The 1,153,433-nt window shown below is 37.3% G+C and overlaps 1 protein-coding gene and 2 pseudogenes across 1 annotated transcript; all 3 read right to left on the bottom strand.

The window, feature by feature from the left end:
* Positions 1 to 98,754: 98,754 nt before the first annotated feature.
* Positions 98,755 to 99,666, bottom strand: LOC102270248 (large ribosomal subunit protein eL6 pseudogene; annotated as a pseudogene).
* Positions 99,667 to 212,788: 113,122 nt separating this feature from the next.
* CNTN5 (contactin 5) lies at positions 212,789 to 875,929 on the bottom strand. The gene is made up of 22 exons (XM_070383116.1): positions 875,638 to 875,929; positions 838,022 to 838,145; positions 837,724 to 837,899; positions 739,687 to 739,782; positions 676,786 to 676,989; positions 620,172 to 620,274; positions 548,824 to 549,005; positions 544,982 to 545,118; positions 538,162 to 538,291; positions 532,838 to 532,988; positions 391,972 to 392,099; positions 389,491 to 389,666; positions 357,001 to 357,121; positions 313,710 to 313,868; positions 288,787 to 288,936; positions 272,049 to 272,119; positions 269,402 to 269,636; positions 258,084 to 258,193; positions 234,489 to 234,675; positions 233,933 to 234,045; positions 219,244 to 219,412; positions 212,789 to 212,889 (listed from the first exon to the last, which is right to left on the bottom strand). Exons 1-22 carry the CDS (start codon positions 875,927 to 875,929, stop codon positions 212,789 to 212,791), a joined length of 3,315 nt encoding a protein of 1,104 aa, XP_070239217.1.
* Positions 657,243 to 657,700, bottom strand: LOC102270822 (small ribosomal subunit protein eS24 pseudogene; annotated as a pseudogene).
* Positions 875,930 to 1,153,433: the final 277,504 nt, after the last annotated feature.

Raw genomic sequence — 1,153,433 nt, 5'->3', positions numbered from 1 at the left:
ATAAATATTAGCTATCACTTATTGCTTACATCTAATACTTTTTATTTGGGTGGGGGGGGGCTCCAAAGTCACTGCAGATGGTGACTGCAGCCGTGAAATCAAAAGATGCTTACTCCTTGGAAGGAAAGTTATGACCAACCTAGATAGCATATTCAAAAGCAGAGACATTACTTTGCCAACAAAGGTCCATCTAGTCAAGGCTATGGTTTTTCCTGTGGTCATGTACGGATGTGAGATTTGGACTGTGAAGAAAGGTGAGTGCTGGAGAATTGATGCTTTTGAACTGTGGTGTTGGAGAAGACTCTTGAGAGTCCCTTGGACTGCAAGGAGATCCAACCAGTCCATTCTGAAGGAGATCAGCCCTGGGATTTCTTTGGAAGGAATGATGCTAAAGCTGAAACTCCAGTACTTTGGCCACTTGATGCGAAGAGTTGACTCATTGGAAAAGACTCTGATGCTGCGAGGGATTGGGGGCAGGAGGAGAAGGGGACGACAGAGGATGAGATGGCTGGATGGCATCACTGACTCGATGGACGTGAGTCTGAGTGAACTCCGGGAGTTGGTGATGGACAGGGAGGCCTGGCATGCTGTGATTCATGGGATCACAAAGAGTCGGACACGACTGAGACTGAACTGAATACATTTTTTGAGGATGATTTTTGTGGTTAGATCCTTCTGCAGAGGAAAAAATGTTACAATCAAGGTTCCTTGGATTCTAAGTAATACTGTATTGGAATCCTCAGAAGCAAATTGAGGTGTTTAAAAGTCAAACACTCCATTTGCATAGTCAACATCCTTTAGAAAGATATGCCCTTCCATGATTTTTGACATTAGATAATCAATTTCAATTGTTTTCCAATTGAATAGCAAGTGTAAGAGATTTACCAAAGAGGAGAAAATAGCTAAGCCAGTGTCCCTGCCTTTGTCTGTGATGTTCCCTCAATGTGGAATGCAGTTCTCTTTTCTGCTTGTCAAAATTTGACTCATTCTTCATTGTCTTATCTCAAATGCAGCAGGAACCATGCACTAGCTTGCCTTTCCGAAAAGCATTTATCACTGTTATTTACAAGTTTTGACACAGATGTTGCTTTTTCCCAGTAGTCTTTGGCGCTACTCTCCCCCTAGGTTAGATCTCACCTGTGCACCAAGCACCCTGCACTATCCTCCAGAACTTGGAGAGGGGACATGACACCTTTACAGCCCTGGTTCTCCTGCCAGATCTCCTGGGTTCAAATTTTGGCTCTGCAATTTCCTCATATTTGATTTTGAATAAGCTACACACCCTCTCTGTACCTGTTCTCTCCTTTCTAAAATGAGGCTTGTGTGCATGCGTGCTAAATTGCTTCAGTCGTGTCTGATTCTTTGCAACCCTGTGAACTGTAGCCCACTAAGCTCCTCTGTCCATGGGATTTTCCAGGCAAGAATACTGAAGTGGGTTGCCATGCCCTCCTCCAGGGGATCTTTCCAACCCAGGGATTGAACCCTTATGTCTTATGTCTCTTGCACTGGCAGGTAAGTTCTTTACTGCTAGTGCCACCTGGGAAGCCAAGTTGAGTGGTTTAATCACTCAGTTGTGTCCAACTCTTGCGACCCCGTGGTCTGTAGCCTGCCAGGCTCATCTGTCCATGGAGTTCTCCAGGCAAGAATAATGGAGTGGGTTGTCATTTCCTTCTCCAGAGATCTTCCTGACCCAGGAATTGAACCCGGATCTCCTGCATTGAAGGCAGGTTCTTTACCAACTGAGCTATGAGGCTTAAATAGTGCTTATGTCAGGAGGTCAGAATGAGGATCAAATGAACTAATTCTTTTAAGCACATAATAAGCCATTATTATTATCTCATAGTACAATGATCATCTGCCTAGGTGTCAATATAGCCTTCTAGATGATATGCTTCATTAAATCTGTACTCCTGTTAGTCCATCCATATATTCTTAAACCCAAGCAAAAATATTCACTGACAATGGAAGTGAAGTTGTGTGATTTTAAAGGGCAGGGATTATATTTATTAACTGTATACAGTCAGTGCCTAATATGGGCTTAATCTGTTGACAGCCAATAATTTTTTGATGAACGAATGACTAAATGAATGAATGCAAATTAACCTCTCCAACATCTTCTCTCCGCCAAGCTTGGAATTAATTGCTAATTCTTTTGTGCCACCAGATTTTCACAGTTAACTGGTTCATTTCTTACACCACTTGTGCATGACAGCCCTGCATTACACTGTATTTCCATTTCCCTGGCCAAGTTTTGAACTCCTTCGAGATAAAGCCCTGTGTTCATACTTATCATAGTGTAAGTGCCCAAGGCATGTTTGCTGCAAAATGAAACTAAAAAAAAAAAAACTTTGGTCAAACATGATTTGGAACATGTTGAGAATCTTATTGGTTGCTCTATCCCTGGTTCCATCATGATTTCCCTCCAAAAACTTTTTCAAGAAGAGTTTCCTAAAAAAAAAAAAAAGAAAAAGAAACTTATTTGTAAAAAGTGCCAAGCAATCATTCTCAGAAAAAATATTCCAGGAGAAGTTGTTTTCTATTTACTCCTAACTCCATATTCTATTATTCAGAACTACATATTGTAGTTTTTTAAAAATAGTCTTCTTCACACTGTGGTAAGCTATGAACCTTATTTAAAAGAAAACATGTACTTCATCTTAATTTAAACTACTGGAATTTCTTCAAAATACTTTCTGGAGGCACGAGGCCAGCTTGTAATACGGACATCGAGATCAAGTTGAATCAGCAACATCTCAGAAATGCATTTGTAGCTGAGCACAGCATCCAGTGTGTGTGTGTTTATTTCAGTAGCACTCATGTCAGGGCTAGAGCACACATTCTTCCCCTGGTTTGTTAATTCTGCCAAAATGTCACTTGTCAAAGTGCCTACAAAGGCCCACAATAGATGTTAAAAATGTAGCTTCATGGAAAATTGCTGTTAATATGATCTAGCTTTTGAAATCAAGATGCTTTTCTTTATAAGCATTACGGTTTTTGACATACCTCAGCATGAATGTTTGTTTGACTTTCGTAAAAGAACCAATTTGTTGAAATATCATCACATAACTGGTAATTAGACATTAAGATTATCCCCAAATTCTGCCAGGGCACTGAGGGTCATGTAGGTTTGTAGACGTCTAGCTAATGAGTTGGACTCATTAAAAAAATTATTTTTCATGCTTATTAGAGTGAATCTATATTCTTTTATTACCCAGTACAAATTCTTTCCATATCAAGCCCAGAGCATAAAATTAAAATTGCATGAAACTTTTATCTCCTTCTTCATTAATCATGCTAGATCATTATATACAGGTGTCAGCCTCTATCAAATGGCAGATGTTTTCTGACCCTCAATATAATGCTGAACATTTGCTGCATGCTTTTTAAAGGGAACTGAGGTATGTATAATATAAACCATACTCCTTTCATTACACCTTGGGTTGAGAATTTTACCTGCATCATACTTAGGGATAACTTTAATTAGGGGTATCTGACAGCTAATCTAAGTATAATGAGTTTGAGAACTTAAATGAACAAAAGGATAAAAAAGTGCAAAAGTAGGTCAAATTAATTTTTAAAAAATTAAATATTCATTTAGATAATGTTTCAAGACCTTTATCTGAGTTTCTTTGTTAGCTTACTTATTATGTTACCTGAAATAAGTAAACAAATAATCACTCTATAATTCTATAATCATATGGTGTTGCCTGTAGTGGGGCTTTCCAGTTGGCCTAGTGGTAAAGAATCTACCTGCCATTCAGGAGACACAGGAGATGGGGGTTCAATCACTGGGTCAGGAAGATCCCCTGGAGGAGGAAATGACAACCCACTCCAGAATTCTTGCCTGGACAATTGCATGAAGAGAGGAGCCTGGTGGGCTATAGTCCACGGGATCACAGTCAGACACAGCATGTACCACGCACACACTCATTGACTCTAGTAAAACATGCAGCGTGCAGTGCCCTTTGAAAAGTGTTATATGGTGACTATTAACAAAGTATTCTGTAACTGAGGATAGTTTGATAAAATAAGTCTTCAATCCACCGACTTCCTTTTGTTATAACTTTAAATGTCTATTCACATTTAACTTTTTTTTGGTTATAACTTTAAATGTTTATTCTTAATCAGTTGCCCTCCAAAGGGTGATTCTACTAAGGCACAGTGTAACATAGAAGTTATGCCTGTATGTGTTTCATTTACTCTGTTTTTAATAGGACCATCAAAAAAGAAAAATAGAACCTTGTAACTGATACCAGAGATAAACCAAGAACTCCAGGTATTTAGGCTAAAATGAGAGCATTGTTCTTAGGGAAAATAATTGAAAGTTAAACTAGTCAATGAGTTTAGAATTAGTCAGCAAAACTTATTATTTTAATTTACTTGACACAGATATCTAGTGCACTAGATATTTAACATAGAAACTAGTGCATATGCTAAGTCACTCAGTCATGTTCGACTCTGCAGTTCCATGGACTGTAGCCCGCCAGGCTCCTCCATCCATGGGATTCTCCAGAATACTGAAGTATTCTTCCTGACCCAGGTTTACTGCATTGCAGGCAAATTCTTTACCACTGAGCCAACCAGGAAAGCCTCATGTAGAAACTAGTCTTATTTTAAAAAGCATAAATTGTATAATTACACAGTAATTCAAGAATTATTTTCTGTACAACACTCTGCTAGGTCCTGGGGATACAGAGATGAAAGAATTCCTGATCTCAAGAAGCTCGTGGACTATTGGGGAAGAGAGATCAACAGATCAACGATTATAGTAGTGTGGTTTGTTTGCATGCAGTGCTATAGGGGGATGCTCGGGGAAGAGGCTCCTAATCACAGGCAGGGAGGTCAAGAAACTCTCTGGAAGAGTGATCCCACATGGCAGTCTGAAAGAAAAGTTAGTTGACGTGAGAAAACTGGAGGGAGTAGAGTCCAGAGAAAGAGGACAGCATGGACAATGGCAGAAAGACTTGGAATAGAACAGCATATTCTTCTCTGGTTGCGGCTGTGGGGCTCAGTATGTGCTGAGGAGCAGCAAGAGATGAGGCTGAAGAGGCCAGGAGCACATCGTGAAGTCTCATGTGACATGCTCATGAGTCTGGGTTAATGCTCTAAAGCAACCCAAAGACTCTGAAACATTTCTGTAAGGTTTAGCGACATGGTAAAATTTGATGTTTATGTTGCTAAACCCATACTGATACCAGTGAGGAAGTTAGACCAGTGAGGCTGGGCTAGATGGTTTCCAACTGTACTTCAAGTGAGAAATGATCCTGGGTCAACATAGTGACTATGGAGTGAAAAGGAATGAAGAGATATGAGACAATATGACTCAATAGAACTTGGTTATATGATTGCGCGGGCACAGGAGGGCCTAGAGGAGCTACTCCACGTTCAAGGTCAGGAAGGGCAGCTGTGAGGAGATAACCCTCATCCAAGGTAAGGAGCAGCAGCTGCGCTTTGCTGGAGCAGCTGTGAAGAGATACCCCACGTCCAAGGTATATTAACAGGAAATTTGACCAGAGTCAGATTGGATCAATATGTGAGATCATTTTCTCCCCAGGTTCTTTTCTCCTTTCCTGTTGTTTCTCATCAAGCAGGTTTTTTTTTTTTTTTGTTATGTCATAGTTCCCTCAGGGAGATATGGGGAAAAGAGAGCATATGTAGCCAACATGTGTTCAGTCATTGTTTTTCAACAGCCCTTGGACTGCAAGGAGATCCAACCAGTTCATTCTGAAGGAGATCAGCCCTGGGATTTCTTTGGAAGAAATGATGTTAAAGCTGAAACTCCAGTATTTTGGCCATCTCATGCTAAGAGTTGGCTCGTTGGAAAAGACTCTGATGCTGGGAGGGATTGGGGGTGGGAGGAGAAGGGGACGACAGAGGACGAGATGGCTGTATGGCATCACTGACTCAATGGACATGAGTCTGAGTGAACTTCGGGAGTTGGCGATGGATAGGGAGGCCTGGCATGCTGCAATTCGTGGGGTCACAAAGAGTTGGACATGACTGAGCGACTTAACTGAACTGAACTGAATGTTTAGAAAAGAGAGGGTTTTTTGGTAGAGTCTATAGATAGAAGTAGAATGCATGGGAGTAAGGACTTGTTAGTTAAAACATATAAAGAATTTCCCTGGATTAAAAAATAGGGGTCTGTCACTGGAAGAAACTGATGAGAGTTTATCTGAGTCTGGCTCTGGATCTTTCATGATGTGACAGTCAAGATGTTGGCCAGGGCTTATGATGGCTTGATTGAGGTGGAGGATTGACATCTCATGGAGGTGGCAAGATCGAAGTGGTAACAGAATGCATTATGGCAGGTAGAACTGAGAACAGTTTTGAGACAAGATGTCTGTATTCCAAGTGTGCCCTAGAAGCGGCAGAACTCAAGAAGCTCTGAGGGAATTGCACGGACAGAAACAGTGTTTGGGCAGCAACCGCTAAACTGATGTCTCAGTAATTAGGGAGTATCCACTACCGTGTTGTTTGACAATACTTAAGCCCTTAGGATGCCTCTAGGGAAACCTCCAAAATGAATAAGGTTAAGTTTACCACTTAACCACTTCTGCTACGGACCGTGCAAAGGCACGCCGGCTGCCACGGACTGCGTAGAAGCGCGGCCTAGAGGAGCTACCCCATGCCTGAGGTCAGGGGCAGCAGCCAAGAGGAGCAGCCCTACGTCCAAGGAGCAGTGATTGTGCGGGCACAGGAGGGCCTAGAGGAGCTACTCCACGTTCAAGGTCAGGAAGGGCAGCCGTGAGGAGATACCACTTGTCCAAGGTAAGGAGCAGTGGCTGTGCTTTGCTGGAGCAGCTGTGAAGAGATACCCCACGTCCAAGGTATGAGAAACCCAAGTAGGACTGTAGGTGTTGTGAGAGGGCATCAGAGGGCAGACACACTGAAACCATAATCACAGAAAACTAGTCAATCTGATCACATGGACCACAGCCTTGTCTAACTCAATGAAACTAAGCCATGCCATGTGGGGCCATCCAGGATGGGCGGGTCATGGTGAAGAGGTCTGACAGAATGTGGTCCACTGGAGAAGGGGATGGCAAACCACTTCAGTATTCTTGGCTTGAGAACCCCATGAAAAGTATGAAAAGGCAAAATGATAGCATACTCAAAGAGGAACTCCCCAGGTCGGTAGGTGCCCAATATGCTACTGGAGATGAGTGGAGAAATAACTCCAGAAAGAATGAAGGGATGGAGCCAAAGCAAAAACAATACCCAGTTGTGGATGTGACTGGTGATAGGAGCAAGGTCCGATGCTGTAAAGAGCAATATTCCATAGGAACCTGGAATGTCAGGTCTGTGAATCAAGGCAAATTGGAAGTGGTCAAACAGGATATGGCAAGAATGAATGCCAACATTCTAGGAATCAGTAAACTAAAATGGACTGGAATGGGTGAATTTAACTCAGATGATCATTATATCTACTGCTGTGGGCAGGAATCCCTTAGAAGAATGGGGTAGCCATCATGGTAAACAAAAGAGTCAGAAATGCAGTACTTGGATGCAATCTCAAAAATGGCAGAATGATCTCTGTTAATTTCCAAGGCAAACCATTCAATATCGCAGTAATCCAAGCCTATGCCCCAATGAGTAACACTGAAGAAGCTGAAGATTAAAGGTTCTATGAAGATCAACAAGACCTTTTAGAACTAACACCCCAAAAAGATGTCCTTTTCATCATAGGGGCCTGGAATGCAAAAGTAGGGAGTCAAGAAACACCTGGAGTAACAGGCAAATTTGGCCTTGGGGTATAGAATGAAGAAGGGCAAATGCTAATAGAGTTTTGCCAAGAGAACGCACTGGTCATAGCAAACACCCTCTTCCAACAACACGAGAGAAGACTCTATACATGGACATCACCAGATGGTCAACACTGAAATCAGATTGATTATCTTCTTTGCAGCCAAAGATGGAGAAGCTCTATACAGTCAGCAAAAACAAGACCGGGCTATGATCATGAACTCCTTATAGCCAAATTCAGACTTAAATTGAAGAAAGTAGGGAAAATCACTGGACCATTCAGGTATGACCTAAATCAAATCCCTTATGGTTATACAGTGGAAGTGAGAAATAGATTTAAGGGACTAGATCTGATAGACAGTGCCTGATGAACTATGGATGGAGGTTTGTGACCTTGTACAGGAGACAGGGATCAAGACCATCCCCATGGAAAAGAAATGCAAAAAAGCAAAATGGCTGTCTGGGGAGGCCTTACGAATAGCTGTGAAAAGAAGAGAAGTGAAAAGCAAAGGAGAAAAGGAAAGATATAAGCATCTGAATGCAGAGTTCCAAAGAATAGCAAGAAGAGATAAGAAAGCCTTCTTCAGCGATCAGTGCAAAGAAATAGAGGAAAACAACAGAATAGGAAAGACTAGGGATCACTCCAAGAAAATTAGAGATACCAAGGGAACATTTCATGCAAAGATGGGCCCGATAAAGGACAGAAAATGTATGGACCTAACAGAAACAGAAGATATTAAGAAGAGATGGCAAGAATACACAGGAGAACTGTACAAAAAAGAGCTTTACAACCCAGATAATCACCATGGTGTAATCACTTACCTTGAGCCAGACCTCCTGGAATGTGAAATGGGCCTTAGAATGGAATTCCAGTTGAGCTATTTCAAATCCTAAAAGATGATGCTGTGAAAGTGCTGCACTCAATATGCCAGCAAATTTGGAAAACTCAGCAGTGGCCACAGGACTGGAAAAGGTCAGTTTTCATTCCAATCCCAAAGAAAGGCAATACCAAAGATTGTTCAAACTACCACACAATTGCACTCATCTCACACGCTAGTAAAGTAATCCTCAAAATTCTCCAAGCCAGACTTCAGCAGTACGTGAACCATGAACTTCCAGATGTTCAAGCTGGATTTAGAAAAGGCAGAGGAACCAGAGATCAAATTGCCAACATCCGCTGGATCATGGAAAAAGCAAGAGTTCCAGAAAAACATCTATTTCTGGTTAATTGACTATGCCAAAGCCTTTGACTGTGTGGTTCACCACAAACTGTGGAAAAATCTGAAAGAGATGGGAATACCAGACCACCTGACATGCCTCTTGAGAAACCTGTATGCAGGTCAGGAAGCAACAGTCAGAACTAGACATGGAACAACAGACTGGTTCCAAATAGGAAAAGGAGTACATCAAGGCTGTATATTGTCACCCTGCTTATTTAACTTATATGCAGTGTACATCATGAGAAACCCTGGGCTGGATGAAGCACAAGCTGGAATCAAGATTGCCGGGAGAAATATCAATAACCTCAGATATGTAGATGACACCACCCTTCTGGCAAAAAGTGAAGAGGAACTAAAAAGCCTCTTGATAAAATTGAAAGTGGAGAGTGAAAAAGTTGGCTTAAAGCTCAACATTCAGAAAACAAAGATCATGGCATCCGGTCCCATCACTTCATGGGAAATAGATGGGGAAACAGTGGAAACAGTGGCTGACTTTATTTTTGGGGGCTCCAAAATCAGTGCAGATGGTGATTGCAGCCATGAAATTAAAAGATGCTTACTCCTTGGAAGGAAAGTTATGACCAACGTAGATAGCATATTAAAAAGCAGAGACATTACTTTGCCAACAAAGGTCCATCAAGTCCAGGCTATGGTTTTTCCAGTGGTCATGTATGGATGTGAGAATTGGACTGTGAAGAAAGCTGAGAACCAAAGAATTGATACTTTTGAACTGTGGTGTTGGAGAAGACTTTTGAGAGTCCTTTGGAGTGCAAGGAGATCCAACCAATCCATCCTAAAGGAGATCAGTCCTGGGTGTTCTTTGGAAGGACTGATGCTGAAGCTTAAACTCCAATACTTCGGCCACCTCATGTGAAGTGTTGATTCATTGGAAAAGACTCCGATGCTGGGAGGGATTGGGGGCAGGAGGAGAAGGGGATGACAGAGGATGAGATGGCTGGATGGCATCACTGACTCGATGGACATGAGTTTGAGTGAACTCTGGGAGTTGGTGATGAACATGGAAGCCTGGCGTGCTGCAGTCCATGGGGTTGCAAATAATCGGTCAGACTGAACTGAACTAGTTGCTAAGTTGTGTACAACTCTTTTGTGACCCCATACACTGTAGCCACCAGGCTGCTCTGTCCATGGGATTTTGCAGAAAGGATACTGAAGTGGGTTTCCATTTCCTTCTCCAGGGGATGTTCCCAACCCAGTGGTCAAACCCATGTCTCCTGCATTGGCAGGTGGATTCTTTATCACGAACCACCAAGAGACACTGCTTCATAGTTACTAAACATATTTTTGAGGTTTGAAAAATTATACTCCTCACATTCTTTTTTGGATTTCTCTGGAAAAAAGAATACTAAGAACCATGAATACATGGAGAAAAAGTAGGCAGTATTAGTTAAATAGGAAAACAATGAGAAGGAAATAGTAGTATTAAAAAGATTCTTAAGCAAGAACCAAGAATTTTATAAAAAGATTTTCTCATTTGGCAAATTTTTTGGTCATTTTCTAAATAATCCATAGATACATAAAATGCTTTGCATTTTATGCTTTCTAGAAATTTTCAAAATAATAGTAGTTCTTGTGTGCATATTAGTCTCTGTCTGGAACTTTTCCTTTTTATGTAATGCTTTTTGATAATACTTTTTTCATAATAATTTATGATAACAAGAGAATCTCATTGTTCATCTGTCTTCCTTTATATGGACGCTGTTTGGTCTGCTTGGGGCCATTTGTCACCAAGTAGGCACAGAAGAGGAGATGGCACTCCCTTTACCAGCAGTGACTAGAGCTTCTTGGGATTGCTGAAACTACGGGGTTGAAAGCAATGTTTTGGCAGATCCTGTTACATGATTTTTAGTGTCATCTTTATCTTCTCATAGTCTGACTTTGCTGAAAGTGGTAACTCCAGTTTTACACAAACCCTTTAAAACAGAACTATTGTCCTGCTTCTGTCTTTGTTTTCAGTTCAGTTTTCCTTCAAATGTAATCTCTTTATTAATAAAATCACTTACGAAGATTTTTTTTTTTGGTCCATGATCGTCACAAAGATACTGAGGAGGGCACTTTTCTAGTTCTGGTATTTCCATAAACTTGTGACTTTGGGTTGTCCTCTATATAGAGAAGGTCTCGGAGACAGCCAGGCTGGTTGACATCTAGGTATCTTTGTATCTTATTTGCAAGAACTGGGGGCAGATGAGGTGCTTCTTCAAGAACCTTTAGGAAAACTATTAATGTTGAAATACAGTTCTTCTGTCCACTTTGTTACATGACCCTACTTTTTCATTATACATTTTATTATCTTTGTTTAAGAACTCTCCTTGTACCCACATAGGAGCATATGATAAACAAGAATGAAACAATTTTCAGTTAGTTTGAAGTGTAAAGTCACTATTGATTCAAATCTTATAGTTGGTGAAAAACTTACAGATTTATAGACTTTCAAAAGACATAGTTCATAACTTGTTTTTGTTTCCTGCATCTTCAATGGATTTTTTTTTTTTTTTTTTGGATTTCTCTCCAGAATTCTAGAGTTCCATCTGAGACCCCAATTACCTAGTTCAAAGAAGGAGATGGTTATTCATTCATTCTCTGAACCAATAATTACTGAGCACCCTCTGTGTGCCAGGTGCTTTGGTAGGTATCTAGGACATGTGCTGAAGAGATCCTTCTCATGAGAAGAACCTGCCCCTTGAAGCTTGTAAAGGAATTAGATAACGCATAATGGGGTTAAGTGATATATGCACATAAAGCACTTACCACATGGCCTAAGGTGGAGCAAGTACTCAGTAAATGTGATTATTTGCTATAACTTCCAGTATCATCCAATGGGTGCAATCGGACTGTCCCTTTAGGCCTTCACTGCTTGGGTTCAGGCTTCCTATAGTTGTTGCACTCAGGTCGCTAAATTCATAACCTCAGAAACTGTCTTGGTGTGTGGCATCAGGAGAGAATCTGTTTTGGAGAAAGTGCTGGCCTGTTTGTGTGTGTGTTAGTCACTTAGTCGTGTCTGACTCTTTGAAACCCCATGGACTGTATCCCACCAGGTTTCTCTGTCCATAGAATTCTCCAGGCAAGAACACTGGAGTGGATTGCCATTCCCTTCTCCAGGCCTGTTTGTTGCCTGGAGTCTAAATCGAAAGAGATATTGCCAGTAATCACTTTACATTACAATGAAGCCACATTTCCGTCTTCTAGAATGCATCATTAAAACTTTTTCCTCCATACTTTCCCTCCATCATTACTGTCAAAACAAGATGCAGCATATCAATCTTTTCTTAGAGGAATTCAATAGCAGTTTCTGTGAGTAATGACAATGATTACCAGGTTGATAGAGAGTATACCATTGACAGTCTGATATGACAGTTGTCTCTCATGGTAGCAAGTGCTAAACAAAGCTGAAAAGAAAACTGAGATGCCTGTAGGAGTAGCAATAGAAGAATAGAGTTTATGTCACAAAATTATAACTTATGAGCAAACATTTTTCACCACAGTTAAGGATCTAGATGGAAAATTATCAACTAAGTGTTTGTAGAACACAGACTAGAACCCATAGCCTAATCTCTTAGTCACGAATATTCATATTAAGGTAAGATAATTTGTAGAGCTTATCTGATATTTCAATTTTCATCTCTATTTTCTATTTAGTTGGATTAATTCACTTTTTTGTTCAATGAATAAGATCTTTAAATTTAGAATTAAGTGCGGAGGTCATTGCAGGTTTGTAATTTTTTTGTACAGTCAAGAAGAAACATTTTAAAATATTTTTACTTATTATCATTTAATAAAAGGCATTTTAACTATCAAAAATGCAGAAAGGGCATAATCTCAGGATAAAAGAATACTTCTACAAATGAATAAAATTAATTTTATTAAGCATTCTCTATATTGTCTTTAATTTTCTCATTTTCTAAAGCACCTTAGGACAAGCTGTCATGGATTGATACTATTCAACTATTATTTTTTAGTGATTTCATAGGAAGCTTTTGTGCCTTCCTAGCAGGCCTTGCAGGGGACCAGGACTAAAGCAAATCCTTCTCCTTCTCCCTGCCAGTGCCCACATTCACTGGACTCAGAATAAAGGTTCAGTGAAGCTGTAATAAAAAGTAGTTCACTGTAAGAATTTTCTACTAGTGAGAGCTATGTGAAACTGGAAAGGATTATTTGTATGTCAACAAGTTTGGCTTCCTAGGTGACTCAGCAGTAAAGAATCTGCCTGCAAATGCAGGAGACACAGGAGATGTGGGTTCAGTCTTTGGGTCAGGAAGATCCCCTAAAGGAGATAATGGCAACCCTCTCCAGTATTCTTGCCTGGAGAATTCCATGGACAGAGGAGCCTGGCAGGCTACAGACCATGGGTTACAGAGTTGGATACAACTGAGTGACTGAGAACAAAATCTGTATGTTATTTGAGGTCACCCAGCAGAGATTGAATAACTTGTCTGGGAGGGTTATAAAGGGCATTTTTCTTAATCTGGATTTTCTAGAAAAACCATCCTGAGGCAAGATTTAAAATGCTAATGATTTCCTGGGAGATACCAAAGTGAGGGCAGAGAGTGAGTAAAGAGTTTAGTGAGGAAGGCAAGCTGTGAAGCAATGAGGATTCAGGGGCTATTTTACAAGCAGACCCCCAAGAGACACAGGAAGACACTTAGTATGTGAATCTTTTTGCATAAGGAAGATTTCAGGACGGGCTTTAAAGAGAAACCATGCCTAGATTCATTTGTGGAAGCCAAAAAATAGAAGAATTAAGGTCAACATTTGCTTTGTGGGTTAACTCCCCTTCTCTTCCTAGTCTTATCATCTGACACCTTCAGAAGCTGCTCTGTGTCCCATCCCATGCCCTGTGTGGAATGTCTTGTCTAGTCTGGAAGAGATGGGAAGAGTCAGAAACTCCATGCGTGGGGTTTGTTGGTCACACTGCTTTGAGGTGGCCAAAGATGGGAAGGAGATGTAAGTCCTAGAGCAGGTAGCTTATTGGTCTCGGGGGCAGGAACCCTGTGGGCACAAGTGTTGATGGTTGAGGTGGACAGAGCTGCTGATGGTCCAGGAATCAGCTGGCTCTGAGGAAATCTGAGAGGTATATGAAATTTGTGTCCAATGTAGTATTCATATGTAAAAAGTTGAGCTAGACTGCTGTTTCCAATGTCCATTACAAGTGCCACATGTGTATACAGGATGATTTTAGGTGGACTGTGAATAAATAAAATTTTAAGTGTAATGCGTCTGTTTTAATGTGTATCAGGATAAAATAACTAATACTTTAACATAATATTATTATATTATATTCAGAATGGCAATGAGTTTTCTCTTGAGCATAAATCAGATCAGATCAGTCGCTCAGTCGTGTCCGACTCTTTGCGACCCCATGAATCGCAGCACGCCAGGCCTCCTTGTCCATTACCAACTCCTGGAGTTCACCCAGACTCACATCCATCGAGTCAGTGATGCCATCTAGCCATCTCATCCTCTGTCATCCCCTTCTCCTCCTGCCCCCAGTCCCTCCCAGCATCAGAGTCTTTTCCAATGAGTCAACACTTCGCATCAGGTGGCCAAAGTACTGGAGTTTCAGCTTTGGCATCATTCCTTCCAAAGAAACCCCAGGGCTGATCTCCTTCAGAATGGACTGGTTGGATCTCCTTGCATAGTTTATAACAAAAATTAAAGTTAATTTGAAGAAGACTAGTAAGTAAATTAGAATATAGATTATATGTCATTGTGACAGAAATTGCTATATAATGACTGAAGTTTAGAAATATCAGATCAGATGAACCTCCCACCTCAATAATCCACGATTTGATGAATGCACAACTATACAACTTTGTCTTCCTGGTAATAAGAGCTGCTAAGATGTTGAAAGGGCAGGGGCCCTAATCTCCAGTGTGTGAATTTCTTTGGCTTGGATTTTATTTTAGGTCCCTGCACTTTTTCTCAATAAAACTTTGCTAGCCTCCCAGTTTGGTTTTTATAGAGTTCTATTTTTTCTTTCATTAAATATTTATTTATTCCAGTGCCTTAAAGTGGGAAAAAAAGTAAACCTAATAGTCATTTGTAGGGGTGCTTATTCTTCCTCTCCACACTGAAGCATTACCACTAACCAAGACAATTCATCTTCATCCTTCATTAGAGTGTGTTATTCACTGAAGTGGTTTATGACCAAATAGAGTTGCTGGCCTTGCAGATTCTTTTTGGGGTGGTACTGAATCAAATGTGTTCTTCATGTCTGGATAAATCATTCCTTAGATTTTCTTGGTTGAATTTGTGTTAATTTTTAAAACTAGCAGGCAAAACTGATAAAACCTAATCACTCAGAGAAATGCTAGAGTGTGGACACTCTAACTCAGAAGATTTCTCATGCACAAATGTTACCTTAAACACAAATGAATAATTAAGATATTTTATTCTTTTCAGTGAAACTAAAATGTATGAAAAGATGAGGGCATGCTTTTGATGACAACACTTTTAAAAGTGAAATGAAGGCTGAACAGTGCTGCCAGGATAGACCTGTTAAAAATGAACAATGAACTGGATCTGGAACCTTTTTTATCAAGCTGGATGCTTCCTTAAAGACTGTAGATAGCCAGTGATTTTTTAAAACTTTTTTTAGCTGGAGAAAAATTGCTTTATAATGTTGTGTTTATTTCTGCCTTACAATGATGCGTATCAGTCATACTTATACATATATCCCCACCCTCTGGAACCTTCCCCCCTTCCCCATCCCACCCCTCTAGGTCATCACAGAGCACCATAGCCAGTGTCTCTTTTTTTTTTTTTTTTTTTTGCCAGTGTCTCTTGATAAAATTTAAAAATTGATTTAAAGGATCCTATGCCAGCTTCTTTACAGGTTATTCTCACTTATTCCTCATTGCAATTTTCCCAAAAAACATCCTTTTGATGATAATGCTGTAAGAGTATAAATAATAACAGCTGCTATATTAAAACACCCCTATGATAATCACCAGTACTGTATACATTATATGCATTATTTAATTTAGTTCTCATCATGACCCCATGAAGTGGGTACTTGTATTTCCATTTTACCATTAATATTAGTATTTCCATTTTAAATAGAAAAAGAAAGTAAATTAATTTGTCTAAGGTAGCACAATTGGGATTTGAATTTGATTTGTCTGTTTGCAAAGTCTGCATTTTTAACGATTAGTCTGTTCCTACAAAGTATACAACCAGAGAAAATCAAAGGCAAAATAGATCAACTTGAGATGTATCACCCTGGTTATTGCCTAAACTAGCAGACTGGAGCAGTGAATAGTGAATAAATAGACTTATAAGAAATGGATGTTGTTGGTTCAGGGTGAATTTCTCTTTGAAAAGTTACCTGGACAAGAGTTTTGTGGTCTAGATAACCTTTCTCTTTACCCTTGTCTCACTTTTCTTGGATTGGAAAACATATTAAAGAAATCACTAATAATCCACCCATAGTTTCTGTTTTTAAATAACCAAATCTGTCATGATGGATAAAATGTTAGAAAGAAACAGCCCCGAAAAAACCCTAGAACTAGAAATTAAAGATGAACCTCATTTTTCTCCACCTTTGTTTGGAAATGTATAAGTAGCTTGAATTACTAAGATTTTATGACAATGAATAGAAATAATTTTAATTTGACAAAAGATACAGGATGAGAGTCCTAAGGAGGTGGGATGAAAGAAAGTTACTTTGATAATGAATCCTAAGAAGAGACAGTGACATTAATAGACCCAAATTAAGATCAGTAGACCCTGATTTTTCACCTTGGTTCTAATAATAGGAAGGGTAAATGGAAGTAATTACTGCTCAGGATGGAATTGGAAAAACTGAAGTGTTTTGGTAAAAGTGAATTAGAAAGATGAAATGTGAGAATATATAATCATCATTCTGTTTCTATACCTTGGGTTTAGTTGGCCTATCTGAAGCTCAGATCACACTAGCTTGTGAATGGATATAAGGAAGACTGATAATAAATTATAATGTACAAATTTTGACTCTGAAATCCTTCCATGTGAGAAGGTGGCTCCGTTATTGAACCAAAAGAAACATGGTTATAGAAGGTGGAGCAAATACAGGATTACTCTGATGCTCAAGCAGGTCACTTCTTCTGGGAGACTGATGGGCTGAAGCACCAGGCTAGGACTCCATTGAACCTTTCTCCTGGAGGTTGAATGCAAGGATATGGAGTCTGGTGACAACATTTCAGGTATTTTCCCTTTGCAATACTAGGTTATAGCTCATCCATGTCTTGGGCTTACTGAATGCAGTGTTTCTCAATGTATGGTTCTTGACCCTATTATACCATCAACTCCTTCGGTGTTCATTAAAATTACAGATTTCTTGATCTCACCTTTGGAGGTTTGGCCAGAAATTTGCAGTTGTAGGAGTGTCTTAGGTCAGCTTTCTCAGCAAGCAGACTCTGAAGCAGAGTTTTGCATTAGAACATTTATTGGGAGATTGCTTTCAGGTAGGATGCTTGTAAGGGAGCAAGGGAAGTAGAATTGGGTATTGTAAAAGCAATATTGGCCAATCCTATTGGGAATTTTGGAGGTAGAGCCTTCAGGTTTGCCATGAACTGAGGCTAATGGACTAAGCCCATAGACCATTTTTATTCCAACAAAGTGGTTGAACTATACAAAGGTATACTCTCAGATCCTTAAAACTCTACCCAATGAAAGGATTCCCCTAATTGACAGCTTCACCCCTGACTGGACTATAATGAGTCAGCCATCAATCTCCAGCTTGGATACACACACCGACAGATCCATTGGTAAAACAAACTTAGTCTTTTTCCTTCTCCATCAGCTGGTTATAAATGCACCTCTTCCACTCTCTCCCTGTAGTCATAGGCGCGAGCTAATGAACAAGCACAAATAAATATTGCTAAATCACATGGAAGCCTAGACTACATGCCTATACAGCTAAATTTCACCCTCTAGCCTTACTCATGATCAGTATGCTCTCTAAGGATATTGTTCCCTCTTATAATATATTGCTGTTTCCTCCACCTATGACTTGGTACATTTGACTCTATGCAACTTATGATGGATTGCTCTAGCTCCATGGCCTCTTGAACTTTCAAGGTCAGATACTACATTTCCACTAAAATTTAGTAACATGTCAGGTTTTTATTTTTAACATTTTAAAATTTTAAATTTATTTATTTTTTTATTGAAGGATAATTGCTTTACAGAATTTTGTTGTTTTCTGTCAAACCTCAACATGAATCAGCCATAGGTATACATGTATCCTCCCCACCCCACCTGCCACTTTTGAACCTACCTCCCATCTTCCTCCCCAGCCCACCCCTCTGGGTACATACAGAGCCCCTGATTGAGTTTCCTGAGCCATACAGCAAATTCCCATTGGCTATCTATTTTACATGTGGTAGTGTAAGTTTCCATATTACTCTTTCCATATACCTCACCCTCTCTTCCCCTCTCCCTGTGTCCATAAGTCTATTCTCTATGTCTCTTTCTCCATTGCTGCCCTGTAAATAAATTCTTCGGTACCATTTTTCTAGATCCCGTATATATGCGTTAGAATACAGTGTTTATCTTTCTCTTTCTGACTTATTTCACTCTGTATAATAGATTCTAGGTTCATCCACCTCATTAGAAGTGACTCAAAGGCATTCTCTTTAAAGGCTGAATAATATTCCATTGTGTATATGTACCACAACTTCTTTACTCATTCATCTGTCAATGGACATCTAGGTTGCTTCCATGTTCTAGTTATTGTAAATTGTGCTGCTGCAATGAACAAAGGGGTACATGTGTCTCTTTCAATTTTGGTTTCCTCAGGGTATATGCCTAGAAGTGGGATTGCTGGGTCATATGGTGATTTTATTCCTAGTTTTTTTTTTTTAAAGGAATCTCCATACCATCTTCCATAGTGGCTGTATCAATTTATATTCCCAGTGTTTCCTTTTCTCCACACCCTCTCCAGCATTTATTGTTTGTAGACTTTTTGATGATTTCCATTCTGACTGGTGTGAAGTGATATCTCATTGTAGTTTTGATTTGCATTTCTCTAATAATAAGTGAGAAATACTGGGCTGGAAGAAGCACAAGCTGGAATCAAGACTGCCGGGAGAAATATCAATAACCTCAGATATGCAGATGACACCACCCTTATGGCAGAAAGTGAAGAGGAACTAAAAAGCCTCTTGATGAAGGTGAAAGAAGAGAGTGAAAAAAGTTGGCTTAAAACTCAACATTCAGAAAACTAAGATCATGGCATCCGGTCCCATCACTTCATGGGAAATAGATGGGGAAAGAGTGGAAACAGTGTCAGACTTTATTTTCTGCAGCCATGAAATTAAAAGATGCTTACTCCTTGGAAGGAAAGTTATGACCAACCTAGGTAGCATATTCAAAAGCAGAGACATTACTTTGCCAACAAAGGCCCGTCTAGTCAAGGCTATGGTTTTTCCAGTGGTCATGTATGGATGTGAGAGTTGGACCATAAAGAAAGGTGAGCGCCGAAGAAATCAGTCCTGGGTGTTCTTTGGAAGGAATGATGCAAAAGCTGAAACTGCAGTACTTTGGCCACCTCATGCGAAGAGTTGACTCCTTGGAAAAGACTCTGATGCTGGGAGGGATTGGGGGCAGGAGGAGAAGGGGACGACAGAGGATGAGATGGCTGGATGGCATCACTGAGTCGATGCACGTGAGTCTGAGTGAACTCCGGGAGTTGGTGATGGACAGGGAGGCCTGGCGTGCTGCGATTCATGGGGTCGCAAAGAGTCGGACATGACTGAGCTACTGAACTGAACTGAATAATAAGTGATGTTGAGCATCTTTTCATATGTTTGTTTGCCATCTGTATGTCTTCTTTGGAGAAATGTCTGTTTAGATCTTTTCCCCAATTTTTGATTGGGTTGTTTGTTTTTCCAGTATTGAGTTGTATGAGCTGCTTGTGTATTTTGGAAATAATCCTTTGTCAGTTGCTTCATTTGTTATTATTTCCTCCCATTCTGAGGGTTGTCTTTCCTCCTTGCTTATAGTTTCCTTTGCTGTGCAATAGCTTTTAAGTTTAATCAGGTCCCACTTGTTTACTCTTGTTTTTATTTCTGTTACACTAGGAGGTGGGTCATAGAGGATCTTGCTTTGATTTATGTCATTGAATGTTCTGCCTATGTTTTCCTCTAAGAGTTTTATAGTTTCTGGTCTTACATTTAGGTCTTTAATCCATTGTGAGTTTATCTTTGTGTGTGGTGTTAGGAAGTGTTCTAACTTAATTCTTTTACATGTAGCTGTCCAGTTTCCCCAGCACCATTTATTGAAGAGGCTGTCTTTGCCCCATTGTATATTCTTGCCTCCTTTGCCAAAAACAAGGTACCCATAGGTGCATGGGTTTATTTCTGGGTTCTCTATCTTATTCCTGCTGCTGCTAAGTCACTTCAGTTGTGTCCAACTCTATGCGACCCCATAGACCGCAGCCCACCAGGCTCCCCCATCCCTGGGATTCTCCAGGCAAGAACATTGGAGTGGCTTGCCATTTCCTTCTCCCTATAGACTTATTCCATTGGTCTATATTTCTGTTTTTGTGACAGTACCATACTGTATTGATGACTGTAGCTTTGTCGTATAATCTGAAGTCAGGAAGCCTGATTCCTCCAGCTCCATTCTTCTTTCTTAAGACTACTTTGGCTATTCAGAGTCTTCTGTGTTTCCTGCAGCCATGAAATTAAAAGATGCTTACTCCTTGGAAGGAAAGTTATGACTAACCTAGATAGCATGTTCAAAAGCAGAGACGTTACTTTGCCAACAAAGGTTCGTCTAGTCAAGGCTATGGTTTTTCCTGTGGTCATGTATGGATGTGAGAGTTGGACTGTGAAGAAGGCTGAGTGCCAAAGAATTGATGCTTTTGAACTGTGGTGTTGGAGAAGACTCTTGAGAGTCCCTTGAACTGCAAGGAGATCCAACCAGTCCATTCTGAAGGAGATCAGCCCTGGGATTACTTTGGAAGGAATGATGCTGAAGCTGAAACTGCAGTACTTTGGCCACCTGATGCGAAGAGTTGACTCATTGGAAAAGACTCTGATGCTGGGAGGGATTGGGTGCAAGAGGAGAAGGGGACGCCAGAGGATGAGATGGCTGGATGGCATCACTGACTCGATGGACGTGAGTCTGAGTGAACTCTGGGAGTTGGTGATGGACAGGGAGGCCTGGCGTGCTGCGATTCATGGGGTCGCAAAGAGTCGGACACGACTGAGCAACTGATCTGATCTGATCTGATGAATTGTGAAATTTTTTCTCTACTTCTGTGAAAAATGTCATTAGTAATTTGATAGAGATTGCACTGAATCTGTAGATTGTGTTTGGTAGTTTAGTAATTTTCACAATGTTGATTTTTCCTACCCAGGAACATGGTATATCTCTCCATCTGTTTATGTCACCTTTGATTTCTTTCATCAGTGTTTTATAATTTTCTGTGTACAGTTCTTTTGTCTCCTTGTAAGTTTATTCCTAGATATTTAATTCTTTTTGTTGCAATGGTGAATGGGATTCACTAATTTCTCTTTCTGATTTTTTATTGTTAGTATCTAGAAATGCAAGTGATTTCTGTGTATTGACTTTGTATCCTGCAACTTTGCTAAATTCACTGATTAGCTCTAGTAATTTTCTGATACTATCTTTAGGGTTTTCTGTGTACACAATCATGTCATCTGCCAACAGTGAGAGCTTTACTTCTTTTCAAATCTGGATTCCTTTTATTACTTTTCCTTGCTGTAGTTAGGACTTCTAGAAATATGTTGAGTGATAGTGGCAAAACTGGACACCCTTGTCTTGTTCCTGGTCTTAGGGGGAATACTTTAAGTTTATTACCATTAAGAATAATGTTTGCTACAGGCTTATATATAGCCTTTACTATGTTGAGGTAGGTTCCTTCTATGCCCATTTTTTGAAGAGTTCAAATCATAAATGGGTGCTGAATTTTGTCAAAGGCTTTTCCTACATCTATTTAGATTATCATATGGTTTTTATCTTTCAATTTGTTAATATGGCATATCACACTGATTGATATACATATATTGCAGACTTCTTGCATCCCTGGAATAAACCCAACTTGATCATGATGTACGAGCTTTTTGACGTGTTGCTGAATTCTGTTTGCTAAAATTTTGCTGAGAATTTTTGCACCTATGTTTATCAGTGATACTGGCCTGTAGTTTTCTTTTTTTGTGTTGTCTTTGGTTTTGGTATTAGGGTGATGGTGGCCTTATAGAATGAGTTTGGAAGTGTTCCTTCCTCTGTAATTTTTTGAAAGAATTTTAGAAGGATAGGCATTAGTTCTTCTCTAAATGTTTGATAGAATTCTCCTGTGAAGCCATCTGGTCCTGGGCTTTTGTTATTTGGGAGATTTTTGATCACAGCTTCAATTTCAGTGCTTGCAGTTGGATTGCTTATAATTTCTATTTCTTCCTGTTTCAGTGTTAGAAGATTAAACTTTTCTAAGAATCTTTCCATTTTTTCCAGGTTATTCATTTTATTGCTGTATAGTTATTCATAGTAGTCTCTTATAATCCTTAGTATTTCTGGATTGTTGTAACCTCTCCTTTTTCATTTCTAATTTTGCTGATTTGGTTCTTTTTTTCTTGACACATCTGGCTAAATGTTTGTCAATTTTATCTTCTCAAAGAAGCAGCTTTTAGATTTATTAATATTTACTATTGTTTCTTTCATTTCTTTTTCCTTTATTTCTGCTTGGTTCTTTATGATTTCTTTCCTTTTACTAATTTTGTTTTTGTTTTTTTGTTCTTCTTTTTCCAGTTGTTTTAGGTGTAAAGTTAGGTTGTATATTCGATGCTTTTCTTGTTTCTTGAGGTAGGATTGATTGCTATAAACTTCCCTCTTAAGAGCTGCTTTTGCTGCATCCCATAGGTTTTGAGTTGTGTTTTCATTGTCATTTGTTTCTAAAAATTTTTTGATTTCCCTTTTAATTTCTTCAGTAACCTGTTGGTTATTTAGAAACATGTTGTTTAATCTCCATGTGTCTATGTTTCTTACAGTTTTTTTCTTGTAATTGATATATAGTATCATAGCTTTGTGGATGGAGAAGATGCTTGATATAATTTCAATTTTCTTAAATTTACTGAGGTTTGATTTGTGACCCAAGATGTGGCCTATCCTGGAGAATGTTCCATGTACCCTTGAGAAGAAGGTGAATTCCTCTGCATTTGGATGGAATGTTTTGAAGATATCCATGAGATCCATCTCATCTAATGTATCATTTAAGACTTGTTTAAAGCCTTAAATGTTTTAAGACTAAGTTTTGATGATCTGTCCATTGGTGTGAGTGGGGTGTTGAAGTCTTCTACTATTATTGTGTTACTGTCAATTTCTCCTTTTATGTCTTTCAGTGTTTGTCTCATGTACTGAGTTGCTCCTACGTTGGGTGCATAGATATTTACAACTGTTTAGTCTTCCTCTTGGATTGATCCCTCGATCATTATGTAGTGTCCTTCCTTATCTCTTGTAATCTTTATTTTAAGGTCTATTTTGTCTGATATGAGGATTGTTACTCCAGCTTTCTTTTGCTTCCCATTTGCATGGAATATATTTTTCCATCCTCTCACTTTCAGTCTATATGTATCTTTAGGTCTGAAGTGGGTTTCTTGTAGACAGCATATATATGGCTTTTGTTTTGTGTCCATTCAGCCAGTTTCCATCTTTAGGTTGGAAAATTTAATCCATTTACATTTAAAGAAATTGTTGATACATATGTTCCTATTGCCATTTTCTTAATTGTTTGGAGTTGATTTTGCAGATGTTTTTCCTTCTCTTGTATTTCTTAACTATATAAGCCCCTTTAACATTTGTTGTAAAGTTGGTTTGGTGATACTGAATTATTTTAACTTTTGCTTGTCTGAAAAGCTATTGATTTCTCTATCAATTTTGAATGAAATCCTTGCTGGGTACAGTAATCTTGGTTGTAGATTTTTCCCTTTCAGTACTTTAAATATATCCTGCCATTCCCTTCGGGCCAGCAGTGTTTCAGCTGAAAGATCAGTGGTCAAATGTATGGAGTTTCTCTTGTATGTTACTTGTTGCTTCTACCTTGCTGCTTTTAATATTCTTTCTTTGTGTTTAGTCTTTGTTAGTTTGATTAATGTGTGTCTTGGTGTGTTTCTCCTTGGGTTTATCCTCTATGGGACTCTGCTCCTCTTGGACTTGATTGACTCTTTTTCCATGTTGGGGAAATTTTCAACTATAATCCCTTCAAAATTTTTCTCATACTCTTTATTTTTTTCTTCTTCTGAGACCCTTATAATTGAATGCTGGTGTGTTTGATATTGTCCTAGAGGTCTCTGAGACTATTCTCAGTTCATTTCATTCTTTTTACTTTATTTTGCTCTTCAGAAATTATTTCCACCATTGTATCTTCCAGCTCACTGATCTGTTCTGCTTCAGATATTCTGCTATTGATTCTTTCGAGAGTATTTTTAATTTCAGTAATTGTGTTGTTTGTCTTTGCATGTTTATTCTTTAATTCTTCTAGGTTTTTGGTAATTGATTCTTGGATTTTCTCCATTTTGTTTTCAAGCTTTTTGATCATCTTTACTACCATTATTCTGGATTCTTTTTCAGGGAGTTTGCCTATTTCCTTTTCATTTATTTGGACTTCTTTGTTTCTAGTTTGTTCCTTCATTTGTGTAATATTTCTCTGCCTTTTTACTATTTTTTTTTAAACTTACTGTTTTGAGGTCTCCTATTCCTAGGCTTCAGGGTTGAATTCTTTCTTCCTTTTGGTTTCTGCCTTCTTAAGATTGGCCCAATGGTTTGTGTAAGCTTCATATAAGGTGAGATTTGTGCTTAGTTTTTTTTTTATTTTAACCTCTGATGGGCAAGGCTGAGTGAGGTGGTAATCCTGTCTGCTGATGATTGGGTTTGCATTTTTGTTTTGTTTGTTATTTACATGGGGTGCCCTGCACAGGGTGCTACTTGTGGTTGGGTGATGCTGGGTCTTGTATTAGTAGTTTCCTTTGTGTGAGTTCTCACTATTTGATACTCCCTGGGGTTAGTTTTCTGGTGGTCTAGGGTCTTGGAGTCAGTGCTCTCACTCCAAAAGCTCAGGGCTTGATCTTGCTAGGCATGCCCCAAGCTGTATGCAGCCATACCTGTGCCAAAGGTTCGTGTTCTAGGAAGCCGAGGGTGTGGGAGGTGGAGAGTCATCTGTGCGTCAGACAGCAGAGGGCACCTCTGTCCTTCCCAGGCCACACCTCCCCAGCACAGGTGTGGGGCCAGCAAGGGCAGGGTGGAGACGGGTTGTAGCAGGTCCCCAGCCATGTTGCAACAAAGTATGCGCAGCCAGCCAGCTCCCTGGAACCTGTCTGAACTCAGACATACAGCCCTCTGCCAGCAAAGTAGAAAATCTTTCTTTTCTGTCCACCCTTGGGGCTACCCAGCAAGGACAAGTCCCAGCATCCAGGCCAGGAGAGCAGAAACTGGAGGACAGCCGGTGCTCACTGGTCAGGGGGTGGGCTCACTCATGCTATGGTTTTTGAAAGGTGTATAACTTATTGCTGAAAATGGCATAACCTTGCACCAGATCTCTAGAGGATGCATATTCCTCTTCCATTTGTTCTTGCCCTAAGCTTTGAAAGCCTCTTTTCCCTCTATAGCTACCTCTAGTGCCATAGGATTTGCCATGAACTGTGTATCACTTTTGGACCTGACACTGAACTATGTATCTCTGTGTCACTTGGAAAATAGGTCAAAACATATTCCCAAGTTTAAAATGTGTTACCTATGGAACATACAGAGGCCTGCCAGATGATTGTGCTTCCTGCCTAGTGATGGGAGTTCTGAAGTATAATGATTTTTCATTATATTTTTAATATTGATAATATATTATCAATATATATTTTTTATCAATATTTTTCATTTTTGAGTCAATGTCTCAACATTCCCCAGACCATTGAATCCCTGACAATTTCACAGATGTGGGACCCTAAATCTTCATAGTATTTATTTTCCCTACCTTACTTTATGATTCTTATGAGGTCTTCATCATTTTGAGGCTTCTTATCCATCTGGTCTGATTATCATGATATCATCAGCATAATGTATCATTTAAGTAGCCTGTGAAATATTCAAATGACCCAGGTTCCTTTGAACTATACTATGACAGAGAGTGGAAGAGTTAACATAGCTTGGGCATCACCATGAAGGTATTTGTTGTTCATCTCATAAGAATATGAAATGCTTCTGATCCTTCTTCTTGATGTGAATGGCAAAGATGGCAGTGGCTAAGTCAAGGGAAGCATACAATGTCACAGGGACTATGTTGAATTTCTGAAGCACTAAACCACATTTGGCAAAGCAGCTGCTATTGAGACAAAAGTTTTTGAATTTGCATTAGTTTACTGCCACTTGCTAGCATTGAAGTATATAATCTTGACTCACACAACTCCCTTTGGCTTGGGAAATGCAGCAGAGGGACTTAGCTGTGAGTCATCAGCAGCCAATCCCCCTTGCAGCTGGAAGAGCAAGTGTATCTGACCAGAATGTGAGGTCTGGGCAGCACACCACAATACATATAACACACTCTTTTAATGAATCTTACACACAATAAAATTTGAGAACACTTCAGTAGACCCAATATTCCTCAGCCATGAATTTTAAATGTTTCCTTTGTACCACTGGAAAATGATTGATTTTGGCTTATATATCCCCTTTCAGTTTATTTTGGACATCTCAAGTGGTGCAGAGTTAAATAATCTGCCTGTCAATGCAGGAAACACAGGAGATGCAAGAGATGTGGATTTGATCCCTGGGTCAGGAAGATCCAGTATTCTTGCCTGAACTCTGAGTCCTGGGGTTCTAGAGTCCATGGGGTCACAAAAAGTCAGACATGACTGAGTAACTGAGTACACAGTAGTTCAGCTTGCTTTAGCCACTAGTTTGTGTCTCTGTTTTTTGAAAAATATTGAATTGTCACTTTAGAACTATTTTCTTTTTTTTTCCCTCAAACATCAGTCATAAAATTCACTAAAAATGTCCACAGATTAAAAGTGAATGCCATTGAAATAGATACACTGGTCTTTACTATTTTTGGAAGAGGTATAGTGATTCCTACCTTTAAAACATACATACACCACACACACACACACACACACACACACTACACACACAGACATAAAGATACCACATACATACATACCACATATATACATATCACAAGCACACCCCTAAACAGGAATATTTCACGTGCCATCTCATTATATTTACATTCCATTGCTTTTGCAAACTACATGTAGTCTAGATAAAGCAAAATGAGAGAATTTAAAACATGTTGCAAGACTTATTTCTGGTTGTGTGAATCTATTACTATACATCATGGTGCACACTAGATTGTATCATCTAGATCATAAGAAGAGACAACTCTGCATAGCATAGTGATTATTAGCACGCACATTGGACCCAGATTTCCTGGGTTATGGTTGCTAGTTATAGTTCTAGTTTTGTTTCCTTTCCACTTAAAATAGCATTTCAGAATCAAGCAAGAAACAACAAAGATATTATTTTTGGAATTAACTTTGAGTTATTTCCAACTTAACAAAATATCAACAATTTATTAACTTCTTTTTGTTTTTAACACATTAGTTATGACATGGTACACACTTGATCATGATACATCAGTGAGGAATTGCCACAGTTGAAAACTACGGCCTTACTGCAGACTTACAAATTTGCCTGCATTTCAGAATCATCTGGAGTGCTTAAATAATCCAGATTCCATGTCCTCTCCTTTTCCATGAAGTCAAGATGTAGAACTCTTGTGATCCACATTGACTGTAATCCGCCAGTCTCCTCTGTCCATGAAATTCTCCAGGCAAGAATATTGGAGTGCATAGCCATTCCCCTCTCCAGGGGATCTTCCTGACCCAGGATTAAACCCCAGTTTCCTGCACTGCAGGTGGATTCTTTACCATCTGATCCACCAAGGAAGCTTCAGAATAATTCTATCACCCCCAATTTCCCTTTATCCTCCTTACAAGCCCAAATCCTAGCAACCATTGATTTTTTGTCTGTCCCTATAGTTTTGCCTCCTCTATAATGTCATATAAAAGAAACCATAAGTATATAGCTGTTTGAGACTAGTTTCTTTCACGTAACATGCTGCATTTGTTGCATGTATCACTAGTTCATTCCTGAGTAGTATTCCATTGTGTGGATATACCACAGTTTGTTTATTTATCAGCTGAAAGACCTTTAGACTGTGTCCAGTTTTGGGTGGTTATGAGTAAAGCTGCTATAAACAGTTGTGTATGGTAGTTCATGTGAACATTAGTTTTTATTTACTTAGGTAAATATAAGGGATGGGGTTGTGGGATTATGTGGTAAGTGAAATCTTAACTTTATTTTTTTAAAGAAGCTGCCCAATTATCTTCCAGAGTCAATGTATCATTTTGTACCTTGCCCCTGGCTCCAGCACTGTTTGAGAATCATAGCTATTTTGTGTTGTTGTCATCATTTGGTAGAATTATTTTTTATTTTACATGTTTCCATTTTAATAGGTATGTAGAGGTACCTCACTTTGGTTTTCATTTGCATTTTTATCTAGCAGCTAGCAATATTTTAAAGCACATTTCAGTTTGTGAATCTGACTCAGAAATCCTGTTCTGCCGCTTTCTAGTTGAGTCACCCTCCATAGGTTATACAAGCTCTCTAAGCTTCAATTTCCTTAAATAGGCAAAAATGCTCTTATCTCATAGGACTGAAATGCAATTAAACATATGAATGTATGTAAAGGATTATATAATGTGTGGTATATAATAGATGTTAATAAATGTGGATACTCATGAGTCTTCTCAACTTGTTTTGTTGTTCTCAAAATTCCATGCTTAAAAAAATACCCCTTCAGATATTATAAAATACACTTGGACTCACATAGGCACAACCAGCCCTTTGATCATGTCTTGATGAGTTTTCCAGGCCACTAGTTACATAGGTACATGTTGCCCAATAAACTTCCTATGTTTCAAGCCTAAGAAAAGGCACCTGTAGCCCGTATGAGTGCATTTATGTTTTACCTGAAGCACTGGGTGTTGTCTGTTCTTCTCTTGCTGGTAATGAAAGATGCATTAATTGTCCCGATTACAAAGTATGAATTTGATTTATAACCCTTTTTTTTACTTTCTCTGGCAGTCACCATGCAGTAGGAAAATCCACACATAGCAATCTAAAGACAATTTAGACTGAAATTGTTCTTTGCAATTTAGTCATTTAATTAGGGGTTTTAAAGCTTAATTAAAAAGTTAAATCATTTGTCTTTATTTCTGAAACAATGCTATTGTGGATGGTTCAATTATGTAAAATAAAACATAATAAGATATGCATTTTCATGTCTGAAGTTATAGCATCATTCATACATAATAGCACAGCCCCGTAAAATGTATTTGAGAAGATAGCACAAAATTGAAATATAGAGTCATTAAATAGGCATTGAAAGTAACTTCTGGTCTGTGAAGTTGTTTTTCTCTCTTTTGTTTTATAGTCCTAGCAACACATGACTTTTTCTTTTAAAAATGTAAATGATCAGAAAAAAGATTTTAAATATATTACCTACAATTCCATCCAAAATGTTCACAAAGAACTTAGAATGAAACATCAATCTACAGCTTTTTACCATTAGGAAAGAAGTGGCATGGTTTGTTTCTGAGTAATCAGAAACATTCTTCAGGTTTATAAATATACTTAGTTTTTAAGGAACTACTTAGGCGTCCACTAACTTAGGCCCTGAACCTCTCAACTTTTATAATATTCTTGGTTCATCCACACATTTTCATATGTTCTAAGAAATCAGACTTTTATACTTCCCTCATTAACTGCCTTGATTTTGTGAAGTGTTTTGTTTCAAGAGAGCCTGTGAAGTATATGAAAAAGGCACATAAGATTAAATACCTGGTTTTTAAAAATCATCAGTCAGTTCAGTCACTCAGAGGTGTCTGACTCTTTGCCACCCCAAGGATTGCAGCACACCAGGCTTTTCTGTCCATCACCAACTCCTAGAGCTTACTCAAACTCATGTCCATTGAGTTGTTGATGCCATCCAATCATTTCATCCTCTGTATTCCCATTCTCCTTCTGCCTTCAGTCTTTCCCAGCGTCAGGGTCTTTTCCAATGAATCAGTTCTTTGCATAAGGTGGCCAAAGTATTGGAGTTGCAGCATCTGCATCAGTCATTCCAATGAATATTCAGGGCTGATTTCCTTTAGGGTTGATTGGTTGGATCTCCTTGAAGTCCAAGGGACTCTGAAGAGGCTTCTGCTTCAAGTCTTCCTGCTTTATTTTGTACTCTAAGGCAAAATTTGCCTATTACTCCAGGTATCTCTTGACTTCCTACTTTTGCATTCCAGTCTCCTATAATGAAAAGGACATCTTTTGCTGGTGTTAGTTCTAGAAGATCTTCATAGAACCATTCAACTTCAGCTTTTTCAGCATTACTGGTTGGGGCATAAACTTGGATTATTGTGATATTGAATGGTTTGCCTTGGAAGTAAACAGAGATCATTCTGTCCTTTTTGAGATTGCATCCAAGCACTGCATTTCAGACTAGCCTCAGCTTATAAAAGTAGCCTCAGTTTACGGCTATAGAAAAGGTTGGTGTGTATATCCTCAGGTAATATAAATAATCATAGTCTATCATTGTGTTGACTGTCCTGCAACAGACATTACCTAGGCCTTGGTGTCTGTATTATAAAGGGGTGTGGCTGGGGGGAGGGGTAACGGTAAAACATAGTTTCTTTCTCTTCCCACTTCTAAGGAACTCTGAAAATAGGCATTGTGTGTTTGTAGTGGATCTTGCAGTGAGTCACACTGAGTCCTTCAGAACTGAGCCACTCATCTTCCCAGCTTTTGACATCACTTATACTGTTCATGGGGTTTTCAAGGCAAGAATACAGAAGTAGTTTGCCATTGCCTTCTCCAGTGGACCAAGTTTTGTCAGAACTCTCCACTATGACCATCCATCTTGGATGACCCTACATTGCATGGCTCACTGTTTCACTGAGTTAAACAAGGTTGTGGTCCATGTGATCATTTTAATTAGTTTTCTGTGACTGTGATTTTCATTCTGTCTGCCCTCTGAGGGATAAGAATAAGAGGCTTATGGAAGATTCCTGATGGGAGAGACTGGGTCTCTGGGTCTTGTTTGGGTCTTGTTTTGATGGCAGGGCCATGATCAGTAAATATTTAATTGAGTTTTCTGTTGATGGGTGGGCTGTGTTCCCTCCCTGTTGTTTGACCTGAGACCAAACTATGGTGGAGGTAATGAAGATAATGGTGACCTCTGTCAAAAGGTCCCATGCATGCACTGCCGCACTCAGTGACCCAATGTTGCAGCAGGCTACCTCTGATCCACTTCTCTGCCAAAGACTTCTGGACATTCACAGGCAAGTCTGGTTCAGCCTCTTATGAGGTCACTGCTCCTTTCTCCTGGGTCCTGGTGCACACGAGGTTTTGTTTGTGCCTTCCAAGGGTCTGTTTCCCCAGTCCTATGTAAGTTCTGTAATCAAATCCCACTGGCCTCCAAAGTCAAATTGCCTGGGGGCTCTCGGTCCCTTGGCCAGATCCCCAGGTTGGAAAATTTGCTGTGGGTCCTAGAACTTTCTAAACAGTGGAAGAATTTATTTGATATCATTGTTCTGCACTTTATGGGTTATCTGCTCTGTGGCTCTATGGTAGGGTTAATGGCGACATCCTCCAAGAGTGCTTCTGCTACTTGGAGGTGGCTGCACCCAGACTGCTGTATGCAGAGCCCTTGCCTCTGTGGCAGGCCACTGCTGACCCATACTTCCTCAGGCGACACTCAAACACTCAGAGGTAGGTTGGCTCAGTCTCCATGGGGTTCTCCTGATGTGCACAAGGTTTTGTTTGAGTCCTCTGAGCATCTCTGATGGATGTGGGGTTTGAATCTTAACTTGGTTTCAGCTCTCCAACTGTATTGCTGGGGCTGCTCCTTTGCCCTTGGATATGAGATATCTTTTTTTGGTGGGATCCAAGATTCTCCTCTCAATGGTTGTTCAGCAGCAAGTTGTAATTTTGGAATTCTCACAGGAGAAGATGAGTGTACATCCTTCTACTCTGACATCTTGGGGTATTTTATTTACAATGAAAGTGAAGTTGCTCAGGAGTGTCTGACTCTTTGTGACTCCATGGACTGTAGCCTACCAGGCTCTTCTGTCCATGGGATTTTCTAGGCAAGAATATTGGAGTGGGTTGCCATTTTCTTCTCCAAAGGCAAAAAGATATGACACTAAAAGGTGACCTCCCCAGGTTGGTAGATGCCCAATATGCTACTGGAGAAGAGTGGAGAAATAACTCCAGAAAGAAAGAAGAGATGGAGCCAAAGAGAAAATAATACCCAGTTGTGGATATGACTGGTGATGGAAGTCAAGTGTTATGCTGAAAAGAAAAATATTGCATAGGAACCTGGAATGTTAGGTCCATGAATCAAGGTAAATTGGAAGTGGTCAAACAGGGGATGGCAAGAGTGAACATTTACATCTTAGGAATCAGTGAACTAAAATGGACTGGAATGGGCGAATTTAACTTGTATGACCATTATGTTTACTACTGTGGGCAAGAATCCCTTAGAAGAAATGGAGTAGCCCTCATAGTCAACAAAAGGTCCAAAACACAGTACTTGGGTGCAATCTCAAAAATGACAGAATGATCTCTGTCCCTTTCCCAGGCAAACCATTCAACATCAGAGTAATCCAAGTCTGTGCCCCAACCAGTAACACTGAAGAAGCTGAAGTTGAACAGTTCTATGAAGACCTACAAGACCTTCTAGAACTAAGACCAACAAAAGACATCCTTTTCATTATAGGAGACTGGAATGAAAAAGTAGGAAGTCAAGAAACACCTGGAGTAACTTGAAAATTTGCCCTTGAATACAAAATGAAGTAGGGCAAAGGCTAACAGAATTTTGCCAAGAGAGTGCACTGGTCATAACAAACATTCTCTTCCAAAAACACAAGAGAAGACTCTACACATGGACATCATGAGATAGTCAATACTGAAATCAGATTGACTATATTCTTTGCAGCCAAAGATGGAGAAGCTCTATACGGTCAGAAAAAACAAGACCAGGGGGCTGACTGTGGCTGAGATCATGAGCTCCATATTGCAAAATTCAGACTGAAATTGAAGAAGATAGGGAAAACCACCAGACCATTCAGGTATGACCTACATGAAATCCCTTAAAGTAGAAGTTACAAATAGATTCAAGGGATTATATTTGAGAGACAGAGTGCCTGAAGAATTATAGATGGATGCTTCAAACATTGTACAGGAGGCAGTGATCAAGACCATCCCCTAGAAAAAGAAATGCAAGAAGGCAAAATGGTTGTCTGAGGAGGCCTTACAGATAGCTGAGAAAAGAAGAGACACAAAAGGCAAAGGAGAAAAGGGAATTCTTGAATGTAGAATTCCAAAGAATAGCGAAGAGAGATAAGAAAGCCTTCCTCAGTGATCAATGCAAGAAGTGGAGGAAAACAATAGAATGGGAAAGACTAGAGATCTCTTCAAGAAACCTAGAGATACCAAGGGAACACTTCATGCAAAGATGGGCACAATAAAGGACAGAAATGGTATAGATTTAATAGAAGCAGAAGATCTTAAGAAGAGGTGGCAGGAATACACAGAAGAACTATATAAAAAAAGATCTTCATGAGCCAGAGAACCATGATGGTGTGATCACTCACCTAGAGCCAGATATCCTGGAATATGAAGTTAAGTGGGCCTTAGGAAGCATCACTAGGAACAAAGCTAGTGGAGGTGATGGAATTCCAGTTGAGCTATTTCAAATCCTGAAAGATGATGCTGTGAAAGTGCTGCACTCAATATGCCAGAAAATATGGAAAACACAGCAGTGGCCACAGGATTGGAAAAGGTCAGTTTTCATCCCAATCCCAAAGAAAGGCAATGCCAAAGAATGTTCAAACTACTGCACAATTGCACTCATCTCACACGCAGCAAAATGAAGCTCAAAATTCTTTAAGCCAGGTTTAAACATTATGTGAACTGTGAACTTCTAGGTATTCAAGCTGGATTTAGAAAAAGCAGAGGAACCAGAGGTCAAATTGCCAACATCCACTGCGTCATTGAAAAAGCAAGGGAGTTCCAGAAAAATATCTACTTCTGTTTTATTGATTATGCCAAGACTTTGACTGTGTGGATCCCAAGAAACTATGGAAAATTCTTAAAGTAATGGGAATACTAGACCACCTTACCTGCCTCCTGAGAAATCTGTATGCAGGTCAACAAGCAACAGTTAGAGCTGGACATGGAACAACAGAGTGGTTCCAAATAGGGAAGCGTGTATGTCAAGCGTGTTGTATATTGTCACCCAGCTTATTTAACTTATATATAGAGTTCAGTTCAGTTCAGTTCAGTCGCTCAGTTGTGTCCGACTCTTTGCAACCCCATGAATCACAGCATGCCAGGCCTCCCTGTCCATCACCAACTCCCGGAGTTCACTCAGACTCATGTCCGTCAAGTCAGTGATGCCATCCAGCCATCTCATCCTCTGTCGTCCCCTTCTCCTCCTGCCCCCAATCCCTCCCAGCATCAGACTCTTTTCCAATGAGTCAACTCTTTGCATCAGGTGGCCAAAGTACTGGAGTTTCAGCTTTTGCATCATTCCTTCCAAAGAACACCCAGGGCTGATCTCCTTCAGAATGAACTGGTTGGATCTCCTTGCAGTCCAAGGGACTCTCAAGAGTCGTCTCCAACACCACAGTTCAAAAGCATAAATTTTTTGGCACTCAGCTTTCTTCACAGTCCAACTGTCACATCCATCCATGACCACTGGAAAAAGCATAGCCTTGACTAGACGGACCTTTCATGCCAAATGGAGGGTTGCATGAAGCATAAGATGGAGTCAAGATTGCTGGGAGAAATATCAATAACCTCAGATACACAGATGACCCTTCCCTTATGCAGAAATCCAAGAAAAACTAAAGAGCATCTTGATGAAAGTGAAAGAGGAGAATGAAAAAGTTGGCTTAAAATTCAACATTCAAGATCATGGCATCTGGTCCCATCACTTCATGGCAAATAGAGGGGGAAACAATGGAAACAGTGAGAGACTTTATTTTGGGGGGCTCCAAAATCATTGCAAATTGTGACGAAAGCCATGAAATTAAAAGACACTTGCTCCTTGAAAGAAAAGCTTTGACCAACCTAGACACCATATTAAAAAGTAGAGAAATTAGTTTACTGACAAAGGTCTGTCTAGTCAAAGCTATGGTTTTTTCAGTAGTCATGTATAGATGTGAGAGTTGGACTATAAAGAAAACTGAGCACTGAAGAATTGATGCTTCTGAATTGTGGTGTTGGAGAAGACTCTTGAGAGTCCCTTGGAGTGCAAGGAGATCAAACCAGTGAACCCTAAAGGAAATCGGACTGAATATTCTTTGGAAAGACTGATGCTGAAGCTGAAACTCTGATACTTTGGCCACCTGGTGCGAAGAACTGACTCATTGGAAATACCCTGATGCTGAGAAAGATTGAAGGAAGGAAGTGAAGGGACAACAGAGGATGAGATGTTCAGATGGTGTCAATACTCGATTGACATTAGTTTGTTCAAGCTTCGGGAGTTGGTGATGTTCAGGGAACCCTGGCGTTATGCAGTCCATGGGGTCGTAAAGAGTAAAGATTGAACTGAAGTGAACTGACATACTTAGGTGACACCTCTCTGAGACTTGCTTTCAGTGGAATAGAGCCTCCTCACTCAAGGTCACAGTCCTCCCAAGGACATTCTGCCTCCAAAGACTGGCCAATGCAGGATATTCAGTCTTGTTCTCCCAGCTCTGTCATGACAACCATGAAGGATCATCCCAACTCTAGAATGACCACAGGATTTGCTAAGGTGATACAATCTGTTGTTTGGTACATTTTGCTAAAGAATGGAGGTTTAAATAGGAATACCACACTTCTAGCTATAATAAGACCTTGAGCTACTGTCCATCTTTTCTACATAGAGAACTATTTCAGAATAATAATACATATCTTTTCCTGAGTAGGTATGATTGCTTTTCATGTTAACTCACATAATCTCATTTATTGTTGTTGTTCAGTCACTCAGTTGGTCTGACTCTTTGTCACCCCATGGACTACAGCCTACCAAGCTTCCCTGTCTTTCACCATCTCCCAGAGCTTGCTCAAACTCATGTCCATTGAGTTGGTGAAGCCATCCAACCATCTTGTCCTCTGTCATCCTGTTCTCCTCCTGCCTCCAATCTTTCCCAGCATCAGCCTTTTCTAATGAGTTGGCTCTTTGTATCAGGTGGCCAAAGTACTGAAGCTTCAGCTTCAGCATCAATCCTTCTAATGAATATTCAGGATGATTTCCTTTAGGATTGACTGGTTTGATCTCCTTGTAGTCCATGGGATTCTCAAGAGTCTTCTCCAACGCCCCAGTTCAAAAGAGTCAGCTCTTCAGTACTCAGCCTTCTTTATGGTCCAACTCTCACATCGATATGTGACTACTGGAAAAGCTATAGCTAACTAGATGGACTTTTGTCAGGAAAGTAATGTCTCTGTTTTTAATATGTTGTCTTGTTTTGTAATTTCATAATATCACTATAAAATAGTACTTATGTTTAAGTATGAAGTGATTTCAGCTCCACTGTGTTTATCTTATTTTTGGTGGTACCTGCTATTATCAATAATGTTTTAAATAAAAGTCTTTTAGAATGTGAGAGTAGAATTATAAGAGTTCTACTAGAATAAGTTTTAAGCTACATTGTTGGTTTGGCAATCATTCATAATTACAAAGCTAGAAAGTAACAGAATCACAATAAAATATTGTCAACATCTCATTGTTTTAGGGAAAATCCCCATGACCTGGTTATTCTTAGTCATAATCTGAAATGAAAGCTGTTTCTCCAGGCCTGGTCTAACCAAACAACCCACCAGTACTATTATGCTGGACATACTGCAGGTATTTTCTTTTTTAGTCAGACACTCAAAGTTATTCTTGAGACAGTCCTTCAAATGGAGTTCATAAATTTACTATTGTGGATATTTGCTGAACAACCAGTTTCTCTCTTGTTTTTGTTATTGTGTTGCTGTCTAGTCTTTCTTTCCTCCTTCCGTTCTTCATCATTCTCACTTTCTGTTCTCACTTCCTTCCTTTCTCACTTTCAGTGGAACTGTTTTCATCTTGGCCCCCTTCAGCTTATGTTTTCATACTTTTCTACACATTTTCTTTTTTAACTGCTTTGATCATTTAGTCATGTATTCACCCAATATTTTAATTTGCATTATCACCGTTCCCCAAGTTAACCTGAAAAGAAACCTCAGAGTTGTTGATGATCCCTTTTGTTCCTTTGTAATGAAAGGCAAGACTTTCAAATCAGTTCTGAATTCCCAAGACCCTTCTGATCCTTCTGATGATTTTTATAGCAAGTGCTTTATTAAGAGATCAATTTAGAAAGATAGATCCAATGTTAGTGGTCTCAAATATCCAAGCAAAAACTAAAAAATTTAGTTTGCAAGTAGAATTAACTTGCTATTCAGAGCACTAATTTTCTTATCAGTATAAATTCTTTGAGGATATAGTCTGTGTCCTATTCCCTTTGTACAATTGTATCACAAGAGCCCTGTACTCTGTCTATTAAATATTTGCTGAATGAAAGTAGTAGAAATCCACTGGAAATTTTTAACAAACAGATGACTTGATCAGATATATACTCGAAAAGTTCATCTGTGAGTTGTGTTTAGGTTGGAGTGGGGTAGGAAGTGCTTGAAATTTAGGTTAAAAAAGCCACAAAGAGAGAGAGCAGAGAAAATTGGCATAAATTCTTTTATTAGAGAACTTAACTCTGAATGAATGATGAAAATGTAATGTTGCTGTCATTATTGTGTTGTTGATGGTAGCAGAAATTTTATAAAGTAGAAACGACTTATATATGCTTGAAGCCATGGGGAAATTGTTTACACATGAACAACAGTGTGATTGAATACATCAAAGAGTGTGTGTGGGGGAAAAGTATCAAGTTCTTAGAGGAGGTGGGATGCAGTGATGTCAAGGATACAGGATAGTCTTGAAATGAGTAGGCATATGTCTTCTGTGAAAGAAGAAAGCTTAAGTTAGGTTAGAAAAAGTGTTAGTGTTAGTGTGTGTGTGTGTGTGTGTGTGTGTGTGTGTGTGTGTGTGTGTGGAGATGCTGTTAGAAGTTGAATAGCTTAGATCAGTGGTTCTTGCCATTGAGTGCACATTAGAATCACTTGGGGAGTTTTTTTTTTTTTTTTTTGAAGTCTGCAATGTAGATTTTATGCCAGGCCAATTAAGTCACAGTCTCTAGGGGTGAAGCCCAGACCCCAGGATTTTTAAACACTCCTGAGATGAGTCTGTTGTGCAGCCACATTTGAAAGCTGCTGGCCTATATCTTCTTAGTAACATGGCAACAGTGCTTCCTCCTGTGAGCAAGAGAATTAGAGTGAGAAAAAGGGAAGATTTAGATGAGAGATAATTAGAGTGATGGGGGAAGCTCAATGGAAAGTCAATAAACTATACTAAAAATATTCTGAGCAGTCCAGGGGACCTAAATAGTACTATGCTGTTTGAGGCTTGGAGGATCCAGCCAATGCAGCATTGTGATGTTGTCTAGCCATGCATGACAACCAAGGAGTGGGGAAAATGATCTACTTTATTACAACTTTCCCTGGTGGTTCAATGGTAAAGAATCTCTGCCAATGCAAGAGATGTTGGATCCCTGGGTCAGGAAGATCCCCTGAAGAAGGAAATGGCAACCCACTCCAGTATCCTTGCCTGGGAAATCCTGTGGATAGAGGAGACTGGCAGTCTACAGTCCATGAGGTCATAAAAGAGTCAGACACAAGTTAGTGACTAAACAACAATAAAAACTTTGTTACAGAAGCCAGAACTGACTGAGAAAACCATGGAGCAGGATTTCTGGCAGAAGGTAAAGGGAAGATTTAGAAACAATGAGGTATTCTAGCAAAAACAGTGTATTGAAATTGTAATCACAGAGGGGAAATTCAATGAGTCTAAGCCTGGATTTTATCTTGGATGCCCTTATTTCAAAATTCCTCCCTCTTGCTTGAGATAGAAAAGAGAACCCAAGAAAACAGAGGGGGGCACTGTGTGAGTTTTCTGGGGCTGTTGTAACAAGTACCACAAACGCAATGGCTTAAACAAGAGAAATTTATTTCCTCACAATCTTGAGGGTGAATATCCAAGATGAAGGTGTCACTAGGGTTGGTTTCTTGTAAGGTGTTTCTTCTTGGTTTGTCGATAGTCGTTTCCTCTCTGTTTTCACACAGTCCTCTTTCTCAGAGTGTCTGTGTCCTGATTTCCTCTTCTTATAAGGACAGAGTCATATTTGATTAGAGCCCACCCATATGACCTCATTCTCCTCAATTACCTCTTTAAAGGCCCTGTATCTAAACAGTCACATTTTGAAGTACTTGGGGGTTAGGACTTCAACAGATGGATTTGGGGATATATTAGTCTGCTGGGGATGCTATAACAAAATACCACAGGTTTGCTGGCTAAGACAATAGGAATTTACTTCTCATAGTTCTAGAGGCTGGAAAGTTCAAGATCAAGGTGCCCAACTTTGTTTCTGGTGAGAACTCTTCTCCTGGCTGCCTTTTTGTGGTGTCCTCAAATGGTTGGTAGGAGGGGAGAAAGGGAGTGCTCCTTGGTGTTTTTCTTATAAGGACATGGATTCTATCAGATCAGGGCTCCATGCTAATGAACTCATTTAGCCTTAAATACTTGCATACCAGGCCCCATCTCCAAATATAGTCACCTGGAGATTAGGACTTCAGTATACAAATTTAGGGGGTACATAAACATTCAGTCCATATCCTGGGATCGGGGGGAAACACAATTCAACAGATCAGATCAGATCAGTCTCTCAGTCATGTCCTACTCTTTGCAACCCCTTGAATTGCAGCAGGGCAGGCCTCCCTGTCCATCACCAACTCCCGGAGTTCACTGAGACTCATGTCCATCGAGTCAGTGATGCCATCCAGCCATCTCATCCTCTGTCATCCATAGCAGGCACCAAAGCTAGGCGTATAGTGCTAAAACTGCTGAAAGAAAAGAAAAATACAAATTTATTTTTCTGTTGGTTGTTTAGAAACAAGACAACTCTTTCTAGAATCTCACAGCTCTATCCTAGGTTAGAGATGTGTGTGTGTGTGTGTGTGCACCCTAAACAATCATTCCCAAGCAAATTTGCCTTTATTACCTCTTCTTGACCTAAGGTACTAGGTCTTTCTTAAGCATGGGTGACTGTTTGTGCACACTGTCTCCTAATTACATTAGGAACAAGAAGCCTAGTTTGATAAACCAATTTTATTTCTGAACTTTTGTGGGGAAATAAATTTGTGTCAGAAACATCATGATGTTTAGAATCCAAATGGGAATTTTTATAAAGAAATTCTAACATGTTGCATATTGTTTAGATATTCTTATCAAAACTACTTAACAGTCAGTGTAAGAGATTTCAGGGGCCTGAGCAATTAACGATATTTTAGTGACTTGAGTTCAGTGTTATTCATTTTCCTACGTATTTCCTGAGCACCAAGGGTGAAGAATATTCCTATTATCATCTTGCAGAGTTTATCCCAGAAGCCTCCTTGAGTCACACAGTGTGTGGAAATTTGATGTGGGCCCAGAGGTACCACGGTTTTATCTCTCTCTCTCTCTTTTTTTTTTAAACAAAATTCTATTGAAATACAATTTGCATACCATAAAATTCATTCATTTTGAGTGTAAAATTCAGTGATTTTTAGTAATTTTACTGAGTTGTGCAGCCATCACAATTCAATTTAAATCATATTCATCAGTCTAGTAAGATCCCTACTGCCCTTTTATAGTTAATCCCCATTCCCACCCACAGCCCTAGGCAACCACTAACCTGCTTTGTGTCTGTACAGCTTTACCTAAAGGCTTTTGTAGTCATTCCTTTCCAGGTCCTGTAGTTGAAACTCTAATGACTGAAGGGTAACTCAGTGTATTGGAACCGTAACCAGAGAGGGGAAATTCAGTGTCTGATCTTGGATTTTATCTTGTATCCTCATATTATAAAATTTGTCTCCCACATTGCTGGTGGATTCTTTAGCGGCTGAGCCACAGGGAAGCCCAAGAATACTGGAGTGGGTAGCCTATCCCTTCTCCAGCAGATCTTCCTGATCCAGGAATAGAACCAGCATCTCCTGTATCTCAGGCGGATTCTTTACCAGCTGAGCCATGAGGAAAGCAAGATGGAAAAGAGAATCCAAGAAAACAGAGGAGGGCACTGTTTTAGTTTTCTGGAGCTGTTGTAACAAATACCACCAATTGGATGACTTAAACTACATAAATTTATTTCCTCACAACTCTGAAGGTAGATATCCAAGATCAAATCTAGAATTGCTTGTCAGCTTGAGATATTTGTCTTTTAATTTTACAGTGTGCCAGCTAAGTAACTTCAATCATGTCTGACTCTTTGTGACCCCATGGACTGTAGCTGCCAGGCTCCTCTGTCCATGGGACTCTCCAGGAAAGAATACCAGAGTGGGTTGCCAAGCATTTACCAACCCAGGGACAGAACCCATGTCTCTTCCATCTCCTGCATTGGCAAGAAGGTTCTTTACCACTGGCATGAACTGAGAAGTCCCTTGATTTCACTATGGGTCTTCTCTTTCAAGCAACGTGCTGTGGAGGTCACATGTGTTACAAAGGCCCCTCTTAATTTGAATCTAAACTATTTTTCACTGTGATTTAGACAGAGATGGTGGGTATAGGCCTGTCAAGCATAATCTATAAGCATAATCTATAATATTTATCTTAAGAAAAAAGAGATTCTGAAACCATCACAATGTGTGCCTCTCACTTTTGTCTCTTGTCTCAGTTTTCCCATGCACTCACCTGAAAATAGAATACTTCTGTTATTTTAATGACATAGAAGAATCAACATACAAAATTACGAGCATTGTGCATATTCCATACAATCCCCCAGTCCCCGTATTTTGTCATGTGCTGTACAATCCAAAAGTTCGGCTTCCAAGAAATACTTCAGTAAAATAAAACTATGATGGTTTCTCTTCAAATCTATCAGTTAGGTTTCTAGCTTAATTTTAATTATAATAGTTTTTAAAATGAATTATTTATCAGGTCAATTTAATAGTATTGGGAAAAGTCTAATTGTCAACTTTGTTCAGATATATTCCTCCTTCTGCCAAAGATCAAGTCATGCATTTACTTAACCTACTAGCTTGTCCCTTATTTTATAGATAATTATTACTTTATAGATCCTTGATGCAGTCAAAGCTATCAGATGATGTAAAGAAAGGGTGGCAAGTCTATTTGTTAAAAGCAAGTTATCACTTCTAATTTCTAAGAACTAACAACCATTTATTATTTCTAACATCTACAAGGGGACAGATATGTTGTCTAAGAAAATTGATTTTATTACTTTGGAAATGGTAGCTTATGATTTTCATTTCAGTAATTTCACAAAAAGGCCATCGCATTTAAATATTTTTTTCTAAGTGAGAGTTTTCTGTCTATGATCTTCACTGAAAGAGAAAGATGTAGTTTATTGCAAGTATGATCTGTGAGAAGGCAGAGATGATGTTATAGTTCAAAAGGACATGAGTTTTTCCTTACTGTATAATTAAAATACGAAATGGCAAACATGAATCATATATTAAATTGTATGCTGTCAAAATGAGACTGAAAATGTTGTTTAAAATGTTCCTTTATCTATGCTCAAAGTACTTCTAAGGGACTGAGGCCAATGCAATTTATAATCTGTTCTTTCTACTTTCCATACAGGTTAATTACATTCATGTACTTTTCCCACATTGTTCTTGATTATACCACCCACATCAGTATTCATAACTCACAAAGTGAAGATAAGTACCATACTAATAGATGGGGGAAAAAGAAACCTCTTGGGACAATGAATGCAGAGATTGGGCTAATGCATCTACAAGCCAAGGGATGCCAAAGATTTCCAGTAAATGACCAGCAGTAGGAAAGAGGCATGGAACAGGTCCTCCCTTGCAGTCATCAGAAAGAATCAGTCCCACTTAAACCTTGATCTTGAACTTTTAGCCCAGAACTGTGAGACACTAAACTTTTTTTAAGGCATTCAGTTGTGGTACTTAGTTATGGCAGCCCTAAAAAATTAATACACCAAGCTATCATTCATTTCTCTGTGCCACAGTTTTCTCATATATAAAGTGATACTGATAATCATATTTACCTACTAGGGTTTTATGAAGATTAAGTGGATTAATGAATATAAAGTACTTAGAATTGTGTCTGTCATTTAGAGGCATAAGACCAACATTAGTAGCATCTTATTTACAAGATGGGTTTTCTACTTACTTGAAGATCAATAATTCCCCACTAATGCAAGGAAGACAAAACAGAATTTTTCTTTTTTTTGGTTTATCATGGTGGAAGTTACAGGTCATAAGAAAGAAGATAGAGCAAATCAAAGTTTCAGAAGGTTAAAGTTTTTATGTTTTTTTCCCAGGAAGTTAACAGTTCTAACTTAGAGAAAGAATAATAATTCAAATGGTGCAAGAAGCCAAATGTCAATATTTTTAGAAAAAGAGAGCAAAGCTGTTAGTCTGTTAGACACATAGGTGTGAGTCAAAAGATAAAATGCTTTAGATACCTTCCTTTATCCTCTATGATCATGGTGCCTTTGATCACTGGTCTTCATAAAGCTGTTTTAAAATGAAAATGTTACATCACTGTACTTTAACTTTTTTTGAATTAGCACAGCAGTTTGTTTTGACAGAAAGTTGAGCAAGCCTTGAGGAATAAAAAGTTCATTTAGACAAGAGGGTGATTAGCAGTCAAGATTATGGGAGGAACAAGTCCCAAATGATTTTGCAGTTGGTAGGAATACCAGAAGGATTAGGAAACCTGGAGGGGAAAACTGAAAGTTTAGGGGTTGGAGATAGAGTGAGGTCATGAAGACTGGAAGAAAAGGAAAGGAGAGGAAACAGTGTATGCCTCTTATGAGGTCTATTACTTGGGATAACTTAATATCTTTGAGCCTTGGTGCATTAGGTTCTTAGGGCTGCCATAGCAAATCAACACACACGAGGTGGCTTTAAATAACAGAAATTTATTCTCTCACAATTTTGGAGGCCAGAAGTTGAATCAGGTTAGCAGGGCCGTGTTCTTCCTGAGGTATTTTGGGAAGATACCTTTTTATCTCACCTGGCTTCTGGTGGTTGCTAGCATTCCTTGGTATTCCTTGGCTTTTATATACACATTACTTCAATCTCAACCCTCATCATCACATGGCATTCTCCCTCTCGGTGTGCCTGAATTTAAATTTCTTTCTTCTTATAAGCACACTGATCATTGGGTTATAGCCCACTTTGATCCAGAAGGACTTCATCCACAAAACGCTTATTTCCATAAAAGGTTGCATTCACAGATTCTGGGTACATAAGAATTTTGAGGGGACACCATTCAACCCAGTACAGTCATCTTCTTCATTACAAAAATAAAGGATTATAATACATACTCATGCCTCATCTTCCTCATCTGTAAAATGAGGAGGTTCTCACTCTTAAGGTTATTCTATTTGTTGCTCTTTGACTTCCCATTAATACCTTCCTCTTAATACCCTGATTTCCTTTGGGGAAATTATTGCTTGCTTAGTGAATTGAGGTTAGTGTCCTGGTAACCATGGGCCCACTCTTCCTTAGTTAAAGGGCATATATATGACCCAATAAGTGTCATCTGGATGAGCTCTTTGAAAGTCTAATCTTGACCACAAGAATCAAAGGACTAAAAGTGGATGGAACTCAGTGTGGTGGTTAAGGGCACAGGTTCTAGATATTGGCCATGTGTATTTGAATCCTAACTATCACTGACCAATTTTTGACTTTGGGGATATATTTAGCTTCCCTGTGGCTCAGTTTCCTCAGGTATAAAATGAGAATGATAATAGTACTTATTTTATCCAGTGCCAGATAATATCCTTAACATTATGTATGCATCAGTGAATAAAACAAATGTGGTTTCTGCTTATAGAAGCTTTGAAAGTTTGAGAGAGATAGATAGCAAACAGAAAATACATTCTTATTACAAATTTTGATATGTATATATGTGCTAAGTAAAATGCTTAAAATGGCACCTAACACATAGTCAGTAACATGTAACTGAGCATTTACTCACCTATTTTAGCAACAGCATTCTAACCACACCTTATCCGTGTAGTGTCTGACTTTTAGCTTTCTGAGATAGCCGAGAACCTGCTCATTCCTGAGACTGGTTTTTGCCCTTCCCAATGATACTGAGAATTCCACTATACTTCCACTAAATTTCCTTTTGCTTCATTTAGCTGAAGTTGGTTTATATTGCTTGCAACAAGAGCCCTAACTGATGCGGTGCTTCATAGGGTAGTTGTGAAGATTAAATGATTGTGAACATTCAGTGTGTATAGTCTCAATCAACATTAATTCTGGGATGAGCAACTTCAGTATATTGAAAGTGGGAAGCATAGAGTTAGGAAACAAAAAACAAAACATTAGCAAATAAATTTAGTATAAGGGAGACCCAAAAGACTGGCATGGTGATGAAAGAGGTCTAACTTTCATTTTTCAGACCAAAAGTCTGAGAGTGGTTGATTGGTCAATATGAGAAACTCACAGATTGAGGACTTGAATGGAATACGCTAAAGGTATTGTTTTACTGTTGACAGTATTGTCCCAGAAGATTTAACCTATTATATATGGTCCTATTCAAAAACAAACTATTTTTTCTTTTTTTGTATCATCCGAGAAAGTGGTGATAAAAACAGCCTTTGAGGAAAATGATCTTTGTTCTTGGCACAAAGGACTACAAAAAGAAAAACAGTAAAGAATGGTAGAGTCATTTGTTTGACACCAGTCCATGAAGACCCATTATTCTAAGGTGCAGAGTTACACATTCTAAACCCAGGAGGGTTTTGTGCTAATATTGTTCTGATGGATGCAATATCATAAATATGCACATGCATATTCATATGATGCCAATTATTCTTTTGAAGCTGTATAAATGACACACTTGAAAACTGAGAGCTGAAAATATGATACATATGGAAAACTCATCAGCATTCTGAGATATAAACTGAATGAAAGAGGATTACTGTAAAAGCTCTTTTCCTGTCAAGTTTCATCTATTCCATTTCTAATCACCAAATTCTACTCAATCTTTTTAACTACCTACATAACTGAATTATCCTTTAGGCATCAAGAAACCAGAAGTGTTCCAACCTTTATTTGTTCCCAGCGCCAAGCTGAGACTTGACTTTTGAAGATAAGCTCCTATCCTGAATCAAAGGGCTGAAACAATGGTCAGTTCTAACACTTCCCAGCATGCCATCAGCTAAGCCACATCCATTCATTCACTCCTCAATCTTTATGAAGTCTATAGTCCTTGATCCTGGGTGAACATAGTGAATAAATGCAGTTATTGTCCATACAGGGCTTTCAAGCTCATAAAGAAAACAGACAGTAAAAAGGGAAACAGAAGAATATATATTTTCAAGTAGTACCATGTGTTATGAAGAAAATGAACAGGAGGTAAGTAAAGATGTGGAACAAGGGTAGGGTGGTGCTAGAGACTGTGGGTCTGTCGGAATGGGATTTACTCAGAGCTACGGCCTTCTCTTTAAAGTGAAGAATGAAGCTGTGAGTGATACCTGGGCCCATGTCTCAGGAAGATTATTCCTAGGTGTTTAAAAGGCAACCAAGGTGCTGTGGCTGGGGTGCTGAGGTTGGAGTGTCTGCTTGTGTGTGGGCTGCTTTTGTGGCAACTGCTGCTGAAGCTGTAGCATTTCTAAGCTTGGGATCCCCAATCAAGGGGTCCTGTATCAGGAAAATGAGCCTTCATAGCATCTGGCAGTACATCTTAATTTAGGGAGGCATAGAAGGCTGGGGAAAATATAGACTCTACTCTTAAAAAGTGAAAGAAAGTGAAAGGCATTCAGACAAGTCCTAGTCTTTGCAACCCTGTGGACTGTAACCTGCCAGGCTCCTCTGTCCATGGAATTCTCCAGGCCAGAATACTGGAGTGGGTAACTGTTCCCTTCTCCAGGGGACCTTCCCAAGCTGGGGATCAAACCCAGGTCTCCCACATTGCAGGCAGATACTTTAATGTCTGAGCCACCAGGGAAGCCTTAAAGGGCACACAGAAATTTTTACTTGCTCTGAGACCTAGAGCAGAAGCAATGATTTGAAAGGGTCAGATCCAGAGTTTCAAAGCCTGGGTCATATCCAGAGACCCAAAGCCTGGGTCAGATCCAGAGTTTGAAAGAATAGCATGGAGAGGTAATAAAGCCTTCCTCAGTGATCAATGCAAAGAAATAGAGGAAAACAATAGAATGGGAAAGATGAAAGATCTCTTCAAGAAAATTAGTGATATCAAGGGAACATTTTATGCAAAGGTGGGCATAATAAAGGACAGAAACAGTTTGGACCTAAGAGAAGCAGAAGATATTAAGAAGACGTGGCAAGAATACACAGAAGAACTATACAAAAAAGATCTTCATGAGCCAGATAACAATGATGGTGTGATCACTCACTTAGAGCCAGACATCCTGGAATAGGAAGCATCACTACGAACAAAGCTAGTGGAGGTGATGCAATTCCAGTTGAACTATTTCAAATCCTAAAAGATGATGCTGTGAAAGTTCTGCACTTAAAATGCCAGCAAATTTGGAAAACTCAGCAGTGGCCACAGTACTGGAAAAGGTCAGTTTTCATTCCAATCTCAAAGAAAGGCAAAGCAAAGAATATTCAAATTACTGCATAATTGCACTCACCTCACACACTAGCAATGTAATTCTCAAAATTCTCTAAGCTAGGCTCCAACAGTATGTGAATTGTGAACTTCCAGATGTTCAAACTGGATTTAGAGAAGACAGAGGAATCTGAGATCAAACTGCCAACATCCACTGGGTCATCTAAAAATCAAGAGAGTTCTGGAAAAAACATCCACTTTTTTGACTACACCAAAGCCTTTGACTGTGTAAATCACAAAAAACTGTGGAAAATTCTTAAAGAGATGGGAACACAAGACCACCTTACCTGCTTCCTGAAAAATCTGTATGCAGGTCAAGAAGCAGCAGTTAGGAGGGAGGAACTAAGATGGCAGAGGAGTAGGATGGGGAGAACACTTTCTCCCCCACAAAATCATCAAAAGAACATTTAAACACCGAGTAAATTCCACAAAACAACTTCTGAATGCTGGCAGAGGACATCAGGCACCCAGAAAAGCAACCCAAGTCTTCGAAAGGAGGTAGGAAAAAATATAAAAGACAAAAAAAGAGACAAAAGAGGGAGGGACGGAGTTCCATCCCAGGAAGGGAGTCTTAAAAAGAGAGAAGTTTCCAAACACCAGGAAACCTTCTCACTGCCAGATCTGTGCCGAGCCTTGGAAGCACAGAGGGCAACATAACAGGGAGGAAAAATAAATAAACAATTAAAACCCGCAGATTGCGAGACCTACAGTAACTTCCCCAGCGGAGAAGCAGCGCAGACACCTGCACACGCCACTAGCAAGCAGGGGCTGGGCAGGGAGGCGCGGCGCGGGCTGCATCACTTAGAGTAAGGATCTGGCCTGAATACCCCGAGCGCTATCTGAGCGAAATAATTTGGGCTAGCAAACCAGACTGTGGGATATCTACCACGCGAAAAGCCAGCCCTAACCTAAGACACCGCCAGGCCCGTGCACGGTACAAAGGACTGAACAGAGATAGCCGGCTGTAGACCATCCCCCTCCAGTGACAGGCAGACAGAGCCGGAAGGGGGCAATCGCAGCCCCAGAGAGACATTATCTATAAAACTGTAAGCAGGCTTCTTTGCTAATTAAAACTTCTTGTGGGTCTGGACGGTCAACATCCGCCTGAGAAGGTGCGCCAGTTGTACACCTAGATAACTGAGTGGAGGGGAGGCGATAAGTCGCAGCAATCGCGCTCGCCAAACACCTCATCACCTGAGCTGCTTGGACCTGGGAAGGGCACGAAACGCAGACCCAACCGAGTCTGCGCCTCTGAGGACTACCCGAGGCTTGGACCTGGGAGGTGCAAGCAGCCCAGGGCCGGCCATGGATGGTTTCCGGCAGAGCAACCTAGAGCCTGAGCAGTGTGGGCAGGGAGGCTACATGCACCCTGAGTGGGGGCAGGCCCAGTGTAGCTGAGGCATTGCGAGCAACCGCCAGCGTTATTTGTTTGCAGTGTCCCTCCCTCCCCACAGCACGACTGAACAAGTGAGCCTAAAAAAAAAAAAAAAAAGTGTCCACCACCGTCCCCTTTGTGTCAGGGCAGAAACCAGACACTGAAGAGACCAGCAAACAGAAGAAGCTATAACAGAGGGAACTGCCTTGGAAGCTACAGATAATAGATTAAAACCCTGTGGTTAGTACCGACTACATAGGAAGGGGCCTATAGGTCTTGAGAAATATAAGTCAGACCAAGGAACTAGCCGAAAATGAACTGACCCCACAATACCCACAACAAAACCAGAGAAAGTCCTAGATATATTTTTACTATTTTTACGACCATTCTTTCTTTCTTTTTTTTTTTAATTAAAAAAAAAATTTAAGTCCTTTCTTATTCCTTTAATTTTCACTTTTATAACCTACTATTATTTTTAAAAAAAAAGACCCTATTTTTTAAAAGCAAACTTCATATATATTTTTTTATAATTTTTGTGACCTTGTTTTTTTTTTTTTTTCTTTAACATTGTATTTTTGAAATTCCAATCTGTACTCTAGATACTTAATTTTAGCTTTTTGGTATTTGTTATCAATTTTGTACCTATATATATATATTTTTTATATAATTTTTGTGACCTTTTTTTCTCTCTCTTTCTTTCTCTTTTTTTTTTATATAACATTGTATATCTGAAATTCCAAACTCTACTCTATATTTTTAACTTTTGCTTTTTGGTATTTGTTACCAATTTTGTACCTATATTTTCTTTATAATTTTTGCGACTTTGGTGTTTTTTTTTTTTTCCCTCTCTTTCTTTTTCTTCTTTTTTTTTAACATTGTAGTTTTGAAATTCCAAACTCTACTCTAGATTTTTAATTTTTGCTTTTATGTATTTTATGTATTTGTTACCAATTTTGTACCGTTAAGAACCCAATCTTCAGTACCCATTTTTCACTAGGGAGCGAGATTACTGGCTTGACTACTCTCTCTCTTTTTGGACTTTCCTTTTTCTCCACCAGGTCGCCTGTGTCTCCTCCCTAACCCCTCTCTACTCTACCCAACTCTGGGAACTGATTACTGGCTGGATCTGTCTCCCTCCTTTCCATTCCCCCCTTTTATCCTCCTGGCCACCTCTGTCTCCTTCTTCCTTCTTCTCTTCTCTGTATAACTCCGTGAACATCTCTGAGAGGTCCAGTTGTGGAGTGCACATAAGGAAGTGATTACTGGCTAGCCCACTCTCTCCTCTATTGATTCCACCTCATCTCATTCAGGTCACCTCTAACTCCCTCCTCCCTCTTCTCTTCTCCATGTAATGCTGTGAACCTCTCTGGGTGACCCTCATGGTGGAGAAACTTTTCATCTTTAACGTAGATATTTTATCAATGGTGCTGTATAGAAGGAGAAGTTTTGAAACTACTGTAAAAATAAGACTGATAACTGGAAGCAGGAGGCTTAAGTCCAAACCCTGACTCCAGGGAACTCCTGACTCCAGGGAACAGTAATTGACAGGAGCTCATCAAATGCCTCCATACCTACACTGAAACCAAGCACCACACAAGGGCCAACAAGTTCCAGGGCAAGACATACCAAGAAAATTCTCCAGCAACACAGGAACACAGCCCTGAGCTCCAAGATACAGGCTGCCCAAAGTCACCCCAAAACCATAGACATCTCATAACTCATTACTGGACACTTCGTTGCACTCCAGAGAGAAGAAATACAGCTCCACCCACCAGAACACCAACACAAGGTTCCCTAACCAAGAAACCTTGACAAGCCACCTGTACAAACCCACACACAGTGAGGAAATGCCACAATAAAGAGAACTCCACAAACTGCCACAATACATAAAGGACACCCCAAACTCAGCAATTTAAACAAGATGAAGAGACAGAGGAATACCCAGCAGATAAAGGGACAGGATAAATGCTCACCAAACCAAACAAAAGAGGAAGAGATAGGGAATCTACCTGATAAAGAATTCCGAATAATGATAGTGAAATTGATCCAAAATCTTGAAATCAAAATGGAATCACAGATAAATAGCCTGGAGACAAGAATTGAGAAGATGCAAGAAAGGTTTAACAAGGACCTAGAAGAAATAAAAAAGGGTCAATATATAATGAATAATGCAATAAATGAAATCAAAAACACTCTGGAGGCAACAAATAGTAGAATAACAGAGGCAGAAGATAGGATTAGTGAATTAGAAGATAGAATGGTAGAAATAAATGAATCAGAGAGGAAAAAAGAAAAACGAATTAAAAGAAATGAGGACAATCTCAGAGACCTCCAGGACAGTATTAAACACTACCACATTCGAATCATGGGGGTCCCAGAAGAAGAAGACAAAAAGAAAGACCATGAGAAAATACTTGAGGAGATAATAGTTGAAAACTTCCCTAAAATGGGGAAGGAAATAATTACTCAAGTCCAAGAAACCCAGAGAGTCCCAAACAGGATAAACCCAAGGCGAAACACCCCAAGACATATATTAATCAAATTAACAAAGATCAAACACAAAGAACAAATATTAAAAGCAGCAAGGGAAAAACAACAAATAAACACAAGGGAATTCCCATAAGGATAACAGCTGATCTTTCAATAGAAACTCTTCAAACCAGGAGGGAATTGCAAGACATTCTTAAAGTGATGAAAGAAAATAACCTACAGCCCAGATTATTGTACCCAGCAAGGATCTCATTCAAATATGAAGGAGAAATCAAAAGCTTTACAGACAAGCAAAAGCTGAGAGAATTCAGCACCACCAAACCAGCCAACAAATACTAAAGGATATTCTGTAGACTGGAAACACAAAAAGGGTGTATAAATTCGAACCCAAAACAATAAAGTAAATGGCAACGGGATCATACTTATCAATAATTACCTTAAATGTAACTGGATTGAATGCCCCAACCAAAAGACAAAGACTGGCTGAATGGATACAAAAACAAGACCCCTACATATGCTGTCTACAAGAGACCCACCTCAAAATAGCGGACACATACAGACTGAAAGTGAAGGGCTGGAAAAAGATTTTCCATGCAAATAGGGACCAAAAAAAAGCAGGAGTAGCAATACTCATATCAGATAAAACAGACTTTAAAACAAAGGCTGTGAAAAGAGACAAAGAAGGTCACTACATAATGATCAAAGGATCAACCAAGAAGAAGATATAACAATTATAAATATATATGCACCCAACACAGGAGCACCACAATATGTAAGAAAATGCTAATAAGTATGAAAGGAGAAATCAACAATAACACAATAATAGTGGGAGACTTTAATACCACACTCACACCTATGGATAGATCAACTAAACAGAAAATTAACAAGGAAACACAATCTTTAAACGATACAATAGACCAGTTAGACCTAATTGATATCTATAGGACATTTCATCCCAAAACAGTGAATTTCACCTTTTTATCAAGTGCACATAGAACCTTCTCCAGGATAGATCACATCCTGGGTCATAAATCTAGCCTTGGTAAATTCAAAAAAATTGAAATCATTCCAAGCATCTTTTCTGACCAAAATGCAGTAAGATTAGATCTCAATTACAGGAGAAAAACTATTAAAAATTCCAACATATGGAGGCTGAACAACAAGCTGCTGAATAACCAACAAATCACAGAAGAAATCAAAAAAGAAATCAAAATTTTCAAAGAAATGAATGAAAATGAAAACACAACAACCCAAAACCTGTGGGGCACAGTAAAAGCAGTCCTAAGGGGAAAGTTCATAGCAATACAGGTATACCTCAAGAAATAAGAAAAAAGTCAAATAAACTCTATACCTAAAGCTACTAGAAAAGGAAGAAATGAAGAACCCCAGGGTTAGTAGAAGGAAAAAAATCTTAAAAATTAGGGCAGAAATAAATGCAAAAGAAACAAAAGAGACCATAGCAAAAATCAACAAAGCCAAAAGCTGGTTCTTTGAAAGGATAAATAAAATTGACAAACCATTAGCCAGACTCATCAAGACACAAAGGGAGAAAAATCAAATCAATAAAATTAGAAATGAAAATGGAGAGATCACAACAGACAACACACAAATACAAAGGATCATAAGAGACTACTATCAACAAATATATGCCAATAAAATGGACAACGTGGGAGAAATGGACAAATTCTTAGAAAAGTACAACTTTCTAAAACTGGACCAGGAAGAAATAGAAAATCTTAACAGACCCATCACAAGCATGTAAATTGAAATGGTAATAAAAAATCTTCCAGCAAACAAAAGCCCAGGTCCAGACGGCTTCACAGCTGAATTCTACCAAAAATTTAGAGAAGAGCTAACACCTATGCTACTCAAACTCTTCCAGAAAATTGCAGAGGAAGGTAAACTTCCAAACTCATTCTATGAAGCCACCATCACCCTAATACCAAAATCTGTCAAAGATCCCACAAAAAAAGAAAACTACAGGCCAATATCACTGATGAACATAGATGCAAAAATCCTTAACAAAATTCTAGCAATCAGAATCCACCAACACATTAAATAGATCATACACCATGACCAAGTGGGCTTTATCCCAGGGATGTAAGGATTCTTCAATATCTGCAAATCAATCAATGTAATACACCACATTAACAAATTGAAAAATAAAAGCCATATGATTATCTCAATAGATGCAGAGAAAGCCTTTGACAAAATTCAACATCCATTTATGATAAAAACTCTCCAGAAAGCAGGAATAGAAGGAACATACCTCAACATAATAAAAGCTATATATGACAAACCCACAGCAAACATTATCCTCAATGGTGAAAAATGGAAAGCATTTCCTCTAAAGTCAGAAACAAGACAAGGGTTCCCACTTTCACCATTCCTATTCAACATAGTTTTGGAAGTTTTGGCCACAGCAATCAGAGCAGAAAAGAAATAAAAGGAATCCAAATTGGAAAAGAAGAAGTAAAACTCTCACTATTTGCAGATGACATGATCCTCTACATAGAAAACCCTGAAGACTCCACCAGAAAATTACTAGAACTAATCAATGAATATAGTAAAGTTGCAGGATATAATATCAACACACAGAAATCCCTTGCATTCCTATACACTAATAATGAGAAAACAGAAAGAGAAATTAGGAAAACAATCCCATTCACCATTGCAACGGACAGAATAAAATACTTAGGGATATATCTACCTAAAGAAACTAAAGACCTATATATAGAAAACTATAAAACACGGGTGAAAGAAATCAAAGAGGACACTAATAGATGGAGAAATATACCATGTTCATGGATTGGAAGAATCAATATAGTGAAAATGAGTATACTACCCAAAGCAATTTATAGATTCAATGCAATCCCTATCAAGCTACCAACAGTATTCTTCACAGAGCTAGAACAAATAATTTCACAATTTGTATGGAAATACAAAAAACCTCGAATAGCCAAAGCGATCTTGAGAAAGAAGAATGGAACTGGAGGAATCAACCTACCCGACTTCAGGCCATACTACAAAGCCACAGTCATCAAGACAGTATGGTACTGGCACAAAGACAGAAATATAGATCAATGGAACAAAATAGAAAGCCCAGAGATAAATCCATGCACATATGGACACCTTATCTTTGACAAAGGAAGCAAGAATATACAATGGATTAAAGACAATCTCTTTTTAACAGGTGGTGCTGGGAAAACTGGTCAACCACTTGTAAAAGAATGAAACTAGAGCACTTTCTAACACCATACACAAAAATAAACTCAAAATGGATTAAAGATCTAAATGTAAGACCAGAAACTATAAAACTCCTAGAGGAGAACATAGGCAAAACACTCTCCGACATACATCACAGCAGGATCCTCTATGACCCACCTCCCAGAATATTGGAAATAAAAGCAAAAACAAACAAATGGGACCTAATCAAACTTAAAAGCTTCTGCACAACAAAGGAAACTATAAGCAAAGTGAAAAGACAGCCTTCAGAATGGGAGAAAATAATAGCAAATGAAGCAACTGACAAACAACTAATCTCAAAAATATACAAGCAACTCCTACAGCGCAACTCCAGAAAAATAAACGACCCAATCAAAAAATGGGCCAAATAACTAAATAGACATTTCTTCAAAGAAGACATACAGATGGCTAACAAACACATGAAAAGATGCTCAACATCACTCATTATCAGAGAAATGCAAATCAAACCACTATGAGTTACCATTTCACGCCAGTCAGAATGGCTGTGATCCAAAAGTCTACAAGCAATAAATGCTGGAGAGGGTGTGGAGAAAAGGGAAACCTCTTACACTGTTGGTGGGAATGCAAACTAGTACAGCCACTATGGAGAACAGTGTGGAGATTCCTTAAAAAACTGGAAATAGAACTGCCTTATGATCCAGCAATCCCACTGCTGGGCATACACACTGAGGAAACCAGAAGGGAAAGAGACACGTGTACCCCAATGTTCATCACAGCACTGTTTATAATAGCCAGGACATGGAAGCAACCTAGATGTCCATCAGCAGATGAATGGATAAGAAGGCTGTGGTACATATACACAATGGAGTATTACTCAGCCATTAAAAAGAATACATTTGAATCAGTTCTAATGAGGTGGATGAAACTGGAGCCTATTATACAGAGTGAAGTAAGCCAGAAAGAAAAACACCAATACAGTATACTAACGCATATATATGGAATTTAGAAAGATGGTAACAGTAACCCTGTATACGAGACAGCAAAAGAGACACTGATGTATAGAACAGTCTTTTGGACTCTGTGGGAGAGGGAGAGGGTGGGATGATTTGGGAGAATGGCATTGAAATACGTAGAATATCATATATGGAACGAGTCACCAGTCCAGGTTCAATGCACGATACTGGATGCTTGGGGCTGGTTCACTGGGATGACCCAGAGGGATGATATGGGGAGGGAGGAGGGAGAAGGGTTCTGGATGTGGAACACATGTATACCTGTGGTGGATTCATTTAGATATTTGGCAAAACCAATACAATATTGTAAAGTTTTAAAATGAAAAAAGAAGCAGCAGTTAGAACTGGACATGAAACAATGGACTGGTTCAATATTGGCAAAGGAGCACATCAAGGCTATATAGTGTCATCTTGTTTATTTAACTTATATGCAGAGTACATCATGTGAAATGCCAGGATGGATGAAGCAGAAGCTGGAATCAAGATTGCAGGGAGAAATATCAATAATCTCAGATATGCTGGTAACACCACCTTTATAGCAGGAAGTGAAGAAGAATTAAAGAACCTCTTGATCAAAGTGGCTTAAAACTCAACATTCATAAAACTAAGATCATGGCATCTGGTCGCATCGCTTCATGGAAAATAGATGGGGAAACAATGTAAACAATGAGAGACTTTATTTCTTTGCGTTCCAAAATCACTGCAGATTGTGACCGCAGCTATGAAATTAAGACACTTGCTCTTTGGAAGGAAAGTTATCACCAACCTAGACAGAATATTAAAAAGCAGAGACATTACTTTGAGGACAAAGTTCCATCTAGTCAAAGTTATGGGTTTTGTAGTAGTCATGTATGGAAGTGAGAGTTGGACTATAAAGAAAGCTGAGCACAGAAGAATTGATGCTTTTGAACTGCTATGTTGGAGAAGACTCTTGAGAGTCTCTTGGACTGCAAGGAGATCCAGTCAGTCAATCCTAAAGGAAATCAGTACTGAATATTGGAAAGACATGCTGAAGCTGAAACTCCAATACTTTGGCCCTCTGATGCAAAGAAACTACTCATTGGAAAAGACCCTGATGCTGCGAAAGATTAAAGGCAGGAGGAGAAGGGGACAACAGAAGATGAGATGGTTGGATGGCATCACTGACTCGATGGACATGAGTTTGAGAAAGCTTAAGGAGTTGGTGATGGACAGGGAAGCCTAGTGTGCTGCAGTCCATAGGGTCATAAAGAGTGGGACACGATTGAGTGACTGGACTGAACTGGGTCAGATCCAGCAGCTGAGTTTAGAGAGTCTCCTGGAGATGCAATAGGCAAAGGGAAGTACTGTTGGGACATAGACACTGGAGCCATCCAATTTTGGGGGCAAGGATATTGCTGCTGAAAAGCATCATTTTAGAATACTCTAACTTATTAATGCCAGGACCCAGTTCCAACCACCAGGCTGTCAGCACTAGTATTGGTATGCCTCAGTTCAGTTGCTCAGTTGTGTCTGACTCTTTGCGACCCCGTGAATCACAGCACACCAGGCCTCCCTGTCCATCACCAACTCCCAGAGTTTACCAAAACTCATGTCCATCGAGTTGGTGATGCCATCCAGCCATCCTCTGTCGTCCCCTTCCCCTCCTGCCCCCAATCCCTCCCAGCATCAGGGTCTTTTCCAAGGAGTCAACTCTTCGCATGAGGTGGCCAAAGTATTGCAGTTTCAGCTTCAGCATCAGTCCTTCCAATGAGCACCCAGGACTGATCTCCTTTAGGATGGACTGGTTGGATCTTCTTTCAGTCCAAGGGAATCTCAGAGTCTTCTCCAACACCACAGTTCAAAAGCATCAATTCTTCATCGCTCGGTTTTCTTCACAATCCAACTCTCACATCCATACATGACCACTGGAAAAACCATAGACTGGACTAGACAGACCTTTGTTGGCAAAGTAATGTCTCTGCTTTTGAATATGCTATTGAGGTTGATCATAACTTTCCTTCTAAGGAGTAAGCTTCTTTCAATTTCATGGCTGCAATCACCATCTGCAGTGATTTTGGAGCCCCCAAAAATAAAGTCTGACACTGTTTTCACTGTTTCCCCATCTATTTCCCATGAAGTGATGGGACCAGATGCCATAATCTTAGTTTTCTGAATATTGAGCTTTAAGCCAGCTTTTTCACTCTTCTCTTCCACTTTCATCAAGAGGTTGTTTAGTTCCTCTTCACTTTTTGCCATAAGGGTGGTGTCATCTGCATATCTGAGGTTTTTGATATTTCTCCTGGCAATCTTAATTCCAACTTGTGCTTCCTCCAGCCCAGTGTTTCTCATGATGTACTCAATATAGAAGTTAAATGAGCAGGGTGACAGTATACAGCCTTGACGTACTCCTTTTCCTATTTGGAACCAGTCTGTTGTTCCATGTCCAGCTCTAACTGTTGCTTCCTGACCTGCATATAGGTTTCTCATTTCATGCAAAGATAGGCTTGATAAAGGATAGAAATTGTATGGACCTAATAGAAGCAGAAGATGTTAAGAAGAGATGGGAAGAATACACAGAAGAACTGTACAAAAAAGAGCTTCACGACCCAGATAATCACGATGGTGTGATCACTCACCTAGAGCCAGACATGCTGGAATGTGAAGTCAAGTGGGCCTTAGAAAGCATCACTACAAACAAAGCTAGTGGAGGTGATGGAATTCCAGTTGAACTAGTTCAAATCCTGAAAGATGATGCTGTGAAAGTGCTGCACTCAATATGCCAGCAAATTTGGAAAACTCAGCAGTGGCCACAGGACTAGAAAAGGTCAGTTTTCATTCAATCTGAAAGAAAGGCAACGCCAAAGAATGCTCAAATTACCACAAAATTGCACTCATCTTACACGCTAGTAAAGAAACGCTCAAAATTCTCCAAGCCAAGCTTCAATGATACATGAACTATGAACTTCTAGATGTTCAAGCTGGTTTTAGAAAAGGCGCAGGAACCAGAGATCAAATTGCCAACATCCGCTGGATCACTGAAAAAGCAAGACAGTTCCAGAAAAACATCTATTTCTGCTTTATTGACTATGCCAAAGCCTTTGACTGTGTGGATCACAATAAACTGTGGTATGCCTGAGGCCAAGGCAAATGACTAACTGGGTGGGACACCACCTCACCTACCAGCAGATCACTGCCCCAAGACACTTTGAGCCCAAACTTACCCTGGGACCTGATCCTGTGCATCAGAAGACCCATGACCCAACCCTGAGCAGCAGGAAACTGACAATAACCCAAGGAAACTTTGTTCCCTGCAGCCAGAGACTGTGTGGACATAACTCTGCTCACCAGTGGGCTGCCACTATCCCTGGGACAAACACACTTAACAATGACAATGCACCAGCCCCAGACCTCTTGGGCTCCAGGTCTGCCTACCAGCAAGACGATACTAACTAGAGGACACATATTCCCACAAGCACCCATCCTGTGACCTGGCTCTGCCCACCATGGGCCAACACTAGCCCTTGGACATTTGGACTCTGCAGCAGCCACCTCACCTTGCAGCCCTACCCATCATGGCCAGCAGCCTTCTCACAAGGCAGGGCTTAGCAACCAATCAAACCAAGGGCCAGCCACACCTACTAGACCAACCACAGCTTGTCACAGCAGAAGGATTCATGTAGTCCACCTAGGGGGCCCCCTAGAGCATAGCATTCTGAAGACCAGAGAAGAGAGAGCTGCTGGACTCACAGGACCCCTTCTGCAAAGGAATCTTCTCCAAGGTCAGGAAATATAACCAACAAACAAAATAAGCAGAGGTAAACCAGTAAATTAGGCAAAATGAGGTGACAAATGATTATGGTTCAAAGTAAAAACAAAATAAAATCCCAGAAGAAGAACTAAGCAAAGTGGAGACAAGCAGTACATACCATAAAGAATTCAAGGTAATGATTGAAAAGATAGTCAAACAAATCTGGAGAAGACTGGATGAACAGAGGGACAAGTAAGAAGTTATCAACATGGAGTTAGAAAATATAAAGAACCACATAGTGATAAATAATATAATAAATGAAATTGGAAAATAAAACCTAGAAAGAATCAATAGTAAATTGGGTGATACAGAGGAAAGGATTGATGAGCTGGAAGGCAGAGTAGTGGATATTTCTGAAGCTGAATAGAAAAAAAAGAAGTAAAGAGAAATGAGGACAATAAAAGAGATCTCTGGGATGTATCAAGCATACTAGCATTCACATTATAGAGGTCCCAGGCAAAGTGAGAGAGAAAGGGGCAGGGAGTAAATGTTTGAAGACATAATATCTGAAAACTTCCCTAATCTGTGAAAGTAAATAGATATCTTGGTACAGGAAGCACAGAGTGTCCTCACCAGGTACATCAAGGCTTATTTTGATTAAAATGGAAAAAATTCAAGATAAATAGAGAATATTATAAACAGCAAGAGAAAGAAAACAAATTATATGTAAGGGTACACCCAAAGGCTATCATCTAACTTTTCAGCAGAAACTCTGCATAACAAAAGGAAATGTCATGATATATTTAAAGCGATGAGAGGGAAAAGCCTATAACTGAGATTACTCTATCCAGCAAGGCTTTCATTTATATTTTATGGAAAGACAAAAAGTTTCCAAGGAAGCAAAAAAGTTCAGCACCACCAAACCACCTTTATAAGAAATCTTAAAGTATTTCTCTGGGTGAAAAAGAAAAGTATACAAGCAAAAATATAAAAGTTACAAGGGAAAAATCTCAATGCTAAAGCAAATATACAGTAAAAGTAGTAAATAATCCATGTACATAGCTAGGAGGAAGGTTAAAAGACAAAAACAATAAAATCATCTATATACATAATAAGTAGCATCAATTCAGTTCAGTTCAGACGCTCAGTTGGGCCCAACACTGCAACCCCATGAATCACAGCACACCAGGCCTCCCTGTCCATCACCAACTCCCAAAGTTCACCCAAACTCACGTCCATCGAGTCGGTGATGCCATCCAGCCATCTCATCCTCTGTCATCTCCTTCTCCTCCTGCCCTCAATCCCTCCCAACATCAGGGTTTTTTCCAAGGAGTCAACTCTTTGCATGAGGTGGCCAAAGTATTGGAGTTTCAGCTTTAGCATCAGTCCTTCCAATGAACACCCAGGACTGATCTCCTTTAGGATGGACTGGTTGGACCTCCTTGCAGTTCAAGGGACTCTCAAGAGTCTTCTCCAACACCACAGTTCAAAAGCATCAATTCTTCATCGCTCAGCTTTCTTCACAGTTCAACTCTCACATCCATACATGACCACTGGATAAATCATAGCCTTGACTAGACGGACCTTTGTTGGCAAAGTAATGTCTCTGCTTTTTAATATGCTATCTGGGTTGGTCATGACTTTCCTTCCAAGGAGTAGACATCTTTTAATTTCATTGCTGAAATCACCATCTGCAGTAATTTTGGAGGCCCCCAAAATAAAATCTGCTACTGTTTCCACTGTTTCCCCATTGATTTCCCATGAAGTGATGGGACCAGATGCCATGATCTTAGTTTTCTGAATGCTGAGCTTTAAGCCCACTTTTTCACTCTCCTCTTTCACTTTCATCAAGAGGCTCTTTTGTTCTTCTTCACTTTCTGCCATAAGAATGGTGTCATCTGCATATCTGAAGTTATTGATATTTCTCCTGGCAATCTTGATTCCAGCTTGTGCTTCTTCCAGCCCAGCGTTTCTCATGATGTACTCTGCATAGAAGTTAAATAAGCAGGGTGACAATATACATCCTTGACGTACTCCTTTTTCTATTCGGAACCAGTCTGTTGTTCTGTGTCCAGTTCCTACTGTTGCTTCCTGACCGGTACACAGGTTTCTCAAGAGGCAGGTTAGATCCCATCTCTTCCAGAATTTTCCACAGTTTATTGTGATCCACAGTCAAAGGCTTTGGCATGGTCAATAAAGCAGAAATAGATGTTTTTCTGGAACTCTCTTGCTTTTATGATGATCCAGCTGAAGTTGGCAATTTGATCTCTGGTTCCTCTGCCTTTTCTAAAACCAGCTTGAACATCTAGAAGTTCATGATTCACGTATTGTTGAAGCCTGGCTTGGAGAATTTTGAGCATCTCTTTACTAGTGTGTGAGATGAGTGCAAGTGTGTGGTAGTTTGAGCATTCTTTGGCATTGCCTTTCTTTGGGATTGGAATGAAAACTGACCTTTTCCAGTCCTGTGGCCACTGCTGAGTTTTCCAAATTTGCTGGCATATTGAGTGCAGCACTTTCACAGCATCATCTTTCAGGATTTGAACTAGTTCAACTGGAATTCCATCACCTCCACTACCTTTGTTCATAGTGATGCTTTCTAAGGCCCACTTGACTTCACATTCCAGGATGTCTGGCTCTAGGTGAGTGATCACACCATCGTGATTATCTGGGTCGTGAAGCTCTTTTTTGTACAGTTCTTCTGTGTATTCTTGCCACCTCTTCTTAATATTTTCTGCTTCTGTTAGGTCCATACAATTTCTGTGCTTTATCGAGCCCACCTTCCCATGAAATATTCCCTTGGTATTTCTAATTATTTTGAAGATAAAGATCTCTCGTCTTTCCTATTCTGTTGTTTTTCTTTATTTCTTTGCACTGATCACTGAGGAAGGTTTTCTTATCTCTCCTTGATGTTCTTTGGAAATCTGTATTAAGTAGCATAGGGACACACAAAACAAAAAATGTAACATATGGGATCAGAAATACTAAATATGGCAGTGGGTGGAAATGAATAGAGTTGTTAAAATGCATTTGGGTTTAAAGAGATCAACAACCTAAAACAGTCATATTTATATATAGGTTGACATCCATAAACCTCATAGTAACTACAAACCAAAAATCTATAATGAATACTCACACACAAAGGAAAAAGAAATTCAGACATAACACTAAAGATAGTCATCTAATCACAAGGAAACAGCACAGAAGAACTGAACAAAAAGTAACTTCAAAGTAATTCCAAAACAATGAAGAAGAAGCCAATAAATACATGCCTATCAATAATTACTTTAAATGTAAATGGACTAAATGCTTAAATTGAATGACATAAAGTGGCTGAACATATATATATTAAAATAAAAAGACCCATATATATGTTACTTACTAGAGACTCTAGATCTAAAGACACACACAGATTAAAATTAAGGGATTGGGAAAAGGTATTCCATGCAATTGGAAATTTTTTTAAAAGGCCAAGATAGCAATACTTATATGAGACAAAATAGACTTTAAAACAAAAACTGTAATGAGATAAAGAAGGACATTACATAGTGATCAAGATATCAGTTCAAGAAGAATATGTAATATCTGTAAATACAGATGCAGCCAACACAGTAGCACCTAAATACATAAACCAAAAATTAAGAGACATATAAGAAGAAACTGATGTAACACAATAATAGTATGGAACTTTAACATATCATTTACATTCATGAGTAGGTCATCAAGAGAGAAAATCAATAAGAAAATGTTGACTTTAAATGACGTATTAGACCAAATGAACTTAATAGTTATCTGTAAAACATTCCATCCAAAAGTACCAAATATTATTTTCAAGTGCACATGGAATATTCTCCAGGACAAATCACATGCTAATACACAAAATCAGTCTCAGTAAAGTTAAGAAAATTCAAATTATATCTTTTCCAACTACAAAATTATGAGAGTAGAAATAACTACAAGAAAAAAAAAAGCTGTGAAAAAGACAAACATATTGAAGCTAAAATATGCTATTGTTTAGTAGCCAGTGGATCACTGAAGACATCAAGGAAGAAAAATAACTAAAAAATACTTGCACACAAATAAAAAAGAAAACATAGCAATCCAAAAGTCTATAGGACACAGTTCTATAGACATGTTTCTAGTGATAAAACATACCTCAGGAAGCAAGAAAAATATAAAATAAATAATCCAAAGTAACTTCTAAACAAAGTAGAAAAATATCAAACATAACCATAAGTTAGAAGTAGGAAATTCCTCATAAAGATCTTGCAGAAGAGACTGAAGAAAAATCAATGAAATTGGATATTTTAAAAGATAAGCAAAAGTGATAAATCTTTAGCCAGACTCATTAAAAAGGAGAGAGGCTTAAATCAATCATATCAGAAATGAAAATGTTACGCCAACACCACAGAAATAGAAGGAATGATAAGAAATTACTATGAACAATTATATGTCAACAAAATGGACAACTTGAAAGAAATGAAAAAAAATTTTAGAAATGTACACTCTCCCAAGATTGAAGCAGAACAAAGAAGTAGAAAATATGAACAGAACAATTGTCAGTAATAAAATTGAATCAGCAATTTAAAAACTCCAAACAAACAAAAGTACAGATCCAGATGGCTTCGTGGGTGAATTCTAACCAACATTTAGAAAAGCATTAAAACCTCTCCCTCTGAAACAATTCTAAAAGATTGCATAGGAAGGAACATTTCTGAACTCACTTCATGAGGCCTGATATCAAAATCAGACAAATATATCACAAAAAAGGAAACTTCAGGCCAATATCAAAGATTCACACAGAGGCAAAAATCCTCAACTTTAATACTAGCTAACTGAGTTAACAAATAAATTACAATCATCATACATCATGATCAAGTGGGATTTTTCCCAGGTATGTAAGGATGGTTCAGTATCTGCAGATCAATCAATATTAAACAACAGTGTCTTGGAAAAGGCCCTGATGCTGGGAAAGATTGAAGGCAAAAGGAGAAGAGGGTGACAGAAGATTAGATGGCTCGATGACATCATCAACTAAATAGTCATGAACTTTGGCAAACTCCAGGAGATAGTGAGGGACAGAGAAGCATGATGTGCTTCAGTCCATGGAGTTTTAAAGAGTCAGGCATGACTTAGTTACTGAACAAGAACAACAATACAACATATTAACCAAGTCACATGATAAGTCATGGGATCATCTCAATATGTGCAGCAGAAACATGTGGCAGAATTTAACATGCATTTGGGATTAAAACTTTAAAAAAGTGGGTATAAAAATAATAGCTCAACATAATAAAGGCCATATGTTATGAGCATACAGCTAACATCATACTAAAAGCTATTAATGATAGCATTTCCTCTAAGACCAGGAACAAGAGAAGGATATCCATTGTTGCCACTATTATTCAACATAGTATTGGAAATCCTAGCTACAGCAATCAGATTAAAAAAAAATAGAGAAACAAACTGAATACAAATTGGAAAGGAAGAAATAAAACTGTCACTGTTCACAGATGATATCACTATCTGTAGAAAAATCCTAAAGATACCACCAGAAAGCTGCAAGAGCTCATCAATGAATTTCGATAAAGTGCAGGATACAAAATTAATATACAGAAATCTGTTTTGTTTCTATACACTAATCATGAGCTATCATAAAGAGAAATCAAGAAATCAAGCTTATTTAAAATCACATCAAAGAGAATAAAGTATCTAAAAATAAATCTAATCAGATAAAAGTTTTCTACATGGAAAAATAAGAGACACTGATGAAAGAAACTTAAGATTACACAAGCAGATTACACATGATGATATATCATGTTCAAGGATTGAAATAATATTGTTATAATGACTGTCCTACCTAAGGCAAGTTACAGATTCAATGTAATCTCTATCAAAATACCAATGGCATTCTTCATAGAACTAGAAAAAATAATTCTAAAATTTGTATAAAAACACAAAAGAGCCCCCACTAGCCAAAATAATTTTGAGAAGAACAGATTGGAGGTTTCTAGCTCCCTGATTTCAAATTATACCACAAAGCTAAAGTAATCAGAATAGTATATTACTGATACAAAGTAGACACATATATTATTGAAACAGGGTAAATAGCACAGAAGTAAATCCACACTTATATGAGCAACATATTCTATGACAAATTAGACAAGAATATATAATGGGGAAAAGACAGTTTCTTCAATAAATGGTTTTGAGAAAATTTGACAGCTTTACATTAAAGAAACCCAGAGGGATGGTACGGGGAGGGAGGAGGGAGCGGGGTTCGGGATGGGGAACAACGTGTATACCTGTGGCAGATTCATGTTGCTGTATGGCAAAACCAATACAATATTGTAAAGTAATTAACCTCCAATTAAAATAAATAAGTTTATATTAAAAATGAATCAAGCTGGAATACTCTTTATGCCTTATTAAAAAACACTAAAGTGAATTAAAGACTTAAATATAATACCTGAAACCACAAAACTTCTAGAAGAAAACACAGGTAGTGTACTCTTTGACATTGGTATTAGTAATATTTGTTTTGATGTGTCTCTTCAGGCAAGGATTAACAACTGTGACAATATCACTAAAATGCTTTTCCAGAGTGAGGGAAACAATCAACAAAACAAAAAGACAAACTACTGGATGGGAGAAGACATTTGTAAACAATATGTCAGATAAGGGGTTAAAACCCAAAATATACAAAGAACTAATATAACTCAATATCAAAAAAGCAAACAACCTAACTAAAAAAATGGGCCAAGGACTTGAATAAACGTTTTTCCAAGAAAGACATACAGATGGTCAACAGGCACATGAAAAGATGCTTAATGTCCATAATTATCAAGGAAATGCAAATCAAAACCATAATGAGATATCACCTCATACCTGTCAGAATGCCTATTATCAAAAAGACAACAAATAAGAAGTGCTGGCAAGGATGTGGAGAACAGGAAACACTCATGGAGTGTTGGTGAGACTGTAAATTGGTGCCCTCACTGTGGAAAATAATATGTAGCTTCCTCAAAAGTCTAAAAATGTGATTACTATATAACCCAGCAACTTCAGTCTTGTATACTTATCAAAAAAGAAAAGAAATACAGTAATTAGAAAAGATATATTCTACCCTAGATGGCTGGATGGAATCACTGACTCGATGGACATGAGTTTGAGTGAACTCAGGGAGATGGTGATGGACAGGGAGGCCTGACGTGTGGTGATTCATTGGGTCGCAAAGAGTTGGAAATGACTGAGCGACTGAACTGAACTGATGCTCATTGCGGCATTGTTTACAATAGTCAAGATATGGAACCGCCTAAATACCCACCAATAAATGAATGAAAGAAGATGTGGAGCATAGATTTACACAATGGAATACTACTCAGCCATAAAAAAGAATAAAGTCTTGCCATTTGTGACAATTTGGATGGATGTATGGCATATTAAGCTGAATGAAATAAGTAAAACAGAGAAAGATAGATGCTGTATGATTTCACTTACATGTGGAATCTAAGTTCAGTCAGTTTAGTCGCTCAGTCCTGTCTGACTCTTTGCGACCCCATGAATCGGAGCACAGGCCCCCTGTCCATCACCAACTCCCGGAGTTCACTCAGACTCACGTCCATCGAGTCAGTGATGCCATCCAGCCATCTCATTCTTTGTCGTCCCTTTATCCTCCTGCCCACAATCCCTCCCAGCATCAAAGTCTTTTCCAATGAGTCAACTCTTCGCATGAGGTGGCCAAAGTACTGGAGTATCAGCTTCAGCATCATTCCTTCCAAAGAAATCCCAGGGCTGATCTCCTTCAGAATGGACTGGTTGGATCTCCTTGCAGTCCAAGGGACTCTCAAGAGTCTTCTTCAACACCACAGTTCAAAAGCACCAATTCTTCAGTGCTCAGCCTTCTTCACAGTCCAACTCTCACATCCATACATGACCACAGTTAAAACCATAGCCTTGACTAGATGGAACTTTGTTGGCAAAGTAATGTCTCTGCTTTTGAATATGCTATCTGGGTTGGTCATAACTTTCCTTCCAAGGAGTAAGAGTCTCTTAATTTCATGGCTGCAATCACCATCTGCAGTGATTTTGGAGCCCACCCCCGCCCCCCCAAAAAAAGTCTGACACTGTTTCCACAGTTTCCTCATCTATTTCCCATGAAGTGATGGGATCAGATGCCATGATCTTCATTTTCTGAATGTTGAGCTTTAAGCCAAATTTTTCACTCTCCACTTCACTTCATCAAGAGGCTTTTGAGTTCCTCTTCACTTTCTGCCATAAGGGTGATGTCATGTGCATATCTGAGGTTATTGATATTTTTCCCGGCAATCTTGATTCCAGCTTATGTTTCTTCCAGTCCAGCATTTCTCATAAGCAGGGTGACAATATACAGCCTTGATGTACTTCTTTTCCTATTTGGAACCAGTCTGTTGTTCCGTGTCCAGTTCTAACTGTTGCTTCCTGACCTGCATACAGATTTCTCAAGAGGCTGGTCAGGTGGTCTGGTATTCCCATCTCTTTCAGAATTTCCACAGTTTATTGTGATCCACAAAGCCAAAGGCTTTGGCATAGTCAATAAAGCAGAAATAGATGTTTTTCTGGAATTCTTGCTTTTATGATGATCCAGCAGATGTTGACAATTTGATCTCTGGTTCTTCTGCTTTTTCTAAAACCAGCTTGAACATCAGGAAGTTCACGGTTTATGTATTGCTGAAGCCTGGCTTGGAGAATTTTGAGCATTACTTTACTAGCATGTGAGATGAGTGCAATTGTGCGGTAGTTTGAGCATTCTTTGGCATTGCCTTTATTTGGGATAGGAATGAAAACTGACCTTTTCCAGTCCTGTGGCCACTGCTAAGTTTTCCAAATTTGCTGGCATATTGAGTGCAGCACCTTCAGAGCATCATCTTTCAGGATTTGAAATAGCTCAACTGGGATTCCATCACTTCCACTAGCTTTGTTTGTAGTGATGCTTTCTAAGGCCTACTTGACTTCACATTCCAGGATGTCTGGCTCCAGATGAGTGATCACACCATAGTGATTATCTGGGTCGTGAAGATCTTTTTTTGTACAGTTCTTCTGTGTATTCTTGCCACCTCTTCTTAATATCTTCTGCCGTTAGGTCCATACAATTTCTGTCCTTTATCAAGCCCATCTTTGCATGAAATGTTCCCTTGGTATCTCTAATTTTCTTGAAGAGATCTCTAGTCTTTTCTATTCTGTTGTTTTCCTCTATTTCTTTGCATTGATCGCTGAAGAAGGCTTTCTTATCTCTTCTTGCTATTCTTTGGAACTCTGCATTCAGATGCTTGTATCTTTCCTTTCCTCCTTTGCTTTTCACTTCTCTTCTTTTCACAACTATTTGTAAGGCCTCCCCAGACAGCCATTTTGCTTTTTTGCATTTCTTTTCCATGGAGATGGTCTTGATCCCTGTCTCCTGTGCAATGTCACGAACCTCATTCCATAGCTCATCAGGCACTCTATCTATCAGATCTAGGCCCTTAAATCTATTTCTCACTTCCACTGTATAATCATAAGGGATTTGATTTAGGTCATACCTGAATGGTCCAGTGGTTTTCCCTACTTTCTTCAATTTAAGTCTGAATTTGGTAATAAGGAGTTTATGATCTGAGCCACAGTCAGCTCCTGGTCTTGTATTTGTTGACTGTATAGAGCTTCTCCATCTTTGGGTGCAAAGAATTAATCAATCTGATTTCGGTGTTGACCATCTTGTGATGTCCATGTGTAGAGTCTTTTCTTATGTTTTTGGAAGAGAGTGTTTGCTATGACCAGTGCATTTTCTCGGCAAAACTCTATTAGTCTTTGCCCTGCTTCATTCCGTATTCCCAGGCCAAATTTGTCTGTTACTCCAGGTGTTTCTTGACTTCCTACTTTTGCATACCAGTCCCCTATAATGAAAAGGACATCTTTTTTGGGTGTTAGTTTTAAAAGGTCTTGTAGGTCTTCATAGAACCATTCAACGTCAGCTTCTTCAGCGTTACTGGTTGGGGCATAGACTTGGATTACTGTGATATTGAATGGTTTGCCTTGGAAATGAACAGAGATCATTCTGTCGTTTTTGAGATTGCATCCAAGTACTGCATTTCGGACTCTTTTGTTGACCATGATGGCCACTCCACTTCTTCTGAGGGATTTCTGCCCGCAGTAGTAGATATAATGGTCATCTGAGTTAAATTCACCCATTCCAGTCCATTTTAGTTTGCTGATTCCTAGAATGTCGACATTCACTCTTGCCATCTCTTGCTTGACAACTTCTAATTTGCCTTGATTCATGGACCTGACATTCCAGGTTCCTATGCAATATTGCTTTTTACAGCATCGGAACTTGCTTCTATCACCAGTCACATCCACAGCTGGGTATTGTTTTTGCTTTGGCTCCATCCCTTCATTCTTTCTGGAGTTATTTCTCCACTGATTTCCAGTAGCATATTGGGCACCTACTGACCTGGGAAGTTCCTCTTTCAGTATCCTATCATTTTGCCTTTTCATATTGTTCATGGGGTTCTCAAGGCAAGAATACTGAAGTGATTTGCCATTCCCTTCTCCAGTGGACCACATTCTGTCAGATCTCTCCACCATGACCTGCCCGTCTTGGGTTGCCCCACGGGCATGTCTTAGTTTCATTGACTTAGACAAGGCTGTGGTCCTAGTGTGATTAGACTGACTAGTTTTTCTGTGAGTATGGTTTCAGTGTGTCTGCCCTCTGATGCCCTCTTGCAACACCTACTGTCTTACTTGGGTTTCTCTTACCTTGGATGTGGGGTTTCTATTCACGGCTGCTCCAGCAAAGCACAGCCACTGCTCCTTACCTTGGACAAGGGGTATCTCTTCATCGCTGCCCTTCCTGACCTTCAACGTGGAATAGCTCCTGTAGGCCCTCCTGCTCCTGTGCAGCCACTGCTCCTTGGAATCTAAAAAACAGAGCAAATACACACACATAACAGAAAAAGAGTTTTAGATACAGAGAGGAAATATGCTGTTTCTAGAGGGGAGATGTGGGAGGAGGAAAGAAATAGGCCAGGGACATTAAGGGGTACAATCTTCCAGATGTAAAATATGTGAGCCATGGGTGTAAAATGTATATTATGAGGTACATAGTCAATTAACTATACAATATCTTTGTATGGTGGCATATCATAATGTATTGTGATCATTTTGAAATGTACAGAAATAATGAATTACATGGCTTGTACCAGGAACTAGTGTAGTATTTAGGGCAATTTATACTGCAAAATGGAGAAGGCAATGGCAACGCACTCCAGTACTCTTGCTTGGAAAATTCTACGGACCCAGGAGCCTGGTGGGCTGCAGTCCATGGGGTAGCAAAGAGTCGGACACGACTGAAGCAACTTAGCAGTAGCAGCATACTGAAAAAACAAGCAATCTTATAGTGAAAAGATCAGGTTTGTGGTTACCAGCGGCAGAAGAGTAGAGGTGGGGGAAAGGGAGAATTGAAAAAAAGCACTGAGAGTGTACATTTATAAACAGGTATTAGGGATAATGTACAATGTGCTGGTGTGCTTAGTTTCTCAGTCATGTCTGACTGTTTGCCACCCCACAGACTATATAGACTGCCAGACTCCTCTGTTCATGTGATTTTGCAGGAAGAGTACTGGAGTGGGTTGCCATTTCCTCCTGCAAGTGATCTTCCTGACCCATGGATGGAACCTGCATCTCCTGCACTGCAGGCAGAGCCACTTACTGCAGAACCACCAGTGAAGCCCCTGTAATGTACAACATGACTAATCTAATTACACTGTGTATTTTATATGTGAAAGTTGTTGAGAGTAAATTCTCAAGAGTTCTTGTTAAAAGGAAAATTTTTTCTATGTCTTTAATTCCGTGTCTATATGGGATCATGGATGTTCATTAAACTTACTGTGATAGTCACTTCATGATGTATATAAGTCAAATAATCATCACTTCATGGCAAATAGATGGGGAAACAGTGGAAACAATGTCAGACTTTATATTTTTGGGCTCCAAAATCACTGCAGATGTTGATTTCAGCCATGAAATTAAAAGACACTTACTCCTTGGAAGCAAAGTTATGACCAACCTAGATAGCATATTAAAAAGCAGGGACATTACTTTGCCAACAAAGGTCTGTCTAGTCAAGGCTATGGTATTTCCAGTGGTCATGTATGGATGTGAGAATTGGACTGTGAATAAAGCTGAGCACCGAAGAATTGATGCTTTTGAACTGTGGTGTTGGAGAAGACTCTTGAGAGTCCCTTGGACTGCAAGGTGATCCAACCAGTCCATCCTAAAGGGAATCAGTCCTGAGTATTCATTGGAAGGATTGATGTTGAAACTGAAACTCCAATACTTTGGCTACCTCATGCAAAGAGTTGACTCATTGGAAAAGACTCTGATGCTGGGAGGAATGGGGACAGGAGGAGAAGGGGACCACAGAAGATGAGATGGGTGGATGGCATCACCGACTCGATGGACATGAGTTTAAGTGAACTCTGGGAGTTGGTGATGGATAGGGAGGCCTGGCGTACTGCAATTCATGGGGTCGCAAAGAGTCGGACATGACTGAGTGACTGAACTGAACTGAACTGAATCATTCTGTACATCCTAAGCTTAAACAGTGCTGTATGTCAATTATGTCTCAATTAAACAGGAAGAAAAAGTATAATTGTAATTTCTTAAACTGCAGTATATTGAAGGGAAACCTTTGCAACTCTTCCATACTTTCTTTCTTCTTTTATGGCTCTGATGAGAATTAAACTTTGGATAGCAATAAATTAGATAGATTAAAAAAAGGAACTATAGAACATTTTTGGAAGAAGTCATGAGGATGTGACCACAAGGTCATCAGCAGGCTGGACCCAGACAGTTGGAGGCTCCTTACCACTTCCTCAGTCCTCAGAATATGTGTTTTACCCACAGTACCCACAGCCAGAGCTGTTTTCAAGGAGTCAGCCTTGAGAGAGCAATGTGTTATTGAGACCATCTGGACTGAATGTGTTTCTGAGCCCCGTTAAGACCTCTATATAAAATTTGAAGATTATGGCCAGCTAGTGCAAGATTCTACTTTTCTTGTGGTCTCTCAAGACATACCTGGTATGTGATTCCTTTGGTTATTAAACCTGCCATCTATCAATCTGGAGTGATTCAGCTCTTTGGTTTCTCCTTGCCCTTGTGTATGGGTGCGAATTTCATATTTCAGCCAGGAATTCATGAGGTTTTGAACCAACAACTGTTAAGTCTGTCCATCTACTGCATTCACATGCACAGTGATGGGGAAGAGCCCATGAGAAAGTAGATGGATGGGCAACAACTGAGCACAGACAAAGAACATTCTCTGGGAAAGGCTGCCCAACACCAAGAGCTTGGTTTGACTCCTGTGGTGGTTAAATCTGTAATGTGAGAAGGACCCATAAGCTCTCCTACTCTAACTCCACCCATAAACATTGGCCCTACTTAACTAGCTCCCTTCACTCTGATTTCATGCTCACCAAACAATCTCGGGACTATAATTTTGTTTCCAAATAGATCTGCTTGTGGAATGCAAAAGAGTATTTTGCCATACTGAGAAGCACATTTCAGATGAACATAAGAGTTGACATTTCTCACTGAACATGAACAAACTGGGTCCCTGTTTATATTTCAGCCAGTTGTGAGTTTGGTTTGCTGGAGTCATATTCCCTACACCTAGTCAATCCTGTGACAAGGTTGCAATAAATATACTGCACTTTCAAAGTTGAGGATTAGGACTGGGACCATGGCAACTTCCCTGTTTCTTCGGTTTCCTTGCAGTCCTTTTCTCTCCCCTTTAAGACATAGGTACTCTGAGGATAATGGTGAAGTCTTTGGATTTTGGGGTGTTTGTGGGATAGAGTTTTACTTTGCTCTTATGAATGTGCATTTCAGGGGAGAATTTCAACTTCATAGAGGATTGTAAGGGGTAAACCTGCCACCACTCCATAAATTATTAGAAAATGGATGAGAGAAGACAGTTTAAATCTTACAGCATGGGAAAAATTATCCTGTTCCACTCCAAGTCCCAGAGGGAGAGGCAATGAGCCCAGATGGATGCTACGCATGTGGTAGGTTGCATTGTCCTTGAGGTTTGGCATAGTCAAAGATAATCTGCATAGACTCTTAGGGCCTGTGGAGGACTACCTTCACAGTAGTTCATTTTCCAGAGGAATGGAATGCAGGAAAGAATTCCAAGAAGGGAAATAGGTGTGCAAATCCTGTGAAGCACAGTCAGCATCTGCCAGTTTGGTTGCAGTACAGGATTTCTCAGAGGAATTAGAGAGACACAATCAGAGAGGAAACTTGGGATCAGATTTTAAAGGATTATAAATAGCTAAAGAGTTCAATGTCTCCAAAGAGTTCTAAAAGATCACTCTATGAAGTCTTAAGTGCAGGTTCTAGAAGTCTCCTACTTCAGTCTCACTGTATATAATGTAAAGAGCATGGGGGAGGATATATGATACAGTTGTGATTATATACCCAACTGGTCAGTGGCAGAATAGGAACAATTCTAATTTCTGCAGCATAATCATTGTTTAATTCATAGTAAATACCTTTAAAGTCAAGTAACTTTCCCACAATGCACGCTCAAAGTCCACTTAGTCTATTGTAATTTGAGAATTTACAGAGAGGAGAAGTGGAGATATTTATTACCCTTCACCTCAACTGTCCTCCTAGTTTTCATGACTGACTACATGTCTCCCCTGAGGCAGGCAGCACTCAGACTTGCAGTGACATTATGTGGTTGAAACTTTGGGCTATGTTGAAGTCTGCACAAAGAGAATTGGATAGTCTTCACCAACCCCAGTCCATGGACTGAAGATCACATGGAAATCAATGATGAAGCTTAAGGATGAAGACTAGAGAAGCAGAGGATGAATATGCTGAGTTTCCTGATCCCAGGAATCAGTTGACAGTCTATATTTATACCATTAGCTCAGTAGATGAGAAACTACCTTGCCAAGTCTTGCTACCTATAGGATTCTAAGACTGAGTCCTAGTGAGAATAATGACTGCCACTGAATGGTATTCCAACCAGAGAGTGGAGAAGTATATTCAATAATCAGAACACAACAGAGAGTAAGGAACTCAGAGCCACAATCTTTTGGTGTTCTCTTCATATCCCCTGGGATGTGAGCAATCTGAACACAAAAAATGTCCCATTAGCAGTGAAACTAACTTCTTTCTTGTCTTCCAAAATGGAGCATGACTTTGATTAGGTCAGGGACCTGTCTGTATTGTTACCACTATACCCTCCAAGCATCAGGTGTAAGGCCTGGCACATAGTAAACAATAAAAGTTGGTGAGTGAGTAAACAAATGAGGGGCCACGACTTTATCTTTTTTCCAGGTTTTATAGAGATGAAATTGATACACATCCCAGGCTTACCAGGTGGCACAGTGGTAAAGAAACCACCTGCCAGTGCAGGAGGCAAAAGAAACTCGGGGTTGATCCTTGGGTCAGGATGATACCCTGGATTAGGAAATGGCAACCCACTCCAGCATTCTTGCCTGCAAAGTTTCATGGACAGAGGAGCCTGGCAGGCTACAGTCCATGAGGTTGTAAGGAATAGGACACGATTGAGCAACTGAGGGACACATGCACAGAACTGATACACATCACTATATAAATTTAAGGGATACAGAAAAATGGTTTGACTAACATATATTGTAAAATTATTATAGCAGTAAGTTTAGTTAACATCCATATTCCCATAGATAAAATAAATATAAATATTAAAAGATTTTTCTTGTGATGAGAAACCTCAGAATTTACTATCTTAATAACTTTCCTATATCATATAGCAGTGTTAACTATAATTGTCATGTTGTACATTACATCCCAGTACTTATTTATCTTATAACTGGTAGTTTGTACTTTTTGATTGCCTTCCTCCAATTCCCCCTTTTCCCACCTCCATCTCTGGTAACCACAAATCTGATCTCTTTTTTCTATATCTTCTTTTTAATGTTCTACATACAAGTGAGATAATACAGTATTTGCCTTTCTCTGTTTGACTCACTTCAGTTACCATAATGCTCTCAATGTCCATCCATGCTGTTGCAAGAGGACTTTCTATTTTTTAAAAATGAATGAATAATATTCAATTGTGTGTATGTGTATCTCAAAATTTCTTTATTCATTCATCAGTGGATACTAATTAACCTATTTCTATGTCTTGCTTAAAAACATAGGGATGCAGATATCTTTTTAAGCTTGGGTTTTCAATCCCTTTGGATATAGTCCCAGAATTGGAATTGCTGAATCATATGGTAGCTTTATTTTTAACTTTTTGAGCATCCTCCACACTATTTTCCAAAGTGGCTATGCTGGTTGACAACCCCACCAAGAGTGCACAAGTGTTCTTTCTCCAAATCCTTGTCAGGACTTTATTCATTCCTCCTTCTCCCCATTCTCTCCCATCCCAACAGCAACATCCAGAGTTTTTTTTTTTTTTGATTTTTTCTGTTTATTTTTAATTAGAGGATAATTGCTTTACAAAGATGTGCTGGTTTCTGCTGAACAACAATGTAAAACAACTGTAAATATATACAAATAACCTCCCTCTTGATCCTCCCTCCAGCACCTCTTTCCACCCCTCTAGGTTGTCACAGAGTGCCAGACTAGGGTCCCTGTGTTATATAGCACCTTCCCACTAGCTGTCTGTTTTACACACAATAGTGTATATATGTTAATGCTATAACCTTCCCATCCTCACCTTCCACAACTGTGTCTTTAAGTCTATTCTCTACATCTTTGTCTCTATTCCTGCCCTGCAGATAAGTTCATAAGTACCATTTTTCTAGATTCCATATACATACATTAATATATTTACTTGTCTTTTTCTGACTTACTTCACTCTAACAGGCTCTAGTTTCATCCACTTCAGTTCAAGCGACTCATTTTTGCTCCTTTTTATGACTGAGTAATAATATGTACCACAACTTCTTTATCCTTTCACCTGTCATTTAGGTTGCTTCCACGTCCTGGCTATTGTAAATAGTGCTGCAGTGAACATCGGGGTACATGTGTCTTTTTGAATTGTGATTTTCTCTGGATATATACTCAGTAGTATTACCGTGCAATTGCACTCATTTTACATGCTAGCTAAGTATGCTAAAGTTCTAAAGTAATGCTAAAATTCTCCAAGCTAGGCTTCATCAGTATGTGAATTGAGAACTTCCAAATGTTCAAGCTGGATTTAGAAAAGGCAGAGGAACCAGAGATCAAATTGTCAACATCCATTGGATCATAGAAAAAGAAAGAGATTTCCAGAAAAACATCTACTTCTGCTTTATTGACTATGCCAAAGCCTTTGACTGTATGGATCACAACAAACTGTGGAAAATTCTTAAAGAGATGGGAATATCAGACCACCTAACCTATCTCCTGAGAAATCTGTATTTCTCAGGTGAGGAAGCAACAGTTAGAACTGGACATGGAACAATGGACAGATTCCAAATTGGGGAAGGAGTCCCTCAAGGCTGTATATTGTCACCCTGCTTATTTAACTTATATACAGAGTACATATGTGAAATGTCAGGCTGGATGAAGCACAAGCTGGAATTAAGAATGTAGGGAGAAATATTAATAACCTCAGATATACAGATGACACCACCCTTATGGCAGAAAGTGAAGAACTAAAGAGCCTCTTGATGAAAATGAAAGAGGAGAATAAAAAAGCTAGCTTAAAGCTCAACATTCAGACAATAAAGATCATGGCATCCGGTCCCATCACTTCATGGCAAATAGATGGAGAAACAATGGAAACAGTGACAGACTTTATCTTCTTAGACTCCAAAATCAATGCAGATAATGACTTCAGCCATGAAATTAACAGATGCTCCTTGGAAGAAAAGCTATGACAAACCTCAGTTCAGTTAAGTCACTCAGTTGTGTCTGATTATTTCTCACTTCATGGACTGCAGCATGCCAGGCCTCCCTGTCTATCACCAACTCCTGCAGTTTACTCAAACTCATGTCCATTGAGTCAGTGATGCCATCCAACCATCTATGACAAACCTAGACAGCATATTAAAAAGTAGAGACATTGCTTTACCAACAAAGTCTATATAGGCAAAACTGTTGTTTTTCCAATAGTCATGTGTGTATGTGAGAATTGGACCATAAAGAAGGCTGAGTGTCAAAGAATTGATGCTTTTGAACTGTGGTGTTGAAGACTCTTGAGAGTCCTTTGGACTTCAAGGAGATTGAACCAGTCAATCCTAAAGGAAATCAGTCCTGAATATTCATTGGAAGTGAGAGGGTAACAGGCAGGAAGGCCAGGGGTCTCCAAAGGGAGGAAATAGGCTGCAAGTGTCAAACATTTTTATCTCTCTTAAGTGGCAGGAGGAAACAAACTAGCGATATTTTTTCCTTCTCTATACAAATTTAAAAGGAGGTTTCTCTTAAAATACTGTGTTGCCATAATGACACCTGATTTCGCCTGAAGTTAACTATTCTCAAACCTTGAGTTAACCAGTGCATTTTTCTTATGGAAATGTTTGTCTTAAGCTATGTTAATGTACTATGCATTTACCCCAAACTCTGTCTTCAAGTTGGTTCTGCCTAATGGCTCAGAACAGACTTGACAAGCCAGTATGTTATACTCAGACATTGTTCCCCTAATCTATATAAATGAAACTATTTGGTAATCTGCCCTTCTCCAAGATTCAAGTCAATCGTTTTATGGCCAGGGATGACTCATCTGGTGCCAAGATTATCCCAAAATACATATTATGGATGAGGGGTCTGGTGCCATTCTGAGTTTTAAGACATTCCCTTCCTTCATTAACCAACTGCTAGAATACACAGAAGAACTGTACAAAAAAGATCTTCATGACCCAGATAATCAGGATAGTATGATCACTCATCTAGAGCCAGACATCCTGGAATGTGAAGTCAAGTGGGCCTTAGAATGCATCACTACAAACAAAGCTAGTGGAGGTGATGGAATTCCAGTTGAGCTATTTCAAATCCTGAAAGATGATGCTGTGAAAGTGCTGCACTCAATATGCCAGCAAATTTGGAAAACTCAGCAGTGGCCACAGGACTGGAAAAGTTCAGTTTTCATTCCAATCCTAAAGAAAGGCAATGCCAAAGAATGCTCAAACTACCGCATAATTGCACTCATCTCACATGCTAGTAAAATAATGCTCAAAATTCTCCAAGCCAGGCTTCAGCAATATGTGAACTATGAACTTCCTGATGTTCAAGCTGGTTTTAGAAAAGGCAGAGGAACCAGGGATCAAATTGCCAACATCCGCTGGATCACTGAAAAAGCAAGAGAGTTCCAGAAAAACATCTATTTCTGCTTTATTGACTATGCCAAAACCTTTGACTGTGTGGATCACAATAAACTGTGGAAAATTCTGAAAGAGATGGGGATACCAGACCACCTGACCTGCCTCTTGAGAAATCTGTATGCAGGTCAGGAAGCAACAGTTAGAACTGGACATGGAACAACAGACTAGTTCCAAATAGGAAAAGGAGTATGTCAAGGCTGTATATTGTCACCCTGCTTATTTAACTTCTATGCAGAGTATATCATGAGAAACGCTGGACTGGAAGAAACACAAGCTGGAATCAAGATTGCCAGGAGAAATATCAATAACCTCAGATATGCAGATGACACCACCCTTATGGCAGAAAGTGAAGAGGAACTAAAAAGCCTCTTGATGAAAGTGAAAGTGGAGAGTGAAAAAGTGGGCTTAAAGCTCAACATTCAGAAAATGAAGATCATGGCATCCGGTCCCATCACTTCATGGGAAATAGATGGGGAAACAGTGTCAGGCTTTACATTCCCAAAACAGTGCAAGAGGGTTCCTCTCTCTCCACATCCTCTCCAGCATTGTAGATTTTTTGATGATGGCCATTCTGACTGGTGTGAGGTTATATCTCATTGTAGTTTTGATTTGCATTTCTATAATAATGAGAGCTGTTGAGCATCTTTTCATGTGTTTGTTGGCCATCTGTATATCTTTGGAGAAATGACTGTTTTGGTCTTCTGCCCATCTTTTTGAGAAAAATACAGAAGACTCAAATCAATAAATTTAGGAATGAAAAAGAAGTCACAACAAAAAACACAGAAATACAAAGTATCATAAGACACTGCTATGAGTAACTATATGCCAATAAAGTGGACAACCTAGAAGAAATGCACAAATTCTTAGAAAAATACAACCTTCCAAGACTGAACCATGGAGAAATGGAAAATATGAACAGAGCACTGGGCCAGGCTCCCTGAGTTATATGGTAGCTTTCCTCTAGTTACCTATTTTACACACAATAGTGTATATATGTCAATGTTTGGATATTTATTTTAAATAAAGAAGCAACAAATAAGAATATAAAAAACAAACATGAACAGACCAATCACAAACACTGAATTCAAAACTGTCAAAAATCTTACAACCAACAAAAGTCCAGGGCTAGATGGCTTCACATCTAGCCCAGGTGAATTCTATCAAATTTTTAAAGCAAGTTAACACCTACCCTGCTCAAATTCTTCCAAAAAATTGCACAAGGAGAAACCCCCCCAAACTCATTCTCTGAGGCCATCATTACCCTGATAACTAAAACCAGAAAATGTTGTCACAAAAACAAAAATTATAGGCCAATATCACAGATGAACATAGATGTAAAAATCCTCAACAAAATACTAGCAAATAATAAAGAACATATATGACAAACCCACAGCAAACATTATTCTCAATGGTGAAAAACTGAGAGCATTTCCTCTAACATCAGGAACAAGATAAAGGTGCCCACTCTCACCACTATTATTCAATACAGTTTTGGAAGTCCTAGCATAGAAACCTAGAAACCAGAGAAGAAAAAGAAATGAAAGGAATTCAGATTGCAAAGGAAGTAAAACTCTCACTGTTTGCAGACAGCATGACAATATACATAGAAAACCCTGAAGATATCACAGAAAATTATGAGTTAATCATTAATTTAGTAAAGTTGCAGGATATAATATTAATACACAGAAATCACAGCATTTGCTGTCACTCTTTCTAATAATGGGCATTCTAACAGACATAAGGTGATATCTCATTGTAGTTTTTATTTTCATTTCCCTAATAACTAGTAGTCATATACAGATGTGAGAGTTGGACCATAAAGAAGGTTGAGCTTTGAAGAATTGATGCTTTTGAACTATGGTGCTGGAGAAGACATTTGAGAGTCCCTCAGACTGCAAGAAGATCGAAACAGTCAATCCTAAAGGACATAAATCCTGAATATTCATTGAAAATCAACTGATGCTGAAGCTGAAGCTCCAATACTTTTGCCACCTGATGTGAAAAGCCAACTCATTGGAAAAAGACTGTGATGCTGGAAAAGATTGAAGGCAAAAGGAGATGGGGGCAACACAGGATGAGGTGGTTATACAGCGTCACCAACTAACAGACATGAATTTGAGCAAATGCCAGGAGACAGTGAAGGACAAGGAAGGCTGACATGCTGTAGTCCATGGGGTTGCAAAGTTGGACACAACTTGGTGACTGAACAACAGCAACGATTAGTAAGATTGAGCATATTTTCATATACCTGTTCACCATTTGTATATCTTCTTTGGAAATACTCCTAACCCACCTGGTCTTTTGACTATTTTCTCAATAGAATTGTTTGCTTTTTTTTTTTTTTTTTTTGCTATTGAATTGTATGAGTTCTTTGTATATTTTTGGTATAACCCCCTTATCAGATATTGTTTGTAAATATTTTCTCTCATTTCATAGGTTGTCTTATAATTTTGTTGATTGTTTCTTTTGCTGTGAAAAAGCTCTTAGGCTTGATGTAGTTCTTCTTGTTCATTTTTGGCTTTGGTGCTTGTGCTTTAGGTGTCATATCCAAAAATCCTTGTCAAGACCCACATCAAGGAGTTATTATCCCTTTGTTTCCTTTTAGAAGTTTATGGTTTCAGGTCTTACATTTAAATCTTTGGTAAATTTGGAGTTAATTTTCATGTATCTACCACTTTCTTTTGGCAACACTCTCTGTTGTCTCTTATGTCTTCTAGTATTTCATTTAAAACATATACAACTGATCCTATTAGAGCTTGTTCTTCTTCTACAGTGAGTTTTCGTAGAAAAATAATTCTAACACTTTAGATTTCACTGCTACTATTTATGGTTTCTTAGACAAATTCTAAGAAATACTGATAAAATTCCCCTTGTCAACTTAAACGCCTCAAGGTTATCTTTTTGTGGAAGAGATTTGTACAGTTTGTGAAATCTGTGCAAAACTCCCATTACAAATTATCCAGGTCTGGTCAAAGGGACCAAAAAATCCCAGGAAGAACCCATAGGAATTTTTAAAAAGTTTAACTGTCATGTCTGTTTTTTAAGTAGACAAGTCATATAGACATTGAGTAGTTTTCATGACATGCCTTGGAAAAGGCAGAATATAGCCTAGTTTGAGCAGATCAATAATCACATTTACAGTTAAATAGAAAGTTAACATTTGGCTTTAAGGAAAAACCTTAAAAAAAGAAACTATATGTTAGCTTTTGAGACAGAAATGAGAAGCAAATAGAGATATAGGCCTTGGTAATCAGAGCCTTGGATATTTAAATAAAAGCATTTATCTGTGTCAACTTTACTATGCTTCAAATATTTCTTTTTTTTTTTTTTTTTAACCAGGAGTTCAACCTTTTGAAGGATCTGGTTCTCCATTATTATTTTTGTGATTTTGCCCAGTCTCTATTAAAGGTCTTTATGACTCATAATTTAAAATCAGGGTGGATTAAAACTAAATTTGAGATTCACTTTTGGAGTAATTTCAGAATGTAAGATTTAGATCCATCTAACACTCATTGAGTTTCTTCTAGGTACCAGGCATCTCCTTAAAACTGGGAATAAAAGGGTGCATAAGACAGACATGATCCTTGCCCCCAGAATTTATAATTTAGCAAGAATAAGACATACAAACTCACAATTGAAAGCAGATAAAGCAGAAGGTCCCCAGAGAGGGAGATCCAGGCATGGTTTTCTTGACATCATTTCAGTTCAGTTGCTCAGTCGTGTCCAACTCTTTGCGACCCCATGGACTGCAGCACGCCAGGCTTCCTTGTCCACCATCTCCCAGAGCCTGCTCAAACTCATGTCCATCGAGTAAGTGATGCCATCCAACCATTTCATCCTCTGTCATCCCCTTCTCCTCCCGCCTTCAATCATTCCGAGCATCAGGGTCTTTTCCAGTGAGTCAGTTCTTTACATCAGGTGGCCAAAGTATGGAGCTTTACCTTCAGCATCAGTCTTTCCATTGAATATTCAGGACTGATTTCCTTCAGGATTGAGTGGTTCAGTCTCCTTGAAGTCCAAGAGACTCCCAAGAGTCTTCAATAGCACAGTTCAAAAGCATTCGACACTCAGCCTTCTTTATGGTCCAATTCTCATAAGATACAAGGCAGAGGTTCCTAGATTTCAATCCTGTGTGATTAAAAATTTTAGAAAATCCAAAGCTGAAACTTTCTCTTTGTGCATCCTTTTGGTACGTAGGTTGTCAGAGTGGAAGAGAAAATGTGTTCTCCCCTGAAACTCAATTGTTTGGAGCATCTTTCCTATTATTTACACAGAACACTCTAGGCAGTCCTTTGCTGTCAGCCTATATATTTAACATCATCCTTTCTTCCCTTCCCTTTACCAATTGTATCTCAAAAGAGATGAGAATGGGCTTCCTTCACCTACTTGCACACTTGTATACTTCCTTGTCAATAAAGTTACTGGGTACTTGCTTGTTCAAGGAGCATCAGATTTAGAAACCCCAATGGGGATGTGTGTTGCTGATCCTGCTTGTGTCCCCAGTTGTCTTGTAGTTCACACTGTTTGCTGAACCCCGGGTAGTCAAGGCAAGAGCTAAGAGGCAGGAAGGAGACTGGAGGGGCCATAGGAGCTGCAGACACATTTATTCTCTCCTGGCTGGTGCAGCAGCCATAACAGTATTTTCTCCTAGCTGTCACAGTAGCTGTAGCAATAGACGCTCTATATTCTCTCCTTTTGTGGCTGACCCAATGGACACAGCTGTGACGCAGCAGTAATACAGGCGTACTGCACAGAACAACCCGTGACCAAGCGAGTATCTCGTGACACACATGCTCAGTGCTGTAAGTGATCTCAGCTGTTACACAGTCATCATTTACAATATGTGGGGTGAAAGGGCCTGAACACACCATCTTGGCTAATTTGCTTCTCCCCACAGGATGCAACAACCTATATTTATAGGGGCAGAATAAAGAGTGTAACTTCCTCAGCAGACTGAAAGTCAGACTCCGCTCTGCAGTTGAACTGTATTGAGGCCTCAACGAAGCATTTAGTGTCGCTTTCCTTCTTGTAAATAAGGTTGTTGGGAGGATTACATGTGATCGTGTATATAGCACTCTTCCTGGCTTAGTAAATATTAGTTGCTATCAACTGTGGAGTTGCTCTAATCCAGTATTTAATTCTAGTCTAGGGGCCCCCATCACATCAAAATCTCCAAGCCCATTATACAGCACTTGGTTTGGATTTTTCCACTGTCTTCTCTCTTTTCTTGAATTAAAAGTATTTTATTTTCAGTTACATATCCAGTAATTTTTTTGAGAACTTATTCTATACTATAACTGGATAATGTACTGCAGAATATTTTAAAATTTTCATTCAAACTTCAAATTACTCCTTGCACGTGGCACTATCATGGGCATCTTACACCTGCTAATCATAAAAACTTAGAGAAATTAAGTGACTTGCCTAAGGCTATGCAGATGAAAATTGGAAGAGCTGGGATTCAATACATACAGTTTGTCTGATATTATACCAATTCTCACTATACTAAGTTGACTTTCCTGATGCTACTGTAGGAGAGGAGTGTGGAGAAATAAACTTTCTCCTTAAGTTTGGCTCAATGATAATGTGACTACTTTTAAAAAATTCTAGGTTGTGTTGACATCATGTGGTCATGGTCTAAGTCACAAAGAGTTGTGTTTTTAAAATGGCCTTCACATTTTGACTTTGGTTCTTTAGAGTACTATCATGGGAATAACTTCCTATCCATCTCTACTTTCAATAGATACTCAATTTTGTCCAAATATCTGTCCTGGCTCCACAAAACCATATGCTTTTAAGGAAAGCTGACTCTTCCCCAATTACTGAGTTGACATGGTTGGTTTAAAAAAGGGAAATTCTACCATACATTGACATGAATCAGCCACTGGTGTGCATGTGTGCCCTATCGCAAAGCCCCCTCCCACCTCCCTCTGCATCCCATCTCTCTGGGTTATTCTAGTGCACCAGCCTTGAGTTCCGTGTTTCATGCATCAAACTTGGACTGGAGATCTATTTACAGATGGTAATTAACCTCCAATTAAAATAAATAAATTTTTAAAATTAAAAAGGGAAAGTCTATTCTTTTTGCTAGTTCAGGAGTAAGGAGATGTGACTCTATTCTGTTTGAGACTTGAGGAGAAATTTGACTGCCCAAAAACCAGAAAATACATTTTAAAAAATTAAAAGAAAAAGAAAAAATAAACTTCATTATGAAAAAAATCGCATTTAGAACAAAACCTGGTAAAAATTGTAAATGGAAATGTATAAAAATTTTTTTACAGAGTGGTTTTTGTGGATCATAATTTTTATTAGATAAAAATTATCACTGACATCATTTGTAAAATAAAATACAATGGACATGAATTTATTACAGAAAATAATTCTGAACTTTGCCATCAGTTTGGAATTTTTCTCCTTTTAAAGGAAATTTGTTGGAAGGTTGAGGTATGTGCTCACTCCCTCATTTCATCTATACTGTGTTCTCCACTTTTAGGTCAAGTGTGATCATTGCTTGGGCTCATAGTTAGAGATGACAGTCTTTTATTGTCAGATGTAAACTGTCTTCCGGTCCAGGGGATCATAACTGTGAGGGCTCTGTTAATAAAAGTCTCTAGTTTAGCCAGTTATTGCAGAATGATTTTTTTCATGGAGTACTTATTCTCAACATTCAAGAAATCAGTAACATTGTCATTTTAATATCTTCTTTTTTTATGGCAGATGCCATAAGCATTATTTCCTTCCTCTTCTAGCATACGGCCCATTATGCAGATATAACTTGAACTAAGCAAAGTTGTAAGAGATATAAATAAATAATTTTGCATTTTCCTCATAGGACAAATGACTAAATGCTAATTTGGAATCTGGCAAACTTGGCTGGCTTGTTAGAAAATTTTAGAATAATGTGCCCTCTTACTGCAATTCATGCCATTTATTTCGTTTTATATGGCAAAGCCCCAAATGAATAAATGAATTGTGCTTCCCCTAATGCTATTTTCTAGAAAACAGGAAACTTATGTGTGACAGAGGCAGAAATTTAGTGTTACTTCCACTGACTGAATCCTATTTTTCATTTATATATCCTACCATATTGTGTTGAAATGATTTTATTTCTACAAGTTTGTCTATGTGATGACCTAAGATATCACCTGTGATGTTTCATGGAGTACTTTGTTCTATAATCTTTAAAGTGCTTCTATTTTTAGCAGGCTCAAATAGACATGGGTGTTGGTGGATGCTGAGAATTTTGTGTATACTAGAATATCTGCATTAAATTCACTCCTTTCCAAAGTAAGAGTTACTATATTATTCACTGATTCATTTGCAGTTATTTCAAATATTGGAGGACTAGTTAGCATTTAAAAATTAAATAGTACAAAGTAGAAGTCTGGTATTTTCATTTCTAGAACTTCTACTTTTGGTCCAAAAATTATTTTTTAACAAAGATTTACTGAATATCAAGTATGTATCAGCCACTAATCTAGGCACTGGATGGCAAAAGTGGAAAAAACAAAGCCCATGTTCTCATGGAGCTTTTATTCTGGCAAGAAGAGAAAGATGATATATTTGAAAACTCATAAATGCATTACATTTTAGGTGTGCTTTGGAAAAATGTAAACAGAGTGGCCATTATGGGAGGTGTTGTTAATTTAAAAGACTAGTCAGAGAAGGTGTCTCTAATAAAGGGACATATAAGATGAGTGACAAGAAGTGGATTTGGCAACTGAGAAGCCAGGTGACTGCAAAGACTATCTATGTGCAGAATTGATAGTCAATTATTGTCTGTAGATGTTGGGTTACATGCTGCAGGCCTGCAAGCCCTGTACTTGCCCAGCCTCAAGAACAAAGAAAGAGCCTGTATTTGGTGATAGAAACATTGATGGTTTAATGGACGGAGACATCTTATATGTGTAAAGCAAGGTCCTGGAGCAACACCCCTATGTGTGTGGCAGATGGTGGGCAGGCCATGGCAGCAGTCTTTGCTACTGGGTGGGGAGGTGTTTCCAGTTATAAAGGGAATTGATGATTGATGTCAGCATGGCTTGTTGGTTACCAGGGAAACCAGCAGATGAGCACGCTGCAGAGGAACCTTCCCCTCACCACCCCTTCCATAAGTTATCATGGTGGAGATGGTCTGATCTGAAATTTAGAAAAATCATTAGCTGGGGTTAGGGGCAATTATGTGGGCATTTAATTGATGAGACTCTCTAAGAGCGAAGGTCAGTCACGAGGATAATGTGTAGGTGAAGCAGGGGCTGGTCAGGCAGGGAATATACAGAGAGCAAAAGAACAGCCATCTTGGGGACAGTGCTGACCACACAACAGGTGTAACAGTCTTTTACCACTGACTGGTCCCTTTTTTTAAAAATTTTATTTTATTTTTAAACTTTACATAATTGTATTAGTTTTGCCAAATATCAAAATGAATCCACCACAGGTATACATGTGTTCCCTATCCTGAACCCTCCTCCCTCCTTCCTCCCCCTACCATCCCTCTGGGTCGTCCCAGTGCACTAGCCCCAAGCATCCAGTATCATGCATCGAACCTGGACTGGCATCTCATTTCATACATGATATTTTACATGTTTCAATGCCATTCTCCCAAATCTTCCCACCCTCTCCCTCTTCCATAGAGTCCATAAGACTGTTCTATACATCAGTGTCTCTTTTGCTGTCTCGTACACAGGGTTATTGTTACCATCTTTCTAAATTCCATATATATGCATTATTATACTGTATTGGTGTTTTTCCTTCTGGCTTACTTCACTCTGTATAATAGGCTCCAGTTTCATCCACCTCATTAGAACTGATTCAAATGTTTTCTTTTTAATGGCTGAGTAATACTCCATTGTGTATATGTACCATAGCTTTCTTGACTGGTCCCTTTTCATACCAGTTGTTAAATATTTCAAAAACTTTCCCATGATGGTATTAAAAAAGGAGCAAAAGGTACTAAATTTTTAAAAGAGTATTTCTGTAGAAGAACACAGGGAGACAGGTGCTTAATTCTTCCAGGAACAAAGGGGAGGAGCTGGATGTGAAGGCAACAAGGAGGAACAGGTGGAACTATAGTTTAATGGCTTGAACTTAAAAATAGTTGAAAGGTTCTAGGAAGGAGGTCAGAGAAGGCAATGGCACCCCACTCCAGTACTCTTTCCTGGAAAATCCCAGAGATGGGGGAGCCTGGTGGGCTGCCATCTATGGTGTTGCACAGAGTCGGACATGACTGAAGTGACTTAGCAGCAGCAGCAGCAGCAGGAATGAGGTGGAGATAATGGTTCTCAAGTGGCAATGGGCAATAAAGTGAATAAAGTGGATGGCCTCACCACCTCCAGACCTAGTGAGATGAGTAGTGTGGAGGAGAAAAGATGCCACTCAAACGGGCTACATGCAAAGTAGCATCCTTAGAGGAGAGCAGCTTTTATTTAGATGGGGGAGGAGGGAATATTCAGAGGAGAAGCTAAGGATAAAGGATGTTTCATCAATGACAGGTGAAGAGCCTAAGAGGATATTTTACAGTACATAATACTAGCAGGTCTGAGAGGTCAGCAAGTGGTGAAACCATCTCTCAGATTAAAGAGATATACAGACTAAGAAGTGAATAAGAGCCCAGGTGATGGGAGATCAACTAAGGAGTGCTCAGTGATGTTGGGCAGGATGTGATGTTGGGCAGGATGTGATGCTTCCTGAAGGCTCATCATGGTGAGTGTGGGGCAGACAGAAAGTGTTATCTCTCTGGGATAGGCATAGCTCGCTGGCCTCTTGGTTCATTAGTGGTAACGGTGAAGTGAAGGCAGTGGATGTACAGTGGCATTTGTAGGATGTGTGACTATGAACACTCTCTATGAGTAGTATCTAATGCCATAAGTGAGCACCCCATAACCAATTAACCAGATAAGTATCATAACTCTGTTTCAATTATATACATAATATAAAAACATGTGAGTCAAAAAGGGGAACTTCAACTAGTTATTCAGATGGTTTTGAAATATTCAGATAGTTTCATTATGTTGCACAAAACATTTGTATAATGTTCTGAAAATTTAACTTTTGATCTAATATGCTTAATACTTTAAAGACATGTTATGGGTTATTTTGGCTAAAACTATGTATGTCTGGTATTCTGTAGATGTTAGATTACTACTTTATAGGAAGCAGATCCTATATGAACTTAATTCTTGGATATCATTAAAACTCTTCAATGTGTCTAAATTTTTTCAGATGGATAAACATAGAAATTGTAAGAGTTCATTTTCTGGAATCACCTTTTCTGGATAAGTGAAGTTGATCATTTAGCACCTTTACTTTATACATCAGGTTCAAGAGCATTTGGACAAAAGAAGAAAGAGTATGGAATAGTGAAAGGTCACTGGATTAGATATTTACCCCAGTGGTGCAGGATGATGGCTTCTCAGGCTAGCCAATCATTGCACAGATGAGGAAACACATGGCTAAGGCTGCAAATCACATTAATGATACGTGTGGGTCCAGATTCTGGAATCATGGATGACTGGATTTTGTGTTTCCCTGACATTTGGAGCAGTAATCTCTTCAGAACCCCATCAAATATCTTCCATTTGTCTGTTAGTTCAACACTTCAAGAATTTGCTGTGTGAAATCTGAAACTGGCCCCCTACCCAGAAGATAAGGAGAGACTGAAGACAGAGACAGATCAGCCCAGATTGGCTAGTAGCAGGTTTAATAAGCAAGGGGACTTACATTTGAGACTTGTCTTCAGTTCAGTTCAGTTCAGTCGCTCACTCATGTCCTATGCTTTGTGATCCCATGGACTGCAGCATGCCAGGCCTCCATGTCCATCACCAACTCCTGGAGCATACCCAAATTCATGTCCATTGCGATGGTGATGCCATCCAACCATCTCATCCTCTGTTGTCACCTTCTCCTCCCACCTTCAATCTTTCCCAGCATCAGGGTCTTTTCAAATGAGTCAGCTCTTCACATCAGGTGGTCAAAGTATTGGAGTTTCAGCTTCAGCATGTCTTTCCAATGAATATTCAGGACGAATCTCCTTTTGGATGAACTGGTTGGATATCCTTGCAGTCCAAGGGACTCTCAAGAATATTCTCCAACATCACAGTTCAAAAACATCAATTCTTCAGTGCTCAGCTCTCTTTATAGTCCAACTCTCACATCCATACATGACTACTGGACAAATCAAGCTTTGACTAGATGGACCTTCATCAGCAAAGTATGTCTCTGCTTTAAATATGCTGTCTAGCTTGGTCATACTTTTCTTCCAAGGAGCAAGTGTCTTAATTTCATGGCTGCAGTCACCATCTGAAGTGATTTTGGGGCCCCCCAAAATACAGTCTGTCACTGTTTTCACTGTTTCCCCATCTATTTGCCATGAAATGATAGGACCAGATGCCATGATGTTAGTTTTCTGAATGTTGCACCTTAAATCAAAATTTTCACTCTCCTCTTTCACTTTCATCAAGAGGCTCTTTAGTTCTTCTTTATGTTCTGCCATAAGGGTGGTGTCACCTGCATATCTGAGGTTATTGATATTTCTCCTGGCGATCTTGATCCCAGCTTGTGCTTCATCCAGCCCAGGGTTTCTCATGATGTACTCTGCATATAAGTTAAATAAGCAGGGTGACAATATACAGCCTTGACGTACTCCTTTTCCTATTTGGAACCAGTCTGTTGTTCCATGTCCGGTTCTAACTGTTGCTTCCTGACCTGCATACAGATTTCTCAAGAGGCAGGTCAGATGGTCTGATATTCCCATCAATTTAAGAATTTTCCACAGTTTATTGTGATCTGCACAGTCAAAGGCTTTGCTATGGTCAATAAAGGAGAAATAGAAGTTTTTCTGGAACTCTCTTGCCTTTTCCATGATCCAGCAGATGTTGGCAATTTGATCTCTGGTTCCTCTGCCTTTTCTAAAACCAGCTTGAACATCTGGAAGTTCATGGTTCACGTATTGTTGAAGCCTGGCTTGGAGAATTTTGAGCATCTCTTTACTAGTGTGTGAGATGAGTGCAATTGTGCAATAGTTTGAACATTCTTTGGCATTGCCTTTGTTTGGAATTGGAATGAAAACTGACCTTTTCCAGTCCTGTGGCCACTGCTGAGTTTTCCAAATTTGCTGACATATTGAGTGCATCACTTTCACAGCATCATCTTTTAGGATTTGAAATAGTTCAACTGGAATTCCATCACCTCCACTAGCTTTGTGCATAATGATGCTTTCTAGGGCCCACTCGACTTCACATTCCCGGAAGTCAGGCTCTAGGTGAGTGATCACACCATCATGATTATCTGGGTAATGAAGATCTTTTTCATACAGTTCCTCTGTGTATTTTTGCCAGCTCCTCTTAATATCTTTTCCTTCTGTTAGGTCCATATCATTTCTGTCCTTTATCGAGCCCATCTTTAAATGAACTGTTTCCTTGGTATGTCTAATTTTCTTGAAGAGATCTCTGGTCTTTCCCCTTCTATTTTTTTCCACTATTTCTTTGTATTGATCACTGAGAAAGGCTTTCTTATCTCTCCTTGCTATTCTTTGGAACTCAACATTCAAATTGGTGTATCTTTCCTTTACTCCTTTGTTTTCGCTTCTCTTCTTTTCTCAGCTCTTTGTAAGGCCTCCTCACACAGCCATTTTGCTTTTCTGTATTTCTTTTTATTGGGGATGGTCTTGATCCCTGTGTCCTGTACAATGTCACCAACCTCTGTTCATAGTTCATCAGGCACTCTGTCTATCAGATCTAGTCCCTTAAATCTATTTCTCACTTCCACTATATAATCATAAGGGATTTGATTTAGATCATACCTGAAAGGTCTAGTGGTTTTCCCTACTTTCTTCAATTTAAGTCTGAATTTGGCAATAAGTAGTTCATGATCTGAACCACAGTCAGTTCCTGGTCTTGTTTTTACTGAATGTATAGAGCTTCTCCTTCTTTGACTGCACTGTATATAATCAATCTGATTTTGGTATTGATCATCTGGTAATGTCAATGTGTAGAGTCTTCTGTGTTGTTGGAAGAGGGTGTTTGCTATGACCAGTACATTCTCTTGGCAAAACTCTATTAGCCTTTGCCCTTCTTCATTCTGTACTCCAAGGCCAAATTTGCCTGTTACTCTAGGTGTTTCTTGACTTCCTACTTTTGCATTCCAGTCCCTTATAATGAAGGAAAAAGATTTTCACATATTTTTTGGGTGTTAGTTCTAGAAGATCTTGTAGGTATTCATAGAACCATTCAACTTCAGCTTCTTCAGCATTACTGGTCGGGGTATAGGCTTGGATCACCGTGATATTAAATGGTTTGCCTTGGAAATGAACAGAGATCATCCTGTCATTTTTGAGGTTGCATCCAAGTACTGCATTTCACACTCTTGTTGACTACAATAGCTACTCCATTTCTTCTAAGGGATTCTTGTTCATAGTAGTAGATATATAGGTCATCTGAGTTAAATTCACCCATTCCAGTACATTTAGGTTTGCTGTTTCCTAAAGTGTCAAAATTCACTCTTGCCATCTCCTGTTTGACCACTTTGAATTTGCCTTGATTCATGGACCTAACATTCCAGGTTCCTATGCAATATTGGTCTTTACAGCATCAGACCTTGCTTCCATCACCAGTCATATCCACAGCTTTGGCTCTGTCTCTTCATTCTTCCAGAGTTATTTCTCCAGTAACATATTGGGCACCTACTGACCTGGGGAGTTCATCTTTCAGTGTCCTATCTTTTTGCCTTTTCATACTGTTCATGGGGTTCTCACAGCAAGAATAGTGAAGTGGTTTACCATTTTATTCTCCAGGGACCTCATTTTGTCAGACCTCTCCACCATGACACATCAGTCTTGGATGGCCCTACATGGCATGGCTCATAGTTTCATTGAGTTAGAGAAGGCTGTGGTCCATCTGATCATTTCGGTTAGTTTTCTGTGGTTGTGGTTTTCAGTCTGTCTGCCCTCTCATGGCAAAGGATAAGAGGCTGATGGAAGCTTCCTGATGGGAGAGACTGACTGAGGGGGAAACTGGATCCTATTCTGATGTGCGGGGCCATGCTTAGTAAGACTTGTCTTAGGCAGTTGCAAGAGTAGCTCTGAACCCACCTACTAGAGTCTTAAAAGTCTATATAGACTTAACAGGTTTTAGTCACATATTCAGTCCAGATAGTCTCAACCACACATTGGTCTCTCAGGGCTTCAGTTTTGAAAAAGGCTCCCACTGTGGGGACAGAGGGGAGAACGTATATTCCAAGGACAGGGGAGGTTGTGAGGAGCCTCTGACTGTCTGGGTCCAGCTTGATGATCAACCTGTGGTCATGTGCTTTCATTGACCTCTGAAGGCATTGTCTTCAAGCTGTTTCTGCTCCCATACAAGGGTGCAACCACAGAGTTGAGAAGGACAAGTCTCAAGCAGTTTATGAAGAACCTGTAAAGAGTTTTGGGTTCCTCTCCTCCTAACCAGACTGTGCTCTGAGCACTGGAATGAGAGTTAGCAAATTGAGGAGTAGGTTGGAATTTGCTTAGTAGAGATTATATTTGTTTTCTTCTTAGTTTTCTCAAATGTCAAATGAATGGATAGGTGCAGATAATCTCCAAGGCTTCTGTTAGCCCAAACAGTAGATAAACCTGTAAAAATCTTAGGAGTCCAAAAATGATCTTCAGTTTTACTGTTGATGGACCAATAAGCATCTCTGAAATGTTTCATTGAAAATAGGTCTTTAGTTGCAGCCTGTGAAGAAAATAATTTCAAACTCATACAAACATTTGTTGGAGTTTTATTAATACATATATATCAAAACAACCAGTTCATATGCACTTTAAGAATAAATGATGACATATCTGGGATTTCCCTGGCAGTCAAATGGTTAAGAATCTGTGCTCCCAAAGCAGGGGGCACAGGTTCAATCCCTGGTCAGGGAACAAAGATTCTATGCTGCATGGTGCGGCCAAAGAGAAAAAAAGAAAGAAGACAGAAATGACACAACCTTACGGATTTAACTTTTTTAGTTTTATTTCACCAAGGAGACAACGGCAGTTTACTTCTGCAGTTACTTTAGGTAGAAGCCTATCAATAAAATCCTGTGCTTTCCCCAGTGGTTATGCAATCCTAATAATTAAATCTACACATCTGCTACATAACAGCCGATTCAAAGTCTAGCAATTTACATGGAAGAAAACAGATGTCATTCTGGTATAACCTCTTCCCTTTCACCATGAGTGCTGTGAACGCTGCACACCCTGCAGTGATTAATCTATCAAAATACTCTACTCCATTTACTCCATTTTATTGCATCCTGTGTCACAGGAGATAGAGCAGCTGTTTCTAGATAGAAAGCAAAGAAATGGTACAAAAATAAAGCCTTATCTGAGTAGGTGCAGCAAAGAAATGTCCCTGAATTATCAGAAAAGGGAGATCAAGTGCCTACAATGGGATGATTTTTCAGAAGCTCCAGTGCAACTACTCTTTCAATCAAGAGCATACGTGGTGGATGATCTGAAATGTACACTACATAGATGCATTTTCCCTTCACAGAAAAATACTGAAATTCAAAACTCAAGTTCATGTCCTTTGTTAAACATCTCAAATTGATACAAAGAGTGGGTTCTTTCCTAATTAACTGGTCATGAAATAAAATCCCACCTCAACAGGGAAAAATACAACATGTGAGATCATCCAAATTCTTGAAACTTACGTCAAGTGGTTTAGATAGAAAAAAGTTGGGTTTATTATTCAAGTGAAATTTATTTGGTTATGAAAAGTGTTACAAAAGACAATATTAAAAATCTGTTGGAATGAGTTGTCAAATGGATTTCCATCCATTGCAATGAGATATATGAAGGACAACAGGTGGAGAGATTTTAACAATTATATGTGTTTTAATTGCATTCGTAGGAGGAAAAACTATTTCACTAAATGAGCAACTCAGATTTTGGCCAGAATAAGGATCCCCTGGAGTGCCAAAGCCCCCAGAGAATCTGATTCAATGAGTCTAACACATGAAGTTCAGGAATCTAAAATTTTAAGAGGCCTGCTGGATAATTCTGATACAGGTTGTCCTATGACTCATAAGAAACAATGTTTAGATAATTGTACAAATATAGGATCTTTGTCAATGAAAACAGTAAATACCCAATCTATAATAAGAATAAGAGAGAGAATTTTGTGGGTGTTTTTTTTTTTTTTTTGTACCAAATTGAGGATGATAGCTTGGTACACACATATTCAAGCAGTATTTGAGTTGTATTCCAGCAGATGATCCTTTGCCTGAAATACTGCAAAATGTTAGTTGCTCAGTCATGTTTGACTCTTTGTGACCCCATGGACTGTAACCACTGTAGAATTCTCCAGGCAAGAATACTGGATTGGATAGCCATTTCCTTCTCCAGAGGATCTTCTCTACCCAGGAATCAAACCTGGGTCTCCCACATTGCAGGCAGATTCCCTGAGCCTACCTAATTTACCTGCTTCCATCTTTGCCTCCCTAGAGCCTATTCTTTACAAGGCAATCAGAATATTTTTGAGATGTCAATCTGATCATCTTATTCTGCTTGAAACCATTCAGTGGCTTCCTGTCTCATTTAGAGAAAAAGCTCAGTTCTCACCATTATCTGCCAGGCTGTATGACATGGTCCCTTTTTCCCCTCTCACTTTATCTCCTCATCTCTACTTCCCTCCATCCAAACTGGCCTCATTACTGTTCCTGGAACTAATATGACTGAACTGACTATTCCATCTACCTAGAAAACTCTCTCTCCATGTATTTCTATGGCTTTTTCCATAACCTTCTCCACATATTTGTTCAAAAGTGAAACTTCCACAAACCACCCTATTTACCCCTATAAGCACCTTCTCCCTGACTTACCCTGTCTCCTTTCCCATTTTATTTTTACATATAGCATGTATCACTTCCTATACTATAAACTTTACTTATTATTTCTTTTTTTAAAATTTTATTTTTAAACTTTACATAATTGTATTAGTTTTGCCACATATCAAAATGAATCCACCACAGGTATACATGTGTTCCCCATCCTGAACCCTCCTCCCTCCTCCCTCCCCATACCATCCCTCTGGGTCGTCCCAGTGCACTAGCCCCAAGCATCCAGTATCATGCATCGAACCTGGACTGGCATCTCGTTTCATACATGATATTTTACATGTTTCAATGCCACTTCTTTCTTCAAATTGATCATAATACATGATATCCATAAGGGGCTTACAAAGTGCTAAATGTTGTGCTTTACATATACTACCTTGTTTAGTACTTATAAATTATCACAAAAAATTGTTATAATAATTATCTCTATTTTTCTGGTGAGAAATGATGAATACAGAGGTCAAGTGACTTGTTCAAGGTCACACAGCTATTAGGCTTTGGTTCTGGGACTCAAGAGCAGGGAGTCTTCTCCAGCCTCTGCTTTGAAAATGCCCTGGATAAATAACCACTTGAAGTTACACAAGTAATCAGTGAATTGCTGTGTTCAAAATATTGGCCACTTGATGACTTGAAATTACTTTTAAACAGATGTGTGTCAGATGCAGTCAGTCCTTGATTCACTTTTCAGATAATTCTTACCACCCCTTCTATTTCTTCTGTTCCTAAGATTTATCTCTTGAATTGCTAAGTATTTATCTCTATTCTCTACATTTTTGACTGCTAGAGGCTAATCAAGTGTATGCCTTATCTGAGTAAAAATTTTATAAGTATGTGTAATAAGCCTATTGGGTCTTTCCAGTTTAGTCCATTTTCTTTTCTTCTATAGAAATAACAGCTTGGCCTCAAATAAACTTTCAAGGAGACCCAGATGGTGAATAGTATCCATTGTTTTAATAGCTCCATTGTTCAGTTTTTAGAAGATTTCAGTCTGGTCATTAATGAAAGCCAGGAAATTGCTTTACTGTAGTGAAGTACTGTCAAAAGACCATTTATAAATTGTGAAGATATTAATTTTTTAATTAAATTTAAATATGATAATGAATGAAGAGAAAGGTGCACAAGCTCATGATTATAGGAACTTGTAAAAACACAAAGATGAGAGAAAAAACATGAAGGTTATCAAGGTACTTATAATTTCAATGAACAGGAGCCTCAAGAGCTTAATGTAAAGGGTCAGTGTAAATGATGACCATTATGTCTTAACCTAGTTTCCTTGAGTTATTTTTAATCTTTTGACTTATACTGTGGAGGTGTGTTATCTATCTGAGACCAAATCTTTTACTGAGTTCAAATTCTTATTGAGGTCATCAGTGATTATAGGAGCACTCATAAATAATATTCCCTATATTCTGGGTTAAGATTAGGATTTTGAGAGTCCATTAATAATGGTTATATTTTATATTCACTATAAAATATAGTGGATAGAAGCAAGGTTAGACTGTCCTGAGGAAGACAGAAAAAAAGTGTATGTACTGACTTTGGGGTAACCTGGAGAAAGTTAACTGAAAAACTGGGTAAGAGGCACTGAAAATAACAAATAATTACTGCAAACACTATATACTTATTCTGATATTCAACTTAACTCTTATTTGTGTGACAATACTTTAGTTTTTGAAATTATTTTGGAATTTGAAGTCACTTATGTGAGCATATAATTATACTCTTGGTGTGATCTGTAAACTTTTTAAGCAGTTATTTTTTTCTTCAGCAATAATTCAGTATTGTCTGCAAAATGGAACCTTAGTAAATCTCAGAACATGAATTCATAGATAAAACTGGGCCTTAATAAGAGTTGCATATACTGTGCAGTAGATAATATTATTGTCCACCAGACAGTTATTCACCTTTTTCTCCCTTCTAATATAATCTTAGTTTGGGTTTCCACCTCTTCTATTTTAGGGAAAGCTGACTCCATTCTAGAGGAGGTGCAGTCTTATTACTCTAAGTTATTTAATATATAGACTTCCTTTGAAGACTTGCAGTGATGCAAGGTTAATATATGATTTATTTTGACCAATCAAGTTGTAGAAAAGGCCATTTATTCCATAAGTGTAGGAGAGGCCTTTCTCTTTCTTGTTCAATTACAACGAGAAAGCATGAAGTTCTAATAGCCAAAGATGGCCAACTTGAAATCATGAGAGACAATTTTAAGATGAAGCTGACATTGTGGGTAGTTGAATAGAGGGACAGAAAGAACCTGGATCCTTGATAACAGAATTGATTTGATTAAACTGGACAAAAGCGCCCATACTTCTGGATTTCTATTAATGTTAGATAATCAATATCCTAAGTGTTTCAACCAGTTTGAAGTTATATTTCATGCTATATGCAGCTTGCCTTAGCTTGGACTGCTATAAAAAAACACTGTAGACCAGGTGGCTCAAAGAACAAATATTTATTTCTCAGAGTTCTGGAGTCTGGGAATTCCAAGATCAAGATGCTGGCAAATTTGGTTCTTTAAAAATAGGGCCCTCTTTCTGGCTTGTGGAAAGCTGCTCTCTTTCCGTATCCTTCCATGGTGGAAGAGGAAGCTCTGGTGTCTCTTTCTCATCTTACAAAGACACTAATCTCATCATAGGGGATCCAGTCTTTATTATTCAATTAATGACCTCCCAGGGGCCTTACCTACTAACAGCACCATATTGAAGGTTAAAGTTTTAGCATATGAATTTTGGAGAACATTCAGTCTCTCACATTCTTTCCTGGCCCTTCAAAATTTATATCCTTCCCACACACAGGATACTCATTTCATCTCAACACCTTTAAAAGTCTCAATTGGTTCCAGTATCAACTCTTAAGTCCAAAGTCCCAGGTGTAATCCAAATACAGCCATTACCTTGATAACCAAGAAGGTATTGCTTCCAGGACTCCCTCAAATACCAAAGTCTAACTTCCTTATATAAAGTGATGTAGGGTTTGCATATAGCTTGCACTTATATACTTTATTTTATTTTATTTTATTTTTGGAAATGACAAGTTATTTAATTAGGTTCTTTGCAAGAAGTTCAGAACACTACTTTGTAAGGATAAATTCCATTTGTGAGAGCAAACACGGAGCGGAGGTAGCCCTGGAGCTGAGGGACAGCTTTGATTCTTCGCAGAATTTGTGAGTCCACAGCTTTCTGATCAACCTTGCACTGCTCTGTGATCTCGTATTTCTCTCTCTCTGTATCGAAGATCTCACCCTCCTGGTGTCTGGGTTTACGCAGCTTCTTCTTCTTGAAGTAAGTGTCAGTGAGATGTTCTGGGATTTTCACATCACTGATATCGATTTTGGTGGAGGTGGCAATGACAAATTTCTGGTGTGTTCTACGCAGAGGAACTCGATTGAGGGATAGAGGCCCAGTCACAAGTAGCAAGCCACTGCCCAGCTGCTTCAGGAAAACGACCCTCTTGCCTCTGTGGCGCCCAGTGAGGATGATCAGAATGGTCCCAGGAGTGATGATGGCATGCAGCTTCCTCACATGCTTACTGAAGGGTTTTTTGCCATGACTCAACAGTTTTTGAGGCACATCTTCAGTAGGGTAATACCTAGGCATTTTGCGAAGTTTGACCACTCGGGTACCACCATTCTTGTCTCCACCAACTGGTTTTGTGACAGTAGCAAGAACACGAACCTTCTTTTTCTTTTCAACCTTGGATTTAGCTGCTGAATACTTTCTCTTGTACAAGGCCTTTCTGGAGTACATGGCTGATCGGGAATATCTGCCAATTCCTCTGACCAGGACAGGATTTCGGCTGCAGTGGGGCTTCCCCTTCTTAACTTTCTTCACCTTTTCCACCTTTTTAGCCTTGTTGCCAGCATCAGCCTTCTTGGCTTCAGGTTTTTTCTCCTTAGTATCTGGCTTCTCAGCCTTTTCACCCGCCATCTTGCAAGATGGGAAAGAGCTGCACTTATATACTTTAAATAATCTCTAGATTACTTGTAATACCTAACACAATGTAAATGCTATGCAGTAACTTGTAAATATAGTATAAATGATATGTAAATAATTGCTGCCACACAGCAAATTGAATTTTTGGGTTTTGAAGCTTTCTGAAAAAAATTTTTGATTGTTGTTCAGTTGGTTAAATCTGTGGGCACAACCCGTGGATGCCAATGGCTGACTGTATATGTAAATCAGATATGACAGAGACTCCAGGGATGATTCATCCCGAGGGAAATTTCCTCTCCAGTCTATGAAACCAGATAAGTGATGCACTTCCAACATACAGTGCATCCAAAACACAATGATGGGACAGGAATAGAATGCTATGCTATGCTATGCTAAGTCACTTCAGTCATGTCTGACTCTGTGCGACCCCATAGACGGCAGCCCACCAGGCTCCCCCGTCCCTGGGATTCTCCAGGCAAGAACACTGGAATGGGTTGCCATTTCCTTCTCCAAGGAATAGAATAGGTATAGTTGTTTCAGAAGGGAGAAATCAGGAGGAAAGGGATAACATGTCTGAAGTGAGTCAAAAACCTAGCAATGAAAATGCCATTAGATCTTAAGTTTGGGGAATAGTTCTCTTGGGATTAATGCTCTGCCTTAGGGAGCTGTGGAGGGGCAGTCCTGCCCCTGCGTCTCTGCTTGATGGGGGTCATGCCTCCAGGATTCTGCCAGCGTGGGGTCAAGCCTACAGAGCTTCAGGAAGCCCAGCCTCCGCAGCTCCAGGGTGACTGCCCTTTCATGTGTTGAAATTGAGGTGATGTTTCTATCCTTAGAAACTCAGGAGAGAGTCCTGATAATTGCTTTTGGGATCTCTTACTGTGTTTTGAAGAATATTGCTTGTTTGCGGTTGAACTGCTCTCTGATGTGGTCCTGTAGGATCTAAGAAGTCTGACAGTTTTCCTGGTGCTATACACAGAATATTTGTTTCTCCCCAAAATTCATATATTGAGACCTAATAACCCACAATGTGATGGTATTTGGAGGGCAGAAGCTTTGGGAGGTAATTGGGTCATGATGGTGGAGCCCTCGTGATGAGATTAGTGTCCTTATAGGGCCCTCAGAGCTCTCCCTCACCCCTTTTGCCATATGAGGTTACTGTCTATGAATGAGGAAGTGGGCTCTCACCAGACACTGAATCTGCCAGGGACTTGATCTTAGACTTCATGGCCTCTAGAACTATGAGAAATAAATCTGTCTTGTTTATAACACACCCAGTCTATGGTATTCTGTTTTAGCAGCCCAAACTGACTGGGACACTTTTTGTCTTATTTGTATTCCCTTCAGTTCAGATTGGCAGTGTTTCCCTTGGAGTGGCTAATTAAGTCTGTGGTTCATACCCATAACTAAACTTTATATCAAATCATTATTCCGCCACATCCTTGGTATTCTCTGCAATATGGATAGTCTGAGAACTTTTCAAGCCTTTTTGTACTGATTCCTTTGTTCTTAACAATTCCTTATTAAATTCTTCCTCCATTCTCACACTTTACTGTGAGCAGTCAGGAGGAAATAAACCACTCCTTCAAGACTTTGCCTGAAATCTCCTCAGATAATCTGTATTTTTCATCACTCAAAAGTCCTGCCTTCTCTGTCTGATTTAACTTCACTCACTATGACAATCTCTATCTTCATCCACATTGTTGCAGATGCATTATTTTGTTCTTTTTAATGGCTAAGTGATATGCCATTGTATATATGTACCACATCTTCGTTTTGTTTATACATAGAATATAAAAAATGGTACAAGTGAAACTTTGTTCATAAAACCAAAACAGAGTCACACATATAGAAAACAAACTTATGGTTACCAGGGGGAGAAGCATGGGGAGGGAGATAAGCTGGGAGATTGGGATTGACATACACACACTACTCTGTATAAAATAGATAGCTAAAAAGAATGTACTGTATAGCACAGGGAACTCTCCTCAATATTCTGTAATGACCTATATGGGAAAAGAATCTAAATAAGAATGGATCTATGAAATTGTATAACTGATTCACTTTACTTATAGCAGAATCTAACACAACATTGTAAATCAACTATACTCCAATAAAAATTAATTGAAAAAAATTCTGCCTTCAACAAAACACTGGAACATGAGCACAATTCAGCCATGTCGCTCGCCCCTTCATAATAAGGACTGCCTTTCCTTCATTGTCAAATAGCATGTACCCATTTCCATATGCAACTTCATCAGAATGACATTTTACCATATTTCTCCCAAAATTTTATCATGATTATTTCTGTATTTCTAAGAAGATAGAAGCTTTCACTATAGCTGTGCTCTTTTCTTTCTGAGCTCTCACTAGAACCACCTTTAGCAGTCCTTTCACAGCAATCTCTGCTTTCTCTAGTATGTCTCAAATCTCTCCAGCCCCTACCCACCACCAGTTCTGAAGCCACTTCTACATTTATAGATACTTGTTTCAGCACCACCCCACTTTTTAGTCCCAGTTTCTATCTTAGTCTCCTTGGGCTGCAAGAACAAAATACTATAGACTGAGTGGCTTAAATTGATAGGCGTTTCTTTTCTCATAATTCTGGAAACTGGAAGCCTAAGATCAGGGTGCCAGCAAGGTTGGATTCTGATAGGGCCTTCCTTTTAACCTTCAGATATCATCTTCCCACTGTGTGCGCACATGGCCTTCCCTCTGTGTGTTCATGTGGGGAGGAGTGAGAGAGAGGGAGGTGTTGGGGGGCTGGTGAGAGACTTTTATAAAGGTACTAATCTCATCAGGGAAGCTCCATCCTCATGACCTCATCTAAACCTAATTACCTCCCAAAGGCCCCATCTCCTAATATCATCATATTGTGGGTTAGGGCTTCAAACATGAATTTTGGGCAGACACTAACGTTCAGTCCATAACACAGCTAAAACATCCTGTTACATAGTAAAACTTATTTCTGAAAGCTGTAATTAATATTTCCCTGGCCAAAAGAGACACATTTATAGTTGATTTGGATTCTTATCCTGCAGTTTATGGTAGCTCAAAGCCTTTGCTCTAGATTTCTGCAAATATTGAGATGCCTAATATCATTGCTTTTCGGCTCAAAAGATTTCTGGTTAAGTAAATGCATAACGTTTATCACATCATATTGATGCACATGTGGAAAGTCATGCCTCTTTGGACTTTCCACAAAAGAATTCATTTATTCCAAGTATTCATGAGCAACATAGATTTTAGTAAAGCTTTAATAGCAGGGAAGGATAAGGAGGTTACATTACAATAATACAAACCAGTTTATTACATATTTTATATTTTTTGACAGGTAGTATTTGCTTTTGAGAGATGTATGGTAAATAAGTGCAGGTGTATGGTTTGAGTACATGTGCATATGTGAGTTTGTGTGTGGGTCTGTGTGTGTGAGTATACATGCTTGGTCCAATAGTTACCTATTAGAAAAAAATTGGGCAGATTAAACAAGCTCATATACAGGTCACTAGTAGAGAGCTTGAGTACGTGACCTGATTTGGAGGGTGTCAAAGCTTGGAATGCCAAAACAAAATACCACAACCTGGATGGCTTAGACAGCAGATATGTATTTCTTACAGTTCTGAAGGTTGGGAAATCCAAGATCAAGATGGATGCTGCTTTATTTGCTGGCAAGAGCTCTTTCCCTGCCTTTTAAACAGTCACTCTCTCACTCTATTTTCACGTGGTGGACAGAAAGAACTCTACTCTCTCTCTTCTGACAAGGACACTATTCCCTCCCACATCTAAACCCAATCACCTACCAAAGGCCTAAACTCCAAATACCATGGCATTGGAGATTAAGGCTTTAACATATAAATTTGCAGGGGGCACATAAACATTCAATCCATAACAAAGGGCTTATGCTTGGCTTTGAGACTTGGAGTTCCAAAGCCACCCATCTTTTGCCACAACTTGAGATGTCATGGCCATCATCAGGGATACAGATGGAAGCCCCTCCACACCACCACGTTAGTACAAACTGCATTAAAAAGGCTTAGGGAAGTGTTCTGTATGAATACAAAGGAAGGGGACAGGGAATGCAAATTGGAGCAGGATCAGTCCTTCTTTGCAAGAAATGAAGTTTCCTAGATGGTGGAAGGAGCTTTGCATGGTGGTAAGGGGGTGTTAAATGAAGGAAATACTTGGGAGAAAAGCAAAAAATTAGGAGTAGAAAATACTTTGGATCTTTATAAGCTTGCCTAGTGGTTTTGTAGAGAATAAAAGAGCAGAGTGCTACACACTGACCTCTATCCAGCGTTTGCAGAGAGATAGAGAGAGTAGTGTCCAAATAAGAGTCAGGGTCCAAGAGTTCCAGATGATGAGCAGCAGTAGATGAGCGGTGGTCCATGGCCAACCTGGGAGAAATTCTACCCTGGAGGAGCTTCTGAGTAGATCTTTTGGGAGAACTTAAGGGAAGCCTCACTTTTCAGAGTATTTCAGAAGAGGTTGATCCTTGAAGTGGAAAGTGGGGGTGGAAATGGATATCAATGCTTGTGTTATATTTATGTATAAACTGGATGTGAACAGGATTCCCTCAAATTTTTATTCCTGAGGGAAAGAGTCTTTGCTATGACACATAAGGTAATTTTTATTGGGATAAACACTCAGAGTTTTTTTGTACTCTTAAAAGAAAGGAGAGGGGAGGGGGTACTTCAAGTCATTTCAACCTGTAATGCAAGTCCTTTCCTTGGAAAACTGCATGTCTTCACAGGAGATAGTTCATACTCTAGTGTCAGTTGGGCCATGCTGAGAAGCACACTGAGGATCTCTCCACTAGATCAGAGCTTGCAAAAAAATTTTTTTTTTAAAGAGCCAAATAGCAAATATTTAGGCATTTTAAGCTATATGATCTTTCATGCAACTCCATTCAACTCTGCCAAGATAGGAGGAATTAGCCGTGCTAAGTTACTTCAGTTGTGTCCGACTCTTTGTGACCCCATGGACCACAGACTGCTAGGCTCCTCTGTCTATGGGATTCTCCAGGCAAGAATACTAGATAATAGTAATACTTAAGTCAAAGACTGTTGTTGCTGGAAGGGAGATCCCTTATGCACCTAAGAGTAGGATCTTATCTCAAACTCCAAAATGAATTGTCTGAGGAGACATTTGTCGTGTACTGATAAAGCAAGAGATTTTATTGGGAAGGGACACCTAGGCAGAGAGCAGGAGGGTAAGGGTACCCAGAAGGACTACTCTGCCAGATGGCTCACAGTCTGGGGTTTCATGTGATGGAATTAGTTTCCATCTAATCATTCTAAATGACCATTCATTCTGACTCAGTGTCTTTCTTGGTGGTACCTGCCTTGCTTAGCCAAGATGGATTAACAAGGAGGATTCTGAGAAGTTGGTAGGACATGTGGTATCTCCTTTTGACCTTTCCCAAATTCTTCCTGAAGGTGGTGACTTGTTAGTTACATATTCTTTACCAGAATCTTCTATTATAAAATAACTCATGCAAATGGTTACTATGGTACCTGACCATGGTGGGTGGTTTCAGTCTTTCCCCTAACATTATGGCTATGTTCCAACAGAACTTTATTTATGGATGCTGACAGCTGAATTTCATGCAATTTTCATGTCACATGACATTTTCCTTAATTTTCCCCAACTATTTAAAAATGATTTTTAACTTGTTAGCCACTTAAAAATAGATGGTGGGCTACCTTTGGCCTGCAGACCTTAGTTTGCTCATTCCTGCATAGACTTAGCAGGTAACAGAAAGCACTGGCCTCTCTCCTGTGAAAAAAGGTGAGTGCCAATCTCTTTCTTCTTCTTTTTTTAAAATTGGAATATAACTGCTTTGCAATGTTGTGTTAGCCTCTTCTGTGTGATGAAGTGAATCAGGCATATGCATACCTACATCCACTCCCTTTTGGACCTCCCTTCCGCCCAGTGCCCATCCCCATCCCACTCCTCTAGGACATCACAGACCACCAAGCTTAGCTTTGTGTGCTTTACAACAGCCTCTTAATACTAGTTCAGCCTCTTCACCTTTGACAGCAGCTTCTGTTAATTAAGTCACCTGAAGGGTACATCCTTCTCATAAAGACAGGCATTAATTTTCCTCTGAGAAAATGCAAGCTGGTCTGGTAGTGAAGGAAAGACATTTTCCCTATCAGCTTGGGTTTCTGTGTTTTGTCCTTTGTGAACAACAGAATGCCCCATTATTATGCTGGGAAGCATTTTGCTCTTCCTTGCCAGACCTGAATCTTGGCTGAATCACAAGAACAACCACTCTGGTTTTCAATGACTATTCTTTTTGGTGCCAGGAAGAATGGTGCCAACTATGATTAAATTATTTTGATTCTTGGCCTCTGACTGATGGAGACAATGAGGGTGGTTTTTGCCAGTTCATCTCACCACATATATATATATTTTTTTTAACAAAAATAGCCTTATTTTGCATATGTTACTTTGTAGTCTAAGAAGAAAAGTTGACAACATAGCTGATATAGTCTCATATCATCAAAAACATTATTTTAAATGGCCATGCACTGAATAATCATAAGTTGCAAAGAATTTGACCAAATTCTTTATTGTTGACTTTTAAATAGTTGCCAATCTTAATATTATAAAAATTGTGTAATGAAATTCTTTCAGATAAATTTTTGTGTAGCTTCATTTTTTTTTAAGGATGAATTCCCAGGAATTGAACTGCTTGAGTAAGCATATATATTGAAGGCTTTCGATTAGTATTACAAAAATACACTCTAGAAAAAATCATCTCAATTTATATTCCCATCAGGAATACATGCAAATTTCAATTTCTCTGTACACTTGCCATTAAATTTTAATTTCTTGGGAAATCTAAATGGTTTAAATAAAACTTTGTATTTATATATCTTTCTCAATGTTGTGAATACTAATGTGACAGGAACACTGTCTTCTTTATTGTTTATTTTCAGTTCCTAGCACAGTTCCTGACATATAGTATTCAATAAATATAGGTTCAACTAAAAGACAAGAGAAAGAATAGACAATATTGGCAATATTTAGGTATGTACTTTACATATTTTCCCAATTTTTCAGAGTGATTAATTTGTTGCAAAATATGATCTGATTACATTTATGAGATCTGCTTTTCCAGCTCTATGCTTGCTAGTGTTCTTTTTCTAAATATGGCTTAAAATGTAGGATAATAACCAAAATGATTGTAGCATAACATGGTTTTGAATCTTTGTTTTTGATATTTAGAGAAAACCTTTTGTTTCTATAATCTTTATACTGCTGATAACCTCTGTCTCTCTTTGTCTCTGTCTGTTCACAATCCAATTATGTAGTCCATTGGATCAGGCATATAGAGCTTTTATTTGGAATGTGTGTATATCCAAAGACTTCAAAACATTTTCATTTTTTGAATACTTACACAGGTTAGATAGCAGAAAAGATAAATGACCTTGGACAAGCAATAAATGGAAATATCCTTGTTGTTGATCGAGTGTAATTAGGATTTTGCTTTCATAATAGTAGTTGCAGCTGTGCATTCAAATGAAGAAATGCCTGCAAGGGCAAGATGCTCTCTTTAGATTGATACCCTACTGCTACTAGATTGTCCTAGTTGACTTATAGACCCTGTAGTGTTGAGTAAAATAATTGTCTATTTACACAGACAAAGCAATTTCTGACTCCAAGGTCACTTGCAGTTTACAAGAACATTTTTGAAGTTTTACAGGGACAGCACTTAGATGAGAGCTGTGTAAAAGAATTATAGATTCTTTACAGAATATTTTCAGGTGGTCCTCCATATCCATTATGGGTTTTGTAGATTTAAAATGTTTGCCTAAAGAAGCCATTATTGTTTTATTCACTGATGTATTGCAAACATAAAAGAACAATACCTCTTCTCTGCTGGTCACAATGGTATGAAATTAGAAGCGATTTAAAAAAGCTGAAAGATTCACAAATCTGTTGAAATTAAACAACATGCTCACGAACAACCAATGGGTCAACGAAGAAATCAAAATAAAAATTAAAAAAAAAAACTTGAAGCAAACAAAAATGAAAACACAGTAGACCAAATGTATGGTATACTGTATAAGCAGTTTTAAGAAGGAAGTTTATACCTATAAAAGCTTACATTAATGAAAAAGAAAGATCTGAAACAACCTAACTTTGCCCTTCAAGGAACTAGAAAAAATGAGCCAGCCCAAAATTAGAAGGAAGGGAACAACAAAGAGCATAGCTGAGATAAATGAAATAGAGAACACAAAAATTAATGAAACTCAGAGCACTTTTTAAAAATATATAAACCAAATTGATAAATATTTAGGTAGGATAAGAAAAAAAAAGAGAGAAGAGTCTAAATATAAATAATTGAGGACACATTAGAGCTGATACCAGAAAAATACATAGGATCATAAGAGACTACTATGAACATTTATATGCCAACAAATTAGTTAAATTAGAGGAAGCAGATAAATTCCTAGAAACATCCAATCTATTAAAATTGAATCAAGGAGACACAGAAAATCTAAATGCCCAATAAACAGTAATTACTACTCAACATAGAAAAGTTCAGGACCAGATAGTTTCATTGGTGAATTATATCTAACATTTTAGAAGTAAAGTTGATTCTTCTCAAATTCTTGCCAAAAATTCAAGAGACGGGAACACTTGGAAACTCATTTTATGAGGCCAGTATTGCCCTGATACCAAAACCAATTAAAGACATATAAAAAAAGAAAATTGCAGGCCAATATTTCTGATGAATATTTCTCATCATCTTTGCATGTTGAGATGCAAAAATTCTCAAAAAAATACTAGCAACTTGAATTCAATAGCACATTGAAAAGATCATACACCATGATCAGATAGAATTTGTTCTTGGGATGAAAAAATGGTTAAATATGTGCAAGTCAATTTATGATATATCATATTAATGCTAGAATGAAAGATAAAAATCATGTTATCATCTCAATAATGCATGAAAAGCATTTGACAAAAATATAATGTTCTTTCGGAATAAAAATTCTCAACAAATTGACTATAGAAGGAATTTGCCTCTACATAATAAAGGCTGTATAAAACAAGGCCACAGTTAATGTTACATTCTACAGTAAAAGGTTGGAAACTTTTCTCTAAGATCAGGAACAAGACAAAGGTGCCCACTCTCACCATTCTTATTCAACATAGTACTGGAAGTTCTAGCCAGAGTAATTTGGCAAAAAAAAAAGACATGATTATTGGAAAAGAAGCAGTAAAATTTTCTGTATTGGCAAATGCTATACTTTTATCTATGCTGCTGCTAAGTCGCTTCAGTCGTGTCCGACTCTGTGCGACCCCATAGATGGCAGCCCACCAGGCTCCCCTGTCCCTGGGATTCTTCAGGCAAGAATACTGGAGTGGGTTGCCATTTCCTTCTCCAATGCATGAAGGTGAAAAGTGAAAGTTAAGTCGCTCAGTCGTGTCCAACTCTTAGTGACCCCATGGACTGTAGCCCACCAGGCTCCTCCATCCATGGGATTTTCCAAGCAAGAGTACTGGAATGGGGTGCCATTGCCTTCTCCTACTTTTATCTATAGAAAATCCTAAAGATTCCATCAAAAACTGTTAGAACTAATCAACAAATTCAGTAAGAATTACAGGGTATCTCTATAATTTATAAACAGCATATAGAAATCAGTCACATTTTTATATACTAACAATGAGATATCTGAAAAAGAAATAAATAAAACAATCTCAATCCCAATAGTATCAAAAACAATAAAATACTTGGGAGTACATTTAACCAAGAGAGTGAAGAACTATACACTGACAACTATAGGACATTGTTGAATAAAAGGAAGATGATTCAAATAAATGGAAAGATATATGTGTTCATAGATTGGAAGAATGGACATTGTCAAAAAGTCCATAATCTTCAAAGCCATCTATAACATTAATGCAATTCCTATAAAAATTATAATGGCATGTTTTACAGAAAAAGAAAAAATAATGCTAAAATTTACATGGTACCACAGAAGATCCCCCAAAGAGCCAAAGCAATTTTCAGAAAGAAAAACAAAGCCAGATACATCACACTTTCTGATTTCAAAGTATACTACCAGGCAGTAGTAGTCAAAAGAGTATGGTACTGGCATGAAGATAGACACAGGACAGATGGAACACAGCCAAGAGCACAGAAATGAAACTGCATACGTGGTCAGCTAATATTTGAAAAGGGTCAATAATATTCAGTGGGGAATGGATAGCATTTTCAAGAAATCACCTGGGGAAAACTTTATATCCACAAAGGGTAAGAACTTCCAATTATAATATTAGTAAGTTTTGGGAATTCCATGTATTTCAAGGTGATTATAGTTGATAATATTAAACATACTGAAAGTTGCTAAAAAACTAGATATTAACCAAGGAAATGATATTGAACAAAGAAATGTTTAATGTTTGTTTAAACAAAGAAACAAACAAGTTAAACAAAGAAATGTTTGTTTAATGATGTTAAACAAAGAAAGGATAATTATGTGAAGTGATGGAATGGTATTGGATGGTCATTTTTTGCAATTTATAACTATATTAAATCAATGTAATGTATACCTTGAAAATATATAATGTTATATCTCATTATATTTTAATTATAATAACAGAATGATGCCTGGTGCATTTCAAAAGCACAATAAATATTTGTTTACAGAAGAAGAGTTTCATGTGTTTTGCTTTCTTTAATCTGTCAATCAATAAATATTTTCTGAGCATTTACAAAATACTTGGTGTGATAGATTTATAAGATTTCTATTTCAAAGAGCTTATAGTCTAACTGGAATGATAAAAACCCAACACATGTGAAAGCTTACCATTTCTAATTATATCAATATCTTAGAAACCAAACATAATCATGTTTACAATCATAACAATGGAATGGGCTCTAACCGTGCCACTTCCCCCCCAAAAAACCGCTTAAAAATACAAAGTAAAAATTCTGTGATAATGAATGTCTGGGATTCCTTCCTCCAAGTTTTTTTTTTTCTTTATTTCCTATATCATGCTGTCACAACTGATTCTAATATGTCTTTCTCTAGATGAAAATCTTTCAGTAGCTACCATGCACTAGAGGATAAAATTCAAATTTCATAGAATGGCTGTGATAGATCAATTATGGTGACAAAATCGTTGTCATTTCTCTCATAGAGAGGTGAGAGCATCTATGTATTCTCCCCCTTGAATATGGGCAGGTTTCATAACTGCTTTAACACATTGAGATGGCAGAAGGGATGCTTTGCCAGTTTATAGGTCAAGGCCCAAAGAGATCGACAGTTTCTGCTTCTTGCCTCTTGAAACACCCACTCTAGGCAGCTCAACTGCTGAAGTTTAAAATCTCTGCTGTAAACATTATGTGGAAAAACTATGAAAAAACCGAGTGGAGAGTGGCTCAGTAGAGCCTTGCTCTCCATTCTTCCCCACCGAGGCACCAGATATATAAAAGAAGCTGCCTTGGATTCTCTACTCCAGCTCAGCTACCTTCTGAATGTCACCAAGTGACCTTGATCAACACCACATGGAGCAGGAGAATCAAGCAGCTTAGTCTGGTCCATTTTGTATCATAGATTGTGAACGTCATGAAATGACTTGTTTCAAGCCAGCACGTTTGCAGTAGTTGTTACACAGAGATACATGGCCATAACAATAGCAATCAAGTTTCCTATAAATTTAATGTCTAAATTATCACATTTTCTCTACTTTTAAGAAAGTTAATAAGCTTTATTAAGTTTTGAGCAATTTTCATTAACAGAAAAAATTGAACTAAAAATAGAGATCCCATACACCCCTTGAAAGTGTGAAAGTGCTAGTCACTCAGTTGTGCCCAACCAGCAATGAATGAGAGTTCGTATTGCTCTTCATTCTCACCAGCATTTGGTATTTCCAGTGTTCTGGATTTTGGCTATCCAAACAAATGTGTGTAGTGGTATCTCATTGCTGTTTCTATTTGAATTCTCTAATGCTGTATGATGGAGAAGGAAATGGCAACCCACTCCAGTGTTCTTGCCTGGAGAGTCCCAGGGATGGGGGAGCCTGGTGGGCTGCCGTCTATGGGGTCACACAGAGTCAGACATGACTGAAGTGACTTAGCATTGCATAATGCTGTATGATGTTGAGAATCTTTTTCATATGCTTATTTTCTGTCTGTATGTCTTTTTTGGTAAAGCGTTTTTGTTTTTGTTTTCAAATCTGTTGCCCATTTTAAAATTGGGTTGCTTTTTTATTACCATTGAATTTTAAGCATTCTTTGTATATTTAAAGTACCAGTTCTTTAACTGAAATGTATGTGTTTTTCAAAAGATTTTATCCCAATTTCCTAGACTTTTAACCTTGATATTCCTTCAAACAAGCAATACACATTGCCTATGCTCAAATCACAAAAAAACTGTTTTGCTTCCTCTGCATATCATGCTCTCTCTTACTAATATTTCTGTATTTTTGCATAGGCTATTCTGATATCTGCATTCGAGGCAGAGGGAACTTTACTTATATTTGAAGTATGAAGAGTATTAGAGGACTGTATTATACCCTTTGTGAAATCTTCCTGTATTACAAAGAGATTTAATGCCTAAGTTCTCTGTGCTTAAAAACCACTTTTGTGTATGTGTGTGTGTGTGTGTGTGTGTGTATGCACGTGCATGTTAAGTCACTTCAGTCATGTCTGACTCTTTGTGACCTGATGGACTGTAGCCTGCCAGGCTCCTCTTTTCATGGGATCCTCCAGGCAAGAATGCTGGAGTGGGTTGCCATGTCCACCACCAGGCAATCTTCTCAATCCAGGGATCAAAATCGCATCTCCTATGTCTCCTGCATTGGCAGACAGGTTCTTTATCATTTGCGCCACATGGGAAGCCCCCTGTTTTGTGTATACATCAAATAAAACACTGAGCACATTTAATTCTAACTCTGGTTTATGATCCTGTCAACCAAAAGGATCATGAACGTTCCCCAAACGGGTGCCATATCTTTTACATCTTGATAACAATTCTCCAGGCCTTCATATAAGAAAAAAGATGTATCATAGATACAAATTATATGAAGGAATGCCCGGAATAAATCTTGGTGATGAAGTGTGAGAGGAGAGATCATGAATTACTTCACTGAGCATTACATGATAGAAGTCATAGGTTTCAGAATGGAAGCATAAAGAATAACATTTGGCTAGAAAGGAATGATAAGGTTTTGAAAGACAGTAGAAACACATCTATCTGTGGCTTCCGCCTTGGGTGTATTCTCTCTCACTCTGTTGAATCACTGACTCAGGGGGAAGCCAGCTGCCATGCGGTGAGGTGACTGCATGGGAGCTCCAGGCAGTGAGGGGTCAAAGCCTGCCAGTAACTATGTGACTGACCCTGGACAAAGATCAATGTGACTGTGCTCTCTGCACTGTTTACCAGCATGTTATTTTCATTTAACCTGATATTATTGTTCAAGTGAGCTATAGGTGCTAGGATAGGAATCAAAAGCTCTGACTAAAGAGAGGTGAAGAGAGATCTGGCTAGAAGTTTTAGGTGAAATAGGTCATCTAAATGACTACATCTAACCAACTCACCAGAGACCACTCTTTCTAGTAGCCAGCCAGCCCCATTTAGGAACTCTTATATTTTAATACTGGTCTGCACAATGTAACTTGCTGCTAGATCACTTGCTTTGGTTTAGGCTCAAGGAATAATGGAAAAAGTTCACAATTCAAATACAAAATCAAAAGTTTTAAGTGTGTGGAAAATTTGTTTTATGTTAAAACAGTTCTATTATAACATGGAGCTATTTGTAGTCTTTAGTATTCCACTTTGTTTGAATATTTATACACTTTACTGCCAAAACATTAATGTGCTTGATTATGAAACTCCCCAGACCCTGTTGAGGATTTTACATAATTACAGTAAAATCATTACATTATGTTTCTAATAGCTGAGAAAATATGCAAAATCTGAAAAAAATATCTAGTCATAAGTTTTTTGACAATGGATTGTGGACCTCTATTGGCTTCCTTGGGATATTATCTCTCTGCTTAAACTGCAGGACTGAGAACTAAAATCATAAGAAGATAGAAAGATAAAACTTTAAGGAATAGAAAATGCTTATTTGCACTCCAATTCCAATTTATCACTCCTATCCTCTAAATGTGGAATTGCTTATAATAATAATAATAGGACGTTTAGAACATATGGTGTTGACATTGGTTTCTTCTGAACTGAAGCTGTGCTTAACATCAGGAGGAGCTGAGAGGAGTGAAGTTAAGTTTAGGGCATGAACCAGAAGCAAAGTTTGTCATTTTAACATAGTGCTGCATCCCTGGGGTCTGTCCCAGCCTGTTTTTATTTGTTATTTTTCTTCACTTCCTTCCTACTCCTTCTCTTTCTATTCCAGGAATATGCTGCTTGCTAGTTGATCATCCTCAAAGTTAATTCATTAGAGGTCAAGAAAAATTCTTTGCTTTCATGTACTCCTATGTCCCAGGCATTAGAAATGTTGCCTCACTGCTAACTAATGAGGTGAGCTATTCATTCAGCTCTTGAGATGTTGTATCTGAAATAATATCTGGGCATCTCTAGTGACTCAAAATTACTGATAGGAAAGAAATATTAGCTTAATACCTACTTCTAAGGGATCAGGACAGAAGTTTTTAGAAATATATTTTAGTTCCTGAACCTCAGTTTTCCCATCTATCAGTTCAGTTCAGTTCAGTTGCTCAGTTGTGTCCGACTCTTTGCGACTCCGTGAATCGCAGTACACCAGGCCTCCCTGTCCATCACCAACTCCTGGAGTTCACTGAAACACAATGTCCATCGAGTCGATGATGCCATCCAGCTATCTCATCCTCTGTCATCCCCTTTTCCTCCTGCCCTCAATCCTTCCCAGCATAAGAGTTTTTTCCAATGAGTCAACTCTTTGCATGAGGTGGCCAAAGTACTGGAGTTTCAGCTTTAGCATCATTCCGTCCAAAGAACACCCAGGGCTGATCTCCTTTAGAATGGACTGGTTGGAATTCCTTGCAGTCCAAGAGATTCTCAGGAGACTTCTCCAACACCACAGTTCAAAAGCATCAATTCTTTGGTGCTCAGCTTTCTTCACAGTCCAACTCTCACATTCATACATGACCAATGGAAAAACCATAGCCTTGACTAGAATGACCTTTGTTGGCAAAGTAATGTCTCTGCTTTTCAATATGCTATCTAGGTTGGTCATAACTTTCCTTCCAAGAAGTAAGCGTCTTTCAATTTCATGGCTTCAGTCACCATCTGTAGTGATTTTGGAGCCCCCGAAAATAAAGTGTGACACTGTTTCCCCTGTTTCCCCATCTATTTCCCATGAAGTGATGGGTCCAGATGCCATGAACTTAGTTTTCTGAATGCTGAGCTTTAAGCCAACTTTTTCACTCTCCACTTTCACTTTCATCAAGAGGCTTTTTAGTTCCTCTTCACTTTCTGCCATAAGGGTGGTGTCACCTGCATATCTGAGGTTATTGGTATTTCTCCTGGCAATCTTGATTCTAGCTTGTGCTTCTTCCAGTCCAGCATTTCTCATGATGTACTCTGCATAGAAGTTAAATAAGCAGGGTGACAATATACAGCCTTGACATACTCCTTTTCCTATTTGGAACCCAGTCTGTTGTTCCATGTCCAGTTCTAACTGTTGCTTCCTGACCTGCACACAAATTTCTCAAGAGGCAGATCAGGTGGTCTGGTATTCCCATCTCTTTCAGAATTTTCCACAGTTTATTGTGATCCACACAGTCAAAGGCTTTGGCATAGTCAATAAAGCAGAGGTAGATGTTTTTTTTGGAACTCTCTTGCTTTTTCAATGATCCAGCAGATGTTGGCAGTTTTATCTCTGGTTCCTCTGCCTTTTCTATATCCAGCTTGAACATCTGGAAGTTCATGGTTCATGTATTTCTGAAGCCTGGCTTGGAGAATTTTGAGCATTACTTTACTAGTGTGTGAGATGAGTCCAATTGAGCGGTAGTTTAAGCATTCTTTGGCATTGCCTTTCTTTGGGATTGGAATGAAAACTGACCTGTTCCAGTCCTGTGGCCATTGCTGAGTTTTCCAAATTTGCTGGCATATTGAGTGCATCACTTTCACAGCATCCTCTTTTCGGATTTGAAATAGCTCCACTGGAATTCCATCACCTCCACTAGCTTTGTTCGTAGTGATGTTTTCTAAGGCCCACTTGACTTCACATTCCTGGATGACTGGCTCTAGGTGAATGATCACACCATCGTGATTATCTGGGTCATGAAGATCTTTTTTGTACAGTTCTTCTGTGTATTCTTGCCACTTCTTCTTAATATCTTCTGCTTCTCTTAGGTCCATACCATTTCTGTCCTTTATCGAGCTCATCTTTGCATGAAATGTTCCCTTGGTATCTCTGATTTTCTTGACGAGATCTCTAGTCTTTCCTATTCTGTTGTTTTCCTCTATTTCTTTGCATTAATTGCTGAGGAATGCTTTCTTATCTCTCCTTGTTATTCTTTGGAACTCTGCATTCAGATGTTTATATCTTTCCTTTTCTCCTTTGCTTTTTGTTTCTCTTCTTTTCACAGCTATTTGTAAGGCCTCCCCAGACAGCCATTTTGCTTTTTTGCATTTCTTTTCCATGGGGATGATCTTGATCCCAGTCTCCTGTACAATGTCACGAACCTCCATCCATAGTTCATCAGACACTCTTTCTATCAGATCTAGTCCCTTAAATCTATTTCTCACTTCCACTGTATAATCACAAGGGATTTGATTTAGGTCATACCTGAAAGGTCTAGTGGTTTTCCCTACTTTCTTCAATTTCAGTCTGAATTTGGCCATAAGGAGTTCATGATCTGAGCCACAGTCAGCTCCCTGTCTTGTTTTTGCTGACTGTATAGAGCTTCTCCATCTTTGGCTGCAAAGAATATAATCAAACTGATTTCAGTGTTGACCATCTGGTGATGTCCATGTGTAGAGTCTTCTCTTGTGTTGTTGGAAGAGGGTGTTTGCTATGACCAGTGCATTCTCTGGCAAAACTCTTTTAGCCTTTGCCCTGCTTCATTCCATATTCCAAGACCAAATTTGCCTGTTACTCCAGGTGTTTCTTGACTTTCTATTTTTGCATTCCAGTCCCCTTGGCTGTGATGGTGCACAAGTGTGGTGGAGAGGAGCCACCCCAGTCCAAGGTCAGGGGTGGTGGCGGAGAGGAGCAACCCCACATCCAAGGAGCTGTGGCTGTGCGGGCCCAGGGGACCTAGAGGAGCTACAACATGTTCAAGGTCAGGAGGGGTGGCAGTGAGGAGATACCCCTCGTCCAAGGTAAGGAGTAGTGGCTGCGTTTCGCTGGAGCAGCCGTGAAGAGAAACCCCAGATCCAAGGTTAGAGAAACCCAAGTAAGACGGTAGGTGTTCCAAGAGGGCATCAGAGGACAGACACACTGAAACCATAATCACAGAAAACTAGCCAATCTGACCACATGGACCACAGCCTTGTCTAACTCAATGAAACTAAACCATGCCCTGTGGGGCCACCCAAGATGGGCAGGTCATGGTGGAGAGGTCTGACAGAATGTGGTCCACTGGAGAAGAAAATGGTAAACCACTTAAGTATTCTTGCCTTGAGAACCCCATAAACAGTATGAAAAGGCAAAATGATAGGACACTGAAAGATGAACTCCCCAGGTCGGTAGGTGCCCAATATGCTACTGGAGATCAGAGGAGAAATAACTCCAGAAAGAATGAAGAGATGGAGCCAAAGCAAAAAGAATACCCAGCTGTGGATATGACTGGTGATAGAAGCAAGGTCTGATGCTGTAAAGAGCAATATTGCATAGGAACCTGGAATGTCAGGTCCATGAATCAAGGCAAATTGGAAGTGGTCAAACAGGAGATGGCAAGAGTGAATGTCGACATTCTAAGAATCAGTGAACTAAGATGGACTGGAATGGGTGAATATAACTCAGATGACCATTTTATCTACTAATGTGGGCAGGAATCCCTTAGAAGAAATGGAGTTGCCATCATGGTCAACAAAAGAGTCTGAAATGCAGTACTTGGATGCAATCTCAAAAACGACAGAATGATCTCTGTTCGTTTCCAAGGCAAACCATTCAATATCACAGTAATCCAAGTCTATGCCCAACCAGTAATGCTGAAAAAGCTGAAGTTGAACGGTTCTATGAAGACCTATAAGACCTTTTAGAACTAACACCCAAAAAAGATGTCCTTTTCCCAACTATACAATGGTGCAAATAATTATAGGCTGTTTAAGTTGTTGCAAAGATGAGACAATATATGTAGGGCACTTGGAACATTGCCTTGAACATGTAAGTGATGCTGAATTTCCTTTCTTTTAATTTCTAAACTTGTCACATTTGTCCTTAGATTGAATTTCCTTCTACCTTTTCCTTACACCATGGGATGACTCTCCATCATAGCTATTATGGTTACAGTAAATAAGTCCTTCCCTTTGTCCAACTGAAGTTTCTGTTGCTAGTATTTTATTGCCTTAGTTCTGTGCTTCTTTTATTTAAATATACTAAGCTTTTCTTTTTCTTTTTTTCTCTTTTTTTTCAAAAGGTTTTGCCATATATCAACATGAATCTGCCACAGGTATACATGTGTTCCCCATCCTGAACCCTCCTCTCTCCTCCCTCCCAGTACCATCCCTCTGGGTCGTCCTAGTGCACCAGCACCAAGCATCCAGTATCGTGCATCAAACCTGGACTGGCGACTCGTTTCATATATGATATTATACATGTTTCAATGTTTGGACTCTGTGGGAGTGGGACAGGGTGAGATGATTTGAGAGAATGGCATTGAAACATTTTCTTTTTAAAGTGTCCTGGATTCAACCTTATTAGCAAAAAAAATCCATTTTGATTCTTATCTCCAGTGGTGGAATAAAACCTTTTTATTCCTATTTTTTTAAATAAAGAAATCTATATTAGTAAGCAGCATTTGTTGATAATATTTTGATGGTAAAACATTTTTTTGAGGTCCCTGAAGTTATATATTTTTTTTGCCAATGGATATAGTTAGCTATGACTAAGTATTACACTGGGTTTTTTGACCATTTAACTCAGGTGATTGTTCTTTATAGTTGTATTCTAATGCTCTGTTTACAGGGTTCCATATATATAATTACATGTGATTCTTACAACACAATAAATTGGATATTGTCACTTTATTTTTTATTTTATGGATTTTAGCCTTCAACAATAATCTTTTATGCTTTTACTTTTATGGCTTTTGATCTACTAGTTCCGTTGGCCTTTATTTTTAATTTTACCTATTTTATTATTTAAATATTCTTAATCTCATCTTTATTTGCATTCATATTTTCACTCTTAATTTCCTTCTATTTTTTTCCTAACCTACTCTTTCAATTTCAGTTTTACTGCTTCCTAACTTTTAAATCTACTCTTTATTTTTTTAAATATTGTGTCTCCTTATCTTTTATCATCTTCCATTCCACTGCTTTTTGCTTCCTGCAACTGTCATTTTGTTTGGTTTGCTTTCATAATGGCAGAAGGACACAGCACCACAAAGGTGGCTGGAAGGATGGACCTATGACTGGAAAGGCTGTCAGCTTTCTTGCCAGCTTTGGTGACCTCTTCCCAAGCCCTCCTGCACTTTCTCTCAACTCCACTTTGTTCCATCTTACACATCTTCTTGTTAAGTCTGGGTGTATCAACTTTCCGTAAGTATCTGAATGAAGTCCTAAACCCATTGAAGTTCATTTGCTGATTATTTCACTTGAAATGATTCTTTTTCTGTGAAGTCAAATGTCTGTGAACAATGTCAGTTTAAGATCTCTAAGTGCAAACCGCTCTGTCACCTGGCCAGCAGTGAAACTATGATATCCTGTGAGCTGCAATTTACCCTCAGGCCTGTGTTAAAATGTGACACTGTCTGTTGAATAAAAGAACAGAGTATATGTTCTAGCAGTTCTCTCTGGGCTTCAGAGAAGGATACTCAAAGGTAGAGCACAGCTGTGTCATCTGAGAGCTGTAGAAGGAAGCCTTCCATCCCACTGCTTCTTGGGCACTGTGTTTGCTCTCAGTCTAATGTGTTGCCGCATTGTGAGTTAGTGGTTGGAACATGAAGGGAAACGAAATAAAAGAGAAAACAAATGAGCTTCTTTTTACCTACCTGAGTCTGACTTACTATGTCTTTCACAGATTCGTCATTTTTTTTGCTTTCAAAAAAGACTTTTTCTTTGTAAAACCAATTGTCTTTGAATTACTTGAGTCTTAAGAAGTTCTGGATTGAAATTAAACAAAGCCCAAACTGTTATCTGTACCTTGCAACTAAAGTTCTGTGATCTGTCTAAAAGAAGTGGTGTATACCATTTATGTTAATAATATAATGCTATTTAAACTAATTCTGATATAAATAATGATCTCACTATAAAAATGAATAAAAGACAGATATCAATCACAAGTGACTTATTTAGAATACTGTATTAATTTCCTAGTGCTACTGTAACAAATCACCACAAACTGGATGGCTTTATTCATTGTCTAAGCTCAGGAGGCTAGAATTCGGAAATCAAGTGGCAGCCAGGTTGATACCTCCTGGAAGTTCTAGGAAAGAATCCATTCCATGCTTCTCTTCTGGTACCTTCAATGTTCCTTGTTTGTACAGCACAATCCAACCTATTCAGTCTTCATGTGGCCTTCTTGTATATGTGTAGTTGTGTCTCAAATCTCCCTCTTAAAAGGATAATACTGTAAAGTAAAAATAAAAATAAACCAACTAAGAAAATAATAATAAAATGTAAAGATATGCATGCCTTAAAAAAAAAAAGACAACAGTCATTGTATTTAGGGCCCATCCTAAATCCAGGATGACTTCATCTCAGGATTCTTAATTACAGCAGCAAAGACCTTTTTACAAAATAAAGCACCTCACTTGTTCCAGGATATAGTATCTTTTAGGAGGCCAGTTTTTAACTCACTAACTCTCAGTCATAACTTTCTTCATTTTTTCTTTGCTGATGTTGCTAAGCAAGGGTGAATAAATGGTGCACAGGATACGCTCTCAAATAATATTTTTATTATTGATCTAGACAAGGATTTTTATTATAAGGAAGTAAAACCCAAGCAAGCTGGCTTAAATGAAAAAGATTTATTTTAGTGAAATGAAAGGCTACTTGATGGACAGCTGAGGACAGGAAAGAATCACTAGCCTCACAAGTACTAGAACAGGAAATAGAAAGTAAGCAACTGAGGTATTGCCTTCCCTGTCTCTGGGGCTGAATGATCACTCTTATACTGCTTCAATCTGCTTTTCTCTATGTGTATCTTGGCTGCCATACCAAAATACCAGACACTTGGTGGCTTAAACAGCAAACATTTATTTCTGACAGTTCTGAAGGTTAGAAAGTCCAAGATCAAGATGGCAGATTCAGTTCTTCAGGAAGAGGACTTTGTTTCCAGTTTTCAGATGGCTATCTTGTTGCTATATTCTCCCGCGTGGAGACAGGGAGAGTTCTGTTCTCTCCTTTCCTTCTTAAAAGAGAACTAATTCCATCATCTAAGATTTGATGGTACAAAACTGCCAGAGGAAACCAGAGATGATACACTCTTTGACACAAGTTGTACCATATTTTCTGGATCCTTCTTCTAAAGTAAAGAAAATAAAAGTAGAAATAAACCAATGGGAAATAAAAGCAGAAAGAAACCAATGGGGTCTAATTAAACATAAAAGCTTTTGCAGATCAGAGGAAACCATTGACAAAATGAAAAGACAACTTATTAAATGGGAGAAAATATTTGCAAATGATTTGACCAATAAGGGATTAATATCCAACATATAATATCCAACAGCTCATACAACTCAACAGAAAAAAACAAAATCCAATTAAAAATGGGCAGAAAAGAACAGTCCCAAAATGGGGGAAGAATAGGATGGGGAGACCTTCCCCCCCATCCAATTCATGAAAAGATCATTTGAATGAAGAACAACTTCCACAAAACAACTTCTGAACACTGGCGGAGGACACCAGGCACCCAGAAAGGCAGCCCAATCTCTTTAAAAGGAGGTAGGACAAAATATAAAAGACAAAAACAGAAACAAAAATTTAGGGACAGAGACCCATCCTGGGGAAGGAGTTGTGAAGGAGGAGAAGTTTCCACACAGTAGAAAACCCTCTCACAAGTTTATCTGTGGGGAATTTTGGAATCTCAGAGGGCATCATAACCGGGCAAAAACAAAAACCCCACAGAATATGTGCCTAACTGCAATTGCCAGTGGAGAAGTGGCCCAGATGCTCACATCTGCCACCAGCGAGTGGAGGCTGGGCAGGGAGGTGCAGGCTGCATAATGGTGCTTAGGGTAATGGTGCTTAGGGTAATACCATGAGGACAATCTTTGGGAGCTAATGTGAGAGCAACCCAAACCATGGGATTGCCAGAGAGACAAAAAAAAAAAAAAAAGACCTTTCCCACAGAAGGCTCTAACCTCACATGGTAACCCTTGGTGCACTCACAGAACAAAGGATTGAGTGAATATCAAAGGAGAGCAAGCCTTCTGCTGTACCCTCCCTCCCTGGAGGCAGAGAGGCAGGCAGGTGACAGCCAGAGCTGGAAGGCAAGGGGCTGCTGCAATCCCAGCCCCAGAGACAGCATCTTCCACCAAACTGTGAGCAGGTTCCCAGTTGCTAACCACATCTTCCTGGGATTCTGGACGGTTGACATCTGCCAGGAGTGTCACAGCCTGACATCAGCACCCCAGAGTAGACACACAGTACACCTGGAACTGGAATCTCATGGGGCACCTTGGAAACCAAGGAGCTGGGACCAGGCAGATGAATAAAATGCATGATCCACTTGGGAGAGTGTACTTGCTATGCACTCGGTCACCTGAGCTGCTTGAACCTGGGAAGGGCACAAAAAGCAATGCCTATCCAGGTCTGTGACCTTCTGAAGCACCTGAGAACCTGAGCAGACTTGGGAAGTGCATGAAATCCAGGGCCCACTTGGGACAGTGCCCTTGCAGAGCACCCTGGAGCTTGAGCAGTGTAGACCCAGGAAGCACATGCCACCTTGGGCTGTGGCAAACCAGTGTGGTCCATCCACTGTGAACACTCCCCACACATGTCAGGGGTATTTTTTTGTGGTGTCCCTGTCTCCCTACACACAAATGAATAAGTGAGCCTAAATAAGTGGCCACCTTTGCCCCATTGTGTAAGGGTGGAAATTAGACATGGAAGAGACATGCAAATAGATGAAGTCAAAATAAACAAAGAAGGGGAAACCACTCTGGAGATGACAAGTGTGACAGATTAAAAACCCGCATTTAATACTGGAGACTGTGCATTTGAGGAGCACCTATAGACCTTGAGAACAGGTACAAGCCAAAAGAAGGGACTATCTGACACTGAACTTACTCCACACTGGCCACAACAGCTCCAGAGAAATTCCTAGATCTATTTTTACTATTATCACTTTTTAATTTTTAAAAAGAAATTTAGTTCTTTAAATTCTCCAAGCCAGCCTTCAGCAATACATGAACCGTGGACTTCCAGATGTTCAAGCTGGTTTTAGAAAAGGCAGAGGAACAAGAGATCAAATTTCCAACATCTGCTGGATCATCATAAAAGCAAGAGTTCCAGAAAAAGATCTACTTCTGCTTTATTGACTATGCCAAAGCCTTTGACTGTGTGGATCACAATAAACTTGGAAAATTCTGAAAGAGATGGGAATACCAGACCACCTGACCTGCTTCTTGAGAAGCCTATATGCAGGTCAGGAAGCAACAGTTAGAACTGGACATGAAACAACAGACTGGGTTCCAAATAGGAAAAGGAGTACGTCAAGGCTGTATATTGTCACCCTGCTTATTTAACTTATATGCAGAGTATCATGAGAAATGCTGGGCTGGAGGAAGCATAAGCTGGAATCAAGATTGCCGGGAGAAGTATTAATAACCTCAGATATGCAGATGACACCACCCTTATGGCAGAAAGTGAAGAGGAACTAAAAAGCCTCTTGATGAAAGTGAAAGTGGAGAGTGAAAAAGTTGGGTTAAAGCTCAACATTCAAAAAACGAAGATCATGGCATCTGGTCCCATCACTTCATGGCAAATAGATGGAGAAACAGTGGAAACAGTGGCAGACTTTATTGTTTTGGGCTCCAAAATCACTGCAAATGGTGACTGCAGCCATGAAATTAAAAGATGCTTCCTCCTTGGAAGGAAAGTGATGACCAACCTAGATAGCATATTCAAAAGCAGAGACATTACTTTGCAACAAAAGTCTATCTAGTCAAGGCTTTGGTTTTTCCAGTAGTCATGTATGGATGTAAGAGTTGGACTGTAAAGAAAGCTGAGCACTGAAGAATTGATGCTTTTGAACTGTGGTGTTGGACAAGACTCTTGAGAGTCCCTTGGACTGCAAGGAGATCCAACCAGTGCATTCTGAAGGAGATCAGTCCCGGGTGTTCTTTGGAAGGAATGATGCTAATGCTGAAACTCCAGTACTTTGGCCACCTCATGCAAAGAGTTGACTCATTGGAAAAGACTCTGATGCTGGGAGGGATTGGGGGCAGGAGGAAAAGGGGATGACAGAGGATGAGATGGCTGGATGGCATCACCGACTTGATCGACGTGAGTTTGAGTGAACTCCAGGAGTTGGTGATGGACAGGGAGGCCTGGCGTGCTGCAATTCATGGGATCACAAAGAGTCGGACACGACTGAGTAACTGAACTGAACTGAACTCCTTTATCATTTTTATAGCTTACTATTATCTTTCAAAAAACCCTATTTTTAAAAACAAATTCCATATATTAAAAAATTTTTTTGATTTTTTTTATATTGTATTTTTGAGAGTCTAACCTTTATTCTAGGTTTTTAATCTTTCCTTTTTGATATTTGTTATCAATTTTGTACCTCTAAGATTCTAATCTTCAGTATCTATTTTCATTTAAGGATTTGATTACTGGTTTGATTGCTCTCTCCCCTTTGACTCTCCCTTTTCTCCTCCTGGTCACTTCTATCTCCTTCCTCCCTCTTATCTTCTCTACATGACTCTGAATCTTTCTGGGTGTTCCAGGCTGTGGAGAGCAGTTAAGGATTTGATTACTGGCTAGATTGCTCTCTCCCCTTTTGACTCCGCCTTTTCTCCTCCTGGTAATCTCTATCTCACTGCTCCCTCTTCTCTTCTCTATAAAACTCTGTGAATCTCTCTGGGTGTTCCTGGCTGCAGAGAGCTGTTTAACCAATAATCTAGGGGTTTTATCTTCTATGATGTATGGATGGAGAAGTCTTGAGGCTACTGTAAGAGGACTGAAAGCCAGAGGCCGGAGGCTTAACTCCAAAACTTTAGAACATCAGAGAACTTCTGACTCCAGGGAACATTAATAGACAAGAGGTCACCCAAAACTCTCCACACCTACACTGAAACCAAGCACCACCCAAGAGCCAACAAGATCCAGTGCAAGACAAACCATGCTACTTTTCAAGCAAAACAGGAACACAACCCTGAACATTAAAAGATGGTCTTCTCAAAGCCATGCCAAACCCATGGACACCCCAGAACTCACTACTGGGCACTTCATTGCACTCCAGAGATAAGAGATCCAGTTTCATCCACCAGAACACAGACACAAGCTCCCCCAACCCAACCAGGAAACCTTGAGAAGCCTTTAGTCCAAGCCCACCCACAGGGAGCAGACACTATAATTAAGAGTAACCATGAACTTCCAGCTTGCAGAAAGGGCACCACAAATAGACCAACCTAAACAAAATGAAAAGACATAGAAATATTCAGCAGGTGAAGGAATATGATAAAATCCCATCAAACCAAATGAAAGAGGAGGAGATAGGAAGTCTACTTATAAAAAAATTCAGAATAATGATAGTCAAGATGATCGAAAATCTTGAAAACAAAATGAAGTTGCAGATAAATAGACTAGAGACAAAGATTGAGAAGGTGCAAAAAATATGTAATGAGGACCTAGAAGAAATAAAGAAGAATCGATCAATAATGCAATAACTGATATCAAAACCACTCTGGAGGGAACCAACAATAGAATAACTGAGGCAGAAGATACGGTAAGTAAGGTGGAAGATAGAATGGTGGTAATAAATAAAGCAGAAAGGAAAAAAGAAAAAAGAATGAAAAGAAATGAAGACAACCTCCAGCGACCTCTAGGACAATGTTAAATGCCCCAACATTCAAATCATAGGAGTCCCAGAAGAAGAAGACAAAAAGGAAGGACATGATAAAATATCTGAGGAGATGATAGTCGAAAACTTCCCTAATATGGGGAAGGAATTAGCCACCCAAGTCCAAGAAACCCAGAGAGTCCCAAACAGGATAAACCCAAGGTGAGATACCCCAAGACACATATTAATCAAACTAAGAAAAATTAAACACAAGGAGCAAATATTAAAAGCGGCAAGGGAAAAAGCAACAAAAACACACAAGGGGATTCCCATAAGGATAACAGCTGATCTTTCAATAGAAACTCTTCATGCCAGAAAGGAATGGCAGGAAGTACTTAAGTGATGAAAGAGAAAAACTGACAACCAAAATTACTGTACCCAGCAAGGATCTCATTCAGATCTGAAGGAGAAATCAAAAGCTTTACACACAAGCAAAAGCTGAGATAATTCAGCACCATCAAGCCAGCTCTTCAACAAATGCTAAAGAATCTTCTCTAGACAGGAAACACAGAAAAGGTCTATAAAATGGACCCAAAATAACAAACTAAATGATAACAGGATCATATTTATCAATAATTACCTTAAATGCAAATGGGTTAAATGCTCTAACAAAAATATAAAGACTGGCTGAATGTATACAAAAAACAAGACCCCTATATATGCTGTCTACGAGAGACCCACCTCAAACCTAGGGACACATACAGACTGAAAGTGAAGGGCTGGGAAAAGATATTTCATGCAAAACGGGACCAAAAAAAAAAAAAAAAAAGCAGGAGTAGCAATACTCCTATCAGATAAAACAGACTTTGAAATAAAGGCTATGAAAAGAGACAAAAGACACTACATAATGATTTAAGGATCAATTCAAGAAGAAGCTATAACAAGTATAAATATAAATGCACTCAGTATGGGAGCACCTCAACACATAAGGCAAATGCTAACAAGTATGAAAGGGGAAATTAACAGTAACACAATAATAGTGGGGGACCTTCATGCTCCACTCACACCTAAGGACAGATCAATCAAACAGGAAATTAACAAGGAACACAAGGTTTAAATGATACAATGGACCAGTTAGAACTAATTGATATCTATAGGGCATTTCACTGCGCCCCCTCCCCCCCCAAAAAAAAGTGGAATTCACCTTTTTCTCAAGAGCATACGGAACATTCTCCAGTATAGATCACACTCTGGGCCATAAATCTAGCCTTGGTAAATTAAAAAAAAAAAAAATTGGAATCATTTCAAGCATCTTTTCTGATCACAGTGTAATGAGATTAGATGTCAACTACAGGAAAAAAAAAAAAACTATTAAAAATACAAACACAAGGAGGCTAAGCAACCCGCTTCTGAATAACCAACAGATCATGGAAGAAATCAAAATGGAAATAAAAATATGCATAGAAATAAATGAAAATGAAAACACAATAGCCCCAAACCTATGGGATTCAGTAAAACCAGTGCTAAGAGGGAGGTTCATGGCAATACAAACCTACCTCAAGAAACAAGAGAAACATTAAAGAAACAACCTAACTTTACACTGAAAACAACTAGAAAAAGAAGAAAAGAAGGATCCCAACGTTAAAAGAAGGAAAGAAATAATAAAAATCATAGCAGAAGTAAGTGAGAAACAAACGAAGGAAAGTATAGCAAATATCAGCAAAACCAAAGCCTGATTCTTTGAGAAGATTAATAAAACAGACAAACCATTAGTGAGACTCATCAAGTGGAAAAGGGAGAAGAGTCAAATCAATAAAATTAGAAATGAAAATGGAGAAATCACAACAGACAACACAGAAACACAAAGGATCATAAGAGACTACTATCAGCAACTATCTACTAATAAAATGGACAGCTTGGAAGAAATGGACAAATTCTCAGAAAAGTATAACTTCCAAAACTGAACCAGGAAGAAATAGAAAATCTTAATAGATCCATCATAAGCATGGAAATCAAAGCTGTAATAAAAAATCTTCCAACAAACAAAAGCCCAGGACCAGATGGCTTCACAGGTGAATTCTACCAAAAATTCAGAGAAAAGCTGACACCTAAATAAATAAAATATCCTACTCAAACTCTTCCAGAAACTGCATAGGAAGGTAAACTCCCAAACTCATTCTTTGAGGCACTCAAAATTCTCCAAGCCAGGCTTCAGCAATACGTGAACCACGAACTTCCAAATGTTCAAGCTGGTTTTAGAAAAGGCAGAGGAACCAGAGATCAAATTGCCAACATCCGTTGGATCAACAGAAAAGCAAGACAGTTTCAGAAAAACATATATTTCTGCTTAATTGACTATGCCAAAGGCTTTGACTGTGTGGATCACAATAAAATGGAAAATTCTGAAGGAGATGGGAATACCAGACCACCTGACCTGACTCTTGAGAAACCTGTATGCATGTCAGGAAACAACAGTTAGAACTGGACATGGAACAACGGACTGGTTCCAAATAGGAAAAGGAGTATGTCAAGGCTGTATATTGTCACCCTGCTTATTTAACTTCTATGCAGAGTACATCATAAGAAATGCTGGGCTGGAAGAAGCACAAGCTGAAATTGAGATTGCCGGGAGAAATATCAATAACCTCAGATATGCAGATGACATCACCCTAATGGCAGAAAGCAAAGAAGAACTAAAAAGCCTCTTGATGAAAGTGAAAGAGGAGAGTGAAAAAGTTGGCTTAAAGCTCAACAATCAGAAAACGAAGATCATGGCATCTGGTCCCATCACTTCATGGCAAATAGATGGAGAAACAGTGGAAACAGTGGCAGACTTTATTTTTCTGGGCTCCAAAATCACTGCAGATGGTGACTGCAGCCATGAAATTAAAAGACGCTTACTCCTTGGAAGGAAAGTTATGACCAACCTAGATAGCATATTAAAAAGCCGAGACATTATTTTGTGAACGAAGGTCCATCCAGTCAAGGCTATGGTATTTCCAGTGGTCATGTATGGATATGAGAGTTGGACTACAGAGAAAGCTGAGCGCCAAAGAATTGATGCTTTTGAACTATAGTGTTGGAGAAGACTCATGAGTGTCCCTTGGACTGCAAGGAGATCCAACCAGTCCATCCTAAAGGAGATCAGTCCTGGGTGTTCATTGGAAGGACTGATGTTGAAGCTGAAACTCCAATACTTTGGCCACCGGATGTGAAGAGCTGACTCATTTGAAAAGACCCTGATGCTGGGAAAGATTGAGGGCAGGAGGAGAAGGGGACGACAGAGGATGAGATAGTTGGATGGCATCACTGACTCAATGGACATGGGTTTGGGTGGACTCTAGCAGTTGGTGATGGACACGGAGGCCCCATGCTGTGGTTCATGGGGTCTCAAAGAGTCGGACATGGCTGAGTGACTGAACTGAACTGAATTGAACCATCATCCTATACCAAAACCAGATAATGATTCCACACAAAAAAGAAAACTACAGGCCAATATTGCTGATGAACATAGATGCAAAAATCCTCAGCAAAATTCTAAAAAACAGACTCCAACAACATATTAAAAGGATCATATATCATGACCAAGTTGGTTTTATCCCAGGGATGCAAGGATTCTTCACTATTCACAAATCAATCAATGTGATACACCATATTAATAAGTTGAAATATAAAAATCATGTGATTATCTCAACAGATGCAGAGAAAGCCTTTGACAAAACTCAACACCCATTTATGATCAAAACTCTCCAGAAAGTAGGCATTCAATAAAGCAGGACTTTTAGCAGAATGAGGGATGGTATAGGGAGGGAGATGGGAGGGGCTTCAGGTGTGTGGACACAGGTACACACATGGATGATTCATGTTGATGTATGGCAAAACCCACCACAATATTTTAAAGTAATTAGCCTCCAATTAAAATAAATAAATGAATTAAAATAAATAAAAATTTTAAAATGTGCAAAAGATCTGAATAGACAATTTTTCAAAGGAGAAATGTACATGTTCAACATGTAGATGGAAAGTTACTCAACATTGCTAATCATCAGGGAAATGCTTTAGTCAAACCTACAATGAGTTATCACATCACATCTGTTACAATGGCTATCATCAAAAGGACCACAAATAAAAAACATTGGTTAGGCTGTGGAGAAAAGGTAACCCTTGAACACTTGTAAGTGTAAATTGGTACAGCCACTGTGGAAAACAGTGCAGAATTTTCTGAAAATTAATAGAACTACCATGTGACCCAACAATTCCAGTCTCATGTATTTATCCAAAGAAAAGAAAAACACTAATTAGAAAATACACATGCAACCCAATGTTCATAGCAACACTATTTTCAATTGCCAAGTTATGGAAGCAACCTAAGTGTCTGTGAACACATGAATGGATAAGGAAGATGTGGTATATATACACAATGGAATACTTACTCAACCACAAAAAATGGTGAAATATTACTCTTTGAAGCAACATGAGTGGACAGGGAGAGCAATAAGCTAAGTGAAATAATTTAGACAGAGAAAGATAAATACTGTATGATATCACTTATATGTGCAACCTAAAAAATAAAACAAACTAGTGAATAGAACAGAAAAGAAACAGACTCACAGATACAGAGAACAAACAAGTGGTTGCCATTGGGGAGACAGAGGGAGAAGTAATATGAGTCAGGAAGTAGGAGGTACAAACTTTTGGGTGTAAGATAGACTACAAAGATGTATAACATAACACAGGAAATATAGCCCAATATTTTGTAATAACTGTAAATGGAGTGTAACCTTTAAAATTATATTGAAAAGATAAACAAAACTGATAAAGTTTTACCCAGACTCATTAAGAAAAGGAGAGGACCCAAATCAATAAAATCAGAGATTAAAGAAGGAGAAACTACAATGGATACCACAGAATACACAGGGTCATAAAAGACTGCTATGAACAACTACATGCCAATAAAATGGGCAACCTGGAAGAGATGGACACATTCCTAGAATGTTTCAAGGCTGAACTAGGGAGAAACAGAAAATAGATAAATTACCAATATTGAAGTTGAATCAGTAATTTTAAAACTCCTAACAACTGTCCAGAACTTTCTAGCTTTTCTTACTCCCATTAGTCAAATGGTTTCTTCTGGGTCTCAGTGTTCTTTCAGAGAAATATGATTGCCACATGCATTTTTCAAAATTATACAAATTAAGGATGTTGTCCAGCCTTCAAATTGGATGTTTAATTATGGCACCATAAACAATGGTTGGGGACAGAGGGAGAGGGCAGTATCATGTGTCATGTAGTCAGTTGGACACAGAAGAGAATTTGGGTTGGCTTAGCTTTCCTGAGAAAGTGATCAAAGAGAAGATGTACCCCATATAGTTAATTTCTGCTTTAAAAAGGTTATCAGGCTTGGATTAAAAAAAAAAAAACATAGAAAATGTAACAAATGCAAAGGAAAAAAATGCCACAATTCCACCTTTTAGTGATAGCTGATACTACTAATCATGTACTTTCCATTTTTCTCTATTTGTATGTATCTATATATATATTAAATATTTTATCATGAAAAATACTACATACAGAAAAGTTTATAAAATATGCATGATTAAACAATAATAAAGGAAAAATAATAATAAAGAGTACTTGCTAATTTGTTTAAAAAATAGAATGCTTGCAATATCCTTGACGTTTCCTATTCAATTTTACCCAAATGTACTCCTTCTCTATGCTTCAGAAATAATAATTATCTTGAATTTCATGTCAAGGGCTCTATTTTTCTTAGTTTAATAAAGAATTATTGATATATAACATGTCAGTAGGTTTCTCAGGAGGCTGATAAGATGGTTTGGTATACCCAGACCACAATTTTAAGTGTACAATATAATGATCTGATACACACATTTCATACACATATGGATTCCCTTTTTTCCTTTATAATCTCACAAAATTTATATGATTACTCAAGGAAACTGTTATTTTGCCTGTCTTAAATTTTATATCATTGATATAAAATGGAATATATTATCTGTAATTTTCACACATTCAAGTAGTCCTACTGTTTTGCTACTGTAGACAATACTGATAGAAACATCCTGGAAAATGTTTCCTGCTTCACATGTTTAGAAGTTTTTCAGTATTTCTCAAATACTGTTGGCTATTATCCACAATAAGAAATACATGCTGCAATCTGACTCATTAAAAACACACACAAACACACATGCTTCAAATGTGTGCATACATACAACTAAAACAACACTTTAATGAAACAATTATTGTGTTTACCCTTGCAACACAATTTGATATTTTCTTTTCTAATTTACTCTGTTCTAGTGAAATATAGTGCATTATATTTTTTTAGCTGGTTTTAACACTAGATCTGTGTTTTTTTTGTTTTGTTTTTTTTTTTCATTGTTGTTATTCAGTCACTTAGTCGTGTCAGACTCTTTGTAACCTGAGGGACTGCAGCACACCAGGGTTTCCTGTCTTTTACCATCTCCTGGAGCTTGCTCAAACTCATGTCCACTGAGTTGGTGATGCAATCCAACCATCATATCCTCTATCATCCCTTTCTGCTCCTGCCTTCAATCTTTCTTAGGATCAGGGTCCTTTCAAATGAGTGTCAACTCTGCACATTAGGTGGCCAAAGTATTGGAACTTTAGCTTCAGTCCTTCCAGTGAATATTCAGGGTTGATTTTCTTTTAGATTGACTTGTTTGGATCTCTTTGCTGACCAAGGGACTGTCAAGAGTCTTCTCCAACACCACACTTCAAAAGCATAAATTCTTTGCTGCTCAGCTTTCTTTATGGTCCAAGTCTCATATCCATGACTGACTACTGGGAAAACCACAGCTTTGACTATAAAGACATTGTTGGCAAAGTAATGTCTCTGCTTTTTAACATGCTATCTATGTTGTTCATAGTTTTCTTCCAAGGATAAAGTGTCTCTTAATTCATGGCTGCAGTCACTGTGTGCAGTGATTTTGAAGCCCAAGAAAATGAAGTCTCTTACTGTTTCCATTGTTTCCTCATCTATTTGCCATGAAGTGATGGGACCAGATGACCATGATCTTAAATTTTTTGAGTGCTGAGTTTTAAGCCAGCTTTTACACTTTCCTCCTTCATTTTCATCAAGAGGCACTTCAGTTCCTCTTCACATTCTTCCATAAGGGTGGTGTCATCTGGATATCTGAAGTTATTGATATTTCTCCCAGCAATGTTGATTCCAGCTTGTGTTTCACCTAGCCTGGTTTTCACATGATATACTCCACATATAAGTTAAATAAGCAGGGTGACAGTATATAACCTTGACATACTCCTTTCCCAATTTGGAACCTGTCTGTTGTTCCATGTCCAATTCTAACTGTAGCTTCTTGATCTGCATACATGTTTCTTGGGAGACAGATAAAGTGGTCTGCGATTCCCATCTCTTTTAGAACATCAAAAAGTTTGCTGTGATCCGTGCAGCCAAAGGCTTTGGCATAGTCAATAAAAAACAAGTAGCTGTTTTTCTGGAGTTCTCTTGTGTTTTTCAATGATCCAATGAATGTTAGCAATTTGATCTCTGGTACCTCTGCCTTTTCTAAATCCAGCTTGAACATCTGGGAGTTCTTGATTCCATACAGTTGAAGCCAACTTGGAGAATTTTGAGCATTAATTTGCTATCATGTGAAATGAGTGCAATTGCACAGTAGTTTGAGCACTCTTTGACATTACCTTTCTTTGGGATTGGAGTGAAAACTAACCTTTTCCAGTCCTGTGGCCACTGCTGAGTTTCCCAAATTTGCTGACATATTGAGTGCAGCACTTTCACAGCATTGTCTTTCAGGAATTGAAATAGCTGTGGTGGGATTCCATCACCTCCACTAGCTTTGTTCATAGTGATGCTTCCTAAGGCCCACTTGACTTTGCATTCCAGGATGTCTGGCTCTAGGTGAGTGATCACACCATCGTGGTTATATGGGTTATTAAGATCTTTTTGTATAGTTCTTTTGTGTATTCTTGCCACCTCTTCTTAACATCTTCTTGAGTTAGATACATACCATTTGTCTCCTTTATTGAGCCCACCTTTGAATGAAACGTTCCCTCGATATCTTTTATTTTCTTAAAGAGATCTCTCATCTTTCACATTCTACTGTTTTCCTCTATTTCTTTGCATTGATCACTGAAGGCTTTCTAATCTCTTCTTGCTATTCTTTGGAACTTTGCATTCAAATGGGTAGATCTTTACTTTTTCTCCTTTGCCTTTCACTTCTTTTCTTTTCTTCCCCCTCCCACCCCTTCTGTTCTCAGCTATTTTCAAGGCCTCCTCAGATAATCATTTTGTCTTTTTGCATTTCTTTTCTTGGGGATGGTTTTGATAACCACCTCCTGTACAATGTTATGAACCTCCATCCATAGTTCTTCAGGCACTCTGTCTATCAGATCTAATCCCTGGAATCTCTTTGTCACTTCCACTGTATAATCATAAGGGATTTGGTGGTTTTCCCTACTTTCTTCATTTTTTTCATACTTTAGCATTTATCATAATTACTTGAAGGGCTTGTTAAAACACAAATTTCTGGGAGTTTCTCCAAAGTTTCTATTTCAGCAGCTCAAGGAATTGCATTTCTCACAAAGTTCTAGGTGATCTTGATGCTGCTTTCCTGCTGATCGCATACAAGAAACCACCTACTAGCCTGATTTGCAATTTATTAATTAACTAATTTACAATTTTTAAAGTAATCTTCAAGGGTATATTTTTAAAATGAAATTGCTAGGTCATATTGTACTAGTGTAGGTACCTCTTGTAGATACTTCTTGACACAAGATACAGTAAATTTTCAAAGTAGTTGTACCAATATACTCTCTCTTTAGTAAAATATAGGCATTTTTATTGATCCATATCCTTTCTAATACTTGATATTGTCAGATATTGCAACTTTGCTAATTTGGTGAGCGTAAAATGCTATTACATTATGATTTTATTTTGTGTTTCCTTAATTATGACTGACATTGAATGTTTTTTCAATGTTTACTGGCCATTCATGTTTCCTGTTATGCTAAATACTTTGTTCATGGTTTCACTCATTTTTCTTTGCCTCATTAATTTGTACATATGTTTTAAATATTAATCCTTTCAAGGTACATATAGTGCAAATATGTTAAGTCAGTTAGTAATATGGTTTTAAGCTATAATATTGTGTTTTCAAGAACAAAACATCTTAATTTTCAATTAGTTCTTTTATGGTTGGTTTTTCTGTGTGTCATGTTAAGAAATCTGTACCTAGTCATAGAGACAATCTACACGTGCATGCTCAGTCGCTCAGTCATGTCCAACTCTTTGTGACTTAATGGACTATAGCCTGTAAGGCTCTGCTGTCTGTGGGATTTTCAGGCAAGAATACTGGAGTGGATTGCCATTTACAACTCCAGGGTATCTTCCTGACCCAGGGATCCAACCCAGGTCTCCTGCCTTGGCAGGTGGATACTTTACCACTGAGCCACCTGGGAAGCCCAGAGATAATCTATATTTTCTTCTAAAAGTTGTAGATATGTAAAGTGTCAGTACTTCAGAGATGGCTCTTATGCCAAAATCAGAGAAACTTGTTAAAACTGGTAGGGAAAAAGTGGGACCTGACAGTTAGGATATCTGAATCAATGCACTAGGAAACCTTGAATCCCTAAATGCTCCTGAATCCTTTGACCTACAAAAGTGGTCCACTCATCCCTGTGGAATAAACAGCCCTCCTCACTGCTTGAAGACTGTACAAGTGTCTCAAACGAGGTCAATACCTTGAATGACAATTTCACTTCTCCTTAGGAACTGATCACTTCTGACCACCAGACAACAAGTTACGCCAAATCTTAGCATAAACTAATTATTGGGTTGGTCAACAAGTTCATTCCATTTTTAAAGAAAATAAGACACATTTTTAATTTTTATGAAGAATTGTATTGAACAACATATTCACCATTTTGTTCCATATATTCTGCCATTTTTCAGGCAACTTCATAATTCCATCTTCCCAAAACATTTTATCTTTTTGAGCAAGTAACTTTTCCAGGTGACTTTTACAACCTTTCAGGAAATTTGAATTTTTTTCCATTAAGAGAATTTTGTAAAAACCAAAATAAATGGCCTTCCAAAGGTGCAATATCTGGTGAATACAGTAGATGAATCAGAACTTCCCAGCCAAGCTGTAACAGTTTTTGCGTGGTTATCAAATAAACATGCAGATTATGCATTTTCTGTTGACTAATTCCAGACACCTTTCATTGAATACTGCTTTCATTTGGTCTAATTGAGGGGAGTACTTGTTAGAATTAATCATTTGGTCTCCTGGAATATCCCTTGGAAAAGGAAATGACAATCCACCCCAATATTGCTGCCTGGGAAATCCCATGGGCAGAGGAGCCTGGCAGGCTACAGTCTGTGGTGTTGCCAAAGAGTTGAACATGACTTAGCAACTAAACAACAACAACAACAACATTTCTGGAAGGAGCTCATAGTAGAGGACTCCCTTCTGATGCCACCATATACAAAACTTATCTTCTTTGGATGAAGACTGGCCTATTTGGTGTGGTTAGTGGTGGTTCATTTTGCTTGCCCATGATCTCTCATGTTCCACATTATTGTATAATATCTATTTTTCACTTCCCATCATAATTTTTTTTAAAAACTGAATGTTTTCATCACATTTAAGTAAAGAAACACATACAGAAATATGTTTAAAAAGGTTTTTTTGCTTAATTTATATGGAATATAAACATCAAAGTGATTAACATAACCAAGCTGGTGCAAATGATTTTCAACATTTGATTTGGATATTTTGAGTATGTCAATCATCTCCCATGTGGTATACTTATTGTTCTCAATTAATGTCTTGATTTAATCACTGTTAACTTGAACTTGTCTACTGGGCTGTGGAACATCATCCAGCTAGAAATCTCAAGCACAAAACTTTAAATCACTTTTGACATGTTCATTTCATCACAGCACCATCTTAACATTGCACAAACCTCTTTTTGTGTTTTTACCTTTATTGACTAATAAAGCATAAAATGCAGAAAATGTTGCTTTTTTCCCTTCCATCTTCAATATTGAAGTGACTGCACAAAAATTCACCAACTTTGGTAAGTTTTTAAAATGTATGCTGATATGACAGCTGTCACAATATGATGCAATAAAATCATTTCAAATGAAGTTTAAGACAACTAAACACTACTGGAGCCATCCTACAGAAAATAAAAAGGGATGTACCCTTTGCCCAACCCAATAGATAAATGCTGGGACTGCTAAGAGAGAGAGATTATACACCAAAAGAACTACAGTACCTGGTTAATATAAACTAGCATGAATAAGGAGTTAACCCTGGGGGTGGTGAATCACTGAGACAGAATGTAAAGTTGGCTAAGGGGAGAATGTCCATATAGAAGCACTCTGCTGTAACACAGGATTTAATATCCTGGCTTTGACCCTGAGTGATTGCTTTAGAATGTTGCTGAGATGGCTTTTGAATGATTATACAAAGTAGTAATTCTCATAAATGAAATAGAGATGCCAGAACTGCCACAAATAACTGAGGAGGAAACAATCAAAACACTCAGAACAATAGGTATGCTCAATTGGACTCATTAGCTGACAGTGTTCCTTTAAGAGGATCCAAAGTTGTTTCATTTTCCAAGGTGATAAGGAATGTGCTAGCAAGAGGGAAAACACAATGTTGAAAGGCTTCAAAACAGATCAAGTCATAGGAGATGCTATTACAATAGTGGGTTCCTTAGTAACAATGTGGGGGTGATAGGACTTTGTAATAGTAGAGGATGGGTGGTAACACTCCATTTTCATAATCAGGGTGAGCCTAATTACAGTAATGGGCAGCAAGGTTAGAATGAGAATTCAGATCAGATCAGATCAGTCGCTCAGTTGTGTCCAACTCTTTGCGACCCCATGAATTAAGGGGTCCTAAATTGAGGGATATTGTTCCTGTCTCTTTTTGTGCCCATCTTTGCATGAAATATTCCCTTGGAATCTCTAATTTTCTTCAAGTGATGTCTAGTCTTCTCCATTCTATTGTTTTCCTCTATTTCTTTGCATTGATCATGTGATGAAAGTTAAAGAGGAGAATGAAAAGCTGGCTTAAAATTCAACATTCAAAAAACTAAGATCATGGCATCTGGTCCCATCACTTCATGGCAAATAGATGGGGAAACAGTGGAAACAGTGACAGACTTTATTTGGGGGGGGCTCCAAAATCACTGCAGATGGTGACTGCAGCCATGAAATTAAAAGACGCTTGCTCCTTGGAAGAAAAGCTATGACCAACCTAGACAGCATATTAAAAATCAGAGACATTACTTTGCTGACAGAGGTCCATCTAGTCAAAGGTATGGTTTTTTCCAGTAGTCAAGTATGGATATGAGAGTTGGACCATAAACAAATCTGGGCACCAAAGTGTTGATGTTTTTGAACTGTGGTGTTGGAGTAGACTCTTGAGAGCCCTTTGGACTGCAAGGAGATCCAACTAGTTAATCCTAAAGGAAATAAATCCTGAATATTCACTGGAAGGACTGATGTTGAAGCTGAAGCTCCAATACTTTGGCCACCCCATGCCAAGAACTGACTCACTGGAAAAGACACTGATGCTGGGAAAGATTGAAGGCAGGATAAGGGGATGACAGAGGACAAGATGGTTGAATGGCATCACCGACTTGATGGACATGAGTTTGAGCAAGCTCCGGAAGATGATGATGGACAGGGAAACTTGACTTGTTGCAGTCCATGGGGTTGCAGAGTCAGGCATGACTGAGCAATTGAATTGAACTGAACTGAACTTGAGGGATATATGGATATAACACAGAGAATATGGTTTCCCTAGACACAGACAGGCTCAAAGCCAACATGTATACTGTTTAATGTGTGTAATCAAAAAGAGATCAAGAGGGGATGAATAGACAGTTGAGGTCAGCCTTCCTAGTGGTAAATCATGACTCCTTGAACACTTTCCACACATTAGCCAGTTTTTCAATCAGAACCATAGAGTATGTATGTCAGTGATCACATCCCGTGAAGAAAGATCATCCAACATCAAGCAAGTGTATATAGTTGTGATTCTCCCAGCCTTTCATGGGATCTAGTCATCTTTGTTAGGTAACCGGACTGGGGAAAGGAAAATCGTTTTGAGAGTTGTTGGATAGAGTCTTAGTTGATATTAAGACCTGGGGATTCAAATCAGTTTCATGACTTTTCCTATTAGAATAGAGGCACCATGTTTTGTTTTTTTCCCTCACAGATGGGTTTTAGCTGGATTTTAAATATATCCAGTCCCACAATTTTGTCTTTTAACTCTTGAGTCTAGTACAAATATATTTTTATGATTCAAGACATTTCTATTAAATTTTACCATTTTGTTTTGTACTTTAGTTCTGATATTTTTCTTCTACTTGTCTACATTATTCTTATTTTTCCTGATTTTTTAAAAGATCAAGTAGTTGTTTCTTCCTTATCCAATTTTTCCCCCTAAACTATTTTGGAAACAATAAATTCTGTATATTGTTTCATCAATTAGATTAAACATTTTAGTATAATATATTAAAATGTCTAATAATTTAACCTTCTTCCCAAAGGACTTAAAACATTGTAACTCATCTTTTTCTTCCAAATTGTACATTTTTCTCACTAGAATTTTAGTTCCTTTGTTTTAAAGCAAACTATCAACGTTCATTTGGATTTACTCACATATTTTAAGTTTTTTTTTCTTCCCCACTTCATTTCTATCTTATACATCCTTCTTAGAATTATAATCTTTTGTTTAGAAGTACACATTTATAAAATCTCTTAGAGAGGGTCTGTTGGTCATAAAGTTTCAGTTTTGTACAAAAATGTTGGTGCTTGTCTTAAACGTATATTTGCTAGGCACCCGATTCTGGGCATATGTGCATGCACACCTATGTGCACACATAGTTTTTTAATCCTTTATTTTTACCTATATTAATAATGTGATATGAATATTACATGTTTCCAAATAATCTCAAATATGATTTAGTGACTGTTTAATATTCTATTGTATGGGCAAAGTATAATTTATTTAAATTATCTCCAAATATTTATTATGTAGGTAGTTTCCAACTTTTTAATATAATAATTAAAACTGCAGCAAACATTCTTGGACATAAATCTTTGTCCTTGTTTCTGAAATTTCCTTTAGAGAATATTGCTAGAAGTAGAATTTCTGGGTCTGAATATCAACATTATAAATTTAATTTAATTTTATTCCTCCCCCATCACACATCTACCACTGCCTTTGGAATCACTATTTAAATAAAAAATTTTACTTACATCAGATAAAACCTGCATATGATTAAAAAAATCATAGTGTGGAAGGATTAAAAATGCAAAGGAACAGTCCCCTGTTTTATAGCTACCCTTTTTTGTCCACTTGAAGGGTTTTAAATTTTTTTAAGTTACAGTGCTGCTAGTTACATCAACATTTCAAAATAACTTGCATACTCTGTTTCAGCACTATTTAATTTATTTCCACTTTGTAATAAAGTGGACACTCTTACACTTTCCTCTCTCTGTTCTTTTCCTGATCATCTTTCACTTTCTGCTTGCTATAATTCTACATTTAAAATTTCAAGAAGAATAATCTATACATTCTGCTTTGTAACCATAGCCATAATATTCTAGAAGCTGATTCTCAGTGTTGACAACAATAAGATTTACATGATCAGGTCTGTGTAAATGTTGCTTGCTGTAGTATAAGTGGGGTGCTATGATTGATCTGTTTCCTCTTGGTTTTCTGCCTTTTTCACTGTCTATTTCTTCACTTTTGTTGTTTGTTGCTTTATCCTATGTCTATATATGGGAGAACCTCAGAATTTGTTGCTCTGTTCCATCCATTCTCTTCTTCATCTAACTTTTTCTACAGGCAATTCTATCCAAAACTGTAGATTTAATTCTGTCCAAATGATAATGAGGACTTCCCTGGTGGCTCAGTGGTAAAGAATACACTTGCTAATGAGGGAGAAGTGAGTTCAGTCCCTGGGTCTAGAAGATCTCCTGGAGAAGGAAATGGCTACCCAGTACCATATTCTTACCTGAGAAATCCCATGGACAGAGGAGCCTGGTGGGTTACATGTTGCAGACTGGGGAATGACTTAGCAATTGAACATACACACATACAAATGATAATGAATCCCAACTGTATCTCTTTAATAACCTCATCCTGAGCTCTCAGTTCAGTTCAGTCACTCAGTCATGTCTTACTCTTTGTGACCCTATGGCCTGCAGCACGCCAGGCCTCCCTGTCCAACATTAACTCTTGAAGTTTGCTTAAACTCATGTCTGTCGAGTTGGTGATGCCATCCAACCATCTCATCCTCTGTCATTCCCTTCTCCTCCCACCTTCAATCTTTCCCAGCACTGGGGTCTTTTCCAGTGGGTCAGTTCTTTGCATTAGGTGGCCAAAGTATTGGAGCTTCAGCTTCAGCTTCAGCTTCATCATCAGTCCTTCCAATGAATATTCAGGACTAATTTCCTTTAGGATGGACTGGTTTGATCTCCTTGCAGTCCAGGGACTCTCAAGAGTCTTCTCCAACACCATGGCTCAAAAGCATCAATTCTTCAGCACTCAGAATTTTTTTCCATTTCATTATTATATTTACAGAGAGAGAGAGAGAAAAAAAGGTAGACTGTTGATTTAGAGCATAGATTTCTCTTTGTATGGCATGGCATTTCATAACTTTGGCTAAGGGAGATTCTGAAGTAATTGAAAAATAACTTTCAATATATACTCAGCAGTTACATTTCTTCTCAGAGTTTTATTCCAATGACAGATAATTTCAGTGCAGTTTTTAGTATAACTGAAAATGCTGTAGCCATCTAAAACTACTAAATAACTATAATAGTGGTTAGAAAGTGTGAAACAATTTGACTTCCCTTGGACCTGGACTCCTTAAAAAGTATCACAGAAATTATAGCACTACAGAACACTAGGACATTCAAGTATCTTAGAGATAAATCTTACTAAGGGCTTCCAATTACACCTAGAATCAAATTCAAAACTTCTTACAACAGTCCACATGACCCTTCATGATCTAAATCCCACTTAACTTTTTGATTTCACCTCCTGCCATGGTTGTGTTATCATAAGTCACAATACTATTTTTTCCCCATTATCCCATTTGAGTCTCACACCACCCAAAACGATAGGGACTTTATGTATGAAAAACTAGCTGAAAGATGTTCAGTAGTTTACCAAAAGCTACACATTTTTAATTGAGGTACAACTAGGAATTCAACCCAGTTACTCCACAGTTTTAATTCATAACACTAGAGTATTCTTCATTTAATTTATTGAGGTATCCTAAGGTAGAAAGTGAATTATTAGTCTTACATAATCAAAGGCCCTTGAAGTCTACCTTTTAGAAAATCATTTTTGCATTAGTTTATTCTCTGAGCCTTTGTTTCCTATGCTCTGAAATGGAAATGAGTTTTTTGAAGAAAAATAAAGATTGCTTTCTAGATAGCTGGCTAATCAAAAATTAGACCCATCTTTATATTATGATGCAGTAAATTTATCCTGCTTAAGGCTCTTCTGAATAAACCTACAAACCAACTTTTTGGATATTGTCATGGAGGAGACCTGGGTTCTAGTCTCTGATGATCCAGTATCTCTGCTTCTCAGTCTATCCTTGGGCACTGGTTACATGTGACCATTTCTGCTGGTTTAGAGGACTCTTCACTTAGTGTTGTAGGGAGTTTACACTGCTTTTTCCCCCTAATCGACTGTCAGCTCTGTGAGAGTAGCAACTTCAAGACTAGATAAATCTCTGACATTTCAGACATAGAAAAGATCATAAAAGATGACAGGATTTTTTACCTTGATGCCTTCTGGAGTTATTTCTATTATACAGTGAGAAAATAAGATTACAATTTTAGATTAGACTCAGAGACATTTCAACATTTTTATATAATTCTGTTGGGTAAAAAAAAAAACATGGATTTAAAAAATTATGGAAGTTGAGTTTTTGTGATTTTTAACTAGAGTGTCATTAATTTCCCTCATTTTACATTTGGCATGTGATCCCCCACTGAACCATGCGATGTGCAAGAACTGCTGCTGTGTAATGTTGGTTAATGAAGAAAATCAGATTGATGAACTTAGATTTAAAACTAGTTTTTACTATTTACAACTTTAGGCCTCTAGTCAAGATATTTAATGTCTTTAACTCTGAGCTTTCTTATCTGTAAAGTGGAGATAGTAATAATTGATATGGTAGTTAGGAATAAAGCACCCAGCATGTAAAAGGTTTGTGGCACCCTAGTCCAGTAAATCTATCAGTGTCATATTTCAAAAAGCATATGTCCACTTCATGTTTCTATGTTACATTTTGGTAATTCTCACAATATTTTAAAAAATTATTTATTAAATTATTTATTATTATCTTTAATATTACTATTATATTGTTTGGGGGCATCTTTGATGTTACAATTGTATTGTCTGGGGACACCATGAGCTGTACCCTTGTAAGATGGAAAATTTAATTCATAAGTGTTGTATTGCTCTGACTGCTCCACTGAACAGCTAGCTTTTCCTCTGTCTCTTTCCCTCTTGCCAGGCCTCCCTATTCCCTGAGACAGCACAATATTGAAATTAGGTCAACTAATAACCCTACAAGGACCTCTAAGTGTTTAAGTGAAAGGAAGAGTCATACACAATCGCTGTAGCTGAACCTGAAAATGATTAAGCTTAGTGAGGAAGGCATGTAGAAAGCTGGGACAGGCTGAAAGCCAGGTCCCTTGCACCAAATGGTTAGCCAAGTTGTGAAAGGAAAAGCTCTTAAAGGAAATTAAAAGTGCTACTCCAGTGAATGATAAAGAAGTGAAAGTCTTATTGCCAACATTGAGAAAGTTTTAGCAGTCTAGATAGATCAAACCAGCCAGAACATTCCCTTCAGCCAAAGCCTAGTTCAAGACAAATTCCTTCAATTTTATGAAGGTTGAAAGTCCTGAGGAAGCTGCAGAGGAAAAGTTTGAAGCTAGAAGATGCGGGTTCATGAAGTTTAAGGAAAGAAGCCATCTCCATTGCATAAAAGTGCAAGGTGAAGCAGCACGTGCTGATGTCGAAGCTATAATAAGTTATCCAGAAGATCTAGCTGAGAAAAATTAGTGAAGGTAGCTTCATTAAACAGAAGATTTTCAATGTGGATAGGATGGTCTTATAGTGAAAGAAGGTGTCATCTAGGACTTTCACAGCTAGAGAGAAGTCAGTGTTTTGCTTCAAATATTTGACAGGCAGACTGACTCTCTTGTTAAGGAGTGAGGCAGCTGTTGACTTTCAGTTGAAGCCAATGCTCATTAACCATTCTGAAAATCCTAGGGCTCTTAAGAACTATGCTAAATCTACTCTGCCCTTGCTCTGTAAATGGAACAACAAAGCCTGGATGGCAGCACATCTGCTTACAACATGGTTCACTAAATATTTACAGCCCAGTGTTGAAATTTACTGCTCAGAAAAAGAGATTCCTTTAAAAATATTACTGCTTATTTACAATGTACCTGGTCACCCAAGAGTGCTTATGGGGATGTATAATGAGATTCATGTTATTTTCATACCTGCTAACACAACATTCATTCTGCAATCCATGGATCAAGGAGTAATGCTATATCTCGGCAAAGTAAAGTGAAAACTTTCTGAAAAGGATTCACCATCCTAAGCAAATTTCTGATTCAGAAGAATAAGTCAAAATATCAATATTAACAGGATTTTGGAAGAAGTTGATTCCAACCTTCATAGATGACTTTGAAGGGTTCAAGGCTTCAGTGGTGGGAGGTGTGGTGGAAATAGCAAGAGAACTAAAACTAGAAGTGTAGGCTGTGTGACTGAATTCCTGCAATCTCATCTCAGTTTTCTCAAACTGAAAAATGAGTTGTTTGTAGTCCAACCTTTAGCAACCACCACCTTGATCAGTCAGCAGCCATCAACATTGAGGCAAGACTGTCCACCACTCAAAAGATTACAACTCACTGGAAGCTCTAATAATTGTTAGCAGATTTTAGCAGTAAAGTATATTTTAATTAAGGTATATGCATTGTTTCAACAGAATGGTATTACATACTTAATATTAATAGACTACAGGTAGTATAAACATAACTTGTTTATACACTGGGATCCCTCAAATCCCTGTGCCTTGCTTTCTTGTGATTCTTACTTTATTGTAGTGGTCTGGGATTGAACCCACAATATCTCTGAAGTGTGCCTGTAGGCTCTTAATATATTTTATTTCCCTTTTCTTCTCTTTCTTCTGATTTCTATATTGACTTACTCCACCTGTACCTCCAATTTCTGTTTAGCTAGTATTAGGTCATAATAGAAGCTATTAATTGTCCATTTTCCATTCCTCCTTTTACTACTGGAACTCTCAGTGTTTTTCCTCGCATATACTCAAGTTAGAGTTGACCATTCTCAGCATTGCTTACAGCCATGTGTTGCATCTGACTTCTCTGGAATCAATGCATGAGGGTGTAACTGATGTGAAAAACTTCTGGGTCATGTCCTCAAAATACAGCCGCTACGCTTCCACTTCCTCTTTCCCCTTCCCACAGGCTAGAGTGCAGATGTGGTGACAGTGAGTCAGCTTTGAGCTATGGAGATGGAAAATGGCGGAGAAGCATCGTTAGAACCAGGCTTTCTGGATGACCATGTGAAGCAGAGCTTCTTTGTGCCCTGGACTGTTCATCAGTTTAGGTATTTTTGTGAGAAAAATATACTTGATTCTCTTAATTAAAACATTTTTTATTTTGCTATTTGCCAGAGCAGTCAAACTGATATCCTAATTTGTATTAGTATTAACCATAAAAATTTGCTGATATTGTAGGTTAAAAATGTAAGTAGATAACTACCCCAGGCCACTTTAGGATTGACTGGATTGATCTCCTTGCAGTCCAAGGGGCTCACAAGAGTCTTCTCCAGAACCACAATTTGAAAGCATCAGTCTCAGCATTCAGCCTACTTTATGGTCCAACTCTCACATCCATACATAACCACTGGAAAAGCCATAGATTTGACTTTACGGACCTTTGTCAGCAAAGTGATGTCTCTGCTTTTAAAACACTGTCTAGGTTTGTCTGACTAAAGTCTGTCTAGTCAAAGCTGTGGTTTTTCCAGTAGTTCTGTATGGATGTGAGAGTTGGACTGTGAAGAAAGCTGAACAATGAAGAATTGATGCTTTTGAACTGTGGTGTTGCAGAAGACTCTTGAGAGTCCTTCAGACTGCAAGGAGATCCAACCAGTCCATCCTAAAGGAAATCAGTCCTGAATATTCATTGGAAGGACTAATGCTGAAGCTGAAACTCCAATACTTTGGCCACCTTATGCAAAGAACTGACTCATTGGAAAAGACCCTGATGCTGGGTGGGGCGGGGTGCGGATTGAAGGCAAGAGGAAAAGGGGACAGCAGAGGATGTGATGGTTGGATAGCATCATAGACTCAATGGGCATGAGTTTGAACAAGCACCAGGAGTTTGTGATGGACAGGGAAGCCTGGTGTGCTACAGTTCATGGGGTCGCAAACAGTCGGATAGGACTGAGTGACTGAACTGAACTAGGTTTGTCTTAGTTTTCCTTCCAAGGAGCAAGTATCTTAATTTCATGGTTGCTGTCACCACACAGCCATGATTTTGGAGCCCCCAAAAATAAAATCTGTCACTCTTTCCACTTTTTCCCTATCTATTTGCCATGAGGTGATGGGACCAGATGCCATGATCTTCGTTTTTTGAATATTGAGTTTTAAGCCAGGTTTTTCACTCTCCTCTTTCACCCTCATCAAAAGGCTCTTTAGTTACTCTTCATTTCTGCAAATATAGTGGTATCATCTACATATTTGATTTTGTTGATATTTCCCCTTTCAATTTTGATTCCAGTTTGTGATTCATCCAACCTTTCTCATGGTTTACTCTGCATAGAAGTTAAAATGAAGAAGATGACAATATACCACCTTGTTTTACTCCTTTCACAATTTGGAACCAATCTGTTGTTCCATGTCCAGTTGTAACTGTTGCTTCCTGACCTGCATACATGTTTCTTTAGAGGCAGGTCAGGTGGTCTGGTATTCCCATCTCTTTAAGAATTTCTCACAGTTTGTTGTGATACACAGAGTCAAAGGCTTTGGTGTAGTCAATTGAGGAGAAGTAAATATTTTCCTGGAATTCCCTTGCTTTCTCTATGATCCACTGTATGTTGGCAATTTGATTTCTGGTTCCTCTGCTTTTTTAAAATCCAGCTTTTGCATCTGGAATTTCTCAGTTCACATATTGCTGAAGCCTAGTTTGAAGGATTTTGAGCACTGACTTGCGATCATGTGAAATAAGCACAATTGTATGGTTGAAGCACCAAGATTTTGGCCACCTGATGAGAAGCCCATTCATTGAAAAAGACCCTGATGTTGGAAAATATTGAAGGCAGGAGGAGAAGGGGATGACAGAGGATGAGATGGTTGAATGGATTCACTGGCTCAGTGGACATGAATATAAGCAAGCTTCGGGAGTTGGTGATGGACAGGGAAGCCTGGCATGCTGCAGTCTATGGGGTTGCAAAGAGTTGGACATGATTTACTGACCCAACCTTCCCCTTCCCTTCCCTTCTCAACAAACTATGGGTACCTGATGGGTCTAGCCAGAGTCTGAACTGGGACAGGCTATTGTAAATGCCAGGTAGTGGGGTGTCTGGACCTAGGGCAGCTGGGAGGAGTCAGAGTGCATAAGACACAACTTTTCTTTTCCTCAGTTGCAGCCACAAGGGAACAAGAATGGAAGGAGAGAGCTTTTAGATATCCTGTGTGCTGTGCTTTTCTGCAAAAGGGGAAGGCTCTCCAGCGTAGACTTTTCCTTTGGGTAGCATTCTGCCTGGGTGGACCAGCTGCTGAAGGAAAGCTCCCTGAAGTTGTCCTGGCTTTGGGGAGAGGGAAGAAGCCTTTAGTTCAGTTCTGCTGGCCCTGGCCTGCCTTCTACTCCTTTGGTCTGGATGCTAATATTTCTTGTACTTTAAAAAAAAAAAAAACTTTCCTGGGACCTCTTCCTTCCCTGCTGTTTTTGAGGCCCAAGAGGATCTGTGCTGTTTTCTGTTTTATGTGTTTATACATCATGTGTGCTGTGCTTAGTTTCTGTCGTGTCTGACTCTTTGTGACCCCATGGACTGTAGCACACCAGACTCCTCTGTCCAGGGGGATTCTCCAGGCAAGAACACTGGAATAGGTTGCCATGCTCTCCTCCAGGGGATCTTCCCAACCCAGCGATTGAACCCAGGTCTCCCACACTGCAGGCAGATTCTTTATCATCTGAGCCACCAGGGAAGCCCATGAATACTGGGGTGGGTTGCCTATCCCTTCTCCAGGGGATCTTCCCAACCCAAGGATCAAACCCTTGTCTCCTGCATTGAATGGCAGATTCTTTACCACTGAGCTACCTGGAAAGATAGATTTATACATTATATCGAATAATAAAGAGAAAAAAAATCAAAGCAATAACAACTAATTCAGGCCCCCAATACTATAGACACTGGGAGTTTAGGCAAAGTCAAAATTCTAAGAGGAATAATAAGTATACTAAGCCCCTACATATGAACCTTCAAGTTGCAAAGTTTCAAAGATAGGAACGTGCTCCTGTGTGCCGCTGTTGTACTGTACTATGGTACTTCTCAAGGTACAGTACTGTATGATTAAAAATGTTTTCTCTAGTTTTTGTTTGTTTTTATGTATAATTTGTGTGAAGAATCTTATAAAGCTATTGTAGGATAGAACTGTATGGGTGGTTATGTTAATTGTGTACCTAGTTTAACTTTGTTGGATTCATAAACAAATTGGACTTAATGAACAAATTTAACTTAAATCAACCCTGAATATTCATTGTAAGGACTGATGCTGAAACTGAAACTCCAATACTTTGGCCACCTGAAGTGAAGAACTGACTCACTGGAAAAGACCCTGATGCTGGGAACTGACTCACTGGAAAAGACCCTGATGCTGGGAAAAATTGAAAGCAGGAGGAGAAGGGGACGACAGAGGATGAGATGGTTGGATGGCATCACTGACTCAATGGACATGAGTCTGAGTAGGCTGTAGGAGTTGATGAAGGACAGGGAAGCTTGGCGTGCTATAGTCCATGGGGTCACAAGTTGGACACAACTGAGCAACTGAACTGAACTGGACTTAATGAACACATTCTCAGAATGGAACTCATTCGAATGTAGGGGATTTACTGTGCAACTAGTATAAGAGAAACTCTTTCATATAAATTGATAGAAGTTGCTATGTAAACTAGCATAAAGTATCATTCAGGATAGACAATAGGTTTATAGTCTTTGGAATATTAGAACATCCTGAGTCCCTGTCCTATATGCATGTCTATAAACATTATAAGTGTAAAATATTTTAATAATGATATAATTTTTTTCAGAAAAGCACAAAATCATAAGCATCAGGCCTCGGGCTGTTATTAAATTATTGGAAAAGAAGCCTTTCTATTTACATCAGATCAGATCAGTCACTCAGTCATGTCCGACTCTTTGTGACCCCATGAATTGCAGCATGCCAGGCCTCCCTGTCCATCACCAACTCCCGGAGTTCACTCAGACTCACGTCCATCGAGTCAGTGATGCCATCCAGCCATCTCATCCTCTGTCGCCCCCTTCTCCTCTTGCCCCCAATCCCTCCCATCATCAGAGTCTTTTCCAATGAGTCAACTTTTTGCATGAGGTGGCTAAAGTACTGGAGTTTCAGCTTTAGCATCATTCCTTCCAAAGAAATCCCAGGCCTGATCTCCTTCAGAATGGACAGGTTGGATCTCCTTGCAGTCCAAGGGACTCTCAAGAGTCTTCTCCAACACCACAGTTCAAAAGCATCAATTCTTCGGCACTCAGCCTTCTTCACAGTCCAACTCTCACATCCATACATGACCACAGGAAATACCATAGCCTTGACTAGATGAATCTTTGTTGGCAAAGGAATGTCTCTGCTTTTGAATATGCTATCTAGAATTACTAAATCAATACATGCACTATCAATGAAATGGTTCCTGAGGTCATCATTTGAAAAAAAGAGAAAAATTTGCTTTGCATGGGACAATTGGCAATGTCTGACGATATTTGTGGTGTCACAGTTTGGAACTATGTGTCACTGATATCTAGTGGGTAGAGGTCAGGGATGCTGTTAAGCATCCTACAAAGGACAACTCCCCATAATAAAGGGTTATTGACCTCAAAGTGTCAGTAGTGCCAAGGTTGAGAAACCTTGGAATAAAACCATCATAGAAATTGCAAGGAACAAGAGATGGAGGAGAGTCATAACAGGAGCTGCTCAAACCCCAGATCCAGCTCTTTTCAAATTCTGGATGTTTTACTTATGCAAACCAATAAGTATCATCACTCCCATCTTACTTCCCCACATAAGCCAGTGTAAATTTGGTTTCTGTTGATTGAAATCAAGAGTTTTCAAAAATTCACCCAGTTTTTTTAAACATAAACATTTATTGAAAGATATTTTCCTCATCTCTAACTTTGGTTGATCTTTGGTTGTCCTCAAGTAGAACATTTTGCTTGTTGGATGGTCAAGTGTGTTCCTCTGGAGAACATCTAATAAGTGGCTTTTTACTATAGTTTGTTGATGAGTTTTGCTTGATTTTCTTAAACATAAGTGTATTCACTGACTACTAACTGCTACTGGTGGGTAAGTCAAATGGGAATTCTATGAGAGAATGTTGCCTGAGAGGCTTAAAAAATATGATGGACGTCCCTGGCACAAGGAAACTGGGATCTGTAAAAATTGCTGGCTTTGAGGTGTGAGGAGAATGTTGTGGACTGAATTGTGTAACCCCTCAAAGACGTTGGAATCCTAACCCCCAATCCCTGGGAATGTAGCCTATTTTGGAAATAAGGTCTTTGCAGATGATCAGTGAAGATGAGTTCATTACGGTGGCTCTAATCCAATGTGACTATGTCCTTTTAGAAAAGGGCAATTTGGACACAGAGATAGATGCACACACAGGGAGAATGCCAAATGAAGATGAAGGCAGGGATGTAGTGATGCATGTATCAGTGAAAGAATGTCAAAGATTGTCAGCAAAACACCAGAAGTTAAGATAGAGGCATGAAACAGATTTTTCCTCACAGCCCTCAAAAGGAACCTACTCTCCTGACACCTTGATCATGAACTTGTGGCCTTCAGGACTGTGAGCCAACAAATTTCTGTTGTTTAAGCACCCAGTTTGTGGTACTTTGTTATGTAAGCCATAGCAAGCTAATACAGAGAAATCCTATTTTCTCATTGATATGAAGACACTAACATTTATCTCCTCTGAGAACAAAGGGTTCAGTTGAATACTGAATACTAAGTGCCCTTGAACCAGTTCTGGAGAATATTACATTTATAGTTCTAAGGAAGGTCTATTATGACTACACATTAGAAGTATTTTAAATTAATTCTTTGAATATTTAGATTTATTTATTAGGTTTCAGCACACTCAAAAGGTCATTGCATATCTTTCTTTTATTTCTTCATTTCTGTTATAATCATATGCTATACTTTACTGATTGGAAATTTTAACTATTAAATGAAAATCATTCAACAGGAAATTGTTCATTTAATTTAGATTATGTATTTGTGTTTGGAAATGTCATAAAATACACAGAAAGAAGGGCTTCCCTGGTGGTTCAGTGGTTGGGAGTATGCCTGCCAGTGCAGGAGACGTTGGTTTGATCCCTGTTCTAGGAGGATCCCATGTGCCATGGGGCAACTAGGCGCATGTACCACTACTACTGAGTCTGTGCTCTAGAGTCTGAGAGCTGCAGCTACTGAAGCCTGAGCACAGCAACTACTAAAGCCCACGCACCTAGTGCCCATGGTCTGCAACAAGAGGAGCCACCACAGTGAGAGGCCCACACACTGCAACTAGAGACAGGTCCCCATGTGACAAAACTAGAGAAAGCCTGAGCACAGTGAGGACCCAACACAGCCATAAATAAGTACACTTAAAAATACATACACAGAAGAAAAGGATCAGTTTGTTAGATTGGTAAATATCTTTTTATAGGTTAAAAAATCTAAAATCAGTCAGATAAAAATTATAGATAAAAACCCAGTTTAGGATTAGGGTTAGGGTTTAGGGTTAAGGTTAGGGTTAGGGTTTTCTTGCTTGGAAAGTGTTGAATCCTTCAAGAGTGAGTGGCTTTCAAGAGTGGCTTTGGTCAGTATGCCAATTATCTATTTATTGCTTCTCATCTTCACAGTCATCCTTCTTACTCTGAAACTAGCTCTGGGATAATGGGTGCTGCTGCTGCTGCTAAGTCACTTCAGTTGTGTCGACTCTGTGGGACCCCAATTCCTTAAACCAGATCTTCTTTACGGTGAGCATGATGCCACCTTCCTCCATAGAGGGCGCTACAGAGATATTGAAAGACGATGGGGCATCTCTCCCTGGATCCAGAGGCTGCATGGACAGTCAGCTGTGTGAATGTGAAGATATGTGATGGTACCCAGCTCTAGCCTTGAAGCGGTTCGTCTAAAATTGTAGCACTGAGGCTGCCTGGCGATAACCTTTCTGTGGCTCTTGCAACACGATACCATGCGCTCCAGACCACCTGCTCAGAGGGGCACCTTGACTCTCTGTGGTCATATGGATGCCTTCTGTGCCCTGGAAAGTTACTTCCTATTTGAGTAGTTACTGTGGACCAGATTTGGTTTAAGGAATACGAAAACTTTTCTTCCGTCCAGTGGACAATTACACTCCGACAAATTCTGAATCTTCTCCTTGGGAGGTACATCCATCTAAGTTTGACCTTCCTAGGGAATTTTCTATCAGTCCTAGAGTATCCTGTGGAGTTTCTTCTCATCTTATAGTATCTCTTTTATCATTGCTTAATGATTTTTATATTAAAATTCTCTATATCCTGTTATAGTTTTTATCTCATGTTTGGACCTGGTTTGAAGCAGTTGAAAAAAAAAATGGGGGAATGTTGTAGAGGTTTCAAGCATTATATTCTTTGGGGGAAGAGTTAATTTGAATAATCATTTTTAATTTCTTCCCAAATCAAGCTTCTGAGCCTTCCTTTTTAAACAATGAAAAAAAAATCTTGCTTTGAGAGAACCATGGCTAGCAGTTGTTAATAGCTTTATTTACTGTGACCACAGCAATCATCTCTTACTAATGATAATTAATTTGAAAGACTTAGAGGATTGATTTATTTAATGAACATACAGGTAATTGCAAATTTCTTTCCTAATGACATAAGGGAAATGAAGCCTGTTAACATTTAAAATAATTTGTAATGGACATGTACATCCTTTAGAAGAATAAAATAGTCTCATCAGTTCCCTTACATTTGAAATGAATATTTTAGTTGATCACTTTTTCTAATTACTAAAGCTTTATCTGCACATATGATATGAGTTAATTGGCATAGGATTTATTTGTTCACTTCAGCCTCCTTTAAAATATAGTCATGTGGGACTTCCCTGGTGGCCCAGTGGTTAAGACTCCACTGTCCCAATGCGTGGTGCCCAGATTTGTTCCCGGGCGGGAGAACTAAATCCCACATGCCGCAACTATGAGTTCACATGTTGCCACCAAAGATTCTGCGTGCCACGACTTGGACCTGGTGCAGCTAGTTAAATAAATAAATACAGTCATGTAAAAGCTGGATTTAAATTAAACGAGCTGCTACTGTGTACCATGTGATTGTCTACTATATTTGAGGCTTGCATCAGTATCTGTTGCTGTAATAATGCTGAATTACATGCACTCCCAAAGCAGTAGTTTTAAACAATAATCAAATATTTAGATCCTAGGTCTATTGGTACTTTTGGCTGGAATCAGCATGGTGTGGTATTGACTGACCTTGGTCATCCATCTGGGAGTTGACTAGTTATTGGATGACTTAGGATCGATTGACCTAAGGTTACTCAGCTTTGTTCCATTTGTTTTTATTCTTCTAAAAGGTACTGAGCATGTTCTTAGGACAATGGCAAATAACAGGAGTGAGAGTAAGTAGAAAGATGCGTGTTTTTCAAGTTTCTGTTTGTGTTACACGTACTAATAAACTTTATGTCAAAGCAAGTGACACGGTGTACTTTTCACTTGCTAGGGCTTCCATCACAAAATACCACTGACTCAGTGCCTAAAAAATCAGAAATGAATTTTCTCCAGTTCTGGAGACCAGAAGCCCAAGGTCAAGGTGTTGGCGGTTTTGACTTCTCCTGTAGTCTCTCTCATTAGCTTGCAGACAGCTGTGCTCTTGGCATATCCTTGCATGGCCTTTCCTCTCTGCACTTGCATCTCTAGTGTCTGTGTGTCTGAATTTCTTCTCATAAAGATACCAGTTGCATAAGATAAGGCCCATTGTAACAGCCTCATTTAATTAGTGTGTGTGCTCAGTTGCTTCAGTCATGTCAGACTCTTTGTGGACCGCAGTCCACCAGGTTCCTCTGTCCAGGGATTTTACAGGCAAGAATACTGGACTGTACTGCCATTTCCTCCTCCAGGGGATCTTCATTTAACTTAATTACCTTTAAAGAGGGCCCTATCTCCAAATACAGTCACATTCTGAGATACTGGAGTTTTAACATATGAGTGTTTTCAGAAAGGGCATAATTCTATTTGTACATCATGAACCAGCCAGGGTCAGCACAGGAAGCCATGATATAAAAATATGCAAAGAACTGGGGCTATTATTCCCCCCCCCCCCATCTACCATAACACTAACAAAAGCCCCTCAGTGACATGGTTATTACTTTTGGCATTTTAGAGATGAGGGAAAATAAAGCTCAACTGGATGTGAGTCCCCACATATTTGTTTCTTTCATATAGAAATACATTGATTAACTGAAAGGAAAGGCAAGAGAACTCTTCTTTTTTAAAATTTTCAATCCCTTTATAAGAGTAGTCTTTTTACCTTTTATTTTCTCTTATTTGAATGAGGCAACCTAGTATAGTGATCATGTTGCCTGGCAATAACCTGCCTGAATTCAAATCTCACCTTCAACACTTACTGGCTATTGTACCTTGGGCGAATTTCTTAAATTTCTTTGTGTCTTATCTTCCTGAAGCATGAGAATAATAGTACTACCTACATAGTGTTATTAGAAGATTAATCTCTTTATATAAAAAGCTGAGAATACTGCCTGGTGGGGTAATAAATGCTATAAATTCTTTACTATAAAGATAACAACAACAGCAATCATTATAACCTTTTCTTATTTAAGATGTAAGGTCTATAAAACATAACTTTTTTTTGAACAGGGTTATATTAACTGATGGTCAGAAAGATAAGTAAGCTAAACAGTTCAGTTAACAGCATATCACTTACTAACTGGTGCTCTGTTGCACTATACCAAATATTCCACTAAGAAACTCTCCAGTATTGATTAATTTATATTTTTTGCAAAGTTGTAATATTTCAATCTCAATTTTCTATAAATTCATGAGGGGACAGGCCTATGTTGTCAATCAACTACTTGAAATATTTCCATAGCTTCAAACCGATTTGTCAAATTTTAACTGATTTGTCAGGGAAAGGGATAGTCTACCCACTCCAGTGTTGGACAGGGAAGCCTGGCATGCTGCAGTCCATGGGGTCGCAAAGAGTCAGACACAACCGAGTGACTGAACTGAACTGAACTCATTTATCAACAGGTTTTTCTCCTTTCCAAATCATTTAACATACTGAGGTCAGATTCAGATTCTGAAAAAAATCAGTTTCATTTTATTACTCATCTACTCAAGCCTTCAGTGGTTCTCTAGGGCCAAAAGGGAAATATTCCAATTCCTTATTCTGGCATACAAAACAGTCCACAGAACCACTGCCTCATTTCCCACAATTCCCTGTCGTGATCTGCACTTTCCACCACCATTATTCTGCTCACACTTATCTCCCATATGCATTCCTTTTTTTTGTTCACTTTTTTCATGTAAGAATCCTTTCCCTTATGCTAGCATCAGGATTTGGCACCTATGAGTATTTTAATTCATTAGTTTTCCACATTATGTATGGATTTTCTGTTAGGGAAGATAAAAATTTGCTTTCTAATATTGTATTGTTACAATTATTGGTTATATTAGTCATCAGTTATTAAGTCTTTATACTATGCTTATATAAATGCAACTCTCAGTTGAGTGTCACAGTGCACTATGGTTATGTTCCCTTTCCCTGAAGCTAATAATAATTTTCTTCCTTATTTATTTGCATGAAAGTGAAAGTGAAAGTTGCCTGGTCATGTCTGACTCTTTGTGACCCTATGGACACGGAATTCTCCAGGCCAGAATACTGGAGTGGGTAGCCTTTCCTTTATCCAGGGGATCTTCCCAACTCAGGGATCGAACCCAGGTCTCCCACATTGGAAGCAGATTCTTTACCAGGTGAGCCACAAGGGAAGCCCAAGATTACTGGAATGCATAGCCTATCCCTTCTCCAGCAGATTTTCCCAACCTAGGAATCCAACTGGGGTCTCCTGCATTGCAGGCGGATTCTTTATCAACTGAGCTATTAGGGAAGCCCCATTCATTTGCATAGTTTTCTTAATGCCTATCACTAATTCTTCTCACACCTTTCAAGAGTTTCTTGGTATAATTTTTACCAAAATCAATCACTGTCAATCCTTGATTAGTTCCAGTTTATTTTTCCCTCTGAAACAAGCTCTCAGTTTTCTAGTCTAGTTACATTGTTTTCCTATGCTGGCAGAATAGTTTTTATCTTAGAGCCTCTCTTTGCTGTGTTCTTTTTTTTTTTTTTTTTTTATATGAGGCATATTAAGTACAAATAATTTCTAAATGTAGTTTTCTTAATTTTACAATAATTGGTGAATTGGTCCCAGATTTTTAACTTTGATCAGTAAATATTGACCACTTTAAGCCACTTTCTTTTTTAAAACTGAAGTACATTATTACATTATTTACAATGATGTATTTGTTTCAGGTGTACAGCACAGTGATTCAGTTCACAGTGTGTGTTCTTTTTCAGATTCTTTTCCCTTATAGGTTCCTACAAAATGTTAAATATTGTTCCCTGTGCTATACAGCAGTAGGTCCTTGTTGGTTATCTTTTTTATGTATGGCAGTGTGTATATGTTAATCCCAAGCACCTAATTTATTTTCCCTTTCCGCCTTCTCCTTTGGTAACCATAGATTTGTTTTCTATGATTGTGAGCCTATTTCTGTTTTTTTTGTAAATAAGTTCATTTGTAATTTTTTTTTTCAGATTCCACATATAAATGATATCATATGACATTTGTCTTTCTCTGGCTTGCTTCACTTAGTATGATAATTGCTAGGTGCATGTATGCTGCAAAATTAACCAGACATATAGATCAATGGAACAGGAGAGAAAGCCCAGAGATAAACCCACACACCTATCATCTCCTTATCTTTGACAAAGGAGGCAAGACAGTCTCTTCATTAAGCAGTGCTGGCAACAGTGAACAGCTACTTATGAAAGAATGAAATTGAACATTGTCTAATGCCATATACAAAAATAAAGTCTTTTTGTTGCATTCTTGAAATTCCCTTTTTTATCGCTTAGGTCAAGCCCTAGTCATGAAGATTTGGAGTAATTTACTTGTTTCTCTATGCTTCTTCAGCATGAAGGTTGGAGGTGAACAAAATTTTCTCTAACATTGAGGGTTCTGAGTCACTAAATTCTGGTAAAGGAAGATTTTACTGCAGCAAATTTTAGTGTTTTTAAAAATTTGTGAACATAATCTCCACTTAACAAAAGGATGTTAGCTGAAGCTAAGTCTTAAACATATCATCAAAAATGGCATTTATAATTTGAATTTTTCAGAGTTTTTAGATGAAATTAGAATTTCTGTTTTCTATATAACCCTTTGTCCTCACACTGCATAACTTTCCTCGAGGTGGAAGATGAGATAGATTCTGTATTTACTTTAATGACTAGTGGCTAAAAGAAGCAATCATAAAATCCAATGAACAAAAGAAAGATTATTGTGGGACAATTTCCTCTCCAGATCATTTAAACAGATTAATAAAAAGAATATTTACTACCTACAATTGTATCACCTTAGCCATGGATGGGATGACTTTAACTTTTTATGATAGTATAAAATTCATTTTTCACCTTTAAGTCCCCTTAAGTTGTCCCCATTGTACGATGAAATAGCTGAGGGGTGAAATGTGTTCAGAATTAGTATTTGTGCGTGTATGCATTGTATGAGGAAAGAGGAAATAACTGAGGTGCTTCTAAATGGTTTAAGTGCCTGACAGTATTTCTCACCTTGTCAGTTCTCAGCAGCAGGCCTCTGGGGCGATGTTAGTCTGGGAAAAAAGCATGGAAAACAAATGAGCTTCTGTTTTGGAATCAGTGTTATTTTATGTTTTGTGTAATGTTTCCAGAGATACTTTTATGAAGCGATCTTTAAACCAAAACTTTGGAGAAGCAATTTTTTGTTTTGCCTATCTTACGATCTACTGCAAATCTGCAGCATTTGAGTTTTTTCCTCTCCCTCTTTGTCTTCCACCCTCTACCCCTGCCTTCCATCCCTCCACATATTGCCTTTTCTTTGCACCTAACAGGTATTTGTTGAAGTTCTGCTATATAGTAGGTGATGTCCTATGTGTTGGGCTTCCATAGTGGCTCAGTGGTAAAGAATCCACCTGCCAAAGCAGGAGATGCGGGTTCGATCCCTGGGTCAAAAAGACTCCTCTGGAGAAGGAAATAGCTACCACTCCAATATTCTTGCCTGGGAAATACCATGGACAGAGGAGCCTGGTGGGCTACAGTCCACTGAGTCGCAAAATAGTTGAACATGTTCAGTTCAGTTCAGTCGCTCAGTCGTGTCCGACTCTTTGCGACCCCATGAATCACAGCATGCCAGGCCTCCCTGTCCATCACATGACTTAGTGACTAAACAATAACGACATTTTATGTGTAGGAATATAATGGAAAAGAACACAAAGTCTTTGACTCTAGGATGTTTGTATTCAGTTAGAGGTAGGGTGGAGGATTAGGGGGGTCAGGTTTGACAGAGTCCACCAATTTCCCTTAAAGCAAAAATACTAATTCCATCAACCGGTCACCTCAAAAATCTATTGTCCTGAAAGTATTCATCTGACAACTGAGAAAATCTTTGATGTTTGTTTTCTTAGATGACATTATAATATCCCATTTCACTTGTGGATACCAAGGGAAAATTCTGTGCCTTATGTTCTCTTGCTTTGTATGCTTTTGGATGGGCCATATCACACACAACATAATTATATAAGAGCTTATTATCATTCCTATAAACTAGCTTTTTTTTCCCTAGAGTTCCCTATTTTTTCCAGTTATCCTGATCACAAAGATTTGAAATTCCTGGCATTTCACTGGGATCATCCTTCATTCTCTATTTGCCTTTTAACATTCATTTCCATTCAGTCACTAAATTCTGACTTTTCTTCTTTCACTTGTCTGTACATCTCATCTCATCTCATGACATGTATCATATCTCTCTAGTAGCTCTTCAGCTGATACATCTCTGCATCCACTTGGCCTCTTCCTACCAACAAATGTTGGCACAAATCCTCGTCTAAATATTTAAATTATCCAATTTGATTAATGTTTAATCTTATGATCTTATCTTTCAGTTGTACTCCTTTAGTTTTGACTTCAAACAGTCCCAGATATTTCGTCTCTTTAATATTTGTCGACTCAAACATTGTCATGTGTTCACCTATTTTCCCCATAACCAAACTCAGGCCATGTGCCCAAAATCCACTCAATCTCCTAACTTCCTGACTCGCTGGCCTGCCTAAGGATTTCAACTTGACATCTGCTTTATTGGCTTAGGATTAACTACATATCAGTTGTAATCTTATCCTATGAAAGTACAAACTGCATGTCTTAAATGGTAGACATGCTCTTTGATCCTGTAGAGCATAGAGTATACACTCAAAAGGCTTGCCATTCTGGTTCATGAAGGAGTGATTTTGTGTGGCTTGATCCTTGAACGAATTGCAGAGTTGCAGAAATAAGTATGAGTGTTTCAGTGGCAGCTGCAGTTTGAATAGTCTCCTTCTAGGTATAGTGTAGAAGGCACTGATGGCTGTGACCTTATCTTTATGATGTGTCTGCTCCACAGAAACAAACCATTTACTCATAAACTTATTTCCTTACTCAATTTAGACTCAATGCCAAGCAGTATGGTAGACACTTGAGTTACAAGATCAGTTCAGTTCGGTTCAGTTCAGTCACTCAGTCGTGTCCGACTCTTTGAGACCGCATGAACCACAGCACGCCAGGCCTCCCTGTCCAACACCAACTCCCGGAGCCCACCTAAACTCATGCCCATTGAATCAGTGATGCCATCCAGCCATGTCATCCTCTGTCGTCCCCTTCTCCTCCTGCCCCTAATCCCTCCCAGCATCAGGGTCTTTTCAAATGAGTCAGCTCTTCGCATCAGATGGCCAAAGTATAGGAGTTTCAGCTTCAACATCAGTCCTTCCAATGAACACTCAGGACTGATCTTTAGGATGGACTGGTTGGATCTCCTTGCAGTCCAAGGGACTCTCAAGAGTCTTCTCCAACATCACAGTTCAAAAGCATAAATTCTTCAGCGCTCAGCTTTCTTCAGAGTCCAACTCTCACATCCATACATGACCACTGGAAAAACCATAGCCTTGACAAGACGGACCTTTGTTGACAAAGTAATGTCTCTGCTTTTTAATACTCTGTCTAGGCTGGTCATAACTCTTCTTCCAAGGAGTAAGCGTCCTTTAATACAAGTTACAAGATAAATAAGATCTAATCTCTTCTTCAAAGCGGCTTAAAATCTGAAAGAAGAGATATGTATTGAATGAATATATTAAACTATATACACAATTAAAATACATATTTTATAAGATTATTTTGAGGACTAATTGAATAGGTGTATTCAAAGGGCTTAAAATAGTGCCTGGCAATTAGAACACATTACATAAATATTTGTTTTAATTTTACAATGAACTTTAATTACGTTCAAGTGTTAGGGGGCCACAGAGTTTCCTCTGCATATAAATGTTGCTTGTCCATTCACAGACTCTTGTGAGACTTCAACTAGGACTCTACTGATTCCATGTTCACTCATTCAAAAAATACTTTTTTTAAGCATTTTTTATATTCTAAGACTGTGATAGACACAAGGGGAATAAAGAAAAATAATCCAAGTTCCTCATCTTCAATATTTTTATTTGTGTAATGTTTGAGTAATAGAAGCATTTCAGAAACTGGACTCAGTAAACTCCCTGAATTTTACTACAAATGATAAAAAAGCATTTAGATTTTGTTTGAAATTAAAAATGCAATTAAATTATTAGAGAATGACCTGGGCCTGTACACATTTGGTTAAGTATTCTGTATTGTCTATATTAACAGGCTTACAGCAGTATAAACCACATATAATTCAAATGTAATATAATGCAAAAGCTTCAAAAGAGCCAGATCATCACAGAAAACATATTTTTAATTATCACAGGTTTCATTATTAAGCATAGTTTCCTAAATCCTTAGAAAATAGGTGATCCATAAGTGGCTAATTTTAATTAAGTAGAATATCCTAACTTAATTTATAAAATATAGGCGAAAGAGTACAAAAAGGCTGATCCTAGTTTTATCACTTTCTATCCATGGACATTAAGTCATTTAACCTCTTCATTTATGAAATAATGTGAATAAATGTCATGCAGGGTTGATGACAGGATTCCAGAGATATTATATCCAAGAACTCACTAAATTGATGGGACATAGGAAATGTTAATCATATTTTCAATGGGAGTAGCTGTAAAAACACACATGTATATATGGCCAAACCATCCATATGTATGCATGAAAGTGAAAGTCGCTCAGTCATGTCCGACCCTTTGCGGCCCTATAGACAATACAGTCCATAGAATTCTCCACGCCAGAATACTGGAGTGGGTAGCCTTTCCCTTCTCCAGGGGATCTTCCTAACCCAGGGGTCGAACCCAGGTATCCAGCATTGCAGGCAGTTTCTTTACCTACTGAGCTATGAGGGAAATTCTCATATATATATATAAATGACTCTTTTTTATTCGTATTACTTGACCTGACTCTACAGAGGATTTGAGAGAATCATTTCCTTTGATATATGGCAAAATTTTTAACACATTTTCCTTAATGTGGGGAAACAATGTTTTAACACGTTTTCCTACCTGTAGGGGTTATGGCACTTTGTTGCTTATGGCAAATTACAGAGAAAACCATGTTCACATGTATGCTGGGGATACACAAATTCTTAATGGCAAGCATGCTTGGATACAGTGAGGTGTCCAGCATACAGAGAAGCTCTAGTGATTTCTAAATAACTCTATGGACTAAATTTTAATATGCTTTAGCTTCTTGGAGGTCAGTTATCTATGACAGCAATGACCGCAGGGTATTCCTTCATCTTTATTTTGTGGAAGTTTACTTAACAATCTTGCAACAGCAAATTGTCATATAACGTGCTTTAGGAGAGTGGTGTGATATCAATTTGTCAAGCATGATTTAAGAATAATAAAATCCATTTGCCCAAGATGTGGTGGGGATGGTGTGACAGAGGAGCTACAGGTTCCTTCTAATTTCACTTACTATTTGACTTACTAAACAAGGACATTTCCTCTGTGAATTATATTGAAGGCTGTCTTTTCCCTTAGTGGCTGGAGGACTCCCATCAAAATAATTTAATGATGAAAATGAAGCTGGTCTAATTGAATTCAGTATGAACTAAGAGTCATCACCTTAGGGTAGGTTTAGCCCTTAGCAGTTAATATTCTGCTCTGCAGTTCGGCTTTGTGGCAAAGCCAGGGATGTTGTCATTGCGGGCTTTAAGCTCAGGAAGATTTCTTGTTTTTTTAATATAGAGAATGGGAGGCAGAGCAAGCGCCCAAAATTGAGATAAATGTAGGCACTTACCTTGACCACTTAGGAGCTTTTAAAGACTGACACCTCATCAGCAAGTAAAAATTAACTCAGCAGGTCTCAATAAAGCTGATATCAAAAACTAAAAGTCAATTTTTGACTTTCCCTTAAAGGTTCCTGTTCTTTATTTAAAGAACTAAACCAAACTCTTGACCTATCCTTCTTAGGAAGCAATTTTAATGAGTATCAGTAGGTTTCCCAAGCCTCTGACGTGGAATTTACTTCAAATTGATTTTTAAAAATTGGGCTGGAAGCTCTAAGGACAGAATTCCCTAAGTCACCCTGCTCTGAAATACTGTGTTCACCTCACCATTGTCTGATCCTGTTTCATTTAACCAATGATATTTTAAGGGCTAAGATTCAGTCTTCCATTTCATTTCACTGGGTCTCTGAAAGACAATCTAATGTTAAAATTGGCCCATTATCTAGGCTGATCTAATTTGTGCCTTAAAATGACTTTGGAAATAAGTTTTGATTAAAAAGTTACACCAGTGATGCATTTTCAGTATCACAAAGCAAAACCTATTTGAAGAAGTTATTTCTGCATGCCAGATTGAGCAGAAGCCTTAATTCCCCTTGGTAACTGTGTAGGCGAAAAGAAATTAGGGAGCCTGGTGAATAAACAAGAAGCCATAAAAAATCACAGACATCTTTGCTATCTGTCTTGTTTTTCCATCAAATGGATTGTGCAGTCAAAAATTACAACCACAATCGAATGTAAAGTATTTTAAGAATGAATACACACATCTTATTTTTTCTCCAAAATAACTATTAAAACCAAGAAACATATGCTTCAGTGAATGCTTTTAGTTGAATCATAAACTACATTTCCAACTGTCTTTTTGAAACCAGTTGAGACAGCTACATAAGAGGATGTTAAAGCAAATCAACCTCTCACAGAGCCCATCTGTGACTTCCCAGTGAGTCTCCAAGTACTGGCTTTCTCCAAAATTACTGTAAGCTGTACAGTTGCTGTCTTATTAAGGGATATCCTGTTCCACCTTTCCAGTGTGTCCATCCTCGAAAACTTTAGGAGAAAATTAAGACCCTCTTTTAACTAGGTGTATAGGACATAGTTCATCATGGAGAAGCTGATGAAGATACTGAATTTTGCAAAGACTTACTCTCTCCCATGACTGGATGTTTGCTATTTGCAGTGTTTGATATGTCATATTAGGAGGCCTAGGGAGATAAGGCCCCTCCAGCTGCCAAAAAAAAAAAAAAAAACACATGGAAATATTAAAACTAAAAAGGGGAGGGAGCTGGTGTTGGATGCTCGATGGTATTGGAGAGGAAGTAAGAAGGAGCCTCTGCAGTGTGCCAAAGTCTAGTATCTATAGTTAAAGCTGGATCTGGAGGCAGATGTGCCACGTATCAATTCAGTACAGCAGAGCTGAGGTCAAGAATTTGAGTTCCATAAAGGACTGGCTATGGAATTCACATTGGGGAACACAGCATTCCCAAGCTGATGGTGGGGAAAAGAGATGGAACAGTGGCCTTCCTGTTTTCACATTTCTGTGTCCAAGAGCAAGGAACAGAATTTGGCAGAGAGAACCAGAAACAAGTCTCCAAAACAAACACTTCTGCAGAAGCTTCAGGAACTATAGTTGGTGGTTTCTCATCTATTGGGGTGGAAGAGTGAAAAGGCAGCAAAGGAAAGAAGGACACGAGCTCCAGAACCCTACCTTTCTCCCATCGCATTGACATCTCTCAAAGTATCCAGAGTAGGCAAATATTCACAGTGGAATTAGTCACAATAGCCAAAATAAGAAACATCCCAAATGCCCATCACTTGTAGATAAAATACAGCATACTCATATAACAAAGTGTTGCTGCTGCTGCTGCTGCTAAGTTGCTTCAGTCGTGTCCAACTCTGTGTGACCCCATAGACGGCAGCTCACCAGGCTCCTCCATCCCTGGGATTCTCCAGGCAAGAACACTGGAGTGGGTTGCCATTTCCTTTTCCAATGCGTGAAAGTGAAAAGTGAAAGTGAAGTCACCCAGTTGTGTCCAACTCTTAGCGACCCCATGGACTGTAGCCCACCAGGCTCCTCCATCCATGGGATTCTCCAGGTAAGAGTACTGAAGTGGGGTACCATTGCTTTCTCCAACGAAGTGTTAATTGACCTTAAAAACTAATAAAGTACTAATACCCAATATAACATGAATAGTGAAAACATCATGCTAAGTGGAAAAAAAAAAAAAAAAAAAAACAGTCACAAAAGGACAAATATTGTGCAATTCTATTTATGTAAAATACCCAGAGTAGCCAAATCTGTAGAAGCAAAAACAGAAAAGGAATTTGAATTCCAGAAGAAAGTCAAGACTGAAATCAGCTGGAGAGTAGGAAAGCATTTATTCACTCTAAATTCATTCACTGTTATGATGAGGCATCTCCTGAGGAGTTATAGTTCTGCTTTTACAAGACTAGTAGATTTCCTGCTGTATTGGATATCTAGTGTCCTTACAAAATTTTAGATGACAGATCACTTTCTTGAAAGTTCAGGAAAGGCAATTAACTTAGCATAGAAACTAGTAAAAAAATAACAAAATTTTAGTTTTAGTGCAAATATCTATGCTAATTTATATGTGTGTTTTTGCGTGTGCTAAGTTACTCAGTCATGTCCAACTCTTTTCGACCCCATGGACTATAGCCTGCTTGGCTCCTCTGCTCATGGGGTTGTCCAGGTAAGAATACTGGAGTGAGTTGCTATTCCCTTCTCCAGGGGATCTTCCCAACCCAGAGATTGAACCCAGGTCTCCTTCATTGCAGGCAGATTCTTTACCATCTGAGCCACCAGGGAAACCCTAATTCATATATAGGAATCAAGTATTCCTTACAGTTTAAGAAACTATGAGAAATTGTTAAAAGGTGGACCCTCCTTGAAAGCTAACTTCTTGTAGGTAAAGGACAGATAAAAAGCCATACCTGTGACCTGTGACTCCCTTAATTTTTCCTGCTTCTCTTCAAACCCTGGCTCTGCTCCACATTCAAATGTCCAAGCTTAATCCACAACCCTATTCTTGGCAAACAGCAGACCCCTTGTTCTTCCCATGATCAGAGATGCACAAACCAGTACTGTGGTCTGTACTTGGGAAAATGGGGCTGGGGAAGGGACTTTCAGGCCCTTAAAGTGGACTTGAGGGCATTTTGGCAAGACTAGGATTAGGAATACCTATGGCAACCCACTCCAGTGTTCTTGCCTGGAGAATCTCATGGACAAAGGAGCCTGGCAGAATACAGTCCATGGGGTCACAAAGAATTGGACATGATTGAAGTGACTTCACACAGCATGCATAAAATATAGTTGGTGATGGACAGGGAAGCCTGGCATGCTGCAGTCTATGGGTTGCAAAGAGTCAGATATGACTGAGTGACTGAACTGAACTGAGAGTATAGTTTAGAATGGAAAGATGGAAAGGGGCTGGAGACTGGGAGTGTGAGGGGGCAGGGAAAGGCTAGGGGGTGAGCTCTAGGTGGGCATGCTCACTTGGCCTTATAGACCTCTTGTCTCACAGAGAGGGGGACAGCTGGACAAGGACCAAAGTGGGGAACTTTATTGAAGCCTGGAATCTAGACTACGGGCTGCAATTGCCTGGGTCTGGGGGTGAAATTGCCTCATGAATTTCTCACTGCTAACAGATAACTTGGCAAAGGAAATCTTTCACCATCTGGCCTCCTCGCCCATATTACTTTCTCTTAATGTCTGTCTCATTTCAATCTCCAGTGATTTTTAAAAAATTCTTGTTTTTCCACCTAAACATATGACCTGTTATTCTTTATATTATTTCCTGTGCTGTCTCCTCTGTGGGAAAAACCTCTTTGGGAAAAATCTGTTTTGTGCTCCTAACAATTCCCATCCCTTTATTTAATACCTATGAAAGCTAAAGTGCTATAATGACAATAGTAGATAGCAATTGGGCAACAATTAAGATTCAGGCCAATCGATTTCCAATTAGTTATCCTTCAGTTCTTCAGTGTTGTCCAGGTTCAACTGTATTTGTACCCTATCTGATTTAATACGCTGATTTGAGTACTGTTTGACAAAGCTTGAAACCACATGCCCAGTTTATTCATTCTCATTTTATTAATATTAATGGTGAGGTCAATGACAGGCACTGTCCTGAGCCTTGAAGATATGAGGTAAATAAGAACTTAGCCTAAAGAAACTCATAGTTTGGTGGGGGGCATACTCACACAGTGGTGGGAAGGATGGTGCTAACTCAGTTTGGAAGACACACAGAGAGGCAGATTTCCATGAAAATATGACAACAGACCTGGGTCTTAAAGGATGCTTATGTTTTTGGCACAAAAGAAAATGGGCAAGGTGAAGTAGCTGACAGGGCAGAGGTTTAAATCCCTGCTGTGAGCAATTGGCTTAGCTTATCTGAGTCTCGGTTTCATCACCTGTTAAATGACAATAATAATACTGGACAGGGATCCCATGAGGATTAAATGGGATAAAGCATGTGAAATCCTCTTCTTGTAGATGGCTTTCCTTTGCAGAGAAAAGCATTCTCTGATCAGAAGGCATTATGAATTAAACTGTCACATAGAGGTCGGGCCCCAGGCTATCAGTCACTCTTCTCCTTCTCCCAAATTCTGGTCCATAAAAGAAATGGGAAATAGACATGGAAGTCAGGAACAAATGAAAATATCAATTTTATTCCTGGTAAACTGAGTTAGAACCACTCAGTTGCAGAACAGAGGGAAAACTGAAAATTTCTTCTCAGAGCTCAGGCTGAAGGCATTTCAGAAAGTAGCATATTTAAATTTTAATGGCAATCAACCAAACATAATATGTTGAAATTCAACAGTCAGGCCAGGCCAAGAAATGTGTTTGCCATTTTGAAATGAATTGGCTACTTGGGAGTTATGGTAGCTTGTAGTACTGTAGACAAATATTTTGTTTCCTGTCCTTGCTGTGTCCATCCTTGAGGGAATTTTATATATCCTATTCTTCTAACCTTAGGAGTGAGCCCAAGAGTGGTGTGGACAATGATGTTGTGATGGATGTGGCATGTGTTATTTGCTAAGAGAAGCTTTAAAAAGCCTATTTGTGATTTTCCACATCTTTCTTCCCTCTGCCATCAACATAAGCATTGTTTCAGACAGAGGCTGCTCCACAAGCTTGTGTTCTGAAGTGAAGATGATGAAGAGCAAAGCAGTGGCTGATGCCTGACAGACATGTAACCTGACCAGAAATAAAGCTGTGCTATAAGCCCCTAAGATTCCTGGATTATTTATTACTGCAGCAAAACCTAGCCCAGCCTAATGGATCAGTAGCTGTGAAATCACATCATGAAGACATTAATATTTAACCCAACAGGTCAAGTTTCTCTGTTACATCTATTCTTATCTACATTTTGGGGACTTGCAGGGAGGTCTGTATAAAGTTGTTTAGCTCCTGTTTGGCTTGTTTTTGAGATTTTGCACATCAGTGATTTTGCATGGTTACTTCCCACCCATCAAAACAACCAGCCCTGATGAGAAAGAACATTTAATTTGTCTCTATTTCATCTAATTATTTTGCAAAATTTTAAATACTATTATGTATTTGAATTTTATACCTTAATATGCAACATATAAATTTGTGATATTTATCCCATAGATTGATCTTTGCGTGCATGTTCAGTTGTTCTTGACTTTGTGACTCCATGGACTGTAGCCTGCCAGGTTCCTCTGTCTATGGGATTTTTCAGGCAAGAATACTAGAGTGGGTTGTCATTTCCTTCTCTAGGGGATCTCCCCGACCAGGGATTGAACCCACATTTTCTGCACTGGCAGGCAGATTCTTACCACTGTGTCACCTAGGAAGCTTGTAGATTAGTCTTTACCTGTGACCTATCACCAACCAAAGGATCGCATCTACTATGTGCTGTATCCCTGCATAAGTTACACCAAAATAACTGCCCAAATGAAAAATGTAGTCAAATGACCAATTTAGCATCCTGTAAATTTTAGGAAAAAAGTTCTGATTTTGCATTTTGAATATAATTGCCCTACTAATAGTATATTTGCCCTACTAATAGCCCTATTAACAGTACAACTGTTTAATGCTGCTGCTGCTAAGTCGCTTCAGTTGTGTCCAACTCTGTGTGACCCCATAGATGGCAGCCCATTAGGCTCCTCTGTCCCTGGGATTTTCCAGGCAAGAATACTGGAGTGGGTTGCCATTTCCTTCTCCAAAAACTGTTTAATATGTTTGTGCAATTAATAAACAATTATCATAAAGAACAACTTTTAAAACCAGATTAGATTAGAGAGTGGAGACAGGATTAGCCTTAACTTCAAACAGAAAAGAAGCAAATTTTTTTATACTTATTTATTTTATAATATTGCCAGCCACAGAGGCTATCAGTTGTTACATAAGTCCATTCCCAAACCAGTAACAGCAATTGTGTATCAACTGTTTAAGATAATGTAAATAAATTCCAAAGAAACAGGAAAAGTAGATATAATTTTGATGAAATTAAATTTGAGATATGATCACTTACATGAAAAGAATGTGATCATTTGTAAATGGCATAAAGATTATAAACTATATACAGCAGGTTGCTGGCAGAATTTAGAATTAATGACAGGAAGGCTTAAACGGGAAAAGGATTAATACGGTATTATAAAATAAATGAAAAAAGATCAAGCTGGCCTCTGTATTGTCACTATATTCAAATTATAGTTGAAGAACTGCATTTCTATAATTAGGGAATATCCCAATGGAAATTAGAAGACTTAGTACAATGTAAATGTTTTTTAATGACTATTGAGTTCTTGCAAGTGATATTCTCATTAATGATGCTAACTGTGTAGGCTAACACTTCTTGTCACATTCAACAAGATCAAAGTTCTGCAAGGATTGTTTCATTTGAATTTCAGTCTGTGAGGAATAAAAAGGCAAAACAATTAAGGTTCACACACCCTAACGTAGGCATAAGTGCAGCTAGCTCCTATACATATAAATCAGTCTTAAAGAAGAACTTTCTTTTACCTTGTGAAGTCTGCATGATTCGGAGCAGATGCTCGACAGAACTTTCCCTGATGATGGAAACATTCTCTGTCTGCTCTTTCCTTCAAAGTAGCCATGTGTGGCTATGTGTGGCTATTGAGCAAAGCAATTGAAATAGACCTAGTGCAGCTGAGCAAATGATTTGAAATTTTATTGAATTTTAATTGACTATAATTCAGCTTTAAATAACCAGATGTGGTTCCAGTCTACTCTATTGGTCAGTGTAATCTAGAGCTATCTCATTTAAAAGCTTTGAGAAAGTCATTCAGTCATGTCTAACTCTTTGTGACTCCATGGACTATACAGTCCATGGAATTCTCCAGGCCAGAATACTGGAGTGGGTAGCCTTTTCCTTCTCCAGGGGATTTTCCCAACCCAGGAATCAAACTGGGGTCTCCTGCATTGCAGGCAGATTCTTTACCAACTGAGCTATCAGGGGAGAGCTTTAAAAGCTGTAGATTAAGCTTATTGCCAGCACATTCTCTGTCATCTTTCTGAGTTATTTCTGCCAAAAAGAAAAATTTAAGAGAACCAGACCTTATTCATCTAAGAGAAAGATACTACCAGCCATGTTTTCAAGTATATCCCATGTTCCAAATGTAGTTAACGAATTTCCATAGATTTTGACATTTAATTATTTTTATACCTTATTCTGGTTTTGTTAGGTAAAATGATTTTTATCTATCCAGACATCCCCATCTCAGGTTTCAGGATTCTGGGCCTTCCTTATAAAAGCTCTTGCTTCAGCTTGGGAGACTCACCAGGGCTGAGAACTCAGCCTTTCTGACGCTCTGCCTCTCTTCCAACTATGTCCAGTGACTGATTTTCTCTGTCTGTCTTCTGGCTGCAGGAGATGAGCATCGCTTTAAATACTACCCTTTGACTCTTGCATTTTGTTTAAAATTGTTGATTAATAGGTCTGAACCTGGCCGTTTTCTCTCTTCAGTAGATCAGTGGCATTTGAGAACAGCCACCAAATTTCACAGGCATTAGAGTTGCTGTTTCTCCCTGTTTTCTCAAACTCATGACGTTGCACAATCTAACACATCCCTTTTTCCTGTGTCCCTTCTGGGTCCAGAAGAGATGAAGTTTTTAGCAGTTGTACCTTAGATCAGGCCATGAACTATAAACAGAATACCCAGCACCATTGATAGGCCCTTCTTGTCATCCAGCCAGTGAGTGAATAATTTCAGAATCCCTGGTCACAGTCTCTGCTTCTTAGAGACTCCACTTCTAATACCAGCTATGTTGGGTCAAAGTACTAGGAGACGTTAAGAGACACGGGTTCGATTCCTCTATCCAGAAGATCCCCTGGAAGAGGAAATGACAACCCACTCTCTCTCCAGTATTCTTGCCTGGGAAATCCCATGGACAGAGGAGCCTAGAGGGCTATAGTGTAGATGGTTGCAAAGAGTTGGACACGACTAAAGTGACTTAGCACACATGCACACTGACGTGGAACCTGAGATGGAGATCTTTTATCAAATGATTCATTAAAGGAGGAGGATTTGAGAGAGAGAAACAGAGCGAAAATTCAGTCTCATTTGGAGACTGGCTTCAGTCTTATCCTCCAGGGAACCTCTGGCATACACATGGTCCCACAGAGCCTATCCCACTTTGAATTCAGAGGGCTGGGCCCTTTGTATTGCCTTGTTTCCCTTTGTGTGTGTGCAATCAATCAATCAACCAGGTGTGCAGTGTTGCAGGGGGAGGTGTTCCTTCTTTGGTGAAGATACCAGTTGTGAGTTATTCTCAGTCAACATTCATAGCAGATAAGGTTGGGATTGGGGTATGTGTGTATACACCAAATAGTAAAATTGTTCAGGGAAAGATTCTAACAGTATCCACTACAGTAGGACAGCACAAGGTTGTCTCCTTCCTTAGTAGGTTATTCAGCAAGATAAGTTGAAGACTTAGCCAGAGGCTGTGAGCTAAATGCTACCTGCACAGCAGGATTCTTTACATCTCATCACATGGCTATGTTTCTTTTCAGTTATTCATTTCAGAGATGATTAGAGAGACTTGTTATATCATAGAACTAACCTGTGCTCTGGGAATAGAGCAATGATTAAGTTTCTAGATTGTGAACAATAGACTTGTAAGTGGGTGATTGTAGAGAAATGTGAGTAAGTACTATCAACATTATGTGAATCTGTGCAAGCAGAGAAGGGAGAGATGAGCAGTGGAGAATTAGAGTTCATGGAGACGTTGAAATGTGAGCTAGGACTCAAGGTAATGAGGAGCTTGTCAGACACATTACCCTAGTTATATAGCAATCATGTACCTCAATGCCTGTACCTAAACAATTTTTTTTTTCATTCTGGTAGGATTTAAGGTAATGCTTGGATTAAGATCTTACAAAGGCTATAGGATATGATCCACTATTCGATTCTAGTGACCTGTATTTGATCCTTTGATTCTATAATGCAGTGTGTTCCTTTGTTGACTTGAATATAGAGAAGATTATTCACGTTCTATTTGCTCAGCATCAGTATTTACAAGGTATCTCAAATGAACCATTTCACACAAGAAATTGATGGTATATAGGTGGGTGATGCCTCAGTTTCCCATCAAACGGAGGTTATTTAAACAATGAACAGTTATTTTCTCATTAATCTGATTCCATAGGCTCAGTGGAAAGGTAATAGTATTCCAGTGTGATAGACTGTCTCCTGACAGTCTCAGCTGGAAGTTTCTCATAGGACAGAGAAAAACTGGTATCAATCCATTAAAACATCCAGTGGTGAAACTGAATATAAAGCAGCTTCTACAGCAATAAGCTTTGCAAGCTCCCTCCACAATTAGTTATTTATCATACTCAAGGATATTTGCTTGTCATTTTTCCTACAGGGAAGCTCATTGGATATGTTCATTAAATGGCCAAAGTCAAATCCATCTTTTGAAAGCACTGTTGGAGTCAATTGAGGAGTATGTTAGGGCTTGATCTGAACAACTCTATCCATCAGATGCTGTTTTTGTAGAGCAAACAGATGAATGCAGATGGTGAAGACAAATTATTTATTTACTTCTTTCTGAAGTAACTGAAACTCTTTACCTCCTTTTTGTTTACTTTATTTTTTAAATGAGACTTCTCTCATACTGCTTCAGGGACACATTGTTATTCTTTCAATAATTGAATACCATGCTACTGCTACTGCTGCTGCTAAATCACTTCAGTCGTGTCTGACTCTGTGCGACCCCAAAGACGGCAGCCTACCAGGCTCCTCCATCCATGGGATTTTCCAGGCAAGAGTACTGGAGTGGGGTGCCATTGCCTTCTCCAAATTGAATACTATGGATATATACTAACCAACAAAGTAGTAAGGAATTTTCTTCTACGTTTATAAAAGGCTATACTTATGCTATATTGATTCTTTATAGTGTCAGCTAAAGCACCACTGATAGGAAAACTCCTTGGGAGTACAAGATACTTTTTTTACAGGGCATGAAATACTGTGCTATATTGTTTTTTTTTTTTAACAATTTTATAATTGAAGTTAGTTAATTTACAATGTTGCATTCATTTCAGGTGTATAGCAAAGTGATTATTATGTCTATACACGTCTATATATATTGTGTGTATATATATATATATATATATATATATATATATATATATACTGCATGTGTGCTAAGTCACTTCAGTCATGTCTGACTCTTTGTGACCCTATGGATAGTAGCCTGCAAGGCTCCAATGTCCATGGAATTCTTCAGGCAAGAATACAGAAATGAATTACCATGCCCTCCTCCAGGAGTCTTCCTGATCCAGGGATAGAACTAGCATCTCTTTTAAACTAATTTATTTATTTTAATTGGAGGCTAATTAATTACATTACAATATTGTGGTGGTTTTTGCCATACACTGATATGAATCAGCCATGGGTGTACATGTGTCCCCCATCCCGAAACCCTCTCCCCTCCCTCTCTATCCCATCCCTCTGGGTTGTCCCAGTGCACTGGCTTTGGGTGCCCCATTTCCTGCATCAAACTTGGACTGGTCATCTGTTTCACATATGGTAGTATACATGTTTCAATGCTATTCTCTCAAATCATACTACCCTCACCTTCTCCCACAGAGCCCAAAAGACTGTTCTATACATCTGCATCTCTTTCGCTGTCTTGCATATAGGGTCATCGTTACCATGTTTCTAAATTCCATATACATGCATTAATATACGCTATTAGTGTTTTTCTTTCTGACTTATTTCACTCTGTATAATGGGCTCCAGTTTCATTTACCTCATTAGAACTGATTCAGATGCATTCTTTTTAATAGCTCAGTAATATTCCATTGTGTATATGTACCACAGCTTTCTTATCCATTTGTCTGTCAATGGACATCTAGGTTGGTTTCATGTCTTGCTGCTGCTGCTGCTGCTGCGTCACGTCAGTCGTGTCCGACTGTGTGCGACCCCATAGACAGCAGCCCACCAGGCTCCTCCATCCCTGGGATTCTCCAGGCAAGAATACTGGAGTGGATTGCCATTTCCTTCTCCAATGCTTGAAAGTGAAAAGTGAAAGTGAAGTCGTTCAGTCATGTCTGACTCTTGGAGACTCTGTGCACTGTAGCCCTCCAGGCTCCTCCATCCATGGGATTCTCCAGGCAAGAGTACTGGAGTGGGTTGCCATTGCCTTCTCCCGCTTCCATGTCCTAGCTATTGTAAACAGTGCTGCGATGAACATTGGGGTACACGTGTCTCTTTCAATTCTGGTTTCCTCGGTGTGTATGCCCAGCAGTGGGATTGCTGGGTCATATGGTAATTTTCTTTCCAGTTTTTAAAGGAATCTCCACACTGTTCTCCATAGTGGCTGTACTAATTTGCATTCCCACCAACAGTGTAAGAAGGTTCTTTTTTCTCCATACCCTCTCCAGCATTTATTGTTGTAGACATTTTGATAGAAGCCATTCTGATTGGCATGAGATGGTACCACATTGTGATTTTGATTTGCATTTAATGAGTGGTGTTGAGCATTTTTTCCTGTGTTTGTAAGCCATCTGTATGTCTTCTTTGGAGAAATGTCTGTTTAGTTCTTTGGCCCATTTTTTGATTGGGTCACTTATTTTTCTGGAATTGAGCTGCAGGAGTTGCTTGCATATTTTTGAGATTAATTCTCTGTCAGTTGCTTCATTTGCTACTATTTTCTCCCATTTTGAAGGCTGTCTTTTCACCTTGCTTATAGTTTCCTTTGTTGTGCAAAAGCTTTTAAGTTTAATTAGGTCCCATTTGTTTATTTTTTCTTTTATTTCTATTACTCTTGGAGGTGGGTCATAGAGGATCCTGCTATGATTTATGTCAGAGAGTGTTTTGCCTATGTTTTCCTCTAGGAGTTTTATAGTTTCTGGTCTTACATTTCAATCTTTAATCCATTTTGAGTTTATTTTTGTGTATGGTGTTAGAAAGTGTACTAGTTTCATTTTTTTATAGGTAGTTGACCAGTTTCTCCAGCACCACTTGTTAAAGAGATTGTCTTTTCTCCATTGTATACTTTTGCCTCCTTTGTCAAAGATAAGGTGTCCATAGGTTTGTGGATTTATCTCTGAGCTTTCTATTTTGTTCCATTGATCTATATTTCTGTCTTTGTGCCAGTACCACACTGCCTTGACTGTAGCTTCATAGTATAGTCTGAAGTCAGGCAGGTTGATTCCTCCAGTTCCATTCTTCTTTCTCAAGATTGCTTTGGTTATTCGATGTTTTTTGTATTTCCTTACAAATTGTGAAATTATTTGTTCTAGTTCTGTGAAAAATAGCATTGGTAGCTTGATACAGATTGTGTTGAATCTGTAGATTGCTTTGGGTTGTATACTCATTTTCACTATATTGATTCTTCTGATCCATGAACATGGTGTGTTTCTCCATCTATTTGTGTCCTCTTTGATTTCTTTCATCAGTGTTTTATAGCTTTCTTTTCTTTTTTAAAAATATATTTTATTTAATTTTTTAACCTTACCATATTGTATTGGTTTTGCCATATATCAACATGAACACACCACAGGTATACACGTGATCCCCATCCTGAACCCTCTTCCCTCCTCCCTCCCCATACCATCCCTCTGGGTCGTCCCAGTGTACCAGCCCCAAGCATCCAGTATCGTGCATCGAACCTGGACTGGTGACTGGTTTCATATATGATATTATACATGTTTCAATGCCATTCTCCCAAATCATCCCACCTTGTCCCTCTCCCACAGAGTCCAAAAGACTGTTCTCTACATCAGTGTCTCTTTTGCTGTCTCATATACAGGGTTATTGTTACCATCTTTCTAAATTCCATATATATGCATTAGTATACTATACTGGTGTTAGTACACTGTACTGGTGTTAGTACAGTATAGTTTTCTATATAAAGGTCTTTTGTTTCTTTAGGTAAATTTATTCCTAAGTATTTTATTCTTTTCATTGCAATGGTGAATGGGATTGTTTCCTTAATTTCTCTTTTTGTTTTCTCATTGTTAGTGTATAGGAATGCAAAGAATTTCTGTGTGTCAATTTTATATCCTGCAATGTTACTATATTCATTGATTAGCTCTAGTAATTTCCTAGTGGTGTCTTTAGGGTTTCCTATGTAGAGGATCATGTCATCTGCAAACAGTGAGAGCTTTACTTCTTCTTTTCCAATCTGGATTCCTTTTATTCCTTTTTCTTCTATGATTGCTGTGGCTAAAACTTCCAAGCTATATTGAACAGTAGTAGTGAGAGTGGGCATCCTTGTCTTGTTCCTGATTTTAGGGGTAATGCTTACAATTTTTCACCATTGAGGATGTTTCCTGCATGTTTAACATATATGGTTTTTATTATGTTGAGGTATGTTCCTTCTATGCCTGCTTTCTGGAGAATTTTTATCATAAATGGGTGTGGAATTTTGTCAAAGGCTTTCTCTGCATCTATTGAGATAGTCATATGATTTTTTACTTTCAATTTGTTAATGTGGTGTATCACACTGATTTGTGAATATTGAAGAATCCTTGCATCCCTGGGATAAAGCCCACTTGGTCATGATGTATAATCTTTTTAATATGTTGTTGGATTCTGTTTGCTAGAATTTTGTTGAGGATTTTTGCATCCGTCTTCATCAGTGATATTGGCCTGCAGTGTGTGTGTGTGTGTGTGTGTGTGTGTGATCTTTGCCTGGTTTTGTGTTAGGGTGATTGTGGCCTCATAGAATGAGTTTGGCAGTTTATCTTCCTCTGCAATTTTCTGGAAGAGTTTGAGTAGGATAAGTATTAACTCCTCTCTACATTTTTGGTAGAATTCACCTTTTAAGCCATCTGGTTCTGGGCTTTTGTTTGTTGGAAGATTTTTGATTACAGTTTCAATTTCCATCCTTGTGATGGGTCTATTAAGATTCTCTATTTCTTCCTGGTTCAGTTTTGGAAAGTTATACTTTTCTAAGAAATTGTCCATTTCTTCTAAGTTGTCCATTTTATCGGTATATGCTGCTGCTGCTGCTAAGTCGCTTCAGGCATATAGTTGCTGATAATAGTCTCTTATGATCCTTTGTATTTCTGTGTTGTCTGTTGTGATTTCTCCATTTTCTTTGTGTGTGTGTGTTTTTTTTTTTGATTTCTCTATTTTCATTTCTAATTTTGTTGATTTAATTCTTCTCCCTCCTATTCTTAATGAGTCTGGCTAATGGCTTGTCTATTTTATTTATCTTCTCAAAGAACCAGCTTTTAGTTTTGTTCATCTTTGCTATAGTCTCCTTTGTTTCCTTTTCATTTATTTCTGCCTTTATTTTTATGATTTATTTCCTTCTACTAACCCTGGGGTTCTTCATTTCTTCTTTTCATAGTTGCTTTGGGTGTAAAGTTAGGTTACTTATTTCATTTTTCTTTTTTTTTCTTGAAGTAAGCTTGTATTGCTATGAACCTTCACCTTAGTACTGCTTTTACTGAATCCCATAGGTTTCGAGTTGTTGTGTTTTCATTTTAATTTATTTCTATGCATATTTTGATTTCCTTTTTGATTCTTCTATGATTTGTTGGTTATTCAGAAGTGTGATTTGTTGGTTATTCAGAAGTGTGTCATTTAACCTCCATATGTTTGTGTTTTTAACAGTTTATTTCCCCTGTAGTTGACATCTAATCTTACCACATTGTGATCAGAAAAGATGCTTGAAATGATTGCAATTTTTTTTTTTTTTTGAATTTACTAAGGCTAGATTTATGGCCCAGGATGTGATCTATTCTGGAAAATGTTCCGTGTGCACTTGAGGAAAAGGGGAAATTCATTGTTTTGGGGTGAAATGTCCTATAGATATCAGGTAGGTCTAACTGGTCTATTGTATCATTTGAAGTTTGTGTTTCCTTGCTAATCTTCTGTTTGGTTGATCTATCCATAGATGTGAGTAGGGTATTAAAGTCTGCCACTATTATTGTGCTACTGTTAATTTCCCCTTTCATACTTGTTAGCATTTGCCTTATGTATTGAGGTGTTCCTATGTTGGGTGCATATATATTTATAATTGTTATATCTTCTTCTTGGATTGATCATTTGATCATTATGTAGTGTCCTTCTTTGTCTCTTTTCACAGCCTTTATTTCAAAGTCTATTTTATTTGATATGAGAATTGCTACTCCTGCTTTCTTTTGGTCTCCATTTGTATGAAATATCTTTTTCCAGACCTTCCCTTTCAGTCTCTATGCATCCCTTGTTTTGGGGTCTTGTTTTTGTATCCATTCAGCCAGTCTTTGTCTTTTGGTTGGGGTGTTCGACCCATATGCATTTACGGTAATTATTGATAAGTATGAGCCTGTTGCCATTTACTTTGTTGTTTTGGGATTGAGTTTATAAACCTTTTCTGTGTTTCCTGTCTAGAGAAGACTCTTTAGCATTTGTTGAAGAGCTGGTTTGGAGGTGCTAAATTCTCCCAGCTTTTACTTGTCTGTAAAGCTTCTGATTTCTCCTTCATATTTGAATGAGATCCTTGCTGAGTACAGTAATCTGGGTTGTAGGTTTTTCTCTTTCATCACTTTAATTATGTCCTGCCATTCCCTTCTGGCCTGAAGAACTTCTACTGAAAGATCAGCTGTTATCCTTATGGGGATCCCCTTGTGAGTTATTTGTTGTTTTTCCCTTGCTGCCTTTAATATTTGCTCTTTGTATTTGGTCTTTATTGGTTTGATTAATATGTGTCTTGGGGTGTTTCACCTTGGGTTTATCCTGTTTGGAACTCTCTGCATTTCTTGGATTTGGGTAGTTAATTCCTTCCTCACTTTAGGAAAGCTTTCAACTATTATTTCCTCAAGTGTTTTCTCATGCCCCTTATCTTTGTCTTCTTCTTCTGGGACTCCTATGATTCGAGTTGGGGCATTTAACATTGTCCCAAAGGTCTCTGAGGTTGTCCTCATTTCTTTTAATTCTTTTTTTTTTTTTTTACTCTGCTTCATTTATTTCTACCATTCTATCTTCCACCTCACTTATCCTATCTTCTGCCTCAGTTATTCTACTGTTGATTCCCTCCAGAGTGCTTTTGATCTGAGATATTGCATTATTCATTATTGATTGACTCTTCTTTATTTCTGCTAGGTCCTTGTTAAACATTTCTTGTATCTTTTCAATCCCTGTCTCTAGTCTCTTTATCTGTAACTCTATTTTGTTTTCAAGATTTTGGATCATCTTTGCTATCATTATTCTGAATTTTTTTTTTTCAGGTTGACTCCCTCTTTTGTTTGGTGGGTATTTATCATTTTCCTTTACCTGCTGAGTATTTCTCTGCCTTTTAATTTTGTTTAGATTCCAGTGTTTGGGGTGGCCTTTCTGTAGGCTGAAAGTTTGTTGTTCCTCTTATTGTGGAGCCTGCTCCCTGTGGGTGGGATTGGGCTAGAGGCTTGTGAAGGTTTCCTGGTTGAGGAAGCTTGTGTCTGTGTTCTGGTTGGTTGAGCTGGATCTGTTCTCTCTGAAGTGCAATGAAGTGTACAGTAGTGAGTTTTGGAGTGTCTGTGGGCTTGGCATGGCTTTGGGTAGCCTGTCTTTTAATGTTCAGGGCTGTGTTTCTGCTTTGCTGAAGAATTAGCATGGTATGTCTTGCTCTGGAACTTGTTGGCTCTTGGGTGGAGCTTGGTTTCAGTGTAGGTATGGAGGCTTTTGGATTAGTTCTTGTCTATTAGTGTTCCCTGGAATCAGGACTCCTCTGATGTTCTCAAGTTTTGGAGTTAAGCCTCCTGCCTCTGGCTTTCAGTCTTATTCTTACAGTAGCCTCAAGACTTCTCCATCCATACAGCACAGTTGATAAAATATCTAGATTAATGGTGAAACAATTCTCCACAGTGAGGGACACCCAGAGAGGCTCACAGAGTTACATGGAGAAGAGAAGGGGGAAGAGGGAGATAGAAGTGACCAGGAGGAGAAGAAAGGGAGTCAAAAGGGGAGAGAGCAAGCTAGCCAGAAATCAATCCCCTATGTGTTCTCCACAGTTTGGAACACCCAGAGAGATCCACAGAGTTACATAAAGAAGAGAAGAGGGAGGAAGGAGATAGAGGTAACCAGGAGGAGAAGAGGAGGAGTCAAAAGGGGAGAGAGGAATCAAGCCAGTAATCACACCCCTAAGTGAAAATGGATACTCAAGATTAGATCTTTAAAGGTACAAAATTGCTAACAAATACCAAAAAACAAAGATTAAAAAGCTAGAGTAGTGGTTATACTCTCAAAAATGCAATATGAAAAATACAAAACAAAATCAATCACAAGAATTATAAAATATATATCTAATGCTGGGAGGGATTGGGAGCAGGAGGTGAAGGGGACGACAGAGAATGAGATGTCTGGATGGCATCACCGATTCGATGGACATGAGTTTGAGTAAACTCTGGGAGTTGGTGATGGACAGGGAGGCCTGGCGTGCTGTGATTCATGGGGTCACAAAGAGTCGGATACGACTGAGAGACTGAACTGGAACTGGGACTAGATATATATATATATGAAATTTGCTTTAAAAATAGGTCTTTTTCAAGGTAATAGTAGGTTATAAAAATAAAAATGAAAGGAGTCATAAAGAACTTTATTTAAAAACAATTACAAAGTGATAATACCAAAAATATATCTAGGGATTTCTCTTGCATTGTTGTGGGCAGTGTGGGGTCAGTTCAGTTTCAGAGAGTTCCTTGTTCCAGCTTGTACTTCTTCTCAAGGTCTATAGGCCCCTCCGATGCTTAGTCAATGTAAACTACAGGGTTTTAATCTGTTGCACCTGTCACTTCTAAAGTGGTTCCCTCTTCTTTATTTCGGCTTTCTCTGTTCTCAAGTCTCTTTAGTGTCTAATTTCTGCCCTGACACAAGGGGGTGAACGTGTTCACTTATTAAGATCACTTTTTCAATTGTGTTGTGGGGATGCAGGGACACTTCAAACAAATATTACTGGCATGTGTGGGGAGTGCTCACAGTGTATGGACCATTCTGGGTTTGCCCCAGCTCATGGCGGTGTGTACTTTCCGTGCCTACACTGCTCAGGCTCCAGGTTGCACTGCAGGGGCATTGTACAAAGTGGACACTGCATTTCATGCACTTCCCAGGTATAATCCACTCAGGTTCAGGTTCTCTGGTAATCCACAAGGGCACAGACTCTGTTGGGCATGCGTTTTGTGCACTTTCCCAGTTGGAGCAGTTCAAGTGACCAGATGCTTGGTGAGTGCACTGTCCCAGGTGCCCATGCATCTTAATCACTTCTCTAATTCCAGCCACTCAGTTTCCCAGGTGCGCCATGAGAGCTCTGACTCAGGTATGCTTTGTGTCTCCTCTGAGGAGCTGATCTCAGGCGGTGCCCCTCCTGGCAGATGTCAACCATCCAGGATCCCAGGAAGATGTGGTTAGCAAGTGGGAGCATGCTCATAGTCTGGTGGAGCTTGCCAGTCTCTGGGGCCCAGCTTGCCCCCTTGCCTTCTGGCTCTAGCTGTTGCACACCTGCCTCTCTGCTGCACACATGCCTCTCTGCCTCTGGTTGGGGTAGGGGCCTGTACACAGCTGGTTAGCTCTCCTTTGGTGTACATTCAATCCTTCGTTCTGTGAGCAGACCAGGCTGTGGGAATTTTCATGGGAAAGTTCTCTCTCTCTCTCTTTTTTTTCTTCCCCTCTCTCTAGCGATCCCACAGTTTGTGTTCCTACCTCACTTTAGCTCCCTCAGATTGTCCTCAAGGCATTCAGGCCTAGTCTTTACCCTAAGCACCGATGTCCAGCCCCTGCCTCCCTATTCAGACCCCGCTCATTGGTAACAGATGCCAGCGTCTGGGCCACTTCTCTGCTGGCAGTTGCACTTAGGCACGTATTCTGTGGGGTGTTTTTTTTCCCCCCCTCCCACTCCTGGCTCCGTTGTCCTCTGAGATTCCAAAACGCCCCACAGACCCACCTGTTAGAGGGTTTCCTACTGTGTTGAAAATTCTCCTTCATGACACCCTCCCCCTGACAGATCTCTGTTCCTAACTCTTTTGTCCCTCTTTTTGTCTTTTATATTTTGTCCTACCTCCTTTTGAAGAGAATGGGCTGCTTTTCTTGGTGCCTGGTGTCCTCCGCCAGTGTTCAGAAGTTGTTTTGTGGAAGTTGTTCAGCATTCAAATGATCTTTTGATGAATTTGTGGGGACAAAGTGGTCTCCCCGTCCTATTCCTCCACCATCTTGGGACCGCCTCCCAAACTCACATGTCTTATTTACCACTAGCACCACTTGGGAAGCCCATCTATCTGTGTGTGTGTGTGTGTGTGTGTGTGTAGGTACATATTCTTCCCAAGTGGTGCTAGTGGTAAAGAACCCACCTCCCAAGCAGAAGACCAAAGAGATGCAGATCTGAACCCTGGGTTGGGAAGATCCCCTGGAGAAGGAAATATTTTTTCAATATACTTTTCTATTGTAAGTTATCACAAGATATTGAATACAGTTCCCTGTACTATATCAGATCAGATCAGATCAGATCAGATCAGTCGTGTCCGACTCTTTGCGACCCCATGAATTGCAGCACGCCAGGCCTCCCTGTCCATCACCAACTCCCAGAGTTCACTGAGACACACGTCCATCGAGTCAGTGATGCCATCCAGCCATCTCATCCTCTGTCGTCCCCTTCTCCTCCTGCCCCCAATCCCTCCCAGCATCAGAGTCTTTTCCAATGAGTCAACTCTGCGCATGAGGTGGCCAAAGTACTGCAGTTTCAGCTTTAGCATCATTCCTTCCAAAGAAATCCCAGGGCTGATCTCCTTCAGAATGGACTGGTTGGATCTCCTTGCAGTCCAAGGGACTCTCAGGAGTCTTCTTCAACACCACAGTTCAAAAACATCAATTCTTCAGTGCTCAGCCTTCTTCACAGTCCAACTCTCACATCCAAACATGATCACAGGAAAGACCATAGCCTTGACTAGACGAACCTTTGTTGGCAAAGTAATGTCTCTGCTTTTGAATATGCTATCTAGGTTGGTCATAACTTTCCTTCCAAGGAGGAAGCGTCTTTTAATTTCATGGCTGCAGTCACCATCTGCAGTGATTTTGGAGCCCAAAAAATAAAGTCTGACACTGTTTCCACTGTTTCTCCATCTATTTCCCATGAAGTGATGGGACCAGATGCCATGATCTTGGTTTTCTGAATATTGAGCTAAGCCAACTTTTTCACTCTCCACTTTCACTTTCATCAAGAGGCTTTTGAGTTCCTCTTCACTTTCTGCCATAAGGGTGGTGTCATCTGCATATCTGAGGTTATTAATACTTCTCCCGGCAATCTTGATTCCAGCTTGTGCTTCATGCAGCCCAGGGTTTCTCATGATGTACTCTGCATAGAAGTTAAATAAGCAGGGTGACAATATACAGCCTTGATGTACTCCTTTTCCTATTTGGAACCAATCTGTTCCATGTCCAGTTCTAACTGATGCTTCCTGACCTGCATACAGATTTCTCAAGAGGCAGATCAGGTGGTCTGGTATTCCCATCTCTTTCAGAATTTTCCACAGTTGATTGTGATCCACACAGTCAAAGGCTTTGGCATAGTCAATAAAGCAGAAATAGATGTTTTTCTGGAACTCTCTTGCTTTTTCCATGATCCAGTGGATGTTGGCAATTTGATCTCTGGTTCCTCTGCCTTTTCTAAAACCAGCTTGAACATCAGGAAGTTCACGGTTCACATATGGCTGAAGCCTGGCTTGGAAGCCTGTACTTTATAGTAGGTCCTTATTTTTTAATCTATTCTACATAGAGTACTGCATATATGTATATGGGTTTTCCCTGGATCAGGAAGATCCCTTGACAAAGGAAATGGCAAGCCATTCCAGTATTCTAGCCTGGGAAATCCCATGAAGAGAGGAGCCTGGAAGGCTTCAGTCCATGGGGTTGCAAAGAGTCAGATAAGACTTAGCTCCCTGCCAGAGGTGCATATGTTATTTCCAAACACCTAATTTATTCCTCCTCCATCCTCTTCTGTTCCCTTTGAAAACCATAAATTTGTTTTATATGTGTGAGTCGATTTCTGTTTTTTGTAAGTAAGTTCATTTGTATTCTTTAAAAATATTTTGTAAGTGATATCATGTTTGTATTTCTTGACTTCACTTAATATGGTAATCCATTCATGTTGCTGCAAATGACATTATTTCATTCTTTCCAATGACTGAGTAACACTCCATTGTATATTTTATATACAATACATATCATCCTTTTTATCCATTCCTCTGTTGATTGACATTGAGGTTACTTCCATGTCTTGGCTGTGTAGATAGTGCTACAATGAATATAGGAGTGCATGCATCTTTTTCAATTAATGTTTTCTCTAGATATATGCCCAGGAGTGGGACTGCAGGATCATATGGTAACTCTCTTTTTAGTTTTTTAAGGGACCTCCATACTGTTCCCCATTTTGGCTGTATCAACTTATGTTCCCACTAACAGTGTAGATGGGTTCCTTTTTCTCCACATCCTCTCCAGCATTCATTATTTGTAGATGTTTTAATGATGGCCATTCTGATTGGTTTAAGGTAATACATCATTACAGTTTTGATTTCCATTTCTCTAATAATTGGCAATATTGAGCATATTTTCATGTACCTGTTGCTCACCTGTATATCTTCTTTGGATCAATGGCTATTTGGATCTGCCCATTTTTTGATTGTGTTGTTCCTTTTATTTTAATATTAGGGTATATGTCCTATTTGTATATTTTGGAAATTACTCCCTTGTTGGTAGCATCATTTGCAAATATGTTCTCCCAGACCACAGGTTATCTTTTAATTTTGCTTATGGTTTCCTTTACTGTGTAAAAACTTTTAAGATTAATTAGGTTCAATTTGTTTATTTTTGCTTTTGTTTCCATTACTGTTAAGAAATGCATCCAAAAAAATATTGCTGCGGTTTATGTCAAAGAGTGTTCTGCCTATGTTTTTCTATAGAAGTTTTATAGTATCTGGTCTTACATTTAGATATTTAATCAATTTTAAGTTTATTTTTGTTTGTGGTATTAGAGAATATTCTAACTTCATTCTGTTGCATAGATTTAGTTTTTATTCTCCTCTCTTTCCAGCTTTCTCAGCATTACTTGTTGAAGAGACTGTCTTTTCTACACTGTATAGTCTTACCTTCTTGGTCACAGATTGATTGAACATAAGTTGGTGGATTATTTCTGGGCCTTCTATCTTGTTCCATTGATTTACATGTCTATTTCTGCACCAGTATGATACTGTTTTAATCACTGTAACTTCATAATATAGTCTGAAATGAGGAAGCATGATTCCTTCAGCTCTGTTTTGCTTTCTCAAGATTGTTTTGGCTATCTGGGGATATTTTTGTTTCCACGAAATTATTTGCTTCAGTTCTGTGAAAAGTCCCAGTGGTGTTTTGATAGGGATTGCATCGAATCCTTAGATTGCCTTGGGTAGTATGGCTATTTTAATAATATTTATCCTTCCAATTCAAGAACAGGATATATCTTTCCATGTGTTTGTATCATGTTTGATTTCTTATTAGCATTTAAAATTTTCAGAGTACAGGTCTTTGGCCTCCTTAGGTTTATCCCTAGGTGTTTTATTCTTTTTGATGCAATGGTAAATGAGATTGTTTCATTAATTTCTTTCTTTCTTTTTTTTTTTTTACTTCTTATATGTGGACTCTTTTTTTTCTTTTCTTTTGTTTTTTACTTTACAATATTGTATTGGTTTTGCCATACATCAACATGCATCTGCCACAGGTGTACACGTGTTCCCTATCCTGAACCCCCCTCCCACCTCTCTCCCCATACCATCTCGTTGGGTCATCTCAGTGCACCAGCCCCAAGCTTCCTGTATCCTACATTGAACCTGGACTGGTGATTCATTTCTTATATGATATTATACATGTTTTAATGCCATTGTTCCAAATCATCTCCCCCCCTCCCTCTCCCACAGAGTCCAAAAGACTGTTCTATAAATCTGTGTCTCTTTTGCTGTCTCACATACAGGATTGTTGTTACCATCTTTCTGAATTCCATATATATGCATTAGTATACTGTATTGGTGTTTTTCTTTCTGGCTTACTTCACTCTGTATAATAGGCTCCAGTTTCATCCACCTCATTAGAACTGATTCAAATGTGTTCTTTTTAATGGCTGAGTAATACTCCATGGTGTATATGTACCACAGCTTTCTTATCCATTCATCTGCTGATGGACATCTAGGTTGCTTCCATGTCCTGGCTATTATAAGCAGTGCTGCGATGAACCTTGGGGTACACGTGTCTCTTTCAATTCTGGTTAGTTGGTGTGTATGCCCAGCAGTGGGATTGCTGGGTCGTATGGCAGTTCTATTTCCAGTTTTTAAAGGAATCTCCACACTGTTCTCCAATAGTGGCTGTACTAGTTTGCATTCCCACCAACAGTGTAAGAGGGTTCCCTTTTCTCCACATCCTCTCCAGCATTTATTGCTTGTAGACTTTTGGATAGCAGCCATTCTGACTGGCGTGAAATGGTACCTCGTTGTGGTTTTGATTTGCATTTCTCTGATAATGAGTGATGCTGAGCATCTTTTCATGTGTTTGTTAGCCATCTGTATGTCTTCTTTGGAGAAATGTTTATTTAGTTCTTTGTCCCATTTTTTGATTGGGTCGTTTATTTTTCTGGAATTGAGCTGTGGAGTTGCTTGTATGTTTTTGAGATTAGTTGTTTGTCAGTTGCTTCATTTGCTATTGTTTTTTCCCATTCTGAAGGCTGTCTTTTCACCTTGCTTATAGTTTCTTTTGTTGTGCAGAGCTTTTAATTTTAATTCAATCCCATTTGTTTATTTTTGCTTTTATTTCCAATATTCTGGGAGGTGGGTCATAGAGGATCCTGCTGTGATGTATGTCAGAGAGAGTTTTGCCTATGTTCTTCTCTAAGAGTTTTAGTTTCTGGTATTATGTTTAGATCTTTAATCCATTTTGAGTTTATTTTTGTGTATGGTGTTAGAAAGTGTTCTAGTTTCACTCTTTTACAAGTGGTTGACCAGTTTTCCCAGCACCACTTGTTAAAGAGATTGTCTTTTCTCCATTGTACATTCTTGCTTCCTTTGTCAAAGATAAGGTGTCCATAGGTGCATTGATTTATCTCTTGGCTTTCTATTTTGTTCCATTAATCTATATTTCTGTTTTTGTGCCAGTACCATACTGTCTTGATGATGGTGGCTTTGTAGTAGAGCCTGAAGCCAGGCAGGTTGATTCCTCCAGTTCCATTCTTCTTTCTCAAGATTGCTTTGGCTATTCTAGGTTTTTTGTATTTCCATACAAATTGTGAAATTCTTTGTTCGGGCTGTGTGAAAAATACCATTGGTAGCTTGATAGGGATTGCACTGAATCTATAGATTGCTTTGGGTAGTATACTCATTTTCACTATATTGATTCTTCCGATCCATGAACATGGTATATTTCTCCATCTATTAGTGTTCTCTTTGATTTCTTTCACCAGTGTTTTATAGTCTTCTATACATAGGTCTTTAGTTTCTTTAGGTAGATATATTCCTAAGTGTTTTATTCTTTTCGTTGCAATGGTGAATGGAATTGTTTCCTTAATTTTGCTTTCTATTTTCTCATTATTACTGTATAGGAATGCAAGGGATTTCTGTGTGTTGATTTTATATCCTGCAAATTTACTATAGTCATTGATTAGTTCTAGTAATTTTCTGGTGGAGTCTTTAGGGTTTTCTATGTAGAGGATATTGTCATCTGCAAATAGTGAGAGTTTTACTTCTTCTTTTCCAATTTGGATTCCTTTTATTTCTTTTTCTTCTCTGATTGCTGTGGCCAAAACTTCCAAAACTATGTTGAATAGTAGTGGTGAAAGTGGGCACCCTTGTCTTGTTCCTGACTTTAGGGGAAATGCTTTCAATTTTTCACCATTGAGGATAATGTTTGCTGTGGGTTTGTTATATATAGCTTTTATTATGTTGAGGTATGTCCCTTCTATTCCTGCTTTCTGGAGAGTTTTTATCATAAATGGATGTTGAATTTTATCAAAGGCGTTCTCTGCATCTATTGAGATGATCATATGGCTTTTATTTTTCAATTTGTTAATGTGGTGTATTACATTGATTGATTTGCAGATATTGAAGAATCCTTGCATCCCTGGGATAAAGCCCACTGGGTCATGGTGTATGATCTTTTTAATGTGTTGTTGGATTCTGATTGCTAAAATTTTATTAAGGATTTTTGCATCTATGTTCATCGGTGATATTGGCCTGTAGTTTTCTTTTTTGTGGCATCTTTGTCAGATTTCAGTATTAGGGTGATGGTGGCCTCATAGAGTGAGTTTGGAAGTTTACCTTCCTCTGAAATTTTCTAGAAGAGTTTGAGTAATATAGGTGTCAGCTCTTCTCTAAATTTTTGGTAGAATTCAGCTGTGAAGCCTTCTGGACCTGGGTTTTTGTTTGCTGGAAGATTTCTGATTACAGTTTCAATTTCTGTGCTTGTGATGGGTCTGTTAAGATTTTCTATTTCTTCCTGGTTCAGTTTTGGAAAGTTGTACTTTTCTAAGAATTTGTCCATTTCTTCCACGTTGTCCATTTTATTGGCATATAATTGCTGATAGTAGTCTCTTATGATCCTTTGTATTTGTGTGTTGTCGTGATCTCTCCATTTTCATTTCTAATTTTATTGATTTGATTTTTCTCCCTTTGTGTCTTGATGAGTCTGGCTAATGGTTTGTCAGTTTTATTTATCCTTTCAAAGAACCAGCTTTTGGCTTTGTTGATTTTTGCTATGGTCTCCTTTGTTTCTTTTGCATTTATTTCTGCCCTAATTTTTAAGATTTCTTTCCTTCTACTAACCCTGGGGTTATTCATTTCTTCCTTTTCTAGTTGCTTTAGGTGTAGAGTTAGGTTATTTATTTGACTTTTTTCTTGTTTCTTGAGGTATGCTTGTATTGCTATGAACTTTCCCCTTAGCACTGCTTTTACAGTGTCCCGTAGGTTTTGGGTTATTGTGTTTTCATTTTCATTCATTTCTATGCATATTTTGATTTCTTTTTTGATTTCTTCTGCAATTTTTTGGTTATTCAGCAGCATCTTGTTCAGCCTCCATAGGTTGGAATTTTTAATATTTTTTCTCCTGTAATTGAGATCTAATCTTACTGCATTGTGTTCAGAAAAGATACTTGGAATGATTTCAATTTTTTTGAATTTACCAAGGCTAGATTTATGGCCCAGGATCTGATCTGTCCTGGATAAGGTTCCATGTGTGCTCGAGAAAAAGGTGAAATACATTGTTTTGCGGTGAAATGTCCTATAGATATCATTTAGGTCTAACTGGTCTATTGTATCATTTAAAGTTTGTGTTTCCTTGTTAATTTCTGTTTAGTTGATCTATCCATAGGTGTGAGTGGGGTATTAAACTCTCCCACTATTATCGTGTTATTGTTAATTTCCCCTTTCATACTTGTTAGCCTTTGTCTTACATATTGCAGCGCTCCTATGTTGGGTCCATATATATTTATAATTGTTATATCTTCTTCTTGGATTGATCCTTTGATCATTATGTAATGTCCTTCTTTGTTTCTTTTCACAGCCTTTGTTTTAAAGTCTATTTTATCTGATATGAGTATTGCTACTCCTGCTTTCTTTTGATCTCTATTTTCATGGAATATCTTTTTCCAGCCCTTCACTTTCAGTCTGTATGTGTCCCTTGTTTTGAGGTGGGTCTCTTGTAGACAACATATATAGGGGTCTTGTTTTTGTATCCATTCAGCCAGTCTTTGTCTTTTGGTTGGGGCATTCAACCCATTTACGTTTATGATAATTATTGATAAGTATGATCCTGTTGCCATTTACTTTATTGTTTTGTGTTCGAGTTTATACACCGTTTTTGTGTCTCCTGTCTAGAGAATATCCTTTAGCATTTGTTGGAGAGCTGGTTTGTTGGTGCTGAATTCTCTCAGCTTTTGCTTGTCTGTAAAGCTTTTGATTTCTCCTTCATATTTGAATGAGATCCTTGCTGGGTACAGTAATCTGGGCTGTAGGTTATTTTCTCTCATCATGTTCAGTATGTCCTGCCATTCCCTTCTGGCCTGAGAGTTTCTATTGAAAGATCAGTTGTTATCCTTATGGGAATTCCCTTGTGTGTTATTTGTTGTTTTTCCCTTGCTGCTTTTAATATTTGTTCTTTGTGTTTGATCTTTGTTAATTTGATTAATATATGTCTTGGGATATTTTGCCTTGGGCTTATCCTGTTTGGGACTCTCTGGGTTTCTTGGACTTGGGTGATTATTTCCTTCCCCATTTTAGGGAAGTTTTCAACTATTATCTCCTCAAGTATTTTCTCATGATCTTTCTTTTTGTCTTCTTCTGGGACTCCTATGATTCGAATGTTGGGGCATTTAACACTGTCCTGGAGGTCTCTGAGATTGTCCTCATTTCTTTTAATTCTTTTTTCTTTTTTCCTCTCTGATTCATTTATTTCTACCATTCTGTCTTCTATTTCACTAATCCTATCTTCTGCCTCTATTATTCTACTATTTGTTGCCTTCAGTGTTTTTGATCTCATTTATTGCATTATTCATTATATATTGACTCTTTTTTATTTCTTCTAGGTCCTTGTTAAACCTTTCTTGCATTTTGTCAATCTTTGCCTCCAGGCTATTTATCTGTGATTCCATTTTTATTTCAAGATTTTGGATCATTTTCACTATCATTATTCAGAATTCTTTATCAGGTAGATTCCCTATCTCTTCCTCTTTTGTTTGGTTTGGTGGGCATTTATCCTGTTCCTTTACCTGCTGGGTATTCCTCTGTCTCTTCATCTTATTTATATTGCTGAGTTTGGAGTGTCCTTTCTGTATTCTGGCAGATTGTGGAGTTCTCTTTATTATGGAGTTTCCTCATTGTGGGTGGGGTTATATCGGTGGCTTGTCAAGATTTCTTGGTTAGGTAAGCTTGTGTCAGTGTTCTGGTGGGTGGAGCTGGATTTCTTCTCTCTGGAGTTCAATGAAGTGTCTAGTAATTGGTTATAAGATGTCAATGGATTTGGAGTAACTTTGGGCAGCCTGTATATTAAAGCTCAGGGCTGGGTTCCTGTGTTGCTGGAGAATTTTCTTGGTATGTCTTGCTCTGGAACTTGTTGGCCCTTGGGTGGTGCTTGGTTTCAGTGTAGGTATGGAGGCATTTGATGAGCTCCTATTGTTTAACGTTCCCTGGAGTCAGGTGTTCTATGATGTTCTCAGGATTTGGACTTCAGCCTCCTGCTTCTGGTTTTCAATCTTATTTTTACAGTGGTCTCAAGACTTCTCCTTCTATACAGTACTGTTGATAAAACATCTAGGTTAAAGATGAAAAGTTTCTCCACAGTGAGGGACACCCAGAGAGGTTCACAGAGTTACATGGAGAAGAGAAGAGGGAGGAGGGAGTTAGAGGTGATCCGAATGAGATGAGGTGGAATCAAAAGAGGAGAGAGCAAGCTAGCCAGTAATCACTTCCTTATGTGTGCTCCACAGTCTGGACCGCTCAGAGAAGTTCATGGAGTTATACAGAGAAGAGAAGAGGGAGGAAGGAGACAGAGGTGGCCAGGAGGATAAAATGGGGGAATTAAAAGGAGAGAGACAGATCCAGCCAGTAATCAGTTCCCTAAGTGTCCTCCACTGTCTGGAATACACAGAGATTCAGAGAGTTGGGTAGAGAAGAGAAGGCAGAGGGAGGAGACAGAGGCGACCTAGTGGAGAGAAAGGAGAGTCCAAAGGGGGAAAGAGCAGTCAAGCCAGTAATCGCACTCCCAAGTAAAAATAGGTACTGAAGATTGGGTTTTTAAAAGTACAAAATTGATAACAAATACCAAAAAGCAAAGGTTTAAATTCTAGAGTAGAGGTTGGATTTTCAAAAATACAATATTAAAGAAAAGAAGAAGAAGAAAAAAAGTCACAAAAGTTATTAAATATATATATACATGAAGTTTGTTTTTAAAAAGTCTTTTTTTTTAAGTAATAGTAGGTTATAAAAATGAAAATTAAAGGAGTAATAGAGGACTTGAAAATTTAAAAAAAAAAAAAAAAAAAAAGAAGAAGAAAAAAGAAAAGAATGATTGTAAAAATAGTAAAAATATATCTAGGACTTTCTCTGGTGTTGTGGGCAGTGTGGGGTCAGTTCATTTTCGGATAGTTTCTTGGTCCAGCTTATATTTCTCAAGATCTATAGGCCCCTTCCCATGTAGTCAGTACTAACTACAGGGTTTTAATCTATTGCACTTGTCACTTCCAAGGCAGTTCCCTCGGTTTTAGCTCCTGTTTGCTGGTCTCTTCAGTGTCTGATTTCCTCCTTGACACAAGGGGGAGGTGGTGGACACTTTTTTAGGCTCACTTGTTCAGTCGTGCTGTGGGGAGGGAGGGATGCTGCAAACAAAAAACACTGGCATGTGCTCCCAGTGTTTCAGCCACACTGGGCCTGCCCCCACTCATGATGCGTGCACCCTCCCTGCCCACACAGCTCAGGCTCTAGGTTGCTCTGCCGGGAACCGTCCAAGGCCAGCCCTGGGCTGCATGCATCTCCCAGGTCTAAGCTGCTCAGGTTTAGGCACTCAGGTAGTCCTCAGAGGTGCAGAATCCGTTGGGTCTGAGTTTTGTGCCCTTCTCAGTTCCTAGCAGCTTGGGTGATGAGATGTTTGGCCAGCGTGGTCACTGAGACTTATCGCCTTTCCCGTCCCTGCCGCTTGGTGTTCTGGGTGTACAATCGGCGCACCTTCTCAGGCAGATAACTGTCTAGAACCCCAAGAAGTCTTAGTAAGCAAAGAAGCCTGCTTGCAGTTTGGTAGATAATGTCTCTCTGGGGCTGCGATTGCCCCCTTCCAGCTCTGGCTGCCTGTCATTGGAGGGGGATGTTCTGAAGCCAGCTAGTTCTGTTCTGCCCTTTGTTCTGTGTGTGGGCCTGGCGGTGTCTTGGGGCTTTTCACGTGATAGCTATCCCCCAGTCTGGTTTGCTAGCCCAAATTAGTTCGCTCTGATTACCCTCGCGGCATTCAGGCCTGATCTTTACTCTAAGCAATGCAGCCCGTGCCTCCCTGCCCAGCCCCAGCTTGTTAGTGGCGGGCACAGGAGTCTGCGCTGCTTCTCTGCTGGGGGAGTTACCGTTGGGCTTGTAATCTGTGGGTTTTAATTATTTACTTATTTTTCCTCCCTATTATGTTGCCCTCTGTGTTTCCAAGGCTCAGCATAGACTCAGCAGTGAGAGTGTTTCCTGGTGTTTGAAAACTTCTCTCTTTTTAAGACTCCCTTCCTGGGACGGAGCTCTGTCCCTACCTCTTTTGTCTCTTTGTTTGTCTTTTATATTTTTCCTCCCTCCTTTCGAAGACAATGGGCTGCTTTTCTGAGTGCCTGATGTCTTCTGCCGGCATTCAGAAGTTGTTTTGTGGATTTTACTCCGTGTTTAAATGTTCTTTTGATGAATTTGTGGGGGAGAAAGTGGTCTCCCCATCCTATTCCTCCACCATCTTAGGACCACCTCCCCTTAATTTCTATTTCTAATATTCTGTTAGTGTGTAGAAATGCAACTTATTTCTATATGTTAATTTTTTATCCAGAAACTTTACTGAATTCATTGATGAGATCCAGTAATTATCTGGTAGCATCTTTAGGGTTTTCTATATATAACAGCATGTCATATAAAAACAGTGGCAGTTTTACTTCTTTTTCAATTTGGATTGTTTGTATTTCTTTTACTTCTTTATGTACTATGACTAAGATTTCAAAAACTATGTTGAATGAAGGTGGCAACAGTGAGCATCCTTGCCTTGCTCCTCATCTTAAAGTAAATGCTTTCAGAATTTTAACATCTAAAGTGTTGTTGGAGTTGATTTGATAGTATTTTGTTAAGGGTTTTTGTGTCTGTGTTCAACAGTGATATTTGTCTGTAATTTCCTTTTTTTTGCATGGTATTTTTGTCTAGGCTTGGTATTAAGGTGGTGGTGACCTCACAGAATGAGTTTGGAAGTATTCCTTTCTCTGCAAATTTTTGAAATATTTTGAGAGAGATAGGTGTTATTTCTCTTTAAATGTTTCATAGAATTCACCTGTGAAGCCATCTGGTCCTTGATTTTTGTTTGTTAGGAGTTTTAAAGTTACTGATTCAATTTTAGTACCAGTAACTGATCTGTTTATATTTTATATTTCTGCCTGGTTCAGTCTTGGTACCTTTCTAAAAATTTGTCTATTTCTTATAGATTGTCAATTTTATTGGTATATAGTTACCTGTAGTAGTATGTTATGGTTTTTTGTATTTCTGTAGTGTCTGTTGTAACTTATTTTTCATTTCTGGTTTCATTGATTTGGCCTCTCCCTTTTTTCTTGATGAGTCTGGTTAAAGGTTTAATATTTTATTTATCTTTTCAAAGAGTTTTAGTTTCACTGGTGTTTTCTTTTCTTCTTTTTTTTCTGAAATATTGTGCATTAAATAAGTAACTATATAGGGCCTCCTCCCTCAAGTTGATATATGTTTTCAAAATTTATATAAAAAAGGACTTTAAACATTTATTTATGTAATAAATAAGTACACAATATTTTACTATCCCTATTTACAAATGACATGATTGTCTACATTGATAAAACCCAATGAATCTCTAAAAAAGTTCTTAAGAATAAGTGAGTTGAGAAATATTTCAGGATTAAGGATATATGTAGTACAGAAATCAATTGTATTTTTAGATACTTCAGTGGAATATGTGGACACTGAACTTAAAAATGCACTACCACTCAAATAAATGAAAACTTAGGTGTTAACCCAACATGTATGTGACTTGTATACTATAAACTACAAAACACTAATTAAATAAATCAAAAAGCATCTAAAGAAATAAAGAGACATTTTGTGTCCATGGAATGGGATACTAAACATAATACATATTTATATTCTCTTTAAAAGGATATATAGGGAAACCCAGAGCTCAATTCCTAGATCAAAGTTGTATCAATCCCCAATCATATATGTTGCAAATGTAGACCACATTATTTTAAAATTTACCTGGAAATGTTTAGGCAATATAATAGCTAAAATAATTTTGAAAAGAAGATTAAAGTGGGAAGAATTAATCTGATCATAGAGCTACAACAATCAAGAGTATGGTGTTGACATAGGGATAGACACATATACCAACAGAACAGTGTGATAATTCCCAAATTAGATTTGCATAGCTATGCCCTACTGAAATTCGACTCCAGTGCAAAATAATTTAATGGAAGGGTAGCATCTCAGAGGTAAAGCATCCACCTGCAATGCCGGAAACACAGGTGATGAGGGTTTGATCCCTGGGTCTGGAAGACCTCCTGGAGAAGGAAATGGCAATCCTCTCTAGTATTCTTTCTGGGAAAATCCCATGGACAGAGGAGCTGAAGGGCCACAGATCATGAGATAGCAAAAGAGTCGGACATGAATGAGCATGCACGCATATAGTAGGTCAGAAAATAAACATCAGTTAAACTCATGACTTATAAAAAAATTAACACAGTATAACTCAGTGATTAAGTTTTTAATACCTGGAAATGAAATATCAAGCTTTTCACCACTTTACCTAATCACCCATCCTTAATATTTTGTTTCCCCTTTAGAGCCCTTGGGATCTACATAAGTGATTCTTCCTTCTAAGTCTTATTTGCTATTTCCTCCTTATCGTCTTTTGTTGCTGTTGCTATTCAGTCACTAAGTTGAGTCCAACTCTTTGCGATTCCATGGACTGCAGCACGCCAGACTTCCATGTCCTTCACTATGTCCCAGAGTCTGCTCAAACTCATGTCCTTTGAGTTGGTAATGCCACCCAATCATCTCATCCTCTGTCAACCCCTTCTCCTCCTGCTTTCAATCTTTCACAGCATCCTGGTCTTTTCCAGTGAGTCAGTTCTTTGCATCAGGTGGCCAAAGTATTGAAGTTTCAGCTTCAGCATCAGTCCTTCCAATGAATATTCAGGACTGGTTTCTTTTATGAGGGACTGGTTGGATCTCCTTGCACTCCAAGGGACTCTCAAGAGTTTTCTCCAACACCATAGTTCAAAAGCATCAATTCTTTGGTGCTCAGCCTTCTTTATGGTCCAACTCTCACATCTATACATGACTAGGAAAAAAACATAGTTTTAATTATATGGACCTAAGAATTGACTCTCTCAGTATGTTGAGGTAATTTTCCTCTTGGCCCACTTTTTGGAAAGTTTTTGTCATAAATGGGTGTTGAATTTTGTCAGAAACTTTTTCTGCATCTATTGAGATGATCATATTTTTTTTCTCAATTCGTTAATATGATGTACCACATTGATTTGCATATAGTGAAGAATCATTTCATCTTAGGGATGAATCCCACTTGATCAAGGTGTATAATCCTTTTAATGTGTTATTGGATTTTCTTTGTTAGCATTTTGTTGAGGATTTTTGGATCTATGTTCATGAGTGGTATTAGTCTCTAACTTTGATAGGTTTTTGTATCGTGGTGATTGTGGCCTTATAGAATGAGCTTGGGAGTGTTATTTCCTTTGCAATTTTTGGAAGAATTTAAGAAGGATTTGTATTAGCTCTTCTCTAAATGTTTCATAGAATTCACCTGTGAATCCATCTGGTCCTGGACTTTTGCTTATTGGAAGGTTTTAAATCACAGTTTCAATTTCAGTATTCTTGATTTATCTGTTCATATTTTCTACTTCTTCCTGGTTTATTGTTGGAAAGGTGTAACTTTCTAAGAATTTGTACATTTCTTCCAGATTATCCATTGTTTTGACATACAATTGTTTATAGTAGTCTCTTATGATCCTTCGTATTTCTGCAGTGTCAGTTGTAACTTCTCCTTTTTCATTTCCAATTTTATTGATTTTAGACATCTCCCTTTTTTGATGAGTCTGACAAAGATTCATGAATTTTCTTTATCTTCTTGAAGAACCAGCTTTTAGTTTCACTGATATTTGTTATTGTTTTCTTTCATTTCTATTTCATTTATTTTTTCTCTAATCTTTGTGATTTATTTCCTTCTATTAACTTCAGTTGTTTTTTTTTTGTTTTTTTTTGCTGTTTTTCTTTCTCTAGTTGCTTTAGGTGTAAGGTTTGGTTTTTATTTGAGATTTTTCTTGTTTCTTGAGGTAGGATTGTATTGCTGTAAAATTCCTTCTTCAAACTGCTTTTGCTGCATCCGATTGGTTTTGGGTCATTATGTTTTCTTGTCATTTGTTTCTAGATATTTTCTCTTTGATTTCTTCAGTTATTCTCTTTTTATTTAGTAGCATACTGTTTAGCTTCCCTGTGTTTGTGTTTTTTTTTCCCTCCTGTAATTGATTTCTAATCTCATAGCACTGTGGCAGAAAAGATACTTGATATTACTGCAATTTTCTCAAATTTACTGAGGCTTGAATTGTGGCAAAAATGTGATCTATCCTGGAGAATGCTTTATTTGAGAATAAAGATATTCTGCTGCTTTCAGATGGAGTGACCTATGTTCACGTGTGTGTGTGCTCAGTTGCTCACTCATGTCTGATTCGTTGTGATCCCATGGTCTATATCACACCAGGCTCCTCTGTCCATGGAATTTTTAAGTCAAGAATACTGGAGTGAGTTGCCATTTCCACCTCCAGAGGATCTTCCTTATGCAGGGATCAAACCCACATTTTCAGCCTTTTCTGAATTGGAAAGTGGATTATTTACCTTTGAGATACCTTGGAAGCCAGAATGTCCTGTAAATATCAAGGAAGTCTATCTGGTTTAATGTGTCATTAAAGATTTACGTCTTCTTATTAATTTTCTGTCTGGATTAGCTGTTCATTGGTATAGTGGGATGTTCAAGTTCTCCACTATTATTGTTTTATTGTCAATATCCCTTTTTTGTTATGATTTGCCCTTATATTGAGGTTCTGCTATATTGGGTGCATAAATATTTATAATTATTGTATTTTTTAAATTGATATCTTGATCATTATGTAGTTTCCCTTCTTGTCTCTTGTAATAGTCTTTATTTTAAAGTCTGTTTTGTCTTTTATGAGTATTGCTACTCCAGCTTTCTTTTGATTTCTATTTGCATGGTATATCGTTTTCTACTTCCTTACTTTCAGTTTATATATGTGTCCCTAGGTTTGAAGTGGGTCTCTTATAGATAGCATGTATACAGGTCTTGTTTCTGTATCCATTCAACCAGTCTCTGTCTTTGGTTGGAACATTTAATACATTTATATTTAAGATAATTAACAATATGTGTGTTTGTAACACCATTTCCTTAATTGTTTGGGGTTTGTTTTTGTGGGTCTTTTTCTTCTGTGGTGTTTCCTATGTAGAGAAGTTCCTTCAGTATTTGTTGTAAAGCTTGTTTGGTGGTGTTGAATTCTCTTAGATTTGCTTGTCTGTAAATCTTTCAATTTCTCCACTGAGCCTGAATGAGAACCTTTCTGGGTAGAGTAATTTTGGTTGTAAGCTTTCCTCTTTCATCACTAAATATATCCCACCACTCCCTTCTGACCTGCAAAGTTTCTGCTGAAAAATTAGATGATAACCTTATAAAGATTTATTTGTATATTATTTGTTGATTTTCTCCTGCTGCTTTTAATATTTTTTCTTTGTATTTAATTTTTGTTAGTTTGATTGATATGTACATTGGCATATTCCTCCTTGGGTTTATCCTTTATGGGACTATCTACACTTCCTGGGCTTGGTCAGCCATTTCCTGTCACATGTTAGGGAAGTTCTCAATGGTATAATCTTCAAATATTTTCTCAGATCCTTTCTATTTCTCTTCTTTTTCTGGGAGACCTATAATTCAAATGTGGTTTTGTTTAACATTTTCTCAGAGGTCTCTGAGACTGTCCTTGTTTCTTTTCATTTTTTTGTGCTTATTCTTCTCCTTGGCATTTATTTCCACTGTTCTATCTTTCAGCTCACTTATTGATTTTTCTCTCTTAGTTATCCTGCTATTGATTCCTTTGACTATATTTGTCATTTTAGTTATTATGTTGTTCATTACTGTTTGTTCTTTAGTTCTTCTAGATACTTGTTAAACATTTCTTATATTCTCTTGATCTGTACCTCCATTCTATTTCCAAGATTTTAGATCATCTTTACTATTACCTGAATTCTTTTTCATGTAGGTTGCCTCTTTCCTTGTCATTTATTTGGTCTTTTAGGTTTTTACTTTGTTCATTCCTCTGGAACATATTTCTCTGTTATCTCACTTTTGTTGATAGGTGAGGCTATGTTTCTGTTTTGCTGGTTGTCTGGTCTGAGGTGTTCAGAACAGGGCCTTGCAGGCAATTGGGTGGAGTTGGGTCTTGGTGCTAAGATGAGGACCTCTGGGAGAGCTCACACTGATTAATTTTCCCTGGGGCCTGAAATTTTCTGGTAGTCTCATGACTTGTATTCAGCACTCCTACCACTGGTGCTTAGGCCTGACCTCCTGCCTAGGAAGCATGAAATGGCAAGTCATACAGCAGAGCAAATAAACCAAAACAAACAAACAAAACCCACACAAACACCACAAAGCTCAAGGCAAATAATAAAAATAAGAATAAAGAAAAATAAAAAGAAACAAACACATAAACAAAAAACCCCATTAAACAGACAAATAACACCCAAGACAAATAATAAAACAAATCCAAGCAAAAGAAAAAAATAAAATCAGGAAGCTAACAACAATAACAACAAAGAAAGCAAAAAAACAAGACACCCAAACAAACAAGTGAGCCCAAACTAAAAATCAATAATAAAAACATAACTAACCTAAGCAGAAGACAAAACATAAAAGAGAAATAAAAGAAACTAAAAGAAGAAACAACAAAAATTACAATAACAATAAGAAAAACAAAAAGAAAAAAAAAAAAAAGCACAGCAAAATAAAAACAAAATGAAAACAAACAACACAAAAAAATCAAAAGAACAAATGACAGCAACAAAAATAAAAAACCAAAAAGGAAAAAAAAAATTAGATGACAAAATTGAGAATAACTAAAAAATAAAATGAAATTAGAAGACAAAATTAGAAAAAACATGAAAACAACAACAACAAAACACCACACCCTAAAAATAAAATAAATTGAAAATTAAAAAAATTTCCTGATACCTCTACTATCTTGCCTTCATGGTGGGCTACTGCCAACCTTGGCCTCCCCAGGAAGACCTCCAAGACTTCCAGATAGGTCTGTGTATCTGCTGTGTCAGCCCTATCTCTGTGTATGTTCCTTTCACCAGGATTTCCCTAGTGGTTCAGACACTAAAGAATGTAATTCTGAAGCTGGTCCAGAGCATTTGTGCCCATGCGGTCCAGCTCAGGTGTAGGCTTTGGAGACGATGTGTCAGCAGGGGACATCTTAGCCAGAGGAAGCTTTGGAGGGGGTGATGTTTGCACAGCCTGGACCCGTGTGGTCAGAACAGGCTTTGTCAGGGGCAACACGTGAGCCATTTGTACCCACTGGTCTATGGAGAATTTGGGGCGGGGGGTGGTGTTCAGGTCCACCTGGACTGAATGGCCAGAAGAGGCTTTGGCAGAAGCAGGGCTCAAGCCTGGGACCTGTATAACCCTAGGTGGCTTTCAGGTTCAGGGCCCTCGCAAGCTCACTAGAGTCTGAATGGGTAGGGGATACCCTAACTTGAGGGGCAGGTAATCCTGCTCATGTATGCACACCTACTATTGCCCAAGGTGGCTAGGCCAGTGGGTGGAGAGGGGCCTTGCAATGGGACCCTGCCCTTTGCGCACCAGTCAACAATGGCTCCTTGCTTCCATGTTGGCCCTGGCTTCCTCTGTTAACCTTCCTGGCTACGGAGTACTTCTCTTCTGCTGCTTCTCCTCACCACCAACAGTCGACCCCTCCCTTAGTTCACTACTCAGCTCTCTTCCTCACTAGCAGACACACCGTTCAGGCTGGGTCACGGAATCTGTGCATAGGTCTTACTCTCTCCTGCCTTCAACAGTCTGGTTGCTGCATTTCACTATGACCAGGAACCCCAAAGACTCCTCACTGTCCCCACTGACCCCCTTGCATGAGTGGGATTTTCTGAATGTGTAACGTCTCCTTTCCTTCAGAACCCCCTCAGGGGCACTGATCTGTCCTTTTTTCCAGTTTTCTTCCCCCTTTTCTTCTTTCTTATATGCTACCCAGTTGTGCAGTGATTTTTCTTGTTCCCTTAGGTGTCCAAGGCCCTTCACTTGTTTTCAGTATATGCTTTGTGAGAATTGTTCTGAAGTATTCTTGATCTAATTGTGAGGAGATGCGATCTCTATGTCCTCCTAACCCACCATCTTGACTCCACCCCCCTGAAATGCTGATCTCATTTCCTTTAGATATATACCCAGAAGGGGGGTTTCTGGATCATATTGTAATTCTACTTTCACTTTTTTGAGGACTCTTCATACTTTTTTCATAGTGGCTATACCAATTTACATTTCTACTAACAACGTACAAGGGTTCTTTTTCTCTACATCCTCATCAAAACTTGTTATCTCCTGTCTTTTTAAAGATAGCCATTCAATACATTTGAGGACATTTCTTATTTTTGTTTAATTTATACTTCCCTGATGATCAGTGATGTTGAGCATCTTCTCAGGTAACTTTTGGCCATTTGTATATCTTCTTTGGAAAATGTCTCTTCAAGTCCTCTGCTATTTTTAATTGAATTATTTGTTGTTTTGCTATTAAATAGTAAATTCCTTATGTAACTTGAATATTAACTCCTTAGCAGAGAGTTGGTTTGTGCATGTCTCCTGTTTTGTAGATTTCCTTTTTATTTTATCAATAATTTCTTTGTTTTAAAGAATCTTTTTTAGTTTGATATAGTTCCACTTTTAATTTTTGCTTCTGTTGCTTGTACTTTTGCTGTTGTAGCCAAAATATTGTCATGAAGAACAACGTTAAGGAGTTTTTTCTCCTAAGATTTCTTCTAGTTGTATGGTTTCATATTTTGTTTAAATCTTTAATACACTTCATAGTTAATTTTTATGAGTGGTATAAGATATGAGTCCAATTTTATTCTTCTACATGTGATTGTCTAAGTATTTTTATTGGTTTAGATGTTATTGTAAATGAAATAGTTTTCTTTATTTCATATACTAATATTGTATTTTGAAGTTTTATTGAACTCATTGATTAGTTCTAATAGCTTGTATGTTTGTGTGGGTCTGTGTAGTCTTTAGGATTTTCTATATATGAGATCATATTGTCTGCCAAAAAAATCAATTTGACTTCTTCCTTTCCAATTTGAGGGTCATTTCTTTCTTGCTTTTTTCCCCCTGAATAATCTTGCTAAAACTTCCAATGCTATGTTAAATATGAGTGATGAGAATGAGCATCCTTATATTATGCCTCTTTTTAGAATAAAAGCTTTTAATATTTGACAATTTAATATGATGTTAGATGTTGGATCTTCATATGTGGTCTTTTATATATTGAGGTGTGGCCTTCCTTTTTATAACCAACTTATTGAGAGTTTTTAATCCTGAAAAGAGGTTAAATTTTGTCAAATGATGTCTATACAACTATTGAGATTATCAGACATATTTAACTTGTGTTATATTAATATATTAATGTGGTATATCACTTTTACTAATTTGCATATGTTGGACCATGCTTGCATCCCAGATATAAAGCCCACTTAATCATGATGATTCCCTTAATGTTCTGTTGAATTTGGCTTGCCATTTTCACAGAAGTAGAAAAAAATAATTCTAAATTTGTATGGAAACACAAAAGACCCTGATAGCCAATGCAGTCTTGAGAAAGAAATAAAAGCTGGGGTATCATGCTTTTTGATTTTAAAATATACTGAAAATCTACAGCAATGAAAAGAGTACTTTCTTGACAAAAAAAATAGACAAATAGGTGAGTGGAACAAAATAGAGACTGCAGAAATAAACTGATGCACATGTAGTAAATTAATCTATGAAAAATGAGGCAAGGATATACAATGGAAAAAGCGAGCCTTTTCAATAAGTGGTGTTGGGAAAACTGGACAGCTACATATAAAAGAATCAAAGTGTACTGCTTTCTCAGAATATGTATACTAATAAACTCAAAATGGATTAGACACTTAAACGTAAGACATGAAACCATTAATCTTGACAAAAAATGTGTCTTTGACATCAGTCATAGCAATAGTATTTTTTGGATATGTCTCCTATGACAAAGAAAGCAAAAGGAAAAACAACTAAAGTGATTACTTCAATCTAAAAAAGTTTTTACATAATGAATGAAACTATCAGCCAAACAAAAATGCCACCTACTGAATGGAGGAATATATTCACAAGCAATATGTCTAATAAGGTGTTAATATACAAAATATACAAAGAGTTTATATAACTCAATATCAAATAAAACAACCAGAGTTAAAATGGGAGAGTACATGGATAGACATTTTTCTAAAGAAAATATACAGATAACCAACAGACACATGAAAAAATGCAAAACATTACTGATCATGAGGGAAATGAAAATCAAAACCACAATGAGGTGCCACCTTACACCTTTCAGAGTGGACATCATCTAAAAGATGACAGATAACAAGTATTGATGAGGTTGTGGAGAAAAGGGAATCTTTGTGTACCGGTGGTGATATTACAATTGGTGCAGCCGTGAGAGAAGACAGTATGAAGGTTTCTAAAAAAATTGAAAATATATAGAACTGCTATATGATGCATTAATTTTACTTCTGGATATTTACCCAAAATAACAAAAACGCTAATTTTAAAAGGTATATATGTTCCAAAGACAAGATATAGAAACAACCTTTATGTCCATCAGTAGACAAATGGATAAGGATGATGTGGTATATTTATACAATGACATATTACTCAGCCATAAAAAGGAAAATTTCCATTTGTGATAATGTGGATAAATTTAGACAGTGTTATGCTAAGTGAAATGTCAGGCCAAAAAAGACAAATACCACATAATCTCACTTATATATGCAATTATAATAGCAAAACAAACCAATAAACAAAATAAAACAAAAATAGACTCATAGATATAGAGAACAAATGTGTGATAGACAGAAGGGAGAGTTTGTTGGGGTTTTGTCATATAGGTGAAAGGAATGAAGTGCTACAAACCTCAGTTATTTAATAAATCAGTCATGGGGTTGTAGTATATAGCATAAAGTATATGGTCAAAAATATTGTAATAACTTCATATGGGGACAAGTGGGACACACTTACTTGTGGTGATCATTTTAACATCATGTATGCAAATGTCAAATTGTTACATAGTACACATGAAACTAACATTAGTTCAGACGGTAAAGCGTCTGTCTACAATGAGGTAGACCTGGGTTCGATCTCTGGGTTGGGAAGATCCCCTGGAGAAGGAAATGGCAGTCCACTCCAGGACCATTGCCTGGAAAATCCCATGGACAGAGGAGCCCTGTAGGCTACAGTCCATGGGGTCGCAAAGAGTCGGACACAACTGAGCGACTTCACTTTCACTTTCACTTTCACACATGAAACTAACATATTATATATCAACTACATCTCAATTTAAATGAACAAATAATTTAAATCCTTGGCATTGAAACATGTAAAATATCATGTATGAAACGAGATGCCAGTCCAGGTTCGATGCATGATACTGGATGCTTGGGGCTAGTGCACTGGGACGACCCAGAGGGATGGTATGGGGAGGGAGGAGGGAGGAGGGTTCAGGATGGAGAACACATGTATACCTGTGGCGGATTCATTTTGATATTTGGCAAAACTAATACAATTATGTAAAGTTTAAAAAAATAAAATAAAATAAATAAATAAATCCTTATCATCATGTCACATCACATCTTTTTCTAAAAAAATTGTCTAAAATAACTACATTGTCACATCTAAAGAAATTAGTATATTATATTCTATCCAGTGCAATTATATTCATTCCATTTTATCTAGTTTTTAGACAAACATCACTTATTGCTGCTGCTGCTAAATCACTTCAGTCGTGTCGGACTCTATGAGACCCCATAGATGGCAGCCCAACAGGCTCCTCCGTCCCTGGGATTCTCCAGGCAAGAACACTGGAGTGGGTTGCCGTTTCCTTCTCCAGTGCATGAAAGTGAAAAGTGAAAGTGAAAGTGGAGTCTCTCAGTCATGTCCGACTCTTCACGACCCCATGGACTGCAGCCTACCAGGCTCCTCCGTCCATGGGATTCTCCAGGCAAGAGTACTGGAGTGGGTTGCCATTGCCTTCTCCGAACATCACTTATTAGGAAGAATTTATTTGAATCATAATTCAAATGAGGTCTCTGCATTTTATTTCACTTCCTAAGTCTCACTTAGCAAGGAACACCCATTCCTTCCCTTCTATCTCTTCATGTTATTGCCCTTTGAAATGAATGTCATTATTTTCCTAAAGAGTATTCAACATTCTCGCTTTGGTCAGTTACATTTTCATGTAACAGATTTTTTTTTTCCTATGTTGTTGAAACTGGTAATTAGATATGGAAGTTGATTTCTTTCAGGAATCAGGAATTTTGTTTTGTTTTATCACAAATACTTCACTGAAGTATTATATATTTTGTGTTACATCACAACAAATGGTCAACAATGTAAGACTGGACCACTTTAATGATGCTAAAATAAATTGGTAGGCTCCCCTGCTGGTTGTGTGATGTCTAATTCTTTGCCAACCATTCTTGCAAAGGTTTATTTTAGCACCCATTGATAAATGTTGTCTGAACCAATATTTCACTAGGGGTTGCAAACTGGTGAGTTTCACCATGTTTCAATACTTATTTATTTAACAAGTTCCCCTGGAAACATTTTCAAGATGGATTCTGTATCCATTTATCATGATCCTATTCATCTTTTAAATTTCATTGTTTTCTGGACCTACTAAACAATGAAGGCTTATTTTGTAAAATTTTTTTCCTCAGACCACAAATCAACTATTTCTTCAAGGAGCCACAGTTCTCTTTAATGGATAATAGAATCTGTCTCATACCAGGTTCCCTAGTAAATAGATTTTGGTGCAATCTTAGGGCAGCACAAGTAACGGAACTGGAAAGTGAAGCAGGAAAGAGTGGGATTCAAGGTAAGATAATGCTTACTCAGGTTTTTGCTTTACCCTAAGCTTAGTTGGAGACATATCCTTGCCAAATACATCTGTGTGGCCATTTGGGAATCTCCAGAAAGACTTTATTAAAAAGTCATGCTTTGGGGCATACACAGGAGAGAAAAGAGGGGATTAAGTACATCTGAGTGGCTCATTCTTTTATTCGCCATTCGTCAGTGCTCATCCCTAGCAATTACTTTTTGCACTTTATTTTTGCATCATCAAAAACTTTCAGGGGCTAATAATTTGGAAGTCAGAATCTATGTCCCACATTGAGACATTTTATCTACATACAAAAGTTGTGAGAGGGACCAGAACCCTAGAGGTATGCTTCATTGGCTTGGCTTTCAGAGTGGCAACCAAACGGTAGAACCTGATGTCTTAGGTCAAAGTATTCGTTGGGCCCATGCAGTGAAACTGACTGAACATGAAGGGAGTTAGTGAATTGGTGGCAACTGAGGTGGAACAATCATCCCAGGGCCTTGGAATTAGGTGAGCCCAACTCTGTCAGGAGAGATACGTGCAATACGTTTGAGATAGAAGCTCATGATAACTATAAAATATAATTTTAAACAATGTTTATTTTTTTCAATCTGAAAAGATTCATGCTTTAGTAGAAAGGTGGTACTCATAGAAAGCAAAACGTAAGCCATATGAGTTAGGATTCTGCTACAGATCACATAACTTTCACCACTTTCCGTGAGCTGAGAGTCAGTTTTTTGACTATATTTAAATTAAAGAGAGACTGGGAAATAAGGTTTAGCTGTATTCCTGGGGAGAGAAGTAAATTGGTTTTGGAGAGTCAGTTTATGTCACATAGATAATATTTAACAGTGGAATATTTCTAAAGTATTGTAGCGATGGTCTTTTAAGTAGTTATTATTTCTTTTTAGAGGTTAATCTGCAGTATGTCACAGAATTCACAGATGTTTGGCCAGATGTAGGACTTTTCTGGTAACTGTCATGGATTTAATTCAAAATTAGAAAAGAGTGAAGCAATAAAGATAGGAAATTGGACATCTCAGAATATTCATACCATGCTATACCTGAATCACATGTTGATAAAATTTAGGTTGCTAATTTCTTTTATATAGTCTAACATTCAGGTCAAGAGGATATTGTTACTCTTCTATAATGTTGAAATGGCAACATAGCAATAATTAATTTGCTTATTAAAACTGGTTTAATTTTTGTGTGGTGAGAGCTATCAGCTATTAAGTGAATTTTATTTTGATCCATTTAATGTATTTCAATATAAAATTTATTCTTGCATATTTATGAATCACTACATATTTTATAAAGATATGATTCAGTATTGTTACTGTTACATAAATATTGGAAAACAAAGTAGAACATACCATGTGGCATAATATATTTTTTTCTGAGAACAAAAATTTCTTTTATGAAAAGAAATAAGATATAGTGCTGTATGCATCTTATTCTGTCACATCAGAATGTAGGAAATGTCTGTGACTCTTCCTCTCAATGATGTTAAAATCAGTGGGTTCAGATGATGGCAGCCTGATACTCACACTGAAAAGTTCTTCATCTGCAATTTACGTAGTGGTTTTAACATCCGCTGATGAACATTGCCTGAGTAAAGTATTTATTCTTTTTTAATTTTATCATTCCTTTTGGATTTATTAACTGTGATTATTTTATAAAGTAGAGCTATGCTTCATGAATTATTTGATTTTCCTGAAACAGTCCATACAGGAAAGGCAAAAAATTCTTTCCCTTTTTGTATTTTATAGCAATTCTTAGAATGGTGAATCTTGAATCCAGCAATGATAATCAATGATTTTGCATATATTAGTGTGAAATAATACATTTTTAGATATTATACATGTTTCAATACACTGCTGTCTTTGTTCTTAATGAGTTCAAATTACCCTCTTTTCTAATGGAATGTGATTGTCTGCACTTAAATAATAATCTCTATAGAAATGATAAGGAGTCCCAGTCTCATCTTGTACACATTCTACTCAGACCTTAAGTCAGTTATTTCTCCAAGAAAGTTTCTTTTAATGATGAATAGAATTTGGAAACCACAAGCTGTGCATTTTTTATTCATTGTTTATATTATTTGTCCATTACAGGTGTTCATTGTTATTATAAATCTTTATAGTGAACAAAGATAATAAACAGGTCATTTTAAAGAAAAATGTTAAATAAACTGTGAATTCATACTTATATTTCTAAGTCAAAAATTACAGGTTTTATTTTATACATGTATGTATTTCCACTCTTAATTCTGAAAGTATAATCTTTTAATAATTTTAACATTAAATTTATATATTGACTAGTTCAAAAACAATTATACTAATTATGCTACTTACAAGAAGACCAATGAATGTAGATTAAGATTTGCGTGTGTGTTTTTGTCCTTGTATATGTCTTGTTAGAGACATGATATGAGACATGACGATCCCATACTGTCAAACTACTGAGTTGTAATACTTATCTGTGTGGTTGTAATTCACCTACAAAGAAAAAATTTTAAGTTTTTTATCATCAAATTGATATATAGTTAGTTTAGTTATTTTCCGTTTATTCTTATTTTTTGAAGTTTACTTTGTTTTTTCCTTTTTGTTTGATTTTTAAATTAATGCAAAACATTTATATAGTTCCAAACTTAAAACTATGAAATAAGTACATTGAGAAAGTGCTTACTTGTATATTTATGCCCATATCCCATTCTCCCCTTCTTTAGGAAGTAACAATTTTTATTAGTTTTTAGTTCATTCTTCCATTATTTCTTTTAAAGAATATTAGCAAATACGTGTTTGTATTTTTTCTACTTCTTCCAGAACAGACAGCCTATGTTCATCAGTCTGCACCTTGTTTATTCACCTAAAATTGCATAATTTTTGTAGTCTATTTTAAAAATAGATCCCTAGACATGAGATTGGTAGGTCAAAGGGTAAATCCATATAAAATTTTACTAGTTATTGCCAAATTCCCTTCAATAGAACTGTATCATTCTGTGTTTCATCAGATTTTGAAAATAAGCATTCCCCTGTCTCTGACTTACTGAATCAGTCTCCAGGATTTGAGTTCCCAGGTGATTTGGATGACTGCTCAGGCTTTTGGAAGCTTATTCTAAACAAATTTAAAGTTGAGCATGGAACTAAATCCAATCAATTACTCACTTGATATGTGCTAGGTATTATATTGTACACTAGTGAGAGAAATCCAAAAAAGGAGCATAATTTTGTCTCCTTTGGAGGATTTCATAACCTAGTTAGTGGAGAAGACACATTTATACACAAATCATTGCAACATCATGAAATTATTGGTATAATAGAGATGTACGCACCCATTCCAGTGTCCTTGCCTGGAGAATCCCAGGGATGGGGGAGCCTGGTGTGCTGCCATCTATGGGGTCGCACAGAGTCAGACATGACTGAAGCGACTCAGCAGCAGCAGCAGCAGCAGCAGAGATGTATACATGGTACTAAGGAAGCACAAAAGAAGGAGCATAAAAGCTGTCTGTGAGAATTATACCTGGTATAGATTTGGGTATGCTGCTTCTGCTTAGTCGCTTCACTTGTGTCCAATTCAGCAATCCTATGGACTGCAACCCACCAGCCTCCTCTGTCCATGGGATTATCTAGGCAAGAGTATTGGAGTGGGTTGCCATGCCCTTCTCCAGGGGATCATCCCAACCCAGGGATTGAACCTGGGTTTCTTGCATTGCAGGCAGATTCTTTACTGTTGAGCTACCAATGAAGCCCAGATTGGATATAATGCTCTTTATAAAAGCAGAAATGTGTATTTAACAAACTGTTTATAAAATGCATTTAATGAAGTCTTCTTCTTGAGAAGAAACAAATCAAGAGTTTAAGTCTGAATTTATCTCATTTGTACTTCTTCTTCGCTTGGTTTATTCTTAGACATAGCTTCCAGTTTTCAGGTTGGAACTGTTATGGACCTCTATAAAGATTTTTCAGTTTAAGATAATCACAGCATGCAAAGTCCTAACATAATGATATTTTCAGTGTGAAAGCACCACCATAATCATGATCATAGTGTGGTCTGCATAAAATAAATAATGTTATTCATGTAGCTGACAGGAGAGAAGATAAAAGTCAATAAAAAGAGAATTATTTATTAAAAAGATCTAATGTTACAAGAACAGTACACAGAACTATTATCTGACTGTGCCTTCCACATGGTATATACCATTATATATAATATATATATACAGACTGTATACAATATATTTAATGGTTTGACATGGGGTCCACAGTACCTTCATTTGGGTATGCAAAACATTCAGTTTCATGAAAATTTTAATAACGGGGAGTCTTTTTTTCTTCATAGTTCAACTGACAATATACAAAAATACAGTCTCTTTAGTGATTTAAGACTGCGTGGTTACTAGTCCATCCAAGAAAAAGCTCACTGAGTATAATGTACCTCGATAAGAAATGATGTTCTGCTTTCTACAAAGTAACAATATATAATAAATAAGTACATAAATGTTTAAAACCTGTTTTTTAATAGCTTCATGATGCAAAATACATATTCTGTGAATATTGAGTGAAACCATTCCATATCACTGATTCCTATAATACCTCAGACATTCTACATTTAAGTATTCTGTCAGATATACACCATCTATCAGCTAGTCAGAAATATTGGTTAGGTTGAATTTTCCATATACTGACATTATATTTCACTGGGCTTTGTTTTATAACTCAGTTCTTAAAGTCTACTGTGTCATTTGAAACACCACAGAAAATGAAGAAAATGATTTGATTTATCAAATATGAAGTAAAAGTTATTGCCCATTCTTTAATATTTTTGCTGCATTTTTCAGATGTACAATCTGCTTCTGCAAGCTATATCATACTTGAGAGAGCCCATATTTGCCCGCTAAACAATTAGCATTCTCTCTATATGCAATATAAAGTCCAGTCTCTCCCACTTCAAAGGAGGTGCTCAAGGAAGGCTACTTGGTTGTCATTTTTCACAGGCTTGGATATCTACCATCTGTGGTAATATACTACAATAATCTATTAACCAAAAGAGTCTTCTTAATCACTTCTGGTTTGTTTAGGGGTGTCTTGGACATAATTCCCCTCAAAGAGAATGAGTAAGCAACACAGACAGTGGTCCTGTGTCTCTGAAACCAGTCTCTGAGGATGTTCAGAACAGAAACTCTAATCTTTCTTCTGATTTTATAAAGATTAACCTCTAAAGCTAGCAATTTGAGCTCAATACTGCTTCATTTTGCTTGCTATTAAACGTGTGAGAATTAACAGGTTTAGAATTTACAAAGAAAAAAAAAAGGAATCAACCTTTTGTTATCATATTAACAACACCTGTAAAGTGGTAGTTTCTCCAGGCTATTCTTTTGGCATATGACTTTGCAATAACTATCCTTTCAGGCGTCTTCTTGGGTCTAATGTGAACTCTGGCTATTCTCATATTTTTTAGAATGTCTGTAAGAAATTATCACATGTAAAACTTTAACCTAGCTTTCCAACAACCTACCAAAGATCACTTATTTTCAAGTTGATTCTCAAATAGTAAACGGGTATTACCTCTCAAGCAGAAGAAATAGCAGAGCCCCTGTACTGAGGTCATGTTTCCACACACAGCTTAATTTAAAAAAATCAATTTATCCAAGAGGTCCTCTTTTTTAATAGTCAGTAAGATTTTATTAATGGCATGTAATGCATGGAATTGTTTTAAAAAATCAACATTTGTTATGCTTCACCATTTTAATCCATAGACAATCTGTATGTAAAACTACTTGCAGAACAAAGTTTCATTGTCCTTAAAGTTATTTGCAGTTAGAAGAAAACCTTGGGCCTAATTCAATACCTTTTTTGGAAATAGGTGGGGGAATGGGAAAGCTCTGTCTTTTATTCATTTTCAAATTAGCACCCTTGGCAGCATGTCAGTATCTGCAGCCTTTAGTGATCATCTATACATGTATATATAATGACTTTAAATTATCTTTTATTAAAAATAAACATTTATTATATTTTCAGCTAGATAACATAGTACTTGATGAAAACAATAGCACTTCAGTTCATTTGGACTCACTTTCTATTTACCTTGCACTAATATAAATGGCTTACTCCCTATCCTAATAACTGGCTCTAGGGATGCATATAGAATAGCATCTGACAAATTTTGCTATTTCATAATGCAATCATACAATATTTTTGTGGGAAAATTTTTGTGTACTATCCTATAATTGACCACACAATTGAAATATTTTTTCATATCTCCTGCTGGCTTGTCGATTAGTATAGTCAGATGAAGGAAAAATTAAAAACAGTAGACTTGGAGTGTTAAGTGAATTTTTCATTCTGTTTTGTATTTGTGTTTGAAACAGATCTGCTAGAGACCACTTACTTAACAAATGGATGGCACACACTCAGGGTCATCAGATATAAAATCAAATTCCAACATACTAAAAAAGTAAAGAATACATTTGACAGAAATTACTTTTATTTACAAAAATTCATTACATACAATCTGCATATTTTTATTGGACCAAGAACTGTCCTCTCCATTTACAAAAACCAAAGCAACAACAACAACAAAAAAACCTGATGTATAAGTAATATTCCCCTCAATCTCCTATAAGTGCACTATGTATAGTTCCAAGTTTTTAACACTCATTCTCAAGGTCCTGAGTTTCCAGTTACATTACTACTCTATTCACTGTAGTTATCAAGCTAAAGCGAAGAAAATCAAATTAAGTCTGAAGTTTTCACCAAGGAGTTGAAGGAATCATCAATGCCAAAAGCAACGTTACTGATGAAGACATGGAGAGAGTGTGGAGGGCTGACTGAGCACTAGTGATTTTCCCACCTGTGAAAAGGAGAAGTATTAAATAGACAGAATTATTTTGGCTTTGCCTGAGGTAGGATAAACTCATTTTTTAGGTATGTTAAGACAGATGAATGCAATATCAATCCTGTTTCCGATGAGAGCATTCCTTGTGTTTAGGAAACAAGAGGTTGTCTGGGGTTCTCAAAAGATATACTGAGGGCAGAAGTGTATATGGAATAGTGTCTTCAAAAGGCTGTGTCACCTTGAACAAATATATATAATCAAATATATATAAAACATCAATCAAATATATCTAAAACAAATATATCTAAGTGTGACTTTCAACAATGAGAAACTGATGGAAAACATCCCAAATTCCAGGTATAAGAATAAAATAATTTCTATAGTGCAAAATTCAGGAAATGGAATAAAAATAATTAGCAAAATTCTGTGGTAACTAGAATTTATATTTCAATGAAGTAAGATTTTAAATTTAATCATAAAATATTTAATATATGTATGGATCTTTAATTGATTTTACAGTGAGCGGGCTTAAATTCTGGATTTGTTTGAATTGAGATTCTCACACCAAACTCGGCAAAGAAGAGGCATCTTTCATTACTCTTGCCAGGGCTTCCCAGGTGGCGCTACTGAGAAAGAACCTGCCTGCCAATTCAGGAGACATAAGAGATGCTGGTTTGATCCCTGGGTTGGGAAGATCCCCTGGAGGAGGAAATGACAACCTCTTCCAGTATTCTTGCCTGGAGAATCTCATGGACAAAGGAGACTGGCAGTCTACAGTCCATAGGGTTGCAAAGATTTGGACATGACTTTCATCTTGAGACAAAAGCATTGTATGTAGTTAATGTATTGGGGTGGCTGCCTGATTCAACTCACTAATTTGGATGGATTTTTGTGAAGTAGTTTTGATAGTGCCATAAATTTACAAACTAAGTATCATTCTTAGATTTTCGGTTATTCAAGCCAGAAGCCTTGGAACATATCATCATCATGATTGATTTCTAATGAATGCTTACTATATGCAAAGTACTGTACTAAGCCCTTTATACAGACTATCTTATTTGATCTTCACAACATTCCTATGCAGTATGTGCTATTGTTTATCTCAGTGTTGCTGATGATACTGGGGCTCTGCTGCTGCTGCTGCTAAGTCACTTCAGTCATGCCCGACTGCTAGCGACCCCATGGACTGCAGCCCGCCAGGCTCCTCCGCCCATGGGATTTTCCAAGCAAGAATACTGGAGTGGGTTGCCGTTGCTTTATTAAAGTCATTGAGTTAGGGATTAGGGGAAAGATATGCTTTTATGTGTTATCTCTATTAAAACAATGATTGGCTTTAATTAAAAACATAATGATAGATTAGTAATAAAATGTACCAACCAATTTTTGGAATCATCCTTCTGTCAAGCTATCCTCTCTGGCTAGATTGGATGTAACAGAATTCTAGGTGTGATTTTTCTTACAGGATAGACTCTCAGTTTATTTTCCAGACATATTTAAGAACTGAAGAAACCTTTGTTTTGTAAACCACACATGCATATACCCAAAGCAGCAAATCTTCTTTCCTTTGAAAATTTTTACAGCTAAGGTGCTAATAAAATCTATTATTCAACATATTGGAGAACGTTACATATATTTCAACTTGTACAAAATGGGGTCATTGTGAAGTGCATGGCCACATGTGAGCTATAAGAAAGGTTTGATGGCAAAGCCTCACTGGAGTGTGCATGCATAATAAATAAAAACTATGAAAGCATTCTTTCTATTTATATGAGAGTGGCTGCATGCTTGTTAAATCAACTTACATGACACTTGTACAAAAAAACCTCCTCACTTTCAGAATGTTAAGTAGGGTGTATATCTCAAATTCCACATAGAATCCATGAAAGAAAACCATGCTATTTCAGCATAGCAAAACACAAGCAAAGAAAAAAAAAAACATTGAATCAATTTCTAGTCTCAGATATGAAACTAATTAACTATTTCACTTGAGCAGGTCATTTAGCTTCTTAGGCTTTTAGGTTTTAGAAAAGAGATAAGAATGAAACCTATTGTTGCTCCTGTTTTATGGGTCTAATACCAGGAGACTGAACATTATTAAAGCTCAGGAAATGGGTTGACTGGACTAAGTATTATCAACTGAAACATAAAGTTGACAATTTCACTTGAGAATGATTGCTCAATAAATAATGCTCAAGTGCTGTGCTATGCTTTGTCACTCAGTCATGTCTGTTTGGGACCCCAGGGACTGTAGCCTGTCAGGCTTCTCTGTCCATGGGATTCTCCAGGCAAGAATATTGGAGTGGGTTGCCATGCCTTTCTCCAGGGGGATCGAATCTGGGTCTCCTGCATTGCAGGGGGAACCTAGGTCTGCTGCATTGTGGGTGGATTCTTTACGTCTGAGCCCCCACAGAAGCCCAAATAATAATGTTCATAATTACCCATTAATTAAATGTACATTAAACATTTTTTATTTAAGGCTGTAATAAAAATTGCCTAATATTTTTTCAATGACAGATTTATGTCTTTAATGTAATTTTTTGCATTTTATTTTCACAAACTCAATGAAATGATTGCTTTCTTCTGAATTTGTAAAATCTCCCTTCTTATAATCAGTTTTTCTCTTGCTGATATAATAATGGTGGCAGTGGGTATGAATTCCAGTTCTTCCTCTTAGTATTAATAATAGTATGATCTTAGGCAAATTACTTAAATTTTCTCCATAAAACAAAAAAAATGCCACCTACCTCGTCGATTGTTAAGAAAATTAAATAAGTTGTTAAGCATTTATGATTGTGTCAGACTTATAGCAAGGGCTCTATAACTTTTCTATAAAAGTTAGAAATTATTAATATTGCTGATAATAATTATGATGTTCAAATAAATTCTAGTGATCTAGTATACAGCATCATGATTGCAAATAATAAAATGTAATATATATTTGAAGGTTGCTAGAACTAAGATCATGGCATCTGGTCCCATCACTTCATGGGAAACAGATGGGGAAACAGTGGAAACAGTGGCAGACTTTATTTTGGGGGAGCTCCAAAATCACTGCAGATGGTGATTGCAGCCATGAAATTAAAAGACACTTACTCCTTAGAAGGAAGGTTATGACCAACCTGAATAGCATATTCAAAAGCAGAGACATTACTTTGCCAACAAAGGTCCATCTAGTCAAGGCTATGGTTTTTCCAGTGGTCATGTATGGATGTGAGAGTTGGACTGTGAAGAAAGCTGAGCACCGAAGAATTGATGCTTTTGAACTGTGGTGTTGGAGAAGACTCTTGAGAGTCCCTTGGACTGCAAGGAGATCCAATCAGTCTATTCTAAAGGAGATCAGCCCTGGGTGTTCTTTGGAAGGAATGACGCTAAAGCTGAAACTCCAATACTTTGGCCACCTCATGCGAAGAGTCGACTCATTAGAAAAGAGTCTGATGGTGGGAGGGATTGAGGGCAGGAGAAGGGGATGACAGAGGATGAGATGGCTGGATGGCATCACCGACTCAATGGACATGAGTTTGAGTGAACTCTGGGAGTTGGTGATGGACAGGGAGGCCTGGCGTGCTGCAATTCATGGGGTTGCAAAGAGTCAGATACCACTGAGTGACTGAACTGAAGAATGTAAATTCAAAATGTTCTCACCACAAGAAAGAATTAGCAATTATATCATCTGATGGAAGTATTAGCTATATTTTTTCAATATATTTGTGTACAGATGTATAATATATGTGTATCATATCAACTCTTGTATACCTTAAATTTACACAATGTTAAATTTCAGTTATATTTCAAAATAAAGCTGGAAAAAGAAAAAATGCAATGAAATTTATATTTTTAAATCGATAAACCTAATACTATTTTAATTTTAAAAAACATTCCTTTTAAAATTTCCTGCCCCTCACTGTTCATTATCTAATGATAAAAGCAGTCACTACAATAGAGAAAGAGATATATTAAGCTAGAGCGATAGGGAAAGGCAAAGGAGAAAGGGGAAGATAATCCAACTGAATGCAGAGTTCCAGAGACTAGCAAGGAGAGATAAGAAAGGCTTTTTAAAGGAACAATGCAAAGAAATAGAGGAAAACAATAGAATGGGAAAGACTAGAGACTAATTTTCTCTTCAAGAAAATTAGAGATACCAAGGGAACATTTCATGCAAAGATGGGCACAATAAGGGACAGAAATGTTAAGGACATAATGGAAGCAGAAATGATTAAGAAGAGTTGGCAGGAATACACAGAAGAACTATACAAAAAAGATCTTAATGACCCTGATAACCACAAAGGTGTGGTCACTCACCTAGAGCCAGACATCCTGGAGTGTGACGTCAAGTGGACCTTAGGAGCATCACTAGGAACAAAGTTAGTGGAGATGATGAAATTCCAGCTGAATGATTTCAAATCCTAAAAGATGATGCTGTTAAAGTGCTGCACTCAATATGTCAGGAAATTTGGAAAACTCAGCAGTGGCCATAGGACTGTAAAATGTCAGTTTTCATTCCAATCCCAAAGAAGGGCAATGCCAAAAATGTTCATACTACCATGCAGTTGCACTCATTTCACATGCTAGCCAGGTATTGTTCAGAATCATTCAAGCTAGGTTCTACAGTATATGAACTAAGAACTTCTAGATGTGGAAGCTGGATTTAGAACAGGCAGAGGAAAAAGAGATCAAATTGCCAATATCTGCTGGATCATAGAAAAAGCGAGAGAATTCTAAAGAAACATCTACTTCTGTTTCATTGACTACACTAAAGCCTTTGATTGTGTGGATCACAACAAACTGTGGAAAATTCTTAAATAGGTGGGAATACCAGACTGTCTTACCTGCCTTCTAATAAATGTGTATGTGAGTCAAGAAGCAACAGTTAGAACTGGACATGGGACAATGGACTGGTTCAATATTGGGAAAGGGAAGATCAAGGCTATATATTGTCACCTTGCTTATTTAACTTATATGCAGAATATATCATGTGAAATGCCATGGTGGATGAAGCAGAAGCTGGAATCAAGATTGCTGGGAGAAATATCAACAATCTCGTATATGAAGATGATACCACTGTAATGACAGAAAATGAAGAGGAACTAAAGAGCCTCTTGAAGAAGGTGAAAGGGGATAGTGAAAAATCTGTCTTAAAACTCAACATTCAAAATACTAAGATCATGGTATCTGGTCCCATCACTTCATGGGAAATAGACAAGGAAACAATGGAAACAGTGATAGACTTTATTTTCTTGGGCTCCAAAATCACTTCAGATGGTGACTGCATCCATGAAATTAAAAGATGCTTGCTCTTTGGAAGAAAAGCTCTGACAAACCTAGACAGTACCTTAAAAATCAAAGACATCACTTTCCCAACAAAGGTCCATCTAATCAAAGCTATGATTTTTCCAGTAGGCATGTATGGATATGAGCGTTGAACCATAAAAAAAGCTGAATGCCAAAGAATTTATGCATTTGAACTGTGGTGCTGAAGAAGCCTCTTGGGAGTCCCTTGGACAGCAAAGAGACCAACCAGTCAACTCTAGAAAGGAAATCAACCATGAACATTCATTGGAAGGACTGATGCTGAAGCTCCAATACTTTGGCCACCTGATGCAAAGTGCCAGTTCTTTGGGAAAAAATCCTGATGCTGAGAAAGGTTGAAGGCAAGAGGAGAAGGGAATGACAGTGGATGAGATGGCTGGATGGCACCACCAACTCAATAGACATGAGTTTGAGTAAACTTCGGGAGATGGACAGGGAAGGACAGGGTTGCCTGGCATACTGCAGTACATGGGGTTGCAGAGTTGGACATGACTTTACAACTGAACAAGAGCAAAACCAGTTTAAAAGCAGTATTGCAAAGCTCACATGGCCGGCAGCGTACTTCTTGTGGTCAGGGAAGACTGGGGAATTTCTCAAATAAAGATATTCTAATGAGACTGTTAACTCCTTCCTAGATGTGTGGAAATTTCACAGTTGTGGGTGGGCCACCATGGTTTGTATCAATCAGAGGATCATATAGTAATCTGGCTTCCCAAGTGGTTCAGTGGTAAAGAATCTGCTTGCCATTGCAGCAGATGCAGGAGACTTGGGTTTGATCCTTGGGTTGGGAAGGTGCCTCGGAGAAGGAAAGGGCTACCAAGTCTACTATTCTTGCCTGAAAAATACCATGGACAGAGGAGCCTGGCAGGCTATAGTCCATGGGGTGGTAAAGAGTTGGACACAAATGAGCAGTGGAGCATGCTTGCATATAACAATCAGAGGATAAGAGTAGAGAACCTTCAAAGTCTCTGAACCATGTAATCCATCATGTTAATTTTGATGAGTTTTACATCATGTTAATGTTAGTGGTTATCAAATTAAGCCTACTGTGTCAAAACTTACCTGAATATGATGGGACCCTGATTTGGGAACTAGCGGTTCCATCTCCTCCTTCACCATATGCTCGCACTTCAATGATATAGACTCCAGCATCGGGGAGTGGGACTACTGCTTGAGGTTTCTGCGTTTCAATAACTTGACCGTTGCTGTGACCCTCTTGCCTATAAAAAACCTGGAAATGATGATAGATTTTTAATCATTTGATAGTCAATCAAGGATTCCAAAAGCTTATTGACTGCCTCCTGCATATTGCATTCTGAGCTAAGTAGAGGGAGCTTACAGCTTAGGCAGATATGCAAGCCAATGCAATGCATATGTTATATGCAGCAATGGAAGTGTATGCAAGGGGCTATATGAATGCAGAAGAGAGTTTAATCCCCTCTGGTGGTTTAGGGAAGGCTCCTAAGCAACTAAACTGCCACCTAAGAGAAGGTGGTGCTGAGCTAAATATTTAAAGATAAGTAGAGCTCACAAGTTGGAGAAGGAGAGCAGAAAAATTTTACAGAGATAAGAGAAGATGAAAAAAACATCTAAGTAATAAGAAAGCAATAGCATTAGAAGATAGTTGAGAATAGTGAGAAATTGAAGCTAGAGAAGTAGGCAGTAAGGAGGCAGATCATTGAAAATGTTTTATTCCTGGCTAATGAAGTGAACAGTATCCTGAGGAAGAACTCAAAATTGTTATCTTCAAATCATCTGAAAGGAGTAATCAGAAAATTTGTTAAATATATCAATAATAAAACCTTAACACTATATAAGATGGCTGAAAAGTTAAAAATAAAAGGGTATTTTTAGTTTTACTTTTGTATTTACTTTTTGGTGAATTGGCATTTGGATATATTGGATAGCCAAGTTAAGGCTTTTTTCTCTTTTAAAAAATATTTACTTAATTTATTTGGCTGCTCTCACTCTTAGTTGTGGCATGTGGGATCTAGTGTCTTGAAAAGGAATTGAACTTAGGTCCCCTGCATTGGGACCATGGAGTCTTAGCCACTGTATAACAGGGAAGTCCCAAGTTAGGGCTTTTTTGACATTTGTTCATGGTACTAGAATTACACATATATTGATGGTAAACAGAGTTTTAGAACTACAGATTAGGACACAGAATTAGCTTGTGTGTATAGGTCAGTAAACTAAGGTTGTAGAGATTACACAATTTATACAAGATTATATGTTCAGTTGTGAAAGTAATTGCATTAGAAGATTAGTAATCTGATGATCAGTTCAGAGGTGTTTCACTGTATCATACTGTTTCTACTCATTTGCCCCCCAGTAAACTTATTTGTGTGTGCATAATAGTAAAGTAGCAGCAATGAAGATTTTAAATTCATTTTTATTCAGTTCATTGTTTTTGTGGTTTTTCATAATTGTGAGTATTATAATTTCTTTTTGTAATGAAGAGAACAATGATTTTGTAGTCATACAGACCTGTATTCAAAACAGTCTCCTACAAAATAAAACAAAAAGCAATTTCCTACATATTTCAGTCTGAGAAAATTTGGGCAAGTTGATAACATTTTTAAATTTCAAGTGCCTATACTGTAAAGAAAAACACATGTAAAAATGTCCAGCACAGGATCTGGTAAGCTTAAAGAGAAAGTGACTTCTTCTGTTGCTATTATTTTTCATTGTCAGTGGTCAGTATTTACATTATAAATGATCAACTGCATTGGAAAACTATAAAAAACTATAATAGATTTTGCTTATTAAAAATGTGCTTGAACTTGACTAACCTACATACAAAAAAAAAAAAATTAAATGTAAGTTTCACATGTTGAAGCCTGCTTGTACTTAATCCTCCTTTTTGCATTCTGGTAATATATGCTCCCTCTATTTTACTTCCTCTGTCTTTCACGGATTTGAATTTACTTCTGGTCATGGAAGAGAAGTAAATTCTCTGTAAAAGTATATAACATGTGCAATAATTCTATCTATTGAAATCCTTAGAAGGAAGGATGCCATAACTTCAACATAGTTGGGAAATGAAAAAAAATCATGGAATATTTTACTGGGTATCTCATGTAGGACAGGCACAGTAATATATACTGGAAATTTAGAGACTAAGAACACATGGTTCTGCTCTCATGGAACTTACAGTGGAGACAAACAATGCAATCAAGTGTTCTGTGTACTGCAATAGGAAACATATTTGGTGCTATAGCCATGTACAGAGCAGTACAGATTTGGGAATCAGAAGCTCTTCTTGGAGGATGCCTATAGCAAGTTTTTTTTGGCTTTGAAAAAATGACAATTGTATCAGAATTTATGATTCTCATTTTGACTGTAGTAGTATAAAGAATTAGAATTCTGTTCATCTACATTAGATAATTAGAAAGCAAATTTATGGCAACAAAATAGTATGTAAATTGGTGAGGATTGGCAGGGGAGTAACTATTTTAGAGGACATTGTTATTATGGTTCAATAAATTACAATTCTTATGACAATGAAAAATGCAGCCAGTAATGCATATCTAACGTTGCTGTAAAATCCAGAGTTGAAGAAAAAATTGTGGATCAGTTAAGATTTAGAAACAAAAGGTAAGGGCAGGAAATATCAGTTAATGGCAGCAAAAGGAGTTTGAGATTAAATGTGGCTTTTACCAATATATCCAGGGAGATGTAGTGCTATGAGAGAGTAAGTAGGTATAATAAATGAAAAGATACATTAAATTAATGAATGGTTAGTCTTAGGTGATTTAGAGAATATTCATTCATTGTAAAATCCTGATTTAGAAAAGATGAATACAAATGACAAATATGAGATGGTTAAGGAATTATCAAGACATGTCAGAAATAGTTATTGACAATAACAAGACCAGGGAGTACTTTGAGAACCTGGACATTTACAGATTGACTGTTACAATAGTGACTATCTCCAGACATAGAGAAAAGTGTCTATTTTCAAGACTATTCTCAAATTCTACTTAAAAACCTGAGAACAGTGGGTTAGCCAAAGAGATGATTCTAAACAAACAATAATGTGATACTGCTATTCTCAAAGGCATGATCTGGTATTGGCTAATCTGTACATCTTATGGTAAAAGTAATGTTGTGAGTCAGTCTAAAAATATAGCAGAATAAATTTTTGCTAGTTTTGCCCACAAGTGCCATTGGAAGGATGGATCTTTTTAAACAAAAGGGCTATCCACCAGTACTTCCCAGGTGGTACAGTGGTAAAGAATCTGCCTGCCGATGCAGGAGACACAAGAGACACAAGGTTTGATCTCTGAGTAGGGAAGATCTCCTGGGTTAGGAAATGGCAGACTGCTCCAGTATTCTTGCCTGGAAAATTCCATGGACAGAGGAACCTGGCAGGCTATAGTTCATGGGGTTGCAACGAGTTGGACACAACTGAGTGACTGAGAACACACATACAGTCACCAGCTGAGCATCTTGAGGACAATTGCTCTTCACAATAGTGAGTGACGAATCCAAAGTCCCAGTGGCTGCGGGTGGGTGAGGAGGAATCAGTGAGATAGTAGAATCTAGGTGAAAAGAAGGTGGGAGCACAAGTACCAGTGAGAAGCCCTGCTGTAAGATGACTCCAAGGAACTTTAAGAACTGGATTTCCTGTTGGCAATTTCATGTGTGTTTGCATGTTGTGCCTTTCAGTCTAATATCCCCCACTAACATTTCCATAAAGTCTTCTTTGTGTATGTTATTCAGTTCAGTTCAGTTGCTCCATTGTGTCCATCTCTTTGCGACCCCATGAAATGCAGCACACCAGGCCTCCCTGTCCATCACCAACTCCCGGAGTATACTCAAACTCATGTCCATTGACTCGGTGATGCCATCCAACCATCTCATCCTCTGTCATCCCCTTCTCCTCCTGCCTTCAATCTTTCCCAGCATCAGGGTCTTTTCAAATGAGTCAACTCTTCGCATCAGGTGGCCAAAGTATTGGAGTTTCAGCTTCAACATCAGTCCTTCCAATGAACACCCAGGACTGATCTCTTTTAAGATGGACTGGTTGGATCTCCTTGCAGTCCAAGGGACTCTCAAGAGTCTTCTCCAACACCACAGTTCAAAAGGATCAATTCTTCGATGCTCAGCTTTCTTTACAGTCCAACTCTCACATCCATACATGACCACAAGAAAAACCATTGCCTTGACTAGACGGACCTTTGTTGACAAAGTAGTCTCTGCTTTTAATATGCTGTCTAGGTTGGTCATAACTTTCCTTCCAAGGAGCAAGCATCTTTTAATTTCATGGCTGCAATCACCATCTGCAGTGATTTTGGAGCCCCCCCCCAAAGTAAAGTCTGACAGTGTTTCCACTGTTTCCCCATCTATTTCCCATGAAATGATGGAACCAGATTCCATGATCTTAGTTTTCTTAATGTTGAGCTTTCAGCCAACTTATTCACTCTCTTCTTTCACTTTCATCAAAAGACTTTTTAGTTCCTCTTCACTTTCTGCCATAAGGGTGGTGTCATCTGCATATCTGAGGTTATTGATATTTCTCTCAGCAATCTTGATTCCAGCTTGTGCTTCCTCCAGCCCAGAGTTTCTCATGATGTTCTCTGTATATAAGTTAAAAAAGCAGGGTGACAATATACAGCCTTGCCGTACTCCTTTTCCTATTTGAAACCATCTGTTGTTCTGTGTGCAGTTCCTACTGTTGCTTCCTGACTGGTACACAGGTTTCTCAAGAGACAGGTCAGATGGTTTTGTATTCCCATTTCTTTCAGAATTTTCCAGTTTATTGTGATCCACACAAAGACTTTGGCATAGTCCACAAAGTAGAAATAGATGTTTTTCTGGAACTCTCTTGCTTATTTGATGATCCAGCACATGTTGGCAATTTGATCTCTGGTTCCTCTGCCTTTTCTATATCCAGCTTGAACATCTGGAAGTTCATGGTTCATGTATTGCTGAAGCCTAGCCTGGCTTGGAGAATTTTGAGCATTACTTTGCTAGCATGTGAGATGAGTGCAATTGTACAGTAGTTTGAACATTTTTTGGCATTGCCTTTCTTTGGGATTGGAATGAAAACTGACCTTTTGCAGTCCTGTGGCCACTGCTTAGTTTTCCAAATTTGCTCACATATTGAGTGCAGCACTTTCACAGCATCATCTCTTAGGATTTGAAATAGCTGAACTGGAATTCCATCACCTCCACTAGCTTTGTTCATTGTGATGCTTCCTAAGGCCCACTTGACTTCACATTTCAGATGTCTGGCTCCAGGTGAGTGATCATACCATGGTGATTATCTGGGTCATGAAGGTCTTTTTTTTCTACAGGTCTTCTGTGTATTCTTCCCACTTCTTCTTAATGTCTTCTGCTTCTGTTAGGTCCATACCATTTCTGTCCTTTATTGTGCCCATCTTTGCATGAAATGTTCCCTTGGTATTTCTAATTTTCTTTAAGAGATCTCTAGTCTTTCCCATTCTATTGTTTTCCTCTATTTCTTTGCATTGATCTCTGAGGAAGGCTTTCTTATCTCTCCTTCCTATTCTTTGGAACTCTGCCTTCAAATGGGTATATCTTTCCTTTTCTCCTTTGCTTTTCGCTTCTCTTCTTTTCACAGCTATTTGTAAGGCCTCCTCAGACAACAATTTTGCTTTTTTGCATTTCTTTTCCTTTAGGATGGTCTTGATCCCTGTCTCCTGTAAAATGTCACAAACCTCCGTCCATAGTTCATCAGGCACTCTGTCTATCAGATCTAGTCCCTTAAATTTATTTCTCACTTCTACTGTATAATTATAAGGGATTTAATTTAGGTCATACCTGAATGGTCTAGTGGTTTTCCCCACTTTCTTCTATTTAAGTCTGAATTTAGCAGTAAGGGGTTCATGATCTGAGCCACAGTCAGCTCCCAGTCTTGTTTTTTCCTGACTCTATTGAGCTTCTGCATCTTAGCTTTAAAGAATATAATCAATCTGATTTCGGTGTTGGCCATCTAATGATGTCAAATTGTAGAGTCTTCTCTTGTGTTGTTGGAAGACAGTGTTTGCTATGACCAGTTTGCTATGACTAGGGTGTTTGCTATGACCATATATGCATATGTTATATATACTGGAGAAGGCAATGGCACCCCACTCCAGTACTCTTGCCTGGAAAATCCCATGGATGGAGGAGCCTGGTAGGCTGCAGTCCATGGGGTCGCCAAGAATCGGATACTACTGAGCGACTTCACTTTGACTTTTCACTTTCATGCATTGGAGGAGGAAATGGCAACCCACTACAGTGTTCTTGCCTGGAGAATCCCATGGACAGAGGAGCCTGGTGGGCTGCCGTCTATGGGGTCACACAGAGTCAGACACAACTGAAGCGACTTAGCTGCATATATATATATATATATATGCACATATATATATATATACACACAGTATATGTCACGTTATATATATATGGTATACATATATACATCTTCATGCTATACAAGCCATTTCTGTCTTAATTTTTAAAATATGATGAAAAACATGTAAGTATAATCAAATATAGAAATGATTGTATAAACTATTATGTATGAGTCATTTTAAATTGTGGGGATCACAGTAAAGGGCTGGATCTCATATTTGGAGTGAATATAAGATAAAAGAACAGCTGTAAAATACAGGAAGCTCTCCTGGAGGAGGGCATGACAATCCACTCCAGTATTCTTGCCTGGAGAATCCCACGGACAGAGGAGCCTGGAGGGCTAGAGTCCATAAGGTAACAAAGAGTCTGATGCAACTGAAGTGACTTAGCATGCATGCAGGATATAGTCAATCAAGGAGACTAGCATGGCCATAGACCCTAAGCTCCCTGAAAAACTGGAGAAATATATGGATGGGCTTCACATTCTATAGGCTGTGGAATATATTTTCAATACAAGTGTACCTATATCTCAGGAGTCTGGCAGGCTCTAACTGGTAGCTAAATGGAATAAACAAATGAAAATTCCTATGTATTGATGGATCATATAATAACTATAAATAGCAGAAAGCAGAGATAAAGGGGAAGATGTATGGTGAAATTTTAGTTGTTCAGACATGTCCGACTTTTTGCAACCCCATGGACTGTAGCCCACCAGGCTCCTCCGTTCATGGAATTCTCCAGGCGCAAATACTGGAGTGGGTAGCCCAGCTAGTCTCCTCTCTAGGGGATAGAATCTTGGTCTCCTGCATTACAGGTGGATTATTTACCATCTGAGCCACCAGGAAAGGCCCTATATGGTGAAAGGGTTGTATATTGGGAAAGGATATTTCCAGTGTAGATTGAAAAATGAGACCTTGTTTTCTTGGCATGTAGCCTGAAGCCCTTATACTGAATTTCTCCTGAATGCACATGTCTTTTCTGAGTGGACAGAAGTTTCTCTTAGTGGAAAGAGGGATACTTGCTCTAGGGAAAGCATAGGCCTTGGGTATTTAGCCTTTATTTTCTCTTCCACTTAAGTTTAAATCTGTACAAGGAGAATATGGTAAGTATAAGATGGCTGTTCTACTTGATAATTTGAGAAGTTTCTTTCACAGCATAAAGAAAAAAAAAAAACCCACTCCCAAGATCATTAAGGAGAATTATGGCTGAATATAAAAGCAGAGAATATATCAATATCTGAGAAAAGAAGAGAAGCTAAAAGCAATGGAGAAAAGGAAAGATATACCCATTTGAAGCAGAGATGCAGAGAATAGCAAGGAGAGATAAGAAAGCCTTCCTAAGTGAACAATGCAAATAAATAGAGGAAAGCAATAGAATGGGAGAGACTAGAGATCTCTTCAAGAAAATTAGTGATACCAAGGGAACATTTCATGCAAGGATGGGCTCAATAAAGGACAGAAATGGTATGGACCTAACAGAAGCAGAAGATATTAAGTAGCAATGGTAAGAATAAGCAGAAGAACTATACAAAAAAGATCTTCATGACCCAGATAATCAAGATGGTGTGATCACTTACCTAGAATGTGAAGTCAAGTGGGCCTTAGGAAGCATCACTACAAACAAAGCTAGTGGAGGTGATGGAATTCCAGCTGAGCTATATCAAATCCTAAAAGATGATGCTGTGAAAGTGTTGTACTCAATATGCGAGCAAATTTGGAAAACTCAGCAGTGGCCACAGGACTGCAAAAAGTCAGTTTTCATTCCACTTCCAGAGAAAGACAATGCCAAAGAATGTTCAAACTACCACAATTGCACTCATCTCACATGCTAGTAAAGTAATGCTCAAAATTCTCCAAGCCAGGCTTCAGCAATACGTGGAACCATGAACTTCCAGATGTTCAAGCTGGATCTAGAAAAGGTAGAGGAACCAGAGATCAAATTGCCAACATGTGCTGGATCATCGAAAATGCAAGAGTTCCAGAAAAACATCTATTTCTGCTTTGTTGACTTGCCAAAGCCTTTGACTGTGTGGATTACAGCAAACTTTGGAAAATTCTTCAAGAGATGGGAATACCAGAACACCTTACCTGCCTCCTGAGAAATATGTATGCAGGTCAAGAAGCAACGGTTAGAACCAGACATGGAATAATGAACTGGTTCCAAATTGGGAAAGGAATATATCAAGGCTGTATATTCTCAGCCTGCTTATTTAACGTATATGCAGAGTATATCATGCAAAATGCCGGGCTGGAAGAAGCACAACTGGAATCAAGTTTGCTGGGAGAAATATCAATAACCTCAGATATGCAGATACACCACCCTATGGCAGAAAGTGAAGAGGAAGGAAAGAATCTCTTGATGAAAGTGAAAGAGGAGTATAAAAGAGCTGGTTTAAAACTCAACATTCAAAAAGCTAAGATCATGGCATCTGGTCCCACCTCTTCATGACAAGTAGATGGGGAAACAATGAAAACAGTGAGACTGCAGCCATGAAATTAACAGATGCTTGCTCCTTTGAATAAAAGCTAGGCAAACCCTGGCAGCATATTAGAAAGCAGAGACTTGACTTTGCCAAGAAAAATTTCCCTAATCAGAGCTATGGTCTTTCCAGTAGTCATGTATGGATTTGAGAGTTGGACTATAAAGAAAGCTGTGCACTGAATAATTGATGCTTTTTAACTGTGGTGGTGGAGAAGACTCTTGAGAGTCTCTTGGACTGCAAGGAGATCCAGCCAGTCCATCCTAAAGGAGATCAGTCCTGAATATTCATTGGAAGGACTGGTGCTGAAGCTGAAGCTCCAATACTTTGGCCACCTGATTCGAGGAACTGACTCATTGGAAAAGACCCTGATGCTGGAAAAGATTGAAGGCAGGAGAAGGGGATGACAGAGCACAAGATATTTGGATGGCATCACCGACTTGATGGTCATGAATTTGAGCAAGCCCCGGGAATTGGTGATGGACAGGGAAGCCTGGTGTGCTGCAGTCCATGGGGTCACAAAGATATGACTGAGCGACTGAACTGAACTGATACTTTAGTCCAGAGTTATGTTGTCGTTTTTGGAAGTGCCAGTAACAGATGCAACATGTGTTAAAGATACTAAGTATTCCAGATCCAGATCCCAAACTGGTGGAGTTATAAAAACAAAGTTTTTTTTTTTTTTTTCTTTTCATTTGAAAATACTTATTTGGGAAAAGTAAGTTACATTAAGAAATTTCTTTGAATTTTTTTCCCTGTTTTCTGACAACTGATATGTAATATATTAAGGAAACATGGATTTAATTCTGAATTGGGAACTGTAAAATGAATCACATATTAATTGACCTGAAGAAGTGATGAATATGCTAAATAAGCTCCCACATTTGACTCAACTTTTTATATGGAAAGCTATCTTGTTTGAGGGTAAATAACTTGTAGCCATGTCTACAAAAGACAATTATTTTTCAGCATTTTTCTGGTTTTTCATGCTTCTATTACTCTTACTTATTAATAGAAGCTGTGATGTTTTGAAAGTATTACTATTAAATCTAGACTTCTTAAACAAAATCCCAAGAAGTCCACGTTGTCTTGGACAATCTCAAAGAACAGTGAGAAATTTCACTAAATAGGTAATGCTTAACGTTTATTTGAATAGATTCAATGTTAATGTGTTGCCTATGACACAATTATAAATAGTTCAATTCTATCCTTCTTTCACTATATTCTTGCTCACTTTGAGGTCCCTGACAAGTTTTGTGATGGGGAGACTGATTTTTTTTCTTTCTCTTAACACATTTGAGTGATATTTTCTGTATCATTGTGTATTTCTCTGGTAATATCTTGTCCTTATGTATGTTGCTGACACCTCGATCTCTGGAATCAAATAGGGAAGTAAGATCCATGTTTTCTTAGAAAATGGACTGATCTAACCCCAAACTCTTGCTGTTTTATCTTACTATTTTATGTTATTTTTGTTATTTATTTATTTTTTTTTTGGCTGCACTGGGTCTTTGTTGCTGCCTACAGGCTCTCTCTGGTTGTGGTGAGCAGGGGCTACTCTCTAGCTGCTGAGCATGGGCTGTAGATCATATAGGCTTGAGTAGTTGTGGAGCATGGGCTTAGCTGTGCAATGGCATGTAGAATCCTTCCAGACCAAGGATTGAACCGGTGTCCCCTCCCAACCACTGGACTCACCAGGGAAGTCCATGATCTAAATCGTTGAGAATAAATTGCACCTAGTATATACTACCTTAACTATGAAAAAGCAGAGTTCAGTGGATCACTTATGGATCAAGTCTATGGAACAAGTCCATTTTCCCTCATATTTATCACTTATCAATCATTTTCAAAATCTTGAAATTTCTAGATGAGGATTTCCCCTTAATTCATCCACCTTAAGCTAGACTTGATGCAAAAGATAAAATACACCATCTCTGCACTTTAAACTTCAGGCACTGACCCCTACTTCTAGTTTCCAGGCTCAAATTTGCATACCATGTATCTCTAGTGATCTCTTTTGCTTGTAAAAGCAAAGTAATTGGTCAAGATAAAAAGCGAAAATAAATTTGCCTTCCTTTTGATATTGTGATTAATTGTGGAAGTTCTCTCTTTGGTTAACAGGAAGTCCTCTACCACAAATTTTCCAAGAATTCTAAGAGGCGAACTCAGTCTTAATAGGTCTGAATCTTTACAGCCCCATGGACTGTAGCCTGCTAGACTCCTTTGTCCGTGGAGTTTCCCAGGCAAGAATCCTGGGGTGGGTAGCCGTTCCCTCCTTCAGAGGATCTTCCCAACTTAGGCAATGAACCAAGGTCTCCTGCATTGCAGGCAGACTCCTTATTGTCTGAGCCACCAGGGAAGCCTCTTATTGGGTCATTTCCCTGGTGGCTCAGACGGTAAAGCGTCTGCCTACAATGCGGGAGACCTGGGTTCAATCCCTGGGTTGGGAAGATCTCCTGGAGAAGGAAATGGCAACCCACTCCAGTATTCTTGCCTGGAAAACCCCATGGATGGAGGAGCCTGGTAGGCTACAGTCCATGGGTCACAAAGAGTCGGACACGACTGAGTGACTTCACTACTTCAAATTAACTCATGGGAAGGGAAATGATTAGTGTGTTGACATGTCCCTAGTTTTGTTAACCTGTTTTGTGTAGCAACTGCTACACACTATGTTTAAGAAGAGGGCTCACTATTACATTGGTGCCATTTTTGGTCTGGTGGTAGTTTTCTGGGGATGTAGTAGGAATCAAATGGCAACCCACTCCAGGATTCTTGCCTCTGAAATTCCATTGACAGAGGTGCCTGGTGGGCTATAGTCCAGGGAGTTGCAAAGAGTCAGATGTGACTGACAACAGATAACAGTTGATTTTCAATACTATATCAGTTTTAGATGTACAATATAGGGATTCCATATTTTGGCTTCTTTTCTGGTGGCTCAGATATGGTAAAGAGTCTGCCTGTAATGTGGGAGACCCAGATTTGACCCCTGGGTTGGGAAGGTCCCCTGGAGAAGAGAATGACAACCCACTCCAGTATTCTTGCCTGGAGAATTCCATTCCTGGTGGGCTGCAATTCATGGGTTTGTAAAGTGTCAGACAGGACTGACCAACTAACACTTCACTTCAGCAGGAATCAAATATTCTCCCTCTGAGTATCATACTGTCCACTCCATATTTGTGTGAACCTCCCTCCAGACAGTATGGGTGTTTTAGCTGCATGTAGATCCTTGCCTAGGCAGCTCTTGTGTAGTTCTTTTCCAAGTCATGCTCTGAAAAGGAAGATCCAATCTTGTGTTCCCTAGGTTCCATCTCATTAGTTTACATTCATGGCTACTGTTGCATTTAGCTTATATTCACATTCCTGTTCCATTGTGCCTATGTCAATAGGAGCTTTCATGCCTAGTCACTTGCCCTGTGAAAACCAGACCTTTGTAGGGGAACCCAGGCTCTACCTCAGTCATCAGTATGAAGTCCCCTTCCCTCAAGGGGCCCTTTGCATCATTCCTGCCAGTAGGTCTCTCATTGGGAATTAGCCCATCTATCAGAAGATCTAATAAGGTAGACTCTATTTGTTACCATCAGGCTCCTTTCTTAGAAACTAGATTTTCCCTCTAAGGGACATAAAGAGGTGAGACCATTTCAAGGAATAAAAGGAAAAAAAAAAAGCTCTGTCAATGTGTGCCTACTTGGCACTATTTCCACAACTAAGATGGACAACATTAGAGATTCTTCTCCCCACAACAAAGTATTCCAAGGGGTTTTGCACTGTTTTCATTGAGATAGAACTGGCAGGCAACTTTTAAAGATCAAATTCTTCTGCTAAAATATTAAAAAGTTCTACCTACTGGGTAAAATTCCTCCAATAAGAAAAATAGTAGCTAATTTTTTTAGTGAGCACTTTCTACATACTAAACATTTTACACAAATTGTCTTATTTAATCCTTAATAAATCCTCTATGATACTATTTTTGCATTTAAAAATATTGATCTCTTTATTTTTTATTTGGCTATGTCAGATCTTAGCTGCAGTACATAGAATCTTCCTGTGGGATCTTCTCATTGCAGCAGACGGACTCCATTTGTTGCTCTTGGGCTCAGTAGTTGCTGCAGCACACAGGCTTTGTTGTTCCATGGCGGGTGGGATCTTAGTTTTATGACTTGGGATTACACCCACCACCCCTTCATTGCAAGGTGATTCTTAACCACTGGATCACCAAGGAAATCCCCTATGTTTGCTTTTTTTTAAAGTTAAAATGAAACTCAGTTTAAGCAACTAGTTCAAAGTTAAAGAACTGGGATTTGAACTGGTGTCTGTCTTACTTAAGGGTCGGTTCTCTTTCCCCACTCCACATAACAAATGGAAAGGCCATGCTAGGAAAACACACACCTGATAATATACACTTGTGACTAACTGCATAAAATACCTCTAGTTGGGTCAAAATTAATGTTTTCATCCTTCTTAGAAGCACTGAGCATAAAGAGATGAGTAAGACAGAGGCTTTGCCTTCAATCATGTATAGTCTGGGCAGGGAGATAGTGACATGTAAGGAGGGTAAGCAGTTGTGTGATAGAAGGGACAAATGTAGGCAAGGATGAGGGTCATCTCACCGGGAGCCCTATGCCCAGCTTCATGTTTTCTCCAGGTTGTGTGGTGCTTCTTTTTTTCCCTGAGAGTTGCCCAAAGCCAAATGGCTCTTCCAGGCAGTCATATGCTTTCATCTACCATCTATTTTCCTCTCCAGTTTGAGAGACTGCTTGCCACACTTTTAATGAGATCAGGTTGTTTCTTGGTGATCCATCGCCATTTCTGACCATATTGTTACCCTTAATCATTGGAGGATCTACTTGCCTTAGACTACAAGGTGTGAAGACGAGGGGAAGAGTGTGGAAAGAAGAGGACTAGGGAAGGATACAGAGAGAATGGCTCACCTGTTCTCCCCCAAAGATCAAATTCAATGTCCCTGAAGATTAGGACAGATTTGAGAGAGTGTTTAGTGTGAGGGTGTTTATGATCCATAATAATTCTAGTCTGTAAGAAGTACTATACTTTGTACCTGAATATATTCTTCTTGGGAATTATTTAACTTAAAAATGTATTTCATTTATAACTATTCCAGATTTTAGCTTCAGAATTTAGCCCTTTGTGCATCAAATACTGTGTTACCATCTCAGATAATTGAACAGCCACCTAAATAATGCTTTTCAGTCTAAAGATAATCATTGAAATATTTAAAAATTCTGTTATAAATAATAATCATTAATGATTCTGTATGAGTTTAAGAAATAGAATCCAATATTATGGAAGGAGAATTTGAAGTTCAGCTAATTCAATACCTAGATCACATATTACTTAAAATCAGAGACAAAGTTGTTCTAAACATTTTTATATTTTCAGATCTCTTGCTGGCACATAGCAGGATGACTTATGTGAAATGTTGCATCTATTTTGGAGCCAGCTGTCTCTCTCCATGGTCTCTCTCATATCCCCTGTGGTGACCCTAGCATTTTTTTCTTTTTGTGTTTCTTTGCTAATGGAAAGTCTTTCTACTCAAACTAAGTGGTCCAGTCTTTTCCATCTGCCAGGACAGTTTGTCTTTGGGGAGAGAATGCCAAGACTCTCTGTCAAAGTTATGCTTGTCCTGACAGTGCATCATGGAGCCATCTTCACCCTGTGTTAAAATTGTTGTCTTTTCTACCCATTCGCTTCCTATGCCTTGTGTAGCTGAAACTGATTTTGATTGCCTTGACTTCCCCAGTGTATGAAGACAGTTTCTAGAATAAAGGTAGAACAATGTTTGAGGGGAAAAAAACAGCTATGTTAATAGATCTTTTCATGCCTTTTTAATTGCACATCCTCACAATAGCAATTTTTGAGATGCATGTCTATCCAACAGAGTGAACACACACTGACCTTGTAGCCCATGACTTCAGACTCGTTGGCTAATGGTCTGACGGGGTCCCAGCCCAGAGAAAGCTGAGAGCCCTGTTGCTCCCACCTGAGGTTGTTAGGTGCTTGACTGGGGGCTGCAAAATGAAAAGAAAAGTGAGTGCAAGAGATATCTTAAATACCTTTATTCACTTAAATTCTTGTGAGTATTTCAATCTTTTTTTGTGTTCAGTAGTTAGCTGGCACCATAGGCTTCCTTCCAGTGAGAATCAGATAAGGAGGGTTTTGCTCCAGGAGTATCATTTTAATAGCTACTCTGCTGAGCTTTTGAACCCAAATCCTTTTATCTCCCTTCTGTGTCAAAAATCGCTTAGCCTTGTTGCACAGGAAGATAACCTTTATCTACTGTGAATGCAAAATTTTCTGAGCTAGTTTTAGAATTCAGATCTAAGCATTGAAGCGAGACTAGGAATCAAAACTCCTCTTCAACTCATTTTATTATGTACCTCATGTGGCTTTCAGAAATGTTAAAAGATGTTTCTCTTTTGTCTGAGACAAACACAAAGCCCAGGTCACTTACGGGATTTCTTGGTGGCTGCACTCACTTCACTGCTGGGTGGCCCATATCCGGCTCCATTATAAGCCCTCACTGTGAAGTGATATAACGTATTTCCTTCTAACCCTGTCAGGATGATGGATGACTCGTTCCCCCTCGTTTTGACGGTTTCTGCTGCATCTTCTTGTTCCATGTCTTTCCGATAACCAATCTGTCAACAAATTATCACATGACGGATTAATTTTAAAGTTTCCCCCATTGAACTTTTTTACCCCTTGGATGTTTCTCAAACCCACCTCTGGGAAATCATTCCTGTATCATCCAACGAATAGGTTCTACTAATGAAGCCAAATTCAGTCTTAACTGCTGCCTGATTTGCATCTGTGTAAACCATAGCACCTTAACAGTACTCAGCAAAGCAGTGAAAGGTGCTACCTTGTAGCCTGGTAGCATAAAAAGTCATTCATGAAGTTGAAGAAGTTCCTTTCTCATATGTCATCGGGACCATTTCCCATTCAAAGCCATCTAGCTTTTAATTAATTATTTAAGAAAGAGACATGAGGAATATTTCCTCCTCAGTCCCACACAGAGGTGAATCACACAGCTGGATGAGTTTAAAAGAGAAGAGGTGAGAGAACACTCATGATAATTTGGAATGGTATCTTGGACTGCAAGGAGATCCAATCAGTCCATCCTAAAGGAGATCAGTCCTGGGTGTTCATTGGAAGGACTGATGCTGAAGCTGAAACTTCAATACTGTGGCCACTTCATGCGAAGAGCTGACTCATTGGAAAAGACTCTGATGCTGGGAGGGATTGGGGGCAGGAGGAGAAGGGGATGACAGAGGATGAGATGGTTGGTTGGCATCACTGACTCGATGCACATGAATCTGGGTGAACTCCGGGAGTTGGTGATGGACAGGGAGGCCTGGTGTGCTGCGATTCATGAGGTTGCAAAGAGTCGGACATGACTGAGCGACTGAACTGAACTGAAATACATAAAAATAACATTACTAGGATTTGGGAGGGTGGCAGAAGGGAATAGCTCTTTGTCAAAGAGCACTTTGTGCATTGAGATGATCTTTCCTGGTTATACACTCTTGGTGGCTGGTCGCATACCAAACTTGATCACTTTAAGAGATTCAGCAATCATCTGTGTATATCTAATGCTTAACCCTGTTTGTACATTAGAACTTAATTATACATGAAGGCATAACAGAGTAGTTTCCCTCCCCCCGCCCCTACTTCTTTATCTTGGTAAAAATAAAGGAAGAGTAATAGTTCATTTTCCAGTTAATTACTGTGGTGAAAGAAGTGTATTTCTGCAACCATTGCACCTCCTTCAAGTGCTTTGTCTATAGGCTAGGAAGTCAAACATCACAGTTCCAGATTCTGGTACAAAATTAGGGCAGTGAGGAATTTGTTTGAAACTTGATATATTCTGGGTTATACCTTGGACACCCAATTCCTTGAGTCCATTGGGAGGTACCAGAGGCTGCTCTCTTCCAGGAGAAAAAAGGACTGGAATCCCTTTCCCAACCCTCTTCCAGCCTAGATGCTGGCTGAAGGCAGAGGGAGTAAAAATGTCCAGAAGAGGAGGAAAGTTAGAAATTATAACTGCAGCCTTATGACATGAAGACTGTAACAGCCATATTTTCTTCTTTATATTGTTTGATATCTAAAAATTAAATAGCCTGGGTCCCTTCCTTTCTTGTGAAAGAGTGTTGTGCATAGGTAACTTTCTATTGTAGCCTGTTAGAGGAGACAGACAGGTTGACTAAAGGAAGTTTCTTGGCTTTCCATCGTAAGGAGATGGTGAGTACATCTTCATTTGTTTAAGAGATATTTGCACAATGTCAGTATGGAACATTTCCACTGCCAATTGTTACTTTCAGGGAACTGTTGAATGGGGAGAAGAATGTGTATGGATGTTGAGTAATGAAAAGGATCTAGTACTTTAGTTTTCAACATCCATTTCACCCTCATTCTAGTGTGTCTTCCTGGACTGAAGAGATGAAAAAATAAACACCATATTTCCAAGGCTCCCTTGCAGTTAGGGCTCTGAATATATTTTAGGTATAGCCAGTCAGATGCATATGCCTGGTATTTGAAAGTAAAAGTGAGATATAGATTGGGGAGATATAGATTGAACTTCCACCAATTCTGGTGTTTTATTTATTTATTTTTTCCTTTTGATTTGTTTTTTGCCTACAAGTATAGTAACAGAGACATTATTTTTCCCTTTCCCCTTCACCCTCTGACTGTGGCAGCAAAACTGAATGGCTCATTGTCCAAGCATTAGCTTTATGGGAGTTAAGAAGTCACACACAAGAAAACCATTTTGTTGGTGCAAATTATAGTAACATGGTGGAATTCTGGAACTGGCAGTAACATCAGAGGCTTCCAGATCACAAAGTCTTCTTGAATGTGGAGCTGTCCTGTTTGTGATGACTTCCAAACAAACCAGGGCAGTGGAGTGTGGGACTAGGGCTGGAGATTTACTGGTTTTAGTAGACATCAGTGTCTTCCTCTGTATCCTGGTCCATTGATTAGCTTTAACAGTCATTTTTCAAAGATCATGGAGTCTGTTAATTTAATTCAATAATTTTGTAAACAGTTTAATACTTATAATAAAACACTTCCTATTTAAGCTAGAGTAGTTTAATTCTTTGCAATTAAACACTGTCTGACACACCTACACAGCTCTTGGGGAAAAAAGTGTATATAGTTAATAAGGGACTTCCCCAGTGGCTCAGTGGTAAGCAATCCATCTGTAATGCAGGAGACACAGTTTCAAGCCTTAGGTTGGGAAGATCCCCTGGAGGATGGCTTGGCAACATACTCCAGTACTCTTACCTGAAGAATCCCATGGACTGAGAAGCATTGCAGGCTACAGTCCACAGGGTCGCAAAGAGTCAGACACGACTAAAGCAACTAACCACGTACTCACATAGTAAGATAATCATAATCAAATTCCTGTTTGTCATCCTTGTCTCTTCACAGATTTGAACTGGCATACAGCTGAATGAATGAACTTCAGAAATTTGTTTGATTAAGCTGAAATGCTCTAACCCTGACTTCTGTATTATGTTTGCCCCATTATTCCTAATTCCAAGAGCTAACTTATCTTGTTTGATTTTCAGCATACTTTTAACTGAAGAAATCTAAGCTATTTTCAGACTACAAAATTGAATGACATGTTGTTGGGTGAACAAATGTGTATCTTTCTCCTTCCCAATGATATATCTGATTTTCAGATCTCTGTTTCAACTTTCTTTAATTGGCTGGATTATTTTAAGTTAGTTAAATATATATATTTGAGAGAGTTTAGTGTGATTAAATTCAACAGATTACAGATTTCGATACAAACACAGATTCCAATACAAAGTCTGGACTTCTAAATATTGAATGTTTAATTTGCTGATGAATCACCATGAAATTAAACATCCTAAATAAAAGATATTATGTTCTTAAGTGACAGATTTTGAAAAAATATAAATTCTAGCTGTACCAGATAAAACCTGTCATAAATCTAAAATTTTTTTAAAAAGGCATTATTTCTCTTTCTGGAATTTTGAAAAAGAAAAAAGAGCTGGAAGAGTTATTACCTTTACAGAGAAATAATAATTTTATTTCCTACGTTTTTGATGGAGGAGAGGATAAATCAGAAAAGCAGAAAAACATATGGAGTTTAATATCATGCTTATCTAGCGATTCTTAACTTGGAATTGAGGTAATATAGTATTCATAAGTCACACTATACCTTTTAAAGTTGAAACTTCCTCTTTATTCAATTTATTTCTCCATGATTCAATTCTATCATGATGATAAATTTCATCAACATATAAATTTTGAACTCTCTATGAGATCACTTGAAATGAAGTTTAAAACACTTTAAAAGACACAAATATCTGAAACTAGAAGCATAGATAACCTGCTATTTTATCACTTTCACACAATTGGGGTTTTCATGGGTGTTTTTATTACATTATTATACCCTTCTAGTATTTTTATTACATATAGCTAATAAATCATGTACTTATAGTCACATATGAATATTTTCCCATTTTGATAGTAATAATTTATCATATCCCTTGTGTACCAAATACCATTTAACCATTGTTCTTTTGTGGAACATTTGGGTAGCTTCCAAATTTGTTCTCTTACTTAAAATGTTGACATGAGTATGTTCTTTGTTCATGTATATTGTTTCCAACATATTGGAGTAATTCCCCAGAACAGAATCCTACACAGGAGATTATAGGATCCAAAATTATTGAAATTTTTATACTTCTGAAACAAAAGTGCTACACTTGATTTTCAAATAGTTTGTACTAATTTTCATTTCCAACAACAGTGTATAAATCTGAGAGATACACTGTACTGTTGCCAGCTCTACGTGTATCATGGTCGTGGATTCAGAGGCCTACATTTTAATCATATTTTTGAAATCTATAAGTTTCATATAATGGGACAAGTTACTTAACCACTGAATCTCTATATCCTTATTTATAAAGCAGCTAAAATACTACTTACTTCAGTTTTATGAATTGTTTTCAGACAGTTCCCCTATTGTCATTCAACTACTTAAACTATTTTGTTTCTTGGTGGTTTAATATTTCTGATTTTTGTAACTTGTAAGTCTGTTTTCTTTTTTCTTGCTATCCTTCACATTGTTTTATTTTCTGACTTCATTCCTCAAAATTATGTTTACTTATGTGTAATATAAATAGTGGCAGGCAGGAAGCATGAATTCTGAGTCAGCCAATAGCTTTAAGAGTGTAGATTTGAACTTAAATCTGCAGGATGCTTTTCTTAGTAGATAACCCATTTTTTCCAAAATTGATTCTCCAGCGACTTTGTAGTAGTAGTAGGATAATTATAATTTTAACTATGCAGATAACATACTCAGTTATCTGATATGATGATTCTAAAATATTCATGTCATACACAATCTAGTTTCCTCACATGAAGTTATAGGATTTAAATCTACCACTGCTGCTGTATGTAGTCAAAGATTACTGGATGAGCCACAGACTTCCCCCTATTTCCCAGTTTTTATTTAGTCACATTTACAATCATTGAAGGATTCTTCCTATCTGATTTTTGTTACCTGTTAGTTTTTAAAAGCATAATTCTTACCTGCTGTATTCCCTTGTTTTATAACTTAAATTGCACTCAGTGGTCACTGCTCATTCAATAGTGTATTTCCTGAATTTAATAAACAGCTCTATTATCTGATGTTATTTAAATTGCAAAAATTTTTGCACCACTGCAAGTTATTTATTCTCTAGTAAGGTTAGATTTTTTTTTTAAATAATCAAAATGCATAGTGAAATGTAAATATTTTACCATACTTTGAGTTTTTCAAAACTATTAAATTATTCATTCAAAAGTTTTTTTGAATATGCATTATTTACCAAGCACTGTGCCTGCAGGCAACTGGGGATTAATGGTGAGTCCAAAAAGACATAGGCAGAACACAGAGGAATTTTAGGACTGTGAAACTATTATGTACAATTTACAATGGTAGATACATTTTGTCAGAAGACTTAGAATGTAGACATCAACAGTGACTCCTCATTTGTTTTATTTTTATTGAAGTATAGTTGACTTATAATGTTGTGTTAATTACTACTGTACAGCAAAGTGATTCAGTTATATACATTCTTTTTTATGTTCTTTTCCCTTATGGTTTATCATAGGATATTGACTATGGTTCACTGTGCTATACAGTAAGACATTCTTATTTATCCATTCTATGTTTAAAAGCTTATATTTTCTAACCCTACCTCCCACTGTATTCATTCCCCAACCCCCTTCCCTTTGGCAACCACCAATCTGATCTCTGTTTTTGATTCTGATTTTGTTTTGTAAATAGGTTAATTTGTGTCATATTTTAGATTACATATATAAGTTATATCATATGGTATTTGTCCTCTTTCTGCCTTACTTCACTTAGTATGATAATCTCCAGGTCCTCCATGTTGCTGCAAAGAGTGAATGCTAATTTAAACACCGGATTTTGACTGGTAATGATGTGTCACTGTAGGCTCATCGACTGGAGCAAATGTCGTTCTCTGAGGGGGATGTTGATCATGGAGGAGTTAAGGTTCAGTGTGTGAAGACAGTGGGTACATGAGAACCCTTTTTTCTGCTTAATTTTTCTGTGGATTCAAAAAGTTTCTTAATTGGAAAAAAATAGTAGCCAACAAAGTTATTGAATGAAAAACCACACAAATGTACAATTGTGGTTCAGTCAAGCTGCATATTGCTAGAGTTCTACAGTGTGGGCTAGGACTCAGTGGAGGGAGGCTGGTCAGAGAAAGCATCAGTAAGGAAGGCAGAGGACTGGTACGTGCAAACGTGGAGAGGTGAGTGGAGAACGTGTGAACCTGAAAAAAACTCCACTTAGGCCAACGTGAAGTCTGAGGGTGCATGTGGCTCCATTTGATCCTAGAGGCAAAGGACGGAGCCTAATCTTAGCACTGGCTGGATTAAACAGTTTGGAGCAATGCCAACACACTGAAGGATCTTAAGCAGGGGTGAGAGTGACATGTACATGTATCGAATTTTTGTTTTGAAAAGATACATGCAGCAGTCAAACATTTTTTGCTTTGTTTTTTTCAGCATATAAATTAGGTCACTCGTTTGTCCAAAACTCTCCATATTGCACTTAGAGTAACTTGCAGACTGCTCACCACAGCTTACCCAACAAGATCGCTGTGTACTTCTCCAACTTCATCTTATATCTCACATCACTGTGTTCACCACCTTCCAGCAAAACAGCCTCAAACATTGAGTCACATTCTTGATTTATAGCCTTTGAACTTCTAGTGTCTTTTACCCAGAAGCTCTTTTTACATTTCTTTCTCCAAATGGCCATCTCCTTTTCATCCAAGTTTTAGCTAAACTGCAAAGCTTCCCTTTGTCACTTCCTTAAAGAAACTTTCCCTCCCTTAGTCACTTTATTTGATATTACTCTGAGTTTTATTATGATTATTATTATCACTTATAATTATCACTAAATGAAAGGAAAAGGAAAGTGAAGTCGCTCAGTCATGTCTGACTCTTTGTGACCCATGGACCATAGCCTACCAGATTCCTCCATCCATGGGATTTTCCAGGCAAGACTACTGGAGTGGGTGGCCTTTCCTTTCTCCAGGAGATCTTCCCAACCCAGGGATTGAACCCAGGTCTCCTGCATTGTAGGCAGATGCTTTATCATTTGAGCCACCAGGGATGCCTATATGAATCACTATATGAAACTATTATTTATCTGTTTAATTGCTTGCTTCACATTGGCATTGAGGAGCACTGTATGATTTATCTTGGTGAATAAATGGTTGTAATATGAAGACAGTTTAGAAAGGGGCTGAAGTAGAAACAGGAGAGCAGTTAGGAGGTGATGCTTGAGTCTGGTAAGAAATGAGGATGGCCTGGATTAGCATGATAGCTATGGACATGGGGACAGATATGCAGTAGAGAGATCTTTAGAAGATAAAGCCAGCAGACTTTGGTGACAGGCTAATTATAGGTGTGACAAGAAACTCTGTGGGCATTCTCTACTTTAAGGTAGGGATATTTTTTCAGTTACTTTGTTTTTGGATTGCTGTTTATTTGGATTTTTATTGTTACTATTGTCACTGATTTTGCTCCATCTATTCTATCTTCTTGGTAGATATCTATTTGGTTTATGGACCAAACTTCTTTTGTTCTTTACATCTGCCTTCTTCTCTCTTACCTTATAGTAAAATTTCCTTATTCATGTACTTTGCATTCTGGGTTTACTTCTCAAGCTTGTACTCCAAAGCATTGGTCTAAATAATTAGCGATATCAAATTTGCTTGATTGTTCCTAATGAATATTTTATTTTAATTACTTTGGTTTTGATTTTATTGAATTCTCTTTAATAACCAGCATTGTTCTTTTAACATATTGATAGAAGAAATATTTTATTTTCTCTCATTGATATCTAGAAACTATGTTTAAAAATTATCTTCTTATTTATAAGAAAATCTCTTATGGGAAAGGAATTAATACTGAGCCTTATCATTTGTTTTCTTATTCCAAAGATTTTTCTCCTATCATTTCCTTCCTTTTTGAAAAGTGTTTCTTTTGTTTAATCATTCTAGGATTTAAACTGTTTTTAATGGTGCTCTACATTTGCATGGGGATATATTCATCTCTAGACTGTGTATCCAAGCCCAGTGGCTGATGCTGTGAGATAGAGGCCAAACTTTGTGCTAGTACAAGCCTCCACTCATATTCTCCACACAACACAAAAGAATTTTCAGAAGCTTGAGATGAGAGACAAAGCTTCATGTTCGTGACTACAGTTTTTTCATTGAAGAAAAAGATAAAGGAGAAGGAGGCCAGAGGCTATTTTGTTGCTTGCTTGAATCTAGAAAATGGAATTTTGAAGATGGGTCATTGCACGAAGATGAAAGGAAAGAAAACCTTAGAAAATCCTACTAAAATTCTTGTTTCATACTCCTCATTATGATTGCAAAGAAGGCTCTCTCTTTTCTCATGGTTTCATGGTTACTTTAAGGGAGATTAAGAAAAGGTGATTTTACGTGTTTCCATTCAATTCACAGCCATTCCTAAATTCAAAAATTGTGACTAAACTGACAGTTAGAAGGCAGACACTTCATTACTACCCTGCTTTCTCTACTGATTCTTCACCTTCAGATACACTTTAAACACTATACTATTTTCCCAAATAATGCTTAAGTTCCTTTTATGTTCCTCTTACGTAACACCTAAGTTCAGCCATGTATTTCTATTGAGTTTCAGAAATTCCCTGATAGCACAGTTGGTAAAGAATCTGCCTGCAATGTAGGAGACCACAGTTCAATTCCTGGGTCGGGAAGATCCCCTGGAAGAGGAAATGGCAAGCCACTCCAGTATTCTTGCCTGGAGAATCCCATGGACAGAGGAGCCTAGGGTCCATGGGGTCACAAGAGTCAGACACCATTGAGTGACTAAGCATGCACGCCAGTATTCTTGGGCTTCCCTGTGGCTCATCTGGTAAAGGATCCACCTGCAATGCGGGAGACCTGGGTTCCATCTCTGGGTTGGGGAGATCCCTTGAAGAAGGGAAAGGCTACTCACTCTAGTATTCTGGCCTGGACAATTCCAGGGACTGTATAGTCCATGGGGTTGCAAAGAGTTGGACATGACTGAACGGCTTTCACTTTATGCAACACCTAAGTTCATCCAAGTGTTTCTATTGAGTTTCAGAAATTCTGTATATAGGGAGCACATTTCCCATGGATAATGAATTTGTTTCGGTCAGAAGAGTCTCTGCTTGCCTCTATTTAGTTGATCTCCAGTTTCCTAATCTCCTGAGTTTAGCACTAGGTATAGTTATTAAATTGGCTATTCACAATCAATACTTTGAAATACACTGGCAGTCAGCATTATTAGATTGCACGCACAATTAGCCGCTTTGTGCCCAGAGGTAATTTTACTATAAAGGATACAATTTAATGAATCAAATAAGATAAATAAACAATGTGTAGTTAAGATTTTTAATATTTATGAGACAGTTCAACAGTGATTAGAGGCTCTGCGGTGAGGAAGTATGAAATGCAGCAGGAACATAAGGATGGATATAATTTACTGAATAAATTGCATTTATTTTTTCTATAAACTGTCACCGCTATCTAAAAATTACACTTAAAAACTGGTTTCAAATATAATTGAATTTGTTCTTAATATGTGTAGTTCAGTGTAAGTCTTTTACAAATGTTAGTTCCCTTCCCTTCTTCATTTTATTTACTCAAGTGTTCTAAAATACAATATATTAAACAGAAAATATTATGGGAGTATTATTTATTTTTATAATCAAGGTCTTTAAATGTTTTGTCTGATGAGGGGTAAACATAAGAGTCCCTAAATACATACTAGTTAAATGAAAAAAGAAAAGTTACAGTATGAAAGTTAATATAGGTAGAACTGTATTAATTTTTTTTTAAAAGTATTGTGTACTCAAGTATATTATATAGTTAACCACATATAAGGTGCTAGAAATGCAGTTTTGGAAATGTATAGTTTTAAATGCATATATTAGAAAAGGCAAAAAGCCAAAAAATCAATGATAAAACCATCTTATGGAGTTTGAAAAACAGTACATTTTAAGCCCAAATAAACTAGAAAGAAGGGTATAATAGAGATGGCAGCAGTACTTAATGAATTGAGAAACAAAATATAGGAATAGAGCCAAAGTTAATTCTTTGAAAAGGCCAAAGAATTTGTAAATCTCCTTTGATCAAGAGTCATCAAAATAGAGAGAGAAGGAGAGGACATCATCATGCAAGAATTGAAATTATTGAAAGAAAATAATACCACTGATCTCAGAGATATTAAAAAGACAATGCTAGAAAGTGGAAATGCTTTGTAAAGTGGAAATGCAAATCCTGCCCTAGGTGAGAATTTTAAAAGTCTTGGCAAGTATCCAAAAGCAGACAGAATCTGAAGGAGAGTTTACTCTTGACAAGTTACAACTATGACAGGTAAGTTTGTGAATGTTTTGTTTGAGAATATGAGCATGATGCCAGGAGTTAACTAGCTGGAGTAGCAAATGGTAGAGTTTAGTGCAAGAAAAAGCAGTTGGAAACATAAGGAGGCAATTTAAAAAGTAAGAGAATGACAGAAATCCAAGTATAAACTTTTCATATCTTTGGTGAAATGATAAACAAATTTTGCCTGGGGATAAATACTGTGGCATTTGACAAAAATGTAAGCAGTGACCAAGAGCAATCTACTCTTAAAAAAGTTGCAATGGGTGGGATTTTTGAGCTTGCTGAATTTTAACTGAGTGTATTCTCTAATCTGCCTGACTTCAGGATACAGAAAAATGACAGTTCTTTAAAGCTTGTGTTTAGAGACCCATTGGGGCTTTCCTGATAGCTCAGTTGGTAAAGAATCTGCCAAAAATGCAGGAGACCTGGGTTCGATCCTGGGTTGGGAAGATCCCCTGGAGAGGGAAAGGCTACTCGAGTATTTTGGCCTGGAGAATCCTATGGACATACAGTCCATGGGGTCACAAAAACTCAGACATGACTGGGCAACTTTCACTTACTTAGAAACTTATTATGAAATATTTTGGATGAAAATGATATGATGACAGAGATTTTCTTCAAAATAGTACTACGATTGCTTGTTTTTGTTGTTCAGTCACTAAGTCATGTCTGATTCTTTTGCAACCCCTTGAACTGTAGCTTGCCAGGCTCCTCTGTCCATGGGATTTTCCAGAGAAAAATACTGGAGTGGGTTGCCATTTCCTTCTTCAGGGGATCTTCCCAACTCAGGGATTGAAGCCCTGTGTCCTGCATTGGCAGGTGAATTCTTTACTACTGAGCCACCAGGGAAGCCCTAGGATTGACTGAAAGTGAAAATGATAGTTGCTCAGTCGTGTCCAACTCTTTGCGACCCCAAAGATTGTAGCCCACCTGGTTCCTCTGTCCATGGAATTCTCCAGGCAAGAATACTGGAGTGGATTGCCATTTCCTTCTCCAGGGGATCTTCCTGACTCAGGGATGGAAACTTGGTTTCCTACATTGGCAGGCAGATTCTTTACCTGCTGTTTATATATGGTTTCACGTGGCTCCCCTGGTGGCTCAGACAATAAAGAATCTGCCTGCAATTCAGGAGACCTGGGTTCAATCCCTGGGTGAGGGAGATTCCCTGGAGAAGGAAATGGCAACCTACTCCAGTATTCTTGCCTGGAGAATTCCATGGACATAGAAGCCTGTTGGGCTACAGTCTATGGAGCTGCAAAGAGTCTTTACAACTAACACACACAGGCACACATATATAAAACAGATTATTCATTATTAAGCCCAATTATTCATTAATTCATAATTATTGAAGACAAGTGTTGAGTAGAAATTCAGTATACTCTTTTGTATATTTCACATGTGTAAATATTTCACAGCACAAAGTTAAATAAAAATATGATAAAATCAATGATTATGGTTATATTACAATGAAAAGATTAAATAGGAATAAAGCAAAAAAAGATCTGCAAGGTCAGTGTAGACAAAGATCAAAGAAGGCCTAAAAAATGAAAGCTGTATAATGATCATTAGATTTGATATTGCAAGCGGATAATCCTACCAAAGCTGTTTTATATACTCAGTCTATTCATAACATACCCAAACTGTAAACAAACGTCCATCAATGGAAGAATGAGAAATAAATTGTGGGATACTCACAAGCGAACTTTTAAGAGAAAGCCTGTAATAATATGAATGAATCTTACCAATGTACTGTTGAGGGGAAAACACAAAATATAAAAACTCCCTAGGGTTCCCAGAACTAGCAAAATCAATCAGAAGTAAGATGTTTTTTTGGGATTTTTGGAGATTAAGAATAGTGACTATAGGAGACACAAAATGAGTCTCCAGTTTTTACTAACATTTGTTTCATGACCTGGAATGTGCTTACACAGGTATGTTCAATTTGTGGTAATTCATTCGGCTGTGCATTTATGATTTGTGCATTTTTTCTGTATATAGATTACAAAAATATCTTCCCCTTTGAAAATAGAGTCTTGGCCATTTTGTAACTAACAATTAGTCAATTAGTAATTGGCATTTTTATAATGCTAGTATGTCTTTGGCAAAGCTTCCTTTGTGTGTTCATGTTAAAACACTTTATGATATTTCTCTATTTCTTAGTATAGTAAGCAAGCCCATGTATGTATGTATCTCTTCAATACCCACTGAATTAAGACCTCTATGCCACACGTATGTTGTCAAGTATTTAAGTTATAAACCTAGCTCTCAAAAGGAAAAGTTTGCTGTAATTTGGTAATTCTCATATGGGTCATTCTAAGAGAATCTCAAAGAATCTGTTCCCAGTATTGGTAAAATTAAATGGATGGATATCCACATTTGTTATTTTATTTTTTGCATGAATGTGCATTATATGATAGAGAGTAAGACTGTGGATGGTCACATGATGAGCTCGGGATGGCTGGATTTAGGACTGAGGAAAACACCCTGTTTTTAGGTTGCACCAATTCACATCTGTGTCAAGGAGTGAAAAAATAAGAAATGCTTTTGATTTTGATAAGAGATATAATTCATACCCTTGGGTTCTTTATGTGGATAAGACAATATATTTGGGCATATATTTTAATATTATTTAAATAAAATGATTTATAAAAGTTTAAGAATGGAAAATTTGAAAAGTGATTTGGGTAAGAGAATTTTCTCCATCAATAAATGTATCTAGAAGCAAATGAAAAACAAACAGTATAAACTGAGTTATTCATTATTTTCTAAAAGAACTCTGCTGCTGCTGCTGCTGCTAAGTCACTTCGGTCGTGTCTGACTCTGTGTGACTCCATAGACGGCAGCCCACCAGGCTCCTCGGTCCTTGGGATTCTCTAGGCAAGAATACTGGAGTGGGTTGCCATGTCCTTCTCCAATGCATGCTTGCATGCTACGTCGAGAAAACAGGATAGCTTTTCAATAGGACAAGAGACAGAATAAGTTAAGTAACTGAAATGTTGCTTCTTCAGTTTCCTTCGATCTGCTGATTTTTGGAAAACATAAATAGTTTTAGTTAGCCTCCCAGTCTCTGAAAATAACCCAAGAAAGAAATCTAATGATAGAAACATGAAAGCTATTTGATTTTTTTCAGAGTTCACAGAATTTCAGAAAAGGAAGGGTAGAAATAGTTTCTTCTCACTGTTTAGTTTTTTTTTTTATTATCATATAGTAATGACAAAAAGCTAAAGAGAATCTGCAAAAATAGCTGCTACACACCACCTTTGGAAAATAAAACACGTCTTTGTTTTTACTTTTTGGTAACTGGTTTCATTTTGGCTTCTTTTCCTCTTTAATTTATGTCTGAAATTCCATTTTCCACACACATACACACATACCCTTGCAACCTCTGCTATACCAATTAAATGCAATCTGCCTAGTAAGAATTATTGTCAGACAACAGTGAGGACCATTTTTTTTTTCCGGTCTCCTGCTCTGATGATTAGAGTCAGAACATAAAATAAAATACAAGAACAATCTCATCCCTTTTCGCCTTAAGAAATCTCCACTACAACTTATTTTAAAGATCAAAACACAATTGGCGTCTTTTCAGTGCAATCAATAAGTGGAAATAGCTTTAGTGACACGTCTAAAATGAACTTCTAAGTTACATATCCTCTGGAAGATCTGAAATAAATACATGCAAGTCTTGAACATAGCCCAGGAAAAGGAGTCGCTAGGGGTGTCTTTTAGTGAGAATTATAAAATGGGACAAGCTGTTTTACCTTTCATTCTTCTTAATAGTAAGGATGAAAAACTTTGAAATCAGAACCAGGACACCGTGTACTTTTCTCCTTGCTATAAAAATACATTGTTGCTTATTGCTGAAATGAACCCAGCCATTAAAATACATAGTTAATAAAAATCTTTCAAAAAGGCCACAATGAATATGAATACCGTTAACTTCATAGTCATGGGGAATTATGTTTCACAGGCAAATTATATAATACATAAAATATTTCTAAAATTCCTTTTTCAGTTTATTCAGTAAAATTTTTATTAATAATTTATTGTTTTATTTAGGAAAATTGAGGACATTCAGGGACAGAGGCATATGTTCATGCAAACAGAAACATGCTCATGAAGGGCATTGGCATGGGTTTATTTTCAGGAATGTTTCTCCAGAATATCAGGATGCTAAGGAGTCCCAGGGTTATTATGGAGATAAGAATTATCTTGTTCCAATGTTCTTCCTCTCTGCCTTTTGTTTACTTTGTTGTTTTTCAGTTGCTAAGTTGTGTCTCACTTTGCGACCCCATGGACTGCAGCATGCCAGGCTGCCCTGTCCTTCACTGTCTCCCAGAGTTTGCTCAAATTCATGCCCATTGAGTTGGTGACACTATATAATCATCTCATCTCCTATCACCCCATCCTCCTTTTGCCTCAGTCTTTCCCAGCATCATGATCTTTTCCAGTGAGTCAGCTTTTCGCATCAGGTAGCCCACGTATTGGAACCTTAGCTTCAGCAACAGCTCTTTCAATGAACATTTAGGGTTTACTTCCTTTAGGATTGACTGGTTTGATCTCCTTGCTGTCCAAGGGACTCTCAAGTATCTTCTCCAGCATGATTCAAAAGCTTCAATTTGTTTACTTATATTTTCCATAAACATCCCACAATATTAAACTGTGATCTTTTTAAGAGTAAGAACTAGATTTGAATGATTTTTGCATTTCTACTGCCTAGCCCAATGCCTTATACTAAATAAACTTATTTTAAAATTAAATTTTAAATTTAAAAATAAACATTTATTAAGTGTTTACTTGATTAGTGAAGAAATAACAATAGATAATCATTCAGTATTCCATTAGCACTTAATTTCCTTTGTCATTTCTCTCAATTTGGGAAAATCAGAGGAAAAAATGGGCTTCCCTGGTGGCTCAGACAGTAAAGAATTTGCCTGTAATGTGGAAGACCTGGGTTTGATCCCTGGGTCAGGAAGATCCCCTGGAGAAGTCAATGGCTATCTACCCAAGCATTGTTGCCTAGAGAATTCCATGGACAGAGGAGCCTGGTGGGCTATATAGTCCGTGGGGTCAAAAAGAGTCAGACAGGACTGAGCGACTGACTCTTTCCTTTTTTTTTCTTGGCTATACTGGCATCTGTTCTGATTTTGGATGCACATAAAATACTGATTTTCTCAGAAAAGCTTGAGAGGTTCTGCTCTAGGATTCAGGAATTACTGTTCACAGGACACTTAATGCTGGTGGGTTCATAAATTCCAAACTGAATATAATAATTTACCTGCATGGGCCAGTGACAGGGATGGCAATCCAGATGGGATAGTCATGGTAATTCAAAAATCAAAATCATTCCATAAATATAGCTCACTTCTGATTTTCAATCATGCTGCATGTCAGAGCTAGAAATTTCACATATCTCAATGTCAATGATTTCTGCGTTTAGTCTCTGTAGTCATGAAATTTCAAGCTACTTCCATGTAAGTAATCAAACTTCTCAAACGGGTGGTTTTAAGATAATGTCAACAAACAGTTCAAATATTTGTAAAATATAATTAGATGGATTGGTATCTGTATTTGTGATTTCATACTCTTTCCCTCAGATGGCAATTTTTGTGAGGTAATACTAGATTTATAGAAGGCAGTTTTAAAAGCTAGGTAAAAAGACCACCTATTAGAACTCGTAACAGAGTTCTAATCTAGCCTAATTGTGACATTCAGAAATTCCATAGGTGGACCCACTTATAAATTAAAAGGGATGACATTACTAAAATTTCCTGAAGCCCTTTACTGTAAAGTCATTTTATTTTCTGTCGAGCTAGGGGCTGTCATCATTCTGACCCTGTCTTTATGCATTGTTATTTCTACTATATCAATTGTTTTGACCATTCTGTTAGAGCAATTAATCATTTTAATAACAAAAATTAATCAGTTTGATTTGAATTACTTGGTTAATGTATTTGCAAGTGTTAGTTGCTGATGACTATAGTTTAAGTCAAAATGCTTGATTCATTACTTCCTAAATTAAGATGTAATGGAGGCTTCCTTATAAAAGACAACAATGCCAACTGTAGGTAGGAAATTGACAGATGGTGTCAGGGAAACCCTCCCACTGAGATCCTTACTCCTGCCCTATAGGTCTGGCTTCATCAGGAAAAAGAATGTCAAAACCGTTTCATTAAACAAAAGGAGCTGCCAGGACTTACCAAACAACAACAATAAAATCCCAAAAAAACAAAAATGAAGGAAAGTGAAATAAGAGTTTCCCTTGCTAGACTGTGAGCTTCCTAAAGGCAGGGACCTTGTCTATTTTACTTATTGGTTTACCCCACGCACTGCACCAAAACAAAGCAGGTATTCAACAACTATCACATGGATAAATAAATGAATGAGTAAGAAATGATAACTGAGATCCAGACAAAACACACAGAAATTCAGACCAGGGACAAACACGATTCGGATCTGACAATCTGGGTCACAATCAGAGTCAGGCTGTGAGTCAACCCAGGAGCACTGAGTGAGAACAGGGGAAGGAGAGCATAGTGAGGAGCACTCAGCAGGGGAGATCAAGTGATGCTATAAGGGCTTTAAGGACTTTATTGCCTTTGATGACTATTGCTCCATCTTCCTTCTAAATGACCTTGCTTGGGGGTAGCCTCCCAAGATTAATAGAAGAGAAAACACAAACATTTCAGAGCCAAGTAAACTACATACAGGTACATCCCATGGATGGAGGAGCCTGGTGGGCTGCAGTCCATGGGGTCTCTAAGAGTCGGACATGACTGAGTGACTTCACTTTCACTTTTCACTTTCATGCATTGGAGAAGGAAATGGCAGCCCACTCCAGTGTTCTTGCCTGGAGAATCCCAGGGACGGGGGAGTCTGGTGGGCTGCTGTCTATGGGGTTGCACAGAGTCGGACACGACTGAAGTGACTTAGCATAGCATAGCATAGTGCTTGATCTTAAGGGTATTTTATATCTTAAAAAAAGAGTCCCCCCCCCAACCATTGCCTGTTGTACGTAACTAAATTGGTAACATAAGGGATATTGATCATTCATTTAACTGTGAAATTTTTCAGAAGATCACCAGTGACCTCTAAACAATTAGACACTTTTTTGCTTTGATCTCACTTGATTTCTTAGCAAGTTTAAACACAACTGACCATTTGCTTCTTTTTGATTAGCTCTTTTACTTTCTTTGATCCCTCACACACCTGATTTTCCCCCCATCAAGCTGATCTCTCCTTGTTATTCTCCTTGATGATTCTTTTCCTTCAGCTAAACCTCTATATGCTGAGTGCACCAGGTCACAGGCAATCTCTCCCTTCATATCTCTTCTTGTTTCCTCTTCTTTCCCCTTTCTGGAAATTTGTCCATTCATGTAGTAGAAAGGTTTTATATACCAACCCTGTGATTGCCCCCTTGTGTCTTCAGCTCTGATCTCCTAATTAGACTGTAAACTCACTTAGCCTATTGTTTATTTGACTTATTCTCTTAGATATTCACTAGGCATCGCAAATTTGATTTTTAGCTGAAACACACTTCTTTATTTTCCACTTTCAAATCTCTTCTTTGTACAGGTTTTCCCTTTTAAAAATGTATTGTTATTGTTATTACTTAATAAATGGCACCACTATGCATCCATTTGACCAAGCCCGATATGAGAATCATCATTTTCCTTCCCTCCATGTCTGATCAATCAGGAAATTCTGCCAGCCCTGCCTCTAAAATAAGTCTACTTTCCTCCTGCTTCACTCTTAACGACCTTAGTCTAAGTTATCATAATTTCTTGCATGGATTATTGCAATAACCTCCTGATTCGACTCCTGACCTTTCTCCTCTTGCCCTTTTATTCTGCATGGAACAGCAGTCAGAGTAATATCTTAAAAAATGTAAATCAGACATTGTCAGTCTCCTCCTAAAATTGCCCTGATGGCTTTTCATTGTATTTGAAATAAAATACAAACTCTTCTCATGATCTATTTATCCCTTTATAATCTGTTTCTGCTCACCTAATTCTGACTGCTTTAAATTCTACTTATACCACTGTTCATCAAGGTCTAGTTACTCCTTCTCCTTCTGTTCCTTAAAGGAACTTTGCATTTCTGCATGTATTGCTAGCTATATATACTGTTACCTACATATATTATTTTACTTACTTACTTGTATTCATTAGGATGAAGTATTCATAACAGCAAAACGTTTTCTCTCTTACTCACACATTCAATTCAGGAAAAACAAGAGAGCTGGCCCGAAACACCGTCTCCACTATTTTCAAAATGGCACACCGTTAGTGCTTTTAAAGTAACTGCTTTAAACATTGCAGGTAAAACTGCAATGTGAGCTAGAAAAATTACCCAGAGGACTGACAGTTTAAAACTAGTCTCATTACTTTGGTGACAAAAGCATGTACTTGCTTCACTGTCACTATGCTTGGAATTACACTATTGGTAAATATAACAATATTGTGATTGGGATGCAATACAGGAGGGGGACAGCGAGGCGATGAAACATTAAGTTTTAGGGGTTAGTAAGTTTTATAAATATTTAGTTGAGGATATATTATTTATTTATTTATTTTAAAATTTTATTTTATTTAACTTTACAATATTGTATTGGTTTTTTAAAAAGATGAGGAGTCAATGACAACAGTAAGCTCTGAAGTGGTAAGGTGAAGAACAGAGGTAGGGGGTTTTTTTTAAAGGGAGGGAGAGGGCAGAAAAAGAGAGGGTGGGAGAGTAATGCTGGTAAGTTTCACTTATATCATATTTTAAAAATCTACATGCATCTATGCAATTATGAGATAGTATATATTTATAAACAATCTTTGCTGCCTATATTTTGTTTAAAATAACAGTGTCATATTTGGCCATTGAATTATATAAGGTTTTCAATTATTGTCTTTTATTTGGCCGCAGTAGATCTTAGTTGTGGCACACAGGATCTTTTGCTGCATCATGTGAATCTTTAGTTGCAGAGCATACACCTCTCGTTGTGGCCTGGGGGCTCAGTAATCACCACGCAAGGGCCCGGTTGCTCTGAAGCATGTGGGAACTCAGTTCCCTGACCAGAGAGTGAACCCATGTACCCCACACTGAAAGGTGGATTTTTAACCAACATGGTGGTCTTGAAGGTTTTAGTTATTTTCTGATCATAAAAGCATACATTTGGTACTCCCATTAATAAGATATTGATTATTTTTGGTGACAAGATGCCATCTTTTTAAAACTTCAATTTATAATGTACTATAAAATAGTATAACTGCTATTGTGCCCATGGATTCTGTGTTGTTTCAACATATAAAACTAGTTGTCAGAATTTGCCTTGATTTATTATAATTAAGAATTCAGTCATGTGATGATTGCTTCAGAATTTGATTAATCCCTATTCACTTATATCTTTAAGGATATTCCATTTTTGCTTGTAAGTTGTCATTTTGAATAATATAGATTTAGCAAAAACTTTGTGCTCTGACACTCTTGAGTGTAGTTCCGGAGTGATCTTGACCTTATTCTTTAGTCAAACCTTGATCATTGGCATCACTGTGGTCAGTAGGATCTCTGCATTGCTATATCCATTGGACAGTCTCAGGCCTCACTATTCTGAATTTCTTAACAGCTTTTGTTAGACTCAGTAGAACACACCATCTTAAAATTATTTTCTTGGCTTTTGAACTTCTTCGTGTCTCCTGTAGTTTCTTTGGCCATATCCTCTTTCTTTCTTCTGTTCCAAATGGTCAGGGACTCTAGGGCTCAATCCTCAGACATCTTTATCAATACTCAATGATCTCGGCTAGCACATGTATAAATACCCTTAATATACTGATGAATCCTCAGAGTGATAGCTCTATCTCTAAACTTTCTCTTAAAACAAGACTTAATGATAACTTTTTTTGAAATAAAAATGTGTATAAAATTTGACAAATCAAACCCAGAATCTTTAATATCTATTTTTTCTCTAAAATATGCTCTTCTCCGTGACTTCCTTATGTGTGTGAGTGATTTGTCATTCACCCAGTTTCTTGGGTCAAATAGCTCTGGAATTACCTTTGACTTCTCTCTTTGTCATAGTCCACATCCAATTCATAATCAAATCTTGTCACAGTTCCACTCAAAATATATCTTAAAAGGTCATGTTTCATCGATTCCATTGCTACTGTTCTAGTTAAGAGCAAAGTCATCATCCACTAGGTCGGAAGGACTGCTTTTCCACTGATCTCCTGAGGTCCTCTCTAGAGTCTATTCTTTACCTTCTAGAGCAAGAGACCCTTTTAAAATATGAGTCAGATCCTGGCTTGACTTTCTTTGTTCATAATCCTTTCATGGTTTTTCCTTATACCGAAGATGAAATCTAAAGTCCCTGTGGTTCCCAAGACTGATTCCACCCAACCTGTTCTTGTCCTGGCCATTTTTCTTCATCACACTACCACTCTCCCTGTTGTTCACTGCTATCTCACCAATACTACTCCTGTTCTGTTCTTTGAACAAGGTCAGGATGCTTTTAAGTAAGAGTCTTTGAGTTCGCTATTCTCTCTGCCCCCCACCCCCTATCTCTCATATGATCATGTCAAATGTCACAACCTGGGAACTGTGATTCTTCAAACCTCTATAGTCAACAGAGTCGATGCTACCTTCTTGAGCAGTTCTTTTTGCAGAGTATACATCAGCAACTGAAATTATACCACATATTTATTTGTTAGCTTCTTTATTGTTGGCATTCCCTACTACAACATAAGCATCATGAAAATGGGGACTTCAAATTGCTCATTGTTTTATCCCTAGCATCTAGCTGAGTGTCTGTTACTTGGTATGCCTCCAATAAATATTTGTTGAATGAATGGTGATTTATATTTATAAAGAGAAGGATTGTGCACAAATCTAGATCTTATGTGATTTCTGGAGAAGCTGTTATTACAGGTGAATCATGGTGGGAATATGAAAAAGCTGAAAGTGAAAATCACTCAGTTGTGTCTGACTCTTTGCGACCCCATGGATGCATGGAGTCCATGGAATTCTTCAGGCCAGAATACTGGAGTGGGTAGCCTTTCCCTTCTCCAGGGGATCTTCCCAACCCAGGGATCAAACCCAGGTCTCCCACATTGCAGGCAGATTCTTTGCCAGCTGAGCCACAAGGGAAGCCCAAGAATATTTGAGTGGGTAGCCTACTCCTCCTCCAGCATATCTTTCCAACCCAGAAATTGAACCAGGGTCCCCTGCGGATTCTTAACCAACTGAGCTGTCAGGGAAGCACTGATAATAGCTGTTATTACAGGTGAATCATGGTGGGAATATGAATGTCACACTATTCGTACAGACAGGGGAAAAAAGTTGAAGATCTGGCTGTGTGAGAGGAACACCACTTTGAGATGTAGAAGCCTGAATCCTCAGTGTTCTGTACAACAGAATACACTCTGACTTTCTATAAGTATGTACACCAGATGTTCTGATTCAATGTTCCAGTTGGACCTATGCTTGTGTAGTTGTTTTAGATTGGGTTCCATAGAAGCAGTCCTGGAGAGAGGGATTTGATCATTGTGATTTATTGAGAAGGCTTGCAGGTAAATATCTATAAGGAAGGGAGGAGAAGAGGATGGGGAAAGAGAGGGAACTGAGCGAGAATGGGGTCCCAGATAATCTAGCCTTGGTCTGATGTGCATGACAAAGGCTCCGGATAATAATGTGCACCATTAAGTTGTTTCCTCCTTGAATCAAGGGAGGAGTTTCAATCAGTGTAATTGACCTAGGGTTGCCCGATTATGAGGAAGGTATCTTTTCAGGTAATAACGGTGGAGGACAATTCTCAATATACAGCCAATGTTCTCAGCAGTTGGGGGATGTCGCCCTGGCCCAGTGAAGGGGAGCTGGGCATGCCATTCCCATGTCTCCTACAGAGGGACAAAAAGGGGTTGACCGTGAAGCGTATTCACTCATTCAACAAATACTTATTGCATTCACAGCCCTTAGATTCACTGGTAAACAGACATGGTCCCTGCAGCACGAATAGTGAGAAAAAGAGATTTTAATAAAACAAACATGTGATCCTGGTATGATACATATTGAATTATTGCCAAATAATGAATTGAAGCAAAATTATAGAAATAAATCCATGATACTTATAAGTAATGTTTTTCTATAAATGTCCTTTGCTGTAACTCTTAGGAAGATTGTATAAACTCCCAATCACAGTAATCTTTATCGAAAGCAAGTCATATATTAATCAAATAACTCTTAGGCATTATTTGAAAACACAAATAGATTAAAGAAAGGTGATTTTTAGCCTGGAAACTATGTTGGTATACAAGTCTTATATTACATCTTTGTTCAAAAATCAAGATGATTTTCTGTAAGTGGGAGTTTAAACAGAAGAAAAGTAAACATTAAAAGTTTAAAGACAGTTACGATCTTGGATTGGATGTTACTTCTTTGTATTTTGTAAGTTACCCCTCTAATCCTATGCCTCACTGGCAAAGGGAACAATAAGAGCAGGATGAAAGCGTGGGATCTAGTTTTTGTGGCATACTCCAGTTCACAAACTGCCTGCAGACCTTGAGTCCATGTGGAGGCTAAAATTTTACTGAAGTCAATGAATTGTTATAAAATGTTCACCGTTATAAGGCTGGCATAACTATGTTTAAAAACAACACAATTTAAGGGCAAAAAGCCATTTGAGTAAACAGGTACAGGTTACCAAGTTTCAAGCAAATTGGAGAAGTTAGCATAGGAGGTAAGATGTGCCATGAACAGTATAGTAGGAAACCTTGTTTTATACATTAAATTATGAGACAGAAATACACAAGAATATTTTTAACTGGAATTGGATACTGGTAAATAGCAGCTGGTAGGTCCTGGTTTTCATGTTAAGGTCTATCTATTTTCATTTTTTAAAAACCTTTGCCTGGTGCTGTGGAAACTACTATTCTGAAAAATAAGGCAGCTAATGAGCAGCATAATATCAGTAAAATAGTATATTTCTTATTTTCCATAGAGCAAAATTTCAAAGGAATGTAATCTTGTTAAAGTGTCACCAAACCATCTCTTCAGGAGAAAACAATGGCAACAGAAATAATAAGGCTTATTTTCAAGAATTCTGTTCATACCTCAAATCCCTGTGGTCTTCCTAGACTCTCTTTAATATGTTTCCATGCAACAAGAATCTCTGACACAGATACACTTGTAGCCTTGACATCTGTGGGAGCAGCAGTGGGTTCTGTATGAAGGAAAATGGAAATAATAAACCACGGGGGTAACAAGTTACGCCTACCAAAGCATTGCCCCTGAATATGACAGGTGTTACTTTCTTTTCCCTGATTTTTTAAATGAAGGGCTCTGGTGATTACAGAAAAACACAACAGGATAAAAAGATGATCTTTTTGGATTTCTCCGAGGTCAAGTCTCATCAGTACCTTACCAATGACAAATAAATCTAGCAAGACAAGCGAAGAAGATCTTTATCCTTGGATTAACTAGGATGTTTCTGAAGAAGTTAAATTATTTGACTTAAATTGTCTGCCAGACTAGCATAATGATCAAAAGAAGGGACTAGGAGTCAGGCTTGGCTCTTTTGCTTGCTAAGGTTGTTTTTTGCCTTCTGGAAAATTATTTACCTTCAGGCAAGTTACTTTACTTCTTCCTGAGCTCTAGTCCCATCATCTGTCATCAGGCATATTGAGAATACTTAGCTAGTAGGTTTGTAAGGTTAGTTTTAACTGGAATAATACATATAAACTATTTAGCATAGTTCTTGGCACTTAAAACATCTATTCAGAAAATATCGCCTATTTTACCTTTTACCTTGTGAAGGTACAAACAGGATCTAAGTTTCATTTGATTTCTTTTGTTGTTGTTCCGACCACACAGCCACATTTCCATGATTGTGTAAAGAATGTGTTATGAATCATGATATTTAAAAGGCATGCATTGACTTTTAAGACTGGTATGGGCTGAAAAGGAAAGTCCCTGGAGGTCTCGGTGCTGTTGCTCAAAACCACCTTTTCATTCGTGTCTGTGCTCAGTGGCCTTTTGCACTGTTTTAGTTTTTGCTTTTTTTTTTCTCAAATACATCGTGTCTGACTGGCATCCATCAAGAGGTGCACTTTATTTGAGGTTGTACTGTATGTGAGGAACAATATATTTTCAGCTTTGACATTGCTGAATCATAAATACTGTGTCACAAACACACGTTAAATGAAATGGCAGAATAAAGGCCATACGTTAGTTCAACCAATCTGTACACAGTCGACGTCAAAAAACTCCTACCCCGTGAAAATTGTAGAGACTTTGATTCTAACCCCATATCACTGCCAAAATTTCAGATGAAGCTTATCATTGCTAAGACTTCAGATGAATCTATTTAGATTCAATCAACCAGATGGCAAAGGCAGAGTTCTAAATAATATTTTTATGTTTTAGACATATAAAGGGAATTATAGCCATTTGCTGAGAATATTTCACTTTCTGATGGAAGGTGGCCACATGCCTAACTGGAGAGTCTTCATATATTATTAATTGAAAAAATAAAAGTAAAGAAATCTGCCCTTGTTACTATAAAAGAAGTCCACAAAAGACTTTTTCAAAGTTTGTACTAAGCAATGGTTTTTTTTTTTTTTTTGAAGCTTTCATTAAAATTACATATTATATTTGCATTAACCCAAAGTACTTTGATAAATTCACATTAATCTTTACACAGAAGTTGACATTAGTTTCTGCCATGGTATAATTTGCAATTTCTCATTCTGTCCTTTAAATATCTTTTATTTTATTTTGCTCAGTGGTTTCCCACATCCTACTTTCCAACTGCCTGTTACTTGTGCATCTACCATTAACAACAACAACAACAAAAAAAACTATGTGAAAAGCTTCTAATTTTATTATATTCTAGAATTCTTATCAGCAAACTTGCAACACTTTTTTTCATTGGTATTTAATAGGAGCTAAAGTTCTTGATTTTGCAAGTAAATGAAAGGAAATGCTTGTGTTCTTAAGTGTGTATAACCTGATCTCCTGGATTTGGGATATGATTTATTTCAAAGAAAGCCACTCTTTAAATATCATTTGTTATTTAGAAGGAGTTTTGCTTATCATTTCAGTGAATGCACTGCAGAGATTTGTGTGCCAAATGCCTTTTTCAACTTCTTTTTTTTTTTTTAATTGAGGTAATTATATCTTTGCCAAAGAAGATTGCAGGGGGGATAAATAATTTCAGAAGCACAAAATATGTGGTTGGATTTCTATATCTATCTCTAGAGAAAGAAGGAGAAGGAAATGGTAACCCACTCCAGTGTTCTTGCCTGGAGAATCCCAGGGACAGGGGAGCCTGTTGGGCTGCCGTCTATGGGGTCGCACAGAGTCGGACACGACTGAAGCGACTTAGCAGCAGCAGCAGCAGAGAAAGAAATTTCTCTCTCAGCTTTCTGTAGCACTATACAAGTTTAAGTACTTTTTAAAATAGAATGATGGAAGTTTTTAAAAAGTAAGAAATAAAGAAAAATAGTCAGAAAATTATTTCCCAAACTAGCACCCTAGCTTCTGTTTAAAAGCTCTAAGGTTTTTAAATCAATGTCAGACATTAAAAGGCATTCCACAGTTGCACTCACAGAGGCTAAATATTGTGAAATATTAGAAAGTCACTTGGATCAATGGTCACATCTAATTAAATGAGGGTCAATGAAACAATAATTGAACAGTAAATTTTTGTTTCACTTTCTAGATATAAATAATATCAAACATTGGGGCTTCCCTGATAGCTCTTGTAATGCAGGAGACCCTGGTTTGATTCCTGGGTTTGGAAGATCCACTGGAGAAGGGATAGGCCAACCATTCCAGTATTGTTGGGCTTCCCTTGTGGCTCAACTGGTAAAGAATCCCCCTGAATGTGGGAGACCTGGGTTCGATTCCCTGGAGGAGGGAAAGGCTACCCACTCCAGTATTCTGGCCAGTATCAAACATAACCATGCTGACCTGCATTGAAAATTTAAGCATGTAAAAACGTGACCTCATTCAATTTATTTCCAAAAGTTTCAATTTGCACCATTTATTAGTTAGTGAACATTTTCATGTGTATCAAAAAGTTTGTCTGTAGACAAGGTGAATGGATAAAGAAGTTGTGGTACATATATACAATGGAATATTACTAAGCCATAAAAAAGAATGAATTTGAGTCAATTCAGTTGAGGTGGATGAACCTAGAGCCTGTTGTACAGAGTGAAGTATGTCAGAAAGAGAAAAACAAATATCATATATTACCACATATATGTGGAATCTAGAAAAATGGTACTGATGAACCTATTTGCAGGGCAGGAATAGAGACACAGATGTAGAGAATGAACTTGTGAACACAGCAGGGACAGGAGAAGGTGGGACTGAAAAAGATACATATTACCATCTATCAGATAGTTAGTTGGGAAGTTGCTATATAACACAGGGGGCTCAGATTGGTACTCTGTGACAATCTATAGGGGTAAGACGAGGGGGTGGGAGGGAGGCTTAAAAGCAGGGGATGTGTGTATATGTGTAGCTTATGCATGCTATATGGCAGAAATCAGCACAACACTATAAAACCATTATTCTCCAATTAAACTAGAAACTTAAAAAGTAGCTGACTAGATCATAGGATGTTTGCTTTGGATTGAAACTAGATGTCCTATTTGGGCATCCCATCATATTTGGATGATGGAAAATCACAACCAGGAAGAATTTTAGAAAGTTCTTTGGATCTATGCTCACATATGGATGACCAAAGGGTCTTCAGCCATATTTTGTTTGCCCAAGTAATGTATTAAATTGATTAATTCCAACAGTTCATTGAAAATAAGAATTTGTGGCTTATTTTGGGAAAAGTGGGTGATACCAAGTTTGACTCCTTGGGTATTGGTAGATGAGAGCTATCAACTGGTCCCATGAGTTAGGGCATATTCTTTTTAGTTTGCCAGATTCTCCACCACTCACTATGGTCTAACTTCTGGGACTACTTCACTTGTTTATATTTCTTACATGATCTCTTTAGGTTTTGAGTTATGAATCTATGTTTTAAACTCATGCTCTCATTTTGCAAACGAAAAAAGTGGCATGGAACCTGGCTGATTTATCTAAACTCTGCTTCTAGATCTGAAAGAGTTCCAAGTGGAACTCAGATCTCAAGTGCTCTTTCTTTTGCTGTTTTTCCATTGCACCAGGGAGGCAGCTGGCTCATTCTCTATCTCTTAGGGTAATTTTGGGGGGCAGAAGAGATTTTTACAGGGAGAATATATAATTCACTCTCTTGCTGCACAGCTGTTTCCAAGTAACTGCAGATGAATGGATGGAATAAGACTAAAACAAACAAAAAATAACAAACAAAATAGATGAGGAGGGGGGAATAACCAAAGATAATACTAATAACTGCCACTGATTGAAGATTTGATATATGCCAAGCCTTATTTAAAATTCTTTATATGTATCAATTAATCCTCCCAACACACTTATTATCAGGACCACCACTTTTCAGATGAGGAAATCCAGGAGCAGGAGGTTGAGCAACTTGCCCAAAGTTGCACAGCTGCTGGAAGGTAGAGCGAGGAATTGAGCAAGGCAGTCAGCCAGGCTCTGGCCATCACAATGTTTCGCTTCTGTGCACACATCTCTGCTTACACTCTGGGTGCTTTTTCCTCATGTATTTTCTTCTCTTTGCCCTCCACACTTAACTCATCTCAAGAATACTGATATTGGAATCCCCACGTGGCCTCTCTCGGTCTTGCCAGAACCTGAGCCCCTGTGCTTGTGCTCTGTTGCTTCAGGCGTGTTGGACTGTTCGCAACCCCGTGGACTGTAGCCTACCCGGCCCCCCTGTCTATGAGAGTCTCCAGGCCAGAATATTGGATGGGCAGCCACTTCAAGATCCCAACCCAGGGATCAAACCAAGGTCTCCCATGTCTCCTGAATTCGCAGGCAGATTCTTTACCACTGAGTCATCTGGGAATCCCACCTGAACCCCCATCATCTCCTATTTAAGCCTGCTACAGACTTACTTTCAACTCCTTTTATTCCTATTTCCTGGAATTTTTAAAAAAATAATTTTGCATCACAGCTACACTGGTCCTCATAGATTTTATATTCAGGCATCTCTGAAACTCTCCTGATCTGTAAATGCCAGGATGTTTGTTGCCAGATCTTACTTCTGTCTGTTATACTTGGAAAATTTGATGAAACTTCAGGGACTTATTTCTGAGATTATACTGGCATTATGTCTAAAAATTCAAAGATTTTTAAAGATTTTTTTTCACTTATGATGATACTAATTAGACCATGGCTGGCTCCTTCACTCCAGTCTTGGGATATAAAGTGGACAGGCTGACTAAAGATCCATCTAGTCAAAGCTATGGTTTTTCCAGTGGTCATGTATGAATGTGAGAGTTGGACTGACTATAAAGAAAGCTGAGTGCCAAAGAATTGATGCTTTTGAAATGTGGTGTTGGAGAAGACTCTTGAGAGTCCCTTGGACTACAAGGAGATCCAACCACCCCATCCTAAAGGAAATCAGTCCTGAATATTCATTAGAAGGACTGATGCTGAAGCTGAAGCTCCAATATTTTGGCTACCTTATGTGAAGAGCTGACTCATTGGAAAAGACCCTGATGCTGGGAAAGATGAATCACCAACTTGATGGACATGAGTTTGAGTAAGCTCCAGGAGTTGGTGATAGACAGGAAAGCCTGGTGTGCTGCAGTCTATGGGGTAGCAAAGAGTTGGACACGACTGAGAGAATGAACTGAACTAAACTGAATTATATTAAAAATATTGTACAGCATTATCATGTTCATGAATTTAGATGATACATTTGTGTTAAGTGGCCTAGCAGCTTGAGTTCTCCAAGTAATATGGGGGGATGGGCTTGTAATATTGATTATATATTTGACTTCCCAGGAGGGGTGGGCAACACCATTAATCAAAGGACAGTTTAATAAACTCCTTGGGAGAAGGGCTATGGCCTCATTATAAATTGAGTGAAGACAGCTGTAGTTGAACTTTTATAGGCACTAATCCAAATGGATCATCTGGCAAAGTCAGGAAATTATTCCTTGTATTTTACAACTAATATGCCAATTTATTAATTTTCAAGTTCACATAAATCCCACTGAGCTCAGTTTCAGCTCAGGACTGATCTGCAGAATAACACCCCATGAAAGTCAGGTTTTAATTTCAGCTGTGGTAGCTCAATTTGCAAGAGGATAATTGCATATCATTTTCTGCAAGCTAGAAGAAGCTTCTGACTTTAATAAAAAGTAAAAGCCACACATTTTTTCCATATAAGGAAAAAGACACCCCCCAAAAAAACTAGAAAAGGCTAACACACATTATGTATAAATAAACTTTTCAACTTACAATTAATCTATATTAAAGTTCCCTCTAATTTTCTATCAGATGTATTGAATTCTCAGTTTCTTTCCAAAGCTATAGTAACAAGAAATAAGTGGAAAACAGATATAACTTTAATTAAAAGGCATTTCTAGAAATGCAGAAATTAAGGCTGATTTGATTTCTCATGTTGGAAAAAAATTGCTTTTTATCATTTGTACTATGCACTTTCAAATCAGTTATGTTGGAACTTTGCTATTCTTTAAGAAAAATAGGATTGTTTCCAATATGAGAGTATTGCATGGAGTGGCACCGTACATTTTTGGCAGCAGGGACCCATTTTATGGAAGACAGTTTTTTCAAAGACAGGGTCGGGGATGGTTTCAGGATGATTCAAGTGCCTTATGTCTATTGTGCACTTTATTTCTTTTATTACTATTACATCAGCTCCATCTCAAATCATCAGGTATTAGATCCCGGAGGTGGGGGATCCCTGGATTATACCATACCCTGAGACCTGAAGTCAAATCAGGGTTGGAATGCACATAACTTTTGCTTGGTTCAAAGGATATAGATAATTGATACATGTCCACAACGCATGGAAGTCCTAGCAGGCAAACCTCTTTCCTCTGGCTTTGTATCGGATTCTGCCTGTCACTGAAAGAGTCATTCAGGGTTACTTCCATTGTGTAAACCTTGAAAGAGTTCAGCGTCTCAAGGGTGTTAACAGGAAAAAAACAACAACAAACATCTGGAGGTTTTCTGACAGTGAAAGTGTTAGTTGCTCAGTCGCATCCAACTCTTTGTGACTCCATGGACTTTAGCCCACCAGGCTCCTCTGTCCATGGAATTCTCCAGGCAAGAACACTGGAGTGGGTTGCCATTCCCTTGTCCAGGGGATCCCCCCTACCCAGGGGTCAAACCCAGATCTCCTGCACTACAGGTGGACTGTTTACCTTCTGAGCCACCAGGGAAGCCCAGTAATTTCTGACAGTACTTTAGGGCAATAGTCAATCTTCGAGTGGTGAGAGTCATTTCCTAAGTGATTTACTAAGTATCTGTGTCTATAAAGGATGATTCCTTCTATAACAGATCACATACAGTGTTTTGTCTTCAGGAATGTATGCCTCACTCACATTCCTATAGGTTTCTTGAGAGGAAAGGAAAAAGACGAAGCACATGGCAAATGCACACAAGCACTTATGGAAGTGTGTTCTGGCTGTGAATGCCATCCTCTGTCCATGTGCCAGGGGAACTGGGTTGAGAGCTAATACTGTCAGGTGTGCCTTGAAATCCTTGAGTTCCATGCTTCCCTCCATCAAAATGAAATCTGGTGGCTGCACTTGATAAGGCCTGGTGTCAGCTCTGAAAAGGCAATACCTTCTTCCTGGTACCCTAGCTGAGTAGCTGCGTCATGAACAAAGGGAAGAAACTACGCCCATAAAAGGGGATAGAAAACTAGTCCCCCTGCTCTTGTTCTTCACTTTATTTAAGAATAAAGAGGGCTTGTGAGGTGATAAACAGGTGGACTAGGTTAATGCAAGAACAAAGAAACAGAATTTGTCTTATGGAGAAATGCAGTCTCAATCAGATATTTGGGCTTTGGACAAGAGTATGATGACAAGGGCTCACTGTGAATCTCTGTGAACGTCCACAGGCATGGACAAGAGGAATCTGCTCTGGCATGAGTACTATATTCTACTTTTACTAGTTTATTACAGCCCTTGACTCTTTTAAAAAATTGTCCAATCTTGAAAATGTGCACTCCTTTTCCAATAGTTTGCCAAGTGACTAAAAAGGATGTTCATTTCTCTGTTTGTGTGTGTGTGCTCAATCGTATCTGACTCTTTGTTACCATATGGACTATAGCCAGCCAGGATCCTCTGTCCCTGGGATTCTCCAGGCCAGAAAAAATGGAGTGGGCTGCCATTTCCTACTTCAGGGGATCTTACAGACCACGGATCAAACCCATGTCTCTTGCTTTTCCTGCTCTGGAAGGCAGATACTTTACCACTGTGCCGGCTGGGAAGCCCCAAATCACCCATTAGACTTCGCTGGGTCTTGGTTGCAACACGTGGGATCTAGCTGCCTGAGGAGGGATTGAACCCTGGACCCCTGCATTGGGAACTTGGAGCCTTAGCCACTGGATCACCAGGGAAGTCCCTTCCCTGATTTTATTCTAGAACAAAAATGGATCTATTATGACTGCCTATTCTGGGATGACTAAAATGTAAAATAATTTTTCAGAAAATAGAATAACAGAATTTCAGCCTTAGATTTGTAATGGCTTCCAGCGATAATATAGATTTCTACTTTTAGAGTGGAAGAAGGCAAGGCTCAGAGAGGTGAAAAAAACTGCCAAAGGCTTTCAAGTCAGTGTGAGCTTCCATCTGAAGCTCTGCCCACTCCAGGCAAACACTCTCTTCCTTCCATTATCCTGCTTTTCCTGGTTGACACAATGCAATGGTGTTAAAGCTCTATTAATATTTACACATGAAGTTCCAAGTTAGTAAATTTAATTAGTGAGCAAACACTAAATATATGTTTTAATTTTGTTGTCAGAACAAAGGCAGACTCTATCCTGATTTAATTTTCCTTATATCTTTCACATTTCAGTCAACCAAAATAAATGAAGTGTTACTATGAAATATGTTACAGCAACAGCTTCAGTGTCTTTGAAAATGTGCATATTTTCTATCTAGCTAGAAAGAGGAATCTCTAAAGGCAAACCATTTCAAGTTTAAGGAAACAGGGTAAACAACCCATGGTGGCTACTATAATTTAACTTCAAAGCAAATGTTGACAAGGAATGTATAAATTTGGATTTTTTAAAGTCAGCACTGGTGTTACCTTGCATATCATGTTCATAAACCTCTACAATTCATCTCACGGTGACCTTTTGGGCCATGTGCATAACAAATGATACAAAATAATATACACAATAACATAAAACAGTAGCAAAATATTATTATTAAAAACATTCCTGATGAGATTATACAGGGTAGTAACTAAAAGCATTAGTTTTGGAGTCATACACACCTGGGTTCAAACCCCAGTCCTATTACTACACTTAAGTAGCTTACTTAAGTAACTTACTGAGTTACTAGAGTTACAAAAGTTACAACTGTTGTCCTTTACTGCGTTGAATTTATCATGTTACTTAGCCTCTGAGCGTCAGTTTCCTACAAGTAAATTGCAACTTGAGATTCCTACCTCACATTTGATTGTAAGAGTTAATATAAGTAATATGGAGACTGTATATACTATCTGAAAACACATCACAAATTTGAGAGGCTAAGTGCACGAATGGGCTTCCCAAGTGGCTCAAAGATAAAGGATCCATCAGCCAGTGTAAGAGAAGCAGGTTCGATTCCCGGGTCAGGAAGATGCCCTGGAAAAGGAAATGACAACCCACTCCAGTATTCTTGTCTGGAAAATCTCATGGTCAGAGGAGCCTGGTGGGCTACAGTCCACAGGGTCACAAAGAGTTGGACACAACTTAGTGACTAAACAACAAGTGCGTGAATATCTCATCAGGACACTTAGGGTTGTTTGGTATTACTTGACTCTTCACTTCCTTGGTCATTCTTATACGAGGGTGAATTTTCTACTTCTGCTTCAAAATTTTCCTCTATGTCACAAAATACAAAGGAGCTGGTAATGAAAAACTACATCTTTCATAAATCAAACACTACCTTGGTGTTTCAATATTCAAAAGAAGTTATTTATTTACCCCCATGCATGCCCAGTACCAAAAAGACTGATAATCCTCTTGAGCTATTCGAGTCACACATGTGGGCACAAAGGAAATAAAAGGCTCAGTTTATAAAAGCAGTAATTATTTGGAAGGACAAATCTGTGCTGTCTCTGGTGGAGCATTAGCTCAGCGGGCTGTCAAGTTTAGGGACTGTAAGGTATTGTATTTACTTTCAGGACCAACTGAAATTCTGAGCTTGAATTGAAGAAAGACTATGTGGAATAGCTAACTTTGGGGAGTTAGTTCTGTCAAGCTTCCTCTCAGAAAATGCACTTTTGCACTAAACCTTGAAAGAACCAGAGATTTTGGTGCAGAAAGCTGAGTTGGCATTCTAGCACTACCACCTATTGACTATAACCATGAGTAACATCATAGTCTTTCTTCAATTTAAGGGCAGAATTTCAGTTGGCCCTGCAAGTAAACACAATGTCTTACAGTCTATGAAATGGGTATACTGCCCAGGTCCTGCCTACCTGGCAGTTTTTTTCCCCTATTAAATGGTAGTTTTAATGATACAGAATTTTATTATTTTCTGTTGACTAATCATGATACACTGGTATTAAGTGAATAATAGTTACATAATCACAATAGTAAAAGATGTTTATCATTTTCACTACCTATTAGTTTTATATTGAGATTGAACAAAGTTATGCATATGATAGCAGCTTGCTATAGACAAATCAAGGATTTAATGATTGGCAGCAATGGGTTTAATTCTCAGTTACAAACTATGTAACTTTTTCAGCAAGTTTCTTAATTTTCCTGAGCTTCAATTTCCCTTAATGGGGATTATAATGCCTATTAGTCAAGATTGTTGTGAGGATTTAATGATACCATGTGTGAAAAGCTTGCAACCAAAAATCCTGTCTGATACTTATCAGTACAATATTTTGTGTGGATGTTAGTAACAAATATTTATTGGAGTATTTATTTAAATTCATTTGATATAAATTTAAATTTTTGTGGATTAATATGGAAAATGATCTAAATTTCAAGCCAAAGAAGAATAGTTAAATGTCCACACATTCACAGAATAGACTACATAACAGGTATGACTAATATTGTTATTATCATGGAAAGATATTTGCCATATATCAGTGGGGCATGAAGAACATAAAGAAAAGTATTAATATATGGAATTATCAATTTTTTTCAATAAAACTTATTTGGAAAAATACATCTAAAAAGTTTACTGAATTTATGGGTAAGTTTTGTTTTATGGGTTTTTTATTTTCTCTTCTGGCATATCTGTATTTTCTAATAATACAATAATGTCACATTCAGTTACCAAAATAAATGTTAAATGAAAATAAGGATGATAAAACTGACCTCCTTCAGCTGAACATATGACAACAATTTGACTGAAAGGTCCATCCCCTTTATTGTTATAAACGCCAACCTTCACTTCAAAGGGGGTAAGAGGAGGGACACTTTCATCTCGATAGATGAATTTTGAAGCATCAGAGGATGTCACCATTTTTTCCTTCCAGCCACGTGTTCCATTGGGCCTGAAAGCCACAATATAGCCAAAGCCTTCCCCATTCTGAAACTCTTCAGATACTGGCTAGAGAAGAAAAATACAATTAATTATCAGCAAAATAACTGGTCAAAAAAACTATTTATTCCAGTCTTTAACTTTTTAAAATTATAGATAACTAGAATAAAAGAGATTCTCCAAACTTTTTAGTACATTGAAAGCCAATGTAGCATAATCACTTGGCAGTTGTTGCAAATTTAAAAGGCTTTAAAGGTAAAAGTTAAAAAATTAAATGCTATCAGTTGATATTTAAGAAAATTATCAAGAGTATTGAAAACTCCTGAAGTGAGACAACTTTATTCCAATTAGTCATGTACATGAAGCAAAGGTCCTTGAAGTCCACACTATAATTTAACATGTTGGTGAAAATTGTCATATGGTCTGGTGGTTGGGAAAATCTTGTCACTGGTAATGCTCTGCAGAGGTCTTTGGTCAGAAAATTTAAGAGAAATTAATGTAAGACCTTTCGTTTTTCTTTTTTTAGTATTTTTCTTAATTGCTTTTGTGCTTTACTAACATATGAAATATTAGAATAATTAGAATACAATACATGCTCAAGAAGCTTGTACTATATGATTTATATTTAAATTCTTTAATTTTTATTTTTTTGGTCACATGGCCTCATATACCAGATCATAGTTCCCCAATCCATGTCTCTTTAGTGGAAGACTGGAGCCCTAACCACTGGACTGCAAGAGAATTCCCACATTTAAATTTGTTAAATAGGCATGAATTGCGTTGTGCAATTGTGATTAACTAGTTAGTCAATGGAGCAGTTACCACCCATTGCCTAGGACAATGTTTGACAAATAGATATCCAATAGACCGTGGCTCAGCAGTAAAGAATCTGCCAGCAGTGCAGGAGTCTCAAGAGCTGAAAGTTTGATCCCTGAGTCGGGAAGATCCCCCAGAGGAGGGCATGGTTACCCACTCTAGTATTCTTGCCTGGAGAATCCCATGGACAGAGAAGCCTACAGTCCATAGGCTTGCAAAGAGTTAGACACGACTCAAGCAACTTAACACACACAAATATTTGTTACTTTATAAAAAAATTTTGATTTGAGGAAAAACTATGTGTTGAATGGAGGAAAAGAGACAAAATCTATCATTTCAAAGTATTATATACTAAATGTTTATATCCTCTCCCCTATCCCCACCCCACCAGCTTATGTGATAATTCCTAACCCCCCATGTGATTGTATTAGGAGATGGATTTGGGGTAGGTGATTTAGTTATGAGGATGGAATACTCATGAGTCAGATTAGTGCCCTAATAATAGAGACTCTAGAGAGCTCTTCTGACCCTCTGCCAGATGAGGACAGAGTGAGAAGATGGTGCTATAAGCACCAGGAAGTAGGCCCTCACTAGATCTGAACCCACCTGTGCCTTCTAGAACTGGACTTCCAGCATCCAAAACTGTGAGAAATAAATTTCTGTTGTTTATAAGCCACCCAATCTATGGCATTTTTGTTACAGTAGCCCAAGCTGAGTAAGACACAAAACTGACAGGGAAGGCAATTCCATTTAGAGAGATATGATCTCAGTGAAGGTCAGGAATTGGGAAGTTAATACCTCTGCAGAAATCAAAAGCAAGACATAAAATTTAATTGAAGAAGAAGAGAATGAACAGAGGAACAGGTCAGAGGATGTGCTCATGGAAGATTTACTAAGGGGAAAGAAGTTTTTCTGTATATTTTTGTACATTCTTTCATTGTTCTTTGAGATGGTCAGGGATTAGTTCAGTTTTCTCCAATAGGCACTTCCATCTCCACTTTCTAAGGCATTGATCTGTGATCTACAAAGCTATATTTGATAATAGAGTAAGTTAACCTCAGAGGAGGAAAGTGGCTTTATGTAAAATAAATGTACCTCTCACAGGCTTTCACCCCCACTCCTTTCCTTTGACAGAAGGAATTTTGGAGGTCAGATGATGATGGATACAAAAGAACAAGGATTTTGTTATAAAAATCCCAATTCTACTGTTTCTCAGGAAATTACTCAAACTGTGTATCAGTTTCATCATTTAGAAAACAGGGAAAATTATCACCACTAGTGGGATTATTGTATGGGATAAATGAGATATCCCAGGCTCAACTCCAGAAAAATCTCAGTGGTTTTAGCCCACAAAATGTCAACTGTGAAGTAATCAAACATTAAACTAAGCCAAACAAGCATCTAAACTAATTTGAGAGGACATGTTTTAATTATTCAAACTTTATTCTAAGAAAGCTCATATGACAGGATGGGACTTTAGACTTTGTATGAAAGGTTCACATTGGAAATATTCATGTGAGTAATTGATGCTAAAAGTGTTTTGTAATCTCATTTGTAATCTCAAACAAAAATTACACAGTTACTCTGTACCAGGTACTCATACCCTATGTATAGCTTTCTATTTAAGGAATCAACACGTCCTGACATCTGAGTGGGCTTTCTTACCTCCCAGGCGATGACCAACTCGTGCCTCCTTCCACTTCTTCCACTTACATTGGTAGGTGCTGTCTTTGGAACTGTGGTTAAAAATGGGCCATGAGTGAGGAAAATGCACACTTTAAGTGTCCCTACAATAAGAATGCATCATAATTCTACCTGGTTGGGTAACATTTCCAAATAAACAGATCAAAATTTGTTTGAAGTCATGGTGGTCTTATTCAATATTAAAACAAAATGTTTGTGATGGATACCCTGCTTTCAAATCTCTGTGGGAGAGTTTGGCATATATTTTTCATGGCCATATACTGCATCTCCAAACTAATTATTCTCTTGTAAATTTTCTCTGGTTTATAACGTCCAAATCATAATTAACACTACAGTCAAGGACATCTACTAATGATAAGTTTCATGGTGCACATTTTTTTTCCTTTCTAATCATGTGAATCTTCTGTGATCCAGGGCTTGCAGAGCCTTAAGGCTTTTCTAGAACTCCCAGGAAGCTCCAGTTTAAAGAATTTTTTCCCCCAGCTAAAAACTAGTATTTATTCTTCTTTTTCTTTTTTTCATGGAAAATGCCAATTATAGTTTATTTTGACGGGTAAATGCAGTTCCTTTTCTTCTTTAATATTTTTATGGGAGTGGAGACCTAGGTTCAAACCCTGGGTTGGGAAGATCCTCTGGAGGAGGGCATGGCAACCCACTCCAGCATTCTTGCCTGGAGAATTCCATGGACAGAGGAACCTGGCGGACTACAGTCTATGGGGTCGCAAGGAGTCGGACAGGACTGAGCGACTAAGCACACATAGCTTATTTACAATATTCTGTCAGTTTCAGGTATATTGCAAAGTGAATCTGTTATACATAAACATATATTCAGTCTTTTTAAGATTCTTTTCCCATTACAGAGTGGTGAGTAGAGCACCTGTGGGATATAGCAGGTTCTTACAAAGAAATCTTAGCAATAGCTCCAGGGAGTGAGAACCTATTTAAATGATTACATATTACAAAAAAAAAAAAAAAAAAAGGCTAAAAGACTGAATCTCTCTGAAAAATGAAAAAATATATAGATACTTGGCAAAACTTTTACAAATGTGTAATTATTAAAAGAATAAATGTGTCAAAGAAATAAATTTCCCCTTCACTGCACCAAACCACAAAATATGTTTGTAGTTGAAAGGGAATATTATCAAAGAAATAACTGTTAAATGAAGAAAATTATTAAAAGAAAGCCTTTTCCAGGCTATGAGACTGCATTAGCAATGTTACAGTTCAGTGTTACCTTTATATCTCAACGTATAGTTTTTAAATGATCTTGATATACTAATATACATTAACTTTCATATATTACCTACTTGGATGAAAGGGTTTTACTTACTGGCAGATATTCACACAACATTTTGTATACTAGAAAAACTGATGTAGAATTTACATACTATATCTACTAGGAGAAGGCAATGGCACCCCACTCCAGTACTCTTGCCTGGAAAATCCCATGGATGGAGGAGCCTGGTAGGCTGCAGTCCATGGGGTCGCTGAGGGTCGGACATGACGGAGCGACTTCACTTTCACTTTTCACTTTCATGCATTGGAGAAGGAAATGGCAACTCACTCCAGTGTTCTTGCCTGGAGAAACCCAGGGACGGGGGAGCCTGGTGGGCTGCTGTCTATGGGGCCACGCAGAGTCTGACACGACTGAAGTGACTTAGTAGTAGCAGTAGTAGTAGTAGTAGAAAGGAAAAAAACAATTTTCCCTGGACCGTGGAGGTGGGAAAGAGCACTATCATTGCGTCTGTTGAATAAAATGACCTTTAGTCACCAGGGTCCCAATTTCATTTCCTAGGCCATGTTCTCCATGAATGTCAGTTCTTGCCTTGTTCATGTAGAAGGATATATACAGAAGCAGTGACCAATCTTTCTTTCTTCTTTCACAGTTACATACATGTCAAAAATTATTCACATGTGGAGTTCACACTCATGTATTCCCTCAGAATCATATGGAACTAGATATCCCTTTGCCTCTCAGTCAGGAAATTACAAGTGATTCAACTAAGAAAAATGATGGCATTGGAGCAATAGCAGTAAATACATCCTGATTTATATGAAGAACAGGCAGATGACTTGAGTTTTTTACTAATAGTCAAAAGTTATTGTTGCATGTAACAACTTATGACATGGCAGTGTGCCTTGATACCAGGTCTCCGAATCACTGTTATACAGTACTAATTCAAAATTCTTTTTTTTCTCATGTATGGTATGGATAAGGCACACAGGAAAAAAACTGGTTTAACTGTATGTATAAAAGGGCAGGGATACACAATTTCAAATATACATCAGTGGCTAATGTCAGAGTTCTGAATACTGTGACCATCAATTCACAGTTAAATAAACTGTGTAAACAAGTTAATTTGTTGATATTGTGCCACTATGGCTTCTCTTAGTGCTATTTGTTTATAAAAAATAAAAAGTTATCCACATACAAATGTTTCATATTCATCTCTGACAATTAATAGCTAAATAATATTCAACTAATAGCTACCAGAGCCACCTACTTCATCTATAAAATTGGAATTACTTATTTATACCCTAAATTTAGGATCTCGAATATTTTTCTTTGAAGATACTCTCCCCACAAGCATGGATTTTGTGGAAATACTAGGCACTGAAAGTCCTTTTCTGTTTTATTTAGCCCTTAGACATCATCTAAAAAGAGAATGCTTGGAACCTCTAGCTTACAGTTTGAAAGCAGGCTGTACACTCTTGTGTGAATATTTCTTGATGTTCATTAAAGAAACATGAGTAGGATAAAATACAAGTGATGGTTTGATGTCAAAACTTTCTTCTTTTGGTAGTATTGTCCCATAGTCTATTAATGCTTTTGTTTTTTAGAAAACGTATTAAGAGTTTTCAAAGATTTTAACTTTTTGAGTAAAAAAAGAGAAAAAGAAACTAATGAAAAGTGTGGTGAAAATTTCCACTTTGAGGAACCAAGAAAACAACATTTAATTTGCCTTTTTTTTTTAATTTGATTTTATTTTTAAACTTTACAATATTGTATTAGTTTTGCCAAATATCAAAATGAATCCACCACAGGTATACCCGTGTTCCCCATCCTGAACCCTCCTCCCTCCTCCCTCCCCTACCCTCCCTCTGGGTCATCCCAGTGCACCAGCCCCAAGCATCCAGTACCGTGCATCGAACCTGGACTGGCAACTCATTTCATACATGATATTATACATGTTTCAATGCTATTCTCCCAAATCTCCCCACCCTCTCCCTCTCCTACAGAGTCCATAAGACTGATCTATACATCGGTGTCTCTTTTGCTGTCTCATACACAGGGTTATTGTTACCATCTTTCTAAATTCCATATATATGCGTTAGTATACAGTATTGGTGTTTTTCTTTCTGGCTTACTTCACTCTGTATAATAGGTTCCAGTTTCATCCATCTCATTAGAACTGATTCAAATGTATTCTTTTTAATGGCTGAGTAATACTCCATTGTGTATATGTACCACAGCTTTTGTATGGGAAATGTCCTTGTCAAATTATTCATAATTGACCTAGATTTTGTAAAATTTATTTTATCATATAAAATTAGTTTTTGAAGTCTTCCTACTGCTATCAGTTTCTTTTAAGGTAGTGAAATGAAAATCACTCAGTAGTGTCTGACTCTGCCTGCCAGGCTCCTCTGTCCATGGAATTCTCCAGGCAAGAATATTGGAGTGGGTAACTATTCACTTCTCCAGGGGATCTTCCCAACCCAGGGATCAAAGCCAAGTCTCCCACATTACAGTTGGATTCTCTACCATCTCAGCTACCAGAGAAACCCATATTCAGCTTCATGTAAAGTAAGTTTATCCAATTTGAATGTATAATGAAAGTGAAAGTTGCTCAGCCATGTCCAACTCTTTGCAATGCCATAGACTACACAGTCCATGGAATTCTCCAGGCCAGAATACTGCAGTGGGTAGCCTTTCCCTTCTCCAGGGGATCTTGCACCCAGGTCTCCCACATTGCAGGTGGATTCTTTACCAGATGAGCCACAAGAGAAGCCCTTTAATGTATAATAAATGATACAAAAGAGGCATTATAGAGCATTGTGTTTCAATAGTTTATGTATAAGTATGTAAGTTATAAGTTATGTATAAGTGTATAAGTTAGTGTATAAGCATGAACTGTTCTTTCTACAACAGGCTTGCTCGATATAATAGGAAATAGTAACAGAAAATAGTAACTGAAATGGTAACAGAAAACTTGAGGCTTTAAAGACAGGAAAATAACCTAAATGTCCATTGATCGATGGATGGATAAAAAATATATAGTGTATTATAATACAGTGAAATACTATTCACCATACAAAGAAAGTAACCTGACCATTTGAGACAACATGGATGGATGTGGAGGGCAGTGTATTAAGTGAAACAAGCTGGACAGGGGATGACAAACATTGTACGATCTCACTTACACGTGGAATCTTAAAAAAAATGGCACTGGTAGGAACAGGGAATGAATTGGTGATCGCCAGAGGTGAGGATAGGGGTTGAGGAAACGGGAAAATGTGATACAAAGGTACAAACTTCCAGACACAGGATAAATAAGTTCTGGGAAGACATGGTGACTACAGTTAACAATACTGTTATCATATATTTGAATATTGCGGAGAGCATATCTTAAAAGTTTTCATCATAAGGAAAAACTGTGAGGTGATTAATATTAACTAAATTTATTATGATAGTCATATTGTAATACACAAATATATAAAATCATTATGTTGTTCACTTTTAATATAGTGTTATATATCAATTATATCTCAATAAAACTGGAAAAACAAACAAAAAAGAAAACCTCAGGCTTTAATAGATACAACTCAGGCAGTGTGTTCTGCTGTCAGGATCACAATGTTTGAAATGAGCACTCTGATTCTAATTAGCTTAAATTTCCTAATTACATGCAGATGATCAGTGGAACCCATGTTCATTCATTTCTTTTTCAAGTTGATGGCACACAGTTATTATCTCTGCAGTCAACACTTTGGAGTCCACTGATTTTAATTATATCCTTTATTTATAAAACAACATGCTTATGATATGTAGAGATATGCCTTAATCTTTCAGAGTCCTTCTGTTGTGAAAGTTCTATAATTCTTGTTAGAAGCAAAAAATTAATATGATCAAACGTAATAAATGCTTTCATTGAGTTCAGAGAAATACGCATTTACTTAAAACCAAATATATTTAAATATAGTCAAATTCTGATTTAGATTTATGCAGCTAGATTCCTCTCTCCCTCAGTTGGCTACTGATAAATGACATTAAATTATTAGTTCAGAGACTCAAGTTTACACACATTGTTAATGGGTTCACTCTGGGCTTCCCTGGTCACTCAAATGTTAAAGAATTTGCCTGCATTGCAGGAGACCTGGGATTTGATCCTTGGGTTGGGAAGATTCCTTGGAGGAGGGCATGGCAACTCATTCCAGCATTCTTGCCTGGAGAATTCCATGGACTGAGGAGCCTGGTGGGCTATGGTCCATGGGGTCGCAAAGAGTCAGACACCACTGAGGGACTAACACTTGCACTTACACTAATTTTTCTGCATTTCTTTTTGAACATTATTCTTCCATGACTGAATAATGTGATTAACACTTTTCCAACAATCTGTAAATCCCTTGTAAAACATGTCTGGCATGTTAAAATGTAGACTTTTGTCTCTTTTCATTTTATATGTTTGGTTGCAAATGCTCAGAGCAACCAAAACATATTATACTACCTTAGTTTAAGCATGCATGAAGTTAAGCTTGTGCTTCAATGAACTCTTCCTAAGTGTAGTAGTCTGAACAAAGTCTGTCACACTAAAAATATGCTTTAATTAACACTCAACTAATGAAAGAATACAGGATGAAATCATCTACCAGTCTCTCTTTTTCTTCCCCTGAAAAATTTCCAAATCTACTATAGTAGATGTTTACATGGCTCATTAAATAATACAGCTTTGCTAGAGATCTGAGAGAAGTCACAAAATTAGGAGCATAATCCAGCAACTACTTTGGGCAGCAAAGTGCAGAAGAAAGGAACAAAGAAGAGAGGTTACTTACACGGTGAGGGTGAGGTCAGGAGAGAAATCAAACAACAACAAAAGTTCCTACCTGAATTGAAGTATATAACATACAAGTATTTCCGTTAACTCATTATCACTTAAGCCCACTTTATTAGAAGAGTTAGAGTTTCCAAAATTTAAAAAAGAAAAATCAATGGTGTTTCCTAAGGAGTTCAAATAATGCTGTTATTCCTATCAATAGTGTAGATAAAGTGGTATGTGTAAGTAGTAATAAAGTGTTCTTCTGGGACCAAGAAAGATCATAAAACCTAATAACAGTTTTACTGTTCTAGCTGGTTGGTTGAAATACTTCTTACCCTCTTTGTCCTTCAGTTTCCTCATGGAGATAATAATAGTACTTACTTTTTAACGTTTTCAAAATTATATATCACAGTGCCTAGAAATGTAATTTATAAATTTAACTTCTATGCAGAGTTTATATCATGCAAAATGCCAGGCTGGATGAGTCACAAGCTGAAATCAAGATTGCAGGGAGAAATAGCAACAATCTCAGAATGCAGATGATACGACTCTAATGGCAGAAAGTAAAGAGGAACTAAACAGACTCTTGGTGAGGATGAAAGAGGAGAGTGAAAAAGCTGGCTTAACACTCAACATTCAAAAAGCTAAGATCATGGCATCCAGTCCCATTACTCCATAGCAAATAGATGGGTAAAAAGTGGAAACAGTGACAGATTTTATTTTCTCGGGCTTCCAAATTACTGCAGCTGGTGACTGCAGCCATGAAATCAAAAAACACTTGCTCTTTGGAAGAAAAGCTATGACAAATGTAGACAGTGTATTAAAAATCAAAAACATCACCTTGTTGACAAAGGTCCTTATAGTCAAAGCTATGGTTTTTCCAGTAGTAATGTATGGATGTGAGAGTTGGACCACAAAGAAGGATGAGTGTCAAAGAACTGATGCTTTTGAATTGTAGTGGAGAAGACTCTTGAGAGTCCCTTGGATAGCAAGAAGATCAAACTAGTCAATCCTAAAGGAAATCAACCCTGAATATTCATTGGAAGGACTGATATTAAAGCCGAAGCTCCAATACTTCGGCCGCCTGATACAAAGAGCTGACTCAGTGGAAAAGACCCTGATGCTGGGAAAGATTGAAGGCAAAAGAAAAAGGGGTAGCAGAAGATGAGACAGTTAGATGAACTCCCCAGGTTGGTAGGTGCCCAATATGCTACTGGAGATCAATAGAGAAATAATTCCATAAAGAATGAAGGGATGAAGCTAAAGTAAAAACAACATCCAGTTGTGGATGTGACTGGTGATAGAAGCAAGGTCTGATGCTGTAAGGAGCAATATTGTATAGGAACCTGGAATGTTAGGTCCATGAATCAAGGCAAATTGGAAGTGGTCAAACAGGAGATGGCAAGAGTGAACGTCGACATTCTAGGAATCAGCAAACTAAGATTGACTGGAATAGGTGAATTTAACTCAGATGACCATTATATCTACTACTGTGGGCAGGAATCCCTTAGAAAAAAATGGAGTAGCCATCACAGTCAACAAGAGTCTGAAATGCAGTACATGGATGTAATCGCAAAATGACAGAATGATCTCTGTTCGTTTCCAAGGCAAAGCATTCAATATCACGGTGATCCAAGTCTATGCCCTGACCAGTAATGCTGAAGAAGCTGAAGTTGAACGGTTCTATGAAGACCTACAAGACCTTTTAGAACTAACACCCAAAAAAGATGTCCTTTTCATTATAGGGGTTTGGAATGCAAAAGTAAGAAATCAAGAAACACCTGGAGTAACAGGCAAATTTGGCCTTGGAGTACAGAATGAAGCAGGGCAAAGACTAATAGAGTTTTGCCAAGGGAATACACTGGTCATAGCAAACACCCTCTTCCAACAACACAAGAGAAGATAACTTGGGAATCATCATTTGGGGCTTAAGATTAGAATTCCAGGTTTGCCACTTACTGACTAGGTAACTTTATACAAGTTTTTAAGATTCTCCTATTTTGTTTTCTCATCTATAAGATGGGACTAAAACTTCCTGCTTTACAGAGTTGATATAAGATTTAAATGCTATAACGCAGAGCATGTGCTCAACGCTGGACTTGGAACATGCTTCATGATTTTCGACTGGCATATAGTATGATAGGGACTAAGGAGACAGGAGAAATCTAACTTGAGTGTGTCACATTTACTCCTGGGCTGATATCCTCTCCCTGCCCTTTTGTCTTTCTTGCTCAAATATTCCAGTGCTCTCCCCTCACCTTGTTATTAATCAGAAATGGACATGCCTAACAATTACTCATTTTTCATTTAGAAAGGCATTTGTTAAAATCACCATCTCTGTTTGCAAAGTGCCTCTGAGACTGAAGATATACTTCTTGAAAACATTTTGTAGAAAAGATTTCATGATTTAAAAAACTGGTTTCATGATTTTAAAATACTGTCTGCTGTACTATTAGCTTCTTTTTTTCCTGAATATTGAGATTTGGTCTTAGAGGTCTGTTGCTTGCTCTTAATATGATCTTCATCTTCTCTTAGTGTTACTGAGAACCATTTCTTTTATTTAATATAATTAAATTACTCAGTTGAAGAAAGCTATAATGTTCACTTAATAGTATGTTCTTTGAGATTTTCCCAATTATTTCAGTTGAATGCTTATGTTTTTTTAGATCATATTTTTTTTTTAGAAACACAGACTGGAGAGACCTTTAAAACCCTCACAGCTTTATGCCTTTCTCTGTACACTCCAGTGCCTGACAATAGTACGTAGATTTTTTAATTGCCCCTATAAATAATTCCACCTGAGTCCCATTTGGTCTGGCCTTCAAAGCCACATTAAATGCCATTTTAAAGGCCAGCCCACATGCCCCTGAGAAAACTAATTCAGCTCCATCTTACAATAGTATTTTATTGTGTTCATTCCATAACTTTTGATCTCAATGAACTTTCCTAAGTAATTATCACAGACAAGAACTGCAAAAATAAGAATACGAACAAAGCAAGAGCCTATCAGAAGTAGAAAGATAATGTACATGGAAAGAAAATGTAGTAGGAAGCTTAATGAGTCTTTTCTGGAATTGGGATGAGACACATGTAACCTCAGATGCTAAAGTGAGGTTGCCTAGCTAAAACCACAGAACTATTAGGAAATGGAGAAACCCAATTTTCTGACCCTTTCCTATTACTCTCCTCTAGCCATCTTTGTGAGATTATTTAGCACAAGGAATGTGTTGGAAGAGGCTGTCAGCTTAGCAGATGGATGTGCTGTGGCGTCGCCCTCCAGCCTCGGCTGTCACTAGGAGCGAAGTGGGAGTGTCATTTCCCCCTTGAGCTAAGTAACATAAGAAGCAAAACAGCTGCTGCAGAGTACAGATGCTTACTTCTCACATCCCAGCTGGATGCTGTGGAGCTTCAGAATTTTGTAGGATGACCCAGTCCCACACTATGCTACTAGAGCAGAGACCAAAATAGTTTTTGAAGACATACTATACTTCTAAATCTTGGTGGATCAGAAAAGTGAAATAATATTGTGGGCAAAGCAGACACTACAGAAGGTAGGTTTGAATAGGCTTGCTGGGATCAGAGCTGATAAAGCTGCCTGCTAGTAGGAGATAGGATACTCTCCAAAGAACCCAAACAGGATGTGGACAAATGCCATCTCGTGGGGCACTCAATATTTGCTTGAGAACCACAAACTGCAACACCTGAAGTGGATTTCCACCTTCTTCTTTTCTGACCTGGGAGTTGGAATAGAATTTGGAGCTCAGAGAGGAAGCAGAAAGAAGCAAGAAAAGAGAAATCATAACCCTTTAGTCAAGCCTGCACTAGGATAGAGGGACCGAAGCATAGAACTGGATATGAGATGCAAGTTTTTATTAAGCTAAAATGGAATTCTTTAATACCTGAAAAATGAGACTGTCCTAATACCTAAAAATCTTTAGATAATAGTTGGGCTTGAAGCCATACTTGAGATGAAGCATACTGGAAAACAATGGTGGGAGAAGAATAAAACTTATTAATATGTTTAAACTCTACCAAGTTCAGCATGTTTAATAAACCAGTTACCTAGCTATAACATGATATAGTACAGAAACTGCTAAGGCTAGAAAATATTTTCTTCTGATTGTTTACTTGATACTCATATTTATTTGGTTGAGCATTAACCTCTTAAATATAAGTATATATTTTCCTTATTTGGCCAAAAATTGTTGTTTAGTTGCTCAGTCATGTCCGACTCTTTGTGACCCCATGGAGTGTAACCTGCCAGGGTCCTCTGTTGATGGGATTCTCCAGGCAAGAATATTGGAGTGGGTTGCCATTTCCTTCTCCAGGGATATTCCCAACCCAGGAATCAAACCTCATCTCCTGCATTGGCAGGTGGATTCTGTACCGCTGAGCCACCAGGTAACCCCTCTATGGCCAAAAATATATGTGACATTTTCCATATTAACATCCAAAGAGAATGACAGGACAGAATATAATGCAATAAGAAACTGGAAAGTTATTGAATTTGCAACAATTTGCAAGTTGTTTCATTTCCTTTCATTATAAGAACCCCCTCCCCCACAAAAAAGAGGCTACATGTTGCAACAATATAACAATCCACTATGGATGAGGCTCAGTTCAATTTAGCTCAGTTCAGTCACTCAGTCTGTCTGACTCTTTGCGACCCCATCAATCGCAGCACGCCAGGCCTCCCTGTCCATCACCAACTCCTGGAGTTCACTCAAACTCACATCCATTGAGTCAGTGATGCTATCCAGCCATTTCATCCTCTGTCAACCCCTTTTCCTCCTGCCCCCAATCCCTCCCAGCATCAGAGTTTTTTCCAGTGAGTCAACTCTTCCAAAGTACTGGAGTTTCAGCTTTAGCATCATTCCTTCCAAAGAACACCCAGGGCTGATCTCCTTTAGAATGAACTAGTTGGATCTCCTTGCAGTCCAAGGGACTCTCAAGAGTCTTCTCCAACACCACAGTTCAAAAGCATCAGTTCTTCGGCGCTCAGCTTTCTTCACAGTCCAACTCTCACATCCATACATGACTATTGGAAAAACCATAGCCTTGACTAGATGGACATTTGTTGGCAAAGTAATGTCTCTGCTTTTCAATATGCTATCTAGGTTGGTCATAACTTTCCTTCCCTCAGCCATGTCCAACTCTTTGTGACCCCATGGACTCCAGCACACCAGACCTCTCTGCCTATCACCAACTTCTGGACTTTACGCAAACTCATGTCCATTGAGTTGGTGATGCCATCCAACCATCTCATCCTGTGTTGTCCCCTTCTCCTCCTGCCTTCAATCTTTCCTTAGCTGGATAAAAAAAAAAAAAGCAGCATAGAGAGGCCTTACATGGAGGTAAGGAGGGGCTTGTAGCAAAGACGCACCCTGTACTGTGCACCACACTTTGAAAGTCTCTCTTGATTCTCTGACCACTCAGGTGGGCTGAGAGCCCAGGCTGGATGATGCAGTCTACTGTGGAGACTTCTCAACAGAACGGTGTCTTGAAGAAGCCCACTACAAGCCAAGAGACTAGATAATGCTTACTATGTTGACAAACATATATTTAATCTGAAAATTTTCCTCTATATGAAAATGGCAACTCATGCATGATCACTATTGTTTAAATTTCTATTTAATAAAGTAATAATATTTAAATTCATGATAAAAAATAATAGTAATAACTCGCTAGTGTTAAGCACTTACCATGTGTGCCAAGCTCTTCACCTGCATTATCTTATTTAATACAATAGTCGAATGGAGTAGATTGCTATATAATTTCTATTTTACAAGTGAGAAAATTGAGCCTTGAACAGTGCATACAGCTTACCTATGTTTATTGCTAGTAAGCGGCAGAGAAGACCATTAATCCAGATCTGCCTAACTCTGAACCTGAAACTATTAATTATAGGTATTAAGCAGCACCTTCTTTTATTTCTTTCTCTATCAATTCATTACACTTTGAAATAAAAAAGCAAGTATTGAGATTAATATCAAGAGCTTTGATAATAGAAATTTTATACAACAGAGAAAACCAAATCTTTCTAAATTGTAGATTACATAGTGAACACAATCTTTTCTCCTTTGCATCTATCTTTCAACAATTGCTGTTATAAATATGTAACTTACAGAATATTAAGGTTCAATTAAATAAGAGAATTGTTCAATTAAATGAGAATTGCTGTTGCTAAATTCATATTTACATATTTTTTTATTTCTATGAGAATGTATATTTCAAATTCATTTCTTAAAGTAAGATTTTTCTCTCTTGATTATTATCTTTTTAAATGGTAGAAAAAGATTCCCACTATTCAATACAAAGTTACATAGTAACTTAAAGATTGTAACCCATTTTCAAAATTAAACACAGAGTTATATCTACCACCCTCCCCATTGCTAACTCACTAAAACTTTTAAGAAAATTGAGCTATAAATAAATAAATATAAACATACATTAAAGTGTAAATATATACAGGTATCCCTTGCTTTTCAAAAGTTTGCTTTACAGTACTTTGTTTTATCTACATTAGTAACTGCTTCACTAACTGAAAGAAGTCTGAAGAGATTTTCACTTCTATGAAAAAAGGTGAAAAATGAAAACTGAAATGAAAATTCCAAAGAAATTGAGCACTAAATGAAATGAAAATTGTTCACTTGATGGCATTTTGACTTACAAAATTTTCATAGGAATGCCTTTCTTTTGTATAGCTGGGGAAACCTGTATTTGTATGACTATTTTGACATCCTAATTATAATACGTTGACTAAACCAATTTATCTTATATTTATTGACTACTAAGAGTATTTTGATGACTATAAAATTCAAAATGTATCCTATAAGATATTGCAAGGAAAATTTAACTTTTTGGGACATGTGGACAAAGAAACAATCTAAGGTAAAAACGCTTTACTAAAAGTGCTTTGGGTTTAGAATATTCTAGTAAAGAGGAGAATTTAAAGGGACATAAAGCTTTCAACTCAATATCCTGAGTGTGAGACCTTTTCTCTTCCAAGCAGCTCCACTGCTTTTCAAAGATTACTTGGTCCATTAGAACAGCGTCATCTTTTAAAATACAGGACATGTACTCAATAGAGGCAGAGTGCATCACTTGAGAAGATGTCTCAGGATGTTGGTGTCCCTTTTAATCTGTGCTGCCTGACAAAACAGGGACAAAACTCAACACTTGGTTCAACACCATTAGTAGCTCTAGCCTTGTGTGTTACCAAAGCATAAGAAGCATAAAGTGCACAGCATAGCCTTCCTCCACTCATTTTCAGAAAAGAGTATTTCATGCATTTTCAGGCTATTCCTCTTCTCTTCCGTAAGATTTTAATGGACTAGAGTATGTCATGTATATAGAACTCATGATAAAATGGAGAGACAGGCACTACATAATGGAAGTAGCAGCAGAAATAGATGAGGGGCAAGTCTTTTAAAATGCATCATCTGAATACGATTTAGCTTGAAATGTGGCAGTGTTTTTGTTAAAGTACTTTTTAATAGCACAAAGAGATTTATACTATTGAAAGTCTAAAAGGATTAGTCATCCCAAATGGATTATTTATTTTTGAAATGAATATTTATAGAGAGCATCTGAATTAGGCAGTAATCTTTGCCTTTGTTTAAACACAATTAACAATATGCAAAGTAAGGCAGTGCTTTTTAGAAAATATGTGAGCCTAAGTACTAATGTTGGCAGTCATTTCAATATCTGCACAGTGAGTACATAAAATGAGGAACAACTAACCTGTTATACTCTTAATTAATGAACACCTGTACACAATGAAAGCATGGCTGATTTTATGAATGCATGGAAATACAACCAAGCAATTAATGTTTAATTTAAAATTCACACTATTGAAAATGTAGCAAGAAAAAACAACTTGTAATTGGCAAAGCACAAAAGCAGAAAGTTGGATTTTTCTGTGAATGAATCATTTCCAATGTATTAGGCTACTCTATTTTTAATATTTTTGGTGCTTAATTTTTATATGAAAAGAATTTGAACATCTTTTAAATGATTATTCTCACTTTATGAGAATTATTGTAATCTCACATTATGTAATGATTATTCTCACTTTCTGATTCTTTTCTTTCTTTCTGTTTTTAAAGAATGAGACAGTGTGTTTTAGAGAAAGAACCAACACTTTCAATGGTTTATTATAAACTGCATTCGGTTTCTAAGAAGTCACAAATCACATTTTTTGGTCCAATTCAATAATTGTGATACAAAATGTATGCATTTCATTCTTAGTCTCCTATGTACATGTTTCTCTGACCTCGGTCCTGGTGTGGGTGGCAGCATATAAAGGAAAGGAAACTAACAGTCATTTTTAATCTTTCAACAAAGACATACTACCAGTGCCAGACATTGTTCAAGGTGAACAATGAAACAGTGAACAAAAAAGACAAGATTCTCCCCCTTACTGTACTTATACTGTAATGATTGAGATTCATGTTATCACTGAGTGTAAAGACATTAATGTTCCTCCCTCTTGTATCTGTAATCTACCCCCTCTTCATTTCTCTATTGTTTTCATTATTCTCATCAACATTGTTGATATTCGTGTTTGCCTAAACTAGTCCCTTACCAAATATGTTTTACATACAATTTAATAGGGTCATAAAGGATAAATCTCAATAAGACTTTGTCCAAAGTAATCAAAACTCTATTAACAACTTTTTAACTCTGCTTCTTTCAAGTGATAAACAAGATACCTTAAAATTTGTTTTTAAATAAAGCTGTTAATCTTCCTATGTGGTCTTTATAAACATTCTGTCAGAGACACATTATTCTAAATGACTGGAAGCATGCTGGTGTTTTCTAAGTTGGTCAAGTTAAGGCAAAATTTGTCTTTTCAAAGTATAATTTATAGCAGGTCAGATGGTGAAGGCAGCATAATTTTAAGAAAGTGCCTATAATTAGAGGTAACTGCTAACACTGGAGAAAAAAAGGGTGAGCCAAACTATTCTGAATTTTACAGACCTGCTATATCGAATGAGTACATAACTAGAAGAAGAAACTAACATCTTCAACTTAACCTGAAGATAAGTGCAAGGGTTGGGGGGAAATTTAAGCATCTAGATGTTCAAGCTGGTTTTAGAAAAGGCAGAGGAACCAGAGACCAAATTGCCAACATCCGCTGGATAATCGAAAAAGCAAGAGAGTTCCAGAAAAACATCTATTTCTGCTTTATTGACTATGCCAAAGCCTTTGACTGTGTGGATCACAATAAACCGTGGAAAATTCTGAAAGAGATGGGAATACCAGACCACCTGACCTGCCTCTTGAGAAACCTATATGCAGATCAGGAAGCAACAGTTAGAACTGGACATGGAACAACAGACTGGTTCCAAATAGGAAAAGGAGTACGTCAAGGCTGTATATGGTCACCCAGCTTATTTAACTACATCATGAGAAACGCTGGGCTGGAGGAATCACAAGCTGGAATCAAGATGGCCGGGAGAAATATCAATAATCTCAGATATGCAGATGACACCACTCTTACGGCAGAAAGTGAAGAGGAACTAAAAAGCCTCTTGATGAAGGTGAAAGAGGAGACTGAAAAAGTTGGCTTAAAACTCAACATTCAGAAAACGAAGATCATGGCATCCGGTCCCATCACTTTATGGAAAATAGATGGGGAAAGAGTGGAAACAGTGTCAGACTTTATTTTTGGGGGCTCCAAAATCACTGCGGTGACTGCAGCCATGAAAATAAAAAACGCTTACTCCTTGGAAGACAAGTTATGACCAACCTAGGTAGCATATTCAAAAGCAGAGACATTACTTTGCCAACAAAGGTCCATCTAGTCAGGGCTATGGTTTTTCCTGTGGTCATGTATGGATGTGAGAGTTGGACTGTGAAGAAGGCTGAGTGCCGAAGAATTGATGCTTTTGAACTGTGGTGTTGGAGGAGACTCTTGAGAGTCCCTTGGACTGCAAAGAGAGCCAACCAATCCATGCTAAAGGAGATCAGCCCTGGGATTTCTTTGGAGGGAATGATGCTGAAGCTGAAACTCCAGTACTTTGGCCACCTCATGTGAAGAGTTGACTCATTGGAAAAGACTGTGATGCTGGGAGGGGTTGGGGGCAGGAGGAGAAGGGGACGCCAGAGGATGAGATGGCTGACTCGATGGACTTGAGTCTCAGTGAACTCCGGGAGTTGGTGATGGACAGGGAGGCCTGGCGTGCTGCGATTCATGGGGTCGTGAAGAGTCGGACATGACTGAGGAATTGAACAGAACTGAACTGAACTGAGACCTGTATTTGTGGATAAAAGGAGAAAAAGTACTTAAAACAAATAAAATGAAATTATTATCTTAAAGGAAATAGTTTTATGATGTCCAGGTAAGTGAATTTGGAAAGATTACACTAAAGCAATACTGGTTAATTCAAATTGCTTTAAAAGTGATTATTTGCTGTATTACTCAAGGAAAAAAACCAGGGCTCTGTGACAACCAAGAGGAGTGGGATGGATTGGGAGGTGGGAGGGAGGTTCAAGAGGGAGGGGAAATATATATATACATGTATGACTGATCCATGTGATGTATGGCAGAAGCCAACACAATATTGTAAAGCAATTATCCTTTAATTAAAAATAAGTAAATTTTTAAAAAGCGATTAAGGGGCATACCCAGTAGAATTCTGACTCTCCAATATTCTTACCTGCTTCATTTGTGCGGATCATTCGAGATGGAGTGCTTGGGTCTCCAGTCCCAATTGGATTGGTGGCCACCACTCTGAATTCATATTCTACCCAGGGATTCAGCTCCACCGCCATGGCTGACTCCATGTCCCCTGTTATGATTTCTGGGACTATGGAGAGGAAGGAAATTTCATGTCATTAGGTGAACTTTATTTTCTTGGGCTCCAAAATCACAGCAAATTGTGACTGCAGCCATGAAATTAAAAGACACTTCCTCCTTGGAAGGAAAATTATGAGCAATTAGACAGCATATTGAAAAGCAGAGACATTACTTTGCCGACAAAGTTCCATCTAGTCAAAGCTGTGGTTTTTCAAGTAGTCACATATGGATGCGAGAGTTGGCCCATAAAGAAAGCTGAGTGCCAAAGAATTGATGTTTTTCAACTGTGGTGTTGGAGAAGACTCTTGAGAGTCCATTGAACAGCAAGGAAATCAATCCAGTCAATCCTAAAGAAAATCAGCCCTGAATATTCATTGGAAGGACTGATGCTAAAGTTGAAGCTCCAATACTTTGGCCATCTGATGCAAATAACTGATTCACTGGAAAATACCCTGATGCTGGGAGGGATTGGCAGCAGGAGGAGAAGGGGATGACAGAGGATGAGATGGCTGGAGAACATCACTGACTCTGGACATGAGTTTGAGCAAGCTCCAGGAGTTGGTCATGGACAGGGAAGCCTGGTGTGCTGCAGTCCATGGGGTCGCAAAGAATTGGACACAACTGAGAAACTGAACTGAATTGAACTGAGGTGAACTAGAAATGCTTATAGATTGCAATCAAAGATATTAGGCCCTGACAGACATGACAGGCTTCTGCATATACCCTTATATCACGTGGTCATGTGTCATTTCCAGTCTCATCAGTAAAACAAAAATCAGTCTTCAGAAGTAAGCAGTAGCACATGTCAAAGTCTGTTATAGTTAGAATTCTTTCATCTCATCTTTACATATAGATTGACACAACACTACTTGCCATTTTCTACACTAAAATCTTTTTTGTCAACCCTTAAACCCCAGTTCTCTGATGCCAACCAGTGCTTCAATTTAAGCAAACAGTTCTTGTATTTCTAGGGAAATTTCTTGAGCAGTTTGCCTCTCCCAGTTCTGCCAAACATGCTCAGCCACTTGGCAGTTCCAAGCAGTGGTTTAAGAATATATCTCTCTAATTTAAAAACTCCAGTTTGTGGTTTCCAAGTGGAAGCTCTGAACTCTCCTTGGAGTGACTTTTGTACTACATTTAGATTTTTATTAAAACATAAAACTGTGTGTCAATATAATTACCACATAGTAAAGCATTTTTACATAGTGTTTATGCTCTATCTGGGACTGCTTTTCTTGTTCCCTCTTCTCTGCTGTCTAGGAAATATTTCTGGAAGAACATTTGTTCCAGAGGTGAAAGTGCGGAAAGTGCAAAACCTCCCTATGAAGTGCAAACATCCTCTGAATTTATAGCTGCCCTGATTTCTGTTTAAGCATGGCAGGGCAGTGTTGGGGAGGGGAGAGGCTTTGGATTTGATGACGCTGTAGACTTTTACTACAAGGTGAAATAAAATGCATCTTGCATTTCCCAGTAAAATCTCTCTTGAAATGCAACAAGAGAATGTTACTAAATAATCAGTTCAGTGAAAGGTGAATGCTCAGAGCCCATCTCACAGCCCTACAGAGCTGACTTTTTAAAGCAATGAAGTGAAAACATGAAAAAAATGTCTGTCCTCTTTTGCTGCACTGGCAAATGAGCAACATCCCTGAAGTCTGAGTGGTAGAGGATTAAGGCCACTGTTCAGTACACCATTTGGCAGAATTCTGAGCTGTGTCTGCCAAACATAAAGGTGGAAAGAAGAGATACCAAGACACTCAGCTCTCTCGAGACCCAAGAACAAACTGATTCACCAGTACTTGCCTTGGGTCCATCAGGACCTTCTGTTTCATTGACTTCTGTTTAATGTCAGTCACTCCAAATAACTCCGGACATAGAGGTCATCCCTCATCCTTTACTCTAATCCCTATAGAACTCTGTCTGTCTCAATTGCCATCCTTCCCTAACATTTAAAAGCCTTGAACTGAACTAAACCCTTATTGCATTAGCAAAAGGATGCAAAGATAAACAAGATACTATACCTGATCTCCACACCCCACACCCCATGCTCATAGTCTGGGTGAAAAGACCAGAGGGAACCACAATACCACGTATAATAAACATCAAACTCATGAAAAAAAAAAGCCTGTGACTATGATCTTTGGAATTCATAATCCATCACTAGCAAAATCCCCTTGTTCGCATCCTTCTTCCATCAACTTGCTTCGAACGTTTTACTCCAGGAGAAAACTGAGTCCCCTCTGAGGCAACTTCATGCCTCTCAAGGGGTAGCCCTCTTAAAATACTGTATAGAAGAGTAACCAGTCCAGCTCAGTTGTGTCTCTCTCCTACCAGCTGCCTTCCCCTGCCAAGGTCTCTAATACAGGCATGCAGATATTTTTCCACTTAAAAACAAAACAAAATTCTTTTAAATTTTTCTTGCCTTCCAACCTTCACCCATTCTCTATGTTTCTTTTACAGCAAAGCTTCTTGAGACTTATTAATATTTGTCCCTTATTTGCTGTCTCCATTTATTCTCTTTTAATTCACTCTTGAAACTTCCTGAGTGGCACAGAGGTAAAGAATCTCCCTGCCAAAGCAGGAGATGCAGGAGACATAGGTTTGATCCCTGGGTGGGGAAGATCCCCTGGAGGAGGGAATGGCTACCCACTCGAGTATTCTTAACTGGAAAATTCCATGGACAGAGGAGCCTGGCAGGCTACAGTTCATGGGGTCACAAAGAGTCAGACCTGACTGAACACACACACACACACACACACTCACTCTCGGACTCACTGCAGTTAGGCTCTCACCTCCAGCAATCCACTGCTCCCGTCGAGATCACCAGTGGCCTCCAATTCTAGAACACTGTGCTCAAGTCTCTGTTCCTTATTTTATTTGTTCCAACATCATGCTTCGACACAGTTAATCATTCTCTGCTCTTTGAAATGCTTTTCAAAACTTCCGCTCCTCTTGTTTCCAATTATGCCTCTTCAGTCTGCGTTGCTACTTTCTTTTTATCTTCCAGATGCACCACAGTTCTACTAACTGCCTTTTCTTTTTTATTGTACTCTAAGGTGATCGTATCCAGTCTCACGGTTCTAAATGCCTTCTGTATGCTGATGGCTGTAACATTTTCAGCTATGAACTTCCTCCCTAGACTCCAAATTCATATGCCCTATAATCTATTAAACATTTCCATTTAGATAGAGTTAATCTTAATTTCCTCCCCTACTTCTGCAGTATTCCTTATTCGGTGAATGACAATTGCTATATCCCAAACTTTGAGCCATCCTGTATTTCCACATTTTTTCTCTTGTCCTACTCCAATTCATAAGCAAATTATGACATCTCTGACTTCAGAGTGTTTTGACTTTTTCACTTCCACTTGCAGTAAGACTTCTTAAAATAGTTGTCTACATTAACTTTTCCCCCATTTTCTCTTGAGCCAATTCTTATGAGTCTTTAGTCCTTAAAATTTTACTATATCTTCTAGTATCAAGCTCATGAATGACCTCTGGTTTGTGTAAATCAATGATCAATTCTCATTTCCTCATAATAGTTGCCAAATCAGAAACATTTGACCCAGTTGATTACTTTCTCTTCCTTGCTAGATTTTATTCTTTTGTCTGTCAGGATATCACATTGTCTTTTTCTAAAACTAAATGGCTGCTTACTCTCTATATCTTTTGGTTTAATCCTCTTTTCTACAACCTCTTACTATGGGAATGCTTGAGGGCTCAATTTTCATACTCCTGTTTTCTTTGTTTTATGCTTATATCCTTGGAGAGTGCATGCAGTCTTATGGCATTAAATGCAACTTATATGCCAATAATTTCCTAATTTATATCTTCATTCTAAACCTCACTCTTAAACTCTAGTCTCATACATCTAGGTGTCCTTTGATCTCCCTAAAGTCCTAGTCTCCAAGTACAGTTATACAGGGGTTAGGATTTCGACATACTAATTTTGGGTAAACACAAGTCAGTCCAAAACAGGCAGGTAGTGATTTAAAATATTTTAAAATTTAAATATATTTTTAATACACTTGATGTACAACACTATGTTAGATTTCAGGTGTATTACATAATGATTTGACCTTTGAGTACATTCTGAAATGACTGCCATAGTATGTCTAGTAACCATGTGTCCCCAAACAAATATATTACAATATTACTAACCATACTGTTACTCTTATGCTGTATATTACATGCTTGTAACTTGTTTATTTATAATTGGAGGTTTGTACCTCTTAATCTCCTTCACTTACTTTACATCCCCCAACCATAACCTTCTGATAACACCAGTCTATTCTCTATATCTAAGAGTCTGTTTTCATTTTGTTTTGTTTGTTTGTTTGTCTGGTGAATTTCACATATAAGTGAGATCATGTGGTATTTGATTATTTCGTTAGCATAAGACCCACCAAACCCATCCATGTTATCAAATGGCAAGATTCCATTTTTATTATAGCTAAGCAATATTCCATTGTGTGTGTGTGTGTACCGAATATTCATTATCCATCTATCAATGAACACTTACATTGCTTCTGTATCTTGGCTATTGTAAATAACGCTTCAATGGATATTGGAATGCATACATCTTTTTGAGCTAGTGTTTTTATTTTATTTGGATAAATACCCCAAAGTAGGATTGCTGGATTGTTTAGTAATTCAACTTCTGAATTCTTTTGAGAAAGTTATTACTGTTTCCATAGTGGCTATACCAACTTACGTTCCTATGAAGAGTGCACAAGATTTTCCTTTTTTCCATATGCTCATCAGCATTTCTTATTTATTGCCTTTTCACTGAAAACAATTCTCATAGGTGTGAGGTAATAGCTCATTGCAGTTTTGACATACATTTCTCTGTGATTAGTGATGATGAGCATCTTTTCATGTGTCTCTGCCCATCTCTATGTCTTCTTTGGAAAAATGTCTATTCAGATCCTCTGCCTATTTTTTAATTAAGTTTAACATTGTTGATGATGAGTTGTATGAGTTCTTTCTATATTTTGTATATTAACCCCTTATTAGATGTATAATTTGCAAATATCTTCAAATATTTCAATAAACTACCTTTTTGTTTTGTTGATAGTTTCCTTTGCTATGCTAAAGTTTTTAGTTTGATGTAGTCCCATTTGTTTATTTTTGCTTTTGTTGCCCTTACCTGAGAAGATAGATCCCAAAAAATATTATCTCATGCTGAAGAGCATATTATATTTTCTTCTAGGAATTTTATGGTTTCATTTAAGTCTTTAATCCATTTTGAGTTAATTTTTTTGAATATGGTGTGAGAAAGTAGTCCAATTTGATTCTTTTGTATGAAGCTGTTCAGTTTTCCAAGCATTATTTACTGAAAAAGGTTTTCTTTCCCCATTTAGTATTCTTGCATCATTTATCATAGATTAATTGACCATATGTGTATGGGTTTATTTCTGGGCTCTCATTTCCATACTATTTTGATTACTGTAGCTTGGAAGTACATTTCAAAATCAAGGAACATGATACCCCAGCTTTTTGTTTTCTTGTTCAGTTGTTTAGGCTATTTGGACGTTTTGTGTTTCCATACAAATTTTAGAAGTTATTTGTTCTAGATCTATGAAAAATGCCATTGGTATTTTGATAGATACTGGATTGAATCTGTAGATTGCCTTAGGTAGTTTGGTTATTTTAACAATATTAATTCTTTCATTAAATCATTTTCTATGTATAGTATAGTATTATGTCATCTGAAAACTGAATTTTTATCCTTACCAATTTGGATTCCTTACATTTATTTTTTTGCCTGATTATTATGGCTAGGACTTCCATAAAGGTGGTATAAGTGGCATTCTTGGTTTGTTCCTGATCTTAGAGGAAATGCTTTCAGATTTCCACCACTGAATTTGATGTTAGCTGTGGGCTTGTCATATATAGATTTTACTATGTTGAGGCATATTTCCTCTATAGCTATTTTGTTGAGAATTTTTGTTATAAATGAATGTTGAATTTTGTCAAAAGCCTTTCTGTATCTATTTTGATGATTATATGACTTCTATTCTTCAATTTTTTAGTATGTTATATATCACAAGGATTGATATGGGAATATTGGATCATCTGTGCATTCCTGGTATAAATCCCACTTGATTTTGGTGTGTGATTCTATTTATGCATTGTTCAATTCAGCTTGTTAATATTATGTTGAGGATTTTTGAATGTTTTTATCAGTGATATTGGCATATATTTTTCTTTTCTGTATTTTTTTTTTTATCTAGTTTTAAAATCAAGGTGATGCTTCCCTCACAGAGTGATTTTGGAAGTGTCTTTATCTCTCAATTTTTTGGATAGTCTGAGAAGAATAGGTGTTAACACTTCTTTAAATTTTTGGACTTCTGAGGCACTAGTTGTAAAGACCTGCCAGCCAGTGCAGGAGACATAAGAGACATGGGTTTGATCCCTGGGTTGAGAGGATCCCCTGGAGGAGGGCATGGCAACCACTCCAGTATTCTTGCCTGGAGAATCTCATGAACAGAGGAACCTGGCAGGTTACAGTCCATAGGGTCACAAGAGTCAGACATAAGTGAAGTGACTTACTTAGCATGCAAGTATGAACATACATCAGCAGATCAATGCATTTTTTCTTTAAAAAATTATTTTATTTATTTTTTGGCTCTGTAGGCTCTTAGTTTCTTGATCAGGGATCTAACCCACAGCTTCTGCACTGGAAGTGTGGACTCTTAACCACTGGACAGCCTGGGAAGTCTCCAGCCTTTAGCTATTTAGTAGTATATTGTTTACCATCCATGTGTTTGTGTTTTTTTGCAATTTTTATCTTGTAGTTTATTTCTTATCTTAAGTCATTGTAGTTGGAAAAGTGCTCAGTATTATTTAATTCTTCAAAAATTTGTGCTGTGGTCTAGCATGTGGTTTATCCTGGTGAATAATATATGTGCGCTTCAAGAGAATGTGTTTTCTGCTATTTTGGATGGAAAGCTCTGTAGATATCAATGAATCCACATGGTGTAATGTATCATTTAAGGACAGTGTTTCCTATTGATTTCCTGTCTGGAAGCTGAGTCCATTAATATAAGTAAAATCTTAAAATCCTCACTACTATTGTGTTACTGCCAAGTTTTCCTTTATTTTGTTAATATAGGCTTTATGTATACAAGTGTTCCTGTGTTGTATTTATGTATATATATATTTATATTTATAATTGTTATATTTTCTTTTTTGGATTGATCTCTTCAACAGTATAAAATATCTTTGTTTGTTTCTTGTTACATTCTTTGCTTTAAAGTCTATTTTGTCTAACATAAGTGTTGATACCACAGCTTTCCTTTTGTTTCAGTGTGCATAGAATACTTTTTTCCAGTATGAAAAGGCAAAAAGTTATGACACTGAAAGATGAACTCCCCAGGTCGGTAGTGACAAATACACTAACTGGAGAAGAGTGGAGAAATAACTCCAGAAAGAATGAAGAGGCTGAGCCAAAGCAAAAACAATGCCCAATTGTGGATGTGACTGGTGATGGAAGTAAAGTTTGATGCTGCAAAGAACAATATTGTATAGGAATTTGGAATGTTAGGTCCATGGATCAAGGTAAATTGGAAGTGGTCAAACAGGAGATGGCAACAGTGAACATTGACATTTTAGGAATCAGCGAAATAAAATGGAGGGGAATGGGTGAATTTAACTCAGATGACCGTTACACATACTACTGTGGGCAAGAATCCCTTAGAAAAAATGGAGTAGCCTTCATAGTAAAAAAAAAAAAAAAAATGAGTTCAAAATGCAGTACCTGAGTGCAATCTCAAAAATGACAGAATGATCCCTGTTCATTTGCAAGGCAAACCCCTCAGTATCACAGTAATCCAAGTCTACGCTCCAACCACTAACTTCAAAGAAGCTGAACAGTTCTATGAAGACCAACAAGACCTTCTAGAACTAACACTAAAAAAAAAAAAAAAAAAAATGTCTTTACAAGATAGGGGAATGGAACGCAAAAGTAGGAAGTCAAGAGATACATGGAGTAGCAGGTAAGTTTGGCCTTAGAGTACAAAATGAAGCAGGGCAAAGGCTAACAGAGTTTTGCCAGAGAAATACTTTGATTATAGCAAAAACCCTCTTCCTAAAACACAAGAGATGATTTTACACATGGACATCAGCAGTTGGTCAATATCAAAATTAAACTGACTCTATTCTTTGCAGCTGAAGATGGAGAAACTTTATACAGTCAACAAAAACAAGACCAGGACCTGACTGTGGATAAGATACTGAACTCGTTATTGCAAAATTCAGGCTTAAAGAAAGTAGGGAATCCATCAGCAGATGAATGGATAAGAAAGCTGTGGTACATATACACAATGGAGTATTACTCAGCCATTAAAAAGAATGCATTTGAAAAAGAGACACTGATGTATAGAACAGTCTTATGGACTCTGTGGGAGAGGGAGAGGGTGGGAAGATTTGGGAGAATGACATTGAAACATGTAAAATATCATGTAAGAAACGAGTTGCCAGTCCAGGTTCGATACATGATACTGGATGCTTGGGGCTAGTGCACTGGGTCGACCCAGAGGGATGGTATGGGGAGGGAGGAGGGAGGAGGGTTCAGGATGGGGAACACATGTATACCTGTGGTGGATTCATTTTGATATTTGGCAAAACTAATACAATTATGTAAAGTTTAAAAATAAAATAAAATAAAAAAAAATCAAAGTTCAAAAAAAAAAAGAAAGTAGGGAAAACCACGAGACCATTCAGGTATGATCTAAATCAGAACTGTTATAATTATACAGTGGAAGGGACTTCCTTGGTGGCTCAGATGGTAAAGCATCTGTCTACAATGTGGGAGACCCAGGTTCGATCCCTGAGTTGGGAAGATCCTCTGGAGAAGGAAATGGCAACCCACTCCAATACTCTTGCCTGGAAAATCCCATGGATGGAGGAGACTGATAGGCTACAGTCCATGGGGTTGCAAAGAGTCAGACATGACTGAGCAACTTCACTTCATACAGTGGAAGTGACAAATAGATTCAAGGGATTAGATCTGACAGACACAGTGCCTGAAGAACTATGGACAAAGGTTCATAACATTGTACAAGGGGCAGTGATCAAAATTATCCCCAAGAAAAAGAAATGCAAAAAGGCAAAATGGTTGTCTGAGGAGGCCTTAGAAATAGCTGAGAAAAGAAGAGAAGCTAAAGGCAAAGGAGAAAAGGAAAGATATATCCATCTGAATGCATAGTTCCAAAGAATAGCAAGGAGAGATAAGAAAGCCTTTCTCAGTGATCAGTGCAAAAAAGTAGAGGGAAAAGTAAAATGGGAAAGACTAGAGATCTCTTCAAGAAAATTAGAGATACCAAAGGAATATTTCATGCAAAGATGGACACAATAAAGGACAGAAATTGTATGGACATAAAAGAATCAAAATATATTACAAAGAGGTGGCAAGAATACACAGAAGAATTAAATAAAAAAGATCTTAATGACCCAGATAACCATGATGGTATGATCACTCACCTAGAGCCAAACATCTTGGAGTGTGAAGTCAAGTGGACCTTATGAAGCATCACCACGAATAAAGCTAATGGAGGTAATGGAATTCCAGCTGAGCCTTTTCAAATCCTAAAAGATGATAGTATTAAAGTGCTTCACTCAATATGCCAGGAAATTTGGCAAACTCAGCAGTGACCACAGGACTGGAAAAGGTCAGTTTCCATTCCAATCCCAAAGAAAGGCAATGCCAAAGAATATTCAAACTACCACACAATTGCACTCATCTCACATGCTAGCAGAATAATGCTCAAAATTCTCCAAGCTAGGCTTCAACAGTACATGAACTGAGAAATTCCATATGTAGAAGCTGGATTTAGAAAAGGCAGAGGAACCAGAGACAAAATTGCCAACATCCATTGGATCATAGAAAAAGGAAGATAATTCCAGAAAAACATCTACTTCTGCCTCATTGACTAAGCTAAAGCCTTGGACTGTGTAGATCACAACAATCTGTGAAAAATTCTTCAAGAGATGGGAATACCAGACCACCTTACCTGCTTCCTAAGAAATCTGTATGTAGGTTAAAAAACAACAGTTAGAACCAGATAGAGAACAAAGGAGTACGTCAAGACTGTATATTGTCACCCTGCTTATTTAACTTCTATGCAGAGTACTTCATGTGAAATTCCCAGCTGGATGAAGCACAAGCTGGAATCAAGCTTTCTAGGAGAAATATCAATAACCTCAGGTATGCAGATGACACCACCCCTATGGTAGAAAGCAAAGAGGGACTAAAGAGCCTCTTGATGGAAGAGAGGAGAGAGAAGAAGCTAGTTTAAAACTCACCATTCAAAACACGAAGATCATGGCATCCAGTCCCATCACTTCATGGCAAATAGACAGGGAAACAATGAAGACAGTGAAAGACTTTATTTTCTTGGACTCCAAAATCATTGCAGATGGTGACAGCAGCCATGAATTAAAAGACGCTTCCTGCTTGGAAGGAAAGCTATGACAAGCCTAGACAGCATATTAAAAAGCAGAGACATTACTTTGCCAACAAAGGTCTGTCTAGTCAAAGCTATTTTTCCAGTAGTCATGTGTGGGTGTGAGAGTTGGACCGTAAAGAAAGGTGAGCACCAAAAATTGATGCTTTTGAATTGTGTTGGAGAAAATTCTTGAGAGTCCCTTGGACTGCAAGGAGAGCCAACCAGTCCATCCTAGAAATCAGTCTTGAATACTCAGTGGAAGGACTGATGCTAAAGCTGAAGCTACAATACTTTGGCCACCTGATGATCAAATAACTGACTCATGGAAAAGACCACGATCCTAGGAAAAATTGAAGCCAGCAGAAGTGGACAACAGAGGATGAGGTGGTTGGATGGCATCACTGAATCAATGGACAAGAGTTTCAGCAACCTCCAGGAGTTGGTGATGTACAGGGAAGCCTGGTGTGCTGCAGTCTATGGGGTCACAAAGAGTTGGATATTACTGAGTGTCTGAACTGAACTGACCTGACCTTTTTCCATCCCCCCATTTTCAATTTGTTTCTGTAGAACGGATGTGAGTCTCTTGTCAGTATCATATATACGTTCCTTGTTTTCTCATTCATTCACTGTATTTCCTTTGATTGGAGCATTAATCTATTTAAATTTATAATGATTATTGATAAGTATGGAGTTATTATATGGTTTCTTGTTTTCTGGTTGTTTCCACAGTTCTTTTTTGTTCTCTTCTTTTCTCTCTTGTGATTTGATGACTATTTTTAGGTTTATATTTGGATGTCTGTCACATTCTTGTGTGTATTTCTTGTAAATTTTTGATGTGTGATTATCATGATGTTCATATATAAATATATAACTGTATATATGTACATATATATATATACAGTTTTATATACTATATATATAATTAAATTGGTCATCTCTTAAGTTTAAATGCATTTTAACAACTCTGCATTTTTATTCCCTCTAATGTTTAATGTGATTGACATCATTTTATACCTTTTGTTTTGTGTGTCCCTTAACAACTTAGTGTTTTCATAAAAGATTTAACTATTTTTGTCTTCAACCTTCCTACTAGGTTTATATGTGATTCAAAGTCACTCAAAGTGTTAGTTGCTCAGTCGTGTCTGACTCTTTGCGATCACATGGACTGCAACTTACCAAGCTCCTCAGTCCATTTAATTCCCTGGGCAAGAATAATGGAGAGGGTTGCCATTCCCTTCTCCAGAAAAAAGTGAAAGTGAAAGTCACTCAGTTGTGTCCAACTCTTTGCGATCCCATGGACTATACAGTCGATCAAATTCTCCAGGCCAGAATACTGGAGTGGGTAGCCTTTCCTTTTCTAGGGGAGCTTTCCAGCCCATGGATTGAACCCACGTCTCCCTCATGGCAGGTGGATTCTTTACCAGCTGAGCCACTACGGAAGCCTGAGAATACTGGAGTGGGTATCCTATCCTTTCTCCAGGGGATCTTCCCAACCCAAGAATTGCCCAGGATCTCCTGCATTGCAGGCAGATTCTTTAGCACCTGAGCTACCAGGGAAGCCCCCCTTCTCCAGGTGATCTTTCCAATCCAGGGATCGGATCCTGGTCTGAATTGTAGGTGGATTCTTTACTGCCTGAGCCAACAGGGAAGCCAAACTTATACATGGTTAGTCTACTACTTTTTTGTGTGTGTTTTAAGGTTTTGTGTTTGCCTTTACTACTGAGATTTTCCTTTGTATACTTTTAATATTTCTCAATCAGTTAGTCAGTTCAGATGCTTCACACTCAAGGATGTCTGGCTTTAGGTGAGTGAAAATATATTTTTATTGTGACAATTCATATTTCTAATTGTGGTCTTTTCTACTTTGAGTTATCCCTTTAACATTCCTTGTAAAGCTGGTTTGGTGGTGCCGAACTATTTTAAGTTCTGCTTGTCTGTAAATCTCCTTATCTCTCCTTCACATTTTACTGAGGTCCCCTTTTAGGTAGAGTATTCTAGGTTGTACATTTTTTTTCCTTTCATCATTTTGAATACATCATGCCACTTCTTACCTGCAATATTTCTGCCCAGAAGTCAGCTTCTTTTATTATGTGGATTCTTTTGTAATATGTTTTTCTCTGACTAATTTTAAAATTATCTGTTTATCTTTAATGTCAACATTTAATTATGATGTGTCTTGGTTTCAGATTCTTTGGGTAGATCTTACTTGGGATGCTCTGTGCTTCTGGAAGCCTGCCATTTGTTCCCATTACCAGCTTAGGGAAGTTTTCTGCTATTATTTCTTTAAATGAATTATCTGACCCTTTCTCTCTTCTTTTTCTGGGACCTCTAAATGTGAATGTTAGTAAACTTGGTGTTGTCCCAGAGGTCTCTTAAACTGTCTTTAAAATTATTTTTTCCTTTTTTTTTTTTCAACTTTGGTAATTTTCACTACTCTGTCTTTAGTTTGATGATTTGTTACTGTGTATTATCTAATATGGCATTGATTTTTTCTTGTATATTTATTTTAGTTATTGTATTTTTCAGCTCTGTTTGGACTTTTTAATATTTTCTATTTCTTTGTTAAAAATATCACTATGTTCATGCACGTTCTTCTGAGTTTAGTGAGCATCTCTGTGAAGAGTACCTTGAATTTCTTACCAAGTAGATTGCTTATCTCCACTTCGTTCAGTTCTTTTTCTAAGATTTTATAAGATTTTGTCTTGTTCCTTGTATCATATTCCTGTCTTCTTATTTTGTCTATTGGTCTATTTATTTCTATATGTTACACAGGTCAGTTACATTCCCTGTCATTGAGAAGTGATCTCAATGTAGGAGATGCCCCCAAGGGCCTAGCAGCACACCCCCCTCAGGTCACTGGAGTATATGATCTAGGGGTATGCCTATTTGGGCTGCATGGCCCCATCCATTGTGGTAGAGCTGACTACTGGGTGTTCTCTGGTAGGCCAGACTGGCTCCCAGTCTGTTTGCCTGTCAAGTACTGCCTCATGACTCCTGGGCTGCTGAGAGAAGGGCAAAGTTTTGAAGTGGTTAGCTGCTCAGTCCAAGAGGGCCCTGAGCTGGTGTTAGCTTCATGGTGGGCAGGTAGTCCCTCACCACTAATAATCTAGAGCAAGGACTCCAAAATATCACTTGCCAGTGTCAATGTGCTGCAGTAGAATGAGCTCCCCAAAATGACTGTGGCCAGTGTCTAAATCTCTAAGGGGAGACTCTGTTGCCTCTGGCTTTTCTAGGAGGCTCTCCAAGATCAGAGTGCCTGACCCAGAATCCTTTAAAATTACTGCCTCTTCACTGGGACTTGAATGGTTGAGCTTTTGTGCATGCCCTTTGCAAGTGGAGTCCTTGTTCCTAGAGCCCCTCCTGCTCTCTGAATGCAAATTCAGCTAGCCTTCAAAGACAGAAGTTCTAGGGACTCTTTTCTGATACAGGATGCCTAGGATGGGGAGCCTGCTATAGGGATTGGGATCTTTGCTACTTGGGGAGAACCTCTGCAACTGTGATCACCCTCCCATTTGTGGGTTGCATACCTGGGGTTGTGGGTCTCAACTGCACTGTGTCTCTGTCCTCCCTCCCCATCTCTGTTGTGTTTTCTTCTTTACATCTCCAGTTGCAGAAAATCTCTTCTGCTAGTATTAAAATCATTATATAGATACTTTGGAGAAGGTGATGGCACCCCACTCCAGTACTCTTGCCTGGACAATCCCATGGACAGAGGAGCCTGGTAGGCTGCAGTCCATGGGGTCGCGAAGAGTCGGACACGACTGAGCGACTTCACTTTCACTTTTCACTTTCATGCATTGGAGAAGGAAATGGGAACCCACTCCAGTGTTCTTGCCTGGAGAATCCCAGGGACGGGGGAGCCTGGTCAGCTGCTGTCTATGGGGTCACACTGAGTCGGACACGACTGAAGTGACTTAGCAGCATAGATACTTACTCTGTAAATAGTTGTAGTTTTGGTATGCCTGCAGAAAGTGGTGAGTTAAGAATCTTCCTACTTGGCCGTCTTTACTACATGTGTGCATACTTAGTCGCTCAGTCATGTCTGACTCCTTGAAACCCCATGGACTATAGCCTGACAGACTCCTCTGTCCAATACAATTCTCCAAGCAAGAATAGTGGAGTGGGTTGCCATTTCCTACTCCAGAGGAATCTTCCTGACCGTTATTGAATCCACATCTCCTACATTGGCAGGAGCACTGAGTCACCTGGGAAGCATCTTCACCACACATATCCTGAAATTTTAAACAGAGTGGTCAGTATAAACATCATTAAGTAAGTACATTTAAGTGAACTGATTGAAGTTTGGATTTAGTTATGCCAGTATTTAGAAGAAAGCATCCCACGCAGAAGGAATAAGTAGTACAGAAGTATTAGAAGAATTATATGCAGAACATAAGAAGACTAGTGAGTCAGGAGCAGAGCAAGCTTTAGGGAGAATGGTAGAAGATGAGTTTGTAGAGAGATGGAAGGAACAAAGTCATATGGGATTTGGGCTTCCATCCTAAGACAAATGAATTGATAGTGGGGAATTGGTACTCTGTTATCTTTTAATAGATTAGCTCTAAGTTATGTTGAAAATAGGAAGTAGTTAAGGTTAAATGAAATCATAAGGTTGGTGTAATGATCTGATTAGATTACTGTCTTTATAAGAGGAGGCACTGGAAAACTTGTCTCCTCACTCCTCTCTGCCAGGTGAGCACACACCAAGAAAGCTAGTCTCTGTAAGCCAGGGGGACCATCCTTGCCAGGAATCAAACTGAACTGGCCTGACACCTACATCTTGGGATTCTCAATCTCCAGAACTGTTAGAGAAAATATTTCCTTGTTGTTTAAGCCACCTAGGTAATGATATTTTGTTATGATAGTCCAAGCAGACTAATACACTGTCTCTCCCACAGTACTTCTGATCCTTATATTTCTTAATTTTTTCATACATTAACTTCTCCCAAAAACTATATAACTTATGTTCTTATTATGTCCTCTGTTTAATTTTTGTCCTCCCCCATGTAAATTCAATCTCCACAAGGGCAGTAATTTTTTTTGTTGTTGTTACTCCATATATTCTATGGAGGTTACTTGATATATTTTTGTTAAGTGAATGAAAGGGGGTTCGGACTGACAGGTATGATCAACAGTTAATTTCTGTTTTAATCTTGATGTAATTATTTCAGACATTATGTTAAAAAATAAAATTAATGTAAAATGTAAAAAATATACTTCCTCCCAGGCTATATATTAATATATTCATATTCTCTAAGCCATAGCTATTTCATTGCATTGATCGCTGAGGAAGGCTTTCTTATCTCTCCTTGCTATTCTTTGGAACTCTGCATTCAGATGGTTATATCTTTCCTTTTCTCCTTTGCTTTTGGCTTCTCTTCTTTTCACAGCTATTTGTAAGGCCTCCTCAGACAGCTATTTTTCTTTTCTGCATTTCTTTTCCATGGACATGGTCTTGATCCCTGTCTCCTGTACAATGTCATGAACCTCAGTCCATAGTTCATCAGGCACTCTATCAGATCCAGTCCCTTAAATTTATTTCTCACTTCCACTGTATAATCATAAAGGATTTGATTTAAGTCATACCTGAATGGTCTAGTGGTTTTCCCTACTTTCTTCAATTTAAGTCTGAATTTGGTAATAAGGAGTTCATGATCTGAGCCACAGTCAGCTCCTGGTCTTGTTTTTGCTGACTGTATAGAGCTTCTCCATCTTTGGCTGCAAAGAATATAGTCAACCTGATTTCGGTGTTGACCATCTGGTGTTGTCCATGTGCAGAGTCTTCTTTTGTGTTGTTGGAAGAGGGTATTTGCTATGACCAGTGTGTTCTCTTGGCAAAACTCTATTAGCCTTTTCCCTGCTTCATTCCATACTCCAACCAAATTTGCCTGTTACTCCAGGTGTTTCTTGACTTCCTACTTTTGCATTCCAGTCCCCTATAATGAAAAGGACATCTTTTTTGGGTGTTAGTTCTAAAAGGTCTTGTAGGTCTTCATAGAACCATTCAACTTCAGCTTTAGCATTACTGGTTGGGGCATAGGCTTGGATTACCATGATATTGAATGGTTTGCCTTGGAAACAGAGATCATTCTGTCATTTTTGAGATGGCATCCAAGTACTGCATTTCAGACTCTTTTGTTGACCATGAAGGCAACTCCATTTCTTCTGAGGGATTCCTGCCCGCAGTAGTAGATATAATGGTCATCTGAGTTAAATTCACCCATTCCAGTCCATTTTAGTTTGCTGATTCCTAGAATGTCAACATTCACTCTTGCCATCTCCTGTTTGAACACTTCCAATTTGCCTTGACTCATGGACCTAACATTCCAGGTCCCTATGCAATATTGCTCTTTACAGCATTGGACCTTGCTTCTATCACCAGTCACATCCAGAACTGGGTATTGTTTTTGGATTGGCTCCGTCTCTTCATTCTTTCTGGAGTTATTTCTCCATTGATCTCCAGTAGCATATTGGGCACTTACCGACCTGGGGAGTTTATCTTTCATTATCCTATCATTTTGCCTTTTCATACTGTTCATTGGGTTCTCAAGGCAAGAATACTGAAGTGGTTTGCCATTCCCTTCTTCAGTGGACCACATTCTGTCAGGGTCACCTAACAGGTCACCTCTCCACCATGACCCATCCGTCCTGGGTGGCCCCACAGGGCATGGCTTAGTTTCATTGAGTTAGACAAGGCTGTGGTTCGTGTGATCAAAAAGGCAATGCCAAAGAATGCTCAAACTACCCCACAATTGCACTCATCTCACACGCTAGTAAAGTAATGCTCAAAATTTTCCAAGCCAGGCTTCAGCAATATGTGAAATTCCTGATGTTCAAGCTGGCTTTAGAAAAGGCAGAGGAACCAGAGATCAAATTGCCAACATCCGCTGGATCATAGAAAAAGCAAGAGAGTTCCAGAAAAACATCTATTTCTGCTTTATTGACTATGCCAAAGCCTTTGACTGTGTGGATCACAATAAACTATGGAAAATTCTTCAAAAGATGGGAATACCAGACTACCTGACCTGCCTCTTGAGAAACCTATATGCAGGTCAGGAAGCTCTTGTCCATAGAATGCAAACTAATTGTGTCTAGTAAAATGCAATTGCTTATTACCCTAAAACTGCTTTCCATCTTTTGGCAAGTTTTACTTTACTCCTTGAATTTTCCTTTGCACTGGCTGTAATGTCTTACCAGTTCCATCATTAATTATTTGTTAAATAAAATCTTTGACTTGAAAAAAAAAAAAACTGGACATGGAACAACAGACTTGTTCCAAATAGGAAAAGGAGTATGTCAAGGCTATATACTGTCACCCTGCTTATTTAACTTATATGCAGAGTACATCATGAGAAATGCTGGACTGGAAGAAACACAAGCTGGAATCAAGATTGCTGGGAGAAATATCAATGATCTCAGATATGCAGATGACACCACCCTTATGGCAGAAAGTGAAGAGGAACTCAAAAGCCTCTTGATGAATGTGAAAGAGGAGAGTGAAAAAGTTGGCTTAAAGTTTAACATTCAGAAAATGAAGATCGTGGCATCCGGTCCCATCACTTCATGGGAAATAGATGGGGAAACAGTGGAAACAGTGTCAGACTTTATTTTGGGGGGCTCCATAAATCACTGCAGATGGTGACTGCAGCCATGAAATTAAAAGACACTTACTCCTTGGAAGGAAAGTTATGACCAACCTAGATAGCATATTCAAAAGCAGAGACATTACTTTGCCAACAAAGGTCCATCTAGTCAAGGCTATGGTTTTTCCTGTGGTCATGTATGGATGTGAGAGTTGGACTGTGAAGAAAGCTGAACGCCAAAGAATTGATGCTTTTGAACTGTGGTGTTGGAGAAAACCCTTGAGAGTCCCTTGGACTGCAAGGAGAGCCAACCAATCCATCCTAAAGGAGATCAGTCACGGGTGTTCATTGGAAGGACTGATGCTGAAGCTGAAACTCCAATACTTCGGCCACCTTATGCAGAAAGTTGACCCATTGGAAAAGACCCTGATGTTGGGAGGGGTTGGGGGCAGGAGGAGAAGGGGACGACAGAGGATGAGATGGCTGGATGGCATCACCGACTCGATAGACATGAGTTTGGGTAAACTCTGGGAGTTGGTGATGGACATGGAGGCCTGGCATGCTGTGGTTCATGGGGTTGCAAAGAGTCAGACACGACTGAGCGACTGAACTGAACTGAACTGAACTGAAGCCATAGCTATAGGTTTTAAAAACACCTACTCCCATTCTGCTTGCAATGTAGGAGACCTGGTTTTGATCCCTGGGTCGAGAAGATCCCCTGGAGAAGGGAATGTCTACTCACTCCCCGTTTTTGCCTGGAGAATCCCATGGACAGAGTAGCCTAGTGAGCTGAAGTTCAAAGGGTGGCAAAGAGTTGGACATAACTGAGCAACCTACACACACACACACACACACACACACACACACAGTCCCTTTTTACATTCTCTCCATCATCCTTAATTCTAATTCCTCTTTAAAAAGGAAAAAAAGAAATAGAATCCTAGGCTACTTGTAGGGATTATAAAAATTGTAAAAAAGATAAATGTGAGTTGAAAGTATTAATATTTTGATGAAATAACATACAATATGAAATAGAATAGCAACTTTTTAGGATACAGTTTGGATTTTCATTTCAAAATGAATATTGTGGAGATTAAAGATAATGAAGAATGTTTACCAAGGAAGTATTTTAAATCCTTGTAGGTATCTTTCTATAGTCTTTCTGGAAATCTGGAGGCAAGCTGATTTCAAAGAAAACATTCTGCTTGAGAAAGAACATACAGAACTTTAGTGTAGGGCTGCATGTTGATCCAGGGAGAAAAACTCATTAAAATGCTTTTCCTATTAAAAGAATTGCATCCAAAGACAAATTAAATTAAACTAAACTAAATAAACATGTTTAGTTGATAAATGTAACCATCATTCAGTGTAAATTATCCACAGAGAGAAGACTTATCCATTGATTGAAGAATAGTTAAGAAAAATATTTAAATTAAGTAAATAATGGCCCATCAATTCTATGATTACAGATGACTTGCCATTCCTAATTAAATATGGTCATAAAAACTTGGTCGGCAAATACTGTTCAGTAATATGAACAAGAAACTCAGGTGTTCAAATAAGAAGCAGCTTGCTTGAAGAGAAAAGAGGATCTGCAAATGAAATTATCTATTTCTTACGATTTTTACACTTTCTTCAAAATGAATAAATGGCCCCATTCACAGTCACCTGTTTTGAGTTTTATTTTTGGGTGGGCAGCATTGATAAGTTAATTCCAGATGTGCTTGGTCCATGTGAAATTCATTACTTCATTTGTCAAAAATGAGAAACTTACTATTCTTAATATTCATGCTGGCATATAGAGGAATCTTAAGAGTTTTTAAAATGCTAGCTTATGCATTAGTTTAACATCTTTAGTGTTCAAACTGCAGAACTAAATCTTTTTTTCCCTAACATGTATGTCTACATTAAAGAATGTGCCTGCTTGTGTGCCCAGTCACTTCAGTTGTGTCCAACTCTTTGTGACCCTATGGACTATAGCCTGCCAGGCTCCTCTGTCCATAGATTCTCCAGGCAAGAATACTGGAGTGGGTTGCCAAGTCCTCCTCCAGGAAATCTTCCTGACCCAGGGATAGAACCTGGATCTCCTGCATTGCAGGCAGATTCTTTACCACTGAGCCACCAGGAAAGCCCATATTAGGGCACATATCTACTGAAATTGATTTGGGTTAGATGATAACTATGAAAGCAAAAGATCTGCTTCCCCAGTGAAGATGATGTAGCCCCAAAAAAACTTCTTTCACTAACACAGGCAATGAGTTTGCACTAGAAGCAGAACTCAAGAAACATTTAAAAGAGCTGCTTTAGAGTAGGAGTCCCCAACATTTTTGGCACGAGGGATTGGCTTTGTGGAAGATAAATTTTCCATGGACCAGGCAGTAATGCGAGTGATGAGAAATGTCAGATGAAGCTTCACTAGCCTGTCCCTCACCTCCTTCTAACAGGCTAACAGTACTGGTCCCCAGCCCAGGAGTTGGGGACTCCTGCTGTAAAGCATGGAAAAGTTGACAACTGCCCCTTGGCTTGCCTGGTGGATGGTAATGACTCTACCATAGCTGCAAGAGATGCTGAGTTTTAGAGAAATGTGTGACCACCTTAGGTGAGGAAACACCTTGCTAGAGAATGATTTGATATTACTATCAAGGGCAAATAAAATCGATCATTTATAGGAATGCTGCTGCTGCTGCTGCTAAGTCGCTTCAGTCTTGTCCGACTCTGTGCAACCCATAGATGGTAGCCCAGCAGGCTCCCTCATCCCTGGGATTCTCCAGGGAAGAACACTGGAGTGGGTTGCCATTTCCTTCTCCAATGCATGAAAGTGAAAAGTGAAAGTGAAGTCGCTCAGTCGTGTCCTACTATTAGCGACCCCATGGACTGCAGCCTACCAGGCTCCTCTGTCCATGGGATTTTCCAGGCAAGAATACTGGAGTGGGGTGCCATTGCCTTCTCCATTTATAGGAATATACTTTTGAAAAATATATGTTTACTTGTAAATACAGTATAACTCGATTTTTTAAAGCACTTACTGAACTGAACTGATGCTAAAGCTGAAACTCCAGTACTTTGGCCACCTCATGCGAACAGCTGACTCATTGGAAAAGACTCTGATGCTGGGAGGGATTGGGGGCGGGAGGAGAAGGGGACGACAGAGGATGAGATGGCTGGATGGCATCACTGACTCGATGGACTTGAGTCTGAGTGAACTCCGGGAGTTGGTGATGGACAGGGAGGCCTGGCGTGCTGCGATTCATGGGGTCGCAAAGAGTTGGACACGACTGAGTGACTGAACTGAACTGAACTGAACTGATTTTATTTCTTTATTTTTTTTTTTAGTGTTGCCTTTTATTTTATTTATTTTTTAAAATTATTTTAATTGGAGGCTAGTTACTTTACAATATTGTGGTGGTTTTTGCCATACATTCACATGAATCAGCCATGGGTGTACATGTGTTCTCCATCCTGACTTTCCCTCCCACCTCCCTACCCATCCCATCTCTCAGAGTCATCCCAGTGCACTGTCTTTGAGTATCCTGTTTCCTGCATTGAACTTGGAATGGTCATCTATTTCACATATGGCATTATATATGTTTCAATGTTATTCTCTCAAATCATCCCACTCTCACCTTCTCCCACAGAGTCCAACAGTCTGTTCTTTACATCTGTGTCTCTTTTGCTGTCTCACATACAGGGTCATCATTACCATCTTTCTAAATTCCATACATATGTGTTAATATACTGTATTGGTGTTTTTCTTTCTGACTTACTTCGCTCTGTATAATAGGCTCCAGTTTGATCCACCTCATAAGAACTGATTCAAATGTATTCTTTTTAATGGCTGAGTAATATTCCATTGTGTATATGTACCACAGCTTTCTTATCCATTCATCTGCTGATGGACATCTAGGTTGCTTCCATGTCCTAGCTCTTGTAAACAGTGTTGCGATGAACATTGGGGTACACGTGTCTCTTTTAATTCTGGTTTCCTCGCTGTGTTTGCTCAGCAGTGGGACTGCTGGGTCATATGGCAGTTCTATTTCCAGTTTTTTAAGGAATCTCCACACTGTTCTCCATAGTGGCTGTACTAGTTTGCCTTCCCACCAACAGTGTAAGACGATTCCCTTTTCTCTGCACCTTCTCCAGCATTTACTGAACTGATTTGAAAAATAGCTCTTTATTCAAATATAGGGCTTTCCCTGGTGGCTCAGTGGAAAAGAATCCACCTGTCAATGCAGGAGATGATCTCTGGTTTGGGAAGATCCCCTGGAGAGGAAAATGGCAACCCACTCCAATATTCTTGCCTGAGACATCTCATGGAGAGAGGAGCCTGGTGGGCTGTAGTTCACAGTGTTGCAAAGAGTCAAATATGACTTAATGACTAAGACAGCAACAACAATTCAAATATATTTCCAGTGTTCAAATTAATTAGATAAGAATGCAATTTTATATCAGGGACTTCTAAAATAAGTAAACAAACCCCAAATAGCATTTAATCAAAACAATTAAACCCTCTACACATACAGAAATACACACCACTCTTTTGTTTTTCCTTAGTTTATGCCAAAAATTCAAAGTTTATATATTTTACATATGTATATACACACATGATATATATGCATATCTATATATCCACTATTTATCATTATCTGTCTATCTGTGTGTTGTGATGTGCTCATATGCTCACTTGAGTCCAACTCTTTGTAATCCCATGGACTGTAGCCCGTCAAGCTCCTCTGTCCTTGGGATTTTTCTGGGAAGAATACTGGAGAGGGTTGCCTTTTCTTTCTCCAGGGCATCTTCCTGATCCAGGGATCAAACCCACATCTCTTACATCTTCTTCATTGGCAGGTGGATTCTTAACCACTAGCACCATCTGGGAGGCCCTCTATCTATCTATCAAACAACAGAAAGTACAAACAGTTGAATAAAGGTATGTAAGAAAGCAAGGAATACAAGTAACTAAGAAACTATGGAAGATGAGGTATCCTGGATAGCTGTACCATGTGTTAAGAAGCACAAGAACATGAGTATGGGATGAGCAAGGAAACACATGTATGTAGTGCAATGTACCACAAGGGAAACATCTCAGGAAGCAACTATTTTAGGCGGTGTGGCGAGGGTGGGCAGAAAGCACAGCCACAGGCAAGAGAGTGAGCTTACTGAATGCACAACATGAAATTTGAAGGTGAATCCATTTCCCAACAGCAGACCAAAATGTTAGGGCTCTAACACTTAGGATGACTTGGGAGCATCCTATAAATGAAGGTTATAAGAATTCTTGTATAAACCTGTTCATGTGGCCTGAATTTGCATCCTTTCCAGAATCATCTACCAAACATAGAGATTTCCTCAATTTCTTGGCTTTATATTTGCATCTCAGGATTAAAATGGAACCAGGAATGAAGCTGGTACCCACAATTCTATACATTATTTATATTATAAAACAAATTTGTACATACGTATAGTACACTATAATTATAATTATACTGAATTTTATGAATTACTATAGGAACCTAATATCAAGAAAAACTTGAATCATATCAATATTTTGCATTTGGATGAATGTACTTTTGCCCCTAGATTACAAGTTTAACACAAAACAAGTTTCAGCTCAAATTTAATTTAAGCAATGAAATGGACCACTTTACTTCTATAACATTCAGATTAATGGAGTTTTATGGTTATTGCACTGAGATATTTTACTGATTTTATATTTCACTTCTATGTAGGTAAATCAGTTTTATATTTAGATAGAAAATAAAGTCACAAATCCATTCTCAGTATGGACAACTGCTTCTGAAGATTACATTTTATAGATACTGTTTGCTTTTCAAATATCAACATGTTAAATAGGTAATAACTATCAAGTGAGTGTAATTTCACATATCCCTACAGATAGCCACATTTAGAGAGGGAAAGGAAGTTTAGTTATAACATGAAAAGAAAGCCATCAGGGGAAAATTATTTTTAAAATAATGCAATTACAATGCAAATAAACTTAGAAGTAAGCATTAAAATCCTATATTATTTTAAATAATGTAATTTTATGTTAGATTTTATTTTTGTAAATAAAATGGGTGTGGGACTCTAAAGGCATAGAGCAAGGAACTGGAGTAATGGAGCAGTTTTGCATCTGACTGTCTTGGTGGAGATTTGAATCTATATAATAAAACTTCATAGAATTTTATGGAACTATTCACTAGAAAAATTGTACATAAAACCTGGTGAAATTTGAATATGATCTGTGGTTTATAGCATTGTATCAATGTCAGTTTCCTGATTTGATCATTATACCATTGTTAGGTAGAATAACTTGGGGAAATTGAGAGATGGGCCCACAGAAAATCTTTGTATTATTTTTGCAGCTTTTACATGAGTTTAACGTTGCTTCAATAAACAAACAAAGATAAATAATGTGGTCCTTCCTTGGGAAACAAGAAGAGAAGAAAACAAAGTGGCTTTATAAAAAGAAGCAAACAATGGTTAAGATTGTCATGCATGCCTGCATGCAAAGTGGCTTCAGTCGTGTCCAACTCTTGGCGACCTATGGACTGGAGTCTGCCAGGCTCCTCTGTCTGTGGGATTCTCCAGGCAAGAATACTAGAGTGGGTTGCTGTGTCCTCCTCTAGTGTAATATTGTCATAAATAATAAAATTTCCCGAATCCAAAATAATCCTGCTGAGATTGTTAGCAAATACGGCTCATGACATCGGAAGCTGCTATGTCTGTGTCTGAAGTTGTTTTAGAGCCTCTTACCTGTTTTTACCGTTTGCCAGCCCAGGGAGAAGGGGCTACGAGCCTGAAGGTTGTAGGAAGAGATGGGGCTGTGGTTGTCAGCGGCTGGACTCCAGGAGAGTGTGGCTGTGCTCTCGGTGATTTCCTCCACAATCACTATCCCTGGTGGGCCTGGGGGACCTATAGGCAAAAGAGAAGGGAAAAAGTTAAGGTCAAGCCATGATGAGGAGCCATGAGATATTGTATTTCCAATAAGGACCCAATCAAACTGGTAAAGCATTTGAATGAAATACATATTTAGTAATGAACATTGCCAGTAAAAGAGATGGGATGCAAGTTGATTTCCATGATTTCTGAGGATAATTTAATTATAGATTTTTTTCATAATACTTTGTGCTTGGATACAACCACCAGTTAACATTGCATTGTATAGACATGCAAAAAAATAATTAGAAACGAATGTAAGGACTTGAATGTCAGTAGCTACTATGACTGCTGAAATCAATCACAGTTTACAGAGGCAGTGACAGAGTAAGAGCCAATGCTACTAGAAACAGAAATGACCCCATCATTACCACAAAGTTACAGGTGTACGGGCCTAATTTTCAGCCAACCTACAGTGTACAAATAGTGTGGATGTACTTACCAAGGAGCTTAAACTCTAACAGGGGAAAAATGAAAGGCTCTGAAATATTGAGAGTTCAGACCAAGGAAGGATATATCCTAGAAGTGAGGCATGGAGAAATGTTGTGAGAAGTTAAAAGAAAGGTGTAATTAGATGATGATGATGATAATGATTTTTTTTTTTTTTTTTGGTGAGTGTGAGAAGATGGTTAATCAGAGAATATGAGTCCCCTTTTGATCATAAAAAATTGGTATGGTATAGAATTATGTTTATCAGTTGACATACGTTAGACTTTAGCTTCAAGAAACAACCATGATCTGACATGAGGAGATGCATATCCCTGTGTTACTACTTCTAAAATAGTGATTTCTAATAACAGTAAAAATATGTATAGTATTCATATTTTAGTGGCTAAGCACAAATGTCAGTTTTCTTCTTAATTCTTTTCTATTCCCTAATTATGAACTATCAAAGCTTTAAGGATCTTTTATTTTCAATTAAAAACATTCCACCTATAAATATTTTAGGTTATTTTCTGATTTAGTCCTTGTTTAGCAAGTTGCTCTCTGGATTTGGTTATTATGAAGTCTGAGCAAGAAGTGCTGACCTAGACTGTAAATAGCTAAGAAATGGTGGAGTGCTAAATAGATGGAGGCAGTAAAGTCCTCTGAGTAGAAATTTTCAATAAGTAGGGACAAAGGGATGGAAAAAGTGTTTAAAAGGGTCGCCGTACAGGTGACATTTTTAGGCAATGAGAAATGAGCATTTTTACCAAGAGTGAGAAACAGCAGTGGATAGTGGAGACCACAGACTTAGAAGACAAGGACTATTCCATCAAGAAGGTAACAAATACTGGGATTATGAGAAGACATAGAGAATAACCACGAGAAGTGGCATTTCCCGCCCCACCCCCGCTCTGGAGAAATTAAGGAAGAAACTGAATATAGAGAGAAAGCTTTTGAAATGTCAAGAAACTGGGAGAGTTCATTTGGGAAGTTTCTCCTTTTTTTCACTAAAGAAGGAAAAAAAAAAACACACACAAAAAGTGAAGGTGGTTGGGTGAGAGTGGGACTGGGAGCTAGAAGATAGTGGAAAATGTCTGGATAAGGCCCATGATAAAACGAGGAAAGAAAGGAAGAGTGAAATACAAATATTTGGAATAGTCTGGAATTCAAGTTTGCCTCAATAGCACCATTGTGAAGTAGAACTGACCAACTCAGCAAGCTTGGGCTAGAAAGGCAGGATCAGGGCCAGAGAAAGTGTTTAACTGGGTCAATTCAGGCTTAGTTTTAAAATTTGATATGACTTATCATCAAAGATGCCAATGTTATGAATGACCATGGCCTCAAGGAGGACTAGGGAGTCAAGTGAAGCCAGATTGGTGCTGACAGACAAGAATAAAATAATGAAATCCAGAAACCAGGTTACCAGGAGGGGAAGGTAGAAAGACAAAAATTACATAATTTGAGATTTCAGGGTAGGGGACTTTTGATGAAAATTTGTATTTATCTGGAATTAAGTGGCTGCTGCTGCTAAGTTGCTTCAGTCGTGTCCGACTCTGTGAGACCCCATAGATGCGGTCCCTGAGATTCTCCAGACAAGAACACTGGAGTGGGTTGCCATTTCCTTCTCCAACGCATGAAAGTGAAAAGTGAAAATGAAGTCGCTCAGTCGTGTCCGACTCTTAGCGACCCCATGGACTGCAGTCCACCAGGCTCCTCCATCTATGGGATTCTCCAGGTGAGAGTACTGGAGTGGGGTGCCAATTGCCTTCTCTGGGAATTAAGCAGGAAATACAATTATTAGGTCAAGTACTTATGGAAGAATCCATTCACTTGATGTACAATAAATTTTCAGAGTATTAAAATGGTAGATAAATATGAGGTGTGGAAAATAAATAAGATCCAGTTGCTGAAGATGTCTAGCAAGTTGCTAGACTCTATGACAGGGACATTGAGGTGTGACTATAATGATAATAATATAATAATGATAAGAATAATAACTGTAATAATAATACCAATAGCCACCATATCCTCACTATTGAGTATTTTGCAAACATTAGCTTGTTCACTTATTTCTATGTTACTGTGAAATGGGCATTATAATTGCTATTTCATCAGATCAGATCAGTCGCTCAGTCGTGTCCGACTCTTTGCGACCCCATGAATCGCAGCACGCCAGGCCTCCCTGTCCATCACCAACTCCCGGAGTTCACTGTGACTGACATCCATCGAGTCAGTGATGCCATCCAGCCACCTCATCTTCTGTCGTCCCCCTCTCCTCCTGCTCCCAATCCCTCCCAGCATCACAGTCTTTTCCAATGAGTCAACTCTTCACATGAGGTAGCCAAAGTACTGGAGTTTCAGCCTTAGCATCATTCCTTCCAAAGAAATCCCAGGGCTGATCTCCTTCAGAATGGACTGGTTGGATCTCCTCGCAGTCCAAGGGACTCTCAAGGGTCTTCTCCAACACCACAATTCAAAAGCTTCAATTCTTCGGCGCTCAGCCTTCTTCACAGTCCAACTCTCACATCCATACATGACCACAGGAATAGGTGGTCATAGCCTTGACTAGGCGAACCTTTGTTGGCAAAGAAATGTCTCTGCTTTTCAACATGCTATCTAGGTTGGTCATAACCTTCCTTCCAAGGAGTAAGTGTCTTTTAATTTCAAGGCTGCAGTCACCATCTGCAGTGATTTTGGAGCCCAGAAAAATAAAGTCTGACACTGTTTCCACTGTTTCCCCATCTATTTTCCATGAAGTGGTGGGACCGGATGCCATGATCTTCGTTTTCTGAATGTTGAGCTTTAAGCCAACTTTTTCACTCTCCACTTTCACTTTCATCAAGAGGCTTTTGAGTTCCTCTTCACTTTCTGCCATAAGAGTGGTGTCATCTGCATATCTGAGGTTACTGATATTTCTCCCGGCAATCTTGATTCCAGCTTGTGCTTCTTCCAGTCCAGCGTTTCTCATGATGTACTCTGCATAGAAGTTAAATAAACAGGGTGACAATATACAGCCTTGGCGAACTCCTTTTCCTATTTGGAACCAGTCTGTTGTTCCATGTCCAGTTCTAATTGTTGCTTCCTGATCTGCATACAAATTTCTCAAGAGGCACATCAGGTGGTCTGGTATTCCCATCTCTTGAAGAATTTTCCACAGTTTATTGTGATCCACACAGTCAAAGGCTTTGGCATAGTCAATAAAGCAGAAATAGATGTTTTTCTGGAACTCTCTTGCTTTTTCTATGATCCAGCGGATGTTGGCAATTTGATTTCTGGTTCCTCTGCCTTTTCTAAAACGAGCTTGAACATCAGGAAGTTCACGGTTCACATATTGCTGAAGCCTGGCTTGGAGAATTTTGAGCATTACTTTACTAGCGTGTGAGATGAGTGCAATTGTGTGGTAGTTTAAGCATTCTTTGGCATTGCCTTTCTTTGGGATTGGAATGAAAACTGACGTTTTCCAGTCCTGTGGCCTCTGCTGAGTTTTCCAAATTTGCTGACATATTGAGTGCAGCACTTTCACAGCATCATCTTTCAGGATCTGGAATAGCTCCACTGGAATTCCATCACCTCCACTAGCTTTGTTCGTAGTGATGCTTTCTAAGGCCCACTTGACTTCACATTCCAGGATGTCTGGCTCTAGGTGAGTGACCACACCATCGTGATTATCTGGGTCGTGAAGATCTTTTTTGTACAGTTCTTCTGTGTATTCTTGCCATCTCTTCTTAATATCTTCTGCTTCTGTTATAGAGGTTGTAATAGATTCTTAAAGGTCATTTGGTTGATTAAGAATAAATAAGTTACTTAGTCAATAACATCTCTGTATGTTAGGTATTTGGAGAAGGCGATGGCACCCCACTCCAATACTCTTACCTGGAAAATCCCATGGATGGAGGAGCCTGGTAGGCTGCAGTCCATTGGTTGCTAGGAGTCGGACACGACTGAGCAACTTCACTTTCACTTTTCACTTTCATGCATTGGAGGAGGAAATGGCAACCCACTCCAGTGTTCTTGCCTGGAGAATCCCAGGGATGGGGGAGCCTGGTGGGCTGCCGTCTATGGGGTCGCACAGAGTCAGACACGACTGAAGCGACTTAGCAGCAGCAGCATGTTAGGTATTACATGAGGCAGTAGGTGTCAGAGAATCCCTTCTAGAAGGAGTTACTCATTCAAATCACTGCTAGTGCATGGCACAGCAGAGATTTGAATTCAAATATGATTCTAAAGCCTGATTTGTTCAATAAAGCAAGGGTTATGGAGATCCTTCTTCCTTTCACTATTAACTGAAGAAAGTGTTTAGGACTTTGTGGCAGCTTAGGTATATGATGGCCACCAAAAAACTTTCTTTCCTCTTGCACATGCAGGTCATGAAGCCTGTTCTTTAAACCTCCTTGAATCTGGGTTGGCCTGTGATTGATTACAGGCATACTCTGGTGATACTGTGGATTTTTTTCTTGTGTGCATGGCTAAATCACTTCAGTCATGTCCAACTCTTTGTGACCCTAAGGACTGTAGCCTTCCAGGCTCCTCTGTCCATGGCATTCTCCAGGCAATAATACTGGTGTGGGTTGCCATACCCTCGTCCAGGGGACCTTCCTTACCCAGGGGTTGAACTCTCATCTCTTATGTCTCCTTCATTGGCAGATGGTTTCTTTACCACTATCAAAATCCGGGAAGTCACCATAATACAGCCAATATGGCGATAAAGCAAGTCATGCAACTTTTTGATTTCCAAGTCCATAAAAAATACTTGTTTACATTATACTATAGTCTATCAAGTAGGCAATAACATTATGTCTAAAAAAGCAATGTACGTATCATCATTAAACATATTTTATTGCTAAAAACTGCTAACCATCATCTGACTCTTCAATAAGTTGTAATCTTTTGCCTGGTGGAAAGTCTTGCCTCAATATTGATGGCTGCCAACTGATCAAAGTGGTGGTTGCTAAAGGTTGGGGTGACTGTGGCAATTTCTTAAAATAAGACAACAATGTAGTTTGCCGTGTCTATTTACTTTTCCTTTCATGAATGAATTCTCTGTAGCACAATGATGTTAGATAGTATTTTACCCATGGTAGAATTTCTTTCAAAATTGGAGTCAGTTCTCTCAAAACTTGTCATTGACTTATTAATTAAGTTTATGTAATATTCTTACTCCTTTGTTGCTAGTTCAATGCTTTTCACAGCATTTTTTCCAAGAGTAGATTCCATCTCAAGAACTTATTTTCTTAGCACTTGCATAAGAAGCAACTCTTCATTTGTTAAAGTTGTATTGTGAGAATGCAGGAATTTGACTAACAGCTACAACCTACACTTCTAATTATAATTATCTTGCTATTTCTACCACACCTTCAACCACTGAGGTCTTAAATCCCTCTGTCATTCCTAAATGCTGGAATCAACTCCTTCCAAATGTCTGTTAATGTTGATATTTTGACTTCTTCCCATGAATTACAAATGCACTTCATGGCATTAGGATAATGAATCCTTTCCATAAGATTTTCAGTTTATTTTGCCTATCAGTGAAATCACTATCTATGGCAGCTATAGCCTTATGAAATGTATTTCTGAAAAAAAAAAAAAAAAGACTTGAAATTCAAAATTACTCCTTAATCCATGGGCTGCAGAATGGATATTGTGTTAGCAGGCATTGAAACAGCATAAATCTTGTTCTACATCTCCATCAGAGATCTTGGGTCATCAGATGCATTGTCATAGAGCAGTGATATGTTGAAAAGAAATTTTATTTTTTTTCTGAGTGGTAAGACTCAACAGTGGGCTTAAATTATACAGTATACTATGTTGTAGACAGATATGCTGTTATTCATGCTTTGTTGTTCCATTTATAGAGCACAGGCAGAGTATATTCAGCCTAATTCTTAAGGGTCCTAGGCTTTTCAAAATGGTAAATGAGCATTGACTTCAACTTGCATTAGCTTCTAACAAGAGAGTCAATTTTTCTGTTGAAATTTGAAGTCATGCATGGACTTCTCCTCTCTAGTTATGAAAATGCTAGATGGCATCATCTTCCAACAGAAGGCTATTTTTACTACAATGAAAATCAGTTGTCTATTGGAGCCATTTTTATTAATTATCTTGCCTAGATCTTCTGGATAACGGGCTGCAGCTTCTACATCAGCACTTACTGCTTCACCTTGAACATTTATGCTGTGAAGATGGCTTCTTTCTTTAAACTTCCAGAACAGCCTCTGCAGTCTCAGGCTTTTCTTCTTCAGCTTTCTTCAGCCTTCATAAAATTAAAGGGAGGTGAGGCTTTGCTCTGGATGGGCTTTAGCTTAAGGTAATGTTGTGGCTGGCTTGATCTTCCATCCAGACCCAAAACTTTCTTCATATTAGCAATAAGCCTGTCTCATTTTCTTGTCATCTTTGTATTCACTAGAACAGCACATTTTATTTCCTTCAAGAATTTTTTCCTTTGCTAACTCAGCTAACATTAGTTAAAAGGCATAGCTTTCAACTTATCTCAACTTTTGACATGCCTTTCTCTCTAAGCTTAATCATTTCTGGCTTTTGATTTAAAGTGAGAGACATGCAACCATTTCTTTCACTTGAACACTTTACAGGCATTATAGGGTTATTAATTGGCCCAATATCAAAATTATTGTGCCTCAGTGAGTAACAAGCCCAAGGAGAGGAAGAGATATAGGGAAACAGATGGTCAGTGGAATAATCAGAATGCAAACATTTGTTAACTAAACTTGCCTTCTTATATGGGTGTGGCTTACAGTGCCCCCAAACAATTGAAACTGTAGCATCAAAGATTAATGAATCACAGATTACCATAACAAATATCACAATAATTAGAAAGCTTGAAATATTGGAAAAATTACCAAAATGTGACACAGAGACAGGAAGTGAGAAAATGCTGTTGGAAAAAATTGCACTAATAGACTTCTTTAATACAAGCTTGTCATAAAGCTTCAATTTGTAAAAAAAAAAAAAAAAAAAAGTACATTTCCAAAAAGCAATGAAGTGCAATAAAACGAAGAATGCCTATATTTGACCCAAATGGCAATGGTAGAAATGACACAGCATGATTTTTGAATGGAAATCATAAGAGGCTTTGCAGCTTATCCCATATCTCCTGGAATGCTTATGGGGCAGTCCAGCTGCTTGGTTAGAAATCCTGTTAAACCAATGCTACCATTCTGTCAGGAAGTCCAAGTTAGTCATTTGGAAGATCCCATGGAGAGGAGGAGATTCAACTCACCCTCACCTATTCCATCATCCCAGCCCTGACATCAGATGCAGTGAATCCTTCAAATGATTCCCACTTCAGCCACCATTAGACACATATGCATGAGACATCCCTGGTAAGAAACTGGCTATGGCTGGCTGCTGTCAAAGCTATAAGAGCAAATAATGGATGGATTTTTTAAGCCATTAATTTTGGGGAAACAAGTGATCATTGAAACAGACTTCAAAATAGTTTGATTTGAGAGTTTGTTCATACGTAGGTAATTTATCAAAAGAATCACTACCATGCTTTGAAAAAAGACTTGAAATTTAGCTATTGTATTCATATTGGAATAATTATCAAAATAATTCATTAGGTTTTTCCATATTGTTCCATTTATCCTGTTCCATTTCATCCATCCTATTCATTCACGTCTTCAAAAAACATTAACAATCACTTATGTGTGAGGAATGATAGGAGATATTATGGAAAATAGCTATTTGCTAATTATGTAAAATGATTTGCCTTTCTGAGTATTAAATCTCTACTAAAATATTTAAATTAATTTGCTTAAGAAAGGTATATTTCTTTTAATAAGAGGCAATAATTACTCTGAATATTTTTTTTAAAAAAACTTCAGATGGAACCAAAATGAAATTTATAATATAATTAATAAATCCCCAAGTATTTTTCTTATATTTTCCCAAATATAGTCCTAAGTAAAATAATCAGTGATAGCAAAGATTTATATAGCCACAATACTAATTTTAGATGTGCAATTATTTATAATTACAAACTCTTATAAATAACTAGTTGTTCAGTAATCATGTAATATTTAAATCATAAATTCTTATAATAGAAAATTAGGTGGTCATTAAACTGCCTAATATTTAGTACTATATTATGACATGTTCACAAAAAGTGGAATGCAAATGATATGTTAATATAAATATAATAATTTGCCAAATGAGTACAGGAAAAACTGGAAATAAATGCATTAAAGGATAGATGGCAGTTATTGCTTGCAGTTGAAGTTATAAATGATTTAAATTTTATTCTTCATACTTGTTTGGATTTTCAGTTCTGTACAATAAGTGGAAATTATTTAAATGTTTAAAATTATTTTAAAAGTCATTACTCTAAAGAATGCCTCCATATTTTGATATCTATATACTATTGTAAGTATATTCTATTTAACTAAACATTTGCTGAATTTCTAACATATGCGTGCAAAGTACTGTGCTGAGTGGTGAGAGAGAGGCCGGGGAAGTGGTTTGTAGGAGAACAAAATAGGGTTCCAACCCCAGGTGTGCTAAAAATCCAAAGGCAGAGGCACACATTTTACAAAAACAAATGCCTGGCAGTAAAAATGTTACATATTTTACATTTCATTATTACACTTGTTACATTGGATAGAATTATTTTTATATAATTTCCACTTGTCTGAATATTCAACATGATAATTCGTATATATTAGGCCCTCAATACCTATTAGTAACCTTAGCAACCAGTTACTCGGAAAACTCAGAGTTGGGAACCTCAGCAGTGTCTGCAGGACTAGAAAAGGTAAGTTTTCATTCCAAACCCCAAAGAAAGGCAATGCAAAGAATGTTCAAACTACTGCCCATTCATCTCACACAATAAAAAATGCTCAAAATTCTCCAAGTGAGGCTTCAGCAGTACATCAAATGAGAACATCCAGATATAGAAGCTGGATTTAGAAAAGGCAGAGGAACCAGAGTACAAATTAATAACATCTGTTGGATCATAGAAAAAGGAAGAGAATTCCAGGAAAACAACTATTCCTGCTTCATTGACTATGCTAAAGCCTTTGATTGTGTTGCTCAAACAAACTGTAGAAAATTTCTTAAAGAGATAAGAATACCAGACCACCTTACCTGTCTTCTGAGAAAACTTTATGCAGGTCAAGAAGCAACAGTTAGAAATGGACATGGAACAATGGACTTGTTCCACATTGGGAACAAGTTTGTATATTGTCATTCTGCTCATTGAGCTTCTATGCAGAGTATGCCATGTGAAATGCCAGGCTGGATGTAGCACAAGCCGGAATCAAGATTGCTGGGAGAAATATCAATAATTCAGATATGCAGAAGACATCACTCCTATGGCAGAAAGTAAAGAGGAACTAAAGAGCCTCTTAATGAAAGTAAAAGAGGAGAGTGAAAAAGCTGGCTTAAATCTCAACTTTCAAAAACTAAGATGATGACATCCGGTCCAATCACTTCATGGCAAATAGATGGGGAAACAATGGAAACAGTGAGAGACTATTTTCTTGGGCTCCAAAATCACTGCAGATGGTGACTGCAGCCATGAAATTAAAAGATGCTTGATCCTTGGAAGGAAAGCTATGACCAACCTAAACAGCATATTAAACATCAGAGATATTACTTTTGCTGACAAAGGTCCGTCTAGTCAAAGCTATGGTTTTTCCAATAGTCATGTATGGATGTGAGAGTTGGACTATAAAGAAAGCTGAGCACCAAGGAATTGATCCTTTTGAACTGTGGTGTTGGAGAAGACTCTTGAGAGTCCCTTGGACTGCAAGGAGATCCAACCAGTTCATCCTAAAGGAGATCAGTCCTGGGTGTTCATTGGATGGACTGATGTTGAAACTGAAACTCCAATATTTTGGCTATCTGATGTGAAGAGCTGACTCATTTGAAAAGACCCTGATGCTGGGAATGATTGAAGGTGACAGGAGAAGGGGATGGCAGAGGATGAGATGGTTGGATAGCACCACCAACTTGATGGACATGAGTTTGAGCAAGCTCCAGGAATTTGTGATGGACAGGGAAGCCTGGTGGGCTGCAGTCCATGGGGTCACAAGAGTCAGACATGACTGAGTAATTGAGTCCCTCAATAAATATCTGAAGAAAAGATGGAACAGAGAAGGGAGAGGAAAGAAGAGATGTGGAAAGACCAACGTGTGATGCTGGGAATTTGAAATACTGTGTAACAATTAGCAATTTTTAAAATAATTGCCATGTACAATAAAAATCCAATCTGATAACCTCTTTCTTTTTGTTAAATCAAATATATTTGAGTTAATTTTTATTTTTTCAGAATAGAGTATGGTGATAATAAAATTGACAGACTAGGTTCAGAATGAAGAAAATTAACCTTTTCATATTCTATACTTAGTATAAAATATTTTTCATATTTTATACTATACAATCCATGGAATTCTTCAGGCCAGAATACTGGAGTCAGTAGCCTTTCCCTTCGCTAGGGGATCTTCCCAACCCAGGGATTGAACCCAGGTCTTCCATATTGCAGGTGGATTCTTTACTATCTAAGCCATAAGGGAAGCCCAAGAATACTGGAGTGGATAGCCTTTCGCTTCTCCAGAGAATCTTCCCAACCCAGGAATTGAACTGGGATCTCCTGCATTGCAGGCAGATTCTTTACCAGCTGAGCTATTAGGGGAACCCCATTTTATACTAAAGCTCATAATTATTAGAAACTTGGAGCATTAAAGTTATGATCAGATAACTTTCTATATATTTGTAAATCTAAAATATTATTTGAATGTATTATTTTAGAAGTATTCTAAAAAATTACTTGTATGATTTACCTTTTAAAATACATTAAATGCAATATAATGCACCATAATGAAAGTTTAAATGAGTTTAGAGTCATTACACTAGTATCCCTAAATACTCTATTTAGGGATAAAAATGTATCAGCATACTGAATTCTGGCTACAATTAACTTCTTGTATATATTGAGGAGTAAATTACTTTAGAGTTATATAAACGCAATGAACACTTTTGTTTTTAAAGCCTGCTAATGACAGTCATATTTTCAACATCTTTTGACATTTTTAAAAATCAGGGAGTAAATTTTCTCTTCAAAGAATTTTATGACTAATTTATGCAAGATATCTGAAAATAGATTAATAAGAGATAAGATGACAAATGTGTGACAATAGCTAATGTCTGAATGTTATATATATGCCACTCATTTAGAAGAAATCTTATTAATTTTATATGGAGCTACAATGATTCAGTGTCAGATGGTCAGGGATCTGGAAAGTCCCCCTCTTACACTCCCATGACAACGCTGTTACACAGGCTCACTAAAATAAATATTTTGTTTGAAAGTAGACCATTTAGAAAAAAAGGACACAGTCTGTTTATATTTTCATGGTGAGGACTCTGGGCAAATGACAAAGCACAAAGGCCCCTAGCAGAAGCCATGTTCTCATGAATTCAGTCCCTCTCAGTCAAGTGCTCCCAAGGATGGCCATTAGTTTACTACCAGATCAACTCATTCCACTGACTTAAAGTTGAGTTAGAAAATTATCTTCTCGTGAGAAGCCATGGACTCTAAAGTTGAAAAACACATAAAATGTATATCTCCTTGTTATCTCTAAAGTTGTCATTTTTATCCTGTGACAGGAAATTAGGACTTAAAACTTCATGTAAAAGATAAATAATGTTACAGAGTTTTTAAATGTTTAAATTAACCAGAGAATTCTCTGTCTGATTCTGACACCTACTGATTCAACAAATATTTCCATTCAGTTCAGTTCAGTTTAGTCACTCAGTCATGTCTGACTCTTTGTAGCCCCATGAACCGCAGCATGCCAGGCTTCCCTGTCCATCACCAACTCCCGGAGTTTACCCAAACTCATGTCCATTCAGTCGGTGATGCCATCCAACTATCTCATCCTCCGTCATCCCCTTCTCCTCCGGCCTTCAATCTTTCCCAACATCAGGGTCTTTTCAAACGAGTCAGCTCTTCACATCAGGTGGCCAAAATATTGGAGTTTCTGTTTCAACATCAATCCTTCCAGTGAATACCCAGGACTGATCTTTAGGATGGACTGGTTGTATCTCCTTGCAGTCCAAGGGACTCTCAAGAGTCTTCTCCAACACCACGGTTCAAAAGCATCAATTACTTGGCATTCACCTTTCTTTATAGTCCAACTCTCACATTCAGACATGACTACTGGAAAAACAATAGCCTTGACTAGACGGACCATTGTTGACAAAGTAATGTCTCTCCTTTTTAATATGCTGTCTAGGTTGGTAATAACTTTCCTTCCAAGGAGTAAGCGTCTTTTAATTTCATGGCTGCAATCACCATCTGCAGTGATTTTAGAGCCCCCCAAAACAAAGTCTGACACTGTTTCCACTGTTTCCCCATCTATTTCCCATGAAGTGATGGGACTGGATGCCATGGTCTTCATTTTCTGAATGTTGAGCTTTAAGCCAACTTTTTCACTCTCCTCTTTCATTTTCATCAGGAGGCTCTTTAGTTCTTCTTCACTTTCTGCCATAAGGGTGGTGTCATCTGCATATCTGAGATTATTGATATTTCTCCAAGCAATCTTGATTCCAGCTTGTGCTTCCTCCAGCCCAGCATTTCTCATGATGTATTCTGCATATACTTTAAATAAGCAGGGTGACAATATACAGCCTTGACGAACTCCTTTTCCTATTTGGAACCAGTCTGTTGTTCCATGTCCAGTTCTAACTGTTGCTTCCTGACCTGCATACAGGTTTCTCAAGAGGCAGGTCAGGTGGTCTGGTATTCCCATCTCTTGAAGAATTTTCCACAGTTTATTGTGATGCACACAGTCAAAGGCTTTAGTATAGTCAATAAAGCAGAAATAGATGTTTTTCTGGAACTCTCTTCCTTTTTCCATGATCCAGCAAATGTTGTCAATTTGATCTCTGGTTCTCTGCTCTTTTCTCAAACCAGCTTGAACATCTGGAAGTTCACGGTTCACATATTGCTGAAGCCTGGCTTGGAGAATTTTGAGCATTATTTTACTAGCGTGTGAGATGAATGCAGTTGTGAGGTAGTTTCAACATTCTTTGGCATTGCCTTTCTTTGGGATTGGAATGAAAACTGACCTTTTTCAGTCCTGTGGCCGCTGCTGAGTTTTCCAAATTTGCTGACATTAGGATTTGAAATAGCTCCACTGGAATTCCATCACCTCCACTAGCTTTGTTCGTAGTGATGCTTTCTAAGGCCCACTTGACTTCACATTCCAGGATGTCTGGCTCTAGGTGAGTGATCACACCATCGTGATTATCTGGGTCATGAAGATCTTTTTGTGTATAGTTCTTCTGTGTATTTTTGCCACCACTTTTTAATATAATCTGCTTCTATTAGGTCTATATCATTTCTGTCTTTTATTGAGCCAATCTTTGCATGAAATGTTCCCTGGGTATCTCTAATTTTCTTGAAATGATCTCTAGTCTTTCCCATTCTATTGGTGTGTGTTATTTTTTAAGCAAATTTATTTTGTAAAAAATAAATCTACTCCATTTTTATTTTCATTTTTATAAGATTTGAGGGAGTTTCTATTTTTCTTATTTAGAAGTTTTAAGTGAAAAATTAAACTTGTTGAGATTCAAAATATTAAACAGCTTTGCTGTTAATTGTTTAAACTAAGGTGAAAAAATTTAATACCAAATATGCCATGGTATCTTAAACTGGTTGTTTTTAAACCCTTAAATATTGCTTGGGGGCTCTTCTTACTAATGCATGTAGGCATTTGGTCAGCTTCTCTGAGAGCTCAGTTGGTAAAGAATCCGCCTGGAATGTCAGAGACCTGGGTTTGATCCCTGCGTTGGGAAGATCCCCTGGAGATGGAAAAGGCTACCCATTCCAGTATTCTGGCCTGGAGTATTCCATGGACTGCATAGTCCATGGGGTCACAAAGTATTGGACATGACTGAGTGACTTTCACTTTCAGGCATATGGATCAGAATAAAAGAAAGCAAGCATGACAGTCACAGAAGCAAAGTTACAAGCATGCCCTTCTAATACCAAATGAAGAGATTTAATTACTGTCTCAAAGGTTAGATTAATGGAGAGAAATAAACTCCATAACTCAAGCCATGAAGAGTATTTTCTGTTTTCATAATATATTTTAAATAGATGCATGAAGCATCCAGTGCAAAGGACCATTTTGTGTAGAGAAAATTTAAAAAACCATATGTAAGTAATGACAAAATCTTTCATTAAAAAGTCATATTCAGTAACATGAGTAGATTTTCTGTAGCACATCACGTTAATGCCTAGTAGTAGCTGCTTGCTAAGGTTTTCATCTTTACAATTGAAAATGAAGACTTATACACTTATTTAAAGTATTATTGATAAGCATATTTATTTTTATGCAAGAAAATATTTCCTGACATACTTTGACATGCTGGGCCGGCAAGTGCAACTTCACATAGCATTGCTTCCCTCTTTCTTTGCCTTCTTCTCAGATACTTCCTTACATCATTATGTTCCTCATGAAGTTGAGAGAGTGTTCTTATATTTCTTTACTCTTTAGGTGATCCTTTCATACTGTTCTCAATCCCAGGAGAACATTTTTTTTTTTAAACCAGGGGTAGTTAAGGATGAAAATGAGAGATAAACAGTTCTAATGATGTTTTTTTCAAAAACAAATTTTGTTTCCAATTAGTTTGGTAAAGTTCACCATTTACTCTCTCTGTCTTTCCATCAGTTCAGTTCAATGCAGTTTAGTCTCTCAGTCGTGTCCGACTCTTTGCAACCTCATGGACTGTAGCACACCAGGCCTCCTTGTCCATCACCAACTCCCGGAGTTTGCTCAAACTCATGTCCATTGAGCCAGTGATGCCATCCAACCATCTCATCCTCTGTTGTCCCCTTCTCCTCCCACCTTCAATCATTCCCTGCATCAAGGTCTTTTCCAGTGAGTCAGTTCTTCCCATCAGGTGGCCAAAGTATTGGAGCTTCGGCTTCAGCATCAGTTCTTTCAGTGAATATTCAGGACCGATCTCCTTTACAATTGACTGGTTGGATCTTCTTGCAGTCCAGCGGACTCTCAAGAGTCTTCTCCAACATCACATTTCAAAACCATCAATTCTTTGGTGCTCAGCTTTCATTATGGTCCAACTCTCGTATCTATACATGACTACTGAGAAAAACCATAGCTTTGACTAGTTGGACCTTTGTCGGCAAAGTAATGCCTCTGCTTTATAATATGCTGTCTAGGTTGGTCATAGCTTTCCTTCCAAGGAACAAGCGTCTTTTAATTTCATGACTGCAGTCACCATGGGCCATGATTTTTGAGCCCAAGAAAATAAAGTCCCTCACTGATTCCATTGTTTCCCCATCTATTTGCCATGAATAGATGGGACCAGATACCATCCTCATATTTTTTTAAATGTTGAATTTTAAGCGAGCTTTTTCACTCTCCTCTTTCAATTTCATTAAGAGACTCTTTAGTTCCTCTTTGCTTTCTGCCGTAAGATTGATGTCATTTGCGTATCTGACGTTATTGATATTTCTCCTGGCAATCTTGATTCCAGCTTGTGCTTCATCCAGCCTGGCATTTCGCATGAGGTACTCTGCCTATAATTAAATAAGTGGGGAGACAATATACAGCGTTGAGGTACTCCTTTCCCAATTTGGAACCAGTTCGTTGTTCCATGTCCATTTCTATCTGCTGCTTCTTGACTTGTTTACAGATTTCTTAGGAGGAAGGTAAGGTGGTCTGGTATTCCCATCTCTTTAATAAATTTTCCAGCATTTATTGCTTGTAGACTTTTGGATCACAGCCATCCTGACTGGCGTGAAATGGTACCTCATAGTGGTTTTGATTTGCATTTCTCTGATAATGAGTGATGTTGAGCATCTTTTCATGTGTTTGTTAGCCATCTGTATATCTTCTTTGGAGAAATGTCTATTTAGTTCTTTGGCCCATTTTTTGATTGGGTCATTTATTTTTCTGGAATTGAGCTGTAGGAGTTGCTTGTATATTTTTGAGATTAGTTGTTTGTCAGTTGCTTCATTTGCTATTTTCTCCCATTCTGAAGGCTGTCTTTTCACCTTGCTTATAGTTTCTTTTGTTGTGCAGAAGCTTTTAAGTTTAATTAGGTCCCATTTGTTTATTTTTGCTTTTATTTCCAGTATTCTGGGAGGTGGGTCATAGAGGATCCTGCTGTGATGTATGTCGGAGAGTATTTTGCCTATGTTCTTCTCTAGGAGTTTTATAGTTTCTGATCTTACGTTTAGATCTTTAATCCATTTTGAGTTTATTTTTGTGTATGGTGTTAGAAAGTGATCTAGTTTCATTCTTTTACAAGTGGTTGACCAGATTTCCGAGCACCACTTGTTAAAGAGATTGTCTTTAATCCATTGTATATTCTTGCCTCCTTTGTCAAAGATAAGGTGTCCATATGTGCATGGGTTTATCTCTGGGCTTTCTATTTTGTTCTATTGATCTATATTTCTGTCTTTGTGCCAGTACCATACTGTCTTGATGACTGTGGCTTTGTAGTAGAGCCTGAAGTCAGGCAGATTGATTCCTCCAGTTCGCTTTGGCTATTCGAGGTTTTTTGTATTTCCATAAAAATTGTGAAATTATTTGTTCTAGCTCTGTGAAAAATACCACTGGTAGCTTGATATGGATTGCATTGAATCTATAGATTGCTTTGGGTAGTATATTCATTTTCACTATATTGATTCTTCCGATCCATGAACATGGTATATTTCTCCATCTATTAGTGTCCTTTTTGATGTCTTTCACCAGTGTTTTATAGTTTTCTATATATAGGTCTTTAGTTTCTTTAGGTAGATATATTCCTGAGTATTTTATTCTTTTCATTGCAATGGTGAATGGAATTGTTTCCTTAATTTCTCTTTCTATTTTCTCATTATTAGTGTATAGGAATGCAAGGGATTTCTGTGTGTTGATTTTATATCCTGCAACTTTTCTATATTCATTGATTAGTTCTAGTAATTTTCTGGTGGAATCTTTAGGGTTTTCTATGTAGAGGATCATGTCATCTGCAAACAGTGAGAGTTTTACTTCTTCTTTTCCAATTTGGATTATTTTTATTTTGTTTTCTGCTCTGATTGCTGTGGCTAAAACTTCCAAAACTATGTTGAATAATAATGGTGAAAGTGGGCACCCTTGTCTTGTTCCTGACTTTAGAGGAAATTCTTTCAATTTTTTTGCTGTGATCCAAAAGTCTACAAGCAATAAGTGCTGGAGAGGATGTGGAGAAAAGGGAACCCTCTTACACTGTTGGTGGGAATGCAAACTAGTACAGCCACTATGGAGAATAGTGTGGAGATTCCTTAAAAAACTGGAAATAGAACTGCCTTTTGATCCAGCAATCCCACTGCTGGGCATACACACTGAAGAAACTAGAATTGAAAGAGGCACGTGTACCCCAATGTTCATCGCAGCACTGTTTATAATAGCCAGGATATGGAAGCAACCTAGATGTCTATCAGCAGATGAATGGATAAGAAAGCTGTGGTACATATACACAATGGAGTATTACTCAGCCATTAAGAAGAATATATTTGAATCAGTTCTAATGAGGTGGATGAAACTGAAGCCTATTATATAGAGTGAAGTAAGCCAGAAAGATAAATACCAATACAGTATACTAACGCATATATATGGAATTTAGAAAGATGGTAACAATAACCCTGTATACGAGACAGCAAAAGAGACACTGATGTATAGAATAGTCTTTTGTACTCTATGGGAGAGGGAGAGGGTGGGATGATTTTGGAGAATGGCATTGAAACATGTATAATATCATGTATGATATTATACATATATATATCAATATATATGTATATATATATAAAAATATATATAATATATATATATATATAAACACATATAATAACATGTATAACATGTATAATATCACGCCAGTCTAGGTTCGATGTGCGACACTGGATTCTTGGGGCTGGTGCACTGGGACGACCCAGAGGGAGGGTATCGGGAGGGAGGAGGGAGGAGGGTTCAGGATGTGGAACACATGTATACCTGTGACAGATTCATTTTGATATATGGCAAAACCAATACAATATTGTAAAGTTAAAAAATTAAATTAAATTAAAAAAAAGAAATGGGAACATTCCAAAAAAAAGAAATTTTCCAGTTTGTTGTGATCTGCACAAACGCTTTAGCATAATCAATGAAACAGAAATAGATGGTTTTCTGGAATTCTCTTACTTTTTTCATGATCCAACAGATGTTGGCAATTTCAACTCTGGCTCCTCTGTCTTTTCTAAATCCAGCTTGAAGTTCTCAGTTCATGTACTGTTCAAGCCTGGCTTGGAGAATTTAGAACATTACTTTTCTAGTGTGTGAGATGAGTGAAACTGTGTGGTAGTTTGAACAATTTTGACATTGCCTTTCTTCAGGATTGGAATGAAAACTGACCTTTTCCAGTCCTGTGGCCACTGCTGAATTTTCCACATTTGCTGGCATATTGAGTCCAGCACCTTCATAGCATCACCTTTTAGGATTTGAAAAAGCTCAGCTGGAATTCCATCACCTCCAATAGCCTTGTTTGTAGTAATGCTTCCTGAAGCCCACTTGACTTCACATTCCAGAATGTCTGGCTCTAGGTGAGTGATCACACCATTGTGGTTATCTGGGTCATGTATAGTTCTTCTGTGTATTCTTGCCACCTCTTCTTGGAGAAGGAAATGGCAACCCCTTAATATCTTCTGCTTCTGTTTAGATCCATACCATTTCTGTCCTTTATTGTGCCCATCTCTGCATGAAATATTCCCTTGGTATTTCTAATTTTCTTGAGGAAATCTCTAGTCTTTTCCATGCTATTGTCTATGTATGTATCATCATTATTATATATATTGTTATTTTCTTTCTTTTACTGATATATTAACATATCATCATTATGATTATATTTATTATTATTGTTATTTTGTATCTATCATCATCATTATGTGTGTAACCTGGGCCCTCAGCATGAAATTCTTGTCTCTCTTCACTTAGCCTATTTAACATCTGTTTAGGCTTCAAATTTCAATCTTTCCCCAAATATTATTGCTTTGGAGGAAATTTCTCTGACTGCCGTACTTAGGATATTCACCAGATTATATCCATTCATATAGTACCATATACCTCTCATTCACAGCTGAAATCACATCAAAGCTTCTACTTATTTGTGTGACTCTCCTATTAATTGTAGATTTCCTATTTGAATTTTAGGTACTGTACAGCTGAAACTGTGCTTGTAATTTGCTCACTATTTTATTCCCACTTCCCAGTAAAGTTCTTGACACCTAGTGTGTTATCACAATAATTACTGATTTAATGAATAATTTTTATTAACAGTCTATCACAGCTTTTTGACTATTTTTTACACTGTTTTCTTTCTGACTCAATCAACATATTAAAAAAGTAATATATCTTTACAAAATCATAGTCTATTCTTTAAAATACACTTAATATATATTTTAAAAAATGATTCTAATTATGCTATGTTCTCCTGGAGTAGGAAATGGTAACCCATCCAGTATTCTTGCCTGGAAAATTCCATGGACAGCAGAGCCTTGTGGACTACAGTCCAAGGGATCACAAAGAGTTGGACACAATTGAGCATGCACATACCCACATGCTGTCTTTTCCTCTTTGTTAAATTGTCTTAATTAGCTACCCATCTGATCACGGTGTGTCTAAATAGCAACAGCAAACAAGCTATTGCTGCTGCTGCTGCTAAGTCACTTCAGTTGTGTCTGACTCTGTGCGAACCCATAGACAGCAGCCCACCAGGCTCCCCTGTTCCTGGGATTTTCCAGGCAAGAGTACTGGAGTAGGGTACCATTGCCTTCTCCAAAACAAGCTATTAGCATATTTCAAACTTTGATGAGCAACAAAATCTCTGGTATTTGAAAAAAAAAATCTAGATTACTGGGCTATACTCAATAGCTACTGAATTTCATTATCTGTGACTAGAGCCTCAGCATTGTAGTTCATGCAAGTTGTCTAGGAATTTTTATGCATCCTATATTTTAGGAAAAACTGAGCTAAAGAAAAGAGATTTGGTTAAAAAGTCATAGGAACCTTATTCCACTTCTGATTCTTTTGTGTAAGAGCTTTATGTAAGTTTCTGAACCTCGAGTACGTTTCTGAACCTCATAAATTCTTAGTTTTGTACATTCTATAAAAGGAATGGTAATATCAATATCATGTCATTATTGTGAGGGCTGTGAAGGGTAATATATATATAACAATAATATATATAACAGTACTTCATAAACAGCTATGCTAGTATTGGCTAGGTCTTTAACTCAATAACGTTGACAATGTCATATGATCTCACAATGCTTCATTTTTACTAATAAAAATGAGAACCTATGCAACATACTGATTTGCCAAAATAAACAAGGATGATGTGAAAATGCTTTGAAAAAGAAAAAATGTACTGTTACTAATGAATTCAATAATCGATCTCTATCTTCAAGGGTTTATGATACAAGAGGAAAAGCTGATGCTGAAATGATAATGATTTAACAAACACATATCAGGTAGAAGGTATGTACTTCCTCTCAAGTCTTTATAGAAAAGTTGGTGTTTTCTATAATACCAAATTTTCTGCAAATGAGAAGACTGAATCTCAGAAAGTACAAGTAACTCATGTAAGAGGATACAATATTCCAATAGTGGCCTTGGAACTCAATTCTGATTCTTAGTTGCATATATATATATATATATATATATATATATATATATATGAGTTTTAACTCTGTGCTGTTTGTTAATACCCAACACTTCTTCACATAATTGAACACAGGCAGAAACATAGATTTCAAAAGTTTAACCATTATTATTAGCAGGGACAAATGACTTCTATAAAGAAGAATATATAGAAGATTATAAAGAATAATCAAAAATGGATTTAGAGATAGAAAATGTATATTAGAGATGAAGTGGGCCTTGTGATTGGCTCTCTAATAATATTCACTCCACCTGTCACAATATGGTATAAGGAATTAACCCCTCATTATATATGTAGCCTTGATTAGAATATGCAAATCTTGGAAATCTCACCTGCCTTTGCTGGTGATTGGTTCAGGAAGTTAGACATAAGCCAATTCAGTTCAGTTCAGTTCAGTTGCTCAGTTGTGTCTGACTCTTTGTGACCCCATGGAATGCAGCATGCCAGGGCTCCCTGTCCATCACCAACTTCCTGAATTTACTCAAACTCATGTCCATTGAATCAGTGATGCCATCCAACCATATCATCCTCTGTCATCCCCTTCTCCTCCTGCCTTCAGTCTATCCCAGCATCAGGGTCTTTTCCAATGAGTCAGTTCTTCGCATCAGGTGGCCAAAGTACTGAAGTTTCACTTTCAGCATCGGTCCTTCCAATGAATATTCAGGACTGATTCCATTTAGGATGGACTGATTGGATCTCCTTGCTGTCCGTGGGACTACCAAGAGTCTTCTCCAATACCACAGTTCAAAAACATCAATTCTTTATTGCTCAGCTTTCTTCACAGTCCAACTCTCACATCCATACATGAAGACTGGAAAAACCATAGCTTTGACTAGATGCATCTTTGTTGGCAAAGTAATGTCTCTGCATTTTAATAGATCAATTAGATTATGATAATCTTCTTATGATTGATGCTTCAGGCGCAAGCATGGTCTAAACTGGAGAAATCTGATGAACAAACAGGTATTTGTAGAGATACACTAGTTTTTTCTCTTGCTGTATATAAATAAGAAAGCATTTGTTGTTGTTTAGTTGCTAAGTAGTGTCTGACTCTTTTATGACTATCCCATGGGATTTCCCAGGCAAGAATACTGGAGTGGATTGCCATTTCCTTCTCCAGGGGATCTTCTCAACTGAAGGATCGAACATGTGTCTCTTGCTTGGCAGGTGAATTCTTTACCACTGAGCCAGCTGGGAAGCCCCATGAAAAGATTTATCCTCTATTATTCTTGGCAATCAGCCTATGATTACAATGGGCTTTTAGGGTAAGGCCAACATTGAAGATGACTGAGTGGAGAGATGGAACCAACCTGGATCCTTGAAAGAAACTTGAGACACTGGATCAACCAAAGAAATAATCTGCTTTAGCTTTTTGTTAGAAGAATCAATAAATTTCCTTGTTGTTGAAGCCAGTTTGAGTTAGGCTTCATATTACTTGCAACTGGAAGCATCCTGAGATACAAAGCATAACAAAACTCTGGGTTTCTGAAGACTGAAACTAGAATAACTCATTTTATGTGCTAAAACTAGTTATACTAGCATAAATAACCCTAAAAGAGAATCTCCAACAATATCCAATTACTCCGGATAAGCCACTTGTAACAGAAAAATGACAAGTCAGTTGGGAAAACTGAAAGAACAGATGGCCAACTAGCAGAAAATTCCCAGAAAAGCAAATTATACAATGAAATTACTAAATTGACTTAAATATTTACCTACAAAATAATGGCATAATCACTTTTGGATAGAGATTTGGGGCTTATTAAAGATGTAAAATTATAACCAATAAATTTCTATGACAATAAAGTTAAAGTATTGATAATCAGAGAAAGAATTTTGGACCAATCTTGACCTAAAATTCTATTTTAGAAATCCACTAATAATCTGTGTCATTCTCATTGCTACATTCATTTTTTTTTTAAAGGGCCTGGGAAAGTTAAAGAAATTGTTATATGAGGACAAAAATGAAAAGCTAAAACTTGACAGCTTTGACTTATAGAAGCTGACTAGGGGACCTAAGATCTTATGCAGGCCTTACCATTTTCTAGCTAAGTGAGTTAGGAATTCACTTTTGTATCTCTAGCACACACAAAATTTTTCAGGTACTGAAGCTGGAAAGATGGGTTTTCCTGTGAGTATTCCAAGAAAACTGTTCCTTTGGCTTAGTATTTGAAGATGAAACAGGTGCCTTTTGTTTGTTTTGGGTGGCAAAAGAGGGTAATAAACAAATATGCCAAATGACTAAAGAATTCAAGGCTTTTTGAAGAGCAGGAAAGTAGATGATTTAAGTTTGATCAGAGTAGCAAAATTTTATATGGAGAAAAGGAGGTCAAGGGAAGACTTTGAACACCTGAACGAGTTTGAACATTTTTACAAAGGTAATGGAGGTCAGTACATGTTTTAAACTTGGAGGTGAACCAACACAGTAGATATTATAAAGAAAAAGTCAAGAATGGGAATGAAATATTATTCCAAAATTTCATGCTAAACAAATTGGAAGAAAAATGATATAAAAAGGGCAAAATCTGGAGGTGGATCTCAAAAGGTTTCCTCTCAACTAAAGTAATAAATTTTAATTGAAATAATTCTGAAGATAACACTGAAGTGCAAAGGTAGGAAGATGCTAGTTTGGAGACTGAAGAGAGTTTAAAAAGTCAGAAATCATTATTGAGAGCCACGTGATGGGAAATAAATAACAGCTGAATAGCAATATTACTGAAAAACATTGAAAGCTTATGTGAAATGAAAAACATGATTTTATAGGAGCTGAGTCAACATTCTTCCATTAGATTTTTTTATTGCTCATTACCAGAAACAGGTGATTGAGTTTAAAAGTTGGCATGATAGGCATCAAGGAAGTCATGAATTTCAGGTAAGAAATGAATTAGATAAAACTCATAACCATACAAGTGAAGTAGAGTTCTGTGAAGCTCAGAGAAAGATAATAAATGTGGGAGGCACCTGTATTTAATTGCAACAGATTAAAGCTGTTGTCAGAGGTTTCATGTCTGAAGCTATAGATCAAAATATACATAGCGGAACTCCTGGGATGCAGGTCAGTGGCCTTGCAGTTGTAAATAGGGAGAGATAATAAGGCCCTGGCACTCAGAGGGGGCTTCCCTGTTGGTTCAGATGGTAAAGAATCTGCCTGCAATGTAGGAGACTTGGGTTCAATCTCTGGGTCAGAAAGATCCCCTGGAGAAGGGTATGGCAATGCACTCCAGCATTCTTGCTTAGAGAATTCCATGGATAGAGGAGCCTGGCAGGCTACAGTCCATGGGTTGCAAAGAGTTGGACACAACTGAGAGACTTTCAGTCACACTAAAGGGACTGATATATCAATGGATAATTAAAAAAAAATCTCCTCAATATAAAATCTCAGTGGACACATAAACCTTTTCTTTAACATTTCTATTTAATTTCTTACCCATATACAGTTACACTTCATTTTGTTGCACTTTACAAATATTGCTTTTTTATATGATATTATACATGTTTAAATGCCATTCTCCCAAATCATCCCACCCTCTCCCTCTCCCACAGAAGTAATATTGCTTAAAAAAAAAAATGAAGGTTTGTGGCTACTCTGAATCTAGCAAGTTTATCAGCATCATTTTTCTAACAGCATCTGCTCACTTCATGTTCATGTGCCACATTTTTGTATTTCTTGGGCTACTTTCTCCCTGTTATTATATTTGTTATGGTAATCTGTAATTTTTGATGTTACTACTACAATGCACTGAAAGTTCACATGATGGTTAACATTTTTTAGTAATATTTTTAATTAAGGTATTTAAATTGTTTTTGAGAATTAAGCAAACTCAAAGGACTAAGCATTTTGTAAGCACAACTTTTCTTTAACTTGAAATACAGTTGATTTACAAGCTGTGTTAATTTCATGTTTACAGAAGAGTGATTCAGTATACTGGGCTATACAGCAGGTATAATAACCTCTAGCTGCTGCAAATGGCAATATTTCATTCTTTTTTATGGCTGATAATATTTCATTGTATATATATGTTCCACATCTTCTTTATTCTTTCAACTGTTGATGGACACAGGTTGCTTCCATGTCTTGGCTATTGTAAATAGTGCTACTATGAATATTGGGTTGCATGTATCTTTTTTATTTATAGTTTTCTCTGAATATATGACCAGGAGTGGGATTGTTGGATCATAAATAGATCTATTTTTAGTTTTATAAGGACCTTCATTCTGTTCTCCAAAGTGCCTGTACCAATTTATATTCCCATCAACTGTACAGGTGGGTTTCTTTTTTTCACCACACCCTTTCTATCATTTAGTATTTATAGACTTTTTGATGATGGTCATCCTGACTAGTGTGAGGTGATACCTCATTGTATTCTTGATTTGCATTTCTGTAATAAACAGTGATGCTGAGCATCTTTGCTTATGTATTTTGGCCATCTGTATGTCTTTTTTGAAGAAAAAACTTTTTGTGTCTTCTGCCCATTTTTTTCTGCTGGGTTGTTTGTTTTTTTGATATTGAGCTGTATGAGCTGTTTGTGTATTTTGGAGCTTAATCTCTTGTCAGGCTTCCGAGATGGCTCAGTGGAAAAGAATATGCCTGTTAATGCAGGAGATGCAGATTCGATCCCTGGGATGGGAAAGATCCCCTGAGGAAGGAAATGTCAACCCGCTCCAGTATTCTTGCTTGGGAAATCCCATGTTTAGAGGAGACTGACAGGCTATAGTCCATGGTTGCAACAGAATTAGATATGACTTAGCAACTAAACCACCACCACAATAACAACAAATCTCTTGTCAGCCAGATCATTTGCAAATATTTTCTCCATTATGTAGGTTGTCTTTTCATTTTGCTTATGATTTCCTTTGCCATGCAAAAACTTTTAAGTTTTTAGTTCCCATTTTTTTTCATTTTTGTTTTCATTTCCATTATTCTAGGAGATGAATCCAAAAAGATATTGCTGCAGTTTAAGTCAAAGAATGTTCTGATTGTGTTTTTCTCTAGGAGTTTTGTAGTACCTGTAGTATATTACATTTAGATCTTTAATTAAGTTTGAGTTTATTTTTTATATGGTTTTAGAGAATGCCCTAATCATTCTTTTACATGCAGTCGTCCAGTTTTTCAAGAATAACTTATTTTCTCCACTGTATAGGCTAGCCTCTTTCATGGTGGATTAATTGACCATGGGTGAGTGGGTTCATTTCTGAGCTTTCTATTCTATTCCATTGATCTATGTCTTTTTTGCACTGGTACCAAATTGTTTTGATAACTGTAGCTTTGCCATATAGTCTGAAGTCAAGGAGTTTTATTCCTCCATCTCTGTTTTCCTTTCTCAAGATTGTCTTGGCTTCTAGTGGTCTTTTGTTTCCATATAAATTATAAAACTTTTTGTTCTGGTTCTGTGAAAAATGCCAATGGTAATTTGGTAAGGAGTGCACTGCATCTACAGATTGCCTTGGGTAGTATATTTATTTTTACAATATTGATTCTTTCAATCCAAGAACATTATTCTTGGGATTCTTTCAGGTTGTCATTTTCACTTTCTTTCTTCTATATCTTAAAGTTTTCTGAGTGCAGTTCTTTTGTCTCCTTAGGTAAGTTTATTACTAGATATTTTCTTATTTTTGATGGTAAATGAAATTGCTTCCTTAATTTCTATTTCTGATCTTTAGATGTTAGTGTATAGAAATGCAACAGATTTATCCGTATTAATTTTGTATCCTGCAACATTACTGAATTAGTTGAAGAGCTCTAGTAGTTTTCTGGTAGTGTCTTTAGGATTTTTTATGTATAGTATCATGTCATCTGCAAAATGACAAGTTTGCATCTTTTCCAATTTCAATTTCTCTTATTTCTTTTTCTACTCTGACTTCTCCTAGTTCTGTGGCAAGAACTTCCAAAACTAAGTTGAAAAAAAGCAGTAAAAGTGGATAGCCTTGCCTGGTTCCTAATCTTAGAGGAAACGATTTCAGGATTCTGCTGTTGACTATGACATTATCTGTAAGTTTAGCTGTGAGTTTATATGGCCATTGTTATGTTGAACTAGATTTTCTCCATGCCCACTTTCTGAAGAGTTTTTTTTTTAATCATAAATGAATGGTTAATTTTATTAAAAGCTTTTTCTGTATAAGTATAAATTTTATATATACTTGAAAACCAAAACATTTGTGTGACTTTTTACTGTTATATTCACTTTATTGTGGTGATTTGGAACAAAACCCACAGAATCTTCATGTATATCTGCACTCCAGGTTGCTAGAATCTACAGTATGAATTGTTCTTGGCTGTTTAAAATTAGTTTTTAATATTTAGATTAATATTTCCTGTAAGAATGTGTGTATGTATGAATGTATGTTGCAAGGAATAGGGTGGAGTGAAAGGAAAATCATGAAAAAAATTGCTGAGGGACTTAAAGAGATCAGAGCACCAAACTTCAAATAATAGTTTTGTGATTGCAGCCACAGTAAACTGAAAATCTTTTCCCACCACACCACTCCCAGTTCTTCCTCCAATTTACTGGGTTTGCTTTTCTGCTTATTGACATGTTATATTCCATGACAGTATATTTAATATTAAATGCCTATGATTATTGTTTACTTAGTTACTACTCTGTATACTGAACATTCTTCCTTATTTATATGACTTTTTAAAAATGTGATTATTCTTTTTAGTGAAAAAGATTACCTATTCATTCATTCATACACCTAATAATTTGTTTAACAGTATTGGGAAATATACATACTAGACTTTGGGCATTAGGCAGTAAATAAGATATAGAATGTACTTGCCCTTATACGTTTTACTTTGTAGGGAGAAGATAGTCAATGAACAAATGAATGAGATGATTTCAGATAGTAATAAATGCAATGGAGAAAATAAAGTGGTATAAAAATTGGTTGGAGACGAGGCAGGAGACATTAGACGTGGAGCTGATAATCAAATGATATTGTTGTTCATTGGCTAAGTCCCATCCAACTCTTTGTGATCCCATGGACTGCAGCATGCCAGGCTTCCCTGTCCTTCACTATCTCCTGGAGTTTGCTCAAATTCATCTCCATTGAGTTGATTATGCTATCTATGTCATCCTCTGCCACCCCCTGTCGTTTTGCCTTCAGTCTTTCCCAGCATCAGAGTATTTTCCAATGAGTCAGTTCTTTTATCAGGTGGCCAAAGTACTGGAGTTTCAACTTCATCATCAGTCCTTCCAATGAATATTCAGGGTTGATTTCCTTTGGGATTGATTGGTTTGATCTCCTTGCACATAAACTGAGCACATAAATGGGCAAGAGTTTTCCAGGCAGATATTATCAATAAAAATATTCCTAAGTGTTATGTACTTGGAATGTCTGTGGAACAGAAAGAATTCTGCTGTGGTTTAATCAAAGTGAAAGAAGAGTTTAGAGGAAGATAATGTTGTTGGAAATATCAGTAAGTGCCAGGTAATAAAGGGATTTGAAGACAATGGTAATGAATTTGGATTTTACTCTGAGTGTATTGGAAATTCATTGGAAATGAATTTTATTTTCATACAAGAGGAGTCAAAGGAAAGAAGCCATTGAAAATTGTAGATAAAAAGGGGCAATGGAAGACTTTAGAACATGTAGAAAGATTTGGGGAAAAACCTATATAAATGATTAAAAATGTATGAGCATTTTTCTTTGCAATACATTTTTTATATAAATTGTGATAATTCAGTAAGTCTGTTTTCCAGTGTTGATTTATTGTACTGTTGCTGCTTAGTACAAGTTGTCAGTAGTAGTAGTAGCAGTTTCAGTGACAGTGGCCATTGGATTCTCCAAGGATGCTTTGGACATGTTTCTTGCAATCTCACAGACTCTGATGATTTTTCTACTTCCATTGAAAGGAAAAACAAAAATTTTTTCACCTCTTCCCCATGTCAGTCTTATAAAATTGGAATTTTATGATATTTATCTTGGTTAATATAATTTGTGAATGACATGTATTTGTCATTGGGATATTAACTCCTTGTGAACTGTGAGCTAAAATGGCTTGTGCTGTTTTTGGCTGAAGCATTTGATTACTAATGTGAGACTTTACACATCACTACATTTAAAATGTTTATTTAAAGAATCCTTGTGTTCCTTTTTAGAAAAATACAAACACTTCTTGGTCAATTATTACAAACTTCAGGTGAAAGTTAAATTAAGCAACAATTTCAAGTAGTTAGGCAGGCATAAACACTTAATGTACGTTTATGTAAGTTGGAGTTGTGGACTCTAAATATATTCCAATATATAAGTGTTACTCTCCATCCATCGAAGGTGATCTTTCTGAAATGGAAAATAGATATTTGAGTGTCTATTGTGAAAACTAGCAAGAATAATTAAAAATAATCAACTTGTTTATTTAAAACCTCAAGCAACCCAGACACTATCCTGAAATTAATTTAGTAGCTAGTGTTACACAAATTCTAAGAACAGATGAGTTGAAGAAATCCTGTGGGAAAATAACATATGGGGTGCTAAAATATGCTAGGTATCGTGCTGCAAAAAGCTTTCTATAAATCCAATATTGGATTTATTGTGTATGACTCATTACAACTCTGTAATGCAAATTAAGATCAAAAAATAACATATGCCTATATGGGCTTTAAATTTTTTCAATCTCACTATTCATTTATGAATAATTTATAGATATCCTGTGACATATTTTCCTAAATATACCATGAAGTAAATTTGGAATTATTATCTCCAAAGACACTTTAGGACTACATGTTTATAAAGTCATTCATTTTAAGACAGCTGCACCCTTGGCAATACTGTGGCCTAAACTATAAAGAAAGCAGTAGACTTTCTTTAATATGTTATTCTCTGAAGCAAAAATTTGCAATTATTCTCATTTAGTTGTTCTCCAGTATCTACCAGGGATTGGTTCCGAGATCCCTCCTCAGATGCAAAAATTTGGGGATGCTTAAGTCCCTTATATAGAAATGGATAATATTTGCATATAATTTACACAATCATCCTGTATACTTTAAATCTTCTCTGGATTAATTGTAATAAATCTAAATGCTATCCAAATACTTGTAAAAACAATGTAAATGCTATTTAAATAATTACCTATATAACAAATTTAATTTTTGCTTTTTGGAACTTTCTAAGATATTTTCCCCCCAATATTTTTGATCCACTGTTTTTGAGTCTGCAGATACAGAATCCACAGATACAGAGAGTTGACTATATTTAGATTTTCTTTCATGATGTTCCTTGATACCAACAACTTGTTCTACAAGCTATTTATTTGAGACCAGGGACATGTCTCACAGTCATGGAAGTGAACAAAAGTTGACAAACATGTATCTGGGGGTCATTCGTTTTATATTTTAACTAAGAGCAAATCAATTGGCCCCTTAGGACTTAGAAAAGAATAAGTATTACTTCCTAAGTGCTTAACTTATTGGGCAATGGCTGAGATATAATGGAGTAAGAACTGTCTTAGTGGTTTCTTGATGATTACTTGCTTATCTGAGGTTTTTTTTTGTTGTTGTTGTTCTACAACTGTAAGAAGATATTTATCACTATGAAATGTACCATTAGAGCCCAGCACAGATTGAAAAAAGACTATTGTCATATGGTGACAGTGAACTTGGTGTAATCCCTATGCCACCATGTAATTCATTAGGAGAGATAGAGACAGTGGGCTTTTGCAGAAGCACTTAAATAGAGCAGTCCTGGAGGTTGGATAATTTGTAACAGATGTTCCATATAATGAATGGATTACGGGAGAGTGTCTGCAATGCAGACTATCTCATTCAGTGGGTATGATCGATGCTTCTTATTAGCTTGACTTAACATTCTGTGAACTGAGGTTGTGAGACAAATATGTGAGCTTTGATTTACTGATACACACAGATCAGGTAATAAAATCTCTTTGAAACAGAGATTAGGTATTTCAAATGAAGTTTACTAATACAGTCTTATTTCTTGAGCTGGCACAAAAAATAATTATATGAACCAATAACTGCCTGAACTTGTTTTATGCCATATTTTTCTGTGATTAATGTGCACTAGAATTAACCAAATTAGAACATTGACAAACGAGGAAGCTGACAATTTAGTATAGATGATTAATTTTTGTTAACTTATGTGATTTAGGAAAAAATTCCTTTGTTTGAAATTCTGTACTTTTGACCTAGAATGTTTTAAAAGCTAAGACATAATTCCAGAGGAACTTGAAAACCATTCATACCATTTGTTTTCAATTTAAAAAATCTAAGTACTTATTTCACAAGTACTTCCAAATCTTTTAGTGTCCTCAGTGGTGTTTATAAAGGCTTTTTACTTTAATTTTAATTTTTGCATTGCTTCATTGCCAACTAAAAGTATGCAAAATTCCATGTAAACATTTATATAATGAATATTTATGTTCTTAAAACATTAAAGACTATGATATAAATCAACATAATATTTTTGGGGGGTTCATTTCATATGCTATCAAGCTGATTACTTTTAGATAGGCAGATAGTGATGATTGTCACTGGTAGAAAAGCAGTAATCTTAGGACCCTATTATAGCTTGATCTACACATCTTTTCTAGAATGAAATATAATTTGTGCATTTAACTTTTTTTTATTCAGGCTTAGCCTCTTGGTGACTTTGTGTAACTGTACTTCAACCTCTTTAGTATTTGTTTCACACATGGGAAATTCTCTTGTATGCTAAGGTAGCTATTGCAGTTTGCTCAAAGATGGAGCCCCCTACAATGGAATCTACAATGCAAAAAAACACACTAATATAAGCAATCCACTTCTGGGAAGTGAGGCAAAGTTTCATCGACTCAGTTAACTGAGTATACTGAGATGGTCCTAACGGTATTTCACAGTTCATACTAATGACAGTAAACCTGCAGAGAACACAGTTATGCCAGGCTTAAAAACATGCTAATTTGGCCCTGAGGAAGGAGAAGCAACCAAAATGCTCCCACTCACCTTTGGAATGCTTATCAAAGTGTAATTGAACAAGATGGACAGAACAATCATAAAGTTATGGGATATTTCATCAGTGGATAATCAGATAGGATTGCCTGTTGGATAAATGTAGACCATTTTCTTGTTTATAGGTACCATGAAGAACAATGATTCATCTTCCTAATCTTAATAATTAGGGAAACATATTCTTCATCTAGTGAAGAATATCAGCAACAGTGTCTTGCATTTTCTGAAAAGCATTCCACCACTTGAAATCTCAATTCATTTTCCTATTAAATCTGCAAATTGGATATATGTCCCCATTTTACAAATGAAGAATCCGGAAGAGGTAAAATGACTTGCCTCCAGTTATCCAGGAGATAAAGAGTTAGATCTAAATCTTGGCCTGGGGTTATTTTTAGACTGCTACAATGTATGGGCTGGGTAACCTGGCTTCTATCACAGCCATTTTAAACAAAATGAGTTATCTTTAAGTTGGGCTATTGAGATTCAGCAAACATTTACAGTGCACCAGCTATAAATTAGTGCAGTGTTAAGTGCACAGTTGCCCAAAGATCTTTTCTCCAAACACAGCACAAGTACAGCATATCTTTTCCCACTACTTTTTGCACACTTTGAATCTATGCAGTTTTATTTTCTCACAGCAATAATTAACCTTGCAGCTGTCATTTTTATGTCTCAGCTTTTCAATACTTGACCACTTTGACTTCTGTAGAGGTAATTCTCTGCTTTAATAACTGCTTTTATTGGTAAAAGTAGGAACTATTTTTTCCTTTCCTTCTGAGTTTTTTAGGTACCTCACCAATGATTCGCAAATTTCCAAAGGCAAAATCTACTGATATACTCAAGCTATAACATAGGAACCCATGTACTCATGACTGCCAATCCTTACATATAATGTATTAAATTAGATTTTCTCCATAAGTACTAAGCAACATGTATTACATAATTTAGTTTAGAAAAAATAGAAAAAAAAAAAAAAAACCCATCAATTTGAAAGATGTTTTTTAATCAAGAATGAGTGACTTATTCTTTTTTCTTTTTTTACTCATCATCTGGTGTTCAGTTTCATCCCTACTCTTTCACCTCACTTGCTCTAACTCATTAGAGAGCTAATTGCCTTTGTAATTCCAAATTAAGGAGTAGTGAAATGGAAACATTACCTTTGCCAGGTGTTTGGGAGGACAAAATCCAATTTGCAGTAAAAGTTTCTTCCAATCAGTGTTAGCCCTCTGTTCAGGCTGCATGGATTTTGTGTGGATTAATGAAGAATCATTCAGAGTCCAGGCTATATGTTGTATTGTGTTACACAAAATCAAGAAAATAATTAAGAATTGAGTATTCTGGAATATAAATTGAAATAAAACAAGATTTGGGGATAGAAACTGAAGTGAACTTACCAATTTTGTATTAACTTCTTTGGGGATATGACAAGTCATTGTGTTGACATTCAGCAGAATTTTTGCTTGGAACTTGGATTCCACATGTGGATATCAAAAAAGGGCCATGTAATAATGAATATGCCCTGCAAAACTATTCTGGGCTTCCCCTGAAAACAAATTACTACCCAATACTCAAAAGACATGCTAAAACAATTTATGTAAAATTCATAGAAAACAATACATTCAGGGAAATAAAAAGGTTAGGTTTCAGAAAGTTTAGGTTCAAAAGGTTAGGTTTCCTAAACCAACTGGTGGTTGGTTTAGGCTGTGTCTACATAAAGTATATGAAAAGGAGGTAGGATGACATTTCCAAACAATTCAAACAAATGAACAGACATATTAAATGTACTTCCAATATTTCAGCTAAGCAATATTGGTGACCTTAAGGACATCCTTTTGAACATCAAAGACCATTTTTGTTTGTTTGCTTGTTTTGTGTTGTTTTGTCTTCAAGGCTCTTAACATAATTCACCCATAGGTAGATGAGAAACAATGAACATCAAAGCTTTGAAAGAACAGCGACCACCAGTGGGCAGAAGGTCAGGCACTTTTTAAAGCAATTGGCTTGGAGCTGGTGCACTGGGATGACCCAGAGGGATGGTATGGGGAGGGAGTTGGAAGAGGGTTTCAGGATTGGGAACACGTGTATACCCGTGGCGGATTCATGTTGATGTATGGCAAAACCAGTACAATATTGTAAAGTAATTAGCCTCTAATTAAAATAAATAAATTTATTTATTTAAAAAAAAGCAATTGACAATTTTTTCCTTGCTTAATAATTGGAAGAAAGTTTAAAATGAGAGAACAAGGAGAGATCATTTAGAAAGAGGTCTATTATTGACTGATGCTTACTATTCCTAAGGGTATTTGTCTCTGAGGCTAGTTTCCTTATCTGTAAATTGGAAATAAAAATAGTAACCTTCTCATATTGTTTTTATAGGACATTCTAGATATATAAAATGAAATAATTCATAGAGATACTTTAGCACAGGTCTTGGCATATAGGAAGAACTTAACAAATATTAGCTATTTTATCAATAGAGCTTATGATCAGAAAGCAAAATGTGCTGCTCATATATCTGTAATCATACTCTTTGTATTATATTATAAAAAATGTTCCTTCATGTTGGGGACATAAGTTGCTTATGAGTAGCTGTAACAGTGCCTGTTACATATTGTGCATGCGTGCGAAGTCGCTTCAGTCGTGTCCAGTTCTTTGTGACCCTATGGACTGTCACTCCTCTGTCCATGGAATTTTCCCAGGCAAGAATATTGGAGTGGGTTGTCATGCCCCACCTCCAGGGGATCTTCCCGACCTAGGGATGGAACCCTGGTCTTCTGTGTCTCCTGCACTGGCAGGCGGGTTCTTGACCACTTGTGCCACTTGGGAAGCCCTCTGCCACGTAAAGGGCTAAATTTGAGCAACCTGCTTAAAGTCACACACTTAGTAAGAGCTTATGGGGATGTGAAACATTCTGTCTGACTTCAAACCTTACACTTTCCTTAAGATACTGCACAGCTTTGCATACATCATCACTTACCTCTCTCTATCTACTCTGATTTCATTATTACACTGAATTTGCCCTTGCAAAGGTCATCAATTATTTAAAACTGCTCAAACCAGTGGTCTCTATTTGTTCTTGATTTACTTGCATTTGACACTGAGGCCTATTTTCTCCTTCCTGAAATTTCCTTTTCCTGTCCCTAAGGTTTGGTTTTTTTGATCTTCCACTTAGTTGCTCTGTCTGGCAGCTACTTCCCAATCTTCTTGTAGCTTCGTCCTCTTCCTCAACGTCAGAGTTTCTGAAGCTTATGTCTTGAGCTTCTTCTCCTTCTCATTCTTCACATGCTGTCTTTGCAATTTCATTTTCATCTCATCGTGCTGAAATTTACATCTCAGCTCAACCCTATTCTCTCCTGATCTCCGTAGCCACAAATCTATTTACTGACTGGGTATTTCTCTCTGAACAGCCTTATCTTAACTGCTCTTCCTTCACCCCCCAATTCACCTATCTCCTTATCTTCCAGATAAATTGAAAAGCATGATCATTCTTCACTAGGATGGCCACTTAATTTATCATCTAAACCTGGACAATTTTGAGAGAAAGGACTTCATCAATAATTATGCTGGCTCTCTGAGTTTAACCTGGAACTGCCTTGGTCTAAGCAGACTGTGGTCCCAGCATTACCACTGGGATTTATCCTGGCCTCCTATTCTCATTTTTGCATAAGGTGAGCCACCAAGTTCTGTAGATCTTGTCTCCTTCCTAGCTGTTTAGTATGTGTGTTTCTTTCCATCTCAATTACCACTGTGTTTTATCAGACCCTTCTTATTTCTTATCAGGATTATTGCCATGGTCTCCCATTTGGTCTCATGCTCCTCTAAAACACCCCCTGCTTTGTCAGAATGATCCTCTTAAAGTGCATATCTAATTACATGCCTTTCCAGTTTGGGTCCTCTAATGACTAACTGTAATCTATGGCATAAAAGGTAAGTTCTTTCCCATGACATCAGAAGGCACTTATAACCAATCCCGCCTCACCACTTATCCTTCTTACACACTAGAACTGTCTCGGCATATAGTAGGTACTCACTAAACAATAAATAAAATCAGGATCTAAAACATAACCCCACATACCAAGAACTTGCTTCAACAAGTTTACTAAGTGAGAAGTAATAGTAAATGTCATTTTTATAATAGGATGGATGCATAAAAAATCATGTAAGATTTGTGGAGCAAAATACACAGTGAATTGTGATTACCTTTCAATTTGTGATTCAGAAACATGTGTGATATAAAACCTATTTGATTAGATTTTTCTTAAAATGGAAGAGTGAAGTCAATGTACTTGTTTCAAAATAGCAAAATGCTCCCCAGAAAGTCCAAGTCAGTTGATGGAAATACCAGTTCCTAAAAGAGAACTTGGCTTCCAGCAGGCACTCAATATTTGTTGAGTGGCTAAATATAAGAAATTTAGTCTCCATCAATTGGTTGTCTATCTACAGTGACAATTCACTTGTTCATTTTATGTATAACTGTGGCAAGCATTTGGTCATTTGATCAAATCACTTCAGTCAACTGTCATTTCAGTAAACCAAACTAAATGTTGCCCAGAAAATCCACAGTCAAAAATGTTACTTTTTAGTCAGTTGTTAGAGTTCCACAGATTAGCAAGCAACCACATGAAAAGTACAAGAGAAAAAAACTAAGCTGCTATTCAGTGTGTAAGAGAAATTGTATAGGTGTCAATCAAACTAATTAATGTAGAAAATGTCTAAGCAAGTGATTTGTATGCATTAATTATTTAAAAAGCCTTACCCAACACTAGTGACAGTAGTGATCTAAAATTCCCACAATGCTATACAGGATATTCCAATAAGACTTTGCAATGAATTAGATTAGATTTTCTTCTAGATGAGGACATTTTATTTTATATCTCAATTTTAAAGCTTTTTTAAATATTGGAAAAACCAATATATTAACTGAATAATTTCTATTCTGCTCTAAAGTAGAAATTATTGGCAAATTTGTTTAATATTAATATTAACATTAAAATTACACTGAAAGCATTTGTTATTGTTCTTTTGAGCCTCAAATACCAGTACATCATCAAACCCAGCTTTGTTTTTTTGTGATTTATAGCTCTTTTTCTTTTTCCCTGGAGACTCTTTTGATTCCAAGACATTACTCCACCATATAAAGGCTTGTGCAAACTTCAAACCTGTCATTTCATATTAGATTAATGGTGGAAAAGGAAAACTGCGAACTCTGGATAGCTGTGCCAAACACTTGTGCATTTTATTTATTTATTTTTTTAATTTTATTTTATTTTAAAATTTTACATAATTGTATTAGTTTTGCCAAATATCAAAATGAATCCGCCACAGGTATACATGTGCTCCCCATCCTGAACCCTCCTCCCTCCCCATACCATCCCTTTGGGTCGTCCCAGTGCACTAGCCCCAAGCATCCAGTATCGTGCATCGAACCTGGACTGGCAACTCATTTCTTACATGATATTTTACATGTTCACTTGTGCATTTTAAAGCTTGAAAGTTTAGTAGTGGTCAGATGGTAAAATACATTTATATCAATTTAGAATCTACACATTTCAAAAGGGTAGTCCTTTGAGAGATATAAAGACAGAGCACATTAATATTGGTTAATTCTCAAACCTACATGTATAAGAAATATATTCAAGATTTTCACTGAGCTTGAGTTTCCTTTTGTATGTGCACTTGTATCTCTCCAAGGACAAAAGGCAGAAAACTTGAGAATTTTTCTCTCTTGCTGGTGAGGATCACTGAAAAGTATATCTTGGAGACAATCTGGAGAGTATTTAATCAAAGTTTCCAAGTTGGTTTCCATCAGATGGTAACTGGTATCTTTAGATTATTTTCAACTATTTGAAAACAAAACAGATAACACTTCACAACTAGCTAAAATGTAAATTCTCTTTTTTTTTTTTTCTGTTGACTGAGTGACTTCACTTTCACTTTTCACTTCCATGCATTGGAGAAGGAAATGGCAACCCACTCCAGTGTTCTTGCCTGGAGAATCCCAGGGATGGGGGAGCCTGGTGGGCTGCCGTCTATGGGGTCGCACAGAGTCAGACACGACTGAAGCGACTTAGCAGCAGTAGCAGCAGCAGAGTGAAATTATCTGGTCTAGTAACACTGGCTACCTCATGATAAAAGATTTTAGTGAAAATTTAAATAGAAATATAAATTAATGATTACTTCAACATAATGAACAAAATCTTTCAAAACATAAGGCTCTTGAGGTAGAATAATAAAAAATGATCTTTTGTATAAAAAGCTGATGAAACCTCTGAGGAGGCTTTAATATGCTATTTTTATAGATGAGCAAACACATTAAAACAACTTTGTTATAACTGATCCTCCCCATTGCTGAAGTCCTTTTGTTCCTGTAGCTTCGTACATAATTTAATGCTGTGCCTGGATGACTTCATGGTGTATTACTTGTGCAGTCACACAGGGTCCCTGTCTTAGAAGGTCCCTATTCTTGGATTTAATGTTCTGCTGTCACTGTCTTAAGATTCTTGTCAAACTTTTGCATGAAGGTCTCTGCATTTTCATTTTGCACCAGGACCCACAATTTATGAAGTCAGTCCTAACGCTATGCCTCTGGATTTTCATAGCATTTCATTATTTCCCCTAAAAGATGTGGGTTATCTAGGGAGCTTCCTTCACTGGTGTTTCTCACCCCATTCCCAAAGGTGGTTCTCACACTAGCGGACAAGAGGATAGAGAGTCGCTTGGTCTCTCACAGAGGGCTGAGATCTTGGCATCTACATCTGTTTCTATTCTGTAGCAGGGCTTGCTACAGAGCAGGTGCCAGATGAATGGGTGAGTGAATAAATAAACAGAAAATTATCAACAAATGCCTGTGACTTATTTAATAGGCACAACAAATTCTTAATAGCTTCTGTTTTGAAATAAAAAGCGACAAGGTTGATCAGCAGAGACTAAAGGTAAAATATTCAAGGAAAAATATTGTAAAGAATAAATGGAGTTGAACTGATGAGATGTTTGAAGCAAGTAAGATTGAAAGACATTCTGAACTCCAGGTTGAATCAAAAGTGATAGATGGAAGGAGGAATGAATAGTTAAAAGCAGTCAGATTTTTCTCAATAAATTGTGTCCTGAAGTAGATTCTTTCTTCTCAAATTCAGTTTAATACAAGTCATAGTTATCTTGTAAATTGTATTTCAGGGAATAAAACTTGTCATCCAAGTTTGGGGAAAAGAGGGTATACAGGCAGTGCATTCAGAAAGAACCAAGAGATTGTGGATTGTCTTTGACTATGCCAAGAGTTTCTTGATCTACTGTTTTGCATTAATAACAGAGCAATCTGAATAAAAATTTGCATGAAGAAGTGCATTTTTTATTGTTTCATCTGCCTGAGGGCAGAATAGACAGAGCTCAGGCTCGGGTTCCCAGTCAGTTTAGCTAAACACATTTTATTCTTTAAACTGTGATAGTTTCTTACCCTTATATTCTCTTTGGGAAACATATTTCTGACAGTCAGTTTGTAAAATAAAATAACAAAAACTAATACTTCTTTCTCTGTTGTGTTTTATGTTGTGTTTGGTCACCTCTCATAATGTTTGGGGAAGAAGGCAATGGCAACCCACTCCAGTACTCTTGCCTGGAAAAATCCCATGGATGGAGGAGCCTGGTGGGCTGCAGTCCATGGGGTCACTAGGAGTCGAACACCACTGGGCGACATCACTTTTATTTTCATGCATTGGTGAAGGAAATGGCAACCCACTCCAGTGTTCTTGCCTGGAGAATCCCAGGGACGGTGGAGCCTGGTGGGCTGCCATCTATGGGGTTGCACAGAGGCAGACATGACTGAAGTGACTTAGCAGCAGCAGCAGTAGCATAATGCTTGGGAGTATCAGTTCTTTATAAACTGTGTATTCCCGTCAGTGAGGTTATCCCTTAATGCTCTATCTCCTTTACCATGGAGAATATAATACAGTTTTATCCATCTTTAAAGAGGTTCCCTGTAGCATTATCTAGATTTACTTTCTCTCTTGTTGCTATATCACACTTGAATAAGTGACTTAAATTGTGCACAGATGTCCAGGTGTGGCTTTAATTTCTTTTTATATTCTGGCAAAATAACTTATTTTAAGTTCATTACTTCTATTATGGGTCTCCAAATTATGCATGGTGCTGTTATTAGGCTGGTTCACTGAATATTAAGTATATGAGAGCAAGCAATTTTATGCTTCAGATGATTATTTATGGGAAAATTCAATTTTTGGAGGATGATAATAATGGTGGAATAGAGGTGAATAATAGCACTGACATTCACAAGCAAAATAAAACAACAGTGGAAACAAGCATTTGGGGGAAAGATAGCTTTCAAGCAGTGCGTGAGAAGAGAAGCAGGGAGCAGCTCTAGTCGGGGAAGCTCAGATTCTAAACAAGCATTGATGAGGTCTTGAGGCCACACACCTGAGCCCCAATCTAGTGTGCATGTGGGGCCAGGTGAAGAACTGCAGGATTTGGTGAGATGTGCAAAAGAATTTCATAGACTTTCTCTAATGGGAAAGGAGACAATCTCCTAGGTTATCTAGGAGAATATATACTTTAGTCCCCTAAGTCTCCACGGAAATAGAATTACAGAGTTATAAAAACATATTCCTTGCTAGCTAAAAACATTCCACATTCTCTGAGCATACAATGAAGGTATCCTATACGAAGTATGGTGAAATTGTCTTTACCATTCTCATTTTATAACACTCTTGAATAAGTGTGCTTTAAGGATTCTGCTGCTAAAATTGTAATCATCATTAGAAAACCTTCATCTAGAAAGCTTAGCTTTGGTCCTGTCACCTGAACAATAGTTCAGAATGCCCCAAGTTTACAAACCAATGGTTGGAGGAGTGGGAGAAAGAAGAAGACAGGGTAAAACTAGTTTGAGTTTCATTTTACAACATTAAAAGCTGCAGTATTCAAGCATCTGAGTTCCTTCAATGACCAGGAAGCTTCAGAAAGAAAAAAAGAAAAAAAACTGAACCTTTACTTCAACTTTTAAATCTGTCTGAGACCAACCAGGCAGAAGAGGCAAGCTATTTTTACTAGTTTTAGAAAAATAATACAAGTATATAATAGAAAATTGGTGACTTAAAACAACTCACTTCAAATGAAAGCTTGAGCTGAATGTTGCATGAATATTCAGACAATAGCAACCTATTTGAAACTGCTATTGAGTATAATTCCAAATTTCTGCATTTTATCATCTCCTAGGCATAAAGCCAAAGGCTAAAAGAACAGAACACAAAAAAGCTGAGCCTGAATTATATTCTAAATGCTGTTGAGTTTAATTTTACTTACAAAGCAGAATGTTACTTTGCCACTTAAATATGCCCCTCACAGCCCTGTAAAAATACCTGGCTTCTTGTTATCAGCCTCTAAATTGTGTTATTCATTTAGAAAGCTCCAATTTTAGGAGCATCATTCTAAATTACTAGGCAAGTGCTACACAATAAATACACATAATCTAAAACAGACTGTAGTGAGAGAAGAAAGCAATTTTCTATAAAATTGACTGCAGTGTGTGGTTTGCCATTCCAAAAGCCTTGTAACTTGAAAGGCATAAAGGAAAAATTTTAGCTAAATGAAATATCATGAGAGGATGAGCACTTTAAAAAGTTGATGTTTTGTAATAGAGTAATACAGATACACATTCTTCTTATAAATTTGGAGACGAGTTCAAATAACCTTCAGAATAGAAACAAACACATGCAAAAAATGAGCATGCTGCCACTCACCCAGATATACATCTGTTTCAAAACAATGTTTTATCTGGACCAGTAGTAGATATAGATGCACTACCCCAAATCAATAAACCTTGGGTGACACATACAACTAAAACAGATGATGAAGCTTACATAGGCCTTGTATTTCCTGCTCAAGATTTTTATAATATTAATGAATTCTTGAAAATTATGATTGGAAAACACTCGAAGTGAGTAAAACAAGTTAATGTAAGATACAAGTTTTTGTTATGGATTGTGTAATTTTTCTTTGCAGAGATCATGCAAGGGGTCTTAGCATGCAGTAGTCACACCAGTCAAATTTGATTTTTTTGAAATCAAAAAGGGAGAGGTGGGATTCTGGTAATGTTCTAGCTCTTGTCTTAAAAAACAATTTCTTGGTATGAATACTTTATGATTTTTTTCTTTGAGCTGTATACCTATACATATATGATTTTTTTTAATTTTTATGCAGATATATTGTATTTCCATAGAAAACAAAAAAGAAAACAAAGAAAAAAGGGGGAAAAAGAGAAAAAGGGCAGAAAGAAAGGAATGAAGGAGGCAGAGAAAGAAAGGGAAAGAGAGAGAGAAAAAGAAAGAAAGGAAGAAAGAAAAAGAGAAAATGCATGCTTAGAGCGGCATTTCCCAAACTGGCAAATAATGTGCTAAAAGAAATTAGCGCTGTAGGCATTTACTTAATTCAAATAAGATATAGCTTCATAGGGTTGTAGAATTTGGCAGGCTTGCTCATAGTTGGAAGCCACTTAACTGTCATTTCTGCACAGAGAGACTGTATGTTGACATTTTCAGACTTTTTAACAATCCTTGTCACTTAACAATTGCAAATGCCACTATATTAGGCATGCAGTTTTTCTGTTCAGGAAGCCGAATTTAGAGGTTAGTGGAGGGAAAAATTGCCTAGGGGTTCCAGTAGCTTTACATCTGGAAAACCGTATACATACACACAAAATTTTTGTTTCTCTAGTATTCAAGGGTCTTTGTGACTCAACTGTTGAAAATTTCATTTTGGCATTAAGTTGGGTAAACAACCTAGTAACCACCTAGTACTAAAGGTGTTTGGGAACCTGAAGTTGGATCTGTAGGTTTTGTCTGTTTCTAAGGTGCAAGTTACCATATAATCGTTTCAAAGGCAAAAGGTTAAGCAAGAATGACATATATTGTAAAATCGAAAGTAAAATGCACAGTATTGATGTGCTCAAAGTCCATGCACTTCAATTCCTTTGTATGATAATTTATGGTGATCATGTCTTCAGACTGCACTATTAGCATACTCACCCCTAACAAGAAGTTCTGCCTCATCTGACACACTGTCTGCTGTGGTCTGTACCCTGCAGCCATATCTCCCAGCATGCATCAGAAGGATGTTCCTGATCATTAAATCTGCAGAGGATGCTTGCTGAAAGAGGGATGAAGTGCCAGTTTAAAATGTTGCAAATCTGCCTAGTTCAAGGTGGTTTAAGGGGAACTTTGCATATTCAGTCAAAGGGCCCATTTTTGGCCTTACAATTTATCTGACGACATTTCAGAAGTCAAACATGCCCCACTTCAAGGAACACATGGAAGCTATGTTTTCAACAATTGCTAATACCACATTCGAACATTTAATATTGCATATAATGATTTAGCAGCTACAATATTTAAGAAATATTTACAAACAAATTCATATCTTTAAAAGTTTAGGAAAAATAGTGTACAAAAATTATTGCTTTGCTATTCAGAGACAGACTTATTTTTGTGGCAAGAAAGCAGTATTGAAAGGAATAACAACTCGTGGAATTATGAGACGACAGTAGTTAAAAGATTATTTTGCATGGCTTTATTGAATGGCTTCTTTTGTAGGCAACAGAATGAAGTGGTGCTTAGGTGCAAGAGTGCTGGTCCCAAGCCATATGTTTTCACTCAACAGAGATTGATTTATTCCTTCCACAACCACCACCATCAGGAGTAGGGTCAGCCTGAATCTCTGTTAATCAAAGCAATTAAAAAACATGAAGAAGACACAAAACACCCGATCCTTGTTGGGAGCACAATGATTAGAACACAGTTGAAGAACAGTTGTATCAAGGAAATCAATAAGTACCAAGGAGATTATGTTTTAGTTGTACTAGTTCATGGAATCAGTGATTATCCTATACTTTAGGATGTCGGGTATAATCTTTCATTACTTAATCTTGTCTTTCATTTACTTTAACAGGAAAGATGGATTTCCTGTTTTCATGAAGATCTGGTATTCACAATTCATGAGGTATTCTTTTCAGAGAATGACATAGCAAAACTCCAATATGCTCTTCACTTTCCATGTTGCAATTAAAAACAATCCCTGGAATGAGAGTACATGCATGCAGCTTGAAATGACATCTTCAAAAAACTCAACACTCCTGTTTCATGGGCACTTGAAAGAATGACTAATGCAAGACATGGAGAAGCACCCCCGATTAGGTATCTTTAATTTGTTGATGGAATGAGTGAATTATCTTAAAAAATGATTTGTTTGTCCTTAGAAGGCAGCGTCCTGATGAGTATTTATGAATTTAATTGTTTGCCTTCATTTTGAAATAAACCAATGGACTATATAAAATTCATGAAAGTGAGAGGAATTTCTGAAAATCTGTTGGATTTTTTTTTTTTTGTCTTAGCATTCATAACAGGGTGAGAAGTTATTGGAAGTTTTTAACCTCTCAAATGATATGTATTTCTTTAAATCAATCAATTAACTGTATATTACGTTTCAGGACATTTCTTTCCAGTATTTCATTTCTGCTTTTTTTTTTCCCCTTCCCATTAGTCTTATGATAGGAGCTTCTAAGTGTATTGAAGTTTTCTCTTATGAAATAATTGTTAATACATGGTCTGGTTCAGTCATTTACAAGGGAATGCTTCTTGGTAAGAATGCATTAAAATGTCACAATAATTATTTCAAGAAATATGATATTTGTCCAGTGAATGTCCTCCACTATTCTTTTCCTTAGATAAAATTGTTACTCAAATTTCATTTTCTCATGTGTACCAGACTAAGTGCTCATTTCTTTCAAATCTGAAAAGGAAGTTTACACTTAGTAAAACCTTTGATTTCTCTTGGGGAAACAAAAGCAAACTGTAAACATCATAAGCCATACTTAGTCTCACATCTGCATAATATAACACTGTTTATGCATGCTAAGTCACTTCAGTCCTCTTTGTGACTCTAGGGACCGTTGCCTACCAGGCTCCTCTGGCCATGGGATTCTCCAGGCAAGAATACTGGATGGGTTGCTGTGCAACCCCTCCAGGAGGGATCCTCCCAACCCAGAGATCGAACCTGTGTCTCTTCCATCTATCTGCATTGGCAGGTAGGTTCTTTACCACAAGCACCAACTGAAAAGCCCTATAATTCTGTATAAAAGAGTTTAAATATTTTTACCACTTTATATAGCATGGATCCATCTTAGGTGTGAAATATCCTTTTCCCCATGGATTTCTAAGATGCTCTCCTAATAGGTACCCAGTTAAATTAGTCAAGAATAAATGTGCATACCATGGACCTAGAATAGAATCTATGTTTAATGGAAAAGCCAAGGAGAGGTCCAGAAAAGAATAGAGGACTATTCTTCTCAGAAGTAACACTTCCGAAAGACTGCACTTGGAGTTGTTTATTTTATTTTATTTTTTTACTTGCTTGTTTTTCAATTTCACAAACTGGTGGTAATTTAGCAGTAGAAAAAGTAACGATCATAAGTCATTGTTCAGGCTCATATTTTTGACAAAATTATTCCATAAAATCACATTTCTGTGATTAAGTTAAATTTCCAGATATTTTTCTTCCCAAATAATTGATTTCTTTTTGTCTTGGACAAAAGTCTTGAAACCTTTGTTCTTTTGTTAAATTATAGTGAAAGAAAAGTTTAATGGGATTAAGAAGAGACTGCAGTGAAAATCACAAAGAGGTCCAAAGAATCCAGGAGAGTGAAGTATAGATTATCTTTCTTATCCTGTCCTTTACTTGATTCCTGTAATTAATAGCATACAGTACTCTAGAAACCGGCTGAAGCTCCATCACCATCTATCAAGAATAAAGATCCTATAGCCCATTACTTATGTATTAATGCTAAGACTATGTGAGGAGTTGAAATTGTCTCATTTCAACTCATGGGGCCTATTCCTGCTCTTTTGGATTATTTCTGCATTATATTTTTACAATTTTAAACAGAGAAGATTAAAAGTAAAATGAATGGTGAACACTAAAGCTAAATTACCCTTTCAGGAGATTCACTGATTTTCATGAGAAGTAATGAGAAGAATTCACATGGGAGCCTATTATACCTAATCTCAACCCACAGTATGCAGTTCCTGGGAGAGAACTTCCACAATTTAGTGCACTTTTAATGAAATGGTTACTTAGAGCAGATGTTTGCTTTCTTAAGCTTAAAGCTCATTTTCACTTTTCTCTCTTAGGAGTTACTCTGTCTTATCTTGTTTTCTTTGACACTTGCTTTATACCCTGCCTTTCTCTTTGCTGTTTTCTTTCACTTTATGAACAAATCGCATTACGTGGTGCTTCAAAAGAACTTTCCTTGCAACCAGTGTCGTAACACAACTCTCTAAGCACAGGGCATACCTCAGAGTGGGTGCTCGATAACCATCTGTTGAATGGATGAATAAGGGGGGATCTTTAAGAAAGAGGCTCTGTTCACTCTCTGTGGGAGCAGTGGCACTTCTAAGTCATTTACATCTCTTGGTCACATAAGTTCATTCGAGCAGTTGCTAGATCACTGTAACTTTTGTTTATGATTCGGAAATAATACAGGAAATGTCATCCTTCCACTCAAGTCCAGTTCGTTATTGGCATTCACCTGGACTAAGTGTCCTGTTCACCCATCATAAGGCTGATAATTAAGACTTCCTAAAAATGGAAAAACGGTTAGCTTCACTGTTCTGAGTGTCTGTTGACTCTTGCTGCCTTGAGGAAAAGTCTAACTTTGTTTCAACAGAAGGCTCCTCAGAGCATGATTCTACTTCCTATGATGAATTCTGTCCTTCTATCACATTAACCTCACATTCCTTCCTATGCAGGAATACCTCTCATAATTCAGCCTGTTCTGTTACAGAAGCTTGTTCTCCCTTCTTTGCCTGCAAAGATACTTTTAGACACAACTCAAGTGTCTCCTCCTTGTTCAAGCCTTTCTTCATGAGTTCTGCCACTGTTTAGTTTTGCTTCATTAGCACTCTGTTCCTGTCTCTGAACTACCACTTGACATTCTTGGAAGTCACCCCAGAGGTCCTCTGGGCATTCCCAGAACTGAGCTGGGCACTAGGGCAGCCAATGGTCATCAGGTGAGCCAGAGAGTACATGAATGGCTTGCTTCCTTCCTTATCTGTATCTGACAATACTTCCTCGTCCTCTTCTTTTTTCCCTCTTACAGAAATTAGAAGGAAAATAGGAAGAAACTATGGAGGAAGACAGCAGAAAAAGGTGCTGAAAGAGTATACACAGGTTTAGGGATGACACAGAATTGCATGAGTCCCTCATCTGCCACTTATTAAGTTTGAACTTGGAAAAATTGATCTATTGCTCAGAGCTTCTCTCACAGCTTCAATGTGATAATGCAAGTGAAGCTCATAGTCGTGTGTTTGGCACACAGTAAATGTTTGATAAATGTTATCTGTTAAAAAACACAATAATGCATTCTTAGCCAAGAGGAATATTTCTTTAACTGGTATTCACTCCTTCAGTGAACAGGATATCAACATTCTCCATAGGTTATAGTAAGTTTTCTGGTAAATGCCTGGCTCATTTTAGTTGTATGTTATCCTACACCTTTCTCTGTTATAGAAAACCACTGTACTCACAATAAGAAGACCTGAATTCTAATTTTAGTTCAGCATCTTCCTAACCCTGAGACTTTAGGAAAGGCACTTTATTGGAATAATAATAGCTGCACTGTCTCTCATGTTTGAGGGGAATTGAATGAAGCAATGTTCACACATGAACTCTTAGTAAATGCTTCAAAAGTGTAAGGTTACTCAAAAAGCACTTTTTTCCCCCAGAATTTAGAAGAATGCTGTACATGTAGTAAGCACCCTGAAAAGGTTTGGGGAATTAATTGTCTGAACAAGAAGATAACTTGAATGTTCTCACAAAAAGTGAATTCATGCTGAATGGCTTAGCCAGAAACCTGCGAGGTATTGGCAGTTTTTGTGGTATCATTTAAGGTTTATATAAATTTCCCAATGTGCTCACATAGGGCACTTCTGGCATCCCCAACCCCCACCAAACAGACTCAGGAACCATTCCTTTCTATAAAACAAAGGAGAATGGCATACAAATTCTATGAGATGTAATTTTAAAAAAGATCTTCTAACACAGAAAACTGGGTATCAGCTAGGAGATATGAATTATTAGATATGATTAATGTTATTGACATAAAATCTTGAATATCTAAAATATTTTCCTGGTAGCAATATTTCTTCTTCCCAGAGGATAATCTGCTAAAAGAACCTTATCACAATAAGGAGATAATATACATATACATTATTATTCCTTTTACAAGTGTTTTATACCTTTATATAATGGGATTTATATTCATGGTGATATGAGTTTAATATATTTTTTAAGAAGTTATTGTGTTAACTCACATGCTTAATTAATTGGACATGTTATCTAAAATAGAAATTTTAGTTGTTCCCAGTGAAGAAAATACTAGACAAAATATTCTTGATGAAAACATTTATGTCCATTATGATAAAATATTAAATGCATCCAACAATGCATTGAAGGGACTTCCCTAGAAGTCCAGTGGTTAGGACTCCATGCAGGGGGGCATGGGTTTGATCCCTGGTTGGGGAACTAAGATCCTGCATACTGGGAGGTGTGGCCCAAGAAAAAAAATGTGCATTGAAGATTAAAAGTAGGTAAAAATGGCTCTACCGTGCCATTTCTAGGACCTTAGTATTTACTTTCAGCATATATTCTAAAAATGTTAAGTATTAAGAAAAGTACATACAGTTTTTCTTGGTAACATAGATTAAAGATGAAAAAATGAGTTGATGACTCACTGATGAACTCAAGATGGTAGGTATCCAAATTGCATTATTTGGTATTATAAACAAAATGTCACAAATTTATAGGATCAGTCTACTATCTTAGTTAAAATGAAGATTGGGAATTATGATCAGCTCAAAGCAAGAAAATACAGGACATAATTACACAATTAAATTTTAGTATAATGAATTTATTTAATAGATGACAGTATTGATTATATTAAGAATACTTAGTGGATGAGAAAATGTCATGTATATCACATTAGTGTTACTCCTTTCCCCAAGAGGCATATAGGACTAAGGGGTGTGATATTTAACTTGCCAGTGGATGCCAGACTTAGACAGCATATTTGTATCTTGATTCTTGAAAGATGTCTCTTATCTGGTCATATGTACATTGACTTTCTTTCCCCTAGTGGTGAGGGAAAAGGATAGTCCTTTATCTAAGATTAACATAAATGACCAAGGCAAAAGGACTCCATTTGTGTCCTTCTCAAATTTGTATGCTTAAACCTAATCCCCAATGTGATCATATTTGAAGGTTGGATGTTTTGGAGCTAATTAGAGTATGAGCATGGGTGAAGCCCTCATAAATGGTGTTAGTGCCTTTATAAAAGAGATCTCAGAGAGTGCTCTCACTTTTTCTGCTGTGTAAGGACACAGTAAAAAGATGGCCATTTGTCAATCTGGCCCTCACCAAACACCAAATCTGCCAGTGTCTTGATCTTGAATTTCTCAGTCTCCAAAACTATTAGAAATAAATTTCTGTTGTGTATAAGCCACCCAGACTATGGTGTTCTGTTATTGTAACTTCAATGGACTAATAAAGGATCTAAGTGCATAGTGTCATTTCTATATTTATCTAGTGCTTCTAAACTAAATGAGACATGAAATATATCATATACAATTTATCAGTCATATGCTTTCTTGATTTACTCTCAACTCTGTCCTACTTGTTGCAAAGTTTGTCTTACATGATTACCGAGAATATTTGACTCATAGTTGTTTTAATGTTTATGCAATTATTGCTACTTTATTCAACAGATATTTAATTCTGTGTCCTATGCTAAGCTTTGGGTATACAGATATATATTCTGCCCTTAAGGAATGCTTGCTTTAATACACCTTTGATGGAAAAAATTGCAAGTAGAGAATGTGGAGTAGCTTCCCTTACATCTAGGCTTGGAAGCGACGTAAAGGAGCGATGTGTTGTCTGATAGCACAGTACTCAGACTAGTTCCAGAGAGAAATATTTTCTCCTTCCATGAGCATTGACCCTTAGGTTTATAGTAGATTTCAAACTGGCTCTTTATGTCTTCTCTTTGTCCCACCTTCCCTCATATGACATGCCATTGCTAGGTTAATCCTTTTTAAAAACTGATTTTATTTATCATCTCAAACATGTTCCCTGGCTACCTTCACTTATTGTCTACAAGTTAGCCCAACTTCTTACTCAGCATTTGAGGCTTGACACGACCTATCTTGTCTCTCTAGTGGAAAATGTATTCTCTGCATTTTCCTGAAGTGTCTCCCCAGTAACCTGCCAAAGTCTCCAAATTCTGTCTCACAAGTTAAAGCCTTGTTCAAGTCTTATCTCTTTCAGAAAGGCTTGACTGACTAGGAGGACTGGCTATATCATTTGTGGTCTTAGTATAAATTGAAAATATGAATCTTTGTTAAAAAATTATCCATAATTTCAAAATGCTGACAGGCTTTACACCAAGCACAAGGTCTTTCTCAGTGTGGGGCCCTGGGTGACCACACACACTGCACACCTAGGGAGTTGGTCCTTCTGAACACTCAAGTCCACACTGATCTCCTAGAATATGATGCATGTTCTAGTCAATGATACTCTTTGGAATAAATATCAAGGAAAAAATGCGTTTTTTGTAAATTAAAAAAAAAGCACCTTCCTACCTTGATTTCTGTTCCTTCTCTTTTATTCTTTACTAACTTGGTATCTTTTTTTCAATGAATTTTATAATTAGTGAATAAGAACAGTTAGATTACATCCATCTTCTTAAGGCTTGTGTTAAAAAAAAAAAAAAAAAACACAGTGATCAACTTTATATTTGTTGTAAGCCTATCCAGACATTGGCATATCATACATTATTCCATCTAAATATTCTTTTCACCTTTTTCCTGCCTCTCCAGTGTTGGCACAAAGCTCACTTAAACACTTGTGTCAACTTCAATCTGGCATATTGGTGAGAAACCAGAAGACATCATTTCATGCATTGAAGAATGGAGATGGGATCCCCGTGTAAACTTTACAGTCCTAAAGCTGGAAGAGACCATAGAGGGACTCTCATCCTCACTTTGAAGTTCAGTTTTTAAGTGCCATGGCATACCAGTTTTATTTAAGAGAATTCTAGGCAAGAATGGTACTTAAATTCACATCATTAATGTTATGAGAAAACCTTTACTAGTATGACAGGTCAAGTTTCTCATGCAATCACTTCAGGAATAATATTTTGTAATCTGAATAACACCTGGTCCATGTGTTGGCTCAATGAAGCAACACTGGTAGGTAGAAAGATATTAACAATTATGGCAGGCAATACGTGTTTTTCCTTAGAAGAGTGATTTACACCATTATTAAAGAATGAAATAAACTTTATATTTTTCACTTTTAAATTACCTCTCACTGATGTTACATCAAAATGATACGACTAGTCAGAAAGAATTTTGTTCCCTCTTGAATTAGCTTGCACTTTGTAAATAGTTAATAATGGCATACATGCATATGTGCTCAGTCAACTTAGTCATGTCTGATCCTTTGTGACCCCATGGACTGTGGACCCCACCACGTCCTTCAGTCCATGGGGTTTTGCAGGCAAGCCTACTGGAGTGGAGTGGGTTGCCATTTCCTCCTCAAGGGGATCTTCCCAACCCAGGGATCAAACTCTCATCACTTTCATCTTCTGTATTAGCAACTGGATTATTTACCAATGAGCCACCTGGCATGACCATGAGGAAAGTTCTAGAATTATAACATTTTACAATAGCTACACATTTTATTTTATGAGGGCTCATAACATTATGCACATTTATACATTTGTTAATTCATTCATTTGTTAGACTATTTTTGTCTAAACAGGACATTGAAAATACTTGGCACCTTTGATGTTATGCCCTTGTCCTTTGCACATAGAAAATACAGCTGAGCTTGGACCCAACTGATGGACTCAACACAGTGCTTCAGTTGACTGGAGATGGTTACAAGAGACAAAATCTGTCATATCTGATGTGCACATTCCATAAGATAAAAGATAAATTATGACTTTGAGAAACTGACAATGCAATTTGTGAGGCAGGCAACTAGCTATAATGCAGTATGATGTGTTAAAATAGATAAAAGGACAAAAACACTATTTCGGGGATAATTGATTTTAATGTGTAAAGAAAAATAAGAAATCATATGGTTCAACTAAGCCCTATAGCGTTTGAAAAGATGGGGCTGAAGAGTGCAGATGACTTGTTCAAGGGTTAAATGTGGAGGCTGGAGTAGATCCTTGGGCACTGACTCTCAGTTGAGTGCTGTTTCCATTCTACTAATGTGCCTATGAAACCAGTCCCTGTTCCACTTAAACTTGCAGGTAATTTGATTCACTTGTACTAACTGAAGCAGAGTTTGGCAAAAGTACCAAAATAAAATTAGTTCATTACATGGTAACAACCACAAAACTATTATTAGAAATTAATTCTCAAACCCTAGAATGATTTTGAGAGCTCATGCTGTTATGGTTGTTCTTTATCCGTCATATCCAGACATGAATGGTGCAACTTCCTCTGAAATGCCAGGGTCACCTTTCTGATAACATATGACCCATTAGCCTCATTTGCTCACGCTGTCATTCAACCTTTCTGGGACTTTTAATCCAGCATTGAGAGAATTTTCTGTGTGTGACCTACAAATGACATGTTTTCTTTTAGCCATGTGTAATTTTTAATGATACAATTTTAATTGAAGAAGAATTAACCAAGTTTGTCTTCCTAACCTAACTGCATAATTTACAGGGAGCAATATTTTACTAATATTTCAATGTGCCTGTTCTCTTTCTACTACTGTCATATTTATCTTTGAAGTTAACACTGTTTTGTTATACCATCATATAAAGGCTTCCAGGATGAATTGTGTTTTATTTTGCTACTGATTTTTACATTGAAGGATAGTCAGTGTCTACGCACAAGTCTAGTTCCATTCTGGCTATGGGAACAGTGCTCAGACACTCCTTTAGAAGATTTCTATTTCTTTCCTGAAATCACAGAGCATAGGCAGGCAGAATATTATTATTGATCTGAAATTGTCATAAGGTCTCAAAGTGTTAGGAATGTGATAGACCATTCTGTGTTTCATTGATTTTTGCACAGAACTTTACAAATGGGTCTGGAATGAGGCCAGTTCATTCGTGTGCCTCTATTTTACTTAGGACTCTTAGATCCCAGCAATTTATCACCCTGGGTCTCTGGCATCATGCGGGAAGTGTGACAGTGTGAGGTGCTCAGTCATGTCCGACTCTTTGTGACCCCATGGACTGTAGCCCGCAGGCTCCTCTGTCCGTGGAATTCTACAGGCAAGAATGCTGGAGTGGATCCAGGATCCCTTCTCCAAGGAATCTTCCCAACCCAGGGTTTGAACTCAGGTCTCCAGCATTGCAGGCAGATTCTTTATCATTTGAGCTACCAGAGAAACCCATCGTGAGGGAAGGGGGAAGGCTAATACTGAATGTAGAAGACTAAATGAGAAGAGACCACCTGCTCTGTTCTACAGTTTATCTTTCTATCCTTCCCTTGCCATTGGTAAATAACTCATTTGTAATTGCCCTAATTTTCCTTCTATGACATCAGTTTTATCCCTGTCTTTTGATCCCAAATCTTTCTAAAGTATAATACCTCCTAATAATTGGAATGGAGCTTTACTGCTTCATATGAGTTAAATTTAATATCTTCAGATTCTCTTAACTTCTGCCCTTCTAGTATTATTCTTTCCCATTATTTATCCCTTCCCCATCCATCAAAGTGGCTGAAAAATACACTATGAATTATTTAAAATTTGTTCCAAGAGCCAACTGTGAAACATACTCCATGTTATTACGGCTAAAAATGACACTATATTACAGTGAATATTTCATAATCTGTTTCATACTACATTGGCTGCTGTGCTTTATGGGGCCACTACTTGCATATACTATGGCTCAAAGTATCTATTAGGCTTAGGATTTGGCCTCTTTGCTGTGGTAGATTGAGGATGTCCATTTGTATTTTTTAACTGATTCTATTAAGAGGTGAAGTCTAATTCCCTGTTTCTTAAATCTGGACTGGCCTTGGTAACTTTTTGACTAATAGAATATGACAGAAATGATGTATTGAAAATTTGTGGCTAGATCATAAGAAGAAGTGAAATGTCTTCCTAGACTTCCTGAAACATTTGTTCTGGGGGAAGCCAGAGGCCTTTTAAAAAGTTGGACTATCCTGAGGTTGTCATAAAAAAAGATCAAACTATTTATGTGGAGACATGCCATGCAGAAAGAGAAAAGTCCAGATATGCCCCGTTTTAAAACCATGTTAGCCCAGCCACCAGATTTGTGGGTAAATAAACTATCTGTGACTTTCTAGCCCTGGCAGAAGCACAGAAAAAACTGTGGGATCCATCTCCTTCTAGGACTGAGGCTCTGATCTATCTCCAGCTATTTGGCTACAATGGCTGAAGGCCCAGCCATTGTGCAATAGGTTAAAAACACCCTCAGCATTACCTGCCTGACTTAATGACCCAAAAATTGTAAGCATAGCCAAATAGTTGTCATTTTACAACACTAGGTTGAGGGGTGGCTTGTGATACAGCAGTAAGTAACTATAAAATAACTGGGTGCCTGGAGGTAGGGTGCCACTGTAACTGATGTCTAAACATGCAACATGGGCTTGGGTTGCAGTGCAGAGCCTTGGAAGGCTATGAGGACGTTGCTACTGAGAAGGAAGGGTCTCAGGGAGACCATTGATAAGGGCTCGAGGAACAGTGAGGAGACTTCCCGGAGACTGGAGAAAAAGTGGCCCTTCATAGTGCTGGAAAGTTTGGCAACACTGTCCCATAAGATAATGCAAACCACCTATTATACACAGTGGACAAACTTTGAATCTGCCTAGGGAGATTTTCATGAAGAAAACTGAGAATATTAACAGATTTCTTTGTGTTATGTATGATAAGGTCTGACTACTGGGACAAGAACTGAAAAGAGAGAATTGCTCATTTCTCAGGCAGAACATAGAAGAACCCCAGAGGAGCTGGAGATCCAGATTATACCAAATCTTTTTACAAAGACATGATATTCCACATGGAATAATTAATTTTATATAAGAATTTCTAAAGGTGAATTTTCCAGTTAAATACCTGTTTCAAGTTTCCCCTCAAAATTTAAGTTTGTTTTAAGTAGTCTCATTTTATTTGCAATATTAGTAAATATTTTAGCAAGCATAATCTTCAATAAGTAGCTGTATCATATCAACTATGTGCTTTATGACCAAATACTGAGTATTATTTGGCCAAGTCTAACTTGGTAGTTCTTAATGCTTAGGAATACATTTCTGTGTGAAAAAGTACCCCACTGCAAAAAAAGGAAATTTGGGTCACATCCTCCATTTAAGCATTGTCATTCACAGTCATGAAGATTCTCATCAACTTCAAAAATACTAAGAATTTAGGGAATTCGAACACATCAATGTCAGAAAAGACTATTCAAACTGTTGCTTAGATTGTGAGTTACAACATTAATCTTCCAATGAAGATTCAATCAGAAGAAGAATAGTTTAGTTAAAAGGAAAGGTCAAATTGAATAAATGTGTCAATCAAAAGCCAACTATGAAAAGTTCAAGGTCAAGGACTTTCAGTCAAATTCAACTGACATTTTGAAAGTGATCGAGACACTTTGACACAGAAAGCTCATTTTTAATAACAAGGCTTTGCAATTTTATGAAAGAGAATTCACCAATTATTTAGTATATAAAAATAAGTTTACTTGGAGATTGAAAAATTGTCAGAGGCCATAGTCTATTACTTCCTCTCACTTTTCTTTAACTATATAATACTGCTTCTGATATTTCAAGGAAGAATTACAAAATTATTTCGATGCTGGACATCTTTGAATTGACTACAACACCAGTGATTGTATATGCACATATATTTTGTCCTAAGAGTTCATATTGATAGAGTTTGAATTGTTCATTATATGTGGAATATTTTGTATATATGTGGAATATTTTGTATATATGTGCTGTTCACACAAATTAAGTGTTGCTGTATCTTACCCAGAAAAAGGATATTGCTTCATTCTATAAGATAATTATTGCTTTTAGAGAAAATCTTTATTTAGCTTTAGAGAAACTTTTTATCATTTATTGGGATATTGTATATGCAAATATTCTTGCAATAGGAAAGATTTGTGAGTTGAGATTATTTTTCTAGTTTGGAACCCCTTCTGAATTTAGAATTTTTCAATTCTAAGGACAACTTGAGACTGAAATATCTTCCATAAATCAAGCAAGTATGCAGTATTTAGCAGATAAAATATGATTGGGAGCTACCTAACAATGCCCCATCCTGACAAAAAAAAATGTTTAGTGTTCACCAAGACTTTAAAACTGATTTCATAGCATATCTGAAGAGTTGTTTTTTGTTGTTGTTATTGTTGTTGTTGGTTGGTTTTATTCCCTTAAAAATAATAAAACTTTAAAATTAGGAACATTGAGTCATCTGCTCTAACCTCTTCAGTTTGAAGAAGACCATATCTAGTAATCTTTTACCATATGAAAATTCACTCAGTAGTACACTTTGCAATTATAGAATTTCTGAAAAAAATTCTGGCAGCATCTATTTAAATTAAAAATGACTTTATTCTTTTATCCCTGTAATCTATTCCTGGAAATCTATCCCAAAGAAAGAAAATTATTAATACTCAAGAATGCAGCTATTCAGAGATGTTTTCTGTAGTATTGTTTGTTAATCTCTCCAAACAGGAAGCAAAGTTAATATTAACAAAGCAATGTCTAGACAAATTAAGGCATAGTCATATGCTTGTTATGTACCCATTGAAAAGAATGAATTAGAGATAGATCATGTGATATAGGAAGATTAAGATAATGAGATGCAAAAATATGTAAAGTGCTTTAATTCATTAAAAATATTCACAAAAATATCCCTCCACATGTTTGAATCTACTTAGGATTACAGTAGGACAGAGGAAAATCTAGAAAGACAGATACAGAATATTAAAAAGATTAACCAAGTGTGATAAATACTTTCATAGGAGGATAAAAGCAAGGGAAAATCATCCTAATCATAGCAGCAGGCATGATATAATCTCATTTTGTGTAACACGTGTGTCTGTGTATGCTTGAAGAGATGAACACATGATTACAAAAATTAATTGTCATTATCTTAAGGTAGTACGAGTCCAAAGGATTTTTATTCTTTTCTTTCTAGCTTTATTATGTTTAAATGATCAGTAATAAGCTGGTATTATTTATATAAATATAAATGCAAAAAAATCTACTTTCATTATGGAGAAAAAATGAAAATCTGACTTTGATTTACAACTGAAAGATACGGTTACTGTGGTGAAGCACCAAACCAAGTATTTATCATCAACGACAGATATTATAAACTAATCAGCTTATGCAGCTAAAAATGATCCATGCCTGATAAACAGCTCTTCCTACACAAGTGAAGATTGCATTTCTGTTTATTACTACAGATGGTCATTTAGAACTTAGTCTCTTTATGAGTCTGCATCTCTGACTTATGGTCTTCTCAAGGCATCTGTTAACAAAGAGTCTTCATATTTCCTTTTGCTGAATGTCAGACTGATCTAGAATTGTAGGCGTATGTTAGCAATCTATAGCTGCTCTCTATTAGTCATCATGTGATATATTGTTCTTCATGTATTCTTTTAAAATCTCTTTGCAAAGGTCATATTTTAGTTAATCTTTGGGTAGCTGCAATGTTCTTTTGCTATTATCTGTTCTCCATGCCTGCTAAATCCAGCATAAATGAGTAAATGCAGACAACTGCATTCAGAAGCTCAAAAACATGTACTCATTTTAACATTAAGAACTACTGGTGGGTTACCCAAAGCTGAAGATTACAGATAAGAATTCAATGAACTTCTAGATGTGTAGAAGTTTACCTTATATAAGAGCTTTCTAAGATCTTCAGATTTAACTAAATCTTTATGTCATCAGGATGTACAAGTTGATAGACTAATTTTCAACTTAGTGAAGAACATTTTATTATTTATCAATGATGTAGAAATACTCAATTATATGTCTTTAAATTTATTGGCTGCACATAGGCCATATAAAAATCTGTATTTGAATTATCTTTTGGTATATTAAGCCACACACTTGAGTTGTTTTTTCAGGTCTTTTTGACTACATACAATGACATTATAATCAAGACTAGGTAAGAATATTTTGGAGGGTTTACTGAAAGACTTTGATGGTATCCTTTGGTGTTACCAGATAAAAGTTGACCTCATGGAAAATTCATTTTCTACCATGCTGTTCACAAGTGAAAACTTTACCTCTGAGTTCAAGAGCTTCAACAGACATGCCTCATACTCATTAAAATCGTCAAGTTTGCATGTCTTAATCAATATAGCTTAGTCACCTTTGTTTTTATCTTCAAATGTTTTTTAGAAACTCATAAAATTTCTGGGTTGGGAAGATCCCCTGGGGGAGGAAATGGCAACCCACTCAGTATTCTTGCCTGGAAAATCCCATGCACCGAAGAGCCTGGTGGGCTACAGTCCAGGGGTTCACAAAGAGTTGGACACAACTGAGCAAACAGAGTTTAAAATCTTTTGAATCCTCAAGTCTAATGTTTACTTGAAGAAAAAATTCACATCCTACAGTCTTTATTCCTTTATTACACCTAAAGCTTCAGCTATAAGCACAGTAATAAATATAAATAAGTTTCACAGGAAATAGAATTGAATATAGAAGCTGAAGACATGAATTTGGACTAGTTTTTCCACCTCTACTATTGTTTTTGGATCAGTCTACTATGTCCATAGTTTTGATCAAACTCTTAATTTAATTTTAGATTGTTAACAGTTTCATAAATATGTCCATTCTCTCCAACAGTTTAACCTGCAGCAAAATCAAAGGTAATACAAATAATGATACCACTGTTCATTAATGAAAAACAACTAGTATATGCTGGCTAAAAGAACCTATACTTTCATTTTGGATATGGAATATTCAGCATATTTCATGTTTGCTTAGATATATCCACATGTCTTTCCAGCAGTTCATAAATAAATATATCTGTTTTTGGTCCTATCAAGTATAAACTAAAGTACAGAAATCAGTAGAACCAATATTTGAAAGAGACATTTAACATGGATGATGTTAAGATAGATGAAGTAGCAAATATCATATCATTGTCTTTGAGATATGCTATTTTCTGAAATTAATTCATTAATTTTAGTTCAAAATATGTCTCTGTTAATTTTTTTTCTTTATAACTGCTGCCAAATTTCTACTAAAAATTAAAGTGATTAAATTTTCCCAACATTAAAAAAAAGAGAACACAAATCATATAAAATGGAAAAATAACCAGATCAAGTACTTTAACTGACTGAATCCAATAAAAGGGATCAATTAAAGTAGTGACAGATTAATTTAGTCAGGAGTTGACACAGTCTGTGTTGCAGGTGAGAGCACATACTGAGTTTTAGTGTTGTGCAAATGATTATTTTCCCAGATGATCTTTTCCCCCTACTTAACACGGCATGTAAATCTAACTTAGTTTAGCCTTAAAAATACCATAACTGAGGTTTAGGATCATCTGACACTGTTTAGCCTATGTGGTAGATTGGTGCAATAATGAACCCAGCATTTTTCATACCTTCCTGAATTCATACCTTGGGGAGCCCCCTTCTACACTCATTCACTGTGCCTCTTGAAGTGAATTGCATTGGTCAATGAGACATTAGCAAAGACAGAACAGACAGATGATTGCAATGCATGTGTGCATTGGAGATTGCTATTTTGAAGCCCTGTGACAACCACGGAGCACAGCCTTTGAGCCTGAAGTAGGATGAGAGACCACTTAGAGCAGACACAACCATCCTGGCTTTTGCCTCCCCAAACAACTTCTAGCTGACCTGATAGCTGACTGCAGATGCATCAAGGAGCCCAACTAAAACCAACAGAAAAAAAAAAACACGTCCAGCTCAAATTATTGACCCATAGAATTGCATCATAAATTCTGTGGAGTTTGTTTTGTAGCAAAAGCTAACTGAAACAAATCATAACAATAACTGAATGAGATTTTTGTGGGTCCTGCATGAGGGCCGTAAGTTAGAGAATTGTAAAAAATTGTGGCTGGAGAACAGATGGAGGTAGATGGCAAAAATGGCCTCAATGCTTTGCAGTTCCTCCCCACAGGAAGTTTCCCCATCCTTTGAGTGTGATATGGCTGTATGACTTGTTTGCACCAATAGAAAGTGACAGAAATGATATTGAGCAAACTCTGAGCCTAGACCATGATGCTTCTACTCTTGTGTCTTGGAACCCTGAGATTTCCATGTGAATAAGTCTGGGCTAGCTTAATGGATGATGAGAAACACACAACCCATTTGCCGTAGTTGTTCCAGCTGACAGTCAGCTGATTCCTCACATTAGTACCTTGAAGTTGGCTGGCAGTTGAAGACAGATGCATAAGTCTTTCCAAAACCAGCAGATGACCTCCAGCTGAGTTCAGCCTAAATTGCCAATCCATTGAATCATGAGCAAAATAAATGGCTTTGAAACCACTAAGTTTTGGGGTGATTTGTTTTGCAGCAAAAACTAATTTGTATAGATTGTATAACATATTTTATAAATGTGTATAAACTGATTGTTTAATGGTAACCTGTATATATTCAGAATTACTACTACTTAATACTTTTCCTATGGTTATCAATAGGAACATAGGAGATGTGCAAGGGGTATTCATTGATATTTAAACTGTGAAATTTTATCCTAAGATATTTATATCTCAATATCAAAAATATAAAAATAAAACAGGCTAATGGATTATTCCAGTCAGAATTTTGATATAAGATTAAGCATGGTTGGAAACAGCAATGTGAGCAAAACCCCAAAATAAACTTAGCTAAGAAAAAATTATCCTTAATTTCTTCTGCCTTTAAGGCATATGGAAACATTCTCATTCAAATCCTTGCATCTCTCATACTAGCTAGTTATTTTAAACACCAGAGACATTGCAGTAGCCTGTTTAGAATCATTGTTGATGCCATAGGAATAGTGAGCAAAGCATATCACTTCCAGGGTTCCTTTCTATTCCTCAAGTGATGGATAACGGCAATTATAGTGCAGGCTTCAGAGATACTTTTAGGAAATGATACCATTATATTTAATAAGCATTTTAAAACAAATTTTGTCAGCATGCTATATTTGTTTGTGGGGTTCTCAGCAATTAAAAAGGATAAACTGTAGTATCTTATAGTTTTGGTTAGGCTTCTTGATATGAAATCCTTGAACTCTTTAGTACAGTGCTCTATCTTCACCATTAATGCATTCCAAATTATTTTAGCTAATTTTTCTTCAAAATGGTTAATTTTTTTGGTTTTATAGACATGTAATGTGTATAATAAAAAATGCATTGATTTAAAATCAAGGCAGGATTAGTTAAAAATTATCTGAAAGGTTACTACCTTACCTTGTGCTAATAAATTATCCTTTAGTAGCAAACTTAGTTGAAATCAACTGAATATTAATTCTTAAGAACAAGTTTTTCTCCCAATGACATACTTGGTTAACAATTCAAATTTCTCCTCCAGAGTTTTTGTTTTTTTTTTCCCTCCCTTTCAACAGTATAACGTCTCAATACTATAGCACTTATTCCATTCAATAGTTGTTTAATACTCTGTCTAGATTAAGACTTCTGGAAGGGAGATACCATGCTTTACTCAACTATATATTCCCTGTCCTGATATTGTCCTATATATACTACAAGTAACCTTTAAGTGTAAAGTGAATAAATGTATTAAAATTTTTCCTGATATTGATATATTTCTTTTTTCATATGGTAATTTAGCAGATGAGAAACTAAATGAGAAAATAACCAAATGTAAGAATAGAAAACAGTATTCATTTATGTAATAAATAAAATTGACCCACTGGAAAAGACCCTGATGCTGGGAAAGACTGAAGGTGGGAGGAGGAGGGGATGACAGAGGATGAGATGGTTATATGGCATCACCAACTCCATGGACATGAGTTTGAGTAGACTCCAAGAGTTGGTCATGGACAGAAAAGCCTGGTGTGCTGCAGTCCATGGGGTCACAAAGAGTCAGACACGACTGAGTGACTGAACTGAACTGAACAGGATAAATAATTTAGCAAACATTTTATCTACCAGGCATGATGCCAAGTGCTGGCAATGGTTAGCAAAATAAGTACGATTACTTTTTTTTCAAAAATATATAATATAATAAAGGAAAAAAATGCAGAAGAAAGGCCCAGACTTTTTAAACTACATTGTATTCTTACAGATGCTTCTAGAATAAGAAGCAAACTTCTGACAAAAACTATTTCATGTCTCTCAGGATTTTATCTCAATGGCCCTTAATATTGAATCTTAACACTATAATAGTCAATTTCTTTTTTATGTACTCCATGGAGAGCTTCTAGCAACATGTAAATTTATGTGAAGCACATATATCTATGCTAAGCAACAATTTATCCCCGGATTTAATTTGAAAATATCTAGTATCTTTACTTTGGCTAAGGATATGTAACATGCTATAATTGAAGCCAAAGATCTTAGCCATCTATGTAACTTTTACAGACAATATAAAAAACTTTCTTTAAAAGATAATCTGATCATAGTATATTAGATGAGGTTTGCTATGACTATGAGATCACCGTACTGGAATTTGGTAGGCTTTTTCATATTTTCTTTGTCCTTAGTCTCTACCTTACTGCCTTCTACCTTTCTATGTCCTCTCCTTGTTTTACCTGAAATACTCTTTTTCTCCTTTAAGCATAGGCTTACATGTTATTTGGTTAGGAAGTCTTCCCTTCTTCCACCACTTGGATGATGTGTTACTTGGACTGAGTTCCTTGAACATACTTCTTGCAGTGCTCTTGCTACATGTTGGTTTATATGTTTGTTCCTCTGTAAGACTTAAAGCTCCCCAAAGGCAGTCCTCTCAACTGTATTCACATAACTGCTACAGAGTCCTCAGTTCCTGGACAGGTAGCTAACATATAGGTATTCAGTACATCTTTGTGGATCTGAGATAAATTCAGAATTAATCTATTATACACTGATAAATATTCTATAAAACTATCCATTATTCCTTAAAGATAATGATGTCATGCTTTCCAAATTCTCTAAGTTGACCTTTTATAATGCATACCAGATGAAGAAAGAAAGTGAATGATATTATAACAGTTCAATAGTTATTTTTAAAATTCCTCTTTCTCCTTTTTCAAGAGAAGAAACATCTTTGAGAGGTAACCTATTGAGTTATTAATTTTAGACTCCTAAGATTCAGTTTTATATTGTAATATGATGAAAATAGTCCATGAGAGAAACTGCAGGATTTTGAAAAACTGAAAGCTAAACATATCATAACACTTATGCAGTCTTTAGAACTTAATACAAAACAGATGCAGAAAGAAATTGTGAAATAAAGGTAGAATTTCAAAGACATCTTGAAAATAATGGCCTCTCAAAAACCCATCTTTTTGAAAATTACTTTGAGAAATAATAGTCAGTTGAAAACACAATACTTACATATCAATAGTATTTCAAAATGAAACACTGAACCATGTTTGCTTATAAAAATCCTAAACCTTATGTGGTATTAAGGGTATAAAGACAGCCTTTTATTTATCAAGCTTTTCAGAAACTGAAAAGAATAATCTTTTGTTATATATTATTCCAACAAGGTAACAATTCTAGTATTGAGGGCCTTATTGTACTATGCATTTCATCACTCTGTAGGTTAAATTAGATCCCCTGGATACTACATCTATATAAGACATTCTTTTTAAAATAACAAAAAAATCTATGAAACATGTCAGCATTGCTTCAACAAGATAGCTAGAATTCACATGTATTTCTCTTTTATTAAGAGCTCCTGTGATTATTATTTCCAGAGAAAACAATTACTTTCAGCACAATATCAAAGATATTTAGATGTTCATATGAAGCAAAACAAAACTATTGATCACTGGCATTTCCTATATTTATAATAGAAGTTAGAAATTTTTCTTGGTTAAAAAAAGTGAAAAAATTCTGTCTAGATAGATGTTATAGTCAATTTTTTTTTTTAAATCTAGTCAGTCTAGTCTAAATGGCTAGTTTTTGATTCATATATTCCTACCTTCACTGATTCCTTTATCAACTTCACAGATGTTTATTTAGTCTTGAGTGTGCACAGTTACTGTGTGAGTTCAGAAAATAAACATCATCTGAACTTGCAGAAATGTAAAGGCTAGAATGAAAGAATCAAGCAACATTTACAGTAGATTTTGTTACTTGCTCTGTCAGAGGGATGTAAAAGTTATAATAGAAGAACCGGAAGCATTGGGGGTGAAAAAGAGGGAAGACTCTCAACCCCTAATGAGTCTATGACTTGAAAACTGGATTTTTGTGGCCAAAAATTCACATGAAACCAACCCTTCTGTAACTTAGTAATAACAAATGATTTAAAGTGTCTCAAATGTGGAATTTATGTTCTGTACTCTTTGCCTAATCTTCAGCAGTAAAAAAAATGGGATATACTGCATCTCATACTCATTTTGAGAGTATTTTCAAAAGACTAAAATGGGAAGTTGATAAAAAGGGGTTCAAACTATAAAATGAAACAATTGCAGCAGCTAGAGAAGTGAGCGTTAATTAATGGGAAAACACACCCACAGAACATATGAAGAAGCAAGTGTGGTAGGATATTTTAAGATGTTTTTAAACTCATTCTCAGTAAAGTTTGTGGAAAAATTTTTTCACAACAAATGTGGTGCTTTGATCTTACAGAACATATGATTTTAGTGTTTTAATAGTGATCAAGTAACTAAGATAAAAATAAGCAGAGCTGACTAGTTAAAGAGGGAAGATTGAGGAGAAAAAACACAATCTCTTCCTGTCCTTAATTTTTAAAATGCTACAGTGAAGAATTACAGCTAGTTTGTGCTCTTCATATCTTTGCTCATAAAGCCAGATTTAGATTCCATGGCAATGAAGCTTTCAGCTCAGAAAAGCTTAAATGGCAATAGGGGCTGTGCCCTCCATGTTCCTGGATTCTCAGAACCTCTGTAGTGAGGGACTTAACCCCTCTTCCTTCCTGGGGCTCAGTTTCTTCATCTATTTATAATTCATCGGTCTCACAATATTGTGGGAATCAAATGAAATAAAACACATGAGAGAGGAAGGACATTTTACATCTTAATGGTATAAAATTCTATTTATATATTTTAACTTAGGTCTTAATCAGATAATAAAGCCGTTTCAAATTTATTCTGAACTGATTAAATGTTGAAGAGTCTGGCTGGTAGGATTGCCTTTACATTATATAACAGAAGCAAATTTTTGGCAAAGGGCCATAAAATTGCTCATAATAGTAAAATTTGCAAATATTAGAAAAAAGAACTTGTATATTGTAAATATAATAAAAAACTGTATAGGAGTGAATGACTTTAGATGAATTTGTCAAAATCTTATCAGCAATGAGAATAACTGACCCACAAATTATAAAATGGGTGAAGTATATTCATCTACATTATTCACAAGATGGTATAATTTAACATTGAATTCAGAGATAAAAAAAGAAATTTAAAATTTTATCTCCCCAAATAGTTATATATATGCTCTAGGTTTGACCAACTATTTTGAGAGACAGTGTGATATTACAGTTCAGAATTAGTATGAATAATATCTCTCCTATATAACACTTGTTTAAATTTGAAAAAGCTATTTACCTTTCTGAATTTGTTTCTTTGTTTCTGTCAAACACAAAATAAAAACAAAACCAATCTCTAAATCATAGGATATTTGTAGGAAGTAAGAGAAATAACACTTGAAAAATTTAGCATGATGTCAGTTATTTAATAGGCCTTCAATGGACAAAAATTAGCATTGTTACTTTTTACTATTACTCATGCTTGCTTTGAGTGTGTTAGGTCGAACCCTGGTCAGGGTTTCAGAGAAGCAGACTCTGAGATGGAGACTCCATTGTGGAATGCCATATGGGGAACATGAAGAAAGCAGAATTGTGCAGAGGGGACGTTTAATTGTGAAGCAGTCATGATAAAGGCCTCAGCTTATTCCACAAGAGCTCTGTAGCTGAGACACCCTTCAGATTTGTCCCCTTTGAGGAAAGAGACTTGGCCTTTTTAAGCATCCCTACGCATTCATCAGGGCTTCCCTGACAGCTCAGTTGGAAAAGAATCTGCCTGCAAGGCAGGACACAGTATTCTTGGGCTTCCCTGTGTGCTCAGCTAGTAAAGAATCCACCTGCAATGCAGGAGACCTGCGTTCCTGGGTTGGGAAGATTCCCCGAAGAAGGGAAAGGCTGCCCACTCCTGTATTCTGGAGAATTCCATGGGCTGTATGGTCCATGGGGATGCAAAGAGTCAGACACGACTGAGAGAGTTTCAGTGATGCATTCGTCAGACTTCCCAGGCGGCACTAGTGGTAAAGAATCTCCCTGACAAAGCAAGAGACTTAAGAAATGGGGGTTCCATTCCTGGGTTGGGAAGATTCCCTGGAGGAGTGCATGGCAACCTTTTCCAGTATTCTTGCCTAGAGAATTCCATGGACCATGGAGTCTAGCAGGTTACAGTCTATACAGTCACAGAAAGGAAGCAACTTAGCACACACCATGCACATGCATTCATCACCCCTACCCTTGGTTATGGGCTGGGGGTGGGGCATAATTAGGGCCAGGAAACTCTCTTTGACTGGATGGCCATTCCCAGAGAGGGACTCACATTCTGTGGCTTAAGGAAAGAGTGCCGCAGTCTTGAAAGGGGAATCTGAGCAACACTCCATAACATCTACGACAATGGCCTCTGGTATCCTCAAGTAGTTGACACAATTAGTTATCCTTCCTAAGCCAATTTATTTGAATCAGCCCATGGATCAATGCAAATAATGAATGGGAAAGGAATACAAGAAAACAGGAAGGGGAGAGAGTTATTTTTGAAAATTATCATGATTTAAATAGTGGCCTTTTAAGAAATAAAAGTAAACACTGATGATGTGTGAAATTAGAGCATTGAGAAAAGATGTGTATTAGGTTCTGAAGATAATTTAGGCAATCATTTCAGTAACTTGATTTGAACATTTGATACTTTACTAATTCATTTATTCATTCTAAACTGATTAGTACATATATAATTAATAAAGATTTTTGATGTCTCATAAAATAAATAAATTTATAATTAAAAAATATGTAAATAAAAATTTCTGTCAGATTAGGACAGGGAAGATGTTCTAGAGTCAAGATCCATTGATTATTCTTCCATGCACAATTACAGCATAACTAATAGAAATTTAGAGAAATAATGAATGAATGCAATAGAAATTCTGAACTGAAACTCAAAATATTTGGAGGGTTATTTTGCATGAAAATTTATATTATAAATTTGTTACACATGTTAGAAAGACATTTAATAAGTCTAAGGAAGTAATTCACTATTGAAAATGACTTAGAATTTGGTAAGAATTTGGTTTAATAAACACAACTGAAATAAATCAGGCTTTGGGTCAAGGTTGCAATCACAGTGGTTGAAAAACTTACTGGGGCCTACCAATGATCACATTGCCAAAGACAGAGGGACTTCATTCAGGATTAAATTTTTCTTTGATTGAGTTTAAAAAAAAAAAAAAAAAAGAGGAATGCAGCATTTTATAAATCTAGACTGAGCTAATATTTGCATGAAATGGAAAAATAATTTTGGAAAGAAAGAAACTTCCAAAGGGAACAATATGGAGTCTTAATTTCAGGAGTTAGTCAGCTAAAGCATATTTAATATTTGGAGTTTACAATCTAGGAACCCTGGGTTGGAAATATCTGCTGGAGAAGGGATAGTCTACCCACTCCAGTATTCTCGGCCTTCCCTTGTGGCTCAGCTGGTAAAAAATCCGCCTGCAACACAGGAGACCTAGGTTTGATCCCCGGGTTGAGAAGGTCCCCTGGAGAAGGGAAACACTACCCACTCCAGTGTTCTGGCCTGGAGAATTCCATGGACTGTATCCATGTGGTCGCAAAGAGTCTGATACGACTGAGTGACTTTCACCTCACTACAATCTGCAAAAGCAAATTCTATTAAGAGGTAATGGAGTGTTTTTTATTTCTCACTGCCTACTTTTCCCAAGCCAATAACCTGAAACATTTCAGTTGGCTCTGATGACAATCTCTGGGAAGTATGGTGCTTTTATCCTCTCCGTGATCAGAGACTATTGATCTGATTTTTTTCAGCATGGCCAACACTAAAATTGCCTTTCTCTACAAGAAGCTTTATTTTCCCTCTCTCTCTTTCAAAAAACAAACAGAAAAAGGAAAACCTATATTTCTGCACTAAAACACACTGCAGAGAAACTGTTAACTTTTGCATTATCCATAATACTATGTAAAGCTGGTATCAAAAATGGAGGCTTTAACTGAACAAAAAGCTCTGTCTGGTCACCATAATACCATACCCAGAAGGTATGTTTTGGTAGACTACCTTTAAATGAACAAAGTGAAGCCTGCGCCTTCTTTTTTTGCTACAAGGACTACCACTACTTTGAGAAGAGAGTGGGTGGAGGCATATTCTCTAATGCAGACAAAAAGGGAGCGTGGATGTGGTACACTTTCTGGAATGATCTGAAAACTGTAGGGCTTTTGAGTGTAACCTCTCTTCTTTTTAGCCTCAAGCTTTGGTTGGTTATTACTCTGTTCTGTCCTATTAACATGACAATGTGATTTCTTTGTTAAATTAGATGAAAGACTGGGAGGAACTGCTACAAAGCAAACGTGTAGCAGTCAAAGGATCACAACAGAGTACAGCTGTGCTGTGTGCCGTTCTTAGTCATGTCTGACTCTGAAACCGCATAGACTGTAGCCCACCAGGATCCTCTGTCTATGGGGATTCTCCAGGCCAGAATACTGGAGCGGGTTGTCAGGCCCTTCTCCAGGGGATCTTCCTGACCCAGGAACCAAACCAGAGTCTCCTGCATTGCAGGCAGATTTTTTACCATCTGAGCTACCACAGTACAACAGCCTGGTGAATTATCAGGATTCAGAGCAAGACAAAGATCCAGGAGGCAAGAAACCAAGTGATGAGGGAGAACAAGCCCTTTTCCATGCAGGCAGGGGTAGGGCTAAGCGTCTAGGAGGCCATACTACTTGGAAGTTTGAATATTACTATTGAGCTGAATGAGCCAAAGAGAACGTGTGACTTTGTTGACCCTCTGCTTTTCATACATTTTCTGATTAGTTATGAATTGCCTTCAAGACTTACACCTGCTAACATGCTGAAGAAGCGGATGCAGCAGATGCTCTCTCAGTCCTAAGTGCTTTGTGCGTGAGTAAACCTTGGAAGCATATCCAGTGATTTCATTCATTTTTATATTTATCCATCAGGAAAGAGAATGGTGCCAGTCGAGCACTTACTGTTTTCTATTCTGAGACTTTTACTCCTTAGCAAATAGGTGTTAATTCCTAAGAAGATAAACTAGGAACAAAAGTAACCATAATAAGAAGACTGGCATAGGCTAGGACTTTCAGCTAATGAAAAATCCTGAGGTAACAAGGAGTTTGTATTCTGGCCCCCTTTACCTACCTAACACTCCACAAACACCAGGGATATGAAGCAGGCATATTACCTTATGATTCCTATGTGTGCCATACAGATTATCATAATCACTCCTACTTTTCAATTTTCTGACATTCAGATCATCTAGTTGGTATGGAATGGACTACTTCAGAGGAGTGAGTTCTTCATCACTAAAGGGATTGCAGTGAATACTGATGATAGTGATGAGGAATCCATATATCAACCTAGGACAAACTCAGTAATTCCCAGGATCCCTTGTAACCTTGAGATACAATATATTTTCCCACCTAAGACTGTCTTTCTCTCTCTTCTTTTCCTATCCTAATGCTAATCATCCTCTGAGGTCAAGGTCAGAAGGCACATTCTTCCCAAATAATATTTATACAATTGTTATGAGGAATTGATGAGTTACTGTGTGTATGTACACATAAGCTCAGCTGGTAAAGAATCCTCCTGCAATGCAGGAGACCCTGGTTCGATTTCTGGGTGGGGAAGATTCGTTGGAGAAGGGATAAGCTATCCACTGCAGTTTTCTTGAGCTTCCCTGATGACTCAGCTGCTAAAGAATCTGCCTGAAATGCTGGAGACCTGGGTTCAATTCCTGGGTTGGGAAGATCCCCTGGAGAAGGAAAACACTACCTACTCTAGTATTCTGGCCTAGAGAAGTCCATGAACTGTATAGTCCATGGGGTCTCAAAGAGGCTGACATGGCTGAGTGACTTTCACTTTTACACATAAAATGCATTAATGTGTGCATGTGTGCTCAGTCATGTCCTACTCTTTGCGACCCTATGGACTACAGTCCACCAGGCTCTTCTGTCCATGGAATTTTCCAGGTAAGAATACTGAAGTGGGTTGCCATTTCCTATTCCAGGGCATCTTCCTGATCCAGTGATCAAGCCTAAACGTCTCTTGGGTCTCCTGAATTGGCAGGTGGATTCTTTACCACTGTGCCTCCTGGGAAGCCTATGCATATATAGGCTTGGTTGGTTTAACTCACTGTTTATATATATATACACATATAAATAAAGCTGAATGCTTAACATATAGTAGGTGCTAAATTAATTCCTTTCTTCACTTTTCTCCACAATGATTTAAAAAATTCACATTAATCTCCTTTATGGTCTCCAAAAATATTTGACTGTAATTTAAGAAATAGTAATTGCTTTCTTATGGCATATTTTTTTAGTTACTTTATTTTCTATGTCATTTTAACATTTAATAGAGACCAGAACAAAATCTTTCTTTTATTTTTATTTCCCACAGTTTATAGACAAGGGCTGAACATGAAAAGGTCAATGAATGTGGAAAGGCTAAACGTTGAGAATCAGCATAATGTCTTTTAAAGATCATAGTGTATTTAATATCGTTAACCCAATTTAGTATTCATGTGGCCTGGAAAAGTCTTATGCTTCTGTTTCCGCATTTAAAAAATGGGATTGAGCATCCCTAGTCTGCTTTCCTGAGTATATTGTTATAATCAGAGCATCGAGTAAATACAAAGGACCATTCAAATAGTGCACTTTGATTTGGTTGCCCATTTTGTTGCAGTGTATCACATTTGGAGAGTTCACAATGAAAAAGGTAATTCTTTGGCCAGCTTTCCTGATCACAAATATTTGGCATTTTTCTCTGTCCCCAAAAGAGCAAAATTACAGGCTTCCATGATCAGTGCAAATGATCTTTATGCATTGTAAAGATTAAAACTAGCTTACATCTTGAATGAATAATTAGGAATTTCAAGTCTCTGAAGAACAATGTGCCAGCACAGTTCTCCATTAAGATTGTGGCTTTGGAGTCAAATGACCATGTTTAGGGACTGTTGAGACACCCTGAGACTATTAAGAGAGTCTCTAAAACCTCTAACCAACATAGACAACTGTTTCAAAAACAATTGTGTCAAAGCACCATTGCAAATGCTTTATTTGATAACTGAGTGGTTATTTGAGGCAGTTGCTTATAATGGTCAGTGTCTCATTGTAACCTGTGTGTGTGTGTGTGTGTGTCTGTGCACGCGTGTGCACGCGAGCGCTCAGCCACGTAAGACTCTTTGTGACCCTGTGGACTATAGCCCACCAGGCTCCTCTGTCCATGGGATTTCCCAGGCAAGAATACTGGAGTAGGTTGCCATTTCCTTCTCCAGGGGATCTTCCCGACCCAGGGATCAAACCTGTGTCTCCTGTGTCTGCTACACTGGCAGGCAGATTTTTTACCACTGCACCTGGCAAGCCCCAACCTCTGCTTAACCTGCCTGGGATGAATGTAAAGTTGGCAAGCTATTCAACCCCTGCTCCACAAGGCTGTCAGAATTATCTTCCTAAAGAACAAATCTGAGTCACACGGCTCCCTGCTGTATTCCAAATACAATCCAGATTCCATCGCTCGAAATCAGTTTAACAATGAGGAGTCTGCTGTTCACCTTTAAACGCATCCAACAAATATTGCCTTATCCTCTACTCTGCATCCTCACTATACCATCAGGACTATGGTTCCTCACTGTTCTGAGAGATGCTCTGAGCTCTCTGCTTTGCCTTTGCTTCACCTGCTCACTCTGTCTGAAATGCAGTTTCTCCTCATAACCTCTTGACAAAATCTTAACAGTCCAGATCCAGTTCGAGTACCAAGTCCTCCTGCCAGCAATATGTAGAGCTCCCCAGTGATAGCCCTCTGATAGAAGATTTCTAGCTGCCTGTCCCATTAAACTGTGTTCTTTTAGAGGAGAAGGGTCATGTCTTTTAGCTTGGATCCTCCACAACACTTAGCTTGTAAAATTGAATCTAAAGTGAATCTTAAGAATAGCCTCACTAACTTGCTACCTTTGGTTAGCTCGTATCATTGCCAAAATGTGATTTGGGTGAATTGGATCAAATGTTTACAGACTAATTGATTTAGTTTGGACCCTTTCAACAAAGGCTTCAGTAATGGATTCACTCCAAAAATCAGTCAAATTGCTGGGTTTGTAAAACATGGCCAAAGTAAAGAGGCAAGAGAAATAGAAGCATTTTCATTATAGATTTCAAAGCAATAGCTATTATTCTTTTAACCTGATGTGATGATATGTTTATTTATTCACTCTCTTGAAATGCAGTTCAAATGCACTATTTTATTTACAACATAATTATACCTTGCCTGTACGTGTTATAAAAGCTACACGTAACATTTTACATAGAGCTTTGTCTGCAAACCAGTGGCTGTGTATAAAAGACATCACTGTGACTGGTTGAAAAGTAGAGGAGTTCATGAAGCTGTATTTTGGCATTACAAAATGGAAAAAAATCAACACAATTGGTATCTTTTTGTTTTTTTCAAAGATTGGTTGATTCATCTGACACTATGCAGTGTTAATGTGCTTAAAAATACACCTATCTCCCCCTTTCTCTTCTGATTCGTCTTCATTCAATCACCCACTGGTGGGTTAGCCCAGGGCAGTTAATGTAGAGACTTCTCCAGTCAAAGGCATACTCTTTTCCTGCCTAAATCCCAAATCCTGTTGGACTTCCTACTCTGCTGGGCCAACCTAGATCCTTAAGCTCTCCTTAGTGGCTCTCTTCTGACACACAAGCAAGCCACAGACCACCCCACCAGTCTTTCCTCTGAGCCCTGGCCTGCCCTCTTGTCCCAGAGTCTTCAACTGACTTCTCAAACAGAAGGTTTCCACACGTTCAGAGGCCTTCCCAAATCTCGCTTCTTTATAACTCTTTCATCCCTCCTTCTGAAACATGCTATTTCTCAGATGTATTATTTCACAAGGAGAAAGGCAGGATGGAAAAAGAATGCTTTTCTTTTTCCCTCTGACTTTTCAAAGTCACAAAATCAGATTCTCTCTCAGGTATGCCCTTAAAGCCAGCCAAGACCCAATCAGTCTTTGAGGATATTCGGAGAAGGGGAATAGACTATTTCTTTTAGACCTTGTCATTTTGAAGCTTCTAAATACTTTAAAAAGTAAAAAAAAAAAAAACTATGATTTTTTTTCTAAATATACTAAAGCAATAAATCCTAGATGATCTTAAAGCTAAATATTTTTCTTTCTTCTCAATATAATAACTTGCTCTATTCTTCTGTTCTATAGTTTATTATCCCTGTCTACAAACTGAGCCTAATTTATAATGGCTTAAAGCAATATGAGTTTGCATGGAGCAGGGAGTCAATTTTGTACTTCTCAAGGGCAAGAACAACATATGTACAAAGAGAGATAGAGCAGGTGTTATTAATCGCCAACCTTATGAAAAGGATTAAAGGTATTTATTGATACAAATAAATGGATATGAAACTAATGTGGATATCTAAGAGAGAAAAACAAGAATTCACATAATTGTACCAAGACCATTTATTGATTGATATTTTAAAATAAAGAAAGCACCTGCTTCTATGAAGTGAAAATTCATTTTAGACATACCTTTATGTGTCTGATCACTCAAAATAATTGTTTACAGAAAATCCTTAGAAGGTATATTTTTTGGAGTATTTGTTGTTTTCAAATGTAACATTTTAATGTCATATTTTTCTGGTTTTATTTTATGACATTCATAGCATAAAATTTGCTCACAGTCTTGAAGAAATGATCAACTCAAGGTAAATGAAAATCACAAATTTGAGGGAAATGAGTTTAACATGATCAATAAGTTTTGTATATAACATAACCATTGCTAATTAAAATTAATTTATTTAATGAAATGTGAATAATACAGTTGGTAATTATTTCTTATTTATGCAGTCTCTCTCATTAATTAAAAATAAATCAGAATGAAAGAATAAGTTAGAAGAAAATGTTTAATTTTGTTTGCATTGAAAAATGCAATAAAGTTCATTCTTACTTTTCTCCTAATATAAATTTGTCAAATTCTAGAGTGAGAGGGGGTCTTAGAAATTCTCTGGCCCAACTGCCTTACTTTAGTTCCTTATGCAATCAATGCCCAGGCAGGTCAAGTGACTGGATTTGTGTTACATAGCTGATTAAGGATTGAGCTGGAACTTGATCCAGAAATTTCCTGACTTTGGGTCTAGGACTTTCCCCATTGTATCTCATTACCTTTAAAATAAAATTCAATCCAAACAGTTTTTTTTATGTTTGAGCTCACCAGAGCTGTGGTTTTCCAGTGCTTCATACAGTGTTTAGAGAAGGATAAACTGGTATTAATAAGCATGTGGCAGCATTTTAAATTGGATTTTCAGGCATAAATTGCATTTGGATCCACCTCTTCTGCCACTATTGAAGTGATATCCCAGCCAGAGTCTCTCTGCCACTCTAGTTCCATCATCTTTCTCCCCCTCTGTGTCACTCTTTTGTGTCTTAAACAAGCCAGTGTGGAGAAAAGATCTTTTTTCCAGTTCTCTGTTGAGTTAAGACACTGTGATGGTACTATAGGATTTGGTTAAAAAGGTGTCTTACTTCATTTAGTAGACATACAATAGAAGATATTACAGGAAAAGATTTGGCAGTTGAAAAATGAGCATGTCTGTTAACGTTTATCTAAGGTTACAGCATTCTGATTTTGGGTTGCAAGTTTAAATTCTGTAGTTTGTGAGAGATTAAAGAATCTCCAAGCATTACTATTTCTTCAAGAGCAAGCATTCTTATTTCACTTATTTATTGTATCATAATTACTAAGAATGCTTTAAATAATACTAGTCAGCTGATGTAGCTACATAATATTTGAGAAGTAAGGTATAAATATGGACAGTACTAATCAAATGAATACAAGTTGCAAAAAACCAAATTTGCATAATGAAGTATTTCCAATTTCTTACTGGGAAGTTTTAAATAAATATTACTCTCAGTTTAACATAACAGAGAATAATGAAATAAAAAGTAATTTGAACTTTTTCCTAAACATTTCATCAATAAGAAAATTTTTACATTTGATTCTAAATTTCTAAAAGTATTATTATTCAAAGAACAAAATTGTGTTAACTTACGGCCCTGATGCTTTCAAAATGTCCACCTTCCTTTTCGAAATCAATAGGCTGTCCTTTCAGTGTCCAGTAGAAAGTGACATCCAAGCTAGGATCGTGAATTGCTTTGCAATTAAGGACAATGCTTTCTCCCACTGTTAACTCTGTTCTTTTAGGAGTAAGCTCTATTCTTGTAGGTTCTATAGAAATAAAAATACATTAATTAGCATAGCACATAGTTTTCCCCTGCATTCTGTATTTTAAATAATAGAGAAAAATTAAACAGGGAATCTATGTAACATAGTTGCTCCAGATATGTATCTTTTAATAAACTATTATTAATTGAAATATCTTTTATTGTATTTAGGGTATTTTACTAGGTATTTGTAGGGTACTGATGATTTAAAAGTCACTATTCCTATTAACAAGTCAGCTTGATGAAAAAGAGGGAAGACTATACAACTAGTAACAGCATTTGGCATCCTGGAAGGCGAAGTATTAGAAAAAAGACTCTGTAGCTTCCCTGTCCACCTTTAAGGATCATCAAGTATAGAAAGGATTTTTACACTTAAAAAAAAAAAAAGCCCCACATCGAAGGAAAAATAATTCAAGCAAGTTCACTTCTTTAAGGGGTATAGGAAGAACCTCCCTTCAAATGACTATCTTAACAAAGATGAAACTATGCTACTACTGCTACGGTACCAACTTGTATTTTCTTTGTAGTTTACAAAACCTTCTTGTAAGTAGAGGAGTAGAAGAGGCACCTCTGGCTGATTATAAACTATCACCTCCAATAGCTGCTTTGACTGAGATCTAAACAAAGGCAAAATGGTGAATAGAATTTTTTTTAAGAAAAAAATGTTTATACTAACTAATGATCCACTTTAAGTTTTAAAAGATAGATATATTTTTACTGGATGTAGAGCAACTTTAAACCAATAAATGCTAATACCAACTGTACATCTAAGGGATATTTAAGCTAATGATCAAATATATGCAATATATATATATTATATATATATAATAATAAGCTAATGATCAAATGCATGCAATATGATATATAATTATGTATATATATATTTATATATATATATTTGAATAAGTAGGGGGATGATGAAGACAGGACTTTGATTTTTTCTTTTTTCCTAATTAGACTCCTGACTGTACATGACTCAAGACGCCTGGCACAAATGACTAAAAATTAGCCTAATTTTCCTATTCCAGCTCTATTGTTTGCAATAGCATAGTCTGATGAAGCACCATTGTTAACCGTTGATAAGTTCCTTCTAAGGAGTCTCTGAGAGGAAAGAGCGACACCAGGAAAGGAATGTCACTGTAAATACTAACATTATGGAACTCAGATATTCTGTGTGGCATTCTAAATTCTGGCTTCATCAGAGAGGACAGATAATCACAGCATACTGCAGTTTAAACTTTGTGACAACTGGAATGTTCTGAGTAACTAAACATTCCACTTAACTCATAATTAACAGAAAGCATTTTTGCTATTATTAAATGAAAAAGTCTGTGAATTCTGCCTTGCCTCACTATGGAAAAGATTATTTAACACACACTAAGAATGAGACTCAAACTCGAAGACTGAATTGTGTTCCAGTAATGTATGCTGTATAAATGGAGGCATTTTAAAAATTATGTTCTTTTCTTCCGTGGATGTTTGCCTCTTTTCTAAAATATCAGAATGTTGGCTATTTTAATTGTATTTCTACTTCTAAAAAAGAGAAAAAGTAAAATTTTATATTTTTGTGGCCAAAGTATGATTCACTGTATACTATATGCACAAATGGGAAAAAGCAAGGGATGTACTTTGTTGTGAAAAGCATTCCTTTGCCAAATGAAGACAGTGTTTAAGACAGGAGATTTTCTTATAATTTGACAAGTAGTCTCAAAAGAGGGTTCTAGATTTGAAATCTAGTTCACTTTAGAACTAGAAAACTAACAGAAACATTTAAGCAGTAACATTTATAATACTGAAAAATGACAGTGTATAAAAAAGTTCCACTGATGTCGACATCAAAGAGTAGCTCTGGTGTTGCTTCATCTGATGCATACTCCAACAGCACATGTTCATATCCTCTTTCTGCTTCTCTTTTTTGCCCCAAATTCCCAGTTGAAGTGGTAACACAGCAACATTACTGACTGATGCTAAAATTAATCTTGGTTGAGGAAAATATTTTTATTCTGCTGGCATACTTGAAATTTTTGAGATACCAACTAAAACTTCAGAAAGCTCTCTTTACCCTCCCACATATTTTGTTCAAAGCAAAATACTTAAATTTCTACCAATAATATGTTCCTTTCTTCACAGTCCCCTAAATAACGGAAAGGGACAATTTGACTGTGTTTGTCCTTAATTTGCAATTAGATTTCATCAACAGAAGCATGTGCACATATACAAGCAAACACACATACATGCATGTTGCATTTATTCTCTTTCAGATAAGGCCATGAAACTATGCTTATAGAAAATTCATCACATTTTCTTACCTTTTACAGATACTGTAGCTGTGATTTCAGCAGAGCCAAAGACATTTTCCCCTCGGCAAATGTACTTTCCCTCATCTGATTTAGAAGCATTTAGGATCCGGAGACTCCCGTCTGGAAGAATAGCTATTCTGAAAATCATTAAAAAGGGTTTTTTTTTTTTTCCTGCTTTACTTCAAATCATCTAAGTGGTAAGAAACTCTGATGAAGTCTGAAACCACTTCCAAGGTAATAATAAATAAGATAAAGATCATTGTGAAAACATGCAGGGAGAGTAGAAATATTTTGCCCTTCAAAAAATTATATAGTAAACCCACATAATACCTTCTTATAGTTAAAAGCGTTAGGGAGTTACAGGTTTTCTTTGGACACATTTATGACATTCATTTTAAAACTTGTGGAAAAAAAGGTGACCCTGAATTTTGTTATTAAAACTTATACTATAATAACACCCAGTGATATTTTAATATTAAGCTTGAGGTATTTCACCTCAAACCAAGAATGACCTCAAAAATCAAATATCAGAAGAAATAGCATAAAACATAGAGGAGGACAAGCACAGAACGTAAAATTAATTGTATACAGCCTCGAGATGATTTATGGTGGTTTCTTTGCGGTGCAACCTGTGTAGCAAGGGCGTGACAATGAAACCTGAATCCTGGAACCTGGACTGCTCACACTGCACTTTTCAAACAGAAAAATGTGATATCTGAGTTTGCCTTTGGGCTCTTTTGAGACCTTTATTATAAGTGGACCTTGAGTCTTATATGAAGGTGAGAAATTAGAGTATTATTAAAAATTTTAGAAGTTTAGTGAAAATGAGATTGGCATTCTGGATTACCATATTCTCCTGTGTATTCATCATTCCAGAAATATACAGATTTCAAACTTAATTAGAATTTCTGTCCTTTTCTCCCTCGTATGCTCCTGAAATATAATCTTGTTATTTCACCAGTGCATCAGCCTACTGAAGCAACCTTAGGCATAGCAGGGATGGCTATCGTGATTTATTTGATATGCCACTAGAATTTAGACTGCCTTCTTTTAGGAAAGAAGTCTGTACTACTTTTGGTAGAAAACCAAAGCTCTCACCAAACTTAAAATTCTAAAATTGGATTTTCCTGGTTCTGAAAAGAATAGTTTATTCCATGGCATCATGAAAACATTAAACTATTTAAGGTATAAGAATAATGGCTAATTCTGTTTAGTCAACATCCTATATGTTGTTTTTAAATTAGTATTCAATTTTGCCAATCAATCCAGAACTGAGGGCTAAGGACAGTATTGAAATTTTAACAATTGGATTAAATTCTAGGCTGCTGAATATTGATTATTAATTTTCCTGACATTGTCATCCATAAAGAAACCAGTTTAAAAACATTATACTGCTTTCAATATGGATCAAATTTGATTTACAGTGTGTTGACAAGGGAGACAAATTTAGAAGCAAGCCAAACTAGGAATAGAAGATTTGACTGTAATTTATGTCTAGAAGGGATATTAATGAGACATTTGGTAAGAACACTGGTCTCTAAAGATATACCATCTATTTAGGATGGTCAATGAAAAATTCTGTTTATTATTTAGGACTGTTTCTATAAAGATAGAATATAATGTATTTATTCCATTTTAGTAACAGAAATATGCACGTTACAAAAAGATGTAGTTGAAAGCAAAAATTATATTTTTTATAAACAAACCAGTCTTCTCTTGTACTAATGACACACTTTATTTAAATACAGCTAAATTACTACAGTTTGCAAGATTGTTAATATCTTAAATATGTCTGGATTTTACTTACTGATGTAAATTCTAATCTAGCAGGGGAGAAGTTTGGCTTAAAAAATCACCACCTTTAAAGAAATAAATGTATCTTAGATACTGGCAGTATTTCAACTCTTGATTTAAGATAAGTCCTTTCTCACTGACAGAAGGCAATATATTACAAAGATAGTTTATGAACACTCCTGTACTTTAGGCCACTGATCCATTTGGAGGATGAAGAATTTTAAATATCATGATGTTTTTAATCTGTCAATTGGCAGTGTCATTTAACCAAAAGCCTGTCTACTGGTTGAAGTTGCAAATCCTTATCAGATAAACTTTTTTTTTTTTTTAAAAAAAAAAAAATAGAAAAGACAATGTATGCAATTAACCTTATAATGTCTGGCTATTGAGGTCAGGGGCGGCGGCTGAGAGGAGATACCCCACGCCACAAGCCTGAGGCCAGGGGTGGCAGGCAGGAGGAACTACCCCACGCCCCTAAGCCCGAGGCCAGGGGCAGCAGGCAGGAGGAGCTACCCTACGCCCCCACGCCCGAGGCCAGGGGTGGTGGCTGGGAGCACCAACCCCATGTCCAAGGAGCCATGGCTGTGCGGGCGCAGGAGGGCCTAGAGGAGCTATCCCATGTTGAAAGTCAGGAAGGGCAGCAGTGAGGAGATACCCCTCGTCCAAGGTAAGGAGCAATGGCTGCGCTTTGCTGGAGCAGCCGTGAAGAGATACCCCACGCCCAAGGTAAGAGAAACCCAAGTAAGACGGTAGGTGTTGCGAGAGGGCATCAGAGGGCAAACACACTGAAACCATACTCACAGAAAACTAGTCAATCTAATCACACTAGGACCACAGCCTTGTCTAACTCAATGAAACTAAGCCATGCCCGTGTGGCAACCCAAGATGGGTGGGTCATGGTAGAGAGATCTGACAGAATGTGGTCCACTGGAGAAGGGAATGGCAAACCACTTCAGCATTCTTGCCTTGAGAACCCCATGAACACTATGAAAAGGCAAAATGATAGGATACTGAAAGAGGAACTCCCCAGGTCAGTAGGTGCCCAATATGCTACTGGAGATCAGTGGAGAAATAACTCCAGAAAGAATGAAGGCATGGAGCCAAAGCAAAAAGAATACCCAGCTGTGGATGTGACTGGTGAAAGAAGCAAGGTCCGATGCTGTAAAGAGCAATATTGAATAGGAACCTGGAATGTCAGGTCCATGAATCAAGGCAAATTGGAAGTGGTCAAACAAGAGATGGCAAGAGTGAATGCCCACATTCTAGGAATCAGCGAACTGAAATGGACTGGAATGGGTGAATTTAACTCAGACGACCATTTTATCTCCTACTGTGGGCAGGAATCCCTCAGAAGAAATGGGGTGGCCATCATGGTCAACAATAGAGTCCAAAATGCAGTACTTGGATGCAATCTCAAAATGACAGAATGATCTCTGTTCATTTCCAAGGCAAACCATTCAATATCACATTAATCCAAGTTTATGCCCCAGCCAGTAACGCTGAAGAAGCTGAAGTTGAACGGTTCTATGAAGACCTACAAGACCTTTTGGAACTAACACCCCAAAAATATGTCCTTTTCATTAAAGGAGACTGGAATGCAAAAGTAGGAAGTCAAAAAAAAACCTGGAGTAACAGGCAAATTTGGCCTTGGAATAGGGAATGAAGCAGGGCAAAGACTAAGAGAGTTTTGCCAAGAAAATGCACTGGTCATAACAAACACCCTCTTCCAACAACACAAAAGAAGACTATATATACATGGACATCACCAAATGGTCAACACCGAAATCAGATTGATTATATTCTTTGCAGCCAAAGATGGAGAAGCTCTATACAGTCAGCAAAAATAAGACCAGGAGCTGACTGTGGCTCAGACCATGAACTCCTTATTGCCAAATTCAGACTTAAATTGAAGAAAGTAGGGAAAACCACTAGACCATTCAGGTATGACCTACATCAAATCCCTTATGATTATACAGTGGAAGTGAGAAATAGATTTAAGGACCTAGATCTGATAGATAGAGTGCCTGATGAACTATGGAATGAGGTTTGTGACATTGTACAGGAGACAGGGATCAAGACCATCCCCATGGAAAAGAAATGCAAAAAAGCAAAATGGCTGTCTGGGGAGGCCTTACAAATAGCTGTGAAAAGAAGAGAAGTGAAAAGCAAAGGAGGAAAGGAAAGATATAACCATCTGAATGCGGAGTTCCGAAGAATAGCAAGAAGAGATAAGAAAGCCTTCTTCAGCGATCAATGCAAAGAAATAGAGGAAAACAACAGAATGGGAAAGACTAGGGATCTCTTCAAGAAAATCAGAGATACCAAAGGACCATTTCATGCAAAGATGGGCTCGATAAAGGACAGAAATGGTATGGACCTAACAGAAGCAGAAGATATTAAGAAGAGATGGCAAGAATACACAGAAGAACTGTACAAAAAAGATCTTCATGACCCAGATAACCACGATGGTGTGATCACTGACCTAGAGCCAGACATCCTGGAATGTGAAGTCAAGTGTGCCTTAGAAAGCATCACTATGAACAAAGCTAGTGGAGGTGATGGAATTCCAGTTGAGCTATTCCAAATCCTGAAAGATGATTCTGTGAAAGTGCTGCACTCAATATGCCAGCAAATTTGGAAAACTCAGCAGTGGCTACAGGACTGGAAAAGGTCAGTTTTCATTCCAATCCCAAAGAAAGGAAATGCCAAAGAATGCTCAAACTACTGCACAATTGCAGTCATCTCACACGCTAGTAAAGTAATGCTCAAAATTCTCCAATCCAGGCTTCAGCAGTATGTGAACCGTGAACTACCTTATGTTCAAGCTGGTTTTAGAAAAGGCGGAGGAACCAGAGGTCAAATTGCCAACATCCACTGGATCATGGAAAAAGCAAGGGAGTTCCAGAAAAGCATCTATTTCTGCTTTATTGACTATGCCAAAGCCTTTGACTGTGTGGATCATAAGAAACTGTTGAAAATTCTTCAAGGGATGGGAATACCAGACCACCTGACCTGCCTCTTGAGAAACCTGTATGCAGGTCAGGAAGCAACAGTTAGAACTGGACATGGAACAACAGCCTGGTTCCAAATAGGAAAAGGAGTACGTCAAGGCTGTATATTGCCACTCTGCTTATTTAACATATATGTAGAGTACATCATGAGAAATGCTGGGCTGGAAGAAGCACACTGGAATCAAGATGGCCGGGAGAAATATCAATAATCTCAGATATGCAAATGACACCACCCTTATGGCAGAAAGTGAAGAAGAACTAAAGAGCCTCTTGATGAAAGTGAAAGAGAAGAGTGAAAAAGTTGGTTTGAAGTTCAACATTCAGAAAACTAAAAGATTGTGGTATCCAGTCCCATCACTTCATTGCAAATAGATGGGGAAACAGTGAAAACAGTGTCTGACTTTACTTTTTTGGGCTCCAAAATCACTGCAGATGGTTATTGCAGCCATGAAATTAAAAAATACTTACTCCTTGGAAGGAAAATTGTGACCAACCTAGATAGAATATTCAAAGCAGAGATATTACTTTGTTCACAAAGGTCCATCTAGTCAAGGCTATGGTTTTTTTAGTAGTCATGTATGGATGAGAGAGTTGGACTATAAAGAGACCTGAGTGCAGGAGAGTTGATGCTTTTGAACTGTGGTGTTGGAGAAGACTCTTGAGAGTCCCTTGGCTGCAAGGAGATCCAGCCAGTCAATCCTAAAGCAGATCAGTCCTGGGTGTTCATTGGAAGGACTGATGTTGAACCTGAAACTCCAATATTTTGGCCACCTGATGTGAAGAGTTGACTCATTGGAAAAGACCCTGATGCTGAGAAAGTTTGAAGGCAGGAGGAGAAGGGGACAACAGAGGATGAGATGGTTGGATGGCATCACCAACTCAATGGACATGGGTTTGGGTGGACTCCTGCAGTTGGTGATGGACAGGGAGGCCTGGCGTGCTCAAGTTCATGGGGTTTCAAAGAGTCAGCATGACTGAGTGACTGAACTGAACTGAACTGAAGTCACCTCAGTCATGTCTGACTCTTTTCAATCCTATGGACCATAGCCCACCAGGCTCCTCTGTCCATGGGATTCTCCAGACAAGAATACTGGAGTGGGTTGGTATGCCCTTCTCCAGGAGATCTTCCCAACCCAGGCATCAAACCCTCGTCTCTTATGTCTCCTGCATTAGCAGGTGGCTTCTTTACCACTAGTGCTACCCTATGTGTGATCTTAAAACTACTCAATCTCTGTTCTTATATGTATTACTGTCATAATTACATCTAATTAGTTCTTTAAAAGTATTAACCTCATATTATATGTAAATTGTTGTGTTTTTGTGCTGTGTGTAGACAGTAATTGAACATTTACTCAAAAATTTAAGTCAAATATATGACAAATTTTGAAAGAGAAAACATGGTGCCGGGGAGAATTTCTACTACTAAAGCCTTAATTACTTTGGGTGTTTGATGACTCTTTTCTGTGGGAAGCATGACACTGAAACCTGAGGAGTGAGAGAGAGTTAACTAGGTGAAGATTGGGAAAGCACAGGGAATGATGCTGCAAGGCCTCCAGATAGGAAAGCCCACAAGACCTCAAAGAGCCAAACGACCAGCTATGATGGCAGATATAAAGGGGGAGCTGAGGCTGGCTCAGTGGTAAAGAATCTGCCTGCCAAGTAGGAGATGCAGGTTCCATTCCCTGGATCTGAAAGATCCCCTGGAGAGGAAAATGGCAACTCATTCCCATAGTCTTGCCTGGGAAATCCCATGGAAGAAGGAGCCTGGTGGGTTGTAGTCCATGGGGTCACAAAAGTGTCTAAGTGACTTAGCGACTAAACAACAATAGGAATATAGTAAGTTCACATGTTAAAAGTATATAACTGAAAAGTTCTTACATACAGATGCAGTCATGAAACTATTAATATGATTGAAATAATCAACATATGTCACCTGTACTTTCTCCACTCAGCGCTTTCTCATCCCATGCCTATCATGGGTCAACTACAGATCTACTTTTTATCACTAGAGTAGGTTTGCACTTTGCCAAAGTTTTATGTAAATAGAATCTTATCAACATGTACTTCTTTTTGTTTAGTTTATTTCACTCAGCATAATTAAGATTAAATTGAGTGTCATCCCTGTGGCAACTACTAAGAATCCATTCCTTTTCATGGATGAGTAGTATTCCATTGTGTACAGATGGCACAACTTTCCTATCTTTCACCTTTTGGTGGATGCTTATGTTATTTTCACCTTGTGACTATTACAAATAAAGCTACTATGAATATTTGTATGTATTTTATTAATATTTATTTCTCTTGGATAAATACTTAGAAGTGGATGACTAGATCATCTGGTTTATGTTCCTGTTTATATGTGGAATTTAAGAAAAAAATATAAATGAACTTATCTACAGAACAGAAATTGAGTTACAGATGTAGAAAACAGCCTTATAGTTACCAGTGGGTAAGAGGGGGGAGGGATAAATTGAAAGATCGTGACTAGCTATGGGGTATGAACCTAATTACATATTTATTTAGCACTGTGAAAGTGTGAGTGGCTCAGTTGTGTTTGACTCTTTTTGACCCCAAGGACTATAGCCTGCCAGATCACCTCTGTCCATGGAATTCTCCAGGCAAGAATACTGGAATGAGTAGCCATTCCTTTTCCAGGGTATCTTCCCAACTTAGGGATTGAACTGGAGTCTCTCACATTGCAGGCAGATTTTTTAATGTCTGAGCCACCAGGGAAGCCCTTTTACTTTTACTAGTATATGGTTATCCAATTGTTCCATGCCATCATTTGGAAAAGACTTATCTTTCCTCCGTAGTCTTTTCATCATTGTCAAAAATCAATTGGCCATGTAAGTATAGGTCAACAAATGCTTAACTCTCCCTGCTGGTCCATTGATCTACTAGTGTCTTGATTAGTGGAGCAATGTGATCTGTCTTAAGGTCACATGAGATAGTTCCTTCCACTTGCTCTTCTTTTTCAGAACTGTTTTGGATATTCTATATTCTTAGCATTTCCATATAAATTTTGTAATTACCTTGTCAGTTTAAAAAAAAATCTACTGAGATTTTGATTAGAATTTCAGTGAATATACAGCTTAATTTGAGACAAATTAATGTTAACAATATTGCTTTAGAAACCATGAACATGACATACTTCCTTTTATTTAGTTCTTTAAAAAAATCTCTCTAAGTAATATTTTTTAGTTATCAGTCTACTGGTCTTAAATATCTGTTGTCAGATTTATCCTTATAGTTTTTGTTGCTATAGAAAGAACTACTTTTAATTTAATTAGCTATTGCAATTTCTTATTTAATTACTATTTTAAATAATAATTACATGAGAAATATGTAGTATTAAGAAGCTGTACAGTAATATCCCTTGTATGCTTTTTTCTCAGTAACTCTTTATGGTAATATGTTGCCATAAAGTGTAATATAGCCAAAGGTATAGTATAATATTACAATCAGGATATTGATATTAATATAATCAATTGATCACATTTATATATTCCTAGTTTTAACTTATTCATTTGTGCATGCTTTAATTTCTATACAATGTTTTCATTTTGTGTTTGTGTATCCATCACCACAGTCAAGACACTGAACAATTCTAACACCATAAAAACTCTTCATTTTTCCTTTTACAGCCTGAGACCTTCATTCCACACCACCACCATCATCCCTAACCCCTGGGTCCTAATTGCAGCCAACCACAAATTTGTCTCATTACTTTTTTTCATTTCAAAAATTATACACAAGTGAAATCTTATAATATGTAACTTTGGCGGGGCAGATTTTTTTTTACTCAATTAGCTTAATTGCTTGGAGAATCATCCAAGTTGTTGTACGTATTAGCAGTTTATTTTTCCTGCTGACTAATATTCTATGGTCATCTGAGTTAAATTCACCCATTCCAGTCCATTTTAGTTCGCTGATTCCTAGAATGTCATCGTTAACTCTTGCCATCTCCTGTTTGATCACTTCTTCTTCTTCTTTTTTTAAGATTCTTTTTTTTTAATTTTATTTTTTAATTTTACAATATTGTATTGGTTTTGCCATATATCAACATGAATCCACCACAGGGATACATGTGTTCCCGATCCTGAACCCTCCTCCCTCCCTGTACCGTATACAGAGTGAAGTAAGCCAGAAAGAAAAACACCAATACAGTATCAGATCAGATCAGTCGCTCAGTCGTGTCCGACTCTTTGCGACCCCATGAATCACAGCACACCAGGCCTCCCTGTCCATCACCAACTCCCGGAGTTCACTCAGACTCATGTCCATTGAGTCAGTGATGCCATCAAGCCATCTCATCCTCAGTCGTCCCCTTCTCCTCTTGCCCCCAATCCTTCCCAGCATCAGAGTCTTTTCCAATGAGTCACCTCTTCACATGAGGTGGCCAAAGTACTGGAGTTTTAGCTTTAGCTTCATTCCTTCGAAAGAAATCCCAGGGCTGATCTCCTTCAGAATGGACTGGTTGGATCTCCTTGCAGTCCAAGGAACTCTCAAGAGTCTTCTCCAACACCACAGTTCAAAAGCATCAATTCCTCAGTGCTCAACCTTCTTCACAGTCCAATTTTCACAACCATACATGACCAAAGGAAAAACCATAGCTTTGACTAGACGGAACTTTGTTGGCAAAGTAATGTCTTTGCTTTTCAATATGCTATCTAGGTTGGTCATAAGTTTCCTTCCAAGGAGTAAGCGTCTTTTAATTTCATGGCTGCATTCACCATCTGCAGTGATTTTGGAGCCCCCCAAAAATAAAGTCTGACACTGTTTCCACTATTTCCCCATCTATTTGCCATGAAGTGATGGGACTAGATGCCATGATCTTCATTTTCTTAATGTTGAGCTTTAAGCCAACTTTTTCACTCTCCACTTTCACTTTCATCAAGAGGCTTTTAGTTCCTCTTCACTTTCTGCCATAAGGGTGGTGTCATCTGCATATCTGAGATTATTGATATTTCTCCCGGCAATCTTGATTCCAGTTTGTGTTTCTTCCAGTCCAGCGTTTCTCATGATGTACTCTGCATAGAAGTTAAATAAACAGGGTGACAATATACAGCCTTGATGAACTCCTTTTCCTATTTGGAACCAGTCTGTTGTTCCAGGTCCAGGTCTAACTGTTGCTTTCTGACCTGCATACAAATTTCTCAACAGGCAGATCAGGTGGTCTGGTATTCCCATCTCTTTCAGAATTTTCCACAGTTTATTGTGATCCACACAGTCAAAGGCTTTGGCATAGTCAATAAAGCAGAAATAGATGTTTTTCTGGAATTCTCTTGCTTTTTCCATGATCCAGTGGATGTTGGCAATTTGATCTCTGGTTCTTCTACCTTTTCTAAAACCAGCTTGAACAACTGGAAGTTCATGGTACACGTATTGCTGAAGCCTGGCTTGGAGAATTTTGAGCATTACTTTACTAGCATGTGAGATGAGTGCAATTGTGTGGTAGTTTGAGCATTCTTTGGCATTGCCTTTCTTTGGGATTGGAATGAAAACTGACCTTTTCCAGTCCTGTGGCCACTGCTGAGTTTTCCAAATTTGCTGGCATATTGAGTGCACCACTTTCACAGCATCTTATTTCAGGATTTGGAATAGCTCAACTGGAATTCCATCACCTCCACTAGCTTTGTTCATAGTGATGCTTTCTAAGGCCCACTTGACTTCACATTCCACAATGTCTGTACTAATGCGTATATATGGAATTTAGAAAGATGGTAACAATAACCTTGTATTGACCACTTCTAATTTGCTTTGATTCATGGACCTAACTTCCAGGTTCCTATTGCTCTTTACAGCATTGGACCTTGCTTCTATCACCAGTCACATCCACAACTGGGTATTGTTTTTGCTTTGGCTCCATGCCTTCATTCTTTCTGGAGTTATTTCTCCACTGATCTCCAGTAGCATACTGGCCACATACTGACCCAGAAAGTTCCTCCTCAGTATCCTATCATTTTGCCTTTTCATACTGTTCATGGGGTTCTCAAGGCAAAAATACTGAAGTGGTTTGCCATTCCCTTCTCCAGTGGACCACATTCTGTCTGTAGAAAAAATGGAGCAGCCATCATAGTCAACAAAAGAGTCCAAAATGCAATACTTGGATGCAAACTCAAAAACAACAGAATGATCTTGTTTCCAAGGCAAACCATTCAATATCACAGTAATCCAAGTCTATGCCCCAACCAGTAATGCTAAAGAAGCTGAAGTTGAATGGTTCTACAAAGACCTACAAGACCTTTTAGAACTAACACCCAAAAAAACATTTCCTTTTCATTTAGGAGACTGGAATGTAAAAGTAGGAAGTCAAGAAACACCTGGAGTAACAGGCAAATTTGGCCTTGGAATACAGAATGAAGCAGGGCAAAGGCTAATAGAGTTTTGCCAAGAGAACACACTGGTCATAGCAAACACCCTCTTCCAACAACACAATAACACAAAAGAAGATGGTCAACACCGAAATCAGATTGATTATATTCTTTGCAGCCAAAGATGGAGAAGCTCTATACAGTCAGCAAAAACAAGACTGGGACTGACTGTGGCTCAGATCATGAAATCCTTATTGCCAAATTCAGACTTAAATTGAAGAAAGTAGGGAAAACCACTAGACCATACATGTATGACCTAAATCAAGTCCCTTATGATTATACAGTGGAAGTGAGAAATAGATTTAAGGACCTAGATCTGATAGATACAGTGCCTGATGAACTATGGATGGAGGTTCATGACATTGTACAGGAGACAGGTATCAAGACCATCTCCATGGAAAAAAAAATGCAAAAAAGCAAAATGGCTGTTCGGGAGGCCTTACAAATAGCTGTGAATAGAAGAGAAGTGAAAAGCAAAGGAAAAAAGTAAAGATATAAGCATCTGAATGCAGCATTCCGAAGAATAGCAAGAAGAGATAAGAAAGCATTCCTCAGCAATCAATGCAAAGAAATAGAGGAAAACAACAGAACACGAAAGACTAGAGATCTCTTCAAGAAAATTAGAAATAGCAAGAGAACATTTCATACAATGATGGGCTTGATAAAGGACAGAAATGCTATGGACCTAACAGAAGCAGAAGATATTAAGAAGACATGGAAAGAATACACAGAAGAACTGTACAAAAAAGATCTTCACAACCAAGATAATCACAATGGTGTGATCACTCACCTAGAGCCGGACATCCTGGAATGTGAAGTCAAGTGGGCCTTAGAAAGCATCACTATGAACAAAGCTAGTGGAGGTGATGGAATTCCAGTTGAGCTATTCCAAATCCTGAAAGATGATGCTGTGAAAGTGCTACACTGAATATGCCAGCAAATTTGGAAAACTCAGCAATGGCCACAGGACTGGAAAAGGTCAGTTTTCATTCCAATCCCAAAGAAAGGAAATGCCAAAGAATGCTCAAACTACACACAATTGCAGTCATCTCACATGCTAGTAAAGTAATGCTCAAAATTCTCCAAGCCAGCAATATGTGAACCATGAACTTCTAGTTGTTCAAGCTGGTTTTAGAAAAGGCAGAGGAACCAGAGATCAAATTGCCAACATACGCTGGATCATGGAAAAAAGCAAGAGAGTTCCAGAAAAACATCTATTTCTGCTTTAATGACTATGCCGAAGCCTTTGACTGTGTGGATCACAATAAACTGTGGAAAATTCTGAAAGAGATGGGAGTACCAGACCACCTGACCTGCCTTTTGAGAAACCTAAATGCAGGTCAGAAAGCAACAGTTAGAACTGGACATGGAACAACAGACTGGTTCCATATAGGAAAAGGAGTACATCAAGGCTGTATACTGTCACCCTGCTTATTTAACTTCTATGCAGACTACATCATAAGAAACGCTGGGCTGGAGGAAGCACAAGCTGGAAACAAGATTGCCGGGAGAAATATCAATAACCTCAGATATACAGATGACACCCTCCTTATGGCAGAAAGTGAAGAGGAACTAAAAGCCTCTTGATGAAATGAAAGAGGAGAATGAAAAAGTTGGCTTAAAGCTCAACATTCAGAAAATGAAGATCATGGCATCTGGTCCCATCACTTCAAGGGAAATAGATGGTGATATAGTGGAAACAGTGTCAGACTTTATTTTTGGGGGCTCCAAAATCACTGCAGATGATGACTGCAGCCATGAAATTACAAGACGTTTACTCCTTGGACGTTAAGTTATGGCTGACCTAGATAGCATTTTGAAAAGCAGAGACATTACTTTGCCAACAAAGTTCCGTCTAGTCAAGGCTAGGGTTTTTCCAGTGGTCATGTATGGATGTGAGAGTTGGACTATAAAGAAAGCTGAGCACATAAGAATTGATGCTTTTGAACTGTGGTGTTGGAGAAGACTCTTGAGAGTCCCTTGGACTGCAAGGAGGTCCAACCAGTCCATCCTAAAGGAAATCAGCCCTGGGTGTTCTTTGGAAGGAATGATGCTAAAGCTAAAACTCAAGTACTTTGGCCACCTCATGCAAAGAGTTGTCTCATTGGAAAAGACCCTGATGTTGGGAAAGATTGAAGGCAGGAGGAGAAGGGGATGACAGAGGTTGAGATGACTTGATGGCATCACTGACTCGATGGACGTGAGTTTGAGTAGACTCCTGTAGTTGGTGATGGCCAGGGAGGCCTGGCATGCTGCAATTCATAGGGTCTCAAAGAGTCGGACACGACTGAGTGACTGAACTGGACTGAACTCAACTCAACAGGGTTTGGTAATGAACTTATGTTTTCATTTCTTTGGCATAAATGCCCAAGATTATAATTTCTGTGTCAAATAATAATTGAATATATAGTTTTATAAGAAATTTTCAATTGTTTTCCAGAATATCTGTATCATTTTTCCTTAGTAGCAGGAATGAATGAATGATCCACCTTGTCCATACCTTCACCAGCATTAGGTATTTCTACTAATATTTAAAGTCATCTTGTTAGGTATATAATAATGTCTCATTACAGTTTTAACCTGTATTTCTCCCATGGTTAATTATGTGAATATAGTTTCACATATTTCTTTGCTATCTATGCATCCTCTTTGGCAAATTACAGCTCATTCTTTTGCCTGAAGTTTTCTTGGTTCTCTCTAGTCTACAAAATAACATATTTAATCCTTAGTACAACAGTTGAAACTGAAAGTGAAAGTCATCAGTCGGGTCCAGCTGTTTGCAATCCCATGGACTAGAGAGTCCATGGAATTCTCCAGGGCAGAATACAGGAGTGGGTAGCCTTTCCCTTCTCCAGGAGATCTTCCCAATCCAGAGATCAAACCCAAATCTCCCGCCTTTCAGGTGGATTCTTTACCATCTGAGGCACATGAGAAGCGCAGAACAGTTGAAAGTCTTTACCAAATGATCATAACTTCCATAATCCCTGCTCTTTGTGCTCTGTTCTGCAGGTCTCCAGACTCTTTGTAATGCATTTTAAATATGTGTGTTTTATTTCACTTGTAAATAACTTATGCATCTCTTACACATACATGCATGGAATGCTATACTAATAACACTAAGTGCATTGTAAATGTATAATAATTAGGTATTGTGGCTTCCTTGGTGGTTCATTGGTAATGAATCCACCTGTCAATGCAGGATACACGGGTTCTCTCTGGGTCTTCTTTGAGAAAACCTCTTGGAGAAGGAAATGACAAGCCGCTCCAATTTTCTTGCCTGGGAAATCCCATGGACAGAGGAGCCTGGTGGGCTGAAGTCTATGGGATCATGAGAGTTGAACACAACTTAGTGACTAAACAACAACTATGATTATAAATAAAGCAATATTCCATTTTATCCTTTCCCCTTTATCATCTGCTAATGAATATTTTGCACTCTCCTGAATTGTTCAGACTGGTATTTAGAGACCGTTGCTCTAGTCATAAGACCATGTGCCTCTCAGTGCTTACACTCTTACTTGTTTATCTTGCTCACTAGCTTGCTCACCTGAACTCCTCCTCAATGCTCTTTACTTAGGATTATTCTTGCCTTTGTTTTTTACTTCCTCAGAAGAAAAATAACATTTGTCACATTGTTTCTCAGCCTATGATGTCTTATGACTTGTCCACTGAGCACTAGAATTTCAGCATTTTTAAGCTCTCTTATACAGATTTGAGAACTAAAAAAAAAAAAAAAAAAATTGATTCAAATAATCAATAAAAACTACAGTGTTGAAAATAATATAATGGAATGTTATAACAATTAGTCAACCCCAATTTATCCCTTCCATTAAACATACGAAAGTTCCTATCATAAAAATATAATAAAATTTTGCAATTATATTAATACTTTCAATGACACAGTTATTAAACTATTTCAAAATATTCTATAATAAAAATGTACAGTTAGTATGAGAAATAGATACATTTATGATTTTAGATAAAATTTGGGATGAAAACTTTAAACAATAAGAGAGGCTGGGCTCTACATAGGTCTTACAATGGTTATGCTATTGCTGAACATTTACTGATCACTTTTTATGTGTCAGGTGTCATACTAACCTTCCACACCTTATTTCATATAAGGTTTCTAACTATTATGTTAGTTGAGTATTGTTAACCTCATTTGCTAATGAGAAAACTAGCATTCCTCATCATTTACTGCTTTATTCAAGGCTCTTGAGCAAGTGGCAGGGCCTTAATTTCAGCCAGGCTCTTTGGCTATTTGCTTGCTTGTCAGTATCTTCCTGCTTCTTTGTAACCTCTTTCCCTTACTTCAGTTACTTCATAACTCCACAATAGCTGGTACTCAATAAATTGTGATGGAAATAAACTGGATGTACTTAAACTGATTTATCGTACAGATGAAGATACTGATGTTGAGAGAACTTCAAATCAACCTTCAAAAAATAAAATGATATATAGCTTGTTTTGATAATATTTATTATGACCCTAAAATTTGCCAGGCCCTGTTAAGAATTTTTAATACATTTTAATTCTTACTAAGATCCCAGGCATAATTTTACTCTCATTTGATAAAGGAAAAGGAAGAAAATGAGGCAGCAGGGGCTAAATGACTATCAAGATTTTAGAGCTGGTCTGCTGGATTCCAAAATTCATACTGCACTTTCAGCTATTATAGTTGACCCAAAGTAAACATCAGAAGAAAGCTTTGCATAAGATCACAAGCTTAGTGGCAGCTTTGACCTGCGATAGAAGCTGACAGAAGTGGAAATGCAAGGGTAACAAGAGAAGACACATGTTTCCTACAGATGGTGGAAAAGAGAAATTCACACTCTGTAACTTGATCACTAAGGTTTTTAAAAAGCTAAGGGCAATGCGCACTCAAGGAGGGCTGTGCTGTCACCATGCTCTTCCCTTCAGACGCAGTTTAGCTGGAAGGGAGAAGGGAAGTGACCCAGAAAGACATGTACAACAGCCGTTAGAAAGCGAGAGGGAAAGCTTAAGTGCAGAAGTTACTTTAATTAATGGACCTCATCCCTGGCTCTGAGCATCATATAAGGAACCTGAAGAAACTGCAGGAGCTTTTGTGCTGAGCCATTGAATCATGTCAGAACCTCCAGGCTCTGAAGAAAGGGTGAGTTGGAAGGGGGGCAGCCTCTTTGCCAGAGATATTAATAGATATTGGAAGGTGTCGCCATTAACAAAACAAAACATAATAAAGCAAAAATCCCAAACACACACTTATATCGTCCTCTTTCTGAAGGATATCACTGCAAGCATTTGTCACAGACACAACAAACAACATAGCCTGAGCTATACTCAATCGTTTTCCTCAAATTGGCTTCAATGTTTCTTATTTTAGATGAATTTGTAAGGAAAATTCTGAGTGTTTATGTACCTAATTTTTTTTTTTTTGTGTGGAGACACTATGTAACTTTCCTCAACTTCTCAGGGAAATATGTTATGGAAATGAAATTAGGAACCACCATAAAATCTTTTATTTTATAGATGCCATAACTACACAAAGATGGAAAGCCAAGAGTATTTCCTTTTTAAAGTTCAGGGTAAAGTACAGACTATTAACTCAGAAATCATCATTTAGGTTTTTCTTTTTTTTTTCCATGATAATAAATTGGTCAAGCCAAATCTATTGCCTATTTTAAACATTTCTTATATCTATTCCCTGACTTTGGCTTACTGGAGAGTCTAACACAGTGGGTAAAAAGCATGAAGTGGTTTGACCTTTTCTAATCATTGCCTTTAACCATGTCTAATCCATTTTTCTACTTTCTTTGAACATCCAGAAGTGCCCACAGCTTTTAGATCATTTGTAGTTGTACAAAGGGCATATTTATCTCTGAGCTTCCCCTAGCTCAGCTCCTAGCAAATAACCTGAACACAGGACTCTGCAGCTACATGGAGAATGGAGAGTGGTCTTTGTTCACATCTTTTTTCTTTCTCCTTCCCAGTTCTCATTCTCTTTTGTGTGTCGCTGTAGGGAGGAGAGCGCTGGAAGCGGAGCCGTGTCTCTTACTCTTCCAACTTCCGTTGTGGTTCTTAGCAGGATGCAGTTGCGGCTCTGGGTGAAGACCTCCGAAGACCGGTGCTTATGAGCTGGTCAGTGAGTCTGTGGGGCCTTCTTCCTGAACGTTCTCTGACGGTACCCCTTCTTCAGGCACTGCGGCTTCCCCTCTTTGTTAGCTCCTACCTCTGGGATTTTGCTCATGGAGCCCAGAGGACTCATGGTTGCCTCCTTTCTCCAAACTCCATCCAACCCAACACAAACTCTTGCTTTTCTAAATGGAAGGAGTATAGGTTTCTTTCCTGCCACACCTCTTGCTATGGCATCATCTCTTTTTAGTTATCTCCTCCCCCTGTTCAAACAAGGCCAGAAGACAATCACTGATTCTGTTGCCTAAGCAAGTGTTCCATAAGGAATTGGTTGTTGTTGTTTAGTCACTAAGTTGTGTCTGACTCTTTGTGACTCCATGGGCCGTAGGCATCCAGGCTTCTAGGTCCATGGAATTTTCCAAGTAAGAATACTGGAGTAGGTTGCCATTTCCTCCTCCAGGGGGTCTTCCTAACCTAGGGATGGAAACCCTGTCCCCTGCATTTCTAGCACATACTTCACCACTGAGCCACCAGTTTTATAATTTCTGTGACTGTCCTTGACATTTTTGCCCTTATTTGAATTTTAAGGTGGGAAAATAAGAAAAAAAAAAAAAAGATCTCACAATCCTCACTAAGCCAAAGCCTGCAAAGGATGTCTTCCTTCTCTCTCCTACTCTTTCATACACACAGAAATGAGTGCAGAGGGATGTGGACGGGCACCCTCCCAACCTCCCCATACCATCCCCTGGGCCTTCCCAGCGCACCAGCCCCAAGCATCCAGCATCGTGCACTGAACCTGGACTGGCATCTCGTTTCATACATGACATTTCACATGTTTCAATGACATTCTCCCAAATCTTCCCACCCTCTCCCACAGAGTCCATAAGACTGTTCTATACATCAGTGTCTCTTTTGCTGTCTCGTACACAGGGTTATCGTTACCATCTTTCTAAATTCCATATACATGCGTTAGTATACTGTATTTATGTTTTCCTTCTGGCTTACTTCACTCTGTATAATAGTCTCCAGTTTCATCCACCTCATTAGAACTGATTCAAATGTATTCTTTTTAATGGCTGAGTAATACTCCATTGTGTATATGTACCACAGCTTTCTTATCCATTCATCTGCTGATGGACATCTAGGTTGCTTCCATGTCCTGGCTATTATAAACAGTGCTCACGATGAACATTGGGGTACACGTGTCTCTTTCCCTTCTGGTTTCCTCAGTGTGTATGCCCAGCACTGGGATTGCTGGATCATAAGGCAGTTCTATTTCCAGTTTTTAAGGAATCTCCACACTGTTCTCCATAGTGGCTGTACTAATTTGCATTCCCACCAACAGTGTAAGAGGGTTCCCTTTTCTCCACACCCTCTCCAGCATTTATTATTTGTAGACTTTTGGATCACAGCCATTCTGACTGGTGTGAAATGGTACCTCATAGTGGTTTTGATTTGCATTTCTCTGATAAAGAGTGATGTTGAACATCTTTTCAAGTGTTTGTTAGCCATCTGTATGTCTTCTTTGGAGAAATGTCTATTTAGATCTTTGGCCCATTTTTGATTGGGTCATTTATTTTTTTCTGGAGTTGAGCTGTAGGAGTTGCTTGTATATTTTGAGATTAGTTGTTTGTCAGTTGCTTCATTTGCTATTATTTTCTCCCATTCTGAAGCTGTCTTTTCACCTTGCTAATAGTTTCCTTTGATGTGCAGAAGCTTTTAAGTTTAATTAGGTCCCATTTGTTTATTTTTGCTTTTATTTCCAATATTCTGGGAGGTGGGTCATAGAGGATCCTGCTGTGATGTATGTCAGAGAGTGTTTTGCCTATGTTCTCCTCTAGGAGTTTTATAGTTTCTGGTCTTATGTTGAGATCTTTAATCCATTTTGAGTTTATTTTTGTATATGGTGTTAGAAAGTGTTCTAGTTTCATTCTTTTACAAGTGGTTGACCAGATTTCCCAGCACCACTTGTTAAAGAGATTGTCTTTAATCCACTGTATATTCTTGCCTCCTTTGTCAAAGATAAGGTGTCCATATGTGCGTGGATTTATCTCTGGAGCTTTCTATTTTGTTCCATTGATCTATATTTCTGTCTTTGTGCCAGTACCATACTGTCTTGATAACTGTGGCTTTGTAGTAGAGCCTGAAGTCAGGTAGGTTGATTCCTCCAGTTCCATTTTCTTTCTCAAGATCGCTTTGGCTATTCGAGGTTTTTTGTATTTCCATACAAATTGTGAAATTATTTGTTCTAGCTCTGTGAAGAATACTGTTGGTAGCTTGATAGGGATTGCATTGAATCTATAAATTGCTTTGGGTAGTATACTCATTTTCACTATATTGATTCTTCCAATCCATGAACATGGTATATTTCTCCATCTATTAGTGTCCTCTTTGATTTCTTTCACCAGTGTTTTATAGTTTTTTTTATATATAGGTCTTTAGTTTCTTTAGGTAGATATATTCCTAAATATTTTATTCTCTTCGTTGCAATGGTGAATGGAATTGTTTCCTTAATTTCTCTTTCTGTTTTCTCATTATTAGTGTATAGGAATGCAAGGGATTTCTGTGTGTTGATTTTATATCCTGCAACTTTACTATAATCATTGATTAGTTCTAGTAATTTTCTGGTGGAGTCTTTAGGGTTTTCTATGTAGAGGATCATGTCATCTGCAAATAGTGAGAGTTTTACTTCTTCTTTTCAATTTGGATTCCTTTTATTTCTTTTTCTGCTCTGATTGCTGTAGCAAAACTTCCAAAACTATGTTGAATAGTAATGGTGAAAGTGGGCACCCTTGTTTTGTTCCTGACTTTAGAGGAAATGCTTTCAATTTTTCACCATTGAGGATAATGTTTGCTGTGGGTTTTTTGTCATATATAGCTTTTATTATGTTGAGGTATGTTCCTTCTATTCCTGCTTTCTGGAGAGTTTTATCATAAATGGGTGTTGAATTTTGTCAAAGGCTTTCTCTGCATCTATTGAGATAATCATATGGTTTTTGTTTTCAATTTGTTAATGTGGTGTATTACATTGATTGATTTGCGGATATTGAAGAATCCTTGCATCCCTGGGATAAAGCCCACTTGGTCATGGTGTATGATCTTTTTAATGTGTTGTTGGATTCTGATTGCTAGAATTTTGTTTAGGATTTTTGCATCTATGTTCATCAGTGATATTGGCCTATAGTTTTCTTTTTTTGTGGCATCTTTGTCAGGTTTTGGTATTAGGGTGATGGTGGCCTCATAGAATGAGTTTGGAAGTTTACCTTCCTCTGCAATTTTCTGGAAGAGTTTGAGCAGGATAGGTGTTAGCTCTTCTCTAAATTTTTGGTAGAATTCAGCTGTGAAGCCGACTACCTGGTTCCTAAAGTTTTAGGTGTCTCTACAGGAGATTGGGTGCTAGCAGCAGCTTTGTTCTCACCTCTGAGTTTCAGATTTAACATATAATTACCACTTTCCTTTACTGCCACAACCATATTTGAAGCTCTTAACAACATTCATCTACACTTTTGCAGGTCTGCTATCTGCCTGTATTACTAGGTCACTCCCTATTTCAACACAGGGGTTTCTTCAGTGTGGTATATGATGCTGTTATCATCGACTTAATGTCTATCCAAGTCTTCACCCTGCATTCAGGGTAAAATCCCAAGCTCGTTAGCATGATGTATGATGTCTTTCATAATCTCAATCTTTCTCTGCCTTTCCAATCACATCTCAGAGTCCCAGCTGCTTCCTCATGTCTACACCTATCCTGCTTTCTATTCATAATGAACCACTTTTCATCTTGTGAAAAATCTATTTTTTTCCACTGTTTTTAATTATTTCACAGATTTAGGTACATTACATAGTACAATGGTGTGTCTATTAGCATGAATATGTGAATTTTTCCTTGTTGACAATAAAAACCTACTCAAATCTTAATAGGGTATTCTTTCTTTCAACCATACTTTGGGAAATTCTATTTTATTAGCTAGATACAAACCTGTGTATTTATAATATGTTTTTACATTCTACATTAAATTTATTTCTTCCTTGTCAGCTTTTGAATAGTTTGGTAAAAACCCATCTCAACTAAACGCATTTTTTCATTTTCCCCTGGGAGCATTTTGCTTAGCACTAATGAGAAATTGAGCTTACAAAGAGGGAGAAATTAAAACCAAACACGGTAGAGCTAGGTAAATGTTTTCAGAGTGATGACACTGAGTTCTAAACTTTTCCACTGATATGTTTCTAAAGCTGAAAGATGCTGTGGAGTTGTATATAGCACCAAACTGAGAAATTTATAAATAAAAACATAGTTGAGATGGCATTGAATCATTTACCCTGAAGCTTTTCACAGTGTTCTGAACTGAATACTCTGTCATTTCATGTTAACTTGGACACAAAATCTGTCAGTATATCTTAATCCAAATTAAAAAGGAAAAAGGCCAGGCATTTATAAAGACATGGAATCTTTATTACTCCTGGAGTTTGTGTGAGTTTTTGCTTTTTATTTTTAGTCTGCTGTCTCTATAAATATCTAAATCTCTTAGGAAATGGAGAAAAATTATTGCTCTTCTGAAACCACTAAGGTCACACAAATAGCATCCAGGGCAAAATTATGAATTTTTGATATGCCCAAAAAACCTGGGCTGGTTTTTAGTGCATTTTAAATTATACTGACCTAATTAGAAAGCTTGACCGTAGCTAAGCTCTTTAATATTAAAAGAGTTCCCTTTACTATTATTTTTTTTTTACTAGTTCCCTCTTAAAAAGCAGCTCTTCCACAGTTTAGCTCAACTTACTTTTCGAACAGAACAAATCAACATGAACTAATTGATTTATTTTTATTTTTTAATCAGTTGATCTATGGCATTGTAGGGTAAGGTAAAGTATATTAGTAAGTACAAAACCCCATTTTTGCTCTCACTTGTTAAATAACCTTTATTTCAATTCTGTGCCTAATCTCCTTTATCCATAAAATAGTGTGGACTAAATTTCTAAGATATTTTTCACCTATTTATCCATCATTTCAAACCTTTCTCTCAGTCTCAGGCTACATTTCATGATTTCTTTTCTCTCTTACAGTAAGCCCCAAGCCCCAGAGAATATGTGGGCTTTTTGACCTTTTCTATCTCTGTCTTTCTTTTCTTCCTTCCTTTCTTTTTGAAGTTGCCTTGATATTTTCTGCTTATCAAGATCTTTCTCAGAAAAAGACAGGTTCCCAGTCTCCCAGCTTTGAATTTGCACCCAACCACAGATGCCCAGGCCACTGTGTCCTCCTTTAAGGATGGCAGAGAATATAAAACCTTTCTCAGTGCCCTGAGATATTCACTGACTCCTTTTTTTCATTTTTCTGAAAAACACCTGGTTACTAACAAGACTTATTTGGGTGGTAGGGAATAACTATCAGTATTTCAGAAATTTTAAGTCAGTATTGACAAATGCACATAAAGAAGTCAAGTGCAAGTTAAAATTTCAGTTGAGTTTAGGGTTTAAGCAATGTCACAAATAGAAAGGTTTGGAGAAATATGAAGCTGTTGTCCAGACAAAAATCATATTAGTACAACCACCTTAATTTCTTTGATGTAAGTCTGTTAATTGTATTATTTGTAAATTTTCTTTCTTTTAAACAACAACAACAAAATTACACAGTACCAAAAACAAACAAACAAAAAAATTCTTACACAGGTTTTCTTGTCTTTTTTAAAAAAATTTAGACCGACTCAGCCACTTATGGGCTGAGTGATTTGGGAAATAAATTTAATATCTTTGAATAATCCATTTGTAAAATCAGGGTTTCTAATGTTACTTCATGGCAAATAGGGGAAAAGATGGAAGCAGTGATAGAGTTCCTTTTCTTGGGCTTTAAAATCACTGCAGATGGTGACTGCAGCCATGAAATAAGATGATTGCTTCTAGGCAGGAAAGTTATGACAAACCTAGACAGTGTTTCAAAAAGCAGAGATATTACCCTGCCAACAATGGTCTGCATAGTCAAGGCTATTGTCTTCTCAGTTGTCATGTGCAGTTTGTGAGAGTTGGAGTATAAAGAAGGCAGAGCAGCAAAGAATTGATGCATTCAAACTGTGGTGTTGGAGAAGACTCCTGAGAGTCCTTTGGTCAGTGAGGAGATCAAATCAGTCAATCTTACAGGGAATCAACCTGAATACTCATTGGAAGGACTGATGCTGAAGCTGAAACTCTAGTATTTTGGTCACCTGATGTGAACAGCCAACTCACTGGAAAAGCCCCTGATACCAGGAAAGATTGAGGGCTGGAAGAGAAGAAGGCATCAGAGGATGAGATGGCTGGATGGCATCACTGATGCAATGGGTGTGAACTTGGGCAAACTCTGGGAGATGGTGAGGGGCAGGGAGGTCTGGCGTGCTATAGTCCATGAGGTCACAAAAGTTGGACACTACTGGGCAACTTAACAACAACAAAAATGTTTGTGTGGTATGTGTAATAATTAAAAATGAGTAAAGTGGCTATCGTTGTACTAAGAATAATAGAAGACATTCCGTTGGCATTTGCTATTTGACATTAAAAATAATATCTATTATTTTTGGAGTGCCTGATATGAGCCAGGCACTGTGCCATACTGGCTTACTTGAGTCATATTCTCTTGGAAAAGTCTTTTAATATAGTAACATAGCTAACTTCTTGGAGAAGGGAATGGCAACCCACTCCAGTATTCTTGCCTGGAGAATTCCCATGGGCAGAGGTGCCTGGTGGGCTACAGTCCATGGGGTCAAAGAGTCAGACATGACTAAGCAACTAACACACACACACACACACACACACACACATAGTTAACTTCTAAATGATAAGAAGAACGTGGCTATATTTTTCAGAATATGGAATAATATTCCTGTCAGAGGGAATAACAGTTACAAAGACCCTGATACTAGAGTGACTTTGGGCATAGGTATGGAAAGAAGGCCAGCCAGTATGAACACAAGATATAAGGTAAAAATAAGAGTGGTAGATATTTATATGGATGGAAACATTTCAGCAGATTAGCTACAAATTTTAAATCTAACCTGATATGGAGAAAAAAGATAAAGTATATTTGCTTTCAATGAGAATAATATGAGTTGGGAATATATAAATAAATCTAATTACTTAAATTATATTTGCTTTACTTGAGAGACAACATCATGGTTCTTCATGTATTTAAAAAATAAAAATACTTATATAATATCAAAATTGACTGAAATAATATGAATCATTCTTTAAAATTTCATAGTCTTTTTCAGGTAGTTGGAGGATGGCCATTTAAAAGCACATCATTACCTTTGGCATCTTTAAATAAGATTCACTTCTGCAGTTTTTACAGCAGTCTTGGTACCTCTGGATTCATAGAAAGTTCAGCTACCAATTGAGCTCCATAATCTTATACTAACAACTGCTTTTCATTCTTTCATTCACTTAAATATTTGTTGAGTGAGTGAGTGAGTGAGTGAAAGTTGCTCAGTCATGTCTGAGTCTTTGCGACCCCATGGACTGTAGCCCTCCAGGCTCTCCTCTGTCCATGGTGTTCTCCAGGCAAGAATACTGGAGTGGGTTGCCATTCCTGTCTCCAGGGGATCTTCCCAAACCAGGGATCGAGCCCAGCTCTTCTGTTTTATCTTCTTTGAGTTTTGCTAAATATTTGCTGAGTCTCTACCATATGTCAGGCATTGTTTCATGCTTCATTCTTCACAGATGTGGCAAATCATTTTTTCAGATATAGAACTCTTAATGAATATCTTTCTGTTCCTCAAATGAAAAAAAAAAAAAAAATGCAGCACACCAGTGCCAGCAACAAAGCTTTGGGTCTAGAATGTTCCTTCACGCCTCTGTAACCATCTTCCCTTTGGCTAGTTCTCAGTTAAAGTGCCACTTTCTTTGAGAAGCCCTCTGATTATCCCTGGCCTTGTATGTTTCTTTTGTTGCATACATGCGTCAATCAGATTTCTATCCTTCAGAACAGAAAACCAAATTTCTTAACCCAATTTGTTATTATTGATTAATTAATGTGATATTAACGTGATTACTTTGGCCACCTGATGTAAAGAGCCAACTCATTGGAAAAGACCCTGATGCTGGGAAAGATTGAAGGCAGGAGGAGAAGGGGATGACAGAGGATGAGATGGATGGCATCGCCAACTCGATGGACATGAGTCTGAGTATGCTCTGGGAACTGGTGATGAACAGGGATCTGGTGTGCGCTGGTCCATGGAGTCACAAAGAGTTGGACATGACTGAGTGACTGAACTGGGACCAGATATAAATTATGTTAGAAAAAAGCAAATTCGAGGGATTTTTTAGTTTGAGTTCAAAATCGTTCATAAAATACTGGAGACAACTCACAATATTAGCAACATGTTTGGCCCAGGAACTGCTAACAAACAAACAGTGCAGAGGTGGTTCAAGAAGCTTTATAAAGGAGACTAGAGCCTTGAAGATGAGAAGTACAGTGATTGGTCATCAGAAGTTGTCAACAACCAATTGAGAAGATCATTGAAGCTGATCCTCTCACAACTACATGAAAAGTTGCCCCAAAAAACTCACTGTCAACCATTCTATCGTCATTCAGCATCTGAAGCAAATTGGAAAGTTGAAAAAGCCGTATAAGTGGGTGCCTCATGAACTGACTGCTATTCAAAGAAATTGTCATTTTGAAGTGTCATGTTCTCTTATTGTATGCAGCAACAATGTACCATTTATTGATTGGATTGTGGCATGCCATGAAAAGTGGGTTTTATCCAACAACCAGCAACTAACAGCTCAGTTGTTGGACCAAGAAGAAGCTCCAAAGCCCTTCCCAAAGCCAAACTTGCACTCAAAAAGCTCATGGTCACTATTTGACGGTCTGCTGCCCAATTGATCTACTATAGCTTTCTGAATCCTGGCAAAACCATTACATCTGAGAAGTATGCTCAGCAAATTAATGAAAAGCACCGAAAACTGTAATGACTGCAGCTGGCATTGGTCAACTGAAAGGGCCCAATTGTACTCCACTACAATGACCAACCACATGTCACACAACCAACACTGCAGAAGTTGAACAAATTTGGCTATGAAGTTTTGCCTCATCCACCATATTCACCTAATCTCTCACCAACCATTTCTTCAAACATCTTTCAACAACTTTCTGCAGGAAAGTCACTTGCAGAACCAGCAGGAGGCAGTAAATGCTTTCCAAGAGTTCACTGAATCCTGAAGCACAAATTTTTATGCTACATGAATAAACAAACCTACTTCTTGTTGGCAAAAATGTGTTGATCTTAATGGCTCCTATTTTGATTAATGTGTTTGAGCCTAGTTATAATAAATTAAAATTCATGGTTGAAACCACAATTACTTTTGCACCAATCTGATAAGGAAACCCATACAGAAAACCCAGTGAGGGAGATCTTTACTTATAATTTAGATATCTGATCAAATAGGGTAATCGATCAGGCAAGCTGTTCTCTCAAGATACCACTAGGCTGGAAAACAGTATGAAGATTCCTAAAAAAATTAGGAATAGAATTACCATATGACCGAACTGGGGGTCATACCCATACTTTACCACTAGTACCCAAGTGGTACCACTTGGGTACTAGTGGTAAAGCACCTGCCTGCTAATGCAGGAGACTTAAGAGATGCAGGTTCAATCCCTGAGTCAGGACAATCACTTGGAGAAGGGTATGGTGACCCACTCTGGTATTCTTGCCTGGAGAATTCCATGGACAGAGGAGCCTGGCAGGCTACAGTCCATGGGTCACAAAGAATAAAAAAAAAAAAAAAAAAGATATCACTAGGCAACTATACACAAATGTAGGTAATTGGCACAAACCTAGAAGATACTCTGCTTTATTTCCTCTTTTGGGTTAGACAAATGTAGACAGGCTCAACTCAAAAGAAGGAAGAAAAAACTGTTTTTTGCTAAATTCTAAAATATTATTTATTCATTTATTTGCTAAAATGGGTATTTGGGTGAGCATAGATTAATTTTAAAATGTATTCTTAGCATAATTGCCAAGGGTCAATGAGAGACAGCCTACATTAAATCAATTTCCTTCTATGGAGGACAACTACAGTTAGGATGGTAGTTGAGTTTACCCGGAGTTATATGAAAGGAACAGCAGAATTATTTCCATACTATCCTGAAACATGAATTGCCTTTAAAATATTCTTCTTTAAAATGTAGGATTGGTAATCAGATATTTACCTGAAATATTTTCACTTTCTTTTCCATGAAACATTTCCATATGCCTAGGGTCGTAAACATCTACATAAATATAAATGCAAAGTTTACAATAATATCTGGTCAAATGATTCTCTAATTGGTTTCTTAGTCTTCAGCAGTACTGCTGGAATATTAAATGCTGGTGACACCTTTAAAAAAAAGTATTCATTTTTTTAACTCCAAAATATCATCTATTAATTCTTTGCTTCTTTTCCTGCATCATGAACCATTTTTTTAGCTAAAGAAATTAATGAAATCAGAAATGCTACTTTCAGTTTGGTATGATTGATTTAATAGACTTGAATCACCAAACAGCTAGTGACAGTCACTAGGTAAAAGAGTTGGAATTAAGATTTAAATATTGATCGAGGAGACATCGATGCCCTTATGACACAGTGCAATGTAGTGATGAAGACTTTCCAGGGAAGGCTCAAGAGTCAGATAAGTCTGGGTTCCAGTCCTCCCCTAGTTGCCTTTCAGTTTGTGATGCAGACAAGTTCTTAACTTTTCTGAGCTTTTATTTTATGGATATAACAGCATTGTCTATCCCAAAGGATTACCTGAGAAGGATTGAGAGGGAGTGCAAATTGACTAGTCCCAGGTCTAACACTCAATCAATATTCAATAATTGTTAGCTATTATTCATGAAGGAATTGTAGATTATTAAAATTGTGTGGGACTTCATGAATTCAGGCTTATACTCACATCAGGAGTCACTTATAGTGCTTATCTGATAAAGGGTCATTCACTTTCAATATTTGAATGTTTTAAAGGATAGAGAGCACAGTACTTTGCAAGTAACTTATTCAATTGTTGAAAAGGTTTGTGGATACTCTTATTAAATTATAAACCTAAATATGGGCTTTCTGTTAGTAGTTTTCATATATTTATTTCTTTATGATTCACAAAGTACTTGTGATACATTAATCTCATTTGATACAACAACCATACGAGGGAAGTATGGTCTGTTCACTGACTCATTTATTCATTTGTTCCAAAATATTTATTAAGTATGACCTGTGTGCCAGACACTGATGTGGGTTCTGGGGAGTTAAAATTTCATAACAGGTGAAAGAGCCAAGATATTTAGGCTTTTATTCTGTGTGCTATTTTTTTTTACCAGATTATTTATAACATTTGTTTCTGTGAGATGAGAACATGAGCTTCAGATTCATTCACAAAAATAATAACCTTTATATTTTAGAGCTGTTTTAGGTTCACAGCAAAAGTGACTGGAAAGTACCGAGTCCCCTACACCCCCTGTCCCCACACGTATCACCTCCCTATCAATATTCCACACCAGAGTGGTACCTTTGTTAGAATGAATGAACCTACATTGACACATCATTAACACCCAGTCCGTAGTCTGCACTAGGGTTCACTCTGGGTGTGGTATGTTCTATGGGTGCCCATCACATGTACCCATCACTGCAATATTGTACAGAGTGGTTTAACTGCCTCACAGTACTGCCTGTTCATCCTTTCCTCTTCCCTAACCTCTCGTAACCACCAACGCTTTCACCATATCCGTAGGTTTGCCTTTTCCAGAATATTGGGAATTGGAATCTGATAGTATTTTCATTTGGTTCACGTAGTGTCTTTGAGTTTCTTCTAATCTTGCTCCTACCAACCTCACTGACCATCAACACTTCATCCTTTATGTCACCTCCCATTCAGCTTCCTATAGTTACACAATTATTAGGCTACTTCTTTTTTGAAACTCAGGTAGAAAGTGAGATTTATTGTGGATTGCTTGACAATGTATAAAATAGAAATGCACATTTTATACAAAATTTTGTGGTTTTACAATAAGTTAATGTACACTATTTCACTGGATTCTTAAACACGTGGTATATTAGAAATTGCCAAATCCTCTAACAAATTAGTTGGAAAAATTGAATGACTTGTGCAGGCAAGTAACTAGATAATTCAAAACACCGTAGAATCTTCTGGCTAAATAACTGTGCTCTTGCCACTGTTAACTGTTGTTTTTCTCATACATTTCTACAGAAATCATACTATCCAGTTATTTGAATTTTATCAAAAATCAATTTTTATCATTTTCCAGTGTCCTGTCTATGATTTATAATTTATAGGATCACAAACTATAGAAAATAGTTTCATCCTCCAGGGGATCATCCTGACCAAGGGATGGAAACTGCATCTCTTATATCTCCTGGATTGGCAAGTGGGTTCTTACCTGGGAAACCCATAGAAAATAATAATAGGGAAATGGATTTTCTTGACATTTATTTTGGGACCTCTCTTTGATTTCTCATTTATACTATACCCCTAATGCTTCTCAAATTTATCTAGGTATAAGTAAAATGTGGATTTTTTCCCCATTTATTCATGAGTCTGGACTGATACAAGGATTGATATATAGAATAAAGAAGATACAGTTACCACTTTAAATAAGACTGTATTTAAATTTAGAGCAGTGATATAGCAAATAAAAATCTAAAGACGGGGGCAGTCCTAAGATGGCAGAGGAATAGGATGGGGAGACCACTTTCTCCCCCACAAATTCATCAAAAGAACATGTGAACGCTGAGTAAATTCCACAAAACAACTTCTGAATACCAGCAGAGGACATCAGGCACCCAGAAAAGCAGCCCACTGTCTTTGAAAGGAGATAGAAAAAATATAAAAGATAAAAAGAGAGACAAAAGAAGTAGGGACGGAGCTCCATCCTGGGAAGGGAGTCTTAAAAAAGAGAGGTTTCCAAACACCAGGAAACACTCTCACTGCCCAGTCTGTGATGAGCCTTGGAACCACAAAGGGCAATATAACCGGGAGGAAAAATAAATAAATAAGTAAAACCCACAGATTACGTCCCCAATGGTAACTCCCCCAGCGGAGAAGCAGCACAGTCACCTGCATCCACCACTAGCAAGCGGGGGCTGGGCAGGGAGGCACAGGCTGCATGGATCAGAGTAAGGACCAGGCCTGAATGCCCTGAGGGCAATCTGAGGGAACTAACTTGGGATAGCAAACCAGACTGTGAGACAGCTACTACGTGAAAAGCCCTAAGCTAAGACACCGCCAGGCCTGCTCGTAGAACAAAGGACTGAGCAGAGCTAGCCGGCTGCAGACCCGCCCATTCCCCTCTGGTGACAGGCAGGTGAGGGCAGCCAGAGCCAGAAGGGGGCAATCGTGGCCCCAGAGAGGCATTATCTACCAAACTGTAAACAGGCTTCGTTGCTAACCAAGACTTCTTGGCATTCTGGGCAGTCAACATCCGCCTGAGAAGGTGTGCTGGTTGTACACCCAGAAAACCAAGTGGCAGGGATGGGGGAGGAGATAAGTTGCAGCGACCGCGCTCGCCAAACACCTGGTCACCTGAGCTGCTCAGACCTGGGAAGGGTACAAAACGTAGGAACCGAGTCTGCGCCTCTGAGGACTACCCGAGTACCTGAACCTGGGCAGCTTAGACCTGAGAAGTGCATACAATCCAGGGCCAGCCCAGACAGTTCCCGGCAGAGGCTCAACCTAGAGCCTGAGCAGTGTGGGCAGGGAGGGCACATGCGCCATGAGCGGGGGCAGGCCCAAAGTGGCCGAGGCACTGTGAGCGTACGCCAGTGCTATTTGTTTGCAGTGTCCCTCCCTCCCCACAGCACGACTGAACAAGTGAGCCTAAAAACTGTCCACCACCGCCCCCTTGTGTCAGGTCGGAAAATAGACACTGAAGAGACCAGCAAACAGAAGAAGCTAAAACAGAGGGAACCTCCTTGGAAGTGACAGGTGCAATAGATTAAAACCCTGTAGTTAGTACCGACTACATAGGAAGGGGCTTATAGACCTTGAGAAATATAAGCCAGATCAAGGAACTATCCGAAAATGAACTGACCCCACACTGTCCACAACACCACCAGAGAAAGTCCTAGGTATATTTTTACCATTTTTACTATCACTCTTTAATTAAAAAAAATTTTTTAAGTCCTCTATTACTCCTTTAATTTTCATTTTTATGACATACTATTACTTTGCAAAAAAAAAAAAAAAACCCTACTTTTTAAAGCCAACTTCATATGTATATATATACACACACATTATAATTTTTGTGACTTTTTTTCTTTAATATTGTATTTTTTGAAAATCCAACCTCTATTCTGGATTTTTACTCTTTGATTTTTGGTATTTGTTATCAATTTTGTACCTTTAAGAACTCAATCTTCAGTATCCATTTTTACTTGGGAGCGAGATTACTGGCTTGACTGCTTTCTTCCCCTTTGGACTCTCCTTTTTCTCCACCAGGTCGCCTCCATCTCATCCCTCCCCCTTCTCTTCTCTACCTAACTTTGTGACTCTTTTTGTGTGTTCCAGACGGTGGGGAACACTTAGGGAACTGATTACTGGCTGGATCTGTCTCTCTCCTTTTGATTCCCCACTTTATCCTCCTGGCCACCTCTGTCTCCTTCCTCCCTCTTCTCTTCTCTGTATAACTCCATGAACATCTCTGAGCGGTCCAGACTGTGGAGTGCACATAAGGAAGTGATTACTGGCTAGCTTGCTCTCTCCTCTTTTGATTCCACCTCATCTCATCCTGGTCACTTCTATCTCCCTCCTCCCTCTTCTCTTCTCCATGAAAGTCTGTGAACCTCTGTGGGTGTCCCTCACTGTGGAAAATCTTTTCATCTTTAACCTAGATGTTTTATCAATGGTGCTTATAGATGGAGAAGTCTTGAGGCTACTGTAAAAAAAGACTGAAAAGCAGAAGCAGGAAGCTTAAGTCCACACCCAGAGAACACCAGAGAACTCTTAACTCCAGAGAACATTAATCGACAGGAACTCATCAAACACCTCCATACCTACACTGAAACCAAGCACCACCCAAGGGCCAACAAGTTCTAGAGCAAGACATACCACGCAAATTCTCCAGCAACACAGGAACATAGCCCTGAGCTTCAATATACAGGCTGCCCAAAGTCACTCTAAACCCACTGACATCTCATAACTCATTACTGGACACTTCATCGCACTCCAGAGAGAAGAAATCCAGCTCCACCCACCAGAACACTGACACAAACTTCCCTAACCAGGAAACCTTGACAAGCCACCCATACAACCCCACCCACAAGCAAGGAAACTCTACAATAAAGAGAACTCCACAAACTGCCAGAATATAGAAAGGCCACCCCAAACACAGCAATATAAACAAGATGAAGAGACAGAGGAACAGGATAAATGTACATGAAACCAAAGAAAAGAGGAAGAGATAGGGAATCTACCTGATAAAGGATTCCGAATAATGATAGTGAAAATGATCCAAAATCTTGAAAACAAAATGGAATCACAGATAAATAGCCTGGAGACAAGGATTGAGAAGATGCAAGAAAGGTTTAACAAGGACCTAGAGGAAATAAAAAAAGAGTCAGTCAACAATGAATAATGCAATAAATGACATAAAAAACACTCTGGAGGGAACCAACAGTAGAATAACAGAGGCAGAAGATAGGACAAGTGAGATAGAAGATAGAATAGTAGAAATAAATGAATCAGAGAGGAAAAAAAAAAAAAAAAAGAATTAAAAGAAATGAGGACAATCTCAGAGACCTCCAGGACAGTGTTAAATGCCCCAACATTCGAATCATAGGAGTCCCAGAAGAAGACAAAAAGAAAGACCATGAGAAAATACTTGAGGAGATAATAGTTGAAAACTTTCCCAAAATGGGGAAAGAAATAATCACCCAACTCCAAGAAACCCAGAGAATCCCAAACAGGATAAGCCCAAGGCGAAATACCCCAAGACATATATTAATCAAATTAACAAAGATCAAACACAAAGAACAAATATTAAAAGCAGCAAGGGAAAAACAACAAATAACACACAAGGAAATTCCCATAAGGATAACAGCTGATCTTTCAATAGAAACTCTTAGGCCAGAAGGGAATGGCAGGACATACTTAACATGATGAGAGAAAATAACCTACAGCCCAGATTACTGTACCCAGCAAGGATCTCATTCAAATATGAAGGAGAAATCAAAAGCTTTACAGGGAAGCAAAAGCTGAGAGAATTCAGCACCACCAAACCAGCTCTCCAGCAAATGTTAAAGGATCTTCTCTAGACAGGAAACACAGAAAGGGTGTATAAACTCAAACCCAAAACAATAAAGTAAATGGCAACAGGATCATACTTATCAATAATTACCTTGAACATAAATGGGTTGAATGCTCCAACCAAAAGACAAAAACTGGTTGAATGGATACAAAAACAAGACCCCTACATATGTTGTCTACAAGAGACCCACCTCAAAACAAGGCATACATACACACTGAATGTGAAGGGCTGGAAAAAGATACTCCATGCAAATAGAGACCAAAAGAAATCAGGAGTAGAAATACTCATATCAAATAAAATAGACTTTAAAACAAAGGCTGTGAAAAGAGACAATGAAGGACATTACATAATAATCAAAGGATCAATCCAAGAAGATATAACAATTATAAATATATATGCACCCAACATAGGAGCACCACAATATGTAAGACAAATGCTAACAAGTATGAAAGGGGAAATTAATAAGAACACAATAATAGTGGGAGACTTTAATACCCCACTCACACCTATGGATAGATCAACTAAACAGAAATTAACAAGGAAACACAAACTTTAAATTATACAATAGACCAGTTAGTCCTAACTGATATCTATAGGACATTTCACCCCAAAACAATGAATTTCATCTTTTTCTCAAGTGCACATGGAACCTTCTCCAGGATAGATCACATCCTGGGCCATAAATCTAGCCTTGGTAAATTCAAAAAAATTGAAATTATTCCAAGCATCTTTTCTGACCACAATGCAGTAAGATTGGATCTCAATTACAGGAGAAAAACTATTAAAAATTCCAACATATGGAGGCTGAACAACACGCTGCTGAATAACCAACAAATCACAGAAGAAATCAAAAAAAAAATCAAAATTTGCATAGAAACAAATGAAAATGAAAACACAACAACCCAAAACCTGTGGGACACTGTAAAAGCAGTGCTAAGGGGAAACTTCATAGCAATACAGGTATACCTTAAGAAACAAGAAAAAAGTCAAATAAATAACCTAACTCTACCTAAAGCAACTAGAAAAGGAAGAAATGAAGAACCCCAGGGTTAGTAGAAGGAAAGAAATCTTAAAAATTAGGGCAGAAATAAATGCAAAAGAAATAAAAGAAACCATAGCAAAAATCAACAAAGCCAAAAGCTGGTTCTTTTAGAGGATAAATAAAATTGACTAACCATTAGCCAGACTCATCAAGAAACAAAGGGAGAAAAATCAAATTAATAAAATTAGAAATGAAAATGAAGAGATCACAACAGACAACACAGAAATTCAAAGGATCAAAAGAGACTACTATCAGCAATTATATGCCAATAAAATGGACAACGTGGAAGAAATGGACAAATTCTTAGAAAAGTACAACTTTCCAAAACTGGACCAGGAAGAAATAGAAAATCTTAATAGAACCATCACAAGCATGGAAATTAAAACTGTAATCAGAATCTTCCAGCAAACAAAAGCCCAGGTCCAGATGGCTTCACAGCTGAATTCTACCAAAAATTTATTTTTTTTTTTCAACTTTGAAAGAAAAACTTTTAATTTAGTAGAAATTCTTTTTTTTTTTTTATAGTTTATCTCTGTCTTTATTTTTTTTTTATTTTATTTTTTTATGAGGTACTTTAGTTATTTTCAGTATTCATCCCACTTGCATAATATCTAAGACAGAACTATGTCATACCATATTCTTTTTTTTTTTTTTTTTCTGAAAAATTTCACAATATAATGTTGATAGTTTACCATGAAGAAATTAAGAAAAGAGAATAGTTTCTAATGTTTATCCATGTATTGACTGTTCGTAGTGCTCTTTACTCCTTCCTGTATTTCCCAGTTTTGTTTTGATATTATCATCATTCATAAAGGACTTTATCATTTTTTATAGCTCGTGCATGCTTCCTTAGCTTTCATTTCTCTGAAGGTGTTTTCACTCCCATTTCAAAAGATACTTTCAATGAATATCTATTACAGAATTAGAGAAGAGCTAACACCTATCTTACTCAAACTCTTCCAGAAAATTGCAGAGGAAGGTAAACTACCAAATTCATTCTATGAGGCCACCATCACCCTTATACCAAAACCCGACAAAGATGCCACAAAAAAGAACACTACAGGCCAATATCACTGATGAACATAGATGCAAAAATCCTTAACAAAATTCCAGCTATCAGAATCCAACAACACATTAAAAAGATCATACATCATGACCAAGTGGGCTTTATCCCAGGGATGCAAGGATTTTCAATATCCACAAATCAATCAATGTAGTATACCACATTAACAAATTGAAAAATAAAAGCCATATGATTATATCAATAGATGCAGAGAAAGCTTTTGATAAAATTCCACATCCATTTATGATAAAAACTCTCCAGAAAGCAGGAATAGAAGGAACATACCTTAACATAATACAAGGTATATATGACAAATCCTCAGCAAACATTATCCTCAATGGTAAAAAATTGAAAGCATTTCCCCTAAAGTCAGGAACAAGACAGGGGTGCCCACTTTCACCAATACTATTCAACATAGTTTTGGAAGTTTTGGCCACAGCAATCAGAGCAGAAAAATAAATAGAAGGAATACAAATTGGAAAAGAAGTAAAACTCTCACTATTTGCAGATGACATGATCCTCTACATAGAAAACCCTAAAGACTCCACCAGAAAATTACTAGAGCTAATCAATGAATACAGTAAAGTTGCAGGATATAAAATCAACACACAGAAATCCCTTGCATTCCTATACACTAATAATGAGAAAATAGAAAACGAAATTAAGGAAACAATTCCACTCACCATTGCAATGAAAAGAATAAAATACTTAGGAATATATCTACCTAAAGAAACAAAAGATCTATATATTGAAAACTATAAAACACTGGTGAAAGAAATCAAAGAGGATACTAATAGATGGAGAAATAGACCATGTTCATTGGTCGGAAGAATCAATATAGTGAAAATGAGTATACTACCCTAAGCAATCTATAGTTTCAATGCAATCCCTATGAAGCTACCAAGGGTATTTTTCACAGAGCTAGAACAAATAATTTCACAATTTGTATGGAAATACAAAAAAATCTCGAATAGCCAAAGCAATCTTGAGAAAGAAGAATGGAACTGGAGGAATCAACCTGCCTGACTTCAGGCTCTACTACAAAGCCACAGTCATCAAGACAGTATGGTACTGGCACAAAGACAGAAATATAGATCAATGGAACAAAATAGAAAGCCCAGAGATAAATCCATGCACCTATGGACACCTTATCTTTGACAAAGGAGGCAAGAATATACAATGGAGAAAAGACAATCTCTTCAATGTTCATCACAGCACTGTTTATAATAGCCAGGACATGGAAGCAATCTAGATGTCCATCATCAGACGAATGGATAAGAAAGCTGTGGTACATATATACAATGGAGTATTACGCAGCCATTAAAAAGAATACTTTTGAATCAGTTCTAATGAGGTGGATGAAACTGGAACCTATTATACAGAGTGAAGTAAGCCAGAAAGAAAAACACCAATACAGTATACTAATGCATATATATGGAATTTAGAAAGATGGTAACGATAACCCTATATGTGAGACAGCAAAACAGACACAGATGTATAGAACAGTCTTTTGCACTCTGTGGGAGAGGGCGAGGGCAGGATAATATGGGAGAATGGCATTGAAACATGTATAATATCATATTTGAAATGAATTGCCAGACCAGGTTCAATGCAGGATACAGGATGCTTGGGGCTGGTGCATTGGGATGACCCAGAGGGATGGTACAGGGAGGAAGGTGGGAGGGGGGTTCAGGATGGGGAACACATGTACACCTGTGGCAGATTCATGTTGATGTATGGCAAAACCAATACAATATTGTAAAGTTATTAGCCTCCAATTAAAATAAATAAATTTATATTAAAAATCCTAAAGACAAAGAATCAAAGAACTGAGAAATACAGAACCAATTAAAATTATTAATTCATTCTTTGTTCTTATATTCATTATATTATGTTCAGAAACAGAGTTTTAGCTTTGATTGTGTTTGTTATCAAGTGTTGGACACAGAGAATCATGCAAAATTAATCTCTCAAGCTCATGATTTATAACAAAATTGAATAAGGAATTTTACTCAGCCATAAAAAATGGAATGAAATATTGCCATTTTAGCAGCATAGATGGGCTGGAGAGTACTACACTTAGTGAGATAAGTCAGACAGAGAAAGACAAATATTACATGTTATCACTTATATGGGGAATCTAAAAAATAGCACAAGGGAACCTATTTATAAAACAGAAACATACTCACAGACACAGAAAATAAACTTATGACTACCAATGGGGAAAGGGAGAGGGGAGAGAATAAATTAGAGGTATGGGATTAACAGATAAAAATCACTACACATAAAATAGATAAGTAACAAGGATTTACTGCATAGAACAGGGAAATATAGTCAATGTCTTATAATAGCCTATAATAGAAAATAACTGAAAACAATGTATGTAAATTGAAATAAGAATCTACAGAAAGTCATAGCAATCTCTAAGTGGACGATAAACAGAAGTAAGCTAACCTAGCCCTAGAGAATTTTAATTAGGAGTGTAGATTTGAATTAGATCACATTTTGACCGTGGGTAACTGATGCAACTTTTCTAAGCTTCAGTTGTTTCATCAGTAAAAAAGAAGATTATAACAACTCTCACTTATGAGGAAAAAATGACATAAATCATATGAAATATTTTTATAGTCTTATGCATAATAATAAATTGCAATTATTAATATTATGACTATTTTAACTTGAAAATATCTTCAGAATAATGGAAAGTTTTAGGGAGGCAAACTATTTTAAGCACAGAAAACTAAATGGGAGAAAGTGAAATAATCGGTGAGCTGGAAAAGAGGATTTTCGATTGGAGGATAAGTAAATTGACTTGGATAAGGAAACAGTGCCTGGAAAAACAAGAAATGTGGGCTAGGCAATAGGCTAGGAGATTGATTTCAGGATGGCACAGACAGTAAAGAATCTGTCTGCACACCAAAAGAGACACAGACGTATTGAACAGTCTTTTGGACTTTGTGGGAGAGGACGAGGGTGGGATGATATGGGAGAATGCCATTGAAACATGTAAAATATCATATGTGAAACGAATCGCTTAGTCCAGATTTGATGCATGATACAGTGTGCTCGGGGCTGGTGCACTGGGATGACCCAGAGGGATGAGATGGAAAGGGAGTTGGGAGGGGGCTTCAGGATGGGGAACACATGTACACTCATGGGGGATTCAAGTCAATGTATGGCAAAACCAATACAATATTGTAAAGTAAAATAAATAAAGTAATTAAACTAATTTAAAAAAGTTAAAAAAGAAAGGGGGAGTTTAACATTCAGAGATAAATTAAGGGAAGAAAGTTAAAGGAAAAAATGAAGCAACAAAATGAAGAAAGAAATTAAGAAATAATTCTATTTTTCTTCCATTTTTCTTTGAAATTATATTTCTCAATTCTGATGTATTGATACTAGTGCATGTATCATCACCTTTTTTAAAATAAAGAACCTGATAGAAAAAAAAAAAAGGATCTGTCTGCAATATAGGAGACCAGGGTTAAATCCTTTTTTAGGTCGGGAATATCCCCCGGAGGAAGGCATGGCAATCTACTCCAGTATCCTTGCTTGGAGAATTCCAGGGACAGAGGAGCCTGGCAGACTACAGTCCATGAGGGTGCAAAAAATCAGACACAACTGAGCAACTAACACTTTCACTTTCAATACTGAAAATAAATTTTAAAGCAATAATGTAGAAAGTTGTATATTATATTTATGTAAGGATGATAAATATTAGTAGCAATGATGTCCAGGGGAATTCTTTCTCCAAGAAATATTTTCATACCTGTCAATATCTTAATATATCCAGAACATACCTTTAAACATATTGCTTAACTGTATAAAACATTCATTTAACCACTAACATTTCAATGAGGTACTCTATACTGATGAAATATAAAAAATATATACAATTTTAAATCTATAAATAATATAAATAACTATAAATATAACAAATAGGCAATCTTTATGAGACTTGGCTTGTATCCCTGTTCCTTATTTTTATTAGCAATCGAGTCTCAATCTTAATAGAAAATTCTTCAAATTAATTTTAACAAAGAATGTATCCATTAAACTCTGTTAGATACGTGTTTTGTTTTCAACTTGTCAAAATAAAAGATAAAAAAAAAAACCATAGTAGAGAACTTTTAGAAGATAACTTTTGTCAAATGCTCTACAAATAAAGCTGTTTTTAAATTTAATGCACCACCACATTTCTAAAGTTGTAGGAGGCATGAAAGACAATAATGAACTTGCGTCTTATTTATACTCCCTTGGCTGCTTTGAGTGAGAATAAAAACTCATTTAGCATTCTAGGAAGGAATTGAGTTATCTGGTACTCTGATTTGCAAAGCAGTTTAAGTACCATCTATCTTTCTTTTCTGATGAAAGGTGAATTCTTCCTTAGCCCCTGGAGAAAAAACAGCAATTACCAAGAAGGATGCATTATATTCAAAGATCTTATTATTATTGATATTAAGGATAATAAGACATTCTCTTTGTCCTCTTAGCAATCAGTAAATGGACTAGCATGTTTGACCTATTTGTTTCTCTCATTTCTTTCTGTCACATTTCTGATGTTCATATGTGTGATTGTGATTGTCCTTCTTAAGGTGATAAGCCTAAATTTCTCTCTCTGTCCCCTTCTCAAAATGCTCAATGAAGCTTCATTTCTCCTGGAGGCCCTAAATAATCATTTTTCTTTATCTCTTAGAAATATGCATGCTGTGATAGAGTGCATTCAGAGTATTTAAAATGCCCTGCCTGAAGTGATAATGCCCTTTGGATCTTCCTGTCACTCCAAATTATGTTTATCTAAAAGGCCTTTTGAACCCTAGAAATACCAGGAATATTCAGCAAGTTCATTGGAATAAGAAATAAATAGTTTGTGCTATACTGCTATCCCATATCTTTAGAAAGGAAACTTAATGACCTTTGTCACAAAGCTTCTTCTGCAATAAGAGGGGCTTCCCTGGTGGTTCAGATGAAAAAGAATATTCCTACAATATGGGAGACCCAGGTTCAGTTCCTGGGTTGGAAAGATACACTGGATGAGGGCATGGCATTCCATTCTAGTATTCTTGCCTGGAAAATTCCATGGACAGAGGAGCCTGGCAGGCTACAGTGCATAAGGTCACAAAGAGTAAGATATAACTAAGCTACTAACACAGGCAATAAGACAAAGAAATAGAGAAAAACTTTAAATGACAATAGAAGTATAAGGAGGAGGAGGAGGAGTAAGTGTAACTAGGAGAAGGCCTTACAAATAGCTGAGAAAAGTAGAGAAGCTAAAGGCAAAGGAGAAAAGGAAAGATACACCCATTTGAATTCAGAGAATTCGAGAATAGCAAGGAGAGATAAGAAAGCCTTCCTCAATGATCAGTGCAAAGAAATAGAGGAAAACAATAGAATGGGAAAGACTAGCGATCTCAAGAAAATTAGAGATAAGAAGGGAACATTTCATGCAAAGATGGGCACAATAAAGGACAGAAATGGTATGGACCTAACAGAAGCAGAAGATATTAAGAAGAGTTGGCAAGAATACACAGAAGAACTATACAAAAAAGATCTTGATGACCCAGATAACCATGATGCTGTGATCACTCACCTAGAGCCAACATCCTGGAATGTGAAGTCAAGTGAGCCTTAGGAAGCATAACTATGAACAAAGCTAGTGGCAATGATGGAATTCCAGTTGAGCTATTTCAAATCTTGAAAGATGATGCTGTGAAAGTGCTGCACTCAATATACCAGCAAATTTGGAAAACTCAGCAGTGGCCACAGGACTGGAAAAGGTCAGTTTTCATTCCAATCCCAAAGTAAGGAAATGCCAAAGAATGTTCAAACTATCATGCAATTGCACTCATCTCACACACTAGCAAAGTGATATTCAAAATTCTCCAAGCCAGGCTTCAACAGTACCTGAACCATGAACTTTCAGATGTTCAAGTTGGATTTAGAAAAGACAGAGGAGAAATGTCTATTTAGTTCTTTGGCCCATTTTTTGATTGGGTCGTTTATTTTTCTGGAGTTGAGCTGTAGGAGTTGCTTGTATATTTTTGAGATTAGTTGTTTGTCGGTTGCTTCATTTGCTATTATTTTCTCCCATTCTGAAGGCTGTCTTTTCACCTTGCTAATAGTTTCCTTTGATATGCAGAAGCTTTTAAGGTTAATTAGGTCCCATTTGTTTATTTTTGCTTTTATTTCCAATATTCTGGGAGGTGGGTCATAGAGGATCCTGCTGTGATGTATGTCAGAGAGTGTTTTGCCTATGTTCTCCTCTAGGAGTTTTATAGTTTCTGGTCTTATGTTTAGATCTTTAATCCGCTAACAAACACATGAAAAGATGCTCAACATCACTCATTATCAGAGAAATGCAAATCAAAACCACTATGAGGTACCATTTCACACCAGTCAGAATGGCTGTGATCCAAAAGTCTACAAATAATAAATGCTGGAGAGGGTGTGGAGAAAAGGGAACCCTCTTACACTGTTGGTGGGAATGCAAACTAGTACAGCCACTAAGGAGAACAGTGTGGAGATTCCTTAAAAAACTGGAAATAGAACTGCCTTATGATCCAGCAATCCCACTGCTGGGCATACACACTGAGGAAACCAGAAGGGAAAGAGACACGTGTACCCCAATGTTCATTGCAGCACTGTTTATAATAGCCAGGACATGGAAGCAACCTAGATGTCCATCAGCAGATGAATGGATAAGAAAGCTGTGGTACATATACACAATGGAGTATTACTCAGCCATTAAAAAGAATACATTTGAATCAGTTCTAATGAGGTGGATGAAACTGGAGCCTATTATACAGAGTGAGGTAAGCCAGAAGGAAAAACATAAATACAGTATACTAACACACATATATGGAATTTAGAAAGATGGTAACAATAACCCGGTGTACGAGACAGCAAAAGAGACACTGATGTATAGAACAGTCTTATGGACTCTGTGGGAGAGGGAGAGGGTGGGAAGATTTGGGAGAATGGCATTGAAACATGTAAAATATCATGTAAGAAATGAGTTGCCAGTCCAGGTTCGATGCACGATACTGGATGCTTGGGGCTAGAGCACTGGGACGACCCAGAGGGATGGTATGGGGAGGGAGGAGGGAGGAGGGTTCAGGATGGGGAACACATGTATACCTGTGGCGGATTCATTTTGATATTTGGCAAAACTAATACAATTATGTAAAGTTTAAAAATAAAATAAAATTAGAAAAAAAAAACAAAAAAAGAAAAAGAAAAGACAGAGGAACCTGAGATCAAATTGCCAAAGACCATTGGACCATTGAAAAAGCAAAAGGGATCTAGAGAAACATCTACTTCTGCTTTATTGACTACACTAAAGCCTTCAACTATGTGGATCACAATAAACTGTGGAAAATTCTTAAAGAGATGGGAATACCAGACCACATTACCTGTCTCCTGAGAAATCTGTATGCAGGTCAAGAAGCAACAGTTAGAACTGGACATGGAACAACAGACTGGTTCCAAATCAGGAAGAGAGTATATCAAGGCTGTATATTGTCACCCTGCTTATATAACTTCTATGCAGAGTACATCATGAGAAATGCAGGGCTGGATGAAGCACAAGCTGGAATCAAAATTGCTGGGAGAAATATCAATAACCTCAGATATGCGGATGAAACTGCCCTTATGGTAGAAGAACTAAGTGAAGAAGAACTAAGTGAAGAAGAACTAAGGCATCTCTTGATAAAAGTGAAAGAGGAGAGTGAAAAGATTGGCTTAAAACTCAGTATTCAGAAAACGAAGATCATGGCATCTAGTTCCATCACTTAATGGCAAATAGATGGGGAAACCATGGAAACAGTGACAGACTTTATTTTCTTGGGCTCCAAAATCACCTCAGATTGTGACTGAAATTAAAAGAAATTAATTAAAATGAAATTAAAAGAAGCTTGCTCCTTGGAAGAAAAGCTATGACCAACCTAGATAGCACGTTTAAAAGCAGAGACATTACTTTCTAGAGACATTACTAAAGGTCCATCTAGTCAAAGCTATGGTTTTTCCAGTAGTCATGTATGGATGTGAGAGTTGGACTATAAAGAAAGCTGAGTGCTGAAGAATTAATGCTTTTGAACTGTGGAGTTGAAGAAGACTCTTGAGAGTCCCTCAGACAGCAGGAGAGATCCAACCAGTCCATCCTAAAGGAAATCAGTACTGAATGTTCATTGGCCACCTGATGTGAAGAACTGACTCATTTGAAAAGCCCCTGATGCTGGGAAAGATTGAAGGCAGGAGAAGGGGATTACAGAGGACAAGATAGTTGGATGGCATCACCGACTTAATGGACATGAGCTTGAGTAAACTCTGGGAGTTGGTGATGGACAGGAAGGCCTGGCTTGCTGCAGTCCATGGGGTCATAAAGAGTCAGAGACAACTTAGCAACTGAACTGAACTGAACTGAGGGGCATTTCACTATCTGGATATATTGTAATTTATTTATTATTTCACTGTTGATCGATATTTGAATCATTTTCAGTTTTTTTCTCTATTACAAACCGTGATTCTACGAATAATGTATTTATCTCCTGATGGACATGTTTAAGAGATTAATTAGGTGATTACATAGAAGTAGAATGGCAAAATTCTTGGGCTATGCATCCTTGATATGTAATGATGTTATTTCAAGAGTGGTTGTGAAAATATACAATCTCTTCAGCAGGTATAAGTTTTCCTCTCACTCCATTATAACTTGGTATTGTCAGATTATTGAAATATTTTTCCTAATATGGACGATATATAGGAATGTCAGAATATATTTATTTTTAGATCTGCATTTTCCCAATACTAATCATATTGAGCAATTTTTCCCCTTGGAGTTCCTCTTTTATGAAAAGCTTGTCAGGCCTTTTCCAATTTTTCTAGTTTATTTATGTATATGGTTTTTTTTTTATTAGTTTTTTGTTTATATTTTTGTTCTTAAATTTGGATACAAGATATTTTTTAGTTGTGCGTTTGAAATATCTAAATGTCTTGTTCCATTCCAAGGTTTATCTTGACACTATATTTAAGGAATATTTTGAAGAACAAAATTCCATACTTTTAATATAAATTTTAAAAAGATCAATCTTCCTCAATAGTTGCTTCCTCCCACTTCTACATTTTTTAAAGGAATTCTTATCTATTCTAGGTTCATGAAAATATTCTCTGATACTATCTTCCAAAATGTTATATATTTAGAGCTTTCATCCACCTGAATATATTTGTTAATATGATTTGAAATAAGGGTAAAATTTCTGTTTTTTTCCACATGGTATTCAATTTTGCAGTGATTTGTAATCGCACCTTCTCCTTAAATTAAGCACTCATAAATATATGGATCTGTTTTCATTCCTCTAATCTGTTTCTCTTGTCTGTAAGCTGATTTGTATCAGGATTTCATTATTTTAATTCTATTCTCTTGTAAAAATAAAACTGTATTATAGTTGTCATTATATTTTACAAGGTATGTTCTTCACCATGTTCTTTTTTTTCATGAAAATATTTATAGTTCCTGACTTTTTGTACTTCATATAATTTTTGGAATTTGCTTGTCAAATTGCACTTAAGCAAAAACTCACAACCAGAGTTAAAATATGATTGAAATATTTTTTGGTATTGTTATCTTTACAAAATTGAGTTTTTCAGTTCATGAACACAGTATGTTGTGCTGTGTTTAGTCACTCAGTCATGTTGGACTGACTCTTTGAGACCCATGGACTGTAGCCCACCAGGCTCCTCTGTCCATGGGGATTCTCCAAGCAAGAATACTTGAGTGGGATACCATGCCCTCCTCCAGGGGATCTTCCCAACCCAGGGACCGAACCCATGTTTCCTGCATTGCAGGCAGATTCTTTACCATGTGAGCCACTAGGGAAGCCCAAGGATACTGGAGTGGGTAGTCTATCCCTTCTCCAGGGGTCTTCCCAACCCAGCAATCAAACCTGGGTCTCCTGCATTGTAGGCAGATTCTTTACCAGCTGAGCTACCAGGGAAGCCTAAACACAGTATACCACATTTATTTGAAACATCTTTATTGGCTTTGAAAAAAAATTATTATTTTCCTTCAATAAAGTCTTAATCCTGGGTTCAGGAGTCTTTTATCCTGTATTAAATAGTATCCCATTAACATATTTTTATTTTGCAACTATTTGCTTTAACTATTATATAGTTAAACTCTATATGATAAATTCTCTTTTTTCTAGAAATGTATCTATATATTCTTTTGATTTTCAGTTTTGGCAGATATATGATACAAAAATAATGAGAGTTTTGTTCTTTTGCTCATATAATCTTTGTACTATATACTATATTAGCAATACTTCATTATGAGAACTTAATTATTATTTTAATCTTTTAATTTAATTATCAACAATATTCATATTGGGCTTCCCTCACAGCTCAGTCAGTAAAGAATCTGCCTACAGTGCAGAAGTCCAGGTTTGAACCCTGAGTCAGATAATCCCCTGTAGAAGGAAATGGCAACCCACTCCAGTATTCTTGCAGGGAAAATCCCATGGACAGAGGAATCTGGTGGGCTGCAATTCATGGGGTCTCAAAAAGTTGGGCATGACTGAGTGACTAACACACACAATATGCATATTAAGAAGCTCATGGTAGGATTCATTTAACAAATATAGTAAAAAAAAAATGGTATTTTAAAATACAATCCAATTGCTATTAATAAAGCCTGAAGGAAATCAACACTGAATATTCATTGGAAGGACTGATCATGAAGCTGATGCTCCAATACTTTGGCTTCCTGATGCGAAGAGATGACTCATTTGGAAAAGACCCTGATGCTGGGGAAGAATGAAGGCAAACGAGGGTGGCAGAGGACAAGATGGTTAGATAGTGTCACCTACTCAATTGATGAGGGTTGAGCAGATTCTGGGAAATAGTGAAGGCCAGAGAAGCCTGGCACATTGCATTCCATGGAGCTGCAAAGAGTCAGACATGATTTAATGACAGCAAAATGAGAAACAAGAACAAATAGTGCTTAGTTCAGGAGTAGGTAAACATTTCAATTTTAAGTAGACATGTGCCTGATGAATTTTAAACCTACATGTACTAGAAGCAATACTTATTGTTTGGTACTTTTTTTTCCATATTTAAACAAAACTTATTATATATCATTATCAAATTAATTTTAGGGTCTTTTAAATATTTAAGTATTTTTATGCTAGAAAATACAGTGACCATTGATACCAGATAAACTAATTAGGCATAGTTTTTCCTCAGGAAAAATTTTTACACTCAACAAAATTATGGACACATTTTTTTAGGTGGAAAACAGATGCATTTATTGGTCAAGGAAGAAAGATTAGTATTCACACCATTTGATTGATAGTAAAGTCACTTGGCTTTTATAACTGTCTGTAGAATTTGAAAATCGTTATCACTTCTTTTAAACAATGAATATAAGATGAATCAAAGTAATTATATGATTCTTTTTTTTGTCACACATTTTGACCATTTTGGGGGTAAGATAATAAATATCAGCATATCCTTATATTTGAGTAAATAAATGGAATTTTGAAAATTTAAAATGAGTCCATTATCATCAAAAATTTTACATAACTTTTTGTTTAAAATTGAATATTTTTATAAAGTGCTTGTAATCCAAGAAAATAACTATTATTATTATTATTATTATCTAGGAAGTCAAAAGTAATAGTTAACCTAGTCTGCAATTCTGAGAAAATTATTGAAATTTAACTGATTGTGCAAATTTGCTATCTAATAGTGTTAAAGTTGAAATCCTATCATAAAAGCAACACAAATATTATGTAAGCCATTTGACTAGTTCGAGTTTGATTACTTGAAATCCTAAGTGGATTTTAAGTTTAGAATATTTGCTTAATTGCCCTGGCCGCTTATTGTTTCCCATAAATCGGACAGAATAGAAAATTACATTTTATTATTTCCTTTTTGCTCATATTTATGATAATATTTTCTGTGGTAACCTATTAAAAATTAATGCTTTAGGTATAAAAACAGTCCACCATATCCTCTTCCTGATAGCTGTCTCCTCCTTTGGGAAGAGCATACACATGCAGGAGGATGCAATTAATCCATAGTTTCTGTCTGATCTTTGGCAGATTACTTAAATTTCTGAACCTCAGTTTCCTCATCAGTAAAACAGGATTATTGTACTCTACTTTGGTGGGTTTGTATTATAGATGACATGCACACAGAGTAGTCATTTAAAACCAGTCATTAATAAAAAATAACAATAATAATAATATTAATGGGTGAACATTGATTAAAAGTAGTGTAAAACTTCTGACAGGTATTTATAAGTATTGAAGATATTCAGATGCCTTTAGGAGAAGGGACTAAAACTGCAGTTTTCATTGTGGAATATCATAGGGAGTGATAAATCAATTCTCTTCAATCTATAGATACTTATTGATCATACACGGAGCACTTTCATTATAGCTCCATCCGGCCTTCTTCAGGAGCACACTGACATTAAGGTTACTTCTCTGTGCCCATGGATGCGTGCTTTTTATTTAGTGTGTGTGTGTGTGTGTAGTGAGATATTATTTGCTGTTTGTTTTTCTGGCAGTAAATACATTCAAAACTGCTTAGAACAGGGAGTGGGAGACCCAAATTCCAGGCTCTGCCACTAACTAATCAGGCTTTAAGTAGTTCACTTTAAAACATCTGAGTCTGTTTCTAACAATGCTGTCTTGGAACTTTACAAAATGCACCGAAACTTGTTGCATTATCTTCACCTAAAAACACCTAAAAAATCAGCACCTAGTGAAAAGAAACCTTTGAGGTTAAAGAGGAGAAGAAGACAAATGAGTGCCTATGGAAGTCAGAGCCATTCAGGCTGGTGGCCCCATCACAGCCAGGGCGAGGGGGGAAGAAGCTCGAGTGGTGATTCCACTTAGAGGGTCAAGGCTAAACATCACTCATTTCCTCCAGGAATAAAATTGTAGCTAAAGGGTATACGGTTAGTCATATTTTGAAGGGTTAAGGATTTCAGAAAAACTAGCAGACAAGCTCAGGAGAGAATTCTGACTGAAAGATAGTATTAAACAGAGGCAGGCCAGAGCACTGGCTTTAGTTTTTTTTTTTTAATTTTATTTTTATCACTGGCTTTAACCACCTGCCAAGCACTTTCCATATAGGAATAAAGACATATTATATCCAGGAAGATAAGAGATTCCCAAACCTATTAGAATGAGATATTTCAAAATACTTTAGGCATAAAAAAATAAGTAGCAGTCAATCTCTTCTGGAAACGTATACTCATTTGCTTTGAGTTGAGGGAAAATATTTCTATTTAAATTGGCTAAGACTATTTAGTAAAAGCTAGAAAACAGGCATAGCTGAAACAGATTTAAGGACCTGGTGTGAGAATAAAAGTGAAGTAACTAAGTTGGTAACATTTGCTTAAATTAAAGTAGGGAACTCATTTAGAATTTTGCAATTATTTGTACCAGGTAACTTGCCCAGTGAGAAATAAATCCAGTTCAAGCAGAGTTCTTAAAACGGGTGCCCATTAGGTGGCTTGCCCTGTGGGCTCAAAAATCTTCATTTCCATATTCCTCTAGGTGCTGTTGATCCCCATAATTCCAATTTCAAACAAACCACTCTCTGCACATCATTTCTTAAACTTCATGCTCAGTCTCACTAAAATTCCTACACTGTTTTGAAATGTGCAGATATCTATTAATGTGATATCCTGATCTCACCACCTTCTCACAGTCCCTCCCAGCCTGATTTCCTCACATTGTCTTATCTCAGCTTTGAGTTTATGGTCACTCATTGAAATCACTTTTCTGTAAGCATATCCTTGTCTGCCTCTCATTTTATTACAACCCATACACAAATACCATTAGGGGCTGAATTCAATCAGCCATCAATCCTTGCTTTTGCCGGTTGGTGTACTGGCCTCTCCCATTTAGCAGAGTGTACTTTGAGCTTATCAGGTAACTGAACACCCACAGAGAGTGTATGTTCTCAATTGAATATATAACAGTCTACAGAAAAACTTCAGTTTAAGGTCAGGTCAGTCCACCAAGAGGCGGGCAAGGGCAGCAGGGTCAGAAAATAACACACACACGAGCAAAGGGAGTTAGCTGATCCGTCACTCCTATCTGGCAGTTGTAAACTTTGCTACTTTTCAGTGAATACCCTGCTTACTGTCTTTGAAAGGGTTACATTAGTTAAAGTCTGCAAAGGCAGGAAAAAGAGAAAGAGGTGATTAGTATTTGTCACGGATTTAAGCATGAGTTAAAGTACAAACTGTTTATGGTATGTGTGTCCAGCTAGGTCTCCAAGGCATGTAGCCATTACAGCATCTCTTAAAGTTTTATTACCTTCCCCATTTATCAAAGGTGATTTGGAGGCTTAAGACCAAACAACTCATTGACAGAACTTATGTATGAGAACTTAGTCAGGTCTCTGAAAGCTGCAGTGGTTCAGCGTGCAGTGTTTTATTAGAAACAAAGGGACAAGAGTTAAAATTTTTAAAAATCATCAGTATATGGATTGTTGTTGCTGTTTAGTTGCCAAGTCAGGTCTGACTCTTTTGTGACCCCATGGACTGTAGCCTGTCAGTCTCCTTTGTCCATGGGGTTTTCCAGTCAAGAATACTGGACTGTTCTTGCTGTTACCTTCTTCAGGGGATCTTTCTGACCCAGGGATTGAACCTGCATTTCCTGCATCACAGGCAGATTTTTTACCACTGAGCCATTTAGGAAGCCCAAGTATATGGATAAGATATTATTTAAAACAGAAATGCCAGAGCCTATGAATGAGTTAAAAAGCTATGAGAGTTGGCTCTTTCCACAAAAGAGAGGGAGAGAAAAAAAGATGAATCTTTAAAAAAAGAAAAACTATAATTTGAAAAGGCCTTATTTATAAGAAATTGATTTTAAAATGCCATGGGAATCTCCACACTGTTCTCCATAGTGGCTGTACTAGTTTGCATTCCCACCAACAGTGTAAGAGGGTTCCCTTTTCTCCACACCCTCTCCAGCATTTATTATTTGGAAATAGAACTGCCTTATGATCCAGCAATCCCATTGCTGGGCATACACACTGAGGAAACCAGAAGGGAAAGAGACACGTGTACCCCAATGTTCATTGCAGCACTGTTTATAATAGCCAGGACATGGAAGCAACCTAGATGTCCAACAGCAGATGAATGGATAAGAAAGCTATGGTACATATACACAATGGAGTATTACTCAGCCATTAAAAAGAATACATTTGAATCAGTTCTAATGAGGTGGATGAAACTGGAGCCTATTATACAGAGTGAAGTAAGCCAGAAGGAAAAACACCAATATAGTATACTAACGCATGTATATGGAATTTAGAAAGATGGTAACGATAACCCTGTATACGAGACAGCAAAAGAGACACTGATGTATACAACAGTCTTATGGACTCTGTGGGAGAGGGAGAGGGTGGGAAGATTTGGGAGAATGGCATTGAAACATGTAAAATATCATGTATGAAACAAGATGCCAGTCCAGGTTCATTGCATGATACCGGATGCTTGGGGCTGGTGCACTGGGACGACCCAGAGGGATGGTATGGGGAGGGAGGAGGGAGGAGGGTTCAGGATGGGGAACACATGTATACCTGTGGTGGATTCATTTTGATATTTGGCAAAACTAATACAATTATGTAAAGTTTAAAAATAAAATAAAATTAATTTAAAAATTTAAAAAAAAAAGAATCAAATAAAAAAAAAAAAGGCAAAATAAAATAAAATAAAATAAAATGCCATGGGATTTTTGGTGATAGAAGCAAGGTCCGATGTGGTAAAGAGCAATACTGCATAGGAACCTGGAATGTCAGGTCCATGAATAAGGCAAATTGGAGTGGTCAAAACAAGAGATGGCAAGAGTGAATGTCGACATTCTAGGAATCAGCGAACTCAAATGGACTGGAATGGGTGAATTTAACTCAGATGACCATTATATCTACTACTCTGGGCAGGAATCCCTCAGAAGAAATGGAATAGGCATCATGGTCAACAAAAGAGTCCAAAATGCAGTACTTGGATGCAATCTCAAAAACAACAGAATGATCTCTGTTCCTTTCCAAGGCAAACCATTCAATATCACAGTAATCCAAGTCTATGCCCCAACCAGTAATGCTGAAGAAGCTGAAGTTGAACAGTTCTATGAAGACCTACAAGAACTTTTAGAACTAACACTCAAAAAAGATGTCCTTTTCATTATAGGGGACTGGAATGCAAAAGTAGGAAGTCAAGAAACACCTGGAGTAACAGGCAAATTTGGCCTTGGAATATGGAATGAAGCAGGGCAAAGACTAATAGAGTTTTGCCAAGAAAATGCACTGGTCACAACAAACACCCTCTTCCAACAACACAGGAGAAGACTCTATATATACATGGATATCACCAGATGGTCAACACCGAAATCAGATTGATTATAATCTTTGCAGTCAAAGATGGAGAAGCTCTACACAGTCAACAAAAACAAGACCAGGAGTTAACTGTGGCTCAGACCACGAACTCCTTATTGCCAAATTCAGACTTAAATTGAAGAAAGTAGGGAAAACCACTAGACCATTCAGGTATGACCTACATCAAATCCCTTATGATTATACAGTGGAAGTGATAAATAGATTTAAGGGCCTAGATCTGATAGATAGAGTGTCTGATGAGCTATGGAATGAGGTTCATGACATTGTACAGGAGACAGGGATCAAGACCATCCCCATGGAAAAGAAATGCAAAAAAGCAAAATGGCTGTCTGGGGAGGCCTTGCAAATAGCTGTGAAAAGAAGAGAAGTGAAAAGCAAAGGAGAAAAGGAAAGATATAAACATCTGAATGCAGAGTTCCAAAGAGTAGCAAGAAGAGATAAGAAAGCCTTCTTCAGCGATCAATGCAAAGAAATAGAGGAAAACAACAGAATGGGAAAGACTAGGGATCTCTTCAAGAAAATCAGAGATACCAAAGGACCATTTCATGCAAAGATGGGCTCGATAAAGGACAGAAACGGTATGGACCTAACAGAAGCAGAAGATATTAAGAAGAGATGGCAAGAATACACAGAAGAACTGTACAAAAAAGATCTTCACGACCCAGATAATCATGATGGTGTGATCACTCACCTAGAGCCAGACATCCTGAAATGTGAAGTCAAGTGTGCCTTAGAAAGCATCACTACGAACAAAGCTAGTGGAGGTGATGAAATTCCAGTGGAGCTGTTTCAGGTGCTGAAAGATGACGCTGTGAAAGTGCTGCACTCAATATGCCAGCAAATTTGGAAAACTCAGCAATGGCCACAGGACTGGAAAAGGTCAGTTTTCATTCCAATCCCAAAGAAAGGGAATGCCAAAGAATGCTCAAACTACCACACAATTGCACTCATCTCACACACTAGTAAGGTAATGCTTAAAATTCTCCAAGCCAGGCTTCAGCAATATGTGAACCGTGAACTTCCTGATGTTCATGCTGGTTTTAGAAAAGGCAGAGGACCCAGAGATCAAATTGCCAACATTCGCTGGATCATGGAAAAAGCAAGAGAGTTCCAGAAAAACATCTATTTCTGCTTTATTGACTATGCCAAAGCCTTTGACTGTGTGGATCACAAGAAACTGGAAAATTCTGAAAGAGATGAGAATTCCAGATCACCTGATCTGCCTCTTGAGAAATTTGTATGCAGGTCAGGAAGCAACAGTTAGAACTGGACATGGAACAACAGACTGGTTCTAAATAGGAAAAGGAGTTTGTCAAGGCTGTATATTGTCACCCTGTTTATTTAACTTCTATGCAGAGTACATTATGAGAAACGCTGGACTGGAAGAAACACAAGCTGGAATCAAGATTGCTGGGAGAAATATCAATAACCTCAGACATGCAGATGACACCACCTTTATGGCAGAAAGTGAAGAGGAACCCAAAAGCCTCTTGATGAAAGTGAAAGTGAAGAGTGAAAAAGTTGGCTTAAAGCTCAACATTCAGAAAACGAAGATCATGGCCTCCGGTCCCATCACTTCATGGGAAACAGATGGGGAAACAGTGGAAACAGTGTCAGACTTTATTTTTCTGGGCTCCAAAATCACTGCAGATGGTGACTGCAGCCTTGAAATTAAAAGACGCTTACTCCTTGGAAGGAAAGTTATGACCAACCTAGATAGCATATTCAAAAGCAGAGACATTACTTTGCCAACAAAAGTTCATCTAGTCAAGGCTATGGTTTTTCCTGTGGTCATGTGTGGATGTGAGAGTTGGACTGTGAAGAAGGCTGAGCACCAAAGAATTGATGCTTTTGAACTGTGGAGAAGACTCTTGAGAGTCCCTTGGACTGCAAGGAGATCCAACCAGTCCATTCTGAAGGAGATCAGTCCTGAGTGTTCTTTGGAAGGAATGATGCTAAAGCTGAAACTCCAGTACTTTGGCCATCTCATGCGAAGAGTTAACTCATTGGAAAAGACTCTGATGCTAGGAGGGATTGGGGGCAAGAGGAGAAGGGGAAGACAGAGGATGAGATGGCTGGATGGCATCACTGACTCAATGGACGTGAGTCTGGGTGAACTCTGGGAGTTGGTGATGGACAGGGAGGCCTGGCATGCTGCAGTTCATGGGGTCGTAAAGAGTTGGACATGACTGAGCCACTGATCTGATCTGATCTGAGTACATACCTTCTTCCCTTCAGCTTTTCAACGATTAAGAAATATATACTAGGATCTTCAGCAGCCCTGCCTTACTCCAGAACTAATTTTGAGAGGGGCTGGCAAAAGAGGCAGATGAAAAGAGAGGCTGTTGTTTTTCATGCTAAAGAGTTTGGACTTTATTCTGTAGGGAGGGAGAGTTGAGGAGAGTTTTAAATATATGATGATGTTTACATTTCAAATATAGTAATGTTCTATTAGGGTGATCATTTCATTGAAATAGCCCAGGAAAAGTTGAGGACGTTCTAAGTTATAGGAAATGGTGAGGATGGAGGCTGTAGCTTATATTTTATTTTTCACATTGTATAGTACAGAATGTTGTATAGTGCTAACATTTAATAAATTTCTATTAATGTATTTTCATATACTGCTTATAACATTTAAAAATCAAATTGCCTAATCATTTATATACCTTCATATTAGCCTTAATTTTAAAATATATTATGGAAAAATGAATTTATCTTGTACATAAAATGGCCAGAGAGTCTTTCTAAGTATATCATGATATTTTCAACATTGAATATGATCTACTGATGTAGTAATTCCATATTCTGTGAACACATTTATTTATGTAACGCAGCTGTTGCTCAACTGCTTCAGTCCTGTCCGACTCTTTGTGACCCCATGGACTGTAGCCCACCAGGCTCCTTTGTCCATGGGATTCTTCAGGCAAGAATACAGGAGTGGGTTGCCATGCCCTCCTCCAGGGGATCTTCCCAACCCAGGGATCAAACCCATGTCTCCTGCATCTCCTGCATTGAAGGCAGATTCTTTACCACTGAGCCCTATTTATGTAATAGAGTGACATAAACCTTATTTTGTCATTACAAAGCTATGATACAACAGCAGAGATCAAAACTTCAAACAATGAGGGGATGTTTCCCAAGAGAAGCAGTATTTCCATAATGATAGTTTCTTCCCTCCTTATAATAAAAATAATAGATAAAATATGAATCATATTTAAAGGTTGTGTGTGTATTACTTCTTAGAAAATTTAGCAGTGATGTATATTCAGTATAGTATATATGGAAATTAAACGTACATAGAAGAAAATAAAGATCTTCTATAATTCCCCATGAAGATATAATCACTGTCTACATTTTGATCTATTTTCTTCCAGTATGTAATGAAAGTTATTTATATGAGAAAAAATTGTAATAGAATCTCTCCTAACCAAGTTCCAAATTCTAAATCTTTCAATATTATTATTCATTATTTCTCTTATAAGGAACCAAAAGTTTCTTTTATGGGCTTGAAAATGTGTATGTTTCTATCTGTACCACTGTATTTACTATGTTTATAGAGAAGGTAAAAAACATTTCTTCCTCTTTACTTAAAGATTAAATCTCATCATACTTGTGCTGAACTCTATTAAACTCTTTTACTCCACGATGTCTGATATTGGCCAATAATTTAATGAGCAAATCATCATTATTAGAGAAAAGCTATGAATAGAGTGGTCAGGCGACAATCACAGAACTGTTTCACAGACCAAAAGCTCTTAGGGGCTCTTGTGGTTTGTGATCATGCTATCTTCCATCCCTGTCGCTTGAGCATGTTTATTGAGAGAGCCTAAACCTGTCTGCTCAGAATGGCAGGATTCTTGGACCCAAATCCCAAGGGTGCCTGATATTACAGACCATGTAGGCTAAAGTGCATCAATAAGCCTTCCTGTAATGTCTCTTTCATCAGTAAGATGATAGCAACGGCTGAGAGAATTGAAAGATAAACAGTAATCGCAAGGCACTTTGCGAATACAAGTTCTTAATTGACTGGTCATTAAGGAAACCTGTTAGGCAATGATGACTCCCAGAAGGCTCCTGTCAAGTCACAGTTCTTATCTAAATAAAACACATGCTGCCCATGTGTCAGACAAACAACTCCCAGGACAAGGGTTACTCTTCAGAAGCTTAAACCCATCAGCAAATGGGCCAGAGGTCGAAAAATGCCATCCCAGTGCATGCCAGAACATGCCTCTGTTCGGTTATTGGGACACAGATAGCCTTATTTTTCTCAATGGTAACAATGACAAGAGCTAATATTTATTTGGCACTGAGTGCCAGTTTCATTGCTAAGTGCTTTCACACAGAATCATATTTAATTTTCACAAGAACTCTATGAAGTAGGCACTTTTACCCCCATTTCACATATGCCAACATGATAGATTAGTGGGATCATCCATTCCCAAGAGCATTGCTTCAGTAATTCTCTCTTTATTCTGTGTAACCATCAGTTTCTTCCCCCTCTTTCTGTTCCAAACTCCAAAAATCTCTGTTAATGATGGTCCTCAACTTATGATGCTTCAACTGAATGATTTTTGGTTTTGCTATTACTATTACTTTAATGAAATATAGCTTATTTACAATGTTATGTTAGTTTTAGGAGTACAACAGAAGGATTCAGTTATACATATGCATTTTTTAAGATTCTTTTTCCTTATAGGTTATTATAAAATACTGGCTATTGTTTCCATGATTTTTCAACTTGAAATTTTTCAGCTTTACAATGGTGCAAAAGTGATACGCCTTCAGTAGGTTTTAATCAAATTTTGAATTTGATTTCAAAACTCCAAAATTTCAAAGTATGAAAAAAATCAGATTTTGAATTTTTCTCTCTTTTCTGGACTAGTGATATACAGTACAATACTCTCTGATGGTAGGCAGTGGCAGCTCCTACTGAACCATATGATTCCAAGGGTAAACCATCTTATACTTAGAAGCATTCTATACTCATATGATCATTCTGCTTTTCACTTTCAGTACAGTATACAATAAATCACATGAGATTTCCAACACTTTAGTATAAAATAGGATTCATGTTGGTTGATTTCAAACAGATGTAGGTAAATGGAAGTGTTCTGAGTACATTTAAGCCAGGCCAGGCTAAGCTAAAAAGTTCGGTAGCTTAAGAATCACATGTATTACATGCATTTTTTTCACTTAGGATATTTTCAGCTTACCATGGGATTATCAGGATATAACTCCACTGTAAATTAAAGATCTGTACTTGCCTCCCCTAACAATCCTCCTCCCATTTTTTCTTGCAACTGCTCCAATCACACTTTTGTCTCTGACACTGTGACTTCTCCTGCCAACTGAATTACACCTTATTAAAAGTTTATAGTCAAATATCTATCCTCATTTTACTTTACCTACCAGAATCATTGACACAATGTGTCTCTTTCCTTTCTTTCTTTTTGTAAGATTTTTTTTTTTGATGTCCTTATTGAATTTGTTAAAATATTGTTTCTGTTTTATGTTTGGTGTTTTGGGCAGGAGGCGTGTGGGATTTTGGTTTCCCCTTCATGGATCTTTGAAGACCTTTGAATTTTGAAGTGCTCTACTTCTAAAAACTCTGTGCCACCAATACTTACTCCATAATGAGCTAATCCAGTCTCATGGTTTTAACTACACTTTATATGTTGGAGACTCCAAATATCTAGCCCTAGTTCTTCTCTATTACCATCTCATATCCAACTGCATTTAGATATATATTTTTTGCATTTAGATATTATTTGTATAGTGTTCTTATTTAAATTCACTGGGCTCCCAAACTTAGATTTCTTGCAATGTTTCCCGTTCAGTAAGGACAAATTCCATTCTCCTAGTTCTCCCAGCTGTTCAGGTTAGCATCCTGGAACTACTTTTATTTTCTCATTCTACAAGTTCAATCAGTTAGAAAATCCCATCTTTTCTATCTTCATAACATTTGAGAGTCATACCACTTCTCACTACTCTGACTACCAGACACTCTGGTCCAAGACAGACTTTTGCTTGCTTGAATGTAAACAGTAGCATCCTAATCTGTCTCCTTGCTTCTACCATTACACACTACAGCTGCTCATTCTTTACACAGTCATAACAATCATTTAGAAAATAAACCAGAACATGTTTCTCTCTTAAACCTCTCCAAAGGCTTCTTAGTCTCACTAAGAGAGATAAACAAAGTACTTTAATGATCAGTAAGTATTTGGCCCCTTACTATCGTGTTACCACATCTTCCATCACACTTCTCTTCACTCACTGAACACCAGTCACACTAATTTCTTTGCTGTTTATCAAATGAGCAGGAATTTTTTGATCATGCTATATGAATTAGAAATATTTATCCCTACTTCCTGGCACTCTTTATTTCATTTACCCTAATTTATTTTCTCCTCATTATGTTTAACACAATCTGATCAATTTCACACTTTTAAAAATGTATGGATTCATCCAGTAAAATATAAGTTATTTGATACAAACTTTTCTTTGTTCCCTGCTGAGTTTCCAGCACCAAGAAAAATACCTGTCTGATAGTGAGCATTCCATAAATATTTATTGAATGAATGAATAACAACTCAGAAATGTTTATCATGAGCATCATTCGTTTTCCTTAATGCCAGATCTATGTATAACCAATTGCCTACAGGATTTTTACAGATGGATATTCCAAAGTCACCCACAAATCAAATCCCTTCCTAGCCTGCTCTTTTTCTTATCTCTTATATTATATTTATTTTCCTATCTTAGGTAATGGCACCTCAATCCAATCTGAACCTGTATAACTATCTCTTTCTCACTTGTATGTTCCATTATCCAGTTTATCAACCAAATTGTGTTAATTCTACCTCTTCAACATTCCTCGTTTGTTTTTTATTCTTTAAGTTCACTGCTAGTGTCAATGTTTAGAGACACATTATTCTCATCTAGATATTTATAATATCCTTTTAACTAATATTTGACTCTCTTTTCAACACTCTCAAATCCATCCTTCGTACTATTGGCAGAGTTACTATAAATACAGACACTGCTTTGTTCTCTTTACATTTATATCATCCCTTGTATACTTTTGCAAAAAGTATTTTATAAAAAAATACTTTTTACAGTGTATGTCAATTAATTGTTTCCTCATTGTATTGTCCCATAAACTTGACAATATATTGTAAATTAGCAGTGGAACTGAAGCTCATAGAGATAAACTGATTTGACCAAGTTCTAAGTGACTAGATTTCAGTTTTGTGATTTCTACTCCAGGACACTTCATTTATATAAATATACTTTTGCAATCAGAAAGATCTTATTTAAGAAATATTATATAGATTTATTGAGATAGTTTCTGAACCAGAAAAAAAAAATCTCTTTTAGTTTAATCATCTGGATATTTCTGATGACACTGTGTTTATTATATAATTTTTTGCTTTCTTCCCCAGGAGAGTACCAGTATTTAGAATAGCACCTGAAAACACAGCTGATGTTCAAAAAAAGCTTTTTAAATGAATCAAAAAGTTATTAATAATTTATAATGTTTCTGATTTGAAACAAAACTTACACTTGAGATATGTGAATTTACTAGCTAACACTAGGAATTTCACAATATAGGTTTCCCATACAGGTATAGCAGCCTGAATATTTAAATGGAAATTTAATTTTATTTTATATAACTTCCCTGTTATTCATATGTTTTTACACAGTGTTTATACCAGCAAACCTGGAAGATATTACAGACTACCACAAGGAGAATAGTTCAATAATGTGACTTGCATGAATTTTTTTAAATTTTCCATTGCATATAAAAGTCATGTTTACACTATACTGTAGTCTATTAAGTTTGCAACATTATGTCTAATAAAGCAATGTAATTGTTTTCTTTTTTTTTCTCCAATATTTTTTCTTTTATTTTTTAACTTTACAATATTGTATTGGTTTTGCCAGTACTTGTTTTAATTTAACAATACTTTGTTGCAAAAAAAATGTTAGGGCTTCCCCAGTAGCTCAGCAGTAAAGAATCCATCTACAGTGCAGGAACCACAGGAGACACAGGTTCGATCCCTGGATGAAGAAGATCTCCTGGAGGAGGGAGATCTAAACTAACTATCTTGCTATTTCAACACCTGTAGTTACTTCCTCCACTGAAGTCTTAAACTCCTTAAAGTTATCCATGAGAGTTGAAATCCACTGCTTTCAAATTCCTGTTACTGCTGACATTTTGACCTCATCACACAAATCACAAATGCTCTTAATGGAATATAGAATGGCAAATCTTTTCAGAAGGTTTTCAATTTTCATTACTTGCTCAGATCCATCTATGTTAGTTACAGCTTTATGAAGTGTATTTTTTAAAGAGTTGAAAGCTAACATTTCCCCATGATCCATGGGCTGCAGAGTGGATTTTGTGCTAGGAGGCAGGAAGATAACAGAAATCTCATTGTACATCTCCATTGGAGCTTTTGGGTGATCAAGTGCATTGTCAATGCACAGTCATATTATTAATATGAAAGGAATCATTTTTCTGAGTAGGAGATTTCAAGAATTGGCTTACACTTTTCAGTTAAATATGCTGTAAACATGTGTGCTGTCATCCAGGCTTTGTTATTCCATTTATAGAGCGTAGGAAGGATAGATTTAGCCTAATTCTTTAGCCCAAGATTTTCAGAATTGTAAATGAACATTGGCTTCAACCAAGTCACTAGTTTCATTAGCCCCTAACAAGGGAATCAGCCTGTCCTTTGAAGCTTAGAAACCAGGCATTGAACTTTCTCTAGTTATGAAGGTCCTAGACAGCAACTTCTTCCAGTTGAAAGCTGTTTCATCCTACACTGAAATCTACACAGTGTAGACAATCTACACAGTTGTCTGAGCTATTTTTATTATTTATCTTAGCTAGATCTCCCAGAAATCTTATTGCAGCTTCCATATCACCATTTTCTACTTCCCCTTGCACATTTACGTTATGGAAATAAGTTCCTTGCCCAAACCTCATAAAAAGACAAACAAACAAACAAAACACTTCAAATATTTTTTTCTGTAGCATCCTTACTGCTCTGTCTTCATAGAATGAAAGACACTTAGGGTCATGCTCTGGATTAGATATTTACTTCAGTGAATATTGTGGTTGATTTGATCATCTAGTCTCCGTATCAGCAATAAGGCTGTCCCGTTTTCTTATTATTCACGTGTTCACTTTCCTTGAAGAACTTCCCTTCTGCATTTACAACTTCACTGTTTGGCACAATATGCCAAGTTTCAGCCTGTCTTGGCTTTTGATGTGCCTTCCTCACTAAGCTTAATCATGTCTAGTTTTTGATTTAAAGTGAGAAACCTGCAATTCTTCCTTTTACGTGAACACTCAGAAGCCATTTCATTATCATTGTGTCTCAGGGCGTAGAGAAGTTCAAGGAAAGAGAAACAGACAGGGGACAAAATGTCAGCGGTCAGCGGTACAGTCAGAACATACATAACATTTATCACTGAAGTTTGCCATCTTATTTGGGTAAAGTGGTGCCCTAAAACAATTACAATAGTAAGAGCAAAGATCAGTGACTTAAGAGTACTATAACAAATATGCTGATAATGAAGATATTTGATATACTAAGAGAATACCTATAACGTAACTCAGAGACATGAAGTGAGCAAGTGCTATTGGAAAAAATGACGCTAACAGATTTATTCAATGCAAGGTTGCCACCAAACTTCAATTTGTAAAAAGTACAATCTCTGTAAAGCATAACTAAGTTAAAGAAAAATAAAACAAGGTGTGCCTGTATATAAAAGCAAAATGGACAATAGGGAAAAATCTTTAGTAAAATATGAAGCTTCTGCACTCAAAATCTTTCATGTGGCATATATTTTATGCCATTTTTCCTGGGATATACATTTTAATTATATTATATATGTGTATATATATTATATGGGCTTCCCAGGTGGCACAGTGGTAAAAAAAATCCACCTGTCAGTGCATAAGGTTTAAGAGATGTGTGTTCAAACACATCCCTGGTTCAGGATGCTTCCCTGGAGTAGGAAATGGCAACCCAGGACAGAGGAGTTGGTGGGCTACAGTTCATGAAGTCACAGTTAGACATGACTGAGCACAAACACACATGCACATATATATTACATATATATATATATATTCATTTTTAATTTCCTCACTTTTTCTGGCAGGTATAGACATGGAATCATATCACTAATGACCCTTCTTGATATAAAACCTGAATAAGAATGGAAAGATGAAAAAAATTTTCTTTTCCCAGTTGTTTGGTATCTTGTGTATTGCTCTCTTTTTTTTTTTTTCAGGTTTAGCAAACCAAACACATACCCTTTATAACTGAAAGGTGTCAGTCAACATAAATACTTCCTGGTTTAAAAGAGATATATTTTGTTTGTTTGAAAAGGTGATCATCCTCTTATCTTTGTTTAGAAGAAGTTTTAAAAGAGATGAAAACATATCTGCAGCTGTCCAGGCAGTAAAAAGCAGTAATTTGTTATTATTATACATACCTTAATATATATTATATTATATTATATTATACATAAGTTGGTTTTAGAAAAGGCAGAGGAACCAGAGATCAAATTGCCAACATCCGCTGTATCATGGAAAAAGCAAGAGAGTTCCAGAAAAACATCTATTTCTGCTTTATTGACTATACCAAAGCCTTTGACTGTGTGGATCACAACAAACTGTGGAAAATTCTGAAAGAGATGGGAATACCAGACCACCTGATCTGCCTCTTGAGAAATTTGTATGCAGGTCAGGAAGCAACAGTTAGAACTGGACATGGAACAACAGACTGGTTCCAAATAGGAAAAGGAGTACATCAAGTACGTCAGTATTGTCACCCTGTTTATTTAACTTACGTGCAGAGTACATCATGAGAAACGCTGGACTGGAAGAAACACAAGCTGGAATCAAGATTGCTGGGAGAAATATCAATAACCTCAGATATAGAGATGACACCACCCTTATGGCAGAAAGTGAAGAGGAACTCAAAAGCCTCTTGATGAAAGTGAAAGTGGAGAGTGAAAAAATTGGCTTAAAGCTCAACATTCAGAAAATGAAGATCATGGTCTCTGGTCCCATCACTTCATGGGAAATAGATGGGGAAACAGTGGAAACAGTGTCAGACTTAATTTTTCTGGGCTCCAAAATCACTGCAGATGGTGACTGCAGCCATGAAATTAAAAGAAGCTTACTCCTTGGAAGGAAAGTTATGACCAACCTAGATAGCATATTCAAAAGCAGAGACATCACTTTGCCAACAAAGGTTCGTCTAGTCAAGGCTATGGTTTTTCCCGTGGTCATGTATGGATGTGAGAGTTGGACTGTGAAGAAGGCTGAGCACTGAAGACTCGATGATTTTGAGCTGTGGTGTTGGAGAAGACTCTTGAGAGTCCCTTGGACTGCAAGGAGATCCAACCAGTCCATTCTGAAGGAGATCAGCTCTGGGATTTCTTTGGAAGGAATGATGCTAAAGCTGAAACTCCAGTACTTTGGCCAGCTCATGTGAAGAGTTGACTCATTGGAAAAGACTCTGATGCTGGGAGGGATTGGGGGCAAGAGGAGAAGGGGACGACAGAGGATGAGATGGCTGTATGGCATCACTGACTCGATGGACGTGAGTCTCAGTGAACTCCGGGTGTTGGTGATGGACAGGGAGGCCTGGCGTGCTGTGATTCATGGGGTCGCAAAGAGTTGGACACGACTGAGCGACTGATCTGATCTGATCTGATACATAACTTATTATTAGATAGACTAATAATAATCATAAAAATAAGAGAATAAAAGAAGACTGCACTTGTAAATTAGTTTTTTTCCATAATTGAATATATAAACCTCAATAGAAGTAGAACAAAGTTCATTCTACTTTTTCAAAGTAAATGAAGAGAAAAGCAAAAGAACCAGCATAAGCCAGATGTCTGTCAGGCTCTCAGTGCAAATACAGATGAATGTGTGATCTTTATAAAAGTTAGGGAATGTCACTGTCATAAGGAATAATATATAAAAAAATGTATTTTCATTAATATTGAATAGAAGAATTGAAATGGCAGGTCTTGAATACCATATTCAAAGGCAAGGTATCTCAAATTCCTAAGGCCAATATTATCACAATGGTTGTTCTTCTGTACCTTTACTTTGACAATCTTGGTTTTAATCTCATCTCTATTGACACATCTATTTTCCTAATTCAACCAAAGATTATCCTAAAGTTAAGACAATACCGAATGATCTATAGATGAAGAATATCATTTTTATAGACCTGAATATACACTGAAATTCCAGATAAAGGTGACAAATAATGTCTTATACCGGTATTCAATAATTTACAAGCAGACAGGTGACTAGATGTTACCCAGGAAACAGCAGAGATATATCCAACAAAGAAGTTGAGCGACCATTATTTAAAACTAGCCTGTAAGTTATGATCAAAACCAAATGGAAATAAGAGATTGCTGATATTATTTGAGTTTATGAACTTAAAAAATTATGAAATAACACTAGCAAGTGCAAGTGTGATGATAGCCATATTTATTAATCAGAAAAGAGTCCAGTGAAACTAACAATGTCAAAAAGCAGTAGTGTGACTTCTCTCGTGGTCCAGTGAATAAGAATCTGTCTTGTCATGCAGGGATGGTGTGGTACTGTGCTTAGTCGCTCAGTTGTGTCTGACTCTCTGCAACCCCATGGACAGTAGCCCACCAGGTCCTCTGTCCATGGGATTCTCCAGGCAAGAATACTGGAGTGGGTTGTCATTTCCTTCTCCAGGGGATCTTCCCAACCCAGGATTCAAACCCAGATCTTCTGCATTGTGGGCAGATTCCTTACCAGCTCAGCTACTAGTTTAGTAAATACACTGTGTGTTAAATAGAAAAGATTAGCAATCGAGGAGAATTAGAAAGATGGTCAAGCTTAGTCCTCACAACTTTTTGGTAAGAAGCCCATGTGTTTTATACAGAAGATTTAAATATTATTCTTTATTCTCTCTTCTATCTAACTTAACATGAGAACTTATATTCAACATGGGAACATAAATACTAGTCATTACAACGTGAACTATTTTGTTTCTTTATGGCTTTAGTATCCCTACAAAAACACAGTAATTAATTTTTACAATAAACATTAACAATAAATCAATGAAGAAATAAGCCAGTGCATATTGAGAATTCTCTCTGTGTCACATACTATATAAGTACTAACTATAAAGAGAAGAGTAGGTTGGAGGGGCAACATAAACAAATAATTGCAATATCCTCATACTTGGAATAGTGTAGAAAATAAAATACTTTTGAAATAACTGTGGGAGAGGCAACTCACTGCTTGTATTGGGCAAGTGTCAAGAGGCCGTGGAAAGCTTTTCCGGGGAAAAATCGTTTAGCTGGATCTTGAAAATTAATTCAGGCAAATCATCAGGTATTGGTAAGGACATTTCAGGCTGATGGATAATCAGAATGTACAGTTTTATTGCACAAATATTTTATAAGTAGCTTCAAAGTATTAGTACATATTAAGGCTACAAAAATGAATAACAGATGGCCCTTGACTTATAGGAATTTCTATTCCAGTGTAGTCAACTGATAAACAGATATTCTTTAATAAAATCATACAACTACAATTTATATCTTATTAGACATTAGCCATATGCCAAGCAGTGGCATAGGCACTTTATATTCATTACCTCATTCAAGTCCCCACCACCCACTTCCTATTTTGTGAAACTGAGGCTTGGAAAAGTTAATTTGCTCAAGGACAAATAGCCAATGAGATGCAGAGGCTGAATTATATGAGAGAATACCACCTTTTAAGGGGAGTATAGAGGGAAAAAGAGATTCTCTAAACAGATAATGGAGGGTTGATAGCCTGACCTTCCAAGTTTATATTTCATTTATTTTGGTAGAAGCTGAGTTTAAAAGGAAAAGTAATGCTTGATAAGTTCAGATTTGTATGTAATTGAATTGTTGGAAGCAGCTATGAGCTCTTCCTATCAACTGTGAAAAGGCACATTTCCTTTATCCTTTTTTGGGGGAGAGTTTAAAAATATCTGTTATTTGTATCTTCAGCAGTTTTAATCTCACATTTCTATTTAGCTTTTCTGATTTCTATCCTGGCAATCCTTTGTTATTTTCTGACATGTCACCCTCTGGATTAACTTTTGCATTAGTGGTACTCATCTATGAATCTATCTTTGTATCATTAAATAATAATCAAAATCAAATGACATTATAAATTGAATTTGAGGGAGAACCATCTTTGAAGCTAGATACAAATTTGCAGTGTTCAATTTTTAACTCCAGTTACTAGCAAATAGCTGATTCCACGCCCTCCCCATGGAACTGCCTCACTACCAGGGCCAGATCGTCTCTCTCCTCCCGGATTACAAGGTAAAGGGAACACATTCCTTGTTGCTGAGAACAAAGAGGAGCTCAATAAACATGTACTGAGGGAGTGAAGGGAGGTGAGGCGCTGTGACCACATTTACAACTTTAAACATGTCTTGTGAATTGTATCATGGCCAAATTATCCATCCTGGGACCAATAAGCCCTTATAAATACATTCTCTATGTAAAAGTATGATGATATTTTCTTTGTAGCTGTGTTGTTAAACAAGGAATGCAGAGTTTTCAACTTTTCACTGTACCATTCTCATTGGCATTATCTGCACAGAATCTCTATGAAAACAAATATTTTCAAAGGAAGAAAAATTAAATATGGTAGGCTGAATCTGACAACGAACCAAAGTGAATCCCATTAGCCAGCTGGACCTCCTAAATGAAACAGTTAATTCTCTAATGTTGGCAATTATTTTCCTATCTGTTGGTGACAGTACGTTTTATGCAGAAAATATCTGAATGCTGACAGCCTGTGTGAAGTATGACAGGGCTTGAACTGGCCATTAACTTCATATGTAAGTTGCTATTAATCATTACGTTTATTTCTAATGACTGCCAGTATGTCTCAGTGTGTATAATTTCTTTTAATCTATGTGACCATTATTAAGAAAATTAGAGAAGTCTCCAGATATCTTTCATTTATGTTGTGATTTTATAATATAATTAAAATGAATAAAAATACACTTCTATTATTTTATAAAGGTGATTAAAAATTTATAGTACATAAATTCTATAATAGCCTATAGAGAATTAATTCTAAAAATAAGAATATATAAGTTGCTTCTGTATTTGAAAAGGATAAATCAAAATTCATGTTTTGCTCCATATTTAAGGTAAAAATTGAGTTATTCATAAATATTAGGTTTATTAAGGCAAGTAGACTATTTCAAGCAAAATACTGTCTTTGCCAAAAATGGTTCTCTTTCTTCAGTGTCAGAATCTTTGGTGCATCATTTGGTTTCAGTTGTAAAAACTGCATAGAAACATTTGGGGATTTTATTGCTTAGTTATGCCAAATTTAAGCATAATGTTATATGGTTTCTCAAAAGATATATATGATTCATGCAAATTGCTAGAATGTCTTCACTACCAAGTTTATTTTAAGCATATGCATAATGGGCCAATCATGAAATTTCTATGTAAAAATAAACTACGAATGTCAAAATATATATTTTAAAAACTAAAAATTCAGAGAAAACATTAAAAAGACAAGAGCAGCTGATTCTATTTCTTCAACTTGTAGTACAATTCCCGCTATTAACACTCCCCTATCACTACCAGCGCCTGTCACATGTGCTTTTGATATGTGCCAGGCAGGCTCCATAGAGATGTGCTTTTTCCATGATCACTTTTTACTAAATCCTCACAATAATTTTATTAAGCGGGTGCCTTGGTCCATTTGGGCTGCTGTAATAAAATACCATAGACTGAGGGGCTTATAAACAGCAGAGATTTATTGCTCAGTTTTGAGGGTTAGAATTCCAAAATCAGGATGCCAGCATGGTCAGACTCTAGTGAGAGCCAGCTTCCAGAGGACTGCAGACTGCTGACATCTTGAATCCTCATATGGCAGAGGGGCTGAGCCAGCCTTTTACAAGGGTGCAGATCCCATTCATGACGGTTCCAGTGTCATGACTTAATCACCCCCAAGAGGTCCTGATACTTGAGCACTGTTGTTCAGTTGTGTCTGACTTTTTGCGACCCCATGGACTGTAGCACATCACACTATAGGTGTGATATGGAATTATGAGAATAGTGTGAGGATCTGAAGTATGGTATTTTTTTCAGTAATATGATAATATTCTATGGTTTGGGCTTCTCTGGTGGCTCAGACAGTAAAGACTGCCTGTGATGGAAGGAGATTCAGATTTGATCCCTCTCAGGAAGATCCCCTAGAGAAGGAAAGGCAACCCATTCCAGTATTCTTGCCTGGAAAATTCCATGGACAGAGGAGCCTGACAGGTTACAGTTCATGGGGTTGCAAAGAGTAGGAATGACTGAGTACTAACAATTCGCATTTTCTGTGATATGCAACTTTACAGTCTTTAACTATTTGTTTTTATGTGTGTGGGGTGAGGAGTGGGGTGGAGGGGACGGTTTTTTCCACTGGTAAATTTAAATGCCTATGGAGGGGCCAAAAAGAACTTCTGTAGCTCCCAGGAAATTCAGAAAATACTCACGTTCAGAGAATTATATATTTATGTCTTTCTTTGGAAGGCCTGAAAAAGATGGGTTTTAGTAACACTTCTAGGCAACTGCAGTTTTCTTTGTGATTGCAATAGCTTTTCTCAGCTTCAGAGGAATTTTGATCTGATGAGTGTCTGTGCATAAATATAAAAATGGAATCATAGAAAAATGGTGGTAGAATGGCAAATGATTCTCATAAACTAGGACTCTTACTGTCCAATTGGTCAGGATTAAGACAAATCCACATTGAAAACACTTTGAAAACAAGATTTCGATAGAAATCTTGCAAATTTCTATCGAATTTTCAGCTTTGAACAGAAAAGAGGACACCCAGCTGGGGCACAGTCACATTTTAAAGGCATGACTCCCTATCAACATGTTTTGGAATTCCACCGATCCATCCAAGTATCCTGTATACATGTATTTATTTAGTTTTTGCTCATTCACAGATATTTTCTGAGAAGCTACTCTATCCCAGGTACTCTGCAAGTTTCTAAGATACAATAACAAACAAGTTAGAAATATTCTCTGGCCTCGTATTTCCTAGTGCTTATAGTCTACTTGGGAAAATATATGTCTTCAACAAATGGTTACATAAATATTAATTCAAATTGTATCAAGGCATACAATGGATAATTCAGCTCAGTTCAATTCAGTCGCTCAGTCGTGTCCAACTCTTTGTGAAACCATGGACTGCAGCACACCTGGCTTCCCTGTCCATCACCAACTCCTGGAGTTTACTCAAACTCATGTCCATTGAGTCAGTGATGTCATTCAACCATCTTGTCCTCTGTCATCCCCTTCTCCTCCTACCTTCAATCTTTCCCAGCATCAGGGTCTTTTCCAATGAGTCACGTGTAGGCCTGTTGTTGTTCAGTCACTGTTTTGTCTGACTCTTTGAAACCCAAAGGACTGCAGCATGCCAGGCTTCCCTGTCCATCACCATCTACTGGAGTTTGCTCAAACTCATGTCCATTGAGTCAGTGATGCCATCCAACCAACTTGTCCTCTATTGTCCCCTTTTCCTCCTTCCTTCAATCTTCCCAGCAACAGGATCTTTAATAGATGAGTCAGCTCTGCATCAGATGGCCAAAATAATCCAAGAATATCTTCCCTAAAGTGCACTGACTAATAATCCCATTCTCATTTGCAACCCTTTGCTATATAAGGTAGCATACCCACAGATTTGAGGAATTAGAGACTGTTTATCTTTGGAAGGAGCATTTTCCTACTTACCACAGTCATTAAAGGGCTATAAGAAGGAGAATAAATTGGAACGTTATTTCCAATAAGGCTAGACATATAAAGGTTGACTTTTTTTTTAATTTATTCTTTTATTTGGATGAAAATTGCTTTAGAATGTTGTTAGTTTCTGGTGTACCACTAAAGGTTGACTGCTAAGTTTCTGATATAAGTATATGAAAATACTATGCTTTTGTTTATGAATATAGCAAGAATGAAAGAAGAGTCAGTGAAGGAATGAAGTGAGATTATGAATTCAGGTTTGGGTTTGTTCAAGTGAGACAGCCAACCAAGTAGAGATGCTAAACAGGCAACTGGAAATATGGGTCTGGAACTCAGAGCAGATATTTAGGTTGGAGATACCCATTTTGAGTGACTGATGCATAGATTATAATTAACAGCATAGAGATTTGCAGAGAAAATAGAAGAGAGCCTAGATCTGAGAGTGACCATTACTCTGCCTTAATAAAGTCTATTTATGAACCATTAAGATTCATGTAGCTTTCTCCTTCCATGACTTACATAGAATTCCAGGTTAATACATTTTGGAAAAATGATTATTTATCTTGACCTTAATAACTTTCAGAGAGTGAAACTTCTGCCACAACTAACACAAATCTGTCTGGCTATTCGATTATATGACTAGCCCTTCATTTAGTGTGGGCAGCTTTATCTTCCAAGCCAAATAGCATGGCAAACTATGATGAAAATCAGAGGATTGTCAAGGAGGAAGTTATGCCTGCTTTTAAGGAAGGACTGTTATCACTTCTAACATCTAGAAGGGAAGTCTGTATAAATGGGGAGGGTGGCACATCTTTGCTCACTGTATATCCTCTATTATGTCTTATCTTCCATTCTCAGCAGTAGCAACATTTAATCAGCTATTCAGTTCAGTGGTTTCTCAGGACAGTAGTATTTACAATCATTGAGGAACCTGTGAAAAATGTAAGTTCCTCGGTCCCATCTGAGACGTACAGAATCAGAAATCCTGAGAGTGGGACACAGAAATCTGTATTTGAACAAGCTGTCCAAGTGATTCCTATGCACACTGAAGTTTGAGAATCATTGGTTTAAAGTTTAAAGAGTTATTTTATTAACACATGAAGAACCTTGGGTTATGCACTGTATTTGGGTGAGCAGCTTACTAGTACACAGCGTTGTTTCTTAACCCTGGCACACCTCTAGTCTGGTTCTAGTGGTCATGGATTTCTTTCATGATCTCACCGTTTTAATTACATTCTCAAATGTATTACTATTTTTTCAAGATGAACAATGAAGATTACAGTTTCTCTATGATTAATATTACAAGTCCTATTGCTGCATTCCAGAGAACACAATGGCACCCCACTCCAGTACTCTAGCCTGGAAAATCCCATGGGTGGAGAAGCCTGGTAGGCTGCAGTCCATGGGGTCACTAGGAGTCCGGCACGACTGAGCGACTTCACTTTCACTTTTCACTTTCATGCATTGGAGAAGGCAATGGAAACCCACTCCAGTATTCTTGCCTGGAGAATCCCAGGGACGGGGGAGCCTGGTGGGCTGCTATCTATGGGATCACACAGAGTCGGACATGACTGAAGTGACTTAGCAGTAGCAGTAGCTGGTTATTCCCCCAGGGCTTGGGTCCAAGAGTCTGCCTGACTCAACTCTTGTCAGATAGCTCTTTAAAGATTTTTTCCGTGGCTCCCACTTCCCTCACATCCTTATTTCTTTTTTTACCTTTTCATTTCATGTTGTTTCCCTTTTTCTGTTCTCTGCCAGGGTCTATAATAATTTTCTTGACACATATTTACAAGTCTTTGTCCTTGTATTTGGTTTACTTAAAATGGCTCTTATCTGTATAAAAATGTAGATATGAATATGACAGGAAAGGGGATGTTAGTTCTACATTTCCCAGCATTTTAATGTCTAGTTTTCAAGAAAATTTTTACTGAAATCCTATTTTATCACTTGCTTCATGTGTGACCTTGAGCTATTTTACAGTTCTGAGCATCAGCTTTTCTGTCTTCAGTATGGGAACAATAATAGCACTGATCTCAGAAATTTCCTTATTAAATAAGATATTGCACATGAAGTACTTAGCATAGTACCTAGTGAATGATAAACATTTAATAAATATTGGCTATTATTATAAAAAAAAAAAGGCAATGGATTTTCTGAAAGCAGTCCATTTTAGGCTGCTACAAGAAAACACTTGGGTGGATTATAAACAACAGAAATATACTTTGCACAGTTCTGGAGGTTGAAAGTCCCAGATGAGGGTGCCAAGCATGGCCAGGTGAAGGTCTTGGGTTGCAGAATTCTCACCATGTCCTCACATAACATAAAGAGGGCTCAAGAGCTCTCTGAGGCCTCTTTTATAACAGCACTAATCCCATTCAGGAGGACCTTGCCCTCATGACCTAATCACCTCCCATTGGCCCCACCTCTTAATAACATCATCTTGGACATCTGCTTTGCAACATACACATTTGGGTGTGGGGAGCAGAAATATTCAGACCATAGCAGTTTATAAGCCTACTTTGATATGTCCTAGGGAAATCCTCCCTTATGAATTAATAGCTCTTACCTGCTAATTCAAATTAAGCTGGCAATAACATAGTAATCTCCAGACTTTTTTTTTTTTCCTCTGTCATAAAATCTTGAAGGAAATCAATCCTGAATCTTCATTGGAAGGACTGATGCTGAAGCTGAACCTCCAATACTTTGGAGTACCTTGATGCTGGGAAAGATTGAGGGCAGGAGGAGAAGGGGACGACAGAGGATGAGATGGCTGGATGGCATCACCGACTTAGTGGAAATGAGTTTGAGCATGTTCTGGGAGATGGTGAAGGACAGGGAAGGCTGGTGTACTGCAGTCCATGGGGTCACAAAGAGTCAGACATGACTGAGCAACTGAACAACAACCACCATGGCACCATAGCAAATAATTCAAAAACTGCTTTTACCCTAGGGGCGCTAATAAATACTGATTAACTCACTTTTATTTAGAGACAATTTTCTTTTTTAATTTATGTATTTTTAATTGAAGGATAATTGCTTTACAGTATTGTGTTGGTTTCTGCCAAAGAGCAACGTGAATCAGCCTATGTCCCCTTCTATCTATTTCCCTCTTGAACCTACCTCCCTCCTCCTTCCCCATCTCACCCTCTAGGTTGCTACAGAGCTCTGCTTTGATTTCCCAGAATCATTCACCAAATTCCCATTGACTATCTATTTTACATATGGTAATGTATATTAGTTCAGTTCAATTGCTCAGTCATGTCCGACTCTTTGCGACCTAATGGACTGCAGCACACCAGGCTTCCCTGTCCATCACCAACTCCCAGAGTTTACTCAGACTCATGTCCTTCATGTCCGTGATGCCATCCAACCATCTTATCCTCTGTAGTTCCCTTCTCCTCCTGCCCTCAATCTTTCCCAGCATCAGGGTCTTTTCCATTGAGTTAGCTCTTCACATCAGGTGGCCAAAGTATTGGAGTTTCAGCTTCAACATCAGTCCTTCCTATGAACACCCAGGACTGATCTCCTTTAGGATGGACTGGTTGGATCTCCTTGCAGTCCAAGGGACTCCGAAAAGTCTTCTCCAACACCACAGTTCAAAAGCATCAATTCTTCGGTGCTCAGCTTTCTTTATAGTCCAACTCCCACAGCTACACATGACTACTGGAAAAACCATAGCCTTGACTAGATGGACCTTTATTGGCAACGTAATGTCTCTGCTTTTTAATATGCTGACTAGGTTGTGTTTCCATGTTATTCTCTCCTTACATCCCACCCTCTCCTTCCTCCCCTACCCCCATGTCCATAAGTCTGTTCTTTATCTGTAGAGACATTTTTCTAATCAGTTTTCAACCCAATGAACCTTTTTAATTGCATTTCTATTATTCAGTGTTAACTTTGAACAGTAATACTCTTACAGATGTACATCTTTCTCTGCCTTATATCTTTTCTGTCCCTCAAAGCATCTCAAGTCATATAATTTGTTTCAATTACCCATTCCAGATTAGAGTACAATCTGGAAATTAGAGTATTTCCATTTGTTTTAGGAATTTGGCTGACTAATAGTAAAATTAAAAATTTAGGTAAGAACTTTTAAATTAGCAATGATGATAAAGGACTGTTAGCACTTTAATGACTTAAATAGCATCAAAGTGTGTTTGACAGGAAAGTGCTTTACATCACACTGTTTTTGATTAGCATGACCATTCACTATATTCATATTTATTTCACCTAGGAGTTTGAGATATATTTTTTATGAATTTGATTCATCTCTCTGCAAGAAATATTAAGGCTCAATATATATATAGATGTAAAAGAAAGTACTGATTTCCATCTAATAGTAACAGAAAAGCCTAGTGGCAAAAACATGTCATATTTAAAGGGTAGAAGTTGTGATGGACTGATTTACTTCACTATTTCACAAACTTTAAAGTCAGATAGTTAGTTCTGTCAAACTTCTAAAATATGAGATAGAGATGAATGCATTCTCAAGAAAAAACAACCCAGGGCAAGAACTGGAGTTTCTACTTTTAGTCTTTAACTATGCTAGAAGCTAAATTAAAGACTAGGCCTCATATAAAAGTTATACAGGTAGGCCACAGTGAACCTAAACCTTGGCTATTCTGGAGTGCATTCACTGGGTTATGGATTAAGTGAAGTGAAGTGAAGTCGCTTAGTCGTGTCCGACTCTTTGTGACCCCATGGACTGTAGCCTATCAGGCTCCTCAGTCCATGGAATTTCCAGGCAAGAGTACTGGAGTGGGTTGCCATTTCCTTCTCCAGGTTATGGATTAAGTTGAATAACAAATAAGAACATATGAGCTTTAAAAAGTGACCAAGTGAGAAAAATATGCACTTTTTAAGAAGTATCTATTGCTGGTATCTACATAAAAATCCTTGGATTCCACATTGTATACACTGCACAGTGGGGTATCTCCCTTTGGAGTATCAGATTCACTCAGTGAATATGCAACAATCCTTCATCACAGATCTAGGAAAGTGGACAAATGGGTTAAGGGAAGATAAAGCAAAAAGCAGAAACATCCCCATGTTGTGACTATATTTCTTATTAAATCATTCTTTGTCTAACACTGGGCCTGGGTGTGTAGGGAAAGGAGGTTATTGAACCAATAACAGTCAGTTTGAAGCAAATACATTTTCTTATAGGGAATGGAGGGATGGATGGGTAGAAGGAGATATCCCATTTCAGAAATGTTAAAATGCAAAAAAAAAAAAAAAAAGTCTAAGAATTAAAAAATGTAGGACTATACTCCTAGAAAGCTATTTATATAGTATTTTGGTCCTTAAATTATTACCTTGAAATCAAGTTTATATTTTTGAATAATGCACTTTATTTCTCTACCACTCTACTTCCAAACAAATAACAAATCAGCCAAGTCTACAATATCTATAACATGTACTTGAGAATAAGCCTTGCTTTCACATTATTTAGAATGTTCATAATTTTTTATTTTTTCTTACCCTAGATCTACAGTTTATAATGATAGATATTCTAGTATTGAAAAGCCAGACTGATTGCTGAATTAAATGGATGATTTTTCTGGAATCTTCCATCTCTCTCTTTTTCTTGACTGTACTAAACTGCCTTGAACTCATTTGGGTTGACCTAAAATTTTCTAAAACATGTAGTTAGAGGAAGAAATAGTCACTATTTAAGTAGACTGTTGACACTTTGATCAGTTTCAATGGAATCAGATGAACTGATACTCTCTTATACTCATAAGGATGGTGTAAATTTGATCAACTTCCCTGTTGAGCAACTTGTCAATATATATAAAAACCCTCATATTGTTTAATGCAGAAGTTCCAGTTCTAAAAGAGTAACTGGACAAGTAAGGCAAATATGAATGTTGACGTATTTACACCTTAAAATGGCCTAAATAGTGAAAAATGAAAATTAATGTATATTTTAAAAGAGAGGACTAGTTAAATAAGTAACAGTACAGGTATGAAAGGAGATATAGTCATTAACAATTTGCTATGGTTATATAAATTAATATAAAAATAAGCCTTAATATATGCAGAGAAAGAGCAAATTAGCCAAGATGGTGTGGTCAGGCTCTCTCACCCCACAGCCTCTTGCTCTTGCCCCACGTTTTGTAAATAATAATTATGTAACATTTGAGATCACTTAGAGCACTGTGCATGCGGGTCATGAGGTCCTCGGAGGGTCACGGGCTGCTGTGCGCGGTATGTCTGCATGCGCTTCCCCATGAAAGCCCTGGCTGCTGCGGCATTGGGGCTACCCCGGAGCAGCCTCATGGTTGTGTTATATAAGGCTATATTATGGCTCTGTCATGGTTATGTTATGGTTCTTTTGTGGCTGCTGCTATGGCTGCTGCATCAGAAAGGAGAGAGGCTGTGTTATGGCTGCCATGCCAGCCAGGAGAGAATAAACGTGTCTGCAGTTCCTACGGCTCCTTGCATATTCCTCCAGCTTCCCCACTCTCATCTTACCTACCTGGATTCAACAAACAGTGCGAACAGTGTGAACAGCAAGACAGTTGGCACTGTGAGCACGACCAACGGTACAATATAATATTATGTGAAAAACTTACAAAACTGTATACAGAGTACGCTCCAGTTGTAAATATATCAATATTCATATCTTCCAATGAAATAACTTTCATTTTTAAACAAAGCTTCAAAGTGTTAATTCACACTAACATGCAAAACTTTTAAAAATGTTTTTTGTCTAATTCACGGCAGTTTATTCTCAGGACAATCTTTAGGTATAAACACATTAAAGGTGTCGAGGAAATTCATCCAGCTCAACCCAGAGAAAAATATGGAGATAAATCAACTTTAACTTTGATATATTCTTATTTCTCTTTCAGTATTTTCTTTAACTTCATGGTTTTCTTTTCTTTTCTGAAAAATCAGTCTTCACAGCAAGAAATTTACTCTGATGTATTCTCTCACACATTCTTCTAAAATTGTTTATTATATAGACATTGCTTTGGAATCAGGGTGAAGTTGTTCTTTTATTTTATTCATTCCAAAATTACTTTTCTTAGAAAATACGGAAGTGAAAAATACTCTAAAGAATCATTCCTGTAGGAAGTATACTTCAGTAATCAATCTTGGACAGCTTAGTAAGAAATGTTTTGTTGTCTAGTTACTGGTGAAAAGCTGTACTTTTCCAAGTAGTAATTTACATGTAAATAGCAATCACCAAATAGCAACAAGAGCGTAACAATAATCTTGCAGCTGTTTGTATATCATTTGCTTCTTAAGGACCCCCATGGAGAAAAGTAAATGATAACTGTGGACAAATCAACCTATTTTCTTTTTTGTAGAAATATGTGTTTCTAACTTAATCTGTTTGCAGCTGAGGATACAGCAATACTGGATCCATGCTACTGGCCAGTTCTAAACCAAGCCAATTAACAGTTTAGAATAATCATTTTAGAGAGTGTTCTTGTGCCTCTTTTTTTTACACAATAGATCATTCTGTGGGCACACATGTCACTTGGTGAGTGAAATTCAGAGAACACCTGGAAAAAATGTTTTGAACCAGTTTTTTTAAAAGGAGACTAAACATTCACACTCTGATATGATTAGTGTAGAAAATTTCTGTGGCTTATAAAATAAAGATTTAAAATGCTAGCCACAGGTTTTTTATTTTTTCTAGGTAAACAATGTAATCTGAAAAATATAAATAGAATATGTGAATAATGCTTTTTAGTTATTGTAAGCTATTTTCATATCCACTTTACAGTTTTAAATAGAAGTTAACAATTAAACTTGAGAAACATTTAAACACAAGATAGATAGTCTTGGAAAGAGAAAACCATTCTACCTATTAAAATGGTTTTTTGTATTCCAAAGCCTTTGATTATGGTCAATTCTGTCAACCTTTATATGGTTAGGTGATTTTGCAAACCATAAAGTATGACACTAAAATAAAATCAGCTTCCAAATGAAAAAGATCTATTAGTTAAAATTCAAAGCAATTACAAATCCTCATTAACTCAGCACAGCTGAAGACAATAGATAAGTCGAAAATGCTGCTTGGTTTCAAATCAATTCCCTGTTATTGAATAGTTTGAACCCAGAAATTTATTATTGACTCAAAGAGTCATCTGCATTTTATATCAATGGCATCTCTTTTGTCTATCACAAAATAATATCAAACAATCATGGTTAAAAGATACTACAAATAAGCATTATTGCCTTTACACCAGATTTTATGGCCCTTCCCATCTTTGCTTTTTATTGATCACAAAAATTGAGAGTCAGAGTAGAGTTCAGCAGCATTCATTCTGCTATAGTAAGTGGCAGTTCAGTCTCACAGTTGTGAAGGAAATTCTTGCAATCCCTTAAAAGGCTACATTCAGATACAGAGTTAAATAAATCAGTTAAAGTCCTTTTCTTAGGAAGGCACATGATATCCTCAAAAGTAATACAAATGTTAAAGGTAGTTTCTATATTATTTCATACCATAGTTTGCCATGTGAGATTTTATCTTCAATTTTGACAAACCTTTGTAAATTAGGTATTCAGTTCAGTTCAGTTGCTCAGTTGTGTCCGATTCTGTGACCCCATGGACTGCAGTATGCCAGGCTTCCCTGTCCACCAACAATTCCCAGAGTTTGCTCAAATGGATGTCCATAGAGTTGGTGATGCCATCCAACCATCTCATCCTCTGTCATCCCTTTCCCTCATGCCTTCAATCTTTCCCAGCATCAGGGTCTTTTCAAATGAGTCAGTTCTTCACATCAGGTGGGCAAAGTATTGGACCTTCAGCATCTGTCCTTCCAATGAATATTCAGAACTGATTTCCTTTAGGATTGACTGGTTTGATCTCCTTGCAGTCCAAGGGACTCTCAAGAGTCTTCTCCAAGACCACAGTTCAAAAGCATCAGTTCTTCAGCTCTCACATCCATGCATGACTACTAGAAAAACAATAGCTTTGACAAACCCTTGTCAGCAGAGCAATGTCTCTATTTTTTAATACACTGTCTAGGTTTGTCACCAGAGAAGGTGATGGCACTCCACTCCAGTACTCTTGCCTGGAAAATCCTATGGACAGAGGAGCCTGGTAGGCTGCAGTCCATGGGGTCGCGAAGAGTCGGACACGACTGAGTGACTTCACTTTCACTTTTCACTTTCATGCGTTAGAGAAGGAAATGGCAACCCACTCCAGTGTTCTTGCCTGGAGAATCCCAGGGACGGGGGAGCCCGGTGGGCTGCCGTCTCTGGGGTCGCACAGAGTCGGACACGACTGAAGTGACTTAGCAGCAGCAGCAGCAGCAGGTTTGTCACAGCTTTTCTTCCAAGGAGAAAGCATCTTTTAATTTCATGGCTGCTGTTACCATCTGCAGTGATTTTGGAGCCCAACGAAATAAAGTCTCTCACTGTTTCCATCGTGAGGAATAGATGGAATAGATTTCATTCCATTTGTTTGCCATGAAGTAATGGGGCCGGATGCCATGATCTTCATTTTTTGAATGTTGAGTTTCAAGCCAGCTTTTTCACTCTCCTCTTTCACTTTCATTAAGAGAGTCTTAGTTCCTCTTTGCTTTCTGCCATAAGGGTGGTGTCATCTGCATATTAGATGTTATTGATTTTCTCCTGGCAATCTTGATTCCAACTTGTGCTTCATCCAGTCCAGCATTTCACATGATATACTCTGCATATAAGTTAAATAAGCAAGGTAGCAATAAATGGCCTTGACATACTCCATTGTTCCATGCCCAGATCTAATTGTTGCTTGTTGATCTGCATACAGATTTCTCAGGAGGCAGGTCAGATGGTCTGGTATTTCCATCTCTTAAAAAATCTTCCACAGTTTGATGTGATCCACACAGTCAAAGGCTGTAGCATACTCAATGAAGCAGAAGAAGATATATTTCTAGAATTCTCTTCCTTCTTCTATGATGCAGAGAATGTTGGCAATTTGATCTCTGGTTCCTCTGCCTTTTCTAAATCCAGCTTGAACATCTGGAAGTTCACGGTTCACATATTGCTGAAGCCTGACTTTTAAAATTTTGAGCATTACTTTGATAGCATGTGAGATGTGTGCAACTGTGCAGTAGTTTGAGCATTCTTTGGCATTGCCTTTCTTTGGGATTGGAATGAAATCACACCTTTTCTGGTCCTGTGGCCACTGCTGAGTTTACCAGATTTGCTGGCATATTGAGTGCAGCACTTTTACAGCATCATCTTTTAGCATTTGAAATAGTTCAGTTGGAATTCCATCACCTCCACTAGCTTTGTCCATAGTGATGCTTTCTAAGGTCCACTTGACTTCACACTCTAAGATGTGTGGCTCTACGAGAGTGATCACACCATCGTGATTATCTGGGTCATTAAGATCTTTTCTGTATAGTTTTTCTGTGTATTCTTGCCACCTCATCTTAATATTGTCTGTCTCTGTTAGGTCCATACCATTTCTGTCCTTTATTGCCCCCTTTGCATGAAATGTTCCCTTGGTATCACTTATTTTCTTGAAGAGATCTCTAGTCTTTCCCATTCTATTGTTTTCCTCTATTTCTTTGCATTGGTCACTTGGGAGGGCTTTCTTATCTCTCCTTGTTATGGTTTTGAAGTCTGCATTCAGATGGGTATATCTTTCCTTTTCTCTTTTTCCTTTCACTTCTCTTCCTTTCTCAGCTATTTGTAAGGCCTCCTCAGACAAACATTTTGGCTTTTGCATTTCTTTCTTGAGGATGACTTTGATCACTGCTTCCTGTACAATGTTATGAACTTCTGTCCATAGTTCTTCAGGCACTCTATTAGATCTAATCTATTGAATCTATTTGTCACTTTCACTGTATAATCATAAGTGATTTAATTTAGGTCATACTGGAATGGCCTAATGGTTTTCCCTACTTTTTTCAGTTTCAGCTGAATTTTGCTATAATGACTTCAAGATATGAGGCACAGTCAGCCCCTGGCCTTGTTTTTGCTGACTGTATAGAGCTTCTCCATCTTCAGCTGCAAAGAATATAATCAATCTGATTTCAGTATTGACCATCTGGTGATGTCCATGTGATCTCTTGTGTTGTTGGAAGAGAGTGTTTTCTATGACCAGTGCATTCTCTTGACAAAACTCTGTTAGCCATTACCATGCTTCATTTCATACTCCAAGGCCAAACTTGCCTGTTACTCCAGGTGTTTCTTGACTTCCTACTGTTGCACTCCAGTCCCCTATGATGAAAAGGACATTTGTATTTGGATTTAGTTCTAGAAGGTGTGGTAGGTCTTCACAGAGCTGTTCAAATCAACTTCTTCAGTGTTAGTGGTTGGGGCATAGACTTGGATTACTGTAATATTGAATATTTTGCCTTGGAAATGAACAGAGATCATTCTGTCATTTTTGAGATTGCATCCAAGTACTGCATTTCAGAATCTCTTGTTGACTGTGAGGGATACTCCATTTCTTCTAAGGGATTCTTGCCAATGGTAGTAAATTTAATGATCATCTGAATTAAATTTTCCCATGTTGATCCATTTTACTTCAGTGATTCCTAAAATGTCAATGTTCAACATTGCCATCTCTTGTATTATGTATTATTATGCCCATTATGTGGAAGGAGGGAAAGATCCTTTGAGACTCAACAAGTTAAGTATATTTCACCATTTTATGAGTCTACAACAGGATTCTGTTACACAACCCAATCAATATCACAGTGTCTGGTTCTCATATGTAGTCTAATAAAGCATGCAGCCTGAGATATATTAATGCTAAAGAGAGGGGCTCTACACAAATGACTCATTTGCTCACTTATCCAAGTTAATAATATTCACTTACTGAATGACTGATAGATGTTGTGTTAAGTAGAAATGCAATATAACACTTGTGTGTTCTGTGACTCAGTCATATTTGACTCTTCTGAACCCCATGGACTTTAGCCCACCAGACTCCTCTGTTCATCGGATTTCTCAGACAAGAATACTGGAGTAGGTTGCCATTTTCTCCTCCAGGGGATCTTCCCAACCCAGGGATTGAACCCATGTCTCCAGCATTCCCTGCATTGGCAGATGGATTCTTTGCCACTGAGCCACTTAGCCTCTTGGGAAACATTCAGTATAACACTTAGTGTGCTGAAATAGAATGCCTTTCTTAAAAAAAAAAAAAAAAAGTCTTTTAAAAGTTAATGAATTGATTATCCAATAATCATTTTAGATTCTGGAACTCATAAATCTTGTTATCTCAACCCTAGTAATCATAGTGGCAACTGTTACACCTGGCACAAAGAGATTTTCAGATGGTAGAGAAGATTTTACTAGACTGAGATATTGAAAGTGATCTTGGGGCAAGAGATTAATGTCTGTGGAACATATGCTATGGGCTAGACAGTTTAGACACACTATTTCATGTTATCCTCTCAGGAACACTGTTTTATAATAGTATTAGGTCAGGACACTTCCTAGATTTTGTGGGTTGGTGTTTTACTTCTCATAGAAGAATTCTATAATACAAATAAGACAATAGAATCATAGCACATGGCAGTTGGAAAGAACAGTGTGTATCTTGTTTGTTTTTCAGAACAAGTAATGGGAGTTCGGGGTAAGGGCTTACTCAAGATCACAAAGCAAGCCAGTGCTCATGTTGAATCAAGACCTAATGGAACCCAGGTCCCAGAAGCTCCCCCCGCCCCACAAATGCTAAAGGCAACAGTATGTGATTCTACTAGGCATGCTATATTTGTGCCTAAAATCTGTTCAGAAGTAAACAAGTTCCTCTGCCAGGAGAAAACAAGCATATGTTTATCACAGAATCCTCTTTTTTTTTTTTTTTTTTTTTAATTTTTACCTGAATACAAGACTAGCCAAAGCAAGTGGTGCTGACTGTGTGACTTTGATGGACACATTTACTGGAAAAAAGTCAAGGAAGCTGAGAATTTCCTCACCTGCCACCTGTGATGTGCTTCCAAGGCAGCCAACTCAATTTGCTTTATTATCCCAAAAGAGCTTCTTGAAAGCTGTTATCCAGTATTTCATTCACTCTGCTTGATGCCAAAGCTTTCTCTTTAAAGTTACCTTAAATCTTATTTTAATATTTTATTTTCCATCAACCATTCAAGCTTGCTAGAGGAAATGTGTGGAATCCACATACAAAGTAATATAGTATTTGCCTTCCAAAGATGAGATATGTCAAGAATAAAATAAGAATAATAAAATATAGGTATAATTTTACTACTTATAGGGAAAAGTAGACTTGTAATAGGCAATTATACTTTCTACTTGGCTCTCGTAAACTGTTTCTATTCATTCCCAAGGGATGAAAAATGGATTTACTCTCTTTTTCCTCCTTTCAGATAACCAATTTCATAACAAATTCTTCTATTTAACTCTTGCATTCAAGCTAGTAGCTAGTGATATCTGAATATATTATGTATGTTTGCACTCTTCCAAGTCGAATTTATAACTGTCAAACTTATTTTTTTTTTTACTTTATAAAAAAGCTCTCATGCTTCACAGGGTATTTTCCAAGTTGCAATTATATCATAAATACAGGAACGACTTCTTTTTACTTAAATGGTTCATTAATAGCTTTAGTTTCTTTCCCAGCAAGGTAAAATGTGCTTTCTCTTTTACATAAAACTGCTGTTGGTTAAATTAATTGTGGATGAATTCTGCTGACTCAGCAGTCAGGTGCCTGATGCTCTTACATTTCCTCTGGTTACTGCTTCTGATGGATCTCATATGTGACTTTTTGATATAAGAACTATTCATGTTGATATATGGCAAAACCAACACAATATTGTAAAGTTAAAAAATAAACAAAAGAACTATTCAGGCCTGGAGTCCAAGCTTGGGTCAGATGGAAGGAAGGTTTCTTGTCATATTGGCTGAGGGACTATCTTAGAGCACTAGAAGAATGGAAAACAAGCAGAGGTCAGTCTCTTTCAAAACAGGTAATGGCTTCAGACAGATCCTTACAACATGTTATCTCCATCTCTCTGTTGGCCATTGACCTGATTTTTCATGCACGTGGCTTGAGGTAGAAACAGATTTTTCTGTGTAGAAACAGATTTTTCTCCAAGAAAACCTCATTGATGCACCTGCAGATAGATTTCTTGGCTTCTGAGTTTCAAACATGGAAAATACTTTATAATATTGTCTTAAAATTATGTCCAGTTTTCCATTAACATCATAGCTTCTAAACAACAAATAAAGAAAAAAAAATCAAGTTCTACTAAAACTGTATGACTTAAAATTATATTATCCTTTAAAAGCATTAATCTTTTACCAAAACATTGCTTATAATAGTGAATTTTTACAGTTTCTTAGCATGTTTTGGAAAAACAAAAGCAAGATTGAGCATGCTATTTCTCTGGCTCCTATCCTTCTGTTACATTTATATCTATTGGACATCACCATTTGTTAGATCTGCCATATCAGTTCAGAAGTAACATGTCTCAAAATACTTCTCAATTTCTCCTTTCAAAGTCCTATAAGACTTCTTTTTTATATAATCAAATAAAATCTCTCTCTCTCTTACACACACACACACACACACACACACACACACATACACATGGGCTTTGCAGGTGTCTCAGTGGTAAAGAAAACGTCTGCCAATACAGGAGCCACAGGAGATGTGGTTTCAAACCCTGGGTAGGGAAAATTCCCTGGGGAAGAAAGTGGCAACCTACTGCAGTGTTGTCTGAGAAATCCCATAGACAGAGGAACTTGGCAAGCTATAGTCCATGGGGTCACAAAGAGTTGAAGACGACGAGCATGCGCACGCACGCACACACACGCGTATGTTGCTATATTGTTCAGTTGCTAAGCTATGTCTGACTGTTTGCAACCCCATGGACTGCAGCATGCCAGGCTTCCCTGTCCTTCACCATCTCCTAGAGCTTGCTAAAACTCATGTCCATTGACATATATGTAACTGCTGATATGAAAGCATGCTTAGTTGTTCAGTCGTGCCCGACTTTTTGCAACACCATGGACTGTAGCCCTCCTGGCTCCTCTGTTCATGGGATTTTCCAGGCAAGAATACTGGAGTGGGTAGCTATTCCCTTCTCCAGAGGATTATCCTAACCCAGGGATTGAACTCAGGTCTCTTGCATTGCAGGCAAATTCTTTACTATCTGAGCCACTAGGGAAACTAAATACAGTTAAGTTCAGCTCAGTCACTCAGTCGTGTCTGACTCTCTGCAACCCCACGGACTGCAGCACGCCAGGCTTCTCTGTCCATCACCAACTCCCAGAGCTTACTCGAACTCATGTCCATTGAGTCGGTGATGCCATCCAACCATCCCATTTGCTGTCGTCCCCTTCTCCTGTCCTCAATCTTTCCCAGCATTAGGGTTTTTCTCAATGAGTCAGTTCTTCACATCAGGTGGCCAAAATATTGGAGTTTCGGCTTTAGCATCACTCCTTCCAATGAATATTCAGGACTGATTCCCTTTAGGATAGACTGGTTGGGTCTCCTTGCAGTCCAAGGAACTCTCAAGTGTCTTCTCCAACACCGCAGTTCAAAAGCATCAATTCCTCAGCACTCAGCTTTCTTTTTTTTTTTTTTTTTTTTTCATTTTTTAACTTTACAATATTGTATGGGTTTTGCCATATATCAACATGAATCTGGAACAGGTATACACATGTTCCCCATCCTGAACCCTCCTCCCTCTTCCCTCCTCCCTCCCCATACCATCCCTCTGAGTTGTCCCAGTGCACCAGCCCCAAGCATCCAGTATCATCCATACATGACTACTGGAAAAACCATAGCTTTGACTAGATGGACATTTGTTGACAAAGTAACATATCTCCTTTTTAATATGCTGTCTAGGTTGGCCATAGCTTTTCTTCCAAGAAGCTAGTGTCTTTTTAATTTCATGGCTATAGTTACCATCTGCAGTGATTTTGGAGCCCCACCAAATAAAGTCTGTCACTGTTTCCATTGTTTCCCCATCTATTTGCCATGAAGTGATGGGACCAGATGACATGATCTTAGTTTTTTGAATGTTGAGTTTTAATCCAACTTTTTCACTCGCCTCTTTCACTTTCATCAAGAGACTCTTTAATACTTCTTCTCTTTCTGCCATAAGGATGGTGTCATCTGCACATCTGAGGTTACTGATATTTCTCCCAGAAATCTTGATTCCAGCTTGTGCTTCACCCAGCCCGACATTTTTCATGATGTACTCTGCATATAAGTTAAATAAATTTATGTCCTAAGATGGTGGAGTAGAAGGATGTGTGCTCATCTTCTCTTGCAAGAACTCCAAAACTACAGCTTGCAGCTGAACAACCATTGACTGGAGAATGTTGGATCCCACCAAAAAAAGATACCCCACATCCACAGGCAAAGAAGAAGCCCCAGCAAGATGGTAGGTGGGGCAAAATTGCATTTAGAATCAAACCCCTTGCCTGCCAGAGATGCTCAGAGGGCTCAAACAAACCTTGTGTGCACCAGGACCCAGATACCCCACAGAGATTGAGCCAGAACTGTACATACAGTAATCACTCAATAAATATTTTCTGCCACTAATTGTGATGTGAGCAGACTATGAATGATATTTTACTCTTTAGTTAGTACCCATAACTGATTGAAATTCAAAGACAAGACAGTGTGTAATTACTGCATAGAAAAGGCACACAGTAGCCAAAGCCATCTTGCTAACAAACTAACCTAAAGTTCAACTGGGATTTTCAGGATGAAAACAGATTTCTGCCACATTAATCAGAACTTTCTTTCTTATTCTAAATCTGTTTCAATCTATGATGTTCACTTGTCTCTACTTTGAGCTTTGATCTCAGGAGAAGATAAGGTTCTAGAAGAACTGACTGGTAGTAGAAGATGATAGTGCAAGCGCTGTCGAGTAATGGAGACGCAACATGCAGGGAGCTTGAGCGGCTTGTCAGGATGGTGGGTGGGATGGGTTGGGTCTTTGGAAGGTAGAACCAAAGGGTAAGGAGTCCTCATCTGTCATTGTGAAATGACAAAATCATTAACATCTGCTTTATAGAGTAGTTGTGAGGATTCAATGAATTAATTTATACAGCACTAAGCGTAGTGCCTGGCACACAGAAAATATTTATTATCTAACTGTTGAATAAATGAGTGAAATGACTTACAAATTTAGTCCTGAAAGATTTGAGGAATTAGCTATTTGGGGGAAATAGGTACGATTCTCTTAATACAATTGTCGTCCTAATATAATAGTGGGAGCAGAAAAAATTTTAAGGACTTACAAGTAAATTATGGGCAGAAGGAAGGAACTGCTATAAGAAGGGGTTGAAAAATAGGATTGGACCCAGGTTTACAGAGCTTTCTATACATCATACTAAGTAGTTTAAACAAAGGGCAGTGAGGGAGCCACTGACAGTTTCTAGTTAATGTGATAATCTATCAAATCAAAATTAAATTAAAAGGAGATAAAATAAAAATGTAACACATGCTAGGATTTTTAAAATATCAAGTTATTTAAGGTGAAGATTAAGAAGAATATTTAAAAGCTCTCCCTGCCACAAGCTGTTTTGACTATCTCATAAAACTGACACTTTGGAATAGGATCCAAATACAGATAAATAAAATTGGCCTAATATCAACAAATGTGCATCAGTGCCAGATCAATTACACCCTGCAAGTCTAGAATTAATGATTATGAACTGCCAAAAATTTTCCTTGTATTTACCCACAGCAATGATGTTAATCAAGAAAAAAAGCTTTATCTGCATATTATGTTTTCAAATTTGGTAGTCTCACAAATTTAACAATGTCTATCTTTGATGTGATACTATGCATCACAACCTAGACATTTGTTTTAAATTTCTAAAACATTAAAAATTGGATATTCACTCAAAGAGCAAAAACTTTTACCTATCCTTCAACCATTTAGTGGAAGAACAGCGTAGATACTCACCTGGATGGCAGTCCCAAACAGATCAAGAATAGAGAGCAAATTTTTGACTAACAAAGGGAAAACAAAAGGGTGGGGAGGGATAAATTAAGAGTATGGAATTAACTACTACACATAAAATAGATAAGAAATAAGCATTTACTATATAACCCAGAGAATTGTATTCAATATCTTATAATACCTATAATGGAAAATAATCAGAAAAAGAGATATATATCCAAATTAATTTGCAGCACACCTGAAACTAACACAATATTGTAAATCAACTGTATCTATACCTATATACAGATTCAAGATCAACTGGAGGGTAGGTGAATAGATGTGTCTTAACAGGCTCTGCTTCAAAATTTAGGAGTTATGGAAGTGATAAGTTTCAGAAATACATGATATTCATTTGATGATGACACGATGCTATACATATGGTAAAAATTAAAGAAAATTGAAAGCTTTCAACTTTCCATAGATGGAGACCATTGAATCAAAACCTGTGGAAATGATAAAATTTTTACTTCAATTAAAAGTAATTTGAAACATTTACTGTGATGCTAAGTTTGCAAAAGTTGCAATAAAGTCTATAGGAATTTGTTTTCTGACAGGAACACAGATGGTTTGGATTAAAAAGAAGTGGGGAAAATTTATGTTCACAGTTTAAGTTCTGGACCTAAAATAATTGGACTCAGGAGGCCAGAGATTGATGCTTTTGAACTGTGGTAGACTATTCCCTTGGACTGCAATATAACACTTGTTTAGAAGGAAATCAGCCATCTTTTGAAGGAATGATTGTGCTGTCTCATTGACTCTGGAAAAGACTCTGTAATCTTTATCACTGAAGTGTTGAGGCTCTGAATGTTGATGGACAGAGCTTGGTGTTGATGACTGAGCTTCCTGAAAATCTGAAAAATAATTATTAAACTATATCTTGAACATTAAAAAAATAATTTTCAACCCTAGTCTCAGATTACATGGAGATGTAAGGTACACTGTTGGTATGGTAGCCATTAGCTACAGAGGCTATTTAAATTTAAATAAATCTACAAATTCAGTTCCTTGGTGGCACTTAGCCACATTCCACACGCTACTGTTTTGGGCAGCATAAATATAGAACATTTGCTCTGATCACAGAAAGATTTATTGGATATCACTGGAGAGAGAATGAGATTTGACTTTAATAATAAATGATTCAAAGCATGTTAAATGAAGAATATAGTCTTCCATGTTTTTCTCTTATGACTAACACATAGGTAATCAAAAAGTTCTGTTACAAGGCTGTTTTTTTGATTTTGTTGTCTCTTTAAGACAGATATGGGAGGCCTGGTGGCTCAGATGGTAAAGACTCTATCACCTGAGCATTGTAGGACTCTTAATTTTTCAGTCATAATATCATTAAGGGAAGGGGTTAGTGAATTATGTCATAAAGACACTATTTTTCTCCCTTAATTACATTATTTTGCATTCAGAATGAAACTATGTCACACCATGGTTTGAAACTTTCACTTGTTCTTTATCTTTGGACTTAGTTGTGCCATTTGCTCAATCTCAAAATGAGTCAAATGCTTTCAAGAAAAGAAAGATATATGCTGTCTGTTTTCTATCTTCTCATGGTTTTACTACCCTGGCTATGAGGAATGAAAATGTAATCACCAAAGTTCCATAATGCCATACAAAGAAGTTAATTGTAACAAGAAGCCTAGCACATCCGCTAAGTAGGTATCAAAAAATTTCAGTTCTAACACAGGACTAATTTAGGAAGAACTAAGCAAATGAAGGGGGTTTTGTTGCATTTGTGAGTCTAATATATGTATTATCAATTCATGATTTAAAACAGAATCTCTTTATGGTTCATGCATGTACATCTTTACTCTTCATTACGTCAGTGTGTTTACCACCAATGACATACATCAGGCTGTAATAACAAATTTGAAATCTCAGTATCTAAAAAGCACACAGGGACTTTCCCCCCATCACTCTTGAACATGTGCATTGAAGGTCAGCTAAAGACTCTGTTCTTCATTGTCTTTAACCTCATGACCTTTGCTGTTGGGTTGGCTCCTGTCTATTTTGGTAGCAGAAAGAGAACCTTGCAAAGCAGTCTTGGGCTATTAAAGCTCCTCTCCAGAAATCACATAGCACCTTTCACCTACATTTCATTGGCCAAAGCAAGTCACATGGCTAAACCTAATTTCAAGTTAGCAGGGAAGTGCAGTCCCATTATGTGCTGAGGACAGAGAGTTAGAATATTTATGAACATCCAGAATGTCTATCACAGAGAGGAGATGCAGCATTTTAGGCAATATTTCTCTATATAACTTTGTATAAAAAATAAGAGAGAGAGAAGATAGCAAACTACTTAGCTCACAGAAGACAATCCAAAAAAGAAAAAGATATAATTGTAGAAAATGAACAGAGAAACTATTAATGTCTCTCTTTTAGGGAGATAATGAATAATAGAAGGAGGTTGGGGTGTGAAGCTCTCGAATTATGAAGGTATCTTTTCATTCTGATGACTGCTTTAGGAACAAGTCTATCTTTCTTTCTTGCCTCTGGATCACAGAGATAATTCCATAGGCTGACGTATGCCTTTCATCATTTCTGTCTCGTCTTTCTGAGATGCTGCCTCACTGGTCTGTTTCATTCAGCCTCTCTGTCCTTGTAATTTTGTTGCTTTCTAAAGTGAACAGTTAACTGAATAATTTAACCAAGAGTGGCATCAGCTTTTAAACAATAACCATTTGGTCTAACGAAATTACTTAAGTGGAAAAAAGACTGGTCTAAACTTTCCCATTTCCACCCTCCAAATATCTGACCCTGGGTGTCATTTATAACTAGTGTTTCTATTGACAGGTCTTACATTTAAATCTAACATATTTTTCTTTATCTCTCCCTTGGTATATCTTTATAACCATGTTTTATTATGGAGAAATTTAAGGTTACAAACTTACTTTGGCTTTACATTTTTCACACTGACACTTTGGGAAGAGTTATATTCTACTCAAGGAAAATAACTCTTGAAATCCCCTCTTTAATTCGATACTTAACTGGCTCCTGCACTTTCAGGAACATTTGCACAAATGCTGAAATATAATAAGATGGCATTGTTGATGCTCCCAGAGGCAAAGCATCTTCAAATAAAGCATTCCAGACTGATACAACATCAATCCTCCGTTTCACTATTACTGTGATAAATGGTTCCCCTGACCCTGTGCCTTCTATCAATCTCTGATTCTGAAGATGGAATCAGAGCAATCAGATTTGTCATTGGACATTTAATTAATTACAGAGCCCTTCAACATGTTATTCATGAACAAATATAAGTCATTTTTAACCTACCGTAGAAAATTATAGTCTCTGGTATGGATCACAAATTAGATTAAGAGTACTTTGTTGCACATTATATGGTTCATAAATAGATTGTTCTGTGCTTTTCTTTCTCTAATTCACTTTATAATATCCAGTGGGAAAATATTTATCTAAGTGTAAGTTCTCATGAAGAACTGGAAAATATTTTGTTCTTTAAATATTCAGAAACTAGTTTAAGTATATATCAGGAAAAATTGGTATCCTATACTATTGAAAAATATCAAATTGGATAGAACTTCATAAAACTTCCCATAAAATGTTATATTTATCTTCAGGGGTGTTTACATTCAAGTCCTGATCCTCCATAAACTGATCGCCTTAATGTAACTTACTTAAATGCTAAAATTTTAGCATTATTTCTTAGATGTCTAAGGTTTACAGAGAAAATTTGGTTCAGCTTATGTTCTATCTTTCTATATAGACAGTTAGAATATGGAAATGAAAGAGCTGACTCCAAAGCTGGAAACAAATATAAGATGAATTCCTTAGATCCTATCATAAAGATGAATAAAGCAGATCTTTACATTATTTTTAATTATATCTTGCATCAGTAAAGTGTGCTCTTGCTACTTTTTGCCTTTCATTTTGAATGCTTATTCAAGGAGTAAAATTTATCTAAAATATATGTTGAAATGAGACCATCTTTTACTCTTTTTTTTTTACAAAGAATTACTGAGGTAAGATTAACTGGTAATTTTTATTTTGTTATCAGAAAGAAAAAATGGCAGGAGAGAAAAGGGCCAGGAATATGATTCTGTTGCCTAAGTAGAAGAGTAGCTGCTTGGGTGAGTCCTAGGAGTGAATGCCCAAGGCATGCCCTTGCTATCATAATTCAGTCACTTATTTTTTTATTTGAGGATCTTTAAAAGGCAAATAATCTTAGTATTATGTGTGATTTAATTGTTTAGGCTTTTCTTTAGTGATAAGAGAAGGCCTTAGTGATGTGAAAGTGCTGGATGCTGGAGATGAGAATTTGGTCAAGGATATTGGACAATTATTACAAACGCGGAATAAGTCTTTTTCCACAAGACCTTGTGATTTCACTTTTTTTCCCCCCTAGAGTCAGTTCTGCCTATGATAAGTTTGTGCAAGAAATGGAGAGATGATATTCTGTCAAATGACTCTTCCTTCAAATTACAATAGACCACCAAACAAAAATTACAGAAATTTAGTGTATTAGATACAGTGGTGAGAATATATATGCTGTCTGCACTTTTATGTCTGCACTTTTTTATGGAATTTGTAGACTAGTTGTGGGGTCAATCAGTTTTAATTCAAGGTAATATAAAAATTATTCAAAATGGAATAAATGCTACAAAAGAAAATATAAGCTATTATAAGAATATGTAATAGTGCTATCAAGGGCAGCACATATGAGACCATATGGTAGGGACTCAGGGAAAACTGTCGCAGAGTTTAACTTTTGTACTGAAGCTGCTTGTGTTTTCTTTACAGGATCATGACATAACTAAGAAACATTGCATATGTAAAGAGTTGAAAGAATATATGGATTTAGTTCTTCAGAGTTTTGTGATATAAATATGTGATGCTCCCATTTGACCTTTTCTTTTGATTCTTCCTGCTAACTACCTTGCCCACAACACATCTGAATTATTGCATCAGCTTCCTACCTCCAATCTCTCTCTGCTTCTGTCTATCCCACACATAACTGTTTGGTGATGTCTTCATAAAACCAGCTGTATATTGCATTTTTATGTATTTTTTTTTTTTGCTTCATAACACTAGTCCCATTGAGTTCTATTCAAGCTCAATAATATTTATTAGACATTGCTGAAAATCCTACATTATCTTCCTGTTCTCTATAATATGAAATGCAGTCCTCAGTCTGGCCTACAGGTGTCCTCCTAATGTGACCTCAACCTACTTTTCTTTTCACTCCTTTATTCCTACAAAAGTCATCCCCTATAATCAAGCCAATCTATTCAGAATGCCCTTTACTAACTTAGATCTTTTTTTAACAAGTAAAGATTTCCCCACTATTCTCTGTTTAGGTAAATCTTAGTCTTGGAGCTTTCACCCAAAATAAGCTTTGCTTCCTATAAACTGTATAATATTACCTTTTGAAATAGTTTGATACTGAAAGCACATATACAGACATACACACACACACACACACACACACATATGTCCTTATGATTATATGTTAATATATAGGTAGACAGATAATACATAGATGGTAGATAATTAGGGCTTTGAAAGTGAAAACTTTACTTTTATAAACTCTATTGTTTTATGAATGCTTTTCTTAAGAATTTGTTAATTGATGCATATGTAATAATAGAGAGGAAAGGAAGTACAATTAACAACTATTTGATTTTAGAGTCACATTTCAAACTACCTGTATAATAAAGTGATTTTCTTGTTTGTTTTAGTTCTCTTCCAATTCAGTTCTCAAAACTGGTTGTTAATAAGGTACTTTGGCTTGATTTTAGTGAAGTAGTGAAGTAGTAAAAGTCACTCAGTGACTTTCACTAGGAGGGAAGCTTGATTTTAGGACCCACCAAATGGCTTAGGTAAAAAAGGATAAACTATAATCACAGCGTTTAGAAATAAGACTTTTATTCTATAATCCGGTGCACTGTGGTGTTTGCTGGAATTGTCATAATTAGTATATTTTAATATTGTTAGTAGCATGAAATTTTTTCATTAAGTCTATTGACCTCATGCTAAGAAAGAAATTATTTTTAATAAATAAAAATGTATCTACTATCCATCAAAAACTCTTGCATTTTACACTAAGGGGCCTTATTTTCCTCAAAATCTGCAGGATATCTGGCATAAAGGAAATAAAACTCTAATTTACTGACAAGTGTGTAAGCAAGGCAGGAGTGAGGGAAAACTGGTCTTGGGGATACTTTTATTAGTCTAAGTTTATTATTAGTCTACTTTATTAATGTCTACACTATGTTCTGAAAATGGTAAATCTGAATCCACTTTCCAAATCTACTAAATCTGGGTCAATTTATTTAGTTTTTGAATTTTTAGACTTAGATACGATGGTAGTTAATATGTCCTTCAGCTGTCAAATATTAAATTGCTTTCAGAGTTGACTGACTTCCAGTGGCACTCAGAGAACTCCCATGAAAGTAAAATGTGATGCACAACATTTAGATGCCTCTGACTACGGCTGATTTTCTGTTGTCCAAGTGGAGACATCATTTTATATAAACACCATATCACCTTATGATGTTCGGTATTAGAGAGATGGAGGCCATTATTATTTCCTCTTCTTGTCCCAATTTAATCTGATTTCATAGGCAAATACATAAATACCTATTGTCAATTCCAGATAGACTTATCATCATCCACACACGGATACTTTATTCTTACATTTTCAAGGCAGCAATGGACTCCATCTTTATCATGTTATATGATCGTTTACCAGTACAATTTAAACTGCAAATTTATAAAGGGATTCTGGGTATATATGCCATTGTTTCAGCAATTATGAGTGTCCTTCATCTTTCTATTTTCCCTCTTCTCTCTATTCCCCACCCTTGCAATATATCCCAAATCAGAGGAGAGTCTTGGAAAGGCTTTTGAAAGAGAAAATTTTGTAATGCAAAATCTGTCTCTTTAATAAACACCTTTCCTTTATCTCCTGGAAACCTAGTTAGATGGCATATTCTGGCTAAGAATAGATTTTACACAATGTTGTGCTACTTCATGGCCCTTATTTTCTGACTTCCCTGCAGTCAAGTGTGGCCAGTGGCTCGTGAGTAGATATGACAGCTGCCATTCCAGGTGTGGCTTTCTCAAACTTCCCATGCCACTTTCTTTTGTAGCTTGATGTAAGGATGTCTGTAACACAATCACAAAGGGCCTGAGTCTTGGAATTATTGTCTGAGTCTCTGTCTTCTGATCGGCAACACTCATTCAAACTTTGTATGAGCTGAAATCATTCATTTATGTAAGTCTTGTGACTTGAAGGTTGATATTTATGTATCTAGTATTTCATTAAATAATATACTTTGTCACACAAAATCTAGCATCAAATTCTAAAAGATGGACATTATTGTGAGAGAAATGATTGTTTGGTATCGAGATGTTTCCCTTTGAATAGTTTAAATATCTTAAATATTCACCTTTAAATACTTATGGTGTGGATTCTTAGGCATCTCCTGGAAATATAAAGATCTGAAGGTGGGGGGTTTTCTCTTGAACTGAAACCAGCTTAGGGACTGAGAGGTCTGAAAGGATGGGACCTGGTGGATGAGTACAATGGGGAGAGGGAAAAGAAGAAAGTTTGAAAAGCAAAGTCAATAAAGCAAAAATAAGTGGGACTACATGAAATAAAAAGATTCTGCACAATAAAGAAAATCATCAACAAAATGAAAAAGCAATCAAATCATGTATCTGATAAGGGGTTAATATCTAAAGTGCATTTAACAACTCACACAACTCATATTAAACAAACAAACAATCCAATTAAAAAAAAAAAATGAACAAAGGACAAAACAGACATTTTTCCAGAGAAGACATACAGATGGCCTATGGGAACATGACAGTGTGCTCACTATCACTAATCATCAGGGAAATACACGTTTAAATCACTATGTCCATCAACAGAGGAATGAAAACAACATGTTGCACATATATACAATGGAGTATTATTGAACCATAAAAAGGAATGAAATAGTGCCATTTGCAAAGAGTGGATAGAACTAAAGACTGTCAGAGTAAGTCAGAAAGAGAAAAACAAATGTCGTACAAATATCACTTATATGTGGAATCTAGAAAAATGGTACAGATGAAATTATTCTCAAAGAAGAAAGAGAGACACACACATGTAACAAATTCTCCGCTCAGTCTCAGCTCATGCATCTCTTCTAGGAGCACCCGGAGAAGCCTAGATATTCTGCTGCCTAGCGTCTCCCTCGTGACAAGGATGTGATGGAGGTGGCAAGAATAACCCCTGAGTCCCAATCCTAGCTTGTCCTTTTAGCAGCAAGCTTATGAAAACCCTGGGAAAACTTATGAAACCCTAAGTCAATCCCGAGTGTTAGTTTCCTTAATACCTGCAAAATAGGTATTATAAAACCTGCCTTTCCAGTTGTAGTATTGATATTTGCCTACATTAGTGCAAGATACAAAGAATGTGTTACATTAAGACTAACTCTTCACTGCTCTGCTTTTATTAGTTGGGTACAGCAGTAGGCAACCTTTTCTGCTTCTTATTGCCTATGCTATGTATCACCCCTACTTTTTTCACTTTCACTTTCCTCACTACTTCTAGATCCTATAAAATATATCATGAAAATTATAGGATGCAAGTGTAGTGAAGAATACCTGTATACAACAAAAAGGCTAAAGGAACATATGATATGTTTGTAGAAGGATACCATAGGTCTCTTAATTATAAAGAGAATAATCCTTTGAGATTCAGATGTGCAAGTAGTGAAGAGAAGGTGTAATAATGGAGGGACCAAACCATCCTGATAGATACGGTCACCTACCCATTCTTCTCAAAGGAAAATACCTAAGGTTTGTTATCTATCTATCTAACTATGTATCTATCTGTCATCTATCTAACGTGTCTAAAGTCAACTGTGTCTTCATCCAAGGATTATTCCTGTTAATATTTTGCTATTATTCCTTCATCTATATTGTCTAGTAAAGGCTATGGTTTTTCCAGTAGTCATGTATGGATGTGAGAGTTGGACTGTGAAGAAAGCTGAGCACCGAAGTATTGATGCTTTTGAATTGTGGTGTTGGAGAAGACTCTTGAGAATCCCTTGGACTACAAGGAGATCCAACCAGTCCATTCTAAAGGAGATCAGTTCTTGGTGTTCATTGGAAGGAATGATGCTAAAGCTGAAACTCCAATACTTTGGCCACCTCATGCGAAGAGTTGACTCATTGGAAAAGACCTTGATGCTGGGAGGGATTGAGGGCAAGAGGAGAAGGGGATGACAGAGGATGAGATGGCTGGATGGCATCACCGACTCGATGGACATGAGTTTGAGTGAACTCCGGAAGTTGGTGATGGACAAGGAGGCCTGGCCTCCTATGATTCATGGGGTCGCAGAGTCGGACACAACTGAGCGACTGAACTGAACTGAGCTGATATCTGAAATTATACAGATTTCAGATACAGCTTGTAAATTATGTTTATTTCATATAAGCATCTATTACAAATAAATTCCTATAAGGCCAGGTGAATAAAGTAAAAAAGAAAAAAAGTAAAACTATCAGGTATAACAACAGGGGGTCACTAAGTTTTTGGTGAACTGGGAGTCCAATAATTAAAGAAAGAAAAAAGCCATGATTTGGAAAATGTCTCCATGTTAGATCTTGTAGGTGTTATGAAAAAAAAAAAAAAAAAAACAACCAGGAAATCTTAAATTTTATGGAAAATTTCCTAATTTTTAAATGCTATTTAATTTTTTTTCTGAAAACAATATGAGAACTCAACAAACTGTGTCCGAGAACCAGATAGATCCTTCATAATTCCAGTTAATAGTCTCCTTTAAATGTACTTCAAAAAACATGAGTTTAATGGCTGAATAATCACATAACTTTCTCATGATGTACTCTGCATCCTTCAGTTCAGTTCAGTTGCTCAGTCGTGTCCGACTCTTTGCAACTCCATGAATCGCAGCACTCCAGGGCTCCCTGTCCATCACCAACTCCCAGAGTTCACTCACTCACGTCCATCGAGTCAGTGATGCCATCCAGCCATCTCATCCTCTGTCATCCCCTTCTCCTCCTGCCCACAATCCCTCCCAGCCTCAGAGTCTTTTCCAATGAGTCAACTCTTTGCATGAGGTAGCCAAATTACTGGAGTTTCAGCTTTACCATCATTCCTTCCAAAGAAATCCCAGGACTGATCTCCTTCAGAATGGACTGGTTGGATCTCCTTGCAGTTCAAGGGACTCTCAAGAGTCTTCTCCAACACCACAGTTCAAAAGCATCAAGTCTTTGGTGCTCAGCCTTCTGCACAGTCCAACTCTCACATCCATACATGACCACAGGTAAAAACATAGCCTTGACTAGACGAACCTTTGTCGGCAAAGTAATGTCTCTGCTTTTGAATATGCTATCTAGGTTGGTCATAACTTTCCTTCCAAGGAGTAAACGTCTTTTAATTTTATGGCTGCAGTCACCATCTGCAGTGATTTTGGAGCCCAGAAAAATAAAGTCTGACACTGTTTCCCCATCTATTTCCCATGAAGTGATGGGACCAGATGCCCTGATCTTCATTTTCTGAATGTTGAGCTTTAAGCCAACTTTTTCACTCTCCACTTTCACTTTCATCAAGAGGCTTTTGAGTTCCTCTTCACTTTCTGCCATAAGGGTGGTGTCATCTGCATATCTGAGGTTATTGATATTTCTCCCAGCAATCTTGATTTCAGCACAGAATTGATGCTTTTAAACTGTGGTGTTGGAGAAGACTCTTGAGAGTCCCTTGGACTGCAAGGAGATCCAACCAGTCCATCCTAAAGGAGATCAATCCTGGGTCTTCATTGGAAGGACTATGTTGAAGCTGAAACTCCAATACTTTGGCCACCTGATGCAAAGAGCTGACTCATTTGAAAAGACCCTGATGCTGGGAAAGATTGAGCGCAGGAGGAGAAGGGGACGACAGAGAATGAGATGGCAACATCTACTCAATGGACGTGCGTGGGTTTGGGGGAACTCCAGGAGTTGATGATGGACAGTGAGGCCTGGCGTACTGTGATTCATTGCTAGGTGTGATTTAGGGCTCCTTATGGCACAAGCATATTTTCACTTCTTACTAGAAATTTTCCCCAAACTTGGGCTTACTAGATGGCTCACCTGGTAAAGAATCTGACTGCAATGAGGGAGACCTGGGTTTGATCCCTGGGTTGGGAAGATCCCCTGAAGAAAGGAACAGCTATCCACTCCAGTATTCTGGTCTGGAGAATTCCATGGATTGTATAGTCCGTGGGGTCGCAAAGATTCAGACATGACTGAGCGACTGAACTGAACTGAATCACATAACTTTATTTTATCATCACCCTATTCTTGGACATCTAGTTGTTCCATATTTTTCGTATGATAAATAATACTTCATTAAACATTGGAATATACTTTGCTCTCAGGGATAAAGTCTTAAAAGTAAAAATTGTGGGGAAACATATAGATGCTGCTGCTGCTAAGTCACTTCAGTCGTGTCTGACTCTGTGCGACCTCAGAGACAGTAGCCCACCAGGCTTCCCTGTCCCTGGGATTCTCCAGGCAAGAATGCTGGAATGGGTTGCCATTTCCTTTTCCAATGCAGGAAAGTGAAAAGTGAAAGTGAAGTCACTCAGTCATGTCCAACTCTTAGAGACCCCATGGACTGCAGCCTACCAGGCTCCTCCATTCATGGGATTTTCCAGCCAAGAGTACTGGAATGGGGTGCCATTGCTTTCTCTGAAACATATAGGATATATATTGCCAATTCCAGCAATGTGTTAACGATGAAGTTTCCCACTAACAAGATAAAAGACCTTATTTCAATGCCATTCTCACCAGCAACTAGCACTAAGATTTAAAAAACAAAATGTTTTTGCTAATTTGATAAATGTAAGACAGTAACATTTCTACCTGAACAATAATAAGGATGAGACTTCTTTTTAGGTGCATTCATGATTTTAATTTTTTTTCCCTTTTAAATTGCCTATTCATGTACTTTTTTTGCTTTTCTTCCAAAGCATTCGTGTTTTCCTTTTCAATTTGTATAGACTTTATATATACATATATATATATATATAGTAAATATTTTTAAAGTTTTGCCTTAGCCATCAAAATGAAGTCCAAACTCCTTAGCATGATACCTAAATACCCTACATTATTAGTAGATTCTCTATCATCTCTCAGGGCTTCTCTGGTGGCTCAAACAGTAAGGGATCTTCCTGCAATGCAGGAGACCCAGGTTGAGTTCCTGGGTCAGGAAGATGGGTCAGGAAGATCCCCTGGAGGAGGGGATGGCTACCCACTCTAGTATTCTTGCCTGGGAAGTTTCATGGACAGAGGAGTTTGGCAGTCTCCAGTCCATGGCTCACAAAAGAGTCGGACACGACTGAGCAGCCAACATATACATTGCCGCCTCTCAACCTTCAGCTCTCCTCATCCTTCATATTCTATTCTCCAGCCTCCCTGAAGCTTCTGTGCCTTGGCAATTTATGTTTCAGTTTTTGATTTGTGTGTTTTCTCCGTCCTCTGTCTGGTGAATTCCCCTCAGACAAAGCTACATAATATTCTCAAATGTGTACAGATTTTTCAGGCAAACTAGCACTGAATTTGAGTTTTGCCAATAACTAGTTCTACCACTTAGTTTCCACTAAGCAACTTCATCTCCATTTTTAGATTTGTAAAACTGAAGTAACCATTCCTCAGTGAGGTCAGGATTAAAATAGATGATATATGAAAGCATTTAGCACAACACTTGGTTTCTAGCAAGTACTTAACAACAGCTATTATATACGACTATTTGTTCTGGATCTTCCTGCTTGAATATCTGACTATCCTATACTTGAAAACTACTCCTTTCACCCATGACATTTTCTACTTTGTCTCTGAGAGTTTTATGTGTGTATTAAGTTATTTGTGAGAAGCAGATAATATGATGATTCCCTGTTGTTTGACAAAATAGAATAAAATATGAAGCAAATTCTAGGACTTATAAAAGAATTTCACAAGTTCTATTTCCTTCATTATTTCAGTCTTTATATTCATCTGGTATCAGTCAAAGATCTCTGTAACCTCTTGGCAGTATACTGGAGAAAATCATCACTAGCCTATGGAAGTTGCTAGGTGTGACTTAGGGCTCCTTATGGCACAAGCATATTTTCACTTTTTACTAGAAATTTTCCCCAAATTTGGGCTTACTAGATGGCTCACCTGGTAAAGAATCTGACTGCAATGAGGGAGACCTGGGTTTGATCCCTGGGTTGGGAAGATCCCCTGAAGAAAGGAACAGCTATCCACTCCAGTATTCTGGTCTGGAGAATTCCATGGATTGTATAGTCCGTGGGGTCACAAAGAGTCAGACACGACTGAGCGACTTTCTTTTTTTCCCCAAACTTAAGAGACTAGTATAATAATCGCTTCCAGCTCCCTTGTAGCATCTGCAGGTGCTACTAGGTAGAATGTAATAATTAAAATAGACTCTGCTTTTCGACTCCTCACTGACTAGAGCAAAATGGGATTTTTATAGGATTACAGCTAGTGCTTCCAAAGGTGAGTGAGTTCACAGATGAAACATGCAGCATCAAGTGTGAAACAGTGTTACTAAAAATGAGATTTCAAAGAAAAAGGAAAGAGCTACATCACATTTCACCTCAGTGAGGCAAGGTTAGAGGGCAGTAAGCACTTGGAATACCTTTTTTTCCCTCTAGTTTAACAAGAAAAATGTAATAAGTGTTCAAATTTCCATTACAAGGTTGTCAGAGGAAAATTAGTACATGACGCGCTCCAAGACACAGATTGTTCAGAATTTACTGATGTGTGAAATCAGAATTAGGCAAAATGCTAGAATCAGGAGGAAACCTGGCAAGGACTCATTTGCAACTACTGAAGTGTAAATACAAATATTAACAGTTTTTAAAAGAACTTTCATTTAAGTAAAGTCTAGAGAAGGTACCCAGGCTAATTACTCTTTATTTATTGATTCTAAACATTAATAACATTTAAAAAATATTGCACTTTAAACATAAAATCTGGATTAGAATACTGTACAGAATTTATGCTGAATATGAGTTAAAGGCATCTGACTCAATGAATTTGTCTTGTAGTTGTTTGATCAGAATTAAGAACCAGAAGTCCAAATGCATTATTTTAAAGATGGGGTAGCTGTCATCTAGAAAGATGAAAAATTAACTGTCAAAGGAGGCCACAGGGGAATTCTTATAGTGGATGACAATAAAATGGCTTTGGAACTTAAAGAACTGATTGCTCTGTTTTTGTCCAAAATCACAAAACTAGTTAGAGATAGAATTCATGTCTCTTAATTAATCATTTCTGCTACTAATGTTGATATACGACCAAAGATCACCAACAATAAAAATTTCTCCCTTCCTGAGTAAACATTTTAAAAGCACCTCAGGTAAATAAAATGCACACTAAAAGCATATATTTTACCAATAGCTTTCCCTAAAACTGTTTCTTTAAATATTTCTTATCAATGATCAGATTCTCGATGAATCCTAAATTATTATTTTCTTCAGGTTTTCAACTACATTTGGCACCATTTAAGCTCTTTACTTCTTTAAATTCTTTTATTTTGACTTCTGGAAAATGCATATATTTTCAGGACTTTTACCCGCCTTTCTTTTTCAACAGTCTCTGTTTCTTCAGTTTCCATTCTTTCCAAAACTGCAGATATTTCTTTCAACTCTGCTCTATGCTTTGTAATCTACATGCATTTCAGGGTATCTGGGTTGACTATGTTCAAATCTCTCAGCCATTAACCAGAGAATTTTGAGTCCTTAATTGGTGATCAGATATTTCATGATTGAGTTCTTGTTCCCACTGTTTTCAGCAAATCACAAACAACTGATCATATTCCCAATCACAATAGCAACTCTTTGCAATTTTGTTGTCTCTGTAAAAAATGGAATTCATCCACTTAACTCATTTTTTTTGTCATCACTTTATTTATTTATTAGTGACAGTAGGTGAATAATAGTCATTGTATTTGGCCCCAATTATTTAAAAAAAAATGAATGACATTTACAGTGATGGTATTTTTAGCAGCTTAGAGGAAGCCAGAAGAATGGATCATGAAGATTAAGTAGGAATTTCTTGGAATAAAAGAGTAAGGATCAAACAGAGGAAGCCATATAAACAAAGAAAATGGAATCCAACTGGATACAATAAATTCAGGGAACATGAGAAATTCTATATCATCAAAGTGTAAAGGATATATGGCTTAGAGATGAGAGACAAAGCCAGAAAAGTGGATTATTTCTTACTTCAATAATACAAATTCACATTAATTGCATCCTTCTTGAGTTCCCCACCCCCAACCCCAACCCCATAGCAGTTCTCATGGCCAGAATACTGTTTGTTTAATAATGAAAGGCCTCAGGATATTTCTCTGTCACAAGTTTTCCACTGATCTTTTATAAATGCTACATTGCATGCTCCCCTTCTGCTCACACTGATGTGCCAACATGCATATCCCACCTTAGTCTTAATCATCACCAGGTTATTCAAACCTACGTGTTCTTATCTTATACACTATTTATGTAAAAGTCTATCCATCCTCACTGTTGCAGGAACACGACGGGTTATTTCCATTTCATACACTGGATTATTTTATTTCCTGTATCTGAAATGTCTTCTTTTCCCCTGCCAAACCAAGTTCTATCTCTCATTCTAGAACTAGAGTCCCACAAGATGTCCTTGACATCTTTTTGACAACTTGTAGATGTCTTGTCAGTGTTGTTATAAGCACAGTGGAGAATTCATCCCACTCACAAATTAGACTCATCTCCTCTCAGAAGATATCTAAATTGCAAGTTGAGGTAAAGCAAATTAAATAAATTATTAAGCTGGTAAGTGGACTTCTAATCTCACCTGACAAGTTTTATAATTACATAATCCGCCAAGTTCCCAGGAGGCCATAGCCTGTTCTAGTATGAAATAGCTATTACACAAGTTAACACAAGCCAAGAGAAAGTTTGAATTATTATTCTCCTTTATATACTGTTTTCCTTTGAAACTGTATTCTGAGCTTGACTTATTAATTTGATTAACTAATTCACAAAGGAAAATTTGGTTGGGTATCTACTATGAGCAAAGGCAAATACAACAAAGGCAAATAGTCTACAAATGTTAGTCTCAACGAGTTTATAAAACAGTGGCTGCTGCTGCTAAGTCACTTCAGTCATATCCGACTGTGTGCGACCCCATAGATGGCAGCCCACCAGGCTCCCCCATCCCTGGGATTCTCCAGGCAAGAACACCAGAGTGGGTTTCCATTTCCTTCTCCAATGCATGAAAGTGAAAAGTGAAAGTGAAGTCGCTCAGTTGTGTCCAACTCTTAGCAACCCCATGGACTGCAGCCTACCAGGCTCCTCCATCCATGGGATTTTCCAGGCAAGAGTACTGGAGTAGGGTGCCATTGCCTTCTCCAAGAACAGTGGAGGAAAAGATAAATAAACATTTAATGTAACATTAAAAAAAAAAAGCTGTTATAGCAGAAGTGTGCAGGAGGGACTTGACTAGGAAAAGCCTTCCAGAGGGGTGAGGTCTGAGAAGAGTTTTACTGTGCATTCAACACTTTTTGGGACACCGTGGAGACTTTAAGCCAGAACAGTATTTGTAAAGTAGAAACACAAGGCCTTAAGGAAAAGTACTTCAGATTCCAATGCAGAATTTATATTGTAATGGGTTACAAACCATGTTACTGGAGCTAGTTTTCTAGCTTTGGAAACTGAGCCAATTAAAAGCTAACAAATTAGAAGGAAAAGGCATGTTGCTTGGGGCAGTATTAACATTGAGATAAAAGACAAAGACGTATAAAATACATAACTGGAGCTAAAAAACAAGCCAAAAACAATCAAGGACATTTTAGCAACAGAAGAGAAAATCCTGATGTTGCAGGAAGCCCCAAGAAAACAGTGCATTCATTAATTCTCTCAACAAAGAAGCAACTAAAGAAATTACTGAGTGCCTACTGGATGTGGTGGATTATTTTAAATAAAAGAGATAAAAGGTGAAAAACCCAATAAAGCAAGGTAATCAGATAACTTGGTAGAAATAATGTGATAAGTGCTATGAACAAAATATGGGCCACATATCCTGGGAGCACAGAGGAGGTGGTGATTAATTCTTCAGGTGGAGGGAGACATCACAGAGAAGGTAATTGGGAACCGCAAATTGAATGGTTTTAGTAAAGAACAAAAGTGAAGACCATCCTTGGCAGAGAGCGGGACAGAGTAAACACAAACCAGATAGAATAAACACTCAGAAACATTAAAGTACACGGACCATTTGGAGAATGGCAATGTAGACTTGTGTAGTTATCACCTTGTGATATACTCTGCTTTGTAAGATGTCTTAAACACTTCTGGAACAAAGCAGGGTGCAATCAATGAATCAACTAAACATAAGCAGTATGTGAGTAGAGGATGCTGGTGGTAGGGCAGGTTTTTTTATGCTATTAGCTACTTGGTCATGTAGGTCAAGTGTCAAGGCCAATTTCAGTGTGCTGAGGAGAAGACTGGATGAGGAATCACAAAATGCTAGTCCTTATCTAGGTGTCCAGACATCCCAGTTTGCCTGGGATGTGGGATTTTCAGTTCTATAATTGGCATAGTTCTGGGAAAACTAAGATAGTCACTGTAACACTGACATCAACTTGTCACAGTCACTTGACCTTGGAAAGGGTTTATCGGTTTCTTGTTTGCTTTGTTTCAATGCTAATCAAACGAATTAAAATAAATTTTCTGTGGAAATTCTTGTAGGTCTGTGATTCATTGTTTACAAAACTAAGAGTAAATACTCCTCTCTCTCTTTATCCATTCCCTTTTGTGATGGGACTTTGTAGTCATTTCCACTTATCTATTCCTTATTCTGAATCTGAGCTGGTTCTATGACTTGCTTTGACCAACAGAATACAGTGAAGTGATGCTGACCCCACTGAGGTTGGCTTTAAGAAACTTTGCAAGCTTTCCATTCATTCTCTTGGAACCCTGCCCACTGTTGGGCATACAAGCCTAATTAATCTGATGGAAAACAGCAGAATATATAGGACAGAGTTACTCAGCACAGTTGTGCTAAACAGATGAGACAGATGGGATAAGAAATGTGTAATAAACCAACCAACATCATCAAAACTTCTGCAGGTAAGTACAGACCAATGAGGGAGCCCAGAAAAATAACCAATGAACTTGACCCCTTAAAACTGCTGAATGATAATAAATCGTTATCATTTGAAGTCATTGTGTTGGGTGTGCTTATTCTATGGAAGCTTCCCAGGTGGCTTTAGTGGTGAAGAACTCACCTGCTAGTGCAAAAGACACAGGAGACATGGGTTCAATACCTGGATCAGGAAGATCCCCTGGAGGAGGAAATGGCAATGCATTCCAGTATTCTTGCCTGGAGAATCCCATGGACAGAGGAGCCTGGTGGGCTATGGTCCATTGGGTCGCAGAGTCTGGTGTAACTGAAGTGACTTAGCACACACACACGTGCTTGTTATATGGCAACAGATAGATCTAAAAGAGAACTTCTAAATTCAAGCCAAGGAAGGTACCAAAGTACACTAATCTGATATGAAATAGAATATATTCCAGGACAAAGAATTTTAAAGACCAGGGTTGGGACTAATGTTTCTTTCTTTCTTTCTAATTGAATAATAATTGCTTTATAATATTGTGTTGGTTTCTGCCATATATCAACCTGAATCAGCCATGGATATACATATGTCCCCTCCCTTTTGAACCTCCCTCCTTCCTTCCACACCATCCCACCCCTCTAGGTTATCACAGAGCACCAAATTTGAGCTCCCTGCATCATACAGCAAATTTCCACTTAACAGAGTAACTCTAAAACATAAAGAAACAGACCAATACAATATAACACAACAGCAACAACAACAAAATCTGTTGGGAATTTGGGAATCCTAGTCAGAGGAGGACTCCCTTATATGAAAAGATCATTTCCTTGGGATCCTAAAGTTCACATTTTGCAAGTATACTGCAAGTGAAGGGGTTAATGATAGATATTTGTAACTATGTAAGTAATCACTACTTTTGATGTCATTTTTGAATATAATAAAAGATGAATACTATTGTGCTCAGTTTATCACCTGATGACACGTAACTTCTTTGCTTATAATAGCTATAATTCATATTTATTCTGTAATGTCCTGGGTAACTGGACTCGAGCTTTAAAATGCTGCAGTAGTCTCTCTATACTTAAATAAACACTAATGCAAATGGGCCAGAAAGACCATACACCATCTATTTGTAGAAGATGACTTTTAGCTCAGGTAGTTCATCTTAGAGACTGTTCGTAATTCTGAATATGGGGAAAATGGGAGTTTTTAAAAAATGCTTCCCAATTAAATTTCTTTTACATTGTTCAACTCTGTCCTTTGATTTTGACTCCCAGTTTCAATTGACCTGCTACTGAAGAAAATACATAGGAATGATTGAAAGAGCAATTTTGCCCCAATATAGACTGTGTATTCTATCTCATTACATGAAAAATGAATAGCTGTTTTGGATAACATTTTGAGACAATGCATAAATCTCTCAGTCCCCAAAAATTTAAGTAGCACTAAAATTATTATTTCTAGATAACTTTTCACCTCAAGATTTCTAAATGGTTCCAAATGAAGGAATGTTAAATCGAGACATCATCTTTCATTCCCTATACTTTATTCCTCCTTTTGATCTCAATAGTACCAAAATTGTATTTATCTCATCACATTATTCATCTGGCTGTCATTCAAGCTTTTTATGATTTCTTCTCCTTTCAGTCAATTTCCAGGAATAATGTCTTTTATTCTATGTTCCCCTCCTCCCCCCGATTTTCACTAATATTCCTCCCTATGGGCATAATGACACTCTGCATCCAGACAACCTCTTCTTTTAAACACTAACCTCCTTTATTCTCGTGGAAAAAAATCCGATTCTCAAAATATAAGTGTAGTATGGCATTTTGGGAAAGATACTTGGCTGAAATTTAGGAGAGGCAGGTTAGTAACTTTGGGCAAATTATTTTACTTCTCTTATCCTCAGTTACATAAAATGAGGAAGTTGGACTGAATAATATCTAAGATTGCTGCCATCTTTTAGAATACCAGTTTCCTCAGAATCATAGAACATACTAAGGTTATGATGATACGGTCAGTTATACAGGTGTTTCCCGCCACTGAGTAGCTTAGGGAAAAGTGAATTTCTATAATACTTTCACAGTGAAAGGAAAATAATTCACCACTTTTTTTAAAGTTAAAATTTATCAACTCCTATTTCCTGAAAGAAATAGCTTTATGTTGAAAACAAATAAGGTGAAAAGCTGAGCCTTGGGGGAAGCTGGGTTTCTGTGCTGGGAAAAGAGCATCCTGAACACTTTGCTTTTCCCTGACTACTTCATTTACTTCAGTAGCTTGAAGAAGCTGTTCCCATTAACTGTGCAGTTTTTAGTCTACTTTCAAATAAGAATTGCAATTATATTTACGTTCTCCCTTCTCTTTCCATGTAGTTGCATGGCAGCAAAGAGTTACATGGAAAATGATAGGGAATTATTGCTCTGAGTGACCAGTAAATGTTTTAGAGCAGACTAATATACTGACAGAAAATTACTTTCTAGGTAGATTAATTTTTCATAGTAGGATATGTAGCCTACATTTCAGTATAGGTGAACTCAGAAACTGGATTTAAGTCAGTAGACTGAGATAGTCCAAGAATGATATGGTAGTTGGGATTTAGAGGTTTTGGTGATTAATGAAGCTTAGGAGAGCAATTGGTCAAAGAGGACTATTATTTAAAGCTGATGGGTGGTAGAAAAATGATGGGAATAATGACAGAGTTCCAGGTAGAAGAGATATCAGGTTTCAAGGAATGATGTGTGGGTGATGTCTACACATTAGGCAATGTCAAGAGCTCCATGTGAAAGGACCATTCCAGAGTGGAAGTATACATCAGTCAATGTGTGAATAATGGGTGTTGAACATGAACCATGTGTTGCAGCGAACATACTGAGTATCATATCTTGTCATTCTTGCCATGACTGTGAAATAGATACCATTAACCTTTCCTTCTTATAAATGCAGAAAATGAGACTTACAAAGAACTTTTTTGGGAGCACACAGCAAATAAATAGTCTAGTGACTAGACTGACTACCCAGTGCAAAACACAAACACCGGACCCATTGTTCAGAAAATCATTAAGAATTCCAATCTGGTGATAGCAAAACTCTAAACCAAGCATATCACCCTTCTAAGTATGGTGCTCTGTGCACCATGCAAGAAGAATGCCCATGAAGCAGACCAATCCACCAGTAATTAATCCCAGACCTAGCATGAATGGTATTTGTGACCTCTACCTCATATTTTGGTTCCTTTTGAATAGGGAGCAGAATCATTTTCATAGAAGTTTGAGAGTTATTATGACTGGAAATAAATACATTGGCTATAGCTCTTTGCTAAAAAATTATTGAGATAAGTTATCTGATGAAGTGTTTAAATATATAATCAAAGGTATATATGTGGACAAAAACTTCTTGAAGTATTTTCTGTCCTTTTCTCTCACAGGCTTGCACAGCCATCAGAAATATAGCCTGGTAATTTAAAACACAAAGACTTACATATAAACTTGGTCTGATTCTAAAGGCTAAATTATTGATGGAAGTGAAAGTGAAAGGAGAGTGAAAAAGTTGGCTTAAAACTCAACATTCAGAAAACTAAGATCATGGCATTTGGTCCCATCACTTGATGGCAAATAGATGGGGAAACAATGGAAACAGTGATACTTTGACTGCAGCCACGGAATTAAAAGACGCTTACTCCTTGGAAGGAAAGTTATGACCAACCTGGACAGCATATTAAAGCAGAGACATTACTTTACCAACAAAGGTCCATCTAGTTAAAGCTATGATTTTTCCAGTAGTCATGTATGGATATGAGAGTTGGACTATAAAGAAAGCTGAGTGCAGAAGGACTGATGCTTTTGAACTGTGGTGTTGGAGAAGACTCTTGAGAGTCCCTTGGACTGCAAGGAGATCCAACCAGTCCAACCTAAAGGAGACCAGTCCTGGATGTTCATTGGAAGGACTGATGCTGAAGCTGAAACTCCAATACTTTGGCCACCTGATGTGAAGTGACTCACTGGAAAAGCCCCTGATGCTGGGAAAGATTGAAGGCGGGAGGAGAAGGGGACAACAGAGGATGAGATGATTGGGTGGCATCACCAATGTGATGGACATGAGTTTAAGTAGGCTCCAGGAGTTAGTGATGGACAGGGAAGCCTGGCATGCTGCAGTCCATGGAGTCACAAAGAATCAGACACGACTGAGTGACTGAACTGAACTAATTGATTGAGGGGGAATGTGTGCTGAAAAAGTAATACTACATTTGTAAAACCACTTCAAACATCATCTTACATGAAAAGTTCAGATAAAGCCTCTTACCTAAGATGAGTTTTTTTAAAAAAAGAGAAACAAATTTGAAATTACCTATGAAGATGTGTTTACATATGCAGTATGAACATCAACTGTGGTATGTATGACATTGTCCTTATTCAAGCACCTCTAGATAACTAGCAAAGTAAACAGAGAGTACACAAGATGGATCCAAACACATTATGAATATTTAATAAATAAAGAAGAACTTTAGTAAGATTTCTAGATGCATCTACTCCAAAACTTATTCTGGGTTTCTGTTGGAAGCTCAGTGTAAATTAAGACAATTTGTAATTCATTGATAGTATATAGATATACTCTCTAAGTTGGAATCTTGCTTTTTATTTCATATCTTCTAAGTTTATTAGTTCTTCCTGGAATAGTCTCATCTAACAAGCAAATTGGAGAAATCACACTACAATACGGATGCTTTGCTAAAATATTTGGGTCACTGAAATGAAAGTATTTTATATTTGCTTAACTTCACTAATTTTAAATACATTTACCAAGAGGGATTTAAATAAAAATTGGTTTCCAAATACAAATCTTGACACACAATAATACTTCTATTTATGCAAGATGTGTATAAATTTTCATAAAAATAGGTTGTCAAAAATGAAGCCAAATGATGAAAACAAGTGTTTTCTCTTGTCTCTCTCTCTCTGTTTCATCCCCCTTCTCTTCCTCTCTCTCTCTCACTCTCCCTCTCTCTCTTTGTAGCTCTCTTTGGTGCAGATTGTGGGGAAGCTGGAGGTGAGGGACACTCCTTATTAGAGACATGCACCAGAACCCAGAACACAGTTATCACCTTGCCTTCTTCCTAAAACATCATGAAATGTTTACTCCAATGATTAAGAGAATAACTATGCCCCAAACATTTCCCATAACTAAATGTAAATGTCAACATCCTTAAAGATATATTGACTCTACATAAATCAAGGATCATGCACAAGAAGACACATAATGAGATGCAGAAGTGGAGAAAGGTTCTAGTCTAAATAGGAGCACACTAGAGTTAGGTTCAAGAACCAGAGTTATTAATGGTTCTGAATCTGCCCAATCCAGGAAGACAGCTCAGTTCTGTCTCTTGGAGGACTGGCTCTCCTATCTATTTTTACTCCTTTTTACTTGAGGGGTACCTGCCTCTCTCATTGCCCGATATAACCAAATAATTAATCCTCATTATATGATGAAAGACTAAGTACATCTGATTTCATGTAAACAAAGGGATCTGACACAAGGCATGAGTAAACTGAATAATTTGAACTAATTAATACAAACTGGAAAGTAAAACTTTGTCCAGTTCACCGTGTTAAGGGGAAATGCTAATGCTGTGGTTTTCAAATCTGCCTCTTATGAAAATCACCTGCGCCCTAATAAAAATTCTAAATCATGAAGAACCACCCCATTTAAACTACTTAAGAATTTCCAGGGGAGGTGATCTATTTATCTGTATTCCTGATAAGATTCATTTATAATCCTTATGCCCCTTTGTGGATCACAGCCTTGTTGTGGTGAAGGGGCTTGTGTAACTCAATGAAGCTATGAGCCATGCTATGCAGGGTTGCCGAAGACAGAAGGGTGGTAGTGAAGTTCTGACAAAACGTGGTCCAGTGGAGAAGCAAATGGCAACCCACTCCAGTACTCTTGTCTGAAGAACCCCATGGATACTATGAAAAGAAAAAAGATGCAACACCAGAAGATGAGTGCCCTAGATCGGAAGGTGCCCAATATGCTACTGGGGAAGAGCGAAGGGCAATTACGAGTAGCTCCAAAAAGAATGAAGCATCTGGAACAAGGCAGGAGTGACACTGCTGTGGATATGTGGATCACAATAGACTGCAGAAAATTCTTAAGGATATGGGAGTGCTGGACTACTAGACCACCTTACCTGTCTTCCTGAGAAACCTGTATGTAGGTGAAGAAGCAACAGTTAGAACCGGACATGAAACAACGAACTGGTTCAAAACTGGGAAAGGAGTATGTCAAGGCTATATATTGTCACCCTGCTTATTTAACTTCTATGCAAAATATATCGTGGTAAATGCCAGGCTGGATGAATCACAAGCTGGAGTCAAGACTGCCAGGAGGAATATCAACAACCGCAGTTGTGTAGATGATACCACTCTAATAGCAGAAAATGGAGAGGAACTAAAGGTCCTCTTGAAGAGGGTGAAAGAGGAGAGTGAAAAAGCTTGCTTAACTGAACATTCTAAAAACTAAAATCATGGCATCTAGTCCTATCACTTCATGGCAAATACAAGGGGGAAACGTGGAAGCAATGAATATTTACTTTTCTTGGGCTCCAAAATCACAGTGGAAAATGACTGCAGTCATGAAATTAAAAGATGCTAGTTCCTTGGAAGGAAGGCTACCTAGACACATATTTAAGAAGAGAGACATCAATTTGTTAAAAACAAAACAAACAAACAAAAAAACTCCTATAATCAAAGCTATGTTTTTGTTTTTGTTTTTTTTTTTCCAGTAGTTATGTATGGATATGAGAGCAAGACTATAAAGAAAGCTGAGTACTGAGCAACTGATGCTTTCAAATTGTGGTGCAGAAGACCATTTAGAGTCCCTTGGATTGCAAGGAGAACAAACACACCAAGCCTAAAGGAAATCAACCTTGAATATTCATTGGAAGGACTGTTGCTGAATCTGAAACTTCAATACTTTGGTCACCTGATGCAAAGAGCTGACTCACTGGAAAAGACCTGATGCTGAGAAATATTGAAGGCAAGAGGAGAAGGGGGTAGCCGAGGATGAGAAGGTTAGATAGCGTCACTGACTCAATGGACATGAGTGTGAGCAAGCTCTGAGAGACAGTGGAAGTCAGAGGAGCCTGTTATGCTACAGTCCATGGGTTCACAGAGTCGGACATGAGTTAGTGACTGAACAACAACAAGGATAACCCTTATGACATTATTAAAAAAAAAAAAATCTTGAGCAATGATCATGAGATCCTCGTTGTGCCCCCAAACTCAAGTTACTGTTATCAGACTGCAGAAAGAATTAGAAAACCCAGACTTTTTTTTTTATATCTCTACTTTCATAAAAGACATAATTTAAAGAATTGTGTGCACTTAAAAGCCCGCAGCTTTCAGAAGTCATTAACAAACACAAGCTATAGTTTGGAAAAAACCTGAGGGAACACAGGGCTGCCAGTGACTAGAACAATTCTGTAAGACCTCAACCAGGGACATTCCTATTTTCCTATGAATCACCATGACTTTGGATAAAACCTGCAATGCCAGCAAATATGTAGGACTCAACTCAAAGATGGTCCCTGGTTGAGAAGGAGGCAGATACTGTATGTCATTGCTGAAGAGGCTCATACACATGTAAATGACTCATAAATGAGGCAGAAGGATGGGACTGAGCCTCTCCCTTCAAACCTAACTGTGTACCCCAATAACTCTTCTTGATGGAAGAAGCTTAATGTGTAAGTGTCATAATGACATTTACAGCCTATACCTTAAGGAATACATCTTGGTTCAGTTTCTTTTAAGCATCAGGACCCCTAGTCTACTTTCAGAGAAAGAAATTTGGCTGCATTAAAATCTGATACACAGGTGCAGGCATGCATGCTGGCCCCCTGGCCCCTCCTCCCATGACACACATACACACACAGAGGACAATGACATAAAATTTTAAGTGCTGGTCTCAGTATAGGGGAAAATCACAGCCCAATTCCACACACATGATTTATATAGATATAACAGCTCTAATGTGGTATTCCACCCTCTAAATTTTTAAAACTATTTTATAAAAGTGTTTAAAACCAGATAGGGACAGTTTGGAGAGCATAGCTATATCAAAGTGTTTAGTTAAAATGATTTACCTGTGGGTTTTAAACAGCATTAAGTGGTTTGTGAAAAGCATTCTGATTTGTGCTTAATATGGATGGTGCTTAAAAGTCTGGGCACTGGAAAGGTACACCCCTAGAGACACATTCACCAGGAAAATGTGGGCCTTAAATACATTGGGTGTTTGCTTCCAAGACTGTTTTTCTGACTATTAGCTTTTAAACCACCCACAGAGGCTTTGCAGATGCTTCACTGGGTAAATGAGGTAGAGATGAGAAAGCTCACACCTCATGGCTTCTACTTTTAATTCAGTGATAGTCAGGAAAACTGGGTTGACTACAAAATCAGATTTTAAGCTAGCAGAAAAGAAGCTATCTTGGAAATCCAACTCCATCGATTTAATTTTCTTAAATTAAATAAACAAAGGGAACTGACCCTTCTTCTTACAACTTGCTAATTTAATTATATGCTATTTTAATTTTATAATATGAGAGGAGTCTCAGATCTTTGTGAATATATAAATACTCATAATACTATCACTTCCTTTATTATAATACATTTCTTCAAAGAAAGTCAGTGTTATATGATGCTGTCTCCTCTAATCCTCATAATATCCTTAATAATTTAGCTTGAAATATTACCATGTTCACTACATTTAAGAGGCTAGGCCATGGAGTCATATAAGGTAAGACTTCAGAGGATCTGTACACCTGTGTTGTTTCACCAGATTTATTTAAAGGTATTGATTGGTTTCTACACTGTGCAGAGCACCATGCTAGACTCTGAGGTTACAGAATAAAAGACCAACACAGCTCCTGTGTCCCAGAGATTCTATTCGAGGGAAGGAGACACCTAACTATTGAGTACATAAAAAATAAACAAAATTATTTCAGAATGTAATAAGTGATTTGAAGAGTGCAAGATGAGGTGAAATGAGAGGGATAATTGAGACGGAGGTTCCATTACAGACAGAGGTGAAGTATGCCTCTGAAAAGGTAACATTCAACCCAAGACCTAGATATCCAGAGGAAGACAAGAGTGTTAACACCCTTGGGCAATAGTGTCAAACTGAGGAAACAGGAGATGCCTTCCTCTGAAGCAGGAATGAGTAGTATGTGTGTAGACCAGAAAGGACAGTGAGGCTAGGCCTTTTTGAGCAAGTGAATGGGAGTAGTGACATGAAGAGAAGGAAGACAGCAGTGAACTCATCTAAGGTCTCACCTGACATGGTATGAGGTTTTAAGTTTATTCGAAGCAGAAGAGGAGGGAACATTCAGTTCAGTTCAGTTCAGTTGCTCAGTCGTGTCCGACTCTTTGCGACCCCATGAATTGCAGCACGCCAGGCCTCCCTGTCCATCACCAACTCCCAGAGTTCACCCAGACTCACGTCCATCGAGTTGGTGATGCCATCCATCCATCTCATCCTCTGTCGTCCCCTTCTCCTCCTGCCCCCAACTCCTCCCGGCATCAGAGTCTTTTCTGATGAGTCAACTCTTTGCATGAGGTGGCCAAAGTACTGGAGTTTCAGCTTTAGCCTCATTCCTTCCAAAGAAATCTCAGGGCTGATCTCCTTCAGAATGGACTGGTTGGATCTCCTTGCAGTCCAAGGGACTCTCAAAAGTCTTCTCCAACACCACAGTTCAAAAGCATCAATATTTAGGTGCTCAGCCTTCTTCACAGTCCAACTCTCACATCATACATGACCACAGGAAAAACCATAGCCTTGACTAGATGGACCTTTGTGGGCAAAGTAATGTCTCTGCTTTTGAATATGCTATCTAGGTTGGTCATAACTTTCCTTCCAAGGAGTAAGTGTCTTTTAATTTCATGGAGGGAACATTGAAAAGTTTCAAATAGTAAACTGACATGATTCAAGTTGTGCTTTAAATGAAAACTCTGATTGCTGGGAGGAGAATTCTAGAACAAAGGTGGATAAAGACCAGCCACTTCAGGTAGTATCGATTGATTGTATAGGCTAGATAATGTAGAGAGGATTATGAGCATAGCTGGGGAGATAAAACTACTTTGAGCAGTTTGAAAGATTTTATTTCTGTTGCATGAAATGGTTAATGATTAATCACAGAAATTAAAAAAAATAGGGGATAAATTAAAAACAAACAAAATTAATTAATTCATTTTCATTTTTATTTTTAAAGATGAAATTCAAAGATAAAATGTGAGGATCCATTTGCTCCCAACACCTAAGGATAAGGCCTGCCCTCCCTAACATGACCAATAAGGCTGATGGTTGCTATTTACTGAGCATCTGCCAGTGCTAAACACTGCTTAAGAAGAAAAACAGATAAAAGGATTCCAAATTTAAAAGGAAGAATTAAAACTGCCACTATTTGCAGAAGACATGACACTATTCATAGAAAATCCTAAAAATCCAGAAAACTACCAGAGCTTATCAATGAATTCAGTAATGTTTCAGGGTACAAAATTAATATACAGAAATTTTATGCAGTTCATACACTAACAATGAACCCTCAGAAAAAGAAATTAAGGAAGCAATCCCATGTACCATTGTATCAAAAAGAATAAAATACCTAGGAATGAATCTACCTAAGAAGGCAAAGACCTGTACTCAGAAAATTATGGTAACTCTCCTACATAGGAAACTTTTAGTTGCAAACTTTCAATGATGCAAATATGGGTTAACATATCCAATCACATAAGTTATTTCAAATGTCTGGCATATACTGGCATGTCCATGCATCCTCTACAAGTGGTTGTACTTTTGTGTATTAATACTTTGCAGTATAGTACTGTGGAAAGTAGTATAGCATCTTTATTTCAAGCCCAGTTGTCTAGAAAAAAGTATAAAAGCAGCAGTGATGTAGCTAGTAGTACTGCAATTTTCAAATACTACTGTACTATACAATTTAAAAATGTTTTCTGTATTGTCTGTGTTTGTTTTTATGTATTATTTTTGCCAAAACTATTATAAACCTATTACAAACCTATTGCAGTACAGTGTTATATAGCCAATTGTGTTAGTTGGGCACCTAGGCTAACTTTGCTGAACTTACAAACAAATTGGAATTACCAATGCACTCTCCGAACAGAATTCATTTGTATGTAAGGGATGAACTGTACAAGATGCTGATGGAAAAAATTAAAGATAAAGCAAACAGATGGAAAGATACACCATGTTCTATGATTGAAAGAATCAATATTGTTAAAATGACCATACTACCCAAAGAAATCTACAGAGTCAATGAAATCCCTGTCATATTACCAATGGCATTCTTCACGAAACTAAAACAATAACAAAAAAATTAAATTACTATGGATACACAAAGAATGGAGTTGAAAAAAATCATGCTTTCTGAGTTCAAACTATTCTAAAAAGCTACAGTATTCAAAACAGTGTGGCACTGGCATAAAATAGACATAGAGATTAATGGAACAGGATAGAAAGCCTAGAAATAAACCCGTGCGGCTCTGGTCAATTAACCTACAACAGAGGAGATAAAAATATACAATGGAGAAAGGACGGTCTCTTCAGTAAGTGTTGCTGGGGAAATTGGACAGCTTCAAATAAAAGAAGAAATCAGAACATTCTCTAATACCGTATACAAAAATAAACTCAAAGTGGATTAAAGGCATAAATGTAAAATCAAAACTATGAAACTCTGAGAGGAAAACACAGGCAGAACACTCTTTGACATAAACTGCAGCAATATTTTCTGAATCTGTCTCCTAGAGTAATGGAAACAAAAATGGAACCTAATTAAACTTAAAAGCTTTTGCACAGAAAAGGAAACCATAAACTAAACAAAAAGATAGCCCTTAGAATGGGAGAAAATATTTCAAGCAGTGTGACTGACAGGGATTAATTTCAAAAATATTCAAATAGTTCATAGAGCTCAATATCAAAACCCCAAATGACTGACTCAAATACTGGGCAGAAGACCTAAATAACCAATTCTCCAAAGAAGACATATAGATGGCCAACAGGCACTTGAAAATATACTATCATTGCTAATTACTAGAGAAATGCAAATCAAAACTACAATGAGGTATCACCCCACACCAGTCAGAATGGCCATTATTAAGAAGTCTACAAATAATAAATGCTGGGGAGGGTATGGAGAAAAGGGAACCCTCCTACACTGTTGGTGGGAATGTAAATTGGTGCAGCCACTATGGAAATAGTATGGAACTTCCTTAAAAAAATAGAAGTAGAGGTAACATATGAGCAATCCCACTCTTGTGCATATTATATGGAAAACACAAAAAAGTCTAAGTTGAAAATATATATGCAGTCTAATGTTCATAATAGCACTATTTACAATAGCCAACACATGAAAGTAACTTAAATGCTCATTGACAGATGAATGATAAAGAAGAGATATGATACACACACACACATATATGTGTATATATATACATATATATATATATAAAACACACACACACACACACACACACACACACAATGGATCATTACTCGGCCATAAAAAAGAATGAAATAATGCAAAACATCTAACTAGGAAATAAGTATTTTTTTATGCTTAATTTACTCACCAAGAACTATCATGAAATGTGAGGCCAAGGATTTCTTAAATACTGCTAGGTAGTTCAAATAGAGAAACAGGGCCCAAAGTGGCAGTCCAAAATTGTGGTCAAAAACAGTGACAAGGAGAACATACTCACATTCCTTTCTTTGACTGGATCCAAGTTCATGCTTCATTTGTATGATGTTTCCCTCTCACCCAACCCTAATTGGTCTTGGGCTCATACTTCAATTGCATGGGGAACAACAAATCAAACCCCAGGAACCACCAAAGAGGAAGCAACATAAGATATAAAGAGTGAAATGGACCAACTTCCACCAGAGTTGATACTCTCTAGTGCCTCAAGCGTGTGCTGTTTGCTTAATAAAGTCTTCCTGCTTGAATGGTCTTGGTCTGTCATTTTAATTATTTGCTATGACAAGACAAGAACCAAGGGGAAAGAACTGACCCAACTATACTATTTCAATACTTAATAAAAAAGTGTTTAAGTGGAATTTTAAGTCAAACAGTATCTTATAATAGATGTTAAAAGAAAAGCTTTTGAATATGCATATATGGACAGCCCTCTCTATCTTCTGACATAATCCTGGAAAATTGATCCAAAGAAGGTTCAATCCATAGATGTAAAACCCACTGATATTCAGGGCACACTGTGCATTTTATATAAGGGTCTTGAGCATCCATGCAGAGGCCTCTGGAACCATGCCCTTCCAATACCCTAGGGAGACTGTGTTCAAAATGATTCATTCCAGCAGAGAAAATAGTTATACCAAAAAAGCAAAATTATAGGTAAACCATAGTCATTTTACATATTTTTCCCCCAAAGCATAGACAATATCATAGTCAGATCTATATTCAGACATTCTCACATTGTTTGCTCTTATTCCACTTCTAATTACTTGTTCGCACACACATCTCATGATACAGAAAACATACCTGTGAAAGAAATAGCATTTATAAAGTATTAAGCAACCAATGGGTGTTTAGTAAATAATTGTTACTAGTTATCTCAGTTCAGTGACACTGCTGGTGCACACAGTGATGAAGAGTACAAATCCCTATGGGAAAATCCCAAACACAAGTCACTTGTCTCTGTAGCTGCTTTGCACAGAATCTTAAAAAGGAGTTTCTTTCAAAAAAAGTCCTTGAGAATATGACACTTAAAATGTTCCTCTGGCATCAGAAAAGTAAGCAGCTTTCAGAATACAGGGCCTTGGGTGTACTGTATTTTCAGAAAAGTTATCATTCATAGATTAACTAAATTATATATTTTAACTAAACATAGATTTTGAAATTAGAATAGTACTGATCCCAGAAGCATGCTGTTTGTCCTGAACAATTTCAAAGCCACCAATTCAGAAGTGATTTCTTTGATGCCCTTGTAAGTTTCTCATTTTTTGGTATATAGAAATTCAAATATATTTATGTTGCATTTTGTAATGAGAAACCTACTTGAGCTCTCGGTTCAGTTCAGTTCAGTTCATTCACTCAGTCATGTCCGATTCTTTGCGACCGCATGAACCTCAGCACGACAGGCCTCCCTGTCCATCACCAACTCCCGGAGTTCACCCAAACCCATGTCTGTTGAGTCAGTGATGCCATCCAATCATCTCATCCTCTGTCATCCCCTTATCCTCCTGCCTTCAATCTTTCCCAACACCAGGGTCTTATCAAATGAGTCAGCTCTTTGCATCAGGTGGCCAAAGTATTGGAGTTTCAGCTTCAACATCAGTCCTTCCAATGAACACCCAGGACTGATCTGCTTTAGGATGGACTGGTTGGATCTCCTTGCAGTCCAAGAGACTCTCAAGAGTCTTCTCCAACACCACAGTTCAAAAGCATCAATTCTTCGGCACTCAGCTTTCTTCATAGTCCAATTCTAACATCCATACATGACCACTGGAAAAGCCATAGCCTTGACTAGACGGACCTTTGTGGACAAAGTAATGTCTTTGCTTTTTAATATGCTCTCTAGGTTGGTCATAACTTTCATTTCAAGGAGTAAGCATCTTTTAATTTCAGGACTGCAATCACCATCTGCAGTGATTTTAGAGCCCAAAACAATAAAGTTAGCCACTGTATCCCCATCTAAAGGGCTCCTCATCTACTTGAGCTCTCTAAACAATTCAAATAATTTTCTACATATTATTTTGAACTTCCTATGCATACAACTAAAATTTTTTCCAGTAATGAAAGCTTTGTTTTCACTTCCCATTTCTCTTACTTTTTCTTGCCTTCCCGTGCTGACTGGGACTCCTAGTAAATGCTGAGTTGAAATGCCTAAAGCAGAAACTCTTGCCTATTTCCCAGTCTCAAAGGGAATGCTTCTACTATTATACTATCCTTAGTTTATTTATTGATTGATATCTTTAGAGGTTTAGAATCTTCCCATACCTCTCCTGAGGTGCTAGAATATTTTTTTTAAATCTTAAATAGACATTTCATCAAATGCTTTCTCTGATATATTGAAATGACCTTATGATTTTTCTTGTATAATTTTTAATGTGGTGAAATCAACTTGATTTCCTATGTGACATCCAAAGTGCTCATGTAGTATTTTTTACATTCTGTTCTTTTTTAACTGGAGGATAATTGCTTTAAAATGTTATGTTAGTATCTGCTGTACAACACGAATCAGCCATCATTATACATAGATTCCCTCCCTCTTGAGCCTCAGTCCCCTCTTCTATCCAACTACTTTGGATCCTCATAGAGAGCCAAGTTGGTCTCCCCATGTTATATAGCCACTTATTACCAGCTATTTTACACATGAAAGTACACATATGTTGATGCTACTTTCTCCATTCCTCTCACTCTCCTTCCCACACTGTGTCTACAAGTCTTTACATCTGTGTCTCCATTCCTTCCCTACATAAAGTTCATCAATACCATTTTTCTAGATTCCATGCTGCTGCTGCTAAGTCACTTCAGTCGTGTCTGACTCTGTGCGACCCCATAGACAGCAGCCCACCAGGCTTCCCCGTCCCTGGGATTCTTCAGGCAAGAACACTGGAGTGGGTTGCCATTTCCTTCTTCAATGCATGAAAGTGAAGAGTGAAAAATGAAGTCGCTCAGTCATGTCCAACTCTGTGCGACCCCATGGACTGCCGCCTACCAGGCTCCTCTGTCCGTGGGATTTTCCAGGCAAGAGTACTGGAGTGGGGTGCCATTGCCTTCTCCGCTATATTCCATATATATGCGTTAATATACGATATTTGGTTTTCTCTTTCTGACTTACTTCACTCTGTATAACAGGCTCCAGGTGTACCCACTTCACTAGGAATGACTCAAATTCATTGTTTTTAATGGCTGAGTCGGGCTTCCGTGGTGGCTCAGATGGTAAAGTGTCTGCCTGCAATGCAGAAGACTCAGGTTTGATCCCTGGGTGGGGAAGATCCCCTGGAGAAGGAAATGGCAACCCATTCCATTATTCTTGCCTGGAAAATCCCAGGACAGAGGAGCTTGGTAGGATACAGTCCATGGGGTTGCAAAGAGTCAGATACAACTGAACGACTTCACTTTCAAAATAGCATTGTATACACCAAATCTTCATTATCCATGCATCTGTAGATGGATATCTAGGTTATTTCCATGAATGTTCCCCATGTTTGTTTCAAATTCTGTGAATTTATATTTGCAAATATTTTGTTTAAAATTTTTGCATCTATGTATATGAGAGAGTTTGGTTTGTATTTTTACTTCTGATAGTCTCCTTGTCAGTTTCACTTAGGTTGCATTCCTTCTTTTTTATACTATGAAATGGCTGTGTAAGATCGGAATCATTGATTTTTGGTTTGGTAGAACTTTTAGGTAAAAGTATCTTGGCCTGGAGTTTGTGTGTGTGTTTAGAGGGTGGGGAGTGGTGAAGGTTCTCAAATATTAATATTATCATTAGTTGGATATTTGGGTTTTTCAATCTTTCTTGAGTCAGTTTGGGAAATTATGCCTTATTTCTCTATTTCATATAAGTATACAACTTTGTTGACATTCAGCTATTCCTCATATTCTTACTATCTTTTCAATTCATCTGAAGAATTTGTGTTTATGTTTTCATTTGTCTCTTAAATTTTTGTATGTTATTTAAATTCTGAAATACAAGATATATATATTAAATCTACCTACTATGATTCACCTGTTTTTCATATAGAATGGTTAATTTTTTAATTTACATATTTTGAAGAAGTTATAAGAGATATACAGATTTTAAATTGTTGTTAGCCTGATCAATTTAGGCTTTTTATATAATGACTAAGCACGTTTTTCTTTTTTATAATTTATGATACTGATGTAGATAAACAAGTATATGGAAGGTGTAGTGTTTAACTGATAGATATTTTCCTACTCTGTAACTTTCAGCTTTCCTATTTCCTTATGCTTTAAGCATATCTCTTATAAGCATATGATTATAAGATTTTACTTTAGCTCAATATTTTAGAATTCCTGATGTTTGGGTTTCTTTTGCTAATTTATTTCATACTTTCTATTTGTGTGTGTGTGTGTGTATATATATATATATATATATATATATATATATATGCATTCTTTTCTGCTCCTTGATTGCTTAATTTTTTTTCATTACATTTATTTCCTCAACTAGTTTGGAAACAGCAAACTTTATTTCAACCCTCTTATTCATTGTACTAGAAATTTAGACATGCTTAACTTAGCAAAGGGCTTCTCAGTTGGCTCAGTTGTAAAGAATATGCCTGCCAAGGCAGAAGAAGCAGAAGACATGGGTTTGATCCCTGGGGTTGGAAGATCCCCTGGAGGAGGGCATGGCCACTTGCTCCAATATCCTTGCTTGGAAAATCCCATGGACAGAGGACTTTGACAGGCTACAATCCATGGAGACCCCAAAGAGTCACACATGACTTAGCAACTGAGTAGGCAAAACTTAGCAAATTCTAAAATTAATCAATATGTTCACTTACTTTCAAATAAGTCAAGCATCTTGGAGCAGAAATTTTGAGCTTTTAATTTTTTTCTTGCTTTGTAGCATTAAAATTATTATTATTTTATATGGCAATACAAAAAAATTGCAAACATATAGATACTTCCACTATTTTTAAATTTTTGTTGTACTTTAAGTGTTTGGGTTCACTTCATGTTTGGATCAACCTTAACTAAATTCTTATATTGACCTCTTTAGGCTCCCCAGGTACTACAGCTTAGGGTTTCTGACTGGTAATTACAAATCTCAGTGAAAGATTTCCTCCCTTCATTCAGAACCAAGACAAGAGACAGATGATTTTCCTTGTGATTTTCTGAGTTGGTTGATTAATATCAAGGTCACTTTTGTGCTGCAGTTCTAGCCATTTGTGAGCTAGTCATACAGGGGCGTGCTCTGGACTTTGTCTTTGCCCTTGGCCCAACACCATGTAAAAACCAAGGTCAGTAAATGCCCTTGAGGTAAAAGTAAGCCCTGGTACATGACTTTACTTCTAGATTAGGCTCAGCTTCTGACCTTGACATTTCCTCCTGACTTTCTTGTCAGTTGATTATTTAAATCAAAACATTTAAATAATATTTATTTATATGTTTTATATTTAAGTCATTGTTTTATTTTTTTCCCTTTGGGGAAGATTGGTATAATATTTGGGATATATCTTTTCTGTTACAGAAAACTTCAGTTTTAAAAACTGTATAATACATTTCTAATGAGGTGGATGAAACTGGAGCCTATTATACAGAGTGAAGTAAGCCAGAAAGAAAAACACCAATACAGTATACTAACGCATATATATGGAATTTAGAAAGATGGTAACAATAACCCTCTGTACTAGACAGCAAAAGAGACACTGATGTATAGAACAGTCTTTTGGACTCTGTGGGAGAGGGAGAGGGTGGGATGATTTGGGAGAATGGCATTGAAACATGTATAATATCATATATGGAACGAGTCGCCAGTCCAGGTTCGATGCACGATACTGGATGCTTGGGGCTGGTGCACTGGGACGACCCAGAGGGATGGTACGGGGAGGGAGGAGGGAGGAGGGTTCAGGATGGGGAACACGTGTATACCTGTGGCAGATTCATTTCGATATTTGGCAAAACCAATACAATGTTGTAAAGTTTAAAAATAAAATAAAATTAAAAAAAAAAAACCCCCCCCAAAAAGAACTGTATAATGCAAGTAAATTTTCCAAAATATATGTGAATTGAGTCTTTCAAAGACTACTCTTTGGCTACAAAATTAACCATATATTCAATTTGTCTTCCCAAGTTCTCAACTTGTCCTTAGCCAAGCTGGGCTCCCTGTGTTATATAGCCACTTCTCACCAGCTATTTTACATATGGTAGTGTGTATATGTTGATGCTACTTTCTCCATTCCTTTCACTCTCTCCTTGCCCTACTGTGTCTGCAAGTCCATTCTCTACATCTGTGTCTCCATACCTTCCCTGCAATACCAGGGTGCATCACTATCATTTTTCTAGATTCCATATATATGCCTTAATTTATGATATTTGTTTTTCTCTTTCCAATTTCACTCTAATAAGGACTCCAGATTTATCCACCTCACTAGAAATGACTCAAATTCATTTATTTTTTATGGTTTAGTTAAATTTTTACATATAATCTATTCCTTGGCCAAATAATAGTATTTCTCTTTCACAAAAGTGTGCTGGACTCATGACTATGTTTTTTCAAATTCTGAACTCTTTCTGAAATACATTCTACCTCAAATCCTATTTAAGGACTATTTCAAATGCCAGTTCATCCAAAATATCCCTCATTTTTCATCCAGATTTAATATTCTGCTTTTATTTTTTTAACTCTCAAGAGTTATTTTTTATAGAGTGGAATACACAAAGAAGTGGCTTGAATCGAACAAGAACTGGGCTTTCTGACTCTGTAGCTTGCTATGTGTGTGACCTATTATCCCATTTAAAAGGTTGAGGTTGATTATATGTCCCTTACAAAGGGGCCTTATTCTGAGGATTAATATTAAGTACTGCATATATAAAAGAGCCAATTCTCAATAAAAGGTAGTTATTTTGTTATCTTAATAATCCTGTTAATAATACCTATGTAAAATCTATTAAGAACCCTGTGTTAATATTTCTATGTTATTATTTCCCTAAATAGCTGTATTACAATTATCTATGAGTTAATTTTATTGCCCTTTAGATAGGTACCACCTTGAGGGATGGGATTCTCTCTTACTTTTTATGACCTGGCATAACGTTTTACATTCAGTATATATTGAACAAAGTTTTGTTTTCACTAAAATAAATGGAATTAAATAGAACAGTGTCTAGGCAATTTGGCTTTAGGAAAAGAAGTGGAGCTCCTAACTCCAACTGAAAAGAGAGAAAAACAAAAATAAATTGGTACCCTGAAACCTCGAGATACAACTAAGAACACAGTGATCCCCTTATATGTTTGTAGCTATCTATCAACTATCTCATAAATAATTATGTCATTTGAACAAAGAAATGCAAACATGCTAATGATATCATGTGTAGATTATCTTTTATGGAAATGACCTGCAGGTTGTTTTTCATTGTTGTCAAGACTACTGTGTCTATGCCCTAATTTGTAAACAACCCACTAATTCCCATTATGAATCAACCATAGTTGAATTAGATCATGATTTATGCAAAACTGAAAAGAAATGACTGTAACTCTCAGAGGAAGATAAAAATGTCCATCATAAAATACTTTGTTTTCTGAACATCCTAGGAATCTTCTCTCTTCATTATTTTATAGTCACTGAAGAGTTACTTGGGGAGGGAGCAGGATCAGTCAGTAGCATGTACGTAGATGCTTGAATTCCCAGGTATTTTAGATGTTGTTTGTCTTAAAGACAATTTAAGCTGAAAGTTGTAGTCTGGGGGGGCGTTTGGAAAACAAAAACCTTTAAGCAACTAGTGATTTGTTCAAGTTGTGCCTATGTGGAGATCATAACCAGGCAAGTTGTGCAGCAATTTATAGTAATCGGGGTAAATTAACCATAATTAAAAGTAGACTTTATGAACGATTTGTTAAACTAGGAATTAGCTAGGGATGTAAAACCACAAACTGGAGAAATTTCTTGCACAACTGAACCAGAATTATTTTGTCGTCACTTGCAGATTAAATTAACTGACTTCCTCAGTGTTACGTCCCTTGGGAACTGAGGCATGTTGGGGCTTTCCTGGAGTTTCAGGTCGTAAAGAATTCGCCTGTAATTCAAGAGACCCAGATTTGATTCCTGGGTCAGGAAGATTCCCTGGAGAAGGGATTGGCTACCCACTCCAGTAATCTTGCCTGAAAAATTCCACGGACAGAGGAGCCTGGAGGTTACAGCCTATGGAGTGGCAAAGAGTCAGAAATGACTGAGAGACTAACCCTTTCACACTTCACTTGTATTTAGCAATTTTTTAAAAAGTGGAAGTGAAACAAATTAATGGTGAAAATTGCTAAAAAAAAAAAAAAAAAGTTGATGACCTTTGAAGAGAAACCTTTAGATTTCCCATGATCTTCATTGGGAAATATTAGGGACAAATAATTTGAAGGTTTCTTACACGCATATTTTCTGTCTTTAAATGGATGTCATTAATTTGAATATTTATGATAATTGTTATATTATCTAAACATACTATTGAAAATTGAATCATTTGAAAATATGAAAATTCTTTTGATTTTCCATTCCCACTCAACTATTTGTCATGGTATGAGAATACTGTTACTCAATAACTTTGAATTACTTGGGGGTGAATCATTGCCAGAGGAAGAAGTTTAGAAACACTGGATATCCCTTAAAACAAGGGAGATCTACAATGGGGAAAATATTAAAACAGCCCAGAAGCATCACATGCTGGCATCTTTAGAATTATTTTTTGTATACCATTTGATCAATTGATCAGTGTGTCACTGAAACCAAAGAACAAATAATATTTCTTATAACTGGACTGCCAATCAATACCTATGTAATCTGGTAGTGGATTAGTCACCAAGTTGTGTCTAACTCTTGTAACCCCATGGACTGTAGCCTGCCAGGCTCCTGTGTCCCTGGGATTCTCCAGGCAAGAATACTGCAGTTGGTTGCCATTTCCTTCTCCAGGGAATCTTGCTGACCCAGGAATCAAACTGGGGTCTCATATCCTTCATTGCAGGCAGATTCTTTACCAACTGAGCTACAAGGGAAGCCAAAAAGTGAAAGTTTCTCTGTTGTGTCCCACTCTTTGGGATCCCATGGACTCTACAGTCCATGCACTTCTCCAGGCCAGAATACTGGAGTGGGTAGCTTTTCCCTTCACCAGGGGAACTTCCAACCCAGGGATGGAACCCAGGTGTCCCTCATTGCAGGGGGATTCTTTACCTGCTGAGCCATAATGACAAGTCTAGTTCATCATAAAGTAAGATGAAGAAAGAGAAAATTAAAATCAAGATGAAATTTTGACCACTGTGTCTCAGTTTTCAGTTAGGTTCCAAGATTTTTTTTTTTTTTAAAGGAAAATTGGATTTAAATTTAGGTCTTTATTTGGAGGATTTTCTTAACATTTGTGTGTGAGTGTGTGTGTGTGAGAGAGAGAAAACGGCCTATGAAGTTGGTCATGCAGATTTTGAGTACAGACAGGGAAGATGAATTAGAATTATCAGAAACATCATGGACACTGAAGGAATTCTATAAGTATTCTCCATGTGGATTGAAATGCAACATCACTGCAGGGCAATCTGATTGCTAAGATTATCACAGAATCACTGACAAATATAAGACTTGCTTTAAAGCTCAGCATTATGATGGATGACCTTGAACAAGTCACTTACTCTCCTTAAGTTTCAAAATTGTTATATCAGCGATGACAATATCTAATTCAGAGGGTTGTGAATTGCTTCATACTATAAATTAAATTAAATTTGAGCTAAATTTATTTCATACTATAAATTAAATTTCATACTATAAATTAAATTTGAGCTAAATTTATTTCATACTATAAATTAAATTAATTTATTAATTTATAATTTATTTATATGAAATATAATTTATTAATTTATAATTTATTTATATGAAATATAATTTATTAATTTATAATTTATTTATATGAAATATAATTTATTTTATATGAAATAAATTAATTTATTTCATACTATAAATTAAATTTCATACTATAAATTAAATTTGAGCTAAATTTATTTCATACTATAAATTAAATTAAATTTGAGCTAAATCATTTACTGAAATTTCTACTAACTACAGCTTCTTGATACATTTCCAATGCTGGGAAAGCATAAGAAGACTGTTCATCCTCTTGAGTTAGGATTTCAAATGTTATTGAGGTTTCAGTTCAGTCAGCTCAGTTTGGTCGCTCAGTCGTGTCCAAATCTTTGCAACCCCATGAATCGCAGCACGCCAGGCATCCTTGTCCATCACCAACTCCCGGACTTCACCCAAACTCATGTCCATCAAGTTGGTGATGCCATCCAGCCATCTCATCCTCTGCCGTTCCCTTCTCCTCCTGCCCCCAATCCCTTCCAGCATCAGGGTCTTTTCCAATGAGTCAACTCTTCCCATGAGGTGGCCAAAGTACTAGAGTTTCACCTTCAGCATCAGTTCTTTCAATGAACACTCAGGACTGATCTCCTTTAGGTTGGACTGGTTGGATCTCCTTGCAGTCCAAGGGAGTCTCAAGAGTCTTCTCCAACACCACAGTTCAAAAGCATCAATCCTTTGGCACTCAGCTTTCTTCACAGTCCAAGTCTCACATCCATACGTGACCACTGGAAAAACCATAGCCTTGACTAGACATACCTTTGTTGGCAAAGTAATATCTCTGCTTTTCAATATGCTATCTATGTTGGACATAACTTTCCTTCCAAGGAGTAAGTGTCTTTTAATTTCATGATTGCAATCACCATCTGCAGTGATTTTGGAGCCCAGAAAAATAAAGTCTGCCACTGTTTCCACTGTTTCCCCATCTATTTCCCATGAAGTGATGAGACCAGATGCCATTTTCTTCGTTTTATGAATGTTGATCCTTAAGCCAACTTTTTCACTCTCCTCTTTCACTTTCATCAAGAAGCTTTTGAGTTCCTCTTCACTTTCTGCCATAAGGGTGGTGTCATCTGCATATCTGAGGTTATTTATATTTCTCCCTGCAATCTTGATTCCAGCTTGTGCTTCTTCCAGCCCAGCATTTCTCATGATGTACCCTGCATAGAAGTTAAATAAGCAGGGTGAAAATATACACCTTTGACATACTCCTTTTCCTATTTGCAACCAGTATGTTGTTCCATGTACAGTCTAACTGTTGCTTCCTGACCTGCATGTAGGTTTCTTAAGAGGCAGGTTAGGTGGTCTGGTATTCCCATCTCTTTCAGAATTTTCCACAGTTTATTGTGATCCACACAGTCAAAGTCTTTGGCATAGTCAGTAAAGCAGAAATAGATGTTTTTCTGGAACTCTCTTGCTTTTTCCATGATCCAGCAGATGTTGGCAATTTGATCTCTGGTTCCTCTGCCTTTTCTAAAACCAGTTTGAACATCTGGAATTTCACAGTTCACATATTGCTGAAGCCTGGCTTGGAGAATTTTGAGCATTACTTTACTAGCGTGTAAGATGAGTGCAATTGTGTGGTAGTTTGAGCATTCTTTGGCATTGCCATTCTTTGGGATTGGAATGAAAACTGACCTTTTCCTGTCCTGTGGCCACTGCTGAGTTTTCCAAATTTGCTGGCATATTGAGTGCAGCACTTTCACAGCATCATCTTTCAGGATTTGAAATAGCTCAACTGGAATTTTATCACCTCCACTAGCTTTGTTTGTAGTGATGCTTTCTAAGGCCCACTTGACTTCACATTCCAGGATGCCTGGCTCTAGGTGAGTGCTCACACCATCGTGTTTATCTGGGTCATGAAGATCTTTTTTGTACAGTTTTTCTGTGTATTCTTGCAACCTTTTCTTAATATCTTCTGCTTCTGTTAGGTCCATACCATTTCTGTCCTTTATTGAGCCCATCTTTGTATGAAATATTCCCTTGGTATCTCTAATTTTCTTAAAGAGATCTCTAGTCTTTCCCATTCTGTTGTTTTCCTCTATTTCTTTGCATTGATTGCTGAGGAAGGCTTTCTTATCTCTCCTTGCTATTCTTCAGAACTCTGCATTCAGATGCTTATGTTTTTCCTTTTCTCCTTTGCTTTTCACTTCTCTTCTTTTCACAACTATTTGTACGGCCTCCTCAGACAGCCATTTTGCTGTTTTGCATTTCTTTTCCATGGAGATGGTCTTGATCCCTGTCTCCTGTACAATGTCATGAACCTCTGTCCATAGTTCATCAGGGACACTGTCTATCACATCTAGTCCCTTAAATCTGTTTCTCACTTCCACTGTATAATCATAAGGAATTTGATTTATGTATTGAGGTTTACTAGTATGCTACAAGGAGTAGAGGAGAGAGAAGGGAAACATTTGAGTAAAGGTTACAAGGTGAGAAAATAAAGAGTCTGATTTGGGGGATTGTGAGAGTCCATTTTAATTAAAGATAAAATACTTTGGAGTTTTTTTTTTTTTGTTTTGTTTTGAAAGAAGAAATAAATGGGTAGAGATACACAGAGAGTGAAAGAGAGTTGAACAGTTAATAAGGCAGGTGTAGATTCTGAACTTCATGTTGGTAGGTACACTGCACATTCTAGTCACAACTCCATTCCTGGCATCAAGCATTATAGCATTGCAGGTATGTTTAAATATTAGTGTGAACCATATGAAATACTTGCTCTTCATTCATTTTTAAGTGACAAAGTAGAAATTTCATAGATTTCAACTTCATATCTATTAGATGGACTAATGGAAAAAACATGGAAAATGTGGAGAACTTCAAATATACTCATGGGTTATTATTGTATTCAGTAGAAGATTATCAGTAATTTAAGCATGTATATGACATCTTCAAAGCTGTGCTTTGAGAATATTCCTCTGGTAATGGGGAAAACCATGGCTTTTATGGGAGAGTAGGGGGAAATGGAAAAAAAAAAAAGAAGGAAACCCAAGAAAAACGGTTAAACGCATGCTTAAATTGGATTGAAAATTTCATTTTCTATTGATTGAAGTTTTGCTCAATTGGTCAGTTGATTGAAAGGATGGTAGAATAAAACAGAGATCTGTTCAAATTGGACTGAAATAAATCATACCAATTTTTTTTAGAATAAATCTTTAAAAGACTAGGGCAAGCAATTCAAATTGTTTCCAAAACCAAGTAGATACTCTTCTTAAAGATGTAAAAATTATAGCAGGATGGATAAGAATGTTCTTACCTTTTTATATGTCCAACTCAAATCTATTTGAATTAATTTATTAGAGATATATGTGATTTTAAGAAATTTACTCCTACAAATTTTTTAGTCTATACCTTAACTTTCCTTACTAGTACATAAATTAGAAAATAGTATATAATAATTATATAAAATTTGTAAAGTACAGGAAAGCACAAAATTAAAATTACCTATAATCCACCTCTTAGGGGTATTCTGTGAACAATTTCGGGCATCTACTATATGTAGGCATAGACACAAAATTGGTATCTACTTATATTGAATCTATTCCTGTCAGCTATGCTTATTACATTTGTTTGTTTTCACGTCTTGTTCTCATATTTGTGAGTATAAATTAGCTTTTACACTTTACAGATCTCTCTGCTTTTCACTCTTTTGGGCTTCCATGTTCAGAGGCTTGGCTTTGTCTACTAGTAACATTCTTAGTTTCACTTGCCTCCCTTCACTATTTCTATCAATGTCTGAGTCCCTTCCTCAAATATTAATCTTGACACCAGTCAGCTGCCCAAGACCAAGTAAAATATATTTAGGCTTCACTAGACCCCTAATATGCAGAGTACATCATGAGAAACGCTGAGCTGGAAGAAGCACAAGCTGGAATCAAGATTGCAGGGAGAAATATCAATAACCTCAGATATGCAGATGACACCACCCTTATGGCAGAAAGTGAAGAGGAACTCAAAAGCCTCTTGATGAAAGTGAAAGTGGAGAGTGAAACAGTTGGCTTAAGCTCAACATTCAGAAAACTAAGATCATGGCATCTTGTCCCATCAGTGCATGGGGAAACAGTGGAAATAGTGGCAGACTTTATTTTTCTGGGCTCCAAAATCACTGCAGATGGTGACTGCAGCCATGAAATTAAAAGATGCTTACTCCTTAGAAGGAAAGTTATGACCAACCTAGATAGCATATTGAAAAGCAGAGACACTACTTTGCCAACAAAGGTCTGTCTAGTCAAGGCTATGGTTTTTCCTGTGGTCATGTATGGATGTGAGAGTTGGACTGTGAAGAAAGGTGAGTGCTGAAGAATTGATGCTTTTGAACTGTGGTGTTGGAGAAGACTCTTGAGAGTCCCTTGGACTGCAAGGAGATCCAACCAGTCCATTCTGAAGGATATCAGCCCTGGGATTTCTTTGGAAGGAATGATGCCAAAGCTGAAACTCCAGTACTTTGGCCACCTCATGCGAAGGGTTGACTTATTGGAAAAGACTCTGATGCTGGGAGGGATTGGGGGCAGGAGGAGAAAGGAACGACAGAGGATGTGATGGCTGGATGGCATCACTGGCTCAATGGACGTGAGTCTGAGTGAACTCTGGGAGTTGGTGATGGACAGGGAGGCCTGGCATGCTGGGATTTGTGGGGTCGCAGAGTCGGACATGACTGAGCGACTGAACTGAACTGAACTGAGACCTCTAATACAAGTCATTTGGATAGAGGCAAGATGTTTGTTGATTCCTGCTCTCTCTTCCTTATGATATTTCAATTTTCAGGTAAACTGATTCCTGGAAAAAGCTGACTGCTTTATTGTTTCTAATTTCAAGAATCCATGGATTTCATTATTTTTCCTTTATAACATTATTTACTAAAATTGTTCATTTATGAAAAACTTCAAATCTTAAAGTTTATGTATTTGCCCAGCCCCTTGATGGATTCATGATCCTCAAACTTATCCTGGATTGGTGTTGATGGGAGGGAGTAGGGAGAGAAACTTCTTTCCATCTTAAAGAGTAGCTTCTGTATAGTAGAAGGATTCAAGTCAATTTGTAATGAGGCCGAATTTCTGAATTTAATATGTATGGGCATAAAGTAGAAGGTAGCAGAAGATTCCTTGTTCCCTTCATATTTTGATTTAGTTGTAGTTTCAAAGGTCTAGGATTGAACGGTCTTTTGATCATTTCTTAATTGAGCCTATTTTTACCTGATTCTTCCTAGAGGCCAAAAATGTGTTCCTCTACATTGCTTAATTTCCAATGGTCCTATGACTTTGCTTTTTTTCCTGTTTTGTGTTTTGCTAAGATTTTAAAGAGAAGGTTAATCAGGCAGACCCTTGTGCAGTTAGTTTTTAAGACCAGGAAGTCAGCATCCTAACCCCACCATAAGGAGTATAAGGCCATTTCCTCCTAACCCCCTTCAGTTCAGTGGACCTCTGGAATAGCATCCCCATCCATGAGTGGCAGATAACACATTGTATCTTGTAAACAATTCACAAGTATTACATCTTATGAAAGTAGCTATCAACCCTCACTTCCCTAAGATTATTTTATTTCCTTTGAAAGCATAGATTTTAGTTTACAAAGGAAGTCAACTAATATATTCTTGATATATGAATGCTCATTTTCTCTCATTTACAATTTCTTAGACTCTGGAAGAAAAAAAAAAAAAAAAAAAACAAGATACCCAGGGTCTATATTGTTTTATGTTCTTAATATGTAAAAGACATTGTCACAGAGGAAACAACAAAACAGCTTGTTCATTAGCAGACACAGCATGTAGATGGAAACAGAGGGACAGAAACAAGGTCCTAATTATACCCATGAATTCCTTTTCTTCCTGAGAAAACAAAAGAAGACTTTGTTTTCCCCTCAGTAACGATGTCCTTTAGGGCTTGTGCTAAGAATATATTTTTCCATATGTCTGTGAGTCAGTATGTGAGCCTGATCATTGTTGCCTAATAAACACAACATGAATTCCCACCAGAAGTCAACTAATGGGCACTTCAAGTGCAATTTTCTGTGCGTGTTAAATGACTGAGTTGGAAACTTCGCTGTTCTGAAGCTCCTTTGGTGAGGAGGGGATTATTACAAAGGATTTTCAGCAAGTCTTTACTTAGATTATAGTCCCATAAAAGAAAAAAAAAAATACACTATAATACTACCCCTCCATAGGATACTTTTTATATTTTGGGATACAGGGTTTCCTTAGCACCCATCTGAATTATAGTCCATTTTCTCCATAACTGGTACCCACTCTCCTTGGTCTAGAAATGAAAATTGGTACTTATTACAATAATTGTGAACAATTTTAAAAACATACATGACATATTTTATGGGTTTCAATAACAGTTTTAATATATGCAGATGGAGAATAAACAAAAAACCTGTGCCTTTGCAAAAGCAATGTATTCTTCATTTCAGCCAAGATTGTCTTTGCCCACAAAAAATACAGAAAATGAACATGGAATAATGAAGGCTTAATATTTGTGCACTGCTGGAGTGCCTCTGGGTGATTATATTTTAACAGAAGTTAATGGCCAAGTAATGGAAATAATGAGCTGAAGTGAAAATCTAATATGCGTTTGATGAGCAGAAGATTCTGAATGAAAGTACACTAGAGGAGAAAATCCCTATGGACTGTTTCATGTCTTAGTATTCCTGGAACAAATTAGTTTCAGTATGAAAATGGACATGATCGATAAAGGAACTTAAGTGGACATGTGCTGGTGATTTTTTAAAGCAATGGGACAAAACCTGGAGATTCCATAAAAAAAAAAAAAAATACCCAAATATAGTTTAAAAATCTTCCTCTCTATTTCCATTACTCTCTATGTATATTCATTACATGTATATTAACATGGCCTATGATACTGATCACAGAACAGGTAACTATTGAGCCCGCTAGTTCAAAAACTATCCTAATAATATTGAACCAAGAATAGGTAAGGTTGGTGAGAATGGCCATACCATGAAAAAATGCCAAGAAGTGTAGGTTTGGAGTCTGATGGATAAAGAATGCTAACATAGATTAGCAAATTTATCATATGGAAAGCACTAAAGGCTTTTTAAATGCCAGATAATAACTTAATTTAGGCATGTTTCCCCTAATTATTGGAGAAAGGATAGGAAAGTGTTAAAGTTTTTCAGAACTACTGATAAGAAAAATTAAGACCAGTATCCAAAGACTCAAAAGTTCAAATGACATCATCACCACCACCACCACCACTGTCCACATCAGCAGCAACAGATTTATCAACACAGTAACATTTATTGAGCACTTACTGAATGCCATATACCAGCCAATGTATTTTACACACAAAATTTCATTTATTTCTCAGTACCTAACAGTTACTCTTATTCTTTTAGATCCTAATTTTATCAGTAAGAAAATTAAGTAACCTGTTGAAAACTCATCATCTTCCCGCTTTACACACTGGGTTCTACTGTTACCCACAATGATAAACTTCTCTGTAAATTATAAATGCTATGGACTTAAAAGCAATCATCATCATTATTAGTAATAATATGATTTACTGTTTGACCAGCAGTTCATACCGATTATATCCTGGTATAGACAATTCATTCTTATAAAAAAACAAATGACTATAAACAACTCACAAACTCTGACATAATCCATTTTCTTACATATTTTAGTTTTACCACTTAGGGCCAAATGAATGAAATATTTTGTATGTATAATCAGGCAACTTATTTGTTAATCACATTTCTTCTAAAATTCATGTTGTGTCCTAGTTATTCTTTATTACATTTAAAATTTGCATGCATGTGTGCATGCTAAAGTATCTTCAGTCCTGTCAGTCTCTCTGTGACTCTATGGAATGTAGCCTACTAGGCTCCTCTGTCCTTGGAGGTTCTCCAGGCAAGAATACTGGAGTGGGTTGAAATGTCCTCCTCCAGGAGATCTTCCCAACCCAGGTATTGAACCCCTGTCTCCTATGACCCCTGCATTACAGGCGGATTATTTACTGCTGAGCCACCCAGGAAGCCCTTTAAACTTTAGGATAATGATTTATGTATTTCTTTAGCAAAACAGATAAATTTAAGAAAGTTTGTGTTTCGAAGAATCCTTCCCAAAACAAAATGAAACTGAATTTGGGAACATTCTGTTAGGTAGTTAGAATAGGAAAAAGGAGTCCAAAATGGCAGTGCCTAAAAGACAAAGGAAAAAGTCCACGAAAATGGAAGAAAAGAAAATCCATGGACTGGAGTGAGAAATTCAGGTGAAACAAACAAGCGGCCTTCTTGGCTAGCCCAATTTGCATAGGGTAGGCTCAAGGGGAGGAGGAAACAAACATATAAAAGGAGGAAGTCAAGAGGGACTGAGGTCTCTCCTTTGGGGTCGGCCTGCCCTCATGCCTCCAGGGTGTACTACCTTTTATTTTCAGAATAAAATTGAGCTGTAACCAAGCTGTAACACGAGCCCACCATTTCAAATCTTTGCTGCAGCAAGACAGAACTGAGGAAATTACAATGCACCCCGACATACCCATCAAAATGTGGCAGAAGAGGGTAAGGTAATAAATTGACACTCTATTGATAAAATAAATGACTTATTAACCGCAAGTTGTTATAGATTTACAGTTTAGAATTACATTGAAATTAATGCTGATTCAAATTCACCATTTTGAGTTTCTGACATATTTTCAGCTGATTTGGTGACAATTTTTTTTTCTGCAATTGAAATCTTTTATTTCATTTTTAGATTATTCCTCTGGACACAATTTTATGCTTTGAAAGTGATATGTTTCTCATACCTAATGCTCCTCTTATGATATATTATTATTTTAATACCATTTTCCCAATGTAATACTAGTGTTTATGTCTCCATATAGGAAATTGCCATTTGCTGTTTTAATCCTATTTTGGAAAGACCCCAAATAACTCTGAAAATTGTGAATGAAGGTCAGGGTATTCATTTAACATTTTTTTTCTAATTATAGTTTGGATGAGTGAAGGACATACTTGATGCAGATTACATGAATGCTGAACATATTTATAACAAAATAAACAATAATTTGAACCTGTGCCCCAATGTGAAATACATATGACCCTAAATTTTCAAAGTATTAACAGTTTTCTAACATGTCCCTGTTAGGGAAATTAAATAGTCTTTTTAGGCTTAAGAGACAATGCAGAGCAGGCCTCTGACCTTGCTTCTAACCTGCCTGGACCTGACCTGACTGTGAGCGCCCAGACTGCCTGGTGTGAGTGCAAGACTTGCAGCACCATAGATAAGACAGGTAAGGAATCTTGGAGTTGTTGAGCCCCTGGAGGGGGCCTGGCCAAACAAGCCCTGGATCTTAACAACATTCCAAGTTTTACATGGCAAAACAAACACCATTAACATGAAAGCAGAGCTTCAATTTGCTCACAGGTTGATGAATGAGGGATTATAAACCCTAAACTACAATTTTAAGAGACTCACCCACAGAGTGGATGTACGGCCTGGGACCTTTGCCCAGTTAGGACTCAGTATGTGCTGTGACATGAGACTTAAGTCTGGATGGGAGCAAATCCAATTTGGTGAGGTATGTATTATTGCTCTCCTCTGCTGTTTCTCTTTTCTTTTAATGTTAGTAAAGAAAGTAAGCTAGGTAGTTCTCTAATAAATAGTGGTATTATTCATTTGTATATAATGTGTGACTTATTTTGTTAGCAAATCCTTTGAATCTGAGACAAAACTGAAAACTTTTTGCAAAACACTCCCTTTCTACTTACAAATGGCTGAAGTGCTTTTAACAGATACAAATGATCTAAAATATATGTAAGAAAACAAGTTGTCATATGTAATTGAAATACTCTTCTAAAGCATATAAAATATATACATTTAAACTTTTGTTTTGAGCTCATATTTTTAGAATGTACAATTGTCCACTATCTATGTGTATTCTTATAATGCTTTGTGGAATTCTTTCTACTGTTATTTAAATCTTAGCCTCTTATTTTAATATTTGAACATTTATTTTTTATATTCAACTAGATTGTATTCTTAGTGAAACTTGACACTGCCGAAAATGTTAGTAAGTTATATATCACTAAAAATTATATTTTACAAGTGTGCCTGCCAATTTTTAAGAATAAAGATGCACCTATTATATTTGATATTTGTTATTAAATTAAACCAATTTACAGATTTAAACATATAGTTCAGGGTAATAAAATACTAAGTAATTGTGTCCAGATCTTACTTTTACTTAAATAAAAACACCTTTCAATATTATTGCTAAATAGCATTTTGACCAGAGGTATTGAAATATGAAAATGTGAGTGATCTTAGTTTGATGCCATTGTATTTCATTGTTAACCAAGGAGTTAGCAGTAAATAGAAAAGGGAGCAAGAAAAATGGAAAATTCATAACTATGAATTTTGACTTCTGTAAAATAAAAAGTTTATTACACTCATATTTTTGTAATAGAAATTCATAATCCCATTCCTCTTTCAGTACTTTTGCTTTGACAAAAGTGATAGCACTAGGCTTATTAAACTCAATGTGATGTCTACAAATAGTTGATGAGGGACATTCTATGGTGAACTGAAATAAATAAGACAAGGCTCACATGTCATTTTCAAACATAAAACAAAGTAATGCATTTCAAATGGAATGGCTTATACTAATATGGCATATATATATTGATGATATTATGAGAAAATTTAATATATTCAAAAAATGCTAACTAAGCAATGTAAAGTATATGTTCTTACTAGGATACTATAAATTCATTTTCTTCTATTATAATGAAAGGTTTGTGTGAGGTTTTTGTTTCTTTGTTTTTTTTGTTTCTTTGTTTTTTCCATATTTCTGAGCAATAATCATTAAAAATTCACTTCAACCATATACAGTTCAACCAAATGCAACACTAAACTTACAGCTTGTAATTCGCTCCCCAATCTCACTTGCACTAAGAAAGAGTATTTTTTTTTTTTAACAAAATATCCATTATGTGCGAGATAAGTCACTTCAATCATATCCAACTCTTTGTGACCCTATGGACCATAGCCCACCAGGGTCCTCTGTCCGTGGGATTCTCCAGGCAAGAATATTTGAGAGGGCTGCCATGCTGTATTCCAGGGGATCTTCCCGACCCAGGGATCAAACCCTCATCTCTTGCATTGCAGATGGATTCCTTACCACTGGTGCTACCTGGGAAACCCAATGTTCACGATAATCCATATCAATTCTAGGCAGCATAGATCCTTGGGACTGATCATAATCCAATCATTCATAAATTATTTCATTAGAGACATGCAACTTAAAATAATATTTCTCAGACTTCAATGGGAAAAGCGTATATTCCAAAGATATTTTTCAAATATGTCAAAATATTCCAAAATTACTTAAGGAATTGTTTAATGGACTCTAATGCTGACTTAAATTATTTTAGCTATATGTTTACTGAGACTGAAACATAAATCAAAACATAAACTCCTTATTTTTATAAATCCAATAAAAAACATAACCTAAACAATATGCAACATTATTTTAACATAATAGAGGATAATATTTTATCAAACCACCATTTGCAACACCAGATGATAATGATTGGTAACGCATGGGACTTTTGAATTTGTCGTACATGGACTGTTGTGCAACTATGTGATGCTCTCATCATTTCCCCCCATTTGTAGTCCTATGCTCTGCTTTGGCTTTATGTATCAATGACAGACCTTTATATGGTAGACAGTTCTCTGTACATTCCTCATTTGCATGTAGCAACTGAAATAATTCTATAGTATTTTTCATAAACATAATTAAAGCAAAAATGAAAATTTAGACCCAAATTTTGCTTGGCAGTATTCTGTCATAAAAGGATTACTCAGGATATCAAGAATATGTTTATATTATTTTTAATACTAACATTGAAATGAGAACCCATCATCTAAAAATTATCATAGATAACTTCTCGGTCCTCAAACCTGGGAGACCCAAAATGAAAAAGTAACTAAGAATATGTTTATATTATTTTTAATACTAACATTGAAATGAGAACTCATCATCTAAAAATTATCATAGATAACTTCTGGGTCCTTACACGTAGAGACCCAAAATGAAGAATTAACTAACTGAATGAAAGTGTTTGCTTTCTTCATAATCTGGTGAAATTCCCAGTTGGTGCTGAAATACCACAAAAACAAAGAAATATGGCCATTTTGAGATAGAACTTTTTCCTTTATAGATCACTTGATCTTTTTTTAATGATTATGAAGACAAAACCATAGCTCAGTCATTTCATGAAATATGTCTCACCATTATGTTAAGACTCATATATTTTGTCTGTATCATCTGCAACTTCAGAAAAGTCTGATATTAAAAGTTTAAATTATGAAATAGACTTCTAACCTTTTATTTTCTCTAACTGCTTTGTCTCCCTTCTTCCAAGAGATAGTTGGTTTTGGAGATCCTTGAGGTTTGCACTCTATGATGACTTCTTGGTCTTTGGGAATAATTATTGTTTTCTTCAGTTGATTCAGTGCAAAAGTGGGAGCTGAAGCTATAAAAAAGAAAAGGTTAATTCTACCAGAAGCAATGACAGTAATTTCTAATGGATGATTCACTGAGTTTAGGCAATTTTATCTTTGGAATGCATTTTTAATAAAATCATAGGATACCTACACATATAAAAGGCACTAATTTGAAATTTAATTTAATTATTACTTAATAGATATCTTATTGGCTGTCCTTTCCTTTAGCAGGTTCTTACAATTGTGGGGCCTACTGAACCTGTGTCTCCTGCATTGTAGGCAGACGCTTTACCATCTGAGCCACCAGGGAAGTCCACAGACAAAAGTTGTTTCAAAGAATGAGATGCTTTAATTATAATTAAACTTTAATTGTGAAAGCTTAATGATCCCCTTGGGCAAAAGGTGAAGGGGTTGAACATGGGTCTGTTTGGGCCTTCCTTTGGAAAAATGGAGGCTATCTGTGGAGAAGGCAATCCTGTGTCAGCTGTTTCTAATCTCTGAGTCTCGACGCATATTTTATTTAATAATGTGTATGTGTGTGTGTGTTCAGATTCTCAGTCATTTCAGATCATTGCCACACATAATTTTCCAGGCAAGAATACTGGAACAGGTTACCATTTTCTACTTCAGGGGTCTTCCTGACCCAGGCACGGAACTGGGATCTCCTGCATCTCCTGCATTGGCAGGCAGCTTCTTTAGCATGGGGCCACCTGAGAAGTGCATTTAAATAATGTACAAAACTAAATGTAGAGTTTTAAGAAATACATTTTTAAGAAATTGAATAATTCAAATTTCAACTCATTGGTTGCAATTATTCACCTAGGCCTGAACATTCATTAATATTTATTTGTATTACTAGATTTTTATTAATAGTTTTCATTTAAACTTCCCAAGACATTCCAGTAGGTAACTGTGGTTAAAAATGATGAATTAAAGTTCAGTGCAGATCAGTCGCTCAGTCATATCCAACTATTACCCCATGGACTGCAGCATGCAAGGCTTGCTGCACCACCAAATCCTGGAGCCTATTCAAACTCATGGCAAGCCTGTCAGAGATGCCATTCAACCATCTCATCCTCTGTCATCCCCTTCTCCTCCTGCCTTCAATCTTTCCCAGAATCAAGGTCTTTTCAATGAGTCAGTTCTTCCCATCAGATGGCCAAAGTATTGGAGTTTCATCTTCATCATCAGTCCTTCCAATGAATATTCAGGACTGATTTCCTTTAGGATGGATTGGTTGGATCTCCTTGTAGTCCAAGAGGCTGTCAAGAGTCTTCTCCAACATCACAGTTCAAAAGCATCTGTTCTTTGGTGCTCAGCTGTCTTTGTATTCCAACTCTCACACTCATACATGACTACTGGAAAAAAACATAGCTTTGACTAGATGGACCTTTGTTGGCAAAAGAATGTCCCTGCTTTTTAATATGCTGTCTAGCTTGGTCATAGCTTTTCTTCCAAGGAGCAAATGCCTTTTAATTTCATGGCTGCACTCAAAGTCTTACTGTTCCCAGTGTTTCCTCATCTATTTCCCATGAAGCGATGGGACCAGATGTCATGATTTTAGTTTTCTGAGTGTTGACTTCTAAGCCAACTTTTTCACTCTCCTCTTTCACTTTCATCAAGAAGCTCTTTAGTTCTTCTTCATTTTCTGCCATAAGGGTGGTGTCATCTGCATATCTGAAGTTATTGATATTTCTCCCAGCAAACTTGATTCCAGCTTGTGCTTCATCCAGCCCAGCACTTTGCATGATGTACTCTGCATATAAGTTAATTAAGCAGGGCAACAATATACAGCCTTGACATACTCCTTTCCCAATTTGGAACCAGTCTGCTGTTCCATGTCCAGTTCTAACTGTTGCTTCTTGACCTGAATACAGATTTCCCAGGAGTCAGGTAGGGGGTGCAGTTATTCCCATCTCTTTAAGAATTTTCCATAGTTTGTTGTGATCCAAAAGTCAAAGGCTTTGCCATAGTCAATAAAGAAGAAGTAGGTGTTTTTCTGGAACTCTGGTGTTTTTCCATGATCCAACAGACGTTGACAGTTTGATCTCTGGTTCCCCGGCCTTTTTAAGCCCAGCTTGAACATCTGGAAGTTCACGGTTCACGTATTGCTGAAGCCTGGCTTGGAGAATTTTGAGCATTACTTTACTAGTGTGTGAGATGAGTGCAACTGTGTGGTAGCTTGAGCATTCTTTGGCATTGCCTTTCTTTGGGATTGGAATGAAAACTGACCTTTTCCAGTCCTGTGGTCACTGCTGAGTTTTCCAAATTTGGTGACATATTGAGTGCAGCACTTTCACAGCATCATCTTTTAGGATTTGAAATAGCTCACCTGTAATTCCATCATGTCCACTAGCTTTGTTCATAGTGATGCCTCCTAAGGCCCACTTGACTTTTAATTTCAGGATGTCTGGCTCTAGGTGAGTGATCACACCATTGTGATTATATGGTTTCTGAAGATCTTTTTGTATAGTTTCTCTGTCCTTAATTGTGCCCATCTTTGCATGAAATATTCCCTTGGTATCTCTGCTTTTCTTGAGATCTCTAGTCTTTTCCCATTCTATTGTTTTCCTCTTTTTCTTTGCATTTATCACTGAGGAAGGCTTTCTTATCTTTCCTTGCTATTCTTCAGGACTTTGTGTTCAAATGTGTGTATCTTTCCTTTTCTCCTTTACCTTTAGCTTCTCTTCTTTTCTCAGCTATTTGTAAGGCTTCCTCAGTCGACCACTTTGCCATTTTGCATTTCTTTTTCTTGGGGATGGTCTTGATCCCTGTCTCCTGTACAATGTGATGAATTCCCTCCATGGTTCTTTAAGCACTTTATCAGATCTAATCCCTTGAATCTATTTGTCACTTCCACTGTATAATCATAAGGGATTTGATTTAGGTCATACCTGAATGGCCTAGTGGTTTTCCTTACTTTCTTTAAGTCTGAATTTGGCAATAGGGAGTTCATAATCTCACCCACAGTCAGCTTTCAGCCTCATTTTTTGCTGACTGTATAGAGCTTCTACATCCTTGGCTGCAAAGAATATAATCAATCTGATTTTGGTATTGACCTTCTGGTGATGACCATGTGTAGAATCTTCTCTTGTGTTGTTGGAAGAGGGTATTTGCTATGACCACTGCATTCTCTTGGCAAAACGCTGTTAGTCTTTGCCCTGCTTCATCTGTACTTCAAGGTCAAATTTGCCGGTTACTCCAGGTATTTGTCGACTTTCTACTTTTGCATTTCAGTCCCCTATAATGAAACGGATATCTTTTTGGGGTGTTTGTTCTAGAAGGTCTTGTAGTTCTTCACCGAACTGTTCAGCTTCTTCAGCATTAGTCGTTGGGGCATAGACTTGGATTACTGTGATATTGAATGGTTTGCCTTGGAAACAAAAAGAGATGATTCTGTCGTTTTTCAGATTGCATCCAAGTATTGCACTTCAGACTCTTGTTGACTATGATGGCTACTCTATTTCATCTAAGGGATTCTTACCCAAAGTATTAGATATAATGGTCATCTGAGTTAAATTCACTCATTCCAGTCCATTTTAGTTCACTGATTCCTAAAATGCTGAACTATGCATGATACTAGATGCTTGGGGCTAGTGCACTGGGATGACCCAGAGGGATGGTATGGGGAGGGAGGAGGGAGGATGGTTCAGGATGGGGAGCACATGTATACCTGTGATGGATTCATTTTGATATTTGGCAAAACTAATACAATTATGTAAAGTTTAAAAATAAAATAAAAAAAAGAATATGTGAAACAAACAAACAAACAAACAAAAAAGAGACACTTTTATATCTAAAAGAGAAACTGGAAAATATCTGTACGAGTTTATTGTATCTTAGACATTTATTTATGCCAGTCTGACAACTTATGAATATTTCATTTGTGTTTTATGTTCACTACATAGAAGTATAACATAGTTATACTAGCACATAACACATAACATTAAAAGATATCTAATGTTTTAGCATAGCACATAACATTAAAAGATATCTATGCATCACAAACAGAAAAAGGTACCAACTGAAATGAGTTAAGAAATTGAAAGAAAAGTTTAGAAATTTATAGAAAGATAACATATTTTGTTGCCTACTGGGGATATACCTTATTAAAGGTAATTTTGAAAATATATTTTTGAATAAGAAAGGGACCCATTTGAGAGTGTTTCTGGATAAACCATTGATTAGGTGAGTTCTGAAGCAGTTTTTTTTAATTCAGAAATACAACTGTATGAGTTAACAAGAAAGCAAATACTTTTTGATTGGTTAGGGTGTAATACACTGAAACATGGACTCCTGTATCAACATTGGATGGATTTGTTATAGTATGAAGAAATTTCAAATGTAAACATTCATAATTCAAGTTGATTTATGGCATATTATATTTAACTGATATATGAAAGGCGCATTTTTAGATTCCAAGAGCTTGGGTGTTTCTGTTAATGTTGTGCTTTGGGTCAGTGGGAAGTACAAAGCACACTCAGGCTTTTGCCCACTTTTGAGAAATGGTGTATTAAGATCATCTAAGTCTCTCTCCTGTTCCAGAACCAAAATTTATAAAATCTTGAGAGTGAGAAAAAGGAAAATCAAGTCCAGTGACCTAAAGAGACTCAATCTGGTAGTCTATTTCCCTGGATTGAATTTTTCTTGTAGTAAAGTGTGAAGTAGTGCTTGTGTTCTGGTTATATTCCAGATGTAACCCTATGAGCTTACTGTGCCTGGCTTTAGGAGGGCTCTCATTAACCTTTTAAGGTGATAACATCCCTTTAACAGGGAATGCTTTCTTGGGAGTCCTGCCTTGCAGGAGCCCCATGCCTACTGGTAGGTAGGAGCAGCTTGGGAAAATATTAAGCATTGCGATGTTGATAACCTATATTCTGATCCTCTACCCTTATGACAAGTTTCCTTGAAAGTTACCATACTTTTCTTATGTGATTTTTTAAAGCCATAGAAAAGATATATTGTGTAAATCTGTTATGATTAAAACTAAAATTAAAGAAAATAAAAGTTATGGGACAAACTGTATGCCATATAACCTTATCTCCCAAAATTTAAAAAGTACATATCAGCAAGGCATATTATTTATTTTTAAAAGATAAAATAGATTTTTACAATCACATCATAAACCTTCAGTATAGTAAGAATTAGAGCATGAAAAGAAGCCACACTTCTTTCCTATTTATTTAGTTAGAAAATGCATACCTAAAATCTTCAGTTCAGCACTTGCATAAATGGTTCCGTATTTATTTTCAGCCAAACACTGATACATTCCAGCATCCGATTGATTCACATTGTGGATCATCAATACTCCATTAACCATCTCAATCCTACTCTGTAATGGAATAAGAAAAATAGATATAGAAATTGAATGTTTCACACATATTTTACAGTTACTCTGTCCTAGATTAAAAAAAAAAAAATAAAAGCCTCCAACTTTGAAACCCCATGGACTATAGCCGTTCGACTCCTATCCATGGAATTCTCCAGGCAAGAATAGTGGTGTGTGTAGCTATTCCCTTCAGGGGATCTTCCTGACCCAGTCACTGAACCTGGGTCTCCTGCATTGCAGACAGATTCTTTACTATCTGAGTCAACACGAAGCCCCCACAATTAATACAGTTGAACATTATTTCAACTTAAGAAAACAAATTTACTATGCATTATTCTAATGCAAAATATAGCTATGTTTTGATCAGAAAAGAAATTATGTCTTCTTATAGTTATTTTTATGAACTTTACTTTTGATTATATTTTAAAATAAGCTGCTTTTGTTTGGTATACTGGTTAAGCTTATGAAATACAGTCATCAGATAATGCTTTTATTGAATTTATTTTACAAATAAGAAGCTGGAGCTCAAATGTAGAAAGGATTGAGACTACAGATATGTAGGATCAAGGTTAAATACAGTCCACTAAATTCCAAGAATCTATTATATAGATATGGTCAGATGTTTGTCTTTTCTCTCACTTCCCGGCACAATGACATAGATTTAAAAAAATAAATAAAAAACTGTCCTATAACTGGAATCTGTATAAAACTTTTGGTCAGAAAATGTAAATTTCATTATCAGATGAAATAATACAGAAGGCAAAAAATTAAACATATGCAAACTTAGGTAAACTGAGGCCAAGAGCACACTTCAAAAACAAATTTTAAATTTAAAATGTTGTTTAACAATCAGGTATCTTATCTATTTAACATCAAGCAAATCATTCTTTTAATTTTAGTGAGCAGTGCTTTGCTTATCTATCAACAGATGCCAAGTAATTTGACATCATTTTTAAAATGAACCCATTCATTCATCTGCCAGCGGATTTACTGAGTTAATGAGAGTAGACAGTATAACCACCACAGGGCCCTTCCCAAGGTTTATGTGATATCCCAAGAAGATTAGAGAGACAGGCAATAAGCCAATGTCCCAGGATTCCCGCTCCCTCCCTCTCAGTTTTCTTTAACAGTTCTCCTACTCTTTTTATTTGTGTCAGTCTTTTTCTGTAACTGTGCTTTGGGCCTTAGTGATTTTAGAATAAGGGAATAACGGAGTTGGATGTGACTGTGAGGGTGATATGATCCAATTTTTTGATTTTACAAAAGGGCAAATCAAGGTCCAAAAAGGCAAACTACAGAAAGGAGATCCTTTGATAATGGCAGAACTTGGGCAGAAGCTGTGTTTGGAATTTCAATTTACACACTTTCCCTCCCTTTTGTCCATAGGTAATTGACTATTTCCCCTGGGCTTAAAAGGGATACAAGGGAAAGGTGAAATTATAACAATTATTCTGATATTAAATGGTGATTTATTTTCAAATCTGGTACTTATTAAGTTGCTTTAAAAACACTTACTAGATTTACTAAAAAGCAATTTAAGTCTATGTTAGAAGCATGTCATGGAAAGAAACTGCCTAGGACACAGAAGACTAAGATTCTCTCCCAATCATGTCTCTTACAATATATGTGATCTTATAACAGGAGGGAAAGTGGCAGGGCACAACTTCTGAAAGAGAAACATAACCCAGTTCAGTTCAGTCACTCAGTCATGTCCTACTCTTTGCAACCCCATGGACTGCAGCATTCCAAACTTCCCTGTCCATCAAAAACTCCTGGAGCTTCCTTAAACTCAAGTCCATCAAGTTGGTGATGCCATCCAACCATCTCATCTTTTGTTGTCCACTTCTCCTCCTGCCTTCAATCCTTCCCAGCATCAAGGTTTTTTCAAAGGAGTCAGTACTTCACATCAGATGGCCAAAGTATTAGAGCTTCAGCTTCAGCATCAGTCCTAACAATGAATAGTCAGAACTGATTTCCTTTAGGATTAACTGGTTGAAGCTCCTTGCTGTCTCAAGAGTCTTCTCCAAGACAACAGTTCAAAAGCATCAATTTGATGCTTTTAGCATAGACCAAGGAGTGCTTGAATGGGACCTTTTGAAGAAAGTCCCCATTATCTTCATTACCTCCACCATAATTTGGCCTCAGGTCAAATAACAGGGAGGGAACACAGCGCCACCCTTCAAAGAAAATTGGATTAAAGATTTACTGAGCATGACCCCACCCATCAGAACAAGATACAGTTTCCCCCTCAGTCAGTCTCTCCCATCAGGAAGCTTCAGCTCAACATTCAAAAAACTAAGATCATGGCATCTGGTCCCATCACTTCATGGAAATAGATGGGGAAACAGGGGAAACAGTGTCAGACTTTATTTCAGGGGGCTCCAAAATCACTGCCGATGGTGATTGCAGCCATGAAATTAAAAGATGCTTAATCCTTGGAAGGAAAGTTACGACCAACCTAGATAGCATATTCAAAAGCAGAGACATTACTTTGCCAACAAAGATCTGTCTAGTCAAGGCTATGGTTTTTCCAGTAGTCATGTATGGATGTGAGAGTTGGACTGTGAAGAAAGCTGAGCGCCGAAGAACTGATGCTTTTGCATGGTGGTGTTGGAGAAGACTCTTGAGCGTCCCTTGGACTGCAAGGAGATCCAACCAGTCCATTCTAAAGGAGATCAGTAGTGGGTGATCTTTGGAAGGAATGATGCTAAAGCTGAAACTCCAGTACTTTGGCCACCGGATGGGAAGAGCTGACTCATTGGAAAAGACTCTGATGCTGGGAGGGATTGGGGGCAGGAGGAGAAGGGGATGACAGAGGATGAGATGGCTGGATGGCATCACCGACTCGATGGATGTGAGTTTGAGTGAACTCCGGGAGTTGGTGATGGACAGGGAGGCCTGGCGTGCTGCAATTCATGGGGTCGCAAAGAGTCAGACACGACTGAGCGACTGAACTGAAATGAACTGAACTGAACTGATGCTTCTCCATTAGAGGGCAGAAAGACTGAAGACCACAATAAAAGAAAAGTAACAAATCTGAGGTTATTGATATGTCTCCTGGCAATCTTGATTTCAACTTGTGCTTCTTCCAGCCCAGCGTTTCTCATGATATACTCTGCATAGAAGTTAAATAAGCAGGGTGACAATATACAGCCTTGACGTACTCCTTTTCCTATTTGGAACCAGTCTGTTGTGTCATGTCCAGTTCTAACTGTTGCTTCCTGACCTGCATATAGGTTTCTCAAGAGGCGGGTCAGGTGGTCTGGTATTCCCATCCCTTGAAGAATTTTCCACAGTTTATTGTGATCCACACAGTCAAAGGATTTGGCATAGTCAATAAAGCAGAAAGAGATGTTTTTCTGGAACTCTCTTGCTTTTTCGATGATCCAGCGGATGTTGGCAATTTGATCTCTGGTTCCTCTGCCTTTTCTAAAACCAGCTTGAACATCTGGAAGTTCATGGTTCACTTATTGCTGAAGCCTGGCTCGGAGAATTTTGAGCATTACTTTACTAGTGTATGAGATGAGTGCAATTGTGTGGTAGTTTGAGCATTCTTTGGCATTGCCTTTCTTTGGAATTGGAATGAAAACTGACCTTTTCCTGTCCTGTGGCCACTGCTGAGTTTTCCAAATTTTCTGGCATATTGAGTGCAGCAAACTACTGCACAATTGCTTTCATCTCACACACTATCAAAATAATGATCAAAATTCTCCAAGCCAGGCTTCAGTGGTATGTGAAGTGTGAACTTCAAGATGTTCAAGCTGGTTTTAGAAAAGGCAGAGGAACCAGACATAAAATTGCCAACATATTTTCGATCATTGAAAAGAATGAGAGTTTCAGAAAAACATCTACTTCTCCTTCATTGACTATGCCAAAGCCTTCGACTGTGTGGATCAAGACAAACTGTGGAAAATTCTGAAAGAGATGGGAATACTAGACCACCTGATCTGCTTCCTGAGAAATCTATAGGCAGGTCAAAAAGAAACAGAACTGGACATGGAACAATAGACTGGTTTCAAATCTGAAAGGAGTATGTCTAGGTTGTACATTGTCAGTTTGCTTATTTAACTTATATGCTGAGTATATTGTTAAGATTATTAGACTGGATGAAGGACAAGCTGGAATCAAGATTGCCAGGAGAAAAATCAGTAACCTCAGACATGCAGATGAAACCACACTTACTCTAGAAAGCGAAGAAGTACTAAAGAGCCTCTTGTTGAAAGTGAAAGAGGAGAGTGAAAATGTTAGATTAAAACTCAACACTCAGAAAACTAAGATCATGACATCTGGTCCCATCTTCATGGCAAATAGATGGGGAAACAATGGAAACAGCAACAGACTTTATTTTTTTGGGCTCCAAAATCACTGCAGATGGTGACTGCAGCCATGAAATTAAAAGACACTTGCTCGTTGGAAGAAAAGGTATGACCATCCTATACAGCATATTAAAAAGCAGAGACATTACTTTCCTGACAAAGGTCTGTCTAGTCAAAGCTATGGTTTTTCCAGTAGTCATGTATGAATGTGAGAGACAGACTATAAAGAAATCTGAGCACCAAAGAATTGATGCTTTTGAACTGTGGTATTGGAGAAGATGCTTCAGAGTCCCTTGGACTGCAAGGAGATCCAGCCAGTCCATCCTAAAGGAAATCAGTCCTGAATAGTCATCACAAGGATTGATGTTGAAGCTGAAACTCCAATACTTTGGTCATCTGATGTGAAGAACTGACTCATTTGAAAAGACCCTGATGCTGGGAAAGATTGAAGGTGGGAGGAGAAGGGATGACAGAGGATGAGATGGTTGGATGACATCACCTTCTCAATGGACATGAATTTGAGTAAACTCTGGGAGTTGGTTATGGACAGGGAGGCCTGGCATGCTGCAGTCCATGGGGTCACAAAGAGTTGAACAAGACTGAGCTACTGAACTGAACTGAAGGACACAAGATAAACTGATTAGAATCAAATGGATCCAAGATAGTAGACAGGTTGATTTTGATTAGACCCTCATCCTCATTCAGCAAGGTTAATGACACATCCAGAGGCACCATGACAGTTTGAATTACTGTCAAAAGACCGAGGAGTGCATGATGACCCAATTCCTGGAAATCTCCTTTTCCCCAAAATAGTTGGAATAATCCTAACACTCATTAGCATACAAAATATCCAGCCTATAAAAGCTAACCCACTACATTTTGCACTGCACATGCCCTCTGTGATGGCCCACACTCTGTCTGTGGAGTGTACTTCTCTCTGAATCTGAATAAATCCATTTCTTACCGATCACTTTGTCTCTCACTGAATTCTTTTTGTGATGGGACATCAAGAACCTGAGCTTCATTCAGTCCTGAAACCAGGTATTGTGTGTTTTGGCTGGGTTAGAATCCCAGCCCATAGGTTCAAGTCCCAATCTGTGGTAAATGGTTTCAATCTCAGGCAAGCAAATTTATTTTTTCATTATCTCACCATCTTCAAAGTGACAGCAGTAGGTTAGATGACGTCTAAAAGTCTGCTAAAAATGGCAATGAGTTAATGATAATCACTGATATTTTCCTATGGACTTACAGGATTGAATAAAATTTGAAGAAGTAATGTATTACCAGAAAGTAATGAGGCAATTAAAATTAAAGAAAACTTTATTTTTTTCAACAACAACAAAAAGAACCCTATACAAAACATGGGCAGAAGACCTAAATTTACATTTCTCCAAAGAAGACACACAGATGGCCAACAGGCACATGAAAAGATTTTCAAAATTGCCAATTATTAGAGAAATGCAAATCAAAACTACAATAAGGTACAGCCTCACACCAGTTAGAATAGCCATCACTTGAAAGTCTACAACTAACAAATGCTGGAGAGGATGTAGAGAAAAGGGAACTCTTCTCCAATTGGTGGGTATGTCAGTTGGTGCAACCACAGTGGAAAACTAAAAATACAATTACCATACGATCAAGCAATCCCACTCCTGGGCATATATTTGGACAAAACTGTAATTCAAGAAGATGTTTGCACACCTATGTTCATAACAGCACTATTTGCAATAGCCAAGACATAGAAATAACCTAAATGTCCTTCAACAGATAAATGGGTAAAGAAGATATGACACATATATACAATGGAATATTCAGCCAGCAAAATAATGTCATTTGCAGCAACATGGATGCAACTAGAGATTATCATACTAAGCAAAGTAAGTCAGAAAAAGACAAATACCATATGATATCACTTATACATGAAATCTAAAATATTACACAATGAATCTATCTATGAAGCAGAACCAGAATCACAGAGATAGGGAACAGATTAGTGCTTGCCAGGGGGGCAGATGTTGGGAGACAGATATAGTGGGAGGTTGGGGCTAGCAGATGTAAACTTTTATACATAGAATGGATAAGCAAAAAAGTTCTACTGTACAATACATGCAATTATATATATATATATATATATGTATATATATATATAATTGAATCACTGTCCTGTACAGAAATAATTAACACAACATTGTAAATCAACTATATTTCAATAATTTTTTAAAGAGTAAAAATTAATTTGTTTATATGTTATCTTTCTCATTCCGAATATAAGGGATAAATAAGAAATGGCTTTCAATAAGACTAAAGGAAGTTAGTTTGTCCTTTGTGAAATTCCACTGAAATATCACTGGAACATGTAAATGGTTACCAACAGTACCTGAAGCAAGAGGGGTAGTCCATTCTTCAGCCAGCGGTAGGTGGGTCTGGGTTTTCCAGTAGCCTTACATTCCCATCTCAGAGGGCTCCCACTGTCTAACTGAGTATCATTCAGTTTTTCTACCCAGTGTGGATATGCTGTAAAAGTTTAAGGATTAAAGAAGGGTGATTTCATTTCTCAATGTTTCACAAAACTCAAAGTTTTTAGGGAATGTTAACAAATTCATAAGCATTAAATATTTTATCAATTCATATAACTTAGATTTTGGAAGAAACTTGGCACTGCATTACACAGAGAACTCTATTTCCTGTGTGAAAATATAACCATGATGATATTTTAATAATTTGAAACACTTTTTAATCTAAGTGAAGCATATCTTGCTATTCTTGTTGTTGTTGAATTTTAAAATATTTCCTCTTCAAAAGACACTTTTTTTCTTATTTTTTAAAAAAAATTATTTATTTTAATTGAAGGATAATTGCTTTAAAATATTGTGTTCTTTTATGCCCTATATCAACATGAATCAGTCATAAGGGAGAGAACATACATGTCTTCTTGCTTTACCCTCTTTAGAGTAAGTGGTAGATTCTTCCCATGGAGAGCATGGGAATCTGTTTAGAAAGAGGTTTCTAAACTAAAAATCTTTCTAAACAAGAAGCATCTCTTACTCCAAATATTGAGTAGCATTAGCACAATTTGAAGTAATACAACATGCCCATTTACTGAATAACTATTCTGCTTTTTGTTTCCTAATATAGCCTGAATTGTTTCAAAAAATAATTTGTAAATTCAAGTATCATTTGATATAAAATTGTTCTATATTTACTGGCATTTTACACATATATTTATATATACAAGTTTTCAATACTCTATTTCTTTCTCAAAAAAGATAATATTCTAAATTCATGAAATTTATAAAGTGTCAAAAGTGAAAGTCATTCAACTGTGTCTGGAGTCCTCTAGGCCAGAATACTGGAGTGGGTAGCCTTTCCCTTCTCCAGGGGATCTTCCCAACCCAGGGATCAAACCCAGGTGACCCACATTGCAGGGGGATTCTTCACCAGCTGAACCACAAGGGAAGCCCAAGAATACTGGAGTGGGGAGCCTATCCCATCTCCAGTGGATCTTCCTGACCCAAGGATTGAACTAGGGTCTCCTGCATTTCCTGCGGATTCCTTACCAACTGAGCTGTCAGGGAAACCATGACAGCTTAAAGTGTCTTTCTGCCATTGACATTTTTTTCAAGTTTGAATCTCTTAATCTCTCTCATCTATTTCTTTCATCCCTCTACCCCTTTCCCTTCTGGCAATCACCTATTTGTTCTCTGCATCTATTACTCTGTTCCAGTTTTGTTATGTGTTTTCATTTGTTTTGTTTTTCAGATTCTACACATAAATGAAATCATATGATGCTTGTTTTTCTCTGACTTATTTTCCTTATCATAATTCCCTCTGGGTCCACCCATGTTGTCACAGATGGTAGGATTTCATTTTTTTTTTTTTTTAAGCCTGAGTATCATTCCATTTTATATGTGTGTGTGTGTGTGTGTGTGTGTGTATTCCAAGATGTCCAAAGCTTTCTCATACCTATTGAGATGATTATACGATTTCTTTATTGATTTGTTAAAGTGGTATAACACAATAATTTGTGGATATTAAACATCCTTGCATCCTTGGGATAAGCCCCACTAGATCATTGTGTGATCATTTTAATGTATTGTTGAATTCGATTTGCTAATTTTATTTTTTGTTGTTGGGGATGTGTCCATCTGTGTTCATCAGTGGTATTGACCTGTAAATTTTTTGTGCTATATTTTTGTCTGGTTTTAGTACGACGTGATGTTGTAGAATAAGTTCAGAAGTATTCCTCTGCAAATTTTTGGAATAGTTTGAAAAGGAGGGTTGTTAATTTTTCTTCAAATTTTTTGGTAGACTTAACCACCTGTGAGGCCATCTGGTAGTAGACTTTTGTTTGCTGGGAGTTTTTGTTTTATTTTATTTAATTACTGATTTAATTTCATTACTGGTAATTGATCTTTTCATATTTTCTATTTCTTCCTGATTGTTTCTTGGGAAATTGTACATTTCCAGACATTTATTCTTTTCTACATTGTCCATTTTATTGGCATATAATTGTAGTAATCTCCTATGATCCTTTGTCTTTCTGTGGTATTGGCTGACTTCTCTTCTTTCAACTTTGATTTTATTTACATGGGCCTTCTCTCTTTTTCTTGATGAGTCTAGCTAAAGATTTATCAGTTTTACTTATTTCAAAGTACCAGCTCTTCATTTCATTGATCTTGTTTATTGTTCTTAGTCTCTATTTCACTTATGTCTGCCTCATTTGCTGCCAGGCCCTGCCTCATGCAGTGGCTTGAAGTATGTGGGACTGAGTCCCAGAATGACTGGCTGCATGGCCCAGTAGCAAAGGACTGGCACTGACCCACTGGTTGGTGGGACTGTGTCCTGAGCTAGCTGTGTATGTCCTGGGAGTTCTGGGGCTGGTGCCAGCCCACTGATGGTAGGGGCTGGGTCCTAATCCAGCTGGCTGCCAGGCCACTGGTGGATGGGAAAACCTTTAAGGTACAAATTCTCTGGAATGCTTTCCTTGAATCACTCTGGTAGAAAGTAATGGACTCTGCTCCCATAGGCTTTTATCATAGCAGATAGCATGCTCTGCCCTCTGTGCAGTTTGCTTTTCATCTAATTCAGTCAATCAAGAGTTTCCTCAAATCTCTATTGTTAGCTTGTAGTGCAGTATAGCATTTAATAAACATTAGCTGAATCAATGAGTGAATGAGCAAAATGTGCATGGCATAGTAAATTTGGTTGGAGTGCTGAATTTTAAAGGAGTTTTTTTTTTACATATAATAAAAGTAAAACAGGTTGAAGTAATATTTTAATATTTCAAAATATTTTGCAGCATTCCCCTGTGAAGGATTTCAGATGAACTGATCTTGAACACAGTGACAGTTATAGTTTGAAGCAGATTCATATGAAGCAGATTCAGCTTCATATGCAATTTGTTTAAGTTCACATTGTAAGGATCTGTATTTTCTTGTATCAGTGCTCTGTGTTACAGTTTCCCTAAGTTTTAATGTCCTCAATAAAAATAGTATCACTTACCTTTTATATACAATATGCATTATAAAAGAAAATATGAAAAGTATAATTTGCTATTTATAGAAGATGAGATTGTATATATTTTGGAAGTAGATTTTCCCAATTCTTACACACAACCTGGTTGTCTCTGAAATTTTTGGAAAATATAAACATTTGTGAGCCATGAAGGTTATTTATCATACAGATGCAATAATTTAGTGTAGGGCCAGCAAAGTTTTTGTGTAAAAGATGAAGTAGAACATATTTGACACTTTGCAAGTCAGTTGATCTGTCTCTCAACAGCTTAATTCTGCCTTAGCAGTGCTAAAAGCTGATGCAGGCATTATGCAAACAAATGGGTATCACTGTGTTTCAGAAAGTTTTAATTTACAAAAAAAAAAAAAAAAGCTGGTAGGATTTGGTTCATGGCAATAAATTGTGACTCTTGATTCAGGCCAAGGGCAAGAATAAGTTAATAAATATTACAAGATTTGCAACATCAGATGACAGCTTTAGTGCTGGGAAAATATTTTTAAGGTTAGCAATTACCTATGCTATAAAAAGAACCTGCCAGTTCCTCATTATTTTTAATTTAAAGCGTTTCTATGTGTAGGGTAATTTTACTCAATGATTTACCATACAAAAGAAGCATGGTATATGTATCTAACAATGTTTAGCTCAAATTGCATTTTCAGTTTCACTCTTGTGACCAGGGCATCAAACTTTGCTGAGAACACTTACTGTATACTTGCAACTGTCCACGAAAGGAATTTTTTCCACGTGAGTTTTCCGCTCTGCACTCATATATGCCTGCATCGTCCAGCTGCACGTTGGGTATTTCCAGTACTGCCTGAGATTTACGCAGACGTGACTTACTAGGAATATAACCATTAATCTTCATCCATGTGATTGTTGGAACTGGGCTACAATAAGGAGCAAAAATGCCATTAATACACTTTCCACTATTAGGAACATAGATTCTGTTATCTGGTAGTTTAAGCACTTAATAGGCTGAGTGCAATAAAGTGTAATCACAATTAAGAACCATGTGATGGTTGATATACTTCAGTTTCCATGTGGATTGTCTGCTTATAAGTTAGATTACAAGGAAAGAGAGTTTCCATTTCTTTTGTATTTCAGAAAAGCAATTCAAAGGTTATATTTTACACATATATATGCTATACTTTATTTTTTAAAAACTGTGTAAAATTGTTTAAATGGTGAAAGTAATTTGGAGAAATTTACAAAAGTAACATACGCTTATCATAAGAAGTTGAACAAGAGTCATGAGCTAAATGAATTAAGAACTCATTATTGTTCCAACCCCTTCAAATATCTTCTGCAGAAAGAAATAAAGTTAGCAAGCAATTTCCTGCCTTGTCTCTATGATGCATATATAAGCACATATAACAGATTTTTTATTAATAAAAATCAAATCAAGATCAACTGCTGACTTATTCTGGTTAACAGCTATATATTATTCCCTTGTGTAGATGCATCAGAATTTTAATCAAACATTCTCTATAGTTAGACATTCAGTGTAGCCCCAAAATTTTTCATTTTTTTTTTTGCTACTAAGGAATAACATTGCTAAATGTAACTTTGTACATATATATCATATGCCATTGCTTTTCATTTTCTACTGCAGACATTCTCAAAAGTGGAATTGACAGACACAAGGGCATGCCCATTTTTCATTTTAATAAGTGCTGCCAGATTGTTTTGAGTAATATAGTAGCATTTTCCACATCCATCAGTAATACATGAGACTGTTTTCCCATATCCTTGCCACCACATTATGTGATCAATCTGTTAAATTTTTATCAGTATTGATAGGTAAAAAATGACATTTTGTTACAATTTCTCTGAACTGTAAGAAAGTTGAACATCTTTTCATAATTATACTATGAATCTGCTATTTGAATCTGCTTCACTGTGAATTATGTTATTTTTCAACTATTTCTTTCAATTTTCTGTTTGCCTGTTTGCAGCATTTAATTTCTTAGGATTCTTTGTGTATTAGGGCCATTATGAGTTTGTTTACCAGAAAAGTTCTTTCTCGGTATACTGATAGTTTATGATGGCATCTGTGATAAATTTTACAAATACTTTTGGGAGAAACAAGCATCTGTAGGTTTTTTCATGACTTCAGAATTTTTGTTTGTTTAAAAATTATCTGTAAATCCATGTATCCATATTTCCTTCAGTCTTTCTGGTAGCTTTTTTAAAAATTATTTTTAAGCATTTGGATCTTTAATCCATCTGGACTATATTCATGGTTTTGGTGTGAGATGGGAAACACAACTAATTATTTTAGAATCACTAAAACTCCTTTTCCAACAATTTTTGGAATTTTACCTTTGCTATATAATTGGTTCTCACATGCTTAAATCTGTTTCAGTCTTCACAGTTCTGTTCCACTGAGTTATTTATTATTATCTATATTTAATGTACTTTATGCTCTGGACTCAGTCTGCTTTTTCCAGTTCTATTTCTCACTATTTCCTTCCACATCTCCTGACCCAGAAACACATCTTTGTGTGTTTCCAATCATATCTGTTAAAGTCCTACTAATCTTTTGAGAGCCATTCTAAATGCCTCCTCTACAGTAAAGTCTCCTTATTTGTGTAGTCTTCTGGGATATTTTTCTTTTAGACATAAAAAGTGATTTGTGTACATTACTTGGACTCTTGTAACACTTTATAATTGAAAAATGTAAGATATTTTTTCACTAATTTTCCTGACAGGAGTAATAGCGGTGTTAAATTTTTAGAAACAATGCCACATTAAACACAGTGTTTATTTCTTAACATCTTTCTTACTTGTTTCTTAAGTATAAGATAGGATTGAAATTGCTGTATTGGAGTTGAAAAGTTGTACTTCTTTGTTTAGGTACATATATCAATATCTAGGAAAACTGAATATTGCATTTTCAAATAACCCTTATGTTGACCTAACACATCGTTCTTTTAATATGTACAAGAATTGATTTGTTATATTTTTTAATATTTCTGCATCTATATTCAAAGGTGAGATTGTCTGTACTCATTAGGTTTGCTGGTTTACATGTGCACATACTCGTTAGTGAGTTGGTAGTTGCTTTATTTATAAGCTAGCATTGACAAAATTTGAGTCATAGTGATGGATGGTAGCTTGGTAAACATGCCAGAGTATTTGCATCTCTTATTGTGATAGCTTCAATAGTAGAGAAATTGTATGTTCCTTAAGAAACTGATCAGACTGATAAAAATAAAGTCATCCCCATCATAAGTGGAGTTAGTTATTGAAAGCATTTCAATTTTTTCTGTTTTCTTTAATTCTTTGTATTTAAATTTCTGTTTGTGTTTACTTTGGCAATTCATGTTTGCCTAGAAAATCAAAGTATTTCACCCATGATTTCAATATTTTAGCAATGATTTATATAAATACTAATTGTTTAAAAGTTTAAAAAACTCTTCTATTATAAGTGGTCACACATTGTAGTATAAGTTAAATGTGTTTTCCACAGTCAAACTTCCCAGAACAAAAGTAACTGAGCAACTACATCTTTTCTGAGTCGCATTTCCCATCTCACAACAAAACCATGAATATAGTCCAGATGGATAAAGATCCAAATGCTTAAAAATAATTTTTAAAAAATCATGGTTTTTAAAAAAATCATCTCATCATTTTTTAACATCTTGTTTTGTTTTTCCAGTTGCCCCAAATGTAAAATATGGTAGAAATAATAGTTCTTATTTCAGAAATAATAGTCCCTACTTCAGAGGGTAGTTATAAACATTTGATAAGTTAAAGTACTTGGCACAGAACAAGGAGGCAAAAAAAAAAAATGTTTGCAAAACTTGATGATTATAGTTGTATCTTCTTTACAACTTTAATGGTATGACTATATGCTTTCTCAACTTCCTCTCCTTTTAACACTGCACGTTGGTTAGGAACATGGTCTACCTGGGAATACAATTTACATTCAAATAAAATTCAAACACACGGATGTTATGTGACCTTCAGAAAGTAATCTAATATAAGAAACAAATCACTAGTCCAGGTTTAATTCAGTATACAGGAAGCTTGGGACTGGTGCACTGGTATGACCCAGAGGGATGGTATGGGGAGGGAGGTGGGAGGGGGGTTCAGGATGGGGAACACGTGTACACCCATGGCGGATGCATGTTGATATATAGCAAAACCAATACAATATTGTAAAGTAAAATAATAATAATAATAATATACAAGCAACTCCTACAGCTCAACTCCAGAAAAATAAATGACCCAATCAAAAAATGGGCCAAAGAACTAAATAGACATTTCTCCAAAGAAGACGTACAGATGGCTAACAAACACATGAAAAGATGCTCAACATCACTCATTATCAGAGAAATGCAAATCAAAACCACTATGAGGTACCATTTCATGCCAGTCAGAATGGCTGCGATCCAAAAGTCTACAAGCAATAAATGCTGGAGAGGGTGTGGAGAAAAGGGAACCCTCTTACACTGTTGGTGGGGATGCAAACTAGTACAGCCACTATGGAGAACAGTGTGGAGATTCCTTAAAAAACTGGAAATAGAACTGCCTTATGACCCAGCAATCCCACTGCTGGGCATACACACCAAGGAAACCAGAATTGAAAGAGACACTTGTACCCCAGTGTTCACCGCAGCACTGTTTATAATAGCCAGGACATGGAAGCAACCTAGATGTCCATCAGCAGATGAGTAGATAAGAAAGCTGTGGTACATATACACAATGGAGTATTACTCAGCCATTAAAAAGAATACATTTGAATCAGTTCTAATGAGGTGGATGAAACTGGAGCCTGTTATACAGAGTGAAGTAAGCCAGAAAGAAAAACACCAATACAATATACTAACGCATATATATGGAATTTAGAAAGATGGTAACAATACCCCTGTATACGAGACAGCAAAAGAGACACTGATGTATAGAATAGTCTTTTGGACTCTGTGGGAGAGGGAGAGGGTGGGATGATTTGGGAGAATGGCATTGAAACATGAATAATATCATATATGAAACGAGTTGCCAGTCCAGGTTCGATGCATGATACTGGATGCTTGGGGCTGGTGCACTGGGACGACCCAGAGGGATGGTACGGGGAGGGAGGAGGGAGGAGGGTTCAGGATGGGGAACACGTGTATACCTGTGGCAGATTCATGTTGATATATGGCAAAACCAATACAATATTGTAAAGTTAAAAAATAAAAGAAAAAGAAAAAAAAGAAAATAATCTAAGTTCTATGAATCTGGTATCTGGTTTCCCCATTTTAAAATGAAAATATTATTTGTTCCTTCAGAATGCAAGTATTTTAAGGGCACTGGCATTATTTCTGTTGTTCAGGAGTATATCCACACTGTCTCATAGAGTGCTGGGCACATATTTAGTACTTAAATGTTTATGAAGTAAATGAATGAATGATTCTCATAGCATGATTTTGAGCATTAAGTGAGCTAAGTTCTTATAAATTACTTGGATACATCTATTCCAAACATATGTATATATATAACCAATAAATGTTACCTACAATGATAAGCTTTGTCAGAGGTTTATCTATTTTATTAATCTTTAAAGTATTTTGAATTTTTAATTATTTTTGTGCTTTAATTTGTGACTTTCTATTTTTTATTTCCCTTATCCCTTTTTATTGATTAGCATGCATAGTATTCTACTCTAACTTTGTTAGCTAGCATTTTTTATGTGTAAATTTTTTATGGTTAATAATAAAAGTATGGTTGCTTTTCCTCTGGTATCAAAGGTAACCACATGCCTTATGTTCTGACACACAGAGACAGTGACCTGTACAGTTTTGGTTTTTTGTAACTTGTTTAATATAGAATGTAACTTGTTTCATATAGAATTAATTTAAAATATAGAATGAATTATTGTGAAAGTTATATGTCCATTGAGAAAAAAGGTATGCTTTATTTTGGATAAGACTTTAAAATTAGCTTTTAGAGAGTTTTTATTAATTGTGTAATTCATTGAAAAAATTGAAGTTATTAGTACATTGAATTAAGTGGAAGCAAACAAGTCAGAAGTAAATTAGACTTTCCAATGAGTACATTGTCAAATAAATCAAGAGTCTGAATTTAAAACAATAGCAAAACTTTGAGCATTTGAGCCTTAAAACACATTTTAAGCTTTCAAAGGTAGATGCAAGAGTTTGGGCTACAAAATCTGTACAGGCCCCAAATAGGGAACACTCCTCAAGACACATTTCAATTGCATCCATGAAATAAAACAAACAAGAAAAATGTCAGAGAGTGAAGCCAAGGTACCCTGGAAGATAGACAAGATAATTTCTTACCAAGAGTCATATCAGTGTCTAATCATGAACTCTCCCATTCTTCCACAACCAAACCCTCCTCCATACAATCACACAAAAAAAGAGACAGGCTGTGCAATCAATGACCTTACAGGAGAATTTCATCCTTGTGATGGAGCAGTGATTAGTTTGAGACTCCTTTTTTCCCAGTAGAATATTTCTCCTGTGAATAATTAACTTATATTTTAAGTACATAAGTTACAGAATCAAGATGATTCGTATCTAGACCTGATGGAGATCTGGAAATTTTGGACTTGAGAGTATGCAGAGGATAGATGAGATTGAGTACATTCAATGTGAAGAAAGAACTGAAATATTCCTCAGAAGAATAGATTGGCTAGGTGTTCAAAAAAACACATTTTCCTTCTTTCTGGACATGTAATTACCTCATTTTTCCATCTTCCCTTAGATAGGGGCATGAATTGAGCTCTGGCCAATGGAATAAGGAAAGAAAGATGTACCAAATATGATCTAGGAACCAGTTTTCTACATGATCTCTTTTCCTGGCTCTGCTTGATAGATGTTACTGTCAATGGTAACTCTTGCAGAAAAATGTATATTTTATGTATATATAAAATGTTTTCATGTCTTTGTTGTAAGGAAGAATTAACTTTTTTAACACTATATAAAGCATTGCTACCCATAAAATACTTATACATTTGACTGCGTGAATAAGAACAATTTCTTTTCATCAAAAGAACATGAGGACTTTCCTGGTGGTCCAGCGGTTAAGACTCTGTGTTTCCAATGCAAAGAGCAGGGGTTCGACCCCTGATCAGGCAACTAAGATCTCACATGCTGCCAAAAAAGTTAAAAAATTAAAGAACACAACCAGGGAAGAATTATTTGCCACACAAATAACTGACACAGCCTAAGAGATTGAATAAAGAACTCAAGTGTACAAGAAAACAACTCATAAAAATGATAAAGAGACAAGAGAAAAAATAGAAATTATCACAAAACATATGACAGCATATTCAATCTCATTAATAATCAGGGAAATTCAAATTTAGATTATAATAAATTCCATTTCATGCCTAACATATTTGTAAAATGTAGTACTTTGAGTAACCTGATAGTTGTACACATGGATGCCAATCAGTAAGAAGTCTAACACACATGGTGAGGTTTTATATTAGTGCAGCCACTTTGGAAAGCTACTGGAATCAACTTACAAGTGAAAATGGTTATTATACATTGTATGGCCTGGAAGATCACTCAAGAAATTGAATGGAGTAGAATTACTTACAATCCCCAGAGAAATTCTTGCACATATCCATAAAGAGTAATGTACACTATTCTTATAGTGACATTTACAAATAAACGTTTTTAAAGATGTAATTTACCAAAGATGAAGTGAATCCATTGAAGTATACAGTTTAAAGAGCCTTGCCAAATGTATATGTCTATTCAACTATTGCTTCAATTAGATTAATCATGATACAGACATTACTTTCACTCTTACAAGTTTCCTTAGGCACCTCCTTCCCAATTACCCTCACCCCTGTCCCAGGTGATCAATAATCTCACATTCATATTTTAAGATAACTTCTGTCTTTTTTAAACTAATGTAAATTGAATCATATAGTCTATACCATTTCCATACTCTTCCTGTGCTCTGCACACTCAGTTTCTCAGTCATGTTTGACTCTCTGTGACCCCATGGACTGTAGCCCACCAGGCTCCTCTGTCCATGGGATTTTCCAGGCAAGAATACTGGAGTGGATTGTCATTTTCTCCTCCATGGGATCTTTCCAACCCAGGGATCAAACCCAGGTCTCCTTCATTGGCAGGTGGCATCTTTATCAACTGTACCCTTTCTAGCCGGCTTTTTTCTCTCAAAATAAGATTTGAGAGATCAATCTATGTTTCTATGTGTATCAATTGTCCATTTTCTTTTAACTGTTGACCACTTTTAATATATGGATAAGCTACAATTTGTTTATCCAGTTACCTGTTGACTATTGGACATTTGGGTTACTTGCAGTTTTAAGCGATTATGAATAAAAACAGTTTGTACATTCATGTGTAAGTTTTTTGTGGACACAATTTTATGTCTCTTTGGTTAGTAACTAGGGGTAGAATTTCTATACTATATAATAATAAAACTGTATGAAAATGGCCAGACTATTTGCCTTAATAATTATATAATTTATACTTCTACCAGCAATGTATAAAATGTCCAGCTGTTTTACATCCTTGCAAAATGCTTAGCATTGTCAAGCTTTTAAATTTTATTCAACATGAATATCCACATGTTGTAGCACTATTTGTTTAAGATAGTACTCTTTCTCCATTAAATTACTTGGCATTTTTTATGACAAAATAATCTTATTTGTGTGGATCTGTTTATGGACACTCTTCTGTTCCATTAATTTGTAAGCCTGGTTTAAGCCAGTTCCTCACTTTTATGGTTATTACCACTTTTAGAGAAAAATTTGAAATCAAATGTGTTAAGTGTTATATGTTCAGTCTTTTTCTACCAATTGTATTGGCTATTCTGTGTTCTAATTTTAATGCACATTTTAAGAATAATTTGCTAATTGAAGTTTCCTGGAATTTTAACTGGATTTTGTCAAATTAATGTGTGAATTTGGTGAGAATTGACATCTGAATACTGCTTAGTCTTGTAATCAATATGTGTCTGTGTGTGCTCAGCCATGTCTGACTCTTTGCAACCATGTAGACTGTAGCCTGCCAGCCTCCTCCGTCTGTGGAATTCTCCAGGCAAGAATAATACTAGAATGGGTTGCCATTTCCTTCTCCAGGGGATCTTCCCAATGCAGTGATGGCACCTGCATCTCCTGTCTTCTGCATGGGCAGACAGATTCTTTTCCACTGAGCCACTTGGGAAGCCTCTTGCAATCAATAAGCTCAGTGTATCTCCTCAGTTATTTAGACATTCTTTCATTTTTCTTCAGCAAGTCTATTGATTTTTCAGTGTACATACCTTTTGAATATTTTGTATGATTCATCTGTAAATACTAATTTTAGTATTTTTTGGTAGATTTTCAACATAGTACACATATATACCTATTGCATCTGCAGGGTATGGATGTGTTAGTTCCTCAGACATGTCTGATTCTTTGTGACCCCATGGATTGGAACCCACCAGTCTCCTCTGTCCATGGAATTTTCCAGGCAAGAATATTGGAGTTGGTTGTCATTCCCTTCTCCAGAGGATCTTCCCTACCCAGAGATTGAACCTAGGTCTCCTACATTGCAGATTCTTTACTGTCTGAGCCACCAGGGAAGCCCTTACTGCATCTGCAGAGACAGTTTTAATTCTTCCTTTCCTGTCTCTAAGGTATTTTATTTCTTTTTATGCCTTATCTTACTATGTAGGATCCCCATTAAAGGTTGAACTTAAGTGATTAGAGAAAAAAGAAAGGAGACACACTAGTTTTCACCATTTAGTATCACATTGAATATTGTTTTTTTTTTTCTTTTTCTTCTTCTTTTTTTTTTTTTGTAGATACTCTTTGGCTGAGAAAATTTTCCTCTAGTCCTAAATTGTTGAAAGTTTTGTTAAGTATGTTGAATTATGTCATATGCTTTTTATGCATTAACCAAGAGGAATGTAAGAGTCTTTATTATTTCATTCATGTGACAAATTATATTAATTACTTTTTAATAGTTAAACCAACTCTGTATACCTGAGGTAAATCCCCCTTGATCAGGTGTATCATTTCTTCCTTATGTGCCTGACAAAATTCATCAGTGAAGCTGAAGCTATACTATTCAAACTTTCTGTAGTGGGGAGATTTTTAAATACAAATTCAATTTCATTAATAGGCAATAATTCATAGTTCCCCTGTGCCAAATACTCAAATTATGTCTTTTAAGAAGTTTATTTAGTTTAGTTGTAAAATTAAATGCTAAGCATTCCCATCCTGTCATTTAATGTTTTGGAACAGAGATGTAGTGATATTTCCTTTTTCCTGCTTGATATTGATATTTGAATTTTATCTCTTCTTTTTAATGTTTACCAATTATATTGACATTTTCTAAAAGTCAGCTTTGTATTTCGTTTTTCCCCAGTCTATTCATATTCAATATGATTGAATTCTGCTATTAAATCTTTCTTTCCTTCTATTAACTTAGACTTTAAATTATTTTACTTTTCTAATTTGTTTAAGGTGAAAGTTTATATCATTGATTTAAAAATTTTCCCTTTTTAAAAATATATATGAATTTACATTTAAGCACTACACTAACTATAGCACATATGTTTTCATTATTATTCAAAAAAAATTCTAATTTCTCTGTGATTTTTCTTTGATAATTTGGTTATTTAGTTATGTTTTTTGAATTTCCAAATATTTGGTGACCTTTCAAGTATCATTGAAAATGTTGTTTCAATTAAAGAATATACTGTCTAAATTTTTGGTTCTGTGATAAGCAGAGCTACTTGTTTTATGGTCTATCATATGGCTAATCTTTGTGAATGTTCCATGAGTAGGCTTTTTAAAAGTATATTCTATAGTTGATAGCTGTAGTGTTCTTTAAATATAAATTATGTCAAGTTGGTTAATAATTGTGTTCAAGTCTCTTGTTCTTTACTGATTTTCTGTCTTTTTATTCTTGTAATTGATAAATTACTAGAGATGCCTGTTAACTTTACTGATTTTCTGTCCTGTCTTTGTGATTGATAGGCTAATTGAGAAGAGTGTTAATTTCCAACTATAATTCTGATATTGTCAATCTCTTCAATTACTATCAAATTTAGCTTTATATATTTTAAAGCTTTGTTACTAGGTACATATACATTTTAGATTTCTAATGCCTTGAGAAATTAATCTTTTTAATACTATGACGTGCCCATCTTCATATTAGGTAACATTCATTGTGCTGAAGTATACTTTACCTGATGTTAAGATAGTAGCCTTAATTTTCTTATGATTAATAAACATATCTCTTTTGTCCTCTGGACTTCAACATATATATTATTGAAAGATAAGTATACAGATATATATCATACACATTTAAAGTGGGATTCTTTAGGGTCTTGCTTTTCCATCCAGTCTGAATATGTCCACCAATGGTGTGATTCAGTGAATTTACATTTAATACCATTATCTATGGTTGGATTTTAAGTCTAGTTTTTTTTTTTTCTATTTCATCAGTTTTGTGTTCTTTTTTTTGGCCCTTTTCCCTTACCTTGTTTTCCATTATTTACTTAGTTTTTTTAGTATTTCATTAAAGCCTTCTATTAATTTATTAGCTATAGCCCTATGTTTCTTTTGTGTACATGTGTTTGTTCTAAAGCTTGGAATATGTATCTGACAGTATTATGCTCACTTGTCTACCTTCCCACCCTTTGTGTTATTTTGAAAATATATATTATTTATACATACTTTATAAACTCTCTACCACATTACTATTATTTCTACCTTAAAGAAAAAGGTAGATATTAATAATTTTAGAAATGAAATAGACCAAATATGTTTTATACTTATACCTGCTTAAAAAGGAAAAAAATGATATCTAGCCTTTCATTCCTCTGTGGAGATTGAAGTTTTGAAATATTATTAGTGCTCCTTCACCCTAAAATATGTTCTTTACCATTTCTTATAATGCGATCTATTACAACAAATTATTGAGGATTTCTGTTTTTGTTTGTTTTGCTGTTTTACTTGATAATGTTTTTATTTTGCTTTCATGCTTGAAGAATATTTTCAACAAATATTCTATGCAGACGTTTTGCCTATGCAGACATAGGCAAATAATTCTATGCAGACTTTTAAATTTCTTTTCTTTTTATCATTTTTTTTAGTAATTAATTAGATTATTGTGTGTCTTATACTTCTTGTATTTCTTTTTTTTTAATTTTATTTTTTAACTTTACAATATTGTATTGGTTTTGCCATATATCAATATGAATCCACCACAGACATACACATGTTCCCCATCCCGAACCCTCCTCCCTCTTCCCTCCTCCCTCCCCGTACCATCCCTCTGAGTCGTCCCAGTGCATCAGGCCCAAGCATCCAGTATCGTTTATCAAACCCGGACTGGCGACTTGTTTTATACACTTCTTATATTTCATTGAACGTAGGGGATCAGTAGAGTTATACTTTTCAATAATTTGGTAACTGTTGATCATAATCTTCAAATTTTTTTATACCTACCCCTATCTTCTAGGCTTTCTTATCTCTTCTTGCTATTCTTTGGAACTCTGCATTCAGATGTTTATATCTTTCCTTTTCTCCTTTGCTTTTCACTTCTCTTCTTTTCACAGCTATTTGTAAGGCCTCCCCAGACAGCCATTTTGCTTTTTTGCATTTCTTTTCCATGGGGATGGTCTTGATCCCTGTCTCCTGTACAATGTCATGAACCTCATTCCATAGGTCATCAGGCATTCTATTAGATCTAGGCCCTTAAATCTATTTCTCACTTCCACTGTATAATCATAACGGATTTGATTTAGGTCATACCTGAATGGCCTAGTGGTTTTCCCTAATTTCTTCAATTTAAGTCTGAATTTGGCAATAAGGAGTTCATGGTCTGAGCCACAGTCAGCTCCTGGTCTTGTTTTTGCTGACTGTATAGAGCTTCTCCATCTTTGGATGCAAAGAATATAATCAATCTGATTTTGGTGTTGACCATCTAGTGATGTCCATGTATAGAGACTTCTCTTATGTTTTTGGAAGAGGGTGTTTGTTATGACCAGTGCATTTTCTTGGCAAAACTCTATTAGCCTTTGCCCTGCTTCATTCTGTATTCCAAGGCCAAATTTGCCTGTTACTCCAGGTGTTTTTTGACTTCCTACTTTTGCATTCCAGTTCCCTATAATGAAAAGGACATCTTTTTGGGGTGTTAGTTCTAAAAGGTCTTGTAGGTCTTCATAGAACCGTTCAACTTCATCTTCTTCAGCGTTACTGGTTGGGGCATAGACTTGGGTTACTGAAAAGAAGAGAAGCGAAAAGCAAAGGAGAAAAGGAAAGATATAAACATCGAATGCAGAGTTCCAAAGAATAGCAAGAAGAGATAAGAAAGCCTTCTTCAGTGATCAATGCAAAGAAACAGAGGAAAACAACAGAATGGGAAAGACTAGAGATCTCTTCAAGAAAATCAGAGATACCAAAGGAACATTTCATGCAAAGATGGGCTCGATAAAGGACAGAAATAGTATGGACCTAACAGAAGCAGAAGATATTAAGAAGAGATGGCAAGAATACACAGAAGAACTGTACAAAAACAATCTTCACGACCCAGATAATCACGATGGTGTGATCACTGACCTAGAGCCAGACATCCTGGAATGTGAAGTCAAGTGGGCCTTAAAAAGCATCACTACGAACAAAGCTAGTGGAGGTGATGGAATTCCAGTTGAGCTATTCCAAATCCTGAAAGATGACGTTGTGAAAGTGCTGCACTCAATATGCCAGCAAATTTAGAAAACTCAGCAGTGGCCACAGGACTGGAAAAGGTCAGTTTTCATTCCAATCCCAAAGAAAGGCAATGCCAAAGAATGCTCAAACTACTGCACAATTGCACTCATCTCACATGCTAGTAAAGTAATGCTCAAAATTCTCCAAGCCAGGCTTCAGCAATATGTGAACCATCAACTTCCTGATGTTCAAGCTGGTTTTAGAAAAGGCAGAGGAACCAGAGATCAAATTGCCAACATCCACTGGATCATGGAAAAAACAAGAGAGTTCCAGAAAAACATCTATTTCTGCTTTATTGACTATGCCAAAGCCTTTGACTGTGTGGATCACAATAAACTGTGGAAAATTCTGGAGGAGATTGGAATACCAGACCACCTGACCTGCCTCTTGAGAAATTTGTATGCAGGTCAGGAAGCAACAGTTAGAACTGGACATGGAACAACAGACTGGTTCCAAATAGGAAAAGGAGTATGCCAAGGCTGTATATTGTCACTCTGTTTATTTAACTTCTGTGCAGAGTACATCATGAGAAACGCTGGACTGGAAGAAACACAAGCTGGAATCAAGATTGCCGGGAGAAATATCAATAACCTCAGATATGCAGATGACACCACCCTTATGGCAGAAAGTGAAGAGGAACTCAAAAGCCTCTTGATGAAAGTGAAAGTGGAGAGTGAAAAAGTTGGCTTAAAGCTCAACATTCCGAAAACGAAGATCATGGCATCCGGTCCCACCACTTCATGGGAAATAGATGGGGAAACAGTGGAAACAGTGTCAGACTTTATTTTTGGGGGCTCCAAAATCACTGCAGATGGTGACTGCAGCCATGAAATTAAAAGACGCTTACTCCTTGGAAGGAAAGTTATGACCAACCTAGATAGCATATTCAAAAGCAGAGACATTACTTTGCCAACAAAAGTTCATCTAGTCAGGGCTATGGTTTTTCCTGTGGTCATGCATGGATGTGAGAGTTGGACTGTGAAGAAGGCTGAGCGTTGAAGAATTGATGCTTTTGAACTGTGGTGTTGGAGAAGACTCTTGAGAGTCCCTTGGACTGCAAGGAGATCCAACCAGTCCATTCTGAAGGAGATCAGCCCTGGGATTTCTTTGGAAGGAATGATGCTAAAGCTGAAACTCCACTACTTTGGCCACCTGATGCGAAGAGCTGACTCATCGGAAAAGACTCTGCTGCTGGGAGGGATTGGAGGCAAGAGGAGAAGGGGACGACAGAGGATGAGATGGCTGGATGGCATCACTGACTCGATGGACGTGAGTCTCAGTGAACTCCGGGAGTTGGTAATGGACAGGGAGGCCTGGCGTGCTGCGATTCATGGGGTCACAAAGAGTCGGACACAGTGAGTGACTGATCTGATCTGATTATCTAGGACTAAAGTTCCATATATATAAGATAATTTAATGACTACTCTGTAGGTTTCTTAGGCATAATTTAATATTTTGTCTCTCTATATATTTCATAGAGTCTATCTCAAATTCATTCATCTATTTTTCTACAGTGTCTAACAATATTAAGCCAAACAAGTGTAGTATAAAATTTAATCATAATATTAATATATTTGTAAGACCTGTTTTAAAATTCTTTTTTGTAGTTATATCATACCTGATATTTCTGTGAGTGCTTTTATTGACTGAATTTCTTCCCATTTACAGCACATTTTTTGTGCCTTCATACTTCTAACGATATTTATTATAAAAGTCGCTATACAATGTCAAGTAACTGACTTTAGCATTTGTCCTTAACAATTGGTAGACTTTGTTCTGACATCAAATTTACTTGCAGTTCAAATTAATCCTTCTGAGAATTGTTTGCAGTCTTTGTTAGGGTGTGTTTAGCATAGTCTTTATTTTGTGCTTATAGGTGCTCAATCATTTCTGCTTCTTTGTGACCCCCATGAACCGTGGCCCACCAGGCTTCTCCGTCCCTGGGATTTTCCTGGCAAAAACACTGGAGTGGATTGCCACTTTTTCCTCAAGGGGATCTTCCTGACCCTGGGATCAAACCCATATTTTCAGTGACTCCTGCATTGACAGGCAGATTCTTTACCACTGAGCCATCTGGGAAGCTTTTATTTTAGGAAAAGGTCAATTCTTGTCCTAAAACTTACTCTTTTTTAGGTTCTTCAGTGAATTTACCCATTTGCTCAATAAGGCTTTATCATTCTGATTGGTTAGGGTTTTAATTTCTTTCGAGTCTTCAATAGCTAGTATTTTTCATCTTACTGGTAGTTTTTCTTAGGGTATAAAGTATCAGTTTATGTACACACTGCTTACTATTCATCAAATACTCAATGATATCTCACTGTAGATTTGAACAAGCCCTCGTCTGTGTTGCTCTCCCTTTCTGTTTTTCTGCCCTATACATTTTTATCACTTCAGCCTCTGCTATTCGTTCTGTCTTTTCAGTGCACTGAGACAGTTGTGCTCTTAGATTCCTCCTCCCTAGGTCAGTTTGTAGTAAGTGCTTTCTGGAAGAAAGCTGGAATGATGCACATTAGTTTTCTATTTATTAAACAAAATAAACTACAACAACTCTCAACCAAGGTTGTGGAGACAAAAGGAAGTCACGAATAACTACATATAATATGAATTTAGCAATATTTTAAAATTAAGAAAAAACAAAGGATATACATATATATATATAAATACATACATGCATACATACATATCATAAGATAATTTTGTTAAAGCAAATCACAAGGCTGATAAACTAATACTTCAGGCTGTTGGTTCCTCATGAAAGGCAGGTAGGATTGACAACACATGACTTCAAGATTATTGTTACTCCTTTTACTGTTTTGGGTCTTAAGTTTGTTGCTTTATTCTCAAGAATTCTTTTATATTAATCATATAGTTTATTAATAATGTATAGACCAAAAGTATTTTATATGTATTCTTAAACACAATTCATAATTCATGTGTTTTTAAACATAATTTCTATTCTTTTCCAAATGTTAAATTTGATAGATAAATAAACCTTACTGGAACATCTAATTTCCTATTTGTATTCATTTTGTCATCATCAGGTTCCATAACCATTATTTGCTTATGTGATAGAATTTCTAGAATAGTTCATTTTTAATAATGTATATCTAAAATAATTTATATGAAGTCATTCATATTTTCCTACCAACCTATAAGGTAATATAGGTTTTCAATTTGATCTTGGAAGTAAATTGATTTCTGACACATTACATTAAGTTTCTTCATCTCTACATTAAATAACTACCCAGTTAGTTAGTCTACACTTAAAGAATTTAATGCAATAAGGAAGTACCACTGAAAAGAAAACTTGGTTCTTTAATATGAGGATAATCTCTTCTTTATATTATCTTCTTTTATCTAGATTTCTATATTTTCCCCTCAGCAAAATACAAAATTACTGAACTAAACACATTTTTCATGACTTTTTTTTTTTTTCCTTTCTCTAATCTTTACATCATTTCTACCTTAGTTTGTGTCTGGGGCCTTAATAAATGGAATTATAGCTGACCCTTAATTATTCACCTAAAAACATACTACCTCAAATAGTATTAATCAAAGTTAAGTTTTTCATTATCTATTTACCTACATTTTTAATGCCTTAATTTTCAGTAGTATATTCTTTGATTTTCTGACTCCTGTTTGATTCATTTTAGCTGCTTTATTTTGTAACAATGTGTTAATTCTTATGCAGCACCTCATTCACTCTCCCAGGGAAAGAACCCAGCATGAATAAGAAAAGAAGAAAAAAAATTGTGAGATGGCAAGGCTATAGGATAGAGATGAGTAGACTCAGGATATGAGATAACAGGGGGCATGTGAAAACACTTCTGGTAGTTGGAAGACAAAATTCCACTTCAATGGCATAAGAAGCAAGAAGATCTAGGAAGGAAAAAATAAAGAGAACATCACTGTTAAGAGCAATTATGCTCAAATGGCTGGGTGAGCAGTTTCAAGAGTTTGCAGTATATTCATTAACTCCTTCAATAAATTTTTTTCTGAATCCTCACTATATGATAGGCCTGTATTAGAAGTGATCAATTAAATAACTGAAACAATGCATTAGGGGATTTTGACTTAATTAAAAAGGCCAAAGAATGAACTAAAAGTGAACAAGAAAGTCTCTCAGTCGTGTCTGACTGTTTGTGACCCCATGGACTATATAGTCCATGGAATTCTCTAGGCCAGAGTATGGGATTGGGTAGCCTTTCCTTTCTCCATGGGATCTTCCCAACCCAGGGATCAAACCCAAGACTCCCACATTGCAGATGGATTCTTCACCAGCTGAATCACAAGGGAAGCCCGAGAATACTGGAGTGGGTAGCAAGAATGAACTGATGCTGCTGCTGCTGCTAAGTCACTTCAGTCATGTCTGATTCTGTGTGACCCCATAGAAGGCAGCTCACCAGGCTCCGCCGTCCTGGGATTCTCCAAGCAAGAACACTGGAGAGGGTTGCCATTTCCTTCTCCAATGCATGAAAGTGAAAAGTCAAAGTGAAGTCGCTCAGGCATGTCCGACCCTCAGCGACCCCATGGACTGCAGCCTACCAGGCTCCTCCATCCGTGGGATTTTCCAGGCAAGAGTATTGGAGTGGGTTGCCATTGCCTTCTCCGAACTAAATGATTCAAATATAAAAGGCAAGAGTGTTAAAAGAACATAGTCAAGAAAGAGTGTTTTTACTAGACTGGAAGGTAAGGGATTGCAGAAAAGATGAAACATAAAGTGAGCCTTAAGGATTAGAAAAATTTATCCAGGGAGCAAAATATATATTCTTGGCAGTGAAATCTATAGGCATAAACACAGAAAAGCAAGAGATAGAATGTCTGATTGATGGAACATCATATAATGCAGTGTATGTTACACTGCATAATGTGTGTAGAAAAACGCCAATAAGCTTATGAAAAGTGCAGGCTTTCCCTTCAAAAACAAAGATTTATTCATAAAAGTTTCAATGCTGCTTACTTCCATTTTTACTTTCCTGTATTCTCAAGATCAGTACTCTTAAAATTTTTGCCTCCAAATTTTTAGAAGCTTTGGAAAGTAAAAATTTTGAAATGCATAGCTGAACACTTATTTGGAAAGATTTCTGTATGCAATGATATACGCAAGCTATTATTAAATGAAATGTGAACATGAGCCTAGTAGTAATAGTAACTTTTTACAGGCACTTTGGACAGCCCATGTTTGTTTATGTTGTCCATGACAGTTTAGGGGAATCAAATAATTTTTGCTGTTTTAAATTGACTTATAATCAAGGATGAGTCATTCATTTTTTGGAAGTACATAGAATTTTTAAAATATCTGAGAATATGGAAAAATTTGAAATCTACTTAATCTTATACTATTACTCAAAGAAAATTTCTTTTCAATAATAAACTGAAATGGTGCTTTTGTTTAATAAGAGGACTGATTTTAACTACACTAAGAAAATGAGTAGAAATGTCAACTTTGACAGATAAGGTAGAGGCAGTTATATTTTTTTCCTTATTTTAGTCTGTTGAACTAATATCTGCTCAAATATACATTTGATTTTCATGTAAAATAAGCATTTCAACTTGAAGACAAAGGAGCTTTTTCTTGCTAGTGTTGTACCAAGGATGGCACTATTCCTCTGGTTCAAAAATATCTCTGCTAATAACAGTAAAAGACTATGAAGCCCCATTGAAATTTTGACACAGGATTTTTGTTATGCACTGTCAAACTGACAAGATAAAAATGCCTCCAAAATGAAGCTCTAGAAAGTAAAAAAAAAGTTGGATGAACTTTACCCATTGTTGAAGTCATTAAAGGTATTTTTTAAAGATCATTTTTATACATATGATATGGAATGTGTAAAATCTGTCAAGGCAGAAGGAATATGTTGCTGTAAGGATTTAATGATTTCAAAGGAAAGTACTCCCTAACTGCAAATCACCATTCATAGACAAATTGTAGGTCTATCTAATGGAGCTTCCTATTTTCATTGCATAAGTCACAAGTGAGATATGAATTTTACATCTGATGTGAAAATATACACAGTTATGACTCCTTTGTGACTTGCACAGAAAAGAAGGAAACATTGTATATCTTTGAAAGAAGCTGAAGGAACCAAGTTTTATAACTTTTCTCTAAGAAAGAACATAAAAAGTCATCATAAAAAAAGCTATTGAGCCAAAGGTATTTTTTTTTCTTTTATGATCCTATATCTCAAAAAAATAATAAAACTCAATCACTAATGCAGGTGATCACTACTAGGTACAAAATATGCAAAATTTTTGAAGGCAGAAGATTTCCATGTAAAAGTTCAGAAACTTTCAGGGACAGTAAGCATGATGCTTGGATCTTTCTTGAAAGAATTTCATCTTTGAGGCAGGAAACCACTGTCACAGCCTCCAACAATTGGACTAATTAGCATTTAGGGAGAAGAAATTAACTGCATCTAACTTATATATAAACTTAAATCTGCTTGCTTTTATTCTTGACTAATGCATTGACTCATAGCCTTCCCATGGTATTATGCCTGCTCAGGAACAAAAAATCACAATTAAGAATATATCTAGTCACTTTTAATTATTTTAGGTAAATAACCAAGTTTGAGTAAAGAATCTTGGTAGTTTCTATGAGATTATAACCTGGTATGGCTTTTGTACTTTTATCATTGTTCTATAAAACTTACTAATTTTCTCCCATTGAAAGAAAATAATGTAACTGTGAAAGCAGCCAATTCTGAGGTGAGCCCACGTTTCAAATACTGGCAATTGGATGCCTTTCTTTTCCACATGTAATTCTTCCCATATGCTTCTTAGCCCGTCAGAGGAGACTCTTAAATTCAACCAGATGAAGAGGACTTGGAAGAATCATATGCCAAACTGGGTTTGCCAAGGAACAACTATAGGTTTGCAGGTAACTGAAGGAAGTTTCTGAAATAATGCTGTAGTTACTCATTCATTCATTAAAAGTTATATATTTTATATCTACTACCTGATACTTTGTAATAGATTTTATAATAGATATGAGGATTATGATAGACATGATAAATATGTAACTTTCATACAATTAGCTAGGTGATAACTTTAAAGAATAATAGGCAATTTAGTGTGGTTGGAGGTAGGGAATGATTCCATAAGCAAGAAACATTAAGTTCATCCTTAAAGAATGAGTAGAAGTCATCCAAGTAGAGGCAAAAATATTCAGGGAAGGGTTAATAGCATGCACTGCCTCATAAGAGAAAATGATGTATTTAAGGAACTGAGATAAATTCAGTATAGTTGGTGTTTGTTTGTCAAAGGCTAGTGACAAGACTGAAGAGGTAGGCAGGAGCAGAGGTAGGCAGGAGCAAATATGAAGTGCCTAAAAGTAATTTTAAAGAGCTTGGACTTTTCCTAATGGTTACTGAAAAGCAGTGAAGCATTTTAATCAGATATGTGATCATATCTGAGTTTAAGAGGGGCTCTACAAACATTTTTTTTTTCAAGTGAGAGATAGTAAACATTATAAGCTTGAAGACTAAATGGTCTCTGTTTTAAGTACTCAAGTCTGCTATGTAGTGAGAAAGCAGAAATAGGAAATACATAAATTAATGGATGGCTATGTTCTAATAAAATTTTGTTCATGAAGAAAGATGGTCAGTCATGGTTCATAGTTCTCCAATCCTCAGTTTAGGATATTCTGTAATGCAGCTAATGGAATGCATTGAGAGTAAGTAAAAATAGAGTTAGGGAGGAAAAATTAGGGTGCTGATGAAGGGATGTATATGAAAAATAACTATGGTCTAGATAAGGTTATGAAGTAGAAATAAGAAGTGGATTTTTAAGGTATTTAAGAGGTAGAAATAACAAAACTTGATGGTAAGTGGAATAGAATGAGAAATAAAGAAGGTTAAAATGTTAGTTACTGGGTTTGTGGCTTATACAACTGAATAGCAAGAAAGAATACCAATTGGGTGTCCAATATGGGTCAGGCCCTGTTCTAAGCAGTTTGTATATATCAACTCATTGAATTCCTTCCTCCCTTCCCTTACCTTGTGGTGAGAACATTTCACATGAGATCCATTCTTTTAACATTTTATGAGTCAAGTAAGGAATCAGATTATCAGTACAATGTTCTATAGCAGATCTGAATTATCCTTCATAGATGAAACTATCATATTGAATAACAACTCCCTATTTTTTTTCTCCTGATATCCCATGACAACCACAATTCTACTTTATATTTCTATGTGTTTGATTATTTTATATACCTCATGTAAGTAGTATCATGCCGTATGTCATTTTGCAATTGGCTTTCTATTTATGCTTATAACAGTATAATTTCCTTATTTTTTTAAGCCTGAATAATATTCCATTTATGTATGCATAACATTCTCTTTATGCATTCATCTATCAATACACAGATCATTTACAAATCTTGGCTTTTGTAAATAATGCAGCAACTATTAAGCCTGTGCTCTAGAGCCTGGGAGCCACAACTACTGAGCCCACATTGCACAACTACTGAAACAAGCCACAGGGCCCATGCTCCACAAGAAGAGAAGCCATCACAATGAGAAGGCAGTGCACCACAACTAGAGAATTGCCCTCACTCATCATAATCAGGCAAAAGCCCATGCAGCAGTGAAGACTCAGCACAACCAAATATCAATAAATAAATGAACATTTTTAAAAAGCTATTAGCAGGAAAAAATGCTATTTTATCTATGAGTTTTTTATTAAACAAAAATCTAATAGTAACCACAAAACATAAATCTAGAGAAGAAACACAAAACAAAAAAAAAAAAAAAAAAATAGAAAAATGTCATTGAAAAACACCAAACTAAAATAGCAGACAGAAATATGAGAAAAAAAGAAACACTGAAGGTATACAGCAATCTGGAAACAAAAGATAAATGGTAGTACTAAATATTTATTTATAAGCAATCACCTGAAATGTAAATGATTGAATTCATCAATCAAAAAACAAAAAGTAAGTAGCTGGATTGGAAAACAAGAACCAACAATATGCTGCCTCCAGGAGACTCACTTCAGCTCACATCAACGTGAGGGGATGGAAGATGACATTTCAAGCAAATGACAGCCAAAAGAAAGCATGTACTGTCATATTCATAGCAGACAAAATAGACTTCAAGTCTAAAAAGCTAAAAAGAGACAAAGATAGATGGTGCATTGTGATAGAAGGGGCAATTCACCAAGAAGATATAACAGTTATTAATATACATGACCCTAACATAAGTGCCCCAAAGTAAATAAAGTGATCAGTAAGAGACTTAAAACAAGAAGTTGACAGCAATTCAATAATAGTAGGGTAATTCAACACCCCAGTTACATCAATGAGTATATCATCCATATAGAAAATCAAAAAGAAAACAGTGGCCTTAAAGGAGATATTAGACCAGATTGATTTGATAGCTTAGTATAAGACATTCCTTTTAAATGCAGCCAAATAAACATTCTTCTCAAGAGCATATGGAAGTTTCTCAAGAATAAACCATATGTTGGGACACAAAACAAGTCTCAATAAAGCTTGAAATCATATCAAGCATAGTTCTTGATCCCAGTGATACAAAATGAGGAATCAACTAAAAGAGGAAAGTTGGAGAAAACCACAAATATCTGGAGATTGAACAACATGGTACTGAACAACTATTGGTTAAATGAAGAAATCAAAGGAAAATTCAGAAATTACCTGAAGAAAAATTAAAATGTAAACAGGATGTACCAAAATCTCCAAGATGCAGCAAAAGCAATACTAAGAGGGAAGTTTATAGCAATGTAGGCTTACATCAATAAACAATAAAAATCTCAAGCAATATAATCTAAAAGGACTAGAAAAAAAGCCAGTTTCTTATACTTAAAGGAACTATAAAAAGAACGAAGTTCCAAAACCAGTAGGAGAAAGGAAATAATGAAGAACACTTTCTCCCTGACAAATTCATCAAAAGAACATTTAAACGCCGAGTAAATTCCACAAAACAACTTCTGAATGCTGGCAGAGGACAGCAGGCACCCAGAAAAGCAACCCAAGTCTTTGAAAGGAGGTAGGAAAAAATATAAAAGACAAAAAAAGAGACAAAAGAGGGAGGGACAGAGTTCTGTCCCGGGAAGGGAGTCTTAAAAAGAGAGAAGTTTCCAAACACCAGGAAACCTTCTCACTGCCGAATCTGTGCCAAGCCTTGGAAGCACAGAGGGCAACATAACAGGGAAGAAAAATAAATAAACAATTAAAGCCTGCAGATTGCGAGCCCTACGTTAACTCCCCCAGGGGAGAAGCAGCGCAGACGCCTGCACATGCCAGTAGCAAGCTGGGGCTGGGCAGGGAGGTGTGGCGCGGGCTGCATCCCTTAGAGTCAGGATCTGGCCTGAATACCCTGAGCGCTATCTGAGCGAAATAATTTGGGCTAGCAAACCAGACTGTGGGATATCTACCACGCGAAAAGCCAGCCCTAACCTAAGACACCACCAGGCCCACGCACGGAACAAAGGACTGAACAGAGATAGCTGGCTGCAGACCACCCCCTTCGCTGACAGGCAGCCAGAGCTGGAAGGGGGCAATCGCAGCCTCAGAGAGACATTATCTATAAAACTGTAAGCAGGCTTTTTTGCTAACTAAAACTTCTTGGGGGTCTGGACGGTCAACATCTGCCTGAGAAGGTGTGCCGGTTGTACACCTAGATAACCGAGCAGCGGGGAGGCGATAAGTCGTAGCAATCATGCTCACCAAACACCTCATCACCTGAGCTGCTCGGACCTGGGAAGGGCACAAAACACAGGCGCAACCGAGTCTGCTCCTCTGAGGACTACCCGAGTGCCTGAACCTGAGCGGCTTGGACCCGGGAGGTGCAAGCAGCCCAGGGCCAGCCACGGATGGTTCCTGGTGGAGCAACCTAGGGCCTGAGCAGTGTGGGCAGGGAGGCTACAAAGCACCGTGAGCTGGGCAGACCCAGTGTGGCTGAGGCACTGCGAGCACACTCCAGTGTTATTTGTTTGCAGCGTCCCTCCCTCCCCACAGCACGACTGAACAAGTGAGCCTAAAAAAAAAAAAAAAAAAAAAGTGTCCACCACCGTCCCCTTTGTGTCGGAAACCAGACACTGAAGAGATGAGCAAACAGAAGAAGCTATAACAGACGGAACCGCCTTGGAAGCTACAGGCAATAGATTAAACCTTGTAGTTAGTACCAACTACATAGGAAGGGGCCTATAGATCTTGAGAAATATCAGTCGGACCAAGGAACTAGCCAAAAATGAACTGACCGCACAATACTCACAACAAAACCAGAAAAAGTCCTAGATATATTTTTACGGTCATTCTTTCTTTCTTTTTTTTTTTTTTTTTTAAAAAATTTTAAGTCCTCTATTATTCCTTTAATTTTCACTTTTATAACCTACTATTACTTTGCAAAAAAAAAAAAAAAAAAAACCCTATTTTTTTAAAGCAAACTTCATATATATATATTTATTTTTATAATTTTTGTGACCTTGTTTGTTTGTTTTTTTTTTCTTTTTTTTTAACACTGTATTTTTGAAATTCAATCTCAGTCTAGATTTTTAATTTTAGCTTTTTGGTATTTGTTATCAATTTTGTACCTATATTATTTTATATAATTTTTTGTGACTTTTTTTTTCTCTATTTCTTTCTCGTCTTCTTTTATACAGCATTGTATATCTGAAATTCCAAACTCTACTCTAGATTTTTAATTTATGATTTTTGGTATTTCTTATCAATTTTGTACCTATATTTTCTTTATAATTTTTGCGACTTTGTTTTTTTTTTTTGTTTTTTTCTCTCTTTCTTTTCCTTCTTTTTTCTTTAACATTGTATTTTTGAAATTCCAAACTGTACTCTAGATTTTTAATTTTTGCTTTTATGTATTTACCAATTTTGTACCTTTAAGAACCCAATCTTCAGTACCCATTTTTCACTAGGGAGTGAGATTACTGGCTTGACTGCTCTCTCTCCCTTTGGACTCTCCTTTTTCTCCACCAGGTCACCTGTGTCTCCTCCCTAACCCCTCTCTACTCTACCCAACTCTGTGAATTTCTGTGTGTTCCACATGGTGGAGAACACTTAGGGAACTGATTACTGGCTGGATCTGTCTCCCTCCTTTTCATTCCCCCCTTTTATCCTCCTGGCCACCTCTGTCTCCTTCTTCCTTCTTCTCTTCTCTGTATAACTCTGTGAACATCTCTGAGTGGTCCAGTTGTGGAGTGCACATAAGGAATGATTACTGGCTAGCCCATTCTCTCCTCTATTGATTCCACCTCATCACATTCGGGTCACCTCTAACTCCCTCCTCCCTCTTCTCTTCTCCATGTAACGCTGTGAACCTCTCTGGGTGACCCTCGTGGTGGAGAAACTTTTCATTTTTAACGTAGATGTTTTATCAATGGTGCTGTATAGAAGGAGAAGTTTTGAAACTACCGTAAAAATAAGACTGATAACTGGAAGCAGGAGGCTTAAGTCCAAACCCTGACTCCAGGGAACTCCTGACTCCAGGGATCATTAACTGACAGAAGCTCATCAAACGCCTCCATACATACACTGAAACCAAGCACCACACAAGAGCCAACAAGTTCCAGGGCAAGACATACCAAGTAAATTCTCCAGCAACACAGGAACACAGCCCTGAGCTCCAAGATACAGGCTGCCCAAAGTCACCCTAAAACCATAGACATCTCATAACTCATTACTGGACACTTCATTGCACTCCAGAAAGAATAAATCCAGTTCCACCCACCAGAATGCCGACACAAGCTTCCCTAACCAAGAAACATTGACAAGCCACCTGTACAAACCCACACACAGCGAGGAAATGCCACAATAAAGAGAACTCCACAAACTGCCAGAATACAGAAAGAACACCCCAAACTCAGCAATTTAAACAAGACGAAGAGATAGAGGAATGCCCAGCAGATAAAGGAACAGGATAAATGCCCACCAAACCAAACAAAACAGGAAGAGATAGGGAATCTACCTGATAAAGAATTCTGAATAATGATAGTGAAATTGATCCAAAATCTTGAAATCAAAATGGAATCACAGATAAATAGCCTGGAGACAAGGATTGAGAAGATGCAAGAAAGGTTTAACAAGGACCTAGAAGAAATAAAAAAGGGTCAATATATAATGAATAATGCAATAAATGAAATAAAAAACACACTGGAGGCAACAAATAGTAGAATAACAGAGGCAGAAGATAGAATTAGTGAATTAGAAGATAGAATGGTAGAAAGAAATGAATCAGAGAGGAAAAAAGAAAAACGAATTAGAAGAAATGAGGACAATCTCAGAGACCTCCAGGACAATATTAAACGCAACAGCATTCGATCATAGGGGTCCCAGAAGAAGAAGACAAAAAGAAAGACGATCAGAAAATACTTGAGGAGCTAATAGTTGAAAACTTCCCTAAAATGGGGAAGAAAATGATCACTCAAGTTCAAGAAAGCCAGAGAGTCCCAAACAGGATAAACCCAAGGCGAAACACCCCAAGACATATATTAATCAAATTAACAAAGATCAAACACAAAGAACAAATATTAAAAGCAGCAAGGGAAAAACAACAAATAACACACACGGGAATTCCCATAAGGATAACAGCTGATCTTTCAATAGAAACTCTTCAAGCCAGGAGGGAATGGCAAGACATACTTAAAGTGATGAAAGAAAATAACCTACAGCCCAGATTATGTACCCAGCAAGGATCTCATTCAAATATGAAGGAGAAATCAAAAGCTTTATAGGCAAGGAAAAGCTGAGAGAATTCAGCACCACCAAACCAGCTCTCCAACAAATACTAAAGGATATTCCCTAGACAGCAAACACAAAATGGTGTATAAATTCAAACCCAAAACAATAAAGTAAATGGCAACGGGATCATACTTATCAATAATTACCTTTAACATAAATGGGTTGAATGCCCCAACCAAAAGACAAAGACTGGCTGAATGGATACAAAAACAAGACCACCACATATGTTGTCTACAAGAGACCCACCTCAAAACAGGGGACACATACAGACTGAAAGTGAAGGGCTGGAAAAAGATTTTTCATGCAAATAGGGACCAAAAGAAAGCAGGAGTAGCAATACTCATATCAAATAAAATAGACTAAAACAAAGGCTGTGAAAAGAGACAAAGATGGTCACTACATAATGATCAAAAGATCAGTCCAAGAAGAAGATATAACAATTATAAATATATATGCACCCAACACAGGAGCACCACAATATGTAAGACAAATGCTAACAAGTATGAAAGGAGAAATTAACAATAACACAATAATAGTGGGAGGCTTTAATACCACACTCACACCTATGGATAGATCAACTAAACAGAAAATTAACAAGGAAACACAAAATTTAAATGATACAATAGACCAATTAGACCTAATTGATATCTATAGGACATTTCATCCCAAAACAATGAATTTCACCTTTTTCTCAAGCGCACATGGAACGTTCTCCAGGATAGATTATATCCTGGGCCATAAATCTAGCCTTGGTAAATTCAAAAAAATACAAGTCATTCCAAGCATCTTTTCTGACCACAATGCAGTAAGATTAGATCTCAATTACGGGAGAAAAACTGTTAAAAATTCCAACATATGGAGGCTGAACAACACGCTGCTGAATAACCAACAAATCACAGAAAACATCAAAAAAGAAATCAAAATTTTCATAGAAATGAATGAAAATGAAAACACACCAACCCAAAACCTGTGGGACACTGTAAAAGCAGTCCTAAGGGGAAAGTTCATAGCAATACAGGCATACCTCAAGAAAACAAGAAAAAAGTCAAATAAATAACCTAACTCTACACATAAAGCAACTAGAAAAGGAAGAAATGAAGAACCCCAGGGTTAGTAGAAGGAAAGAAAAATAAAAATTAGGGCAGAAATAAATGCAAAAGAAACAAAAGAGACCATAGCAAAAATCAACAAAGCCAAAAGCTGGTTCTTTGAAAGGATAAATAAAATTGACAAACCATTAGCCAGACTCATCAAGAAACAAAGGGAGAAAAATCAAATCAATAAAATTAGAAATGAAAATGGAGAGATCACAACAGACAACACAGAAATACAAAGGGTCATAAGAGACTACTAACAACAATTATATGCCAATAAAATAGACAACGTGGAAGAAATGGGAAAATTCTTAGAAAAGTACAACTTTCCAAAACTGGTCCAGGAAGAAATAGAAAATCTTAACAGACCCATCACAAGCATGGAGATTGAAACTGTAATAAAAAATCTTCCAGCAAACAAATGCCCAGGTCCAGACGGCTTCACAGCTGAATTCTACCAAAAATTTAGAGAAGAGCTAGCACCTATCCTGCTCAAACTCTTCCAGAAAATTGCAGAGGAAGGTAAACTTCCAAACTCATTCTATGAGGCCGCCATCACCCTAATACCAAAACCTGACAAAGATGCCACACAAAAAGAAAACTATAGAAAAGAAAAATACAGGCCAAAATCACTGATGAAAAAATCATGATGATGCAAAAATCCTTAACAAAATTTTAGCAATCAGAATCCAACAACACATTAAGAAGATCATACACCATGACCAAGTGGGCTTTATCCCAGGGATGCAAGGATTCTTCAATATCCGCAAATCAATCAATGTTATACACCACATTAACAAATTGAAAAATAACAACCATATGATTATCTCAATAGATGCAGAGAAAGCCTTTGACAAAATTCAACATCCATTTATGATAAAAACTCTCCAGAAAGCAGGAATAGAAGGAACATACCTCAACATAATAAAAGCTATATATGACAAACCCACAGCAAACATTATCCTCAATGGTGAAAAACTGAAAGCATTTCCTCTAAAGTCAGGAACAAGACAAGGGTGCCCACTTTCATCACTACAGTTCAACATAGTTTTGGAAGTTTTGGCCACAGCAATCAGAGCAGAAAAAGAAATAAAAGGAATCCAAATTGGAAAAGAAGTAAAACTCTCACTGTTTGCAGATGACATGATCCTCTACATAGAAAACCCTAAAGACTCCACTAGAAAATTACTAGAACTAATCAATGACTATAGTAAAGTTGCAGGATATAAAATCAACACACAGAAATCCCTTGCATTCCTATACACTAATAATGAGAAAACAGAAAGAGAAATTAAGGAAACAATTCCATTCACCATTGTGACGGAAAGAATAAAATACTTAGGAATATATCTACCTAAAGAAACTAAAGACCTATATATAGAAAACTATAAAACACTGGTGAAAGAAATCAAAGAGGACACTAATAGGTGGAGAAATATGCCATGTTCATGGATTGGAAGAATCAATATAGTGAAAATGAGTATACTACCCAAAGCAATTTATAGATTCAATGCAATCCCTATCAAATTACCAACGGTATTCTTCACAGAGCTAGAACAAATAATTTCACAATTTGTATGGAAATACAAAAAACCTCGAATAGCCAAAGCCATCTTGAGAAAGAAGAATGGAACTGGAGGAATCAACCTACCTGACTTCAGTCTCTACTACAAAGCCACAGTCATCAAGTCAGTATGGTACTGGCACAAAGACAGAAATACAGATCAATGGAACAAAACAGAAAGCCCAGAGATAAATCCACGCATATATGGACACCTTATCTTTGACAAAGGAGGCAAGAACATACAATGGATTAAAGGCAATCTCTTTAACAAGTGGTGCTGGGAAATCTGGTCAACCACTTGTAAAAGAATGAAACTAGACCACTTTCTAACACCATACACAAAAATAAACTCAAAATGGATTAAAGATGTAATGGTAAGACCAGAAACTATAAAACTCCTAGAGGAGAACATAGGCAAAACACTCTCTGACATACATCACAGCAGGATCCTCTATGACCCACCTCCCAGAATATTGGAAATAAAAGCAATAATAAACAAATGGGACCTAATTAAACTTAAAAGCTTGTGCACAACAAAGGAAACTATAAGCAAGGTGAAAAGACAGCCTTCAGAATGGGAGAAAATAATATCAAATGAAGCAACTGACAACAACTAATCTCAAAAATAATCCAGCAACTCCTACAGCTCAATTCCAGAAAAATAAATGACCCAATCAAAAAATGGGCCAAAGAACTAAATAGACATTTCTCCAAAGAAGACATACAGATGGCTAACAAACACATGAAAAGATGCTCAACATCACTCATTATCAGAGAAATGCAAAATCAAAAGCACTATGAGGTACCATTTCATGCCAGTCAGAATGGCTGTGATCCAAAAGTCTACAAGCAATAAATGCTGGAGAGGGTGTGAAGAAAAGGGAACCCTCTTACACTGTTGGTGGGAATGCAACCTAGTACAGCCACTATGGAGAACAGTGTGGAGATTCATTAAAAAACTGGGAATAGAACTGTCTTATGGTCCAGCAATCCCACTGCTGGGCATACACACTGAGGAAACCAGAAGGGAAAGAGACACGTGTACCCCAATGTTCATCGCAGCACTGTTTATAATAGCCAGGACATGGAAGCAACCTAGATGCCCATCAGCAGATGAATGGATAAGAAAGCTGTGGTACATATACACAATGGAGTATTACTCAGCCATTAAAAAGAATACATTTGAATCAGTTCTAATGAGGTGGATGAAACTGGAACCTATTATACAGAGTGAAGTAAGCCAGAAGGAAAAACACCAATACAGTATACTAATGCATATATATGGAATTTAGAAAGATGGTAACAATACCCCTGTATACAAGACAGCAAAAGAGACACAGATTTATAGAACAGTCTTTTGGACTCTGTGGGAGAGGGAGAGGGTAGGATGATTTGGGAGAATGGCATTGAAATACGTATAATATCATATATGGAATGAGTCACCAGTCCAGGTTCGATGCACGATACTGGATGCTTGGGGCTGATGCACTGGGATGACCCAGAGGGATGGTATGGGGAGGGAGGAGGGAGGAGGGTTCAGGATGGGGAACACATGTATACCTGTGGCGGATTCATTTTGATATTTGGCAAAACCAATACAATATTGTAAAGTTTAAAAATAAAATAATATTTTAAAAATAAATAAATGTTCATTAAATAGATGTTTTTTGAATGAATTAATGAATGAAAAAATCAAATAAATGAAATTATAGTGAAAAATCAGAGAAATGATTTATTAGTACCCAGAAAACTGAAGTAACTAATGATGACAGCTAACACTTAACATTTAACATTCAATTAAACATTTCATAATTTATAAACAAACAAACAAAAAAAGACAAATAGAAAAGATCAATAAAACTAAAAACATTCTTTTCCTAAAATAAATAAAATTTACAAAACTTTAGCTAGACTGACTAAGGAAAAAAGTGAAGGCTCTGATAAAGTATAAAGCAAAGAAAAGATACAACAATAGATAACACAGAAATACAAAGAATTATATGAGACTACTGTGAACAGATTTACACCAACAAATTCGGCAACTTGGATGATATAGACAAATTCTTAGAATCATTAAACCTTCTAAAACTAAATTATAAAGAAATAGAAAATCTGAATAGACTGATCACATATAGAGATATTGTAATAACAATAAAAAATTCCCACAAAACAAAAGTGTAGTTCTAGACTGCTTAGTGAATTTTATCAAACATTCACATCTGTAATAATTATCCTTCTCAAAGTCTTGCAAGAAAATGAAGGTTAAGGAATGATTCTTAATTCTTTCTGTGAAAATAACATCACCCTAACACAAAAATCAGAGAAGGACAACACACATACACACATATTGGGCCAGTATCTCTGATGAATATAGATGTAAAATCTTCAACAAAATATTAGCAAACCAAATATAATACATTAAAAATATATACACCATGATGAAGTGATGTATGCAGGGATTCAAGAATGGTTCAACATTTGAAAGTCAATCAATAAGATGTACCAAACTAATATCATGAAGGATAAAAGCAATATGATTATTTAAATAGATGTGGAAGAATCATTGAGATGATTTGATACCCATTATAGTAAAACTTCAGAATAAACTGGATATGGAAGCAAGGTATCTAAATACAACTAACATTATACTCCATGGTGAAAAAAAATAAAAACTATCTCTCTAAATCAGAGATCACAAGTGCGGGTGGCTGCGACAGCGCACAAGCACAGCTGAGAGGAGCTACCCCACTTCCAAGGACAGGGGCAGCAGCTGGGAGGAGCTACCCCACCCCCAAGGTCAGGGGTGGAGGCTGAGAGGAGATACCCCATGTAGAAGGTAAGGAGCAGCAGCTGCATTTTGCTGGAGCAGCCGTGAAGAGATACCCCACATGTGAGGTAAGAGAAAACCAAATAAGACGGTAGGCACTGAGAGAGGGCATCAGAGGGCAGACAGACTGAAACCACAATCACGGACAACTAGCCAATCTAATCACATGGACCACAGCCTTGTCTAACTCAATGAAACTAAGCCATGCTGAGTGGGGCCACCCAAGATGGCCAGGTCATGTTGGAGAGGTCTGACAGAATGTTATCCATTGGAGAATGGAATGGCAAACCACTTCAGTATTCTTGCATTGAGAACCTCATGAACAGTATGAAAATGGAAAAAGATAGGACACTGAAAGATGAACTCACCAGGTCGGTAGGTGCCCAATATGCTACTGGAGATCAGTGGAGAAATAATTCCAGAAAGAATGAAGGGATGGAGCCAAAGCAAAAACCACATCCACCTGTGGATGGGACTGGTGATAGAAGCAAGGTTTGATGCTGTAAAGAGCAATATTGCATGGGAACCTGGAATGTTAGGGCCATGAATCAAGGCAAATTGGAAGTGGTTAAACAGGAGATGACAAGAGTGAACATCAACATTCTAGGAATCAGCGAACTAAGATGGACTGGAATGGGTGAATTTAACTCAGATGACCATTGTATCTATTACTGTAGGCAGGAATCCCTTAGAAAAAATGGAGTAGCCATCATGGTCAACAAAAGAGTCCAAAATTCAGTACTTGGATGCAATCACAAAATGACAGAATGATCTCTGTTAGTTTCCAAGGGAAACCATTCAACATCACGGTAATCCAAGTCTATGCCCCAAGCAGTAATGCTGAAGAAGCTGAAGTTGAACAGTTCTATGAAGACCTACAGTTCTATGAAGTTCTATGAAGAACTAAGTTAGAACTAAGTTAGAACTATGAAGAACTAACATAGACCTACAGTTCTATGAAGTTCTATGAAGAACAGTTCTATGAAGACCTATGAAGATCTTCTAGAACTAATACCCAAAAAAGATTTCCTTTTCATTATAGGAGACTGGAATGCAAAAGTAGGAAGTCAAGAAACACCTGGATTAACAGGAAAATTTGGCCTTGGAATACAGAATGAAGCAGGGCAAAAGTTAATAGAGTTCTGTCAAAAGAACACACTGGTCATAGCAAACACCCTCTTCCAACAACATAAGAGAAGACTCTACACATGGACATTACCAGATGGTCAACACCGAAATCAGATTGACTATATTCTTTGCAGCCAAAGATGGAGAAGCTCTATACATTCAGCAAAAATAAGACCAAGTGCTGACTGTGGCTCAGATCATGAACTCCTTGCCAAATTCAGATTGAAATTGAAGAAAGTGTGGAAACCACTAGACCATTCAGGTATGACCTAAATCAAATCCCTTATGACTATACGGTGGAAGTGAGAAATAGATTTAAGGGACTAGATCTGATAGGCAGAGTGCCTAATGAACTATGAACGGAGATTCATGACATTGAACAGGAGACAGGAATCAAGACTATCCCCAAGAAAAAGAAATGCAAAAAAGCAAAATGGTTGGCTGAGGAGGCCTTACAAATAGCTATGAAAAGAAGGGAAGTGAAAAACAAAGGAGAAAAGGAAAGATATACCCATTTGAAGGCAGAGTTCCAAAGAATAGCAAGGAGAGAAGAAAGCCTTCCTCAGCAATCAATGCAAAGAAATAGAGGAAAACAATAGAATGGGAAAGACGAGAGATCTCTTCAAGAAAATTAGAGATACCAAGGGAACATTTCATGCAAAGATGGGCTCGATAAAGGACAGGAATGGTATGGACTTAACAGAAGCAGAAGATATTAAGAAGAGATGGCAAGAATACACAGATCAGATCAGATCAGATCAGTCACTCAGTTGTGTCCAATTCTTTGCGATCTCATGAATCCCAGCACGCCAGGCCTCCGTGTCCATCACCAACTCCGGGAGTTCACTCAGACTCATGTCCATCAAGTCAGTGATGCCATCCAGCCATCTCATTCTCTATCGTCGCCTTCTCCTCTTGCCCCCAATCCCTCCCAGCATCAGAGTCTTTTCCAATTAGTCAACTCTCCGCATGAGGTGGCCAAAGTACTGGAGTTTCAGCTTTAGCATCATTCCTTCCAAAGAAATCCCAGGGCTGATCTCCTTCAGAATGGACTGGTTGGATCTCCTTGAAGTCCAAGGGACTCTCAAGAGTCTCCAACACCACAGTTCAAAAGCATCAATTCTTCAACGCTCAGCCTTCTTCACAGTCCAACTCTCACATCCATACATGACCACAGGAAAACCATAGCCTTGACTAGACGAACCTTTGTTGGCAAAGTAATGTCTCTGCTTTTGAATATGCTATCTAGGTTGGTCATAACTTTCCTTCCAAGGAGTAAGCGTCTTTTAATTTCATGGCTGAAGTCACCATCTGTAGTGATTTTGAAGCCCAGAAAAATAAAGTCTCACACTGTTTCCACTGTTTCTCCATCTATTTCCCATGAAGTGGTGGGACCGGATGCCATGATCTTAGTTTTCTGCATGTTGAGCTTTAAGCCAACTTTTTCACTCTCCACTTTCACTTTCATCAAGAGGCTTTTGAGTTCCTCTTCACTTTCTGCCATAAGGGTGGTGTCAACTGCGTATCTGAGGTTATTGATATTTCTCCCAGCAAACTTGATTCCAGCTTGTGTTTCTTCCAGTCCCTCTGCATATAAGTTAAACAAACAGGGTGACAATATATAGCCTTGACAAACTCCTTTTCCTATTTGGAACCAGTCTGTTGTTCCATGTCCAGTTCTAACTGTTGCTTCCTGACCTGCATACAAATTTCTCAAGAGGCAGATCAGGTGGTCTGGTATTCCCATCTCTTTCAGAATTTTCCACAGTTTATTGTGATCCCCACAGTCAAAGGCTTTGGCATAGTCAATAAAGCAGAAATAGATGTTTTTCAGGAACTCTCTTGCTTTTTCTATGATCCAGCAGATGTTGGCAATTTGATCTCTGGTTCCTCTGCCTTTTCTAAAACCAGCTTGAACATCAGGAAGTTCACGGTTCACATATTGCTGAAGACTGGCTTGGAGAATTTTGAGCATTACTTTACTAGCATGTGAGATGAATGCAATTGTGCGGTAGTTTGAGCATTCTTTGGCATTGCCTTTGGGATTGGAATGAAAACTGACCTTTTCCAGTCCTGTGGCCATGCTGAGTTTTCCAAATTTGCTGGCACAGAAGAACTGTACAAAAAAGATCTTCATGACCCAGATAATCACGATGGTGTGAGCACTCACCTAAAGCCAGACATCCTGAAATGTGCAGTCAAGTGGGCCTTAGGAAACATCACTACGAACAATGCTAGAGGAGGTGATGGAATTCCAGTTGAGCTATTCCAAATCCTGAAAGATGATACTGTGAAAGTGTTTCACTCAATATGCCAGCAAATTTGTAAAACTCAGCAGTGTCCACAGCACTAGAAAGGAAATGTGAAAGAATGCTCAAACTACTGCACAATAACACTCATCTCACACACTAGCAAAGTTATGCTTAAAATTATCCAAGCCAGGGTTCAACAGTACATAAACTGTGAACTTCTAAACTTTCCAGCTGGATTTAAAAAAGGCAGAGAAACTGGAGATCAAATTGCCACCATCCGTTGGATCACTTAAAAATCAAGTGTTCCAGAGAAACATCTACTTCTGCTTTATTTACTATGCCAAACTGTTTGACTGAGTGGATCAGAACAAACTATGGAAAATTCTGAAAGATACTAGACCGCCTGACCTGCCTCCTGAGAAATCTGTATGCAGGTCAAAATGCAACAGTTGGAACTGGGTGTGGAATAACAGACTTGTTCCAAATCAGGAAAGGAGTATGTCAAGGCTGTATATTGTCACCCTGTTAATTTAACTTATATGCAGAGTACATCATGTGAAATTTCAGGTTAGATGAAGCACAACCTGGAATCAAGATTTCTGGGAGAAATATCAATAACCTCAGATATGCAGATGACACCACCCTTATGGCAGAAAGTGAAGAGGAACTAAAAAGCCTCTTGGTGAAGGTGAAAGTGGAGAGCGAAAAAGTTGGCTTAAAGCTCAACATTCAGAAAATGAAGATCATGGCCTCCGGTCCCATCACTTCATGGCAAGTAGATGGGGAAACAATGGAAACAGTGACAGACTTTATTTTATTGGGCTCCAAAATCACTTCAGCCAATAAAATCACTTCAGCCAATAAAATCACTTCAGCCTTGAAATTAAAAGATTCTTGCTCCTTGGAATATAATCTATGACCAATGTAGATAGCATATTGAAAAGCAGAGACATTATTTTGCCAACAAAGGTCTGTCTAGTCAAGGCCATGGTTTTTCCAGTAGTCATGTATGGATGTGAGAGTTGGACAATAAAGAAAACTGAGTGCCGAAAAATTGATGCTTCTGAACTGTGGTGTTGGGGAAGACTCTTGAGAGTCTCTTGGACTGCAAGGAGATCCAACCAGTGAATCCTAAAGGAAATCAGCCCTGAATATTCATTGGAAGGACTTATGCTAAGTGAAACTTCAATATTTGGCCACCTGATGCAAATAACTGACTCACTGGAAAAGACCCTGATGCTGGGAAAGATTGAAGGCAGGAGGAGACAGGAATGGCAGAGGATGAGATGGTTGGGTGTCTTCACCAATTCGATGAATTTGAGCAACCTCCAGGAATTGGTGATGGATTGAAGTGGCTTAGCAACAGGGAAGCCTGGCATGCTGAAGTCCATGGGGTCGCAAAGAGTTAGACATGATTGAGGGACTGAACTGAGCTGATACTGTGTGTATTAACACATTTTATAGACATAATGTTTAAATATTTTGTCTTTTAAGTTTAATACTGTTTAAATATTTTTAAGTTTTATACTGTTAAAATATTGTTTAAATATACTGTCTTTTAAGTTCTATACTGAACTAAATGTGATTCAGAAAACTAAGATCATGTCATCTGGTCCCACCACTTCATGGGAAATAGATGGAGAAACAGTGGAAACAGTGTCAGACTTTATTTTTGGGGGGATCCAAAATCACTGCAGATGGTGACTGCAGCCATGAAATTAAAAGATGCTTACTCCTTGGAAGGAAAGTTATGACCAACCTAGATAGCATATTCAAAAGCAGAGACATTACTTTGTCAACAAAGGTCCGTCTAGTCAAGGCTATGGTTTTTCCAGTAGTCAGTCATGTATGGATATGAAAGTTGGACTGTGAATAAAGCTGAGAGCTGAAGAATTGATGCTTTTGAACTGTGGTGTTGGAGAATTCTCTTGAGAGTCCCTTGGACTTCAAGGAGATCCAACCAATCCATCCTAAAGGAGATCAGTCCTGGGTGTTCTTTGGAAGGAATGATGCTGAAGCTGAAACTCCAGTACTTTGGCCACCTCATGGGAAGAGTTGACTCATTGGAAAAGACCCTGATGCTGGGAGGAATTGTGGACAGGAGGAGAAGGGGACCTCAGAGGATGAGATAGATGGATGGCATCACCCACTTGTTGGACGTGAGTCTGAGTGAACTCCGGGAGTTGGGATGGACAGGGAGGCCTGGCGTGCTGCAATTCATGGGGTCGCAAAGAGTTGGACACAACTGAGCGACTGAACTGAACTGAACTGAAATGTGATTTATATTCCATCTTTACAGTATTACAGTTGTTCGTGTTTGTCAATATATTTACCTTTATTAATATGCTTTGTATGTTTATATTCTTTTTTATTGTTGTTTTGAATCCATTAATTTGAATTTGTAGAACTTTCTTTAGCATTTACCCATTTTCCTGGGTATAGTGTTTTTGTAGGTGTTTTTTCTTTCTTTCTTTTTTTTTTTTTCTTTCAGCACATTAATTTCTTCTCATTGCTTTTGGGCCTGTGACATTTCTGCTGAGAAATCTGCTCATAATCTATGGAGGTTCCCGTGTATGTGACAATCACTTTTCAATTACTGTTCTCTTTATGTGACAGTCATTTACCTCTCACTGTTTTCTCTCTTTGTCATTGACTTCTAACAAATTGATTATGATGTCTCTTGGTTTGGATTCTTGGGGGTGCAAATAATCTACAGTTCATTAGGCCTCCATATCTATATGCCCATTTCCATTTCAGATATAGCCATATTTTAGACATTATTTATTTGAGTAAACTTTCTGACCCCTTTTCCCTCTCCTCCTTCTGGGACTCCCATAATGTGTATATCAGTCAGGTTCACATTTCCTATACATCACTTAAACTTTCTTCAGTCCTTTTTAATCCTTTCCTATTGGTTCCTTTGGACAGTTTTCAATGACTTGTCTTAGTGTTCACTGATGCTTTTTCTACTTTATCTATTCTGTTCTTGAAATTCTTTAGTACATTTTTCAGTTAATTATTATATTCTTCAGTTCCATGACTTTTGTTGCTATCTTGGTTGAAATTCTCCATTCAAGCATTTTTTCTTGACCTCACTAGCATCATTATGATCATTATTTTGAATTCTTGATCAGTATATATCTACTTTTCACCAGAGTCATTTTCTATAGATTTATCTTATTTCTTTGTTTGAAACATATATTTTTTTGGTTCCTTTTTTCCCTTGACTCTTTCTATTAATGTATGCACAGAAAAATTGGTCAGCTCATCAAAGACTGAACTTGTACAGGTGGTGAATCTCGTGAATCAACTCAGGCAGAGATTTTAGTGACTTCTCAAACCTTAGTGACAGTTCAAACTACTGTCTTTGTTTTCAGTAAATGTCATGTTATCTAGAGCTTTCTGGATCTTTTCAATGCACTGAGACAAATGAGACAGCAGTCAGTATTTTGGAAACTCTCAGAAAAATTAGGATGCTGTGTGTATATTATAGTCTTTCCCTTCCTTCCCAAGGGAGAAGTTATAATACAGGGTTTTATTCCCAGTTGAAGTGGGCTATGTCAGGAGCTCAGCATATGAAAAGAGAATGTCTCATATATTCCTACTGGCTCCATGTGGCTTGTTTTCCTCCTGCATAGGATTCAGAGGCCTCAAGTATTTTTTTGATTTTTCACAAATTGAATCATTCTATATAATGTTGTTGAATCACTGTCTGTGGGGGAAACAGAGAGCCCAGGGTTTTCTATTCTGCCATTTGTCTGCCCTCACTATCCTGAATTTATTTTTTATAACTATGTGAAGCAAAAATTATTATTTTGTCTGGTTTACATATAAAGTACAGAAGAATTAAGGAACTTGAGAATAACATAAATTCTATTATGAGGGGAGAAATAAGATTGTGTGTAAATACACATTAAAAAGCCATTTTAAAGAAGACTGAAAATACTGGAAAGGTTAACAATCACGAGATACACTAAGAGAGGAAATAGATCAATATGGTCTAATATGAGGATTTAGAGCTAACCTCCTCTGATAAACACATCAAAAATAGATCTACATGTGGCACAATTCTCACGGAGAACTAACTAAAGACTGAAAGAAAGGCTCTTGTACAACCAAAACTGTAAGAATGATCCCCATGGAATTGGGTAGAATGGGCAGAAAAGTGATCAGGTCAGGACCTGTGACCTTGGGAAGGGACACAGAAGATGAGGGGAGCTACATGGGCAGAGAACCTCCCTAGGGAGTGAGTGGTTCAAGTCACATATTGGGTCCCCCGGCCCTCAGGTCCAACATTGGGAATATGGACCCTTAGCTGATTAGAAAATGAGGGGCATTAACAGAAGGGCTATAGGAAACTTAGACTCTGATAATGATGGTCATATATCTCCTTGCTTCCTCAACACAAAAGTTGGAGAAAACAGATAGATTGAGACTGCAAGGAACTCTGGCATGTTTTCTGTGACTGTGTTGACCCTCATTCCAGACTAGTGGAGGGCCGGCTCTGACACATTTGTTTTGTAAAGCAGCTCCACACTAGGCTGAGGGCCGCAGCCACTGATGGAGGGAACTTCTCTGTTGTAAAGAACTGAGAGATACTAGATCCAGAATGGCATCTGAAAGCACAGGTACAGCCATTTCTGGTGCTTAGAGAGGCACTGAATCAGAAGTGGTTTAGGACTCTAACTGAAGGCAGGACCACCACGGCTCACATGTAGACCAATGCTGAGCACCTGCTCTAGCTCCTCTTGCTTTAGCACCACTTCCCTCTCCAGTGAGGATGCCAGTTCTGGGAAAGGGAAGAACATACCCTTAAAGGGAATGTGGTGTGCAGGGACCTAACTCTCCAGAGCTCTTCTCCAGTAGCTTGGGTCCCGCTCTGTCCTCAGTAGAGTGGTGTTGGCCACTGAGCAGAGAAGAAGCCCTGATTCACCCATGGCTCTGACTCCAGTCCCTCCATCTCCAGTCCCACTTTCTACCAAAGTAATAGCTGCCAGCACACCCTGGAAAGAACTGACTCATGCTCATGTCAGATCCTGCTCTCACATCAAAGCCACTGGGCACACACAGATAGTACATTGATGCTTCCACACAAGGGCACCACTTTAAGAGATTAATTGATATTTGTATCATCTAATATTCTAGAGACAGAGAAAGTTAAGCAAAATAAAAAGATAGAGGAATTTGTTTCAACTGAAAGAACAAGAGAAAGCCCCTGAAAAAAACAACTAATGAAACAGAAATAAATAGGCTACCATAGAAAGTATTTAAAAGGAACTGTAATGAGAATGTTAAATGCATTAGAAAAAAGAATATATTTTATCCTTTGAAAAGAGGGAGAATTTGAACAAAGAACTAGAAAGTGTTAAAAAAAAATAAAACAGAACTGGAGAATAAAATAACTGAAGTTTAAAACATGCTAGAAGGAGTTAGAAAATTAGGTGATTACAGAATAATGCATAAGTTATCTGGAAGATAGAATACTGGAAATCACCCAATCAAAACAACAAAAAGAAAAAAAAAAGCTATGGCTGAAAACTTCCCAAACTTAAGGATACAGATATCTTGGTAAAATAAACACAAAAGTCCCAAGCAAGATGAATCCAAATAGACACATACCAAGGATATCATTATAAAGGTGGCAAAAGTTAATGAGAGAATTCTAAAGGCAGCAATAGAAGAAAAAAAAAAAGGCACACAATTGTGATCAACTAATCCATGATATAAAGGAGGCAAGAATATACAACAGAAAAAAGATAGTCTCTTCAATCAGTGGTGCTGAGAAAACTGGACAGCTACATGTAAAAGAATGGTATTAGAACATTTTATTACACCATATAAAAATAAATTAATAATGGATTACAGATCTAAATGTAAGACCTAGAATCACAAAACTCAAAGAAGAGAAGATGTATGGGATACTCTTTGACATGAATTATAGCAATATTTTTTGTATCTGTTTCCTAAAGTAAAGGAAATAAAAGACAAAATAAACAAATGGTACTTAATTAAATGTAAGAGCTGTTACACAGTAAAGGAAATCATTGACAAAATTAAAAGATAATCCACTAAATGGGAGAAAACTTTAGCAAATTATATGATTGATGAATGGTTAATACCCAAAATGTATAAATGGCTCAAACAGCTCAATATTTAAAGATAAAACAACTCAGTTAAAAGTGATTAGAAGCCCCAAATACAGATTTTTTCCAAAGAATATATATATATATATATATATATATATATATATATCCTTATATAGCCAACAGGCACATGGAAAGATGCCCCAAATCATTAATCATCAGAGAAATGTGAATCAGAACCACAATGTGATATTATTTCACATGTGTCAGAATGATCATCATCAAAATATCTACAAAAAACAACCATTGGCAAGAATCTGGAGAAAAGGGAACCCTAGTACACTGTTGATAGAAATGTAAATTGATACAGTCACTATAGAAAATATTTAGAGGGTTCCTCAACAAACTAAAAATAGAACTAGCATATGATCTAGCATTTCCACTCCTGAGTATGTATCTGAAGAAAAAGAAAATTCTAATTCAAAAATATGCATGTAACCCAATGTTTATAGAAGCATTATTTACAACACCCAATCTCCTGCCCATCAAGAGATAAAGAAGATATGGTGTATATATACAGAGAGAAAGAAAGAATCTATATCATCACTTATATGTGGGGTCTAAAAAATAAATAAATGAATACAACAAATCAGAGACAAACTCACAGACATAAAGAACAAACCAATGGTTACCAGTGGTGAGAGGGAAGTGGGGAGGAGCAAGATAGGGATAGGAAACTAAGAGATACAAATACTACATTTAAAAAATAAATAAGCAACAGTGGTATATTGTACAGGACAAGGAAATGCAACTATTATTTTATAATAACTTAAAATTATAATCTATAAAATATTAAATCACTCTGTTGTATACTTGAAACTAATGCAAAATTATAAAAGCAACTGTATTTCAACTAAAAAAGAAGAGAGAATATGCTAAGGAAACAAAATGATAATATGTAGAACGAAGGTAGGTTTGCATTCCTGATAAAGATATGTTTTTTGTTGTAAAAATATGTAAGGAAAAGGGGTATGTAGGTTTGTTGGGAGATTTATAGGTCGGTAGTCAGGAAATGAAACCTTTTTTTGTACAAAGGTTTCAATTATTTCTATAGCCTCTGGTACAACCTGTGGAAGCAGGAGACGGAGGTTTGAAAAGTGACTGTTAGAATTAGCCACTATGAAGTCGTAAGCAGACTAGTGGCAGCATGGAGGGCCTCGGTAAGATTAAGGATATTACCCGTATAGTGGGACCGTTTTATAGAGCTGTCTGCTCTTTTCAGCAGTGCTAAGCAGCTTGAGAAGAGGCACACAGACATGGGATGATTAGATTCAGTGAGGATTCAGTGAGACTTTGAGGAGCTGGTAAAATGAAAGAACATAGTGACAAGGAACCTAAAGATATGAGATAGAGTGACTAAAGCAGTGGACTACATACTCTTGTTTATAAAAGGTAAGAGATTAGACAGAGGTCCCCACAAAAGGAAGAAATTAGGGATCGTGGTAAGATAATTTTGATGTGACTGAAGACTTCTGAATTGAGCTTCCAAATAGTATATTAACATATTTGTAAAGATGAGAAGTCATAGCCAGAAGGTGTTATAATTGATTTTATTATTTCAGATGCAAGGTAATTCTACACACGGAACATTTCAAAGTCTGCTTCTCTGGATTTGTATTACAATGCAATGCCTTAAGGGCTTCCCAGGTGGTGCTAGTGTTAAAGAATCCGCCTGTCAATGCATGAGACATGAAAGGTGCATTCCATCCCTAGGTTGGGAAGATCACCTAGAGGAGGGCAGAGGAACCCACTCTAGTATTTTTGCCCGGAGAATTCAATGTACAGAGAACCCTAGTGGCCTACAGTCCATAGGATTGCACAGAATTAGACACTACTGAAGCGACTTGGGATGCATGCACTCATGCACTGCCATGAAAACTTTGTATATGTTTTGTAGAAACTGGATATGTTGGGTTAAAATTTACGTGGAAAGACGGTCTGCTATATAGAAAGACCGCAAAGTTGTGATCATCAGCTCTACATATTAATTTTTGATCTTTTATCCTATTTTCACTTACACAGAGTTTTATGAGTGTATATAGCTTTTTAAAATATTGCAAAGCAATATACATTTCTATTAAAACAAAAGGTTGGATGAAATTTAAGAACTGCATTCTGTTATCAAAATAATGAATCAGCAGTTGACAACCGATCAAAAATTCTTTCATTAAAAATTTATATTTGTAGATTAAACTGAGAAAGAAATCTCATTCTCTTATATTGATCCTACCTATCCGTGTACTCAAGGACTATGTAGGGAACATATAAAAAAATCTTACTGCTTTAGTAAAGCTATGTGTAAACGTCTTCCCCCTAAATGTTGCCAGGAATAAGAAAAGAGGTTCAGTATTTAAAACAGCATTCAGAGGCGAATTTATGTCATCATACATTTTTATGACAAATTTATGCAGAAATTCTGTTTTGAAATGTCAACCTACTCCAGCATTCTTGCCTGGAGAATCCCATGGACAGAGGAGCCTGGTAGGCTACAGTCCACCGGGTCACAAAGAGTCAGACACGATTGAATGACTTCACCACACTATTACTCTGTTTTGATGTAATATTATCAGTATAACATATTGGCAGACACTCCATTCTTAATACTCTTTAAAGTTTCATTTTTGATAAACATACAGTCATAAAAAATCCATAGGATTAGACCTACCCTTGTGAAAGATTCCCATAATAGTTATTCCAAGTACTACATTGTTTACTAAAAGGAAGCTTGAACCTACTTAATATATTTTCCTTGCTAATTAAATTTACAATGCTATAAGAAACAATACCTTTTCTCTACAGAACATTCTTTTTCATTTATCATCCTGCATTTTGAGTCATTTCCTGTTTTGTCTAGTGTTAAGGAATAAAACTGAAGTTGATAATGATACTTAAAATAGTCCACAGTAAAGTAAAATATAATTCCTTAAACTTTTTAGGTAAAACTAAATCCATATTAAAACAATTAAATGCCATAGCTGAAAAAAAAAAAAACAGCATTTAGAACATTCAAATAGATAATCTGATTTGCTATATCTGATGACATTTCCATAGTAACATTTTCAGAATGTTCATGGGACAAGTATATTAAAATAAAGGTTTATCTCTCACTTTCCTCCATCTCCAAGGTTCTCAAAATATGTTTCAAGTTGAATTAAATATGGTTAGGTACATCAGAAATTATATGACATTGAAATATATAGTTCATATGTTCATAGTTGACTATATGAATTCTGTCAGTAAAAGAGGAGGAAAGTAAAATCTCTGTTCCCTTAGGTACCTTTACATCAATAAATTAGAGACACATTAAAGTTGCTGCTAAAAGCCACAAGAGATTTATGTAAAGATAGTGTCTATACACTAGGCAGTGAAAAGTATAGTTGTTGTTTAGTTGCCCAGTTGCATCCAACTCTTTGCGACCCCATGTACTGCAGCACACCAGGCCACCCTGTCCCTCACCATCTCTCGAAGTTTCCCCAAGTTCATATGCATTGCATGGGTGATGCCACTCAGCCATCTTATCCTCTGATGCCATCTTCGCCTTCTGCCCTCAATCTTTCCCAGCATCAGGGGCTTTTCCAATGAGTCAACTGTTTGCATCAGATGGCCACAGTATTGGAGTTTCAGCTTCAGCATCAGTCCTTCCAATGAGTATTCAGGATCAATTTCCTTTGGGATTGACTGGTTTGATCTCCTTGCAGTCCAAGGGACTCTCAGGAGTCTTCTCCAACACCACAGTTCAAAAGCATTGACTCCTCAGGGCTCCATCTTCATTACAGTCCAGCTCTCAAACTGTTCATGACCACTGAGAAGACTGGAGCCTGACTCTACAGACATCAACAGAGTAATGTCTCTATCATAGCTTTCCTGTCAAGAAGCAAACGTATTCTGATTTCATCACTGCAGTCACCATCCTCAGTGATTTTATAGCTCAAGAAGAGGAAACCTGCTACCACCACCTTCTCCCCCTCTATTTGCCATGAAATAGTGGGGCCAGATGCCATGACCTTAGTTGTTTTTTTTTTTTTTAATATTTAATTTTTAGCTGGCTCTTTCATTCTCCTCCTTCACCATCATCAAGAGGCTCTTTAATTTCTCTTCACTTTCTACCCGAAGAGTAGTATCATCCACATATCTGAGGTTGATAATGTTTCTCCCGCCTATCTTGATTGCAGCTTGTAACTAACTCATCCAGCCTGGCATTCCTCATGATGTGTTCAGCATATAGATTAAACAAACAGGGTGAGAGCAGACAGCCCTATCATACTTCTATCTCAATCTTGAACCAATCAGCTATTCCATACAGGGTTTTAACTGTTGCCTCTTGACCCTCATAGAGATTTCTCAGGAGACAGGTAAGATGGTCTGTTATTCCCAACTCTTTAAGAGCTTTCCACAGTTTATTATAATCCACACAGTCAAAGGCTTTGGCATAGTCAATGAAAACAAAAGTAGATGCTTTTCTAGAATTCCTAGCTTTCTCTATGATCCAATGAATGTTGGCAATTTGGTCTTTGGTTCTTCTTCCTTTTCTAAACCCAGCCTGGACATCTGGAAGTTCTTGGTTTGCATAATGCTGAAGCATGGGAGATGGGTGCAACTGTCTGATGTTCCTTAGTACTAACTTTCTTGTGAATTGGGATAAGGATTGACGTTTTCCAGTCCTGTGGCCAGTACTGGGTCTTCCAGATTTGCTGACATATTGGATGCAACACCTTGATGGCATCATTCTTTAGGGTTTTGAATAGTTCTACTGGAATTCCATCACATCCACTAGCTTTATTAACAGCAGTTTTACCTAAGGCCCACTTGACTTTGCTCTCCAGAATGTCTGGCTCTGGGTGGCTAACAATACCATCATAGTAATCTGGTTCATTTAAATCTTTTCTGTACAGTTCTGTGTATTCTTTCCATGTCTTCTTGATCTCTTCAGCATCACTAAGTCTCCACCGTTTATGTTCTTAATTGTACCCATCTTTGGGCAAAATGTTCCCTTGATATCTCCAATTTTCCTGAAGAGATCTCTGGTCTTTCCCCTTCTGTTATTTTCTTCTAGTTTTATACACTGTTCATTGAAGAAGGCCTTCTTGTCTCTTTGTGCTGTTCTTTGGAAATCTGCACTTAGTTGGATATACCTTTCCTGTTCTACCTTGCTTTTCACTTCTCTTCTTTCTTTAGCTATCTGTAAGGCCTCCTCAGATAACCACTTTGCCTTTTTGCTTTTCTTTTGCTTTGGAATGGTTTTGTTTGCTGCCTCCTGTATAATATTATGGACCTCCATCCTTAGTTCTTTAGGCACACTGTTTACAAGTTCTAATCCCTTGAATCTATTTGTTACCTCCACTGCAGAGTCAGGTCATACTTGGCTGGTCTAGAGAATTTCCCTGCTTTGTTTAGCTTAAGTCTTAATTTTGCTATGAGAAGCAGATGATCTGAGCCACAGTCAGCTCTAGGTCTTGTTTTTGCTGACTGTATACAGCTTCTCCACCTTTGGCTACTAAGAATGTAATCAATTTAATTTTGATATTGACCACTCTGTAACGTCCATGTATAAAGTCGTCTCTTGTGTTGTTGAAAAAGGGTATTTGTTGTGACTGGTGCATTCTCTTGGCAGAATTAATATAGCCTTTTCCTTGCTTCATTTTGTTCCCCAAGACAAAACTTGCCTGTTACTCCAGGTATCATTTTCCAAGGCAAGTCATTCAACATCACAGTAATCCAAGTCTATGCCCCTACCACTGATGTCAAAGAATCTGAACTTGATCAGTATTTGAAAACCTAAATAGCATCCTAGAACTAACACCAACAAAAGATGTGATTGGAATGAAAAGGTAGGAAGTCAAGAGGTACCTGGAAAGTATAGTAGGTAAATTGTACTGAGATTGGGATTCTAGACCCAGCTTTATGATTTCATGGGAGATTCTTACAGTTACTCAATTTCTATCTAAGCCTTAATTTCTGAAAATATTATGTTTGGGAAGCATGGTTTTCCTGACTCTTCATTTTTGGATTATAAAACTATATAGCTATTACTTATTGCTCTTTTACTTTGCTCTCAGATTTTTATTTGGTATATAATTTAATTTCCACAGAAGCCTAATATGTATACTTTATTTTCTCTGTTTCACAGGTAAGAAAACTGACAACAACAATAAATATTCCTCTAACTAGGGGGAAAAAAGATAACTCTAAAATCATTATTCTTATATATGTTCAGTAAACATATTCATGAACATGACTCTTTTGGGATCTTTAGTATATAAAGTGAAATTAGATGGAGAAATGGACAGAATATGTGGCATGTGTGCATGCCGAGTTGCTTCATTCGTGTCTGACTCTTGCGACCCAATGGACTGTAGCTTACCAGGCTCCTCTGTCCATTGGATTATCTGGGCAAGAATACTGGACTGGGTTACCATTTCCTCCTCCAGGGGATCTTCCTGACCCAGGGATTGAAACTGCATCTCCTGTGGCTCCTGCATTGGCAGGTGACTTCTTACCACTAAGCCACTTGGGAAACCAAACTGGTAGTACTTTTACACAGTAGATTATATAAATCTATAATATAGCTTAATCTTTCAGGTGATTAAGATGCTATACTGGTGATATATCATGATGATGAGAACACTATGACTTTCACCTATATTTAAAATAGTAAAATCTGTTATAATCTACTGTTAAATAATTTATTATAGTCAGAAGGTGTCCAATATGCTTCTGGTAAAGACCAGAAGGCAATTACTAATAACACCAGAAAGGATGAAGCAGCTGGGCCAAAGCAAAAGCAATACTCAATTGTGGATGTGTCTGGTGGTGAAAGTAAAGTCTGATGCAGTAAAGAACAATATTGTATAGGAACCTGGAATGTTAGGACCGTGAATCAAGGTAAACTGGACACGGTCCAGCAGCAAATGTATTTGGGTTCAATCACAAAAATGACAGAATGATCCTGGTTCCTTTCCAAGGCAAATTACTCAATAACATAGTCATCCAAGAATGAAAACAGACCTACAACACCTTCTAGAACTAACACACACACACACACACACAAAGATACCCCTTTTTTGTCTATATTACCCACACAAAAAGATACCTCTTTCATCATAGTGGATTTGATTGCAAGACTGGGTAGTCAAGAGATACCTGGAGTAACAGTCAAGTTTGCCTTGGGGTACAAAATGAAGCAGGGCAAAGGTTAACAGAATTTTGTCAAGAGAACACATGGGTCATTGCAAGCACCCTTTTCTAACAACACAAGTGATGACTCTACACAAGAATATCACCAGATGGTCAACACTGAAATCAAATTGATTACAATCTTTGTAGTCAAAGATGGAGAAGATGTATATAGTAAGAAAAAAAAAAAAAAAAAAACCTGGAGCCGACTTTGGCTCAGATCATGAGTTCCTAATTGCAAAAATCAGACTTAAATTGAATAAAGTATGGAAAATCACTAGGCCATTCAGGTATGACATATATCAAATCCCTTATGATTATACAGTGGAGGTGCCAAATAGATTCAAGGGATTAGATAAGATAGACAGAATGCCTGGGGAACTATTGGTGGAAGTTTGTAACACCTAGAAGGCAATGACAGAAACATCCGCAAGAAAAAGAAATGCAAGAAGGCAAAGCAGTTTTCTGAGGAGGCTTTACAAATAGCTGAGGGATGACAGAAGTGAAAGGCAAAGGAGAAAGGGAAAAACGTACCCAACCGAATGAAGAATTCCAGAGAATAGAAAGAAGGAATAAGGAGATCTCATTAAATAAATAATGCCAAAAAAAAAAAAAAAAAACACTGGAGAAGGAAATGGCAACCCACTCCAGTACTCTTGCCTGGAAAATACCACGGACGGAGAGGCCTGGTAAGCTGCAGTCCATGGGGGTCGCTAAGAGTCGGACATGAATCAATGCCTTCACTTTCACTTTTCACTTTCATGCACTGGAGAAGAAAATGGCAACCCACTGTAGTATTCTTGCCTAGAGAATCCCAGGGATGGGGGAGCCTGGTGGGCTGCCCTCTATGGTGTCGCACAGAGTCGGACACTACTGAAGCTACTTAGCAGCAGCAGCAGCAGCAAAGAAACAGAGGGAAACATTATAATGGGAAAGATTAGAGCTCTCTTCAAGAAAATTGGAGATAGCGAGGGAACATTCCATGCAAGGATGGGCACAGCAAAAGACAAATGTAGTAAGGACCTAACAGAAGCAGAAGAGATTAAGAAGAAGCAAAAATACAGAGAAGGACTATACAAAGAAGGTCTTAATGACACAGATAATCATGATGGTGTGGTCAATCACCTAGAGCAGACATCCTAGAGTGTGAAGTCAAGTGGGCCTTAGGAAAGGTTACTACATACAAAGCTAGTGGAGGTTATGGGATTATTGCTGAGCTATTTCAAATCCTAAAAGATAATGCTGTTAAAGTGCTACACTGAATATGTTAGCAAATTCGGAAAACACAGCAGTGGCCACAGGACTGGAAGAGGTCAATTTTCATTCCAATCCAAGAGCAGGACAATGTTAAAGAACATTTTGTCTATCTTTCAGTTGCACTCATCTCACATACTAGCAAGGTTATGCTCAAAATTTTTCAAGCTAGGCTTCAGCAGTACATGAACTGAGAACTTCCAGATGTACAAGCTGGATTTAGATAAGGCAGAGGAACCAGAGGTCCAATTATCAACATTCGCTGGATCATAGAGAAAGCAAGGGAATTCCAGAAAAAAAATCTACTTCTGTTTCATTGACTACTCTAAAGACTTTGATGCCGAGGATCACAACAAACTGTGGGAAATTCTTAGAGATCAGAATATCAGACCACCTTAGATGTCTCCTGAGAAACTTGTGTGTGGGTCAGGAGGCAACCATTAAAATCAGACACGGAACTACTGACTTGTTCAAAATTGGGAAAGGAGAACAACAAGGCTGTATATTGTCACCCTGTTTATTTAACTTCTATGCAGAGTACATCATGCAAAATGCTGGGCTGGATGAACCACAAACTAGAGTCTAAAGATTGGCAGGAGAAATACTAACAACCTCAGATACTCAGATGATACCACTCTAGTGGCAGAAAGCAAAGAGGAACTAAGAGCTTCTTGATGTGGCGTAAGGAAGAGAGTGAAAAATCTAGCTTGAAACTCAACATTCAAAAAACTAAGATCATGGCATCTGGCCCAGCTCTTCATGGCAAATAGATGGGGAAAATGTGGAAGTGACAGGTTTTATTTTCTTGGGCTTCAAAATGCTGCAGATAGCGATTACTGTCATGAAATTAAAAGATGCTCCTTGGAAGATAAGCTATGACAAACTTAGTCAGCAAAGTTCTGTATAATCAAAGCTGTAGTTTTTCCAGTAATCATTTACAGATGTGAGAGTTGGACCATAAAGAAGGCTGAGTGTCGAGGAATAGATGCTTTCAAATTGTGGTGCTCGAGATGACTCTTGAGAGCTCCTTGGACTGCAGATAGATCAAACCAGTCAATCTTAATGAAAATCAATCTTGAATACTTATTGGTAGGACTGATGTTGAAGATCCAATACTTTGGCCACCTGATGTGATGGATCAACTCATTGGAAAAGGCCTTGATGCTGGGAAAGATTGAAGGCAAAAGAGAAAGGGGTGGCAGAGGATGAGATGATTAGACAGCATCACCAACTCAATGGGCATGAATTTGAGCAAACTCTGGGAGATAGTGAAGGATGAAGAGCTTGGCCTGCTGCAGTCCATGGGTTTCAAAGAGTCAGACATGACTTTATGATTGAACAACAACAACATAGTCTGTATCAGCTATGGAAGAACAGAGGTTCAAAGTTGTTTTTCAATGCCATTTTTCTTCAGTTACATTTTTGTCTATATTACACTTAAATTTTTGCTTATAATTGAATTACCCATAGATTTTAAAGTCACTGATTATCTTCATAAACAGAGAAAGTTCTATCCCATGTTGGAATTAAAACTATGACAAGTTATTTTGTTTAATCATTTTTTTCTATATCCAGAACATATGGATTTTATAGCAATAGTTATTAAACCATTAAAATCAACGATGGAACAAAATTTTTCATATATATATTGTTGTTCAGTCACTCAGTCATGCCTAACTCTGCAACCCCATGGAATGCAACATATACATATGTGTGTTTATGTGTGTGTGTGTGTGTGTGTGTATTTTTCCTAAGTACTTGACCACTGATATTTACCTTTTGAAAATATTGTGGCCTCTTGGCATTATCTAAGATCAATATATCAAATTTGATGCTAAAATAATCATAAAGTATTTTCAATATTAACAGCAGCCTGAGTAAAATGTTACCCTTGACTTAGTATGTAAAATCAGCCTAAAAAGTAGTCTTTAAACTAATAGAATAAAAGAAGGGTTTTGACCTGAAAGGATGTTTGGGAAAGATAAAACTGACAAAAAATTTCCCAGTGTTTCTTATGTATGTAAATTTATTTTATAGATTCAGAATTTTTTTTAGATTACTAAGGTACATGTCAATGTATATTATAAACAGAAATCTAGAAACTGGGTTTTTTTCTGGTATATTCTCATTTGAAACCATGAAAAGCTGGATGTTAGCAGAGAGTGTGAGGTTTACAGGATGTTGGCATTCCTGGTTGAAGAAACACTTGAGTAATGGACTATGTCTTTTATAGTATTTCAGAAAGCAGAACATTAGAGTATCGACAAATGTTTTATAAAATAAATAATGTTTTGCAAATATTCCATAGAACTAGAGTGAAAGAGGGAATTAATATGTAATTTATAAGCCTTTACTATTGAGACTCTCAGTGAAATCTAATAGCAATTTTATGAGGTAGGCATTGTCAAGAGACCCGGCTTTCATCCCTGGGTCTGGGTTGGGAAAATCCCCTGAAAGTGGAAATGGCTATGTACTTGACTATTGTTGCCTGGAGAATTCCATGGACAGAGGAGCTTGCAGGCTACAGTCAATGGGGTCTCAAAGAGTTGGACATGGCTGAGTGAATAACACACAAATTGTCATTCTTACTCTACAGATTTTATATGAGACTTGATCTAGGCAATAACTCGTCTGATGTCATATAGCTGGTAAATGATTGGTTCAGTTGATAAATATCTCAAACTATCAAGACTTTGTTCTTGTCAGGTAATATGACACTAAAAATACAAGTTATTAAACTGTAGAAGTTCTAGATTCTCATGAAAGCAATATGGCAGATTTCTTTTTGAAGATTATAGGGTTAAATTAGAAAATTACTTTTCCTTTTTACGTCTCCTATTCCAAATTGTTTCTGAGGAAGAACTCAGTCAAAGGACCATTCTGGTATCTTTTTGTTTCCAAAGTTTACACAATATTTTTTTTTCTAATAAAGGCAGGTAAAATATGCTATTTCCCATGTTTCATTTCTGCCTCCTTGGTTAGATATAGATGGTTAGGGTACCTTTACTTTTGACCTTTCATTTACTTCCTACCAAAACACACACACACAAAAAAAAAACTAAAAGAGATTAAATAGAAAACATGTGAAAATTAGACAAAATATATATGAAAATAGATCTCAAAATTTTGGACATCAGGCTGTGAAGGACATTGATCCCTGAAATGTTACATAATCCATGGAGCCAAACAAGTGCCTCAGCTTAATCCCTGGGCAAAGTTTCCAAGGTAGCAGAGACTCGGGCAAAGTCCATCTGCTTTCCTGATTTGAGGAGACAAATCTGGGAGTCTAGGGGAGCTAAGGTGGCTGGGGTTCACAATACTCAAAAGGAGAAAGCAGCATAGAGAGAGAATGTTGAGATCTATGGAAGATTCTCTTTGATTATTCACTTTAGAATGAGTCAACATATCCATTTGAGAAAAATATTTAAAGATCGAAAAGGACCTTCTGAATGGATTGGAAGAAACAATACTCAGAATTCACCCAGGTCAGAAATAGTTCCTACCCTAATAGTCTAAGTGGAGAATCTCATAATTCAGGAGTCATCAATTGGAATACTAAGAAAAGACTTGCCACAGGAGTGGGGAATAATTCACCCTCAATCGAATGGCTCTCAGATATTGTCTAAAAAAGCATGAAATAAAGACTTGAAAAGATCAGATTGTTTCCAGCTAACTTAATCACATCTCAGAACAAAGGTCAAGAATACAAAAATACCCAGTATCAAACAATATAAAATTCAAACATTTGATGTCAAATTAAAAACTGTATGTGTGCAAGTAATTAGGAAAACATAATTGATAATGAAGAGGAAAGCATTAATCAACTGAAACTGACACAAAGAAAGACATATGATAAAAATAGATAAGGACATTAAAAGAGTTATTGTAACCATGTCACATTGTTCAAAAACCTAGAGAAAACATTCAATGTGTTATTTAGGAAAAAATAAAGGCTTATATGCATACAAAGACATAAACAAATATTCATAGAAGTTTAATTTGTAATAGCTGAAACTTGGACGCAACCCAAATGTCCAACAGGTGAATACATGAACACATTGTAATACAGACAATAAACAGAATACTACTTAGCATTATAAAGGAATAAAGTATTGGTATACTGAACAACTTATATGAATCTCAAGATAATACAGCCATACCTCAGAGATATGGGTTCAATTCCAGATCACAACAATAAAGCAAATATCACAATAAAGCCACTCAACACAGATTTTTCAGCTCCCCAGTGCATATAAAATCTATATTTACAATAAACTGCAGCTTAATAGTGTGCATTATTTAATAGCATTATATCTAACAAAACAATGTAGTTAACAATTAAAAAATACCTTATTGCTGTCATCTAAACCTTTAGTGAGTTGTAATCTTTTTGTAATAGTAACGTCAAAGATTACAGATTTCCATGACAAACATAATAAGAATGATAGTAATAAACAATAAAACTTTGAAATATTGTGAGAATAACCAAAATGTGATACAGAGACACAAAGTGAGTAAATGTTGGAAAAATGGCATCTACAGATTTATTCAACTTGTACAATCCATGGTATCTGTGAAACACAGTAAAGTGAAGTAGTGTAAAGGAAGGTGTGCCTGTAAACTGAGTGAAAAAGTCAGACAAAGAAAACTGCATAGTGCATAATTCTGGTTATATTGGACTCTAGAAAAATGCGTACTAGTCTATAGTGACAGAAGAGAAATCAAATCAGTAGCTTTCTGGGGGTGGGAATGAATGGATGGAAAGAAAGGAAAGATTACACATTTACATGCAGATGTTTATGGGTACTGAAGAGACATGTGACATTCACGGGGATATACATGTGTTAAAATGTGTCACATTGCATATCTTAGACATTTATTGCATGTCAATGCTCCCTCAGTAAAACTTTTAAGAAGCAGTTTGAAGAAATCTTTCAGCAGTACAGTTAGTTTATCTAAATGAACACTTGAATTATTAGATTTTTTTCTACACATTTAAGTCACTGAAAATGTATCAGAATATTTATCCTTTCTAGTTTACTCCTTTAATCCAAAAATGAAAACAAAACAAGAACCTAATGGGGGTAACCATCATATATATATATCTCTTTAACTATCACTCTTTATGTTTCTTCTACTTTATGTTATTTGTGACACAGACTCAGTAACAACCAGAGAGTTAAAAAATGATGAAGCAGGTGGAGGAAGGATTCTCCTGGACTAGCTTCCTTTGTATTCAACTCCCTCTTTAAAGGTGCTTGTGTTTGGACCCTCACAGATAACATGATTGGAAGTAACTGAGATGGTTAATGCTAGAATAAATATTGTTGACTTAATATAATAAAAAATATTCACTTAACAACCATTTCCCTAGTAGTTTCCAGTTCTACAGGGCAGATATTTTGCTTATTAACTCAGATTTTTTAAATTAAATTGAATATAAATGAAAGAAGACTATGTTATCACTCAGGTTCTGACTTTATCACTAAGATTAGACATATACCATTTTAGCCTTAATTACTCTAATTCATCACATCCAAGGAACTTGTGAACATGACACACCCTTAAGAATAATTAAGAAACAAAATACTGCCAATTAAACTATAACATACCATCAATTGTAAAATATATCTAGGCTTCATATTTGTAAGCATTTTTTTCAATATATGCTTTTGAGTGTATTATACCTATGCTTTCTGTGGCTAAATGTAATAGTATTATATGAAGGTGGAGGAGGAAGATTTCTTCCCCTTTATTTCTGTGTAGGAAACCCTGATGCATGTTCTTCTATCAGACATGTTGAGGAAGCGACATTTCTCTGTAGGGATGTATAAAACTAGTGACCTGATTTCATAATGGATCTTCCTTTGAGAAAATGGCCATAAATAAGACATTCTAAAAGTTGTAACCAGATTGATTCGATCCCCAAAAGAAAAGTAGGGGCTAGAGGTGACCAAAAGTACTTATCACTTGCTTTTCTACTATGAAACAGCAGCTGACATATGTCCCCATTGAGAATCACTTTTTGCGTCTACTGGTTATCAGTTAAATTTATCCTCCAAACTAAAACATATTATTACAAAGATTTGACATGAAAACTATTCTGTACCACATAGCTACTAACAATAACAGTGACAGGAACAGAAGGTAGGTGTTGCTATATTGCATTAAAAAAAGAAAATAATAATAAAGAAAAAAAATGATGACAGAGGTTTAGCTGTCTTAACATTTTCTATCTTGAGATACTCTTTCTGCTGATTTAAATATTTATTCACATACACGTACATCCATACCCACATTTAAATGTTTCATTTGTACAGGCAACTCCGACTGCTTAATTGCATCATATCCTACCATGTGCATGTGACTCTATCACTGAAGATCAAGCACACAGCCGGGGACGATGAATGCAAATAGTATCAAATCAAAAGAGAAACACTTTCTATTGTCATCTGAAATGGAAAATGCTTACATATAATGGAGAAACAAAAATTACCTAAGGCAAAAAGGCATGAGCTATAATTCAGAAGCAGTTTAATTATACATTGTACATGCAGATACATTTCATTTAATTGCATATTATATAGCACTATTATATTTGCAACACAGAAGTGAAGAATACAAAGTTGTAATGCTTTAACTTCAAGGTAATCTTTTCCAATAAATATTATTGCAAAGATAAATAAAAACTTAGTTATTACCTGTATGATAAAGGCATAGGAGATGGTGTTAAAAAGTACAATTTAAGTAACAGCCTTTTCCATGTGATTCACCCTCCCTACCTCAAATGAAGAGCATCTGTTTCCAAGTTTTAAAAATCACTAAAATTCCAAAGACAGAGATGGAATTATGTCTCTGGTTGCTCAGTTGGTAAGAGCTCAAATTTAAGCATGAACAAATAAGGGCTTCCCTGGTGGCTGAACTGTAAAGAATCTTCCTGTCAGTGCAGGAGACTCGGGTTCTATTCCTGGTTCAGAAAGATCCCAGATGCTGTGGAGCAACTAAGCCTGTGCACCACGACTATTGAGCTGGTGCTTTAGAGCCTGGGAGCTGCAACTACTGAGCCCATGGGCTACAACTACTGAAGCCCTAGCACCCTAGAGCTCCACATCAAGAGAAGCCACTGCAGTGAAAAGCCCGTGAACCTCAACTAAAGACTAACTCTGGCTTGTTACAACTAGAGAAAAGCCTGCACAGCAAACAAGACCCAGCACAGCCATAAATAGATAAAGACTTTTTTTTTTAATTAGTGAACAAATAAACTTTGTATGTAATCTTCAGTGTGCTATGTGTATGTCATTGACATCAGAGATATTAATATAAAGGAAAATTTTCTCCTCCATTAAGTATCAGGCAAAAAGACCAAAGACATTCAGATATGATGCATCCTCTGAATCTCAGGCTAAACCCTAAATTGCAAAGAAGACTTACACTAGAATTGATGGGGTTAGATAATCATAAAGATTTTCTGTTACTAGACCCTCGACTATGACTTCTAAATTTATGATTATTAAGGCTGAAAGGTTTCCCTAAAAAACCCAAAGGAAACCACAAACTTAAATACGTAATCATTAAAAGAAAGACTCTGTTTTTGGAAATTGTAGTCATGAGGTTATATAATGCTAAAAACCTTTATATTATAAAAACTTAATATCCCTCAATCAACTTTTGGTGGAAGAGGTTATTCTATGAAACTACAGGGAGATTCACCCAAAGTAAGGTTCTTGGATGTGTTTCTAAAAGAATCCAAGTATAAAGCTCAGTAATTTTGATATTATCTCTTGCTTTATGCTTTTGGTGACTTGTCCTCTATACTAATATTCCTAATCACTGGGAAACTTAATACATCCAGAAAAATAGTTGCTTTGATAAAAATGGAAATTACTCTTAGCAACTGAAAAATGTTACAATAAGTTGGAAAGAGCATTAGTTTTAGAATCAGAAGACCTGGTCTGCTTCTACAGCACGTTAGCTGTGAGACCTTTAGCAGGTATGCAGTTTTTCTTGTAAGGCAGTTTAAGCATTCCTAAGCCAGCTCTGGAAGAATTAGAAATATGATGCCAGTTAACTGTGACTCCAAATGTGAGTAATAAATTGGTTCTGTGTCCCTAGAAATAGATGACACCTCTGAGAGCAAAAATAAATAAGTAAATAAAGCACTCTCATAGTTGGCACTGTGGAAGGAAGAATGTTGAAAATGTAAAGAATATCAAATGATGAAGCATCATATGATTAGTCTGGCCAGCTTGCCCAAGTGTCTTGGTCTAATCTTTCCCTGCAGGATCTCATTTTTCCAAATGAGATCCTACAAACTGATAATAGGCTATGCAATCTTTAAGGTTCTTTCAGCACCCATTTCCTTTAGGTACCATCTGAAATGAGGATTTGTCCTTAACTTCAACAATACTGAAGCAACCAATAGCCCATAAGTGCAATTTTCTTGAATCCATATGTACCATTTCTCTATATCTAAACATTTATTGATTCCTAGACTCAATAACTAACTCCTATCCCCAGATCCTTCGTCAATCTAATGATTAAGTAATTTGAGTTTGATTTGATAGACAAATACCACACAACTCCAATTTATTTTTTAATTTCTGCAGTCGTTAGTGACTGGCAGTTTCAAATAAACAGTATTAATAAATCATCAATCTGTAACTAAAGAGCAGGTTCTTTGATGAACGTTTGCCGGTTGCAGGCTTTGGGGAGTCTCAGAGGAATATGTGTCATTCTCACAGTTACAATGTGACGGAAGAGGAGCCATTTGAGATGGTTAAAGACTGAGGAAAAGGGAACACAAACTACCACGAAAATGACTTTGTGAATTGATAACTGGTGCTTTTCTTATTTGCAATAAAAGTATAAAAAAGGAAAAAATTACTTAATGTCCTTGTTTCCTAATAGGCATTTGATGGAGTGTAACAAAAAATGATTTGTAAATGCTATGTGAAAGAGAGATGAGCAGGAACTAAAAGGGGCAGGAAATTGAATGTATTCTTCCCTCCCACCTCACCACCAGAGTTCAGATGAGTCTGGAAAGGTCATTCACATAATTATTACAGTAACTGGTTCAAGGCCTTTTGAGCACAGCTGATCCGCTTGTGTGTAAATGGCTGTGAAAGCAAGATAAGGAACATGTAAAATAAAGAAAAAAAATCTGCCTGTACTGCTATTAGCTTGCAGGATTGTCATAGTAGATAAGCCAATGTTGCTTTAAAGCATATGGCATCTTTATTACAGAATAACCCCAAGTTTGCCCTTGTATAAGGGGTCACTTAAGCATCAGTGACCAAATTTTAGTTTTTCATAGTTGGTGGCTGTGTGACATTATCTAGTGATCTTTATGGGGTCTGCAAAAGGTCATATGGTGAAGTGAAATCTGACAAAAAACCGTAGCTAATATAATGTGGTCTGAATTTTCAGGGCCAAAACACTTGAAAGGCATCTGGAGATTTCTGTCTGACCAAACCAAGGCAATAATATACCTCCCGTTACAGATGACTGACCATATTCTCATATTTGGATTCCATTCAGTAAATATATTCAACACTTGCTGCATAGAAAAATACTCCAGGGATGCAAAACTTTAGCACTGTAGGCAGATACACACAGCTGACTCAATGGGGCAGGCTAAACAGTGATAGATGGTTGTTCATATGACTCCAAAGGATATATATCAAATCTCAAGTAAAACAGGTAGACATTTATGGAGAAGTGGCATTTGGCTTAAACCTTGAAAACTGAACAGGGATTGTGAGAGCAGGATATTTTAGACTGAGGGGTACAAGTTGCAGGATCACAGAAGAGGGATGTGTGTGGGGATGAGGTCCAGGAAGGGGTTGTTCATGGCTGATTAAAAGATGAGCTTGAAAATGTAAAGTGGAATTTGTGCTGGTTGTTAAATTACTATCTGTAGCTTCTTCCTCACTCTGCTTTGTGATACAAGGGCCAGGACTCTAGAAACCACATTTCTGTACTGCAAAGAGAAGACTCTAGAAAGAGGCTGCAAGACTAGAGGAGGGAGAAAGGATGTGCTCTGTATTGCTCCCTCTGTGCTTGAGATTCCTGTGAATGGCACCTCAGTGAGGCATTCTTCCCTAAGCAGCAAAGGAATCTAGTTTGAGTTTTTCCAACACTTGTAGCTCCAGGTACATCACCTGGAAAACAGCTCCATCCCCTGGCTGGTGGAGGCTTCTCAGAAGTCTAGGTCCCAGAACGGTGCCTCCAAACTTCTTAAATTTTAGTAATGGAACACTTCCGCAGCCAGAGAGATGGTAGCTACTTCTTGTACTTAATAACTCTCCATACTTCCAAGTTCTCATTTTGCTCTACATGACCTTGTTAACAACTTATACAGATCAGACTTACACACTGAGCACAATCACTTGAAAATAGCACCAGCTTTCTTTTTTTCCCTTTTCTAGTGCAGTTCTTTTTAAAAAAATCTTATTTTATATTAGAGTTCAATTGATTCATGATGTGTTAGTTTCAGGTGTACAGCAAAGTGATTCAGTAATGCATTAAGAAATAAAAAAGGAGGGAGACTGTGCTCTACCTCCCGAGGAATGAGAGGGCTTACAGGACGCTGTGGCAGGGCGCCCTGGCAAGCCCCCTCCCCCTCTACACAAACCTTTAAAAATTTGTCCAACAATTTCTGATTTAAGGCAACTACCCCACCTCCGCTTGCACCTCCCAGGGCCTAGGAATTCCCCAGTTTACATCCAAAGCCTCCCAGAGCATTGCCTAAGGCTGAAAAAGATAAAAATTTTTTTCTTTTAAACAAAGGAGGTTTTAAAGAATACACAATATAAAGAGCCTGCTCCTTGCAGAAAACCCCTTCAGGGGGCCTCACGCAAGCAAAAAAAAAAAAAAAAGAGAGAGAGAGAAATAAAAAGAAAAAAAATTGAAAAAGAAAAAGAAAAAAATAATAATCGTAATAAAAAAAGGATTCTACAAATAAAAAATGTTTCTCTTATGATCAAATGGGGCATTTTTGTCGGCGGTGTCCTGCTAAACAGAGACAGCAAGCCGTGCCAATCAACCTCAGGTGGCTTGGGACTGGACCTCCGTTCCACCACGGCAACAATATTAACCCCTGACATGCCGGTTGCTCAGATTCCAATGGGAGTGGCTGGCCCCTACCTGAAAGCATTGTAAGATTTGTGCTGAGGCATAGCTCACTTTCTTTTCAAGAAATTTTTGGTGGTGCCTGGTGTAGTAGATTCTAATTATATTGAGAAATTAAAGTTTTGATCTCACCACTTACCAAAACTGTGCAAATTAATAAAGGTCAAAGAGTAACACAGCTTTTGCTTTTTACCTTATTATCAGATAGAAAAAAAACTTGACTTCTCAAGCTAGGAGCCACAAAGCATTTGGATCTAGTGATCTAGCCTTTTGGGTGCAGGAAATTACAGCTCCAAGGCCTTTAAAAGATCTTTTAATTCAAGGGAATAAAATGTCAAGGCTGAGTTATGAGCAGTTATTTAGGCTTTTCGACATTTAAGAGACCACACCTTTAATCTTTTGACTGCTGCTGCTGCTGAGTCACTTCAGTCGTGTCTCTGTGCAACCCCATAGACGGCAGCCCACCAGGCTCTGCCATCCCTGGGATCCTCCAGGCAAGAACACTGGAGTGGATTGCCATTTCCTTCTCCAATGTATTAAAGTGAAAAGTGAAAGTGAAGTCGCTCAGTCGTGTCCGACTCCCGATATATTGTAGGGTTGTTTCCTCATATAGAGACTGCTAATATTCCAGAAAATAAAACTACTATTTTCTCCTTGCTATCTGATTTACAGAAAGAAATTAAACACAGAGATAAAAATATTTTGTGGGACATATTAGAGCCCATTCTGTCTTGCCCAGCCCTTTACATGAAGGAAATGCTTTGGCAGATGCATTGACTAATGTTATCGCTTTAAACTTATATAAAAAGTTGATAAGGCCAAAAATTCTCACAAAATTCACCATCAAAATTCACCTGGTTCAATGTGTAAATTTCATATCCCGGCCAGATGTGTTGCTAACTTGTCGGAGAGAGTATGCTTATATTTTTCCTCAGGACACAGATTCTCCGATTTGGATCCCAGACAGACTAATTTGTCAGGTAATATTCCCCAAAGACCAGGTTCACAGCGTGCGCACTCATTCGCTCGGCCCCCCAGCCAGCTCTCGCCTCCACGCCGCCAGCTGCGCCCCGCACCCTCCTCGCTGCACCCCGTGACCTAGAGCAAAGAAGTTTGTGAGTGAGGGCCAGAGAGGAAAGTGCACCTGCAAAGTGCCGTCCAGACCAGCGCAGCCCCACCGGCAAGAGGGAAACACCCTGAGCCCAAGCGGCGGCGGCTAGCCCAAGTCTGTGAACCCCGCCCCTCAGCCCTCAGTAGGTGCTGCGGCCTGCAGCCTGCCGCTCGTGTTCTGCCTCCTGCTGCTGGGGACACTGCTCCCCGGGCCGACGTCTGCAGCTGCTCCCTGGTGCACCCACAACAGGTGTTTTGCAATGCAAACATAGTGATCAGGGCCAAAGCGGTCAGTAAAAAAGAGGTAGACCTAATATAGTAACTTGTGAACAATGTATGTTTTTATTTTGTTTAAACCCTCAATATAATGTTTGCTCCTTTGTAGTGTTACAACATCCACCTTATCTTATGATGTAACCGCTTATTGATATGATAATTATGGTCTATGATGATTTGTGGGCTTACTTATTTTAGGAATATCAGCTTTAATAGCAGCAATTACTTCTGTTACTGTGGCAGCAATATCATTGACTCAACAAGTGCATACTGCCCAATTTGTTGATACCATGTCTAAAAATGTTTCTCTAACTCTAGCAACACAGGAATCTATAGATAGAAAGTTGGAGATGAGGGCAGATGCCTTGGAGGAAGCAATAATGCATATTGGGACTGAGTTACAGGCTTTAAAAGTGAAAATGGCTCTGTCATGCCACGCTGATTACTGGTGGATATGTGTGACATCTTTGAAGGTAAACGAGACAGATTATGAATGGGAAAAAATTAAAAATCATATTTCAAGTGTTTGGAATAGCTCTGACATTGACCTGGACTTAGGGAAACTTCATAATCAAATACAGACCCTGGAACACTCTTGACTGGATTTTACCACCGCTGGAGCAGCTAATGACTTTTTTCACACCTTCTCTAACTTTATTTCTGGAAAAAACATTCTGTCTAATATCTTTAGTTATGCTGCTCTTGGTGCTCTAATTTTGCTTCTCATAATCATTCTTTCTTGTATTGTCAGGATTCTTCAGCAGAACATTCAGAAGCTCACGACTGAGCTGCATCTGGCTGTTTTAAGAAATAAAAAAGGGGGAGATGCCGGAAGCCAGCGTGAGGAACCCCGCCCATGGCAAAGGTCATGAGGAAGGAGGCTCGGCATACACAAAGGTGGGATCAAGCCTCAGGAGTCCCCCTGGAAATTCTTGAGCATCTACCCCAAAAACCAGAGTCTGTCTACTTTACTGCTTTGTGCTCTCACCTACACCTCTGACTTTACGGGGGGCTGTCCCCCACCACCTCTCTCTGAAAAAGAGTTAACTTACAGCTCCAGTTAATAAAGTTCCTGGGTGTGATAAGAGTGTTTCAACCTACAGACTCCTTTGGAAGTCCTCTAGCCTTCCTGAAAATGTTCTTCCGGCCACATTTGATTGTTCACAGCCTTCCAACCGTGAGAGGCATGAGATGTTCTAAACTGTCTAAATATAGATTCCTTTGAGCAGTTAAAAGATTGATTAGAAATTGTATTGGTGAAGGGTTTTTCACTTGTTGGGCCAATGTTTGCTGCTAAGTTTCCATATCCCTTACCTACTGTGTCCCTGGGTGTGTATTGATTAATGTAATTGTTGTATAGGAATGTAAGTAGTAGCTTTAATGTTTGTAACCTTGGAACCTTGAGTTAATTCTTTTCTTTTTATAGCCCACCACACCTTTGCCCTAAAGGAATGCAACTTTATCTAATGCTTTCGGAGGGTGGTGCCTGACTTTAGAATAATCACCTTTAGAGAAAAATGTTTTCTGAAGAAAGGGTCATAAAATGTTAACAGGCCTCCTGGCCAGAAGATGATGTAAATCACCTAAACTTTTGCATATGACAAGTTTGCAGGAAGAAAGCCTGGCTTTGATTAGGATCAAGGACTGCTGTCCTTGCATGACTCTACCCCTTCCTCCATTATCCTCTATGCACAACTTAAGGTATAAAAACTACTTTGGAAAATAAAGTGCAGGCCTTGTTCACCAAAACTTGGTCTCCCCATGTCGTTCTTTCTCTCACCTTCTGGCTGAATTCCCATCTGGAGCGTGGAGGCTTGCCAAGCGTACTAATTTTGCCTGGGCTTCTAAGATCTGACCAGGGAGGCCTTAGTGTCTCCTCTCCTTTGGGAGAATTGGAGGATGCCTGCAGCCTACGTAGGTGATGCAAATTCCTTGTCTGGAATTTTATTGGCTTTCCACGTAAACCAAGTTATTCAGCCTCTTTTCTGGGCTGAATTTTCCTACTGAGCTATCCTTATTCTATTACTCTTTATATCTCTAATTAATATTTAATTAAAGCTATTGTATCCAGTTCGCCGACACCATCCCCACTTCGAATTCCCTGGATCCACTGGGGCTGGACCCCGGCAAGTGGTGCCCGAACAGGGACATGCATGCGTGTCCAGTCACTTCAGTCATGTCCAACTCTTTGTGACCCTGTTACAGACTGTAGTCAACCAGGCTCCTCTGTCCACGGGATTCTCCAGGCAAGAATACTAGAGTGGGCTGCCATGCCCTCCTTCAGGGAGTCTTCCCTACCCAAGGATTGAACCAGCGTTTCTGATGTCTGCTGCATTGGCAGGCGGGTTCTTTACTGCTAGCACTGTTAGGGGAAACACACTGATTGAAATCGCCCACCCTGGCCAGGCACCATAGTAACTATTTGCATGAGTTGTTTTATGACAGGAGATCCTGTAAGGAATAAGGAACAAATAAGCCACCACCAATCGGAAGAGTTCAGGAAAGGTGGAAAGGAGACACCGTGTGCCTGTCCACTTCCCAGAATCCCTCTTGCTAGCATCCATGTTGGCTGAGCAATGCGTGCGTCACCAGGAAAGACTCTGAATTAGAATGATTGGCCAAAGACTACCTGGAAACTAATCCCATCACCATAAAACCCAAGACTGCGAGCCAAGCAGCAGAGCTGTTCTCCTGGGTTCTCTTACCCTGCTGCTCTCCACCCGGGTGCCCTTTACCAATAAAATCTCTTGCTTTGTCAGCAGATGTGTCTCCTCGGACAATTCATTTCTGAGTGTTAGACAAGAGCCCAGTTTCAGGCCCTAGAAGGGGTCCCCCTTCCTGCAACAGCACCACCTGGGAAGCCCTAATACATATACATGTATCTATTCTTTTTCAGATTCTTTTCCCATATAGGTTAGTACAGAATATTGAGTAGAGCTCCCTCTGCTATATGGTGGATATTTGCTATTTATTTTACATATAGTAGTGCATATATGTTGGGGCTTCACAGCGGTAGGGGCTTCACTAGCGGTAAAGAACCCACCTGTCAATGCAGGTAGACATAAGAGATTTGGGTTTGATCCCTTGGTCAGGAAGATCCCCTAGAGGAGGGCATGGAAACCCATGGAGAATCCAATGGACAGACGAACCTGGCAAGCTACAGTCCATAGCGTCACAAAGGGTCAGACATGACTGAAGCAATTTAGCTCGCATGCATGCAGTGTGTATATGTTAATCTGAAACTCTTAATTTATCCCTCTCCTCCTCCAGCCTTTCCCCTCTGGTAACCATAAATTTGTTTTCTAAGTCTGTGAGTCTGTTTCTGTTTGGTAAATAAATTTATTTGTATCACTTTTTTAGATTCCACATGTAAGTGTCATCATATGGTATTTTTCTTTCTCTGTCTAACTTAGTATGATAATCTCTAGGCACACCATATTTAGAGATAACGTTGAAATGAAATATTCATTAGGGTCCTAAGAGAGTCCTTACTTGCATTGTCCTTTAACCTTTTTTCTCTCATTTCCTTTCAAGAGTACTGTGTCCAGTGTTTAAAAACCAACCTGGGAAATATCAAAGGCAGTGCTTCTTTTCAAACTAAAGTCATGAAGCTTAATGCTGAGTAAGAAAAGGCAACACCCTTCATTTCTATTTCCCCCACATGCCACCAACCACTTTAAAACGTTGTATAATAATGTAGTTGCCAAAAGGCAGCCAATTAAGTCTGCCTGACTCTAACCTTCTACTCTTAATAATTCAGTCTGAGTGGGGAGATGAGTGGCAGGCAAAAGAGAAGGTTTAAAATGTTCGTTTCCAACCCTGATCAGTACCATTTCTCTCCTTTCAGAAAACATTGCACCTAAATTGTTAGAAGACAGACAGATCTTATTTTGTTATTGCAGCAGTGTGGGGAAAAAGCTTCTAAGCTTCTACTGCCTCTCTGATAGCCCGTTTGCCTTTTAATAACTTTTTAAACACTTCTACATTATACTTATTCTAATTTCGCTGGTTTTGTCCCATATTGTTGGAATTTCTCCCTCTCCCCACTTTGGTGAAACTGGAGAACAGCTTGTGGTGATCTCTTGATAATAATCTTCCATATGTCTAAAACAACCTTTTCTTTCCAAAGTGATTAATTCACCTCCCCATTTTTACACTTTGCTGTATTTCCCAAGCCTTACACACCTTTGTTTCCCAGTGGATCCTCTTTAAACATTTCCCATTTCCTACCCTCCTGGGGGAAATCATACCTTTGCTGAACTAAACAATACTAAACATATCATGTGACAGTCACTTCATGCATTCTCTCTGTACTCAGTGTTGTATAATTCTATTTGCAGAGAGATTTCCAAGGTGGTATAAATAGCACTCTCCTGTTGTATTCTTTTGCAGTAGCTTATAGAAAAACCATATGATTTTTTAAAAGTTCAGATTTAAGTAGAGATTTCTTTAGAAGCAAACTAACAGCTTACAACTTTACTATTGGCTTTTAAAAGTTTATTAAGGGGTGCTTTTGTTTTTATAAAATATGTTTCTTTTCCATAAAGTGGGCATTTTTAATTGAAGTGTGGTTGATTTACAAACTTGTGTCAATTTCTGCTGTACAGCAAAGTGAATCAGTGATACACACACATATATCAGATTAGATCAGTTGCTCAGTCGTGTCCGACTCTTTGTGACCCCATGAATTGCAGCACGCCAGGCCTCCCTGTCCATCACCAACTCCCGGAGTTCACTGAGACTCACGTCCATCAAGTCAGTGATGCCATCCAGCCATCTCATCCTCTGTCGTCCCCATGGAGTATATATGTATATATATATACATATATACATACACACACACACACACTATTGGAGTATAGTGTAACACAGCTTTACAATGTTGTGTTAGTTTCAGGTGTACAACAAAGTGAATCAGTTGTACATATACATATATCCACTCTTTTTTAGATTCATTTCCCTTATAGGTCACCACAGAGGATTGAGTAGAGTTCCCATTGCTATGTAGTAGGTCTTTATTAGTTATCCATTTTATATATAGTAGTGAGTATATCGCAATCCCAATTGACTTTTTATTTAACTTCAAATTAGACAGGTTGGTGAATATGTGTGATACTAAGATACAGTAAACTTTGGTAATCTAAAATAATTTGCCTTTCTGCTATTTTCCTTCAAGAACACAGAAAATGTTATTAGTTTATATATCTTTAAATTATCTTTTTTATTTATTTGTTTTTTAATTGAAGGATAATTGCTTTACAGAATTTTGCTGTTTTCTGTCAAACCTCAACATGAATCAGCCGTAAGTATACATATATATCCCCTCCTTTTTGAACTTCCCTCCCATCTCCCTCCCCACCCCACCCCCTCTAGGTGGAAACAGAGCCCCTGTTTGAGTTTCCTGAGACATGCAGCAAATTCCTGTTGGCTATCTATTTTCCATATGGTAATGTAAGTTTCCATGTGCAACTACAGCTGTATTAATTTACATACTCTAAGTTGCAATAATTGAATGTGTTTAGGGACAAATTATGTAAAGAGGTAAATGTACTTTTCAAAAAGAGTAAGAACATAGCATTTTTCTTTGTGAGCAGTGGTGGAAGTGTATTTTGACATGTTTAGAAAATAAAGTATATTATTTATTATCTATTAATAAAAAGTATACTGGATTAAGTGGGCATATAGCTTTCAGAGTTCATCTTTTCCTTCAAAAATTATTTCCTGAATGCTGTGTGCCAGGCACTGTGGTAGGTGTTGGAAATACACAAGTGAAGACCGCAATCAGGATCCCTGCCCTCACTAGGCTTAAAACTTAATGATGGGTACTTGCTGGTTATTCTGTTTGTCTCCCTTGCTGGTCACCCTCATCTTCCCTCAGAATCTCTGCCTTCCTTTTGTATTGCCAACTGCATTCTCTGGGCTTGCAGGCTGGCTTCTAGTTGCCTTTCAGTCATGAACTCAGAAGGAGAAGATCAGAATGCACAAAGAAAAAGTCAGGATATGAATTTCCTGCTCCTTTCCTCAGCTATGTTCATCTAATACATCTCTGCACAGCTATAGCTATTGTAGAGTCGCCCCCAGACAACACCGTATCTTCAGGTCTCTGTGCTTCTGGTGACACTATCTTCCACCCTTGCTCATTTTGGCTTCAGGATGAGAATAACTTCTTGCTATCACTAGTCTGCAGATACTTAAGTTGTTTTCTTAGTTCTCTTGGATCTTCAATTTATGCCTAAATTCTTTTGAGTTATCTGAGTCTTTGCAGTTGGATTCCTGACTGATAAAGTGATTTTTTTTTTTTATGTAGTGAAACACATATGTGGATACTTTAAAACTGTGTTAAGTTTGATGAAGAAAAATACAAGATTTAGATACAGAGTAATGGGTGTGAGTTATATACTTCAAGTATTGTAGATGAACTCTTAGAAGATGATGTTTAAGTTGAGGTCAGAGAATGAGTGGGGGCCTGGAGAAAACAAGGGCAAAGCCCATGAGATAGAATAGAGCTCAATATGCTCCATGCAAGAATTTGGTTGTCATAGTCTATGGGGAACATTTGGTTAAACTACTCTATGTGGACAGACTGAGGGGCAAATTAGCTTGAGTGGCAAGGTGCTGATCGATATCTAGTGACAGGTACTGAAGATTTTGGAAAGACAAAGGTATACTAGGGAATCTTGTACTTATTAAAGTGGGATGCAGCTCAGGTGAGCTGTAGGAATAAAGCAGATGCTCAGGTATTAATTTGAATTGCTGTGATCCTGTTGAGATGCAAAGATGATCTATTCCACATGATAATGTGCTCTACAGAAATTAACATATGTAAAGATGCTATTTCTTTGATCTTATTTACTTTCAACAGAGTGGTAAATTAGTCTTTAGGTAGGGATAAATCTCTTCATAGCATGTTCTTTTTCTTTATTCCATAATTGTGACACTTCACATGAAGAATAGGCAGCAGAGACCTTCTAGACAGTCTGTGTGCTTTGTTCACCTTCCTACATATTTATTTATTTTCATGGGGAAAGAGGGAGTAACAAAGAAGGAGTGGAGAAACTGAAGAAAATATAGTATTAAAAGAACTTAATTTGGCAGTTAGATCCAGCCTAGAATGAAATGGACTTTACAGATCAATTTACTAAGCATATTTCAAGACTTCCGAAAGCAAACATATCAAATTTATTAAATAAGCCTGCCTGGGGAAATATCCCATATTGCTTTTTCTCTATAAATCTAGTTCTTGAATTTGTTTTACGGTATGACCTCCTTTCGTCTGTGGCTTTAGTGCAAATTCTGACATTTAAAAATTATTTAACTGTAGGATATACTAAAACCTTTGACATCAAGCCAATATAATTATTTTTGTATTTATCAGAATTGAGCAGTTCACTTGGGTCATTTTCAAGCATACTTGACACCACAACTTTGGAAAATGATGAAAAACATGACTTTTAAGGTAGTATTTAATTATTAATATATGTGCGCTTGGGAATCTTCCTTGGATATCTGCCAAGTAACTCCTGGATGAATTTTAAGTTATTGAAATATACTTCCTCTTACAGGCATTTTTGGTGGACTGCTCAACACTTTTGATGGACCAAACAACAATCTATTTTGTTTTTAATTGACTATGATCTGACTCCTATTTAGATTTAAACAGAATTGCATGTTACCTCAAATAGTTTTAATATTAGAAAACATGGTGATTACTATTGTTATGCTCTAAAACACCTTTTATTGGCAGAATTTTTCATATTTACTAAGATTTTCACACCCACAGACTAAGCCTACTACAAATATATTTATAGAGCATGTTTTATTTCCAAGTATGTTATATTTATGCTGTGGGAGTTTGCTCACCATGAGTGAAGTTGAATGATTAGTAACTCTGATAGAGATGCATTTATGCAAATTATAATTATAGAGTCTAGAAAGGACTCTGAGGTCTTATCACCATAAAAAAATGAAACAGCAACACTCTATTTAAAATAAATCATAATACTCTAATCAAATATAATCAAAATCTCACTCCTGTTTTTATGCTCAATATTTTTATTGTAAACATCATTGACAAGTGATTATACATTGTGAGATTTTAAATCTCCGAAATAGAATCATTAAGCATAGCAGGCATTAGAGTGTGGTATAAATCATCTTCCTGATTTGGGGAATAATAGCATGTTGTACATATTGACAGCTGATGCTATTGTTATCATTATTCCAGAAGAGATTAAAGTAATCTGTTGGACCAGTGTGACTATTATCTTTGTGATTTTTATACTCTTGCCTTATTATATCTTGTCAGAATATATATCTTTTACATAGGGAGAGGATAGGACCTCATCCCTTTTTTATTTACATCATTGCTGCATAAAATTTAAGAATGATACTGAAATTTTAAGACAAGTAAGCAAAGACATGTGAAGCTCTTCTTTTATTACATTTCCTTTATGTTAAAATAGCAAAATTATATACATTATTGCTCAGAGAAATGACCAAAGAGATAATTATAATTGGTTACTTCATCAATTCCCACTTGCCTTTCTTTAAAAAAATGAATAGCCACCAAGGAGCTTCAAGGTTTAATTCAAGGAAAATAAAATCTAGCAAAGTAAGTGATATAAAAATAAGACATGTCACATTTTAATAAACAATTGTGTCTAATTATAGAAGTATGTGTACTTACTTGCCAAGTGCAAAGCACTCCATCTTAACAGTTGTTCCCTTAGCAGCTGTAACCGTGAAAGGGAAATGGACCTCAATTTTCGGCTCATATTCTCCCATCACACCTGGGAAACAAAGAATAGTCTTTAAACATTAAATGAAGGTCACAATTTATTTCCAGTTCTGGAGATGTTACATTGAAAAACACTGTGTTGTCCATATCTGTCTGAAGACGGCTAAATTTTTGATGCATTGAAATAAGACGTGCACACAGACTTAAATTATGATGAAATTCTAATCTATCTTTAAGGACTGGATTGCATGTATATTCAATACCCTTTAAAATAATAATTATTGAAAGTGCCAATCAACTGGTAGTTTAGCTACTGATTATATTTCAGAGGAAATAAGTAACTATGAACAAATCCCAGGGTAAATAATAGTGTTGTTGTTGTTGTTGTTGTTTTAATAAATAAAGGCCTCAGAACTTTGTCATTGTCAGGTAAATGAATGCTTGTTAAGTCAACATATATTTATCGAATATTTATTAAATATCTATAATGTGCATACGGAGAAGGCAATGGCACCCCACTCCAGTACTCTTGCCTGGAAAATCCCATGGACGGAGGAGCCTGGTAGGCTGCAATCCATGGGGTCGCTAAGAGTCGGACACGACTGAGCGAATTCACTTTCACTTTTCACTTTCATGCATTGGAGAAGGAAATGGCAACCCACTCCAGTGTTCTTGCCTGGAGAATCCCAAGGAAGGCGGAGCTTGGTGGGCTGCCGTCTATGGGGTCGCACAGAGTCGGACACGACTGAAGCGACTTAGCAGCAGCAGCAGCAGCATAATGTTCATACATTCTGTTAGGCATTGTGGGAGATACAAAGATGAATTATCCATGGGTTGTGCTCTCAAGCATTCAAGTGTATTTTTAAAAAGCAAGTGTATTCTTAAAAAAAGAAACAGTATATACTCAAGGGTAGGAGAAGAATGGGGCTTCTCTGGTGGTGCAGCGTAAAGAATCTGCCTGCCAATGCAGGAGATGCAGGTTCAATCAATGTGTCGGAATCTCCTGGAGAGGGAAATTGCACCCATTCCAGTATTCTTGCCTAGAAAATTCCATGGACAGAGGAGCCTAGCGAGCTACGGTGAGGTCTTCTGTTCATGAGGTCGCAAAGAGTCGGACATACTAAGGATCACAAGCACAGGAGAGAGGAGTTATACATCCAAATCATTGTAATGTAAGATAGAAAGTGATGTTAAACTGTTAGTCACTCAGTCGGTGTCTGTTTCTTTGTGACCCGGTAGACTGTAGCCTGCCAGGCTCCTCTGGCCATAGAATTCTCCAGGCAAGAATACTGGAGTGGGGAGCAATTCCCTTCTCTAGGGGATCTTTCCAACCCAGGGATCGAACCTGGGTCTCCTGCATTGTAGGAAGATTCTTTACATCTGAGGCATCAGGGAAGCCCAGAAGGTGATAAGGGCCCTGAATGAGGTATCTTGAAAGTATTATGTGCATTTGAGGGAATTATATCAATAGTAAGCATTTGTACAGTGAGAGAAAGATAGGAGAAAGTAAATGGAACTGGAGGAACAATGACAAAGAAATCAGAAACCACCAGGAATAGGAATATCAGTTTCTCTGGCTTCTTTATTTGTGAAGGGAAGTAATACTAGGCAAATTTAGAAATATAAATGGAGTCAAAAAACTAGAGGACCTTGATTATCAGAGTAAGGCATTCAAACTTTAATCTATAAGTAATTTAGAGTCATTGGGGTTTCAAATAGGAGACTGGCAATTTGTGTATATTTACTGGAATTGGAGCAGAGAACAGTAGATCAATTATATTGCTTCAATAATACAAGTTAGAAGTAATGAAAACCTGGACTTGAGTTATATAGCAAAAAAGGAGAAGAGGCATTAGAATGAGAAAATAAAAAAAAATAAAAAAGACTTGAACTTGGCACACAATAGGGGTCCTGGTGAAAAGGTTGTGGGCCTCATCAATAATAACACTAAGATTTCCAGCTTGGGAAAGAGGTTGAGTGATGCAAGTAAAAGAAAAAAGGACATAGCTATGGTGGGACAGCTGATTTCATTTCAGGAGTATCATCTTTGATGCCCATATAATATGCATCATAATGTGAGAGGATAAAGCTGGTGGTAAGTTTGAGCAGGTGATATGCACTTAATGTCATCACTCACAGGTGGCGGTTAAAGCCATGAGCTTGGAGAGTGTTTTCACAGATCAGAGAACAGTATGCTATAAGAGTCACTTTGCTGTACAACAGAAATCAGCACAATATTGCAAATCAACTATACTTCAGTTTAAAAAAATGAACTAGTGATGACTCCAGTGATTGTGCTCTCTGTTAGTCTTGGAGCTAATTTCCTCCAAAAATAATTTTTAGCAATCCCACAGAGGACACAATTATGATTGAGCACAGATGCTTCTCTAAGGAGTGTTTGTGTGCATATTTTGGCATGTCTCTCTTCAAAGGCATATGTGTACATAGAGATCTGTGTATGTGTATAGCTCTATGTGTAATTCCTTGGTGTGTGGGGGATGAGAAAAGAGAGAAAAGAAAGAAACTCAGACAGAAGAAGAAATAATACTGTAAGATATGAAGGCAAGATGCACTGGACATGCAAAGGGGGAAATGGCCACCATTAGCAAAAAAAAAAAAAAAAAAAAAAACACCAAAAAAAAAACCCTTTATATTTTATATAAACTTTATATTCATTTTTATTATTATTATTTAAATTTTTAAATTTGAGATGGTCTTTGAAGGAAGAATGTGGACAACTTTAGATAGAAAGTGTTTAAGCTCACTGTGAAGAAGATTATCTCAGCTTTTTTTTTTAAAGTAGATTTTTGCAAAGCGATCATTGAGAAAATATCACCGATTTTTCATCAAGCTTGTGGACACTGGCTTTGTTTAAAACTAGACTTTGGCATCTCTGATGTGTCAGTGGCCTCTGTGACACTCTTTCTAATCTTTAAACTGAGGGAACAGAACTACCATTAATGTAATGTGCTGCTCTGTCAGGCTAATTCCCCCAATTCCTTCCAAGTCTAATGTTCCCTGAGCACCAGAAGCCTGGCATATAACTAGGGAACTAAGCGGTCAGTTCTACAACATCACTCAGAACAGATGTTTAAGAACGTCTTCTCCATCTTTCTCAATAATGTTTTTCTCTTCAAACTTTTTTCTTAGATCATTCTGCCCTGCCCACATATTTTTCAACTTCTTTTCTTTTACATTTTTATATTTTTCTTTTTTCTTATATATTTCCTGATGGCAGTATTTGGCCTGCTGGTGATAACTGGCTGAGTGTATCCAATGATGAGGAGTTTATCTTCAATGTCCTAATACTTGGAAGTCCCCATATAAAGACTCCCAGGCATCTGGAGAAGGCAATGGCACCCCACTCCAGTACTCTTGCCTGGAAAATCCCATGAACGGAGGAGCCTGGTAGGCTGCAGTCCATGGGGTCGCTAAGAGTCGACGACTGAGCAACTTCACTTTCACTTTGCACTTTCATGCATTGGAGAAGGAAATGGCAACCCACTCCAGTGTTCTTGCTTGGAGAATCCCAGGGATGGGGGAGCCTCGTGGCTGCCATCTATGGGGTCACACAGAGTCGGACACAACTGAAGTGACTTAGCAGTAGCAGCTGCAGGCAACCTATTCAGTGGTTACCTTTGACTGCCTGCCTGAAGCAGTCCCTGAAGTCAGCTTGTGATCTTTCCATCCCCTCTTAACACTGATTCTGTAGTATTCTTGTTCCTGTCTGTCAGTCTAATGATTTAACAATACATGATTTACCATGATGCCTATTAAACTTAATGCCCTACTTGCATAGTTCACTGTGAGTGTCAGAAGTTGCTGAGTTCCATAGAATGTTGTATAAAGGCAGTGAAAGTCAGACTGAATTTAGAAAATATTTCTGTACAATTATTTGTAGCACATTGTTTAAAGACATCTCAGAAGAACCTGAATCTCCAAACTTCAGCAATTTTTTTGATTATTTTTTTCCTACCCTAACTAAAATTTCCCTTTATAATCCATTTTTATAATATGTTGGCATTTTTTTTATTAAAGAATGTCTAATAATTGTACAACATTGAAGACCCTTCAAGACTTGGATCTGCCTCTAAATAATACCAAGTTTATTACTGACACAATGGGCTAATAGGAGCCAGATCCATGTCTTCTCTCAATTCTATTCCAGATAATGTTTGTGAGTTGCAAAGAAGATATTATTTTATAGCTTCAATTCTTAAGGGTGACTCTAAAGAAAGGCACTCCTCACCGTATTTAAGAAATAATTTTTGTCCATGTAGAGGCTTCTGGTGTTCCTTAAATGATTCCTGTACAGCCAAACACATTATTAAGCCTCACTCTAGGGCCCAGGGGGTTTGTTAACATCTGAACTGGAGAGTTCCAAACAGGATAAACCCAAGGAGAAACACCCCAAGACACATATTAATCAAATTAACAAAGATCAAACACAAAGAACAAATATTAAAAGCAGCAAGGGAAAAACAACAAATAACACACACGGGAATTCCTATAACAATAACAGCTGATCTTTCAATAGAAACTCTTCAAGCCAGGAGGGAATGGCAAGACATACTTAAAATGATGAAAAAAAATAACCTACAGCCCAGATTATTGTACCCAGCAAGGATCTCATTCAAATATGAAGGAGAAATCAAAAGCTTTTCAGACAAGGAAAAGCTGAGAGAATTCAGCACCACCAAACCAGCTCTCCAACAAATACTAAAGGATATTCTCTAGACAGGAAACACAAAAATGGTGTATAAATTCGAACCCAAAACAATAAAGTAAATGGCAATGGGATCATACTTATCAGTAATTACCTTAAACGTAAATGGGTTGAATGCCCCAACCAAAAGACAAAGACTGGCTGAATGGATACAAAAACAAGACCCCTACATATGTTGTCTACAAGAGACCCACCTCAAAACAGGGGACACATACAGACTGAAAGTGAAGGGCTGGAAAAAGATTTTCCATGTAAATAGGGACCAAAAGAAAGCAGGAGTAGCAATACTCATATCAGATAAAATAGACTTTAAAACAAAGGCTGTGAAAAGAGACAAAGAAGGTCACTACATAATGATCAAAGGATCAATCCAAGAAGAAGATATAACGATTATAAATATATATGCACCCAACACAGGAGCACTGCAATATGTAAGACAAATGCTAACAAGTATGAAAGAAGAAATTAACAATAACACAATAATAGTGGGAGACTTTAATACCCCACTCACACCTATGGATAGATCGACTAAACAGAAAATTAACAAGGAAACACAAACTTTAAACGATACAATAGACCAATTAGACCTAATTGATATCTATAGGACATTTCTCCCCAAAATAATGAATTTCACCTTTTTCTCAAGTGCACATGGAACCTTCTCCAGGATAGATCACATCCTGGGCCAAAAATCTAGCCTTGGTAAATTCAAAAAAATTGAAATCATTCCAAGCATCTTTTCTGACCACAATGCAGTAAGATTAGATCTCAATTATAGGAGAAAAACTATTAAAAATTCCAACATATGGAGGCTGAACAACATGCTGCTGAATAACCAACAAATCACAGAAGAAATCAAAAAAGAAATTTTGCATAGAAAGGAATGAAAATTAAAACACAGCAACCCAAAATCTGTGGGACACTGTAAAAGCAATCCTAAGGGGAAAGTTCATAGCAATACAGGCATACCTCATGAAACAAGAAAAAAGTCAAATAAACAACCTAACTCTACACCTAAAGCAACTAGAAAAGGAAGAAATGAAGAACCCCAGGGTTAGTAGAAGGAAAGAAATCTTAAAAATTAGAGCAGAAATAAATGCAAAAGAAAGAAAAGAGACCATAGCAAAAATCAACAAAGCCAAAAGCTGGTTTTCTGAAAGGATAAATAAAATTGACAAACCATTAGTCAGATTCATCAAGAAACAAAGGGAGAAAAATCAAATCAATAAATTTAGAAATGAAAATGGAGAGATCACAAAAGACAAGACCGAAATACAAAGGATCATAAGAGACTACTATCAACAATTATATGCCAGTAAAATGGACAACGTAGAAGAAATGGACAAATTCTTAGAAAAGTACAACTTTCCAAAACTGGACCAGGAAGAAGTAGAAAATCTTAACAGACCCATCACAAGCACAGAAATTGAAACTGTAATCAAAAATCTTCCAGCAAACAAAAGCCCCGGTCCAGACAGCTTCACAGCTGAATTCTACCAAAAATTTAGAGAAAATCTAACACCTATCCTGCTCAAATTCTTCCAGAAAATTGCAGAGGAAGGTAAACTTCCAAACTCATTCTATGAGGCCACCATCACCCTAATACCAAAACCTGACAAAGATGCCACACAAAAAGAAAACTACAGGCCAATATCACTGATGAACATAGATGCAAAAATCCTTAACAAAATTCTAGCAATCAGAATCCAACAACACATTAAAAAGATCATACACCATGACCAAGTGGGCTTTATCCCAGGGATGCAAGGATTCTTCAATATCTGCAAATCAATCAATGTAATACACCACATTAACAAATTGAAAAATAACAACCATATGATTATCTCAATAGATGCAGAGAAAGCCTTTGACAAAATTCAACATCCATTTATGATAAATACTCTCCAGAAAGCAGGAATAGAAGGAACATACCTCAACATAATAAAAGCTATATATGACAAACCCACAGCAAACATTATCCTCAGTGGTGAAAAACTGAAAGCATTTCCTCTAAAGTCAGGAACAAGACAAGGGTGCCCACTTTCATCACTACAGTTCAACATAGTTTTGGAAGTTTTGGCCACAGCAATCAGAGCAGAAACAGAAACAAAAGGAATCCAAATTGGAAAAGAAGTAAAACTCTCACTGTTTGCAGATGACATGATCCTCTACATAGAAAACCCTGAAGACTCCACTAGAAAATTACTAGAACAAATCAATGATTATAGTAAAGTTGCAGGATATAAAATCAACACACAGAAATCCCTTGCATTCCTATGCACTATTAATGAGAAAACAGAAAGAGAAAGTAAGGAAACAATTCCATTCACCATTGCGACGGAAAGAATAAAATACTTAGGAATATATCTACCTAAAGAAACTAAAGACCTATATATAGAAAACTATAAAACACTGGTGAAAGAAATCAAAGAGGACACTAATAGATGGAGAAATATACCATGTTCATGGATTGGAAGAATCAATATAGTGAAAACGAGTATACTACCCAAAGCAATTTATAGATTCAATGCAATCCCTATCAAGCTACCAACGGTATTCTTCACAGAGCTAGAACAAATAATTTCACAATTTGTATGGAAATACAAAAAACCTCGAATAGCCAAAGCTATCTTGAGAAAGAAGAATGGAACTGGAGGAATCAACCTGCCTGACTTCAGACTCTACTACAAAACCACAGTCATCAAGACAGTATGGTATTGGCACAAAGACAGAAATATAGTTCAATGGAACAAAATAGAAAGGCCAGAGATAAGTCCATGCACATATGGACACCTTATCTTTGACAAAGGAGGCGAGAATATACAATGGATTAAAGACAATCTCTTTAACAAGTGGTGCTGGGAAATCTGGTCAACCACTTGTAAAAGAATGAAACTAGAGCACTTTCTAACATCATACACAAAAATAAACTCAAAATGGATTAAAGATCTAAATGTAAGACCAGAAACTATAAAACTCCTAGAGGAGAACATAGGCAAAACACTCTCTGACATACATCACAGCAGGATTTTCTATGACCCACCTCCCAGAATATTGGAAATAAAAGCAAAAATAAACAAATGGGACCTAATTAAACTTAAAAGCTTCTTCACATCAAAGGAAACTATTAGCAAGGTGAAAAGGCAGACTTCAGAATGGGAGAAAATAATAGCAAATGAAGCAACTGACAAACAACAAATCTCAAAAATATACAAGCAACTCCTACAGCTCAATTCCAGAAAAATAAATGACCCAATCAAAAAATGGGCCAAAGAACTAAATAGACATTTCTCCAAAGAAGACATACAGATGGCTAACAAACACATGAAAAGATGCTCAACATCACTCATTATCAGAGAAATGCAAATCAAAACCACTATGAGGTACCATTTCACACCAGTCAGAATGGCTGCGATCCAAAAGTCTACAAGCAATAAATGCTGGAGAGGGTGTGGAGAAAAGGGAACCCTCTTACACTGTTGGTGGGAATGCAAACTAGTACAGCCACTATGGAGAACAGTGTGGAGATTCCTTAAAAAACTGGGAATAGAACTGCCATACGACCCAGCAATCCCACTGCTGGGCATACACACTGAGGAAACCAGAAGGGAAAGAGACATGTGTACCCCAATGTTCATTGCAGCACTGTTTATAATAGCCAGGACATGGAAGCAACCTAGATGTCCATCAGCAGATGAATGGATAAGAAAGCAGTGGTACATATACACAATGGAGTATTACTCAGCCATTAAAAAGTGCATTTGAATCAGTTCTAATGAGGTGGATGAAACTGGAGCCTATTATACAGAGTGAAGTAAGCCAGAAAGAAAAACACCAATACAGTGTTTTGGAATTTAGTATATGGAATTTAGAAAGATGGTAACAATGACCCTGTGTACGAGACAGCAAAAGAGACACTGATGTATAGAACAGTCTTTTGGACTCTGTGGGAGAGGGAGAGGGTGGGAAGATTTGGGAGAATGGCATTGAAACATGTATAATATCATGTATGAAATGAGTCGCCAGTCCAGGTTCAATGCACGATACTGGATGCTTGGGGCTGGTGCACTGGAACGACCCAGAGGGATGGTATGGGGAGGGAGGAGGGAGGAGGGTTCAGGATGGGGAACACATGTATACCTGTGGTGGATTCATTTCGATGTTTGGCAAAACTAATACAATATTGTAAAGTTTAAAAATAAAATAAAATTAAAAAAAATAAAAATAAAAGAAAAATAGAAAGTTTAAATGCAAGGCTTCAAATTATATTACCTAGCTTGAACTGCACTGTAAGAAATAACTAGTTCTTTGAAACTTCACTTTAATAGTGGTGATATGAGGATAGAGGAGCAAACTACTTAGATATGTCTTATTCTTTAAAGATTTGATTACATTCAGAGATTAAGCTTTGCTTTGTGTTTCATGGGATAATTATGTTAGAGCTAAAATTCACATTAAGTTATATAATTTACCTTCTTTCTTTTAAAGATGAGAGGGTTGAGTCCAAAGGGTCAAGTAATTGGCTCAAAGTCCTATTGAAAGCTGTTGGTGTAAATGGGACAAAATAGGAGTTTTCTCCCCTTAAGTTTATAGCTGTTTTCTTGACATCACTCTGTTGAGGAATTTTAATCACAGAATATAAGAGTCCAGGCATATCACAAGTACTAATCAATCATTAACTGTCTACCATGGATATTTGGATTATTTCAATGGCAATTTTTAATATGTCATCATATGCAGCTTAGCTTGTAATTTCTTTATTTTTTTCATTATGCTTTGATGACAAAAGGAAAGAGAAAGAGAAACAGCCTTATAAGACACATGAAGATCAAAATATTAGGCTTGTCTCTTCAGTCAAGGTAGCTCTTTTATTTTTTGATAACTCCTGGTATTAAGCTAAATATGCTCAAGAGACACTGTGTTCTGTCTTCATCTTGTTCCCCACACCTGTCTCTTCTGGCTTAGTTGGCTGACCCACTTTGGAATTATACGCCATTAGAAGATGACCTCAAATTACTCTGCTGCCAAGTCGCTTCAGTCGTGTCTGACTCTGTGCGACCCCATGGACTGCAGCCTACCAGGCTTCTCCATCCATGGGATTCTCCAGGCAAGAACACTGGAGTGGATTGCCATTTCCTTCTCCACGAATTACTCTAATTCCTAACAAACGGAAGGCTTCCAGCTGATAGCACAGTACTCTCCTTCTATGTCTTCATGGTTGTTGATTTTCTTATGTATTCCAATTACTTACGAAGAGTTAGGGTGCTTTTCCTAAGTGGAATACAATTTAGAGCAGTGTTTCTCCAAGTGCATTGGCAGAGCAAAGATACAATGATTTCACAATAATTTGGAAAATTTACTAAAATTTTAGGCTACAGATGAAGAAGGAAATGGCAACCCACTCCAGTGTTCTTGCCTGGAGAATCCCAGGGATGGGGGAGCCTGGTGGGCTGCCATCTATGGGGTCTCACAGAGTCGGACACGACTGAAGCGACTTAGCAGCAGCAATGACTTAAAAATATTTGATTGATAACCTCATGTTCAAGTAATGGGTATTCACATTTTTGTCTTGAATATCTTTGCCAATCATACTCTTGTCTTCCAAGAATAGCTACTATTTTTTAGTGCTTATTTTTGGGAAATGCTTCTATCTTCTCTAGCCATGAGAGTTAAATGGGAGCCACTATCTTCCTATAGGATCTGCTGTAGTTATTAACTTGTCACGGGCGTATGACCCAAGCTTGACCAATTAGATTACCTCACTGCCTTGGGCACAATCTTTGATTCATTGATGGGCAGCTGAGGTTTTTGAACTCCAAACTAGGAGCCCATCTTACTATCTCCTTCATGGCAAAAAAGAGCCTGCATGTCTGAGAGCCACTGAAGCATCTATAATTGGAAGGAGGCAATCCGCCATTGAAGAGAATTAAGCCAATGACAATTTAGATAGAATTAAGCCAATGCCAATTTAGATAGAATTAAGCCAATGCAGATAGAGGAAAGATGAATAAAGAGTACTGTTAGCATGTCAGTTCTACTTGGGATTTAGCTACTTGATCTCCCAGTTATATGAAATGAATTTCCTGATTTAAGTTATTTCAAATAGGGTTTCTCAGTTGTAGCCAAAAATAGCTCTGACTGATAACTCATTGAGCTCAGCATAAACAGTGGTGGCTTTATGTCAGATTCTATTTCATAACTTATCCAGTGGCTCAGTGAAAAATAATTTGTCTGCAATGCAGATCTGGGTTTGATCCCACGGTCAGGAAGTTCCCTTGGAGAAGAAAATGGCTACCCATTCTGGTATTCTTGCCTGGAGAACTCCATGGACAGAAGAGCTTGGAGGGGCTACAGTCCATGGGGTCAAAGAGTCAGACATGACTGAGCAACTAACACTTTCACTTTCATCATGCTCTAGATTAGGCAAAGTAGAAAATGAAATGGTGGTGGTGTATATCAATATACACAACCCACAATGATTCCTATTTTAAAACATTGTACATTTTAATAATGAATGAAATCCTAATAAATATAAATACCCTGTATCTGTATTCTATATCTATATATCCACATTGTTGTTACTGTTCAGCTGCAAAGTAGTGTTGGACTCTTTTGTGACCCCATGGACTGTAGCCCTCCAGGTCCTCTTTCCATGGGATTTCTCAGGCAAGAATACTGGAATAGGTTGCCATTTCCTTCTCCAGGGATCGTCCCAACTGAGGGATCAAATCCATGTCTCCTGAATTGGCAGGTGAGCTTTACCACTGATCCACCTTGGAAGCCCCTATATATCTACATATTTCCTAGTAAAAGAGGATAAATTAAAATGGAAATGTATAAGATAAAGTACTATGGAAGTTTAGAGGAAGGAAAGACTATTGACTAAGAAAGTTGAGAAAAATGGGAGAACTGCTTTAAATGGATTATGACAGTGGGATCACTGAAGACGCAACAATGGAGGGTTAGTGACTCTCAAGTGGAGTACCCTTTTAAGAAAAACATGGAAGTGAGATTCTGTTTGGAATTTTGTTGTTGTTATTTAGTCATTAAGTTGCATCTGACTCTTTGTGACCCCACTGACTGTACACCACTAGGCTTCTCTGTCCATGGTGTTTTTCAGGCAAGGATATTGGAGTGGGTTTCCATTTCCTTCCACAGTTTGGAATTTTATCAGAAATTTAACTTTATTGCATTGAGTATGAAGTACCAGTGAAAGAGAAATCTCAAACATAAGTATGAGCTAGATGATAAACAATATCTAAGAATGTTGTATCTTATCATTTGTCTATTAGGATGACTCAACAGCGGCTTGATAAATTTGCTTGAGCATTTGTTTAGAAAAATAGTGACAACAACTGATAGGCATCTAATTTATTTAGAGATAGCACCAGGAGTTATTATTATTCATACTCTTTGTTACCAATGCTTACATATTGGCTAATTAAACACAATAAGTGCAATGAAGATGTACACAGGATAAGTATCAAAATGAAAACTTTCTGAACTAAACTATAGTTTCTACATTTTATAGTCTGCACATTTAAATGCATTAAAATGACTTCATGAAATGTCTTAGGGATTCTCCTTTATTTCATGAGAAATATACCTGATGAGAGAAGAGCAAAAGGAGATGACTAAATTAATCACATTATGCATATGTGTACATGCTCAGTCATTCAGTTGTGTCACTCTTTGCAACCCTATCGACTGTAGCCCACTAGACTCTGCTGTCCATGGGCTTCTCCAGGCAAAAATAGTAGAGTGGGTCGCCATTTCCTCTTCTAGGGGCTCTTCCTGACCCAGGGATCAGACTCATGTCTCCTGAACCGGCAGGCAGATTCTTTACCACTGAGCCACCTGGGAATCCTCACGTTATGCCTATAAATATGGCAGAATTTTGCTTATGATTTGCATTAGTCACTTCAGTTGCTCAGTCATGTCCAACTCTTTGTGACCCCATGAACCACAGCACGCCAGGCCTCCCTGTCCATCACCATCTCCCAGAGTCCACCCAAACCCATGTCCATTGAGTTGGTGATGCCATCCAACCATCTCATCCTCTGCTGTCCCCTTCTCCTCCTGCCCTCAATCTTTCCCAGCATCAGGGTCTTTTCAAATGATTCAGCTCTTCGCATGAGGTGGCCAAAGTACTGGAGTTTCAGCTTCAACATCAGTCCTTCCAATGAACGCCCAGGACTGATCTCCTTTAGGATGGACTGGTTGGGCCTCCTTGCAGTCCAAGGGACTCTCAAGAGTCTTCTCCAACACCACAGTTCAAAAGCATAATTCTTTGGTGCTCAGCTTTCTTTATAGTCCAACTCTCACATCCATACATGACCACTGGAAAAACCATAGCCTTGACTAGATGGACTTTTGTTGACAAAATAATGTCTCTGCTTTTTGATATGCTGTCTAGGTCGGTCATAACTTTCCTTCTAAGGAGCAAGTGTCTTTAATTTCATGGCTACAGTCACCATGTGTAGTGATTTTGGAGCCCAGAAAAATAAAGTCTGACACTGTTTCCACTGTTTCCCCATCTATTTGCCATGAAGTTATGGGACAAGATGCCATGGTCTTAGTTGTCTGAATGTTGAGCTTTAAGCCAAGCTTTTCACTTTCCTCTTTCACTTTCATCAAGAGGCTCTTTAGTTCTTCTTCACTTTCCACCATAAGGGTGGTGTCATCTGCATATTTGAGGTTATTGATATTTCTCCCAGCAATCTTGATTCCAGCTTGTGCTTCCTCCAGCCCACTGTTTCTCATGATGTACTCTGCATATAAGTTAAATAAGCAGGGTGGCAATATACAGCCTTGATGTAGTCTTTTTCCTATGTGGAACCAGTCTGTTGTTCCATGTCCAGTTCTAACTGTTACTTCCTCACCTGCATACAGATTTCTCAAGAGGCAGGTCAAGTGGTCTGCATAGATACCATACAATACTGTACTCATCCTTTCAGGACATATTAAATATCAACCCGTGATTTGTAGATAAGTGATGCAAATTCCAACTCCATCCCTGGCTCTGTTGAAACATTGTAGCAATGGATAGAACTTCTGTGGATCCATTTTTCTCACTTATAATTATAATCCTACCTGGTCTTGTGGGTTTAGTTATCTAGTAGTTGTATGTTAGGAAATATATGTTACATATTAACATATAATTTTTTACTTGCTGTATTTTATAATAAACTAAAAGTTAAAATCTGTGGAAACTTTAATGACTTAAAAAAGTGCCCAGAGCCTTCTTTTCAATTCTCTGATGAGCCTCTAAGTAGACAACATATTGTTTTCTCACTTCAGAAAAAGTGTATGTTATCCTGAATCATAGTTTCTTCAGTTGAATCACTGTTATGTAAATGAAGAGATAGAAGGATCTCTTGACAAAAAGAAATAAGTCACTTGCATTACCTTCAAATACCTGCAACATTATAATATTGTGTACCTGGGGAGATTGAGAAGAATCAGTGTTTTATTATGGAATATATTTTTAATCATAAATAAATATAATTTGAAAATCAGAGAACAGAATCAGAGGAAGTAATAAGGAATATATTCTTTTTCCCTTCTCCATCCCCAGGAATAAATCAATCAGTGGATTGCCTCACCATGTAATTGTTTCCCTCTGATTAATGAATTTTAAGATACATTTTCTTCCATTGTTCATGCCACAGTCATTTACCCCTTTCTCACCATCATCATCTATGGCATCATTCCCTGTGAATCCATAACTTGGAAAAAGAACTCATAAAGTCTAAAGAAATAACTATATGCATGCTCAACTGCTTGGGTCACATGTGTGTGTGCGTGTGTGTGTGTGTGTGTGTGTGTGTGTATACATATATTTTCATATGTATATTTTTAAAAACAAATATATAAGCTCATTAGCATTAAAATAGCAGGCTAAAAAGAGCAGTCTTGATAATTTGATAATTAAATTTGGAAACAGAAGTATACTATTTAAAAGTTTGAAACAGAAGTATATTTAAAAGTTTTCCTTTTAAAAAAGTATTTTGGTTATTTTTATAAATTTCTAATGATAAATAAAATTACAGAAACTTTTTCATAAATATATCTACATAACCAGTATATATATAGATTTGTAATAAGTTCATTACTTAGAACCCTTATGGTTGATTCTTTGTCATGTTTTCTTTGACTTTGTGAATCTGTGTGTGTGTGTTTATTCATGTGTCTCTCTTATGAAAAAGAAAAACTTTTTGGAACTTGCTAGAAATTTTGGTACTTTGACTTTTATGAGATTCCACCAAGACCTATGTTGAGCATAACGACTGATCAACAATTCAGTAAACTATGGTTCTTATTTCTACAGCCAAGGGTCTTTCTTTGAAAGTCAGTCCTTCTTTGAATGGATTCAGTAATAATGGATAAAGAGCACTAATGACTCAAAAGAAATTAACTAAAAATAAAAATAATGGTTCAAAAAGACATATGAATAATCTAATAATTAAGTGCTTTGAAGGTCTCTAAATAAATATATGAGAATATTCCACATTAATCAGAGTTGATTCTTTCCAAGTGTGATTGAAATTAGAAATTATATTTCTATACAATTCGTTTGAATGCTTTTTTCTATCAGAATCTTCTTGTATTAGAAATGGTAAGTAAAATGCCTCAGAAGTATGATGGACTTTCCTCATTGCATTAAGCACATTAGTCACAAACTGGTGTATATACAATCCTTTCTACAAGAAAATAAAAGCACGCGGTGTGATAAAAATAAGATAAAGTCAAACTTCAGTTATAAGGAAGCAGTTTCTACACACACATCATCTAGAAGATAGGGAAGATATATTCAAATTTCAGGATAAGACCAAGCCAATTGTGGGATAGAAACGTGGTGTGTAATAGATGAGCCACATTTAAGGAGGAGAAATAAAGGGAACAACCATAAACTCCTTTAATTAAGATGACTAGAACTATTTGGGTTCAGCTAGGTTCCAGTCCCAAAAGTCAAGCCATACTATAGACCCTGATCTTGGATTTCTCTAATATTTCCTTCCTCTTATCATTGCATGTATTTCTGGAAAACAAAATCTCTTACATCATTCACTTGAGTGTATTCCTCTTCATTACAACCTACTAGAACACTCAACCACATTCCCTTCTATTTCTAAATTTTTAACATTCTTCAGAAAGATTATTCCTTTCAGCAAAGTTTCTTACCCATAGCTGTCTATCTATTCATAAAGTAATCACCACAAAGCTAAGGGATTTAAAATATCCTGGAGGAATTAGTTCCGCCAGCTTGGTTGATCAGCTGCATAACTCTGGGAGAAAACGTGACAAATGGGTTGTTTTAAACTATTGTTAAAACTTTATTTTTACATTTTAATCTGCACAGATTATTTTCTCACTTCAGTCTTGTTATTGAGAGTGCCAACACTCCTGCTGTTAGCACGCTCATTTGAGATACTTAACATACCAGGCCTTGATTTGCTCTGTAAACAATTCATTACATATTTTACCTCATATACTCTTAATGATTTCAGAGGCTCTATGGATGAAATGGTTCAAAAGATACACATTTTGAGAGGGGGAATGTCGATTATCACAGCCTCATCACAAGGTTTTCTATACATTAAAGACTTGAGATATAAAGAGAGAGAATAAACATTGGCTGAACTCCTGCTATAAGCCTGGTGCTATGTTAAGTGAATGAAACTAAATTGTCATTTAAATCTTTCAAGCACAACAAGGTAGATATGATTATTCCATTTTAAATGAGAAAAAAGTGAGTATTGAAGAGGTTCAGTATCTTGCTCAATATCTCTGAGCTATTAAATGACAGGTAAGGGGTTCAATTCCAGTACTCTATTAATTCTGAAGCCAACTTTCCCTCATTATTCTATGTTCCTCTCCAGGAATAGTTCCTGCTGTTGGCAAAGCAGAATTCGTTTAGTCAATGCCAATTCTGTAGATAACTTAATTCTACTTGAAATATTACTTTCTCATGAAAGTCTTTCCTAACCCTTAATCCCCTGCCACTCTCCATCCAACCAGGCTAATCTCTGTCACTTTATCTTTCATATGTGTGCAGATACACACATGTACACATTACATATATATGTGTATATATGTTTGTATAATACTCTTTACTATTTCTATGTATATACATAAACATTTATAGAGGGAATATGTGTATACATTATTGTACTCACATTTTTGTTGAAACTTATCACAGTTATAATCAGTAATTCTATTTGACTGAATTTATATTCTTCTGCTTAACATCTGTTTCTCTTCTAATTTATAAGCTCAACCAGGAGTGGGACCACCTTGCTTTGTTTCTTTTGTATCCTTAAAGAGTGCCTAGTACAAAGTCAGGGCTCAAGAATATTTGAGAACTGAATTAATGAATCCACTTGTCATCAACTATGTGAAAGATGTGGGATAGGTGACATAGGAGCTAAGAATATTTTATTTTTATGTATTTCAATGCTTATGCTCTTCCTACAATGTAAGGATAATTGAAAGCAATTTTCTAATTTGAAATTATAAATTAGGGATTATCTATATTTTGTTTTAAATTATTATGATAGTATGTGAGATTACAAATATTTTGTGAATGAATAAAAGTATCTCTACTTCTCTGTTAACTTGGTTTTATAACATCTTTCCTATCCATCCCTTTTCTTCCATTCTGATTGTCATTAATTTGGATTCCCTTTCATTTAGCTCGTTAGTTTTGACAATTGCAAAGATATTTGGTGAAATGAGTGGTGGTCATTAATGCCTCATAAGATTAGAAATAAGAGAAAATAGAAGAGAAATGTGAGATAGAAGAAGCCATACTGCAAAGGAGGGCAGAGAAAATAGTATGAGAGCTGAAGGAGTGTTGAATTAAGGAAAGGTTACTATTTAAGATAATAAATATTCTAATATGTTTATAGATTAGAATAATTAAGTATGAAGGAAACAAGTGATGCTTACAGGAGAGAGGCAATAACTGCAGAAAGAAGCTCCCTGAATTAGGTAAGAGGATATGGGGTCCAGTACACAGAACTGTCAAGAACAGTTCATTAGTCACAATTAAGAGGTAAGATAGCATAAATGGATATGGATACAGCTAAGATGTTTTATTTGTTGCTGAAAAAAAAATGAGATCATAAATTTAAAGGAAAACCTGAGCTCTAAGTTAGGTTTTTTGTTTCTTTCTTTTTTTCCTATGCACAGTCAGCAGCACAGATACAATGATGAAGTGAATGAGATAAAGTCTGAGGTTGAGTTAAAAGTCTGCCAAGAGAGTAGACTATCATAGAGAGACTGGGGAGAAACAGAGTTAAGAGTGTATAGGGAAGCCCAAGATGGCAGAGGAATAGGACAAGGATACCACTTTCTCCCCAACAAATTCATGAAAAGTTCATCTGAATGCTGAGCAACTTCCACAAAAAAACTTCTGAATGCTGGCAGAAGACTCCAGGCATCCAGAAAGACAGCCCATTCTCTATGAAAGGAAGTAGGACAAAATATAAAAGACAAAAGGAGACACAAAAGAGTTAGGGACAGAGACCCATCCTGGGGAGGGAGTCGTGAAGGAGAAGTTTCCAAACAGTAGGAAACCTCTCACAGGCGGGTCTGTAGGGGGTTTTGAAATCTCAGATGGCAACATAAATGGAAGAAAAAACAAAACAAAACAAAACAAAACATGCACCTGACCACAGCTGTCAGTGGAGAAGTAGCCCAGAGGCTCACATCCACCACCAGCAAGCAGGGGCTGGACAGGGAGGCGTGGGCTGCATAATTGGTGCTTAGGGTAAGTACCAGGCCTGAATGCCCTGAGGACAATCTGAGGGAGCTAACGTGAGATAGCAACCCAAACTGTGGGATCACCAGAGAGAAAAAAAAGCTCTAACACACAGCATGGCCCGATCACAGAACAAAGGATGGAACAAACACCAAAGGAGAGCTAGCTGACTGCATACAGGCCCCTCTCCCTCACCGGAGGCAGAGAGGCAGGCCAGCGACTGAGCCAGAAGGCTAGGGGCTGCTCCAATCTTGGCCCCAGAGACTGCATCCTCCACCAAACTGTGAGCAGGCTCCCAGTTGCTAACCACGTCTTCCTAGAATCCTGGACGATTGACATCTGCCAGGAGGGTTGTAGCCTGAGATCAGCTCCCCAGAGGAGACACACAGCACACCTGAACAAATACTTTTGCAGTGCACCCAGGACACTGAGCTGCCTGGACTGGGAGGTTATTAAGACACGTGGCCCACCCAGGACAGTGCACTCACCAAGCACCTGGTCACTTGAGCTGCTTGGACCTGGGAAGGGCACAAAACTAACGCCCAACCGAGTCTGTGCCCTGCAGACCACCCTGGGCCTGAGCAGTGTAGGCCCAGAAAGCACACGCCACCTTGGGCTGTGGCAAACCCAATGTGGTTCATATGCTGTGAGCACTCCCCATACATGCCAGCAATATTTGTTTGTTGTGTTCCTCCATCTCCACAACACAATTGAACAAGTGAACCTAAATAAGTGACCACCTTCACTCCCTTGTGTCAGGGCAGAAATTAGACACGGAAGAGACTTGCAAACACAGGAAGCTGAAATAAACAAAGAAGAGGGAACCGCTCTGGAAGTGACAGGTGCAACAGATTAAAACTCTGAACCAGAGATCAAATTTCCAACATCTGCTGGATCATGGAAAAAGCAAGAGAGTTCCAGAAAAACATCTATTTCTGCTTTATTGACTATGCCAAAGCCTTTGACTGTATGGATCACAATAAACTGTGGAAAATTCTTCAAAAGATGGGAATACCAGACCACCTGATCTGCCTCTTGAGAAACCTATATGCAGGTCAGGAAGCAACAGTTAGAACTGGACATGGAACAACAGACTGGTTTCAAATAGGAAAAGGAGTACGTCAAGGCATGAGAAGGGGACGACGAGGATGAGATGGCTGGATGGCATCACTGACTCGATGGACATGAGTCTGAGTTAACTCCCGGAGTTGGTGATGGACAGGGATGGCTGGCGTGCTGTGATTCATGGGGTCGCAAAGAGTCAGACATGACTGAGCGTCTGAACTCAACTGAACTGAAGCATTGGAGGTGGAGAAGGTGATGGCAGCCCACTCCAGTACACTTGCCTGGAAAACCCCATGGATGGAGGAGCCTGGTAGGCTGCAGTCCGTGAGGTTGTGAAGAGTCAGACATGACTGAGCGACTTCACTTTCACTTTTCACTTTTCACTTTCATGTACTGGAGAAGGAAATGGAAACCCACTCCAGTGTTCTTGCCTGGAGAATCCCAGGGACGAGGGAGCCTGGTAGGCTGCCGTCTATGGGGTCGCACAGAGTCAGATACGACTGAAGCGACTTAGCAGCAGCAGCAGCAAGCATTGGAGGGGTCCTTAGACCTTGAGAACAAGTACAAGCTGGAACAAGGAACTATCTGAAAACTGAACTGACCCCACACTGTGGATTACAGTGCCAGAGAAATTCCTAGATATGTTTTTACTATTATCACTTTTTAATTGTTTTAAATTTAAGTCCTTAATAACTCCTTTAATTTTCATTTTTATAACCTACTATTACCTTGCAAAAAAAAAAAAAACCCTGTTTTTAAAGCAAATTTCATATATATATTTTATAATTTTTATGATTGATTTTGTTTGTATTTTCAATATTGTATTTTTGAGAATCTAAACTCTACTCTAGATTTTTAATCTTTGCTTTTTGCTATTTGTTATCAATTTTGTACCTTTAATAACCTAAACTTCAGTATCCATTTTCACTTAGGGGTATAATTATGGGCTTGACTGCTCTCTCTTCTTTTGATTCTCCCTTTTCTCCCACAGGTCACCTCTATCTTCTCCTTACCCCTTCTCTTCTGTACTTAACTCTGTGAATTTCTCTGGGTGTTGCAGACTGTGGAGAGCACTTAGGGAGTTGATTACTGGCTCGATTGCTCTCTCCCATTGTGACTCCTTGTCTTCTCCTCTTGGTCACCTCTATCTCCCTCCTCCCTCTTCTCTTCTCCATGTAACTCTGTGAACCTCTCTGCGTGTCCCTTGCTGTGGAGAATTGTTTCACTATAAACTTAGATGTTTTATCATCTGTGCTGTATGGATGGAGAAACCTTGAGGTTAATGTAAGAATAAGACTGAAAGCCAGAGGCAGGAGGCTTAACTCCAAAACTTGAAAACATCAGAGAACTCCTGATTCCAGGGAACATTAATAGAAAAGAGCTCACCCAAAAGCCTCCATATCTACACTGAAACTAAGCTCTACCCAAGAGCCAACAAGTTCCAGAGCAAGACATACCACGCTAATTCTCCAGCAAAGCAGGAACATAGCCCTGAGGATTAAAAGACAGGTTGCTCAAAGCCATGCCAAACCTATAGACACACCAAAACTCACTACTGGACACCTCAGTGAACTTCGGAGGGAAGAGATCCAGCTCCACCCACCAGAACACACATCCAAGCTCCCCTAATAAGGAAACCTTGACAAGCCACTAGCCCAACTCCACACACAGGGAGCAGGCTCCACAATAAAGAGGAACCACAAACTTCCAGCTTAGGAAAGTGTACCCCAAACACAACAATGTAAACAAAATGAAAAGGCAGAGAAATATTCAGCAGGTAAAGGAACATGATAAATGCTCACCAAACCAAATAAAAGAGGAAGAGATAGGGAGTCTACCTGAAAAAGAAATCAGAATAATGATAGTATAGATGATCTAAAATCATGAAAAAAAAGTGGAGTTACAGATAATAGACTAGACACAAGGATTTAGAAGATGCAAGAAAGGTTTAACCAGGAGCTAGAAGAAATAAAGAAGAGTCAGTCAATATTGAATAATGCAATAACTGACATCAAAAGCACTCTGGAGGGAACCAACAGTAGAATAACTGAGGCAGAAGTTATTGAAAAAAAAAAAAAACTAATTTTACACCTAAAGCAACTAGAAGAGAGGATAAGTGAGGCAAAAGATAGAATGGTGGAAATAAATGAAATAGAGAGGAAAAAAAGAAAAAGGAATTAAAAGAAATGAGGACAACCTCAGAGACCTCGGGGACAATGTTAAATGCCTCAACATTCCAATCATAAGAGTCCCTGAAGAAGAAGACAAAAAGAAAGGGTGTGAGAAATTCTTGAGGAGATAACAGTTGAAAACTTCCCTAAAACGAGGAAGGAAATAACCACTCAAGTCCAAGAAACACAGAGTCCCAAACAGGATAAACCCAAGGCAAAACACCCCAAGACACATATTAATCAAACTAATGATTAATTGACTTAGATTAATCAAACTAATGATTAGCAAACTAAGATCAAACACAAAGAGCAAATATTAAAAGCAGCAAGGGAAAAGCAACAAATAACACACAAGGGGATCCCCATAAGGATAATAGCTGACCTTTCAATAGAAACTCTTCAGGCCAGAAGGGAATGGCAGGACATACTTAAAGTGATAAGACAGAAAAACCTACAACCCTTATTACTATACCCAGCGGATCTCTTTAAAATATGAAGGAGAAACCAAAGGCTTTACAGACAAGCAAAAGCTGAGAGAATTCAGCACCATCACACCAGCTCTCCAACAAATGCTAAAGGATCTTCTCTAGACAGGGAACACAGAAAAGGTTTATAAACTCAACCCCAAAACAACAAAGTAAATGGCAGTGGGATAATACTTATTGATAACTACCTTAAATGTAAATGGGTTGAATGCCCCAACCAAAAGACAAAGACTGGCTAAATGGATACAAAAAGAAGACCCCTGAATGCTGTCTATAAGAGACTCACCTCAAAACAAGGGACACATACAGAGTGAAAGTGAAGGGCTGGAAAAAAATATTTCATGCAAATGGAGAACAAAAGAAAGCAGTAGTATCAATACTCATATCAGATAAAATAGACTTTGAAATAAAGGCCATGAAAAGAGACAAAGAAGGACACTACACAATAATCAAAGAATCAATCTAAGAAGATAATACAGTTATAAATATATATGCACCCAACATAGGAGCCCCTCAACATGCAAGCCAAATGCTAACAAGTATGAAAAGGGAAATTAACAGTAGCACAATAATAGTGAGAGACTTTAATACCCCACTCACACCTATGGATAGATCAACCAAACAGAAAATTAGCAAAAGAACACAAACTTCCAATGATACAATGGACCAGTGAGACCTAATTGATAGCTATAGGACATTTAACCTCAAAACAATGAATTTCCCCTTTTCCTCAAGTGTACATGAAACATTCTCCAGGATAGATCACATCCTGGGTGATAAATCTAGCCTTGGTAAATTTAAAATAATTGAAATCATTTCAAGCATCTTTTCTGATCATGATGAGGTAAAATTAGATGTCAACTACAGGAAAAAAAAAATGAAAAAAATACAAACACATGGAGGCTAAACAACATGCTTCTGAATAACCAACAAATGAAGAAATCAAAAAGGAAATCAGAATATGCACAGAAACAAATGAAAATGATACATGACAATCCAAAACCTATGGGATTCAGTAAAAGCAGTGCTAAGGAAAGGGTTCATAGCAATACAAGCTTACCTCAAGAAACAAGAGAAAAATCAAATAAATAATCTAACTCTACACATAAAGCAACTGGAAAAAATAGAAATAAAGAATCCCAGGGTTAGTAGAAGGAAAGACATCATAAAATTTAGAGCAGAGATAAGTGGAAAAGAAACAAAGGACACTATAGCAAAAATCAACAAAACTAAAAGCTTTGAGAGATAAATGCAATAGACAAACTATAGCCAGACTCATCAAGAAAAAAAAAGGGAAAGAATCAAATCAACAAAATTAGAAATGACAGTGGATAAATCACAACAGACAATGCAGAAATACAAAGGATAATAAGAGGCTACTATCAGCAACTATATGCTAATAAAATGCACAACTTGGAAGAAATGGATGAATTCTTGAAAAGCATAACCTTCCAAAAATGAACCAGGAAGAAATAGAAAATCTTAATAGACCCATCACAAGCATGGAAATCGAAGTTGTATTAAAAAATCTTTCAACAAACAAAAGCCCAGGACCAGATGGCTTCACAAGTGAATTCTACCAAAAATATAGCAAAGAGCTAACACCTATCCTACTCAAACTCTTCCAGATAATTGCAGAGGGAGGTAAACTGCCAAACTCATTCTATGAGGCCTCCATGGCCCTATACCAAAACCAGACAAAGATGCCACAAAAAAGAAAAATACAGGCCAACATCACTGATGAACATAGATGCAAAAATCCTCAACAAAATTCTAGCAAATAGAATCCAACAACACATTTAAAAGATCATACATAATGACCAAGTGGGCTTCATCCCAGTGATGTAAGGATTCTTCAATATTCTCAAATCAGTCAATGTGATACACCACGTTAACAAATTGAAAGATAAAAAATGTATGATTATTTCAATAGATGCAGAGAAAGCTTTTGATAAAATTCAACATCCATTTATGATAAAAAATCTCCAGAAAGCAAGCGTAGAGGGAACATACCTCAACATAATAAAGCCATATATGATAAAACCACAGCAAACATTATCCTCAATGGCAAAAACTTGAAAGCATTTCCCCAAAAGTCAGAAACAAGACAACGGTGCCCATTTTCACTACTACCATTCAACATAGTTTTGGAAGTTTTAGCCACAGCAATCAGAACAGAAAAAGAAATAAAAGGAATCCAGATTAGAAATGAAGAAGTAAAATTCTCACTGCAGCTGACATGATCTTCTACATAGACAACCCTAAGGACACCACCAGAAAATTACTAGAGCAAATCAATGAATATAGTAAAGTTTCAGGATATAAAATTAACACACAGAAATCCCTTGCATTCATATACACTAACAATGAGAAAACAAAGAGAAATTAAGGAAACAATTCCATTCACCATTGCAATGAAAAGAATAAAATACTTAGGAATAAAGCTACCTAAAGAAACAAAAAACCTATAGAAAAACTGTAAACGCTGATGAAAGAAATCAAATAGACACAAATAGATGGAGAAATATACCATGTTTCATGGATTGGAAGAATCAATATAGTGAAAATGAGTATACTACCCAAAGCAATCTGTGGATTCAATGCAATCCCTATCAAGATACCATCAGTAATTTTTACAGACCTAGAACAAATAATTTCACAATTTGTATTGAAATACCAAAAAAAACAAAAACAAAAACAACCTCAAATAGCCAAAGCAATCCTGAGAAAGAAGAATGGAACTGGAGGAATCAGCCCACCTGACTTCAGACTATGCTATAAAGCTACAGTCATCAAGACAATATGGTATTGGCACAAAGGCAGAAATATAATCCAATGGAAGAAAATAGAAAGCCCAGAGATAAATCCCACACACCTATGGACACCTCATCTTTGACAAAGGAGGCAAGAGTATACAATGGAGAAAAAAAATCTCTTCAACAAGTGGTGCTGGGAAAATTGGACAACCACCTGTAAAAGAATGAAACTAAAACACTTTCTAACACCATACACACAAATAAACTTAAAATGGATTAAAGATATAAATATAAGACCTGAAACTATAAAACTCCTTAAAGGAAAACTTAAGCAAAACACTCTCTGACATAAATCACAGTAAGATCCTCTATGACCCACCTCCCAGAGTAATGGAAATAAAAGCAAAAATAAATGAAATGGGAACTAATTAAACTTAAAAGCTGTTGCACAACGAAGGAAACTATAAGCAAAGTGAAAACACAGCCTTCAGAATGGGAGAAAATAATAGCAAATGAGGCAACTGACAAATAATTAATCTCAAAAATATACAAGCAGCTCATGCAGCTCAATACCAGAAAAATAAATGACTTAATCGAAAAATGGGCCAAAGAACTAAACAGACATTTCTCCAAAGAAGACATACTGATGGCTACCAAGCACACAAAAAGGTGCTCATCATCACTCATTATCAGAGAAATGCAAATCAAAACCACAATGAGAAAGCTGTGGTACATATACACAGTGGAGTATTATGCAGCCATTAAAAAGAATACATTTGAATCAGTTCTAATGAGGTGGATGAAACTGGAGCCTATTATACAGAGTGAAGTAAACCAGAAAGAAAAATACCAATACAGTATACTAATGCATATATATGGAGTTTAGAAAGATGGTAACAATGACCCTGTATGCAAGACAGCCAAAGAGACACAGATGTATAGAACAGTGTTTTGGGCTCTGTGGGAGAGGGAGAGGGTGGGATGATTTGGGAGAATGGCATTGAAACTTGTATAATGTCATATATGAAATGAATCACCAGTCCAGGCTCTATGCACGATACTGGATGCTTGGGGCTGGTGCACTGAGACGTCCCAGAGAGATGGTATGGGGCGGGAGGAGGGAGGGGGGTTCTGGATGGGGAACACCTGTATACCTGTGGCGGATTCATGTTGATGTATGGCAAAACCGATACAATATTGTAAAGTAATTAACCTCCAATTAAAATAAATAAATTTATATTTAAAAATAATAATAATTCTAAAACACACACACACACAAAATGAGGTACCATCTCATACCAGTCAGAATGGCTGCTATCAAAAAGTCTACGAACAATAAATGTTTATTTACTTATCTCCACAGCCACTGTGGAGAAAAGTGTGGAGAGTCCTTAAAAAACTAGAAATAAAACTGCCATAGAACCCAGCAATCCCATGACTGGGCATACACACCAAGGAAACCATAATTGAAAGAGATACATGTACCCCAATGTTCATCACAGCACTGTTTGCAATAGCTAGGAAATGGAGTCAACCTAGATGTCCGTCAGCAGATGAATGGATAAGAAAGCTGTGGTAATAGACATAATGGAATATTACTCAGCTATTAAAAAGCATGTGTTTGAATCCGTTCTAATGAGGTGGATGAAACTAGAGCGAAGTAAGTCAGAAAGAAAAATCCCAGTACAGTGTATTAACACATATATATGGAATTTAGAAAGATGGTAGTGATGACTCTATATGCAAGACAGCAAAAGAGAGACAGATATAAAGAATAGACTTTTGGACTCTGTGGGAGAGGGTGAGGGTGGGATGTTTTGAAAGAATAGCATTGAAACATGTATATTACCATATGTGAAATAGATGACCAGTCCAAGTTCGATGCATGAAACAGGATACTCAAAGACAGTGCACTGGGATGACTCTGAGAGATAGGATAGGGAGGGATGTGGGAGGGGGGTTCAGGATGGGGGACACATGTACACCTACGGCTGATTCATGTCGATGTATGGCATATACAACCATGATATTGTAAAGTAGTTAGCCTCCAATTAAAATAAATAAATTAATTTAAAAAAAAGAGTGTATAAGGAAAATGTGTTAAAGGGTGACTGTAATCTAAGCTAGAAAAGGAAGGCACTTGAGTCCATGAAGGTGCAACAGACAGTAAAACAGTTGGTTGATCAAAGCTTGGAGAGCCTGAGGGATTGAAAACTTGTTTGAGTGAACAGAGATAAACAGAATTATTTGGACAGAAAGGAAGCCACGGGCAAATAGCTATTTACTTAAAATTGAGATTTTGATGAAGGCAGAATGGTAATCACAAAATTCAGGTTATTACCTTTGTAATAGCTAAGATGGGATGGAGTACAAATTCATGGGAAGCAAGCAGGTCAAGACACTGAGAGATCAGGACTCTGAAAGGATCATTGATGTAAATATTGATGACGCCAAGATGGAATAGAACACCTTCTGTAAATGTGGAAGACTGACTAGGAAGAAGTGTGATTACTGCTTTAGAGTTTACTGCAACTGCTGAAAAGCTTGCTGTGGATCCTTCCTTTTTATTTATTGTCTACATTTTGTAGTTTTCCACTCATAGACTTCAATGTTCTAGTCCTAAGTTATGTTTCCAAATTTACTCTCACTCTTCCCCTTCATGAATTCAATATTGTATATAACAGAAATGCTTTATATTTTCAGAATATAATTAATTCCTCAACTGATGGTGATCCTTTTTACATGCTGTTTGTCCTTATCTAAAATTTAGTTTATCAATAAACTTCATTTCAAATTTTGTCTCATCAAAAGAAGAAGAAGAGGAGGAAGAAAAAGGAGAAGAGTAAAAAAAAAGATGGAAGAGAAAGAGAGGGATGAGGAGGAGGAAGAGAAAGGACACTTAAAAACACTCCCTTTCCCAGTGAAAACAAAACCCAGAAAACTTGTGTAAATCCTCCAGCAAGAAATCCTGTCTTGTAATTCTGGGTTACCATGGTTTTATTTGGAGAAGGCAATGGCATCCCACTCCAGTACTCTTGCCTGGAAAATCCCATGGATGGAGGAGCCTGGTAGGCTGCAGTCTGTGGGGTCGCTGAGGGTTGGACATGACTGAGCGACTTCCCTTTCACTTTTCACTTTCATGCATTGGAGAGGGAAATGGCAACCCACTCCAGTGTTCTTGCCTGGAGAATCCCAGGGACGGGGGAGCCTGGTGGGCTGCCGTCATTGGGGTCACACAGAGTCGGACATGACTGAAGTGACTTAGCAGCAGTAGCAGCAGCATGGTTTTATTTCTTATGTTACTAATTATGTTCTCTCTTTTGTACCACAGTTATTTGTGTACAGCTTTTCCAAGTATCTTATTGATCAAAACCATCATCACTGAAATTCAGTAAACTCTCTTACTAGACCAATTCTACTCCTAATTCTCCTTTAGTCTGTCTTTCTGTCTTTGTAACTTGTTCTTAAAACTCCCAAGTGAATATAAGCAAACATATTTTGTTATAGCTGTTTTAACTCCTCACTCTGTCAAAAAGAAAACTGCATTTTTCCCCTACCATATTCATTTGACTTTCATTCAATGGAAGAATAGAGTTGGAGTATACTGTATATCCATCCCTTTCTCCAAAAGCTATCCAAGACCCCAGATCAACATTTGAATCTGTTACTTTGTCTTTTCTACTACTACTAGCATTGTTGTCTTGAAGGTAAACAAGAAAATAAATAAAAAAGAGCAACAAAAAAACAACTTTGAAAATGTCAATTCCCTGCTTAACAACACTCATTTCAGAATGATATATTTAAAATAAAACTGAAAAATAAAATAAAATAAAACTGAACCCCATGGCACTGCATTCAAAACCCTTCACAGTCTGGACCTTATCACTCTGTTTAATGTTATATTTAGTAACTGCTCACAAATCTCACACTGTAATCACACAGCACTTTTCTCCACTTCCCAAACTAACCATGCCACTTTACAGCAACCTGCTTCTGCTCCTCTGTAATTCTTTTAATCTTTTCCTCTATTTAATAAACTTTCATTCAGCTTTCAAAATCATACTCAAGTATCAACTCCCCATCTTCAGAAGAATTATTCTTAATATATTCTTTGTTTTCAGAGTACATAGTTCAAACAACTTTTTAGTGCCTATCTGATTGCATTTTAATGATATTTACTTCTTTATATCCCTCATGTCATTGTGGTTACTAGCAATGAGAAAATGAAATTTACCTTTTTTTGTACCTGTAGTGCTCGAACATAAATTGATTAACTTCTGTCTGGCTACATGTCATGCTTTGTGTCAGCCTGGATTTCAAATCCATAAGTTTCTTCCATAGTCCATAAGTTTCAGAGATCAAATTGCCAACATCCACTGGATCATTAAAAAAGAAAGAGAGTTCTAGGAAAACATCTATTTCTGCTTTATTGACTATGCCAAAACCTTTGACTGTGTGGATCACAACAAACTACGGAAAATTCTTTAGAGATGGGAATAGCAGACCACCAGACCTGCCTCCTGAGAAATCTGAATGCAGGTCAAGAAGCAACAATTAGAACTGGACACAGAACAACAGAATGGTTCCAAATCAGGAAAGGAGTACGTCAAGGCTATATATTGTCACACTGCTTATTTAACTTTTTTGCAAGTAAAATATGTGAAATGCCAGGCTGGATGAAGCACAGGGAATCAAGATGGTGGGAGAAATATCAATAATCTCAGATATGCAGATGACACCACCTTTATGGCAGAAAGCAAAGAAAAACTAAAGAGCTTCTTGAGTTGGAAAGAGGGGAGTGAAATAGTTGGCTTAAAACTCAACACTCAGAAAACTAACATCATGGCATCTGGTCCCATTACTTCATGGCAAATAGATGGGGAAACAGTGGAAACAGTGACAGACTTTATTTTCTTGGGATCCAAAATCACTGAAGATTATAACTGCAGCCATGAAATTAAAAGATGCTTGCTCCTTGGAAGAAAAGCTATGACCAATCTAGACGGTATATTAAAAAACAGAGACATTTTTGCCAACAAAGGTTCATCTAGTCAAAGCTGTGGTTTTTCCAGTAGTCACATATGGATGTGAAATTTGGACTGTAAAGAAAGCTGAGCATGGAAGAATTATGCTTTTGAGCTGTGGTGTTGGAGAAGACTCTTGAGAGTCCCTTGGACTGCAAAAGATCCAACCAGTCCATCCTAAAGGAAATCAGTTCTGAATATTCATTGGAAGGACTGATGCTGAAGCTGAAACTCCAATATTTTGGCCACCTGATGCAAAGAACTGACTCATTTGAAAAGACCCTGATGCTGGGAAAGATTGAAGGCTGGAGGAGAAGGAGATGACAGAGGATCAGATGGTTGGATGGCATCACCGACTCAATGAACATGAGTTTGAACAAGCTTCTGGAGTTGGTGATGGAGAGTGAAGCCTGACGTGCTGCAGTCCATGGGGTGGCAAAGAGTTGGACACAACTGAGTGATTGAAGTGAAGTGAACTGAACTGAGCATGGCCCCACCCATCAGAGAAAGTCTCAGTTTGTCCCATATCCTGTAACTCCCATTAGGAAGACTCCACAAGTCTCTTATTCTTATCCATCATAGGCCAGACAGAAAGAAATCCGCAATCACATAAAACTGAACAAACTGATTACACAGATCACAGCCTTGTCTAACTCAATGAAACTATAAGCCATCCCAAGATAGGCCACCCAAGATGGACAGGTCATGGTGGAGAGTTCTGAAAAAACGTGATCCATGTGGTACCAACATCTGCTGGATCATAGAAAAAACAAGAGCATGCCAGAAAAAAACATTTGCTTCTGCTTCATCGACTATCTAAACCTTTCAGGTGTGGATCATAAGAAACGAGATGGGAATACCAGACCACCTTACTTGCCTCCAGAGAAATTTGTATTCAGGTCAAGAAGCAACAGTTAGAATTGGACATGAACAACAGACTGGTTTCAAATTGGGAAAGGAATAGGCTGAGGCTGTATGTTGTCACCTTGCTTATTTAAATTATATGCAGAGTACATCATGCGAAATGCCAGGCTGAATGAACCACAAGCTGGAATCAATGGCCAGGAGAAATATCAGTAACATCAGACATGATGATGACACCACCCTTATAACAGAAAGCAAAGAGGAACTAAAGAGCCTCTTGATGAAAGTGAAAGAGGAGAGTGAAAAAGCTGGCTTAAAACTCTACATTCTAAAAATGAAGATCATGGTATTTGGTCCTATCACTTCATGGCAAATAGATGGGGAAACAATGGAAAGAGTGTCAGACTTTATTTTCTTGGGCTCCAAAATCACTGCAGATTATAACTGCCGCCATGAAATTAAAAGACGCTTGCTCCTTGGAGAAAAGCTATGACCAACCTCATCTGTGTATTAGAAAGCAGAGACATTACTTTGCCTCAAAGGCCCATATAGTCAAAGCTATGGTTTTTCCAGTAGTCATGCATGGTTGTGAGAGTTTTACCATAAAGAAAGCTGAGCGTCAAAAAATTGATGCTTTTGAACTGTGGTGTTGGAGAAGACTCTTGAGAGTCTTTTGGACTGCAAGGAGATCAAACCAATCCATAGTAAGGGAAATCAGTCCTGAATATTCATTGGAAGGACTGATGATGAAGCTCCAATACTCTAGCTACCTGATACAAAAAACTTGACTCTTTGGAAAAGACACTGATGCTGAGTAAGATTGAAGGCAGGAGGAGAAAGGAATGACAGAGGAAAAGATGGTTGGATGGAATCACCGACTTGATCGACATGAGTTTGAGCAAGCTCCAGGAGATGGTGAAGGACATGGACACCTAGAATGCTGCAGTCCATGGTGTTGCAAAGAGTCAGACACACTGAGTGACTGAATTGCAAGTGTGTATATGACAGAGAAGATATAATATTGTAAAATGATAAATGCATTACATTGTTGTAGGACTGTTAGTCATAGTTCACTAAAGAGTTTTATATTAGGTTTTTAACACTGATGAAAAGTGATTCTATCTTAATGATACACTATTAAAATGATTAATAAATCACGACTGTTTGAGTTTTCATGCCTTTCTTTTGACATAATAACCTGTTTGCCTAGAGCAACATTAATAAGTTTCCTTATGACTGTTTTTTGTTGAACATATTATCTAGAATTAAACCAAAGTAGAGTACAAAAAAATTTTTTTGACCATCAAATATAGTTATTGAATGTAGCTATTCACATTAAAAAGCAACAGAAATTAGTATTCAATGGACTGTAAAAGATACACTTTTCCTCCTTTTGCAAAAGAAGTGTGTGAGTCAGAAGAGGATTCATAATAGAAATGGGATATTGTTTTGCAAATTGTCCTATCTCTAACAATATCCCATTTCTATTATGACTTCAGAAGGGAGAAGGCAATGGCACCCCACTCCAGTACTCTTGCCTGGAAAATCCCATGGACGGAGGAGCCTGGAAGGCTGCAGTCCATGGGGTTGCTAAGAGTCGGGCACGACAGAGCGACTTCACTTTCACTTTTCACTTTTCACTTTCATGCATTGGAGAAAGAAATGGCAACCCACTCCAGTGTTCTTGCCTGGAGAATCCCAGGGACGGGGGAGCCTGCTGGGCTGCTGTCTATGGGGTTGCACAGAGCCGGACACGACTGAAGCACCTTAGCAGCAGCAGCAGCAGCAGCAGCAAACACTTCAGAAGAGAACCAGAAGTAGGACTATACCCGTATCTAACTGTTTTCTGCAAACACAGTGACTATACAAATGTTGCATCTCTAACACTGAAAAGTCTTTGGAGATTTTATTTTATTTTTATTTTTTAAATTTACATATCATCTTATCCCAATTTGACTAACCTCCTTTTTCACAGGCTGAAAAAGGTTTAGAAAATCAAGATTTGGGGAAGTAAGCAATTAATGATAGCTGCAACTATGATCTGTAAGATTCTGCTTTTTCTGACTTCTAGTTGTATTATTAGAAGTATATATATTTCTAATACATATATATAATACAGTACATAGTACAATGTACTATCAGAACTGTATATACATATATATACATAGTACAATTTCTAGTTGTGTTATTATTAGCTTCTCTGAAAGCTCAGTTGGTAAAGAATCCGCCTCCAATGCAGGAGACTCCTGTTCGATTTCTGGGTCAGGAAGATCTGCTGGAGAAGGGAAAGGCTACCCACTCCATTATTCTGGCCTGGAGAATTCCATGGACTGTGAAGCCCATGGTCTCACAAGGAGTTGGACGCAACCGAGCAACTTTCACTCGCTTCAGTTGTATTATTACTTTTTATATTTTCAATAATTTAATTTGTGAAAGATTTTTGTCACTTTATAGAAGATTTCCTAAGTTGTAGATATAAGTTAAAACTTAAAGCTACAACTAGAGGCTTAGTATGACTTTAAGGTCATGCACTAATTACTGTTAAAAGTATAATGCTAATATACAAATGTATAATGATAATATAGCAATGAAAATAACATCCACTCCATATATGGGGTTTACTATACATGAGGTACCTTTCTGAATCTTTTAGATGTATCAATTCTGATCCTTACAACACTTTGAATTGGTCCAATAATTATGCTCTTTTTACTTCTGAGGAAACTGAATTAGAAAGTTTGAAAAATTTTCCAAAGCCATGGCTATTAAATGCCACAGTCAGGATATGAATTCATGACATCCAGCTCCAGAGTCTATGTTCTTCTCCATAATGCTAAGTAATGAATGAATTGTATTCCATATGTTCTGCCATAAATCAGCACTTTGGAAACAAAGATATTTTTCCATAGGAGACCGTAACAATGTGGTTGCTATATAACTCACAAAACACTACCTAGTTCATAAGATGTGATCTAAATAAATTTAGACTACAACATAGATAACACTAGAAAATAAAATATCTCTCCTCCCTGCACATGCTTTTTCATAGAGGCACAGCCAGCCTCAGACAGGAAAAAATTGAAAGTGAGTAATGATTTTGCTTTTAAAAAAAATAAAGCTTTTTTATTTACCCTTTTTATTTGCCTTTCTTATCTAGTTCTTTTGGGTTTGCTTTATACGATGCCAACCCAGCACTGGGGTCTTTGACAAATTCCTATTCTTTTTCAGCAATGTCAGCTCCACTCTGCCAACGCTCCTGAAGGCTCTGTGGAGGTAGTGCCTGTCCCCTTGGTGCCTCTGACATAAAATCATATGTCTCTTAATTTTACTTTTTGCAAATGGTGATGTGACGGTGCCTCTGACATAAAATCATATGTCTCTTAATTTTACTTTTTGCAAATGGTGATGTGACTTCTTTTAATAGAACCATAGCCTTGTCTATCTTTCCTTTTAGATCATGAGTCCTTTGAGGATCAGAGGATATGTTATTCTTCTTGAATCCTCAACACCGAAAAAAAAAAAAAAAAAAAGAGAAACAAACAAAAAACAAAAAAATAGTGTGCCAGATTTTTTAGGTACATAATTATTTTATTCTTAACAACAATCTCAAAGCTGTTGTATGAATCAAGAAACCAAGGTTTAGCAAGGATAAGTCACAATTAAAATGAGGCAGATTTGGGAATACAAAATAATTAAGTCTGCCTCAATAGCTGTCTGTCTGACCCCATTTTTTAAAGTGATGCCAAATTCCCTTCTATTATCCTTCACATCCTATCCAGCTCTCTTCCCAAATAATCCCTACTCATTTTTTCCTGGGAAGTTATCTCAGGAAGATATTAAAAGCAAAATTATATGACTTAGCCAGTATATAAAAAAGCAAAAAGGACTGATCTCTGATTTTCTCTGTGGCATCTGATTTTTTTTAAAACAGATTTCTTATTCACTTAAATGATTGTTTAGTAAAATTTAGCTGAAGTGGTTTAAGTATTATGGCACAAGGATAAAGTTGTAGATAGTGGGTCTGTGTTTGACCAGATCTGTCTGAGAATCCATTTCTGAGGTTAGATCCTCAAAATTGTTCCCAATGTTTTCTTTTTTTAAATTTTTTGTAACTTGTTTTCTGCTTGCACTCACTTATGAATTTCAAATGCTCTGAAAACTACTTGAGGACATGTCTTTTATTTAAACAAAAGCAAAATCAGAAGAACCTGTGACAGTGGTGACACATAGATACTACTTGTGATGCATAGGACTAATTCTCACGTTGGCTATCTATAAAATTTGTACTATATATATTGATCATCGAGTTGTCAGGATGACAGTAAAATAATTCTTTATGTTGGCTTTATTTATTAAACCAGTGACACAGATATTTTTAAAATCCTGGATTTGGTGCAATTTTAATTTTCTTTTCCTTTGTAGTTATTTTTTTAACACTGTGAAATTTGAAAAAGAACTTACCATTAAAGAAAAGAGTGTGCTATAATATTAGGAAAAACCTACTAATTATTAAGAAAATTAGGCTATGTATTCTCTTGACAGATATTTTGACAGATAATTAACACACAATATAGCGGGCAACCTTTAGATTCTCTATAGATGAATTCTGTCACTCCCAAAGATGTGCATAACCCCAATTTTACTTAAATGGGTTACTCCATTCTTGCTATCTAATTTCATAAACTTGATGAACGGAGAAAAAAATCTTCACATCATCTACAGGGATGAAATTGGAAAGAAGCAGACTGCTGCAATGATAGGTAGGCTACTCATATGGATGATCATCTCTAACCATACTCTTTAAATTTTATTTCAGGTAGTATTGATGAAGTAATCTAAGACCCCAGTTTGGCATTGAGATTATAAGGGAAGCATAAAGACACCGGGGGAAAACACTATGACCTTGGGAGAGTCCCTTAACCAGGTGATCACTGAGCAATAAAGTATAATATTTAGCAGGATACATTTTAGAGTCACACACTTATAAGGTTAAGAGGACTTGCTGCCTCTTTCTGTATGGCAGATTTTTTAACAGTGAAAGAAAGATAAACTCAAATGCTGTTTTGTTGTGAGGACTCAATAAGAGAACGTATGAGATGCTTTCAGCAAGGTGCCTGATGCATACGAGGTCGCTAATCATTTTCAAACCTTCCACTTATGCAGCTGCTATCTCCCTTCCACAGCACCAAGAGACAAGGGTTATAAAATAGCAAAAAGAATCATTCAGCTTTAAAATATTCTGTATAAAGGCAAGATTATATTGGTGTAAGTACATTTCTTCCCAGTATTTCTACTTTGAAGAACACAGTACTCATTTGAATATATGAGTTTCAGTATGTGGTTTTCTTTTTTAAAAAATCAGTCTTATTTTATGATAAATTTCCCAATATCTCATTGGGGTGAACTATGGAAGAAACATTTATAAATATTACAAATGACTTTCCAGAAGAAGTAGTTTTAGAGCACTCAATAACCTGGATGTGATTTTTAGCCCTGGAGAATAAAAATGATAAGAAAATAATAATAAAATTCAATAAAGATACAAATAAGGATGTAAATTCAATCACCTTGAAGGATAAGGGAAACCTTAAAATATCCACCATAGAGTTACTCAATTTTAGACAAATTAACTGAGACAAAATGTGAGAATTAGTTCAGGAGGGAAAAAAATGAAAGGAAATCATTTAAAATGATTCATAGGGAGACTTAAGGTTATTCTTAAATACTTTATTTGATGCTCAGAGAAAAATCAGATAGATCATATTAAGAACAGCAGTGCAAGGTAAAAGAAGGAAAAATGACAAGCGTAGGAAAATAGGAATCTTGTTAGTACTAGGCATGCGTGTGTGCTCAGTCACTCAGTTGTATCCTATTCTTTGGGTCCCCATGGACTATAATCCACCAGGCTTCTCTGTCCACAGGATTCTTTATGCAAGAATACTGTATTGGATTGCTATTTCCTTCTCCACATGATCCTCCCAACCCAAGAAATGAACCCATGTCTCCTGCATCTCCTGTATAGACAAGTGGATTCTCTACCACTGAGCCACCTAGAAACTGCTAGGAAGATTGTCTATATAAAGTGAATACGCTTATGGCACCCATGGCAACTCATTTATGAGGATACTCCACTAAAAGCAGCATATTGATCTAAATTTCACAATCTAAACTTGCATATAAGATCTTAAACTACCTCTTTCATCACCACAGACATAGGCACTGTAGAATCTATACTCCTTTTTGTCAGCATTGTCGTTGACCTTTGTAGCCCCTCTGACTTTCTTCAATCTGTTTTTACATTCCTTTTGATGTTGTCTTGAGGTCTTGTCCTCAAACAGGCCATGTCTTACAAACCTGTGTTTGGGCTCAATCTTCCTCATGTAATTCAAGGAACTGCAAATCATTTCAAAGCCAGCTGTCCTGCTCCCACCAAAACGAGTTCTGAATCCAAAAACAAGAATGACATCTGGTGTGATCTTGTACATTTTGGCTGGTTTTTCCAAAATTTTTGGCTTAGGTATTGTTGCCTTTCCAGGGTGAAGGACATCAATGACCATTTTTTCCACTGAAGTAGTCTGTTGACCATTAACTTCCTGGTATGTATATTTACTGTGTTATTCATGATGGTGGCTCCAGTCTTGATTCTTAAAGATACTGCATGGTCTAATAGCTGACTATGGTTCTGGGAGGGCCTTATGACTCACTGGACCTGAGAAAGGAAGTGTTTTTACATCTTAGGGAGAGAGACCATTTGTCTTTAATTATTCCTAGCAGCTTCACTTGGGAGAGGGTTACTGGGGTTCTTAGGGGAGGGAGGGGAGCAGAAATACTCCTTGCATCTTGACAAAGAATTTTGGATTGATCATGTATTTTCCCTACATTTTTTGGAGTTAAAAACTCTGGTTTTCAGGACCACTCTGAGTAGCTCTTCAGTGTAGACAATAATTCTGTTTTTTACATGCACCCTAGACTATTCTCATTCAAGTGTTTAAGGATCACAGTATTAAACGCTTGTCTATTAAATGTAATTGTATAGATTTTCAAAAGCTTTTGATAATTTTAATGAAAAATGTTATTTGAAATTAAACAGATAGTGAATAGAAATAACATGAAGGAAAAATATTTTGTTGTGAAATACCTTAAGTAGAGGAAGCAACACGTTGGCAAAGTGGAATAGTCCTATGGGGGTGACTTGGACCTGCAATTTGTTGATAATTTTGTAAATTATCTTAGTATAAGAAGTATTCTACTGTGGAAATAATAAAATCTCCAAATTTTTAGATGACACTGAGCTCTACTGGATAGTGAAATATCGAGCTGACAAATACAATTTGCATGACAATGTCATAAAGTTGTGGGTGGGTATTATGAATGTGGCAGATGGATTTCAATATGGACAAACAGAAAATGCTTTTACAATAAAATCCAAACCATACTTATTATATGGTAGACTTTATTCTCTTTATTGTAATGAACAAGCTGTGTGATTTTAAGCAAGTCATTCAAACATTTGCAGCAGAGTTAGGAATTAAAGTAGAGTTAGTATCTCAGAAGAGAGAACCAAAAGAGAAGGAATTGAGTCAGAAAATTCTGGAGTATTTTTTGATTGGATAATATCAGTGAAGACAAGTGATGGAATATACAACTTCTTCCAGTGCTACTACCCCTCACCCCAACCTCTATTAAAACCTCAATTCTGAACAGAGGAGTTTGAATTTACACAGCACATAACAGCAGAAGCAACAAACAATATAGTAATAGTCTAGGAAAGTAGTTTCTTACTGTAATTACCCACACACTAGTTAAATGCAGTGACACTTGTGTTATAAATACTGTGTGAATAGCTAATTTTTACTAAAGCTCACTATATATCAGGCATTGTTCTAATTGATTTGTGTTTATTAATGCATTTAATACTCACAATAACCCCAGGAGACAAATATCCATACTATCCCTTTGTTCAGATGAATAAATAGAAGCACATGCAGGTTAAGTTTCTTGTTCCATCATAAAGTAGGTGGAAAATCAAAACTGGCTTTGTGACTGATTTACTTTAAACAAAATTAAAAAAAATACATTCTAGTTTAATTCTCTTTAATGATGCCACTCTTATGAACTTGTTTTCTGTTAGCTTCCTTGAGTGATAGTAAAATAGGTGGTGTTATAGCTAGTTCACTGGTATTGTACCTGAGATCATTTTTATCTTCTATAGCCTAGAACATAGACATACTCTGGAAAGTGAATTTTGAATAAGAAAATTATTCACCTACTCTGAACTTCAGAAAATGGTATTTGAAATCCACTGATCTAGGCAAGAGGCAAAGATTGTTGTAATTAGAAGTGCAAAGAAGAATGAAATTGCAGAATTTCAAATTGCAATAGATTTCACAGGGCTTACCAAACCTATGGAATATGTATGAAGTCATGAAAATGGGCAGGCTTCCTTGATAAAGAATCCACCTGCAATGGGTCAGAAGGTTCCACTGGAGAAGGAAATGACAACTCACTCCAGTATTCTTTCCTGGGAAATCTGGTGGACAGAGGAGCCTGATCGGCTATAGTCCATGTGTGGCAAAAGAGTAGAACATGGCTTAGAGACTAAACAACAATGAAACATGAGATTAGAAGCATTCTGATTGATCCAGAAATATGCGCATTATATGTTTTAGAAGAAAAGTGATCTCTAACAACAGATATCAGTTGAAGAACTTGGTTTGTAGGAAATTTTAAACTGAAAAAAGAAATAGAAGTGCCCAATAAAGATGACTATTTAGAAATATAGATGGGGCATAGGAGTAGAATCCTGAGGAAACACCCCACTTGGAATGATAAGCCTCCTTAAGTCCTTCAGGAAAAACATCCCAAGTGTAAACAAACCAGACAAATGGGTAAATACATATCCAGACCAGTAGGTAAATGGAATGATTGATTTAGGGAGTAGATTGAAGAGACACAGTGAAAAGTACAGATGAACCTGTTCAAGAGCATCTGTGTATGCTGTGCTTAGTCACTTCAGTCATGTCTGATTCTTTGTAACCCCATGGACTGTGGCCAACTAGGCTCCTCTGTCCATGGGATTTGCCAGGCAAGAACACTGGAGTAGGTTGCCATTTCCTTCTCCAGAGGATCTTCCCAACCCAGGGATTGAACCCACATCTCCCGTGTCTCCTGCATTGCAGGCTGATTCTTTATGGTGAGACACCAAGGAAGCCCACAGGAACATCTGCAGCCAGGTAAATTGAAAAAAAAAAAAGAAAGAAAATATTTTCAGACTTAAACTGATTTTTATAGGTCAAGAATGATGAAGACTGAGAAAAATCTGGTGTGTCTGACAAACAGAAACTTGACAAATTTTGAGAAAACACCTTGAGTGGTTTGTTGAGGTTCAGTGCCAGATTGCAGACTATGAGATACATTTATAAGGAGACTATGAGGAAATATCGGAGAAGGCAATGGCACCCCACTCCAGTACTCTTGCCTGGAAAGTCCCATGGACGGAGGAGCATGGGCTGCAGTCTGTGGGGTCGCTAAGGGTCGGACATGACTGAGCGACTTCACTTTCACTTTTCACTTTCATGCATTGGAGAAGGAAATGGCAACCCACTCCAGTGTTCTTGCCTGGAGAATCCCAGGGACAGGGGAGCCTGGTGGGCTGCCGTCTATGGGGCTGCACAGAGTCGGACATGACTGAAGTGACTTAGCAGCAGCAGCATGAGGAAATATAGCATGGAGACAGTGAGTAGACTAGTCTGATAATAGAAAAGGAAGTCAGATTAAAGGTAGTGAATTACATTTTCCATTCAAAGACTAACTCAAAGTTCTTAGTTCTTTACTTATGTTAAGAATGCTATATTCACCATTACGATGCCAGTTATCAGAAGTTTACATCCTTTGGACTTTTAATTCCTAAATGACAGTATCAAGTTTACATATAGGCAACCAGAAAAAGTCTAAATTAGATTCGTATTTAAGCGATTTATCTTATTATTTGTAAGCACTTATTAAATAATTCCTCAAAGTTTCTAAGACATATTAAAGGATTTAATAAAAAATGCACATTATTTTCTTTGATACAATTTTTTGTTTCCATTGATAGAAGTTCAAATTGTTTTCATACTTCTGCTTGAGGATAAATTTAATTGTATGCAATGACTGACTGGCAAGGACATCTGAGAAAATTATTCAGAAATCACCCAATGATTCTTGATGTTTTTAGTTAACTTATAGCATATCAAGATAATAACCTTTCCAGACAGAGATATAGAAAAATAAATAAAGGATTAATGAAAGCCAAATTAGTATCTTATATTCCTGCAGAACTTGACATAAAAACTTAATACTATTCAGCTTCTTTAAAATAAATAAATATCCTCCAGTAAGAGTGCTCTGGTCACAAGTTTCCAAGTTCCTTGAAACTATCCATAAGTTGAAAACTCTGAAAAAAGGATTAGAAGAAGAAAAAGTCTCCTGGGTTTAGGGTAAAACATTTAATACCCAGTACAGAATCTAGTACTAGTATGTACAGCCTGGTATACTGGAGCGGGTATAGCCTTTCCCTTCTCCAGGATCTTCCCAACCCAGGGATTGAACCCAAGTCTTCTGCATTGCAGGCAGATTCTTTACCAACTGAGTCACAAGGGAAGCCCAAGAATACTGGAGTGGGTAGCCTATGCCTCCTCCAGCGGATCTTCCTAACCTAGGAACTGAACAGGGGTCTCCTGCTTTGCAGGAGGATTCTTTACCAACAGAGCTATCAGGGAAGTAAAGATACCCTACGTCCAAGGGCAAAGGAGAAGCCCCAGAAAGATGGTAGGAGGGGCGAAATCACATTTAGAATCAAACCCCATACCATCCAGAGATGCTAGGAGGGCTCAAACAAACCTTGTGTGCACCAGGACCCAGATACCCCACAGAGACTGAGCAAAAAATGTCTCAGTGTCTCCTGCAGAGGTACAGGACAGCAGTGGACTGCTGCAGGAGAAGGGGCTCTGGGTGCAGCAGACTTGGGAATGGCATAAGCCCTGTTGGGGGAGGTTGCCATTAACCCCACCACAGAGCCTCTAGAACTTACACAGGACTGGGAAACAGACGCTGGAAGGGCAAAACCAAAACCTTGTGCACACCAGGATCCAGGAGAAAGGAATAGTGACCCCACAAGAGACTGACCCAGACTTGCTCATGAATGTCCAAGAGTCTCTGGCAGAGACATGGGTCAGCGGTGGCCTGCTGCAGAGTCGGGGGCACTGAGTGCGGCAGGGCTTGAATAGGACCTTTTGAAGGAGGTCACCATTATCTTCATTACCTCCACCATGATTTGGCCTCAGGTCAAAAAAAAGGCGAGGAACACAGGCACACCCATTGACAGAAAATTGGATTAAAGATTTACTGAGCATGGCCCCCGCCCATCAGAACAAGACCCTGTTTCCCCCTCAGTCAGTCTCTCCCATCAGGAAGCTTCCATAAGTTTCTTCTCCTTCTCCATCAGAGGGCAAACAGAATGAAAACCACAATCACAGAAATTTAACCAATCTGATCACAGGGAACACAGCCTTGTCTAACTCAGTGAAACTATGAGCCATGCCTTGTAGGACCACTCAAGATGGACAGGTCATGGTGAAGAGTTCTGACAAAAGGGGGTCCACTGGAGAAAGGAATGGCAAACCACTGCAGTATTCTTGCCTTGAGAATTCCATAAAAAGTATGACAAGGAAGAAAGATAGGACACAGAATCATGAATTCCCCTGGTTGGGAGGTGCCCAATATGCTACTGGAAATCAGTGGAGAAATAACTCCAGAAAGAATGAAGAGATGGAGCCAAAGAAAAAACAAAACCCAGTTGTGGACGTGACTGGTGATGGAAGTAAAATCCAATGCTGTAAAGAGCAATATTGCATAGGAACCTGAAATGTTAGGCCCACGATTCAAGGCAAATTGGAAGTGGTCAAACAGGAGATGGCAAGACTGAACATTGACATTTTAGGAAGCAGCAAACTAAAATGGACTAGAATGGGTGAATTTAACTCAGATGACCATTGTATCTACCACTGTGGGCAAGAATCACTTAGAAGAAATGGAGTAGCCATCATAGTCAACAAAAGAATCTGAAATGCAGTACTTGGGTGCAATCTCAAAAATGACAGAATGATCTCTGTTTGTTTCCAAGGCAAACCATTCAATATCACAGTAATCCAAGTCTACACCCCAACCAGTAATGGTGAAGAAGCTGAAGTAGAACAGTTCTATGAAGACCTACAAGACCTTCTAGAACTAACAAGCAAAAATGATGTCCTTTTCATTATAGGGGACTGGAATGCAAAAGTAGAAAGTTAAGAGATACCTGGAGAAACAAGAAAATTTGGCCTCGGAATACAAAAAGAAGCAGGTCAAAGGCTAACAGAGTTTTGTTGAGAGAACGCATTGATCATAGCACACACCCTCTTCCAACAACACAAGAGAAAACACTACACATGGTCATCACCAGATGGTCAACACTGAAATCAGATTGATTATATTCTTTGTGGCCAAAGATGGAGATGCTCTATAGAGTCAGCAAAAACAAGACTGGGAGCTGAATGTGGCTCAGATAACGAAATTCTTATAGCCAAATTCAGACTTAAATTGAAGAAAGTAGGGAAAACCACCAGACCATTCAGGTATGACCTAAATCCAATCCCTTATAATTATACAGTGGAAGTGACAAATACATTCAGGGGATTAGATCTTACAGACAGAGTGCCTGAAGAACTATGGATGAAGGTTTATGACATGGTACAGGAAGCAGTGATCAAAGACCATTCCAAAAAAAAAGAAATGCAAAATGGCAAAATGGTTGTCTGAGGAGGGCTTACAACTAGTTGAGAAAAGAAAAGATGCAAAAGGCAAAGGAGAAAAGGAAAGATATACCCATTTGAATGCAGAGTTCCAAAGATAGCAAGGAGAGATAAGAAAGCCTTTCTCAGTGATCAATGCAAAGAAATAGAAGAAAATAACAGAATGGGAAAGAATAGAGATCTCTTCAAGAAAATTAGAGATACCATCTTTATGTTTCATGCAAAGATGGGCACAATAAAGGACAGAAATGATATGGACCTAACAGAATCAGATGATATTAAGAAGAGGTGACAAGAATACACAGAAGAACTATATAAAAAATATCTTCATGACCCAGAAAATCTTGATGGTGTGATCATTCACCTAGAGCCAGACATCCTGGAATGTGAAGTCAAGTGGGCCTTAGAAAGCATCACTACGAGCAAAGCTCTTGGTGGTGATGGAATTCCAGTTGAGCTATTTCAAATCCTGAAAGATGATGCTGTGAAAGTGCTGCACTCAATATGCCAGCAAATTTGGAAAACTCAGCAGTGACCACAGGGCTGGAAAAGGTCAGTTTTCATTCCTATCCCAAAGAAAGCTAATGTGAAGAATGCTCAAACTACTGCACATTGCGCTCATTTCACACGTTAGCAAAGTAATGCCCCAAATTCTCTAAGCCAGGTTGCAATAGTATGCGAACCATGAATTTACAGATGTTCAAGCTGGATTTACAAAAGGCAGAGGAACCAGAGATCAAATTGCCAACATCCATTGGATCTTCGAAAAATCAAGAGAGTTCCAGAAAAACATCTACTCCTGCTTTACTGACTATGCCAAAGCCTTTGACTGTGTGGATCACAACAAACTATTGAAAATTCTTAAAGAGATGGGAATACCAGACCACCTGACCTGCCTCCTGAGAAATCTGTATGCAGGTCAAGAAGCCCCAGTTAGAATGTAACATGGAACAACAGATTGGTTCGAAATCAGTAAAAGGAATACGTCAAGACTGACTGTTGTCACCCTGGTTATGTAACATATAGGCAGAGTACACCACTAGAAATGCTGGGCTGGATGAAGCACAAGATGGAAATAAGATTGCCAGGAGAAATATAAATAACCTCAGATATGCAGATACCACCTCCCTTATGGCAGAAAGCAAAGAAGAATTAGAAAGCCTCTTGATGAAAGTGAAAGAGGAGAGTGACAATGTTGGCTTAAAAGCAAAATTCAGAGAACTAAGATCATGGCATCTGGTCCTATCGCTTCATGCAAATAGATGGGGAAACAATGGGAACAGTGACATAGTTTATTTTGGGGGGCTCCAAAATGACTGCAGATGGTGATTGCAGCTATGAAATTAAAAGACACTTTCTCCTTGGAAGAAAAGTTATGACCAACCTAGACAGCATATGTAAAAGCAGAGACATTCCTTTCCACCAAAAGTCCATCTGGTCAAAGCTGTGGTTTTTCCAGTAGTCATGTATGGATGTGAGAGTTGGACTATAAAGAAAGCTGAGCACTGAAGAATTGATGCTTTTGAACTGTGATGTTAGAGAAGACTCTTGAGAGTCCCTTGGACTGCAAGATCGAACCAGTCCATCCTGAAGGAAATCAGTCCTGAATATTCATTGAAAGGACTGATGCTGAAGCTGAAACTCCAATACTTTGGCCACCTGATATGAAGAACTGACTCATTGGAAAAGACCCTGGTGCTGGGAAAGATTGAAGGTGGAAAGGAAAAACGATGACAGAGAATGAGATTGTTCGATGGCATCACCGACTCGATGGACGTGAGTTTGAGTAAGCTTTGGGATTTGGTGATGGACAGGGAAGCCTGACATGCTGCAGTCCATGGGGTCACAAAAAGTCGGACATGACTGAGGGACTGAACTGAACATAATCTAGAAGAGAAAAAGAGATAAACTAAGAATACTCAAGTCCATTCTGATTACCATAGTTTATTGGGATAAATGGGCTGATCAGGAAATAAGAATGACTATGCTGAATCTCTTGTTTGAGTGGCAAAACCAATTCAGGTGTTTGAAAGGGAGAGTAGCACAGGATCCCTTCCGTCTGTACTTTATCTGGAGCAAAACCAATACAGAAGGTTGGAGTGGAACAGGGGTACATTTTAACTGATGTTTAGTCCAACAAAGGTTGTTATTTCTGATTCAATGACTGTGACCTTAAGTGCTGAATTACCAGCAGAGTGTTAACAACCAGTTCTCTCTGGTTGTAGAATGGTAAGAACTCTGATAGGCTTCTCAGTTGTTGCTAATGGTAAAGAGCCTCTTGCAAGTGCAGTAGACAAAGGAGACATGGGTTCAATCTCTGGGTTGGGAAGATCCCCTGGAAAAGGATATGGCAATCCACTCCAGTATTCTTGCCTGGAGAATTCCATGGATGGAGTAGCCTGGGAGGCTACAGTTCATTGGGTCATACAGTCAGACATGACTGAAGCCACTTAGCACACACTTATGTAAGAACTCTGATACGTAGCCTTTGGATTTTTTATGTTGTAGTTACTCCCATTATGGTTGATCTCAGTCTACCAAGAGATGAAGAGAGGCACACAACCAACTCTTGCAAGCAGGGACAAGACAGCTTCAATATACTGCTAAAATAGCCATGGATATTTCACACAATAAGTGATAAAAGTAAATTGCTTCAGTCTTCTCTTTGGTCTTTGTATAGTTTTCTGTGTTCCTGAATTAAGACCCTTAACCATATCTGCAAAAATCCCTTTACTATATAAGGTAACATTCAAAGATTCCAGGAATTAGGAAATGGATGGCTTGGGGCCATTATGCAACCTACCACAATCTTCAAGCGTATGCCATTTTTCAATATTTTTCCACTACTTTTAGGACCTGCCTTATTCAGCAGTAAATTAATGTGGTTGATTCATAAATTATGTAAGCATGTAATTCTGTGCATAATTTCCTCATTGACACAATTCTTGCTCTACAAGTAAACCTGATGTCTACACATACATCCTTGGCTCATGACTTTGCCTGTAGTTTATTTTTTTTTAAATGCCATCAGAGTTTCTACCACCACCAAATCTTAGGTTATCTGCATCTACAGACTTTTTACTTTTCTCCCCACTGTGACAACTGATGAATTCTCTAATAAAGGCCACACTCTTTCTGCATCCATTCTGACTATATCTTAACTCATTATCCATGCTACTTCCTTAATTATTCTCTCTTCAGTAACATCCGACTTGAGGGGTGGCAAAAGAACCCAAGGACTATTTTTTATTGATATTTTTCTCTCTTTTCTTTTTTTCATCCTCTCTGTACCACTTTGGAGCCACTATAGCCCTGGGAAGGGTCTGAAGAAATTCCTTCAGACCTACCTTAGGAAGGAATTCAACCTTATAGGTGAAGATTCTATCTGGAGCAGAAGAGGCATGAGGAGCCCAGTGTTGTACACTGTGGATTGTAGGAAGATGCTTTGCTCTAGTGAACCTATTATCACAACGTAATGTTCCTCTCTCTACCTAGAAATACATTTAGTATCACGTATGATATCAGTAGATTGATCTAAACTTTTGTTTTTAATTCATGCTTGCTTATATATATTTTCCATCCTTTCATGTTAATACTTATAAAGTTTTTAGAACAATGCCTCACATGTACCAATTAATTGTAAATGTTGATTGAATAAAATTAAAAAATGTTGATTGAATAAACATAAGACAAACTGAAAAAACATCTTTAGAACTAGGCTGAGAACTTGAATGACCATAGAAATTAAAGTTTGAGCTTGTCATACATGAGGCAGAGATAGTGAGACCTTGAAAGAAGACCAGAGATAATAGTGTAGGGGAGGCAGAAGTGTGTCGTATCAAGGGAGAGATACAGCAGTTGTATGAATAAAAGGCTGTCAAAAGAGAAAAGTGGTTAAAGGGGGGTGATTAATAAAGTTTTGTATGCTTTGCAGAATGTTGTCTCTTTCTTAATTATCCTCCAAATCATTAGCAAAATTCTGTATTACTTATAAATGCCTTTGATGCTACATTTGTCTGTCTTGTTTACAATGCAATGATCTGTGAGGGTGCTCCTTGGAGCACTGCACCAGGGCAGGCAGATACTATGATGCACAGTTACACTCAGTACTTAGGGTACTATCGCCCCTTGTGTTATATTATAAGCTACCTAAGGACAATTACTGCATTTGTTTTGCCCTCCATTATATCCCCACTGTGTAACAAATTATCTGACACACACTAGGTGTGCAACAGATTTGTGAATGTATGAAGATAATTTTTCACAGCGCCAGCAGAGGAAAATCTGATCATGTCACTCATGTACTTGCTATCTTCTAAAGTTTCCCCCTGTATATTCTGGATCATTTTTGCATGTCTAAATGACCTTGGCCAGAATTTTTACTCCCTGCAAGTGCCACTGCAGCCAGGTCTGTGGAGACACAACCAGTTTCACTTAGTTGCAACTGGAGAGCATTCTGTAAATACACATGGGAATGAACTGCCTGTGGAGTCACCTTTAGGGATGGAAGCCCATTGATATGTCTGCCAACAAGACTATCCTGAATGCATCTCATAAGGTTCTGGTACTGTGGGACCAAGCTTCAGCTGCCTGTCAAAGTGGTCGTCTCCATAATGCAACCCCCCTTTTCACTATTTCATTCCTCAACTCCACCCCAACCCACACTACTGCTGTCTGGAATACATTTCATATAAACTATCTATAAACACATTTTGTTCCAAGCCAAGATAATATATTTTATAACAGTTTATAAAGCTTTATTTTTACCTAAAAGGAAATAATTTGCCTATGTATATAGTGTCTGTTATTTTTAGAAAGATCTTCCTTTTTTTTTTTGAGACATGCAAAAACACAATGTTCTGAAATGATTTTTATAGCTAACTCTATGGTCACAGCAGATTAAAGGTAATTTTTATATTCAAACCCCTGCAGAGATGTTTGCCAAGTTTTCAGAAATATCCATTATAATGCCTGTCTCTGCAGTGAGAGGTTTGTAAAACCCAGCAGGAATTGCAGCTGACTGTGATGCAAAAATGGAATCATTCATGATCATATTCTATTTTTATTTTCAGACTAAGTGTTTAATATAAGCCACCTACTTGGGAAGTCATTCAAGAATATGTCCTTCTTACCAACACACTCTTCAATTACTATTTTGAAGAGAGATCAAATAGTAATGTAAAAGTCTTTTGAATTAAGAACAATTCCAAACTATTGAATGCCTTTCTGTGAAAACGAAATTGTTAGTTGCTCAGTCATATCAGACTCTTTGTGACCCCATGAACTGTAGCCTGCCAGGTTCCTCTGTCCATGGCATTCTCCAGACAAGAATAATGGAGTGGGAAGCTATTCCCTTCTCCAGCATATCCTTTTTACCCAGGGACTGAACCTTAGACTTCTACACTCCAGGCAGATTCCTTGCCATCTGAGCCACCAGAAATGATATTAAATATTTCTTGTTGTTTTTTTTTTTTTTTTGCCTATTATATTGATATAAACTCTATATCCCTTCAGTGAGCTCAGTAAGTTTTAATAGAAAGAGTTCATTTAGCAATGTATATAAATACTATGTCTAAGAAGCTTGGACACTGTTGTGTGTTTCCCAGTGTGGTAAGCTTGGCTTCTTTCTCAGATGGGGTGACTGTGAGAGGTGGGTCGACAGTCAGTTCTGCTTTGATGTGAAGGCCTGGAACTGAGTGTTGGGCTGCAGACATTCACGTGCAAAAATGAGAAGGTTTTGCATTCTGTGCCACAATTCACATTAACAACTTTAGCTTTCCTTGGGAAGTTCACTCATGTCATTGAGACAAGCCTTTTGGTCTTATCAAATGTAGGGACAGGGAAGACAGTGGATTCCAATATTGATGGATGATACAGATGTTTAACATACATACTGCAAGTCCTCCTTTGTTTGGCACCATTTCTTATGTCCACCCTTAGCTAACTTTGATTTCAGAGTTTTTTTAAGTTTCCACTGGGTACATGGCTTTTAGCCCTTTTTTTGGATCCCATAAACTTTACTCTAGGTTGGCTCAGTGGTAAAGAATCTGCCTGCAATGCAGGACAAGCAGGTTTGATCCCTGGGTCTGAAAGATCCCCCCAGGGAGGAAGTGGCAACCCCCTCCAGTATTCTTGTTGGGGGAAATCCCATGGACCAAAGAGCCTGGTGGACTACAGTCCATAGGGTTGCAAAGAGTCGGACACAACTGAGAAATCGAGCCCGACTAATCCTTAAACTCACATCCTTCCTTATCCTTCCAAAAATACATCAATGTGTCTCATTTGTTAATGAAATGCTACCTCTCCTCATTGATGATATGAATATTTCTACCGGGTTTCAGAATAGAGACAGGAGACAAATACAGGAACCCAGTCCACCAACTTGAGCTGTATGCCCACTTATCATTGAAGTATTCATTTTCCTTGATTTCCTTGACACTACATTACTGTTTTTCCTCTTACTGTGCTCATCTCTACTCGCTATCCTTTATAGGGTTTTCATTCTTTATATTTCCATTGCAATTTGAATAATTCAAAGGCTTCATCCTAAGCTCACTTCATTTCATATTCATTTCACAGGCTTTCTTTCTTTTCTTTTTTATCCCCAGGGAGTTCAGAATGTTTCATTTGAACCCAGCCCCTTGCCACAAACTCGCCAGGACGTCAGAGTTCCCCCTCAGCTGGGCAGTGCCAGCATCACTCCGCAGGCAGCACAGCCTCCAGGGATGCCCCTCCTTGGTGGTCCCAGAGGAGACAGCTGGGCGGCTGCTGGCGAGTGCAGGAGCGGAGGGCTGGCATGCACACAGGTGGCAGCGTGGCTCACATCACCGCCTCCTTCACGGGCTTTCATAACCACAGTAATGGTTTATTTATCATTTGCATCGTGGAGAATCATGTTCATATTTCATCACTATTATTGAAACTGAATTGTGTTTGTATAGCAAAATTTTAAGAGAAATAACATTTAAAGTGTATCACAATATTATTTCCTCGTTATAATCAATTTAAAGGTTCACTCATGAAAAACACGTCCAGGAGAGAACACGTGTCCACAAATAGCTTTAAAATCTATAACAATACGGTACTGAATGCTAATTGTCTACTACTCATTTGTTCAGTTCAGTTCAGTTCAGTTGCTCAGTCGTGTCTGACTCTTTGCGACCCCATGAAGCGCAGCACGCCAGGCCTCCTTGTCCCTCACCATCTCCCGGAGTTCACCCAAACTCATGTCCATCGAGTCAGTGATGCCATCCAGCCATCTGATCCTCTGTCGTCCCCTTCTCTTCCTGCCCCCAATCCCTCCCAGCATCAGAGTCTTTTCCAATGAGTCAACTCTTCACATGAGATGGCCAAAGTATTGGAGTTTCAGCTTTCATGGGGTCGCAGAGTTGGACACGACTGAGCGACTGAACTAAGTAACTCACTAACCAGTCCTTCCAAAGAACACCAAGGACTGGTTGGATCTCCTTGCAGTCCAACGGACTCTCAAGAGTCTTCTCCAACACCACAGTTCAAAAGCATAAATTCTTTGGCGCTCAGCTTTCCACAGTCCAACTCTCACATCCATACATGACCACTGGAAAAACCATAGCCTTGACTAGACAGACCTTTGTTGGCAAAGTAATGTCTCTGCTTTTGAATATGATATCTAGGTTGGTCATAAATGTCCTTCCAAGGAGTAAGAGTCTTTTAATTTCATGGCTACAATCACCATCTGCAGTGATTTTGGAGCCCCCAAAAATAAAGTCTGACACTGTTTCCCCATCTATTTCCCATGAAGTTAACATCTACTTATTTTCAGCTTTTACAGTCAGTCTACGGGAAAGTTTAGAACTCTTGGTTACATTTACAGAAGAGAATATCAGAGTAAAAGTGGCAGATGAAAGGACATAAAAGTAACATAGAAAAGGTAAAGGAAAAATAGGAGTAAAACTATAACTTTGTATAATAGAAAGTCAAGAATTATTTCCAAGAGTTAAAAGGATAGTAGGGATTTAAGCACATGGTCAAATTAAAAAGGAAAGAACAGAAAAGTATTATTAAATATAATATGTGGGTGGATAGAAGAAACGTGTATATCATATGGGGGAGTGAACAGCTATTCTCTAAACTTGATTAAACAAGAAGCACAGTTTACATGAAAACCTTGGGAAGAAAAATATGAGAAGTTAGATAATTGGCTTTAAGGAATGAGATTGAATGGAAGAGAGGTTTGGCTTTCCCCTCCTATTATCAGCACTTATAAACCTCTACATTCCTTTGATAAGGGTATATTTCTATGTTAAAAAGTAAAAATTAGTAGACAATCACCAAGAAAACAACAACCTTAGATAAATTATAGAAAGAACAAATGTGAATTTTCTAACTTTTCGGACAAAAATCTTAAAAAGACTGTTATTGAATGATGTAGTTGAAATTTAGCAGGTATTTTCCACCTGTTTCTTTTAACTTAGATGTTAACTTTAAAATAACACTTTTATTTTAAAATTTTATTGAGCCTTTCATATAGTACTTCACAAACAAATTTTTATAATATATAAGTTTGTAAAAAAAGTCAACAATTTCAACTGCTTTAGTAAATTAAACAATACGACTAAAAATATTTTTTAATTTAAAGATATAATTTTAGTTATATAAGAAACAATGACTGAAAAGGCCAAAGTTGTATGCTCTGAAAAGGCCAGTGAGAATGAAAATCAACAGCCTAAGAGGGAGGAACTGGTTTTAGCAGGAGGAGGGAAAGTGGAGTATCTCTACTGAATTAGAATAAGGGAAAAACAGTATAAATGGAGATGTAGTTAGATTTGAATTTCCGTTCATAGGAAAATAAACTTGACACTTAAATAGTTTTGTAAAGCAGTGGGTAGAGAAGGAGGCTCTCCAGTTTGAGAAAAGAAGACAAGATTCCAAAAACTTTTGGCAGAAATACAAATTAACCATCCACGTCAACTTACTAGGATTGAAGGACAATGTTGAAGCTGGTGATCATGCATGCTTCATGAGTGTAACTTTCTAATAGCTTTCAGGTTCCAAAGCAGTCACAACTTAAGTGTATATGAGTTCAATGGGAGTGACGTTTTGACAAACAAGAGCAACAGAATCAGAAGGGCAAATGAGTTTAAATACCAGCAAACAAATTACACTAATCATTCTATAAATGCTTGACAAGGGAAAGTAGAAGGTAAAGTTAAGTGCTACACCTAGGCCATGAAATAAAAGAAATGCGAGGGTGCTGATCATAAGTACTGAGCTTTTAAATCACTAGTGAAGGTGGAATCAATTTTTGGATTCTGACTTCACATGTGCTTTTCTCCTTTGTGAAAGTCAATGTAATGTTTAGGGTTGTTGTGTGAAAAGAAGGCAGAACAGCGTAAACAATCTCAGGTCTTATCCAAATGCATGGTATTATTACATCAGTTCAGTTCAGTCACTCAGTCGGGTCTGACTCTTTGTGACCCCCACAAACCGCATGACGCCAGGCCTCCCTGTCCATCACCAACACCCGGAGTTCACCCAAACCCATGTCCATCGAGTTGATGATGCCATCCAACCATCTCATCCTCTGTCGTCCCCTTCTCCTCCTGCCCCCAATCTTTCCCAGCATCAGGGTCTTTTCAAATGGGTCAGCTCTCTGCATCAGATAGCCAAAGTATTGGAGTTTCAACTTCAACATCAGTCCTTTGAATGCACACCCAGGACTGATCTCCTTTAGGATGGACCAGTTGGATCTCCTTGCAGTCCAAGGGACTCTCAAGAGTCTTCTCCAACACCACAGTTCAAAAGCATCAATTCTTCATCACTCAGCTTTATTTATAGTCCAACTTTCATATCCATACATGACTACTGGAAAAACCATAGCCTTGACTAGATGGACCTTTGTTGGCAAAGTAATGTCTCTGCTTTTGAATATGCTATCTAGGTTGGTCATAACTTTCCTTCCAAGGAGTAAGAGTCTTTTAATTTCATGGCTGCAGTCACCATCTGCAGTGATTTTGGAGCCCAGGAAAATAAAGTCTGCCACTGTTTCCACTGTTTCCCCATCTATTTGCCATGAAGTGATGGGGCTGGATGCCATGATTTTAGTTTTCTGAATGTTGAGCTTTAAGCCAACTTTTTCATTCTCCTCTTTCACTTTCATCAAGAGACTCTTTAGTTCTTCACTTTCTGCCATAAGGTTGGTGTCATCTGCATATCTGAGGTTATTAATATTTATCCTGGCAATCTTGATTCCAGCTTGTGATTCCTCCAGCCCAGAGTTTTTCATGAGTACTCTGCATATAAGTTAAAAAAGCAGGGTGACAATATATAGCCTTGACGTACTCCTTTTCCTATTTGGAACCAGTCATTTGTTCCATGTCCAGTTCTAACTGTTGCTTCCTGACCTGCATACAGGTTTCTTAAGAGGCAGGTCAGGTGGTCTGGTATTCCCAACATTTCAGAATTTTCCACAGTTTATTGTGATCCACACAGTCAAAGGCTTTGGCATAGTCAATAAAGCAGAAATAGATGTTTTTCTGGAACTCTGTTGCTTTTACGATGATCCAGCAGATGCTGGCAATTTGATATCTGGTTCCTCTGCCTTTTCGAAAACCAGCTTGAACATCTGGAAGTTCACAGTTCATGTATTGCTGAAGACTGGCTTGGAGAATTTTGAGCATTATTTTATTAGTGTGTGCTCCTGCTAAGTCGCTTCAGTCATGTCCGACTCTGTGCTACCCCATAGACGGCAGCCCACCAGGCTCCCCTGTCCCTGAGATTCTCCAGGCAAGAACGCTGGAGTGGGTTGCCATTTCCTTCTCCAATGCATGAAACTGAAAAGTGAAAGTGAAGTCGCTCAGTCTTGTCCAACTCTTAGTGACCCCATGGGCTGCAGCCTACCAGGCTCCTCTGTCCATAGGATATTCCAGGCAAGAGTACTGGAGTGGGGTGCCATCGCCTTCTCCGTTACTAGCATGTGAGATGAGTGCAATTGTGCAGTAGTTTGAGTACTTGGCATTGCCTTTCTTTGGGATTGGAATGAAAACCGACCTATCCCAGTCCTTTGGCCACTGCTGAATTTTCAAAATTTGCTGACATATTGAGTGCGGCACTTTCACATCATCATCTTTTCGGAGTTTGCATAAATTGGTGTAAATGGAATTAGTTACTATCTAGTCAGCAAAATGTTACAATTTTCAAACAAAGATATTCCAAATTCTTGAGGAATTAATGAGAAAATAGTCAAAACTTTATGAAAATGGCTTATAGAGAATCACTTCATTTGTAAGCTACCAACTAGATAAATTTTAAGAATGGACATCTATTCTCCTTCATTTTTTTCACCCTATAGACATTCCTATATAATTTTGAGGTTGGCATACTATACACACAGTCATAGCTTTAACTGCAGTGGTGGAATACACAGTGATGACTCTTCAATCTCTTTATCCAGCCCAGTTCTTTCTTGTGCATATTAGGATTATATTTCAATATATGTACCACATATTTCCACATAGATGCCCATAAACATCTCATTGTTCCTTTATCTGTCTTATCTCTTTTCATGAAAAGAATCATGACCCATCCGATGAACGAGGTGAAAGTGTCCTCCTACTCCAGAGCACCATGTTTAATTAATCATCACATTCTGACAATTCTACCTTATTGGTGTCCCAGGCATATTTGCTACCTTTCAGTGTTATTACCAGAGCTTTCATTCTGTCCCTCCTCACTTCTTGGCTGCTTAGTTTTGGTAGCCTCTAAATTGGTCTCCCAATTTTCCTTCTTATTTCTCATCTCTCCTCCATGCTGTTACCTAGCAGTGTGAACTTTTGTAGTTCACTGTATCTCTTTAAAATTTGCTACCTCATCTCTGAAATAGATACTGCATTTATACATTTTACCTCACAGAATCATAGGATTATGATACATACATAAATACATACATTCTACCTCATAGAATCATAGGATTATGATACATACATAAATACATACATTATATATAAACTCTGGTTATACTTGTCATACTTCACTGCAGCATATACTCTAAACTAAGCATATAAAGACTACCGTTGAAACCTATTATTTTTTAAGCTTCACAATCCATCAGGATTCTCAAGCTCACTTCTTAATAATACCTTCATAGGTTTTTTATTGCATGACAGAGCAGGCCACATATCATATATCAACTGTAATATAGCACTTTACTTCTTTAATGCAATGCTTAGCTGTAAATGTCTGTAACGACAAATGAAGTATTTAAATTTGGAGATACTTTGGATATATGGCAATACCTATAAATATAAAATCATCATTTCTGCCTGAATTGCACTTAAAAAAGTTCCAACTGCTTCTATTATTGGAAAAGTAATAATAACAATTATAACTATACCATGAAGTATTAAAAGCTGAACATTCAATTTGAAGGTGGCTAAAGTGAAAAAGTGTTGAAAAATGAACCTCATAAAATGCTTGCAATTTATACACATATGCTATATAGAGGCCCTAAAGAGCAGAGAAAAGAACTTTGGAGTTTTTATTGCAGTTCATCTTTTCAGAATCTCTTTCCCTTTCTGGCACGAGGGTAGTGCTATGGTTGATAGTTCTCATCTATAGATCATCCCTTTACTATGTAAGAAAATTTGTTCTAAGATATGCAAATCTTAACTAAAAGTGTAGGGTTTCTAAATACTGCAAATGTCTTTTTATTTGTGCTAGGTTTAATAGTTTAGAAGGCCACTAATACATTTTTAAAAGTGTTTTTATATAGACATACAGTTGACTTACAATATTGTGTTAATTTCAGATATACAGCATAGTGATTCACTGTTTTTACAGATGATACTCAATTTTTCACATTTGAAGTAGCTAACCATTAAATCCAGGTCAGGCAACTTACCATCATTACGCAGAGTCAGTGGTGTTGGAGGACTAAGTACTCGAGCATTCGTCACTGTGTTTTTCACCAGACAAATATAGCTGCCAACATCTGATGCTTGGACTTTAGAAATATAAAGGTTGCCTGTCTCCTGGGAAATGAACCGCCGGCTGTCTTCGGCCACAAAGGAAGGGAACTCATTAAATACCCAGCTATAGATGATTTCTGAAAATATAAAAAATTTAATGGTTGAAAGATAGATTATTTTATTAACAGTTATACTCAAACAACAAAGCCTTTATTGTGTTAGATATGTTGCAAGATCATACATATGTGATTCAGATATCTACATCATTTTGTATTTTATGTTCAAAGAACTATAGCTCTTCATGATTAAAGGAAGATCTGAAATATTTTATTTCATAAACATTTCTTAAAGCCCTTATCCATTCATCCATGCACTCATTCACTCAATTCTAATGTGTGTTGAATGTGTTTTAGATGACTGGCACTATGATATGATAGCACTGAAACTAAAAAGATGAGACAGAGAGTTGCCCATTCTCAAAGATCAGTCTAAGGAGAGAGATCTACCCAAACCTATGAAAAACCATGTGGAATAAAGAAATGGAGGTGTGCATTGTATCGAAAGGAAGCTGAGGGAAAAGGCAGTTAAGCCACAAGTCAATCAGCAAAAACTTCTTCTGCTGAGATGCCTGAGCTACATTCATTTACTAATTTTTTCACCAAATACTAGTTGAGAGTCATGGTAGGCCAAGAATGCTCCAAGTAGGGGGAAAAAAATGTGTGTGTTCTCATGGATCTTTCATTACAGTGGAAAGAACAAGAACACAGATCCAAAATAAGTATTTGTCAAGTGGTAATAAGTGCTGGGAAGAAAGCTAAAGCATGAATATAGAGCTGGAGAATAACAGGGGTGAAAAAGACATGTGAATTTATATTTTAAAACTCTGACTGCTGGATAGAGATGAGACTGTGTGAGGACAAAGCAGGGGCCAGGGGCAGGGGAAGCAGGAGGAATAATGTCCACTGGCCTCAGTGGCTATTTTCAAAACAGACATGAAATATGTAAATGATTTGCACTAGAATGGTGCTTAGTCGTGGGGACAGTAGTGGTAAAGTGGTGGGAAGTGATTGGTTCCAGTAAAAATGTGATGTTAGAGCTGATTGGAATTGTTGATGGATTGATGATGAAATGTGAGAAGGCAAAAAAATTAGTCAAGGAGTAAGATTTTGAGCCACCACCACAGTTCTGAGTTACTGGAGTGAAAAATCCCAGGAAAGGAATTAGAGGTTAGAGATACTGGAAATAAATCCAAATGACTACACACAGATTCACATGGTGTGTAAGTTGTGTTAAGGAACTTGCGCTCTATCCTGGATGTTTTCTAGCAAAGAGATGACATAAATATGTACATCTGTAGGTGTGGGGAAAGAACAAATTAGCCATGATGATGCAGTTGGGCTCTCTCACACCATGGCCTCTCGCTCTTGCCCCACGTTTTGTAAATAATAATTATGTAACAGCTGAGATCACTTAGAGCACTGCACATGCATGTCATGAGGTGCTTGGCCACGGGCTATTTTGTGCCATACACCTATAGGAATTTCAGCATGAAAGCCCTGGCTGCTGCTGCACATGATTATCTTATGTGAGGTTATGTTAGGGTTCCATTATGGCCATATTATGGTCATTTCTGACTGCTGCTGCAGCTGCTGTATTAGCCAGGAAAGAAGCTGTGTTATGGCTGCCATGCCAGCCAGGAGAGAATAAATGTGTCTGCAGTTCCTGTGGCTTCTCACGTCTTATTCCAGCCTCTTAGCTTGCCCCTTAGGTTCAGCGATCAATGTGAACAGCAAGACAATTGACATCACGAACAGAAACAGTGATACAATTGGTATAGTTTGCAGGATATGAACAGGTAGAGGAGCCCGAGGCTCCAACGGATGGAGGAAGCCAGTGGCCACCTTATGGCACATGGTACCATGTAGCCACAATCCTCTCAGCATGGATTCTGGTGGAAGACTCGGAGGCAGTGGACAGTTCACTGGATAGCACTGAAAAGGCATTACAGGCAGTGAATTCCTGTTTGCTGAACAAGGCAGCATGGACTGCTGCCGGCACCATCAGGTGGATTTTCCTGACTGCCCTGAAGGTGGATATGGATCATACCCTATAAAATGCTGCACCAGAGCACAATGTGCAGAGATGTTTGGAAGAACTAGAGTAATGTATTTTGATGTTAGGGCCTTGTGGCCCTAAACCCATGGCCTTGAAGAATCCAGCATCTCTGACAGTAAGGCAGGAAGTGACAGTGATGATGAACATTATGAGATTAAGGATAACGATGATGGACGTTGTGAGACTGAGAATACCTGCTTGGCAGCAAGGCCTGTTGTACAGCAGAAAGTAAAGCATGAGCAGCCTATGGCCTGGGTGGACATCCTCAAGGGGCCCCCAATGTGACTGAGTTCACAACATATCAATCATGTACTCATGTGGAGTTGGTTGACTTGGGTAAGCAGTTTTGGCAAAAGCATGGGGGGTGGGGTGGGGACAGAGACATTAGCAGCATGGTTTTTGTGACTTTGGGACCCTGGACAGTATCATATGTGTTACGGATGAAATAGAATCAGTCCAGTTCAGTTCAGTTGCTTAGTCATGTCTGATTCTTTGCGACCCCATGGACTGCAGTGCTCCAAGCCTCCCTTTCCCTCACCAACTCCCAGAGCTTACTCAAACTCATGTCCATTGAGTTGGTGATGCCATCTAACCACCTCATCTTCTGTCACCCCCTTCTCCTGCCTTCAATCTTTCCCAGCATCAGGGTCTTTTCCAATGAGTCAGTTCTTCACATCAGGTGGCCAAAGTATTGGAATTTCAGCTTCAGCATCAGTCCTTCCAATGAGTATTCAGGACTGATTTCCTTTAGGATGGACTGGTTGGATGTCTTTGCTGTCCAAGGGACTCTCAAGAGTCTTCTCCAACACCACAGTTCAAAAGCATAATTCTTTGGTGCTCAGCTTTCTTTATAGTCCAACTCTCACATCTAGACATGACTACTGGAAAAACCATAGCTTTGACTAGACGGACTTTAGTTGTCAAAGTAATGTCTCTGGTTTTTACTATGCTGTCTAGGTTGATCATAACTTTTCTTCCAAGAAGCAAGCATCTTTTAATTTCATGGCTGCAGTCATCATCTGTAGTGATTTTGGAGGGTTGGCATCTGTAACCATTTACCCTTCATTGAGACAAAGGTTGCAGAATGCTAGACCACTCATGCAAGGGAGGCCTAACCAAATGCATGCCTTCGTGGAATGGATTAATGCTGCCGCCCACATTATGTGATCAAACATGGGAAAGCTCCTGGATACTGTGAATAAATGGCAGATCTATACCAAGTTGACCCAAATGATGAGAGAACTGAGCATGAAGCATTGATATTTAACCTAAATACCCGAGGCCCAGATGACAAGCGTTTTATTGGCAGCATTCAATATGCTATTTTGAACAATGCCCCATCTACTGTTTTTGAGTCCAGGACTGCTATTCTTGTGACCTAGGTGTGGTGCCCCATCTATGAGGTGACCTTGATAGTGGCTAGCTTGGGAGAAACAGAGGGACAGCAGGAGGCAAAGGGGTTAGAAGTGTGAAGACCCTGAAGGGGGCCTGAGCTGGTAAAGGCCCCCTCCTGGTGATGAGAATGCAAATGTGGGCTGATTTGTTGGCAGTGGGAATTGACAAATAAAGTTGATACACAGCCCAGTGCTCTGCTCCCAGAGCTGTGGAGGCAACTGAGACCAGAGCAGAAGTTTCAGTTTGGGATGCATCCACAGCAAGAGGTACAGGTGGTTCAGTTAAAAGATTACATGGTGCCCAAGAATGTTCTTTTGGATGATGCCCTTTTCCACTTTGAATAGGGCTCAGACCAAGGTGCCCTCCTGAAGAGTCAGGGACTGGAGACCGCATGTAGAACTTGTAATTCATTGGTCACTAGCTAATGTACAGAGAGTAATGGCCCTGGTTGACACTAGTGCTAAATGCAACCTTGTTTACATCTAGCCAGAGGCTGTGTCCTTACCTTTGGAAATTGGAAGGCTCCCTGTGTGAAAGGCTTTGTCCTATAATGTATGATGTAGGTTTATGCTGTGTTCTATAATGTAGATTTAGAGCAGTGAACTGTAAAGGCCACGCCCTGTGATGTGCTACTAACTTCTCATTCTCCTGCGGGTTTAGAACAATGTGAAAGCATTTGGAATGATGTGGTGCCCTGTCAATGCCAAAATTCCCCTCCTTGAAGGGGTGGGCCTGGCGCCTGTAGGGAGTTTTTGCAGGTCCTTAATAAAAAAGCCTGAAGGGGTGGAGTTGACCTTGTGGAGGCTTTCCTGCAATTTTACAAGGACTAGACTTGGCCAAGGAAGATAAAGGTACTCCACATGTAGTGGGTGGCTCTTCTAGCCCCATGAAGGCAAGGACTGCAACATGAGTTCCAGGTAATACCTGCCATTGGGTTTTGCTGTGTGTTGGGGATGTAACTGTTCGTTGTTGTAGCATCTACTGCTGTTGCAAGATGTATATTCAAGGGTCAGTGTTACTCACCAAGGGACCATCACAAGAGATGGATCGCATGTGGATTGTGAGGTGAGAGACCCTGAAGGGGTGGAGTTTAGGGAAAGAGCAAATTAGCCAAGATGGCATGGTCAGGCTCTCTTGCCACATGGCCTCTCGCTCTTGCCCCACATTTGGTGAAAAATGATTATGCAATATCTGAGATCATGGCATCCAGTCCCATCACTTCAGGGCAAATAGATGGGGAAACAATGGAAACAGTGAGAGACTTTATTTTCTTGCACTCCAAAAACACTGCAGATGGTGACTGCAGCCATGAAATTAAAAGATGCTTGCTCCTTGGAAGAAAAGATATGACAAACCTAGACAGCATATTAAAAAGCAGAGACATTACTTTACAAAAAAAGGTGCATATAGTTAAAGCTATGGCTTTTCCAGTAGTCATATATGGGTGTAAACTGAGCTCCAAAGAATTGATGCTTTTGAACTGTGGTGTTGGAGAAGACTCTTGAGAGTCCCTTGGACTGCAAGGAGATCCAACCAGTCCATCCTAAAGAGAATCAGTCCTGAATATTCATTGGAAGGACTGAAGCTGAAGTGGAATCTCCAATACTTTGACCACCTGATGTGAAGAACTGACTCATTGGAAAACACCCTGATGCTGGGAAAGACTGAAGGCAGGAGGAGAAGGGACAACAGAGGATGAGATGGTTGGATGGCATCACTGACTCGATGGACATGAGTTTGAGCAAGCTCTGGGAGCTGGTGATGGACACAGAGGCCTGGAGTGCTGCAGCCCATAGGGTTGCAAAGAGTTGGACACGACTGAGCAACTGAACTGAACTGAGCCGAACAGCTGTTTCACCATGAAAGCCCTGGATGCTGCTGCACTGGGGCTACATTGGAGCGACATCATGGTTATGTTATATTATGGTTCATTATGGCTGTATTATGGTTATATTCTGGTTGCTGCTACAGCTGCTACACCAGCCAGGAGAGAGTCTGTGTTATGGCTGCCATGCCAGCCAGGAGAGAATAAACATGTGTGCAGTTCCTACAGCTCCTCACATCTTCTTCCAGCATCGTAGCTCGTGCCTTGCCACCCTAGGTTCAGCGAACAGAGAGACAATGTGAACAGCAAGACAATTGCCATCCTGAACAGAACAGTGATAAAGTAGGGTATTCTGGTGATTCTGCAAAGGCTGAATTTAAGTAAGCCCAAGGTTGCCAAAGGGAGTGAGAGAACAATATTGCATACTGAAGGTAAGAGCTGAAGAAATCTGAATCAGAACCTAATCATAACAACAAGAAGAAAGATATTGGGATATTAGCCCAATAAATACATAGGAGGGGCTTCCCTGGTGACTCAGACAGTAATGAATCCTCCTGAGATGCAGGAGACTTGGGTTTGATCCCTGGGTCAGGAAGATCCCTTGGAGAAGGGAATGCCTACCCACTCCAGTATTCTTGCTTGGAGAATTCCATGGACAAAGCAGACTTGTGGGCTATATCTCATGAAGTCACAAAGACTACACTTTCAAGACAAATGAAGAGATAGATAGTTCAGGAACACTTTCATATCTCCCTTGAATGGCTGGAAGGAGGATGGCATGTGAAGTTCAGGATTAAATAAAAATGAGGTCAAACTAATTTAAGGAGAAAGATCATTGGTTCACTTTCAGGACATTTTGAGTTTGAGGCAAATCCACATAAGCAGTTCCAGCAGTTAGTAAACATGTGTTTGAAGTTCACAAGAGTAAATCTGTGGTTGGAAGTTGTTGGTATATTGGTATAATTGAATAAGGTAAGTAGATGAGAATAAATATGGTGAGAAGATAGTTCTCTGGAAAGCACAACATCTAAATAAAAGAAAGAAAACAAAAAATGTTCAGAAAGGAAGAGGGAAGGAACCATTGGAAAAATTCAAGGAGAATAAAGAAAATGCAGTGCCACAGAGGCCAGTGGCTCAACCATTTCAGGAGGGTTAAATAATGCCAGCTAAGGAAAAAGGACTTAGTAGAAATATTTATATAGATAATAAAGGTAAATGTTACTTAAGATTGACATTTGGGGTATCACTGAATGGAAACTTCAATAGATGAGTGGAAATCAAAATCATATTGCAACTGAGTTAATAAAAGAAAAAAAATTGTTTTCCAATAGCATTAAAATCTCAATAGACATTACAATTACATGTGTTATAGCTGAAAGAGCAGATTCCGAGGTCCCCTTTCTCCACAGTTATTTGCTTAATAACACCACTTGAACTTTTAAGAAAGCTCAAATGTGATTCTAATCTACAGTGAGGATTGGGAAGCCCTATTTTATGCCTTTCTTCTCTTCCTTTTTCTCTCTCCTTCCTTCTCTCCCTTCTCCTCCCTCCATCCTTTCTCCCTTCCAATATATGGCTTATTCTAGTTGTTATAATGAGAGTTTCATTTGTTGCTGAAACAGCACTCAGACATTTTGATACTTTTCGCAATTTACTTTTGGGTTAGACTTTACTGGAGTTATCTCAATTTTTGATTTGTATTACTAGAAAATTTGGAAGAAGTAAAGCAAAGAACAATCACATTAGAGACTATCATTAACTGAAGTCTAATTTTGTTGTACCAATAGTGTTTCTTGAGTCAATGTTTTGTAAAATATTTTTAGAATAAGCAGAAAGTATTTACACAAAATTGGCATTTTTCTCAAATTTTATAGGTTAATAGGTATTTGGGTATTCAACAATGTTCATTTAGTTTTTAAAATAAGTTTTTAGTTTTATATAGCAAAGCATTGGAGAAGGCAATGGCACCCCACTCCAGTACTCTTGCCTGGAAAATCCCATGGATGGAGGAGCCTGGTAGGCTGCAGTCCATGGGATTACTAAGAGTCGGATACGACTGAGCGGCTTCACTTGCACTTTTTCACTTTCATGCATTGGAGAAGGAAATGGCAACCTACTCCAGTGTTCTTGCCTGGAGAATCCCTGGGACTGGGGAGCCTGGTGGGCTGCTGTCTATGGGGTCACACAGAGTCGGACATGACTGAAGTGACTTAGCAGTAGCAGCAGCAGCAAAGCATTTCATAATTTTAAGAAGGATAAAAAGTGGAAATAGTACCCAGTAGAAAAGCTGACAGTCTGAATTTGGATTGGATTTTCTGCCTGTGCCAAAAATGAATATATTGAACCAGTCTAAACCTCTCTTAAAGTTACTCTTTACTTTCTCTTATACATTTTTTTTTCATTCTCTATCAGCATTTATTTAAAATTCTTTTCAAACTTGTCTTCACTTTCATGAAAAAACAAGCATTCGCTTTACTTTTAGTATGTCAGAACCTGAAGATAACAAAAGGATTCAGGAAAGTAATAAAACATAGTTGGCTCTGAGGGCATAGTTTTTATGCCCATATAACACTTGGCTTCATAACATTTATGCTTGGCCTTAAAAATATTTTAATATAAGCTGATATATTAAATATTGAAATCTGGATATCATTACACATTATCAGAAGCACACTAAGATTAGTTGGTTAGTTGTGATTTTTCCCATTCTTCTCAGGTTTTTTTTTTTTTTTTAATAGTATGCTTGACTTAGACAATTTAAAATGTTTTAGAAGTCTTGATATTATTCTTCAATGTGTACCCCCTAAAGTTTTTATGTTAAATTTCTCTAGTGTATTTTTTTATACTGTGTGATAACATACATTTTGTTTACAAACTTGTACTGTGTTGACTTCAGGTTTTGGTTTCTTATGGGAGTTTTTTTTTTTTTTAACTTTTTTCTTGAGTCAGTGAGAGCCATTCAATTTCACTGAAAGAATAGCACATTAAGGACCTGGTTTGGTGCAGACATTTATTCTAAATTTCCCTCTCAGGAAGACCCAAAGACTTGTCCTTTGTACCAGCATGAACAATCATCCTCAAGCTCCTAGACTCTATAGTCTACCTCCATGAATCTTTGTTGCCAATATTTCCTCAGGATTAATGGATTAATAGTATTCCTAGATGTCAGTTAGGATTTATTCCTAGAATTTTTCTATTTGTTTCTGATACCTGCTTTTTTCCCATTCCTTTGAGCTTGGCTATATATTAAGCTTTATTTTATTTATCATTTCTAAATTAGGGGAAAGGTTCTAGGTTGGCTCTATTTTCCTAGTTGAATGTCTGGGTTTTGTGGCTTTGTTCATTGCAGACTTTCATCACACTTGCTGTAATTGATTCAGTGTCGCCAAACAGACTAGGTTTCTTTTGCTCCCCTGACAAATAAGATGATTACTTAAATGATGTATTTCTATGTCTACAGGGTATAAAAACATGATCATCCTTATGGGAAAAGATGTTCATTTCTTATAACTGCAGTGCCATTAATTTTTTTAAAAAGTATGAGAAAGGGGAATAAAACTGCATACTGTACTCTCTGAAGTCTTTGAAAACAATTTAAATGAGTAATCATATGCAATTCATTTCAACATTCTCTAATATAACTGCAAGTTAGAAGATAACCATTCTTCTTCCAAATAATGTGTGTACATAGTAGAAGCTGTGGGTCAAAAGATTAGGAGAGAACACAATGGGTATAGCAATTGATTTGTTCACCACCCAATTAATACTGTGACTCTTTTAGGGAGTCTAGTATTTTTTTTTTTGTTTTTTGTTTTTATCCTTGTCAGCTATAAAAAGGAAAACCTAAAAATCAGAATCTTCTGTATTTTTAATATATTTTATGGTTTATAATAAAATTTTCAGCTAATGGGCTATATTTATCACAATCTCTGCTCTTATCTGTTTTTGGTTATCCTTGTAATGTGATATATATAAAATAGCTATAATTTGTTCTTTATTATACCAGTGGAACTTTTTAGTTTGCTTTAATATTAAATTAAGCTTTTTACTTGTAGTTTGATATGTTTTTTCATTAATTTTTACTGGATACTGCTTAATAGAGTGTATGTCATAAACAATTTAGTATTTATTAATTGCTTTGTAAACATTTTTGGTTTTACAGTTCCATTATCTGTTGTGACTCCTTTGCCTCCAGTTCTGAAGAAATAATTGATGTGAATATATTTGAATAATGAAACTTAGTAAGTTATTGGATAAAATGGCACTGCTTTAAAAAATGGCACAATGAAGATATTTGCTGATATAAAGTTTGTAGCGTGTGGCTAGCTACCATTTTGAATTTTAGAATTAATGACATCATGAAGGAAATTATAGGGAATTGTACCATTAATTATCCATTACTACTTACCATAAGGGGATATACTCCTTGGAAGGAAAGTTATGACCAACCTAGACAGCATATTAAAAAGCAGAGACATTACTTTGTTAACAAAGGTCCATCTAGTCAAAGCTATGGTTTTTCCAGTGGTCATGTATGGATGTGAGAGTTGGACTATAAAGAAAGCTGAGCACCAAAGAATTGATGCTTTTGAACTGTGGTGTTGGAGAAGACTCTCAAGAGTCCCTTGAACTGCAAGGAGATCAAACCAGTCAATCCTGAAGGAAATCATTCCTGAATATTCATTGGAAGGACTGATGCTGAAGCTGAAACTCCAATACCTTGGCCACCTGATCTGAAGAGCTGACTCATTGGAAAAGACCGAGACTGGAAAGATTGAAGGCAGGAGGAGAATGGGGTGACAGGATGAGATAGCTGGATGGCATCACTGACGCTATGGACATGAGTTTGGGTAAACTTTGGGAGTTTGTGATGGACAGGGAGGCCTGGCGTGCTGTGGTTCATGGGGTCGCAAAGAGTTGGATACGACTGAGTGACTGAACTGAACCGAATCTGAAACTAAGGCAATGTTATTTGCATTGCAGATTTATACCTGCATTGTGATAGAAAATGTCATTATTAGCAACATTATGTACTCTTGCCAGAGTAGAAACTAAATCTACTGCATTTACCACCATATACCTTAGGTCCCAACAGAATGGCTGGTGTTTAGTTGCTCAATACATAGTTGATGAGAAAATGAATAATTAGAAGATAAATACCAATATATATTTAATAAATAGTTCTAAATTTTAAGAGTAGATTTTTTCATATTTTATATTTCCTATTGCAAATTTTTAAAGATGTACTTGAACTTATCTTGGCCTTTAGAATATAAATGAAAGATTACGTTTGATAACTGAGCTAAAAACAGATCCTGAGAAGTAATGTAGGCAATTTTAAAAATCTGAATTGTACAGTCAATGAACAAAAGAGAAAGGGTCATGTTTACAAAGTTACTATGAAGTATTTTTGTGATTTATTCTATTAAGTAAATTAAACAGAGGTTTAGAGGGATGCTAAATTTGAGGTGATCCAACCTCCCTCTTTCATGGTTGGTGATTGCAGCCATGAAATTAGACTCTAGCTTCTTGGAAGGAAGACTATGACAAACCTAGACAGCGCATTAAAAAGCAAAGACATCACTTTGCCAGCAATGATCCATATAGTCAAACTATGGTCTTTCAAGTAGTGATTACAGATGTGAGAGTTGGACCATAAAGAAGGTTGAATGCCAAAGAATTGATGATTTTGAACTGACAGCAAGGAGATCAAATCCATCAGTCCTATGGGAAATCAGCCCTGGATATTCATTGAAAGGACTGATGCTGAAGCTGAAGCTCCAATACTTTGTCCACCTAATGCGAACAGTCAACTCACTTGAAAAGATCCTGCTGCTGGGAAAGACTGAAGGCAAAAGAAGAGGGTGGCAGAGGACGAGATGGTTGGATAACATCACCAATTCAATGGATGTGAACTTGGGTGCACTCTGGGAGAGGATGAGGGCCAGGGAGGCCTGGTGTGCTGGAGTCAACAGTGTTGCAAAGAGCTGGACATGACTTAGCTACTGAACAACAACCACCACCTCCCTCTCAGGTTAAGAGTTTTAATGGTGGTCAGTCATTTTGCCTCTGCTTGAATATATCACTGTCACTGCTGAGGAAGCTGATTTGGCAGCTCGAGTTATTAAATGGATCATATCTAAAGATTATTTTGGCTGCTAGTTTTAGAGTAGAGACTGAGATTAAGACAACTTTGAGTATTCACAAGTAGGTACTGATACGTTTTTGTATGCAAAGCACCATTTAAGGTATGTAGATATAAGGTGGGAGAAGGCAATGGCACCCCACTCCAGTACTCTTGCCTGGAAACTCCCATGGGCAGAGGAGCCTGGTGGGCTGCAGTCCATGGGGTCGCAAAGAGTCAGACATGACTGAGTGACTTCACTTTCACTTTTCACTTTCATGCATTGGAGAAGGATATGGCAACCCACTTCAGTGTTCTTGCCTGGAGAATCCCGGGGATGGGGGAGCCTGGTGGGCTGCCATCTATGGGGTCGCACAGAATCAGACGGACACGACTGAAGCAACTTAGCAGCAGATATAAGGTGGAGCTGGGAAAGGAACTAACTTGAGAATTAACTATGAGTTACACACTTTGCACTTTTTCCCCAACTCCCAGTCACACATATACACAGAGAGTAGAAGGCAATGCCATGAATGAATAAGACTATGGACTTTGGAATCACAAAGATCATAGTTCCAGTGATGGCTGCATGATCTAATGACCTATGTACATTTGGGCAAACTAGAGAGTTCCCTGGTGGCTCAAATGGTAAAGCCTCTGCCTGCAATGCAGGAGACCTGGGTTCGATCCCTGTGTAGGGAAGACCCCCTGGAGAAGGAAATGGTAACCCATACCAGTACTCTTGCCTGGAAAATTCCATGGACAGAGGAGCCTTGTAGGCTACAGTCCATGGGTCACAAAGAGTCAGACACAACTGAGCGACTTCACTCACTCACTTTAGTCTCTCATCTATAAAATGCAATTAATGGTGAAACTGTAGGTTAAATGAGATATTATATGTAAGATTAGTACTTTTAGAACTAGACACAGTTATTACCATCACTATAATCATCTTCAACATTAAAGTTGTGAGGCTCAAATGGGTGAGCCAATGGAAAATTATACCTAATAATTTTTAGAGAAAAAAATGCAATCTGACTCACCCTGAGCCTATATCTTGTTATCATATTTTATCTTTGCATCACACTGCTTTAATTATTATATTCTAATATTGTGAGTGTGTGTGTGTGCTAAGTTGTTTCAGTCATGTCCAACTCTTAGCGACCCTATGGTCCATAGCCTGCCAGGCTCCTCTGTCCATGGAATTCTCCAGGCAAGAACACTGGTGTGGGTTGCCATTCCCACCTCCAGAGGATCTTCCTGACCCAGGGACTAGACCTGCATCCCTTACATCTCCTGAACTGGTAGCAGGTGCTTTACCACTAGTGCCACCTGGGAAGCCTATTCTGATATTATTGAATCTCAATTTCAATATTCATAAATAGGATAGTAATATCTAAATGATATGATTGTGCTGAGGATTACATAAGCCACTTAAATGAGAGTGTTCAACCTGCAGAAACTGTTCAGTAAGGGTAGCTGTTGGCTTAGGATAAATGACCTGATATATTCCAGTAGAATTTGGTACAGTGCAGATTCCTTGTGAACCTTGTATGTCTGGGTTTAATTTCTACAAGTATCAAATATTTCACCTCTAAAACTTAGCCAGAAGCAAGAATGCTGAGAGCAACAGCAGAAGAAAGTTGTCTAACTGACACTTGGTTAGAGCCCAGAGAATCAAGATATTTTTAAAGATGTTGTGAAAAATGCAAGAGAGGACATTTGTGATATGTTTTAAAAATTGAATCATCTTAATACAAAGACAGTCTGTATTACATAGTTTCATTTATCTTGGTTGAACAAAACAAAGTACTAATTCTTCTTTTTATAAGTTTTTGAGACATGTATTTTCATTACATTTATTACCTAGAGTCAGAAGCAACACAGTTCTGCTTAAGAATTATAATACGTCACTGAGACAAAATAAAAATTTATATGCATATAACTCAAAACACCTTTAGCAAAACAAAATATAAAGAAAAGAGTATTTATAATAGAAACAGTAGTAAACTGGCATTCTCTCACAATCCATAACTCAAAGGATTCCAAGGAAGTGAATTCCAAGTTCTAGAGTTCAAGTGGGTGACAATAGCTATTTTTATTTTCCCTGAGGAATGTTGGACACTACAGGGGACATTTTTTTAAATCTCAGGAGCCCCGTGTCTAGATATAAAGGTCATTGCTTACTCTTTTTGAAATGCAACCTAAATTTCTTGCTTCGCTAAGGGGTTTTTAATTATTTTTTATTGAATTGTAAACTCTATCAGGTCAGAGACCAGCATTTTCTCAACAGGGTGTGATAGTCTATGGCACAGGTTCAACTTAGGTTTTGGACTTTGCATTCACACTAAACTTTCAACAATTGCTTGTTAAAGTGCACCGATACTAGCCCTTGATGAACAACAAGATATCTGTTTACTAAAACCTTGCCAAGTAATAAGACCTGGTGTGCTTATCAAAATTATGAAGAGCTTAGCTGAAAGGAAAAAAAAAAAGATGCATGGAGATTTACTTGGAGATTGTGTAGTTCATTCATTAGATATGACCAAGGTAACCTACAAGTTTATCCTCCTTAAATCAGAACACTTGACCTTAATGATAACAACAGTAACAATGAACATTTATGTTCTTAGATCAGTTTCCTAGAAACAGAATCTGAGAAGGGAATTCCTTTGAATGTGATTCATTCATAGAGTGTTCTCAGGAGAAGGGCTTAAGGGAAGAAGGACTGGGTAAAGAGAAAAAAAAAAAAAGGATAGAATTAGTTTAGGAAACTAATCCCACTTAGGGCTTTGGGAATGCAAATTTCACTGTCGACTTGGTAAGTCAACAGAAAGTAAAGAGAATCAGTCTTTATGGCACCCCACTCCAGTATTCTTGCCTGGAAGAGCCCATGGACGGAGGAGCCTGGTAGGCTGCAGTTCATGGGGTCGCTAAGAGTCGGACACGACTGAGTGACTTCACTTTCACGTTTTCACTTTCATGCATTGGAGAAGGAAATGGCAATCCACTCCAGTGTTCTTGCCTGGAGAATCCCAGGGACGGGGGAGCCTGGTGGACTGCTGTCTATGGGGTCGCACAGAGTCGGACACAACTGAAGTGACTTAGCAGCCCCTACATCCATCAGTTACTGGCTGCCAGCAGGGAGTCCTACTTGCACCTCCCTTCTCTCTGAAGAAGGTACAGCTGCCAGATGAGTGCAAAACCAGATGAGAGAAAATGGGATGTAACACCAATAGGATCTAGTAAAACTCTATAGCACCAATGGGTTCTGTACAGTGTTTCTATGTATACTAGTTTAGTTAAATCTTACTGAGATAAGTAACCCTGTTTTATGAATGAGGGAACTGGGATACAAAGATCAAAAACTTGACCAAGAAGTCTTACTGAGCACAGATCTCTATTTGAAAAAAGAAAAGCCTGATTAGTAGCTATTTCAAGTATCTATTAGATGGAGTTATGTATACCATAGGATCCAATTTTGCCAATTAAAACTTTCATGCTTCAAACAACTATTCAAAGAAGTGTCTAAATCCCACTCACTAGACAAAAGCAGGTTTCTGGATTCCTATTAATTACTGAGTAACTATCTAATTAAACTGTGATCACAGAGCCTCAATTATGTTAAAAGGTAAAGGTGTATCCTGCTAGCATAAAAGCCTACTGTAAGATAGGACAGAGTGACTGACCTGCAGATGTTCACAGGGATAAAAGCAATTGTACACATTTGCCAATAAGTATACTTATTCCTGCTCTCCTCTTATATTAAGACTATATGGAATCTAGAAAAATGGTACGGATGAACTTATGTGCAGAGCAGGAATAGAGACGCAGATGTAGGCAATGGATTTGTGGACACAGCAGGGGAAGGAGACAGTGAGACAAATGGAGAGAGGAGCATTGATATATATACACTACCATACCATGTGTAAAATAGATGGTGGGATGCTGCTGTATAGCACAGGGAGCCTCCCAGTGCTCTCTGATGACCTAGAGGGGAGGGATGGGGGTGGGGGTAGAGAGGCTCAAGAGAGAGGGCATATAGACATAGCTTCAGATGTATACTTACAGCTGATTCACATTGCTATAAGGCAGGAACCAACACAACATTGTAAAGCAATTATTCTCTAATTAAAAATTTTTTTAAAGACTTAGAATTTTTCAAATAGTTAACCAAAAAAAAAAATCCATGCATAAATAATCCAATATTGCTGGTATCAGTGATTGATAAGTAGGAAGGACTAATCTTGAGCAATATTCCAAAGGAGGGAAAAAGGAAATCTTGAATAGTAGAATAAAGTTTACTCATTTTTCTGTGTTTCATTTAGTAAAATGTATTTTATCCTAAAGGTATTTGTCATTTGTACATAAATAAAAGAAATAAAATTTAATTTAGCTCTAGGCATTTGAAGCAAAAGAAAATTCATAAAGTATGTATTCAAAACAGTCAACATTTTTCATAGTGCATTTTTAATAGATATCTAACATTTTAATTTCATGCTATGCAAATTTTATACTGTAAATTTGAAGATTTACTGCATCAGAAATACTAGCAGAAATAAATATGAGTTTAAAATTATCCCTCTTTTAGGTAGATAAGCGGAGAAGGTGATGGCACCCCACTCCAGTACTCTTGCATGGAAAATCCCATGGACGGAAGAGTCTGGTGGGCTGCAGTCCATGGAGTCGCAAAGAGTCGGACACGATTGAGCGACTGCACTTTCACTTTTCACTTTCATGCATTGGAGAAGGAAATGGCAACCCACTCCAGTTTTCTTGCCTGGATAATCCCAGGGACGGGGAGCCTGATGGGCTGCCATCTATGGGGTCACACAGAGTCAGACACAATTGAAGTGACTTAGCAGCAGCAGTAGGTAGATAAGCTCACAGAAGACAAAATCCTACAGAGTTATGATTAGCCAAAGTGTTGTATTTTAAATATGAAATTTTGGTTGCTTTTGGATTACATTTATCATGTAGGTGCAGTAGAGAATCTTTCAGTTCAGTTCAGTTGCTCAGTCATGTCTGACTCTTTGCGACCCCATGGACTACAGCACACCAGGCTTTCTTGTCCATCACCAACTCCTGGAGCTTACTCAAACTCATGTCCATAGAGTCGGTGATGCCATCCAACCATCCCATTCTTTATCATCTGCTTCTCCTCCCTCCTTCAATCTTTCCCAGCATCAGTGTCTTTTCAAATGAGTTAGTTCTTCACATCAGGTGGCCAAAGTATTGGAGTTTCAGCTTCAGCATCAGTCCTTTCAACGAATACTCAGGACTGATTTCCTTTAGGATGGACTGGTTGGATGTTGTTGCAGTCCAAGGGACTCTCAAGAGTCTTCTCCAACACCACAGTTCAGAAGCATCAATTCTTCACTGCTCAGCTTTCTTTATAGTCCAACTCTCGCATCCATACGTGACTACTGGTAAAACCATAGCTTTGACTAGACAAACTTTTATTGGCAAAGTAATGTCTCTACTTTTTGACATTCTGTCTAGGTTTGTCATAGATTTTCTTCCAAGGACCAAGAGTCTTTTAATTTCATGGCTGCAGTCCTCATCTGCAGTGATTTTTGGAGCCCCCAAAATAAAGCTTCTTGCTGTTTCCATTGTTTCCCCATCTATTTGCTGTGAAGTGATGAGACTGGATGCCATGATCTTAGTTTTCTGAATGTTGAGCTTTAAGCCAACTTTTTCACTCTCCTCTTTCACTTTCATCAAAAGGCTCTTTATTTCTTCTTTGTTTTCTTCCATAAGTGTGGTGTCATCTGCATATCTGAGGTTATTGATATTTCTACCGGCAATCTTGATTCCATCTTGTGCTTCATCCAGGCCGGCATTCCTCATGATGTACTCTGCATAGAAGTTAAATAAGCAGGGTGGCAATATACAGCCTTGATGTACCCCTTTCCCAATTTGGAAACAGTCCATTGTTTGATGTCACATTCTAGCTGTTGCTTCTTGTCCTGAATACAGATTTCTCAGGAGGCAGGTCAGGCAGTCTGGTATTTCAGTCTCTTTAAGAATTGCCCATAGTTTTCTGTGATTCATCCAGTCAAAGGCTTTTGTGTAATCAATAATGCAGAAGTAGATTTTTTTTATGGAATCCTCTTGCTTTTGCTTTTTCAATGGCCCAATGGATGTTGGTAGTTTGATCTCTGGTTCCTCTGCCTTTTCTAAATCCAGCTTGCACATCTTGAAGTTCATGATTCACATACTGTTGAAGCCTTGCTTGGAGAATTTTGAACATTACTTTACTAGCGTGTGAGATGAGTGCAATTGTGCAGTAGTTTGAGCATTCTTTGGCATTACATTTCTTTGGGATTGAAATGAAAACTGACATTTTCCAGTCCTGTGGCCACTGCTGAGTTTTCCAAATTTGCTGACATATTAAGTGCAGCACTTTCACAGCATCATCTTTTAGGATTTGAAATAGGTCACCTGGAATTCCATCAAAACTCCACTAGATTTGTTCCAACAAAACTCCACTAGCTTTGTTCGTAGTGATGCTTCCTAAGGACCACTTGACTTCACACTTTAGGATGTCTGGCTCTAGGTCAGTGATCACAGCATCATGTTTATCTGGGTCATGAAGATCTTTTTGCATAGTTCTTCTGTGTATTCTTGTCACCTCTTTTTAATATCTTCTGCTTCTGTTAGGTCCATACCCTTTCTATCCTTTATTGTTCCTATTTTTGCATGAAATGTTCCTGTGGTATCTCTAATTCTCTTGAAGAGATCTTTAGTCTTCCAGAGTCTTTAGATCTATAAGTCTAGATATCAAGCCTAGAGAATCTTTAGATAATATGTTATTATAATGAGATTCCTGCTGCCCAACTTCTTCTTACATTCAAGGTAATTTTTCATAAACATTTTTATGTTTTTACCACTTAAGTAATATTCATTAATCCTTCATGCAAATCTTTAATGAAAGTGATTTATTTGTCACATTACCATGCATTATATAGAAATAGTTGATACTGTCTATTTATCAAGAGACACTGAAATGGTTTATTTTCTGCTCTAGGGGCTTGTCCCTATGGGTCACCTGCTTGAGAAAAAATAATACTAACCATAAATTACATATTTATATCTGTTAATATATAATCACTGTAATAAATCTTCAAATTTCTATTCATTTGAATTCACATAGCATATAACCTTGGCTAGAACTTTTTTAGTTGATTTCTTTAAGAAAAATAGAAAAGTTGGTATGAGTAATACTATTAATACAAGCAATATAAAAAGTATTTAGAATTTATTAGTTTTCTAATTCTACAGGAGATTTTTTTCTGTAAAAATCAGATGTATTTTGATCTTTATAATCTTATTTGCATCTTTCCTCTCTCGCAATTATTATCGAATATGCCTATGAAATAGACGTTATGATAAATTCCAGTAATGATCAATAGAGGCTTGGGGCAAGAAGGAAGAAATATGGCTTTAAAATTGGTATATATGTATATATGTATGTGTGTGTGTATGTGTATATATATATATATATATATATATCTTTCCTTCGTGGCTCAGATGGTAAAGAATCCACCTGTGAAACAGAAGACCTGGGTTCAATCCTTGGGTGGGAAGATTCCCTTAAGAAAAGCATGGCAACCCACTCCAGTATTCTTGCCTGGAGAATCCCCATGGACAGAGGAGCCTGGCAGGCTATAGTCCATGAAGTGGTAGAGTCAGACATGACTGAGCAACTAAAGCACAGCATAGCACAAGGCAATTGAGTGGCCACTATTCTGAGCCTAGTACTCATATTAAATATGAATGTTAGACATTCAGAGACATGTGGCTGGTATATACTATGAAAATAAATGGTTCAAATGTCAAAAATATGTTGGCTTTCCCTGAGTCAATTATTTTTTCATGTTTCTCTTATTCTCTTTTAAATTTGCCTAGAAGTTTTGCAGACTTCTATTTCCTAAACTGGCTATTCTTCAGTTGATTCCTATATTGTCTCAATCTTTAACATGTTTTATAGTTTCTGGATAAGAAAGGTGTTTACTTTTTAAAAATCAAACTTATTCAGACTTCTTTGTTGCAAATTAATTACTTGGATGTGTTCTGAGTATTCTCCACAAGCCTGGGCTCTGTGATGTATCTTTCTCCATAAGCCTCTGTTCCTAGTTTGTTGGTTAATTAATGATTCTCATGATTGTCTAATGATATTTTCTAAAATCACAAGACTACTATTAATTAAAATAAAAATATAGCTAAAATAAAAATACTATAATTTTCTTGGGACCCAGGATTAATCAATATTGCAGTCTTAGAAATAGGAAAACTGTATGTGTATAAGGTTTACTATAAATTTCAAGAATGCAAAGCAGTTGGACGGATAAATTTACTCAGACACCACTGATTTAGGAGTTGACTGTTAAAGATGAAAAAATGAGGAGTTCTGATTTATAGGGATCATCTAAAGAAACTGACTGCATACAAATTTCTTAAATGAAAATCACAAAATATCAGGATACATCAGAGACTGGGTAAAGCGGGAAGATAGATTTTTTAAAAATAAATACTTATTCCTTATTCTTAGTGAAAGGAAATGCTTCAGACACCAGTGATACTAGTACGAATCCTGTCACATGTGTGTTAGTTGCTTAGTGTGTCCAACTCTTTTTGCAACCCCGTGGATTGCAGCCCACCAGGGTCCTCTGCCCATGAAATTCTCTAGGCAGGAATACTGGAGTGAGTAGCCATTCCCTTCTCCAGGTGATCTTCTGACTCAGGAATCAAACCCCAGTCTCCTGAATTGCAGTCAGATTCTTTACCATCTGAGCCACCAGGTAAGCCCTGTCATAGTAGAGTGAAATGAGATGTGTACTAGGAACCTAGCTTCCTAATCCAGTGGAGACCTCTCTGCAAGAACTGAGCCTCATGAGGCTCAACTCAGAGAGTACATGCATTGGCGTAAGGTAATGTGACACTGTGGACAAAAACAAGGACTTCATATCAATGCAAAAATGCTTTTGAACTTTTGCATCTAGCAGCTATGTGGTCTTCAGCTAATTACCTGACTTTTTCAGTTCTGTTTATCCATTTGTAAAATAATAGAAATAACACCTAGTTCTTAGGATTTGAGGGAAATGTTTACAAAAATGTTAACATAATTTCATGAGTATATTAAGTGTTCATACATTTTCATTATCATCTAAACTGCTAACATGAGTATATATGTAAATATATATCTACATATTTATGTATATGTATATAATTTTTGCTATGTGTACCATATTTGCCTAATTAGTCTAGCAGTCACTAAAAGCCCCATAAAACATTGCTTCTTACCCGTATGCATAAAAGAGTGCTTTGACTATGCATGTTGGTAACATATATACATGCTATTCTTGTTCCAATTTATCATACAACATATAGATTGTGCAGTATTAAAATATCTGTATCTTTTATACTATTTTTTGCTTCATAATATTCCCAACTGACATCAAATTGGAGTTTAGGAGTATTTTTTTCTATAGTCATGGCACACACTTACCAATAGATCTTAAGTCTCTTGTACAAGATCTTTCATGGAATTTAAAACTTACTGTCCTTACTGTCCTGCTCTTATGCCTCAACAACCTCTTTCTTATAACACTCAATATTATCTGCCACTCTTCACTATCACTGATGCTTCATTTTAGAGTGATTCTCATATCGATATGTTTCTTACAATGTCATTTCCCTGGACTAGAATGTATTCCCCCCTTCCTTCTGCCCAATCACTCGCCTATACACAAATCAAGCACAGGTGCTGTTTTCTTGAAGAACCCATCAGGAGTCACTTTTAACTCTTCCTTTCTGAAATATTATGGCCATATCACTAACTTGTATCCTGACTTGCTTGAAATAGTACTATATACACCATTTATAGCATTTTGCCCAGTAGGATTATTAATACTCTCTCGTTTCACTTTCAAAAATGTTTCTGTATTAAATATATTTTATGGTCTTCCAAATCCCTATTCATCATAAACAAAAGCTCCTCTTGTATTGGTACTGACTACGTTCTCTCATTGCCCTCTATTCTATGTGGCTATATCAGTTTCCCCTCTTGGATTATATATACATCATAGAGCAAGGGCTGTGTCATATGCTTTCTGAACAAACATGGCATCAATTAAATTAAATTAATTAAAAAAATTAAAGATCAAGTTACTTAAATTAATTTATATTTAGAGACTTTAAAAAGGATGTCATGTTTCCATTCAAGACAGTTGGCGATATTTGAGTGGCACCAGAGTATTCTTGCATGTCATTTCTCCAGCTGTCTAAAATAGTGTCCAACTCATCACAGTGTCCAGGGAACAGTCTATAAATCCTTTTCTGATGATGAATGCACTCTTTTGTCATTTCATCATAAGTGAAATAAGATGTTTTCTTATATTCTTTCTTCAACCCTTGGTAATAGAATTTTATAAATCTTTTAAGATTCTATGTGATTTTGACCCTGGATATTGCTTTAACTGTAACACTGTCTTTGCTTTCTTCAATTCACCCAAGTCTCCCTGGCCTTCTTACTTGTTCTCAACCTAAGACATGTATATTAATTTGTTACCTTAGTCTGAAACATTATTCTTCCAGATGTTTTTGTGGGTCACTGCTTGACTTCTCTTCAGATCACTGTTCAAATGGCTCCTTCTGGGCAGTGCTCTCTAGCCAACTCACCTAAACCAGCTTTATCACTCCTCTTGCATTCCCTCTCTCTCTCACACACATATACATATGTACATACATACATACATATATATATTTCTTATTGGTTGTCTTCTGCACCACAATGTGAGTTTTATTAGGGTAGGAACCTTACCTATTGGTTCACCACCATGACCCTCAGGATTGTGAAAAGCGGCAGATACAGAATAAGTAATGGTTGAATGAACGGAGAATTAACACAATAGTGAAAATGTTTTCTACTAAATGTCATAACATAAATTTCTTGGAAATTAAATTACTGGGTACTGTTTTCCCCTTTATAAGGTAATACCCAAAATATTAATATGATTTATTAGGAAATTTTTCAGAACCCCTGGGAATGTATGCATTTTGTTCTATATGTACATGTGTGATAAAGATGAGACTTGAATAAATACCAATATTCTGACCATTTGATTATTAGTTTTCACAAATGTTGGAAGAGGAAATGAATGAAACAAGAATTTTAAATGAGAATTAAGAGAACCCTTTCACTGCAACTCTGTTACATTTCTTTTATTTCATTTCAGACTACTGACTGTAAGTTTGTGGTGAAGTTTTGTTAAGAACAACTAAGTCATCCTTGTTTTTTAATTAGTTCTTTCACTACCAGACCAACATTTGGGGATTTTGCCTCTTTGTACTGTTTTTATATTATTACTTGAAACTCAGCCTGAACTTTTACTTTAATTACAAAGAAATACCATCAAAATGAATGTTTTAATCTATCTGGGGAAAAAGCACATGCTTTGCAGTGCTGGATCTTTGGTGTAGAATGACAGCAACATGACATTGATTTTATTAACTCTCTAATGAAGTCCTTAGATAGAATTGCCACAATTTTAAAGCACAGCATGATAGCTATTCTTTACAAGTAGACAAGCACTATCCTACACCAATATTTCTATAAACGACACATCAGGGGAAAAATGAAAATGCATATGTGGAAGGTGACCAAGGAGATCCTCATAATGTTGAATAGTATGTTGAATGTTGAATGTTGTAAGAGCATGCCTAAATGAATAGTTATGATTAGATAGTGTCATAGTATCTTTGTGAGAACACTAGGGTGCTGGTCTCTATAGGTCCATTTCAATTTTAATAACTTTGAAATACCATATTCATTTTTTGCTCATCTCCTTTGTTTTTCTTTTCAAATTTTATTTTTGTCAAATAGCAGTTCATTATTCAGTACTTTTTTTTTTTTTTTTTCTGGGCACTAATCCACTAATACTGATACTTTGAGGATCTATAAGCTCATGAGTGGACTTCCCTGGTTACTCAAACAATAAAATCATCTTCCTGCAATGCAGGAGACTGGGGATCAATACCTGGGTCAGGAAGATCCCCTGGAGGAGGGCATGGCAAACCACTCCAGTATTCTTGCCTGGAGAATCCCACGGATAGAGAAGCCTGGGGGGCTACAGTTCATGGTGTCGCAAAGAGTCAGACATGACTGAGCGACTAACACTAATTCTAAACGAAAGAGTACAAATTGTATAAATGTATTACTTATGTAAAATATTTTCTTGATGGGATTAGTTTCCTTTTATCTTGATGGAGGCTCCGCATCTCAGTACTATTGGCATTTGAGGCCTAATGATTTCTATGAGAGACCCTCTGGTGCATTGTAGGATGCTAATATGCATACTAATAAGCTAGTAAGTAGGAGGCTAATAAGCCTTTCCCTGGCCTCTACCCACTAGATGCCAACAGCATCTTATCCCTCCCCCTGCCCATACCCATTCCAGCTATGACAGTCAAAAATGTCTCTAGGCATTGTCTAATGCCCCATTGTGGGAAATCATTCCTGTTTGTGAACCATTGTTCTCAGTTAATCTGCAAGTGAGTTATTCTGAGTAACCAATTATTTGAGTTATTAGGTAATAACTACAATTCTTTTTATTCATTTTATAAATAATAGATGAAAGCTGGCTCTTTCAATTTCATTTTTCTTCTTATTTTTAAGGGTAAAGTACTATACCTCCTTCATGATTTAAAGTCTATGACGTACATATATAAAATAGGTAAACAGTGGAGTGTGCTGAACTGAATTAGAATTAAGTACCAATCATATCCATAGCATAGAACCTAAGAAACATTGTTTACTTTTAATTGAATGAATTAAAATACATTAAAGATGATACCATTTCAGGCTATTTTTCCCCATTAATTGTCAAAATTATGGGAAAAAAGTCAAGGCTGGATTGACACAATGACACAATATGGACACTGTCAGCTTGTCATTTTTCTTTTCCTTATATAAAAGGTATAAGGATGTAGAAGAAAGTTCAGCTTCATGAGGAGTCTAGTTGTTTTATTCTGCATAAATAATTCACCTTACAAGTGAATTATTGTGAATTATACAAGTGAATACACCTTGCAAATTATGTGTGAAATCTGAAACAATGTATCTAATTTACTACTTTTTACTCAGTCATTTGAGGTTATTTTTCCCCATATTTAAAAAATAATGAGATATGTATTTACAGAACTTACTTGATTGTATTAAAATGAAGTCAGTATAAATTAATCCAAGATAATGGAAACCAAATGCAAATTTATGGTAGAAATAATACAAAATGAGGAAACCAGTTTGCATGAATATTTAAAGCACATGGAATCTATGCTAAACAGAAAAGAAAGGAATCGATTTCTTATATTGTTAGAGAAATTTACAGATTATTAAATTACTGTTTTAAGGCATTTTATTGGCATGACATAAGGTTCCATATTTGTTTCATTTTTGAATACAGAAATTACTGTAGAAAATCTGGAAGTCTGGTAAAGTAGTTCAGTTGAAAGCAGTCTACTCATGGCAAAGCTACACAAATGTCTGTGTTGGCCATGGGTAATAAATCCTAAGAACTCAGGATCTAGACTGAGTCAAATACAGTACACACTAACTCTAAGACAAGACACTTTTTTTTTTTCTTTCAGCTAGATTTCTAGTGTGTGATTGCTTAAGCCTTCCTTTCATCACTTATTCTTTCTGTAACCTTGGGGAAGTTACTCAGTGTTCCTCAGTCTTTATTATCCTCTTTTGAGGTATACATTGCTTCCTATTATTTTGTAAAGATTACACAGAAGTAACAAGCAAGTACATAGTTTCATGCTCGGTGCCTAGAAAACATTTACTATATGAATTTATGTTATTACTTCAGAATGTCTTTTAGCTAAAGAAGATTTTTTGAGATAGGGAAAATCTATATACAAGGACAAAAATTCCAAGGTTATCCTAACTCAGTGGACATTGAATTACTAGCCTATTTTTTCCCATTTGGCTTGGCCTATCATTCAGGGATGTAAAAGCATCCTTCATTTCCAGTCATATACCTTGATTCCCCAAGGAGATACAAGATCCTGTTGTTCTAAAGAATGAAATTTATTTCTTAAATGTCACATAGTGTTTTTGTACTTATAAATATATTAAGAAGTTACTATGTGCCAGACATTTTGCTAACCATTCTCTATCATTTGTAATAATATGATTAGCTGTTTTATAGACTTGAAATTGAGGATAAATAAGATTAGGAGTTTTTGTTTGTTTGTTTTTGTATAAAACAGAGAGAAAAAATATATAGTTGCAGCCAGAATTTTAGGATGTAATTGAAACTATGAAAACTTCCCTAACATACGGAGCCCCTTGACCTATGCTATACTGGGTTTGGAAGCTCTAGAAACATAGAAACTATATTAGTACAAATCATAACCCCTCTTCCATAAAATCATTCAAAATATGAGTTCATCATTGATTTCTTTTCAATACCATTCTTATAAAAAGAAGACAATATTTATTTTAAAAGATTTAGAGACAGATTGCATGATACAAGCTTACTCCAAAACAAAAGCAAAATTCTGTATTTTTAATAATAGGCTTTTTGGAAATTTTCATTTTCTTTTTATTAAACACAAGGAAAAATACAAAATGGATGGTGTGAATTTTCAGTAAAGGTTGAATCTTCTACAGTTTACTGCTGCCTGTTTCAATTTCTTGATTAAAGACAATCTATTAGTTAAACTTCAAGCTGAAGCAGTGTAATATTTAGGAGTGTCAATTTCCATTGGAAAAGCAGTGCTGATATTATAGTATTTTCCCATCTTCCTGAACTGTTTGTCAAGCTTCCGAGTGAAGCTGCACAAGGGCTCAGAAAGAGCTTATTTCCTAAGGGGAAAACACAGTTCCCAAGTACGTTTAAAAAAAATAGGCTATAGTTTTTCCTTATACTTCCCCTTATGTCTTTCTCTTGTGTCCAATAGAGAGCCACTGAAATGGCACCCAGATTGATCCTTGTTGACATAACCTGGAGCACAGCTCGGGAACACACATCCCTTAAACTCAGCCTTGCCACTGCCTGCTGTTCCGCCTGCGTCGGTATTGTTAATTGGGTGAGGTCAGCCAGCTCTTTTCTCTCTCTCTCTCCAGACTTTCATTATCCCCCAGGAGGAGAAGAATCGTTCTAATGAATGATCCGCCATGTCTAAGGGTACTCATTTTCCAGGCTTGTTAGCTTAATGCTTCTTTGCGATATGTAAGAACGGCATAAGAGAAACCATTTATATCACTAACCTCCAGACCAGCTTTGCAGAACAATCTTGGGAGTTCAGCTCTTAGCAGCTGACTTGCCCTCTCCCCAGTCATACTCGGGCATATTCTAATCAGTAACACTGCTTACTTTATTTTTATCGGTCTAAGGGAATTCTCCTTAACAAGATGCTAAAACAGTTTTTAAAAGGCTTTCCTAAATACACAGATAAATTAAGAGAAATCAGAATTTTTAGCTAGAATTCTCTTTCCTTTTTATCATCAATAAAATAATAATATAAAGACTTTATATTGTATTAATTTGATTAATCCATGCATAAACTTACCTTTTGGCCTTGTATGCAGTGAGAATTCAATAAATAGTTTTCTTTTGCTTGTTTTTAACGAAGGAATAGTTTTCTACATTTGTTTAACATGTGCTTAATGTTTAAGTAGAACCTCACACTTAAGCTCTCCACACTTAAGACAATGGACTTCTACCCCAGCCTTCTACCCTAACAAGTCTCATTTTATTTACATGATGGGACAACAATGACAGTGGCGTTTGAGATTTTACCTTCTTCATTTCCTTAGTCACATCTGGCTGCTTGATCCATAGAGACTATTATTCTCCATATGACCTGACCCTCACTGGGATGCCAGCTAACCAGTGGGCTAGAGAGAGATAAGGCTGTACGACTGGATATTGCTTGGTTTTAATAAGGTTCACATATAACCCTTTCACTGTTATAGGAGAGTCTGGATTTCTTCTCATCTAGTCCAAAAATGTTACTTGCAGTTAAGCTCCTAACAGCAGGCAGTGTCCTTTGAAGAAAGGGAAAAGAAAAGGTGAAGGTATTCAAAAGACTAATTAGATAACACTTGCCTAGTTCCTATTACTCTCTGGAGGAAAAAAAAAAAAAAGAAAAGGAAACTATATATAGTCTTAGAACTTTACTAAACTGAAACTAACAAGATATTTGCTTAGGCAACATACTAATTGTATTTTAAGTGAATCAGCCAATGGGCAGGAAGATATTTATTTCCTCACCCCCTGCTATTTCTCATCCTTGACAAAGATTTTTTTTTTAACCTCTCAAATGTCTTCAGCAGGAGGTAAAAATAATGACTGTCCCTCTGAACAGTGAAGAGAGACTGGAGCTGTGAAGTTGGAGCCCTTCTATTTTGTAAAGTATCTTTCTTGAAATGGGTTTGGTGGAGGAATAGGAATCTTTATTCCTGTTAGAAGGACAAAATGAAACTAGAGAAAGGCAGTCAGAACACATGTGAGGGAAAGGCAATGAATGCCCTTTACAAAACTAGGAGAGAACTGGATTCCAGCCAGGCGGGATGAAAGAGGGGCCAGGGAACATAGCCGTTCTTTCCGCTCTACACACGACCTCCACAACCGCGGACTAGCAAAGTCCAACAGTTTGAAGTTCAGAGGTTTGGCAAAGAGTAATACTAAACAGAACTCAAGTGGACTAAGGAGAGAGCTTCACAACTAGTGCAGGGATCACTAGATGAAGGTAATTTACATTGTCGCACTATTTTGGGAGAGCATTTTGACAATACTTATCAACCACTTTACTGCTAATTCTTTCTCAAAGTAATTCCATCTTTTGCAAGTTAGTACAAAGAAATAATTTAAAATATGAGAAGATATCTATAAGTGTTCATGGCAAGGCTATTTATAGCAATAATAAAAGTTTTTAAAATGTTCAGATGTCAACTATAAGGGTAGAGGTTATATAAATTATTTTTCTAGAATACTGTGCAGCCATTAAAATAAAATTGGAGATTAGACATGCAATTTTATTTCCCATATATTGCTTATTAAAATGTAATCTCGAATGTCCTAAGGTATGTATTATGTATATGAACTAACTTCTGTTCATTTAGAATGTTACTAGCTATGTACTATCTTTGAAAGAACTGAGACTGTAGTCATCCAAATAATCTTCTGCAGAGTTTGATTTCCTTGTGGAACCCTTATTGAAAAAAGCTAGCTTTAATATACTACTTCCAAGTCACATTTTTTTAATAAGAATCTGAAGGATATCAAGAACTTAGTGATTTGTTAATTTCCTTATTTATAAAACAAATATACAGAAACTGCTGCTGCTGCCAAGTCGCTTCAGTCGTGTCCGACTCTGTGCGACCCTATGGACTGCAGCCTACCAGGCTTCTCTGTCCATGGGATTCTCCAGGCAAGAACACTGGAGTGGGTTGCCATTTCCTTCTCCAATGCATGAAAGTGGAAAGTGAAAGTGAAGTCACTCAGTCGTGTCTGACTCTTAGCGACCCCATGGACTGCAGCCCACCAGGCTCCTCCATCCATGGGATTTTTCGGGCAACAGTACTAGAGTGGGGTGCCATTGCCTTCTCCCATAAAGAAACTGATGTAGATGTAAACATGTGAAAGTTGCTCAGTCGTGTCCAACTCTTTGCAACTCCATGGACTGTAGCCTACCAGGTGTTTCTGTCCATGTAATACTTCAGGCAAGAATACTGGAGTGAATAGTCATTCCCTTCTCCAAGGAATCTCCACAACCTAGGGATCAAATCAAGGTCTTCCACATTGCAGGTGGATTCTCAAATACCCATATTTATAAAGATTAAGATGGGTTGGAGATGTAGTTTTCCCTTCCTGATATTATGACTTTTGCAACATAAACATCTATATGTTTCATGATTGACAAACTTTATGTTATTTATCTTTAGTTTATTTTTCAATTCCATCATAGATTATTATCAGTTTTGAACCATTGTTTTGTCTGCTTCTCTGAACGAAATGGAGATAGGGAAGAAAGTGATAATAATAATTTAGATAATGTTTATATGGGACAAATATAAATTCTGATGGGTTTTGTCATGTATACATGGTCCTTGCATATACATTGGGATCTCTACGAGTTATCTGTTGGTATTTAAACTGAGAAATATGTCAATTAATATATGCAGGTAGTTAAAATTTCAAACGATTCTGTCTGGCCACTCATAGATATAGCTAAAACTTCTGTGTTAAGAAAAAGATTCTTCAAATGAAAGAAACAAACAAACAAAAAAATACAACTGTTAGTTGTTTAATCATTTCAATGGCATCAGTATTATCATCTTTTATTTTTTAATAGAAATGAAAAGAGATCTTAACACTGAAAGTAAATATGTATGTTATAAAGACTCCATATTTACAGAAATATGTATGCTATAACACCACCATATTTAGAGATAAGCATGATGGTGTGATCACTGTCATAGAACCAGACATCCAGGAGTGTGAAGTCAAGTGGGCCTTAGGAAGCATCACTACAAACAAAGCTAATGCAGGTGATGGAATTCCAGTTGAGCTACTTCAAATCATAAAAGATGATGCTGTGAAAGTGCTGCAGTCAATATGCCAACAAATTTGGAAAACTCAGCAGTTGCCACAGAACTGGAAAAGATCTCTTTTCATTTCAATCCCAAAGAAGGGGAATGCCAAAGAATACGCAAACTACTGCATAATTGCACTCATCTCACATGCTAGCTGGAGAAGGCAATGGCACCCCACTCCAGTACTCTTGCCTGGAAAATCCCATGGATGGAGGAGCTTGGTGGGCTGCAGTCCAGGGGGTCGCAAAGAGTCGGACACGACTGAGCGACTTCACTTTCACTTTTCACTTTCATGCATTGGAGAGGGAAATGGCAACCCACTCCAGTATTCTTGCCTGGAGAATCCCAGGGATGGGGGAGCCTGGTGGGCTGCCATCTATGGGGTCACACAGAGCTGGACACAACTGAAGCGACTTAGCAGCAGCAGCAGCAGCGCATGCTAGCAAAGTAATGCTCAAAATTTTCCAAGCGAGACTTCAACAGTACATGAACCATGAACTTCCAGATGTTTAAGCTGGATTTAGAAAAGGCAGAGGAACCAGAGATCAAACTGCCAACATCTGTTGGATAATAGAAAAAGCAAGAGATTCCAGAAAAACATCTACTTCTGCCTCACTGACTATACTAAAGCCTTTGACAATGTGTATCACAACAAACTGGAAACTTCTTAAAGAGATGGGAATAACAGACCACCTTACCCGACTCCTGAGAAACCTGTATGCAGGTCAGGAAGCAACAGTTAGAATTGGACATGGAAAAATGGACTGGTTCCAAATTGGGAAAGGAGTACATCAAGGCTGCATATTGTCACTCTGCTTGTTTAACTTCCATGCAGAGTACATCATGAGAAATGCCGGCCTGGATGAAGCTGAAGCTGAAATCAACTATATAAATAACCTCAGACATATAGATGACATCACTTTTATGGAAGAAAGTAAAGAAGAACTAAAGAGCCTCTTGATGAAAGTGAAGAGGAGAGTGAAAAACCTGGCTTAAAACTCAACATGCAAAACACTAAGATCATGACATCCACTCCCATCACTTCATGGCAAGTAGATAGGGAAACAATGGGAACAGTGACAGACTGTTTTCTTGGACTCCAAAATCACTGCAGATGGTGACTGTAGCCATGAAATTAAAAGACACTTGCTTCTTGGAAGAAAAGCTATGACAAACCTAGACAGCATATTAAAAATCAGAGACATTATTTTCCAAACAAATGTCTGTCTAGTCAAAGCTATGATTTTTCAAGTGGTCGTGTATGGATATAAGAGTTACACCATAAAGAAGGCTGAACACCACAGTATTGATGCTTTTAAACTTTAGTGATGGAGAAGACTCTTGAGAGTCTCTTGGACTGCAAGGAGTCAAACCAGTCAATCCTAAAGGAAATCAGTCCTGGGTGTTCATTGGAAGGACTGATGCTGAAGGTGAAGCTCCAATACTTTGGCCACCTGATGCAAAGAGCTACTCATTAGAAAAGACCCTGATGCTGGGAAAGACTGAAGGCAGGAAGAGAAGGGGACGGCAGTGGACAGAGGATGGCATGGCTGGATGGCATCACAGATTCAGTGGGACGTGGGTTTGAGCAAGCTCTGGGAGCTGGTAAAGGACAGGGAAGCCTGGTGTGCTACAGTCCATAGGGCTGCAAACAGTTGGACATGACTGAGCATCTGAACAACAAATTTACAGAAAAGAAAACTATATATATCACTCCAAGAGGAAAATAACAATTGATACTGGAATTAAAATTATGTATAAATTTTAAAGCATAGAATGATAGAAAAATAACAAGAAAAGGAAGGAGATTTTCATATAGCTGCATAGATATAAATGCTAAAATCAGGATACAGTCATAGAATAAATGAAGGTTATATATTATACCTGTAATATAAAAGTTTTAAAAAACACAAAAAGTAACATATATTCAGCACTTAAAGATTTATACTCCCATGCTCATAGCCATTCATTCTTTTTTATATTTATTTTATAATTGAAGGATAATTGCTCTACAGAGTTTTGTTGTTTTCTATCAAACTGCGACATGAATCAGCCATCAGTTCAGTTCAGTTCAGTTGCTCAGTTGTGTCCGACTCTTTGTGACCCCATGAACCACAGCATGCCAGTCCTCTATGTCCATCACCAACTGCCGGAGTCTACCCAAACCCATGTCCATTGAGTTGGTTATGCCATCCAAACATCTCATCCTCTGTCATCCCGTTCTCCTCCTGCCTTCAATCTTTCCCAGCATCAGAGTCTTTTCAAATGAGTCAGTTCTTTGCATCAGGTGGCCAAAATATTGGAGTTTCAGCTTCAACATCAGTCCTTCCAATGAACACCCAGGACTGATCTCCTTTAGGATGGACTGGTTGGATCTCCTTGCAGACCAAGGGACTCTCAAGGGTCTTTTCCAACACCACAGTTCAAAAGCATCAATTCTTCAGTGCTCAGCTTTCTTTATAGTTTTACTCTCACAACCATACATGACCACTGGAAAAACCATAGCCTTGACTAGACAGACCTTTGTTGGCAAAGTAATGTCTCTGCTTTTTAATATGCTGTCTAGGTTGGTCATAACTTTCCTTCCAAGGAGTAAGTGTCTTTTAATTTCATGGCTGAAATCACCATCTGCAGTGATTTTGGAGGCACCCAAAATAAAGTCAGCCACTGTTTCCACTGTTTCCCCATCTATTTGCCATGAAGTGATAGGACTGGATGCCATGATTTTCGTTTTCTAAATGTCGAGCTATAAGCCAACTTTTTCGCTCTCCTCTTTCACTTTCATCAAGAGACTCTTTAGTTCTTCTTCACTTTCTGCCATAAGGATGGTGTCATCTCCTTATCTGAGGTTATTGATATTTCTCCCAGAAATCTTGTTTCCAGCTTGTGCTTCTTCCAGCCCAGCACTTCTCATGATGTACTTTGCATATAAGTTAAATAAACAGGGTGACAATATGCACCCTGGATGTACTCCTTTTCCTATTTGGAACCAGTCTGTTGTTCCATGTCCAGTTCTATCTGTTACTTCCTGACCTGCATATAGGTTTCTCAAAAGGCAGGTCAGGTAGTCTGGTATTCCCATCTCCTCCAGAATTTCCCACAGTTTATTGTGATCACACAGGCAAAGGCTTTAGCATAGTCAATAAAACAGAAATAGATGTTTTTCTGGAACTCTCTTGCTTTTTCAGTGATCCAGAGGATATTGGCAATTTGATCTCTGGTTCCTCTGCCTTTTCTAAACCAGCTTGAACATCTGGAAGTTCATAGTTCACGTATTGCTAAAGTCTGGCTTGGAGAATGTGAGATGAGTGCAATTGTGAGTTTGAGCATTCTTTGGCATTGCCTTTCTTTGGGATTGGAATGAAAACTGACCTTTTCCAATCCTTTGGCCACTACAGAGTCTTCCAAATTTGCTGACATATTGAGTCCAGCACTTTCACAGCATCATCTTTTAGGATTTGAAATAGCGCAACTGGAATTCCATCACCTCCACTAGCTTTGATCATAGTGATACTTCATAAGGCCCACTTGAGTTCACATTCCAAGATGTCTGGCTTTAGGTGAGTGTGAGTGATCACACTATCATGATTATCTGGGTCGTGAAGATCTTTTTTGTACAGTTCGTCTGTGTATTCTTGCCACCTCTTCTTAATACCTTCTGTTTATGTTAGGTCCATGTAATTTGTCCTTTATGAATCAACCATTGGTATACATACATCCCCTCCCTTTTGAACCTTCCTCCCATTTACCTCCCCATCTGAACCCTCTAGGTTGATACATAGCCCTTGTTTAAATTTCCTGAGCTATAGAGCAAATTCCCATTGGCTATCTACTTTACATATGGTAATGTAAGTTTCCATGATACTCTTTCCATACGTCTCACCCTCTCCTCCCCTCTCTCCATATCCATAAGTCTATTGTCTACGTATTTTTCTCCATTGCTGCCCTGCTCTTCTTCTGGGACCACTCTAGTTCGAATATCAGTGCCTTTGATATTGTCCCAGAGGTCTCTGAGACTATCCTCAGTTCTTTTCATTCTTTTTAATTTATTCTGCTCTTCATAAGTTATTTCCACCATTTTATCTTCCAGTTCATGGATTTGTTCTTCTGCTTCAGCTATTCTGCTATTGATTCCTTCAAGAGTATTTTTAATTTCAGTAATTGTGTTGTTTCTCTCTGTTTATTCTTTAATTCTTCTAGGTCTTTGTTAATTGATTGTTGCATTTTTTCCAGTCTGTTTTCAAGGTTTTTGATCATCTTTACTATCATTATTCTGAATTCTTTTTCAGGTAGTTTGCCTATTTCCTCTTCATTTATTTGGACTTCTGTGTGTCTAGTTTGTTCCTTCATTTGTGTAGTATTTATCTGCCTTTTCATTATATTATTTTTAACTAACTCTGTTTGAGATCTCCTTTTCCCAGGCTTCGAAGTTGAATTCTTTCTTCCTTTTGGTTTCTGCCTTCCTAAGGTCAGTCCAGTGGTTGGTGTTAGCTTCATACATGGTGAGATTTGCACTGAGTTTTGTTGTTGCTGTTGTTACTATTGTTGCTGCTGCTGTTGTTGTTTGTGTGTTTTTCCTCTGATGGGCAAGGCTGAGTGAGGTGGTAATCCTGTCTGCTGACGATTGGGTTTGTATTTTTGTTTTGTTTGTTGTTTAGATGAGGTGTCCTACAGGGTGCTACTGGTGGTTCAGTGATGCCGGGTCTTCTTTCAGGAGGTTTTCTTTGTGTGAGTTCTAAATATTTGATACTCCCTAGGGTTAGTTCTCTGGTAGTCTAGGGTCTTGGAGTCACTGCTTCCACCCCAATGGCTCAGGGCTTGATGTTGAGTTTTGTGTGGTTCTATATATTCTTTTCTGCTGGTCAGGTACTCCTGTCCACTCACAGCTGGTGTTCTGCATGCACTTCGGTGTCTGAAGGTGTATTCCTCATGTATCTGTGGAGAGATGTACTCCACGTCCACCTACTCTTCCACCATCTTGTTCACTATTGCAGATTTTTAATACAGTTCTCTCTCTCTTGAGGTGTTCTCTCTGTTCGCTCTTTGCCTTCAATAAACTCTCCTGGAGGATTGGCAAGTCAGAATGGCATCAGGCTTCTGGGCCGTAGAAGCCAGTGGACTCAGATTGGGGCTCCACAGTAGCACCTCACAGGTTGGTGTTGCTACCCTGGGAGCTTCTGAGCATTGGTTCTGATAGGAGTGAGACTTGAAGCCTGCACCACCATTCATTCTTAATAGCCCACAATCATCAACTGATGGATGGATAAACACATTGTGGTACATTGAGGTAATGGAATACTGTTCAGCAATCAACAAGAACTAGCTGCTAGCTCAGTAACATGTATAGATACAAACATCATTATACTAAGTGAAAACAACCAGGCTTATAGTCTACATATTGCACGATTTCTTTTAAAATAATTTCTGGAGAAGACAACATTTAAGGACAAAAAGTAGATTCAGATCAGATCAGATCAGATCAGTTGCTCAGTCGTGTCTGACTCTTTGCGACCCCATGAATCGCAGCATGCCAGGCCTCCCTGTCCATCACTAACTCCCGGAGTTCACTCAAACTCATGTCCATCGAGTCAGTGATGCCATCCAGCCATCTCATCCTCTGTTGTCCCCTTCTCCTCCTGCCCCCAATCCCTCCCAGCATCAGAGTCTTTTCCAATGAGTCAACTCTTCGCATGAGGTGGCCAAAGTACTGGAGTTTCAGCTTTAGCATCATTCCCTCCAAAGAAATCCCAGGGCTGATCGCCTTCAAAATGGACTGGTTGGATCTCCTTGCAGTCCAAGGGACTCTCAAGAGTCTTCTACAACACCACAGTTCAAAAGCATCAATTCTTCGGCGCTCAGCCTTCTTCACAGTCCAACTCTCACATCCATACATGACCACAGGAAAAACCGTAGCCTTGACTAGACGAACATTTGTTGGCAAAGTAATGTCTCTGCTTTTGAATATGCTATCTAGGTTGGTCATAACTTTCCTTCCAAGGAGTAAGCGTCTTACTGGATGCCAACGATGGGAGTTGTGGGAAAAAAGTGATTGAGAAGAGGCACTAAAGATATTTCTCTGTGTGTGTATTAGTTGCTTAGTCATGTCCAACTCTTTGACACCCCATGGAATGTGGCCTGCTAGGCTCCTCTGTCCATGGAATTCTTCAGGTAAGAATATAGGAGTGGGTTGCTATTTCCTTCTCTAGGTGATCTTCCCAACCCAGGGATTGAATCCAGGTCTCCTGAATTGAAGGTAGATTCATTACAGTCTGAGCCACCAGGGAAGCTCTTGGTGGGGACCTTTCTCAGAGAACTTTCTGTGGTTAAAGGAAATGTCCAATGTCATGATTATGATTGTGCTTCCATGACTCTTTTTCAAAAAACTCATGGAATTATACACTTAAACATGCTAATGTTAAAAAGATGCTGATGTTCCTTATATGTTAATTATAACTCAATAAGCTAATTTAAAATAATCCATATATATATAAGTGATATAAAATGAAGAGAAACATACTAATGACTAAAACATTAGTTTTTCAATTTAGAGCATTATTTAAATTCCTAAATGAAGATAACATTTTCTTATTCCTATTCCTCTACAGTAAGATTTATATTGTGTGATTAAACAACTGTATCACTACATTTAGTTTCTTGAAAATAAAATAATTAAAAAATTATCATTTATCTTTTGAAAAATACAGAAATGAACTATTTAAGATGAATTTGTTGGACTAGCCTTATAAATTGTTTTAATAAGATTAATTAGCAGTATCCATTAAGCAGCTGACATTCAGGACTGTGTTAGCAGACATATAAAAGATACAAAGATTCAAGGACCATCTACATTAAGTAGCAAAGTTGAAATAACAGAAATGACTCTTATGCAGTGGAATATGTAATAAGAATTAGACAAGAGAAAGCAACTTGTTTATAGGGACTTAGGAAATCTGATGGAGAAGGCAATGGCACCCCACTCCAGTACTCCTGCCTGGAAAATCCCATGGATGGAGGAGTCTGGTAGGCTGCAGTCCATGGGGTCGCTGAGGGTCGGACACGACTTGAATGACTTCACTTTAACTTTTCACTTTCATGCATTGGAGAAGGAAATGACAACCCACTCCAGTGTTCTTGCCTAGAGAATCCCAGGGACGGGGGAGCCTGGTGGGCTGCCGTCACGGGATCGCACAGAGTCGGACACGACTGAAGTGACTTAGCAGCAGCAGCAGCAGGAAATCTGACAAGAGTGGGACCAGAGAAGGGTGCATCCTTTCTCACTTAGTTGGCCAGAAGAAGATAAAGTGAGGGGTGTATATGACCCACAAAGGTAAAAACATTTACTTGTTGTTGTTTTTCAGTCAGTAAGTCATATCTGACTCTGTGATCCCATGGATTGCAGCATGCCAGGCTTCGCTATTCTTCAAAAATATTTACTATGTGACCACTAATTGAAAAAGTCTGCTAACCTTTGATCAGGAAGAATTAAAGTTTGATAATATAATGCTTAGTTAAGTAAGCTAAATGCAATGTAAGTAGGAAAAATTCTCAGAGTAGGAAGTAAAAAAACTGGACTATGGCATTGTTGAGTCTATTATTTTCTGTGATAATCAGTTTTCATTTTAAAGTGAGCAACTGATATTCACTTTCCTTGGCTTTTCTTTCTTGAATTAATGTGGTTGTTATCTATTTCTCTCAAAGATCTATCATGCTATTTAATTAATTAAAAAGAAGTTTAGGAAAACTAATACCAATATCTTATAAAATTTTATATTAGATCAGAGCTCTTTTTATTCCCATTTTTCAAGGGTTGAAACTGAGGCTAGGATAAGTTTTATTTTTTGTAAATTAATCTCTTTATTTTAATTGGAGGCTAATTACTTTACAATATTGTAGTGGTTTTTGCCATACATTGACATAAATCAGCCATGGTGTACATGTGTCTCCCATCCTGAACCCCCTCCCACCTCCCTCTGCATCCCATCCCTCAGGGTTGTCCCAGTGACCGGCCCTGAGTGCCCTGTCTCATGCATCGAACCTAGACAAATTTTATTTCTCTAAAACAACATTTTAGTAATGGTATAGTCAAGATCCTCATTCAACTACATGACTCCAGGTTGTGTGTGTTTCTTTTTATCATTTTCATTACTGAATGACAGTCAATGGGGAAATATTGTTTCTTTGGTATATCAAAGCATATGAGAGGAAAGAAGAATTAAGAATTTTGGAAAATATGATGGCTTTTAATTTAGAAGCGCAGCAATTCAATCTAACTTGGCTGCATTTTACCACATTAATTTGACATGTTCAACTGCCTTGCCCAAATCAGATGAAAGTGGTGATTTATATCAGCACAACATGAAAACACTAGTTATTTCAAGGAACATAATAATCAAAGAAATGAGCATCTGACTCACTGTTTCCTGCCTTTTTCTGTGTGGAGTATCTCTTAAAGAGGGGGGAAAATGGATAATTTTAAAGGAGCTGGAAGTATTTGGCAAAATATAATTAAACAATCAAAAATAATGAATTAAACTTGAGTCATTACATATAAAAATTTCAAACAAATAAGAGAAAAAGCAGGTCACTGCAATGTCCTAAATCTTTTCCTACTCTGTCTAAATATTTTCAAACAAGCTTCATGTTGAGGTGCTTGCTTTGTGATATTTAACTTTCTATGTATATATTTTGTCAGATGGAGTTAAAAAAATACTCCAAAACACATTGAATTTTCCTTTCCAGTGACATCTAGAGAACACACTACAGCAGAGTAAATGATAAAAACATGTATTTTTAAAAACTGATTTGTAAAGATTTTAAAGGAATGTCAAAATGAATTTTTTTATAAGTGCTAAGTTCAGGCTATCAAGCAGCCAGTTAAATCTGTTATTACAAATGTTTCTCTACTAAGTGGCAGTCTGGATGGAACGGAGTTTGGGGTAAAATGGATACAAGCATATGTACGGCTGAATCTCTTCACTGTTCACCTGAAACTAGCACAACATTGTTCATCAACTCTACTCCAGTACAAAATAAAAAGTTTAATTAAAAAATGTTTCTCTGCCTAGCAGAGTTTGGGTAAAAATAGTCTTTTTCTGTATAATTTAAGGGTATATAAATTGTATTTTATTATTTATTTTACATAGGAAAGCATACATAAAAAAAAATACATGAGCCCTTTATTTCTCTATTTCATTCAATATGCTTCTATTATCACTTATTTTGCCTGGATTCTAAATAATTGTTGAGATACAAACTTGACCATTCAATTATTCTGTTTGGTAAAAATATGAAACTTTTCTACATCTGTGCTATTTGCTTCCATATATTGTTTCTAAGTGAAGTTGCCCAGTTGTGTCCGACTCTTTGCAACCCCATGGACTATAGCCTACCAGGCTCCTCCATCCATGGGATTTTCCAGGCAAGAATAGTGATTTTAACAGTGCTGAGTATTCACCTCAGCAAACTACCACTCCAACTACCACACAATTGCACTCATCTCACATGCTGGTAAAGTAATGTTCAAAATTCTCCAAGCCAGGCTTTAGCAATATGTGAACCGTGAACTTCCTGATATTCAAGCTGGTTTTAGAAAAGGCAGAGGAAACAGAGATCAAATTGCCAACAGCCGCTGGATCACTGAAAAAGCAAGAGAGTTCCAGAAAAACATCTATTTCTGCTTTATTGACTATGCCAAAGCCTTTGACTGTGTGGATCACAATAAACTGTGGAAAATTCTGAAAGACATGAGAATACCAGACCACCTGATATGCCTCTTGAGAAACCTATATGCAGGTCAGGAAGCAACAGTTAAACTGGACATGGAACAATAGACTGATTCCAAATAGGAAAAGGAGTATATCAAGGCTGTATATTGTCACCCTGCTTATTTAACTTCTGTGTAGAGTACATCATGAGAAACTGGAAGAAGCACAAGCTGGACTGGAAGAAGCACAAGCTGGAATCAAGATTGCCGGGAGAAATATCAATAACCTCAGATATGCAGATGACACCACCCTTATGGCAGAAAATGAAGAGGAACTCAAAAGCCTCTTGATGAAAGTTAAAGTGGAGAGTGAAAAAGTTGGCTTAAAGCTCAACATTCAGAAAATGAAGATCATGGCATCCAGTCCCATAATTTCATGGGAAATAGATGGGGAAACAGAAGAAACAGTGTCAGACTTTGTTTTTGGGGGCTCCAAAATTACTGCAGATGGTGACTGCAGCCATTAAATTAAAAGACACTTACTCCTTGGAAGAAAAGTTATGACCAACCTTGATAGCATATTCAAAAGCAGAGACATTACCTTGCCAACAAAGGTCTGTCTAATCAAGGCTATGGTGTTTCCAGTAGTCAGGTATATGGATATGAGAGTTGGACTGTGAAGAAAGCTGAGTGGAAGAATTGATGCTTTTGAACTGCAGTGTTGGAGAAGACTCTTGAGAGTCCCTTGGACTGCAAGGAGATCCAACCAGCCCATTCTAAAGGAGATCAGTCCTGGGTGTTCTTTGGAAGGAATGATGCTAAAGCTGAAACTCCAGTACTTTGGCTACCTCATGCAAAGAGCTGACTCACTGGAAAAGACTCTGAAGCTGGGAGGGATTGGGGGCAGGAGGAGAAGGGGACGACAGAGGATGAGATGGCTGGATGGCATCACTGACTCGATGGACGTGAGTCTGAGTGAACTCCGGGAGATGGTGATGGACAGTGAGGCCTGGCTTGCTGCGATTCATGGGCTCACAAAGAGTCGGACACAACTGAGTGACTGAACTGAACTGAACTGATGATCAATTTGCAATTTATTCAAATATCAAATCATTATATTGTACACTACAAGCTAATATAATGTATGTCAATTATACCTCAATATATAGAGACAGAGAGCAATTAGCAAAGCTATCTAGTGAACTTTCACTTCACTGACCAGTGACTTTGCTTCATTTTTTCTTTCAAAGATTACTTTTCCATGTCTAACCCTCAGATTCACATTTTCAAATGTTACTCATCTTCTAGTTGCCTTGTTGTCAGCTTGATATCAGCAAATACCTGAAAACTGGTAATTAACGTTAGCAGATAATGATTTAAAGTGTCACTGCTCTCACAAGTATTTTCATTATAAGAGGATTCTTGAAGACAGATTCACAAGACAATATCAAATTTAATGCTTACTATCCTCCAAATCAGAGAAGACAATGGCACCCCACTCCAGTACTCTTGGCCTGGAAAATCCCATGGACAGAGGAGCCTGGTAGGCTGCAGTCCAGGGGGTCGATAAGAGTCGGACACGACTGAGCGACTTCACTTTCACTTTTCACTTTCATACATTGGAGAAGGAAATGGCAACCCACTCCATGGGTTGGAGAATCCCAGAGATGGGGGAGCCTGGTGGGCTGCTGTCTATGGGGTCGCACAGAGTTGGACACGACTGAAGCGACTTAGCAGCAGCAGCAGCAGCATCCTCCAAATATTGGGCTAATTGCTTTACACAAACTATCTCTTAATTCTCACAATGATCTTGTGAGGTAGTTTGTATTATCCTTCTTTACAGGTAAGATAACTGAACTCATTTCACATGCTTGCAAAATAATGCTCAATATTCTCCAAGCCAGGCTTCAACGGTACATGAATGGAGAATTTCCAGATTATTCAAGCTGGATTTTAAAAAGGCAGAGAAATGAGAGATCAAATTGCCAACATCTGTTGGATCACAGAAAAAGCAAGAGAAGGGAAGGCGCCAAGATGGCGGAGGAGTAGGACGGGGAAAACACTTTCTCCCCCACAACTTCATCAAAAGAGCATTTAAACGTCGAGTAAATTCCCCAAAACAACTTCTGAATGCCGGCAGAGGACATCAGGCACCCAGAAAAGCAACCCAACTCCTCGAAAGGAGGTAGGAAAAAATATTAAAGACAATAAAAGAGACAAAAGAGGGAGGGACGGAGTTCCGTCCCGGGAAGGGAATCTTAAAAAGAGAGAAGTTTCCAAACACCAGGAAACCTTCTCACTGCCGAATCCGTGCCGAGCTTTGGAAGCACAGAGGACAACATAACAGGGAGAAAAAATAAATAAACAATTAAAACTCGCAGATTGTGAGCCCTACGGTAACTCCTCCAGCGGAGAAGCAGCGCAGACGCCTGCATCCGCCATTAGCAAGCGGGGCTGGGCAGGGAGAGAGCGGCTGGGGCTGCATCGCTGAGAGTAAGAATCTGGCCTGAATACCCTGAGCACTATCTGAGCGAAATAATTTGGGCTAGCAAACCAGACTGTGGGATATCTACCATGCGAAAAAGCCAGCCCTAACCTAAGACACCGCCAGCCCAGCGCCTGACGAACAAAGGACTAAACAGAGGTAGCCGGCTGCAAACCTTCCCCCTCCGGTGACAGGCAGCCAGAGCCAGAAGGGGGCAATCGCAGCCCCAGAGAGACATTATCTATAAAACTGGCTTCTTTGCTAACTAAAACTTATTGGGGGTCTGGACGGTCAACATCTGCCTGAGAAGGTGCGCTTGGTTTTACACCCAGATAACCAAGTGGCGGGGAGGTGATAAGTCGCAGCATTGGCGCTCGCCAAACACCTCATCACCTGAGCTGCTCGGACCTGGGAAGAGCACAAAACGCAGCCCCAACTGAGTCTGCGCCTCTGAGGACTACCCGAGTGCCTGAACCTGAGCGGCCTGGACCTGGGAGGTGCATGCAACCCAGGGCCAGCCTCGGATTGTTCCCGGTGGAACAACCTAGAGCCTGAGCAGTGTGGGCAGGGAGGCTACACGCGCCGTGAGCGGGGGCAGACCCAGTGTGGCTGAGGCACTGCGAGCGCACGCCAGTGTCATTTGTTTGCAGCATCCCTCCCTCCCTCCCCATAGCGCGACTGAACAAAGAGAAGAAATACAGCTCCACCCACCAGAACACCGACACAAGCTTCCCTAACCAGGAAACCTTGACAAGCCACCTCTACATACCCACACACAGCAAGGACAAGCCACAATAAAGAGAACTCCACAAACTGCCAGAATACAGACAGGACTCCCAAACTCAGCAATTTAAACAAGATGAAGAGACAGAGGAATACTCAGCAGATAAAGGAACAGGATAAATGCCCACCAAACCAAACAAAAGAGGAAGAGATAGGGAATCTACCTGATAAAGAATTCCAAATAATGATAGTGAAATTGATCCAAAATCTTGAAATTAAAATGGAATCACAGATAAATAGCCTGGAGACAAGGATTGAGAAGATGCAAGAAAGGTTTAACAAGGACCTAGAAGAAATAAAAAAGAGTCAATATATAATGAATAATGCAATAAATGAAATTAAAAACACTCTGGAGGCAACAAATAGTAGAATAACACAGGCAGAAGATAGGATTAGTGAATTAGAAGATAGAATGGTAGAAATAAATGAATCAGAGAGGATAAAAGAAAAACGAATTAAAAGAAATGAGGACAATCTCAGAGACCTCCAGGACAATATTAAACGCTACAACATTCAATCATAGGGTTCCAGAAGAAGAAGACAAAAAGAAAGACCATGAGAAAATACTTGAGGAGATAATAGTTGAAAACTTCCTAAAATGGGGAAGGAAATAATCACCCAAGTCCAAGAAACCCAGAGAGTCCCAAACAGGATAAACCCAAGGAGAAACACCCCAAGACACATATTAATCAAATTAACAAAGATCAAACACAAAGAACAAATATTAAAAGCAGCAAGGGAAAAACAACAAATAACACACAAGGGAATTCCCATAAGGATAACAGCTGATCTTTCAATAGATACTCTTCAAGCCAGGAGGGAATGGCAAGACATACTTAAAATGATGAAAAAAAATAACCTACAGCCCAGATTATTGTATCCAGCAAGGATCTCATTCAAGTATGAAGGAGAAATCAAAAGCTTTTCAGACAAGCAAAAGCTGAGAGAATTCTGCACCACCAAACCAGCTCTCCAACAAATACTAAAGGATATTCTCTAGACAGGAAACACAAAAATGGTGTATAAACTCGAACCCAAAACAATAAAGTAAATGGCAACGGGATCATACTTATTTGTAACTACCTTAAACGTAAATGGGTTGAATGCCCCAACCAAAAGACAAAGACTGGCTGAATGGATACAAAAACAAAACCCCTACATATGTTGTCTACAAGAGACCCACCTCAAAACAGGGGACACATACAGACTGAAAGTGAAGGGCTGGAAAAAGATTTTCCATGCAAATTGGGACCAAAAGAAAGCAGGAGTCACAATACTCGTATCAGATAAATTAGACTTTAAAACAAAGGCTGTGAAAAGAGACAAAGAAGGTCACTACATAATGATCAAAGGATCAATCCAAGAAGAAGATATAACAATTATAAATATATATCCACCCAACATGGGAGCACCGCAGTATGTAAGGCAAATCCTAACAAGTATGAAAGGAGAAATTAACAATAACACAATAATAGTGGGAGACTTTAATACCCCACTCACACTTATGGATAGATCAACTAAACAGAAAATTAACAAGGAAAAAAAAAAAACATGTATCTATAAAGTTCACTAAAGCAAAGCACACAGTAAAATGAGGTATGGCAATAAAAGGCGTTAAATTTATCAAATAAAAAAAAAATAAAGTGCTGAAAAATTAAAGCTGTCAATTCTGTAATAGATATTCATTGAAAGTATCTTTTGAAATGGGGGTGAAAACACCTTCAGAGAAATGAAAGCTAAGGAAGCATGCACGAGCTATAAAAAATGATAAAGTCCTTTATGAATGATGATAATATCAAAACAAAACTTGGAAATACAGGAAGGAGTAAAGAGCACTACGAACAGTCAATACATGGATAAACATTAGAAACTATTCTCTTTTCTTAATTTCTTCATGGTAAACTATCAACATTATATTGTGAAATTTTTCAGAAAAAAAAAAAAGAATATGGTATGACATAGTTCTGTCTTAGATATTATGCAAGTGGGATGAATACTGAAAATAACTAAAGTACCTCATGGTACATATTTTCACTTATAAATTGATTTCATTTAATTGGCTACTTGATAGTGTTATATTAAGCTTCAAGCTGAGTCAAAGATTTCCTTCAGGAAGCAATTCTTTTTTTAAAAATAGTTATTTATTTGGCTGTGCTAGGTCTTAGTTGTGGCATGTGGGATCTAGTTCCCTGACCAGGGATAAAAGATGGGCCTGCATTGGGAGCTTACAGTCTTAGCCACTTTAAAGGAAATCCCAGGAAGCAATTCTTTACTAGTAGCCCTTCCAGGGATCATAATATTTTTCCTCATTAAAAAAAAATAACACACGCTAGTAATGGAAAAATAATGAGTTATCCATAATCTTACTACTCCTAAGGATTATCACTATTAATATTCTGGTGTATTCTTTCTCAATCTTTTTTTCATATATATGAATATCCATTCATGTATTAACTTTGAAAAACAAATTATCCCTATCATATATAGTTTTGTATCCTGCTTTTTCATTCTTGTCCTAAGTATTTTATTTCATTAATATTCTGTATATGTCTTTGAACACATTTCTGATTTTGTCCAAAACATACATTTAAAGAAACAAAAATTTTTTTTTCAAATAATCAGATACAAGTCAAAAGTCATGGCACATCACCTAAATCCTATTACCCATACTAAACGCCCAATAGAAAAAAAAAAAAAGAAAGAAAAACATGAATTTAATTATTCAATTTTGGTTAGATCTAATTATCTCTGAAAAGTCACAGCCAAAACGTATTGTCAATAAATGAATGAATGACTATGGAAAACCTAAAAAAAAAAAAAAAAAAAAAAAAAAATCCGTATGTTGAAATTCTATCCCCTAAAACTTCAGAGTGTGGCTTTATTTGGAAGTAGGATCATTGCCCGAGAAGGCAATGGCAACCCACTCCAGTACTCTTGCCTGGAAAATCCCATGGGCGGAGGAGCCTGGTGGGCTGCAGTCCATGGGGTCACAAAAAAAAAAAAAGAAAAAGCAAGAGAATTCCAGGAAAACATCTACTTCTGATTCATTGACTATGCTAAAGCTTTTGATTTTGTGATTCACAACAAACTGTGGAAAAGTCTTAAAGAGATGGGGATACCAGACCACCTTACCTGCCTCCTAAGAAATCTGTATGCAGGTCAAGAAGCAAAAGTTAGAACAAAACATGGAACAGACTGACTCCAAATTGGGAAAGGAGTACGTCAAGGCTGTATATTGTCACCCTGCTTATTTAACTTATATGCAGAGTACATCATGAGAAATGCTGGGCTGGATGAAGAACAAGCTGGAATCAAGATTGCTGGGAGAAATATAAATAACCTCAGATATGCAGATGACATCATCCTTATGGCAGAAAGTGAAGAAGAACTGAAGAGCCTCTTGATGAGGGTGAAGGAGGAGAGTGAAAAAGTTAGCTTACAACTCAACATCGAAAAAACTAAGATCATGGTATCCAGGTCGATCACTTCATGGCAAATAGATGGGGAAACAGTGGAAACAGTGACAGACTTTGCTTTCTTGGGCCCAAAATCACTGCAGATGGTGACTGAAGCCATGAAATTAAAAGACACTTGCTCCTTGGAAGGAAAGCTATGACAAACCTAGACAGCATATTAAAAAGCAGACACGTTACTTTGCCAACAGAGGTCTGTATAGTCAAAGCTATGGTTTTTCCAGTTGTCATATATGGATGTGCCAGTTGGACCATAAAGAAAGTTGAGAGCCAAAGAATTGATGCTTTTGAACTGTGGTGTTGGAGAAGACTCTTGAGAGTTCCTTGAACTGCAAGAAAATCAAACAAGTCAATCCCAAAGGAAATAAATCCTGAATATTCATTGGAAGGACTGATAATGAACCTCCAATACTTCAACCACCTGATGCGAAGAGCTGGCTCATTAGAAAAGACCCTGATGCTGGGAAAGATTGAAGGCAGGAGGAGAAGGGAATTACAGAGGAAGAGATGGTTGGATGGCATCACTGACTCAATGGACTGGGTTTGTTCAAACTCTGGGAGATGGTGAAAGACAGGGAAGCCTGTTTCACTGAAGTCCATGGGGTAGGAAAGACATATGACTGAGGGCCTGAACAACAACAAGGTTTAATTTAACAAGACAATACAAGTGTCAGAGTCAGGTTGGGAATCCTGGGTGTCTGAGTCCAAATCATAGGTGAATGACTCTGATACAGTATAGCTCTTGGAAAGAGGAGACTACCTAGTATTCCTTTATCACCCTGTTTAGATGGTCACCTACTTGTATTCTCTTGATTTGTTTACTTATACAGCATCTGGTTCCATAGTGACTTTGAGGCTGGTATATATTCATCTTCAGTTAGTTCAGGTCAAACTATCTTTGTTGTTATTGTTCAGTCACCAGGTCATGTCTGACTCTTTGTGATCCCAGGGACAGCAGCACGCCAGGCCTCCCCGTCCACCACAGTCTTCCAGAGTTTGCCCAAATTCACATCCATTGAATTGGTGATGCCATCCAACCATCTCATCTTGTCATAATTCTTTTATTTCCTTAGTACTATATGTCTTTGCTGAAGCTTCATAGCTCGGACACAAGTTCTAAAGGCCTCCTTTGCTCGGTCCTAATTAAAACTTCACAAAAGAGAAACTGCAGGGCTAGAGGAAATTCAGGGAGTAGCATCTGGAATAAAACCATGTCCTTTAGTCATGCAGCATCCTTTGAGGTTTGAGTACTTTTCTGAAATGGATAAAGTATGTATTAGAGAGTTTACAATGAGAGTGTTAAAGGGACAATGAACTGCATTTTGCTCCTGTGTTGCTTGTATGCCAGGTCTTAAGCATTGCTATAACTTACTAATTTATAAATTCAGCTATATTCTATGATGGTTCAAAACATATATGCAGAAATAAAATGTTAGTCTGTAAACCATAATGTAATACCATTAATCCAGTTTTCTTGGCTATAAAATAAACGAGCATTATATTTTATTCTCCTTCACTTTAAGACTCAGGTTACACTCAGCACTGTGTTACCAATGAGTGCCACGGAGTCCCCATAATTCTGTGATTGGAGGAGGGACAATAGGGGGATGGATTGGTTTGGAGAGCATGTTTGGGGGAACTGGACCTGTTTCTATATTTTTGAATTTTTAGGGAGACAGATATATCAGACTGGGCATTTATTTTGCCTGGGACTCAGTCACACATAATTTTACAAGATCACCAAGGCAAACAATACTAGGTCACCTCATGCGAAGAGTTGACTCATTGGAAAAGACTCTGATGCTGGGAGGGACTGGGAGCAGGAGGAGAAGGGGATGACAGAGAATGAGATGGCTGGATGGCATCACTGACTCGATGGACATGAGTCTGAGTGAACTCTGGGAGTTGGTGATGGACAGGGAGTCCTGGCGTGCTGCGATTCACGGGGTCACAAAGAGTCGGATATGACTGAGCGACTGAACTGAACTGAACTGAAAGTTAGGATAAGCTAAGAGTCCAGGCAGTAGAATAAAGAAAATGATAACATTTGTTGGAAATAAATATTAATTATTACGTTTTTTATCTGGATGCAGGTGGCTTAATGTACTCTGATATTTCTTCTACTTTAAATCAACTTTATTGGGACTTGGCTTGCATCTTCTAAGGTCTTTTCACACCTGTCTCAGGATCTACCGGGTTTCCCAGGAGGTGCTAGTGTTGAAGAACCTGCCTGCCAATGCAGGAGACATAAGAGATGTGGGTTCGATCTCTGGATTGGGAAGATCCCTGGAGGAGGGCAAAGCAACACAATCCAGTATTCTTGCCTGGAGAATCCCAGGGATAGAGGAGACAGGTAGGCTGCAGTTCATAGGGTCACAAGGAGTCTGACACTACTGAAGTGACTTAGTATGCACATACTACATACATCTCTTGAGGATATAAGCTCCTCTCTTTTACAGGCATTAAGCCTCTGGTGTTTCAGGGCATATAGAAGGTGCATTAAACTTTGATTATTCTAGATTTTGCAAGTTTAAAACTACAACAATGCAATCTTTAAAGAGTCAATAAATCTTTTTCATCCAAGCAGTTAATTCTTACAAACATTTGGAGTTAAAAAATGTGAACTATAGGTATTTTTAATTTCAATGTGATCTGTTGCAACTTGTGTCACATAAATGCACAAATTCTGTCAGTAATTCAAAGTTATTTAAACCAGTTGGTATCACAGAAAGAGAACAGTTATTTTTTGCTTGTTATATTGTTTTTTTTTTTTCCCCATGATGTTTACTATACAAAGAGAAATCATGCTGCTCACACTGTAAACACTCTTGCTGAGAGCTCCCAATCAATCTCATAATCAATCCTGAGACAACTATGCTGATTATGCCTAAAATTATAGTCTCCTGCCCAGACCCCTTTCCTAGACTTCAGACTTATATATGCAGTTTTCTGTACTATCTCAGTTCAGTTCAGTTCAGTTCAGTGGCTCAGTCATGTTCGACACTTTGCAACTCCATGAATCGCAGCACACCAGGCCTCCCTGTCCATCACCATCTCCCGGAGTTCACTCAAACTCATGTCCATTGAGTCGGTGATGCCATCCAGCAATCTCATCCTCTGTCGTCCCCTTCCCCTCCTGCCCCCAATCCCTCCCAGCATCAGAGTCTTTTCCAATGAGTCAACTCTTCGCATGAGGTGGCCAGAGTACTGGAGTTTCCGCTTCAGCATCATTCCTTCCAAAGAACACCCAGGACTGATCTCCTTTAGAATGGTCTGGTTGGATCTCCTTGCACTCCAAGGGACTCTCAAGAGTCTTCTCCAACACTGCAGTTCAAAAGCATCAATTCTTCGGCACTCAGCTTTCTTCACAGTCCAACTCTCACATCTATACATGACTACTAGAAAAACCATAGCCTTGACTAGATGGACCTTTGTTGGCAAAATAATGTCTCTGCTTTTGAATATGCTATCTAGGTAGGTCTAACTTTCCTTCCAAGGAGTAAACGTCTTTTAATTTCATGGCTGCAGTCACCATCTGCAGTGATTTTGGAGCCCCCAAAAAACAAAGTCTGACACTGTTTCTACTGTTTCCCCATCTATTTCCCATGAACTGATGGGACCAGATGCTATGATCTTCGTTTTCTGAATGTTGAGCTTTAAGCCAACTTTTTCACTCTCCTCTTTCACTTTCATCAAGAGGCTTTTGAGTTCCTCTTCACTTTCTGCCATAAGGGTGGTGTCATCTGCATATCTGAGGTTATTGATATTTCTCCTGGCAATCTTGATTCCAGCTTGTGCTTCTTAGCCCAGCATTTCTCATGATGTACTCTGTATATAAGTTAAATAAGCAGGGTGACAGTGTACAGCCTTGACGTACTCCTTTTCCTATTTGGAACCAGTCTGTTGTTCCATGTCCATTCTAACTGTTGCTTCCTGACCTGCATATAGGTTTCTCAAGAGGCAGATCAGATGGTCTGGTATTCCCATGTCTTTCAGAATTTTCCACAGTTTATTGTGACCCACACAGTCAAAGATATGGCATAGTCAATAAAGCAGAAATAGATGTTTTTTCTGGAACTCTCTTGCTTTTTTGATGATCCAGCAGATGTTGGCAATTTTGTCTCTGGTTCCTCTGAATCTTCTAAAACCAGCTTGAACATCTGGAACTTCATGGTTCATGTATTGCTGAAGCCTGGCTTGGAGAATTTTGAGCATTACTTAACTAGTGTGTGAGTGCAATTATGTGGTAGTTTGAGCATTCTTTGGCATTCCCTTTCTTTGGGATTGGAATGAAAACTGACCTTTTGCAGTCCTGTGGCCACTGCTGAGTTTTCCAAGTTTGCTGGCATATTGAGTGCAGCACTTTCACAGCATCATCTTTCAGGATTTGAAATAGCTCAATTGGAATTCTATCACCTCCACTAGTTTTGTTTGTAATGATGCTTTCTAAGGCCCACTTGACTTCACATTCCAGGATGTCTGGCTCTAGGTCAGTGATCACACCATCGTGATTATCTTGGTCGTAAAGATGTTTTTTGCACAGTTCTTCTGTGTATTCTTGCCACCTCTTAATATGTTCTGCTTCTGTTAGGTCCATGTCATTTCTGTCCTTTATTGAGCCCATCTTTGCATGAAATGTTTCCTTGTTATCTCTAATTTTCTTGAAGAGATCTCTAGTCTTTCCCATTCTGTTGCTTTCCTCTATTTCTTTGCATTGATTGCTGAAGAAGGCTCTGTACTATCTACAGGTACATAATTCTTCACATATCCATGACTCAACTAAACTTATTCTGTTCTAAACCAATTTTATATCTTAGCCATAACACTAAGTTCTTTTTCTTCCTCAAATTCTGTTTGATTCTTGAATAAATGATTGAATCAATTAATCTCCAGAAGCAATCATATAAAATCAAAATTATTTTAAATAGGCATATTAAGATTTTACATATTATTTCTAAAATAATAGAAATAAAATACATAATTTTAAATTGAGTAGAAGGAAACATTCATTTAAAAACTTCTGTTAATTAAAAAAGTCTGAAAAAGTGAAATGAGGGTAAATAAATCATAGAAAAGGACAGTAATTAGTAAAAAATGAGGTGGTATAAATAAAAAGGCTAAGTTCATTAATTAAAAGATAATGTATACTCAATAAGCATTTGTTGAATAAAACAGTAAGTACAATATTTGATATTATAAAATAAGAATTTTGAGAGTTTAATGTGTCCATTTTTTTTTAAAGAAGTCTTATTTCTGTTCTTGGTATAAAGTATATATATATTATATATATATAAAGCTATTTAGTTTGCCTTACCCAAAATATATATTATATGGCATAAAATATACCAAAGACTGAAATCCTGGCTCCATCATTTACTAAGGATGAGAGCTTAAGTATTTCGCTTAATCCTTCTAAAGTTTCGTTAGGTGCCTCATCTCTACAATAGGGATGACAAATAATCGCTAACTCGAAGATATTTTGCAAGGATTATGCTGGCTGTGCTGTACTTAGTCACTCAGTCATGTCCAACTCTTTGCCAATCCATGGACTGTAGTCTGCCAGACTTCTCTGTTCGTGGGATTCTCCAGGCAAGAATAGTGAAGTGGGTTCCTTATCCCTTCTCCAGGGGATCTTCCCAATCCAGGAATCAAACCAGGCTCTCCTGCACTGCAGGCAGATTCTTTACCAGCTGAGCTACCAGGGAAGCCCTTGCAAGGATTTTATGGTTCAACAAATATGAAAATATGATTGTATATTGTAAAATGTTGCATTCTTGATATATTTTTAACTGCAGTCTAGTAGATATACAAGAATTTTAATTTCCACTTTGATATAAGTGTGTAAGCTTCTGAGATAATACTTCTGCACAAAATAGGACCAAAACATATTTAAAGTTAAATAATAATTACTGATTTGCTATTTAAAAGTCTGTGGTGATAACATGTAAACCTTTGAGTAATTCTATGCTTGGTCATAGATTTTATGAGGCTTATTTTTACATTTTCAGAGAGCTTTTTTAAAATAGTGAAATCCTGAATTTCAAAATTTCTAAATGACAGAAATGTTTTTTTTTTTTTTTTTTTTGCAACAAAAATCACTTTCATCAGATGTGCTTAAGAATCTAAAAAGATAAATCTATTTACAGGTAGGTGAATAGCTACTTCAGTATCCAGTCAAAATGTTTTTATTCACATATATTACTGACAGGAATTAATATTGCTCTCTTGGAAAGTAAATGGGGAAATTTAGCAAATAAATCAACCCTAGCCTTTGCTTTTAATCACAGGAGAAAAAATGTGCATTGAACATCCATTTGAGGTAATAAGAAAATGGCTGCTGCTGCTAAGTCGCTTCAGTCGTGTCCGACTCTGTGCGACCCCATAGACGGAAGCCCACCAGGCTCCCCCATCCCTGGGATTCTCCAGGCAAGAACACTGGAGTGGGTTGCCATTTCCTTCTCCAATGCATGAAAGTGAAAGCGAAAGTGAAGTCGCTCAGTCGTGTCCTACTCTTCGCGACCCCATGGACTGCAGCCTACCAGGCTCCTCCGTCCATGGGATTTTCCAGGCAAGAGTACTGGAGTGGGTTGCCATTGCCTTCTCCAATAAGAAAATGGATTTGATGGCTATTTCTGAATATTATTTAATCTTTGATGCATAAAATGTTTATAATTTCATATAGTTATCACTAAATTTTAGTACTTGCTAAACTTTGAAATAATATTTCAATAACAATATTTGAAATAATAATATTTGAATGTGACATTAGGTGACCCAAATATCTATCATAAATAAGAGTTGGTTATTATAAACTGAATGCAGGAGCCTGATAAAAACTTTTTAAAGCCCTATGAAACTCTCATTAGAATCAGGACATTTATTTAGTTATTAAACATGCATTTAATGAATACTTACTTTTCTACTTTTTCATATACTTACAAGTGTCAGGTATTGCACTAAGTATTAGAGATGCAAATATGAGGTAGAAGGTTTTGCACCATTAAGGAACATATAATCTACTAGGGGAAATTAAAATATTAGGAAATATTTACTTCCAACACTTCATTTAAATTTTTGATAAAATAAAATAATAAACCAATTAAGCGACTTCACTTTCACTTTTCACTTTCATGCATTGGAGAAGGAAATGGCAACCCACTCCAGGGTTCTTGTCTGAAGAATCCCAGGGACAGGAGCCTGGTGGGCTGCCGTCTATGGGGTCGCACAGAGTCGGACACGACTGAAGTGACTTAGCAGCAGCAGCAGTAGTAAGGAAATGGCAGCAGCAGCAGCAGTAAAATAAGAGTGGGAAACAAAAGATAATCAAGCATCAGTTAACTAGGTATGCTGTGATGACCTATTAGATCGGTCAACCATTCCATAACGTTTTATGGAAAAACCTAAACGATTTATTTTTTTTTATAAGACCTATACCCCTTATTTATAAAATTAACATTAAATATGTCACAGACCTAAATGTAAAACTTAAAGCTATAGAATTTCCTGAAAATATTGGAAAGAATCTCTGTGGTCTTGAGTTAGGCAAAGATTTCTTAGAAAACATGAAAAGGAAACTATAAACAAAAATGGTGTGAATTAGAGTCCATCAAAATGAGACACTTTTCTTCTTGAAAGATACTAAAAACAAACAAACCGTGCTACAGACTTCAAGAAAAAATTTACAAAATATGTACCTGACCAAGGATATACAGCCAGCATACATATAGAATTTACACAACTCAGTAAGAAAACAAATACCCCCATAAGAATCGCAAAAGATTTGAAGAAACATTTCCAGAGAGGGATGACAAAATAATTAAAAATGCCTAACATCACTTGTCATTGGGGACTTGCAAATTAAAGCCACAATGAGATGTCACAAAATATCAAAAAAAAACAAAAACAAAAACAAAAAAAAAACCTAAACGAATATTTGGCCAACCCAATATGTAACTATTTCAACTTGACAGAAATTTGGGGTTGAGATTCTAGTATGGATCAGGTTATTTATTCATTTCATAGTGCACAATCTCATCCCACCAAAACAAAGGCAGTTGTTGAGGTCTTTGCTAACAGGTGCCAGACCAGGAAAGCAATCACAAGGTCTTTCTCATTGAGTAGCCCTGGCTTATTCTTTCTACACTCACCCTTCCTCTACAGCAAGAATTTTTTGACTTGACCTCCCCAAGACAATTTCAAAGCTGTCTTTCTAATTGATAAAACAAAGCATTAAGATTAATCCACTACTTCACAGTATGATTGTGACCTAAATTTAAAAATCCAATCTGGTTACAGTTTTTATTTTTATTTTATATTTATTTTATTCTTCCATATTGATAATATGAATCATGTTCACTTATCTCTTCTTCAATTCACATCATTATAAGAGAAAGGTGAATGGTAAGAAATTTTTCTTACTACACAGCTGATCTATTTTTCTTTGTTCTTAGGATTTCTTTCTCAGTTTCTGATAGTTATGTATGGGCTAAAAACCTTGGCCAGTTTTATATATTTATGAATATTATGCATGTACTCACTCAACAAGTGTTTTGAGCCTGTACTCCATTGTTCTAGACATGAGGCTCAGCAGTGAACAAAAACTACAAAAATTCTGCCCTCGTGGGATTTATATTCTATTTCAAGAGGACAGGGAATAAGCAAGTAAGTAAATTTCTACCATGTATGGAAAGCAATGATCATTGTGGAGAAAAAGAAAACAGAGAAAGAGGAAAGGAATTGTGGGGGTTCATATCAAAATAGGAAAATTAGAAAAACTTTCACCAAGCAGTTTGAATGTGAAGTAGTGAGCCATTCAAATGGCAAGCATAAGAGGAATCAGGCATTGAAAATAGCAACTGGAAAGACTTTGAGGCAAGACTATACCTAGTTCCTATGGAATATCAGAGAAACTAATACAACTATATATGAAAAAGCAAAAAAGAGAATAGTAGATAAGATCAGAGAGATTATATGGCATCAAATGCTGAGGATTCTCCAAGTTATTTTCAGTCAGTCATTTCAGACACTCAGTTGTGATTGACTCTTTGCAACCTCATGGATTGTAGCAAGCCAGGCCTCCTTGTCCATCACCAACTCCTGGAGTTTACTCAAACTCATGTCCTTTGAGTTGATGATGACATCCAACCATATCATCCTCTGTCATTGCCTTCTCCTCCCACCTTCAATCTTTCCCAGCATCAGGGTCTTTACAAATAAGTTCTTCACATCAGGTGGCCAAAGTATTGGAGTTTCAGCTTCAGCATCAGTCCTTCCAATGAATATTCAGGACTGATTTCCTTTACGATGGACTGGTTGGATCTCCTTGCAGTCCAAGGTGTTCTCTAGAGTCTTCTCCGCCACAGTTCAAAAGCATCAATTCTTCAGCTCTCAGCTTTCTTTATAGTCCATCTCTTGCATCCATACATGACTACTGAAAAAACCATAGCTTTGACTAGATGGACCTTTGTTGTAAAATAATATCTCTGCTTTCTAATAGTCTTTCTAGGTTGGTCATAGCTTTTCTTCCAAGGAGCAAGTGTCTTAATTTCATGGCTGCAGTCATCATCTGCAGTGATTTTGGAGCCCAAAACAATGAGCTGGAGTAGTGGCTACATGGTGCTGGAGTGACTGTGAGGAAATATCCCATGTCCAAAGGCAGAGAAGCCCCAGAAGTACAGTAGGCACTGGAGTAGCAGCTGTGCAGCGCTGGAGCGACTTTGCAGAGACACCTCATGCCCAAGGGCAAAGGAGAAGCCCCAGAAAGATGGTAGGAGGGATGAAATTGCATTTAGAATCAAACCCCCATAACAGCCAGAGATGCTCAGAAGGCTCAAACAAACCTTGTGTGTACCAGGACACAGAGACCCCACAGAGACTGAGACGGAACTGTGTTTGAGTGTCTCTTGTGGAGGTATGGGTTAGCAGTGGACTGCTGCAGAGGCAGGGGCTCTGGGTGCAGCAGACTTGGGTATGGCATAAGCCATACTCCCCTTGGAGGAGGTCGTCATTAACCCCAACACAGAGCCACCAGAACTTACACAGGACTGGGAAACAGACTCTTGGAGGGCACAAACAGAAATTTGTGCATACCAGGACCCAGGAGAAAGGAGCAGTAACCCCACAAGAGACTGATCTATACATGCCCATGAGTGTCCAGGAGTCTCCTACGGAAGTGTGGTGTGGTGGTGGCCTGCTTCAGGGTTGGAGGCACTGAGTGTAGCAGTTCCTGCATGGGACCTTATGAAGGAGGTCACCATTATATTCATTACCTCCACCATAGTTTTGGCCCCAGGTCAAATAACAAGGAGGGACCAAAGCCCTGCCCATCAAGAGAAAATTGGATTAAAGATTTACTGAGCATAGCCCTGCCCATCAGAACAAGGCCTAGTTTCCCCCTCAGTCAGTCTCTCCCATCAGGAAGCTTCCATAAGCCTCTTATCCTTCTCCATCAGAAGGCAGACAAAATGAAAACCACAGTCACAGAAAACTAACCTATCTGACCACGTGGACCATAGCCTTGTCTAATTCAAGCTATTGTCAGTAAGGACTTGAGCACTGACTGTGAATGAGATGGTATATTAGTCTGCCTAGGGTGCCATTACAAAATGTCATAGACTGGCTGGCTTAAACAACAGTAAATGATACTGAGGTTGAAAGTCTGAGATCAGGGTTTCAGCTTAGTTGGTTTCTGCTGAAAGGTCTCTGATTGGCAGATGGCCACCTTCTCACTAAATTGTCACATTATGGAAAGAAAGAGCAAGCTCTCTGATGTCTCTTCTTATAGGGGCACTAATTCCATCAAGGGGGTCCTACCCTCAAGGTCTCTATACACCTAATTACTTCCCAAAGGAACCATCTCCAAACACTGGGGCTTCATATGAACTTAAGGATAACTCAATTCAATCTTTAGCAGACAGGAAGTTTTTGGAGTGTTTCGGACAGAGAGGTGACATGATAAAAACTATAAGGCTGCGGATTTTCCAGCGGTCATGTATGGATATGAGAGTTGGACCATAAAGAAATCTGATTGCCAAAGAATTGATGCTTTTGAACTGTGGTGTTGGAGAAGACTCTTGAGAGTCCCTTGGACTGCAAGGAAATCCAACCAGTCCATTCTAATGGAGATCAGTCCTGGGTGTTCTTTGGAAGGACTGATGCTAAAGCTGAAACTCCAATACTTTGGCCACCTGATGCAAAGAGCTGACTCATTGGAAAAGACCCTGATGCTGGGAAAGATTGAGGGAAGGAGGAGCAGGGGACGACAGAGGATGAGATGGTTGGATGGCATCACCTACTCAATGGACATGGGTTTGGGTGAACTGCGGGAGTTGGTGATGGACAGGGAGGCCTGGCGTGCTACAGTTCATGCGATCGCAAAAGAGTCAGACAGGACTGAGCGACTGAACTGAACTGAAGGTCACTCTTGGCTACCATGTTGAGAACAGATTTTAAAAAGATAAAGGCAAAAATAATAGAGAACCATTAAAAGTCTACTGCAATAACTCAGGTAGGTGATAATTATACCTTATACTAGAGAACTGGCATGGAAGGTATGAGAAATTGTCAGATTTCAGATAAAATTTATAGTAGGACCTACAAAATTGCTGACAATTTTTATGTGAGGTGTGAAGGAAAGTAAAAAAAATGTGTCAAACACTGATGAATTGCAAGGAATGGAACTGTCATTAATTTAGGAGGAAAAGATCTCATATTTGGGGAAGATATAACCAGGAATTCAGTGTTACTCATGGGTAAGTTTGCAGTGGCTATTAGCCATGCAAATGGAAATGCTGAGTAAGTAGTTAGATGTACAATCAGATTCCTGATTGGAGACATACATTTGGGAGATGTCAGTATTTAAAGAGTATTATGGGGTGAAATATCAGGGAATGGGGGTATATTAAAGAAAGAAGTTCAAAACCTGACACGTGAGTGACTGTAAGATTATGAGTTTGAGGAGATGGGGCAAAATCAACACAGGGGATTACAAAGTAAGGTAAGAGGAAAACTAGTGTGTGCGGAATTCTGCAAGAAAGTGTTTTATAAAAGAAGGAGTTTCCAATATGAGGGCTGAAAATAACGTTGTAATGGTAAAAAATGTCATAAACTGAGGTAAATCCATACAATGGAATACTATTCAGCAATATGGAATAACATACCGACAAATATGGACGCACCTTAGAAACATTAAGTGCACACACACAGAGACTGCACATTGTATAATTTCACTAAAATAAAATTTTTAGGAAAGGTAAAAATGTAGAGACAGAAAGGAGACCAGTGATTGCATGAGGACATAGGTGGAAATGCCTGTGTGACATAATGGAAGTTCTAAACTCGGCTGTGGCGACGGTGGCACAATTGTGTTAAACATACAGAAGCTCACTGAACCGTACACTTAAAGCAGGTGAGTGTATTGGGGTAGAAATTGGCTCTCAATAAATCTATTAAAAAGTTAGAGGAAGACAGAGAAAGAGGGCAGAAAGAAAGAAAGAGACAAAAAGACAGCATCAGAGTTGAACTGGATAATGCACATACAAAGCCTCTGAAGAGTTTGCTATGGAAAGGAGTGGAAAAATGAGGTGGTAGCTGAAAGAGGAGAGGTTTGCTTTGTATTGTTTTGACCCAGAAGAAAGTAAGCAATCTCTGGTGAAAATTTAGAAGAGTAGAACAGAGAATTACTAAAGCAATTTATTTGAGTAGATAAATAAGGATGGATTACAGTACAAAGGTTGAGGGATGGACCTTAGAAGCACAGCAGTACATCTATACTAAAAAGGAGAGGTTAGAATATGAAACAAATGTTAATAAGTGTGTAATTTGGTGATGAAGGCTTGTGTAAGTTATCTTCTAATTGCTTTTCTTTTCACAATGAAATGGTTATCAGCTGAAAGTGAGGATGGGAGAAAAATTGAATGATGGGAGACACACTGAAGTTTTGACAAAATTACAGTGAGAGGGCTACGTTTGGTTTTTTTCCCCTTAATTTCTGGTCAGCGTAAGTGTACTTGAGATTCATAGTTTGGATTTTAAATTTAGACTGTGTGCACGAGTGCTAAGTCACTTCAATCGTGTCTGACTCTGAAACCCTATGGACTGTAGCCCACCAGGGAATCTGTCCATGGGATTTTCTAGGCAAGAATATTGGAGTGGGTTGCCATGCCCTCTTCCAGGGGATCTTCTCAAGCCAAAGATCCAAGCCACATTGCTATGTCTCCTGCATTGGCAGGTAGGTTCTTTACCACTAGCACCACCTGGGAAGCCCCAAAATTTAGACTAATGTGCCTAACTATTTTTATAGTGTCATATATACATACATATGTATATACATAGGTATTAGCTATACTGTGCGGCTTGTAGGATCTTAGTACTCATCTGACCAGGGATTGAACCTGTTCCCTTGGCAGTGAAAGGGTGGAATCCTAACCACAGGACTGTGAGGGAATTCCCTTTATAGTCATATAAAGTTGAGTAATTTCAGATTGAAGAATGGGTTTACATTGGGATTAGGATTTTGTTGAGTGTTGTAAGGCAAAAGACAGTTGAAGTAATTAAGGTTGTAAGCAAGAAAAATGATAATGATTGAAGGAGAAAAATGAGACTCAAAGAAGGGCAACAAAGGTGAAAAGGAGGTCATATCAACGATTTGCAGATTTCAATGAGGTTGAAGGGTTCCTGGAATCAAGGAAGCAGTGAACAGAAAATATACGAATGCTCAGTCGCTCAGCCAAGTCCAACTCTTTGTGGCTCCATGGCTTGTAGCCTTCCAGGCTCCTCTTGCACATGGAATTTTCCAGGCAAGAATACTGGAGAGGCATGCCATTTCCTCTACTGGAGTAGGGTACTGTTTCCTACTCCAGGAGATCTTCCTGATCCAGGGAACAAATTTGAGTCCCCGGTGTCTTCTACGTTGGCAGGCAGACTCTTTACCACAAGTGCTACCTTAACTGGAAGCCCAGTTAAGAAACCACAGCTGCTGATAATAGCAGATGAAGTGCCTGAGAATGATTGTAAACCAAGACCACTGGAATGGCAAAAAGAAGACAAAATGAAAAGGAGTAAGCTAGGAGTGTATAAATGACAGCAACGAAGATTTGCAGAGTCTAAACTGAAATTTTAAAAACAGAGGTTTTTTTTTTTTTTTTTGTAAGGAGAATAGAGAATGTGCAATGAGGAGAAAAGGAGAATATGTGTTCCAGTCTCACTTTGAATGGCGCATAAACAATGTGACAGAATAAACAGCCATAACTTTAAAGGGCTGCAGTGGAAGCCATGTCTTCGTGGGATGTGCAAGTTTCAGTTGGAACCAGAATATAATTGACATGCTTAACAAAAACTAGAGATATATTATAGGATTTGGCTAATCAAGGGATAAATGACCAACTTGTAAGTGTTAGACATTGGCCTGGAAGCTGAGCTACTGTAGTTATTTCGGTCATGCATGTGTCCCCCCAGATTCTGTCATGTTAACACTGATGTTTGAATAAGTCATTTCATATAACACTTCAACATGTGTACCTAGTAGAATATAACCTCTACAAATTTAAAGTATCTAATAAGTCTAATATTTCTTATGACACATATATTGTCATATACAGTAACAAATAAGCCAGCTTTATTCTTGTTGATCTCAAAGATTACATTTTTATTTATTTAATCAATTATTCATACATATTCTTATCTTATGCTTGTCATGTATACAATTTATTATACTATTTTTTCCCATTATAAATCTTCTGTATATAGTTTTCTCTGCCAATTGGAAAATTTGTTTGTGTGTAATCTTACCATTTTGCTTCTTGAATCATTCTCTCTCATTTCATTTTTTAACATATGTTTCAACAGCCCTACAACATAGATTGTATCTCAGAGAAAATCTTGCTTTTTCCCCATGGGAGTCACTGCATATTGCTAATCCCTGTAAAGTTGCTGATGAACACGTTCATCCTCTGCAGTCTGTTGCCTCTTCCCCTCCCCTCCTTTCCCTAGCCCCCCTCCCTCTTCCCCTCCTTTATTATTTCTAACATTTATCTAATACTTCTCTTCAGACTAAATATAATAACCCAACATTAAACATAACATATTAATTTCATAGGATTCTCTTAAGACTACTAAAATCCATTTTTAAAAAGGTAAAACACATGTAGGTAAGACTGGATATCTTTTCTGTAAAGTTCACAAACTACTCACAAAAGGATTGGAACAACTGAATTGACATACTGGAATGAAGTTGGTATAACTCAAAAATTATTCCTCACAATGATTATTATCTTAGTTTCAAAGTAAAATATTTTCAAAAAATATTTTCCTATTGAAACTTAGTTTACTTTTCTTTCAATTAAAAAGAAAATTAGGGTCTGATAGAGATGAGGAACTTTAAAAAAACTGATTTGAGGTCTTATTGTAAAGCATGATAAGGATTATCTATGATAGAACAAAATTGGGCCCCAATACTACACTAGTAATGCAACCTAGAGACAAGTTTGGTTTTCACTCTAAACAAAAAAAGAAAAATTGATTGAGGTACCAGGATCTTGAATTCTGTTTCCACTTGTTAACTAAAATCTTCATTATTTCTCAAGTAGAAATACACATTTGATTCTCTTTCTCTTTAATTGATGCTGGCCTTTCTTAAATTGCATTATAGGAAAACTTTACTGAGTTGCAAAGAAGTACTCACTTCAAACTATAGAACTTAAACAAAATGTATATAATTATCTGTGAGTTGGAGAGAGGGGAAATAATTAATCTGAGCACAGTTGACTATTCTGTTACTTCAAACCCTGAGAAATACTTACCTACTATTATAACTTTTACAAACAAGAACTCAGGTAGTCAGAAAATAACAAGGAAATCATAGCTGTATGAAACTCAAGAAATATTTCTTAACATTTTTTGTTCCAGTGTGAAAAATTACCCCATAAACAACCCAGTTTCCAGCTTATCTTCTGAAACAAGAAGCACATTGATGTTCAGTTAACTCAGCTCTGACATTCCCAACAATTTTGAAAAGTTGCTAACTCTCTTAGCTTATCACTTTCCCTGTGCTCCAGGTAGTATATTCCTCCCTGGTGGCAGGCAGAGAGAGACATCCATAACCAGGATGGTCCATACTCAGGCCATAAAACAGTCTTATCAGAGGAGCTCAGTCTCCTGTCCTGTGGCATTTAGAGAATATGGTCTTTAATTACTCACCTGGTGCCCTGATACACATCGAGAAAACCACCCACACGTCACCTGAATGTTCCCCAGTCAACACCCTGTCTAAAGGAACGAGCACACAGGAGGAGAGGAGCAGCTATAGGAAAGGGAGACAACCTACCTGGCGAGTGAGGTGGCGGCGAGCACAGGAGGACGACCCCTTGGCCTTCCCGCACGGACACTGCGCTTCTCGTCCGGCCACTAAAGTTCCCCAGATCTGCCAACATAACACAGCGTTCAGATGCGAGGCAAGAAGGAGCTTAAAGAATTACTGCTCTTGTAACTTGTCCTTACTCTTCTATCATTATCTAAGCAAGGTTTCTTTTTCTTTGTCGAGCAGTGAGAGGAGAGTTTTAACAATAAATCTCTACCATCCAATTTTAAATATCATGCTTTTCAGACTATGTGTGCATTCCTAATTTCTATGTATAGTGCATACAAATTTCCAGTGTAGGGATAAATTAAACAATAGCTTTATAACACATTGAATAATTACTGTATTTCTTTATAATAGCTTTTACATATTAATTTTTCTACTACCAATCAAAGCCACTCAAGCATATTAAGAACAGAAGTGGTTGGGGTTGTCTGGTGCCCAAACTGCTTCCTAATCATCTGTCATGCTAAAAATGGTATGTAAAACCAAGCATGAATTTGCCAAATTAGAGGGACTTGTGCACTCAAGCAAAATATAATGAAGATATAAGGGCCCCTTTTCTATAAATGTGAGTGAAAATGTCATGTTACTTTCATTTTATGTAAGCCTGGGATGGTGTGTACAAATTAATTATACTCATCCATTTTGATTATTCTAGAAATATTATAGTTATTGAAACACTAACTTGAATGTATGAAGGACTAATGCATTGATTGAGTTTCAATTGTCTTCCCTTAAATTTTCTTGCATTTGCACAATTTAAAAACATTGTCCTAAAAATAAAGTGGTCTTAAAAAAGAATGGTATGCATTATTTATATTTCTTTTATTTTTTATTAATGTATTCATAGCTCAGTACATTTGTACCTTCCTTTTTTCTTAGGCTTGGTTGATTAAATAAATGAGTTTTAGAATAGTTTCTTGGGAATGATAGGAGTCCAATATTTTTGTAAATAAACATTGTCTTAGAATTCCCATTTTGTAAAATCTTGTTTCCCTGGTGAGAAATGCTTATTGAAAATGTTCTGCTTTTCCTATCACTATCAATTATAAAGGAGATTAAAACAAAACTTGTCATCATTTCATGCTAAAGTAGTATTATTTCATAACAATACAATGTAGACCCTCAAATTTAATGTTTGTTAATCTGATGAATGATGAAGGTAAGCAGTCAAGAAAATATACTGAATGGATATGAAAGAGATAAATCATCAACTTTAATATTCTAAGAGAAATTCTATAAATTACATTTTTGAGAGATGGCTTACAATTTAAAATTTGCTGAATTTACAATCCAACCTTTTAAAATTCATTCAAAACCATGAAGGACTAGTAAACAGTCAAGGCATAATGAATAAATAGGAAGGAATTCATTATTGAGGAAAGTGTTTTGGATTTTACACACATGCTGCATTTCATTGTAAATAGTCAAGTATATAATAGTTACTATAAATAAGTAAAGTGGTAAAACAAAAAGGAAAATGTATTCTACTACCTTTTTTTTTGGTTTGAAAAGCTACACACTAACTTCTAATAAAAATCAGCTTCATTAACTTTCAAATGTACATAATGTATGGCTTTAAACTCATTTTCACTGACAGTTAAAGATAGAAGCTGTCTTTCTTGTTTTCCCCAACAACTCCCCTCAATCTGAAAACAAAGCATGACAAGGTTTCTCAATTAACTTCCTTTGACTACTCTTACAAACACAACACAGTGAGCAATGGGGTTGTAATATCTCTTTAGAGATTATATGGTTTTAGTTTCCTCTTTTCATCCTCATTGAATTTATAAATTCTGGAAAGCTATTTGGATATCAATTTATTCTAACTAAATATCTTAAATGTTTTCTTAAAAGTATATATATTTAGCTTCTAATACATTTACTACAAGTTTTTATTGTGTTCATTATGACTTTTCAAATCAACTTATTATAGTTAAAATATTTTAACGGCAAACAATCCCAAATGAATGCCTATTTCTCATAAATTGAAATATGGGTATGGCCTAGAAATTAGACACAGAAAAGAAATAACTATGACCTGAATTGTGTTTTGAGATCTCAATGACCCAAAGGATAATATCAGCCCTAACTGCTTTATTTTGTATCACCTGTTAATACAGGTAAAATTCAACAGTTTCTCCTGGAATTGTCTTTGTGTTATCGCTTCCTAGGAGCTATAGCATCAGCAGTACATATCATATAAGAAACGAATTGCCAGTCCAGGTCTGATGTAGGATACAGGATGCTTGGGTCTGGTGCACTGGGATGACCCACAGGGATAGTATGGGGAGGGAGGTGGGAGGGGAGTTCAGGATGGGGAACACATGTACACCCGTGGTGGGTTCATGTTAATGTATGGCAAAACCAATACAATATTGTAAAGTAAATAATAATAATAAATAAATGATAAATGGTTAAAAAAATAAATGGATTTTTAAAATTGTGAACAGATTATTTTTATCTCATAAAGACATATGCAAAAATACTAAAGAAAAGCCTGCACTTTGATGGAGAGTGTGCTTTTTTCATTTAAATCCTTCCTCCTAGAATAAAAAGCAGTAAAACTTGATTATTTTTAATGTAAAAGTAGTCCTTGTTTCAGGCAAGATTCTGGTTGATCTGAGACCAAATTGATGTGAAAAAAATTCTTAATTGGAGCAGGAATGGCAACTAGAGAGAATAGTCTGACTAAAAATACTGCTGGTTGTTTTGATCTCATGGTTAAGAGAAAGCAGTTACTTTGCAGGTGCTCATCAGAGAACTTAGTTAGAATAAGCATTCTATATATCAAAAAGAGAAATGAAAAAAAAAAAAAAGAATTTGTATGGATGAAGCTTTGATTATTTTATTGTCACTTACAGCAGGTTTGATCCCTGCATCAGGCAGATCCCCTGGAAAAGGGAATGGCAACTGACTCTTGTATTCTTGCCTGGAGAATCCCATGAACAGAGGAGCCTGGTGGGCTATGGTCCATAGGGTCACAAAGAGTTGGACATGACTGAAGTAACTTAGCATGCACTCATGGGAAGTAAAAAAAAAAAAAATCTGTTTCTATGTTCTATTTTTATCTTTAAGGTGAAAAATGAGTACAAGTAAAAATTTTACTACAAGAACTCTAAAATTCAGGTCCAATTCTAAACTGAAATAAGCTTATTTCTGGACTTATTATAAAACACGTGAACTAAAAGACAAGTAATCTGAAGGAGGAAGTTTGTAATAAAGAATCACAAGACCTCAGGTTTTCTTTTTTTCTGAGACCTTTTTTCCAAGTCCAGAAACTCATGCAGAGTTTGATAATGGAGTTTTAACTAGAACTGCAGCTTACAGGATTATACCTGTCCAATCAATTCATACAATTAATGACAGGGCTGAGAGTCATATGTGACAGACTATAAGGTTGAAATGTGTGATTGGAAGCATATTGACCACAAATAAGACAAATCATTTTCTTAATTCATTTAACAGGTGTTTTTTCAGTGTAAGCTGTATACCAAAATCTATATTAGGTACTGATAATACAGAAAAGCTGTAAAGGAAGACTGTGGATATATAAACTAATCATACAATTGAACTAATCAAGGCAAATTGGAAGTGGTGAAACAGAAGATGACAAGAATGAACATTTACATTTTAGGAATCAATGGTATAATGGACTGGAATGGATGAATTTAATTCAGATGATGATTATATCTACTACTGTGATCAAGAATTCCTAAGAAGAAGTGGAGTTAGCCCTCATAGTCACCAGAAGAGTCCAAAATGCAGTACTTGGGTGCAACCTCAAAAATGACAGAATGATCTCTGTTTGTTTCCAAGGCAAGCCATTCAATATCACAGTAATCCAAGTCTATGCCCCCACCAGTAATGCTGAAGAAGCTGAAGTTGAACAGTTCTATGAAGACCTACAAGACCTTCTAGAATTAACATGCAAAACAGATGTCCTTTTCATTATAGGGGACAGGAATGTAAAAGTAGGAAGTCACAAGATATCTGGAGTTCCAGGCAATTTTGGTATTGGAGTACAAAATGAAGCAGGGCAAAGGCTAATGGAGTTTTGCCAAGAAAATGCACTGCTCAAAGCAAACATCCTCTACAAACAAGACAAGAGAAGACTACATATGGACATCACCAGATCTGATTATATTCTTTGTTTCTGAAGATAGAGAAACTGTATACAGTCAGCAAAAACAAGACCAAGAGTTGATTGTGGCTCAGATCATGAGCTCCTTATTGCCAAATTGAGACTTAAATTGAAGAAAGTTGGGAAAACCACTAGACCATCCAGGTATGACCTAAATCAAATCCCTTACAATTATATAGTGGAAGTGACAGATAGATTCAAGGGATTAGCTCTGATACAGTGCTTGAAGAACTAAGGATGGAGGTTTGTAACATTGTAAAGGAGGCCGTGATCAAAACCATCCCCAAGAAAAAGGACTGTAAGAAGGCAAAATGGTTGTCTGAGAAGGCCTTATAAATAGCTGAGAAAAGAAGAGAGGTGAAAAGAAAAGGAGAAAAGGTAACATATATCCACCTTGAATGAAGAGTTCCAAAGAATAGTAATGAGAGATAAGATAGCCTTCTTAAGTGATCAAGGCAAAGAAATAGAGGAAAATAATAGAGTGGGAAAGACTAGAGATCTCTTCAAGAAAATTAGAGATACAAAGGGAATATTTCGTGCTAAGATGGGCACAATAAAGGGCAGAAATGGTATGGACCTACAAAAAGAAGAAGATATTAAGAAGGGGTAGCAAGAATATACAGAAGAACTATACAAAAAGATCTTAATGACCTAGATAACCAGGATGTTGTGATCACTCATCCAGAGCCAGGCATCCTGGAGTGTGAAGTCAAGTGGGCCTTAGGAAGCATCACTACAGACAAAGATAGTGGAGGTGTGGAATTCCAGCTGAGATATTCCAAATCCTAAATGATGATGCTGTGAAAATGCTGCACTGAATATGCCAGCAAATTTGGAAAACTTGTGGCCACAGGACTGGAAAAGGTCAGTTTTCATTCCAATCCCAAAGAAAGGCAATGCCAAAAAGTGCTCAAACTACTGCACAATTGGAATCATCTCATCTCACATGCTAGCAAAGTAATGCTCAAAATTCTCCAAGCCAGGCTTCAATTGTACATGAACCATGAACTTTCAGATGTTCAAGCTGGATTAAGAAAAGGCAGAGGAGCCAGAGATCAAATTGCCAACATCTGTTGGAGCATCGAAAAAGCAAGAGAGTTCCAGAAAATCATCTACTTCTATTTTATGAACTATGCCAAAGACTTTGACATTGTGGATCACCACAAACTGTGGAAAATTCTTAAAGACATAGGAATACCAGACCACCTGACCTACCTCGTGAGAAATCTGTATGAAGGTCAAGAAGCAACAGCTAGAATGTGACATGGAACAACAGACTGGTTCCAAATAGGGAAAGGAGTACATCGAGGCTGTATATTGCCAACCTGCTTATTTAACTTATATGCAGAGTACATCATGTAAAATGTTAAGCTGGATGAAGCACAAGCAGGAATCAAGGTTGCCAGAAGAAATATCAATAACCTCAGTTATGCAGATGATATCACCCATATGGAAGAAAGCAAAGAGTAAATAAAGAGCCTCTTGATGAAACTGAAAAAGGAGAGTGAAAAAGCTGGCCTAAAATTCAACATTCAAAAGACTAAGATCATGGCATCCAGTCCCAAAACTTCATGCCAAATAGATGGGGAAACAATAAACAGTGACAGGCTTTATTTCTTTGGGCTCCAAAATCACTGCTGATGGTCATTGCAACCATAAAATTAAAAGACAGTTGCTCCTTGGAAGAAAAGCTATAACCAATCTATCAGTTCAGTTCAGTACAGTCACTCAGTTGTGTCCGATTCTTTGCAACCTCATGAATCGTAGCACGCCAGGCCTCCCTGTCCATCACCAACTCCCGGAGTTCACTCAGACTCACGTCCATCGAGTCAGTGATGCCATCCAGCCATCTCATCTTCTGTCGTCCCTTTCTCCTCCTGCCCCCAATCCCTTCCAGCATCAGAGTCTTTTCCAATGAGTCAACTCTTCGCATGAGGTGGCCAAAGTACTGGAGTTTCAGCTTTAGCATCATTCCTTCCAAAGAAATCCCAGGGCTGTTCTCCTTCAGAATGGACTGGTTGGATCTCCTTGCAGTCCAAGGGACTCTCAAGAGTCTTCTCCAACACCACAGTTCAAAAGCATCAATTCTTTGGTGCTCAGCCTTCTTCACAGTCCAACTCTCACATCCATACATGACCACAGGAAAAACCATAGCCTTGACTAGAGGAACCTTTGTTGGCAAGTAATGTCTCTGCTTTTCAATATGCTATCTAGGTTGATCATAACTTTCCTTCCAAGGAGTAACCGTCTTTTAATTTCATGGCTGCAGTCACCATCTTCAGTAATTTTGGAGCCCCCAAAAACAAAGTCTGACACTGTTTCCACTGTTTCCCCATCTATTTCCCATGAGGTGATGGGACCAGAGGCCATGATCTTCGTTTTCTGAATGTTGAGCTTTAAGCCAACTTTTTCACTCTCCTCTTTCACTTTCATCAAGAGGCTTTGAGTTCCTCTTCACTTTCTGCCATAAGGGTGGTGTCATCTGCATATCTGAGGTTATTGATATTTCTCCCAGCAATCTTGATTCCAGCTTGTGTTTCTTCCAGTACAGCCTTTCTGTACTGGATGTACTATATGATGTACTCAGCATATAAGTTAAATAAGCAGGGTGACAATATACAGCCTTGATGTATTCCTTTTCCTATTTGGATCCAGTCTGTTGTTCCATGTCCAGTTCTAACTGTTGCTTCCTGACCTCGGACATGGGGTAACTCCTCTCGGCCATGCTTAGTGTGCTGGTCACAGCTGCCCGGCTGATACACCTACGTGCAGGGAAGGAATGGAGACGTAGGCAGAGAGAACAGACTTGTGGATACAGTGGGAGAAGGAGAAGGTGAGATGGATGAACTGAGAAAGTAACATTGACTTATATAAAGAATCATGTGTAAGAGACAGCTAGTTGGAAGCCTCTGTATAATATAAGGATCTCAGCCTGGTACTCAGTCATCACAGACCTAGAGGAGTGGGATGGAAAGGCAGAGGCTCAAGAGAGTGGAGATATATATATATATATAGTTATGACTGATTCGAGTCTTGTATGGCAGAAATCAGCATGATATTGCAAAGCAAATATCCTCTAATTAAAAAAAAAGAATAGATGGATAATAATTTCAATAGCTATTAGCATACCTACTCTATGCCAAATTTCCTGAAAAGAAATATTGATTTCTTTATTTCAAAAATTACTAAGTATACGTGAAAAGCAAAAAGTTTTCTTTGGTCATACAATTAATAAGTTCAGTCCAGTTCAGTTCAGTTGCTCAGTTGTGTCCGACTCTTTGTGACTCCTTGGACTGCAGCACGCCAGGCATCCCTGTCCATCACCAACTTTGGGAGTTTACTCAAATTCATGTCCATTGTGTTGGTGATGCCATCCAACCATCTCATCCTCTGTTGGCCCCTTCTCCTCCTGCCTTCAATCTTTCCCCGCATCAGGGTCTTTTCTAATGAGTCAGTTCTTCGCATCAGGTGGCCAAAGTAGTGGAGTTTCAGCCTCAGCATCAGTCCTTCCAATGAATATTCAAGACTGATTTCCTTTAGAATGGGGCTGGTTGTATCTCCTTGCAGTCCAAGGGACTCTCAAGAGTGTTCTCCAACACCACATTTCAAAAGTGTCAATTCTTTGGCACTCAACTTTCTTTATAGTCCAACTCTTACATCCATACATGACCACTGGAAAAACTATAGCTTTCACTAGATGGACCTTTGTTGGCAAAGTAATGTCTCTGCTTTTTAATATGCTGTCTAGGTTGGTCATGAGTTTACTTCCAAGAAGCAAGCATCTTTTAATTTCATGTCTGCAGTCTGTCTGCAGTGATTTTGGAGCCCCCTCAAAATTAAGTCTGTCACTATTTCCATTGTTTCCTCATCTATTTACTGTAAAGTTATGGACCAGATGCCATGATATTCATTTCCTGAATGTTGAGTTTTAAGTCAGCTTTTCACTCTCCTCTTTCACTTTCATCAAGAGGTTCTATGATCTTCTTCACTTTCTGCCATAGGGTGGTGTCATCTGTATATCTGAGGTTATTGATATTTTTCCTGGCAAACTTGATTCCAGCTTGTGCTTCATCCAGTCCAGCATTTCTCATGATGTACTCTGCATATAAATTAAATAATCAGGGTGACAATATACAGCTTTGATATACTCCTTTCCCTGTTTGAAACCAGTCTGTTATTCCATGTCCAGTTATAACTGTTGCTTCCTGACCTGCATACAGGTTTCTTAAGAGGCAGGTCAGGTGGTTTGGTATTCTTATCTCTTTAAGAATTTTCCACAGTTTGGGGTGATCCACAAAGTCAAAGGCTTTGGCATAGTCAATAAAGCAGAAGTAGATGATTTTCTGAAACTCTCTTGCTTTTTTGATGCTCCAACAGATGTTGGCAATTTGATCTCTGGTTCCTCTGCCTTTTCTAAATCCAGCTTGAACATCTGGAAGTTCATGGTTCACATACTGTTGAAGCCTGGCTTGGAGAATTTCGAGCATTACTTTGCTAGCATGTGAGATGAGATGATTCCAATTGTTCAGTAATTTGAGTATTCTTTGGCACTGCCTTTCTTTGGGATTGGAATGAAAACCGACCTTTACCTGTGACCACTGCTGAATTTTTCAAATTTGCTGACTCATTGAGTGCAGCCCTTTCACAGCATCATTAATAAGTAGTGAGTAGGCAAATCAATTTCAATGTGGTTGTTTCAAAATATGTATGCAGAGAAACAGCAAATTAGCCAAGATTGCATGGTCAGCCTCTCTCATCCCATGGCTTCTGGCTTTTGCCCCACATTTTGTAAATAATGATTAAAGGCAGGAGGAGAGGGGACAACAGAGGACAAGATGGTTGAATGACATCTCCAAGTCAATGGACATGAGTTTGAGCAAACTCAAGGAGATAGTGAAGGACAGGAAAGGCTGATGTGCTACAGTCCATGGGGTCACAAACAGCTGGACACAACTCAGTGACTGAAGAACAAGAAGGAGCTGAGATCACTTGTAGCACTACACATGTGCATCATAAGGTATTCACTTGGTCACGTGCTCCTTTTTGCAGCATGCCTGTAGGAGCCTCACCATGAAAGCCCTGGCTGCTGCTGCATTGAAGCTGGATTGGATTGCCATCATAGTTATGTTATATGACGTTATGTCCTGGCTATGTCATGACTGTGTTATGATTATGTTATGGCTGCTACTATGGCTGCTGCATCAGCCAGGAGAGAGGCTGTGTTGCAGCTGCCATGCCAACCAGGAGAATGTAAACAGGTCTGCAGTTCCTACAGCTCCTTGAGTCTCCTTCTTGGCTTTTGGCTCATGCCTTGCCTACCCTGGTTTCAGCGAACAGTGTGAACTGTGTGAGCAGCAAGACAATTGGTGCTGTGAGCAGTATCAGTGATACAATGTCTTAGGAAAAGACAATTCAGTATATGGAAGTTAGACCAAGGTTCATTTAGGTATTTTAAAATAACTTTCATAAGTAAGCCTTACTAAAAAATATTCTCTGACAGATGATTAGAAGTGAAAAAACTTGTGAAGAATGAAAAATAATCCATATATTTATTTTGAGAGAGAATCAAATTAGCATTTTTAATACATAACTATTTGTTTGCATGCAAAGTCTTCCTAAGATACTCTCATAACAAGCAAGATTCTTAACAATAATAGTTTTTAAATAAATATTTGATTATTGAATGGTACCTTTGAAATCCATAGAAACATGAAAATTTGTTGGTTTTTCTTGTCACGTATGAGCTCATGAGCTTTTAATCAATTTGTAAACACATTGGGAAGGGCTTATTATCCTCACTTATTGATGAGGACAATGTCATTCACTAAGGTTAAACAATATGAATAAAAACTCACAGCCAGTAAAGATTTGGACCTCCAAGATTACAAAGGGATTTGGGGAACTAGCACATTTTTAATCTGGAGTATTTTTGATACTCTTAATGTAGTGTTTTGATCAATGTGCTTTTTAAAAGCACTTTTCTATTATATCACATGATGTAATTCTTTAATATAATTGTTATAAGTCATCTGTGAATGAGACACCATATCACCTTTTGAAAATGTTTGTTATATAATAAAATTAGCCTTTGGAGACTATAAATGGAGTGAATTAGTGGTATCTCAGAAAATACAGTCCCATGGAGATAAGAATTAAGTTACTGGTGGAGTTATGGTGGGTAAATCTACAAAGAACTTGTAGATTTTATTATAATAAAACTTTTCCCATTCCCTTTCTTTCTGTGGATATATTTAACAGGTCAGATGAGTAATCTTTTATTGTGGATTACCATTTTCACTTTTTATTTTATCACACACAAATTATCCAGCCAAAGGATTCACTTATTAAAAGGAAATCAAAGCACACCAGTGTATGTGTGCTTTGAAAGAGATGATTTTAACTACACTATAAGTGAAACATTATATTGCAAATTCTTTTGTAAAAGGATAAGTTATCCAAAGAATGTGATAAAAGTATTTTTGATTTTAGGTCTTTTCTTTAGTATCTTGATGTGTATTATAAAAATTCACTTCAACTGTGAATGTGATATATGGTGAAATCATCTTAAATGCTAAAATTTGTTCTACATATAAAACAAATTATATATAAATATATAATAATTTATATATTGTTATATATAAATATAAATATATATATATATATATATGCTGCTAAGTCACTTCAGTCGTGTCCGACTCTCTGCGACCCCATAGATGGCAGCCCGCCAGGCTCCCCGTCCCTGGGATTCTCCAGGCAAAAACACTGGAGTGGGTTGCCATTTCCTTCTCCAATGCATGAAAGTGAAAAGTGAAAGTGAAGTCGCTCAGTCATGCCTGACTCCCAGGGACCCCATGGACTGCAGCCCAGCAGGCTCCTCCGCCCATGGGATTTTCCAGGCAAGAGTACTGGAATGGGTTGCCATTGCCTTCTCCAAATATATATATAACAAATATAACAAATTGTATATTAATTTACAACAAATTATATGTTAATATATTTTATATCAATATACAATTTGTTTTATATATATATATATATGTATATAAATTTGTTTTAACTAATGTGATAATAGTCTATGAATCCTGGCAGAGGGTTTTATATATTTGACTTAACTTTCTCCACTCTGGGTAAACAATTACATAGATAATCCTTATTTGCTTGCTTCTAAGTTTAAGTTTTTTACCCAAACTCAGATTAATTTTAATTCATTAAAAGTTTCAAGAACTATAAGGCTGAGCATTGGAAACATATATACAACAGAAGTAATAGAGCATGTAACAGAGTTTGAGTATTATAAACCCATGGAGATGGGGCAAATTTGTCACTTACTGAAACCAGCAAGCCATTTAATACACAGATTGAGTCCTACAACTTCTACTTCCTACTTCCTTCCAGTGGGTGATATCACCAACACTTCTTAAAACTGTCATCTATGTTAAACTCCATCTCACCAAGTTGATTTCCAGGGAATTCAACATGTAATACTACCACAATAGCTACTGATTTATCTGTATTTATACTGTCTTCCATCTTTGCATGAAACGTTCCCTTAGTATCTCTAATTTTCTTGAAGAGATCTCTAGTCTTTCCCATTCTGTTGTTTTCCTCTATTTCTTTGCATTGATCACCGAGGAAGGCTTTCTTATCTCTCCCTGCTATTCCTTGGAACTCTGCATTCAGATGCTTATATCTTTCCTTTTCTCTCTTGCTTTTCACTTCTCTTGTCACAGCTATTAGTAAGACCTCCCCAGACAGCCATTTTGCTTTTTTGCATTTCTTTTCCATGGGGATGGTCTTAATCCCTGTCTCCTGTACAGTGTCACGAACCTCTGTCCATAGTTCATCAGGCACTCTATCTATCAGATCTAGTCCCTTAAATCTATTCCTCACTTCCACTGTATAATCATGAGGAATTTGATCTAGGTCATATCTGAATGGTCTAGTGGTTTCCCTTACTTTCGTCAATTTAAGTCTGAATTTGGCAAAAAGGAGTTCATGATCTGAGCCACAGTCAGCTCCCAGTCTTGTTTTTGCTGACTGTATAGAGCTTCTCCATCTTTGGCTGCAAAGAATATAATCAATCTGATTTCAGTGTTGACCGTCTGGTGATGTACATGTGTAGAGTCTTCTATTGTGCTGTTGGAAAGAGGGTGTTTGCTATGACCAGTGTGTTCTCTTGGCAGAACTCTATTAGCCTTTGCCCTGCTTCATTCTGTATCCCAAGATAAAATTTGCCTGTTACCCCAGGTGTTTCTTGACTTCCTACTTTTGCATTCCAGTCCCCTATAATGAAAAGGACATCTTTTTGGGGTGTTAGTTCTAAAAGGTCTTGAAGGTCTTCATAGACCCATTCAGCTTCTTCAGCCTTACTGGTTGGGGCATAGACTTGGATTACTGTGATATTGAATGGTTTGCCTTGGAAACGAACAGAGATCATTCTGTTTTTTTTTTTTTTTTAAGATTTCACGCAAGTACTGCATTTCAGACTCTTTTGTTGACCATAATGGCTACTCCATTTCTTTTAAGGGATTCCTGCCCACAGTAGTAGATATAATGGTCATCTGAGTTAAATTCACCCATTCCAGTCCATCTTAGTTCGCTGATTCCTAGAATGTTGATGTTCACTCTTGTCATCTCCTGTTTGACCACTTCCAATTTGCCTTGATTCATGGACCTGACATTCCAGGTTCCTATGCAATATTGCTCTTTACAGCATCGGACATTGCTTCTATCACCAGTCACATCCACAACTGGGTATTGTTTTTGCTTTGGCTTCATCCCTTCATTCTTTCTGGAGTTATTTCTCCATTGATCTCCAGTAACATATTGGGCACCTACCAATCTGGGGAGTTCTTCTTTCAGTATCCTATCATTTTGACTTTTCATACTGTTCATGGGGTTTTCAAGGCAAGAATACTGAAGTGGTTTGCCATTCCCTTCTCCAGTGGACCACATTCTGTCAGACCTCTCCACCATGAACCACCCATCTTGAGTGGCCCCACACAGCATGGCTTAGTTTCATTGAGTTAGACAAGGCTGTTGTATAGATCTAACAGAATGGTATGGACATAACAGAAGCTGAAGATATTAAGAAGAGGTGGCAAGAATATACAAAAGAACTATACAAAAAAGATCTTCATGAGCAAGATAGTCACAATGGTGTGATCACTCACCTAGAGCCAGACATCCTGGAATGTGAAGTTAAGTGGGCCTTAGAAAGCATCACTACAAACAAAGCTAGTGGAGGTGGTGGAATTCCAACTGAGCTATTTCAAATCCTGGAAGATGATGCTGTGAAAGTGCTGCACTCAATATGCCAGCAAATTTGGAAAACTCAGCAGTGGCCACAGGACTGCAAAAGGTCAGTTTTCATTCCAATCTCAAAGAAAGGAAATGCCAAAGAATGCTCAAACTATGCACAATTGCACTCATCTCACACACTAGTAAAGTAATACTCAAAATTCTCCAAGCCAGGCTTCAGCAATATGTGAAACATGAACTTCCAGATGTTCAAGCTCGTTTTAGAAAAGGCAGGGGAACCAGAGATCAAATTGCCAACATCTGCTGGATCATGGAAAAAGCAAGAGAGTTCCAGAAAAACATCTATTTCTGCATTATTGACTATGCCAAAGCGTTTGACTGTGTGGATCACAATAAACTGTTGGAAATTCTGAAAGAGATGGGAATACCAGACCACCTGACCTGCCTCTTGAGAAACCTATATGCAGGTCAGGAAGCAACAGTTAGAACTGGGCATGGAACAACAGACTGGTTCCAAATAGGAAAAAGGAGTACATCAAGGCTGTATATTGTCACCCTGCTTATTTAACTTATATGCAGAGTACATCATGAGAAATGCTGGGCTGGAAGAAGCATAAGCTGGAATCAAGATTGCCGGGAGAAATCTCAATAACCTCAGATATGCAGAGGACACCACCCTTATGGCAGAAAGTGAAGAGGAACTCAAAAGCCTCTTGATGAAAGTGAAAGAGGAGAGTGAAAAAGTTGGCTTAAAGTTCAACATTCAGAAAACGAAGATCATGGCATCTGGTCCCATCACTTCATGGGAAATAGATGGGGAAGCAGTGGAAAAAGTGTCAGACTTTATTTTTTGGGGGGCTCCAAAATCACCACAGATGGTAATTGCAGCCATGAAATTAAAAGATGCTTACTCCTTGGAAGGAAAGTTATGACCAACCTAGATAGCATATTCAAAAGCAGAGACATTACTTTGCCAGCAAAGGTCTGTCTAGTCAAGGCTAAAGACATTACTTTGTCAACAAAGGTCTGTCTAGTCAAGGCTATGGTTTTTCTAGTGGTCATGTATGGATGTGAGAGTTGGACTTTGAAGAAAGCTGAGCACCGAAGAATTGATGCTTTTGAACTGTGGTGTTGGAGAAGACTCTTGAGAATCCCTTGGACTGCAAGGAAATCCAAGCAGTTCTTTCTAAAGGAGATCAGTCCTGGGTGTTCTTTGGTAGGACTGATCCTAAAGCTGAAACTCCAATACTTTGGCCATCTCATGCGATGAGTTGACTCACTGGAAAAGACTCTGATTCTGGGAGAGTTTGGGGGCAGGAGGAGAAGGGGATAACAGAGGATGAGATGGCTGGATTGCATCAGCAACTCGATGGACATGAGTTTGGGTGAACTCCGGGAGTTGGTGATGGACAGGGAGGCCTGGCATGCTGCAATTCATGGGGTCGCAAAGAGTTGGACACAACTGAGCAACTGAACTGAACTGAACTGAACTGATATTGTCTCCCAACTTCTTTTTGTAAGTGAACTCTCTGTAATCTATTCAAAGACTCATCTCCCCTTCCAACATCATCAGTAACATTCATACTGGAACTGCTCCACAGTTTAAAAAAAGGAAAAATTGTATCTCTTTGACCCCAGCTTTCCCTCTAGGTACAAACTCTTTTTGTTTAGCACTTGAAAAAAAAAAAAAAACCACTTTCTTTTAAGTTTCTCAAATCAGGCTGTCTCTCTACCTCTGTTCAAACATTACTGTGAAGCTAACCAATTACCTCAACATTGTTTCATTTAATGATCAATTACTCAGTTTTCACTTATTTGACTTATGATCAGTAATATGGAGTTGATCATACTCTCTTCTGAAAACAGCTTCCTCACTTGGATTTGTCCTCCTTCGCTGTGCCCTCCCACTCACTTTCATTACCTTTTTCTTCCTCATCTCTGCAGTATCTAAACATATCAAGATCCCTCCTTGGACCTTCTCATTTCTCAGGCCACACCATTCCTAAAGGTACTGTACCTAGCCTTTATATTTAAAAAATCATGTATAAATGAAAGAATTACCAAACTTATTCCTGCTGGACACCTCCTTTAAAAGGCAACACACACACACACATACATGCACACACCCACACTCAGATACGCATATCCACAGTCACACACACAGTTTATTTTAATTTTCCATGTAAATGTTTAATAAGCACTACAAACATAATGTATCCTTATTGGGACTCCCATTTTCACCTGTGAATCTATGATTGCCATAATACTTGCCATCAGAGTAATCATTCCATCCTTCCAATTATTAAAAAGGTACAAAAATAATTTGTAATTCAGTATGTCACTCACACTTTACATACAATTCATGAGAAAGTCCTTCTGATATTATTTCATAATATAGCCAGAATACAATAACATCAAACTTCCTCTACAACTTTCATCTAGGCAATTCTCACCTTGATTGTTGTGATATCATCCTACTGGTGTCCCTTCTTTTTCCTTTGCTCTTTAAATTTATTAGCACAGTAGTCAGAATTGGTTCTTTTAAAATAAAGTCAAGCTACCAACAGTATTCTTCACAGAGCTAGAACAAATAATTTCACAATTTGTATGGAAATACATAAAACCTCGAATAGCCAAAGCGATCTTGAGAAAGAAAAATGGAACTGGAGGAATCAACCTACCTGACTTCAGGCTCTACTACAAAGCCACAGTTATCAAGACAGTATGGAACTGGCACAAAGACAGAAATATAGATCAATGGAACAAAATAGAAAGCCCAGAGATAAATCCACGCACATATGGACACCTTATCTTTGACAAAGGAGGCAAGAATATACAATGGATTAAAGACAATCTCTTTAACAAGTGGTGCTGGGAAATCTGGTCAACCACTTGTAAAAGAATGAAACTAGAACACTTTCTAACACCATATACAAAAATAAACTCAAAATGGATTAAAGATCTCAACGTAAGACCAGAAACTATAAAACTCCTAGAGGAGAACATAGGCAAAACACTCTCCGACATACATCACAGCAGGATCCTCTATGACCCACCTCCCAGAATATTGGAAATAAAAGCAAAAATAAACAAATGGGACCTAATTAAACTTAAAAGCTTCTGCACATCAAAGGAAACTATTAGCAAGGTGAAAAGGCAGCCTTCAGAATGGGAGAAAATAATAGCAAATGAAGCAACTGACAAACAACTAATCTCAAAAATATACAAGCAACTCCTACAGCTCAACTCCAGAAAATAAATGACCCAATCAAAAAATGGGCCAAAGATCTAAATAGACATTTCTCCAAAGAAGACATACAGATGGCTAACAAACACATGAAAAGATACTCAACATCACTCATTATCAGAGAAATGCAAATTAAAACCACTATGAGATACCATTTCACACCAGTCAGAATGGCTGCGATCCAAAAGTCTACAAATAATAAATGCTGGAGAGGGTGTGGAGAAAAGGGAACCCTCTTACACTGTTGGTGGGAATGCAAACTAGTACAGCCACTATGGAGAACAGTGTGAGATTCCTTAAAAACTGGAAATAGAACTGCCTTATGATCCAGCAATCCCACTGCTGGGCATACACACTGAGGAAACCAGAAGGGAAAGAGACACGTGTACCCCAATGTTCATCGCAGCACTGTTTATAATAGCCAGGACATGGAAGCAACCTAGATGTCCATCAGCAGATGAATGGATAAGAAAGCAGTGGTACATATACACAATGGAGTATTACTCAGCCATTAAAAAGAATACATTTGAATCAGTTCTAATGAGGTGGATGAAACTGGAGCCTATTATACAGAGTGAAGTAAGCCAGAAGGAAAAACACCAATACAGTATACTAACGCATATATATGGAATTTAGAAAGATGGTAACGATAACCCTGTGTACGAGACAGCAAAAGAGACACTGATGTATAGAACAGGCTTATGGACTCTGTGGGAGAGGGAGAGGGTGGGAAGATTTGGGAGAATGGCAAAAATTTTAAAAATGTAAAAAAATAAAATAAAATAACAAAGCTGTAGAAAAAATAAATAAATTAATTAAATAAAATAAAATAAAGTTATCATCAAATGCCCTAAATGGGTTTCCATCTTACTAAGAGGCTAAAAACTACTTTCAGTGGCCTACAGGCCCTGGACATTTTTGATGTAATCTCTCATGACGACATGCATACTCCCCTTCTCCATTCTAGCTCACTAGCTTCCTTGCTTTTTATTAAATATACCAAAATTTATCAGTATTATCCTGCCTTAGTACATTTGTCCTTGTTGCTTCCTCCATCTAGAACAGTTAACTTCCCCCACTCAGATAAAATAGTGACTATCATCATTTCCTTTTTAGATTTTTATGTCAATAACACCTTCACAGAGAGATATTTCCTGAATAATTTATCAAAAAGTATGAACCCCCATCACCCTCCACACATCCTTTATTCCCTTTCCTTAATTAAGCTTGTTTTATTTAGCACCTAACTGCAAACACACTATTTATTTGTCTTATCTGTTTTGTCCTCAACATATAGAGTTCAAGGTCTCTGAGGGCAGGGATCTTTGTTTTCTATGTTCATTGTAATATTCTCAGGTCCTTGCCCTAGCTGTTCTCTCTGCCTGAAATACTCTCCCTCTAGGGTATAACCTTAAAAATATTTTTTAAAATATTGATATAAAAAAATAAGGGTTTTGAAAACAAAAAAACCTACATTCAAATTCTAGTATTACTATTTATTAATGGTTACCTTGGGCAAATTATTTTACTTCACTGTGCTTTACTTCACAGGCAAAATGAAATAATTAATTTTATATGTGTTATAAGATTATTGTGAAAAAAATCCCTGACATATAAAAATAGGTTACTTATATAACTGACCAGTAAAAAGCACTTAATCAAGAATATTTTCCTCTAAAAATTTCAGAGAGATATATCTTATCAACTTCTAATTATAAACCTAAATTTTTGTTCTAAGTAGTCTAAGCTATAGTATAAAAGATTCACAAATTCTAACATTTGAGGACAATCTACAGAATTTTACAAATTAAAAGCAGAGATAACATTAAGTAAAAGAGACAGTTGAGTGGAGCCAAATTTAGACAAGCTACTTCACCATTCTTATCTCAGCTTCTTTATATGTGAAATGAAGACAAGAAAGCTATCTCATAAAATTTTTGTAAGTCTTATATATAATAATGTATGTACAGCAATTAGTATAACACATGGCAAACCACAGTAAATGAAAGCAATTAAAACTGTGCTTATTATTCATGTTATAAAAAACACTTTTGTGAGAATCATGAGATTAATGCTAAATTTAATTTTTCTACTATTTAGCTATGCAATTTGTAATTTAACCTTCTTTTGTTTTCTTCTTCATTTATAAATTAGGAATTTTGGTTGCTCAAGAATGCTTATGCAGTTGAAAGTATAACAGTTGTGAAGGGGGAGTGGCCAAGATGGCAGAATAGGAAGACCCTGCATTCGCCTCTTAATCATGGGAACTCCAAAATTACAGCTATTAAAAAACAACCATTGATGAGAAAAACCAGAAGACTTGCAGAAAAGATGTCCTACAGATAAAAAATTAAAGAAGAAAATAAAAAGACTGGTAGGAGGGGTGAAGACATGGTATATTCACGACTTACACTGCAATCTATCCTAGCTCTCCCCCTCAGCAGCTGGCAGATGATGCACCAGGGAGGGCCTGACAACCAGCTGGACTAAGGGACAGCCATGTCTATCAGACTACTCACAGTACTCCTGCCACAAAGGCCAGCATTCAGGGCAACTCTAGTGCTCTGGGTGGCCAGAACAGAGTGCACTGCTGGGAAGCACATGACATCTCCTATAAAAGGCTACTTTTCCAAGGTCAAGTGATATAGACAGCCTACTAAATACAAAGAAGTAAAAACAGCAGATTAGGCAAAATGAGGTGACAAAAGAACATGTTCCTAATAAAGAACAAGATAAACTCGAGAAGAATAAATATGTGAAACAGAGATATGCAGTCTCTGTGTTAGAGAATTCAAGGTAATGATCATAAAGATGTTCAAAGAATTCAGGATAAGTTTGGATAAACAGAGTGAGAAGTTCAAAAATTTTAATAAAGTGAGAAAATATAAAGAAGAACCAAACATAGGTAAATAGTCTAATAATTAAAAGTAAAGATACACTATAAGGAATTAACAGTAGATTAGATAATAAAGAGAAACACAACAGTGGGCCAGAAGAGAGAGTAGTGGAAATCACTGAGGTGAACAGAGAAAGAAAAAAGAAAAGAAATAAAGACAGTTTAAGAGACAGTGCAACAACCTCAAACATATTAATAAACAAATTATAGAGGTCCCAGGAGAAGAAGAGAGAAAGAGATGGTGAAAGAACATATTCGAAGACATAGTGGCTAAAAACTTCCTTAACCTGGGAAAGGAAATAAACATTCAAGTCCAGGAAGCATAGAGAGTTCCAAACAAGACTAAACCAAAGAGGACCAGCCCAAGACCCATTGTAACTAAAATGGAAAAAAAAAAATTAAATAAAATGAAAATATTTTAAAAAGCAAAGGAAAAGCAGCAAATTATGAATAAACAAAGTCCTATGTTGCTATCAGCTGATTTTCAGCAGAAACTTTGCAATCAAGAAGGGAGTACAGGAATATCTTTAAAGGGATAAAATGGAACAACCAGGGATACTATATGTGGCAAGGTTTTCATTCAGATTTGATGGAAAGATCATAGTTTATAGACAAGCAAAAGCTAACAGTCCAGCATGACCAAACCGGCTTGATAAGAAATGTTAAAGAGATTTCCCTAAGCAAAAAAAAAAAAAGCCAAAACTAGAAATATAACAACTACAAAAGGAAAAATAAAATTGGTAACAGCAAATATACAGTAAGGGTGCTAAATCAACCATGTATAAATTTACTAGGAGTTTAAAAGAGAAAAAGAGTAACTTTTTCTACATATCTACAATATGTAATTGAGATAGACAAAATAAAAAGATGTAAAATATGATGTCAGAAACAATAGAGAGAGTGGTGGAATAAAAATGTAGGGTTTTAAAATTTTGCTTGAACTTAAGATATGTACATATATATATTTGCCTCATGGTGAAAATGATAATCACTTGATGGTGTCCAACTCTTTGTAACCCCATGGACTGTAGCCTGCCAGGCTCTTCTGTTCATATGATTCTCCAGGTAAGAATACTGGAGTGGGTTTCCATTTCCTTCTCCAGGGCATCTTTCCAACCCAGGGATCAAACCTGGGTCTTTTGCATTGCAGGAAGAATCTTTACTACCTGAGCTAGCAGGGAAGCCATTCCTCATGGTAGCTGCAAACTAAAAATCTATCAGATACAGATACACACACAAAAGAAAACAGAATCCAAATATATCACTAAATACAATCACCAAATTACAAGGGAAGAGAGTAAAAGAAGAAAAGAACAACAACAATAAAATACTACAAAACAATTAAAAAACAATTAACAAAATGGCAGTGAGTTCATAATTGTCAATAATTACTTTAAAAATAAGCAAAAACAAAAAATGAAAACACACATACACAAACAGAACCAATATAGTAACATATTCAAAAAGACTTTTAAAATGTTTCAAATCAAAAAAAACCTTTAAAATAGATAAACTAATAATGAAAATGTCATATATATATATATATATACACAATGGAATTATTACACAGCTATAAAAAAAATAGGACCTTGCTATCTGTGACAACATGGATAGACCTAGAAGGTGTTATGCTAAGTGAAATAAGTCAGACAGAAAACAAATACTGTATGATTTTCACTTATATGTGGAATCTGAAAAAAAAAAATTGACAAGTATAACTGAACAGAAAGAGTCAGGGAAGCGGTGAACAAACAAGTGGTTGCCAGGGAGGAGGGGCTCAGGAAAGGGAAGGAAATTTGTAAATACAAACTTTCAGTTACAAAATAAGTGAGCCACAGATAGGAAATATACAGTGTGGGAAGAAGTCAGTAACTATGAAATAATTTCGTATGGTAACAGATGACAAATAGACTAATAATTGTGATCATATTTACATGTATAGAGATAATGAATTACTATATTGTGTACCAGGAACTAACATAATGTTGTATCTCAATTATATTTCAAAAACAAGTGAACAAACTCATAAAAAAAGATATCAAGCTTGTGTTTATCAGAGGCAGGAGTGAGGGGCGGGGGAAATTGCATGAAGACAGTCAAAAGGTACAAATATCTAGTTTCAAGATAAATAAGCACTAGGGATGTAGTGTATAATTAACACTGCTGTCTCTATGTTATATATGAAAGTTGTTAAGACAGTAAATCCTGAGTTCTCATCACAAGAAAAATGTTATTTTCTATTTGTTTTTTTTCTGTATCTATATGAGATGATGGTTGTTCGCTAAACTTGGGATAATAATTTCATGATGTATATAAATCATATCATTATGCCTTAAACTTATGTGGTATTGTGTGTCAATTATATCTCAGTTAAACAAGGGAAAAACAATACTCATGGTGGAAACTAGATAAAATGGAGAGAGTATGCCTCACACAAAGACATTTGCATGTGTTTAATAAACACTGTGTAAACTAAAGGAAACACTTTAGTGTTTTACACTTTTTTGTGTAGTAAGATTTATCCTGAAGAACACCTTTTCAAGCCTCGACGATATGATCTCTAAGATGCTAAAAATTCCATGAATTTAACATACCACCTATGATTTTTACTATCATTCAGAGCCTATTTTTATGTGCAATTATATATTATCCATCATTCAGAACTTATTTCAATCAGTAAACATATATATATAATAAATACATATACAAATCATAAAATATATATGAATGAGTACTCTTAACTAGTCTCTATTACTGCATTGAATATCAAATGAAACACTTTTTATATTTTGTATTTATATTTTGATGATTGACTCAACTGAAATAAGAAAACATTATCACTGTAAAAATGTATACCATTTATTGATAAGGCTACAGTATTAGGTAGTTTTATGATGATTGATCTAAGGAAAATAAACATAGAAAAACTGCTGAAATGAATATTATGTCATTATAATTTATAAAAGGTGTCATGCTTATCTTCTAAATTATGCATTATAAAACATTATATTCAAGTCACAATGAATTATATTTTAAAGACTTTTACATGATGTCTGACACATAACAGACTATATGTGTTTCAAAATTAAGTAAAATATATTTTAAAGTATACAGAAACAGCTCCAATCTTTGTAGTATTGGAGATAATAATTAGATGAATTACTTCAAAGTTATACTTTTTGGTAAATGATGGGCCATTAGACATCATGATTTCCTTCCTCATTTGTAGAATATGAAGACTAGATTGTAATAACACCTCCAAACCACCAGATGGCTTTATGCAGTTGGAATAACTGCAGAATTTTTTTACAGAAACGTCTGCTCTTCTACTTTGTGTGAATTTAGGATGATCCTCATTTTAAAAATTTAATTTATTTCTATTAATATCAGGAATTTCTGGGACCTCACCATATTTTTATTAAAAAAAAAACAAAACCCTCTGTAGTATCTCTTTCCAATCCTGAATGCAGTTTTTAGCTTTGCTAATTTCTACTTACAAGTATCTCCTCTGGACAACCCAACTATAATGTTTATTATCCATATATCTACTGAAAAAAAAATATAATTACCTGGTGAGTAGATTTTTTAAAATAAAATTTTCATCTAAGTATAAAATTTTATTTTTGAATTTGAGCACTAAACGTTTGTGCAGAGCAATAGATTTTCCCCTCCCAAATCCAACCCAGTCCTAAAGTACATGAAAATGTGTGTATTGGTTTCTTTTGAGTTTTGCTTTGGTTATATCAAAACTTTCCAGAGTTGACTAATGTGTGTGTTTGAGTGCTTTGTTCTGCCAAATTTGTTTTCAACTGCCGTGAGTATTGCAGAGCACACAGAACAGTCCTGGACCCCGGAGCAAATACTTTAAGATGTAAATTGCTTGCTTTCCTGATTCCCTTAGCTCATTTGCTGTTGTAGAGTTAAATCAAGTATCACAGATTTGCATTTTTTTACAAGCTATAACCTCACCAGTTCTATTTACATAACTTACATCCTGTTTAATTAAAAAAAAAAATCCTACAGAGCTACCTTACTTCATAACTCAGCTGACTAGAGATCAATTTTCAACTTACCTTGGATCTTTACTAAAAATCTCATGCTTTGCCTTAGACTAAATCTCCTCTGACCTTGTAGTACTTTTTATTTCCTTTCCTAGTATTCAGTTATCTCAGGAGTTATAATTTGTGATCTTCATTTAGGCTGAACTAATATGTAAAGTGGTTTTTGGTAATGCTCAAATTTTAGACAGGGTTGATTTTACTAAGTGCAGCAACACACATATTATACAGTACATTGATGGTGAAAAAAATAAGTTATTTCAGGTCAAAGCCCAGGTCATTTGTAAGATATCACCTATGCTTAATTAGTTCAGTGCCTGGCATTCAAAAGTTACTGAATGAATGAATGATGCACATTTAAAAGGGCAGTTGTTACAAATAGACCTCTGTAAATGTCAAGCACTATTCTCTTCCTATATGATTTATGTCCATGAAACTGGAGAAGAGCTTTTCTAAGGCAGAAGATACATTTAAATAATTTACTGAAAACACTACTTTTGTTTGAAAATTTCCATCAATTATATGAAGAAATTCTTGAAATCACTTCATATTAACCATTAGGTTCAATATCCTAGTATTCTTATGATTTTCTTTCTGTTGGATAGTTGCTCTAGCTCTTTTGCATTGAAGTACAGAAAAATAGTTTCCTGAAATTCTGTAGAAGTGATATGTCTATTTGCTTATGGTACATTTTTCCTTAAACTTGCTATGGCATATGCATTGCTCATATTGCTGAAAGGCATCCACATATCTAATCCAAGGCTCACAGACATTTTCTGTAAAGGGTCAGATAATAAATATTTGAGTCTTTTCAGGCCAAAAAAGCAAAACTGAACATATTATATAGGTACTGTCATATAATTTTCATGTCACAAATTATTGTTTTGAATTTTTCAACCATTTAAAAGTGTAAAGATAAATCCTTAGCTTGTGTGCTCTATAAAAGCAAAGATTTAGCCTGTGGACTCTAGTTTGTTGACTCCTGGTCTAGTCCACTGAAATTAGGAGGGATAGGAAGACTTAGTAGATAATGTTCCAGTGCTGGAGAGTCACTGACTTTTCTACATAGCCTGTTCAAGTCATTTTACAGAAATAAGATATTTGCATGGTAAAAGATCTTGGCCTCTAGAATCAGAAAAGCATGGATTTGAACTCTGTCTCTCTTACTACTACTTCCAGTGTAACGGTGGACAAGCTTCTTTAAGCCTCAGTTTCCTTACCTGTGCAGTAGGAAGAATAAGACTCCAAAACTGTAATGAGGAGGACCATGCCTGCAATTCATCCAGCAGCAGGCTTTGGCTTATAGTTAATCCTCAATGGGGTGCAGAGAAGGCATTGGCGATCCACTCCAGTACTCTTGCCTGGAGAATCCCAGGGATGGGGGAGCCTGGTGGCCTGCCGTCTATGAGGTAGCAGAGTCGGACACGACTGAAGCAACTTAGCAGCATCAATGTTGGTGGTTTAGTTGCTAAATTGTGTCCAACTCTTGCAATCCCATGGGCTATAACCCACCAGGCTCCTCTGTCCATGGAATTTCTCAGACAAGAATACTAGAGTGGGTTGCCATTTCCTTCTCCAGAGGATCTTTCCAACCCAGCAATCAAACTCGCATTGTCTTCTGCATTGCAGGTGGAGTCTTTACCACCTGAGCCACCAAGGAAGCTCTAATCCTCAATAAATGTTAGCTATTACTATTTATGTGCAGAATTAAGCATGTTAATACTATATCCATCATCTAGCACCATGTTTACTAAATTAGGTTCAGGAGTTTTCATCCATTTACTTTGCTTCATCAAGCAAGTGCTCATCACATGTCTACTATGTGTCAGGCACCATGTTAGGTACTTAATAATTTTTGTTGAAGGAATATCTGTGCTGGTGAGCTGATTTTTAGATAGAATAAAAAGTAAGCCATTCTATGTTTTTGAATAGAGAAGACATGACCAACCATAGTTCTCAGAAATATTGTGGTAATCTTAGCAGCTTACAGTTCAAATGACATTTCAAATTGAATCTTTAAAAACTATGGAGAATGGGAGCAAGATAGTGATGATGGTGATGATGATAATGATGATGAAAACTAACAACTTTTATGAATATTCACTCCCAGTAATATTACTATACTAAAAGCAAGAGAGTTCCAGAAAATCATCTATTTCTGCTTTATTGACTATACAAAAGCCTTTGACTGTGTGGATCACAATCAACTGTGGAAACTTCTGAAAGGGATGGGAATACCAGACCACCGGACCTGCCTCTTGAGAAACCTGTATGCAGGTCAGGAAGCAACAGTTAGAACTGGACATGGAACAACAGACTGGTTCCAAATGGGAAAAGGAGTACGTCAAGGCTGTATATTGTTACTCTGCTTATTTAACTCATATGCAGAGTACATCATGAGAAACGCCGGGCTGGAAGAAACACAAACGAATCAAGATTGCTGGGAGAAATATCAATAACCTTAGATATGCAGAGGACACCACCCTTTTTTCTTCTTGAGCAGAAAGTGAAGAGTAACTAAAAAGATCTTGATGAAAGTGAAAGAAGAGAGTGAAAAAGTTGGCTTACAGCTCAACATTAAGAAAATGAAGATCATGGCATCTAGTCCCATCACTTCATGGCAAATAGATGGGGAAATAGTGGAAACAGTGTCAGACTTTATTTTTTGGGGGCTCCAAAATCACTGCAGATGGTGAATGCAGCCATGAAATTAAAAGACGCTTACTCCTTGGAAGGAAACTTATGACCAACCTAGATAGCATATTCAAAAGCAGAGACATTACTTTGCCAACAAAGGTCCATTTAGTCAAGGCTATGGTTTTTCCAGTAGTCACGTATGGATTTGAGAATTGTACTGTGAAGAAAGCTGAGCACCGAAGAATTGATGCTTTTGAACTGTGGTGTTGAAGAAGACTCTTGAGAGTCCCTTGGACTGCAAGGAGTTCCAGCCAGTCCATCCTAAAGGAGATCAGTCCTGGGTGTTCATTGGAAGAGCTGATGCTGAAGCTGAAACTCCAATACTTTGGCCACCTCATGCGAAGAGTTGACTCATTGGAAAAGACTCTGATGCTGGGAGGGATTGGTGGCAGGAAGAGAAGGGGACAACAGAGAATGAGATGGCTGGATGACATCAGTGACTCGATGGACATGAGTCTGAGTGAACTCCGGGAGTTGGTGATGGACAGGGAGGCCTAGCGTGCTGTGATTCATGAGGTCACAAGGAGTTGGACACGACTGAGCAACTGAACTGAAATGATGGGCTTTATATGTTTTTTGTTCATTTAATTCTTTCAAAAATATCCTTTTAGTTAAGTACCCTTGCTACTCTTAAATTTGCTTATGTACTTTGTAGTGAGAAGTCAAGACTTGGAAAAATTCTATACAGTTGCCCAAAATCACACAGCTAATAAGCAGAAGGAAATCCCTGGGGATTAATTTGTTTTTTAATATTATGAATTGCAATTAATTTCATAAATTCAATTGTACCTAGAATGTAAGGTCAATAATACAGTTGCTGCTTCAAGAAGCTCATTTATTTATTCACTCAATCACTTGTTCTTTCAACAAGTATAAATTAAATATTTTTATTTTCCAGGTGCTTTTATGCAATATGACTATAGCAATGAAAATATTGAATTTGCCTTTCAAATCATATTGTTTTTATTTTGCTTTGTTTTTAGAGAATATTCCTAGGAATTATGTTTTCCTTGTTTAGTGATAATCATTTCCATTTTTTTTACAATTCCTCCTTGGCTACTATATTAAATTTTATAATTTATGAAATTATAAATAATATTTATTTTGATTGTTTTGAATTTTCTGGACATAAAAACATAACATTTCCAAATACTGCTTAGTTTATCACCTTTAAACAATATTATATCTTAAATTTTTCTTATTTCATTTGTTTTAGCAGATCAATTAGAATTTTAACATGTCTGTTAGGTTACATGATGGAAATTAATAAATCTTATCATTTTGTGCTACTTTAATGAAATGTCTCGGAAGCTTATTAAATATTATAATATTGGTTTAAAATTAAACAGAATAAATGAAAGTAAGAGAATTTAAATAAATTTATATTTCACTCAATTGTTTTTAAAATTAAATATAGATCTTTCAGTATCTGACTAGAAAATAAAATTTTAATTTATTGACTTATGTGCTATATTATATTAAATAGATTTTCTAATGTTAATTTATTTTTTGATTTTTAGAAATACAGATGACTAGAAGATATATGATAAAGTTAAAGTTGTTTACTTCTAATCTTTCACCAATTTCTTTTTGCAATTCCAATAGTGATTGCTTTATTAGTTTAACATTAATGCACAAAGGTTTACAATTTCTTTATTTCCATTATTTTTTAAATTAAATTTATTTATTTTATTGGAGGTTAATTTTTTTTAATTTTATTTTATTTTTAAACTTTACAATATTGTATTAGTTTTGCCAAACACAGGTATACCTGTGGCGGATTCATTTCGATATTTGGCAAAACTAATTTTATAAATATAGAATCACTAGCTCCTTCCTTAATTGAAATCTTCATTCTTATCTCCTTTTCCTGAAGTACTGTTAATCTCACCAACCTATCTACCCAGACTCACATATGTATATACAAATGAGCAAGCACATATACAGAGACTAGTAAATGTGTATTGAATTTTTAATTTTTTAACTAACAGTTTAAATATCACTTTTTCACCGTTGCTTTCACACAAATCCAGTCTCCCAAAATTATGTTTATAAAATGACATTTTTTCGCCTTTGTCTTTATCTTAACTCTATATAACTGTGTGATTAATTGTTAAATAATTGACTCCATTAAATAAGTTTCACATGACAAGTACCAACACTGTGTTATTTAGTGCTGTATCTCAAGTATTTATTAAAACAATTTTTTGATACCAGTAGTACACTCTTGATTACTGTGGGTTTGTGGTCTAGTCAGACTAGACTGATGACTTTTGTTTTCTTTTCTAAAGATTGCTCTGTCTGTTCAGGGTTTTCTCTGTTTCCAAGCAAATTGTAACATTTTTTGTTCTAATTCTATGAAAAATTTCGTTGGTTATTTTACAGGGATTGCATTGAATCTATAGATTGCTTTGGGTAGTATGGTCATTCTCACAATATTGATTCTTCCAATCCAAAAACATGATATACCACTCCATCTGTTTTTGTCATCTTTGATTTCTTTCATGAGTATCTTAAAGTTTTCTGAGTATAGATGTTTTGTCTCCTTGGAAACATTTATTCTTAGATATTTTACTCTTATTTGTTGCCATAGTAAGTGGGATTATTTCCTTATTTTCTTTCTGATCTTTCTTTCTTAGTATATAGGAATTCAAGAGATTTATGTGCATTAATTATGTATCTTTAACTTTACCGATGCAGGTCAGGAAGCAACAGTTAGAACTGGACATGGAACAACAGACTGGTTCCAAAAAGGAAAAGGAGTACATCAGGGCTGTATTTTGTCACCCTGTTTATTTAACTTATATGCAGAGTACATCATGAGAAACGCTGGACTGGAAGAAACACAAGCTGGAATCAAGATTGCTGTGAGAAATATCAGTAACCTCAGATATGCAGATGACACCATCCTTATGGCAGAAAGTGAAGAGGAACTCAAAAGCCTCTTGATGAAAGTGAAAGTGGAGAGTGACAATGTTGGCTTAAAGCTCAACTTTCAGAAAGCAAAGATCATGGCATCTGGTCCCATCACTTCATGGGAAATAGATGGGGAAACAGTGGAAACAGTGTCAGACTTTATTTTTCTGGGCTCCAAAATCACTACAGATGGTGACTGCAGCCATGAAATTAAAAGATGCTTACTCCTTGGAAGGAAAATTATGACCAACCTAGATAGTATATTCAAAAGCAGAGACATTACTTTGCCAACAAAGGTTCATCTAGTCAAGGCTATGGTTTCTCCTGTGGTCATGTATGGATGTGAGAGTTGGACTGTGAAGAAGGCTGAGCACCAAAGAATTGATGCTTTTGAACTGTGGTGTTGGAGAAGACTCTTGAGAGTCCCTTGGACTGCAAGGAGATCCAACCAGTCCATTCTGAAGGAGATCAGCCCTGGGATTTCTTTGGAAGGAATGATGGTAAAGCTGAAAAATCCAGTACTTTGGCCACCTCATGCGAAGAGTTGAGTCATTGGAAAAGATTCTGATGCTTGGAGGGATTGGGGGCAAGAGGAGAAGGGGACGACAGAGGATGAGATGGCTGGATGGCATCACCGACTCAATGGACGTGAGTCTGGGTGAACTCCGGGAGTTGGTGATGGACAGGGAGGCCTGGCGTGCTGTGATTCATGGGGTCACAAAGAGTCAGACACGACTTAGCAACTGATCTGATCTGATCTGAACTTTACCGAATTCATTGATTAGTAGTTTCCTGGTGGTACCTTTAAGATTTTCCATGTATAGTGTCATGCCATCTACACAAAAACAGAAATGCATATCAATGGAACAGGCCAGAAAGTCCAGAGATAAACCCACACACTTCTGTTCACCTAATCTGTGACAAAGGAGGCAAGATATACAATGGAGAATTGACAGTCTCTTCAATAAATGGTGCTGGAGAAAACTAAACAACTACATGGAAAGAATGAAATTAGAACACTCTCCAACACCATACACACAAATAAGTTCAAAGTGGATTGAAGATCTAAATGTAAGGCCAGATATTATAAAATTCTTAGTGGAAAACACAGGCAAAACAGTCTTTGACAAAAATTGCAGCAATATGTTTTTGATACTCTTCCTAGAGTAGTGAAAATAAAGGAAAAATAAACAAATGAGATCTAAATAAACTTAAAGTCTTCTGCACAGCAGAAACTTAAGGTCTTCTTCCCCCCCCAAAAAAAAAAAATGAAGAGACAACTTTCAAAATGGGAGAAAGTATTTGCAAATGAAGCAGCTGGCAAGGGATTAATCTCCAAAATATAAAAATAGATCATGCAACTCAATATAAAGCAAAGCAAAAAACCCAAGCAAAAAATGGGCAGAAGATCTAAACAGACATTTCTCCAAAGAAGACATCAGATCAGATCAGATCAGATCAGTCGCTCAGTCGTGTCCGACTCTTTGCGACCCCATGAATCGCAGCACGCCAGGCCTCCCTGTCCATCACCAACTCCCGGAGTTCACTGAGACGTCCATCGAGTCAGTGATGCCATCCAGCCATCTCATCCTCTGTCGTCCCCTTCTCCTCCTGCCCCCAATCCCTCCCAGCATCAGAGTCTTTTCCAATGACTCAACTCTTCCCATGAGGTGGCCAAAGTACTGGAGTTTCAGCTTTAGCATCATTCCGATGGCTAAAAAAGCACATGAAAAAAATGTTCAAATAAATAATCATTAGAGAAATACAAATCAGTTCTACAATGAGATATCTCTTCACAACTGTCAGAATGGCCATAATCAAAAAATCTACAAACAATAAATGCTGATGAGGGTGTGGAGAGAAAAGAGAATCCTCCTACAGTGTTGGTGGGAATGTAAATTAATATAGCCAGAACAGTATGGAAGTTCCTTTAAAATATACAAATAGAACTACTATATGACACAGCAATCCCACTCCTAGGCATACACCTGGAGAAAGCCATAAGTCTAAAATGTACATGCACTCCAGTGTTCATTGTAACACTATTTATGATAGCTAGGATGTGGAAGCAACATAAATGCTCATCAAAAGAGAAATTGATAAAATGATGCAGTATATATATAAATATACACAATGGAATATTACTTAGCTATAAAAAGAACAAAATAATGCTATTGACAGCAACATGAATAGACTTAGAGGCTGTCATACAAATAAGTTAGTCAGACACAGAGAGACAAATATCATATAATACCATTTATATGTAGAATCTATTAAAAAGATACAGATGAATTTATTTACAAAATAGAAGTAAAGTCTTGGATGTAGAAAACAAACTGTGGTTACCAGGAAATTAGGGAGGGGGATAGATTGGGAGACTGGGATTGACATGCACACACTACTATATATAAAATAGATAACTAGTGAGATTTCGCCAAAGAAGATGTACAGATGGACAATAAACACATGACAAGACGCTCTGCATTGCTTATTATTAGAAAAATGCAAATCAAACTCTAATGAGGTTTCATCTCACACCAGTCAGAATGGCCATCATCAAAAAACTACAATCCGTGCTGGAGAGGTGTGGAGACATCTCACACCAGTCAGAATGGCCATCATCAAAAAACTACAATCCATGCTGGAGAGGTGTGGAGACATCTCACACCAGTCAGAATGGCCATCATCAAAAAACTACAATCCGTGCTGGAGAGGTGTGGAGAACAGGGATCGCTCTTGCACTGTTGTTGGGAGTATAATTGATACAGCCACTATAGAGAACAGTATGGAGATTCCCTTAAAAAACTAGGAAAAAACCCACCATATGACCCAGTAATGCCACTACTGGGCATATACCCTGAAAAAACCACGATTCAAAAAGACACATGTACACCAATGTTCATTGCAGCACTATTTACAATAGCCAGGACATGGAAGCAACCTAGATGTCCATCGACAGATGAACGGAGAAGAAAGCTGTGGTACATATACACAATGGAATACTACTCAGCCATAAAAAGGAACAAATGCGAATCAGTTGAACTGAGGTGAATGAGACAAACCTAGAGTCTGTTATACAGAGACGTAAGTCAGAAAGAGAAAAACAAATTTCATATATTAACACACACACACACACATATATATATATAGCTATGACTGACTCATGTTGCTATATGGCAGAAATTAACACAATATTGTAAAGCAATTACCTCCAATTAAAAATAAATTTTAAAAATTAAAATTAAAAAGAACATGCTGTGCAGCATAAGAAACTCTATTCAATACTCTGTAATGGCCTATATGGAAAAAGAATCTAAAAAACAAGGAGATATATATATATATGTGTGTGTGTGTGTGTGTGTGTGTAACATATTCACATTGCTGAAAAAACTAACATGGCATTGTAAATCAATTACAGTCCAATTAAAAATTTTAACAGAAGTTAATTAAAAGTAAAATGAAAGAACACCACATACGTAATCTGAACCCAATGAATGAATGTCTGCCCTTATTTTTATGCTATGTCTAACAATGCTGTTAATCCATGCTGTATTTTTTTTTGTTGGAAAATATTTTGTCTATTTTTTCACGTATAATCTGTTTGTATCTGTGGCATGGTGAAGGCACTTGCATAACTCAGTGAAGCTATGAGCCATGTCTTGCAGGGTCACCCAAGATGGGTGAGTCATAGTGGAGAGTTCTGACAAAATGTGGTCCACTGGAAAAGAAAATGACAACATGCTCCAGTACTCTTGCCTAAAGAACTCCATGGACAATATGAAAAGGCAAAAGATATGACACCAGCAGATGAGCCCCACAGTTGAAAATTGTCCAATATGTTACTGGGGAAGAACAGAGGTCGATTACTAATAGCTCCAGAAACAACAAAGTGGCTGGGCCAAAGTGGAAACAAGGCTCAACTGTGGAGGGGTGTGCTGGTGAAAGGAAGTCTGATGCTGTAAAGAACAACATTGCATCAGAACTTGGAATGTTAGGTCTATGAATCAAAGTAAATTGTACATGGTCAACCAGGAGATAACAAGAGTGAACATTGATGTTTTAGGAATCAGTGGACTGAAATAATTGAGAATGGGTGAATTTAATTCAGAGGACCATTATCTCTACTACTGTGGGCAGGAATCCCTTAGAAGAAATGGAGTAGCCCTCATAGTCAACGAAAGAGTTTGAAATGCAGAACTTGGATGCAGTCTCAAAGACGACAGAATGATCTCTGTTTATAGGCAAACCATTCAACATCACAGTAATCCAAGGCTATGCCCCAACTACTGATGCCAAAGAAGCAAAAGTTGACTTGTTGTGTGAAGACTTCTAACACCTTTTAGAACCAACACCAAAAAAAAAGTCCTTTTCAGCACAGGGGGTTGGCATGAAAAGCAAGAAGTCAAGAGAAACCCAGAATAAAAGGCAAGTTTGGCCTTGAAGTATGAAATGAAGCAGGGCAAATGATAACAGGGTTTTGCCAGGAGAGCACACTGGTCACAGCAAATATCTTTTTCCAAAAACATGAGACAGATTTACACATAGACATCACCAAATGGTCACTATTGAAATCAGATTGATTATGTTCTTTACAGCTGAAGATGGAGAAGCTCTGTACAGTCAGTAAAAACAAAACATAAAGTTGACTGTGGCTCAGATCATGGACTCCTTATTACAAAATTCAGGCTTAAGGTGAAGAAATTAGGGAAAACCACTAGGTCATTCAGGTATGAACTAAATCAAATCCCTTATGACTGTACAGTGAAGGTGAAAAATAGATTCAAGAGATTTAGACCTGGTAGACAGTGTCTAAAGAACTAGAGGTACTAGTACAGGAGGTAGTGATCAAAACAAACCCAAAGTGGGAAAAAATGCAAGAAGGTAAAGCAGCGACTGAACTGAACTGAACTAAAGTAGTTGTCTGAGGAGGCTTTAGAAAGGGCTGAGGAAAGAAGAAAAGTGAAAGGCAAGAGAGAAAGGGAAAGATACACCCAAATGAATGCAGATTTCCAAAGAACAGTTAAGGGAGCTTTCTTAAATGAACAATGCAAAGTATGGAGGAAAACAATAGAATGTGTAAGACTAGAGTCTCATCAAGAAACTGGAGATATAAAGGGAACATTTCACGCAAAGATGGGCTCAATAAAGGACAGAAAAGGTAAGGACCTAATTGAAGCAGAACAGATTATGAAGAGGTGGCAAGAATACACAGACCGTGGGGTCACAAAGAGTCAGACACTACTTAGCCACTGAACAAGAAATGTAACTATAGATATAAATTTTGTACACATAGAAAAATTTATATGATTTGATATTTTTTGAATTTTAATATACTAATTTAATGCATTTACATTTATTGTCATGGGTGATATTTCTGATCTTATCATTTTATGTGTGATTTCTGCATTTAAGCTTTCATGTTGATTCTCTTTTCTTCCTTTAATATAAAATTTTTTTCTTTGTCTTAACTTTTTATAATACACACATATAGTATATAATTATTTATATGGGCACCTTTTTTGTCTATAATTTATATTATTTTAAAAACCTACTCAAGAGAAAATATAATTTTTAAGAAAAAATATAATTGCATATTTATTAAGTGTCATGAGAAAATTTTTTAATCCCCTCTATGTTCAATATGAGGAACTTAGTAGGCATTTTAATTAATACTACTCAGTTCCTTTATCTGCTATTATTAGTATAATCTGATTTAGAGACCAAGCTGTTTTTATTAAGTTATTATGGCTGATATTAATGCCATTAGATATCTCTATTTTAACATTTTTGAGATTCTTCTTCCCTTAAGTAATTTTATGATTACCTCTCAAGAGAAATATTTAATTCTTCACTGCAAAACTTCAACAGTTTTGAATTTTAACTTGTGATTGTTCTCTTGATCTTTGAGTCTATGTATGTGATAAATCTTTTCAGAATTTTTCACATCTGAGATATCTTTTTGGCACATCGAGACATGAACATCAATTTTCTGATTTAATTTCTTTGGTTACTGCTCATGTGAAGATCAAATCTCCTTCTTATGTTAGTTCCTATAGAGCTCCCCTGGTGGCTTAGCTGGTAAAGAATCCGCCTGCAATGCAGGAGACCCTGGTTCGATTCCTGGGTCGGGAAGATCCACTGGAGAGGGCTGGAGAAGGGGTAGACTACCCACTCCAGTATTCTTGGAATTCCCTGGTGGCTCAGCTGGTAAAGAATCCTCCTGTGATGCAGGAGCCCCGGGTTCGATCACTAGGTTGAGAAGATCCCCTGGAGAAGGAAACAGCTACCCACTTCAGTATTCTGGCCTGGAGAATCCCACGGACTGTATAGTTCATGGAGTCTCAAATAATCCGACAGGACTGAGCAACTTTCACTTCTCAGTGGGGAACCAGGATACCATATGCCCTGTGGCACAGCCAAAAAAAAATTAAACTTGGATACTTCAGTTGAGCCTAAACCTGTTCCTTTGAAAGTGAGGATTAAAAAGATCATCACTTGTAAATATTGAAAAATTTACTGATGAATGAATCATCTATTTGAAATGTGAAATGTGCCACCATGAAGACTGTATTTGGACTCCAGGAAAACCTTCATACTACCTAATAGGTGGTAGGTGGAAATGGTAGCAACAGCAGTCACTATAGCAACAGTAGTAGGAAAAGGTAATTTTGTTTTCATCTGGCTGAATAACAGACTGTCAACAGCTGGCAATAAAGATACCAGCAGTACCCTCCTAGAAAAAGTCCCTGGCAAGGCAACGGCAACAGCTGCACAAACGCCAGAAAACAAAGAGAAATGTCTTGATCCCTAGCCCAAAAAGTTTAAAGTGTGCAAAGCCAGACATATTTTTAATGAATTATCTGTTTTAGAAGGTAAATTGAAAAATCTTTATATACACATATGTTTATATACAACAACATATATGAAAATAATATAATGTTAGCTAGCTTGATGGGAAGGAATGTTGCTAATTTTATAATCAGTTACAAACCTAAAGAATCTTATGTGTTTATCCATGTCTTCCTGTGTTCTTACTGCAACACAGTGCCTAGGACACTGCTGCATTAGCTTGTGGGAAACTCCTGCTCCTTGTCCTGCTATCCTTAGTCACTCAGTGGTATCCGACTCTTTGCAACCCCATGGACTGTAGCCCGCCAGGCTCCTCTGTCCATGGGACTCTCCAGGCAAGAATTCTGGAGTGGGTTGCCATGCCCTCCTCCAGGAGATCTTCCCAACTCAGGGATCGAGCTCCGGTCTCCTGTTCCCTCTCCATTTGTCTGGCCGCTCTTGGCTCCTTTGGTCCCTTTCTACTCAAAGTACAGGGACTGGCAGCCTGGCATCATCAGGAGCTTATCAGAAATGCAGACCCTCAGGCCACTCTCCAGACACAATGAAGCAACATCTTCATTTTAATATTATCTCCAAGTGATTCACATGCTAATTAAAGCCTGAGAAGCTCTAAGTTAATTTACTATGTGTGTTATGTGTGTGTGCACTCAATCATGTTCAACTCTGCAACCCCATGACTGCAGCCCAGGCTCTTCTGTCCATGGGATTTTCCAGGCAAGAACTCTGAAGCAGGTTGCCATTTCCTTCTCTGGGGGAACTTCCTGACCCAGGGATCCAACTCACGTCTCTTTCATCTCCGGCATTGGCAAGGAAGTTCTTTACCAGCTGAACCATTGGGAAAGCCCTAATGTACTATGACCTCTATTATAGTTATCATTATATTCTCTGTGCCGACAAACCCTTCTTCAGCATAATAGGTGCTCAATAAATGTTTGTTGAACAAAGGAACGTATTAGTGTGATATTATCAAAAAGCAAAGAAAATATTGCTAATTTTCCTTAAGATTCACTGAGAGGAGAGGTATCAAATTGCAGTGTCCTTCTTGATATAGTTCAAATTGTCCACCTTTTATTTGCACATTCATTTACAGTTTAGGTTGAAATATTAATAGTAATCTTATACTAATGACAAATAAGTGTGATTATTGCTTTTAATAATGATATCTTGATATGTAGTGAGGGCAGAAAGTGGCATGTTGCTTATACTGGAGATGCTACCATGGAAAAAATGGGACTTAAAGGACTTCTGATGTTCAAATCCAAGTGAAGTGGTTAATTTTCACCCAATCATCAACAACTTCAATAACTTTTTGCTGAGACTATGAGCTGAAAAGACTTGCAAAGAGCACTTAATAGAATACAGCACTTAATGTTCTTACCATGTATTTAGTACTTGTATTGCTTTTGTAAATATACTGTTTACTTCAAAACAGTTTGACATATATAAAAAAAGTTGAGAAGCTATTACAAAAAAATTCCATATATTCCACACCCAGTTTCCTCTATCAGTAATATCTAACATAGGTATGCTGTGCTTCTCACTATTAGTGAACCAATATTTACATATCATTATTAAGTAAAGTCCATAATTTTTCAGACTTCCTTCAATTTTATCTAACATACTTTTTCTATTCCAAGATTCCATCCAGGATACTGCATTGCATTGTCATGTATCCCTATGCTTCTTATCAGCTGTGACAGTTTTTCAGATTTTTCCTTGTTTTTGATAATGTAGACAGTTTTGAGGGTCACTGGTAAGGTATTTTTAAAAAGTCCCTCAATTTGAGATCTGTGTGACATTTTTCTCATGATTAGACTAGAGTTTATGGGTTTTGAAGAGGAAAACCACAGAGCTTAAGTGACATTATGATCACAGCATATTAATTACATATTTCACCATGATTAATCACTGCTGATGTGGACTTTAATCTCCTTACTGAGGTGGTGTTTGCTAGGTTTCTCCCCTGTAAAGTAACTCCTTTTAGCTCCCCTTTTTATATTGTACTCTTTGAATGTAAGTCACTAAGGAGAGTCCACGATTAGGCAGTGAGTGGTTATGCTCCACCTCTATGAGGGTGGTTGTCATCATGAAATACTTGGAATTCTGCATGAGAGTTGCATCTTCTCCACCATTTATTTATTCAATTAACACATATTCATAAGTTATGAATATATATTATGTATAAAATATATGTATAGATATCTATTTTATACTTTAATATCCAGTATTATTTTCTTGCTCAAAGTATTTTAGTTTTTGCAATTATAACTCTTTCAGTTGAATTCTGTACCTTGTTGAGATACTCCATGATTGTGGATTTTTTGTTTATTGGTTTTTGATCACTTTCTTGCACTGGTATTGCTATTTTATGTCAATATTCAGTTTTTCTCACCCAGTATATTGTATACTGAGATGAGAGGCTCTATTTTTCTGATTCCCTGAACATAATAGATGAGCATTACTTGTTCAATTGTGATGATTCATGCTAAGTGAAATATTATTTATGAGAAAACTTAAATGTGACTATTTAATTGTGGTCTTTAATTGTAATCATTGTATTTGGTAATAGAGTAATTTATAAAAGTGAAGATTAGTGAATCAATATGCAGAATCTGATTTTTAAAATATTTTTAAATGAAGTATTTTGTTGTTGCAAAAGATTAACCTCAGTACTGTTAGAAGTATAAAATGTCTAATGAAAGTTAACAACATATCAAACAAAGTTATGAGCTTGATGGACTTCCTTTATGGTAGAAAGGAAAACAAAACGTGTTTTCAAGTTGAGAGTTTCAAATTTGTGTTTCAAATTTCAAAATATATTTGAGAAATACATTTTCATAACAAAGTTATGAGCTTGATGGACTTCCTTTATAGTAGAAAGGAAAACAAAACATGTTTTCAAGTTGAGAGTTTCAAATTTGTGTTCCTTATTTCAAAATATATTTGAGAAATATATTTTCTCAATATATTACAGCTTAATGTACTTTTTTTTCTTCTAGTTATCAAATATCTTATCTACCTACCTATCTATCTATCTATCTTTGGGGAAAGAATCAGGTTATGGACCAGAGCTTATCCTGGTATAACCCAACTTTTCTTCTTTTAAGGAATATCATGTATGTAGGTGATATTAATGCCCCTGTGTGTATATCCAAATGACATTTCAAATACATCCACCTATTTTCTCACGTTGTTACATAAGGAAAGAATTTGCTGTTCAACAAGCTCTATTTTTTCTGTTTTCTACTCCTGTAAAATTCTACATAAATCAGTTAATGATGTTGACTGAAGATGATGATAATAATAAGGACTATGGTAATTATACCTAGATATATTCAATGCTTGTTCTTGCCAGCAACAATGTTGAGCTTTCTTCATGAGTTATCCTCTCAACAACTCCAAAATGTTAACACTTTCCTCAATTAAATACATGATACAATGAAACATAGAGACATTAAAAAGCTTGTCCTGGGTCACACAGATAATATATGATTAAAGTAGGATTCAGACCCAGGCCCCTCTGATTTCAAAGCACTCACACCCAACTAGACCATAATTCCTCCTCTCTGTGCATTTTCATTTTTGAAAGTGCTGGAGATAATGTCCTTTATGGTAGTTCTTTCCTTCATCTCTGTTCTCTCTGCAGGTTTTCTTTCCTAGGATGGTGACTGTTGCTAACAGCTCACAACTAAGAATGAAGCAAAGCCTAACAAATGTGGTTCAGCTTCAGGCTCTTTGGTCTTAGAAGCAAAAATAAGCCTCTTCCAGCTCTCTTTCATGATGCCCCAGATGTTTTCTTCACTGGGCCCTGCCATGTTGCCACCAGTGCCAGGGGCTGGTTAGGCAGCCTGCTGTTGTCAGTTCACTGTCAATCTTTTTTAAAATACCTGAGTCTCTGGGCTCTTTTGAGCCATTTAATTAACATATTGTTACAGAAACATAAGAATTTCAACCTTGTCAAGTAGTGTTAATTGAAAAGAAAAATGAAAACATTGCAGCTGTGCATTCCTTCCTCTTAGCAAAAAAGGAAGGAAGAGAGAAGAGTAAGCATCTCTCTCTTATAATAGGATAGATTAATGCAGGAATGATGGTAATGATACTTCCCATCTAGTGAGCATGATTATATGCCAGGCACTGTGCTTGATGCTTTATATGCGTTATTTCTTTTAGTCCTAAGAGTAGCCTTATGAGGTAGGAGCTATTGTGACTCTCATTTTAAAGAGAAGAAAACAGACTTATAAATAATATCTCCTAGGATGCTCAGCTGTTAAGTTACAGAACTGGGATTCCAATAAAATTTATTTGATTCTTGTTCATGCTATTAATCGTTATATAACACCCACTTAATAATTATGTAGCACTCAATCACTACATGCTGTTCTCACTGCAAGAATAATAATTTTAAAGGATTTATAAATCTCAGTTCACATTTTGAGAATTTCCATCTCTGCCAATCGTCATAAGTGATTCTCTCTCTAGTCCCATTAGCAGAGACTTACAGCATTGGTCAAAATCCTGCCGGGAACTTCAGAAGCTATCTTATCGATTGATGATTGGTGAAACAGGATGAATGAGAGAATGTGGAGATGAATGTTTAATCCACATGAATATCAAAAGAAATTTTAAAATTGATGTTTCAATCACATATTAATTTGTTATATTTTGTATAATCACATTTATAAAAATAAATATATTTATACAAATATATATAAAAACATAACTATGCATCATAAAAATAGCAAATGAACACCCATATAATAATAAATAATTTATGAAACAGAACTTTATATTACAATTAGGCTCTTTTATTTCATTCCCTCCTACCCCTTTGTATCAGTACTGCCCATTATAATACATATTTAAAATTCTGTGCTTATCATTCTTTCAGTAATATTCCTCATATATGCTCATCAAAAGATGTATTATTTAATTTTGAATTTTACAGAAATGATATAAAGTCAGCTGCAATTTTCTTTAACTCAACCCTATGTAATGCTATTCATAACATCATATGTATTTGAGTTCATTAATTTTCATGGTGCCAAATATTTCATTGTCTGAATATACTGCTGATATGAATTTTGTCGTCATTACTAGTTTTTTTTTGTTCTTGTTAATAAGGTGATGTTGTGAACTTTCTGTAACTGATTCTGATATATCAGATTTAGATATTCTTTGGAGTATATCTTGAGGAATAAAATTCTGGGGTCAGAGTTTTCAACTGTACAAATTTATAATCTGTACTAAACTTCACAAATGATGTTACCAATGGCTTTATAAAAGTTTTCGATAGCTCACACAAATTCAATACTTCTTAATATATGATATATAAATTTCTGATATGCTATTGTGCATAAAAGAATATACAAAATGTACTTAATTAGAATTTCATATTACTAACAAGTTTGAGCATCTTTACATATTTTTAACTATATGAATTTCTTCTTGGGAAATCTCTATTAATATTTATTTACTATTCTATTTCATAATATGTATGTATATAATTATACATTAATTTATATAAACATTTTTATATATTCATGTCACTTATATCAGAATCATTTATCACTCATATATGTTTATATATTTTCTCAAATTCTGGCTTGGGTTTAAATTTTTTTGGTTAACAATGTTGTATTAGTTTCAGGTGTACAGCAAAGTGATATAGTTATACATATTCATATATCCATTCTTGTACACATTCTTTACCCATATAGGTTATTACAGAATATTTAGTAGAGTTTCCTGTGCTATATAGTAGATTCTTGATGGTTATCTATTTCATATATAGTACTGTGTATATATTAATCTCAACCTCCTAATTTATCTCTCCTCCTACCCTTTCACCTTGGTAAACATAAGTTTGTTTTTTATGTCTGTGAGTTGGTTTCTGTTTTAAAGCGAAGTTCATATGTATCATTTTTAAGATTCCAGATATGAACTGTATCGTACACTTGTCTGTGTCGGACTTACTTCACTCAGAATGACAAGCTCTAGGTCTGTCCATGCTGCGAAAAATTGTATTATTTTGATTTTATGGTTAATTAATATTCCATTATATATATGTGTGTATATATAATATTTATTTACTATTTAACCACTCCATGGTTTTGCCTTTTCCCAGAACATCATGTTTTTGGAATCATGCAATGGGTACTCTTTTCAGATTGGTTTCTTTCACTTAGTAATATGCATTTAAGTTTCCTCCATGTTGCTGTATGGTTTGATAGTTCATTACATTTTAGTAATGAATGATATTCCATTTGCTGATTGCACTACAGTTTATTCATCCATTTATGTACTGAAGTACATCTTGGTTGTTTCCAAGATTTGACAATTATAAACAAAGCTGTTATAAACATTCATGTGGATATTTTTGTGTAGACCTAAGTTTTCAACTCTATTATGTAAATCCTAACAACAATTGCTGAATCACTTGGTAAAAGTCCATTTAATTTTATAAGAAACTGTCAAACTGTCCTCCAAAGAGGCTCTAACATTTTGCATTCTTACTAGCAATAAATGAGAGTTCTTGTTGATACACACCCTTGCCAGGAATTGGTATTGTCAGTATTTCAGATTTTGTCTTTTCAAAAAAGTTTGTACTGGTATCTTACTGCTTTATGTGTCTTGTTTTTCATTATAAGATCATATATTTTGTCTCATCTCTTTATCTGTTCATTCATTTTGTAAGAGTCTTATATTTTTTATACTTCAAAAATTACATATTAGCACTATTATTGTTATTGCAAAATTCAGGCTTTAATAGAAGAAAGTAGGGAAAACCACTAAGCCATTCAGGTATGAACTAAATTGAATCCTTTGTGATTATACATTAGAGGTGATGAATAGATTCAAGGGATTAGCTCTGGTAGGCAGAGTGCCTGAAGAACTATGGATGCACATTCCTAACATTGTACAGAAAGCAGTGGCCAAAATCATCTCAAAGAAAAATAAATGCAAAGAGGAAAATTGGTCGTCTAAGTAGGCTTTACAAATAGCTGAGACAAGAAGAGAAGTGAAAGACCAGGGAGGGAGAAAGGGAAAGGTATATCCAACTGAGTACCGACTTCCAGAGAACAGTAAGAAGAGAAGAGAAGGCCTTCTTCAATGAACAATGCAAAGCAGTAGAGGAAAACAACAGAATGGGAAATAATAGAGATCGCTTCAAGAAAATTGGAGATATCAAGGGAATATTTCATGCAAGGATGGGCATGATAAAGGACAGAAATGGTAAGGATCAAACTGCACCACAAAAGATTAATAAGAGGTGCCAAGAATACAGAACTATAAAAGAAAAGTCTCAAAGACCTGAATAACCATGATGGTGTGGTCACTAACCTCAAGCCAGACATCAGATCAGATCAGATCAGTCTCTCAGTCATGTCTGACTCTTTGCGACACCATGAATCACAGCATGCCAGGCTTCCTTGTCCATCACCAACTCCCAGAGTTCACTGAGACTCACGTCCATCGAGTCAGTGATGCCATCCAGCCATCTCATCCTCTGTCGTCCCCTTCTCCTCCTGCCCCCAATCCCTCCCAGCATCAGAGTCTTTTCCAATGAGTCAACTCTTCGCATGAGGTGGACAAACTATTGGAGTTTCAGCTTTAGCATCATTCCTTCCAAAGAAATTCCAGGGCTGATCTCCTTCAGAATGGACTGATTGGATCTCATTGCAGTCCAAGGGACTCTCAAGGCTCTTCTCCAACACCACAGTTCAAAAGCATCAATTCTTCGGCACTCAGCCTTCTTCACAGTCCAACTCTCACATCCATACATGACCACAGGAAAAACCGTAGCCTTGACTAGACGAACCTTTGCTGGCAAAGTAATGTCTCTGCTTTTGAATATGCTATCTAGGTTGGTCATAACTTTCCTTCCAAGGAGTAAGCGTCTTTTAATTTCATGGCTGCATTCACCATCTGCAGTGATTTTGGAGCCCAGAAAAATAAAGTCTGACACTGTTTCCACTGTTTGCCCATCCATTTCCCATTAAGTGGTGGGACCAGACCCCATGATCTTCGTTTTGTGAATGTTGAGGTTTAAGCCAACTTTTTTACTCTCCACTTTCACTTTCATCAAGAGGCTTTTGAGTTCCTCTTCACTCTCTGCCATAAGGGTGGTATCATCTGCATATCTGAGGTTACTGATATTTCTCCTGGCAATATTGATTCCAGCTTGTGTTTCTTCCAGTCCAGCATTTCTCATGATGTACTCTGCATATAAGTTAAATAAACAGGGTGACAATATACAGCCTTGACGAACTCCTTTTCCTATTTGGAACCAGTCTGTTGTTCCATGTCCAGATCTAACTGTTGCTTCCTGACCTGCATACAAATTTCTCAGGAGGCAGATCAGGTGGTCTGGTATTCCCATGTCTTTCAGAATTTTCCACAGTTTATTGTGATCCACACAGTCAAAGGCTTTGGCATAGTCAATAAAGGAGAAATAGATGTTTTTCTGGAACTCTCTTGCTTTTTCCATGATCCAGTGGATGTTGGCAATTTGATCTCTGGTTCCTCTGTCTTTTCTAAAACCAGCTTGAACATTAGGAAGTTCCCAGGTCACATGTTCGTTTCCAAGGCAAACCATTCAATATCACAGTAATCCAAGTCTATGCCCCAACCAGTAATGCTGAAGAAGATGAAGTTGAACGGTTCTATGAAGACCTACAAGACCTTTTAGAACTAACACCCAAAAGAGATGTCCTTTTCATTATAGGAGACTGGAATGCAAAAGTAGGAAGTCAAGAAACACCTGGAGTAACAGGCAAATTTGGCCTTGGAATACGGAATGAAGCAGGGCAAAGACTAATAGAGTTTTGCCAAGAAAATGCACTGGTCATAACAAACACCCTCTTACAACAACACAAGAGAAGACCCTATACATGGACATCACCAGATGGTCAACACCGAAATCAGATTGATTATATTCTTTGCAGCCAAAGATGGAGAAGCTCTATACAGTCAGCAAAAACAAGACCAGGAGCTGACTGTGGCTCAGACCATGAACTTCTTATTGCTAAATTCAGACTGAAATTGAAGAAAGTAGGGAAAACCACTAGACCATTCAGGTATGACCCAAATCAAATCCCTTATGATTATACAGTGGAAGTGAAAAATAGATTTAAGGGCCTAGATTTGATAGATAGAGTGCCTGATGAACTATGGAATGAGGTTCATGACATTGTACAGGAGACAGGGATCAAGACCATTCCCGTGGAAAAGAAATGCAAAAAAGCAAAATGGCTGTCTGCGGAGGCCTTGCAAATAGCTGTGAAAAGAAGAGAAGCGAAAAGCCAAGAAGAAAAGGAAAGATATAAACATCTGAATGCAGAGTTCCAAAGAATAGCAAGAAGAGATAAGAAAGCCTTCTTCAGTGATCAATGCAAAGAAATAGAGGAAAACAACAGAATGGGAAAGACTAGGGATCTCTTCAAGAAAATCAGAGATACCAAAGGAACATTTCATACAAAGATGAGCTTGATAAAGGACAGAAATGGTATGGACCTAACAGAAGCAGAAGATATTAAGAAGAGATGGCAAGAATACACAGAAGAACTGTACAAAAAAAGAGCCAGACATCATGTAATGTGAAATCAAGTGGGCCTTAGGAATCATGACTATGAACAAATCCAGTGAAGGTAATGGAATTCCAGCTGAGCTATTTCAAATCCTAAAAGATGATGCTGTTAAAGTGCTGCACTCAATGTGTTGTCAAATTTGGAAGACACAGCAGTGGTCACAGGACTGGAAAAGATCAATTTTCATTCCAATCACAAATCAAGACAATTCCAAAGAATGTTTAAACTACCGAGCAATTGTGCTTGTTTCACATTCTAGCAATGTTATGCTCAAATTCTTCAGGCTAGGCTTTAGCTACATGTGAATCAATTGAGAACTTCCAGGTTACGAGCTGGATTTAGAAAAGGCAGAAGAACCGATCAAAATTGCCAACATCCATTGGATCATAGAAAAAACAAGAGAGTTCCAGACAGACATCTACTTCTGCTTCGTTGACTACATTAGCCTTTGACTGTGTGAATCACAACAAACTGTGGAAAATTCTTAGACATGAGAATACCAGACCACCTTACCCGCCTCCTGAAATACCTGTATGTAGGTCAAGAAGTAACAATTAGAAGTGGACATGGAGCAATAGACAGATTCAAAATACAAACTGGGAAAATGGTATGTCAAGGCTGTAGACTGTCACCCTGCTTATTTAACTTATATGCAGAGTACATCATGCGTAATGCTGGGGTGGATGAAGCACAAGCTGGAATCAAGATTGCTAAGAGAAGTATCAATAACCTAATACATGCAGATTATACAACTCTAATGGCAGAAGGTTAAGGGGAACTAAAGAGCATCTTGATAAGGGTGAAAGAGGAAATTGAAAAAGCTGGCCTGAAACTCAATATTCAAAAGACTAAGATCATGGCATCTAGTCCCATCACTTCATGTCAAATAGAATGGAAAAATTGGAAGCAGTGCCTTTTTTTTTTTTTTTTTTTGATTCAAAATCACTGTGGATGGTGACTGCAACCATGAAATTAATAGACACTTGCTCCTTGGAAGGAAAGCTATGACAAATCTAGACAGCATAATAAAAAGCAGAGACATCACTTTGCCAACAAAGGTTCATATAGTCAATGTATGGTTTTTCCAGTAGTCACCTACTGATGTGAGAGTTGGACCATAAAGAAGGCTGAGCGCTGAAGAATTGATGTCTTCCAATTGTGGTGCTGGAGAAGACTCTTTAGAGTCCCTTGGATTGCAAGGAGATCAAACCAGTCAATCCTAAAGGAAATCAACCATGAATATTTATTGGAAGGATTGATGTTGAAGCTCCAATACATTGGCCACCTGTGTACAAGCCATCACTGGAAAAAAAAAAACAAAACACCTGATGCTGGGAAAGACTGATGGCAAAAGGAGAAGGTGACAGCGGAGAATGAGATGGTTAGATAGTATCACTGACCTAATGGACATGAATTTGAGCAAACTCTGGGAGATAGTGGAGGACATGGGAGCTGGGGGCTTCCCTGGTAGCTCAGATGGTAAAGAATCCACCAGCAATGATGTGGAGACCTGGGTTCGATCCCTGGGTTGGGAAGATCCCCTGGAGGACGTCATGGCAACTCACTCCAGTATTCCTGCCTGGAGAATTCCCATGGACAGGGGAGCCTGGAAGGGCTACAGTCCTTGGGGGTCACAAAGTGTCAGACACGACTGAGTAACTAAGAACAGCATATGGGGTTGCAAATAGTGGGACATGACTTAGGGACTGAACAACAACAACAACAAAATTATTTTGGACAGTAATGTATATTTAACTGATTATCAGTTTACAAATATCTTGCTCCCCTTTCTTTTTCCATCTTAGATCTTCCTTTTGAGTGCATATTTTCCTGAATATACTCTTAATCCTTCCTTTAGTGATACAAAATTATTGGTGGTAAATTCCTTCCATTTTTGTTTAGTTACAAAGTCATTTTTTTCTAATCTCCTCTTCTTGACACATAATTTTTCTGAGAACACAATTCTAGGTTGAGAGCTATTTTGTGTTTAGCACTTTAAAGATTTTCTCTTCTAGCTTCTTTTGTTACTGTTGAAGAATTTGGTTGTCATTCTGTAAGTACTTTGCTTTTCCTTTCTGTTCTTAAGATCTTTGTAATACACATTCTGTAATTTCAGTGCAGTATGTCTGAGTGTCTAGCTCTATTTTATTTCACAGTGTTCAGTATATATCCAACCTCTGCTACTTGTTAAACCATAATTTTCATGAATTTTGGAAAATTCTGTTATTATATTTTCAAATATTTGTTCTTTAATTATTAATTCTATTCTACTTCAGTAATGGGAACACTATGCTTTGGTCAATTTATTGAATGTATTTCATTTAAATGCAAAATCAATACAATATTGTAAAGTAATTAACCTCCAATTAAAATAAATAAATTTATATTAAAAAAGCTATATTTATTTTTTTTTTCAAATATCTTTGGTCAATCGGGATATTGTATAAGATCTCATTTACTTTTTATTATTTTTTTTAATATTTAAATTGTAGTTATTTTATATTTTTTATCCGAAGTAACAAGTATTATTTTAAGTTTTAAGGGTAAAAATCTGATTTCTTCCAATTTGACCTTTGACTTGTAACATTTTCCTCTAGGATTGGCAATATTTGATTTTTGGTTCATATATTAGGCTGATACAAAAGCAGCTGTGTTTTTGGACTACGAATTTAAAATCATAACTAGGCTCAAACATATCTTTGTTAATTAAAATAGGAACCATTACAATCAACATATTTTTGCCAATGAGGAATAAGCTTGTTTATTGCTATAGCATAAAAATCCATGCTTCAGGATTTAATGAACTCTTAGAAAGCATTTTCTATCTCCTGTTGATTGTGGAAGCATCTTCCCTACAAAAAGTGGTTGAGATTCTTGAAAAAATGGTAGTCAGTTGTTGAGAAGTCAGGTAAATAAGGCAGGTGAAGCAAAACTTTGTAGCCCAATTCATTCAACTTTTGACACATTGGTTGTGGGATGTGTGCTTGGGGGTTGTTGTGGAGAAAATTGGGCCCTTTCTGTTGACCGATGCTGGCTGCAGGCACTGCAGTTTTTGGTACATCTCATTGATTTGCTGAGCATACTTCTCAGATGTGGTGGTTTTGCTTGGATTCAGAAAGCTATAGTGGATCAGACCGGCAGCAGACCACCAAACAGTGACCATGACATTTTTTAGTGCAAGTTTGGCTTTAAGAAGTGTTTTGGAACTTCTTCCCAGTCCAATAACTGAACTGGTTGTCATATAAAATCTACTTTTCATGGCATGTCACCAACCAATTGAGAAATGGTTCATTGTTGTTGTGTTCTTGTTAGATAAGATGACACTTCAAGTGACGATATTTTTTTTTTTTTTTAATTTTTGGTCAGCTCATGAGGCACTCACTTATCGAGCCTTTTCACCTTTCCAATTTGCTTCAAATGCTTATGACCATAGAATGGTCAACACTGAGTTCTTTGTCAACTTCTCAGGTAGTTGTGAGAGGATCAGCTTTGATGATGGCTCTCAGTTGGCCATTGTCAACTTCCAATGGCTGGCCACTATGCTCCTCATCTTCAAGGCTCTTGTCTCCTTTGCAGACTTCTTGAACCCCCACTGCACACACATTCATTAGCAGTACCTGGGCCAAGTGTGTTGATGCTGCATGTTGTCTCTGCAGCTTTATGACCCATTCTGAACTCGAATTAAAAAAATTGTTCAAATTAATTTTTTTGTCTAACATCATTTCTGTAGTTTAAAACAAACATAAAATAAACAGGAAATAATGTAACTAGCAAAAAGAAAAAAAGCAAAATATGTGCATCAAAATGATGCACATAACCATATTTATTTAAGAATGTATTCCGATATCAAATGGCAAAGTTCAACAATGCAAAACCATAATTACTTTCGCACTAACCTAATATAGTTCATGTGAACTTTTGGGGATCTGGAGGCCTGTATTCAGCATCCTTTCCTCCAGAGAGATCTCCATTTGCTTCTGTTCTGAGCCAAGAGGTGATTCAGTTTTGGGGTCATTCAGTCACCCTGTCAAGTTTTTTTTTTTTTCCACAACTTGTTTTAAAGCAACTGAAATACAGCAACACTTGGAAGGAAAGTTATGACCAACCTAAATAACATATTCAAAAGCAGAGACATTACTTTGCCAACAAAGGTTCATCTAGTCAAGGCTATGGTTTTTCCTATGGTCATGTATGAATGTCAGATTTTGACTGTGAAGAAGGCTGAGCATCGAAGAATTGATGCTTTTGAACTGTGGTGTTGGAGAAGACTCTTGAGAGTCCCTTGGACTGCAAGGAGATCCAACCAGTCCATTCTGAAGGAGATCAGCCCTGGGATTTCTTTGGAGGGAATGATGCTAAAGCTGAAACTCCAGTATTTTGGCCACCTCATGGGAAGAGTTGATTCATTGGAAAAGACCCTGATGCTGGGAAGGATTGGGGGCAGGAGGAGAAGGGGACGACAGAGGATGAGATGGCTGGATGGCATCACTGACTCGATGGATGTGAGTCTCAGTGAACTCCAGGAGTTGGTGATGGACAGGGAGGCCTGGTGTGCTGCAATTCATGGCGTCGCAAAGAGTTGGACATGACTGAGCGACTGATCTGATCTGATTTAAATTGTAGATATTACCCAATACCAAGCTTTGTCAACAATTCAACAATATAAGCAATACCTTGCCAAGAATCTTCATTTCCTTCCTGAAAAATATGAGTGTGTCAGACACACTTTCCTATTAATAGTACTACTTTTTCTTCAGTAAGATAGTTTGGTTTCTGATTAATAGACTTTGAGTCTGAAAAGCATGTGGAAACATTGTTCTTAAAGGAATTAATTCATTTTGGGGGGATTCCCCAGTTTTATGTTCAGGGATACAGTTGGAAAATACTGACTTTTCTCATTTTCCAGCTTGCCATGTTTCATAAATGCACAAATTCTAGGTTCATTTATAAAAATAACTTAGAAACACCATGTATATCCTAACTGATTAGCCTTTTGTTGGTTTTTATTTTGTTTGTTATTAACAGGCATTCTCCATTATTTTTCTGTTAGTGAGCAGCGTATGTATGTTTACAAGGAAGCTGTGTTCAGGTAGGTCATTCTATTCAGGATATCCTTACACAATAATGAGTAAGCTACAGGTTGTTCTTTTCCAAATTTTTTTTTTTTCCCCTTTCCAGATTTCTTCTGAATGCCTTGTTGCTGGGCTGTAACTATGAACATGTCACAGTTTTAATCGAATTACTGATTGTAGCATTTACCTTCAAGCCACATTTCTATTATTGGTTACTTAATACAGCTCAGCTCTTGTTTTCAGTGAACTCTTCCTTCCTGTTCTTTTGTTATGAAGAGGTGAAAGGCTTAGAAAGAATGTGCTCTTCAAGATTTATCCCACTTTATACAAGTCCAGCATTAATTACTCTTGCCTGGAAAATCCCATGGACAGAGGAGCCTGGTAGGCTGCAGTCCACGGGGTCGCTAAGAATCGGGCACAACTGAGTGATTTCACTTTCACTTTTCACTTTCATGCATTGGAGAAGGAAATGGCAGCCCACTCCAGTATTCTTGCCTGGAGAATCCCAGGGACAGAGGAGCCTAGTGGGCTGCCGTCTGTGGGATCACACAGAGTCGGACACGACTGAAGCGACTTAGCAGCAGCAGCAGCAGCAGCAGCAGCAGCAGCATTAATTATGTTTTAGGAAGAGTACTGTTTTTCATTGTGAAAGTTTTTTGGGAGTCTCTGAAACGCTTACTGACGAAAACTCTTATTTAAACTATAAACTATGACCATTAAGGGTGTGCTCAATGTATGAAGTCACTTTGTAGTTAAAATTGTATTCAGCACTGGACATTGTTACCAATTTGTTTAGGAGCTTCCCAGTCCCTAAATCATCTTTGCTAAAATAAGCGACATCATTTCTGATGGCTTTGTGTCTGGTTGTATGACCATCTACAATTTTGGTGCTAACCTGTGCTGTCTGGGCCTGTTATGTCAGGGTTCTTCTTTCCCCATTCAGGTGAAGCAGAGTGGTGACAAACTCAGTGCTGTGTTTGATCACCAGTAATAACTAAGGCTGTGATCTACTGTGATGAACAAGATGAAATAGGAGGAACTTAACTAGGAAACTGTGGAACGTTATTAGATGAAGCTGTGCATCTCCCAGACAGTAGTCTGTGGAATAAACTGCAAACTCTGCAACACATGGCCAGAGGGGGATCTGCCTATGCTACAAATCACAATAATGACCGAAAACCTAGCACCAGCAACTTCTGTACCAGTGAAAAATCATTGCCACAGGACAGATTTCGTTTATGTCCAGCACTTACCAAGCATGCTTCCCCTTTATTTTCTTTTAAAAATAATGACATTGTAATCCGTATACTCTACCTGAAGAGTCAAGAGTGTGTGTGCCTGAGTTTTTTTTTTTTTTTCTTTTAACAGCACTTAAATCCTTTTCAACATAATGTAGACTATTGATATGAGAACAATGGTGCTGTAATTCATAATAATGGATTTCAATGAATTTTAAAAATGCATAACTAATGGAGAACCAAAGTGACTTTCCCCAGGAAATGCACCGTGAGCTCTTCCATGAAAAACTGTAAATAACAGTTATATGAATCATTTCATAAGAATCTAAACACATTCTCCTTTCTGGCTATAATTTTTAAAAGTTTGGAGCAGGAATTTTATTTTGAGTAATCATTGTATTTCAACAGTTGAAATTAAAAAAAAATCATTGTATTTCAACTGTTGAAATATTGTGGTTTCTATTTTACAGTGTGTGTTATGTCCAGATCAAATCCATGTATTCCAGCAGCTGTTGTTTCTAGACAGCCTTTAGCACAAAGGGCTCTTGCTAGTCACACCTACAACTTCAAGAACTTGGCCATATTCCTGCTGCTGCATAATCTGTCAGAATGTCTGATAAATCACAGATGTGTGCTAAATAATTACTGCCGGTTTTAATTAAAACTAGCTTGCAACTCTTAAACTCAATTAATATCTTCAGAGTTGGACTTAATTTTCTGAGTAGCTTCTAATGAAGCATGACATTTTTTAGGTGTACTTGATAAGTTTTATTTCAGAGAGTGACACTTTTCTCTTTCAATATTAAAAAAAAGTCATAAAGTTTTCCTCCACTCACTCCCTCACAAATAGATGGTTGAAATAACTTATTTTCATCTCTAAAATAACATTTTCCATACTTAAACGGAGATGACAATTCTGTTATTCCCAAAGTTGTTTAATAATGTTCTTAGAATTCTTGACAGAGAAGGTGATTTAAGCACATGATTATGTCACATCAGAGAACATTTGGAAAAAGTCAAAATCAATTCATAATATTATACAAGATGTTGCTGTCTAAATTTTTATAAGCCTAAATTTCAAATATTTTTGTAAAGTTGAGAAAACAGTTCAAATATTATTCTCTTCAGACATGTTTCTGGCATGTAGTAAGGATGCCGTCAATTCTGAAAGAGCTTTGAATCTTACTTTAATTGATGTTATATCACTCATGGTGCCAGTCTTTTGGGGCCTTGTTTTTGTTGGTTTTGTTTTATTCATCATGAGTAAAAAGAATATAAACGCAGTAAAAGAAAATGGTTATTCTTAGCATTTACATTGAATTTTCTCATTCCATGAGTATTACTGCAGAAAAATCTGTAACCTACATAAAATTTTTTTTTTTTTAGCTTAGAGGAAAAGAGAGCCAACAGAACATTGACAATATTAATGTCTTATCTATGCTATTTATATATCAAGTTAATCACTTTTCATTATTGAAAATATTTCAACAACTTCACTGATAATATTTGGGATATTAATAAACTCATGCATATGTGAGAAAATGTAACATTAGAAAAATACATTAGCTCAGTCGTGACCAACTCTTTGTGACCCCATGGACTATAGCCCACCAGGCTCCTCTGTCTATGTAATTCTCCAGGCAGGAATACTGGAATGGGTAGCCATGCCCTCCTCCAGGGAATCTTCTTAACCCAGGGATCAAACTCAGGTGTCTTGCACTGAAGGCAGATTCTTTACCATCTGAGCCACCGGGGAGACCCAATATAAACAAGTATAATTTATTTGTTCAACTGATCATGAACTTGAATTTAAGAACAGTGAAAAGAAGAGCGGTAGAGGGAGATCCAAGAGGGAGGGGACATATGTATAACATGGTTGATTCACTTCACTGTACAGCAGAAACTATGATAACATTGTAAAGCAATGATACTCCAATTTAAAAAAAATGGGAAAAAGGAAAAAAAGAAGGAAAACTGGCTGGCCAGTGGGGAACCTACATCATGTTAGGAGAAGTTCTCACATATGCAACTGGTTTTGGTTTTGCTTACTTTTTATCCTTCCGAAGGTCAGGTAGTTAGGCAAATAAATATTGCATCTGTTGAAAGCAAGTGCAGAGTTACCAGTGGTTGCTACCATCATCTGTAGTGCTATAGATGTGGTGCTATAATTTGTGCTATAGATTTGGTAGTGCTATAACATCGTAGTGCTATAGATGTGGTGCTATAGCTTATTCTCTATCTGCATCTATAATGAATAAGAACATAAACTTCTGCTAAATGCACTGAGCATCACAACTCAGTTCCCAGACTTGCTACGTCTTAACCCAATTTCATAAACCCTTTGATCTATGTAGTTCACTTTAATATATTATGTTTACCAGCTTATGAAAAGTTGTCATGAGCTTCACATGGGATGGAGTGTTTCATAGTACTAACATATAGCTAGCACAGAAACTCAATAAATGCTAGTTAGTTGTATTTTTTAAATTTGGGACATGGAGCCACGAGTTAAAAACAGGGAAAACCAATTCTTGCCAAGTCTATATGTGGAAATAACACTTATAGAAGTTTATTAAGGAAAAAAAGTTTCTTTTGCCGGCAAGAAGGGCCTCGGTGCGCGGACGCTGCTCCCACTGCAACTCTGCCACAGCTGGCCGTAAAAAAAAAAAAAAAAAAAGGAAGTTTATTAAATCTGCAGCATCTATATGTCTCTGCATGGTGTCAGATCTGTTTCTCTGTCCTGCCCAATTTCAAAGTTGCCAACATCCCCTAAAAGTTACCAGTATGTACTATCTGGTTTGATGACATATTTCATTAGTACCAAGAAAAGCTGAATTCTATAATTTTCACATTTTTAAAAATTTTCCTCTAGGAAGACTTGTTACTCTTCCATTTAGCTGCATGATGCATGCCTACTCAGTCGTGTCAGACTCTTTGTGACCCCGTGGACTGTAGCCTGCCAGGCTCCTCTGTCCATGGGATTTCCAGGCAAGAATACTCAAGGGCGTTGCCACTGCCTCCTCCAGGGGATCTTCCCAATCCTTGGATGAAACCTGAGTGTTTTTGCTTCCTGCATTGACTGGTGGAATCTGTACCACTATGCTACCTGGGAAGCCCTGAGGTCTCTGCTTTGCGCACTGCTTAATCAGCAATCAGCAGCAGCAGCATTTCCGCTATTATTTCAAACAGTCACAAACAAACTATTGGATTGGGGCACAAGAGTGTTTCTTTGAGTGTGTTGTTGTTGTGTGTGTGTGTGTGTGTGTGTGTGTTTTTCTGACCCTTGCTTTTGCACAATGCATAGTCACTTACTAAATGTAAGTCATCACCAGCTTGCATTGTTGTTTAGGATTTGAAGAAATTCTAAATTGTGTAATAATAACTCATCCTTGCTTTTGATTCTTTTCCCCCAGGTCATTAATAGCTTTCTCTTAATCAAAATAAAATTGGCTCATTTATCTTTTACAATAAAACACAGAGGAGAGGCAGTGTAAAAGAAAAAAGCAGACAAGAATAGGAACCAGGAGATTTGACTCTAATCTCAGCTCTCAGCATTCAGTTTTGTCTTCTTAAAAAAGGCTTAATTTATTGGACATAATTTTGTTTACCTCTAAAACAGGGGAATGGAATAAGTAATCTCAAAGTTCCTTTCTGTTTTATGATTCTAAATGCCATCATATTTTGGTGTCATGCATAATGTATGCTACTTACTTAACAGAAAATAACTGGTGTGGAACTTGTGAAAATCCTAAATAAGTAATTATTAAGGTAGACTGCATTGAAGTAGACTGCTCAATATGAAGTTCATTACCATGCAGTGTCACAGGATGCTACCCTTCAAAGCAGCAAAATGGAAGATGAGAATTTTGTGCATATTCTCAAGACTCTTGATTGCAAATGGTGAAATACATTCATATTCTACTGACATGGAAAGGTGCACATTATTTATAAAGTCAAGAGATAATCTGAACAGATTTAATAGTTCTGAAATGAATGTAATAAGTAGGTAGATTTAAAGTCTGAAATACCAATGCAGATACTGTAGTGTATAATGCTACATGTATAATGGTGTTGCACCCTACTATTGGAGAAGGCAACGGCAACCCACTCCAGCACTCTTGCCTGGAAAATCCCATGGACAGAGGAGCCTGGTAGGCTGCAGTCCATCGGGTATCACAGAGTTGGACATGACTGAAGTGACTTAGCAGCAGCAGCAGCAGCACGCTACTACTGCATGCAATTTAAAGCAATTAATCAAGACTCAGTTATGTGGGAAAAAATGCCTTCTCTCTATAGTAAAGCAGCACTGTCCACAAGTTTTAAGTAATTAAGGACTATCAAAAGCAACTCAATGGACATGAGTTTGAGCAAGCTCCAGATGTTGGTGATGGACAGGGGAGCCTGGTGTGCTACAGTCTATGGGGTCACAGAGTCAGACACGACTGAGTGACTGAACTGAACTGATCAAAAGAAAATATAAAAATTAACTCATTTTGAACTAGAAATGCAGATGTAAAATTACTTTGTATTTAGATTTTTTTAAAAAGCACCACTGAATCCACAGAAAAGAATTTTTCTGCCCTTTAGAAGTAGAGAGTTTGGTTTCAGTAAGTTTAAAAGGCACAGTAAATGAGAAAAATCAGTTTCCACTTGGGCACATGATAATTGATCCAGTGAGCCTGAATTCAGAAACAAACTTTACAATGACTTTGAAAGACTAGACTTTTATTTCCAATGATATCTGTCTGGGTAGTTCAATTGTCCACTGGCCAAATAATCTATTTAAATTATTACTTATCCTTTTAGGTTTCATAAAACTTGAGCATTTTCTATTATAAAGAATTTCAGAGTCAATGAGAATAAAGTTCCTTTTTAGTTATAAAAGAAGGAAAGCACTTTTCAGGTTAACTTCCAAAGGGTATTAAAAATCCATATTAATGAAAATATGGAAAGAATTTTATTCCATGAACCTTTCAACTCCATTTAAAAACATCTATAATATCATGGCATCTAATTATCACTCCTACGGCTTTTTTTTCTTCCCTGAGAGTTCAAAGCAATTTACATAGTTAACTCACTTTAGCAAAGAAAACAATTTAACAGGATAAAAGATACTGAGGCACATAATAGTTAAGACATTTGGTCACTATTATACAATTGGTGATGGAGAAATGAAATTTACTGTTTGATGTTGAGATAAGATGATGAGGTTCAATCATATTCTTCCACTTAAATTACGTTTGATCCTGAAAAATTAATGTCTCTGAGTCTCATTAATTCAGCATAAAACTGAAAAATCTTCCTTATTCAAGGTTACTATAAGTTTCAGGGGCACTGAAATAATTTATATTGGAAGGTTTGTTAAATTATAGAAGGCTACATTTAGAAAATGATGTATTCTTAACTCTTATACACAGTCTCTCAAGGAGGATTAATTATTTATCTGATACCTTGACCAAAAAGTTTGAATCCCTTATGCCTACTGTACAGTATAGTTTTAATATATATGTATTCAGATATTTCCCCATTTACTCCTTAATTCCACTGGGACCCCAGTCTTAAAAGTAGTGTGGAGGATTAAGCTGAATGGGGCTCACGTGTTGCCCAGAGCAGACAAGAGAGCCACATGATCTGTGGTCTGAGCACAGTCACTGAGGAGAACCGAACGCCAGGATCAGAATAAAATCAGTCATAAGATATCAGAGGAGAGAATACAGGCATACAGGACACAGAGCAAGAGGTCAGGATCTGAGGGTACTAACTAATAACAAGGAAATATGCGAAATATTCTGAAGCAATAGGGTTCCAGATGCAGGTCTTGAATAACTTAGAGGCCAGGAGAATTTTCATGGGGGTTTACCATATGGCACAGGCACCCTCAGCTCAGTTAAAGGGATGAGATAGGCTAGTTAAAAGAAGTTAGGTGTCTTAAAACCAAAGAATGGTGTCAAAACTCTCTTTCAATTAGGGACCATATGGAGTCTCCCACTATTTATAATTCTGTCAGGGTATTACATTATTAACATCTAGCCTGGAGGGGTGAAAGCAAGTAGTGTTAATGGAAATCAAGTAAAAATATGTTTAATTTTTCTACCTTAAAAAATTACTTTGCAAATAATATATACTTGCATATAGAAATATACAAAGGTTTTTGTATAATAGTGCTTGTTAAATCTAGAACTAAGCTAATATTTTAATGTGTATTTAAAACATACATGAGGAACCTGCTTTATTTATTCATTCAATCATTCATTCAATAGATGTATCGTGAGCATTTATTCTGTGCCAGGTATATATTCAAGAAAGATAGTCTGAGTTCACAGCCTTTTAAAGAGACTACTTAGAATGAATGATTATAAATGTGTTAAGTAGTAGATACAGCACATTTTTGGCATATATAAAATACTGGAGGGGCTTCTCCGGTGGCTCAGTGCTAAAGAATCCACTTGCAATGCAGGAGACTCATGTTCAATCCCTGGGTCCAGGAGATCCCCTGGAGAAGGAAATGGCAACCCATTCCAGTATTCTTGTCTGGGAAATCCCATGGACAGAGGAGCCTGGCAGATTATGGTTTATGGGGTTGCAAGAGTCAGATACAACTCTGCGACTGAACCATCACCATCCATTAAATAATGCAAGGGATCAAAGAAGTAAATACACCTGAGGAAGCTGAAGCTTGACAGGATCTCTATTATAGGAATATAGTGCAATTAAATGGAGAAGGCAATGGCAACCCACTCCAGTACTCTTGCCTGGAAAATCCCATGGGCAGAGGAGCCTGGTAGGCTGCAGTCCATGGGGTTGCTAAGAGTCGAACATGACTGAGCAACTTCACTTTCACTTTTCACTTTTGTGCATTGGGGAAGGAAATGACAACCCATTCCAGTGTTCTTGCCTGGAGAATCCTAGGGACGGGGCAGCCTGGTGGGCTGCCGTCTATGGGGTTGCACAGAGTCGGACACGACTGAAGCAACTTAGCAGCAGCAGCAGCAGCAGTGCAGTTAAAACTAGTAATATGCATGTGGAATTCCCTGATGGTTCAGGGGTTAACACTAGGCATTTATACTGCAAGGGCCTGGTTTTAATCCCTGGTTGAAAAACTAAAATCTCACCAGCTGTGAGGTGCCACCAAAAACAAAACAACAACAACAAAAAGATGAACTAGGAATACACAGCCACATTTTATAGATTTTAATCCCTATTGCTATAGAAAAATTTATGACCTTTTTATTGTTCAGTAGTAATAAAAGAAGAACACAAAAATAACCCAATAGAAGAAAATTAATAGCTTGAGTACTACTTTGTTCTACTTCAAATACAGAATGTTTTTTAATAATCAAATTTCAACACATAAATATATCTAGATTAAAACTAAACTATGAACTAAATAGAAATCGAACCAAGATATGAGAAGAAAAGTTATTCTCAGTAATTATTTTTGAGTGTTGATAGCATTGTTGTTCTGAAGCTCATGTGTATGGTATAAAGTAATTCAAGAAGTAAATTAATAATTAAGAATATTCTAATGCTGTCATGACCAGTAGCAGTTAGACCTGGGATTCGCAATATGAAAGAAGAGATAAGATATTGTTCAGAAAGGTTAGTAAAAAGCACTACAACCTTGGATTTAGAATGCAAGTATCAGTATGATCTACTCCTGAGATATTTTATGCTTACTAATACTGTAGCAAATGAGCATTTCTAGGAACTTATTTTTTAACGTTATAAATCATATTTATTAATTCATTCTATCCCATGTAATTAATTAATTCTTGGTGATTTGTATGAACTCAATAGGTTTTCTCATTTCAGTGGTATGATAAAAAAATGTTTTAACTTGAAGTATAATTGATTTATGTTACATTAGTTTTAGGTATAGAGCATACAGATTCATAAATATATATATATATATATGTGTTTTATATATAAAATACATGAATATATTTATTCATATATATATATTTCTTTTCCAGATTCTTTCCCAAGTTACTACAAAATACTGAGTATAGGTCTTTGTGCTACAGTAGGTCCTTGATGGTTATTTTATATATAGTAGTATGAATATATTAATCCTAAACTCATAATTTATCCCTCCCTCTGACTTTTGTTCTTGATCAATTATTTCCAGTAAAAGAAATCAGAGCATATATTAATAGTATCAACTCTAAGACTGAGTCTTGTTATCCCAGATGGTCCCAATTAGGATAATATTGAAAGAATCCAAGAACCAGCTTGCTTTAAGGAACTCACACTAGCTAAAACAGGGAAATTTGAAGAACAAAAAAGATAATTTCAATTGGTTGAACCATATAAATTGTTTGAATTCATTAATACCTTTGTTATCAAAAAATAATTGTCTTCAATGATGATAGAGAACCAGTTTGCTAACTTGGAATTTGGCAAAAGCACAGAATCAAATATTTATCCTGCTTTGTTAGTAGGAATTCTACCATTAGGTAAACTAATATCAGAGAAGAAGGACATATCTCTTTTTTTAAGCATTTCAACTAACAAATAAACAAATAATAGATTTAGAATATTATCATTTTGAAAATTCCGTGCATTAGTGGATATAGACACCATTCATCAGGAACTACTAACAGCACAAAAGGCTACCAAACACAGTCTCCTTTCTGAGAAAACCCTTCCCTACCACCATCAAAGGGATCAATCCTGAATCTGATCAAGCCTCTGGGTCCAGGTGCCAATTTGTGGAAACACAAAAGTTCCAGCAACTTGTTGAATGGCACTGTAAGCATACAATCAGAAATCTAGACTCTAGGAAACCATAGATCAAATGATCTAGATTTTTCATCAGATGAATTGTAAAGGAAGAGAATGAAAGAACTAAAAATACATATATTTAAAAAAAATGTTCAAAACCAAACTATAGGGATAAATACATGGGTGATAAAGCTAAATTAACTCAGGGAATTGACCAATTAATAATGGTTATATTTGTGTAGAGAGAGGGCTCCCCAGGTGACGCTAGTGGTAAAGAACTCACCCACCAATGCGGAGATGAAGGAGATGCAGCTTCAGTCCCTGGGCCAGAAAGGTCCCCTGGAGAAGAAAATGGCACCCCACTCCAGTATCCTTGCCTGGGAAATCCCATGGGCAGCGGAGCTTGGTGGGCTCAAAGAGGGTCCATGGGGTCTCAAAGAGATGGGCACAACTGAGCAGATTTATTTATCTTATTTATGTGTAGAGAGAAAGGTTTGGAATTGGGATGAGGCACAGCTTCAGACAGATTTTTTCTTGGGCTCACAAATCACTGCTGATGGTGACTGCAGCCTAAAAGACACTTGCTCCTTGGAAGGAATGCTATGATAAACATTGACAGCATAATAAAAAGCAGAGATATCACTTTGCCAACAAAAGTTCATATAGTCAAAGTATGTTTTTTCCATAGCATGAATATATTAATCCAAAACTCATAATTTATCCCTCTCTCCGACTTTTGTTCTTGATCAATTATTTCCAGTAAAAGAAATCAGAGCATTTATTAATAGTATCAACTCTAAGACTGAGTCTTGTTATCCCAGATGGTCCCAATTAGGATAATATTGAAAGAATCCAAGAACCAGCTTGCTTTAAGGAACTCACACTAGCTAAAACAGGGAAATTTGAAGAACAAAAAAGATAATTTCAATTGGCTGAACCATATAAATTGTTTGAATTCATTAATACCTTTGTTATCAAAGATATACTGATGTGAGAGTTGGACCATAAAGAAGGCTGAGCATAAGATAATTGATGCTTTCAAATTGTGGTGCTGGAGAAGACTCTCGAGAGTCCTTTGGACAGCGAGGAGATCAAAGCAGTCAATCCTAAAGGAAATCAACATGAATATTCACTGAAAGGACTGATGCTGAAGCCACCTGATGTGAAAAGCCAATTTATTGGAAAAAACTCTGATGCTGGGAAAATTGAAGGCAGAGGAAGAAGGGGGCCGCAGAGGAAGAAGGGGGCCGCAGAGGATGAGATGGTTGGATGGCATCACAGGCTCAATGGACATGAATTTGAGCAAACCATGGGAGATAGTGGAGGACAGAGGAGCCTGTCATGCCACAGTCCATGAGGTCACAAAGAGTTGGACATGACTTAGGGACTGAACAACAACAGCAGCTTCTGACATCTGTGACAAAGTCCTAGTTCTTGTCCTGGGTGGTAATTACAAGGGCATTCACTTTATAACACCTCATTAAATTGTAGTGTTTTTTGTTATCTTTTGTGCCTGCATTTTATTTTATACATTTAAAAATAAAATAAAACACCAGTTTTTAATAGCCTAATACCAAAATATGCTATTAAGCTAGGTCACATTGTTCCTTGCTGCTGCTGCTGCTAAGTCGATTCAGTCGTGTCCGACTCTGTGCGACCCCATAGACGGCAGCCCACCAGGCTCCCCCGTCCCTGGGATTCTCCAGGCAAGAACGCTGAAGTGGGTTGCCATTTCCTTCTCTATATTGTTCCTTAGTATATGGCTTATTATTTTTAATTACTCTCCTTTTTTAGGTGTTTTATGAAAAAAAAATAAACTCAAATATGCAATAATTTAAAAATGGACAGAGTGTTAAGATTTCTTTTTTTAAGAGTCATATGATAGATATAAAAAATCAGAAATGAAACTTTAAGTTTAATGTTTTGAGAAACTAGCACATGTTATTTGTGTATTGAGTAGCTTATTCGATATATGTTTATTAGAGGAAGACAATCTGCAACCAAAAATCGTGATTCCACCAGAAAGCCCACTGATACCATGAATCCCATCACTCTTTCACAAAATGAAATTTACCGGTAATAGTTCAGAGATCTTATCTTCAGAGAGCGGAAGGGTAGGGCTTATTTTTAATTCTATAAGATATCTTCAGTTGTGATATGTTTCACTTGTGCCTGTTTACCAAACACAGCTGTCCTTAGAGCATGAGGCAAGAAACTTCCTTTAAATAGATGTTTAATACTTTAATATTATAGGTCATGACTCTATTTGTTTTATGTATTTCCATTTCATGCTATGCCTTTGAAATCAGAATATAAATTTATAAATCAAGCACATACTATAATAGTTTCATTGCAAATGAAAAATATCTCAGATGAATGAACTCAATCATCAAACATATTTACATTAAAGATGAGAAAGAAAAGCTAAGTTTCAAGTTATTTTTTCATTCTGTAGTGGTTGTTTTTTGATAAATGCTCAAATAAGTTTTTGTATAAATGGGTGGAAACTTTGGATATAACAAAATACTTTGATGTATTTTTTAAAAAGTAGTAAAAAACATACTACTTTTGAGACTGCAGATGGCAGGGTAACAAGACGTAAAAGAAAACAGTACTAACAAATATGTCATTTAAAATCTCTCATCTTGCTATGTGTAGCCATTGTTTCAAGTTTATCTCTATGTACTATGTACCTTTCATTAATTAAATCACACATTAATTATTTTATTTAATGATATTAGGGTTTCCCTGGTAGCTCAGATGGTAAAGAATCTGCCTGCAATGCAGGAGACCTGGGTTCGATCCCTGGGTCAGGAAGATCCCTTGGAGAAGGAAATGGCAACCCACTCCAGTACTCTTGGCTGGAGAATTCCATGGACAGAGGATTCTTGTGGGCTATAGTCCATGGGGGTCACAAAGAGTCAGACACAGGACTAAGTGACTAACACACAATGATATTATTATGTCATCTCTCACAGTAATGTTATATTTAAATTAAATATATAAAGAATGGTACTTATACATCAAGGCAAGATCAGAAATTTAACTATTATGTTGCTGTGCAAGCCAACAAAACTAATGATTTTAATCATTAGCTTTATTGGGAAGTAAACATCAAGTGTGTAGACGTAAATCACTTGATGAGAAAATTGACTCTAAATTACAACTGGAATTTCTCCAGCTTTTTCTTTTCCCCCATTGGTGGAAATATAAAAAACTGCCCCAGAATTAAAAGGTAATAAATTCACAAATTTTATATTTCCTGTCACTTTGTATATATGTCTTTTTGTTGTTTTCTATGCCATAAACATGTATGAAACATGTTTCCCAGTGCTTGACATTAAGCTCAGGATGGATAGTTTTAGCTATAAGAGAAATAACTCTGTATTTGTTACATCAAGACCCAAATTTCAGCTCTTAACACCAGGCTGATGATCAATTTTGAAAGAAGAAAATCATTTTTCTAAGTTAATAGCAATTAAGGCCAGCAATTACTTGTAATTTAAGCAATCCAGATCCAGGCTGGCTAATATTATGATCATCTGAATAACGATTTTATTATTAACCAGGGTCTGTACTTTAATCAATCTGCATTGCTCATTAAGGAATTGAAGATCTCTGACCTTTTTAACTTTTGATTTCATATTGGAGCATAGCCTATTAACAATTTTGTGATAGTTTCAGGTGGACAGCAAAGGGATTCAGCCATACGTATATATATATCCATTCTGGATCCAAACTCCCCTCCCATCTAGGCTGCCACATAACTGAGCAGAGTTCCCTGTGCTACACAGTAGGACCTTGTTGGTTATCCATTTTAAATATAGCAGTGTGTATATGTTGATGTCAAATTACCGAACTATCCTTACCCCTTACCCCTAGTTTCCCCTAGCAACTGTAAGTTCCTAAGATCTCCGAATTTTAAAATTTGTACTAGCTAAGTTTCAGTAAGTTAACAGTATTTTGTAAACTGAAAACTATTCTCCTTAGTACTGATGCTTTCCTTTAAGAACTTGAACCTGTTATTTAACATTTAAAGAGTATATTCTCTTTAGTTCTGTTCTCAAAGGGTAAATATTAATGGAATATAAATTTTATTCTTTGGTAGTTTCTTATACTCAGTAATTTTAATATTGCCTTGTTCATATTGTTAGTAAGTTGCTACTTAACAAAGAAATTAGACATTATAAACTGTGTCCCATGTTTTAAAGGCAATCTAGTCTAGTTCTAACTAGAATTAGGTCAGCCTTTAAAAAAAAGAATGCAGTTAACCATTAAGAACTTCAATAATGATCTCTAATATATTCACTTCAAATTTATATTTTATTGCTATGACACTGACAAGTTTGAGAACCCAGATAAGCCTTGTCAAATATATGAAGTCACTGAATTTCTTCTAAAAGTATATGAGGTTAACATATAAGTCAGTCCTGTTTCCATACAGAGAAGGAAAATGATGAAAGATCTGGTATAATCATCTTTTTTTCTTTTTTTCCTGAAAGGAGCTTTCCATTTGTTTAATTATCAAAAAAATGGCTAGGACAAAAGTTCTCACTTGAAACTTAAAATTCAATTTTCTGACCCAGAGATTTATGTCTAAACATTTGATGGTAGCATATTCACGTCTATCTAAACCTGGTGATTAAAAATACTAGTTTGATTGCTTTCAAATTAACAATAAATATATTTTTGGTTTTGCCATTATGGCTATATTATATTATTTTATCAGGTTAGCCATATTTTTGTCATATCTAGTTAACATTTAAAACATTAAGATTACATTAATAATATCCCAAGGTGGCCTCCCTAAAAGAAGAATATCCTATCTATTATTTAGATTTCATCCTTACTTTCAGATACATATTGAAAGTCTTTGGCTGAGGGTAAAGAGTAAGGATTTTAAGAGCAAGGTTACCTCTCACAGCTGAATTAGGGACTTGGTGGTTGAATACTTTTCACTCTCCATTGGACAGAAAATCCCACCTGTTCCCTTCTTGCTACATTTGTGCGATCAAATTTATTTAGAGAGCAGTTAAACATTTTCCTTCTTCAAAATATAGGCACAAAATATATCCCCGATCGCAAAGCCATTTATTATGCTATTCCCAGTTCCCCTGGCAAAATCACAGGCAAAAAGTCAGTCTACCACTGAGAATGTTGCCTTCCAATTAGGTAGCATGGCAGGGGGCCAGGGTAAATCAGCATTTCCATTTCCAGATAGCATCCTGAAGCTAACAGTGCAGCTCAATATATTGCATCAGCCAGGAGGCTAAAATTACTTGAAATTTTCTGGAAAACTTTAATTGTGACATTTTAAAATAGATCCCTAAGGGAGTAGCTACCCTTTACTAATCATCTTTGCCACATAGATCTGAACTTAATAACATAAATGCAGAAGCAAAATGAATAGAGATAGAGTGAAAACCAAGATGACATAGTCTAAGCTCTGTTTTGCTCTATCCAGATCAATTGATTGTGTATTATCAGTTCCTCACGTTTTACCCTGTCAGGAAGTTGCAGCTGCTGATCTTGTTTTCTGGTGTGAAGTTTGAAAAAAATGAGTAGATTTCAGCTATGCATTTATAATGAATGCTGCTGTTCCAAGGAAGAGAATAAGATAGCAATCTTGGCAAATCGAAAAGAGACTTAGGGAGTAAATGGCTGAAGAAGTAATATCTATGCTCAATAAAATTGTTATGTAAAGAATCAAAGTTTACGCCATTTCAGAAGGAGAAACAAACTTCAGGGTCTTTTTCATGTAAGATATTCTAATATTTAACTATTTTAAATTTATATTTATCTGCTATTCAACATCTATAGAAGAAAGAGCAAGGTATTTGCAGAAAATCAGAATTTAAATTATCACTGGATTTTGGCATATCAATTTCTCAGAGTTTCAGCTTTCACTCTATAACCTGTAGGACATTATGTGCCTCACTGGATTCACAGGTCCAGATATGAAAATGTATATGAAGATACTTTGTAAAGATTTAAAGGCCTGAACTTAGAGAAAATTATGGAGAAAATGAACTTATTAAATTTCCCTGAAACTTGAAGTTTTACTAGGCAAAATAAGAGTTTTCAAAACATTGTTTCCAAACTATTTGAAATGTTGTATAGATAAATACATCATGCTCAATAAAGAGGTTGGTGTAGAGTGATTGTTGGTCATGGGGCCCTTGCTCTGAAAGTCCCATGTCATATAGTGTTGAAATCACTACAATCACTTGTAATTTTTTAAAAATTTTCTATCCTGATCAATCTTCATAGTGCTCAAATTCATGTCTCTAAAACATGATTTCCTCATATCTCCTATTTAAGAACTACATATGTCCCCTCTTGTTTATCTGTTCAAGTGTGTGCTAAAGAGATTTCAGAATAGCCAAAATCCTCTTCGTTTGTCCTATGAACATCTACCTCCCTAACTTCCAACACAAACATGCATGTGCCCCAGGACATTTGACCTCTTTCTTCATCTCATACTGCGCTCACACTTCCTCTAATGACCGCTTTCTATTCATCCTTTATAGGCGGCCTTCATTGTTTTTCTGCAGACTTTGTCGTTTTTCTGCAAAACTTTAACTGTGTTTTTCAGCACTGTGCACTGGCTTGGGATCATCTTGCTCTAAAGCATATGCATGTTTTATAAATTGGAGCACAGACTTTGAAATTAGAAATCTAAATTTAAATCCCATTTCAAAACTTATTATCTGGGAGAAACTGGGCAAGCTTGCATCTGTTTACAAAAATAGGATCAGTATTTCTTACCTTTAAAAGTTGTTTTGTAAATTCAAACAGCCACTGTATTGAAAAAAAAAATACTGGGCCTAGTGCCTCGTATATAATAATTTTCATTGTGTTGACTTTAGCTCTGATTTCTTACACAATGCTTTGTCCTCTGTTTCATGTGCATTTCTTCTGTTTTATTACTTGTGTAGTATGTCTAGTGTATCTTGGTGATTTCCTCTTTTTCAATGTGGTAGGCAGAATAATACTCCCCCAAATTTATCCTTATATGAACTCTGGAATTTGTGAATATGTTAGGTTACATGGAAAAGGGAATTAAAGTTGTATATGTATTTAGGTTGCTAAGCAGCTAACTTAAAATAGGGAGATTCTCCTAGGTTGTCCATATGGGCTCAATGTAATCAAAAAGTTCTTATCAGTAGAGGAGAGAGGCAGAAACAGGATTCAGAAGTGATGATGGAAGCAGTCAGAGAGATGCTGTGCAGCTGGCTTGGAAGGTGGAGAAAAGGGATCACAGGATAAGAAATTTAGGTAGCCTCTAGAAACTGGAACAAACAAGGTAATTGATTGTTCCTTAGGTCTTCTAGAAAGAAAAACAGCCCTGCCAACCCTAGATTTTAGCTCACTGAGAGCTGTGTTGGACTATCCTACAGAACTGCAAGACAATGAATGTGTGCTCTTTTAGCCACTTAATTTGTGGTCATTTATCACAGCAGCAAAATAAATCCGACAGACCAGTTCTCCATAACTGCAATGTGCATGACACTGGTACATAGAAGGGAGTCTGGGATGCACAGGTACACGCTGCTATTTTAAAATGGATAAGCAACAAGCACCTACTATACAGCACAGGGAACTCTGCTCAATGTTATGTGACAGCCTGGATGGGAGGGGGTTTGGGGTAGAATAAGTACATGTATATGTATGGCAAAGTTATCCTTTGTTGTTCACTTGAAACTAGCACAACATCGTTAACCATCTATACCCCAATACAAAAAAAAAAGTTAAAAAAATAAATGCATGTTTATTTAAAACTTCAGTCTTATATTGCTTCCTCACCATGTTAAAAGCAAAAGTGTATTAAGGGTGAGAAAGACAAGAGAACAATCTGTTTTTACAGCTCTTGGATCTAGAAAACAGTGATCCTGACTGAAAGCTGTAAGATGCATATTGAATATATTGAGAAGAGAGAATTAGCTGAAAGGACCACAAGCTTTGGAGTCACTCAGATCAGGGGAATCCAAGGTTTATTTCTAAACAGATATATGACTTTTGGGGTTGAAAATCTCTTCAATATACTACCCATCTAAAACAGTAAAAGTCCCCAAACATTTGCACAATTTCCAGTGATCTGTGAATTTCTGTCCCCCCAAGCAACCACATTCCTTTACACAGATGCTACAGGAAGCTGTGGAGTGGGTTGATAAATACTACCATGTGCCACTGGGAGAAGAGACATGTCCACAGGGGAAGGGCGCCCAAGTAGTTAGTATATAACCTGGCCTTAGAATCCATGGGCTGAACCCAGCAGGTCCCAGCTCTATGTAAGACACACTGAAAATGGCCATGGCAGCAAACCAATAGTCTTGATTCTGATTCCCAGAAAAATAGACAGCTGACTCATTTTAATACTAGTTCCTGAACTTCAGCTCTGATGGTGGTGTTGAGTGGTTGGGAGGCACAAGATGCATATATTATTGCCAAGTGTTCAGGAAACTTAAATCCACCAGGATGGCAGGTATCCTGATTTTAGATAAGGCTTTAAACACCTTAGAAAACAACCTAGACTTCTTTGGGCCTCAATTTTCTCAGTAGCAAAGTATAATAAAAATGGGTTTCTTGCAGAGTCATACTGAAAATTAAAATTATATATGTTAAATACCTAATAATGTGGCAGGCACAATGTTGGTAACTGATTAAAGATAATATTTTACTTTAAATGGAGCAATAACCCAGGAGAAGGAACCACACTTTGTAGCTTTATAAAATGTGCAAAGGAAATTGTTGAGTTTTCAATGTTCCTAAATTCTTTGAATGCCTGAAAAAAGAACAGTTTATTGTTTTTTTATACTCAGAAGTGACCTTCAGAACAAAACCACTCCTGACAAGCTACTTGGAAACTGCCTAGAGAGTCTGTGAGATTACATTGTGTTTTAATACAAATTATATTGTCAGAACATTCCTAAAGCTAGAATATCCACCCCTACATATTCCTAGATGTTGCTAATATGTGAAACTACTGAACTATGACAGTGTAATTTAAAAACCAGTAGCAAATTCTCAAGAAAACTTGCATTTTAATAAATATATAAATAAGAACAATAATATTTCCACTATGGTGTGGTGCAGGAAACAAAAAATTCAAAATTTGAATCCATATGGCTATTGTCTTAAATCATCAAAAATTAATTAAAACAAGTGAAACCAAAGCAGGCTACAACTACATATAAGCCCAGATTTAATGAGTTGTGGAAAATCCAATCAACTAAACAAATCACACATTACTACTAATTAAAGGACTGTAAAAGGATTCCAGGTGGCTTAGGCAAATAATTATTATTTTGTATTTTAAAAGGAAAGATTTTGGTAATTATCTTGTAAATGTAACTGATCTTAGCTACTTCTATTTAAAGATTCTGGTATTTATTCCCCATTGTAAATGATTATCCAGATTACTTAAAATATGTAATTTCTCAATTCTTTATATGAAGTTATACTTATCCATCATTTCTCAAATATTTAATATCAAACTTTTATTTGGCTATATGAATAGTTATAAACTTTTAAATCAGAAAAATATTCTCCTGATAAAGTAAAATAATTTGCTTATTTTCATCAATATATAGAGAGGTTATTTGAATTCTTCTTCTAGTACCTTGCACTTTTTTTTTTGCTAATTCAGCGTATGTTTATTATATCCCAGTGACAGTTTTTATTTTTAAAGATTCAAAGATTATATCTCATCCTTTTGCATAATCATATTCCTATGGTGAAAACGTATAATAGTCCATATGAAAATTGCAGCAACACAGTATACTTCTGAAGTACAGAGGTGAGGAGGATTCAGAGTCCCTTTACTTTTACTTTGCATACAAGTAAAAGAGACATTTGAAGTAAACCTTAGATAAATAAGAGCTCTCAAGACCAATAAAGAGATGAAAGATCCCTGCTACAACACCTGGCACAAGATTGATTTTATTAATATTTGTTGTATAAATCAAGGTAAAGGAAGCTGATTTCACTTCTTATGACTGGTAATTCCCTTATTAACTTAATGCATGTTTATTTTATGCAAATGATTGTGGATTCACATATATTCTTACAATATTTGAAGCATTTATGTATTTACTGGAGACAAACAATAATTGTAGTGTATGAACCTTCTTCAAGAGAAGATTTTATACTTTCTCATGTGAATCATTATATAACAAACATAGAAGAGATTCTATTGCCTTTATTCATTAGTTTGGTAATGTATTGATGTGATATACAATTCCCCAAAACTTTGAGGCAAAGTGTTTCATTATGACACACTCATGTTATAATAGAAAATAAGTAAATTTAAAAAGTTAATTAGTTACAGAGCTCAGAGTAAGCCTTACTAAGGAAAATAACATTAGAGCTGAGAAAGAGGCAGACTTGGGAAGATCCAGAGAAAGAGCATTCCAAGTAAGAAAGATAACAAGACCACAGTGAAGCAAGTGGCTTCGTGACGTCAAACCCACAGACTCTGGTTCTATTTCTATTTTACACAGAAGTAAACAATCGGTAACTTGCCCTAAGTTTTTCTGCTAGGAATTTGTATTTGAACCCAGATTTTTGGACTTCAAGTCACATAAACAAAGGGCAAAGAATCCTTCATTATAGAGAAGTCACAGCACTCTGGGAAGAATCAGGAAAAACTTTATGGAAAACACAGCATGTGGTTTATAACTTGGAGGAGAGATGAGATGTTAATAACTGAGAAATATGAATGCACCCCAGGTCAGCATGTCTGTAGGAAGCAGAGAGAAGGGATATTACAAATTCCTTGCAGTAATATAACAAATGTGTATCAAAAGTGAGAGAGTAGCTGTCTGGAAAGACTGCTTGAGGTGAGATGTGCTGGTCTCTAATCATTAATTTAGTACTCAGCAGAACACTGATGGGAGTAGCAGAGGGGAGTCCTAATAATAAGTGAAGTAGGAACACCAGGGGTGATTTGAGAGCATAGAGTTGACAAAACCAATCAGGAAGCTATCACAATAGCCCAGATAAAAGGTCCACTGAAGACTTCAACTAGGGTGGGTGAACTTTGGTAATAAAATGACAAAAGTGTAACAATTACTTGGAAATTGATTAGATATGGGGGAATAAAAAGGATAATGGAAAATATTATAATAAAGACTAATCAGAGACGATCTCCAGTTTTTCCAGGTTGGCATCATTAGTACAATTTACAAAAGAGAAATTCAAAGCCTAGAAGACTTGTATAGAAAAGATGGTGAATTAGAATGATGATGCTGAACAAGATAGTCTATAAGTGATATAGTACTAAATATCAGAAATAAAGTCAGAAATGACACAGAATTAGGAGATATGGATTTGCCCTGCACGAGAAAAACAGTTAAAAATGAGACAATGTCTGAGGTAGTTTCTGGAGAGGGGGAAAAGAAAGAGAGAGAGGGAAAGTTGCCTCAAACCTCGCAATACCTGTACGCAGTGTAACACAGGAGAGAGACAGGGACAGAATATGGATGAAATAAAGAAAACAGACACTGAACAAGATATGAAGTAGCAGACAGGAATGACTTTAAAAAATGCAACACATGAAAGCAAATTATTTCAAAACGATGAGGCACATAAGGTGGAAAGCTGATCTAGAGATGAAGTGCTGTTAAGATATCTGAGCATTATATCAAAAGAAATGTGAGGGTGGGACTGTAAATGACATTGTCAGGCAGTCGGTAGATCAAATCTTAGCCAACATTTCTACTGTGGCTTTCTCTGCAAAGATATAATTTTAGCAATTAGAGATATCTTAGTAAGCCTCAAAGGGGGTGAAGGTGACTTATTTGTAAATTTTGGCACTGATGAAGTGAAAGTCGCTCAGTCATGTCTGACTCTTTGCAACCCCATGGACTATGCAGTCCATGGAATTTTCCAGGCAAGAACACTGGAGTGGGTAGTCTTTACCTTCTGCAGGGGATCTTCCAAAACCAGTGATTGAATCCAGGTCTTTACCAGCTGAGCCACAGGGGAAGCCCATTGGCATTGGTATATGAGTATAATTCAAGGAAAGACCTATCCTCTGTACAGTACTGACACTGAAAGCCTAGTTCAGGAATAAGTGCTCAGTTTAGATATGGTCAGGAGAATCTGATGTTGCTAAAAGTAATTGGATGTAAAAGGAAGAGAAAGACAAAGCTAGAAAAATACTTTTCTCAATACAAAAAGAGTGATAGAATTATTATTGTTTTTTTAATAGAATATAGGATTATTGTTTTTTCAATAGAATATAGGATTTACTATATACGCCTTCCTACCCCTTAACTTTTTGTCATAAATTCCATGATCCATCCACTGCCTAACTTTCAAAGAAGCAAATGTTTGTTTCCAATTTCTTACAATATGCTCACTTCTTGACATCTAATATATAATTTTTTATCTCACTCCTTAATGGAAGTACTGTCCTAATATTCAAATGTTCTCTTTTTATTCTTTTTATTCTATTTTTAATTAGAGGATAATTACTTTATATTATTGTGATGGTTTTGCCATACATCAGAATGAATTAGCATTATATATACATATGTCCACTCCCTCTTGGGGCTTCCCTGGTGGCTCAGAAGTTAAAGTGTCTGCCTGCAATGCGGGAGAACTGGGTTCAATCCCTGGGTTGGGAAGATCCCCTGGAGAAGGAAATGGCAACCCACTCCAGTATTCTTGCCTGGAGAATCCCATGGACGGAGGAGCCTGGTGGGCTACAGTCCACGGGGTCGCAGAGTCGGACACGACTGAGCGACTTCACTTTCACTTTCACTCCCTCTTGAACCTCCTCTCCACCTCTCTCACCATCCTATGCCTATAGGTTGTCAAAAAGCACAGTCTTTGGGTTCCCTGCATCCTACATCAAACATTCACCAGCTATCTATTTTACATATGATAATGTGTATATTTCAAAGCTATTTCCATATCATCTCACCTTCTCCTTCCCCTAGTTGGTCCAAAATATCTGTCTCCTTTGGTGCCCTGCAAATAGAATCACGAGTACTATCTTTCTAGATTCCATATATATGTGTTAATTTATAATATTTGTCTTTCTTTTTCTGACTTACTTCACTCTGATTTACTTCACTCTAGAGCCTAGATGAAACTAGGCTCTAGGTTCATCTACTTCATTAGAACTGACTCAAATGAATCCCTTTATATAGCTGAGCAATATTCCATTGTATATATGTACCACAACCTCCTTATCCTTTCATCTATTGATGGAGATTTAGATTGCTTCTATGTCCTAACTATTGTAAATAGTATTGCAACGAATATTGGGGTACATGTGTCTTTTTCAGGTCTGGTTTCTTGAGGGTATATGCACAATAATGGGATTGCTAGATCATCAAGAAGAAACACATAGAACCAGCCATGGGATAACAGACTGGTTTCAAATTGGGAAAGGAGTACATCAAGGCTGTAGATCACCCTCCTTATTTAACTTATATGCAGAGTACATCATGTAAAATGCTGGGCTGGATGAAGCACAAGCTGGAATCAAGATTGCCTGGAGAAATATCAGTAACCTCAGATATGCAGATGACACCACCCTTATGGCAGAAAGCGAAGAAGAACTAAAGAGCCTCTTGATGAAGGTGAAGAGAAGAGTGAAAAAGTTGGCTTAAAACTCAACATTCAAAAAACTAAAATCATGGCATTGGTCCCATCACTTCATGGCAAATAGATGGGGAAACAATGGAAACAGTGACAGACTTTATTTGGGGGGACTCCAAAATCACTGCAGATGGTGACTGCAGCCATGAAATTAAAAGGCACTTGCTCCTTGGAAGAAAAGCTATGACAAACCTATACAGTGTATTAAAAAGCAGAGACATCACTTTGCCAACAAAGGTTCATATAGTCAAAGCTAGGGGTTTTCCAGCAGTCATACATGGATGTGAGATTTGGACCAGGAAGAAAGCTGAGCACTAAAGAATTGATGCTTTTGAACTGTGGTGTTGGAGAAGACTCTTGAGAGTCCCTTGGACTGCAAGAGATCAAACCAGTCCATCCTAAAGGAGATCAGTCCTGAATATTCATTAGAAGGACTGATGCTAAAGCTGAAGCTTAAACTCCAATACTTTGGTCACCTGATGCGAAGAGCTGACTCATTAAAGATCTGATGCTGGGAAAGATTGAAGGCAGGAGGACAAGGGGATGACAGAGGACAAGATGGTTGGATGGTATCACTGACTCAATGGATATGAGTTTGAACAAGCTCCGGGAGATGGTGAAGGACAGGGAAGCCTGGAGTCCTGCAATCCATGGGTCACAAAGAGTTGAACATGACTGAGCAACTGAACAACAACAGCAAACACTTGAACATCTCTCCTGCATTGGTTTTCCATAACTCTACTACTCAGTTTCTCTACTTTCAACTCTTACTGCTCTCATTAAATTAGTTTTTCTAAGAAGAGCAAAGAACCTGCTTTATCCCATCACTCTTATTGTATAAGGCTCCACTTTAACTAAAGAAAAAGCAACAAATGTATTTTCTACCCATCTTTTACTAGCAGAGCAGTTATGAAAGGAAAGACATATCTCAAAGACAACAGTGTTCCAGTTAACCTAATCTTCAATTGTCTTTCTTATGCTGATGCTGATTACCAATTTTCATTATGATTAATACTTTATAATAAAGTAGTACAAGTTTACAGCCTTGATGAATATTCAGTCTTTTTAGTGTAAGTAAAATAACTTTTTAACCACATACATGTATCTGCATATCACTTAGCATTTATCATCATTAAGGTAAATTGAATCACCAGGTTACAAGCCTTTATTATGTCATTGAGAAAAACCAGTTCATTTGTTAAATGAGGTCTTAGAGGGTTAACATTTCCTAATGAGCTATTATATTTGTGTAAGTGTAGGATGTCCATTGAACTGTTTATCTCTAAAATCTTATTAAAAGATCTGAATCATCTGTCTGCCCCTCTGTTTTTTGTCACTGTCCTTTACTAATAACTCATTTACTAGTTATATATGGTTAATAATTAATCAATAATTATTTTCTAAGCTAAATCATGAAATATATTTTAAATTTCATTTTAAAAGACAATTAGGGAAGCTAAATTTTAGTACAGGGTTGTGTTAAAATGGACATGATCTTGTTTTAATCCTTGCACAAGGTTGAAAATTTTGAGAATGAGATATGCCTACAAAATTAAAATAGTCAATTAATAAGGAACAGAACTCTTTTTTGTAGTTTTATAGAGAGATGATAATTTGTCTCCATGGCAAAAGCCAGGGGGAAAAATACTATCTGTTATAAGGAAAGATGAAGAATATCATTTTGTGGCAGAGGAGTTTCAATAGACTCTGATCAAGGACAAGCATTTCTAGTTCAATAAGACCATGTATAAATGTATGAATTGAAATATTTTATTTGTCCTGAGCTAGTTATATTAAAATATTTTTGGCAGCATCAAAGAAAATCTCATTATTCAAAATGATGCCGAGGTGTCAGGATTGTAAAGGTAAACAAGATTAGGTCCCCAATTAATTTTTGTGCTTTATATTTAAATACTCATTTAGACTTATCCATATTTACAATGCCATGTACAGTATGCTAGGAAAAATGCACTGTATGTAAGTATACTATGCTATCAATTTTATATTGCTAGTACTTCTAAAGTTTGGAAACTCAAATCATAAAATTTGGACAGCAGGTAAAGCTTGCTTCTAAGACATTAATTTTTAAATTATCAAAATATGTCTTGGTATTACTAGTTGTTCAACTGACTTTACTTTAGGCCCACAACAGTAGTAGTAGTAGTATAAACTTTAGGTGCTAGAAAAGGGTTTGAACTAAAGTAGAATATCTATATATCCATAAATTCTAGGGGTAAGTCTTCCAAAGGTGCACACAGTTTCAGGAAGCTGAATTGGGCTTATTTTGGAAGGCCACATGACTGAAATCACCACGGTCACCATGTATTATCTGATCAAATGTGACTGAATAACACTGATAGAACTGAGGGAAAACAAGTTTTTTCATCTTTCTTATAATTAGAGCTATTTTGAGTTTCACCTGCACATTAATAAAAACCAACATGAAGTCCTCAATATTATATGAGATTATGTATCACTTGGTTTATTTCAAATGATAACTTTAGAGTAAGAGCAGTTGGTATTCACGCTTTCTGTGAGGTGTTGTTTTGGAATAATCATTGTGAGTAAATGAGTCCCTGGGACAGAATAAACCAAGGAGTGGTCTTGTATGAAAACACTGAAATAAAAATTAAAAGCAAAGATGACATGAATGTGTCTAAGTACATGGTTGTATCACAGGTATAAAGTTTATCTTTAATCTGAGCTGTGTGGCCAGATGTAGGCTATGTAACATTCATCATTTCAATTGTTTGATCTCAAAATTAGAGTTCATGAGACTACACAGCCTGATCTTAGTGTTGTTCAGGTGGTTCAATGAGATATCACATGCAAACTCTATAAACATTAGGGAAATATTTCTTTTATTTTGTTAAGAAATCTGGCTCTAAAGTCAGATAAAACAAGACTTGAATTTCAGTTTCATTTCTTGTTAACTATGTCAAATAAATAACCTCCTTCAATTTCCTAATGTTCAATATGTTTAAATGTGGATAACCTGACATGGGATTTTTGTTTGTGATTGAATATAAGTATATGCAAAAAGCTTACCCCAGTATCTGGCATGTATTAATCAATGTCTTAGCTATTATTATTAGCCTTGTCATTAAATACTGTTAATGTTCATATGAATAAATATAAATACTATAAAAATGTCTAACATTTAAAGTAAATTTATAAATTGGTAAGTATACTTAATTTCATTTTTTTTGAGCAAATATAGCATTAATTTTTTTCTAATCTCTGAAAGTGTTTGAATCAACTAAGATCAAAACATTTAGAGAAAATTTAAAAAATAACTTTGGGAAAAATTCTAAAATACAAAATTCACAAAATTAAATAAATAAAATCACTACCACAGAATATTCTATACAGGAGAACATGTAATCCTATTCATCTTTTTAAGAGTGTTTTTAAAAAGTCAAAGCCCATTAAACATTGATAACTTACTCAATTATTGTATTCTTATAATGGAATTTAAAAAATAGTAATTATAAGTCAAGCTTTCTAGATCTGCTTGCACATTGGTGCACTGAGACTCAGAAATTTTATTTAATAAACATGCTAGTTCCATTCCAGCAATTATATTATTTATTTTGTGAACTTAATGAATGTTTCTGAAATTCCATGAATTCTAATTAAAATGTCTGTCACAGCTGTTATTCCTTAGGTGGATGATTTACTGTGTTTATGAAAACAGAATTGATATTAATGACCTCATTTGCTAGTCTTTACTGACACTTTATGGGCATATTGTTGGTTATTTTGTTGTGACAGATAAGATTCTTTTAAAATGCTATTTACTTTCCTGTAAACTACTTAGGGAAGGTGATTCTTTAAACTCATCTACAAAGTAGGAGTTGGTAGGTAAGTACTTTTTATTTTCTTATGGTGGGCGGCAAAACAAGATTTTTCAAAAACTGAGTGAAAAAAGTAAACGACTATTTCTATATCTTTTGACATGAATAACAGCAATGGCACTGGGTGGACATCTTACGTGTTGATGACGGAACTAGAGTGACATTTGCACACATATTCACAAAAAACTCAAAAGCATATGTACACCATGGCTGATTCATGTTGATGTATGGCTGAAACCAATACAATGTTGTAAAGAAATTATCCTCCAATTAAAAATAAATAAATGAAAGAAAAACTTAGGAGCAAGATTTGTTGCTTAGGTTCACAAATTCTATCACTATATTCCTGACTATGTTTGAAACTCAGTGATAGCCTCATTGAAATAAGGAGGAATCTTTTGTGTTACCAAGATCAGTAGAGAGATGTTGGCAGAATTCTAGAACCATGTTTGGAAAGGAAAGTCAGAATTTTCTTCTGTCTGCACTCAGGGACTTATCTAAATTTACACTAAAAAGGGCAACTTTTCCATAGTACTCTGTGCTACCATTAGTTTGTCTCAAATACAAAATATATTAACAACATCATACAAAATAATATATAAACATATTAGTAACTTTAAAATGAAATCAGTACCTGTGTTGATATTAATATTAATTTTATCCTTTATGGCAGAAAGCAAAGAAGAACTAAAAAGCCTCTTGTTGAAAGTGAAAGAGGAGAGTGGAAAAGTTGGCTTAAAACTCAACATTCAGAAAATTAAGATCGTGACATTCAGTCCCATCACTTCATGCCAAATAGATGGGGAAACAATGGAAACAGTGACAGACTTTACTTTACTTTCTTGGTCTCCAAAATCACTGCACATGGTGACTGCAACCATGAAACTAAGACTCTTTCTCCTTGGAAGAAAAACTAAGACCAACCTAGACAAAATATTAAAAAGCAGAGACATTTACTTTGCCAGCAAAGGTCTATCTAGTCAAAGCTGTGGTTTTTCCAGTAGTGATGTGAGAGTTGGACTATAAAGAAACCTGAGCACCAAAGAATTGATAGTTTTGAACTGTGGTGTTGGAGAAGACTCTCGAGAGTTCCTTGGACTGCAAGGAGATCCAAACAGTCCATCCTAAAGGAAATCAGTCCTGAATATTCATTGGAAGGACTGATGCTGAAACTCCTACATTTTCGCCACCGGATGCAAAGAACTGACTCATTTGAAAAGACCCTGATGCTGGGAAAGATTGAAGGTGGGAGGAGAAGGGGATGACAGAGGATGAGATGGTTGGATGGCATCACTGACTGGATGGAAATGAGTTTGTGTAAGCTCCTGGAGTTGGTAATGAGCAGGGAAGCCTGGCATGCTGCAGTCCATGGGGTCACAAAGAGTCAGACATGAATGAGAGACTGAACTGAACTATCTCTTAATATCCTTATAGGTATTCATATACACTTCAAGGGCTTCGCAGGTGACTCCACAGTGGAGAATTCCAGTGGCCAATGTAGGAGCCACAGGAGATGCGGGTTCGATACCTGGGCTGGGAAGATCCCCTGAAGGAGGAAATGTTAACCCACTCCAGTGTTCTTGCCCGGGAAATCCCATGGACAGTGGTGCCTGGCAGCTTACAGTCCATGGGGTCATAGAAGAGCTGGATACGACTTAGCAATTCAACCACAACAACTTGGGAAGTAAAGATGATTGTCAAAAGTAGTGGCCATGCATATAATAAGAAACAATATTAATATAATAAGGAACATATGAGAGAGAGGGTGAGAGAGAGAGAGGTGACTGAACAATAGCCCATCAGTCAGGGAGAATATCACAAGTAAAGATATGATATCATGAACAAGAATAAGATGCTTTGAGCACTGTATATAGTTTAGTATAGCCTTAGATTTAAAAAGAAAACTGAAAAAGCAGGCAGAGTTTAAACAACAAATGGCTTTGTAGGCATTTGTGGGAGTTTGCACTTTATTCTAGAATGGATGGTAAGACTTACAATGTTTTAAGAAGAAGCACAGATTTTTCAGATTAGTGTTCCCTGAGTAGGAGGAAAAGTGAAGAATAATAGCAACTTTTGTCTAAAGACAACAATGTCAACATTAAAACAGACACATAGATCAATGGAACACAACAGGGAGCCTAGAAATAAACCCACGCACATATGGTCAATTTATTTATGACAAAGGAGTCAGAATATGCAATGGGTAAAGGACAGTATCTTCAATAAATAGTGTTGGGAAAGCTACTTGCAAAAAAATGAAACTAGACTACACAAAAAATAACTCAAGATGGATAAAAGACTTGAATATGACTTGATCCCATGAAAAATACTAAAATAAAATGTCAGCACTAAGCTCCCTGACATCTGTCTTGGCCATGATTTTTTTTAATTTGATGTGCATGTGTGCATGCTAAGTTGCTTCAGTCATGTCCAACTCTATGTGACCTTATGGACTGCAGCTTGCCAGGCTCCTCTGTCCATGGGATTATCCAGGCAAGAATGCTGGAGTGGGTCGCTATGCTGTCCTCCAGGAGATCTTCCTGACCCAGGGATTGAACCTGTGTCTCATGTCTACCTGCATTGGCAGGCAGGTTCTTTAACATTAGCACCACCTGGGAAGACTCTTTTAATCTGACATCAAAAGCAAAAGCAACAAAAGCAAACAGGAACATGTGTACACACGTGGTGGATGCATGATGATGTATGGCAAAACCAATACAATATTGTAAAGTAAAAAATAAATAATAATAAAAAATTAAAAAAAGAAGAGTGATGGCACAATAAACTAAAAAAAAAAAAAAGAAAAGGCTTCTATTCAGCAAAGGAAATAATTAATGAAGTGAAAAGTAACCTGCTGAATAGGGGAAAAAATTTGCAAATCATATATCTGATAATGAGTTAATATTAAAAATATACACAAACTCATGCAACTAAGTAGCAAAATAAACACAAACAATCCAACTGGAAATGGACAGATTTGAATATACATTTTCTTAAAGACATACATATGGATCACAGAGACATAAAAAGATGCTCAATATCACTAATAATTGGGGAAACCTGCTAAACTGATTATTATCAAAAAGATAAGAACTAACAAGTAGTGCCTAGGATGTGGTGAAAAGGAAACTCAAGTGGCATGATGGTGGGAATGTAAATTGGTGTAGTTACTACGGAAAATACTGTGAAGTTCCCTAAATAAATAGCAATAGAACTATCATATGATCCAGCAATTCTACTTTTAGTATTTGAGAAAATGGAAACACTAACTCAAAAAGATATCTGCTATGTTAACTGCAGCATTATTTACAGTATTCAAGATTTGGAAACCACGTGCTGCTGCTCCTGCTAAGTCGCTTCAGTCGTGTCCGACTCTGTGTGACCCCATAGACGGCAGCCACCAGGCTCCCCCATCCCTGGGATTATCCAGGCAAGAACACTGGAGTGGGGTGCCATTGCCTTCTCCAATGCAGGAAAGTGAAAAGTGAAAGTGAAGTCGCTCAGTCGTGTCCGACTCTTGGCGACCCCATGGACTGCAGCCCACCAGGCTCCTCCGTCCATGGGATTTTCCAGGCAAGAGCACTGGAGTGGGTGCCATCGCCTTCTCCGTTGGAAACCACTTAAGTGCCCATTAATGGAAGAATGAATAAAGAAAATGTGATATATATAATGGGCTATTGTTCAACCATAAAAATTAATGAAGTCTTGTCTTTTGTGACATCATGAAAAGATCTTGAGGGCACTGTGCTAAATGAGATAAGATGAATACTTTATGCCACTTACATGTGGAATTTTAAATAAAGCAATAACAAAAACTGAGCTCATAGATAACAGAGAATGTATTGGTGGTTGCCAGAGGCAAAAGGTGAGGGGTGGGTGAAGGAGTTCAAAAGGTAAAAACTTCCAGTCATAAAAGAAGTAAGTCATGGGCATGTAATTTACAGCATGGTGGCTACATTTAGTAATACTGTATTGACTACTTTAATGTTGCTAAAAGCAAATATTCTCATCACACCAAAAAAGATTTTTTTCAACTACATAAAGTGACGTTAACTAGATTTATTGTGGTAACCAACAAATATACAACATACATGAATTTTGAACCATGTTGTACATATGAAATCAACATAATATTATATATGTCATTTGAACCCTGAATTAAAAAATAAAATACATTTTAAAAATCTTTTAAAAGAAAGACAATGTTGGGTGGCCAAAAGGTTGATTTGGATTTTTCTGTAAGATGTTATGGAAAGTCTTGAATGAACTTTTTGGCAAAACCAAAGTAAACACATACATGTCCACAGAGACAGGCTTAATGTCTTATGAGGTGATTACCATGACCCAACAAAGTCCATGCTTGGCCTTTAAGTCCCACAGAATGTAAAGAAAGTAACCTCGCAATAGAGAAGTCATCCTCATCCCACTTTAGTTTAAACCTAGACTGTAAGTCCTGGAGAAGGCAATGGCAGCCCACTCCAGTACTCTTGCCTGGAAAATCCTATGGGCAGAGGAGCCTGGTAGGCTGCACTCCACGGGGTCTCGAAGAGTTGGGCACGACTGAGCGACTTCACTTTCACTTTTCACTTTCCTACATTGGAGAAGGAAATGGCAACCCACTCCAGTGTTCTTGCCTGGAGAATCCCAGGGACGGAGGAGCCTGATGGGCTTCCGTCTATGGGGTTGCACAGAGTCGGACACGACTGAAGTGACTTAGCAGCGGCAGCAGCAGACTGTTAGTCCAGTAAACATGACCTAGAGGTACAGTCTTGTCAAATTTACAGACTAGGTTAAATGGTCAATGTGGGAGGATATCCTAAACACAGTTGTAGAGTATGCTTATCATATTTCCATTTGAGCATCCAACACAGACTTACACAGCATAATTTACAGTTGAAAAAGTGTCTATTGCAGTAAGTTGAAAAGTTTTTTTTTTTTAATCTGTTTCAGATGCACAGATAAGCCTATAGGATTTATGAGAAATCCAAATGAACTCCCATAATTTTATCAAAATACTAACACTAAATTTTGACAAAAAACATACACAAAGCACTAAGACTCAGAAACATTGCAGAAAGGCCACATAGACTAGGAACACGAACTCACAGGTCCAGAGACCCTTCTGAGCAGCACACAGCTGACTATTTGATCTTGATTAGGGGTTATGGCATCCCACTCCAGTACTCTTGCCTGGAAAATCCCATGGGCGGAGGAGCCTGGTGGGCTGCAATCCATGGGGTCGCTAAGAGTCAGACATGACTGAGTGGCTTCACTTTCCCTTTTCACTTTCATGCATTGGAGAAGGAAATGGCAACCCACTCCAGTGTTCTTGCCTGGAGAATCCCAGGGACGGGGGAGCCTGGTGGGCTGCCGTCTATGGGGTTGCACAGAGTCGGACACGACTGAAGTGACTTAGCAGCAGCAGCAGCAGCAGGGGTTATACTTTCAGTTTCTCTTCTTTTGGGAATTTTGGGAATGGGAAAATATCAGTTAAACCTAACTACCATGTGATTCTTCCACTGAGTGTTACAAAGTTATGACAGGGAAAAAAAAAATTCTGCTTCTCTTGAGATAATAGTTGTGTTTTATTGAAAATGAACAAATTTTAGTGGATATTGAATGAGAATTTGTGTTGAAAAAATTAAAACAAAAAAAGAAAGAAATATTCACAGGATATTATTGCTCCCTGACTGGTCCTTAAAGTTTGCAGGTCAAAATGTGAGAGCATAAACTCTAATATTTTTCTAGCTCCACATATTCTTTACAACATTCAGTATCTTCTGCATGACAGATTTCCCTGGAAGAAGATGAAAATTAAGAGGAAACCTATATTTTACTTAGAAAGGAGAAATTCATTTCACAAATGAGACTCTATTTTGTATTTTCAGCATCTTCCTCAACACTGAGTCCCTTTTTTCTACTCCCAAATACTGCTATGTTTCACTGTTATGTCATGTCATATCATATCAACAAAACTTTGTTAAACATCCTCATTACTGTTACAGTCAAAATCCTAATCCACGGTTTTGTGTGTAGCCCACCAGGGCCCTCTGTCCGTGGGATTCTCCAGGCAAGAATACTGGAGTGGGTTGCCATGCCCTCCTGCAGGGGATCTTCCTGACACAGGGACCAAACCCACATCTCTTATTTCTCCTGCATTGGCAGGTGGGTTCTTCACCCCTAGCACCACCTGGGAAGCCCTCATAATGTCTTATACTTAATCCCTTTAATCCTGATTTGTCTCAATCATTACTAAAATTGATTTTTAAAAGTTTCAAAATTCAAAGTTCTTTTTGAGAATTACAGCATTTGATGTGATAGTTCCCACCTTAAAATTCTGAATGTCGGTTATATTTTACTCTATTTTATTGTTTTCTGCTGCTCTTCTCAGATGATCCTTTTCTTGTCTTCTTCACTAACTTCTTTGTATCTTCACTCATCTTTCTATCAGAGAAATCTGTATATTCCAAAAGGTTAATTCTTAGTCCTCTTTTCTTCCTAATATAATTTCTTTAGATGAACCATCCCTATGACTTCTCCTTGTGTTCTGTAGATAGTCTCTGCCTGCCTTTTCCGAGCATCAACCAGTATTTTATTTTATTTTTTAATTTTTATTGAGGTATATTGATTTACAATGTTCCATTAGCTTCAGCTACACAGCAAAATGAATCAGGTATACATACATATATAAATATATATATATATTATATATATATATATATATCTCCACTCCTTTTTAGAATATTTTTCCCATACAGACCACTAATAGAGTAATGAGTTGAGTTCTCTGTGCTATACAGTAGGTCCATACTAGTACAACTGAGTGACTTCACTTTCCTTTTTCACTTTCATGCATTAGAGAAGGAAATGACAATCCACTCCAGTGTTCTTGCCTGGAGAATCCCAGGGACCGGGAAGCCTGATGGGCTGCCATCTATGGGGTCACACAGAGTCAGACACGACTGAAGAGACTTAGCAGCAGCAGCACTATGTATATGTCAATCCCAATCTTCCAATTTACCACTGCCCCATTACCCCTTGGTAAATCAAACAGTAATTTTATTTTATTATTATTTATTTTATTTTTTAACTTCACAATATTGTATTGGTTTTGCCATATATCAAAATGAATCCGCCACAGGTATACATGTGTTCCCCATCCTGAGCCCTCCTCCCTCCTCCCTCCCCATACCATACCTCTGGGTCGTCCCAGTGCACCAGCCCCAAGCATCCAGTATCGTGCGTTGAACCTGGACTGGCGACTTGTTTCATATATGATATTATACATGTTTCAATGCCTTTCTCCCAAATCATGCCACCCTCTCCCTCTCCCACAGAGTCCAAAAGACTGTTCTATACATCAGTGTCTCTTTTGCTGTCTCGTATACACGGTTATTGTTACCATCTTTCTAAATTCCATTATATGCATTAGTATACTGTATTGGTGTTTTTCTTTCTGGCTTACTTCACTCTGTATAATAGGCTCCAGTTTCATGCACCTCATTAGAACTGATTCAAACGGTAATTTTAAATATTGGGTATTTTCTTCTAAAATTCAGACTAAACCAACTCATCTGAAAACATTTATTCTCCCAGAAACTTGCTTCTCTTATCTGTGAGATTTTATTGTGTAACAACATGATGAACAGTTTAATAGAATATTCAAAACTCAGAATCTTTATATATATCATTCTAACTCTTTCATACTTTTTAAAGGTCCACCCCCTTCTATTCAATAATTTGCAAATTCTTATTTATTTTGAAGCCTCCTACAGATGCCTATTATATCCAATACATCCAGGCCTTCAAGTTCTTTTTATCTAGATTATCAAAATTACCTCTTAATTTGAATTTTCCTATAGAGATCTGGTAGACAGAGGGCCTGAAAAACTATGGATAGAAGTTCATAACATTGTAGAGGAGGCAGTGATGAAGACCATCCCTAAGAAAAAGAAATGCAAAAGGGCAAAATGGATGTCTGAGGAGGCCTTACAAATACCTGAGAAAAGAAAAGATGTAAAAGGCAAAGGAGAAAAGGACACAAATGCTCATTTGAATGCAGAGTTCCAAAGAATAGCAAGGAGAGATAAGAAAGCCTTCCTCATGGACCAGTGCAAGAAATAGAGAAAACAATAGAATGGGAAAGAATTGAGATCACTTCAAGAAAATTACAGATACCAAGGAAAGATTTCATGGAGAGAGGGGTACAATAAAGGTCAGAAATGGTATGGATCTAACAGAAGCAGAAGATATTAAGAACAGGTGGCAAGAATATGCAAAAAAACTACACAAAAAAGATCTTCATGACCTAGATAACCACAATGGTGTGATCATTCACCTACAGCCAGACATCATGGAATGTGAAGTCATGTGGACCTTAGGAAGCATCACTACTAACAGAGCTAGTGGAGGTGATGGAGTTTCAGTTAAGCTATTTCACATCCTAAAAGATGATGCTGTTAAAGCGTTGCACTCAATATGTCAGCAAATTTGGAAAACTCAGCAGTGGCCTCAGGACTGGAAAAGGTCAGTTTTCATTCCAATCCCAAATAAAGGCAGTGCCAAAGAATCCTCAAACTAACACATAACTGCACTCATCTCACACACTAGCAAAGTAATGTTCAAAATTCTCCAAGCCAGGCTTCAACAGTATGTGAACCATGAATTTCCAGGTGTTCAAGCTGGATTTAGAAAAGGCAGAGGAACCAAAGATCAAATTGCCAACATCTGCTGGATAATCAAAAAAGCAAGAGAGTTCCTGAAAATCATCTACTGCTACCTTATTGACTACTCTAAACCTCTGACTGTGTGGATCACAACAAACTGTGGAAAGTTCTCAAAGAGATGGGACTACCAGACCATCTTATCTGCCTCCTGAGAAATCTGTATGCAGGTCAAGAAGCAACAGTTAAAACTGGACATGGAACAATAGACTGGTTCCAAATCAGGAAAGGAGTAGGTCAAAGCTATATATTGTCACCCTGCTTATTTAACTTTTATGTAGAGTATGTCATGTGAAATGCTGGGCTAGAGGAAGCACAAGGTGGACTCAAGATTGCCAGGAGAAATATCAATAACCTCAGATATGGGATGACATCACCCATACGGCAGAAAGCGAAGAAGAACCAAAGAGCCTCTTGATGAAAGTGGAAGAAGGAGTGAAAAAGCTGGCTTAAAACTCAACATTCAGAAAACTAAGATAATGAAATCTGGTCCCATCACTTCATGGCAAATAGACAGGGAAACAGTGAGAGAGTTTATTTTCTTGGGCTCCAGAATCACGGCAGATGGTGACTGCAGCCATGAAATTAAAAGACGCTTGCTCCTTGGAAGAAAAGTTATGACCAGACTAGACAGCATATTGAAAAGCAGAGACATTGCCACAAAGGTCCATCAAGTCAAATCTATGGTTTTTCCAGTAGTCATGTATGGATGTGAGAGTTGGACTATAAATAAAGCTAAGCACTGAAGAACTGATGGTTTTGAACTGTGGTGTTGGAGAAGACTCTTGAGAGTCCCTTGGACTGCAAGGAGATCCAACCAGTCCATCCTAAAGGAAATCAGTCCTGAATATTCATTGGAAGGACTTATTCTGAAGCTGAAGCTCCTACACTTTGGCCACCTGATGTGAAGAACTGACTCATTTGAAAAGACCTTGATGCTGGGAAAGATTGAAGGCGGGTGGAGAAGGGGACAACAGAAGATGAGATGGTTGGATGGCTTCACTGACTCGATGGACATGAGTTTGAGTAAGCTTCAGGAGCTGGTGTTGGACAGGAAAGCCTGGCGTGCAGCGGTCCTTGGGGTTGCAAAAAGTAGCAGAAGATAGTGACTGAACTGAACTGACCTGATAGAATTCTCTTGTATTCAAATACCCAGAGTAACTCTCTTTTTCTTTCTGCCTTCTAACCGAAGAGTTAATAATTGAGGACAGTTGACCAGATTTCAACTTTGATTCACTTATGACTTTCCTTTAAGATAAGAGGAAGTATTTTTCATTAAATTTTTCTATGACATCAGTCAAAGAAGTCATGCTATAGTTTTTCAAGGGGTCGTATAGTCATAGGTACCATATCTAGTATCATTATTTTAAAGGAAAACTTAAAACATATTCTTTGAGTAATGATTTTATAAAAAGTTTTGCTTTGTTTATAGAAGACACAATTACAAACTAATATTAATTTATTAAAACTAGATAATTTTGTAACTAGTAAAATCATCCATGCCAGTGTGACTCATCTAGATTAATATTCAAATAATTTAATACATTTGTTAGGAACAAACCTCATAGACTAATGGGATAAAGCTTAATATATACTGTAGAGTTAGCAATTATTCAAATAATTTCATTAGATATTAAATGCTAGTAATGTGACTTTAAAGTCTAAGGTCAATTTCACTTTAGCAGAAAAAATTAAGAAAAAGCTAGAGAAGTAATTTTTCAGTTTTACATGAAAATGAAAGTTTAAATGACTTAAATACGAAGTTTATAAAAATCATATAATCTCTCAAAGAGTTAAGGAGGTTATTTTAATCAACTGCTTCCAGGAAAACTAATGGAATATTCTGGATGTAAATCATCTTAAATGCCCTGAAAAGCAATATGTTGGAATTTAGATATGAACTATCAATTTACTGGATGGCATATAAAGATATTTTTGAAGCAAGAGACAGCATGAGATTTTATTCTTGATTCATTTTATGTTTGACTTGCTGTTATGAGTTATTTCTAAAAATCCAAACTTTGGAGAGACTGTTATGAGCCTAAGATTTCTGAAGGATGTTTGAGAAGTGTGCAGTGTCACATTATCAATTCAAAATTCTCATCAGCATGGTAATAAGCTAATAGAGCGACAAAGTTTTATATGGTGTATTCTTGCTTGTCAGTGAAGAAAAATCACTGTACTAGGTGAGGAAATTATACTCATGATGAACATAAGCTACAGGAACAAAATATACTTTGTCAAAAATAATTTTATTGATAACCAGAAACAATCATCACTAGCAATAATACTCCAAGTTTGTGTTTATTTATGTCTTTCTTTCTGAACTTTCTGAAATCAGTTCATAGACATGACTTCTCCACCTCATTAATTTTTACTATACCCTTATGAGATATATATTTATTAATGCTAAAGTACATTATTAACATTAACTAAGCTGAGCCATGTTTATAAATAAATATTCATTTAGGGAGTACTTAATTTCTACTCACAGATAGACAGTTAGACATGTGAGGGGTGGGTTAAAAGGAACAACAGCTGCTCAAATTCATTAGCAGCTCAAATCAAAACTTAAAAAAAAAAAGATTTATAAATGAATGAAGTGAATAGCTTCATGATTAAATTCTAGTTACATTTTAAAAATTGGTTTGGTTTTATGTCAAGCTAATTAAACTTCCTATTGAGTTGATGCAGAGATGTTAAAATCTCTACATAAAGCATCAAATGAGAAATTTCTATGAGAATTAAATGTCAACACAAAAAAAATAATTTCTTCTCTTAAGGTACTTGGGGGTAATTAGAATCCTTTAAATGTTGCTATTTTTCCTTTTTCTCTGACTACTGGAAGTCCCAAGGAAATATTTATGTCATGACCACAATAATTATGAGACCTATGGCTTATACTATCTTGACCTCTTGTGATGAAATCTATTTTTCCTGTATTTACTAATTTACATATTTATCTTTTATGGTGCATGATTTCATATAGCAAGTCAAATAAATCACATTTGGGATGATGTTGAGATTACTATATTAGCAAAATAAAATAATTGCTGTATTAATATGTACTTGTTGATTCATGAGTGACATGAATAGGAACAGAACCGAAAAGAAACTAAATTTGTTTTACACTTACAATTAATTTTTCCACACATTAGATATACTTTTTAATCATTGCTACATCTATAGTAAGGGTGTCAATACTCATTTCATTATCATCAGCCCTCCAAAAGCCAAGACCTAGGAAGATATTTTCAGCTTTTGATAATACCCACATTCATTTTTGTCCTATCTCAAGATTATTTAGAAAATGTAGCTTTCAAGGTCCTAACTATAGAATAAGAAATTTTTAAAATTAAGAGAAAAAGGTATATTAAAAGAGAAAATATAAGAAAAACTTACATGTTAACATAATTACCATAAATCCTCAAATTCTAGATCTAGAAGGAGACCAAATTTTCCCTAAATTCTCGAATTTCCGTAAGGAAAATCAAACAAGAGACATTATCTAATTTAAACAATGAGAATAAATGCAGGATGATTATATTCTTATTTCTATCTTGATATTTATTTTTGTTAAACACATTGGTATTGGTATATTGATTATGAAATTATTTTGATGAAGGAAACATGTAAAGATTTTTGAGAGATTATAATATAATTATACTTTGAGAGGTGAATTTCAAATCAAAATTAGTATGTCATAAAGCAAATACAATATATATTTATATTAGGAAAAGACAGAATTATCAGAGTTAAATAAGAGGTTGCAGCTGTAAAATGCATTTATATTTAACACTGTAATGAAACATATGTTGGTTATTAGAATGAAATGAATTGACATATTTTAAAACATTTAGAACATTGTCTGCCACAGAAATAAGCATCCATTAAATATAATTATTTATACAAACTTGAGAACTTAAAAAAGATTTTGGTTTTATAAGTCTTCTTTACTAAACTGATTTAGCGATAATATCATCCTCCTCAGCATCAGAACTTATTTGGATCAATTTGATACTCACCTCTAACATCTAGATTTTAGTCTATATAAATAACATGCATTACGGTCAATGTAAAGTAGTTGAATATATACTTGGGGAATAGTCACAAGATCAAGATGTTATTGGAGGAAAGCTAAAATATTTTAAAATATATTTCTGGTTAATAAGAGGAAAAGAAGCTAATATTAAAGGACTTCCATTAGTCAAAATGTGACAACTGATAAATGTATGCTACTAAGTCACTTCAGTCGTGTCCGACTCTGCGACCCCATAGACAGGAGCCCGCCAGGCTCCCCATCCCTGGGATTCTCTAGCAAGAAGACTGGAGTGGGTTGCCATTTCCTTCTCCAACGCATGCAAGTGAAAAGTGAAAGTGAAGTCGCTCAGTCGTGTCCGACTCTTTGCGACCCCATGGACTGCAGCCCACCAAGCTCCTCTGTCCATGGGATTTTCCAGGCAAGAGTACTGGAGTGGGTGGCCAGATATATGTATATGAATAAGCTAACTCTGCAAAATCTTATTTAATATGATGTATATGTGTACATGTTATTTAATATGATGTATGTGAGTAGGGAGCCCCTGGGTGGCTCAGACAGTAAAGGGTCTGCCTGCAGTGCAGGAGACCTGGGTTCGATCCCTGTGTTGGGAAGATCCCCTGGAGAAGGTAATGGCTACCCACTCCAGTATTCTTGCCTGGAGAAACCCATGGACAGAGGAGCCTGACAGGCTACAGTCCATGGGGTTGTAAAGAGTCGGACACGATTGAGCAACTTCACTTTCAGTTCACTTTCATATATGTATATAATGTACATAATTTTCAGGCAAAAGGAAGATAATTCTAATAGGATATTATTAATGGGATTTTAACATATGAATAGTTAGAATATTTGAACACATATCAATTTATAAAATATAGATTTGGTCATTTTTCTATGAATATAATTAGGGGAGACACATTTAATATTTATTTAACATTGTCCAATTAAATCTTACAATCACATTATTTTAGTCAGTTCAGTCATTCAGTCGTGTCCAATTCTTGGTGACCCCATGGACTGCAGCAAGCCATGCTTCCCTGGTCATAGCTTTTCTTTCATGGAGCAAGTATCCTTTAATTTCATGGCTGCAGTCACCATCTGTAGTAATTTTGGGCCCCCCCAAAATAAAGGCTGTCACTGTTTCCATTGTTTCCCCATAAACTTGAATGAAGTGATGGGACTAGATGCCATGATCATCACTTTTTGAATGTTGAATTTTAAGCCAGCTTTGCATTCTCTTCTTTTACTTTCATCAAGAGGCTCTTTATTTCTTCTTCACTTTCTGCCATAAGGGTGGTGTCTTCTGGATATCTGAGGCTATTGATATTTCTCCTGGTTATCTTGACTCCAGCTTGTGCTTCATCTAGCCTGGCATTTCATATGATATACTCTGTATAGAAGTTTAAAAAGCAGGGTGACAATACACAGCCTTGACATACTCCCTTCCCAATTTTTACCACTCTGCTGTTCCATGTCCAGTTCTAATTGCTGTTTCTTGACCTGCATACAGATTTCTCAAGAGGCAAGTAAGGTGGTCTGATATTCCCATGTCTTTAAGAATTTTTCACAATGTATTATGATCCACACAAAGACTTTGGCATAGTCAATAAAGCAGAAGTAGATTTTTTTTTTCTGGAATTCTCTTGCTTTTCCAATGATCCAACGGATGTTGGCAATCTGATCTCTGGTTCTTCTACCTTTTCTAAACCCAGTTTGAACATCTGGAAGTTCTCAGTTCACATACTGTTGAAATCAAGTTTGCAGGATTTTGAGCATTACTTTGCTAGATTGTGAGATGAGTACAATTGCACAGTACTTTGAACATTCTTTGGCATTGCCTTTCTTTGGGATTGGAATGAAAACTGACCTTTCCCAGTCCTGTGGCCACACCTGATTTTTCCAAAATTGCTCGCATATTGCATGCAGCACTTTCACAGCATCATCGTTTAGGATTTGAAATAGTTAAGCTGGAATTCCATCACCTCCACTAGCTGTTCATAGTAATACTTCCTAAGGCCCACTTGACTTCATACTCCAGGATGTCTAGCTCTAGGTGAGTGACCATATCATCATGGTTATATGGGTCATGAAGATGTTTTCTGTATAGTTCTTCTGTGTATCCTTGCCACCTCTTCTTAATATTTTCTGCTTCTGTTAGGTCCATACCATTTCTATCCTTTATTGTGTCCATCTTTGCATGAAATGTTCCCTTGGTATCTCTAATTTTCTTGGAGAGATCTCTAGTCTTTCCCATTCTATTGTTTTCCCTCTATTTCTTTGCATTGTTCACTTAGGAAGGCTTTCTTATCTCCCCTTTCTAGTCTTTAGAACTCTGCATTCAAATGAGTATATCTTTCCTTTTCCCCTTTGCCTTTTGCATCTCTTCTATTCTCAGCTATTTGTAAGTCCTCCTCAGACAACTATTTTGCCTTTTCATTTCTTTATCTTGGGGATGGTTTTGATCACTGCCTCCTGTACAATGTCATGAACCTCCATCCATAGTTCTTCAGGCACACTGTCCATCAGATTTAAACCATTGAATATATCTGTCACTTCCACTGTATAATTGTAAGGGATTTGATTTAGGTCATACCTGAATGGTCTAGTGGTTTTTCCTATTTTCTTCAATTTAAGTCTGAATTTTGCAATATGGAGTTCATGATCTGAGCCACAGTCAGCTACTGGTCTTCTTTTTGCTGAATGTATAGAGCTTATCCATCTTCAACTGCAAAGAATATAATCAATCTGATTTCAGTAATGACAACCTGGTGATGTCCATGTGTAGAGTCTTGTGTTGTTGGTAGAGGATGTTTGCTATGACCAGTGCATTTTATTGGCAAAACTCCATTAGCCTTTGCCCTGCTTCATTTTGTACTCCAAGGCCAAGTTTCCTGTTACTCCAAGTATCTTGACTTCCTACTTTTGCCTTCCAGTCTTCTATGATGAAATGACATATTTTTTTTTTTGGTGTTTGTTATTTTAGTCACATATATCATATTTCAAAAGGTGAAAACATATGCAAAAGCTGTATTTAAACTATTATTTATATAACAAAAATAATGTTTAAATTATAAAAGAGTCCAAGAGTCAACAGTCTCACTTTGAAAGGAACAACCAAAATTCAACTGGTTGGTAACTCAGAAACTAACCTGGATTGGGTAATATGATCCTCTTTTCTATGTGACTTTAGAACATCACAATTGTACTACACAAGTAGAAAACCATAGTTGATAAAATAATTGTGTAGTACATAATTAAATTAAGGTATAAAGATCAAGGCTTTTATACCTTAAATTTATACCAACTACAATTAAATCTTTGTAAACCGAGTTTGTATGTTTGTAATCATTTTGATAATTTGTAATTTTGTCGTATTAAATGACATTTAAAACATCTAACAGATTTGTGTTCGATTTAAATATTTAATTTAATTGAATGGTTTTAATAATTATCTAAATTTCATAATATATGTTTTTAAATATTAGTTGTATAATAATACATATTTCATTTTTTAATAAATAGTAGATGATGATATGAAGAATTAATATCAGCTCCAAAATGTGTACAAAGTAATCAGAGTTCCTCTAGTCACTAAAGTTCTTAAGCCCTAAAGGACATTAAGCATTCTGTCAACAACAGAAGGTGAACTCATCTCTATCTATGAGGCTGGTCATAGAAAATCCTGATGCAAAGGGAATTTGACACTAAATTTTTAATTTTGCTTTACATTTGTATCCTCTCTCTTCTTTAAGCAGTCCCATTTTATTCTCTGTGACATCCTACCTCATTTCCTCACCTTAATCATAAAACTATTCGGACTATTAGAATCCCATCACACCCATGTTCACACCCAGGTATCAATTCAGTTCAGTCGCTCAGTCGTGTCTGACTCTTTGTGATCCCATGGACTGCAGTACGCCCGGCTTCTCTGTCCATCACCAACACCTGGAACTTATTCAAACTCATGTCCATTGAGTTGGTAATGCCATCCAACCATCTCATCCTCTGTTGTTCCCTTCTCCTCCTGCCTTCAATCTTTCCCAGCATCAGGGTCTTTTCAAATGAGTCAGCTTTTTGCTTCACGTGGCCAAAGTTCTGGAGTTTCAGCTTCAGTTTCAGTCCTTCCAGTGAATATTCAGGACTGATTTCCTTTAGGATGGATTGGTTGGATCTCCTTGCAGTCCAAGGGACTCTCAAGAGTCTTCTCCAACACCTCTGTTCAAAAGCATCAATTCTTCGGGGCTCAGCTTTTTTTATAGTCCATTTCTCACATCCATACATGACTACTGGAAAAACCATAGCTTTGACTAGATGAACCTTTGTCAGCAAAGTGATGTCTCTGCTTTTTAATACTCTGTCGAGGTTGGTCATAGCTCTTCTTCCAAGGAGCAAGTGTCTTTTATTTCATGGCTCATTCACCATGTGCAGTGATTTGGGACCCCCCAAAATAAAGTCTCTCACTGTTTCCATTGTTTCCCCATCTATCTGCCATGAATGATGGGACTGGATGCCATGACCTTAGGTTTTTGACTATTGACTTTTAAGCTAGTATACTAGTACTCTGTATATACACCCAGGTATACTAGACACCCATGTATACTAGACACCAATGTATGCTGCTGCTGCTAAGTCGCTTCAGTCGTGTCCGACTCTGTACAACCCCATAGATGGCAGCCCACCAGGCTCCCCCGTCCCTGGGATTCTCCAGGAAAGAACACTGGAGTGGGTTGCCATTTCCTTTTCCAATGCAGGAAAGTGAAAAGCGAAAGTGAAGTCGCTCAGTCTTATTCAACTCTTAGCGACCCCATGGACTGCAGCCTACCAAGCTCCTCTGTCCAAGGGAATTTCCAGGCCAGAGTACCAGAGTGGGTTGCCATTGTCTGCTCTGGACACCAATGTATACTAGACAGCAAATTGAATCTTTGTTCTATCTTCTCTATTACCTGTATTTGCATTTTCCCCCAAAGATATCCTGGCCAAAAGATAGAACACAGCCTAAAAAGACTTGATTTTTATACTATCAACAGAGACATAACAGAATCAAGATGGGGAGCAATTTTGAAGCAATATGTAAGTGACTGACTGCTTCAACCAGGCATATTATGGGTTCTTTTGGAGAATGAAATGGCAACCCACTCCAGTGTTCTTGCCTGGAGAATCTCAGGGACCGGAGAGCCTGGTGGGCTGCCATCTATGGGGTCACAGCAGCAGCATGCATATGTATAGCCTCCAAAACACAACAGCAAGTCAGGTGGGACAGGGATAGTGAGAGCAGAGTAACAAGACACTACTAATGATTGCATATTTTACCCATATGTTTAAGTTATTAATAAAAATAAAGCAAGTATTGTTGTAAATTAAGCTCAGGACAGCTTGATGCTGAGTAGGTAAGATAGGTAAGTGGGCAGGTAGAAGGTAGAGAAAGCTTTCCTTGCGTAGTCTTAAACTGTAAATGCTGGTGCTAACTTATGCACTCTACATGGGGTGGAGTATTTGATAGAAGTGGCTGGGTGTTTTTTTAATATCTTAGAAAAGTACAGTCAAATAGACACCTAGAATCTTCCAGCAAATAGATTTCTGCTCTGAATAATGTAGAAAACATTGCATATTTTGCATCACTGCTGATTTAGGAGAAAAAGAGGCGACTGAGAATTGGTATACTTGTGTCAGATAACATAAACCAAAGAAAAAGTTATAAGCCACTGATATTAGTACATGTTTCCTGGATTTGCTGCACCTGTCTTGTTGAATCTATTATTTTCTGTGATAATCAATTTTCATTTTAAAGTGAGCAACTGATATTCACTTTCCTTGGCTTTTCTTTCTTGAATTAATGTGGTTGTTATCTGTTTCTCTCAAAGATCTATCATACTATTTAATTAATTAAAAAGAAGTTTAGGAAAACTAATACCAATATCTTATAAAATTTTATATTAGATTTCTGTGATGCACTGTGTAATATTTAAAAAAACAAAAGGAGTATAGTTAGTCTACTATATTGGTATATTTGGTGTATACAGTCTGAACTCTTTAGCCAATTCTACTTTAAAAGATAATGTTTTGATTTTTCTAGTACCTAGCTCAATTTTCTCCAAACTGGATCCATTATCACTTTTTCCTTCCCTTTTCTCCTTCACATTCCTTTAACAGGGTGTCTGGGTTCTGGGTTAATTAGACATAATATGTGAAGAAGATTACAAAGAGAAAAATCAATTATTTCATTCTTCAGGGTGCAGTTCTAACTTAAAAATCATTTTGTGATGAATTACATAGCCATTATAGTTACATTTGAATTATTAACACAAAGATCCCTGGCCCTCCTGTCTATTTCTCAGTGATTATAATCCTCAAGAATTTAAATTCAGTTAGGATTACTCACTAAAAAATGGTACAAAAGTTTTTTTCACCCAGTAATCTATCCTCAAGTTTGTGTAAGACTCATAATATGTAAAATAATTTCAAGAGTTTCAAGAAATCTATACATTTAGTAAATTAGATATATGATATATTTTAGAAAATATATATAGTATAGATATATGAATGAATACATGAGGTACCTTTTTCTGATTAAAAAAGAAACTGGGACACTTGGAAGGGAAGTTATAGTCAGAATCTGAAATAGCACTTCAGAGTTATTTCTTTGGTTTTTTGACTAGAAGGAGAATTTTTAGAATATGCTGTCTTATGTCCAGAAGAATCTATAGCCAATAGTGACTATAATAGGCAATAGAAGAATAATATCAAGTAAGTAAATATTTTAAAAGCAGATAGAACTAATTAAAAACCTATTTCTTACTAGATTTCAAAAGATATTTGAATTCTAAAACTTAATCTGCTTTTATGAACTGAATTTTTAGCCTCCCAAACTACTATTTATGTGAAGAGGGCACATATTTCAGGGAATTTAAAAATATGTCAGGAAGAAGCACGTTGTTTGCATAGTTCTAAGCATGACTAATTTATACTATTATTTTAAAATTTGAAATCATAAGCTCTTGCCTAAATAAACTTCAAAGCTATATATACACACACACACACTATACATGTATAAGTGGAAAGAGCAATATTTTACTCACAGGCAAACTGAAGAATGACTTCTCTACTAAGAATACTTCCAAATGTGTTGGCTGCCAAACACTGATAATGACCAGAATCCTTTGCTTCACTTGGATTGCTTATAATAAAGGCCCCGTCTATCAAACTGTAGCGATAATCACTTTCCAAATCTATTTCTGTTCCATTTCGAAGCCATCTTAGGGAAAAATCAGAAGACAAATGTAAAAATTACTTAAGACATAATACTCCCTGGGTGTATCAGAATCTCACTGAAAGGAATTTTTAAGAAAAGAAAAATGATTAATAGTGAATTTCTACCTGTAATTGGGAATTGGGTTGCCACGAGCTTCACAATTCAGTGCTACTTTCTTTTCATCAGAATCAGTCGGGAAAATTATATCATCTGGTTCTTGCATAAACACTGGTCCGTAATCCACACTTTCTGTAAGGACCAAAAAGACACACTTTAAAATATCTTGAAATAGCAAAACATTTTTTTCTCCATTATGTCCCTACTCAAAATTCTTGCTCTTTCCTCACGCTGAACAGGCTTATTACCAAAGAAAGGTATAGCTGGAAAATTATATTGTTTTAGTAAATTGCAGAGACCTAAATAGATGTTTTTCTCTACTTGACCAAGACGGCTTTTAAAAAATATGATACATGAAATGTAAAGACACACATCTCAAGCATAGGTGTTGTACATTTTAAAATATATCTTTAAATTCACCAAAAGCAGAGCTAAGGAGATAGTAAATAAAAATATTAGTTTTTAAAAAACTGAAATTGTAGAAGTCTTAGAATGTTGAAAATAATATATGATAAAATCATGAACTAATACTCTGCTACTACTTGGGTACTATAGATATGAAAATGTGGGTCCTCATGCATTTTTCACATATTCCTTTCTTCACTTATTCAATCAAGCACTGCTGCTGCTGCTAAGTCACTTCAGTCATGTCCGACTCTGTGCAACCCCATAGATGGCAGCCCACCAGGCTCCCCCGTCCCTGGGATTCTCCAGGCAAGAACACTGGAGTGGGTTGCCATTTCCTTCTCCAATGCATGAAAGTGAAAAGTGAAAGTGAAGTCGCTCAGTCGTGTCTGACTCTTAGCGACCCCATGGACTGCAGCCCACCAGGTTCCTCCATCTATGGGATTTTCCAGGCAAGAGTACTGGAGTGGGTTGCCATTGCCTTCTACTAGATCTCAAAGCACTTTAAATACCTCTCATAGAAGCCTTTAAGACTTTACGAAACATCAAACAACAATTACTATAAAGGTAACATTTTCTGTCTGAGAAAGTATCAGAGCATTTCAATCTTTAAAACTACAGCTGATAATTTTCTTAGACATTTTGTAATCAGTAAAAATTATCTTTAATATCTTTAATAGATAACATATTTGGCATTTGATTCAGTAAAAATTAAACTTCTCTTGAATTTTGAAAAACATCATGTTTTTCTGTTTATAATTGGACATCACTACTAAAACATACATTTATGTAAAATTGACTAAATCACTGCAAATAAAGCTAATTTTAAGTTACAAACCTTCACACTTTTTAGTCAAGGATGTTTATCTTACTTTAGTATGACTTTCAAGCACCCTGGTTTAATTTCAGAGAATCTAAAGTTATGGCTTGTGAAGTATTTAATGACAGCTGGTTTGATGCGAGCAACTCCTCCCTGGCTGTGGTTTCCTCTCCCCGTTATCACAGAGAGATAGGGCTTACCACCATTCTGCTTAAATTCTTCAGTTTTCTGCTGTAAAACTGTCGTCAAATAATCTATAGCCTCATCCACGTGCAGCCCATGGAGGTCTAGAACATTCTGCGGCAGTAGGGAGGCATTGATTTTCTTAAATATCTCCACGGCAGCAAGGTGATTAGCTTCTTTCAACTTTTCCTCATGGAGACTACCCTGCTGGGCATAAAATGTGGCAACGTTTTTCTTCCCCATCTGATAAGTTTCTTTTGCCTTGCTGTAGCATTCCATCCTCTTCTGTTGGTGCAGGAAAGCCTCTGCCTTGTAGTCATCATTCTCTGGGTACTCAAAGTGCTGGAAAGATGGTTCACTTGGTATATCTTCAGTCTCGTTCCATTTCTTTGCCTTTTTCTCCTTAGACTTCTGTGCAGTATGAGAAGTGATATTCTCATTTTGGTGCACAGATTCTTGCGCTACCACTGTTTTTACAGGGTCTCCTTGAAGAACACAATTTAGAAATTGTACTGTGTGTTCTAATGAATAGTTGTGGTCCTTGAAAATGTCCACCAGGAGATTTTGGTTAATGGCTGCAAATATCTTAAAGAGTTGCTTCTCCTTTTAGCTTAGTGGCACAATCTTTCTCAAACATAAGCATCTCTCTTTTCAAATCATGCTTTTCCTGTAAGGCAATTTCTTCTGACATTATTTCTCTGAGTGATACTTTTTTAGTTTGAGTGTTCCAATGATCCAGTAAGGGTAGCATTTCAGGTGCTGCTAAAGTCCTCAGTAATTTTTCGCCTGTTCTCTGAGATGACTTTTGTTCTGAATTATCAAGACCAACATGCCCAACCAGGGAAGGATCTTGCGTTAACTTGACATAAGCTACCTCTTCTTGTCTTTGTTGCTCCATTACAGATTCTTTCCATTTCTCATGATCACTTTAGCCAGATTCAGATCTGTATGAATCACACAATCCTCAACTGTTAGGGACCCTGAGTCAATACCAACAGGGCCAAATAATTCATTGAGCTGAAAAGCCAGTTCAGGGGGCAATGCCAATTCAAGACAGTCTATGGTCAGAGATTTGGTTGTCACTGGAGTGGGATTCAGTGTCTCAGCTTTATCTTCTCCAGTAACTCCAGCTGACAAAGCACTCCCTGCCATTAGAATTGTCTCCATTTCCTGTTCCTCTTCAATCATAAATTCTTCTGTGTTTGGAAATTTCACATAGTCTTCTGGAAGATTTTCATTTTTATTTTATATGCATAGTTATATGCATACCTAGTCTCAAAAGCATTCTGAAATGTGAAATCAGGAAAAAGTAAAGCTTTTTCTTTTTTTACTAATCATAAATGTGATTACATGATAACCTTAGATTAATATTTTCAACATTGGCACAAAAGACGTTTGGGGATATTCTTTGTTGTGAGGATTTTCTGGCCTCTACCCTCAAGATTCCAGCAGCACACCTCCCCAAAATGCAAGAATAAAAAATGTCTGCAGACCTCATTAGATGTCTCATGGGGTCAAAATAACCCTTGTTTAAAGCCACTGTCTTGGAAAATATGAAAAGCAAAGATTTTAGGAAGAACATTTTTCCAATGTCTGTGTTAAACAGGTGGGGTATTTACATTCTCTGTGGATAACCACAAGAAAATACCAGGAAACAATTCAAGAATGAATAATCTCGAAAAATAAAGACTTAGCAAATTATTACTGAAAAGATGTACACCTCCATATTTAGAATAATGAGTTTAGAGTAAATCAATTTGCTTTCTTGAAAAGTACTCTACAGCCATTCACTTTTGGACAAAAATAAACATGGTAGTCCAATCATCCTTCTGATACAAATTGAATACTTACAATGGCCAATACCAACAAATATTTTCTTTGAGTTCTCCTGGAAAACCTAACTGAGGTTCTTTTCCCTAATGTATTAAAAAAAAAATTACATGAGAGTAACTAAAATGTGTTATTCTATATGAAATTCTACTGTTGTTTTACTTTAAAAAAGGAAAACAAATAAGACATTTGATAAATAAATAACTAGAGGAAATTATTGTCAAAATATCATGTTGCATGTTATTGTATCATAATGATCTTCTTAAAATTTGGAAAAGCACATGAAACCTCAAAATCTCAATTATTATTAAACTACATAATCAAATCATGAAAAGGAATATTTTATTCTGGACTTTACACATTAAAATATAATCTTGTAAATTGACATTATAAATATCTATGATATATAAGAATAAATTTTAATAAATATATTTTATACTTTTATACATTTTTTAAAATTCTTGAGCTTTAGAGTCAGACACTTGAATTCAAATTTTAAAACCATCTTGAGCCAACTACTTTTATACTTTGCTGCTTCATTTACTAATTGTAGATAATAATATCTCCTTTCAATATTATTATGGAGATATATCAATATTTGTAAATACTTAGTATGTCACAGTTCAGTTCAGTTCAGTCACTCAGGCGTGTCCGACTCTTTGTGACCCCATGAATCACAGCACGCCAGGCCTCCCTGTCCATCACCAACTCCTGGAGTTCACCCAAACTCATGTCATCGAGTCAGTGATGCCATCCAGCCATCTTATCCTCTGTTGTCCCCTTCTCCTCCTGCCCCCAATCCCTCCCAGAATCAGGGTCTTTTCCAATGAGTCAACTCTTCGCATGAGGTGGCCAAAGTATTGGAGTTTCAGCTTCAGCATCAGTTCTTCCAATGAACACTCAGGACTGATCTCCTTTAGGATGGACTGGTTGGATCTCCTTGCAGTCCAAGGGACTCTCAAGTGTCTTCTCCAACACCACAGTTCAAAAGCATCAATTCTTCGGCGCTCAGCCTTCTTCATAGTCCAACTCTCACATCCATACATGACCACAGGAAAAACCATAGCCTTGACTAGATGGACCTTTGTTGGCAAAGTAATGTCTCTGCTTTTCAATATGCTATCTAGATTGGTCATAACTTTCCTTCCAAGGAGTAAGCATCTTTTAATTTTATGGCTACAAGTACTCAACAAATTATAATTAATAAGAGTAATAACTAAAACTTACTTGTGTCATAATTACTACATGCCAGACATTATACTGAATAATTTATATGCAATATATCATGTAACACTCATAACAATGTGACTAGAACTAATTTCCACATTTTATTTTTTCATAGAGCAGTAATTTTTCATTTTTCTTTGTAAGAGTAGTATCCTTTATTTTTAATTAACTTTTATTGAAGTATAGATGATTAACAATGCATTAAATTCAGGTTTAGAGCAAAGTTAATCAGTTTTATATATATTCACACTTTTTTAGATTCTTTCCCATATAGGACATTAAAGAGTATTGAGTAGAGTTCGTGTGCTATACAGTATGTTTTTATTAGTTATCTATTTAATTTCCCCATTTTATAGAAGACAAAACTGAGGCTAAAATCAATTAAGCAAATTTGTATAGCAAATAAATTATAAATTTGGGGCATAAATTCAGGGTTGTTGGAATACAGAACCTGATTATCACTATCACTATTGTTACTACCACTATTACTATTATTTATAAGCTATTATTATTATATTTAAACAGCATTCACAAAGCACTCTTGTATATTTCTATTTAGTTATCTGAGCTGAGTTTCATAATTATTTGTAATTCAAAGTTGAAAACACTGAGCTTCTGAGAGAAGACTTCTTCAAAATTAGCACATTGTGAATGGTTGATTTAATTAATGTTCTTTGATTCCAAATCTTAGACTCTGAAAACTGTCAAAACAAGACAAGGGAAATAAAGACTTTCCAGACTGGGGAAAAGCAGAACGCTAAGATTTGCTAAATTATACACTGAAAAGTTAAAGGACTAGTCTGAAAAATACATATTCTATTATGAGAGCCCATACTCTGTTAGAAACATCTGTTCATTGTCACTTCTGAAAGCATTTTAGTGACTCAGTGAGCGCTCTCTCTCCCTCTCTCTTTCTGCTGTTCCTCTTTCTCTTGTTTTTCTCTTAGAAATAAAGTTCATCGTAAAGGGTGGAAAAGCCTGTATCTATGGTGAGTTTCCCTGTCCCTTGCAAAAGGGTGATAAAAGATGCTTCTATTTCTGAAGGAATTAGCTTTTAAAGTTCCATACCAACAAGGTATAATTAAAAGTAAACTCAGACAAACTATTTTGAGGGCTTCCCTGGTGACTCAGTGGTAAAGAATCCTCCTGCAATGCAGGAGTGGACAGCGGAATCTGGTGGGCTTTTCTCCACATCCTATCCAGCGTTTGTTGCTTGTAGATTTTTGGATGATAGTCATTCTGACAGGTGTGAGATGGTAGTTCCATGGCTTTGATTTGAACTTCTCTAATATAATTAACAATTTAGAGATTTTTTTTTTCCATGTGCCTGTTAGCCATCTGAATGTCTTCTTTGGAAAAAATGTCTATTCGGGTCTCCTTTTTATAGCCCAGAATTTCACTTGGTAAACGAAGGATAGTACACCCACAAGGCATTTTGGCCGGCTGACCCTGAAGGAGAGGCTTCAACCTGTCTTGACTCCCTCCTTTTACACTTTTTGTCTCCTCCCCCTGAGCCTGCCCTATGCAGATTAGGGCTAGCACACATCATCAGTCAGGAAGGGGGTGTGTTTTCTTCACCTGAGGTTCCCACTCCAGGTCAGAGGATTTTCCCTTTGTCCCCTTTTCATGGGCTTTCCCCCTTTCTTTGTCTTTTAGCTGCCACCAGTTTGGACTCCTTTTTCTATTATAATTACCTAACATTCTCCCCTTAAGAGATGGGAGGCCCAATTCAATAGGAATAGGGGCATTGAGGTCTCTCTGCCTACTTCCTGCTGAGCTGAGACATTGAAGGGCATGGGGCCTTGGTCTCTTGCTAGTCTCAAGCCTCAGAGTCCTTATAGACCTGTCTGTCTAAGGGTGAGTGAGTTTCCTTGGCTAAGGCAAACCAAGAGAGAAAGAACATAGCCCAGAATTAACTCAAGAGTTATCCCAAGAAAGCTTATCCCCAAAAACTTAATTTTGGGGGTATTCATTAGAACGGTGCTTATTGATGGTTCTGAATAGGTATTGGAGAGCTCCCAGGAGGTCACAGGTGTATTGAGTGTCCTCTTCTGTTTTCTTCCATATGAACTGGAGTTCAGCCTTTGTGGACCCATCTTTCCAAACCTTAATTAAGACTTGAATCCCTGGGGCATATAGTCATGGCCCTTCAGAATCTTTTGGGTCCTGGTTGACATCTCATAAACATATTTCTTCTTGGAATTGCCCAATAACCATGGTGTAAGACCATGGCATAAGACCAGAGGGTCTGAGTCTCTGGATCCAGGAAGAGGTCATTGACATAAAAAAAAAAAGGTCTCCCATATAGTGTCTCAGAAGGGCTAAGATCAACCTGTTCCTTAGGGGCAACATGGGTGCAGAGGGGAGCTATTGGTAAAGCCTCCTTTAATCTGAGAAAGGTCTCCTGAATTATCTTTTTTATCACTTATTTTAAGAATTGGTTGGCTCTCTCTACTTTTCCTGAAGACTGAGACCTCCGGGCACAATGGAGGTAAAAGGTAATGCCCAATGCCTTAGAGGGGCTTCCCCGGGGGTTTGAGGGTAGAGCGTCTGCCTGCCATGTGGGATCCCTGTGTTTGAATCCCAGGTTGGGAAGATCCCCTGGAGAAGGAAACAACAAGCCACTCCAGTGGAAAATTCCATGGACAGAGGAGCCTGCTAAGCTACCGTCCATGGAATTGCAGAGTCACACGCGACTGAGCAACTTCACTTCACAATGCCTTAGAGAGCCCTTGAGTGGTTTTAAAAGTAAATGATGTTCTATTGTCTTTTTGTAGTGACCTAGGCAGGCCAAATCTTGGAATGATTTCATGGAGCTGCTTTTTCACCACCTCCTCAGGCTTCTCAGTCTCAGTGGGAAAGCCTTCAATCCATCCTGTAAAGGTATCTATCATGACTATTATGTATTGATATCCTTGAGAAACTGGCATCTGGGTAAAGTCCATCTTCCAGTCCTTTCCTGGGTAGGTCCCATGCCATTGGATCGGCTGGGCTAGCTGTTGTCTTTGAGTTATTTGGGGGTTATTTAATTGGCAATTGAGACACAGGGAGACCACTTGACTTATAGTCCTTCAGATGCCTGCTCGTCTGAAGAACCTTTCTAGTAATGTTTGGAGGGCCTTGTCCCCTAGATGAGTGGTGGCCTATGAGGAGTTAACCAACTCTCATTGGAGGTTCCTCAGCAGAAAGAGGAGCCCCTCTTTTTGGAAACACCTCACATGATCTTGTTGAAAGCCCTCACTCTTAGCTTTAAGACTCTGCCCTTCAGTATATGAAGGAGTTCCTGGCAAATTAGTCTGCAGCACTAAGGTGGAAACCCCTATTAGGTCACTGTTTTGTAATGCTGTTCTCTTAGCTGCCACTGCCTGGTTCCCTTGAGCCACTTCTGTACTCCATTTTCCAGTCTCCTCTACAGTGGGAGACTGCAACCTCAGCAGGCAGGTGGACTGCCTCCAAAAACCTAAAGATTTGATCACCATACTTTATTGGGGACCCTCATGGTCAAGTGGCCTCTTTATTTCCAAATAGCAGCATATGCATGTAGCACCTGAAAGGCACACTTGGAGTCAGTGTAAATGGCTACTCTTTTTCCTTTTCCCAGCTCTAAAGCTTGAGTCAGAGCTATGAGCTCAGCCAATTGGACTGAAGTACTTGGAGCTAAAGGTTTAGTCTCTGTGGTCTCAAAATCGGAGACTACTTCAAATCCTGCCTCCTTTTTCTAAGACAAAGTTGTTTCAATTGGTGTACCCGATTTCCTCAGGATTGTTCAGAGGGTCTTCTGACAATCCCTCTCAGGGTTTTGTCCAATGGTCCAAAGTTTCTAGGCAAGAGTGAAAGGGGAGAGAGTTCTCAGGGGTAGGCATGAGGGTAGCTGGGTTAAGAACCTCAAAAAAGGAAATAGTCCTGGATTTTCCATCAGCATTATCTGGTAATGCATGAGGATTATTTGATTGGACATCCATAAATGGCCACTCCCACTTAGGAGTTTTTTCACTTGGTGGCTGGTAATAAATAAATAAATATAGCAAGAGAGTTTTAAAGCATCTTCTATTAGGGCTGCAAGCTTTCAAAAGCAGGGAGGCCAGCCTCAGGAGGTTGGGTTGAGCCTCTTCAATAAGTGAGTTACTGACTGGGGCTCAGGTCCCAACCTTTGCGTTAACACTCTCAAGGCTATTCCTTCTTTTTCATGGATGTATACTCGGAATGCTTTTTCTGGGTCTGCAACCTCAAGGTGGGTGCTTGGGTTAAGGCTTGTTTTAGTGTTGCCTCTGCCTCCTTTTGAGGAGAAGGTAATGACACCCCACTCCAGTACTCTTGCCTGGAAAATCCCAGGGCGGAGAAGCCTGGTAGGCTGCAGTCCATGGGGTCGCTAGGAGTCGGACACAAATGAGTGACTTCCCTTTCACTTTTCACTTTCATGCACTGGAGAAGGAAATGGCAACCCACTCCAGTGTTTTTGTCTGGAGAATCCCAGGGACGGGGGGGCCTGGTGGGCTGCTGTCTATGGGGTCGCACAGAGTCGGACATGACTGAAGTGACTTAGCAGCAGCAGCTGCCTCCTTTTGAGGTCCCCACGTCAATGGGATTGGTGAGTATATCTCTTCTCAATAAAGGATTTGGACACTCAGGGATCATCAGAAACTGATGGGAAAATATCTGTACATCCCAGCAACAAAGAAGTGATTGGGTGAATCTTTTTGTAATTGTTTTCCTGTAGCACCCAAAATTGTACATGTTGGGGGGAGATGACTCCAGAGTAGGAGGTCAGGAGAGAGTAGGTAGCCCCAGAGTTAACCAAGAAATTTTTGGACCTACCTGCCACATCCAGATGCACCTTTGGCTCCAGCCCCATGATGGTTAATTGTTACAAGTGGACTGGCTGGAGTGGGCCACTTCAGCCCTGTTAAACCATTGTGAAGGAAGGTTTGGCACTTGGCCTTGAGACTCTTGAGTCCCGAGGGCAGAGTGCCACCCAATATCCCAGTTGATGGCATATGTAGCAAGCTGTTTTAGGAGGCTTGCCATGGTATGGACACTTTCTGGCCCAATGTCCCACCTATCTACAGATTAGCCATTTGTCTCATGCCTTGTCCTTGAAGTTTGCCGCAGGGCTCCCCTAGAGGGTGGCCAGCATCTGGGCATGCCTTGACTCTTTCCTTTTCTCCCTTTCCTGGGGCTTGGCCTTTCTCTCCTGTTATCTGGTATCAAAGGTATTGGTGGCTGTCTGGACCATTTCATCTAAAGAGGAAGCAGAGTCCTGTTGCTATAGCTGTTGTAACTTCATCCTTATGTATGATGCAAATTGGGACAGGAATTTGACCTTTAAAATCACCTGTCCATTGTAAGAGTCTAAATCTAGATTGGAAAACTTTAGTAGGGCCTCTTTTAGCCTTTCCATAAAGGCAGTGAGATTCTCATTGCGTTCCTGAGTTATTGCTGAGACCCAGGCACAGCACCACAGCACCATAACTAATAGGCTTCCTTCTGTTTCCATGGGTGGACTTCCTTAGGTGAGTCTTCTGAAGCTTATCCTAGCCAGTACTGTTGCAATCTGAGAGCTGGGCATCTCTGGGTCAGGGCGTAGATACCCAGGGATTTGGAGGCAGGTCAACCTCCTGGAGATTGAATCTTCAGGCAAGTCGAGACTGGGCAGCCTCCTGGGAATTGGGTCCCTGGGTGGCTTGAGGCAGGTTGAACCACTCTAGGTAATAACAGAATTAATGATAAAGGAGTGGGTAGATGTTCAATACAGTGGAATGGAGATTTGATCCGGAGGTATATTCACAGCTTTAGGAGAAGAGTAGTAAGAGTTTGGGCCCAAATGGCCCGCAGGCTAACTCCCAAAGTGGCAAACATTGTCCCTGGAAGTCCAATTGCCCTCAAAGGGATTTCACCAACAGGAGGACTTTTAGCAGGCATTGTGTGTCTGCTGCCCACCCTAGCAGGTGCATTAAGAAGTGCTGTTGTTGCACATGTCTTAGGAAACATGGGAGATGAAGACCTGAATCTCTTGAGGGTACTAAATAGTTTTTCCCTCCCAAAGGCCAGCCATTTTCTGATTGTCCCACCAGAAAGTTGCAGAGGCAACACTGTGGGCCCAAACAAGGCTCATGCAAAGAGCACAACTTCTGGAAATAGAAAAGCTAATAACCCTCCCAATACTTTGCAGAGAGTGGCATAGATGAAGGGAAGAGCTGGAGGACAAGAGGAGAAGGCAGTGAGAAAAATGTGCTGAGGAATCCCCTTACTATTATCATCCCCTTATTATTCCTGAGGAATAACCTTCCAGGAAAGTGGCTAAACGCTTGTCATGTGCCCACACAGCTTTCATTCCCCTGATCTTCGGCACAAGGGGGACTAAAGACAAAAGAACCCTCATCCACTGGGCAATGGCTTCTGGGTACAATGGATGGTGGAACCTTCAGGACATGCCAGGGAGTAGCTCCTGACAGAATCCCTCAATTACATCCACAGCCACTTGCCTGTTCACAGCGGGTATGAGCAGACACAAAGGAGAGATTGTAAAGGAATTAAGATTTTGTTAGCCATATGTGCCTTCCAGCCAGAGGCGAGGACCTCCTACCTTAACCAGAGGTCTTCTGGAATCTGAGACTGTGCTACGTGAGCTTTCTGCCACCTTAGTTTTTGCTGTGCCAGGTTCCACCACAATCAATCCCTTCACTTCTGCCGCGCTGGGTTTCTGTTGCGCTCAGCTTTCACTGAGTGAACTTTCACCATATTGGGCTTCAGCTCTGATGGGCTTCCGGCTCACTGGGCCCAGCTGAGGTGGCTACAGTCAGGCTACATCTGGGTCATGGCACCAGATATGTCAGGAGAGGGTGTAGTATCCTCAGTCCAGTCTCACCACAAGGAAGAGTTGAAAAGGCAAACCAGTGTTACACCTTGGTTGCAACTCAGAATTTTATTTGGTAAACAAAGGATAGTACACCCTCAAGGCATGAGGGCGGGCCAACACTGAAGGAGAGGCCTATACAGGTCTTCTTCCCACTTTTAATTACATTGGCTTTTTTTTTATACTGATTTGTATGAACTGCTTACATATGTTGGATATGAATCCCTTACTGGTTATGCTATTTGCATATATTTTCTCCTATTCAGTAGGTTGTCTTTTTGTTTTGTCAAAAGATTTCCTTTATTGTGCAAAATCTTTTAGGTTAAATTAGGCTCCATTTGTTTCTTAAATTAGGTCTTACTTGTTTCTTTTTGCTTTTATTTGTTTTGCCTTAGGAGACAGATCCAAAATATATTACTAAGATTTATGTCAACAAGTGTTCTGCCTGTGTTATCTCCTGGAAGTTTTAAGGTTTCAGGTCCTGCATTTAGGTCTTCAATCTATTTTGAGTTTATTTTTTGTATATGGTGTGAGGAAATGCTCTAGTCTCATTGTTTCACATGTAGCTGTCACTTTCCAAACACCTTTTATTTAAGAGAATATCTTTCCTGCATTGCATATTCTTGCCTCTTTCATCATAGATTATAGGTTATAGGTGCATGGGTTTATTTCTGGGCTCTCTGTTTTGTTCCATTGATCTATGTGTCTGTTTTATGTGCCAGCACCATGCTTTTTTGACTACTCTTGCATTGTAATATAGTCTGAAGTATGGGGTCATGAAACTTCCAGCTTTTTGCTTTTTTCTCAAGATTGTTTTGTCAAATAAGAATCTTTTGTAGTTCCATGTAAATTTTAAGATTTTTTCTAGCTCTATGAAAAATGTCATTGGTATCTTATTGGGGCTATCATTGGGGCTATCATTGTATATGGAGATGTTTTCAACTGCATGGCTATTTTAACAATATTAATTATTCTAATCAAAGAGGTAGAGATATATTTCCATTCATTTGTATAATATTCAACTTCTTTTATTGATGTTTTATAATTGTCATAAAATAGATTTTTCACCTCCTTGGTTACATTTTTTCCCAGATGTTTTATGTATTCATTTATTGATGTGATTCTAAACAGGATAATTTTTACTTTTTATTTCTGATAGTTCATTATTAACATACAGAAAAGCAAGATTTATGTATTTTAATCTTGTATCCTGCAACTTTACTAAATTCATTTATTAGTTGTAGGTTTTTTTGGTGGAGACTGTAGGGTTTTCTGTATGAAATACTATATCATCTGTAAATAATGACTGTTTTACCTCTCCCCGCCCCATATTTGGATGCATTTTATTTCTTTTTCTTATCTCATTGCTGTGGCTAGGGCTTCCAATACTATGTTACATAGAAGTGGCAACAGTGAGCATCCTTGATTTAGACAAAAACTTTCAATGTTTAACCATTAAATATAATGTTAGCTGTAGGTTTGTCATAAATGACCTTTATTATGTTGATATATGTTCCCAGTATATCCAGTTTTATGTCAGTTTTAATCATGAATGGAGGTTGTAGATTTTTAATTTTTTTCTGCTTCTATTGAGCTAATTATTAAATTTTAATCCTTCATTTTGTTAATGTGTTGTATCATGTTTGATTTGCAAATGTTGAGTCATCCTTGTGTCCCTGGAATACATATGACTTAATCCATAGCTTATGATCCTTTTGTATATTTTTGGATTCAGTTTGCTGATATTTTGTTGGGCATTTTTATATGTATATTCATCAAAGATATTGGCTTATATTTTTCTTTTTTTTGTAATTATTGTCTGGTCTTGGTATCATGATAGATGCAGCCTCATAGGATGAAATTTGGAGTGTTCCATTTTCTTCCATCTTGGAAACAGATTGAGAAAGATAGGTTTAGTTCTGTATATGTTTAGTAGAGTTCCCATGTAAAACCATCCAATCCTGTAGGTTTGTTTGCTGTCTTTTTTTTTAATTACATTCACAAATTTATTTTCAGTACTAGTGATCAGTCTATTCAAGAAGTCTGTTTTTTCTTGATTCTATCTTGGTGGTTTGTATCTTTCTAAAAATTTGTTCATTTCCTCTAAGTTGTCCAGTTGGTTGACATATAACTATTCACAATATTCTTGTGACTTTTTTTTCTTTTGTAGCTCTGTGATATCAGTTGTTATTATCACCCCTCTTTCATTTCTTATGTTGTTTACTTGGATCAGAAATCTCTTCAGTTCCTATTACTTTATAAAATTTATTTTTATTTTTTATGTTCTATTTGGATGATTTTATTATTTTATCTTCCAGATGACTTATTCTTCTCTGTCACTTAGTCTGCAACTCATCCCTTTTAGTATTTTTTGTGATTTGTCTATTGAATTATTTATTTTTGATTGGGTCTTTTTTTATTTTCTAGTTCCTTATTAAAATGTTCAATCATGGTCATGAAGTCGCTCAGGCATGTCCGACTCTTTGTGACCCCATGGACTGTAGCCCACCAGGCTCCTCCATCCATGGAATTTTCTAGGCAAGAGTACTGGAGTAGGTTGCCATTTTCTAATTCAGTTAACATTTTTAGTAACAATATTTTGAATTCTTATTTATCTTTATTTATCTTATCAATCTTATTGATAACTTATTTCTGTTTATTTGTTTTTCAGGAGTATTCTCTTTTTCTTTCCATTAAGAATAGTTCCTCTGACTTTTTATTTTACTTAATATTCTCTGGCTCCATGAATTTAAATGAAACAATTGCCTATCACAATCTTACAGTGATATGTTTTTATGTGAGAACCTCCCTATGCAAACTGGGTGTATCTAATGCATTTGGTAAGAGTGCTGATGTGAAGTAGATGCCAGTCACATCTTTCCTCAGGGTGTGCTGGTAGGTATCACCTTGGTAGGAATGGGACTGGATATGGAGGAGCTAAAGCTGGCACTGAGTATGAGGTAGGATTTCCTCATACCTCAGTGTCAAGCATAGGATATGACCCCAAGTTGCTGGAACAAAAGCCCTGAGGACTGGGTTCAAAGTGGCTCTATTCTCTTTAAGTGTATATTTTTTCTCTCCCCAAACCAGGTTCTTTGCCCCAGAAGAAGGGGGAAGCTGAAGCAAGTGAGACTCAAGTGCAAGCAGAGCATCAAGTGCTGCCTGTGTAGTCGGTTGCGGCTCTGATCAGGGGCAGCCTTGGGTGTGAGCTCCATTTGTTTCTCACAGCTGATCACTGTCCCCTCCTCTGCTGCCTTCATTACCGTCTCACTGTTGTGGAGTCATTTCACAGGAGTGGCAGGACCCACATGGACTCTAAGCACATGATGGGGGATTAGCTTTGGTGGAGCAGTCACTGTCAGGATCTAGGAAGCTTTGGGGACATGGCTTGAGGAATGCCTTCTAGGTTTGGACCACCCTCCCTGGGCTATGCCCCAGGACTAGGTAGCTTCTGCATCCCCTCGTGGTGCCCTTCCTCCAGGCTGGCCTGCTCCAGATCCAGAGCTGTGCTGTGCCATGGAGAGAGTGAGGTCAGAGCATTTACTTGACTTGGACTGTGGCATGTACCATACAGTGGCTGGCTGTGGGAAACCTGCAGCCACAACAGCAGATCTCTCTCTGCCCTCTGCCTTGGGGCTATTTAGCATGTATATACCCCTCATAACGGAGAAGGCAATGGCACCCCACTCCAGTACCTTTGCCTGGAAAATCCCATGGACAGAGGAGCCTGGTAGGCTGCAGTCCATGGGATTGCTAGGAGTCAGACACGACTGAGCGACTTTGTTTTCACTTTTCACTTTCATGCATTGGAGAAGGAAATGGCAACCCACTCCAGTGTTCTTGCCTGGAGAATCCCAGGGACGGGGGAGCCTGGTGGGCTGCCGTCTATAGGGTCCCACAGAGTCGGACATGACTGCAGTGTCTTAGCAGCAGCAGCAGCAGCAGCAGCAGGAGCAGACCCCTTATAAGTGTACTGCAAGCTTTTCCAGACCTTCTATCTGATCCAAACATATTCCATCCAGCCAAGGAGGCTTGTCTACTCTGTGTGGAACTCCAACAATGGGACACCCTGTCTGTGGCTTCAGTCACTCACTCCCCAGGGCAGGTATCTACTCCTAAAATCTTCTTTGTTCTCTGAGTTCCTTTCCTGTGGGCACAGGTTTTGACTCAATTGCTTTTCTTCCCTTCCTACTCAATTGCATGTGTATCTTCTTAAATTCTTACTTGTACAGGAGTCTTGTCAGTTTCCAGTTCATTTTCAGTGAAGATTGTTCCACATATAGATCTATTCCTTTATGTGTATCTATTGGAGAAGTTGAGCTACATGTATTCTTACTCCACCATCTTTTCTTCCCTCCTAAGACTTCATTTTTCTGGAAGATTTCTTCATTTGTTTCATCCTCTTCATACCATTTAGGAATACATTGGCTTATTTTTAAATGTCTGCTTCATCATCTCTGTAAGAAGTTTTTTTATAAAGTATGTTTAAAATTTTTGATGTAGGTCATTTTTAAAGACTTTATCGAATTTGTTGCAATATTGCTGCCATTGTTTTTTTATGTTTTGGTATTTTTGCCACGAGGCATGTGGGATCTCAACTCCCTAACCAGGAATCAATCTCATGCCCCCTGCACTGGAAGGCAAATTCTTAACCACTGGACCACTGCAGAAACCCCCTGTAACAAGTTTGTATTTTTATCATTTTCCTATTTCTTTGACTTTCCAAATTTGTTTGCTATGCTCCTATCTTTTCAGTTGCTTCTATATTACCAATAATGATGCTTTCAATTCTTTAATGGTTTTATTTGTCCTTTTCATTTGTTTCCTGCACTCTAAGAATTGCTTCTTATAAGTTTCTGTTATCTTGTCATATGTACTTTGACTCTACTTATGTGTTCTTTAAACTGTTCATACAATGTCAGTTGCTTCCTTGGAGGAAGACAGTTGTTGAAAAAGTTGAAAAGAGATTTTGTTCAGGTTATGGAGGAGTCCACATATGACAAACTGAAATCTCTGGCCTGGTCAACAACCAAAAAGAAACTGAGTTCTATTAACAACTACATGAGTGTAGTTTGAAGTGGAACTTCATCGGTCAATCCTTCAAAGGTGAATGCAGCTGCAATCAACAGCTTGACTGACATCTAATCTTATGAGAGAGCTTAAGCCAGAACTACCCACCTGAACTATAGCTAGATTCCAGACCCACAGTCTCTGTGAGAAAATGAATGATTATTGTTTCAATTTGCTAAAATTTGAGATAATTTTTACATAATAATAGATGGCAACCCACTCCAGTGTTCTTGCCTGGAGAATCCCATGGACAGAGAAGCCTGGTAGGCTGCAGTCCATGGGGTCTCACAGAGTCGGACACGACTGAAGCGACTTGGCAGCAGCAACAAGCCATTTTCATCTCTCCATATTACTGATAGAAAAATGTGTTTAAGACAAGCCATAAGGAATCTCCACACTGTTCTCCATAGTGGCTGTACTAGTTTGCATTCCCACCAACAGTGTAAGAGGGTTCCCTTTTCTCCACACCCTCTCCAGCATTTATTATTTGTAGACTTTTGGATCGCAGCCATTCTGACTGGTGTGAAGTGGTACCTCATTGTGGTTTTGATTTGCATTTCTCTGATAATGAGTGATGTTGAGCATCTTTTCATGTGTTTGTTAGCCATCTGTATGTCTTCTTTGGAGAAATGTCTATTTAGTTCTTTGGCCCATTTTTTGATTGGGTCGTTTATTTTTCTGGAGTTGAGCTGTAGGAGTTGCTTGTATATTTTTGAGATTAGTTGTTTGTCGGTTGCTTCATTTGCTATTATTTTCTCCCATTCTGAAGGCTGTCTTTTCACCTTGCTAATAGTTTCCTTTGATGTGCAGAAGCTTTTAAGGTTGATTAAGTCCCATTTGTTTATTTTTGATTTTATTTCCAATATTCTGGGAGGTGGGTCATAGAGGATCCTGCTGTGATGTATGTCAGAGAGTGTTTTGCCTATGTTCTCCTCTAGGAGTTTTATAGTTTCTGGTCTTACGTTTAGATCTTTAATCCATTTTGAGTTTATTTTTGTGTATGGTGTTAGAAAGTGGTCCAGTTTCATTCTTTTACAAGTGGTTTACCAGATTTCCCAGCACCACTTGAGAACAGTGTGGAGATTCCTTAAAAAACTGGAAATAGAACTGCCTTATGATCCAGCAATCCCACTGCTGGGCATACACACTGAGGAAACCAGAAGGGAAAGAGACACGTGTACCCCAATGTTCATCGCAGCACTGTTTATAATAGCCAAGACATGGAAGCAACCTAGATGTCCATCAGCAGATGAATGGATAAGAAAGCTGTGGTACATATATACAATGGAGTATTACTCAGCCATTAAAAAGAATACATTTGAATCAGTTCTAATGAGGTGGATGAAACTGGAGCCTATTATACAGAGTGAAGTAAGCCAGAAGGAAAAACATAAATACAGTATACTAACGCATATATATGGAATTTAGAAAGATGGTAACAATAACCCGGTGTACGAGACAGCAAAAGAGACACTGATGTATAGAACAGTCTTATGGACTCTGTGGGAGAGGGAGAGGGTGGGAAGATTTGGGAGAATGGCAATGAAACATGTAAAATATCGTGTGGGAAACGATTAGCCAGTCCAGGTTCGATGCACGATGCTGGATGCTTGGGGCTGGTGCACTGGGATGGCCCAGGGGGATGGTATGGGGAGGGAGGAGGGAGGAGGGTTCGGGATGGGGAACACATGTATACCTGTGGCGGATTCATTTTGATATTTGGCAAAACTAATACAATTATGTAAAGTTTAAAAATAAAATAAAATTAGGAAAAATAAATAAATTAATAAAAAAAAAAAAAAACAAGCCATAGCTGTGAAAGCTATAAACTTCCCAGAAAAATAAAGAATAAAAATACCATTTGCAAGTAATCATACTTCAGGGAATGAAAATTCTTGATTTAAGTATTATTGAGCCTCGATGGACATGAGTTTGAGTGAACTCCAGGAGTTAGTGATGGACAGGGAGGCCTGACGTGCTGCGATTCATGGGGTCGCAGAGTCGGACATGACCGAGTGAATGAACTGAAAGTTTTAGAATTAGAGGGATAATCTTTCCATTCTAATAATCCCTTGGAATTTATCCAATCATAACTTCATCACTTTTAGTAATGTATGAAGACTTAACCAATTACTGTTTTGTTGTTGTGTGTTAGTCACTCAGTCATGTCTGACTCTATGAGACATCATGGAATATAGCCTCCCAGGCCCTTCTGTTCATAGAATACTCTGGGCAAGAATACTGGTGTGGGTAGCCACTCCCTTTTCAGGGGATCTTTGTGACCCAGGGATCAAATCTGGGTCTCCTGCATTGCAGGCTATTCTTTTACCATCTGGGCCAATTGTTAGGATTCTCAAAAGTGAAGTGTGTCTTGAAATAAGAAACATGTTTGTGTCCTAGATGATGACATCTTTTGATTCAATTCTGTTCTAAAATACAGTTTACTTAAGATTTTACTATAATTGAATTGATTAGCACATCAATAACACTTAATTTACAGAATTACCATTAAGATTAAAATATGAAGACTCTACTAAGAATATCTTCTGCTCCCCTGATAGAATGTTATGTAAAATAAAAATTTAAACAAAATATTTTTAACTTTAAATTTTAATTCATTAAAAACCAAATTTGTTTTAATATAATCAATAAACTGAACCATTTTAATAATAATGAATTAATAAATGAAGAACAATATTTTAAGTGTCTACTTATACTCAATGTCAAAATGATCATCTACAGTGAACTTTTATGTCACCATTAACACATAATTATGTTTGATAGATTTTGCCTATTCGTGTGTGACAGGAATTGGCTAGATGCTCATTAATCCCATTTATTCTTCCTAAGAATATTGGAATACTTTATTTAACCTTTCTTATGATTGTACTGGGACTCCAATGTGACTTGTTTCTGGACTGAAATAATATATGTGGAATCCATCCATTTTTCACCTGTCAATTAGCTAAAGGTAAAGGAGCCAACTCATTGGAAAACACCCTAATGCTGCAAAAGAATTGATGGAAGGAGGAGAAGGGGATGCCAGAGGATGAGATGGTTGGATGACATCACCGAATTGATAGACATGAGTTTGAGCAAGCTCCAGGAGTTGGTGAAAGACAGGGAAGCTTGGAGTGCTGCAGTCGATGGGGTCACAAAGAGTCAGACATGACTGAGCAACTGAATAAAAAGAACAAAAAAGCAGCAGGCACCAGTGCGGTCCCAATAGATATCACAGATGTAACATGGTTCCCAAACTCTCCACGTATTGAACAATCAAGTGGAACAGGATGTGACTAGAAAAGAAACATATATTGTGTCAAGTTATTTGTTATAGCATCCAGAATTACCTTGTCTTGATTGATATTATATTTAAAAGCAAAATAACTTTAAAGCTTCACAGTTTGATTACGAAGTAGTGGTCACTGAAGCATATATCACTAGATTATAGAACCTTACTTATATTCTCCTTTCCTAGTTCAGGCCTTTGAACTACTATTTAGTTAAGTATATTCCCAGGCCAACGGCCTATGAAAGGAGATATTCAATCATTCAGCCTTGTATCTAGCTGTACCAGTTTTAGTGCTCCAGTTTTTATAACTGGCTTTCTACCTAATCCTTGAGCCCCAGTCCTTCTTAACATGACCAAATTCTGAAAATCGGTTTTAACCCCATGTCTCTCTTTATAAATCCTATTTTGATAACCTTTCTAGCTGGTCCAGGGTCATTATTTAGACATTTATATTATATGTATGTTATGGTTTTTATTTTGTATTTTCACATGGTTGACTTTCATTGTACAGTCATGTAGTCAAATCTGACTCCATTTTTGAATTTGACTGATGATGATTTTCAAGCCACACCAGTCACTTTCTTCCTTTTGCCTCACCTCAGGGAAAGATGACACTCATCCCTCCCTTGACTCAAGTAAGAGAATTCATAACATGCAAACTACATAGGAATTCTCACCCCAGTCCCACACCCCAGCCACGACACAATTAGTGCCACTCATTCCCTCCCATTCCATTCTCAAGCCATTTTCAGACCAACCTATCCTGCTTTTGTCAGAAAGCTTCCTGATGTGAATAATAAATCCTTTCATACCTTTTGGTGTATGTGTAGCATTATTAGTCTCGGCATTTGAACTGATTTTGTGCTATGAATTGTTGATCTTGTCCTCTGTAGGGCAATCACAGGGCAGGTTAAGGATCAGCCCACCTAGGTAGGTGACAGTTTTTGAGGGAGGTATATATTCCTCCGAAGAGGTTTGCATCCATGGAAGTAATAGGTCATCATGACAGTTAACTACAATGTTAAGGTTTACATGTGAGAAAAGTAACTCCTGAGTTTCTCTAGATAGCTTTTTCTTAGGATTATATCATCCAAATTTGGGGGGCAAGATGGCCTTACTTTTGACTGGAAGCCAGGGGCTAGGTTTGGAAGCAATTATGTAGACTAGCATAAATTACAAATGTTTGCATTACACTTATAAATCTTCCTCTTTCTCCTTTTCTCTTTTGTTATTCCCAGGTTGTAGTAACACTCCATCCTTTCAGGTCTCATCATGTCCAAAAAGCAGTATAGAATTTATGGAAAAAGTGCTGTGCATCCATCTTTAGGCTGCTGCTGCTGCTGCTGCTAAGTGACTTCAGTCGTGTCCGACTCGGTGTGACCCCATAGATGGCAGCCCACCAGGCTCCCCTGTCCCTGGGAGTCTCCAGGCAAGAACACTGGATTAGGTTGCCATTTCCTTCTCCAATGCATGAAAGTGAAAAGTCAAAGTGAAGTCGCTCAGTTGTGTCTGACCCTAAGCGACCCCATGGACTACAGCCTTCCAGGCTAGTGTTTTATAATTTTCCTCTTATTATTGATAAAATAAAGGGTATTCTAACCTACCTATATATTTTTTAGTCTAATGAAAGGGAAAATATAAAATAAGTAACATTATAAAATAATATTAAGTTCAATATGTAAATTCTCAAGAACAATTATAATAGAAGACATAAAGAAGTAAAGCTTGCTTTCATTGATAAAACCCCTTGAATGTAGCAGCTACAAATGTAAACTGATCTAAGTGTAATTTAATCACATGTTACCAGTGTTATTGGTGTTAGGTGGTGTGATTTTCTAAATGGTCAACAAATTCTGTTATTATTGACAAAACTAAATATAATCTTGCTGTAATTTACATATTTTTCACTGACACATCCATTATATATCAAAATACCTTGTGTATAATATAATACAGAGAGATTCTTGCTACAGAAAATTTTAGAGAATTTTCACTCCACTTAAAAGTCCTATACTTTATAATTATATGTCATTTAGCACTCCCAGTCTCAACTCTCTGAAGTAGCATACTTGAATCAAAACTAAGACAATCAAAACTACTCCACAAATTTTAAAAACACCTCTAAAGTAGAAGTATCACCACTTCTTAGAATCAAATTAGAACAATAAACCAGATCCTAAAGTTAGCATGGTATTGACAGTAGTCTTTAGACAGAGATGCCTAAATAGGAGGATGAAGCTTTACTGTGAAATGTGACCCTGATGTCCACATGCCCTTCTCTTAGTGAAGCTTCTTGAAGTACTGGTATATCATTTTGTTTATGGAGACATTGGTTTCCCTTGTAGAGTCATGTCAGGATCAAGCTGACGTCTCATCCACTCTAATCCTCTTTGAAATTTCTACCACTTATTGATAGACTATCCAGATACTAACTTTTTTCCTGCCAGAAAGCTTTTAAGTATCACCTTATGTGAGACTTTTATAACCAGGTTCCCTAGGGAAGCCTTGCTTCTTGGTTGGGCCATGTGTTTTCAATTGTTTCCTGAGTCTTCCAAGCATTACCACTGTGGCTTCCCTGGTAGCTCAGATGGTAAAGTGTCTGCTTACAATGCGGGAGACCTGGGTTCCATCCCTGGGTTGAGAAGATTCCCTGGAGAAGGGAATGGCAACTCACTCCAGTATTCATGCCTCGAAAATCCCATGGACCAAGGAGCCTTGTGGACTACAGTCCATGGGATCACAAAGAGCTGGACACAACTGAGTGACTTCACTTCTAGATTATAAACTTGTCTTTCAGACTTATATCCTCTTTTAAACAACTACTTATGAATCCACTTTTCTCAAGTTAGTCGCACAGTTGTGTCTGACTCTTTGTGATCCCATGAACTGCAGCCCACCAGGCTCTTCTGTCCTTGGTATTCTCCAGGCAAGAGTACTGGAGTGGGTTGCCATTTCCTTCTCCAATTTTTCTCAAAGGTTAAGCCTAATGCCAGAGCCAATGTTCTCCACCTACTGTTTCTTTCTTTCCTTTTTTTTTTTTTTTTTTTAGATTGGTCACTCAGTGGTGTCTAATTCTTTTCTACCCCATGGACTATAGCCCACCAGGCTCCTCTGTTGATGGAATTCCCCAGGCAAAAATGTTGGAGTGGGTAGCCATTCTCTTCTCCAGCAGATCTTCCAAACCCAGGGATAAACTCAATTCTCTTGCATTACAGGCAAATTTTTTACAATCTGAGCCACCAGGGAAGCCCCCACCTACTGGTTACCTCTAATTAATGACTTTGTCTAGCTTATTTATGTAATGTGGACTAAGCATATCAGTGTTACAATCTAAGAAGAAATATCAAAATATCATGTCCAATACAATTAAAACAATTTCAATTTTAATGATCATTAATCTATTTCATGTGATAATTTCCAAAAATTTTGAAATGTTTGGTTAAAATTGCATTTTATGATGACACTCACAGTTAGAATGTGAAAAAAAAAAAAACTTTTCACACTATATGAGAATATAAGATAAATTCTTAAAGATAATATCCAAACCTTTCTTTAAGGTGCCTTTTAACATTTAAATTGTTTCTTTATAAAAGTTAAACAAGTGTGAACTGTCATTATAAAACTTTCAAGGATTTCTAAGAATTGAAGAACATGATTTATTAAAAAGCATTGTGATGAATGTTTCATGGGTAGTAGTATTATGTTATGCACATACTATAAATTGAGTCTAATAGATTTTTTCATCACTTTTAATGTACCTATAAAAGAGAGGTCAGATGATTCAGAGATGCTATCACATGAGAATAATTGAAGTGAACTGATCCCATATAACATTCAGAAGATGTCAAATCACTAGCTACTTGTCAACAGATGGAAGACATTGTTTTTCCCTCCTTTTCATTTGTAATTCTAAAAAAAAACATCTTTTAGTTTTACAATTTTCAGGTAAACATTCTGTCATGGTTTAGAAATTAAATCTGAAGTCATATTTCAAATTCCTCAAGTAGATGCATCCTTAATTAAACAATATTTGTTAGTCTCTTACTAAGCTTGCCCTGCTCTAAGTTCTGAAAGAGAAAAAAGAGGAGTATACAAGATGGTTTTTCTCAAGTGACATGTAATTAAGTTGGAGAGAAAAGCATAGTAACAGAAAATAATAAAAATAACTCAAAAATTAATACAATAAAACAATAAAATCAAAGTCTCAAAGAATAGTCATGAAATCATAAGGCTTATATACACTATCTTACGTAAAATAGTTAGTGGGAAGCTGCTGTATAAAGCAGAGCTCAACTCTGCGCTGGGGCTGGATGGAGTGGAGTGGGAGGGAGAATCAAGAGGGAGGGGATGTATGTATACTTATGGCTGATTTGAAAGCAACACAACATTGTAATGTAAATTATCCTTCAACTAAAAAAAAAGAAAAAAAAAGATAGTCTTAAACTGAGAGAAAATGGAGTGATCTGATTTACTGAGGAGTATATCATCCAAGTGAAATACCCTTTTCCTTGCCCAGAAGGAGTTATTATTCTCATAAAAGATCATTTAAATATTTTATTTGATCTCCAAGACAATATACCAGCAAAGTGTATTTTGAGGAAACAACAGGAAATTGTCAACACAGAGATCACTTTGAGTCATGATGCCATTGCCCATGTTCCAAACCTAATCTGGAAACAAGTCACATCAACAATGAAATTCAGCCAAAGGTACTGAGGATATGAGGCAACAAATTTGGTAGGTTTCAGGAATCTCCAAGATGTCAGAAGCCAATGGTAGCAACTCCAAAAACTGGATAGACTCAGAGTGGTACATAAATTGTAGGTTGCCCTTATCATTGAGGGAATTAAAAAGATCCAAAATTATATACTTAAATGTAACAAAATAATAATAATAATAATTTGCTTCAACTAAAGAGGACAGAGAAAAAGCTGACTTAAAACTCAACATTCAAAAAACTAACATAATGGCTTTCAGTCCCATCACTTCATGGCAAATAGAAGGGGGAAAAAATGGAAGCAGTGACAGATTTTATTTTCTTGGACTTCAAAATCACTGTGAACAGTGATGCAGCCATGAAATGCAAGGGCACTTGTTCTTTGGAAAGAAAGCTATGACAAACCTAGACGGTGTATTAAAAAGCAGAGCCAACACAGTCCTATGTAGTCAAAGTTATGCTTTTGAAAGTAATCATGTATGAATGTGAGAGCTGGGCCATAAAGAAGGCTGAGCACCGAAGGATTGATGCTTTTGAATTGTGGTGCTAGGGAAGATTCTTGAGAGTCCCTTAGACCACAAGTATTAATCCTAATGGCAATTAACCTGGAATATTCATTGGAAGGATTGATGCTGAAGCTGAAGCTCCAATATTTTGGCCACCTGATGCAAAGAGCTGATTCATTGATAAAGACCCTGATGCTGGGAAAGATTGAAGGCAAAAGGAGAAGGGGGTGATAGAGTATGGGAGTATTGGATAACATCACCGACTCAACGGACACGAGTTTGAGCAAACTTTGGGAAATAGTAAAGGACAGGGAAGCTAGGTGTGCTGTAGTCCATGGAGTCACAAAAAGTGGAACACAACTTAGTGACTAAACAGTGACAACTTTTAAGATCCACAATTTTTTTCCCATGAGGTTACATTTGTATTCTCTGAATCCCATAAATGGGCTTCATCAGTAAAAACCTAACCATTGTAGTCAGAATCACTCCTAATACAGACTATCCTTCTGCCAGCAAGAAAATATCTTATCTATCAGATCACATATAGAAGAATAAAATGCACCCTACACTTAGTTATGTTTACTCCCACTAAAACCACAACAATAACAAAAAAGAGATGAAATCAAAGACCAATTTACTGGTTGTTCTTTTATAATGGCAGTAACAGGTATAATATCCACCGTGATTAATAGTCCTTGTCTACATTGGAAAATCCAAAACAAGAACATGTTTTGCAGATATTGAGGTGCTGATTCATAAAGGCTTTTGATTAGCCTATACTACCATAAGCATTTCTAATTTAAACAGTCAATTTTTAAAATCAATTAAATGATATTCCTTGCATTCAAACAACTACTTTAGAATAACTATTTACAACTCAGTTTTTTAAAACTTGATAATGCCCTTTGGTCTATGGAACGTTTCACTGGAATAATTTGAAGTGATCACTATAATTATCCAAAATAATAGTATCAGGTTGAAACAGAAAGAACAATTAGAGGACTCCTCTGATTGCTCAGCTCAAATGAACAACATTCTCTCTTTCAGGCACTCTCAGTTTCTCTTCTCCCCTTCTTGAGTCTAGCTCAAATTTCATTTATTTCCCTGTCTCTACTTCTCACCTCAACCAAAAGTCAGTGACTCACTGTGATATTTTTACTGTAGCCATCTTGTTTGCCTTCTCTTGCTCTGACCTGCTCCTGCTGTGGGAAATCAGCTACCACGCTGTGAGCTTCCTTATGGAAACCCTCTCTGAGAATGGCCTTTGGCCAACAGCTGATGAGCAGTTTTAGACACTTGCTCCAAAAACCCTGAGCAATTGAATCTTGCCAATGATTTGTGAGGTAAGTGAGCTAACAAGTGGATCTGTACCTATCTGAGCCTTGAGATGAGGCTGACGTCCTACCTTTAAAAGGCACAGAGCCAGAGGACAAGTCAAACCACATCTGGTTTCATGATAAACAGAGACTTTGAGATAATAAACATAAAACTTTATTTTGTTGATGTCTTCACCATCCTTCTATATTTTCTACAGGGCATTCGTCTCACAATATTGTGATTTTAAGGTTTTTTTTTTTTTAATATAAGTTTCATGTATTTTATTTTCCTGTGTTACCTTGTGATTATCTCAACAGGTTAGTACTCTTTTTAGGCAGCCAATCCCAAAATCAGTCAAGATTTGTTTACTCAGGTCCTGACTAAGCTTTCTTCTTTGGAACAGAAGTCAGATGCAAATCAGAGTCTTTTATAACTCAGTGTTGGAAGAAATTTAGTCATAATCTATTCTCCAGAAGGTTACTAGCTTCATCCCGCAGTGGAAGAAAAGGGGTCATATTATAAATACCAGCAAGTAGGAATCACTGTGATCAATTTTATAGTCTACTTACTACAGGTCATCATATATTAAAAATTTCCATATGATAGTTGGAAAAACATGAACAAACTTTTTGGCCAACTCAATATATTTCTTTGATTCTTACTTTTTTACATAAGTGACATTGTATGTGATATTCTGCAAATTTCTATGTTCACTAGATGTTATATTTTGAAATATATCTATTTTGTTGTATAAAGATGTTTGTCTCTAACAGTTTTAATTTTTCAATGAATGAAAAACACCATTTATGTATTATTCATTTCCCTTCTGATGGACATGTGGGATGTTTCCAATTTTTTGTTTTTAAACTTATATTGCAGTGAGCATACTTTTATATTTTCTTGTGCATGTGTGGGAGGGTTACTCCAGGTGGTATATACCAAAGTGGAATTGCTTTCCGAAATTGCTCTGCAAACTACACTTTTATGTTGCTCAGAAAAATCTTAACCCTATCTGGGGTACTTCTGGGCTTCACTTGAGCAGGAATGGAATGACATTCTATTCAGGCTCTGTTAGTTTTCTTGTTTTTCACAAAAGCATGTCAACACCAGTTTTACTCTCTATTAAGGTTAAAGGGAATTACCTGACAAAAGCCATATGTCAGGCTGTTATCAGGGAGAACAAACTCAAAGTCACATCTAGCCAAGATCTTTCAAACGCTCAGATGAGAAAACAGTTATGGAAGATTACTTGGAAAATACTCAGTCTATCCATTCTTTCTGATCCTCTAAATATAGATCAAACAAGAGCAACAGAAGACAAATTATATCAAACTAGTTTGCAGCCTAGAGCCTTGCTACTCTGAGCATGGTCCACAGACCAGCTGCATAAGCATCACCTGGAAGGTTTTGATAAATGCAGCTTATATGGCCCTCACTCCCGATCTATTGAAAGGGGGTGTATTTTAACAAGGCTCTCAAGTGATTGTATGCACATTAAAGATTAAAAGAGCACAATGTTAGATAATTACTTCCCATTTTGCTATTGATAATTGAATTTCATCTATCTTTATTGGAGCAGATGAAACTCATTGTTATGTACACATCAAGAATATTGTCTGGGTCACTAACCGTTACATCAAACAGTAAGCTGTTAATGAGGGCCCTTCAGAAAATTTGTCTAATCTTAGTGTCGGAAATAGCTGCATTTCTACTATCTATTTCATTTTAGTCCTTAAACCAGTGGGAAATATATAGCTGACCAAAGTTTCTTTTTCTTTAACTAATTACCCCAAATGGGACTAACCTATGACAGATTTATAGACATTTACAGTAGATACTCTGAATTAGTTTCAAACCCAGCTCCATTTTATGTCCTGAAGTTTCATGTTTTCCTTACTTTCATGTGTTTTAATTCATATTTTCTAGCTGTATTTTATATATCACTGCAAGCCACATTGAAGTATATTTGGAATAAAAGAATAAAGGAACAGACACAAGAGTATCCCACAGTGATCAGTCAATACATTCTATCTTGGTATCATCCCATAAAATAAACAATGTTGCCTAAATAATACAAATTCCAACACATCTCTATCTGAGAAGTATGACATTAAAGTAATGGATTTTTTAAATAATTCATTTTAGAGCAGTTTTAGGTTTACAGCAAAATTAAGAGGAAGGTTTTCTCCTATATCATCCTCAAACATGCGTACTCTCTCCCATTATCAACATCACTCACCAGAATGCTACATTTTTACCAAAGATGAACCTACATTTACACATAATAATCAGTGGAAGTTGTAGTTTATGTTAGGGTTCACTCTTGGTGTTGTACATTCTATAGATTTGGACAAACGTATAAGAACATATATTCATCACTATGATAACATTCAGAGTATTTTCACTGCCCTAAAAATCTTCTATATTCTGCTTATCCATCTCTCCCATGTGATGAGTATGTTTAGTTTTACAAGAAACTGCCAAACTCTCTTCCAGAGACTGTACATTTTTCTAGTCCCATTAGCAAGATGCATGTATTCCTGTTGCTCCAAATCCTCAACAGTATTTGGTGTTTTCCATGTTCTGGATTCCAGCCATTCTAATAAGTGTGTAATAGTATCTCATTGTTGTTTTGATTTTCATTTCCTTGATGATATAGGATGTGGTGTAGTTTTTCATATAATTATTTTCCAATTGCATATCTTCATTGATGACAAGTCTGCTAAGGTCTTTTTGGCCATTTTAACTCATGTTGTTGAGTTCTTATGTTGATTTTTAAAAGTACTTTGTGCATTTTGAATAACAGTCATTTATCAGGTGTGCCTTTTGCAAATATTTTCATCGAAGCTGTGCCTTATCTCCTAATCCTATTGATTTTCTCTCACAGACATATTATGAAAGCTTAAAGCTTATAAGTACACTGAAAAATAAAACATTTTAAGGAAATAACACCACGCTTAAGTTCAATTTAAATGACAACACTATAAAATGACAGTCTACATGGCAACAGCTGGCATAATCATAAGGCATGAGTCTGTTTACCTGGGCTTAATATCACAACCTAGTTTGACATTCCTAGGATTCGTCCAAGTAGTTTAGTTCTTGCAAGGTGTTTCTCAGAATGTTTAGCCCTTTATCAGTCATAATTGAAATATAGCCCAAAGTATATTAGACTTAAAATTATATTGGTTACTTATTAGAAATGTGACCTTGTCAAAGATGCTTATATGTCTTCTGAGTTTCCACTTACAAGGAAGATGGTAATAACATCTATTTCATATATTTGTTGAGAGTATTACTGATATAAGCTATGCAAAAGAATCTGGTAGAGAAGCTAGTAATAATCAAATACTAGTGCTTCCCTCTGTTAACTAACCTTGTAATGTGTTGTTGGTATACCCAAAAATAACAAAGAGAACATTTAGAAAATGTTGTTCAAACCATAATATTAATAGCTGCATAGTCATCCTTTATCTAACTCTCTTGTGTTGGACATTTAAATTATTTCTTATATTCTACTCATAAATAATGCTGTGTATACTTGTATCTTATATATATATATATCTGTGTATACTTATATCTGTGCATACTTATATATTGAGCAATGCCAAAGAATGCTCAAACTACCACACAATGGCACTCATCTCACATGCTAGTAAAGTAATGCTGAAAATTCTCCAAGCCAGGCTTCAGCAATATGTGAACCGTGAACTTCCTGATGTTCAAGCTGGTTTTAGAAAAGGCAGAGGAACCAGAGATCAAATTGCCAACATCCACTGGATCGTGGAAAAAGCAAGAGAATTCCAGAAAAACATCTATTTCTGCTTTATTGACTATGTCAAAGCCTTTGACTGTGTGGATCACAATAAACTGTGGAAAATTCTTCAAGAGATGGGAATACAAGACCACCTGATCTGCCTCTTGAGAAAGTTGTATGCAAGTCAGGAAGCAACAGTTAGAACTGGACATGGAACAACAGACTGGTTCCAAATAGGAAAAGGAGTACGTCAAACTGTTTATTGTCACCCTGTTTATTTAACTTATATGCAGAGTACATCATGAGAAACGCTGGACTGGAAGAAACACAAGCTGGAATCAAGATTGCTGGGAGAAATATCAATAACCTCCGATATGCAGATGACACCACCCTTATGGCAGAAAGTGAAGAGGAAGTCAAAAGCCTCTTGATGAAAGTGAAAGTGGAGAGTGAAAAAGTTGGCTTAAAGCTCAACATTCTTCTGCCAGCAAGAAAATATCTTATCTATCAGATCACATATAGAAGAATAAAATGCACCCTACACTTAGTTATGTTTACTCCCACTAAAACCACAAATAATAACAAAAAGAGATGAAATCAAAGACCAATTTACTGGTTGTTCTTTTATAATGGCAGTAACAGGTATAATATCCACCGTGATTAATAGTCCTTGTCTACATTGGAAAATCCAAAACAAGAACATGTTTTGCAGATATTGAGGTGCTGATTCATAAAGGCTTTTGATTAGCCTATACTACCATAAGCATTTCTAATTTAAACAGTCAATTTTTAAAATCAATTAAATGATATTCCTTGCATTCAAACAACTACTTTAGAATAACTATTTACAACTCAGTTTTTTAAAACTTGATAATGCCCTTTGGTCTATGGAACGTTTCACTGGAATAATTTGAAGTGATCACTATAATTATCCAAAATAATAGTATCAGGTTGAAACAGAAAGAACAATTAGAGGACTCCTCTGATTGCTCAGCTCAAATGAACAACATTCTCTCTTTCAGGCACTCTCAGTTTCTCTTCTCCCCTTCTTGAGTCTAGCTCAAATTTCATTTATTTCCCTGTCTCTACTTCCTCACCTCAACCAAAAGTCAGTGACTCACTGTGATATTTTTACTGTAGCCATCTTGTTTGCCTTCTCTTGCTCTGACCTGCTCCTGCTGTGGGAAATCAGCTACCACGCTGTGAGCTTCCTTATGGAAACCCTCTCTGAGAATGGCCTTTGGCCAACAGCTGATGAGCAGTTTTAGACACTTGCTCCAAAAACCCTGAGCAATTGAATCTTGCCAATGATTTGTGAGGTAAGTGAGCTAACAAGTGGATCTGTACCTATCTGAGCCTTGAGATGAGGCTGACGTCCTACCTTTAAAAGGCACAGAGCCAGAGGACAAGTCAAACCACATCTGGTTTCATGATAAACAGAGACTTTGAGATAATAAACATAAAACTTTATTTTGTTGATGTCTTCACCATCCTTCTATATTTTCTACAGGGCATTCGTCTCACAATATTGTGATTTTAAGGTTTTTTTTTTTAATATAAGTTTCATGTATTTTATTTTCCTGTGTTACCTTGTGATTATCTCAACAGGTTAGTACTCTTTTAGGCAGCCAATCCCAAAATCAGTCAAGATTTGTTTACTCAGGTCCTGACTAAGCTTTCTTCTTTGGAACAGAAGTCAGATGCAAATCAGAGTCTTTTTATAACTCAGTGTTGGAAGAAATTTAGTCATAATCTATTCTCCAGAAGGTTACTAGCTTCATCCCGCAGTGGAAGAAAAGGGGTCATATTATAAATACCAGCAAGTAGGAATCACTGTGATCAATTTTATAGTCTACTTACTACAGGTCATCATATATTAAAAATTTCCATATGATAGTTGGAAAACATGAACAAACTTTTGGCCAACTCAATATATTTCTTTGATTCTTACTTTTTTACATAAGTGACATTGTATGTGATATTCTGCAAATTTCTATGTTCACTAGATGTTATATTTTGAAATATATCTATTTTGTTGTATAAAGATGTTTGTCTCTAACAGTTTTAATTTTTCAATGAATGAAAAACACCATTTATGTATTATTCATTTCCTTCTGATGGACATGTGGGATGTTTCCAATTTTTTGTTTTTAAACTTATATTGCAGTGAGCATACTTTTTATATTTTCTTGTGCATGTGTGGAGGGTTACTCCAGGTGGTATATACCAAAGTGGAATTGCTTTCCGAAATTGCTCTGCAAACTACACTTTTATGTTGCTCAGAAAAATCTTAACCCTATCTGGGGTACTTCTGGGCTTCACTTGAGCAGGAATGGAATGACATTCTATTCAGGCTCTGTTAGTTTTCTTGTTTTTCACAAAAGCATGTCAACACCAGTTTTACTCTCTATTAAGGTTAAAGGAATTACCTGACAAAAGCCATATGTCAGGCTGTTATCAGGGAGAACAAACTCAAAGTCACATCTAGCCAAGATCTTTCAAACGCTCAGATGAGAAAACAGTTATGGAAGATTACTTGGAAAATACTCAGTCTATCCATTCTTTCTGATCCTCTAAATATAGATCAAACAAGAGCAACAGAAGACAAATTATATCAAACTAGTTTGCAGCCTAGAGCCTTGCTACTCTGAGCATGGTCCACAGACCAGCTGCATAAGCATCACCTGGAAGGTTTTGATAAATGCAGCTTATATGGCCCTCACTCCGATCTATTGAAAGGGGGTATTTTAACAAGGCTCTCAAGTGATTGTATGCACATTAAAGATTAAAAGAGCACAATGTTAGATAATTACTTCCCATTTTGTTATTGATAATTGAATTTCATCTATCTTTATTGGAGCAGATGAAACTCATTGTTATGTACACATCAAGAATATTGTCTGGGTCACTAACCGTTACATCAAACAGTAAGCTGTTAATGAGGGCCCTTCAGAAAATTTGTCTAATCTTAGTGTCGGAAATAGCTGCATTTCTACTATCTATTTCATTTTAGTCCTTAAACCAGTGGGAAATATATAGCTGACCAAAGTTTCTTTTTCTTTAACTAATTACCCCAAATGGGACTAACCTATGACAGATTTATAGACATTTACAGTAGATACTCTGAATTAGTTTCAAACCCAGCTCCATTTTATGTCCTGAAGTTTCATGTTTTCCTTACTTTCATGTGTTTTAATTCATATTTTCTAGCTGTATTTTATATATCACTGCAAGCCACATTGAAGTATATTTGGAATAAAAGAATAAAGGAACAGACACAAGAGTATCCCACAGTGATCAGTCAATACATTCTATCTTGGTATCATCCCATAAAATAAACAATGTTGCCTAAATAATACAAATTCCAACACATCTCTATCTGAGAAGTATGACATTAAAGTAATGGATTTTTAAATAATTCATTTTAGAGCAGTTTTAGGTTTACAGCAAAATTAAGAGGAAGGTTTTCTCCTATATCATCCTCAAACATGCATACTCTCTCCCATTATCAACATCACTCACCAGAATGCTACATTTTTACCAAAGATGAACCTACATTTACACATAATAATCAGTGGAAGTTGTAGTTTATGTTAGGGTTCACTCTTGGTGTTGTACATTCTATAGATTTGGACAAACGTATAAGAACATATATTCATCACTATGATAACATTCAGAGTATTTTCACTGCCCTAAAAATCTTCTATATTCTGCTTATCCATCTCTCCCATGTGATGAGTATGTTTAGTTTACAAGAAACTGCCAAACTCTCTTCCAGAGACTGTACATTTTTCTAGTCCCATTAGCAAGATGCATGTATTCCTGTTGCTCCAAATCCTCAACAGTATTTGGTGTTTTCCATGTTCTGGATTCCAGCCATTCTAATAAGTGTGTAATAGTATCTCATTGTTGTTTTGATTTTCATTTCCTTGATGATATAGGATGTGGTGTAGTTTTTCATATAATTATTTTCCAATTGCATATCTTCATTGATGACAAGTCTGCTAAGGTCTTTTTGGCCATTTTAACTCATGTTGTTGAGTTCTTATGTTGATTTTTAAAAGTACTTTGTGCATTTTGAATAACAGTCATTTATCAGGTGTGCCTTTTGCAAATATTTTCATCAAGCTGTGCCTTATCTCCTAATCCTATTGATTTTCTCTCACAGACATATTATGAAAGCTTAAAGCTTATAAGTACACTGAAAAATAAAACATTTTAAGGAAATAACACCACGCTTAAGTTCAATTTAAATGACAACACTATAAAATGACAGTCTACATGGCAACAGCTGGCATAATCATAAGGCATGAGTCTGTTTACCTGGGCTTAATATCACAACCTAGTTTGACATTCCTAGGATTCGTCCAAGTAGTTTAGTTCTTGCAAGGTGTTTCTCAGAATGTTTAGCCCTTTATCAGTCATAATTGAAATATAGCCCAAAGTATATTAGACTTAAAATTATATTGGTTACTTATTAGAAATGTGACCTTGTCAAAGATGCTTATATGTCTTCTGAGTTTCCACTTACAAGGAAGATGGTAATAACATCTATTTCATATATTTGTTGAGAGTATTACTGATATAAGCTATGCAAAAGAATCTGGTAGAGAAGCTAGTAATAATCAAATACTAGTGCTTCCCTCTGTTAACTAACCTTGTAATGTGTTGTTGGTATACCCAAAAATAACAAAGAGAACATTTAGAAAATGTTGTTCAAACCATAATATTAATAGCTGCATAGTCATCCTTTATCTAACTCTCTTGTGTTGGACATTTAAATTATTTCTTATATTCTACTCATAAATAATGCTGTGTATACTTGTATCTTATATATATATATATATATATATCTGTGTATACTTATATCTGTGCATACTTATATATTGAGCAATGCCAAAGAATGCTCAAACTACCACACAATGGCACTCATCTCACATGCTAGTAAAGTAATGCTGAAAATTCTCCAAGCCAGGCTTCAGCAATATGTGAACCGTGAACTTCCTGATGTTCAAGCTGGTTTTAGAAAAGGCAGAGGAACCAGAGATCAAATTGCCAACATCCACTGGATCGTGGAAAAAGCAAGAGAATTCCAGAAAAACATCTATTTCTGCTTTATTGACTATGTCAAAGCCTTTGACTGTGTGGATCACAATAAACTGTGGAAAATTCTTCAAGAGATGGGAATACAAGACTACCTGATCTGCCTCTTGAGAAAGTTGTATGCAAGTCAGGAAGCAACAGTTAGAACTGGACATGGAACAACAGACTGGTTCCAAATAGGAAAAGGAGTACGTCAAACTGTTTATTGTCACCCTGTTTATTTAACTTATATGCAGAGTACATCATGAGAAACGCTGGACTGGAAGAAACACAAGCTGGAATCAAGATTGCTGGGAGAAATATCAATAACCTCCGATATGCAGATGACACCACCCTTATGGCAGAAAGTGAAGAGGAAGTCAAAAGCCTCTTGATGAAAGTGAAAGTGGAGAGTGAAAAAGTTGGCTTAAAGCTCAACATTCAGAAAACAAAGATCATGGCATCCGGTCCCACCACTTCATGGGAAATAGATGGGGAAACAGTGGAAACAGTGTCAGACTTTATTTTTCTGGGCTCCAAAATCACTGCAGATGGTGACTGCAGCCATGAAATTAAAAGACGCTTACTCCTTGGAAGGAAAGTTATGACCAACCTAGACAGCATATTCAAAAGCAGAGATATTACTTTGCCACCAAAGGTTCATCTAGTCAAGGCTATGGTTTTTCCTGTGGTCATGTATGGATGTGAGAGTTGGACTGTGAAGAAGGCTGAGCGCCAAGAATTGATGTTTTTGAGCTGTGGTGTTGGAGAAGACTCTTGAGAGTCCCTTGGACTGCAAGGAGATCCAACCAGTCCATTCTGAAGGTGATCAGCCCTGGGATTTCTTTGGAAGAAATGATGCTAAAGCTGAAACTCCAGTACTCTGGCCACCTCATGCGAAGAGTTGACTCATTGGAAAAGACTCTGATGCTGAGAGGGATTGGGGGTAGGAGGAGAAGGGGAAGACAGAGGATGACATGGCTGGATGGCATCACTGACTTGATGGACATGAGTCTGAGTGAACTCCGGGAGTTGGTGATGCACAGGGAGGCCTGGCGTGCTGCGATTCATGGGGTCACAAAGAGTCAGACACGACTGAGTGACTGATCTGATCTGATCTGATACTTATATCTCTGTGTACATTGTTTATTACTTCCTCATGTGAAGCACATTTCTAGAAATAAAATACGAGACAGAAAGATATGACTGTATTGATGCTTTTGATATTCATTGTCAGATTGTCCTTTCAAATGTTGTATTTTTGCTTTTAGTATATAAATGTGTTTATATAATATAAATATATAATATTTATATATATATTACAATATAATATAAATATATTCCAGTAGTCATGTGTATGGATATGAGAGTTGGACTATAAAGAAAGCTGAGCACTGAAGTATTGATGCTTTTTAACTGTAGTCTTGCAAAAGACTCTCCAGAGTCCTTGCACTGCAAGGAAATCAGACCACTCCTAAAGGAAATCAGTCCTGAATATTCATTGGAAGGACTGATGCTGAAGCTGAAGGTCCAATACTTTGGCCACCTGATGTGAAGGACTGACTCATTTGAAAAGACCAGGATGCTGGGAAAATTGAAGGCCGGAGGAGAAGGGGATGACAGAGGATGAGATGGTTGGATGGCATCACCGACTCCATGGACATGAGTTTGAGTAAACTCCAGGAGTTGGTGATGGACAGGGAAGCCTGGTGTGCTGTAGTCCATGGGGTCACAAAGAGTTGGACACAACTGAGTGACTGTACTGAAACTAATCCTAAATCAGAAATAGAAACAAGTATAATTAAATATATGGGGGAAAAAACTGAAAGATTCATGGAACATAGCTCTAAGTTGTGACCAAGCTGACTTTGGGCTTCCCTGGTGGCTCAGATAGTAAAGAAAATACCTGTAATGCAGGAGACCTGGAGAAGGGAATGGCTACTTTAGTATTCCTGTCTAGAGAATTCCATGGGTAGAGAAGCCTGGTGGGCTACAGTCCAGGGGATCCCAAAGACTTGGACATGACTGAGCGACTAACACTTTCACTAACAAGATATTAACATTTTCCTCAGCTTCACTAAACCTTTGACTGGTTTCCTTTTGACTATGGTCCTCTAACCTCCATTTTCTTAGAGAATTTACTTCAGAAATTCCGCAATTATAAATTCTTTCTTTGCTTCCGTGAAATGTAGACTGTTGCCCAGTCTCTTACCAGTTTTAAAACCTAAAAATGTCTTTTTCAAGGAATTGGGACCCATTTTTTGGTTTGTTTGTTTGTTTAATGTAGTCATCAAGAAACAGAGACTCCCTATTTCCCAGTCTCTATGGATGGTAAGAGGTTAACTTTAAGAAGCAACGATTATCACAGATAGCCTAGTCACAGTGGCCAAAGTCTTCCTTAATGTCCTCCACATTTCCAGATCTTAAAAACTCACTGCTGTTTCAGAGTTGAGTTTAACCTCTCTTCTCTATCGCAATAGGCTTAACTTGTATTTTAATTGTCTTGAATAAATTCTTTTTTCCCTGCTTAACTCCAACAGGTGTAATTTTCCTTTGGACACTTACCATCTTGTTTGAAGGCATCTGAGGGATGATAAAGATTGATGGGGGAATAATAATGTTGAGGTGCCCCTCGCCAGCTCGGTGAAGAAACACTCAGCGTTCCTAATGAAGGGCTACTGTATCGTGGTCTAGTCCTTGAACCATACAGGGATGAAGAGGAACTCTTCTTAATTCTTTGCAAAGCAGCATATGAAGTAGGGAGGCCAGGAAGAGCTCCAGAATATTCTGTAAAAGAATGATAATGATAAAATGAATTCTTAGAAGACTTTAATAAGCACTTTTCTTCTGAAGACATCGCTGAAAATCTCCCTTAGAGATGAAATCAAATGGAAACTACAGTGGGAGCTGTAAAAAGTAAAATTGTACAGACAGATTTTAGAGTACTTTCTGAAAATTCTACTATTTATAACATTAGTGTCTTGCAAGAAAGAAAGAAAGAAGAGACATGAGGGATGAATGAAAAGAATGAAATAAAAGGAAAGAAAAGGAGGAAAGAAAAAGAAAAAAGGAAGGAAGGAAGGAATCCATTCGAATTTAAATTTGTTTATTTTCTTTGTCAGGAATATTTGGCTTTAATCTAAAATATCCATCCTCACATACGAAATAAGTTCCTTCTTTATTATTTAAAATTGAGGAAAAAAGCATTATCAACTACATTCCACAAATATAGATTGGATCTTCATCACCTAAAATGTACCATATGGTAGAAAATATGTCTAACGAAGTATATATATTTTGACTAGCCTGTAAGCTATGCTTCACATTCTTGAAAAGTAGTCAAATTCACTATGGAATGCAAAAAAAGAAAAATAGATTTTTTTTTTTTTAGAATCTGTTATGTATAATGTATATCATGGTATTATCAACATTTCTCATATTTAATTTCTGAGACTTTTCCTTAGAAAAGATATGCATGGTGTCTGAAGTAGACTGTACTAACTCGTGACCACAGGGAAGTCAGTTTCATATGTAGATCAAATGTTTAAAAACACAAACTAATTATGTTGACTTATAAAAAAAAATTAGGAATTGGATTTTCTCTATGTCTAATATTGATTGTTTTCAATAATCTGTTGACCGTGGAAATACTTTTATGAGTCAGACATTTTTGTGCAGGGTATTTGACATTTCAACTTAATGGATGATAATTTATTTTGGATAAAATTTTATATTTGTGAGCAAGTTCTTACAATTCAGATTATTTAGAATCATTATCCTGTCTTATAGAGATAATTTGGAATGCATGAAACATTACTGTGATTTGAAAGTAACACTTTAAGTGTTAAGCATCAAATTAAATTTAACATTTTCTGTTCTGTGAAATTGTAAATATGATTTCTCTGAAACTCAAAAAGGTGTATTTTTAGATGTACTCCGCCCTTTAAAATGAACACAATAGGTGTAGTCCAATCCCATCAAGAGCTGTTAACAGATTGATGTCTTTTAGTCTTTGTGTTCAACCATAAGTCTGGTAAAGGTGGATCAATTTTAACTGAAAATAGCTAAGCTCTCCTGAGCAAACTGTATGAGGACAGATTATGGGTAGACATAAAATCTCCTTTAAAACCTGAAATTAAATGCAAGTTTTGGCACCTCGAGGTGTAAGGTAATGAAAAGAGAATGAGTTTTCCTTTAAGGTAGTTTGTAATTGAAGTCTCTGAACCTATTCATTTCTCTGTGCAGTCTTGTTGCTTTGTGTTTTAGCTGCCTACTTTGTTCCTATATAAAAAGAAAAAAAGAAATATCCCATGCAAGTGTTAAAAATTAAAATGGAGTATGAGAATGTGGTTTATGTTTCTTAAAATTAGATAAAGATAATTAATGGAAAAGTAGAAGGGTCATAATGAAGTTCAAACAAGCCAGGATCATTATCATGACTATAAAAAATATATACATATATATGTATATTTGTATATATATATATATACACACACATATAAAATGCATACTGTCCAAGTGGTACGGTAATTGGCTTATGACACTCCATGTAAATAGAGATGAGCCAAATTAGGATTTGGCTGTTGTGCTTCACAGCAGGACTTCATTTGTTATGTAATCAGTTGCATCTGTTGCAGTGAAAATTACTTTTTCATCAATTAAAGTAAATCCAAAGCCGCTACTAGAAATCTAACAATTTATTCATTCATTCATGTATTCAAAAAGCATGTAATGAGAACTTGGTAGGGGATAAATGCTATGAGTACAAGGGTGAACAAATACTGTTGGCCTTTTATATCCCCAGTTTCAATCAACCACAAATTGAAAATATTCAGGGAAAAAAACTTCCAGGAAGTTTCAAAAAGCAAAACTTGAATTTTCTGCACAAAAACAACTATTTACACACTATTTACATTGTAGTAGTTATTATACAATAGGCTGCAGTCCATGGGGTCGCTAAGGGTCAGATATGACTGAGCAACTTCACTTTCACTTTCATGCATTGGAGAAGGAAATGGCAACCCACTCCAGTGTTCTTGCCTGGAGAATCCTAGGGACGGGGGAGCCTGGTGGGCTACCGTCTATGGGGTCGAACAGAGTCTAACACGACTGAGACTGAAGCAACTTAACAGCAGCAGCAGAGTTGTTTTAAAGGGTTCAAGAGGATGTGTGTGGGTTATACACAAATACTAATCCACTTTATACAAGACACTTGAGCATTCTCAGATCTTGGTATCCTAAGGGGTCCAAACAATCTCCCATGGATTCTGACGGAAAATTGTATTGCATCAGCTTTCAAGAAGCAAATTATATAGTGGAAAATAAAGGTAACTGTGTGTGCAACTTTAATTCACTGTGAGAAAAAAGTAAATTCAGGAATCTATGGACTTTAATCCATAGCTAGAGAATCCTTTCACTCAACCTAAGAATACACAAAAGAACTGTACAAAAAAGATCTTCATGACCCAGATAATCACGATGGTATGATCACTGACCTAGAGCCAGACATCCTGGAATGTGAAGTCAAGTGGGCCTTAGAAAGCATCACTACGAACAAAGCTAGTGGAGGTGATAGAATTCCAGTTGAGCTATTCCAAATCCTGAAAGATGATGCTGTGAAAGTGCTGCACTCAATATGCCAGCATATTTGGAAAACTCAGCAGTGGCCACAGGACAGAAAAGGTCAGTTTTCATTCCAATCCCAAAGAAAGGCAATGCCAAAGAATGCTCAAACTGCCGCACAATTGCACTCATCTCACACGCTATTAAAGTAATGCTTAAAATTCTCTAAGCCAGGCTTCAGCAATATGTGAATCATGAACTTCCTGATGTTCAAGCTGGTTTTAGAAAAGGCAGAGGAACCAGAGATCAAATTGGCAACATCCACTGGATCGTGGAAAAAGCAAGAGAATTCCAGAAAAACAACTATTTCTGATTTACTGACTATGCCAAAGCCTTTGACTGCGTGGATCACAATAAACTGTGGAAAATTATGAAAGAGATGGGAATACCAGATCACCTGACCTGCCTCTTGAGAAATTTGTATGCAGGTCAGGAAGCAACAGTTAGAACTGGACATGGCACAACAGATTGGTTCCAAATAGGAAGAGGAGTACGTCAAGGCTGTATATTGTCACCCTGTTTATTTAACTTATATGCAGAGTACATCATGAGAAACGCTGGGCTGGAAGAAGCACAAGCTGGAATCAAGATTGCCACAAGAAATATCAATAACCTCAGATATGCAGATGACACCACCCTTATGGCAGAAAGTGAAGAGGAACTCAAAAGCCTCTTGGTGAAGGTGAAAGTGGAGAGCGAAAAAGTTGGCTTAAAGCTCAACATTCAGAAAACAAAGATCATGGCATCCGGTCCCACCACTTCATGGGAAATAGATGGGGAAACAGTGGAAACAGTGTCAGACTTTATTTTGGGGGGCTCCAAAATCACTGCAGATGGTGACTGCAGCCATGAAATTAAAAGACGCTTACTCCTTGGAAGGAAAGTTATGACCAACCTAGATAGCATATTCAAAAGCAGAGACATTACTTTGCCAACAAAGGTTCATCTAGTCAAGGCTATGGTTTTTCCTGTGGTCATGTATGGATGTGAGAGTTGGACTGTGAAGAAGGCTGAGCGCCAAGAATTGATGCTTTTGAACTGTGGTGTTGAAGAAGACTCTTGAGAGTCCCTTGGACTGCAAGGAGATCCAACCAGTCCATTCTGAAGGTGATCAGCCCTGGGATTTCTTTGGAAGGAATGATGCTAAAGCTGAAACTCCAGTACTTTGGCCTCCTCATGCGAAGACTTGACTCATTGGAAAAGACTCTGATTCTGGGAGGGATTGGGGGCAGGAGGAGAAGGGGAAGACAGAGGATCAGATGGCTGTATGGCATCGCTGACTCGATGGACGTGAGTCTGAGTGAACTCCGGGAGTTGGTGATGGACAGGGAGGCCTGGCGTGCTGCGATTCATGGGGTCACAAAGAGTCGGACACGACTCAGTGACTGATCTTACTTACTTATCTTACTTAGGCACATCAGACTATGATTTTCAGATGGAATGCTATCCAAGTGAATCCTGGAAATGCATTAGTGATTATTTCAGCAAAACTCTGTGTAGGGAAAAAAAGATACTCTGTACAAAAGGGAGAGAGTACATGAAGACCTGGAAAAGAAAGGCTGATGGCACTTTTAGTAGATTATAATAGTCTGGAGCTTAGGATGAGAGTAACACAGATGAGAAAAGAGGTAAGTCTGGATAAGTAACAAAGGGCCAATGATGAAATGTCTGGAGAACAACACACATTTTAAAAAGAAGTGCCATTTGGATCAAGCTAAAAGGGAAAAAAAGGCTACTCAAAAGCCTAAAACTGTAAAAGAGACAAAGATTAGTGAGAACTGAGGTGATCATCTGTATGGGAATAAAGTCAATAAAATTACTGACTGAATCAGAGGTAAGGAAGGGAAAGTAAGAAACTGAGGTTGGTCTGTGGTATAAGAAGATGGTAAGAATGCAGGAAAAGGCATGCATGTGCTTGAGGTGAAAGCTCAATAATTCAGTTTTGAGGCAGGTAGAGAGCTAGATATGCAGTTAGCTAGCTAACTTATATGAAGAATACATCATGCAAAATTCCAGGCTGCATGAAGCACAAGCTGGAATCAAGATTGCCAGGAGAAATTTCAACAATCTCAGATACGCAGATGACACTACCCTTATGGCAGAAAGTGAAGAGGAACTAAAGAGCTTCTTGATGAAGGTGAAAGAGCTGGCTTAAAATTCAACCTTCAAAAAAGGAAGATCATGGATCCAGTCCCATCACTTCATGGCAAATAGATGGAGAAACAATGGAAACAGTGTCAGACTTTACTTTCTTGGGCTCCAAAATCACTATGGACAGTGACTGCAGCCATGAAATTAAAAGATGTTTGCTCCTTGAAAGAAAATCTATGACAAACCTAGACAGCATATTAAGAAGCAGAGACATCAATTTGCCAACAATAGTCCATCTAGTCAAAGATATGGTTTTTCCAGTAGTCGTGTATGGATGTGAGAGTTGGACCATAAAGAAAGCACCAAAGAATTGATGATTTCAAATTGTGGCATTGGAGAAGACTCTTGAGAGTCTGTTAGGCTACAAGAACAAACCAGTTAATCCTATAGGAAATCAACCCTGAATATTCATTGGAAGGACAGATGCTGAAGCTGAAGCTCCAATACTTTGGCCACTTAATGCGAAGAGCCGACTTACTGGAAAAGACCCTGATGCTGGGAAAGATTGAGCACAGGAGAAGAGGATGACAGAGGATGAGATGATTGGATGGCATCATCGATTTAATGGACATGAATTGAGCAAATTCTGGGAGACAGTGAAGAACAGGGAAGCCTCATGTGCTGCAGTGCATGAGGTCACAAAGAGTTGCACACCACTGATTGATGGAGCAACAATAATAAATTTCACTGATAAAGTACAAGCAATCAGAAGAAAGTGTCCCTCACATGCTCCTACTGACTGTATGTGCACGCATACACTCTATTTTGCATCCACTGATATGTTATATATAAACAGTATGTGCATCTATTAAAGGCCAGTTGTGTGCACTGAATTCTATTACATCCTATCTTGACTGCTGAAAGAAATCACACTAGAAAATCCCTTCTCTCTCTCCATCAGCACCAACTGTTGTCTCTCTGTTAGATTATTCCCATAACTGTACAGAGATTCTTCTAACCTTAATAAGGCCACCTTGACCTACCATTTCTTCCACTAATTTTCCTTTATAGCAAGACTTCTTGAAAAGAGTTATGGATAGTCATCATGTTCAATTCCTCTTCTCCCCTCTACCCTTGAGCCTATTTCAAGTAGCCTTGCTTATACCACTCCACAAAAATAGCTCTCTTTCAAGTTAACAAAGAGCAGGTCACTCTACTAGACCTATCATCAGTGTTCAGCATGGTTAACCATTCTTTTTTCCTTTAAACATTTTGTTCATGTGATTCTAGGATATTACAATCTCTGTTTTTATTGCTATTTCATTGACTACTGCTTATTTCCTTTCCTAGTTCTTATTTGTCTCTTCAACCTAAACATCGGTATATGCTGCTTAAGACTCTGATGCTGGGAGGGATTGGGGGCAGGAGGAGAAGGGAAGGACAGAGGATGAGATGGCTGGATTGCATCACTGACTCGATGGACGTGAGTCTGAATGAACTCTGGGAGTTGGTGAAGGACAGGGAGGCCTGGCGTGCTGCAATTCATGGGGTCGAAAAGAGTTGGACATGACTGAGTGACTGATCTGATTGATATATATATATATATATATATATATATATCCATCCATCCATTCAAACTAGCCCTTAAAAGCTATTTTTCACGAACATGGCCTCCCTCCCAGATGAATTCCACCTTTACTCTAGTCTCAATTACTTGGATCCAGACTCAAGTCTTTGATATTCCACTATTTTCCTACTCCCATTCTAACACCTACTTCTATGTCTTTACTCAGTCTCCCTTTTTGGTTCTGCATCAACTTCTAAAAATTGACTGAGATCTATTCTAAAAGGCATCTCCCAAGAGAGTTCATATGGTAACCACTACTCAGGGTTCAGAATCTATCTTTACTTATCACTTCAATAGCTATTATTTAAGAACTAGAATATAGTGAGTGAAGTCGCTCAGTCATGTATGACTCTCTGTGACCCCATGGACTATAGCCTACCAGGCTCCTCTATCCATGGGATTTTCCAGGCAAGAACACTGGAGTGGGTTGTCCTTTTCTTCTCCAGGAGATCTTCCCAACCCAGGGATTGAACCTGGGTCTCCCACATTGTAGGCAGACGATTTATTGTCTGAGCCATCAGGGAAGTCCAGGTTGGGTCTAAATTCTGAGCCTGGGATTTCAAAGAGGCTTAGTGAAATAAATATACATGCTAAGTGACAATTTGATGGTGTCTGGACTGGATTCCTTCCACACATAACTCCTTGCTTGCTTTTAGTAAACTCAATCATCATTTCTTCCAAAGTCACTCTTTTCTCATTCAGCATTCATTGACTTTTTTGACATTTCTTCATTGACTATGTGTTAGGAACTAGGGATACAGCTACAAGTAAATCACAAGTGGTTCCTGATTTCATGGAATTTACAATCTCAGAATATTGGGAAAGTGTTACACTTGGGTAAAGGTTTCCTCTATGGTTCAGTGGGTAAAGAATCTGCCTGCAATATAGGAGATGCTGGGGATGTGGGTTTGATCCCTGGGTCAGGAAGATCCCCTGGGGGAGGTCATGGCAACCCTCTCCAGTATTCTTGCCTGGAGAATCCCATAGAATGAGGAGCCTGGAGGGCTACAGTCCAAAGGGCCCCAAAGTGTCAGACACAACTGAGTGACTAATCAGGCACACACACTTGGGTAAAGCATTAGTAGAGGAACGTTAAACAAACCAAGTTATCCTTAAAATACATAAAAACCAAGATAGAAAACTTATCAGCATCTTATACTCATTTATTACTGACATCATGATTGCATTCCTGGGAACAAAATCTCTTTTCCTGGCTGTGATGTGTACATCTGCCTCCTCTATTTTCGCCACTCATTTTATTGACTGAGAATTTTGGATCTGTCAGTAAACCGATCTGTAATATATGCTCCAAAGTAAGATGGACTTATTTAATCTGGAGTGTACCTCATAGCAGCTCTAAGGCTTTGGGCAAGACATGAATAGGTCTGTGCCCTAATTTCATTGTTGTTAGAATAGGAATAAAAATAAGACTTCCCTCATATGTTGTGGTAGAGACTAAATAAATCGATTCATATAAAGCACTCAGAACTTTAGAACTACTTCATCTGTCTCATAATAAGAACTTGATAAATTATAACTATATATAATCTGCACTTTAGTTAACACCCTGTACTATTATTCTCCAGTGAGCATATTGTTTTCCAGTTTTATTGAGATATAATTGACACACTGCACTGTATAAATTTCAGGTGTACAACACAATGCTTTGACTTATATCATGAAATGATCACCACAATAGGTTTAGAGGATACCCATCATCCCATATACATACAATATCAAATAAATAGAAAAAAAAAAAACTTCTCCTTGTGATGAGAACTCTTAGGATTTACTCTCTTAACAACTTTCATTTTTAATATTTGCACGTGTTAAGTCACTTCAGTCCTGTCCTACTCTTTCTGACCCTATGGACTGTGGCTTGCCAGGCTCCTCTGTCCATGGAATTCTCCAGGCAAGAATACTGGAGTGGGTTGCCATGCCCTCCTCCAGGGGATCTTCCCAACCCAGGGATCAAACCCACATCTCTTCTGTCTCCTACATTGGTAGGCATTTTCTTTACCAGTAGCCCACCTTGGAAGTATATTTTATCCTTAGTGCTTAATTTTATAACCAGAAGTTTGTACATTGTGATCGTCTTTATTTGATTTCTCCTCCCCCAATCCGCCATCTTTGGTAACCACAAATGTCCTTTTCTATGAGTCTATTTGTTTGGTTGGCTTGTTTTGAAGTATATATCACACCTTCTTCATCCATTCATCTCTTAATGGGTACTTAAGTAGTTTCCATATCTTGGCTACTGTAAATAATGCTTCAGTAAACAGAAGGGTTGTATGTGTCTTTTCAAGTTAGTGTTTCATAGTGGCTGCGCCAATCTACATTCCCATCTGGTGGACATAATTGAATATTGGGCTTACTCCTTCCAAATTTGATTGGGTTACAAAGTTCAACTATAAATCCTACATTTTAATACTTATTTTACTCTGGAGAACTAAAAGAGTGAAAATTCAAGGGGAAGAATTAGGCTTCTATTATCCTCACAGGTGTATTCCCATGAGTAAGTTTCTAAAAAAAAAGATTTTTGCTACTGATGGAAACCATAGATCTACAGAAAATTCAATGCCTATATATTCTCGTGTTTCTATTGGCTAAAGCAATACTTCAGAGAAGGCAATAGCACCCTACTCCAGTACTCTTGCCTGGAAAAACCCCATGGATACAGGAGTCTGGTAGGCTGCAGTCCATGAGGTCGCTAAGAGTCGGACACGACTGAGCAACTTCACTTTCACTTTTCACTTTCATGCATTGGAGAAGGAAATGGCAACCCACTCCAGTGTTTTCGCCTGGAGAATCCCAGGGACGGGGGAGCCTGGTGGGAGGCCGTCTATGGGGTCGCACAGAAGCGGATACAACTGAAGCGACTTAGCAGAAGCAAAGCACGACTTAGCTGTCTTCACTCCATATTCCTGTCCAGGGTTTGGAAAGAAAAGTGACTTTTAATTTCTTTCCAGAGAAATTTTCATCAGTTGCTCAAACTTTTAATAATATCTAGGCTGACAGTGTGAGCAGAATCTAGGTATATGTTAATAATTTTTCCTCTATTTTCCTACTCCTCATAGATAAGACCTTAGGGAATGTGCATTACAGTTTTTTCTAAAGTGATCTAGAGATTTTGTGATAAAACTCAATTAACCTGGTGCTCTCACACCATGAAATTCCAGCTGGAGGTTGGGTAGGAGTAAATATTAATGCCTTCATTAAATATTTCCTAATCAAATGACCCTGGGACAACTGAACTTACATTATTTAATAAAACTGTAGTCTATTAAGCCAGAATGACGTTGCCACCAATTCAGTCTTCCAACTAGTAGCATTGTTTTTTCGTTACTTAGTAGGTCAAGTTAGAGACATAATAAAAATACTGAATGCATATAATATTCAAGAAATAATGGGTTAGAATTAGTAGAACTAGAATTTTGGCAGTATTTATGAATAAAGATTAAAATGTCAATCTGATAAAGGATACATTTTAAAATATCTAATCTAGTCCCATATTTTAAGTTTCCTGAATATTGTGATACTTTTTTTTTATTTTATTTTTTAACTTTACAATATTGTATTGGTTCTGCCATACATCAAAATGATTCCGCCACAGGTATACACGTGTTCCCCATCCTGAACCCTCCTCCCTCCTCCCTCCCCATACCATCCCTCTGGGTCGTCCCAGTGCACCAGCCCCAAGCACCAAGTATCGTGCATCGAACCTGGACTGGTGATTCGTTTCATAGTAGACTTCAGAATTCTATCTCAATTACTAGGTGTGAAAAACATATGAACTAGGAAATTAAAATATTAGTGATAAAACTAAAGCATCATTATTGGATTCTGTATTTAAATCTTTTCTGTCCAGTATTCATACAGTGCTATTAATTTTTTACAGGCAATTAAAGGTAAGCAGGACTTTCCTGATAACTCAGTGGGTAAAGAATCTGCTTGTAATGCAGGAGATGCAGGAGATATGGGTTTGATCCCTGAGTCACAAAGATCCTCTAGAGGAGGAAAATGGCAACCTACTCCAGGATTGTTGCCTGAAAAATCCCACGGACAGAAAAGACTGGCGGGTTACAGTCTAAAGGATCACAAAGAGTTAGACACAACTAAGCAACTAAGTATGCAAAGGTAAGCAACAACAAAAATATATAAAACGACAGGTCTTTACATAAATTCATTTGTTACCTATCGCTATAGCTTGATTTTAAATATTTATCTGAGCTCTTCTATAAAAATACATATAAACTATAGTGGTAAATGATATGAGGTGCTCTGAAAAATATTAATGCTTAATCAGTGGTTCATAAGTCAGAGGAGCAGAGCGGAGCACTGAGTACTCATGACACAGTGCATGAAAATGCAAAAGTCATACAGCATCCAAACCCACAGGGTGACTCAATTTGGCATCAGAGTCAGCATAAAGGAATTGATATCTGACCTTTTTCAGGGTAATTGTTAAGGCTGTACTCTCTCCGAAGAGAATTAATGTTAAGTGTGCAACTTTAGCCTGCTACTGTTTTATGAGGCTTGCAAGGATGGATGTAAGATCTCAGTGAAGCTGGTCGTGTGAAGCATATTTAGAAGTGGTTAACAATTTATAAATAATGTGCATCGTTTCCATTTGGTTGTCTGCATCTATGGCAGAGGAAAATTTGAAAGAACCTGAGCCACAAGGCTCAGCATTTTCCTCAAGAAATGTATTATGTGTAAACTTTACAGTGTTTTAGCTGCAGGAGCAAGAGAGAATGTGCAGAGGATGAAATTCACCATTTTTAAAGCACCAAAGTCAGGCGTTGAAACTGAAATACTTCAAAGATATAAGAACAAAATTTAACACAGCATTTCTAGTGTACTCTGCATGAGATAGAAAAACAGATACTTACAGGCTACTTAATTATATTCACTACATTTTTTTAGGTATCCTGTGTTTGTTTGTATTTGAAATCATAATGATTTAAGATTTGAAGACCTTTATCTTCTTTTCTAAATATTAATGCTCAGCTATATACACAGCTCATGCAAGTAATTACACTTTATTCTATTATATATGTTTTTATTGCAGAGAAAGAGAGAAGGTCTTACAGTTCTCCTGTTTTGTATTTTTTTTTCACTATTCTCAAAAGTTTTTAAAAATCTATGGTATTTAGATAATATCTCTTTAAATTACCAAAAGCAAACGTGCAATTGCATTGATTTTTTTTTCATAATAAGAATACTATTTTCTAATTACTGAGGAAATTAGTAAGGGCAGGAGGTAGTTATGAAATATAACCAAATTAATTTAGTGATTAAAGAATTCCCTCTTGCTTTGGATAAAGGTATCTATAAAATTTTAACTCTGTAATAATTATATTAGCTTCTTCCTATTCTCTATGTGTTTTAGACAGGTCAGATAGTATTTAATAATAAATCTAACAAAGCTGAAGTTGTTAGCAATAAATAAAACAATTTAAAAAAATAAATAAACTAAATGCCTTTCTTCACACTTTTAGAAAGTATTCTATGGGATATTTATGTTATCTTTATATGTTGTTGTTATTCACTCCCTCAGTCATGTGCAACTCTTTGGAACCCCATGTATTGCAGCGCAACAGGCTTCTCTGTCCTTTACCATCTCTATGAGCTTTCTTAAACTCATGTCCATTGAGGTGGTGATACCATCCAACCACCTCATCCTCTGTTGTCCCCTTTTCCTCCCACCTTCAATCTTTCCCAGCAGCAGAGACTTTTCTAATGAGTCAGATCTTTGCATCAGGTGGCCAAAGTATTGGAGCTGCAGCTTCAGCATCAGTTCTCCAATGAATATTCAGGACTGATTTCCTTTAGGATTGACCGGTGATCTCTTTGCAGTACAAGGGACCCTCGGGAGTCTTCTCCAACACCACAGTTCAAAAGCATCAATTATTTGTCACTCAGCTATCTTTACAGTACAACTCTCACATCCATATGTGACTACTGGAAAAAACATAGCTTTGACAAAACAGAACTTTGTCAGCAAAGTAATGACTCTGCCTTTTAATATGCTTTTTAGGTTTTTCAGAGCTTTACTTTCAAGGAGAAACTGTCTTTTATTTCAAGGCTGCAGTCACCATCTGCAGTGATTCTGGAGCCCAAGAAAATGAAGTCTGTCATTGTTTCCACTGTTTCTCCATATATGTGCCATGAAGTGATGGGACAGATGCCATGATCTCAGTCTACTGAATGTTGATTTTTAAGCCAGCTTTTTCACTCTCCTCTTTCACTTTCATCAAGAGGCTCTTTAGTTCTTCTTCACTTTCTGCCATAAGGGTGGTGTCATCTGACTATCTGAGGTTATTGATATTTCTCTTGGTAATCTTGACTTTAGCTTGTGCTTCATCCAGCCTGGCATTTTGCATGACATACTCTGCATAGAAGTTAAACAAGGAGGGTGACAATATATAGACTTGACCAATCCTTTTCCAGTTTGGAACGAGTCTGTTGTTCCATGTCCAGTTCTAACTGTTGCTTCTTGACCTGCATACAGATTTGTCAGGAGGCAAGTTAGATGGTCTGGTTCAGTTCAGTCAGTTCAGTTCAGTCGTTCAGTCATGTTCGACTCTTTGTGACGCCATGAATCGCAGCACGCCAGGCCTCCCTGTCCATCACCAACTCCTGGGGTCTACTCAAACTCATTCATCCTCTGTCATCCCTTTCTCCTCTTGCCCCCAATCCCTCCCAGAATCAGGGTCTTTTCCAATGAGTCAATTCTTCCCATGAGGTGGCCAAAGTATTGGAGTTTCAGATTTAGCATCAGTCCTTCCCATGAACACCCAGGACTGATCTCCTTTAGAACTGCCTGGTTGAATGTCCTGCAGTGCAAGGGACTCTCAAGAGTCTTCTCCAACACCACAGTTCAAAAGCATCAATTCTTTGGCACTCAGCTTTCTTCACCGTCCAACTCTCACATCCATGCATGACCACTGGAAAAACCATAGCCTTGACTAGATGGACCTTTGTTGGCAAAGTAATGTCTCTGCTTTTGAATATGCTATCTAGGTTGATTGTAACTTTCCTTACAAGGAGTAAGCATCTTTTAATTTCATGGCTGCAGTCACCATCTGCAGTGATTTTGGAGCCCCCCAAAATAAAGTCTGACACTGTTTCCACTGTTTCCCCATCTATTTCCCATGAAGTGATGGGACCAGATGCCATGATCTTAGTTTTCTGAATGTTGAGCTTTAAGCCAACTTTTTCACTCTCCTCTTTCACTTTCATCAAGAGGCTTTTTAGTTCCTCTTCACTTTCTGCCATAAGGGTGGTGTCATCTGAGGTTATTGATATTTCTCCCAGCAATCTTGATTCCAGTCTGTGCTTCTTCAGCCCAGCATTTCTCATGATGTACTCTGCATATAAGTTAAATAAGCAGGGTGACAATATACAGCCTTGACGAACTCCTTTTCCTATTTGGAACTAGTCTGTTGTTCCATGTCCAGTTCTAACTGTTGCTTCCTGACCTGCATATAGGTTTCTCAAGAGGAAGATCAGGTGGTCTGGTATTCCCATCTCTTTCAAGAATTTTCCACAGTTTATTGTGATCAACACAGTCAAAGGTTTGGCATGTCAATAAAGCAGAAACGGATGTTTTTCTCGAACTTTCTTGCTTTTTCCATGATCCAGCAGATGTTGGCAATTTAATCTCTAGTTCCTTTGCTTTTTCTAAAATCACCTTGAATATCTGGAAGTTCATGATTCATGTATTGCTGAAGCCTGGCTTGGAGAATTTTGAGCATTACATTACTAGCGTGTGAGATGAGTGCCATTGTAGTTTGAGCATTCTTTGGCATTGCCTTTCTTTGGGATTGAAATGAAAACTGACCTTTTTGAGTCCTGTGGCCACTGCTGAGTTGTCCAAGTTTGCTGGCATATTGAGTGCAGAACTCTTACAGCATCATCTTTCAGGATTTGAAATAGCTCAACTGGAATTCCATCACCTCCACTAGCTTTGTGCGTGGTGATGCTTTCTAAGGCCCACTTGACTTCACATTCCAGGATGTCTGGCTCTAGGTGAGTGATCACACCATCGTGATTATCTGGGTCGTGAAGATCTTTTTTGTACAGTTCTTCTGTGTATTCTTGCCATCTCTTCTTAATATCTTCTGCTTCTGTTAGGTCCATACCATTTTTGTCCTTTATTGAGCCCATCTTTGCATGAAATGTTCCCTTGGTATCTCTAATTTTCTTGAAGAGACCTCTAGTCTTTCCCATTCTGTTGTTTTCCTCCATTTCTTTGCATTTATCACTGAGGAAGGCTTTCTTATCTCTCCTTGCTATTCTTTGGAACTCTTTATTCAGATGCTTATATATTTCCTTTTCTCCTTTGCTTTTCGCTTCTCTTCACAGTTGTTTGTAAGGCCTCCTCAGACAGCCATTTTGATTTTTTGCATTTCTTTTCCTTGGGCATGGTCTTGATCTCTGCCTCCTGTACAATGTCACGAACTTCCATCCATAGTTCTTCAGGCACTCTATCAGATCTAATCCCTTGAATCTATTTGTCATTTTCACCGTATAATTGTAAGGGATTTGATTCAGGTTATACCTGAATGACCTAGTGGTTTTCCCTACTTTCTTCAATTAAGTTTGAATTTGACAATAAGGAGCTCATGATTGGAGCCCCAGTCAGCTCCCAGTCTTGTTTTTGCTGACTATGTAGAACTTCTCTATCTTTGACTGCAAAGAATATAATCAATCTGATTTTGATATTGACCATCTGATGATGTCCATGTGTAGAGTCTTCTCTTGTGTTGTTGGAAGAGCATGTTAGAAAGATGCAGTTGATATCAATCAAAAAGGGCTTGGTTTTAAAAGTGGAACTTGAATTAAACTCCCATCATATCTTATAAAAAGAAAAATTTGGAAATTTGTTCATGACTTTTATTTTGCAACTTACAACATGAAAAACTTGCTGGGAAACCCTTCAAGGGGAATTAGCTATTAAAGTCCCCAAATGATCTTTATCATAAGGCAACTTTTCTTCCAAGGCAGTCTCGCAGCTTTAACCCTAATAACTGTATATTAGTGAGGTACATACTGGAATATTTGAAAACTGTACAACTAACAGTGATTTCTTCGAACAAGAACTCGAAAATTTCTCAATGACATTTTAGAAGGTTATGTGAATTCTCGTTTAACAAAAGAAACACCAGTAAATCACTTAAATTCACTCTGCTGCAGTGGTTGTGGTATTCTAGCCTTTACTGAGAGCTTATTTGGTCCATTTACTGACTTAAATAATGATAAAGACATTGAGCAGGCTAAAATGTTGCAGCTTGATTCAGAATGTCACTCTCACCTTCAGTACCTCCACATCTGCTTCATCTGTGTCACTTACTCAATATCTGCTGCTGAGTCACTTCAGTCGTGTCCGACACTGTGTGACCCCATAGACGGCAGCCCACCAGGATGCCCTGTCCCTGGGATTCTCCAGGCAAGAACACTGGAGTGGGTTGCCATTTCCTTCTCCAATGTATGAAAGTGAAAAGTGAAAATGAAGTCGCTTAGTCGTGTCCAACCTTCAGCGACCCCATGGATTGCAGCCTTCCAGGCTCCTCCATCCATGGGATTTTCCAGGCAAGAGTACTGGAGTGGGGTGCCATTGCCTTCTCCGTACTCAATATCTAACAAACTGTATTTCCAGGAAGCAACTCTCAACTGTGGCACAGTTATTTCACAGGTGCTAACAGATCACAAACACTACTACTTTCCAACTTGAAAGTTTTACTTACATATGAATGAAGTTTCAAAGAGACAGGCATCTGGTTCCTTTATAAACCTGTGAGTCTTCCTTCCTTTTGGCATTGCAGTATTATTTATTCTTTTGGCATTGCCTTCTGGGTCAGAAGGGTCCTTCTCTTAATCATTTTTCTTACAGAATAATTTATGAGGATCAGAATCAAAGGAATAGTGGTATTTTAAGCTTCCCATGAAATCTAATTTTAAACTTTATTATAAAAGAAATACATCCTGACTATAGAATCAAAATAATCTCTGATCTTGCTACCCATAAGTAAGCATGAGTGCATGCTAAGTTGCTTCAGTTATGTCCGACTCTTTGTGACCCTGTGGACTGTAGCCGCCAGGCTCTTCCGTCCATAGAACTCTCCAGCCAAGAATACTGGAGTGGGTAGCCAAGCCCTCCTCCAGGGGATCTTCCCAACCCTGGGGTAGAACCTGTTTCTCTCATGTCTCCTGCATTGGCAAGTGAGTTCTTTTTCACTGGCACCACCTGGGAGTCTCATATCCATAAGTATAACTTTTGCAAAAACAAACAGCCTCTGATGTTTTCTCATTTGAATTACAGACATACTAACAGAAACATATGCATATCTTTTGTTTTGCTGAAAGAACATGGGATCAGTTTATAGATGTGGTCTTCTAATTTTTATTTAATATTATGACTTTTTAATCCCACTACAAATGTTCTTCTAAAGAATTTTATTGAATGCAAAACATTCCAATGATGTGTTTAATTTTATTTAACCATGTCCCTGTGATGAATTTATCTGTCATATACAGGTTTTCTTTGCTATTGGAAAGTAGAACATTCTTCTGAGAATTTTCATAAGCCCAAATGGCGTAAAGTGAAGACATAATTACCTTAGGACACATATTAAAATACTGGATACACAAAGCAAATTAAGATTAAAGCACAGATGTTCACAGACACAGTTAAAGCTTTGGTGGCCTGATGCTAAGATGTTGAGTGTAGTTCCCGGCAAGGAGCATGGGGTGTCATATTCAATGCTCTCAGTGTGCACCGCCTCTAGTAAATGCTAGTCTTGTTACACAATAAATGCTCAATGCTATTTTCTTTCTTTTTTTTCTTTTTTTTTTTTTTAGTTTTTCCACAAAAGCAAAACTCTTCCAATTTCTCTTGTATTAGTGAAAAGAAGTACTAATGCAAGTCTTTTGTAAAAGCAAAGTGATTGATGTAAAGTGAACTTTCTCAAAGCAAGGGATATCTGTATAACAATGCAGGAAGACCTGTGTACATAAATCTCTATGTGACTAATAATTTCCTTAGAAGAACATTGTAGAAGTGGAATTTCTGAATATGAAGATAGTTCTGGTTAGGATTTTTTTCTTGGAGCTTTGATTTAGTTATATTCCTGCTACCATCATAAGATAGCAGTGATTTTAGACATTTTTAATGGAATTTGTATTCCATTTTATTAGGTCATTGCAATATTGATTATTGTTTTAAATACAATAGTGGAAAATCCTATTTCATCATTGCTCGAACTTACATTTTGGTAAAACAAAAGTTATAAATCATATGATTCATTTTTCCATATGTATTTCTGCTATATACAATAGTTATTCTTTTTTCCTAATGAGTTATTATTTCTTTTTCATGATTCTTAAAAGCATTTTGTATACTATGGTCATTAATGATTCCATTTGCTAGAGTGTTCATTTTAACTTGGCGAGAGTGTGCTATAGAACTAAAATTGACAGTTTTATGTAGGCGAGTTTATTGATCATTTTCTTAATGGTTCTCCATCCTTTTCCTTCCTTCCTTCTTTCATTATTTCCTTTATTTCTTTTGCCTTTTTAATTTCTTTTTTTAACTTATGACCATTTTAAGAATTTAGCTGTAAAAATATTAGTATGATTGACCGTAAAAGCAACACATATATTGAATTTTCTGTGTGCTATTTTCAAATCTAATTTAATTTCATATTAGCCTAAGATGATGCAAATTTTATTATTTTTTCAGAAGAATAGGACAAAAATTTTTAATATTATTGTAAAGTTCCAAAATTTTTAGAATATCTAAGAGGTGGTATCAGTTTCATTTATTCTTATTTCAGGTACAAAATTGCCTAAGATGAGGAGTGGTTCATCTTGGGATGAGAAGGCCAGTGACTGTTTAATCCAAATTAATAAATCAGTCAGTTCAGTTGCTCAGTCGTGTCTGACTGTAACCCTGTTTTAATTTCATGACAATGCAAAAAATTCTAACTTTTTGGGTGACATTTTTCTTTCTCTTTTTCTTAATGACAGTTGGTCAGTGGCTAAGGCTCAGTGACATTTATCAGCTACCTAATTAAAATGTAGACCCTTTTATAATAATTGCAAATGTGACCTTCATTTGTGTGTTTTTGCTAGCTAGCATGTTTAGCCAAATGTCACAAAGAACCCTAATCCATTCCTTCCCATAATGTTTAATTATGTCATATTGAAAATGTTCATTCTTCAGTTACCATGGTTTATAAAATCACAGCTTCCCTGGGGAGTGGGGAGCTATACTAATGAGCAGTGATTGCAAGGCTGTGTCTACAAGCTGCCAAAACAACTACCTGAAAAGCAAAAATTCATTAAATTAACAAGTTGGTTTGCCTTCATGATTCCAAACAGTTGCTCTGATTCACTTTTCTCTATATAAATAAGCACTTCACAGACATGGTCTCAATTGTTTTGCTTTTCTGTCAGAACAGTCCAGATATCTCCTCTCACCTTTCAGATCTGTGTATCTTACTAATTGCACAGGTGAATTATCCTACTGAATGTTCCACAGATATTTGCAACTTTACCCAATCTCCATACTTTCCAAGTTCTACCTTCTCCATACCGATAAGCCGTGCTCTAGTTAGCTCTTTTCTCCAAATGTCTCCCTGGATCCTTTCATTCCATGCTCCAGTTTCATGAAAGTCACGTTTCTAACGCAGAAATCTGATCATGTTACCTACCTGTCCAAGGCAAAGCAAATCTTTAAATCTTCAAGGCAAAGCAAACTTTTCTTCTGAGAGACAAAGTACTTCTTTCATACTTGCCTGAATTCATATCTTTTTGTTCCTGTCTTCCTTCTCTGAAATTTTAATCAATCATTAATGAATTACAGACAGTTTTCAGATAAATCTGGCCATACTTCCTTTACAGCCTTTGTACTTGCTATTTCTCTAATGCTTTTATGCGTTAATTATGAAGCAGTGAAAATTTTATAAAATGTAATTTTAGGAAGGTTCCATCTATATATAACTAATCACTGTTATTTATAGAACTAAAAGTTTATGAATCATTTTATCTTGGCTTATAAAATATCATTCCTATTCAAGGATAGAATCAAACACATGTTAATATATAAATTTAATTTTTATTAAATTAAAAAAATATTTTAGGACTCCCATATTATGAGATTTTATCTGTACTAAGTTGGATATGACTGAGTGACTGAACTGAACTGAAGTAAACATTGTAGAGTTGATGAAAAGAAATCTGTTCACTTGAAACTATTCTTTGCAAGTAGTTGAAAGTGAAAGTGAAAGTTGCTCATTTGTGTCTGAATCATTGTGACCCCATGTACTGTATAGTCCATGGAATTCTCCAGGCCAGAATACTGGAGGGGGTATCCTTTCCCTTCTCCAGGGGATCTTCCCAACCCAGGGGTTGAAACCAGGTCTCCTGCATTGCAGGTGGATTCTTAACCAACTGAGCCACAAGGTAAGCCCAAAAATAGTGGAGTGGGTAGCCTATCCCTTCTCTAGCAGATCTTCCTAATCCAGAAATCAAAAGGGGTCTCCTGCATTGCAGGTGGATTCTTTACCAACTGAACTATGAGGGAAGCCCTCGCAAGTAGTTATGAGGTAACAAATATAAAATTAAATCTATCACAATATCAAAGTGAATACTTTACTAAGACTTTTTTCCCTAAAAAAAAAAAATGCATGTCAATATAATGCTAATGTTTGAGTGAACCTATAGAATTGGGATAATTGATTTGTTAGGTATAATTTTAGAGTTTAAAATGTGTTTTTGAAGAGCAGCAACAACTTAACTTTTTTTTGGTAAATTACACTAGTCCCAAAGTTCAGAGGTGAGAGTTGGACTATAAAGAAAGCTGAGTGTCCAAGAATAGATGCATTTGAACTATGGTGTTGGAAAAGACTTTTGAGAGTCTATTGGACTGCAAGGAGATCCAACCAGTCAATACTAAAGGAAATTGGTCCTGAATATTCATTGGAAGGACTGATGCTGAAGCTGAAACTTTGGCCACCTGATGCAAAGAACGGACTCATTGGTAAAGACCCTGATGCTGGGAAAGACTGAAGGCAGGAGGAGAAGTGGATGACAAGGGATGAGATAGTTAGATGGCATCACCGACTCAATGGACTTGACTTTGAGCAATCCTCTGGAAGTTGGTGATGGCAAGGACGCCTGGTGTGCTGTAGTCCATTCGGTCACAAATACTCGGACACAACTGAGAGACTGAGCTGAACTACTCACAAATATCACACTATTTCTTTGTAAAACTGCTGAGCCAAGTTTAGATTTTCAACGGAAGCAGTGATACTTTGTTAAGGAGACTAGACATTTGGTCAATTCATTTTTCTTTGCCCAATTTATTGAATATGATTTCCCTAGGATGTATTTACCATATTATAAACAATATTAAATTCTTAGCCACATTTAAGTCTGTTAATTACTCTTCTGATTTAATAAAGTGAAGTATATAGAAAAAAGATTAACAATCATTTGGTAAAAGTAGAACTCCGAGGACATTTTTTCACTCAAATGTTTTCTAAAGGATGCTGCCATTACATTTTCATGATAGAGATAAAGGAAAAAATTTTCAAATCCCCAGCTCTTTCTGATCTCAAGTGAGGAAACATGTTACCTTGTGATTGAGGTACTAACATGATGAGACCTGATTGGTGGAAGACAATATATTTAAGAGGAAAAATGATTAAAATATGTAACAGTTCAACACTGAAGAAAATATCTTTCAAAATACAACACATGGTAAAATTATAAGAATTTCATCAAGTCTAGAAGAAATCATACAGTTTTTAGAAATAAAGTAAGTGATTATTTAATTTCCCATTAATTCTATAGTAAGTGTGTAACACAGTGGTCATAGCAAACACCCTCTTCCAACAACAGAAGAGAAGTCACTACACATGGACATTACACATTACCAGATGGTCAACACCAAAATCAGATTGATTATATTCTTTGCAGGCCAAAGATGGAGAAGCTCTCTACAATCAGCAAAAACAGACCAGGAGTTGATGGTGGCTCAGATCATGAATTCCTTATTGTAAAATCCAGATTTAAATTGAAGAAAGTAGGGTAAAACACCTCACTATTCAAGTATGACCTAAATCAACTCCCTTATGATTATACATTGGAAGTGACAAATAGAGTCAAGGGATTAGATCTGAGAGACAGAGTGCCTGAGGAACAATGGATGGAGGTTCATAACATTGTACAGGAGGCAGTGTTCAAAACCATCTCCAAGAAAAAGAAATGCAAAAAGGCAAACTGGTATTCTGAGTAGGCCTTACAAATAGTTGAGAAAAGAAGAGAAGCTAGAGGCAAAAGAGAAAAGGAAAGATTACCCATTTGAATGCAGAGTTCCAAAGAATAGTAAGGAGAGATAAGAAAGCCTTCATCAGTGATCAATGCAAAGAAATAGAGGAAACAACAGAATGACAAAGACTAAAGATCTCTTCAAGAAAATCAGAGATACCAAGGGAAGATTTCATGCAAAGATGGGCACAATAAAGAATAGAAATGGTATGGACCTAACAGAAGCAGAAGATATTAAGGCGAGGTGACAGGAATACACAGAACAACTATAAAAAATGATCATCATGACCCAGATAACCACGATGGTGTGATCACTCACCTAGAGCCACACATCCTGGAATGAGAAGTCAAGGGGGCTTTAGGAAGCATCACTACAAACAAAGCTAGTGGAGGTGGTGGAATTCCAGATGGGCTATTTCAAATCCTGAAAGTTGATGCTGTGAAAGTGCTGCACTCAATATGCCAGCAAATTTTGAAAACTCAGAAATGGCCACAGGACTTAAAAAGGTCAGTTTTCATTCCAATCCCAAAGAAAGGAAATGCCAAAGAATGTTCAAACTACTGCACAACTGCAGTCATCTCACATGCTAGCAAGGTAATGCTCAAAATTCTCCAAGTCAGACTTCAATAGCATGTGAATCATGAACTTTCAGGTGTTCAATCTGGATATATAAAAGGCAAAGGATTGCTTCCATGTCCTGGCTATTATAAACAGTGCTGCGATGAACATTGGGGTACACGTGTCTCTTTCCCTTCTAGTTTCCTCAGTGTGTATGCCCAGCAGTGGGATTGCTGGATCATAAGGCAGTTCTATTTCCAGTTTTTTAAGGAATCTCCACACTGTTCTCCATAGTGGCTGTACTAGTTTGCATTCCCACCAACAGTGTAAGAGGGTTCCCTTTTCTCCACACCCTCTCCAGCATTTATTATTTGTAGACTTTTGGATCAGAGCCATTCTGACTGGTGTGAAATGGTACCTCATAGTGGTTTTGATTTGCATTTCTCTGATAATGAGTGATGTTGAGCACATATACACAATGGAGTATTACTCAGCCATTAAAAAGAATACATTTGAATCAGTTCTAATGAGGTGGATGAAACTGGAGCCTATTATACAGAGTGAAGTAAGCCAGAAGGAAAAACACCAATACAGTATACTAACGCATATATATGGAATTTAGAAAGATGGTAACAATAACCCAGTGTACGAGACAGCAAAAGAGACACTGATGTATAGAACAGTCTTATGGACTCTGTGGGAGAGGGAGAGGGTGGGAAGATTTGGGAGAATGACATTTAAACATGTAAAATATCATGTAGGAAACGAGCTGCCAGTCCAGGTTCGATCTTGCGATGCTGGATGCTTGGGGCTGGTGCACTGGGACGACCCAGAGGGGTGGTGTGGGGAGGGAGGGGGGAAGAGGGTTCAGGATGGGGAGCACATGTGTGCCTGTGGTGGATTCATTTTGATGTTTGGCAAAATAATGCAATTATGTAAAGTTATAAAATAAAATAAAATTCAAAAAATAAAATAAAATGCAAACATGCCCCCCCAAAAAAAATAAAATAAAAAAGGCAAAGGAACTGGAGATCAAATTACCAACATCCATTGTATCATAGAAAAGCAAGAGAATTCCAGAAAAGCATCTACTTCTGTTTTACTGATTACACCAAAGCCTTTGGCTGCATGGATCAGAAGAAACTGTGGAAACTTCTTAAAGAGATGGGAATATCAGACCACCTTACTTGCCTCCTGAGAAATCTGCATGCAGGTCAAGAAGCAACAGCCAGCACCAGACATGGAACAACAGACTGGTTCAAAATTGGGAAAGGAATATGTCAAGGCTGTATATTGTCACCCTGCCTATTTAACTTACATGCAGAGTACATCATGAGAAGCACTGAGCTGGATGAAGCACAAGCTGGAGTCAAGATTGCCAGGAGAAATATCAATAACCTCAGATATGCAGATGACACCACCCTTATGGCAGAAAGTGAGGAGGAACTGAAGAGCCTCTTGATGAAAGCGAAAGAGGAGAGTGAAAATGCTGGCTTAAAACTCAACATCAAAAAACTAATATCATGGCATCTGGTCCTATCACTTCATGGCAAATAGATGGGGAAACAATGGAAACAGTGACAGACTTTATTTTGGGGTCTCCCAAATCACTGCAGATGATGGTTGAAGCCACGAAATTAAAAGATGCTTGCTCCTTTGAAGAAAAGCTATGACAAACATAGACAGCATATTAAAAAGCAGAGACATTACTTTGCCAACAAGGGTCCATCTAGTCAAAGCTATGTTTTTTCCAGGAGTCATGTATGGATGTGAGACTTGGACTATAAAGATAGCTGAGCATCAAAGAATTGATGCTTTTGAACTGTGTTGTTGGAGAAGACTCTTCAGAGTCCCTTGGACAGCAAGGAGATCCAGGCAGTCAATAAAGGAGATCAGTCCTGAATATTCAGTGGAAGGACTGATGCTGACGCTGAAACTCCAATACTTTGGCCACCTGATGTGAAGAGCCTACTCCTTAGAAAAGACCCTGATGCTGGGAAAGTTTGAAGGCAGGAGGAGAAGGGGATAACAGAGGATGAGATGGTTGGATGCATCACCAACTTAATGGACATGAATTTGAGCAAATTAAGTGAGATGGTGAAGAACAGGGGAGCCTGGCATGCTGCAGTCCACGGGGTCGCAAAGAGTCAGGCGTGACTGACTAAACAACAACAATAAATTTGGCCAACAGGTAGTTAAAGAAAAATTTTAACAACTGCATTTCTTAGTGATAGGTATTATGTGTTTTCTCACAGGAATCTTTAGCAGAATCTGCATAAAAAGTAGAACTCCTTTCTGTTGCAATAACATAAAATGTTGAATTAACCCCCTACAGGGCCTACCACAGTGCTTTGTATGTGGTCAGTTCAGAATAAGTGTTGCCGAATAGAAGAGAATCCTAAAAACAAAAGTATAATTGCTTTTCTATAATTTCTCAGAGAAAAATAACATACAAAAGATAATTTGCTCATGAGCTCTACAATGAATTAAAGAGATAGTGCTACAGCTGTATAAGAATTTATATATCCAAAAGTTTTGTCTTAAAATTCTTACTTCTTTTAGTGATACTGACTTTTAATGCCAAAAACAATTTTTGAACTCTTATTTTGAAATGGCCTCCATGGACTTAGGAATTTAGGGTTATACATTATTAAGAAAAAAAAAAAAAAAAGCTTTATTTATAATAATAAAAAGCAATGAAAGTTAATGGTCAGATGGAATTCATTAATAAAGAAAATTGGAGTGAAAAATATTGAGATTAGGAGATCTGAAAATAAGTTTCATCAGGAGAAACTGTACAAACTTTCCAAATCAGAGAGACATAGACCCACAGAGTAAGAATTGGAAGAAAGACCTGGGAGATAAGTCAAGGCTAAGTTCTGGAACTTTTTGCTTTCTCTTGACCATGGAAGTAAAATGAGCCAAGAATACAGAGGGTGTTTAACCCAGTTATGCTAAGATTTCAGTAAAGGCTGTGTAATTTAGATACCATATCCTAGTTGTCCCAGCATTATAATGAGAGAATCGACATTCAAATAGAATCAGATCTGTGTATGGTCAGTTAGCTTCATATTTTGGTAAAGGTTGGGGATAAGTTCTTTAAGGATAAGTCATATATTTAGAGTAAGATCCTGAGTGAAAATTTGAGTTATGCATTAAAGTCTTAATTACAGGTATAATGCATATTTGATTTATTTTTCTACTGGTTCTGGTCAAAATTAGTGGTTAAGAGTCATGTGTATCTGGATTACACATTACAATTTTCTTTTTCTTCTCAAAAGGAAAATAGAATTGCAAAGTGTTTACAAATATTTCTGCTTTTTTTCTTCTTCAGCTTACTAGAATTACAATTCCTTAACTAGAAAGGTCAACTAAGTGACACAGTGAAATATTAAACCATTGCTTGCTCATTTTCTTTTCTGTTTGGTTAAAACCTGAGGTCATAACCTCAAATATAATCTCATTGTTAGAAATACAGGCTTAACACTGTCCTGTATAAGTGACATTTTAGAAAGATCCATCCCACATGACAAAATGAGAAGATTTTTAACATGGAAAATAAATGCAATAAGATTATTTCTGGTATCTTGAACTGATCCTAATATTATGGTCATTGTTTATCTAAAGGAATAAACAAATAGATTGGTTTTTATTCAATGAAACACATTCTTGGCTTTTTCAAAATGTATTTACACAATTTTGTTTTACTATGTGCCTTACTCTTCTTACCTTCTTCAATTCTCCTCTGATTACAATGATCATATCCTTAAAATCAATATTTATATTGATTTCTTAGAAACAAATGAAAAGCTACTATCATTCTATAGCATCGAAAATGCACAACTGATAAGCAGGTTGATAAGATCACCAAAATGGAAATAAAAAATAAAGTATGTATATATGAACATGTTTGACAATCACAACATCAGCAGTTTCATATACTTTTATCTATGTCTCTGAGAAGTAAGATATTTAAATAAGTATTCCTCTATCAATTAGTATACAAATCATTTCCAAATTTTCTAGGATTCTGAAATAAACTGTATGAAATTTCTTAGTCAACTGGATCAGTTGATGACTTTCAGGGATTTTGAATCCCCTAAAATCATGTGTAAAATATTATGCATACAAGCACTTGAGGAAAGATGAGGCTATGAGGGTGCATACCTTTTATCAGATTTTTATAGAAGCTTGGGACACACGAAAATACTAAGTTAAATAGTATTTTCAGACACTTTTTTTTTATAAATATGCAATGTTCTTGGATGTTGAAAGTATGTTGATTCAAATGAAAGCATATAGAACATTATTGAGTATTTCCTGGGTGCCAGGAACTCTGTTAAGTGCTCCAGCACAACGTGGTTAAAGAGGATGCAGATGGGGATGGAGAAGATAAACACATGCATATATTTACTATAATAAGGGATAGCACAAAGTTAATATAATAAAGTACTGGCAAATGATAAGGGGTTAAAGAAAATAATCATAACAAGTGAGAGTAACCTATATGTCCCTTCGTATGGGAGGGTTGTTATGTCATTTATCAATCTTAAAAAGATTTTATTAAGGTATAGATATTACAACTCCATCTTAAATGGTGTCATTGAGTCAAATTTCTGTGATTTATTAGCTACTTTACAGAAACTAGATGCCATGTAATATTGTCTGAGTAATTGTCTGAGTAATTCTCAAAGCAAGTGTTCATGAAAAAGATATAACTATGGGAGGACTGTATACAGCTTCTTGTAGCTCAGATCATCAGCTCCTTATTGCAAATTTCAGGCTTAACTTTAAGAAAGTAAAGGAAACCACTAGGCCATTCAGGTATGACCTAAATCCAATCCCTTATGATTACACAGTGGAAGTGACAAATAGAGTCAAGGGATTAGATCTGAGAGACAGTGTGCCTGAGGAACAATGGACAGAGGATCAAAACATTGTACAGGAGGCAGTGTTCAAAACCATCTCCAAGAAAAATAAATGCAAAAAGGCAAACTGGTATTCTGAGTAGGCCTTACAAAATAGCTGAGAAAAAAGAAGAGAAGCTAGAGGCAAAAGAGAAAAGGAAAGATTACCCATTTGAATGCAGAGTTCCAAAGAATAGTAAGGAGAGATAAGAAAGCCTTCATCAGTGATCAATGCAAAGAAATAGAGGAAACAACAGAATGACAAAGACTAAAGATCTCTTCAAGAAAATCAGAGATACCAAGGGAGATTTCATGCAAAGATGGGCACAATAAAGAATAGAAATGGTATGGACCTAACAGAAGCAGAAGATATTAAGGCAGGTGACAGGAATACACAGAACAACTATAAAAAATGATCATCATGACCCAGATAACCACGATGGTGTGATCACTCACCTAGAGCCACACATCCTGGAATGAGAAGTCAAGGGGCTTTAGGAAGCATCACTACAAACAAAGCTAGTGGAGGTGGTGGAATTTCCAGATGGGCTATTTCAAATCCTGAAAGTTGATGCTGTGAAAGTGCTGCACTCAATATGCCAGCAAATTTTGAAAACTCAGAAATGGCCACAGGACTTAAAAAGGTCAGTTTTCATTCCAATCCCAAAGAAAGGAAATGCCAAAGAATGTTCAAACTACTGCACAACTGCAGTCATCTCACATGCTAGCAAGGTAATGCTCAAAATTCTCCAAGTCAGACTTCAATAGCATGTGAATCATGAACTTTCAGGTGTTCAATCTGGATATATAAAAGGCAAAGGATTGCTTCCATGTCCTGGCTATTATAAACAGTGCTGCGATGAACATTGGGGTACACGTGTCTCTTTCCCTTCTAGTTTCCTCAGTGTGTATGCCCAGCAGTGGGATTGCTGGATCATAAGGCAGTTCTATTTCCAGTTTTTTAAGGAATCTCCACACTGTTCTCCATAGTGGCTGTACTAGTTTGCATTCCCACCAACAGTGTAAGAGGGTTCCCTTTTCTCCACACCCTCTCCAGCATTTATTATTTGTAGACTTTGGATCAGAGCCATTCTGACTGGTGTGAAATGGTACCTCATAGTGGTTTTGATTTGCATTTCTCTGATAATGAGTGATGTTGAGCACATATACACAATGGAGTATTACTCAGCCATTAAAAAGAATACATTTGAATCAGTTCTAATGAGGTGGATGAAACTGGAGCCTATTATACAGAGTGAAGTAAGCCAGAAGGAAAAACACCAATACAGTATACTAACGCATATATATGGAATTTAGAAAGATGGTAAATAATAACCCAGTGTACGAGACAGCAAAAGAGACACTGATGTATAGAACAGTCTTATGGACTCTGTGGGAGAGGGAGAGGGTGGGAAGATTTGGGAGAATGACATTTAAACATGTAAAATATCATGTAGGAAACGAGCTGCCAGTCCAGGTTCGATGCGCGATGCTGGATGCTTGGGGCTGGTGCACTGGGACGACCCAGAGGGGTGGTGTGGGGAGGGAGGGGGGAAGAGGGTTCAGGATGGGGAGCACATGTGTGCCTGTGGTGGATTCATTTTGATGTTTGGCAAAATAATGCAATTATGTAAAGTTATAAAATAAAATAAAATTCAAAAAAATAAAATAAAATGCAAACATGCCCCCAAAAAAAAAAAAATAAAAAGGCAAAGGAACTGGAGATCAAATTACCAACATCCATTGTATCATAGAAAAGCAAGAGAATTCCAGAAAAGCATCTACTTCTGTTTTACTGATTACACCAAAGCCTTTGGCTGCATGGATCAGAAGAAACTGTGGAAACTTCTTAAAGAGATGGGAATATCAGACCACCTTACTTGCCTCCTGAGAAATCTGCATGCAGGTCAAGAAGCAACAGCCAGCACCAGACATGGAACAACAGACTGGTTCAAAATTGGGAAAGGAATATGTCAAGGCTGTATATTGTCACCCTGCCTATTTAACTTACATGCAGAGTACATCATGAGAAGCGCTGAGCTGGATGAAGCACAAGCTGGAGTCAAGATTGCCAGGAGAAATATCAATAACCTCAGATATGCAGATGACACCACCCTTATGGCAGAAAGTGAGGAGGAACTGAAGAGCCTCTTGATGAAAGCGAAAGAGGAGAGTGAAAATGCTGGCTTAAAACTCAACATCAAAAAACTAATATTATGGCATCTGGTCCTATCACTTCATGGCAAATAGATGGGGAAACAATGGAAACAGTGACAGACTTTATTTTGGGGTCTCCCAAATCACTGCAGATGATGGTTGAAGCCATGAAATTAAAAGATGCTTGCTCCTTTGAAGAAAAGCTATGACAAACATAGACAGCATATTAAAAAGCAGAGACATTACTTTGCCAACAAGGGTCCATCTAGTCAAAGCTATGTTTTTTCCAGGAGTCATGTATGGATGTGAGACTTGGACTATAAAGATAGCTGAGCATCAAAGAATTGATGCTTTTGAACTGTGTTGTTGGAGAAGACTCTTCAGAGTCCCTTGGACAGCAAGGAGATCCAGGCAGTCAATAAAGGAGATCAGTCCTGAATATTCAGTGGAAGGACTGATGCTGACGCTGAAACTCCAATACTTTGGCCACCTGATGTGAAGAGCCTACTCCTTAGAAAAGACCCTGATGCTGGGAAAGTTTGAAGGCAGGAGGAGAAGGGGAAAACAGAGGATGAGATGGTTGGATGCATCACCAACTTAATGGACATGAATTTGAGCAAATTAAGTGAGATGGTGAAGAACAGGGGAGCCTGGCATGCTGCAGTCCATGGGGTCGCAAAGAGTCAGGCGTGACTGACTAAACAACAACAACAAATTTGGCCAACAGGTAGTTAAAGAAAAATTTTAACAACTGCATTTCTTAGTGATAGGTATTATGTGTTTTCTCACAGGAATCTTTAGCAGAATCTGCATAAAAAGTAGAGCTCCTTTCTGTTGCAATAACATAAAATGTTGAATTAACTCTACTACAGGGCCTACCACAGTGCTTTGTATGTGGTCAGTTCAGAATAAGTGTTGCGAATAGAAGAGAATCCTAAAAACAAAAGTATAATTGCTTTTCTATAATTTCTCAGAGAAAATAACATACAAAAAGATAATTTGCTCATGAGCTCTACAATGAATTAAAGAGATAGTGCTACAGCTGTATAAGAATTTATATATCCAAAAGTTTTGTCTTAAAATTCTTACTTCTTTTAGTGATACTGACTTTTAATGCCAAAAACAATTTTTTGAACTCTTATTTTGAAATGGCCTCCATGGACTTAGGAATTTAGGGTTATACATTATTAAGAAAAAAAAAAAAAAAAAGCTTTATTTATAATAATAAAAAGCAATGAAAGTTAATGGTCAGATGGAATTCATTAATAAAGAAAATTGGAGTGAAAATATTGAGATTAGGAGATCTGAAAATAAGTTTCATCAGGAGAAACTGTACAAACTTTCCAAATCAGAGAGACATAGACCCACAGAGTAAGAATTGGAAGAAAGACCTGGGAGATAAGTCAAGGCTAAGTTCTGGAACTTTTTGCTTTCTCTTGACCATGGAAGTAAAATGAGCCAAGAATACAGAGGGTGTTTAACCCAGTTATGCTAAGATTTCAGTAAAGGCTGTGTAATTTAGATACCATATCCTAGTTGTCCCAGCATTATAATGAGAGAATCGACATTCAAATAGAATCAGATCTGTGTATGGTCAGTTAGCTTCATATTTTTGGTAAAGGTTGGGGATAAGTTCTTTAAGGATAAGTCATATATTTAGAGTAAGATCCTGAGTGAAAATTTGAGTTATGCATTAAAGTCTTAATTACAGGTATAATGCATATTTGATTTATTTTTCTACTGGTTCTGGTCAAAATTAGTGGTTAAGAGTCATGTGTATCTGGATTACACATTACAATTTTCTTTTTCTTCTCAAAAGGAAAATAGAATTGCAAAGTGTTTACAAATATTTCTGCTTTTTTTTTTCTTCAGCTTACTAGAATTACAATTCCTTAACTAGAAAGGTCAACTAAGTGACACAGTGAAATCTTAAACCATTGCTTGCTCATTTTCTTTTCTGTTTGGTTAAAACCTGAGGTCATAACCTCAAATATAATCTCATTGTTAGAAATACAGGCTTAACACTGTCCTGTATAAGTGACATTTTAGAAAGATCCATCCCACATGACAAAATGAGAAGATTTTTAACATGGAAAATAAATGCAATAAGATTATTTCTGGTATCTTGAACTGATCCTAATATTATGGTCATTGTTTATCTAAAGGAATAAACAAATAGATTGGTTTTTATTCAAAGAAACACATTCTTGGCTTTTTCAAAATGTATTTACACAATTTTGTTTTACTATGTGCCTTACTCTTCTTACCTTCTTCAATTCTCCTCTGATTACAATGATCATATCCTTAAAATCAATATTTATATTGATTTCTTAGAAACAAATGAAAAGCTACTATCATTCTATAGCATCGAAAATGCACAACTGATAAGCAGGTTGATAAGATCACCAAAATGGAAATAAAAAATAAAGTATGTATATATGAACATGTTTGACAATCACAACATCAGCAGTTTCATATACTTTTATCTATGTCTCTGAGAAGTAAGATATTTAAATAAGTATTCCTCTATCAATTAGTATACAAATCATTTCCAAATTTTCTAGGATTCGGAAATAAACTGTATGAAATTTCTTAGTCAACTGGATCAGTTGATGACTTTCAGGATTTTGAATCCCTAAAATCATGTGTAAAATATTATGCATACAAGCACTTGAGGAAAGATGAGGCTATGAGGGTGCATACCTTTTATCAGATTTTTATAGAAGCTTGGGACACACGAAAATACTAAGTTAAGTAGTTAGTATTTTCAGACACTTTTTTTTTATAAATATGCAATGTTCTTGGATGTTGAAAGTATGTTGATTCAAATGAAAGCATATAGAACATTATTGAGTATTTCCTGGGTGCCAGGAACTCTGTTAAGTGCTCCAGCACAACGTGGTTAAAGAGGATGCAGATGGGGATGGAGAAGATAAACACATGCATATATTTACTATAATAAGGGATAGCACAAAGTTAATATAATAAAGTACTGGCAAATGATAAGGGGTTAAAGAAAATAATCATAACAAGTGAGAGTAACCTATATGTCCCTTCGTATGGGAGGGTTGTTATGTCATTTATCAATCTTAAAAAGATTTTATTAAGGTATAGATATTACAACTCCATCTTAAATGGTGTCATTGAGTCAAATTTCTGTGATTTATTAGCTACTTTACAGAAACTAGATGCCATGTAATATTGTCTGAGTAATTGTCTGAGTAATTCTCAAAGCAAGTGTTCATGAAAAAGATATAACTATGGGAGGACTGTATACAGCTTCTCTATACAGTCAGCAAAAACATGACCTGAAGCTGACTGTAGCTCAGATCATCAGCTCCTTATTGCAAATTTCAGGCTTAACTTTAAGAAAGTAAGGAAACCACTAGGCCATTCAGGTATGACCTAAATCCAATCCCTTATGATTACACAGTGGAAGTGACAAATAGAGTCAAGAGATTAGATCTGGTAGACAGTGTGCCTGAGAACTATGGACAGAGGATCAAAACACTGTATAGGACTCAGTAACAAAACCATCCTAAAGAAAAATAAATGCAAGAAGCAAAGTGGTTGTCTGAGGAGGTTTTACAAGTAAGTGAGGAAAGAAGAGAAGCAAAAAGCAAGGGAGAAAGACAAAGATATACCTAACAGAATGCAGAGTTCCAGAGATAAGAAGGTCTTCTTCATTGAACAATGCAAAGTACTGGAAAACAATATAATGGAAAAGACTAGAGAAGTCTTCTAGAAAATCAGACGTATCAAGGGAACATTTCATTGCAAGGATGGGCACAATAAAGTACAGAAAGGGTAAGTACATAACAGAAGTGGAAGAGATTAAGAAGAGGTGGCAAAAATATACAGAAGAAAAATGCATTAAAAGGTCTTAATGAATGAGTTGGTGATAGACAGGGAAGCTTGGCATACTGTAGTCCATGGTGTTGCAAAGTGTTGGGCATGACTGAGAGACTGAACTGAATGAATGATCAGGATAACCACAATGGTGTGCCTTACTCACTAGAGTCAAACATCCTGGAGTGTGAAGTCAAGTAGGCCTTAGGAAGCATTGCTACAAATAAAGCTAGTGGAAGTGATGGAATTCCAGCTGAGATATTTCAAATCCTAAAAGATGATGCTGTGGCCTAAAAGTGTGGCACTCAGTGTGTCAGAAAATTTGGAAAACTCAGCTGTGGCCAGAGGAATGGAAAAGGTCAGTTTTCATTCCAATTGCAAAGAAGGGCAATGCCAAGGAGTGTTCAAACTACCATACAAGTGTGCTTATTTCCCATGCTAGTAAGGTTATGCTCAAAATCCTTAGAGCTAGGCTTCAATAGTATGTGAACCAAGAACTTCCAGAGGTACAATCTGTGTTTAGAAAAGGCAGAGGAACCAGAGATCAAATTGCCAACATTCATTGGATCAAAGAGGAAGCAAGGAAATTCCAGGAAAAAACATCTACTTCTGCTTAATTGATGACTCAAAAGCCTTTGACTATGTGGATCACAACAAACTGTGGAAAATTCTTAAAGAGATGGGAATATCTATTTTGCTCTTGAGAAGCCTGTATGCTGGTCAAGATGCAACAGCTAGAACCTTACATGGAAAACTGCCTGGTTCAAAACTGGAAAAGGGTACCACAAGGCTCTATATTGTCACTTTGTTTGTTTAACTTATATACAGAGTCAGTGCTTAGGTTCCTCAGTTGCATTTGATTCTTTGCAACCCCATGGTCTTAGCCTGCCAGGCTCCTCTATACATGGGATTTTCCAGACAAGAAAACTGGAGTGGGTTGCTATTTCTTCTTCCAGGGGATCTTCCTGACCCAGGGATCAGACCCGCATCTCCTGTGTTTTCTGCATTGCAGGCAGATTCTTTATTGCTGTGTCATTTGGGAAGCATATATTCAGAGTACATCATAAGGAATGCTGGGTTGGATGACCTACAAACTGGAATTAGATTGCCAGGAGAAATATCAAAAACCTCAGATATGCATATGATACCACTTTAATGCAGAAAGCAAAGAAAACTAGAGCCTCTTGATGAGGGTGAAAGAAGAGTGTGAAAAACCTGACTTAAAACTCAACAATCAAAAAACTAAGATCATGCCATTTGGTCCCATCACTTCATTTCAAATAGAAGGGGAAAAGTGGAAGCAGTGACAGATTTTCTTTTCTTGGGCTCTAAAATCACTTTGGATGGTGACTGCAGCCATGTAATTAAAAGACACTTGCTCCTTGGAAGGAAAGTTATGACACAGCTAGACAGTGTATTAAAAAACAGAGATACCACTTTGTCGACATAGGCCTAGTCAGAACTATGATTTTTACAGTAGTCACGTATGGATGTGAGAGTTGGACCATAAAAAAAGCTGAGCACCAATGAATTGATGCTTTCAAATTGTGGTATTGAAGAGGACTCTTGAGACTCTCTGGGACTGCAAGGAGATCCAACCAGTCCATCCTAAAGGAAATCAGCCCTGAATATTCATTGGAGGAATAATGCTGAAGCTGAAACTCCAATACTTTGGCCACCTGATGCAAAGAGTGGACTCATTGGAAAAGACCCAGATGGCTGGGAAAGATTGAGGGCAGGAGGAGAAGAGAGTGGCAGATAATGAGAATGTTGGATTGTATCATCAACTCAATGGACATAAATTTGAGTAAATTTAAGGAGATTGGTGGAGAAGGAAGTGGCAAATCACTCCAGTGTTCTTGCCTGGAGAATCCCAGGGATGGAGGGGCCTGGTGGGCTGCCGTCTATGGGGTCGCACAGAGTCAGACACAACTGAAGCGACTTAGCAGTAGCAGGAGCAGGGAGATTGGTGGTTCAGATGGTAAGGTGTCTGCCCGCAATGTTGGAGATCTGGGTTCGATCCCTGGGTCGGGAAGATCCTGTAGAGATGGAAATGGCAACCCACTCCAGTACTCTTACCTGGAAAATTCCATGGACTGAGGAGCCTGATAGGCTACAGTCCATGGCGTCGCAAAGAGTCGGACGCAACTGAGGGACTTCACTTTCACTTTTAGGAGATTAAGTAAAGCATAAGGAGGAAGCCTAGTGTATTGCAGTCCATATGGTCAAAAAGAGTCAGACAGGTTTGATCTCCTTGCTGTCTAAGGGACTCTCAAAAGTCTTCTTCAGCATCAGAGTTAAAAATTTTAAAACCAGCTATAAACAACAAAGCACAATGTGTGACTACTTCATAAAAACAAACAATGAATAAAACCCACATTCAGTGGGGATCAATTATATTCAAACATTTTAGCAGAAATGCTTACTAATTAAATATTATTTTCCTATTATAATAAAATCAGATGTATGATAGAAGAGAAATACAAAATTTTCCTGAAATTATATGATTACTCAGATTTCATAGCTAATCTTCATAGTGAGCTCTTTTAAGCTACACTCAATTATATCCCATTTATGTGGATTCAATCTTAACTGCCCTTTTGAATATTTTATTAAATAAGTTGAGGGTTTCAGTCTTAAGATCCAGTGCACCAACTCATGTTCAAGCCAATCTTTATTCAGACATTTCTAACTTAAAATATATTTAAAACACTTTCCTTTCCACACAGCTAAAGTCAACATCTCATCTAAGCTCAACTCTAATTATCCCCACTTGAATAAACCTGTTATTATTATTATTAGCCATATTCTATTCTTTTCTTACCATGAACAGCCTCAGCATTGATAAATAATACATATTATCACAACTTTGTTCACATATTTTATAAAATGTAAAGTGCTAATATATATTCTGTCAAGAGAAAAGAAGATCACATGCTTTAAGAATAATTAATACCTCAAAGAAACCAAAATTAAGCAGGAGAACTTGAAGAGAACAGTTACAAAAAGTATCAGTAATATATCCACAATGTAAGAGAAAAAGCAATATTAGCAAAACACTCTAAAGGCTCATGGCAGTTCCTAAATGTCTGTCGAGACTCCTTCTATCTTGAGCAACCACCCTCTTCCTCTCCACAGATATACTTCAAGAAACTGGGGAGTTTGAATGTGGGGAGGGAAAGATCAATGTGCCAACAAAACATGTTCTAGGATGTAGTGATGATCCTGCATTAAATGGTGGCAGCTGAACTACCTGCTGCATCAGTTAACAAGGCATCAAATAATGCGATGCATTGTGTGGCCTCAGCAATGTTACAGTTCTGCATAGTATTTTTGTTTTTGTTTTTGCCACTTACAGAGATTTTGCTGTTGGCCACATATTGATGCAATAAGAATTTCCTTTGATCATTAACTGTTTACAACTAGTTGTCAGGTTTTTTGATAAGTAGCTTGTCCTTTAATGCCTTGGTTTCATCATCTGTGTGGTAGGGATTATAACCCTATTCATTATAAAATTGCTTTGAAAACTTAAAGAAAAAATACATGTAAATTGCTTGAACCAGAAATAGTGCTTGGCATACAAAAAGCGCACAATAAATCTCAGCTTTCATTATTACTATTCTAAAGCAAGCTGGGAATTTACCAGTCCACTGCAAAGTTAACCCGAATCAGATTTTGAATCACACGTTCTAAGTAAATGTGACCGAAGAGCGATTGCCAGTTTATTTGGCTCCATAAGAAGGAGAATTTGGAAGCTCTAGAGTTCATGAGACAGTTGAGTTTACAACTATTCATGAGACAGTTGAGTTTACAACTACTGTAACTGAAATCGATCCAAAATTCTTTTTCTCATGTAAATTCTTTTTCCACTTGTAAATTCATCCTGAATTATAGAAAAATGTATCACCTTGCTCAGAGTGATACAGTAAATTATTTTATTTTTCTGTTGCCCTAAAGTCTGCAGATTGAATAATACAGACATAATTTACAAAAACAAACTTTTTGTGCATGTATATATACTTATAGACTTTAAGCATTCACAATTAAATATTAAAATGACTGTAGATTAAAGAAATGCTTTAAAAAGTTGAATTTAGTGATTAGAAGGTAATGTTTTTTTATTTTCTCATGAGACCTAAAATGGTAGTTTTATTTTGTTTTGTTTCATAGTCTCTTCTGTTCACCTGGATATTGAGAAAAATGATATATCTACCTATCCAGAATTATTTGAGACTGAGCCAAAGAAAGTATAAAATTAATTTCCAAACCTCTTTATGCATTTATCAAGTAAGGAATTAAAAAATACTGAGGTTAATTTCAAAAAAGTTCAAAAAAATTGTGAAACATCAATATAGTTGTTTTTGAACTTGCCATTCTTCAACTCCATATCAAAATAGTAACTCTAATTGCAATAATATATTTGTTTTTTCATTTATTACCTGCCCTGGAGAAGTTCTCAGTTAGCAGATTTTCTCAAGTAGGACCTTAATGTACAATGAACTTTAGTTTGACTGCCCCTTTCTGAAATGTAATCACAGTATTTATGGATAAGAACAGGAGTTTAATTTATTTTTATAGCATTCGACAGAGAAGTTACTTATCTCCACAATCTAATGAGGGAAAATAAGATCAAACCACTTCTAGAGCAGCGGCATTCAAGCTTTTATTCATCTACTCCAATGTATATTAGTATTTTTTTAAGAGTACAATGGATAGGAAGATTCTGTTAAACACTCAAATGTATGAATTTATTTAAGCATACAGAAGAGTAAAAAAAAATCATTTAATTAACTCTGGTGTTAGAACAGGTCGTAGACATACACCTAATCATTGTTCATTAATCAAGATAAAAATATTTCTCAATATTTGATATATTCATCTAAACAAATCCAAAGACCTGTACGGTGTATTTATTCAGGACCTATCCAAAAACTGTTCCCAGGAATCCGTAACTGATGAAGATTCTCACATTTGATTTCAATAGTTTTCCAAAGGACATTACTCTAATAGAAGGCTAGTTTAATCCAACAATTGCCCAGGATTTGAATACTGCTTTTGGCAAGATGCTTTGGTTTGCAAGGAACAAACAATTTCAACTCAAGATGAATTAGTCCGTAAAGCCATCTAAGGTTATACAGTTTAAGATACTAAGGATAGAGCAGGTATAAGGGTAATTTATTAGGGCTGCTCAAGATGTAACAGTTACTGCTTTCTTCTCTGTGTTTGATGGTGCTGCCAGTTAACAAATTGCTTTCACATATACTATTATATGCAATCTGTATAATAACTGTGTATGAAGTGATTATGTATACATGTACAAATGTATGCAAAAATGATCCATGAACTATAAAATGTCATATAAATGAGACAGTATAACTAGTGCTATTATTGTCACTCGGTTTGAAATGTTTTGGCAGTACAAATCAACTGTGCTCCACCCGAGGGTTCCTTAGCATTCAAAGTAGAGACATTTGAAGTTCCCAGTTTAACTTCAGTAACCACTTTTATTACTCTAATAGACAAAATTGTCAAGAACAATTTTTTTTTGGTATTTTATCTTGAGAATTAAAAGCTTTTTGATAGAACTTGCAAAAAAAATCCATCGAATCTCTAAGAAGTGATTTATTAGTAAAGTGCAATAGCTAACTATAAATTTCAAACATGTCTGTTTTGAAACTGAGGCCTTGTAGGTGGAATAATTTCTTTCCTTTTCACAAACTTTTGTGTTTGTAATTCATAATTTATCTGTCAGACCAATTCATTTAGTACTGTTTTCTTGTTAAAGGTAAAAAAAAGTGTGAGAACAGGGTTGTCATTTCTGTGAGAAAGATGCAAAACACTTCTAATTATGTACAAAATTGCCAATATCCATGGGTAATATGTAAACATGCTAAAGAACTTGCTGAACTTCAAAATATACTCTTGTCTTATTATGAAACTTACCTTTCTTGAATATAAAATTTTCAGAAGTATAAATATTTCAGTGTATGTAATATTCACTATGATAAATATCTGCTCAATTGAACACCTTTAAATTTGTAATTAAAATCACCAAAATTTGGCTACCTACAAAGTAGAATGGTAGTTCTTCCACTGAAAGAGAACATTTTAAAAGCAAATACAAATTAAAAAAAAAAAACTGAACATAATATGTTGGTTGTAAATGGACACTTTCCCAAAAGAAAATAATTTCCTAGAGAAAGCAGGAAGTTTGCTTATATCTTATATCATATTGGAGACTAAGCTGTGCTAAGTACCTGAGTTTAAGCAGGCATTAAAAGCAGGTCAAAGTAGTTGTAAGTACATTAAATTTAAAGTTATAAAATACTATTTTTAGCAGACTCTTCTGATTTTTGTGTTCAAACTGGTTATTGAGTTTCTTATAACAAGATATTCATCCTTCCTCTTCCCCTATGAAGAAAAAGACATTTGTCCACGTGAATGTGTCCGTGGGCTTCTGTCCAGTAGAGGGCACTACTGTATGTTTATCCAAGGTCCACTTGACCATGGAAACTTAAAAACAAAATTTTACCCAACAAATACTTTTTTGTCGATTATCATAATGAAGAAAGTGGGATCATAGAGGAAAGAAAGATGAGAGAAAGGGAAAGGGCATTGAGAATAACATTTTATCTTTAAATAACAATATTAATATATATTTTAATATCAGTATGAATTGTTTAAAATGTATTACTAGTCATTTTCTTTTCCCCAAAAAGGACATGGGAGAATTAAAACACATTTGATAACAATAGAGAAAACAACAATTTTAGATATAACTTTTTGTATAAATGATTTGTTAAAATTGGGCATTAATTTTGAAATTGAATTTCGTTATTACTTAAGTTGTTCTTGTGACTTCCCTCAGAAGCTACTGAAAAGTTTTCCCTGACATTTCTACCTCTCATGAGAAACATTAGGTCCTTCCTCCTCTGTGGCTGACAAGTTGTACATGTGGCTCTGTTAACTTACTAATTATGAACATGCTCTAGGGCTACGGAATCCCTGGTGGCTCAGAGGTTAAAACGTCTGCCTGGAATGCGGGAGACCCCGGTTCGATCCCCTGGAGAAGGAAAATGGCAACCCACTCCAATACTCTTGCCTGGAGAATCCCATGGAGGGCGGAGCCTGGTAGGCTACAGTCCATGGGGTCGCAGAGAGTCAGACACGACTGAGTGACTTCACTTTGACAACATGGTTGGTTAACAAAAATGAAAACCATTTCAAGAACAGACAAGGTTTTAACCTAGAATGCCAAAGGAGCAGTAAAAACAGAAATTCTGTGAAAATATATAACTAAGGTAAATATTGATTTTCTCAAATAACTCTGAGTAAACAGATATAGATGATTCACTACCAATTCATATTTTGATATCCTATTTTACATTTTTATTTAGGATTTTAAGGTTTTTTTTTTTTTTTTTTAATGTAATGCCAAAGAGAGATTCCACTCCTTTCCAGGTAGATCTAGTGGTAAAGAAACTGCTTGCCAATTCAGAGACATTAGAGACACAGGTTCGATCCCTGGGTCAGGAAGAACCCCTGCAGGAGGGCATGACAACCCACTCCAGAATTCTTGCCTAGAGAACCCCATGGACAGAGAAGCCTGGTGGGCTACAGTCATAGGGTGGCACATAGTTGGGGACGACTGAAATGACTTAGCACACAGCACGAGGAGGGGGAAAAAAAATGTAAGGAAATAACCCCTCTTGTGAAAACTTCATTTAAAATAGATTAATACCTAGCACTATAAATTACCATAATGCAAAGCAGCAGCTCAATTTTACTTGTAGACTATACACAAACACGTGGAGAAGGCGATGGCACCCCACTCCAGTACTCTTGCCTAGCAAATCCCATGGATGGAGGAGCCTGGTAGGCTGCAGTCCATGAGGTCACTAAGAGTCAGACATGACTGAGCGACTTCACTTTCAGTTTTCACTTTCATGAATTGGAGGAGGAAATGGCAACCCACTCCAGTGTTATTGCCTGGAGAATCCCAGGGACGGGGGAGCCTGGTGGGCTGCCATCTATGGGGTCACACAGAGTCAGACACGACTGAAGTGACTTAGCAGCAGCAGCAGCATACACAAACACAATATATACATATATAGCTCAAACTCTATGTATCTGTTATGCATATGTTCAGAGGAAACTATTTCAAAAGCTTTGATTGCATCCAGTATGATAATTTTTTAATTTATTTTAATTGGAGGCTAATTACATTACAACATTGTGGTGGTTTTGTCATACATACACATGAATCAGCCACAAATGTACATGTGTTCCCCCATCCCGAACCTCCCCTTCTAACTCCCTCCCCACCCCATCCCTCTGGGTTGTCCCAGAGTACCAGCTTTGAGTGCCCTGCTTCATGCATTGAACTTGCACTGGTCATCTATTTTACATATTGTAATATACATGTTTCAATGCTATTCTCTCATATCGTCCCACCCTCGCCTTCTCCTACATAGTCCAGAAGTCTGTTCTTTACATTTGTGTCTCTTTTGCTGTCTTGCATGCAGGTTTGTCATTACCGTCTTTCTAAATTCCATATATATGTGTTAATATACTGTATTGATATTTCTCTTTCTGACTTACTTCACTCTGTATAATAAGCTTGAGTTTCATCCACCTCATTAGAACTGACTCAAATGTGTTCGTTCCTTTTGATAGCTGAGTAATATTCCACTGTGTATATGTACCACAGCTTTCTTATCCATTTGTCTGCTGATGGACATCTAAGTTGCTTTCATGTCTTAGCTACTGTAAACAGTGCTGCAATGAACTGCACTGGGGGCATATGTGTCTCTTTCAATTCTGGTTTCCTCAGTGTGTATGCCCAGAAGTGGGATTGCTGGGTTATATGGTAGTTCTATTTCTAATTTTTAAAGGAATCTCCACACTGCTCTCCATAGTGGCTGTACTAGTTTGCATTCCCACCAACAGTGTAAGAGAGTTTCCTTTTCTCCACACCCTCTCCAGCTTTTATTGTTTCTAGACATTTTGACAGAGAAGGCAATGTCACCCTACTCCAGTACTCTTGCCTGGAAAATCCCATGGATGGAGGAGCCTGGTGGGCTGCAGTCCATGGGGTCGCTGAGTCGGACAAGACTAAGCGACTTCACTTTCACTTTTCACTTTCATGCTTTGGAGAAGGAAATGGCAACCCACTCCAGTGTTCTTGCCTGGAGAATCCCAGGGACAGGGGAGCCTGGTGGACTGCTGTCTATGGGGTCTCACAGAGTCAGACATGACTGAAGTGACTTAGCAGCAGCAGCAGCAGTAGACATTTTGATGGCAACCATTCTGACTGGCCTGAGGTGGTATCTTCATTGTGGTTTTGGTTTGCATTTCTCTGATAATGAGTAATGTTGAACATCTTTTCCTGTGTTTATTAGCCATCTGTATGTCTTCTTTGGAGAACAGACATTTCTTGATTGGCCCATTTTTTGATTGGGTCATTTATTTTTCTGGAATTGAGCTGCTTGTATATTTTGGAGATTAATTCTTTGTCAGTTGTTTCATTTGCTATTATTTCTTCCCATTCTGAAGGCAGCTTTTTCACCTTACTTATAGTTTCCTTCATTGTGCAAAAGCTTTTAAGTTTAATTAGGTCCCATTGTTTATTTTTGTTTTTATTTCTATTACTAATTCTATTTCTATTAGAGGATTTTGCTGTGATTTATGTCAGAGAGTGTTCTGCCTATGTTTTCCTCCTAAGAGTTTTACAGTTTCTGGTCTTCTGTTTAGATATTTAATCCATTTTGAGTTTATTTTTGTGTATGGTGTTAGAAAGTGTTCTGGTTTCATTCTTTTACAGGTGGTTGACCAGTATTCCCAGCACCACATGTTAAAGAGATCATCTTTTCTGTATATTTTTGCCTCCTTTGTCGAAGATAGGGTGTCCATAAGTGTATCGGTTTATCTCTGGGCTTTATATTTTGCTTTATTGATCTATATTTCTGTCTTTGTGCCAGTACCATGCATTCAGTATGATAATTTTTTAAATAAGCTTTAAAGTTTTTTTTTTAATCTTTCCATTTCTCCTACATGATTTAGCTATTTTTTAAAATTGCTGTGTTTATGTTTGATAAAAATGCTTTGATAGATGAAACATTAATCACTATATGTGTTTATATCCATTTAGCTATATTAAATATTAGCCTACTTTCATTTCCAAAATGACATGAAGAGTCATTTTGAATAGTCTGACCAACAGATATGTAATCAATCACATGGTTACATTTATTCCCAGGAAATCTGCATTTCAGAGGTTTTATATCATTTTGCATGGCTTTTTATTTTTAAAGGACAATAAAAAATCATAAATGAAAATGGCCATATTAAAAAAGCAAGATGTTTTATTTCCTAATGTCATTGGAAATGGGAGACTATACTAGCAGAAAATACAAAAAATGTTTTCACTCAAGGGCAAGTCTTTTTATAGCCAAGCATCACGCCAGTGGCGCAGTAAAACCACTCAGTGTGGCCACAATAATGATCAGTTTGGATTGACTTAGCTACAGAGCATCTGCAGAGACTTAGGGGATTGGCCACAATTCCCTTCTGATGGCTCTGCCAAAGCATGGTCAATTTATTTCAGGCCTGTAGACATGATCTAAGCTAAAGTGATAGTTTCAGTGATTTTAAAATAAATCCTCAAATAAAATGTCTTGAAAATGTACCCAAATCACCAAAAAGTAGATACTTGGGCTATCAATATTTTTAAAATAAAGTTATTTTCCTATTTTATATTTGATTATAATGACTTATTGTAGTATCTGGAAAGCAGATTTATTATGGGCAGTCAGAACAGACTCCTATTTCTTATGGAACTGGAATCCTGCTTATTGATAGAGAGAAACTTCTTACACAGCATAAGAAGTTATAGGGAAAAATGAAGCAAAGAAGTAAATTCAGGAAACAACAGGACAGAAAGGATGGTCACAGATTGCCTACCCCAGACTGATTTTGAGACAGTTGGGAAGACAAGGCTTCATAGCTCTCGTGGAGGCATATGCGGCATTCTGTTTCTAAACAGATTTTATAACATAAAACAAGTTTTCTTACTTCTTTTATCACTTTGCTGAAGATTATGTCCTCAATCACTAAGTTTTGTTGTTTTTTGTTTTTTTTTAAGCTCTAAGATTTCATGAAACATGATAACCTTTAGAAACAAAGGAAGAGAAATCAGATTCATTACATTCTGAGGATTAAGTAAATTTAGTTTCAACACAAGAGAAAAAGCCTAGAGTACTTCAAAACTAACTACTTTAAAATCTCTATATGCTATTTTTCCCATCATTGTAATGACTGCCTGAAGATTTCTTCATACCTAAACAATTATTTGATAAGTGCTTGCAGTATATAAGGTAAAGGTAATTAAAAAATAGTCCTCTCTCCTTAGAAACTCATAATATTATAAAAGTGACTCAGAAATTCAGGTCACTAAAACTTAGTGGGAAGAAATTCTATAAAAGAAAGAGGCAACAAACTTGAAAATGAGATTAAAGTTGGTCCTCATAGACCTTCACATTTTGTGGTGGTCGTCATGTCTGACTCTGGTGACCCCATGGGCTGTAGCCTGCAGGCTTCTCTGCCCATGGTATTTCCCAGGCAGGAAAACTGGGGTAAATTGCCATTCTCTTCTCCAAAGGATCTTCCCAACTCAGGAATTGAACCTGTGTCTCTTATGTTTCCTGCATTTCAGGTAAACTCCTTACCACTGAGCCACCAGGGAAGTCCTTAGTGAAGAAAAAGTGGAGCTGGGGTTTGAAAGATGAGTGGAACTTTACGCCATACAAAGAGTAGAAATCTTACACTATTCAGCAGAATAAGCACTTATATTGTCATGGGAAACGACAGTATTTACCAGAAAACTACCAGCGGTTTGCAATTTTTTTGTAATATAATGGAAATTGTTGATTTAAGATATAGATGAAGATGAGTCTAGGTCATAAAGGACGTTTTACCTCGTGTTAAGGAGCTTGATGGAGTCAGTATTAGATGGAGAACAGACATTTCTTGATCAGCCCACTTTTTCATTGGGTCGTTTTTTTTTCTGGAATTGAGCTGCTTGTATATTATGGAGATTAATTCTTTGTCAGTTGTTTCATTTGCTATTATTTCCTCCCATTCTGAAGGCTGCCTTTTCACCTTGCTTATAGGTGAAAAGGAAAATCATAATCAGAAATCAATTTTAAATGTTTGCATATACTTGGAATTCGTAGTGGTGAGAAAAATTTCTAAAACAATAAATATCAGTTTTAAAAAATTGCCTGTATTTTCATCATATAAAGTCAATAAAATCATACATGAACATAGCTATTCATTTTAACATGTAAGATTAAATGATCTTGGATATCATTTTAATAATAAGCCTTCAAAATTAATTTCTATTCTAAAACACCCTAGAGTAGTATTAAAATACCCAGAAGTATACAGCACAAATGAACTTAAAAACCGAAGACTTTCATGATGCCCAGGAAGGGATTTCTAACAACTTTTATAAATCCATAAATGAAAAACTGTACAGAGATTAGTTTATTTTCAAAATCTTAAATTTTATAATATTCGAGTTCTGCAACTAAACTCTAAATGGAAATGTTCTAATCAATAATTTTAAAACCTCTGTAAAAAGAGAGATAATTTCTTTGGGGAGTTGAACTTGTGTTCAGTCATGGATGCCAGGATTTTCCTTTACAACTGGGGTCTTTTAACCTTTACAACTCATGTCACCTTTTATAAATAACTAGGCCCTCCTTGAATTTAAATTACAGTTCAGATACTGTATATTGACTAGAGTGGTTTCCCTTAGTTTGCAAGATCAATGTCTAGAAAGGGCACAACAGGGTCTTTCTGGATGTTTTAAGAATTGATGCTTTTGAACTGCGGTGCTGGAGAAGACTCTTGCGAGCCCCTTGGACAGCAAGGAGAACAAGCCAGTCAATCCTAAAGGAGATCAATCCTAAATATACATTGGAAAGATTGATGCTGAAGCTGAAGCTGAAGCTCAATACTTTGGCCACCTGATACAAAGAGCCAGATTATTGGAAAAGGACCTGATGCTGGGAAAGATTGAAGGCAAAAGGAGAAGAGGGCAGCAGAGGATGAGATGAGATGGTTAGATAGCATCACTGACTCAATGGACATGAATATGAGTAAACTCTGGAAGATAATGAAGGACAGGGAACCTGGCATGCTGCAGTTCATGGGGTTTCAAAGAGTCAGGCATGAATGACAGCGATGATCAATTTCCTGTCTATTCATTATTGATTGGTTCCACAGTTATGATCACTTGTGACAAGTAACCAAACTGTATAAATGATATATACACTTGTTTTTTTTTTTTTTTTTTTTTTTTTTGACCAGAGACTGAACTTGCCATGTGTGTCCTAACCACTGGATCACCAGGCAATTGCTCATTATAATGTGTTTAGCAAACTATTTATATTTATAGAACAACTTCTAAAATCCTGACAAACACAACATAGTGACCGATGTGGAGCCCTCCAGGCTCCTCTGCCTATTGAATTCTCCAGGCAAGAATACTAGAGTGGATTGCCATTTCCTTCTCCAGGGGATCTTTCCAACCCAAGGACTGAATCCAGGTTTCCCACATTGCAGGCAGATTCTTTACCATCTGAGCCAGAGAAGCCCATTTTGTGTCACAAGTGGGGATGGAGATCATTGCTTTTTTCCTCCTTATTTCCTCTTATTAAACTGTTGTCATACTTTTACAGGTTAAAAGATTGGGGAATAGAACTCTCTGTTCAACCTCAGTGGTAATCTATTATTTTAAATATATTATGATATGTCAGTGGAGAAGGAAATCACAACCCACTCTAGTATTCTTGCCTGGGAAAACCCATGGACTGAGAAGCCTGGTGGGCTACAGTCCATGGGGTTGCAAAATAGTTGGACATGACTTAGCCACTTAAGCAACATCAAAATGGCATGTTAAAATGAAAAAAAAAAAAATCCATTTCTTTAGCAAAACAAGTTCACCTTCAAATATGTATTTTTAGACTATGTTAAGAGGATTGTTGTCATTTTTTAAGCAAAATTGTCTTTTTGACCAAGCTTAGCTTGTGGATCAATCAAATAGGAAAGTAAACACTGCTTATCAGCCAGATCAGCTGACTCAAACTGGAAATCAATGGAAACTTTTAGTGGAATACATCAGGAGCAAAGCCAAGAGAACTTGTTTTAGCATAAGTTACAAATGTTTAGAAAACTCTTTCTTGATAGTTTTTCCTGGGACTTCTCTTGTGGCTCAGCTGGTAAAAAATCCACCTGCAATGTGGGAGACCCTGGTTCGATCCCTGGGTTTGGATGATCCCCTGCAGAAGGGAAGAGCTACCCACCCCAGTATTCTGGCCTGAAGAATTCTGTGGACTAGAGTCCATAGAGTCACAACTAGTTGGACACGACTGAGCAACTTCCACTTTCACTTTCCTGATAGTTAATTATCATTTCCTCTGGTAAATAAAACAGAAAAGCAAAAACAAAAACTCAACAACACAGACTTCCCTAAACCCTAGGGTTATCTATACCACACTGCATTACAATAGTTGGTGTGGTTGTTTGACTACATTGTATTAACCTTGAGTTAATTAAGATCAATAATCATAGAAACACCTACCTTTCTATCCCCAATGACTAAACCAATGGTTATGTTGAAAGAAAAAAATGAAGCAATTAATGCAACAGAACCAAGTTTCTCAAAGTATCCATGGGTTATCCTTCAGAAATACCCTAAAAGGTTGATAGCATGTTTGAGAATTTTCTAATGCTCATTTATCACAAATTTTCCTTTATTTAACAGGTTCCCTGGGTGCCTATAATTTTTATTAGAGACTCTCTTCAAGGTATTTTCCCCGGACATTACCAGGTAAAATATAAATGTGTAAAATTTGAGGATATACCTGTTGAAGCTCAAGTATTTCCCTTTCTTTGGGAATTTTTTTTTTTTTAACATATAGGATATATTCCCTGGTTACCATGCATGTGTACAATAACTGCAATGGCCTGAATAAAATAGACTGATCCAAGGGTGTGACCTATACCAAGCTAGACCAATCAGATTTTTTCCTTAATAATTTGAAAATTAAGGAAATACAGAGATTAAAAATTGGAATAGTCTTACCTTGCTAATAGCAATTTAAGGAATAAGACTATATTTTTCCAGGGTTTGGCTGTATAATTTTTCCTTTACTTCTATGAATTACCTCAAATCTTTGTAATAAAGCAATTTTTAACTCATCTTGAGCAAAGTTTACTTCTTATAATTGTTATTATTAGCTAAAACTTCATAAGAGTGACAGAATAAAGAAGCAAGCTCAAAACTGATAGAGGGCATACCTAAATATCTCAAATTTTTTTTCAGTCTGACAGAGACCCATATTCTCAAGCAAAAGCTTTGCAGGTTTATCTCTGAGGAACAGAGATGAACTAAAGGTAAACTGAGTTTTACTAAAACTACGTCTCTATATAAACATTGTTGAATCCTGAATTTGATGGAAACAATTAGCCCTTTAATCTGTCTAACAGAGGGAAAAATATTCCTGGGAAAAATAAAATAAATCCCAACAAGTTCTGTTGGATCCAATAAAAATTATGAGGCATGTCAATAAAAAGGAAAATGTGATCCTTGACCAAGAGATAAAATAGAGAGTAAAAGCAAACCCAACATAGATCTAGTTATTGAGTTAACATGCAAGGATTTTAAAATAATTATAATAAATACTTAGGTAAAACAGAAGTAAAGAAGGGTAAAAAAAAAAAGGGTGAAACATTGAAGAGGTTCTATGGAAACTTTGAATTTTAATAAATTTTAATAAAGAATCAAATGAATGTTCTATTTTTAAAACCCCTAAAATATCTGAAATTAGAAATTGGAGAGCCTAGAAGCAGATTAGACAACAGAAGCTTCAAGTTATTAAACTTGAAGACAGAACAACAAAGATAAGCATGGAAAGAAATAGGTAAAACATAGTAAACACATGAGTCATAGTCAAGCAACCTAGATAGTTATACACGGAGTCCTACAAAGAGTGAATGGGAGAGAGAAATATTGCAAATTGATGCCTGAGAAATTTCCAAAGCTAAAGATATCTCATATTTTAGAAGTTTAATAAACCCAAAGCATCACACATACAAGTAAAATCATACATAAGCTCATCACAGCCAATTATAAACTAAAGACAAATAAAATGCTGGAACTGAAGCCAGGTACAAAAGAAACTTTACTTCAAAGATTCAATAATAAAATTTATGGCTGATTTTTAGAAGGTATTAAAAAAAGACAGAAATAAATAAATTAATTGCTAAAAGATAAACAACCAAAACAAAATTCTATATCCCCACCAATATATTTTAATAATGAAGGCAAAATAAACCTATTTTTAGACAAACTAAAGCTCAGAGATATATATCAAGCAGAGTTTCACTGTAAGAAATAAAGGAAGTTCCTCAAACTGAAGAAAAATTATCCTAGATGAAAGCCTGAAACTGTAAAAAAGAATAAAATACTAGAAAGGTACATATGTGTACAAATAAAATAATACTTTTAACAAAAATTGTGTTTTGTGAAGTTTATAAACACATTTAAGTATATGTGATGTGTAAGTATTAGTAACATAGCACAGAAAAGAAAGGATAAATGGAGTCAACCTCTTCTGCATTTCTTTCATTATTTAGAAAGTAATAAAAAAAAAAGACTCATTTAAGCTTGTGTAATGAAACAAATATATATTTTTGCAATCTATAAATTAACCCTAAAAGAAAAATGCAAGAGTATATGATCTATAGGCTAGACTATATAAATTAAAATGACCATATTAAAGTTTAGTTAATCAAAAAAAAAAATGCAGGCAAGTAGGAATAAAGGAAAATAAATAGCCAGACAGATGGTAGAATCCATTAATTGCTATATTACATGTGGATAGATTAATCACTTGAACTAAGACTGCAAGTCTGAATTAAAAAATAAAAACAAACAAAAAGAATCAGACCCTAATACTACATACTAATATTATACTTAGTATTGAAGTGTTGAATGTTTTCTCCTTGTCTTGTATTTTCATTCTCACTACATCTATTCAACAAAGGGCAATGAAAAATAACAAAATGTATAATAGTTTTTCAAGGAAGACATAAAATTGTCATTATAGATAGATGCTATGATTACTTGTATTGAAAATACTAAGGGATCTAAATAAACTACTAAAATTAGTAAGTTGATTTGGCGAGGCTGTAAAAACATGAGTGATACAAAAATGGACAACTGAGATTTATATATATATACCATATATCCTACATTATATATGTATATAATTCTTCAATATGAACTTTAAAAGTGATTTTGTCATAGGAAAAGATGTTCAAAAATTTACTTATAATATTACTGAGGTATCATTTCTCACCTATAAGACTGACAAAAATTTAAAAACAAAACAACACAATAGTGAAGTTTTGGAGAAAGACATTTTACATCTTGTTAGACAATATAGAGAGAAATATGGCAAAATCTAATAAAACATTTATCTTTTCAACACCCTTCTGAAACTGTTTTTCTTTTTTTTATTTATTTCATTTTTTAACTTTACAATATTGTATTGGTTTTGCCATATATCAACATGAATCCACCACACGTATACACGTGTTCCCCATCCTGAACCCTCCTCCCTCCTCCCTCCCCGTACCATCCCTCTGGGTTGTCCCAGTGCACCAGCCCCAAGCATCCAGTATCGTGCATCGAACCTGGACTGGCATCTCATTTCATACATGATATTTTACATGTTTCAATGCCATTCTCCCAAATTATCCCACCCTCTCTCTCTCCTACAGAGTCCAAAAGACTGTTCTATACATCAGTGTCTTCAAATGTATAAATCTGACAAAGAATACACACTAATTTATTGTTACACCACTATTTGTAGCGGCAATTATGGAAGATGACTTCAATTTCCATTCATAGTAAACTTGTTGAATAGACTATGGTCCCATCCAAAGTTAGAGTTTTATGTAACAGAAGAAAAATATATTTTTTAAAAAGCAGACTAATGTGGAATTATTTGCATGATATATTATTAAGTGATAAACAGATGAAAAAGTTTATTTATAATAAGCTGATTTTATGTTAGAAATAAAGGGAAAACACATTTTTTCTTATTTCTTTTTAAAGAAACAGACTAGTAAATCTGTACACATACAGAAACGTGTGGCTGACATGGAAGGAATATATATGAGAAAGAGACTTCTTGGCATGTATATTTTAGGGTTTTGAAACCTTTTGAACTATATACATGCTTTACATTTTTAGAAAAGTAAATTTAAATTTAAAATAAGGATAAAGCAAACTCGAATACTGTACACTAACAGAAGCAAGTTAAATTCAATATCAAATTAATAACAATCACACAGAAAGTAAAGAATTAATTCAAATAACTTTTGAAAAGAGTCCTCTGACTGTAAGGTGAAAGGGAAAGGGTTAATTGCTCAGTCATGTCTGACTCTTTATGATCCATGGATTGTAGCTCACCAGGCTTCTCTGTCCATGGAATTCATCAGGCAAGGATACTGGGGTGAGTTGCCATTTCCTCTTCCAGGGGATCTTCCTGACCCAGGGATTGAACCAGGGTCTCCTGTATTGCAGGTAGATTCTATACCATTTGAGCCACCAGGGAAGCCCCTCCGATTGTAAAGACTCAGTGAAATACGTTCTAAGAACAAAAGTACTGCAGAATCAGCCTTGAACTTCACCAAATAAAGTCACTTTTTGCAATGTTATTGATATCATGATTGTGAATCTATTTTGTCTACCTGGTTAGGTAAACCAAATAAGTAAATATACTGAACTTTTGAGAATCAAAGTTCTCAATATAAGAATGGGGAGATCAAAATACAGAATGAAGAAAGATCAGGAATAACCATGTATCAGTTGATTTAAATTAGAGGTGAGAACCTATCATTAAGAAAAAAATGATTAGGATTAGAAATTTTCTAGTTTTTGCTTAAATCCCCAGTAGCAATGAACACACCTCACACTAGATGTTGGTGTCTACATAACTTTCTCACTAAAACTAAGAATCTTTGGAGAAATGGAAGACAAGTTTGGGAGAAAGGAATTAAAACTTAGCCTAGAATATTTTGTTGTCTTAGAATTCAAAGACATAATGGATGGATAGAGAAGACAAATGAACAAGTTAGCTGATTTGAAAAGGTTTCCAATAACCTCTGACAAAATTTAACTATTAAAAAAAATGTATGGTAGTGAAATAAAATCAGAAAAAAATCAATGGAACAGAATAGAGTCCAGAAATAAACTCATACATACATGGACAATTAATTTATTACAAAGGAGTCAAAAATATTCAATGAGGAAAGAACAGTCTCTTCAATAAATGGTGATGGGGAAAGCTGGACAGCAATCTGCAAAATAATGAAACTAGGTGGATATTTATACAGTATACAAAAATTAAGCCAAGATAGGTCAAAGACTTGAACATAACCTGAAACTATTGAACACCTACAAGAAAACATGTAAGATTCTTGACATCAGTCTTGGTAATGATTCCTTGATTTGACCCCCAAAGCAAAGACAAGAAAAGCACAAATAAACAAGTAGAACTACATTAAATTAAAAAGCTTCTGCACAGTAAAGGAAACCATTAACAAAAATGAAAAGGCAGCCTACTAAATGGGGAAAATATTTACAAATCTTATGTCTCATAAGGGATTGGCATCCAAAATTATATAAAGAACTCATACAACTAAATAGAAAAATAATAATAATAATTTGGCCAAAGAAGACATACAGATGATCACCGGGTCTATGAAAGATGCTCAACATCACTAGTCCTCAAGCAGATGCAATTCAAAGCCACAGTGAGATATCACCTCACATCTGTCAAAATGGCTATTATGAAAAAGATAGGAAATAGCAAGTGTTGGTGAGAACATGGAGAAGAGGGAGCCTTTGTGCACAACTGATGTGAATGTAAATTTGTACAGCTCTATGTAAAATCACTACAGATGGTGACTGCAGCCATGAAATTAAAAGACGCTTACTCCTTGGAAGGAAAGTTATGACCAACCTAGATAGCATATTCAAAAGCAGAGACATTACTTTGCCAACAAAGGTTCGTCTAGTCAAGGCTATGGTTTTTCCTGTGGTCATGTATGGATGTGAGAGTTGGGCTGTGAAGAAGGCTGAGCACCAAAGAACTGATGTGTTTGAACTGTGGTGTTGGAGAAGACTCTTGAGAGTCCCTTGGACTGCAAGGAGATCCAACCAGTCCATTCTGAAGGAGATCAGCCCTGGGATTGCTTTGGAAGGAATGATGCTAAAGGTGAAACTCCAGTACTTTGGCCTCCTCATGCAAAGACTTGACTCATTGGAAAAGACTCTGATTCTGGGAGGGATTGGGGGCAGGAGGAGAAGGGGAAGACAGAGGATCAGATGGCTGGATGGCATCACTGACTCGATGGACGTGAGTCTGAGTGAACTCCAGGAGTTGGTGATGGACAGGGAGGCCTGGCATGCTGCGATTCATGGGGTCACAAAGAGTCGGACACCACTCAGTGGATCTGATCTTAAGGCACATCAGACTATGATTTTCAGATGGAATGCTATCCAAGTGAATCCTGGAAATGCATTAGTGATTATTTCACTAGCGATTCATGGGTCGCAAAGAGTTGGACACGACTGAGCCGACTGATCTGATCTGATCTGATGTAAAACAGTATGTAGCTTCCTAAAAAAGTTAAAAATAGAGCTACGTATGATCCAGCACTTCCACTTCTGGGTATTTATTTGAAGAAAACAAAAATGCTAATTTGCAAAGATCAGATCAGATCAGATCAGTCGCTCAGTCGTGTCCTACTCTTTGCGACCCCATGAATCGCAGCACGCCAGGCCTCCCTGTCCATCACCAACTCCCGGAGTTCACTCAGACTCACGTCCATCGAGTCAGTGATGCCATCCAGCCATCTCATCCTCTGTTGTCCCCTTCTCCTCCTGCCCCCAATCCCTCCCAGCATCAGAGTCTTTTCCAATGAGTCAACTCTTCGCATGAGGTAGACAAAGTACTGGAGTTTCAGCTTTAGCATCATTCCTTCCAAAGAAATCCCAGGGCTGATCTCCTTCAGAATGGACTGGTTGGATCTCCTTGCAGTCCAAGGGACTCTCAAGAGTCTTCTCCAATTTGCAAAGATACATGTACACAATAGCAAATACATAGAAGCAACACCATTAATGGGTGAATGGATAAAGAAAATGTTATACACACACACACACACACACACACACACACTACAACAGAGTATTATTCAGCCTCAAAATATAATGAAATCATGCCATTTGCAACAACATGGGTGGACCTTGAGAGCATTATGCTAAGTGAAATAAATCAGATGAAGAAAGACAAATAGTGTGTGATACCACAGTGTAATGGCATCATAGAGAATTTGTTTAACAACAATGACATCCATGTTCATAGGTACAGAGAGCAAATTGGTTGCTGCCAGAGGTGGGGTGGATGAATTGTGTTAAGTGCGTCAAAAAGTACAAACCTCCCAATATAAAATAAAATCATCTGGGGTGTAATGTACAGAATGGTGAATGAAAGCAAAGTGAAAGCGTTAAGACTCTTTGTGACCCCATGGACTATAGCCTGCCATGCTCCTTTGTCTATGGAACTCTCCAGGCAAGAATAATGGAGTGGGTAACTATTTCCTTCTCCAGGGTATCTTACTGACCCAGGGATCGAACCTGAGTCTCCCCCATTTGAAGGCAGATTCTTTACTGTCTGAAAGTGAAAGTCACTCAGCCATGTTTGACTCTTTGCTGTCCCTTGGAGTATATAGTCCATGGAATTCTCTAAGCCAGAATACTGCAGAGGGAAGTCTTTCCCTTCTCCAAGGGATCTTCCCAACCCAGGGATAGAACCCAAGTCTCCCACATTGCAGGCAGAGTCTTTACCAGTTGAGCCACCAGGGAAACACCTTTACTGTCTGGGCTGCCCAGAAAACCAGCATGGTGACTAAAGATGAATAATATTGTATGGCATAACATACAGGAGATGTATTTGAAAGTTGTTAGGAGCATATACCTTTTAAGTCCTCATCACAAGAAAATGTTTTGTAACTATTAAGAAAATAACATGTAATGTATACTTTCAAATTGCATAAATAAAAATCCATGAATCTATAATGATATTTTTAAATGTAAAAACTTCTGTCTTCTTCTTTTATTTCCTTTGTAGGAAATGCAAAGAAATAATTGTAGAAGTGAAAGTCGCTCAATTGTGTTCAACTCTTTGCAACCCCATGGGATTCTCTAAGCCAGTCCATGGAATTCTCTAAGCCAGAATGCTAGAGTGAGTAGCCTTTCCCTTCTCCAGGGGATCTTCCCAACCCAGGGACTGAACCCAGGTCTCCTGCATAGCAGGCAGATTCTTTACCAGCTGAGCCACAAGGGAAGCCCAAGAATATTGGAATGGGTAGCCTATCCCTTCTCTAGGGGATCTTCCTGACTCAGGAATCAACCCAGGGTTTCCTGCATTGCAGGTGGATCCTTTACCAACTGAGCTATCAGGGAAGCCCCAATTGTAGAAGGAACTATGGTATAAAAAAAATTTTCATTTTGTGTTTCCCAATGTAATAATTTATTCAGGTAAAGATCATCCATGGATAAAAAGCATGACATAAAATTGTGATGAAGGGATTCACATAGTTTCAAGATACACACTACTCATCAATGACAAAGAAAAAGTATGCCTTTAGAATGGATGTTTGACAAATCCCCTTTTATCAGAGTAAGTCAAACTCACCAGTAATATTAATAGGGCAAACTGGGACCATTAGCCCTTTTGATGATGAAATGGGAAGTATGCATCATTTCCTGTGTAATGTTTTAACCAATATGTTTAATATATTCAAGAGGAAACCATCACATAATCAAAATCATTAGACCTAGGACAATTGTTTTGGCCTTTGTAAAACTATGAATGCCATAAAAGATAAAAGGCATTATAGAACAACGGAGTCTCAAGAACTATGATACCAAATATACTACATAATCCTTCTTTAAATGCTGAATTGGGACAATTGGAGATATTTGAATATGATTGAATATTACATACATTATTGTACCACTGTTAAAATATCTTGAGTATTATAATGTGACCATATAGGAGATTGCCCTTGTTCTTATGACACATTTTAGTGTCATAACTTAAGCTACTTATCTTCAAATGACTCAGAAAAAAAAAAAAAAAAATGTGTGTATATGTGTGAATGTATGTGTATATGTATGTATGGCCAATACTTGGGCCACCTGTACTGCTTTTCATCCTGCTGACTACACCAGTTGTTTGCTGATCCTGTTCACACTGTCTGCACTGTTCATACTGTCTGCATTGTTCATTGAACCCAGGGTAGGCAAAACACGAACTCGAGGAGCCATAGGAATTACAGAGACGTTTATTCTCTCCTGGCTAACACAGCAGTTACAGCAGCAGCCACAACAAAACCATAACATAACTTCATCTAACCAAACCATGATGTTGCTCCAGTGTAGCCCTAATGCAGCAGCAGCCAGGGCTTTCATAGTGAAGCTCATAGAGGCGTACCGCACAAAGCCCCATGACCAACAAGTGTCTCGTGACCCACAAGCACAGTGCTGAAGTGATTTCAGCTGTTACACAATCATTCTTTACACAACGTGCAGCAAGAGTGAGAGTCCGTGGGGTGAGAGAGCCTGACCACGCCATCTTGGCTAATTTGCTTTCTCCCTATACCACCTGATGTGACTCATGGAAAAAGACCCTGACACTGGGAAAGACTGAGGGCAGGAGGGGAATAGGACGACAGAGGACGAGATGGTTAGATGGCATCAGCGACTCTATGGACATGAGTCTGAGCAAGCTCCAGGAGATGGTGAAGGACAGGGAAGCCAGGCATGCTGCAGTCCATGGGGTTGCAAAGAGTTGGACATGACTGAATGACTGAACAACAATGTATATATGTATCTATCTATTAATATCTATCAAGCTATATGTAGGTTGAGACAAAGTAAATATAACAAAATGTTAATAATTGGTGACTCTAAATCAAGGCTTGACAAACTTTGTCTCTGAAAGGGCAGTCAGTAAATATTTTAGGATCTGTGGTCCATATGATCTCTGTTATAACTATTGCACTGCCATTGTAGTGCAAAAACAGCCAACAAAAAAATGCATATGAATGGACATAGCTTTGTTCTGAAAACTACTTACAAGCTGAAAAACAGTTTACAAACTGAAATTTTCTGTGAAACTGTACTTTGCAGACTTCTGATCTAAGTGAATATTTATATGGATGTTCATTTTACTTTCTTGTAGGTTTGAAAATAGTCAAACTTCCACAAAAAAATGAGGGATAGGATTCTGTTAGAATAAAGGCTATTTATGTGATGGTATATGTTATTAAAGTGGAAACAGTTTTTAATAAGTCGTTTGGACTTTAATCGCTGTGATGCCATTGCCCTTCTCAGCAGGATAAAGAGAAGAAGGTTAGAGACGATTTAGATCCAGGTCATTAAAGACAAACAAAAAAGGATCATTAGCCAGAGAGAACCAAGATTTCTAAATATTAAACTGCTCATTCCCTGATTCTAGTTTTTCACTTATAAGCTTAAAATTTCTAGTAATGAACTGTAATAGATAAAAGGCTTTCCAGAGAAATAAATTTATTGGAATCTCAAACTTACACAATTTAACCACTAAGTCTTTTTAAAAAGTTAGCTACAGGAAGATAAATTTTATTACTTAGACTGCATGTGAAACCACAAACCTTGTAACACTTAACACACAATAAATACTCTACAAACATTAACTTCTTCCTTGAAGACTTTTTGAAAATTAAGCTCCTTCAGTAGATGTGATTCATATGTATGTGAATGCTTTTCCATCACCTCTATGTTCTCTTTCTCTCTTTATAATTTAATGATTATCACTTGGTTTTAGTTTTCAAGGTAATTTTTGCTTCATTATCTTTGCTTACCAGTTTTTCAAAAAATATACTTTTATATATTTAATGTGTATTATACACTCACGTATATGTGTGTAGATAGATAAAGATAGAATATAGACAGGTGAGAGACAGAGTTAGAAATAAAGGGTAGAGGTATAGCTTGTCATCTAACACAAAACTCTTGTGAAATTTCCCAGAGAATAGCTACATTTAACTAAACAATAGGAGAAGATGGAGAAGGATTAAGAGGATACTAAGCACCGAAAATTTCTAGGACTACATGAAGACTTTAAGCAAGTATACAAAGGAAAAGAAGGATGCTCAAAGCACAATTCTCTTTTAAAACAGAAATGTTTGGGATCTGCATTAGAGTAGAAGAGCCCAAAGTGGGTTATTTTAGGAAAATGAAATGCTCTTGAGTACTGTGGTGTGAGTGCTCAGTCGTGTCCAACTCTTTGCGACCCCATGGACTATAAACTGCCAGGCTACTCTGTCTGTGGAATTTTTCAGGTGAGAACATTGGAATGGGTTGCTAGTTCCTCCTACAGGGGATTTTCCTGACCCAGGGATTGAACCCACATTTCCTGCATTGGCAGGCAGATTCTCTACCACTGAGCCATTTGGGAAGTCCCAAATACTGATGAATTGTCCTCTAAATAAAGAGTTAACTAATGTAGGTTTCAGAAACACTTTGGTTATTACAGGTTTAACTTGGACATCAAGAAAATTTGCTTATAAACATTTAAAATCCAATTCAACAGATACATCTGGCAGGGAAACAATGAAGAAAGAAGTTAGATGACAGTGATGGGGACATTACCAATATGGAGTAAGGTTTGCCAGGTAGTTAGCTCTCAGGTTCTTGAAGTAATTCAAATTGCATTCTCTTTGGCAACAGGACAGACTTTTAAACTGTATATTATTTCAAAATAAAAAAAAATACAATTTAATTGCAAGAGAGTGGAAAATAAAGTTATGCAAAACCCTCCCAGATGCACGGCACTATTGTTCTCACTTCACACAATTCATCTCTGCATTTATTTTAGTTCAGAAATTATAAAACACATAAAATTTTACATCTTGGGGATTTTTTTTTTAATTGCACTGTGTTTTATTTTAAAGGCCTACCAATGGGAAGGGAATTGGTCATTCATCTGAAATGTATTTTGGAAAGATTTTGGTACTAGGTACACTGGAGGCCTCATATCCTAGAGATAAGTATATTTGCATTCTATTGGAGACTATTTCCTGAAGGATCTTATGGAACTGCCTCTAATGTTAATAACATAATTATTTATCATCTGACATAAAGCTACAGAGTTGTAAATTTCTACAAATATATTTATCTAACAGGTAAATCATAATAAAATAATATGTTGTCAGTGGGAAATAACTATATTATTTGCAACTGCATTTGATTACCAGGGAAAATATTCATGTTCCTTAATCACAGATGATATTTGAGATGCTAGGAAAATTATTCAAAGTAATAAATACCTAGGGGCCTAGAGGTTGTTTTTTGACAGATATAAATGTGCTTGAACTATTTTATTTTAATGTTATGTGGTATTTGGCTCTGGGGGGCTTCCTGGATAGCCGCCTATCCAGGCAGCTAAGAATCCACCTGCAGTGCAGAATACCCTGGGTCCAATTCCTGGGTGAGGAAGATCCACTGGAGAAGGGATACCCAGTCCAGTATTCTTTGACTTTCCTGGTAGCTCAGATGATAAATAATCTGCCTGTGATGTGGGAGACCTGGATTCAATCCCTAGGTTGGGAAGATCCCTTGGAAGAGGACATGGCAACCCACTTCAGTACACTTGCCTGGAGAATGCTCATCGACAGAGGAGCCTGGTGGGTCCATGGGGCCACAAAGAGTCAGGCATGACGGAGCGACTAACACACACACACAGACATTTGACTCTGGGCTACTGTCATTTAATGTAACCAGAAAGAACACAAGTCTATGCCTTCGACATCTGATCACCTACAGATAAGTAGAGATGAGTCATTTTCCAAACCTCTTATTCTGTATCCTTCGTGAGCCTTCTCTATGACTTATGTGCAACTTAAAAAAAGAAAAGAAAAAGATATATTCTCTTCTATAGGTGTTATTGATATTAAAAATTTCAAAATCCTTAGCTCCTCTCATTGTCACAATATCTCATATCATTAGAGAGGTTGAAGAGTCACATAATATGATAAAGTTCACTAACAAAGAAATACTGAAAACAATCACATAATGAAACATGTTCTGAGATTTTAATCCATTATGTAAAATCAAATTAGTTAAACTAATCCTTCATGCTCAGTCACTAAGTTGTGTCTGACTCTTTGTGACCCCATGGACTATAGCCTGCCAGGTTTCTCTATCTATGGGATTCCCCAGGCAAGAATACTGAAGTGGGTTGCCGTTTCCTTCTCCGGGGGATCTTCCCAATTCAAGGATTGAATCTCTGTCTCCTGCATTGGCAGGCAGGTTCTTTGCTGTCTGAGCCACCAGGGAAGCCCCACTTAAACTACAGAATACTAAATAAGTTATGAAATATAGTTTGGTCCTATGTTCTCTACTGGAAAACTGGCAAATGTTCTCAGTGTTTAAATCTTGGGGTGAGACCTCATGCTGATGGTATCAGGATGACTTCAGGTGGTACAGAGACATTGAACTAGACTGCAGTGAGAAGTTTGTTCTTTTTCTCTTTAATCCTGATTATTTTATAAAGTTTTCATGTATTTTACATTTTTGAAAAAATTTTTCTTCAGTCTTTCCATCAGAGAAGCTAGCCTCAGTCTCAGTTTATTAGGCAAAAATATCTATTTGAAATGTAATATTTTTAAAAATTAAAGTGTATTTGATTTACAATGTTATATTAGTTTCAAAATAATGTACGTTAGTCTACAACACAATTAATCAATATTTTTATAAATTGTACTCCATTTAAATTTATTGTACATATTGGTTATAGTCCCTGTGCTGTACCTTACATCCCTATATATTATTTATTTTATGCCTCAGTTTGTACCTCTTGATCCCCTTCTTTCATCAAGCCATTTCCCCACCTTTTGCCCCACTGGTAGCACTAATCTGTTCTCTGTGTTTCTGTTTCTGTTTTGGTATATTCATTTGTTTATTCTTTAGATTCAACATATAAGTTAAAAAAATGTAATGATATATTAAATTGTATTTGTTTTATTGTTAATGTCTATATCAAACAAATAACAAAGATATACTTTTAAAAATCAATATATGTATAAATTTTAGTGAAATAATAATTCAGAGAAAAATACTGTCAATACGGTAAATGTAATTAGGTGAAAATGGCAAAAATCAGAAAATGTATTATAACATAGAGATATGAAAAATTATAGCAGTGGCATGTGTGTGAATAAAATTTAGGAAATACTGGCCTAGACTTCAGCTGTCCAATAACGTAGCTACTACCAACATGTAGTGCCCTACTGGGGACCTGAAATATGGCTGGTCCAAAATTGAGACAGTCTATAAATATAAAATGCACACTGATTTCAAAGACATATTTTAATATTGATTGCATGTTATACAATAATAAGATATTTTTTTATAAAAGTAGTTTATAAAGTCTGCTGCAGCAGCCCACCAGGCTCCCCCGTCCCTGGGATAAGGCAAGAACACTTGCCATTTCAATCATGTCCGTGAAATTGCTCAGTTGTGTCTGACTCTTAGCGACCCCATGGACTGCAGCCTACCAGGCTCCTCTGTCCCTGGGATTTTCCAGGCAAGAGTACTGGAGTGGGGTGCCATTGCCTTCTCTGTTATAAAAGTCTATATTTTATTAAAGTTGATTTCATCTATTTCTTTCTTCTGCTATGCTATGCTGTCACTTCAGTTGTATCTGACTGTGTGTGACCCCATAGACGGCAGCCACCAGGCTCCCCCATCCCTGGGATTCTTCAGGCAAGAACACTGGAGTGGGTTGCCATTTCCTTCTCCAATGTATGAAAGTGAAAAGTGAAAGCAAAGTCGCTCAGTAGTGTCCGACTCTTAGCGACCCCATGGACTGCAGCCTACCAAGCTTCTCCATCCATGGGATTTTCCAGGCAAAAGTACTGGAGTCGGGTGCCATTGCCTTCTCCGATTTCTTTCTTAGTTTTATTTATTTATTTTTCTTTTAATATGGTTGGTTACAAGAAAATGTGAAATTACACAAGTGACTCATATTATATATCTATTGGATGTAGCACTAGCCTAGACATGATCAGTTGGTAAAGAATCCACCTGCAATGCAGGAGACCCCAGTTCGATTCCTGGGTCGGGGAGATCTGCTAGAGAAGGGATAGGTTATTCACTCTAGCATTCTTGGGCTTCCCTTGTGGCTCAGCTGGTAAGGAATCTGTCTGCAATGAGGGAGACTTGGTTTCTATCCCTGGGTAGGGAAGATGCTCTGGAGAAGGGAAAGACTACCCACTCTAGTATTCTGGCCTGGAGAGCTCCATGGACTGTATGGTCCACGGGGTCACAAAGAATCCAACTTGACTGAGTGACTTTCACTTTCACTTTCAGCCTAGACAATGACTCCTCAGCATTCTAGGAATTCCATAATCTTTTATTCATGTCTGAAAATATTTTACGACTATCCTGTAATATTATTCTGCAAAAAAGTTTGTTATAAAATAAAATTTAAAAATTTTCCAGAACATAAGACTTGGAATGTAAAAATCTTTTTTGTCTGGATTTAGTTATCATTATACTTATTTTTTATACATAGAAAATAAAATAAATACACAGATCTGTGTTTAAAATAAACTCTAAAATGTTATTTGAAATATGTCTTTTAATGAGATGGGTGTGGCTTGTTTCCACTTTTTAAATATATACATAAAAACTTGTCCACATATAAAACACATAGGAATAGAATAGTTTTAACCCTTTCTAAGTTACATTAGAGAAATACAGTTAGGTATAATCAAAATAATTTTTATTAATTTATTAGCAAAAATATCAATTTGTCCTTTATTTTTATTTAAAAACAAGAATTGAAAAGCAGTGAGTTATGAAACTGAGCAGCATCCCATTTCAGGCACTAAATGCAGACTCTATAAATAAAAGATAAAAAACACTGAAGTAAACATAATAATAGTCCACAGGTTACAGTTGATCCTTGAACACCATGAGGGTAGAGACACCAACCAGACCCTCTACCTGAAACCAAGCAGAACCCTGTGGGGCTCCTGGGCACACAAACTTTTCTCTGTCCCTTGTTTCTTGTCTGTGGGGACTTGGTTTCAGCCTCCATGACCTTCCCTGATTCCAAAGGGCAGGTACAATGAGTTGCTAACCAGGGAAAAGAAGGAATACAGAGTCAAGGGAGGAGCAGTCAAGAAACAGTAGTGCAGCCTTGGCTCAGGGCCCTATTTCCAGATTCAAGGAATATACATAACAATACCTTTGAGCTCTTTACAGACCGAAACCACCCCCAAAATGGAAGATGTTAGCATTCCTCATTCCAGAATAAAGGAACCAGAGGAACTTTTCAGAGATAAATTTGCCAACATACACTGGATCATGGAAAAAGCAACAGAGTTCCAGAAAAACATCTATTTCTGCTTTATTGACTTTGGCAAAGCCTTTGACTGTGTGGATCACCACAAATTGTGGAAAATTCTTAAAGAGATGGGAATACCAGACCACCTTACCTGCCTCCTGAGAAATCTGTATGCAGATCAAGAAGCAACAGTTAGAACCGGACGTGGAACAACAGACTGGTTCCAAATCGGGAAAGGAGTACTTCAAGGCTGTATATTGTCACCCTGTTTATTTAACTTCTATGTAGAGTATATTATGCTAAATATCAGGCTGGATTAAGCACAAGCTGGAATCAAGATTGCCAGGAGAAAGATCAATAACCTCAGATATGTGGATGACACCACCCTTAATAGCAGAAAGTGGAGAACTAAAGACCCTCTTGATGAAAAGTGAAAGAGAAAGTAAAAGAGGAGGAAAGTGAAAGTTGGCTTTCAGAAAACTAAGATCATGGCATCTGGTCCCATCACTAATAGCAAATAGATAGGGAAACAATGGAAACAGTGAGAGACTTTATTTTGGGGGGCTCCAAAATCACTGCAGATAGTGACTGCACCCATGAAATTAAAAGATGCCTGCTCCTTGGAAGAAACGCTATGACTAACCTAGACAACATACTGAAAAGCAGAAACATTGCTTTGCCAACAAAGTCCATCTAGTCAAACCTATGGTTTTTCTAGTAGTCATATATGGATGTGAGATTTGGACTATAAAGAAAGCTGAGCACTGAAGAATTTATGTTTTTGAACTGTGATGTTGGAGAAGAGTCTTGAGAGTCCCTTGGACTGCAAAGAGATCAAACCAGTCAATCCTAAAGGAAATCAGTGCTGAATATTCATTGGAAGGACTGATGCTGAAGCTGAAACTCCAATACTTTGGCCACCTGATGTGAAGAACTGACTCACTGGAAAAGACCCTGATGCTGGGAAAGATTGAAGACAGGAGGAAAAGCAGACGATGGAGGATGAGATGGTTGGATGGCATCATCGACTCGATGAACATGAGTTTGAGCAAGATCCGGGAGCTGGTAATCAACAGGGAAGCCTGGCATGCTGTAGTTCACTGGGTTGCAAAGAGTCGGACACGACTGAGCAAATGAACTGTACTGAACTGAGGAGCTCTTCAAGATACCATCTGAAGCCTGATTAATTCTGGAGCCACAGAAATTCATCAGGCTACCTGAGGCGAGATTAAAGGAGTGCAGACTCTGCACACATCCAGATCCATATAAGCGACTCTGCCCTTGAACCATTGTTATAAAATTCTTCTCCAAATACCCCTGGCGGGAGTCTGCTGTGTCCCCCTTTGATTAGCAAATCACTAAAGTTATTCTCTCCTCCTTCACCCAAAGCTTTGTCTCTGAGATTCAGTTTGGCATAGTGCCCAGAGGCCAAATTCTCAGCCTTAGTTACAAATGTAAGTGTGTTAAAGTTTTGTCCTTTTGTTTAGTGTTTCAGGTATCTTTTAACCCTTGACCTTTGTACCTTTTTTATGAGGTTAAAGATCTTCTAAGGATGGTCTTTATCTCTGATAAAGGGCCATATAGGAGATTATGACAGGGACACCATGAATGAGGCTTCCACATTAGAAGTCATCCTTGGCGGCTCTGACGATGAAGAGACTGCCTGCAATGTGGGAGACCTGAGCTTGATCCCTGGGTCAGGAAGATCCCCTGGAGGAGAAAATGGCAGCACATCCAGCATTCTTGCCTTGAAAATCCCATGGATGGAGGAACTTGGTGGGCTACAGTCCGCAGGGACACAGAGTCAGGTACCTGAGTAAATTCACTTTTTCTTTCAAGTAGAGCAATTTTAGGAAGAAAGTTCATAAGGTATACAAAGATCTGGAAAACTGATTAAATTTATAACTTTCATATGCCTGCCTCCCTTTGAAAAGTGTTTGCGTATAGACGTTTCAATTTGGGAACCCCATCTTTAAAATGCATTCTTTCCCAAATCACTGGAAAAATAAATGAGTTAGGAAATAAGGAAAGAAATTCATTTTTGTCATTGAATAATTTATATTAAAAAAACATATCTATCCTTTACTTGATTCAAACACTTGAAAGTATGTTCATTTCTGAAATGCCTTAATATTTGCTTAAATAATTCTTACTGCATTTATCACTTTTTACCCAGATTATAATTATTTTTACACATGTATTATCGCTGTAGTACAAGAAAGTTAGCTGTGGTTATGAACCATGTGTAATTCATCTATCTACATTGAAAATCAACTTTATTCATGAAGTCGTAAATTAATAGAGACAGTGGGTAAACATTTTGCTATTTTTTTTTTTTTAAAGAAAGATCATTCAGGAACTTTCAATTTTTTTTTCTTTGAAACTTAATTTAAAATAGGAGAAGATTCATATTGATATATGCAATGATATATATAGTATTCTTGCCCGGAGAATCCCATGAACAGAGGGGTCCGGCAGGCTATAATCCATGGGGTCACAAAGAGTCAAACACAACTAACACACACACACACACACAGACACACACACACACTAGATATCTTTTATCATCTAGTTGTGGTTAACATGATACACTGAAAATAATATAACTTTCCCTTAATATCCTATGCCAGAGTGGCGCATTTGTTAAAACTGAGGAAACTACACTGACACAAAGTCTACCCAAAGTTACTACTACCCAAAGGATTCAGTATTGGTGTTGTACATTCCAAGAGTTTTGACAAATGCATAATGATACATAAGCACTATAATAGTATGATATTGAAAAGTTTTGCTCCCCTGAAAATCCTGTGTTCTGCTTATTCATCTTTCCTTTCCTCCCTGACTCCTGGAAACCACTGAAATTTTACCAACTCATAGTTTTGGCTTTTCCAAAAGGTTATATAGTTGGAATCTTATTGTATGTAGACTTTTAAGATTACTTCTTCCACTTGGTTATGTGTACTTATATATCCTCTATGCCTTTTCATGCCTTGATAGCTCAATTCTTTTTATTGGTGCATTATTTGCTATTAGGTCTTCCCTGGTGGCTCAGTGGTAAAGAATCTGTCTGTAGTGCAGGAGACCTGGGTTTGATCCCTGGGTCAGGAAGATTCCCTGGCAAAGGGTATGGCTACCCACCCCAGTATCCTTGCCTGGAGAATTCTATGGACAGAGGAGCCTTGTGGCCTACAGTCCTCCAGGGTCACAAAGAGTTGGACATGACTGAGCAACTAACAATTTCACTTTCAATTTTCTATGTACATGGTTTATCTATCCATTCATCTACTGAAGAGCATCTTGGTTGCTTCCAACGTGTATTACTTATGAGTAAAGTTTCCGTAGACATCCTTAAACAGCTTTTCGTGCTTTGTCTTTATAAAAGTTTTCATTTTCTTCAATAAATACCAAGGATTACAGTTCCTATAACATATGAGTATATTTAGTTTTATACAAAAATGCAAAACTGTATTTTGAAGTGGCTGTACCATGTTGAATTTCCACTGGCAGTGAATAAAAGTTCCTGTTGTTCCACATCCTAGTCAGCATTTGATGTTGTCAGTGTTTCTGATATTTACTATTCTAACAGATGGTTAGTGGTATCTCATTGTTTTAGTTTGTAACTCACAAATAACATATAATATTGACCAGATTTTCATATGCTTATTTACCATATTTTTATCTTATTGGTGACATATTTATTTGCCCAGTTTTCAGTTGGATTGTTTGTTTTCTTATTTTTTAGTTTTAAGAGGTTTTTTGTGGGTGTGCATTTTGTATAACAACCATTTGTCAGGTATATTTTTGCAAATATTCTCCCAGTTTGTGATCTCTCTTCTCATTCTGTTTCCAGAATATTTTATGTATTTTTCCACACTATTGTAGTTGCATTGTAGTAGCTGGTACAGATATTAGAGATCCTAAGAGAATGTTCCTAGATTATATATAAACTGTCTTCCAAGTTATAACACCTTAAGAAGTATTTTCCCAATGCATTTTGATGTCAACCTTTTATCACAAAGTATAATAATACAAATAAAAACTAGCAATTCATATAGAAGCATTAAATAGCCTATTGAAATGTTTAAGATTTTGTTTTATATTAGGAAAGCAAAATGGAGACAAACATCCCTCCCCCATGTATTAGTACATTAATAGATCCTGGCATGCAATTTACTGTACAGTACAAAAGTTATCTAACAAGAATAGTCTGGGCTAAAGAATGTCTACAGTCTGCCAGATTGTCAATTTTTCATGTTGTCATTATTAATCTGTGAAAAATAAAAATACTACGAATAAAATTGGAATGTCCTATTTAGTTTTCTAAATGTTTTTGTCAGTGATGAAGTATTGGTTCTACTAACACTATTTAAGAAACACAGAATTAGACTTACAAAGACATTTTGTGAAATAAAGATTAGTAGAATAATTATATTTGATTGTTGGGTTTTTCCTAGGTTAGACCTCTACCTACAATTTTTATAGGTCCCTTCTAAGAATAAGATTGAAGGTCACACAGATAGGCACATCAGTTTTGGTTTATTTGCATGGATTAGCATAGCCCTTCACAAAAGATTTTCTATTATTTTTCTTCCAATATAAATACCAAAGACTGTTAAAGGTAAGAAGCTTAAGGAAAGGCAGATTGCATCTTGTCACAAATCGAAGCACAATGAATGGACTGAAGATATTTCTCTCTACTGAGATCAGAGTTGTCCCATTAAGCAAACATACAAAGAATGATTTGTTCACCAGACTTGCTGTGGTTAAGACTTTTGAACATTTACACAGCAGCTTAGGTAAATTTCAGCATTGTCACCTATTCTCAAGGTATTTAAACATTACAGTTTTGTAGATCTTATAGAAGTACTTTCATTAACTCTTTCAAGCATATTATTTTTACATAAGAAAGAAATGATGATCAAATTACCTATTACAGAATTATAATTTTTCCTGATGAAAGAGATGTTTAAAATCATTTGTTATATATTATGTAAAAAGAAAAAATTATCATTCTAGCAATGATAAAATTTAATGTAGCCAAAATTAAAACAGAAAGAAACAGAATTTTTTTCTGTGATGTATGTGACTGAAATAATATCTGCTAACACCAAGGTTTCCAGGAGCAACTGTCTTTATAGTACTTACCACACTGTATATCAGTTTCGTAGGGCTATGTAACAAATTACTGGGAACTGTACAGTTTCAAATGTCCCATATTAGGATATCATCAGGGCCATGTTTTCTCTTAAGGACCTAGGACAGAATCTGTTCCATGCCTTTCTCTTAGCTTCTGGTGTTGAAAACAACCCTTGCTATTCTGTGGTTTGTAGATAACATCTCTCAAATCTCCTTCAAATTCTTTATACAGACTTCTTGCTGTGTTTCACTTTTTCAGTTTTTTTTTTTCCCTTCTTATAAGGACACCAGCTGTATTGGATTAGTTGTTTTGTTGTTTTTAATCACGAAGTCATATCCAGCTCTTTGCCACCTCTTGAACTGTAGCCCGCCAGGTTCCTCTGTCCATGGGGTTTCCCAGGCAAGAATACTGTGGTGGGTAGCCATTTCCTTCTCAGTGGGTCATGATCTTCCTGACCCAAGGATCAAATCTGTGTCTCCCGCATTGCAGGCAGATTCTTTACCACTGAGCCACAGAGATGAATACTGTTAAAACAGGAGGATGCCAAAGCTTCTGGGAGAAGGTGACACCGAATAGATCTTTGAATGACTAGCAATAAATAGTCCATTAGAGAAAGAACAGAAGACAGGATAAGAATTTTGAGCAAGAGGAAGCAGTGTTTTTGAGGCAAAAGATTTGTGAGTATTTTGAAGTTATTCATAGCTCAGATCTGTAGGATTAAATGCACTGTCAAGAGAGGTCATGAAATGAGTCTTGAAAAAAGAAAAAAAAAAAAAAAAATAGGACCAGATCTGAAAGTGTTTTCAGTATATTCGTATCTGAGCTCATTGTATTTGTGTGGACAAACATAATTGCCATAGAGTTCCAAAAGAAGTTCTTGAGGGTTGGAAAATTGAAGAAGTTAACATTTATTGACTCCATTTATGTAGTGTGTATTAAGTCACTTCAGTTGTGTCCAACTCTATGTGACCCTATGAACCACAGAATACTGAAGTGGGTTGCCATTCCCTTCTCCAGGGCCTTATGTAGAGGTGATTTTATACAAATTATTTCATGTAATCTACATAGCAAATCTGCAATATTGGAATTAATTCCACTCCACAGAGAAGAAAACTGGGTCAAAAATATTAAGATATTTTCCCACACGTAAATAACAATGACCAATTTATTCAAATGACAATTTCAGCATGGGTAGGTGTATGCCAAGGCTGAACATACATCCTATGAGAAAAGGCTTGGAAGGAACTTGTAGAATGAAATTCATATGACATAGTTACAGGACAGTGAAATAACTCACCCAGCTACCAATATAAATCTAGATATATAGACTTCAGGCAGATTATTTAAGCATATAAGGATAAACTCAAGCACAGATTTGAAGAGAATGATAATTGAGAATAGTGAAGATTTCCAAAGAAGGTAGTGAAATCATTCAGATAAATATGAGGTCAGTTCCATTTGCTTGACACCAGTGAAGAGGAGAATTTAGCAAGGAAACAATTACAGTATCCCAAGAATGTCCAGCTGTACAGGCTGGCTTTAGAAAAGGCAGAGGAACCACAGATCCAATTGCCAACATCAATTGAATCATAGAAAAAACAAGGGAATTCCAGAAAATAAACAATAAAAAACACTTCTGCTTCACTGACTACATGACATCATTTGCCTGTGTAGATCACAACAAACTGTGGAAAATACTTAAAGAGATAGGAATACCAGACCACGTTACTTGCCTCCTGAGAAACCAATTTTCAGGTCAAGAAGAAATAGTTAGAACCTGACATGGAAAAACAGACTAGTTCAAAATTGGGAAAGGAATATGACAAGGCTGTATATTTTCACTCTGCTTATTTAACTTATATGCAGAGTTCTTACAACTCAACATTCAAAAATCTAAGATCATGGCATCTTAGTTTTTTGGTCCCATCACTGGGACCATCACTTCATGGCAAATAGATGGGGAAACAATGGAAACAGTGACAGACTTTATTATTTTGGGCTCCAAAATCACTGCAGATGGTGACTGCACCCATGAAATTAAATGATGCTTGCTCTTTGGTAGAAAACTTAGGACCAACCTAGACAGCATATTAAAAAGCAGAGACATTGCTTTGCCAACAAAGGTCCATCTAGTCAAAGCTATGATTTTTTCAGTAGTCATGTATAGATGTGAGAGTTGGACTAAAAAGAAAGCTGAGTGCCAAAGAATTGATGCTTTTGTGGTGTTGGAGAAGACTCTCGAGAGTCTCTTGGACTGCAAGGAGATCCAATCTATCAATCCTAAAGGAAGTCAGTCCTGAATATTCATTGGAAGGACTGATTCTGGGACTGAAGCTCCAATATTTTGGCCACCTGATGTGAGGAACATACTCACTGGAAAAGACGTGGAGGCCAGGAAAGATTGAAGGCAGGAGGAGAAGGGGACAACAGAGGACAAAATGGTTGGATGGCATCACCGACTCAGTGGACATGAGTTTGAGCAAGCTCTGGGAGTTGGTGATAGACAGGGAAGCGTGGCATGCTGCACTCCATGAGGTTGCAAAGAGTGGACATGACTGAGCGATTGAACTGAGCTGATATAGAATACATCATGCGAAATTCTGGGCTGGATGAAGCACAAGGCAGAATCAAGATTGCCAGGAGAAATATCAACAATTGCAGATATGCAGATGACACCACTCTAATGGCAGAAAGTGAAGAACTAAAAAGTCTCTTGAGGAGAGTGAAAGAGGACAGTGAAAAAATTGGCTTGAAACTCAACATTCAAAAAACTAAGATCATGGCATCCAGTCCCATCACTTCATGGCAAATAGATGGATAAAAAGTGGAAACAGTGACAGATTTTATTTTCTTGGGCTCCAAAATCACCGCAGATGGTGACTGCAGCCAAGAAATGAAAAGACATTTACCCACTGTGCAAGAGGGTTCCCTTTTCTCCACATCCTCTGCAATATTTATCATTTGTGGATTTTTTAATTATGGACATTCTGACTGGTGTGATGTGATACCTCATTGTAGTTTTAATTTGCATTTCTTTAATAATGAGTGATGTTGAGCATATTTTCATGTGTTTGTTAGCCATCTGTATGTCTTCTTTGGAGAAATGTCTGTTTAGGTCTTTTGCCCATTTTTTTTTTTAATTGGGTTGTTTGTTTTCCTGATATTAAGCTGCATGAGCTGTTTGTATATTTGGAGATTCATCCTTTGTAAGTTGTTTAATTTGCAATTATTTTCTTCCATTCTGACTAGAGAGCTCAACCCAGTACTCTATGACAAGCTAGACAGGTGGGATATGGGAGGGAGGTTCATGAGAAATGGGACAGCTATGTGCCTTTGGCTGATTCATGTTGATGTATGGTTATAACCATCACAGTATTATAAACAATTATACCCCCCAAAATTTTTTAAAAGCTCCTTGGAAAGAAAGCTACGTTAAACCTAGACAGTGTATTAAAAAGCAGATGTCATTTTGTTAACAAAGATCTGTATAGTGAAAGCTATGATTTTTCCAGTAGACATGTATGGATGTGAGAGTTGGACCATAAAGAAGGTTGAGCACCAAATAACTGATGCTTTTGAATTGGGCACTGGAGAATACTCTTAAGAATTCCTTGGACAGCAAGGAGATGAAATTATTCAATCCTTAAGGAAATCAATTCTGTATATTCATTGGAAGGACTGATACTGAAGCTGAAGCTCTGATACCTTGACTACCTGATGTGAAGGACTAACTCACTGGAAAAGACCTTGATGCTGGAAAAGATTGAGAGCAGGAGAGAAGTGGGCAACAGAGAATGAAATTGTTGGGTGACATCACTGACTCAATGGGCGAGTGTTTGAGCAAACTCAGGGAGACAGTGAAGGACAGGGAAGCCCGGTGCACTGTATGGAGTTGCAAAGAGTCAGACACACTTAGATACTGAACAACAATTGTAATATCAATTATGGTCCAAAATGATGATGTAAGATCAGGGGTCCGATTAAGAGTGGTCCTGGAAGAAAGCTTTTTGGCACTGGGACTAAAACAGCAATTTTTTAAAAGAAAGAAACTTTAAAAATGAAAAAATATTAACTTACAATTGGTTGGATATTAGAACATGAAGAAAAGAAAGATTATAATATTTCATGCAATGAAGGGCTAAGAATAGGGACATAAGTGATAGATATATGAACTTTACTAACAAAATCTGAGAAAGCAAGGTTTACAGAGAGTGCAGTGAGATATGTTCAGTTTTATATACATTGAGTTTGAGATAATAGTGAATATTCATCCAGTCATCTCTAGACTTTGCATATGAATCGGAATACAGCATTAATATGAATCTGCAATACTGAGGGAGAAAAAAGCATACTTATAATCATGCCTCTTTTTTCTCTAATCATTTTTCCTAGAATTGCAAATCCTAACACACAGGATCAGTTCTAAATTAATGGGTGGTTTGAAGAATCAGAAGAAGTATGATTTATCTTTCTTAAGTAGTGGTTAAAATGAAAAAAATGTCTTGTCTTTGAAATAGATTTATTCCTGTGTCCTGAGTTGCAGAAATGTCAGTTATGCTAATTTTGAAGTTCTTGTTTGTAGGTGTATATGAGAGTAATTGAAAGCTGTGGACTAGAAGCAGATTACTTGTTTTGTGACTTCAGAGAATGATTTCAAAATAATTATAAATATATATACATATATACACATACACATACATGTTAGGGCAAAGATTTATATCTGCTTGAAACAAGGTGATGCTGAAATGGCACATGTAGAACCACAGGCTGATAAATTAACTGAAGTAATACAAGCAGAAAATAAAGGAGACTCTGAGAATGTGAGTTTTTGTGAATCTGTTAAATCTTAGAAAGAGCACAGGAGTCTACGGAACTTGGAAATTGGAGGTTTCTGTCCATCTTTTTGATATCTCGAGAGACAAGGAGAAGTAGCTAACATCTGAATCATCCTCTATACCCACATGCAAAATACTTCAGCACTTTCTTCCTCAATGTTATAAATACTGCTGAGAATGTTATTAATCTTGGAATCTGCACATACATTGGTTGGTGATGCTTGTTGGGTTTCTGAAATAGCAAGGAAATGCATAGAACATTTTGCATACTTCTTGGTTTCCACCAGATTAGACTCAAAATAAGCAAATTTAGAGATGACTTTCTGTAGGCCAGGAAACTCTCTGCCTTAATTTCCTACATGACCATTTTCCATGTATTCTTCTGTCCTTCATGTTGCCCCACACTTTATTATTTACATTTTCTTCTCTTGAAGGCTGGAACTGTGTGACTGTGGCATGCATAATATTTGATTCCAACATGCTTAATTTAATTAAAATATTATAGTTCTTTTTTTAACAGAATGATGCTTTTTAAAAATTCTGAAGTGATAATTGTTTTACAATACCATGAGAACTGTGTTTGTAGGAATAATTACAAGATCAGAAGTTCAATGAAATTATTTATTTTTATACAAGAATATAAATGCAAATGCAATATTTAACCTTGGATTATAAATAACATTTTAAAGATTATCAAATACTTTTAATTTGTAGAGTCAAGAATAGAAAATTTAAAATTCAAATTGTGATGTTTATAATTTGATTTATGATTCATTTGTTAGATCTTTAATTTTAAATTTGAAGTGTCATAATCCAAGAACCTAACATTCCAAGAATCTGATATTATGCATATAATTTAAACTATACTTGGTTAACTTTCAATCTATCAATCAATTTATTTGATAATTCATTCAGTTATTTATCCAGATATTCAGACAAGATGTTAATGATGATAAAATTGTACTTTAAATCTCCCTAGAGAAAAAGAAGAGAAAAGCTCAATTCAGTGTTGCCCTGGATGGGTTTTAAATACCTGAACAGAGGTAAGCTTACTTATGTAAACTGAAATGGATCAGCCTCATACAACTCCCTGACAAACATCTTAGAGCAATTCCTCAATAAAGTTTGTCATCAAGTTTACCTTCAAATATGTGAAATAGAAAATCTAATTTATTCTTATGGCAGGGAATATATGTATGTATGTATATGGAGCTGCACTTTGCTTGTGGGGAAAATGTAAACATATTTCTGTCAAGATAAGTATTTTAACTTTTTATTGCTAAGTATAATGAAAAATTAAAAAAAAAACACATAAAAATATTTATGCCAGTAATTGAAATGCAGCCTATATTATTATATCAGTCAGAATGTGTTCTTAATATACTGCTGTAAGGATATGGGGGTGCAGAAACTCTAAATAATGTTGTACTAGAAAGGTTTTATCACCTAATTTACAAAGTGAGAGATAGGTAAATTCCTGTTAGGGTGAAAAAAAAAAAAAAAAACATTGAAAAGTCCAAGAGAAGTTACCATATTGCATTTGATATGTACATTCTATATTTCCAATTTAAATGCACATTTCTTTGGGAGGAAAGAAAGACATTAATTTGATGTGGAAAACTATGGTCTTGTTCTATGCAACCTTTAAGTTACAGTTGTGAGAGACAAACATCTCACTTCTTTAACACTGTAAGAGATGAATTTAATGGTTAATTTGGTTAATTAATTGAAAGGCCAAAGTGAATTTTGTCTAAGCCAGCTTAAGGCAAATTTTGATAGCCCAAATAGTTCAACTCAGCTTGCTAACCACATTTCTAGAAGCAGAAACAGATGCTCCAGGCTAAGGACTGCTCACAAAAGATTTTAATGAGATGAAAAAGTATGAATATAAATTGCACCTTATCTCTAGTGCTTGAGAGTGAATTTTCTCAGAAATTATGTTTAGAAAGATATTGTGCTGTGATGAGCATAAATGCTCATACTCAATTTCACTTATTGCAAGTGATATTTCTATTTCTTCTGTCTCCTAAGGAAGAGCTTATATGGCAAATCTAGCTAGATTTTGGCAATAAGCAGTCTTTGTTTTGGGGAAAACATAATTTAATATACTATCATTTTTTTTCATTGATAGAAGAGGTAAGAGTGACTTAGGTACCATGTATTAATAGAACACCTTCAAGTCTGTCAAGCTTCAGTCACACAATTTCTGAAACCCTTATATCGTTCTGATGGAGTTGATATTTCTACAATGGCTGCTTATAGGTTTGTGCTCTGCAGCTAAATTGAAATCATGGTTAAGGTATAAAAACTGTAAGCACTGAAATTCTCTCTCCCACTTTCAAAGAAACATTTCTTATTTAGATGCAGGATCAATACTCAACATTTTGTTAAAAGCTCCAAATATTTTGTACTGAAGAGACTCAGAATATTAGTGTAGAGAGGAAACCATCTCAAAGTAACTCATTTCAAAAGAGATTTACACTTACTAGGGAAAGTAAATAACTCCTATGAAAATTTAAAGAGATTTGCATTTCTCTGGGTAGAGACTAAACCACTGTTATTGAGATGCCACAATTAAAGTTCCACCCCCCACCCCATACTCATGTATCCATTCAAACATGGGCAGGTTTTTTGAGGTTAATTGTGTATACTATACTTGACTTTTGACTTTCACTTGTGCATCATGGTAGGTGGTCAGTTTCTACCATCTCCCAGCTAATAGGAAGGACAAAGGTAGCAGAAAGTCAACATCCAATAGTTTTAAAGTCAAGAACCAGTCGTGACATTCATATCCCATTGACTAGAGCACAGTTATGTGGCTACACTTAGCTATGAAAGAGACTGGGTGTGGTAGTAGTTTTTAAGCCAGTCCCTGATAAATCCAACTGGGAAGCATCTTTAAATAATATATAACTGAAATATACTTGTTTTAAATTTAAAAAAAGATGTTAGATAAAAAGACAATTGGAAATATATACACTGATCATCCTTTTGACCCACTCTTGAGAAAGTTCTTTTGGATTTAAAAGAGTGCTATCTGGTCCACACAGCCATTTACAGTCTTTCAAGATGAACACATGAACACCCATGGCTGATTCATGTCAATGTATGGCAAAAGCCACTACAATGTTGTAAAGTAATTAGCCTCCAATTAAAATAAATAATTTTTAAAAATGTTTACTAATTTTTAAAAGACCTAGTTTTAAGTTTGGTGTATCATAGGAGGAGACATAGAAAATTTATCTGAAAAGATAAGATTAGGCTACTGAGGTCTTAGGTGTTCTTGAATATTTTAACAACAGTTCACATTTATTGAGTATTTACAGTGTGTCTTGCCCTGTTTTAAGTACTTACCACATAGTAACTAACTTCATCCACACAAAGAACCTCTGAAGGGTTACTGCCATATCAGGGATGATGAGAGTGATACTCAGTGGGGTGAAATAGTTTCACATGAAATGCTTAATAAATGAAGTTGATGAAGCATGTAGGAATAAATGCTATTTATGACACAGCACTAAAGAGAGAAAAAAAGTGCAAATGAGGCAAAAGACAAAAGATTCCAGTTCAGTATAGGCACCTCCTTGACAACATTGACAGAATGTAGTAAATAACAGAGTTGGCTGTCAAGCTGAGCAGAAAAAAACACGATTCATAAACCATGAAAAGAGGTAACAAGGCAAAGAGTAGGACTGGGTCAGAATTTCTTCTCAAAGAGAGAAAAGTTTCCAAGGTGAAGCCACATTTGTTCTTTTAAATTAAAATTAAAGATTTCTAAGAAAAATTGACCAAGCAGTGGTCATTTTTAATTAAAAAAAAAAGCAAAAACAGATCTCTTAACCTTTCCAAATCCATCTCAGGCTCCCTTTCCAACAATGCCCTTAATAATCTCTCTCACCCCCATCAATGGAGGACTTCATCATTGCTTCTCTTCAGTGTAGTACCCTACTTTGACTTATCACACTTGATTATATGTGTTAATGCCACCGTCTTCCTTGATAGTTTTTAAGTTCCTTAAAAGCTGTGCCTTAAAAGTCTTTTTAATGTGAATTCCCTGTGCCTACCAAAATACAGAACATTCACAATAAATGTCTATTTCATGGCATATAGGAAGGAGGCTTGACTTAGGTTGGTACAAGGGAATTTAGCAAATATTTGAAGCATGTGATGCTGCTCCCTTTTGGTGTCCATAGCAATAAACTTTATATATATATATATATATATATTTTTTTTTTTTTTTTTTCCTTTGAACAAGGTTTAGAGAATCCTCTTTAACACAGGCAGATACTATCTGTCATGAGAACCTGGCTAGAAAATGAAAGCAGTTTCGCAGGGCAGCCACAATAGGTCAGCACTGCAGAAACAGCTTGGCTGAGCATGGCTGCATGATCGTGCATCCTTAGCCTGCTGCTGCTGCTAAGTTGCTTCAGTCGTGTCTGACTCTGTGCGATCCCATAGCATAAGGGTCTCAATTCATGTTAAGACCAGCAATATACCCATGTAAGTAGGTTCATAGAAAACAGAATATTGAAGCTTAAGAGAAAAGAAAAAATAGAAATTTTGGATAAAAATATTTGTTGTTACTCCTGTGAGGGTTTTAGAAGTTTAGAGTAAGTTTACATCAGTATTAATGAAGTTTTATTTTTTTCTACCCCTAGCATTTAGAAAGTTATATCTTCTTTTCTCCAATTCTGCTTTACTACTGTCTTGATTTAGAAATTTATAAGAGAGAATAAGGGGATGGCCAGCAATCTATGCCCATCAGGGAACCATTTCCAAACCAGAACATACATTTCAGGTCTGCCAATATAAACACTTAATGAAGGAAATCTGCTGAAATGCCGGGCAAGACTTATGTGTGTTTTTTCCTACCTTCGGTGTACAAGATCAATGATGGCAATCAATCAACTACTTGGAAGGATTGATCTTTGTAATTGTGAAATTGAATAGTAAGCAAAATGAAGGCATGGAAGGCTAAAAATAAGGCTTCCCTTAAACTTTCAGAATTTAGGTCTTAAAACACAGCTTTTGTGTTGACAGATTCGCCAACTTTTCTTCACTTTCTTCACATTGAGGGACAGTGTTAGCCTTACTTACTTTGTGCTTAAAATATCTCAGCCTTTCTGAGTGCAGGGTTAACATCTCTATGTCAAAATTATAGCTGTTATGAGCCTCTCCAATGCTCTTTAAAGGAAACAAACACTTATACATCCTACCTCCAATAAAAAAAATGTATTGGTCTCTTAATCCATTGGGTTTGTTTGTTACAGGTTTATAATCTTTTCCAAGGCTTCCCTGGTGGCTCAGACAGTAAGGAGTCTGCCCAGAATGCAGGAGACCTGGGTTCAGTCTCTGGCTTGGGAAGATCCCCTGGAGAAGGAAATGGCAAACCACTCCAGTAGTCTTGCCTGGAAAATCCCATGGACGGAGGACCCTGGTGGGCTACAGTTCATGAGGTCATAGAGTCAGACATGACTGAGCGATTAATACACACAATCTTTGTTAATCAGAACAACTTTGTTTTGAAGAGTGACTATTTGTGCCTCCTCTGTGAAAAAGAAGTCAGTTGGAAATAAGCAGCAGAAATGATAGTTGGTTACTTTGGTTTCAAATGATCCAAGTTAAATGAACCCAAATGTTCTGCTCAGTTAGGCAGTATCCTGATAATCAGATTTAACTTTATCAACTCAGAGGTCTTTGAAGTGTTGTGCTTTTTACCCCCTGCCATGTTGTAGCATACGGATTTTTTTGTTTTTAGAGTTGGAGGCTTTCGTATTACACACTAGGTTTGAACAATTATAAACATCAGGATTTAAAAGAAGGCCCTCATTTGTGTGTTTCAATTTAAGTTTATCATTCACCATTTCATTATCACTATGCTATGTGCTTAAATAATAGAATGAGAAGCATTATAAGAAAATATCTGTTGAAGTGGAAGGCTGCATTCAAGCAAGAATCTCTTAAGCTGTTTGAATATGGGTGTGTGTGTGTGTGTGTGTGTATGTGTCTGTGTGTTTCAATATATGTTCTTTTTCAGTTCTTTTCCATTATAGGTTATTATAAGATATGGAATACAGTTCCCTGTGCTATATAGTAGGTCCTTGTTGTTTATCTATTTTATACATAGTAGTGTGTATCTGTTAATCCTAAGCTTTCACTGAATTATCGAAATAACTTGTCCCTATCATCTATTCCTCTCCTACTGTTATGAAGAGCCTATTGATGGGCTGTCTACCATATGGAATGGTGTCCTACATGTATGAAGCACCCATCTTGTAACTAATATGTACCAGACCATAAAATAGGCTCTTTACATAATTCCGCTTTATAGGTAAGGACATCAAGATTAGAGAGATTAAGGAACTTGCTCAGATGCCATAGATTTCATGGGGCAGGAAATTCAAGATAAGGTGTTTCCACTATTCTCTCCCAAGAGCTTATAATTTAATGAGGAAGACAAATAGGAAAATTATACTTCCTAATATCTGAACATTATATTCATCATTTGTAATACTATGATAAATTTATCCCACAAGTTTGTCATAAAGATTAAATAAAAATGTGTATGAAAAGGATGATTTATATTTGTTATGTATATATATATAATCAGGCAGAGGATTTAAATGCCTTGTCTAATGTACAAATTCCTGATATAATTGGATTCTTCTTTCAAAATGATATAGCTCTTTACTCACCATACTATTAATGAGCAAAGCAATTAATTTCTCCTATCCTTCCCTTTGAGGTGACTCATAAGGAACACTGAAGGCAGCTATCTAATTCTTACTACTCAAAACATTTTGTACTAAGTTTAGCCACATAGTCTAGTATAATTATGGCAGGATGTAAGGTCCTATGTGAGACTGTGAGATTCCTGAAGCAGAAGCTAAGCCTTATCCTTCTGGCTGTTATAGTCCATTAATACAGGTTCTGAAACATTGAACAGGTGTGTGTCCAATATGTCAGTATCTCCCATGATGATTCACATGAATAGAATCAATCAAATTATAGCAACTAGAAGTATTATTAAGGCAGAGAATTTCAGAAGAAGGAACATTAGGCAGGAGGGGACATATTCTAAGCTCTAGTCTAAATTTGTATCTCAACACAGCTGCTGACTTGCTGTGAGATCTTGCACAACTCACTGACACTTTCTTGAATTTATACCTTGTTGATCTATCAAATAAATATAAAAATATCTGCCTACCCACTTCAAATAAAGTTATAAATAATAATATTAAAGTGTTTTAGAGTTAGAAATGACTCCAAATATTTCTTCCTTTCTAATACAACACCATTTAATGCTGCCATCCAAAAATATTGAGTTGACAAAATAGACAAACTTATAGCTATTGAACTAAGGTTTCCTGCTTCTCATCCCAGCCCTATGTTTACCATATTATCCCATCAGGAAAAAATTACATGTTAATGAGTACAATCTGCTATACCTCATATTTGGAATATAGTCTAGAATTGACAAAACAATTGGATAATTTCCAATAACCCTCCAGGATAAATATCCTCATTCTGAAATTTTATAGGAAATAACATAGACTCAGGAAATTTACTGATAGAATGACTTAGCCAAAGTCACACCACTTGCAAGAGGCCAAGCCAGTACCTGGGCTCAGCATCCTGTCTTTACACTTTGCTCTACCTTGAACAGCTGTTGAAGTACTTGCTGAATACCATGGTTGTGTTATGTTCTAATTAAATGAGCTAATCTTTATATTGCTTCCAATAACATTTAATGGTTATATTTTCTTATTTTTTCTTTTATGGATCCTAATTTTCACTATTGAGAGTACTTTCATTACTTGTAAACCAGGAAATTAATCTATTTTTATTCTACTTAGAAAAATGCTGTACCCTTAGTGAAAGACAGCACAGAGGATTCATAAACAGATAAATTGGTCAACTTTACCTTACATATTTTTGCCAAATTCATTCAATGTAATATACAACATTTATAATTCTAGACAGTTATGCGTGTGCATGCATGCTAAGTCATTTCAGCTGTGTCTGACTCTTCACGACCCCATGGACTATAGGCCACCAGGCTCTTCTGTCCATGGGATTCTCCAGCCAAGAACACTGGAATGGGTTGCTATGCCCTCCTTCAGGGGATCTTCCCAACCCAGGGATCGAACCCTCATCTCTCATGTCTCCTGCATTGGTAGGTGGGTTATTTACCACAAGCACCACCTGGGAAACCCAGACAGTCGTATATTAGAAGGATATAATACTGCAAGTAAAATAGAAAGAAAATACTTAACCCACCTTAAGGTAGATAAAACTTGTGGAAATCTCAGTAAAACTTTCTAAATTGAGTTAGACAAAAAGTAGAAACCTTTTGAATTTTAAGTTACAAATTAGGTTTAGAAGGTGAAATCTGGTAGGTTGAAGTGAGTGAGTGAAAGTTGCTCAGTTGTGTCCAATTCTTTGCTACCCCATGGACTATGCAGTCCATGGAATTCTCTGGGCCAAAATACTGGAGTGGGTAGTCTTTCCCTTCTCCAGGAGATCTTCCCAACCCAGAGATCGAACCCAGGTCTCCCTCATTGTGGGCGGATTCTTTACCAATTGAGCCACATGGGAAACTCAAGAATACTGGAGTGGGTAGTCTTTCCCTTCTCCAGGGGATCGTCCCAACACAGGAATCGAACCAGGGTCTCCTGCATTGCAGGCAGATTCTTTACCAACTCAGCTACCAGGGAAGCCCAGGCTTAAGGAAAATTTGTCTCTTAGTGGCTAAGTTCATTGTATAAGGTAAATGGCTGTTCAGATACTTGGTAAAAGTGTGTGAGAATATTTGTTTATACACATCAGTTATATACCAAGAAAACTATATGTGAACTCTGTTTTTCTAAAATAAACTCTGGTAAACAGAAATAACTTTTGTCAAGTTTCAGGCATACTTAGTGATATAGTGAAGTCGCTCAATCGTGTCTGACTCTTTGCGACCCCATGGACTGTAGCCCACCAGGCTCCTCTGTCCATGGGATACTTATGTAGCCTGTATTACCTTAAGACATACTAGGTGAATCAAGAAACAGGTGAGGTCTTAATAATATACAGAATCCTAGTATTTAGTAATACAAAAAGAAGAAGAAAAAAACAGCAATTAATATGGACAAAACATTATATTTTATTATAACCTAGAAAAAGACACTGGATATTGTGACCACTTGATGCTAACTTTCAACATACTGAAATTAATGATGCATATAGTTTCTCTGATAGATACAATAGTATTATAATTATTGTTGGTCTAATCAGAATTTCAAAATTAAACTATTTTGTATGATATTATTGCTTGAATATTTTCTCTCAGGAGTGTTAATCTACATAATGAGGATGAGGCTCATTCAATCAGTTGAAGACCTTTAGAGAAATGGTTGAAGTTTCCTAAAGAAGAAGGAATTTTCAGGATTACAACATAGAAACTGCCTAAGTTTCCAACATTCTGTCCTGGTGGAATTCAAACTTCATCCTGCCAATCTGATCTACAAATTTTGAATTTATCAGTCCCCACCATTACAGACATGAGATAATTCCTTAAAATGAACCTTTCTCTCTCTCTCTCACCTGCTATCTCATCTCTTTTCTCTCTCTCTCTCTCTCTCTCTCTCTCTCTATATATATATATATATACACACATATACACACACACACTACATACTGTATAGTGTATGCTACACTATAACACACATATACAAAACCTATTTTGTCTCTCTGGAGTGCCCTAACTAATACACTCTTCTACCCATATTTCCCCAAACCTATGAATTTTTAACTTTTTAAACTATAAAGCACTCTAAATCCTTATGAAAGAAGGTGAGTGACATATTAATAAGTAAAAATATAATAATGTAACACACATGAATATTTTAGGCATACCAAAATATGCCTCTCACAGAATTCCAAAAACAAAAATAATACCCAGGGCAAAATGCATCTAGCAAATGTGGAATTCAAGCCTGAAACAATAAAATGGATAGGGTCCGAATAGGTAAAGAAATAAAATAAGACAGTGTTGCAAGTAAACAGAATACATAGAATCAGGTTTGCTAGCATACTTAGCAAACATTCAGCAAGGCAAAAGTGAGCTGCTCCATAGGAATTCATGATTTCTTTGGAGGGGGAGTTAAAGGAGATTAAGTATTATTAGTACTACATAATCATATTTCTTCAGTCAAAAATATTTCAAATTCACCCAGTGTTTGGTGCATACCCAGCAAGCATTTGCTGCCACTTCAATGGCACAGGTTGATTTCATTGTGCTACATGTGATTTCTGCTGAGGGTATAGGTCTGAAATCCAGCCTGTGTAAGCTGCCCAAGCTGGGCTGCAAGCCCTAGGATGGAAGGGAACCCCTTCTAATTCCCCCCAAGTTTCTGAGGTGCCAGAGGTGACCCTGACCCAAATATGCCCTCCAGATTATTTCTTCTCTTTTACTTCAAAAATGAATATCTCAGTTCCTATTCTCTTCATCTGACTTTCTCGAAGTATGAAATAAATCTTATTTATGAGCTACATTGGCAATGCTGTTACAATGCTTAAGCTTTAACAAGTAAGGTCATCTTCTATTAAACATGCCCATATAGCGATTAGTAAGAAGACTGTCTCAGTCTGTTTGGGCTGCTATGACAAAATACCACGGACTAAAAGGCACAGGAGGGCCGAGAGGAGCTACTCCACATTCAAGGTCAGGAGAGGCAGCTGTGAGGCGATACCCCTCCTACAAGGTAAGGAGCAGCAGCTGCACTTTGCTGGAGCAGCATAAAGAGATATCCCACGTCCAAGGTAAGAAAAACCCAAGTAAGACGGTAGGTGTTGTGAGAGGCAACAGAGGGCAGACACACTGAAACCATACTCACAGAAACTAATCAATCTAATCACAGTAGGACCACAGCCTTGTCTAACTCAATGAAACTAAGCCATGCCCATGGGGCCACCCAAGATACGTGGGTCATGGTGGACAGGTCTGACAGAATGTGGTCCACTGGAGAAGGGAATGGCAAACTGCTTCAACATTCTTGCCTTGAGAACCCCATGAACAGTATGAAAAGGCAAAAGAGGAACTCCCCAACTTGGTAGGTGCCCAATATGCTACTAGAGATCCATGGAGAAATAACTCCAGAAAGAATGAAGGCATGGAGCCAAAGCAAAAACAATACCCAGTTGTGGATGTGACTGGTGATAGAAGCAAGGTCTGATGTTGTAAAGAGCAATATTGCATAGGAACCTGGAATGTCAGGTCCATGAATCAAGGCAAATTAGAGTGGTCAAACAGGAGATGGCAAGAGTGAACATCAACATTCTAGGAATCAACGAACTAAAATGGACTGGAAAGGGTGACTTTAACTCAGATGACCATTATATCTACTACTGTGGGCAGGAATCCCTTAGAAGAAATGGAGTAGCCATCATGGTCAACAACAGAGTCTGAAATGCAGTACTTGGATGCAAACTCAAAAATGACAGAATGATCTCTGTTCGTTTCTAAGGCAAGCCATTCAATATCACAGTAATCCAAGTCTATGCACCAACCAGTAAGGCTGAAGAAGCTGAGGTTGAATGGTTCTATGAAGACCTACAAGACCTTTTAGAACTAACACCCAAAAAAGACGTCCTTTTCATTATAGGAGACTGGAATGCAAAAGTAGGAAGTCAAGAAACACCTGGGGTAACAGGCAAATTTGGCCTTGGAATACAGAATGAAGCAGGACAAAGGTGAATAGAGTTTTGCCAAGAGAATGCACTGGTCATAGCAAACACCCTCTTCCAACAACACAAGAGAAGCCTCTACATGTGGACATCACCAGATGGTCAACACTGAAATCAGATTGATTATCTTCTTTTGCAGCCAAAGATGGAGAAGCTCTATACAGTCAGCAAAAATAAGACTGGGAGCTGACTGTGGCTCAGATCATGAATTCCATATTGCCAAATTCAGACTTAAATTGAAGAAAGTAGGTAAAACTACTAGATTATTCAGGTATGACCTAAATCAAATCCCTTATGATAATATAGTGGAAGTGAGAAATAGATTTAAGGGACTAGATCTGATAGAGTGCCTGATGAACTATGGAATGAGGTTTGTGACATTGTACAGGATACAGGGATTAAGACCATCCCCATGGAAAAGAAGTGCAAAAAAGCAAAATGACTGTCTGGGGAGGCCTTACAAATAGCTGTGAAAAGAAGAGAAGTGAAAAGCAAAGGAGAAAAGGAAAGATATAAGCATCTGAATGGAGAGATCCAAAGAGTAGCAAGGAGACATATGAAAGCCTTCCTCAGTGATCAATGCAAAGAAATAGAGGAAAACAACAGAATGGGAAAGACTAGCAATCTCTTCAAGAAAATTAGAGATACCAAGCGAACATTTCATGCAAAGATGGGCCCGATAAAGGACAAAAATTGTATGGACCTAACAGAAGCAGAAGATATTAAGAAGAGGTGGCAAGAATACATAGAAGAACTGTACAAAAAAGATCTTCATGACTCAGGTAATCACGATGGTGTGATCACTGACCTAGAGCCAGACATCCTGGATGTGAAGTCAAGTGGGCCTTCGAAAGCGTCACTACGAACAAAGCTAGTGGAGGTGATGGAATGCCAGTTGAGCTATTTCAAATCCTGAAAGATGATGGTGAGAAAGTGCTGCACTCAATATGCCAGCAAATTTGTAAAACTCAGCAGTGGCCACAGGACTGGAAAAGGTCAGTTTTCATTACAATCCCAAAGAATGGCAATGCCAAAGAATGCTCCAACTACTGCACAATTGCACTCATCTCACACGCTAGTAAAGTAATGCTCAAAATTCTCCAAGCAAGCCTTCAGCAATACGTGAACTGTGAACTTCCTGATGTTCAAGCTAGTTTTAGAAAAGGCAGAGGAATCAGAGATCAAATTGCCAACATCCTCTGGATCATTGAGAAAGCAATAAAGTTCCAGAAAAACATCTATTTCTGCTTTATTGACTATGCCAAAGCCTTTGACTGTGTGGATTACAATAAACTGTGGAAAATTTTGAAAGAGGTGGGAATACTAGACCACCTGACTGGCCTCTTGAGAAACCTATATGCAGGTCAGGAAGCAACAGTTAGAACTGGACATGGAACAACAGACTGGTTCCAAATAGGAAAAGGAGTACGTCAAAGCCGTATGTTGTCATTGTGCTTATTTAACTTTTATGCAGAGTACATCATGAGAAATGCTGGGCTGGAAGAAGCACAAGCTGGCATCAGGATTGCCAGGAGAAATACCAATAACCTCAGATATGCAGATGACACCACCCTTATGTCAGAAAGTTGAAGAGGTACTAAAAAGCCTCTTGATGAAAATGAAAGAGGAGAGTGAAAAAGTTGGCTTAAAGCTCAACGTTCAGAAAATGAAGATCATGGCATCTGGTCCCATCACTTCATGGGAAATAGATATGAAACAGTGGGAACAGTGTCAGACTTTATTTTTTGGGGGGCTCCAAAATCACTGCAGATGGTGATTGCAGCCCTGAAATTAAAAGACGCTTACTCCTTAGAAAGTAAGTTATGACCAACCTAGATAGCATATTCAAAAGCAGAGACATTACTTTGCCAACAAAGGTCCATCTAGTCAAGGCTATGGTTTTTCCAGTGGTCATGTATAGATGTGAGAGTTGGAGTATAAAGAAAGCTGAGTGCCAAATAATTGATGCTTTTGAACTGTGATGTTGGAGAAGACTCTTGAGAATCCCTTGGACTGCAAGGATATCCAACCAGTCCATTCTAAAGGGGATCAGTCCTGGTTGTTCATTGGAAGGACTGGTGCTAAAGCTGGAACTCCAGTACTTTGGCCACCTCATGCAAAGAGTTGACTCGTTGGAAAAGACTCTGATGCTGGGAGGGATTGGGGGCAGGAGGAGAAGGGAACAACAGAGGATGACATGGCTGGATGGACATGAGTTTGGGTGAACTCCGGGAGTTGGTGATGGACAGGGAGGCCTGGTGTGCTGCAATTCATACGGTCACAAACAGTCAGACATGACTGAGCGATTGAACTGAACTGAACTGGAAAGGCTTATAAATTTTAACTCTAACAGTTCTAGAGGCTTGCAGTACAGATCAGGGCCCTCTTCCCAGTTACAAATTTCTCCTTGTGTCTTCACATGGCAGAAGAAGTGAGCTGGTTCTCTGGGGTCTAAAAGTAAAATAAAAATAAAGGTACTTCCCCAAAGCCCCACCTCCTGTACCATCACATTGGGCCATCAGGATTTTAACATATGAATTTCAGTGAGATACAACATTCAAAACGTAGCAATAGGTAAATTTGTTCCATGTTGCTACTTGTGTGGTTTAGATTAACTAACTTTTCTACTTTTTTAGTACTCTTTATCTCTTATTCCTATACCCCTTTAAAGAAGGAAAGACTCAGTTCCAGTACTTCATATAAGCTTAAGGAAGAAGGAAAAACTAAACAAAACTCTTTCTTGTTCTTTTAAAAACTCTTTTTCTTTATAATTGAAATTATTCTCACTCAAGGTCATTAGCTACAACCAAATCACATTACCCTCAAACTTTTGAAATAATCTTATAGTATTTCATAATATTTGGAAATCGAGAGTGTATTTCTCACCAAGTGAGGTTAAATTAGTAAGGGGAATGGCATTTGCCAAGTGCCTAAAATATGAAGATCAGTATATTTTAACTTGCTGAAAACACATCAAAATTATGGTTACATTTAACACACACAGTCACTTATTCTAGCTGAAGTTTTAAAAAGCTTGCTGCCTAAACTTAATACTTCAATTCAATTTACCAATATATTTTGGGTGATTACTGTGTACCATACCCCATAGTAAAACTGAGGCACTCCTATAAAAAATGCTTTGAACAGAAGCAACAATGAATTCAAAGTCATGCAATCCTGGCTTGGTGTAGGCTGGACTTTGGATGCCATACTCTCCATCATAGGCACTTCTGAGCAGCATGCACCTTTCCATTCTTCTTACTAATAGGATGCACACATAGGTCAAATGGGAATCCCAGAATCTTTCAGAGAGATGTGTTTTGTTTATTCACTTAAAATGAATGACCACATACCTTCCACGGTATATTTACCTTGTTTTTGAAATGACATAAATGTAAATCTGAGGTGTAAAGGGTCCCCCCAAAATGCAATCTGTTTTGAGGTAAAACTTTGTTACTAACCACATTTTCCCTATGATATATTTCTTCAAAGTAAAAACTGCTGCTGCTGCTAAGTCACTTCAGTCGTGTCTGACCCTGTGCGACCCCATAGATGGCAGCCCACCAGGCTCCCCGTCCCTGGGATTCTCCAGGCAAGAACATTGGAGTGGGTTGCCATTTCCTTCTCCAATGCATGAAAGTGAAAAGTGAAAGTGAAGTTGCTCAGTCGTGTCCAGCCCTCAGCGACCCCATGGATTGCAGCCTACCAGGCTCCTCCATCCATGGGATTTTCCAGGCAGGAATACTGGAGTGGGGTGCCATTCTAATTTTTATCTAATATATATACATATGCATATGTACATATATGTGTAAGCCATTTGATAACTGATTATGTCATCATCATTTTTATTACTTAGTGATATGAAATGTTGAGAAAGGTCCTACAAGTGATTTCCATGATGGGTAGCTTTTAAGGTTTAAGTTAGTTATGTGAACTTCCAAATTTATATTCTTATAAATGAATTTTTAAAGTCAGTGGAAGAATAGCTATTCTGTACTATGAGAAGAGTGATAAGAAAAGCATAAGGGGATTAACTATAATGACCTTAAAATTGAAAAGAGAGTGAGCAACACAGAAAAAGGTGGTAAAATAAAAAAAAAAAAAGTTTAGTAGAGACCAGGAAGCTAAAAATAATTCAGCTCTTAATCTATCATCTATTTTTACTACATCTGAACCCTGTAAAGCAGCCAGATCCTTACACAGATGCATGCATGTGCACACACACACACACAAGCACAGGCACACACCCAATTTGTTATTTATGTTCACACATGTGCCAGATGTTGCAGGCTACAGAAGATTCTAAATAACTTGCCTCATGGAAACAGAAGGCCATTTTTGACATATGTTTTGAACAAAGCTATACATATCTTGTTACTCATATTTCTTCCACACACCTAAAACTCTATTGCCCATGAAGTAAAGTTCAAAGCTCTAGGTCATTTGCCGTTTGGCACTTATTTACCTCTCAGCTTCTTTTCTAAATTATTCTTTCTTCCTTCACTAAGCAGAGGTTCTATACTCCAGGTAGAAATAATATCTCACTAAGTTATTATTCTAAGGATTAAATAAGACTACATATATAAAGATATATACATATACACCGGTGCAGTGTATATAGTAAGAAAATCAAGATATTTACTAGTATCAATGACAATACCTCCATGTAGTATTGTTTACACATTCCAAGAACTATGCTCATGATTCTATGTGCATGGTTAACTGGTGTGGTTCCCTGAGGTTGAAATATGAAATGAAGTAACCCTGTTAGATCACAAGTGACATAAGCATCTTACATAAACCTTACATAAATTACACACATTAAATACAGTCGTGTGATATATGTATGTGTATAGGTCAGCTTTATTTCTGTTTTATTCAGCTTTATTTCTGCTTTATTGACTATGCCAGAGCCTTTGACTGTGTGGATCACAATAAACTCTGGAAAATTCTTCAAGAGATGGGAATACCAGACCACCTGACTGGCCTCTTTGAGAAATCTGTATGCAGGTCAGGAAGCAACAGTTAGAACTGGACATGAAACAACAGACTGTTTCCATGAAAAGGAGTATGTCACTCTGCTTATTTAACTTATATGCAGAGTACATCATGAGAAATGCTGGGCTGGATGAAGCACAAGCTGGAATCAAGATTGCCAGGAGAAATATCAATAACCTCAGATATGCAAATGATACCACCCTTATGGCAGAAAGTGAAGAGGAACTAAAAAGCCTCTTGATGAAAGTGAAAGAGGAGAGTGAGAAAGTTGGCTTAAAGCTCAACATTCAGAAAACTATGATCATGGCATCCAGTCCTGTCACTTCATGGGAAATAAATGGGGAAACAGTGGAAACAGTGGCAGACTTTATTTTCGGGGGCTCCAAAATCACTGCAGATGGTGATTACAGCCATGAAATTAAAAGACGCTTGCTCCTTGAAAGGAAAGTTAGGACCAAACTAGACAGCATGTTAAAAAGCAGAGACATAACTTTGCCAACAAAGTTCTATCTAGTCAAGGCTGTGGTTTTTCCAGTAGTCATGTATGGCTGTGAGAGTTGGACTATAAAGACAGCTGAGTGCTGAAGAATTGATGCTTTTGAACTGTGGCATTGAAGACTCTTGAGAATCCCTTGGACTGCAATGAGATCCAACCAGTCCATCTTAAAGGAGATAGTCCTGAGTGTTCATTGGAAGGACTGATGTTGAAGCTGAAGCTCCAATACTCTGGCCACCTGATGTGAAGAGCTGACTCATTTGAAAAGACCCTGATGCTGGGAAAGATTGAAGGTGGGAGGAGAAATGGACAACAGAGGATGAGATGGTTGGATGGCATCACCGACTCGATGGACATGAGTTTGAGTAAACTCTGGGAGTTGGTGATGGACAGGGAGGCCTGGAATGCTGCAGTCCATGGGGTCACAAAGAGTTGTACATGATTGAGTGACTGGACTGAACTGAACTGAACTGATAGCTTAGCAGTAGAGAACCCATCTGCCAATGCAGGAAACATGGGTTTGATTCTTGGGTCAGAAAGATCCCCTGAAGATGGAAATGGCAACCCACTCCAGTATTCTTCCCTGGGAAATCCCATGGACAGAGGAGTCTGGCAGGCAACAGTCTATGGGTTGGAGTCAGACATGACTTAACAACTAAACAACAACAATGACAACAATATATGTAAACAACAACCATATATATATAATGTTATTTTGATCCTGTTTCCAGGCCCTGGCTACATACCCATCAGTTCCCTTCTTGAATAGCTGATTAAGTACACTTCCCAAGCTCTTCCATTAACAGACTTTTATACCCTGGGTTAAGATGTTCCAGCTCTAATTGCCCCAGGGTCAGGATATCACACAACTATAACGTTCCTGCTTCTGCTGACAATATTCTAATTAGCCAACCTTCAGGAAGTCTGATAAACTTAGCCTACACCACCCCATTTGAAAAACCTAAGTTGCCCCATTCCAGCTTGCCAAGTTCCAGCTTGCTGTTGTAACCCCTGCATGATTCTGCGTAGCAGCCTTCTTTCTTTCAAATCTGTAAGTAGCAGAGTCTGCCTTTCAACTGCCCAGTGTCAAGGTGTATCCCAGCATAAAAAAAAAAAAAAAAAAAAATCTAAATCTTATCAACTCATCTAGTATTTTCAATTGCTAAAAATAAATCAATAAAGAAATACATAATAAAGAAGAAAATAAAAGAAAGAGACAAGGAAAGAAAAAAGACATTGAAAGAAAGGAGAATAAAAGATTAAAGTTATTAAAACAGGCTTTTCATTTATATAAAACTTTGGTGCATTTTACCTCTACAGATCTTTAGTTATGTTTCATAAGTATCAGTGATGATTTTGGCTCAAAAATCCTAACAGACACCAGGCATCAAAAATTTTTCTGAGTTAATTAATTCAATCTTTATTACTCAGTCTTCTTATGACCCACAGTATATTTAAGCAAAACTGTGAAATGGTGTAGTCTATGATCAGCTGTACAAAATAAACATATAGTTTCTGCCTGGGAAAAGGATTTATTTGGTATTTAAAATTTTCACTATTGAGAACATATGTAAGATCAGATCAGATCAGATCAGTCACTCAGTCAAGGTGGTATTCAAATAAAGGAGACATAACCAAAGACAGCCTAAGGAATCCTGCCACTGTTTATTGCTTCCTTTATGTTTTACAAGAAGGAAAATTCTGATGTAAACCTTTATTGCAATAGCTATTTCAGGGGACATTGTGTTAACCTTATATATCTCAGACTTTAAGCCCTTTCATAAAGTAAGGTCTATAAAGTCAAGATCTTTGAACAATCCTGATGCATCGTGAGTGACAGTGAATGTATGTTGAATGAATGAATGAATCACAGATGTTAGCTTCATTCACTTTGTATGATAATCTGATGAATTAGAAAACTTTGAGAATATAGTTAATTTTTAAAACTGGATGTAGAATTAAAGATTATTGGTTCCCAGTAGGAAACAGGCAATGAATCAGCATAATTAATAAACAATCTTAACAGGGACCCATCTTCCCTCGCTGGGAACCATGGAAACCATTAGGTACAAAAAACAAAATTAATGCCTTTCAGAAGTCTCTTCTAAAGCAAATTAGGAATCTGATGATGTGAACTGTGAAATAAGCATCACTGCAACACCTTGCATTTATGTAAATAAGCATTTTGGAGACAACTCCATTGTTTCTCCAATTAGTAAAGAGATTCCTGGGACAACAGGTTGAAATAGGCTCATTTATTGCTACAGAAACTTTCTTCATTCTGTTTCTATAGACTCTTTAATTTATATTTTGATTTTTTTCCTCAATTGGCTTTCAAACAATGTAGAAGATAGCATTCTAGGTTTTTGTGGAGAAAGTATCAAGATCAAAAGAACATGGTCAAACGACAAGGAGTGTTCACTGGATATACCCCTATTGAGGTCTTTCACTGTTACAGAACCATCTACAGACCATGTTCTTTTCATCAGACATTTAATATACTCTTGAAAGTTTTTCATGGCTGCAATCATCTGCAGTGATTTTGGACCCCCAAAAATAAAGTCTGACACTTTTCCCCACTGTTTCCCCATCTATTTCCCATGAAGTGATGGGACCAGATTCCATGATCTTAGTTTTCTGAATGTTGACCTTTTAGCCAACATTTTCACTCTCCTTTTTCACTTTCATCAAGAGGCTTTTTAGTTCCTCTTCACTTTCTGCCATAAGGGTGGTGTCATCCGCATATCTGACGTTATTGATATTTCTCCTGGCAATCTTGATTCCAGTTTGTGCTTCTTTCAGCCCAGCGTTTCTCATGATGTACTCTGCATAGAAGTTAATAAGTAGGATGACAATATACAGCCTTGACATACTCCTTTTTCTATTTGGAACCAGTCTGTTGTTCCATGTCCAGTTCTAACTGTTGCTTCCTGACTTGCATATAGGTTTCTCAAGAGGCCAGTCAGGTGGTCTGGTATTCCCATCTCTTTCAGAATTTTCCACAATTGATTGTGATCCACAGAGTCAAAGGCTTTGGCATAGTCAATAAAGCAGAAATAGATGTTTTTCTGGAACTCTCTTGCTTTTTAGATGATCCAGTGGATGTTGGTAATTTGATCTTTGGTTCCTCTGCCTTTCCTAAAACCAGCTTGAACATCTGGAAGTTCACGGTTCACGAATTGCTGAAGCCTGGCTTGGGGAATTTTGAGCATTACTTTACTAGCGTGTGAGATGAGTGCAATTGTGCTGTGGTTTGAACATTCTTTGGCATTGCCTTTCTTTGGGCTGCAAGGAGATCCAACCAGTCCATTCTAAAGGGGATCAGTCCTGGGTGTTCTTTGGAAGGACTGATGCCAAAGCTGAAGCTCCAATACTTTGGCCACCTCATGAGAAGAGTTGACTCATTGGAAAAGACTCTGATGCTGGGAGGGATTGAAGGCAGGAGGAGAAGGGGACAACTGAAGATGAGATGGCTGGATGGCATCACCGACTCAATGGACGTGAGTCTGAGTGAACTCCAGGAGTTGGTGATGGACAGGGAGGCCTGGCGTGGTGCAATTCATGGGGTCGCAAAGAGTTGGGCATGACTGAGTGACTGAACTGAACTGAACTGAAAGCTTTTACCTCCCTTTTCTATGCCCAACCAAATACATCAATAATATGGCAAATCTTTTATTTCTACAAAATTGATAAGCACATGCTAAAGAAATGCTTCATTGCAATGGGTTGTTGCACTAGCCTAAGTGGTCTCTTCTCTCAGTCCTACTGAAGTCAATCTTGCATAGTATTTCTCTTGTCAGATTAATTTTCCTAAAATATTATCTTCATCATACCCTTTTCTTACTAAATTGTGTTTCTGTGACTCCCATTTTCAAAAGATCAAATTCTAAACTCCTTTCTTGACAGTGGGAAAGCCTGATATACCCTTAATTCTTTAACCACTTGTGGATAATGCTACCAGGTCTTAACAATGTCCTGTCTTGCACCCCTCTACCTGATTCTTGCCTGGCTCCCAGACTCAGTTCAATTCTCTCTTCCTACATGGAATCTTCCCATTCCAATTCAGCTTCCCATGACCATGCTCTTTATTATGAAATTAAGGCTTACTTCAATATTGTACTACTTATTTGATCATTGTACTGTCTTTATTTCTAGTTTAATTTATTTCTGGCTCTATGTTTTGTCCCCTTATCATAGCCATTCCCTCTATACTTCTTTATTTGTGCCCTCTGATTGAAACTGTCAACTGCAAATTGGTACTTGCCATCTACTAATCCTTTTACAACCTAGAAGGATTAAATCCTGTGCTGCAGCAGTTGCTGAATTTCAACACCCCCTGAACAGAGTTCAAGGTAGAGAGCAGAAATGAGACACTCTGTGCTCTGAGGAAAGCTGGCAGAATAGGTCTTCAGGTAGTTAGATATTTTCAGGAGCCTACTTTATGAGCCCAATTTTTGTATCTGTTCATATCTAGAAAAGGACTAAAATCCTTCATGGTGATGGCTGTTCCTCACGACCGAGAAAGCTTCATGAGACTAGCAGAAAACTGGAAAAAAATATGTGCTTGATTGAATGTATTCCTCCTTCACCAAAATTACATATATACTGATCTCACCCCCCACCCCCACATCTCTTTGGAGCAGTTTATTAGAGCTATCTGAGATGTCTCCTGGGCTACAACCTTCATTTTGCCCCAAATAAAACTTGACTCACAACTCTCACTCTGTGTATTTTTTTAAGCCTACAGAATCAAGTGGAACAACATACACCCTCCCCACCAAATATAAAAGCCCCTCCATATCCCTGCCTCTTATTTGTAGAAAAGCTGAAATCTCCCTGTCCTCCCTGAATCACAAAAGAACTAGGTTCAAGCAGCTAATTATTACAACAGTAGAGTCACAGACTCACTATCTGATACATATTCCTGAGCTGTTTTGGAGATTTTATAACTGCCCTTAAAGGGGAAAAGCTAACTGCATGATGACCAGATTCAGCCATGACTTAAGCTACTCCAACTTGAACGGTACTGAAACCTATGGCTAGCACAGTTCCAAGAACTGGCCTGAAGAGAATGGAGTTAATGCTATTGCTCATAATAATCAGTCTCTTTTAGTATCAAAATAATTGTAGTTTTCTCTGTCTGGAAATGTAAGTGGAAAACTAAAATTGTCAGCAAAGAGATGCATTAAGCCTATGTCCATATCTTTCACTCTAAAACCTTGATGCCCTTTCTCAGCATAAAGAAGTTACAGAAGATGGATCTTTGTCCCTACTCACATAGGAATGGAATGATATCTGATGGAGTGTGTGTGTGTGTGTGGGGGGGGGGTGGACTTGTAAGCAGCTCTTTGCAGGAAACTGCATTTGGCAGGAAACGTCTTTTCTTGTCAAAACTGTATCGTAACTAACCTTGAACCAGGTACCCTCATGCTGCTCTGCTCACTTTTGGCCCAAGCACACTTTTCAAATATTTTGGTCACACAACATCTTGTCTAACCTGTGGGCTCTTTCCCATGGATCAAAGAAGGAAAAAATGAAGAATGAGTAATTAACAGATGACAAGATCTCTTCCCCATCTTCCCCTTCAGTAGTCTCACAGACAAACTGTGTGAACAAACTGTGAACAAGACTACATCAAAGAAAGATCACAGCACGCCGACAAGCCTGCACACAGTGGGGGATGTTTCATGAATCTGACCCTTCACTTCAAGATTAACTGAGATTACTTCCCTTTTCCCTTTAAAAGCTTTCATGGCCAATCAGAATCTTTGGAGATAGTTTCGGATAACACTGTGTCCACCATGTCCCATATTGCCACCATTCTGACTTAAGGCAACTTTTTTTTCTACCAACATTTGTCTTTTACTTGGTATTGATTTTTGAGAGGTGAGTAGCCAGACCTAAGTTTGATAGCATGATAACCATTTAGCCTCACTTATGCCATTACTTTCATTCCAATAATTCATTAGCCTAAAAAGGTCCTCAAATGCAGTCATCCATTATCTACTCTCCCCCACATTTCTTTTATTGACTCTTTGTTTGCTATAACAACTTCCTTGTGTAGACCTTTAAATATTTTCCTGTCACTTTTTTTTTTCCTTAACTGATACAACCCAAATAATAGTTAAGAAAACAATTTGTCTACTCTGTATCTGTATTCTGCTCCATGCTGATATTCAAATAAACAAAAAATTTAGAAAATAAAATTACAAAAACTATGCTGATTTTAAAAGGTGATCTCAAATCTCAAATGTAATTCACATAGACTATACCTAACCATGGGCACCAGACTTCCCTGGTGGCTCAGACGGTAAAGAATCTGCCTGCAATGAGGGAGACCTGGGTTTCGATCCCTGGGAAGATCCCCTGGAGCAGAGTATGGCAAGCCACTACAGTATTCTTGCCTGGAGAATCCCCATGGACAGAGGAGCCTGGTGGGCTACAGTCAATTGGATTGCAGAGTCAAACACGACTGAGCAACTAAGCACAACCTTGGGCACCAACCATTTCTCCTATACCTCAACCATGTATTCTAGTCTTTTTTTCGAGAGCTATGTCTTTCTCCTCCTGTTAAATCTGGTCCTATGTTGGACATATGGTCTTATGCTAGACTTAAATAGTAATGTGGTAGAAGTGACTCTATGACAATTTATGGTCCACCTTATAAAAGTCTCTAAGGATGCTAAAGAAGCACAGTAGGGTACGAGTATGCACCGTAGCCTGTAGGATTAGGGAAAGTTCCTTGAAAAGGAGGATTTCATCTAAGGTCAAAATTAACTTGTGAGTTAAATTAGATTTAGGTAGTGAGGATGGTAATACTAGTAGAAACTAATATGTCCATTTCTAACAGAATAATATCAATCAACATTATAAAATTTTTAAAAAATCTATCAAATATAGTACTACTACCTTCCTAGATGAGTTCCTAGATGAGGACTTACAGACCAGGTTAAAGTATCTTCATTTTGATAACTATAACATAGGTTTGAGCCATCCTAAAAAAATAAAAATAAAAAATAGGAACCTGACTTCTAAATACCTGAGAAAGAGCATTAACTAATAAAATTTTCCCTTGTATAAAGTAAGAGCTGTAATTGAAAATAAAACTCCACTTCTAATTTAGGACGCCCATATTTAGCTCTGTTTGGTTGTTTTTCCATCTCTAGTTTGCTTAGATGTTCATAAGTTATGAAAACAATACTTAATACTCATTTGACAAGGAAGAACAAATCATGATTAGGCAATAATAATTAATATGGGTATTTATCACTAAAAACTAGACAGGTGTTATATTGAAAAGAATCTCCAAGAAAAAAAAAGGCAGAAAGTTAAAGTGGTTGTCTGAGGAGGCCTTACAGATAGCTGAGAAAAGAAGAGAAGCTAAAGGCAAAGGAGAAAAGGAAAGATATACCCATCTGAATGCATAGTTCGAAAGAATAGCAAGGAGAAATAAGAAAGCCTTCCTATGTGAACAAAGCAAAGAAATAGAGGAAAAGAATAGAATGGGAAAAACTAGAGATCTCTTCAAGAAAATTAGAGATACAAAAGGAGCATTTCATGCAAAGATGGACACAATAAAGAACAGAAATGGTATGGACCTAACAGAAGTAGAAGATATTAAGAAGAGGTTGCAAGAATACACAGAAGACTATACAAAAGAGATATTAATGACCCGGATAACCATGATGGTGTGATCACTCACCTGGAGCCAGATATTCTGGAGTGCAAAGTCAAGTGAGCCTAAGGAAGCATCCCTAGGAACCAAGCTAGTGGAGATGAAGGAATTCCAGTTGAGCTATTTCAAATCCTAAATGATGCTACTGCTAAAGTGCTGCATTCAATATGCCAGCAAGTTTGGAAAACTCAACAGTGGCCACAGGACTGGAAAAGGTCAGCTTTCATTTCAATCCCTAGGGACAATGCCAAAGAATGCTCAAACTACTGCAGAATTGCACTCATTTCACATGCCAGCAAGGTAATGTCCAAAATTCTTCAAGCTAGGATTGAACAGTATGCAGACAAAGAACTTCCAAATGTAGAAGCTTGATTTAGAAAAGGCAGAGGAACCAGAGATCGATCAAATTGCCATCACCCATTGGATCATAAGAAAAGCAAGAGAATTCTAGAAAAACATCTATTTCTGTTTCATTCAGTTCAGTTCAGTTCAGTTCAGTTGCTCAGTCGTGTCCGACTCTGCTACCCCATGAATCACAGCATGCCAGGCCTCCCTGTCCATCACCAACTTTTGGAGTTCACTCAAACTCACATCCACCGAGTCAGTGATGCCATCCAGCCATCTCATCCTCTGTCGTCCCCTTCTCCTCCTGCCCCCAATCCCTCCCAGCATCAGAGTTTTTTTTCCAATGAGTCAACTCTTCACGTGAGGTGGCCAGAGTACTGGAGTTTCAGCTTTAGCATCATTCCTTCCAAAGAAATCCCAGGGCTGGTCTCCTTTAGAATGGACTGGTCGGATCTCCTTGCAGTCCAAGGGACTCTCAAGAGTCTTCTCCAATACCACAGTTCAAAAGCATCAATTCTTCGGCACTCAGCTTTCTTCACAGTCCAACTCTCACATCCATACATGACCACTGGAAAAACCATAGCCTTGACTAGATGGACGTTTGTTGGCAAAGTAATGTCTCTGCTTTTGAATATGCTATCTAGGTTGGTCATAACTTTTCTTCCAAGGAGTAAGCATCTTTTAATTTCATGGCTGCAGTCACCATGTGCAGTGCTTTTGGAGCCCCAAAAAATAAAGTCTGACACTGTTTCCCCATCTATTTCCCATGAAGTGATGGGACCAGATGCCATGATCTTTGTTTTCTGAATGTTGAGTTTTAAGCCAACTTTTTCACTCTCCTCTTTCACCTTCATCAAGAGACTTTTTAGTTCCTCTTTACTTTCTGCTTCATTAACTACACTAAAGCCTTTGATTGTGTAGGTCACAATAAACTGTTGAAAACTCTTAAAGAGATAGGAATGCCAGACCACCTTATCTGCCTCCTGAGAAACCTACATGCAGGTCAAGAGACAACAGTTAGAACTGGACATGGAACAATGGACTGGTTAAACATTGGGAAAGGAGTACATCAAGACTGTATGTTGTCACCCTCTTCAGTTAATTTATATGCAGAGTACATCAAGCAAAATGCCAGGATGGGTGAAGCACAAGCTCAAATCAAGATTTTTGGGAAAAATATCAATAATCTCAGATATGCAGTTGACACCACCCTATGGCAGAAAGTGAAGAGGAACTAAAGACCCTCTCAATGAAGATGAAAGAGAAGAGTTGTAAAAACTGGCCTAAAACTGAACATTCAAAAAATGTAGATCATGGCATCCAGTCCCATCATTTCATGGCAAATAGATGGAGAAACAATGGAAATAGTGAGAGACTTTATTTTCTTCAGCTCCAAAGTCACTGTGGATGGTGACTGCAGCCAGGAAATTAAAAGATGCTTGCTCCTTGGAAGAAAAGTTATGACAAGCCCAGACAGTGCATTAAAAAGCAGAGACATTACTTTGCCAACAAAAGTTCGTAGAGTCAAAACTATGGTTTTTCCTGTCGTCATGTATTGATGAGAGAGTTAGAGTCAAAGAATTGATGTTTTCAAACTGTGGTGTTGGAGAATACTCTTGAGAGTTCCTTGGACTGCAAGCAGATAAAGTCAGTCGACCCTAAAGGAAATCAACCCTTGGTATTCACTGGGAGGACTGATGCTGAAGCTCCAATATTTTGGCCACCTAATGTGAAGAGCTGATTAATTAGAAAAGACCCTGATGCTGGTAAAGATTTAAGCAGGAGGAGAAGGGGACGACAGAGGATGAGATGGCTGGATGACATCACTGACTCAATGGACATGAGTTTGGGCAAACTTGGGGATATGTTGAAGGACAGGGAAGCCTGCGTGCTACAGTCCACGTGTTGCAAAGAGTTGGACATGACTAACCCACTAAACAACAATAAATATCGGAGATGTACTGGAGACCTCAATACCCTAGACATAAACATAAATTTGGTTCTACATTTTACAAATAATCATGTGAATATTTTTTGGAAATGTCTCTCTAGTTGAATAGGAGACACATCCTAAGAGACATGAAAAAGTTTTCTGCTTTGAGGTTTCGTATTACTGAAGAAAAAGGGGAAAACAGAGAGTGGCAAGCTGAAGTTATAGGCCATGATCAGATCATGGATGGCTTTCATCCAATGTAGGCCTTAACAGACTGTTATTTAGGTAATGAATATAGAATCATTTGTGTCTTTCCCTTGTACAACAAAACCAGTCAAGTAAAACAATGCTTGCATTTAAGGTTAAATATTGTTACTTTGCACATCCTATCTTCTGGAGAACATATCCTTTCTCTCCTGAAATCAGAAGTCAATTCAACCAGAAGTCTGTCTGCTCTGAGGAAGAGAACACAACAGTTACCTAATATTTTTCATCCTTCTCTTTAATTAACAGTTACTGTGACTCCAAGCCAGCCCTTGGATGGTAGATGTGTGTTAGGTGTAAGGGGAACATGGAAACAAGGCAGGATCTTAGTTCTCTAGTTTCTAAAAACTTAAGCAAAGAGGTATGCAGACAGATCTATTACTTCCGCACAATGTGGTAAATGTTAGCTTAGTGGTTTACATCAAATTTCCTTTCCTGCCAAATCACAATGCCCTCTCCTATCAATTTACAGTAGCTAGAATTAGTCTCACCCTCATTAACACCCACATGAACATTTATGTATTATTTGTTATATATGAAAGGATAAATATATATAAACAAATACATATATATATATATATACACACACATATATATATATATTATATATATTATATAAAGCTGTGAAATTATCTATCTACTGCAGTGGAGGCTGTTAGAGGAGCAGGAACATGTCTTATTCACAACTGAATCTCCCTTGTTTAGCTCACTAGATGAGGTGCTCCAAACAATCTTGAAATCATCCTACTAAAGATCCAAGTGGTTTGGCTCAAGAACTCATGCTCTTTAGATGAAAAGTAATGTTGCTCCTTAAGGCATGACACCTGGATACCACTTAGCTGTATCCTCCAGTTACCAGTTTACTTTCAACTCCCATGTACTCTGACCTTGTTTCCTTCTCTTCTCTCCAGCCTGATGTAGGCCTTGATTACCGACTCCTTTCCAACTCCTCAGACATCAAGTTTTTTTGGTCCCTCCATTGTTTTATATCCAAGATGAAGTGTATCCACTCTTTTCTCAGTGCCTAATTGTCATCAATCACCCTCTTTCAGTGTCAACTGTCTTCTCCATCCCTCTGGGGTCATGATTTGAAAAGCTCAAGCCACCTATACAGCTTCTTTTCCTGACGCTTTTGCTGTGCATCATTATGAGGCTGCTATTGAAGGGGAAAAAGCCCTGCAAGAACCAGTTAACATCTCTTTCTTTAAAAAACAAAACCCACCTGATTTCTATAAGATAGAACTTGATAAATTAAGGGACATCAATTAGATTTCTGTACTATAATTGATAACTATGAAAACAAAACAAAAAACTGTGCACTTGTCTACACTACTGGTTTAGTGACCTTCTTGAATCATGCAGAACTCTCCCAAGTACCAAAGTCCCCTCCATGTCCCCTGTCTTTTGTTGTAGAAAAGCTGAAGTCTCTGAGGCCTTCCTTCAGTCACAAAAGAGCAGCTGCTGCTGCTGCTGCTGCTAAGTCACTTCAGTCGTGTCTGACTCTGTGTGACCCCATAGACGACAGCCACCAGGCTCCCCCGTCCCTGGGATTCTCCAGACAAGAACACTGGAGTGGGTTGCCATTTCCTTCTCCAATGCATGAAAGTGAAAAGTGAAAGTGAAGTTGTTCAGTCGTGTCCGACTCTTCGCAACCCCATGGACTACAGCCTACCAGGCTCCTCCATCCATGGGATTTTCCAGGCAAAGTACTGGAGTGGGGTGCCATTGCCTTCTCCTCAAAAGAGCAGCATCAAACAGTTAACATTTAGGATAATAGAGTTACAGAGTCTTTCAGTGTCTGATGCATTATTCTTGAGTTGTTTTGCAGATACTGTAACTACCACCAGAAGTAAAAAAGCTAACTGCATGATAACCAAGCTGTAGCCATAACATAAAATGCTACATCTTTATGGCTAGTACAACTCCAAGAACTGGTGTCAAGAGAATGGAATTAACACTATTGTACATAATAATTTTATCTTGTAAGCATCAAAGTAATTGTGGCTTGTTTGATTCCTATATGAGAGTCAGTGACTAAAGAGACACTGTGAGCAAAGAGATACAACAGATCCATGTTGATATCCTACATAGCGTGTCCTATGTCAGCAGGAAAAAGTTATAGAAGATGGACCTTCATTAATAATCCCACAGAAATAGAATGATGTCTGACAGTGGGAATTTGTAAGCAACTCTTTGCAGAAAACAGCTTATAGTAGGAGGCAGCTCTCTGCAGGAGGCCCTTTTGTCTTGTCACTCTAGCAAAACTATATTTTAACTTAATCTTTATACCAGGTGTCACCATGCTTAACTAACCTCCAGTCCAAGCACACCTTTCAAAGCTTTTCATCACACAGTCCCTCACCTAGCCTGTCAGTTCTCTTCTTTGTTTAAACAAGTAGAAATAAAAAATAAATTATCAGATGACTAGATCCTTTCTCTAGCTTCCCCTTCAGTAGTCTTTCCAGCAAACTATGTTTACTGCATGTAAAGAAAGATCACAAACACTGGACAAGCCAGCGTCCAGTGGGAAATAATGAATAATTTGACCCCATGCCTCAATGTTTAACTGAGATTACTTCCCGTTGCCCCTTCATAAATCTTCATGGCCAAGCAGAATCTTCAGAGTTGTTTTGGGAACATGTCTATCCTCTCCCCTGGATGCCAACCTGCTGAATAAAGCGTCTTCCTGTTCTACCAGCATTTGTCTCTCAAGTATTGGGTTTTGAGTGGCAAGCAACCAAATCTGAGTTTTACTAGAGTTGCAACATTCGCTGTGGCTCAACGGTAAAGAACCTGCCTGCCAAGCATGAGATGAGGATTTGATCCCTGGGTCAGAAGATCCCCTGATGAAGGAAATTTCAACCCACTCCAGTATTCTTGCCTGGGAAACCCCACAGACAGAGGAGCCTGGTAGGCTACAGTCCATGGGGTTGCAAAAAAGCCCAACATCCCTAGTGACTAAATAATAATGACTAAAAATCTTAATCAGAATTTATCTCTCAAAAGCCCCGAAGTCATTCACAAATATTACACACATGATTTGTACAAGAGGCCCCAAATGGAGTTGCATATACTAAGCTTTGTGTCATCAACTTTTGTTTTAATCTAATTACAGTTTCTCTTTCCTAGTCAACCAGGAATCACCTGATGAGCACTACTGACTCTTCCCCTAAAGGAAATTCATCTTGCTATAAACAACCCATTTTTTGACGTGGTATAAATTTCCTTTTCCTACTCCCTTCTGCTTATAAAAGTCTTTCATTTTCTATAGTTTCTTAGAGCTCCTTTCTATTTGCTAGATTGGATGTTGCCCAATTACAATTGAGTTTTTGCTTAAATGAACTCTTAAAAATTATAATGTGCATTAATTTATCTTTTAATGATTTGCAACGCCTTTGGTAGTAAAGTGTAGTCATAACTATATTATAATATTATACATGTGTTCAGGAATTAAATCCATTGAGGATTTTACCTTAGGAACCATTGAAAAAAATGTTTCAAAATACCAACTTGCTAGCTCATCTTATTTAGACTTATTATCTTTTTTTATAGATAATTTTAACAATTCTCCTAAAATTACCTTAATTGACGTTTCTGTACAGCCTTTAATTTATTATTCAATTTTGGGTATCTATGAACACCATCTGGCCAAAGGCTTTAATTATTTTGCTAGAGACAGCAAAAATTTTAACAACAAATTTCTCTCTCTGTCTCATCTCTGTTTACGTTTCATATAAGGTCAGATTCTGCTGTGTGCTTCTTAAATTGAATTGAAAGCTACATATTAATCCATGTATTTGAAAATAATCTCCTTTTAAAAAAATTTCTCTGGAGGGAGAACAAGATGGTGGAGTAGCTGGACGTGGAGTACAGGATTACCTGACCCCCAGAAAAGAATATATAGAACAATGCAAAACTCGGTAGGATGAAAGAAGTAGGGGGCAAAAGAGGAGAGTTAGTAGGACTGCACCTGCTCTCAGTGGGTGGGGTAACTGAAGCAGGGGTCCAGTCCCCACAATGGGACAATTGTTTGGGTCAGAGGAGAAGCATTTGAGGCTGAAAGTGAAGCAGATTATCTGTGGCAGTCTAAATTGAATGAGAATCACACAGACAATCCTTTCCACAGCCATACCCCAGACAGGGATCCCCTAGAAAGCACAGCAGCTGGGAGCTGGAGCATAGGGATTGTGGAACTAGGGCGAGGTCTTCTGTTGACTGTGGTGAGACAGCCTGAGGGGACATGAGGGAGGAGATTTTGGTGGGAAATGCCTGTGGAGGAAAACGAGGCAGCCATGAAGGCAAGGCGATACTGCTGAGTCATGTGTAGGGGGTGGAGCCATCACTGTAGCCTCTCTCTCCACATGCCAGCACGGGCAGCTGAACAATAGAGAGGCTGACAAGGCCTAACATGCTGAATACTAGAGTAGGATCTCAGCCAGAGGACCCCTGTAAGTGCCTGCCACACTGAAAAACAGAGAAGGACACCAGTCAGGTGAGCCCTTCAAGTGCCTGATGCCCCAAACCCCAGAGCAGGACCCCCCCAGCCGAGCCAAGACCTGAATGCGTGGAGCAACAGATAAGTTCTAGCCAAAGAGCCCTTCTGATAACTAGCTGTCAGACGCTAGAAAAAGACTCTGATAGGGCCATAGCTCCTGGGGCTGAGGCCATCCGTGTCTCTGCACACTTGGTGCTGCCAGACTCCCCATGACCCAAGCAGCTGTGCCCCTTTCATGATCCATCCTCACTGGGGCAGAGCTGCCACAGGATAGCAAAAGCACTAATAGCACCATGTCTCCAGGGACAATAAGCGGCCGGCACTTCTGAGTAGCCGGCATTACCAGGGTCCCTGTGATCCAAGCAACCGAGGCTTCTCTGTGCATGATCCCCACTGGGATAGAGCTGCCAGAGGATAGAAGAAATCCTGCCTCTGTGCATGTGAGGTTGCTTCCATCGTGTCTGACTGTGACCCTGTGGACTCTGGCCTGTCAGGCTTCTCTGTCAAGAATACTGGAGTGGGTGGCCATACCCTTCTAGAGCACCATATTTCATGCTGCTACAGCTGCCGGCTCCCCTGAATACCTGGTGCTGTCAGGGCCCCTGCAACCCAAGCAACTGTGCCACCTCCATACCTGACCCTCAGTGGGGTAGGCCCAAGTCTGCCAGGGTAGCCTCAGGAACAAACTCCTGTGGATGACCCATATGCAGAGGTGGAGATAAAAGCACAATTGAAACCCAGGGGCAGTGTGACTAAGGCAAAGAAGTGAAAGTCGCTCAGTCATGTCTGACTCTTCACAACCCCATGGACTATACAGTCCATGGAATTCTCCAGGCCAGAATACTGGAGTGGGTAGCCTTTCCCTTCCTCCAGGGGATCTTCCCAACCCAGGGATCGAACCCAGGTCCCCCGCATTGCACGTGGATTCTTTACCAGCTGAGTCACAAGGAAAGCTCAATGGAAATCCCAAGGGAAGACCCACATGCAGAGGTGAAGATAAAATCACAGTTGAAATCCAGGGGCAGTGTGGCTAAGGAAGATGACCCAACAGCTTCCCACCAGCCCTAGAAGCAGCAGATCAAATCCATATGATCAAGTAGACAGACCCTGTGTCTATGGAATATATTAAAGGACAATGAGAACTCTCATAAAAGAAAACACACTTGTTCTGACAGCTGTGGACACTGGGGGCAAGAACACACAGCAGTAGGACAAGATTAGAGTCTGAGCTGCCTCCACAGCAGGTACAGGGACCAGTCCAGTGTTGCAGGGCATCCTAGGGAGGCAAAGTGGACTGTGACTCCCAGGGAGCGAAAGGACACTGACAGCAGAGACTCAAGAAAAACATTTATTATTCTTATATGTTGACTTGGCCTGTAGTTGTTTCTGGATTTTTTTTTTCCTTTTTATTCTTTTACTTTTTTTTCCTCCCTCTGTTGTTGTAGTTGTTGATTTTATTAGTACTATTAAATCTATTGAAGCTTGTGTGAATTTTTTTAATCACACTTGAGGATCCATAGGGCTTTCCTTTTTTTTTTTTTTTTTTCCTTTTCTTTTCTCTCTCTTTTTAATGTAAATTTTAATTTTTATAAATTTATTATTATTTTTCTACATTTATTCCTTTGCTTTTCCTATTGTTCCTTTTCCATTGTAGTTAATCTTTGATATATATAAATCTTCTTTATCTACTTCTAGTTAACTTTGCATTTATATTCTTTTTTTCTTTTTCTCACCACATTTCTTAGTTTATTTTGATTTCATTGCTTTATTTTCCAGTTGGCACTTGGCTCTATTTTTGCTTTACAGTTTGTGTTTAAGTTTGTTTTTTTCTTAACTGGTGGATACAATTTTTGGGTTCCTTTATTTGCTGGGTCAAACTATTGTACTTTATTATTTTTTTACTGTTTTGGTTTTGCTTATGGTTGTATATGTATATGTGTATATTCCATTATTTTAGTTATTATTTGCCTGATTTTGTAATTGCCATTTGTTTGGGTACATCTTTTGTTTCTCATGTTTTTATATTTGCTTTAATTTCATTTAATGCCATAACAAACCACCTGTGGAAATTCCATTCCTGGTCAGAGATCAAGCTCTGAGCCTTTGGAGTGGGAGCACTGACTCCAAGACCCTAGACTACCAGACAACTCCTAACCCTAGGGAGTAACAGATGGTGAGAACTCCCACAAAAGCAACCACTAGTATACAAGACCTGGTATCACCCAGTAGCACCCTAAGGAGGGCACCTCACCCAAACAACTAATAAAACAAAACTACAAACCAAATCATCAGCAGACAGGATTACCATCTCATTCTGCCCTGTCCATCAGAGGGAAGAAAAAAAAAAAAAAAACCCTCACCTTGTCTGACCAGAACTCAAGCACAAGACACACCCTACACAAAGCTTACACGAACCACTGGAACACACTTATGAGGGCAGAAACCAAAAGGAACAAAGAATTCAAACTCAAAGTCTAGGAAAAGGAGCCCTCAAACACACTAAGTTTAAAAAAGAAAAAAAAAAAAAGTCAGAGAAATACTGCAGAAATGAAGGAACAACCTAGAAAAACACAAATCCAAATAAATGAAGAGGAAATAGGCAAATTACCTGAAAAAGAATTCAGAATAATAATAGTAAAAGTGATCCAAAATCTCAAAAATAGAATGGAGAAAATGCCAGAATTAATAAGCATACAGAGAAAAGCAACACAATTACTGAAATTCAAAATACTCTAGAAGGAATCAGTAGCAGAATATCTAAGGCAGAAGAATGGATAAATGAGCTGGAAGATAGAATGGTGGAAATAATTGTTGAATAACAGAATAAAGTAAAAAGAAAGGAAAAAAAAAAAAAAAACAGGATAGTCTCAGAGACATCTGGGACAATATTAAATGCATGAACATTTGAATTATAGAGGTCCCAAAAGAAGAGAAAAATAAAGGGTATGAGAACAATTTTGAAGAGATTATAGTTGGAAATTTTCCCAACACAGGAAAGGAAATAGTCAATCAAGTGCAAGAAGCACAGAGTCCCATACAGGACAAACCGAAGGAGAAATACATCAAGACACATACTAATCAAATTAACAAAAATTAAACACAAAGAAAGAGTATTAAAAGCAGTAAGGGAAAAGCAACAAGTAACATACAAGGGAAACACCATATGTTTAACAGCTGATCTTTTAGAATAAACTCTGCAGACCAGAAGGGAATGGCAGGATATATTTAAAGTATTGAAAGGGAAAAATCTACAACCAAGATTACCTGGCAAAGATCTCATTCAAAAATGATAGAGAAATCAAAAGCTTTATAAACGAGCAAAAATTAAAAGCATTTAGTACCACCAAGCCAGACCGACAATGAATGTCAAAGGGATTTATGTAGTCAGGAAACGTAAGAGGGAAAAAAAAAAAAAAAAGATCTACCAAAAAAAAAAAAAAAAATTAAGAAAATGGCAGTACAAATACATATATCAATAATTGTTTTAAAAGTAAATGGATTAAATACTCCAACCAAAAAACACAGACTGGCTGAATGGATACAAAAACCACCCATACATATGCTGTCTACAAGAAACCCACTTCAGACCTAAAGATACATATAGACTGAAAGTGAGAGGATGGAAAAATATATTCCATGCAAATGGGAAGCAAAAGAAAACTGGAGTACCAATCCTCACGTCAGACAAAATAGATCTTAAACTAAAGAAGATTACAAGAGATAAGGAAGGACACTCTGTAATGATCAAGGGGCCAATACAAGAGGAAGACATAACAACTGAAAATATCTATGCATGCAACACAGGTGCACCTCAACACATAAGACAAACACTAACAGACATAAAAGAAGAAATTGACAGTAACACAATAACAGTAGCAGACTTTAACACCTCACTTACACCAATGGACAGATCATCAAAACAGAAAATTAATAGAAAAATACAAGCTTTAAATTATACATTAGACTAGATGGATCTCATTGATATCTTCAGGACATTCCATCCAAATGCAGAGGAATACACCTTCTTCTCAAGGGCTTATGGAACATTCTCACGCATAGACCACATCTTGGGTCGCAAATCAGTAAATTTAAGAAAATTGAAATTGTATCAAGCATCTTTTCTGACCACAACATTATGAGATTATATGTCAATTCCAGGAAAATAACTGTAAAAAACACAAACCCATGGAGATTAAACAATATGTTTCTAAATAATGAACAGTTTACTGAAGAAATCAAAAGGAAAATGAAAAGAGTCTTAGAAACAAATGACAATGAAGACACAACAACTCAAAACCTACCTACGAGATGTATAGATCAGTCTTATGGACTCTGTGGGAGAGGGAGAGGGTGGGATGATTTGGGAGAATGCCATTGAAACATGTATAATATCATGTATGAAATGAGTTGCCAGTCCAGGTTCGATGCACGATACTGGATGCTTGGGGCTGGTGCACTGGGACGACCCAGAGGGAGGGTATGGGGAGGGAGTTGGGAGGAGGGTTCAGGATGGGGAACACGTGTATACCTGTGGCGGATTCATTTTGATATTTGGCAAAACTAATATTGTAAAGTTTAAAAATAAAATAAAATTAAAAAAAAAAAAAAAAAAACAAAAAAAAAAAACCTACCTACGAGATGCAGCAAGAGCAGTTCTAAGAGGGAAGTTTATAGCAATACAACCCTACCTCTAGAAATGAGAAAAACATCACATAGACAACCTAACTTTACATCTGAAACAACTGGAAAAAGAAGAACAAAAAACTCCAAAGCTAGCAGAAGGAAATAAATCATAAAGATCAGAGCAGAAAGAAATTAAAGAAACAATAGCAAAGATTAATCAAGCTAAAAGCTTGCTCTTTGAGAAAATAAACAAAATTGACAAACCTTTATCCAGACTAATCAAGAAAAAGAGAAGAATTAAATCAAAAAAATCAGAAATAAAAAAGGAGAGGTTACAACAGACAATGCAGAAATACAAAGGAATATAAGAGACTATTATGAACAACTATATGGCAATAAAATGGACAACCTAGAAGAAATAGACAGATTCTTAGAAAAGTTCAATCTTACCAGATTGAACTAGGAAGAAAGAAATTATGAACAACCCAATTACAAGCACTGAAATAGAAACCATGATTGAAAATCTCCCAAAAAACAAAAGCCCAGAGCCAGATGGCTTCACAGGTGAATTCTGTCAAACATTTAGAGAAGAGCTAATGCCTATCCTAAAATTCTTCCAAAAAATTTCAGAGGAAGGAACATTTCCAAACTCATTATATGAGGCCACCATCACCCGGATACCAAAACCAGGGAAAGAACAGAAATAAATCCATCCATCTATGGCCATCTTTTCTTTGACAAAGAAAGTAAAAATATACAATCAATGCTGTAAAAACAGGTCAGTTACATGTAAAAGACTGAAATTAGAACACCTCCTAATACCATACATAAAAAATAAAATCAAAATGGATTTAAGACCTAAACAGAAGACTAGAAACAATAAAATTCTTATAGGAAAACATAGGCAGAACACTCAATGACATAAACCAAAACAAGATCCTCTATGATGCACAACCTAGAGTGACGGAAATAAAACAAAAAATAAACAATTGAGACATAATTAAGCTGAAAATCTTTTTCACAATGAAGGAAACTATAAACAAAGTGAAAAGGCAACCCTCAGAATGGGAGAAAATAATAGCAAATAAAAAAAATGACAAAGGATTAACTTCCAAAATGTACAAGCAGCTCGTACAACTCAATACCAAAAAAACAGACAACCCAATAAAAAAGAGGGCAAAAGACCTAAACAGACATTTTTCCAAAGAAGGCATACAGGTGGCTAACAAACACATGAAAAGGTGCTCAATATCACTTATTATTAGGGAAATACAAATCAAAACTACAATGAGATGTCACCTCACACCAGTCAGAATGACCACCATAAAAAGTCTACAAAAAATAAATGCAGGACAAAGTGTGGAGAAAAGGGAACCCTCTTACACTGTTGGTGGGAATGTAAATTGATAACAGCCATGATGGGAGATGGTATGGTGACTCCTTTAAAAACTAGGAATAAAACCACCGTAAGACCCAGCAGTTCCACCATTAGGCATATACCGTGAGGAAACCAAAATTTAAAGACACATACATTGTACTCTAATGTTCATTGCAGCACTATTTACAATAGCTAGACCATGGAAGCAAACTATACATCTATCAACAGATGAATGGATAAAGAAGTTGTGGTACACATATATAATGGAATATCACTTAGCCATAAAAAGGAATGCATCTGAGTCAGTTCTAAGGAGGTGGATAAACCTAGAGCCTATTATACAGAGTGAAGTAAGTCAGAAAGAGAAAGATAAATATCATATACTAACATCAGATCAGATCAGATCAGTCGCTCAGTCATATCCGACTCTTCGCAACCCCATGAATTAAAGCACGCCAGGCCTTCCTGTCCATCACCAACTCCGGGAGTTCACTGAGACTCACGTCCATCGAGTCAGTGATGCCATCCAGCCATCTCATCCTCTGTCGTCCCCTTCTCCTCCTGCCCCCAATCCCTCCCAGCATCAGGGTCTTTGCCAATGAGTCAACTCTTCGCATGAGATGGCCAAAGTACTGGAGTTTCAGCTTTAGCATCATTCCTTCCAAAGAAATCCCAGGGCTGATCTCCTTCAGAATGGACTGGTTGGATCTCCTTGCAGTCCAAGGGACTCTCAAGAGTCTTCTCCAACACCACAGTTCAAAAGCATCAGTTCTTCGGTGCTCAGCCTTCTTCACAGTCCAACTCTCACATCCAAAAGGTCAGTTTTCATTCCAATCCCAAAGAAAGGCAATGCCAAAGAATGCTCAAACTACTGCACAGTTGCACTCATCTCACACGCTAGTAAAGTAATGCTCAAATTATCCAAGCCAGGCTTCAGCAATATGTGAACCGTGAAATTCCTGATGTTCAAGCTGGTTTTAGAAAAGGCAGAGGAACCAGAGATCAAATTGCCAACATCTGCTGGATCGTGGAAAAAGCAAGAGAGTTCCAGAAAAACATCTATTTCTGCTTTATTGACTATGCCAAAGCCTTTGACTGTGGATCACAATAAACTGTGGAAAATTCTGAAAGAGATGGGAATACCAGAACACCTGATCTGCCTCTTGAGAAATTTGTATGCAGGTCAGGAATCAACAGTTAGGACTGGACATGAAACAACAGTCTGGTTCCAAATAGGAAAAGGATTTCGTCAAGGCTGTATATTGTCACCCTGTTTATTTAACTTATATGCAGAGTACATCATGAGAAACGCTGGACTGGATGAAACACAAGCTGGAATCAAGATTGCTGGGAGAAATATCAATAAGTTCAGATATGCAGATGACACCACCCTTATGGCAGAAAGTGAAGAGGAACTCAATAGCCTCTTGATGAAAGTGAAAGTGGAGAGTGAAAAAGTTGGCTTAAAGCTCAACATTCAGAAAACGAAGATCATGGCATCCCGTCCCATCACTTCATGGGAAATAGATGGGGAAACAGTGGAAACAGTGTCAGACTTTATTTTTCTGGGCTCCAAAATCACTACAGATGGTGACTGCAGCCATGAAATTAAAAGATGCTTACTCCTTGGAAGGAAAGTTATGACCAACGTAGATAGCATATTGAAAAGCAAAGACATTACTTTGCCAACAAAGGTTCATCTAGTCAAGGCTATGGTTTTTCCTGTGGTCATATATACATATATACGGAATCCAGAAATATGTTACTGATGAATTTATTTGCAGGGCAGTAATGGAAAAACATAGAGAACAGACTTATGGACACAGTTGGGGTCAGGGAGGAAGGAGACGGTGAGATGTATGGAGAAAATAACGTGGAAACTTACATTTTATGTAAAATGTAATAACATGGAAATTTACATTATATGTAAAATAGATAGTCAATAGGAATTTGCTGTGTGACTCACGGAACCCAGACCACAGTTTTGTAACAACCTAGAGGAGTGGATGGGAAAGAAGATGGGAGGAAAGATCAAGGGGGAAGGGACTTATGTATACCTATGGCTGTATCATGTTGATATATGGCAGAAAATTACAAAGATCTATAATATAATTTTTCTTCAATTAAAAAATAAACTTTAAAAAATGGAAAAAATAAAAATAAATAATAAAAACCCCTCTTTACACCACTGGTTCTAACTACAGGAGGCAGAGTTCTTAAATGTCTTCATTTTTAATTCTATTGATCTTGAATTTAAAAAATGATTTATTTAGTTATTAATCAGAGTAGATTACCATAGCAGTTAAACAATCGTACTGAGTTCTAAACTTTGGACAAAGATCTCTTTGGGACTCAGTTTCTTCATAAGTGAAATATAGGTAAAAATGGGTGATTGTGGAAGTTAAATAAACTAATAAATATAATACATATTTAGAACTGTGTTTGACAAGTAGTGAATACTAAATAGGCATCAGCTAATACTTTATTTTGGAGAAGGCAATGGCACCCTACTCCAGTACTCTTGCCTGGAAAATCCCATGGATGGAGGAGCCTGGTAGGCTGCAGTCCATGAGGTCACTGAGGGTCAGACACGACTGAGCAACTTCACTTTCACTTTTCACTTTCATGCATTGGAGAAGGAAATGGCAACCCACTCCAGTGTTCTTGCTTGGAGAATCCCAGGGATGGGGGAGCCTGGTGGGCTGCCATCTATGGGGTCGCACAGGGTCAGACATGACTAAAGTGACTTAGCAGCAGCAGCAGCAGCAGCAGCAGCAATACTTTATTTATTTTTTACCATTTAAACATGCATTCAGCTTTATTTTAAATTTTTGTTTCTGAAAATTAGTACTGCTTATTCAGTCAGTTCAGTTGCTCAGTAGTGTCTGATTCTTAGTGACCCCATGGACTGTAGCACTCCAGGCTTTCATGTCCATCGCTAACTCTTGGAGCTTGCTCAAACTCATATCCATGGAGTCGATGATGCTATCCAACCATCTCATCCTCTGTCATCCCTTTCTCCTCTTGCCTTCAATCTTTCCCAGCATCAGGGTCTTTTCCAATGAGTTTGTTCTTTGCATCAGGTGGCCAAATTATTGGAGCTTCAGCTTCAGTTTCAGTCCTTCCAAAGAATATGCACTACTTACTTCTTTTAGGATGGGCTTTCTTTGTGGCTAAACTGGTAAAGAATCCATCTGCAATGTGGGAGACCTGGGTTCAGTCCCTGGGTTGGGAAGATCCCCTGAAGAAGGAAAAAGCTACCCATGTCAGTATTCTGGCTGGGAGAATTCCATGGACTGTATAGACTATTAGATCCCAAAGAGTCAGACACAATTGAGCGAATTTCACTTTCACTTCACACTTTCTTTTAGGAATGACAGTTTTGATCTCCTTGCTGTCCAAGAGACTCTCAAGAGTCTTCTCCAATACCATAGTTTAAAAGCATCAGTTCTTTGGTGCTAAGCTTTCTTTATGGTATAACTCTCACATCCATACATGACTACTGGAAAAACCATAGCTTTAACTAGATGGATCTTTGTCAGCAAAGTAATGTCTCTGCTTTTTAATATGCTAAGTTGGTCATAGCTTTTCTTCCAAGGAGCAAGCGTCTTTTTAATTCATGTCTGCAGTCACCATCTGTAGTGATTTTGGAGCCCAAGAAAATAAAGTCTGTCACAGTTTCCATTGTTATCCCATCTATTTGCCATGAAGTGATGGGACCAGATGCCATGATCTTCATTTTTTGAATGTAGAGTTTTAAGCCAGCTTTGTTATTCTCCCTTTCACTTTCATCAAGAGGTTCTTTAGTTCCTCTTCGCTTTCTGCCATAAGGGTAGTTTCATTTGCATATCTGAGGTTATTGATATTTGTCCCGGCAATTTTGGTTCCAGTTTGTGCTTCATCCACCCTGGGTTTCTCATAATGTATTCTGCAAATAAGTTCAAAAAGCAGGGTGAAATAATTAGCCTCCAATTAAAATAAATAAATTTAAATTAAAAAAAAAAAAGCAAGGTGATCATATACAGCCTTGACGTACTCCTTTCTCAATTTGGAACCAGTCCATTGTTCCATGTTTGGTTCTGTTGTTTCTTTGTCTGCATATAGATTTCTTAGGAGGCAGGTAAGGTGGTCTGGTATGCCCATCTCTTTAAGAATTTTCTATTATGTTGTGATCCACACAGTCGATGATTTAGGCATAGTCAAGGAAGCAGATGTTTTTCTGGAACTCTCTTGCTTTTTCTATGATCCACCAGATGTTGGCTATTTGATCTCTGGCTTCTCTGCCTTTTCTAAGTCCAGCTTGAACATCTGGAAGTTCTTGATTAACATACTGTTGAAACCTATCTTGGAGAATTTTAAGTATTACTTTGCAAGTAATATTGCTAGTAATAGTAATGCTTATTATTTGGTTCAATTATGTAATATCTTTATTTTTTTCAATGACATCTCAAAACGTTCTTCTTTTTCCTTTTTTGAAATATAGCTTGTTTTAAAAGATGCTTGTTCCTTGGAAGAAAAGCTATGACACACACATAGACTATGTATTCAAAAGCAGAGACGTCACGTTGCTAACAAAGATCCATATAGTCAAGGCTATGGTTTTTCACATGGCCTGCAGCCCGCCAGACTCCTTTGTCCATAGCATTTTCCAGACAAGAATACCGAAGTGTGTTGCTAGTAGTCATGTATGGATGTGAGAGTTGGACTGTAAAGAAGGCAGAGCACAGAAGAACAGATGCTTTCAAATTGTGTTGCTGGAGAAGACTCTTGTGAGTACTTGGACTGCAAGGAGATCAAACCAGTCAGTTCTGAAGGAAATCAACCCTGAATATTCACTGGAAGAATTGATCTGAAATGCCAATACTTTGGTCACCTCGTGCCATTGTTGACTCATTCTCGACTCATTGGCAAAGACCTTGATGCTGGAAAAAACTGAGGGCAGCTAGAGAAGTGGGTGACAGAGGATGAGACCATTGAATGGCATCACTGACCAATGGACATGAGTTTGTCCACGCCAGGGAAGCCTGGCTTGCTGCAGTTCATGGGGTCACAAAGAGTTGGACACGACTTATTAACCGAACAACAATAGTTTGTTTACAATACTAGTTTCAGGTGTATAACATAGTGATTCAGTATCTTTATAGATTTTACTTCATTAAAAGTAATTAAGAGATAATTGTTTTAATTCTCTGTGCTATATAACGTATGTTATTTAACCTATTTATACATAATAGATTGTATCTCTTAATTCCTTATCCCTAGTATGTTCCTTCCCCCTACCCTTTCCCCACTGATATATATTGCTTTGTTCTCTGTATTTGTGGACTAAGATTGCCATTTGCCATACTAGTAAGTGAAGGATGCTGTGGGAATCAAGCTATCAGTCACAACAGCTGCCCAGTAGGTGTGCCCTGGAAAAGTCAGGACAGAAACAAATAGGAAGCCCACCATAAAGTCATCAGCTACTGCAGCTGGCCCCAGTGGTGCCACCAAAGATGCATTTGGGTTGGGAAATTTTGGTCCCCTACAGGGTTGTATTTTATTATTTACTCATTTAGGTGACTCACATATGTTAGTGCTCTCAGTCAATATCAATGAACTCAGATATATTTTAATTTTTTTCCTTTTTTATTTGGTGGGAGATTGGAAAATGAGTAACATGCCTTTATAACTTTCTTTCTTTAAAGGATGGAATGAATTTATATTCAACGTGAAAAATGAGAAAAATTAGTTTGGGATAACATTGGAGGCATACGGCACAGAAACAATTTTTGAAAGAAATCTATTATGTCACTTATATTTAACAATATTCTGGGATTTTGCTGTGCTCTATCTTCATATAAAAGCAAAAGAGCTTTTAGAAGTTTGATTTAGAATTACTATAGTTTATTAATGTGACAATATTCTAATAGAAAGTGTAGCAACGTGTTGAGTTTGTAAAACAAAGATTTCAAGGCATGGCCTTGAAATCAAGCACAGAAATTTTTCTGTCCCCCATTTCTTATTTATAGGAAAGACTCCAGCCTTCATGACCTTTCCTGAGTTCCTAAGGGAAGATCTGAACAGTAGCTAATCAAGGGAGGAGCAGTCAAGAAACCAACTGCAAGATGAAAGGAACCTGATGTATAGAACAGTCTTATGGACTATGTGGGAGAGGGAGAGGGTGGGAAGATTTGGGAGAATGACATTGAAACATGTAAAATATCATGTAAGAAACGAGTTGCCAGTCCAGGTTTGATACACAATACTGGATGCTTGGGGCTAGTGCACTGGGACGACCCAGAGGGATGGTATGGGGAGGGAGGAGGAAGGAGGGTTCAGGATGGGGAACACATGTATACCTGTGGTGGATTCATTTTGATATTTGGCAAAACTAATACAATTATGTAAAGTTTAAAAATAAAATAAAATTAAAAAAAAAAAAAGATGAAAGGAACCAGAGAAGCTCATCAAAAGGATTACCTGAGACCAGATTAAAGAGTGAAGTCCCTGCACACACCCTAATGTTATTGTTATAAAGTGAAGTATCCTCATCCCTACAATCAGTTCATTTCAGTTGTTCAATCTTGTCCTACTCTTTGCGACCCCATGAAACACAGCACGCCAGGCCTCCCTGTCCATCACCAACTCCCAGAGTTCACTCAAATTCATGTCCATCGAGTCAGTGATGCTATCCAGCCATCTCATCTTCTGTCATCCCATTCTCCTCCTGTCCCTATCCCTCCCAGCATCAGGGTCTTTTCCAATGTGTCAACTCTTCGCATGAGGTGGCCAAAGTATTGGAGTTTCAGCTTCAGCATCAGTCCTTCCAATGAACAGCCAGGAGTGATCTCCTTTAGGATGGACTGGTTGGATCTCCTTTCAGTCCAAGGGACTCTCAAGTGTCTTCTCCAACACCACAGTTCAAAAGCATCAATTCTTCGGCGCTCAGCTTTCTTCACAGTCCAACTTTCACATCCACACATGACCACTGGAAAAACCATAGCCTTGACTAGACGAACCTTTGTTGGCAAAGTAATATCTCTGTTTTTCAATATACTATCTAGGTTGGTCATAACTTTCCTTCCAAGGAGCAAACATCTTTTAATTTAATGGCTGAAATCACCATCTGCAGTGATTTTGGAGCCCAAAAAAGTAAAGTCTGACACTGTTTTCACTGTTTCCCCATCTATTTCCCATGAAGTGATGGAACCAGATGCCATCTTCATTTTCTGAATGTTGAGCTTTAAGCCAACTTTTTCACTCTCCTCTTTCACTTTCATCAAAAGGCTTTTTAGTTCCTCTTCACTTTCTGCCATAAGGGTGGTGTCATCTGCATATGTGAGCTTATTGATATTTCTCCCAGCAATCTTGATTCCTACTTGTGCTTCTTCCAGCCCAGTGTTTCTCACGATGTACTCTGCCTATAAGTTAAATAAGCAGGGTGACAATATACAGCCTTGACGTACTCCTTTTCCTATTTGGAACCAGTCTGTTGTTCCATGTCCAGTTCTAACTGTTGCTTCCTGACCTGCATATAGGTTTCTCAAGAGGCAGGTCAGGTGGTCTGGTATTCCCATCTCTTTCAGAATTTTCCACAGTTTCTTGTAATCCACACAGTCAAAGGCTTTGGCATTATCAATAAAGCAGAAATAGATGTTTTCCTGGAACTCGCTTGCTTTTTCCATGATCCAGCGGATGTTGGCAATTTGATCTCTGGTTCCTCTGCCTTTACTAAAACTAGCTTGAACATCTGGAAGTTCATGGTCACATATTGCTGAAGCCTGGCTTTGAGAATTTTGAGCATTACTTTACTAGCATGTGAGATGAGTGCAATTGTGCGGTAGTTTGAGCATTATTTGGCACTGTCTTTCTTGGGGATTGGAATGAAAACTGACATTTTCCAGTCCTGTGGCCACTGCTGAGTTTTCCAAATTTGCTGGCATATTGAGTGCAGCACTTTCTCACCATCATCTTTCAGGATTTGAAATAGCTCAACTGGAATCCCATCACCTGCACTAGCTTTGTTCATATTGATGCTTTCTAAGGCCCACTTGACTTCACATTCCAGGATGTCTGGCTCTCGGTGAGTGATCACACCATCGTGATTATCTTGGTCGTGAAGATCTTTTTTGTACAGTTCTTCTGTGTATTCTTGCCACCTCTTCATAGTATCTTCTGCTTTGGTTAGGTCTATATAATTTCTGTCCTTTATCAAGCCCATCTTTGCATGAAATGTTCCCTTGGTATCTCTAATTTTCTTGAAGAGATCCCTAGTCTTTCCCATTCTGTTGTTTTCCTCTATTTCTTTGCATTGATCGCTGAAGAAGGCTTTCTTATCTCTTCTTGCTATTCTTTGGAACTCTGCATTCAGATGCTTATATCTTTCCTTTTCTCTTTTGCTTTTCACTTCTCTTCTTTTCACAGTTATTTGTAAAGCCTCCCCAGACAGCCATATTGCTTTTTTGCATTTCTTTTCCATGGGGATGGTCTTGATCCCTGTCTCCTGTACAATGTCACAAACCTCCGTTCATAGTTTATCCAGCACTCTATCAGATCTAGTCCCTTAAATCTATTTCTCACTTCCACTGTATAATCATAAGGGATTTGATTTAGGTCATACCTGAATGGTCTAGTGGTTTTCCCCACTTTATTCAATTTTAGTCTGAATTTGGCAAAGACATTTATGATCTGAGCCACAGTGGGCCCTAGTCTTGTTTTTGCCTACTGTATAGAGCTTCTCCATTTTTGGCTGCAAAGAATATAATTTATCTGATTTCAGTGTTGACCATCTGGTGATATCCATGTGTAGAGTCTTCTTTTGTGTTGTTAGAAGAGATTGTTTATTATGACCAGTGCGTTCTCTTGGTAAAACTCTTTTAGCCTTTGCCTTGCTTCATTCTGTATTCCAAGGCCAACTTTGCCTGTTACTCCAGGTGTTTCTTAACTTCCTACTTTTGCATTTGAGTCCCCTATAAAGAAAAGGACATCTTTTTTGTTCTAAAATGTCTTGTAGGTCTTTATAGAACCATTCAACTTCAGCTTCTTCAGCGTTACTGGTTGGGGCATAGCCTTGGATTACTGTGATATTGAATGGTTTGCCTTGGAAATGAACAGAGATCATTCTGCCGTTTTTGAGATTGCATCCAAGTACTGCATTTCAGACTCTTTTGTTGATCATGATGGCTACTCCATTTCTTCTAAGGGATTCCTGCCCACAGTAGTAGATATAATGGTCATCTGAGTAAAGTCACCCATTCCAGTCCATTTTAGTTCACTGATTCCTAGAACGTCGATATTCACTCTTGACATCTCCTGTTTGACTACTTCCAATTTTCCTTGATTCATGGACCTGACATTCCAGGTTCCTGTGCAATATTGCTCTTTACAACATCAGACCTTGCTTCTATCACCAGTCACATCCACAAATGGGTATTGTTTTTGCTTTGGCTCCATGCCTTCATTCTTTCTGGAGTTATTTCTCCATTGATCTTCAGTAGCATATTGGGCACCTACTGACCTGGAGAGTTCCCCTTTCAGTATCCTATCATTTTGCCTTTTCATACTGTTCATGGGGTTCTCAAGGCAGGAATACTGAAGTGGTTTGCCATTCCCTTCTCCAGTGGAACACATTCAGTCAGACCTCTCCACCGTGACCCTCCAGTCTTGGGTGGCCCCACATGGCATGGCTTAGTTTCATTGAGTTAGACAAGGCTGTGGTCTGTGTGATCAGATTGGCTAGTTTTCTGTGATTATGGTTTCAGTGTGTCTGCCCTCGATGTCCTCTCACAACACCTTCCATCTTACTTGGGTTTCTCTTACCTTAGACATGGGGTACCTCCTCACCACCCTATTGTAGATCCCCTACAATAGTGATGACAAATAATCAGTAACTTTCAGATATTTTACAAGTATTATGCTTTGCTATGCTATGCTTAGTCACTCAATCATGTCCAACTGTTTGTGACCCCATGGACTGTAGCCCACCAGGCTCCTCTGTCCATGGGATTCTCTAAGCAAGAATATTGAGATGGGTTGCTATTTCCTTGTCAGAGTATCTTCCCAACCCAGGGATCAAACTTGGGTCTCCTGTATTGGCAGGCAGAATCTTTACCATCTGAGCCACCAGGGAAGCCCAGAAGAAAACTCCTCATCAAATCCTCCTGAGTTGGGACACACAGATTTTGGGGGCAGGAGTCTGCTGTGTTACCTTTGCCTGGCAAAGCAATAAACTTATTTTTTTCTACTTCACCCAAAATTCTGTCTCTCAGATTTGATTTGGTATTGGTGGACAGAAGCTGAGCTTTCAGCATCAATAGTGCCTATTTTTTAATGTAAAATCTTCTCAAAGCTGTCTCCAATATAAAATTACATTGTTCTTGCCACCTTTAATTATAATAATTTACAGATTTTTTGTCACAAATACATTTTTTGATTAAGTGGAAATGTTACCAAAAAAACTGGGTTCACCTCTCGGTGAGTCAAAAGACAGAACCAAACCAAAGATGAGACATGGAGAATAAAGAATTTTATTAATTGGAACAAGTAAGGAGAACAGTGGGACTCTTTCCTCAAGTAGTGTCTCCTGAAGTGGCAAAATTGGGGAAGTTGTAAGTTAAGGGTACATGCACATTCATAAAGGGACTTGAGAGGCTGGCAGAGTCCAAGTTTTAGTTGATTGAAGTCATGAGGGTCAGAAGACATTAATGTCATCACCGCTTAGATTCTAGGTGGTTTGGTGGTTGATTGCCAGGTGTGTTTGACTTCTACAGAACTGCTCAAGAAAGTGCTTCAAGCTAGTCTTTACTATTGAAACAGACAAGAGAGTTTTTACAACTGATTTGTTATCTCTGCTGTTGTTAATTCTCTAGAGAATTCTTTTGAGAACAGTTTGTTCTCAAGTTCCTTATTACTAAGACCCGTTCAAGGGCCAGCACTATGACACCAGGCTTAGATCACAAAATGGCTTAGGCCAAAAGTAGCATTTCTTCTGTTAAGAAAGCCATACCTGGTTCTTTTTACTGGGGACCCCCTACCATACCTGCTTACAGAAAAACTATATTTTTAGAGTGGGGAGGAGGAGTGGTACTGCCTCACGATTATATGTATTGTCTACAGTGTTCAAGACCCTTCCAAAGTATCTAAAATAATACCTTGTGTGAAAATCTTGGCTTTTCCACTCACCAGTATGATCTTGAACAATTAACTAGATTTGAGTCTGTCTTAGTGTTGCCATTTCTAAAATGGAGACAATAATTTTCCTGTTTTAGAAATTATGATAATTTATTTTTTTCTTTTTGAAAAGTTGCTCAGTCATGTCTGACTCTTTGCGACCCCATGGACTATACAGTCCATGGAATTTTCCATACTAGAATATTAGAGTCGTAGCCTTTCCCTCCTCCAGGGGATCTTCCCAACCCAGGGATTGAACCCAGGTCTCCTCCATTGCAGGTGGATTCTTTACCAGCTGAGCCACAAGGGAAGCCCAAGAATACTGAAGTGGGCAGCCTATCCCTTCTCCAGGAATCTTCCTGACCCAGGGATCAACCCAGGGTCTCTTGCATTACAGGTGGATTCCTTACCAACTGAGCTATCAAGGATGAGAATTAAATAAGATGAACTATTAAAATACTTGGAATATTGCTTGAAGTAAGCAGTGTCAGAGAAGGCAATGGCAACCCACTCCAGTACTCTTGCCTGGAAAATCCCATGGATGGAGGGGCCTGGTAGGCTGCAGTCCATGGGGTTGCTAGGAGTCAGATACAACTGAGCGACTTCACTTTCACTTTTCACTTTCATGCATTGGAGAAGGAAATGGCAACCCACTCCAGTGTTCTTGCCTGGAAAATCCCAGGGACAGGGAACCTGGTGGGCTGCCGTCTATGGGGTCGTGCAGGGTCAGATACGACTGAAGCGACTTAGCAGTAAGCAGTGTCAGTGAAAAATATTGCATAAAAGTTTAACTTCAAGTAAATATTTCAGGATGGTTCTCAAAGGAATCATTTCTTACTGAAGAAAATTTGTAGTACTTTCTGTGTTATCAAACTCTTGCTTCAGGCATTAAATGTAGACTCTACAAACAAACAATAAAACAATATCAAGGTAAACATAACACTATCCATAGATTACAGTTGATCCTTGAACACCGTTGGAATAGGGGCACTGACCAGACCATCCATACAGTGAAAATTCACTTATAAGTTGACCCCTTCTTACATGCTATTCTTTGGCATCTGTGGTTCTCTGTAACCATGGATCCAGCCGTGAATATATAGTACTATGATATTTACTATTGAAAAAAAAAAAAAGTGCATGTAAATGGACCCACGCAGTTCAAATACATGTTGTTCAACAATTAACTGTATAAAGAAAAGTTTTAATAAAGCCAGCACTCCAACTCCTCCAGCTCTGTATCCGTGGGTATAACCAATCGTGTTTGTTAGTTGAATCTGAGTGTGTAAAACTCACAGATATGACCAACTGTGGGATGTGAACACCCAGGGATTTTGGTATCTATGTGGGTCTCAGAACTCATCCTCGTGCAGGTACTGAAGGATATGTTTATATAAAATATTCTGCTATTAGTTGTTAACTCTGGAAGTCATGAAAAGTATTAATATAGACCATACACGCAAGGACCAAGACAAGTAATTTTCTGTGTTACTTCTATTTAATTTTACTGTGTCAGGACTCCAGGGGGAGGAAATAGGGATTATTTTCAATTTACTCCAGAGTATATTCATAAGGAAATCAACTCTGAATATTCATTGGAAGGACTGATGCTGAAGCCAAATCTCCAACACTTTGGCCACTTGATGAGATGAACCAACTCACTGAAAAAGATCCCGATACAGCGAAATATTGAAGGCAAAAAGAGAAGGGGGCAGCAGAGGATGAGATGGTTAGATAGCATCACTGACTATGAAGTTAAGCAAACTCCTGGAGACAGTGAAGGACAGGAGAGCCTGTGTGCTACAGTCCTTGGGATCACAGAGTCAGACAGGACTTAGTGACTGAACAACGACAAAAAATATTCATAAATGATCATATAAATAGTGAAAGTAGTGTTCATGGAGATGAAGGGAGAATTTTGAAGGGCCACTGACATCACATTAAAAACAAAACAATGTCTTTAAAGAGAGTCACTTTTCCTTGAAACTCAGAGTACACTCTGGATTTATATATTTGGCTATTCTGGGATGGCTCATATCTTTAAAGAAGATTAATGTGTAAGATTTGGAGATTGCTTCCCAGTCTTCAGATGTGAAGGGCCACATCATTACAGAAGGTCTGGTCATCAAAATCTTCAGTGTGTGTTGTTTGTGTTTAACAAAGATTGTAAAAATTTACTCTTAGACATTCAAAGTGGCTAAGAAAACAGGAACAACTAATGACCTGAGAGGTAATAGCTTAACAGTAGAGACTGAAGGGGAACTCATTTTACATAAATTATGTTTCTGGAATATATGAAATTTATATCATTTAAAAAACCTAATGAATTGACTCTTATTAGACTTATTGACCACAGTCAGTTTTTGATAAATATATTTCTTTCCTCCTTGTTTTTTAAATAAAGAAAACAAAAAGTTATCAAGGATTAGATTAAAATGATAAATACCTATTTCATTGTGATATTAGATGAAACTATTTTATTTTGGATCAAAGGAATACTCACAGTACATAAATATCACCTAAATTACTTTTTAAATACCAAAGTTTAACATAATTTAAAAAAGGAAAATTCTCAGTGACACACTAAAAATATATCTTTAAGTGGATATTTTGGAAATGGCTCTTCAGCGTACTTTCTTTTAAAATAGCTATGTAGATAGTTTTTAAATGATATCTACTTTTTTCTTTTTTAAAACTTCAGTTTCTACCCACATTTTACTTATCTTATTTTTGTTTTTCCTTCTCTGTAGTTCAAAAATATAAATCTCAGCACTTCTGTGTGAAGTGTGGAGGGAGTATGTTGTTGGAGAGCAAAACTTGCCACCCCAAAAATTCTCTTTGGCATGTGAATTATTAAAAAAAAGAAAATGATCAAGGTCCAAAAGACTCAGGAAGAAACTCTGATCTTCTCCATAACTGCCTAAAAGAATTTCTACAGAGGGCCTATTCCTAGAATAGAGCCAGCACCAGAGATATCCTCAAAGAATATGACTTAGGGGCTTGGGTTAACTCTTGTTATTATTTAGTTTCTAAGTTGTGTCCAACTCTCTTGCTGCCTCCTTGATTGTAGCCTGCCAGGCTCCTCTGTCCATGGGATTTTTCCAGGCAAGAATACTGGAGTGGGTTGTCATTTCTTTCTTCAGGGGATTTTCCTGATCTATGTCTCCTGCTTTGGCAGATTCTTTCCCAGTGAGCCACCAGAGAACCCCGTGAAAACTCTAGACAGGATCTAAAGATCAGAGTCTGCTCTTTGTCCCCTTGTTTCGGCAGGACACATCAAAGCTCTGCTCATCAAACATTTGCTTTTCTACCTCCATATGAATTGCCTTCCTTCCCTTTGGAGTTCCAAGTCACTACTCCCAGCATCTTTTTTATTTTGTTTTGCTTTTAGTTAAAGATGGTATTTAAGATGAAGTCTTCTGTCATTTTGGTAAATTACTCAGTTTTCCTGGGTCTCTCCAATGTACACATGTGATTAAACTTTTATTTGGTATTGTTCTATTAATCTGTCTTATATCAATTTAATCCTTAGATCAATCAGTTGAACCTAGAACAGTAGAGGAAATTTCCTTCCCCCCCCAAAATGGTAATATTATTTCCTTCCTGAGGCCAGCCAGAATGAGGAAAGACTGTGAAAGGCAAGTTTCATAGCAATTTACACAAATGATTATGCAACTGAAAGTTCATGTTTTCTTCCTCTTGCTGGACCAATTTGAGACTCTACAATACACTTTCAGTTTATTTCTGTATGATCAAGTCTTCTACTTGATCTTGGAAGCATACTTTAAAAAAAAAAAAAACTTAGCTTGTCTGGTGCATGCAATGTTTTATTACTTGACATACAATGCAAATTCTACTTTAATTCAGTGCAATTAGGCTTAATGAGCCTATTATGATCACTCCTAATATTAATATGTATAAAACTTGTAATTACAATGACCTAATTTTGCCATGGAAGGCCAGATAAAGATATCACAAGATGACACCCATTCCTTTAGTATCCCTGTGTTTTTATAATATTTTTAAGATGCTATTATTGAGCCTATTGGATTCAACGAACATTTATGGTAAATTTACCAATCACAAGACAAAAGATAGTATCTTTTCATGGTTTAAAAAGTACAAGTCCTATTGAACCAGGTTGTCTCAGTACAAATCCCAGCTCAAATAATCATTAACTATGAGATTTTTGACCTCATACTCCCAGACAAGAAACTTCTTGTCAGTTCTCTGTACTTCACTTTGCAATGTCAAAATTTTGGATAACGATAGTAACTATTGTCACAGATGTATGAAGATTGAATTAATTAACATATGTAATGTCTTGGAACAACGTTTGGAAGCAACTATTCAAGGAGTGTTATAATTATCAGATGAAAAGCATCCAGTGGTGTTGTTGTACTGAGATATAAAAATGAATAAGCACTGCAAGGAGCTGGTGATCTGCTAGAGTGTCTGGAGGAAGTTGAAACAGATAGGATGGATATCTTTCTCTGCTTTGTACTTTAAATATGTGCTCTAAGGTAGATAGTGATATTGTTGAGAGTTAAGGGAAGAGAAAATCCAGTTGAGAGAAATTTGAAAGACACACACACACACACAAAGAGAGAGACAGGATGTATTCTACATATATCCTGAGGAATAAATACAATTTTAACAGCCAGAAAGCAGAACACTTCCCAGATGCTGGAACAGGACACCTGTTCACACGACTGACTGGGCTGGCCTAGCCTAAGGAGTGTGGAAGGACAGGAAGTTTTCTAGGTTGATATGAGTCTAAGGTGTGTGAGAGAAGGTGTGTGTCTGGGTGAGGGCTAATTTGCTTCAGTTGTGTCCGACTCTTTGAGACCCTATGGACTGTAGCCCACCAGGCACCTCTGTCCTGCCCTGCTCTCCTCCAAGGGATCTTACCAACCCAGGGATCACACTTGTGTCTCTTAGGAAGAAAGAAAGAAAAAGAAGTTAGCTGCTCAGTCATGTCCAACTCTTTGGGATCCCATGGACTGTAACCTGCTAGGCTCCTCTGTTCATGGGATTCTCCAGGCAAGAATACTGGAGAAGGTTGCCATTTCCTTCTGCAGGGGATCTTCCTGACCCAGGGACTGAACCCAGGTCCCCTGCATTGCAGGCAGATTCTTTACTGTTTGAGCCACTAGGGAAGCCCAGGGTTATGTCTCTTAGGTCTCTTGCATTGGCAGTGTTCTTTACTACTCGCACTGCCTAAGAAGCCTGCATAAGAAGGTAGAATGAGATAAATGTGGACAAATATTCTGGGGTACAAACATTTAGAACTAATATTTTGGATTTAAACTGACACACATTTAGCTTTGGGTTTAGAATGACATGGGCTGGAAGTCTGGCTCCACCAGTGGATTGATCAGTGGTCCTTAGAAAGTAACTTCAACCGTCTATACCTCAGTTTCATCATTTTTAAAAGGAAGATTTTAAGATCTATCTCATGAAATCATTTAAATAAAATGTGTATACATAATGTGAAAAGGAGGAAGAATTTGTCGCCTGTAAATATGCCTCTTTCATTTTAGGGTGATTATTTTTTTTAAAAAAAGCAGACACATAAGCTCTGAAAGCTGAGTAGAAGGTACCCTCCTGTAAGAGAAATTTGCATTGTAAACAGCAATCTCCACTTGTAAGGGTACCTTACCTTCTTCATACCAGAGAGGAGAGAATCACTAGAATCTCTAGAAATTCTTATCAATGAAGAGGCACAGATTTATATCTCCAAAGCAATTTTACCTTTCTTTACCTTGATTTTCCTGGTAATTCCCATAACTGGTCTTTTTCCACCTCTCAACCCCAACATCTTTCTTTGTTCCTTAGCTGAAAATGGTATTTAAGATGGTGACTTGAACTATTTTGGAGAGTTACTCAGTTGGATATGTACACATATCTATTTGCTTTTCTTCTATTAATCTATATATATTTTTTGGTATGGAAGGTTCAGCTGTATGGTAGAGGGAAAATTATTTTTCCATATATATGTACACATATACACGCACACAATATTTATTGCACTTTCCCTAACAAATGTTGTTGTAGATACTATAGGCACAGTGATAAGTAACAAAGACAAAAAATATTTCCCACTTGAAATTTATAATGACAGCAAAGGGGAAAAGTATACACAATAAACAAAATACATAAAGGTGATATGTAGCATATTAGATGGTGGTGAGTGATAGGAATATGAATATTCCATATGCAGGATTCAGGTATAATGGTGAAAGCTTGGAAACATGTTCTTTGTTGTTTTTCTTTTACCTGGAAAATAGGAAGCTGAGTGAGGATGGGAATGGAGAAGTTGGAGGTTGGATTAAAGATAACAAAATACATAATGATTAGAATGAGAGGATGAAATGACTAAGGAAATACAGTGTGCTTAAAGAGCCACAACCATTTACATTTAAAGTAAGACCAGACAATATGCTTTTATTTTTTCTTCCAGTAATATTCATTTATCTAGGAAGGCGCTTGGAGCAGATAGACACAAGGTTTTGGCCAATGTGAAATTTTTTCCAGGGTGGGATCTATAAAAAAAGAAGATGGTGGGAGAAGAGGTATATTCAAAGAGCAATGATGGTCAAGATATTTATAGATAAAGTAAGTGAGGCATATAAAGTAATGATAGACAGCAAAAAGCTGATAGAAACAGTAGATTGCAGATTGCATTGGAGTTAAAAGGCAAGGAATGCTAAAGATAGATTTTATGGTTTGGGAAATAATAGGAGAGTGTGTTTAAAAAATTATTAAGGCTATTGGTAAAGACAACATCTATTATAGAATATGACAATGGGAATGAGTATCTGAGGAAATTGGAAGACAAGGTAATAAGAAGAGAGAACAAGAAACTAATAGGGCTATATATCAGTATGCAAATATTGAAATCATTAAGAATTATGGCAAGAGTATTGTTGAAAAAAAATAACAGCCAGGACTATAAATCTTTAAAGTATGAAGAGAGGTAAATGAAGAGTTGATTGCAGTGAGCAATGGATAGTATATTTTCTGATGTCATGACATTCAAACCTTTTTTTTGTTTTGTTTTGTTTTGTTTGTTTTCCTGGACAGAGGTAGAGAGAATCATCTGAAAGCAGCAAAAGAAGTAAGGAAAACACTTTATGACAGGATCTCTTAGGAGAGTTGTAAGTTTCCATTAGAGCACAAAGCTTGAGTAAATAATATTGAGAGAAGGCCAGAACTGGAGGGGTTTGCTTCTGATGCTGAGTTCCATAGGTAAAAGGGTGTCAAGAGTGTGGACAGGTGGGAAATGGGATCAAATAAAATGGTATAGAAGTCCTTGGGAGAATCAAAACGATTGGGAAAGATTGATAATCTTGCTAGACACCAAATACATAGTACATGTGTGAGGGTAGGAATGGAAGCCTGAGAGTTGTGGGTACAATGAAAGATAGGGTCTTACCAACAAAGTCTGGAATTCCCTGGCTAAAAGCTCTTTCTTACTGCTCAGAACTTTTACTCTTCCTCATTCTTTAAAAGGATTAGGCCATGTCCTCTGCCTGTCTTTTGTCTGTGGAAACTTTAGTCAAAGAAGTTTAATCAGAGAAGAGAGAAATGTGGAGACAAAGGATAACAGTCAAAGGAGATTAAATAACAATAATGTAGGCATTAAGCATAGTCAAGGACCTTTAGTTCTTTCTCAAGGACTATAGATGATATTCTGAGTGATATCCTGTGAGCTGTCTTATAGATACTAACACATCAGGTGGAAAAGCTAACTACCTGATGACCAGACTGTACCCAGGGCATGAGCTGCTGCAATTCCGAGAAGTGGCCACAAAGAAATGGGAACAAATGAACCCTGGAACTGAAGATTAACTGTACCTAAAACCACCAAGATGATGCTAGTCAGACCACTGATGATCAGTTTGAAGATGTTAGAAATGACTGCGCTTATTTGGCATGGGGCCACTCCCACTTCTGTTTATAAAATTTCTTGCCCCGCTTCTTGTCGGGAGGTAGGAGTTGGCTTTTGGACAGGCTTCCACCACTCTCCCCCGCCCCCAGTTGCTGGCATCTGAAATAAAGCAAATTTTCCTTTCCAAAAAAAAAAAAAAAAAAATAAATAAATAAATAAAGGGATTAGGGCCGACTTGAATTTTCTTAAATTTCTAACTCCTGCCTCAAAATCTTGCCTCATCTTCATGCTTTTTCTCACTTTTGTAACATTATAAGAAGCATATTTTAGATTTGTATAACTTTTCAGTTCAGTTCAGTTCAGTCGCTCAGTCGTATCCAACTCTTTGTGACCCCATGAACAGCAGCACGCCAGGCCTCCCTGTCCATCACCAACTCCCAGAGTTCACTCAAACTCGTCCATCAAGTCAGTAATGCCATCCAGCCATCTCATCCTCTGTCATCCCCATCTCCTCCTGCCCCCAATCCCTCCCAGAATCAGAGTCTTTTCCAATGAGTCAAGTCTTCGCATGAGGTGGCCAAAGTAGTGGAGTTTCAGCCTCAGCATCAGTCCTTCCAATGAACACCCAGGACTGGTCTCTTTTAGGATGGACAAGTTGGACCTCCTTGCAGTCCAAGGGACTCTCAAGAGTCTTCTCCAACACCACAGTTCAAAAGCATTAATTCTTTGGTGCTCAGCTTTCTTCACAGTACAACTCTCACATCCATACATGATCACTGGAAAAACCATAGTCTTGAGTAGATGGACCTTTGTTGGCAAAGTAATATCTCTGCTTTTTAATATTCTATCTAGGTTGGTGATAACTTTACTTCCATGGAGTAAGCGTCTTTTAATTTCATGGCTGGAATCACCATCTGTAGTGATTTTGGAGTCCCCCAAAATAAAGTCTGCAATGGTTTCCACTGTTTCCCCATCTATTTCCTATGAAATGATGGGATCAGATTCCATGATCTTAGTTTTCTGAATGCTGAGTTGTAAGCCAACATTTTCCACTCTCCTCTTTCACTTTCCTCAAGAGGCTTTTTAGTTCCTCTTCACTTTCTGCCATAAGGGTGGTGTCATTTGCATATCTGAGGTTATTGATATTTCTCCCAGCAATCTTGATTCCAGCTTGTGCTTCTTCCAGCCCAGCGTTTCTCATGATGTACTCTGCATATAAGTTAAATAAGCAGGGTGGCAATATACAGCCTTGACGTACTCCTTTTCCTATTTGGGCCAGTCCGTTGTTCCATATCCAGTTCTAACTGTTGTTTCCTGACCTCCATATAGGTTTCTCAAGAGGCAGTTCAGGTAGTCTGGTACTTCCATCTCTTTCAGAATTTTCCACAGTTTATTGTGATCCACACAGTCAAAGGCTTTGGCGTAGTCAATAAAGCAGAAATAGATATTTTTTCTGGAACTCTCTTGCTTTTTCCATGATCCAGCGGCAATTTGATCTGTGGTTCCTCTGCCTTTTCTAAAACCAGCTTGAATATCTGGAAGTTCACTTTTCACATATTTCTGAAGCCCAGCTTGGAGAATTTTGAGCATTACTTTACTAGCATGGAGTTGGACAGGACTGAGCAACTGATCTGATCTGATCTTACTAGCATGTGAGATGAGAGCAATTGTGTGGTAGTTTGAGCATTCTTTCGTATTGCCTTTCTTTGGGATTGGAATGAAAACTGACCTTTTCCAGTCCTGTGGCACTGCTGAGTTTTCCAAATTTGCCAGCATATTAGTGCAGCACTTTCACAGCATCATCTTTTAAGATTTGAAATAGCTCAACTGGAATTCCATCACGTCCACTAGCTTTGTCCATAGTCATGTTTCCTAAGGCCCACTTGACTTCTCATTCCAGGGTCTGGTTCGAGGTGGGTGATCACATCATCATGGTTATCTGGGTCATGAAGATCTTTTTTGTATAGTTCTTCTGTGTATTCTTGCCAGCTCTTCTTAGTATCTTCTGCTTCTGTTAGGTATGTACCATTTCTGTCCTTTATTGTGCTGATCTTTGCATGAAATGTTCCCTTGGTATCTCTAATTTTCTTGAAGAGATCTCTAGTGTTTCCCATTCTATTGTTTTTCTCTATTTCTTTGCATTGATCACTTAGAAAGGCTTTCTTATGTCTCCTTGCTATTCTTTGCAACTTTTGATTCAGATGGGTATATCTTTCCTTTTCTCCTTTGCCTTTTGATTGTCTTCTTTTCCATCCGTTTGTAAGGCCTCCTCAGACTCCATTTTGCCTTTTTGTATTTCTTTTTCCTGGGAATGGTTTTGATCACCGCCTACTGTACAATGTTACTAACCTCCATCCATAGTTCTTCAGGCACTCTGTCTATCAGATTTAATCCCTTAAATATATTCTAATCCCTTGATCTAATCCCTCTTCTTCACCTGACTTTTAAAAAACTTTGCTGAAATACTTTGGGGTGTTCTTACTTTTAGGGGACTGAGACGCCCATTCTTTTTGCATGGTTCTGCAATAACCCTTTCTCTGCTCCAAACTCTCAACTTCTTATTTGTTCTGGCTCACTCTGTATCAGGCTTTGCACAAGTTCAGTACCCCAACAACATTTTCTCTTTCTCTGTGTTAAAGAAGTGAGGTTGTGGTAGTTTTATGAGACTGAATAAAGATAAGTGTGCAGAAAGGTTGTTTTGCTTGTATCCTTGACTATTAGAGTAGAAACTGTTAGGGAATGTCTGGGGCATAAGTTTATGAAGGAGTACACATGGTATACACATGGGATTCTTACCCACAGAGTAGGGATAATGGGCAGTGGTAATGACAAACAGCCACTTTGGTGGCCCTAGAATGGGGTTACAAAAGGTGCCATGACTATACTTGGAAAAGTGTCAACAAGGAAAACACATTGGCTTCTATTAGTAAGCCAGACAGAAACATCAGCAAGCTCCTAGAATGTACATTCTCTTGGTTTTTACAAGAGCAACGACAAAATACTATTAGTGCATTAAAATTAAAACATGAAAGGGAACATTTCTGGAAGAGAAAGGAAAACATGAGTTCCTTGTGTAAAGATATAGCAAATGCAGAAATCCCAAATTTACTTTGTCATTGATGGAAATGCAAAATAAAAACCAATGAAACTTCTCAGTAATAAAGTTTTCTAGTACATAATTGGACACCTGAGGACTCTAATCCCTTTCCTCACCAAAAAAAAAAAAAAAAAAGAAGAAGAAAAAACAAACTAAAAAATTCCCAAAGGTCATGAAGTCACTTCAATATCCTTTCCTTTATAAAAATCCAACTAATTCAAATTCAATAATGTACTTCCACCAAAATAAGTTGTTTTCAAATCTTCAGTAAGATCTGTGCCAAACATAACATTATTTGCTTATTCAGTTCAGTCGCTCAGTTGTGTCTGACTCTTTGTGACCCCATGAATTGCAGCATGCCAGGCCTCCCTGTCCATCATCAACTCTTGGAGTTTACTCAAACTCATATCCTTTGAGTCCGTGATGCCATCCAGCCATCTCATTCCCTGTCATCCCCTTCTCCTCCTGCCCCCAATCCCTGCCAGCATCATGGTCTTTTCCAATGAGTCAACTCTTTGCATGAAGTGGCCAGAGTACTGGAGTTTCAGCTTTAGCATCAGTCCTTCCAATGAACACCCAGGACTGATCTCCTTTAGAATGGACTGGTTGGATCTCCTTGCAGTCCAAGGGACTCTCAAGAGTCTTCTCCAACACCACAGTTCAAAAGCATCAATTCTTCGGCACTCAGCTTTTTTCACAGTCCAGCTATCACATCCATCCATGACCATTGGAAAACCATAGCCTTAACTAGATGGACCTTTGGGACTACATCCGATAGATAGAGTGCCTGATGAACTATGGATGGAGGTTTGTGACACTGTACAGGAGACAGGGATCAGGACCCTCCCCATGGAAAAGAAATGCAAAAAAGTAAAATGGCTGTCTGAGGAGGCCTTACAAATAGCTGTGAAAAGAAGAGAAGGGAAAAGCAAAGGAGAAAAGGAAAGATATTCCCATTTGAATGCAGAGTTCCAAAGAATAGCAAGAAGAGATAAGAAAGCCTTCCTCAGCGATCAATGCAAAGAAATAGAGGAAAACAACAGAATGGGAAAGACTAGAGATCTCTTCAAGAAAATTAGAGATACCAAGGGAACATTTCATGCAAAGATGGGCTCGATAAAGGACAGAAATGGTATGGACCTAACAGAAGCAGAAGATATTAAGAAGAGGTGGCAAGAATACACAGAAGAAATGTACAAAAAAGATCTTCATGACCCAGATAATCAAGATGGTATGATCACTCATCTAGAGCCAGACATCCTGGAATGTGTAGTCAAGTGGGCCTTAGAAAGCATCACTACGAACAAAGCTAGTGGAGATGATGGAATTCCAGTTGAGCTATTTCAAATCCTGAAAGATGATGCTGTGAAAGTGCTGTACTCAATATGCCAGCAAATTTGTAAAACTCAGCAGTGGCCACAGGACTGGAAAAGGTCAGTTTTCATTCCAGTCCCAAAGAAAGGCAATGCCAAAGAGTTTCTTATTAAAAACCTGTTAATTTGTAATGGCCCTATTTTAATTAAAATATTGCCCAATTAGGCAACAATTCTGTGAGGATATATTATCTTTAATTTCCAAATGGAAAAATTAATACCGTAAGCTTAGAGAAATAAAGAGAATTTTGGAGTGGTAACAATAGCTAAAAAAAGAAAAAAAGTAGACCTGAGTTCAAACACAGACCTACTGACTTTAATTCAGTACTCTTTCTGTAATGCATGGGCACCGTTGCATTACAGGTAAGGCTTAGATTTGCTCTGCCAGAGGCTCATGGAAAGTTATCACATTTAAATCATTGCAACGATGAAGATTGCAACTTAAGCTTTATTTCTTCTTTCATCTAAATTATAATAACTATGATTTTAAAGAACCTACTATTGCACAAGATGCTTCACATATATTGTCAAATAACACAACTGAAAGTAGATATCATTTACATTCACAGAAGAATATATTTGGCTAGGATTAAGTAATTCTTCCAAATATATCTTGATAACATATTGTCTGGCAAGATGAGAATCAAACCCAGGGGCATGGAGCTCATTCTATGAAATCTAATCGCCTTTTATTCAAATACCTCTAGGTAAATGAGCCTGATTTATTAATCAAAAATCTCAGTTGACATGTTCTCTACAATATTATAAATTATTCCTACATTTCCTTCCATAAAAGTTGAAAAAAAGCATGAATATCTGTATTGCCTTTCTGTATTTTTTCCCAAAATTTAAAGGTATGAGATTATATAAATGAACTACTGACAAGACTAATTTAGAAAGCAGTAATCATATTTTTTTGAATTAGATTTTAAAATTAGAGAGGTGTCAAAGAAAAATAAAATAAAACATTAAGAGGAGGAGTAATAAGAAGCAATAAGATATTTCTATAGAGCAAAAGCAAAATTTTTTTAGAGTAAGTTTCAAAAGTTGGGAGGTCAGAGAGAAGATCTAAATTCTAGAACATCTAGGGGGCTGATCTTTCATTACCATTTAGCCCAAATGCTAATTTTGGGTTGAAACACAATTTCTGGGCACAGGTTGATAATGCATAGTTACTAAAAGACTAGAGGTTGTGAAGTTGACAAGAGTTTCAGCCTCAGATCTTTCAATCTTTAATAACTGAAGCAATTTGCTGATCCACTCTGAAATACTGTGGAATCTGAAAGGACCCCCCAAAGCAAGAAGTGTTTGTTCTATTAGGAAGAATAGATATGGCTTTTAACAATGCAAAAGATGATCCAGACCTGTGATTACTAAATGCCATAGCAGCTACGTCAGAATTTCTTTAGACAATTTAGATTAAAAAGCCTGAGGAAATTGAACATTTTAGAAAGAAAAATGTACTAATACGTAAAATAATTACTTGTATGTTACAGTTATGACACTAAACTAAGAGGATGATGTAGCTATTCAGTTCAGTTCAGTCACTCAGTCGTGTCCAACTCTTTGTAACCCGATGGACTTTCCTGTCCATCATCAACTCCTGGAGCCTGCTCAAACCCATGTCCATTGAGTTGGTGATGTCATCCCACCATCTCATCCTGTCATCCCCTTCTTCTCATGCTTTCAATCTTTCCCAGCATCAGGGTCTTTTCCAATGAGTCAGTACTTTGCATCAGGTGGCCAAAATATTGGAGTTTCAGCTTCAGCTGCAGTCCTTCCAGTGAATGTTCAAGACTGATTTCCTTTAGGATTGATTGGTTTGATTTCCTTGCTATCCAAGGGACTCTCAAGGGTCTTCTCCAACACCACAGTTCAAATGCATCAATTCTTCAGCACTCAATGTTCTTTAAAGTCCAACTCTCACATCCATACATGACTACTGGAAAAACCATAGCTTTGACTAGATGGATCTTTGTTGGCCAAGTAATGTCTCTGCGCTTTAATATGCTGCCTAGGTTGGTGTAGCTATTAAAAATAGCTAAAAAGTAATTTGCATGTTATTTAGAAACTCCTGAATGTTTTAAAGTGTGAGAGAATGATAAAAATAGTTTTGTGTTTGAAAAACATCACTGATAGAAGCATTAGAAGCATGAGAAGTGTGAATATGAGTAAGGGAGGAATAGAGACAAATATTTGTAGGAGTCTTTACCTATTCCAATTGACAGCAAAATTTCAACTGTGTGGAATGGACAGGGGTAATATAAAGAAAAAGGCAAAGTATTGTAGAAAATTTAGGAGATAATCCAGGTTTGACAGCACTTGTGACTCTTTGAATAAAAGAGACAGATTAGTCAACATGACCCTAGTTTTCCACCCCACTGATTACAAGAATGGCGGTTAACAGTTGGAGCAGGGAAGTTGTGATACCAGTTTGTTCACCTTCAATTATAGATACATTCACCAAAGTGTGAGAAAGAAAAACAAGTTTAGAAGATAAATGAAGGATAATGTAATGTTTAGTTATGTTTGATTGCTTGGCAATGCTTAAGTCAGTACAAATCAGAGATTTTTTTTTTTTTTTTGTATCTAATTAGAGTTTTGAAAGCATCTGATTATAAACAATGTGTACAGATTGAAAAGTTAATGCATTTGTCAACTTTTATATTTCCATTGACTTTGGTCTTTTAATCTTCTAGTTTAATGTTGATTGATTGACTGTGGCATCGCTAAGTGGTATGAATATGTTTGCATGTGTCATACAAATGTCACATGCATGCATTTAGATCATCTTACTTATTAATGGGGTAAAATTGTTTAAGAAGTCTCTATATATGTGTATGTGAAAACTCTAGCAAAGATTAACATCTATTTTTTTAAAGGGTCTAAAAGTTTATGTTATACAGTGATATCCATTTTTTGTAGATTTAATATTTTCTCCTTAGTTCACATTGTAGGAAAAATGTGTATTTTATAACAATATAGGGAACATCTCTCTATAGTTATTCATCAAGTACAGTGGTCTAGGTCGTAATTTATTCTCTAGCTTTTAAAGTTTTCCCTCTGAAGGTTGCTCACTTCCATATTTAAAATTCTTTTAAACAAGGGTACAGAAAGATTTGGTGCCAAACCAAGTATATTAATAATAGCTCTAGACCTATGCAGGACACACATTTCAAAGATTCTCTTAAAAATGGCTCACAAAAGTGCTTTATATCTTTTAAAGTACTTATATACATCATTATTTTATTAGCAATGATGAAAGTAATAAGTTTTCCATTTTGGCCCAAGTGAGGACATTTCTAAAATTTTCTTTAATGTTCACCAAATAAATACTATCATACAGAATATTTTAGATAAGATTTCTTAGAAATCATGAGGGATGGTGTAAGTTTTACCGAGGAGAATGTTTCCTGACATCTCTCATATAGTCATATTTCAAACTCAGATTAAGAAGCCTAAGCTTGATTTTTCATTTTCTTCCAAATGATTAGCTTTCAGATTGAAGAAGACAACAAATCTGAATGTAAATTTTACACCAGTCCCATGAAAAAGAGGGAGACTGTGATTAGGTCTAAATTATTCAATTAATAAGTGAATCAGGGCTAAGACCTAGGCATTGTGATTTTTTGTTCATTATACCTTCACTTGACTATATTTCATTTGCATTTGAAATTCATGCACAAATAAATATGTAGGATATTTAGGAGTTTTTAATTTTTAAACTTGAAAGGAAAATTAATGAGGTACTCAAATGAGCAATAGTTTTTAAGTTGTAATACTTATTATTTTTGGTTCAGTTCATCTAGTACAAAAAAGTTAAAGTGAAAACACTTGTGCTTTATGGAAAAAACAACAACAACAAAAACTGATCACTTTGGCTTTTACCACACTTCACAAAGAGGGCTTAAGTATCTTATGTTCTATAGTGCATTTAAAATCAGTGAGGGATTAAGATAAATTTCACTTGACCAATACTAAAAAAAAAAAAAAGACTCTGAATGCACATCATGTAGTGTTCATCTTCTGACAGCACAGTATTTCAGGAGATAACAGTAAGGAGGAATTTATGGCAGGTGCATTACTACTTAGGAACTAATCTCATCCACATGGCTGTTAACATGAAATATGGATTTTAATAATCCTGACTCTGTGAGTTGTGTGATCCTGCCTGGTGGGAATGTGATTAGCCGCAGCCTGCAAGATTAATTGAGATATATAACACATGATTACATCTAGTGGATTACAAGCGACTTTGATTATGTGAGAGTTTGCATAGTTAAATACATACAAATAAACCAATATCCTATTATGACAAGAAAGAAAATTCTTTTTTCCTTAGGTCATTAAACAGTTCACTTAAATAGAATGCAAAAGTCTTTCAGGGAGAAGACATTTTAAAGAAAAGTGTAGATAGATGGATAGATGATAGATAGATATCTAGATCACATAAAATGTCTTGAAATTTACTCCATCATTATGCATATTACCTAGAACAGAATTTTACTCGGTAAAGAAAAAGTTTCTGACATCAACACATAGAAATTTTGTTGTTATTGTTCAGGCATTAAGTCGTTTCCAATTTTCTGCAACCCCATGGACTGAAGCACGCCAGGCTTCCCTGTCCTTCACCATCCCTGGTGATATGCTCAAATTCATGTTCATTGAGTTGGTGATGCTATCCAACCATTTCATCCTCTGCTGCTCCCGTCTCCTCCTGCCGTCAATCTTTCCCAGCATCAGGGTCTTTTCAAATGAGTCAGCTCTTCGCATCAGGTGGCCAAAGTATCAGAGCTTCACCTTCAGCATCAGTCCTTCCAATGAATATTCAGGGCTGATTTCCTTTAGGATTGACTGGTTTGATCTTGCTGTCCAAGGGACTCTCAAGAGTCTTCTCCAACACCACAGTTCAAAAGCATGAATTCTTCTGCATTCAGCTTCTTTTATGGTCCAACTCTCACATCCATACATGATTACTGGAAAAACCATAGCTTTGACTAAACAGGCAGAGTAATGTCTTTGCTTTTTAACATGCTGTCTAGGTTTGTCATAGCTTTTCTTCCAAGGAGCAAGCGTCTTTTAATATCATGGCTGCAGTCACCATCTGCAGTGATTTTGGAGCCCAAGAAAAGAAAGTCTGTCACTGTTTCCATTGTTTCCCCATCTATTTGCCATGAAGTGATGGGACTGGATGCCACAATCTTAGTTTTTTAAATGTTGAGTTTTAAGCCAGTTTTTTCACTCTCCTCTTTCACCTTCATCAAGAGGCTTTTTAGTTCCTCTTTGCTTTCTGCCACAAGTGTGGTGTCATCTGCATATCTGAGGTTATTGATATTACTCCTGGCAGTCTTGATTCCAGCTTGAACTTCATGCACCCCGGTATTTCACATGGTGTACTCTGCATATAAGTTAACTAAGCAGGATGACAATATACAACCTTGACATATTCCTTTCCTAATTTTGAACCCATTCTAACTATCCAGTAATAAAATAAACTTTCATTTTTCTTGAATTTTATTTTAATGCTTACTTCCAATAGGGCTAAATTACTAATTATTTCATGAATGATTATTGTTTCCCTCAAAACTCTTCTCTTTGGAAAAGGTTTGTTGACATCACTCTCCATGTTCAGTACAATGAATTTGGCTGAGCTTTCAAAGCACTTAACTCTAGTTTGCCATTCTATTACTCTAAATAAAAAGCTAGCTTTTCAAATTAATCTCACTCTATTTATTTTTATGTATTCTGTTTTACAGCCAAACTACATTCTTTCCCAGGCCCTACATAGGTCCTCCTTTTTCCAACCTCTAAGCATACTAACTCATAACTCTATGAATAATTGCATCCCTTTTTATCTGTGTCTATTAATCAAGGGAAATGAGGTGCTCTAGAACAAGCAAACTCTCCTAAAATCAATAAATGGAATCACATGCTTAAGTCAATTAAGATTCTTGCAACCTAATGTGTATAGAATGAATATATTCTAGATGATAGGAATTTAAATACACACATTAAGCAACTACCTCTGACATATAATTGACTTGGTCAGAAGCATCAAGTTGCTTCTAAAGAAACAACAAAAATTTTAGAAATCTTCAGTTGGTAATAGTGAAAGCTAAGACTTAGAATGCAAAAAATATTTCAACAAATCTTCTCAGAGCACATCTGGATCACAGACGTTAGTCTAGGACCAGAACTGGAGCGTATCCCTAGAATTCTGAAAAAGACATGAAGGGACTGCTACTTTATATAATTGGTAATGAAGCATAAAATTTTAAGAAGGACAGAAAAATAATATAAATATATTCAAGACAGATCTGTACACACACTGTAAGTGATGGCTTTAAACTGGATAGCTAAAGGCACCCAGGATTTTTGAGGTTACCACTCACTTTTGGGATTGATTCCTTTTCACTAAATAAACCACAGATACTGTCAAAAAAAGAATCATCATGTAAATTGAATTAAATCTTATTAAAATGAACTGTTATTAGGAAAACATTACTAGAAACTCTCTAACTTCAAGAATTTCTGAGCAATATGTATACATTTTAAAAGAAAGAATCAGATTGTCTTCTGAGAAAGACAGTACGAAAGATGAGAAGTCTTCTCATGTGGATAACTTTTGTATTTTTAATTTTTTACTCCTTCTTTTTGTATCTTTGAAACCACATATATTTGATCTTCAGAAATAGCATGAATTCCAGAGAGAAACATACTCTTTCAGCAATACATAGATAGTTTACATAGATAGTGCTTAGTTAGTTAGTTAGTTAAGTCGCTCAGTCGTGTCCGACTCTTTGCGACCCCATGAATAGCAGCAGCAAGTCAGGACTCCCTGTCCATCACCAACTCCCGGAGTTCACCCAAACTCATATGCATCGAGTCGGTGATGCCATCCAGCCCTCTTATCCTCTGTTGTCCCCTTCTCTTCCTGTCCCCAATCTCTCACAGCATCAGGGTCTTTTCCAATGAGTCAACTCTTTGCATGAGGTGGCCAAAGTATTGGAGTTTCAGCTTGAGCATCAGTCCTTCCAATGAACCCCAGGACTGATCTCCTTTAGGGTGGACTGGTTGGATCTCCTTGAAGTCTAAGGGACTCCCAAGAGTCTTCTCCGACACCACAGTTCAAAAGCATCAATTCTTCGGCACTCAGCTTTCTTCACAGTCCAGCTCTCACATCCATACATGACCACTGGAAAAACCATAGCCTTGACTAGATGGACCTTTGTTGACAAAGTAATGTCTCTGCTTTTTAATATGCTATCTAGGTTGGTCATAACTTTCCTTCCAAGGAGTAAGAATCTTTTAATTTCATGGCTGCAGTCACCATCTGCAGCGATTTTGGAGCCCAAAAAAGTAAAGTCTAACACTGTTTACCCATCTAATTGCCATGAAGTGATGGGACCAGATGCCATGATCTTAGTTTTCTGAATGTTGGGCTTTAAGCCAACTTTTTCACTCTCCACTTTCACTTTCATCAAGAGGCTTTTTAGTTCCTCTTCACTTTCTGCCACAAGGGTGGTGTCATCTGCATATCTGAGGTTATTGATATTTCTCCCGGCAATCTTGATTCCAGCTTGTGCTGCTTCCAGCCCAGCGTTTCTCATGAGGTACTCTGCATATAAGTTAAATAAGCAGGGTGACAATGTACGGACTTGACATACTCCTTTTCCTATTTGCAACCAGTCTGTTGATTCATGTCCAGTTTTAGTATTTAATATCTTAAATATAATAGGTTAATGGTAGACATCACCTTGATGCTACTGCTGCTGCTTAGTCACTTCAGTGACTCTATGGACTGCAGCCTGCCAGGCTCCTCTGTTCATGGGATTCTCTAGGCAAGAGTACTAGAGTAGGTTGCCGTACCCTCCTCCAGGGGATCTTCCCGATTCAGGAATTGAACCCAGGTCTCCTGCATTGAAGGCAGAATTTTTATCACTGAGCCACCAGGAAAGCCCAAACATCAACTTAGTAATTGCAATTTGAGATAAAATCTGGTTCTTTTTGTTTTATACCATACTAGGTATATTGAGAATCTTTACTGATAAACAGTTGATAGTAAAAAAAAACAAAAAAAAAAAGACAAAACATTTTCTTGTTCTTATCATGAATTTTAATCTTGATAACAAGTTGTTCTATTTGCCAACTTTATCCAGAAATGATGCTATTCTTAGTCGCACAGGATGTGACTTAGGTCAACTGATCAAAATAACTTTTTAACATGCTAGAAATATTAAATATGCTTCTAATTTTCCCCTCCAAAATTCTAGTTTTTTTTTTTTTTTTTAACCAGAATGTAGTTAAAAGTGGATGTGGCTTTTGGAATGAAATAAACATGAATTTTGTAGCTGTGTCATTCCTTGTCTCACTTTTAGGTGTGTTTCAGCAGCTAACTCCGGAGAAGGCAATGGCAACCCACTCCATTACTCTCGTCTGGAAAATCCCATGGACAGAGGAGCCTAGTAGGCTGCAGTCCATGGGGTCGCGAAAAGTCTGATACGACTGAAGGACTTCACTTTCACTTTTCACTTGCATGCACTGGAAAACGAAATGGCAACCCACTCCAGTGTTCTTGCCTGGAGAATCCCAGGGATGGGGGAGCCTGGTGGGCTGCCGTCTATGGGGTCGCACAGAGTCGGACATGACTGACGTGACTTAGCAGCAGCAGCAGCAGCTAACTATCGCCCCCTATGTTTCCATGCCAAGTTGTTCAGGATTAATTATTTCCATTCTCACTCTATTTACAATCCTACATATGATAATACCATACAGTATCATTTCTAATAACAAAAAGCTCAAAGTTGTTTTAATCTAATTACAGTGATAGAGATCCAGTAGAGTTACTCAACTGATACCTGTGGTAAACAATTGGTAAACAATTGCTGAACAATACCTCTCTATATTGAAGTCCTATCGATGTAAATATTACATAGAATGATGAAATGTGTCTTTAAAGTGGATGTGGCTTTTGGATGAAATAAACCTGAATTCTGTAGCTGTGTCATTCCTGGTATGTTTCTTAAAGTCTTTAAGGCTCAGATTTCCTTATCTTCAAAATAGAAAAAAATAACGCCTGTCATATGATTATTGTAAAGACTAAATGTTAAAAAAAAAATGAACATTTTTAAAGGGTTTTAAAATATGAGTTATAGGCCTGCTGTTGAGAGGTAGACATTTTCATTTAGTTTATAGAAGCAAAACTTTTTCAATGTCCTTTTAAAGGATCTTTCATTTCTTTAAATTAAATTTACAAATCTTGACATTTTATTAAAGTTTCTTTACTTTAAAAGGAAAAAAAAGTTACAGTACACTTCATTTATATACTTCACAGATTCAATCTCATTTCCAGAGGTCATCACAGAAACAAAGTGAACAAGGAAATTTTTTCTTTCCTATACAGATAGTGCCTACTTTTGACCTTAGCAAACAGCTTTTCAAACCAATGTTTCAACACTCGAATAGTAAAAACATCTGGATCTTCTGGAGAATTCATGAATCAACCTGAAATGTTAACAGATCAAACAGCTTGGATATAAATATACAAGGATGGATTCTGAATACTTAATATCCTGATAAATATTGATAAATAGTACTTACGTGCTGCTTGTTTAAATATAATCTAAGCAATTTTGTAACACATTGCTGAGGATAGCAAGTATCAGGAGAATTAGTCTGTACGTCTGTAGTTTTCAATTAGAAAAAGACAATCTAATATATTACAATAAAAACCATAATGTTATTATATAAGAATTTCACAATTTAAGGTGATATCAATAAGTGTGCTGTTTTTTTATCTGTATAGGATCTTTTCCATTGAAATAATTTGTAACATCTTATTCATTTAGCATTTTGGTGGCTCAGAGGTTAAAGCATCTGCCTGCAATGCAAGAGACCTGGGTTTGATCCCTGGGTCCAGAAGATCCCCTGGAGAAGGAAATGTCAACCCATTCCAGTATTCTTGCCTGGAGAATCCCATGGACGGAGGACCCTGGTGGGCTACAGTCCATGTGGTCACAAAGTGTCTGACACGACTGAGTGACTTAGCATGCATGCATGCATTGTATCACAAATAAGTTGAAAATGGGAAACCTGTAACAAAGTACAGGTTGTGTGCTTTGTTGATGGCAAGGCTAGTGGCAGAAAATTTCTCCATATTCCTGAATTTTACATTATTATTAGTTTTTGCTGCCCATTTGAAATATATATATCTTAACACATATGGTTGGATAATTGTAGCAGATTTTATAATGAACTGTGGCTGCAAATAACTTTTGCATGATAACAATGGATAATTAGATTTCTTCAACCTGCATTCTCATAATACTTGTCTTTGACAATATCATGATTTTGTGAACTTTCATGAAATGAGAAGCTAATAGGAACATCCTGTTTTCTCTGTTATTAATAGCTGTTTATCTATTACTTAAAAAACAAACCCACAAAAAATATAGTGTATAAGTGAGGAGTGAGACTTTCTTCATGTTGTAAATTATTTTGTGCCAAGCAACTATGAAATGCTTTTAAACAGTAGAATCAGATGTAGCAGTATGAAAAAATTAAGATTAAAGCAGTAAAATGTCAACAAAGTAGAATCTGTTAATAATCTTTATACTTACTGTATGTTTAAATATTTAGATAACAATTATAGAAAATGAAGCAAATTTTATTTAAAAATGATTTTTCTTAATTCAAAGTAATGTATATTTATTATAAAAAAGGTACAAACGCATGAAAATTAAACACATTCTATTTCTTTCCTTTGTAGGTAACCATATTGTATTTTAAAGATGTCCAATATCTATGCATGGATATTAAAAGCATTATTTAAATTCAGATAACAATTTTAAATATTTAAATATTCAGATAACAATTATAGAAAATGAAGCAAATTTTATTTAAAAATGATTTTTATTAATTCAAAGTAATGTATATTTATTATAAAAAAGGTACAAACGCATGAAAATTAAACACATTCTATTTCTTTCCTTTGTAGGTAACCATATTGTATTTTAAAGATGTCCAATATCTATGCATGGATATTAAAAGCAGAATATATCACATCTTGTATACAGATTTATAATATGAATTCATAGTTGGAATGCTTTATTCTTCATATATAGAATAATTTTTGCTTTGTTTCAGCAAACATTTCTAATATGTGTATCACATTGAAAATAATTGGATATTAACAATGAGTCAATGTCCAAGATTAATTATTTTTACTAGTTATTTCATTTGAAACAAACTCCTCTGTCTTCTCATTTTGTTTAACTTACTCTGTCTCTATGAAATTAGGTGAAACAGTTTTGTTAGAAATCTGTTTGTCTTCTAACATCCTCTGGAAAATAGCTTGTTATATTAATGAATTCTAACTATGATACACACACACACACACACACACACACACACACACAGAATATTCCTTGGCCATAAAAAGGAATGAAATTTTGCCCCTTGCAATAACATGGATGGAGCTGAAAGGTATTATGCTTAGTGAAGTAAGTCAGACAGAGAAAGTCAAGCAGTGTATGTTATCACTTGAGTGTAGAAAAACAGAAACGATCTCACACAGAGAACAAACCAGTGGTTACCAGCGAGGAGTGGAAAGGAGGAAGGGGCAAGGTAGGGGTATGTAGTGGACCGGGACACTCCCATCAGTCTCCCATCAGAAGACAGTCCTTCCATTGCTCTGGCCACTGGCTGTATCTCCTTGGCGTCTGGACTGCCTAGGGCCCACCTCAATGTGTTTTCCACCTGCCTAGAGAGCAGCTCAGCTGGAAGGCCTTGAACACCTTCCTCAGGGTCAGCAGGATCAGGATCAGAATCAGAGTAACACAGAAGATGGCCATAATCACTGCCAGCAAGTCCTTTAGTGTCCTACAGGAGAATTTAAACCATGACACGGGGCTTTAAAGTCCATGTCATGATTTAAAGAAACTCTGGAATGCTTTCAAACAATGCTTTTGTATTTTATACAAAACCACGATGTATAAAATAAATAAGCTACAAGTATATATTGTACAGCACAGGGAATATAGCTTATATTTTATAATAAATTTAAAGAAAATATAATCTATAAAAATACTGAATCACTATGTTGGGCGCCTGAAACTAAAATTTTGTAAATCAGCTATATTTTGTAAATCAACTCTACTACAATGAGTAAATAAATAAATAAAACATTTTAAAATGCCTACCCTCAAACTACCTCACCCTCTGTCTTTGGCAAAGTTTGCCTCAATATAACTTGGAAAATGACAGATATTGTTATTCTACTTGTTGTGCAGATAGAACCAGAACAGTAACCATCTAACATAATAAAATTCACCTACCTATTACTTCTACCTCATTATAATTCTTTCAATTTTGCTCATCTAGCAGTTGTTGCATTCTAAACCAAAATTGGGAGTTTGACAGCATAGAAGAGAAAAACATAAGAAGAAAAGGGAAATAAATCCACAAAGCTTTTTGATATTTTAATCAGCCATTCTAATTTTTTTGAACTTTTATAGCTAAATGAAATAAAAATGAGAGGCATTAAACAAAATCATATATAACTTCACATAGCCTCACATTGTTTAAAAACTAATTTTGTAAATATTCTGCATTAATTAGAATTTTCAGTTAATGCTGATCTCTCTGATTTTACTAAGCATGTCTATATTTCATCAATTTTACATTTCATAATCCAGATCAGGAAACTTATTTTCACTTATCAAATGTATGTCCAGAGTACATCATGAGAAACGCTGGGCTGGAAGAAGCACAAGCTGGAATCAAGATTGCTGGGAGAAATATCAATAACCTCAGATATGCAGATGACACCACACTTATGGCAGAAAGTGAAGAGGAACTCAAAAGCCTCTTAATGAAAGTGAAAGTGGAGAGTGAAAAAGTTGGCTTAAAGCTCAAAATTCAGAAAACAAGATCATGGCATCCGGTCCCATTACATCATGGCAAATAGATGGGGAAACAGTGGAAACAGTGTCAAACTTTATTTTTCTGGGCTCCAAAATCACTACAGATGGTGACTGCAGCCATGAAATTAAAAGACACTTACTCCTTGGAAGGAAAGTTATGACCAACCTAGATAGCATATTAAAAAGCAGAGACAGTACTTTGTCAACAAAGGTCCATCTAGTCAAGGCTATGGTTTTTCCAGTGGTCATGTATGGATGTGAGAGCTGGACTGTGAAGAAAGCTGAGTGCTGAAGAATTGATGCTTTTGAACTGTGGTGCTGGAGAAGACTCTTGAGAGTCCCTTGGACTGCAAGGAGATCCAACCAGTCCATTCTTAAGATCAGTCCTGGATGTTCATTGGAAGGACTGATGTTGAAGCTGAAACTCCAATACTTTGGCCACCTAATGCGATGAGCTGACCTATTGGAAAAGACCCTGATGCTGGGGAAGATTGAAGGCAGGAGGAGAAGGGGACACCAGGGGATGAGATGGTTGGATGGCATCACTGACTCGATGGACATGGGTTTGGGTGGACTCCTGGAGTTGGTGATGGACAGGGAGGCCTTGAATGCTGCAGTTCATGGACATGACTGAGCGACTGAACTGAACTGAACTGAACCATAGATACATATTTGAATGGAAGTCACCCCATCTTTTAGTTTGACACATTACTCATTTTGCTTCCCACACCATAATCTTTAACTTTCAGTCTCAAAGAATACTAGCTCTAATATATTTTTTAAAAAATCATTTTTTTAAAGAATCTATTTTTAAAGATTTAGAATTAAAATTTATTTTTAAAGAATCACTTTTAAAGATTTATCTTTAAAGTATCTAAAGAAATAAAGGAAAAAATATGCTTTTCTCTGGATGAATCGTCAGATCTTTTAGATAGTTTTTATTTACTTTGGTAAGATTTAGTAGTACTGTATATTTTTCATGGCTAAACCTCCAAAAGCATGGAGATCAACAAGATAATCAAGGTGGTAATAAGTAGAATAATCATTTATTCAGTAGTTATATATTTCATTCATTTGTCCAATATATGGCAGCCCACGGTGTTAGGGACTGAGAATGTATTCACTTTGGAAGGCAGTACAGTTACTAAGCGTAGAAGGCAATGGCAACCCACTCCAGTACTCTTGCCTGGCAAATCCCATGGATGGAGGAGCCTGGTAGGCTGCAGTCCATGGGGTCGCTAAGAGTCAGACACGACTGAGTGACTTCACTTTCACTTTTCACTTTCATGCATTTGAGAAGGAAATGGCAACCCACTCCAGTGTTCTTTCCTGGAGAATCCCAGGGGCCGGGAAGCCTGGTGGGCTGCTGTCTATGGGGTCGCACAGAGTCGAACACGACTGAAGCGACTTAGCTGCAGCAGCAGCAGCAGCAGTTACTAAGAGACGGTATGTAACCGTGGAATGCTATGATACTTGAGCCAAAGGGAACTATTATGCAGAGCAACTAGAAATGGAGGCATTGGATTTGTGGAAATGAGTTCTAAATGTTGCCAAGATAAGAAAAGAAGACAATGATGCCTCTTTACAGGATGGGGGTGGGTAACTCTACAGGGAGTGGTTAAAAAGATATTTAAAGTTCTTCAACTGAATCCCACAAATGTAACCACAGTAAATTCACTTGAACTTTCTACTTAAACGAAGTAGATACATTCTTGAAAAATTTAAATAGTAGACCATTTATCTATATCTGATATTGTGCTGAATACATTATTTCAGTTGTTATTATAACTCCATTCTATAGATGAGAAAAAACAGAATATTATAATTTACTGACTTCTGCAACTACACACATCTCATTTTTTAAAATTAATTTATTTATTTTAATTGCAGGCTAATTACTTTACAATATTGAGGTGGTTTTTGCCATATGTTGACATGAATCAGCTATGGGTATACCATAGAGACATCCAGCAACCTTCAAAAAAAAAAAAAACCTCAATGTATAAATTTCAGGTCATATTTGAAAAATATGTGTTATAAAATAATGTCTTTAAAATTTTATTATTAAAATACAATAATAAAATATTTTCAATTGTAATATGTGCTTTTAAATTTTAAAAAGTTCCCTTAATTTCAATTTTTAAAACATTTGAAGCACAAATAAAACATTAAATATAATTAATAAATGATACTTTTAGATAATAAATTGTACATCAAATTTTAATTCTTTCAGTAAATTTGAAATTGAGCTTTTTTTTGAAGAACATAATAAATTTTAAAAGTCTTGCTTAGAGTGATTTTTAAAGAGATTGAACAGGGTAATCATCAGGAAGCACACAAGATATATTTTATGCATATCCAATAGTTGATAAGAAAATTGAACAGCAACTTTCTTTTCTTATTTAAAGAGCAATCTTTTTCAACAGCTTTATGTCCTTATTAACTTCTCTTTGCATTTAACTCAGAAGAAAAACTGTTGCTTTAGTTTTGTGCTCACAACAATAGTTCCTCTTTTAGAATTTCTCTACAATACCGTTTCAAGTATTTGCTTTCTTATCCTTTGAGACACTGTTTCACAACTTAATTTTAATGAACATCCAACTGAGATGAAAAGATTCACTGCTTTGTCATACAGAATAATTTTATCTATTTTAATTATAGTATTGTGTGGCGTGTGTGTGGTAAGTTGCTTCAGTAGTGCTCAACAGGGAATCCCACTCTGTCCATGGGATTCTCCAGGCAAGAAACTTGAGTGGGTTGCCATACCCTTCTCCAGGGGCTCTTACCAACACAGGGATCGAACCTGCATCTGTTACCTCTCTTGCTTTGGCAGGTGGGTTCTTTACCACTAGTGCCACCTGGAAAGCCCAACTATAGTATCATAAAAATCAGCAGTTTCATTTTTCTTTTTTTCCACTAATTTTATAACATGTGGAAGAATGTAATAAACTAGTTAACTGTAAAGACATTTTTGTATAAATAAAACAAAATAAAACCGTTTGCCATGAAACACTATGATGCAATTTCTAAAACAATGTGTTCAAATAACTGGTGTCTGAAAGGCATTTTAGAGGTGCTGACATATAGTACATGAATATGCATGTGGTGTTAAAGTAGAAAATGTCCTATTTCATCTCATGTATGTAAAATTACAGTTGGTAAAGGCATTTGACCTAAGAAAGAGATATATAAACTGGCTACATTTTGAATATTCATGACACATATTTATACATTCAAAATAACTACTTTATTAAAATGTGAGTCTAGGTTTTAAACCTCTGAAAATATTTTTAGAAAAGTGTGTTTAGTGAGAATTTGACTTTTATATATTTTCCCTTATCTGAATGTTTTAAAGAATTGAATTATAAAAATTATCCTTAAAGTTGCCCCTCCTTTATTTTATCTGTTAAATTACTGAAAAAGTAACACAGTTTAGAAAGCTGCTAGATTTCAGTGGCTACTGTAACAGTAATCTATGTAGGAATTATGTAGTAAGAATCTAATGCAATAATTTCATCCCAGAAGTTTAAAGAAGTATGAAAACATAAATGCCCTGTGTATAATGTGGAAAAAACATGAAGTGAACCAATGGTGATAATAGTTAATGTTGAATTGTCATTTTTTATTTGTAAGAAAAATAAATGAGGTATATTTTAAGAGATTACCATAAGAGTACTTGACCAGTATAAAGAAGGAGAACATTAGGCAATAGTGAACATACTCAAGATTGCTATTTTATATAATGTAACTAAATTTTTTATTCAATATAAACTGTTTACTTTAGAATAGTTTTAGATTTTCATAAGAATTTTAAAGATGGACTTCCATATACTTCATATTCAGTTAGTTTCTATTATTGATATATCACATTTTGTAACGTACATTTGTCACAATTAATGTTTCCATATTGATATATTCATATTAATTAAAGTTCACATTTTATTCAGACTTACTTAGTTTTTACTAACGTCCTTCTTTTGTTTGAGGATCCCATATGGGATACCACATTAAATACATTACTCATCACATCTCCTTAAGGTCTTCTTGTCTGTGATAGTTTCTTAGGTACTCATTTTTTATGACTTTGATAGTTTTCAAGAGTACTGATCCAAGTATTTTGTAGAATGACTTGGACTGGTCTGATATTTTTATGATTATCTTGGGTTTATGTTTTTGAGGAGAAAGACTATAGAGATAAGGCACCATTCTGATCATACCAAATCAAGGGTCTATATTATCAACATGGCTTACTGTGTTGTTGACCTTAATCAAGGGACTGAGGTAGTATTTTCAGGTTCACCAATAAAAATTACTCTTTTTATCCCTCTCTCTCTCTTTCCATACCCTTTGGATGAAAGTAACGAGAACAGTTCACACTCAAGCTGTGGAGTTTTGCTCTGCCTCCTTAAGGACAGACAACTACACAAATTATTTGGAATTCTTCTCTGCAGATTTGTCTCTTCTACCTCATTTACTGACTTATTCAATAATTTACTTATGTTAATATGGACTCAAGGATAATTGTTTTATTTACTCTATACTTTGGGTATTAACCCAATCTTACTTTATTGATCATATTTTTCCAGTTTTGGCCATATTGCTTCCTTTCAGTTGGCTTCTGTATCCTTTTGACAATTCCAGTCATTATGGGTTTGCATTTGTTTCCTTTTGGAGCACTTTTTCTTCATGCGCCAGGGTCATGGCTGACATTTTATAATGAATTTTGTTTTTATAAGGAGAGGCGAAAACAGATGAAATATACATATGTATACAGAAGTATGTAGAAAATGCTGAATTCAGGTCAAATTCTTTCTCTAGTCTCATATTCACTGTATTTTAGAATAAACATCAATTTATTTATGGAGCAGTTGAAAAATATGTGGAAGAATCTTATTTGAATTCTAAATGTTAGGATTAAAAAAATAAACAGTATAATAGAACAGTATAATTTGTAAATAAACAGTATAATTTGAACACTGGAACCAGTAACACTGAAGAAGCTGAAGTTGAACGGTTCTATGAAGACCTACAAGACCTTTTAGAACTAACATCCAAAAAAGATGTCCTTTTCCTTATAGGGAACTGGAATGCAAAAGTAGGAAGTCAAGAAACACGTGGAGTAACAGGCAAATTGGACCTTGAAATACGGAATGAAGCAAGGCAAAGACTAATAGAGTTTTGCCAAGAAAATGCACTGGTCATAACAAACACATTCTTCCAACAACACAAGAGAAGACTGTATACATGGACATCAACAGATGGCAAACTCCAAAATCAGATTGATTATATTCTTGGCAGCCAAAGATGGAAAAGCTGTATACAGTCAGCAAAACAAGATTAGGAGCTGACTGTGGCTCAGATCATGAACTCCTTATTGCCAAATTCAGACTGAAATTGAAGAAAGTAGGGAAAACCACTAGACCATTCAGGTATGACCTAAATCAAATCCCTTATGATTATACAGTGGAAGTGAGAAATAGATTCAAGGGCCTAGATCTGATAGATAGAGTGCCTGATGAACTATGGAATGAGGTTCCTGACATTGTACAGGAGACAGGGATCAAGACCACGCCCATGGAAAAGAAATGCAAAAAAGCAAAATGGCTGCCTGGGGAGGCCTTACAAATAGCTATGAAAAGAAGAGAAGGGAAAAGCAAAGGAGAAAAGGAAAAATATAAGCATCTGAATGCAGAGTTCCAAAGAATGGCAAGAAGAGATAAGAAAGCCTTCCTCAGCAATCAATGCAAAGAAATAGAGGAAAACAACAGAATGGGAAAGACTAGAGATCTCTTCAAGAAAATTAGAGATACCAAGGGAACATTTCATGCAAAGATGGGCTCGATAAAGGACAAAAATGGTATGGACCTAAGAGAAGCAGAAGATATTAAGAAGAGGTGGCAAGAATACACAGAAGATCTGTACAAAAAAGAGCTTCACGACCCAGATAATCACGATGGTGTGATCACTGGCCTAGAGCCAGACATCCTGGAATGTGAAGTCCAGTGGGCTTTCGAAAGCATCACTACGAACAAAGCTAGTGGAGGTGATGGAATTCCAGTTGAGCTATTTCAAATCCTGAAAGATGATGGTGAGAAAGTGCTGAACTCAATATGCCAGCAAATTTGGAAAACTCAGCAGTGGCCACAGGACTGGAAAAGGTCAGTTTTCATTCCAATCCCAAAGAAAGGCAATGCCAAAGAATGCTCAAACTACTGCACAATTGCACTCATCTCACACGCTAGTAAAGTAATGCTCAAAATTCTCCAAGCCAGGCTTCAGCAATACGTGAACCATTAACTTCCTGATGTTCAAGCTGGTTTTAGAAAAGGCAGAGGAACCAGAGATCAAATTGCCAACATCCACTGGATCATCGAAAAAGCAAGAGAGTTCCAGAAAACCATCTATTTCTGCTTTATTGACTATGCCAAAGCCTTTGACTGTGTGGAGCCCAATAATCTGTGGAAAATTCTGAAAGAGATGGGAATAACAGACCACCTGATCTGACTCTTGAGAAATCTGTATGCAGGTCAGGAAGCAACAGTTAAAAGTGGACATGGAACAACAGACTGGTTCCAAATAGGAAAAGGACTACGTCAAGGATGTATATTGTCACCCTGTTTATTTAACTTATATGCAGAGTACATCATGAGAAACGCTGGACTGGAAGAAACACAAGCTGGAATCAAGATAGCTGGGAGAAATATCAATAACATCAGATATGCAGATGACACCACCCTTATGGCAGAAAGTGAAGAGGAACTCAAAAGCCTCTTGATGAAAGTGAAAGTGGAGAGTGAAAAAGTTGGCTTAAAGCTCAACATTCAGAAAATGAAGATCATGGCATCCGGTCCCATCACTTCATGGGAAATAGATGGGGAAAAAGTGGAAACAGTGTCAGACTTTATTTTTCTGGGCTCCAAAGTCACTGCAGATGGTGACTGCAGCCATGAAATTAAAAGACGCTTGCTCCTTGGAAGGAAAGTTATGACCAACCTAGATAACATATTCAAAAGCAGGGACATTACTTTGCCAACAAAGGTTCATCTAGTCAAGGCTATGGTTTTTCCTGTGGTCATGTATGGATGTGAGAGTTGGACCGTGAAGAAGGACTGAGCGCCGAAGAATTGATGCTTTTAAACTGTGGTGTTGGAGAAGACTCTTGAGAGTCCCTTGGACTGCAAGGAGATCCAACCAGTCCATTCTGAAGATGAGCCCTGGGATTTCTTTGGAAGGAATGATGCTAAAGCTGAAATTCCAGTACTTTGGCCACCTCATGCGAAGAGTTGACTCATTGGAAAAGACTGATGCTGGGAGGGATTGGGGGCAGGAGGAGAAGGGGACGACAGAGGATGAGATGGCTGGATGGCATCACTGACTCGATGGATGTGAGTCTGGGTGAACTCCCAGAGTTGGTGATGGACAGGGAGGCCTGGTGTGCTGCGATTCTTGGGGTTGCAAAGAGTCGGACACGACTGAGCGACTGAACTGACTGATTGACTGACTTAGGAATGTAGTTTTAAGATATGATGAATATGTGTAAATTATCTAGTCTGGTGCCTAACGTATAGTAGAGATTCAAAAAGTGGTTTATGTGTATGTGTGTTTTTCAACTAAAATAAAATCTAAGGTGAATTTTTTTGCTTAAATGTTGTATACAACTCATTTCTGTCAAAAGTCAGCCAACTGTTTCTGTAAAAGTTTAGATAATAATTTTTTGCTTATAAACCAGACAATCTCTTGAAAACAACATAACTTTACTATTGAAGAGTGGAAATAGCCATAGATACCACTAATCAAATGGGTTTGTCTCTACTTAGCAAAACTATTTTTTTCAGATCTCACATATCTGCTTATGCAATCCTTCTATCTTGATTACCCTTCTTATTCTAGATTTAAGTCCTGACTGTTTATTCATCATGTGTTAGCTGAGGCTTCATCTCACTCAGAAAGCCTTTTGAGGGATCTTAGGTACCAACAGATACTTACATGTCTGTCTCCTTCAGCAACAGGGATTGTATAATACTCATTTTCCTACCTTTAGAACATGACTCAATAAATATTTGTTCAGCCAAACTGAACTTTCATGTATTCAAATATTATTCATTCCAAAAAACCTTGGTGTCATAATGGTTTAAATCAAAGGAACAATCTAGTCTATCTAAATCCTGTTGACATATTGGTCATTATATATAAGAAATGAAATCCTTTTCCTCATCAAGAATTAATTTGGGCATTATGTGCACCAAGAAACCATGTTTGCCACCCGTGTCTGTTGTCCCAGCACTACTGGGCTCTGCTCTGTCCTTGAAGGCATCAGGTTTCACCCTTCACTGGGCCTTTGTGTTCTCTGCCTGAGATGTCTCATTTCCTAACCTTCCCCTTGTCAACTCCTGCTCATCTATCAACATCAGCTTGAACATCTCTTCCTTTTAAATACAATTATCAGAGGCTGGACTTGTTTAAAGATACCTGTCTAAATGTACTATAATTTTACATTTATTTGTATTATTATTTGATTAAAAGATAAACAGAAATGTCAGCACCATGCTGGGGAGAAATCTTTTTTTTTTTTTTTTTGCTCACTTAGGTATCACTAACCCTCAAATCTTGTCGATGTATATAAACTAAATAAATATGTTGAATAACTGAATGATCTGTTAGCTTTATAATTTTTCTTTATCATAACTTTATTAAAATTGAAATAATTCACCTATTTTCCATGTAGCAACATTATAATTTTAGAGTGTGTTCTTTCCTCTTTCACATCAAAAGCAAGTCATACATATTTAAGCTTTCAGTGCTATGTACACACAAACACATATACACACATGTTAATGATTCATCTGATAACTATATTATTTTTCAAAAGTAACTGGAAGTACAAATTTATCCCCTATATCAGAAATGTTGCTTCAAGTTCTTGCTTATGTGATTATTAAAGTTTGAAACATTTATTTTCCCCATATTTTTATATGCAGTTCCTAGTTATAGATTCACCTTTGAAATACCCTAAAAACCAGTGTTCTGTGATATTGTTTTGGTCTCCCAATGAGGATTCATTAGATTTAACTATTTCTGCTAGATGTAATAAATACCCAACTAAATGTTCTAAAATAGTAAAGCTTTCCAAGGGTCTTAGTAGGTGTTTTTTTTTTTTTTTGGGGGGGGGTGGGGGAAGGTATGATGAGGGTCCAATGGATAATGAAGTTCAGTATTGAATAAGTAACAGATTTTTTCCTTACTATAAGAGCCTTTAGTGTACTAATGTATTTTCTGAGTTGCCTTCCCCCACCCAAAAATAATGTTTCCCAAACTTACTTGTGGATAGTTTATTAACTATGTATCTATGTAGAACTTTATCTTTGTACCTATCCCATATAGTAGTTTTCATGAATTACCCCTTACTGTATATTAAACTACTTAAAGTAGGATTACACTATGCTGTTTATCCCCATCTCACCTGTTCCAGGGCTTCCCAGGTGGCTCAGTGGTAAAGAATCTGCCTACAATGCTGGAAACCCGGATTTGATCCCTGGGTAGGGAAGATCTCCTGGAGAAGGGAATGGAAACCCACCAATATTCTTGCCTGAGAAATCCATGGACAGAGGTGCCTAGGGGGCCACAGCCCATGGGATGGCAAAGAGCCAGACATGACTGAGTGACTAACACTTTCTTTCTTCACCTGTTACAAGACTTTGTAAATAATTCATGTTCAAATAAACTTTTATTATTTAGTTGATTTGAAATGTTCAGTTCAGTTCACTCAGTCGTGTCCGACTCTTTGCAACCCCATGGACTGCAGCACACCAGGCTTCCCTGTCCATCACCAACTCCCGGAGCTTGCTCAAACTCATGTCCAGTGAGTGGGTGATGCTATCCAACCATCTCATCTTCTGTCATCCCCTTCTCCTCCTGCCTTCAATCTTTCCCAGCATCAGGGTATTTTTCAATGAATCAGTTCTCTGCTCATTTGAAATATACTAGGATTTTTTTTCTAAAACAAATTTCCACTAGATTTTTATTTTATTGTGCTACAATTTTCTGTTTCATTTTACATATCCATATAAATTATAGTATCTTCAAGTATGAAAAGAATAAACATGATGAATATATTACAGCCTGAATTCACTGATTTATAAAAAAAAAAAAAAGCCATTTTATAACCAATTAAAATACCACCTGAAATTCATCTTATAGCTCCTAGATATCCTGAAAGTAACTTAAGTAGCCAGAGGATTATTTGAAGCTATGTTTCAGAAGGCTGCTGACCAAAGATATACATCTGAATTTTAAACTCAGGCATAAGGATTGATCCAAATAATGCTAGGACTATAACTTGTGCCTCGGACAGAACCAGCACTTGATTCTTTTACTTTTGTTGAAAGACAATATGCCACATCAAGACATATTATGAAGACTTTTGCCAGTAACTAAATCTATTTTATGAGCAATGTACATGTACATAAAAGCAGCAGAGTCTTATGTTCACTATAATCTGTGTCTCTAGTGGTGTCAGTTATCACTGAGCTACCTAAATGCAGTATTCACTTTCATAAAGCCCAAGGAAGAATACCATGAAGTAAGTACCATGTAACTTGAGTGATTGGAATGAGCTACAGCCCATGAAGTACGGCTAAGTGAGCATTTTGAAACCTCATTGTGTGCTTTCTGTTCTTGACTTTAAGATGTGCCGTAAGTTGAGAACTATGACATTCTGAGCCCCAGCCTGTAGCTTACTTATCCAAGAGGCTTGACCCAACAGCCCGAGGCTGGCCTCCCTGCCTTCGAAATCTTGCAGCTATTGCAATCCTGATAGAAAATGTTTTAAAACTCTCTTTTGGGGACAAACTATTTTTACCAGCCACCAAGTGAAACAACTCCTAAATGGGAGAGGCCATTTATGGATGTCTGATCAAATAATCCTCAGATATCAAGTAGTGCTGATGGAAAATCCAGGCCTCACTATATCCCCTTGTGACATTCTTAACCCAGCCACACTCCTGCCTACCCCCGAGGGCTCTCTCCCCCCTTTCACTCTTGCCTAGAGACCTTGGACCACTGGACAAAACCCTGAGAGGGATTGTTGGAAGATCCTCTGACCAATCCTGAGGAAATCTGGTACATTGATGGAAGCAACTTTGTCTTGGGTGGAAAAAGAAGAGCTGGGTATGCAGGAGTCTCCAATTTTGAGACCATAGAGGCTAAGTCTTTGCCATCAGGTCAACAAGCTACAACATGCAGCACCAGTTCAACAAGGATATATAAAACTACAGCCGACCATGGAAAATATCACTCACCCTTAGATGGACACTGCTATAAGGACTCTGAGGCCTGAGACTAGCAAGAGGGGAAGGCCTAATACCCCTCGCCGTCCCAGTTCAGCAGGAAGTAGCCAGAAAGACCTTGACGCCCCTATTCCCAAAGAATGGGGCCTCCTATCTATTGAGGGGGGAATGTTAGGTAGTTAGAATAGGAAACAGGAGTCCAAAATGGCAGTGGCTAGGAGAAGGCAATGGCACTCCACTCCAGTACTTTTGCCTAGAAAATCCCATGGAAGGAGGAGCCTGGTAGGCTGCAGTCCATGGGGTCGCTAAGAGCCTGGCACAACTGAGCGACTTCACTTTCACTTTTCACTTTCATGCGTTGGAGGAGGAAATGGCAACCCACTCCAATGTTCTTGTCTGGAGAATCCCAGGGATGGGGGAGCCTAGTGGGCTGCCATATATGGGGTCGCACAAAGTTGGACACGACTGAAGCGACTTAGCAGCAGCAGCAGCAGCAGCAGCAAAAGACACGGAAGGGAAAAGCCCGTGAAAAAAAGAACAAAGGAAGGTCAAAGGAAGGTCCGAGGACCAGATTGAGGACCTCAGCTAGAATAAACAGCACTCCTGGCTAGCCCAATTTACATAGGGCAGGCCCAAGGAGAGGAAAAAACATAAAAAGAGGAGTCAAAGGGCCAGGTCTCTCTCTCTCCCGTGCGCGTGCGTGAGCGTGTGTGCTCTCTCTTTTTCTCCCTATCTCTCTTCTCTTCCTGTCTTTTGGGTCGGCATGCCCTCACGACTCGAGGATATATTTTCCTTTTCTTTTCTAAATAAAACTAATCTACCCAAGAACTATAACATGGACTGTCCAAGAGCTGTGACGTGCTGAGGGCTTTAATATCCGTCGCTTCAAATTTTTTTGAGATGAGACAGAACCGAGGAGATTACACTCACCTGACAGCAAGAAGTTGGTTATATAGCAATTTAGCTACCTAGAAAATTATTTCAAAACTTTATTTTAATTGTTTTTGCAAAGAAAAGTGTATTATCAGTCATCTAGTAAATTATAGGTATGATACACTGAATAGTATCTTATTGACCTTGTTAATATAATATTTAGTATCTATGAGTTGAGGAGTTCTTGGGTGGAATTCCCCATCTGGGAAGGTCAGTTATATTGATATGCAAAAAAAGTGAAGAATTTGAATTGTAGATTTAAGTATATTAACCTTCAAGCTCTTTTTATGTAAATAACTGTGGAGATGTCTAGGAAGTTGGTGACCTGAACACAACTCTTCACATAGACTAAAAATGCCAGTCTCTTTACTTTTCCTGAATAAAATGTTTTCTGGGGTCTTGAATTCTATGGAAGTCTGGTCAGAAATAATTGGTATGAGGATTACGCATCTGTGGGCTGAGTGAGGCATCAAGATCCTGGGAAGAGTTTGGCTGACTGAGTTAAGGGTTAAATTTTGCTCCAGGCCACTGAGAAGGGTTTGAACAAATGAGCTGAGCCCTCCAGTTTTCTGAGCTGGGAGGGCATATGATTTTTAAGTAGAAAATCAGCAGCCCTCACAATCTCCATTACTGGCCACAGGAATAGAACCCACATGTTCCCTTCACCTGTGAGTCTGCTCATACCTAGAGTTCCCAAGAAGACACGTCAGAGCCCCAAAGAACCAACAATAACCTAACAACACTTCTGAGTTGAGAAAAAGGGAAATTAGTTATATGTATATATGTGTATATACATATATATATATATACATATATATATAACTAATATATATATAACTAATTAGTAATATATAATTACTAATTATAATATATATTATATATAAATGTATTAAATATATAAATTATATGTTAAATTATATTAATAAATATAAATATATAAATTACATAAATAATAAATATATAAAGTAAAATAGAAATATATTAATTATATATTAATTATATAAATATATTAAATATTTATGGATTATATATTAATAAATATAAATATAACATAAATATCTTAATTGTATATTATATATTAAATATATAATTACTAAATTAGTAATATGTAATTAGTTAAATTATATATTACAGTGAGTTCACATGAAAGCTGGAAAAAGAGCTTTAAGAATATTTTAAAAGTAGAATTTCCAAAGGAATTTTGGGTTAGAAAAACATAATTTTCTAACTGAGAAATCCTGCATTTGTTTTAAAAGGAGATTATGTTAGTTTATTATTGGTTTAGAAGAGCAAGGTCAAGAAGTATATCAAAGCACCAAGATAGAAAACAAAGGAAACGATAAGAAACTCAGATAAATCATCTCCCAGGAAACAATTATATATATACATATATACACACACACACACACACACATACATATGTGCATGCTCAGTCACTTCAGTCTCATCTTTGTGACCCAAGACATATATACATATATATGTATGTGCACATGTGTTAGTCAGTCAGTCATGTTCAACTCTGAAACCCCAAGGACTGTAGCCAACCAGGCTCCTTTGGTCCATAGGATTCTCCAGGCAAGAATATCGGAGTAGGTTGCTATTCCCTTCTCCAAGGGATCTTCCAGACCCAGGGATTGAACCCAGGTCCCCTGTATTGCAGGTGAATTTGTGTACATACACACCATTTTTTCATATATTTCATTCTGTACTTATTTTTAAATCTACATTAGTATTATCACTTAGTACAGAAAAAATATATTGGGTTACAAAAAACTTTGGAATTTTGTTCATCAAAAGACACTATTATCACAGTGAAAATATGAGTCATATAGTCATATATATGACTAGTCATATGAATGATGTTTGTAATGCATGCCATTGACAAAAGAATTAGATAAACAAAGACTTCCAAATCAATACGAAATTACAGATAATTCAGCAGGAAAGTAGACAAGCTTTTATTTATATTTATATTTATATTTATATCTCCATGTGTCACCTGAAAATTCTATTATGTGTGTGGTTATTGTATCAGTGCATAGATACTCATTGCACTTTGTCTATAATTAGGATTTCTTTCCTACTGTTTATATCTGTCAGATAAACTTTTGCCATTCATTAATTTTTAGAATTACTCTGCTTTAAAATGTGTTTTATGTCAATGTATGGCAAAACCAATACAATATTTTAAAGTAATTAGCCTCCAATTAAAATAAATAAATTTATATAAAAATAAAATAAAATCTGTTTCCTGTATACACTATAGTTTTGGATTTCTCTTTATAAGTCAAATACACTGTTTTTTTTTTTTTAATTTCAGAAGATGAATTAAACTTATTCATATTTATTGGTATGACTGATATGTTTGGGTTTAACTGTCATTTTTAGTATAATTACTATGTATTTTGTATTTTATTTACTATGTTTCTCAATTTATTGTGTATTCTTTTGTTGTTTAATATTTCTTTTGGTGTTTAGGAAGTTTCAGATGTTTGCTCCATTTATTATCTTTTTATTTATACCTCATAATCCCTAAATCTCTGCCCCTGCATTTCCCCCTCTTATTTGGCCCTTTACTATCTGACTTCCATTTTTAGGTGGTGTCCTTTAACTCACATCTATTAGCTACACAAACTTTAATTATCTCATTCTATTTTAACTTTTCTCTCTCCCATCTCCGTTCATTTTATAGTTGAATACTTTTTCCTTTGCCAAAGCATATACAACTTGCATACTGTTCAACCACTCATATCCTTACCTTTATTTAAACTTACTTCTAGAATTAAATACATTGATGCTCTTCAACAGTTTTCTTGTCGAAGTTTTTCCAGTTGTATTTTATCAGATGAAGCTAGTCATATAAAAGTTTTTCCAGAAACAGCCAGTGTGTATAGTGTTCCCTGGATTCTGGCATGTTTATTTTTATGTACTCTTGATCCTTAATGAAGGATCTTGGACATAAAATCTTTGACTCAAATTTTGTTTCCTTAGGTTTCTTGAAATTGCTTTGCTTATTGTTCTTCAGAGTCTATAGCAGTCTATAATTAATAATTATATAATAATATATAATTAATAAGAATTATAATAAATAATTAATTCATTATTATAAGTAATTAAAAGTAATCTGACCTTTTCCTATAGATCCTAAAATATTTTTGCTGTCTTTAAAGATCAATGGTTTTAGCAAGATATATCTTGGAGTTCATTGTTTCAGCTCAAGCATATGATATATAGATTTAAGGTATTTTTATCTTATTTCTGCAAAGTCATACTAAATTTAATGTAAATATAACTAGCTTTGTTTCATTGTTATCCTTTAGAAGGAATATATATATAATTCCCTCCAAAAGATGTCAATGAGAGAGAGAGATAAGGGTGGGGAGAATATAAGACAAAAATAAAATGGTCAGAGAGATAGCATCTGATGAGGAAAATAGACAAAAATGGCTGTATATCTCAGTTTCATTCTCTTGGTTGTTTACATGGTTTTCTTCTATTCCCCATGCTTACATTTTCATTTTTATTCTCTTTTGGGCACCTAGCAATTTATTTTTTTAGTATTTTTCTAGTATTTTTCTTGAAGCTGATGCAATCAAATAATATGCCCAAAAATCCGTTCAGTGATTGAGTTTTATTGTTGGACTTTATTGTTCTAGGGATAATTTTCTCTGTACTCAAAGCCCTTTATTTCCCTCTTTTCCTTTTATAGATTTCTTAAACTCTCCTTCCCATTCTCCACACCCACAGGCTTGAAGTGGCCACTACCTTCTGGTCAAAGCACTGATGGGATTTCTCTGTTTCTGGATAATTTGAAATTCATGGTATTACCTCTAAGAAATATTATTATGTTTGGTCTTATGTGGTTTTCTTTACATTTATTGCTGAATTATGATTTCGAGAAAAAGATGGGTTGAAGAGTGGATTTAGGTGGCCACCACTAAGGAATAGGTATTTTTGAAATATATGTTGCAATGATTCTTTTGTTTAGTTAAGCATAAGAGTCATTCACTCTAGATTCCATAATCTCTCTTTGTCACAATTTTTACCTAATGCTTTTTAGCCTATGTTTTGACTTTTTCATTTACGAAAAGCTCATTTGCTAGACAACCATGGGCAAGTTCTTTATTTCAGAAAATATTTATTCAAAAGTCAATTGGATAATAAAAAATCAACCAGACTTGAATATTTTGTAACACGTATGTCCAATGATGTAATTTATCCAACAATTATTTATGTATTGTTTACCTCTTCTGTGGGAGGTAGGGAAATATATCCAAAAAACAAAAATACAAAAAGAAAGTATAAGTACTAAAAAAATATAAAGACAGAAGACTCATCTCATTTCTGAGGAATAAATCAACATAATTTTGAATAAGTGAGGGAACTTATGTTTAAGAAACAAAATCTAGATTTCCAAGTATCTTTGAGATCTCTTTTTGTTTAGGAGAACTTTTGAATAATAAATTCAGAAAAGGAAAGAAACAGAATTAAGATAACTCATACTGCATAAGTAACTAGAACAATATGGTATTACATGTTAACCCCTCTCCCTCAAAATATATGTATAGTTATGTAATTTTTAAAAAAATGCTGTAAACTTGACTGGTTGTTTTCGAAGCCAGTGTCCTCAAAACTTCTCATATGGTACAGAGTGTCCCACTGTTAGTCATATACGTGTCCTTTGGATCAGAAGCACATTCACTGGACTGATTTTGCAGTAGCAAACATGATCTCAGATGCCTGCTGTAAAAATTGCTCCCACAAACATAAAGAAACTCACTTCACTACACTCACCACTGTGGCTTTAGTTCTCTGAGCTGTGCCTAACAGAGGAGATAATTAAAGAGATGAAGATTCCTTTTATTCTCTCTCTCTCTCTCTCTGAGCAATGGTCAATAAACATAAATAATTTTGGAACACAATAAGCACATCTTTGCCTAATAATCTAGGTGGCTTAGTATCATATCAATTTATCATTGTGCAACATTATAAAACATGCTTTTATTTCACAAAACCTGCTCTATGAAGTTTTTATATTTTAATTTAGCTAAAAAATGAAAAATGCTGGCCAGAAGACATTTAAACAAATTTTCAGCAGGATAATGAGTTTGAGTTTCTAAACATGTAGTCAAACATGTCATATACATATTTTAAAGACCTAGCACCACTCCTGCATGGGAGTGAAGAACTTTAAGTAATGTGATTAGCATACAGTGAGATCCCATGGCTGTAAGATTTTATATACTACAGAATTCCTTAATTTATAGCACTTTTATTTAAGTAATAAATTTTTCTTTTGTAATGATTTGTGTGTAAGACTTTGGTCTACGGATTCATTTTTCACAGTGGTAAGTTCAAGAACCTACTAACTTTTTTCTTAAATTCTTTTTTTCTTAACAACCACCAAGTTATGAAAAAAAAAATCTACTGCTTCTGCAAAGTAATGCAGATTCAAAGTCTGCAGTATATAAAATTTTATAGGCAGAAGCCCTTGTAATTTTATTGCAGCAGGCTCCTCACACGTGTCAGCACAGCACACACCAACTGCCGTGGTCTGGGGAAGGGCCTATGAGGGAGAAATATATTTCTTGGAAAAATCCTGTAGCATGACAAAAAAGCATATAGTATATTTATTTCTGCATCAGTTTTAACTGTTAAGCACCAGGCAGCTTCCAAATTTGTACCTTCTCTGTTATTCCATTGTTATAACTTATGTTTTTGTTCTTTTTGTATTAATATAATTATGAATAATAATTAATTCAACAACTATCCATCAAGTCTTTACAATATTCTGGACACTAGCGGCACAATGTTGACCAAAATAAGAGTAGCTGTTGTGAAAGAATTCATGGTCTAGCATGGAAATTAGGCAATTAAGTAGCAATTAGCAATCACCAGAATACTAATGTTGTCATTAGTTATTATTTGTTACATGCTGGACACTTAAGATATTTATTCAGATATGTTTAAGTAAGATATTTATTTCAGGTCTTTTTTTCTTCATCCAAAAACCACAACATCCCTGAGAGGCAGAAGTGAGATAAGTGTAACATGCTCAAACTTTCTCATAGCTCTGAGATGATGCGCTGAAAATTATTATTAATAATTATATCTACAGAGAGCTTTATACTTTCAGAATATTTTCTTACATGTCATTTGATCATATACAGCCGTGTGTGGTAATAAATCAAATACAGTGATGTTCATTTTGCAAGGAGCTGAGATGAGATCCTTAAAGTTCCACAACTAGTATTTGGCAGCTACAATTGAGTACTCAGGGACTATGTTCCCTTTCCAGTTTTTCCTCCATTGTTTTAAATAACTTTAAGATTAGTATGTTCCTATTTTTTATTGACAGCTGCTTGTTTTTTTTACTCTTCTGTCAAAACGTATTTGTGATTTTAGAATGACATGGGCTAGTATTGTTCCCCTCTAGTTTAAGATTTCAGTGTCATCAGAAATCTGTGAAAAATCTTTCCTACTAAACACTGTGGGTGCAAATTATAACTTGGTTATAAGAGTTTGCTCTTTATTAAAATAAGTATCCTACAGGATCGCATCTGTTAGATAAGTACTTGTTAGTAACCTCTCAGAGTATTTTTGGGCATGAAGCAAATTTGATTTCAACACTTAATTAAGAGAATGAACAATGGAGCTACAACACAGAACCAAGAACACTGTAAAGGCTTCGTCAGCAACCAGAGGTTGGTGTGAAAGGGTTGGAAAAGTAATGTCTCTGCATCTTAATATGCTGTCAAGGTTTCTCATAGCTTTTCTTCCAAGGAGCAAGTGTCTTTTAATTTCATGGCTGCAGTCATCATTTGCAGTGATTCTGGAGCCCCCAAAATAAAGTCTATCACTGTTTCCATTGTCTCCCTATCAATTTGCCATGAAGTGATGGGACTGGATGCCATAATCTTAGTTTTTTGAACGTTGAGTTTTTTTTATTTGTTTTATTTTTAAATTTAAATTTATTTATTTTAATTGGAGGCTAATTACTTTACAATATTGTATTGGTTCTGTCATACATCAACATGAATCCACCACGGGCATACACGTGTTCCCCATCCTGAATCCCCTCCCACCTCCCTCCCCGTATCATCCCTCCAGGTCTTCTCAGTGCACCAGCCTCAAGCATCCTGTATCCTGCATCGAACCTGGACTGGCGATTTGTTTCTTATATGATATTATACATGTTTCCATGTCATTCCGCCAAATCATCCCATCATCTCCCTATCCCACAGAGCCCAAAAGACTGTTCTATACATCTGTGTCTCTTTTGCTGTCTCAAATACAGGGTTATCGTTACCATCTTTCTAAATTCCATATATATACGTTAGTATACTGTTTTGGTGTTTTTCTTTCTGGCTTACTTCACCCTGTATAATGGGCTCCAGTTTCATCCACCTCATTAGAACTGATTCAAATGTATTCTTTTTAATGGCTGAGTAATACTCCATTGTGTATATGTACCACTGCTTTCTTATCCATTCATCTGCTGATGGACATCTAGGTTGCTTCCATGTCCTGGCTATTATAAACAGTGCTGCGATGAACATTGGGGTACACGTGTCTCTTTCAATTCTGGTTTCCTTGGTGTGTATGCCCAGCAGTGGGATTGCTGGGTCATAAGGCAGTTCTATTCCCAGTTTTTTAAGGAATCTCCACACTGTTCTCCATAGTGGCTGTACTAGTTTGCATTCCCACCAACAGTGTAAGAGGGTTCCCTTTTCTCCACACCCTCTCCAGCATTTATTGCTTGTAGACTTTTGGATAGCAGCCATTCTGACTGCTGTGAAATGGTACATCACTGTGGTTTTGATTTGCATTTCTCTGATAATGAGAGATGTTGAACATCTTTTCATGTGTTTGTTGGCCATCTGTATGTCTTCTTTGGAGAAATGTCTATTTAGTTCTTTGGCCCATTTTTTGATTGGGTCTTTTATTTTTCTGGAATTGAGCTGCAGGAGTTGCTTGTATATTTTTGAGATTGGTTCTTTGTCAGTTGCTTCATTTGCTATTATTTTCTCCCAATCTGAAGGCTGTCTTTTCACCTTGCTTATAGTTTCCTTTGTTGTGCAGAAGCTTTTAATTTTAATTAGATCCCATTTGTTTATTTTTGCTTTTATTTCCAATATTCTGGGAGGTGGGTCATAGAGAATCCTGCTGTGATGTATGTCGGAGAGTGTTTTGCCTATGTTCTCCTCTAGGAGTTTTATAGTTTCTGTTCTTATGTTTAGATCTTTAATCCATTTTGAATTTATTTTTGTGTATGGTGTTAGAAAGTGTTTTAGTTTCATTCTTTTACAAGTGGTTGAATCCACAACACATTAAAAAGATCATACACCATGACTAAGTGGGCTTTATCCCAGGGATGCAAGGATTCTTCAATATCTGCAAATCAATCAATGTAACACACCACATTAACAAATTGAAGAACAAAAGCCATATGACTATCTCAATAGATGCAGAGAAAGCCTTTGACAAAATTCAACATCCATTTATGATTAAAAACTCTCCAGAAAGTGGGAATAGAAGGAACATGCCTCAACATAATAAAAGCTATATATGACAAACCCACAGCAAACATTATCCTCAATGGTGAAAAATTGAAAGCATTTCCCCTAAAGTCAGGAACAAGACAAGGGTGCCCACTTTCACCACTACTATTCAACATAGTTTTGAAAGTTTTGGCTACAGTAATCAGAGCAGAAAAAGAAATAAAAGGAATCCAAATTGGAAAAGAAGAAGTAAAACTCTCACTGTTTGAAGATGGCCTAATCCTCTACATAGAAAGAAATTTCTTTCTACATAGAAAACCCTAAAGACTCCACCAGAAAATTACTAGAGCTAATCAATGAATATAGTAAAGTGGCAGGATATAAAATCAACACACAGAAATCCTTTGCATTCCTATACACTAATAAGGAGAAAATAGAGAAATTAAGGAAACAATTCCATTCACCATTGCAATGAAAAGAATAAAATACTTAGGAATATATCTACCTAAAGAAACTAAAGACCTATATATATAAAAACTACAAAACACTGGTGAAAGAAATCAAACAGGACACTAATAGATGGAGAAATATACCATGTTCATGGATCAGAAGAATTAATATAGTGAAAATGAGTATACTATCCAAAGCAATCTATAGATTCAAGGCAATCCCTATCAGCTACCAACGATATTTTGACACAGAGCTAGAACAAATAATTTCACAATTTGTATGGAAATACAACAAACCTCGAATAGCCAAAGCAATCTTGAAAAAGAAGAATGGAACTGGAGGAATCAACCTGCCTGACTTCAGGCTCTACTACAAAGCCACAGTCATCAGGACAGTATGGTACTAGCACAAAGACAGAAATATAGATCAATGGAACAAAATAGAAAGCACAGAGATAAATCCACGCACCTATGGACACCTTATCTTTGACAAAGGAGGCAAGAATATACAATGGAGAAAAGAAAATCTCTATAACAAGTGGTGTTGGGAAAACTGGTCAACCACTTGTAAAAGAATGAAACTAGAACATAAGTTAAATAAGCAAGGTGACAATATACAGCACTGATGTACTCCTTTCCCAATTTAGAAACAGCCCATTGATCCATGTATGGTTCTAACTGTTGCTACTTAACGTGCATACAGATTTTGCAGGAGGCAGGTCAGGTGGTCTGATATTCCCATCTCTTGAAGAATTTTCCACAGTTTGTTGTGATCCACACAGTCAATGTCTTTGGCATAGTCAATAAAGCAGAAGTAGATGTTTTTCTGGAATAATCTTGCTCTTTATGAAACAATGGATGCTGGCAATTTGATCTCTGGTTCCTCTGCCTTTTGTAAATCCAGCTTGAACATCTGGAAGTTTTTGGTTAATGTACTGTTGAAGTCTCACTTAGAGAATTTTGAGCATTACTTTACTACTGTGTGAGATGAATGTTGTTGCTGATGCTGAAACTCCAATACTTTGGCCACCTGATGTGAAGAACTGACTCACTGGAAAAGACCCTGATGCTGGGAAACACTGAAGGCAGGAGGAGAAGGTGATTACAGAGGATGAGATGGTTGGAAGTCATCACCAACTCAATGGACATACATTTGAGCGAGCTCTGGGAGTTGATGAAGAACAGGGAAGCATTGCATGTTGCAGTCCATGGGGTTATAAAGAGTTGGACATGAATGAGCAACTGAACTGAACTGAGATGAGTGCAATTGTACAGTAATTTGACCATTCTTTGGCATTGCCTTTCTTTGGGATTGGAATGAAAACTGACTTTTTCCAGTCCAGTGGCCACTGCTGAGTTTTCCAAATTTGCTGGCATATTGAGTGCAGCACTCTCACAGCATCATCTTTTAGGATTTGAAATAGCTTTGCTGGATTCCATCACATCCACTAGCTTTTTTTGTAGTGATACTTCCTGAGGCCCACTTGACTTCTCACTCCAGGATGTCTGGCTCTAGGTGAGTGATCACACCATCGTGGTTGTCTGGGTCATGAAGATCTTTTTTGTATAGTTCTTCGGTGTATTCTTGCTACCTCTCCTTAAAATCTTTTGCTTCTGTTAGGTCCATACCATTTCTGTCCTTTATTGTACCCACTTCAGTACTGTTACCTTGAGAACCCCATGAAAAGTATGAAAAGGTAAAAATATATGATGCTGAATGATGGACTCCCCAGGTCAGTAGGTGTCCAATATTCTACTAGAGAAGAGTAGAGAAATAATTCCAGAAAGAGTGAAGAGACAGAGCCAAAGCAAAAACAACACCCAATTGTGGCTGTGATTGGTGATGGAAGTAAAGTTTGATGCTGTAAAGAACACTATCACATAGGAACCTGGAATGTTAGGTCCATTAATCAAAGTCAACTGGAAGTAGTCAAACAGGAGATGGCAAGAATGAACATTGACATTCTAGGAATCAATGAACTAAAATGGACTGGAATGGTGAATTTAATACAGATGACCATTATACCCACTACTGTGGGCAAGAATCCCTTAAAAGAAATGCAGTAGCCCTCATAATGAAAAAAGGAGTCCTAAATGCAGTACTTGGTTGCAATCTCAAAAATAACAGAATGTTCTCTCTTACTTTCCAAGGTAAAACATTCAAGATCACTGTAATCCAAGTCTATACCCCAACCACTAATGGCAAAGAAGCTGAAATTGAACAGTTTTATGTTCTATGATGACCTACAAGACCTTCTAGAACTAACACTAAAAAAAGATATCCTTTTCATCACAAGGGACTGGAACGCAAAAGTAAGAAGTCAAGAGATATCTGGAGTTACAGGCAAGTTTGGCCTTTGAGTACAAAGTGGAAGCAGGACAAAAGCTAACAGAGTTTTGTCAAGAGAATGCACAGATCATAGCAAACATCCTCTTCCAACAACAAAAGAGATGGCCCTACACGTGGGCATCACCAGATGGTCAATACTGAAATCAGATTCATTATACTCTTTGCAGCTGAAAATGGAGAAGCTCTATAGAGTCAGCAAAAACAAGAACAGGAACTGACTGTGGCTCAGATTCAGTTCAGTTCATTTCAGTTGCTCAGTCGTGTCTAACTCTTTGCGACCCCATGGACTGCAGCACGCCAGGCTTCCGTGTCCATCACCAACTCCTGGAGTTTACTCAAACTCATGCCCATTGAGTCTGTGATGCCATCCAACCATCTCATCCTCTGTTTTCCCCTTGTCCTTTCACCTTCAATCTTTCCCAGCATTGGGGTCTTTTCCATTGAGTCAGTTCTTCACATCAGGTGGCCAAAATATTGGAGTTTCAGCTTCAGCATCAGTCCTTCCAATCTATATTCAGGACTGATTTCCTTTAGGATGGACTGGTTGGATCTCCTTGAAGTCCAAGGGACTCTAGAGAGTCTTCTTCAATGCCACAGTTGAAAAGCATCAATTCTTTGGCATTCAGCTTTCTTTGTAGTCCAGCTCTCACATTCATACATAACTACTGAAAAAAACATATCCTTGACTAGAAGGACCTTTGTTGGCAAAGTAATGTCTCTGCTTTTTAATATGCTGTCCATGTTGGTCATGACTGTTCTTTCACGGAGCAAGCATCTTTTAATTTCATGGCTGGGGTCACCATCTGCAGTCATTTTGGAGGCCCCCAAAATAAAGTCTGTCACTATTTCCATTGTTTCCCCATGTATTTGCCATAAAGTGATGGGACCAGATGCCATGGTCTTAGTTCTCTGACTGTTGAGTTTTAAGCCAACTTTTTCACTTTCGTCAAGAGGCCCTTTAGTTCTTCCAGCCATAAGGGTGGTGTCATCTGCATATCTGAGGTTTTTGATATTTACCCTGGCAGTCTTGATTCCAGCTTGTGCTTCATCTAACCCAGCGTTTCTCATGATGTACTCTGCATATAATTTAAATAAGTTGGGTGACAATATACAGCCTTGACATAGTCCTTTCTTAACTTGGAACCAGTCTGTTGTTCCATGTCCAGTTCTAACTCTTGCTTCTTGACCTAGATACAGATTTCTCAGGCAGCATCTCTGGTCTGGTATTCCCATCTCTTTAAATATTTTCCACAGTTTGTTGTGATCCACACAAAGGCTTTGTTGTAGTAAATAAAGCAGAAGTATATGTTTTTGTGGTACTCTCTTCCTTTTTTGATGATCCAACGAATGTTGGTAATATGACCTATGTTTCCTCTGCCTTTTCTAAATCAAGCTTGAACCTCTGGAAGTTCATGATTCATACAGTGTTGAAGCCTGGCTTGGAGAATTTTGAACATTATTTTGCTAGTGTGTGAGATTAGTGTAATTGTGTGGTAGTTTGAACATTCTTTGGCATTGTCTTTCTTTGGGATTGGAATGAAAACTGACCTTTTCCAGTCCTGTGGCCTCTGTTGAGGTTTCCAAATTTGCCACCATATTGAGTGCAACACTTTCACAGCATCATCTTTTAAGGTTTGAAAATGGCTCAGATTATGAAGTCCTTATTGCCAAATTCAGACTTAAATTGAAGAAAGTAGGGAAAAACTACTGGACTATTCAGGTATGACCTAAGTCAAATCCTTTATGATTATCCTTATTTGTTTAGCCACAGACATTTATTATATATCACACATATCAAGCACTGTGCTGGGTATTAGAATTACCACTATAAGCAAGATAAACATAGTCTTTGTGTTCACAAGTTTACAATTTGTTGGGGTAGGTATGTAAGTAAGAATATGCCTTCTTTACAGTATGATGAGTAAAGGGCGATATGGGGTAAAAAAATGAAAAGCCATAGGTATACATATGTCCCCACCTTCTTGAGCCCACCCCACTAGGTTTTCACAGAACACAGGCTTTAGGTTTCCTGCACCATACAACAAACTCCCACTGACTATCTATTTTACATATGGTAATGTATATGTTTCAATGCTGTTCTCTCATATCATCCCACTCTCTCCTTCTCCCACTATGTCCATATTCTATTCTTAAATATGTGTCTCCTTGCAGCACTGTAAATAGGATCATCAGTATTATTTTTCTAGATTCCATATATGTATATATATATATACACACACACACATATATACATATATACATGTGTGTGTGTTAAATAGTATATTTGCCTTCCTCTTTCTGACTTAATTCATGCTGAATAATAGGTTTTACATTCATCCACTTCATTAGAACTGATTCACATGCATCTCATTTTATAGCTGAGTAATATTCCATTGTGTATATGTATCACAACTTCTTGATCTATTCATCAGTCAAAGGACATCTAGGTTGATTCCATGTCCCAGTTGTTGGAAATGGTGCTGCAATTAACACTGGGGGTACATGTGTCTTTTTAAATTATGGTTTCCTCAAGGTATATGCACAGAAGTGGGATTACTGGGTTGAATGATAGGTTTATTCCCAGATTTTAAGGAATCCATACTGTTCCCTATAGTGGCCTTATAAATTTACATATCCACCAACAGTGTAAGAAAGTTCCCTTTTCTCCCACACACTCTCACCAGGATTTGTTGTTTGTAGACTTTTTGATGATGGACATTCTGATTGGTGTGAGATGATAACCTCACATGTAGTTTTGATTTGTATTTCTCTAATAATGAGAGATGTTGAGCATCTTTTCATGTGTTAGCCCTCTGTATGTCTTCTTTGGAGAAATGTGTTTAATTCTTTTGCCCACTTTTTGATTGGGTCATTTTTTTTTTTTTTTTTTTTTTTGGAGATGCTACTTCCTTTAATGTATACCCAGAGGGTGATTTGATTTTTTTTTTTAATTTTATTTTATTTTTAAACTTTACAATATTGTATTAGTTTTGCCAAATATTGAAATGAATCCGCCACAGGTATATCCACGTTCCCCATCCTGAACCCTCCTCCCTCCTCCCTCCCCTACCCTTCCTCTGGGTCGTCCCAGTGCACCAGCCCCAAGTATCCAGTACTGTGCATCGAACCTGGACTGGCGACGCGTTTCATACATGATATTATACATGTTTCAATGCTATTCTCCTAAATCTCCCCACCCTCTCCCTCTCCCACAGAGTCCATAAGACTGATCTATACATCAGTGTCTCTTTTGCTGTCTCGTACACAGGGTTATTGTTACCATCTTTCTAAATTCCATATATATGTGTTAGTATACTGTATTGGTGTTTTTCTTTCTGGCTTACTTCACTCTGTATAATAGGTTCCAGTTTCATCCATCTCATTAGAACTGATTCAAATGTATTCTTTTTAATGGCTGAGTAATACTCCATCGTGTATATGTACCACAGCTTTCTTATCCATTCATCTGCTGATGGGCATCTAGGTTGCTTCCATGTCCTGGCTATTATAAACAGTGCTGCAATGAACATTGGGGTACACGTGTCTCTTTCCCTTCTGGTTTCCTCAGTGTGTATGCCCAGCAGTGGGATTGCTGGATCATAAGGCAGTTCTAGTTCCAGTTTTTTAAGGAATCTCCACACTGTTCTCCATAGTGGCTGTACTAGTTTGCATTCCCACCAACAGTGTAAGAGACAAAGATTGAGAAGATGCAAGAAAGGTTTAACAAGGACCTAGAAGAAATAAAAGAGAGTCAATATAAAATGAATAATGCAATAAATGAAATTAAAAACACTTTGGAGGCAACAAATAGTAGAATAACAGAGGCAGAAGATAGGATTAGTGAATTAGAAGATAGAATGGTAGAAATAAATGAATCAGAGAGGATAAAAGAAAAACGAATTAAAAGAAATGAGGACAATCTCAGAGACCTCCAGGACAATATTAAACCCTACAACATTTGAATCATAGGGGTCCCAGAAGAAGAAGACAAAAAGAAAGACCATGAGAAAATACTTGAGGAGATAATAGTTGAAAACTGCCCTAAAATGGGGAAGGAAATAATCACCCAAGTCCAAGAAACCCAGAGAGTCCCAAACAGGATAAACCCAAGGCGAAACACCCCAAGACACATATTAATCAAATTAACAAAGATCAAACACAAAGAACAAATATTAAAAGCAGCAAGGGAAAAACAACAAATAACACACAAGGGAATTCCCATTAGGATAACAGCTGATCTTTCAATAGAAACTCTTCAAGCCAGGAGGGAATGGCAAGACATACTTAAAGTGATGAAAGAAAATAACCTACAGCCCAGATTATTGTACCCAGCAAGGATCTCATTCAAATATGAAGGAGAAATCAAAAGCTTCTCAGACAAGCAAAAGCTGAGAGAATTCAGCACCATCAAACCAGCTCTCCAACAAATACTGAAGGATATTCTCTAGACAGGAAACACAAAAACAGTGTATAAACTCGAACCCAAAACAATAAAGTAAATGGCAACGGGATCATACTTATCAGTAATTACCTTAAATATAAATGGGTTGAATGCCCTGACCAAAAGACAAAGACTGGCTGAATGGATACAAAAACAAGACCCCTACATATGTTGTCTACAAGAGACCCAGCTCAAAACAGGGGACACATACAGACTGAAAGTGAAGGGCTGGAAAAAGATTTTTTTTTTTTTTTTAATCTGGTATTGAGCTGCATGAGCTGCTTGTATATTTGGAGATTATTTGTCAGTTGTTTTGTTTGCTATTATTTTCTCCCATTCTGAGGGTTGTCTTTTCAACTTTCTTATTTTTGTTTTCATTTCCATTACCCTAGGAAGTGGGTCATAGAGAACTTTGCTGTGATTTATATCAGAGAGTGTTCTGCCTATATTTTACTCTAAGAGTTTAATAGTTTCTGGTCTTATGTTTAGGTCTTTAATCCACTTTGAGTTTATTTTTATGTATGGTATTAGGAAGTGTCTTAATTTCATACTATTACATGTAGTTCACCAGTTTTCTCAGCACCACTTGTGGAAGAGATTATCTTTTCTCCATTGTACTTGGCAGGTTTTTCAAAGATAAGATGCCCTCAGGTGTGTGTATTTATCTCTGGGCTTTCTCTCTTGTTCCATTGATCTTTAGTTCTGTTTTTGTGTCAGTAACATATCTCACAGAATGTGGTCCACTGGAGAGGGAATGGCAAACCACTAGTCAATCTAATCACACTGATCACAGCCTTGTCTAACTCAATGGGACTAAGCCATGCCTTGTGGGGCCACCCAAGATGGGCGGGTCAAAGTGGAGAGGTCTGACAGAATGTGGTCCACTGGAGAAGGGAATGGCAAATCACTTCAGTATTCTTACCTTGAGAACTTCATGAACAGTATGAAAGGGCAAAATGATAGGATACTAAGAGAGGAATTCCCCAGGTCAGTAAGTACCCAATATGCTACTGCAGACAGTGGAGAAATAACTCCAGAAAGAATGAAGGAATGGAGCCAAAGCAAAAACAATACCCAGTTGTAGATGTGACTGGTGATAGAAGCAAAGTCTAATGCTGTAAAGAGCAATATTGCATAGGAACCTGGAATGTTAGGTCCATGAATCAAGGCAAATTGGAAGTAGTCAAACAGGAGATGGCAAGAGTGAACGTTGACATTCTAGGAACCAGTGAACTAAAATGGACTGGAATGGGTGAATTTAACTCAGATGACCATTATATCTACTACTGAGGGCAGGAACCCCTTAGAAGAAATGGAGTAGCCATCATGGTCAACAAAAGAGTCCAAAATACAGTACTTGGATGCAATCTCAAAAACGACAGAATGAGTTCTATTCGATTCCAAGGCAAACCATTTAATATCACAGTCATCCAAGTCTATGCCCCAACCAGTAAAGCTGAAGAAGCTGAATTTGAATGGTTCTATGAAGACCTACAAGACCTTTTAGAACTAACACCCAAAAAAAGATGTCCTTTTCATTATAGGGGACTGGAATGCAAAAGTAGGAAGTCAAGAAACACCTGGGGTAACAGGGAAATTTGGCCTTGAAATATGGAATGAAGCAGGACAAAGGGTAATAGAGTTTTGCCAAGAGAACACACTGGTCATAGCAAACACCCTCTTCCAACAACACAAGAGAAGACTCTACACATGGACATCACCAGATGGTCAACACTGAAATCAGATTGATTATTGCAGCCAAAGATGGAGAAGCTCTATACAGTCAGCAAAAATAAGACCGGGAGCTGACTGTGGCTCTGGTCATGAACTCCTTATTGCCAAATTCAGACTTAAATTGAAGAAAGTAGGGAAAACCCCTAGACCATTCAGGTATGATGTAAATCAAATCCCTTATGATTATACAGTGGAAGTGAAACATAGATTTAAGGGACTAGATCTGATAGATAGACTGCCTGATGAACTATGGACTGAGGTTCATGACATTGTACAGGAGACAGGGATCAAGACCATCCCAATGGAAAAGAAATGGAAAATAGCAAAATGGCTGTCTGGGGAGGCCTTACAAATAGCTGTGAAAAGAAGAGAAGCAAAAAGCAAAAGAGAAAAGGAAAGTTATGAGCATCTTAATGCAGAGTTCCAAAGAAGAGTAAGGAGAGATAAGAAAGCATTCCTCAGCGATCAATACAAAGAAATAGAGGAAAACAACAGAATGGGAAAGACTAGAGATATCTTCAAGAAGATTAGAGATACCAAGGGAACATTTCATGCAAAGATGGGCTCGATAAAGGACAGAAATGGTATGGACCTAACAGAAGAAGAAGATATTAAGAAGAGGTGGCAAGAATAAAAGAGCTTCACGACAAATATAATCACAATGGTGTGATCACTCACCTAGAGCTAGACATCCTGGAATGTGAAGACAAGTGGGCCTTAGAAAGCATCACTATGAACAAAGCAAGTGGAGGTGATGGAATTCCAGTTGAGCTCTTTCAAATCCTGAAAGATGATGCTGTGAGAGTGCCACATTCAATATGCCAGAAAATTTGGAAAACTCAACAGCGGCCACAGGACTGGAAAAAGTCAGTTTCATCCCAATCTCAAAGAAAGGCAATGCCAAAGAATGCTCAAAGTTCCGCACAATTGCACTCGTCTCACATGCTAACAAAGTAATGCTCAAAATTCTCCAAGCTAGGCTTCAGCAATACGTGAATTATGAACTTCCAGATGTTCAAGCTGGTTTTAGAAAAGGCAGAGGAACCAGAGATCAAATTGCCAACATCCGCTGGATCATCGAAAAAGCAAGAGTTCCCCCCCCCCCAAAAAAAAAAACATCTATTTCTGCTTTATTGAGTATGTCAAATCCTTTGACTGTGGGGATCACAATAAACTGTGGCAAATTCTGAAAGAGATGGAATACCAGAACACCTGACCTGCCTCTTGAGAAACCTATATGCAGGTCAGGAAGCAACAGTTAGAACTGGACATGGAACAACAGACTGGTTCCAAATAGGAAAAGAAGTACATCAAGGCTGTATATTGTCATCCTGCTTATTTAACTTATATGCAGAGTACATCATGAGAAATGCTGGGCTGGAAGAAGCACAAGCTGGAATCAAGATTGCCAGGAGAAATATCAATAACCTCAGATATGCATATGACAGCACCCTTATGGCAGAAAGTGAAGAGGAACTAAACAGTCTCTTGATGAAAGTGAAAGAGGAGAGTGAAAAAGTTGGCTTAAAGCTTAACATTCAGAAAACTAAGATCATGGCATCTGGTCCCATCACTTTACGGGAAATAGATGGGAAAACAGTGGAAACAGTGTCAGACTTTATTTTTGGGGGCTCCAAAATCACTGCAGATGGTGATTGCAGCCATGAAATTAAAAGACGCTTACTCCTTGGAAGGAAAGTTATAACCAAACTAGATAGCATATTCAAAAGCAGAGACATTACTTTGCCAACAAAGGTCCGTCTAGTCAAGGCTATGGTTTTCTCAGTGGTCATGTATGGATGTGAGAGTTGTAGTATAAAGAAAGCTGAGCACCAAAGAAATGATGCTTTTGAACTGTGGTGTTGGAGAAGACTCTTGAGAGTCCCTTGGAATGAAAGGAGATCCAACCAGTCCACCCTAAAGGAGATCAGTCCTGGGTGTTCATTGGAAGGACTGATGCTGAGGCTGAAACTCCAATACTTTGGCCACCTCATGGGAAGAGTTGACTCATTGGCAAAGTCTCTGATGCTGGGAGGGATTTGGGGCAGGACGACAGAGGATGAGATGGCTGGATGGCATCACCGACTCGATGGACATGAGTTTGGGTGATCTCCGGGAGCTGGTGATGGTAGGGAGGCCTGGCATGCTGCGATTCATAGGGTCGCAAAGAGTTGGACATGACTGAGCGACTAAACTGAACTGAATTCTCATATATGGCCAATAATAATAAAATATGTTGAGGTATATTTCTTCTATCCCTACTTTCTGAGAGTTTTTATCATAAATGGATGTTGAATTTTGTGAAAGGCTTTCTCTGGATCTATTGAAATAATTATATGGTTTTTATCTTTCAATTTGTTAATATGGTGCATCACATTGATTGATTTGCATATATTGAAGAATCCTTGTATCCTTGAGATAAAGCCCACTTGATCATGATGTATGATCTTTTTAATGTATTTTTCAGTTCTGTTTGTTAGAATTTAGTTGATGACTTTTGCATCTATGTTTCCCAGTGATATTGGACTGTATTTTTCTTTTTCTGTTTCATCTTTGTCTGGTTTTGGTATCAGGGTGATGGTGGCTTTGTAGAATGAGTTTTGGAGTTTTCCTTCCTCTATATTTTTCTGGAAGAATTTGAGCAGGTTAGGTGTTTGTTCTTCTCTAAACTTTTGGTAGAATTTGCCTGTGAAGACATCTGGCCATAGGCTTTTTTTTGGTTGGAAGATTTTTTATACAATTTTGATTTCTTGCTTGTGATTGATCTGTTCATATTTTGTATTTCTTGCTGGTTCACTTTTGAAAGGTTATGCTTTTCTAGGAATTTGTCCATTTCTTCTAAGTTGTCCATTCTTTTGGCATAAAGGTGTTCACAGTAATCTCTTATGATCCTTCTATTTGTGTGGTCTGTTGTAACTTCTCCTTTTTCTTTTCTAATTTTATTAACTTGAGTCTTTTATTTTTTTTCTTGATAAGCCTGGCTAATGGTTTGTAAATTTTGTTTATTATCTCAGAGAACTAGCTTTTAGTGTTATTAATCTTTGCTATAGTCTCCTTCATTTCTGTTATACTTATTTATGCTCTCATCTTTATGATTTCTTTCCTTCTACTAACTTTTCTTCCTTTTCTAGTTACTTTCTGTGTAAGGATACGTTGTTTATTTGATGTCTTTCTTGTTTCTTGAGGTAAGTGTGTACTGATAAAAACTTTCCACTTAGCATTTCCTTTACTGCATCCCATAGATTTTTAGTTGTCTTGTTTTCATTGTCATTTGTTTCTAGTCATAATTTGAATTCCTTTTTTATTTCTTCAGTGATTTGTAGGCTACTCAGAAGCATATTTTTTAGGTTGTTAATAGTTTGCTTTTTTCCTATAGTTGATACCTAATCTTACAGCATTTTGATCAGAAAAGACGTTTGAAATAATTTCAGTTTTTCAAAATTTACCAAGGCTTGATTTGTGACTCAGGATGTGATCTATCCTAGAGAACGTTCCATGTGCACTAAGAAAAAGAAAATCTATTCTTTTAGGAAGAAATACTCTGTAGATACCAATTAGGTCCAACTGGTTCAATGTATCATTTGAAGTTTGTGTTTCCTAATTAATTTTCTCTCTGGATGATTTGTCCATTGGCATGTGTGAAGTATTCAAGTCCCCACTATTATTGTGTTACTACTGATTTCCCCTTTAATACTTGTTAGACTTTGCCTGTGTATTCAGGTGCTCCTATGCTGGGTGCATATATATATATATATATATATATTATTATGTATTCTTGTGGGGTTCATCATTATGTAGTATGCTTCTTTGTTTCTTCTAACAGTCTTTATTTTAAAGTTTATTTGATCTGATATGAATATTGCTTTCCCTGGATTCTTTTGGTTTCTGTTTGCATAGAATATCTTTTTCCAGCCCCTCACCTTCAGTCTGTATGTGTCCCTTCATTTGAGGTGGGTCTTTCCTAGATAGCAATTATAGGGATTTTTTTTTGTTTGTTTGTTTTTGTATTCATTCAATGTGTCTTTTGGTTGGAGCATTGAACCCATTTACATTTAAGGTAATTATTGGTAAATATGATCCTGTTACCATTTACCTCATTGTTTGGGGTTTGTTTTTTATAGGCCTTTTCTGTGTTTCTTGTCTAGAGAAGTTCCTTTAGCATCTGTTGAAGAGCGGGTTTGGTGGTGATGAATTCTCTTAGCTTTTCCTTATCTGTGAAGCTTTTGATTTTTTCTCCTTCAAATCTGAATGAGATTGTTGCTGGGTAGAGTAATCTTGCTTGTGGGTTTTTCCCTTTCATCACTTTAAGTATATCCTGCCATTCTGTTCTTGCCTGTAGAGTTTCTGCTGAAAGATCAGCTATTAGCCTTCTGGGGATCCCCTTGTATGTTGTTTGTTGCTTTACCCTTGCTGCTTTTAGTGTTTGTTCTTTGTGTTTAATTTTTGTTAGTTTGATTAATATGTGTCCTGGAGTGTTTCTCCTTGGGTTTATCCTGTGTGGGACTCTCTGGACTTCCTTGACTTAGGTGGCTATTTCTTTCCCCATTTTAGGGAAGTTTTCAACTATACTCTCCGCAAATATTTTCTCATGCCCTTTTCTTCTGTCTTCTTCTTCTGGGATGCCTATGATTTGAATGTTGGGGTGTTTAATGTTGTCCTAGAGGTCTCTGAGGCTGTCCTCATTTCTTTTTATTCTTTTTATTATTATTTTTTAAATTCTGCTCTGCTTCAGATATTTCCACCATTCTAACTTTCAGCTCACTTATCTGTTCTTCTGCCTCAGTTACTCTACTGTTCCTCCAGTCTATTTATGCAAGCCTCATCTTGTTTCCAAGATTTTGGATTATCTTTACTACCATTATTTTGAATTCTGTTTCAGGCAGACTCCTTATTTCTTTCTCATTTGTTTGGTATGGTGGGTTTTGTCATGTTCCTTCACCTGCTGCGTATTTCTCTCTTTGCATCTTGTTTAGTTTACTGTCTTTGGGGTCTCATTTCTGCTGGCTGGAAGGTCATAGTTCCACTTAATTGTGGCATCTGCCCCCTGTGGGTGGGGTCAAACTAGTGTCTTCTGACGTTTTCCTGATCCAGGGAACTTGCACCTGTATTATGGTGGATAGAGCTGGATCTCGTCTCTTTGAAAGGCAGTGTCTTTTCCATCAGTGAGTCTGGGGGTTTTGGTGGGTTTGGCATGGATTTGGGCAGCCTGTTTACTAATGTGCAGTGTTGTATACCTGTTTTCCTGAAGGATCAGTGTGGTGTGTTTGGGTTTTGTGGCTTGCTGGTCTTGGGGTGGGCTTGATTTTAGTGTTGAGATGAAGGCCTTTAGGAGGGCTCTTGCTTATTAATGTTCCCTGGGGTCTGCCATTTTCTGGTGAATCAAAGTCTTGAGCTCTGTTCTCCTACCTCAGGGGTTCAGGCCTTACTCCTATTGAAGCACCAAGACCTCACACGCCTGATAGCATAGAAGACAAATCCCAAGACTCTTGGTGAAGGCAACACTCAATATCCCAGAACACCCACTGAGACTTACACCAGAGTCCTCTAACATTTCTAGGAAGTTCTCTGGACCTGTTATGGGCAGTGTGAAGTCAGCTCAGTCTCAGATATGGCCTTATTCCAGTTTTTACTTCCTCCTAAAGTTCACAGTTCAGTTCAGTTGCTCAGTCGTGTCCGACTCTTTGCGACCCCATGGACTGCAGCACCCAAGGCCTCGCTGTCCATCACCAACTCCCAGAGTTTACTCAAACTCATGTCCATTGAGTTGGTGATGCCATTCAACTATTTCATTCTCTGTTATCCCCTTCTGCTCCTGCCTTCAATCTTTTCCAGCATCAGGGTCTTTTCCAATGAGTTAGCTCTTTGCATCAGGTGGCCAAAGTATTAGAGTTTCAGCTTCAGCATCAGTCCTTCCAATGAATATTCAGGAATGATTTCCTTTAGGATGGACTGGTTGGATCTCCTTGCAGTCCAAGGGACTCTCAAGAGTCTTCAACATCACAGTTCAAAAGCATCAGTTTTTCGGGCCTCAGCTTTCTTTATAGTCCAACTCTCACATCCATACGTGACTACTGGAAAAAGCATAGACTTGACTATACAGACTTTTGTTGCCAAAGTAATGTCTCTGCTTTTTAATATGCTATCTAAGTTGGTCATAAATTTCCTTCCAAGGAGTAAGCATCTTTTAATTTCATGGCTGCAGTCACCATTTGCCATCTGCAGTGATTTTGAAGTTCACAGTTGCCCCTAAATTTCACAGTCTGATCCCAAACCTGAAACAAGTGGGTGAAGGCCAAGGCTCATTAGGGCTCACTTGCTTGGTCTGGGGAAGGGGAATTATAAAGCAGCCACATTAGAGATGTATCAGGGAGTGTCTGAGGCAATAGAGACCTGTGGGATGTTACAGTCTAACGTGGGTCAGGAGCTCTCCCAGAGGAAACAGCCCCAGTTTGTGGGTCCCTAGTAAGAGCCAGGCTATTCAAGCTCCCAGCAAGGGGCAGGCAGTAGTCTGTACACAGTCTGGGGGTGGCTGCCACCTCTGGGGTCAGGACTGGATCAGCAGTGTTTTGTCTGCTACCTCAGGTACCATTTCTGGCTTTGGCAGTGGCGGTCACATCCAATCCCTCTGCTGTGTTGGGAGACGCCCCTCTTAGCATTTCTTCCTGGTTACCAACCCTTGACCTCTCCCTGGGATCCCTGCTGGAGACTCAGCACTCCTCCCCTGCATTCTGCTGCAGCCCGAGGCCAGGGAGCCACCTTTGCTCCCTCCCCTGAGCTAGGCGAGGCTTGCTCTGGGCAAGGGGAGGCTTGCTAGCTACTTATCAGTGAAGCTAGCTGATTTCTGTAGTGAATTTCCTGTTTTGTCTTCTGAGCCGCTATTGTTGAATCCCAGAAGTTCCCCACTGGTCCCACTTGTGAGGGGGTTTATTACAGTATGGAAACTTTTCCTCCTTCATGGCTCCCTCCCTCAAAGCACAGGTCCCTGTCCTGAAATCCTTTATCTCTTTTTATTTCTTTATCTTTTGCCCTACTTCATTGCAAGGAGACTGGCTTGCCTTTGCGGAAATCTGGGGTCTTCTGCTGTCAATCAGAAGTTGTTCTGGAGGAGTTGTTCCATAATCTGATGAATTTGTGATGTATTTGTGGGGAGGCTGGTGATCTCCCCATCTTATTCCTCCACCATCTTCTTCAGACCTCCCATTGAGTTTTCTTTTTTCTGTGTTTGCACATTCATATTTAAGAATGTAAAGTTCACAACAGCTGGGGCTATACCCCACCAAAGAGAGTGCTTTTTGCAAATTTTTAATTCAAAAATAAAATATAAATTATGACCATTTATATTTTGTCATTATTTTTAAAGAATATAATGCATTTAGAAAGACCTTATCCATTAAAGAAAGTGAGTGCTGAAACAAAGTCAATTGAGGATCTGGCACTTTTATATACATTCTGAAAGGGTCTAGTCATTTTAACTCATCTCACCCTTCAAAATCAGTGACCTAGCACTCACATTTACAAATTTTCCTTGAATTTTTCATGTACTCCTGCTCAATGTGTCAAGTGTGACAGAACAGATGTAGTCACTGAGTGATTAAACAGATGTTTCATTTGTATTACCATTCATTATAATATGTCATAATTGACAGCACACCCATGCAACTTGTCAAGTACCTAGAAATTCTTCTAGGTGTCTTTTTAAGGGAACTCATAGTTTAAAAAATATTCCTATGGAATACACAGGAAAGTTGAAGATAGTTTTCTAAGAGCAACTTTCATTACTAGGTAGTATTAAGCAGTTCACTTTCAGGTGAAATGAGAAGAAATTTTTGTCACTGTATAGAGCAATCATGAATACCACCAAGACTGGTTCAATGGATCTCATGCAGCCCTTGCCAAATGCTTACCTCCAGTTCCTAGGTTATCTATGAGTTGGATATCTAAAAATACCCCATACCTCCAAATGCCCCAAATAAATGAAGGCATAGTTTTACAGGTATATTCTACTACTTCTTACATCAGTTATGTGATTGTGGTGATATTAATGATTTTTTTTAATATCTCTGGAAATATTATTTTACATTGTCTCCTAGCTCTAGTAACTCTCATAAACAATTTAAGGGATATCTATATCTCTATATCTATCTATATATCATGTATATTCATGCATGCATGCTAAGTCACTTCAGTCATGTCCAACTCTTTGAAACCCTATGGACTGTAGACCAACAGGTTCCTCTGTGGATTCTCCAGGAAAGAATAGTGGAGTGGAGTGGGCTGCCATGTCTTCCTCCATAGATCCACTGATGCCAATGCAGGGATCAAACCTGCATCTGTTGCATTGGCAGATGCATTCTCTCCCACTAGTGCCATGTGAGAAGGGCATATATGGACACATAAAAGATATATATATATATATTACAATACATTATTTGTGTAGACTTTGCTTGTTGGGGGTTTATGTTTTTTCATCAAGCTTTCTAATAGTTAATATACACTTATTTGAGCATGTTTCTTTATTTAATCTTTGACCTTTTGAGGGAATATATTTTTCAGTCCACAAACATAAATGTGCAAGAAACACTGTCTTTGAAAAACTCCTTAAAAATAAAAGATGCTGAACACCTAGCTTCCTGGGATAGCAGAAAACTATTCTATTGGGTATTTTAGAGACACACTACAGAACCAGAGAGGCCCCAAAACCTACGGAGGAGCTGTTGCTTTCCAGTGCACTGTGGCTGTTGCTGAACTCCTGTTTTTGTGGTCCCTTTAAGCCATATTTCTTTTGGCTTCCAAGCTTTCCTGTCTCTTAATGGAACTTAGGTATCTCTGCTGAGGCTGAGAATCTCTGAGTAGAGAATCTAGCTCACCTGGGCATCCTGTATAACTTGTACCCACTGAGATTTTTCCAGCTCATCTTGCCATCATCTGCTCATCTTGTCCGAGGATGGTCTTAGCAACTTCCTAAACTTCCACTCTTCCCAACATCCAGGAATCCCCCTCTTCTCAAGTATTGCTTTAAAGGAAACCATCCATTTTTCCTCCTACATCTGACAGTTTACATCATCTTTTCAATAATCTTAAATTTGTAGACAGGTGGAAATTTTGTTTTTCAGCATTTTCTACTCCATGTTGTGTAAAATTTCCTGAGGGAAGGAAATATAAAAGGTCCAGCTAACTGTTTGGAATTTAAAGAGGGGAGACAGTAGGAGAAATGCAAATTAACATCCCCAAAGAGGTTAAGACAAATTTGTTTCTAACTTATCCCCATAATTCACATTTATGAAGTGGTTATAGCAAAATAGAAGGGTAGATGGAAGACCGGGATGGGTTTATTCATGATTCCAAACAAACTTATGTTTTTTTTTTTTTTTTTTTTTTCCATTTTGCTATGCAGATATAAGCAGCTCTTTGCAAGAAACCACCTTTAGCAAGAAACCACTTTTGTCTTGTCACTTTAGCAAAGCTATAATGTCACCAATTTTTAAATCAAATGCCACCATATTCTACTTGTCTTTGGCCCAGGTTCTATGACAAGACTGATAGTTGAGTAGACTCCTAGGTCAAATCAAACTTACATTGTCCAATATCACATTGTGGGATGACTGATTAACATTGCAGTTGCTTGCTTCCCAAAGGATTCAGATCTTTATAAGAAGCCTATGAACCTGGGGCTTTGAGAAGGTGGGCAACTTGCCTTAAAGGAAGCATGCAAGAGACTTTGTTTTTTAACCCCAGGAAGAAAGGACCTGCCCATAAGCCAACATATTTAATTGTTAAGCTACAAAAATCTCTGTTTAAAGCCTACATATAAATGCTTGGGATTTTTTTAATGCAATCCAGCTTCCAAGATGTATTTGATACAAATAAGTTCCTTCTTTTAAAAAAAGAAAAAGTATTGCAAAAAATTCTGTTAATGGGAACTGTTTCAATCCTTTGTAGGCATAATTTTAGGTAAGTGATTTTCTTATAGAACAAGCAATTTCATTATAAAACTCAGTTCCTCACTTGTACCCACCCAGCAGAGTAACCAGAGAAGGCTATGGCACCCCACTCCAGTACTCTTGCCTGGAAAATCCCATGGATGGAGGAGCCTGGTGGCCTGCAGTCCATGGGGTCACCAAGAGTCGGACACGACTGAGCGACTTCACTTTCACTTTTCACTTTCATGCATTGGAGAAGGAAATGGCAACCCACTCCAGTGTTCTTGCCTGGAGAATCCCAGGGATGGGGGAGCCTGGTGGGCTGCCATCTATGGGGTCGCACAGAATCGGACACGACTGAAGCAACTTAGCAGCAGTAGCAGCAGCAGTAGCAGCAGCAGCCGCAGCAGCAGCAGCTGCAGCAGCAGCAGCAGAGTAACCCTCTATGAGAAAAGCTGAACGAACTGAAGCCTGAACAATTTGGTACTATGCCTGTAGCACCATGCCATATATCATTGGTTCTCCTAATTGCCTCTTCCACTATCTCTTACATTATCAGAACTCCTAAATGGAACTCCACCTTTATACAATTTCAGCTATGCTAGGCCTCTGTGGAATGTCAATTGCCTTTGTAAAAATCTGATGGATTCCTTATCAAACTACCCTTTTAGGAAAGGGAAGCTGGTAACCCCAAAGTTCTATCACTATTCAGATTTTGTCTCCTATGTATTTTAGCTCCATAAGTAAATAATGCTAATGCATTACTATCTGTGGAAATGTGCTAATTTCAAGTGGAAAAAAAAAATTAAGATGATATATTTTCCATCAGACTGAGTGCTTTCTCTAAGACCCAGAATTCACTTTTCTGATGAGTTGAGATGTTTATGTGAAAAGGAAAGGTCCTGCTCTGATAACTTCCTTTTGAGTTTTCATGTGATTGTTTACATGACAGTGAGACATTTATATGACTATTAAAGAGTGAAAAAAAATCCATTAACAGCCTTTTGTTTTCTTTTGTACTTAATTTGATGGATTTATTAGTCTTTTACTGGAAATAACAGTAGTGTGATTTAACTGACTTGATTGACTGACTGCTTTGGCACTATTTAGACGAAGAGGGATATATCATTTTAACTAGCAGTTTAAAAAGCTGCATAACAATCCATTGCAGAAATGACATTAAAAAAAAGTCTCTGTAAGATCAGTTGGCTTATTATGAGGAATCAAATATCCTGGATTAAATTCTCAAAGTCCAACCTGACTACAGCAAAGAACTAATGAGATCTGTGCTCTCCGAGGAGCTCATTTAATTAACTCAAGCATTGCTTTCAAGTACGCATTACGGTGTTGCTTGTAAATTCACATATATTAAATGTAAATTATAAGACATTTCAGAGGAGAGAGAGTTTGGTGGCAGTCTAATTTACATTTCTTTCTTGGCTATAAGCATTTTCTCCTTCTCACATTATACATTTAACATTGATACAAATTGAGGTTTTTTGTTTCGCTTGCTATTGTCACCAAGATATACATTAACTCCTTTCAGTTCAGTTCAGTTCAGTCTCTCAGTCGTGTCTGACTCTTTGTGACCCCATGAATCGCAGCATGCCAGGCCTCCCTATCCATCACCAACTCCCGGAGTTCACTCAGACTCATGTGTATCGAGTCAGTGATGCCATCCAGCCATCTCATCCTCTGTTGTCCCCTTCTCCTCCTGCCCCCAATTCCTCCCAACATCAGAGTCTTTTCCAATGAGTCAACACTTCGCATGAGGTGGCCAAAATACTGGGGTTTCAGCTTTAGCATCATTCCTTCCAAAGAAATCCCAGGGCTGATCTCTTTCAGAATGACCTGGTTGGATCTCCTTGCAGTCCAAGGGACTCACAAGAGTCTTCTCCGACACCACAGTTCAAAAGCATTAATTCTTCGGCACTCAGCTTTCTTCACAGTCCAACTCTCACATCCATACATGACCACTGGAAAAACCATAGACTTGACAATAGCAAATATAACTGATTACTGATTTAAGCTTGAAATCTGGGGCCCAATATTTTAAAGGAGGGGAAGGGGGATCTACAAGCATGTAAAATTTTTATTAGTTGACTGAAAATCTGGATAAATTAGACTCTTAAGTGAAACAAATTTTGCCCTGAAAGCCAGATATTTTGCCTAAGGGTGAAGAATGAGATAAACATAATATATTGTTTTAAGTTTTACTTTTAATGTGCTGTAGATTTTGAGGAAAATAAAAAGACAAATCTCCTCTGTTCTACGCTTTTCTGTACAGATCTAATCTTTCCCCTTATAAGGTCATTTGTTGAAAATGTGAACAAACTAGTAAAACAAATCTTTCCCCTCACCTTGTATGTAATATACACCCCTGTTGATACTGCCCTGTGTTGAAAGATGTCATTAATGCAATTGGAGTCAGTGAATTTAGAGTTGAAATATAAGCAAACAGCAGTGATTTCTTTTCTATCTTTTCTCATCCTTATTGTGATGAAGGTCAATTTAATTCAGCAAATAGTGAGCCTTACCTGAAGGTTTATATCTTTGAAATAATCCCTTTTCCAATGATCTTCTTGTCAGAGAGATTTAGTACATTTGGTCCAAATGCAATGGTTTTTTATCTGAAATCCTTGGGGGCAGATGTGTTTCAGAATTTGGATTTTTTGGATTTTAGAAAAGTAATACTGAACACAGTTGGTATTTTAATAAACATCCCCAGTAGAGAGTTCCATAAAACATAAAACATATAATAGATATTTATAAAACAATGTACAAATTATACACTTTACATAAGACATATTCATATTTTGGCATTGCACATGTATATGTGTACTAAATGGGTTAAATAAATTCTGATTTATTTCTCAGTTCTGCTCAGATTTTGTCATCAAATGAGTTAGGATGGCACTTTTTAGAGCTTTTAAAGTGCATAATTGAGAATAAGCGACTATAGACTTCTGATATGTCACTATGGTGGGCAAACTTCTCAGATGGACTTGGAGAATCCCACTTTCTGGTATATATGCCCTCCTTTTGAATATGGTGAGGACCTGTTGTATGATGAGATGACACATTCTTGATTACTTTATGCTTAATGAAAACAGCAATGAGATAGTGTGCCACTCCTGTGATTACATTGTGTAAGACTCTGCCATAGCCTCTGGGATGCCCAACCTCTTTGAAGAAGTAAGTTGTCACGTTGTGAAAGGGTCATGTAGTTAGGACCTGAGGGCAACCTCTAGAAAATAGGACCCCCCCATGTTGGACCACCAACAGGATAATGGAGGCCTCAGTCCTACAATCACAGGGACCTAAATCCTGCCAGCAATCTAAATGGCCTTAGAAGAGGACCCCATGTTTCAGATGAGACATGAGATTGCAGCCCCTGCCAACATGATATCTGACAAGACTCTGAACAGAGTAAGCAACTAACCTGTGGTAGACTTTATATTATTATCAACAGAAACTGTGAAAAAGTGCATTTGTATTGTTTTAAGTAGCACAATTTGTAGTAATTTGTTATGCCCCATCAGAAAAGCAATACCATCAATGAATTGTTGTTTAGTTGCCAAGTTGTGTCCAACTCTTCTCGACTCCACAGACTGCAGAACTTCAGGCCACTTTATCCCTCACTATCTCCTGGAGTTTTCTCAAGTTCATGTCCATTGCATCACTGATGCCATCCAACCATCTTATCCTCTGTCAGCCTCTTCTCCTTTTGACGTCAATCTTTCCCAGCATCAGGGTCCTTTCCAATGAGCTGGCCATTCTCATCAGGTGGCCAAAATACTGGAGCTTCAGCATCAGTCCTTCCAATGAGTATTCAGGGTTGATTTCCTTTAAGATTGACTGGTTGGATATCCTTGCTCTCCAAGGGACTCTCAAGAGTCTTCTCCAGCACCACAATTAGAAAGCATCAGTTCTTCAATGTTCTGCCTTCTTTATGGTCTATATTTCAACATCGATACATGACTACTGGAGAGACCATAGCCTTGACTATATGGAATTTTGCCTCAAAGTGATATCTTTGCTTTTTAACAAATTGTCTAGATTTGTCATAACTTTCCTGCCAAGAAGCAACCATCTTCTAATTTCATGGCTGCAGTGACCATCGGCAGTGATTTTAGATCCCAAGAAGAAGAAATCTGTCACTCTTTCCACATTTTCCCCTTCCATTTGCCGTGAAGTGATGGGACCGAATGCCACGAACTTAGTGTTTGTAATATTGAGTTTTAAGTGGCTTTTTCCACTTTTCTCCTTCACCCTCATCAATAGGCTCTTAGGTTCCTCTTCACTTCTGCCTTAGAGTAATATCATCAGTTTATCTGAGATTGTTGATGAATTGTATGTATTTATTTTTTTGTATTCATTTCTAATTCAAAGTATTTTTTCAGATTCTTAACCACAATCTAACATTTTCTATAATTCCCATTTTCTACAATTCTTATTAAGTCATTGTCTTAGTTCTATGAAGAAGTAGGAAAAAAATATACTTTGAGGTAAGGATTTTAAAGTTAATTTTATAGTCAACTGTTATCTTAAAGAAAGTTTATATATAACACATGCTGCTACTGCTAAGTCACTTCAGTTGTGTCCAACTCTGTGCGACCCCATAGACGGCAGCCCAACAGGCTCCTCTGTCCCTGGGATTCTCCAGGAAAGAACACTGGAGTGGGTTACCATTTCCTTCTCCAATACATGAAAGCGAAAAGTGAAAGTGAAAGTGAAATAGCTCAGTCTGTCAGACTCTTAGTGACCCCATGGACTGCAGCCTACCAGGCTCCTCCATCTATGGGGTTTCCAGGCAAGAGTACTGGAGTGGGGGGCCATTACCTTCTCCATATCTAACACATAGTGGATGTTAAAAAAAAAAGTTCTGATGAGAGCATAATAGAAAAGTGACTCAGTTTTAATTTATGTAACATGTCATTTTAACTAGAAGGGTTTTGGGAATAAGTTTGCTGTCAAAGATGAAACAGTAATCTGATCAAAATAAAACACACAATATTTTATAATTTGGAATATCATTCATGAAAGTCTAATAGCTAAAACACTTTATATCTGTCACTTCAGTTCTTACTAGGGGCATGAAAAGAGCTTGTTCCACGATATTAAATTTAAATGTGCTTTGGATCCCATTGCCTACAGCATAGAATTTCTATCAGCATTTCCAGGGGGGAACTGGTTTTAGCATAGATATTGTTCTTTTTAAAATAACTTCAACTTTTTCACTCTTCATATTTTAACTCCTCAACTTCTTTTGTCTTTTAAAGTATCTAATTACTATCAGAAATCAGTATTTCATAGAATGGTTGAAGAAGGTATCTTACAGAAATCATTGAATTCGTGATCATTGTTTATGGCATCTCTGTTTCATGTTCAAATTTCAAACCTCATCAACTAAGATATATGTGCTCAATTTATTCACATATATAATCTTAGTATTTTACACAAAGCAACTTTTTCCTTTTTAAGGAATGTTGATCGCAATTTGGTTCCTTCAAAGCTTTAAGTAGGGAAGGATAGAGAAGAATATTAACTGAGATATACCTTGGGTCTTTTATAGGCAAATTTCCCCAACATGCTAAGCAGGACTGACAACTCTTCCAAACACAGTATCTTTCCATTTGTTGGGCTCTAAGGACCCAGCATCCAGCAGGATGTGACACACTGATTTCTATTGAGGCAACGTCAGAACCCGCTCTCTAAACAAACTATAGCAATAGCTCTCTAAAGAGTACCAAGAAATGGATGGGATAAGGTCATGTTTCAAGGAGCGTGTGAGGCAAGAAAATTGATGACTATTTTATCTCCTTGCCCCAAATGTATTTTTAGAAAAAGGATTCATTCTTCTATCCATTAACAACATTTTTTGAGAATGAACTTTTAGAGTGAAACTATTTGAAAATACTATTTATAAAGATAAATTATTTTTATTAAAGTAAATTTGACATGCAATATAACAGGTACATAGTACAGTGAATCACAAATTTTAAAGATTATACTGCATTTATAGTTAAATTTATAGTTAAATGCAGTATAGTTAAAATGTTAGTTATATTCTCTGTGTTGTACAATATTTTCTTGTAGCTCATTTTATACATAATAGTTTGTACTGCTTAATCCCTACCCCTGTATTCCTCTTCCCTCTTTCCCCTCTCTATTAGTACCAGTTGTTTATAATCTGTATCCATGAATCTTTCTTTTTTGCTATGTTCACTAGCTTGTTTTATTTTGTATATTCCATATATAAGTGATATATAGTATTTGTCTTTCTCTGTGTGAATTATTTCAAGTTCATCTATGTTGTTGCATATGGTAAAATCTCATTTTTTATGACTAAGCAGTACTTCATTTTTTATATATATATGTATTATATATATATATATATTTTATATATGTATATCACTCTTTATACATTTTTCTATTGATGGACACTTAGGTTGCTTCCATGGAATTCTGCAGGCCAGAATACTATAGTGAGTAGCCTATTCCTTCTCCAGTGGATCTTCTGACCCAGGAACTGAACTGGAGTCTCCTGCACTGCAGGTGGATTTTTACCAGCTGAGCTACCAGGGAAACCCCAAAAGCTGCACCCAATGTGGTGCCCGAAACCCACGATTCTGAGATTAAGAGTCTCATGCTCTACTGACTGAACTAGCCAGGCTCCATTAACTTGGCAATTGTAAATAATGTGCTATGAACATTGGATTCCTGTATCTTTTCAAACTGTTTTGTTTCTTTAAGATATATACCCAGGAACTGCTAGGCCATATGTAAGTTCTATTTTTAATTTTTTGAGAAGCCTCCCTACTATATTCTACACTGAATGTGCCAATCAACAGTGTACAAGGGTTCCCTTCTCTTTACACCTTCACCAACATTTGCTATTTGTGTTCTTTTTCATGACAGCCATTCTGACCAGTGTGAGGTGATATCTCACTGTGGTTTTGATAGGCATTTCCCTGATAATAGTGCTGTTTGGCATCTTTTCATATCCCTGTTTGCCATCTGTATGTCTTCTTTGGAGAAGTCTTTGGCCTATTTTTTAATTAGGTTGTTTGTTTTCTGTTGTTGTTGAGTTGTATGAGTTGCTTATATATTTAGGATATTAACCCCTTATTTGTCATATCATTTGTAAATATGTTCTACTATTCAGTAGGTTGTCTTTTAATTTTGTCAATGCTTTCCTTTGTTGCACAAAAAGATTTTAAGTTTAAATAGGTTCCATTTATTTTTGCTTTTATTTTCTTTAAGAGACAGATACAAAAATCATTATTACAACTGTTTCTAAATAATTGAAGACATCCTGAGCTGAATTGGAAAACAAAACAAAAAGTATAAAGCCGGGTTTTCAGAGAAGAGAGAGGCTACCTGGGAAAGCCTGGACTACCACTTTTGGCTGAAATGCCTTTACTTGGGACCCATGGATATCAATTTCCCAGGCCACAGGAACTCCCCATTGAATGTGTTCATGTTTCAAGCAGTCACTCTAAGGTGAAGAACAGCGACTTTTGCTCTAGGAAGACGTATTATGAAGATTATCTTTGATGTCCATAGAGCTGTTAAAGACACAAAGCTGTCTCCCTCCACCACTATTATTTTCCTTGCTCTGACTTGTAGAGATAGAGGAGGATAAACATGAAAATAAACCTGCTTCTTTTCTGTCTTTATAGTCTTAGGATAAATGACCTGCCAATGAGAAAATGTAAGAATCTCTCTGAGATATTTTTCAAATCTCATTGTTTTTGTCTACCACTCTATTTCTTAAATAGCACACAGAGGCTTTCAAATGTGTTGAATAACGGCTAAATGAATATAATATCCATTTGATTTCAAAATCCATGTTCTCTCACTATTTACAGCTGTGAAAAAAAGTACATAACACTTTTTAGCACTTTTTCGGTCCTAGACATATTCTCCTTAAATAGACTGTTTAATTTTTTTTTTATGTTGTCTAACATCCCACAGCTTTAAACTTAGATAATTTGATTTCAGAGCTAGGATCAAACTAACAGCTGTTGTCCCATTTGTAGTAGAAGGATCACTTGAGAGATTGCCATCGAAAATTCAGGTAAGGTGAGATGGTATAATCTCAGAGAAGAGTAGCTAAATACTTAAAACTAAGAAAAAAGTTATGCCATAAAAGTGCTTACTTTTTATGTAAGGAAAGTGAAATCTGTAATCAGGACAAAAACATGGGTGGTCTTGCTACAGTGCTGTTTGGGGAGCGTGATCTGGCCCACTGAAGCCTGGGTCTTATTCTTGCAGCATGGATGTATTTATAATAGAGGTGGATGCATTGTGTCACCTTATTTTGTTGTAATCAGCTGTTCAGATAATGAACTAGATCTATCTGCACAGAGTTCAAGCTTGCTAAACACCATTCTGAATAATATTTGACTTCCCACTAGATTTGCTGAAAGGGAAAGAAAACACTGACCCTGAACATGAGTAGCTTATTTGATAGTTAAATTTCTCACTGTAAATTAATTCATTAAAATTATGGCATTTATACTTGTCCTGTTGCTCTGTAATAATATTTCAACTTAAGTAAAAATGTTCACCAAAAACTTCAATACAGAGATATCTTTCATTTTCAGATTTATGTACTAGTTAATAAAAAATATGTTTCATATTCTTGACATGTTCCAAATGAAAGGAAAATATGTATTTCAGGTAGACTGTAATTCTTCCTGACACAGAAAAGGATACTGATCTCACATATGTGTTCCAGAAGTCATATCTATGAGAATGAAAAATAGTATAGTTTTTCCATGAGGAATATTCATTTGTAAAATGATTGAAAATACACTCTGGAATCAGTAGTAATGGAGGTAAAATATTTGACCTATTGCTTTGCTGTTTTTGTTTTCTATATTTTAAGTAATAAACATCTAGCTATTCGAGACTAAAGTAATCACCAACACATACTTTAATTTTGCTAGTTCTAAACAGTCCAGAAACAAATATTTGTCTTTTAGTATTTGTTCATTATTCATATAATTCTATTCAATTTCTATTTGTAAAACATGTGAAGTTTGTTCCAGGGAAACTAAAGTTGCAATATTGGTATTTTTATTTTTATAATAATCAATATATTAATATATTCTGAAATTTCTTATTCTGAATTTTCTAATAGAAAGTCTTTCTTATTCATATTTCTCCTGTGTCATAATTCAAATGGGATGCTTATTGATTTTGATGAGAAACAAGCTTAATGACTGAATGAATACATACCCAGAATATTTTAATAGGTTTCAATTAATAGAAGTAATTTGGAAAATAACTTTATGATTTTATGAAAAGGTGGGGAACTATTTGTATAAGTAAGTAAGTATAAGTAAGTTTCTTGGTAAGGTAACTGACATTGACAGAAAGGCTTCAAACTTTCTTTTAAAAAAGTATCTGTTTTTATTCGCTCTTTGTTAACTATTTCCAATTACTTATTTGTTCAATGAAAATGTTAATGTTTTTCATCGAATACTCATTTATTCAACAAATGTATTTTGAATATCTTTTATGTGATAGAAAATATACCTGATGGAGAATTACAGAGATAAATAAGATTTAAAATTTTTCTTCAATGACTTCTCAGCATATTGTAGAAGACAGATACATGAACAAAACAAGTACATGACAACAGTATTTCCTAAATGGCAATTATATTGAACAGTCAACTAGGCATCAGTGTGAGCAGCTCCCTTGCATTTTCTGGCACAGATGTGCAAGATATCGCCTCGAGTTTTTGCATGCTACTTTTTGGTTGATCCTTGCTTCTGATAGAGTGTAGCAAGATCATTACTATAAAGACATTTGTCTGTCTTGCTGAAGACACATGAAAAGTGTCAATACAAATAGACTGAGTTTTCCACAATCAAATGATAGGAAAAATGGGATAGCAAGTTCATTACATGTACATAATAAAGTAGATGTAATCCCTCCAGATAGAAAATAGGTATTAATCTACCTTGCTATCAAGCTCCTCCACTTTTGACATGATTTTCCAATTTTTCTTTCAGGCAGTGATTGCACATAGACATGAGCTGCCCAACAAAATAAACAAAACGGAGCAAATGCTTTCAACGGCAAATAACTCTAGCTCCTGGCAATGTATTGCCCAGATCAAAAATCAATACTGAGAAATAGACTCTGAAAAAATAAATTAACTGCACTAGTGACTTGGACTTGTTCTGCAAACTTTTGTTCTGATGTTGTTTAACCCTTATTAACCCTTATTTAATCCTTCTTGTGAGAGCAATTCAATCAAGGAATAGATTATAGATTTAACTGATTCTTTCATTAGCAACCTTCATTGTAGTATAAGTCTCAAAAATCCATATACTAAAAAATCCATACACTTTCATCTCCAAATATTTTTGTTGTTGCTGTCATTTTATTTCTTTATAATGTCAAAGTTAGTTTCTAGGACAATCTGTAATGTATGTAAACTGCAAAGCAGGATATTTCATTTAAGAATCTGAGAATGTGTGACTACTAGATGAAAGAAAATAAGTATTTCAAAATTAGTCTTCTTCTGAAATTTCCTTTAGTTTCTAACCTCTAGTATTACAAAAAATTAAGAATTTCAAGTCATAATCTTACTAAGCTAATCATACTATAACTTTGGTCAGTTGTTAAATTAGTGAATGTTTAATAAAGATTTGCTGAAATAAACAGGTGAATTGATCAACAAGTAAAAACTTGATGTAAGTGGCTAAGTTTAGCTGCTTCCTTGTCCTAATATTTTAACTTACTTTTGAAAATTTTTCACAATATTGATAAGAACCAGTGACTGAAAAATTTAAAAGTCTAAATTCTAATGTTAACAATGCCAAGTTTGTCTATTTGAAATATTGCCTGTATTGCGGGAGACTCAAGTTTGACCCTGAGTTGGGAAGATTTCCTGGAGAAGGGAATGGTCACTCACTCCAGTATGCTTGACTGGAGAACTCCATGGACAGAGGAGCCTGGTGGGCTATAGTCCATAGGGTCACAAAGAGTTGGACACAACTGAGTAACTAATACCCCTGCCTGACAGATAGAATAAATTATTTATAGCTCATTAATTATTAGATTTGAGATGGTTTTCTAAATTTTGAGCTATACAGTGATACAAGGCAGACTCTGTCCCAACTCTTTTTTATCCTATCTTCTTCAGCTTACCACAGATCTCAATGACAATGCAGTCTAAGTGCAATACAAGAAAGAAACAAATAGCTTGACTATCGTTAGAGAGAAAGAGAAAAAGAGGGGAAAAAAATGAGTTCAGTTTTCTTCCTCTCAAATGAGCTCAGAAGTTCTCAACTAGAGCTCATAGCAAGATGAGTAGTAACACATCTCATCTGGGCATGATGGGGAAGGACAATATACAATATCAGTTTCTACTCTTTTTAAATTTATTTTATATTGGAGTATAGTTGACTTACCATGTTGCAATAGTTTCAGGTATACAGCAAAGTGATCCAGTTATAAATATACATAAACCCAGTCTTTTTCAGATTCTTTTCCCATATAGGTTCTACAGAATATTGAGTAGCGTTCCCTGTGCTATACAGTAGGTCTTTGTTGTATATTAATTTTTATTCTTTCTTTAAGTGCTGGAGAAAGTATCTGCATTTGCTATTCAGATAGTCACTAGGGACATGAGCACGGTTTGGGGGCAAAACACATTGGTTTATATATAGTTTTATACATGAAGTTCTGTTTTATGCAGAGAAATATTTATACCTTTTTTCTCAAAAACATTTTTTAAGAGCAAATCTGTTGTATATAGAATATAGGCTTTGTATGACATATAGAATATAGTCTCTATGATACAAATCTGTTGTATATAGAATATAGGCTGTATGTGAAATATTGAGAAAACCATTTGTTTTTTAAATTAGTGAATTTTAAAATTCACTAAAGTTAGTAAAATTGTGTTAGGAACATGTGTATTAAGTTTCAAAAGGTGAATACTGTTCTCTTTGATGTTATTTTAGTGAAAACTGTTTTAAACTATATGGTGGATTCATCTTGATGTATGGCAAAACCAATACAATATTGTAAAGTAAAATAATAATAATAATAAATAAATGATTAATGGTTAAAAAAATAAAAACGATTTACAACAGTGTAACCACCTAAAAATATTTGAATTTAAATACATAAGATGTTATTTGAAAATAATGTCTGTCACCTGAGAAACTCAGTTCCTTTCAAAGCACCATAGAACTGGGATCTATGTATGGTTGTGTGGATCACAATCACAAATTGTGCTGGTTGTGCTTAACATACACCTGGTACACAAGCAGTAGTAGCTATCGTTGTGATTATAGTTATTATTAATATTAACAGGTCTGTACAATCTATATCTATTACTTGTTTTGATGCATTTAAATTACATATAAACGTATTTATGTGTGTGTATATATATATATATATTCTTAGGCATCGTATAAAAAAAACATTTATACTGAATGCTTATAAATCCCTGATTGTTCTAAAAAGTTATGTGTATTACTTCATTTAATACTCAGTAAATCTATGAAGTGAGTACAGAATCCTTATTCTTATTTGGATGTGTGAATATGAACACCAAAATCCAAAGCAGTCCAGAGAATATATCATTGGAATAACACGTACTGGAAACAGAATTCTATCTCATGTAACATGACTATAGATCCATGCTTTTAATCATCACAAGGTATTGCTTGTTTACAAATCTATTTATCTATTATCTGCATAGCAAATATCTGTATATATATATACATTGTACAAAGACATATGACACACACATACAAAAACATATATATTTATATATACACATGTATATGTGCAATTATTCCAGTTCCTTAAAGATTTATTAAGTGAACAATGCAAAGAAATAGACAAAAATAATAGAATGGGAAAGGCTAGAGATCACTTCAAGAAATTAGACACCAAGGGAATATTTCATACAAAGATAGGCACAATAAAGGACAGAAATGTTATGGACCTAATAGACACAGAAGATATTAAGAAGAGGTGGCAAGTATACACAGAAGAACTATACAAAAAGGGTCTTAATGACCTGGACAACCACAGTAGTGTGATCAGTCACCTAGAGCCAGACATCCTGGAGTGAGAAGTCAAATAGGCTTTATGAAGAATTGTTACTAACAAAGCTAGTGGAGGTGATTGAATTCCAGCTGAACTATTTCAAATCCTAAAATATGATGCTGTAAAAGTGCTTCACTCAACATTCCATCAAATTTGGAAAACTCAGCAGTGGCCACAGGAATGGAAAATGTCAGTTTTTGGGAGTGGAAGGAAAAATGACATTTTCCATTCCCAAAGGAGGGCAATGCCAAAGAATGATCAACTATTGCACAACTGCACTCATTTCACAAGCCAGCAAGGTAATGCTCAAAATTCTTCAAGCTAGTCTTCAACAGTATGTGAACTTCCAGATGTTCAAGCTGGAATTAGAAAAGGCAGATGAATCAGAGATCAAATTGCCAACATCCATTGGATCATACAAAAAACATGAGCATTCCAGAAAACAAAACAAAACAAAACAAAACTACTTCTGCTTCACTGACTATACTAAAGTTTTTGACTGTGTGGATAACAACACACTGTGGAAAATTCTTAGAGATGGTAATACCAGGCCCCTTTACCTGCCTCCTGATAAACCTGTATGTAGGTCAAGAAGCAACAGTTAGAACCGAACATGGTACAACAAACAAACTGGTTCATATTTGGGAAAAAAGTATGTCAAGGCTGTATATTGTCACCCTGCTTATTTAACTTATATGCACAGTACACATGTGAAATGCTGGGCTAGATGAAGCTCAAGCTGGAATCAAGATTGCTAGGAGAAAAATATCAATAACCTCAGATATACAGATGAAACCACCCTAGTGGCAGAAAGGGAAGAGGAACTAAAGAGCCTCTTGATGAAAGTAGAAGAGGAGAGTGAAAAGCATGGTTTAAAACTCAACATTCAGAAAACTAAGATCATGGCATCTGGTCCCATCACTTCATGGTGAATAGAGGGGGAAACAACGGAAACACTGACAGACTTTATTTTCTTGGGCTCTGAAATCAATGCAGATGGTGACTGCAGCCATGAAATTAAAATATGCTTGCTCCTTGGAAGGAAAGCTATGACAAACCTAGACAGCATGTTAAAAAGAAGAGACATCACTTTGCTGACAAAGGTCCATTTAGTCAAAGCTATGGTTTTCCCAGTAGTCATGTATGGAGGATGTGAGAGCTGGAACAAAAAGTAGGTTGAACACTTAAGAATTGATCTTTCAGACTGTGGTGCTGGAGAAGATAATTGAGAGACCCTTGTACAGCAGTTGATCCTAATGGAAATCAACCCTGCATATTCATTGGAGGACTGGTGCTGAAGCTGAAGCTCCAATGCTTTGGCCACCCGATGCCAAGAGCCGACTCACTGGAAAAGACCTTGATGCTGGGAAAGATTGCTAGGCAAAAGGATAAGGGGGCAACAGAGGATGAAATGGTTGGATGGTATTACCGACTCAATGGACATGAGTTTGAGCAAATTCAGGGAGATAGTGAAGGACAGGGAAGCCTAAGGTGTTGCAATCCATTAGGTCACAAAGAGTCAGACATGAGTGAGCAACTGAACAAGTACAAGTATTTCTCACATCCATGGTTGAATTTCCTGAAATGAATACCTGAGGATAATAATAATAAATTATTTTTGCTTCAATAGGATTATTTGAGTTTTACATGAGATATAATACATTTCAAAAGCTTAATCCATCATTTGGAGCATATGAAGTCCATATAATAAGAAAATTTCTATTGCAAATGATAGCAATCCAACTTGGACCAGATGAAGAATAAAAAATCAAAAAAGCAAGGGAATTTATTGGCTCATGTAACAAAATTACAGAATACTAGTGTACAATCAGTCACCTGGGGACCATGGAGGCAAGAAACTTGGGTACTATGTGGACTCTCATTAACTCTCTAAATCAAGTCTGTCTTTGTCAGCACCAGCCTTTACAATTACATAAAGCACATCAAATGAAATTTTTTCCAGCACAGCAAGGAACATGACCAGAGGCTACTCAAGACTGGTGTTCTTTTGCGTAGAATGAAATCTTTTCCATCAGTTTCACTTAAAAAAAAAAAAAGTCCTAGAGTAGGATTCTGGATAATCTAATTTAGGATTTTGCACATCAATTCTCCAACTAAGATGTCCCCAAAATGAGGTCACACATACATGTGTGTTATTAGGACATTTAATAAAACTTGAGTTGTGGAAGGGGTAACTGAGGGATAAGGGGAGTGAGGAAAACTTGTCCAAATAGCTGAGCTCCAAATCAAATTTGCCCTTTTTTCAGTTGAGGTTTGGTGTCCCATAGCAGCAGTGACCTCCCCAGCTTAAATATTAATGGAAATATAATAGGCCCATGATTGGCTGAGATTTTGGAGTTAGTGACACTGACTACATAAATCTCCCTGTTAGTTGGTATCTCTTTCATAGGCTAGCAGCCAGGTAATGGATTTAGGAGTTACAGATTCACTATCTGTATTTTTATTTCCCAAGATAGGTTGCTTGTCATTTCTTCATCCTTGAACTCCAGGGCATGACATCGTATATCCTCTCCTTTAAAGCACCCCTCCCTACTCTCCATTCAGAGATAAGAATTTAGGCTCATTCTCTTTGAGAATCTAGCTCAGAAGGACTGGAACCAATTCACAATTTAGTTACTAGAATTTAGTTTTTATGGACTGACACAGGTTGATTTTTTTGTGCTATATTTCTATTAATGGACTATACTCTTGTCTATTCAAGCAGTCTTTGACTGTTATGTTCTATGCAGTACTTTGGCCCACATTCTGGGTATATAGTTTTCTCTCTGCATCTCTTAATAAATCTTCATAGCTGAATTATTAACAATTTAATTATCAAATTCATTAAAATTATTAAAAATTTAAAATAAAATTTAAAAAATTGAATTCAAAAGTATTAAAAAATTAAATTATTAAAATTTCACAACCTGATAGCACACTCCATTTATGGGACCAAAAAAAGATTTCAGAATCAAGTTCTTCACTGTTCCCAGTGAAGAACTTACTTTCTGGTTCTCCTTATTTCCTTCCAGCTTTCAAGACAGGCACTCCTTTCCTGGCTCTGTATGTGCTTGTCTGGGAATTCTTCTCGGTGAAGAGATGGATGTAAGCCAGCCCACTTTCAACGACTCCTGTATGCAGGAATTCCAAGATTCAGCCCCTTCACTGAATTTAAGATGAATCTAAGTAGCCATCCCAGTTTCAAGGCTTTCTGTATGATCAGCTGAGGTCTCTGTTGCAACTGTGACAACATTTAAAAATCCCCTCTCTAATTTTGCCTCCCTCACCCTTTACAGGTACTGTTTTCAAGAGTACTTTCCAGACTTTGACTTGCAAACCCCCATCTTACTGAGTCTGCCCAATGTGTGTGCTGACTAAGATGACATATATGTACAGAAACATTGAAAATTCACTAAAATATTTTGTGCTATTCATTTATTTAAACATAAAAATGAATACATTTTCAATATTTATTTACTCATCATATGTTAGACACAACACTAGAACCTCAGGACACAGTGCTCTGTCTGTAAAAGCCTCATTTTCAGTATCATTTTCAGATGAGATTATGAAATATAAGAGGAGAACATGACTCATTCTAGATATCTTTCTTAAAATTCAAGGGCACTGTGAATTAACTTTCTCTCAGATATCATGAGATGGGAGACATAAGAAAGAGAAAGAAAGAACTGGAACAAATGTTGAATTTATATGTGAGGGCCTCTCACTTTATCACTTGTGAGAATCAGTGTGATTTTGATCTTTTAGGCAAACACAGATACAGGAGTGTCAAAGTAGGCAAATACAAGAGCCAGACTCTTTGAGAACAAGAATTTTTCTCACAGACATATCTAATCTCACTCTTTGGCATATACCCTGAGAAAATCATAATTAAAAAAGACACATGTTACCCCAATGTTCATTGCAGTACTATTTACAATAACGAGGACATGGAAGCAGTGCAAATGTCTATTGACAGATGGATGGATAAAGAAGATGCGGTGCATACAAACAATGGAACATTACTCAATCATAAAAAGGAATCAAATTGGGTCATTTGTAGTGACATGGATGGACCTAGAGTCTGTCAAACAGAGTGAAGTAAGTCAGAAAGAGAAAAACAAATATCATATATTAACACATATGTATGGAACCTAAACAAAAATGGTACAGACAAAGCTATTTGCCGTGTGAAATAGAGATGCGGGTGTGCAGAACGGACATGGAGATGCAGTGGGGAAACGGAAGGGTAGGGAGAGTTGGGAGGGTAGCTCTGACACACATACATTGCCATACATGAAACAGCAGGGGCTGTGTAGCACAGGACCTCCGCTCAGCGCTCTGTGATGAACTAGAGGGGTGGGATGAGGGAGTGGGGTGGCAGGAAGGTTCAAGAGGGAGGGACACAGGTACACATACAGCTGACTCACTTTGTTGTACAGTAGCTGCTAAGACAACGTTGTCAAGTAATTATACGCCAATAAAAATAAATTAAAAATAAAATCTAAAAGAACATTCATTTCGATATATGGCAAAACCAATACAATATTGTAAAGTTAAAAAATAAAATTAAATTAAAAAAAAATAAAAGAACATTCAACTCTTACATAAAACCAAGGAGAGGAAAGGCACAAAGGTTGGTCCGGGGACATGGTCCAGGGACAAGGATAAATGATGAATGATATCCTTTGTCTATTATTAATAAGTATATAAGGAGTAACATAAGTATATAATACAAGTATATAAGTAATAATAAGGAGAGCCAAGAAGTTAGTAAGCATACAGAAGACTGTTATAATAGTTAATTTTAAAGTGACAATATAAATGATAATTACAAAATTATTGACCACATTTTATAGCCTAGCTACTAAGATGTGAGTATATCCAAAACAGATTAGTTCTGAGAAAATTTTTTAAAAAGTCCAAACAATAATATAAGAACCAGTCCTTTTCTCAACAACAGAAAAAACATTACTATTGGTTTTATTCTGTTTCAGTTTCCCTATACATAGTATTTTAACTTTTAAAAATAACACTAAAAATAAAATTGACACATATTCTCCTTTACTGTCAAAAATGAAATCTAATTCATTCAGTTGTATCTGATGCTTTGTGACCCCATGGACTGTAGCTGCCAGGCTTTTCCCAACCTAAGGATCAAATCTGGGTCTCCTGCATTGCAGGTGGATTCTTTGTTATCTGAACCACCAGGGAGGCAATCTAGAAGAGCAAATAGAGAACAAACAACAGTGATAAAATACTTCTCTAATAAACACTCTTCTTGGGTGCTTGTGTCAAAATTCAGTTCAGTTCAGTCACTCAGTCATGTCCGACTCTTTGCAACCCCATGGACTTCAGCATGCCAGACTTCCCTGTCCATCACCAACTCCCGCAGCTTGCTCAAATTCATAACCATTGAGATGGTGATGCCATCCAACTATCTCATCCTCTGTTGTCCCCTTCTCCTCCTTTCTTAAACCCTTCCCAGCATCAGGGTCTTTTTCAATGAGTCAGTTCATGCTTTGTACAACACTGTACAAACTGGCCCTACACAGCATGGCTTATAGTTTCACTGAGTCAGACAAGGCTGTGATCCATGTGATCAGTTTGGTTACTTCTCTGTAATTGTGGTTTCCATTCTGCCTTCCCTCTGATGGATAAGGATAGGAGGCTTGTGGAAGCTTCCTGATGGGAGGGACTGGCTGTGGGGAAATTTGAGTCTTGCTCTGATGGGTGGGGCCATGCCCAACAAATCTTTAATCCAATTTTCTGTTGTTATATTCTTTGCAGCCAAAGGTGGAGACTGTAGTCAGCAAAAGCAAGAGGAGGAGTTGGCTGTGGCTCAGAGAAAGAACTCCTTACTCTAAAATTCAGACTTAAATTGAATAAAGTATGGAAAACCACTATATCATTCAGGTATGACCAAAATAAAATATCTTATGATTATACAGTGGAAGTGACAAGTAGATTCAAGGGATTAGATTCTATAGATAGAGTGCCTGAAGAACTATGAACAGAGGTTCATAACATTGTACAGGAGGTGGTGATCAAAACCATCTCCAAGAAGAAGAAATTCAAAAAGACAAAATGGTTCTCTGAGGAGGCCTTATGAATAGCTGAGAAAAGAAGAGACGCAAAAGGCAAAGGAGAAAAGGAAAGACAAACCCGTCTGAATGCAGAGTTCCAAAGAAGAGCAAGGAGAGATAAAAAAGCCTTCCTACGTGATCAATGCAAAGAAATAGAGGGAAAAAACATAGAATAATAGAATGGGAAAGACTAGAGATCTCTTCAAGAAAATTAGAGATTAAAAAGGAATATTTCATGCAAAGATGGGCACAAGAAAAGGACAGAAATGGTATGGACCTAACAGAAACAGAAGATATTAAGAAGAGGTGGTAAGAATACACAGAAGAACTATATAAAAAAGATTTTCATGACCCAGATAATCACGATGGTGTGATCACTCACCTAGAGCCAGACATCCTGAAGTGTGTAGTCAAGTGGCCCTTAGGAAGAATCACTAGGAACAAAGCTAGTGGAGATTGATGGAATTCCAGTTGAGCTATTTCGGATCCTAAAAGATGATGCTACTAAAGTGCTGCACACTATATGCCAGCAAATTTGGAAAACTCGGCAGAAGCCACATACTGGAAAAGGTCAGGTTTCATTCCAATCCCAAAGAAGAGCAATGCAAAAGAATGTTCAAACTACAGCACAATTGCACTCATCTCATACATTAGCAAAGTAATGCTCAAAATTCTGCAAGTGAGTCTTCAACAAGTACATGAACCGTGAACTTCCAGATGTTCAACCTGGAATTAGAAAAGGCAGAGAAACCAGAGATCAAATTGGCAACATCCATTGTATCATAAAAAAAGGAAGAGAATTCCAGAAAAGCATCTACTTTGCTTCATTGACTACACCAAAGCCTTTGACTGTGTGGATCACAACAAACTGTGGAAAATTATTAAAAGAGATGAGAATACCAGACTGCCTTACCTGCATCCTGAGAAATCTGTATGCAGGTTAAGAAGCAACAGTAAGAATCGGTCATGAAACATTGGACTGGTACAAAATTGGGAAAGGAGTACTTCAAGGCTGTATATTACCACCTTGCTTATTTAACTTCTATGCACAGTACATCATGTGAAATGCTGGGTTGGATTAAGCAGAAGACTGCAGGGAGAAATATCAATAACCTGAGATACACAAATGATATCACCCTTATGGCATAAAGTGAAGCGAAATTAAAGAGCCTCTTGGTGAAAATGAAAGAGGACAGTGAAAAAGTTGGCTTGAAACTCAACATTCAAAAACCTAAGATCATGGCATCCCATCAGTTCATGGGAAATAGATGGGGAAATGATGGAAACAGTGACAGACTTTGTTTTCTTGGGCTCCAAAATCACTGTGGATGGTGACTGCAGTCATGAAATTAAAACAGGCTTGCTTCTTGAAAGAAAAGCTATAACCAACCTAGACAGTGTACTGAAAGGCAGACATCAACCTAGACAGTATACTGAAAAGCAAAGACATTACTTGGCTGACAAAAGTCCATCTAGTCAAAGCTATGGTTTTTCCAGGAGTCATGTATGGATGTGAGAGTTGGACTATAAAGAAAGCTGAGTGCTGAAGAATTGATGCTTTTGAGCTGTGGTATTGGAGAAGATTCTTGAGAGTCTATTGGACAGAAAGGAGATCAAACCAGTCAATCCTAAAGGGAATCAGTCCTGAATATCCATTGGAAAGACTGATGCTGAAGCTGAAGCTCAAATACTTTGACCACCTGATGGGAAGAACTGACTCATTGGAAAAGACCTGATGCTGGGAAAGATTTAAGGCAAGAGAAGAAGGGAACAACAGAGGATGAGATTGTTGGATGGCATCACCGACTCGATAGACAGGAGTCTGTGCAAGCTCGAGAAATTGGTAATGGATAGGGAAGGTTGGCATGATGCAGCCCATTGGGGTTGCAGAGAGTCATATATCACTGTGTGACTGAACTGAACTGAACAACACTGTAATTTAATGTTTTTCCTTATACATTGTGATTCACCCACAATGATCTACATAGATTATCTTTATTCATTTCAGTGCTATATAATATCCCATATAGATATATATTATTCATGTGAGTGTACCATAATTTATCTATTCTTATTCAGTTGATAGTGGTTTAAGTAATTTCCAAAATTTTGCTATTATAAAGTGTATCAATTGAAGTCTGGATAGAATTGGAAAAGAATCTTAGTTAAATTTTAATGGATTGCTATTATTTTAAAATAATTGGACAATTTATTTTTAATATACATTTATTTATTATTTTTTAAAATTTTATTTTATTTTTAAACTTTACATAATTGTATTTATTTTAATTGGAGGCTAATTACTTTACAATTACCAATTGTATTGGTTTTGTCATACATCAACATGAATCCGCCACGGGTGTACAAGTGTTAAATGATTGGGCAATTTACTGAAGAGTTACTAGAGTTTCAGAAGCCATGAAAGCAGTAGTGTAATATTCTTCAGAAAGCAGCAGTGGGAAACCATTTACCATTTAACATATCAGATTACTGGTGGCTTCTCTGGTATCTCAGATGGTAAAGAATCTGCCTGTAATGTGGAAGACCCTGGGTTTGATTCCTGGGTCGGGAAGATCCCCTGGAGAAGGGAATGACAACCCACCCCAGTATTCTGGCCTGGAAAATTCCATGGACCCCGGAGCCTGGTGTGCTACAGTCCATGGGGTTGCAAAGAGTAGGACATGACTGAGCAACTAACACTTTCAGGGCAGTTACCAATGGTTTAGTTAGGCCATCCATCCCCCTCAAACAGCTGCAGTACTAAAAATATAAAAATAGCTAACAATAAAAATAGAATTTCCATCTTTTTTGTTCTTAACTGAACTACAAAGTGTTTCATTGATATAAGCACATGTGCATCCGATTTCAAAACTCAGGAATTTATGGAACATAAAAAATACTTTCCTATTTATATAGTTTTCTAGTTTAGTTTTCTAAAGATGAAATGTATTTAAGAGAGTAAAAATAAATTTTAATTGAATTTTATCCATTTTAGATTTTGTTGTTTATTTTCCATTGAAAAGCAATCAAAGAAAGCAGACAAAAGCGTTTTCTTGTTTCAAAACATTGTTTCAGCATACCGCTTGGGACATTCGCTTTTCCTGGGTTTCATACTTTTATATATAAAGTGACTATAATAAAATGAAAGCTGTGAACCCTAAGTGCCAGCTTGAAAACAGTAACAAAACTGACATGAGCATATAAATATATAAACATAATTTATTTACCAACCTTGAACCTGTCATTTTCCCCAGGGATGCTGTCATTTAAAGGACATTTTTCTGTCTCTTCTTTGTTTTCACAGTTATACAAACAACCAATAAACAAATTTGTAGAAGTAAAAATACTACCACATCTCTGGGATTCAGATTCCCTACCGAGGTTCCATCTCATAAAATAAAAATGTTCCCAGACTCAGAATTTGGCAGATGAAAAGGTAGGAAGAATAATAGTAACAAGTCCTGGGCTAAATTTTTTCATGACTTTTATTAAGACAATTTCTAGTTTTTCATATACTAGCTCTGGGATCCAACCCAGTGTCTTTACCTAATCTCTAGCCTTATTAATAAAATAATGATGAAGTTTTGGTAGTACAGTCCTCATCTTAAAGAAGAAATTGGGCCTCAAAGAATCTGACCTATATAAGGCAGAACAGCTAAATCTAATATTCAATGAGGATGTGCTGATCTCTGTGATTGTTGAGTTTATTGCTTTGGGATTTCATACAACTCTATGACTTTTACAGTATACAGTGACATACATAAGCTATAGTTTAAATATTGTCTCATTAGTAATAGACTGAAAAATTTTAAATGGTTTCTTGAAATTCTGAGCAATATTATAACAAGTGAAAAGTAAAAGTATCCTCTTCATAGCCAATTCATTCACCCTCTCCATTCTGACCTGAGAATTATTGTTAATAGTATGGTTAAAAATATTGTCTTATTTTTTCCCCCAAATATATATTCTCTTTTCTATCCATCTATATGTGGGTTCTCAATCACTCAGTAGTGTCTGACTCTTTGTGAACCCACAGACTGTAGCCCACTAAGCTTCTCTGTCCATGGGATTTTCCAGTCAAGAATACTGGAGTGGGTTGCCATTTCCTCCTCCAGGGGATCTTCCCAACCCAGGGATCAAACCCTTGTCTCTTGTCTCTCCTGCACTACAGGTGGATTCTTTACTGCTAAGATATTGGGGAAGCCCTTATCAATCTACAGGGTTGACCAAAAAGTTCCTTTGGGTTTTTCTGTAACATCATCAGGAAACTCAGTCTTTCCTAATTTCATTGTGATCACAAAATCCTTCCATCATTACAGTGATAAGGGAGAAAGATTCCAAGTTGCATAGCTCCCACCTGCTAGGCAATAGGGTGGAGCAAGTGAGTGTTTGAGGGCAGTGGTAGTGACAGGGGCCACTTACCCCCAGGAAAGCTCTTATCTTTCCTACTTTTCCCAATCCATCACTATTCTTGGCCACTACTGATTGTGCGGAAATGTAAAATGATTTGATAGGGAAGTGACTTGCCAGAGTTCCTCATCCTTCCTATTTAAAAAATGGAAGGTGTTTGGAAGAGGGAGTGTGTTTTAAGAAACTTCTCCAAGAATCAGTTATAGATTAGCCTGAATAAGAGAAACTAGAGACAGAGAATCAGATCATCACATGTACTAATCCATGTGATAATTATCAACAGCTTTCATGAGTCGAGAAAGATGGGGCTTTCCTGATGGCTCAGTGAGTAAAGAATCCTTCTGCAATGCAGGAGACCTAGGAAACACAGGTTTGATCCTTGGGTTAGTAAGATGCCCTGGAGAAGGAAATGGCAACCCACTCCAATATTCTTGCCTGAAATATTAATGGACAGAGGAGCCTGGTGGGCTACAGTCCAAAGGGTTGCAAAGAGTTGGTATGACTGAGTGACTAAGCACCACAACCAGCACCATCCTGAAGATGACCGTGGACAATGCAAAATTGTATGGCAACAGAATCAAGGCATTGAAATTAATCAGATGTAGGTGTGCAAGAGAGAGAGGCACAAACACCGTCAAAATATTCTAAAATTTAGAAAATGGACTTTGATAAATATTGTTATCAGATGAGGGAGAAGATCTGGGAAGAGTCTATTAAATCTGATCTGCTAAATGAATACACAGTATTATGGACTTGAATATATCCTCCAAATTCACATGTTGAAGTTCCTAGTACCTCAAAACATGAGTGCATATGGAAGCAGGGTCTTCAAGAGATAATTCAGTTGAAGTGCGGTCCTTATGATGGGCCCTAATCCAAAAGATTGGTGTCCTTACAAGCAGAGGAGATAAGGACACCAATGGACGGAAGTCTTTTTGAAGACACAAGAGATGACAGCCATCTATAAATCAGAGAGAGAGGCTTCAGAAGAAACCAACCCTGCTGACATCTTGATCTTGATCTCATACTTTGAGCCTCCAGAACTTTGAGAAATTAAATTTCTGTTGTTCAAGCCACTTAGCCCTAGTCTGTGATACTTTGTTATGGTAACCTTGAAAAACTAACATATCCAGCCAAAACTTCCCAGAGATAGTTAGAATTGGGAATTAATATTTGGAAGGATTCAGAATAGGAATTTAATCTGGGAAAACTGTGAGTGGTGATAAACACTGATGCTGAGAATTTCTCAATGGAAACACTATAACATTTGTTAATGCAAATACTTCAATTTAGAATTCTATATCACTACTACCACCAGTTTATTTTTTTAAATTTCACACCAATCCCTTAGTTAAATAATATCTTTATCACTTCTGAAATCTCAAGGAGAGATTACATTGCTTGCCCAAAGTAGTATCACGGTGTCAGAAACTGAATATAAATCCAGGCATTCTGGCTACTGACCCACACGCTCAAGCATACTAGAGTACTTGTGTAATATTTATATACATGTCTATGTAATATTTACATAGACACTAGCTACTAGTTATTTCCTTCTCTTTGGGTGAATTCTCCAGTTGTCACAATATTGCATATTAATAATACCTCTTTGTGCTTAACAAGAATGTTAAGAAACCCTAATCTATTCACACATTCAGTTAGAAAGAAGCAAGTACTAAATATAAGAACAAGATTAGAATGCAAACACAATATTTTAGTGTATCTTCTTGATGTGTGCAAAATACATTTCTTAGTGGTATTTGCACTGATGAATACACTATTTCTTACATTATTTTATCCCTCAACTTTCATCATTTTCCTTTCTTGTCTCCGAGACCTTTCTTCCCACTTGTATTTGGGTGCATTCATCTTCCACTTATTCTTTAAGTATAGATATTAATCAGACTTGAACTTAGCCCTTAAAACTCTTTAAACACTGCATATTATCTTCTAGGAGCATCTCTTTCCAGTAAACTCCCTATAGTCCAACCTCCAATGTAACTTGTGTATCATTAACTGATGAAGTTTCTAAATTAAAAACCTTTGCTTGAAGCTCTGTCATTTGGACTGAGATGGTGTTTATGTCAATATCTTGACCAGTGTAATATTTTTCCATGATCTAGGTCTCACCTCCCTCTTTTTCTGACCTGTAGCCTCTCCAGCCATCATGCATGGTCTCTGCTTCTCTCATACTGAAATATGTGTCACAAGAGCAATGCTTTCCAATGCCTATATGCATTTTGATGCATTCTTCCTCACAATATTTCAAAAGATCTAAACTTTTATCTTAAATAAAATATATATATTTTTATACTATCCTCCTATCACTGCTCTCTTCCCATTCAAGAGAAAGCAGTGGGATTTTCCGCTGTGGTCTAAATCACTGAGGGCATTTCTCTATTAAAGGGCTTGCTTTTCTGAATGGAATTGGCTTTGCTATTATTATTGTCTTAACTTCTACTCCAGACTCAAAGTTTTGAGAGGAGAGAGTCTGTCTTCACTTTTTAGAAGAAAGTACCTAGAAGATGTTCTTGTTTATAGAAGTTGCTTTGATAAACATGTATCTCAAGGCCAAACTATGCTGGGTAAATTTCAATTTTTGACTATGCAGTACAATTCTGCTATTCATTTTCTATTAAGAAAAGCCTTTTTAAGCCTGAAAATTAGTAAAACAGCTCTACTTTAAAAAATATTTCTAAGTATGCTATTACTGTAGTAAACAGGCTTAAGCAGGGATAAAGTCTACATAGGCTGGTTTTAAACAGATCAGCTTGTGTTCATGAAATGTGTCAAACTGATAATTCTAGGAATACAAATCTATTCTTGTCAGATTCGTTTTACACTGAAAAATGGTTACTGAGAAATTGGAGGGCTTTTTCCCCCTCTTTTTTTTTTTCTTTAGGAATCTATAGCCATTGACTTGTGAGTAACTTCTGTAAGTTTCAAATTGGAGCTAGCTCCACATCCCACCAAGATTTGACCTATACTTCCTTTATAGTCCTAAGTACACACAAACGCTGAACTACCTAGGGAGGGGTACCTTTTCTTAGAGTGCAATCAGTTTCATTTCCATTCACATTCAGGTAAATAATATAATAATTACTTTTGCAATATAATCTTTGTCTTAGAACTAAAAGAAGGTGGTCATTTTTTTGGTCTCTTGAAAATAACCTTTAGGAGTATGCACACTAATGATGGTTTAAATAAAACCCATATAATACGGAAAAAGGTAGTAACTTAAAAACCCAATAACTTTTTGAATTTTAAAATCTAGTGCTAACCAATATAGGGCAGGATTCCTGAGACTCTTGCTGAGTTTATCGGAAATATTAAGAATTATTCAAATCTGCATAATTTAAACCCACAAAACCTCATAGTTTATCTCCTAATAATAATATTTTAAAATATCTGTATAAAACTAGTTTCAAAAAAATCTCTATTTCCAGTTCTGTGAAGCTGAAAGTTACAAGCCTAGATGCCTAGGGTATTAAGCAGTCATTAGTTTTGAAATCAAGAATGAGAAGGATGCAAGTGTATTAGAACACCAAGCAGGTACATTCCAAAGATGTGTGTGTAATTCTGGGGTTTTGGAGTCATTCTAAATCCTCTCCACCTTGGCAGAGTTTTTCAATCCCTGGACTTCAGCAGTGACATAGGAAAGATGACACATTTTCCCATAAAAGTAATCGCACAGCTCTGGTTGCAATTCAGTTGGAGTAAAGCTAAAAAGTTACTTGCATTATGGAAACTTAAGGCTTACAATAACTATGATTATTTAATATAAATATATGTTTAGCTATATTAGATTATATGTACATATTTTTATTTTATATCTCATTCCATTAAGTGCTAAATTATAAAGTTAGATACTCACAAGAAGATCATAATAGGGTGATTTATGCAGTCAGACAGATGTTAGTTTGTATTTCAGATGAATCAGTTAATACTGCCTAGCAATGTCACATTACAAATTATCAAAATATATATATATATATATATATAAGTTAAAGGAAAATGAATATGAACAGAACACTATAGGTTTTTTCTAGTAAAAGACAGATGTTATTCCTTTTACAGCATTATAATTATATACTTTTTATTGAAAAATATTTATTACACTGATTTAGTTTTTCTCAGCTAATGTAAGCAATTTAAATATCTTGAAAAATTAGAGAATCCATTCTGTACTTCTCTAATGTTATCATTATACATGCTCATATTACCCTACACTTAAGTAAGCTGTTCACCTATGTGGTTCTAAAACATATCAAATTTACTTAAGGTATAAAGAATGGTCTTTCATCCATGCCTGTCTTCTTTCCCAGGTGAAATCAATTCCATGTGCCTCTTCCTGTGTGGACATCTCAAACTCTTATTCTTCTGTATACATATAAAAGCTAATTTTTTTTTTCTATGTGTTGATACCTAGGAATAGAATTGCTGAGTCATAGATTAGATATACATTTAACCTTATGAGAAACTAGTTCTCCAAAGTGATTTTATACTGCCACCAGCAGTGTATGAGAATACCATTTGCCATGTATTGTTGCCAACATTTGGTGCTGTCATTCTTTTTGATTTAGCCATTCTGCTTAGAGTGTAGTGATATCTTAATTATGTTTTACGTTTGCATTTCACTGATGACCGAAAAGTGTGAGGACCTTTTCATATGGTTATTAGCTGCTGGAATATTTTCTTTTGTGAAGTCTGTTCAGTCTTTTGCTCGTTTTTAAATGGTTGTTTTCTGTTGATTTGTAATATTTTGATTAACAGTCACATAAAATTAGATGTGATTTCATCGATCTATTTAGAGCTAGCAAGATAGAGAGTGTATGTGCACATGTGACAAAGGAGAGGAAAAAGGAAGAAAGAAAAATATTTTCTCACATTTGTCAGTCATTTTTAAATGGTGTCTTTTGATGGACAGATCCTTTTTTAACTTTGGTTATCTTTCGTATTTAGACATGTGCTTCATCTCAAATTATTTTTTGTGTATACTATGAGAAAGAAGTTAAACTTCATTTTTTTAAATACAGGCTTCCAGTTTATTTCACTTTTCTGAAAAGCACTCAGTTTCCCCAACTCCCTCACAGGTCCTGTACAATTAATTTACTGAAACAAAAATCAACAATTCTGCAGGATAAATTAGAAAAATAGTTTATGGATATAATCAAGAGAAATAACCCAGACTCTACTTTTCTATGATATGAAAGGTAGATTTAATTTTAACAGGTGCATTGACACTGAGGGTAGGAGATGAAGTAGAGAAATTTACAATTCACGGTGCTTTTCAATGTACATGAACAGGAATAAACCTAATTTATCTTCAAAATAGCAAATCGCTTTTGAGCAAATGGTCCACAAGGGTGCAATAAAAGCAACAACATTAAAGAATCTTTGACATGGTAAATAATTAAGAGATTGGCCAAGGACTTGATATAAAGTTTCTACTGTCTAATCTACAAATTACTAAGACCCAGGAGTATATCTCTGGATAAGGGAATTGATACTCTATGCTATATTGCTGAAGCAAAGTGCCAACTCTATCACATAGAATTAATGGCTAAGTGTTAACAGCAGATCTAAATTGTGACTAAGAAATAAGATTTCATCTTGAGAAAAATCATGTTCTTTACCATGTGTGACCGTAAGTGTTAATTGTGTGAAACGAGGAGTGAGGCGTGGTAGTGATGATGATGTGGGGTGTGTGTGTGTGTGTGTGTGCGTGCATGTGTGCATCTGTCTGTGTAAAGACAGCAAGTGTAATTATTATTATTTTTTAAATATAAATTTATGTATTTTAATTGGAGGTTAATTACTTTACAATATTGTATTGGTTTTGCCATACATCAACATGAATCCGTCACAGGTATACAAGTGTCCCCATCCCTCTGGGTCGTCTCAGTGCACCAGTATAATTATTTAAATCACTGGTGAAACCATAGCAAGAAAATTAATGAAAATCATGTTCACATGGTTAAAAGAATCAACCAATAGAGAAAGGGAAAGTACATAGCGTGAAGTCTTCCCCACACCTCTGCCACCTGATATCCTGTTACTCCTTCCCCAGGAGTAATCACTACTAACAGTTTTCTTAAGGATGTCCCCAGCAATATTCTAGACATACATAGATACATCCCCAAAGCAAAACAATGCTTTGAAACTTGTCTTCAATACAGCAAAATATTTTGGTGATTATTATTTTTGTCAGTATAAAACTATCTACTTTATATTTTAATTATTGAGTTTAATATAATTTAGTAATTTATCTTTGATGGACTTTAAATTGCTTGTGTTTTTCAGTTTTAAATGGAAAGTATGAATTATAATTATTTTTCACTCTCCCACAGTGTAGAGGTGTGTATATCATCAACCCATTTCAACTTAATTAAAGCCCATTTGAAGATGCCTATTGAAACATTATTATCTAATAATAATAATCATCTGAATATTCAAGTTTGATATTTTATATTAAAACTTAATATAAACTTTATATTAGGTTATATATCAATTAAATCTCAATTACATATTGAGATTTATATTCATATTTAATAAAAATCAATCATCCCTTTAACCTTTATGTGTCTGAAATAATATATGCAAATTGTCAAGAAGTGGATCAGGAAATTCATTCTAATTTTCACAGTATGTGACTGAATAAATGTGACAACAAAGCATTTACATAAACTTAATGTTACTGTGATAATTTTTTACAAATTATATGCAAATAAAAGATTGTTGATGGATTTTTTTATACTTTGATAGAATAACTTTTAATGATTAAATACTTTCAGTTTTTAATGACAGAGAATCCACAGTATAAGACATGGATAATATTATGAGAGTCTCAAAACCCCTCATTTTAAACACAACATGATAATCAAAAATTTGGTGTTAGACATAAGAATTCTTGACTCTCAGGTGGCAATTCAGTCCACTGAGTTTTTCTAGCAAAAGTCATATTGATGAATAAAATATTGTCTTTGAAAATACATGTCCTCCAACCAGATGAAAGGCTTATTTTACTCATTAATCTCTCTGTAACAATTCACTTTATAAAATTACATACATTAAAAATGTTATGTGACATGTCATACTTAATTTAAAAAATCTTATTCTTTAAGTAAAGATTAAATAAAGTACACATTAAGTTTTAAAGAAAGATACATTAAAAATGTTTTTTAATTCTTTACTTCTTGACCTCCTTTTGTGGGCAAAAACCTGAGTTTCAGACATGAAAAATGCTTGGTTAAAGACATATATTCATAGAGAAAGAAAGCAAGGATTGTGAATTCTTGAATACATTTCTCAATATAATCTACTATCAACTTACGCTTTTCTATTTTTCTTCTGATAAATTTTTTCTTTTTTTTTTGTTATTTTGGGAGGCTTATCTGGCTTTAGTTTCTAATTTCCAATTGAGTATGCATTTTATGATGTGGGTCAGTGGTAAAGGATCCAGCAGCCAATGCAGGAGACCAGGCCAAGATCTCTGGGTTGAGAAGATTCCCTGGAAGAGGGCATGGCAACCCATTCTAGTTTTCTTGCCTGGAGAATGCAACTGACTGAGGAGCCTAGTGGGCTAGAGTCCATGGGGTCACAAAGAATCGGACATGACTGAGCAACTGAACTGAACTGAGGAGCCAATAGGGCTTTCCGGGTAGCTCAGCTGGTAAAGAATCAGCCTGCAATGTGGGAGACCTGGGTTTGATCCCTGGGTTGAGAAGATATCCTGGAGGAGGACATGACAACCCACTCCAATGTTCTTGCCCGGAGAATCCACATAGACAGAGGAGCCTAGTGGGCTCCAGTCCAGGGGTTGCAAAGAGTTGGTCATGACTGAGCAAGTAAGCACAGCACAAGGAGACAATAGCAGGATCTATACTGAAAGATCACCCAGGTTTCAATTCCACTTCTGCTATTCAGTAGAAGACATATGTTCATAGAGAAAGAAAGCAAGGATTGTGAATTCTTGAATGCACTTGAATTCTTGAATACATAGTAGCTGTGTAACCTACAGGAAATTGTTTATCCTCTCTGTGTCTCCCTTTTTCTCAAGGAATTGGAGTAACAAACACCTATCACTAAGGGTTGTTGTGAGGATGAAATAAACAAATTTCACAAGTGAAGCTAGTATAGATAATACACTTAGAACAAGACATTTAATTGGTAAGAGCCTATTACCAACTTGTAGAAAGTAATTGCAAAAATAAGTAAAATAAAAATGCTTTATTATTAAAGGCATTGTGAAGATCTCAAAATTGACAGAACCATGCCTTGGGACCCATGACAAAGTGAAACACAGGAAGAGGAAACTGTTTTCTACCACTTCAGGAGAGTGACTCATAGGGTCAGGATCAAAAGAGATCATTATTACAGTCAACAAAAGCTGCCTGATCATTTCAGAACTGGTAAAGGAGGCACACGTGCACGCATGCTGAGTTGCTTCAGTCGAGTCAGACTCTTTTCAACCGCATGGACTGTAGCCCGCCAGGCTCCTCTGTCATTGGGATTTTCAAGGCAAGAACACCAGAGTGGGTTGCCCCACCCTCCTCCAGGGGATCTTCCTGACCCAGGGATGGAACCTGAGTCTCTTAGGTCTCCTACAATGGCAGGGAGGTTCTTTACCACTAGTGCCACATGGGAAATCTGCACTTTAGAAGAACAGGATATCCAAGTCCACTGGGCAGAGCTTGAGCAATACCTTAGTGGGGATCTCTTGGGATCTGGAGAGGCTTGGATTGTTTTTCTTGAGCCAGTGATGTAGTACTTTATTAGATATATCTTTATTTTATTGTCGTGAAAACTGCTACTGTCAAGATATTTTTAATTAATTGTATCATATATTGATGTTTGATTATTGACTGCAATCAGTTCTTTTGGATATTCTGAACTTAACTAGGGTACAAAATAGAAATTTTCATTTATTCATTGATAGTTATTCTAATTACTGTCTTCACCTAAGCTCTCTCCCTGACATGTTCGTTGACATCTTGGGATTCCTGAATATTTTTAAATATAAAAAGTCTGCTCAAGTTGTAAATTTCGATTTAATTTCCTATGTTATGATCATTTTATTCTCATCTCCAGGGCCAGCTAAGCTTTGGCCTGAGACCACAGGAGAGAGTCTTCTCTTTTACCATTCTCTGCTATCACTTTTAAGGTTCAGATTCTCTGGCAGAATGCCAGAAAGAGAAAGCAACCAGATAACTGCCTTTCAACGGACGGGTGCTAATATACCTTCTGGAGCTGTTGATGCCTTCCAAGAGGCAAGCACAGAATTCTTAGGCATGTTACGGGATCCATATGAGCTTTTTTCAGATCAGATTATGGGGGTTTCTTTAATGATTGGTTTGCTGATGTGGGAAGTCAGCTTTGCTTTAAGTATTTCTGACTTTTCTCTTTCACCTCCAACCCTTGAAAGTGCACTACAGAGAATCTTGCTATTGGACCACTCATCCAAGTGTAGTCTGATTGGATAATGGTCGGCACAGAGGTGCAAGCGCAGCTCCCTTCTAAGTGTCCACCAGCTTGCCCAGTGGTCGAAGCATAGGCTGCCTCATTATAGACTCCTCTCTGTTCCATCACTTCTTTCTATTTCTCTAGAAATTATAGTTAAATCAATTAACAGAGACAATAAGTAAATTGGTTAAAAGTTATTGATTCAACAAGGAGAATGAGATGTTTTCTTCCCTTTTGCAGACCATGTAATTTTTTATTACAAATGACTCTTTAACTGAGATTATCCTAACTTGATTTGAATATTCTTTTCCCATAAATCCTGCACCCCTGATGATTTCTCTCCCAGCTAATTCTATGGATATATTAATGTTTTACTACATAAACTGGGGAGAAAGATGTTAAGATGATAGAGGGGTAATAGGGTCATTTAAGTCACTTCTTAATAGCTTCAAGGGAAATATTTGCCTCAAAGAACAAATTCCTTGAACAATATATGCTTTTTAAGAATTCAGGGAAATGCTATTATTAACTTTTCAACCATGGAACTCTAACCCAAATAGAGACAATAGGAAAAACTTCATTCAACATGGTAATGAAATATCATTGTTTTAAATTATTTGTTTTTTATGTTCCCCAAGCTAAGCAACAATCCAAATGCCTTCATAAATTCGTTTCTTGTGTTATGTTCTTTAAATGCTGTTTTCTAAGATTCTGTCACGAGCTCAATTATCTTAACAGTAAATTGTCTATAAATTAACTGGTCACAACTTTTACTTGTTTGAACTTTTTTAAACAGCTCTGATTCTAAAGTTTAAGGGTCAGTAATTATTCAGATGTAATTCCATTTAATTGACAAAGCAGAACAAAGAAACAAACGTAATCGATGCCTATGTATTTTAACTTTTCTCTATGCTCTTTGTTAGCTCTTCAAGTATTTCCTTACCTATAAGAATTACTTCTGAACAGTTACATATAAGTTTTGTGGATATGTTCTTCCCCTCTCCACAATATGCGTGTGTGTGTGTGTGTACACATATATGGGGCTTTCCAGTGGCATAGTGGTAAAGAATCTGCTTACCCATGCAGGAGATGCAAAAGACATGGATTTGGTCAGGAAGGTCCCTCTGAGTAGGGAATGGCAATTCACTCCGGTATTTTGGCCTGGAAAATTCCATGGACAGAGGAACCTGGAGTGCTACAGTTCCTGGGCTTGCAAAGAGTCAGACAAGACTGAGCACATATACATACGTGTGTGTGTGTGTGTGTGTGTGTGTGTGTATATATGGAATGTTAACTCTTTGTGGGTGGGGAGAGAGCAAATTATCCAGGATGGCGTGTTCAGGCTCTGTCACCCCACATTTTGCAAATGATGACTATATAACAGCCTGTAGCACTGCACACGCATATCACAAGGTGTATGTCATAGCTGAGATCGTGTATAGCACTGTGCGTGGATGTCACGAGTTACTGGCTTGGTCACAGGCTGTATGCAATATGTGTATGTGAGGTCCACCTGGAAAGTGGTGGCATTACTGCTGTCTCACGGCTGTGTCTACTGGGTCAGTCAGAGAGGACAGAATACAGTGTGTCTGCTGCCACCGCTGCTGCACCAGCCAGGAGAGAATAAACGTGTCTGTAGTTCCTATGGCTCCTCCAGTCTCCTTGTAGCCAATTAGCTCATGCCTTGCCTACCCTGGGTTTAACAAACAGTGAGATACAGCAAGACAATTGACCTCACAAACAGAATGAAGAGCAATACAACCGGTGTAGTCGGCAGGATACCCAGCTGGTTGGGGAGCCTGAGGCTCCACTGGATGGAGGAAGCCAGTGGCCACCAGAGAGCATGTGATTCTGTGTAGCTGCGATCCTCTCGGTGTGGGCTCCACTGGAAGATTGGGAAGCAGTGGATGGTTCACCCGATACCATTGAAAAGGCGTTACAGGTGGTGAGTTTCTCTTTGTCGAACAAGGTGGCATGGACTGCCGCTGGCACTGTGAGATGGATTTTTCTGACTGCCCTGAAGGTGAATGTGGACTGTGCCCTCTGTGATGCTGTGCTGCTGTGCAATGTGGAGAGACACTTGGAAGAACTAGATAAATGTATTGGCATTAGAGCAAGGACCCTGTGGCCTTGAAAAACCCAGCATCTCTGAGGCGGAAAGTGACGGTGATGATGAAAGTTATGAGACTGTAGGTCCCTGCTTGGCAGCGAGGCCTGTTGTACAGCAGAAAGTGAAACAGGAGCAGCCTATGGCCTATGGGGATCATCCGCAAGGGGCCCTCAATGTGACTGAGTTCACGTCTTATCGACCCTATACTCCAGCAGAGTAGGTTGATTTGGGTACACAATTTCCACAAAAGCAAGAGGAACCCTAGGCAGCATGGGCTTTATGACTCTGGGACACAGGGGTGGGGCCGGTGCCTGTGGGGGGCTTTCGGGTCCTTACTGAGAGGAGTAAGGGGTGGCAGATGACACACCATTTTGAAAGTGTAAAGACACTGAAAGGAGCCTGAGCCGGCAGGGGTCCTATCCGGGTTCAGTTCAGTCCAGCCACTCAGTCGTGTAAGACTCTTTGCAATCCCATGGACTGCAGCACACCAGGCCTCCCTGTCCATTACCAACACCCGGAGTTTACTCAAACTCATGCCGATTGAGTCAGTGATGCCATCCAACCATTTTATCCTCTGTCATCCCCTTCTCCTCCTACCTTCAATCTTTCCCAGTATCAGGGTCTTTTCAAATGAGTCAGCTCTTCGCATCAGGTGGCCAAAGTATTGTAGTTTCAGCTTCAGCATCAGTCCTTCCAATAATATTCAGGGCTGATTTCCTTTAGGATTGACTGGTTGGATCTCCTTGTAATCCAAGGGATGCTGAAGAGTCTTCTCCAACACCGCAGTTCAAAAGCATCAATTCTTCGACGCTCAGCTTTCTTTATAGTCCAACTCCAACTCTCACTTCCATACATGACTACTGGAAAAATCATAGTCTTGACTAGACAGACCTTTGTTGGCAAAGTAATACTTTTTAATACACTATCTAGGTTGGTCATAACTTTCCTATCTGGGTTACACAGATGCAAATGTGGGCTGATTTGTGTGTAGGTGTACTGTAAAAGTGATGCAGATATAGTAGAACGTTGTACTGTAAAGACTGTGTCCTCAGATTTAGAAAAGTGAAATCATGTGGGTGGACTATGAATGCTGCAAAAGATCCCCTTCGTGAAGCGGCGGACCTGGCACCTGTGGGGGGTTTTGTGGATCCTTCATAAAAATCCCACAGGAGTGGAGTTGCCCTTGTGGAGGCCTTTCTGCAATCTCACAAGGACTGTGGACTGGACTTGGCCATGGAAGATAAAGGCACTCCACATGCGGTGTGTGGCTCTTCTAGCCCCACGAGGGCAAGGACGGCAACATGAGTTCCAGGTGATACCTGGTGTTGGGTTTTGCTGTGTGTTGGGGGTGTAACTGTTTGTTGTTGTAGCACGGCTGTTGCAAGATGTAAATCGAAGGGTCAGTGTTACTTGCCAACGAAATATCACAGAAGATGGACTGCATATAGAATGTGAGGCAAGAGACCCTGAAGGCGTGTAATGTGGGGAGAGAGCAAACGGTGTGTTCAGGCTCTTACCCCATGGTTTGTAAATAAAGACTATGTTAACAGCTGAGATCACGTATAGCACTGCGCATGTGCGTCAGGAGGTGCTCGCTCGGTCATGGCCTGTGTACAGTACGTGTATGTGAGCTCCCCTAGGAAGCAGCAGCATTACTGCTGTGTCACGGCTGTGTCTGTTGGGTCAGCCATGAGAGGAGGGAATACAGTGTGTCTGCTGCTATGGCTTCTGCGCCAGCCAGGAGAGAGGTCATGTGGTGTTAGGTTATGCTCTGGCTACTCATGCTGCTGTGTCAGCCAGGGGAGAATACCCCTACAATTGCTGCGTCAGCCAGGAGAGAGACTGTGTCACGGCTGCCGTGCCAGCCAGGAGAGGATAAGTGAATCTTCAGTTTCTAGGGTTCCTCAAGTCCCCTTCCAGCCTCTTAGCTCGCACCTTGCCTACCCTGGATCCAGCCAACAGTGGGCACAGTGAGATACAGTGAGACAATTGGCATCAGGAACAGCGTGAAGAGCAATACACTCTTTTATTTCTGGTTCCATGGCAGTGTGTATGTGAAGTTGCTCAGTCATGTCCTACTCTTTGCGACCCCATGGACAGTAGCCTGCACCAGGCTCTTCTGTCCATGGCATTTTCTAGGCAAGAGTACTGGAGTGGGTTGCCATTTCCTTCTCTAGGGAATCTTCCCAACCTAGGGATGGAACCCAGGTCTTCCACATTGTAGACAGACGCTTTACCATCTGAGCCACCAGGGACGTCTAGATAGATATAATTCAAAATTTTAAGCAGATTTCTGTTTTGTTTAGATTAGTAACATTTCTATTTGGTACACTGTGACCAAGTAGGAAACCAGTTTATCAGGTCAGAAAGTATTGATGCTGACTGAATCATGCACCAGGATCTTAAGAATAAGAGCTGATTTACTTTAAAATAGTGGCATAATTTTCCAAGGACCAGAAATAGTTATGTTTTCATTAAATATGACTTTAATAGTTGGCAAGAGTTGGTATGTACCTACCTCCATCTTGTCCCTCCAGTTAATTCTGAGAAATGTGCTCTTTCCAAAATTCCCCAGTAAGATTATTGTCAGGTACATACAGTGGTAATTTGCTTAACAACAATTTCTTCTCCCATATTCTCTGACTACATTTCCTTACTGTGCTACAACTGCTTTCTTCTATTGTAAACATTTAAGCACCTCCCAAATAAGCTACGTAAACCACTTGAACTGAATTTTTCTCCAAGTCTTCTTTTGGAAGAAACCAAACTAAGATATTGTTACTAAAGAGTTAACATATAAGAACAGGGATATATGCCCTAAAACATTTTTAAAACCAGTAAAGCCAATCATTTAATGTATTTCAAACACAAAAATGCATAAGGGAATTATAAAATATTAAGAAAATATACATTTATGAAAACATAAGTGTAAAACACATTTATTAACACATAAAATGTTAAACACAAAATTCTAATGTTAGTAAAATTAATGAAGAATTCTTTGAAAATAAACTAATCTGTGAAAAATAAATTTATTCATTTAAACAAATTGTTTAAAAGATTTAAAGAATAAAACAAGTAATAATAGTTAATTTTTAAATATATTTTAAAAACCAGTTGCTGGAGAAGACTCTTGTGAGTCCCTTGGACTGCAAGGAGATCCAACCAGTCCATCCTAAAGGAGACCAGTACTCCTAAAGGTTGAAACTCCAGTACTTTGGCCACCTCATGTGAAGAGTTGACTCATTGGAAAAGACTCTGATGCTGGGAGGGATTGGGGGCAGGAGGAGAAGGGGACGACAGAGGATGAGATGGCTGGATGGCATCACTGACTCAATGGACATGAGTCTGAGTGAACTCCGGGAGTTGGTGATGGACAGGGAGGCCTGGCGTGCTGGGATTCATGGGGTCGCGAAGAGTCGGACACAACTGAGCGACTGAACTGAACTGAAAAACCAGTCAAGAATCTAAACTCTATCAATGGTGTCATCTTTCAGTTCAGAGTGTATTTTTGTGCAATAAAATCACCATTTGCTCTAAGCCCTCTTTCTAACTGTACATTTTTCTAATCAACTTATTTTCAATCAATCCCATCTCTTGGTTGGTAACTTTGAGATGCTCTTTTTAAATAATTTTCATTTTTAGTAGGAATGTGATTTTTTTGTTCTTGTGATTTATTTTTTAAATGTAGTATTGTGTGCTTTTTTTTTCATTTTACAAAACATAATTTTACAATCTTAATCAAGTTTGGTACCATCATGGTTGTATTCTACTTGTTAAGTAAATCTATGTCTAGAATAGGAATTATTCTTGCAATAGAAGCAGCATCTGTCAAGTTTTCACCAGGAGAAAGAAAGCTACTCTTGATAGTCCAAATGGAATGTTCAAAATAGGGAAATGCAAGGATTCTTTTGAAAGGACTGAGAAAGTAAGCCCAGGGACATAACTGTTAGATTCTGGTGATTCAAGAGACCTATGCCAAATCAACAATTTCAAGGACAGGGAGTGCCACCAACTTTTACTGCTTGCAACACAGAAGTAAGAGGCTCTGTGGAGATGGTCTATCAGTAAATCTGCCTAACAACCGACCTCTTTTATCTTTCAAATTCTGCACATGTTTTTCTTTGGTGGATTCTAACTGGAACCATATAGGGGAAAGGAATCCTAATAAATGTCCTTCAGGCATTACTCTACAATGCTCAGGCAGCTGTGAAACAGGGCATAATAATGTTGAATTGACCACAGATAAGACAGTGCTTTATTGATCACCATTTTATTCATCGTCTTGAGCTTGTGCAATTACTGAAGTTTTTTAAATACATGTAAATTTTCTCAACTTGAAACTTTAGTACAGCATGGTACTTTCTAGGTGTCCCTTAAGATGTAAATGTTTTAGGTTTTAGATTGTATATTTGTTTCACCCTAATACAATATGTGTGTGTATATATATATATATATATATATATTTTTTTTTTTTTGGTATTAGAACAGACCATGACATACTGCAAGTTTAAATACTAAACTGAGAAAACAAGCAATGCAACTGCTAGTAGTGATTAGTTTAGTCTGGAAGGGTGAGGGAAGATTTCTTGCAGGAGGTAACATTTACACTAGACTTCAAAGAGAGAAAGGATTTGCAGACAGAGACAGAAAGAAGAGGAATTTAAGCTGTATCAAATTGAATGAACAAGCAAAATCCTATAAATGTTCTTAATACTGCTGCTAAAATAATCTCCCAGAAGTGTCATTCTAATCATGTCATTCTGTGACATTAAAAATATTAAATAGTTTCTCATGTCCCAACAAATTCCTTAAAAACTCTTCACCAAATATGAGACAATGCAGACCCAACCGACCTTTCCATTGTCAGTCCTCATTAATATCCTACATAAACACTCCAGTTTTGCCAGGCCAAATCAACCCTTACGTGTAGAGGAAGCCTCAGTCTCACTCCACACCCTTACTGGATTCTCTGTCCACAACTTCTACACCTCGCCCCCGACTGTACATTACACATAACACAACCTGTGCTTCTCAGTCTACTGCAAATGTCCATGAAGTCTGCCTCTTCCTGTCCCCACTCTGTATTTTTCTCTGTTTTTAACTGCTCTTTTGTGCTTTGAGAATGCTCATTCATTCTGAATTTGATTAGGTTCATGTGTAACTATATCTTACCCCAGCCATGAGCTCATATGATACGTGATGAAAAGATCACGTCACTCATCTTGCACTCCCTACTTCAGCTACAACATCTAAGAAAGGGTCTTGTATGAAACAGCATCTCAGAAAGTATCTTTAGACCTGAACTATGTTATCATAAAAGGAGTCAATAGTTTCATTACCTTCCTGAAGGAAAGCAACAGGATGTAGTAAGGGTGGGAGGTATTTATGGGATTTAATGATGTATCTCTACAGTAATTTATTACTGCAATAGCTTCTAAGTATCTAGGGAATACAAAAATTATTTTAAAAACATAGGTAAAATACGAACATACTTTTAAAATATTTGGACCATGAATTAAGAAATAGTTCAGTGCAATTTTTACATTAGTACAAACTGGTATTTCCTTTCTCTCTTTTAAATCTCACAAGTATAAATTAAAGGGTAATTCCACCTTTATAGGAAAGATGCAATATTTGTAGAGCATCTACTAAGGAAAGATGAATTATGCTACTGGGGATGTTTGTGTTCTATTTAGTCTCATGACTCTCCAAATTTTTTTTTCCCATGAAACCCAATTTCCTTGCACCTTAATTACTATAAAAAGAATAAAAGTACTGTTCCAATTCATTCATGGCATCTACCATCTCTCTTCCATTAATTTAATTCCCACCATTTGGTAATCAAACAAGACACAAATTTTGAATAAACATCAGATCACTGGAAAGTTTAGTAGATGAATGTAAAAGAAAAAGACACTTATCGAGTCCATTCCCTTTCTTTCATATTGGCTTTAAAACTTAGATATCCATTCATTAATTCTGGAACAATTATTTAGTTATCCTACCATGTATGAGACACTGGACTAGATGTAAGAGAGAATAAAATGACAATTATTAAAAGAGAAAACAAGATTCTCAGGTAACCGAAACAGCATGGTGATCTTGTCAATGAAAATTGTAGCACCAGCTGGCACAGGTTTAAACTATTGTTCAGTATTTCTCCTTTAGTGGGGATGAATTTCTAAATCATCTTCATGTTCTCTCCCTGTAACTGATGGATGGTATTTTCAGAAATAATGGTCTATATTTGCATAAAAATAAAGTTTATGTACATGAAACAAAATATCACTATCAGTATTACATTAGCCCAGTGGTCTAATAAATACTGCCTATGGAGAAGGAAATGGCAATCCACTCCAGTACTCTTGCCTGGAGAATCCCATGGATGGAGGAGCCTGGTGGGCTATAGTCCACGGGGTCGCAAAGAGGTGGACATGACTGAGCGACTTCACTACTATAGAGAGGTGCTTATCAGAAATGGATCTCACCATCCTATGCTTTCTCATATATGAAGAATGTTAGAGGAATTTGTTGAAAATTAGAAATGATAACTAATTATTGTCAATTTATAACTCATGTAGCCATTTAATGTGTTTTAGATTTAACTGACTAAAACTCTCTTCTGGCAATATATGGTCAAGGCTATTTGGTTTTATTCTTTAAATCCCTTCATTCTCTCCGTCACAACTCACTATATCATCTACCAGCTTTTCTTGAGAGATTTTTGAAAATGATTTACACTATATTTTAAAAAAATGATTTTGCATAAAGGTATATGAAGGCCAAAATATGTAAATAGATATAAAACATCAATTCTTATTGAACACTATCAGGTAAGAACAATAATTTATCCTCTGACAAGGAGAATGAAGGTTCACCTAAAAATCCATATAGATTACTTGAAGTGAGCTCAGAAAGCAAATGCAACCAGCAAATTGTAAGTAGACATGAAATAACTATTTAGTCAATCAAAAGGAAAGCTTGTAAAGTGCTAGCTAGCTAGCTCAAGTGCTAGCAGTGAGAATATTTGAAGTAAATAGAATATTATTTTAAAAGGGATTGAACTGTTATTTTTTAAAGTTTTACCTTTACAATAAAAGAATCATTTTAAATCAACTGCTGGATGTGAGGCACTGAGGCACTGAGGTAGAGAGAGTCCCAAGTAAAAAGGTTTTGCCTCAACAAGCTCCCAGTTTCGTCAAGTATACAGGACACAGTGTGCTTGCTACACTACAGTAAGGAGAGAAAGCCAATTGACAAACATTTTTAACCAGTGTCTCATTTATTATGAAATGTCAGTGCAGAAGCTTGCCATGACATTTCCCCTTTGACTTTTCTTTGAAAGTGAAAGTGTTAGCTGCTCAATCGTGTCTGACTCTTTGAGACTCCATGAACTGTGGGCCACGAGACTCCTCCATCCATGGAATTTTCCAGGCAAGAATACTGGAGTGGGTTGCCATTTCCTTTTCCGGGAGATGACCCAGGGATCAAACACAGGTCTCCCGCATTGCAGGCAGACTTTTTACCGTCTCAGCCACCAGGAAAGGCTCTGACTTTTATTTAGTTCTTAATTTAATATATTGATATACATTTTGTCTTTTGATCATCATATTTAAAAACTGAAGGCAAAATATCAACCTCTCATTCTTAATTTGTAAGTTTGGGTGAATTCTGTGTTATTCATTCTTTATTAACCTTTATTTAACCCTATTTTTAAAATGAGAACTCCAGTTATATAAATGAATGTTTATTAGAAACTAAGCTTTGGTTGATTATACAGAGTAATAAAACATGCCTTACAACTTCACTTTATAAATCAGATACTACATGTATATAAGTAACAACAAATATATCTACAGCACACAGCTTTTATATTTTTTCTTTCTCAGCTAAACATCCCATCTCTCCACCACTCCTTTGTAGGTAAAAATAACCCAGATTTATTTTGTACAACTATCTACCCCACTTTTACAATCCATATAATGTTTGTGGGGCTGATCTGTTAGGACAGGGTTCTCCATTGTCTTATTCACAGTGATTTATCTGACTCTAAACAGGCCAATGTGAAAATAAATTTTGTTGGAACTTTTGTTGAAATAATTGGAAAGAATGGTATCTTCTAAATAATTTAAGCTTAGAGAGACAGGTAGGTATCTATGTCATCCCATTGGATATGAAATGACTGAGAATCAAGTCATGTCAGTCAAGCCTGACTCTTTGTGACCCCATGGACTGTAACTCATCTGTCAGGCTCCTCTGTCCATGGGATTCTCCAGGGAAGAATACTGGAGTGGGTTGTCATGCCTTTCTCCCATTCAAAGAAACAGAAAACTAAATCAAAGACAGACAGACAACTACATACTCTTTGAGGCCTTGGATTCAGTTGAGCCTAAAATCACTGCTGCTCCTTGAACTTCTCTCTTGCTGGGAGCAACAGTCTGCCCTTTCTTTGTTGTATAAACTATTCTAAGTGAGATTTTTGTTGCCTGTAGCTGAAAGAACTCTACCATAATTCTAATCAGCAATAGGTACTAAGAATATTTTAACTCAAAAAGTGATCACTTCACTAGAGAAAGATTATTAAGTAAGGCTTGACCAAGTGGAGTATTAATAGAAACAACATTTGAACAGGATCTTAAAAAACAAAAAAAAAATGTATATCAGTAAAATCTATATGTGTATCATTAAATATATATATATATATATATATATATATATATTTTGCTCGTGTCGCTTCAGTCTCCGATCTGTGTGACCCCAATGGACTGCAGAACCATGCTTCCCCGTCCAAGATTCTCCAGGCAAGAACACTGGAGTGGGTTGCCATTTCCTTCTCAATGCATGAAAGTGGAAAGTGAAAGTGAAGTCGCTCAGTTGTGGACTCATAGCCCCCATGGACTGCAGCCTATCAGGCTCTTCCTTCCATGGGATTTTCCAGGCAAGAGTACTGGAGTGGGTTGCCATTGCCTTATCCTATATATATATATATATATATATATATACATATATATATATATATATATATATATTACAGGGCTTCCCGTGGCTCAGCAGTAAAGAATCTGCCTGCAATTCAAGGATGCAGGAGACATGGGTTTGATCCTGGGTGGAGAAGATCCTGGAGGAGTAAATGGGAACACATTCCAGTGTTCTTGCTGGAAAATTCCATGGACAGAGGAGCTTGGTGGGCATCCACAGGGTTGCAAAGAGTTGGACATGACTGAACATGCATATATAATACTATATAAAAATAAAATATAAAATCAGTAAAATAAATATTATATATATATATATATATATATAATTTCTATATAGTAAGGGAGGTAATTCCAACATGAAGGAAGGAGTCAAGAAGTATGGGGAGTGTTTAACAGAATGGTAAGTAGTTCTGACTGGACAAGGCAGAGATAACTTAAAGAATAATGGGAGTTAAAACTGGACGACTGGGTTGGACTTGGGTCATAGTGGAGGTGTATATTTGGAGGACTGCTAAAAACTTTTTAAAAGAGCATAGGGTGTATATATGTATGTTCATTTGGCATTTGGTTTTCTTAGTCTTTCAATAAAAAGGTGAAGCAAAACACCAAGAGGGGAAAATCGATTAACAAGTTAGCAGAAGTCATGTGTATAACCTTTCCAGGGAAGAGACCTTTTCATTGAATAATCAATACTATAACACCTGTTCCCAAATCTAAGAACACAGTCAAATTCAGATTGCCATCTCTGGTAATTAGTATTCTACTAAAAACAAAGCTTACAGAAGTTTGATCAGCATCTATTCTTGAAGCATCTTTTTACTGAAAGAGTGACTGATATTTTTCCACAGCTCAATTAAATGTACAGAAGGCATTAAAAAGTGTCTCAAAATGAACCAGTTGAAAATTCAATCTCTAAATCTTCCCCAGAAAAGAAAAATAGAATTTTCTACTTTGTTGGTTAATACAGAAAAAAATCGTTTTTTTTTTTTTTTTTTTTAGTGTTTGAAATAACCGTTTCTCGTGATCTATTTAGACCACAACCATTTGTTCCACTATGTATTCAAAACAGAACCAAAGGCCTTCTTCTCTCTAGTCACAGTGCATGGCTTTAATTTCATTAAAACAAATTGATTGCAAGCTCATTTACATTTAAGGCAGCAGGGTGTTGTAAATTTTATTTTAACTGGCTGGAATACATGATCCAAAAAAATTAAGGGGAAAAATCTCCTGCTGTTGCAAATATACAGTTATTAACTTACTGAATCCCACATGATAATGAAAAGTTATGTAAATGAACCAGGATTTCCACATTTCCAGGAACTAAGCAACAGAAATAAGATTTGTTTAATTAGTGCCTTGGTAGGGGAGAAAAGTATAACAGAACACTTTTAAAAAGATTCATTGTGTAGGTGCCTGTACTGAATCAGGTGTAAACTACCCAACTGTGTGTACTTCTGAAGTGTTTCAGATAAAATGAGTCAGATTTTATCCATCATGTTAGAAAAATCAGTTAGCTCTTTAGGAAATAGCAGAGATAATAACATTCAAAAGCTGAGTGAACAGCAGTGCCCAGAGAAAAAATGTTGCCAATATTTCTAGTTCCTTAAAGAAAATCATGCCATAGAACCATGACATTCAATTCCATGTTTACTGATAAATGTTCTATGATATTTTCCTCTAGACATATTGTGGGCAATGATAAGCATACTGGGAAGCTGATTTTATATGTCTAAGCTTTTATAATTTTCAAGATAATTCACTTATTGTAAGGATAACTAATGAAGAAATAATACATTTTAGTCATAAATAGTATGAAGTCCTTTTATATAACCCATGCAAAAAATAAAAAAAGGATTAATTAGTATTTAAACTGCCTAAATGAAATCCTCTAAATAGAACATAGAGCAATATAAAAAGCATTATTCCCCAAATTATAAACAAAGTTTAATCAATATGTATTGACAATACAATTCCTGCATTCATATTATTAATATATATTATTCATTATTTTTGAAATGAAAAAATGTTATTATTTGAGCCTTTTTTGATGATTTTGGCATTTTTATTCTATACTTACAGTTACCCCTTTGTTATAGCTTTTTTTTTTGTAGATAGCTTACAATTTTTAATAACATTCTCTTAATATCAAGGACACTGGTTTTGCTTCTTCAATTGTTTGGCTTTAATATTTAAGCCATCTTTTGATTCCAGGCTTATTACACATCATGCTGTGTCTGACTGGTCTGTTCTTTTTGTTCTTTCTTCAACTTAAAGACCTTAACTTAAGTGCAGTTTTTTTGGGGTAGTCCTTCAATACTGGTTATGATTGAGCACTGGTTCTGTGTATCCATCACAGAAACCTGTACCTATGCTTATCACAGCCCTTGCACTATGATAAATGTCTTGAGTTGTAATTGACATATAATACTGTGTAAGTTTAACTTATACAATATATTGGTTTGGTACTTTTATATATTTCAATTAATGTTTTTAGATTATCTGATCTCTCCCTATAGATTCTGTTCCATATAGGTAGAGATAAGATATCTTGTCTGGCATTTGTATTTCTTTGGGTTAGCACAGTGCCTTGCACAAATAGGCATTCAAATGTTTATTGGATTTACTAGAGGAAAATTTTAGAAAAATTTAGGGAAGCCTCCCCTTGGTGGCTCAGTGGTGAAGAATCCACCTGCCAATGCAGGAGACAGGTTCGATCCCTGATCTGGGAAGATCTCAATACAGAGAAAAATAAATAACTTTTAAGAATTAAAAAAAGTTAAGGAAAAACATTTTTAAATATATTTAGATGCTTACATTTCTCTAATCTTAAGTTTTTATTATTTCTTTTTCTGATCACTGTACTTAGTATTTTCTTCAGTGGAGTCACTATTTTTTAAACTGATAAACTCAGAGGCTCAGGAAAGTGTTTTCTGATCCTTAAGTGTTCCCTGTTTGTCTACACAATGAAAAAGCAATGTGAGAGAGGCTAGCTTTCCACTGCTTGGCTTCTCCATGCCCACAATTTGATATGTTACATATAGCTTTCCTGGGATTTCTGCTGGTACTAACTGCTGGGCCATCAATCTTTAAAACTAGGCATGTAGTTAACTATATTAAGCATGGCTTTATTTATTAATTTTATGTTTTTTGGTGGTAAAAACTCAAAGAAAATAAGAGAGATTTAAAATCCTGCTAAGTCATTAACTCATCACACAGAGAGTAAGATATTTCTCAAATTTCAAGAGTGTAAGATTTTTGCAGTGTTAAAATATTGTATACATGCAAATCATGTATATGTTTATTTTCATTTAATTAGAAACTATTAAGGAATTTTAAAATGCATATTTTGAAATAAAGACATAATTAAAAATACTATAAAAGAGATTGTAGCACTAATTATAGATAAGATAAACAAATAGCATAAAGAGTTGGAATGATAATACTTAACTTTAAGGACAGATCTAATGTTTAACAGTGGTATGGCTCTAAAGCTAAATAAATCTTCTCAGCAATTAACCAATATTATCTTGCAGATTCACTTTCAGCATTTGCTAAAAGGTTGTGAATATTTATGTGCAAATAAACAATAATTATAGATTAAATTTTCTCAGTTCCCTGAGCTAATCTAACTGTATTTATTTTTTACTATTGTACAGGTTTTCTAAAACTGAAAGAATATATGTATATATTTTAATCTATAAAACTCAATCTAATGAAAGACAAACTCATTTCTTGACCATTTTAGGTCAACTTCACAGAATTTAGAAACTAAAATATTTTATTTCTTGAGTTATTTACTTAAATTTCATTTTGATGCAAAGAAGTATAATAATAAAGAAAATATTTTATTGTTAAAAAACCTTCAAGTTCTGACATGCTGCATAGTATGGCCAAAAAATTAAAAAAAAATCCATTTCCTCTTCTGATGACAAAGAACTGTTATCATGGCAAACATTCTACCCACATTCTGTATTTTTTTGCTTTTCCATTTTTTGTTATTAATATAGGCTATTCTATGAGTTCATGAGTCATAACTAAAATATACATTTAAAAATTGGATAATCTAGTTTCCATTTAGAATGCACAGTAAGTTAGATTCATTATTTCAGACTTTGACATTATGCACTAAGGTACAGTTAACCAACTAATTAGTTATCCAAAACCAGAGAGTCAAGAGTGAAAAGAAAAGCTATTAACAATTCCCTGTATAACACATATAAACAAGAATATATGGTCACCTTATTTATGAGACATATTTTAATAGAACTGATAACACTCACTTTAGTTTCAGTCACTAAACTTTAGTTTTAGTAACTTTAGTTTTCCTTAGTAAATCTTTGATTAAAAATTAATAGCATGTTTTGATTGAAATTATGTGATGAAGATATAGCTTCCCAGGTGGCTTAGTGGTAAAGAATCAGCCTGCCAATGCAGGAGACATGGGTTCAATCCCTGGGTCAGGAAAATCCCCTGGAGGATGAAATGGCAACCCACGCCAGTGTTCTTCCCTAGAGAATTCCATGGTCAGAGGAGCCTGGTGGGCGCTGAAGATAGAGATTTAAAAAATATTATCCCAGGAAATTCCCTGGAAATCCAGTGGTTGGGGCTCCATGCTTCCACTCCAGGGGACTTGGGTTGGATTCCTGGTCAAGGAACTAAGTTCCGACATGCCGCATAGTATGGCCAAAAAATTAAAAAAAAATCCATTTCCTCTTCTGATGACAAAAAACTGTTAAATATATTATAATATCTACTTTCATCGAGATTACAGAGCAGAGGAAGATTAGACTCATGAAAAAGGGAATGAAGAATCAAAAAGGTCAATATATTTGTCAAATGATTGGCACATGAAATCATTGCTCAGAAGTTCAAAGAAATGAAACCAATTCCACCCATCATGCCCCTACATGCCTCAATTAGTTTACAATATAACCATTTCATGGAGATTATTGAATTATCAACTCTTGTTATTCTAAATTGGACTCTGTTGAGTTTAGGTTATTGTGTGATACTATATTAAATGTTATAATTACAGATAAATATGATGTGGACTCTGTCATTGACTAAATTGTTTTCTAGCATAGAACACAGAAACATTAGCCAATGGGACGACCCAGCGGGATGGTATGGGGAGGGAGGAGGGAGGAGGGTTCAGGATGGGGAACACATGTATACCTGTGGTGGATTCATTTCAATAGATGGCAAAACAAATACAATATTGTAAAGTTAAAAAATAAAATTAAATTAAAAAAAAAAGCAAGTGATAAATTTCTGCAGTTAAACTATGTATAGGGTACTACAGAGGAACTGTTAGATTTGCCTTTTCTTTTTGCCTCGACATTCATTTTACGAAACTGACTAGTCCAAGCGCCTTCATTTTACAAATTTATTTATTCATATTTTCTTTGGCTTGTCTTCATAAGTTAATAGTTAATGCATAAATTTAGAGAATGATACATTAATATCAGTACAGCTCAGCATATCAGGAAAAAGTTTCCCAGAGCTATAAGGATCCTAGGTCTATTTCCTAGGTTTTCAGTGAAGAAAATAAGAGAGTTAAAATACATTTTCAAGGATAATTTAACAATAATCTTTACTGAAATTTATCTTCCAATTTTCCATCTATTCATGGAACTCAGCTTTATGGAAATTTATTGAGTCCTCATGGAGACAATGCATAAAGTATGTATGTTTTGTAAGTCTAAACCATATAAAGAACAGCTATTACAAATATTAATTGAAAATATATAATTATGTTTAGAATTACACTTTATATTGTCTGTTCCATTTTTATGGCCTGATTCCAAACACTGAGAGATGATCATATTTAAATGGAAAAATAAATAATGGATGAAAATACTTGACATAAGTACTTAGTATTTATATAAAAAAGCAAGGACATAAAGATCTAATGCTTATATGAAAACTTGGAGTTACATCTTGTTAATATATTTGGATAAAAGTAAAATTATATAAAATTATAGGAATATTGTCTCACTTAAATTCTTGTAAGAAGTTTGCTTCAACCAACAAAAAATAGTGTTTCAAGCATATGTAATTTTATTGCTGGTCTTCTGAAGCTACAAATTACAAGCTATGTAACTATAATAGATTTTTATAATCATTTTATAGTTATAAAGTGTAGAAAACAAAATTCAGGCAACATTTTTGACTCCTATTTCAACATTTTAAGCAAAATCTGGAGAGTTAAATGAAACCTGCTGCTCTACAATTAAGCAAACATAAAGCAAAAATATACTTAGTTTCAGCCCTCCAACTTTAAAAAAAATTTTTTTTTCCCTTCAATATTATGTTAATTGTTCCAGGTGTATTTTTCTTTAATATTTGATGTTAGAATCAAAGGACATTTTCGATCTTTTTTGTTCCCGATCCTCAACATTACTTTTCTTTCTCTTCCTTTGTCAATTATCCTTATTACTTGGTTCTTGTCTGCCTGATTTTATTTTTGCTTTACTTCTTGTGATTGCAATTGACCTTCTGCTGTTCTTGTTGATGGTATCTGTGAACATCACAGCTCTGGACTAATGACCTTAAGCCCAAACTCTGGATGTATTTGCTATTCAGCTTTCACACTTCCTAGAGGCTAGTCAGCTCTGATACCTTCCATTTCCTTGGGTTCCAAATTTCAGCAAGGTTCTAATGTCAGTCTTTGTCTTGCCCCTGAGTCTAGTGCTCTCAGTTCATCCACTCCTCTTTTTAGCACTCACGTGTTTACTCATGTGTCAACCTCTTGACAGCATTACTGTCTCTAAGACAAGAATTCTGTCTTATGCAGGTTGAATTTCTGTTGTCTTGGCAGAGTACCTTTCAAGTAACAGATGATAGTTGCTAAATAAAAAATAAAATAATGAATGGCTAATTGAATGCATGGGATGAATATTGACAAAACTGTGATTAACTGGACAAATATCTGGCAAAATTATAATGTCCATGTTTGGAGGAAAAAAAAAAAAAAAAAATATTTCCTTCATTTTGTAAAGGCTGCATTTGAGATCCCAGGCTACAACATGGTCAATTCATGAAAGGATTCTTCTGATCAAAAGTATTAAAAAAAAACACAAAAACTAAAGAAGACAATATGAGTTTAATGACTATACATTAAAAAGGGCATTCAATATACTAAGAATAAAAATCACTAGAGTATTTACATTGTACAGATGATGCGATGTGATTGTTAAGATTTCACAAGATAATAGCTTTTAGCCTCGTCCATCCAAAGCACCTAAATGTTGATGCTGTTTTAGGTATCTTGTATTTATTATCTGTAAACCTTATAACAACTCTGCAAGGGATATAATGCCTTTCACTCTATGGTATCAAAAGGATTAAGTTACTGACATTGGATCCACAAGTGGTAAATAGGAGAATCTTTTCAACACAAGTTCACCTGACCTCAAACTCCCAAGTCCCATGCTCTATCACATCTTGCTTCAAGTAGAAAGAACACTAGTCTTGGGATTAGAGTGAAATCTGGGTTTGAATCTCAGTTGTGCAATTTAGTAGCTTTATGACTTTGAACACTCAACTTGGCAATTATAAGCTTCCATTTCCTCATATGAGAAGTCTAAATAATATGATCTACTTCATAAAGACTGAGAAAATATTAATGCAAGTGGCTGTTAATATATTAGTGGGTGAATGTTATTATCTTCTTGGAAGGTTGTGGCTCTGCAAAGTACTTAAAAATGCAGAATGCAATAGTAGGTGTGGATGATAATCCCTTTTGACTCTGCTTTTGGCTCTTTCACATAAAATAAATTTCCCAAAACACACTTTATATTGAAGCAGGAGGTAGATGCCTACCCTCGAGGGTAAAGCAATTAGAGATTCATTCCCTGTGAATCTAAACTCCAGGATGAGAATAGCAGGACAATTAAGAGAGGGGGCTGGGCCCTGCCCGGATCACATATTTCTTATTCTCAAAGTCAGGAGACCTCCCAGACCACACATGTGCAGAAAGGATCCTTGGAGGTCAAGCGGAGTGGTGCTGAGGGATGCTCTACTCAAACGCCCCTGCACACAGCATCATCTTGGCTAAGAGAAGCGTGCACACACATGGGAGGCTCCTAAGATACACCAAATGTGGACCGTGATCCAGACAAATCAAAATGACTGGCCAAAGTAAACTCGGAAAAACATGGCCCATAAAAATAATTCAAACGGACTCAAGGATGTGAATCAGGGACTTTCTCTCTCCGTCTAAGCTCACCTATGTGTCTATCAACATGTATTGTACTCTTTTTCCTCCATATAAATACTTTACTCATTTTGCTACATTCTGACTTTGTGGGAATTCTTTTGTGCAGAACCAAGTCCCTGCTCACTGATCCCCAGTCTAGGGGCCAGGATTTGGAGCTCTCACTGTCTCAACCTGGCCTTAGTCTCTGGCCCGAGAACTGAAGCCCCACTTCAAGCTGCTGCAAACTGAGGCCACCTAAGATCAATACTGTAGGGTAACAGAAGTCTCCACCCATATGTGTCAATGTTTGATTGAAGTTATGGCATCACAAGGTACAAAACTGTCATCCTGGAACACTTTCTACAAACATGACTTTCTTGTCTACAGTGCTGCTTCCTACTCAAATGAAGCTATTAGAATAATGCTAGAGAAAGGAAGCACTCCCTGCAGTGAAAATATATATATATTTGTGTCCACATTTTTTTCAATTACATGGGTTGATTATACTATACATTAATCATGAAAGAGTTGAATCTGGCAGATTCATAGCTATCGAACAGGACTGCTGTTTAAATATAGTTTTACTTTAAATAAATTGAATGAAAGTCTATTCTCTACTATATATTTATTCTCAACTACAGACCCTATTGGACTTCCCTGGTAGCTCAGATGGTAAAGCGTCTGCCTACAATGTGGAAAACCTGGGTTCAGTCCCTGGGTCGGAAAGATCCTCTGGCGAAGGAAATGGCAACCCACTCCAGTACTCTTGCCTGGAAAATCCCATGGATGGAGGAGCGTGGTAGGCTACAGCCCATGGGGTTGCAAAGAGTCGGACACTACTGAGTGACGTCACTTTCACAGATCCTATTAACAGGATGCTTAGAGAAGCTGAGGGGCTTCTCTGGAGGCTTAGTGTTAAAGAATTGCCTGTGATGCAGGAGCCACAGGAAACGTGGGTTCAATACGAAAGATTCCCTGGAGGAGGGCATGGCATCCCACTCTACTATTCTTGCCTGGAGAATCCCATGGACAGACGAGCCTAGTGAGCTACAGTCCATGGGGTTGCAAAGAGTTGGGCATGACCGAACTGACTTGGCATGCAAAGAATCTGAAATTTTATTTATACCAATTTTTATTTAATATTTAACTTTTCTATATTGCCAGATAAATATAAGAAGTGTTGAGATTACCTATATATATTTAGTAAGATTTGTCTCCCTTGAGTCAACTTGATAAATTACAGTTGTATCTATTTTACTTAGATGAATTATGTCTGTAATTGGGATCTCTATTCGTGGCTTTAAACAGCTTTTGGAATGTATCTGTAATGAACCAACTATGCTATTGAAGTGAAATATAGTATAATTCAGTATTTGTTTGGTATAGTTATTATGGGTTAGAGAACTCCTGTGATAGGAAATACTGTGAATGTGAAGAGATGGATGTTTAATTTCACAAAGCACATGAAGTGTAAATATTCAAATATGATTTCTGATGTAAAATAATACAGAAGCATCTATAGGAAAATGATATCTGCATTGTGTCTGCTTGCACCTTGAGAAATAAAAATATAAAATAGTTCACATTGTTACAGTAGACATGTAGCTATGTATGAGCAGAGAAAAATCACACATCTTGAAAGCAGCAGGGGTCCACAGGCAGACAGAGGAAAGCAGAAACCTTCAGACTGACAGGAAACCAAATATTTTGGGCAAAGAAAGGTGGCGAAAGGCAGGAATCTTATGCATCCTAATGTAACCTGTTGCTCATTATTCTCTCATTACAATAAAATTAGCCTTACAGATAAGAAGTACTCATCACGCACCCAGCCATGACTACTTCTGACCTAAGCTAACTAAGGACAAAAATCCCCAAATCTGGAAAGTCAACCCTCAAACTCCTCCTTCCTCAGTTGAGTATTCCACGCCTTCATTTGTATGCCTCTCATAACCTGCTTGCCAAAGAAACCCAGGGCAGTATTTCCTCACCTGTCTGTCTACTCTCCGTTTGAGAGTATATCCTTGCTTAAATAAAACTTTACTTTCTTAACCTCTCTGCTTATCTCTGAACTCTTTCACAGCAAAGAAAGAAGCTTAAATTCACCAGGGACAATATCATCCTAAAAAATGCAGGAAAAAGCCTTATTGTTTGATCACTCATCACATAAACACGGAGGTTCAGATTATTGGGCCAAGATGACAGAGTAGGAAGATCCTAAATTCACCTCCCACAGTCGCACAAAAATTGTAACTACTTGCAGAGCAATTGTTAATGAGGCAGATCTGAGAGTAATAAAAAAGATCATCTACAACTAAAGATAAAATGGCTGATTCATGTCAATGTATGGCAAAAACAACTACAATACTGTAATTAGACTCCAATTAAAATAAATTAATTAATTAAAAAAAAAAAGGAAAAACAACAAGACAGATAGGAGGAGCAGAGACATAGTATACTCAAGACCCATCCCTGGGGGTGGTGGGGTGATGGTTTAGTCGCTAAGTCATGCCCAAGTCTTGCAACTTCTGGGACTGGAGCCTGGTGAGGTAATTACACTCGCAGAGGTTCAGCAGGTGAGTGATGGGCCCGCCCCTATGTCAAGCTCCCCAGACCATAATGGGTCCTGCACTGAAAAGATGATCCTTCAGAATAACTGGCTTTTAAGGTCAGAGGCTTTAAAAGCCAGAGGGAAGAGGGAGATGAAACTACCTGGGGCCCTGGCTGGTTACTGTGACCACTCCTGCAGTAGGATCCCCAGGGCACCTCTCCACTAGAGCAAAGGCCCCTGCTGTAATCGCCAAGGAGAAAACACACGTGGGCAGGACAGAGCTGGCTCGGATCCAGCACTGCATTTGAACAGGATGAGGGTGGCTTTTGCTGGTCGGTGTTCACAGAGTCAGCAGATCAGGAGCTGTCTTGAGCTCTGACGGGCACGCTGGAAAATAAACCAGGGAGATAAAGAAGTATACACATCCGGTTACAGAACAAATGCCCTGAGGGAATGAAATGTACAGTGTGGGGAATATAGTTAACTACATAATTTTGTATAGTGACATAACTAGACATTGAAGTGATCATTTTGAAATGTGTAGAAATATGGAATCTCTTTGTTGTGCAACAGGAGCTAAGATAGTGTTGAAGGTCACTGATACTTCAAAAAACACACAAGCAAACAAACTCATAGAACAAGAGATCCGATTTGTGGTTACCAGAGGCAAGGCATGTGGAAAAGGGGGATTTGATGAAGGCAATCAAAAAGTAGGAGCTCCCAGTTACAAGATGTATATGTGTTAGGGATGTAATGTACAACATGACAAGTACAGTTAATCCTGCTGAACATTATATATTAATATGTTAAATTGGTTAGGAGAGTAAATCCTAAAAGTTCTCATCATAAAGAAACACAATTTTCTCTTTCTTTGATTTTGTATCAATATGAGATGATGGATATGGTGATAATAATTTCAGGACATGTGGAAGCCAAATCATTATTCTATACACCTTAAACTTTTACAGTGCTTTGTGACAATTATATCTCAATAAAATGGCAGGGAAAGAAAAGCACCGAAGAGGTCCAACCACAGTAATAAGTAGTTTCAACCATGAACTTACATGTGCATGCATACTTGTGCACTTAGAGTTATGTGCGCTCTCCCTGCGTTTCTGTAGGTATAGGACTCTATTTCTTTATTGCTCTTTAATAACCACTTCTTTGTTTCTCAAACCATTGTTTCCACCTCCATGCTATACACTGACATTGGGAAAACCTCTTAGATCTGCTCCCATTATCTGGAACATTTAATGAAGACCATTTAATGGGCTTCCCAGGTAGCTCAGTGGTAAAGAATCTGCCTGCCAATGCAGGTGACACAGGAGAGGTGGGTTTGATCCCTGGGTCAGGAAGATCCCTTGGAGTAGGAAATGGTAACCTGCTTCAGTATTCTAGCTGGGATAATCCAATGGACAGAGGAACCTGGCCGGCTACAGTCCATGGACTCGCAGAGTTGGACACGACTGAGTGACAGAGCACATATGCAAACTAAACCTACTGTTTTTCACTGTAACTCTCCATCTGCCTTCCATTATTTCCTTAACAAGTAGCCACTGAAACTCCTGCTTTACTGAATGTCAGGTGTTATCACTTTTCCTTGTAGTTCTTTTCACCTCATAACCATAACCATATACTTTACTTTCATCTGGTAATAAAACAAGTGTACTGACTTTTCTCTCGGAGACCCACTTCCCAGATTAATGGTCTTATCTCTTATATACCAGTTTTTCTTCTAAACCCCCTACTATGTTTAATTTTGTCCCCAGTCCTTGACCCTGACTATAGCACTCTCTGGTAAAATAAGATATATTTTAGGAATTGTTTCCACCTTCTTCCATCAATTATTCCTCATCATGGTATCATCATACCCAAGCCTGGTCCTAAATTTTGTTATAGGTTTGAACATCTATACCTGGATGAGAAATAATACCAGCCACAGAGAATAGTTTGCTTTAGGATCAAAATTAGACCACTATATTAGTGAAATTTTCCAACTGACAGATTAATCATTAATAAAAGTCCCACAGTCTTAGTATTTTAGAGTTTCTTGGAAAGAAGAGATTTAATATTTGTTCATAACCCTTCTGAGTGTCAAATATCACGGTAAGTGGTTTGCACACATTGGAATGCAGAGCGAAGTGTTGAAACATTAGAATAAGACTGCCTAAACTCTTCCATTCACCATCATTATAGTACTGAATGAGTAACAATACAAATACAAATAAATTTTAATTTAATACAAATAAAGTATTAAAACGGTATTTGTATTTGTATTAAAACAGTAACAGTATGACTTGCTGTATAAGTATGTTATGTGGATAAACAAAATGACACATTTGAGTCAGTGCACACAGTGCCTAGCCCACAGTACATAATATGCAATTATTAACTCTTATCTCACTTAGTCTTTCCAGTAATCACAGAAAAAGGAAAGTGGCAATCTGTAAAAACAAAGTCCTTAAAGAAAGAAGGACAACTAGAAAACAGTAAAACCAGAATATCAATTTGTTTTTTCCAAAGCCTATGTTCTTTCCACTATAATCTTATACCCAATATAGATGCTATTTCTACAACAATTCTGAGGGATGATGACACACATCCAGTCTCAACAATCTAAAATTCTAAGTGGAGAGCCTTGAAAGTCTGTCCCTAAATTTCACATGCTACATCAGCTTGAGGCGGGATATAAGTATCAACTATTCAATTACCTCTCCTTTTCTCTAACAATCAATTTCTGTTTTTCTACTTGGATTGTCCTTAACTCCCATATGTTCCATAGAACCCTGAATACAATCATTATATTAAGCAACACCTATAACCTTAAGGGATTAGACTGAATAGACAGAATGCTTGAAGAACTATGAATGGAGGTTCGTGAAAATGTACAGGAGGCAGGGATCAAGACCATTCCCGAGAAAAAGAAATGCAAAAAGCCAAAAGGGTTGTCTGAGGAGGCCTTATAAATAGTTGAGAATAGAAGAGAAGCAAAAGGCAAAGGAGAAAAGGAAAGATATACCCATTTAAATGTAGAGTTTCGAAGATTAGCAAGGAGAGATAAGAAAGCTTTCCTCAGTGATTAATGCAAAGAAATACAGGAAAACAGAATGGGAAAGACTAGAGACCTCTTCAAGAAAATTAGAGATACCAAGGGACATTTTCATGCAAAGATGGGCACAATAAAGGACAAAAATGGTATGGACCTAACAGAAGCAGAAGATATTAAGAGGAGGTGGCAAGAATATACAGAACTATACAAAGAATATCTTCACAACCCAGATAATCATGATGGTGTGATCACTCACCTAGAGCCAGACATCCTGGAATGTGAAGTCAAGTGGGCCTCAGGAAGCATCACTATGAACAAAGCTACTGGAGATGATGGAATTCCAGCTGAGTTATTTCAAATCCTAAAAGATGATGCTGTGAAAGTACTGCACTCAATATGCCAGCAAATTTGGAAAACTCAGTAGTGGCCACAGGACTGGAAAAAGTCAGTTTTCATTCCAATCCCTAAGAAAGGCAGTGCCAAAGAATACTCAAACTACCACACAATTGCACTCATCTCACATGCTAGCAAAGTAATGCTCAAAATTCTCCAAGCCAGGTCAACAGTATGTGAACCATGAACTTCCAGATGTTCAACTGGATTTAGAAAAGGCAGAGGAATCAGAGATCAAATTGCCAACATCCTTTGGATCATCAAAAAAGCAAGAAGAGTTCCAGAAAAACATCTACCTTTGCTTTATTGACTATGCCAAAGCCTTTGACTGTGTGGATCAAAACAAACTGTGGAAAATTCTTCAAGATATGGGAATGCCAGACAACCTGACCTGCTTCCTGAGAAATCTGTATGCAGGTCAGGAAGGAACAGTTAGAACTGGACATGGAACAACAGACTGATTCCAAATCGGGAAGGGAGTACATCAAGGCTGTATATTGTCACCCTGCTTATTTATCTTATATGCAGAATACATCATGAGAAATGCTGGACTGGTTGAAGCACAATCTGGAATCAAAATTGTGGGGAGAAATATCAATAACCTCAGATATGCATATGACACCACTCTTATGGCAGAAAGCAAAGAAGAACTAAAGAGACTCTTGATGAAAGTGAAAGAGGACTGTGAAAAAGTTGGTTTAAAACTCAACATTCAGAAAACTAAGATCACGGCATCTGGTCCCATCACTTCATGGCAAATAGATGTGGAAACTGACAAACTTTATTTTTCTGGGCTCCAAAACCACTGCACAAGGGACTGCAGCCATGAAATTAAATGATGTTTGCTCCTTGGAAGAAAAGTTATGACCAACCTAGATAGCATATTAAAAAGCAGAGACTTGACTTTGCCAACAAAAGTCCGTGTAGTCAAAGCTATGGTTTTTCCAATAGTCATGTATGGATGTGAGAGTTGGACTGTAAAGAAAGCTGAACACTGAAGAATCAATGCTGGTATTGGAGAAGACTCTTGATAGTCCCTTGGAGAGCAAGGAGATCCAACCAGTTCATTGTAAAGGAAATCAGTCCTGAATAGTCATTGGAAGGACTGATGCTGAAGCTGAAACTCCAGTCTTTTGGCAACCTGATGCGAAGAGCTGACTCATTGGAAAAGACCCTAATGCTGGGAAAGTTTGAAGGCAGGAGGAGAAGGTGATGACGGAGGATGAGATGGTTGGATGGCGTCACTAACTCAATGGATGTGAGTTTGAGTAAACTCCAGGAGTTGGTGATGGACAGGGAGGCCTGGGGTGCTGCATTCAATGGGGTTGCAAAGAGTTGGACCCAACTGAGCAACTAAATTCAGCTGATAACCTTATGAAAGAAAAAAGTAACCTAGACAGTTGGGATCTTTTTTATCTGTACAGATGTTACTATAATCACTGTTATCATGGGAAGCTCTTAGTAAGATGTGCAGCCTAATTGCTTACCATTCATCTCTTTGAGTCTATGTATTCCTCTTAACTGTACTGTTTGTATTCTTCTCTCAAATACAAATGGAATAGATTCTTCATATCATATCATTTCAGGTAAACGGGTGACAAGAATGTCTACCTGAAATGTTCTATAGCTAATCACCAGACCTATAATCAATGTCTGCCTTTACTGATCCCATTATTAGATTTCTGCTGTTACATACCATCGTCAGGCCAAATCTGTAGCAAGATGCTTATCTAGACTCAATTAACTGCCATTTGGATGAATACTGATCCCTGATTTCTTTCTATTATCCTGGTACATGAAAAACTTCAGCTTTGAATCTGGGCAGAACCTGCTTTAAACAGCTTTCTATAAGATTTGAACATGGTTAAGTCACATACTGGTTTTCCCTGGTAGCTCAAATGGTAAAGAATCTACCTGCAACACAGGAGACCTGGTTTCAATTCCTGGGTTGGGAAGATCCCCTGGAGGAGGGCATGACAACCCACTCCAGTATTCTTGCCTGGAAAATCCCGTGGACAGAGGAGCCTGGCAGGCTACAGTCCATGGAGTTGCAGAGTTGGACATGATTGAGCAACTAAGCACAGAGCAAGTCAGATACTGGGGTCGTGAAGAGTCTTACACAACTTAATGACTGAACAACAACAAAATCAAGTCACATACTGATGTTCCTAAGATTGTGAAGCTTATACAATATGAGGCGAATGATCTAATGTGTGTCTATCACACAGTATATCTTTTAAAAATAATATTATTTATTTATTCATTATGTTTAGTTTTGGCCATGCTGGGTATTTGTTGCCGCCCGGGACTTTCTCTAGTTTTGGTGAGCAGGGACTCTTCTCTACTTGCAGTGTGAGGGCTTCTCACTGCAGTGGCTTCTCTGGCTGCAGAGCATGGACTCTAGGGCACATGAGCTTCACAGTTGTGGTTCCCAGGCCTTAGAGCACAGGCTCACAGCTGTGGCCCCCTGGCCTTAGAGCGCAGGCTCACAGCCGTGGCCCCTCCAGAGTTTAGAGCTCAAGCTCACAGCTGTGGCTCCCAGGCTCAGTTGCTCCGCCGCATGTAGGATCTTCCTGGACCACGGTTGAAACAGAGTCTCCTACATTGGCAGGTGGATTCTTTACCATTGAGCTCACAGGGAAGCTGACACATGGTACATCTTTAATGATACATCCATATTATTGAAGATAAGCAATGAACAATTGGATTTTTCTTCATACACCCTTCTTTTTTGGGTGCTTCATTTAATGTGGATCTTTCAAAGGCAATATTTATATTTTACTTTAATCTAATCTTGACATTTTAGAATATTGCAAGATTGACAAGATTTCTGTGACTTACTGATTTCTCCTTTTTCTGGCTTGACCTTAACCCAACACTACTTGAGCCAGTGTAGAATTGTGATTTGATGGCTAATAATAAATAGATCATCAGTACCTTTGAGTACAATCCCACAGCTAGATGAAAAATGTCTAAGGAATAAACATGGGAAATGCTGGAGTTGTAGAGGCATTACAAGCACACATATACAGAGGTGATGTATAGCCTGCCAGAAATTAGTATTTCTGGAACATGTAATGTCTTTTAATATCCATTTCTATACAGAATTGTATGTCCAAGACAATTCTTTTCAAAAAGTATTCCAAAGTTCTTACTAAAACACTTTAATGGCATTGGCTAAAATTTCTGCATTAGATTCTCATGGAGAAAGCAGATTCCTTTCCAAGTGGACACACTTTTCTTTAAACTTCTAATCTAAAAGACTGTGTTTCTACAGAAACAAAAATAACTATTATATACTCCTCTTAAATATTGCTTTGATGCTCTTTGTTTTTCAACATATCCTCCACATTTATTTACAGATAACTGAGCATTTTAGGGGAAGAAAAGGCCTAAGACTTCAAAGTCACAAAAAATAAGTCCCTTAACGATAGATATCAGGATTGTAATGCAAGGCCAGCTTGCATAAATATGAATAAGCAAAGAGTAAGAGAACAAAATTTTGAATTCCACCTGGATTTTCATACGTTCATTGATCCAAACAAATCCATTCTAAGCTATTTGCATCATCTGTCACACCAATGTCAAATCTGGGGAGGAAAGTGTACATTTGGGAATAATCACGCGAAACTGGCATAGAAAGGTGAAGGGCAGGCTTAAGAAATGGAACTGTATACTTATCAGTGAGGAAGGAGAATAACATTGAAACTAATTTTAACAGGTCATGATACAATACTTATTCCCACTGCAAGGCTGTGATATTCCTACACTTCTATGATCTCCACTTAATTAATATGCACAGCTATTGTCTTGAGACTTAAAACTCACAAAGAAGCACAGTGTTCTCATCATAATAATCTGCACACATATATGAATAAAGACATGGAAATTTTAGTTTACTAGGGCTACTGTGACAAAGAAGTACAAACGAGGTGGCTTACACAACAGAAATATAATATCTTACTCTTCTGGAAGCTAGAAGTCTGAAGTGTGGACTGTGTGGTTCTTTCTGAGGTCTGTGAGAGAAGTGTCTGTTCCGCGCTTCTCTCCTTGGTTTGTAGATAGCTATCTTCTCTTCACTATAGTATCATTAACCTATGGATAAGGCTTTTAACTGGGATAACCAGAAATTATTTCTGATCAGTATAATCTCCTCTGCTTTTTCTGCTCCTTTTGTTGGAACTTCAGTTGTGTTCTTGGCTCAGCTCACTCTCATGGTTGAAAAGTATAAATATTGTGCATTCCATTAAACATTTGAATTCAATAAGTTAACAAGTTTCAGTTTTACTTCTATCAACTATATCTATTTTCCAACAAAAATATATTTTGGTTCTGATTAATATTCTATACAAAGTAAATAATCATAAAGGAAGCTAGAAGTGAATATACAAAATCAGGCTTTCAAATTTATTGTATATAACACAGAGTCCTCTAAGAATCTGCATGGTAAAAACCACTACAATATTGTAAAGTAATTAGCCTCCAATTAAATATTTTTTAAAAAATTTAAAAAAAAGAATTTATCTCTATCTCATAATAATTATCTTGCCTACATCTCTTCATTTATCTACATGATTCATATCTATTACTAGATTCTTGAGAACTTGCACTTCATTTGATAAATTCAAAATCTCTATAGTATAATGATTATGTGGTAGTGGTGGTGATTTAGTTACTCAGACATGTCTGAGTCTTTGTGGCTCAATGGACTAGGGCTCACCAGGCTTGTCTGTCCCATGGGACTTCCTGGGCACGAATTCTGGAATGGGTAGCCATTTTCCTTCTCCAGGGGATCTTCTTGACCCAGGGATTGAACTCAGGTCTTCTTCATTGGCAGGTGGATTCCTTACCACTGAGCCACCAGTGAAGCCCATTTATATTATATATGTATATCTACATGATATTCAAAACATTTATAATACATATTTTAAATGTCATTTCACTGTATAGATACAAACTAGTTTGTAATGATTATAAAGGTATGGGACATGCTCCTATCCTTGAGAAAATTAAGTGTAGGTGTATGATGTTTACATCAGTCAGTTCAGTTCAGTCGCTCAGTCATGTCTAACTCTTTGCAACCCCCTGGAATGTAGCACGCCAGGCTTCCCTGTCCATCCCCAAATCCTGGAGCTTGCTCAAACTCATGTCCATTGAGTCGGTAATGCCATCCAGGCATCTCATCCTCTGTCGTCCCCTTCTCCTCCTGCCTTCAATCTTTCCCAGCATCAGGGTCTTTCCCAATGAGTCAGTTCTTCGCATCAGGTGGCCAAAGTATTGGAGTTTCAGCTTCAGCATCAGTCCCTCCAATAAACATAAATATAATATGAAGCCTTGTGAAATGGCTGGCCCACAGAGAAAGTATGGGCCTCTTAATTGTCTACAACTTAAGTGATATACCATTTTCATCCATTTTTTCTGATGAGGTGGAGAGCCTTACTTCAAGTCATCTAGATGTTTCAATGCTAGGAAAACTCTGTCTACAAGATTGTTATACAAATACAGGCTGCTTATCTTCTCTTGAGCTTATCTTGAAGTTGAAAGTTGTAGAATGCTGGCTGAGGATTCCAGAATGAGGTATCCTAATCCTTCTGGTTTAACCCCTTGCCCTAGGATTGAGGAAGGATAGTTTGTCCTGGGAAGCTGGGGTAGAGTGAGTGGATCCTTAGCCTACCCATGCTCAGGCAACATTTGAAGGGAACACAATTAGTCATTGGGCTTTCCCTTATCCATATAATTAACAGTTAATCAACATGAAGCATAATAATGATGATGCATGCATGCTAAATCACTTCAGTTTTGCCCAACCCTTTGAGACTCTACAGACCTTAGCCCAAGGTTCCTCTGTCCATGGGATTCTACAGGCATGAATACTAGAGTGGCTTGCCATGCCCTCCTCCAGGGGATCTTCCTCACCCAGGGATTGTACCCAAGTCTCCTGTGGCCCTGCACTGCAGGCAGAGTCTAGTGTCATTGGGGGAAGTCCTGATAATGATAATGCAAATCATTAAATGTGCTATATTTATTTTGTGGTAAGATATATTAGCTCACATTTTACTTTAGGAGGGGACATGAACTTCTTATGGAAGTCTTATTTTGCCAACATAAAATGTAACTTGTTAATACTTCTAAAATATAGATAAACTATTTATTATGTATTAGTTCTTAAAAGTCAATCTTGAGTCCTGCAGTCATCAGGAGGATATTTTCTTCTTAAATTTTAAAGTAGTTTAACCATTGGTAAGTTTCCTTATTATCTATTTTTTTTTTATTTTGAAATGTTTCATAAGCCTGCTGTTTTCCATATGGAATTTAAGCTTTTAACAAAGTGTCTGCTAAATAAATAAAGTAAAACACCATTGATATATTGTAAACATTCAATAAATTCAATTCTTGTCTGATCAAGGCATTGAAAATGGCCATGTAAGGACTGTGAGAAACATCTGCCCACAGGACTTGGTTGGGATGTAAGCATATTAAGTTTGACATTTGGTGGGAAAGGAAGGAAAAACTTCAATACGAGATTTAAAATATTTTATAGATAATTAGATTCCACATAAAAGCAATATCATAAGATATTTGTCTTTCTCTGCTTGACTTCACTCAGTATGACAGACTCTAGATCCATCAATGTTGCTACAAATGCCATTATTTCATTATTCTTATGGCTGAGTCATATCGCATGGTACATACATACCACACCTTCTTCAACTATTCTTTGTTGATGGATATCTAGGTTTTTTTCATATCTTGGCTATTGTAAATAGTGTTGCAATGAACACTGGAGTTCATGTATCCGTTGGAACTGTGGTTTTATCCAGATATAAACTCAGGAGTCAGATTGCTGGATTATATGATAGCTCTCTTTCTAGTTTTTTAAGGAACCTCTATACTATTATCCATAATGGTTGTACCAATTTACATTCCCACCAGCAATGTAGGAGAGATCCCTTTTCACAATCTTGCCAGCATTTATTGTTTGTAGACTTTTTGATAATGGCCATTCTGAGGGGTGTGAATTGATACGTCATTGTAGTTTTGATTTGCATTTCTCTAATAATTACTGATGTTGAACATCTTTTCATGGGCTTTTTGGCCATCAGAATGTATTCTTTGGGAAAATGTTTATTTAGATGTTCCACTCACCTTTTGATTTTTTTTTTTTTTTATATTGAATTGCATAAGCTATTTGTATACCTTGGAGATTAATCCCTTGCCAGTCACTTCAATTGTAAATACTTTCTCCCATTCTGTGGATTGTCTTTTCTTTTTGTTCATGGTTTCCTTTGCTGTGCAAAAGCTTTTAAGTTTAATTAGGTCCCATTCATTTATTTTTGTTTTGATTTTCATTCCTTTAGGAGGTGGATCCAAAAGGTATTGCTGTGATTTATGTCAAAGTGTGTTCTGCCTGCATTTTCCTCTAAGAGTTTTATAATATCCGGCCTTACATTTAGGTCTTAAATCCATTTTGCGTTCATTTTTATGTGTGGTGTTAAAGACTGTTATGATTTCTTTCTTTTCCATGTATCTGTCAAGTTTTCCTGGTACCACTTATTGAATAGGTTGTCTTTTCTCCACTGTGTGTTCTTGTCTCCTTTGTCATAGATTAGTTGACCGTATAGGTGCATAGGCTTATCTCTGAACTTTCTGTCCTGTCCCATTGGTCTATATTTCTGTTTTTGTAAAAGTACCAAGTTATTTTGATGACTGTAGTTTTGTAGTTTAGTCTGAAGTCAGGGCACCTGATTCATCCAGCTCCGTTTTTCTTTCATCAGATTGCTTTGGCTATTTGCGGTCTTTTATTTCCATACAAATTGTAAAAATTTTGTTCTAATTTGTCATTGGTAATTTGATACATATTGCATTGAATCTAAGTAACATCTTTGTTTTGTTCAAAACATATATGTAATAACATTTGTATTCTATAACACAAAACAGTGCATTTATAAATAAATGACTTCAAATTGAGGTTGACTTAGCAGGCATGTTTGTTTTTGTTACATTATAGATGTAATATGTAACATAATAGACAAATCAATTACAGATTAGAATGCATTTCCTACATGGATGAATCTGTGTTTAAAATCAGTGTTAAACTGTCAGGATTCTCTTCTAAAGTTATATTTTGATATGCAACCTATGAAAAGTGGATGCATTTATTTTTTAAAAAATTAACTCAGTAAAATGATTGAACAGGGTTACTATGGTTATCTGGAAAAAAAATCCAATTTTCTCAATGCCTCAGAATGTAGGTATTTTCTTTATACATTAAAAAAGTATATATAAAAAAATACTTATTTTAGACACAGTCTGTATTATGAGGATACAATGTTCTACTGCTTTGAAAACCACTGACCATCTACCTGAGGCATTTTAGAAATAGAATCAAAGAAGAACAACTATGATTCATGATTTTAATCTGTTAGATGGCTCAGTGGGTAAAGAATCTTCCTGCGATGCTGGAGACAGAGAAGACATAGGTTTGATCCCTGGGTCAGGAAGATCCCCTGGAGGAAGAAAATGACAACTCACTCCAGTATTCTTGCCTGAAAAATCCAATGAACAGAGGAGCCTGCTAGGCCACAGTCCAAAGAGTCAAACAGAGTCAGACACGACTGAGTGACTAAGCATGCACGCCTGTAAATTACTTGTATCCAATTTCTTTCATCTTATTTGATTAATAAAAGACATTAATAAAGACATATATATATATATATATATTTCACCAGCATAGTTTTGAGTTTTACAACATTGTAAAAATTAGTTTTAACTAACATTTATCATGGATGAAAATGAAATATATCATTGCTTGTCATTAACTATGACGTTTTACATGTATATTAAAATACAAATTGTTCCCTACTGTGAACGTCCTAAAGTTCTACAGTAATGTTAGGAACATTTTATGATCTCATAGAACATGATGATGTGAAGTATAACCTAGATATGTCCTCTTCTGCCCTGCTACGTTATTTCCTTTCCCATCTGAGTTAAATGGCAAGTGCTGGACTTTCAGCTCACATCTGAGAAAAAAATTAGCTGAATTTTGGATTCTAACCTTTTTTTTTTAAGTACCTTTCAAAGGGCATGATTTCTTAATTTTCCACTAAGTTATCAAAGAGGCAAAAAGATTTTAAACACACACAGACATACACACACAGTATGAAAAGGGCCTGCAGAATAGGAATGGCAATGGATAGAATTTCAGAGAGCAATTATTGGTGAGTCTAAATTGTATTTCTTGACATAACTCTCACAATATGGAGGGGTATCTGGAAGCAAGGGATACTGGCACCATATTCCCTACACAGACTCATTCAGCCATTTGACTCTTTAGACACATCCCAGTGACTCAAACTATGGCTGAATACCAGAAAGAGATGACAGATTGCAGTAGCAAGAAGAAAGACATCATGGAGAGTTTCCTATCTTGAAGCACTGAGATGGCCTGGAAAGCAATCACTGGGCAAAGTGACCCAGAGAACTAGGGAAAGATGCTAGGATATTTTCTGGGTTCTTTCTTCCCTGACTTTACCCCAAGAAGGCATCCAGAGATGAAAAATTACCCAACAAATCTGTAAGGCAGACCACCCATTGAGGATTTTGGGGGAAAGTGGTCATTTCTCCATAAAATTCTTTCTACAGGAGAGTGGTCAATTGGGAACTGGAGGAACACTTAGTGGTCCATACAGACAAGCAAGGAAAAGATGTTTCCTTAGTTGAGAAACAAAGCATCTGAAAATCAGCATCTGGATGCAGCCAGTGCCAAAAAGACAGACTGGGTGTGGCCCCTGGCAGTTGGTGATTGATTACCTGTGGGTAAGTGAGGACAAACTAATAAAGTGATCTCAGGCTTTCCTCAGAGGGTCCTAAACAATAACAGAGACTCTTCTTCCTATAAACTGCCATCACTGCCCTCCTTTTGAGTGGGCTTGAACTGTTTTGGAAGTTTACAGTCAGCAACAGGAAGAAGATAGATTAGAAATAGTTGAATTTTCCAGTTACTATTCTACATGAAATTGTTTAAATCTGAAAGGACTGAGAATACGACCAGGGTAGAGAAAATTAATGGAGAAGGAAATGGCAACCCACTCCAGCATTCTTGTCTGGAGGATCCCATGGATGGAGGAGCCTGGTGGGCTATCAGTTCAGTTCAGTCACTCAGTCGTGTCTAACTCTTTTGAACCCATGGACTGCTGCATGCCAGGCCTCCCTGTCCATCACCAACTCCCAGAGTTTACTCAAACTCATGTCCATTGAGTTGGTGATGCCATCCAACAATCTCATCCTCTTTTGTCCCATTCTCCTCCCACCTTCAATCTTTCCCAGAATCAGGGTCTTTTCAAATGAGTCAGTTCTTCGCATCAGGTGGCCAAAGTAATTGAGTTTCTGCTTCAACATCAGTCCTTCCAATGAATATTCAGGACTGATTTCCTTTAGGATGGACTGGTTGGATCTCCTTGTAGTTCAAGGGACTCTCAAGAGTCTTCTCCAACACCACAGTTCAAAAGCATCAATTCTTCTGCACTCAACTTTCTTTATGATCCAACTCTCACATCCATACATGACTCCTGGGAAAAGCATAGCCTTCACTAGATGGACCTTTATTGACAAAGTAATGTCTCTGCTTTTTAATATGTTGTCTAGGTTCTTCATAGCTTTGCTTCCAAGGAGTAAATGTCTTTTTATTTCATGGCTACAGTCACCATCTGCAGTGATTTTGGAGCCCCCAAATTTTTGGAGCTCCATGGATGGAGGAGCCTGGGTGGCTATAGTTCATGGGATTGCAAAAGAGTCAGACATGACTTGGTGACTTAATGACAGAGCAAATTTAACTGGTTTGGTTAGAATCAATCACTTGTTACATGACATGGGAAGACTAAAACTTTAGAGCCAGGAACAGTTCAAGGAACTTGAATTTTATATATGTATGTATATATATATGATGGCAAATGTATTACATGTGTATTTGCTTATACCTGTTAGCAAGTCAGTTATACTTGTTACCTGAACATGAATCATACTTGTTATGAATTATAACATAGGTATTTTAATGTATCTTTATATCTTTTCATAACAATAGAAGGGTCTTCTAGATCAGAAACCATTTATTTCTAACACACTAGTTGAGGTCTGAAAGAGCTTTTTATAGTATCTGAAAATCGAGATATATAAAGAAAATTCTCTCAGAACAAAATGTTATTTATTTTTCCTTTTAATTTTTGGTTGAAGAAAATGTCTCATTATAACAGAATCAGTAATCGACCAGAGTATGTAATCATTTTTCAATTATATTCATTTTATATACATTACTGTTTCAACCCAATATAATTAATTATGATTATTATGATTTGTGTATTTGTAAGATTGTGAATCATTTCATCTGATGGACACTTTTGGTTTTACAGTTTGGCAAACAGAAGTATACTGATGAAATGATCCTCCCCAGTGTAGAAAAGCAATATGTATTTTGTAAATTCATGGAAGTAGTCAAATTCTAGCACTCCAATAAGGAAACTCTGAATAGTGAATTGACTCTCCACTAATACTAAAAGTCTAATTGGAATGAGTATTTTCTTCCACCTGAACGTTTGTTTAATGCCAATCTCAATCATTTCTAAGTATACTAGTAAATGCCATGTTAATTTTAATTCTGAGACAAAAATATATAAGAAAATACTCTTGCTTTAATTTGCTTCAAACATTTGCACTCTCTTTTGTTCAGAATACATCTATGAGAACAGAAGTCTCTTACGTTTTTTAGAGTTTCCAGGAGAACTTCCTTGATTGTCTTACTGTAGGACAGTCTGTGGTAGAATTCAGTTCTGAGTAGGATTCCAGACTACTCATTTGAACTAATGACATGCTAATCCTATCTTTTGGTTCAAGGGAGCATTTCTTTTTTTATTTTTTTTTATTTTTTAACTTTACAATATTGTATTGGTTTTGCCATATATCAACATGAATCCGCCACAAGTATACACGTGTTCCCCATCCTGAACCCTCCTCCTTCCTCCCTCCCCGTACCATCCCTCTGGGTCATCCCAGTGCGGTAGCATTTCTTAGTCAGGAAGTGGGTGATCTTTGGAAATTTTAAAAAGGTCCTGAAGTGGCTCCAAAAAGTAAAACCAAGCACAGTGGCATAATTAATTAACAGCTTCCTTGACCTTTTCCGCAAAAGCTCTAAGTTTGATTGTAATGCTTGGGCCCCAGACAGAATCTTCATTAAGCAAGACCCTAAAGATTTTCTAGATTGTTTAGTTCAGTACTTCTCAAACTTTAAAGTGTGTCCAAGTCAGGGGGACCTTGTTTAAATGCAGATTTTGAGACAGTAGATGAGGGTAAGATTCTGCATTTCTAACAAGCTCCCAGGTGGCAGTCATGGGCCTGGGCCAGGACTCATGCTTTGAACAGCAAGATTTTAAAAGGCTTAACACTCTTTTCAGGGATGAAGTGTACCACACTAAACTTTCATATTTATTCATTTACTAACAACAACAAAAAGATGCCATCTTTTTGCCATCTTCAAAGATGGCACTGTAGTTTTTTTATTAGTAGTAAATATATACTACAAATATATTTAATAAAAAGAAGGAATTCAATGAAGCTTAAAACTGACCATCATAGCATCATGTACACAGCCTTTGTATCATAAGTTATTCTTTACTTAGAAGAAGAGTTTGAAGAAAAGATGGGAAAATTCATGCATTTCCCATATATGCTATAGCTTTCCCTAAAGTCCTAAGTCCTCTTGTATATTAAACTTTGCTACTGTAGATTGCTTTTCAAAATCACACTCTACTATTTTCATTAGCATTTTAAGTTAATACTTGTTTAAAAGAGTTAATACTTTGAGAGGTTTAAATTATTGTCACATTGAATTTACTTATTTTAAAACAAATAATGAATCACATATATGAGGAAACAATTGATACTGAGGAAAGCTCTACAAATATTTTCACTTAACATTAAATTAATGTCCTGTGACATGATGAGAATGGTAATGGAAATAAGTCTACATTATCACCTAAGGGTATTACCAAAACTCAACTGGAAAGTGAAGATAACTGACCAGAATCATTTTGAATGCAATAACAGCACTACCTCTTACACTGTTGTGTGGAGTTTAAATGTTGCCACTTATAGAGTTGTGTTGATCTAAAAGTACCACCATTAACAGCAGTATGACAAGCCATTGTTAACCACCTACAGCTTTTGTTGGGCAAAACTGATACACCTACTGCTTTGTAACTAAAGTACTTCTTTTCACAGTTGCATTCCATGTTAAGAGCTCATATTGAGAGAACAGGCCAAGGCAAATCTAACACCCCACTATATCCCATTATATGATGGGTGGATTGCAATAGTTAACCTTTACCTGCTCCTAAAGTGCAGTGCCCTTCTCAACGGTGTACAGGTGAAGAAAACATCATGATATGAATTGAACTTACATAAGCATCTGAACACAAAGAAACAGACCAACGCTACCTTCTAAGTGCAAGCTTTGCCCAGACATCAGCAACATCCCCTAGACAGACAGGATGTTAAAGCCTCACTTGACTGCATTAGCTGGAGCTTTTCACACTAGTGCACTTAATGGAAAAAGCTACCGACCAAAGCACTCCACTCAGGAAAGCTGTTCTGAGTCAAAAGCTGGCAGCAAATAAAATAAATACTAGCTTCCACAGCACTAGAAGAGTGAACAACGCTGGGTCATGTAAGTTTGAAACTAAAATGCTTTTTCACAATAAAGTAAAATTGTCTGCTGAAGCCAATAAAAAGTAAACTGCATATACTGTGCATAAAAAATAGAAACTATGCTGGGTAGATCAGCAATTATAACCATTTGATACTTCTATGGAAAATCATGGTTAAAGTGTACCAATACTGGAGTGACACATATTCTTAATTACCCCACAATCTTTGTATATAAAAGAGAAGATGCACTTCACCCTGTGTACTCCTGGCAAAGGCATAGATTAAACTAACTGGACACCCTAGTGATTGACTTCAGTTTGTCATTATGCTGGAAGTAAGAGAGAGATTTTGGAAAACATTCAAAAATAGGAATGGCATAATCCAAACCACAGGGATCTGGCAGAAGCTGCCAGATCCTTTGTGAACATAGATAAGGGAGAAGAACACATTCAGTTAAAAACAATAATACATGAACATATTTTACATTGTGGGATTTTGTTCATAGGAAGGTAAGAATGACTTAAATATATGTTGATATATTAACATTGTTTTGCCATATCTAAAAATCCTTTTCAACTTTAAAATCTGCTTCATATATAGTTAATCAGCCCTGAATTATAAAGACATACAACTTTTTACTATGGTGCAGTTAGTGAAAACAAGAGAAAGAAACAGTATTCTGGTATATCAAGCTTTTGTGGCTACATGATGAAATTCCACTGATGGGGGTCTCCGGTGTGTGACAGAATTACTTAAACGTAAGTAAAACCTGACAGCCTCCTTCACACAAGTGACAAGGGTTTACATTCAATTTTTATATCTTATGTGCCTTGTTGGTCTGTAACATAAAGCTGCTTTTTTGATTATGTATCCTTTGGGCATTCTAGTAATCAAGATAATATTACCAGAGAAGTTAAAAAATCTTTATGCTCTTAATCTAAAAATACCTAAAATACGCATTTGGGTTTTAGGATTATAATGGAGGAAAAAACACTTCTCACTAATACAAGAAAACCTAAGGCCAGAAGTCAGAGGGATATCAAAGTTAGTTATAAAAACAATCAGGCTAGGAAAAAAGAAAATCATTTACTTTCTTTTTCAAACTGATGTGTTGAATGCCTATGTTGTCATATTCTAGGTATTGTCATCCTTATCACTTCTGATTCTTTTTTTTTTTTTTTTTCCCTCTCTCATACTGCACATGAAAATCTTTGGGACATGTTGCTGGCTATAACTTTTTCAAATATATCCATAAATTATCACTACCTCAGCAGTCACCCTTTTCATGAAATGGCAAAATGATAGGATACTGAAAGAGGAACTCCCCAGGTCAGTAGGTGGCCAATATGCTACAGGAGATCGGTGGAGAAATAACTCCAGAAAGAATGAAGGGATGGAGCCAAAGGAAAAAAAATACCCAGCTGTGGATGTGACTGGTGATAGAAGCAAGGTCTGATGCTGTAAAGAGCAATATTGCATAGGAACCTGGAATGTCAGGCCTATGAATCAAGGCAAATTGGAAGTGATCAAACAGGAGATGGCAAGAGTGAACATCGACATTCTAGGAATCAGTTAACTAAAATTTAACTGAGATGACCATTATATCTACTACTGCGGGCAGGAATGCCTCAGAAGAAATGTATTAGCCATCATGGTCAACAAAAGAGTCTGAAATGCAGTACTTGGATGCAATCTCAAAAATGACAGAATGATCTCTGTTCCTTTTCAAGGCAAACCATTCAATATCACAGTAATCCAAGTCTACGCCCCAACCAGTAACACTGAAGAAGCTGAAGTTGAACGGTTCTATGAAGACCTACAAGACATTTTAGAACTAACATCCAAAAAAGATGTCCTTTTCATTATAGGGGACTGGAATGCAAAACTAGGAAGTGAAGAAACACCTGGAGTAACAGGGAAATTTGGCCTTGGAATACGGAATGAAGCAGGGCAAAGACTGAGAGTTTTGCCAAGAAACTGCACTCGTCATAGCAAACACCCTCTTCAAACAACACAAGAGAAGACTCTACACATGGACATCACCAGATGGTCAACACGGAAATCAGATTGATTATATTCTTGGCAGGCAAAGACGGAGAAGCTCTATACAGTCAACAAAAACAAGACCAGGAGCTGACTGTGGCTCCGATCATGAACTCCTTATGGCCAAATTCAGACTTAAATTGAAGAAAGTAGGGAAAACCATTAGACCATTCAGGTATGACCTAAATCAAATCCCTTATGATTATACAGTGGAAGTGAAACATAGATTTAAGGGACTAGATCTGATAGATAGACTGCCTGATGAACTATGGACTGAAGTTCCTGACATTGTACAGGAGACAGGGATCAAGACCATCCCCATGGAAAAGAAATGCAAAAAAGCAAAATGGCTGTCTTGGGAGGCCTTACAAATAGTTGTGAAAAGAAGAGAAGCAAAAAGCAAAGGAGAAAAGGAAAGATATAAGCATTTGAATGCAGAGTTCCAAAGAATAGCAAGAAGAGATAAGAAAGCCTTCCTTAGCGATCAATGCAAAGAAATAGAGGAAAACAACAGAATGGGAAAGACTAGAGATCTCTTCAAGAAAATTAGAGATACCAAGGGAACATTTCATGCAATGATGGGCTCTATATAGGACAGAAATGGTATGGACCTAACAGAAGCAGAAGATATTAAGTAGAGGTGGCAAGAATACTCAGAAGAACTGTACAAAAAAGATCTTCATGACCCAGATAATCACCATGCTGTGATCACTGACCTAGAGCCAGACATCCTGGAATGTGAAGTCAAATGGGCCTTAGAAAGCATCACTACAAACAAAGCTAGTGGAGGTGATGGAATTCCAGTTGAGCTATTTCAAATCCTGAAAGATGATGCTGTGAAAGTGCTCCACTCAATATGCCAGCAAATTTGGAAAACTCAGCAGTGGACACAGGACTGGAAAAAATCAGTTTTTATTCCAATCCCAAAGAAAGGCAATGCCAAAGAATGCTCAAACTACCGCACAATTGCACTCATCTCACACGCTAGTAAAGTAATGCTCAAAATTGTCCAAGCCAGGCTTCAGCAATACGTGAACCGTGAACTTCCAGAGGTTCTAGCTGGTAGTAGAAAAGGCAGAGGAACCAGAGATCAAATTACCAACATCTGCTGGATCATCGATAAAGCAAGAGAGTTCCAAAAAAGCATCTATTTCTGCTTTATTGACTATGCCAAAGCCTTTGACTGTGTGGATCAAAAGAAACTGTGGAAAATTCTGAAAGAGATGGGAATACAAGACCACCTGACCTGCCTCTTGAGAAACCTATATGCCGGTCAGGAAGCAACAGTTAGAACTGGACATGGAACAACACACTGGTTCCAAATAGGAAAAGGTGTACGTCAAGGCTGTATATTGTCACCCTGCTTATTTAACTATATGCAGAGTACATCATGAGAAACGCTGGCCTGGAAGAAGCACAAGCTGGAATCAAGATTGCTGGGAGAAATATCAATAACCTCAGATATGCGGATGACACCACCCTTATGGCAGAAAGTGAAGAGGAACTAAAAAGCCTCTTGCTGAAAATGAAAGTGGAGAGTGAAAAAGTTGGCTTAAAGCTCAACATTCAGAAAATGAAGATCATGGCATCTGGTCCCATCACTTCATGGGAAATAGATGGGGAAACAGTGGAAACCGTGGCAGACTTTATTTTTTTGGACTCCAAAATCACTGCAGATTGTGACTGTAACCATAAAATTAAAAGACGTTTACTTCTTGGCAGAAAAGTTATGACCAACCTGCTAAGTCACTTCAGTCATGTCCTACTCTGTGTGACCCCATAGACGGCAGCCTACCAGGCTCCCCCGTCCCTGGGATTCTCCAGGCAAGAGTACTGGAATGGGGTGCCATTGCCTTCTCCAACCTAGATAGCATATTGAAAAGCAGAGACATTACTTTGCCAACAAAGGTCCGTCTAATCAAGGCTATGGTTTTTCCATTGGTCATGTATGGATGTGAGAGTTGGACTGTGAAGAAAGCTGAGCACCAAAGAATTGATGCTTTTGAACTGTGGTGTTGGAGAAGACTCTTGAGAGTCCCTTGGACTGCAAGGAGATCCAACCAGTCCATTCTGAAGGAGATCAGCCCTGAGATTTCTTTGGAGGGAATGAAGCTAAAGCTGAAACTCCAGTACTTTGGCCACCTCATGCGACGAGTTGACTCATTGGAAAAGACTCTGATGCTGGGAGGGATTGGGGGCAAGAGGAGAAGGGGATGACAGAGGATGAAATGGCTGGATGGCATCACTGACTCGATGGACGTGAGTCTCAGTGAACTCCAGGAGTTGGTGATGGACAGGGAGTCCTGGCGTGCTGTGATTCATGGGGTCTCAAAGAGTCGGACACAACTGAGAGACTGAACTTAGCAGCAGTCACCCTGTTGTTCCAATCATTTGTACTGTATTGGCATCCTTACTACTCTACACTAAATTCCTAGAATTCTAAGGTTGAATTGTATACTTTCTTTGGCAAAATCCTGCTATGACACTATTCTTCATTGAGAGTAAAAGCTGAAGTCTTTACATTAACTCCAATGTAACTCCCTAAACAAACAGTTTTCTCATTTTTTGGTTTAGGTGGCTGGGTCAAAGGACCAAGATTCTCTAGAGGATTCCCAGGATGTTGAACCTGAAATTCCAATACTTTGGCCACCTGATGCGAAGAGCTGACTCATTGGAAAAGACACTGATGCTGGGAAAGATTGAGGGCAGGAGGTGAAGGGGATGACAGAGGATGAGATGTTTGGATGGCATCACTGACTCAATGGACACGGGTTTGGGCGGACACCAAGAGTCGGTGATGGACAGGGAGGCCCAGCATGCTGCAGTCCATGGGGTCGCAAAGAGTCAGACACACCTGAGCGACTGAACTGAACTGAACTGAAGAGACCTAAAAGCTACAAGTCACTTGGGATAAGGAGCTTAGACCCCTGAATGGACACCTCCCCTCTGAGATCATAAACTGAGTATAAAATAAACATAATATTGTTAAACCATTGGGTTATTTTCTGGTTGTTTCAGCAGTTAGCCTACACTGACAAAGCACCATGATATATAAAGGTAACAGAAGATGTTTGATAGATGTGTGTCAAACAAATTCTGTATGCTATACATTCAATGTATAGCGGAAACCAGAGATCAAATTGCCAATATCCAGTGGATCATAGAAAAAGCAAAAAAATTCCAGAAAAAAATATCTGCTTCAGCTTCATAGACTATGCTAAAGCTTTTGACTGTGTGGATCACAACCAACTGTGGAAAATTCTTAAAAAGCTGGGAATACCAGACCACCTTACCTATCTCCTGAGAAATCTATAAGTAGGTCAAGAAGCAATAGTTAGAACCAGACATGGAACAATAGACTGGTTCCAAATTGGGAAAGGAGTACGTCAAGGCTGTATATTGTCATTCTGCTTATTTAATTTATACACAGAGTACATCATGTGAAATTCCAGGCTGAATGAAGCACAATCTGGAATCAAGATTGCCAGGAGAAATATCAATAACCTCAGATATGCGTATGCCACCAACCTTATGGCAGAAAGCAAAGAAGAACTAAAGAGCCTCTTGATGAAAGTGAAAGAGGAGAGTGAAAAAGTTGGCTTGAAACTCAACATTCAAACGCAGATCATGGCATCTGGTTTCATCACTTCATGGCAGTTAGATGGGGAAACAATGGAACAGTGAGAGAGTTTATTTTCTTGGCCTCCAAAATAACTGGAGATGGTGACTGCAGCCATGAAATTAAAAGATGCTTGCTCCTTGGAAGGAAAGCTATGACGAACCTAGACAGCATATTAAAAAGCAGAGACATTACTTTGCCAACAAAGGTCCCTCTAGTCATAGGTATGCTTTTTCCAGGAGTTTTGTATGGATGTGAGAGTTGGATCATAAAGAAAGTTGAGTGCAGAAGAATTGATGCTTTTGAACTGTGGTGTTGGAGAAGACTCTTGAGAGTCCCTTGGACTACAAGGAGATCCAACTAGTCCATCCTAAAGGAAATCAGTCCTGAATAGTCATTGGAAGGACTGATTCTGAAGCTGAAGCTCAGATACTTTGGCACCTGATGCACAGAAATGACTCCTTGGAAAAGACCCTGATTCTGGGAAAGATTGAGGGTGGGAGGAGAAGGGATGACAGAGGACGAGATGGTTGCATGGCATCACCGACTCCATGGATATGTGTTTCAGCAAGCTCTGGGAGTTGGCAATGAACAGGGAGGCCTGGTATGCTGCAGTCCATGGGGTCGCAAAGGGTCGGATGTGACTGATTGAACTGAACTGATACATTGAGTGTTCTTGAATGAAGCAATATTGCTCTAAAGCATGTGAGCAAGGAAGAATGTAATGTTCCAAGTGGTAGCTGTGGGAATTTGGTGACTATTCTGGCTGAAGGTAAAACTTAGAGAAATCAGGGAAGAGTCAAGGATAAGGACAAAAACCCATAGTAACTGTTGCCACCTGGAAAAATGTCTAGTAAATAAGTGTTTCCTACTCATCCACACTAAATCTGCAATATAATTCCACAGTCATCTAAGAACTTGTTATCACTAGTTTGTATTCCCACCAAAGTATCAATTTCCAGCAACATCCTTTTAACAGCACCTCCAGTCCTTCCAACTGATTTATTTGCTCAGAAACCCCGGGCTCAAATTTTTTTATTTTTTATCAAATCCACCTATTTTTCACTATGCAAGCCCTCAGTCTCCCTTGCTATCCTCTTTTCCTTGGATACATTCCATAATGTCAGGTATCTCCATGCCCTTGTAGCCCTCACTCCCCTACTGTACTTGTCCATTGGACTTCCAGCTCCAGTTAATTCCAGTAACTGCTATTGTTATATCCACATATAGATGCAACAACCAGCTGGGGAACACTAGCGAAAATTCACAACTAAACTTACTGATTTCCTTTTAAATTCCAGAACCTAAACGTCAAATTTACATTCAAACACATTTCCATAATATGGTTTTCACACTCTTTAAAATAACTATTGTGAATATTTTTTAAGTCTCCTTAAATTGTCCATGTGTTCTTTTTCCACTTTGAGCTTCCACTTTATTTACAGCCCTTACTTACTTAATTAGAAGTGATTATATCCACTACCACATCTGCAAGCTCATTCAATTACTCCAGTGTTCTGTTTTTATTCCTTTTACAATTTAAGAGAAGTCTTTATCCTTGCTTTATGCTAAGTCTTCCTTTTGTGTTGACTCTTATTCTGCTTTCTTTGTCAAAGATTTTATTCCAGTACTTTTCACTTTCTCTTCTTCATTTTGTCTATTTCCCTCTTTCTACTGGATTGTATTATACTCATGGACACAAAACTATGACCTTGTTCTACTTCCATTTAAACAATGAGTAAAACAATGCAAAAATATTTCATTTCACATAGAAAGAATTATCCTCATGTCCTTGCAGTTTTCCAATTTTTTATTCTCCTTCAAACCAAAAATTCTAAGGAAAATGGCCTCTACCCATCAGCTCCAGTGATTTTCCTTTATTTCACTTTCTTAACTAAAGAGCCTCTTGATCAAAGTGAAAGAGGAGAGTGAAAAAGTTGGCTTAAAACTCAACATTCAGAAAACAAAGATCATGGTATCTGGTCCCATCACTTCTTGGCAAACAGGTGGGGAAACAATGATAACAGAGAGACTTTATTTTGGGGGGCTCCAAAATCACTGCAGATGGTGACTGCAGCCATGAAATTAAAAGACGCTTGCTCCTTGGAAGAAAAGCTATGACCAACCTAGACAGTATGTTAAAAAGAAAAGACACCGCTTTCCCAACAAAGTAGCATCTAGTCGAAGTTATGGCTTTTCTAGTAGTCATGTATGGGTGTGAGGGTTGGACTATAAAGAAAGCAGAGTGCCAAATAATTAACACTTTTGAACTGTGGTGTTGGAGAACACTCTAGAGAGTCCCTTGGACTGCAAGGACATCAAACTAGTCAATCCTAAAGGAAATCATTCCTGAATATTCATTGGAAGGACTGATGCTGAAGCTGAAACTCCAACACTTTGGCCAAATGATGTGAAGAACTAACTCATTGGAAAATGTCCCAATTCTGGGGAAGATTGAAGACAGGAGGAGAAGGGGACGACAGAGGAAGTTATGGATGGAGGTCATCACTGACTCGACAGACATGAGTTTGAGCAAGCTCCAGGAATTGGTGATGGACAGGGAAGCCCGGCATGCTGCACTCTGTGGGGTTGAAAAGAGTCAGACTCTACTGAGCGACTGAATTGAATTGTAACATCCTTGCTTTACGGATATGGCAGGAAATATTCAATTTCTCACTACTTTGGGAAAGAAATGAAACAAACCATAAAATATATTTTGCTCCATGAGCTTCTTAATATTACTTCTTTCTTTTTCTACTCTAACACATATCTACAACACTCAATTTGGACCTCAAACTCAAAGTTCCTTCCCAGAATCACATTCAACACTTATTTGGCATACATTTCAATTATGTCAGACATCATGTTATATGATCTGAAAAACATGTTTCTATCTTAAAATCATTGCATGTCAATTACTGTTGCACCTGGAGCCTGACCATAGGGGGTGTGCCCAGAACAGACTCCCCTCCCCTGCCATATCCTTTGCTATATCTCTTAAGTACTTAGATAGTAGTATCTCATTCATATTTTCTGAGTTTTCACATTCTAACACCACCACCAAATTGAAGAAAGTATCTTCTTGATGATAATGAGCATGTAGCCCCTGACATACTAGCAGGTAAGGATTGATGATGTCAACAGCCCTCTCAGCTCAACATTAACCAATCAGAGAATTGTGTACCAGCAGATCATATATCCTGAGTCAGCCCTCCATCACCTGATCTTTAGAAATGGTTTGCTGAAACTCTTTGGAGAGTTTGGCATTTGCGGGAGCATGAGCCACCCATTTTCCTTGCATGCATGTGAATTCCTTTCAGTCATGTCTGACTCAGTGATGCTATGGTCTGTGTAGTCCAACAGGCTCCTCTGTCCATGGGATTCTCCAGGTAAGAATATTGGAATGGGTTGCCATGCTGTCCTCCAGGGGATCTTCCTGACCCAGGGATTGAACCCGTGGTTCTTATGCCTCCTGTATTGGCCAGTGGGTTCTTTATCACTAGCCCCACCTCCTTTCAGGGTCCCGAGATAAACTTTTCTCTGGTCCAATAATGTTTCTAGTTTGGTTAGCCTCATTGCACATTGAGCGTACAAATGTGGATTCATTAACGTTATTATTTCCATATTAGTTTCTTATGCAAATAATAGGGTTAATAAACAGTAATGCTAAGGTTTAAACCCCAGGGTTCCTAATTTCAAATCCCTGCTTCTTTTCATTAATCTCTGAGATTATTCATGACTTTTTCATTTATGCATCTAGCAATCTTTTCTATTTTATTTTTGTTTTTAATATCAATAACAGCTTATAGCTCAGGTGGAAAGAATTCACCTGCAATGTAGGAGACTCCAGTTAGATTCTTGGGTTGGGAAGATCCACTGGAGGAGGAATAGGGTACCCACTCCAGTATTTTTGGGCTTTCCTTGTGGCTCAGCTGGTAAAGAATCCACCTGCAATGGGGGAGACCTGGGCTTGATCCCTGGATTGGGAAGATCCCCTGGAGAAAGGAAAGGCTACCCACTATAGTATTATGGCCTAGAGAATTCCAGGGACTGACTAGTCCATGGGGGTCACAAACAGTCAGACACAGCTGAGTGACTTTCACTTTCATTTTGAAATCTTTCTTTATATAACTGCCTCTATTATGCTCTTCTTCACACATATATAATCGTATTAATTAATGGTGTGAAATTCACTGTAGACAACATATTCCCATAATAACCCCTGATTCACTTTCCATTACAACATTTCTTCAAAGAAATATGACTGTTTTAATATTCTAAATACACAAGTGCTTTATTTCAAATCCTTCTTCCAAAGAAGTATTTTATTTTTGTTTTGGTAATTCAGCATGCTGAATACATGAATACTGAATGATCATGGTAGAACTTACTGAATTCTAGGTTGAAATTAATCAAGACACTTAAATTTGCACATTTAACACACTTCCAAAATTATTGCATTTCTGCACCTTATTCATGATGATTTTCTGTGCAATTGCAAACCTGCAACTGATATGACTATATTTGCCTTGTTTATGCCAATCCTTTTCTTTAGACATATAGTTTTTTATAAAGCATTTCCCTCTACCAAATAAGATATCCATTTTAAGCCATCTCTTCAAACTCAAAGATACTGTTTATGTTAACATGTCACTCTATCACTGCTTGAGTTGCAAAGACTTGCTTCCACATTCTGTCAATGCTGTGTTCTACTCTGTAATTCTGTCCCTAAATAGCACACTACCTATCAATATACAAACAACATTGCTTTTTTAATTTCTAGGAAAAAAATCAAACCTAAGTATACTTGAGGGAAAACTATAATTACTTCACATAATTAATTACTTTTCCACAACAGCAACTCTGACAATTACTCATTCTAAGAAAGCACAATCACAGTACAGAAACTTGATCCAATTATTTAGCTCCCAACACAGGCAGGGATATGTCTACCATGCTGGTCTGTGCTGAGATCTGTTTTATTGTGTCACATTGATGTCATTTCTACCACCCTAGATTTTTCCAATTTTTGCCACTAAGCAAAGTCCAGCCATGTGTCTTCAGTGTCTCTGAGAGCTCACTGGGAGTTTAATGTCTGTTACTACATCTTGTTCCTAAAGTTCTAGTCTCCCCAAATTACTAATTTCATTCATTAATAATTTCTTTTTACTTTCATTTTTTTTTTTTTTTTTTTTACAGTGTAATATATGTGTATTGTCATGCTGTCCTTTAGACATCCAGGACTTAGCCTGTATAACTGACACTTCATACCCTTTGACCAACATCTCCCCATCCCCCCAGCTGCTGGCAACCACCATTCTGCTTCGTTCTATGAGTTTCACTGCTTCAGTTTCACAGATAAGTGAGCTGTGTAGTATCTGTCTGTCTGTATCTGGCTCATTTCACTGAACTTAATGCCCTCCAGGTTCGTCCATACTGTTACCCTTGGCAGGGTTCCTTATCCAAGGCTGAAGAGTGTTTGTCAGCTTGTGGTATGGGTGTGTATCAGTATCTTCTTTACCCATTATCTGTTGATGGAAACTTGGATTCTTTTCATACCTTGGCTCTTGTGAACAACGAGCAGTGACCTTGGAAGCTTGGATTTCTATTAGAGATACTGACTTTAGAAAGTGAAATTGGTCAGTTTTTGAGGAACCGCCTTACTTTCTCCACAGTGGCCTCACAGTTTACAGTGGTGGTCAAGGAGGGAAAGGGGAACCCTCTTTTTACTTTCTTTATCTTACAATGACAAAAATACAGAACAGAGAGATTTTACCTTGAGTTCTGCAAAGTACTATTTATATTAGGTGATTGTGTATGGTATAGAGTCTTAAGATTTAGGGCTGACAGTAGAGAAGGGATAGTAGTCTGAGGACTTTCTCACTGGACAAATATTTTCTTCCAGCTCTTGTCCTCTTGCTCTATTGATCCTCTCTCTCTCTCTCTCTCTGTCTCTCTTTTCTTCTCTAATTTGGCTAAAGTAAAACTTTAAAAAATTCCTCCCACTTCATTAAGTAGAATCATTTAGCTCCTTCTGTCTTTTAAGTTAGCCTGTTTTTCCAAGCTTTAAGCATACTCTTTTGAAAACCAAAATAGTCCATCAAAACATTTTATGAACCTGACGTTTTAAGAGACAATTTTGCTACAAGCTTTTCATCTGATTGCTATTTTGTTTTATTCCCTCCACAGTTTCCCTTCAGCAAATTTTTTTATTACCTGAAAATGACTTCTATCTTGAGAACATACACCCTCTCTCACACAGATTTTAAATTATCTGAGTGGTATTTGATTAGAAGTCAAGCATACCATTTAACAGAACTACACACATTATTTTACACAGACGGATTACAGACAGAGTGACTTTTTGTTGGCATCAAATGGCATCAAACTGTGGGTGTTTCTCCCACATGCCCTGTAACTGAACCTGATTGCTCTTCTTTTCAGGGCACTAGCTCCTCATATTCTGGTTAATCTGTGATTAAATTTCTGTCTCTTTGAAATTTACAAAAAGACATTATTTCTTTTAGCCAGTTCCCTTTCTACATTACTCTGTTCAGGTCTTCAATATATACATTTTATTCCAAAAAATGTCCCATCTTCCTGTGAGGTTTACAATTGGAAGAGTGTTTTTGAGTACTATTCTACACGAATGACGTGGGTAGAATAGAGCGGACTTCTACACTTGCTTCACTCTCTAGTGTCAGAGGCACAATGTCAAGAGAATTGTCAAACTCTCCAGTTTTGGAAAACTATCTCTTAACAGCCAATGTAGCCTTCTTGTTTTTGATGCTACTTAGTTTTCAATATGGGCTTCCTTGTTGGCTCAGACCAGAGATCCGGGTTTGATCCTTGGGTCAGGAAGATTCCCTGGAGAAGAGAATGGCTACCCAATCCAGTATTCTCATTAAACTGAACTCTGATTTAACTTCAGTTACCTAGAAAAAGTTGATTAATTAGATGTTCCCAAACTACTATGATATTTATGATGATTTTTTTGCTTAGGTGATGAAGATGTTTAATATTCTTGGACAGAGTTACATGTCTAATGCTTTTTTGCTGCCCTGAAGTTGAGTATTATACTTTACTTTGATATATTTCTTAAAAGTTTATGCCTTGTTAAGCAGGTTTTTTTAAGATAAGTGACTTTTCTTCAAATCTTTAAAGACACTTAATCAACATGTGGATAAGAATTACTATCAATCACATACATTTTGTGAACATGCATTATATGTACAAATATCTACTATGTAATGGAGTCTCCAATAAGAAACAAGGCATAGTCTTTGCCTTGAAGGTTCTTACATTACACCAGTAATGCTAAAAGTAAGGATAAAAATAATAGACGTTTCAGGGATTGTACCAATTGCTTCATAAGGATTATCTCATTAAATCTGTATATAAGATGATGCTATGCTAAATCACTTCAGTCGTGTCCAACTCTGTGTGACCCCATAGACGGCAGCCCACCAGGCTCCCCCATCGCTGGGATTCTCCAGGCAAGAACACTGGAGTGGGTTGCCATTTCCTTCTCCAATGCATGAAAGCGAAAAGTGAAAGTAAAGTCGCTCAGTAGTATCCAACTCTTAGCGACCCCATGGACTGCAGCCTACCAGGCTCCTCCATCCATGGGATTTTCCAGGCAAGAGTACTGGAGTGGGGTGCCATTGCCTTCTCCGATAAGATGATGAGGTAAGGACTATTCATTTCATGTGGGATAATATGATATAAAGAAAGGCATTAAGACTGAAGTAGATCTAGTATATTTAAATAGAAAAATAATAATTTTCTTTCACTGAAGTACTTTTTATTTAAAGAAAGAGGAAAATATATACTTAAAGAGGTTCTTAGGCCTTTGGCCATTATTGAGAAACTTAAAACTTATCATCTCATTAAATCGGTTTGTTTTATAACTGATTGAGTTTAAAGTTGATGATTATGCAGGCAAGTCCGACTTTAAGAAAGCTAATCAGTTAGCAGATTTTAGGATGAGTTGGAAGAACAAAGGACTGATGGCACAGGAATGATAGAAATGGGCAGACTAGACCTGAGGTGGTCTGGGCCTGGGCTTAATTAAATGAATAAAAAATAAAAGAATGGGATAAATGATGTGAGATATTATAATAGAAACAATCAAGTACCTTACTATATGACTGAATTCAGAAGAAGGAAGGACGATGAACAATTTATTTTTCAACCACAACTCATCTTTACCACGCACATGCACCTGTTTCATCTTCAAAATCTTAAATGCCAATATCTCACTTAGTATATCAGTAGTTTATATGAGATACAGGCCAAAGTCTTTATCATGGACTACAAGGTTCTTCAGACATGATCTTCATGAACTTACACATGATAACTTCTCTAGCCTTTACTCCTTTCATTTTAATGAACAGATAGACTGAGAGTCTACAATGTTTCAAACCTTGTTTTTTAAAACTTTTGCTTTTAAAGATCATTTATAATTTGAAAAATTATTGAGATTTTCAAAGGATATTCCTTTAAGTAAGGTGTATTATTTATATTTTCACTATGTTAGAAATCAAACGTTTTATACACACACACACACACACACATATATCTTAAAAGAAATACAATAAATTCACAATGAATTCTGTTTGTGGTTGATAACAAATTCTGTCAGTTACTCTTCCTTGAAGTGGCAGACCTACTCAGTTCATTTTAAAGAAAATATCTGCCAAGATATATTCAAGCTTGATTAAAGTTTCTCAATCAGTCTTTCTTTGAAGTAGAAATGATGTTCTATGGAAGACTGGATGGCTAGTTTGTCTCACAATTAAAACACACACACACACACACACACACACATAATGGTGAACAAAAACACAAAGTTTTTCCCTGAGGCAAGCACTGGACTTCTGTATGCATTTGTGTTGTTGTTCAGTTGCTCAGTTGTGTGTGACTCTTTGCGACCCCATGGACTGCAGCACTCCAGTCTTCCCTGTCCTTCACATCTCCCAGAGCTTTCTCAAACTCATGTCCTTGCAGTCTATGATGCCATCCAACCATCTCATCCTCTGTTGTCCCCTTCTCCTCCTGCCTTCTATCTTTTCCAGCATCAGGGTCTTTTCCAATGAGTTGGCACCTTGCATCAGGTGACCAAAGTACTGGAGCTTCAGCTTCAGCATCAGTCCTTGCAATGAATATGCAGGGTTGATTTCCCTTAGGATTAACTGGTTTGATCTCCTTATAGCCCAAGGGACTCTCAAGAGTCTTCTCGAACACCACAGTTCAAAAGCATCAATTCTTCAGTACTCAGCCTTCTTAATGGTCCAACTCTCACATCCATACATGACTACTTGAAAAACCATAGCTTTAACTATACAGACATTTGTTGGAAGAGTAATGTCTCTGCTTTTTAATATGCTGTATAGTTTTGTCATAAATTTTCTTCCAAGGAGCAAGCATCTTTTAATTTCATGGCTGCAGTCACATGTCTGCAGTGATTTTGGGGGGGTACTTAATACAAACTTTCTATTTTGTCATGCAGATTATTAAAAGATTTGCATTCAAGTGTTTTTTTTTTAGTAAAATTGGTATTTTTCATGGTTTCATCAATGATATTATTAAGTTGGACTAGCTTTTAAATTGTATTTAATATGCTTTTGTGTCACTGCCTTATTTGAGCCTGGCCCCAGCAAATTCTTCACCATTACTTTTGCTCCATCATTAAATATACTGAGGCAGTGAAAATGACCCACAACATATTTATATTATGATGAAAAGTTTGACACTGAATGCCTGAAGTGACTCTGAGATCTTGTAGTTTGTGTCCCACACTGTGAGAAAGTTTGTACCAATTAAAACAGTAATCAAGGATAATGTGGCTGAAGCATGGTAAGCTAGGAGGAAAGTGTTTGCTTTGTTTTTTTTTTTTTTTTTAGGTAGGGGAATATTAAGGCAATTTTAGTGCTGAAGTGCATGACCTGGTAACATAGCTACATTTTTCTCAAAAGAGAGAACAAAGCTATCTAACTTAAATATTCAATTTTAAAATGAATAGATTTGAATTGAGAAATTGGTTAGAGGAAGTCAAATTAGAACCCTTGGAATAGAAATCATATCTTTCCTGCTAATGCCTTCAACACTGATAAATAATTTTCTGACCTATTTCACAAGATTATTTTATGATTATGACTTTTATTCACAGATAATAATAAATAAGCATAGTGGAAAACTTTGAGAATTAATTCATCACTATAAAAGTCTTCAAGAATGAAGGACTATCTTTAAATATTTTAGAAGCAACAGTTGAAGAACTGTCCAACTTCTTCTGAAAACATCTCTTTAGTAATTATTATGTGATATCCCTGTAGGCTATGTTAAACTTTTTTTTCTACTTTATTTATTACTCTAAGAATAGTTTTATGTTATCTCTCGAAAGATAAAACAATTATCTCCCACTCACATTTTTAATTAAACGAAAATCATAACAGTCTACAACAAACTACTGTATTGACACAAGTTACAACTTTGCCAACGAAAGGTCCATCTAGTCAAAGCTATGGTTTTTCCAGGAATCATGTATGGATGTGAGAGTTGGACTATACAGAAAGCTGGGTGCCGAAGAACTGATGCTTTTGAACTGTGATGTTGGAGAAGACTCTTGAGAGTCCCTTGGACTACAAGGAGATCAAACCAGCCCATCCTAAAAGCAGTCAGTCCTAGATACTCATTGGAAGGACTGATTGTGAAGCTGAAGCTCCGATACTTTGGCTACCTCATTCAAAGGGCTGATTGATTAGAAAAGACTCTGATTCTGGGAAAGATTGAAGGCAGGAGGAGAAGGGGATGACAGAGAATGAGATGGCTGGATGGCATCACTGACTCAATGGACATGAGTTTGAGTAAACTCCGGGAGTTGGCAATGGACAGGGAAGCCTGGCGTGCTGCAGTCCACGTGGTCGCAAGGAGTCAGACATGACTGAGTGACTGAACTAAACTGACAGCACAATACCTAGTAGAAAAATAAATGCCATAACTCTGCACATTAATCCAATAAAAACATCTATTTGTTCTGGATTCCGTGCTTTCTCTAAACATTAAGGTTAATCATTTGAAGATAAACAAGTAATACACTCTCAATTTATTTTCCTAACTGTGAAGTGTCCATTTAGAGCATATGGTTGTGGAATATGAGTGTTTGGGGGAAATGAAGGGAGATTGTGTACTGAAGGAAATAAGCAGGCAGAGCTAGCACTTATTGTGCAAAATGCTAATACATTCCTTCCACTTTAATGCATTTTTCTTTCTGCTCATTCAGATACACTCAATAGCTCCCCATTCACTTAAGCCCGGGCTTTACCTGAAGGTTTTTGGTGTGCATTAATAAATGTCCTGAGAGAGAGTCTTCAAAAGATCTCTAATGAAACCATGATTAATATTAATATAAGGGATCCTCTATACCATAGAGGGGCTTCCCAGGTAGCACTAGTGGTAAAGAACCTGCCTCCCAATGCAGGAGACATAAGAGAAGTGGATTCGATCCCTGAGTCAGGAAGATCTCCTGGGGAAGGGCATGGAAGCCCATTCCAGTATTATTGCTTGGAGAATCCTGTGGACAAAGGAGCCAGGTGGGCTATGGTCCATAGGATCGCAAATAGTCAGACACGACTAAAGCAAATTAGCATGCATGCACATATACCATAGAGATTCCTGAGTATTGTTCCTTCCTCAGTGTAGTTCCAGATTTGTTGATCAGTCCAAATATCTGTAATCTTGGTGAACAAAGATTATATAGGTTATTCTTTTAAATCTCCAGTTGATCCACAGCACCCAGGACATTGTCCAATTCAGAGTAGCATCTAATGTTTTTTACTGAAAGAATAATATCAGTGAAAGGCTACTTGGAGATTTATATGTCAATAAAGAGAGACTATCCAGTGATACAGAATGAACTCATGATTGGAACTGCAAAGACTTACTTTTCTTTAATTACTGCCTTTAAACATCTCACACTAGGTTTTCCTTCCCCTGCATTAGATGACATTCTCAAT

This window comes from Bos mutus, chromosome 15 (genome assembly GCF_027580195.1).
Source record: "Bos mutus isolate GX-2022 chromosome 15, NWIPB_WYAK_1.1, whole genome shotgun sequence".
Lineage (NCBI taxonomy): Eukaryota > Metazoa > Chordata > Mammalia > Artiodactyla > Bovidae > Bos > Bos mutus.
The sequence above is the reverse complement of the archived record's forward strand: the minus strand, read 5'-3'. Positions and strand labels throughout refer to the sequence as shown.

Bases quoted from the DNA above. Each gene is read 5' to 3' on its own strand.
- CNTN5 (XM_070383116.1), bottom strand. From the start codon at position 875,929: ATGTCTTCAGAAGAAAAGTGCTTATTAAAGTCTTCTAAGAATTCATTT. The intron at 739,783-837,723 runs GTGAGTAAAATA...TTATGTTGGCAG, and splicing joins AGTCATTCTTCAGTTTGCCT to ATCTGGGGAACTTTAGTGGC. The intron at 676,990-739,686 runs GTAGGTTGTCTC...TTATATTTTCAG, and splicing joins GCCGCCACCTCACTCGCCAG to AAATCATCTATAGCTGGGTA.